Source organism: Moschus berezovskii, chromosome 2, assembly GCF_049115385.1.
Source record: "Moschus berezovskii isolate FMDL1 chromosome 2, NW_MosBer_1.0, whole genome shotgun sequence".
Lineage (NCBI taxonomy): Eukaryota > Metazoa > Chordata > Mammalia > Artiodactyla > Moschidae > Moschus > Moschus berezovskii.
The window spans coordinates 89,518,986-90,564,439 of record NC_142461.1 but is presented as its reverse complement, the minus strand read 5'-3'; the positions used below and the strand labels follow the sequence as shown (position 1 = coordinate 90,564,439).

The following is a 1,045,454-nucleotide window of genomic DNA, read 5'->3' as shown; positions in this document are numbered from 1 at the left end:
TAGTGGAGAGCAGCTAAGAAATTAATGTGGCAGGAAAGTCTCTGATGATGGGATGTGAAGGGATGGGTACATACAAATGTAGAGTCATCTACAAGAAGTGTGCCATGAAGGCTATGGTTTATTCAGAAAGAACTGAGGCTCATGTGAAGGACTACAGGGAAAACTACAATGCCATGTTTAAATGGCAGGACTCTACCACATGAAAAGCAGCAGCTCTGTAGCCCTTAAGGGAACTCAGGACAGGAAGAAGCGAGAAACTTCCACTCCTAGTTTCTGATACATTCTGTATCTATGGCTAACTTCAAAACAAAGTAAACATTTTAAAATGTCCTTTACTAAATGAATAACAGATCGTTTTCCTTTATGAAGATGTAAGCAAAATAGAAACCAAACTATTTTCTCTAATCCATCTGCCATCAATGTCTTTTCCAAGTAAGGGCTCTTAAGTTTAAAAAAATTTTTTTTTTTTTAGCTGCACTGCACAGCATGTGGGATCTTAGTTCCCAGACCAGGGATCAAATCCTTACTCTCTGAAGTCGAAGTGCAGAGTCTTAACCACTGAACCACCAGGGAAGTCCCAGGGGCTCTTAAATGTTCTCATCTTTTCTTACTCTAAAGTTTTCAATTTGATTTGTGTGATGTTCACTTATTAAAGGGGTATGAGAGTCAGGGTCTTGGCAGGAAAAAGATGGACACAACAAAGGGATTGTTTAGAGGATGTGTCGAGAAACCACAAGGGTGGTGCTACATCTAGGGTCTAAGAGTGAGGCACTCTTGTCACCTCTAGGCCTGAAGGGGTAAAGGAGAGAAGGAACAGGAGCTGAGAGAGGGAGGGGGCCACCTGCAATGAGCCGTGGCCCTAGAGGAGGATGCCAGCCTGTAGCCACCAGGCACTGAGGGAGCATGGAGTGGATCAGCACCAGCCATGCGCTCCTTCCTGCCCTCTTCTCCCTCTCAGCTGCTGCTTCTCCTTAGTGGTAGCAATGAAGCTGCCGGGTCACCCGCTGACTCAGTTCAAAAAGGTGTACTTCCAGGGCCCAGGACAGGAAACAGAAGGCTACAAAGAGGACACGGAGGGGCAGCAGAAAATATTCCATTCAATGTTTCATTACACACCACTATCAGAGGGTGGATGATAATGATATTTCAGACTTCATACCAACATTTTGTAAAATGGCATGGCATGCTGCAGTCCATGGGTTCACAAAGAGTCAGACACAACTTGTGACTGAACAACAATTGATTTTGCAATATCTCTTTCTTTAACTGGAAAATAGGGTATATTTTCAAGGGTGTATATACTCTGGGCTTTCCCGCATGGCTCAGACAGTAAAGAATCCACCTACAATGCTGGAGACCTGGGTTCAGTCTCTGGGTTGGGAAGATCTGCTGGAGAAAGAAATGACAACGCACTCCAGTATTCTTACTGGCAAATCCCATGGACAGAGGAGCCTGGCAGGCTCATGGGGTCATGTTCTTGAGGCTGCAAAATAAACTCTGGGACTAGACATATATAGAGAAATCCCGCATGGCTATCTCAGAGGCTCGATCATTTCCACAGTCATTGCAGTGACGCAGACTAAGAACTAGGCTCACACCAGGTTCCACGTCCCCTGCTACACTCTTGAACATGACATGGCTGCATGACAGAGACACACAACTTAACCTGCTTTTGCTTCTCTCCTTTAGGGGTGTGATAGGATCACACAGTAGAGCCTTCTTCACTTTCCCCACGAAGGAAGCAGGAGCAGCAGATGTTAGAATAGTCTTCATGGCCCTCTGAGAAAGTTTAGAGGGAGGGAGAGAAAGAGAAAGAGAGAGAAGCAGCTGTTGGGGTGAGAGGGACCTTGGGGGTGCTCAGTCGCTAAGTCATGTCCAACTCTTTGCAACCCCATGGACTCTAGCCCACCAGGCTCCTCTGTCCATGAATTTTCCAGGCAAGAATACTGGAGTAGGGTGCCATTTCCTTCTCCAGACCTTGGGGCAATATGTAGTTGAAAGGGAATGTTAGGATGCTTGCTTATGTATCATGCAACATTACATCTCTCCCCTTGGAATTTTCTGAGAGACTTACAGAAAGATTTCAAGTACTCCCCAATGTTTTAATTTAAATATGAAGCTGTTCAGATAGAGAGCCCAAGTCATCCCAGCCTTCTTTAGGCTACAGAAGCAAAGAACAGATGGCCATCTGGACAAGGGCCCTAGAGCCAGAAGGAGAATCTGAAGAGCATGGGAACTCAGAGATGCCAGCCTCCATGTGATGCCTGGGTGAACTCTGTCACCCACATTTTCCAGGAAGAGAGAGCAAGCACCAAGGGCAATATGGAGAAAGTACAACCGAGCTCAACACACTAATAGGTGCAAACATGAACAACGAGTTGGTGGTCGCCCTTACTGGACAGGCCCCGTCTTGGGATAACGAAGCCTACTGGGGTTGATTCTAGCTGCTGAGACCCAGCCCAGGCTTCTGCCTGCCCCAGCCCTTGAGTCCTGACCTGGGCTTGTCGCCCATGCTCCCATCTGTCCTGCTCATTACTTGGCACTCTTTCCTGTTCAGAGCCTCAGCCTCCACCTGTTTGTGCTTTAGATGAACCCCTTCTGCAAACTCTAGGCCTAGCATGCATTTGAATTTCAAGTTTTAAAAAAATATTTATTTGGCTGTTCCAGGTCTTAGTTTCAGCATGCAGGCGCTTGGCTGCAGCATTCAGGCTTGTAGTTGCAGCATGCAGGCTCTTAGTTGTGGCATGCAGGATCTACTTCTCTGACTAGGGATCAAACCCAGGCCCCCTGCATTGGGAGTGCAGTCGTAATCACTGGACCACTAGTGAAGTCCCTGAATTCCAAGTTTTGATAGCTGGTTTTCCTAGCAATGTATCCGCATGATACTCCAGCCTGGCCAACTACTCAGTTCCTGCAAGCCAATATATTATTAGGGCTTCCCGGGTAGCTCAGCTGGCGAAGAATCCACCTGCAGTACAGGAGTCCTTGCTTTGATTCCTGGGTTGGGAAGTTCCCCTGGAGAAAGGATAGGCTACCCGCCCCAGTATTCTTGGACTTGCCTGGTGGCTCAGGTGGTAAGGAATCTGCTGGAAATACAGGAGACCAGGGTTCAATCCCTGGGTTGTGAAGATCCCCTGGAGGAGGGCATGGCAACCCACTCCAGTATTCTTGCCTGGAAAATCTCACGGACAGAGGAGCCTGAAAGGCTACAGTCCGTGGGTTTGCAAAGAGTAGGACACGGCTGAGTGACTAAATAAATTATTATTTCACTAATATTTATTGATTTTTTTCCCTATAAACCTAGAACATTGCATGAATTCTCTCTAGTCAGCCACAGAAAATATCTTTAAGCAAGAGAAATCTGCCTTTCCCATTGTATGGATGAAAATCCATACAATTCCCATTGTATGGATGTAATACAGAAAGGTTGAGTAACTTCTCTACGGTCAGACAGCCTGCTGGCAGTAAGGCTTGATTATCATTCCATTGGCATGGAATCCAGGCAGTCAGACATCTAAGCTTCTGCGTTCACCCACACATTTCAGAATGTTTAACACTCCAAAACGGGCATGACCCAAGACCTTGCCTTCCTTCCTGTCTGGCGCACCCGCCCTCATTCTGTACCTAGTAAGCAGCTCCCTCAAGTCTCAGCATACAGGCTCCCGCCTCAGAGAGGCCTCCCTGTTCACCCGCCTAAAGATAATCTCCCCTGCTTGTGCTCTCTCATGCATCCCGTGCTTTCCCTTTGTTACATTTACACCAACAAACATTCTTCATGTGCTTACCTGTCTAATGTCTTATCTTGCTCTGCAAGGGACAGGGACTGTTTTGCTCGGCACCATGTCCCCCACATTCAGCTCAGCAACTGACCCATAGTGGTCAATATTTTTTTTTTTAATAAAGGGACAAATGAATAGACTTCTTTCTGGTATTCTCCTCAGTGCAGAACCTTTCAAAATTCCATCCAGTACCTAAATTGTTGAGTCTGTGGCAAATGCTCATTTTGCTGTTTGCTTACTGGCTAAGAAAACAAACATTCATCCTTTGAAGATACATTTTATTTTTAGAGGTAGATAAAAGACTTTTGAGATTGAATTTGCAATGAGCGAATTTGTCACAACTAGGTAACCTGAGTTCCATAGTGCCTTGTGATTGTAAAACAGTAAGACTGTGTGTGTATGTCCTGTGGATACTGCAGAAAAATTCTAATGGTTGCCCAACCGCAGTGGTTCTCACCAGTGTACAGTCTATAGGGAACAACTCGATTGGTCATATACATTCCAGCACATCTGTTCAGGATTAGCTTTATTGATTTCTAATTAGGTTTCCAATGTGCCTAGTTTAGTCCAGTGGCCTCAAACATTTTGTACTTAGGACCCTTTTGTATTCTTAAAAAGTATTGAAGAGCCTCAAAGAGCTTGTGTAATAAAGATTATGTCTATCAAAACTCACCATACTAAAAATTTAAAAGCATCTAGGTATTCTGTTCCGTTCCGTTCAGTCGCTCAGTCATGTCCGACTCTTTGCAACCCCGTGGACTGTAGCCTACCAGGCTTCTCCGTCCATGGGATTCTCCAGGCAAGAATACTGGAGTGGGTTACCATTTTATTAGATCACTTAAAAATTACATTTTTCGATAAGTTTTTTTTTTGGAAAAAATCCAGTGTCACTCACATATGTGGTTGGAAAAGAAAAAGTAATTTAATAGCCTTTTCACATAATCATGGATATTCTTTGATACTTTACCCAAACTTAACAATTGGCAGTTTCTTAAAGATTAGTTCAGTGTGAAATAAGAAACTATATCAATGAAATGTTTGTACTTTGTTACATGAAAATCCATTCCTCTGTCCTGCCTGATTTGGATTGACACATGCATGATTTTGTAATATCACCATATTTGGTCACTTAGAAAATATTGGTTCACTGATACTGGTCCTTCCTAGTATGTGCATTTTGTCATACAATATCAAAAAATAACACTCATTAATGTCATTACTAACAATGTTAGAAAAATCTTAAAGTATTGGGAAATTGTCAAGTTCATGGTGGTGGATATGAGTTTTCCAAAATCGGTAATCTTAGTAATTTTTTAAAGCTTGAATTTTATCATTGGCAACAAATATCGTTAGTTATTCTTCTTAACAGTAATAGGTCCACTTTATTCATTTTTAAGAAAATGTCTACAAAATAACCATGGGGGGAAAAAGGGGTAGTTGAGCTCAAAGTTGAAACACGTAGTTGCTTTTCTTTGAGCTATATTGGGTATCAGTTCAGTTCAGTTCAGTTCAGTCGCTCAGTCGTGTCCGTGTCTGACTCTCCGCGACCCCATGAATCACAGCATGCCAGGCCTCCCCGTCCATCACCAACTCCCGGAGTTCACTCAAACTCATGTCCACAGAGTCGGTGATGCCATCCAGCCATCTCATTCTCTGTCGTCCCCTTCTCCTCCCGCCCCCAACCTTTCCCAGCATCAGAGTCTTTTCCAGTGAGTCAACTCGTCGCATGAGGTGGCCAAAGTATTGCAGTTTCAGCTTCAGCAACAGTCCTTCCAATGAACACCCAGGATTGATCTCCTCTAGAATGGACTGGTTGGATCTCCTTGCAGTCCAAGGGACTCTCAAGAGTCTTCTCCAACACCACAGTTCAAAAGCATCGATTCTACGGCAATCAGCTTTCTTCACAGTCCAACTCTCACATCCATACATGACCACGGGAAAAACCATAGCCTTGACTAGACAGTAATGTCTCTGCTTTTTAATATACTATCTAGGCTGGTCATAACTTTCCTTCCAAGGATATAGAAGAGCTTTATTCTTTCCATTATGTCATGCTAAGTCACTTCAGTCATGTCTCTTTGTGATGCTATGGATTGTAGCCCACCAGGCTCCTCTGTCCATGGGGATTCTCTAGGCAAGAATACTGGAGTGGGTTGCCATGCCCTCCTCCAGGGGATCTTCCCGACCCAGGGATCAAACCTGCGTCTCTTCTCTCTACTGCATTGGTAGGTGGGTTCTTTGCCACTAGCGCCACCTGGGAAGTCCCATTATGTCAGACAGAATGTTAAAGAGACTCAAGATTAAATGAAATTAATATTTTTTACTGCTTCACCAAGGAAATTCTTAACTGAAACTGGCTTGTCTTTTTCTTCTCTCACTGTGACATTGTGGTGGTGAAGAACACAATGCCTACCGCCTGGTATCTTGATTTGTGCAAAAGCATCAGCAGTTTAACCGCCATTTCACACTGTCAGTGCAAACTTCAATGCGGCAGCAAAGGCAAATAACATCTTAGTATTATGATGAAAATAGTTTTGACCTTTCTAATCCCCTGAAAAGGTCTTGTGGGCTTCCAGGAGGCTACAGACCACTCTTTGAGCAAAGCTTGTCCATCTATCTGCTGTGAAACTTTCGAAGAGCCCTCAGCAAAGGTGTGGCATTACCTTCCAGCATATAATGACCAGACAGTACACTGCTAAAACAGTGTCAGCCTGAAACTGGAAGATGGCTCAAAAACCATGAGAGGAAACAGAACGCGTGACAAGAGAGACTCGGTTACAGACAAGATAAATGACTTTTGTTACAATATGTTTGGACACAAACACATCATAGCGACACTGATTCTAAAATCTGCTTTACTTTGTCCACAACATGCTTCACGAACTATCAGCAGTGGTCACTGTCTCTCGCTGGATTCTTCTAATTCCTATTTCTCAGAGTACAAACTCCAATAACATGGGTTCACTTTTGAGGGGAAATTCAGGGAATTCAGGGAAGAGACACCTTCACCTGTAATCAGAATTTGCCTTTTAGCACAAATTTGGTTGCTTCCTACCACTTGGATTTGAGTTCTTGCTGCTGTTGCTAAGTTGCTTCGGTCGTGTCCGACTCTGTGCAACCCCATAGACGGCAGCCCACCAGGTTCCCCCGTCCCTGGGATTCTCTAGGCAAGAACACTGGAGTGGGTTGCCATTTCCTTCTCCAATTTGAGTTCTTACTTCTGGCTAATTTCACTTCATCTTCTGTCCCTTTCCAGGGTGATTTCCTGGTAGTGTTTAGTAGCTAATTAGTAAATGCCTAATGACATCTGAAAGAGGACAACTTTGTAAGATAATTATTTATTTGGGGGAAGCAGGTTTTATTTTTCTCCCATTTTTTCTTTTTTTAAATGGGAGTCTAATTGCTTTCTGAAATTATATAAATACTGCAGTGGTTTCTCTAAAGCATGTGGCAGCTGTAGAGATGCACTCAGTGTGGATTAAATGCACTTTGTTCACAGTCAAGGAGCAGTAAGCAGGGGAACCCAGCTCTTAAGGCCCTTTGTGTAATGTCAAACAACTTGGGTTGCTGCATTTGCCTGGCTGGCCCTCAGGGAAGAGGTCTCTGAGAGGGAGCGATCCAGGTAGGATCTGGGTAAGGTGGGAAAGAGAGAAGGCTACATCTGTCCCATCAGTGCAGTCTGTTATCAGGGTAAAAAAACCTTTCCATCTTCTTAGCATCTTCCCTGGCTCTGAACAGTGCAGGAGTTCTCCTGGGGAGAGTTCATGCCACTCCCAGGATGGAGGCTTGCACCAAAACCTCACTCGAGCACCAGGCCAGTGAACCAGAAACAATGAGACAGATTGCTGGCCAGCAACCTCACCCCGAGACTGTGGAGGTGGGGCACCAGGTAGACTCGGCTATGGAATCTCCCAGAAGTGGATCAGCAGCTCCTTCCCATCTCCGCAGGAGAATGGATGACATGGATTCTGCTGGAGCCCCTGACTGATGAAGCGCAACCAAGAGAATTTTTCCCAACCTGCTGTGTCAATAGATAGGAGGGCAAGATTATGAAATGGGGAACCAGAATGTTTTTCTTCTTGTGAGGAGAGGCTCATTGACAGGATAAAACTCAGCCTGAGCTAAGGCAGCCCATGGCGACAAAAACAAGAAAGTGAAAATTAAAGTTGCTCAATTGTGTCTGACTCTTTGCGACCCCCTTGGAATTCTCCAGGCCAGAATACTGGAGTGGGTAACCGTTTCCTTCTCCAGGGGTCCTCCCAACCCAGGGATTGAACCCAGGTCTCCCATATTGCAGGTGGAGTTTTTACTGTCTGAAGGAAGCCCAAGAATACTGGAGTGGGTAGCCTATCCCTTCTCCAGGGGATCTTCCTGACCCAGGAATCGAACACGGGGTCTCCTGCAGTGCAAGCGGATTCTTTACCAACTGAGCTATCACAAAAACAAGGGTACAGTCCATTTTCAGAAGTACACCACCGTCATGCAGCATTTCCACACACCATGTCACCACTGCTGCACCTCACCATACCCAAATGAGGTGGGCAAAGGGGAGAAGTGAGCATCACAGCTCACAGAGTGCTGGGGAGTATTTCTATAATAAAGAAATACACATATTGTAAGACATACGTTCGACCACAGGCCTGCTCCTCCATGTAAAGCTAAAAGTAGGGGTAGCCAATGTGAGTAGTTTTAGAAACATTTCTTTTTGAAGTCACAAAAAACAAGAAGGACCTAACCTTTCTCTCAGATGCAGAGCATTCACAATGAGAACAGAAGGTATTCTGTTTTGGATGTTTCTGATGAGATCGTTACATTTCTCTTTTTTCTTTTCTTCAAAACAAGAATAAAGGCACCCAGTGACTTTCAGTTTGCCTTAGTCTTTATTACTCCAAGGACATTAAGAGTTGACAGTGCACACAATTCTAGTAATAAGGGTTTGTTTGGTACCTGGCTAAAATTGCCAGTATTTGGAGCTTTCTCAGCTTGAAGCTCCCATAGGCATCCTGTTGGTACCTAGTGTTAGGAGAATTGGGAAAAGACTCAACTGCTTTGAGCCCAGGCTTCCCTTCTGTGAAATGTAACAACAATATCTACTTTACAAGTGCTAGAGTAAAGGAGACACTGCACAGATAAATGTGTAAAGCACAACTGCCTGGCACAATAGTGCCAAGTACATTCATTCAGTGGTGTGCTAGAGTTGGTTCATATGAGCTCATAAGTGCTCACTGTTACATTTTCTGGAACTTTGTGAGCCAGCGGCTAAACATTGGTAGCCTGAAACCAACCATGGCAGGAGTATTCACTCAATGGAAACCAGCAAGCTGTACATCAGGGTTCCTTCCCACCTGGTTGCTAAAGATTTACAAACACACTACTACTGCTGTTAGTAATTTTTTTTTCTTTTCTCCTGTTCCGTATTGTTCTAAAGAATAGGATGAACTAAATATTTGCTGGATATAATTGTCTTGAAAATGTGACGAATTTTCTTTCACTGGGGTCAGACCCCCTGTTGGCTTAAAGCACCAATGAAGCAATTTTGGAATTCCAGGCATCAGCAAGCTTAGTGGTTAGAGGAGACACTGTTTATGCCTTCCCAACAACCATCTTCCCTGCCTTCCCTTTCTTCCCTCATCACAGAACTAGATTCCTTGATTTCAGGGAAGGTGGGCTCTGATCCTAATTTATAGCCCCAGAGATGGATAACGATTGCTGTAGTCAGTCAGGGCAGTGTGATTTTCCCTCACCAGTGATTGGTCTGGTACCACTCATATAACTGAGTTCTGGCTTCCGTTCTCAGATAAAAGATGCAGACCCTTGTTCCATACTACCCAAGAAATCTACAGAATTAATGTGATCTCTAGCAAATTACTGATGAAATTTTTCACAGAACTAGAACATATAATCCTAAAATTTATATGGAGCCATAAAAGATCTGGAATTTCCAAAGCAATTCTGAGGAAAAAGAAGAAAACTGGAGGCACAATCCTTCCAGACTTCAGATGATACTACAAAGCAACAGTAATCAAAGCAGCGTGGTATTGGCATAAAAACAGACATACGGATCACTGAACAGAATAGAGAGCCCTGAAATAAACCCATAAATCCATAGTCAATTAATCTTCAACAAAGGAGGCAACTATATGCAAGTCTAAAGACAGTCTCTTCAGTCAGAGTTATTAGGAAAGCTGGACAACCAGCATATAAATCAATGAAGTGAGAACATTCCCTAACATCATGCACAAAAAAAAAATTCAAAACAGCTTAAAGACTCAAATGTAAGACATGACACCATAAAACTCCTAGAAGAGACATAGGCATAAAATTCTTTGACATAAATTGTATTAACGTTTTCATAGTCAGTCTCCCAAGGCAATAGAAATATAAGCTATAATAAACAAATGGGACCAAACCAAACTTATAAGCTTTTGCACAGTAAAGGAAACTGTGCAAAATGTATTGACGAGATGAAAATATTTGTAGACAATGTATTGATTGCAGACAATAAAATATTTGCAGACAATGTGACTGACAAAGGCTTAATCTCTAAAATATACAAATAGCTCAGACAACTCAATAACAAAAAAAACAACTCAATCAAAAAAATGCACAGAACACCTATATAGACATTTCTCCAGAGAAGATGTACAGATAGCCAACAGGCACATGAAAAGATGCTCAACTAATCATTAAAGAAATGCAAATCAAAACTACAATGAGGTATCTATCACCTCATACAGATCAGAACGGGCATCATTAAAAAGTCTACAAATAACAAATGCTGGATAGGGTGTAGAGAAAACGGAACACTTCTATACTGTTGTTGGACATGGAACATCAGTGCAGCCACTTTGGAAAACAGTTTGGAGCTTCCTTAAAAAATCTAAAAATAGATTTACCATATGATCCATGCTCCTGGGCATGTATCTGGAAAAAACTCTGATCTGAAAAGATACATGCACCCCAATATTCATAGCAGCACTATTTATAATGGTCAAGACATGGAAGCAATCTAAATGTTCACTGATAGATGAATGGATAAAGAAGATGCGGTATATGCATACAACGGAATACTACTCAGCCATAAGAAAAAGAATGAAATATTGCCATTTGCAGCAACATAGATGGACCTACAGATCATCATACCAAGTGAAGTCAGAAAAAGAAAGATAAATATCATACAATTTCACTTATATGTGGAATCTAAAATACGATACAGAAGAACTTATTAATATTTACAAAACAGAAACAGATTCAGACTATCTTAAGATAGAAAACTATCTTATGGTTATCAAAGGGGAAGGCTTTGGGGAGGGGTAATTAGGATTTGGGGATTAGCAGATACAGACTAGTATATATGAAATAGATAAACAAGGTCTTACTGTATAGCATAGGGAACTATATTCAATATTCTATAATAAACCATGAAAGTGAAAAGGAACACACACACTGGTACTCTGCTGTACACCACAAACTAATACAAATTTTAAATCCACAATACTGCAAAGATAAATAGACTCTTTTAGAAGAAAGCTCTTGAGTCTTCTTCTGCCCATCCACTTTTGTACGGAGATGAGATGCCATGTGACTATAAGACAACATGCAGGAGGGAGGAAGCCAACCCTCTGAGGAGGTCTGAGTGGAAGAGTGAAGAGTGCCTATTTTTGTGACAACATTACTGAGCCACTGAAAATGACTCTCACCAAGAAAAATGGTTTCAACCCAATTTATATTTTTTATTACTTACATTATTCTATCACTTATAGCCCAAAGACTCCCTATCCAATATGGGAGGGCAATATATTGCAAGTGCGGCTGTCTTTTCAGTTTCCTAGATTACATTTTGTAGTTTAGTTCAGTTCAGTTCAGTAGCTCAGTCGTGTCTGACTCTCCGCGACCCCATGAATCACAGCACGCCAAGCCTTCCTGTCCATCACCAACTCCCGGAGTTCACTCAAACTCATGTCCACAGAGTCGGTGATGCCATCCAGCCATCTGATTCTCGGTCGTCCCCTTCTCCTCCCGCCCCCAACCCTTCCCAGCATCAGAGTCTTTAACACCTCCTTATAAAGCCCATCCTGGCTCTAATGTCAAAGAGCCCCAGGCTCAGAGTAAGAGGAGACCATATTATGGTCAGGAGAAGCTGGTATGGAATGGGAGGGGAGATGTTAGTGGGTCTGTGGACTTCCCTCTGGACCTATGTGGGTTTATTCAGCTATTATAATTGAATCAATCAAAGATGGACATCACTTTGAAGTTCTTAAAGGGACTTACAGGGTATCCTTCTAGGGTACAATGTCATTAGGATCGTCTCATGATGATTTTATCCAGACTTATTTTGAATGCATACACGAAAGGATATCTGGGAAATTCATTCACAGCTGGCAAATAAATGGAAGAGCTATTTTCTTAAGTATAATTGCTGTACAATATTATGTAAGTTACAAGTGTACAATATAATGATTCAAAATTGTGGTTATACTCTATTTATAGTTATTATAAAATACTGGCTACATTCTCCCATGTGGTACAATATATCCTTGTAGCTTACTTTATACCTGATAGTCTGTACCTCTGACTCCCCCTCTATCGCCCCTCCCCTCACCCCTCTCCCCAGTGGTAACTATTGTGGAATCAAAACTACCACAAACCAGTGTCTACAACAAAGAAGGAGACTCACAGACACAGAGAATGAGCGAGGCTTTCCGGGAATGCTGGAGGTGGTAGCAGGGTGTTCCAGAGGCTATACCTATTACCCTTTCAAACAAAATCTGAGATGAATGTGTCATCATAAACCTGAGAAAATAAGAACCTGAAAGGGAGGAGGATTTTCCAGCAGAGGAAATAGTGAGCTCATCCATAATGCCCTAGTCAGGTGTTGGAATCTGCTTAGGACCCCCCAAATGACGGAAATATTGCAGTCAAGTCAGTGGAGTCCCACCAGCAATGGAGCAGGGAGGAGGGCATTTCAATGAAGAAGTAGGCAACGTGAATATTATTTCTGGAGGCAGCTTGGAGGCAAAATCAGAGAACTCTCTGCCAGAGAGGGATGGTTTCCCTCCATGTGCCACAGCAGGGGTTTTTCCAGATTGCTGTAGGAGCTCTGGGCTCAGGAGACCGGATGTGTGATTCAGGAGGGTACAAAAACAGCCCTATATGCTTCATCTCCTACAGCCACAGTTCCCAACTCATCTCTCTCTCTGCAGAGTCTATGACCACATCTGATGGCAGCTTCTTCCTACACGTCACAGGCTACAAGCTTCATAGAGCTCAGCTGGCAGGCGAGTGCAGGAGGGGGACAATGCCAATAGTGAGAAGCCACATTGAGGGCCTTCAGCGCTGGGAAATGACAGAGCATGCTAGGAAGTCCATGAATGGCCTCTGAGGCTGTTTAGAGCTTATCAAGACCTCCTTTCTCCTTTTGCTGAAAACTCCCATGGCAGTGAAAGGAATCTCTGTCTCGTTTATTTCAAAGGGGGATTTGTAAAAAAAAATATTCAGCGTTATCCAAGTAGCTCTTTACCGGCTAATTTTCAGAACTAAATATCTCAATTGTTGCAAAACATTTCTTTTTCATATGAGTCAAAGCAACTGGGGATGGGGCCGGACATCAGATGCATTTTCCATTTATACATTCTGTTTCTCTCTCTTTAGGAGGTAGCCAATGCTTAAGCCTTTTCAGAAACTATTTTTAGGGCACAACTGCTCACTGATAAGAGTTTATCAGAATAAAATCAACTTCAGGAAGCAGGGGTGTTCCTGCAAAGTGCTCTTGTTATTTGAGATCAATGAACTCCAAATCCCTTAAAACTGTTGCAGACCCACAGAAGAAGTCTGTCCCCGTGTAGAAAAGCAAGGATGTGCCGGGGCACTCAAGGGTCATGGCCTTTATTTGGGGGTTGTGAGTGGAAATTCTGACCACCTCACTTCTCTCACGTCCAGGAAGCAGCAAAAGAAGTTGTGTGTGTGTGAGCTACAATCGTGCTACAATTACATCATTCAAAATCAAAACTATAAATAGTTTCAGTGACAGAGATACACTCAGGTTACCTTTAAAAATAAGTGTTGGGAGCTGTGTTTCTACTTCTGCCATTATTGTTACCAGTTTAAAAAATGGGAACCATCCCCTCAAAGCCAAGTACCTGCCATAGGCAGATCAGGAATTGGAGTAACCTTCGGTGGAAGTGGAGGAGGAATTTGTCCAGCTTCACACAGGTGGCCCGCCATTTGTGCCTCCGTAGTTCCTCTGCCCACCTGTGCCTCCATTTCACTATTTCTGCTTTCTCATAGTTTTTGCTTCCTCATCTTATTGCTTCTGTTCCCCTTAACCTCACTGGCCATGTGTGAGTCTAACTGTACCTCCCAGTTTCTCTCAAGACACACACTCAGCCCCTGAGCTTGCTTCTCCCTGCCCCACTCACCAAGTGCTTCCTCATTCCAGCCTCTGAGAGAGGATTCAATGGCTCAGTTCGTCCTTCTTATATGGCTGGTGACCCTGAGAATTGATTGCTTTTAGATACATCCAGTTGTAAACTATGAATGGAATTGTGTGGTTCAAAATGTGACAGTCCTGGGTTTCCTTGGTGACTCAGTGGTAAAGAGACACGAGTTTGATCCCTGATCTCGGAAGATCCCACTGCCACAGAGCAGCTAAGCCTGTGTGCCACAACTACTGAGCCTGTGCTCTGGGAGCCCGGAAACTGGAATTACTGAAGCCTGCATGCCCTAGAGCCTGTGCTCCACAACTGAGTTCAGGCTGTCGGCATCAAGTCACTAAACGTAGGGTTGGGAGGAGAGGCTCTTCCAGTAGGTGTGAACAGGCTCCAGCCCACCACTTCCGCTGGCTCTTCACACAGTCTGTTCTGCTCAGAACCACCTTCCCCAAGTTCTTCCACTTCTCCCCACACACTTCCAGGCTAATTGTTACAAAGCTTCAACTAGTGGCAAGCTGCAGCCAGCTTGCCTGGGGGCAATGCTCCTCCTACCTGCTTCTAAGTCCCGTGTTTCCCTCTAATACAGATGCTCATGAGTGTCTCCATTAGACCCTAAGCTCAAGACATCCACCAGACTATGCACAGTGTCCAGCACATAGTGAGTACCCCAAAATATTTATTGCAGCCATGCATGAAGATACTCTTTGTGTCTCATGAAGTCTCTTCATGGGGGCAGCTGTCAAGTTGACCTGCTATGAGGGCACACAGAATATATTTATGAAGATGTAAACAGTGCAGCTTGGAAAAGACTTTCCAAGAGTTGGGTTGGTCGCTGGCTCATTCTCACTTCATTAAGACGCTTGTGCCCAAGAGACCAGTAATTGCATTTCTTGGTCCCTAGCCCTGCATTTGCCTTCCTGTCCCTGAAGCCCCAGGGAGGCATTCATTAGTGAATGAGCACCTCTCGCAAGGATGGAAGATGTCTGTGTGCAAGCTGAGCGCTTCACTTGTTTTTGTTTGTGAGAAATGCTCACCAGAGGGACAATAAAGCCATCCGGCTAGGGTGTGCATGGCACAGCAGAGGATTCCGGGGTGATGGTGGGAGGGATATGGGGACAAGGAGCAGTCAGGAAGAAAATATGAAGGGTATTGATTCATTCTCAGCATGTTTTCTGAGCTTGGAGGGAATGAACATTCTGTATTCAAGGGACTTTGAAGGTTGGTTTAATATTGCACCCTTTTTCTGGAAAATCAGAGATATAGATCTGACTCTCATCAATAGAAAAAAAAATAGAACAGCACCTCAAAGAAGAGTCAGTGTCTATTTGTACAGGAGATAGGAAACGAAGCAGGTAAGCCTCCTGGGTACCCTGTGGAAGAGACTTGTATGCCCATGTCCCTGACCTCCCTGCACCTCCACCCCAAGGGACAGTTAGGGCTGGATTCGTACATGGGCACACATCCATGGGCACACTGGCTGCAGACAGGAAGGGGACCGCCACCAGCTGCTGCCTTGTGAGTGTGCCTTTATCATCCCGTGGACTCTGTTGGAAGGGAATCATCATGTCTTGAGCCTTGTAATATCCATAATATCATTGTTATTGGAAGAGATTTTCCCCCTTTATTCTCTGCTTCACTGACTCCTCCTATTTCTTTCAACAGTTTCTAAAACATTTTCACATAAGAGAAAACATTTCCAGAACTCCACCACATACATTTCAACCCTGAAGTTAGGTGGAGGTAGAAAAACAGAGATCTTTACAGACAAAAGAAGTGGTTCTTTACCTGGGACCATGATCCCCAAAGGAGTCCATGGATGGCCTTCATGAGTAAAATTTCAACTGTTTGGGGGAAGTGTCCATCACTTTCACTCGTGTGTCAGAATGGCTCCTTCCTGAAGCCCTTAACAGTGTTAAGAGCTGGGCTGATGATATCATATAATAAGGCTGAACTCAAGGTATTAGGAAAACACATGGCCTCAAAACAAGCCTATGTGGGGGTCAGAGCTCAGAGGTGATGCTCTGAAGGAGAGAGAAGTGGGCTTGGGCCTCAGACAGGTAAGCTTTAAACCCACAGCTTTAAACTCTGCCCCTGAGCCACTGGGGGACCCTGGGCAAGCTGTGTGACCTTCCAGAACCCAGGTCTGCACTTGCTACGAGATCTAAGTGGGACAGAGTCCTGTGTGCTCGAAAAGCTGGGCGACATGGCACAGGTTATTTTTAAACAGTATGTTGGCTATATTTTACAGTGCTCGGCTCAGTATATTCTTCCATCTCTAGACCTTTTCAGGTGAAGAACTTCTAACTTTAAAGCAATGAGTCCAATTGTTCATCTGGAAAAGCACAAGAAGTACTCAGACTTCTGTGAATGTTCTAGGGTGTACTGAAATTTAGAAAAAAATTTTTTATCTGAAAAGGTATCTGGAGGTTAAAGAAAAAAATATCAAGGAGCATATTATTTGAAAATGCAGTAGTACACTGTTTAAAAATAAGTTTATTCTATGTGCCCAGACCTTTTCAGACACCCTCTATGTTCAGGTTGTTGAGACACCATTTGTTTTTCCCTGTGGTTGAAGCAAAGGTTTGTGAACCCTAAAGACACCAATCAGCAGCACAGCGAGGGGTCCCCTCACTCTGGGGCTACATTCTATCAGCTGTGACCCCACACTGGTGTGTGTGGCTGGTCACATGCCTGTCCTCTGTCCCCACCTCTGTCACTCTCAAGTCCAGGAGCATGGGGGTGTCTAGCAGCCCTCCTCCATGCTCTCACCCTTGCCAGACTACCACCCTGGCTCTGTTCTGAGGGGAAAAGACTGCTGATCAGAGAAGACTTCAGTTGCATCTATTCACATGAGCATGGTTTTCTAAAAATAAAATGATGGTTATGATGGGAATGTAAATTGATACAGCCATGATGGAGACAGTATGGAGATTCCTATAAAAAACTAGGAATAAGACTACCATATGATCCAGCAATCCCACTGCTGGGCGTGTACTCTGAGAAAACCATAATACAAAAAAACAACAAAAAAAACCAACAAAAAAACATGTACCCTAATGCTCAATGCAGCACTGTTTACAATAATCGGGACGTGGGAGCAACCTCGATGACCATTGACAGATGAATGGATAAAGTTGTCGTACGTATATACAATGGAATATTACTCAACCATAGACAGGAACAAATTTGAGTCTGTTTGAGTAAAATGAATGAGCCTAGAACTTGTTATACAGAGTGAAGTAAGTCAGAAAGAGAAAAACAAATACCACGTATTAACACATACACATGGAATCTAGGAGCTTCCCCATGGCTCACTGGGTAAGGAATCTGCCTGCAATGCAGAAGACAACAGTTTGATCCCTGGGTCAGGAAGATCACCTGGAGGAGGCAATGGCAACCCACTCCAGTATTCTTGCCTGGAGAATCCCATGGACAGAGGAGCCTGGTGGGCTGTCGTTCATGGGGTTGCAGAGTCAGACATGACTGAAGCGACTGAGCACGCATACATGAGTGGAGTCTAGAAAAATGGTACTGATGAACCTATTTTCAGGCAGCACTGGAGACACAGAGAACAGGCTAGTGAACACAGTGCAGGGGAGGAGATGGGCTGAACTGAGAGAGCACTGAAACATACACATTACCACATGTAAAGCATAACTAGCAGGAAGTTGATGCATCACCCAGGGAGCTCAAACCGGTGATCTGTGATGATCTACATGGGCAGGATGGTGTGGGCGTGGGGCAGTGGTTGGAGGCAGGTTCAAGAGGGCGGGGACATGTCTGCTTATGGCTGATGCATGTTCTTGTATGACAGAAACTAACACAGTATTGTATAGCAATTATCCTCTGATTAGAAATACATTTTTTAAAGTAATGGGAAAACTGATGATTAAAGAAGAAGCCTGGAGGGGTCTTTGTCACCCCTCTTCAGGTGGGTGCTCCTGCTGAGTGCCCCTAGAGGCCCTCCCCTTTCCTTCTCTCAGCTCTTTGCACCTAGATTGCAACTGCTTGCTGAGTGCGCTGTCTTCCTCCCTGGTTCACGTTCAGTTCTCACCAGCACAGAAACTATCTTTCATAGTATTATTAAAGAACCTAAAATCTTCCTGAAGATGTTACTATTTGAGATTACTGAGTTACACTTGGAAAAAAAGTTACTCAAATAAGAAATGTCTCCTTAGTAAAGCCAAACATCAGAGCTACAACTTCCCAACTTGTTTTCTCCTGTGAAGCTGTGACATTAAGGTAAGAAGACACACAGGAAGCAAACAAGCTCGTCAGCGTGCTAACAGATATTTACCAATGAAGGGAGTACCCAGGTGCCCTCTCAAAGTCCTAGATCCGCTTCACAGACGTTTCCTCTGTGTTAGTCACTCATTCCTGTCCTTTGCTATCCCATTGACTGTAGCCCACCAGGCTCCTCTGTCCATGGGGATTCTCCAGGCAAGAATACTGGAGTAGGTTGCCATTCCCTTCTCCAGGGGATCTTCTTGACCCAGGAATTGAACCCAGGTCTCCCACATTGCAGGCAGATTCTTTACCACCTGAACCCCCAGGGAAGCCTCTGTGAGAAGCATACCGAAGACAACATCAGGTCTGGAACTGTTAGGGGATCGGCTCCCAGCCACGGCAGGGAAAAGGATCTCCTAGACGCTGTTTGGAAAATGTAGTTTCCCAAAATATAGTCCTGGAGCTGCTGATTCCAGAGGTCTGAAGTGCGGCCTGGAATCTGTATTTAACAAATGCTGCCTCTGATTCAGTTGATCAGTTAGGTTTGGGGACTGACTTCTAAGCAACCTGTAACTGACTAGTCTTAAAACCATTCTCCATGACTCATGTCTCTAAAGCCAGGGATGAGTATGTGTAAGAATCGCCCACAGAGCTCATTAAAAATGCAGATTTCACATCCAGTAGAAAGTGGCTAAAATGACAAAGAGTTCAGTTCAGTTCAGTCACTCAGTCGTGTCCGACTCTCCGCGACCCCATGAATCACAGCACGCCAGGCCTCCCTGTCCATCACCAACTCCCGGAGTTCATTCAAACTCATGTCCACAGAGTCAGTGATGCCATCCAGCCATCTCATTCTCTGTCGTCCCCTTCTCCTCCCGCCCCCAACCTTTCCCAGCATCAGAGTCTTTTCCAGTGAGTCAACTCGTCGCATGAGGTGGCCAAAGTATTGCAGTTTCGGCTTCAGCATCAGTCCTTCCAATGAACACCCAGGATTGATCTCCTTAAGAATGGACTGGTTGGATCTCCTTGCAGTACAAGGGACTCTCAAGAGTCTTCTCCAACACCACAGTTCAAAAGCATCAATTCTTCGGTGATCAGCTTTCTTCACAGTCCAACTCTCACATCCATACATGACCACGGGAAAAACCATAGCCTTGACTAGGCGGACCTTTGTTGGCAAAGTAATGTCTCTGCTTTTTAATATACTATCAAGGTTGGTCATAACTTTCCTTCCAAGGAGTAAGCGTCTTTGAATTTCATGGCTGCAGTCAGCATCTGCAGTGATTTTGGAGCCCAGAAAAATAAAGTCTGACACTGTTTCCACTGTTTCCCCATCTATTTCCCATGAAGTGATGGGGCCAGATGCCATGATCTTTGTTTTCTGAATGTTGAGCTTCAAGCCAACCTTTTCACTCTCCTCTTTCACTTTCATCAAGAGGCTTTTTAGTTCCTCTTCACTTTCTGCCACAAGGGTGGTGTCATCTGCATATCTGAGGTTATTGATATTTCTCCCGTCAATCTTGATTCCAGCTTGTGCTTCTTCCAGCCCAGCATTCCTCATGATGTACTCTGCATATAAGTTAAATAAGCAAGGTGACAATAGACAACAGCAAATACAGGTATAGCAGAGGAGCAGCTGGAACTCTTATTACATTACTGATGGGAGTGTAAAACTATACAGTCTTTTTGAAAAACTGTTTGCCAATTTCCTATAAGATTAAACACATACCTACTCTGTGATCAAACAATTCCACTCCTAGGAATTTACTCAAGAGAAGTGAAAGCATATGTTCACTTGTGTACTAGTTGGAGAAAAGACAGTCTCTTCAGTAAGTGGTACTGGGAGAGTGGACAGCTATATGTAAAAGAATGCAATTAGAGCATTCCCTAACACCACACACAAAAATGAATTTAAAATGTATTAAAGACCTAAATGTAGGGTCAGATAAAACTCTTAGAGGAAAACATAGGCAGAACACTCTGACATAAATTGCAGCAAGATCTTTTTGACTCATTGCCTAGAGTAATGAAAATAAAAACAGAAATAAACAAATGGGATCTAATTAAACTTAAAATCTTTTGCAAAAAAAAAAAAAAAAGCAATAACCCATAAACAAAATGAAAAGACAACCCACAGAATGGGAGAAAATGTTTGTGAACAAAGCAACCCACAAGGAATTACTCTCCAAAATATATCAATACAAACAGCTCATGTAGCTCAATAACAAAAACCCAAGCAACTCAATCAAACAGTGAGTGGAAGATCTAACAGACATTTGTCCAAAGAAGACATACAGATGGCCAAAAGGGCATATATCTTTTCATACAGATGGAAAGATGCTCAACATCACCCATTATCAGAGAAATGCAAATCAAATGAGGTACCATCTCACATTGGTCAGAATGCCCATCATCATAATATCTATAAACAATAAATGCTGGAGAGGGTGTGGTGAAAAGGGAAACTTCTACGTTGTTGGTCGGATTGTAAATTGGTATGCCCATTATGGGGAACAATATGGAGGTTCCTTAAAAAAACTAAAAATAGATCTACCATATGATCCAGCAATCCCACTCCTGGCCACATACTCAGAGAAAACCATAATTTAAAAAGATACACACACCCCAGTGTTCATTGCAGCATTATTTACAATAGCCAGCCTGGAGAATTCCGGGGACGGCGGAGCCTGGTCCGCTGCCATCTATGGGGTCACACAGAGTCGGACACGACTGAAGCGACTTAGCAGCAGCAGCAGCAGCAGGACATGGAAGCAATTCAAATATCCATCAACAGAGGAATGGAAAAGGAGATGTGATACATATATACAATGGAATATCGCTCAGCCATAAAAAAAAGAATGAAATAATGCCATGTGCAGTGATATGAATTTACTAGAGATTGTCATACTGAGTGAAGTCCATCAGACAGAGAAGAACAAATAATGTATGATATCACTTATATGTAGAACCTAAAAAATGGTAAAAATGAGCTAGTTTACAAAACAAAGTTACAGATGAAAAAAATTATGGTTACAGGGGAAAAAAGGAGGAGAGATAAATTGAAAGACTGAGATTGATGTATACACCCCTCTATATATAAAATAGATAATCAACATGGACCTACTGTAAACACAGGGAACTCTACTCAAAACTCTGTAATGACCTACATGGGAAAAGAATCTAAAAAAGAGTGGATACATGAATATGTATACCCGATTCACTTTGCTGTATAGCAAAAAGTAACACAACATTATAAATCAACTATACTTCAGTAATTTTTTTTTAAAAGACTTGTGTACTAGTATTCATAATAACTAAAAATTAGAAACAACTTCTGGTAGATACAGTCTAACATGACTCCGGATAAACCACAGCCTTGTATACTTCCCTCTCTTAGAGCCTGGATGAAATCTGTGACTTGTTCTATTCAATACAGCAAAGATGATAGAGTGTCATTCCTACAATTGTATCTTAAAAGATTCTGTTTAAGTACACTGAAAGGGGAGCTCTCCTGATGGTCTTAGTGGAGCATATGAAGTGAAGTGAAGTGAAGTCGTTCAGTTGTGTCCGAATCTTTGCGACCCTGTGGACTGTAGCCTACCAGGCTGCTCTGTCCGTGGGATTCTCCAGGCAAGAATACTGAAGTGGGTTGCCATTTCCTTCTCCAGGGGATCTTTCCAACCCAGGGATCGAACCCAATCTCCCACATTGCAAGCGGATGCTTTACCCTCTGAGCCACATATAGCCCTATTGTAAACTGGCTATGGAAAGGCCACGTGGCAGGGAACTGCAGAGGGCAGCCTCCAACTGATGGCCAGTAAGAAGCCAAGATCCTGAGTTCCACAATTGCAAGGATCTGATTTCTGAGCTTGGAAGAGGTCCCTCAGCTCTAGACAGGATGCAGCCTGGCTAACCCTGTGGATCTAGATTTGTGAGACTCTGAGCACAGGAACCAGCTAAGCCATGTCTAGACTCCTGATCCATGGAAATTGTGAGATAATAATTGTGTGTTTTTTGAATTGCTACATTTGCGGTAATTTATTACATTGCCTCGGGCTTCCCTAGTGGCAGTGGTAAATAACCCGCCTGCCAGAGCAGGAGATGTGGATTTGATCTCTGGGTCAAGAAGATCCCCTGGAGAAGGAAATGGCAACCCACTCCAGCATTCTTGTCTGGGAAATCCCATGGACGGAGGAGCGTGGCAGGTTATAGCCCGTGGAGTCCCAAAAGAGTTGGATATGACTTAGAGACCGAACAACAGTAATTACACTGCCTAGAAAAGTAATACACAACTCAAATGTCTATCAACAGATGAATGTATAAATGAATTGCAGATTATTCTTGAAATGGAATATTCAGTTCAGTTCAGTTCAGTCGCTCAGTCGTGTCCGACTCTCCGCGACTCCATGAATCACAGCACGCCAGGCCTCCCTGTCTATCACCAACTCCCGGAGTACACTCAAACTCATTAGCAATAAAAAGGAGCTACCAATACATGTAACAACGTGGATGAGTATCAAAACATGTTGAACAAAAGAAGCCTGACTCAAAATGGTATATGTGATGTGAAAGAAATGAGAACAGTGGTTGCTTCTCGAGAGAGAAGAGAAGAGAAGAGAGAGAGAGAGACTGTAAGGGGCCTAAGCAAACTTTCTAGAATGATAGAAGTTCTGGTTGGCATGGTGGTTACATAGGGTATACATATTTTTCAAATCCCATTGAATGATATACTTAAATATATACATATTTAATTGTGTGTGAAATTACACTTCAATTTTAGAAAAACACAAGTACCTTCCAGATTCTGATTCAGTGGGTCTAACCTGAGCAGTTGGACATAGCATTCTCAATTAACAAACATCACCAGACAATTCTAATGTAGAAGTCCTTGGACCACATTTTAAAAAACACCACCAAGCAGTGGATTATTTGAGGAGGAAGGATGGAGGAATCAGAAACACATGCTTTCTTCTGACTCAATCTAGCTTTCTCCCAAGAGAGCTGTATTCTAATTAGAACAACAGTGCCTTCATCTGTTATTTAGCCAGTCAACAGGCAACTTCATTTCAGTTCAATTAATTATTTTTCAAGTACTTGTTATTTGTCTTATTCAAAGAAATCATAAGACAGCCATTCTTCCAAAGAAGTTAAACTTTTGATTGAGGAAAAATGTCCATATATGTATAAAACTGGTAACTTCAAATCCAATACAAAGAAAACAAGACAATCACCCACTCTCTTCAATTATCAAACCTAGTTTCTTGGTCACTTTCCAAAGTATTCCCAGTGGCCCCACTTCTCTCACGTCATTCTGTCTTTAAAGTCACCTTTTTATGAGATAGTTAATCATTTTAATGATCTTTCAGATGTTGTTCCCCTTCCTAGGTTTCCTCCATTTTTTCAGTCTTAAGGGTTTTTTTTTTCCCCCTCTCATTTTACCCTTTTTTTTTTTTTCTGGTTGGCCATGAATCATGCTGCTGGAGATTTCAGGGGCTCTCACCTGAGGATAATAACAATAAGGAGCCCCATTTGCCTTTCCTGATGTCTTCACAAAGCTCCTGGTATTGCCTCGTGTTGTAAGAACCAAGGAAGGAAACTTATTCCAAGCAGAGGCCTAGCTGGACAGATGAAATACATCTTAATCCCGGATGCTGCTGTTCTTCACTGAGTTTATGTCACCTAGAAAAATCCTAAGCATTGGATTTTAATCCTAAATATCACAATCTCTAATATTCATGCAGATTCATACTTTTGAAAGCTTTCTGACAATTTTCTACTTCATTGTCCTCGATTCCAGGTCATTCTAAATGATATTTCTCTGTTATGGACAATAAAATGGTTAATGATCCAGAAAAATAATGTTTATCTTCAGTAACACAGACAGGAATGTTCTCCTTTAAAATAGAAGAGTAAGATACTCCAAATTGGCAAAGGTTTTTCAAACATATTGTTGTTATCGTAAATTCACATTTTTCTAGAATGAAAATCCAGGGAACTAAACAAAACAATACGTTAGAGAAAAGTAACTAGGGTGGAGAATGTCCAGGGAATCCAGACTAAAGAAGGGAAGGAAGGGTCAAAAGGGCTGTATTCTAAGAAAGGATGTGCTGTCTACACAGCTCCAAGAAGGAGAATTAGGTCTAATGGTGGACAGAATGGAGTGACAGGTTTAGTGCAATAAATATTCAAAGGGAAGCTTCTTGGGAACGTATTCATTTTCCATGGCTGCCATAAGATATCATCATAAATGTAGAAGCTTAAAACACTGCTCGTTTATTACCTCACAGTTTTGTACGTTTGGGGGGTCATGTGTTACAGAGCAGTGGAGAATGAATACCCATAGCTTTATCCCTAATTCCTCTTTTTTGCTCACATCCCATGTCTAATCCATCAGAAAATCTTATTGGCTCTCGTCATATCCAGACTCTCTCTGACCAGCTCAACCATCTTCACTGCCACCACCCTGGCCCATCATCTCACTGCTTTCATGCCCTATTCTTAAACTCATCCTGTTCTTAAAGGAGCACCCACCATCTTTGTAAGACATTAGGTAGGTCATGTCACTCCGCTGCTCAATACCCTGCAGTCTTTTTCTCATTCCATTTATGTGTGCGTGCTAAGTCACTTCAGTCGTGCCTGACTCTTTTCAACCCTATGGACTCTAGCCCACCGGGCTCCTCTGTCCATGGGATTCTCCAGGCAAGAGTGTTAGAGTGGGTTGCCATGCCCTCCTACAGGGGATCTGCCCAACCCAGGGATCAAACCTCGTCTCATATATCTCCTGCATTGGCAGGTGGGTTCTTTACCACTAGCACCACCTAGAAAGCCCTTTTCACTTATACAGAAGCCGAAGTCTTACAAGGACTCTATATGATGTTCCCTCCCCTCCCCCATCCTCTCAGATCTCATCAACTATTAATCTACCCCCCCCATCTCCTCTCCCCAATCTTCTCTAATATTCCACTCTCCCACCAACTCACCTCTTGGTCTCTATTTAAATTTGCAAGTCCATCCACCCTCCACACCCCTCCCTACATTCTTGACACTTATCATCCCCTGACTATTGTTTGGGGCCAGGCCCCTTGCTGCCTAGCCATGTTCAGTTCAGTCGATCAGTTGTCCTACTTTTTGCGACCCCATGGACTGCAGCAAACCAGGCCTCCCTGTCCATCACCAACTCCTAGAACCTACTCAAACTCAGTCCATTGTGTCAGTGATGCCATCCAATCATCTCATCCTCTGTCGTCCCCTTCTCCTCCCACCTTCAATCTTTCCCAGCATCAGGGTCTTTTCCAATAAGTCAGTTCTTCCCATCAGGTGGCCAAAGTATTGGAGTTTCAGCTTCAACATCAGTCCTTTCAATAAACATTCAGGACTGATTTCCTTTAGGATTGAATGGTTGGATCTCCTTGCAGTCCAAGGGACTCTCAAGAGTCTTCTCCACACCATAGTTCAAAAGCATCAATTCTTTGGTGCTCAGCTTTCTTCATAGTCCAAATCTCACATTCATACATGACTATGTGTGGAAAAACTATAGCTACTATGGAAAAACCATAGCTTTGACTAGACGGACCTTTGTTGGTAAAGTAATGTCTCTGCTTTTTTATATGCTGTCTAGGATGGTCATAGCTTTTCTTCCAAAAAGTGTCTTTTAATTTTAGCTGCAGTCACCATCTGCAGTGATTTTAGAGCCCCCCCCCCAAAATAAAGTCTGTCACTGTTTCCACTGTTTCCCCATCTATTTGCCAAGAAGTGATGGGAATGGATGCCATGATCTTAGTTTTCTGAATGTTGAGTTTTAAGCCAACTTTTTTACTCTTCTCTTTCACTTTCATCAAGAGGCTCTTTAGTTCTTCTTCTCTTTCTGCTATAAGGGTGATGTCATCTGCGAATCTGAGGTTATTGATATTTCTCCCAGCAATCTTGATTCCAGCTTGTGCTTCATCCAGCCTGGCATTTTGCATGATGTACTCTGCATATAAGTTAAATAAGCAGGGTGACAATATACAGCCTTGACGTCCTCCTTTCCTGATTTGGAACCAGTCTGTTGTTTCATGTCCAGTCCTAACTGTTGTTTCTTGACCTACATACAGATTTCTCAGGAGGCAGGTCAGGTGGTCAGGTGTTCCTATCTCTTTCAGAATTTTCCACACTTTATTGTGATCCACACAGTCAAAAGCTTTGGCATAGTCAATAAAGCAGCAGCAGATGTTTTTCTGGAACTCTCTTGCTTTTTCCATGATCCAGCAGATGGTGGCAATTTGATCTCTGGTTCCTCTGCCTTTTCTAGAGTAACTAGAAACTCCAGCTTGAACATCTGAAATTTCACAGTTCACATACTGTTGAAGCCTGGCTTGGAGAATTTTGAGCATTACTTTGCTAGCATGTGAGATGAGTGTAGTTGTGCAGTAGTTTGAACATTCTTTGGCATTGCCTTTCTTTGGGACTGGAATGAAAACTGATCTTTTTGAAGGAGGTCACAATTATCTTCATTACCTCCGCCACAATTTGGCCTTAGGTCAAGCAACAGGGAGGGAACACAGCCCTGCCCATCAACAGAAAATTGGATTAAAGATTTAATGAACATGGTCCCGCCCATCAAAACAAGACCCAGTGTTCCCCTCAGTCAGTCTTTCCCATCAGGAAGCTTCTGTCAGCCTCTTATCCTTCTCCATCAGAAGGCAGACAGAATGAAAACCACAGTCACAGCAAACTAACCAAAATGATCACAAGGACCACGGCCTTGTCTAGCTCAATGAAACTATGAGTCGTGCCATGTAAGGCCACCCGAGACAGAAGGGTCATGGTGGACAGTTCCGACAAAACATGGCCCACTGGAGAAAGGAATGGCAAACCTCTTCAGTATTCTTGCCTTGAGAACCCCATGAAAGGTACAAAAAGGCAAAATGGTATGACCCTGAAAGATGAACTCCCAGGTCGGTAGGTGCCCAATATGCTACTGGAGAAGAATGGAGAAATAACTCCAGAAAGAAGGAAGAGACGGAGCCAAAGCAAAAACAACACCCAATTGTGGATGTGATGGGTGATGGAAGTATAGTCTGATGCTGTAAAGAGCAATATTGCATAGGAACCTGGAATGTCAGGTCCATGAATCAAGGCAAATTGGAAGTGGTCAAACAGGAGATGGCAAAGAGTGAACGTTGACATTTTATGAATCAGTGAATTAAAATGGACTGGGATGGGTGAATTTAACTTAGATGATCATTATATCTACTATTGTGGGCAAAAATCCCTTAGAAGACATGGATTAGCCATCATAGTCAACAAGAGAGTCCAAAATGCGATACTTGGGCGCACTCTCAAAAACAACAGAAGGATCTCTGTTTGTTTCCAAGGCAAACCATTCACTATCACAGTAATCCAAGTCAATGCCCCAACCAGCAATGCTGAAGAAGCTGAACGGTTCTATGAAGACCTACAAGACCTTCTAGAACTAGCACCCAAAAAAGATGTCCCTTTCATTATAGGGGACTAGAATGCAAAAGTAGAAAGTCAAGAGCTACCTGGAGTAGCAGGCAAATTTGGCCTTGGAGCACAAAACGAAAAAGGTCAAAGGCTAACAGAGTTTTGCCAAGGGAACGCACTGGTCATAGCAAACACCCTATCCCAACAATACAAGAGAAGACTCTACACATGGACATCACCAGACGGTCAACACCGAAATCAGATTGATTATATTCTTTGCAGCCAAAGATGGAGAAGCTCTATACAGTCAGCAAAAACAAGATCAGGAGCTGACTGTGGCTCAGATCATGAACCCCTTATTGCCAAATTCAGACTTAAATTGAAGAAAGTAGGGAAAACCACTAGACCATTCAGGTATGATCTAAATCAAATCCCCTACGATTATACAGTGGAAGTGAGAAATAGATTTAAGGGATGAGATTTTATAGAGTGACCGAAGAACTATGGATGGAGGTTCGTGACATTGTACAGGAGGCAGGGATCAAGAACATCCCCAAGAAAAAGAAATGCAAAAAAGGCACAATGGTTGTCTGAGAAGGCCTTACAAACAGCCGAGAAAAGAAGAGAAGCTAAAGTCAAAGGAGCAAAGGAAAGATATCCATTTGAATGCAGAGTTCCAAAGAATAGCAAGGAGAGATAAGAAGACTTCCTCAGTGATCAATGCAAAGAAATAGAGGAAAACAATAGAAAGGGAAAGATCTCTTCAAGAAAATTAGAGCTACCACGGGAACATTTCATGCCAAGATGAGCTCAATAAAGGACAGAAATGGTAAGGACCTAACAGAAGCAGAAGGTATTAAGAAGAGGTGGCAAGAATACACAGAACCACTATACAAAAAAGATCTTCATGACCCAGATAACCATGATGGTGTGATCACTCACCTAGAGCCAGACAGCTTGGAATGAGAAGTCAAGGGGGCCTTAGGAAGCATCACTACGAACAGAGCTAGTGAAGGTGATGGAAATCCAGTTGAGCTGTTTCATATCCTAAAAGATGATGCTGCCTAGCTCAGGACTTCTCTAATGAGCAGCCTTACCCCAGAGTTCCCCTGTGGGGTGGCAGAGTTGCTATCAGATCTGCGAATTGGTCTCAAGGCTTTCCTTTGCCCAATCTTGCCTCTTTTATCTTTTAATGGCATTACACCCAATAATCTTTTGCACTCCCAGTTCCTTCTTTGTGTCTGCTTCCCAGAGACCAAAACTAGCACTTTACCTATATTAACTCACTGAAATGCTTGGCTTTCCCCTCACTTCTAGCTTCTACTCACGTAGCTTTCAAAATTTCTTAGGATCTAAATCCACAGCATCACGGGAATTAACTAAGCTTCCTAAATCCTTATTTTTAATCAGTAAAACTCTCCTGTTCTTAACCTTAAACCATGGCAAAATTATCTCATTTTTCTTATCCTGTAAAGAAAATAAACCTTTGTTAGACCGTTTAGCCTCCTGCAATGATCTGTCTTCTCACTGCCACACGTCCGAGATGAACTATCTCCTTTTTCCTCTACATACATCTGGGCATGAACTGGCCATCTGATACCCGACTGCTCTCCTGGGACTCCTGCTGAGTCTGCCCCTCAATCACTCCCTGCTTGCCTCTGTTGGTTAGTGGTCTCTATTGTCTACTTTCTCATCCTCCTCACTCGTCTATTTCCTCTGGATTTCTTTCTCATCTTCTCCCTTCACCCCTAGTCTGGACACTTCTGAATGCACAGTACTTGGCCCACCTCTCTGTTGTCTCTGTGTAGTTTCTTCCAGAAAACTCACTTATCCTCACAGCTTCACTTGTCACTTGCAGATTTCTCATGATGTTGATCTCTAACACTTCAGTGCTTTATTACCACTTCAGAAGACATTCTACAGTGGAAATCTTGACAGGGAAACCAGAAGCCATAAACACAGACACTGGTAAATTTGATGACTAAAAATTTAAAATACCTGCATAGCTAAAAATCCAACAAAAGGATGTAAAAATAACCAACAAACAAAACCTACCAGAAGCAAAGTTAACAGTTGAGAAAAATATTTATAATCCATATGGAAAGTGACTGATTTTCTTATTACACTGATGACCCTTACAAATTTATAAAAATGACCCTGAGCAACCCAATAAGGAAAAAATGGGGAAAGTTAAGACTAGAAAACTTACAGGGTTAAAAAAGGCAAGTGGGTGCTGGGACAACTGGATATTGACATTCAAAAGAATAAATTTGGACACCTACTTCATAGCATATACAAATGATAACTCAAAATAGATCAAAGTTCTCAGTTTAAGAGGTAAAACTAGAAAACTCATAGAAAAAAACACAAATGTAAATCTTTGTGACCTTGGATTTGGCAAAATTTTCTTAGATATGATGGCAAAAGCAGAGCAACCAAAGAAAAAAATAAATCGGACTTTAAGAATTCATTTTTAAGAATTTTTTTATGTATCAAAGGACACTATCAAGAAAGTGAAGAGGTAAGTCACAGAATGGGAAAAATAATTTGCAAATCATGTAATAAGGAATTGGTAGTGCTGACAGTATGTGAAGAATACTTACAAGTCAACAATTCAACAATTTTAAAATGAACAAATAAATAAATCAACCAATTTTCAAGTGATATTTCTTTAAAGAAGATATTCAAATGGCCAATAAGCACATCAGAAATTACTCAACCTCAGTAGTCACTGCTGCTGCTGCTGCTGCTGCTAAGTCACTTCAGTCATGTCCGACTCTGTGCTGCCCCATAGACAGCAGCCCATAAGGCTCCCCCGTCCCTGGGATTCTCCAGGCAAGAACGCTGGAGTGGGTTGTCATTTCCTTCTCCAATCGGTGAAAGTGAAAACTGAAAGTGAAGTTGCTCAGTTGTGTCCGACTCTTAGCGACCCCATGGACTGCAGCCCACCAGACTCCTCCGTCCATGGGATTTTCCAGGCAAGAGTACTGGAGTGGGGTGTCATTGACTTCTCCCAGTAGTCACTAGGGAAATGCAAATCAAAACCATGATGAGATACCTCTTTCCATGTACTAGGATGGCTGTAATTTGGGGAATTATAGGACAATAACAAATACTGGTAAAATTGTATAAACTGGAACCCTTATGCACTGCTGATTGGAACACAAGTGGTACAATCACATGAAAAACAATTTGACAGTGCCTCAAAAATTTAAACATAGAATTGCTATATCACCCAGCAATTCTATCATAAGTACATAGAAAATTAAAAATATATGTTCTTACAAAAGCATGTACACACATGTATATAGCAACATTATTCATAATAGGCAAAAAGTGGAAACAACCCAATGGCTATCAATTTATGAGTGTTGGTCACCTCATGTGACGAGTTGACACACTGGAAAAGACTCTGATGCTGGGAGGGATTGGGGGCGGGAGGAGAAGGGGACGACAGAGAATGAGATGGCTGGATGGCATCACCGACTCGATGGACATGAGTTTGAGTGAACTCCGGGAGTTGGTGATGGACAGGGAGGCCTGGCGTGCTGTGATTCATGGGGTCGCAAAGAGTCGGACACGACTGAGCGACTGAACTGAACTGAACTGAAACAATATTTATACAGAGTGAAGTAAGTCAGAAAGAGAAAAACAAGTGTCGTATATTAACGCATACATAGGGAATCTGGAAAGATGGCACTGATGAGCCTCCTAGCAGAGCAGCAGTGGAGACACGGACACGGAGATCAGACCTGTGGCCGTGGCTGGGGGAAGGAGAGAGTGAGACGAATGGAAAGTAGCATGGAAACACATACATTACCATGTGTGAGACAGACAGTGGGAATTTGCTGTATGACTCGGGGAGCTCAAACCGGTGTTTGGCGACAACCTAGAGGGGTGGGATGGGGTGGGGAACAGGAGGAGAGTTCAAGAGGGAGGGGACATATGCATACCTATGACTGATTCTTGTTGAAGTATGCCAGAACTCAATACGATATTGTAAAGCAATTATCCTTCAATTAAAATAAATAAATCTTTAAAAAAAAACCCAAAATGTGATATATCCATATTATGGAATATTATTCAGCTATAAAAAATAAAGTACTGATACCTGCTACAACATGGATAAACCTTGAAAAGATTATGCTAACTCCACAAAACTCCATATATTACTGTATGAGATTTCATTTATAGGAAATATCCAGAATGTCTTGGAACTAGACAGAAGTGTTGGTTGCACAAGCTTGTGAATATAATAAACACCACTGACATATGTACTTGAAAATGGTGAATTTATGTTATGTGAATTATATTCCCCCAAAAGTGGAAGAAAAGCAAGTGGCTAATAAGTATGGAAATAGATGATCAAACTCACTAGCAATCTTGAATATTCAAATTAAAACAACAATCAGGATTCATTTTCTCTATCACTAAATTGTGAAAACTTACAATCTATAACACACACAGCATTTCATGGTTGTAGAGAAATCCTTGTATCCTCTTGGAGGGAGAATAATCTGGTATATTGTGTTTATACTCTTATGAGTAAATAACCTCAATCCCAAGAATGTACTCTATGCTTACATTTGTACATATAAGTAATGTTTAAAGCTGTTAGCTGTAGGATTGTTATTAAGAGTTAAAAACTGAAAACCATTTAATTGTATAAGCATACAATGCATGGAATGTTAAGCTACTGCTAAAACAATAAGGTAGGCTTATATGGAAAGAGTGCCCCAAATATAATTTTTTAAACAGTTATCATATATACATATATATGGTATGTACATATAGATGTGTGTGTATATTTATATATATATCTCAACTTTAACTTTTTAAAATGTTATATTATATATACACTTATATACCTTATATATAGGGGCTTCCCTGGTGGCTCAGAGGGTAAAGAGTCTGCCTGCAATGTGGGAGACCCAGGTTCAATCCCTGGGTCGGGAAGATCCCCTGGAGAAGGAAATGGAAACCCACTCCAGTATTCTTGCCTAGAGAATCCCTGTGGACAGAGGAGCCTGGTGGGCTACAGCTCACTAGGTCACGAAGAGTCGGACACAACTGAGAGAGTTCACTTCCACCTTACATATAAACATATATATATATGAATATATGTATGAATGCACATTAATTTGCAGTATAAAAACCAGGGGAGCATACACTGAATAATGGAAGATGAGATTTGGGGGAAGTCTTACTTTCTATCTATCATTATTGTTTAAAGTTTTAAAAATAAGCATGTTTAAATCTTCTATAATCAGAAAAATTACTGTTTATAAAAATAACTACCTTAAAACTCAAAGCATAATATGGATACATTATGGCATATTTTAAGATATTTTAAAGAGACCATTTTAGATAAGAAAATAAAATTTATTAGAATCTAGGATATCCTGGGATCCTTTTTTTGAAGTATTTCTTTACATGTGTTCATCAGTTAATGTTTTCTTTCTCCCTCTCTCACACAGTTACTAAGAGTCTTTATCTTTTTCTACATGAAACATAAAAGAGCTGGGACTTTGGAAGTAAGAGGCTTCCGTTTTTGGACCATAATCCTGCTACACAGGATCTCTGTGCCTGTGGGCAATGATTAATTACTTAGCATCACTCTGATCATCAATAACTTCCCAGCTAACAAAGAACTCAGCGTATCTCACCTCTCTGAACTGAGGGGCCTAATGCTATTCTAGGTTTCTTAAAAGCAGGTTCCTGTCTCATTAACCACTGTGTCCCTGAGAGCTGCCTTGGGCAGTGTGCACAATAGGTGTTTTCTAAACTGAACTGAAGCTGGGGAGAGAAAGAGGCAGAAGAATCCCAGTGATCCACAGGTATTAGGGGGAATATAGGGGGCGAAGAGGAGAATGGTAAAATAGGACTCACCCTGAAATTGTTTAATAGGATTTCAAATATATTTCCCCATTCTCCATCCCATCTTTAAAAAGGCAAGACAGGAAATCCAGAGGAAACTGACAAGAGGGAAGCAGACAATTGTTAACAACAAAGGCACATTTCTCCTGGGTCCCGTTTTCCAGAAGCCAGTTATGTCCACTGAAATACAGGGTGAAGACTATGAAGCAAGCCTCCGTCAGATAAAAGCACCAGACATTTCATTGTTTGCCTCCAATCATAGTGAATAGGTTTGTTGGGTTTTGTTATTGTTGTTGCTTTGTTTTGTTTTTAAAGCCTACCGTGGTCTGGTTTCTCTTCAATATTTAGCTGATTTATACCAGAAGGTTGCTGCTGCTGCTGCTAAGTCACTTCAGTCGTGTCCGACTCTGTGCGACCCCACAGACGGAAGCCCACCGGGCTCCCCCGTCCCTGGGATTCTCCAGGCAAGAACACTGGAGTGGGTCGCCATTTCCTTCTCCAATGTGTGAAAGTGAAAAGTGCAAGTGAAGTCACTCAGTCGTGTCCGACCCTTAGCGACCCCATGGACTGCAGCCTACCAGGTTCCTCCAACCATGGGATTTTCCAGGCAAGAGTACTGGAGTGGCTTGCCATTGCCTTCTCCACTGTTTGAAATTGTCACACTTTTCAAATACTTCAGCTGGTGGTGACCATGGCTATAATGCAAATGGTCCAGTGTCTCCTTTGAAACTGCCAAACTTGAGGTTTGAATTCTACTCAGTTCAAATAAAATTCATGCTTCCTACATCAAGAAAGACAGGGAGCCATCTGAAATTTCCTGAAACACCTGGTACCAGGCAGGTTGAGGCAGGTAAACCTGTCATGTTGCCCTTGACAGGTTTGTGATAGCATCTTTTTTTTTTTTCAGTCTTTATGTTATTTACTGACAAATTCAAAGTAATGTCAGGGCTGATGAATGCAAAACAGCTACTGTGACAGCGCTGTCACCACCCCCCCGCAGAACAGACTTCGACTGATCTAGAACAGAGTTTTGCAAACTGGAGGTGGTGTGACCCATTGATGGGTTGGAAAAACAAGTCAGTGGATCGTGACAGTGTTTAAAAATAAAACCAAGTAGGATTAAAAAAAAAAATCAGAGTTTATAGGTTCACGAAGAAGTAAAACAAATACTGTATATTAACCCATAAATGTGGAATCTAGAAAAATGGTACAGATGCAATCCAGCCATCTTAACCTGTGTGCAAAGCTGCAACAGAGACACAGATGTAAAGAACACAAATGTATGGATACCAAGCAGGGACAGAGGGGAGTGGGATGAATTGGGAGACTGGGATTGACATGTGTACACTACTATGTATAAAATTAAAAGACGCTTACTCCTTGGAAGAAAAGCTGTGACCAACCTAGATAGCATATTAAAAAAGCAAAGACATTACTTTGCCAACAAAGGTCTATCTAGTCAAAGCTATGGTTTTTCCAGTGGTCATGTATGGATGTGAGAGTTGGACTGTGAAGAAAGCTGAGTGCTGAAGAATTGATGTTTTTGAACTGTGGTGTTGGAGAAGGCTTGAGAGTCTCTTGGACTGCAAGGAGATCCAACCAGTCCATCCTAAAGGAAATCAGTCCTGAATATTCATTGGAAGGACTGATGCTAAAGCCGAAACTTCAATACTTTGGCCACCTCATGCAATGAGTTGACTCACTGGAAAAGACTCTGATGCTGGGAAGGATTGGGGGCGGGAGGAGAAGGGGACGACAGAGGATGAGATGGTTGGATGGCATCACCGACTCGATGGACATGGGTTTGAGTGAACTCCGGGAGTTGGTGATGGACAGGGAAGCTTGGTGTGCTGCCGTCCATAGGGTCACAAAGAGTCGGACACGACTGAGCGACTGAACTGAACTGAATGAGAAGCACCTGTACAGCTCGGGGAAGCCTACTCAGTGCTCTGTGGTGACCTCAATGGTAAGGAGATCCAGAAGAGAGGGAATGTAAGTATATGTGCAGCTGATGCACTTTGTCGTACAGCAGAAACTGACACAACACTGTGAAGCAACTACACTCCAACAAAAATTTTTTAAAAAGAAAATGTAAGAACTATTTTATGAAACAAGTTTTAGTTACATATATACATGTATATAGGTGTTTATGCATGTTGTAGGTTATAGTACAATATTAAGCGCTTTTCTTACAGTCATGGTCAAATTGAAAGCCATTGATCTAGGGAAGAAGTTGGCAAATTGGTTCAAAGATCAATTTGTTGCCTATTGTCTGTATGGACTACAAGCTAAGAATGGCTTTGAGTTCTAAGTTGCTAAGTTGTATCCAACTCTTTGCAACCCCATGGATTGTAGCCCACCAGGCTCCTCTGTCCATGGGATTCTCCAGGCAAGACTACTGGAGCGCACTGCCATGCCCTCCTCCAAGGGATCTTCCCGACCCAGGAACTGAACCTATGTCTCTTATGTCTCCTGCACTGGCAGGCAGGTTCTTTACTACTAGTGCCGCCTGGGAAGCCCAAGGATGGCTTTAAAAGAAGTATTTATCATGACATGTGAAAATCACATGAAATTCAAATTTCCACATTTCCTATTGTTCATAAAGTATTACTGGAATGAAGCCACATGCATTTGTTGATGTGTTATCTGTGGCTACCTTCCCAAGTGTTGAGTAGCAGTTCCAACAGACACTTTGTGGCCCAATAAGCCTAAAATATTTACTATCATTACAGGAAAAGGTTACCAACCCATGATCTAGAAGATTCTTTCTTGATGTATGTTTTTTAAGTCTGTAATCTGTTCAATCTGGTTTGTCAAAGAAATAGGGCAGCAATCTGATAGAACTGGAGTATGATATTGGGGGAGTGTTGTGGAGGCTGCCTTTGCTCCCCACATCACTAGGGTCCCCATCCTGCTCTGTGCGACCCTCCTCTGGCATCTGTGCTTCCCAAACGGCTGCATCCACAGCTTTCTGCAGAGGACTGCCCCTGGGTTGCTGAGCAGCTTTGCCTGCTGTGGGGGACTTAGCAGTGCCCCGGAATTTTAGCTCCTGTAGGCAGGCCCTTGGCCAGGAGGCAGGGGTATGAAACACTAACCTCCTTGCCTCAGGTCAAGAGGATGAAAGGGTACCCTCCACTTCAGAGGTGCTCTGTGGGATCAGGCTACATTCCCCTCCTCCGGGCTTGTCCGAATCACACACTTGCTTGACTTGTCTCCCCATTCCGCCCACCTGCCCCATTCCCTCTGAGAGCACTTTCTTAACTCTTGGGGACACACAAATCTCAGTCTCAGCACAGTTCCTCTAGGGGACTCAGTCTCTGAGAGAGGGAGCAGGTGGGGAGGGGGGCAGAGAAGTTCTTAAAAGACAACTTTTTAAAACAGAACTCTGGCCTTCATGGGTGCCACCAACCTGTCCCACTGAATGCAGACTCTGCATGCCGCTGTTGGTGGTTTTCAGAAAGGGGAAAGGTGGTTTTTCTCAGTGAGGATGAATTTGCAATGTGTTATAATTTTAAAGAGTTCTGGGCCTTCAAGAGAATTGGATTCTAACTCCAGATGATCCACTGGGCAAGCAGAAAATCTCTGTAAGACTCCTTTTCCTCCATTTAATAAAGAATTACACCAGTGAGTTTTTAAGGTTTCCTCTAACCTTCTGAGTCTCCTTGTGAAGTGGGTGGTTGAAACCATCTTCAAGAGGCTGACCAATCCTGGTTGGGTCACCGAACCCACCAACTTGGCTCGGCTCCAAGTCCAGACTCTACAGCAGAAGAGTTAGACCTGTCATCTGAGGTGGCCGCCCAGCGTGCAGCAGAGTCCTTCCGGGGGACTCGGTGCTGCCCCTATGCAAATCCAGACCTTGGCAGCCAGTCAGGGGCACTCCGAGATTTTGCTTTACTAATGTGGAGCCACTGCCCCTCAATCACAGCCTGCACTCTGCTGTGCTGGGCTTCTGACTTGGCACCAAATTCTTGGTCTGCTTTTCTTTTCTGTTGTGACCACGCTCCGTCACTGGCTGTCAGTGAGAAACAGCATGTCCGGTAGACACACAGTGGGAGGGAAAAAACCTGAAAAAGGAGATGGCGAGCATAGGGTGGGCTGGTGAGAAGGTAAGGAACTATAAGATGGCACCACTTTTACTTTTATCTCACTCATTATAAACATTTTCAACAACACAGAAGGACATAAAGTGTTTCTTCAGCCGGGTTTAAGGACCCCTAGAGGTTACAGACCTATTGTCTGAAGCCTGTGGGTTCTTTATACAAAACTATTTCTAACTGTAGGTCTTCCTTGGTGGCTCAGTGGTGAATAATCTGCCTGCCCATGCAGAAGACATGAGTTTGATCCCTGAGTTGGGAAGATCCCTTGGAGAAGGAAATGGCAACTCTCTAGTGTTGCCTGGAGAATCCCATGGACAGAGGAGCCAGGCAGGCTATAGTCCATGTGGACACAAAAGAATTAGACAAGATGCAGCTACTAAACAACAACCATAACAATTTGTATCTGTTTATTTGCATAGCTTTCTTGATACTTAAATATGAAAAATACCATCATCCAGGTTCTAGAAGATGACTGCATTCAACTTAAAGCTAGACTTCAGTTTTATCAGGGCTTCCCTGGTAGCTCAGTTGGTAAAGAATCCGCCTGCAATTCAGGAGACCCTGGTTTGATTCCTGGGTCAGGAAGATCCCCTGGAGAAGGGACAGGCTACCCACTCCAGTATTCTTGGGCTTCCCTTGTGGCTCAGCTGGTAAAGAATCCGCCTGCAATGCAACAGACCTGGGTTTGATCCCTGGATTGGGAAGATCCCCTGGAGAAGGGAAAGGCTACCCACTCCAGTATTTTGTCCTGGAGAATTCCATGGACTATACAGTCCATGGGGTTGCAAAGAGTCGGACATGACTGAGCGACTTTCACTTCACTTCACCTCAGTTTTATCACCTCGGTTTTCAATTGTGTTTATAACTTCAGGAGTCAAGTGACAAAGTGACAGCATATTTTCTTTTTTCCCACAATGAAACCAGTTTTATCGTTTACATTTAAGGTTGTGTCAATAATCATGATCATTGAAAAACATTCCAATTACACATGAAAGGACAAGAAAAAGTAAAACTCACTAAAAATCCTAATTCTCGTGCCATAAACATGACTGACTTTTTCTGGTTTATAATAGTTCATAAGTTGGAAAGCAGGTCTAACTGCCATAAGGTTGTCAGGTCCCAACGTCAAAATGATATCTGTCAACCTTAAGTTGAATTATGTTTTAATTTGCACTAGAGTGGCATTTTCGTATATAAAGACAAGTTCAAAAAGATATTTAATAAGTTGAGAATTCAAGTTAACATCCTGAAAATTAACATAATTAAAATAAGTAATATACTACTTGAATTAATGAGGAATAATGAGGAAAGGCCAGAAGCAGACTTAATATGTGGATGGTGAACTGGGGCTATCTGAAAGCCACAGGACATTGTACTGGTGGTTGTTTGAACATTCCATTTGAAGACAAAATAGAAACAATGATAAGAAAACTTGAATTATGGTGATTTTGTAAATGATATGAATGACTCAATAACATTTTCTTTCTAAGCTTTGACTGTGTACACTGTGTTGAAACTGCACTTCTTTTCAATATCTGCAAAAAACAGAGCAGGTTCAGATCTTTTCCTGTTCCCCACAATATTTGATACTTTAAAACACTGCAATAGTAACCTTAAAATTTTTTTTTAATTTATTTAATTAGAGGCTAATTTACTTTTAAGGGAGTAAAACCAGTTAGAGTTATCATGTCATATTATTAAAAATCGATCCATAGATTTAGTTAAATGTGGTCTGACAATCTTGAATTTCAAACACAGACATGAAGTTTTTCATATTTCATAGCATAATAGCAATATAAAAAGTATTACTGGACTTTCCTGGTGGCCCAGGAGTTAAAAATCTGCCTACCAATGCAGGGACACAGGTTCGATTCCTGGTTGGGGAAGATTTCACATGCCTCAGCACAACTAAGTCCTTGCCACAACTACTAAGCCTGCATTCTAGAGCCTGCAAGCTGCAACTACTGAACCCACAAGCCACAACTACTGAAGCCTGCATGCCTAAAATTGTGCTCGGCAACAAGAGAAGCCACTGCAATAAGAAGTCCATGCACAGCAACTAGAGAAAGCCTGTGCACAGCAACAAAGACTCAGCATAGCCATAATAAATAAATAGAAAGAGTATTACCACAGTCAGGTGCAAAATGACTTAATATAGACTTGTAACTGAGATTACACCTCTCTCTAATCACAGCTTCATCAGAGCTCTCATTTCAGCAAAACATGATCATCAGTTTGAGTTTTTATTATATAATTTTTTAGCACATAATTTATAAATTATCTTTGGATTGATATACATATTTTTAATTAGAGGATAAATACATTACAATATGGATTTATATTTTTACTAATGTTCTAACTGTCTGGGATCTCCTAGTTGCTGCTAAGTGTATAAAGAGTATGCTAACCTCTAATACTTGTATCTGCCTAAGTAAAATATAGGATTAAGAATTTTAAGTTAATAGAGAATATCCAAAGAACTATCTTCCTTTAGAGGATCAAAACATTACTTGAATTTGAGAAATTCCAGTGTAAGGCTAAAAAATGTTGCTTATTCCTGTTGCAGACTGTATGTATATGTGTATATATGTGTGTGTGTGTGTGTATAAATCAGATCATCCCATACATGCTATTTTGTAACTTGAATTTTTACTTAATAATATGCCACAGAAGTTTTTCTTTTCAATGGCTATAAAGTATTTTATTACATGATTGGTTAGCCAGTCCCTCATTAAAATACTTTTGCTGTTTCCAGATTTCACACTCTTTAGAGGAACGTTGCAATACGTGTCATTCTTCATTTTGTAAACATGTGTAGGGTAATTTTATAGATGTGGAGTTGCTGAGTCAAGGAGAATGCACATTTAAAGTTTTGATAGATATTGCCCAATTACTTTCCAAAAAGGTGGTATTGATTTTCTACCCCACTCACAGAGTATAAAAAATTTGCCACATTTTCACTTTTAAATCTTTGGAAACTGGACAGTTGAGAAATTAAGAATTATATATAAACTGAGTTGATAGTATTATATGTTTCAGAAGTGTACAGATGCTGCTGTGCTTATTAAAATATAGTCATTTCAAAATTTTATTGAATTTCTATTGCATATCTATTGTTAACGCATTTTCTCAACCAACAGCTACTTAAATCACTATCATACAGAAGTTTTATGATTTTCTTTTAAAAAAGAGTGCTCACAGTAGAATATCTGGAAGCCTGTAACTATTTTGGGTCTCTTGTCTACATGAGAAAACTACCCAATATAATGTAGGAAAATGGAAGAACAGGGCTTGGGATGGGGCAGCCCTGCCAGCTACCCATTCCCTTTGTACTGACATAAATATTACCCTAGTGGCCCCTGGATTCAAAGAGGTCCCTAGAAAAGATGGGGTTCCTCACTGACAGGAGTTTTTACTTAACTAAAGGAATAAGAGTATCCTTTATCTTTTCTGTTTCCAAGTTCCAGAGTCTTAATTTCCACCGCTGTGGAATCAGTTTAAGCAGACATTAAAAAAAAAAAGCTCAGCCATGTACAGGCAACATAAAAGGCATATTCAGTGGTACAACTGCATTTGAAGTTCCTTGAAGGAAGATTATGTGACCCCTGTTTCTGCATCCCCCAGGGCCTGACAGGACACCTGCCACACTAATGAATGGATGAACGCTATGAGCCCTCATGTTCACTCCGTAAACCTGCACAGAAAGCAGAAACATGCTTTCTAATGCTTTTTTCCTTCTCACTCTTAATTGGATTTCAGTCTTTAGAGAAATCTTTTTAGAAATTACTGTTGAGAGGGCACAATAGCCCTGGTTCATTTGAAACTTTTCCAAAGAGAAAGTTTATAACCCTGCTAGCGTGGTGAATACTGGGTCAACACAGTTACCAGTTCTACTTGTTACTTTCATCCAGAGGAGAAAGGTTTGATTACAAATAGTAAATCTGTTACTAAGTAAATACCAAACATCACATTTCTGATGACCTTTAAAACTCCATAACATATGGGACTTCCTTGCTGATCCAGTGGTTAAGAATCAGCCTTGCAATGTAGGGGACATTGGTTTGATCCCTGGTTGGGGAACTGGATCCCGCATGCTGCAACTAGGAGTTCAAACACCTCGCTGAAGACTGAAGACCCTGAGTGTGGCAACACACAATCAAATGAATATTTAAAAATAAAATATAAAGCAAATCTAACAATAACCAGTAAGAGAAGCCTCTCTGCCTTCTCTTGCTTTTCACTTCCTTCGAAAAATTTAAAAAACTGAGATACAATTCACATACCACAAAATTCACTCTTTTGAGTGTACAGTTCAATCGTTTTTAATATATTCACCCTGCAGCACCATCTAATTTCAAAACTTTCTCATCATTCCCAAAAGGAGTCCCCTATCCTCCCCCTTTCCCTCACTTCAGGATCCTGACAATCACTAATCTACCTTATTTCCTTTTACTTACCTATAGTTAATAGTGCCTTTAGGCTTGGGGAGGTGGTGTCCATTAGTATCACAGATCTTGAGAGAGTTCTGTTTCCCAAGATGCTTTTCTTTTTCTGCCACCATTAGTAAATACTATTGACCAAACACAGAAATCACAGAGAATTCTCTGTAGGGCAATTCCTCTTTGTCATACAAAAAAAAAAAGTGTGTGCGTTGAAGGTGGTGGGTGTCTGGGGAAAGATTAACTGATGAGTAAACAAAGATCATGGCATCTGGTCCCATCACTTCATGGGAAATAGATGGGGAAACAGTGGAAACAGTGTCAGACTTTATTTTTTGGGCTCCAAAATCACTGCGGATGCTGATTGCAGCCATGAAATTAAAAGACGCTTACTCCTTGGAAGGAAAGTTAAGACCAACCTAGATAGTATATTAAAAAACAGAGACATGACTTTGCCAACAAAGGTCTGTCTAGTCAAGGCTATGGTTTTTCCTGTGGTCATGTATGGATGTGAGAGTTGGACTGTGAAGAAAGCTGATCGCTGAAGAATTGATGCTTTTGAACTGTGGTGCTGGAGAAGACTCTTGAGAGTCCCTTGGACTGCAAGGAGATCCAACCAGTCCATTCTAAACGAGATTGATCCTGGGTGTTCATTGGAAGGACTGATGCTAAAACTCCAATACTTTGGCCACCTCATGAGAAGAGTTAACTCACTGGAAAAGACTCTGATGCTGGGAAGGATTGGGGGTAGGAGGAGAAGGGGACGACAGAAAATGAGATGGCTGGATGGCATCACCAACTCGATGGACATGAGTTTGAGTGAACTCCGGGAGTTGGTGATGGACAGGGAGGCCTGGCGTGCTGTGATTCATGAGGTCGCAAAGAGTCGGTCACGACTGAGTGACTGAACTGAACTGAACATGGCTGATTGCTGAAGTACAGTATTGATTGTCATGGGTGGCTGAGATCACATTCTCCTGAAGACACAAAGTAGTGGGGCAATATCTTTCAGAATTAAACAAAGGCATTTGCCACTGCAGAGTCAAGACTGGGTCTTAAATTCATTAACATAATACAAAACTCTTGCTGACAATTTGTATCTGGCATTTGTCTGAAAATGGAGCAAGGTGGTTCAGGAAGGAGCTACAGAGGAAGATGTAAGAAAGAAAAACAGCACAGCATCCAGGAGTTGGTCTGGGAATCTCAGCTAAGCCTTGTTCTCCTGTTAAACATACACAGGTTTATAGAACACGAACACAGGGCAAGGTCACTCTATGACAACGACGGATCAAGACAAAAACCAGACCACTCTGTACTTATGTCTGAACAGCACTAACAAGAATGTTTCCAAACCATAAAAATGATCAAATATCCTCCTGTCCTGGCTAATAGGAGTGGGTGCTGCTTCCTTATCAACCCCAGCATTGGGTTTTCTTCACTTCCTCACCTTCTAGATAGGAGGCATTAAGATGTCAAATCATAGAATCACCTTTGATTTCTGACAGAACCCAATCCAGAGCAAGGCCTACTTCCTTGACCCTCCTCAGAATCACACAGTAGTGGTAGTTAGTTGCTCCGTTGTGTCCAGCTCTTTGTGATCCCAGAGACTGAAGCTTGCCAGGACCCTCTATCCATGGGATTCTCCAGGCAAGAATACTGGAGTGGATTACCATTCCCTTCTCCAGAGGATCTTCCCAACTCAGTGATCACATCTGGGTCTACTGCACTGCAGGCAGATTCTTCACCATTTGAGTTACAGGGAAGTCCTTCAGAATCACATGACACAAACCCAAATCACATTATAGGTCCTTTCTCTCATCTCTTGCTGAGATGTTCGTTTTCCCTCATCGAAACGAGTAATGCATCCAACTTGTTCATCTACAGATTTGTTTCTTCTGTTGGTCTTCAGCTGAGAAACACTGATGGGGGAAGCAGGTCATCTTCTACAAGGGTTACTTCAGGGGACCACACAGTGGCTCTTGCCTGAATCCATTTCACATATCCATCTACCACAGGTAAGACCTGACATTCCACCAGGAGAATGTTATTCCTTTGGGTCATCACTTACTGATGCATTTAGGCAGAGATGCTCTCAGAGAAGAAAATGACCTTTAAAACACTCAATCATAGATGTTTGAGTAAGCCACTTTCATATTTCATTTATTCATTAAATTTTCTTACATTTTAGCCCTTTGAAATTAGGACACGGCCTATGATCCATAGCATCTTAAATTCTTTGAAATATGGTGATACGTCTGAGCTCAAGTTTCATCAATTGTGATGAGTTAATATTATTTCCCAAAACTCAACCATGTGCATACAACTCTCACAATTTTTGTTATATGCATATGCTGCAGTGAGGGCTTCCCGGGTGGCTCAATGGTAAAGAATCTGCCTGTCAATGCAGGAGATGTGGGTTTAATCCTTGTGTTGGGAAGATCCCTTGGAGAAGGCAATGGCAATCCACTCCAATATTCTTGCTTAGGAAATGCCACGGACAGAGGAACCTGGCAGGCTACAGTCCATGGGGTTCCAAAGAGTCAGGCATGACTTAGTGACTAAACAACTAACAATATGCTACAGAAACGATATTCATATTATATTTGTCTTTACAGTACCTCACTTTTAAGATTTAAGTAGCAGCAGGGCTTCCCTGGTGGCTCAGTGGCAAGGAATCTGCCTGCCAATACAAGCGACGCAGGTTTGATCCCTGGTCCTAGAAGATCCCACATGCTGCATGGCAACTAAACATGCTGCATCACAATTATTGAGCCTGGGCTTTAGAGCCCGGGAGTCACAACTACCGAGCCTGTGATCTAGAGCCCATGAGCTGCAATTACTGAAGCCCAACACCCTAGAGCCTGCACTCCACAACAAGAAAAGCCACTGTCATGAGAAGCCCAAGCACCGCAACAAGGAGTAGCCTCTGCTCAGCACAGCGGGAGAAAGCCTGCGTACAGCAACAAAGATCCAGCATAGTGAAAAATAAGTAAAAAAATAAGATTTAAGTAAATGCAGTGAAAGTGGTTCAGTCATGGGCTGAATTTCAAGGACTATACAATCCATGGAATTCTCCAGGCCAGAATACTGGAATGGGTAGCCTTTCCCTTCTCCAGGGGATCTTCTCAACCCAGGGATCGAACCCAGGTCTCTTGCATTGCAGGCGGATTCTTTACCAGCTGAGCCACTAGGGAAGCCCAAGAACACTGGAGTGGGTAGCCCATCCCTTCTCCAGGGGATCTTCCTGACCCAGAAATCAAACCGGGATTTGCTTTCTTCTAGTAATAATATACGTGAAATCCTGGGCAAGACATGCTAGTTATAGCTTTCCCTAAAACTTATTAAAATATATACACAACTATTTACAAAATTGTAAAATGTTGCTCATATTCCACAAAAAATCATCCCCCTTGTTTGCCAGTGGTAGCCGTGCAATCCTTGGACAACTTTGAACTAGCTGATCCCAGGTGTCTTGCTGGATCCTATGTTTGGTGATTTCTATGGGTCTAAGAGGGGCACAGTCTGCTCACAAAGTTTTCAATCTGACAGTCAAGACAGACATGAACAAATAGAAGAAAACTATATAATCATACATATTTTTAAACACAAAAATAGATCCAATTAACTATTTATATAGCTTTTATGTACATATAATTGTGTTGGAGTCACCTGACCTTAAAGATTAGTTTTATGTTGATAAAAAGCACCAGATCTCTTGATACTTAGAAACACACATGAGTGACTTCAGATATAACGTTTGTCTTAAATATTGTCCCAAATATTATAGATTTTATTTGGGAAATAAGCGGGCAGATTTGCTTTGATCAGTCTGGGAAAGCTTCTTAGTAGAGAAAAGATTCAAGAAATTACTCAAACTCTTCCCTTTTATTATGACCAGCCAGAGGTCCCCTAAGCCTTGCAATTCAAAGTATTACTATATTTGGTGGACATCAACAAGACTGGGGGGCTTGTTAGAAATGCAGGTTCTCAGGTCCTCACTTCAGCCCTGCTGAACTGAACCTGCGTTTTTCCTGGTCCCAGGTGATTCAAACACATTAAGTGTGAGAACTGTTTTAACCACTGGAGTCTACCTTAGTCATTGATTATCTAAAAATGGTCCTTCCTTACTGTATAGCACAGGGAATTCTGCTCAATATTATAAGGCAGCCTGGATGGGAAGGGAGTTTAGGGAAGAATGGATACATGTATATGTACGGCTGAGTCCCTTCACTGTTCACCTGAAACTATCACAACATTGTTAATCAGCTATTCCCAAGACAAAAATAAAAAAGTTAAAAAAAAGGATATGTGTAGGCATGGTGTGCCATTTTATTTTAGGACTAAAAAGGAACTGTACTTAATTATAAATAACTAAATAAAATTGGTCCTTGAAGGACACATCCCAGGCCAGGTAGCAAGGAGCCCAGAGGTCCCTGATCAGTTAAATACATTAGACTCATCTGTTTCCCCTCCACTGTCTTTGAGGGTTGCCACATTAAACAGAAGACTTAGGAAGCAAAGATGTATTTTATTTAGGGGGAAAAATAATCAATTTAAACTAAACTCAAAGTCCCAAGCCATAATTTGTGGTCCAACAGCTGACTGAACCTAAGAATCAGATTAAAATAATACCCATTTTCTTTCTTCTTCTGACCATCTCACTCCCCCTGCACCCACTGACCTAGAAACACATCTGTCCTCCATTGTAAAATTGCAAGCCTTCACTTGAATATGCTGTGATAAAGATTCATATAAATGAAAATATTTATTGGTGAATTTATTCACATGAAAAAGAAAGTGTCATCTTTTATGTGGAGAAAGCATGGGCAATTCTATAAGAAAACATTTTTCCTGGAAAGCATTAACCCAGAGGCCTGCTTTACCGATCCAAGGGCCCCTGTTCCTTCCCTCATGCGTTCAGTCAGTCAATACTCAATACGTATTTAATGAATGAAGGAAGGAAATCATTTCCCCATGCGCAATATCCTAGAAAGCTTCCTTCTCTTCTCAGCCCCTCTTGAAACTGGATTATTTCTAAAATCTGTTTGATATAATGTTTTCTACCATACTATCAACAGAATAAAATCAAAAGCATTTTTTAAAATTTCCAGTGACTAAGTAGAAATTGGTTATTAAAAAGACCAAATTAAATAAGCCAACTAGAAAACAAACAAACAGTCAGTGGCTGCATATAACCATGGAAATTCTGTCTTTTGAAGTGAGCTACACTCCAATCTTTAGGTATAAGAGAAAAAAAATGTTTTATTTTTGCACATTCCTTATTCCATTCCAAATTCAAAATATACAGGCTCCAATACTCCAACCATTTTCTTTTTGTGCCTTATTTTATCAATATATTTAAAAATTTTCCAACAAGCCTCTCAACATTAGCTGTGGGGAGTAATGAGATGTGGCTGTCAGAATATTATCTTATAATTATACATAATAATGGACTTTTATATATCCATGTGAATAAGAGTAATGAGTCATTTATTTGAGTTTATAGGTTCCTCAGTAAGACTATTTTGATGAACACATTTCAAATCCTAAATATTAATGTGATTCAGTTCTCTCCAGGTGTTTCTAGCAAGGAGGAAGAGTGGGAAGGAATGGCAAATTACTCTGGTCCTATTTGGTACCCAGACAGCCTCCTGGGAGCTTAGTGACAGATAAAGATGGACAAAATACCAGAATAAAAGATATCACAGGTGACCTACCACGTATCAGGTATGCTTCAGACTCTTGTTTCAGGCAGAAATTCTAACATAATGGTTCTCGAGAATAGTTGTACAGTAGAATCACCTGGAGACATTCAAAATATATACTAATGCCTGGATCTCATTCAAAGAAATTCTGATTCAATTGGTGAGGTGGGGTTGATGACATCAGAGTTTTTTTTAAACTCCCTAGGTGATCTGCCCATGGGCCAAAGTTGAGAATCACAGCTTTGAAACATGTGCATTATAGTATTATTTTAACATCATTCATATATGAGTGGTAAATTTGTTGAGATTTCAGTGTACATAACAGAACATCTTCCTTTATGATTCTTGAAAACATGGGCCAGGTTTTTCATTTTCAGTACCTATTACAGTGTATAATTGATAAACATCTTAGTGATGATTGGGAAGCTTCTTGAAGTCATATTCATATTGCCTGGCCCATGTCAGTCACATATATGTTTATTACATGAAAAAAAAGCTTAAGTTAGTGAGTGATGATGGGGTGTGGAAGTGTTAGTCGCTCAGTCATGCCCGACTCTTTGCGACCCCATGGACTGCAGCCCACCAGGCTCCTCTCTCTGTGAGATTTTCCAGGCAAGGATACTGGATTGGGTTGCCATTTCCTTCTCCAGGGATGATGGGGTGACATGTTGCCATATCACTTCCTTAGAAAAAAGGAGACAGAGAAACTGCTAGTTCCACTGTTTCTAGCTCTGTGGAACTTTACCACCCAGCAGGAAATGACCAGCATGAGTTTTTTAATTTTTTTTATTTTACAATATTATATTGGTTGGTTTTGCCATACATTGACATGAATTCGCCCCGGGTTTACATAAGTTCCCCCTCCTGAACCCTCCTCCCAAGCATGAGTTCTTTGCCGTAGTTGAACCACAGAGCCCTGAGCCCTTTCCCTGGACCAGCTGTAGCGGTCCTTGGACCTCCCCTCCTTCATCTGAGGCTCCTCCTTGCTGGGGTCACGTTGTGATCAAGAAGGGAGAGCAGGCAGGGAGTGCCTTCAATGAGGGTGGAGTGGGGTGGGATGAAACACAACAATGGCACCACAAGAGAAAAAAGAATTCCAAGAACATTGGCAGCCAATGACTGAATTCTGCTGAGATAATCCTTTATTTACTTACTTGGAGTCAAACTTTTGCCCTTTTACCAATTCTCCCCTTTTTGGTGTGGTTGACTATGGTGGAACTGAATTCTCAGGCATTGAATGAGAGTCATGAGATCCAGGGATATTATGCATGTTTATATGTGTCTACAAGCTGTATTCAAATGTTACCTTCTATGAAAGAGTTCCTTTGAACAAACTGTGATGCTAGAATCTAGGTAGCATATCTTCTTGTCTCGGTTCATACTATACAAAATGTATTACATTATGTTCTTATCATAGGAGCTACCCCTACATTATAACATTTTATTACAGAAAGGTGGAAGTTGGGAGTCAAATTGTTTCCATGAAGCCTATAACAAAAGACTGTTCTGATATTGTCAGCCTCTTTGGTAGATATTAGTCTCTTCCCCAAATACCAGTATAATAGAGAACTCTCCACTACCGGACATTAATCTATGTATCCAGTGGCTCTTATGTAGGATATTCTAGGAGGAGGTCACATGCTGCACCCATTGCAATGCAGTTAAGAGTTCCCAAGTGTCTCACTTCGGAAGATGTTAACTCTAATAGAAGCATCCACTGTTTCTCTGACAGATGCACAAGGAACAACCACTAGAATACACACAAAGGCAGCAGGAAGTCTCTTAATTCTAGGAGCTCTGACTACAAACACATCTATTCCACAATACCATTTGCAAACAAGGACATTGCCAGTAGGGTTCTCTTCTGTGTGATGGCATAATTGTAGGAGAAGGATCTATGAACAAATTAAGCAATATTTTTCCGGCTCTTGCCTCCTCTCTGGGTCTCTCTCTCACTATGCTCTTACTCAAACCTTCACTTTGTGTTCTTGATTACATTATTTAAAAACACCTCATTTCTAGAATAAGGAGATAAGATATAAATCCACATGTGTATTATACAACATATAAAAATACACAGACCCAAAGATCTCATTCTTTCATTATAGTTCATTATTATAGTTCATCCCACTTCACCTGCAAACTGCCTATTTATCAACTTCTGCCATATTTCTTTACACTTTCCTCTTGTAATTTTGCAGTAGCCTCTTATCATTCTAGCATCTTCAAAACTTTCAAACATCCTTTAATCAAACCAGCTCTTTCCCCCCCACCCCCCACTGATGAATAAAATTAGATGAAGTGTCAGTCATTCTGTCTTTATTTTCCTGACTCAAATCATTCCTGAGATTTTATTTACAAAAGATTGACTACATTGTCTATAGTTTGATCTTTTTATCCTTTTACATTTCTTCAGTTTCTCAGCTTCTTTATTGATAGCAAATGATTGCAATCATCTAGGGAAATGTATTTGAGAAGGACACCAGATGCGACAGTTTGCTACAGTTGCTGTAACAAAATACCACAAATTCAGTTCAGTTCAGTCACTCAGTCGTGTCCGACTCTTTGCGACCCCATGAATCACAGCACTCCAGGCCTCCCTGTCCATCACCAACTCCCGGAGTTCACTCAAACTCATGTCCATCGAGTCGGTGATGCCATCCAGCCATCTCATTCTCTGTCGTCCCCTTCTCCTCCCGCCCCCAACCTTTCCCAGCATCAGAGCCTTTTCCAGTGAGTCAACTCATCGCATGAGGTGGCCAAAGTATTGCAATTTCAGCTTTAGCACAAATTAGGTGGCTTAAAAAACAGAAATTTATTGTTTCACAAATCTGAAGGCTATAAGTTGGAGATCAAGGTGTCAGCAAGATCATTTCCTTCTTAATGGCTGTGAAGAAGAATCTGTCTCATACCTTTTCCCAGTTTCTGACCTTCCATTGGCAATCTTTGATGTTCCTTGGCTTGTAGAAGCATCACACCAATCTTTGCCTTCATCCTCACATGGCATCCTCCCTGTGTGTCTGTCTCCAAATTCCCCCTTTTTATAAGGACATCAGTCATATTGGATTAGAGCCCACTTCAATGAGCTCCTTTTAACTTGATTTCCTCTGTAAAAACCCTGTCACTAAATAAGGTTATTTTGTAAGGTATTGGGAGCGGTTAGGACTTCAAATTTTGTGGGGACACAATTCAAGCCTTAACAGGGTTGAATTAACAGGGGATGACTTTTTCTGAGCTGTGTGTGGTTTAACTGGGCTCTGTCTGGCTTCCTCAGCAGCAGACTTGACTAGACAGTGGGCAGAAACTCTAGGTTTCATTCAGCCTTTTGCCCGCATGACAGTGGATTCACTTGGTATCATTTCAAAGGAGAGAGTCATTACTGAAGAGTGAAAACAGTGGCTAGGTTTCAAAGGGCCTGCCCACTCTTTCCATGAGAGAACAAAAACTCTCCCTACTCTGCACGTCCTTGTTTTTATCTCTCCTCATCCCTCCCCACGCTCCACCCCTTCTCCCAAGCTGTAACCACATCTGACATTTTCCTCTGACCCTCCTCAGAAGTTACTCTGGCTGGTCACTACCTGCTGCTTTGCAGAAAGCCAAGGAAGCAGCTTATCGAGATGTCTTTCTCAAATAGCAGATGTGCTGAGCCTTCCTGCCGTGAACCCTTTGTCCCTCTCAGCCCCGAGATCAGCAACAGGCTTATCTGTGAGTGAAGAGGTCAGTGGGATGAGCCAAAAACCCCACATGGAGGTGAGGGGGTGGAAGGAGTTGAATGAAACAGACAGTCAATGGAAGAGTTCACGTAACCATCTAGAGAATTCTGCTTGAAGTTTTGGTTCATTTTCCCAACCTGCCCATGATGTTTCTATACCTCCTTGTTACAGGACAGAACATACCCCACTTAACTGTCTCTCAGGCCTAAGGGAATAAAGCTGCAAACTTAAGTGGTGGTGTAGGTGGTTCTGTTTTTTTTTTTTTTGGTTTTCCCAATGGAAAAGCCAGCAGTTTGTTCTCAACTAAACCATTTACAACATTTGCGTTCTTCTGATTCTCTGACATCAACCAAAATAAAAGGTACTTTTGCCTCAGGGGAACCTGTAAGCTAACTAACTCTCTTTCCATAGAGACCAGGAAAGCTTATTGAAAATCATCTCCCAATCTGGGCATTAGACTTTCTTGAAAGGTGATTTCTAAGGGCAATTGAGAGACTAAGAAAAGACAAAAGAAAAGCACCTTTTGTTTGAGAAGACTTTTGGCAAAGGGCATAACCTGGGTGTGGTGGAGAAGGTAATTTACCTCTTACCAGTGCTGTGACTGAACCTTTTTGAACCTCAATGTTTACCTCTTAAACTTGCCAGATGGGAAAATAATTCCTGCCTCAAGGGTGCATATTAAGTGAGATGATGCAGAATGACAGTGACAGGTCATTTGTAGGCAAATTCTCCTGCCCATTTCAATAGAAGGATTTCAGTTTAGTTTTGATTCAAAGGCAGGAAAGGAAAATGAGAAACACTCAAAGAGAAAAGGAAAGCAGCTACATAATGCTGAAGCATCTCTCTGCACGGAACTTGCAAACAGGGCACCACATACTATGAGGCAATGGATTGGCCAAAGCAAAGTTGAGACCAGGCACGCTCTGGCCACATGCTCCCCAATCCAGACTCGGTCTCTTTCTAAAAGCAGGTTTTTGCACACACGTTTACTGATCAACAGAGAGACTTTGGTGCTGTTCTGCTGTAGGAGTTGAGGAACCAAGCAGAGTTCCTTAAATTATCATAGCTCACTCTAGTGCCTCCCTTCTCTCCTAATAGTGTACTCTTACTGTACCACGCAGTCACTGCATACGTTCTCTCTCCACATGAATGAAGGAAAGAGGACAAGTCTGTTATTTCTCTTTTATGCACTGAAGCTCCACAATGCTAAGCAAATACTAGACATTCAGTGAATGCTCTGTTAACTGGATTTTCACTCTAGCTATAACAGTCAATTTACGATGGACCAACTTTCCATTGGGTGGATTCCCTGGTGGTTCAGATGGCAAAGAATCTGCCTGCAATGCAGGAGACCTGGGTTCAATCCCTGGGTCGGGAAGATCTCCTGGAGAAGGGAATGGCAACCCATTCCAGAATTCTTGGCTGGAGAAGTCCATGGACAGAGAAGCCTGGCAGGCTACAGTCCATGGGGTCACAAAAAGTCAGACACAACTGACCAACTAACACACAACTTTTCACTGAACACAACTAGAAGAGCTGGATTTTTAAAGAGCCATCTGTCTGAAGTCATCAGAGAATTACCACAGTGGGACTTCCCTGGTAGTCCAGTGGTTAAGACACCATGTGTGTGAGACCATTTTCCTCAGATTGGGATAGGAACTCATGTGCTGAGATTCAAACCCACGAGGCTGGGACTCGAACCCAGCCAAAACCCATGGCCTTCCAACTAAGATCACAGACCTGGATTCAGGACCTAATAAAACTCAGGTTCTTGATGTTTCTTTCATCACAGAAAGAATTCAGTGAGAGACTAAGTGATAGGTAAGAAGTAGATTTATTCAGAGAGAAACACACTCCACAGAGTGTGTGGGTTGTTGCAGAGGGTGAGTATGGCCTCAAAATGTGGTGTGGTTAGCTTTTTTTATGGGCTGGGTAATTTCATAGACTAATGAGTGGGAGGATTATTCCAACCATTTTGAGGAAGAGGGCGGAGATTTCCAGGAATGGACCACCGCTCACTTTTTGGTCTTTGATGGTTAGCCTTGGAACCGTCACAGCGCCGCTGGGTGTGTCATTCAGCTTGCTGATGTGTTACAGTGAGCATATACTGAGGATCAAGGTCCAGTTGAAGCTGACTTGTCTGCCATCTTGGGCCCATTTGATTCTCATCAGTTTATGTTGTGTCCTAGGGCTAGGTCATTCTATCAAAGGCTGTGCTCTGCCCTCTTTCCTCCTGTTTCACTTCCAATGCAGGGCAGCAGGGTTAGATCCCTGACTGGGGAACTAAGATTCCACATGTCCTGAGGCCAGCTAAAACACAAAAATTAAAAATGAAGTCTATTTTAAAAGAGGGAGAGAGAGAGACACAGCAGCAGAAATTAGGGGCAGGGTCCTAGAGAGACGAAGGTTGGGGCTCTTTCTCCTCTCCAGGAAGTTGCTGATTCACAGGAGAAATGGGGCTGAGAGGCTGAGGATACAACCAGAAAGTGATTGCTAATCGACTGTATCTCAGTCGAGCTGGGGGCAGGGGGTGGGGGGTGCAGTGGGAACCCCAAACAAATGCTTCTAGGGCTCTGAGGAAAAAGGAAAGGGATGACTAAGAGACAGAGTAGCTGAGCGAAGTCTCACATGGTTGAGAAAATGAAAACTGGAACTGGGGGTTCCCCAAGGAGAAGGTGCCTTGAGCTCACAGTTGTGATCCCTGAAGGGCTGCACCAAGATGTAACAAAGAACCAGAAAGAGCTCTGTCAACAACAAGATTGAATTCCATCTCAGATCAGGGCAATCCAAGTCTGGATTAAGGCAAATAGCCCTATTCTGTTTTCCAGAAGCAAAAGTAAATCCACTCTGGAGGAAGAGAACATCCTTCAGAACCTCTATACTTTTTCATACAATTATTCAATGATGTTTACCTTTATATAGCTCCCCTACTCTTGCCTTTCAGATCCTCACTGAGATGTGGAAAAGGCACAGACAGTCGAAAACCGTGGCCTCTAAATCTGTTTCCTTATTTGGAGGGTAAGACAGGTTTATCCAGCCTTGAAATTTTCTGTCTGTGTGGAACTGAACTCTGCCTCACCTTCCCTGTGCTGCATCCTCTTTGAGTCACCAAGGGGTGATTCACCTCCCTGCTGAGGGAGAGATTCCTGCCCTGGGACTAGGGAATGGCTGAACAAAGGACACCCAGCACTGGTCACATACATCCACATGCGCTCACAGCCCAGGGAAGGACGACACTCACGCCACGTGAAGTCACAGGAAGGTTGCACTTGGGAACAAAGTGAAAAACCAGGGGCTGTGGGAGGCAGGCTTTTAGCACCAAGAGGGTGGAGTGCAAGGAGCTCAGCCTGGTGCTCTGTGATGACGGAGAGGGGTTGGATGGGGGGCATTGTGAGGGATGCTCAAGAGGGAGGTGGTACTGGTAAACTTAGAGCTGATTCACCATGTTGTGTGGCAGAAACCAACACAACATTGTAAAGCAATTATCTTCTAATTAAAAAAAAAAAAGGAGGGTGGGAATGATCCCTGCTTTCCTTAGGAAGATATGATTGGCTTGTTTGAAAGATTCTGTGGGCTGGTTGGGAAACTGGAATCCACCTCTAGGGGTAAGCAGGAACAGTGCCTGGTCCCTTTGATGAGGAGGGTTGTTTGGCTCATCTGTGGGAGCCAAGTGGGGATAGGGGCTTGCTGTTAGACCATTTGAGGCTCTTTGGATTTTACCAGTTGTCAATATTACTTATAATGTAATGAGCAAGATTACAGTCATGTCCGACTCTGTGATCCCATGGAATAGTCCATGGAATTTTCAAGGCCAGAATACCGGAGTGGGTAACTGTTCTCTTCTCCAGGGTATCTTCCCAACACAGGGATCGAAACCAGGTCTCCTGCATTGCAGGCAGATTCTTTACCAGCTGAGCCTCCAGGGAAGCCCAAAACCAGTTGTCAAGGTAGCACACAATTTCAGGCCTTCATTTTGGGTCTTGCCCTGTATATCTCCCAAGAGACAAGGCCACGTGACAACACACCCACTGCCCAACTTCTGCTCCTCCTTGATTGCCTTGACTTTTCAGGTACTCTTGCCACCTGACACTCCTTTCTATAATCCCATGGCTCACACCAGAGTTTGGGTCCTTATTACCTCTGCAGCTACCCACCCCAGTATTCTGGCCTGGAGAATTCCATGGATTGTACAGTCCATGGGGTCACAAAGAGTTGGACATGACTGAGAAACTTTCACAGTGAAAAAGTTTTGTCTGCCGTATCAGCAAACAAAGGGTGTTGCATCAAGCCATCACATTACAAGTTAACCCTGAGGAGATTCAGGATGAGAAAGCACAAAATACTGGCTTCAGATAGCTGAGGCACTTACCAAACGAATGATTTCAATGAGCCCAGTCATTTGTATCTTACAAACACAGAAAAGTGCTAAACTTATTAACTAGAGATGTCTGGTTTTCTTTAATTAACAGTAACCTTTCAAAGATCTGACTACCTGGTCTTTGTAGGAAAAACTCCTATATAACCTAGTTCTTCCCTTGCCTCTTGGAGCAGTCTCTCAGAGTGATCTGAGAAGCTGCCTTCTGGGCTTAAGTCCTCAGTTTTATCTGCCAAATAAAACACAACTTTTAACTTTGGGGACTTCCCTGGTGGTCCAGTGCTTAAGAATCCACCTTCCCAAGGGTGGGATGATTTGAGAGAATAGCATTTAAATTTGTATATTACCATATGTAAAACAGATAATCAATGCAAGTTCGATGCATGAAGCAGGGCACTCAAAGCTGGTGCTCTGGGTCAACACAGAGAGGTGGGGTGGGGGGCGTTCAGGATGGGGGAACACAAGTACACCCGTGACTGATTCATGTCGATGTATGGCAAAAACCACCACAATATTGTAAAGTAATTACCCTCCAATTAAAATAAGTAAAAAAAGAAAGAATCCTCCTTCCAATGCAGGGGACTCAGGTTCAGTCCCTAGTTGGGAAACTAAGATCCCATATGCCTTGGGGCAACTAAGCTCATGCACTGCAATGAAGACCCAATGCAACCAAAATTTTTTTTTAAAAAAAATTCTTAACTTTTAGGTTATGCTTTTTTTTTTTCAGTTGACTCCTCCCATCTGTTGTGGTAACATCAGGCAATAGGTTTCTCTGGCTCTGTTTCTCCCCCAGTGGAATCTATTCTTGTCACGGCTGGCATACTAATCTTCGGAAAATACCACTTTAACCACATTACCGCCTAGTACCTGGGATTTGACCTCCCCAAGTTGTGTGAAGATGCAAGGATAGCTAGCACAAGGACAGGCCAACTGAGCTGACAGTGATCTACTGAGCTTCTAGGGTCAATCCCCTAACTTCAGAATGAAAAATCAGATACCTGGCTTCATGTTGGTACTTTCTAAACATGATCAGATGTGCGTGCATGTTCAGTCACTCAGTCCATTGTGTCTGACTCTTTGCAACCCCGTGGACTGTAGTCAACCAGGCTCCTCTGTCCATGGGTTTTCCCAGGCAAGAATACTGAAGCGGGTTGCTACTTCCTCCTCAGGGAATCTTTCTGACCCAGGATTGAACCTATGTCTCCTGCATTGCAGGCAGATTCTTTACCACTGCACCACCTGGGAAGCCCACGATCAGATAACTAAACTTACAAAGTAAAGTTAGTACCAATGACATTTTTCTTTTCAATAAAATAGATCACCTAGGTTGTAAAAATAGGCTTTTTATTTATCAGAGTCAAAAGGATCTGCTTTCATTTTGAATAATTAGAAAAGTATGTGGCTGTAATCATTTTTTATTTTTTCTGAGTTGATCCTTTGCAAGTAAAGACTGGAGGAGACAGGCCCATCATAGAGTCTTTCCCTTTCCTTAACTCCCTAGATGCACTGCCCTCAGAGCATCCCCATCACATAAGTCCATCACTCATTCATCCAACTGACTTTTTCCCCTCTTTTCTTAGCTCTCACTCCAGTATTCTTGCCTGGAGAATCCCATGGACAGAGGAGCCCGATGGGCTACAGTCCACGGGGTCGCAAAGAGTCAGACATGACTGAGCGACTTCACTTGCACTTTTCTTAGCTCAATTTTAGGATCACAGAAAAATTGAACAGAATGTGTAGAAAGTTCCCATATACAACCTGTCTCCATACTTGCATTTCCCTCACTAGTGACAGCCCACATCAAGCTGGTACACTTGTTAGAGTAGATGAACCTACACTGATATAATGCAGGCCACCATTTGCATTAGGGCTCACTCTTGGTGTTGTCCATTGTGTGGATTTGACAAAAGTGCAGTGATGTGTATTCACCATTGGAGTGTCATACAGGATAGACTCCCTACCTGAAAAATTCTCTGTCCTCTGCCTCTACATTTCTCTCTCCCAGTTATACCCTGGTAGCCACTGATCTTTTTACTATCTCTATAGTTTTGTCTTTTCCAGAATGTCAGTATAGTTGGAGTCATGCACTATGTAGCCTTTCCAGTTTGGCTTCCTTTACTAAGTAATATAGATTTGCTTCCTTCATGTCTACTCATGGCTTGATAGCTCATTTCCTTTTAATGCTGAATAATATTTCATTGTCTGGCTGTACAGTTTGTTCATTCACCTACTGAAGGACAACTTGGTTACTTCGAAGCTTTGGCAATTAAAAATAAAACTGCAAGTTGCACACTTTGGGCCTAATAGGCAAACCTACCTGGGCTGGCCAGGCCAAATGAGACTGTGGTGGGATTCCCAATAAGTGGCAGCATGAATAAGTGCTGTTGTATGCGGGTTGTGTTTGAGTAAGATACCTCCCGCTAACTACACCCACGCACAGGGCTGCATTATAAAATTCACGTCTGGGCACTTTTCAGGGACACTAGATTTCCCCCCATAGACATTAGTCAGTTAGCCTGCACAAGCATTTATTGTGTACATTCAATGTTCGGGTGGAAGATGAGGTGACTAAGATGACTAACTGTCCTCAGGAAGGCTTGGGAGTCATGTAGAGAGCCTGTTACTACAATAATGTCCTTTCAACAAATACTTACTGAGCAAGTACTATGTGCCAAGTGCTGCTGGAAGGTTTTCCATCCAGTTCACACAGCGCACCAGCCAGGATACTTTACAGAAACAGGGAGCTGAGGCTTAGGCAGGTTGAAGGAAAGCCCCTCCCCAGCTGAACTGTAGAAACTCGAACAGTTTCTGGACAACAACAGGACAATTCAGACCAGCCCCTGGTCCATGTGTTGGTATTCATGAGAAGCTACTCTTTGGACCCTAACGTCCAAGATTATGTTCTCTATTCCTATCCTTTTAAGCCAAGGGCAGAGTCAAGGATGCCAAGGAAAAACACACACATATAAATCACAAAAAGTAAACAGGTCTCTTATCCTAGCAAGTGTACCTTAATGACTTCCTGACAACAGTTTGGTCTCCTAAATTACAGCAAGATGAAGACATACAGCCAGGAATGAATATCCATTTAGGAGGGGAAGGGAAGAAGGGAAGATGGGCAGTCATTCTGAGCCTTCAGGGCAGCAGACTCTGCAGTTTTGGGCTGATATCTGATCCAAGATCTTTCTGTGACAAGCCATTCAAGAGAGAACGCTGACTGAAAAAGAAGTGTGGCCAGGGAGATGAGGGGAAAAAAAAAAGAAAAAAACCATCATGACAAAATAGCAAGATTAAATAAAGCAAAGCAAGAAAAAGGAATTAATAAAAATTTAAGGAAAAACTAAAAAACTGAAAACAATAAAATATAAACAACCCCCAGAGCTGATTAGTTAACAAGAAAAAATACAATAGGAAATCTATATCCTTACTCACCAGGGCTAGTCTAGTTACCACCACTGCTGAATGTCTAACGGACTGGCAACAGGAACAATGCTGAATTCCCCATAAAGTGGGACCAACCAGTCAATTGCTGGTAGGCTGGTTACATTGGACTCCTCCCATTCTGCAAGTGCTTCCTCTTGACTGGAATGGACACGTGTCACAGGTTTCGATTTTCCTTTCCAACATCACTGTCCAAGGGCTTCCAGAATGTTTCATCCGTCAACACAGAATCCTGCATCCTAACACAGGAGACCAAGAGATTCATCTTACAGCCAGAGAGGCATGCTGTGGACACATGACCATTATTCTATACCATTCTACCCAGAATCCGCCAACCTGACTGAATAATAGGATGATAAAACTGAGGTGCCATCTTCTAGGATCCAGGATGCACCCTAAAATAATGACCATTATGAATGGTTGTATCCCCAGTAGGTAGAATTCATGCATCCAGGAGTCAAGGGGCAGGGGGAAGGATGGGAGAAGATGGTTGTTCTTATAGTTCCTGCAAATCTTTGCAGGTTGGAGGTCCTGATTCCCAGAGGGAGAAACCCTTCCACCAGGAATCACAGAAAAAGTCCCACTCAGCTTTAAGCTATGGCTGCCGCCTGTTCGCTAGGGCTCCTTGAGCAAAGAGGCCAGCAGACAAACAGGTGTCACTCCCTTGGTGGGAGAGCACTTGCTTCTCATCAGCAGGAGTAAGTAGACTGCTTTTACACAATGGGAGAAGGCAGGTTATATTTGGCACCCAGATAATCCACTGGGTGTCTCTTGATACTCCTCCTGCCCATTTTTAAAAATTTTACTGAAGTATAATTGATGCAATGTTGGGTGAATTTCTGCTGTTCAGGAAAGTGGTTTAGTTACACACACACACACACACACACACACATATTGTTGTTGTTCAGTAGCTAAGTCATGTCTGACTCTTTGCGAGTCCTTGGACTGTAGCCTGCCAGGCTCTTCTGTCCATGGGATTTCCCAGGCAAGAATAATGGAGTGGGTTGCCATTTCTTCCTCCAGGGAATCTTCCTGACCCAGTGATCGAACCTGTGTTTCCCATGTCTCTTGCATTAGCAGGTGAATTTTTTATCACTCAGCCATCAGGGAAGCCCATATATATGTATATGTATATACTTTTTCATATTCTTTTCCATTATTATCATAGGATATCAAATATAGCTCCCTGTGCTATACAGTAGGACTTCATTTTTCATCCATCGTATACTTAATAGTTTGCATCTGCTAACTCCAAACTCCCAATACTTCCTTTCCTCTCCCCACCGCCAAATTAGCAACCACAAGGCTGTTCTCTATGTCTGTAAATCTGTTTTCTGTTTCCTAGTCCTCTGCCCAACTGTGATGGTAAATCAACAAGTGCAGCAACTCTGGCCTGAGGAGTACATGGTAACCCAGCACTCAGAAAGCTCAGGGATGCTTCCTGATTCCCCGCAACAGGACAGCCACAGAGACTAGCAGAGGTGCTAGCTGAGGTTGAAGAAAGTCAAGAATGGGTAATAGAAGAAGAGAATCAGTTGCATTAAGACCAGCGACAGCAGTGGGAGCTGGGGTTTGTATCACTAACGTTATATTAAGTTCCCCAAAGGAAACTTAAGGAGGATGTTTCCTCCACTTGAGGAGAGGAGAACGTGTGTTTCCAGTGGGATGAACGGATGATTCTAAAAGGCATACTGCACTCACAAGGCGTGGACTGTGCTGGATGCTGTGGTGCATGGCCTGGAGTCCTTCTTCAGGACTGAGGCACTTATTCCTTCAGCTGCTGGAGGAGAGCTGTTTGCCAGGGGCTCAGCTTTCAGCTGAGCCTCTTCCCAAGAACTGCCTTTGGCTGAAGGAAGCTACCTCACCCAAGGTTAGACCCCTTTCTGGTTGGTTGGGATCTAGTTGACATGAGGGTCCAAAGGCCTGGCCCCCCTGCTTTAATTTGAGACATCTCCAGAGGGCCTTCCTAGCTTCAGAGTAAGGCCTCCCCGTCACAGTTCATTACATTACAGTTTTCCCTCCATCCATTTCCCTTACCCCCTCACAGTGTTGTTCCTGAGAGCACACTCCAGCAATCCACCTGCACACAAATCTCCATTTCACAGTCTGTCTCCTAGGAAACCCAAGTTACAATCCTGGTAACTGGACGTTTTAGAAGCTGGTTCCACCTGCTTTGTTGTGGACACCAACCATTGCATCCTTGAGAAGTCAGAGGTAAGTTGAGGATGGGGAATGCCAAAAGATTGCAGAGAAATCTCAGAAATACCCCCTCGCATCCTTGGCTAATGGCTCTCTCTTCAGGGCAACAGCAGCAGGAGGAGCGAAGCCAGGAGTTCCACAGGCTCAGACATTTTCCATTTCTCTCAAGGTTTCTCATAGAGCCTGATGCCAGAGGACCCTATTCATTGCTCTTTTGCACTGATTCTTCTTCCTTTTATGGCATCCTTGACAGCATCCTTGCAAGTGATCAGCAAAAGAGCAAACTACCACCATTGGAAAAGACTCTGATGCTGGGGAAAATTGAAGGCAGGAGAAAGGGATGACAGAGAATGAGATGGTTGGATGGCGTCACCAACTTGATGGACACGAATTTGAGGAGACATGAGTCTGAATAAGCTCCGGGAGTTGGTGATTGACAGGGAAGCCTGGTGTGCTGCAGTCCGTGGGGTCGCAAAGAGTCAGACACGACTGAGCGACTGAACTGAATTGACCTGCCAGCAGTGAAAATAAAGGTGCTCCTTCCACTCTGCTCTTAAATGTCTCCTCAAAGAGAAACTAAGGGCAATGTCCCAAGCAGGACCTGGCTTAATATCTTCCTTTCTCAAATATATTTTTAGTAGCCTACAGTAAAAGGTAGATTTATCCAAAAGGAAGCTTCATCAACCTCAAAACCATTTCTTCATATTTCAATTCTCTTCAACTTTTTCAATGTGCCTTTACAGCCTATTAGTCACCAGAAAGACATTTGGAGGAGACCAGAAACAAAGTTAAAGACAGTGAATGAATCGGAAGATAACCCTTGTGTTTTGGGAGCCTAGCACAAAGTTAGAAGGCGGCTGCGTACATTTTAGCCAGGTTTTCCACAGACCCAAATGTAAAATTCACCCCATTTTAAGGTCAGCATTGGGGTAGGGACAAGTGGAAAGTAGAATGATAATAGTGGAAATAAAGACTTGCTGTTGCTCTGCCCCTGTCGCCAGGTGCTCACACAGATGGAGGCCACGGGTAGGTTCAGAGACACCTGCTCAATCAGCCTGCACAACCCTCTCCCCACCCGCTGCTCACTGTCCAGGCCCCAAAGCACTGGCAAGAGACTCCCACTTGTTTGTATCATAATTCTCTCCTCTCGGGCAGAAAGTAGGGTGTTGTGAGTGCCAACCAGCGCATGGAAGATGACTGGAGGGATTTACTTCTGCCTGTTCCTGACTACTTGTCACGCAGGGAAGGACTGGTTTGTAGGAGGGACGCTATCTGATACACCTGAGAGTCCTCAGGTCATTAAAGGGCCAGTTTACTATAAGAAGGAGCGATGCAGCATCCCATTGACCTCACAGTCAGTTTCCTCATAAGTCTCCTCTCCTCTCTTACAGAGGCTGAGCCATTAAGTGTGCGTTGCCTCCAGCAGACAACTTTGCATTTCAAGGTGGGAACAGGCAGTTATAGGAATTAGCACAAGCTGAGTGGAGCTCTGCCCAGGCCCCTCGCTCTTCCTCTGTGGGCTCCTCAGTCCGGATCCTCTTCCTTTCTTTTCTTCCTGGCATCGTTCTCTGACTCCTTTCCTGAGCACTGGGACGGAGATGTTTTCAGAAAGCTTTATCAAGCTGGCCCCACAGAAGAGCCACTTTGTACCCATGAGCACTAACAGAGCCAGGATGGGGTGACACTAAGAAACACTGCCACACATTCTCAAGGTGTCCCAAGCAACGTGTTCACACATACACCCACACTAATTTCACCAGCTCACACCCAGGTCTGGGCAACATTAGCCCCAAAGGGCACATTAACTATGGCAGTCCAGAAAGCTCTTTTTTTTCATTTAGAAATGCTTTTAATCCATGAGGATGACAGCAGTCCAGCAAACATGCTCACCCTGAGGCTTAGGAAGCCTTCTGGTTCAACATAAGGACAGAGCACTCTGCTCCATCATGGCACAGATATTTTTATTGAACGCTTTTCTGAACCTTTACCTCATTTGCCATGTCCTTTCACCAGAAGCCTTTCTACTGAGCTGGCCCAGCAATCTTGCTCAGTCTGTGGCGTCCGTCAGCTGGTCCACAGAAGAAATGAAACAAATCCAACTGCTGCGGTGGAATGAGGTGATGAAGGTCACTCTGTAATCAGGCTGCTTCTAGGAAAATGTCTCCACCCTGACAAACAGCTGTGTGCTTACTTAGGATAGAATGATGACTGAGAAGGCAGCATTCTAAGGTTCTGCCACTGAGGGGTGGCACGTGTGATGATGGCAGGACATACAGAAACTGCAAGGGAAGAACCAGGTTATCTGTTTTCTTTTTTCTCTATTCTTTCCAGGTTTGGGTTTTTTAAACATTTCTTCAGTTCAGTTCAGTTCAGTCGCTCAGTCGTGTCCGACTCTCCGCGACCCCATGAATCACAGCACGCCAGGCCTCCCTGTCCATCACCAACTCCCGGAGTACACTCAAACCCATTTGGCTGCACTGGGTCTTAACTGCAGCATGAGGGATCTTCTTTGTTGTAGCATCTTTAGTTGCAGCATGTGGGATCTTTCAGCTGCAGCATGCAAACCCTCAGTTGTAGAATGTGGGATCTATTAATAGCTCCCTGACCAGAATCAAATCCACCCTCCTATCCCCCCATGTTGGGAGCATTGAGTCTTAGCCATTGGACCACCAAGAAAGTCCCTTGAGTCTGTGCTTGTTTTTGCTTTAAAGAAGCGGTGGTCAGAGTAGACAGGTAAGTGGGATGTTAAAACATAGCCCATAAAACTGATGCAGGACTCATTGGAAGAAATAAGTGCTGCAACTAAGATCCAGAGCAGTGTGGGTCCCGGAGTCATGCATCAAGGTCCAATTCTGACTCTGCTCTCTGCCAGCTGTGTGGCCTTGGGGAAATGACTTAACCTCTCTGTGCCAGGACTTCTCATTTATAAAGGTAGGGGAAACAAAAGTTCCTCTCCCACAGGCTTATTGTGAGGACTGTTTGAGTTAACACGTATGAAGCTCTTAGCACAGTCCCAGGCATATATTAAGTGCTCAGTACACATTAGCTAGTAGACAATTTTAGAACATCTGCTTTTCTCTCTCATGATGGAAATTTTTCCATCTTTCCAGGTAGATATAAAAGTAAAGGAAAAACAAGACCCAGGAGATGGGGATGGGGAAGGAAGAGGAGAGGGAAAAAGATGGGGCTGGAAGAGTGAAAAAAAGAGAAGCAGCAGGAGGCTTCAGGTCCCTGGGGTGGGTGGGGGGTGCCTCCCACATGCCTCTTGGACAGAAAGGAGGGCTTCTCCCCAGGGGACAGAGTGAGTTATAGATCGCCAAGAAGATACATCACCCAGGGTCTCATGGGAGCCAGAGCGAGGACATTTACAAGATTTCTGAGAAGCCACAACTGTGAATACACACCTCATAGTCTCACCATGTCGAACCAGGAAAAAAATGCAGTGTCAGCAGTGCGGGAGTCATGATTGGGCTCCTACAGCCATCAGACCACACACTCAGCATTTGTTATGTGTGTTATATGTGCTTTTTTAATGCCGAATTTTCTATTGGTTAAGTTTTCTGATGTAAATATGAAACAAGAGTGTTAATCCTCTACTTCATATATTCAGGAGTGGAAGGGGAAAGAGCAGGGAGTTCCATGTCATCTGTGTATATGTCATGTCATTGAGTAACTGGCACGTGTATGTTATAAAATGCCTTGATGTGGTTTCCCCCAAGGGATGAAGACGAGTTTCCAGGTAGACAGTAGGAAGGAGCCAGACATACAAAATAATAAGAAGAAGGAATCTAAAGTCTAAATATGGTTTGTGCAGAACACACCAGTGGTAGAGGGCAAGGGGAGGAAGATGAGGCTGAGAGCTGGGGCTAGGCTAGGACTTTGTGTATCATGTCTGGGCACTTGAACCTGATCTTTCTAAGCTGTGATTAATCACTGAATGGTGTTGAGCAGGGGAGTCAAGTTAGAAACACAGTGGAGTAGGGTGTCAAAGGGATCGCTACTGGACATGGGGAAAAAACGAGATCGTCAGCAATAGTTCGAGTAGGTCGGATGAAGGTTTGAGCTAAAGCAAGACTCTGGAAGGGAGTGGCAACCTACTCCAGTATTCTTGCCTGGAGAATTCCATGGACAGAGGAGCCTGGTGGGCTACAGTCCATGGGGTCACAAAGAACTGGACACAGCTGAGTGACTAACACACTCTGGGGGTGGCAATTCACCTTTTGGAATTGAAATTAGTAGAACTTGGAGAGCTTGTCTCCCTGGTTCTGGTTTGTGTGGTGGAGAGGATGATGACAATTCTAGAGACAGTGTGTGTAAAGGTGGGGGAAGATAACTCCCTTTTTGGATGCAGAATGGAGAGGAGGAGCTGGGTGAAGGGGAATGTGTGTGTATATATAAGCAGAAGTGGAGTTAGTGAAAGATGCTTTCTAAAGCTGAATAGAGAAGACATTTAGCTTATCTGCTGTTTCATATTGTCTTTGCCTTCTTTAGAAAAAGAATATTTAAAGATATACCAAATGTTGATGAACCTAGAGTCTGTCAAGCAGAGTAAAGTCAGAAAGAGCAAAACAAACACATATTAACACATATATATGGAATCGAGAAAAATGGTACTGATGAACTTATTTGCAGGGCAGGAATAGAAACACAGATGAAGAGAACAGACTTGGGGGCACAGCTGGGGAAGGAGAGGGTGGGACAAATTGGGACAGCAGAACTGACATATATACACTAACATGTGTAAAATAGCTAGCTAGTGGGAAGCTGCTGTACAGCACAGGGAGCTTAGTTCAGTGCTCTGTTGTTACCTAGAGTGGGATGGGTGTGGGAGGGAGACTCAAGACAGAGGGGATATATGGATACCTATAGCTGATTCAAGTTGTACAGCAGAAACACAACATTACAAAGCAATTATCAGTTCAGATCAATTCAGTCACTCAGTATTGTCTGACTCTTTGCGACCCCATGGACTGCCGCACTCCAGGCCTCCCTGTCCATCACCAACTCCCGGAGTTCACTCAAACTCATGTCCATTGAGTCAGTGATGCCATCCAGCCATCTCATCCTCTGTCATCCCCTTCTCCGCCTGTCCTCAATCTTTCCCAGCATCAGGGTCTTTTACAGGGAGTCAACTCTTCGCACCAGGTGGCCAAAGTATTGGAGTTTCAGCTTCAATATCAGTCCTTCCAATGAACACCCAGGACTGATTTCCTTTAGGATGGACTGGTTGGATCTCCTTCTAGTCCAAGGGATTCTCAAGGGTTTTCTCCAACACCACAGTTGAAAAGCATCAATTCTTCAGCACTCAAAAAAAAAAAAAAAAAAAAGGCACGCCAAAGGCAGAACCAACAACTGACATTTACTAGGTGTTTCTTTTGTGACTTCTTCAGGTGGTTCAGTACTTTACCTATATTACTTCATTTGATTCCCAAAAGAGGATCTTATGAAATGAATATCATCATTCCTAGTTTACAGATGAACAAAACAATATACAAAGAGATTAAGAAATGTTCTAAAAGCCTCACAGTTAATAAATGGTAGAGATGAAACCACTCCATAAGAATGAAGAAAATCTCAGGGAAGAAGTAAGAATTTTTCATTGCTCATATTTGGTGGGGAAGGGGATAGGCTGATGAGATGTTGGAGTAAATAAATGCACTCAGTCTTAACATTTCTTTTATAATATGTTCCTGCTTTCAAGACTTGTTCACATTCCTTATCTCAGATTTCTCACTAAATATCTACATGAGGATACCAGGGCCTATACATACAGCTCTATCAATAAACAAACATTTGTCAATCATCCCCAGGAAGCAAGTCACAGCTCACAGTGTTTGCTGAAGTTTCCTTCCTGGTCCCGCTGGCAAGGAGTTTACAGCTGCTACAGAGTTGCCACAGGGGGCCTCCTAACAACATAAGGCAGGTGGGCAAAGTGCCAAATGGAGGCTACAAACCTGTTAGTTTTCAAATTGTATCCTAGTGCCTCCAGGGCCATGAATCTCAAAGGTTAGAATGATTTTGCCCTTTGGCAAAATTTTGCCATTTGGCACTGTCAGGAGAGGTTTCTTTGAGTCTCACAACTTTGGGTGAGGCAGGGCGGGGGCCGGGGAGGGGGGCTAGTGGTACGGCACATGGGGAGGTAGTGCTGACATCTAGTGGGTAGAAGACAGATACAAAGATAGAAGAGCTAATCCCTCAGTTGTGTTTGACCCTTTGTGACCCCATGGATTGTAGCCCACCAGGCTCCTCTGTCCATGTGATTCTCCAGGCAAGAATTCCCCTGGAGAACATTCCCTTCTTCAGGAGATCTTCCCTACTCAGGGACTGAACCCAGGTCTCCTGTATTATAGGCAGATTGCTTACCATCTGAGCCACCAGAGCAGAGGGTAGGGAGGCTGACAATCATCCTACATGGCACAGAACAGTGTACCCCCCCAACAACAACAAAGGCTTATCCACCCTAAAACAGCAATAGGGTCAAGGCTGAGAAACCTGCTCCAGGCTTCTCCAATTTCCTTGATTTGAATTTCAGTCTTAAAATTACACTTTAAAACAGTAATAAAACAACAGATTTGCTGAAAATTATTACAGACTAAATTTTCACACATTGTACTCAGCAAAGGATTAACTAGTGCTGCCAAATTAAATGCTTTTGTGGAGAACTTGGACTAAATCTTCCTAGTGTAGTGATTGTTAAGGAGAACAATTTCTTAACAAGATTACACACTATGAAGAATATCCTAAAATTTCCAGAGAAGTCATTATTTAAAAATTTTCTTTAACCATTTCTAGCTATTTGCATGTATCAAGGTTTTCTTGACAAAACACAGAAACAAATTTGGAGGCCAAAAGTGACAGAGACTACACAGTGTCATCCACATATTTTTGTATTTATCAAACAGCCTAAATGATTGACTTTAAGAGTAAAGGTTGCTAAGTTTGAACTAATATGTTTGAATTAAAGAAACAGTGGTCTCATTTGGAAAAAAAAAATATAGGCCTATGCGACTAAAAATATATTGAAAACCACTGGTAGAGGGTGTAAGATTCACGGTGTGACCCTTAAAGTGTGGCATTCAGACCAGCATCAGTGTTGTCCTACTACTTCTACAAATGCAGACTCTCTCAGGCCTCACCCCAGACCTTCTGGATCAGGATCTGCATTTCAACAAGAGCTCATGTACCTCAGAGCTTGAGAAGTGTTTGATCTACAGGACTTCACAGAAATGGAGTCAAGTAGGGCTCGTGGTAGAAACAGTAAGGCCTAAAAGCAATGTGGGGTTTCAGCAAGGTATGATTCGAATTAACTAGACTAGGAATTAGGGGTAGGGCACTCCAGGTCGGGGAAAGAACAAACCATCCTGGCCCCACAGAAGGGTCTGGTCTCAGAACACTTAGGAACAGTCTGACGAATCTGGGGCTGAGAAGAACTTGAGGCTGAGGAAATCCAGGCCCCAGCCGGCTCCCCCACCCCCACGCTGCTTCGGGTGCCCTTACCTTGTTGACAGCAGCCTCTGCTGGATTCCAGGCCAGGATTCCCAAGCATGTCACCACCATGAATCAATTAAACCTTCAATAGCCCCGAGATGTTGGGGCTCATTATCTCCATTTTCTAGATGGGGAGCCAACCACTTCCGGAAGCTGTAATTATGGAAGATCAGAGGGCACCCAAGGCAGGAAGTCTGGTCTGTAACTGCACATTCTTGGCCCTTCCAGCTTTTCCCACCTAAGGGGCTTAGAGGCTGCTGCTGCAGCCCTCCCAGAGCTCAGGGCTGCTCAGAGCTGGCAGGGAGGAAGCGGGTGGTTGGTGTCTTTTCTCAGACTGGGCTCTGTGGAGAGAACATTACTCTAAGCATGGCTGGGAGGGACTGGGTTTGCTGGAAAGATCCTGGGACAGGACGGCGTTGGGAAGTACAGGAAATCAGAGGGCAGGCCTGCCTGCCTGAGGAGGGAGGCCTCTGCAGGTGTTCCCAAGAGGAAATGGAACTATAATGGCCCTCCAATTCAGCACCAGGGTAACTTCAGTGTAGGCAAGAATCACCTAGTCTTCTTAAGAATACAGACAGGTTGAACTGAATGTGTTGAACTTTTGTGTCAGCTGAATTCTTCATTTTATGTTGTTTGTTCAATAGCTAAGTCTTGTCCAAGTCTTTGTGACCCCATGGACTGCAGCATGCCAGGCTTCCCTGTCCTTCATCTCCCAGAGTTTGCTCAAACTCAAATCCACTGAGTTGGTGATTGCCATCCAATCATCTCATCCTCTGTCACCCCCTTCTCCTCCTGCCCTCAATTTTTTCCCAGCATCAGGTTTTTTTCCAATGAGTCAGCTCTTTGCATCAGGTGGCCAAAGTATTGGAGCTTCAGCATCAGTTCTTCCAATGAATATTCAGGGTTGATTTCCTTTAGGATCTTCTTGCAGTCCAAGGGATTCTCAAGAATTTTCTCCAGCACTACTGTTCAAAAGCATCAATTCTTCAGAGTTCAGCCTTCGTTCTGGTCCAACTTTCATATCCGTGCATTACTACTGGAAAAAAACGTAGCTTTGACTATATGGATCTCTGTCAGCAAAGTGATGTCTCTGCTTTTTAATATGCTATCTAGGTTTGCTATAGCTTTTCTTCCAAGGAGCAAGTGTCTTTTAATCATGTGTCAGCTGAATTCTTTATAGGTTCCCCTATAAGCCCTGGGAAAGAGAAGGTGCAATTTGACTGGTGGCCTGAATTGTTGATTCTGCCCAAGACCCCCTGACCAGCCCTGATTTTGCCAGGAGTCTATCTCAGCCTTCTCTTGACACCTTGAGCAACCCAGTGAGGTTTCTAAGCCAAGGCAACAGCCTGGACTCTAGCAGAAGGACCAGGGATCAATGCATAAGGGGAAACCACTCCATCTCTGTAGAGCCCCCTCAGCTATTCACCCTGAAGATGAAGCAGCTGGGATGCCCTCGGCCAATCCTCCATGGCTCAGGATAGATGTTGACATCCAGCGGGGGCCCCTTAGTTCTGCCTTGAGGCTGATTCATCAACTCCCAAAGCCTGGGTCTGAGGTTCTGTATCCTCTTGATGCTGCCCTTTGATTCCAGGTTAATGACTCCCAGCTGTGCAGGGTCCTGAGTTTGTTCAAACCTTCTGGTAAGAAAAGGCTGTGAAACCTGAGCTCTTTACTGGATGGCTGTGGACACCTCTGGGGACAGCACACAGGTGGCTGGTCCTGGTGGAGGCTGCACCTTGGCTGGGGGATGTCTGAAAAGGGAGGGAGACAGATGCCGAGGCTGCTTGTGGGGGCACCTGAGAAGTCTCATTTACCCTCCTGGCCTCTCAGGCCTCAGGCTCATCTCTCCTAAATTCAAGGAATGGTCTTTGGGACAGGCCTCAACCTAAAAAGTCCAGGATTTCACCGAGAGCAGAAGGACGTGGGTTTCTTGCCTTGACCCCAAATTCCTGAAACTGACTCTTTTGGGACATTGAGAAACTATCAGCTGCAAAAGCCCACCAGTGGGTAATGTTAAGCTGAGAATATTGTACTAAGGAAGCCTTCTGCAAGGCAGGGCTAACAGAGAAGTTGGCAAGGGTGGGGAGAGGTGTGAATACAATATGGGAGGCCCTAAGTTCATTGTTATGCACCTGGTTAAGGGGTTCCACTGGAGGGGTGCTCCTCAGACAGGAGGTCGTGTGGGTACATGAGAATCTCTGGAGAAACAGTTCTGGGGAAGGTTGTGGCAGGATAGAGAACAGAAGACAATGAAGCTCAAACTGAGTGGTCATCCCAGCGCCAGCTCAGGTGACAAGGAGAGCAAGGCCATATCGTGGAATACTACATAGCCACTGAACGTACTACATAGCTACATACTGCTGAACCACACTGCTTCTTTAAGACTATTTAAGTAGATGGGAAATTCTTATGATGTATCTGTAAGTGGAAAAAAGCCTGTATTACAAACAGCACATACAGATTCCCCTTATTTTGTTGAAAGCACACAAAAATACGCATGTACACTCTGGAAATGTGGTAACTGGAAGTCGCCAATGTGTCCACAATGGTTAGCTCTGCATAGAAGCATTGTGGTGGTTTAGTCATTAAGTCGTGTCTGACTCTTGCAACCCCATGGACTGTAGCGTGCCAGATTTCTATCCATGGGATTCTCCAGGCAAGAATACTGGAGTGGGTTGCCATTTTATTCTCCAGGGGATCTTCCCAACCCAGGGATCAAACCCGCTTCTCCTGCGTTGCAGGCAGATTCTTTACCAACTGAGCTATGAGGGAAGCCCCACAAAGAAGCATTGTGGGTAATGTCCATTGTCTTCACGTCTTCCTTAAGTTACAAATTTTCTGTAACCAACGTGTCTTGCTTTTGTAAACAGGACAGTAACTGCTTACTTAAACGTATCACGTGTTTCCTTTAAGCTGTGGGGAGTGTCAGAGAGTCAGTGGGCTGTTGTCCAGGGAGTTGGGAACTTGGTGGGCATGGCTAGTTGCCTCAGAGCAACTATTTCCCCTTCATCTTCCCTACAGAAGCCTCAATGCTGTCTTCATCATGCTCCATCCATGTCTTCCCTTTGCCCTTCCCAGACCCATTTCTCTCTTCCTCACTCTGGGCCCTGAGAGGCTGACCTTTGTGGAAAACATCAAAAGTTCTGGTTGGGTTTGGCTAGTGTGGGACTCCAGTAGGAGATCAAAGGGAGACGGGAGTGTGGGGCTGTGGCATTGATTCCTCTGGCTTCCTCCCACTGGGCTGGCCTTGTCTCTCTCTAGGAGCCTGTGGCTCCCTCAGAAGGCCTGCTCCACACAGATCTCTCTGTCTCTGAGTTCCCTGCCCTCCTGCTGCAGGCCTTGGGGTGATGCAGTGGGCAGAATGGCAGCCGCCAAATGACACCCACATCCTCTTTCCCAGATCGAAAATGTTAACTTATTTGGGAAAAGGGTCTGCAGATGTAATCAAGTTAAGGATCTTGAGAAGCGGAGATAACTCTGGATTGTCCAAGTGGACCCTAAATCCAGTGACGTGTCCTCACAAGAGAGAGGCAGAGGGGGGTCTGACAGACAGAAGAGAGGAGGCAATGCGGCCACGGAGGCAGAACTGGAGCCATGTGGCCTCAAGTCAAGGACTGCCACAGCTGGCAGAGTCTGGAAGAGACGAAGACCGAACTCCCGGAGGACATCTGGATGGAGTCCCCCACTTCTAGCCCCCAGAACCACGACAGAAAACATTTCTGTCATTTTAAGCCACTGGTTTGTAGTCATTTGTTACAGTAACTTCCAGAAATTAAAAACAGGCGGTAATTGTGTCCCCATTGTTACAAGCCTTGGGGGCCATGGTATTTTTCTGTTCTCTCCATGCCTTTCCCACACCTTCGTAAAGAGTCCCACTCTTTAACTCAACTCACCTTACCCGGTTTTCATGAGCCACCCGTTTTCTGCCTGGTGCCAGTCTCACACGGTGTCTGCCTGTGCCCTGCCAGAGGTGGCGCCTGACTTGTCCGCGCAGTCTCCTAACTCTGGCCAAGTCAGAGGGAAATCAGCGGACTTCTGAGACTGTTCACTGCTCCAGTGCGGGAGCCACAAGGAGAGATGGTCCTTCCATCCGTCCCTCTCCTTCCTCTAGACTTGGGCATGTCTGGGCCGGAAGCCTGCAACTGCAGCATCGTTCTCGACACCAGTTTGAATCAACTAGTGAGCCAGCGAATCAATCTATCAGCCCTGAAGGTGGGCTTGCTCCTCTTGTCACATAATACATTGCTATATGGCTTATTTCAAGTTGCAGTTATGTTGTTAGTGGCTGGAAGCCTACTAATTGATAGAGAATTAGATCAGTTAAATCAGCTTTAAATATCCCAGCACCTTAAGAAAAAAACAACTTGAAAAATCTTCATAAAAAATGTTCATGACACATTCAATGTGCTCACACTTGGTTGGCAAATGGTAGAAAAGCAAAATGTGTAAAGATTTATAGTCAACCACTCCATTAATTGGGGAATATTGCTGAAATAACAGCAATAAAGTCTGCTAAAAACAATTCTGTGAACATAACTGGACACTCAGTTTAGCAAATAACTATTAAACCTACTACATGCTAGGCACTTATAGGAAGCCCTAGTTGCTCAGATGGTAAAGAATCCACCTGCCAACGCTGGAAACACAGGTTCGATCAAAGGGTTGGTAAGATACCCTGGAGAAGGAAACAGCAACCCTCTTCAGTATTCTCGCCTGGAGAACCCCTCAGACAGAGGAGCCTGGCAAACTATAGTCCATGGGGTCACAAAGCATCAGACACAACTGAGCATGCATGCATGCTTGTGAAGTATTACTTGGAACTGTAGCAAGTGTTCTCCAGGGTCCCACTTTGAAGAGAATTGGCTCAAGGATGGTGGTGGTGTGGTGGTGCTGGGCCCACCAACCCAGATTCACAGAACAAGACAGATGGAGATAAAGCTGTTTCTTCATCAGCCAACCACCCTGCCTCTCAGTTCCAGGACCTGGAAGTAGACATCCTTCAGTAAGGATAGACAGGTTCCTCAAGTTAAAAACCACTCCTACCAGCCTGAAACTCAATAGACAACCATCCCTTTGGGTCAAGTAGGACCATTCCATAAATCCTCTTTAAACTACTACTACCCTTGAGAGAGATATTAAAATTAACTCACAACAGTGGATGATTCTTTCAGTGTTTCCACAGAGCCCTGAGGGGATGGGACACAGAAGATGAAGAAGGGGAGAGGAAGGGACTGTTGTCGGGAGTGCTGGATCATCCGGATTGCAAGTCCCCGGGAGGCAGAAAGCTGAGGGAGGGGCCTGCTGACAAATCACTTACTTGTGTCTCTCTCCTTGGTCCTATTTCTCATCTCTGCTCAGCCTTCCTCTTTTAAGAAAAACTTAAACGAAAGCCAGCCTCCTCCAATGAACCTTCCCAGGGGTCTCTCCACGGGACACAGGTCCTACGAGACACTCTTAAAAGAAGCTCTGTACTGAAAGCCCTTGGTAAGTCACAAGTAGGTTAGTACACTGATGCCTGTGAGAAGTCCTGCAGCTGGAAAATTCTAATTTGTTTGCATAACCCAGCATTTTCCAAACTTTTTTTTTTTTTTAATGAAAAAACTCTTTGTTGCATGATAATATCTTCGCAATCAATTCTGAGAAACACTTCTCTGATGCTTGTGGTCTTCAACTGCAGTGTTTGCTATCTGAGTTTTCAGATAACACAGCCCTAGACTTCCTTCTTTTGCCGTTTTCCCTGGCTAATGGCACCCCAGAGCGCATGAACAGGAAAGAGAAGAGGCCAAATGAATACTGAACCCTCTCCTGGTTCTTGTTGGCTTTCCTAGCAAATGATTTAGTTGGGAACAGATTTAAACAATTCCTCACTTTATAGTTAACAGATTAGCCACAGATTGCAATTATCTAGACTCTCATTTCTTTATTACTTTGGAAAAATTGGACTTGTTCTCAGCCAAACTTGGCTCCTTTAAAAGCAGTAGCCTCCATAGTAAGCGTCTTTTAATTATTCTGTAATCTTTGGAAAGAGCCCAAACATCTCTCCTCCCCAAGAAGAGCTGGTTCAGGAAAACTACCATTGTTTCTGGCCAGAGAATAGTTCAGATACAATCAGTACAGATGTGACTGGATGTCCAGGATGTTGCCTGGAAGCTGCAAGTGTGAGTTGCTCAGTTGTGTCCAACTCTTTGCGCCCCCATGGACTGTAGCCTGCCAGGGTCCTCTGTCCATGGAATTCTCTAGGCAAGAGTACTGGAGTGGGTTGCCATTCCCTTCTCCAGGGGATCTTCTCAACCCAGGGATCGAACCTGGTCCTCCTGCATTGCAGGTGGATTCTTTACCATCTGAGCCACCAGGACAGCCCAGAAGCTACCAAACTACCAAGAATTCGAGACCAAGTGAGCCCTCTGAACCAGACATCTTGTTAGAAATGCAGAAACCGGAGTCCCACCCAGATGAATCTCTGTTTGAACAGATCCCCAGGGGACGTGTACCTCTTGCCCCTCAAAATGAAAGAAATACTAGGATTCATCCCATCTTTTTTCATCTATTCAACAAGCAATTACTGAGCACCTCACTATTCAACAGCTCTGTACTGAGGACACAGCGGTTAAAAAAAAAGCCGAGAAGTTCCCAGTTCTTATGCATGGGGGACACAGACATAAACAGTTTAAAAAACAAAAGATTTCAGTAAGTGTTAGGTGCTGGAAGAAATAAGATCACTGTGGATTAGAAGACAACTGAGGGTGAGATACAGCGGTCAGGAAGGGTCTCTGAATAGGGAGAGAGTGAGGGAGGGGCAGAAAGAGAGAGAGAACACAAGACAGGCTGGAGCAGGCACATTCCAGGCAGCTGGCACAGCTAGAGCAAAGGTCCTGAGGAGAGTATGAGCCTGGGAACAGGAAGAAAAAAAAGCCAGTGTGGCTCTAAGAGTTTCAGGGTCAGCCACTCTGGAGCAGTGCCCAAGAACTGCATTTCTAACAAGGTCCAGGTGATGCTGATGCCTCTGGTCCAGAGACCATACTTGGACCACCACTGATGTCAAGCCTTGTAAGGCCTTGTCAGGAGTTGTTACACTCTGGTGAAATGTCATTGGAGGATTCCAAGCAAGCGAGAGACAAGATGGGACTTTATTTTCCTCTGTCGCCACCAGAAGAGCAGACCTTTCCTGTATCCATTGCCACCTGGAGCTGCATCTCTTTCCTGGTTTGCTCATCAAATGATTTGTCCCAATTTTCCACCCTTCCTTTCCATTTCCTCACAAACATTTCCATTGTGTCTTCCAGACACCCCTGACATCTAACTCCCTGAGTTCAGCCTGTAATGACCTTCCCCGCTCCTCCCTGCCTTAGTGAGAGCCTGGCTGGTCCTGAGCAACTATTTCGCCAGCTCTCTTCAAGGCCAGGAAGGAATGTTGGTGCCTGCTGTTCTCCATTGTTGCTCCCAGAGTGTAACTCCTATCCCCTCTCACAAAGCCCCTGCCCGTTTCAGGATCCTGCTGTCTGATTCTAAGATGAGACCACATGTCCTCGTTCACTGGGGGCTCCACCTCCTGTTCCCCATCTCTGCACAGCTCCTGTCAAGAGAGATGTTAACCATACAGATGTCCCGTCTAGCATCTTGGCTTCTCATTCTCCGTGACCTTCTCATCTCTCATGACCTTTTATTCCTCCAGCTCACCTCAGGGTCATAGTCTGAACCTTGTCGCCACCAGACATTGTCCAGCTTCTGCAAGCTCAAATGCCCACTGTTTCGCACAGCCTCCTCCCCTTGAATGCACTTGTTCAAGTGTCCATTGCAGCAGCTCAACCCTGCCAAGATGACCCTTCTATTGACTCCACCACTTTTTACTCTCCAACAACTGCCACCTGTGTTCACTCTTCCTGTCCAGCTTAGGGTTCATGGTCCATCACCGTGTACACTCCCTTCAAAAAAATCTCATCCTCACATTCCCCTCATCGTTCATTACAGTATGTTATAAAACACCATCCTTTTCTCCATACCTGCACTCAAGTAATTTACTCTTACTGAGGAAAAGCCATGTCAGAAGACTGTTTTCTCTTTAAGTTCATGATCACAGACCTCAAAGGGGTACTCAAAAGAGCGCAACAATACTACTGTGTTTTTCTGGTAAACCAGCATTCATATTTTCTGAAGCAACTTTTCTATATTCTTTTTTATCTTTAAAACTCCTATAGCCCTTCCTGCTTCTTGCTCTCAGCTGATAAACTCTGCTCATATTTCACTGAGAAAAGAGAAACTCTCAGATGTGAATTACCTCACTTTTCCACCTTTAGTTTACACTTCCATAGTCGCTGGGCTTGTTTGCTTCCCTCTGGTCAATGTGTCCATTGCCTGTCAAAGGCCAGTCAGTCCCTGAGTGACCTCTCCCCATTCATTCAATCTCCCTCTCTGTTGGATCAGGCTTACTGGCATCCACCCATGCGTTAGTATCTCCCATCTGTTTTTTCTGTAATTTATATCTGTACTTCTAAATAATATGGCGATTTTTAGCTTCTTCAATTTTAGACATTTTCAGTTGCTTTCCTTCATCCTCCTCACGTGCATTTCCCCCCTTCCATCCTCCCAATGTAGTAATATCACCATTTGGGGCTAAGTCAGTGTTCATTGTTTGTATTACTGTGACTTAAGTATTCACGGTTGAACTATGTAGGATGTTATTCTTTGATGGGGCAAATTTGTTTCCTTGGGGTTACTAATTAACTCATTTTTTTAATTGCTTAGTTTTAAAAGTAACTTCTACTAAGTTTTTACCAAACCTTTCAAATTGTAAAATACCTCTCATGAGTTATGGGGAATGAATTAGGATGGCTTCATCACTCTTGAGTCTGGTTGCTTTGGCTTTTGTGGCTGAAGTATGACTTAGATGAGAGCATTGACCTGAATCCTTGAATGTGCTGTCTCCAGTGTGGTGGCCATAAACTAGCTGGACTTTGCAGCTCAGAGCTCCAAGAGTAAGTGTCCCAGCAAACAAGGTGGAAGCTGTACCAACTTTTAGGACCTTTCAGATGGAAAGTAACACAATGTCACCATATTTCAATGACTGAAGTAGTCATATGCCTATGCAGACCAGAGATGTGACTGGTGATAGAAGCAAGGTCTGATGCTGTAAAGAGCAATATTGCATAGGAACCTGGAATGTTAGGTCCATGAATCAAGGCAAATGGGAAGTGGTCAAACAGGAGATGGCAAGAGTGAATGTCAACCTTTTAGGAATCGGAGAACTAAAATGGACTGGAATGGGTGAATTTAACTCAGATGACCATTACATACACTACTGTGGGCAGGAATACCTTAGAAGACATGGAGTAGCCATCATGGTCAACAAAAGAGTCTGAAATGCAGTACTTGGATGCAATCTCAAAAATGCCTTGCTTCCAAGGCAAACCATTCCATATCACAGTAATCCAAGTCTATGCCCCGACCAGTAATGCTGAAGAAGCTGAAGTTGAACGTTTCTATGAAGACCTACAAGACCTTTTAGAACTAACACCCAAAAAAGATGTCCTTTTCATTATAGGGGACTGGAATGCAAAAGTAGGAAGTCAAGAAACACCTGGAGTGACAGGCAAATTAGGCCATGGAGTACAGAATGAAGCAGAGCAAAGGCTAATAGAGTTTTGCCAAGAGAATGTACTGGTCATAGCAAACACCCTCTTCCAACAACACAAGAGAAGACTCTACACATGGACATCACTGAAATCAGATTGATTATATTCTTGGCAGCCAAAGATGGAGAAGCTCTATAAAGTCAGCAAAAACAAGACCGGGAGCTGACTATGGCTCAGATCATGAACTCCTTATTGCCAAATTCAGACTTAAATTGAAGAAAGTGGGGAAAACCACTAGACCATTCAGGTATGACCTAAATCAAATCCCTTATGATTATACAGTGGAAGTGAGAAATAGATTTAAGGGACTAGATGTAATAGAGTGCCTGATGAACTATGGATGGAGGATCGTGACATTGTACAGGAGACAGGGATCAAGGCCATCTCCAAGAAAAAGAAACACAAAAAAGCAAAATGGCTGTCTGAGGAGGCCTTACAAATAGCTGTGAAAAAATGAGAAGCAAAAAGCAAAGGAGAAAAGGAAAGATATAAGCATCTGAATGCAGAGTTCCAAAGAATAGCAAGGAGAGATAAGAAAGCCTTCTCCTCAGTGATCAGTGCAAAGAAATAGAGGAAAACAATAGAATGGGAAAGACTAGAGATCTCTTCAAGAAAATTAGAGATCCCAAGGGAACACTTCATGCAAATTGGGCTCAATAAAGGATAGAAATGGTATGGACCTAACAGAAGCAGAAGATATTAAGAAGAGGTGGCAAGAATACACAGAAGAACTGTACAAAAAAGATCTTCATGACCCAGATAATCACAATGGTGTGATCACTCACCTAGAGCCAGACATCCTGGAATGCAAAGTCAAATGGGCCTTAGGGAGCATCACTACAAACAAAGCTAGTGGAGGTGATGGAATTCCAGTTGAGCTATTTCAAATCCTAAAAGATGATGCTGTGAAAGTGCTGCACTCAATATGCCAGCAAATTTGGAAAATTCAGCAGTGGCCATAGGACTGGAAAAGGTCAGTTTTCATTCCAATCCCAAAGAAAGGCAATGCCAAAGAATGCTCAAACTACCGCCCAATTGTACTCATCTCACACACTAGCAAAGTAATGCTCAAAATTCTCCAAGCCAGGCTTCAGCAATATGTGAACTGTGAACTTTCAGATGCCCAAGCTGGTTTTAGAAAAGGCAGAGGAACCAGAGATCAAATTGCCAACATCCGATGGATCATGGAAAAAGCAAGGGATTTCTAGAAAACATCTATCTCTGCTTTATTGACTGTGCCAAAGCTTTTGACTGTGTGGATCACAACAAACTCTGGAAAATTATTCAAGAAATGGGAATACCAGACCACCTGACCTGCCTGCTGAGAAATCTGTATGCAGGTCAGGAAGAAGAGTTAGAACCAGACATGGAACAACAGACTGGTTCCAAATAGGAAAAGGGAGACATCAAGGCTGTTTATTGTCAACCTGCTTATTTAACTTATATGCAGAGTACTTCATGAGAAATGCTGAACTGGATGAAGCACAAGCTGGAATCAAGATTGCTGGGAGAAATATCAACAACCTCAGATATGCAGATGACACCACCCTCATGGCAAAACGTGAAAAAGAACTAAAGAGCCTCTTGATGAAAGTGAAAGAGGAGAGTGAAAAAGTTGGCTTAAAACTTAACATTCAGAAAACTAAGATCATGGCATACAGTCCCATCACTTCATGGCAAATAGATGGGGAAACAGTGGCTGACTTTATTTTTGGGGGCTCCAAAATCACTGCGGATGCTGATTGCAGCCATGAAATTAAAAGACGCTTACTCCTTGGAAGGAAAGTTATGAACAACCTAGATAGCATATTAAAAAGCAGAGACATTACTTTGCCAACAAAGGTCTGTCTAGTCAAGGCTATGGTTTTTCCAGTAGTCATGTATGGATGTGAGAGTTGGAGTATAAAGAAAGCTGAGCACCGAAGAATTGATACTTTTGAACCGTGGTGTTGGAGAAGACTCTTGAGAGTCCCTTGGACTGCAAGAAGATCCAACCAGTCCATCCTAAAGGAGATCAGTCCTGGGTGTTCATTGGAAGGACTGATGTTGAAGCTGAAACTCCAATACTTTGGCCACCTGGTGTGAAGAGTTGACTCACTGTAAAAGACCCTGATGCTGGGAAAGATTGAGGACAGGCGGAGAAGGGGACAACAGAGGATGGGATGGTTGGATGGCATCACTGACTCAATGGACATGAGTTTGGGTGGACTCTGGAAGTTGGTGATGGACATGGAGGCCTGGTGTGCTGCGGTCCATGTGGGTGCAAAGAGTCAGACATGACTGAGTGACTAAACTGAACTCAAGGGGAGGGAGCATACACCTCATTTCTCAATGGGAAGAATGTCAAAGAATGTTTGTGGCTATGTTTTTCAGCTGCCACAGAGAAACATGCACTTATGCGTGCATTTGAGTAGAATATCTTTGGAGGGAATCACAAGAAACTGGTAAGGGGAGAAACTGGATGACTGAGGATGGAAGTCGGAAAAAGACTTATTTTGCCCTCTAAGCCATTTTCTGTCTTTTGTAATTTTGCATCATGTGCTTGAATTACCTTTTCCAAAAATTAAATGTTTTTGATGTCACAGCTTTTTCTGGAGCTACATCCTCCTCTCGAGATTGCATCAGTTTCTAGGACACTCTAGACCAGTGCTGTCCAATAGAATTTTCTGTGATGATAGAAATATCTCTGCACTGTCCATATAGTAGCCATTGATCACATGCGGTTATTACAACTAAAATTAAACTAAATTTTAGTTTCTTAATCATAGCAGCCACATTTCAAGTCCTTAATAACAACATGTGACTGGTGGCTACATCTTGGTCAGCACAGATCTAGAATGTGGGAGGCACTCACATGAATGGAACGGGGGTGGGGAGCATGACATTCTTTGGGTCAATGGTCTCCAAACATTTTTAGACATGTATTTCTGAAAAAAACTTGAAGGAAACATACACCCACTTGCGGAAATTAATGTTAACGTCTAAATGCTTCATCCTTCTTTTGAAAGTTTATTTTTGTTAGGAGTTATAAAAGATTAAACATTTCATAAGATGAGAACAAGCTATAATTAGAATAAATATTTCATGAGATGGTTTGATAAGATAGGTTTAATTACTGAATAATGCAGACGGAATCTGAAAAAAATCGTGTAAAAAATTTAGCACCACTAACCTATCCTGCTTTAGTTGTTCTAAATTTAGAGCATCTCAATATGGGCCATGCTTAACAGAAATACGTACAAGACAGGGAAGGACAGAAAGCCCTAAGGGGCAAAGATGCCTTGATGAATCATTAAAGAAGCTCCCCAGAAACTAATACGTCAATCTCCCCCCTGTTTTTTTCTGGCTTGAGAAGGTTTTCTAGACCCCAGCGCAAAGCTCCCCGTGAAATTGCAATGGGTGAGGAGAACATGGGAAATTTTATGAAATGGTTTTAGAAATCTGTACTTGGAAGTGAACAGTCTGGAAGTGGATTCTCTTTAGATCATTCATCAACAGTTACCCCCTTGAAAGCCTATAGACCCTCAGGTGTACTTGAACCTGGATTTGAAGACAGTGGCCACAGGAAGATGGAGGCTGGGTTTGACACACCCAGGTGACTGCTGCTGCTGCTGCTAAGGAAGTCTCCACTGAAACCTGCCAAGGAGTAAAGATGAGGACACTTCCTCGGTGCCCCTCAGACAGAGACCCAGTGGCCCTGGCTGTGTCCCGACCGCAGACCTCTATCCCACTCTCCAAGGCTTGCTTGTTACTAAGGCAGAACTATGCCCAGGGTTTCTTCCACAGAAGCTTGCTTCTCTTGTCTGGAATTCTTAAGTCTGCTCCATGTGGGAAGGACCAAACATAGGGCAGCCTTCTTTCAGGACTTGGGAAGAACCCAAGGACAAGACTTAGTTCCTTCCTACTAGTCGGTTCAGCTCCAGCACTTTCCTCCTCACCGGTACCGCCTTCTCCCCTCCCCATCGAATAAATTCAGATGGAATGGAGATGGACGTGGAGAAGCACAGTTCCCTAGAAGAGGGTGAACGGGGCTGGGAGGAGCTGACTCGCTGCAGCACAGTTGTCAGTAGGCTGAGTCCGGGCGGTTACAGGGTCCTCCTCATGGCGCGATCAGAGCTGACCTGGGGACCACTCATGCGATGAAAACTTAATATGCTCAAAACTCTTTAAGTCTCTGAAATCGGCCTCTGAATACAGCTCACAGAGGTGGTATTTTTGTGCCACATTGGAGACCATCTCTCAAAACACCCAGTGGGGGGAACTCTTCCCTGGTGGTCCAGTGGTTAAGACTCTGCACTTCCAATGCAAGGAGTATGGATTCAATCCCTGGTCTGGGAACTAAGATCCCTCCCACATGCTGAGTGGCAGGGGAAAAAAAAAATCCAGTGGGAAAACCACATTTTTTCCTTCTGGCCAAGTAAGGACAAATTGGTATCTCTTTGGTCAAACACTAGAGGAATGGTTGGCTTGCATCTAAGCATTATATTGTATATAAATATATTTCTTTAATCCTAAGAATCATACTTAGTGCGTGGGTGCTCACATGGGGCAAGAAGGAGCTGGGACCTCTGAGGGCAGACCAAACCCACTTCTCATGCCTTCCCCATGTCAGTGCAGGACTTGTGGGCAAAAGCACTGAAAGCACTGAAACGGCCGTTGAAAAATCCCCCTATCTCTCTTTCTTGGCCCTGCAACTTAGAGCTGAATTTTGTAAGTCTGGATCTGTGTATCAAATGTCTATCATATTCCCTCTCTCCTCCACTGTTTCCAGTCATTGCAGGAAGGCAGCGGGTATCTGTGGGTGCTTGTTCCAGGCCTGACCCTGCACTGAGTAATCTGTGCAGCTCTGTCAGACAGGGGTTAGCACAGGAGCCCCGCAACCTCACCCCTCAATGCATTTAAAAACTTCACCACTGTCTACTTGCAGAGTCGTAAGAGATATGGGTGACAAGAAAGGTATACACATTTGGCCAATTTTCTCACACACAAGGTCCCTGAGACTGCCAGGAAGTGGCAAAAGTGGCAGCAATTAAACACCTCATGATCAAATGGGGGTCTAGATGGAGCCTGTGCTGGGGAAAGGCAAAAGGAACCCAGAGACACACAGCAGCTGAACAAATCGAGTTGAAAGTGAAGATGGATGAACTAAGTCTGGAAAATGAAGGCCCTTCATTCACCAAGAGGAATGTCAGCTTGATGATCTTCAGTGGAAGAAGCTTAAGCCAGTAAGGCATTTTTCTCTCCTTTTCTTGCCTTGGGATGGAATCTAAAACATCAATTAATAACTTCTCCAGTACATTATCAATTTGCCTATAGTTTTCACTTTAGAGAAAAGCAAGTGCCTACTATGAAGATGGTTGGTTTAACAACTTTAACGACTTGTATCCATTTATTCTATCCTGTCCACCTTGGTGACACGTGCTTATCTCTTCTTGGAAATTGAGTCCGTATGAACACTGTCCCAAGATCATTTCCACGCTGCTGATTTTATTCTCCTATCACATCCCCTTCATTAAACTTACACTGTCCAGGGGCTTCCCTGGTGGCTCAGTGGTAAAGAATCCATTTGCCAAAGCAGGGTTTGATCCCTGGTCCAGAAAGATCCCACATGCCACGGAGGAACTAAGCCTGTGAGCCACAACTACTGAGCCTGTGCTCTAGAGCCTGGAAACACAACTACTGAGCCCTCAGGCCACAACTACTGAAGTCTGTACACCCTAGAGCCTGGGCTCGGCAACAAGAGAAGCCACAAGAGAAGTTACCACAATGAGAAGCCAGTGCAAACAGCTACAGAGTCGCAACTCTTGAGAGTCCCTTGGACTGCAAGCTGATCAAACCAGTCAGTCCTTAGGGAAATCAACCCTGAATATTCATTGGAAGGACTGATGCTGCAGCTGCAGCTTCAATACTCTGGCTACTTGATGCGAAGAGCCAACTCATTGGAAAACACCCTAATGCTGGGAAGGATTGATGGCAGGAGGAGAAGAGAGTGGCAGAGGATGAGACAGTGAGATATCACCACTGACTCAGTGGACATGAAGTGGAGCAAACTCTGGGAGTCAGTGAAGGACAGGGAAGCCTGGCATGCTGCAGTCCGTGGGGGTCACAAAGAGTCGGATACAACTTAGCGACTGAAAAACAATCACGGCAAGAAAAGCACTCACAGCAATGAAGACCTGCTGCTGCTGCTGCTGCTGCTAAGTCACTCCAGTCGTGTCCGACTCTGTGTGACCCCATAGACGGAAGCCCACCAGGCTCCCCCGTCCCTGGGATTCTCCAGGCAAGAACACTGGAGTGGGTTGCCATTTCCTTCTCCAATGTGTGAAAGTGAAAAGTGAAAGTGAAGCTGCTCAGTCATGTCCGACCCTTAGCGACCCCACGGACTGCAGCCTACCATGCTCCTCCGTCCATGGGATTTTCTAGGCAAGAGTACTGGAGTGGCTTGCCATTGCCTTCTCCGAATGAAGACCTAGCACGGCCAATAAATAAATATATGTACAAAATGATACATAAAGGAAACAACGTACCCTGTCCATTTCTCAAAAGGCCAAGGGGGTAAGTGTGCTAAGGTGAGCTCTCAGAGGGGTCTCCCTTGGACTACTACCTAGACAGCTCATCTCACCCTACACAGGTCAGAGAAAGAACAAGGACAAACCAGCCTGCGAACAAGAGGTCAATAGTGGGTGACGTCAGCTGCTCAAGGAATCCTGGGTGGCCTCTGTCACTCTGGGTGGGATTACACTGATAGTCAAACAGTGTTGACACCCTCAAGCAGCAGTGATCTATTAAGATCACAAGATGGAAAGATCCAAAGTAGCCCTTGCCTTTGCTGTATCTCTTGCTTGAATTCCTCAGACAAGCGAAAAACAACCTTTCCATTTCCACCCACCTGAACACTGTATTCACTGTTCCTAGCCCTGCTACCTCTCCCAACTCCACTCCACCCTGCCTCCTGCAGAGGAATTGTAGCTCTTCCATGTGGTCGGGTTGGAAATGTCCTGGCTCAGTTTTTGTTTGTTCAACAGAGGTGTATTGAATGCTGACTTTGTGCCAGTGAACAAATCAGATCCCTGCCCTCATGGAGCTTACCATCCAGCAGGGGGAAGGCAGGCAACAAACCAAGGACATAATCCATAATAGCCTCATGCAGGATGCTGGCCGGTGATTCACTGTGAGGGATAAAAAGCAGTTGGAGTAGGTGGGGAAACACAATAAGGCAGTGAGGGTCAACCAACCACCTCAAATATTATGGGTTACAGAATTTAAATTTCTAGAGAGCTCTTTCATTTATGGAAACATCAGCTATATTTGCCACAAGGAAGTTTTCAGGTAAGTACTGGAAGCCTGGTGAAGTTCAGGGTTGGTGGCAGAAAAGGCTCTAGAAGCAAGTCCCTGGGATCTTCCCGATGGCATTTGTATTCATCTCCTAGGGCGACCACAACAATGCCACAAACTGGATGCCTTAGAACAACAAATGTTTATTGTCCAACAGTTCTGGAGGCTAAAAGTTCAAAATCAAGGAGTCAGCAGGACATGCTGTAGGAGAACCACCCACACTTGCCTCTTCCTAACTTCAGGTGATTGCTGCCAATCCTGGTACTACTTGGCTTACACCTGTATGACTCCAGCATCTGCCTTTGTTATCACGTGGCATTCTCCCTGTGTTTTCACATGATTGCCATCTGATAAAGACACTAGTCAAATTGGTTGGGGTCCTTGTTAGTAGTGGCTTGTCCTACTTCATTACAACCTCATCTTAATTAATTACTTCTGCAATGACCCTACTTCCAAGTATCTTCCATTTTGAGGTACTGTGGATTAGGACTTCAACATATTTCTCAGGGAGACACAATTCAACCCTAACAGTATCAAATTGGGAAGAAGCGGGGTGAAGGCTAAAGATACATGTGTGCTTAGTCTAGTTCAGCAGGAGAGAGCGCCAAGGATGCCATAAAACTCTCTTGAAGTGGAAATATTTCCAGAAAACAAATACTAATGGGCACAAGGGTATGGGAGAAAATAAGTTTTGCAGAGGAAAGTAAAAGGAAGATTAAATAGGGCAAAAATAAGGATTGAGTTGGTGGAGAGGGAAAGCAGGTATCTGAGCCCAGGAAGATACCCAGGCAGTGAGAGGCACTGGGAAGGAGGGCAGGAAGCCCGTTCTGAAGGGCAGGAAACCACAGACTCAGCGTAGGAAGTCTCTCTGAGAGTAATTATTTTTGAGTTCATTAAGCAACTTCCTGCATGAGGCTAGAAGGGCAGTGGGTGTTCTGAAAGCAAGCAGACACTCTTGCTTCATTTTGGTTTAAAAGGTGAAAGAGCCCATGGGAGAAGCCCAGGGCTGTGGCATTTTGAGACTGGTCTCCCTGAGCTGTGGACCTAAGACCAGGCTGACAGACACCTCAGCTCTGGTGCTGGCAGAACTGCCTGGAGGAGCAGAGCTCTTCCACATGGGGGAGCACACACAGCCCAGTCCACCCAATTCCTACAGACAGGAACTCACAGCAGCTTGACTCCCCAGTTGTACCCTGTTAATCTCTGCTCTGAGAGCTTCAACCAGAATTCCAGCCCAGAATGAAACAGCGGGGGCTGGTGGAGCCCATTTCTCCATCTGGGGTTCTAGGGAAAAATGTATCACCTCCTTCCAGACACAGTGCTGCAATTAGCACAGATCACTGTGAAACACTGACCTATTTTTCAGGGTCGTCCCTCAGCAGATTTGGAAAAGAGGTGATATTTCTCTACAACCTCTAGTCACCCAGCATCTTACACTAATACTCTTGACTCCTAGATAGAAGTGAGTTCTGAACCTCTCACATCCACTGCAGGGTCCATCAAAGTGTCCCTATCCTGGAGTTCATTTTGCTTCTTAATAGCTGGCAAGACAGAACATCATCAAAGAGCTAAGGTGTTAATAGATGATTACTCTCAGCTGACTGAGTCAGAGATTTCAGTTGTCCAGATCTGGAAGTGACTCTAGGCACTTAAGCAGAAAAGTCACTTACTTGAAAGGCAAGGCAGCATCCAGTGTAAGCAGAAGGCACAAACCAGGGTACAGTGGGAAGTGAGGCCAGGCAAAGGTGAACCTCGGGAACCATCTTCGTGGTTGCTGCCCCTGTGACTCTGGATGCTTGGCACTGTTTCCTTGGACTCGATGTGGCCATGGCACCTGTGGATACTTTCCAGTTGCCCTGGACCACTTCTCCAAGATGGATGGTCCCAGCTACAGCATTTTGTTGGAGCACCAGGTTCCGGGTCTCTTTCCAGCTGTCAGGAGTGGGGAAAAAAGATTATCCATAAATTTTGTTTCTATAGTAGAACTTGGAGCCTGTTTCACTATTTTAGGATTCCTCTCATTTTAGAATTCCTCCTAAATAAGAAGTGTTCAATGTGGGCAGCCCAAAAGAACAACTGTCTTCTAGAATAATATGCATGTATATTCATAAGAGGGACTTCCCAGTGGCTCTGTGGTAGAGAATCCACCTGCCAATGCAGGAGACATGGGTTCGATCCCTGGGCCAGGAAGGTCCCCTGGAAAAGGAAATGGCAACTCACTCCAGTATTCTTGCCTGGGAAATCCCATGAACAGAGAAACCTAGAGGGCTGCAGTCCATGGGACTGCAAAAGAGTTAGACACTACTTAGAACTAAACAACCCATATTCATAAATGTCCCCAATACAACTCTAATCCAAAAGCTGCCTCTCCTGGGGTCTTTAGGCACCATGGCAGGTGGAGGGGGAGACCTGTGTAATGTCATAGGCAGAAGCCCTAGAATCAACGCTCAATTTATCTGATTATAGACTCAAGTGTTATTGACTGCAGTGGCCTCATTAAGTACCTTGCACATAGCTGATGTCAACAATTATTTGCTAAGTGGATGAATGAACTGTGGGTCTTCTACTATGTAATCACCTGCTTCAAACACTTCATGAAAAGAGGAAGGACAGAATTATCAATCAATAAGTGAAGTCTTAGGGATCTGGGATAAGTCGAATTTCTTCAGATCTCAGTGTCTTGATCTTAGATGAAAGGTGGGACAACGCTGATCTCTAAGAATTACAGTGCAGTTCAGTTCAGTCACTCAGTCATGTCCGACTCTCCACGACCCCATGAATCACAGCACGCCAGGCCTCCCTGTCCATCACCAACTCCCGGAGTTCACTCAAACTCATGTCCACAGAGTCGGTGATGCCATCCAGCCATCTCATTCTCTGTCGTCCCCTTCTCCTCCCGCCCCCAATCCTTCCCAGCATCAGAGTCTTTTCCAGTGAGTCAACTCGTCGAATGAGGTGGCCAAAGTATTGCAGTTTCAGCTTTAGCATCAGTCCTTCCAATGAACAGCCAGGATTGATCTCCTTTAGAATGGACTGGTTGGATCTCCTTGCAGTCCAAGGGACTCTCAAGAGCCTTCTCAAGCACCACAGTTCAAAAGCATCAATTCTTTGGCGCTCAGCTTTATTCACAGTCCAACTCTCACATGCATATATGACCACTGGAAAAACCATAGCCTTGACTAGACGGACCATTGTTGGCAAAGTAATGTCTCTGCTTTTTAATATGCTGTCTAGGTTGGTCATAACTTTCCTTCCAAGGAGTAAGCGTCTTTTAATTTCATGGCTGCAGTCAGCATCCACAGTGATTTTGGAGCCCAAAAAAATAAAGTCTGACACTGTTTCCACTGTTTTTCCATCTATTTCCCATGAAGTGATGGGACCAGATGCCATGATCTTTGTTTTCTGAATGTTGAGCTTCAAGCCAACCTTTTCACTCTCCTCTTTCACTTTCATCAAGAGGCTTCTTAGCTCCTCTTCACTTTCTGCCATAAGGGTGGTGTCATCTGCATATCTGAGGTTATTGATATTTCTCCCGGCAATCTTGATTCCAGCTTGTGCTTCTTCCAGCCCAGCGTTCCTCATGATGTACTCTGCATATAAGTTAAATAAGCAAAGTGACAATATACAGCCTTCACGTACTCCTTTTCCTATTTGGAACCAGTCTGTGGTTCCATGTACAGTTCTGACTGTTGCTTCCTGACCTGCATACAGGTTTCTCAAGAGGCAGGTCAGGTGGTCTGATATTCCCAACTCTTTCAGAATGTTCCACAGTTTATTGAGATCCACACAGTCAAAGGCTTTGGCATAGTCAATGAAGCAGAAATGGATGTTTTTCTGGAACTCTCTTGCTTTCTCCATGATCCGGATGTTGGCAATTTGATCTCTGGTACCTCTGCCTTTTCTAAAACCTACTTGAACATCTGGGAGTTCATGGTTCACATATTGCTGAAGCCTGGCTTGGAGAATTTTGAGCATGACTTTACTAGCGTGTGACATGAGTGCAATTGTGCGGTAGTTTGAGCATTCTTTGGCATTGCCTTTCTTTGGGATTGGAATGAAGACTTTTTCCAGTCCTGTGGCCACTGCTGAGTTTTCCAAATTTGCTGGCATATTGAGTGCAGCACTTTCACAGCATCATCTTTCAAGATTTGAAATAGCTCAACTGGAATTCCATCACCTCCACTAGCTTTGTTTGTAGTGATGCTTTCTAAGGCCCACTTGACTTCACGTTCCAAGATGTCTGGCTCTAGGTCAGTGATCACGTTATCATGACTATCTTGGTCGTGAAGATCTTTTTTGTACAGTTCTTCTGTGTATTCTTGCCACCTCTTCTTCATATCTTCTGCTTCTGTTAGGTCCATACCATTTCTGTCCTTTATTGAGCCCATCTTTGCATGAAATGTTCCCTTGATATTTCTAATATTCTTGAAAAGATCTCGTTTTTCCTATTCTGTTGTTTTCCTCTATTTCTTTGCATTGATCACTGAGGAAGGCTTTCTTATCTCTCCTTGCTATTCTTTGGAACTCTGCATTCACATGCTTATATCTCTCCTTTTCTCCTTTGCTTTTCACTTCTCTTCTTTTCACAGCTATTTGTAAGGCCTCCTCAGACAGCCATTTTGCTTTTCTGCATTTCTTTCCATGGGGATGGTCTTGGTCCCTGTCTCCCGTACAATGTCACGAACCTCCGTCCATAGTTCATCAGGCACTCTATCAGATCTAGTCCCTTAAATCTATTTCTTACTTCCACTGTATAATTATAAGGGATTTGATTTAGGTCATATCTGAATGGTCTAGTGGTTTTCCCTACTTTCTTCAATTTAAGTCTGAATTTGGCAATAAGGAGTTCATGATCTGAGCCACAGTCAGCTCCTGGTCTTGTTTTTGCTAACTGTATATAGCTTCTCCATCTTTGGCTGCAAAGAATATAAATGGAAAAAAATGCTGGTCAATTGGAAATTTGAACACTTGATAATTTGATGATTCTAAGGAATTACTATTATTTAAGTGAGATCATGATGATGTGGTTTGGTTTTAAAAAGTACTTTTGTCTTCTAAAGATGCAAACTGAAACAATTTTGGATGAAGTTATATGGTGTTCAGGATTTGCTTCATAATGAACTGGAGCAGGAAAGCAGGAAGGAAAATAGATGAAAGGACTTTGAGTTGATCATTGTTAAGGCTTGGCAATGCACACATGAAAATTTGCTACACTGTTCTACTTTTTATATGTTTGAAAATGTCCATAACGAATGACTTTTTAAAACTCACAACTCTCTCTTCCTGCAGCCCCGGTACTGCTCGTCAGTCAGAGCTTGTGGCGGACCCTGGCAGTTGCTTACCCAATGTCTCTGGCTCTTTCCTAAACCACCAATTCAGGACTTTTCTGGATAAGAATTCCAGGACTTCCCAGTGGTTAAGAATCTGTCATTCAATGCAGGTGACACATATTCAATCCCTGGTTCAGGAAGATCCCACATGCCATTGAACAACTAAGCCCATGTGCCACAATTACTGAAGCCTGCACACTTTGGAGCCCATGCTCCACAACAAGAGAAGTCATTGCAATAAAAAGCCCCAGCATCGCAATGAAGAGTAGCCCTTGCTCACTGCAACTAGAGAAAGCCCATGTGCAGCACTGAAGACCCAGTACAGCCTAAATAAATAAAATTATATAACTAGAAAAGAACAATCAATTCCATCCAGGTGTCCCCTCTTACACACACAGCATCTGTGAACAAGGCGAAGTGACTGCATTCCTACCTCCAGCCCTATTTGTCTCAAACCTCTGGAGAGGTTTGCTGGGGTTTCTGAGAAGGTTCCTCCCTCCTCTCCTGGGGAGCTGCTAGAAGCAGCACTTCTCTCCTGACGGAAGCTAAGAGGCAGCCTAATGCCATTAGCAGCCATGCTGCATCCTAGAGGAAAGTCAGCCCAAGATGAAGCCAACACATTCAACAGCAGAGCAGAGACATGGACCTGAGTTCGTGATACAAGTGCTGAACTTCTGGATCAAACAAACTTGAAGTCCATCTCTTTTTGGGCTCCCAATCATGTGCAGATGCTGATTGCAGCCATGAAATTAAAAGACGCTTACTCCTTGGAAGGAAAGTTATGACCAACCTTGATAATATATTAAAAAGCAGAGACATTACTTTGCCAACAAAGGTCCGTCTAGTCAAGGCTATGGTTTTTCCCATGGTCATGTATGGATATGAGAGTTGGACTGTGAATAAAGCTGAGCGCCGAAGAATTGATGCTTTTGAACTGTGGTGTTGGAGAAGACTCTTGAGAGTCCCTTGGACTGCAAGGAGATCCAACCAGTCCATTCTAAGGGAGATTGATCCTGGGTGTTCATTGGAAGGACTGATGCTAAAGCTGAAACTGCAATACTTTGGCCACCTCATGCGACGAGTTGACTCACTGGAAAAGACTCTGATGCTGGGAAAGTTTGGGGGCGGGAGGAGAAGGGGACGACCGAGAATGAGATGGCTGGATGGCATCACTGACTCTGTGGATATGAGTTTGAGTGAACTCCGGAAGTTGGTGATGGACAGGGAGGCCTGGCGTGCTGTGATTCATGGGGTCGCGGAGAGTTGGACACGACTGAGCGACTGAACTGAACTGAATCATGTGATATAATAGCTTTCCTTGTTGTTTGAGCAAATTTGACCTTTTTCAGCCAAGTATGTATATAACCAAGAGTAACCTAACAGATACAGTGCTCAGTGAACACTCGCCCTGACTATCATGAAATGAGGTCTCTACTAAAGGGAGGGAGCCCCACCCCACAGTGACCACCGCTGTTTGTGATGCGGGAAGCAGACAGTGTAAGATAAAAGAAAAGGGCAGCGGGTGGAGAGGTTTAGCAGAAGGAAACGACATTGGAACAACCTGCACTATTTTGAGCCTAGAGAGACAATTCTTCCTAATATCAGACCATTCTGCTTTGAATGCCACTAACCGGAAGCTCCAGACACAAGTTTCTTGCCATCACCAGGAATGTTGTGCCCAGACCTTGTTGCTGTGAATTGTCTTCGGAATACAACGGCCTCTATTCCTTGGCAGAACATTCACTGCAGAAATTATGCTGATCCATTTTTATAATTGGCTTCCCTGGTGGCTTGTATGGTAAAGCATCTGCCTGCAATGCAAGAGACCCAGGTTCGATCCCTGGGTCAGGAAGATCATCTGGAGACGGAAATGGCAACCCATTCCAGTGTTCTTGCCTGGAGAATTCCATGGACAGAGGAGCCTGGCAGGCTACAGTCCATGGGGTCGTAAAGAGTCGGACATAACTTAGCCACTAAACAACAACAATTTTTATAATAAAGGGATGTTCAGAAAGGCCATTTTCAGAAACAGGAGGCCAGGGAGGGTCTGCAGCCTTTGGGAGGCTCTGGCTTTCTCCACACATTAGAGATGAAATTGCTGGTCTTCTCTCCCATCCATATGCCCCACACTTCTCATCCTTCTTAAGTGGACTTAAAATTCAAGATGGCACCCTCGAATGGAGCATCTCTGCTTTTATGGGAGCTGGTGTGGAACATTTCAGGAAGCAATGAATACTCAACTGTGGAAAACGGCAGAGTACAGGTCATCCTGGACTCTCCTCTTGCCCATGCCTCCCTTGGCATGCAACCAGACCCAACTTTTTACCCAGTCACTCCTCAGTCTTTTGCTGAGTCATTCTCCTCGTTCCAGCTTCTCTGCCACTGGCCCTTTGCAAATCATCACCCTATATCATCCAGATGATTTCAATAGCCCAAAAGTCTCTTTGAATCAATTTCCACCGTTCCCAACTCTATTCTTCCCAGCCAGAGAGATCCTTTAAAAATGCAAATCTGGGAATTCCTTGGTGGTCCAGTGGTTAGTGCTTTCACTGCTGAGGGTGCAGGTTCAATCACTGGTCAGGGCACTAAGATCTCAAGCAACAAAATGCAAATTTGCCAGTGTGCTTTCCTTATCCAGAACCTGTGGATTGCTTCCCACTGCCAACTACGTTCTCGCTGCCTTTACTGACCTCCCTACACACCTCCCTTGTTCCCTCTGCTCTAGAATTCTGGACAGCTTGAATTCCTTAAACACACCCACTTTCTCACCTTAGGGCTTTCCATGTAAGCCGATTCCTCAGTTTGGAGCTGTCTGCTCTCCTCCCCTGCCTTCATTTGTTCAAAGCCGACTCCTGGAGGGCTTAACTGCTGCTTTCTTGGAGAGAAGTTTTCTCACTCTCCCTCACCCCCAGCCAAGCTCTGTCCCCTTTACCTGTGCCGGTGATATCACGTCCTTCTCCTTCATAATAAGAACTTTTGCTTCCTATTTTTCTTGCCCTTTAAATTTAAGCTTAAGGAGGGTAGAGATTTTGCCCATGTTGCTCCACACTCCATCCCAAGCAGCTATCACAGAGTCTGGCCTACAGTCAACAATTAGTCAATGAATATTGGTTGGCTGCCCGTCAGGTGCAGCCATAGCTGAGGCCTCCGAAAGTGTGGCCCTAATGACCCTGCTGACCCTACTTGGTCTCTTAAGCATCCCTGGAGCTTCACATCTACCACGTTCCTGGAGGGAGCATGGAAACCCATAGAGGAAGATTAGTCAGAGTGCAATTCAGAACCTGGAAGCAATGCTGTTGCCTTTAGGAGAGAAAATGACTTATTAGAATTCAGGACATCCCTCTCATAAGCAGACTTGTTTCTTACTGTTTGTTCTAACGTGTTTGGCGTGACTCAAAGGTGCAGGCAGCAGACTTGAAACAGAAAGCAAAGGCAGAGAGGAGGAAAGGCTGGAGCCATTTCCTGTTCACCCGCAGCACGCACAGGCGGAGGGGTCCGTGTCCTCCTCCTGCTTCCTGGGTGATAAGTGGGAGCCTTTCAAGTCCTCACGTCCGTGCTCTCTCCAGGGCTGTGGGCACGCATCCAGCAGGAGAAGCCACAGCTTCCATGTCCAGGGTGGTGGCCACTGAAGAGCCATGTGGGAAAGTGCTGGTTTCTCTCTCTGAGGCATCCGGAGGGGCTCAGCTTCCTGAAAGGGAAGGTGATCTGGGGTCACACCCTTCCCCTGCCACGCAAGGTTCTGGGGGTCCTGGGAGCCTCATCTTCATGCTTCAGAATACACCATGACCACTAGAAACTCACTGCCCTATGTCCCCTCTGGAAAAACCATGAGGTTGCCTTCTCCTGCAGTCAGATGTGGAGTGGTTGAGACTGCCCTGTCCGGGATGGATCACTGATGGGATGGAGGGGGAGTGAAGATAGGGGAGGGCCAAGAGAGCCCCAGGGCCAGTTCTTGGACACAGGCTGGCAGCTGAGGCAGTGTGGCCTCCTCCAGGACAGCCAACCTCAGGGATCCTCATATTGGAGCTAAGGAAGGCCGGAAGGTGACAAGGATGGGGACCCTGAATCAGAAGGTGCAGGAGTAGCGAGATTCAGCAGGCATGCAGCTGAGAGTTCTTCCCCTCCCTGAGGCTCACTGTCCTTGCGTGATGGGGGCTCGTGGGAGACCTGCAAAGAAACACTGTGGATTCTTGGCACAGGAGGCTCTGGATCCAAGAGGCACCGTGTACAACTCCTGCAAAGGGCTAAGCTCAGAACCCAGCCTCCCTTTCCTCCGCCTCACAGCGCCACCTTCAGAGAGGTTCCTCTAACACACAGGCCAACTCTGTGGGTTGTCAGCAAGGGAGCTGCGGGTGCCTCCCTGGGGCCCAAGTCAGAACTTTCACAACTTTTCTGCAAAAGGATCACTAACAAGAGTAACGCATGCCCCAGAGCAGCAGAGATGAAATTTCTTTTAAGTCCTTCATTCTATCTTAAAAATTCATGTGAATTTTTATATCTGATTCCATAATATATTCATGCTTGTTTTAATATAAATACATCATTTTCTTCAAATATTCAAATAAACTGTACAGCTCTATGAAGTTGCTGGAAGGAGGAGGCTGGGTGGGGAGAAGATGCGAGGGCTTAACCCCCATATCTGAAACCCCATTTAATTTTCTCCATAACCATATGAGGTAGAGCCTTTTATTTCCTGTAAAAGAATCAAAACAGTACAGCCTTTCTAGAGCAGACTGTGAGCACCCCCCACAACAGAAGTCCCTAAAAGAAACCTGGTATAATAATTTATTATATAGTATCTGTGGCACCGTCATGTCCACTGGCCTTGCCAGGTTGTTGACCATCCCTGGCCCCTGGATTCTCTGAGGTGTGTCTTGATCAAATGGTGACTTGCAGACATGGTTCTGACCCTTTTCATGGAAAGCAGTGGCTGCCTGCCCACATCCCATTCTGTTAATTAAATGTAAGTTTTGGCCTGAAATCAGCTGTCAGAATCAAGAGAGGTGACGGACGGAATCTGACTTCTCAAGGCCTTTGCCTGATCTTTATTTTAGCTGCTGTTGAACTCGATGGGGAGTCATCGTCAGGTGGAGTCACGAGCTATCAGGCAGCTCAGGGATCCGCTGGCATAGAAAGCAGAGGTGATGGACCTTGATTCAGAGCCTGGTGGGGAGGTAGGATGGAGTTGGGTGTTGTGGCATCTGTCCCTCTGCCCTGTAGATGAGGGGATGGGATTAGAAAGAAGCTGCAGAGGGTCAGCGAGCTCCTTGCAGCAGGGACTTTGGAGAACCAGGTCCAGAGAAGGAAATACAACATGGGGCGGCCTGTGTCTGTGGGAAATATAGGGGCTCAAAGGGAAGGTGGTACCTGAAAGATCGGGTCAAAAGGGGAATGAGCAGCTTTGTGGGCCACAGTTAGCAGTGAGGGGCCAGGAGGAAGGTCCTGAGGGATGAGACTGTTCTTTCACACTGACAAGACTCCAGAAATACCCAGAGGGAGCCTTAAAGGGGATGCCTGGGAAGAGGCAATGGGCCAGTATAATTTAATGTTAACGTTTAAGCAGCCTAATAAACACCCACATCCAGGGAAGGTATGGGGAAACTCAGTTTAGAGAAAATTTCCATCAACCAAGCATTTAATTACATGATCTTTTTTTTTTTTTTTTTTTGCCTATATAAGTTCCTAAAAACAAAAAGGAATTTCTACATGGAATGAATTTGCCTCTTTCAAGTGGCAGCTCAGAAAACAACATGGATGGATTTGGAGGGTATTTTGAACTGTGGTGCTGGAGAAGACTCTTGAGAGTCCCTTGGACTGCAAGGAGATCCAACCAGTCCATTCTAAAGGAGATTGATCCTGGGTGTTCATTGGAAGGACTGATGCTAAAGCTGAAACTCCAATACTTTGGCCACCTCATGCGACGAGTTGACTCACTGGAAAAGACTCTGATGCTGGGAGGGATTGGGGGTGGGAGGAGAAGGGGACGACAGAGAATGAGGTGGCTGGATGGCATCACCGACTCGATGGACATGGGTTTGGGTGAACTCTGGGAGTTGGTGATGGACAGGGAGGCCTGGTGTGCTGTGATTCATGGGGTCGCAAAGATTCGGACACGACTGAGTGACTGAACTAATGCTTAATAAAATAACTCAAATACTGTATGACATGACTTATATGTGGAATATAACAAAGAAGAAACAGACTCACAGATCTAGAGAACAAAGTAGTGATTACCAGCAGGGAGAGGGAGTGGGAAGGGGGAAGACAAGGGAGGGGCTTGAGAGGTATAAACCACTATGTATAAAATGAATAAGCTACAGGGATATACTGTACTGCACAAGGAATAAAACTAATATTTTATAACAACTATAAATAGATTACAACCTTTAAAAATCAAGAGGCACTGTTACCTGAAACTTATACTGTACATCAACTATACCTCCATAAAAAAATAAAGTGGGACCATAAAGCTTGCACACATGTTCCAAGACACTCACGATATTTGCAGAAATTATCTTTGGGAACTGACTTCAGAACCATCCCATGAGTCATACTTTAGAGTCAGCTGGTTTGATCACCCAGCTTTGCCTTTGAGTAATTTTTGTTTGATTCCAAAGATAAAATTCTCTATCAAATAATCACGCTCTTTCACCAAGCTCATTTCTCTGGAGATGGCAAATTTCTTGACCCAGTGGCGCCTGTCTGGTCTGTCTTTGGCTACCTGAGCCCTGAACAGGCACTTCAGAAATCCTTCATCAATATTTAGTCATGAGGCTGTTCACTTCATAGCTGTATTTCCATCTCTGTTTTGTCTTATCCACACTGCAGGCATCAAAACATTTGCCTTCTCTCCTTGGGTGGCTTTTGGTATCAAACAGTTAATGCTTACTCCAGAAAAGGAAGGGTTATTTAAATCTGCACCCACCAAAAACCCACAGTAGAAACAGTTTCTGGAATGAGCATCAATCGTTCAGCTTTTTCTGTTGGCTGACGTCACAGAGAACAGTCTGTCAACATTTCTCCCTGCACTGCTTTTCTTTTCAGAGGCATAGAATCAAGATGAAAAAGCATAGCTCTGGGAGCACACAGAACAGAGAGTGGCACTCAAGGGATTGATTATATATTCACTTATTTATTACAATTTTTAAAAATGGCCCAACTGCTTCAGCTCACACAAGTTGGGCTGAAATATTTCACTTGATAGGATTCTCATCTGGTGGTTACAGAATTGACTGATTCAATGCTAAGGTTTTTTCTTTTTTTTATAACCCTAAAAGAAGAAAATAAAAATTAAGTAAAAACTAATGTTTGTACCTGAAACTGGGATTCAGGGAACGTCCCCTGCTTTGTTTCCCCTTCCTTGTGGGGGGAGATCTGTGGCAGCCACGTTTTTCCATGGTGCGCATGAGAACCACCTCCTCTGAAAGTAATTCCCCCATGTGACCTGAAGGCCCAGGCCCATTTGACTCTTGTAAAATGCTCTCAGGTGATTCTGATGCTGACTCCTTGTTGAGAACACGTGATCTATATCCTTCTGCCCCCTGCTGTTCTGTGGTTTCTCTCCAGTGATCATCATTATGCCTGCTGAGTTATATTTTGGACAAACGATGGACTAGTCCAAATCCAACTGTCCTACATAGAAGGAGAAATGTATTGGCTTGTGTAACTCAAAAGTCCAAGGATAGGTTTGGCACAAGACACTGCTTGATTTGGCTACTCAAACAGTGTCAGGATGAGGATTCTCTCATCTCTTGGCTTGACCCTCTTGTGTTATTTCTCTTCTCAGACTTCTTGTGGAGGCCAGATTGCACCCAGCTGCTCTTGCCTTGAAACCTCCAAGTCTGTCAGAAAGTTAGTCTGTGTTTCTCAGTTGTTTGAATGAAATTCTGTGATCTGATCCTCTCCTTGGTCTAAATGGGCTCCCAGGTGCCCATCTCCTCTATACCAGGTACAGGTATGCCTTGATAGAACACAGAAGTCACTCTAGAAACTTAGAGCAGAGAGGGACTTAACTTCAGTAACAGACTCTTACAAGATTGTTGGATCATCTGAAGGAATGTTCTGGGTTGAATCTTTAGAAGTGACTCCCAGAATACAGCAGAACTAACCTTCTGGAGCAAGACGGGGGGATAAGGAAGCCACTATGTGAATAGTTGAGTTCAAGACCACCTGTCATATTTGTGAATCAGGGATTGGAAGGCCAGAAGGCTGATGGCACCACTGCCATTGCCAACAACCTGCTTCTCAAACCCAAGACACGACTGATCAGATGTTGGACCACTGGTGCAGGAGAAACTGTCTCTGTGAGCATGTATGCCTGCAAAAAACGTGGAAGTCACCACCATCTCTTCTGTACTTCTGCCTTGGAAATCTAGTTTCAGTGAAAATTTTGGATTATACCTTGCATTCAGGTCACTGCCTGTAGAAGAATCTTGAAAAGGTAGTTTTTAGCTGCATAGCCTCTGAAATACAGGGAAACACATTGGGGGGCCTTGAAAAGGACTCTGAGGGCCAGTGGCCAGTGCTCAACAGGAAGAGGGTGCAAGGCTTTCCTCAGCCAAGCCTTGAGTTGTACCCCCAGTTTCTGGGACTGGGGGAAGGGTCAAGTCCATCTGAAGCCTGGGGACTAAGAATGGGATGAGGTTGGGTGTCCAGAGGAAATTAGGTTATAGAATAACCATTATACTGTTACTACAAGGAGAGTTAAAAGATGCTGAATGGGACTTCCCTGGTGGTCCACTGGCTAAGACTCCACGCTCTGTGCTCCCCATGCAGGGGGCCTGGGTTTGATCCCTGTTCAGGGAACTGGATCCCACATGCCACAGCTAAGACCTGGTGAGGCCAAATAATATTAAAAAAAAAAATAAGATGCTGGGTGACAAAACCCCAAATATGTCCCTTGCAAAGTATATGATGCTTTATGGTTTACAGGTAACTTCACCTGCACTATTCCATTTGATTCTCATAAAAGCCCCATGAGAGGGAAGGTCAAATACTATGATTCCTATCTTACAAATGAGGAAGCCCAGACTCTGAGGTTACCAACTCACCCAAGCTAATCCCATGCAGCTGGTAGGAGGCAGTGCTTCAATTCAGACCCCGACTCCTGGCTCAAATCCCATCCCTGTGTGCTAGAGAAGAATGTGCAAGAAACGTCTTTCTGAACCAGTTTCTGAGCCCTGGCCCTTGTGTTCAGAGCCTTGAGAGGGACAGCAGTCCCCCACTTTCTAGCAGCTCTGGCCAGACTGCTTAGGAACTCTGCACAAGGCAAGGGAGGGAACTTGCACAAGTCTCCCTTCATTTAGTCTCTTCATGTGCAGAATGAGACAGTTTCACATTTGTTTAATGCTGAGTGTTCCAAGGTGCCACACTACCATTTGAAATATATGAATTTAGGGCATAGAGGGACTCCTGTTTCTCCCAAACAGCAATATTTTTAGCATTAGCCATTCCCACGTAGATGCAAAAATCTTCTTTGATAATAGATCAAAGCAAATCCCTCCTCCTAGCCTTCCTTGTGGGCTGTGAAATGACAGGGTCTGCATAAACCAGATTAGAGTGTGTGGAGCTGCTACCAGCATTACAAATGCCGCCTGGTGTCAGCACCCGGGAAACCTCCACTGCAGGCTCAGCAAGAGCTTTCTGCCAGGGACCCTCAACCCTCGGAGACTCAGGCCACCAGAGGGACCGAGACCTCAAAACGGGACCATGCAGAGTCCCAGCAGCACCACATCTTAAGGGAGGGGACAGTGTGGGGCAGCAAGAATTTGAGGGCACATTATTGGGGAAGAAGAGGAACCACTCCTGTCTGCGCCCTGGAAGATCAGTCCTGCAGCCTCACACAGCTGCTGCCAGCAGACGGCTCCACTCTCTGGGCAGTGGGCCAGGACTGGGTGATCCAGGAGGTTCTACCTTTGCACGTGTGCAGACGGGTCATTACACACCTAGAATCCTTACCATCTGCCTTAGCTGGGTCTGCTGTAACAAACGACCACAGACTGGGTGGCTTAAATAACAAACATTTCTCACAGTTCTGGAAGCTAGGAAGTCTGAGATCAATGTGCTGGCAATTTCTGTTTCTATTTCTTTCCCTCGTTTGCAGATAACCCTGTACTCATGCGCTTATGTGCTGGAGAGCAGAAACTTCTCTCTTCTTTTAAGGACACTAATCTCATCACAAGGGATCTGCCCTCATGACCTAGTCACCTTCCAATACCATCTTAATACCATTACAATCACCTCTTAATATCATCACATTGTGGGTTAGGATTTCAACATGGGAATCTAAAGGGACACAAACATTCAGTCTGTAACAGCATTCGGCCATAGTGAAGGCCCTAGGTAGAAGCTGGCTGCCCCTGTGTCTTGCCCAAAGGGGGCCAAGTTGGGCCAGTCTTTTTGTCATTCATATCAGGTCCCAAGGAGGCCTTTATGACATTTCACACAGTGAGCTGGTGGGTTCTCTTTTCTCTTATTGCTTCCCCTGAACCAAGTTAATAGTTACATTATGGGTTGAATTGTTTCCTCTCCCCAATTTGTATGTTGACACCTTAATCCCCAGTATCATCTCATCCTGGGGCCTAATTGCCTCCACTTACAACATTGCTTTGGAAACGTTTTCACCAAGTACCCACAACTTCTGAAGACACCATAACCTTGGTGATCTGACCCAGATCCCAGGGTCTCCCACAGCAGCATAACTTTCTGCCAAGCCTCCTCTGATAATAAAAATTCACATGGATTGTACATTCTCCTCTGTAACACAGCTGGGTTCTCGCCTATATTTTGAGCTACTTGCATCTGAGTGGTACAGACACTCTCTGAATATGTGTCACGTCGATGGTGGCTTCCAGTGCCTTTGGCACATCACTGTGTATGTTCAGGGTGTCTGTGTAACCCCAAGTGACCAGCCAAGGTTTAGGCCAGGATGCATAGAAGATATCTGAACTCCTACTCATAGGTATTTTCAACTGTGTCATTTTAGTGTATGTTCTACCCATATTATTAATGTTATAGTTTAGAAAGTAGTACATGTCAATAAACAAACACATTGCGAGTGCCTTCAGACACAGTTTTCACTAGGGATTGGTACTTTCAGAAACATTGGGAGACTTAGCCAAGACTAAGAACCAGGTGTTGCTGCCCAGCCCAAGGTCTGGACCCCAGCCCCCCAATTTGGGGTGCCTATGCTCACAGTGGGAGAGCACTTGTGAGCTGACTTTCCTTCTTTCCCTCCTTCCTCCCCTACCCTGCCCCCTCTCTCTGTTGGCTGTAATCACAGCTGGTGAGAAAAGACACGGGGTACAAAGGGCACCCTTGGGCAGCTTTCTGGCTGACTTGCGGAGAATGCAAGGCCTGGCTGTCCTGATCCTTCCAGCTGTGCTGCTCTCTATTTCTCAAGCACATAGCCAAGCCCTTATTCTTGGAGAGTCCATGCCCTTTGAGAGGGTGAGGAGGAAGAGGAGGCAAGGAGAGAGCAGTGCCTCCTAGGAAATCAATTCACAGGGAAAACTAATTTGCTCCTTTTGACTTGGGGGAGGAGAGGAGGTCTGTGAGCTCTGCAGGTCTCTGTTCTCTGCCTTCTCCTGGCGGCACCCAGGTGGACTTGACTTCCCAGAGGAGTGGCTTGTGACTCCTCATCCCAAGCAGGCTGCGTGTCCTCCTGGTGCCTGGGACAAGGGACATCTCTCACAGGAATCTCATGTGCTTTGTGGAAAATGAATCCCAGGCCAGAAGGGACTTAGAGAATCTATAGTCCAACTCCCTATCAAAAAATGCAGAAACTGCAGCACTTAGAGGTTAAAATGATTTTCTCAAGGTCACATAGCTAGTTAATGGCAGTTTCTTATGCTTTTTTAAGCAGTAGTTTGGTTTACAATAAATGTTGGAGAGGGTGTGGAGAAAAGGGAACCCTCCTATACTGGTGGTGGGAAGGTAAATTGGTACAGCCACTGTGGAGAACAGTATGGCGTTTCCTTAAAAACTAAAATTTGAGCTACCCTATGATCCAGCAACCCCATTCCTGGGCACACATCCAGAGAAAACCATAATTCTAAAAGATACATGCATCCCAGAGTTCACTGCAGCACTGTTTACAATGGCCAAGACATGGAAGCAACTTTAAGGTCCATTGACAGACAGATGGATAGAGAAGATGTGGTATATATAATGGAATATTACTCAGCCATTAAAAAGAAGGAAATAATGCCATTTGCAGCAACATGGATGAATCTAGAGATTATCACACTTTGTGAAGTAAGCCAAAGAGAGAAAGACAAGTATCATATGATATTGCATAGATGCAAAATCTAAAAAAAAAAGTAAAAAACAAATGAACTTACTTACAAAATAGAAACAGACCAACAGACACAGAAAACAAATGTATGGTTACCAAAGCAGAAGGGGGTGGGGAGGGATAAATGAGGAGTTTGGGATTACATGTATGCATTACTATTATAAAATAGATAACCTGAGGGTAGGACAGGAACTTGGAGGTTTATTCAAGGATGGAGGCCCAGAGATGAAGACAGCTGGACTGAGGATTTGGAGAATAGCCAGAGTGTGTAGACAGTTCTTGATAATAACTCAGCCTTTCTGCCCATCACCTGGGACATCTCCGTGAAGGTGACCCGGCTCTGACCACTGGATTCTCTGCCTTCACTCTGGGGCTCCCTGCCAGCCACTCCTGCCACATCTTTCTCTCATAGTCCTCCCACAACTCACTGTTGACAAACACTCATGAACCATCTGCTTTATGCAAGGCCCAGTGTTTCTCCGATAAAATGCAAACATATATAAGATTCTGAAATCCAGGGTGCTGCTTTCTCTCCAGGGTCTTTTAGCCACTCTCTGGGCCAAGTATACCTATGGTGACCATGCGTGCCTGCATGCTAAATCACTTCAGTATGTCCAACTCTTTGCAACCCATGGACTGTAGCCCACCAGGCTCCTCTGTGCATAGGACTCTCCAGGCAAGAATACTACAGTGGGTTGCCATGCCCTCCTCCAGAGGATCTTCTGGATTCAGGGATCAAACCCACATCTCCTGTGGCTTCTGCATTGCAGGCAGATTCTTTACCACTGGTGCCACCTGGGAAGCTCCTTGGTGACTATACTTCCTAAATAATAAAACCAAGAGAATTCCCTGGTGGTCCAATGCGGGGGATAGGGAGAACCAACAAGGACCTGTGGTATAGCACAGGGAACACCACCCAATTATTTGTAATAACCTATAAGGGAAAGGAATCTGAAAAAATGTATATGTATAACTGGATCACTGTGCTGTACACCTGAAGCTAACATTATAAATCAACTATACTTCAATAAAAAAGATGAAAACAAAATGCAGAATTGTATACTTTAAAAAATTAAATATAACACATTTTAATATTTTATAAACATTTTGTCATTTCAAATGATTGCCCTGTTTCACCCCTTTGATTTAAGTATGTTTAAGACCGAGAACTGGCTGCATTTCTTTAAAGTATTCTCTCATATAAACGAATTCTTCTTCCTTTATTATGAAGAGGCTTTCTGTCTTGGCTTTCTCAGCTCCTTCAGCACCCCTAGCTTGGATTACACAGTCACTTTCCTGGGTTACACTCACTGACTTCATCTGTTCAGTCGCCCACATGATGTCACCTGGAGGTCACATTTTCTCAACCACACGTTTGCAGATTGTGTACCGAGAGGAGAGCTTTCCTCTCTCAAGCTGTTCGTTCATTCCAATAACACAGCTGCTGATGCCCCCTGAAGCGCCCTTCAGAACTACCTCAACCACTGTCTTTGAAGGAATTCCCTGATGGCTCAGTGGTAAAGAATAGTCCTTCAATGCAGGAGACCCAGGTCTGATCCTTCGGTCAGGAAGATCCCTTGGAGAAAGACATGGTAACTCACTCCAGGAAATCCCATGGACAGAGGAGCCTGATGGGTTTTAGTCCATGGTGGTCACAAAAGAGGTGGACATGACTTAGTGACTAAACAACAACAACTGTCTTTGGAGTAACTTTGATGGCAGCAAGTTTGTATCATTCAGGGGGTTAATTTAGTTTTAAGAACTACAGAAAGTCATTTGGGCAAGCCTGGTGGACAGAGTGGGTAATTTAGCCAGGGGAGAGCACTTGGAGTCAAACATAAGAGGTGACTATGAAGCTATAATATAGTCCACCTTCACCCTATGGCTATGCAGGCTCTCCCACAGATGTTCAGACCAGGGACAGCATCATTGGAATACGTAGGAAAGTCCCAAGGGGCCAATTCAGATGGCACTGGGGGCTGCATTACCCATGCCATAGACACTGCTTGTCCCCTCAACTTCTCTTCAGGACCAGACTTACTCGTGGGCATATTGAAGACTGACTGTGGGAGATAGTCTAGATATTCTAGTGTTATTTAGATAAAATGACACTAGGAATGATTTTCCCTCTTACTCACTCACTTGTTCATTTACTCATAACACATTATTTAACAAATATTTATAAAGGCATTATTCTGAGCCAGTCACTGTGCTATGTGGTAGGGATACAATGAAGAACAAGAAAAACTTGATCCATGTTCTCTCAAGATTATTTATGATCTGACAGGGAGACATAGTCATTGAATGGATAATAATGAGAAATATCACAGAGTTAAATTTTTGAAAAATTCTGAAAGAAGCTTTTAGAATTCTAAAACTCTTAAAGAAGTTAATTCTAAAATAACTACTTTATATATTCTTAATAATGAGTTTAAAGTTTAAAAAGAATTCCTTTTAGTGAAGGTATATTCTTCTACTAACTACAAACAAAACTTGAGAGGAAGGCATATTGGGATGTGACTAGTCATTAACACTTTAGTATGAATCAGTCACCACACTTTTCCCTAGATTATAGGAGGACCAGTCCTCTACTAGGAGTCATATGAACCAATGAGACCTAATTAAACTTAAAAGCTTTTGCACAGCAAAGGAAACCATAAAACAACCCATAGAATGGGAGAAAATATTTGTAAATGAAGCAACCAACAAGGAATTAATCTCCAAAATAGACAAACAGTTCATGCAGCTCAATGACAACAACAAAAACTAGCAAACAACCCAATCAAAAAATGGGCAGAAGATCTAAACAGGCATTTCTCCAGAGTAGACATACAGATGGCCAAAAAGCACATGAAAAGATGCTCAACATAGCTAATAATTAGAGAAATGCAAATCAAAACTCAGTGAAGTATCACCTCATATTGGTCAGAATGGCTATCATTAAAACTATACAAACAATAAATGCTAGAGAGGGTGTGGAGAGAAGGGAACTCTGCTATACTGTTGGTGGGAAGGTAAACTGGTACAGCCACTATGGAGAACAGTACGGAGATCCTTTAAAAATTAAAAATCGAGCTATTCTATGATCCAGTAATCCAACTCCTGGGCATATATCTGGAGAAAACCATAATTCAAAAAGACCCATACACTCCAATGTTCATTGCAGCACTGATTACAATAGACAGGATAGGGAAGCAGCGTAAATGTCCATTAACAGAGGAGCAGATAAAGAAGATATGGTATGTATACACAATGGAATATTACTCATAAAAAGAAGGAAATAATGCCACTAACAGCTACATGGCTGGACTTGAAGATTAGCATACTAAGTAAGACACAGAAAAACAAATATTGTATGTTAGATGTTAGCTATGTGTGGAATCGAACAAAATGGTACAAATGAACTTGTTTGCAAAACAGAGTTCCAGATGTAGAAAACAATTTTATGGTTACTGGGGGCAAAAAAGGGGGAGGGAAAAATTGGGAGATTGGGATTGACATACACACTACTATATATAAAATAGACACTAATAAGGACCTACTGTATAGAGGTCCTTCTCAACACTCTAATGATCTATATGGGAAAATAATCTAAAAAAGTGAATATATGTGTATGTTTAACTGATTCCCTGTGCTATACAGCAGAAAGTAGCACAACTTTGTAAAATAACAGTGTAAGTTCGCACTGGCAGCAATGTGAATGCTCAGTTAGGAAGGGCTGAGCTGGAGCAATGGGCCCAGAGAGGAAGCAGTCGCAGGCGTGCAGGATGGGGTGATTGTGGTCAGCGGCAGGATGAATGGAGATTCTATCTGGGGGCATAGTGGACCTTCTGGTGGGGGGAGCTACACTTCACCAAGAGGGAAGAAGGTGGGTGAGGAGCCTGTCTAAAGGGAAGCTGGGGAGCACCCTAGAGCTGAGGTTCTGGTGGGAAAGAGGGACACAGAGATAAGCCCTAAATGGATCCAACAAGAAGGCTATTGGCGAGCTTGGTGCACTGGTTTCAATGCAGAGCTCCATGTGAGCCTCAAAGTGGAAGGGGGGCAAGCCAGAGGCTGCCCTGTTCCCCCCGCTCCCCCCTCCTGGCAACAGAATAGCAAGTTCAAGACCTCTGCTCTAGCTGGTGACCCACCCATAAGAATAAAGGATACAACAGAACTGATGCTGCAAACCAAGAGAAGAGCAAGGAACTAAGGCATGTTTTAAAAGTAAATATTTAAAAAGTGAATGCAAGAAAAGGAGTGGAAATGGCAGTGGTAGGCTCTCTTGACAGCGTTGTGAACAGGAAGCAGTGGGGGATGAGGGGCTTTTCATGCAAAGTTTTGTTTTGACCCTGATAGCTCAGTTGGTAAAGAATCTGCCGCAACGCAGGAAACTCCAGTTCGATTCCTGGGTCGGGAAGATCCCCTGGAGAAGGGAAAGGGTACCCACTCCAGTATTCTGGCCTGGAGAATTCCATGGACTGTATAGTCCGTGAGGTCACAAAGAGTCGGACACGACTGAGCGACTTTCACTTCACTTCACTTTGATGGGGAAGGGACCTGTTGACTGAGAGAGGGGGGCAGAGAAGGAGAGGTACCCAGGAGAGTCAGGAGGGGCTGGTGCAGACAGGGACTGATCTTAGACAAAGGGAGCAAGGGTTTTTCTGCAGCAAAAGTCAGGAGGGAAGGACACAACGTACATGGCCCAGAGCAGTTTTGTCTGGGGAGGTGAGCAGGCTTCTTCATCCCGGCTCACAGGCTCCATCACTTGGGGCCACTCCTCCAGCTAGACCTCCCCACCTGGCTTCTCAGCCTGCCCAGCCCTCCCTCCCTCCTGTGGGGAGTGAATGGATGGATGCTGAGTTGAGGAGGAGTGGCTGAGGACCCTCCCCTGGGCGCCAGCTCCACTGGCTCCCCCTCAGTTTGGGGAGCTGGGACTACTGACTCCTCAGAGATTGCAGACTGGAGGCTAGAGGAGGATTTCAGAGCTGATAGTCAAGTGATTTCAGAGCCTGGTCTGCAGAGCCTGGCTCAGCAAGGGCAGGATTCTGGAACTCACCCCTCCCCTTTGATCCAAGCAGCCCAGCTCATGTGTACCGCCCTTCTTTCTGCTTCCTGGTAAGAGTTTCTTTGAAGAAAGCCTTCTTGTGGTTTAATTTTTTTTTTTTTTAAACCACAACTGCCTCATTTTTCAGATAAGGCCCCTCTCTTACCTTTCTCATTCTCAGTTTTCAGTTTAGATATGGGCGTTGAATACTTTCTTAAATTGGGTCATACTTTTTAGCCAAGTTCCAAAGTGGGATCAAAAGAATTACAGTGAAACAAATGCCCCTTGAGAGCTGAATTCAGGTCAGTGACCTTAGAAATGGCCAACAAGCAAGCACACAAGTGGCGGGAAGGGAAGAGGGGTGTGTGTGTATGTAGCTGCTTGTCTTCCCTTTACTTCCTCAAGTGCCTGCAGCTGGTGACCTCTGGCCTGAAAGCCGATTGGCAGAGGAGCCCTGGAGGCCCTGGCCTCCAGTGTTACACATTTGTGTGTCCACAGTTACACGCACCCTGGGAAACCTATCTCTGCCAGGTGTCCTCTGGCCGCTGACCATCCCCTCCAGGGTCTGATCGTGTGAGGCAGGGAAGAGAAGAGAGAAACAGGGAACACATGTGGGGAGGTTTGCCTGCCGCACGAACCTTCTCAGCCCACGGATTCTTGTCTCTGTCTCAGGCACCGAGGCGGCCATAACAAAACACCACAGGCTCACTGGTTTAGGCAACAGAAATGCATTTCTCACCATTCTGGAGGCTGAAAGTCCACCATCAGGGCGCTGGCGGTTTGCTTTCTCCCGAGGCATCTCTCCTGGGCTTGCAAGCGCCTCTTGCCAGGTCCTTAGGTGGCCTCTGTCTGTGTGTACTCCCCTGAAGTGAAGATGCCTCAGGCATAGGCTTATCCTCTCATTTCATCCTGTGTCTCCTGAATCAGGGCTGGGGCAGTTCTCAGTGACGAAGCCCAGACGTGGGTTGGGGACACACGTGCTGCAGAGAGGAGTTTCTATTTCACTCTGGAAGTGCTGAAATACTCTAAGCCCAGCTGCATGCCGGGAAAAGAGCGTGTCTTTAACATGACACACCTGAGACTCCTCTGCCCGCTGGAGATTTAGGTTCAGCTTGGCCCTGACTGTAATCCAGTGTTCTCCCTACAGTTTCCTTGCCTGCTTATCTCCAGTTTCTCTCTGACTTTTTAAGTTCCTTGGATTTCTTGGCTCCAGACGAGACACAGGAGTCCCTCCCTTTACAGTCTCCACACACACACACACACACGTAGACACATGCAGCATTTTCACAGGTCACGTACTTTCCCAACAATTTCAGGTGGGGACAAGGAAACAGCTCATCAGTACAGAACCTTCTGCAGTCTCCTTCTGACCCCTTTCAGTCCCCACTTTCCCAAAGCCCAGGCTCCCTGCCTGATTTGGCCCCTGAAAAGTGGGGGTTCAGTTTTTATGCATTGCAAGTAGCACTCAGATCCCCTCTTTCAAGACTGAGGCACTCTTCCCACCCCTGCACCCCGATCTGCATGGAACATTCCCTGCTGAAGCTCTCACAGCTGAGTCTCTCCCCAGGACCTACCCCCTTGACTCAAGGGACCTGCCACACCTAACAGGGCATCCCAGGCACCGTGACTTCTCAGAGGATGTGGGGGTTCAAAGACATAGCTCCATCCTCAGTTAGGGATGACTCTGGGGCCATCCCAAGTCCAGTTCCTCCAGAACCGACTGCTGTCTTTTCTGTAACTTCTACCTCTGCTCGTTCTGGCCGCCCTCAACCCTCACAGGTGTTGCTCCTGAGAGCATTCCCCTACACACTGCCTGCTCTCAGCCCTCCCCCTCAGAGGCCGACTCTGGAAAATCTGACTCGAGACCTTGGGTCTGGCTGCCACAGGGGGCAGCCCCACCATGGTGCACTGTACCTCTGCAGTTTCCCCAGAGTCCTGGAAAGTCAAATTCTCTCCATTTATTAATCATCATTCCCCATTTTATCGACAGAGAAACTTGGGCTCAGAAAGAAGAAGGCATGCAGGCCCAGCGTCACCTGCTCCATTCATTAGTGGCTAAGCCAGCCAGAAGGCACAGCCACTGGGCTATGTGTAACTCCTGTAGGTTTGGTTAGTTGGTTAACTTGTCATGTGGCACTGTGGAGCCTGATTGTAAAACTAAGCCATATGGTTCTGTCTGTGGGACAAGAAAAATCTCTCCCTCAGCCTTAGTTCCACCCCTTTGTGCTTCCTTGTAGGTCTGCTCCATCAACAATCCCCTTTTCTCTCTAACATTTCCAGTTTGCCTTACTCAGAAAACTCCCAAATCTCCCCATCTGATTTGGTTGAGTTCTTTTGGATGACAGGAACTAGGAGCTGTTCCAGATGGTCAGATAGGCTCAGATGATCTCAGGAAATCCAATAAAGCTCAAGCATCTGAGTTTAGGAAGAGTTGACTCCCAGGAGCTTCAGAGAGTGCCCCTCATCTCCCTTGGGAGAGGCAGTAATCAAAATGGCTAAACAAGAGGACAGTCTATAGTTTTTATCATGGCTCTACTTTGAGTCTTCTCAGGCACAACTCCTTTGTGTCTTGGGTTCCTAAAATGAGGACGATCATAGCACCTGACTCATAGGATTGTTATGAGAAATAAATGAGGTGATATTCAAGCAAAGACCTACATCATGAGGCACCGTAGATTCATTGTTGCCATCTTTTACTCACGGCCTCTCCACTTTTCTCGTCGTATCTGTTTTTCTCTGTTCTTTCTCAGCCACTTCCTGTGGGTCCTCATGAGTTAGCCATGCACATGCTGGACAGAGGCTGCTCCATTCTCCTGTACCTATTTTCAGCTCAAGGATCCATCCCCAAAGAACATCTTCCATTTCTTGGCTTGGGGGCCTTACGAGAAGGAATGTGATTGTCCCCGGTCACCTTTTTGAGCCCAGTCATTTAAGCGTTAAGTCACTGGCAACTTTTTGAGCCCAATCATTCAAGCATTATGTCATTAGCAACTTGGGTTGGCCCTTCTCAAACCAGGTGCCCCCCTTGGTCCAATCACCTGAGGTTGGAGATGGCGGACCCCCTCTCCTCTCAGCAAGCGCAATGGGTGGAGTAGACTCTGAGGAGCGAGTGTAGGGAGGGCAGAAACCCAAGTGCACTTGCTTGCTGCCTCATCCTGCAAAACAGCGCACTCCTGATCTCCCCCATCACTATGGTTTCTCTCACCACACATGTTGAAGAGAAACCTTTCTTGATGGCCTTGCTTCCTCTCCATCTCCTTTAGCCCTTGATTGCCCCCTCTACTCCCTCATCTGGAAGTACTTCCTCAAAGCCCCTATTTGTCTCTTAGAAACAAAATCCACAGATCTCTCCTTGGTCCTTCTTCTCTTTGAACTCCCTGCATCACTGAGCCTCAGATCATCCATCCTCTGTGAAATTTCCCCTCAGCCTTGTGGGCCTCTTCCCTCACTCATCAGCTTGGCCACTTCTGCTACTTTCACAGATACTTGGGTGTGTAACCTTCCTAGATTATAAGCTTCTAGAGGTCAAAGACTGTGTCTTGGACAACTCCATATTCCACAAACCTTCCACACAGTAAGTGTGTGATTTACAGTATGAGTGTTTCATAACAACCCCCAAATCCTAGTGGTTTACAACAGCAAAGGTTTATTTCTTGCTCACATTTCAGGACTCCTGCAGATCAGTTTCAACTCTGCCCACCTCCGCCCAGCTCCAGTCTCCAAATCTCATCTCTTTTGTGGGACTGTGACCAAAGGAATAACAACCTTCTAATTTATCTGGTTCCCACCACAGACCCTTGGGTTAATCATGAGTACTTGGAATGGGTTTCATAAACTCACTGAAGAATTGTTATGTATCTGGATTGAGAGGGACCTAGCTTCCTGGTAGATTTCTCAGATCTAGAGTAGGCAAAACAAGGTGAACAACCCCTCGTCTGCTATTTAGTCTCACCGAGATTTGTCAGGATCTGGTGTGATCGGTGTTACAGGTGCTCAGTAAGCATTTGTTCAGTGGAAGAGATTCATTGTTCCTTGAACAAACTGGGCCTGATGTCAATTCCTGGCAAGGATAAAGAGAGCACTAGTGGGAATGCAACTAGTTAGTGAATTCCATCACGCTGTCAGGTACATGAACTACCTGTTAGAGGGTATGATTTAAGAACCCAGAAGTGAATGCCCCCCTCTTTTAGCACCAGTTGATTCTGAGTCATTTGCGATACAAAACTCAGTCCCTAAACTAGTTCCAACAATAAATCCAACTACACCAAAACCCATCGTGATTTTTTGCAATTTCACTATAGATTTTCAGAGGCATGGGAGGAGTTCCCGTTGCATAGCAGATAGCATCTTTCTTGTAAATCTCTTTATAGGAAAGAAATCTTTTTAGATAAGTCTCTTCTCCTAAAGTCTCCTCCTGACTCGCCTGTCGGAAATGGGGTGGGCGGGAGGGTGGGAAGCCTGCCTCTTTCTCTGTCCTCCCGCACAACAGTCAGCACCTCCTCCTCCAAGCTCTCTCCTGCCCTGTCAAGTGGCTGGGGAGGCTCTCCTACTTCAAAAAGGGATTATCACAGCATCTTCTTAAATCCAACCTCTTCCCTCCAGAAACTTTCACATAAGAGCTACCTGGAAGACATTTTCTCCATTTTGTTAGGAACTGTACAAATACATTTTTGGTGAGGTTGGATACAGTTTTATATCCACTCATTAACTGTGAGAAATCTATTTCATGTGCCTGAACTTCATCTTATATATAAGCCTTGGGGAAACATGACAGTTTGGCTTAGTGGATAAGTGCTTGTACCTGAGTTGGCCCAGGCTCTTCCCTGGGGGCTGCTACTTTCTACCTGGGTAAAACAGACAAATTACCTCAGACCTTTCAGTTTTAGATTCCAGATCTGTTAAATGGGGAAACAGTAGTACTTGTCCCATAGCATGGGGAGTGGTGTGTCATTTAACTCTCCCAACATGTAGAGAGCTTAGCATCGTTCCAGGCATATGATCAGTGTTTCCAAAATATTAGTGATTATTTTTATCTTAGCAATAGTTATACCAGCAAAAACAAAATATTTCAACCACATATTCTGTTAAAAACATATGTATTAGCTTTAAACGTGTCTGCAAGTTTTTGTCCACTCCATCGGAAGAGGCAATCGAATTCCCCTCTTCCAGGATGTGGGCTGGCTTTAGGGCCTTGCTTCCAATGAAACAAATTGAGCAGAAGCAATAACACGACTTAGGAGGCTAGGTTAGTAAAGGCAATGCAGTTTCCCCTGGCTCTTTCTAACGTGTGTTGGGACACTTGCTGTTGTAATCCAGACACAACGCTGTGAGGATGCCCAGACCACACAGAGAAGCCATGTGTTCTGGCCAAGGGTGCCAGCTGTGGTCCTGACTGACAGCCAGCATCAACCAGCCACTGGACACATGGGCAGGAAGACTTCATCAGGACTCCTCAGCACCATGTGACTGCAACCAAGACCTCAGATGATAGCCACCTAGCTGAGACTGGGGTAGGCACACCCAGGTGATGTGGCCATAGTACTGGCACATCTTGACAAGAGCTGCTAATTACGTTCTTTGCTATTTCCTAGCTGTTCTGCAAAAACATCTGTGTTATACGTCATCATCTAAGTTACCTCATTTTTAGGTGCATTGGCAAGAACACCACCTTTTTGTCTCCTATGATGACAGGATGTAACACTAGAATGTCCTACCCCGTTTCCTGCTATCTTCTATACAATTATTGGGCATTCAGGGCATTTCTTTGATCTTACAGGGATTTGTAAATCTTGACCATGGAAATTACATGGGACAGATTGGGATGGACTGGTGAGGGTCTCTGGTGCCCATCTAAGTTCATCTTATGTGACTTCCTGCTCAGCTACTGGGAAAAGCATTATCTTCTTGCCTTGGGAATTTTGCCTCATATAATCTGTTACAGTAAAAAAGAGAAAGGCAAAATCCATTCCAAGGAAGATAATAGCCTATTGTGAGATAAAAGGACAATATAAGGACAACATGTACACATTAATTGGATTCTTTCTTGTCATTCCATCTGTTTCATTTAATTCAGTCCAACAAAAAGGACAGGTGTGGAGTGAGAGTGGGGGACCCAAGTTATATGGAGAAAGTGTCTCAACAGATTGTCTCTTCATTGTCAGGCCCTGAGTAGGTAGAACTGATAAAGGTGAACACTGTAAGCCCTAGCAGAAGTCTCCTTCATAGACGCGGAGTAGCAAGAACATGCTGATCACTAGCTCTCTTCCACCGAAATCTAGGCCCAGTGAGTGGTGTGACTCGCCCAAAGTCACACAAGTAATCAGGAACGGAGCTGAGATCACAGTATAAGCCTTCTGAATCCAACCTCACGGCTCTGAGTTCCAAATATAACCCCATTAAACTGCTGACCTTAACCTTCCCCTTCCCCATGCTGTAACTTTGCAGTAGCCTTAACAGCGAGAAAAGCTGCTACAATGAGAAGCCTGCATGCTGCAATGAGAGAGCAGCTCCTGCCCTCTACAATTAGAGAAAGCCTGTGCACAGCAGTGAAGACCCAGGACAGCCGAAAACAAATAAATAAACAAAGGAATATATATATATATAATTTAAAAATTGAAAAAGAAAAGACCTGCTGGTATCCCACTCTTACCGTGAGTTGGCTTCTGCTTACCTTCTGAGCTTGTCTACCTCTTTCTTCTTGGATGTCACACTCAAGACTTATTAGAGTTCCCAGAAAACCATGCTATTCTCTTCCCATTCCCACCCTCCACTCTACCCCTGGCCTTTATACTCCATTCCTTCTCTCTGCAATGTCCTTTACCCCTCCTGGCAGTGTCTGAATTCCTACTCTTCCTGAAGTCACTAATCTGATTCCTCAGTTTTTAAGCCTCCCAGTATTTCTGTAATTCACAACTGGCTGTGGCTCTTGTCAGTGTATTGTAATGATTGCTCACAAGTCTTTCTCATTTACTGGAACAAAAGCCCTGGAGGGAGGGACCTGTATCTCAGCAACAAGTTACTCTATAAATATTTACTGAAGGAATGAACAGACAACTCACCTCCCTTGGAAATCTTGGCATTATCTGGAGAAATGGAAATCTACCATTTCCATCTCCAAAAAATGGAAATCTGCTTTATGAGTATCATCACTGTTCATTCGGTTTATTCTTTAAGCTTATAAAGTCTCCAGAACTCTCAGATTAGAAATCTATTATAAGCCAATATCCCTCTGAGCTGGTCTCCTCAGGAGAAAGTTTCTCAGGATAGTAAACTCCAAGATCTCTAAGAAATGTCTGTCTTTTTGCCTTAAAATGACCTTAATACATAAGACTAAATACCTTATGACATCGAGGTACTATGTTTTGCTTTTTTTGCAAAACAGCTTCCTAAGTGCATTCGTATGAACTTCACGATAACCCTCTGGGGCCGGGAGGGTGATATCGGCTTTCCTTAGTATAGATGAGAAAACTCAGGCTGAGAGACGGTAAGGCACTTGCCCAAGGTCACACAACAGAGCTGAGACTAGAACCCAGTTTAGTTTCTTTTGTACAATACTATGACTTTAAGAATGAGTTGCCTAGAACCACAGATCTTGGGGATCTAGTGAGAACGTTCCAGGACTTTCCTGGGGCTGAGAGTGCATAGAATATCTATGCATGTACACATTCAGGGTGCCTGACCTGGTGTGTGGGTGGGCAGGCCTACTGTGGTGTTGGCCTGCCCTCTCACTTCTACCAGACGTGGTGTCAGCAGTGCTGGGCCTATGGTCTGGCCCTTGCATAATGGGTCAGCAACTCTCCTGAGCAGATGACCCTGTCTTACATGCAAGCAGGTGTATTTGATAGACACTTGGTGCCTCAGACAATAAAGAATCTGCCTGCAACGCAGGAGATCTGGGCTCAATCCCTGGGTTGGGAAGATCCCTTGGAAAAGGGAATGGCAACCCACTCCAAGATCCTCGCCTGGAGAATCCCATGGACAGAGGAATCTGGCAGGCTATAGTCCATGGGGTCACAAAGAGTCAGAAATGACTGAGCGACTAACACTCGAACTTATAGAAAGACAATGTTATTCACTTCACATAACCTAATATAAAACACAGATTTCACATCAGTTATCAGACTTTTAGGGATGCTTGCTTCATTTCTTTTTTTTCCCTTTACCTACCATTTAATTAGAATTGAGCACAGAAAGTTGAATAAGGAAAACCAGGTCCTTCCTCAAGGAGATCCCGTTGGTGGTCTGTTCCATCGCTGCCTTTGCTACTGGAGCAACATGCTACGACCTCCCAGTATTTCACCACTTAGAGTCATCTCCAAAGTTGAGTGCACACACCCCAGGCATGGGGCAAGATAATCCACTGGGGTGAGAAAGAGGAAAAAAGTTAAGACTTCTACTTCTGTTTGGTTCATTTCAGTCTTTCCTAATTTTTATTTTGGGTGTTTTATAACATATATTCAGTAGTACACATAAAACACACAAATGTAAATATTTATGTATAGTATATCCTCAATTTTATTCTTATTTTACTGATAGGAATTTCTGATAATAAAGTTTGGAAACCGCTGCTTTAGAACAAGGAAAGGTATTCTTTGAGGCAGAAACAATGTCTCTTTTTTTAAAATTATGTTCTCTGCTCTGAAAGCTGTGAGCTCCTCACAGTGGCTATGGCCATAGGGCCTGATCTCTTGGCTGACCCGATTGCCTTACGAAGCACAGAAACACAGGGCACACACTTTCTCCTCCTCCCAGGATGCCTCACCGGCTTCATCACCACCTTGGACATTTGGGAGGAGCTGGAAAGCCAGGAGAAAGCTGGGGGTGAGGGAACCGTCTCTCTTCAGCTTTGCCGTCTCTTCCTTAGATGGTGGCTTGTCCAGGAAGAGCTGGCGTATTACTCCACGCCCATCCTCGCACGCTTTCTTTCCCGGCTGCTGTGAATTTTTTGCTCCTCATTCTGTACCAAATAAACCAGAACAGTGAGACTCAGCCTGAAATCACAGGCTCCTGAAATCACATGACCCTACTTGCTCATGTTAAAACTGGAAGGAAACCACCAATGCAGATAATCCCTATTTGATTGGAAAAGGGGGACAGAGCCTGCGACAGACCTCAGAAGACTTCCTAAGGCTATCTTCCCTGACCAGGAAAGCTTTTTAAGATTAACTTGGCAGGGACAGCTATATTCTGGGAGGATTCCATTTCAGTCGAGGGACCAAAGCTTTGGGCGACGAGTCATCTTGGCCCTGTTCTCCATAAGCAGTATTCTTTGGTGGCCCAGGGAGCTGAAGTTGAAGCTGCCCCTGGCAAATGAGTGTTCAGTTGAGCCTATTCCCTTCCTGCATCAGTGTTTGACAAGCTCTGTCCCCTGCTAAAGCAAGATGTGCCTCAGGGTTCGCAGTCTGAAAAGTGTTTTTCACATACTTCAATAGTGTTCAGTTCAGTTCAGTTGCTCAGTCGTGTCCGACTCTCCGCGACCCCATGAATCACAGCACGCCAGGCCTCCCTGTCCATCACCAACTCCTGGAGTTCACTCAGACTCAAGTCCACAGAGTCAGTGATGCCATCCAGCCATGTCATCCTCGGTCGTCCCCTTCTCCTCCCGCCCCCAACCCTTCCCAGCACGTTTTTTGCCTATGTACAAAAAAGGCTAGGTACAGTATTCAGACATGAATTTCCAATTAAGAAACAAATAGTAACCCTTAATAGGAAAAGAGTCTTATGCTAGGAAGGATTGGGGGTGGGAGGAGATGGCGATGAGATGGCTGGATGGCATCACCGACTCGATGGACATGAGTTTGAGTGAACTCCGGGAGTTGGTGATAGACAGGGAGGCCTGGCGTGCTGTGATTCATGGGGTCACAAAGAGTTGGACACAACTGAGCAACTGAACTGAACTGAACTGAATAGCACTAAAAAACACTACCAGATTATTAGTTCTTTCCTCTTTGAATGTTTTTTATTTTTGGCTGCACTGGTCTTCACTGCTACGAGAGGGCTTTCTCTACTTGCGGTGAGTGGGGGCTACTCCTAGGTGCAGTGCCCAGGCTTCTTCTGTTGCAGTGGCTTCTTTTGTTGCGTAGCATGGGCTCCAGGGCATGCAGGCCTCAGTGGTTGTGGTGCATGGGCTTCAATATTTGTGGCTCATGGGCTCCAGAGTGCAGGCTCAATAGTGTGGCACTTGGGCTTAGCTGTCCTGCAGCATGCGGGATCTTCCTGGACCAGGGATCGAACCAGTGTTCCTTGCACTGCAAGGTGGATTCTTAACCACTGGACCACCAGGGAAGCCCTCCTCTCCTCTTTTAAAAGCATGCTTCAGTGTATTTTCTGTTTTCATTTTCATGCATGTTCAGCCCAGTATAGTTATGAACATCTTCTTCCCACCCTCTATATCCTCGAATCATCTGGGGACTTCCTGACACTTGCTTGGTTCAAAGGTTTACTCCTCTCAGGAGCACCTGTGTTGAAGTCAGGGACGAGAAATAAATGGTTCAATGTGAACAGCAGGACTCTCTTAAGTGACTATCCCACAGAAGACTGGTTCTTTCTTCAAGATAAGTGAAGACTTTCTCATTCCCATCTATGGACGAAGGAACTGAGCGAGGCTCCACTTCTATTACTAACAGTAATAACAATACAGTAGCTTGACTTGCATAGCACTGACTCCAAGTCTACACTCTGCTAAGTGCTTCATGTAGATTAATCTGTTTAACTCTCAAAGTTCTGATTCTATTATCCCCACTTTCAGATGATGACACTAAAGCACTTAGAGGCAATCTACCTGAGATCACACAGCCACTGAATGACTGGACTCACACCCTAGGAGTTTGGCCCCAGAATCTTTTCAGGGATTTGTGCTAACACCAAATTTCAAACTCCCCTCTACCCCACCCCTGCCATCCCACCCAAAGTCAAATACACTTTCCCCTGGAGCAACCGACTCCCATATTCTTGCCTGGAGAATCCCCAGGGACAGAGGAGCCTGGCAGGGTAGAGTCCACAGGGCTGCAAAGAGTCAGACACAACTGACTGATTAAACACACACACTTGTAGTAAAACTCTGCATTCCCTGACTTGACTGATTACAAATTGTTCAAACTTTTCACATCTTGAGTTACTTATTTAAAGAGCCAGTTCTAACTTCACTCTGAGGTTGAAGGTTGCAAGTTCTGTTTCTGTTCTGGTTACCACAGCCAGTGCACTTGGAGATATTATCTTCCAGACTAGTTTCTTAGGACATCATTTTGCTGGTCCACTTCTGAATGTGGCATTGTAGGCAAAAGAATTCATTTAAGTCCATTCTAAAGGAGATCAATCCTGGGTGTTCATTGAAAGGACTGATGCTAAAGCTGAAACTCCAATACTTTGGCCACCTCATGTGATGAGTTGACTCACTGGAAGACTCTGATGCTGGGAAAGGTTGGGGGCGGGAGGAGAAGGGGACAACCAAGAATGAGATGGCTGGATGGCATCACCGACTCTGTGGACATGAGTTTGAGTGAACTCCGGGATTTGGTGATGGACAGGGAGGCCTGGCGTGCTGTGATTCATGGGGTCGCGGAGAGTCGGACACGACTGAGTGACTGAACTGAACTGAACTGAACTGAAGAAATACCCCAGGGAACAGATTCAGAAACTGGGCTGGACAGGAAGCACCAGAAAAGGCCTCTGTGTCACAGTTTGCCCTGGACAGGGAAATCACTCTACCTTTAAAGGCTTCTTGGGGAGACAGCAACTCTACACACAACTCCTCCTTAGGCTGGGCAACCACTTTCCCTGGCAGCAAGTTCCCTTTCCTAATCTAAACCTTTTAAACTGTAGCTTAAAAATAAACTTCCTGGAGAAGGGAATGGTAACACACTCGAGGATTCTTCCCTGGAGAATCCCATGGACAGAGGAGCCTGGTGGGCTACACAGTCCATGGGGCTGCAGAGAGTTGGACACGACTGAGTGACTAAGCACGCACACACAGATGCCTGCTATGTGACAGACATTTAAGAGTTAACCTGCATTATTTCATTGTATCCTTCATCAAACCCATGAGGGAAGTGCTGTTATTATCCTTCTTTTTTAGAAGAGGAAGCTAAGCACAGATAAAGTAACTTTCCCAAAGTCAAACAACTAGTTAGTGGCACAGCCTAGATATGAATGCAGATGAACCCTCACCAAGGACCAGTTTGGAAACTTTATAATGGGCTGCCTGCCCACTGAGGCTCCATTTCCTGTGCACAGGACACTGCAGAGAGAAGGTCTATTTGCCGGTATCTGGATCATAGGATTAGATGCCTGTTATTGCATTGCTTCTGCCTTTTTTTTAAAAAAAACCCAGATAATTAGCTTTAAAAAGCTCTCAAGTTCAATGATCATTGAATGTAGGAGGTGACTAATTGTGGCTGGGGATACTTTGAAGGGCATGTACATAATCATGGACAGGAATGGATGATGAAAGGCCACTGCGGTCTCCCCTGCTGTGAGGCAGAGGTCCTTGTAGCCAGATGGCCTTGTTCTGGGCCTGACTCCCTGCGGTCCTGCTTTCCTGTGTTTCCATAACCCTTGGTGCTCAGCTGGTACCTCCGACAACTCGTATGCTCCTCTGCAGCTTCCTGTTTTCCAGTGAGATGTACAGGATGAAGCATCGTGCCGAGATCCTAGACCTGACGTACACTTACCTGTGCATTCTGAGAAGCAGGCCTTGCTTTCTAACAATCTAACGAAATGCTTTGGTACTTCAAACTTACCCAACCTCTGATCATCCCAGGAGAAACATCATTGCTCTTCTAATAGAGAACTAATTTGTGTGAAGACACTGGGAATCACGTTGTTAGAAGTAACTGTACATGTGCTGAGTAGCATTTCTTCATGACTATTAAAGTGAATTTATACAAATATAGTTATATACATACCTCGACTGGGTTGGAACTTGTTCAACAAATGTAATATGAAGAATTATGGTGGGCCCCGATCTTTTAGAAATTTTGCTTTTAAAAAACGCCGCACCTGGAATATAGCCAATATTTTATAACAACTTTAAATGGATATACTCTATGAAAGTCTCGAATCACTCATCACTACATGGTACTCCTGAAACTAACATAATACTGTAATCAGCTATATCTCAAAATAAAAAATGTTGTACTTGATGTTGTCCCCTTCCATATTCAAGCTCTTTACCCTGCAGTTAGAATAATCTTTCTGAACCACCAACCTGGTCACGTAATGCTGTCCTTAAACCCTGCAATGGTACCCATTACTGTCATGTGACAGTGAGGTCTTTTTAAAAAAAATTAATTACTGGCCACGCAGTGTGGCTTGTGGGATTTTGCAGCTTGTGGGATTTAGTTCCCTGACTAGGAATTGAACCCAAGGCTTTGGCAGTGAGAGCAAGGAATCCTAACCACTGGCTCACCAGGGAATTCCAGATAGTGCAGTCTGACCTGCCCAAACCCCCTTCCCCCACATCCTGTTCTTTGCCCAGCCTCTCTCATTTCCCCTCACATTCTACTCTAGCTGGTTTTCTCTCCTGCTTCCTCTAACCTCCAAGTCTCACAAAAGCCCTTCTCTCTGCCCATAACAAGCTCTCCTTTACCCTCCCCCAGAATACACACTTCTCCTCTGCCTAATTCCGATTCACCTTTCCCTGACCCTCCTTCAAGGCTCCATCCCCATTAAGCTAAGTGAGGGGGCTGCAATGCACTTCCTTATACCAGGCCCTTTTTCATACTTACATGTTTAAGTGGTCTCTTCCTTAGGCAGCTCTGTGAGGGCAGAAAATGGGTCTGTCTTATTCATATTGCTGCATATTGGGTGTGGCAGAGTGGGACTCAACAAATATTTACTGAATGAATAAATGTATCAGTAACATCTCCAAGATCTATCGAAATGCTTCTGTCAGAACTTCAAAGAAGATCACACAAAAACTACTAATACCTGAATCAGGCTGCTGTAGAGAGGGTTTAAACTAGATCCTTATGTACATGGGCTTCCCTGGTAGCTCAGCTGGTTAAGAATCTGCCTGCAGTGAATGAGACCTGAGTTCAATGCCTGGTTGGGGAATATGCCCTGGAAAAGGAAATGGCAAACCGCTCCAGCGTCCCTGCCTGGAAAATCCCATGAACAGAGGAGCCTGGCAGGCTGCAGTCCATGGGGTCGCAAAGGGTTGGGCACGACTGAGGGGGTAACACTTTACTTCATATACATATATTCATACACATCCCCTTAGCCATAGTCATAATTTTGACTCAGAGGAGACAGCTATGCTGTCACCAGGAAGCCTTCCACCAAAGTGGGCCATCACTCTTCCTGCAAACTCTGAACCACACTACTTAGGTAATTCTAAGCTCTACCTGGGAGTTCTCAAAACAGATTATCTTGGGTCAATCTGATCATCAAAAGTGTCAAACATGTTCAAAATAAAACTGAAGCTAATGTACTCACTTCCTTTAACCATGGACTGAGAAGCACTTCTTTGGCATGGGTTTTGTTTTGGATTTTGATCCTGGAATGAGTTTTCTGTTGATTATAGCATGCAAAACATGCCCATATTTTACACAGACATATGTTCCATAACTGATTCCATTAATGCTGTGGTTTTCAAATCTCACTTTGTCTCTCACCCCCACTCCTACCCCCAGAGATATTTGGCAGGGGCTGGATTCATCACTATTTGTCACAATTTGGAAGGGACACTCCTAGCATTTGGTGGGGAGAGGTAAGGGAGGCTGCTAAACATCCTAGGATGCACAGGTGCCCCCACGACAAAGAATGAGCTCACCCACAGTGTCAACAGTGCTGGTGCCGAGGAACCCCAAGTCGAAGTGACACTCTGTAGACACCTTGGTGCACAAGAACTAGGCCCTCTGTGTCTATGTGGGGCTCTTCATGAATTATGGAAACAAAGCAGAAAAGAATAAGTTAAAAGCAGTAAGAAAGCTGTGGATCTTCCCCTGCCTGTGATTTAGAGATTAAAATGCCCAGCTTGTCTCTAAAGTAGAATTATTCAGTTTGGGGAAGTTTCCTAGGTAGATCCCAATCCTGAATCAATGAATCTCCTATGGAAATCTCATAAATCAAGGCATTTAGTGTGCATTTGAACAGACTCTTGAGTGTGAAAAGGAGTTCTGGTGAATTCAAAACCATATTTGTTTTTCACACTGAAAATGTTCAGGTCATTTTCTTTTTCTAATAGTATAACCATTTGGACAAAAATATCCATCTGATATGCAGGTGAAATGTAAATTGCTACTCTTCTGCACAGACAGTCCAGTATATTTATACTTAATCCATAAAGGCATGATGTTACAAAACACATTTGTATATTGTGAAGCCATCTGGCATCAAATTTTCCAATTTATAGACAACTTTGTATTTACATAACAAATTATTAAATCAACCATTTTTTCCGGCTTATAAAAGGTCACTGAGGTACACACACAGTGTGTATAAAAGCAGATAAGGCTGATAATACATATTTACAGTAGATACAAATTAATCTTTCATATTTGAAGATAATGCTTTTTATATATTTTTTTCTACATCAGACTCCCCACTGTTAGCAGGTTTTCCCATGCTTGAGTTGTGTATTGCTTTTTGGCTCACTGATTTAATATTCACTTCTTGGTTGTTTACACATATGAATTACTAATATTCTTATCTCTTTGGCTAATGCAAATGTGATAGAATGAATGAAAGAAAAAGATAAATGATAATTCAACATTACAGTTCTGGTTGGTTGATAGTATTTGTTCATGGTCCCAAATGAGTCAAGTAATGCATCACTCATTTTATATATGACAATGAGAAGTTTTGAGTCTTGCATTACACCATTTGGGCAAAAATGGGCAAAGTAAACAAGATATCAGAGTTTTGGTAAGGTCTAAAATCTTGGCTTTCTTTTCAGAAAGAGTAATGTCATCAACATGTTAAGCATCTTAGATTTAAAAATCTCAGTGCAAAACCACTTGTGATTTACAAGGGAACTTTGCAAACTGAATGGAAGATTTCCAAAGTTAACTACAATATGTTATCATGGTCTGAAACGAAAAAGAATCATCTCATGGGATGAGTCAGCTGATAATCTTCATAAACCTTACAGAAAGCAGAAAAACCACTCTCCATTCATCTCAAAATTCTGCAGTGTTATGTTCAAAAAAGAAGCTTGTGTTTACTTAAAAAACAGACACAGCAAATAACTCAAAGTCGGGGTTCAAATAAAAGACTAAAAGTGGCCCATGATATCACAAGGGATGAAGATTCTTCTCAAAGAATTTACATGCACAATAGGACTGAAAAGTATAAACCAAAAATGTTCCTTTAAATAAACAGAAACCCTGACTGCTTTTAATACTACAAACAAGACAAATTAAACAAGAGCTGCTCAGTTAGATTTCACTCATTTGAAATAATCTTAAAAACCACTTAAGGGTACAGTTTATTCTTCCTGTGTATCCTATGACTGTTAAAGGGCACAAAATAAAATTAGATTTCCTTTTCCAAGAGGGGCTGTATGTTTTTAAAATTTTTTCCATTCTGCTTCCATTCTCTGATTTGTTGAAAAAATTTTATTCTAGGGAATAAAAAAATGTAATAATGTAGAGGGCTAGCCTTCATTTTTAAAAAATGAATAGGCTTTAATACAAAGAGAAAGAAATGGCTCTATGGGCAAAATTCAAGTATGAGTGACCAATTTTTTAATTGTAAAGTAGGTGCAACATTTAAAAAGAAATGTTACAGCACTGCATGACTTGTAATGCTAACAATATTTACATTAACTGCTTACATGAAACCATAGAACTATAGAAGAGAGAGAGAGAGAAAAAAAAAAACCAAATATGTGGACTGAAATAATACCTAGAACTCACGACCAGCGGTAAGCAACCAGTGAAATCATGGGCACAGACATACTTTACATGGTCTACTGATGTAAAGTATACATGGGGAGGGGAAAGCACACACATAATTAGCTCAAAAACACCCAAAAGAAGGCTTGGTAGACACAAACTTAGTCTGAAGAGAAAAAACTAAAGGCTAAAAAAACTTCCACATGTCAACACACACGAACACCCACATATACGTAGACATACCCAATACACACACACGCATATGCTGTGAGTCTGTAAATAAAAACACCTGTGCAGACAAAACAAGAAAAAAGCATGTTGGTGCAAAAAAAAAGGGACATTAATGGTTTAAATATACCAAACACATCAACTTATAACAAAAATATGTCAACTAAAGTACACAGAAGGTGACTTCAGGGGACTGTGGGAAAGACCAGGCAGGCAATCCCACGATTACATCAAAGACAACTCAACCTACCCCTAGAAGGAAGGGTTCCTGCCTCCGGGCCGTGAAGCCCCGTGTAGCCAGTTGCATTCTGTCAGGCTTGGGAGGTAGGAGTGAGGGTGGAAATTGAAAGGACAGAGAGACACAGGAGACCTGGGGAAGAACTAAGAGCTGTTGATATCAAAAATGAGCCCCGTGGAGTGCTCTGTGCTGTGGCCCCGAGAAATCAAATGGAGGAATGACCTTGGTCTCCTTTTTCCTGAGTGACTGGAACTCTGCTACATTATGGGATGGAGGAGTTGCAGGGGTGGATGAGAGAAGAGGAGAGGGAGGTGGTGGACATCAGGGGTTCAGAGTCTGCCACTGGAGGGCCTCCCAGTGGCTGGAGCATTAGGCAGCTGAATGAGCCCCAAGCTGGGGGAAGAGGCAGTCCTCTCCAGGGGTTTAAGGGTTTGGAGGTGGGGCTTGTGGTTCTACACAAGGATAAGGAATCCCTTCCTTTGACAATCCATCAGTTGAATCCAATCCAATCAGTTTCAGGCAGGGGGCCTGAAACTTGGCTCCACTGCCTGGGAGATAGGGTTACACCACCACCACAAAAAAAATAAATAAAATGTGAAAAAAAGACGGAAAATTATGTTGTGCTACATTTCTTATTAATAACCTTGTACTTTACAATGGCTCACAGTTTTAGGTTTTGTATACTTGCAATGTAGTATCTTCTCTACATTTCGTTTCACATTTTTTTACTTAATATAATATAAATAATTTGGTTAATAGATTCAACCTGCACATTTCAGCCACATTAATATATATAAGAATCTGTTAATGGTATAAATAATTCTTTAAATAAAATAAATCTGATATGTTACATAATACTGATAAAAAATTACCATTGCTAATAATTTTGTAAGCCACCTTAACTTCTGGTATAAGTAAAACTGATGAATGGATATGAAACTTGGTTTGATGATTCGCATTTATTTTTGCTACTACAGAAAAACTGAATTATAATCAACCTTACCTCCAATAAAGGTTTCAAAGTGGGGGTTTGTCTCCAGGTATGGAAACAGAAAGTTTTATCTTGTCAGGTACTGTTTGCAAAAACGCCTCAACTCTGAGCATCAATGGTGGTGCAGCATAAGTTTTCTAGTTCAACAGGTGGCTATCAAATGTTAACTACAGAAATGACTGAGTAAAATATCCCATCTAAGATTTTTTTTATAAAACCTATTCTACTTTAAAACTTAGGTAAAAAAAATATGCAACAAATGGTTGCAGTTTCTGAATTCTTAATTTAGATCTGTGAGCCCTCGTCCCTTTAGAAATCTGCAAGGTTTCAATTTCCTAGACACCCAAAATCAAGTCCAGTGCTTCCAGGCAAGGTTCATTTAAAACAGACAATATAAATGGACACTTGGTGGTTTGCAGTGTATGTCATAATTCAGGTAATACATCATCATGCCTTTTCTCTGCTGTTAAATACAAAAACAGCATCTTTTACATTATCATAGAAAAGCATTTATGTTGTATTTTTATTTATCACTTTACACTTGTAGTCTCTGGTAGGTGTACTCCATAGAAACCAAAGAATTTTGTACACTATTTCTTTGTACAATAAAAGATAAAGTGTGCATTAGGTATGCTTGTACATGACAATATTGTACAATATTTACATTTCTGATGTCACCATGAAATTCTGTATTTTCTATATACAACACTGAAAATTCTTCAGAAACATTTGGACTGTTTCTTATAATCACAATTTTAGTATTATAGAAAAAGAGTTTCTCAGTAATCTCTTGACCAATTACCACTCTCATCATTCAGGGATTCTGATTGGTTTTCCAGCATTCTTTATCCTTCCTGATCAAAAAAATATCATATCACTGTTTCTTTTAGCACCCTGTGGTGGTGGTAACTATCTGCCATAGAATAAATATTGATATAACAGTGGCTATATCAATACTTATCTACAGACACGTCTGTGCATATTCCTTTAATAAACACTGCGCATTGGTGGAGTAGTCCCTGTTATCTGGAGATCTTCCTCCTCTTGGGTTTGGGGGGTCTCATCTGTCTGTCTCCCTGTGGGATTTGGTGAACCTGGAAATAGAGAGGTAGGGAAAAAACAACAGCAGAGGTTGAAATCACAAACACTATGGGATTTCCAACAGAGAAGCAGGGTAGGCAGCAGACTCTGGCTTTCGTTTTCAATCACGGCCATCTTGAGGCATTTAACAGTTTTACAAGACTCAGATCTCAGTGTGCCTACAGTCACTACAGAGGATAAGGAATCTTGGAAGCTGACAAGCAGAGCAACACTCTGCGGATCTCCCAACCAGTGGAATACAGAAGAGGAACTGGAAAAAAATCAAAGTGGGAGAGGGGATGTGCAGTTGCTACCCCTGCTGTTCATTGAAGATGAAAATAAGACTTTTCCCATCAGAGATCCCCGGATCACTAACTTCACTGGGGTTCTGGAAAAGTCAATAAATATATACTAAACATTTTCTTCTTTATTTCATCACTGTATTTATTTTATAACTACTAAGAAGGGTCAAAGATGATAAGAACATGTACACAACTCAGCCCAAGGAGGTTTACTTATAAGAAGAATAAGGATGGAAAACTGAATACCACTACCATCTGATGGCAAATCTAAGCCTGTGTAGTCTGGGAAGAGCAATGCATACAATTCATCTTTATACACTAACAGGGAAGCTAGTAGCTGTGCATCAGATTGAACAGAGGTGGATGAATAGCAGAACTTGATTCCCAGGTATCAGATAGCAGGTCTGGTTTTAGGGGCAGAAGACAGGTGCTAGGGAGGTGGTCAGGTGTCCCACATTGTATTGCGGCTGTTTTGGTACTGATAGGAGGGGACAAGGTCAAGATCCAGGAGAGGCAGGATGTGCCCAAGGCAGCGGTATGCTAAGTTACTTTAGGCGTGTCCGACTCTGTGCGACCCCATCGAGGACAGCCCACCAGGATCCCCCGTCCCTGGGATTCTCCAGGCAAGAACACTGGAGTGGGTTGCCATTTCCTTCTCCAATGTGTGAAAGTGAAAAGTGAAAGTAAAGTCGTTCAGTCGTGTCCGACTAGTAGTGACCCCATGGACTGCAGCCCACCAGGCTCCTCTGTCCATGCGATTTTCTAGGCAAGAGTACTGGAGTGGCTTGCCATTGCCTTCTCCGAGGCAGTGGTACAGTACATGCTTAATAACCAGCTCCCCATGGAGGAACACAAGCCCATTGTAGTGTATGCCAATCTCTGTGGTACAAATGTTTTTACCATGGCCAATTTCAAGCTACCAATGTGATCTCACAGAACTCAGGCTTAGGAAGAGATGGATGGGCACAGTCAGCTCTGAAGATCCACTACAAGTTGGCTCAACTGCATGTTGTAAAGATAACGTAATAGCAAAGACCATTGCTATTCAGAATCAAATACAGAAAACAATTTTTTAAAGATTTTTTTTAATGTGGACCATTTTAAAAGTATTTATTGAATTTGTTACAATACTGCTTTTGTTTTATGTTTTCATTCTTTGGCTGTGATGCATGTGGGATCTTCACTCCCTGACAAAGAATCAAACCCACACCCCCTTCCATTGGAAGGCAAAGTCTTAACCACCGGACTGGCAGGGAGATCCCCAGAAAACTTTTTAAAGTATTACATTTAAAAAATAACACCAATGAGTTTCTCACACTGCCTCATCCTCGTAAATTCTCCATATACATTCTTTAAAACCACTGGTCTCTGATAAAGAGTCCACTGAAACCTTTTATAAATTGAGGAAAGAAGCCTTTATTCAAAGTTGCAAATTAGTAACCTGTGGACCAAATGCAGCCTAGAAAGGGATTGTGTTTAGCCCTATGGTGTTTTAATATTTTAAAAATAGCTGGCAACACTAATGAATGAGAAATTTTACTTGCAGACTTGCAGTGTTTCATGGAAAAATGGGAAGACCTTGCAACACTGGCACAGCTCCCCACATGGCTCGAGCTCGCTGCAGCATGGAAGCAGAAGCTCCTTCTAGAGAGAACACAGCCCCCAGGTTGCCAAGGCCCCCATCACTCCTGACTGCTTGCTGGCCACAAAGGCCAAAGATCTTGAGAGAGAGATTAGCAAGATGCCTGCCAAACACATTTCTCTTCTTCCTGAGCAGGCATGGTGTACAATGCTTTTCCCAGTCCCCTTGAATTAAGAAGGCCACATGACTGGGTCAAACCAGTGGAAAGTCAACAGAACAGATGAACTTCCTGGTCTGGCCCATAAAACCTTATTCTGCCGTCCTCTGGGTACATGGTCTTTTCTCCCGCTGCTGGGCTGGATGCTAAGGATGTGATGTAGCACTCTGAGACCCCAGGGAATGGGGGACACTAGATATAGAAAGAACCTGAGCCCCTGAATGATTGTGTGAAGCAAGGCTTCCTCAACCAGAATGAGACCCAAGTGAAGAACAGTCTTTTTAAGGCATTAAGCCTCTAAGACTGAGAGTTGGTACACAGCCTACCTTGACCAGGGTATCTTGGTTGGCATTTCTTAATCCACTAAAATCACTGTTTATCTCCAACCTGATCCCCTGTACTTAATGATACTATTTGCCCAGCCCTAGAAGGTTGTATATTGTCACTCTGCTTTTTTAACTTCTATGCAGAGTACATCATGAGGAACGCTGGGCTGGAAGAAGCACAAGCTGGAATCAAGATTGCCGGGAGAAATATCAATAACCTCAGATATGCAGATGACACCACCCTTATGGCAGAAAGTGAAGAGGAACTAAGAAGCCTCTTGATGAAAGTGAAAGAGGAGAGTGAAAAGGTTGGCTTGAAGCTCAACATTCACAAAACAAAGATCATGGCATCTGGTCCCATCACTTCATGGGAAATAGATGGGGAAACAGTGGAAACAGTGTCAGACTTTATTTTTTTGGGCTCCAAAATCGCTGCAGATGCTGACTGCAGCCATGAAATTAAAAGACGCTTACTCCTTGGAAGGAAAGTTATGACCAACCTAGATAGCATATTAAAAAGCAGAGACATTACTTTGCCAACCAAGGTCCGTCTAGTCAAGGCTATGGTTTTTCCAGTGGTCATATATGCATGTGAGAGTTGGACTGTGAATAAAGCTGAGCGCCAAAGAATTGATGCTTTTGAATTATGGTGCTGGAGAAGACTCTTGAGAGGAGATCCAACTGCAAGGAGATCCAACCAGTCCATTCTAAAGGAGATCAATCCTGGGTGTTCATTGGAAGGACTAATGCTAAAGCTGAAACTCCAATACTTTGGCCACCTCGTGTGATGAGTTGACTCACTGGAAAAGACTCTGATGCTGGGAGTGATTGGGGGTGGGAGGAGACGGGGACGACAGAGAATGAGATGGCTGGATGGCATCACCGACTCGATGGACATGAGTTTGAGTGAACTCCAGGAGTTGGTGATGGACAGGGAGGCCTGGCATGCTGTGATTCATGGGGTCGCAAAGAGTCAGACACGACTGAGCGACTGAACTGAACTGAACTGAACTGAGAAGGTGTTTCAGGGGCTTCCCTGGTGGCTCAGACGGTAAAGAATCTGCCTGCAATGCAGGAGACCTGGGTTTGATCCCTGGATTGGGAAGATCCCCTGGAGAAGGGAATGGCAATCTATTCCAGTACCTTGCCTGGAGAATTCCAAGGAGTGGGTTACAGTCCATGGGGTTGCAAAGAATAGGACACGACTGAGTGACTAATACACACACACAGAATGTGTTTGAGTTTATAATCTCTGCTCCAGACTTTTCCTATAATTCTATCAGGAAATTAAACATCTCAGGGCCTCAATTTACCCATCTTTGAAATGATGGTTTGGATCACAAAATCTTGTACCAATCCCAATACACTATGAATGTAGTGTATTATCATATTAAGATTAAAAACTTATCTCTGTCATTCAGTAGCCATTGGATGGCTTGCTAGGATTCAGATAACCTTGTTCACACAATATCAAGTAAAAGTAAAAGAAATCACCCTTTCATTGCTGAGTCACTTTGGATAATTCACATTTTTTAGGGATTATCAAAATTGTAGTTTGAGTGTTTATGTTAGCCAATACGTAAATTAGAGAATGATGATTAAGCTCACATTCAACACTATTACATGCAACATTCAATAAAAATGTAAAGAAAAAGTAGACACTTTAAAACCAGAGGTTATAGTGTTAAATATCAATAATTTAACAATAGGACTTGGGGCCAAATATTTAATTTTTTTACGTAACATCAGAAAGGAAATGAAATGACTATATACTCTTGATCTTGACCCTATGTTCAATTTCCCTTTTTGTTCTATGGTAGAGTGAAATTTATATTATTGAATACTTAGGCAACACTAATAATCACTGCTATTCTCAGAGTCAAACACAAAAGCTATGATTTTAACTTCAATGTTTTGCTGCACACATTTTAAGAGTATTTTATGTGAGGAAAAAAGTTACTTACCTCAGAAAAATACATAGTTAATACCACTAGGTTATTTTTTCTTAAGTTATTTTTAATTTTTTCTGATACCAGTCTTTTTTGAGCCCAGTAATTTAGTATTGCTACGTGAGTTGCCTGACAATATTTAAGAGACTTTAACAAAAAGTATAATACAATTTATTTTCAAAGAAACACATTATAATGGAAAAATAAATTAACTTACAGTCCCAGACATTTTGTCCAGTTCACTCATGGCCTCATGAATAGCAGCTTCTAAATGGTTATTTAGCTTTCCACTTCTGGAATTAATGAAAACAATACAGCAGATTAAAAAATTAAAGAAACAAAAATCTCAATTCCCTAATCAGAAAACAGAAGTACCAATTCCATGAGATAAAGTCAATTTATATTCACATTTGGACAATTCTGATGACAAAACACTCTGGAATTCTCATGACTGAACACCAGTCAATGATAAGGTCACATAACTACAGGAAAAAAAAATTGAACAGATGATTAGGGAAAGTGGATTCTTTCCCCTTCCACATGTTTCTTCGACCGTCTGATGATTTTGAAAGGAAGCTGGGCAATGGGTCTCTATTTCCACAGACGGAGCTTGTGCTCTTAGATTCTAGCCTGCTCCCCATTGCCTTTTGTTCTGGCTTGTCTTTCTCAGGCTGTGTGGCTGGAGGAAGGGCACTGAACTGCAGGCTCTGGCCACTAGGGAGCTCCATCTGCCCTCTCTGGAGCATCCTGGCTTCAGAAAGAAGTTCAGGAAATGAAGGTTGAAATACTGGTGCACTTTCATTACAGGTGGGAAACAGCTTAACTCGCCACACCTGAGGCTCTGCCACATTACTCCGCCCCTGCCTCTCAAAAACCAAAATGACAAAACTATTTGAGAAGATAAAGAATGATGGTCTCAGACTATCACTCATCTGACCTTTTCTCTCTATTCAGCACACTAGGCGTTCCTGGTGGCTCAGACGGTAAAGCATCTGGCTACAATGCAGGAGACCCAGGTTTGATCCCTGGGTTGGGAAGATCCCCTGGAGAAGGAAATGGCAGCCCATTCCAGTACTCTTGCCTGGAAAAGTCCATGGACAGAGGAGTCTGGTAGGCTACAGTCCACGGGGTCGCAAAATGTCCGACATGACTGAGCGACTTCACTTTCACTTTCAGCATACCACTACAGGTATTTAACACATGGAGCATCTGCCATAACTGAAGCGTTTAACTAGGAAGCTACTGAACTAGTTACTAAAACAAGGCAAATCCACACTATCCACCTCTAGGAATTATGTCCACTCTAACTTTTCCTTCTTGATGCATATGAAGAATTACCCAATTATTCTGAGTACTAAGGTGATTAATTTCATTTATCTCATCATGATGATTACTAGAAAAGGTGGAGAGGTAAATGGTTTTCCAAGAGTTAAGTCCTAGCCCAGCACTTACATGGAGATTGGAAATTTGCAGTTGTAGAAGAATTTGGCTCATAGTATCATTTAGTTTGGCTCACATTGTGTTTAAAAACATATTTGAAGTTTAGTGGAATGCTTCTAGATGATGCCTTTTGGTTTACCACAGTCCGCACCAAGTTTTACCCTCAAACAACAGGACTGGACAATTCACGCATTTAGTTTCTGTATATAATCGTTGAGTAGTATACTGCTAGGTATATACATCGTGGATGCTCCATATGGTGTCTAAATAAAAATATGTCCAAAGCTAAAACAACAGCTCTATGTTCTGGGAAACTTATATGCACTTAAGTCAGTTTAACTGAAATAAAAGATTGTAACTGAACTATAAGAGCAATGGAGCATCAACCTTACCTTTTGTTGGCCTGAAAGCTAGCCTACAGCTTTTATATTCTTCTCATTTACTTTAAAAATGTAAACAATGCAGAAACGTGCATAGAATAAGTTATCAACCCCTATCAAACCTATTGCCAAAAATAAACTGCTAATAAATTACATATTTATTTTAATTCTTTTATTAAAAATTTAAACTAAAGTTCCGATTTGATATCAATTCCTAGTCTCATTCTCTCCCACCCTCCTTCCCAAAGGCAACTGTGTTGTGTATTCCTATAAAGAAAGTGAAATCACTCAGTCGTGTCCGACTCTGTGATCCCATGGACTGTAGACCACCAGGCTCCTCTGTCCATGGAATTCTCTAGGCAAGAATACTAGAGTGGGTAGCCTTTCCCTTCTCCAGGGTATCTTCCCAAGCCAGGGATCGGACCTGGGTCTCCCGCATTGCAGGCAGATTCTTTACCATCTGAGCCACAAGGGAAGCTGTGTATTCCTACAGTGTGTTTTAATATTTTATATGATATATCCATGAACAGTACCTAGTATTGTCTTTTATGTGCTTTTTAAATATATATCATATCAAATGTGTCCTGATATAAGTACCATTCTACAACTTATCTCTTTCCTTTCATTGCTATTTTTGAGTATGTCCCAGTTGATATCTATTCATATGCTATCTTTTATTCACCTACTTATTCCAGTTTTACAGGGTCCTGGTCATCTCATGGGGTAAGGCTGAGTTGCTTTCCCACCAAGGAGTTAGCTAAGCATGATTCTGAGGAGGAATGCAATCCCAGGATGCTGTAGGGCTATTTAAGCTGAGCTAGAGTTAGGCTGGGTTGAGGTCCCTTTTGTGGATTGTTTAGCAAAGGTCTTGACAGTATTACATACTGCCCAGCTATCTGACAATATTACACTTTGTGCAATGTGTTAAACAGCTTTATCTTTACTATTTCTTTTGTATTTGTATAAAAGTACGAAGATAAGTTTTAAAAGGTATTTATTATGCATTTTTATTATACTATCTTATGGGTTTAAAATTGACTACATAAAAGTCTAAATGTCTAAAAAAAAAGGAAAATATTTCAGTGAAAAACCATCAGAGAATCTGGGTTCTTTTATCTTTAATAACAAAAATAGCTAGTATTTATTGAATATTTTAAGGCTTCCCTGATGGCTTGGATGGTAAAGACTCTGCCTGCAATGTGGGAGACCTGGGTTCGATCCCTGGGTGGGAAGATCCCCTGGAGAAGGGAATGGCAACCCACTCCAGTATTCTTGCCTGGGAAATCCATGGACAAAGGCTACAGTCCACAGGATTACAAAGAGTTGCACACGACTAGCGACTAGCACTTTCACTTTTTTATATATGCCAAGAATTGAATTAAATCTATCCTTATAACAACTCAATGAACTATCTATTACAATAGCTGTTTGTATGTCACACTTGATTTTCTGGGAAAACTGGTGAAATCAATTATAATTTTATGACAAAGAAGATGATATTTAACTATAAATAATCTTCAAAAGTAATAGAGTCATAAAAGTTTTGTCCTTTAATATGAAAAATTTCAATAGCATCACCATTAAAATATAAGAATAATTCAACATTATTTGTTGAATGAATAGACAAAATTTTAGGAGTTTGTGAGTTCATTCTTCAACAAGATATTTAAAATATTTATAAACTCCTTGTATTAGTTTAAGGTAGTTAGTATAATGCTTTTCCTTTAACAAACTTAAGTAGTTATTAGAGGGTGAAATGACTACTTTTGGAAGAGAGAATAAATACAGAGATACGGGGCATAAAATTACATGAATACATCATGGGAAGCAAGAGGTACAGAGAGACTTTCTGGATGTCAGATCTGCACACCGTATTCATACTAGCTGGCCAAGTCAGGAAAGAATGAGTTTAAAAGAGGAAGAGAAAGCTCCACGAGTCCATGAAATGAATAATTAGTCAAAATTCACTCTTCTAGTCCCGAGGCCCTCCTTGTGGAGTCTCTTCTACTATTTTCTCTTTCCCACTGACATTTAATAATAAACATTTTAACTAATGGACACTCTAAAAGCTACTTGATTAGGCAATAGATGTTCATATAATCACATTTCTAGTTATGAATGGAGATAATTGCCACTTCTCATGTTCACTGCCTATACTGTCACACATTATCCTTATCTTTATTAATTAAAAAAAAAAGCCAGGTACACATCTGTGAATAGTATGAGAAATAAGAGGGAAGTGAGAATTGTACATTGCTCTGGACCATCAGTTCAGAATTTAAGAAACTCACTTCATGTAGACCAGAACAAACTTGGATCAGACCTAAATGTCAAGGATCTTGGATTCTAAAACCTAATCTGTAGGGAAAGTACGCAGATTTAAAAAAATTTAACACATGAGAGATCAAGATGCTAGTATACGAGGACACTGAGCTTACTCTCCACCTCCACCCCCAATGAATATACCAAAAATACAACTGCATGTTGAGTAGCTCTCACTGAAAATGACGTGGAGACTGGCATAGCGACTTTTCTACAACTAAGACTGTCCACACAGAGCCTGGTAGGAAGGGAGGAAAAGCTACTGGGAGCCACACACAGAAGAGGAAGGCAGATCGCAGGCTTGGAGATCTTCCCTGGGGAGCATGGAGTTACCTTTCAGGTACCCCAACCCTGGGGTCCAACTCTGGGAAGATGAGCCCCTTAGCTGGTTTGAAAACAGGTAGGGCTTACTGGAGGGCTGTTAGAAACCAAGACTCTGCTTTTGAAGTGTGTATGCACATGCACAGACTTGCTTACTCCCACCCCCACCCCCACCTGCCTCCCTGCTCCAGCACAGTGGAGAGGCAGCAGACTGGAAATAGCCTATATTCTGGCTGGCTTGCCAGCACACTCCCTGGTCTGCACTGGGCCCCTGCTTCACCTCTTCTTGCTCTGGCACCGCTCTCCACTATAGTAAAGGCTGCCATTGCCAACGAGAGTGCACACACTTAGAGGGAACAGAGATGCACAGACCCTCTGATTAGGGCAGAAGCAGTCATTGCCAGTGTGCATATCCCTGCCCACATCTGGAGGGAGGAGAACTAAATCAAGTGAAAACACTAATTCAAAAAGATACATGTACCCCCATGTCCACAGCAGCTTTATTTACAATAGCCAATATATGAAAGCAATGTAAGTGTGTCTACCAACAGACGAAAGGATAAAGCGGCATGTGTATATATATACACCACAATGTATATATATATATATACACACACAATGAGACTACTACACAGCCATAAAAAGGAATGAAACTTTGCCATTTGCAAACATGGACGTGGGAGGTATTGTGCTTAGTGAAGTTAAGTCAGCGAAATAAAAATATTGTATGTTTTCACTTAAATGCAGAATCTAAAAAACAAAAAATGAACATAACAAACCAGAAACAGACTCACAGATCCACAGAACAAAGAGTGGTTACCAGTAGGGAAGGGGGGGGTGAGGGGCAAGATAGGGAAACAGGATTAAGAAGTACATACTATTAGGTATAAAATAAGATACAAGGATATAATATGCAGCACAGTGAGTATAACCAGTATTTTATACTAACTTTAAACGGAGTTTAATCTATAAAAATATTGCATCACTGTTGTACACCTGAAGTAATATAACAGCATAAATCAACTAATTTCAATTTTAAAAAATAAAGAAAACTTAATACAACAAGTATCATTTCTTGGTTTTTAAGTGTTTACGTTTTATCTTTACTTTTATGTTTACGTTATCACTTTATCACTTTCCAGATTCACAAAAATAAGGTTACTGAATACATATATACGTACATATAGACAGAAGATTTGATCCTCACTTTAAAAAAAAATCGTAACATATCTAAATGTTACACAAAGTTTTTCTTTAAGGAAGCTATTTAGACTTTTAAGTACAAAATGACCCTAAGTAATTCTTCAATAAATATGTAAATATTTCCTTTGTGATGAGGCAGTAACAAGCAAATCACTTTAAAGATATTTATAGTATAGTATGATTATAGCATATTGAGGGTTAAATGACTATATAATGCTCTAAACATCTAATATGGTGACAGAATGTTTCAAATGGTAAAAATAAGCAATCGTTTTGTTTCACCTATATCTTTGTAGGAAAAATAATGGTTTACTAAAAACCATGTGCCAAGAGCTGTGCTAAGACTCTATAACAATTCTAGGAGGTTGGTATTAATATCCCACTTTAGAAATGAAGTATTTAGACTCAGAGAGGTTAAACAACATTCTCAAGGTTACACACAGCTAGGTAACGATGGAAACATTTGAACTCAGGCCAAAACCCAAAGTTTCAGCCACCCTGTTCCAGTGACACCTTCCTTTTTTAGTTTCTTTCTCCTTGTCTATAAAACTAGCCAGATATTTGTTAGCTCAAATTTCTTTCCAGTTATTCTTTGGGAACTTTTCACATAAAGGGTAGAAAGGAGAGCAAATAACTGATACCAACTCTCTCTGTTCCTTTTTATTTACTCTTCAATCCATGGCCATATTAATTTTATGTGTGCCATTCTACCAGAAACTGTTTCCACTGAGGTCACCAGTGGCCTCCAAACTGCCCAGTCCAAATGGAGATGTTTCAGATCTTCTCTTACTGACCTCTGTTTTTCACTGTATTGTCCCAGAAATTCTTGGTCTTTGGCTTTTATCACCCTAGGCCCCTACCCTCTGGTTTTCCTCCTCCTTTCTGATCATTATTTCCATCTCTTTCATTATCTCCAGTAAGTGTTCAAATGCCCCAGAATTTAGTCCATTGGTCACATTGTTCGAAGTACCGCTGTGTGACTGAAGTCATTTTTCATAGTCAAATAGCACTTCTTCCCAGTTTCAGACTTGTGTCTGTGGAGTCACAGGAACCTCACGTTGCACTCGGCAGTCTTCTCCTGTATGCCCCATTTCAGTGCTTCCACTACTCACTGAGGCACCTGAGAGCTGTCCTTGATTACCTGTTCTCCTTCACATTCCAGCCAATCACCATGGTGTTGTCAATTTTATCTTCTAAATATTTCTTGACCACATTTTCTCCTCTGTTCTCATGGGTCCCCTCCTGGTTTGAGTCTTCCTCCTCTCTTGTCCCTGACATGGCCTTCTAAATGTATGTCCTTGTCTCCAATACTGTTCCCCTAAAATGTAGCCTCCATACAGCTATAGCTAAAGTGAAAAATTCAACCATATGTCCCCTTAGGCACTTCCAATAATGTAAAGACCTCTGAGGCCTTACCAGGCCCTTTATGGTCTGGCTCCTGCTTATACATTTGGTCCCATCTCTTACAATTTCCTATCCCTCAAATCTAACTGCTGACCTCATCTAAACATTATTCCAAACCATCTCATCTTGTCCTTGTTTCCTGAGTCTGGCTAACATCTATGTAGTATGTAAAGCTTGGCTGAGATATCATCTCCTCTAGGACATCTTCCGTTACCTGAGTTTAATGCCACTTCTCTGTGATCCCAAAATATACTACACTTATTCCTGTCACTGCAAATTTAACATTTTAATTATTTGTTTCTAAATCTGCCTCCTTCACTAAACAGTGAAGTCCTGGGACTACAGCATTGTGCCTGGTTGGCATAAATTCTTTTGCTAAATCAGTCTCCTTGACTTGGGAAATAAATAAATGATAAAATAAATAAATGATTGGGTTCAACATACCAGTTAGCACTTATGTGGCCTTTACCTAATTATTTAAGCTATTTGAGTCTGAGTGTCCTCATCAAAAATGGGTTCAGTAATTCTGGCCCATCTTCTGATTGGGAGAATAGAAGAATAGATTTTAAATCATATATGCAAAATGTAAAGTATTCTACGAGGCATTTATAAGGCAAGTCCTTCTACTTAGACAATAGTCTGATAAACAAAGCTGTTTTGCTTCATATTTTTGTCTTTTACCTCGGTTCCTTTAGATAATGCTGCTTAGGACCCGTATAAATTCAACTCAAATAGTAAGCTGGCTTTGAAGGAAATTTTTTACATTGCTGTTTGTTACTAATCACCTTTCAGAAATTGCTTAATAGCAAATTTATGAGGGAAATACAGCTCATTTCAAGGCAGTATATCTAAATATTTGTGTTATCAACAGTTTTGGATATGTTGCACGTAATCCAGATAACTGGCATATCTCATTGAAGGAAAGATTCAGGGATATTTTACTTCTAATAAACAAGTACTATTGAATATTCTAAAGCAAATGGCCAATGAAAATTCGCGATGCAGGTAGCTTGCAATTTCCCTCCTTTCATCCAGACCTTGTATTAATGTTATAGGCTTTGTCCTACTACAGTGTCACTTCAGTCAGAATAGAGGGAACTTGACTCACTTTATCAGATCTATAGTGAATCTGGCAATTCACTTGGCCCTCACCAAAACCACTGCCAACTTGCTATCTTCCAAAGGAGTCGTGAACACAGGCACACAGGAGTTAATCCACTGCAGCTGACATCTCTTTTATGAAACATTCTAGTGAGGTGAAGAGAGTTTCCCCAAGATTTGTTGCATTCTAAAATTTTAGCTCTGGCAAGAATTACTGAGGACACCACTAAGAGAATGACTGCCCTTTAAAAGATGTCATTATCATTATATAAGTCTTTTATACAAGATACACTGCTAATCATTACAATTTCATAATTCTTAGACATTTGATAATATGAAAATTATAGTAGCTGAGCAGGTATATATATGATATATATTAAAATAATTAAAATAATATTCTATGTACATATTCAGAAGCACATTGATAGTGTGCTTAAAATGAAATAATAGTTATGATATATGACTACATTGTATTACATACAAGTTGGGTAATAAACATTATCCACTTGTCAATACTACGTTTACTCAAAATATAAAGATCTGGAAAAACTGAATAATTAAGAATAACGTCCCAAAGTTCAACTTCTTATAATTTCAAAGAAAGTCTATTGCCCCTGCTCCAAGAAAATAATTACTTATCATCACTTTGACTAATTTGACAGGTAATTATTCACACGTGTACAACAAGGAGGGTCATTCCCCCTCCCAAAGTATTTGAATTACAAGGATACACTTTCACTACACTTTCAGAGACTATTTCATTGCTACACGTTGAGACTATTAATCACATTTTCTTTCTCCTCAAGTGTGAGGGATGGAGATGGAGGGAGTAAGGGAGGAGCTGACGAAGAGGGAAGTCCCATACAGTATAAATTGTTTCAGAAAATATTTTCTGTAGGAGCTAATTCATCTACAATAGTGATAACTATTAAATTGTACTTAGGCAGGGCTCAAGATGGACTGAATCAGTGAGATTTCATTGTCCCTTTGAAGGAAAGCCAGTAAATTATATCCTTGAAAAACAAAACCGGAAAAAAATTGTGCTTACTTTCTGTTCCTTTTCCGGGCTCGGCTGTAGGCTTCTAAACCTTCTGTTAGTGTCCTCAACTTCTCGGGCTCCACCTGGGTGAAGGCATGAAGACCAGACCACATTACCCAGACCTGCAATTGTTAACACTGTTTTTACTTTCCTGCCAGACAAGCAGGTGCTTGTATGGCACTGGGGGAAGGGAGGCTTAACTCTCACTGTCCTGTCAAGTGTCCTGTCCTCGCTGGGGCATAGGTTGATTTCGCGGCTCCAGGCTGCAACATCAATGGAAATGAAAAACTGGGTGGCTTTCAGAATGTCAACATTTTCAAAGTAATGTTTGAAGAACAAAACTTGGAACTTAAATAACCTTTAATTCACAAAATCATGTAAGTCAGAGATCCTGGTCTGCTTTTTGCACTGCCTGATGCTCAGCAACTGCGAATTTGTATTCCATCACAAGAACAACAGCAGTGGTGAGTGAGGGTGCTGGGCTTTGGAGCCAGCACATAGAAGTTTGCATCTGACCTTCTCACTTTCTAGCATGAATAACACCCTTAAATTTCCTGAGCCTCCTAAAATTTGGATAATTTAGAGAAATATTTAGTTTGTTAAATCTTTGCTGTTAGCCAAAGCTTTGGCTTTTAAAAATAGAGACACCAAGAAAAGTTTCCCAAGGACATTAATACCTACCTTCCTGCTAGAATTGCTGTGAGAATTAAAATGCAGCAAGCATGGTGAACACAGCCAAGCACAGAACAGCTAGTATTACACAGTTGTGTGTTAGGCTCTGCAGAGGCCAGAAAAAAAAAACGAGTAGGGCAGTAGGCTGCATGTAGCCCCCAGTGATGCGGAAGAGGGTGTGGCTACACCTGATGGGCGTGTCCTCTCCGTGGTCCTGCATTAACACTGCCAGCCTAGGCTATATGACACTTGCTGCCTCATCACTGTGAGCCACCAACTGGTGGCTGGGGGTTTGGTGGGGGAGGGAGGTGCAGTCTTTGCCACCTGCCCCTAATACTCTCTATCATAGTTCTTGAAGTCACTTCTCCTAAGGAAAACAATTAACAAATAGGAAATTTAATATGCAAATAAAAAAACACTTAGAAAAGCCCTGATCACTTTCTCTGATTTTAAACACAATCTCAGTAGAAACAGTATTGCTTGCTGTGTAAATATAGCTTCAAATTAAGTCCCTCCCAACCCCTTAACCCAGTTTTCTCCCACCCTGCACTCCTTTAATAAAAAAATTCAGAGGTTGCCATGACACCTAATGGGTAAGAAAATACACTCTAATAAACAAGGAAATGATTAACTTTTGTTTTTGAACCCTCCTGACTCATGAATACTGTTCATAACTAACTTTCTTTGACCTCTTCAAATCTAGTACACAGTGATGATTATTAACAAAGGGTCTCCATTGTCAAGTCTGAAAACAAGCATTTCTAATTATTCAATGAGAATAACAGTCAAATAATGGAAATAGTTTCCTTTTCATGACTTCTGTATTTTGTCCCAAAGGATCCAAATACCTTACATACACAAATTCACTGCGGATACTGAAATCTATTGTGTGCCAGAACAAGAGATAACTTTGTTCCAATAACATTTCTATAGGAGTAGTCAAGTGTCTTATTGGAATGACTGGAAAAGCTTAAGTAAGATGAATATATCCATGTGTTTTTATTTTTAAAGGTGCCTGGATACCTTTTCACATTTCATGTTAGAAATGGGATTCCATCTTGTACTCACTCACACAAAGAAATTATGAAAGACAGCTCACAATTAATTTATGTTAATTTATAGCTAATTCCCCTTATATTTAAATTAGTTTCTTGGCAGCAAGAAGAAAGCTCTCCTATAATAGGAGCTTCTGTTAGACACAAACTGGTATAGTGAGAGATCTCAGAGGGATTGATATAGGCAACAGAAAGCAGATTCACAGTGAAATAATGCAACATGCTTCAATGAAAACTTAACCCATTGGTCTCGATTTTAAAAAACTAAGTTAGGTCAAATGATTTTTAAAAAATCATCTAATTTTATTTTTAATTAAGTAAGAAATAAGGGGCAGTAAAAGCATTTCTTGCACATTTATTATGTAGACGGCACTGTTTTATTATTTAATGTGGTAATACTGCACACTAGTATTGTTATTTTACAGATGGGACTGAGTTTAAGTTACATGGCCAGCATCAAAACTCAGGATGACTCCAAAGCAACCTTTCTCTACCACACCAATATATGCTGAAATACACATATATTATATAGAGATTTGTATATGTGTGTATATGAATATATACATATACATGTAAGTATATATGTCTATATATACATACTCAAAAAATTAGGTCAAATTATAAATCCAATTTTTATTTACAGAAATTTAGATGATGCTTGCTCAAATTTATCTTCAAAATTTTTTTTTACACTTGAATAATATTCTGGTGATTTTTAAAACTAATTCTCCACCATGAGTTCTTCATTTAAATATGCCTCTAAGGTTCTAAGGTACTCATAATAAAATATATTATTTATAAAGGATTCAATGACCTTGAAAGAGAAAGCAATGAGAGTGATTTCTGAAACTATAAGATACACATCACTTTGTATTTCTAATTTGACAAGATCATACATATCCAGAGGTAAATGTCCAGTTTATTTGGTTTCAGAATTTTAGTACTCTTCTGTATCGTGAAATATAATACATGAAGAGTGTGTGTTTTTTTGGGGAAAATATTCATCCACTTACACAATATTCAAGAAAGTCTTTAAAGATAACCCCCTACAAAGCTATCAGGGAACAACAAAATAAATTCCATTTCTAGTAAAATAAAAACCATATTTAATGATTTAATGAACACTCATAAATTAATTAGCTAACTTGTAAATAGATAAAGTAGTGGGAATCAAATACATAAATATAACATTAAAAAGATTAAACATATACATATTTTTAAATAAAACTTACACTGAAGGAGCAAGTAATTTAAGATACTTACTATTTAATCTGGAATTTAATAATCTTATATTCCTATATATTCTCAAGCCAGAAGTTTCATAAATTATTTGATTTCTATCTTGGTGAGAAATTGGGGGAGGACTTTGTAATATATCTTTACTCATAATCGGCCAACATATTCTCATTATAACCATGATGATGCTAATAGTAATGGCTATCATGGTATAACCGTATACCTATATGATTTAGGAATTAGAAAAAGATAACCAGACTTTATGTATTTATAGTACACATATTATCTAATGCATAAATATACACATATGCTGAATTTTTAACTTCTAAATCCCTTCTTTCATTCCTTCAGATTCTTTAGATATGATAATTCTTTGGCATAACTAGACCTATAGCCTGTTCAGTAAGGTTAGAAACAGAGCCATAAAGACAGACATGATTATATGGTGGATGTTTAAGAGTTTCCTGAATAAGTCTGAAACTATGGCTGCTTATTTTGTTCACAAGGCACATATTAAAGATTTGATAATTAAATTCAGTTTGATTTGAGGTCAGGACAGTAGTGTGGAGTATATCTCAGAAGTAAGTCTACGACATAGAAGACATAAACATTTCAGAGAGTCAGAGTGACCCTCTGAAAGTGAGATACAGTGTATATTAGAAGAATCTGGATTAAAGATCCTATATCACTTTTGAGCCAGTTAACTAGAGAAGATGTCAAAACTCCCTTCAGGTGTTAATCCCTGATAACAGGATTAAATCTCTTGGTGATTCCTTTGCTGGTACTCAGTGCTGAGGCTAAGCTGTCACACAAAGGTCAAAAGACAGAGCACAGCCATATCACAGATTTCACAGCAGAGAGAAAGCAGCTGACTTCAGTTGCCCCTGTTCCTTCTTCACTTCCCCATCCCTTTTTTTACAGTGTCATCAGTTCCTGTTGCTGGGGAATGGTATCATGCAAAGAGTATTAAGCTGAGAGTTAGGAGACCAGGGTTGAGCCTTGGTTTAACTGCTTGTGGTTTGTGTCTTTAGGAATGCCTCTTTCCTGAGGTCCAAATGGAAATAGTTGTGCACATCTTTATGGGTCATTGAGATTATCTACTTGGACTATCTAAGTATGAAGGTGCTTTATAAACACCAAAGCAGTCTTTCCCAGAGTGCCACTGGTGGCATGTGAAATTGTTTCAGGTGGAACACAGACCATTAAACATTTTTAATAGTGATATATTCATATAAATTTATAATATAAAAATACAAAAACATTATACCTATATTTTCAGACTTGAGCTGAAATCTGGGAAAAATCAATAAGCAATAAGCAAATATGAGGCATTTATTAGGTTTATAATCAAACATTAAGTAGTAACTAATCTTTAAGCTGAAAAAGTCCTGCTAACTTAAGTGCAATATTTCAATATTTTTTCAAGTATGGGAATTAATGATAAATAATCTGGGGCAGAAAGTTGACTCACCTGTGACAGAAAGGATGAATTTAACAATAATACTTAAGGAAAAATTCATAAAGTGAACCACAGTTTTTTCAAATGGACTAAGCCAGTCGACATTATCGCAGTTTTAGTCAGTGGCACTATCTGAGGGTTTTTTTTTCCTTTAATCTTCACTTCAGATAGAAGCATTTTTAAGTACTAGAGAACTAAACTACAGGACTAGAGTAAATCTATTGTAAATGTGACAACAAATTTTATATAGATCCATAATACATACAGAATTAAATGTTTTGAATAAACTTGTACTTTTAAGGATACACTGTTGAAGAGTTCATGTAACAGAACCATGTATTTGCCTCATACTTGAGATTCCATTTACTAGTAACCACATGACAACTGTATTGACAAGCTCAAGAACTCCATACTCAGTCTCAGTTATCTCAGAAGGGAGACAGGCCTCCTCCTTTTCCTCTTTAATCTTCCTAAGGGGGAAAAAAAAAACTTCACACTATTCCACAATTACTAAAGTTTACCTAAACTTTGTACTCAGTTTAGTCTTTTCCCCAATATTCATATTTTTGGTGTTACCTAGTTTTTCCTTTTTATTATCTTTCAAATTTTGATCAGGCACTGCCTTTGTCTAGATTTTATCTTGCTTATCACTTTCCAAAAATTATTCTTCTTTTTCAAAAAGATTCTGTTGCTGCAGACCATTGACTGCCCCAGCCACCCTACCAGTCAAAATGCAGCCCAAATATCGTGGATATTGATTGGGTATAGAGAAAATAATTCATTTCCAGAAATGGTTAAGAAAATATATATGGCAAAGGAAACATACGAAGAATACTTTCAACAGAGAATGACAGGACCAAAGAATACAAATAGTTAACACTGATAAGCCCAGAGAGAATATTCTTCAAAGTAAAAGTGTTTAAACATCACAGAAGGGCACACCTCCCAAATGTAGTTCCCAGGCTCAACTTCTTAAGTTATACATCTGCAGAATACCACTGTAAGCTGTCTCTGGTTTTGCTCCATACCATCAAAACATGAGTGCATGTGATACTGAATGACAAACAGAAGTGACTGTCCCAAAATAAATCTGGCATGAGTTTTAATAAGGATGAGTTCTGTCTGTTTTGAACAACATCCAGAAAGCTACTTTTATCTCCTCCTGCCAAATATAACCATGTGGAAAAAAGTCAAAGAGTGAATCTAGAGAAGGAGCACCTTACCCATTGCTTTTAAAAACTTCTTCATTTAACCAGGTGATTTTTCTGGATAGAATTTTTCTAGATAATTAGGAATGTCTCTACCTGTCCAACAACAACAAACATTTCATTGAAAAGAAACATTTTGGTGCCAATACAGAAATAAATTATTTCCTAAATTTGCCTCCAGTCAGAATACACACTGAATATAAGAACAATGAAATATGAAGACCAATGGGACAATGTTCAAAAAGAATAAAAATTATCCACTCAGGAAAAAAAAAGAATTTCATTGTTTTGATTATTATTGGAGTCAACACTTTTAGGCTAGTTAATGTAAGATCAAAGATGGTAGATGATAAGGACAAAATATGTTTTAGGAATAAAAAGAACATTTTTTATCTGCTTTAAAATAATTATTGAAATAAATACATAAAGATAAGCATCTCCCCCCACAGTTGCACAGGGTTAAAATGTCTGTACATTATAGTGTATAGGTGTAATGCCAGCAGAAGCCATTTTCCTCTCCAAGAATTCCTTAATACTGTGCCAAGATCTGGCAGTACATTTCTCCAGCTCTGACTAAGCACTGAGGTCTTATTCTTGGCTGCTAAATCTGAAACTATAAAGGGTTCATGGTTCAGAGAGAAACTTGCACCACTTCTTTAGGAAAAGTATACATATCTTCTAGAATGTTCTTATTACAAACTGATAGGCAAGGGGAAAATGTATTAGTAAGGAGATACCACTTCCTGAATGGTATTATATAAGGCACATAATATCCTTCCAGTGCTGTAACATAGCTTCAGTATTGGGACAGTATTAAATAGGGGTGATTCAGTCCAACTTTTCACAGACTGTTAAAAATCTCTACTAATTAATACTGTTGAGTGTTTTGGTGGGTTGGAGGGTAGAGGAAGAATGTCTGAGTTTATAGTTTTTAGAAACAGTGAGAAGAAGGGGACTTTCAAGTTTATTCACCAAATTAAGTCCTTTAAAATCTTTCCAAGTAGAACTCCTGCCTAAAATGAACAGTTAATATTAATTTATAATCAAATATGCCAATTTGTATGCAATGTCCTGAGGTTCATAAAAAATATTTATAAACTATTTCATTCATTAAATATGTTATTACTATCCTGTAATCCCCAACTTGGTTAATAAGTCCTTTATTTATGGATAATTCATGAATAGGAAAACAATAACGAAGGTCAAATGACCACAATTTTGTAATGGTGGAATCCAAATTCATAAGGTTGTTAAATACAGAGAACAGACAGGAGGAAGTTAATTTTTACTGAGCCTCTTTTGTGTATCGTCTATTTATGGTGGTGGATGGTTCAGTTGCAAAGTTGTGTCCGACTCTTTGCGACTGCATGTACCGTAGCCTCCCAGGCTCCTTTGTCCATGGGATTTTCCGAGGCAAGAATACTGGAGTGGGTTGCCATTTTCCTCTCCAGGGGATCTTCCTGACCCAGGAACTGAACCCAGGTCTCCTGCATTGCAGATTCTTTACTGACTGAGCTACAAGGAAAGCCCCATCTATTTATAGTATTGCATTTAACATCATTCTGAGTAGGAATTAATATTCCCACTTGAGGAGCTCTGGAAATTAATACAGCCACTCAGGACCATTTAGGTAACTGGTAGAGCTGTTTTTAAGCTCACATCAGAATGCCTGAAGCCCAGGCTTCTTACCACATTGGCTTTCTCTCTAGTCTCCTCTGACTGTGTTCACACAATATTTGATAGTTAGAAATCCTACCTCCTAGAAAGTAATCTTGGAAACTGCAGGATATGTCTAATGCACTATTAGCAATTCTACTACATTTAACACCCCACTGAAGATTTAAAAATGTCTTTTTAAATCATAAGCTGACCAAGTCATTTACACTCATGACAAACAGTTAGCTAAAGTATCAGGTTATGGACAACTTGGAGATCTCAGTCCCTGCTCCATTCACAGCCCTGACCTATCAGTCCAGAGACTATTCAGGCAACCTGAAAACATGAGAGCTGTCTTGCTTATTCTGAATTAGTTACCTATAATCGTGGTAATTATTTTTTTTTCTAGTTTTTGTTGTTCAGTTGCTCAGTCGTGACTTACTGTTAACTGTGCTGGACTGCAGCACGCCAGGCTTTCCTGTCCTTCACTATCTCCCAGAGTTTGCTGAACCTCATGTCCATTGAGTCAGTGATGCCATCCAACCATCTCATCCTCTGTCGCCCCCTTCTCCTCCTGCCCTCAATCTTTCCCAGATTTTTTTCTTCTCTGCTTCTGAAAGCAATTTGAAGTGATTTGTTGAGAACAAAGATACTAACAAAAAATAAATGATAGGTTTGTGAGATATAGGGAGTGGGAGGAGATAATAAACCTGTTCTAAAATTTGAATTAGCATAGATGTTATCTGGTGGGGTTTGACAGCATCTTGGATTAATTTACTCAGGTGAACACAGAAATACTAGTATGAAAAATGGAGAGGCTAAACAGGTTTTAAATGATTATATGTAAGAAAATTTTTCAGCAAACCCTTTCTTCTGAGACACTACAGAGGGAATTAGTGGCGAAAATGGTCCACATTCTACATCAGCAAGATGGAATTAATAAGATTTTACTATAATAAACAAATTGTTCATGAAGTCAGTCTTTGTCTTTCTCTCTTGACTTTATTAAAATGTCAGGCACTGCCACAGCATATGAAGAAAACCTAACGTACTGCTTACCTTTTTAAAAGCAGAAGTCTGGTTATAAATGCACAAGGCTTTATGTATCTGACATTGTGAGAACTAAGAGGTTCAATGTAAATGAAATTTACATCATAATTGGTTCACAGTTTTAAACCAATTTTCATGTAAAATATGTTTTACAGGAAATCTTTTCAGACAGATCATGCTTTGTCTTACACAGATATTAACCACAGTTTAATCTTTTCTAGATGAACCAGGATCACCAAGACATCAGGCAAAGGACATTTAGCTGAAGTCAGAGAGACCTGTTTTTGAAATTTCACCTTTTCTGGTGTTATAAACTGAGAATGGTGTTTGACTAGCTGGGCATCATTAATAAGGAAGACCTTCCTTTTTTTGTGAACTATAGGAGAAAAAAGGGGTTGTGAAGTAGCACTTTGCTTTTTTATGTGCAAAAGTGAGGTGTCCTGAAAAGACCAGAGATATTTTAAAATGTCAAGTGCCCTAGAGCTTTTAAGACTGATATACTTTGCTTTTTAATGACAGGTAAATATTTCATGTGTCATCATTAATATTTTATTATAAATTTTTAGTTTTTCACCTCTAAATGTATGCTTTCAATTATTTTCTCTGATTTACTAAAAGTATTTTTAGTGTATCTTTTTATCAAGACTTTGATATCTAAGTTATAAGAATGCAAAATTACAATGTCAGCCAATGGGTGAGGGGATATTTGAATTTACATAAACAATTTTATACTCCCTGTTAGGAATTAATCTATTGTCAATAACAAGGAAAAACAATCTGGATTTTGCGAAACACTTTTATTTTATAGTGATTGAAAACTAGTTGATTATTCAAATAAAATAAAAAAATGTTTCTTGGACTCTTAGATAATGATTTTTTTCTTTTTTTTAGGTGCAGCTTCCTAAACATCAGTGAGGAGTTCAATCCCAGGAGTTTGCTAACACAGACTAAGCAGAAGATTAGGATCATGGTTTAAAGTGAAATGTGTTAAAAGTACGTGCCTTTATTCTCCTGAGGACATAAAAAGATATTTAGACAAGGCTTGTAGGACAGGAAGAATGTTTCCAGGGAAGGGAAGCCATAATCTTTTTGTAGTTAAGCTTTTTTTTTTTATATAAAGTGGCACATAAAAAGACTTGGTTTTATTTGCACAGATTATAAAATAGTTCAGTGTCTACATCTTGTATTTGTAGCAATTCCATTTATATAATAAAAGCCCAATTTTGCTGTTTCTAATTATTTCTTGAATAAACTGTCAAAAATATTTAGGTTTATCAACCCAAAGAATGTTTGTCTGGTCTTGGAGAGATTAGAGAGTAAAATGTTTTGTGAATAGGAATATGGAATTCATTTTCTTATCTAAGGTAGAAACATTATGCTGAAAGTGTATCCTGACAAGTATATATTAGGCTTTATAAGCAATGGGTTTAAGGACCTCCCGGTCATTTGGAGAAAGACAATCCTTTTATTGTGCTGGCAAAATGCTTTTGGTTTCCTTTGCCATTAAACCTAAATGCCAGCGGAGGTTTGAGCAGAGTTGAAATAGGTTTATGCAATATAATCTTTAAAAGAATAATATATACCTGTAAAAGGAATTTTTATTTCCTAAAGGAGATGAAAAATTACATGTTTCTTCATCCTATGTAGAGAATGTGCATTATTTTCATCTCCTGCTCAGACAGAAATTTTTTTATTTACTTTGAACATTCTGCATATTTCTTGCCTAGTGAGTCAATTCTACCACTTGTGGGGAGGGAGAAAGCGCAGAAGACCCTCACTAATTTCTTCTAAATTGAATGGTAGTTTCATGGAGAAGTTTTCATTTAATTTATGTGATCAGATTGTGTTAAGTAGAACCAGACTATGGGGTTAAACAGTTCCATGTGTTTCAAAGACCCAGAACTTTTCCTGAAAGGAGACACCATTCTAAACTCAGATGTTACCTCCTGCTTCCAGAAATGGCTGCAACTCCACCCCAGTTTTAGCTTCTCCGCAGCTCTGTGTATCACACATCAGCATATGGGAGAGTTCCAATCCCCTGGCGCTTTCTGTCGCCTGGGAGGACCCCTGCCACACTGCTGGTTTCCAACAACTGCCAGATTTTTCTTCCCCCATCATTGTTACTTGCCTTCATTCTCTGTATGAATGAAGGACTAGGCACATGCAAGGAAGAAAGGCCAAGTTAACCGAATTCTGGAAATCTGGTTCCTGGGTCAGAGCCATGCTGAACCCTAGTGGGATCTACAAATGCTTTACAACTCACCCCTTGACGATACGACATTTTGGTGACTACAACCATCCCCTCTTCATTTTATGCTCCAGAAGTTTGTGAGACCTCAATGAGTCATGAAGAATCCAAAGTGATGATAACAGAAAATAAGAACTGACATCTGAACAAAGGTTAGTATTTGACAATGGATAAAGATTGGTATACCTTCCCTTCCTCGGGGCTTTGTTGACAAGAACTGTGAACGTCGTCTTCTCTGACTAATTTTCCAGGCCAGGAAGTCAGTCCTTTGATTTGGCCCCAGACCAAGTCGCCAACGTTGAACGTCCTTGGCCTATAAGGGATCAATTCATTTGAAGAGGGGGAGTCTGGGTTCCTTAAGTCATCTTCACTACTAATGCTTTTAGCGTCTGAAGGGCTAGGTACACACCCGTTAATGTTTTTGGCATTAAAGTCTCCATTGTAATGGATGTAGTCTTTGACCAGAGAACTCTCCAAACTATTGGAGGAGCTCGGAGATTGCTCCTCTAGGACAAGGTCTTGCTTTGTGGTGCTCAGCAGCTCTCCAAAGCCCCGACTCTGCCGAGATCTGTTCCCGTTAATGTGTGCACATCTTTCCACAGTGTTCTCTAGTCTCTCCTTAAAACTCATCATAGTTCTTTTGTAGTTATTATACCTGAAATTCTCCTCTAAAATCTTATCCCCTTGACAGTTTCTTGGTGGTAACAGTATTGGGTGCTGTTCCCCAGGCAGAAATGGCAGTGTAGAGACATTGTTGGGCCTTTCGTGACAAGGACTATTGTGGATGTGGCCTGGATGATCTAAAAATTCCTCACACTTCCACCTGTTTCGCTCCCCTCCAGGGCTTTGCTCCCCATCCCACTGTTTTTTAGATGTATGGCAACCTGCTGACTTGAAATATTCAAAGCCATCTCCTTCGCTGGAGTTCTTCCCGTGGTCCAGACTGCTGGGGAGCCGAGCCCCTCTGGCACTCCTCAGCCGCCCATCATGATCCACACTGCCCATGTTTCGTCCATGAATGACTGCACTGACAGCACTGGGCAGACTTAATGGGTCACCAATGGAAGCAGTGAAGGCACTCATGGCACTCAGAGCTGGAATGGGGCTGATCTGAGTTGTACTGTTGACAGCAGTGGTGATGACAACCTGCATTCCTTTGCTGGCTGCATCCACAACTGCTTTGTAAATAGCATCTACGGAAGCATCGCCTTGGCCCCCCACGATGAGGCCATCCTTCACCTGCTGACCTAGAGATGGGTCAATCCGTGATTGCAACTCACAAGAGGTGTCTTGGAAAGGTGGAAGTGTAGTGTTTGGATTTTCGGGAAGTGCTGTGAGCCCCGGCTGAGTGCTTATTCTTTTGTTTAGGAGAGCTGCATCTTCCTGCATTCTCACCTTAAAGAAATAGACAGGAAGTAGTGAGACAGAGAGAGAGAAAATAAATTCAAGTCCTTAAAGAGAAAGACTATAATTTTAAGATTTACCAGAAGACCAATGACTATAACAAGGAAGGTCATATAAAGAAAGAATAAGACTCAAAAATGAAATTAGAAGTCACTCTGTATAGAAAGACATGTTTTGATGACACTTGGGTACTGTTTCTTTGATTGGAATCATATAACAGATTAAAAAAAAATCATATTACTTAACATTCTCTAGAAAAATTACAGTTGAGGTGGTTGGACACAAAAGGTTTCCAGGCGATGATTCCATGTTTTTAGTGTCATTACAGGTTTTCAACTTGGAATTCAAAGAGAGAAACAAGTCTGTCACCAGCATTGCTCACATTAAAAAGGGAAACAGGTTTTAAAAATGATCTCTAACTCATTGATATTTCTACTGAATTAAGTGAAATATAAGATAAAACAAAAAACATGTATATACTCCCCTTTCTTAACAATGAAACTATTTCTGTTGTGTTGTGCTCAGTCGTGTCTGACTCTTTGGGACCCCACAGACTATCCTGCCAGGCTTCTCTGTCTAATGGGATTTTCCAGGCAAGAATACTAGACTTGGTTACCACTTCCTACTCCAGAGGCTCTTTCTGACCCAGGGATCGAACCTGTGACCCTTGCATTTCCTGCATTGACAGGAGGATTCTTTACCACTAGTACCACCTGGGAAGTCCCCACATTCATTTCTGAGATGACACTGAATTTTTGAAGTCTTTAGATAGGGTAGTTACACCAGCTCTTCAACCTTACTGGGTCACTGCCTGAGGGACATTCCCATGCTGTCAACAGTGACAATGGCTCTCCTCGGAGGTGATGCTTCATTGGGAAGAGGTGATGGGGAGGAAACGGCCAGTGAAGAGTATCAATGCTCATCATGGGAATGATGAGTGCACTTTGAAAAATTCCACAGGTTATTCTAGTTTCACCACCCCCAGCTAAGAATTAATCTCCAGAACCTCGATACTTCGGATTTCCCGTCTCTCCACTCCCTGCTTCACTGACCCACGATCACTCACTTCCTGTCTTTACATCTTTTCCTGCTAAACCAGAACCTGGGATCCATCAGCCACATAAATACTTTCTTGTCATTCTCCCCTTATCTACACCTATCAGATAAAAATCCCAATCTTGGGTCAGTTTAGCTCCGTGCCTTCTGTATCTATATGCACAGTGAGGTGGAGAAAGCACTGGCGACCCACTCTAGTACTATTGCCTGGAAACTCCCATGGACGGAGGAGCCTGGTAGGCTTCAGTCCATGGGATCGCTAAGAGTCGGACACGACTGAGTGACTTCACTTTTCACTTTCATGCATTGGAGAAGGAAATGGCAACCCACTCCAGTGTTCTTGCCTAAAGAATCCCAGGGACGGAGGAGCCTGGTGGGCTGCTGTCTATGGGGTCGCACAGAGTTGGACACGACTGACATGACTTAGCAGCAGCAGCAGCACAGTGAGGATCCATAGGAACTTATGGCTTCCAATCTCAGCTGGGGGTTTGTATTCCCATCAATCCTATGATCCTCTGGTTAGGTATCACTCTTCGTCACAACTATTCAGATTTTATCCACTTCCTCAAGCCAGCTGCTATACAATTTCCCACATTACTCTTAGTAATTGACCCTACTTAACAGAGATAATCGGAGAAGACAATGGCAAGCCACTCCAGTACTCTTGCCTAGAAAATCTCACGGACAGAGGAGCCTGGTGGGCTACAGTCCATGGGGTCGCTACAAGTCGGACACGACTGAGCGACTTCACTTTTACTTTTCACTTTCACCCACTGGAGAGGGAAATGGCGATCCACTCCAGTGTTCTCGCCTGGAGAATCCCAGGGATGGCGGAACCTGGTGGGTTGCCGTCTATGGGGTCACACAGAGTTGGACACGACTGAAGTGACTTAGCAGCAGCAGCAGTAGCAACAGAGATAATCAGGTTTATATGTTAGGAATTCTCATTATTCTTATACTTTGCTACTCCCTGCCTTCTGGCAGCACATAGTTCCCTGCAACAACGTGTCCCTGATCCTGTCCTGCTTCCCAGTGTAAGAGGCGCTCCCTCTGCTCTATAAGTCCTCTGTTTATACTCTGGATACCAAGACTTTCCTCAGGGATCTTGTCTTATCTTTTACCCCTTCTCTTCTTTATGTTCAATCTCTTATACTTTTTTTTTTGGTCTCTTTTCTTTAGCATCAACTATATGCATGGCTTCCATATTTTATCAATAAAAGTTTGCATTCAACCTATGCCTGCCTTGGGGCACTATTTTATTTCTGTTATGTTCTTTGTAGTTAAGTTTTAAAAAGTTATTAAAAGAGTAATCCAAACTCTAATTTATTTTTCATTCTTCCATCCATTGCAATCTGGCTCCTGCTCCTACAACTCCACGAAAACTGCATTCTACCAAGTTACTGATGTTCTAACTGCTAAATCTAATGGATTCCCTTCAGGCTTTACCTACTTATTTACTCAGTGACATGGTTGAGAGCTTATTCTTCCCTTTTAAATAATTTTATTATATGAGTATTTTTTCATTGTTCAAAAGAGAAAAGCTTTCTTCATCACTTTCCCACCCAAATCTATACTTTTGCATCCCACTCTGATTCCATTTCTTTCTCAAAAGTGATCAGTGTTCGAGTACATCCTCATAGACTTGTTTTTAATACCTTAAGTGTGCAGATGTACATCTAGTTTCCCTTCTTTCTTTCACACCTTCCTTTCCCCTTGCCTCATTTCTTTTTTCACATAAGTGGTATTATATTTTAGTACTGTTCTATAATACAACAGTGTTGGAGTTCTGTAATCTTGTGGATCTTTCTATATCAGATTATATAAACCTACCTAATCTTTGAAACTACTAGACAGATGAAGATAGCAAAACATACTCAATATTTAACTATTTTCCTACTGATGGTTGCATAAGTGGTTTCTAATTTTTGACACCACAAATCAAATTGCAACAAAACATTCTAGATTGTGCCTTGATTTCTCCAAAATATAAAAGTTGAACTTGTGGATCAACGGACACACACATATATAGACACACATATATGTGTATGTGTGTGTGTGTATATATATATTTATATATATATATACATAAAATTGATAAACTGTCAATCACCCTCTAAAAGGACTATGTCAGCATACAATCAGACCAACAATATATCTGAAAGAATCCAGTTCCCCACTCCTTTGCTAGCAAAGGATATCATTTATCTGATGGACATAGTAATGTTGTAATTTGTATAGTTCTGATTATTCATGTTTGTTACCAATTATTATTTAATTTTCTGATATGTCTGTTCATTTCTATTGCTCATTTTTCTAATCGATTCTTTTTTCTTCCTAATTTGTAGGAGCTTTTAAAATACTATGAAATGGCAATTATTTGCTATTATTATACATGTATTAGGTTGGCCAAAAGTACCTTTGGATGTGGCCAATGAACAAACTTTCTGGCCAACCCAGTAACTTCTGCCAGGTTGCCACCTTTGTTTAGAATATCTTTAATCGTACGGATTTAAAGTTTTATATATTCAACTCTGTTACCTCTTTTCTTTTTGACTCCTTGGTTTTGTGCCTTGCTGAAAGAGCCTTTTCTACCCGAAGATTATTTAAAAATCTTCTATATTTTTTTCATGTATTTAATGTTTCTCTTTCCATCCAGCTCCTTAATCTATCATGAATTTATTTGTTTTTAGAACTAAAAGAAGACCAAATGGCTGAAGCCAGGGAGAGAGTGGTGTGAGCTGGTGTTGGAAAGTGAGGCAGGGTAAACACCTTAAGGATGTGGATTTTAATTATGGGAGCAATGTTGTAGTTTAGCTGCTAAGTTGTATCCAACTCTTTTTGCTACCCCATGGACTATAGCCCACCAGGCTCCTCTGTCCATGGGATTTCCTGCAAGAATACAGGAGTGGGTTGCCATTTCCTTTTCCAGGGTATCTTGTTGACCCAGGGATGGTCCTCCAGTCTCCTGCATTGGTAGGTGGATTCTTTACCACTGAGTCACCAGGGAAGCCCTGGGAGCAATGGGAAACCACAAAAGGGTTTAAGAGGGTAACATGATCAGTTTTTAATAACAACTTCTAAAGGTCCACTGAGATGTTTCATACAAAATAAAATGCTTCAAACAAAAACACTGAAACTTTAACAACATTCATTACTGAGGAATAAATAGTAAGTAGAGGTGAAAAGGTACATAATCACTTTCTTTTGTCTGTTTCTCCCAATTTAGAAAAACAAGTAGTAAACACTGTTTTCTACTAAAGTAACCCAGGAAAGGAGAGTACCTGGAAGTTCTGAAACAGACAAGCCATGGGGTTATTGTTAGCTGGGTAAGGAATTGTGGACTGTCCTTGAAATGCCTGGAGATTCTGGTACCCCTGAAGAAGCTGCTGCTGCTGCTGATTTGGAGGAAACATCTGATTGTTGTTTAACAGCGACTGTAGATGAGTCAGTTGATGGTTATTCAAAGTACTGTTTATTGAGGACATGTCACCTATAGTATGAAAAATATAAAATATAAGTCAATGTGATTCTTTGGAGGTCCTATGCCTATCTTTTTTGAGGATTCCTAAAAAAACTAAAAACTAGACTTACATGGTAACTGTTTTCTCTTTTTCTCCTCAAAGTCTTACTAAGTGGTAAGAAAGACTAATTTTATTATTTATCTTTCATAATTAGTGTTTTGATTTTATATCATTGAGAGACTACTTAGTCTTTGGTCTATCCATGAGCCAATCCTTATATATTGATCTTCAGTGTCATAGAATTCCTTGAAGCCATTTTAATTAAATGTTAAATTAATTAATTAAATGTTAAATTAATTAATTAAATGTTAAATTAATTAATTAAATGTTAAATTAATTAATTTAATTAAAGGTTAAAATTAGCCCTAAATGCTTTAGCAATCATAAGATAGTTAAAATACGGGGGCCTGACCAGGCCTGTTTACAAAACTTAGTTCTCAAGCCATAATAATACCTACCATCAAATCAAATTACATTTGGTTTAGAAATATGTATTAATATGTATTTTGTCTTTGTTTTAATATATATTTTGCTTTTACATAAAATATGTATTTGGTATTTTGGTTACCTAAAATGAAAATTGTAAAGAAAGCTAGTAATACAGAAAAATTCACTGTCATAGTCATAAAAAATACATGTTATATAATCAGATAGGATAGTTAATACCAAAGTTATATTTGAACTTCAAAATTAACTTGTTTTGAAATTACATTGACATTATTTTTAGGATAATGTCATAGAAATTGTCCTATGAGTTGAAATCTGTAGTGCTTTTTAGGTTCTTTACTACACTAATTTGATTGCCAAATAGGACTAATTAAACTATTTTATAAAGGTGCTTATGAAAACTAGAAACATATTATTTTTTAAGCTACTGAAGATGCCCTTGACAATATCATGTGCATTTGCCTATGTTTCCAGACTTTATGGGCACCATCTCTATACTACAATTACCTGCATCAAACAGCTGAATAAACTTGACATGATTTTATAACTTTTTTGAGATAAGATAATCTACATAAAGGATTTTGTTTTTAAGCCACAAAGTTCTAAAGAATAATACTGTTTGAGAAAACCGAGCAGTAGCTATTTGTTTCCTTGAACTTGGGCAAGCATTAACTTTGAATGTTTTTATGTCTTGTTTCTTATGTTGCTGGATAAGCATTTAGTTTCATTAATTTAGGGATCACCTGGAAAAGCACTTCCTCAAACTGTTTTCATCCACAGTGCAGCTGCTCATACTAACCCTGTGATGCCACATCAACTAAAATTCAAGTAAGTGTTATTTTTAAGGTGTACCTGTGATTAAATTATTTGAAAAATAAGACAATACTTGGCTTAAGAGAATGATGAGCAGGTTAGGTTTAGGTGGCATCAGAATTAGAAGAGAAAGCAGATTAAAATGACATTTAGTATTTCTAGAATAGGGGAAAAGGAAAAAGTCATTTTCATGTTTGTATAACTATGGTTGTGTGTGGGTGTTATTATATTTAGTTCTTCCTTAAGCAATCTGTGACATAACAAAAACATTTTTAAAAATAGTGTGACAAAATGGAGGGGTTTTTTTAAAGGAGAAAATAGAATTAGAAAAACGTTTCTTTTGTAAAAATTTGTGAAAAAATTTAACTTACCAAGCAGACCTGTCCCCAGTAGAGGGTTAAGTAGCTGTGGCACCACAGAGTTACTGTTGAGTTTAGCTGGACCAGGTGTATCCCCAGCATTACTAGACACATTCAGCAATGTTTCTGCCATTGACACCACTGCTGTCCCACCAAGTGTTGAGACAGTCAGTGCTGCCACTGCTGATGATGTGGTGGTTGTGGTAGTGGTTGCCTGGGAAGAAGCTGCTATGGAAACCTCTGGATGGTTAGCGGTGTTGGCCGATGCCGAGTTCAGGACACCTCCCAACAGCTGGGGATTCAAGGCCATTAATCCTGAGGCCCCAGTGACAGCTGGGAGGAAGAGGGGGTTAAAAGTAGTGTCACTGCCTGCAAAGCTTGGTAAAGGGTTCCCCAGGGGGTTGGTTAAAAGGGTCTCAGCTCGGCTGTTCTCTGACTGATTGCTTGGCAAATGGTCTGGTGGGGCTGTCATCTGTATTAATGAGGGTAAGGGGGTATTTTGCTGTTGCAAAAGATCTGAGATGGCCAGATTGAAAGATGGCAGGGGAAGCATGGCAGCTGCGTGGGCTTGGTTCTGAAGCAGGGCTGCTAAGAGTTGAAAGTGAACAGGCTGCAATACCTGCCCATCCATGTCACCGGAGAGAAAAGCTAAAGCAGCATTTACATTCGGGTTGAGAAAACCTAAAGGGTGGAGGTTGATCTCAGACTTGCCTTCTCCTGCTGAAGGCTGGAGGATATTTAATAGATTCTGGTTTAGGAGATGCTGTTGATTCACTGGCAAAGAGATAGGTAGAGAACTGAGGAGGCTGGGGTTCAAGGGGTGTGGAAGATGGTTGTTTGAAGTGCTGTTGGATGGAAAATGAAGTGCGTGCTCCTGGCCAACAAAAGGAAAATCACTCCCAATGGGCAGCTGACTCTGCAGTGGGTTTCCAGCTGCGGTGGTGACTATGACGCCATCTTGAAGAACAGATGTTGTCTTTGTGATGGCAGGGTGGTTGATGCCAGCTATGGCTATGGAGGAGGATGGTCCTGAACCGCCTGAAAGAAAGGGGAAAAAACCCACTTATTAATTGCGGAGGTTAAGGAAGACTTCTCTATAAAAATACATTGAGATACATTTTGATGAATATATTACATGCCATCTTTGTAAAGGCTAACCAGATTAACTGTAATTAGAGATGATCTGACATGTTAATGAAACAAGTTCAACTTCATACTTCTTAATCTACTTTGAACATAAATACGCTGGAGAAGGTTAGCACTTTGAGAAATAGCTGTTCTAACTGTAAAATATCTTGTTTTTCACAGTCGGACAAAGTAAAAATGGGGGAAGCTGTGTTGTAGTCCATTCAGTTAGGTAGAAAAAAGTAACAAGGCTTCATTTTTCAAAATATATTTTGACATTAAAAAAAAAGTTTTGGTCTTTATTTATATTACTAGCATTTTCTTTTAAGGGAAAAAAACAAATAGAATATGCATGAGAATACAAAACAGAAAATAAAAAGTACCTATTCAAATATAACTATTAATATTTTAGTGTATAGTTTTCCGGGCTTTTCCACCTGTATGTACGTATTACATATGCAGACACACACACACACACATATATATATGGTACATATATTTTAAACAAATACAGAATCATATTGTTTTGTAACTTTTCATTTATCAATACATTGTTACTATTCTTTCATGTTAACTATAGATCTATTTTACTAGTATCATGTATGGGTATACCATAATTTATTCAATCCATAGTTGTGGATATTTTGATAGTTTACAATCTTTTACTATTTTAAACAACATTATGATAAACATTCTTATTTACTCATCTTTGCTAATATGCTCAATTGTTTTCTAAGGAAAAATTCTTAAAAGTAGAGTTCCAGAGACAAAAGGTTTATATATTTTTAAAGCTCTGGATACACATTGTCAGACTGCCCTCCATTGTAGCTGATCAATATGCATTCCATTTATATTTCTATAAACAATGTAGGTAGTGCTCATTTTTCTCACCAACATTGTGTTTTATCATTATTTTTAAATCTTTGTCATTCTAATAGCATAAAGATACTTTATACTCATGATTCCTCCAAAAAACTAGTCTTCATCCAAATAGTATTCTTAATTGTGAAAGTCTTATGTATGCTAAAGATGAAAATTCAAGAATAAAATGAGAGTTGTGTATTATAATTTTTTAGGTGTTACCAAACCAAGCTGCACAAAACAAACAAGCCAACAAACCAACCAATGTCTGAGCCCTAACCAAGATCAGTAGAGAACTCATCTCTTGGGGTACAGCCTGGGCAGTAGTATTCTTTGAAATCACCCCTGGTGATCCAGATACACAATGGGGGTGTGGGGAGGGTGAGAATCACATTCCGTTGAAAAGGAACCTACAAGCATCTTTTGGAAAATGTCTTACCCTAAAGAAGTGCATTGTTTTATAATAATATATACATTTAGCAAATATTAATTATTATAAGCACATACATTTATTAAAGTATTAAACATGTATATGTTATAATGAACAATACAGTGTTACTGAAAATCTAAAATAATTCAAATATTTTACTGCTGTGCTATGCCATCACAACACACTTTATATATGACTATGTTACCATTGAGGCCCTGTCCAAATACACAGAAATGTTTCCATAGTTGTAATAGAAGTACAAATACAATGATATATTTTTCTTATTTTCTCCTACCAGAATAACGCAATGGTTTTTCCTTTTTGAAATATAGACTCTATATGAATACTTTTAACCATGTAGCATATGGACTGATCATATTTATTGAACTATCTGATAAAGTTTGGCATTCATATTTTGATTTTTTTTCATTATTATATACAACATGGGGATGGACATCTTCCTGTATATGAAAGTTTCCTACCTTTGAATTTTTCTAAGGAAATTCACTGGCATGATCATTGTGAGCATCAAAAACAGGTAAGTGAAAGGCTTGCAACATGTAAAAGTATACAAATAAAAGGAGCTATCATTGTTATCATTATTGACATTAGTAGCTAAAGTTAGTTGTGATGATGTGGTAACAGCAGTAAGTATAAAATCAGCATATCCAACACATATATCTCAATAGCATGACTTTGCAAGTCTTCTAGCTCTTGTGGTCTGCTTTATTTATTTTTTTAAAGCTCTCACTGTTGCATTTAAAGGAGATAATATGCTGAGGTAGGCACAGGGTATACAAATCTTTAAATATTAATTCAGATCTGTGATAAAAAACAGTAACACCTTAAACATTTCAGTGCTTGTTAAATCTTGCTGCCATTTCTATAAACAGGTACTTTGCTTTATTTGCATTTGGAAACCATTTTTTTGAACAAGCTAATAAAAACTCTTATTTACTAGTAATCACTATCTATGGCTTTTTCCCCATCTGCTAAATAATAATGACATATTTAAATGTACAGATTACCATTCCTCTAATCACAGTCAAGAGTACATTTCCAAAATAGTCTAGTGTGTATATGACAAGGCTTTGTAGATGAAGGATTTCCTTAGAGGTTATTACTCTTTTATCTTTATTTTGTGAAAGAGAAACATCCATTTTGAGGATTTATGAAAGTAGTATTAGGGGACATTATTCTAAAAGTTCTCCATCTAAATATTCTTGAGGAATTACAATAAAGAAAATACAGTTATTCTGGGTACATTTTTGCATTACAAACAAGGTGGTGAGTATCACAAGCTTCTTAAGGGTAATACGTAGATCAAGGCATATTTTTTAATTTCCCTAGTTTTCAACACACCATTTCAACAATCAAGTATACCCTGCTGAACAAAAGGGTAAAAATGATGATACAGACAAACAACAACAACAACACAACACCCTGCCTATTTTTTCAGGATAGCAGAATTTAGACAATATGATAAACACACAGATCTACCTGTCTGCCTCAAATAAACATTTATTGAGAGCTGCTTATGAACCAGGAAATTTTAAAGCTCTTTTCATAAAGTTAGTGTAACTGCAAGGCAATATACTAGGAACTATAGCAGGTATATAACAAGGGAACAATTGTAAAACTGAAGGTGTTAGGAAAAACTAAGCAAGTGGTAATCTTTGATCTGGGATTTGAGAGGTGAAAAGGAAAGAGAATGGGCTTCTAAGTGGATGCAAAGTAATTTTTAAAATAGACAAGGAGGTAATAAAGTGTATGGAGGGTAATAAGAATCCTATGTATCTTCAAAACAAAGAAATATGACTGAAAATATTGTACACTGCTTTCTACCCACCCCAGCCCTCCCAACCCTGGTTAAACGTGCTGCTTTAGACAAGCAGTGAAGGTATTCAAAATCATCTTTCTAAACCATTAAAGGCAAGGATTACTTATTTCCCTCTGTATTTACAAGACATGAGTCTCTAACACATGGTTGGCATTCAAAAAATGTTGGCTGAATCAATCTATTAAGATTGTAAAACATGCATTCAACTTCTAGAAATCATATCACTTGCTCTCTGTGTGTGGCAAGTGTGTATGTGGAGGAGAGAATACCACCCATCTGCAGAGAAAATGAAAACTGACTCTTTATCTCCTGGTCCAGTGCCAGGAGATAAAGGCTGCTGGAAAGGAGATGGTTGAAAGATGTCAAGTTACTTTAGAAGACTCCCAGGAATGCTGGAGAGTTAAAATAATCTTACAGAGGAAGAGGTCCATCCCAAAGTACTCTGAATTCTTACAGTCACTCATTATTGCTTGGGGTCACTGAAAGAGGATCCCATCAATTTTTATAGCTGGGAAGAAAATTGGAAATTGCTTATATTTGAACCAATTAACCCTGAATAGGCATTCTCTGGTGAACTTACTACTTATCTCTGCATAAAACACTATCATCTGTTGAAGCATGTGGGGGAAAATGTTTTCTCAAAGCTGATTTTCTTTTTTGGTGGGAGCAGCTGTTTTGTGCCTAATCTAATGAAGGAGATAGTTTTTTTTTTTTTTTTTTTTTTTAGTTTTTTAAAAAGCAAACTATTCACTGAATATTTAGCGGTTAAATAACTAAAAGGCAGCTGGGAGCCTGGAACAAGTTAGCAAGCTGAAGTCCTTTAATTGGAAAGAATTTTTATTTCACACCAGCCAGCAGCACCACAAACTGGCATAACTTCTTTTTCTCATTGTTTCTGTTACTTTTAAAGAAGTAAGAAATTAAGACTGGAAAGCTACCCAAACAAACATCCCTGGTGTGAGATCATATTCCTAGACACCCAATCAAAGATTGAGATAGTCCAGTACAATTAGGAAACAACAGTGGGACTTTTTCCTGTGGGGCAGATTTCTAGATGTAAACTGTATTCTTCACACACACATATAATTTATAATGCGTGTGTGTCTTTATATGACTGTATATACAGAAATAGCATCAGTAATTTCTTTTTAGGATTTTTTAAAGGACATTTTTCCTATTACTAAATTTTATTCTTGAGATGTTTCATCTCATTTTAAAAAACTTGCTTTTCAAAACAAAGGTAGTGTCTATCTCTTTAGATTTTTTTCTTTTGTCACTAATATTCTGAGAAAAATGATTGTTCATATTAGGCTAAACTTTTTCACAGTTGGCCCTTAAGTATTAATACTGTTGCACATGTCTTTGTATGTGCACAGAGAGGGCATAAGGCTCATTCCAACTGACCAACAGGTGTTTTAAAAATATCATTATAATGGGAATTTGCTGTATGACTCAGGGAACTCCAACTGGGCCTCTGTGACAACCTATAGGGGTGGGAAGGGGTGGGAGGTGGGAGGGAGGTTCAAGAGGGATGGGACATATGTACCTATGGCTGACTCATGTTGGTGTATGGCAGAAAGCAACACAATATTGTAAAGCAATTATCTTTCCATTAAAAATAATTTTAAAATGCCATAACACCAGTTCGGCATACAGTCCCAATTTTGATAAATATAACTTCATGCTACAAAACTTTTTCTAAATTGATAAGCCTAAATACTGATTTTTAGCCACAAAATTCAAGAACCTAAGAAATAAATCATATAGAAGGTACTCCTTCACTATCTGACCTTTATAATTTGCTTTGCAAGTGTATTTCAATTGCAAACTGGATCAGTGATAATCCTTAATAAAAATGAATGCTTCTAGAGACAAGAGAAAATATCATGCCCTAGTGAGTCTAGTAAATATACTTCTCAATCTCATGAAAATAGAAAAAATTTCTCCTATTTAAAGGATTGATTTCAAAAATTGAAAGATAACTTTTATGAGCAGTCTAAATCTTCCAACATTAGTAATCCAAGCCTTAGTAATGACATGGTAATAAGCATTTACAAAGATATACCAATCTCTGTCTTATGCCTTGGATGTTGATATAAACACCCAGCATTCCCTTACCAGTAGGCAGGAAGCCCTAGGAACTAGTGTCTATTTGCTCTTCATCCAAAACCAAAACAACTTAGAAAATGAGTGGGGAGGGATCGGTGGCAGTATCTGAGAAAATACTCTCTACCCTCAACAGGGCCAACCTCTTAGGGAAGAGGCAAGACCAGTGGAAGGAAGGAATGTAGCCTGTACCTTGGAGTATGAGGTCAGAGTGATGATGACTGGATCGAGGAGGCCATTCTTATGGGGTCAGACAAAATTGTGTGTTTTATTACTGATCATTTCTGCTTCCTTTATTAACACATAGGATTACCCTAAAAGCTGTTGAAATGAAAAAAAAAACAAAAGCTTGAGATTTTTCAGTTTCTCAAGTAACAATGGTTTTTTGTTTTGCAAATGCTTTTAATCACATTTTTCTTAATAGTTATTGTAAGGAAACAAATGCTGAGAGAAGAGGTTAATTCTCTTGGTTGGTAGGATTTCTGTTCTCTCTGTATGCTAGAATAACAGTTAATATGCTCCATCTACCAATATTCAAACTGGGAGTTTATCCATTTTGTTTAATGAGCAGCACAAGTAGTTTCTAGGTTACTAATAGTTAACTTTGTGTCCTTCCATTGTATACTATTTTATTTTCAGTGCTAAACAGTGCTGAGCACATACCAGATGCTCAATAAATACTGAGTTAACTACCTCACGAATATTTTAAGACAGTGTTTAGAGCTATTTAAAGGCTGTAAAATCAATTTCATATACCCTCAATCAGTATATTTTGATAAATGAAATAGTAAAGAAAAAAAAGTACAAATCATAGCCATGATATTATTTTGTGGAAACTGATTCTGTTAACTTATACATGTGAATGCTGGGGCATGCTCTGTTAGTGGGTGATGAAATAATTTCAGTGGATCATGACTGTCATAAAAATAGAATGAGATAGGATGAGATAGAATGGCAGGGTACATCACATGGAGTGTTTTTTCAGGAAATTTTTGTTGTACATTAAAAACTTATCTTTGGTGAAATGGAATCCAAGTTAATTTCTTGTTAGAAAGAAATTAGACGTAAAAAAAATGTTTGAAAAACATTGCTTTAAGATCAGGTCTCTCATTTGCTCAGGATGATCTATGGAGCTGTGTTTCAGGAGGCATACTTATCAGACTCTAATGTGGCAGGTATTCCTGTGGAGTTATGCAGTCCAGGAGCCCTGCTCTAGGGCATCTGTGATAAATACTACTCTCTCCTATACCTGTACCCATGGGTCTTGGAGAGAGACTCTGAATTTCCCTGGATTAGCTCCTACCCCAGGAGTATCTTGGCAACATCTGCAGACTTCTGTCTAGTTCCATTTTAAATCTGTAAAATGGTGAGTTGTTGCTTTGACTTTGCCAGAAGTATAATTCTTAGAAAATAACTTTTACTCTACTCTTTCCTTCGTTAGCATTAATGTTGTTTGATAGAAGTTCCTTGAAGGTAGAAATTATGATTTATTTAGTACTACACGCACATGGAAATGAAATCTGTTTTGATGACACTGCAGGAATTATGTTTCAGCATTATTTTCAATGAGTCAGATTTTGGTAGAATTAACTTTACTGCCTAGAATTTGGGTACTTTTAGAGGCTACTTCAATATTTTTAGACCACTTGATTTTAGTAAAGAAAGCATAGACAACTCCTTGAGATCTCAAGGATTTATAGTGGTTTTATAAGTGAGCTTAGTGTATTGCAATAGAATAAAATTCTCCCAATTTGCACACTGGGACAATTTATTTCTTGAAAGGTACAAAATAGATCATTGAATCAGCAAACATATCACACCACTATGAGTTCTGTTATCACTTTTGATTACATAGACTCGATGTCTAAATTCAAACATTTTAATTCCTTTTTTTGTACATGAGGAAACATTAAACCTGGATTATGTAAACAAAGCAAGTGGTGTAACCCTGATATTAGGAAACCTTCTTAAACAGCAAGACATTGTCTGTTGTAAAAATATCTTACAGCAAAGAAGAAATGGCTCATTTTGCAAAACTTTATCTAAAAGAATAGACATAGATTTTGTATCACATAATCAAGAATTTAATATAGTTTTGTATTTGGTTAAAAAATAAGAGCAAAGGGCAACTTTCAACCTAGAAGTCTGTGCATCAATCAGATGAGGAATCTAGGCATTTAAAAACTTGGGTGGAAATACTTTCAATAGCAACTATTGTTAATTCAGTCACAGCCTTAAAGGAATCTTTGCCTTTTTCCACTCTATATAAGTCTACATTAGACAAGAGGCTTACTTCCCTTCAAACGTCCCATATCCTGAGAGAGCTAACATGTACAATAATCCATCCTGGAGTATTTTTATCCCATAACCTTTTTGCAACTATAACCTCAAATGAAGGGAATTACAATTTCCCTTTCTTTACTGGGATGTTCTAATAATAAATAAATACAGAGAACAAAAAGCCAAGCTTATATCTGAAGTATCCTTTTGTGGTCTCTTAAGTTTCCCTACCAGTTGTGAGTTTCAATCAAATGTATTTTGTGCTGAAAAAACACTTTCTTTTCCAGAGTTAAAAAAAAAAAAAAATATATCTATATATATAAATATTCATGAGCATATATTTATTCACAGGTTTATGTATATTCTTGTTAGTTGATGTTTATCTTTAAGAGTTAAGGCAAAGAAATGATTGAATTATTTACTCTTTTGGTACAAACTCATACTCTGCCCCTTCAGAGGACTTTATTTTCATGTGTTTAGAAGAGCTGATTAAATGTTTATTACCAAAAAAATGAGAATATAAAAGGCATTTTAAAGTGAAAAAGTTGTATTTAATGACTTAATCATTTGGAGGAAGGCAAGCTTCAGTTATTAAGTTGGTTAGCAGAATAGTCTAAATCTTTTTGCTTCTGTGAAAACCCACAGGGCCATGAAAGGCGGGGTCCTCTGCACAGGCCCCAGTCACTGGCATGTGTGTTTTTGTTCTGTGGTAAACAGGTGGGCAGGGGTCAGAGGCCTGAGGAGGCATGGCCCTGATGAAATATGCCCATCAGGGCACTTGATTTTGAATTCTTCCCTAAACCAAACAACAGGACACATGCTGGAACCACTTAAATGTTGAAATTCATCTAACTTCATAAACTGAAAGTTGCTTTAAATGTATACACAGCTGATGGGTTTCATAACATACCTGCATTCAGCAGTTTGAATGTTTGGACTGAGATTGAGGAACTGATTGGGTTTGGTTGCCAGATCCACCAGAACTTTGTTTTACAACTTGAGGAATGTTACCAAGTATCCTACTGGTCATTTTCTAAATCTGTTACATGGAAATATTAAACTTCACTTGTAATTTCATAGCCAAAACGTTAATAGAAACCTGTAAACTTTGCAATGCAAAGTGTTCAGAGAGCTGTAGTGGAAAGGCAATTTCAAAACGCCAAATAGAATTAATAAAACCTGATATCTTCTAAGTTTTAGAAGTGTTTTCTAAGGATTTCGTATCTTTTATCTGATTTTTTTTAACCATCTTTGCCTTTAATTCTCATATATGAGTTATAATACATTTTAAATATGGACTGGTATTCACATATAGGCCTAGAACATGAATATTTGTGTTGTTTATAATAAAAACCTCTCTATAAAAGAAGTTCTTGAAAATAACCTATCAAGTTAAATGTTTTCAGGGTGATTTCTGGTCTTCAATGAAGTCTTAATGTAACGTTTTTGAGCTGTTGCTTAGGAGAGTGGAAAAAAGGCACTGGGGTGAGCAGGAGGTATTTGAGTTCTGTTCAGGCTCCACTACCACAAGGAAGACTTGGGCCATGTCACCTGTAGGTGTCGCTCACCCTCACTGTGCTGTCAGCACTGAGTGACAGGGCTGGCATGGGCACAGCTGTCTCCTACACAGGCCTACATCACCCACTAGGAAACCCATTCTTATCTGAGTGAGGCAATACAAAATCGTTTACATAAAGGTTACCAAATGTAGTTCACAAATGAGGGGTAGTTCTTTTGATATTGTGGACATTTTAACTGCATTGACACAAACATCCTAGTTATTGTATACTAGGATATCAGAGTCCAGAGAGAGAAGGCAAGATAAGTGACTTTGGTCTAAAAGTGCATCAAAAGTTTACAAACATGGTATCTAACATGCGTTGATGTGCTTCAATTCACTGTCTTTTGGATATTTTTAAAGATTTGAAAGGGAAAACAGTATTTTTGACAACTAGATGCTTCCAATGAAGAACTTATGCAGCTGGGAAGAAAATGGATTTTAGGATCAGATGAACCTGAATTCAAATCCTTATTCAATTCTGTATGACTTTGGATACTCAAGTTCTCTGAGGCTCAATTTACCCATCTGTAAAATGAGAACAAGAACACCTTATACTTTGGAAGACTGCACTAATTAGAAATAATACAGGTAAGTCACCTAGTACATCATAGGTACTCAAGGATAACTAAAAGCAACATTTTAAGAATAAAATGTGTTTTCTTCTAATGTCTTCCTAGTATGCTACGCATACTTAGCAAAACTTGAAGGGAGAGTTACGTCTGTCATCAGCTGTCTCACTGTAAATGCCCACCTTTGGTGTTTATTTGATGGATGCTAAGCAATTATCACAATAGTACATTCAGCTGACACAGTTCACTGTGTATCTAAAAAAAATGATATTAGAGACCTTTTCAATAAATCAGCTCATCAAAAGAGCTACATTAGTAAATCTACCCATTTTTATTACCAGCTGCACATCAGATCTATGTACATTAATTAGTATTTAATTTTATTAAGTTTAATACTTTAAAAAATTCTAACTGACCTAGATTTTTATCAGGCATATGTTTTCTGTTATCTTACACATGATTGGTCACATCCACATCATTATTAGACATTTATTCTCATCCCTTTGAGCTATTTATATGCTAACACTTTCCTTATATTAATACATTTTCAATGTATGTGTTTCAACAATCCCAGCACTGGCAATCCAGATCTGATGTTTTACAGAGAGGCATGGAACAAGAAAATACACGTCTAAGACTATATAAAGTCTAAACTTGACAATCAGAAGAAACAAGAACATAAATAAATGTCGGTCTTTTCCATTATAGATAAATTAAAAATACATCATTAATAAAATATGTACACTTTGAAATATGAACTTAGACCTGAAACAAAGTAAGTTGAGGTAAGGGGTATCAAAATTTAAAAATATAATACAATGAGACAATGTCTCATCCAAATGATTGAAGGTATGCTTAATAAATATAGTGTATTTTTAAATAGTTACTGACTTTATGTAACTTTAATCTGCTAAATGCATAAGATTAAATTTTCATTTATTTGAGATTATCTAAAAAGAAATACGAGTCACTGAGAAGCTGGAAGCCCCTTTGGAAGAAGTATCCTGTTAAACACATAAAAAATAGCTTCATGAGATTTCTTAGACTATCAAGAAGGCACTAATCATTTCAATTATCTTTTTCACCTTATATTCTTTTTAACACAAGAGGTCAATGAACAGTTCTTCATTAAATACTGACATCAAACATAACACATAACAGAAGTTGTGGAGAATGGCAGGTATAAGTAGTGACACCAGGAAGGAAAACACTTGATTTTACTATCAACAACAAAGACATGTAGGTCATAATGCCTTTCTAGCATGGTGGTATAACACAGTCTATATATAACCACACAATAGCTTACTATTAAAAGCCTTAGCAGTTTTCTCACTTCCAGTAGCAATCTGGTTTTAAAAGCCCACTGTTTTCATATCTGAGTAATACTGTCTCTATATTCATTTTTTATTTCCACCTTGTCATTTCCCACCAATCTCTCAAATCATTACTGTTGGATTTTGGGTATTTCTAATATTCTTATGGTCAAATTTTCAGATGTCTCTGAATTTATCTCTGTAGTGCTTCTTTAAATTTTTTTAAATAACAATTTCTGAGGAATCTCCTGAACAAAATACAGTTCTTTCTAATGTGTCTACTTTCAAATAAATCTGTCTCCATTAATAGCAGATAACGAGATACAATAACGTCAATGGTAAAAATAATGGTTTAGTTCTACAAGAAAACTTCAAAATAATTTCAAGATAAGAAATTCTGGAAATCAGGTTTTCAAGCCTTTTTTATTAGAAAACTTAAATTATTACCTTTTTAAAAAAGGAAGTAGCCAATATCCATTTTTTGAATTTTTTCAAACAAATAGTAATAAAGGATAGCAAACTAGGATAAGAAAACACATTAGAAGACAGCTTTCTACTTCATACAACTTCTAGTTAACTCTTCCTATTCATTCACCTATTTCTGGTCAGCAGCAAGAACAAAAAAATATCCATTTATTTTTGCCTCTTTTTTGGATTTTCCAAGGTTAGCTTCATTTACCTGAATACAAACACAAGCTAGGGGAAACAGTTTTTATATTGGCATTGACCAAATACATGTCTCATGAACCAGGAAATCCTGCCTTCTATGGCTTCTTTCGTAGTTTAGAGTCCAATGGTTATTGAACCAACTGAAAGTCGAACGAAATTCAAAACGACAGATTGACAACGAATAACGGAAACACATGGAATCCTCTTGGTTGTTATTTTCTTCTAAGAGACAAATCCCTAGCATTCTGTAAATAAAATTATAAATACTAAAGAAATGATGAGAATTTCACATCGGGGAAAGGATCATTTCTTATCATAATAAATATTTTGGTACAAATTTTTAAAAAACGTACAAAAGTTTAGTACCTTTGGGTACTTTTTTCTAATAAAACCATACCTGCTTCAGAACTTGTTTGATTATAGCTGCTAACAATGCTGTTTGGTATCACTGGAGTGGAGGACGTTGAAATTCTTGACTGAGGTGGATTGGGATGTAATGAATTTCCTAAAGCCATGCCCGACTGACTGAGCATCCCACAGTTCCCGCTAGCCTGAATCTGATTTATTAAACCTGTAAGATGGTGGTTTGGGACTGGACTGTTACTGTGAACAAAGTTAGTGTTTGCATTGTGGCAGTGCACGGCTTCCCCTCTTAAAGGTATGCTCTGTGTCAGTGAATTCTGAAGAACACTGGAGTTCATACTGGGATCTGTAAAATGCAGCTGGTTAGCAGAGCAAGGCAAAGCAGTATTCGAGCCCCCACAACCCGGGGTACTATTGCTACTCAAGTGAGAGCTTTGACAACTCATAGACTGTAGTAACTGAGACATTGAACTGATGGGAAACGACCCCTGACCCTGCTTCCTTAGCAAGTCGGGTCCAGGTTTAGGAACTGCAGAACTATCCATTTGAGACTGTCTGAGCAAACTCAACACTGTGGTAGGTGGCTGTTTTCTTTTCCGCAATGAGTCTTTTTGCTGAGACATCAGCTTATCTCTTAGTGCTGCTCGACCACTTTGCCCTTCACCTGACGGGAGAAGCATGTTGGCAGTAGGAGGGAACATGGTGTTTAAAGTGCTATGTCCTTCAGTGTTGCCACTGCCAGCAACAGCTCCAGAATTGCTACTGCTGCTACTGTTGTTACCAGCAAGTTTGTTTTGATTTGCTAGCTGTGCTTTGGCTGCTGCTGAGAGTAAACTACTTGCTGGAAAGGAGGCAGCATTGTGCTGGTTCAAGATCTGATTTAAAGGCATTCCCAGCAAACCAGGCTGACTCTTTACAGAACCACTTCCGGCAGATGCAGTAGGAAAAGCTGCACTGCTTGGGGGATTTAGTACATTACTCATTCCAGCAATTAATGGGTTAGGGATATCCTTGTACTGATGATGTCCATCGGACTTGGTAGAAGGGCTTGATGGCATTGATGGCCTTGGGGACCCTATTGTTGACCTTGGTGACCTGGGTGGAACCTTAATACCACTGCAATTGGCCTGGGGTCCTAGAGGTGGCATCATGAAATTTCCGTGATCTGATGATGTGGAAGATGAGCGTGATCTTTGGGGCGATGCCTCAATCCTTCCAATTCCAGTCCCCATCATGTGCACTGGGGATGTCACTGGAGAAGGGGACAGGGAGGTTGAAGCTGAATGCTGAACTCTTTGTACATGACTCCCATGATTCGTATGACCAGGTTTTACAGTTGGCAAAGGGAGATTACTTGGCAAAGGAACAACAGCAGGAGGCATGCTTACATTCATCACAGGTACCTGAGAGTGGACATTTGAATGGAAACTAGTTGGATTAATGATAACAGGGCTCTGATTCACCGGTTTACTAGGAATAGGGTCAAGAATGCCAAGTGGATCTTTCTCAGATGTTAATGGCTTTTTCTGAAGAGCACAAGAAGGCGGAGGAGGGGGAGGTGGGCCTTGGGGTGGTTTGTGGTGGAACATTGCTCGTGGCATTTCCAGATTAGTTGAAAAATTACACATTGGTTTTTTCATTACTGGACTCTTTGTAGTCAAGGTTGGGGAAAGAGGTATATTAGTCCTTCCAGCCATTGCACAGGATGACTGTACAGGAGAACCATGTAGCATTACTGAAGGCGGAGAAAGAGGAGTCCTATTCAGATGAATAGGACTAGAATTGGGAGCTCCGTGAAAACCAGGATTATTTCTTGTGAAGACATCAGGGCTTCCAAGTGGGTCAGTCCTTGGCGAGATCGAGCCGTCTCCATATATCTGGGAACCTGACGATGCGGGGCTGGGCAGGCCTCCATGGCTGCCACGGAATGGAGACTTCTGTCCATGCTCATTGCTGCCCAATCTCTGCCGGGGGTAGACAGGGTGGAGTTCCTGTTGCTGGCTTCCAGGCAGTTCTTGTACATATAGCCTTCCCATGGCGTTTGATGATCCAATCATTAACTTGAAAGGATTCTTACATTCAGGCATTACAGAATTTGTAATTCCTTCATGTGACTTGTTTCTTACAGATCTTGGAGTTGCTGCCCGTGAAGGTACTACTGGAGTTGCATCTGATGTGAAAGAGAGAGAGAAAAAATCTGTTAGTAGTCTCAGTCCTTTCGTGTGAAAGTGGAGGAAGGGAAGGAAAGGAGAAAATGAGGAAGGAAGGGCATCTGGAAAAAGGAATTTGCAAATAGAAACTGTGACTCTGCAAAAAAAAAAAAAGGTTTGTATTCTACAATGAATTTTGTCTGAAAAAAAGGCACATGATTCTTCCTTAGTTGACCAAAGGTTCTCAATAATTGCTCATTATGCTTGTTTACCTCCTATCTGTTGAGAAAGGATGAGCTCTGAATCTGTACATACAGACATTAGTCATTCTAATAATGTTTATCATATATAAAATCAAGATTGACAGCCCAGATGGAAACGATAAGGTTATTATCATTTGGATTTGAATTTTTTTTAAGAATACAGTTACAAGAGAAAATTGTAATCTGTCTGGCATACTATTTTCTTGGATGATTTAAATGAACTGCCATTTTCACCAGAAAATTTTTTACCTTATAAATGTTTATATAAACCTCCACAAGACAGCTATAAAAACTCTTTCTTATCCAAACATTTTCACTGTGACAGTAAAAGAGTCTTTATTTTTGTGAATTAAGTAAACAGGATTCTGAATCTTTTATAAAGGGAGTGGTAACAACAGTAAATACAGTGAAGTTAAACAATCATGCTAACTTCACATCAAGTTGGTAATATTGCAACACTTCAATTACTTTACCCTTAATCATTCATTGTTGTAAAAACAGCCTTCATCAACCAACTTTGGTAAAAGATTGCAATTCTTTTTTAGGATAGAATTGTTATGCAAAATTTAGTCAGAGTGCGACCATCTTCAGTATTGGGTTCCAATTGAGTATTCTCTTTTTAGAATGCATTGCTCCCTTGCTGATTCTTTGGAATCCCTTCAGTTCTTTCGGAGATCAGACAGAATACAGGCAACAAAAGCAAGCTGGTTCATCATACAGAATTTTCATTCAATCATGTCAGAATTCTAGTTTTAAGTTTTTTTAGTCCCTAAAGATGTTTAACTATTTTATAAAGTTGTGACTTCTAAAACAGGGGTGGCAAATAAAATTAGCTTCATATGCCAATTCTCATCAACTGGTGGTGGCTGCTCACAGAGCTGTGCTGAAAAGGATGCTGAGCTCTAGCTGGGCTGCATGAGCAAATGCCAATGATTCTATTAGAGGCACAGGACATGGGAGTGGTACTGTTCACATTATATACTGGCCATCCCAATTCTGAGACCTACAGCATATCAGCAAGTATACTCGGATTCATTTGCAATCAGAGGTATATTTACTTGAATGGATAATTACACATTTAAGATAAATATACTTCTACCTGCTGGGTACTATACAGGTTGAATCATAATGTAACAATTTCTGAGACAGTAGTTTTCAACCTCGATAAACAGAAGTCTTGATAGGTTACAATTAAGAAGTAAAAGAATGCAGTGAACATATATATTTTTCTTGAGAGGTGTGGGCTTTTGGTTTCTGGCATGGTAGAGATTCTGTGATAGAGTGATTTCTGGACAGTACATGAAAATTAAGAGAAACAATCATATAAGAGAATTACAGTAGATAAATTCATCTGAATTTTTTTGTTAAAGAAAGTTTTAAAGTTCATAATCAAGGAAATAACACATGAAAATGTTTGGGGCACTAAGCATAGCATTCAGGGAGAACAGAGTTGTCTCTATTAACATCACTAACATCATTACAGGATTGACTGTGTCCTCTTCAGTAATAAAACCACCAAATTGTGTCTTTTCTTGTTTATTTATATAGCCATCTATAGTTCAATGATAAGAAATATAGACACTGGCATTTTTATATGCAACAGAATTTAGAAAGGAACTGATGTTTAGAAAGGATTTTTTCCCTACTGGGGAAAAATATTTACCATTTTTAAAATAACAGGAATACCAAATAAGTAAAAGTCATGCTGCTATTTTGTGGCAGTAAGGAATTAAAGTATTACAAGAGTTGGGAAATGTAAATGCTTGGGCACCCAACGAATGCTTTCCTGTGTATCAAATAGACTTTTTGAAAGAGATAAGTTACATGTTTTATGCACGTAAAACAAAGACAGGTGAAAACTACTGAGCCTTCTTAATCCTTAATTATTTAAATCCTAACCTTTCAATATAGTTTAAAATCAAAAAATTGAAATAAATGCTATGTCTGAAGCTGGTAAAAGAGTAGAAATTGATCCAGTCAAGTAGTTTTAAAAGGAGATGGAGATATACTTTATATGCCTATACTAATTTAATTAAATATTTATCTTTAATTTCATTAATGAAACTAGAATGTATAGAATATGACAAAGGACCTAGATCAAGATTCTGCTTCAGTCATTAAAAAGGCAACAAGGCAGACTCTGTAGGCAGGGCTGAAACTGCTATGATGTGAAGTGAGAACAGCAGTAAATGTTAGTACGTGCAAACACATGTGCAAGGTATGGTGCAAAAACAAAAACATACATCACGGTGGCAGGACAATGGTAAATTTTAAATAGCTTATTACTATTAAATGTTTTTAAATTGTTGTAATACCTTTTAATTTAAAAAATGTAGCTTGTTAAAAGAAAAATTCACTATTTTTTTCTTACATACCTTAGTGGAGCAATTTTTCTGATCATTCCTGTTAAAGTTTAAAGGTTAGTTTAAGGTAATAGTGTTACTGAAGAGGAGCTCTCTGCTAATAATTGCCAAATTTGTCTCTCCCTGCCCTCTTCATGGAGTTCTAGGAGTGACCTGTATGGTATCACGACTGCTTCTCTTTGTATCTAAAGCTATCAATAATTTGACCCCAATTTACTTATGCAGGTTTAATTTTCCACTTGTGTCACATTAGTCTCCACCTCATTCCTTAACTATTCCATAGTTGTTCTGGACAAGAATTTTATTTTCCTTACCCGTCTAAATCCTACTATTTCCCAGGGCTGGTTCAAATCAGAGTTCTACAATAAAGCTTTTTGATCACTGCAGGTTACACTCCTCATCCCTATTTTTTAAACTATGCAGAGCAATGTTACTTATCTTTCACAAATGCTTTGGTGTTCAACCATATTTTATCCAGAATTACTATTCAAGTGTTAACTGTAATATTTTGGAGAGTTCATATTCTAGCCCTTACGAAGAAAAGTTCCTCAGCCTCAAAGTATAATTCCACAAATTACACATGAATCATAAAGGGAAAATGTACCTCAGTATTGGACATAACTTTAACCAAGCAATCAAACTTGATGTCATCAATATGGGAAAAACTGCCATTATGTGCTTCCTAATGAAGACATAATATCGCCTATGCAGTATTCCTACTAAACTGTGTTTAACTTCAATAGAAATATAAGGAAGCAATCAGGCAAATCCAAATTGAGGAACATCTATAAAACTGGCCTAGACTCTTAAAAAATATCAGTGTCATGAAAGATTTAAAAAGCCTGGGGAACCAGCGTAGATTAAGGAAATAAAACAACTAATTACAGGGGCATCATCTTTGCACTCTGCATTAAAAAGAGAGATTGTGTTGAAAAAAGCTATAAGAATATTATTAGGACAACTGGAGAAATCAGAATATAGACTGCATATTAGATAATACGATTTTATCAGTTTTAAATTTCCTGAATGTGATAATTAGACTGTGGTTTATGTAAGAGAACATCCATGTGTGTTGAAATACTTATGGGTGAACTGTCACAATATCTGCAGCTCCTGAAACAAAATACTAATTGGTAAGTATAGGGTATTCAATGAATTGTTTATGTAATTTTTCTGTAGCTTTGAAATTTTTAAAAACTGAAAGCATGTGTGCATGCATGTGTTGGATTGAAGTGTAAAAAGTTCCTGGCAAGGTGATTTCTGTTAGTAGGCATTCAATATACAGCTATTAAATGACTCAAAGAATAATACTGCTAGTTCTTGACAACATTGCTAGCTGCATTTGTGGACTGATACTATATATTCTAATTCAGCCCTAGGAAAAAGGCTACATTTGTTTCCTAAAAACCAGTGACACTTTCTCTTTTGTTAGCTCAGCTCTATGTACCTTCATAGTATTTGTAGGTGCTATTCGGTGTTTATTCTGCTCATTTAACTAAATGACTCGGATGTGGAATTGTGGGAGACAACTTCACGGGAATTTTTCAGAACTAATTATCAATTGTAGTGAAAAGATAAAACATACATAATTTTAAATGCATTATGTATGGTTGAAAAGTGGACTCCGAAAATGCTTGGCAAAGTGGTTTCTAGTGACTCCTTCTCCAGGAGAGGAGTGAGGGAGGAAAATTCCTAAACCCTTCACCATATTACATACTTGTTCCTCCTCCGGGACTGGTGAGCACCAGAGAAGGGTGTGGGGTTTCCATGCTTTTATGAAGTGTGGCCACTGCAATGATTTTTCTTTTATGTATGCATAGCTTTGTGACATCTTCATCTGCTTTAACATCTTCTGCAGTTCTTTGTTTCACAGCAGCTCCAGGATCAAAATTAAACACCTGGAAAAAGCACAGCCTTTGCTTAAAATATGTCTGTAAAAATATTAAGTAAAAAGATCCCCTTGTTAAAAAAAAGAAGTTTTGCATACATTAACCCATATATCTGAAGAAAACTTGATCTCAAGTTTTTAAATTTAAGAAAAACAACTTTATATATAATGTAATAAATACCTTCTGCTGAACTTACGGTTTTTAGTGGCAGGGAAAATAATGAACATTATTCTAATTCTATGACAGCCAAGATAAATACATGGAAAAGTATAGTATCTGATAATGCTCCCAATTTTAGATACTTCCTGCTGTTACAATAGTACAAAACACATATAAAATACAGTTAAAACCCCTAAAATCTAACATTGGTACATGCTAACTTTTTCTTTGGCTTTATTTTATTGCTATATTAATATTACCTTTTTACTGATTTAAAAAAATCTACTACTCTATTGAAAAAATATTTATTGTATATATACATATAAGCTGTTTCAAGTGCTTTTTCTTGAAAGAGGTGACACAAACAAAAAAGAAAAAGTTGTCCATTGATCTTTAGTTCTGAGATTAGCACTATTGCAGGTATTCAGAGAATAATGACCTGTGTCTATAGTATATATTTATAATCATTTAAAATGATTTTGCTTTTTAACCTTGCAAAAGAGTAAAACAGTTTCACTTTTGGCTAGAAAGGTTCAGCTTTGTGATTTTAGAAATATTTGTGGCAGATTTATCAACACCAGTGCTAAAAATAACACTGCGGACTGAGCAGTAAGGAAAGAAAATACTGCACTATTAAAGAGTGAGCATGGGTATAGCTCTAAGAAAAAGGTGCAAAAGAGGTTTTTTTTTTGCAAAAGAGATTTTGATGAAATATTTAATAGGAATATAGGTTTGCCACCTTTGAAAATGACTCTTGGACTTGAACTATTTTCCACAATTTTTAAGCATTCCAAAATGCATGCAAAAGGTATCTAACTTAAGGCTTTAAAATGCATATATGATTGGAGAAGTAATATAAAAATGAAATGCCAAATGAGAAAAGCAAATATATGAAACACCTAAAAAATAAAAAATTGCTGATACATCTATTGCGAAATGGTTACCTTGGGAAGAATAAGAGGACATTCCAAGCCACACTTGCATGTTCCGTCAGTAAGCAGGTATGTTTTAACCTGCTCCAAGCAAGATAACAAAGACCCACTGGGACTGTAAAAATAGTTTAAAAAAACATCAGGAAATAATTCTGACTGCACATATTACATGAAAAAAAGGCATAATTTATAGTCTCACTGTCCTTCACAGGATAATATTTTCCTACTAAGGAAAAGCATTTTCTTTGTCAATATTATGTTAGCTACTAAATTATAGCCTTTAACACTATCGCTCTTTCTTTTGAACCAACATATTTCTCAGAAAAATACAGATCTTCATAGAAAAACAAAAGTACTTTGACCACTGAGAGCAGAGTAAGAATGAGAAAAATGATATTCTTAAAAAAGTGTAGGTAAGAAAGGAACAAGAAAACTACATGAAAGTAATCATTATCATTTTGAACCAGAAGATCTATTTTGAAAGCTGTTTGGAGAAAAAATGAAATTTAGGAATGTGTTGGAGGTCAAACGAGAAAGTCACTAAGTCTATGAAAGTTTGGGCTAACAAGTTCTTCCCTTTAATCTTGCAGCTCTAGGATCAAGTTGTCCCTCTGTAAAAACAAGTCTCTCTTGTTTCTCCCTCATTCATGTGTTTCTTTGAAGATAGATCAGCGTGGCCAAGCTCACATTCTAGTGAAGAGCCAAGGTGGACTGATAAGGATGGGGAACTCGAGGAAACAGAGTTTTAGGTGGCAGAAACGTGCCTTGCAGGCCTTCCAGCTGGTGACTGGGTAGTGCTCTCAATGTTACTACTCTTTGGGTGACAGAAGTCAGTATTACGTGATTACTGATCAAATTTAAGTCTATACATTAGGTACTAATTCAGATGACAGGTTAAGTTTTTAATGTTTATTTACATGAGGAATAGTTTAAAATGGGCAATTTTTATCTTTCAGTTCAGTTCAGTCGCTCAGTTGTGTCTGACTCTTTGCGACCCCATGGATAACTTTCATTATTAATGTACTGATCTTACAACTTGCAAACATATTATGTTTTGAAAGTTATTATATACTTTTCATTCAAGAATATCTTTTATTTATGACTATTTACCAAACCTTTCAGTTAACGCCTTCTGATAAAATTTTGCCAGAAATAATACTCTCCATTTTGTAAACAGGGCATTACACTACTTGTCGTTGTTCAGTTGCCTAGTCGTGTCTGACTCTTTGCAACCCCATGGACTGCAGCATGCCAGGCTTCCCTGTCCCTCACCATCTCCTCGAGTTGGCCCAAGTTCATGTTCATTGCATCAGTGATGACGTCGTCATCTCATCCTCTGACACCCTCTTCTCCTTCTGCCTCAATCTTCCCCAGCGTCAGGGCCTTTTCCAGTGAGCCGTCTGTTCTTATCAGATGACCAAAATACTGGAGCTTCAGCGTCAGTATCAGTCCTTCCAGTCAATATTCAGGGCTGATCTCCCTTAAGACTAACAGGTTTGATCTCCTTGCTGTCCAAGGGACTTTCAGGAGTCTTCTCAAACAACATAGTTCGAAGGCATCAATTTTTTGGTGTTCTGCCTTCTCTACGGTCCAGCTCTCACAACCGTATGTGACCACTGGGAAAACCATAGCCTTGACTATACAGATCTTTCTCTGCAGAGTAATGTTTCTGCTTTTCAGCACACTAAGTTTGTCATCACTCTGCTGCCAAGAAGCAGTCAATCGACTTCTGATTTCATGGTTGCAGTCACCGTTCGCAGTGATTTCGGAGCCCAAGAAAAGGAAAGCTGTTAACTACTTCCACCTTTCCCCCTTTTATTTGCCATGAAGTAATGGCGGCAGATGCCATGATCTTAGTTTTTTTTTAGTATTTAATCTTAAGCTGGCTCTTTCACTCTCCTCCTTCACCTCATCAAGAGGCTCTTTAGTTTTTCTTTGCTTTCTGCCATTAGAGTGTTATCATTGGCATATCTGAGGTTGCTGATATTTCTCCTGCCTATCTTGATTTCAGCTTGTTACTCATCCAGCCTGGCATTTCTCATCATGTCCATAGCATATAGGTTAAACAAACAGGGTGACAGCAGACAGACTTGTCCTGTTCCTTTCTCGATCCTGAATCAATCAGTTGTTCCATACAGGGTTCCAACTGTTGCTTCTTGACCAGTATACATGTTTCTCAGGAGATAGGTAAGATGGTTTAGTACTGCCATCTCTCTAAGTGCTTTCCACAGTTTGCCATGATCCACACAGTCAAAAGCTTTAGGGTAGTCAATGGAATAGAGATAGAGGTTTTTCTGAAATTCCCTTGCTTTCTCTATAATCCAATGATGGCAAATTTGATCACTAGTTTTCTTTTCTAAACCCAGCTTGGACAGCTGGAAGTTCTTGGTTCGCTGAAGCTGAGCTTCCAAGATTTTAAGCACGACCTGATTAGCATGGGAAATGAGTGCGATTGTCTGATGGTTAGCACATTCTTTGGTACTACCCTTCTTGGGAACTGGGATGAGGATTGACCTTTTCCAGTCAATCTTTTACACTGCTTTTTACAGACCTTTTACACTACTAGGTGTAGACAATTCTGCTTCTGCAAAAATACAGGTAGTAGTTTGGTGTCTATAAATAAACCTACTTTAGAATGCAATTTATATTTTATTTATGGACAACCATATAAATGACTTAGGCATGTAGAAAAATCACAATTAAAATCCTCAACTTTGTTAACTCATTCATTTATCTGGGCTAACACTTTTTTACAGATGATATGCAAAGAATAAGAATTCCCATATTACAGATTAGAGTTCCACCCAATGGGAGGACCAGTAAGGTGTTTTTAGAGGTCTGGTAGCTTTGATGAAACAAAATCACTAGTTATCATGTGAAGAATTCAAGAATATTGTGAAAAGAAACTGCCTCATGTGTTATGGTTAAAGAAAGCCTATGAATGAATCCTAAAGGATTTAATTGTAAATTCAACTTGAATACAAGAATTCCTGAATTCTATAATATTAGAGTACTCCAGACACTTTAGAAACACTTCCTTTCAATCAGTCAGTTAGGTTCTTTCCTTCAGTTTCAGCTCTTTAATTAACTTTTGAGAGTAATAATTAACATAAAAATAGTTAGAAGTCTTATGGCATAGATAAAGCTTAGAAGATTGGAAGCAGGTGGGAAACTTAATGTGCAGCCTCAATGCCACCCTGAGGCAGGAGCAGCTGGAAATTAACCTAAAAATTATAAGCAAACTACACGTTGCAAAGGAAGCTATAGAAGGAGGGCTGCTGCTGCTAAGTCACTTCAGTCGTGTCCGTCTCTGTGTGACGCCGTAGACGGAAGCCCACCATGCTCCCCCTTCCCTGGGATTCTCCAGGCAAGAACACTGGAGTGGGTTGTCATTTCCTTCTCCAAGAAGGAGGGCTAGCCTCTTATATATGTTCAAGTGGTAATTTAACCAGTTACACATACACATGAATCAAACCTATGCTGGGTTGAATTTATCTGAAGGTGTTTTAGCTTATCTGGAAAAGTTAATTTCCAAAATAATCCCTAGTGTGCAGATTTGGGTTGGGAGAATTCAAACTAACTCACACTAACAGTAAAGTCTACTCAGATGTGGGATGTCATGAGCAAGACAACTGAAAGACTTCCAGACTTAATTTGCCTTAACTCTCAGCAACCTAAAAAGCTGATTTATCTTTCACAGGGAGAAAGAAGAAACAAAAAAAAATCAAAGCAAATAAAGAAATTATCAAGATTTTTGGAGTTAACTGCTGTTAGTTGTATATTGTAGAGTACTCTTGCCTGGAAAATCCCATGGACGGAGGAGCCTGGTAGGCTGCAGTCCATGGGGTCGTGAAGAGTCGGACACGACTGAGCGACTTCACTTTCACTTTTTACTTGCACACACTGGAGAGGGAAATGGCAACCCACTCCAGTGTTCTTGCCTGGAGAATCCCAGGGACGGGGGAGCCTGGTGGGCTGCTGTCTGTGGGGTCACACAGAGTCGGACACGACTGAAGTGATTGAGCAGCAGCAGCAGCTCCTTACAGACTAGAACAACTGTAAATAGGAACACAACACCGGTATCTTGCTACATTACACTGATAAAATATTTCTGGAGGTTTGGTAATGGGATTGGGAAAGTTATCCCATGTGTCCTCATCCATCTAATCTTTAATGGGGTGAGCTCCACATTCCCTGCTTTCTTATCCCTTCACTTCAATTAATATAGAGCACCTCCTAAATATTACAGAAATTAAAAAAGACGTTCAAAACAATTTCAGTTGGTCATTAAGTTTACCTCAAGAAATAACTTCTACCAAACAAACAAATCCAGGACAGGATCTGAACTGACTTCTGAGACGTTAAAGTACGAAATTGCTTGGGTATATCATGGGAAATTCCTCATTTATATAAATACAGCTTTGCACAAACAAGAATTCCATTGAAGCTGAGATACAAATAAAAGTAATACTGATGAACTGAAAGCAACATAATTAATCTAATGATGCAATGTGATATCTTTTAAAAAGTTCTGTTTATCATTGCTTTTTTTAAAAATTACATCACAGAGAAAGATTTATGGTATCCTACTCATATATTTACCAATAAACTACAAAGTAAGGAACTTAGGTGCCGATTATATAATAATAAGACTAAAAGTTCTTGCCAACAGTTATTTCATTCAACTTGTTCAACATAACAAAGACCATCAAAATTTAAAAGAATAGGTATTTACATGTAATCTGTATGATTTTTACTTGTAAGATGACTCCATCATGACTTTTTCTTTTTTATTATTATATGCAGGGAATAGGTTAAAAACTGCACAGAAAAAACAGGTAAATTATTTTTAGTTAATATCAGGCATTAAGAAACTGGTAATTGAAACTGCCTATAGAGAAAAACACAACCTTACATCAGAGTAGCCAGCGGAAGCACTATGAAGGACAATAATACTGTCAGGAGACATCGGGTCTATTTTCAGTATTTTACATTCTCCTGCGAATGTGGTAATGACGGTCATGGGTTTCTTTTAGAAATCTTCATCTTTTTCTTTATCCTTGTTAGAGAGATAAGCAGGGCGACACTTTATATAAACACAAATAATGCATAAAAATCCTCTCTTGCAACCTAAGGCAGGTTTTATATTGCAAAATAATATAAATAAAAACACTTAATATTTCCAGCACAAAGATCATTTATTCAAATTGATTTGAGGTGCTACCAGTCACAATATTTTACGTTCTCAGAGGAACAGGCTGTACCTTCTTTATTTGGTGGCTGCAAACTTGGAGATAATGCAGGAAATAGGAAAGGCTCACCTGACGTAAAGCACTCCATTTTGATCCACACGACGCTGCCAACCCACAGGAACTTGTATAGCTGGAAGACCTCCATCCTTGTCCCCTCCGTCACACTCCTTGCCTCCATTCATTTTCTGTGTCTGCTTAGGACTCCCCAAAGATATCAGCAATAAGATGATGTCCTTGTATTACAGGGCATCGTGGCCTTCAAAAACGGCCAGTGCAGCACAGTTTTCCCCAGACTGTACAAAATGCATTGGGAAGCTTCGGCTCAGTTTGGAACCAAGTCCTTGAAATCTGCCATTGTAGAAAAAATCAGTTTCCCATTATAATCTACATTAAATAACCAATATTTAATTCCTAAGGATGGTCTACATGGGTAAAAACAAGTGCTTCTGACTAAAGAAAATCATATTCAGCAATGCTGGTACCTGTCTGAAGTGGGAGAGGGAAGGAGTGTAAGTTTTTAGTTCAACATTTTGTCTTGAACCTTCATGTTGGACTAAAAGAACCTCTATTGTTTAGAAACCGGTCTGATTCTAACAGTGTGAGTCAGTTAATATTTCCAGGTACTACCCGCCTTTATAGGCCACATTCTTTAAAGTTTCTCTTCATCTTCCAATCTGAATCCAAGATGTTGCAGGTTGGTTCATCTGATGTTTTCATGTCTTCAAAATTCCAATAAGGTAGCCTGAAACACATATAAATATGTAAACACTATATTTAACAATGAAAAACTGAGAAGTTGCACACTTTGAAAAATGGAATAAACTGGTAAGTGTAGCAAGCCATTTTGATGTCCTTTGCTGTCAAAATCACATGTCAAAGTCAACTTTTCTTCTTTCAGCTTGATCTACTTATTCCAGATCAACCAGTTTGCTGGCTCTTCAACACATGTAGCTTTCTAATTACTAGAGACAGACTCATAACCATGGCATTACACATATATACAACCTCCTTCTGACAATAAAAACATTATCTATCACCTCTCGTGACCTAACAACTAGAAAGCTGTGTGTTAATACAATCACTTTTGATTACTCTTTAATTCTACAAACCCCTATGATTTACTTTTCGAATCATTATATTCACCTAAACAAGAGGGTTTTTTTTTAATTTGAAGAGAAAATTAAAAATCATTATATTCACCTAAACAAGAGGGTTTCTTTTCTTTTTTTTGAAGAGAAAATTAAAAGGGAATAAACACACAGTGCATTCCCAAGTATGAGAAGACTTTCCCCCACTGTTCTTGGCTATGAGAGCGGGAATCGCTTTACTTAAGATTTACAAATTGCCTTCCATTATGGAGTTCAGTTCAGTTCAGTTCAGTCGCTCAGTCGTGTCCGACTCTCCGCGACCCCATGAATCACAGCACGCCAGGCCTCCCTGTCCATCACCAACTCCCAGAGTTCACTCAAACTCATGTCCACAGAGTCGGTGATGCCATCCAGCCATCTCATTCTCTGTCATCCCCTTCTCCTCCCGCCCCCAATCTTTCCCAGCATCAGAGTCTTTTCCAGTGTAGTAGTCTCTTAATTCCTTTTTTGTGTCACGAGGTGCTGTTTGGGGAGAAGACACATTGGCCTGAAACCGCAGCAGTCAATGCTAAGGTGGAATGCTACAAGAAGTCATCTTAATGGAGCTGGTGAATAAACAAAGATGGCAAATAAATTTTTAAAAAGATTTAGTACTTAATACTGGCGAAGAATGTGATACCACAGTTATTAGCATTGTTGTGGCAAACAAGACTTTTTATAATCAATTTAATACACAGTGTGTGATTACCTTGTGGAACTCTTGAAAGTACACTAAAGGATGAATTCTAGTGTTATATGAGTGGGACTGGTAGTTTGTTGATAAAAATTTCTGGTGACAGCATCATCCATGATTAAAAATCCTGAATCTTAAACAACTTAACTGAAAGTAAAGGTAATATGCTCTCAAAAACTGTGCTAAATGACTTAAGATTCATATCACAGTATTAAGACTGTTTAAATTTGAAATAAAAAAATAATATCTTAGATAGTTTTATATATGCATGTATGACTCAGTCAACAAATTAAATAAATTAAAGTGTTAACAGACATAAAACTACTCAAGTTCCAAACCTTTCTTCAGATTTTTTCATTGGGGAAGTAGGAGAATACTTTATAGTAAAAAGCATTATGTATTCAGGCATATGCCTTATTTGCTGCCTTGGCTGTGAGGCAGATTAAAGGTGTAATGAAGTAAATTGAAGTAAATTCGCTCAGTCGTGTACGACTCTTTGCGATCTCATAGACTGTAGCCTAACGGGCTCCTCTGTCCATGGGATTTTCCAGGCAAGAGTACTGAAGTGGGTTGCCATGTTGAAATGAAGCACATACTAATTTAGCTGAAAGTCAGGAACCATAGGGATGCGAGTGGGAAACACTGGAAAAGTAGTAAAAATTTATTGGGAAAAATGTGGAGTATAAAGGAAAGTTCCAAGTAGTGCATTCTCAGTGGTGACTCAAGGTGCTAATTATATTACTAGGCCCACTCCACTGGGTCTATGGCTCTTATAGAAATGACCTGCTTGCAGGCATAGCACCTTATTTCTGTCTCTCATTCACTGCTCCTTTAACCATGATCCCTGTTGATCATGTATGTGTTTATTCATGTTTCATTCCACAGTGAGTGAGCAGCTATTATGTATGAGGTCTATGCTATGTGCTGGAGTACAAAGGTGGTGTGTGTGCTAAGCCGCTTAGTCGTGTCTGACTCTCTGCAACCTCAGTCTCCTCTATCCATGGGATTCTCCAGGCAAGAATACTAGAGAGGGCTGCCGTTTCCTCCTCCATGGGATCTTCCCAACCTAGGGATGGATCCCTCATCTCCTGAGGCTCCTGATTCTTCACTACTGAGCCACCTGGGAAGTTCCACAAAGGTGGTAAGACACCACTTGATCCAAAGCCCAGGGGCAATGTCTGGCACTAAAGAGCTGCTAAGGAAAAAAAAAAAACGCTGCTGAGCGGGGAAGAACAGGAAAGAGGGAGGGAGGGGGTCAGGAAAGGATGGAGACAGCAAGACAGGGAAGAACAGTCCCTGTTCTCAGGGAGTTTCCTGCCCAGTGGAGCTCCTGGTGCCAGTGAAAGATGCGAAAGAATTCTGTTTCATTCTGGACTCTCGGTCTCATCAAACAGCGACAGACACTGATGAGTAAGCATGATGTTTACAGTCTTTTTTTCACGCTCATTTTATTACCTTACTTTTGCCTAAAGAAAATTCTTCCATGGCCTGTGGTCTTTAGATTGGACTAGCTCTTATTTCCCTTACTTTCAAGCTTTCTGATCATTTGATGCCAACTGCTATTTCTTTTTGGTTTGCCTGCTCTTGAGTGTGACTCCAACTTTCCTGAGATGGACTGGCTCATGCCCTTAAGTAATTTGTGGATCTGCCAGATAATGACATCAGACCGATTTCTGTCAAATATCTTCCTCATATTTCAGTAATCAAAACTACAAAGATCTGACAGCTGGGTTTTAGACCTGCAGTTTTGAAAGCATGGTCCTGGCACCACCATCATTACTATTAACAGCTGGAATCCTGTTACAAATGCAGAATCACAGAACTGACCCCATACTTTCTGAATCAGAAACCCTGGAGGGCAATCTTTTAAAACAAACAAACAAGCCCTCTAGGTGATTCAATGGCATGCTCAAGTTTGAGATCCACTGACTCAGACTTCTGCACCAGCTTCCCTTCCCAGGATAGGACTCGGTTTTACATTTCCATGGCTGGCCCACTTCTTCCTTTTGTTCCCAGGAGGGTCATCCTTTTTTTTTTTTTGCCTGATATTTTGGCATTTTAGATGCAGCTTAATTGTAAGGGCCTTAGGAACTCCTCACAGAGCTGAAGTCCAGCGACTATTATCATTTGTTTATCTCTAAGTGGGACTGATTTCCTCAACATTTATTTTATAAATTTGGAAAATATAGAGATGTTTGTGATGAAAATTAAAATTAAAATTGAACTCTAATCTCACCGTTGAATAATAACCACTGCAAACATGGGTGACTTTCCATCATTGTTTTAAAAAGTTTTAAAAGCACATATTAAAAAGAGTCTAATAAACAATGCATTTTGTCACTTTGCTTATTTAAAAAAAAAACACAAACATTTAGAAAATATTACAGATGAAGTTCAATACTATCCCTCACTCCCATCCAGTTTTTCTTTTCAGTCCTGTTCCCCTCCCCTCTGGCCTAAAGAAAACTAACACTCTTATTCTGGTCTGTAGAGAGTCCCTTGGACTGCAAGATCAAACCAGTCAATCCTAAAGGAAATCAACCCTGAATATTCATTGGAAGGACTGATGTTGAAGCTGAAGCTCCAATACTTTGGCCACCTGATACGACGAGCTGACTTACTGGAAAAGACCCTGATGCTGGGAAAGACTGAGGACAGAAGAAGGGGATGACAGAGGATGAGATGGCTGAATGGCATCACTGACTCAATGGACATGAGTTTGAGTAAGCTCCGGGAGTTGGTGATGGACAGGGAAGCCTGGTGTGCTGCGGTTCATGGGGTCACAAAGAGTCGGACACAACTCAGCAACTGAACAGCAACAATCAATCCTTCCAGGCTATGTTTTTATATGTTTATTCCCTATGTATACAGGCAAACAATATTTGGCTTTGTTATATGTAAAGTTTTTACTTTTACATAAATACTATTATACATATATATTCTTCAACTTGCTTTTTAAAATTCAACATTGTTTTGATTGCTATCTCTGTTGACATATACAGATCTATCTCTTCTGCAGATATATAGATCCAATTTGTTCATTTTAAACATTTGAATAGTATTCTATCATATAAATTTACAAATATTCATCTATTGGAATATCAATCATATTAATGTTGGGTCTGCACATTTAAACTTTGGAGGCACCGCCACATTGCTCTTGAAAAAACTAAGCTAATTCCAATTTTTTTCTATGTATGATAGTGCCTTCTTTAAATATTGAATTATTACACTTTGCACTTTATTTTCAACTTAAGCATTTTACCATGGCATTCAATATTTACTTCCCTTTTGTGGAAAGAGATTTTTCTCCTAAATTTTCACAGTTACAAATAAATCTGAGATATTTATCTCTGTACATAAATCTATTGCCATTTGATAGTTCACTGAGAAGGCCATGCATCTCAAACTTCTGAAAACCAATGCATGCCTTCTTTTGCTAAATATTATAGTCTATTCTATTTGCCTCTGAGATTCTGATAACTTTATCTTCTATATAGACCAATTATTCAAGACTCGTTCAAGTTTTATTTTTATAGTTTTATGATTAAAAACAAAAGTTTATCCTTTTTTTCAAATTTAACATAAAAACTACATATCCATACCATTTTCCCTTCACCTCTCCTGAAGATTTCATTACGACCTACCCTGTTTACATGGCTTGGTTTAAGCCCAAAAGACACAGATTAAAACAAAAATGTACAGAAACATGAAAGGCACTTTTGTCTCACTAACACTGAGGATCAGTGATAGATCTTACACACAGGACATTATTTAAATCGATGTCACAAACGTTTCTGGCAGAAATAAAAATAAAATAAAAAAAGGGTATATGTGTGTGTATGTGTTCTGAGGAGAATATCTGCCATCATTCTACCAACATTTTCATTTTCCATCCCCATTTCAATATGCAAATAAGTCTGTGAGAGTTGGCTCTTATTGAACTGAATTTTAGTGACCTGATTTAATTCTTTCCATTGGCTTCATTCAGAATTCAAACTGGATGTCACCTCCTCAAAGAGACACTGTAAATCCTAAGTATTCTCCACACATTGCTAATTCACTGACACCTCTTATTAACTGAATTTTTTTTTTATTATTTGTTTGTTAATCTTTCCCCACAGGAATGTAAACTAACTCCTCACATCAGGAAACTTGTTTCTCTATATTCTTCCAATATTGCCATTTCCTGATTAAAGCAGGTTTTGGAGAAGGAAATGGCAACCCACTCCAGTGTTCTTGCCTGGAGAATCCCAGGGACGGGGGACCCTGGTGGGCTTCTGTCTATGGGGTCACACAGAGTCGGACACGACTGAAGTGACGCAGCAGCAGCAGCAACTGCCTGGCCTACAGGAGGTGCTTAAATACTTGATGAAGACTATGTACATTCCAATTAGCCAACATAGTTTTATATTATGATTTTCACCATGTAGACTTGTAAGGTTTTTAGCAACACAGGCATTTAAAATGAAAGAGAAGCTTTAAAAAGAAGTCAACAGAAGCTAGTGACTATGCATGTTGACAAAAAACACGAAGAATCTTTTTTTTTTTGCTCTAGCTTTGTCCCTAATGATCTCACAGTCTCTGAGTAATAATTTTTGTGTATAAAAAGTATGATAGGGCTTATAAGAAAAATAATATGCTAACTTTTTATTTTATTTGTAAAGCACATCAGAATTTTATTTAAATAGCTTATATACACACTTTAATTGGATTAATAAGGAACCACTAAAATGAATGCAACCATATAAAAATGAAACCAGTATTTCAACATGATGCTAACTAAGGCAATAGACGGCTTTTTCTCTCTCTGCTTTACCAACATTCTTGTCAACCTAAGAATAAACTCACTGTGTTATGCAGTGTTAAGTGTATATTTTAAAAGTTATACCCAAAATACTGAGAAGACTAGATATCGGAGAATATGACATCATGAAAATAAGTAGCTACTTTTCATAAATTTCTCTGAATAAAAACAAAAATCATATATTTTTCTGAATAATGTCACAAATTTGATTAATGGTGAAAACAATGAATTGATTTTTAAGTCATGTGATACTATGAGTAAATTCTATTAAAATGTTTATCACATTAATCACACATTAATCTTATGCTCAGTGGCATTACTTGGATACACTGTAGGACAGGATGAATACTGAATGTATTACTGATCTATCAAAATGAGACCATGTAAATTAGATAAAATACCAATATTTAACATAAGTGTAAATTATCATGTATACTTTATATACAATGATTATAAAGTTAACTCATGAAATATTCAAAGTTTAGAAGTCTCCTCCAGTAAATCAACTATACTTCAATAATAAAAAAAAAGAAGTCTCTTCCATTCTAACATTTGCAAGGATTAATGCCTCATGTTCAACACTTCAGAAAAAAAGGCTCACATGAAACCTAACTCTCTACCTAAATTCTGAAACAATATGTACATGCAACAACAGATATGATTGGATTAAGAAATAACATGAGCATTAGCATTTTGAAGCATAATGTCTGAGTAGCTACAACATTATTATTTGATTAGGTAATAAATGGATATACTCATCCTCTTTCCATTAGTTAAATTATGCTTATTAAGGTAACCCTAAATGATATTTGCCCCTTTCAGTTATCTTTCACCCTCATACCAATTTACACAGTTCCTTTATAGCACTTAGCCAGCCCTCCCATCCAACCTTGCCATCTGTTTCACCTTTCACCTATTTGTTTAAGCTATGCATTTTTATTTATGAGCACGCTCATCTTACAGCTATATCTTCCTTCATTTAAAAAAAATCTTCCAATAAATTAGCTTCATTTTAACTCTGGTTGTTATTTTCATTTGGTTCTTATCTTCACTGTGCAGCCACATCTTCCAAAACAGACCTCTCAGATACATCTTTTCTAAGAGACCTAATGCCTCTGTCAGGCTCCACTTACTCACCCCAAACTACCCCAGTGCAATTTACATTTGTTTTACAAATTTATCAGGATATCATAAGCACATCTTTCCTGCCCTGATCATTAAAACTCTCTGGTTTCAAACATCCTTGCTCTTTCAGTGTAGAAGAGTGTTAATGTTCAAAAACTGTGTATGAGGATGACTTCAGTCCTCAGAGGCAAGGTAACGAGCAAACTAAACTCTGCCCATATATGGTCAGGAGGATAATTTATACAGGCCATTTCATGTTACCAATGTTCAGTAACTTACACATTCTAGGCACAAAGAAGCCTTTAGAAGACTAAATGCTAAATGTAGCAGGTTGCAATTGGCCACAAATATCTTGTAGTTCCTTCCATTAGGAAATGAGATTTATTACTTTGCCCTTTGGATCTGGGCTGGCCGTGTGACTTGCTTTGATCAGTAGAATGTGATATAGCTCAAGAGATGGGCCTAAGGCTCAAGAGGCCTTGTATCTTCCACTCTTGCTCCTTGGAATGCCACTGTCACACAAAGAACTGGAACTGGCCCTTTGAGGATAAGAGACCATGTGGAGAGAGAGAAATCCAGCTGGTCTGTCTGAAGCCCCAGACACATACATGGGTCCAGCCAGCACCATGTGGAACAGGGATGAGCTGTTTCATGGAGCGAAGCCTAGCCTTCTAACCCACTGAATCAGCAGTATTATTTCAAACAGCCAAATACTACACTGGAAGTGATCTGAAAGTCTAAAATAGGGTTTTATTTAAATTAACTACAGTACTGAGATGCTATAGAGCCCTATCTTTTCTTTTTTTAAGTTTTGTTGAGGATAGTCATTTCGGTTTATTTTGTTTTTATTTTAAAAATTTTTTTGCCACACTGTGCATCATGTGGAATATTAGTTCTCTGAACAGGGATTGAACTTGTAGTCTTAACCTCTGGACTGCAGAGAAGTCCTATAGCTCCATCCTTGTGACCTTGGGTAGGTTTAAAAAATTTTCTTTCCTTATATAATGGAGATTTTATAGAACTGTTCGGCTTTGGGGATACAATAAGCTAAAAGTCTTAAACCAGTACCTCAGTTCAGTTCAGTCGCTCAGTCGTGTCCGACTCTTTGCGACCCCATGAATCACAGCATGCCAGGCCTCCCTGTCCATCACCAACTCCCAGAGTTCATTCAAACTCATGTCCATCGAGTGGGTGATGCCATCCAGCCATCTCATTTTCTGTCGTCCCCTTCTCCTCCTGCCCCCAATCCCTCCCAGCATCAGAGTCTTCTCCAGTGAGTCAACTCGTGGCATGAGGTGGCCAAAGTATTGGAGTTTCAGCTTTAGAATCAGTCCTTCCAAGCACATAATAAATCTCTACATTATTATTTATGTGTGTGCATGCTGAGTTGCTTCAGTCATATCAGACTCATTGCGACCCCATGGACTGTAGCCCCCCAGGCTCCTCTGTCCATGGAATTTTCCAGGAAAGCATACTGGAGTGGGTTGCCATTTCCTTCTCCAGGGGATCTTCCCAACTCAGAGATTGAACCCAGGTCTCCCGCATTGTAGGTAGATTCTCTACTGTTAGACACCAGGGAAGCCAACTAGTAGTATGCTGTTATTTCTCTACATGGAGAAAAAAGAGAGTCAGAAAGAACACATTAAGCAGAATGACCTACATAGTACAAACAAAAACTAAGGCTATCCCTTTGACCAGTTCTAAAAATGCCTCAGCCTGTCACCCTTACTTTTCTGCTTGGAATGCCATCTCTCACCACCACACTCATGTTTTTGTTTAACCAACTTCTGTTTATCTCAGTTTAAATGTCACTTCCTCAGAGAAGCCTTCCTGGTTTCTCCAGTCATTATTTGACTTTCCAAGTCTAAACTGAGTTCTCCTTATAATTCTCCCTGATAATATTCAGGAATTCACATGTATTGCTACATACCACTGAACTCTTTTTTTGCTCTTGCCATTCAACATGACTACAAAGAAAACACAATTGAGACAACTAACTTTAAGTTAAAGCTTCCCTTTGTGCTTTTGAAAATATAGAAAGAAAGTGAGGGTTTGTATGCACATGAAGAAAATGCTTACTATGCATTTTACTTTCTTAAAAGTCAAAAAGAGAATAATCACAGATTCCAAATATATATTATTAAAAAAAAATTCAGAGAACTGTCTGAAAGTATAGTAGGTCACATCAGAACAACTAGGACATAATAGACTCATTACAAGTCTGCAGGAAAATTTATTTATGATTTACTTCTGTATATTAAGCACCAACATACTTGGCTATTTTTGCGGTTCTATAGTATAGTAAAGTTTCTCATAAGGATTATTTATAAAAAAAATACTTAACATAATCTTTTTAAGAGTGCAGTAAGCAAGCTGAAGGGGTGATTTTCACATTATATCTGTGCATGATTGGTATTCTGGTTACTCAAGGTGTAGCTCAATAGGTTGAATCATTGTTAAAAAAATAATGTATATCAGCTTTTTAAAAATTAAAACTGTACTAAGAATGAAACAAACATGACTTTGGTCCATTTGGGGGTTGCACAACATATTGAAACAACTGTTTATGTACTCTTTTACTTAAAAAAACGTTTAGTATTCTTCAATTCACCTGGCAATGGGGTTACTCAAAGAGAAAATAGTTACTCCTCAGCCACTGGAGAAACAAGTACATTGTCTCTAAATACGTATAAATATTTAGGAACACTCAAGTCTAATCAACATGTCTAGCAAATATAATTAAATGTTAAAGATAACCACAGTCTAATTAATTATGTGAAAAGTTCTCTCAAGATGCAAGAGGAAGAAGATGGTCTCTGTGTTAATTCTAGAAGGGGGAGCCCAAAGCACACAATCTCTAAGTTCCATGAAATAAATGATATTTTACTGTGTTTATTTAGCTTACACATCAGGAATGAAAGGACTAAGTAGTAATACCTATAGATGGTTAGTGGTATCATAAGAAAAGTGTCTCAAGGAGACTCCATTTAGCATGTGACTGCTCACTGGAATGCTGAAGGTGGCAGAGAAAATGTAGCAGCCAAAGAAAACTTACCCACAAACTGGGCATAGAATATTTTACTGAACATGCTGAAGAAAAGCAAAACCCGTAGAAAGTAAAGTCTCTAATTCAACAAACAGGAAATGGAGAGCAAAATATAAAACATGGTTACAATCAGGAGGGCTCTAGGCCAAATCTCACCAGTGGTAGTATTTGGTGCACACACAGTTCAAGAATAATAATACAAGTGAATTAATTGACAATATTTAAATCAGAAGGCATATGAAAATTTGCATTTCTTGCTTTACCTGGGAAACTGGACAATGTGGTAACACTAGGTCAGCATTCCTGCCTTGCAACAATTATCTGGAACAGATCAGTGACTGCTCCTTCAGACAGGACTCAGCTCTCCAGTTCACTGCAGTGGCTTCCTGCTTCATTCCCACCAGCCTGGCCTCTGTAGGCACTTGGGTTTCCAACCTCTGGAACAGAAAGGACTTGAGGTAAGGCTTGAAGGACAGACTCTAGCCCTTGACAAGAAGTACAGCTTACTTTTTTTAATGACCACTTAACCTATACTTCACAATTTCTTCACAAGGGTAAAGGATAAACTCCCAGTGGATATGCATTATTAGTTTATGAAGGAATGCCAGCCAGTAAGCCAGCTAAAAACACAAGCACAGTCAACTTTCTCAATGAAGCTGATGTGACTCCCAGATGTTGGTGATCGTTGAGTTAGAGGCAGAGGATACAGAGAATGCTCATCCAACTTTAATCCTTTTTCTTTCTTAGTACCATTGTCAGCAATACCACTATTTCAGGAACTTAATGTTGGGATCAAAGAATTATGGAACCAAACGGTACATTATCAATATTGAGTTACAAAATGACATTGTCTCCCTGACATTTAAAAGAGCTTTCTTTTAGCAAATAAGAAAAAAATTTGTAAACACTTTCAAAACACTTGAGAACTTATTTCCCTTTACTTAATTTTCTCCTAGCCATCAGGGAAACAATGACAAGGCTGTTCCTCAGCTTGGGTTAAATTATCTTTGGTGCAGTTTAACTCATTTTGCTCCATTTCCATAGTCACTGAACAATCTTCTGATTATTTGATGGATTTCACAGAGGCTTTGATATCATTAAGTTATGACTTAGGTATCAGATACAAGTATTTCAATCAGTGTAATGGCAAGCCACTCCAGTACTCTTGCCTAGAAAATCGCATGGACAGAGGAGCCTGGTAGGCTGCAGTCCATGGGGTCGCTACTAGTCGGACACGACTGAGCGACTTCACTTTCACTTTTCACTTTCACACATTGGGGAAGGAAATGGCAACCCACTCCAGTGTTCTTGCCTGGAGAATCCCAGGGACGGCGGAGTCTGGTCGGCTGCCGTCTATGGGGTCGCACAGAGTCGGACACGACTGAAGCGACGCAGCAGCAGCAGCAGCAGCAAACAAACCAAACAACAGTCAACTGCTTTATAAATTAAGTTCTTGGAAATATAGATGGCCTGTGTCAGACCCTAGAGGCCCATCACCTTGAGAGGAATGGCAAAATCAATGTTTCTAAATTGGAAGAGTAGAGGTCACATCCTGGACCATAATTACCCCACAGGGTGCTCCTCTAACTTTGGGATCTTTCCAAATATCTGGCCTCCTTTTTCTTTTTAATTTTGGGCCAAAGAAGGACAGGGGACGATGTAGGACAGGGGTAGCAGCATGCTTGAGCAATGCTGTTCCTCAGAAAGCAGCCAAGAGACATAAAGAAACAATTAAGGGATGTGGGACCTAGGTTAAGTTTCTATAATTTTGATATGTTAAAGGTACTCCAGGCATTAAACTGAATGTTTTAAGTATTTATTGATAAACAACTATATGTAAAGCACTGTAATAAATACTCGGGACACAGACACAAAGAGAACGTGGTTTCCCCGGTGTCCACCACCCATCCCAGCCCAAGGAGCTTACTGCCTCAGAGGTGGGCATACGGATTTGGGCAGATTAGGTGAACAGGTAATTACAATACTGAGTAATACCAGCTGTGATAGGGCTAGCTATGGCGTGCTAGAGGAACACAAAGCGCAAGTCTAGTTTTAGGGAAAGGGGGAGGCAGGCTACATTTAAGGATGCACAGAGGTTACAAAGGCAAAGAAGGCTTACTAGGAGACCTGAAACTTTAGCTAATCTGTGCAAATTATCTCAGTGCGAAAAGATTAATATTGAAGATTTTATATTTGTTTGGTAATAACAATTCCAATATTCTACTCATTTATAGCTGCAAAGCAAGCACAGAGGTCTCATTTTCTTAGACCTTTTAACCTTGAGATGTAAGTGATGAGGCATTAATGAATATTTTCCACAGGAAGATCTGGATGCCTGCTCGATGACTTAAACAGAAAATGACCTGACATCTAGATAAGCAAATATTGTTCTGCAGAAGAAACACTATGAAAGAATGATGATTTGCCTCTAAGAAAGTGACATTAGATGTGACTGTACTGGAAGTAGAAGCTAAAAGAAGCAAGATATGGATGAGGGAGTCTTATCCTGTAGATAAAGTAGCTCAAAACTGTAACTATATCCTTTAATAAAAGAAGTCCGTAAGTGATGAAAATAAGATGACTACTGCCCTAAAGTTGTTTTAGACAAATGTATAAATAATATTGGCTGATATCCTATCATCTGGGACTTTATACATACACATATCAGCTCATTTAATCTTTGTCACAACCTTATAAGTAACCACCACTATTTTTTTCTTTTCTAGAGTTGAGAAAATCAAGGCAAGAGAAATTAAATAATTTTATCTTCCCTTTTCCTCTCCAATAATTAATTTCCCCTCTTTCCTAACTTTATTTTTTCTTCTTAGTATTTATCACTATGAATAACATGCTACCTATTTTACTATCTATCCTATTATCATCTGTCTCCTCTGATGAGAAAGTGAACTTTGTGAACATATGGATATATTAGTCACCAAAACAGGCAAAGGATTTTCTAGGTGGTCCTAGTGGTAAAGAACCCACCTGCCAGTCCAAGAGACACAGGAGACATGGGTTTGATCCCTGGGTTGGGAAGATTCCCTGGAGGAGGAAATGGCAACCCACTCCACTATTCTTGCCTAGAGAATCCCATAGACAGAGAAGCCTGGAAGACTGCATTTCATGGGGCCAAACAAAGTTGGACATGATTGAAGTGACTTAGCACACATAATATAGACAGAAACCCTTGCTAATTAAAAGGAAAAAATGAAGTATAGTGGATTTACCATGTTGTGCCAATCTCTGCTATACAGCAAAGTGACTCAGTTTTACAAATATATACATTCTTTTTCTGAATATTCTTTTCCATTATGGTTTCAGTTCAGTCGCTCAGTCGTGTCCAACTCTTTGCGACCCCATAGACTTCAGCACGTGGTTTCCCCGGTGTCCACCACGTGCTTCCCTGTCCATCGCCAACTACCAGAGCCTACTCAAACTCATGTTCATCGTGTCGGTGATGCCATCCAACCACCTCATCCTCTATCGTCCCCTTCTCCTCCGGCCTTCAATGTTTCCCAGCATCAGGGTCTTTTCCAGTGAGTCAGTTCTTTGCATCAGATGGCCAAAGTATTGGAGTTTCAGCTTCAGTATCAGTCCTTCCAATGAATATTCAGGACTGATTTCCTTTAGGATTGACAGGTTGGATCTCCTTGCAGTCCAAGGGACTCTCAAGAGTCTTCTCCAACACCACAGTTCAAAAGCATCAATTTTTTGGCACTCAACTTTCTTTACAGTCTAACTCTCACAACCATACGTGATTAGTGGAAAAACCATAGATTTGACTAGACGTACCTCTGCTGGTAAAGTAATGTCTCTGCTTTTTAATATGCTGTCTAGGTTGGTCATAGCTTTTCTTCCAAGGAGCAAGCATCTTTTAATTTCAAGGCTGCAGTCACCATCTGCAGTCATTTTGGAGCCCCCAAAATAAAGTCTCTTACTGTTTCCATTGTTTCCCCATCTATTTGCCATGAAGAGATGGGACCAGATGCCATGATCTTAGTTTTCTGAATGTTGAGTTTTACGCCAACTTTTTCACTCTCCTCTTTCACTTTCATCAAGAGGCTCTTTAGTTCTTCTTTGCTTTCTGCCATAAGGATGGTGTCATCTGCGTATATGAGGTAATTGATATTTCTCCTGGTCATCTTGATTCCAGCTTGTGCTTCATCCAGCCTGGCATTTTGCATGATGTACTCTGCATAGAAGTTAAATAAGTAGGGTGACAATATACAGATTTGACGTACTCCTTTCCCGATTTGGAACCAGTCTGTTGTTCCATGTCCAGTTCTAACTGTTGCTTCTTGACCTGCATACAGATTTCTCAGGAGGCAGGTCAAGTGGTCTGGTATTCCCATCTCTTTCAGAATTTTCCAGAGTTTGTTGTGATCCACACAGTCAAAGGCTTTGGCATAGTCAATAAAGGAAAAGTAGATGTTTTTCTGAAACTCTTGCTTTTTCGATGATCCAGTGGATGCTGGCAATTTGATCTCTGGTTCCTCTGCTTTTTCTAAATTCAGCTTGAACATCTGGAAGTTCACAGTTTGCATACTGTTGAAGCCTGGCTTGGAGAATTTTGACCATTACTCTGCTAGCATGTGAGATGAGTGCAATTGTGTGGTAGTTTAAACATTCTTTGGCATTGTCTTTCTTTGGGATTGGAATGAAAACTGACCTTTTCCTGTCCATTATGGTTTACCCCAGACCAATTTTTGCTTTCGGTTCAATAGCTCCTTGAACTCTGGTTTTGTATCACTAATTTTTTTTTACTTCTTATTAGCACAAAGTATAAAATCTTATACATGCTGGAGCCAAAAGTACTGACTGGGTGAATGATGAATGTAATTAATCAGTAAGGGTACACAGAGCCCTTGTCATTGTGGTAGTGCACTTGTCACCATGAGATGAGGAAGTTGTGTTTTTAAAGAACTTAGAATTGTGAGGAATACTTGGGATACAGTATAAAAAATCGTATTACTTTCACTGTTCAAGCATATATTGATGCCTAAAAATGCTTATACACCACACTTCTCAAGACCTCCTAGTATTCTGCTGCATTAATCTTTCTTGGAAATGCCAGAACTGTTCAGAACTCTGCCTATGAACCTGTTGTTCCCTGTGCATAGAAAGATTTCCCCCTACTATTTTAAAGCAAACTTCTTTAAGAATAGAACTCCTCCGTCATGGCTCTTCCAGTCCAGCTTAGTTACTATCTCATTCTACAGTGCTGTTTTTATGTAACAGCAGTCCCCATATTCTTTTACATACTGACATTATCAGGTACTGGTATAAAAACAGTATGCTTTTAGTTGGCTTTTTCGTTTTTCTCACCTAGAGAACTTTTTTACTCCCCCACAATATAACCATAAATAAAGAAAAGTTCTCAACGATATGTTAACATCACTCAGTGATACACAAGCTGGTTATTTAACTGAAATCAAATGAGGGCTGAAGAGAATCTACTTTTCTTATCTTATTTTCAGCTCAACTTCTGGGTTCAGGGACTATCTTCATTTACTAGAAGAGTACCTGGCAAACAGATACTACTTATTGAATAAATAAATGAATGCCTGTATACAAACCATGGCAATAAATGCTAAATGGCATGGTATAAACTAAATGTACTATAGGAACTCAGAGATAAGAAATACTAGAAAAAACAATGAACTAACAGGAAGTTTAGTATCCACAATTTTCTAGCTGTAACTGAGCAAGACATATAACCTGACCTTTAATTTTTCAATTTGTTAAGATTAATGGGCTGAACTAGATCAGTTGTTTTCAGATTATTTTAGTTGTAGCTCTCTTTTGTCTAATAAAAATCTAAATGGAACCCCCATTATATAAATAAAGAGACCACATTATAGTATTATTTATTAGCTTTATAATATTGAGACAATTGTGATCATCATAGAAAAGCTATTATAAACAGCAACTTAAAAAAAATAGCAAATTTGGCTTCAGCAATATTTAAGATTGTTGCAGTCAAAATGGTCTAGAAGCTTGAAGGGAGGTAAAGAAAATCTCATTTCCACTACCAAATGATTTATCTAATCTTTATTCACATGTCTGGTCATGAATACAAAATATGGGCCAGAACCACTCAAAACTTAAATTAAGCAAGAGGACTTACTTTAGTATAATATTGTCACACTGATTTGCCACTGCAGAACTGTAAAGGAGTGATAAGAATATATGGTAGAAAGATGCCTGTACGTCGTATTTGTATTTTTTTAATGGAGCATACATACACTGCAGCTGTTCTCTGGCTTGCATAATTTGATCTGGATATATAACAATGGTCACCGAAGAATTGATGCTTTTGAACTGTGGTGCTGGAGAAGACTCTTGAGAGTCCCTTGGACTGCAAGGAGATCCAACCAGTCCATTCTAAAGGAGATCAGTCCTGGGTATTCATTGGAAAGGACTGATGCTAAAGCTGAAACTCCAATACTTTGGCCACCTCATGCGACGAGTTGACTCACTGGAAAAGACTGATGCTGGGAGGAATTGGGGGCAGGAGGAGAAGGGGACAACAGAGAATGAGATGGATGGATGGCATTACCGACTCGAACATGAGTTTGAGTGAACTCTGGGAGTTGGTGATGGGGACAGGGAGGCCTGGTGTGCTGTGATTCATGGGGTCGCAAAGAGTCGGACACAACTGAGCGACTGAACTGAACTGAACTGAACAATGGTGGTCTTCCCTGGTGGCTCAGACTGTAAAGAATCTCCCTGCAATTAGGAGACCTAGGTTCAATCCCTGGGTCTGGAAGATCCTCAGGAGAAGGAAATGGTTACCCACTCCAGTATTCTTGCCTGGTGAAATCCATGAACAGAGGAGCCTGGCAGGCTACAGTCTGTGGGGTTGCAAAGAGTTGGACATAACCGAACAACTAAGCACACATATAACAATGAACTCAATTTTTTTTAAGGGCCATCTAAAATCTTAAAAATAAAAATAATACTCTTAGGAAGTCTAAATATCTACATGGAAATTGGTGGCAAGGCTTTAGTCAGCAGTTCATAAAATATAAACACGCAGCAAGCACAGTTTTTGTTTCATGATGTGTTTATGTGTTATAATTTGGTATACATCTGAGTGGGCATGCTGTTTTTATGACAGTGTTAAAATACTTCATATAATTTTAAAATTTAAATCTGTGTCCAACATTGGAAAACTCTGAAGAACCTCTTCTGAGTTAGATGTTCTTCTGATCCTCCTAATGCTGTCATTTCTACGTAAGCTAGAAAAGCAAGACACTATAAAGATGACTTCAATGTCTTCAACTCTATTTACCTATGTTTACCAAGATAAGATACCCATGGAACAGAGTTGACCGAATTGAAGTGGAGAACTTGTGCTAGGGAGTATCAGAAATACAGCTTTAAAAAACACATCAGGGCTTCCCTGGTGGTTCAGTGGTTAAGAATCTGCCTTGCAATGCAAGGGACACTGGTTCGATCCTTGGTATGGGAAGATTCCTTATGCTGTGAGGCAAATAGGCCTGTATGCCACAACTACTGAGCTCACGTGGAGCAACTACTAAAGCTGGCACATCCCAGAGCCCATGCACCACAACAAGAGAAGCCATGAGAGTGAGAAGCCCACACTCCACAACGAGAAAGTAACTCCCACTCTGCGCCAACTAGAGAAAGCTTGCACATAGCAACAGAGACCCAGCACAACCAAAAATAAAGTTAAAAAAATGTCAGTCTTCCTAGTATTGGATGAATCTCTATGCACATAAAGCTGAAAACAAATTTCGTATCAGAGATCCATGACATTTCTAACATCAGCATTGCTGGTGTTCAGTTCAGTTCAGTTCAGTTCAGTCGCTCAGTCGTGTCCGACTCTCCGCAACCCCATGAATCACAGCACGCCAGGCCTCCCTGTCCATCACCAACTCCCGGAGTTCACTCAAACTCATGTCCACAGAGTCGGTGATGCCATCCAGCCATCTCATTCTCCATCGGCCCCTTCTCCTCCCGCCCCCAACCTTTCCCAGCAACAGAGTCTTTTCCAGTGAGTCAACTCGTCGCATGAGGTGGCCAAAGTATTCCAGTTTCACCTTTAGCATCAGTCCTTCCAATGAACACCCAGGATTGATCTCCTTTAGAATGGACTGGTTGGATCTCCTTGCAGTACAAGGGACTCTCAAGAGTCTTCTCCAACACCACAGTTCAAAAGCACCAATTCTTCAGCGATCAGCTTTCTTCACAGTCCAACTCTCACATCCATACATGACCACGGGAAAAATCATAGCCTTGACTAGACGGACCTTGGTTGGCAAAGTAATGTCTCTGCTTTTTAATATATTATCAAGGTTGGTCATAACTTTCCTTCCAAGGAGTAAGTGTCTTTTAATTTCCTGGCTGCAATCAGCACATGCAGTGATTTTGGAGCCCCAAAAAATAAAGTCTGACACTGTTTCCACTGTTTTTCCATCTATTTCCCATGAAGTGATGGGACCAGATGCCATGATCTTTGTTTTCTGAATGTTGAGCTTCAAGCCAACCTTTTCACTCTCCTCTTTCACTTTCATCAAGAGGCTTCTTAGTTCCTCTTCACTTTCTGCCATAAGGGTAATGTCATCTGCATATCTGAGGTTATTGATATTTCTCCCGGCAATCTTCATTCCAGCTTGTGCTTCTTCCAGCCCAGCGTTCCTCATGATGTACTCTGCATATAAGTTAAATAAGCAAGGTGACAATATACAGCCTTGACGCACTCCTTTTCCTATTTGGAACCAGTCTGTTGTTCCATGTACAGTTCTGACTGTTGCTTCCCGACCTGCATACAGGTTTCTCAAGAGGCAGGTCAGGTGGTCTGGTATTCCCATCTCTTTCAGAATTTTCCAGTTTATTGTGATCCACACAGTCAAAGGCTTTGGCATAGTCAATGAAGCAGAAATAGATGCTCTTCTGGAACTCTCTTGCTTTCTCCATGATCCAGCAGATGTTGGCAATTTGATCTCTGGATGGTCAACACCGAAATCAGACTGATTATATTCTTTGCAGCCAATGATGGAGAAGCTGTATACAGTTAGCAAAAACAAGACCAGGAGCTGACTGTGGCTCAGATCATGAACTCCTTATTGCCAAATTCAGACTGACATTGAAGAAAGTAGGGAAAACCACTAGACCATTCAGATATGACCTAAATCAAATCCCTTATGATTAGACAGTGGAAGTGAGGAATAGATTTAAGGGACTAGATCTGATAGATAGAGTGCCTGATGAACTCTGGACAGAGGTTCGTGACACTGTACAGGAGACAGGGACCAACACCATCCCCATGGAAAAGAAATGCAAAAATGAAAAATGGCTGTCTGAGGAGGCCTTACAAATAGCTGTGAAAAGAAGAGAAGCGAAAAGCAAAGGAGAAAAGGGAAGATATAAGCATCTGAATGCAGAGTTCCAAAGAATAGCAAGGAGAGATAAGAAAGCCTTCCTCAGTGATCAATGCAAAGAAATAGAGGAAAACAACAGAATAGGAAAAACAAGAGATCTCTTCAAGAAAATTAGAGATTCCAAGGGAACATTTCATGCAAAGATGGGCTCGATAAAGGACATAAATGGTATGGACCTAACAGAAGCAGAAGATATTAAGAAGAGGTGGCAAGAATACACAGAAGAACTGTACAAAAAAGATCTTCATGACCAAGATAGTCACGATAACGTGATCACTGACCTAGAGCCAGACATCTTGGAATGCGAAGTCAAGTGGGCCTTAGAAAGCATCACTACGAACAAAGCTAGTGGTGGTGATGGAATTCCAGTTGAGCTATTTCAAATCTTGAAAGATGATGCTGTGAAAGTGCTGCACTCAATATGCCAGCAAATTTGGAAAACTCAGCAGTGGCCACAGGAATGGAAAAGGTCAGTCTTCATTCCAATCCCAAAGAAAGGGAATGCCAAAGAATGCTCAAACTACCGCACAGTTGCACTCATCTCACATGCTGGTAAAGTCATGCTCAAAATTCTCCAAGCCAGGCTTCAGCAATATGTGAACCGTGAACTCCCAGATGTTCAAGCAGATTGCTGGTGTACAAGTATCTTAATTTATAAATGCAATTTAATTCCTATGTAGTAATTCACTGATAGTGACATCTGTCAGATGGAGAATAACTTTTCAGTGATTTTGTTTTTATTTACTTGAAGAACATATTCTGATTTCAACTACACAGGAAAGTCTCTTAACTGACCTCCACATAAACAAATTACTGAATTAATCAAAACAGCATTTCCATTTGAAAACAGACAAATGTTTACTTGTGCTCTTATCATTTGAATCATATGCTGTTTACTATCAGTTGTGTTGTTTCCAAAGCTGTCTGAGTCAGTAACATTTGCTGGTGTCATTTAGGCATTTAATAAAATGTTTTGCAAACAAATGAAATAAAAAAAGAGAAAGAGTATTTCCATGTAAATTAAGTTGAAAGCATAGCTTTTAATACCAGCCTCTTAAAAAATGAGGTTGACTAAGATGTAAAAGAGCAGAATCTTGCGAGGAAAACCCTAGAAATTATGATTAAGAGCACCAATTCCATACCTGGACTGCTGATATTAAAATTTCAGCTCAGTACTTGGTGTATGACTCAGGGTAAGTTACAGGTCTGTTCTTCAATTTTCTCAAGTGCAGAATGAAGGTAATACTAATACCTACCACACTGCTGCTGCTGCTGCTAAGTTGCTTCAGTCGTGTCTGACTCTGTGTGACCCCATACCCACTACCACACAGTGTTAAACAAATTGAATAAGTAAAGAGTTGTAAAGTACTTAGTGTCCAGCCCGTAGTAAGCACTATGTAAATATTTGGTAAATAAATAAAAATAGCTGGCCATAAAAAAAACTCAACGGCTCTAAACAACTGAAATCACACACAATGTATCATCCGATCAAATTTCCATAGAACATCACAAGAATGTGATATCCACAAACATCCCTGTGTTCATAAATTTAAAACAGTGTCACCTATCTATAGGTAGCGGTGAGCGCCAATTTGAGTTCAACAATCATAAATTTAAGGCAGAATCCAAAATGTGACCTTATTCACCAGAACATGAGTTATCATACAAGACAGCAGTATGGATGGAACCAGACCTCTGACTTACTGAGTATATAGGCATAGGAAAAACAAAAACAGATTATATGATTTCTGCAATTTCAGTTCAGTTCAGTTCAGTCGCTCAGTTGTGTCCGACTCTTTGCGACCCCATGAATCACAGCACGCCAGGCCTCCCTGTCCATCACCAACTCCCAGAGTTCACTCAAACTCATGTCCATCGAGTCGGTGATGCCATCCAGCCATCTCATTCTCTGTCGTCCCCGTCTCCTCCCACCCCCAATCCCTCCCAGCATCAGAGTCTTTTCCAGTGAGTCAACTCGTCGCATGAGGTGGCCAAAGTATTGCAGTTTCAGCTTTAGCATCAGTCCTTCCAATAAGCACCCAGGATTGATCTCCTTTAGAATGGAGTGGTTGGATCTCCTTGCAGTCCAAGGGACTCGCAAGAGTCTTCTCCAGCACCACAGTTCAAAAGCATCAATTCTTCGGCGATCAGCTTTCTTCACAGTCCAACTCTCACATCCATACATTACCACGGGAAAAACCACAGCCTTGACTAGACGGACCCTGGTTGGCAAAGTAATGTCTCTGCTTTTTAATATGCTATCTAGGTTGGTCATAACTTTCCTTCCAAGGAGTAAGCGTCTTTTAATTTCCTGGCTGCAATCAGCACATGCAGTGATTTTGGAGCCCAAAAAAATAAAGTCTGACACTGTTTCCACTGTTTCCCCATCTATTTCCCATGAAGTGATGGGACCAGATGCCATGATCTTCGTTTTCTGAATGTTGAGCTTCAAGCCAACCTTTTCACTCTCCTCTTTCACTTTCATCAAGAGGCCTTTGAGTTCCTCTTCACTTTCTGCCATAAGGGTGGTGTCATCTGCATCTCTGAGGTTATTGATATTTCTCCTGGCAATCTTGATTCCAGCTTGTGCTTCTTCCAGCCCAGCGTTCCTCATGATGTACTCTGCATATAAATTAAATAAGCAGGGTGACAATATATAACCTTGACGTACTCCTTTTCCTATTTCCAAATAAACAGGAAATAGACTGGTTCCACCAGTCTGTTGTTCCATGTCCAGTTCTAACTGTTGCTTCCTGACCTGCATACAGGTTTCTCAAGAGGCAGATCAGGTGGTCTGGTATTCCCATCTCTTTCAGAATGTTCCACAGTTTATTGTGATCCACACAGTCAAAGGCTTTGGCATAGTCAACTAGCAAACTATTCTAAAAAGTGTACACAAACACTCACATAGAGGGGGGCAAGGGAGAATGATATAGTAAATATGGCAAAATGTTAATTGCTGAATTTGTGCGAATAGAGTTCTTTGCACTACTGCAGCTTCTTGGTAAGTTTGAAATAATCTCAAGTTAATAAGTTTTAAAAAATGTAAGAAAATCACAAACAAAAATAAAATAGGACCATGGTTTTGAAGAGGGGTGAGTAAAAGAAAGAGGGGCAATGAAGTCTGAGATATGGCAAATGTGTTACTAAAATATGGAACAGAGAATCTAAACTGGAATAACAGTTTATATGAAGTTAAAGGAGCTTCCCAGGTAGTGCTGCGGTAAAGAATCTGCCTGCCAATGCAGGAGACACAAGAGACACCGGTTCCATCCCCGGGTCAGGAAGATCCTCTGGAGAAGGAAACGGCAAACCACTCCTGTACTCTTGCCTGGGAAATCCCATAGACAGAGGAACCTGGTGGGCCACAGTCCAGGGGGCTGCAAAGAGTCAGACACAACCAAGCACACACACACAAACGAAGTTAAAGAACATGCAGTGCAGGTATCAGAGGAGGAGGAAAGGAATTGTGAGTATACGAGAGGCAGGAGAAATAGTCTAACCTGAAGAAGTTAAAATGCTGGGAAGACAAAACATAGGCTTAAAAATTATAAGGCAAAGTGATCAAATGCTCAAACAAAGAAGAAAGAAAACTTCCATTTCAGGTCAGAGAAAGTTAATATAATGGGTTATATTACTTTTGAATCTCTTTTCTACATTGCTAACCATCCTAGCCTCATATCTTGGTTGGAATAACAAACTTAAAGAATTGTTTATACAAAAAAAAAAAAAAACAAAAACAAAGAGGAAGAAAGAAAGAAAACTCCAATTCATCATGCATGAATGGAGGGCTAAATCTGAGACAGGGATAGGCAGAGAAGGAAAAAACCTCCTGGAGCAGGTGATAAAAATGTGTCCTTTCCTAGGTGTTTACATGGAACTGGCTTGGTCTTGAATATTTAGTCAGACAAATGCTGCTGCTGCTAAGTCGCTTCAGTCATTTCTGACTCTGTGCAACCCCATAGATGGCAGCCCACTAGGCTCCTCTGTCCCTGGGATTCTCCAGGCAAGAATACTGGAGTGGGTTGCCATTTCCTTATGATTAATAAAAGTAAAGACAGCATGATCATTTTCCTAGAGAACCCAAACTGGAAAATTATTAGAACCAAAGATGAAAGGATTTAGAAGGTAGTTGTTGTTCAGTTGCCCAGTCTTGTCTGATTCTTTGTGACCCCATGGATTGCAGCTTGCCTCCCTGTCCCTTAGCATCTCCCAGAGTTTGTCCGAGTTCGTGTTCATTGCATTGATGATGCTGTCCCCCATCTCATCCTCTGACACCCTCTTCTTCTTCCGCCCTCAATCTTTTCCAGCGTCAGGGCCTTTTCCAGTGAGCCGTCTGTTCTCATCAAGATGACCAAAATACTGGGGCTTCAGCGTCAGTATCAGTCCTTCCAGTCAATATTCAGGGCTGATCTCCCTTAAGACTAACAGGTTTGATCTCCTTGCTGTCCAAGGGACTTTCAGGAGTCTTCTCAAGCAACACAGTTCCAAGGCATCAAGCTTTTGGCGTTCTGCCTTCTTTACAATACAGCTCTCACAACAATACATGACCACTTGACTATATAGATCTTTGTCGGCAGAGTAATGTCTCTGCTTTTCAATACACTGTCTAGGTTTGTTATCTCTTTCCTGCCAAGAAGCAATTGTCTTCTGATTTCATAGCTGCAGTCACCATTTGCAGTGATTTTGGAGCCCCAAAGGGGAAATCTGTCACTACTTCCACCTTTCCCCTTCTCTTTGCCTTGCAGTAATAGGGCCGGATGCCATGATCTTAGTTTTTTTAGTCTTTAGTCTTAAGCCAGCTTCTTCACTCTCCTCCTTCACCCTCCTTAAGAGACTCTTTAGTTTCTCTTCATTTTCTGCCATTAGAGTGGTATCATTTATATATCTGAGGTTGTTGATATTTCTCCTGCCTATCTTGATTCCGGCTTATAACTTATCCAGCCCGGCATTTCTCATCATGTGCTCACCCTGTTAAACAAACAATGTGACAGCAGACAGCCCTGACATACTGCTTTCTTGATCTTGAACCAATCAGTTGTTCCATACAGGTTTGTAGCTGTTGCTTCTTGACCTGCATACAAGTTTCTCAGGAGACAGGTAAGATGGTTTAGTATTCCATCTCTCTAAGAGCTTTCCACAGTTTGCCATGATCCACATAGTCAAAGGCTTTAGTGTAGATGATGAAACAGAGATAGATGTTTTTCTGAAATTCTCTTGCTTTCTCTATAGTCCAGCGAATGTTGGCAATTTGATTTCTAGTTCCTCTTCCTTTTCTAAACTTAGCTTGGACATCTGGAAGTTCTTGGTTCACATAATGCTGAAGCCTAGCTTGTAAGATTTTAAGCATGACCTTACTAGGATGGGAGATGAGTGCAATTTAGAAGGTACCAGGGTATAAAACAGGAACAAAACAACACAAGAACACAATATCAAGAAGGGGATAACTGCTCTATCAGTTAAATATATTAATAAGCTGTAGTATTGGTGTTAGAATAGGCAAGTAGTATAATAGAAGAGACTGGCCACCAAAAACCCCATAGATACGCAAATTCAGTTGATGATAGAGGTGGCCTTTTTATTTTTTGTGGTGGCATTTTATAATCAGTAGGGAAAGGATGGCCAATTCAATATATGGTGCTGGGACAACTGTATACTCGGGGGAAAAGATGAGTTACTTTTATAACTCATGTGATTCACAAAAATGCATTTCAGATGATTCAAGACTTAAGTCAAAACAAAAACTAAATCAAATTAAAATATAAATGCAGTAATACAATATAAAAGAATATGTGTATCTGTACCATATTTATGAAAATCTTCTAAAGGAGATACAAAAAGTGAATGCCATAATGAAAAAGACCGTTAAATTTGACTACATGAAAATTTAAAACTTATGTTCAGCAAAAGGATCACCAAAAAACTGAAAAGACAATTGATGGCCTGGGGAAAACATCTGCAACATACATAACCGTCTAAAGCATTAGTATCTAGAATATATAAAGAACTTCCAAAAAGCAATAAAAAAGATAAAAAGCCCAAAAGAAAAACTGACAGTAAATATAGTTAGGCTGAGAAGAGGACATGTGAAAGACTTGTGAACGTAAGATGCTTAATCTTAGCAGTAATCAGAAAATGCAAGATAAAGCAATAAAAAAGTATCACTTTTCACTTGTAAGATGCACATTTTTAAAAGACTGGCAATAGCAAGTTTGCTCAAGAGTATGGGAAAACAGCTAATGTTAAACAACTGCTAGAAGGACCAACTGTTACCTCCTTTCAGGAAGGTAACATATAGCATCAATACAAACTTAAGATGTACATATCCTTTGAAATAGCAACTCCTCTTCTTTATCATGCCTGGAAAAATAATCAAATATGAGCACAAAAAATTATGTAAAATGATATTCACCAGCACTGATCATTAGAGTGAAAAAAATGAAACAACCTAAATGCCTATTAAGTAGGGAATGGGCAGATAAAATTCATGATATGGAAGATAATATAACACTTAAGAGAGGTGGTCTTACAGTGATAGAAAAATTTCTAAGACATATTGTTAACTGAGTTGAGATTCTAAAAGTGAAAACATTTAGAATGGGGATCACTAATGTACTGCTATGGAGAGATCAACAGGATAGAATGCTGTTCACTGAAAAGGCAAGAAGAAAGACAAACCATTAACAATGAACATTCCCAGCATAAGACTAAAGATTTAAAACACCACAGTCCAACTGAAAGAAACCAGACCTCTAGTTGGCTGTGATGCACAGACTTGCTTAGAGCAGGAAAAAAAAAAAAAAAAATCAAATTCCTATGAATTTTCCTAGGCATTGGAAGGTGATTAATGTACTACTATTTAAAAGACATCCAGCATCTACCAGGCAATGAAAGCCACTTTAATGATTCATTTAATTCTGACAACGCCAGGGTAAGGATTATGGGTTCCATTATACAGATAAAGAAAGCGAGGCTCAAAAGTTAGGTATCGTTCTCCTAACTTTAAAAGGTCATTTAACTAATAACTGCTATTTGAAGTGAGGTCTGGAAAACACCATCAGTCTGTAAGAACAGTGGGTGAAAGCGTGAGAAACTGCTAGCAATATAGAGTCATGCTCTTTGCCAAATCTTAGAATAACATCTGGCCTTGAAAAAAGGATACAGAATTTTAAAAAATTGTATTTCTTTTTCTTTAAAAGAATGTTTCTAAAAAAAAAAAAAAAACCAAACATTTATGCTACATTTAAAATCATACATAAGGATGTAGTACTTTTTGTATCTATTGATGGTGAAACTAGGTTCCTTTTCATGTCAAATGCCATGAATTTTCAACCTTTCTTCCTTGGGTGGCTTTACTATGTTATCTTCAGAGATTAAAATTACATGATAGTTCAAAGAAACATGTACTGAGTACCGACTGTATATCTAGGTGCTCAAAAACAAGTAACACAAGATACTCCCTCAAAACCTGAGGAATGACTTTTGGAAACCACTTGGGAGCTTCACTCAGGAGGCATGAAGCAATCCAGTACTTAGGACACGATTATGTTTATTTGTGGCACCCTACAAAAGCTGAAGTTCTACTTTCCGGAACTGAATCAGGTATGAATTTTAACATATTATACAGAGGTGTATACAGTCCAATCACTCAAATCAAATACTGTTTTTACTGCCTGTTAACTTGGATTTTAATATTTTATAGCAAAAAACCTAGGATATTAAGTATAAGCCTTTATAAAATCATTTCAATTTATTTTTATTATATAAATGTCCTTGGAATTCTTCACCTTATAATTTAATGTTTTTCCTTGATGACTTAAGGTATTTAATATGCTTTTTTGGTCCAAGAATGAAAACACAGCAGTAACCTTGATACTAACACTAAACACAGAGTGTGTTACATTTGAGTTTCAGGAACACTCAGCATGGCAGAAATGTTGGGAATCTGGAGCAACTTAAGAGGTTAAAACACTAAAGTTGGCTTAGGAGGCTTTAGTAATATTAGGAGATGAGATGATGCAAGCAATTTTATCTCTGGAAAAATCAATCTAATGTTAATGAAAAAATTTCCATGACAACCTGATACAGAGGCAAAGATGCAGAATAAAAAGATAAAAGATGCTTTTAGTTCTAACTATGGGTATTGTTTGAAGACTTTATTGAAGCTTTCTGTTTCTAAACTTCAATTGGGATATGTTTTAATATCTTTATTTTTATAGTTTTCAAGAAGGATACTGATGACCCAGATTAACCTGTAAACTAATAAACTAGTCTCTATTGACCTAGAGAGTCAAAGTTACTGGAATAAGTTATGTAACTTTTAGGAGCCTTTATTAATTCTAGTTCATAGTTGAGCAGTAATACTATTTATTGATCCATTTTTTTTTGTCAGAAAGATATTCAGATTTGAATTAGAAAGCAGATGTTGACATCTAAGCCGTCAATTAAACACAGCAGGCAACAATAAAACATACCTATGAACCTTTACAATAAAAACAGAGACAAATAAAAGGAATTTACCTAGTTTATAAAAAAGTAATCATGAAAGCTTCAAGGAAATTTCAAATTTAAATTACCAGGTCATTTCTTACTAGTAATAAACAATTAACAAATAAATCCAAAGATGCGACTGCAATGATAATTCTAATGTTTTAGGCATGAACACCTCAAAAGACAACTGTAGCAGTAATTAGTATATTTTAAGTGTGAACACTTCAATAGACAATATCTTTTCTTTTTTTTCTGCTACATTGCATGGCTGATAGGATCTTAGTTCCCTGACCAGGGATCAAACCTGGGTCATGGCTGTGAAAGCGCTGAGTCCTAACTACTGACCACAAGGAACTCTCCACCACCCCAATTTTTTTCCAACAGACACTGTCATTTTTGGGGAAAAAAAAAAAAGCCAGGATATTGTAATACAAGTACTTTGATTTAACAGTATTATAAAATTAGTATTGAATGATAGATAAAATCCTATACTATTTCATATTTTCAATCTTGTTTTTTATCAGACATCACAACAGCTCATGACTATATAAATTCTATTTTTCTAGAAAAAAATTTGGAAGCCTCAATCTACTTCATATATATATGACCACACATATAAGTATATAAATAAACACACATACACATAAAATGCCAGAAAGCCACTGGGAAATTTCATATTACCAACTCTTCATTAATCTCACAAAATACAAAGACTTGTCATTAACAATTAAAAGTGAAATTATACATTGTCAAAATGCATGTTGTGAGATGTTACTGCTTTTAATCCTTTTCATTTGTTCAGCTATAGATGTGTGAGAGTACTTAGGACAAATTGAACCAGTAATTCAGATAATGAGAATTTTACAATACTTTTATCCCTTTCTTTCACTGGACTTTTTAATACTTCAGAATTATAGAAAATCTTTGTTGAAAAGAGTCTTTTTCTGTTTTATGATTGGCTTATGGTTATTCATTCATTTGTACAAAAGTATATGAACTGGGTATAAAATCAAATGAAATCAAATCCTTCATTAGGGCCTGCTATACACCAGACATAGTTCTAGGTATTAGGGATACTACAACTGGGAGGCTTATGCTGTAGAGGTTAAGACCACAAATCAATAAACGAATATATAAATAAGTAACTACCAGCCATGTGAGGTGGTATGAAAGAAATAAAGAAACGTCTAAGACAGAACAAGGGTAAGGAGTGGGAAAGGTCTCCTTTAGAGGGATCCCTGAAGAAGTCCTCTCTGAGGAGATGAAATTTAAGTGAGACCTGAAAGATGAGAGAGAAACTGGACATGAGAAGGGAATAGGGGAAATAGTTTTCCAGGTAACAGAAACAGCATGTGCAAAACTCCAGAGGTGGACGAGTTGGGTGTGTTCCAGAAACTGAAAGAAGATCAGTGGTGGTGGACTGTAATGAGTGGAGTGGGGAGTAGAATGAGATGAGGCTGGAGAAATAAGCAGGGAGGGAATCATGTAGGGCCTTATTTTTCATAATCATGTTGTGAATTTTATTTTAATTGCAATGGGAAGTTGTCAAGAATATAAGCATAGGAGTAATATGACTTTAATTGCACTTTAAGAAGGTATCTCTTTTTTGCTGTGTTAAGAATGGTTTGGAAGAAGCAATGGCTAGAAGTCTTTGTGACAAAGGCTGACAGCCTGATAAAATTTTGGATGCTTGTTCATAACTGCCTCTTAAAACTACTTCTTTGTATTAAGCTGTGACTAATAACAACAGGTGTGGGTTTCTCAGGTTGTTCAGGGGTGAAGACTCCACCTACAATGCAGGAGATGCAGGTTTAACCTGGGTTGGGAAGATTCTCTGAAGAAAGAAATGGCAACCCACTCTAGTATTCTTGCCTGGGAAATCTCATGGACAGAGAAGCCTGGTGGGCTACAGTTGACAGGGTAGCACATGACTTAGTGACTGAATAGCAACAACAATAATAACAGGTTTAACTATGATTCCCTTTAATGGACCACAACTTTGTCGTGGCAAAGGAGCTTGCATAAATCAATGAAGCTATGAGCCATGCCACGCAGGTCCATCCAACGGCCAGGGTCATAGTGGAGAGTTCTGAAAAATCATGGTATACTGGAGGAGGAAATGGCAATCCACTTCAGTATTCTTGCCTTGAGAACCCCATGAACAGTATAAAAAGGCAAAAACATGACATGGGAAGATGGGTCCCCCCAGGTTAGAAGGTGTCCAATATGCTACTGGAGAAGAGTGGAGAGCAGTTACTAATAGCTCCAGAAAGAATGAAGCATCTGTGCCAAAGTGGAAACAATGCTTAGCTATGTATGTGTCCAGTGGTGAAAGTAAAGTCTGATGCTGTAAAGAACAATACTGCATAGGAGCCTGGAATATTAGGTCCATGAATCAAGGTAAACTGGAAGTGGTCAAAACCCCCCAAATCAATGATCTTTTAAAACATAAGAATCAGAAGACAAAGTATGGGGGACACTTTATGGCAAATAGAAGGGAAAAAGTGGAAATAGTGATAGATTTTATTTTCTTGGGCTTCAAAATCACCGTGGACCGTGACTGCTGCTGCTGCTGCTAAGTCACTTCAGTTGTGTTCGACTCTGTGCGACCCCATAGACGGCAGCCCACCAGGCTCCCCCGTCCCTGGGATTCTCCCAGCAAGAACACTGGAGTGGGTTGCCATTTCCTTCTCCAATGTGTGAAAGTGAAAAGTGGAAGTGAACTCGCTCAGTCATGTCCGACCCTTAGCGACCCCATGGACTGCAGCCTACCAGGCTCCTCCATCCATGGGATTTTCTAGGCAAGAGTACTGGAGTGACCGTGACTGCAGCCATGCAATTAAAAGACACTTGCTTCTGGGAAGAAAAGCTATGACAAAACTAGACTAGTGTATTAAAAAGCAGAGACATCACTTTGCCAACAAAGGTCCATAAGGTCAAAACTATGGATTTTCCAGTAGTCATGTACGGATGGGAGAGTTGTACCAGAAGGAAGGTTGAGTGCCGAAGGTTGAGTGCCGAAGAATTCATGCTTTTGAACTGTCAAGACTTTTAAGAGTCTCCTGGACGGCAAGGAGTTCTAACCTGTCACTCCTAAAGGAAGTCAACTCTACTCATTGGAAGGACTGATGCTGAAGCTCCAATACTTTGGCCACCTGATGTGAACAGCTGACTCACTGGAAAGGACCCTGATGCAGGGAAAGACTGAAGGCAAAGGAGAAGGGGGCAGCAGAGGATGAGGTGGTTAGATATCATCACCGACTCAATGGCCATAAATCTGACCAAACTCTGGGAGATAGTGGGGGACAGGGAAACCTGACACGATGCAATCCATGGGGGTCACAAAGAGTTGGATACGTTTAGCAAATGAACAACAGTTATGAATGGAGAAATGGGTCATGTTGGAGATTTCAATAGCGTAGGAAGTGTACACTGGGCATGGTCACACAGGTATCTTAGACTTTGGAAAAGCATATTTCATAGTATTCAAAGAGAGATAAATGCACATTTTTAGCATCTGTTATAAGGAATGCAAAGAAGGTTCTGAAATTAAAAAATAAAAGGACACTCTGACCATGACCATGTATCTAGCCTAAGCAGAAAGCTGAAGGAACCAATGTTATCTAGAGGCTCAAGGAAAGTTGCTCAAGCCTTTCCATGTGGCTTAGGTATAAAGAAGTAATATTTCAAAAGCAGAATAAAAGTCATATAAACCTAAGATTCAGCCTTTAAGACCTTATGTGATTGACTTCTGAATACTTCCCTGACTGCATTTTGTACCACTCTCTTCTTTGTAAGTGCCTCTAATTGTGTCCTTCTTCCAGTTCCCTGACTGTGTATATGAGCCCAAACTTATTCTTTGGGTTTTAGTAGTTGCTGTTCCATCTTCTCAACTCTTCTAATACTTGAGTTAAACTATCACTTCAAAATGCCATCTTGTTTATTTTAATCACAGCCCACATTCTTAACTAAAATAACCTGTTTCTACGTATACTGTCTTTCTCTAATCAATTGCATTTAGCAATAGAACGAGGCCTTTGTCTACCCTTTCATGACATGATCCTCAGTGCTTAACACAACTTCTGGCACATTATAGGTTTTTAGTAAATATTTACTGAGTGGAAAGGAGGAAGAAAAGTAGAAGGAAAAGAAGGGAAAAATGAAAAGGCATCAGAGAGCAACATAAAAATTTTTATCAAGTTCGGAATGAATTGAGCTTTAGAAAAATCCTAAAAATACAAAAGGAACTTTTAAAGTTTTGATTGGAACAAGAAGAGGATTAAGAGAAAATCTTTTACTTTGATAAAGACTAAAATAATAAAATAAATTAAAAGAGAATTAAATTTCAATTTTGTTTTCATCAAAGAGAACAAATCTTATGTCAAAATGAAAAACTAATTTAATTAAGATAAATCAGAGAGGACTCTGGCTTGTAGCCAAGATGGAACACCAGGGGTCATATTTGCCCTCGTGCCTGAAATAATAACAAAAACCAGATAAAATATATGAAGGAAGGGTTTTTAAGACATTAGATATCAGTCAATCAAGGACAGTGACTTTTCAGAAATAGGAAGCAAAAGAAATGAGCCCTAAAACTGTCCTAGCTTATTGCCTTGGGTGAGTTTCTAATCTATGTGCAAAGATGGTGAACCCAGTTGGAGCCCAGAAGACTAAGTTGAGGAGATGTAGCCAAAGGGTCAGTGACAATCAAGGCAGTAAGAATCTACAGGGCAGAATGCCAGAGAAGGAAGAGCTGCAGAGAGAGAAATGAAGAAATCTGGGGAGAAATCCCTTTACGTATCCATCAGAGTACTAATCAGTGCATGCATATGAGGAAAATAACAGAGGCTGAGGAAAGAAGCCTGGCTTGGAAAGTTCTCCATGACAGGCTTCAACAGTATGTGAACTGTGAATTTCCACATGTTCAAGCTGAATTTAGAAAAGGCTGAGGGAAGTGAAAGTCACTCAGTTGTGTCTGACTCTTTGTGACCCCATGGCCTATACAGTCCATGGAATTCTCTAGGCTAGAATACTGGAGTGGGTAGCCTTTCCCTTTTCCAGGGGATCTTCCCAACCCAGGGATCAAACCAGGTCTCCTGCATTGCAGGTGGATTCCTTACTAGCTGAGCCACAAGGGGAGCCCAAGAATAATGCAGTAGGTAGCCCATCCTTTCTCCAGCGATCTTCCCAACCCAGGAATCAAACCTGGGTCTCCTGCATTGCAGGCAGATTCTTTAGCAACTGAGCTATCAGGGAAGAGGAACCAGAGGTCAAATTGCCAGCATCCACTGGATCATCAAAAAAGCAAGAAAGTTCCAGAAAAACATCTATTTCTGCTTTATTGACTATGCCAAAGCCTTTAATTGTGTGGATTACAAAAAATTGGAAAATTCTTAAATAGATGGGAATACCATTCCACCTTAACTGCCTTCTGAGAAATCTGTATGCAGGTCAAGAAGCAACAGTTAGAACCAGACATGTAACAGCAGACTGGTTCCAAATTGGGAAAGAGGTACGTCAAATCTGTATATTGTCACCCTGCTTATTTAACTTCTATGCAGAGTACATCATGCAAAATGCCAGGCTGGACGAAGCACAAGCTGGAATCAAGATTGCTGGGAGAAATATCAATAACCTCAGATATGAAGATGACACCACTCTTATGGCAGAAAGCGAAGAAGAATTAAAGAGCTTCTTGATGAAAGTCAAACAAGAGAGCGAAAAAATTAGCTTAAAACTCAACATTCCGAAAACTAAGATTGTGGCATCTGGTCCCATCACTTCATGGCAAATAGATGGAGAAACAATGGACAGTGAGAGACTTTGTTTTTTTGGGCTCCAAAATCACTGCAGATGGTGACTGCAGCCATGAAATTAAAAGACGTTTGCTCCTTGGAAGAAAAGCTATGACCAACCCAGACAGGGTATTAAAAAGCAGAGACATCACTTTGCTGACAAAAGTCCATCTAGTCAAAGCTATGGTTTTTCCATTAGTCATGTATGGATGTGAGAGCTGGACCATAAAGAAAACTGAGCTCCAAAGGATTGATGCTTTTGAACTGTGGTGATGGAGAAGACTCTTGAGAGTCCCTTGCACTGCAAGGAGATCCAACCAGTCCATCCTAAAGGAAATCAGTCCTGAATATTCATTGGAAGTACTGATGCTGAAGCTGAAGCTCCAATACTTTGGCTACCTGATGTGAAGAACTGACTCATTGGAAGAGACCCTGAAAAATTGAAAGATTGAAGTCGGGAGAAAGGGACAACAGAGGTTGAGATGGTTGGATGGCATCATCGACTCAATGGACATGAGTTTGAGCAAGCTCTGGGAGTTGGTGAAGGACAGGAAAGAGTCGGGCATGACTGAACCACTGAAATGACTGAACTGAACTAAGGAAAGAATCCCCTGAAAGGAGAGAGAGAATAGCACTTGGAATTCACACTGGGCTAGGAACTAGAATACTTCATAATTCATGAGATATAGAGTACATACTCAGCAGTGTCTTACTCAGTAATGGGGAATATGTAGACTTAAACACTGTTCTGGTATCACCTACTGAGTTTCAAAAGCTAGATTTGAAAGGATCAAACTGCTGTTTCCAAGTAGCTTAACTGCATTCCAGAGCAAAGCCGAAGAATATTTAAAAGCATTCATAAATAACCAGGACCCCACAAGGAAAAATTCACAGTGTCTAACATGAATCTTGAGAGTCCCTTGGACTGCAAGGAGATCCAACCAGTCCATTCTAGAGGAAATCAATCCTGGGTGTTCACTGGAAGGACTGATGCTAAAGGTGAAACTCTAATACTTTGGCCACATCATGCGACGAGTTGACTCACTGGAAAAGGCTCTGATGCTGGGAGGGATTGGGACCAGGAGGAGATGAGGACAACAGAGAATGAGATGGCTGGATGGCATCACCGACTCGATGGACATGAGTTTGAGTGAACTCCGGGAGTTGGTGATGGACAGGGAGGCCTGGCGTGCTGTGATTCATGCGGTCGCAAAGAGTTGGACACAACTGAGCGACTGAACTGAACTGAACATGAAATAAAAATAATCAGACATGGAATAAAGCAGGAAAATAAAACACATAGTGAGGAATAAATTCAATTACTCTTTAATGAAATTCCAGGGAAATATGCTGAGTGAAAAAGTCAATCCCCAAAGGTCATAATCTATATGATTTCATTTATTTAACAGTTTTGAAGTGACAAAATTTTAGAAATGGAGACAAGATTAGTTGTTGTAGGAATTAGGAATGTAAGGTGGGCACAAGACAGAAGTGGTATGGTTATAAAAGGGCATGTGAGGGATTCTTGTGGTTATGGAACTACCTTGGCCATAGTGGTAGACATACAAACTTACACATGGGATATAATTCTATAGAACTAAACACATATACATGCACATGAATGAATACAAGTAAAATCAGGGAAATCTGAATAAAATCAATGCTTTGTATCAGTATATGTTGGTTATGATATTACACTGGTTCTACAAAATTTTACTATTGGGGGAAAATGGGTAAAGTGTACATGAGATTTCTCTGTATTATTTCTTACACTTGCAATGTGAACCTACAATTAAATGAATAAAAATTTCAATTAAAAAATCAATCAATTGAAACTGATCCAGACCAATAGATTTTATTTATTTATAATGTTTTTTATTTATTGAAGGATAATTGCTTTACAGAATTTTGCTGTTTTCTGTCAAACCTCAACATGAATGAGGCATAGGTATCCATATATCCCCTCCCTTTTGAACCTCCCTCCCATCTCCCTCCCCATCCCACCCCTCTAGATTGATACAGAGCCCCTGTTGAGTTTCCTGAGCCATATAGCAAATCCCCGTTGGCTATCTATTTTACATATGGTAATGTAAGTTTCCATGTTACTCTTTCCATACATCTCACCCTCTCCTCTCCTCTCCCCATGTCTGTAAGTCTATTCTCTATGTCTGTTTCTCCACTGCTGTCCTGTAAATAAATTCTTCAGTACCAGACTGATCGATTTAAGAATCAGTAGATAAGAATATTGACACAGTTATTGTAATTGTATTCCATATGTTCAAAAATATAAAGAGATATTCAAGATAGAAAAAAAAAGACCTGAATTGAACTTCTAGAGACAAAAACTATGATGTGAAAAATACACTGCATACAATTAATAGCAGGTTAGACACAGCAGAAAAGATTAGTAAACTTGAAGATATAATGATAGAAATGATCCAAAATGAAATGGAGAAAGTAAAGACTGAAAAAAAAAAGCACAGTGTCATTGATCTGTGGGATGATTCAAGTGTAATTCAAGTGTACCTGGAACCCATAAGGAGAGAAGAAGGAACAACAACAAAACTTGAAGATACGATAGCTAAAATTTTCTTGGATTTGATGAAAATTATAAGCCCAGAAATCCAAGAAACACAATGAATCTCAAACACAAAAAGTACGAAGTAAACTACCTTGAAGCACATTATAATCAAATTGTTTAAAATCAGACATAAAAAAAGTCTGAAAAGCAGCTGAAGAGTGGAGGGGAATGTGTTATGTACAAAAGAACAAAGTTAAGGATAATAGCAAATTTCTCACTGAAAACAATGCATGTGAGAAGACTGTAAGCTCTCATCTTTGAAATACTAAAAAGTTCCCCTAAACCTGTCAACCTAGAATTCTAAATTCAGCAAAAATATTTTTCAAAAATGTAGGTGATATAAAGACTTTTTCAGATATAGTAAGTTGAAAGAATTTAAGTAATGATTAAAACAAAAAGGCCTTCAGGAAAATGAAGGCCTTCAGGAAGATGCAAAATAACACCACACTGAACTCTGGATCTAAGACAAAGGGAATGCAGAGCACCAGAGATAGTAATTATGGCTAAACATATAAAACGTTTTTCTTGTGTTCAAATTTCTTTAAAGGTAGTTAACAATTAAAAACATGTATTGTGAGGTTTATAGCACACATAAAGGGAACACAAAAAGCAAAGGGGAAAAGAAGAAAGATCAAATGGACAAATCACAAAATTATACGCTTAACCTTAATCAAATCAATAACCATATTAAACATAAATGGTCTAAATACCCCAATTAAAAGGAAGAGGTTATCAGACTTCATTAAAAAACAGCAAAGCTGCCTAAAAAATCATTTAAAATATAATGGCAAAATGATAAAGATAAATTCTACTAACACTAATTCAAAGGAAAGACAGAACAGGCATTTGTTATAGGCCAAACTGAAAGAAACCCAAATATCCATCACAGGTGAACAGACAGATAACCTGATTGTGGTACATCCATATAGTGGAATACAACTCTGAACAAAACAAAATTATTGACTCATGTAACACCAAGAATAAATCCCAATGTTATCATCTTGAGTGAAAAGAGTCTAAGGAAAAAAGAGTATATACTGCATTATCCCATTCGTATAAAATTATAGAAAATATAAACTAATCTATAATGACAGAAAACAAGATTAGTGATTGCTTGGGGACATCGAGGAGATGAGAAAAAGGAGGTAGAGATTAGAAAGGAATATAAGAAACCTTCTGGTGGACATGGGTATGTTAATTATCTTAATTGTGGAGATGGTTTCACATATGTTAAAACATCAAACTGTACTCTTTAATATGTGTTATTTATTGTTATGTCAACTATATCATTATAAAACCATTAATAACTGTAGCAGGTGTGATCAATGAATGCTAAAAGCAATAATGAAGATATAGAAGAAACAAGATTATTTGCATAGTATAAAATATTTCCTTTCAAATATTTATTAATTGTAAAGGAGGAAAATAGCAACTTTAAAGTGGAGAAACCCGATAGACACCCACTAAATCAAGTTATCAAGGGGAATATCATCAGTAGTAAGACATATCAACATCATGTACCACCAGGTATAATGCACTGAGAAGAGAAAATCACTTCCAAATATCTGACCCCTAAATTCATAATCTCAACTTAATTAGATAAAACATCAGATAAACTCAAGCTGAAGGACATTAAGCAAAATGCCTGACTACTCAAAGTGTCAAGGTCATGAAGGGTATGGACAGATTAAGGAACTCTAACAGATTGGAAGAGACTAGACTAAGAGGACATGAAAATAAGTGTAATGTGGGATCCTGGACCGCATCTTGAAAAGAAAAAGAGTACTAATGGAAAAACTGGTGAAATCACAATAAAATATATAGTTTAATTAATAATATTGCATCAATATTAATTTCTTAGTTTTGATAACTGTATTATACTTATGTAAGATGTTAACATTATGGGAGACTAGGTAAAACCTACATGGAAATGCTCTGTACTATTTTTATAACCCTGTTAGTCTATTTCAAAACAAAAAAATTAAAAATAAAAATCAATCATAGGTTCAAGCAGATGAAGAAAATAGTAGCAGAACTCTTACCTGCTTTGACCGATCTCTCTTTGGCATCATGACCTACATGACTGCCTGAAAGAGAAGAATGTGCGAGTATGGAAACGAAATGACTGGATGGATGATGGCAGTCTTTGAAGAACTACAGAATCTGGAAGAGACGATGAGAGACTAGATAATGAAACTTTCTAATTTTTTTGAAAAGAAAAAGAATGTAGAGATCTCAAACTGTAAGCTGGTCAGGCTTTAAATTGTGCTTTTTAAGCCCTGCACAATTTCTAGAAAGAATTAGTGAACATTTAGTTTTATACATGGTTAGAAAGGAAAACAGGGATGAATATGAATTAGGTCAGTTTCACCAAGAACAAGTCATGTTAGGCTAACCTCAATCATTTCTTGAAAGCATTGCTTGCTTGGCAGATCTGAAAAATACTATAAACCTAGTAAATTTGATTTTAAGAAGGTATTTGGCAGAGTCATTAGAAAGCTTATGGGCCAAACGGTATAAAATAAGAGCTAGATGACATTTCAAAAGTAATATATATTTATTATTGATAGAATGACTACAGATTTTATGACTCAATGTCCAAGATCAATCCCCTATTAGAATTCTCTACTGGCAGATCAAAAGGCTTTTTCTCTGCAGTCCTACACAAATACACATTTTCCATTAATTAGGATGAGGAAACACTTAGATGGAAGGATGGCTGATGGTTGCAGAACAGAATTAGGATCCTAATATCCTTAAAGGAATTAAAAAAATCAGATCAGGTATTGATGAACCTATTTACAGGGAAGGAATGGAGACGCAGATGTATGGAACGGACTATGGACACAGTGGGGAAAGCAGAGAATGGGATGAATGGAGAAAGTAGCATTGACATATATACATATACACAACCATGTGTAAAATAGATAGCTGGTGATAAGTTGCTGTATAACTCAGGGAACCCAATCTGGTGCTCTGTGATAACCTAAAGGGGTAGAATGAGGGAAAGGGAGGGAGGCTCAAGATGAAGAGGATATATGCATAATTATGGCTGATTTGCGTTGTACGGCAGAAACCAATACAGCATTAACCAACACAGCATTGTAAAGCAATTTTCCTCCAATTAAAAAAATTTAAAAAATAAGATCAAATAGAAGATGGAGGAGATATATAGTATATGATATAAAAAACTTTTTCCTTTGGTTAACTACAAGTTTAGTAAGTTTTGCTGGACAATATAGATGGTATTGGACCAATGGGATCATACTTATCAGAGAATAATATTCAGCCTATATTAGAATGGGGAATTTTGACAAACTATAAACGTTGCCATATTTCATTCATCAAATTTCTTTCATAGAAAAATGAGAATAAGGAAATTCTATCATACGAATCTTTCTTAAAAAATCATCCTGTACAAATAGAATGAGAGCCAGGATTTCATTTTAACCAGGTTCTGATTGCCTTGGTGAATATGGGGAGAACAAACTCTATGTTAGTGTTACAGACCAGCCTCTTTATTCATGTACCATGGCTAAGGCTGGGTGAAAATATTTATACATGCTAATTTGGCACAGCACCAGGATGGCAGTAGCATTAGAGCTGGAGAAAATAAATAGGAGTAGACAAATACTTATTAAGTTCTGGTAACAGATGCTGAGCAGTAATTTTCCTATTGTGTCTGAGGTGCTAACCTTACTTTAATGAAAGCCAGCTCCACTTTCATTTTATATAAAAGGATTCCATCTGAGATTCCATTAGATAAAAGCTTCTTATATTTACAAATAAAGCAACAGCTCCCAAATCAATGGTCTTTTAAAACATAAGGATCAGAAGACAAAAGTATCAGGGTCACAGGATACACACTGATGAATTAACCAGAGAAAAATCCTAATAAAACCAAATATAACCCAGTAGGCCATGTAATTTGGCAAACTTTGTTAAACAGTTTGTCTCAATATCAATCCTTTTCCATTTCATACATTTTTATCTTATAGAGAGATACTGAGGACCTGAACTGGGATTTTGAGAGTGAGAATAAAGGAGAAATACAGTTGAGTGGATCTGAAATAAGCAAATCTTAGTTATTACACTGATGTGTGGGGTCTGAGGATAATGTAAGGAGTGTAGGAAAGGGATGGCAAATGAGTTTTAATTCACATGTTATCTGATATAGCACAGATCTCAGCAGAAAAAGAGTGTACTCAAATTGGGTAATTGGTGAAAAACTTTACCTGCAAAGATGTGGGCAAGATTTAGGGGAAATGGCAAGGGATAGTATACGACTCCGGGGCTGGCATAACCAGGGGCCTGTTATCACCCCTAAGTGAGAAAAGAGCAGTTTCTGGCATTGAAGTGGGTATTGACAGAAGTTTGTCCTTCAGTGCAGCCAATCTGTGGCAACTCCTGTAAAAATAAATATCTCAGTATCAGTCTTCTCCCACTTTCTGATCTCCTGTACATGCCTCTCAGCAAACCCACCCAGAAGAGAACAAGAAAGCTCTTGATATACTCCTGAAGGTGACTGCACAAAGGGCTGGGTGAAGAGTCATAAGGATAGTAATTCTAACTGATTGACAGTGGTTGCCTACAACACATCATGTAAAAAAGGATTCTGTGATCTCATCCAACCTCATTAGGATAAATAACCACGAGAGCCACGTGACTTTTATGAGAATGGGATGAGGCAATTCAGCACGTGCTCATGATCCTATGTCTGGAATAAGCATGCAATGGAGGAATAGCACCCTGTGTATCTTATGCTTCCCAACCCTGGCCTATGAAGACTTTCACACTTCTAGTGTGTCTGAATGACAAATACCTATACTAACAAATAAAACAAAATATGTAAGAGAAATATCAGGGAGCAGGGGTGATAAATTCAGTTTAGGTTACGGTGACTTTGAGATGCCCAAAGATCATTCATGGATAAGTGAATCTGAAGTTCAGTGGGAAAGTCTAGACTAGAAATCAGAGTTTTGGAACAGTCGTTTATACATGATAGTTGAAACCATAAAAGTGGAGAGAACACAGAGAAAAGGCAGTCACGGGTAAGTATGAAATCTGGGGAATGTCACCATTTTAAGTGACGGGCACAGAAAAAATCTGCAAAAAGAAAAACAGCCAGAATAGTCAGAAGGTTACAAGCAGCACAGTGGGATATAAATTCATAGAAACCAAGGGAGTAGAATGTTCGTAGAAGAAAGTTGCCATGAATGTCAAATGTTGACGAAAAGGCACTGAAACATGGACTGAAAAATTTTCACAGCATATGACAATTAGAAGATTACTGGTGTGCTTGGTGAGAGCACTTCCAGGAATTTAATAAAAGAGGAAGCCCAGTTTCAATGGGATGAGAAGTTAATGGGCGGTAAGGATGTGAACATTGCATATATTGCTCTTCTGAATACAATGGATGAGGTGAAAAGGAGAATGAGTTGATGTAGCTAGAACAAAAATAGGATCAAATGAGAATTTTTTTTATGACCAAACAAAATTAAACTATGAGGAGAAGAAGCTAATGGAGTGAAATGGAATAAGTAAGAACGAGAGAACTACTAGAGATAGCTGGAGACTATTCTACCAGTACATCCTTAAGGGAAAATGTTTTGCCCACAGCTCTTGATACAGGTGACTAGCTATATAGCAGGCATATGGATTAGTTAATGACCTATTAAGAAAAAATGACTTGAACCAATTGGATTCTCTTTGTCAGGAGGATGAACTAAGAAATATGGAAATAATTGGTTGATAAGCAGTGGAAACTCAGATGAGAGAGTAATGATTAAAAAAAAAGAAGGAATAGCACAGAAGTAATGAGTTAGATAAAATAAAACTATGAGTAGATAATGGAAGAATTTTTCAGGTAAAGCATTAGGAAGTTAGACGTTAGAGACACAGAAGAGAACAGAGATGTATGGGAGAGGCAGAGGCTCCAAGAGAGGCCATGTCCCTCAAAAGGAGTGACACAGAGCACTGCTTTGGTATCTGATAGCTTTCCAGTTATGGCTCACTGGTATCCTACAGTAACTCATCTTTTCTCTTAATATGAATGGGTTTCTGTTCCTTGAATTCCAAATTCCAATACTAAGACAAGGACTAAAAGCAAAGGAATGGAGGAGATAGGAAAAGTCAAGTGAAAAGGGTTGCTTTGCACAGTAAGTGAAAATCCAATGCTCAGTGATCCAAAGAAAGAAAGAAAGGACATAGGTTGATGCAGGAGTTGGGAGGAAGTCCATAGTTTAAACATTTAAAAAAAAAATAGAGATTAAAATTAAATGAGTTAAGCATCCAGCTAAAGAAGTTTGAAAAGAGTCACAGAGAAAGCTCAAGGAAACTTGAAGGAAGGAAATATAGATACAGGGGCAGGTGATGCAGAGAACAACATCAACAACCTCCGTAACAGTAACAAACAAGAACAGCAAACTGAAAGCTGATTATCTGAAAAGATTACTTCAGTAAGTAATCTTGACTTTGGACAAGACAGAAAAAAGACAAAAGAGAATGTGCAAAGAAATCACAGGATGAAAAAGAGGAAATAACTACAGACACCATAAGATTTAAAAAGGACTACTATGAACAAACATATGTTACAGTATTTGAAAACAGAGACGAAGTAAATTCCCAGGAAAATATAAAATACTGTAACTGTTACAAGAAGAAATAAAGAGCCTGAATAGGTAATACAGAAATTGAAGTAATAGTCAAAGAGCACCCCTCTGAAGAAACCCCAGGACCAGAAGGCTATGCTGATAGGTTCAAACACATTTTAAGACATGTAGAACTCTTATTTCATATAGCTGTATCCAGAAAATATAAAAAGAGCAAAGGCTACCCATGTTATTTATGAAGCTAATATAATTTTAGCTAACAAGATAAAAGCACACTGCAAAAAACAGTCTAGCTGCTTGATGAATTTAGTATGGAATAAAAACAAAAATATGACCTCACATGTTTGTTAATGCAAAAATGCATTTGCTATTTGTAAAAGATTTTTACCATGCAGCAGTAAAAAGTATAAATAATATACTAGACAGTAATTAGTTAATAGTGCCTAACTGCCTTAAAGTTAGAAGCACAACCTTCTTCCAATTCAAAACTATAGTGTGAAACGAATCGCCAGTCCAGGTTCAATGCATGATACAGGATGCTTGGGGCTGGTGTACTGGGATGAACCAGAGGGATGGGATGGGGAGGGAGGTGGGAGGGGGGTTCAAGATGGGGAACACATGTACACCCGGGGCAGATTTATGTCAATGTATGGCAAAACCAATACAATAATGTAAAGTAATTAGCCTCCAATTAAAATAAATAAATTAAAATAAATAAACATGCAGACCTTAAAAAAAAAGAAAAATAGTACAAATTTAGAGTGAAAGTGATTTAGATTTATCAAAGAAATTTATAAATTTACAAATTCCAATTTAAAAAACTGAAAAGTGCCACAAAACATCCTCAAAACTAGAAAAATATTTTTATTAATTGCCTAAAAAAAAAAGAAAACATACATATGGCTAAAAAACACATGAAAAGATGGTCAACATCACTTATTATCAGAGAAATGCAAATCAAAACCACAATGAGGTACCATTTCACGCCAGTCAGAATGGCTGCTATCCAAAAGTCTACAAGCAATAAATGCTGGAGAGGGTGTGGAGAAAAGGGAACCCTCTTACACTGTTGGTGGGAATGCAAACTAGTACAGCCACTATGGAGAACAGTGTGGAGATTCCTTAAAAAGCTGGAAATAGAACTGCCATACGACCCAGCAATCCCACTGCGGGGCATACACACCGAGGAAACCAGAATTGAAAGAGACACATGTACCCCAGTGTTCATCGCAGCACTGTTTACAAAAGCCAGGACATGGAAGCAACCTAGATGTCCATCAGCAGATGAATCGATAAGAAAACTGTGGTACATATACACAATGGAGTATTACTCAGCCATTAAAAAGAATGCATTTGAATCAGTTCTAATGAGGTGGATGAAACTGGAGCCTATTACACAGAGTGAAGTAAGCCAGAAAGAAAAATACCAATATAGTATACTAACACATATATATGGAATTTAGAAAGATGGTGACGATGACAATGCGAAACAGCAAAAGAGACACAGACGTAAAGAACAGACTGTTGGACTCTGTGGGAGAAGGTGAGGATGGGATGATTTGAGACAATAGCATTGAAACATGTATATTATAATATGTGAAATAGATCGCCAGTCCAGGTTCGATGCATGAGACAGGGCACTTAGGGCTGGTGCACTGGGATGACTCTGAGAGATGGGATGGGGAGGGAGGTTGGGGGGAGGGTCAGGATGGGGAACACATGTACACCCATGGCTGATTCATGTGAATGTATGGCAAAACCACCACAATACTGTAAAGTAATCAGCCTCCAATTAAAATAAAAATTTAAAAAATAAAAAAAAGTAAAATATAAAAAAACCCACAAAAAACAAAACTACAGTGTATCCTCAGTGGTTCTCAACAACTCCTTTTCTTACTTTCAATCTGCCAGCTTCCCCTCCTCTGCCATCTACTAATCCCTCATATGTGTCAGGTTGAACATGAACTTCAGAACATCTGCTGCATTTGTAGTTCATCTCGGAGGAGGCTGAACTTTTTCTTTTAAAGCCGGTGAACTTCTGAGACTAAGAAAATCAGATTTCCCAAATCGGGATGAAAGTGAGAAGAAATCAGAATCCTGGACAAAGAGACATCTCTGCCACTGGTGCTCCAATCTGGTACATCTGCTTAACCTGTTAGGATAACTTAGAAGCACTGGTCTAAGTTATCTAGACTCAGATAACTAAGCAGTTATCTAAGTCTAGATATGAGCAGTTTGTTGTTTTGACTGCTAGGGGTGCACAATCTTTTTCATGGCTTCAGCATCTACTCCCTGTTAATCTGTGAAGAGGACATAAGGGCTAGTAATGCCTTTCTTATTAGGGAGATGTAAATCACAGACCACGTTGCTTTTCTATTTTGTTATTTTAACTGGTTAGGGGAAGAAAAAGTTTGGGTACTGTACTTTCCTTAATTTCAGATTTTTGACTATGGAGGTGATTTCTTTTTTTCAAAACCTTTTTATTTTGCATTGTGGTATAGCCAATTAGCAATGTTGTGATAGTTTCACGTTAACAGTGAAGGGACTCATTCATACATATACATATATCCACTCTCCCCCAAACTCCCTGGAGGTTATTTATTTCTTTATGTTAGTATCATACGAATTGAAGAGGAGATTCTAAAAACTATGGAAAACAGATTAGGTGGACATACTTTTAAAAAGATTACATAGGAATATTCTTCACAGACTGTCAAACTTCTCAGTGCTCTAAAACATGCTGATGGCTTGCTTTATCTTTTTTCCAGAAACTCTTACGTACTGAGAGCTGAATAATTTGCAAGAAGGTCTTTATCTTTACTTCCCTTCATCTCCATCTAACAAAAAGGATATCAAAAGGCTTGTAGCCTATTGGGTTTCTGGAACTAACTAAATCCCAGTAATGCAGAGTTAAAATTAAATTTAGAAACATACCATAACTCCTAGTCGAGAATTACAGGCTGTATGTAAGAGACTGAAAGGAAGTGAATTTTTCTGAACTTGGTTAAAAAGGACTTTAATGTGCAGTTACACTGAACGAAAGAATGAAAGTGAATCTTTCATTGTAAAACATTATCCTGCAAGTTAATACTGAACTTAAATATTTCTTTAAATAAATCAATAAACAGTACTTCCTACACTCACTGTAATGAGAAAGAAAGGGACAGATTTTTACAAACGCTATCTATACTCTAGAGCTGACAAACGGCAGCCACTGCCTGTAAAGGATGAAGAGAAATTCCTCAGGTAAACTAGTATAGAGAAGACCATTCAGCTCAGAGCCAGAGCTGAGGCTACTTTGCCTTGGCTTAAGATGCTGTCTGATTTAAACCAAGGTATAAAAGGGCTGTAATGCAAATATAATCTAACACCATTAAGCAGTAACTTGAAAAGATGTTCAACATCTCTGTCATCAAAGAGATGCAAATCAAAAGCACAATGAGAAATCACCTCATACCTGTCAGAATGGGTATTATCAAAATGACAATTTTGCAATACAAACAAATACTGAATAATGCTGTATACCGGAAACTAACATAGTATTATATATTAATTATACCTCAATAACAAAGTAGTAATTTGGAAGATGAAACATACCAAAAAAGGCAGAGAACAAAAGATTTCTCATTTCTCAGGCTATAGTATACATTAGTGGTTCTGGAACTGTAGAGTGCTTAAGAATCATCAGTGATACTTGTTAAAATGCAGATGTGCAGGCTAGATTCGACAGTACTCTGACTAAGAAACTATAGGGTAGCATTTAGGCATCTGCATTTTTTAACAAGCATTTGACTTCCAAGTGGAAGTCTAAATGCAACATACTGAAAAACACTGGTCTAAAATATAAAAAAAGGGAAATAATCCTATTTGGCAGTAACCCAGTTGATTTTGTTGGAATTATGCTATGTTACTGTGCACTGCCTAAATTGCTCTTATTACAGAAATAGTCATGGTAGTAATAAAATGTTATATATCATATTTTTCAGAAAACCAGAAAATCATTGTAATATAAAAATTTGTCCATATTGCTAGAATAGATATTTGCAATATTTTTTTATATTCAGGAGAAAACCAAAGAAGAAATTTCTACTTTGTGAGCAAAAATTAAACAGAAATTTATATAACATGGAGAAGGAAATGGCAACCCACCCCAATGTTCTTGCCTGGAGAATCCCAGGGATGGGGGAGCCTGGTGGGCTTCTGTCTATGGGGTCGCACAGAGTCGGACACGACTGAAGCGATTTAGCAGCAGCAGCAGCAGCATACGTCAGACTAAGGGAGGCTTACAGTAAAAAATTGTTAAATGTTCTATTCGTTATTCAATAGTTCAATACATCAGAGAACTGAAAAAAATTAGATACATAAAAGGTCAATAGAAATAATCTTTTAGAGAATACATATTGCTATCTATATCCTTTGAACAAATGTAAAACTTAAGACAAATGAATATTATCTGTTTTCAGAATACTGATTTGTAAATATTTGCTTGTATCTGACAACTTTACCAATATATCTATTAGGTTTCAGGCTACTAAGAATTGATAAGATACAGACTAACTGAAGAAATATGTCTATTGTAAGAGTATCTGGATGCTTCCATTAATTCTTACATGCTTATTAATATCAGGCAGGTTGAACATATTAGATGAAAATGCTGTCTGGTGTTAAGAAACGGTTTTCGTTTTAGGTGACCCCCAAAATGCACTACTGGTGAAATACATGATGTCAAAAGAAAAGCATTCTAGAGTTAAAAATTACTTTCAGGCAGGAAAAAGATTTAAATAGTATCAGTTCAGTTCAGTTCAGTTCAGTCCCTCAGTCGTGTCCGTCTCTTTGCGACCTCGTGAATCACAGCACGCCAGGCCTCCATGTCCATCACCAACTCCCAGAGTTCACGCAAACTCATGTCCATTGAGTCAGTGGTGCTATCCAGCCATCTCATCCCCTGTCATCCCCGTCTCCTCCTGCCCTCAATCTTTCCCAGCATCAGGGTCTTTTCAAATGAGTCAGCTCTTCGCATGAGGTGGCCAAAGTATTGGAGTTTCAGCTTTAGCATCAGTCCTTCCAATGAACACCCAGGACTAATCTCCTTTAGAATGGAGTAGATGGATCCCCTTACAGTCCAAGGGACTCTCAAGAGTCTTCTCCAACACCACAGTTCAAAAGCATCATTTCTTCAGTGCTTAGCTTTCTTCACAGTCCAACTCTCACATCCATACATGACCATTGGAAAAACCATAGCCTTAACTAGACAGACCTTTGTTGACAAAGTAATGTCTCTGCTTTTCAATATGCTGTCTAGGTTGGTCATAACTTAAATTACATTAAATCATTGGGTATCTGCTAAAATTCCTCATATTCAATGCAGAGACATATTAAGTCATTGGATCTCGTAAAGTAAAAATATGTCAAAAACATAGCTGCCAGCAAATTAAACCTGTAAAAAATTTTTGTGTGCTGAAATACAAATTCATGTGATAAAACTATTTTTAGACTTTTTTCCCCTAGTAAGTACTGTTAACATTCTTGTCTTAAACATCTAAAAAATAAACATTTCTCTAAATCCTTTGCAGAAGATAAAGAAATACCCTGAAATATAACCTGTGACAATCTAAGATGAAATATTCACAAATGGCAGAATGTTTTCTTCTCTGGTCTCTTCTGTTATCAGGCTTTTACAGAGTCCTGGGAGTATCAATTTATTGGCTTGAAATGTAAACTTAATAGACTTATGTGGTTTATGAATATGCCTGTTAAAGGATGTAACCATCCTATCCCAATCAGTCCCCTTTTCTTGCTTTTCTTCAGTTCAGTTCAATCGCTCAATCGTGTCTGACCCTGTGTGACCCCACGGACTGCAGCACGCCAGGCCTCGCTGTCCATCACCAACTCCCGGAGCATACTCAAATTCATGTCCATTGAATCGGTGATGCCATCCAACCACCTCATCCACTGTCATCCCCTTCTCCTCCCTCCTTCAATCCTTCCCAGCATCAGGGTCTTTTCCAATGAGTCAGCTCTTCGCATCAGGTGGCCAAAGTATTGGAGTTTTTCAGCTTCAACATCAGTCCTTCCAATGAATATTCAGGACTGATTTCCTTTAGGATGGATTGGTTGGATCTCCTTGCAGTCCAAGGGACTCTCAAGAGTCTTCAACACCACAGTTCAAAAGCATCAATTCTTCGGTGCTCACCTTTCTTTATAGTCCAACTCCCACATCCATACATGACCACTGAAAAAACCATAGCCTTGACTAGACGGACCTTTGTTGGTAAAGTAACATCTCTGCTTTTTAATGTGCTGTCTAGGTTGGTCATAACTTTTCTTCCAAGAAGTAAGCGTCTTTTAATTTCATGGCTGCAATCACCACCTGCAGTGATTTTGGAGCCCCCCAAAATAAAGTCTGCCACTTTTCCCATTGTTTCTTCATTTGCCATGAAGTGATGGAACAGGATGCCATGATCTTAGTTTTCTGAATGTTGAGCTTTAAACCAACTTTTTCATTCTCTACTTTCAATTTCATCAAGAAGCTCTTTAGTTCTCCTTCACTTTCTGCCATAAGGGTGGTGTCATCTCCATATCTGAGGTAATTGATGTTTCTCCTGGCAATCTTGATTCTGGGCTTCATCCAGCCCAGTGTTTCTCATGATGTACTCTGCATATAAGTTAATTAAGCACAGTGACAATATACAACCTTGACGTATTCCTTTCCTGATGTGGAACCAGTCTGTTGTTCCATGTCCAGTTCTAACTGCTGCTTCCTGATCTGCATACAGATTTCTCAGGAGGCAGGTCAGGTGGTCTGGTATTCCCATCTCTTTCAGAATTTTCCACAGTTTATTCTTATCCATACTTTCAAAGGCTTTGGCATAGTCAATAATGCAGAAATAGATGTTTTTCTGGAACTCTCTTGCTTTTTTAATGATCCAGCGGATGTTGGCAATTTGATCTCTGGTTCCTCTGCCTTTTAGAAATTCAGCTTGAACATCTGGAAGTTCCCAGTTTGCAGACTGCTGAAGCCTGGCTTGGAGAATTTTGAGCATTACTTTGCTAGCGTGTGAGATGAGTGCAATTGTGCGGTAGTTTGAGCATTCTTTGGCATTGCCTTTCTTTGGGACTGGAATGAAAACTGACCTTTTCCAGTCCTGTGGACACTGCTGAGTTTTCCAAATTTGCTGGCATATTGAGTGCAGCACTTTCACAGCATCATCTTTCAGGATTTGAAATAGCTCAACTGGAATTCCATCACCTCCACTAGCTTTGTTCGTAGTGATGCTTCCTAAGGCCCACTCGACTTCACACTCCAGGATATCTGGCTCTAGGTGAGTGATCACGCCATCGTGATTATCTTGGTCGTGAAGATCTTTTTTGTACAGTTCTTCTGTGTATTCTTGCCACCTCTTCTTAATATCTTCTGCTTCTGTTAGCTCCATACCATTTTGGTCCTTTACTCTGCCCATCTTTGCATGAAATGTTCCCTTGGTATCTCTAATTTTCTCGAAGAGATCTCTAGTCTTTCCCATTCTATTGTTTTCCTCTATTTCTTTGCATTGATTGCTGAGGAAGGCTTTCTTATCTCTCCTTGCTATTCTTTGGAAGTCATGTCATCTAGAAATGATCGCAGTTTTATTTCTCCCTTTCAAATGCTTGCTTGTACTTGATACTTCTTTTCTGTTCTTGCTGCGGGGACTCTGACCTCTACTACAGTGTTAGATTCTCTTGGTCTAATTTTAAAGAAAATATCTATATTACATTGGTAAGAATAATATTTGCTGCATATTTTTGATAGACACCCTTTATTAAGAAAATCCCATGGAGAGAGGAGCCTTGTTGGCTACAGTCCATAGGATCGCAAAGAGTGATCAACTAATGACTGAGCAACTAACACTTTTTCACACTTTATCAAGTTAGGAAATCTTCCCTTTTTTTCCAATTTCATGAAGAGGGTTTTTTTTTTCCTCCCGTAATTTAGGTGAATGAGTCAACTAAATTTTAAAAAAATCTATTGAGATGACTACATTTTTTCCTCCTTTAATCAGTTAATATGCTAAATGACAAATACAGATTTTTCCCTCTAATGTTAAACCATACTCACATTCTTTTGATACCCTTCTTAGTCCCGATGGAATTTTTTGTTTTTATACATTGTTGTATTCAGTTTACTAATGTTTTAATATTTGATATTAACATTTATATGTGAGAATGAATCACACTTTTATTTTCTCTTGCTGCCTTTGTCTGGTTTGGATATTAAGATTTTGATATAGATGTATCTGCTGAGGTTGGGGGTATTTATTTTTTTTCTGTTCTCTGAAATAATGTGTAAGTTTGAAATGATTTTTTTTTTTTTTAAGAAATGTCACAGGTCAGTTATAACTCTGCCAGAGCAGTGATTTTTTATTTTTTAATGAAAAGGTTTTAACAAAGTATATAATTATTTAATGATTACAAGATTATTTTGGCTTTCAATTTGTTTGAGTCATTTCTGGTAAACTGTAATTTGTAGCAATTTGTATATTTTACCTAAGTTTCCAAAATTATTGGTATAAAGCTATTATAGTATTCTCTTACCTCCTTTAATCTCTACTTGATTTTAAGGTGTGTACCTTTTTAAAAAACTGATAATATCATTTATTTTTGCCTTTTCCCTTTAATTTTAACTGATTAAACTTCTAGATATTCATGTTTTGTAGGTCTTTTAAAAGAAGGAATTTCAGGCTTTGTTGACCCTACCTACTAAATGTATACTTTCTATTTCATTTATTTCTGTTCTTTGTTATCTCATTCTTACTTCTTGTTTCTAAAGCTAATGTTCATTTTCTGACTCATTAAATTGGAAGGAAGCCTAGGTCATCAGTTTTCAACTTCCCTCCTTTTCTAAGGTTCTTTTTCTCTAAATGTAATAAGCATTTAAGGTTATGTATCCTGTACATTTGATATGTTTAGATTTTGTCCAGTTAGGATTATTTCATTTTTGTTTCATGAGTTATTCAAAGATCTTTTTCCTTTAAATTTCCAAATGTATAATCATTAAAAAATTTATCTTCTAGCTATTGACTTTTATTTATATGTCAGAAGTGTGCTCTGTAAGATAATTCTCTGAAATTTATTGACAATTTGTGGCTAAAAACAAGATCAATTTTTTAAAATGACTGATCACTTGAGAAGAATGCATATTGTCTAATTATTGGGTACCCAGTTCAATCAGCCAAATATATGTTAAAATATATTATGATTCTGAATTGATATATTTCTTTCTTTGGTTTTACTGAATTCTAAAACATTTTGAACTCATGTTTTTATGTGCATAAAGATTAACATTGTTACATATATTTTTTCTTTTTATCTCTTTAGTTTGTCCTGACTGTTGGAAAGTTTAGGCATGTCAGTTCTCTAACACTTGTTTTTGTTTAAATTTCACTCATTTCTCTCACTCCCCAAACTCTACCTCATGCAAGCACCAATCTGTTTTCCATATTTATGAAGTTGAATTTTTTTTTTTAGATTCCACGTATCAGTGAGATCATACAGTATTTGTCTTTCTCTGACTTACTTCACTTAGCTTTATGCCCTTCAGTTCCATCCATGTTGTCTCAAATGGCAAGATAACATTCTTTTTTATGGTAGAATAATATTCCATTGTCACTGCAGATGCTGATTGCAGCCATGAAATTAAAAGACGCTTGCTCCTTGGAAGGAAAGTTATGACCAACCTTGATAGTATATTAAAAAGCAGAGACATTACTTTGCCAACCAAGGTCCGTCTAGTCAAGGCAATGGTTTTTCCCGTGGTCATGTATGGATGTGAGAGTTGGACTGTGAAGAAGGCTGACCGCCGAAGAATCGATGCTTTTGAACTGTGGTGTTGGAGAAGACTCTTGAGAGTACCTTATACTGCAAGGAGATCCAACCAGTCCATTCTAGAGGAGATCAATCCTGGATGTTCATTGGAGGGACTGATGCTAAAGCTGAAACTGCAATACTTTGGCCACCTCATGTGACGAGTTGACTCACTGGAAAAGACTCTGATGCTGGGAAAGGTTGGGGGTGAGAGGAGAAGGGGACGACAAAGAATGAGATGGCTGGATGGCATCACCGACTCTGTGGACATGAGTTTGAGTGAACTCCGGGAGTTGGTGATGGACAGGGAGGCCTGGCGTGCTGTGATTCATGGGGTCGCGGAGAGTCGGACACGACTGAGCGACTGAACTGAACTGAACTGAACTGAATATTCCATTGTGTGTGTGTGTGTATATATATATATATACATATCCATTCACCTACTGATGGACACTTAGGTTGTTTCCATCTTTTGGCTACTGTTAACTAATGCTGCAGTGAACATAGGGGAACACATATCTTTTCAAATGAATGTTTTCACTTTCTCCAAATAAATACTCAATAGTGGAACTGCTAGATCATTTGGTAATTCTATTTTCAATTTTTTGAGGAACTTCCATACCGTTTTCTGTAGTGGCTGCATCAATTTACACTCCTACCAACAGTACACAAGGGTTCCATTTTCCTCACGTTAGTCAACACATTATTTCTTGTCTCTGATGACAGCCATTCAAACAGGCATGAGGTGGTATCTCATTGTGGTTTTGACTTGCATTTCTTTGTATATTAATGATGAAAAGAGAAAGTGAAGTTACTCAGTTGTGTCCAACTCTTTGCAACCCCATGGACTGTAGCCCACCAGGCTCCTCTGTCCAGGGGGATTCTCCAGGCAACAATACTGGGATGGGTTGCCATTTCCTTCTTCAGGGGATCTTCCTGACCCAGGAATTGAACCCAGGTCTCCCATGTTGGAGGCAGACTCTTTACCCTCTGAGCCACCAGGGAAGCCCATAGTAATGATGTTGAGCATCCTAACATGTACTTTTGGTTATCTCTATGTCTTCTTAGGAAAAATGTCTATTGATTTTCCAATTGATCTTCCTCTCAATTTTTACTTTTTAATTTTGAAAATACGTGTGCTATTGAGTTCTTGTACATTTGTACCTTATCAGATGTAAGATTTGCAATAATTTTCTCCCATTCAGTGGGTTACATTTTTGCTTTGTTGATGGCTTGTTATGGTGAATAGAAGATTTTTAGTTTTATGTAGTTCCCCTTGTTTATTTTTGCTTTTGTTGTGCTGTTTTTAGTGTTAAATTCAACAAATCATTGCCAAGACCTACGTCAAGGAGCTTATTGTCTATGTTAACCTCTAGGAATTTTTATGGTGTCAAGTCTTGCATTCAAGTATTTAATCTAATTTGAGTTAATTTTTGTGTATGGTGTAAGATAGTGGTCCAGTTTCATTCTTCTTCATGAAACTGTCCAATTTTTCCAACACCATTTATTGAATAGACTATCCTTATTCATTGTATATTCCTGGATGCTTTGTTGTAAATTAATTGACCATACAGGCTTGGATTTATTTCTAGGACCTTTATTCTATTCCATTGATCTCCACGGCTGTTTTTTGCTAATACCACATTGTTTTAACTACCACAGCTTTGTAACAGAGTTTGAAACCAGGGAGCATGTTATATATCTTTCTAGTGAATCGAACCTTTCATTATTATGTAGTGACTATCTTTAGCCATGCCTGTCACACTAAAATTGATGACCCAGCTTTTGTTTGGTGTTTGCCCAGCATAACCTACTATGCTTTTATTTTCAACTTTTTCAAGTCTTTATGTTTTCAGAGTGTCACTGATTGTAATTGCTAATGTATTTAGACTTGTTTCAACTGCCCTACACCTTTTGCTTTCTGTTGGTCTTGTCTCTATTTTTTAAAAAACTCTTTTTATGTTAAAAATTGATTGTTACAGTTCTTGTTTGGAACTATTTCTGCTTTCTCCCTTCTATTGGACTGGACATCATGCACTTTTTATTTTTTTGCAGTCCTGAGTGGCTTGTTGGATTTTATCCCTAACCCAGGGTCAAATCCTGGCTCTGGCAGTGAAGGTGCCAAGTCCTAACCACTGGACTTACAGGGAAATCCCCTATACACTCTTTTTATACTCTTAATTTCCTTGGAAATTTTACTATGCATACTGATAATTCCTGCTGTAGTCCTCCCCAGGCTTTCATGCTATTATTGTCTAATACTACATTCTTTCCATTTTCTTCAACCTCTAAAACTTTAAATAATATCTATTATCACTACCACTAGAATAGTACTTTTATATAGATCTTATTGGATTTATTTTATTTGCAAATTTTTTTCACTAATCATTCCTGCTAGCATAATATATTTGCCTTTGAAATTATTTCTTTTCCTGTCATTTTACTGATTTTTTCCTTAGTTAATCATTTCCTTTTAGAAGTTTCTTTAGTTTATGTCTGTTGGTGGTGAACTCTACCTTTGGTTTTCTTTTTTTTTTTAAGAACTTTGGCTTGAAAAAAAGTACTGTTAGGCACACAATTTTAGATTGACAAGTAGTTTCTCTCTGCACTTTAAAGATACTCCATTGATTTCTAGCCTCCGCTGTTTCTTCTGAGGAGTCTGCTGTCTCCTGTTTCTTTTCAGGTGATGTGTTTTTATCCCTTCAGGCTGCTTTTAGTAACTTTTTCTTGTCTTTGATATCTTACAGTTTTAACATACAATCTCAAGGTATGGATTTCTTTTTATTTGTCTTGCCTGTTATATTTTGTGCTTCTGCTATTTGTAGACTCTATTCTACACCATTTCTGAAAAATTATCAGTTATTAACTCTTCAAATTGGAGAAGGAAATGGCAACCCACTCCAGTATTCTTCCCTGGAGAATCCCAGGGATGGGGGAGCCTGGTGGGCTTCCGTCTATGGGGTCACAGAGAGTCGGACACGACTGAAGTGACTTAGCAGCAGCAGCAGCAACTCTCCAAATATTGTCTGACCTTCATTTCCTCTATTTTCTCTGTGGGAGTCTTTGACTAGTCTCAACATTGTCCATTTAAGCCTCCAAATCTCTGCCTTTATTTCATGTTTTTTATATATTTGCTTTTCTCATGTATTCTGTCATTTTAAAACATCTCATCGAATCCACCAATTCTCCCTTCAGCTGTGTTCAAACATGCATAGCCCATTCTGCCAACAATTTGTTTACTGACTATTTATTTCCTTATATTTTTAATTTTTGGCTATGTTGGGTCTTTGTTGCTGGGTGGGCTTTGTTCTAGTTGTAGTAAGTGGGGGCTGTGTTCCAGTTGCAGTGCATGCTGGCTTCTCTTGTTGTACAGCATGGGCTTTAGGGTGTGTGGGCTTCAGTAACTGTGGCACATGGGCTCATCAGTTGTGGTTCCTGGCCTCTAAAGAACACGCTCAATAGTTGTGGCAGATGGGCTTAGCTGTTCCACAGCATGTGGGATCTTCCTGGATCAGGGATCAAACCTGTGTTTCCTGCACTGGTAGGTGATTCTTTACCACTGAGCCACCAAGGTCTTTTGACTCTTAAAGTTCCCTTGTTTCCAACATTCTATGCTCTCCTTTGTACTGTATGGGGTGAGGAGTTGAATACGCCTGGTTCACCTGACAAGTTTCTTATTAAATTCTTCCAATAAAAGGCACCAGTTGCGGATTATAAAGAAAGAGTTGCTATTTGGCCAATAGTGAAAAGGTGATTCTGTAACCTAGCACTTTGGGAAGAGGAAGTGATTTTTTGATAATTCTGGCCATGGTTGAGGTAACACAACTTTGGTGGACTCAAAAGTGACTGCAACAGCAGCTCAGTGAGTCTAGGATTACAGGCTCCAACCAAGAAATGCTAATAGCTTCTGAGCTCAGGCTATTACTTCTGTTTCTTTTTCATTTGATCTGCCATTTATTCTTTGTTTTTCTGGTCCTTTCTAAAAACCCATGTAACCAATTCCCTGTAGTAAATTGTCTACGTATAAAATAATTGTGTGTTCAGTCACTCAGTTGTGTTTGACTCTTTGCAACCCCACAGACTATAGCCCACCAAGCTCCTTTGTCCATGGAATTTTCCAGGCAAGAATACTGGAGTGGGTTGCCATCCCCTTCTCCAGGGGATCTTCTGGACCCAGGGATTGAACCCGCATCTCCTGTTCTCTTGAACTGGCAGGAGATTTTTTACCACTGAGCCATCTGGGAAGCCCACAAAATAATTAGAATGGTTTTTATTTTCCTGACTAGATACTAATACACCTATCCATTGAGGATTTGTTTTTCATTTCAGTGATTACATTTTCCACTTATAAGTTCAATTCTGTAGGATTATTTTTTTAAAAGCATTTCAGATTTGCTTTTAATATTCTATATCTGATAATTTCAATATCTGCAGTCCTTAGGGTCTAAATTTGTAATCTGCCATATCTACTGTAAAAATTTATAAACAGAAGCCTCGATTAAACAGAGCTAGGATACCAGAAGAGGGAGCTCTTATGCTCTGAGATGACAGCAGAATCCAAGAGAACTCTTCTTTCCTGGCAACAACTCCACCAGTCATAAATTGTTTACTACAGCCCTCCTAATGTCCTTTCCCCCTCCACAGAGGAATTAGTTTTCCTTCTCTTGCTTTGTGGAGACTTGCATGTGGCTCACCATGGTTGCAGAGTCCGAACTTGATTTCTCTGCTGATCTTAAATTAACATTTTTTTGTTTGTGGTGTTTTTTTTTTTTTTTTGCTGGAGAAACAACTGGCAGTCTATTTTTTTAGTTCAATACTGCTAAATCTCACTAATGGTGGGTTATTTCCTTATGTGTTTGCTGGATTTTGATTATGAACTTATATATGGTTGACATAATTTGAAACAAAACAGGAGGGAAAAAAGCCTACTTGGGAGTTTTAAGTGAGCATAATTTCCTTCAGTTTCTTATCTTGCTGTTGGCCTACAGGTTTCTTGCTGGATTAAGTGTTTTTTAGTTTCATTTGCCATTAAGACAACATCCTTTTCTTGTATGTTTATTGATCATGCTTCAGTTTCAGTTTCGGTCCAAGTTTTTGCTTTCCCTGCCTGTTGGAATTTTACTTCAATCTATGGAATCTAACAATGACACATATTAAGTTTTATGCAAGATTTGGTTGTTTTGAAATAAGACAGCCCTTTGGAGCAATCTGTAAAACTGCTAAAAATGGATGCTTTTATTCTGATTTTCTACTTACTCCTCTACTTTCAAAATAGCATTATTTTTATAATAAAGACAATAGTTTCTAAAAAAATTTAATGGCAATTCAGACTTGAGCAAGAATATGTTACTTTTCTTTTTTCCAATCAAATATTTCTTTTCATTTTAACCATAAATAATAAAATACAAATAGCAACTTCTTAAATTTAATTTTATTTTATATGATGTACCTTAAATTCTCCAAATTCTTTTTATTTGATGTTTTATGGAAACTACTAATCTCACTAATATTAAAAATAGGAAGATGTAAGCCACAAAATATTTGTTGCTTTCCAAATAGGTCAATGGATAGCAAAAAATTATATGTTTGTGATTACCTAATTACACATTTGTAAATAAGTACTTTTCCTATATATACTATAAAAATATATCTAAGCTATAACAAATTCTAAGTGAGTTTAATTATAATAATGGACACTCTGGAGATAATTCAGATAAAGCTAGCTAAAATTAATAAATAAAAATGTATTTTTTAGAATTAGTGAGTTATTTCAAGATGGAATGAGATCAACATTTCTCTTTTTTTAATACTAGGAAAACCTTAAATATTTCTGGTAAGGTGAAAAAATCCTTTTAACACAGCTGATGAGCTATTTATGATACAGTATAAAAACTGAAATTATTCTGATAAAAAGTTGAATTATTTATTCTATTTAGCAGTAATACAAAAAGAAATTTAATCATGCTCTCATAACTTGCAAAGCTATACCTTATTAAGCAGTAAAAGAAATGTTTAAAATAAGGAAATTACATGCTACTTTTCAATTTTGGAAAGGCATGCTCCTAAACTTTTAAAAAGGTTAGCAATTTTGGAGGTTAATTTGAAAAAGTAGCAATATGTTTCATGAAATTTATCAGGAAACCAAATGTCATTAAACTGATGTTTTTTTTTTACTTTTTATTTTTGCTTGAATAGTTAAGGATTATAAAAAACCAGTTTTCTCATATAAACTTTTTTAAGGAGTGAAAATATATATAAAGTAATGAATACTGCAGTAAGCATGAAAAGAAAAAGGCAATTTATATGGCTTATCTACAGTTCCTTGCATATGCTCTGAATTACAAAAGGGAATATAGAAAGGCTTTTTAAAGAGGGCTTCCAGGCTCAATAGCAAATCTGGACTATATAATAGCTAATCTCTGTATTCTGGGAACATTTTTTCAAGTAAATTTAATGTACTGACAAAATGGTTACTTGTATTTCATTCGTTCCCATGATAAACTTAAGAAATATGTAGTCACTCAATTAACCAAACTTCTGGAGCCCAAAGTTTAAATTGAAAATATGAACTAACTTTCCTTCTCCCTTCCTTCTTGGAGGTACCCACCGTCAAGAATACCCTTGAAGAAGAGAGAGGATGTAGAGTATTTACACTGTACAGAAGGGACAGAAGACAAAGTAAAAGAGAAGTACTGGAGGAAGCTACACAGAAGAGATAATTTCTCAATCTCCTTTCTAGATTGATGCAGTTTCTTACATTTTGATGAAAAGAATTTAGGGGAAGCAGTGAGAGACAAATAATTACAACATCAATGGTAAGACTGTAAGAAGCCCAGAGTAGTCAAAGGTGGCTTCTATTTATTTGTGTAAGCTCTCCACTAAGTAAAAACATGGTTGTATCATAGTGGATCCAACTGGCAGTGATTTTGTAGCCCAAGGGACATCTGTCAATGTCCAAAGACATCTTAATTATCTTTACAGGTGTATATATGTATGTGCACACGTGTGTTTGTGTGTGTACACATATATGCTACTTGTACCCATGCTACTTGGGTAAAGGTCAGAGATACTACTAAAATCCTAGAAGGCACAGGAAAGCCCTCAACACCAAGAAATTATCCATTCCAAAATGTCAACAGTGCTGAGGATGAGAAATCTTGTCTTACAGCCACAGACATGCTCTTTTCCTTTAGCTCAAGAATGAATGATGGTTAGAGGAGTTAATATTTGGTGGGGGAGTTCCCTGATGGTTCAATGTTTAAGGGACTTCTCCAGTGGCTCAGTCAGTAAAGAATCTGCCTGCAATGCAGGAGACCCAGGCTCAATCCTTGGGTTGGGAAGATCGCCTGGAGAAGGAAACAGCAACCCACTCCAGTATTCTTGCATAGGAAATCACATGGACAGAGGTGCCTGGTGGGCTATAGTCCATGGGGTTGTAAGAATCAGACACAACCTAGCAACTAAACCACCACCAACAGTGGTTAAGAATCTGCCTTGCAATGCCAGGGACACGGGTTTGACTCCTGGTTATGGAACTAAGATCCCACATGCCACAGAGCAACTAGAAGCTGGTGGGCCACAGCTACTGAGCCCCTTCACCACAACTGGAGAGTCCGAAAGAGCCCCGAAAGATCCCACATGGCACAACAAAGATCTGGTATGCCCAACTAAGACCTGATGCACCCTAATAAATAAACAAATATTTTAAAAATATCTGGTGGACGTTATTTACCGGGAAAATAATGTATTGCACATTGAAGGTAAAAATTGGGACACATTTACTACATAAAGACAATGACCTATATCTGACCCCTAAAGACTGTAAATGCTATAATGAAGATTTAAGATGAAAATTAATCTAGTTTACTGTCATCTATGGACACTGGTCACCTTGATTGCCAGAAAGTTTTGAACACTTCATCTCTGGTTAACTTTCTACAATATGATTCCAATTTTCTCAAGGCAGAGACTAGAAAACTAGTATTCAGACTGTCTTGCAGCTAGGCAAGTGTCTTTGGTCCCAGCAATCAAATTCAGAGTGTGATCTGAAATTGAGAGCAAACAGTCAGAGGATGCAACTCTTCTTGGGAAACTTGATTTGGTGGTGGAGACATGAGGTTCTTTGGGGATAATAGTGATGTTTAGATGGATGCATCATAAGTGCTGGGAGCCACTGGAAAGACTGTTTTCTTTTATTTTTGCTAGAGGAGCTCCTAGAAGATGCTTAGATAACGTTATTAACTTCAGAGCAGGCTCTCTGGTCCTAATGAAGTCTGTTAGCCACTTACTTAATTATAATTAAATTTATGTAAATATAAAATATCTACTTAATAATTATAATTAAATAATATAATGATTTTTATATTACTTATATAATAAATATGTTATCATATAATATACATTTTATATTTATACATATTTTATATAATAACATAAAATAATAATTAGAAATATATAAATACAAACAAAAATGTAATTACAAATTAATACCTTTAAATGTTTCCTTTAATGTTAAACTGGTCAGAAAGGATTACGTTACTAATATTTGTAATAAAGAATCTTGACTGATATGATTTAAAAATATTTCTTCCCTAAAATCTTGTTACTAATAAAGATTCAGCAACAGACTTGATATGCTATTAGAACATGGTGTTCTGGAGCTGGTGCTTATAGACTTTTTATTAATTACACTGTGATACTTAAAAGGCGCTTGCTCCTTGGAAGAAAAACTATGACAAAGCTAGGCAGCATATTAAAAAGCAGAGACATCACTTTGCTGACAAAGTTCCATATAGTCAAAGTTATGGTTTTTCCAGGAGTCATGTACGGATGCGAGAGTTGGACCATAAAGAAGGCTGAGTGCTGAAGAATTGATGGTTTCGAACTGTGGGCTGGAGAAGACTCTTGAGAGTCCCTTGGACAGCAAGGAGATCCAACCAGTTCATCCTAAAGAAAACCAGTCCTGAATATTCACTGGAAGGACTGATGCTGAAACTCAAATACTTTGGCCACCTGAAGCGAAGAGCCAACTCATGGGAAAAGACCCTGATGCTGGGAAAGATTGAGGGCAGAAAGAGAAGGAGATGACAAAGGATGAGATGGCTGGATGGCATCATTGACTTAATGAACATGAATCTGAGCAAACGGAGATAGTGAAAGACAGGGAAGACTGGCATGCTGTAGTTGGACATGACTGAGCAAATGAACAACAACATTATACTTTGGAGAGGATGCTAAAATAAAAGGCCAGGGCTGTGGCATTCAGGATCTATATTTAATATAATATTTGTATACAACAGGCACTAAAAAATGTTAGCTAAGAAGTTAATTTGAATTCAAAATGAAATAATTATGCTGCAATAATGATCAAGTATTTAAAACAGTATTATTTACTAATGTTAAGAAAAAAGCACATTTAGGAGTAAAAGAAAGAAATGCTTTAAAATATAAGTATAGTGACGTGCATTTGTGATTGAAATGAGGCTAGATATGACCATTCAGGAGGACAGTGTAGTCTGTATTATTATTATTTTGTATCTGCCACACCAATTTTTACATCTCTCTGAAAGATCATCTTCTTTAGTATCCCAGACTCTTCAGAGGATGTACTCTGTTTTCCACACCTCAACCCCAGGGCAAGGGAGCAGACTGGTCACCTGCTGGTGTTTCTACTATGATAAAACACTTCATCAGAAGATCAACAGGGGCCCTGGTTTCATTTTCTTCTCTTTAATGTCACTTATTTAAACTTTAGGTTACACTTAGAAAGTGTTCAACAAGCACCGGTTAACAAATAAACTTATTGAGGTTAAAAAAGAAATAAGGAACCAGGATACTTTAGACCATATCAAGAAATAATAGAACCTGGTCTTATATTGCTTAGTGCTGCTCAAGGGTCTTTCACATTGTAAAACATAGTATGATGACTGAAAATTGTTAAACACTACATATGGATTCAGAATTGTTCTACCCTCTATCTTTGCAATAAAGGAATACATGGGCATACACGTGTATACACACATATACAAAGATATTTTTTTAGTCTGGAACAAGTAAATAGGCCTGTGTGCCATGTTCTAAGCTTTGCAACATTCTAGGTGTGGCAAATTGGCATCTGGTAAGTCACTCTGACCCTATCAGATATCTCAGTATATTATATTAGTAATGTCATCAGGTAAGCCTAGATTCAACATGTACAAGGAATGCTCTGAAAAACGAAATTGTGGAGGAAAGACACAAAGCCTATGTTACAGTATTAATAATAATTCTAATTGGCTAAATATAGAAAAAGAATTATAGTCATCTGATGTCTATTGAGTGTATTTTACTTGGTTCATGCTTTAATTGGGGATTTTTCAATAAATGTAATTGGTTTCAGAGTTTCCTAAAAAGTGGACTTGCAGGTAGACAGAAGCTTGTTCATTTTAAAATTTAAGCCAGGATGTCCCTGGTGGTTCAGTGGTTAAGAATCTGCTTGCCAATGCTGGGGACATAGGTTCAATCCATGACTTGGGAAGATCCCACATGCTGTGGCCAGAGCAACGAAGTTTGAGTCCCACAACCACTAAGCCTGCGTGCTGTAACTAGTGAAGCCTGTGCGCTCTAGAGCCCAGGGATGACAAGAGAAGCCAGCGCAATGAGAAGCCAGTGTACGGGAAGAAGAGCAGCCCCCGCTTGCCACAACTAGAGAAAGCCCATGCACAGCAACAAAGGCCAAGCCCAGACAAAAATAAACAAACAAAATTTAAGCTATTATCAACATTTATGTTATATCGATACCATCAGTTTGAAATTTTCAAAATCCTAAAGGTTCCAGTATACTTTCACCCAGAAAGTTTTTACCAAGAATTTATCAATTATTGAAAAAAATAGATGCAACATATGATAAGCAAAAGCAAAAACAGTATTTGTAAAACTTCTACTTTCAATAGCAAATACAGATGAACATGTTTTTATTTTGCCCCATATTAGACAGAAATCAATAAGAATCATTATCGTTCTAGGTCATAATCTTGGTTATTCACTAGGTACTTCTCACTGTAATGAAATGGTATCATTGAACAAGAGGTATTATTCCCCCAAAGACTGAGATCTGCCAAGATCATGAGTGTAAGTAAAAAATAAATAAACAAAATCTTCTCAGAGATATTCTCTCTGCTTCCTGAAAACTTTGAATAGTTGAACTTATTCATAAATTAGGCCTGCTTGCTTTCCTGTGATATTATAGAACTAATTTGTCATTTTCCACTAAAGCCTTTTCTTAACAAAGTTAAAAATTTATTTTGTAGCCATATCAACACATAATTCTTTTAAAAATTAGATGATTATATACAAATAAACTATAGTTTATTCATATGCAACTAAAGATAAGATATAGGTTTCCATTACACTGCTACTGCTGTTGCTGCTACGTCGTTTCAGTCGTGTCCGACTCTGTGTGACCCCATAGATGGGAGCCCACCAGGTTCCCCCATCCCTGGGATTCTCCAGGCAAGAACACTGGAGTGGGTTGCCATTTCCTTCTCCAATGCATGAAAGTGAAAAGTGAAAGTGAAGTCGCTCAGTTGTGTCCGATTCTTAGCGACCCCATGGACTGCAGCCCACCAGGCTCCTCCGTCCATGGGATTTTCCAGGCAAGAGTACTGGAGTGGGGTGCCATTGCCTTCTCCCTCCATTACACTAAAGAGAGCTAATTAGGACAACTGATCAAAGACTGTTTGTTTTCCTCAGTTACTGTGCTAACAGACAGATCACAGACAGAATTGTAGAAAATAACAAAGACTGACCAACATCCCAACTTCAAGTACAAGTGACTTTCCATTAAGTCCTTCTGCGTGATATTTAACTATTAAACTCAAACTTCTTCAGCCCACTACATTTTCCCCCATTTACCTTCTTTCACTGAAACTCACATCCTCTTTGCTAACCTTTCCCACTTTCTTATCTTTCATCTTAATTTCTGTATTATCTTTTTCTTATATTTGGATATTTGGAAGTCTCCCTCTCTGTTCAAGGTTGTTTTTTCAAATTTATTACTATTACTTTTCAGAAACACTACATCACAATACTTCTCCTACTAGTGAGGGCTAACAGTGTAATCAAGATTTACTGTTCTTCACACATAAGGATGAAATGATACAACAATCACTGGTAGGACATGAGTTTGAGTTGGGTTTACAGCAGTAAAGGATGAATTTTTACTAATGAATACATAGTTTTCCCTGGGTACCTCTGAAAGTCTATAATACATGTGAGTTGTGTGGTATGAAGTGGTGTATACAAGCTAACCATAGAGAGTCCAGTAAGCAGAAGGAATAAAACAAATGTTTTCTTAGGGAAAAATCCTTAATATTATTATTTAAGATATCTAATGCAGATGATAGACTGTATTTACTGTAACATTTAACATATCATAGACATTCAATAAATTGGTAATGTTAGTAAGATTAACGTTTATCTTGAAAAAAGCTGACGTGATATGAAATTCACTTCATATTTTACTAAGTCCATATTTGGTAGTCAAAATCACTGACTTTCACAACTACCAGTGTGGGTTAGGAGCTATTACTACATAACTAAATAACACACTGTGCTTACTTTATCACATTTTCACACATTGTTATGGTTCAATCTGCTTGTCTTAAGCAACAAGAGAATGTGACCTATATCTTCTATGTCTGCAGTGTTAATCCAACTACAGAACCTGACACACATGTGCATGAATTATACTCAACAAATGAATGAATGCCAAAGCAGCTTTTCCAACTGCGCATTCAATCACTGACAGTAAGGGGAAATTTAACACATTGATTTTTTTAAATGGGAAGGCCATTAGATGTATGAAAGAATCACAACACTGGTATTATGGGGGAAAATCACTTTTCTACTCAATTAAACTATTTCTTTGAACCCACCCAACCAGTGAGGAGATCAGAGAACCAAAAATGACTTTAACAGAAAGTTTAAGAGGATGATAAAACCATCTGAAGTATATAGACCTCAACCTGAGATTCTATACCTTTCTTTCCCACTCTAAACTATGATTTTCTTACTAAAACATCAGACAGTTTAGAGAAGATTTAGCAAAATTTTGAAAATCTTGACGTTCTGGAATTAACCTAGTATTTATAGCCTAGCTTCCTAGAGTTTTTTTTTTTTTTCCCTCTCCATCTGGTAGCTGTTGATAGGGTATAACCTGATATTCTGATTAAAGAAACACAAAAAGAATGAGTTTCTCTTCTTTAGTATATTACAAAATTCTGGCTTCAAATCTTGGTGTTAGACAGTTATTCTCTTGTTAAAAAAATCTGAATGAGAAAAAAAAGTAGGTCAACACTGGTGCTGAATCCCTCCTTATGTAGATAAGAGTGCCAAGATTTAATTCCCTAAATAATTTTACATGATGACACGGACAAATTTCTCAGAGAAGTTATATGGTTGTTAAAACAGCAAGAATATTATCGACATATTTTATTCAATACATTTTGAATGTAAACTATAAAATTCTTGGTGGAATTAAAAAAGATTCAATGGAAAAAAATAATTTGCTGAAATGCTTATACATTTACATTTCTTAGAAAGCTATTAAATTTTCTGTGAGAAAAAAAAATCCTTCATCATTCTTGATATTTATAATGTTAAGAATATTACTTCCTGGGAGGTCCCTGGCAGTATAGCGGTTAAGACTTTGTGCTTCCACAGCAAGGGGACATGGGTTCAATCCCTGGTCAGGAACTAAGATTCCACATGTTGCATGGCATGGCCAGAAAAAAAAAATCATTACACAGAAGCATCAAAATAATTTTAAAATCCTGCTTCAAACATACTCATATATTCACATATAATTTGGTCCCTCTTAGTTAACCTCTCTTAAATATTTGTTTTTGATTTAGACTCTTGGATTCAAGAATTAGACCAGCTGTTATCTGAATCTATTATAGTCTTTGTCTTCTGATTATCTATTAAATGGAAAATATCTTTAAAAAATTAAACCATAAAACAATTCAGGCCTCTGGATTTTACTCTGACTTGCCAACTCCGATGTCAGCCAAAAAGTTATATTTAACTTCTGAAAAAAACCCCAAATACTGATTTGTGTATAAAGACTATATAGCTTACGGGTCCTGGAAGAGGCAATGGGAACCCACTCCAGTACTCTTGCCTGGAAAATCCCATGGACAGAGGAGCCTGGTAGGCTGCAGTCCATGGGGTTGCTAAGAGTCGGACACGACTGAAGTGACTTAGCAGCAGCAGCAGCATCAGTTCAGTTCAGTCACTCAGTCATGTCCAACCCTTTGCGACCACATGGACTGTAGCCCACCAGGCTCCCCAGTCCATGTAATTCTCCAGGCAAGAATACTGTAATTCGTAGCCATTTCTTCTCCAAGGGATCTTCCCAACCCAGGGATTGAACCTGGGTCTCCTGTATGGCAGGCAGATTCTTTACCTTTAAAATGGACCTTCTACTTGGCCTTTCTTTGTCTTTCTTGATCTGGACATTTGTGAAGAATTCAGTTCAGTCGCATAGGCATGTCTGACTCTTTGCGACACCATGGATTGCAGCACACCAGGCTTCCCTGTCCATCACCAACTCCCGGAACTTACCCAAACTCATGTCCATTGAGTCAGTGATGCCATCCAACCATCTCATCCTCTGTCATTCCCTTCTCCTCCCGCCTTCAATCTTTCCCAGCATCAGGGTCTTTTCCAATGAGTCAGCTCTTCGCATCAGGTGGCCAAAGTATTGGAGTATCAGCTTCAGCATCAGTCCTTCCAATGAATATTCAGGACTCATTTCCTTTAGGGTGGACTGGTTGGACTCCTTGCAGTACAAGGGACTCTGAAGAGTCTTCTCCAACACCACAGTTCAAAAGCATCAATTCTTTGGTGCTCAGCTTCCTTTATAGTCCAAACCTCACATCCATACATGACTATTGGAAAAACCATAGCTTTGACTAGATGGACCTTTGTTGGAAAAGTAATGTCTTCGCTTTTTAATATGCTGTCTAGGATGGTCATAACTTTTCTTCCAAGGAGCAAGTGTCTTTTAATTTCATGGCTGCAGTCACCATCTGCAGTGATTTTGGAGCCCAAAAAAGTAAAGTCTCTCACTGTTTCCTCATCTATTTGCCATGAAATGATTGGACCAGATGCCATGATCTTAGTTTTCTGAATGTTGAGTTTTAAGCCAACTTTTTCACTCTCCTCTCTCACTTTCATCAAGAGGCTCTTTAGTTCTTCGTTGCTTTCTGCCATAAGGGTGGTGTCATCTGTGTATCTGAGGTTATTGATATTTCTCCTGGCAATCTTGATTCCAGCATCCAGCCCAGTGTTTCTCATGATGTACTCTGCATATAAGTTAGATAAGCAAGATGACAATAAACAGCCTTGACGTACTCCTCTCCCGATTTGGAACCAGCCTGTTGTTCCATGTCAAGTTCTAACTGTTGCTTCCTGACCTGCAAACAGATTTCTTAAGAGGCAGGTCAGGTGGTCTGGTATTCCCAACTCTTTCAGAATTTTCCAGAATTTGTTGTGGTCCACACAGTCAAAGGCTTTGGCATAGTCAATAAAGCAGATGATTTTCTGGAATTCTCTTGCTTTTTCAATGATCCAATGGATACTGGCAATTTGATCTCTGGTTCTTCTGCCTTTTCTAAATGCAGCTTGAACATCTGGAAGTTCTCAGTTCATGTACTGTTGGTGCCTGACTTGGAGAATTTTGAGCATTACTTTGCTAGTGTGTGAGATGACTGCAATTGTGTGGTAGTTTGAGCATTCTTTGGCATTGCCTTTCTTTGGGATTGGAATGAAGACTGACCTTTTCCAGTCCTGTGGCCACTGCTGAGTTTTCCAGATTTGTTGGCATATTGAGTGCAGCACTTTCACAGCATCATCTTTTTGGATTTGAAACAGATCAACTGGTATTCCATCACTTCCACTAGCTTTGTTCATAGTGATGCTTCCTAAGGCCCACTTGACTTTGCATTCCAGAGTATCTGGCTCTAGGTGAGTGATCACACCATCGCAGTTATCTGGGTTGTGAAGATGTTTTTTGTACAGTTCTTCTGTGTATTTCTTGCCACCTCTTCTTAATATCTTCTGCTTCTGTTAGGTCCATACCATTTCTGTCCTTTATTGTGCCCATCTTTTCATGAAATGTTCCCTTGGCATCTCTAGTTTTGTTGAAGAGTCTCTAGTCTTTCCCATTCTATTGTTTTCCTCTATTTCTTTGCACTGATCACTGAGGAAGGCTTTCTTATCTCTCCTTGCTATACTTTGGAACTCTGTATTCTAATGGGTATATCTTTCTTTTTATCCTTTGCCTTCGCTTCTTTTCTATTCACAGCTATTTGTAAGCCCTCCTCAGACAACCATTTCGCCTTTTTGCATTTCTTTTCCTTGGGGTTGGTCTTGATTCCTGCCTCCTATACTATGTCACAAACCTCCGTCCATAGTTCTTCAGGCACTCTGTCTATAAGCTCTAATCTCTTGAATCTATTGAATCTATTTTGAAGAATGCAGGCCAGTTATTTTGTTAAATGTCCTTCATTTCCCCCCTGAATTTCCTCATGATTAGCTTTGTGTTATGCATTTTGGTGGGAATACTACAGAGGCAAAGTTGTGTGCTGTTCAAGTGAATCACATCAGGAGGCACATGAAATGTCAGTTTAATATAATATTGGCAGTATTATATTTGATCAGTTTGTTAATGTGATATCCATCAGTTTCCCCTCTGCCAAATTACTTTCCTTTGTTTCCTTTATAATTAAAAAGTTATACATGGGGAAAGATTTTGAAAATATTTTATGTAAATTTTTACTGATTAATTTTAGCATATCATTGATGGTTTTCTAACTCCATTGCTTCTTGTTTTAGCTGTCATTCTAATTTAAGGAAAAGCTTTTGCTCATATTGTCCCAAATTTTTTCAGTGAGAGTCTCTTCAAAAGGTCTCCTACCCCAAATAATTTTTGCAAGTAAATTTTCCTTAAGAAAACCTGAATCATTCTGTATTATACTCTACCACCAAAGAAATAAAATATCCTTCCATTATTTTTGCTTTTTTATAACAGAAAGTTACTACAATGTCACATTCTGAAATGTTTTAGAAGAATATGCAATGACACATGACACTAAATCAAGTGACATAACCCAACACTGCTCCTATTTTGGAAAAACTTTCTTCTTTAGCTATTATTTCCTTTGAGTTGTAACATGCAAATTTTCAAAGTAAAAAATAATATTTGCATGATTTAGAGTGTTTTATCTAGAAACCATAAAGACCAATGCTATTATAACTTAAAAATTTTTAACACTCTAAATATTCTAAAATAATGCATATGATTTTTAATTAAATAGATTTAATTAAACACGGAGTTGTTATAAGACAATTCTGCAACCTAATATATTTTTCGTTGCTTTTAAATATATAATCCTCTTTTTTTGTAAGGAGAAAATTGTAAATAGATAACTTAAAATCATTGAATGTAACATTTCAGAATTATAAGAAATTTTGGAATATATTTAGTCCTATATTTCCCAATCTATGTTTGGAGGATCACTTAAAATACAAGGTAACAGAGAAACTTTCAGTACTATATCCATCTTTTGGAAATTCACATTAATATTGGATATAGAATGAGCACAGAACTTAGAATTTTTAGAAGTTCATTTTTAACATCAAGCTGGGAAGTAGCAATCTCATTTTTCAGATAATGTCTATAATGTCTCATAGACAGTTGATGGCAGATTCAGAACAGAAAGTACAAATCTCCTGGCTACTGGCCATTCTGTGTGTCTTGGTGAGACAAGATCACTTCAGGAGGCTTTTAGTTGGAGTCCTCTTTATAAGGAATTACTAACAGCACTATATAATTGTTGTGAAACATGATTTGGGGCTCTTATTATGTCTAGTGACTGCTGCCGAAAATATAGGATCAGTGATTCTGTGTTGTGGAGTCTAGTTTATATAACTCAGCAAACTAAGTGACCTTTAAAAATGAGTAGCTATGGTGATTTCCTATTTGTTTGACTATACAAATAATGTGAGCCCTTCCTATATCAAAGACTGGATCCTGTGCAAAGTTGAAACAGCTATGTTAGCAAATACTGACAAATTCATTCATTTATTCAGCATATACCTCACCTTTTAAAAATGGCTTTGCCAAGAGTTTACTGAAGTTCTCATAAAAAAGGATAGCTAGTTTCCCAAACTGGTGTCCTGGGGAACATAGCTCCAAAGGGTGGGATTTGATGTGATGCAAAATAGTGTTCCAGGTCTAACAAGTTTAGCAAAGCTTGGGTTTACAGATTTCTTTTTTCTTGGACTGCTAAGAAACTTTTACAAGATAAGGTTAAGGGCGTTGTGAAGTTTTAAGAAAGAAAATATGGAGAATATATATGTGTGTGTCTCAATTTTCCAGATTTACTTGACAACTGATATTTTTTCCCGGCCTTCATTATACAGCTTTTAGAAGACTGTTCTATGAAAGAGAAATAATGGTTTGGAAAAAAGGAAGAGAAAATTCATCCAGGAGCTGGAGACAAATCAAAGCTAGGTGACTGTTAAATTGTAAGAAGTTTCTAGTCCTGATATGCTTCCCATTCCCACTTTCCAAAAAGGTATTAAAATGTTCTTGCCCTTACTTTCTATTAGAGCCCTGGTTCTGGGCCACTCTTGTGTATTTGTTTATTGTTTATTTGTTTATTGCATCACATTCTGCCCAGCTTCTGCCTAACCTGGTTGTACTCCTTACTTATCTCTGCCTCTCCTTGTACTTCAGATTGGATTCTACACACCCAGTTTCCAGTTTAAGGTCTTAGACTTCTCAATATGGATTCTGGTTATCTGCCCTGGTACTTGGTAACTTTCCCTGACTACATAAAGAAACCTATGAATTAGATTGGTAAGCTAATTTTTCTGTCATCAAGAAGACAAATAAAACTACACAGTTGATCTTTAGCACATCTGTGCTTTAATTTTCTTAGCTGAGAATCATGATGTAATCAATTATTTCTTCTTTTGTACAATATTTTTACAATGAGTAAAGAGAAAACAAATCAGGTCCTTTCATTACATATATGACTTGAAAGTTAGTCACTGTTCAGATGATATAACTTATTCAGTGCTTTCCTTTCCAGGTTTTATTTTTTACACAAAAGTATTAAAGGGTGAAAACAGCTTTCCACGCCGGTAGAACATGGCTTCCTGAATGCAAAACCTGATTTCTTGGAAGAGATGCTCTACATTAATCTGACAAATGATAAAATAACTTCTCTTAATGAGCATAATTTTATACTGCAGATTCTAGATACTATTTTATTTTTCAATTAATTTAACAGAGTTCACCCAAAATTAGGAAATAGCAAAGGACTAACTGCACCTTATTGGGTTGGATTTCAAAATAAGTAGATTACTGTAATTCTAAACATAAGGTAAATAACGGGGAAAAGATCCATAATGAGTCTTACCTAGCAGATTTAAAACTTTAAAACGAACAATGGTTATGTGTGTATTTTTAACTGGAATACAAATGCATTCTCTCTTATTATTTGAATATTTTAAAACAATATTTTAATGTCAGCTTTAAAAATGATTGTGCCGACTTTCAGAGACCTTTTAAAATACCAGCAATATTAAACAGTGTGCACCCTGTAATTCTAGCAAGTGAAAGCAGAATGTTTCCAAGGTTTCACAGTAAATATCAGCAATGCAGCACACTCTACTTCAATATCTAGGTCACATGGACCACTCTGAATACTGTGAATAGAAAAAAAAGCAAGCAGAAAGATTTTTGTAGCACTACCAAGAAATCGTAACATTCAAATTATGAAAAAAACAGTATAATATGGATTTAAAAATAATTCCCATATAAAATAGAAGCTAGTGCCCTAAAAAATGAACTTCTGATCTACTATTTAAACTGAATAAAACCTTTGAGGAGTGTTATTTACTTAATAAAATACCTTTTGTTTTTACTACTCCCTCAGCTGTGTATGCATGTCCACACTGTATGTGTGCGTGTGTGTACACGTACGCATTGAACACACAGAAAGAGACAAGAACATACCGAAAATTTCCACTTAAAAGGCAACAAATAGGTATAATAATGGTATCTGAAATTACAATCTTTTTATTTATATAAGGAAACATGAAAGATGGACAATATATTTTAGTTATGAAAAATGTATAGTAGTTTTACAGTATCTTTAATCCAAATCACACAGTTGAAGATATTTGGAATGTGGAATCTTCTTTATTGTAATTTTTATTATTTTTCTTGAAATCTACTGAATTTATTAGTTTATGGATTTAAAATTTCCCCTTTTCCCTTTCCCAGGTTATGTGAAAGACAGGAAGCAAATGAGAGACCCTATAATAAACCTCTGCCACCACTTATAACTTTTATATGTGTGTAGTTGTTTTTAAGGCAGATTCAAATGAAAGCAACTTGTCTAAGTGCATTTTCCTTAATCTGTTCAATAACACAAAAGAGAAATCACACAACAGTGTAATAATTAAGATGGAAAATACTAAAAGAAACTGCATTTAAGTGACTATAATTTATAGAGCTATAACTTTGATAAAGAAATTATTCATAGTATAAAATTTAGTGATAATCCATGTATTTCTTTAACAGCACTAAAGCTTACCAGTATTTTTTAATCAAGTACACAAAAGAGCTGAAGAAAGCAGGAAGAACACTTCTTATATGTATTTATATATATATTCCATAAATTGGCAACAGTCACGTTTAAAGCATCAATATTTTCAGAAAAATACAGATTAGGGGATTTGGATTACCAAATTGACTCTAGTAATGGAGATATTCTAGAGATGGTTTAAAAATGGGCTCACAGTACAAAGAAAAAAGGGGAAAATGAAATCATATATTTTATCTCATTTAATTATCATCGCCACTGTATGAGAGAGTATTTTTATCTTCACAGCTGTGTCATTTTAAAATCCTGCAAATAAATGATTATAAGCTTCTAGAAGTTAAAGGCTGGTTTAAGACTCATTTATTGATATTCTATGCAAAATCACATTTATATTCTATTATGAGAGGTTGGTATTCAGCAAGATAGAAAGTACTGCTAGAGTAAGTAGAAATGCAACAATTTCTGAATAAATTGTTTTGGCATGGGGATAATATATAAATATAATCCCTGAATATTTTATGTTTGTATAATATGACAATAAATATATTTAAATTACTATTTTTCACTAAATATCAATCTATTTATATATAAGAATATACTATTTAGGTCATTATTTTAATAAAGTTTATTACATATATCATATACTAGGTGTTAGAATCATCACATAGTTACTTCCAGGAAAACCTAGTCTGTTCATTTATGCTGCTATACTTCAAACTATAGCTAGAGTGACCTTTGTAAAATGACGTTTGAGCTGGTCATTTTTCTGCTTACAAACATTCAATGACTTCGAGTTCAAGAAGGGAGATGGGCCATACATGTTTCTACTTCTTTTAAGAAAATGAACACATAATTTTATATTTCAACATCCTCTGAAACTCTTTTTTTTTGGGGGGGGGCATTTAGGAATTGAGAGCATTGCCTGGAAACAGATTTAAAAAGAAATAGAAAATAGCATTGTAAAGAAGAGACATTAGATGTTCTGCTCATGTTGTCCTTCACAGAGTAACAAAAGTTACAGAAGGAAAGAAAAACAAGAAAAAAAAAAAAGGGAGCACACTACTAAAGAAATAGTAAAAGATGATTTTCTAGGGAGTAAACACCTCAGATGACAAGTGCTCACCGAACACAACATGAACAGAAAAAAGCCTTTCCCAAGATAACGTCAATGAGAACTGAAAAACAAGAGTGGACCCCAAAAGTTATCAGAGGGAAAAAGCAGATGAGCTACAAAGGACTAACAGGCTGCAATTAAATAAAGTTTAAAAGACAGCGAAGCATCACCATCCAAGTTCAGAGGGAAAATGATTTGTACCCTAGAATCCCAGACAAATCATAATTCAGATGGCAAGCAGTTAGATAGGCAGCAACTGGATATCTTCAGCACATTAGTAAAACGTGGTACCTCTTCTAGCATTTTAAACGCAATAATTAAAAATATTATTTACAAAAAAATTAGTAGTAGAGGTGGTGTGTGTTTGTATGTGTTCCTAGTCATGTCCAATGTTCCATGACCCCATGGAATATATAGCCTGCTTCAGCAATATGTGAACCGTGAACTCCCAGATGTTCAACCTGGTTTTAGAAAAGGCAGAGGTACCAGAGATCAAATTGCCAACATCCGCTGGATCATGGAGAAAGCAAGAGAGTTCCAGAAAAACATCTGTTTCTGCTTCATTGACTATGCCAAAGCCTTTGACTGTGTGGATCACAATAAACTGTGGAAAATTCTGAAAGAGATGGGAATACCAGACCACCTGACCTGCCTCTTGAGAAACCTGTATGCAGGTCAGGAAGCAGCAGTCAGAACTGGACATGGAACAACAGACTGGTTCCAAATAGGAAAAGGTGTACGTCAAGGTTGTATATTGTCACCTTGCTTATTTAACTTATATGCAGAGTACATCATGAGGAACGCTGGGCTGGAAGAAGCACAAGCTGGAATCAAGATTGCTGGGAGAAATATCAATAACTTCAGATATGCAGATGACACTTCCCTTAGGGCAGAAAGTGAAGAGGAACTCAAAAGCCTCTTGATGAAAGTGAAAGAGGAGAGTGAAAAGGTTGGCTTGAAACTCAACATTCAGAAAACAAAGATCATGGCATCTGGTCCCATCACTTCATGGGAAATAGATGGAAAAACAGTGGAAACAATGTCAGACTTTATTTTTTTGGGCTCCAGAATCACTGCGGATGCTGATTGCAGCCATGAAATTTAAAAGACGCTTACTCCTTGGAAGGAAAGTTATGACCAACCTTGATAATATATTGAAAAGCAGAGACATTACTTTGCCAACCAAGGTCCGTCTAGTCAAGGCTATGGTTTTTCCCGTGGTCATGTATGGATGTGAGAGTTGGACTGTGAAGAAAGCTATCGCCGAAGAATTGATGCTTTTGAACTGTGGTGTTGGAGAAGACTCTTGAGAGTCCCTTGTTCTGCAAGGAGATCCAACCAGTCCATTCTAAGGAGATCAATCCTGGGTGTTCACTGGAAGGACTGATGCTAAAGCTGAAACTGCAATACTTTGGCCACCTCATGCGACGAGTTGACTCGCTGGAAAAGACTCTGATGCTGGAAAAGGTTGGGAGTGGGAGGAGAAGGGGACGACCGAGAATGAGATGGCTGGATGGCATCACTGACTCTGTGGACATGAGTTTGAGTGAAATGGGAGTTGGTGATGGACAGGGAGGCCTGGCGTGCTGTGATTCATGGGGTCGCGGAGAGTCGGACATGACTGAGCGACTGAACTGAACTGAACTGAGGCATCCCACGGACCGAGGAGCCTGGTGGGCTGCAGTCCATGGGGTCGCTAGGAGTTGGACACGACTGAGCGACTTCACTTTCACTTTCCACTTTCATGCATTGGAGAAGGAAATGGCAACCCACTCCAGTGTTCTTGCCTGGAGAATCCCAGGGGACGGGGGAGCCTGGTGGGCTGCCGTCTATGGGGTCGCACAGAGTCGGATATGACTGAAGTGATTTAGCAGCAGCAGGCATCTCTGTTCATGGGATTTCCCAGGCAAGAATACTGGAGTGGGTTGCCATTTCCTTCTCCAGGGGATCCTCCCAACCCAGGGATCGAACCTTCATCTCTTGCATCTCCTGCACTGGCAGCCAGATTGTTTATCACTGTGCCACGTAGGAAGTCCCAGTAGAAACGGTATAAAATGTCAGTTTTAGATGGTGTCTCATATAGAGCAGGTAGTCAAAAATGTGTCATCTCTTAATGCTTTTTCTCCCTTTCCAATACTAATGCACAAACCCCACTTTCCCTTCTCCCCTAGTCAGGGCCTTCTCCCACCCTTACGCTATCCATGCTAGAACCTGGATACATTTCATGTGAGAATAAAATAAAGGACATTCAAACATGTGAAAGCTCAAAAAATTTATCATCCATATATTCTTCCTTAGAAAGCTGCTAAGCGAGATGCTTCATTAAAGGAGGATTACAATGAAAAAGAGAAAAAATATGGACTGAGAACAGGAGGAAAGGAAGCCTTAGGGTAACAGCTGTGTAGTCAAAGAATGAAAGGATCTAGAAGAACAGTTCCCAGGGAAAAGAACAAAATCAGAAAGAGATGGCCACAAACGTTTCACATAATGAAGAGTTGGAAAGAAATGGGGATATCATAAAGAAAAACAATGCAGGAAAAACAAAAATAGGCAATTAGAAATTTTAAGAAAACTGTAACATGCCTAAGTAAGGATATACAACCAAAGACGACTATTTGGGACTATAATTAATCATTAATTCAAATGACACTGTATCTGGTACAATTTTAGCCACTGAGATTGTAACAGTGGGGGGAAAATAATAAACAAATAAAAATCAAACAAAGTAGGGAATCCTTGTCTTTTTGAAGCTGTAGTCAAGAATGAGGAGAGTGACAATAATTTTAAAAATTAAGTGGAATACAACATATGATTTGTATTAACAGTAAAACACTACAGAGAAAAATACAACAGAAAGTAAAGCAAGAATCCCAGGTAGGAGAGTTGCTATTTCCGGTAAGACAATCAGGAGCAGCCCTACTGAGCAGTCACCTCTTTTGTCAAGAAATTAAGGAAGGGCAGGATCAAGCAATGTGGTCCTGTGGGTGAATGGCTGTTCCAGGCTGTGGGAACAGAAAATGCTAAGGCACTTTTCACATAACAACAGAAACACTTATCTGTGGTTATAAAATAGCATCATTTCTAGAAATGCAAAAATGAAAGAACTGAGAACAGAACCACAGAGAATATGAGTGCACTTATCCTCATCTGAGAGACGGGACAATCCCAAAGCAGCATATATAGTTGATGGTACAATACATAGTGGTATTTGTTATCCACAGTACAACAATGATGAATGACAGAGAAAAGGTGGAGGTGGGATAGGGTAATTGAGTAAATTTATTATGTTCCCTTTATTTGTAGTATGTATGTGTACGTTGTTACTATATGATGTCTAAAAGTGATAAAAAAATTTAAGGTGGAAGCAAATTACTTTGACCTGGATAAATGAAGACAAATATCAGAAGGAAAAATAGAATAAGAAGTGAGGGTTCAGAGGAAAAAGCTGAACCATTGATATTAAACCATGCGCATATATCAATTTAAGCATACACACCAACACACACACACAGATACCCCCTTTGAAAATTTTCCATGGCTCTTAGGATAAATAATATGGCTATAGAAGAGTGTAACAGAAGATGTGATGGTTAAATAGCATCACCAACTTAACAGACAAGAATCTGAGCAAACTCCAGGAGACAGTGAAGGATAGAGAAGCCTGCAGTTCTTGAAACAGTGCATGGTGTCATAAAGGGTTGGACATGACTTAGCAACTGAACAACAAGAGGGCCCTGTCTGCTTTACCAGCCTCACTTCATGCCTCCCTCCCCTGCACTCTCACTCTGGCCATTCTGGCCCCCTTTCAGTTTCCTGAGCAAGCAAGTCTCTATGTTGTTCCTTCCATCTGAAATGTCTCTGGCTCAATATTCACCTCCAGGCTAACTTATTCATTAGGTGCAGTGGGCATAAGTGCCTACGGTCCAAAATACTCTTAGGAGTCAATGAAAATGTTTTACTTTCTTTTAAAATAAGAAAAAAAAAACCCTTTTAGGTCAAAGAAAATGTTTTAGTATATAATATTAACATATTTGTCTTCATACCAGTGTAATGACAAGATACGACTTATAATACCTTTAAAGAGGAAGGGACCCATGAAGGCAAAGATGTTTAGAGGCTATAGAAGTCACAGTGTGGCCCCTGCCTATCCTATTCCCCATCTCTACCCGACCATGGGACTCCCACTCATCCCTCAGCCCCAAAGCCCCTTCTTTGGAGATTCTTTGCCTGATTTTCCCAGACTATATGAGTTCCCTATATAAGTTCTCACATTACCTTGTAATATGGAAATGAAGTAAACTGTATAATTTTCTGTTTGATGGAATCAGGAACTGTGCCTACCTCATTTACCACTATATCCCCAGCACAAAGCCTTATATGCAGTGATGTGAGACTGCGAAGGACAGAATTTTCTACTGTGGCTCTCTGAAGCCCTGGTTCAGGCTTCTGATCCTGAATTTACTACTTAATCTTTTACTGACTCAGTTTCCTCATTTAAAAATGGGGATAATGATGGACTTTTGAGTTAGAATGTGAATTAGAATAGTGCCTGACATACACTAAAGTCTATGTAAGGCCTAGTTACCCTAGTTAATAATCAGATGATTATTAGAACACTACTCCTTTAATTACTATTATCATTACCATTATTATTCCATACATTGGGTGAGTTAAGTAAATGTTTTGGTTTGCTAATTTCCTCCCTCTTATCATCTATTATGTAAATATGTTTTAAAGGAGGGGAGTCATTTTAAGAACTTAAGTCACAAAGTTTTTAGAGACGTTAGAGCAAACAATTAAAGGATGAAAGGAAACTGAGGTTTTGGTAATTGACAATACATAATTACCCATAAATTCAAAATTTTAGGGCTTTCATAATATCCACACTAACCATTCATGAGTTTGAGTAAACAATGAGAGATAGTGAAGGACAGGGAAGCCTGGTGTGCTGCAGTTCATGGGGACGCAGAGTCAGACATGACTTAACGGCTGAACAACAAAACCAGTTTATAATTTCACATGATAAGATTGTGCAAGAAGAATGTTTTCAGTGAAGAGTAGTAAATGAGAATCCTCTGAAACATAAATTTCCATGAAAATCTAATAAAATTGAGAGGTAAATTTACTGAAAGTGAAAGTCACTCAGTTGTGTCCGAGTCTTTGAGACCCCATGGGCTGTAGCCTGTGAGATTCCTTTGTCAGTGGAATTCTCCAGGCCAGAATATTGGAGTGGGTTCCCTTCTCCAGGGTGTCTTCCCAACCCAGGGATTGAACCCAGGTCACCCATATTACAGGCGGATTCTTTACCCTTTGAACCCCCAGGGAAGCCCAAGAATACTGGAGTGGGTAGCCTATCCCTTCTCCAGCGGGTTTTCCCCACCCAGGAATTGAACTGGGGTCTCCTGAATTGCAGGCAGATTCTTACCAGCTGAGCTACCTAAATTTATTTTTAATTTTTATTAAAAAACCTTACCTGTTTTTCCCCAATAGATGCTCTATACAGTTGATAACAATTTCAATAGTGATATTACTTTCTTGGGGTTACAATTCTTTACACATAATTCCTTCTGCACTTAAATAAAAATACATACCCCATAGCAGTAAAAATAAAATGAAGCAACAGTAAATGAAACGACTGTTAAGGGTTTCCATTTGGGTAAACGTTTATCTTAACATTTAAGCTTCACACTCCTAAGATGATCCTTGGGATAAAATGACAGACTCAGGTTTGATTTCTTCTGACAACTCAAACAATACTCCACAAACTAAGGATCATTTTTTTTTTTTTTTGGGAGGATAAATGACTGGCTAGGAGCATTATTGTCCTCAGGCTTTGCTAGAGGCTTGTAATCTCACCTTATCATTATTCACAATCACCGAGAAAAGCCTCAAGCTAGAACTATGATTGTTACTTAGAAATAAACTTCCAAGTTCATTAAAAAAAAAATCCTTCCTTCTTTCATGATTTCATTTTTTTTTTGTTTAATTCATGTGTATCTTTAGACATGAATTTCAGCAAACATTAAAACCTAGAGCAATAGTCAATCTGTTTTGAGTGTTGCTTTAGTCACTAATTTATAAAATGATAAGTCAGCTTTCATTTGAAAAACCAAAATAAATTTTTATAAATGTAAAAATTAATTGAGGGATGCAATATTCCCTGAAAATAAGATAATAATCTAGAGTCAAATCATGTTACAAATGCCTTGGTTTTTTTTTTTACTTAAGGTATAATTGCTTGCCATCTATTTTGCCAAAATTTTCCACTCCCACTTTATTTCTGGGGTTGATGGTTTGCAATGTTCTTTCTGTTCTTCCAATAACTCTGTCTGCTTCAGTTGATAGAAAAATACAATTACTTACTTATTATAACACTTAAGAGACTCTTCTCTGAATAAAAGCAAATAAGAGTTAGGGCTCTGTGTCTTGGATTGCCTAGGTTAGAGTCAGATTCTTTACTTCTATAAAAGGTGATAATAATAATTTTTACTTCAAATAACACTGTAAGGATTAAATGAAACAAATGATTCCAAATATTTAGTAGATTGTCTGCTAACCAGTAAGCACTGAGTAATTGTTATTATCAATAAGGATAACTTTTTAGAACGTTTTATTACTTCTTAAACATCTGAGAAAACTGGATAAAAAAAATTTGTCTACTTTGGACAAACCCGAGTTAAGCTCTCTGCTCTTCTGTTTTCTCAATCATAAGATGAAATAGTTTGGCACTATTAACCTGATGGACTACCTTAACTATAAAAACATGATTTTACTCAGTTACGATGAAGAGTCAGACTTATTTTCCTTTTGTGTGTTTGATATGTATCGACAATCCTATTTCCAGCTGAGACTAACTCTGGTTTTGTATCATTATTCTTTGAATAGGAATCATAGCTAATGCTATTCTGTACTCTTTTTGGTATTAGTAGTCATGAAATATTTCCTGAAATTCTTATGATGAACTTTTATATTCAGTATTTATCCCCAAAGAAGACCCTAAGATTGTATTGCTTATTCTGAAATGATAGCTCAAAAATCAATCATATATTAATTACATAAAACATAAAATTCTATCTAGTTCAAAGATTAAAAAAACACTGTTACATTTCTGGAGAGGTAAATACAAACTTTTATTCAAAAGGCTTGCAAAATCTTTTTAATATAATTCATGATTTAGGACAGTGCCTTCTGAAGATAAAAAACTTTATATCATGGTATAAAGAGATTTATGGATTCTAATAAGGTATAACTTTAGTAAAAAAGGTGGGTAAAGCTTTTTATTGAGATAGAACTTTAGAAACAAAATGTTATAAGATATCCTACAGATATGCATATTTAATCCATGAGAGATGAGCAACATAAGTATTTAGTAAAATTAAATTCTCATGGAAACTAAAATCCTAAATTATGTAAAAATAATCTTAACTAATGCTGACATTTGGTTTGACACTGTAAATACCTTTCAGTGAAAGTCAGTGATTGTAGCAAGACAAACTATGTCAGATGAAAACTACAGGTTAGTTAAAAATACCTTTAAAGTCAGTGTGCAAACTGAAATATTTAATGACAAAGTCTGAATTTGCTTCAAAATAATATAGATGGTATAAAAAACATTAGCTATGAGTTCTTAATTACTGAAGCCAGATTGAAGTACATGGGGGTTCCTTATACCTTTCTGCCAAATACTCTATGTTTGAAACAATCCATAATACACACTTTAAAAAAAAAAGCCAATATATAGGCAGACATTAAAACTAGAACCCACGAGGAAGATGACAGATTTAACCTCACAAAAATGTTAACTTTACAGGGCAAAAAGAAAGTACATAAAACAAAAACAAACAGCTTTACAACAAATGTTAAAGGCACTTCCAAATGAGACTAACAACTTAAAACAACCTTGCACACATCTAGACTGCCATCTCAAAACCTCATTGGATGAGCAAACCAAAAAATTACAACAGATATACACACAGTAAATGCAACCTGAATGTAACGCCAAAGCTAGTTAACAAACCACAAAGGAAGAGAACAAAGGAGGGACGGAAGGAAAAAGACCTATAAAAACAAATAGAAAACAAGAAAATGTCAATATTAACATACACAGATCACATGGACCACAGCCTTGTCTAACTCAATGAAACTATGAGCAATGCCATGTAGGGCTACCCAGAACGGACGGGTCATGGTGGAGAGTTATGACAAAATGTGGTCCACTGGAGAAGGGAATGGTAAACCATTTCAGTATTCTTGCCTTGAGAACCACATGAACAGTGTGAAAAGGCAAAAAGATATGACACTGAAAGATGAACTCCCCAGGTGCTCAATATACTATACTGAGTGGAGAAATAACTCCAGAAAAAATGAACAGATGGAGCTAAAGCAAAAACGAAGCCCAGGTGTAGATGTGACTGTTGATGGAAGTAAACTCCAACGTGGTAAAGAACAATACTGCATAGGAACCTGGAATGTTAGTGCCTGAAGAACTATGGACAGAGGTTCCTGACACTGTATAGGAGGCAGTGACCAAGACCATCCCTAAGAAAAAGAAAAGGAAAAAGGCAAACGGGTTTGTCTAAGGACGCCTTACAAATAGCTATGAACAGAAGAAAAGTTGAAGGCAAAGGAGAAAAGGAAAGATACACCCATTTGAATGCAGAATTCCAAAGAACAGCATGGAGAAATAAGAAAGCTTTCCTAAGTGATCATTGCAAAGAAATAGAGGAAAACAACAGAATGGGAAAGACTAGAGATCTCGTCAAGAAAATTAGAGATACCAAGGGAACATTTCATGCAAAGATGGACTCAATAAAGGAAAGAAACGGGATGGACCAAACAGAAGCAGAAGCTATTAAGAAAAGTTAGCAAGAATACATGGAAGAACTATACAAAAAAGATCTTATTGACCCAGATAATCACAATGGTGTGATCACTCACCTAGATCCAGACATCCTAGAGTCAAGTGGGCCTTCAGTTCAGTACAGTTCAGTTGCGACCCCATGAATCACAGCACGCCAGGCCTCCCTGTCCATCACCAACTCCCAGAGTTCACCCAAACTCATGTCCATCGAGTCGGTGATGCCATCCAGCCATCTCATTCTCTGTCGTCCCCATCTCCTCCCACCCCCAATCCCTCCTAGCATCAGACTCTTTTCCAGTGAGTCCACTCGTCGCATGAGGTGGCCAAAGTATTGCAGTTTCAGCTTTAGCATCAGTCCTTCCAATGAACACCCAGGATTGATCTCCTCTAGAATGGACTGGTTGGATCTCCTTGCAGTCCAAGGGACTCTCAAGAGTTTTCTCCAGCACCACAGTTCAAAAGCATCAATTCTTCTTCCAAGTGGGCCTTAGGAAGCATCTATATGAACAAAGCTAGTGGAGGTGATGGAATTCCAGCTGAGCTATTTCAAGTCCTAAAACATGATACTTAAAGTACTGCAATCAATATGCCAGCAAATCTGGAAAACGCAGCATTGGCCACAGGACTGGAAAAGGTCAATTTTCATTCCAATCCCAAAGAAAGGCAATGCCAAAGAATGCTCAAACTACTGCACAACTGCACTCATCTTACACGCTAGCGAAGTAATGCCCCAAATTCTCCAAGCCAGGCACCAACAGTACGTGAACTGAGAACTTCCAGATGTTCAAGCTGTATTTAGAAAAGGCACAGGAACTACAGATCAATTTCCAACATCCTTTGGATCACTGAAAAAGCAAGAGAGTTCCAGAAAATCATCTACTTCTGCTTTACTGACTGCGCCAAAGCCTTTGACTGTGTGGATCACAACAAACTTTGGACAATTCTTAAAGAGACGGGAATACAAGACCACCTTACCTGCCTCCTGTGAAACTTGCATGCAGGTCAAAAAGCAAGTTAGAACCAGCCATGGAACAACAGACTGGTTCCAAAATGGGAAAGGAGTATGTCAAGGCTATATATTGTCACCCTGCTTATTTAGCTTCTATGCAGAGTACATCATGAGAAATGCTGGGATGGAAAAAGCACAAGCTGGAATCAAGGTTGCTGGGAGAAATATCAGTAATTTCAGATACACAGATGACACCACCCTTATGGCAGAAAGTGAAGAGGAACTGAGGAGCCTCTTGATGAAAGTAAAACAGGAGAGTGGAAAAGCTGGTTTAAAACTCAACATTCAAAAAACTAAGATCATGGCATCTGTCCCATCACTTCATGGCAAACAGATGGGGAAACAGTGACAGGTTTTATTTTCTTGGGCTCCAAAATCACTGCAGATGGTGACTGCAGCCATGAAATTAAAAGACGCTTGCTCCTTGGAAGAAAATCTATGACCAACCTAGATAGCATATTAAAAAGCAGATATATTACTTTGCCGACAAAGGTCCATCTAGTCAAAGCTATGGTTTTTCTAGTAGTCATGTATGGATGTGAGAGTTGGACCATAAAGAAGGTTGAGTGCCGAAGAACTGATGCTTTTGAACTGTGGTGTTGGAGAAGACTCTTGAGGGTCCCTTGGACTGCAAGGAGATCCAACCAGTCCATTCTAAAGGAGATCAGTCCTGGTTGTTCATTGGAAGGACTCATGGTGAAGCTGAAGCTCCAATACTTTGGGCATTTGATGGAAAGAACTGACTCACTGGAAAAGACCCTGATGCTGGGAAAGACTGAAGGCAGGAGGAGAAGGGGACAACAGAGGATGAGACAGTTGGATGGCATCACTGACTTGATGGACATGAGTTTGAGCAGGCTCTGTGAGTTGGTGATGGACAGGGAAACCTGGCGTGCTGCAGTCCATGGGGCTGCTAAGAGTCGGACACAACTGAGCAACAAAACTGAACTCAACTATCGATAATTAACCTAAAGATAAATGGGTTAAATGCTCCAATCAAAAGACATACTTGTTGAATAGATACAAAAACAAGACCTGTATATATGCTGTCTACAAGCGACCCACTTCAGATCTAGGGACACACACAGACCAAAAATGAGGGGATAGAAAAAGGTATTTCATGTAAACAGACACCAAAAGAAAGCTGGAGTAGCAGCATTTTTATCAGACAAAATAGACTTTAAAATAAAGACTGTTATAAGAGATAAGGAAGGACACTACATAATGATAAAAGGATCAATCCAAGAAGATATAACAATTGTAAATATATATGCACCCAACGTAGAAGGACCTCAATATATAAGCCAAATGTTAACAGCTATAAATGGGGAAATCAACAGTAACACAGTAATAGTGGGGGACTTTTAACAACTTATTTACATCAATGGATCATCCAGATAGAAAATAAAGAACACAAGCTTTAAATGTTGCATTGGATAAGACGGATCTAATTGATATTAACAACTCATTTACACCAATGGATCATCCAGATAGAAAATAAAGAACACAAGCTTTAAACGTTGCATTGGATAAGATGGATCTAATTGATATTTTTAGGATATTTCATCCCCAAACAGTAGATTTCATTTTTTTTTAAAGTGCACATGGAACATTCTTCAGGATAGATCATTCCCTGGGCCACAAAACAAGCCTTGGTAAACTAAGAAAACTGAAATTATATCAAGCATTTTTTCCAACCACAATGCTATAACATTAGACACTACCTACAGAAGAAAAAAAGAAAAACTTTAAAAACCACAAACACATGGAGCTTAAGCAATACTCTTCTGAATGACTAAGGGTCAGTGAAGAAATCAAAGAGGAAATCAAAAATTATCTAGAAACAAATGACAATGAAAACATGACAACTCAAAACCTATGGAATGCAGCAAAAGCAGTGGTAAGAGGGAAGTTTATAGCAATACAAGTCTACCTCAAGAAACACTGAATAAAAAACCTAACCTTACACTTAGAACAACTAGAAGAAGAAAAAAATACCCCAAAGTTAGTAGAAGGACAGGAATAAGAAAGATCAGAGCAGAAATAAACAAAATAGAAACAAAGAAAACAGCAGCAAAGAGCAATGAAACTAAAGGCGGTGCTTTGAGAAGGTAAACGAAATTGATAAACCTTACGCAAGAGTTATCAAGATAAAAAGGGAGAGGACTCACATAAGTAAAATTAGAAATGAAAAAGAAGTTACAACTGACACAACAGAAATACAAAGGATCATAAGAGACTATTACCAGAACTACATGCCAATAAAATTGACAACTTAGAAGAAATGGACCTACACAAATCAATCAATGTGATATATCCTTTAGCAAATTGAAGAATAAAAACCATATGATCATCTCAAGAGATGCAGAAAAAGCTTTCAGCAAAATTCAACTCCCATTTATGACAAAAACTCCAGAAAGGGGCATACAGGGAACCTACCTCAACATAATAAATAAATAATAAACCTACCTCAACCATAATACAAACCACACACACATACATATAACAAATCCACAACAAACATAATTGTCAACAGTGAAAATCTGAAAGCATTTTCTCTAAGATCAGGAATAAGACAAGGATGGCTACTCTCACTACTTTTATTCAGCATAGTTTTGAAAGTCCTAGCCATGGCAAGCAGAGAAGAAAAATAAATACAAGGAATTCAAATTGGAAAAGAAGAAGTAAAACTGTCACTGTTTGCATATTCAGTTCAGTTCAGTTCAGTTGCTCAGTCGTGTCCAACTCTTTGCGACCCCATGAATAACAGCACGCCAGGCCTCTGTGTCCATCACCAACTCCCGGAGTTCACTCAAACTCACATCCTATCGAGTTGGTGATGCCATCCAGCCATCTCATTCTCTGTCGTCCCCGTCTCCTCCTGCCCCCAATCCCTCTCAGCATCAGAGTCTTTTCCAGTGAGTCAACACTTTGCATGAGGTTGAGGTGGCCAAAGTATTGGAGTTTCAGCTTTAGCATCAGTCCTTCCAATGAACACCCAGGATTGATCTTCTTTAGAATGGACTGGTTGGATCTCCTTGAAGTCCAAGGGACTCTCAAGAGTCTTCTCCAGCACCACAGTTCAAAAGCATAATTTCTTTGACGATCAGCTTTCTTCACAGTCCAACTCTCACATCCATACATGACCACTGGAAAAACCACAGTCTTGACTAGACGGACCTTTGTTGGCAAAGTAATGTCTCTGCTTTTTAATATGCTATCTAGGTTGGTCATAACTTTCCTTCCAAGGAGTAAGCGTCTTTTAATTTCATGGCAGCAATCAGCATCCGAGTGATTTTGGAGCCCCCCAAAATAAAGTCTGACACTGTTTCCAATGTTTCCCCATCTAACCAGTAACGCTGAAGAAGCTGAAGTTGAACAGTTCTATGAAGACCTACAAGACCTTTTAGAACTAACACCCAAAAAAGATGTCCTTTTCATTACAGGGGACTGGAATGCAAAAGTAGGAAGTCAAGAAACACCTGGAGTTACAGGCAAATTTGGCCTTGGAGTACGGAATGAAGCAGGGCAAAGGCTAATACAGTTTTGCAAAGAGAATGCACTGGTCATAGCAAACACCCTCTTCCAACAACACAAGAGAAGACTCTACAGATGGACATCACCAGATGGTCAACACCGAAATCAGATTGATTATATTCGTTGCAGTGGAAGACGGAGAAACTCTATACAGTCAGCAAAAACAATACCAGGAGCTGACTGTGGCTCAGATCATGAACTCCTTATTGCCAAATTTAGACTTAAATTGAAGAAAGTAGGGAAACTACTAGACCATTCATATATGACCTAAATCAAATCGCTTATGATTATACAGTGGAAGTGAGAAATAGATTTAAGGGACTAGATCTGATAGATAGAGTGCATGATGCACTGTGGATGGAGGTTCGTGACATTGTACAGTAGACAGGGATCAAGACCATCCCCATGGAAAAGAAATGCAAAAAAGCAAAATGGCTGTCTGGGGAGGCCTTACAAATAGCTGTGAAAAGAAGAGAAGCGAAAAGCAAAGGAGAAAAGGAAAGATATAAGCATCTGAATGCAGAGTTCCAAAGAACAGCAAAGAGAGATAAGAAAGCCTTCCATAGCGATCAATGCAAAGAACTAGAGGAAAACAACAGAATAGAAAAGACTAGAGATCTCTTCAAGAAAATTAGAGATACCAAGGGAACATTTCATGCAAAGATGGGCTTGATAAAGGACAGAAATGGTATGGACCTAACAGAAGCAGAAGATATTAAGAAGAGGTGGCAAGAATACACAGAAGAACTGTACAAAAAAGATCTTCATGACCAATATAATCACAATAGTGTGATCACTCACCTAGAGCCAGACATCTTGGAATGTGAAGTCAAGTGGGCCTTAGAAAGCATCACTAAAAACAAAAGCTAGTGGAGGTGATGGAATTCCAGTTGAGATAATTCAAGTCTTGAAAGGTGATGCTGTGAAAGTGCTGCACTCAATATGTCAGCAAAGCTGGAAAACTCAGCAGTGGCCACAGGACTGGAAAAGGTCCGTTTTCATTCCAATCCCAAAGAAAGGCAAGGACAAAGAATGCTCAAACTACTGCACAATTGCACTCATCTCACACGCTAGTAAAGTCATGCTCAAAATTCTCCAAGCCAGGCTTGCATATTACATGATACTATATATAGAAAATATATATATAGAAAATCCTAAAGATGTCAGACTTTATTTTTTTGGGCTCCAAAATCACTGTGGATGCTGATTGCAGCCATGAAATTAAAAGACGCTTGCTCCTTGGAAGGAAAGTTATGACCAACCTTGACAGTATATTAAAAAGCAGAGACATTACTTTGCCAACCAAGGTCCGTCTAGTCAAGGCTATGGTTTTTCCCGTGGTCATGTATGGATGTGAGAGTTGGACTGTGAAGAAAGCTGATTGCCAAAGAATCGATGCTTTTGAACTATGGTGTTGGAGAAGACTCTTGAGGGTCCCTTATTCTGCAAGGAGATCCAACCAGTCCATTCTAGAGGAGATAAATCCTGGGTGTTCATTGGAAGGACTGATGCTGAAGCTGAAACTGCAATACTTTGGCCACCTCATGCAACGAGTTGACTCACTGGAAAAGACTCTGATGCTGGGAAAGGTTGGGGGCGGGAGGAGAAGGGGACGACAGAGAATGAGATGGCTGGATGGCATCACTGACTCTGTGGACATGAGTTTGAGTGTACTCTGGGAGTTGGTGATGGATAGGGAGGCCTGGCGTGCTGTGATTCATGGGGTTGCGGAGAGTCGGACACGACTGAGCGACTGAACTGAACTGAACTGAAAGATGCTACCAGTAAACTACTGGCGCTAATCAATGAGTCTGGTACAGTTGCAGGACACAAAATTAATACACAGAAATCCCTTGCATTCCTGTACACTAACAATGAAAGAGCAGAAAGAGAAATTAAGGAAACAATCCCATTTACAACCACATCAAAAAGAATAAAATACCTAGAAAGAAACTTACTTAAGACTTGTAGTATGAAAAGTGTAAGCCACTGAGGAAACAAATCAAAGATGACACAAATGGGAGAGATATGCCATGTTCTTGGATTGGAAGAATCAATATTATCTAAATGACTATACAACCCAAGGCAATCTACACATTCAATGGGACCCCTGTCACCAAGGGCATTTTTCACAGAAGTAGAACAAAAAATTTTACTATTTTGAATGAAAACACAAAAATACCCCAAACAGACAAAGCAATCCTGAGAAAGAAAAACAGCTGGAGGCATGAAGTTCTCTGACTTTGGACTATACTACAAAGCTACAGTAATCAAGACAGTATGGTACTGGCACAAAAACAAAAGTATAGATCAATGAAACAGAACAGAAAGCCCAGAGATAAACACACTCACCTATGGTCAAATAATCTATGACAAAGGTGGTAAGAACATATAGTGGAGAAAAGATAGTCTCTTCAAGGAGTGGTGCTGGAAAAACTGGATAGCTAACATGAAATTAGAATACTCCCTAAAACCACACACAAAAGTAAACTCAAAATGGATTAAAGACCTAGTTGTAAGGCTGGATGTTATAAAAAAAACTCTCAAATATAGGCAGAACACTCTTTGACATAGATTGTAGCAATATCTTTTCTGTCTCACCTCCTAAAATAATGAAAATGAAACAAAAAATAAAACAAATGGGATCTAATTAAACTTAAAAGCTTTTGCACAGCAAAGGAAAACATAAAAGAAAGAAAAACCCCAAAAGACAAACCAACAATGAATTAATCTCCAAAACATACAAAGAGCTCATGCAGTGCAATTAAAACAAACAAACAAATAAAAAATCCCTCAATCAAAAAATGGGCATTTCTCCAAAGAAGAAACACAGATGGCCAAAAAGAACATGAAAAGATGCTCAATATCACCAATTAACAGAGAACTGCAAATCAAAACACAATGAGGTATATGACCTCACATTGGTCAGAATGGTCGTCATCAAAAATCCCACCAACAAGGCATGCTGGAAAGGGTCTGGAGAAAAGAGAACCCTTCTTTCCTGTTGGTGGGAATGTAAATTGGTACAGCCACTATGGAGAACATATAGAGGTCCTTAAAAAACTAAAAATAGAGCTACCATGTTGTTGTTGTTTAGCTTCTCAGTCGTGTCAATTGACACATTACTCATTACCATATGATCCAGCAATTCCACTCCTGGGCATATATCTGGAGAAAACCATAATTCCAAAAGATACATGCACCCCAATGTTCATTGCAGCATTCTTACAATAGCCAGCACAAGAAGCAACCTAAATGTCCATCAACAGATGAATGGATAAAGGAGACATGGTACATATATACAGTGGAATATTTGCCATAGAAAAGCACAAAATAATGCCATTTGCAGAAAGATGAATGGGCTCAGAGATTGTCATACTGAGTAAAATTAGTCAGACAGAAAAGGACAAATATCATATAACACTGTTTATATGTGGAATCTAAAAGAAATGATACAAATTAACTTATTTACAAAATAGAGTTACGGGTGTAGAAAATAAATTTAAAGGGGAAAGAAAGGGGATGAGGGATACACTGGGAGACTTGGATTGACATATACACACTACTATATATAAAACAGATAATCGACAAGAACCTACTGTATAGTTCAAGAAATTCTACTCAAAATTCTGTAATAACCTATATGGGAAAAGAATCTGAAAAAGAATGTATATAGGTATATGCATAACTGAATCACTCTGCTGGACACCTGGAACTAACACAACAATGCAAATCAACTATATAAAATTACATTAAAAAATTAAAATAGAAGCATTCTAGGACTTCACTGGTGGTACCAAGGAGAAGACTCCACCTGCCAATGAGGGGACATTGGTCTGATCCCTGGTCTGAGAAAATCCCACCTGCCGTGGAGCAACAAAGCTCATATACCACAACTACTGAGCCACAATCTAGAGCCTGTAAGCCACAACTATTGAGCCATGGGCCACAACTACTGAAGCCCACACACTCCTGGGCCCACAAGCAATAACTACTGATCATGCGTGCCGTGGTAACTGAAGTCCACACACCCTAGAGCTCACAAACCGTCAACTACTGAGTTCATGTGTTGCAAATACAGAAGCCTGCACCTAGAGCCTGTGTTCTGCAACAAGATAAGCCACTGCAATGAGAAGCCCATGTACCACAGCAAAGAGTAGCCCTTGCTTGCCACAACTAAAGAAAGCCTGAGCACAGAATGAAGACCCAGTGCAACTAAAAATAAATAGATGAATAAATAAGCAAGTTATTAAAAAACAGAAGCATTCCAGCCAAAGAGCATTTATATCCTATTATTTCTAGTCATAATATGCATGTATATATGCATATAATAACATATGTGTGTATAATAGTATATTATATATAAAATACATATGATAATATATATATCAATAAACTCAGAAAGGCAAAAAACAAAATACAAAGAGCACTTATCTCAAGATGGTAGGATTACATTTTCTGTTTTTCTTTTATCTTCTACAATGAACAGGTATTAGTTTTATAATAGAAATATATTTTAGAAGTGTTTTTATGACTTAACTATTTGGAGATGTGTGGCATTTAAGTCTATAGAAGTCAGATGCTTTTCAGATTTAATAAAAATTAAGTTCATAGACAAGAAAACTGTAATTATGTGAAGGATTCACGGAGAGAAAACAATTCCTACCTTGTGGAGAGAAACTGATAAAAACATAACATGTGCTGTGAGACCCAGCAGTGTAATGGAGGCAGTAAATCTCTAGATGCTCTATGCCTTTATGAGTCCCTATAAAGGAGTACCTCTTCTCTCTGTAACAGAAATAACATAGACACACACATTTATTTAAAGGAGAGGCTGAAAGAAAATCATCCTTAAGTACACACTGCAGTTACATAGGCTGCCTGTTTGCAAGTGGGATAGCAAACAGAAACAGTTGGATATATCATTTATTGCTTGTATGCCCTTGGGAAAGCTATTTATCCTCCCCAGGCCTCAGATTCCATATCTGTAAAAGGGGATAATAATAGCACCAAAGTAGAAAGGTTATTATAAAGATTAATATTCTTAAATACAACACTGTCAGGTATAATAATAATAGTAAATACCATTTGTATGCTAGGTGTGTGCTAAGTCGCTCAGTTTGACTCTTTGCGACCCCATGGGCTATAGCCCGCCAAACTCCTCTGTCCATGGGGATTCACCAGGCAAGAATGCTGGAGGGGTTGCCATGCCCTCCTCCAGGGGATTTTCCCAACCCAGGGATCAAACCCTGGTCTCCTACATTGCAGGTAGACTCTTTACCAGCTGAGCTACCAGGGAAGCCCATATATCATTTATGTGGTTTTGAAGATAAATAAATGGGTGGGGTTGATTCACAGAACATATTACTATCCGTTGATATTTTACTTCTGTTAGCATCTACAGTAATTCTCATTTCAGAGTTATGAGTGGATATTATTACCACCTGGCCCTCAGATTTGCAAATCAGAAACTTGATTTTATTAGAGCTACCCAACTTACAAACTCACAGGAACAGATAAATTTAAAAAGGGGAATTTTTTGATTTTTCAAAGTGATAGCCAATGGACTAGATAAAATATTATTTACTGATAGTTGATCTATTTAAGCAAAGACCACTTAGAAATTACCTGATTAGTGTAAAATTAAAGAAAATAGAATTGAAAACTCAAATTGGACCTTCTATCAAATCACAGCAGTGTGCCTTTCTACTTTGTAATTTCTTCTTCCACTTGATATGAAATCTTGAGAAGGCACAGCATTAGGAATGGAGCATTCTTGTCAAGAATGTTTAATTTGAACCTAATAATTTTTTTTTAAAAGTCAGAAATATTTAAATTAAGGGACTTCTGCAATTTGTCTAGACTTTTAAAAAAGATGTCAACAACATGACATAAAAAGGTTGATAATTTTTATTTTTTTTAAGATTAAAGGATGCTAAAGAGGGGGCCTTCTGGGATGGTGGCTACCAGTGTCCCCATCCTTCTTGCATGCCACTGCCAACCCATGCCTCTGTGGGAGATGCTCTAACACCAGCATTTTCACAGTCAGAAACGAAACCTGTGTCTCCTGCATTGGAAATGTAGAGTCTTAATCACTGGACCTCCAGGGAAATCCCATTAAAAAAAAATTGTTTTTTATATGGCCTTTGTGCAAAAGTTTCGAAAATCCATCTCTGAAATTGTTTTCAGAGATGTTTTTTAACTATATGAGCAGTTTCATTAATACATGATACCATACTGACGGAGGTAACGAAGACAATGGTGACCCCCTTCAAAAGGTCCCGTGCAGGCACTGCTGCAACTCAGTCTCCCAACCCTGCAGCAGGCCACTGCTGACCCATGTCTCTGCTGGAGACCCCTGGACTCATATGGACAAGTCTGGGTCAGTCTCTTGTGGGGATATCAGAGACTGAGACAGAACTGTGTTTGAGTGTCTCCCGCGGAGGTATGGGTCAGCAGTGGACTGCCACAGGGGCAGGGGCTTTCGGTGCAGTAGACCTGGGTATGGCATAAGCCCTCTTGGAGGAGGTCACCATTAACCTCAACACAGAGCCACAAGAACTTACACAGGACTGGGAAACAGAATCTTGGAGTGCATAAAAAAAAAAAAAACAAAAACTTGTGCACACCAGGACCCAGGAGAAAGGGGCAGTGACCCCACAAGAGACTGACTCAGATTTGCCTGTGAGTGTCCAGGAGTCTCTGGTGGAGGCATGGGTCCGCGGTGGCCTGCTGCAGGGTTGGGGGCACTGTGTGCAGCAGTGCATGCATGGGACCTTTTGAAGGAGGTCACCATTATCTTTATTACCTCCATCATAGATTAGCCTCAGGTCAAATAACAGGGAGGGAACATAGCCCCACCCATCAACAGAAAATTGGATTAAAGATTTACTGAGCATGGCCCCAACCATCAGAACAAGACCCAGTTTTCCCCTCAGTCAGTCTCTCTTATCAGGAAGCTTCCATAAGCCTCTTATCCTTCTCCATCAGAGGGCAGACAGAATGAAAACCACAATCACAGAAAACTAAACAATCTGATCACATGGACCACAGCCTTGTCTAACTCAAAGAAACTATAAGCCATGCTGTGTAGGGCCCGCCAAGATGGACAGGTCATGGTGGAGAGGTCTGACAAAGCGTGGTCCACTGGAGAAGGGAATGGTAAACCACTTCAGTATTCTTGCTTTGAGAACCCTATGAACAGTATGAAAAGACAAAAAGGTAGGACACTGAAACATGAACTTCCCAGGTCGGTAGGTACCCAATATGTTATTGGAGATCAGTGGAGAAATAACTCCAGAAAGAATGAAGAGATGGAGCCAAAGCAAAAACAACACCCAGTTGTGAATGTGACTGGTGATGGAAGTAAAGTCCAATGCGGTAAAGAGCAATACTGCATAGGAACCTGGAATGCTAGTGCCTTAAGAACTATAAACAGAGGTTTGTGACATTGTACAGGATATGCCAGCAAATTTGGAAAATTCAGCAGTGGACACAGGACAGGAAAAGGTCAGTCTTCATTCCAATAAAAAAAAAAAAGGCAATGCCAAAGAATGCTCAAACTACCGCACAATTGCACTCATCTTACACGCTAGTAAAGTCATGCTCAAAATTCTCCAAGCCAGGCTTCAGCAATATGTGAACCGTGAACTCCCAGATGTTCAAGCAGGTTTTAGAAAAGGCAGAGGAACCAGAGATCAAATTGCCAACATCCGCAGGATCATGGAGAAAGCAAGAGAGTTCCAGAAAAACATCTATTTCTGCTTCATTGACTATGCCAAAGCTTTTGACTGTGTCGATCACAATAAACTGTGGAAAATTCTGAAAGAGATGGGAATCCCAGACCACCTGACCTGCCTCTTGAGAAACCTGTATGCAGGTCAGGAAGCAACAGTTAGAACTGGACATGGAACAACAGACTGATTCCAAATAGGAAAAGGAGTGTGTCAAGGTTGTATATTGTCACCTTGCTTATTTAACTTATATGCAGAGTACATCATGAGGAACGCTGGGCTGGAAGAAGCACAAGCTGGAATCAAGATTGCTGGGAGAAATACCAATAACCTCAGATATGCAGATGACACCACCCTTATGGCAGAAAGTGAAGAGGAACTCAAAAGCCTCTTGATGAAAGTGAAAGAGGAGAGTGAAAAGGTTGGCTTGAAGCTCAACATTCAGAAAACAAAGATCATGGCATCTGGTCCCATCACTTCATGGGAAATAGATGGTGAAACAGTGGAAACAGTGTCAGACTTTATTTTTTGGGGCTCCAAAATCACTGCAGATGCTGATTGCAGCCAGGAAATTAAAAGACACTTACTCCTTGGAAGGAAAGTTATGACCAACCTAGATAGCATATTAAAAAGCAAAGACATTACTTTGCCAACCAAGGTCCGTCTAGTCAAGGCTCTAGTTTTCCCCGTGGTTATGTATGGATGTGAGAGTTAGACTGTGAAGAAGGCTGATTGCCGAAGAATTGATGCTTTTGAGCTGTGATGCTGGAGAAGATTTTGAGAGTCCCCTGGACTGCAAGGAGATACAACCAGTTCATTCTAGAGGAGATCAATCCTGGGTGTTCATTGGAAGGACTGATGCTGAAAATGAAACTGCAATACTTTGACCACCTCATGCGACGAGTTGACTCACTAGAAAAGACTGATGCTGGGAAGGATTGGGGGTGGGAAGAGACGGGGACGACAGAGAATGAGATGGCTGGATGGCATCACCAGCTCGATGTACATGAGTTTGAGTGAACTCCAGGAGTTGGTGATGGACAGGGAGGCCTGGCGTGCTGTGATTCATGGGGTCGCAAAGAGTCGGACACGACTGAGCGACTGAACTGAACTGGACTGACAGGAGGCAGTGATCAAGACCATCCCCAAGAAAAAGAAATGAAAAAGGCAAAATGGTTGTCCGAGGAGAACTTACAAATAGCTGAGAAAAGACAAGATGCAAAAGACAAGGAGAAAAGGAAAGATATACCCATCTGAATGCAGAGTTCCAAAGAACAGCAAGGAGAGATAAGAAAGCCTTCCTCAGTGATCAATGCAAAGAAATAGAAGAAATAATAGAATGGGAAAGACTGGAAATCTCTTCAAGAAAATTAGAGACACCAAAGGAACATTTCATGCACAGATGGGCTCAATAAAGGACAGAAATGGTCCTTTAATAACAGAATGGTCTTTATTAACAAAAGCAGAAAGATATTAAGAAGAGTTGGCAAGAATACACAGAAGAACTATACAAAAAAGGTCTTCGTGACCCAGATAACCACGATGGTGTGATCACTCACTTAAAGCCAAACATCCTGGAATGCAAAGTCAATTGGGCCTTAGAAAGCATCACTACAAACAAAGCTAGTGGAGGTGATGAATTCCAGCTGAGCTATTTCAGATCCTAAAAGATGATGCTGTGAAAGTGCTGCACTCAATATGCCAGCAAATCTGGAAAACTCAGCAGTGGCCACAGGACTCTGGAAAAGGTCAGATTTCATTTCGATCCCTAAGAAAGGCAATGCCAAAGAATGCTCAAACTTCTGCACAATTGGACTCATTTCATACGCTAGCAAAGTAATGCTCAAAATTCTCCAAGACAGGCTTCAACAGTCCATGAACCTTGAACTTCCAGATATTCAAGCTGGATTTAGAAAAGGCAGAGCAACCAGAGATCAAAATGACAACACTTGGTGGATCATTGAAAAACAAGAGAGTTCCAGAAAAACATCGACTTCTGCTTTATTGGCTATGCCAAATCTTTGACTGTGTGGATCACAACAAACTCTGGAAAATTCAAGAGATGGGAATACCAGACCACGTGACCTGCCTCTGGAGAAATCTGTACACAGCTCAAGAAGCAACAGTTAGAACTGGACATGAAACAACAGACTGGTTCAAAATTGGGAAAGGAGTATGTCAAAGTTGTATATTGTCACCCTGTTTATTTAACTTATATGCAGAGAACATCATGCGAAATGCCTGGCTGGATGAAGCACAAGCTGGAATCAAGATTGCTGGGAGAAATATCAATAACCTCAGATATGCAGATGACATCACCCTTATATCAGAAAGCGAAGAAGAACTAAAGAGCCTCTTGATGAAAGTCAAAGAGGAGAGAGGAAAGTCTTGCTTAAAACTCAACATTCAGAAAACTAAGATCATGGCATCCGGTCTCATTACTTCATGGCAAATAGATGAGGAAACAATGGAAACAGTGAGAGACTTTAATTCTTTGGGCTACAAAATCACTGCAGATGCTGATTGCAGCCATGAAATTAAGACTCTTGCTCCTTGGAAGAAAAGTTATGACCAACCTAGACAGCATATTAAAAAGCAGAGACGTTACTTTACCAACAAAGGTCCATCTAGTCAAAGCTATGGTTTTTCTAGTAGTCATGTATGGATGTGGGAGTTGGACTATAAAGCGGAGCACCAAAGAATTGATGCTTCTGAACTGTGGTGTTGGAGAAGACTCTTGAGAGTCCCTTGAACTGCAAGGAGATCCAACCAATCCATCCTAAAAGAAATCAGTCCTGAATATTCATTGGAAGCACTGATACTGAAGCTGAAACTCCAATACTTTGGCCACCTGATGCAAAGAATGGACTCATTTGAAAAGACCCTGATGCTGGAAAAGATTGAAGGCAGGAGGATAAGGGAACAACAGAGGATGAGATGGTTGGATGGCATCACCGACTCGAAGGACATGAATCTGAGTTAAGCTCTGGGAGTTGGTGATGGACAGGGAAGCCTGGCATGCTGCAGTCCATGGGTTGCAATGCCAGACACGACTGAGTGACTGAACTGAACTGAATATTTAAAAAATTAATTTTCACAATCTGAAATTTGATATGTCTGCATATTCAGACTACTATTTTATTCTTTGTCTAAGATTTAACTATAAGGGAAGATGAAAAACAACATTTTAAATCTTTATTATTATTTGATTCTTTCCTGGAAGCCCTTTGGAACCTGTTGACTTACTTCATGGGTTCTGCCTGTTCCCAAAATATTTATGTAATTGCTTTTGTTCCTAAAAATATTTTGCATACAGTTACTGGTTTCATTTGAATTTTTGATGAACTAAATGTCATCATCTCAAACTAAGCTTAGTGGGTCAAAGTTATGTATGCCTTTTGGGGTTAAAAACAAGTGGTCTTGTGTGGTATAAAGTTAATTGCAGAGGCAGTTACAAAAGAGAAATTTCAAAAATATTTTGAACAATTATAGCATTTATGACCTCCAAAGATAACTATTTGAGGGACAAAACTAATTTAAACTATATTTATTAAAATACCAGATTCTTCATAGTCCCAGTTTGTAACTTTAGTTTATTAAAGAGTTGTTGGTTTTGTTGGACTGGAATTTAAACATTTTACTGTTTCCTAATTATTGAATACTATTTTTAATTGGTATTAAACTTTTACAAGTGACCCTGATATTATAACTTGTCTCTAATTAAATAATAGTATACTTATATCATCATTTTCATTCTCTAAAAAAATGCCTTACAACTCAGTTCTAATTTTTGTTTTTGCATTTGCCATCATGAAAAACTGTATACATTCATGCTCGTAACTGTTTCATTATTATATTCGTTGTTATCTTTATGTATTGATAATGAAAGATGAGATCAAAATTATCCTTATTACCCAATTATCTGATTCTTTACCTAAAGGAGCCTAATCGAGAGATAAGACCAAGGCTGTATCAGATGGAGCAGGTACCGCAAAGCACCATTTATTTCGACTGCACTCACTTAATTTCTGAGAAATAAGACAGGAGTTGAGCTAAAACTTACTTTTGCTTTAGCCAGAAAGAAAGCAATTGTCAGTAAAATTAATGATATAGACATGAAGAAATGGATGTATTTTAAGAAAACAAATGCATTTTACTAGGCTTTGTGGTCATTTGTGATATCATTTATTTCTAATTCTTACTCTGATTTCAGAGCATTTTATTCTACAAGTTTATAAAATTGGCTTATAGGGACTAGGTACCATTTTTCAATGTTTCTTTAGTTGGTGGTGTTTTATAAGTATGAAAATGATTGTACTTTACTACTCATTTCACACACTAGCAAGAGTATCCTCAAAATCCTTCAAGCTAGGCTTCAGTAGTACATGAACAGAGAACTTCCAGATATACAGGCTGGATTTAGAAATGGTAGAGCAATCAGAGATCAAATTGCCAGCATTCACTGGATCATGCAGAAATCAAGAGAATTCCAGAAAAACATCCAGTTCTACTTCACTGACTTTGCTAAAGTCTTTGACCCTGTGGTGGTGGTGGGTAGTAGCTTAGTTATGTCCGATTCTTAGCGACCACATTGACTGTAGCCCTCCAGGCTCCTCTGTCCATGGGATTTTCCAGACAAGAATACTGGAGTGGGTTGCCATTCCCTTCTCCAGGGGACCTTCCCAATCCAGGAATAGAACCTGCATTTTTTGCGTCTCCTTCATTGGCAGGCAGATTCTTTGCCACTAGCACCACCTGGGAAGCCTTGTGCTTAGTCACTCAGTGGCTGACTCTGCGACTCCGTGGACTGCAGCCCACCAGACTCCTCTGTCCATGTGGATTCTCCAAGCAAGAATATTGGGGTGGGTTGCCACGCCCTCCTCCAGGGGATCTTCCCAACCCAGGGATCGAATCTGGGTATCCCACATTTCAGGTAGATTCTTTACTGACATGAGCCACCAGGGAAGCCTTGGATCACAACAAACTGAGGAAAATTCTTAGAGATGGGAGTGCCAGGCCACCTTTCCTGAATCCTGAAACGCTTGTACGCAGGTCAAGAAGCAACATTTAGAACCAGATATGGAAGAACTGACTGGTTCAAAATTGGGAAAGGAATATGACAAGGTTGTATACTGTCACATTGTTCAATTAACTTATATGCAGAGTGCATCATGTGAAATTCCAGGCTGTATGAATCACAAGCTGGAATCAAGACTGTCAAGAGAAATATCAACAACCTCATATATGTAGATGTTACCACTTTAACAGAACAAAGTGAAGAGGAACTAAAGAGCCCCTTGATGAGGATGAAAGAGGAGAGTGAAAAAGCTGGCTTGAAATTCAACATTCAAAAAATGAAGATCATGGCATCCAGTTCCATTGCTTCATGGCAAATAGAAGGGGAAAAGTGAAACAATGACAGATTTTACTTTCTTAGGCTCCCAAATCACCACGGATGGTTACTGCAGCCATGAAGTTCAAAGAGACTTGCTCCTTGGAAGAAAAACTATGAAAAATCCAGACAGCGTATTAAAAAGCAGAGACATTCCTTTGTTGAGAAAGGTCTGTAAAGTCAAAGATATGGTTTTTCCAGTAGTTGTGTACAGATGTAAGAATCAGACTAGAAAGAAGTCTGAACGCTGAAGAATTTATGTTTTTGAATTGTGATGACTGGAGAAGACTCTTGAGAGTCCCTTGGACTGCAAGGAGATAAACCAGTCAATCCTAAAGGAAATCAACCCAGAATATTCATTGGAGGGACTGATGCTGAAGCTCTAATACTCTGGCCATCTGATGCAAAGAGCTGACTTTGATCAGAAAAGACTCTGAGGTTAGGAAGGACTAAAGGCTAAAGGAGAAGGGGGCATCAGGCTGAGACAGTTAGATAGCATCACTGACTCAGTGAACATGAATTTGAGCAATCTGGGAGGTTGTGGAGGACAAAGAAGCCTGGCTTGCTACAGTCTAAGGGGTTGCAAAGAGTCAGACACAACTTAGTGACTAAACAACAGCAGTAGCTGATTCATGTTGTTGTACGCACTTTCTGTAGCACAATATTGCAAAGGAATTATCCTCCAATTAAAAATAAAAAAATTCAAATTTAAATTCTTAAATGTTATTACATATGAATTGTTGGCTAAGTTTCTAGAAAAAAGGTGTTACATCAGAAAAACATCTGCCATGCCTGCTAGCACAGCCTTCTTTTGGGTCCAACTCTAACATCTGTAAATGACTGAAAAAACCATAGCTTTGACTATATAGACTTTGTCACCAAAGTGATGTCTCTGCTTTTTAATACACTGGATTTGTCATAGCTTTCCTTCCAAGGGGCAAGCATCCTTGCATTTCATGGCTGCAGTCACTGTCCACAGTGATTTCGGAGCCAAAGGGTGGGGGGGAAATCTGTCACTGCTTCTACTTTTCCCCTTCTATTTGCCATGAAGTGATGGGATTGGATGCCATGATTTTCGTTTTTTGAATGTTGAGTTTTATGCCAGCTTTTTCACTCTCCTCTTTCACCCTCATCAAGAGGCTCTTTAGTTCCTCTTCACTTTCTTCCATATCTGAAGTTGTTGATATTTCTCCCAGCAACCGTGATTCCAGCTTGTGATTCATGAACAACTGACTAGTTCAAAATTGGGAATGGAGTACAACAAGGCTGTACTTTGTCACTTCTCTTATTTAATTTACATGCAGAGTACATCATCCAAAATACCGGGTTGGATGAATCACAAACTGGAATCAGCTCTAAGTATACATATATCCCCTTCCTCTTGAGCTCCATCCCACCACCTCATCCCACTCCTCTAGGTCATTACAGAGCACTGAATTGAGCTCTCTGTGCTCTTACATCAGCTTCCCACTAGCTTTCTATTTACACATGGTAGTGTATATATGTTAGCTGCTAAGTTTCTACAGATCATCGTTAATGTTAATATCATGCTGTTTGGTTTTGAATTTACACATGCAGATGGTTTAAAAATCAAGTAGTCTTATAAGACTCAGTTTTTAAACCATTTTTCCAATATCTAGAAGCAATTGTTTTCAAGTGATTTTAGGTATCTCTTCTGGCATTTATGAAGAAGAATATCTCTAAGTAAATGACTATATTTCTACCTCTTGATTAATCTATCAATTTCCCACAACTTACATTTAAGGAGGTAAGAAAGGGGGATTATAGATAATACATAACTGGGGTTTGATGACTGTGGATTCCATAGAACTGACTATGCTGTTTTGTTCAGTAACCCTCAATATCAATTTATTGAGAACCTTCTTTTTAATCCAGTTAGATTCTCTAAAAAAGAATCTTTCAATCTTCGGCCTAGCGTTACTAGCATTTTACAAACAAAATAGTAAGGACTTGGGCTGTATATTGTCACCCTGCTTATTTAACTTATATGCAGAGGACATCATGAGAAATGCTGGGCTGGAGGAAGCATAAGCTGGAATCAAGATTGCTGGGAGAAATATCAATAACCTCAGATATGCAGATGACACCACCCTTATGGCAGAAGGTGAAGAAGAACTAAAGAGCCTCTTGATGAAAGTAAAAGAGGAGAGTGAAAAAGTTGGCTTAAAGCTCAACATTCAGAAAACTAAGATCATGGCATCTGGTCCCATCACTTCATGGGAAATAGATGGGGAAACAGTGGAAACAGTGGCTGCTTTTATTTATTTGGGCTCCAAAATCACTGCAGATGGTGATTGCAGCCATGAAATTAAAAGACGTTTACTCCTTGGAAAGAAACTTATGACCAACCTAGACAGCATATTAAAAAGCAGAGACATTAATTTGTCAACAAAGGTCCGCTGATCAAGGCTATGGTTTTTCCAGTAGTCATGTATGGATGTGAGAGTTGGACTATAAAGGAAGCTGAGTGCCAAAGAATTGATGCTTTTGAACTGTGGTGTTGGAGAAGACTCTTAAGGGTCCCTTGGACTGCAAGGAGATCCAACCAGTCCATCCTAAAGGAGATCAGTCCTGGGTGTTCATTGGTAGGACTGATGTTGAAGCTGAAACTCCAATACTTTGGCCACCTGATACGAAGAGCTGACTCATTGGGAAGACCCTGATGCTGGGAAGGATTGAGAGGAAGGAGGAAAAGGGGATGACAGAGGATGAGATGGTTGGATGGCATCACCATTGGACTCAATGGACATGGGTTTGGGTAGACTCCAGCAGTTGGTGATGGTTAGGGAAGCCTGGTGTGCTGCGGTTCATGGGGTTGCAAAGAGTCAGACACGACTGAGTGACTGAACTGAACTGGGGTCTCATAGTAAGAGTGTAAAATGTCAGTCCAGTCTGTTTTCAGTAAAGTACTCTGCCAACTAGAATTCTCCAAATTTCCCCATTTGGGAACCTTCTGATTTACCAAAGAATAAACATTGTCTTTTGCTAGGATGATGAGTGGAGAGGTACTAGTCCAGTTGCAGATAACAGAGCAAAAATGCAAGAGACTGTCTTAAATAGACTTCCAACCAGGCTTGCTCTTATTTTTCCCTTTAACCTGCTTCTGTAAGTCTTGTTGGTTCTAATATCCAAGTTTCTTGGAAACCATAATGCAAACAGAATTGTTCCTGGCTTTACCTACTGCTGGTTTTAAGATTCAACTTGCTTGGATTTGCTAAGTCATTTAGGTGTAGTTCTTCTGCCGTCTAGTTTCCACGTTTTGTACTATCATTCTTCTCCCATTCTCTTTTTCTCTTCTTGTTTCATCCTTCTTAATAAAACATTTAATATTATTTTAACGTGGTTTTGAAAGGGGATGGAGTTAAATAAATATGTTCACTCTACCTTCTTTAACCAGAAATCAACATTGCTAATTTTATTCTCTTGAGTAGTTTCTTCTTTTTAACATTTGTTAGATTTGAGATAAATACTTTTTTAAAAAAAAAGACAATTTCTATTTTAAGAAAATTGGAAATTACCACACTCAATCCCTATACTCAGTCTCAGAGTAAGATTGCTCAGAGATTGCTATTTATATATCAGCTATTTTATATTGAATGCCTGAGTTCTTCACAGCATGCGGGGATTTTTGGTACTCTACTGCCCTGGTAACAATAACTAAGAGCCATATATTACAGAGCTCAATCTGTTAAGAGTCAGGACATGGACAAGATTATCAAAATTTCCAAATCAAAAATTGGGCATACAGTTTAACCTTTAGACGAAGTAAGCAGGCCCACCAATCATGGGCTGGACAATGTACTATGTTTGTTTCATTATCTTACTTAATATATATACATGCAATGATTTTTAGTTTAATAACTAAATACGTTAATAACTTTAATAAGACAATGTCATATATACATTTCATTATTTCATATAATACATGTATGACATAGTTTTTACTGTATAAGCTTTATGAAAAAAAATATAATAATGTAGCTCTGTATGTACTCAAGTGATCAACTGACAAAACATAGTACCTAAAGAAACTAAGGTATAGAACAGAGTGTATAACCTGCTGCATTCTGTAAATGCCTATATACATGTGGCGATGCATTTAACATTTTTGCAGGAATGCATGAGTGGTAGCAGGGACTGCCTCTGGAAAGGAAAATAGATATCTGGGGGACAAGACTTGGAAGTGTAATTTTTCACTGCCTTTGTATACCTCTCAAATTCTATGTCGTGCAAGTAAGCTATTCAAAAATAAATAAAAGATAATTATAAAACATGTATAATTTGGCTTCTTCAGGCCTGCCAAACTCCAGATCATCTGATTGTCAGCCACAGACAGAAAGTAGCTCTTTTGGCAAAGCTATCTTTTTTTCCCTTCCCGGCTTCCTGATGTGCCCCTCTTTCTTGTCAAACTTTATTGAAACCTGCATAAAGCAGCAATCAACTCCAGCATTTTGAATTTTTCTCCTTCATAGAAGTGAAAACACTTTGGTAGAAAGATGGCCTGACTCCCAAATGTATCAGATGATGGCTTAGATACTTAGCTAACTTACCAGACTGAGATGGTGTTTGGGGCCCTCACCACCCTTCACCTGACTGCTTTGGCCAAGCCAAGATTGTATTTTAGGGTCTGTTACTTGCAATAATTTGTTATCTGCAGGCCTATCACATTGAATAGCTATCTAATTATGGTGAATATAAATGCATAAATGAATAATATTATTTATAGGGTTAATCCACCTAGATTTAAAATGATTATGTAATAGAGATTTTTAAGTCTCTATTTTAAATTTTCAAATTATTTGGTAATTATAGCTGTCTTCTTTCCCTGATTCCAAGATCTAGTCAACGGCCATACATTTTATTCAGTTGTCATATCCATTTAACCTCCTTTAATATTTTTTTGATAACAGTATGGTTAGTTAGTTAGTTTAAGATACAACTGAACAACTGTTCAGCTGTTTGCAACCCAGTGGACTGCAGCATGCCAGGCTTCCCTGTCTATCACCAGCTCCTGGAGCTTACTCAAGCTCATGTCCATTGAGTTGGTGATACCATCCAACCATCTCATTCTCTGTCGTCCCCATTTCCTCCTGCCTTCAATCTTTCCCAGCATCAGAGTCTCTTCAAATGAGTCAGCTCTTCACATCAGGTGGCCCAAGTATTGGAGTTTCAGCTTCAGTATCAGTCCTTCCAGTGAATATTCAGGACTGATTTCCTTTACAATGGACTGGTTGGATCTCCTTGAAGTTCAAGGGACTCTCAAGAGTCTTCTCCAACACCACAGTTCAAAAGCATCAATTTTTCGGCTCTCAGCTTTCTGTATAGTTCAACTATGACATCCATACATAACTACTGGAAAAACCATAATTTGACTAGACGGACGTTTGTTGGTAATGTCTCTGCTTTTTAATATGCTGTCTAGGTTGGTCATAACTTCTCTTCCAAGGAGCAAGTGTCTTTTAATTTCATCTCTGCAGTCACCATCTGCAGTGATTTTGGAGCAAGTCTGTCACTGTTTCCATTGTTTCCCCATCTATTTGCCATGAAGTGATGGGACCGGATGCCATGATCTTACTTTTCTGAATGTTGAGTTTTAAGCCAGCTTATTCACTCTCCTCTTTCCCTTTCATCAAGAGGTTCTTTAGTTCTTCGCTTTCTGACATAAGAGTGGTATCATCTGCATATCTGAGATTATTGATATTTCTCCCAGCAATCTTGATTCCAGCTTGTGCTGCATCCGGCCCGGCATTTCGCATGATGTTCTCTGCACAGATGTTAAATAAGTAGGGTGACAATATACAGCCTTGAAGTACTCCTTTCCTGATTTGGAACCATGTTCGATTCTAACTGTTGCTTCTTGACCTGCATAGAGATTTCTCAGGAGGCAGGTCAAGTGGTCTGGTATTCCCATCCCTTTCAGAATTTTCCACAGTTTATTGTGATCCACACAGTTAAAGGCGTTGGCATAGTCAATAAAGCAGAACTAGATGTTTTTCTGGAACTCTCTTGCTTTTTTGATGATCCAAGGGATGTTGGCAATTTTTTCTCTGGTTGCTCTGCCTTTTCTAAATTCAGCTTGAATATCTGGAAGTTCAAGGTTCATGGACTGTTGAAGCCTGTCTTGGAGAATTTTGAGCATTACTTTGCTAGTGTGTGAGATGAGTCCAATTGTGCAGAAGTTTGAGCATTCTTTGGCATTGCCTTTCTTAGGGATCGGAATGAAAACTGACCTTTTCCAGTCCTGTGGCCACTGCTGAGTTTTCCATATTTGCTGGCATACTGAGTGCAGCACTTTCACAGCATCATCTTTTAGGATCTGAAATAGCTCTGCTGGAATTCCATCACCTTCACTAGCTTTGTTCATAGTGATGCTTTCTAAGGCACACTTGACTTTGCATTCCAGGATGTTTGGCTTTAAGTGAGTGATCACACCATCATGGTTATCTGGGTCATGAAGATCTTTCTTGTATAGTTCTGTGTATTCTTGCCACCTCTTCTTAATATCTTCTGCTTCTGTTAGCTCCATACCATTTTGGTCCTTTACTCTGCCCATCTTTGCATGAAATGTTCCCTTGGTATCTCTGATTTTCTTGAAGAGATCTCTTGTTGTTCCTATTCTGTTGTTTTCCTCTATTTCTTTGCACTGATCACTGAGGAAGGCTTTCTTCTCTCTCCCTGCTATTCTTTGAAACTCTGTATTCAAATGGGTATATCTTCCCTTTTCTCCTTTGCCTTTCACATCTTGCCTTTTCTCAGCTGTTTGTTATGCCTCCTCAGACAACCATTTTGCCTTTCTCCATTTTTTTCTCTTGGGGATGGTCTTGATCACTGCCTCCTGTCAATGTCACAAACCTCTGTCCACAGTTCTTCAGGCACTCTATCAGATATAATCCCTTGAATCTATATGTCATGTCTACAGTATAATCATAAGGGAAAGGGAATTGATTTTGGTCATACCTGAATGGTCTAGTGGTTTTTCCTACTTTCTTCAATTTAAGCTTGAGTTCTTCAATAAGGAGTTCATGATCTGCACCACAGTCAGCTCCCGGTCTTGTTTTTGCTGACTTTATAGAGCTTCTCCATCTTTGGCTGCAAAGAATATAGTCAATCTGATTTCGGTGTTGACCATCTGGTGATGTCCATGTGTAGAGTCTTCTCTTGTGTTGTTGGAAAAGGGTGTTTGCTATGACCAGTGCGTTCTCTTGGGAAAACTCTTAGTCTTTGTCCTGTTTTACTTTGTACTCCAAGGCCAAAATTGCCTGTTACTCCAGGCATTTCTTGACTTCCTACTTTTGCATTCTAGTACCCTATAATAAAAAGGACATCTGTTTTGGGGTTAGTTCTAGAAGGTCTTGTAGATCTTCATAAAACCGTTCACCTTCAGCTTCTTCAGCATTACTGGTCAGGGCACAGACTTGGATTACTATGATATTGAATGGTTTGCTTTGAAAATGAGCAGAGATCATTCTGTCATTTTTCAGTTTGCATCAAAGTACTGCATTTTGAACTGTTTTGTTGACTATAATAACATAGTAGCTTCTAAAAATTAATTCAAGTCTATATTCAATGTATTCTATATTTCTATAGGAGTACCAAGTATAATAGAAAACAGCAAAATAAATAATAATCAGGCCAGGTCTGCAGAGCAAATATAAGCTCTGAGAATATAAGAAGAGAGAATTATGTACAATATTCAGTACAACATTCCACTACCATTCTAGACTTGGAAATTCTAAATGAAGCTAAAATCTTAGTTATAGAAGCTAATTTACACTCCAACATTCTAGTCCATATTTTCTCATGTCAATCATTTTACCACTAGTATTGTGAACCATTATAAATACACATCATATTACACAGTACAAATTTGTTTATATATCTGCTTTCTCAGCTGGTTTATGAGCTCTTCCACAGCAGGAACTAGAGGTCATGGCATAACATCTAGTATAATGTACACACAATAACTGTGTGAATCATAAGGTAGGAAGTTAAACCGTTGAATGAAAGGCAAAGTGGTATTAGAAGATCAGATAAGGAGTAGTTTTAATTTCCAAAGGGTAGCTTGGAGAAAGCTACAAAAACAAGGGAGCATTTAAAGAAAATTGAGATCTTAATATATCGAAATATAACGAGACAGGATTATGTGCAGACAGAACAGGAAAACTTTGAAAAAGTATGAAGGTAAAAAAGGCACTGGGTATGCCTTACAATGTTCATAATCCAATATCATTGGAATTTCAAGCTTCTGCGACTGACTGATAGATGTATTAAATATAGGGAGGAGTAATGGGAATAACACCTAGACAAATTAGCAGTGATCTGAGTGGGTCATCTTTCCCAGAGCTGTACTACTGTGGCACGAATAGTATAGGTCTATCAAAATGATGCACAAAATGGCCTTTGAGAATTTATCCATATGTATGAACACAATTCAGATGTCTATATATTATCTTAGAATAATGTAGAACACTCTACCAACGGCATTTCATGGAATAATATACTCCTGCTGCTGCTGCTGCTGTGAAGTCACTTCAGTCGTGTCCGACTCTGTGCGACCCCATAGATGTCAGCCCACCAGGCTCCCCCGTCCCTGGGATTCTCCAGGCAAGAATACTGGAGTGGGTTGCCATTTCCTTCTCCAATGCATGAAACTGAAAAGTGAAAGTGAAGTCGCCCAGTTGTGTCTGACTCTTAGAGAAATGCAAATATCTGAGGAACTGAGTTCAACTCAGTGTATTTTCCCAAATAATCTGACCATGTGACACTTCTGTAATAAAATTCCTATTAACATCTCAGTTTGGAAAATATTGTTATTTCCCTACATTTAATATATAAGGTATCATTACAACTTAAGTCTGAGTCATCAAATGGGTCTATTTCAAGCTTATGATGCTATATTACTATAATATTACTACTTGGAACAACTCCTAAATATTCACCAATTTGGTAGCAAGCAGAGGATATGAGCTTGTATCAGAAGAAATTATCACAATAAGTTTACTTTTGTTGTATATACCCAGACTACACGAATTGTTAAGATTTTATGGTGGATTAACCTAAAATATAGTGAAATTTAGTCAGATAAATATAAAGTTTAATTTAGCTATACTTCACTAAAAATATAAAGAAAGTGGAAACAAGAGGAAAGTTTACAAATAGGGGAATAGTTAAATAAACTTTGGGATCTCATACTACACAATATTGCAGTCTTTAAAAAAATAAATTAGAGCTATTTCTACAAGGTATTGAAGGGTGAGAAATGCAAGGTGAAGGTATGTAGGTATGCATGTGTGTGTATGTAATCCCATCTTTTAAAGCAATGAACAATTTGTCTCTATGTATGTGTATGTACATATGTGTTATACAAACTGAGAATAGGAATGATACATACTAGGTTAAGAAAAGAAGATTGCGTGGTATGAATATGATAAGAATTTTACAAGCATATAAAAAATAAGATCTAAGAAAATGAAGAAAACCTAGAGAATTTACATCAAAGTTGATTCTAACTAATACAATAAATCTTTCCTATCTGATTTCTTTGATGACTTCCTATTAATTACAGTAAAGGCTGGGACAAGTGGTATATAGCATAAGTTACATATTCTATCATGATCTGATTCTTACTTTTCTCACATTCCCAGTATATATTCTACATTCCAGCTATAATAAACCACCTAGTATTTACTGGAATATTCTGTGCTACTGCATATTCCAGTACCTTGGTACATACCAGGTCCATTGCCCAAAATGCCCTTTTATTTTTTGTTTCTTTGCATGTGGAACTCTTTTCTAAAAAATTTGCGTAAGACACAGTTGAACAAATCTTAAAAATATGTGTTGCATAATAAGCATTAGGGCTTCCAAGGTGGCACAGTGATAAAGAATTCACCTGCCAGTGCAGAGATGCAAGAGATGCTGGTCTGATCCCTGGGTTAGGAAGATTCCCTGGAGAAGAAAATGGCAACCCACTTCAAGTATGCTAGCCTGGAAAATTTCATGGATAGAGGAGCCTGGCGGGCTATAGTCTACGGGGTCCCAAAGATTCAGTTGCGACTGAGTGACTGAGCACATACACATAATAGGCATTAAGTATGACAGAAATTCATGGAAAAGAAATGCAAAAGAGCGAAATGGCTGTCTGAGGAGGCCTTACAAATAGCTGTGAAAAGAAGAGAGGCGAAAAGCAAAGGAGAAAAGGAAAGATATAAGCATCTGAATGCAGAGTTCCAAAGAATAGCAAGGAGAGATAAGAAAGACTTCCTCAGTGATCAATGCAAAGAAATAGAGGAAAACAACAGAATAGGAAAAACAAGAGACCTCTTCAAGAAAATTAGAGATTCCAAGGGAACATTTCATGCAAAGATGGGCTCGATAAAGGACAGAAATGGTATGGACCTAACAGAAGCAGAAGATATTAAGAAGAGGTGGCAGGAATACACAGAAGAACTGTACAAAAAAGATCTTCACGACCAAGATAGTCACGATAATGTGATCACTGACCTAGAGCCAGACATCTTGGAATGTGAAGTCAAGTGGGCCTTAGAAAGCATCACTACGAACAAAGCTAGTGGAGGTGATGGAATTCCAGTTGAGCTATTTCAAGTCTTGAAAGATGATGCTGTGAAAGTGCTGCACTCAATATGCCAGCAGATTTGGAAAACTCAGCAGTGGCCACAGGACTGGAAGAGGTCAGTCTTCATTCCAATCCCAAAGAAAGGCAATGCCAAAGAATGCTCAAACTACCGCACAATTGCACTCATCTCACACGCTAGTAAAGTCATGCTCAAAATTCTCCAAGCCAGGCTTCAGCAGTATGTAAACCGTGAACTCCCAGATGTTCAAGCAGGTTTTAGAAAAGGCAGAGGCACCAGAGATCAAATTGCCAACATCCGCTGGATCATGGAGAAAGCAAGAGAGTTTCAGAAAAACATCTATTTCTGCTTTATTGACTATGCCAAAGCCTTTGACTGTGTCGATCACGATAAACTGTGGAACATTCTGAAAGAGATGGGAATCCCAGACCACCTGACCTGCCTCTTGAGAAACCTGTATGCAGGTCAGGAAGCAACTGTTAGAACTGGACATGGAACAACAGACTGGTTCCAAATAGGAAAAGGTGTACGTCAAGGTTGTATATTGTCACCTTGCTTATTTAACTTATATGCAGAGTACATCATGAGGAACGCTGGGCTGGAAGAAGCACAAGCTGGAATCAAGATTGCCAGGAGAAATATCAATAACCTCAGATATGCAGATGACACTACCCTTATGGCAGAAAGTGAAGAGGAACTCAAAAGCCTCTTGATGAAAGTGAAAGAGGAGAGTGAAAAGGTTGGCTTGAAGCTCAACATTCAGAAAACAAAGATCATGGCATCTGATCCCATCACTTCATGGGAAATAGATGGAAAAACAGTGGAAACAGTGTCAGACTTTGTTTTTTTGGGCTCCAAAATCACTGCAGATGCTGATTGCAGCCATGAAATTAAAAGACGCTTGCTCCTTGGAAGGAAAGTTATGACCAACCTTGATAATATATTAAAAAGCAGAGACATTACTTTGCCAACCAAGGTCCGTCTAGTCAAGGCAATGGTTTTTCCCGTGGTCATGTATGGATGTGAGAGTTGGACTGTGAAGAAGGCTGACCGCCGAAGAATCGATGCTTTTGAACTGTGGTGTTGGAGAAGACTCTTGAGAGTCCCTTATACTGCAAGGAGATCCAACCAGTCCATTCTAGAGGAGATCAATCCTGGATGTTCATTGGAAGGACTGATGCTAAAGCTGAAACTGCAATACTTTGGCCACCTCATGCGACGAGTTGACTCACTGGAAAAGACTCTGATGCTGGGAAAGGTTGGGGGCGGGAGGAGAAGGGGACGACGGAGAATGAGATGGCTGGATGGCATCACCGACTCTGTGGACATGAGTTTGAGTGAACTCCGGGAGTTGGTGATGGACAGGGAGGCCTGGCATGCTGTGATTCATGGGGTCGCGGAGAGTCAGACACGACTGAGCGACTGAACTGAACTGAACTGATGACAGAAATTCAGAGTCCTGACTAGAGTTGTCAGGAAAACATAGAATATGAACTAGTTCTTGAAAGATCAGCACTTTAACAGAAGTGAGAAGGTACAGGCATACTTTAGATATATTGCAGGTTCAGTTCCACACCATAACTATAAAGCAAATATTATTCTCAACAAAACTACTCACACAAATAGTTTGCTTTCCCAGTATATATAAAACTTATGTTTACATTATATTTTAGTCTATTAACTGTATAATAGCATTGTGTAAAAAAAAAAAACGATGTGCATACCTTAAAGAAAAAAATACTGCCTAAAAACACTAACCATCATCTGAGTCTTTAGTGGGCTATAATCATTTTGCTGGTGGAAGGTCTTGCCTCAATGTTGATGGCTGCCAAATGATCAGGGTGGTGTTTGCTGAAAGTTGAGGGGGTACCATGGCAATTTCTTAAACTAATAAAGCAATGATGAAGTTTGATGTATCGAGTGACTCTTATTTTCAATAGAAATTTCTCTGTAGCACACAATGCTGTTTGATAGCATTTTACCCACAGGAGAACTTCTTTCAAAACTGGATTCGATCCTCTTAAACTATGCTGCTGCTTCATCAACCAAGTCAAGGTAATAGCCTAGATTTTTTGTCATTTTCAACAATTTTCACAGCATCTTCATTATGAGTAGATTCCATTTCACGCAAGAAACCACTTTCTTGCTCATCACTAAAAAGTGACTCTTCATCCATTCAAAGTTTATCATGAGATTACTGTAATTCAGTTAAATCTTCAGGTTCCACTTCTAATTTTAGCTCTTTTGCTGCTTCCACCACACTCACAGTTATTTCCTCCACTGAACTCTTGAACCTCTCAAAGTTATCTATAAGGGTTGGAATCAATATTTTTTAAAGTTCCTGTTAATGTTGATATTCTGACCTCTTCCCATGAATGACAAATATTCTTAATGGCATTTGGACTGGTAAATCCTTTCCAGAAGGTTTTCAGCTTACTTTGCCTAGACCCATCAGAGCAATCACAATCTATGGCAGTTATAGCCTTATGAAATGTTATTTTTTTAAGGGATAGGGCTTGAAAGTTGAAATTACTCCTTGATCTGTGGGCTATAGAATGGATATTGTGTTAGCAGGTATGAAAACAACATGAATCTCATTGTACATCTTCATCAAAGCTCTTGGGTGACAGGTGCATTGTTAATGAGCAGTAATATTTGGAAAGGAATCTTTTTCCTAAGCAGTAGGTCTCAATAGTGAGCTAAAAGTATTCCGTAAATCATGTTATCAACAGACTGCTGTCATCTAGGCTTTGTTGTTCTATTTACAGAGCACAAACAGTATATTTAGCATAATTATTAGGGTCCTAGGATTTTCATGAATGATAAATGAGCACTGCCTTCAACTTCAAGTCATCAGGTTCATTAGCCCCTAACAAAAGGGTCAGTCTGTATTTTGAATCTTTGAAGGCAGACACTGACTTCTCCTCTCCAGCTATGAAAGTCCTTAACGGCATCTTCTTAACATAAGGCTACACTGGAAATCTGTTGTGCAGTGCATCAACCTACATTATCTTAGCTAAATCTTCTGGATAACTTGCTGCAGCTTCTACATCAACACTTGCTGCTTCAGCTTGCACTGTGATGCTATGCTACAGAATAGGTTCTTTAAACCTCATGAAGCAAGTTCTGTTAGCTTTAAACTTTATTTCTGTAGCTTCCTCAACTCTCAGATTTTATAGAAATGAAGAGCACTAAGGTGTTGCTCCGGATTAGGCTTTGGCTTAAGGGAATCTTGTGACTGGTTTGATCTATCCAAGCCACTAGAACTTCTTCCAATTAGCAATAAGATTGTTTTGCTTTCTTGTCATTCAAATGTTCTCTGGAGTAGCATTTTTAATTTTCTTCTATAGATTTTCATTTGCATTTACAACTTGGCTTACTGTTTGGCACAAGAGGTCTAGTTTTTGACCTATATCAACTTTTGACATGCCTTCCTCATTAAGCTTAATAATTTCTAGCTTTTGATTTAAATTGCAGAGATGTGGAACTCTTCCTTCCACTTGAATACTTAGAGGCCAATGTAGGGTTATTAATTGTCCTAATTTCAATATTGTTTTGTCTCAGGGAACAGGGTGACTGAAGGAGAGGGAGATAGGGAAACAGTCAATTAGAGAAACAGTCAGAACACAAGCAACATTAATTTCTGCATCTTATATGGGTATGGTCCTGGTGTCGCAAAACAAGTACGCTAGTAACGTCAAAGATCACTGATTACAGATCACCATAAAAAATATAATAATAATGAAAAAGTTTGAAATACTGTGAGAATTACTATCAAAACTTGGCACAGAAAGATGAAGTGAGCAAACGTGGGTTAGCAAAATAGTGCTAATAGACTTGCTTAATGCAAGGGTTGCCACAAACTTTCACTCTCTAAGAAATGCAATATATGTGAAGTACAATAAAGTGAAGCCCAATAAAATAAAGTATGCTTGTATTACAAGGAGGGAGAAAGGACAAAACCAAGGCATACAGGTGGTATACGGTAATGACATCTTTAGGAGGGCGTGTGGTAAGTAATTGTGGATGGGTAGATGGATGGATTCGGAGAAGGCAATGGCAAGCCACTCCAGTACTCTTGCCTAGAAAATCCCATGGACGGAGGAGCCTGGTAGGCTGCAGTCCATGGGATCGCTAAGAGTCGGACATGACTGAGCGACTTCACTTTCACTTTTCACTTTCATACATTGGAGAAGGAAATGGCAACCCACTCCAGTGTTCTTGCCTGGAGAATCCCAGGGACGGGGGAGCCTGGTGGGCTGCCGTCTATGGGGTCACACAGAGTCGGACACGACTGAAGTGACTTAGCAGCAGCAGATGGACGGATTTATCAGAGGATTAATACAGGGAAACAGCAAGTTATAAGATAGGAAGGTTGGAACAGGGTCAGCTACTTTAGACTTAAATATGAAGCAAGGCACCTAAAATTTAGCTTAAATACCTGGGTTCTTCAAATAGGACCATGTAAGCCTCATGTTGGAGAAGGAAATGGCAACCCACTCCAGTGTTCTTGCCTGGAGAATCCCAGGGACAGGGGAGCCTGGTGGGCTTCCGTCTATGGGGTCACACAGAGTCGGACACGACTGAAGTGACTTAGCAAACCTCATGTGATCCTAGAAGGCCCAGAATACACATATAGCATCTTTCTGAATCATGAAATTTATTTGGAAATTTTAAGAATTAAGTAATTTAAGTTTTAACTTAAATTCAAAGCACTATTTAAAAACATTTATTTAAATTTAATATATGATTTTTATATTAAAACAAATACAGACATTTCTCCAAAGACTGACACACCAATAAACACATGGGACTTTTGCGGTAGCTCAGCTGGTAAAGAATCTGGCTACAATGCAGGACACCCTGATTTGATTCCTGGGTCAGGAAGATCTGCTGAAGAAGGGATAGGCTTCCCGCTCCAGTATTCCTGGACTTTCCTGGTGGCTCAGTTGGTAAAGAATCCCACTTGCAATGCGGGAGACCTGGTTTCAATCACTGAGTTGGGAAGATCCCTAGGAGAAGGGAATGGCTACCCATTCCAATATTTTGGCCTGGAGAATCCCATGGACTGACAGTCCTTGGTTTCGCAAAGAGTCGGAAATGACTAAGTGACTTTCACTTTTCTTTTAATAAACACATAAAAAGATGCTCAATATGACTAATTATTAGAGAAATGCGAATCAAAACTACTATGAGGTATCACCTCACCTCAGTCAGAATGGGCATCATGAAAAAATCTGCAAATGTTGTAAATGCTGGAGAGGATAAGGAGAAAAGGGAACCCTCCTACACTGTTGGTGGGAATGTAAACTGATATAGCCATTATAGAGAAGAGTATGGAGATTTCTTTAAATACTAGAAGTAAACCCACTATATGATCCAGCAATCCCACAGGGCATACACCCTCAGAAAACCACAATTCTAAAAGACATATGTACCTTAATGTTCACTGTGGCAATATTTACAACAGCCAGGACATGGAGCAACTTAGATGTCCATCAACAGATGGGGAGATAAAGAAGATGCGGCATATGTAAGCAATAGAATATAAGCCATAAAAAAGAATGAATTTGCATTAGTTCTAATGAGAGGGATGTACCTAGAGACTGTTATACAAAGTGAAGTAAATCAGAAAGAGAAAAACAAGTATCGTATATTAAAACATATATATGGAATCCAAAAAATGGTCTTGATGAACCTATTTGCAGGGAACGAATGGAAACACAGACGTAGAGAATGGCCTTGTGGACATAATGGGGGAGGAGAGAGTGGGACGAATGGAGAAAGTAGCATCTACCTATATACACTATCTTATGTAAAACAGATAGCTGGTGAGAAGTTGCTATATACCATAGGGAGCCCAGCCTGGTGCTCTGTGATGACCTAGAGGGACGAGATGGGGGAAGGCTCGACAGGGAGGGTATATAATTATGGCTGATTTATTCTGTCTGCCCTCTGATGGATAAGGATAAGAGGCTTGTGGAAGTTTCCTGATGGGAGGTACTGGCTGTGGGGCAAACCGGGTCTTGCTCTGATGGGTCAGAGTCATGGTGGAGGGTTCTAACAAAACGTGGTCCACTGGAGAAGGGAATGGCAAATTACTTCAGCAATCTTCCTATACAAAAAAGATCTTAATGAACCAGATAACCATTATGGTTATCTCAGTAACCATCACTCACGATGGTGTGATCACTCACCTAGAGCCAGACATCCTGGAGTGATAACTCAAGTGGGCCTTCAGAAGCATCAGTATGAACAAAACTAGTGGAAGTGATGGAATTCCAGCTAAGCTATCTCAAATCCTAAAGGATGATGCTTTAAAAGTGCTGCACTCAATATTCCAGCAAATTTGGAAAACTCAGCAGTGGCCACAGGACTGGAAAAGGTCAGTTTTCATTCTAGTCCCAAAGAAAGGCAATACCAAGGAATGTTCAAACTACCACACAATTGCACTTACTTTACATGTTAGCAAAGTAATGCTCAAAATTCTCCAAGCCAGGCTTCAACAGTATATGAACCGAGAACTTTCAGATGTTCAAGCAGGATTTAGAAAAGGCAGAGGAACCAGAGATCAAATCACCAACATCTGTTGGATCATTGAAAAAGCAAGAGAGTTCCAGAAAAACATCTACTTCTGCTTTATTGACTATGCCAAGGGCTTTGACTGTGTGGATCACAACAAACTGTGGAAAATTCTGGAAGAGATGGGAATAGCAGTGCACCTGCCTTGCCCCTTGAGAAACCTGTATGCAGGTAAAAAAGCAACAGTTAGAACTGGACATGGAACAAAGGACTGGTTCCAAATTGGGATAGGAGTATGTCCAGGCTGTATATTGTCACCCTGCCTATTTAACTTATTATGCAGAGTACATCATGCAAAATGCCGGGCTAGATGAAGCACAAGCTGGAATCAAGATTGCTGGGAGAAATATCAATAACCTCATATATGCAAATGATATCATCCTTATGGCAGAAAGCGAACAGGAGCTATAGAGCCTCTTGATGAAAGTGAAAGAGGAGAATGAAAAACCTAGCTTAAAATTCAACATTCAAAAAACTAAGATCATGGCATCCGGTCCCATCACTTTATGGTAAATAGATGGGGAAACAACGGAGACAGTGACAGACTTGCTCCAAAATCACTGCAGATGGTGACTGAAGCCATGAAATTAAAAGATGCTTGCTCCTTGGAAGAAAAGTTATGACCAACCTATACAGCATATGAAAAAGCAGAGACATTACTTTGCGGACAAGCCTGTCTAGTCAAAGCTATGGCTTTTCCAGTAGTCATGGATGGACATCATGCTGCTGCTGCTGCTGCTAAGTCGCTTCAGTCGTGTCTGACTCTGTGCGACCCCAAAGATGGCAGCCCACCAGCTCCCCCATCCCTGGGATTCTCCAGGCAAGAATACTGGGTTGCCATTTCCTTCTCCAATGCATGCATGCATGCTAAGTCACTTCAGTCGTGTCTAACTCAGGGACATCATAGTTGAACCATAAAGAAGGTTAAGCGCCAAAGAATGGATGATTTTGAACTGTGGTGTTGGAGACGACTCTGGAGAGTTCCTTGGACTGCAAGGAGGTCCAATCAGTCCATCGTAAAGGAAATCAATCCTGAATATTCATTGGAAGGACTGATGCTGAAGCTGAAGCTCCAATACTTTGGCCACCTGATACAAAGAACTGACTCATCAGAAAAGAACCAGATGCTAGGAAAGATTGAAGGCAGAAGGAGAAGGGGATGATAGAGGATGAGATGGTTGGATGGCATCACCACTTGATGGACACGAATTTGAGCAAGCTCTGATATATGGTGAAGGACAGGGAAGCCTAACATGCTGCAGTCCATGGGGTTGCAAAGAGTTGGACACAACTGAGCAACTGAACTAAAACAATGGCTGGTTTGTGTTGTTGTATGTCAGAAACCAATACAACATTATAAAGTAATTCAGGAAAGAAAGTGTTAGTCGCTTAGTTGGGTCCGACTGTTTGCAACCCCATGGACTGTAGACTGCCAGCCTCCTCTGTCCATGGGATCTTCCCAACCCAGGGACTGAACCCAGGTCTAATGCATTTCAGGCAAATTCTTTACTGTCTAAGTTACCAGGGAAGCTCCGTGATGTAGAGGGGTAGGATTGGAGGAAGTTCAAGAGGGAGGGGATATATGTATAATTATGGCTGATTTCCATTGTTGTACGGCAGAAACCAACACAACACTGTAAGGCAACTTTCCTCCAATTAAAGAAATAAAAGACAGATGGATGTATTACCAAGTGGGATTTAAAATATGTGCAAATTTTTAAGATAAAACAGGAAACTTCCAGGAAATACTGAACTTGTCATGAGTTGTTTCCAGCTATGCTACCACAGTAAATCCTAGTGGGTTTTCTCCTTTACATCTTATCCTGGCAGTGGAAAGACAGTCATGAAAGGGATTTGGGCAAGGCAGTAACAGGATTAAGTGATGACTTACTTATATTCAACTAGCAACAGATTTCAGGCTGGCCTAGAAATGGGGAGAAGATTAGAAATCTGTATCCTAGGTAAAGAACTATTGCACCAGTCCAGAATAGCACTGCTAGAATGGAAACAGACTTGACAAGCTCCATTAAAGAACTTAGTGTTTCAACTAATACTGCAGTCCTTGCAATGTATTAGAATTGGTTCAATGATACTAGATCTTCTTTATATTGAGAGGTCGTTTAGACAATAAGATGGCTGGATGGCATCACCGACTCGATGGATTAAGTTTGAGTGAACTCCGGGAGTTGGTGATGGATAGGGAGGCCTGGCGTGCTGTGATTCATGGGGTAGCAAACAGTCGGACACGACTGAGCAACTGAACTGAACTGAACTTACTGTTGGTAAGTACCAAATCTGGTACCAGAATTCTTAGGCTTAAATTTTGGCTCAAGCACTTACTTAATATATAACTGTACAAATTACTTACCTGTTCTGTATCTCTATTTTCTCATCTGTGTAATGGGAATAACTGTAGTACTACCTACTTCACTGTAGGACTAAATCAGTTAAAACATATAAAACATCTAGAACAGAGCCTGGCACAGTAAGTACTATTTAAGTTTTAGCTGCTATAATCACTTTTTCAGAAAATTATTTAGATTAACTCTCATCTTTCCTGAGATTTGAAGTTCCAGGGAATTATGGAGATCTGCAGTGTGAGTGTATATTCTCTAATTCTATGATGACTCTGGAAAAATCTCTGAATCCTAGAGTATCAACCTAGAGATCAATGAGGGCTTTGAAAGCATTATAGGTTGGATTAGTTCATCAGTACATTTTGTACCCTGCTGTACCTTCATTCGGAGAAGGCAATGGCAAGCCACTCCAGTACTCTTGCCTAGAAAATCCCATGGATGGAGGAGCCTGGTAGGCTGCAGTCTGTGGGGTCGCTAAGGGTCGGACATGACTGAGCGACTTCACTTTCACTTTTCACTTTCCGCTTTCACACACTGGAGAAGGAATTGTCAGCCCACTCCAGTGTTCTTGCCTGGAGAATCCCAGGGACGGGGGAGCCTGGTGGGCTTCCGTCTATGGGGTCACACAGAGTCGGGCACGACTGAAGTGACTTAGCAGCAGCAGCAGTACCTTCATTACCATTAAAAAGTCTCTGCTGCTACTGCTGCTACTGCTGCTGCTGCTAAGTCACTTCAGTCGTGCCCGACTCTGTGTGACCCCATAGACGGAAGCCCACCAGGCTCCCCCGTCCCTGGGTTCTCCAGGCAAGAACACTGGAGTGGGCTGACATTTCCTTCTCCAATGTGTGAAAGCGGAAAGTGAAAAGTGAAAGTGAAGTCGCTCAGTCGTGTCCGACCCTTAGCGACCCCACAGACTGCAGCCTACCAGGCTCCTCCATCCATGGGATTTTCTAGGCAAGAGTACTGGAGTGGCTTGCCATTGCCTTCTCCGAAAAAGTCTCTTACAAATTTGATAATGTACTTTAAAAAGCAAGTGTTTTTGGTACCTAATAAGTTTAAATTTATTTGATAAAAAATAACTGTTGATACTAAAAAAGTAGAGATATCTTGCCAGAATGGGCAAATTCAGTGATTTGCTATATATTACGGTATCCTACAGTGCACTGGTAGTTTTATTAATATTAGGGTGGATCACATACAATTGTTATAGTCAATCATTTCTGACTTACAAAAAATGACAAATTCACATAGTTCAGGTTAATACTGCCTTAAATGTATTGTGGACAAATAATATATACTTTTGTTTCTCTCTAACAAATTCTGCACTTTTGTTTCTTAAAAAATCATGGAATGATTTGAACAAACGAGGTCAACAATAGCAAATAACATCACTCGTAAGTAAGATACCTGTCTGGAACCTGAAAAATTCCTCTTTGTCTCAACCTTTATCCCCTGATTCCTCTCTTAGTTCCTGCAGTACTGTCGTGAGCAGGCTGGCTCAAAGGGTGGCCTTAAAGACGTCTCTCTACCAACTTTGCATATATTAGCCACCAAATGCCTTGCTTTGTTTGGGATATTGATTTTTATAAAATTATTATAGATGTATAGTTGATTTATCATATTGTGTTAGTTTCAGCTATACTGGAAAGGGATTCAGTTATATAAACACATATACATATTTTTCAGATTATTTCCATTGTGGGTTATTGCAAGATATTGAGTACAGTTCCCTGTGTTATACATTGTTTCTCATCTATTTTATACAGAGTAGTTTGTGTTTCTTAATTTCATATTCCTGATTTATCTCTTTGGTATGATAAATGATATCATATGATAAGTGATATCATATTAAGCTAAAAAAAAAGTACAAATGAATGTATATACGAAACAGAAACAGACTCATAGAGACAAACTTAAGGGATATTTCTTGGAAACATTTTCTAGAAGGGTAACATTATTCCTCAGAAACTTAAAGGTTTTTGACTACACTAATGAATGAACAAGTAAACTGTCTGACTTTCCACTGAATGCCTTTTGCAATGTTTTGGGGGATATGCTAAAATTCAGAAGGTCATACTTATTAAAATCGGTTAGTCAGTCAGTTCAGTCGCTCAGTCGTGTCCGACTCTTTGCGACCCCATGAATCACAGCACGCCAGGCCTCCCTGTCCATCACCAACTGCCGGAGTTCACTCAAACGCATGTCCATCGCGTCGGTGATGCCATCCAGCCATCTCATTCTCTGTCGTCCCCTTCTCCTCCTGTCCCCAATCCCTCCCAGCAACAGAGTCTTTTCCAGTGAGTCAACTCGTCACATGAGGTGGCGAAAGTATTGGAGTTTCAGCTTTAGCATCAGTACTTCCAGTGAATACCCAGGACTGATCTCCTTTAGAATGGACTAGTTGGATCTCCTTGCAGTCCAAGGGACTCTCAAGAGTCTTCTCCAGCACCATAGTTCAAAAGCATCAATTCTTCGGCGATCAGGTTTCTTCACAGTCCAACTCTCACATCCATACATGACCACTGGAGAAACCATAGCCTTGACTAGATGGAGCAGCTCGAATTATTTGACTGGCCATCTGCAGTCATTGTTTCACCGAGACCAACTGAAAATACAAACCTTCAAACTTAGTTTTAGTTTTGAATAGCTCTTGAAATATAGATATACTATGCATAACAACATATGAAATAATACAAAGACACATTATTAGCATATGCTTTAGTGAGATATTTTAATTTCTAGTTTTAAAAGTGTAAGATGAAAGGTTATCCCAACTCTTAAAAAAAGCAAAAAACAACAAACTAGAACTGCTTTAATTTCTGCATATGAAAAGAATTCAAGCTAAGATGTATATCTATGTAAAGTTAAATTGACTTGGTAAAAATTTAAATCTATTAGCAATAGCTATTTATAAACAGCAAGAAACTTGGGAGAAAATATTGCCTCGGCCTGTTCTGCATGTTTAGTTAGCTCTAAATTGTTCTCTGATGGAGAGGGAGGTCTTCACTCTAAACTGCTCCAAAAGGAAAATTTTAAAATTAGTAGACGACATGACCAGAAAGCAATAATTAACTTGGAACAATGTAGAATCTCATAATACTATGAGCAAAGCTCAAATCCAAGCGAAATCCATCAAGAATTTCCCCACCTCCTACTTATTCTTTATGCCACAGAATATTATTTTTTTTTCAAAATACAATTCTGAGTATAATATCTGCCAGTTAAAAACCTTCAATAGCTTTACATTCTTCATCTTCAAAATAAAAAATGTCTTCAGATGGTCTCATACAGCTACTATGATCCAGTTACTTAATTCCTCTAATAACTTTCTATCCATTGGCATCTTTCACAAAGTTGTTTATATCCTGGATACACTGTCCCTTCAGTGCCTGGTATTCTCTTATGTTTCTTCTGGCGACACGGCTTCCTACTACGTCTTCTGACTAAAAATGCTCTTTTCTTCCCTTTTGATGGAGCTAACCCATATTTTATTGGCAATTAACTATAAGACAATATAACTCATTGCCATGTTGGCCTGTGAATGAAGAGTAACGGGGTGGTTATTCTATTAGGTGTCCCTGTATCTTAGTTACTAGCAGTAGAAACCAATTCAGTGTAATCCCAGCAGAAAATTTTCTTAAAAAGATAGGAAGCATCTCACAGAATTCCAGGAAGTTGCAGAATCAGCTTTGGAGGCTACCTTGCCAGGAAAAGAGGCAGCAGTGTGTAATGTTCCTGCCTGGGTGCTGCAAGCTGAATGCTGCCACTAGAATGACTTTTCTGTTATACCAGACACTGGAAGCAGCTGCCACTGCTAGTACTATTTTTCTCCATAAATGCAGTCTGTGATCTGTTTTTAAATGTCTCTAGGTTTTGCTTCAAAGATGTCGTGTTTATGCTTGATTGGCAGAGTCCTGTTTATGGAGTCACACTCAATATGTAAGGAAGGCTCAGAAAGTAAGTGGTCAGCATTTTAAGTCTTTAAAGTAGGAACTAGCTCTAACTCACAATGTAGGGAATCCTCTGAGCACAGAAAAAGGACTCTAATACTAATGAGCCAAGAGCAACAATACACATCCATTAGATTTAGAATGGAGACAGAATTGACAAATTTTTTTCAGAGAAGGTAATACTCTGGTTGGGTCTCTTTCTCTGTCTCTTACTTCTGTCAAATAAGAATCTGTCAGGAAATGTGAAAGCAAGTGAAAGGGAAGATGCTGCAGAGAGAAAAGAGACTAGCAGTGGTTCCTAAGCAGCTTTATGATCAACTAAGGAGCTTTTAAAAAATTATCATCTTTAAAGAATCTGATTCATTACGTGTGGACTGGGGCTGCAGCATCTCATATCATTATCAGGATACTTTTGCAATCACTTGGTTGAGCATATCTGAAAGTAAAGGCATGAATATGTGAAGTAAATGGTATGTTTGGAGAAAGTAGCAAGTTTTTGACTCAGTATAGCCAAAGCACAGGGAAAAGATCACAGAGATGAGGCAAGAGCAGTAAACTATGGCCAAATAGGAAAAGTTATAAAAGACTTCCTAAGCAGTTTGAAGTTTATTCTACAGGCCACCAGACATTTTTGAAAACTGTAATGATATGACATAGAAACCTGCTAACTCTGCATGTGAGTGAAATATAACACCCCAGTGAACAATAGGAAATGGTTGGATATCAGTTATCAAACAAAACAGAAAAATTATCACTGAGAACATGGAATAAAACTGAGCCTTTTATATATATTGTAGGTAGGTGTCTGAAGGCTTAATCAAGCAGTAGATCTAGAAGATTATAGACTAGGTGGGGAGAAGAGAGAACTCTTCAAATTCTTTAACTTCTTAGAGTCAAATTCATAAATTTTAATTTCACAATTCTTAAAATTCTAAAGAACTTGAGACAGACTACTTTAAATGCAGGACAGGGCAAAGATCAACTTTTGCCAGGGAAGCTCTGGGAAGAAAATGGCTGCTGGAAAAGGAAGGAGAGCCTGTCCCATCCTGGCTGGTGTAGCCTGGGTTAATTAGAGAATCATCTTCTCTTAGAGAAAGGGCATAGCTTCTTCTTGGGCTTAGTCACATTGTGGATGGATGAAAGCAATAACACGTCAAAACACTAAGACTGGCTTTGACCCAGAACCGCTTATTTTCTTTCCTTGAATGTGACTTACAAAGTGTCACATATATAAACAGGTGATCTTAAGTTAGGTTGAGTATATCTATTCAAACTGTTGGCCCTACGTCTATACATTTTTATTTCCAACAAAAATTAATTTTAAAACGCCTCAATAAATTTAAAAGGACTGAAACATACAAAGTATGTTCTCCAATAAAAATAGTATGAAATTAAAAATCAGTACCGGAAAGAAATTTGGAAAACTGAAAAGTATATTGATACTAAATATTCTTCAGTAATCAATAGGTCAAGAAAGAAATAAAAGGCATAACAGAAAATATTTTAAGATGAATGAAAACAAGCTATAATGTACCAAAATATAAGGGATGAATTTGAAGTAGTGCTTAGAGCAAAATTATAAGTAAAAGCACCTATATGAATAAAGAAGAAAGATCTCAATTCATTAACCTAACTTTCTACCTTAAGGTATCAATAAGAGAAACTGAGAGAAAGTTGAAGGAAGGAAACAATTAAAATTATAGCAGACATAAATAAAATGGAGAATATTTAAAAAATGGAGAAAAATCAATAAAATTACAATTTGGTTCTTAAAAGGTCAAACAAATTGATGAACTTTTAGCTAGATTAATCAAGGGGGAAAAAAAAAGAGAGAAGGTGAAAATTGCCAGTATCAGAAATGAAAGAGAGGATGTCACTGATTAGCAGAAAGAAAAGAGTATAAGGCAAAACAAAAGAAAAATTAGATAACTTAAGATGAAATGGACAAACTCCTAAAATATATAAACTACTACAAACAACTCAAGAATAGAAAATCTGACTAGACGTATGACAAGTAACATGCTTAGTCACTCAGTGTGTCCAGCTCTTTGCAACCACATGGATGGTAGTCCACCAGGCTCCTCTGCCCATGGGATTTCCCTGGCAAGAAAATTCGAGTGGGTTGCCATTCCCTTCTGGGAATCCTCATGACCCAGGGATCGAACCTGCATCTTCTGTATTGCAGGCAGATTCTTTACTGCCTGAGTTACCAGGGAAGTGACTGAATTAGTAACACAAAAACTTCCCACAAGTGTTAATGTAGATTCATCGGTTATTACAAATGTACCACTCTGGTGGAGGATGTTGATAATGGCAGATACATGCATGCATAAGGAAAAGGGAGTCATGGGAAATCACTGCATCTTTCCCTCAATTTTTCTGTGAAATTAAAACTGCTTTGTAAAACAACAACAACCAAAACTTCCCGTATAAAAAAGGCTATATAAGCCTAGGCCCAGATGGATTCACAGAGGAATTCTTTCAAATATTTAAAACATAATCAAAACTAATTCTTCACAAACTCTTACAAAAAACAGAAGAGAGAACATGTCTCAATTCATTCTGAAGCCATTATTATCCTTATACAAAAATTAGACAAAGTAATCACAGGTAAAGAAAATTACAGAACAATATCTCTTATGAATACAGACACAGATATCTTCAACTAAATAGTAGCAAACCAAATAAGGCAACATATGAAAAGGTCATACACCATGACTATGTGGAATTTATCTTACTAATGTAAGGTCTGTTTAACATACAAAAGTGAATCTAATACCACATCAACAGAGTACAGACAAAAATTCATGTGATCATCTCAATAGATGCAGTATATGCATTTGACAAAATCTAACCTCTTCGTCAGGAAGCAACAGTTAGAACTGGTCATGGGACAACAGACTGGTTCCAAATAGGAAAAGGAGTACGTCAAGGTTGTATATCGTCACCTTGCTTATTTAACTTATATGCAGAGTACATCATGAGGAACGCTGGGCTGGAAGAAGCTCAAGCTGGAATCAAGATTGCTGGGAGAAATATCCATAACCTCAGATATGCAGATGACACGACCCTTATGGCAGAAAGTGAAGAGGAACTCAAAAGCCTCTTGATGAAAGTGAAAGAGGAGAGTGAAAAGGTTGGCTTGAAGCTCAACATTCAGAAAACGAAGATCATGGCATCTGGTCCCATCACTTCATGGGAAATAGATGGAAAAACAGTGGAAACAGTGTCAGACTTTGTTTTTTTGGGCTCCAAAATCATTGCAGATGCTGATTGCAGCCATGAAATTAAAAGACGCTTAATCTTTGGAAGGAAAGTTATGACCAACCTAGATAGCATATTGAAAAGCAGAGACATTACTTTGCCAACCAAGGTCCGTCTAGTCAAGGCTATGGTTTTTCCCGTGGTCATGGATGGATGTGAGAGTTGGACTGTGAAGAAAACTGATTGCTGAAGAATTGATGCTTTTGAACTGTGGTGTTGGAGAAGACTCTTGAGAGTCCCTTGTACCGCAAGGAGATCCAACCAGTCCATTCTAAGGGAGATCAATCCTGGGTGTTCATTGGAAAGACTGATGCTAAAGCTGAAACTCCAATACTTTGGCCACCTCATGTGACGAGTTGACTCACTGGAAAAGAGACTGATGCTAGGAGGGATTGGGGGTGGGAGGAGATAGGGACGACAGAGAATGACATGGCTGGATGCCATCACCGACTCGATGGACATGAGTTTGAGTGAACTCTGGGAGTTGGTGATGGACAGGGAGGCCTGGCGTGCTGTGATTCACGGGGTCGCAAAGAGTCGGACACGACTGAGTGACTGAACTGAACTGAACCTCTTCATAATAAAAGCATCCAACAAATTAGAATAAGAATAGAACTTCTTCAACTAGCAAAAGGCATTTATTAAAAATCCAAGCTTCCCAGATATGCTAATGGAAAAGAATCTGCCTGTCAATGCCGAAGATGCAACAGATGTGGGTTCAGTCCCTAGGTTGTGAAGATCCTCGGCAGGAGGAAATGGCAACCAATTCCAGTATTCCTGATGGAAAATTCCATGGACAGAGGAGCCTGGCGGGCTACAGTCCATGGGGCTGCAAGGAGTCAGACATGACGGAGCATACAACACACATATTAAAAACCCATGGCTTGCTTGCATACCTAACGAAGTAAGAATGAGTGCGTTCCCCCAGGTCAAGAAGAAAACAAAGGATGTAAACGCTCACTATTTGTTTAACATTGTACTAGAGGTTCTAGACAGGGAAACTAGGCAACTAAACGTAATAAAAGGCATCCAGATTTGGTAAAATGTGTAACTACCTGTATTTCAGCTGGTATGATTTTATATATAGAAAATCCAAATAAATGCCTTGAGAAAGTATAGAAATAAACAAGTTCAGCAAGGTGAAAGAATGCAAGATCAATATACAAAGAAAGGGTCATATTTCCCTATACTAGTTATGAACAATATGAAAGGAAATTAAGAAAAATTCTATTTAAATCATGTCAAAAGAATAAAATATTTAGGAATGAATTTACTAAAAGAAGGATAAATTTATACTTTCAAAAGTAAAAAATATTGTTAAAAAATTAAAGAAGCCAAATAAATGGAAAGATATTTCATGTTCATGGATGAACACGAGCCTTAATATTTTAGGATGTCAGTATTCCCCAAGTTGGTCTTTAGATTAATACCTATCAAAAATTACAACTGGCCTCTTTACAGAAATTGACAAGCTGAACTAAAGATTCACATGGAAATTCAAGGGAACCAGAATAGCTAGAGTAAAGAAAAACAAAAGCAAAGGTAGAGGTCTCATACCATCTTATTTCAAACATCAACAAGCTATACTACTTAAGACAGTAAGGTACTGGAATAAAGACAGATATATAGATAAACAGAACAGAACTGAAAATTGAAAACCAAACCTTCACATTTATGGTCAGTGATTTTCAAGAAGGGTGCTAAAAACAATTCAATGGGAGAAAGAATGGTCTTTTAAAGAACTGGTGCTATGACAACTGGATACTCACATTAAAAGAAATGACACTGGGTATATTCTTCATACCACACAAAAAAAATTAACTCAAAATAGGTCTTATACCTAAATGAATAAGCTAAAAGTATAAAACTCTTAGAAGAAAATTTGAAATTAAATTTTTGTGATCTTTAGTTAGGCAAGCTCTTAGATATGATACTAAAATCACAACTGATAAAAACAATAGATAAATTATACATGATCGAAACTGAAACTTGGTTGTGCTTTACAAGAAATGGGCTTGTATTTAGAGTATAGAAAGAACTCTTAAAATAATAGTAAAGGCAACTCAATAGTAGGCAACCCATCTAAACAGACATTTCTTCCAGAAGATAGACAAATGGTCAATAAGGACACAAAGATTCTCAAAATCACTTGACACTAGAGAAATGTACAACACCGCAAATCAGATGGGTTACAATAAAATAAAAGATGCTAGCAAGCACTGACCAAGATATGAAGAAACTGAAAGCATCATATGTCCTTCAGTTCAGTTCAGTCACGGTAGGTTGCAAAATGGTATAGCCAGTTTGGAAAACTGCCTCACAGTTCCTCAAATACTGAAAACAGAGATAATCATAAGACTACTAATTCTACACCTAGTTATATACCAAACAGCAATAAGAACACATGCTCACACAAACACTTGTACACAAATGCTCACAGCAGAATTATTCATAATAGCTAAAAAGCAGAAACAATCTAAATGTTCACCAACTGATGGACAAATAAAATCAGTATATCCATAAGTGTAAAATTATTGGCAATAAAAAGGAACAAAGTAGTATTAAATTTACAAAATGGATGAACGTTAAAAATACTGTGCCTAGTGAAAGAAACCAGTCACAAAAGACCACATACTGTATGATTCCATTTTTAAGAAATGCCAGAATAGGAAAACCTATGGAGATAAAAAGATTATTGGTTGTCTAGGGTGGGGCAAAGCAGGGAACACAACTTGGGGGTAACTGAGGAGCTACTGCTAAAGGATTTCTTCTTGGAGTGAGGGAAATGTTCTACAATTCATTGTAGTGATGGTTGCAAAACTAAATATATTAAAAAATATTAAATTATATAATTGGGAGGTTATATAATTGGGAGGATTGGATGATACATGAATTACATGCCAGTAAAACTTTTACATATATTTTTAAAAGTTAATGGCCCAGTCATACTAGTAAGTACAAATTATAAACAATAATGCCTGAACTAGAACGCTGATGTGAGTTGAGTTTCAGAAAATAAAATTTTGTGTCTTTATTTGAGCCACCTGTGTCAGTGAAATTAAATAATACATGGGAGATATCAAGAACAATTTGTCTCAAACAGAGGCAAAGCTTTCCTTTGGTAGTTCACTAGTCTCTTAAAACATGAGGGTGGACTCGGCACACATAATTAGATCAAAGCTACTGGGACAATTTTATCTTGTCTCATAAGAGGGATATGAAGAGCAAACAACAGATAGTAAGTGCAGGAGTTTGGAGTTGCCACACTGAAATGGGCAGGCGTCTGGCTAAGACTCTGGTAAGTTAAGAGAAGGCCTATAAGGACCCTACAGGATAGCACTGGGAACTCTACTCAATATTTGGTAACGACCTGTATGTATAACTGATTCACTTTGCTGTACAGCAGAAACAAACACAACATTGTAAATCAACTATACTTCAATAAAAATTTTATATACATTTACAGTTTTTATTGAAATATAGTTATATATATATATGAGAGAAGGCCTGTTAATGAGAGAAGGCCTGTTAGGGCATGCAAAGGAGACTGATGATTTAATTTGTATTGAGGCCTCTTTCATTTGGAAGGAGGAAGAGTCATGGTAGTGTGACTGTGAATTTGATCAGGTCCTCAGTATTTTAAAGTAGTTCTAGTTTTCCTTTTTTATTTTGAAGTTGCTAAAAACTACTAAAAGGCAGAGTTCTCATTTTCTAAAAGTATGTCTTTCCCAAAAAGATACAATTTAAGTATTGCTTCTTGTATATAAAAAAAAAGCAGCTTGTGTTTTGCATTCTAAAAATAACGCATGATTTTTATAGGACTATTAGAGAATACAAATAAGTATAAGAAAGCAGCAGTTCTACCACTAAAAACCAAATCACTGTTAAACTTTTAATTTTTTTGTATAGCTTCTTCCAGATGTTTTCTCCTATGTTTTTCTTTTGTAAAGCAGTGATAATACTATACCTAAATTTTATACATTTTAAAACAAAAAGGTCCATGTTTCAACAAATTATTTGCAAACATTATTTATAACAAACCATATAATTGCACTGTAATTTGCCTATTTCCATTTACTCTTATTTATTTCTCAGGTTTTCTCCGAAGTTAATTATTATAAACTATGTTGCAGTTTCCTTGGAATAATGCTTTTCTATACCTCTTTAGAACAGATTTTAAGAAATTGGGTCAAAGGATAATAATATCTTTAGGCTTCTGGTATACATATATATCTTAATTGCTTTCTAAGATTTGCACCAATTTATATCCACCAGCAGTGTCAGAAAATACTTGCTTCTACACACTTTCACAAAGATGTCACCTCATCTTGATGAGCACTATAGTCTCAGAAAGTCTTGCATATTAGGAGAATGCATATTCAGTTCAGTTCAGTCGCTCAGTCGTGTCCGACTCTTTGCGACCCCATGAACCACAACACTCCAGGCCTCCCTGTCCATCACCAACTCCCGGAATTCAGTCAAACTCATGTCCATAGAGTTGGTGATGCCATCCAGCCATCTCATTTTCTGTCGTCCCGTTCTCCTCCCGCCCCCAATTCTTCCCAGCATCAGAGTGCATATTAGGAGAACTTATTATAAGCTTAGTAATGGGGCAGCGGTTAACATTTGCTATAAAGGCTTTGTGTAGCTTTGTGAGAGTATTTTACCATACATTAAATAAAAATCAAATTAATTTTTCTTATTCTGGAAAAGAATGGGTCTGTAACAGTCAAATCAAAAAAATACTTTGGCCATGTCTACCATTAACAAGACATAATAGAAGTTGAAGAGTACAATGGATTATAAGCTTAGAGTTCGGTTGGAATGGTATGAACACATAAGGAGTTCAATAAGAATATGAGATTTAAATTAATTTCAGAATAGAGCAGAAGAGTTTTTCAGAGTTGGTATAAAACTATCTATCAAAGAAGCAATATGGACAATGCAACTTCCAGGAGTTCACAGGGAAGAGAAACCATTTAATGTGAGATGAGCTTTATTTGCTAATCACTGATCTTACTATATATATATGAAACCTAGAAAAATCTTTGTCTTAACATTATTCAAAAGTCTGAACAATCAATGTCAGAATTTTTGAAGTTCTGCTTAGTGTTTTATAACATTTGGCCATTATAGCCCTCATTTCTAGATTACTATTTTTTCATTTTATTATTTCTACTTTAAGACTCACTTCTAACAAACTAGGTTGTGACTGATTAACTGAATTCATCCCTGAAGTGAGTGGTAAACTACACGTGCAGTTCATCTAGTACTGTCATCAGGGCTTTGTTTTCTTTGGTATGGACCTACCTTTGGTGTATCTATTGTAACGTATGGGCTTCCCTGGTGGCTCAGACAGTAAAGAATCTGTGCAATGCGGGAGACAAAGGTTTGAACCTTGGGTCAGGAAGATCCCCTGAAGAAGGGAATGGCATCAAACTTCAGTATTCTTGCCTGGAGTATCCCATGGACAGATGATGCTGGCAGAACATAATCCATGGGATCCCAAAGAGTCAGACACAACTGAGTGACTAACATTTCATTTCACTTTCATTGTAATGTAGTAGTGAGTCAACTGGTGCTACGTTTTATTGTCTAATATCTGTTACATAGAAAAATTATCTTTCTTGGCTGGAAGGATATTATTCACGTTAAATGAATACCAGTTTCAACACTAGCAGTCTAGTTTAACCAATGCTACGAATGAATTTCCATCTTATTACTTTGAAGAAATCTATTCATCTTTTTTCAAAGTCTAAAGTTTATACATTATCACACACACACTTCTTTAAATTAACTTATTTAATTGGAAGCTAACCCTAAATCTGGAGAAGGAAATGGCAACCCACTCCAGTGTTCTTGCCTGGAGAATCCCAGGGACGGGGGAGCCTGGTGGGCTGCCATCTCTGGGGTCGCACAGAGTCAGACACGATTGAAGCGAGTTATCATCAGCAACCCTAAATCAAATCCCTTATGACTATACAGTGGAAGTGAGAAATAGAATTAAGGTACTAGGTCTGATAAAGTTCCTGATGAAATATGGAGGGAGGTTCATGACACTGTACAGGAGACAGGAATCAAGACCATTCCCAAGAAAAACAAATGCAAAAAAGCAAAATGGCTGTCTGAGGAGGCCTTACAAATAGCTGTGAAAAGAAGAGAAGCGAAAAGTAAAGGAAAAAAGGAAAGATATACTCATTTGAATGCAGAGTTCCAAAGAATAGCAAGGAGAGATAAGAAAGCCTTCCTCAGCGATCAGTGCAAAGAAATAGAGGAAAACAATAGAAAGGGAAAGACTAGAGGGATCTCGTCAAGAAAATCAGAGATACCAAGGGAACATTTCATGCAAATTGGGCTCAATAAAGGACAGAAATGGTATGGAACTAACAGAAGCAGAAGATATTAAGAAGAGGTGGCAAGAATACAAAGAAGAACTGGACAAAAAAGATCTTCATGACACAGAAAATCACGATGGTGTGATCACTGACCTAGAGCCAGACATCCTGGAATGTGAAGCCAAGTGGGCCTTAGGAAGCATCACTACGAACAAAGCTATTGGAGGTGATGGAATTCCAGTTGAGCTATTTCAAATCCTGAAAGATGATGCTGTGAAAGTGCTGCACTCAATATGCCAGCAAACTGGGAAAACTCAGCAGTGGCCACAGGACTGGAAAAGGTCAGTCTTCATTCCAATCCCAAAGAAAGGGAATGCCAAAGAATGCTCAAACTACCGCACAATTGTACTCATCTCACACTCTAGTAAAGTGATGCTTAAAATTCTCCAAGCCAGGCTTCAGCAATACGTGAACTGTGAACTTTCAGATGTTCAAGCTGGTTTTAGAAAAGGCAGAGGAACCAGAGATCAAATTGCCAACATTCGCTGGATCATGGAGAAAGCAAGAGAGTTTCAGAAAAACATCTATTTCTGCTTTATTGACTATGCCAAAGCCTCTGACTGTATGGACCACAATAAACTGTGGAAAATTCTGAAAGAGATGGGAATCCCAGACCACCTGACCTGCCTCTTGAGAAACCTGTATGCAGGTCAGGAAGCAACAGTTAGAAGTGGACATGGAACAACAGACTTGTTTCAAATAGGAAAAGGAGTACGTCAAGGTTGTATATGGTCACCCTGCTTATTTAACTTATATGCAGAGTACATCATGAGAAACGCTGGGCTGGAGGAAGCACAAGCTGGAATCAAGATTGCCGGGAGAAATATCAAGAACCTCAGATATGCAGATGACACCACCCTTATGGCAGAAAGTGAAGAAGAACTCAAAAGCCTCTTGATGAAAGTGAAAGACGAGAGTGAAAAAGTTGGCTTGAAGCTCAACATTCAGAAAACTAAGATCATAGCATCTGGTCCCATCACTTCATGGGAAATAGATGGGGAAACAGTGGAAACAGTGTCAGACTTTATTTTTTGGGGCCCCCAAATCACTGCAGATGCTGATTCCAGCCATGAAATTAAAAGACGCTTACTCCTTGGAAGGAAAGTTATGACCAACCTAGACAGCATATTAAAAAGCAGAGACATTAATTTGCCAACAAAGGTCTGTCTAGTCAAGGCTATGGTTTTTCCAGTGGTCATGTATGGATGTGAGAGTTGGACTATAAAGAAATTGAGAGCCAAAGAATTGATGCTTTTGAACTGTGGTGTAGAAAAAGACTCTTGAGAGTCCCTTGGACTGCAAGGAGATCCAACCATTCCCTCCTAAAGGAGATCAGTCCTGGGTATTCATTGGAAGGAATGATGCTGAAGCTGAAACTCCAATACTTTGGCCTCCTGATGTGAAGGGTTGACTCATTTGAAAAGACCCTGATGCTGGGAAAGATTGAGGGCAGGAGGAGAAGGGGACAACAGAGGATAAGATGGTTGGATGGCATCACCAACTCAATGGATATGGGTTTGGGTGGACTCCGGGAATTGGTGATGGACAGGTAGGCCCGGCATGCTATGGTTCATGATTGCAAAGAGTTGAACATGACTGAGTGACTGAACTGAACTGAATTTCTTTACAATATTGTAGTGGCTTTTGCCATATATTGACATGAATCAGCCATGGGTATACATGTGTTCCCCATCCTGAACCCCCCTCCACCTCCTTCCCCATCCCATCCCTCAGGGTCATCCCAGGGCACCAGCTCTGAGTATCCTGTCTCATGCATTAAACCTGGACTGGCGATCTATTTCACATATGATAATATACATGTTTCAATGCTATTCTCTCAAATCATCCCTCCCTCACCTTCTCCCACAGAGTCCAGAAGTCTGTTCTTACATCTGTGTCTGTTATGCATCTCGCATATAGGGTCATTTTACCATCTTTCTAAATTCCACATATATGTGTTAATACACTGCATTGGTGTTTTTCTTTCTGACTTACTTTACTTGTATAATAGGCTCCAGTTTCAGCCACCTCATTGGAACTGATTAAAATGCATTATTTTTAATAGCTGAGTAATATTCCATTGTGTATATGTACCACAGTTTTCTTATCCATTTGTCTGCCGATGGACATCTAGGTTGCTTCCATGTCCTAGCTATTGTACACAGAGATGTGATGAGCACTGGGGTACACGTGTCTCTTTCACTTATGGTTTCCTCGGTCACACACACATTTTTATGGTACTTGAATAAATATATAGTTGATGACTTTATGTCAGATAGGAAGTTTTATATTAAACTTGAAAAATTTAGAATTTCTCAGAAATCCACAGTTCCCTATCCAGAACACTAAAGACAAAGCAGTCCTCATTACCTGAACATTCATCCCTCAAGCCAAAGTTGTCACATCATAAAATACTAACTGTATTCATCACTCACTGACTGTGGCCTACTCAAATATTCTTCCCAGCTCAACACTAAAGGTTGTCCAAGTGAAGTAACTCAGAAAGAAGAAAACAAATACAGCGTATTAATGCATATATATGGAATTTAGAAAAACGGTACTGATGAACCAATTTGCAGGGCAGGAATAGAGATGCAGATATAGCGATCAGACTTGAGGACAAACAGGGGCAAGAAAAGGGTGGGACGAATTGAGACAGTAGCACTGAAACCTATATATTATCATATGTAAAACAGATGGCTAATGGGAAGTTGCTGTATAACACAGAGAGCTCAACCCAGTGTCAGTGACAACCTAGAGGGGTGGGATGTGGAAGGGAGGTTCAAGATGGAGGGGACCTATGTGTACTTATGGCTGATTCATGTTCTTGTATGGCAGACACCTATACCACATTGTAAAGCAATTATCATCCAATTAAAAATAAATTTTAAAAACTGAAAAAAAAAGAAAAAGAGCTGTCATTACCTATAATGACCAAAGTTTTGCTGATCAGTCTTTCCTTAATCACTGGATGATGTAAACGCATATGTTCTTCGGGATGCTGTTTATGGCTATAAATAATGTAATTCAAATTAACTCAATGGGAAATGCAGAATTTCATGAAATTAATGAAAGTGATATTTGAACACTACTCAAGTCACACATAAAGCCAGTTAGACCAGTTAAAATGAAAATAGAGAAAATGGATGATGATTCAATGGGTGCTACAAAGAAGAATAATTTTAATATCAAAGGATTGGAAAGGCCGTTGGGAAAACTGGAAAAAGTGCTCTGAATATTTTTGCAAAAAAGGAAGCTTTTAAAAAGCATGCTAGGAAGTTAAACATTAAGGACAGGATATCATACTTGTTATCAACTGTGATAGAAATCACTAAAAAGAAAAAAAAATGTTATTCAATCTTTGCTGATTTTTGTTATTCCCACAGTTTAAATTATAAGCTGTCTTTAAATAGCATTTGGTTTAATACTTTTCATAATAACGTCTTACTAAACCTTCCTTCTCTACTCCCATGCCCCTATTATTTACCATAAATTTTTAGTTCCTATTTCATTTAGATTTCTTGTTCTGGTATCATTTATTCTTAGATAACAATAATAATACAGGACAAGTCATAAAATGAATTTCGATTTTTAAAAGTGAATAAAATCCAATTTAAGTGAATTTCTTTTTAATATAGATGTGAACCTTATTTAAATGTGTTCATACCCAAAGCATTCCATAGTTCTGATAGAGTGTTAACAAAGAAAGCAATGTCCATCATCTTCAATCTTTGTTTATATCATGAGTCATTTTAAAAGTGTAGGGAGTTAGGTGAACAAGTGATTAAAGTTCACCTAAATAAACAGAGATCTGAAAAATCTGGAAGATTAAAATCAACGAGAAATTTTATAGTTAAGTCAGCTTAGGGATTGAAATGCAGAAGAAATATGGTCATAATTCTGATGAACTTTGCTGTAACGTTTCTCAGCAACTAAAGTATTTTAAAGATACATATTATAAGTCAAATGACATGGATATGGAATAATCTATCAGGTGAAAAAAAAAATAAGAATTATTTGGAAAGTGATGAAAATCAATGAAAATTTTAAAGAATGGTAAGAAAATACATTCATTTATTAAGAAGAAAAAAAATCGTCTATGTTACATAGTCAACCATTAAATCAAATGTCAGATTTCATGTTTGTAAGAACAAATAGTTTAATCATGATAACTATTTACTTTGCTGAAATGCTGCTGCTAAATACTCTATGGAAACCTAAAAATATTGGTCATAAAAACAAGATTTGTTGATATTAAAACCTGTTAAAGCTAAATGACAATAGAACTCTGAAGAAGATGCAGGAAAAACTTAAGTGAAGTGGCCATGTATAGAAACGTGGTGAATTACAGTGTACATCCCAATCAACAGTGGTTATTCAATAACATGGGTAAGTGTGGTCAGATACTCTCATTATTCAAGAGAAGTTGGATGTTTGGATTTTAATGCAAAACTTTCCAATTTTCAAAGATTATGTGACACAGATGATACAAGCCTGTTAGCTGAATCTAGCCTGAAGGACAGTTGTTTCCAGACTAAGTAAAAACGAATGCTATTTTGGTTATCTATGGCTGGTTTACATTTATAGTACAGAAAGAAAACATTTCAAATACTTTAGTCCAATTTTCTCATGCCAATCTTCTTCTTTTTTAGTAAATTCTCAAATGAAAATAAAAAACTGAAATATCATTCTATTCATTTCTAAATGTTTTGACACTTTGCACATGTGCCAAGTCGCTAAGTCATGTCCAACTCTGCGACCCCATGGACTGTAGTCTGCCAGGCTCCCCTGTCCATGGGATTTTCTAGATAAGAATTACTGGAGTAGGTTGCCATTTCCTTCTCTAGGGTATCTCCCTGACTCAGGGGCTGAACTTGCATTTCCTGCATTGGCAGGTGGATTCTTGCACCAACCAGGAAGCCCCATTTTGACACTGGCTGGAGAAGACTCTTGAGAGTCCCTTGGACTGCAAGGAGATCCAACCAGTCCATTCTAAAGGAGACGAATCCTGGGTGTTCATCGGAAGGACTGATGCTAAAGCTGAAACTCCAATACTTTGGCTACCTCATGCGAAGAGCTGACTCATTGGAAAAGACTCTGATGCTGGGAAGGATTGGGGGTGGGAGGAGAAGGAGACGACAGAGAATGAGATGGCGGGATGGCATCACCGACTTGGTGGACATGAGTTTGAGTGAACTCCAGGAGTTGGTGATGGACAGGGAGGCCTGGCGTGCTGTGATTCATGGGGTCGCAAAGAGTCGGACACGACTGAGCGACTGAACTGAACTGAGGAGGCAAAAGAGAAAAGAGAAGAACTTGGTGAAGAACAGTTACCATCTCAAAGATATACAACTTCAACCTACACTGCTTTTTCTGCTTTCCTTAGTTATTCAGAAAGAGTGCTGTAAACTGAGCTGTCTATTTGTTTCAGGAGCAGATGGGAAAAATAGTTACTTTTAAATGTGATTAAAATGTGAAGCCTCCGTTTAGTACTTATTTTTCTTTGTAAGCTTCTGATTTTAGGCTTAAGCAACTTTAATCAAGTGAAGTAGATCAGACAGCTGCTGCAGCCCTAGTCCACTGCCTATATCTCTTCACGGAGAATGCTATAACAACAAACAATTGCAGTAAACAATCAACTCTATTTTTTGCCAAAGCTGTGAGAAAAAGTTATTCATATGTTACTGGGGGAGTCCAGTGAGGGTGTAAAACCTTTGAAATGGACAGCAACTAGTCATTTTATTTATTAAAATAAAAATGCACTTACTATTTTGTATCCTGATTATGGTGGTTGTACACAAAACTACATGATGTTAAAATTTATAGAATGAGACATCAAGGAAAGAAAGAAAAAAAAAATAGTTTCTTTATGACAATAAGAAAACATAGCAAGTGAGCCTAGCATGTAGGCATCAGGGTTGTGGACAATTTGAGGTTGATGATCACAGTATCTAATTTGGTAGTCACCCAGTTGAGACAGGGACCAGTCTCCAACTTTTGGAGAGGAGCACACCAAGTTCCCTTGAGAGGGGAATGACTCGCCCAAACCCACATGGCCAGGAAGTAAAGAAGCCTGGACCAATCCAACAGGCTATATTACAGATGCCTCCACTCTCTATTGTTTAGACGTGTTTGAAACAATACAGTTATTTTTAAAAGAATGTATTTGTTCTTTCATCCCATAAATCCTACTGTGGCAATTTATCCTATAGATATCTGACACATGTACAAAATAACAATATTCACTTTTTTTTCCTGCTTACTATAGTAATGTTTATGCCAGCAAAAGATTGAAAACAACTCAAATGTTCCTCTGAGGACTGATTAGATGAACTGTAGCAAGTATAATACTTCCAAGGAATATCATGAATGGCATTCTAAGTAAGAATGAAAAAGCTTTCTACGTATTGATATGAAAACAAAATCAAAATAAAACTCCAAGATATACTGTTCAGTAAAAAAAAAAAGCAAAGTGCAAAACAGTATACAGAGTATGCTTCCATTTGTGTAAGAAGTGTAAGAATGTATCTATTTACACTGTTGTGTTTGTGTGTATAAACAAGTACCAGAAAGATACATAAGGAACTATTAATAGCTTTGACCAGGGCAGGTGATGGTTGGGGCAGATGGGGACAGGAAAGTAGCTTCTCAGTGACTACTTTTTCACACTGTTTTGATTTTTGAGCCATATATGGAAAAATAAGAAGATAGCTAAGAAAGAGATTAAAAGGAGCTGAGTGGACTACAAGTTTACATGCTAACCTTTTAATGGGCTTCTAGGAACTGTAATTTTAGCTTAATGCTTATCTGGCTCTGGTAACAACAAAGCATGTTTCACTTGTTTCTGCTACATTTGCATCTGAGAAAGAAGGGAGAAACTTTATTGAAGACTTAGGTGGGGAACACATTTTCTTGTGACTTAAAATAGAGCCATCGACTAGGGATAAATAGCTCAGTTCTTAGATTTGTTCAGGACAGTCCACCAAAGGTATGTAATAATTTTATCTGAATAGGGAAGGAAATGCCTGCTCAGCTGACTTCAGAACTAAAATTAGAATTCCTTTATTGCTGTTCCAAACTGCTAAGAACTAAATATTTTATGCTGTGTTTGAAAGAGCAAAGGATTCTAAAACTTTGGTCTCAGCACTTAAATGGTCATATACAAACATGAGATAATGTTTATCTACTTCACTGCCGTCCCCCAAGAATCATTCTTCATAGACTCCTCACTGAGAGCTTTTCCTTATTACAAAACTACAGGATGGATTGCAAGTAAAACCAACTTTACAGGCGTAGGGTAACCTGCTTTCCAATTGAATTTGGTAAAGCCTCTCTAATGATGGCAAGCAATCACAGCTTTTATTTCTTGATTGATGTACAGTTTACAAATTGCATTCTCATGTCTTATTTAACCTCTTCAAATACTGGTATGTGGGTACTATTATCTCTGTTTTAGAAATTAAAAAACTGAGATTCAAAGAGGTGATGCTGTTGAATAAAATCCCACTTTCAGGGACTGGCAGAGTCCAGACGTATACCCAGATCTTCTGATTCTGAACTCAGATCTATTACTGCACAGTTATATATAATTATCAATGCCTGTCATAAATACAAACATGATTAGTTTAGATATAACTAGTGATATTTATATGTGATTAAACGATTTAGTCTTAAAGTTGGTCTATTAAGGTAAAAAAAATAGAGTTAAAATGACCATTGAAGATAATTTAAATCACACATAAAGTATAAACATAGTATGGGGAGTAGACAGTCTCAGCAGTATTTAATTTCACAGTACAAATTAATGAAAAAAATCACTGCAGATACTGATTGTAGCCAGGAAATTAAAAGACGCTTACTCCTTGGAAGGAAAGTTATGACTAACCTAGATAGCATATTAAAAAGCAGAGACATTACTTTGCCAACAAAGGTCCGTCTAGCCAAGGCTATGGTTTTCCCCGTGGTCATGTATGGATGTGAGAGTTGGACGGTGAAGAAAGCTGATTGCCGAAGAATTGATGCTTTTGAACTGTGGTGCTGGAGAAGACTCTTGAGAGTCCCTTATACTGCAAGGAGATCCAACCTGTCCATTCTAAAGGAGATCAGTCCTGGATGTTCATTGGAGGGACTGATTGCTGTGGAGGCCTGGAGTGCTGTGATTCATGGGGTCGCAAAGAGTCAGACATGACTGAGCGACTGAACTGAACTGAACAAATTAAGGTAACACAAATACTAGGGTTTTTACCTAAAATAAATTATATATATATATTATTTACACATATTTCTCTAAAGGATGGCTCTAGGTGAATTTATACAATTAAATGTGCATGATATGCACATTTAATATATGTACATAAACTGTACTGACAGGACTTATGATCAAGATGACCGTATTTGGGGAGCACACATTTTAGAGATTTTTCTGTTTAAAATACATAGTAATTACAGATAAAGTATCTAGAGTAAAAAAAGTAACTTCACTCTAAAAATAATAGCTAGTTCTTTGAGGGCTTACTATAAATCATGTGTGCTCAGTTGCTCAGTCATGGCCAACTCCTTGACCCCATGGCGTGTAGCCCGCCAGGCTCCTCTGTCCATAGAATTGTCCAGGAAAGAGCATACTAATATTATACTAATGTTTTATATATTACCACATTTAATCCTTTACAGATGTCTGATGCTGGGAGGGATTGGGGGAAGGAGGAGAAGGGGACGACAGAGAATGAGACGGCTGGATGGCATCACTGACTCGATGGACATGAGTTTGAGTGAACTCCGGTAGCTGGTGATGGACAGGGAGGCCTGGCATGCTGTGATTCATGGGGTCGCAAAGAGTCAGACATGACTGAGTGACTGAACTGAACAGAACTGATGAGGTAGATATAAACTCATAAATACAAATGAGGAAACTAAATGCTTCAAAAGGGAGAATCACACAGGAAGTAAATATCAATGCCATGATTAGAATCCATTTACTTTGACTCTAGAAATCATGCCCCTAGAATAAGAACTGTTCATATTCTTGTTTGATGCACCAAATCTATGACATTAGACAAGGCAGCAGAATGAATCTTACATATATAACAGACAATGGTTTTGACAAAGATTCATTTCCTAACTTCCAAATTCTTACATTAAAAACTAAAATGATAGCACTTATGAGCAAGATGAACACAGAAGGGGAGCACACATTTTAAAGATTTTTCTGTTTCATAAACCTAGTAATTACAGGTAAAGTATCTAGAGAAAAAAAAAATCAGATCAGATCAGATCAGATCAGATCAGTCGCTCAGTCGTGTCCGACTCTCCGCGACCCCATGAATCACAGCACGCCAGGTCTCCCTGTCCATCACCAACTCCCGGAGTACACTCAAACTCATGTCCACAGAGTCGGTGGTGCCATCCAGCCATCTCATTCTCCGTCGTCCCCTTCTCCCCCCGCCCCCAACCTTTGCCAGCATCAGAGTCTTTTCCAGTGAGTCAACTCGTCGCATGAGGTGGCCAAAGTATTGCAGTTTCAGCTTTAGCATCAGTCCCTCCAATGAACATCCAGGACTGATCTCCTTTAGAATGGACTGGTTGGATCTCCTTGCAGTATAAGGGACTCTCAAGAGTCTTCTCCAACACCACAGTTCAAAAGCATCGATTCTTCGGCGATCAGCCTTCTTCACAGTCCAACTCTCACATCCATACATGACCACGGGAAAAACCATAGCCTTGACTAGATGGACCTTGGTTGGCAAAGTAATGTCTCTGCTTTTTAATATACTATCAAGGTTGGTCATAACTTTCCTTCCAAGGAGCAAGCGTCTTTTAATTTCATGGCTGCAATCAGCATCTGCAGTGATTTTGGAGCCCCCAAAAATAAAGTCTGACATTGTTTCCACTGTTTTTCCATCTATTTCCCATGAAGTGATGGGACCAGATGCCATGATCTTTGTTTTCTGAATGTTGAACTTCAAGCCAACCTTTTCACTCTCCTCTTTCACTTTCATCAAGAGGCTTTTGAGTTCTTCACTTTCTGCCATAAGGGTCGTGTCATCTGCATATCTGAGGTTATTGATATTTCTCCCAGCAATCTTGATTCCAGCTTGTGCTTCTTTCAGCCCAGCGTTCCTCATGATGTACTCTGCATATAAGTTAAATAAGCAAGGTGACAATATACAACCTTGACGTACACCTTTTCCTATTTGGAACCAGTCTGTTGTTCCATGTCCAGTTCTAACTGTTGTATAAAAATTGCTATGTTATAGAACACAAAATGGTAGGCAAGGCTGACAGCCTAGATTTGTTTGGTTCCAGGTCTGGTAGCAATCAGAGGCACCAAGGGTGATATTGCATGGTGGTGGGGATTAAAAATAACTCCCTGGCAAAAGACTTGAGCCAGTCTCAATGCATGGAATCTTTACTGAGGAATGACTCCTCTATGAAAAGAGGCTGAAAAAAAGCTCTTAGTGCTAAAGGTTATAAAAATCCAGGTGACCAAAGGATACAAAATTTACTTCTTAAAATCAGGCCAAGCCACATATTGACTCAGTGATTAAGGTAGAAAAATAGAGAAAAAAAGTTTCCCTTCAATATGAACCTGCAAAATCATTTCCAAAGTACATGAGGCAAATTAAAGCTAAGAAAAAAAGTCAACAACCTAAACAATTAGGAATTATGCACATCTACACTGGAATAGTGTCTATTTAGGTCCTCTGTCCATTTTCTGATTGGGTGCTTTGTTTTTTGGACTTGAGCTACATGAACTATTTGTAAATTTTGGAGATTAATACCTTGTTTGCAAATATTTTCTCCGAATCTGTAGCTGGTCTTTTCATTTTGATATGGTCTCCTTTGCTTTGCAAAAGTCTTTGAGTTTAATTAGGTCCTATTTGTTTATTTTTGTTTTTATTTCCATTATTCTAGGAGACAGAGTGAAAAAGATATTGCTGTGATTTATATAAAAGGGTGTTCTGCCTACATTTTTCTCTAGGAGGTTTACAGTATCTGGCCTTACATTTAGGTCTTTAACCCATTTTGAGTTTATTTTTGTGTATGGTGTTAGAGAATGTTCTAATTTCACTTTATTCATGTAGTTGTCCAGTTTTCCCAGCAACTTTTACTGAAGAAACTGTTTTCTCTGTCATATAGTCTTGCCTACTTTGTTGAAGATTAACTGACTATAGGTGCATGGGTTTACTTCTGGTCTATTCTGTTCGATTGTTCTGTATTTCGGCTTTTGTGGCAGTATCACACAATTTTGATTATTGTAGTTTTGTAGTATAGCATTGGGAACTCTACTTAATATTCTGTAATAAAATAAGTGAGAAAAGAATTTGAAAAAGGATATATATATATAACTGAATCATTTTGCTGTACACTTGAAACTAATGTAATGTTGTAAATCAACTGTAGTACAATAAAGAAAAATTTTAAAAAGACTATGTAAAGCTGAAACTCCAATACTTTGGCCACCTCATGCGAAGAGTTGACTCACTGAAAAAGGCTCTGATGCTGGGAGGGATTGGGGGCAGGAGGAGAAGGGGACAACAGAGAATGAGATGGCGGGATGGCATCACCGACTTGATGGATATGAGTTTGAGTGAACTGGGAGTTGGTGATGGACAGGGAGGCCTGGCGTGCTGTGATTCATGGAGTCTCAAAGAGTCAGACACGACTGAGCGACTGAACTGAACTTAAAGTTAAAAGAAGAAAAAGTATGCAAAAACAAGTATATACATCAGGAATCAGGAAACATACTAAAAATAAGACTTTAAGATTCACAAAGAAATATAAACAACATCTATAAAAATCAAAGGAAAAATAGAAAAAAAATAAAAGAACAGACAAGAGTAGATGTATATGGAAAAATAAATCAATTTTTGGAGATGAAAATATGCTAGTTGAAAAAGAAAATTCTAGTATACAGCAGAAATTCTTGATTGGATATAGTAGAAAAGACAGCAAACTGGAAGACAGGATTAAGAAATTCACAAAGAGCAAGATTCAGAGATGCAAAGAAATGAACATTGTGAAACAGTTACTAAAGGCCATGGAGGACACAGGCCTTAACATAGATGAAAACAGATTATTTCAGACATAGAATATAAAAGTCATGGCAGATAAGCAATGTTTAGACATATATCTGAGATATTTCTAGTAGTAAAGATCAATATGATATCTAAGATCAAAAGCATCATCATTAAATCTAAAGAAAGATACATGAAAGTAAATCCACACCTCAACTCCTACATAGAGCAAATATAAGGATAAGAAAGCCTTAACACTATCAGAGAGAAAAAAAGATCTGTAAAGTAATAATAATTAAATAGCAGATTTCTTATTGTATCCAAAATGCTGGAAGATAATAGAGGAAGATCTTCAAAGTACTGAGGGAAAAATAACTGCAACCTAAAAATAAAGTCTGACACTGTTTCTACTGTTTTTCCATCTATTTCCCATGAAATGATAGGACCAGATGCCATGATCTTTGTTTTCTGAATGTTGAGCTTCAAGCCAACCTTTTCACTCTCCTCTTTCACTTTCATCAAGAGGCTTTTGAGTTCCTCTTCACTTTCTGCCATAAGGGTAGTGTCATCTGCATATCTGAGGTTATTGATATTTCTCCCAGCAATCTTGATTCCAGCTTGTGCTTTATTTTTTGGGGCTCCAAAATCACTGCAGATGCTGATTGCAGCCATGAAATTAAAAGACGCTTGCTCCTTGGAAGGAAAGTTATGACCAACCTTGATAGTGTATTAAAAAGCAGAGACATTACTTTGCCAACAAAGGTCCGTTTAGTCAAGGCTATGGTTTTTCCCGTGGTCATGTATGGATGTGAGAGTTGGACTCTGTAGAAAGCTGATCGCTGAAGAATTGATGCTTTTGAACTGTGGTGCTGGAGAAGACTCTTGAGAGTCCCTTATACTGTAAGGAAATCCAGCCAGTCCATTCTAAAGGAGATCAATCCGGGGTGTTCATTGGAAGGATTGAAGCTAAAGCTGAAACTGCAATACTTTGGCCACCTCATGCGACGAGTTGACTCACTGGAAAAGAGTCTGATGCTGGGAAAGGTTGGGGGCGGGAGGAGAAGGGGACGACAGAGAATGAGATGGCTGGATGGTATCACCGACTCGGTGGACATGAATTTGAGTGAACTCCGGGAGTTGGTGATGGACAGGGATGCCTGGCGTGCTGTGCATGGGGTCGCGGAGAGTCGGAAACGACTGAGCGACTGAACTGAACTGAACTGAAATATTTAAAACTACCTACTACTAAGCAGTTCCGTTCCGTTCCGTTCCGTCGCTCAGTCGTGTCCGACTCTTTGCGACCCCGTGGACTGTAGCCTAACAGGCTTCTCCATCCATGGGATTCTCCAGGCAAGAATACTGGAGTGGGTTACCGTTTCCTTCCCCAGGGGATCTTCCCGACCCAGGGATTGAACCCGGGTCTCCCGCATTGGAGGCAGATGCTTTAACCTCTGAGCCACCAGGGAAGCCCACTACTAAGCAGTAGGGCCAAAAATAAAGATATTTGCTTTCTTCATGAATCTGACTAGAGATTGGTTTACATTATCTTTATCCTTTTTTCCCTTCTTATTTCCCATAACTTCAACCCACTAGGCTCCTCTGTCCATGGGATTTCTCATGCAGGAATAATGGAGTGGGTTGCCATTTCTTTCTCAAGGGGGTTCCAGACCCAGGGATTGAACCCGTCTCCACCGTTCCGTTCCGTCACTCAGTCGTGTCCGACTCTTTGCGACCCCGTGGACTGTAGCCTACCAGGCTTCTCCGTCCATGGGATTCTCCAGGCAAGAATACCGGAGTTGGTTACCGTTTCCTTCTCCAGGGGATCTTCCTGACCCAGGGATCGAACCTGGGTCTCCCGCATTGGAGGCAGACGCTTTAACCTCTGAGCCACCAGGGAAGCCCAATTAAGAGAATATGATGGTTAATTTTATGTTTCAACTTGGCTGCACTGTGCACTAGTGCACAGTGGTTTGATCAAATACCAGTCAAGATATTCCTGTGAAGGTAATTTTTAGATGTAATCAACATTTAAAATCAATTGATGTTTAATAAATCAGAGAATTCTGGTAATGCGGCAAGGTTTCATTGAATCAGTAGAAGGCATCTACAGGAAAGACTGAGGTCCTCCAAGAAGGAATGAAATCTATCTACAGACGGCTTTGGGATACGAGGCTGAAACCATCTTCTGCTGAAATTTTCAGACTGAAATCTGCCTACGGATTTCATACTTGTCTGTCAGCTGCCACAACTGCACAAAAATTTTCTTAAAATAAATCTCTTTATGTAAAGTAACCTCTCTATACCTACGAATATGGATATATACAGCCACATGTATATGTATATATATACATATATACGTCCCATTGTTTCCCTGGAGAACCCTCATACAGAGGATAAACCCAGGAGGTCCAGTATACTAAGAATTTGAGTGGGAGAATAGATAGTAGGTGAGATGGAATCAACAGTCAAATAAATGATACTAGAAACTTTCCTGAGATAAAATAAAATATGAATTTTTTACAATAAAAAGGGTTATTGAAACTTAGGCAAAGAAGACTTAATTTATAGAAAGTCCTGGTGATACACTTAAATTTAAAGAATTTAAATAATAAAGAAAAGACAAAACCCTATATGGGCTTCAAGCAGAAAAAACAGCACCTAAAACGAAAAACATCAGATTGACAACAGACTTCTTATACCATATGTAATAGCAGACAATGGACCATAATCAATTAATTTTTTAAAGTAAAAGATTTCTACCCAAGAATCTAAAACTAACCTAGCTCTATTATTCATTTTGGAAGACACAAAGGTATTTCACATTCATTCAAAGACTCAGAAACTTTACCATCCATCATGAAAACAAATGAGTTTAAGAAATGAAAAATATTTTAATAATGAAGTATCACCAATAAAACTATTAAAACTTTGGGTTACACACCCAAGTTAACATGGTTCAAAGGCAAATAACATGTTAAAATAATAATTAAAAAAAATTTACATTATGTGAAAAAGATCACACTGATTTAAAGCTAAGAGTCAAGATTGTTGCAACAAAAAAGTGGTATGTGTGCACACACACAAGTGTGTGTGTGTTTGCAACAAGGGTAAGAATGAGAATAAGTAAAATGTTGAATCTCTCATTGTACTTATGGGGAACTTATTACATAATTTTATTCATGAGCTTGAAAGAAGAATAAAGCATTAGTAGAGTAAAAATACAATGTAAAACTTCCAAGTAGGAATCAGACTAAATAAAGATCAAGAAAAACTCAGCAGGTATAGCAAAACAAAGTAAGAGAAAAAGAAAAGTGCAAACTAAATAAACAGCCCAGAAAACGAGGCAAAACCCTCAACTAAATATCAGCAAATCAAATTCAAAAATATGTTTCAAAAGGATATTATATCATGATCAAGTAGAATTTATCCTAGGAATGCAATGATGGTTCAGTATCTCCAAATCAAGCAATAGAATATACATACCACATTAACAAATCAAAGAATAAAAGTTATATGATCATTTCAATAGATTTAGAAAAAGCTTCTGACAAAATTTAATATTCATTTATAATAAAAAATATCAACAAATTGGGTGTTGAGGGAATCAACTTCATCATAATAAAGGCCATATATGACAAGCCCTTTCTGGTCACCTGATATGAACAGCTGACTCACTGGAAAAGTCCCTGATGCTGGGAAAAGATTGCAGGTAAAAGAAGAGGGAGTCAGAGGATGAGATGGGTGGATGACATCACTGATGCAATGGACATGAACTTGGGCAAACTCCAGGAGATGGTGAGAGACAGAAAGGCCTGGGGTGCCGCAGTCTATGGGGTCGCAAAGAGTCAGACATGACTGGGCAACAGAACAATGACAACAACAAAACAAGAACATGACAAGCCTATGACTAACATCATACCCAATGGTCGAAAGCTGAAAGTATTTCCTCTAGAAACAGGGACAAGACAAGGACACTTATTTCCATTCCAAATGGAGAAGAAGTAAAACTTTCATTGATTCCAGATGACATGATACTATACATAGAAAATTCTAAGGATGCCACCTAAAACTACTAATCTAATCAACAGATTCGGTAAAGTTGAGGAATACAAAATTAATATGCAATAATCTATTACATTTGTATATACTAACAATGAACTATCAGAAACAGAAATAATTATGGAAACAATCACATTTATAGTTATGTCAAAAAGAATAAAATACCTAGGAATAAATCTAACTCAAGTGGTAAAAGACCTGTACTGAGAATACTGTAAAACACTGATAAAATACATTGAAGATGACAAAAACAGGTAAAAAAATATACTGTGGTCATAGATTGGAAGAATTAATATTGTTAAAATGTCCATACCTACCCAAGACAATCTACAGAGTCAGCACAATTTCTTTCAAAATACCAATGGCAATTTTCATAGAACAAATAATTTTACATTTTGTATGAAAACATAAAAGACCCCAAATAGTCAAAACAATTTTGAGAAAGAACAAAACTGGATGCAGCATGCTCCCTGATTTCAACTGTACTACAAACCTACAGCAATCAAAATGGTATGGTAATGGCACTACAACAGATACACAGATCAATGGAACAGAATAGAGAGCCTAGAAATAAACCCACACACTTAAAGTCAATTAATCTATGACAGAGGAAGCAAGAATATACACTGGGAAAAGAGAGCCTTTTCAAAAAATCATAGGCAGTAAGCTGACATTAGCCTTAGTAATGTCTTCTCAGGCAAGGGAAATAAAAGCAAAGATAAATAAATGGGACTACATCAAACTAAACAGTCTTTGCACAGGGAAGGAAACTATCAATGAAATGAAAAGACCACTTACTAAATGGGAGAATATACTTGCAAACAATATATGAGATGAGGATCAATATCCAAAATATGCAAAAATCTCATACAACTCAATATCAGAAATACAAACCACCCAATTAAAAGATGGGCAGAAGACGTGAATAGACATCTTTCCAAAGAAGACATACAAACGGCCAACAGGCACAGGAAAAGATGCTCACCATCACTAATCATTCAGTTCAGTTGCTCAGTCGTGTCCGACTCTTTGCGACCCCATGAATCACAGCACGCCAGGTCTCCCTGTCTATCACCAACTACCGGAGTTCACTCAAACTCATGTCCATCAAGTCAGTGATGCCATCCAGCCATCTCATTCTCTGTCGTCCCTGTCTCCTCCCACCCCCAATCCCTCCTAGCATCAGAGTCTTTTCCAGTGAGTCAACTCGTCGCATGAGGTGGCCAAAGTATTGGAGTTTCAGCTTTAGCATCAGTCCTTCTAATGAACACCCAGGATTGATCTCCTTTAGAATGGCCCCTGGTTGGATCTCCCCGCAGTCCAAGGGACTCTCAAGAGTCTTCTCCAACACCACAGTTCAAAAGCATCAATTCTTCGGCGCTCAGCTTTCTTCACAGCCAACTCTCACATCCATACATGACCACGGGAAAAACCACAGCCTTGACTAGATGGACCTTTGTTCAGGAAGCAACAGTTAGAACTGGACATGGAACAACAAACTGGTTCCAAATAGGAAAAGGAGAATGTCAAGGTTGTATATTGTCACCCTGTTTATTTAACTTATATGCAGAGTACATCATGAGGAACGCTGGGCTGGAAGAAGCACAAGCTGGAATGAAGATTGCTGGGAGAAATATCAATAACCTCAGATATGGAGATGACACCACCCTTATGGCAGAAAGTGAAGAGGAACTCAAAGGCCTCTTGATGAGGGTGAAAGAGGAGAGTGAAAAGTTTGGCTTGAAGCTCAACATTCAGAAAACGAAGATCATGGCATCTGGTCCCATCACTTCATGGGAAATAGATGGGGAAACAGTGGAAACAATGTCAGACTTTATTTTTTTGGGCTCCAAAATCACTGCAGATGCTGATTGCAGCCAGGAAATTAAAAGACGTTTACTCCTTGGAATGGACTGGTTGGATCTCCTTGCAGTCCAAGGGACTCTCAAGAGTCTTCTCCAACACCACAGTTCAAAAGCATCGATTCTTCGGCAGTCAGCTTTCTTCACAGACCAACTCTCACATCCATACATAACCACGGGAAAAACCATTGCCTTGACTCGATGGACCTTTGTTGGCAAAGTAATGTCTCTGCTTTTTAATATACTATCAAGATTGGTCATAACTTTCTTTCCAAGGAGTAAGCGTCTTTTAATTTCATGGCTGCAATCAGCATCTGCAGTGATTTTGGAGCCCAAAAAATAAAGTCTGACACTGTTTCCACTGTTTTTCCATCTATTTCCCATGAAGTGATGGGACCAGATCCACCAGTCCATTCTAAAGGAGATCAATTCTGGGTATTCATTGGAAGGATTGATCCTAAAGCTGAAACTGCAATACTTTGGCCACCTCATGCAACGAGTTGACTCACTGGAAAAGACTCTGATGTTGGGAAAGGTTGGGGGCGGGAGGAGAAGGGGATGACAGAGAATGAGATGGCTGGATGTCATCACCGACTCTGTGGACATGAGTTTGAGTGAACTCCGGGAGTTGGTGATGGACAGGGAGGCCTGGCGTGCTGTGATTCATGGGGTCGCGGAGAGTCGGACATGACTGAGCAACTGAACTGAACTGAACTGAAGTGAACTGAACTCCTTGGAAGGAAAGTTATGACCAACCTAGATAGCATATTAAAAAGCACTAATCATTAGGGAAATAAAAATCAAAATGAGATATCACCTCACACCTGTCAGGATGGCTATTTTCAAAAAGACAACAAATAACAAGACTTCTCAAGAATATGGAGAAAAGAGAACTCTCAAGTTCTGCTAGGGGGAATAAAAATCGGTGCAGCCATTATGGAAAATAGTATAAAGCTTCCTAAAAAAATACCGAAAACTAAAAATGGAACTACCATATTGATCCAGCAATTCCATTCTTGGTTATATTAATAACCAATAAAACAATAACCATTCTTGGTTATATTAATAACCAAATAAAATAAAAACAATAAATCATAAAGACAAAAAAGATACATGTACCCCAACGTTCACTGCAGCATTGTTTACAATAGCCAAGTTACGGAACCTACCTAATTCTCCACTGACAGATAAACGGATAAAGAATATAAAATTGGATTACTGTTCAGCCGTAAAAAGAATGAAATCTTGCCAATAGTGACCATACGGATGGAGTAAAGGGCATTATGCTAAATGAAATGTCAGGCAGAGACATTTGTCAGACGGAGAAAGGTAAAATATTGCATGATTTCACTTATATTTAATATCTTAAATCTGAAAAATAAGTGAACAAACATAACAAAAGGGAACCAGACTTACAGATACAGAGAACGAGGTGGTTGCCAGATGAAGGTGGCAGGGGAGGGATGGTGGTGCAGAAGAACTAGGTGAAGGAGATTAAGCAAATTTCTGGTTGCAAAATAAATTATGGTATGAAATAGTGGGTATGAAATTGTGGGGAATACAGTTAATAACTATGAAATATCTTTATATGGTGATAGAAGATAACTTAGACTGATCCCTTTGTAATATATAAACATATCAAATCACTATATTATGTAACAGAAACTAACAGTGTTGTAGGTCAATTCACTTTCAAAACAAACAGATTAAAAAAATCCTCATAGAAAAAGAAATCAGATTTGTGATACTAGCAGCGAGGGCAGGGGAAGAGAGAACTGGATAAAGGTACAACCTCCCTGTTAATCACTAGGGATGTAATGTATATTAATAGGGATGTAATGTATAGTATGATAAATAAATAACACTACTGTATATTACACATGAAAGTTGTCAAAAGAGTAAATCTTAAGAGTTCTCATCACAAAGAAAAATATTTTTTCCTTCTATTTCTTTAATTTTACGAGATGATAGATGTTTACTAAACTTAGTGTGATAATCATTTCACGATGTATGTAAGTCAAACCATTATCCTGTACATGTTAAACTTATTCAGTGCTGTATTAATATGTCAATTATATCTAAATAAAACTGGAAGAAAAATCATCTAGCACTAATAAGTATATGTGATGAAAGTGAACTTCTCATATTTGTAAGGAGAACAGGCGAATTCAAGCATTCTCACTTCCCAGAGCACATATGACAGATATAACAAAAGAGGAAAAGAGAAATGCTTACTAAAAATAAGTGTAAAAACTACAGAACATGGAAAGAAATATAATTCTCATAATAACAGTGAGAACATTCACTTCTAGGTCTAGAAAAATAAGACCCTTAGCCTACTCTAAAGAACAAAATCTATTTCTATGCTTCTTTCTATGCTATATGAAAGTAATTCTATGGCATATAAAAAGTTATATGCTATAACATTCACATCTTAAAAAGTTTTAAGCAAAGGTGTAAATTGAAGAAAAAGATAAACATATATCAGGTAAATAGAAACAAAAAAGGAAAAGTGTCAACATTAATAGCACTACTGTAGAGATCAAAGCAAATGTATTTTCACTGACAAAGTGGATTTAAAAAAAATTGATTTGAAGTAGTAGATCTACAATAAGGATACACACACACACACACATATTTTATGAACTTTTATTCAAATTGTGGTGCTAGAGAAGACTCTTAAGAGTCTCTTGGACATTAAGGAGATCAAACCAGTCAATTGTAAAGGAAATCAATATTCATTGGAATCACTGATGCTGAAGCTGAAGCTCCAATACACTGGTGACTTCATGCAATGGGCCAACTCATTGGAAAAGACCATGATGCTGGGAAAGATTGAGTGCAGGAGAACAAGGGGGTAATACAGGACGAGATGGTTGGATGGCATCACTGACTCAACGGATATGAGTTTGAGCAAACTCTGGGAGATAGTGCTGCAACCCATGGGGTCGCAAAGAGTTGGACACGACTGAGTGAACGAAAACAACATACTACAAATAACATAGCATTAAAATAGGAGACAAAACAAAGCTACCTGAGATTCTAGGAAACCACTAAAAGATGGAAATAATTGCTTTGGGAAAATAACTTCTCTCATATAGTCATTTAACAAGCATCCATAAGTAAATAAAGGATTAACCAATATAATGGGTGTACATAATTTTGTATATAAGAGAAACATATTTACTTCAAACGCCCATGTAATGTTTATAAAAATTGATTATATACATTCAGAAAACTAAGATCACGGGATCCGATTCCATCACTTCATGGCAAATAGATGGGGAAACAGAGGAAAAAGTGGCTGACTTTAATTTTTTTAGCTCCAAAATCACTGCAGATGGTGATTGCAGCCATGAAATTAAAAGGCACTCACTCCTTGGAAGGAAACTTATGACCAACCTAGACAGCATATTAAAAAGCAGAGACATTACTTTGTCAACAAAGGTCCAATTAGTCAAGGCTATTGTTTTTCCAGTGGTCATGTATGGATGTGAGAGTTGGACTATAAAGAAATTGAGAGCCAAAGAATTGATGCTTTTGAACTGTGGTGTAGAAAAAGACTCTTGAGAGTCCCTTGGACTGCAAGGAGATCCAACCAGTCCATCCTAAAGGAGATCAGTCCTGGGTGTTCAATGGAAGGACTGATGTAGAAGTTGAAACTCCAATACTTTGGCCACTTGATGTGAAGAGCTGACTCATTGGAAAAGACCCTGATGTTGGGAAAGATTGAGGGCAGGAGAAGGGGATAACAGAGGATGAGATGGTTGGATGGCATCACTGACTCAATGGACATGGGTTTGGGTAGACTCTGGCAGTTGGTGATGGACAGGGAGGCCTGGTGTGCTGCGGTTCATGGGGTCGCAAAGAGTCGGACACAGCTGGGCAACTGAACTGAATTGTACTATAAAGAAAACTTCATTGAATTATAAAAATTAATAAATTTATAGGCCAGCCACTAATCAGCCACTAATCACAGGGCAATAAAACTGGAAACTACTGATTAAAGATAAATAGAATAAATAATATTATCAAGAGACTAAAAATCATTCTCCAAAGAGGAAATAAAAACATAAATTGCAGATTTCATGCTTTAAAAATAACAATAAAGGCAGTTAAATGCTCTTAGGATGGGTTTCTGCTATGAAATGATGGGTTGAACTCATATCCCTATCTCTTTCATCTCTCTTGAGAACACATTAAAATACTAGTAATGAAGTACTTTTTTAAAGGGAAAAATATACAGTAAAGAAAGAAGATGAGGGGCTATCTATCAGTGGGAAGGGGAGCTTAATAACTTCAGAAACAATGAAAGTAGATGGAGAAGTAGAAGTAATAAAGCAGAGTTTAGAAAGTAGAGAAAATTCTTTAAAAACCAAAGTAAAAGCAGAATGAAGAATATAATAAGTTAAGAGTTACAGAGGACTGATTTTAAAGGATTAACATTCAATGAAGTCTCAGAATGAGGAAAAAAACAGGACACAAATGAAAAAACAATCACAGAAATAACAGAAGGTAGACTGTAAGAGACAAAAATGATATAAGACCTCAAATTTAAGGAGACCTGTATGCCAAGAACAATAGATTTAAAAATACCCACAATGAGATGTATCTTTATGAAGATTTAGACCACCAGGTAAAGAGATCTTACAGGCTTCCAGAAGGAAGAAACAAGTTAAACATCAGATCAGCATCCTGAAAGAAATGGGGCAGTATCTTAAATTTGTGAGAAAATGATTTTGAACTCAGATATCTAACAAAAGCAGTTTTCAAACATGAAAGTAGGGTAAAAAATTCTTTTAGGCATATAAGAATTCCATATTACACTTTTGGATGATTATTTGAGCTTCAGCATCTAGCAATAGAGAAGGATTCAAGAAAAATGAAAACTAGAGAATGTAAGAAATGGCATATCTCACTCAGAAGAGTTGACTAGGCACTCACATGTTTGTCAGACTGAAGTACAGTCTAGCAAATGGAAAAAATGGAGAGACTAATGGAAAGATGAGCGTCAAGGAAGAAGATTGAGCAAAACTACATGCAAGCTTACAGTTCTACATTAGCAAGATGAAATTTCATCTATAATGGCTGTGAATAGAGATAAAGAGAGGAAAATGTTAAGGTTTTTGTTTCGTTAGGATGTACTGATTACCTCTTTACTTTATTGAAAACAAAAGTTTACATATATGGAGGTGGACAAAAATGAAAATAGAATATGAGATTTCCAAACCACCAAAAGAAAAACCAACATAAAAAAGAAAATTAGTTAAGTTCAACAGAAAGCAGGAAAAAAAAATAAGATGAACAAATACACAAAAAAGTAACTAAAAACACTAAACAACTACAAGGCAGGAAACAGTACAAGAATACAATAGTCAAGTATACAACAATGCAAGTATATCAATAGTCATAATGCATACTAATGAATTTTATTTTTCCATTAAAAGATAATGATTCTGGCCAAAAAAAAAAAAAAAGGAAGGAAAAAAAAGAAAACCCAGTGATATCCTAGTTTAAAAATGCCTGTTTTAATTGATATGAGACATGCTGAAAATCAAAAATACATAATAATCTTTAGTCATATTTAGAAAAACGTTCTCTCTCCACACACACACATACACTATTAACAATATACGTGTATGCATACACACACACACACACACGCACAAATACCAGGAGAAATAATCATATCCACTACTATGGCAGGAAACTAGAATGTTCTCATAAACCAATAATCCAGTAGTCAAAAACACATGGCAGAAAAATCAAACTGAATCAACAAAGAATATGTATTATATTTAGATGCTCATAGAAAGTGATCCTATATTACGCCATAGAGGAAGTTTCAATAAATTCCCCAGGTAGAAATTATACAGACCACATTATCTAAACTAAAAAATAAAACTATAAATCCACAACAAAAGACCACATTATCTAAATTAAGAAATAAAACTGTAAATCCACAACAAAAACCAATAAACCTTAGAACTAAAAAAAGCATTTTCCTAAATAATATCTGTATTAAAGAGGAAATAAATAAATTGCAGACTATTTAGAAACAATTGACCTCTGAAGAAAATGTAGAAACTTAAATCCATTTGTTAAAAAAATAAAGTTTTAAATGTATATATCACACATTTAATTAAAAAATCAGAAAAGAATAGTAATATAAATCTGAGCAAAAAAAGGAGACTGTGATAAAAAATAGAAATGAATGCAACACAACTCTCAAAGTTAGACTTTAACAACCACAACAAAAGCTAGCTCTTTTTAAGACCAATAAAACAGATAGTTCCAGTGCTACTTCAATAATTTGAAGGATTTAGAGAAAGAAGAAAAGTCTTTAAATACATTTTATGAAACTACTATAGTGTAGTAAAAAACATGACAATGACAAGATAAAAAGAGAAACTGAAAAGTTATCTCATCTATTCTTTAATTCAGTAAATATTTGCCACCTGTCTACTCTACGTCAGGCACTCTACCAGAAACTAAGGGCAAAAGATGTAAGTAAAAGGACAAATTCCTGGTCTACCTACACAGAAATTAGATTTTAAAAATAAGCTAATCAAATATATAACCAAAGAGACTTTACATGGGAATTGTGAGATATATATCCTTGGAAACGTAAGAAAATATACTATTAAATTTCTGGAGTAGGAAATGGCAACCCACTCCAGTACTCTTTGAAGAAAAATTCCATAGACAAGAATACTGCCTTGGTGGGCAAGAGTCCATGCTATCGCAAAGAGCTGGACATGACGGAATGACTGAGCATGTATGCACTATTAAATTAACATGAGGTGAACCCACCTCATATGATTATCACCATAAATGATTCAAGTTATTTGATGAAGTTCACTGCTGCTGCTAAGTCACTTCAGTCGTGTCTGACTCTGTGCGACCCCATATATGGCAGCCCACCAGGCTCCCCCGTCCCTGGGATTCTCCAGGCAAGAACACTGGAGTGGGTTGCCATTTCCTTCTCCAGTGGATGAAAGTGAAAAGTGAAAGTGAAGTCACGTCCAACTCTTTGTGACCCCATGGACTGCAGCCTACCAGGCTCCTCCATCCATGGGATTTTCCAGGCAAGAGTACTGGAGTGGGGTGCCATTGCCTTCTCCAGATGAAGTTCACTAGCTATTTCTATTTTAAATACTCTAAGAAAATAAGAAACTGTACACTTTTCAACATTATTTTTTAAGAATTAGCCAATAGACCTGAATGAGAAAATCATGAGATACAAATATTAGAAAAGATCTGGAATTATCATTATTGCTAATGATAAAATTATCTTCATAAAAAACCCTAATGTAACACTAAAGTAATATGATATTTCATGAAGGTAGTCTGTTAAAAATGAAATTAGAACAAAAATAAGAACAAGAAGGGTCTCAAATAAATATAAACAGTAGAAAATGTAACAGGAAAGAAAGTACACAATAGCAACAAAAAAGCATACAAAGCTGGTAATGCTAATAAACCTCACAGAAGTTATACTATTAAAATCGGTGGGAAAAGAATGGACACTTTCGGACAAAATGTTATTCATGTGGAAAAATTAGATCCCATACCTTAAATTATATGCAACGCACATTCAAGGTGGATTTAAGCCCTGCACTTGAACATGGACTTAAACATAAGTTTAAAAAAATTAATGAATACTCTTGTTTATCAATATACATTTAGAAAATATATAAAAACATCCATGCGTTTGAACATATTAATTTCAGAATAGTGGTTACTTCTGAAAAGGGAAGCCTGGACAAGGGATAGAAAATGGGTTTTAGCTTTGTCAGTAATATACTATTACTTTTTTTAAAAGTGAGAAAAAAATCATTGAAAGTTACTTATAGTTTATCTGAAATATTTCATAGTGAAAAATAAGGTGAGAAAAACTGCAACTTTAATCCATTTGATCTTTACTTTGGTGTAAATTATGAGACTAGTGTTATTAATTTCATTCCAAATTTCCACAATACTATTTATTGAATAATCCACAATAATTTATTGAATAAATATTGAATCATTTTCCCATGTTTAATTTGAAATGTTTCTGTTATGTTGCATCTTTTCTATAAACAGTCAAACCAATATATATCTGTTAATGTGTTTTTAAATCTCTTCATCAAAGCTTTGTAATTTTGTAAATTTCTTCAGATATACTGTTCAGAACATTATTTTTATGTTTATTCTTGGTATAATTTTTATTATTACTAATATCCTTTTTACCTTTTAAAAAAGCTGATTAGTAGTAGATGGGAGAGTTATTGATTTTTTGTTTTTTACCCAGCAAGTTTGCTGATATGTTGTTTTAATTCTACACAGATAACAGTAACATCTGCAAATAATGACATTTTGTATTTTGCTAGCCAAACTGTATATTTCTGCTTTATTTACTGTATTGAGTAGAACTTTTAATATATTGAAAAGCTGGAATAATAGGCAACATCTTATTTTTTCAGACTTTCAAATGGCATCATTGCTGGTTTTTGCTTTACTCATTTAAATTTTTCTTATAATTATTGCTGGATCTAATTGAATGTTCTTTTCAAATTTATTGTGTTGATCATATAATTTTCCACTTTAATTTGTTCAATGTAGTAGATTACCTTGATAGTTTTTTGTTTATTTAGAGGACTGAACTATTCTTGAATTCCTTTCATAAAATCTATACGGTCTGGAGTTACTAACACTCACACACAAACATTACTTCAATTTGCCAACACTTTATTTAGGAGTTTTCCATCACACTGTTCCTGTGAAACTGGTCTGTAACTTTTCAGATTTGTATTATCTTTGCCTTATTCTGATATTAAATAAAAAGAGAAAAACGTTCTCACTTTTCTTAAAAACCTTCTGTCCTCCGCTACCCTAGTCCAAGCCACCATCTGGATTATCCTCTAATCCTCCCTTCCTTGCAAATGCGTTTTTTTCCTTCTCTTTCCTAACCTGTTTTTCTTACCCTAAGGCTACAACCTCATGTACACTATACAATGTAAGCTCCACAAGAATAAGGATTTTGTCTATTCCTAGAAGTTAGGGCTGTGTCCAATCTATAGAGCAAGGGCTCAAAAAATATATGTTTAATTAAAAAAAAATCCTACTCTTCATCAATCAGAATAGCAAAGACAAAAAGCTTGAAACATTCACATTAGAACTTTGGGAAAAAAATAAGCACATATTTATATGCATATATTCATACAATTTTCTGAAGAGTAACTTGAAGATAACAACCAAGGATCTTTAAATGTGATACCTTTTAACAAGCAAGTATATTTCTAGCAATTTATTTTTCTAAAGTAATCTGATAACATGAAAAACATTTACAAGCTATATTTATGATAAAACACTGTAACAACCTAAGTGTTCAATGATACATGATTTCTGAATTATGATATATCTATACAGTGGAACAAGTATGTATTTGTCATATAAAATGTTTAGTAGAAACTGTAAAATTGCTGGAGTTCTGGTAGAGAAATTAGAAGTAACTTATATAAAGCCAGATGGCTCAGCAGTAAAGAATTTGCCTGCCAAGCAGGAGATGTGGGTTTGATCCCTGGGTCAGGAATATTCCCTGGAGGAGGAAATGGCAACCCACTCCAGTATTCTTGCCTGGGAAATCCAATGGACAGAGGAGCCTGGTGGTAAATTGGGTCACAAAGAGTTGGACATGACTGAGGAACTAAACAACAATATAAAGCCAAGCTGCCTTTTGGGCAGACTCATAATACTCTTAATACCATAAAAACAAACAAAGAAAACAACAGCCTATATCCCAAAAGCACTTCACTGAAACAAGATTTTAAATGTTTACTGAATTCTCATGAAGAAGCACAATGTAGGATTTAATTGCTAATGCATAATAAAACATCTTAAAATTCTCTTTCGCCCAGAGCAGGGTGCATGCCCCAGAATCTCATCTTATACTCCCAATCTTCCTCAAACTCTCTCTCCAAGTTCCCCCCAATATGACATTTTTCTCCAAAACATCATCTTCTTCACTCTTTCTGGGTTGATTCTTTTCTCCCTTTAAATTCCTAATGTAATCAATCAAGATCTCTCAGCTTCTTTCAATTCTCCTCCTTTCCCAATTTATAAAACAGCACAAAGAATTGGCCATGAAGCTGAGCAGGCAAGCAGGAAAATATTTATTAACTTTTAAGTATTTATAGCCTTTTATCCTACCTGCCTTTTCAGATTTCTCCTTTCTGTTTTCCTCTCCCAACCTGTCCCCCTCCCACTCACCCCCACCCCTGCCAACCATCTCTCTCTCTCACACACACAACATACACCATAATTATAAAGATTTGGGTCAAGATATATTTTTATCTAAAACCTCAACTGTGTCTTTAAAACTGCTTGACAATCTTACATCCTCATTGCAGGAGGATTCTTTACCATCTGTGCCACCAGGGAAGCCCAAGAATACTAGAGTGGGTAGCCTATCCCTTCTCCAGGGGATCTTCTGAACCCAGGAATCGAACAGGGGTCTCCTGCATTGCAGGTGGATTTTTTTTACCAGCTGAGCTATACAGATTAGGCAGCCTTTTTGTACTTCAGTTTCATCTATAAATATGTACAACACAGTTTTTTGCACACTAAATGATATAAATAGACTCATGTCACATTTATCTGTTAGAAGCATTTCTAGACCTCCCAGTTATTCACATTGGGAATAAATGTGTATGCCCCCACTGCACCAATATGTATTCCACATAACAGTATTTATCATATGTAGTGCTTTTTTGGAGAAGGAAATGGCAACCCACTCCAGTGTTCTTGCCTGGAGAATCCCAGGGATGGGGGAGCCTGGTGGGCTGCCGTCTATGGGGTCACACAGAGTCGTACACGACTGAAGTGACTTAGCAGCAGCAGCAGCGCTTTTATCAATTGACTGCTTTTGTGTCTCCTTCATCACACTGGATATTCTTGGGTTGAAGGAGCTACATATTCTCTAGTAGTTTTCCTACCCTATATCATAGCAAAATTTTATTTTATAAATGAATGAATATATCCACAGTACCTTTTCTAAGGTCTAGCAAATAGCAGTTGGTCAATATGTGTCAATTCCCTTCATCAATTTTCTCAGTCTATGGTGTGGATGGTAGCATGACAATCTCCAACTAGAGTTCTCTAGCTTTGAATCTTGATCTTTACCAGATGAAATACCAGGATATTTAGTGAGCCCTTTTACCTGGATTTAAACCAACTGTGATGTTGTAATAATCTCCTAATAATAAAGAGATTAAGTCCCTATTTCCATTTCTGTACTTTTTCCTTAAGGGCCAACACTGGAGAAAAATGCTTCCAGGAACAGTTCAGGAAACAATGTTCAAACACCTATTGCCATGTGACATGGGTAAATTTGATATATTCAATAAATATCCTCATGAGTGCAGGAGGTTTGTTCAGTTTAAAGATTTAGCCTTGGAAATCCCTGCACTCTCAGAGACCTCTCATAAAGTTACCTAGTATCTTACCCTTGTTCATGAGTAGAAATATGAATCAATATCTTTGAGTGTTTCTTTATGGGGACATCTCTGACATGCTGGATAAGAAAGATCTTTGCTAGCGAGGACTGTTCTGTGCTCTGCAAGAAACTTAACACTACTGGGCCCTTCCATTAGTGCTCACCTAAGGCAGCAGTCCCTGCCAACCATGCCTCCAGATCTATCCAAACTCTTTCTTGCATGGGTGAGGGCTAACAAAAATGAGCACACTTAGCTAAGAATAACTTTTAGCAAGATCATTCACATAACCTCTAAAATATATTCATGTCTCTAATATACTTAATACTTCATCCCTGATTTGCTACTGATGAAAGCAAGGCAGGAGTTGCACAGGTTATGACAACTTATTCCCCCTCTCAAAATGACTTGCACTCTTGACACAGGTAAGTAAAGTGTTAGAAGAAATCAATATTTGCATTAAATATTGAATAAATATACATTTAAAAAATATTACCTTTGATATGCTTTTACATTGACTGTTTCAAGTTACACATGCAGAACTAAAATTAAAATAGAACTTTAATTTCAATTAAAATTAGGAATAATTCTGAAAAATGACTGCAACTCTTAGAAAAAAACAGGACTAACAGACACTTTAAACCAAATAAAAATGTAAAATGTATGCTTTAAATCAATTAATATAGACAATTGCTTATTAGGTATAGTAAGCTATTGAAAACTTTATATTATGAATAGTTCTTGAATATTTTCAAATGACTTTTCTCATTTCATCAAAATGGTCATACAGGCCAAAATATTATGAGAATGAAGACTAATCATTTTTTATTTTGATGATAACAAGAATGGTGAGTCACAAGGAAGTCCACAATGCATGGGAGGTCTTGCCTTTTCTTTACTCACCATGATACTTAATCTCACTGCAACAAGAAGATACAAATCAGTAAAATAAATGATTCAAATACATCAAGCAGTAAGGGCTTCCACAACACAGTATTTCTTGAGTCAAAACGAAATATAAATAAAGTCTTAATTTATAATGCAAACCTAGCCTTTTCTGTTTGAAATAACTGCTCTGGCAGGTTTCTTATTATATTGTTTTGAAGAAGTCCAGCATTCCTACCTTTCCTCTTTATGCTCATCTGCCACCAACCTGTTTTTGTTTTTTCCTTTTTAAAGAATATTTGTTAAGCATTTTTGTACCCAAAGGACTGGCACTCTGAATTATGGCAGGGTGAAAAATGAAGAAAAGGGGAAATGCAGATTAAAACAATGAGATACCACTACACTATTAGAATGGCCAAAATGTGAATACTGACATCAAACGTTGGGGAGGTGTAGAGCAAAGGTCACTCTCATACATTGCCAGTGGGGATGGAAAATGATACAGCCACTTTGGAAGACAGTTCGGTGGTTTCTTAAAAAACTAAACATATTCTTATCATATAACCCTGTGGATCCTTGGTATTTACCTGAACGAGTAGAAAACTTAAGGTTCACAGAAAAATCTGCACATAGATTTTACAGCAGCTTTTTTTTTAATTGTCAAAACTTGGGGGCAACCAAGATGTCCCTTAGTGATGAATGGATCAAGTATTGTATATCCAGACAACAGATAACAGTATTATTCAGTGATAAAAAGAAATGACATATTAGGCCATAAAAAGACACAGAGGAATCTTAGATGTGTGCTAAGTAAAAATCGCCAATCCGAAAAGGCTACCTAGTATATGATTCTAACTACATAATATCTGGAAAAGGCAAAACTATGGAGACGTAAAAAGATCAGTGGTTGCTAGGGATGAGGTGTGTATAGGGATGAGTACACAGAGCACAGCCAAAGAATTTTTAGGGCAGTGAAAACACTCCGTAAGATATTATGATGGATATATGTCATTATACTTTGGTCAAACCTATAGAATGTACCAAGAGTAAAGACAAATGTAGTTGATTATGCTGTGTCAGTGTAGGTTCAGGCTTGGTAAAAAATGTTACCATTCTGGTCAGTGATACTGATAATGGCATAGGTTATGCATATGTGGGGTCAGGGGTGGTATGAGAAATCTCTGTAACTTCCTCTTAATTTTGTTGTGAATGTACAACTGCTCTAAAACAGTCCTTTAAGAAATGAAGGAAAGCAACATAAGAGGACTTTTTTTTCTTTTAAGTCACACTATTTTTCAAATAGTTTATTTTCTGGAAAACAGTATCAAATCTTAAGAAAGAACTACATATAACAGACATGTTGCAAGTAATAAAGTCTAAAGTAGTCAAGTGGGATAGTAGAAAGAACACTAAACTTGAAGTCTTGGGATCAAATCCTTATTTCTGTGTGAAACTGGGCATGGCATTTATGTTTATTTAGTTTCTAAGTCCCAGTTTTCCTCTAAAAATTAATAATAATAACCTTTCTCTTAGAGTTGTTTTGAGAGCCAGTGAGCTAAATTGCTGCAAACACTAGCTTTGTATAATGACTGGCACACACAACTAGCCACCCAGTAAACGATTTTTTTCCCATATAGTCTGGGAATGAAAAATAAGGCAGGATCACTATGTGTGTTTCATTAATTTGCCTAAAGATCATAATCTAAGGGTGAAAACCTCTGATACAGGAAAGCAGTAAATAGGAAAACCTATTTTTGCCATTCCACTCTCCACTTTCTGTATTATTTTGTGGCACCCAGTGAAGATAAAGGCCATCTCATGGCTAGGCATTAGTTGTAGTAATAGAATTCAGGACATAGTATGTATCACATTAGGAAGATGACTGAGAAGGGCAGGTACATCCAGAAGAGCCAAAAATAAAAAGAAGATAAGAAATTATCTAGATAGTTATATAGGGCAAGGTTTCTCAACTATTTCTCAACTATTCACATTTTGGGGGAGATAATTCTGTGTTATGGGAGGCTGTCCAGTGCACTGTCTGATGTATAGCAGCATTCCTGGCCTCATATCATATTGTACCCATAACCACCCCAAATGTCAGTAGACATTGCCAAATGTTCATTCAGGAGAAAAAACTACCCTTGCCTGAGAACCACTGATTTAGATGGCAACAGCAGAGGGGAGAAAAAAGAGTAAGGTAACTAATAATACTGTCCAAAAAGATTCACAGTTAAAACAGGGCACAATTTAGAAAGATTTATCAACAACAACAAAAAGATATATGTTTATATGAATCATGTCTAGGGAAAACTATCAGCAGGAACTCTCAAGTAGATAATATAGTATCTACCTGATATTATAGAAGAATGATGAATGTAATGTAATGACTATGTCAAAGGTCAGAAACAGAGAAAGGACTAATGGATTGGGTGGAAGTAGACATGGACAGTGAGTTAGCACAGAGGTAACTTTTCCAGTGTAACAATTTAAACTTTCTCCTTAATTTTTTCCCCCCAAAACAATAAATGAGGAATACAAAGTAGTGGATTTTGCCCCATGAGATAAGTGGGCAGGTGGATAGACAGGTAAGAAGCTTAGAAATAAAAGATCATTTGAAAGAAAAATCCAATTAAAAATATAGGAAGTAATTTTGTCATGTTTTCCCTTACTGAATAATCAATGAGCCTAAATCATTTATTGAATAGTCAATCCTTATCATCATATTATCTCTGTTATATTCTAAGTTACCATCCACATTGATATTCTTGGGCTATCTTGTTTCACTGGCCAATCTATTTATCTTTGTGCCAGTATATTGCTATATTTAATTACTAAAACTTTATACCAAATCTTCACATCTGGTAGGTAAAATCTCCCCACTTCATTATTCTTCTTTCATTACCTTTTATTTTTTTATTAAAACAGATTTGTTTCATTTTGTTTGATAATTTTAATTTCTGAGATTTTTGCCAATCTTACTGTTTTGAATATAGTTTCTGATACTCGTTTATGATACCTTACTTTTAAATTTTTGACTGTAAACTCATTGAGTCCTGTATTGAATGTAGAGTCCTTCAGAGGGGATTTATGTTTGCTTCTGCCAGGTACTTGAGGGATTTTAAACTTAGGACCACTGTAAATTCTTGCTTTAATTTTATCATTTGTAACACCTAAGTAGTGTGAATTTTAGTAGCAAATCCACAAGATCAGCTCGTGGTTAAAAGTGATTAGGGAGATATTCTTTTCACTGTATTCAGTGCTAAGGTTTGACCCAATCATTTTTACCTGATAGGCTGATTTTATTATGTACTCCTAAAATGAAGGTAAGGAGATTTGGAAGTCTATGCTGACAGGACCTCATGCTTAAACGTAAGGATTTTGACTGTCTTCTGTTCCTCTTTCAGTAAGGAACATGTGAAAACTCAAGCCCAGGGTGTACCAGGTTCAGTAAATACTCTAAGGCATACATGACTGAATGGCATTTCTACCTATGTTTTATTGTTGTTGTTGTTGTTTGTTTGCTTTAACCTCTTAGGCTGAAAACCATCACCAACTTCCACATCCTGTTTCTAGTTCACAGTTGCATGCAAACACTATTTTTAAACTATCCATCCTTTTTACTCATTTATACTGAGATGTTAGGATTAGGATATGTAGTTTGCCATACTAACAAGATGTAAAGATTAAATTTTCTTCTTTGCCTTCTGGTTTATCTATCTTTTACTAATTTCTTTAAAATATTTCATTTTTTTTCAAGTTTAAAAAACCCAGTTACTCACTTTGAAAACAACATCAAATTAAATGGAGAATAAAAAGTAAAAAGTTGCATCCCTCCACCCCAAATCCAAAAAACTCTACTGAAAAGACATTTAATAATTTGTTCTCATCTGATATATATTTTTATTTTTACAAAGTAGTAGTATACTTAACTCACATTCCCTTACTGTCTTTAACAGTGTTTTAAAAAATAAACACTGTATCAGGTAGAATTTAACATGTTATTTATAGCTCTTCATTAAAAACCTTTTCAAAAGGAAATACTGTTTTACAAACCTTGAATTTATTTCTCTTTTGTTCAGTTTAGAATCCTACTTTCTGAAAGATACCCTAAAAGTATATTTTAACACACTTTATTGAATGTGCAATGTTTGACTGCAGACCTTCATTATTTCACTTACATAATTTATTAATACATAATTTAAATAGACTCAACATGACATATTTCCAAGGTCTGACATACTCATTTCTTTTTTATAGATCCCCAGCACCAGTGGATTTAGGATTTTATAAGTCATTAGGTATAGTGGGACTTCAAAATATTCTCAGTATGTACAATATACTACATAACTTATTCCAAAGATGCTAAGTAGATTTAAAGGGCTTCCCTCATAGCTCAGTTGGTAAAGAATCTGCCTGCAATGCAGGAGATTCAGGTTCAAATCTTGGGTTGGTAGATTCCCTGGAGAAGGAAATGGCAACCCACTCCAGTATTCTTGCCTGGAGAATCACATGGACAGAGAAGTCTGGCAGGCTACAATCCACGGGTTCGCAACAGTTGGGACACAACTTAGCAACTAAAGAGAGAAAGATATATATCTGTTATTTGTGACTAATTGTGGCAGCTGCGTGGGGCTGCAGTGGTGGCTGCACGGCACTGGAACTACTTTGAGGAGATATCCCACGTCCAAGGGCAAAGGAAAAGCCCCAGCAAGATGGTAGGAGGGGCAAAATCAAGTTCAGAATCAAACACTGCCAGAGACGCTCAGAGGGCTCAAACAAACCTTGTGTGCACCAGGACCCAGACACACCACAGAAGCTGAGACAGAACTGTGTTTGAGTGTCTCCTGTGGAGGTACGAGTCAGCAGTGGACTGCTGCAGGGCAGGGGCTCTGGTGGCAGTAGACCTGGGTATGGCATAAGCCCTCTTGGAGGAGGTCTGCATTAACACCACCACAGAACTGCCAGAACTTACACAGGACGGGAAAACAGACTCTTAGAGGGCACAAAAAAAACCTTGTGCACACCAGTACCCAGGAGAAAGGAGGAGTGACCCCACAAGAGACTGACCCAGACTTGCCTGTGAGTGTCCAGAAGTCTCTGACACAGGCGTGATGGGTAGTGGCCTACTGCAGTGTTGGCGGCACTGTATGCAGCAGTGCGTGCATGGGACCTTTTGAAAGAGGTCGCCATTATCTTCATTACCTCTACCATAGTTTGGCCTCAGGACAAATAACAGAGGGAACACAGCCCAGCCCATCAACAGAAAATTGGATTAAAGATTTACTGAGCATGGCCCCAACCATGAAAACAAGACCCAGTTTCTCCCTCTGTCAGTCATTCCCATCAGGAAGCTTCCATAAGCTTCTTATCCTTCTCCATCAGAAGGGAGACAGAATGAAAATCACAATCACAGAAAACTAACCAATCTGATCACATGGAACACGGCCTTGTCTAACTCAATGAGCAATGCCATGTAGAGGCACCCAAGACAGATGGGTCATGGTGGAGAGTTCTGACAAAACATGGTCCACTGTAGAAGAGAATGGCAAACCATTCAGTATTCTTGCCTTGAGATCTCCATGAACAGTATGAAAAGACAAAAAGATAGGACACTGAAACATGAACTCCCCAAGTTGGTAGATGCCCAGTATGCTACTGGAGATCAGGAGAGAAAATAATGCCAGAAAGAAGAGACAGAGCCAAAGCAAAAACACCACCCAGTTGTGGATGTGACTGGTGATGAAGTAAAGTCCGATGCTGTGAAGAGCAATAATGCATAGGAACCTGTAATGTTAGGTCCGTGAATCATGGTAAATTGGAAGTGGTCAAAGAGGAGATGGCAAGGGTGAACATCAACATTTTAGGAATCAGTGAACTAAAATGGACTGGAATGGGTGAATTTAACTCAGATGACCATTATCTCTACTTCTGTGGGCACGAATCCCTTAGAAATAATGGAGTAGCCATCATAGTCAAAAAAGAGTAAAAATGCAGATTTGGATTATTTCTCAAAAATGACAGAAAGATCTCCATTCATTTCCAATCAATCTATTCAATATCACAGTAATCCAAATCTATGCCCCAAGCAGTAATGCTGAAGAAGCTGAAGTTGAATGGTTCTATGAAGACCTACAAGACCTTCTACAGCTAACACCCAAAAAAGATGATGTTTTCATGATAGGGGACTAGAATGCAAAAGTAGGAAGTCAAGAGATACCTCGAGTAACAGGCAAATATGGCCTTGAAGTACAAAATGTAGCAGGTCAAAGGCTAACAGAGCTTTCCCAAAAGAATTTTCTTGTACTTGTCATAGCAAATACCCTCTTCCAACGACAAAGGAGAAGACCCTACACATGAACATCGGCAGATGGTCAATACCCAAATCAGACTGACTATATTCTTTGCAGCCAAAGATGGAGAAGCTCTATACAGTTAGCAAAAACAAGACCAGGAGCTGACTGTGGCTCAGATCATGAACTCCTTATCGCCAAATTCAGACTTAAATCGAAGAAAGCAGGGAAAACCACTAGACCGTTCAGGTACGACCAAAATCAAATCCCTTGCAATTATACAGTGGACATGAAAAATAGATTCAAGGGATTAGATCGGATAGACAGACTGTCTAAAGAATTATGAATGGAGGTTTGTGACATTGTACAGGAGGCAGTGATCAAGACCATCTACAAGAAAAAGAAATGCAAAAAGGCAAAACAGTTGTCCAAGGAGGCCTTACAAATAGCTGAGAAAAGAAAATATGCAGAAGGCAAAGGAGAAAAGGAAAGATACACTCATTTGAATGCAGAGTTCCAAAGAACAGGAAGAAGAGATAAGAAAGCCTTCCTCAGTGATCAATGCAAAGAAATAGAGGAAAACAATAGAATGGGAAAGACTAGAGATCTCCTCAAGAAAATTAAGAGATAGAAAGGGAACATTTCATGCAAAGATGGACACAATAGGATAGAAGTGGTATTGACCTAACAGAAGCAGAAGATATTAAGAAGAGATGGCAAGAATACACAGAAGAACTATACAAAAAAGATCTTCATGATTCAGATAACCACGATGGTGTGATTACTCACCTAAAGCCAGACATTCTGGAATGCGAAGTAAAGTGGGCCTTAGAAAGCATCACTATGAACAAAGCTAGTGGAGGTGATGGAATACCAGTTGAGCTATATAAAATCCTAAAGATGATGCTGTGAAAGTGCTATACTCAATATGCCAGGAAATCTGGAAAACTCAGCAGTGGCCACAGGACTGGAAATGGTCAGTTTTCATTCCAATCCCATAGAAACGCAATGCTTAAGAATGTTCAAACTACTGCACAACTGGACTCATCTCACATGCTAGCAAAGTAATGCTCAAAATTCTCCAAGACGGGCTTCAACAGTACGTGAATCATGAACTTTCAGATATTCAAGCTGGATTTAGACCAGGCAGAGGAACCAGAGATCAAATTGCCAACATCTGCTGGATCATTGAAAAAGCAAGAGAGTTCCAGAAAAACATCTACTTCTGCTTTATTGACGATGCCAAAGCCTTTGAATGTGTGGATCAGAACAAACTGGAAAATCCTTCAAGAGATAGGAATATCAGATCATCTGCCTCCTGAGAAATCTGTATGCAGGTCAAGAAGCAACAATTAGAACTGGACATCGAACAACAGACTGGTTCCAAATCTGGAAAGGAGTATGTCAAGGCTGTATACTGTCACCTGCTTATTTAACTTATAAGCAGTGTACATCATGATAAATGCTGGGCTGGATGAAGCACAAGCTGCAATAAAGACTGCTGGGAGAAATATCAACAACCTCAGATATTCAGATGACACCACCCTTATGTCAGAAAGCAAAGAAGAACTAAAAACCTCTTGATGAAAGTGACAGATGAGAGCGAATAAACTGGCTTAAAACTCAGTATTCAGAAAGGTAAGATCATGGCATCCAGTCCCATCACTTCAAGGCAAATTGATGGGGAAAAAATGGAAACAGTGGCTGACTTTATTTTTTGGGGTTCCAAAATCACTGTAGATGGAGACTGCAGCCATGAAATTAAAAGACGCTTGCTCCTTGGAAGAAAAGCTATGACTATGCTAGACAACATATTAAAAAGCAGAGACATTACTTTGCCAACAAAGGTCCCTCTAGTCAAAGTTATGGTTTTTCCAGTAGTTATGTATGGATGTGAGATTTGGACCATAAAGAAAACTGAGTGCTGAGGAATTGCTGGTTTTGAACTATGGTGTTGGAGAAGACTCTTGAGAATCCCTTGGAAATGACCTAGGCACTGAACAACAATAATATTCCTTAAAGGGACTAAATATTCTCAATGGCTTTGAGCTACCATCTTCTCTAGCTGTTTCTATATGCTGCAAAAGGATAGTTTTTTTGAGAGATCAAATGAACAGCTAATGCCATCTACCATTTCAATATTTTGGAGGTTCACTAACCAAGAGGGTATCATTATACATATTTCTAAGCTGTGCTGAAAGCCATTGCTAATTTACTTAAAATACTTACTAATTAAAATAAAATACTGCTCCTACCATAGAAGCTATTTACTGTGAGGAAAAGAGCAAAGATCTTTGTTTAAATTTGTCTGTCAAAAGATGTTTTAAATGTGGATTTTGGCAAAATTTTGCAAGCAAGAGCATTGGCTCTTTAAGAATTAAAATGAATTTCTGGCAGGGATCAGTTGCAGAGTCTGCAAGAAAACATGCTACAAGTTTAATAAAGAAACTAACTGGATAAAAATGAACATTGATATCAATCTCAGTTTCAAAGAATAGTGATAGAGATAGGAAAAGAAATAGGTGAAAAGAAAATTTCTTTCTAGTTATAGAAAGCTCTTAACAGAGAATGAGAGAAAAACTCGAGGCAATAAAAAGTGCTATAAAAGAAAGTAACTGTAATTACAATGATTACTTGGTTTTGCAGTGAATAATATTTATATAACATCAATATGGTAAATGTTAATTTTTAAAACTATATTGCAAGATAGGGGCACAGTGAGCTAAGTCATCATCTATGATAAAATATAATTTCTATCAATAAATAATGTCTACCACTGGTAAACATAGACATAGCAGTGATAAAACACATATGATTTACAATTAGGTGGCTAAATACTTGAAAAAATTTAAAGCAACTGAGAACTAAAAGCAGTTATCTTCAAGTGGATCCCTATGGAGGGGACACTCAATATTATTTGATTTGCATGTACCTATAATGAGTAAATTTTTTAAAAAGAGGAGAAAAGAGTAAGGCCATAACAGGGACTTGAAGGCTGCATATGCTTTCTCACTCCACTCCTGTATTTTAGCATCCAATAGAGAGGCAATATCGGAGAAGGCAATGGCAAGCCACTCCAGTACTCTTGCCTAGAAAATCCCATGGATGGAGGAGCCTGGTAGGCTGCAGTCCGTGGGGTCGCTAAGGGTCTGACACGACTGAGCAACTTCACTTTCACTTTTCACTTTCACACATTGGAGAAGGAAATGGCAACCCACTCCAGTGTTCTTGCCTGGAGAATCCCAGGGAAGGGGGAGCCTGTTGGGCTTCCGTCTATGGAAGACAGAGTCGGACGCGACTGAAGTGACTTAGCAGTAGCAGCAGAGAGGCAATATGGTGCAACAAGTACTTGATTCAGATTGACACAAACACGGGTGTGAAGTCTAGAAGTGCAACTGACTATTTCAAATACCTGTGGAAAAGTCACTTAATGTTTTTGAAGACCATATTCTTTTATATATAATTAGGCAATAATTATTCGTATCATGCATCATCGTTACAGTGAGGACTGCCAACACCAATGATCTATATGAAGCATATGGCACTTAGAAAATGCTTAATTAATAGTTGTGGCTGTCATAATTCATTCTTTTTTGCCAATAAAAACAATAGCTAGCTATATCAAAGTTCATACTTTCTAAAGCCTCATTCTTATTTTGAGATATGAATCGCAATACAGTAGAGGTTTATCATCTGCACCGTACAGTTGGGCAAAAAGAGGCAAGCATATTTGCTCAAATCTTCCTATTGGTAAGAAATTAAACTCAAAACAAAGATGCTTAGTTTGTTCAGTCTCTCTCAAAAATTGTTTTGTTTCATTCAAACGATAAATAAGAAAGCAGAGAAGGAAAGGGCATATAGGCTTTTCTGAGATTTGGTATACTGTTTTCATCAACAAAGTTCATTCACATAGTTAGCAATAAGGTGATTAATGGTGGAGAAGCAGGAAGAAAAGTTTCAAACAGAAAATAGCTGTGAACCTGGGTACCAGTCCAAGGTCCAGAATTTTCTAATATACAAAAGATAGGGAAACTTAATTATTTTTATTTAATGTAGCCTAGATAATTAACAGAACTGTAACAGTAGAGTTAGATTCACTTGTGATCATGTACTTCCTGAGCTCATTTTATTTATTTGTACCTAAGGTGTTGGAGAAGACTCTTGAGAGTACCTTGTACTGCAAGGAGATCCAACCAGTCCATTCTAAGGGAGATCGATCCTGGGTGTTCATTGGAAGGACTGATGCTAAAGCTGAAACTGCAATACTTTGGCCACCTCATGAGACGAGTTGACTCACTGGAAAAGACTCTGATGCTGGGAAAGGTTGGGGGCGGGAGGAAAAGGGGACGACCGAGAATCAGATGGCTGGATGGCATCACCGACTCTGTGGACATGAGTTTGAGTGAACTCCGGGAGTTGGTGATGGACAGGGAGGCCTGGCGTGCTGTGATTCATGGGGTCGCGGAGAGTCGGACACGACTGAGCGACTGAACTGAACTGAACTGAAAGCCCTCATAATTTCTTAAAGCAGGCTCAAAAATGGATCTTTCCTTTAAAATGACTGAGAACAATTACATATAACTTTCAGGAATGTGGGCTAAAATGTAACTTCTCAAGACTATTGGTGTCTGGTCTTGTTATAATTCATGGATTCCAAAAAAGAAACTCATTCATGTGACATCTATGTCTAGGACACTACTCATCACCTGTGAGCCATCTACGAAGGGCTGGACTTCCAAATCTAGGTCTGTGAACAATGAATTAGAATTTCTTGAAGGCATGCTAGTCATGTTCACTGCTGTCATCAGTGCGTACCTAATGCCTGGTAAACAGGAGATGCTCAGTTAATAATTGTGGAATGGGTGAAAGAGTAAATAATCATTCCTAAGTGACTGAATTTTCATTCTACAAAGACAAAATTACCAAGGACAAAATTAACTAATAATTTATTTATAAATCATAATACTTTCCCTTATTTAAAAAATCAAATATTATAGATAAAATGAAATATTACTCAATTTGGAGTTAAAATTCTGCTACTTATATGCAATGTCAATGTTATGGTTTAACTATTTGTTATGGTTTCATAATAGGTACTTTCTCTTATTTGTAAAAATAATAAGAATATGCGCCGTAATTGTGAAATTGTACATTTTTTGTAACCTAAACTTTGCCAACCAAGGTCCGTCTAGTCAAGGCAATGGTTTTTCCCGTGGTCATGTATGGATGTGAGAGTTGGACTGTGAAGAAAGCTGATCGCCGAAGAATTGATGCTTTTGAACTGTGGTGTTGGAGAAGACTCTTGAGAGTCCCTTATACTGCAAGGAGATCCAACCAGTCCATTCTAAAGGAGATCAATCCTGGATGTTCATTGGAGGGACTGATGCTAAAGCTGAAACTGCAATACTTTGGCCACCTCATGTGACGAGTTGACTCACTGGAAAAGACTCTGATGCTGGGAAAGGTTGGGGGCAGGAGGAGAAGGGGACGATGGAGAATGAGATGGCTGGATGGCATCACTGACTCTGTGGACATGAGTTTGAGTGTACTCCGGGAGTTGGTGATGGACAGGGAGGCCTGGCGTGCTGTGATTCATGGGGTCGCGGAGAGTCGGACACGACTGAGCGACTGAACTGAACTGAACTGAAACTATTATAGCCATTATAGATAGGCCTGAAATACATCATCTCATTTACTCTTTACAACAAATTTATGAGATAGATACTACGGTCACATAGGACACATGAGGAAAACCTAGTTAAACACGGATGCATCCAAGGTCAGAAAGATGGTAAAACCCATATACAATTACTCTGTGCTGAGTTCCTCAGTTGTGTCCAACTCTTTGGAACCCCATGGACTGTAGCTCACCAGGCCCCTCTGTCCATGGAATTTTCTAGGCTAGAATATTGGAGTGGGTTGCCATTTCCTCCTCCAGAGGATCTTTGTAGCCGAGGGATTGAACTCAGGTCTCCCACATTGCAGGCAGATTCTTTACCATCTGAGCCAACCAGGGAAGCCCATATAAAATTACTCTAATTCTAAAATAACTGGTTTAGTCACAGAGAGAGTCAACACACATACCCAGACTCAGAATAGTCCTAGCCTGTATCTAATCTCAAGTATGAGAGAATATTCATCTACTCTTTCAACATTCACTGAATGCCTATTATGCTCCAGGCACTGTGCTAGGCAATCTTAAAGATCACTTGTAATTCTGAAATAAGCAGCATATATCAACACTGCTCTAACAGCTTACTCTTGGAAACTATACTCTGAAAGTCTTTCCACTCTGTTTGTATCCAGGTGTGACACGTGTGCTTTTGTTTGTCATATTAGCTGCATACTTCTTTAAGGCAAGGTGTACTATATTTACTTTTTTAATATTCTCTAGAAATGCACAGCAGAGTGTGATGTTATAAAAAGTTCTCAATAAACACAGTTTGAATCAAATTTCTTGAGCTGAGAAAAAATGAAAATATAGATTTTATTTTCGAATCTTCTTTGCAGTTATCATATATATATATATAAAATGCCCCAAATAAGACAGTCTTAGTATTTTAATCTCGGAGAAGGCAATGGCACCCCACTCCAGTACTCTTGCCTGGAAAATCCCATGGATGGAGGAGCCTGGTAGACTGCAGTCCATGGGGCCGCTAAGAGTCAGACACTACTGAGCGACTTCACTTTCACTTTTCACTTTCATGCATTGGAGAAGGAAATGGCAACCCACTCCAGTGTTCTTGCCTGGAGAATCCCAGGGACGGGGGAGCCTGGTGGGCTGCCATCTATGGGGTCGCACGGAGTCGGACATGACTGAAGCAACTTAGCAGCAGCAGTATTTTAATCTATTTGTAAGTTTTAATAAAATTGTTAAATTTTTACAGAGGCAAATATAAAATATATTCTTATAAATTTCATGTTCGATGTAAATAGGCTTTGCTTGCTTTTCATATATTATAAACTTAGGTTATGTTCTTTTTATAATATGGCCTTTCCCTACAATCTGAGTTTGTGCATATGACTGCAAAAGGATAAAAGATTCCCTTTTGAAAGGAATAAATAATAATTTATCTATTTTCTCTCAGTCATTATTATGATTATAGAAATATGAATGCCTGATTTCATAAGAATTATGTATAAAAAAATAACTCACATCTTGACAGGAATTATTTTATTTCCTCTTCTGACACTGCTTTTTGCTTTTTAGTTGAGATAAAAATAAAATGAGTTTGAAAGGACAGATTTTAATCTCAGATGCAATTGAAGATTTTTTTTTTTTGTGGGAAAAAATATGTGGCAATTCATAATATGCATTAGAGATCAGAATCTGGCCCTAAGTTTACATGATTGATGGGTTTCTATTTGAACAGGCATAAATATGAATAGTAACTGTAATAATGCTTACCAGAGAGAGAGCTGATGGAACATCAACCAGTTTCCCCTTTTATCTATAGCATTAAATTGCTACACTATAGCAAAATACTTAAAAACACACACACACACACACAGTCCTATGCATTGCTTAAATACAACCCCAAACAATACATAGGACAGAAGAAATACTGATGCTAACTATTCACGGAGAAATTCACTCAATAACCAATTTCTGAAATTCCATGTTTGTCCAGGGTACAAATTATCCATTTGTGAGTCACAAATAAATGCAGAGGAGAGAACAGTTCATTACATAGTGGTACTAAATATTTACTGACCATATATATGAGCACCACTTACTTTACTGGACCTAAGTATTCTCACTGAATATTCTGGGTGGCTCTAAAAACTGAAATTTACTTTAGTCTCATTATTCTCTGAGAGGAAAAATAAAATGCTACAGTAGTATCTCCTGGTCGCCAGTCAGTTGGCTGGCTCTTAAATGCTCCAAGAAGAGAAATGGACATTGCCCAGAACGTTGACCTTGCAACCTTAATGTTAGTAATCCTGCTTTTCCATTCCTTATTTGAATCGTAATCTGATAGGTTCTCCTTAGTATATGGATAATACTGATGCAGGAACCTCTGGGAGGCATATAACTATCTTGCAGAATTGACTTACTTAATCTATACTCCTATAGCTCTTACTCCTCACCTAGCAGTACAATCTTAGGTAGAGCATCCCATATGGTAATAGTTAACCTTGTATCTTACAGAATCATTATGTTAAGAAGAGTAGCGGCATTATGAGTGCCAGTGAGGTTCTGGGCCCTATGCCACGTTTCACATGTATTTTCACATTTAATATTAGCAACTAACCTTTTATGGGACACAGGCTCATTTCCATTTTACAAATAAGGACACTAAAGATCAGAAATTTGAAGTAATGACATAATAAATGTCAGAGCCAGGAATTAAATTTAGGTCTAAGTGACTAAACTGATCATGAACTGAAATAATGTACATGAATGCAAAATAATGAAGCAGATAAATATGAAAATAAAAAACCCCAGGAATTTCAATTCCGGTAAATGAGGAATATTTGATTCAGACTTGTTAATCCACTGATAATAATTATGACCTGTGGAAAAATACTAAAACAAATAAAAAAGAACTATTTGAAAACACAATGGAGAGTGACCAAAAATAGGCAGAAAAGAAAGAGTTTTACCCTTGAAAGAGAAGAACATCACTGGGCAAAATCTACATTTATATGAGTTCCCTTGAGGGAAAAAGATGGGGAAGAAGCTAGAATTAATGCAAAAGCCACACTTTTACTGGCTGAGGTGTCAGAGGACAGAATTCAAAGCTGAGAGAGTGGTTGACACTTGAATGTTCAGGGAGGTGGATTTCAGAAAAGAGAGAAACACGGAGGAGTTAACAATTTGCATATCTACTCCCATCACAGTTGACCCCTGAACTGTGCATTTATGGGGAATATGCTAAAGAGCCCAGTGGAAAGTAACAGAAGGTTGAAACAGGGATTACTACTGCTGCCCACAATGTGAGACAGAGTTTGAAGTTTGAATCTCACCAAATTAAAGCAGCTTGGTGAAAAACCCAGGCTTTCCACAGAAATCCCTCAAGGGCCACGTTTTAGGTGTAAAGATTGAAAGAGTCACTCTTGGATTAAGGGCAAATCCCAAACAGACTACTCTAACATAAAACCAAGCCTTTCCTAGACAAAGACTAGCAGCCAGTGATTTGATTGTTTGGAACTAATACTCTTCAGAAGAAGATAACGGAATCCAGAAATCTCTAACATGTATCATCTATTCTGTATAGAGTAAAAAACAAGAATAAACTGTAAAATGTGACCCAAAGGCCATAGCAAAAGCCTCCAACAGAGCAGGTTCTGAGAAGACTCAGACAAATATTTTAAGGAAGCTGTTATAAAATTTATCAGGAATATAAAGGAAAATATCATCATAATAAATTCACAAACAGATTTATCAGGAAAATAGAGACAATAAAGAACAAATGAATATACTTACAAATAGTTAAAGTAATACATCTCGTTATATATATTTTGGGCTTCCCTGATAGCTCAGTTGGTAAAGAATCCACCTACAATGCAAGAGAACCCTGGTTGGATCCCTGGGTTGGGAAGATCCCCTGGAGAAGGGAAAGGCTATCCACTCCAGTATTCTGGCCTAGAGAATTCCATATACTGAATAGTCTATGGGGTCGCAAAGAGTCAGACACAACTGAGCAACTTTCAATACAATATGTATATTTTACCACAATATATGTTTTAAAAAAGAATCAAATTGAAATTGTAGAAATAAAAAGCACAGTATCAAAATGAAAATTCACTGGTTGGCCTTAACAGCATATTGGGGAGGATAGAGAAACAGCAGAAAACTTGAAGATGGATGAATAAAAATTTCTCAAGGACAGACAGAAAAATATTAGGAAAAACAAATCCAGTCTCAGTGACCCATGAACGTATGGAACCATATCAAGTAATCTATCATACATATTATTTGAGTCTCTTAAGGAGAAGAGAGAGAAAATGGGGGAGGAAAAATATTTGAATAAGTAAAAATATTTGAAAATTGCTCATGTGTGGAGAAAAAAATCAACCTACAGATCCAAAAAGCTGAGCAAAACTCAAGAAGGAAATATAAAAAAAAATATTCTAGGCACATCATGTCAAATTTGCTGAAGATCAAAGACAAAGAGCAGATCTTAAAGCAGCCAAGGACTTGACTATGACAAAGCCTTTGACTGTGTGGATCACAATAAACTGTGGAAAATTCTGAAAGAGATGGGATTACCAGACCACCTGACCTGCCTCTTGAGAAACCTGTATGCAGGTCAGGAAGCAACAGTCAGAACTGTACATGGAACAACAGACTGGTTCCAAATAGGAAAAGGAGTGTGTCAAGGCTGTATATTGTCACCTTGCTTATTTAACTTATATGCAGAGTACATCATGAGGAACGCTGGGCTGGAAGAAGCACAAGCTGGAATCAAGATTGCTGGGAGAAATATCAATAACCTCAGATATGCAGATGACACTACCCTTATGGCAGAAAGTGAAGAAGAACTCAAAAGCCTCTTGATGAAAGTGAAAGAGGAGAGTGAAAAGGTTGGCTTGAAGCTCAACATTCAGAAAACAAAGATCATGGCATCCGGTCCCATCACTTCATGGGAAATAGATGGAAAAACAGTGGAAACAGTGTCAGACTATTTTTTTGGGCTCCAGAATCACTGCAGATGCTGATTGCAGCCAGGAAATTAAAAGACGCTTACTCCTTGGAAGGAAAGTTATGACCAATCTTGATAGTATATTAAAAAGCAGAGACATTACTTTGCCAACCAAGGTCCGTCTAGTCAAGGCTATGGTTTTTCCCGTGGTCATGTATGGATGTGAGAGTTGGACTGTGAAGAAAGCTGATCACCGAAGAATTGATGCTTTTGAACTGTGGTGTTGGAGAAGACTCTTGAGAGTCCCTTGGACTGCAAGGAGATCCAACCAGTCCATTCTAAAGGAGATCAATCCTGGGTGTTCATTGGAAGGACTGATGCTGAAACTGGAATACTTTGGCCACCTCATGCGACGAGTTGACTCACTGGAAAAGACTCTGATGCTGGGAAAGGTTGTGGGGGGGAGGAGAAGGGGACGACAGAGAATGAGATGGCTGGATGGCATCACCGACTCTGTGGACATGAGTTTGAGTGAACTCCGGGAGTTGGTGATGGACAGGGAGGCCTGGCGTGCTGTGATTCATGGGGTCGCGGAGAGTCGGAGACGACTGAGTGATTGAACTGAACTGAACCCTTTTAAAATTAATTATATTAATATTTTCTGAATATACTACCCAATTAAAATGGTGAAGACAAATAAAAGATATAAACGTTAGGAAGGAAAAGGCACCCCAGTCAACAATGGATGATCAATCTATACAGAGCTCAAATTAGGAAATAGTGGGTTTGAATGATGTGTGTGTGTGTGTTTATGTGTGTTAGTTGCTTAGTCGTGTCCGACTCTTTGCAACCTCATAGACTGTAGCCCACCAGGCCCCTCTGTCCATGGGATTTTCCAGGCAAAAACAATGGAGTGCATTGCTATTTCCTTCTCCAAAAGGAACTAAAGAAAGAAAGTGAAGTTGCTTGTGTCTGACTCTTTGCGACCGCATGGACTGTAGCCTACCAGGCTTCTCCATCCATGGAATTTTCCAAGCAGGAGTACTGGAATGGGTTGCCATTTCCTTCTCCAGGATTTGAATAATACTATAGACCAAAGAGATAAGAGACATGTACAGAACATTCTACCTAGTTGTGACAGAATATATTTTTTTTCAAGTATCTATGGAACATTTTCTAGGTAGATCATATGTTAAGCCACAAAAGAAATGTCAGCAAATTCAAGAGGGAAATTACACCAAGGATGCATTCCAACCATAATGGTACATAATTAGAAATCATTACCAGAATAAAGTTGGAAAATAGACAAATACATCGAAATTGAAGCGTATGCTCCTAAACAACCAATGGATCAATGAAGAATTCAAAAGGGGGATAAAAAATTCTGAAACAAATATATATGGAAATATAGAGCACCCAAACTAGTGTGATACAGCAAAAGCATTTCGAGCAGGAAGGTTTATAATTCTAAATAAAAACATAATAGAAAGATCTCTATAAACAACCTAATATTATATTTCAAGGAACTTGAAAAAAGGACAAACTAGGCCCAAAGTTAGCATTAGGCAGAAAATAATAAAGATGAGAGAAGAAATAAACAAAATAGAGAACAGGAAAAGAATAGAAAAAATTAACAAAACTAAGACTTGGTTCTTCAAAAAGATAAAATGGACATACTTTTAGCTAGATTAACAAAGCAAAAAAAGAGAGGATTCAAATAAATAAAATTATAAATGAAGGGGCAGACATTACAACAGATACCACAGAAACACAAAAGATACTAAGAGACTACTATGAACAATAAAATGCCAGTAAGCTGGAAAACTTAGAAAAATGGATACACTCATAGAAATATGCAACCTGTCATGACTGAATCATGAAGACACAGAAAAACCTGAAAGAGCAATTAAGGAGATCAGAGTCAAAAATCAATAACCTTCCAACAAAAAAAAGGCTAGGTAGGCTCAGATGGTTTCACTGGTGAATCCTTCGCAAACCCTTCCAAAACACTGATGAGGAGAGAAAATGCCTAAACTCGTTTTACAAGGCCAGCCTATCCTAATACCAAAGCCAGATAAGACTATCACAAGGAAAGAAAAAAATAGGTCAATATCCCTAATGAAAATACATGCAGAAATTCTCAACAAAACATTAGAAAGTGAATTCAACAGCACATTAAAAGGATCATACATAATCAACAAGTGGGATTCATCATGGAATGTAATGATGATTTAATATATGCAAATCAGTAAGTGTGACACATCACATTAACAGAATGAAGACCAAAACCATATGATCATCTCAACAGATGCCAAAGGCAAGCATTTGAGAAAATCCAACATCCTGGAACGATAAAAACTCTCAACAAAAAAAATCTCAACATAATAAAGGCCAATATATGACAAGCCTACAGCTAATACCGTACTTATAGTGAAAGGTTGAAACATTTCCACTAAAATCAGGAACAAGAAAATGATGCTCATTCTCATCACTTTTATTCAACATAGTAGTGGAAGTCCTAACCAGAGCAGTCAGACAAGAAAAAGAAATAAGAGCTGTCCAATTGGAAAAGAGGGGATAAAACTTTCCTTGCATGCACAGGATATAGGATCTTATGTAAATGGGAAAACCTTAAGATTACACCAAAAAACTGTTAAAACTAAGAAAAGAATTCAGTAAAGTTGCAGGAGAAAAATCAATATGCAAAAATCAGTTGTATTTCTACATACAATGAACAATCTGAAAATGAAATAAAGAAAATGACTCAATTCAAAAAGAATAAAATACTAGGGAATAGATTTAACTAAAGGGCTGAAACATCAATACACTGAAAACCAGAATATGCTGATGAAAGATACTGAAGAAAATAAAAATGAATGGAAATATATCTCATGTTAACGGATTTAAAGAATTAATATTACATAAAATGCCCATACTGTCAAAAGCCATCTTTATATTCAATACAATCCCTATCAAAAACTTCAATAGCATCTTTTACAGAAGAAAAAAAAATGCAACAATTTGTATAGAACACAAAAGGTCCCAAATAGTCAAAGCAATCTTGACAAAGAAGAATAAAGCTAGAGGCATCATGTTTCCTGATTTCAAACTATATCAAAAAGCTTTAGTAACAATATAGTATGGTATTAACACAAAACAGGCACAGAGACCAATGGAACAGAATCAAGAGCCCAGAAAAAACCCACACATTCAGTCACCAAGGGACCAAGTTGATAAGGGAATCAAGATAGTGTCTTCAATAAACGGTGTTGAGAAAACTGAATATATACTTGCAAAAGAATGAAAATGGACCTCTTTCTTATACCACTCACAATAACTAATCTTAATTGGATTAAATGCTTAATGTAAGGCTTGAAACCATTAAACTCCTAGAAGAAAACTTAAGGAAAAAGCTCTATGATTTTTTTGTATGTGATATCAGAAACAAATGCAAAAATAAATTATTGGACGTCATTAAGCAAGCATCTACATGGTAAAAAAAAAAAAAAAAGATCCACAAAATGAAAAGGCAACATATAGAATAAGAAAAAACATTTATAAATCATTTATCTGATAAAGGGTTAATATGCAAAACATACAAGAAACTCATTCTACTCAATAGCAAAAAAACCCCCAAACAACTCAACTTTTAAAAATGGGCAGAGGAATTGAACAGATATTTTTTTTTTCAAAGAAGATATACAAATGACTAATAGTTCCATAAAAAGGTGCTTAACATCATTAATCATTGGGGAAATACAAATAAAAACCGTGAGATATCACTCTACACCTGGTAGAATGGCTACTATAAGAAAGACCAAGAGATAAACAAGTGCTGGCAAGGACTGAAAAAGAGGGAACCCCTGTGCAGTGTTAAAAGAAATGTAGATTGGTACAGCCACTATGGAAAACAGTATAGTGGTTATTCAAAAAATTAAAAGCAGAACTAGCATATGATTCAGCAACCCCACTTCTGGGTATATAGCTGAAGATAATGAAATTGGTATCTCAAAGAGATATTTATATCCCCATGTTCACTGCAGCATTATTTGCAACAGTCAATACATGTTAAGTAACCTAAGTATCTGCCAATGAGTGAATGGATATACAAAATATGATACATATAAAAATAAACGGAATAGTACTTGTTTGTAAAAGTGAAGGAAAGTCTGCCATTTGTGACAACATGGATGAACCCCATCGGCATTATACAATGGAATCATTTATACATGGACTCTTAAGGCAAAAACAAAACAAAACAAAACTGAACTCAGAAACAGAGTAGATTGGGGTTGCTAGGGGTGGGGGGAGATGAGGTTGGGGAAATGGTACAAATTTCCAGTTTTAAGATGAATAAGCTCTAGGGATCTAATGTACAGCATAGTGACTATAGTTAATAATACTATATTGTATACCTGAAAGTTACTAAGAGAACAGATCTTACAAGGTCTCACCACACACACAAACACACACATACAGAGTAGCTATCTGAGGTGATGGATATATTAACTAACATTATGGTAATCATTCACAGTATATACATACATCAAATCATCACACTGTAAAGCTTTAACTTGCATAATGTTTTATGTCAATTGTATCTCAATATACTCAGGAAAATAAAAAAGAGGAGACAATTATATCCTAATTTTCATGATGACATGCTGTATACTTGAAAAACTAAAGAAAATCAATGGAAAACTAGGGAAAAAAATAATCTAGAAAGGTAACTAGTTATATATAAGTGTAGGGAATCAATGACTCTCCCTATAAGTGAAGCACAGTTAAAAAAAAATAGAAACAAATCCATTTAATAAGAAAGAAGAAAAGTAAACAAATCCAGATATCTGAAAGACATGCAATTTGTTTTCAGAATAGATATAGTCAATATTTGAAGACTGCTGATTCTCCTAAATTAATGTATTAATAACATTACAATTAAAATACCAGTAAGAATTTTTTTATTTTGAGAAAGATGATACCAAAGCTCATACGGCTAATAGCACATCATGATCTTGAAATATTTTGAGAAAAAAGAAGCAAAAAAGGCATCAATCATTCCAGATGTTAAAAACATTGTAAAGGTATAGTAATCAAAGACTTTAGTTGTAGAGAAGAAACAGACCAACAGAAAATGTATAATGAGAATCCTGAAATAAACTACAATATATGTAAGATTTTGATATATGATAAGGGTGATCCAACCAATCCATTCTAAAGAAGATCAGTCCTGGGTGTTCACTGGAAGGAGTGATGCTAAAGCTGAAATGAAACTCCAATACTTTGGCCACCTCATGCGACGAGCTGACTCACTGGAAAAGACTCTGATGGTGGGAGTGATTGGGGGTGGGAGGAGATGGGGACAACAGAGAATGAGATGGCTGGATGGCATCACCGACTCGATGGACATGAGTTTGCGTGAACTCCGGGAGTTGGTGATGGACAGGGAGGCCTGGCGTGCTGTGATTCATGGGGTCGCAAAGAGTCGGACACGACTGAGCGACTGAACTTAACTGAACTGAAGGGTGACATTTTAAGAAATGGTTACTTCAATCAAAGCTGCTGGAACATAAGCAAAATTTCAGGTGATTTAAAGACTTAAACACAAAAGAATTTATAAAATAATTGGGGGGGTGGTGGATAGGCAGATCACAGAAGATTTTTACGGCAGTGAAATATTATGTATGATACTATGGATGGTGAACACATGGCATTATACATTTTTTCAAATCTGTAAAATATACAATACCAAGAGTGAACCCTAATGTAAACTGTATACTCTAGATGATAATGATGTGTCAATAGGTGCATCAATTGTAACAAATATACCCTGTTTTGGGATATTGACAACGGGAGGCCATGAATGTTTGGGATCAGGGAGTCTATGGAAAATCTCTGTACCTTTCCTCTCAGTTTTGTTGTAAAACCAAAAGTGCTTTTATAAAAAATTAAGCCATAAAGGTGGGAAAGATAAAATGATGTTGCATATTTCATAATCTTGGACGTAAATTCCAGAAGTTGTAATAGAAAACAATGATAATCTGACTAAAACAAAATAAAAAACTGCAGTGTGAGAAAAAGAGACTACCATAAATCAAGTTGAAGGACAAAATTAAATGCAAATTAATGTTCAATTTAAGCAATTGAAAAGGATAAAATATACATATTTTATTAGCATACAAAGAGCTCTTAGAAATCAGTAAGAGACAAATAGCAGAAAAGCCCCTAGCAAAGAACAAAGAATTTGCTGTGTTTAAGTAAAGAAAAAGGTATAGAAAAGTATATGCATGTGTTTGCATGCATATCTGTATCACATGTCTGTGCATACACGCACTTGTATATGAATAGATTTCTGAAATGACATTTAAAAAAGTTAACAGAAGTTACTTGTGGGAAGTAGAAACAGGATGGTTTCAAATTTTACTTTTTATTTCATACCTTTCCATGCTCTGTATTTCTTATCTTAAAAATCATGAGTATATATTGCTTTTATAATTCAGTAGCAAAATCTAATAGAAACACATTACTTCTGGAGAACCCCACCAGTAAAATGCTGACTATCCGAACCAGTATATTCATTTCTGTGGTCCCTCTCCTCATTCACTGACATTACATGCTGAATACTATTATGGTGTTAAAAACATTAAAAAAAAAGAGAGTGTCTTAGTAAAATGCAGTAAAACTAGACATATGGAAGTTTACTAAATGAACATAGCACCATTTTACTTATGAACTGTTTTTTAATTCTTAAATTGTTTTTGAAATATACAGCAGAAAATGATTACTGCATTTTCGTTTTGGCTCTTTAAAGTCATATCTAGAGAGTTCTGTCTTTCTCCTCTTTCCTTCTGGGGCTCTGAAATCAATCAAGTTCTGCCTTTCAAGGCCCATCACACTCAGTCTTCCCTCTTATGGATCCATTCTTTCTATCCTCAGCAGTTTTTCTTCCAGGAAACTGGTCTCTCTTCCTGCGATTTTAGCTATTAACAAGCAACAGCTGCATCACAAGCAACATGATCGGTTGCATGCTCAGTAAACAAGCATGCAGACAAGGGACAATGACAGCAATTAATGTAAGGATCTGAGTCTGACCCATTAATAGAGTAATTTGAGATACAGAAAATTGCATATTGTAGAGAGTGTAAGAAGTTTTTCCTCAAAGATCCTGGATCAGGATGACACTGTTTCTCCAAAAAATTGGGCAACCTAGAAGATATGGAAAAATTTCTAGAAACATACAATCTGCCAAGACTAAAGCAAGAGGAACAGATAATTTGAACAGGTTCATTAGAAGTGAAATTGAATTTTTAATTAAAAAAAATTCCCAGCAAACAGAAGTCTAGGACTGGACAGCTTCAAAAGGAAATCTAATAAGCATATAAAAAGTTAATAACCATCCTTCTCAAACTATTCCAAAAGATTGAAGAAGATGGAATACTCCCAAATTCATTCTATGAGACCACCATTACCCTGATAACCAAAACCAGATAAAGACACTAATGTAGATATAAAAATCTCCAACAAAATGTTAGCAAACTGAATCCAGTGATATATTAAAAGGATCATGCAGCATGATCAAGTTAGATTATTTCAGGGACACATGGATGGTTCAGTAATCACAAATCAGTCAATGTGACACATCACATTGACAAAAGAAGGATAAAAAATCTCATGATCGTCTCAACAGACACAGAAGAAGCATTTGACAAAACTCAACATCCATTCATGATTAAAAACTCATACCAAAGTGGGTACAGAGGGAACATATCTCAATGTAATAAAGACCATGTATGACATATGCACAGCTAAAATCATACTCGATGAAAACCTGAAAGCCTTTCCCTCAAATTTAGGAATAAGACAAGGATGCCCACTTTTGTCACTTTAACAATGTCGGAAGTCCTAGCCACAGCAAGCAGACAAGGAAAAAAAAAGGCATCCAAATTGGAAGAGAAGAAGTAAAACCATTACTATTTGAAGATGACATGATACTATCTATATATAGACAACCCTAAAGTCTCCACTAAAATAATATTAGAATAAATAAATTCAGAAAAGTTGAAGGGTACACAATATATAGAAATTTGCTTTCTATACACTAATAATGAACCATCAGAAAGAGAAAGCTAAAAAACATTCCTGTTTAAAACTGCATCAAAAAGAACACCTAGGAATAAACTTGACCAAGAAAGTGAAACACCTAGACTGAAAACTATAAAGCACTGATGAAGGAAACTGAATAAGATATAAAGAAATGGAAAAATATCCTGTACTCTTGGATTGGAAGAATATCATTAAAGTAGCCATAACTACCCAAAACAATCTACAGATTTAATGCAATCCCTATCAAAATACGCAAGACATTTTTCATAGAACTAGATAAAATAAATCATCCTAAAACTCAAATGGAACCATAAAAAACTCCAAATTGCCAAAACAATCTTCAGAAAGGAGAACAAAGTTGGAATTATCATCTTTTCAGGCTTTAGACTATACTTAATCTACAATAATCAAAATAGCATGATACTGACACAAAACAGACATAAATCAACGGAACCAAATTAAGACCCCAGAAATAAACCCACAAACCTACGGTCAATTAATCTATGACAAAAGAGGCAAGAATATAAATGGAGAAAAAGACTCTCTTCAAAAAGTGGTGGTGGGAAAACTGGAGAGCTACATGTAAAAGAATGAAATTAGAATACAAAAAGAAACTTAAGTGAGTTAAAGACGTAAATATAAGACCTAAAACCATAAAACTCCTAGAAGAATGTAGGCAGGATACTCTGACATAAATTGTAGCAGTATTTCTCTTGGATCTGTCTCCTAAGGCAAAAAAAATAAAAGCAAAAATAAACAAATGGGACCTTATTAAATTTAAAAGCTTTTGCAGCAGGAAGGAAACTACATACAAAATGAAAAGATAATCTACAGAATGGGAAAAATACTTGCCAAAGATATGACTGACAAAGGAGCTAATATCCAAAACAAATAAACAGCTCATAAAACGCAGTATCAAAAATGTCACCCAATCAAAACTGGGATAAAGACTGGAACAGACATTTGTGTAAGAAAGATATTCACATAGTTTACAGGTGCGTGAAAAGATGCGTAATATTGAGTGAACTCTGGGAGTTGGTGATGGACAGGGAGGCCTGGCGTGCTGTGATTCATGGTGTCGCAAAGAGTCAGAAACGACTGAGCGACTGAACTGAACTGAACTGATGGCCAATTATGAGAGAAATACAAATCCAAACAAAGAGGTATCACCTCACAACTGTCAGAACGGCTGTCATCAAAAAGTCTACAATTAGTAAATGTTGACAAGGATGTGGAGTAAAGGAAACCCTTGTACACTGTTGGTAGATATAGGCATTGCTGCAGCCACTATGGAAAACAATATGTAGGTTCCTTAAAAAACTAAAACTAGAACTACCATATAATCCAGCAATTCCACTCCTGAGTATATATCTGGAAAAAAAAAATCAAACAAGATTTAATTACATTTAATTACATGGAAATTCCTATTTCATACATTTCAGTTAGCTCCTAAATGGTAAAAGAACATGTATATAAATGAAATAGAATTATGTCATTTAATTGACTCCACTATATTGTTCATACATTTCATTTCAGTTGCTCATCTGTGTCCGACTCTTTGCGATCCCATGAACTGCAGGATGCCAGGCCTCCCTGCCCATCACAAACTCCCGGAATTTACCCAAACTCATGTCCATTGAGTCAGTGATGCCATCCAGCCATCTCATTCTCTGTCGTCCCCTTCTTTTCCCACCCTCAATCTTTCTGAGCATCAGGGTCTTTTCCAATGAGTCAACTCTTCGCATCAGGTGGCCAAAGTACTGGAGTTTCAGCTTCAACATCAGTCCTTCCAATGAACACCGAGGACTGATCTTCTTTCGGATGGAATGGTTGGATCGCCTTGCAGTACAAGGGACTCTCAAGAGTCTTATCCAACACCACAGTTGAAAAGCATCAATTCTTCTGCTCTCAGCTTTCTTTATAGTCCAACTCTCACATCCATAAATGACTACTGGAAAAATCATAGCCTTGACTAGACGGACCTTTGTTGACAAAGTATTGATTATTAAATATAGTATATTCTATTTTTCCTCATATCCATAAATTTTATCTTCAAGTACAGTGTCTGGCACATCAGTTCAGTTCAGTTCAGTTCAGTCGCTCAGTCGTGTCCGACTCTCCGCGACCCCATGAATCACAGCACGCCAGGCCTCCCTGTCCATCACTAACTCCTGGAGTACACTCAAACTCATGTCCACAGAGTCGGTGATGCCATCCAGCCATCTCATTCTCCGTCGTCCCCTTCTCCTCCTGCCCCCAACCCTTCCCAGAATCAGAGTCTTTTCCAGTGAGTCAACTCGTCGCATGAGGTGGCCAAAGTATTGCAGTTTCAGCTTTAGCATCAGTCCCTCCAATGAACATCCAGGATTGATCTCCTTTAGAATGGACTGGTTGGATCTCCTTGCAGTATAAGGGACTCTCAAGAGTCTTCTCCAACACCACAGTTCAAAAGCATCGATTCTTCGGCGATCAGCTTTCTTCACAGTCCAACTCTCACATCCATACATGACCACGGGAAAAACCATTGCCTTGACTAGATGGACCTTGGTTGGCAAAGTAATGTCTCTGCTTTTTAATATACTATCAAGGTTGGTCATAACTTTCCTTCCAAGGAGCAAGCATCTTTTAATTTCATGGCTGCAATCAGCATCTGCAGTGATTCTGGAGCCCAAAAAAATAAAGTCTGACACTGTTTCCACTGTTTTTCCATCTATTTCCCATGAAGTGATGGGACCAGATGCCATGATCTTTGTTTTCTGAATGTTGAGCTTCAAGCCAACCTTTTCACTCTCCTCTTTCACTTTCATCAAGAGGCTTTTGAGTTCCTCTTCACTTTCTGCCATAAGGGTCGTGTCATCTGCATATCTGAGGTTATTGATATTTCTCCCAGCAATCTTGATTCCAGCTTGTGCTTCTTTCAGCCCAGCGTTCCTCATGATGTACTCTGCATATAAGTTAAATAAGCAAGGTGACAATATACAACCTTGACGTACACCTTTTCCTACTTGGAACCAGTCTGTTGTTCCATGTCCAGTTCTAACTGCTGCTTCCTGACCTGCATACAGGTTTCTCAAGAGGCAGGTCAGGTGGTCTGGGATTCCCATCTCTTTCAGAATGTTCCACAGTTTATTGTGATCCACACAGTCAAAGGCTTTGGCATAGTCAATGAAGCAGAAATAGATGTTTTTCTGAAACTCTCTTGCTTCCTCCATGATCCAGCGGATGTTGGCAATTTGATCTCTGGTGCCTCTGCCTTTTCTAAAACCTGCTTGAACATCTGGGAGTTCACGGTTTACATACTGCTGAAGCCTGGCTTGGAGAATTTTGAGCATGACTTTACTAGCGTGTGAGATGAGTGCAATTGTGCGGTAGTTTGAGCATTCTTTGGCATTGCCTTTCTTTGGGATTGGAATGAAGACTGACCTCTTCCAGTCCTGTGGCCACTGCTGAGTTTTCCAAACCTGCTGGCATATTGAGTGCAGCACTTTCACAGCATCATCTTTCAGGCTTTGAAATAGCTCAACTGGAATTCCATCACCTCCACTAGCTTTGTTAGTAGTGACGCTTTCTAAGGCCCACTTGACTTCACATTCCAAGATGTCTGGCTCTAGGTCAGTGATCACATTATCGTGACTATCTTGGTTGTGAAGATGTTTTTTGTACAGTTCTTCTGTGTATTCCTGCCACCTCTTCTTAATATCTTCTGCTTCTGTTAGGTCCATACCATTTCTGTCCTTTATCGAGCCCATCTTTGCATGAAATGTTCCCTTGGAATCTCTAATTTTCTTGAAGAGGTCTCTTGTTTTTCCAAAACATACAGAAGAATAAATAAGTGCAAAGGAAAAACTGCTATTTACAAATATAGTATATCAGAATTGGAAAGGATCAGAGAGGTTCCCAATCCTTAACAATTCCGTAAGTCTCACCTATCCTAGCCCTAATCACCACCATAACTACTAAGTCCTAGCAAATGGTAATTCAGTCTTACTGGGAGTACTCCACTGATGTTAAATTCTCCAACCTAAGAAATCAATCCATTCCAGTTTCAGATGTATGCTTGGGCTCTGAATACTGACATTTGAGGGCAAAGTACAATTTCCTTAAATTTCCACCAGGTTTTTTTTTTTTTTGCCAGAGATAGAGGATATTTACGGTTACTTATCTTCTTCATACTATACAATCTTTATTGTTTTATTTGCCTTTTTAAAATTTCAAATCCCCTATTTTTCCATTCCAAGTTTTCCTAATTAGATCAGCACATCTCTAAGTAAATATTTTATTCCCAATTTTTGTGAGGTACATTCTCATCCAAAAGTCCACTATTTACTGAAGTATACTTGATTTACAATGTTTCAGGTGTACAGCAAAGTGATTCAATTATACACATACATATATTCTTTATTCTTTTTCAGACTTTTTCCATTATAAGTTATTCAGTTCCGTTCAGTCGCTCAGTTGTGTCCAACTCTTTGCGACCTCATGAATCACAGCACGCCAGGCCTCCCTGTCCAACTCCCGGAGTTCACCCAAACTCATGTCCATCGAGTCAGTGATGCCATCCAGCCATCTCATTCTCTGTCGTCCCCTTCTAGAAGGTATTAAATGTAGTTCCCTGTGCTATATGATAGGTCCTTATTCATCTATTTTCTGTATAGTACTGTGTATATGTTAAATCTAAATCTCTGATTTATCCCTCCCCTTCTTTCCCATTTGATAACCATAAGTCTGTTTCCTAAGTCTGTGAATCTATTTCTATTTGTAAATAAATTCCTTTGTATAATTTTCTTAGATTTCACATATACATGGTATAACATGATACTTGTCTTTCCCTGTCTGGAAAATCTACTACTCTTGAATTTGATTCAGTGGACTAAATAATGCTCAAAGTCATGCAACTAGTAATTGGCAGAATCAAGATTAACCAGTAGAGATAGGACCAAAACATCTGTGTTTTTAAAAAAGTTTCCCAGGGTATGTATGAAGAACCACCACTTTACTAATTTGATCCATAGTTTGGAAAATCAGATCCCATTCCTGAAATACACAGTCAACTGGTCATTTAACCATGTATTCTGCTTTTTTTTCTCCACAAAGTTTCAACTTTCTTTTAGAAAATTAGATAAAAATATAAACCAAAGCCTTTAATTCTTAAGGATTAAGTTCTGGGAAATACAGAACATATCTCATCTTTATGCACTGCAAACTCTCTAGTGCCTATGTTTATCTTTTATACCAAATTCAAGGAAAATATTTAACGTGAATGATGTATAACTGAGTTCGTTTTAGCTTATCTTGCAACAGCAATCCTTCTGGATGTTGTCTACAAGCAAGGGCATTATTACAACTTTCTTCATTTAATTCATAAACATTATTCAGTGCCTATTACATGCAAAGAGTAATTTGAACAGGTTTTACCTACAAGATACGTTTTGGAAACTTTATGTGCTTCATGCAAGAATGGAAAAATACAAGGGCCCTACAATACGATTTTATGTTTTACCTTCCTTCCTTTCAGAAGCTCAAAGAGAATAAAACATATATAAAATCCTTTTATTGAAGGGCTGAAATAAGAGTACACACCCTGAATAAGTTTTATTACATGAAAAATGTATGAAAATTGTCTAAATAATGGGAAATGAATACCAAAAAGACATGATAAAAATGCAGAAGGGGACGACAGAGAATGAGATGGCTGGATGGCAACACCGACTCTGTGGACATGAATTTGAGTGTACTCCAGGAGTTGGTGATGGGCAGGGAGGCCTGGCGTGCTGTGATTCATGGGGTCGCGGAGAGTCGGACACGACTGAGCGACTGAACAACAACAACAACAACAAATAGCACACATTGTAGTTCAGTTGCTAAGTCATGTTTGATTCTTTTGCAACCCTATGGATTGCAGGCCACCAGGTTCCCCTGTCCATGGGATTCTCCAGGCAAGAATACTGGAATAGGTGCCATTTCCTCCTCCAGAGGATCTTCCCAGCGCAGGGACTGAACCTGTGTCTCCTTCATTGGCAGGCAGATTCTTTACCACTGAACCACATGGGACACCCAGAATATATATGTACATAAAAAGACAGTGTTATTGTTGAATTGTGTTCCCTGGAAAGATACATTCAAATCTTAATACTCAACGCCTATGAATGCGACCTTATTTTGGAAATAGCGTCTTAGCAATTGTAATCAAATTAAGATCAAGTCATGCTGAATCCAACATGATTGTGTCCTTACAATAAGAGAAGAGACACAGACACACAGAGAGAAAACCATGTGATGAGGGAGGCAGAGACTGGAGTGATGAGTCTATAAACCAATAAATGCCAAGGAACATCACCATCACCAGAAGCTAAGAAAAAGGCGCAGAGCAGATTCTCCCCAATGCCATCAAAACAGCATGCCCCTGTGGACAATTTGACTTGAGACTTCTAGTGTCAAGGATTGCAAGATAATACATTTTTGCTCATTTAAACCACCCAGTTTATGGTATCTCTTACATAAACGTTAACAGAGAACCAAACTGCCTATTCACTTTTATCTTTCCAGTGAAATATTAAATCAGTTTCTCAGATTAAATAAATACCTGATCAATGTATACATAAAAGATATTTAATACAAATGAGAAAACTCATCAAATCACTCTGCCTTGCATATGGGATATTTCTCCAAATAATAGTGGTTGATATGAAGTCAAAATTTTAGGGCAGGCAGTGATTCCATGAATATCCAAGTAAACTTTCTTTAAAAATTTGGAATATACATAGTTTTCATGAGGCTAAAATGTTAACAACAATTTTTTAAAAAATATTTTTTAATGATTATTTTTGGATAAACTATATTTTACATGTTTAAAAATAAACTTTAAAATTGCTCATTGGGAAACTTCAATGTGAATAAAATTTACTAGCAGTACAACAAACATGATGCAAAAGAAATCTGGCATGAGTATAATGGATAAATTCATCATTGCTTTTGCAAGAGTTAAGCTTACTACTACAAGGAAACCTGTTTACATTCATTTTGTAAAAAGTAGAAAAACTGCACCATCTAAGTAATTATTGAATTATACACGTGTTAGGCAGCTAAGCTATTTACTTACATTATCCATCCCATTTAACCCTTATTATTATCAAATTTAAAGATGTACAAATTGAGGGACAAAGACAATCAATAATCTGCCCAAGTTAACACAGCTGGTGGGGGTGGCACAGTTGTAGTTAGTCAATCTGTTCTATGAATCTGTGTTCTTGAATAGCAAGCTTATAAGTCATACCCACTATGTTCTAACTGCCTTTCTAACTACTAAATTCTTTATAAAACATAATTTGCAAATAAACGTCAAAATATGTGAACTGAGTCAGCACTTTTGATTAGAATTATAAATATCTGTGGCTTATTAATGACATGGTCATAAATAGAATGCAATTCAAAGAGGAAAAAAAGAGCTGGTTTTTAATATAATGTGGAAGAAATATAAATTACAGCTGTAAGACATAAGATATGATGCTGTGATTAAAGAATAACTGAAGACCAAAACAAGATATGACATGTGGATAAATCATAAAAGGAAATATCAGAGAAAGAAATTCAACAACAGGTTGCTTATACAGAATCATTGTTTATGGGAACTATTTTCATTAATTGAGCAATTTGAAATATTTTCTCAAATAGGTGAATTATATCTACCAAATTAAGAGAAGATTTACATCATGATTAAAATGTAATTCTGAGAAAAGAATTTTTAGAAACAGTCACTGAATAAAAGGGTAAAGAAATATCTCCCTGACAGCTGTTATATTGATTTACTGAAGGAAGCAATGAAATCTATTTCTTTGAAGATCCTTAAAAAGAAAAGGCATACATTATCAGCAGTTCAGAAAGGTTTAGGTGTCTCTCTGCCAGAAGGCAACCAGCGGATAATCACTTATGGTTCTATAAAGCCTAGTGACTGCATAATAATGCTATTCTTATAACTATGAGGAAAGGGCAACACAGCTGCTTTTTCTTTTCTTTGGTGATCAGGATTTGCTATCCAAAAAGTTGCAGAATAATTTGAATGCAATTAGATGAAAATTTCCCCAGCAGAAAAGCAAAAATTAATTTTGACTCTAGTTACTGAAAGAAAACTCAGAAGCTCTACACTGGGCTTTTTAAATATTTATGGTCTTCACTTAGAAAGCAGTCCTTTATGTTCAACTTAAAAAGCAAACTAATTTGCTGGATGACCTTAGGCCTATGAGTTGAATTAACACTAAATTAAAAATTCTGAACATCTCTACAGTTTCTTTGTTTGTATAAAATGCTTGGAGAAATTCAATTTTACTTCATTCTACTGAAGTTTTTATGAGTTTACCTTTATTTCATTTCATATTATTTACTTAATCCTTTATTTTTCATGAAAGTGGAGAAGACAGATTCCTTATATTTATTATTTTTTTCTTTATAATGCAGTCAATTTCTTTCCAAGCAAATCCCCTTTAGAGGGTAATGCAATTAATTTCAGTTTTGAAGATGGAACTGTGGTCTACAATTGTTGGTCTGCTATTTTTGCAGAAGCAATAAGAGCTGTTGTGAAAGTAATGAAAAGTTCAATGGGATCTTGTGATGGATGATTCTCACAAAATATAAAGCTGCTAGGGATGTAAAATTACTGCAGATGGTGACTGTAGCAAAATTTAAAGACACTTACTCCTTGGAAGAAAAGCTATGACAAACCTAGCCAGTGTTTTAAAAAGCAAAGACATTATCTCGCCAACAAAGGTCTATACAGTCAAAGCTGTGGTTTTTCCAGTAGTCATGTATGGATGTTAAGAGTTGGATGGTAAAGAAGGCTGAACGCCAAAGAAATGATGCTTTTGAATTGTGGTGTTGCAGAGGACTCTTGAGAGTCCCTTGGACTGCAAGGAGATCAAATCAGTTCATCCTAAAGGAAATCAACTCTGAATATTCATTGAAAGGACTGATGCTGAAGCTCCAATACTTTGGTTACCTGATGTGAAGAGCCAACACATTAGAAAAGACCCTAATGCTGGGAAAGATTGAAGGCAGGAGGAGAAGGGGATGACAGAGGACAAGTTGGCGAGATAGCATCACAGACTCAATGGACGAGTTTGAGCAAGCTCCAGGAGATGGTGAAGGAGAGGGAAGCCTGGTGTGCTGCAGTCTACAGAGTCACAAAGAGTCAGACACGACTGAGTGACTGAACAGCAACAGGGATGTAAAGGGATGATGACATCCCAAGATTTTAGAGCACTTTAGAATAGTTGTTTAAAATAAGCAGGAAATGCAGAAATTAAAAAAAAATTATATATGGTATAAAATGAAAGTGAAGTGGCTCAGTTGAGTCCGACTCTTTGCGACCCCACAGACTGTAGCCTACCAGGCTTCTCAGTCTGTGGGATTTTCCAGGCAAGAGTACTGGAATGGGTTGCCACTTCCTTCTCCAAGGGATCTTTCCGACCCAGGTCAGGATCAAACCCGGGTCTCCCGCATTGCAGGCAGACGTTTTACCCTCTGAGCCACCAGGGAAGCCCTCCTATATGGTATAGATACTTTTAAAATAAATAGAAAATAATTCTAACTTCATGAACTTTTTAGTATTTGTAGTTATATATGTGTCCAAGATAGATATAAAGAGCCCTGTTTTCAAACATGGGTACTTAATAGTTATTATTTAATTTTTTTTGCATTTAGGGAAATAATGAGTCCTATATACTATATAGTACTCCAGGATAGGGTAAAAGCAGCTTACAATCATTTTTGACATGAAATAGTGCTCAGAGGAAAAAACAGGAAGGGAGAAATAGTTATGATAGAAAAAGTATTAAAAATACTTTTTATTTTTTCTAAAACATAATTATATTTGTTTCTATATACTTAATAATACAAAACTCATAGCACATATATTTCATTACTTGCCTCCAAAAAATTGTTGACATCCTCTGTAGCCATCTGTCAAGGTAGTCATTCCTTTGTGTTTGATGAAAATAGAGGAGGATTACGCTTCTATGACTGATGAAGGAAAATAGTCTGTGTTCTTGTTTTCTGGTATTTATTTCCCTGGTCCTGTTAAAAAGGAAGTAAGCATAAATTTTGAACAGATAGCCAGTTATTCTACATTTCTTTAGATTTATATTTAAGAACAATGACAGAGTTTTAGTATTACACACAGGATTTGCTAAATATTTAACTCCAGGTAAGAAAGAGCTATATCAGATGACTCAATCCCTATGTCTTTCAGCATAGGAAACTGAAATCCAGACAGGTTAAACAGCTCAACCATTTTTACAATCAACTGGTGGCAGGGCCAACACAAGAAACCAATTCTTATCATTTCAAGTTTAGGGCTCTTTCCTCTAGTTGTCTCCCAGTAGGCAGAACAGAAAACCCTCTGGAAGAGGGAAGAAGATTGGGAATAGTATTATTATCACGAACAAGCTGAATTTCTCAGCCCTAATAATGAGAGAAAAATCTAGAAAGAAAACATCATAGATAGCATTTAGGTTATTAATTCAAGTACAGAATGTATTCAACGAATATCTAAGGTATTTTAAAATTAAAGTACGATCAAGATTATTTGGTTTAAAATGACCAGTTACCATTTAATTTCTCAGTTTCATCTAGTTATGATCATTTATTTTTTCTCATCTTTGGTACTATAACAATCTATTATCCACAGAGCAAAAGAGGGCCTTTTTTATTATTTACAGAGCAACAGACCAATATTTTTAAAAACAAAATTGGATTTTAGACACTCTTGGTCAAAATCCCTCAAAGATATCCTAGAGCATCCATGATAAAATCCAAAGGATTACACTGCCTTAAATGATTGGGCACCCTCTGACACCCTCTGATTCCTAACACAGTTCCCCTTGCTGGGTGTCCAACATCCTAGTTGATCTTGTTCTTCCTTAAATATGCTAAGAACACTTTCAGTTTAGGTCTGTGACTTCGGTCCTTCCTCAGACTGGCACACTTTTCCACATAGCTACGTGCCTGTTCCCAATGACTGAAATATTCTTTTCTCTGACAGCAACACCACATGTTTCAAGAATTTACTCAAAGCCACTACCCAGAGAGGTCTTATTACTAGCTAAACAACTTTCCCACCCTCCATCACTCACCCTTCTCCCTGCTGACCCTCATTTTCTATATCCATACATGCTTCAGATCCAGGCAGAGTACTTTCTAGATATTATACAACCCAATATAATCCTTAAGGGACCAGATGGGTCTTGGAATTAAGTACTGAGTTTTTATAGGTTAATATGGTAAATATACTATAATTATGCACTCTCTCTCCCAACTCTGAGCACTCTGAAATAAAATGCCAATATTTTTAAAAGCAAAACATATATTCTTTCTAAGTGATATTTATAAAAAGACAACAAATAGTTCTTATCAGTTTTACTACTAAACAAGTTAATATTAGGTCAGGTTTTATCACTATATGAGTTGCAAAAACTTTGTTTCAGAGCTTTTGGATTTTAGAATTGCAGGTAAAGAACTGCAGAATATAATATATACTTATTTTTTTATTGCCTGTCTCCTTTAAGTAATGTAAGCTTAAAAGACCAATTTTTTCCCCTGATGTATGCCCAGTGGCTAACAGATAAGTACTCAAAAATATTAGATGAAAGGTTAAGTAATCTTCTGTAAAGATTAGTTTCTATTCTTAACATTATAAATAAATCTTATTCTAAAATAATAATCGGAGAAGGCAATGGCAAGCCACTCCAGTACTCTTGCCTGGAAAATCCCATGGATGGAGGAGCCTGGTGGGCTGCAGTCCATGGGGTCGCTAACGGTCGGACACGACTGAGCGACTTCACTTTCACTTTTCACTTTCACACTTCACTTTCACACATTGGAGAAGGAAATGGCAACCCACTCCACTGTTCTTGCCTGGAGAATCCCAGGGACAGGGGAGCCTGGTGGGCTTCCATCTATGGGGTCACACAGAGTCGGACACGACTGAAGTGACTTAGCAGTAGCAGCAAAATAATAATATTCTTCTCAAATGAAGGAAAAGTTGAAAAAATCATTTTGAAAGATTCTTAAAATGATTTCTTCTTGTATAGTTCATTGAAAGAAAAAATATGATAAACAGCATTTACATAAAATGACAGGAAACAACACCTGAGCTCAACAGAATTCTAGAAATTTAGGAGCTTCCTTGTGTTCCCATTTTCTATTTAACTACTTATCTATTTATCACTTAACCATCCATCTTCCATCTATCTACCTTTTTCTCTTTGATTTTGATATTTCACCATTCTTGACCCAACACATTATCTCTAAAATGAGAGGGCAGAACTCAATCTTTAGTAGTTCCACGATTTTACTAACAGTTAAATAACTGAGGCACTAATCAATCATTCTATCCCAGAAGTTGACTGGCTCGTCTCAAAGACATATAATCTTGTTTATCTAACCTACAATTAAAAAACAGAAACTAGTTTTTACTTAAATTTAAACATGTATGTTTAACTCAAATGAAGTGGCACACTTGTCAAATAACCACTTTATGTCACAGATACAGAATACTCAACTTTGGTGTAAGTTTCTGCTGAAGAGTATGCCTAATAGTAACACATATTTATTTAGCATTTACTGTGTGCCAGGTATTCTAAATTCTTACAATATATTATTAAACTTAAAACATCTGTACTAGCTAGATACTAATATCAACCCCCTGTGGTAGCCTGGATTACTCCTCCCTTTCCTCACCACATGACCATAGGAGGTACATATATACCTCTCTGCTCTTTGAGTTTGGAACTGGCCACATGCCTTGCTTTGACCAAATGGGGTAACAGCAGACAACTCACAAGCAGAGCCTTGAAATACGTATGCTTTAGCAACTTGGTTTCTTCTTTGCTATCTTGACTTAGTCTCTGAGGAAAAAATGTTTCAGGTAGTTGCAGGTCCAAGGAAGATAAGACATGAAGCACAGACCCAGATGCATCTTCCACTTGAACCCACATCTGGTTGAGTCCAGTCTGGATCAGACCTACTCCTCTTACCCACAGATTTCTGAGCAAGAACTAAATGCTTATTGTGGCATAACAGTGAGATTTTTGTGGTGGTTTGTACTACAGCAAAAGCTCACTGATAAAATTCCTCTTTATAGACAGCAAAAATGAGGGTCAGAGATCAATTTGTCCAAACTTTCATAGCCAATAAAGAGCTGGATATGAAGCCATGCAAGTCTAGGTCAAAGGTCTATACTCTTTTAAGTCTCTATGCTATACTGCCACTGCATTAAATTTGCTGTATCATGAGATATTAAGCCATTAATTAATATGGCAGTGGGTGATTTGGCACATTAAAATTCATAATTGTAAATTTATCTAATTGTCAGTGGACAAAGATGTCCTGCAGCTTTCAGTATAATATTTCATTTTGAGACATTAATAGATATAAAATAAATGTACTTTCTGAAGGCAGATTAATAAGACTACATATCTCATGATGTAGCTTCTCAACTCACCCTGGCACTAAACAGTGGCTCTCAGTACTGACAGTTCTACTGCATGATTCTACTCTGACTTTGGCTGACCTTTTCAGGCATGCATCAGTGATCCAAGCTGAATCTCTGTTTTAGTAGCCTGAAATTTGGATGTGTGAGTGGGAGCCCTCATCAAGTGCTCTACTCTAGGGAAAGATGAAATCCCCAGAGCTACTCTTGTTCCTTTTCTTCCCGCCTGTCAATTGCATGATACTTTAGTATCTTCCCAGGCAAATGCCCTTTTTAAATAAATTTGCCAAACTGTTTTTCCTTGTTGCAACCAAAAGAAATTTAACCAAAATAAAGTTTAAAAATCCACTGTTCTTTTTGTTACAACTTAAAAGTGCAGAGGAAGGACTTATTAAAAAGACCAAATAAAGTTTGCATTTGTTTTCTTTTTTTATCCTGTTGAAGTAATTTAACAATCATAGTTATGGATTGTGTGTCAGTTGATACAAGTTAAATATTCTTCCATATTTTAAAAACTGGGGCTCATGGACCCTAAAGGATCTGTGGATAGATCTAAATTTTATTAAAACTGCAAAAGTAGATTTCCTTTGGAAACCTACATATTTTCTGAATTTAAATACATTTTGTTTATAATGCATTTAATGAGCTTTCTATATTCCTTTCTATAATGAAAGGCAAATTAATATATGGAATTATTTTTGTCATTGATTCACTCAAATATTTATGAGACTCAAATCTACTCCAGATATTGTTTTAGATACTGAAGATACAACAGGGATGAAACAAAGTCTCTGCCCTCATAAAGGAATAAGAAAGAATATGAGGGATATAATTTAAAAATTTCACAGCACTAATAGTAATGAATTTGATACAGCAGGAGGAGAAGGGGACGACAGAGAATGAGATGGCTGGATGGCATCACCGACTCAATGGACATGAGTTTGAGTGAACTCCGGGAGTTGGTGATGGACAGGGAGGCCTGGTGTGCTGTGATTCATGGGCTCACAAAGAGTTGGACACGACTGAGCGACTGAACTGAACTGATACAGTAAGGAGATGAGAGAAGCTTGAAAGTGTGAAAGTATGAAGGTAAAATGCCTGTGAAGGTTTATGAGCGATCTTTAATCTATACCTAATCTTCAAGGGGAATACATCATCATATATAGGAAATTCTGCAAGAAATCATATGTATGAGTAAACAAGAGTTCAACCATCAACACAAAGGCAATGTTTTATATACTTTTAATTTTACTACCACAATGGAGCCTCTCAATACTTCTTACAGAGGAGCAGGAAAGAAAACGGAGCCTCAGAAGTTTGAGAAACTTCAGAACTTTGTGTAGTGGTAGAACCAACCATGGGCTTCCCTGGTGGCTCAGACGGTAAAGAATCTTCCTGCAACACAGGAGATATGGGTTCAATCCTTGGGTTGGGAAGATCCTCTGAAGGAAATGCATACCTACTCCAGTATTCTTGCCTGGAGAAACCCATGGACAGAGGAGCCTGGTGGGCTACATGGGGTCACAAAGACTCAGTCAGGACTGACTAAGCTTAGCACACAGCACAGAACCAACTAGGAGGGGCATCTCTGGTGGTTTGGTAGTAAAGAATCAGTCTGTCTATGCAGGAGACACGGGTTCAATTCCTGGCTCAGGGAGATCCCCTGGAGAAGAGAACAGCAACCCACTCCAGTATTCTCGCCTGAAGAATCTCTTGTACAGAGAAGCCTGGTGGGCTATCGTCCATGGGGTCACAAAGGAGCTAGATGTGACTTAGTGACTAAACAATAAGAACCAACTACAGCCTGGTTTCCAAGTTTCCTAGCTTTTGTTTCCATTATTGATGCTTTTGAACTACGGTGTTGGAGAAGACTCTTGAGAGTCCCTTGGACTGCAAGTAGATCCAACCAGTCCATCCTAAAGGAAATCAGTCCTGAATATTCATTCGAAAGACTGATGCTGAAGCTCCAATACTTTGGCCACCTGATGCGAAGAACCGATTCGATGAAAAAGACCCTGATGTTGGGAAAGATTGAAGGCGGGAGGAGAAGGGGACGACAGAGGATGAAATGGTTGGATGGCATCACCGAAGGAATGGACATGAGTTTGAGTAGGCTCCAGGAGTTGATGATGGACAGGGAAGCCTGGAGTGCTGCAGTCCATGGGGTCACAAAGAGTCGAACATGACTGAGCAACTGAACTGAACATCATCTTAACAAAAGACAATTAGTTTCACAGCAGGCAGTGTTGAAATTTCCTTTTATTTACTTTTGTGAGCTACTTGTGAACTAGGACAAAGAAGCAACATGATTGGGGTCACACAGAAGCTGCTGGTAACAAGTTGAACATCTTTTGTCATCAGGCATAAGCTCAAATCACTTTGGGACAGCATGAGAGAACTGGTAGTGGAAGAGTTTGAGAATGTAATATATAGCTAATTTTCTCTACCATTAGATTTAACATAGAGCAGAGGCTGGCAAATTTCAGCCAGTGAACCAATCTGGTTTGCCACCTGTTTTTGTAAGCCCCCATGCCCCACCCCCAAGCCAAGAATAGTATTTATATTTTAAACATTTCAAAAAGCATCACTAGAACAAAAATTCACAACACCTGAAAATTATATGGAATTTAAATTTCAGTGTCCATAAATAAAGCAGAAACACCATGCTCATTTATTCATGCATCACCTGTCAGTGCTTTCAAAATGCCCCAACAGTAGTTGAGGACCTGCTGGTCAGCCAAGCCTAAAATGTTTACTATCTGGCCTTTAACAGAGTTTGCTGATCCCCGATCTAGAAGGTCACAGAATTTTCCAAGGAGATCATAATTTTAGAGGCAGTAATAACATCTGTTACAACTTTAAGAAACTAATAACTGTACAGTTATTGGAATTAATGGAATGATTTGAGAGCACCTGAAGCATATGATTCAATGACTATCCAAGGCCCCGAGAAGCATGTTTGTATCTTAGCCACTCTCGCAGCTAACACTTGGATGACCTCCTTTGCCCCATGCTGTTTGTGATTATTACAGAGGTTTAAATTGTTTAACTACTAGTCCTACACTTTTAAATTTGCTGTCTCATAGATTGTTGGTTTAAGACAGCAAGCACAAAGAAACTTCTGGTGACATATAATCAATGAGTAAAAACTGTGTGGAAACAGTGACAGATTTTATTTTCTTGGGCTCCAAAATCACTGTGGATGCTGACTGCAGCCATGAAGTTAAGAGACACTTGCTTCTTGGAAGAAAAGCTATGACAAACTTAGACGTGTATTGAAAAAGCAGGGATGACACTTTGCTGACAAATTTCCATATAGTTAAAGCTACGGCTTGTACAGTGGTCACGTATGGATGTGAGAGTTCGACCAGAACAAAGGCTGAGCACCAAAGAATTAATGCTTTTGAACTGTGGTGTTGGAGAAGACTCTTGAGAGATCCTTGGACCTCAAGGAGATCAAACCAGTCAATTTGAAAAGAAATCAATCCTGAATATTCACTGCAAGAACTGATGCTGAAGCTGAAGCTCCAACACTTTGGCCACCTGATGCAAAGAGCCAAACTCATAGGAAAAAGGCCCCTATGCTGGGAAAGATTGAGGGCAGGAGGGGAAGGGGGCAACAGAAGATGAAATGTTTGGATGGCATCACAGACATAATGGACATGAATCTGAGCAAACTCTGGGAGATAGTGAAGGACAAGGAAACCTGGTGTGCTGCAGACCATGGGGTCACAAAGAGTTGGACACAACTTAGTGACTAAACAATAACAACAACAAAAATCACTGAGGGAGCTTTCCTGGTGGCTCAGTGGTAAAGAACCTGCCTGCCAATGCAGGAGATGCAGATCTGATTCCTGGATCAGGAAGATCCCCTGGGATGGCAACCCACTCGAGTATCCTCATCTGGAAAACCACATGGACAGAAGAAGCCAGGTGGGCTACAGTCCATGTGGTCATAAAAGGGTCAGACATGACTTAGGAACTAAACAACAACGACAACAATTAATGAGGAGCATAAAAATCCTGTGAATCCTGTAAATTTGCCTTAAGATGACTGTCATCAAATCTGTAAGCTGCATTTATCTAATCAAAAGTAACCCCTAGAAGACTCAAATATTCTAAAAGTCAGTTGTAGCCCACTAGTCCCCTCTGTGCATGGGATTCTCCAGGCAAGGATACTGGAGTGGGTTGTCATGCCCTCCTCCGGGGGATCTTCCGAACCTAGGGATCAAACCTGTATCTCCTGCATTGGCAGGCAGATTCTTTACCTTCTCTACCACTGCACCACATGGTATATATTTTTATATTGTTTGATCTTTAAACCATATTTGTGTTTTACCTATTCAGTCTTCAGATTTTCCTGTCTTAAGGTCAGGTCCTTCTCATGGAGCCATGCATGTGAAATCCTTGCAAGTTAGCTTCCTGGTCCCAATCCTTGTTGTTTTGTTCTCTCAGGAGGTTCTTCTAGGTATTTGTACACTCAGTCAGTGTAAATGGGTTTGAGATCGAGAGAACACAGACCTTTTCTCCTTGATCTCCCTTGCTCAGGATATGGAACTTTGTTTTACACACCCACAAAGACAAATGTGTATATAATAACATGTATCATATTTACATAAATGAATTCTCTTTGAGTTACAAATACCAGAAATTCAACTCAAATAGCTATAATAATTTTGAGATTGTCTATGAGAGTGCTGACAAAGGTCCATCTAGTCAAAGCTATGGTTTTTCCAGTCGTCATGTATGGATGTGAGAGTTTTACTATAAAGAAAGCTGAGCACTGAAGAATTGATGCTTTTGAAATGTGGTGTTGGAAAAGACTCTCAAAAGTCCCTTGGACAGCAAGGAGATTCAACCCGTCAGTCCTAAAGGAGATCAGTCCTGAATATTCATTGGAAGGACTGATGTTGAAGCTGAAGCTCCAATATTTTGGCCACCTATTGCAAAGAACTGACTCCTTAGAAAAGACCCAGATGCTGGGAAGGATTGAAGGTGGGGAGAAGGGGACAACAGGGGATGAGATGGTTGGATGGCATCACCCACTCAATGGAAATGAGTTTGAGCAAGCTCTCGGAGTTGGTGATGGACAGGGAAGACTGGCATGCTACTGTCCATGGGGTTGCAGAGTTGGACACGACTGAACAACTGAACTGATAAGATTGCCTGTGGACACCAATAGGTCTTCCCTGTAGCTCAAATGGTGGGAAATCTGCCTGCAATGCAGGAGACCCAGGTTAGATCCCTGGGTCGGGAAGATCCTCTGGAGAAGGGATTGGTAATCCACTCCAGTATTCTTGCCTGGAGAATTCCATAGACCAAGAAGCCTGGCAGGTTACAGTCTGTGGGACTGCAAAAGAGTCGGACACGACTGAGTGACTAACACTACTGCTACACTACTATGGACACCAAGGGTAAGAAACTCTTAATAAGATTCCTGGGGGATTCCCTGGTGGGCCAATGGTTAGGATTCTGCGCTTCCACTGAAGGGGGCACAGGTCTGATTCCTGGTCGGAGAACCAAGATTCTGCATGCTGTGCAGCATGCCCCCCAAAAAAGATCCCTAACTCCTAGGTTGAACTTTGCCATGCACCTACTTCATAGTAAATAGCAAATAAATATTAGTTGTTATCATTTGTGGAGATTTCAAAGCATGGTATTTGCTTTTCTGTGTCACATCTGAATATTGTTTTTAAATGTGCATGATCTATTAAACAAGTCTTAGATTAAAAAAAAAAGAATATGGTGAGGATCATATTCAAAACTTTTTTGAGCAAAATTTTCTGATTTAGAAATTAAAATCTGCTGATACTAAAAACAGATTTACAGGCTTCATGGAAGTTTTATGTAACTGTTTTCTAAACTTTATGCTTTTGCAACTTATCATATTTAGAAATGTTATTTCTCTGAATATTCACTATAGAGGTCCAATTCCCCTTGATTTGCAATCATATCTCATAAAGCTTTGGGTTGTGATCTGATTTTTAATAATAAAGGTTCCTAACATTTTTTGTAACTGAAAACAATGACATTTCTTGAAAATTTTCACACTTATTTTTAAAATGTTGATAAGCACTGTATCAACGATTAGGAAAAATAAGTGATAATATTTATTCAGTCTACATATTCATTCATTATTTCTCCAGTAAACAGATGAGTAGAAACTCTTTGCCAGCCTTGTAGAAAAAAAGAGATAAATGATAGTTTTTGCCTTCAAGATTACAGGCAAGTAGCTAGAAAAGTGACAAGTATACAGATTTTTGAGATTTAGTCTGTTAACTTCTTTAATAGATGTGAGCTGCTCACAGATGTAAAGAAGCTGCTACTTTATACCTAGAACAAAAATGAACTCAGTTTCTGGTGGTGAAAACAGAAGAGAAACTCTCTTTTCAAAAAGCATGCACTTCAGCTACAGAAGTAAGGCAGGTAGGGTCAAGTGAATGTTTACCTAGAAAAAACAATATATATTCTAAATGGATGACCAAATTCTCCTTTTCTCTTAATTCCAGATAGTTTACACAATACCAATCCAAAACCTTTGGGAGTCACATGTGTTTTGGAATTCAGAACTTTCTAGTTTTGAAAGGGAAGTATACATCCATTATAATGGTTAAAAACACACCAAAATTTAAAAAAAATAACCAGTTTTTAATGTCTAAAACATACATCAAAGACTGCTTGGTATCAAATAACAATTTCAGAATTCTTGTCACTGATAATAACTGATTCAAAAAGAATAAACTATCATGAATTGCTGAATTAATACATGAAATGAAGTACCACCCATGCAATAGAATATTATATGGTCATGAAAGGAACGAAAATTTGACACATGGTACAGTATAAATGAAACTTGAAAATATCCTCAGTAAAAGGAGCAAGACACATAAAGCAGTACAGTGTATGACTCTATGTATGTAAAATGTTCAGAAAAGGCAAATCCATAGAGACTGAAAGAAGACTAATGTTTGCTAGGGCGTGGCACAGAGGGGAATGAAGATTGACTGGTAATGGGTACACAGTTCCTTTCTGGAGTGATAAATATGTTCTGAAATAAGTGGTAATTGATGTACAACAAGGTGAATACACCAAAAAGCACTGAATTGTATAATTTAAAGTTGAAAAATTTATAGCATATAATATAGCTGTCATCAAAAGTTTTTCTATGAAAAGAATGAACTCATTAGAGAAGTTTTTATTTTTAAAGTATTAAAAATAAACTACTAAGATAAACTACTAAATTATAAAAATAAACTACTAAGCACATATGAGTTCATATGTGCTAAGTTGCTTCAGTCATGTCCGACTCTTTGCAACCCCCTGGACTGTAGCCGTCAGTCTCCTCTATCCATGGGATTCTCCAGGCAGGAACACTGAAGTGGATCTTCATTTTCTCCTCCAAGGGATCGAACCCATGTCTCTTAATGTCTTCTGTGTTGGCTTTGGCATCTTTACCACTAGCTCCACCTGGGAAGCCCAAGATAAACTATACTAGGGAACGATTTCAGTTTATGACTACGAATAACCACACAGTTCTAATAAGACCTAGATAAAAGAAAACAGTAATAAAGCTCTTCAGACACTTCACATTTCAAAATCTAAGCACGAAGACAAAAATCTAATCATGTAACATGTATAATTAATATGGATAAGTAAACATAGGAAAAGAATAAAATAATAGATTAAACCTGGTTTAGACTAAAGTGTGTCCTTATTTCAAAAATTAAAAATTCCAGATGCTGAAAACAGTCAAGAATTAATCTGGTATTTTTCCCCTCTAAATTCAAAGTTCAAATTCTTTATATTCCAAATTAAGTTAGGAAGTATTTATAAACCAATCTAAACCCCTACAATAGAATCACTGTGGACAATGGTTTTTGGCAAGTAGAATAAATTTAAGATTTAAATTGAATAAACTGAAGAAGATTTAAAAGAATAAATTGAAATTTTAACATTGAAGATTCAACCAGAAGAATGAAAGAATGAAGAAATTAGAATCTGTCTGAATTTGAATAATTTTAAGTTTTAACATGCAAAATGTGAATTATTGAGAAAAAAGAAACCAGAAAAGAAAGAGACAGCAAAGCTTGCCAAAATCTATGTTCATTTACTTGGGTCCCAAACTGATGTTCCCGTCAGGACTGAGCTGAATATATTACTCACTAGAATACATACAATGGAGTGAAGATTCAGGTGTTAAAATTAATCGAATGAATGCTTCCACTGGCAGGTGACAACTAGTCAGCAATGGGTAAAGAGAAATTTGACTCCACTGTATGAGGAAAGTCAACACTGAAGTGACAACTGCATATTCGTCACACATGCAGTGGAGAGTTCTCACTAAATGTGGTCCACTGGAGGAGGGGATAGCAAACCACTCCAGTATTCTTGCCATGACAATCCCATGAGCAGTATGAAAGGCAAAAAGTTATGATACTAGAATATGAGCACCCCAGGTCTGTGGTGTCCTATATGCTACTGGGGAAGAGTGAAGGGTAATCGCACATAGCACCAGAGAGAATGAGTGCCTGGGTCAAAGCAGAAATGACACTCAGTTATGGATGGTTCTGGTGGTGAAAGTAAAGTCCAACGTTGTTTAGGTCTGAATCAAGGGAAATCAGATGTGGACAAGCAGCAGATGGCAAGAGTGAACAGCGTTATCTTAAGAATCAGGGCATTAAAATGGATTAAATTCAGTTCAGTTGCTCAGTCATGTCCCATTCTTTGCGACCCCATGGATTGCAGCACATCAGGCCTCCCTGTCCTTCACCAACTCCCGGAGTTTACTCAAACGCACGTCCATTGAGTTGGTGATGCCATCCAACATTCTCTCCTCTGTTGTCCACTTCTCCTCCCACCTTTAATCTTTCCCAACAACAGGGTCTTCTCCATTGAGTCAGTTCTTTGCATCAGGTGGCCAAAGTATTGGAGTTTCAGTTTCAGCATCAGTCCTTCCAATGAATATTCAGGACTGATTTCCTTTAGGATGGACTGGTTGGATCTCCTTGCAGTCCAAGGGACTCTCAAGAGTCTTTTCCAACATCAAAGTTCAAAAGCATCAATTCTTCGGTGCTCAGCTTCCTTTATAGTCCAACTCTCACATCCATACTTGACTACTGGAAAAACCATAACTTTGACTAGATGGACCTTTGTTGGCAAAGTAATGTCTCTGCTTTTTATTATGCTATCTAGGTTGGTCATTGCTTTTCTTCCAAGGAGGAAGCATCTTTTAATTCCATGGCTTCAGTCAACATCTGCAGTGATTTTGGAGCCCAAGAAAATAAAGTCTCACGGGTTCCATTGCTTTCCCATCTATTTGCCATGAAGTGATGAGACCGGATACCATGATCTTTGTTTTCTGAATGCTCGGCTTTAAGCCAACTTTTTCTCTCTCCTATTTCACTTTCATCAAGAGGTTCTTTATTTCTTCTTCGCTTTCTGCCATTAGGGTGGTTTCATCTGCATATCTGTGGTTACTGATATTTTTCCCAGCAATCTTGATTCCAGCTTTTGCTTCATCCAGCCTAGTGTTTCTCATGATGTACTCTGCATATAAGTTAAATAAGCATGGTGACAATATACAGCCTTGGTGTACTCCTTTTCCTATTCAGAACTAGTCTGTTGTTCCATGTCCAGTTCTAACTGTTGCTCCCTGACCTGCATACAGATTTCTCAAGACGCTGGTCAGATAATCTGTTATTCCCATCTCTTTCAGAATTTTCCACAGTTTCTTGTGATCCACACAGTCAAAGGATTTGGCATAATCAATAAAGCAGAAGTAGATGTTTTTCTGGAACTCTCTTGCTTTTTTGATGATCCAATGGATATTGATAATTTGATATCTGGTTCCTCTGCCTGTTCTAAATCCAGCTTGAACATCTGAGAGTTCACAGTTCATGTAGTTTGGAGAATTTTGAGCATTACTTTGCTAGCATGTGAGATGAGTGCAATCGTGTGCTAGTTTGAGCATTCTTTGGCATTGCCTTTCTTTGGGATTGGAATGAAAACTGACCATTTCCAGTCCTGTGGCCACTGCTGAGTTTTCCGATTTGTTGGCATATTGAGTGCAGCACTTCCACAGCATCAACTTTTAGGATGTGAAGTAGTTCAACTGGCATTCCATTACCTTCACTAGCTTTGCTCATAGTAATGTTTTCTAAGGCCCACCTGACTTCGCATTCCAGGATGTCTGGCTCTAGGTGAGTAATCACACCATCATGATTATCTGGGTTGTGAAATCTTTTTTGTATAGTTCTTCTGTGTATTCTTGTCACTTCTAAATATCTTCTGTCCTTTATTGTGCGCATCTTTGCATGAAATGTTCCCTTGGTGTCTCTAATTTTCTTGAAGAGATCTCTAGTCTTTCCCATTCTATTGTTTTCCTCTATTTCTTTGCATTGATCATTGATTGGCTTTCTCATCTCTCCTTAGTATACTTTGGAACTCTGCATTCAAATGGGTATATCATTCCTTTTCTCCTTTGCCTTTAGCTTCTCTTCTTTTCACAGCTATTTCTAAGGCCTTCTCAGACAACCATTTTGCTTTTTTGTATTTTTTTTTTGTGGATGGTCTTGATCCCTGCCTCCTGTACAATGTCACGAACCTTTGTCCACAGTTCTTTAGTCACTCGATCAGATCTGATCCCTTAACTCTATTTCTCAATTCCACTGCATAACTGAAAGGGATTTGATTCAGGTCATACCAAATGGTCTAGTGGTTTTCCCTACTTTCTTCAATTTAAGTCTGAATTTGGCAATAAGGAGAGTTCATGATTCGAGCCACAGTCAGCTCCCGGTCTTGTTTTTTGCTGACTGTATAGAGCTTTTCCATCTTTGGGTGTAAAGAATATAATCAATCTGATTTCAGCATTGACCATCTGGTGATGTCCATGTGTAGAATCCTCTTTTGTGTTGTTCAAAGAGGGTGTTTGCTATGACCAGTGCATTCACTTGGCAAAACTCTATTAGCCTTTGCCCTGCTTCCTTCTGTACTCCAAGGCCAAATTTGTCTGTTACTCCAGGTATTTCTTGACTTCCTACTTTTGCATTCCAGTCCTCTATAACGGAAAGGATATTTTTTTTGGGTGTTAGTTCTAGAATGTCTTGTAGGTCTTCATAGAACCATTCAACTTCAGCTTCTTCAGCATTACTAGTTGGGGGATAGAGTTGGGTTACTGTGATATTGAATGGTTTTCCTTGGAAATGAACAGAGGTGATTCTGTCATTTTTGAGATTGCATCCAACTACAGCATTTCGGACTCTTTAGTTGACTGTGATGGCTACTCCATTTTTTCTAAGGGATTCTTGCTCACAGTAGTAGATATAATGGTCATCTGAGTTAAATTCATCCATCCAGTCCATTTTAGTTCACTGATTCCTAAAATGTTGATGTTCACTCATGCTACCTTCTGTTTGACCACTTCCAATTTGGATGGGATTAGGTAAATTTAATTCAGATGACCATTATATCTACTACTGTGGGGAAGAATTGCTTAGAAGAAATGGAGTAGCTCTCATAGTCAACAAGAGAGTCCTAAATGCAGTACTTGGGTGCAGTTTAAAAATGGCAGAATGATCTTGGCTTGTCTCCAAATCAAACCATCACACATCACAGTAATTCAAGTCTGTGCCCTCAACCAAAATTGTCAAAGAAGCTGAAGTTGATGGGGTTCTATGAAGACCTCCAAGACCTTCTAGAGGTAAATGAAAAAGGATGGCCTTTTCATCAAAGGAATGCAAAAGTAGGAAGTCAAGAGAAAACAGGCAAGTTTGGCCTTGTAGTACAAAATGAAGCAGGGCAAAGTCTAACAGGGTTTTCTCAAGAGAACATGTTGGTCATAGCAAACACCCTTTCCCAATAACACAAGAGATGACTTTACACATGAATATCACCAAACGGTCAATACTGAAATCAGATTGATTATATTCTTTGCAGTTAAAGATGGAAAAGCTCTAAATAGTCAGGAAAAAGACCTGGAGCTGACCGAGGCTCAAGTCATCAGCTCCTTATTGTAAAATTTAGAATCAAGTTGAAGAAAGTAGGGAAAACCGCTAGGCCATTCAGGTATGACCTAAATCAAACCCTGTATGATTATATACTGGAGGTGATGAATACAGTCAAGGGATTAGATCTGAGTGCCTGAAGAACTAAGGACAGAGGTTCATAACATTCTACAGGAGGTGGTGACCAAAACCATCCTCCCAAAAAAGAAATGCAAGAAGGCAAAGTGGTTGTCTGAGGAGGCTTTACAAATAGCTGAGGAAAGAAGAGAAGCAAAAGGCAAAGGAGAAAGGGAAAGACATACCCAAGCAGAGTTCCAGAGAATAGCTAGGAGACCTTTCTTAAATAAATGAACAATGCAAAGAGAAAAAAAAAGAGGAAACAGTAGCATGGGAAAGATGACAGAGATCTTCAAGAAAACTGGAGATATCAAAGGAACATTTCATGCAAGGATGGCCATGATAAAGGACATAAACAGTAAGGATCTAAAACAGAAGCAGAAGAGATTAGGAAGAGGTGGCAAGAACACAGAAGAAGTATACAAAAAAGGTCTTAATGACCTGGATAACCACGATGGTATGGTCACCCTGGAGTGCAGAGTCAAGGGGGCCTTAGGAAGAATTACTGCAAACAAAGCTAGTGGAGGTAATAAAGTTTCACCTGAACTATTTAAAATCCTAAAAGATTATGCTGTTAAAGTGCTGTACTCAGTTAGCAAATTTGGACAACTCAGCACTGGCCACCACAGTGGAAAAGGTCAGTTCTCAGTCCAATCCCAAATAAGGGCAATGCCAAATAATGTTCAAACTACTATATAATTGCACTCATTTTGCATGCTAGTAAGGTTATGCTTAAAATCATTCAAGCTAAGCTTCAGAGTACATGAACCAAAATTCTCCAGATGTACCAGATTGGTTTAGAAAAGGTAGAGGAATCAGATCAAATTGCAAACACTCACTGGCTCACAGAGAAAGCAAGGGGATTAAGAAAAACATCTATTGCTTCACTGATGACATGAAACCTTTTGATTGTGTGAATCAAAACAAACTGTGAATATTCTTAAAGAAATGGGAATACCAGACCACCTTGTCTGTCTCCTGAGAAACCTGTATGTGGGTCAAGAAACAAGAGGCAGAACCTTACAGGGAACAACTGATTGTGACCCTTCTTATTTAACTTATAAGTAGAGTACATCATGTGAAATGCCAGGCTGGATGAATCACAAGGTAGAATCAAGATTGCTGGGAGAAATATCAACAACCTCAGATATGCAGAGGATACCATTCTAATGGCAGAAAGTGAAGATGAACTAAAAAGCCTCTTGATGGGGCGAAAGAGGGCACTGAAAAGCTGGCTTAGATCTCAACATTAAAAAAACTAGCATCATGATATCCGGTCCCATCACTTCATGGCAAATAGAAGAGTAACAGTGGAAACCGACAGATTTTATTTTCTTGGGCTCCAAAATCACTGTGGACAGTGACTGCAACATGATTGTGGACATGAAATTAAAAGAGGCTTGCTCCTTGGAAGGAAAGCTATGATGAACCTAGACAGCATATTAAAAAGCAGAGACATTACTTTGCCAACAAAAGTCCATATAGTCAAAGCTATGGTTTCACGTACAGATGTGAGAGTTGGACCATAAGGAAATTGAGTAGTGAAGAACTGATGCTTTCAAATAGTGGAACTGGAGAAGACCCTTGAGAATCCATTGGCCTGTAAGGAGATAAAACCAGTCAAGCCTAAAGTTAATCAATCCTGTATATTCATTGGAAGGACTGACACTAAAGCTCAAGCTCCAGTACTTTAGTAACCTGATGCAGAGAGCTGACTCGTTGGAAAAGATCCTGATGCTGGGAAAGACTGAAGGCAAAAGAGAAGAACGAGGCAGAGGATGATGTAGTTAGGCAGCTTCACCAACTCAATGGATGTGAATTTGGCTTCCGTCTATGGGGTCACACAGAGTCGGACACAACTGAAGTGACTTAGCAGCAGCAGCAGCATGGGAGATACTGCAGCCTGGTGTGTTGAAGTCCACAGGGTCCCAAAGAGTCAGATGAAACATAGTGATCACACAAAAAACAACACATGAAAATTTATATATATACTAAATTTTGTAACAATAAAAAACTTTATATACATCTATCAAGAAACACTTTAATATTCACAACAAATAAACTGATCCTAAATAAGATCATGGCATCTGGTCCCATCACTTCATGGGATATAGATGGGGAAACAGTGGAAACAGTGTCGGACTTTATTTTTTGGGGCTCCAAAATCACTGCGGATGCTGATGGCAGCCATGAAATTAAAAGATGCTTACTCCTTGGAAGGAAAGCTATGACCAACTTAGACAGCATATTAAAAAGCAGAGACATTACATTGTCAACAAAGCTCCGTCTGTCAAGGCTACGGTTTTTCCAGTAGTCATGTATGAATGTGACAGTTGGACTATAAAGAAAGCTGAGCGCTGAAGAATTGATGCTTTTAAACTATGGTGTTGGAGAAGACTCTTGAGAGTCCCTTGGACTGCAAGGAGATCCAACCAGTCCATCCTAAAGGAGATAAGTCCTGGGTGTTCATTGGAAGAACTGGTGCTGAAGTTGAACCTCCAATACTTTGGCCACCTGATGCGAAGAGCTGACTCACTGGAAAGACCCTGATGCTGGGAAGGATTGAGGGCAGGAGGAGAAGGGGACGACAGAGGATAAGATGGTAGGATGATATCACCGACTCAATGGACATGGGTTTGGGTGAACTCCAGGAGTTGGTGATGGACAGGGAGGCCTGGTGTGCTGTGGTTCATGGGGTCGCAAAGAGTCCGACACTACTGAGAGACTGAACTGAACTGAACTAGGTTGGTCATACCTTTTTTTACAAGGAGCAAGTGTCTTAATTTCATGGCTGCAGTCACTGTCTGCAGTGATTTTGGAGCCCAAGAAAATAGTCTGTCCCTTTTTTCATTGTTTCTCTATTTACCATGAAGTGATAGGATGGGATGCCATGATCTTAGTTTTTGACCGCTGAGTTTTAAGCCAGCTTTTTTACTCTTCTCTTTCACCTTCATCAAGAGGCTCTTTAGCGCCTCTTTGCTTGCTTTGTGCCATAAGGGCAGTGTCTTCTGCATGTCAAAGGTTACTGATATTTCTCTCAGCAATCTTGAATCCATCTTGTCTTCTTCAAACCTGACATTCACATGATGTACTCTACATAGAAGTTAAATTATGCAGGGTGAGAATATACAGCTTTGACATATATCTTTACCAATTTTGAACCAGTCTGTTGTTTCATGTATGGTTCTCACTGTTGCTGCTTGACCTGCATACAGGTTTCTCAGGAGGCAGGTCAGGTGGTTTGGTATTCCCATCTCTTTAAGAATTTTCCACAGTTTGTACTGATCCACACAGTCAAAGGCTTCAGCATAGCCAATGAAGCATAAGTAGCTGTTTTTTGGATTTCTCTTGCTTTCTGTATGATCCAATGGATGTTGGTAATTCGATCTCTGGTTCCTCTATCTTTTGTAAATCCAGCTTGTACATCTGGAAGTTACCAGTTCACCGGCTACTGAAGCTTAGCTTGGAGGATTTTGAGCATTACCTTGTCAGCATGTGAGACGAGTTCAATTGTGCAGTAGTTGGAATATTCTTTGGGGTTGGAATGAAAATATGACTTTTTCCAATCCTGTGTCCACTGCTGAGTTTTACAAATTTGCTGCCATATTTGAGCAGCATTTTCACAGCATTATCTTTTAGGATTTGAAATAATTCAGCTGGAATTCCATCACCTCCACTAGCTTTGTTTGCAATGATGCTTCCTAAGGCCCACCTGACTTCGCCCTCCAGGATGTCTGGTTCTATGTGAGTGAACACACCATCATGGTTATCTGGGTCTTGAAGAATTTCTTTTATAGTTCTTCTGTGTATTCTTGCCACCTCTTCTTAATATCTTCTGCTTCTGTTAGGTCCATACCTTTTCTGCCCTTTATTGTGCACATCTTTGCATGAAATGTTCCCTTGGTATAGCTAATTTTCTTGAAGAGATCTCTAGTCATTCCTATTCTATTATTTTCCTCTATTTCTTTGAATTGCTCATGTAGGAAGGCTTTCTTTTCTCTCCTTACTATTCTACGGAATTCTGCATTAAGATGAGTATAACTTTTCTCCTTTGCCTTTAGCTTCTTTTCTTAGCTATTTGTAAGGCCTCCTAAAACAACCATCTCTGCCTTTTTTTCATTTCTTTTTCTTGGGGATAGTTTTGATTATTGTGTCTGTATAGTATTACAAACCTCTGTCCATAGATTTTCAGGGGTCCCTCAGATCTAACTCCTTGAGTCTATTTGGCACTTCCACTGTATAATGTAGGGATTTGATTTAGGTCACACCTGAATGGGCTAGTGGTTTTCCTACTTCCTTCAATTTAAGTCTGAAATTTGCAATAATGAGTTCATGATCTAAGTCACAGTCATCTCCGGGTCTTGTTTTTGCTGACTGTATAGAGGTTCTATATCTTTGGCTGCAAATATAATCAATCTGATTTCAGTGTGATTAACAGATTCTAGTAAATGACAATGATATAAATTCAAGCAGTTCCCAATATTTAATATGCTGTATATCATAAGACTCTTAAAATTTTATTTTGTTTGGTCTTTTAAGATTTTAAGTTTATACTGAAAAGTTTAATAATGTAAAGCATGAAATATAATTGGATCTGGATAATTTAGCAAAATATGATCTTCCTAATCATTTTATAGAACCTACTGTCTCTTGGGAGAAGGCAATGGCACCCCACTCCAGTAGTCTTAACTGGAAAATCCCATGGGCAGAGGAGCCTGGTAGGCTGCAGTCCATGGGGTGGCAAAGAGTCGGACATGACTGAGTGACTTCACTTTCACTTTTCACTTTCATACACTGGAGAAGGAAATGGCAACCCACTCCAGTGTTCTTGCATGGAGAATCCCAGGGACGGGGGAGCCTGGTGGGCTTCCATCTATGGGGTCGCACAGAGTCAGACATGACTGAAGCGACTTAGGAAGAGCAGCAGCAGCAACTGTTTCTTGAATAGTTTGCATAAAATAATGTGGTGTGTTTGAAGTATAACAAACAAAGAATTCAGAATTCTTGCATAAATAGCACACTTGTAACCCTGGTGACAGAGTGACGGGCAGATATATATATATGTGTGACGCTAATATAGCAGCAGCAACTGACTTGTATGAAAATCACTCTCTCTATAGGTCCCATTTAGGATGAAGAAATTGGGTAATTCTTGCAGTGCATGTTAGCAGATTTATGACTATTTTTTCTTTGGGAATTAAAAAGATATTGAAATAAAAGATGCTATGTAAAACAAAAAGTAATATGTAAAGATACTATGATCACATAGTATTTACTAAGCTTCTTAAATAAAATGTACATTAGAAGTTTAGCTGAAACTGAAAAGCAATGAAAAACTAATACCTTCCTTCAGTACATAGTAGTTTTTGTTTTATATTTTTTATTACTGAGTAACACGACACTAAAAATTTCAAATAACACAAAAATAGATACAGGACAATCTTGTGTAGCAAGTGAGCTATATGAACTACTTCTGTTGCCATAATCAGTTTTTGAAGATGATAGAAAAGCAAAAAAACCTATGTATTCAGGATACTTCCAAACGCATTCTATGCATCCAGCATCACCTTGATACCAAAACCAAAGATAGCACATACAACTAATAGGCCAATATCACTGATAAACATAGAAAAATTCTCAACAAAATATTAACAAATTGAATAATACATTAAAAGGATGATACATTCAGATCAAGTGAGATTTATCCCAGGGATTCAGGGATGATTCAATACCAGCAAATCAGTCAATGTGATATACCATATTAGCACAAGTGCAAATGAAGTATATGAATCATATGATCATCTCAATAGATGAAGAAAACGCTCTTGACAAAACTTAACATAAATTTATTATGTAAAAAGCTATGATTAAAACAGTTTATGATTAGAAACTCAACAAAGTGGGTATAGAAGGAACATATCAACATATTAAATATTTGTCATAAATACATGACAGATCTAGAGCTGACATCATACTGAATGGTGAAAGCTGAAAGCCATTCTTGTATGATCAGGAATAAGAAAAGGATGCTACTCTTGCCACTTTTATTGAACACAGTTTAGAAAATCTGGGCACAATAATCAGACAAGAAAAAGAAGAAAAAAAATCCAAATTGGAAAGGAGGAAGTAAAATGTGATTGGTTGCACATAACATGATACTTTAGAGAGAAAATCTTCAAGTCTCCAACAAAAAACAATTAGAATAAATAAACTCAGTAAAATTGCAGGATACCAAATTAATATACAGAAATCTTGCATTTCTATAGAGTAACAATGAACTATCAGGAGAGAAATTAAGAAAGCAATACTGTTTATAATTAAATCCTATAAATGAACCTAAGAAAGTGAAAAATCTATACTTGGAAACCTGTAAGACATGGATAAAAAAATGACAAAAACAGATGGAAAGACATAACATGCTCATGGATTGGAAGAAATAATATTGTTAAGACAAACATACTACCCAAGGTTCATTGAATCATACAGTTTCAATGTCATCCCTATAAAAATGCCTATGGCATTTTTCACAGAACTAGAGCAAATAATTCTAGAATTTGTATGGAAACATACTAGACCCCATATAGCCAAAAGGACCTCAAGAAAGAGAAAACTGGAAGCGTCAAGCTCCTTAACTTCAAGCTACACTAGAAACGTATAGTAATCAAAACAGTACAGTGCTGGCACAAAAATCGACACAGATTTTTGGCATCAGTGGGATCCCATTGGGATTAATAGGGACAGAACAGAGAGTCTAGAAATGAACCCATCCTTATAATATGTGACAAATGAGGCAAAAACATAGAAAGGATGAAAGACAGCCTCTTCAATAAATGGTGCTGTGAAAATTGGACAGCCATAGGCATAAAAATCAAATTAGAGTACTTTCTCACACCATATACAAAAAGAAGCTCAAAATGTATTAAAGGCTTGACTATAAGAGCTGAAGTCATAAAAATTCTCAAAGAAAATACAGGCAGTATGCTCTTTGACATCAGTCTTAGTAATATTTTGGGGGACACATTTCCTCAGGCAAGGGAAACAAAGGCAAAATAAACAAATGGGATCATGTCAAACTAAAAATTTGTGCACAGGAAGAGAAAATTATCAACAAAATGAAAAGACTGATTCCTGAATGGGAGAAAACATTTGCGAACAATATATAGGATAAAGGGTTAATATCTAAAACATACAACTCAATAACAACAACAACAAAACAAAGTCCTATTAAAGAATGGGCAATAGCTAGGACATGGAAGCAACCTAGATGTCCACTAACATATGAAGGGATAAAGAAGTTGTGGTACATATATACAATGGACTATTACTGAGCCATAGAAAGGAACATATTTGAACTAGTTCTAAGGAGGTAGAAGAATCTTCACTATACAGAGTGAAGTAAGTCAGAAAGACAAATATCATATATTAATGCATATATGGAATATAGAAATATGATATTGATGAACCTATCTTCAGGGCAGCGATGGAGACATGGGACATAGAGAACAGACCAATGGACACAGTGGGTAAAGCAGAGGATGGGACACATTGAGAGAATAGCATGAAAACATACATATATTCCGATATGTAAAACAGATAGCCTGTGGGAATGTGTTGCATGATGCTTATTTAACTGTTTAACTTCTATGCAGAGTACATCATGAGAAATGCTGGGCTGGATGAAGCACAAGATGGAATCAAGATCACCGGCAGAAATATCAACACCCTCAGATATGCAAATGATACCACCCTTGTGGCAGAAAGCGAAGAGGAACTCAAAGCCTCTTGATGAAGGTGAAAGAGGAGAATGAAAAGGCTGGCTTAAAATTCAGTCAAAAAACTAAGATCATGGCATTGCAGTCCCATCACTTCATGGCAAATAGATGGGAAACAATGAAAACAGTGAAAGACTTTATTACCTTGGACTCCAAAATGACTGCAGATGGTGACTGCAGCCATGAAACTAAAAGATGCTTGCTCCTTGGAAGAAAAGGTATGACCAACCAAGACAATATAATAAAAAGCAGAGACATTATTTTGCTGAGAAAGGTCCGTCTAGTCAAAGTTACGGTTTTTCCAGTAGTCATGTATGGATGTGAGAGTTGGACCACAAAGAAAGCTGAGTGGTGAAGAACTGATGCTTTTGAACTGTGGTGTTGGAGAAGACTCAGAGAGTCCCATGATAAATCCTAATTCCTTAGGATTCGTCAATCCTAAAGGAAATCAACCCTAAATATTCATTGGAAGGGACTGATGCTGACGCTGAAGCTCTAATACTTTGGCAACCTGATGTGAAAAGCTGACTCATTAGAAAACACACTAATGCTGGGAAAGACTGAAGGCAGGAGGGGAAGGGGATGACAGAGGATGAGATGGTTGGATGGCATCACTGACTTGATGGACACGAGTTTGAGCAAGCTCTAGAAGTTGACGATGGACAGGGAAGCCTGGTGTGCTGCATTCCATGGGGTTGCAAGGAGTCGGACACAACTAAGCAACTGAACTGAACTAAAAGTAGGATGAATCTGGCTGTCTGTCACAACATGGATCAACCCATAGGGTACTATGCTACATGAAATAAATTAGAGATACACAAATTATTTCATGTGGAATCTAAATAACAAAATAAATGAAGAAACAGAACAAAACAGAGTCACAGATTCAGAGAACAAACAAGTGGTTGCTGGAGTGGGGCGGGAAATGAGTGATAAAGGTGAGGAAATTTAATAGGTACTAAACTTCCACTTATAAAAAATGAGTCATGGGAATGAAAGACATAGCTTGGGAAATACAGTCAATAAAAATGTACCACATTTGGGGGGAAAAACTGCAAAAAAAAACACCAAAAAATTGATCAGAGTCCCTAAATCATTAACTCATTATATACCCTAGGGTACTCCCCTCTTACTTAAAATAGCCTTTTCACCTGTAATATAGCAGTAATAAATCTTGAAGTGTTCTTGTAAAAAAATAATGTACTGTATTTGTATGGTGACAGACAGAAACTAGATTTACTGTGATAATTTTATAAGGAATAGCAATATGGAATCATTGAGTTGTCACCAGGAATGAATCTAGTGCTGCAGGTCAATTATACTTCAAAAACAACCAACCAGACTCACAGAAAAAGAGAACAGATTTGTGGTTACCAGAGGGAGACAGGAAACTGGATGAAGGTGGTGAAATGTACAAACTTCCATTTATAAAATAAATAAATACTACTGCTGCTGCTGCTGCTAAGTCACTTCAGTCGTGTCCGACTCTGTATGACCCCATAGACGGAAGCCCACCAGGCTCCCCCGTCCCTGGGATTCCCCAGGCAAGAACACTGGAGTGGGTTGCCATTTCCCTCTCCAAATAAATACTAGGGATGTAAAATATGAGTAACATGATTAACTCTGCTGTATATTATATATAAAAGTTGCTAGGAAAGTGAATCCTCAGAGTTCTTTCTCACCACAAGTAAAAAAACATTTCTTTCTGTCTATACAAGGTGATGGATACTTATTAAACTTATTGTGGCAACCATTTCATGATGTACTTAAGTCAAATCACTACGCTGTACACTTGAAACTTATACAGTACTATATGTTAATTATATCCCAACAAACCTGTAAGGATAAAAAACCTTCTGCATTCGTGGAGAAATCAAATGAAGAGAGTATAACATATTATACAGATATTAACAAAAATGAGAAATAATAACAAAGGTAAAAATAACATTTGGAAATTTTCTATACTAAATACAAAAAAGATGTTGAATAAATCTTATGCAGAAACATTGCTGGAGACACAATTAAAATTTGCTACAAATAAATTATTTTACTATAACTTATAGAACAGAGGCACATGGTGACACTATTTCTACTAACTTTATACTTCATGAAGAAGAGGGCATGGTGACCCACTCCAGTATTCTTGCCTGAAGAATTCCCATGGACAGAGGAGCCTGATGGGCTATACAGCCTATGGGGTCGCAGAGAGTCGGACATGACTAAGCTACTAAGCACACAGACACATACTTCATGAGAGTACTTGATTTGTCATTAAAAGTTTTGGTTTAAATTTTCTAAGTAAAGTAATAATTAAAGAGAAAAGCTGGGAAATGAAGAGTCCATATAAGTGACAAAAACACAAAAGAATCTATAAAAATAACCAGTAGTTAAGTGATGCTGGTAGACAAGTTAAAATAACTGGCAGCTAGAAAGTAAAACAAGAATTAGGTATACAGCAAGATCACAAAATTGTTTCTCTTCACATATTTCACCTAGAATAAACGAAGTCTTATAATTTAAGGGTATTAAAGTAGTTAATGGGTGAAGTAAAAACACAGTACAATGTCTTTACTTCATGTCTTCACAATTGTACAACATGTCAGCTATTTAAAATTCATCGATTAATGCATTAATGTGGAATAAAGTGAGGGAAGTTCTACTAACTCTACACTGCAGAATTTCAAGTCCCATACACAGATATTAAGCTATATTTGCATAATATAAAGTAAAAGCAAACAAATTTATACAATTAGCAAGAAGCGCCAAACAAACACATTATGCACCTTCCTTTGGGTTTGCTCGTCACTGCTTTTCTTGTTCTCTAACTATCCCTGCTGCTGCTGCTGCTAAGTCACTTCAGTCGTGTCCGACTCTGTGTGACCCCATAGATGGAAGCCCACCAGGCTCCCCTGTCCCTGGGATTCTCCAGGCAAGAACACTGGAGTGGGTTGCCATTTCCTTCTCCAATGTGTGAAAGTGAAAAGTGAAAGTGAAGTCGCTCAGTCGTGTCCGACCCCTAGTGACCCCATGGACTGCAGCCCACCAGCCTCCTCCATCCATGGGATTTTCCAGGCAAGAGTACTGGAGTGGCTTGCCATTGCCTTCTCCACTTACTGTCCCTACTCCCTCATATTTTAAAACTTTGCCCACGACCTAAATTTATACAGTCCATCCTACCCACTCTAGAGCATAGTATGTGCCCCTTACTCTGGGCTCCTGGTTGAGAATACTACCAACTTAAAATCATGTCATAGAGCAAAGAGCAAGCTGAGCTTTACTCCATAGCTTATGAGACAGTCTATCATATGTTTATTTCTACGGTTATTTTTAAAAATTTATTACAGTAATCAATAACACTGGTAAAATTCAAAGAGCATTGAAAGTTGTAAAGAGAAAAACAAAAGCCTCATGTCTCTGTAGATGAATACCATTATAATTTACTCTTAGAAACTCTTGGGGAAAAGTGAATCTGGAGTTTTTCAGATTTAGAAAGGTTAATTTGATGCATTTACTGAGTTTTACCTCTAATACCAGCCAATAGTGTCTAGCTGAAACTGCAATACTTTGGCCACCTCATGCAACGAGTTGACTCACTGGAAAAGACTCTGATGCTGGGAAAGGTTGGGGGCGGGAGGAGAAGGGGACGACCAAGAATGAAATGGCTGGATGGCATCACCGACTCTGTGGACATGAGCTTGAGTGTACTCCGGGAGTTGGTGATGGACAGGGAGGCCTGGCGTGCTGTGATTCATGGGGTCGCGGAGAGTTGGACACGACTGAGAGACTGAACTGACTGACTGACTGAGCAGCTCATAATCAAAGACATTCATATTATCTGTCGTGAATATTCACCCTTTGATATAAACATACAACATAAATAATTTCACATAATAAGTAACTTTTTTTTTCCTTAGAGGATATGTTTCTTTCTTCCAGCTTAGTTGAGATATAATTGATATATTTCTGTACAATGTGACGATTTGATACACATAGTGCAAAATGATTACCTCAGTAAGGTTAGTTAACCCATTTACCACCTCACTTAATTATATTTTGTGTGTGTGTTTAAGGTCCAGGGCATTCATGATCTATTCTCTTTGCAACTTTCAAGTATATAATACACTACTGTTAACTATAGGCACCATGCTAAATATTAGTTCCCAAGAATTTATTCTGCTTATAACTGGGAATTTGTACCCTTCGACCATTTGTACCCTTTCCCCATTTCCATCACTTCCCAGACCTTGGCAATCACCCTTCTAATCTGTTTCCCCGAGTCTGGCTTTTTTTCTTAAAGATTCCATATTATATGTGAAATCATGCAATGTTTGTCTTTCTCTGTGCGACTTATTTCACTAAGCATAATGCTCTCAAGGTACATCCATGTCACAAATGGCAAGATTTCCTTTTTTTAAAAAAAATGGCTCAATAATATTCATGTATCTATATCTATATATATTCATGTGTAAATATATATGTGCCATGTGATAGCTCACATTTCACATTTTCATTATCCGCTCATTCATTGATGACCACTTAGGGTATTTCCATGTTGTGGTTATTTGTGAATAATGTTGCAATAAGTATGGGTGTGCAGGTACACTTTGAGGTAATGATTTCATTTCCTTCCAATATATCCCACCATTGGGATATATACACAGATGTAGGGCCATATGCTATTTTAATCTATTTTAATATTTTCCATAATGGATGTACCAATTTACATCCCACCATAGGGTTCCCTTTTCTCCACATCTTTGCCAAGGCATTATTTATTATTTTTTGTTTGTTTGTTTGCTTTTGATAACAGCCATTTTTATAGGTATGAGGTGATACCTCACTGTGGTTTTGATTTGCATTTCCCTGATGATTAGTGATGCTGAACTCCATTTCATGTACCTGTTGGCCACCCGTGTCTTTCTGAGAAATGACTATTAAGGTCCTGTGTGTATGAACATGTGTGTGTGTGTGTGCGCGCACATGTGCTCAGTTCTATCTGACTCTTTGCAACCCCGTGGACTGTAGCCATCCAGGCCCTCCTCTGTCCATGGAATTTTCCAGGCAAGAATACTGGAGTGGGTTGCCACTTCCTACTGCAGGGGCTCTTCCCACCCCAGGGAATGAACCCCTGTCTCTTGCGTCTCCTGCACTGGCAGGTGGATGTTTTACCACTGTGCCACCTGGGAAGTCCATTCAGGTTCTACACCAGTTTTTTAATCAGATTGTTCATTTTCTGGCTCAATATTGAGTTGTATTGAGTTCTTCCAATATTTTGGATATTAACCTCTTATCTGGTATGTGGTCATAAAGAACTTTTAAATTCTCAATGAACATAAGTGGTCAGTCAGGTTTTACCACCAAAATGTACTGAGGGAAAACAAACCTTTTGCATTTCTGAATCTTTTTCCTTTTAGAATTGCCATTATAGACTTGTATTAACTCTACGCATGGAAACACAATATATTACTATATACTAAATGATAAACTGTGCCCTTTTATTCATTCATATGCTTCATTATAAATCTTATTCTTAGTCACAGTGTTCAATGATTGAAATCTAAGAACACTACATATTTGACTCTCACTAAATACACATAGTAACTTAGTACCCACTATTAGAGGGTCCCACTGTTGACCTATTTCTGTGTATTTCCTGGAAGCAGCTCATATAGAGAATTTGGAAAAGAGAGCTTGTATAGTGAGTCAAGTGAAGATTCTCTATCACATTGTACATGGTGTATTCATTCAATGTCTAACTGTTGTCTCCTTCGTCAAGCCTTACATTGCTTCTAGATGTATCCTACACACTTTCCCTCTTTGCTATTGATTGTGGGTTATTATTTAAATCTCCTGTATATGTTTGATTCAGGTTTTGATATTTGCCTCCTTTCATTTTCAACTCCCCCACCTTTTATGTTCTCTTACCAGCTATGTTCACTAGATGTTTAATCTGGCTGTTAATTCTTTCAATTCTCGATATTTTCTTAAGTATTTGTTTCATAGTCTTATAAAGTTTTGCACACTAAAACTTCTAAGCATTTTAAGTAAACATGATTAGAAACACATGAAATCCATAAAAATTTTACATACTATGTTAAGTTGAAAATAAGTATCATGCTTACCTTTTAAATTGTATAATATAAGCTTAATTTTTAAAAAAGATTAAATAAGAAAACACTCTAAAATGTATTCCTGCCTTTAAAATGCTCATTACCAGTCTGTCATCTCAATTTTTATTTTTATTTATTTTTGCTATACAGTAGGCCCTTGGTGGTTATCCATCTTAAACATGGCAGTGTGTACATGTCAATTCCAAACTCCAAGTCCATCCTTCTCTACTCATCTTAATTTTTAAATTGAGACCTATATTTGCCACCTGTTAAAATACAGTAAAAATAAGAAACATGGTTTATTAAGGATCATTTGATGCTCATGTATTTATGTCTAGAATTAACATATAAAAACAACGTTCAGCTAAACCTTGGGGGAAACTATCTAAATTTTGTATAAACATAAATCAGCATATATGCATTACTTTTACAATTATTAAGGTGAGAACATTCTATATATATCCTATAATTCACTTAAAAAAAATTAACAAGGGTATCCTTCCATTAGTCCACAGAGATCTACTTTTTAAGAAGGGATAAGACCTAAGTCAAGTAGCTGAATTAACTGGAGAAAAACCCATGACTCAGTTTTAAATTCAGGAAGAACTCAAGTGGGCTCTTAACACTTTCAGCCAATCAGTATAACTTCCTAGTCCATTCAGACTCCCATTTTCCCAGATAACGTTTTCACACCTTCTCTTCTTTGAGTCCTCTTTCTCACACTCCACATCTGGTCTGTCAGGAATCCAGCTGACAATTTCAAATTATGTCCAAAATCCAATGACTTCTCATCACTTCAACTCCTGGTCTAAGGCACAATTATTTCCAAATTACCTCCCAGCTTTTACTCTTACACCCCATCAGCCTATTTGTAATACATATAATAGGTAAAATCAGAGTAGGCTTTTCAAAATTTTTCAGATCATGTTACTCCTCTGCTAAGACAAAGTCTGAATTATATCATTATCTTTCTGGCCCCATATCTACCACTACTCCTCTGCTCAAGACACACTGGCCTCTAACCCTTTCATTTAAAACATCTGACATGTTCCTTTCCCAGTGAGTCTACACAGGTTGTTCTCCCTACCTCAGAACATTCTTTCCGCACATATCCACATGACTAACTCCCTTGCTTCATGTATGACTCTCCTTCAATCTGCTCTTTTTTGATAAGACTTACCCTGCTAATTCTATTTAGTGTTGCAACACCTCCTCCTAATTCCACTGACACTGTCAATACAACTTACCCTGTTTTATGCTTTTTGTTTTTTTCTTATAACATATGTTATTTTCTGAGGTACAACATTACGTATATATTATGATTATTTTCGAGCGACTAAGCACAGCACAGCAGCATACACATATAGACATACATAATACACAGACACAGAGATCTGATAGCTTGGGCTTCCTTGGTGGCTCAATGGTAAAGAATCCACCTGCAATGAGGGAGACCTGGGTTCAATCCCTGGGTAGAGAAGATCCCGTGGAGCAGGGCATAACAAACCACTCCAGTATTCTTACCTGGAGAATCCTCATGAACAGAGGAGCCTGGTGGGCTACAGTCCATGGGATAGCAGAGTCAGACACGACTGAGTGACTAAGCATAGCACATGGTTATTTTCAAATGTCTGTCTCCCACCACTTGAATGTAGGCTACAAAAGGGTTCGGATTTTTATGTTTTGTTCACTAATCCCAAAACCTAAAACAGTGCTGGCACAAAGCAGGCCCTCAATAAATATCTGAGAAAAAAGTGAACAAAAGTTTATTCATTTAATATAAGTAGTTAAGATAGGAATTTATTTTGATAATTTTTAAGAGCTTAAAATATTTTATAGTAAAATTTATCTCCCATTCTGGTTTGTTAATTCCTCTTCTCTCCCCATGAGATAATGTCATCACTGATATTATTTCCTTGTGTGTCTTTGCAGTGATTTTTCTGCATAAATAAGCATATACAAATGAACATTCTGTCTCCAATTATACTATATGTACTGCTAGGCATTGGTAAGGTTGTACTTTTTTTTTTTTTTTTAAGGTTGTACTTTTAAGTATAATTTGAAAAACTGAAAAGACCATGAAGATTTTTCTTTATTAGAAATAACAAGCTTCCTGGTTTGTTTTTGACAGCTGTATAGTATTTCATCTGGATATCCCACAGTTAAATCTGTCCTATATAGATGCACACTAGGTTTCTCCAACATTTTGTATTAAATATTGCTAAGAATAACTTTCTACCTGTCTCAAAAGTAATGTATCAGTGGATAAACTGCAAGAAGTAATTAACTAGGCCCATGGAAAATGTGTTTTTCTAATTTTGACAGATATTGCCAATTATCCTCCATATGATTTGTGTCAATTTACATTCCACCAGAAACATAAAACAATGCCTCCTTTTTCATCAAAACTATTATATCCAATTTTAAGAATTTGGGAAATCCCAATATGGGACAAGTAGTATTTCACAGTGGCTTCTGTGCTTAAGAGGCATGTATTTCTTTTCTCTGTAAACAGTTCATGTACTCTGTTATTTGTCTGATAGCAAAGTTGGTCTTTTATCTTCTTGTATTTTTTAGGTTTAGTTAAAAAAACAGCCACTTCGGTGTTTGGAAAGTTGGACAGCCACATGTAAATCAGTGACATACAAATCTCACACCATACACACAAATAAACTCAAAATGGCTTTAGGACTTAAAAGACATGATACTATAAATTTTTCATAAGAGAGCATAGGTAAACATTCTCTGACATAAATTGTAGCAATATTTTCTTAGGGCAATCTCCCAAGGGAAAAGAAATAAAAGAAAAATAAAACTAATGGGACTAAATCAAACTTACAAGCTTTTGCATAGCAAAAGAAACCATAAACAACAAAAAGAGAACCTATGAACTGAGAGAAAATATTTGCAAATGATGTGACCAACAAGGGCTTAATTTCCAAAATACACAGTTTACAACTAAATAATAACAAACAACTCAATCAAAAAATGGGCAGAAGACCTAAAGAGAAAGAAGAGGACATACAGATGGCAAATGAGCACATGAAACAATGCTTAAAGTTGCTAATTATTAGAGAAATGCAAATAAAAACTATGATGAGGAATCACTTCTGTTCAGAATGGTCATCATTAAAAAGCCTATAATTAATAAATGTGGGAGATGGTATGGAGTAAATGGAAACTTCCTATACTGTTAGTAGAAATGTAAACTGATGTGGCCCCTGTGTGGAACAGTATGGAAGTTTCTTAAGAAACTAAAATTAGAGTAACCATGTGATCCAGCAATCCCACTCCTGAACATGTATTTGGAAAAGATAAAAAGTCTAATTCAAAAAGATATATGCACTGCAATGTTCAGAGAAGCACTATTTACAATAGTTAAGATATGGAAGCAATGCAAGCGTCAATCAACAGAGGAATGGATAAAGAAGACGTCGTACATACACATGAAGGAATATTCAGTTCAGTTCAGTCGCTCAGTCGTGTCTGACTCTCTGCGACCCCATGAATCACAGCACGCCAGGCCTCCCTGTCCATCACCAACTCCCGGAGCTCACCCAAACTCATGTCCACAGAGTCGGTGATGCCATCCAGCCATCTCATTCTCCGTCGTCCCCGTCTCCTCCCGCCCCCAATCCCTCCCAGCATCAGACTCTTTTCCAGTGAGTCAACTCGTCGCATGAGGTGGCCAAAGTATTGGAGTTTCATTACTCAGTCACAAAAAAAGAATGAAATAATGCCATTTACAGCAATATGGATGGACCAAGAGATCATCATATTAAGTGAAGGCCAGAAAAAGAAATATAAATATCATATGATACCACTTATATGTAGAATCTACAAAATGATACAAATGAACTTATGAAACAGAAACAGATTCAGAGACATAGAAAAAAATCTATCATTTCCAAAGAGGAAAGAAGAGGAAGGATAAATTAGGCATTTGAGACTAACAGATATACACCACTATATGTAAAATAGATTAAAAATAATAAGATCCTATTGTATAGCAGCAGGAGCAATATTTACTATCTTGTAATAATATATAATGGGAAAGAATTTGAAAAAGAATATATCTGTATCTATATGAAACTGACTCACTTTGCTATATAAAACTTATATATGCCAATTACCCTCCATATGATTTGCGTCAATTTATATTCCACCAAGAACATTTTATATATATATGTGTGTGTGTGTGTATCTGAATCACTTTGCTAAATATCTGAAATGAACACATTGTAAATTAACTATAATAATTTAGTTGTTAAAAAATTAGCCACTTCAGTAAGAATTAAAAACTTGTTTTTTAATATTTGTACTTTGTCTTTTGATTTTGGTTGTGTGAGTGTTGAAAAATGTGATCAAATTTATTAATCAAGTCATTTTGTGGCTTCTAGATCTTGTTTTGAAGAGATTTTCTACTTTAAAGTCATATGAAAAAAAAACACTCCTGTGTTTGCTGAGCACCTCTGTGATATAATATTTTACATTTAAGTATTTGATCCATTTATATTATACTTTGGCATATAGTGTGAGATATGGATTCAGCTTTTCGTTCCAGATGGCTGTGCAGTTGTCTCAAAACATATTAAGCAATACATCTTTTCCCACTGATAAGAGATGCCATCTTTATCATTTTCAATATTCTTGTATTTATTAAATCTATTGCTGAAGTTTATAATCCTGTTCATTTTGTCATTTCATACACCAATAAAGCCTTTTACAACTAGGTTTCTGTGAGAGAATTAAGTTATAAAAAACATGTAACTAAAATATGTGAGAACACTGTCCTGGATTAATCTGGGTGAGCCCTAAATGCAATTACAAGAGTTTTTATAAGAGAAAATCAGACACACAGAAATGGAGGAGGCAATGTGGCCATGGAGCCCAAGGTTGAAGTGATGTTGTGGCCATAAGCCAAGGAATGCTAGCAGCCACCAAAAGCTTGAACAGGTGAGGAAGGAATCCACCTAGACCTTCAGAGGAATAACAGCCCTTGGTTTCGATTTTGGCCCTGTAATACTGTTTTAAGAATTCTGGCATCTGGAATTGTGAGAGAATAAAAATCTGTTGTATTAACACCTAAATTTGTGATAATTGTTATAGAAGTCATCAGTTCAGTTCACTTGCTCAGTCGTGTCCGACTCTTTGCAACCCCATGAATCACAGCACGCCAGGCCTCCCTGTCCATCACCAACTTCCAGCGTTTACCCAAACTCATGTCCATTAAGTCGGTGATACCATCCAGCCATCACATCTTCTGTTGTCCCCTTCTCCTCCTGCCCCCAATCCCTCCCAGCATCAGGGTCTTTTCCAATGAGTCAACTCTTTGCATGAGGTTGCCAAAGTATTGGAGTTTCAGCTTCAGCATCAGTCCTTCCAATGAACACCCAGGATTCATTTCCTTTAGGATGGACTAGTTGGATCTTCTTGCAGTCCAAGGGACTCTCAAGAGTCTTCTCCAACACCAAAGTTCAAAAGCATCAATCCTTCGGCTATCAGCTTTCTTTATAGTCCAACTCTCACATCCATACATGACCACTGGAAAAACCGTAGCTTTGACTAGATGGACCTTTGTTGGCAAAGTAATATCTCTACTTTTTAATATGCTATCTAGGTTGGTCATAACTTTCCTTCCAAGGAGTAAGCATCTTTTAATGTCATGGCTGCAATCACCATCTGCAGTGATTTTGGAGCCCAAAAAAATAAAGTCTGACACTGTTTCCACTGTTTCCCCATCTAAGTCCCATGAAGTGATGGGACCAGATGCCATGATCTTCGTTTTCTGAATGTTGAGCTTTAAGCCAACCTTTTCACTCTCCTCTTTCACTTTCATCAAGAGGCTTTTTAGTTCCTCTTCACTTTCTGCCATAAGGGTGGTGTCATCTGCATATCTGAGGTTATTGATATTTCTCCCGGCAATCTTGATTCCAGCATGTGCATCTTTCAGCCCAGTGTTTCTAATGATGTACTCTGCATATAAGTTAAATAAGCAGGGTGACAATATACAGCCTTGACGTACTCCTTTTCCTATTTGGAACCAGTCTGTTGATCCATGTCCAGTTCTAACTGTTGCTTCCTGACCTGCATATAGGATTCTCAAGAGGCAGTCAGGTGGTCTTGTATTCCCATCTCTTTTAGAATTTTCCAGTTTCTTGTAATGCACACAGTCAAAGGCTTTGGCATAGTCAATAAAGCAGAAATAGATGTTTTTCTGGAACTCTCTTGCTTTTTCAATGATCTGCAGATGTTGGCAATTTGATCTCTGGTTCCTGTGCCTGTACTAAATCCAGCTTGAACATCTGGAAGTTCATGGTTCACGTATTGATGAAGCCTGGCTTGGAGAATTTTGAGTATTACTTGGAGCATTACTTGGATTACCGTAATATTGAATGGTTTGCCTTGGAAATGAACAGAGATCATTCTGTCGTTTTTGAGATTGCATCCAAGTACTGCATTTTGGACTCTTTTGTGAATCATGATGGCTACTCCATTTCTTCCAAGGGATTCCTGCCCACAGTAGTAGATAATAAGGTCATCTGATTTAAATTCATCCATTCCAGAAGTCATAGGAAAATAATAGACAATATTCTTAGGTTTGTGGCACATAATATGTGTAGGCAAAATATGGCACTAGGGGTTAATCTAAAATTACTGTTATACATGAAAATTACCTATATGGATACATTGATCTTGTAGTATAATAACTTAGTGAATTCTATTATTTCTAGTAGTCCATCAGTTGACTAAATAAAATCCACTGGATGGCAGTTCTAGGTATACAATCATATGATCTGCACATAGAGCTTTTTACTTCATCTTTCTAAATTTCATTTCAAAGTTCTAATATTTTTCTCTTGGCTTTTCCCCTCATCACAATGTTAAATAATAGTCATGACAGTGGGCATCTTGCAAAGGTCCTGATTTCTGCAAATGCTTTCAATGTTTTCTCATTCTTCCCTCACCCCAATGCCTGGCTGACCCATTATGGACTGAGAGAATGAATAAACTTTTCAAGTCTACTGTGTTTTTGACTATGTTCCCTTGTACTGGCATTGTTTTCCCTTTGTAAAGGTTGACACCATGTTATTTGGTTTGTAAATATTTGTAATTGCGACATCTTCATTGTGAACTGCATTTTTTTAAATTAAAAATGACTTTATTCATCTCATTTGATGTTTGAGGTGATTCATCTGGTCTGACATTAAGTATTTGCTTGCCTTTCTTGTTGCTCAGTCACTCAATCATGTCCAACTCTTTCTGACCCCATTAACTAACTTCAGCATGCCAAGCTTCCCTGTCCTTCACTATCTCCCTGAGATTGCTGAAACTCATGTCCGTTGAATCAGTGATGTCATCCAACCATCTCATTCTCTGTCACCCACTTCTCCTCTTGCTCTGAATCTTTCCCAGCTTCAGGGTCTTTTTCAATGAGTCAGCACTTTGTATGAGGTAGACAAAGTATTGGAGCTTCAGTTTCAGCATCAGTCATTCTGATGAATATTCAGGGCTGATTTCCTTTAGGATTGACTGTTTTGATATCCTTGCAGTCCAAGAGACTCTCAAGAGTCTTCTATAACACCACAGGTTGAAAGCATCAATTCTTTAGGACTCAGACTTCTTAACGGTCCAACTCTCACATCTGTAGGGGACTACAGGAAAAACCATAGCTTTGTCTATATAGACCTTCGTCAGCAAAGTGACGTCTCTGCTTTTTAATATGCTATCTAGGTTTGTCATCACTTTTCTTCCAAGGAGCAAACATCTTTTAATTTTGTGGCTGCAGTCACCTTCTGCAGTGATTTTGGAGCCCAAGAAAATGAAATCTGTCACTGTTTCTACTTTTCCCCCACCTATTTGCCAACAAGTGATGGACCAGATACCACAATCTAAGTTTTTTGAATGTTGCTTGCCTTTAGCTGGCTTAATTTTTATCGTTTTCAACATTTTAGAAGCAATTCATTGTGTTACTTGCATATGTCATTTTCCTCTGTGATTTAGTTCAAAATCCACTTTCTAAAATACCAACACAAGCCAAAAACCCATTGACATTAATGTTTTCTCTTGGCTGATTCCCTTCAGTACAATGTTAAATGATAATTGTGACACCTAGCATCTAATTGCTTTTCACTCTTTTTAATATTTTAACTTGTTTTAGGAATTTTTTTAAAGAAAATATTTTAACATTAGTTATCTCATTTTTCTTCACGTGTAGTTTCTCTGTACTTATCTTTGTTCCAGTAGTTATGATCTTATAATGATAACTTTATGAAACTCTGTATTTATTAACACATAATTTATACAGCTTTGTTTTTTATTTCTCTATTCAAAATCTATTAGTTTACTTCTACGAGCAATAAAGATTATTAGCACATTTCCTGTTACTCTGTCCTCTTTCTTTCCTTAACTATATTTCAGTTAGTATTTTTTTAGTATTTTTCTCTGTACTGTTAAACTCTGTTTATACTTTTATTATTTGCACCTTCATGGACATTCTTTGACTTGCAAGTATTAAAGAAGTGGAAATCAACAAACTTTAACTATAAAACCCAGGAAGAAAAGGAGAGAAAAGAGGTCAAGGTAATACGTCATTTCTATTTTAAGGGAATAGAATACAGTGTTTCCATTTTTTTTCTCTTCTGTATTTTATAGTTAAATCCTTTCAGTGCTCACTGTTTATCTTTGTGGTAATTTTTAAGCTATTTCAATGTAAGTGGCAGTAGTTCATCTTCTACTCAAAGCAATATTCTTTGAGTTCAAAACTATCTGTAGTCTTTATACCCGAAGACACTTAGAATTTAAAATACAAAATACTTTTATTTCTGTATGATCATATAGATGTTACTCCACTGTCAACTGGCCCTAAGAGTTGATGTGGATAAATAAGAGAGAAGACCAAACATTTTCTCCCTTTACTTTCCAATCAGTAATTTAATCATTCTTCATGCTTGAAGTCTGTAAGTTCATGAAGCTATATCTTTGTATTTACAGTTCTAGGTTAATTTCCCATGGCCTTTTTCAGATGTGGATTCAAATTATCTTCTATTTTACAAAAGATACTAAATTTTATCTTTAAATATTTATTCTCTTTTTTCTTTTGTGTTTATCTCAATTTACCTACTTTCACATATTAGCACACACAAGTTTCTCTATAATTATTTAATTATTTATTTGGTTTATTTTATTCATTCTTCTCATTTTAATCTTTTATATCCTTAAAAGTATTTTCCATAATATCTACTCACTCTTCTTTCCAGTTTCATCTTTTTCTTATTTTATTTTTTACTTGGAGGAAAATTGTTTTACAATGTTATATTAGTTTCTGCTGTACAACAACATGAATCAGCTGTAATTATACCTATATCCTGTCCCTCCCTTCCCCTCATCCTACCCTTCTTGGTCATCACAGTGTGGCAGGCTGGGCTCCCTGTTATATATCGACTTTTGCCAGCTATCTATTTTACACATGGTAGTATATATATATATATATATGGAGAAGGAAATGGCAACCCACTCCAGTACTCTTACCTGGAAAATCCCATGGACGGAAGAGCCTGGTAGGCTGCAGTCCATGGGGTTGCAAAGAGTTGGACACGACTGAGCAACTTTCACTTTTCAGCATATATATGTTGATGCTACTTTCTCTGTTCCTCTCATTCCTTCCTTCCCCCACTGTGTCCACAAGTCTGTTCTCTATATCTGCAATTCCACTGCTTTCCTGAAAATAGGTTCATTAATACCATCTTTCTAAGTTCCATATATATACGTGTATTGTACTGTATTTGTTTTTCTCTAATTTACTTCACTCTTTATAATAGGTTCTAGGTTTATCCACCTCACTAGAACTGACTCAAATTTGTTCTTTTTTATGGCTGAATAATATTCCATTATACGTATGTACTACATCTTCTTTATCCATTCATCTGTTGATAGGCATCTTGCTTCCATGTCCTAGCTATTGTAAAGAGTGCTGCTATGAACAGTGAGGTATGTGTGTCGTCTTCAGTTATGATTTTGTAAGGGTATATACCCAGTAGTGGGATTGCTTGGTCATATGGTAGTCTTATTCTCAGTTTTTTAAGGAATTTCCATATTGTTTTCCATAGTGGTTGTATCAATTTACATTCCCACCAACAGTACAAGAGAGTCCCCTTTTCTCCACACCCTCTCCAGCATTTACTGCTTGTAAATTTTTTGATGATGGCCATTCTGACTGGTGTGAGGTGATACCTCATTGTGGTTTTGATGTTCAATTCTCTAAGAATTAGAAAAAAAAGCTATTGAGCATCACATTATTGGCTATCTTCCATTTTATATTTGAAGTATCTTTTGAAGTTTGTTTTGGCCAGCTCATCTTCTGTCATTTTACAACATGTTTCCAGAGTCCTTGATTTCTGGGTTAGTTTTGCTCCTAGAGTCGATTGCTTTATTCATTTTCTCTCATCTCCTTCTCTTTGTGTCCTATCCATCCTCCATCTCTGTTTCCTTTTCTTTCTTTATGAAGAAACCAATTCAATATGTTTTCAGTAATACTAGGATTCAGTTGTAATACCCATATTCTGAAATAGGCAAAAGACGCTGAGACCTAATAGGAGCCACATGAGAGAATAAAGAGAAGCAATTTAGGAGAAATGTAGTGGTAAAGGACACCATGGTGTGGATCTCAGAAAATGATGGCAAAAAGTATGCCCTAAAGGTACATAATACACCCTAAGTTGCCACAGGCCTTGTTTGTAATCACAGGTATGGGAACAGAGGTGAGTTGAGTTGGCAGCAGAATCCAGTAGACCCAGTTAGATTTAGAAAAGTAAAGAAGGTAGGAGCTATACAAACAAGTTATTTTCATAGGAAACATTTTGTGTCTGTGGCAGCAGAGAAGACTAGTCCTTGGAAAGCAAACTTGAAACAATACCCCAGATATTGGGGTATTGTTCCCACCAACACATACACACATACACAGACACAACCCCATGTGCATGCCAGGTAAAACCATTACACTCAGTCATGAATAATCAAAGGAAGACTAGCACAGCATTGATAACAAGGGTACTCTAAGCAAATGAAAAGAAATAGCAAAACATAGTATTAGGCAGCAACTGATCAATAGAAAAATGTTACTACAATGCAACGGACAGGCTGGAAAATTGAAAATTTTCATGTCTGTTAGTCATTTGCATTTCTTCTTTGATAAACTGTATGTTTAAGTATTTTATAAAATGGGTTGTTTTTTCCATATTGAATTGTTGACACTCTTTGTATGTTAAGAAAATCAGCATCTTCCTTGTTGTAGCTACCAACTATTACTTCTTAGGTTTTGAACTGCCTTTGAATTTATAGACTTTTCTAATTATTTAAAAAATTTTAGTAAAAATTACAAATCTATTATTTTACGGCTTTTAAGAGTTGCTTTTAAAACAAAATACTGAAGTCATAGCTATGTTTTACAAAGATATTTTAAATTTCACAAAGCACATCCATTCCATGTGATTTGTAGGTTCAAAACCTACGAATGGCTTCTTGAATAGTTACAACCTAAACTTTCCTGGTGGCTCAGAGGTTAAAGTGTCTGCCTCCAATGCAGGAGACCCGGGTTCGATCCCTGGGTTTGGAAGATCCCCTGGAGAAGGAAATGATAACCCACTCCAGTATTCTTGCCTGGAGAATCCCATGGACAGAGAAGCCTGGTAGGCTACAGTCCATGGGGTTGCAAAGAGTCGGACACGACTGAGCAACTTTACTTACTTAAACTTTAAATTCCTTAATAAGACCTCTAAGTCCATTATACATCTTGGCCCTGTAAGATTCTTTTTATGAGAGATATACAAGATTTAAGTAAGAAATGATTAAAAAGAAATAAAGTACACTATAAAAGTGTGTAAGAAAAACTGAAATAAGATCTTAGGTATAAACATTAAAATGCATCAAAAATTATAATAACTATTATGCTTATTGATCATTTCTCTTTGTTATTGGATCTGTGAACTCTCTGCTTATGTTCTCTATTACTTTTTGCTTTTGTTAATGAAAATACCTTTAATTATTCTTCCAATAATAAATAATTATAAGAAAATTTCAAACTCTGAAGATAAGTAAAAATCTTCTAAAGTTAACTATAATTTGGCATATATTGTACAGGACATTAGACTAGATGATTGCCTACTTTTTTCTGAAAACTTACCTTCTCTGAACATAATAACCTTACTTAGTCTTTTTCAAAATATTTACCTTTTACATAGCCTTGAGACACATAACCAGTATGTAAAAGGTTTTAAGAGATGTAAAGACGTCAGTTACGAGCACTGTTAACCAAAGTTTCTGGTTATAGAATAGTAGAAAACTAATGGAGCTCAGGATTAATCTAGGTATGTGTCAGTAGGAGTTTAAGTCAAGCAAGATTGGGCATATCAGGCCAATGATGAGGGTTAAATCACTAAATTCCTTGTCAGTTCAAAAAGAAAGTGACTCAGATGTGGACACTGAGACTGTCCAATTTTTCCTGACTAAAAGAAAAGTGGGTCTGGGCTACACTGGTAGGTAGGGAGACCATCAGGTGTTACCAGTACCCAAAGCTGAAGAGAAAACTTAAATAGATCAAAAAGCATTAAAGACATAAATAGCATGCAAAGACATCTCTCAACCAGATACTTTACATATGAGTTTTAGCACACATTAAAGAAACAGTAAATTCATATTATATAAAGCTATTCTAGAAAATAGAAAAGGGTAAAAAGTTGCTCATCTCATTTTACAAGGCTGGTGTAATCTTAATTGCAAAACCAGACAAGGAAAATGAAGTAAAAAAGTATAGTACATTTCACTTAAGAATGTAGATTCTAAAATCATAAATAAAATATCTGCTAACCAAATGCAATAATGTATGAAAATAATGCACTATGAGATACAAAGCACAATCCATTTATACATATTAAAATTTCATGTGTATTAGTGGGGGAGAAGGCAGGATAGAGATATAGTTAAGATGAGTTCAGCCATGAGGTAACTGCTGAAGCTGAGACATGGGCACACGAAAGTTCATGATATTATGCTCCCTTTTGTTTTTTATTTCAAATTTTCCATTTAAAATAAAAAATCACATATATAATATGTTATGAAAATACATATAAACAAAAGAGAACAGTGCAACAGATATTAGACTACATATCAGAATGATTTCCTGAGTCCAGGTCAGCAGCATGATAATGGAAATGAGAAGAAAAGAAAATATACAAATAAAATAAGTGCTTTGCATGGACCAGTGATGACAGTGTGCCTTGAACTAAGGAATGTGATTAACTCTATTTTCTATGCAAACGGTACAGTAAAAAGGGAACCTCTCTTTTAAAAAAATTCAGAAGGATCTATGACTATGGAGAGAAAGGAACTATAAAAATAACCGCATAACTATTATAATTCAGAAAACAACTGAATAGCTACTCTAAGCAACCAACTCACCACATAAAAGTATAGACGACTTATAAATAAGTAATATCATTTATATTTTCAAGAAAAGTCATTTCTGACAATAATATTTATCATAAAAAACTAGCAAAAATTACTAAGATGCTAATCAGAAATTGATACTGTTACTGTTGATACTGTTCATGGGGTTCTCAAGGCAAGCATACTGAAGTGGTTTGCCATTCCCTTCTCCAGCGGACCACATTCTGTCAGGAAATAGGAAAAGGAGTATGTCAAGGTTGTATATTGTCACCCTGCTTGTTTAACATATGCAGAGCACATCATGAGGAACACTGGGCTGGAAGAAGCACAAGCTGGAATCAAGATTACTGGGAGAAATATCAAGAACCTCAGATATGCAGATGACACCACCCTTATGGCAGAAAGTGAAGAGGAACTCAAAGGCCTCTTGATAAAAGTGAAAGAGGAGAGTGAAAAGGTTGGCTTGAAGCTCAACATTCAGAAAACTAAGATCATGGTATCTGGTCCCATCACTTCATGGGAAATAGATGGAAAAACAGTGGAAACAGTGTCAGACTTTATTATTTTGGGCTCCAAAATCACTGCAGATGCTGACTGTAGCCAGGAAATTAAAAGACGCTTACTCCTTGGAAGGAAAGTTATGACCAACCTAGATAGCGTCTTAAAAAGCAGAGACATTACTTTGCCAACAAAGGTCCATCTAGTCAAGGCAATGGTTTTTCCTGTGGCCATGTATGGATGTGAGAGTTGGACTGTGAAGAAAGCTGATCGCTGAAGAATTGATGCTTTTGAACTGTGGTGCTGGAGAAGACTCTTGAGAGTCCCTTGGACTGCAAGGAGATCCAACCAGTCCATTCTAAAGGAGATCAATCCTGGGTGTTCATTGGAAGGACTGATGCTAAAGCTGAAACTCCAATACTGTGGCCACGTCATGTGACAAGTTGACTCACTGGAAAAGACTCTGATGCTGGGAGGGATTGGGGGTGGGAGGAGAAGGGGACAACAGAGAATGAGATGGTTGGATGGCATCACCGACTCGATGGACATGAGTTTGAGTGAACTCCAGGAGTTGGTGATGGAAAGGGAGGCCTGACGTGCTGTGATTCATGGGGTTGCAAAGAGTTGGACACGACTGAGCGACTGAACGGAACTGAACTGAATCAGAAATTAAGGAGAAAAAATAAACTCTAAGTACTTGTACTCTACAAGAATAAGGAAATAAAGGACAAAGGAAAATATTTCCTGTACCGGAGGTTATATACTGTTTTATTTGATTCACACAGTAGCAAAAGTGGATACTGTCACAGGAAAAGTTTTACGCTGTTTTTGAAAAATAGGACTTTTCAATTTCTGTATTTCTTGTTTCTTGAAAAAAGTCATGAGATTTGATATTACTGGTCTCTTATTCCCACTTAGAAAGGATTTTAGAGCTAAATAGAAGTGCTCCATTAAGAGGTTACACTACACTACACCAGGATGAGAAGACGACGACATCAGAGGTAGACAGCTTGCCCAAGATGCTGGACCTGATTTGTATGATCATTTATAATGTTTTCTTGACTTCTTACCCTCTGCATATAAATCAAATGCTTTTCTACCATAGGCCTGATCCTATGCTAGTTTTAGAAATTAATCCAATTGTCGGTTTTGTAGACATGTAAAAGCTCATTCAGCTTATACAAAAACTCTGTTAGACTTGTGCCATCCTAATGTCCTTAAACCATGGCAACAGTCTGCTTCTAAATTGGAAACTTAAAAACAATAGCTGGAAATCAGAGTCAGGGCTATCGGAAATCCAAGATGGCTGCTTGGCTTTTCCCAGCTCTCTGACAAACCTCATTTTTTATTTAATGGGTTAAAGCCTCCCTGGCCACAGGGCCTCCATAATGAAAAATCACGGAATATTAAGTTCTGTAAATTGTTAAATTAAGTTTCTAGTTTTGTTAATGTCTAGTGTTTACTAAGACTCACTGCTGAGACAGTTCCTTGTTACATGATACTGCTAAAAGATTTAATTAAGTTATTAAAAAGGACACTCTAGGTGAGTTTCTAAGGCTTATCTCAGTAACCAATCTTCAGATAAAGGTCGGATGGTCCATAATGTACAACCAGGAGATTAACACCAGACTATAATCATTTAACGAATGAAATCAGGTGACTTGGGGTATACCAGGCTTTATCTAATGAAAGTTCTTGACTTATAATTCTTATTTTACTAATAACTGCTGCTGCTGCTAAGTCACTTCAGTCGTGTCCGACTCTGTGTGACCCCATAGTCGGAAGCCCACCAGGCTCCCCTGTCCCTGGGATTCTCCAGGCAAAAACACTGGAGTGGGTCTATGGCTATATTATTTTCTATGTCACTTGTTTCACTGAGCCTGTGATATAATGCTGAACTGACAGTTCCATATGAGATCAATAATTGTAATAATGTGACTCTGGGTATGGGAAAAAGCAACAAGAGGAAATATTTTCTGGACCAGGAGGCTAGTAAGACAGTGGTCCATAGACTTTTGCGACTTGCAAGTCCTGGTCCAATTTTAGCACACTGAGTGGCCCATCACTTCCCTAGACCTGGGAATGAGCCTTCCCAGCACCGTGGGACACAATGGCCATGAAATGGTGTCACATGGTCAGATATGTGGCTATGAAGGGACCCTGTTGACTGGAAGTTGGTCCTTGCCAGCTGCCTCTACAAAGATTACATCATGACCATTGCAAGCTGCTGACCTTCAACACCCCCTGAAACAAGTTCAGGGTGAAAATCAGTAATGAGGCACTCTGCTCTAAAAAAAAAAAAAACAAAAAACTGGCCGAACAGGCCTTCAGATAGTTAGATCTTTTCAGAAAAAGGTTTTATGAGTTCCAATTCTTGCATCTTCTCATACCTAGAAAAACACTGACGTCATTAATGGTGAAATCTGCTTTGGCTATTAAAAAAAATTTTTTTTTTTACAATTAAAAGTCAAAATAGAGTAGCTATGGTTCAGACATCATGGGAAATAACTATTTCCCAGATATCCTGAAAAATGATATTATGGGTGTGATTTCAGATTAGATGCTGTGACCTAAGGTAGAACTTAATGCTCCTGTAATGCATTTTTGCTTCTGTACTTTGCTTGCTGCTCGTAAAACCAAAGTTACTCCATTTTAAGATAAGGTTGTTTTTAAGTAAAGATTCCTAAAATTGTTTTTTAAAAAAATAAAAAAACTTAAAGAATCACTTCAAAAAAAAAAAAGAGGTTACACACTGTCCAAGGTTCCATTGTACCTATCTGACCTACAAAATAATTATTATTTTTAAAAATGTTTTTAATTGAAGGATAATTGCTTTACAGACTTTTGTCATTTTCTGTCATACATCACAAGGATCAGCCATAGGTACACCCATGTCACCTCCCTCCTGAACCACACAAACTTATTTAAAGTACCCTTTTTGCATTTTGTACTCTATCTAACTCAAACTTTTACCAAATGTATTCAGAATTTACCTAGTAACATAAGCATGTAAGCAGTCATGGGAGACATGAACAGAATATGGTAAGTGAAAGGATATCAAGGGTCAAGACAAATCTTCAGGAGCTCAAGAAATAGTGAAAAAGAAGTTAGGTATTCAGAAGTAATACTATGAGTGTTTGAAACTGTCACACGGTTTTTTTTTTGGAGTGGTTAAAAAACAAGCTCTTAACATGGTTAAGGACACAAATATTATTAAAAAATACAGTGAATAGCAGGCTCTGAAAAATTATTTTTTCAAGTTAAACTATGAGTTGTGCACCCAGTTTTGATGGATGCTACTTAATATCTTCTTCATTCTTTTTAATTAGCTTTCATTCTTCCATAATACATCAATTTTATCAACTGCTCATTATAAATGAAATCTGATACTTTCTGTCAAGATGGTATTAAGGCATAACAATTTGTGTCTGAATATGAATGAATGTGGTTGTCAGGGCCAGTGACAAAAAAGTAAGCAAGTTTAGCAAGTTAAATTATAATCTGGCAACCCTAACCATTTAAATTAGATTATTTATGAGGCTATAGTCATTTCTTACCTTCAGTGTCTATTTTTTAAAGATCTTGTCTGTAAACCAGATAACCTTCAATATCTACTTCCCATATGCAGAAACTGATATCCTCAATAATCATCTAAAAGAAAAACATAAGAAAATATCATGACTTTGAGGTTATAAATATTTTTTCATTTATTTTAAATATTAAAGGAAATCTTAAAATTATAAGCATGGGCAAAGGGAGGTGTCTATTGTAGGACATATTTTATGCAATTAAACGGTAATAATAATTTTTCCCTTTAGAAGAATCATAAAGGCCTGTGAAACATACTTTGACATTCTGATCCCTGGCACAGAGTTTAGCATCAATGGATACGAATTTAAGCAAACTCTGGGAGAGAGTGAAGTACAGGGAAACCTGGCATGTAGTAGTTCATGGGGTTGGAAAGAGTCAAACAAGACTTAGTACCTCAACAACAACAATATAGAGTTTAGTACTTTCTATAATACCAATTTTATCTCGCTAACCTAGTTTTCATCAATATTTTGAAGAAATATAATTTTAAACACATTAATTCAGGAATGGAGCCCTGCCCTAAAAAATACCTTCCTTATTTAGAATGGATAATTACCAAAAATATATTCTTGATTACCCTTGAGTTGCCTGTAAAAGTCAGAACCATAGAAATCAATTAGCTAAATAGTCTGTCTTCATGAAAAGTGAAGTGAGTGAGTGAAGTCGTTCAGTTGTGTCCGACTCTTTGCAACCCCATGGACTGTAGCCTACCAAGCTCTTCCATCCAGGGGATTTTCCAGGCAAGAATATTGGAGTGGCCTAGAGAAAAACATAGGCAAAACACTCTCTGACATAAATTACAGCAGGATCCTCTATGACCCACGTCCCCAGAGTAATGGAAATAAAAGCAAAAACAAATGGGACCTAATTAAACTTAAAACCTTTTGTACAATGAAAGAAACCATAAGCAAGCTGAAAAGACAGCCTTCAGAATTGTAGAAAAGAATAGCAAGCGAAGCAACTGACAATTAATCTAAGAAATATATAAGCAGTTCATGCAGCTCAATTCCAGAAAAATAAACAACCCAATCAAAAAATGGGCCAAAGAATTAAACAGCCATTTCTCCAAAGAAGACATACAGATGGCTAACAAACACATGAAAAGATGCTCAACATCACTCATTATCAGAGAAATGTAAATCAAAACCACAATGAGGTACCATCTCACGCCGATCAGAATGGCTGCTATCAAAAAGTCTACAAACAATAAATGCTGGAGAGGGTGCGGAGAAAAGGGAATCCGCTTACACTGTTGGTGACATGCAAACTAGTACAGCCACTATGGAGAACAGTGTGGAAATTCCTTAAAAAACTGGAAATAGAACTCCCATATGACCCAGCAATCTCACTACTGGGCATACACACCGAGGAAACTAGAATTGAAAGACACACAAATACCCCAATGTTCATGGCAACACAGTTTACAATAGCCAGGACATGGAAGCAACCTAGATGTCCATTGGCAGATGAATGGATAAGAAAGCTGTGGTACATATGCACAATGAAATATTACTCAGCCATTAAAAAGAATGCATTTGAATCAGTTCTAATGAGGTGGATGAAACTGGAGCCTATTGTACAGAGTGAAGTAAGTCAGAAAGAAAAACACCAACATAGTATATTAACGCATATATATGGAATTTAGAAAGATGGCAATGATGACCCTGTATGCGAGATAGCAAAAGAGACACAGATGTAAAGAAAAGTCTTTTGGACTCTGCGGGAGACGGTGAGGGTGGGATGATTTGAGAGAACAGCATTGAAACACGTATATTATCATATGTGAAATAGATCGCCAGTCCAGGTTCAATGCATGAGGCAGGGTGCTCAGGGCTGGTGCACTGGGATGACCCTGAGGGATGGGATGGGGAGGGAGGTGGGAGGGGGAGTTCAGGATGGGGAACACATGTACACCCATGGCTGATTCATGTCAATGTATGGCAAAAAGCACTACAATATTGTGAAGTAATTAGCCTCCAATTAAAAAAGAAAAAGAATATTGGAGTAGGTTGCCATTTCCTACTCCAGAAAATCTTCTTGACTCAGGGATTGAACCTGGGTCTCCCGCACTGTAGGCAGACGCATTACTGTCTGAGCCACCAGGGAAGTCCGGATGAAAAGGTCAATATTATTCAACTTTTATCACTTAAACTGACCAATCAGTGCTTTACATCGCCTAGTTAAGCTTAGCAGAGGCCTTTTAAAAGGAAATGGCAACCCACTCCAGTGTTCTTGCCTGGAGAATCCCAGGGACGGGGGAGCCTGGTGGGCTTCCGTCTATGGGGTCACACAGAGTCGGACACGACTGAAGTGACTCAGCAGCAGCAGCAGCAGCAGCCGTCTAATAGAGAATTGGGATTATTCAGAAAAAATGCTTTGTTGAAATAATTTTGATTTTGATTTCCTGATTGTGTAAATAAGCCTGAGACAAGCAGTTAGGGAATAGAATTTGGATGCTACAGTGCCATACATTTAGCATGTCGTTTTGAGTACTATGGATTCCAAAGTCAATCAACAATTTTTTGACTAGGAACATCACTGTTCCTTTTGTTCATTAGTGGATACCCCTATTTCATTGCAGCTACACATTAAAAACACGTGGGACACTTCTAAACGTATGGAGACTCAGTCTCTTCCTTAAATATTCAGATTTTAATTGGTATCACATGGGGCTAGATCCTAGCTAATTTTCAAAAGCATTAAGGAAGGATATTCTACTGGTTAAGAAACAATCTCACTGTAACTCTCTGACTTAATTTCTACAGATAACTAATAAGACATTAACTTAAAAAATACTGCCTACAGATGTTCATGGAAATTAGTAAGATACTTGCTAATCAGACTACTCAATATTTAAAATGACTTCAAAACTTCCATCACACACACAAATATACACAAACCTATAATATCTTAGATTACATGGATCCAAGCACAGAATAAATGGTAGTTACAGTGAATTTAAATTATAATGCACTTAAGGACCAAAAGTAATATTTTAAAATGTAAATTCTCAGGTGTCCTGCCCAGAGATTTTGATTCAGAAGAACTAGGCTAAGGCCAAGGAGTTTCTATTTTTATAGATGTCTCTGGTGATTATAATATAAAAGGTCTCCAATCCTTGTAAAACAGTTCTCTAAGTCTTTATGAACAGTGACTACTACCAGAACTTCATTATTAACATTTATAAAAATACCTCTTGAATTTGTTCTGAGTTATATTTCTAATCTTAAAAAATAATCTCAAGATCCACTGCTAAAAAATAACTTTAAACAGAGTAAATAGGACTTAAGAAATACATCTGCATAGCTAAATCTAAGATAATGTTTATGGATCATATATTTTGGTGAGCCTTACTAGCCTTCTAAGTAAACTGTATAGGTAATCAATACAATATAATGATTTTATTGTATATGTATATATATATAATATATATTGTGGCCAAAAAAAAGAGAAAACTCGGTTATATTCTATAATGAAAATTTACCTTAAAACCGCATATATAACTAGAAACATGTCCTCAAAGTCTCAAAATTAAAATTTTTTGTCCCTAACTTAATTGAGGGGAGCTCCTTAATATCATCATTTGCTCTGTTTAAATACAAAGCCAAAAATTTGAAAGGAAAATCTTAACAATTCATTTCTCTCAAGAACTATAGATACATAACTTACTAAAAATAACATAAAATAGAGTGTTAAGATTTTAGTTTTGAAATTTCTTATAAATAGGCCCAGAAGTATTTCACAATAAAAATAATATATTCAATATCATATACTCTTTAGATTTTTTCTGAAAATGAAAAGCCTAATAAACAGAGGTAAACATCAGAGTCTCTGCTATACCCAGTAAGGATGATGATCAACAACTACTAAACCTTGAAAGAAAACTATACACAGTTTCTCTTATATGCCTAAAATGGAAGTCCTCCTAATATTTTTTCTATATGCACATGCTGCTAAAGACTTCAGGTTTTTCTAGTAATTTAACATCAATCTTCAGTTTGTGACCAAAGTTTATTTTCTCCCCAGGCTTAGTGCTGCTTAATAGCAACAGTCGTGGACTTCCCAAATGTCTTCACAAACAGGGAGCTAGTCCATCTCTCAAACCTCTAGCAGAGGCTGTATGTCTGCCTCTGTGATTTACAGCTATGAAATGAAGTCCCAATGTCTTTTGGCAAGACTCTTGATCTTCTATTATCTGACCTCAGCTGCCTTTTGCTGTTTATCTCCCATCTCCTGGCCAACCAAAAATTAGCTCAGATACTGCTCCCTCCTTAAAGGAAATTTCCATTAACTTGATACTTAAGCTATCTTTCTATTACTGATTTCCTACCCTCATTATTGCAAATTACTTAGCTAATTAATCAGGTACTAACTTATGGTCCCTTATTTCTACCTTTTTTTTTAAAATTACTTAAGATCTGGCATATTTGTTAGTGTTTCCAGTAATTAAGTATAGTGCTTTATAGTGATTAGGTGAGGCACCCAACTTTTCTCTTTAGTATCATTTATGATGATGAAGGATTTAAAAATTGTAATCTCCCTAGGCTGCATGAAATTTCTCATCTGTTCTGAGGACTACTGCACCCACCTAACTCTCTTAATGTCTAAGCCAGGTAATTTTGCTTGAGAGTAACAGTGTAAATACTATTGGTATTAATAAAAACTAAATTAAAAAGAATAAACAATTTTCAGTAAATTAGAATCTATTTAAACATATTTAACACAGAAGTCACTGGGAACACAGTTTAGTGTTTTCTTCAGTCAGTTCAGTTCAGTTCAGTCGCTCAGTCGTGTCCGACTCTTTGCGACCCCATGAATCACAGCATGCCAGGCTTCCCTGTCCATCACCAACTCCTGGAGTTCACTCAAACTCATGTCCATCGAGTCGGTGATGCCATCCAGCCATCTCATTCTCTGTCGTCCCCTTCTCCTCCCGCCCCCAATCCCTCCCAGCATCAGAGTCTTTTCCAGTGAGTCAACTCGTTGCATGAGGTGGCCAAAGTATTGCAGTTTCAGCTTTAGCATCAGTCCTTCTAATGAGCACCCAGGATTGATCTCCTTTAGAATGGACTGGTTGGATCTCCTTGCAGTACAAGGGACTCTCAAGAGTCTTCTCCAGCACCACAGTTCAAAAGCATCAATTCTTCGGCGATCAGCTTTCTTCACAGTCCAACTCTTACATCCATACATGACCACTGGAAAAACCATAGCCTTGACTATACGGACCTTTGTTGGCAAAGTAATGTCTCTGCTTTTTAATATACTATCTAGGTTGGTCATAACTTTCCTTCCAAGGAGTAAGCGTCTTTTAATTTCATGGCTGCAATAAGCATTCGCAGTGATTTTGGAGCCCCAAAAAATAAAAGTCTGACACTGTTTCCACTGTTTTCCCATCTATTTCCCATGAAGTGATGGGACCAGATGCCATGATCTTTGTTTTCTGAATGTTGAGCTTCAAGCCAACCTTTTCACTCTCCTCTTTCGCTTTCATCAAGAGGCCTTTGAGTTCCTCTTCACTTTCTGCCATAAGGGTGATATCATCTGCATATCTGAGGTTCTTGATATTTCTCCCAGCAATCTTGATTCCAGCTTGTGCTTCTTCCAGCCCAGCGTTCCTCATGATGTACTCTGCATATAAGTTAAATAAGCAGGGTGACAATATACAACCTTGACGTACTCCTTTTCCTATTCGGAACCAGTCTGTTGTTCCATGTACAGTTGTGACTGTTGCTTCCTGACCTGCATACAGGTTCCTTAAGAGGCAGGTCAGGTGGTCTGGTATTCCTTAGGAACACTATTTTAAGAAGAACCAATAACTCTGTAAATCACAAAATGCTATACATCACAAAAGAATTCAGCCTATGCATATTACTCTTCAATGATTAAAAATACAGACTTCTAATAATGGACATAGGCATCTCTAACATTGGTCATGTAAGTTGCTAAAACTTATTCCTTGTTTTTAAAAAGAGTAGTAAGAACAAATATTTATATATTTCTAAATTCTAATTACCATTAATTAATTTAGTCCTCACAACAATCAAAAGAAATTTTACTATACCTACATTTTACAAGTAAGTAAGTTGAGGAACAGAGAGAATAACTTGCCCAAGGTTTCACAGCTAAAATTAATAACTGGCAGAGCTGGGTTTCAAAACTCATGCAGTCTACAATTAAAACAGCATTTCTTGAAGATCTCATACTTAAAACTAAATTCTTCAGTAGTTTTGCAAGCCTTACCTAATACATCCTCATATCATTTCTGCCTCACGCTTTCTACTCTTGCAGTTTATCAGGTTTCTCACTGAAAGTAAAATGCCATGATGGTCTACTTCTGACCCTTCTTCACAATAAGATTACTTCTAAGTTCTCTTCTGGAGAAGGCAATGGCAAGCCACTCCAGTACTCTTGCCTAGAAAATACCATGGATGGAGCAGCCTGGTAGGCTGCAGTCCATGGGGTCGCTAAGGGTCAGACACGACTGAGCGACTTCACTTTCACTTTTCACTTTCACACATTGGAGAAGGAAATGGCAACCCACTCCAGTGTTCTTGCCTGGAGAATCTCAGGAACGGGGGAGCCTGGTGGGCTTCCATCTATAGGGTCACACAGAGTTGGACACGACTGAAGTGACTTAGCAGCAGCAGCAAGTTCTCTTTTAGCTCTATATGCTTTCTAGTATTTCTGTACCATTTACATAATAAAGCCTTTGTGATATCAGGGTTTATCCTAGAAACCTCAGTCTTGTTTCTGAATAATGCCTAATCACATTAAAATCCATGAAATATGGTTCAATACTGGGATACAAAGTTTATGGTTTTAACTCAATTTTTTCTACAAAAAAAATTTGCCTTCTTAAAGTATTACTGCACTCTCAAGTTTAAAATATGGCAGTTTTTACAGGATGAAAATATGCTATCTAAAAATTCCCTGAGCTATGGAATTAAATTCAATCTAAACTTTTACCGGTGACTGCTTTCATACCATTAGCAGTATTCAATTTCATAGCCCTCAAGATCCCATTTATTCTGATCGGATAGTGACTTAGGAATTTTTTTAATTCACAAGTTTCATATATGGCTGAGTAGAAAGAAATTACAGCAAGAAATTACAGAATAAAATAAAACCTCATAAAATCTTAACAGAAAATATTCAAAGAATTAAAAATATTTTTAGCCTATGTTTGCTTCTCTAAAGTTTCCAATTTCTTCAATACAACAAGAACTCTAATCATGCAACTCATGGACCATTTGTTTTCTCAATTGTTTTTATAAAAGTAATAATCTTAGCTGGAGTATACTCAAGCTATTCTTAGTAACAGGATCATTATTAGATTTATTCCAGATCATTTTTTTAGTGGATCTGGGAAACTTTTCTGTATTTCTTTTTTGTAGCTATTCTATGTTTCTGTGGTAAACAGCCTAAGAGTCCCTTATTGAGTATGGCCAAGTCACTTTCAAAAACAAAGAATCATAGGTTATTCTAAATTTTGTCCACCAGATTAAGCCTTTTCTTTAGCTCTCCTGCAACTTGTCTAAATGATCTGGTTTCAGTAAGAAACTATATTTAAAGTCCAAAGCGTGAGGCAGAAATGATATGAGGATGTATTAGGTAAGGCTTGCAAAACTACTGAAGAATTTAGTTTTAAGTATGAGATCTTCAAGAAATGCTGTTTTAATTGTAGACTGCATGAGTTTTGAAACCCAGCTCTGCCAGTTATTAATTTTAGCTGTGAAACCTTGGGCAAGTTATTCTCTCTGTTCCTCAACTTACTTACTTGTAAAATGTAGGTATAGTAAAATTTCTTTTGATTGTTGTGAGGACTAAATTAATTAATGGTAATTAGAATTTAGAAATATATAAATATTTGTTCTTACTACTCTTTTTAAAAACAAGGAATAAGTTTTAGCAACTTACATGACCAATGTTAGAGATGCCTATGTCCATTATTAGAAGTCTGTATTTTTAATCATTGAAGAGTAATATGCATAGGCTGAATTCTTTTGTGATGTATAGCATTTTGTGATTTACAGAGTTATTGGTTCTTCTTAAAATAGTGTTCCTAAGGAATACCAGACCACCTGATAAAAAGTCATTACTATTGACATTACCTCCATTTTCTAAAACATCATATTTGTTTTCTCTCATTTTCATCACCAATAGGAGCTGCCTATGTTTCTAGAACAACAGAAATGATCTATTTTCAATGTTGGAGAGTTCTGTAGAGGAGGGGAAAGAAGGGAAGAAAACCAAGAGTAATAGCTAATAGTGATTTCATTGCTCAACAAGAGGGAGGGATATCAAAGAAGGAAATTTCAACATCAGAGGGTACACTTCAATCATGCTAAAGGGCTCTTCCAACTCCATGACTGTTTGAATTTATGATGAGGAATTAAGAGAAATTTTATTAGCAAATAAGAATTAAAAAAAAAAAAGCATTCAGAAGTCAAACACAAAATTTGCACTGCCTGTTTTCAGAGAAAGAAATAGAAATTCACGAACATTTAACAGAATATCACTAATTTTTAAAATTCCAAAGTAATATAGCAAGATAGAGGTATGAGTCATATCCAGTCAGCAATTTATTACCTAACGTATGTATCTAACAAACAAAATACTATAAATTGATGGTGAGCCAACATGAAGAATAAAATAAAAACCTGGAAAGTGATGCTGAAATTCATGCCACCAAATAAAAGAGTTGGACTTTCGCCCAACAGAAAAAGATGTTCTGCTGCTGCTGAAACAGAAAATGGCTCCATGGTCTTCCATGTGTATGAGAGAGAGAGAGACCATTGTTTTTGGGCACAAATATTACGAGGCCTTAAATAAGTTCCATATTATCTTCAAGTATTTTAACAATGCTGTAACAACATTTTGGGGTATCTGACACAAAAGACAATGACATTTCAAAGAAAGACAGTCTTATGAAGATACATTCCATGAAGCTATCATAAATCCAATTAACGTCTAAAAAGAAATCCAGATTCAGAATTATGAACCATAATGTTTTATTTACATGGTGGTAACAAAGAATACAATAAGTCTAAAGTAATAGGTCCACTATATTTAACTGAATAAATTACTAGGTGTTATAGGAAGTTTACCTGAAATATTGAATCAAAACTCAGAAAAAGTCTTTTTGGAATATGTTCTCTATATAAAAATAAAATTGTTATGTAAGTTAAAAAATTAATATGATACACTAGACTCATTAATTAGTACTTCTTAATTAAGACTAATTTGAGAGAAAACTAATTAGAAACTAATTAGAGGAATATACATTTAAATAAACTTATAGAAAGATCTAAATAAATACAATTTTAAAGTATGTGCATATAAACCAAAAACTGCTCTTGTAGATATTTTTAAAATAAGATGCTTCACAATACAGCTATAGGTTTTTAAAACTGGCATACAAACTGCTGATAGGGAAACATCAAAATTATGCTATAAGCCTTTTAAAATGTCCTTTAATATGTATGACATTGATAATGTAAAGAAAGCCTGATCTTGGACTTCCCTGGTGGTGCCGTGGATAAGAATCAGCCTGCCAATGCAGAGGACACAGGTTTGACCCCTGGTCTGGGAAAATTCCACATACCACAGAGTAACTAAGCCTGTGCGCCACAACTACTGAGCCCTAGCACCTAGAGCTTGTGCTCTGCAGCAAGAGAAGCCACCGCAATGAGGAGGCTGAGCATCACAACTACAGCATCACTCCCTGGGACTAGAGAAAGCTCACACAAAGCAACTAAGACTCAGTGCAGCCAAATAAATTAATTAACTAAAAAAATTTAATGTGTTATATAAAGCCAAAGTGATTTTTCAAATTTTAAATGGAAAGACCCTCCAAAATGATGAGTGATTACTCCTCACTAATGGAAATAAATAATCAAGATAATATCTTAAGAAGAGACTTTAGCCTATATAATTGAAAAAAAAAAAGCAACAAGTGGTTGCATCTTGGGAAAATATTAAACAGTTATAAAAGGAATGGGTAAAAAAAACAAAATGAAAATTACCTGCATAACCAAATCAAATTCTACCACAATTTTCAACAGAAACAGAAAGATAGCAGGGAGAGGTGATAGAACTCTGTGCAAGTAGGTGATGTTCCTATTTATCAACCCATTAAAAGAATAAAATAACAAGCAGAAAAATGCAAATAAATGCACACAAGAATAGGAATATCATCCTTAGTGATGTCTGAAAACAAACAAACGAACAAAAAAACGTTCATGTGACTAAAGTATCAAAGCCACCAGTGCTGGGGGAAACTCTAGGCTCTGACTTTCTGCAGATTTTTGGTGCAGGTGCTCTTAACAGCAAAAGAAACCATATTATGTAAGAAATTCTATGAGCCAGTAGTAATACCTAATTTTATGGTGTCTGGAATCAGCTATCTTTTACCAAAGAACAATGTTTCAAATCCTACTAAGAACAGCTTAATATTATGCCAACCTGTCAAATAATGAGGGATTTCATCAGGGAAAAGAAAACACTGACAAATGAATAAATTCCTTATAACTAGAAAAAGATGTCTGGATTATACAAATTACCTCTAGACTACTGTAAACAAAGATGGGACCGTTACTGACTCGGTGAAAGATAACTGAAAAATAAAAGTGAAATCTAAATATAAGCAAATGCAACCAAAAAGAACTTCTGAGTCACTCTTGTTTATTAGAGGTTTTACAGATTTAGAGGACTGTCCTGCCAAGGTTGTGTGGGATATGCAAAAATTAACAGAATATCATTTTAGATCTTTCAAAGATGACAAGTCAAATGCTAAACATATAAAATGTGAAATATTTTCAGAAATTTGTTTCATCTTCCCTGCGTTTATAATGAACTGAATGACTATGCAGAAAAATACCTGAATTTTTAAGCCAAGACACCACAGGCCATCTGGGGGCATCCCTGGTGGTTCAGAAGGTAAAGATTATGCCTGCAATGCAGGAGATCATGTTCGATCCCTGGGTTGGGAAGATCCCCTAGAGAAGGGAATGGTACCCCCCTCCATTACTCTTGCCTGCCAAATCTCATGGACAGAGGAGCCTGGTGGGCTACAGTCCATGTGGGTCACAAAGAATCAAACATGACTGAGCAACCAACATTTTCACTTTTCACTTTCATAGGACATTTTGCTCTGAGTGATGCAAGTCTTAATATTACCTCTCACATATAGCTTTAAATGCTACTTAAAATTAGTTAAATATTAAATGTTCCCAATGTTGCCAACATTTATAATGCTGTGATTTTCTGATCATCCCTTATCATTGAGAACATAGCTGTAGATACCATGGTAGATACAGAAATAATAAAATGCACCCAATATAAACATATAGTAAGTAGATTTTAAACTAGGTACAGTAAACTGCAAATCGGTATGTGGAAGTAAAACTTAGTGTGGTGGGTTCATGCTCAGTAAAAACTGAACATAAAACATTTAACGTATCTACTGATCGGCTGGTTGCAACAGAGAGCAAATGAAGCAAAAAATAAAGTAAAATATTCAGTAGTTTCACATAAAAATAATAAACACAAATGACCTCAAGGCAGTGAATCAGTTGGCAACAGATGCCCCTCTATTGGATTGAACAAGGTGATATTGTCTTTTTTATTGTTTAAAGAAGGCTGAACACTGGTAATTATGTAAGTTTCAAAGGAAAAGCATTAGTTAACAGTTAATTCACTTAATTTTATGAAATATTGTGATACAAACCAAGAAACAATGTATTAATCTACTGAAATCTGTGTTTTAAATAAGTTTCCTATCACACAAAAAAAGAAGAATATTCTCAGTGATTTCTGTTGCTCCTAGATTATAAAATTAAGAGATCAGGTTTCTAACAAATTTGAAGATATACTACATAGATTGTCAGGGAAAAACATCATTGTTTTATTCTTTTTGGATGTGAATAAAGAATATATAACAAGAAGACTGGTTAGAACAAATTCATATTTGGAAAAGAAAACCAACAAAGTATTTACAATAATGTAATGAATATTTGTTGGCCAAAGAACCATAAATTGCAAGCTTCTTCTAAATTATTGCAAGTTCATAATTTTTAAAAAGTTGATGACTACAAATAAAGGCAATGTATGCTGAAACTGCAATACTTTGGCCACCTCATGCGACGAGTTGACTCACTGGAAAAGACTCTGATGCTGGGAAAGGTTGGGGGCGGGAGGAGAAGGGGACGACCGAGAATGAGATGGCTGGATGGCATCACCGACTCTGTGGACATGAGTTTGAGTGATCTCCGGGAGTTGGTGATGGACAGGGAGGCCTGGCGTGCTGTGATTCATGGGGTCGTGGGGAGTTGGACACGACTGAGCGACTGAACTGAACTGAACTGAACTGATGCTAAGTGGAGATCCAATCAATATAATTGAAAAATCATATCATACAATGAACGTTTAGCAGAAATCTCAAGGATGGAATTCTCAATTATGCCTGATTCTATAAATGTGTCTTAAAAATATTAAAAATTAATACAGTACTTAAATCTTAACATACCTATCCTATTATTAGATACATCAAAAGTACCTATTTTGAAACATTTAATATTTGATTAGAATAAACATTGTGGCTGTACTAGCTAAACATGAAAAGACCTCCATAATTGTTGGAAAGTGGCCGCTGCTCCAACCTCTCCATATGTCCCCTTCTCTAGAGACCTCTCCCCCACCAAGAGTTCTCCATGTTCTAATCCTTAAGGAGATAATACCTGGCAGAGCATAAGGCCTCTAAGACTCTTGCATCTACTTTGGTTGGTTGTTTGGTATCTGGGCCATACCAGTCCTTACATAGTTTGAATTTCTCCTCTGTTAATAACACAGGCAGAGGAGCACAAGCTTTAAGCTTGGAGTCAGAGAGACTATATTAGGGAAGCTCTGAACCTTTTTGAAATTTCAACTTCTTTTGAAACAGAGTGATTACTAGCTACCTGGTACCACTGACTGTGGATTATGTGAAATGACATAAAGTATTTATTATTAACACATGGTAGGCATACCATTTACTTTCTCCTCACCTTAGTAGAAACACAGTAAATATCACATGGAAAAATAAGCAAAAACTGCAGTCCTCCTTTGTCACAAATGGGTCATGTTTTAAATATTCATTTTTGAAATGAGTAGAATTAGAGTGCATTTTCCCCATAGCTGGGCTTCCCTGGTGGCTCAGATGGTAAAGAGCCTGCCTGCAATGTGGGAGACCTGGGTTTGATCCCTGGGTTGGGAAGATCCCCTGGAGAAGGAAATGGCAATGAACTCTAGTATTCTTGCCTGGAGAATTCCACTGAAGGAGGGGCCTGGTGGGCGATGGTCCATGTGGCTGCAAAGAGTTGGACACGACTGAGCGACTAACACTTTCCCCATTGTAATCATTTTATGAAAGTAGTTATGAATCTCAACAACATTATAAATTTCTATTTTATCCATAATTCACTGTTATCATAAACAAAAATGTATTGGGAATAAATATATGGTAAGCAATATTCAACGAATTTTATATTTAAGCTACTTAATTCTCAGAAACTCTTATGGAGTAGCATGTTTTTATGATGCCCACTTAACAATCCAGGAAATCAAGGCAAGGTAAAGTAACATGTGCTTACTGACATTAGCAAGTTAAATGGCAGATTCAGGATTGGACCAAGGGCCTATGCTTCTAATCACTATAATGCATTGTTTTGGGGGTTATTTAAATCGTAAAACCCATACATACTTAAAAAATCAAAACATTGAGATTAAATGCACAGTAGTTTCTCAACTGGTCAAACTGAGCAAATGAAGTGTTACACTGAATTTATCTTGCGTGCTGATGGCTGGGAAAAAAGCATGCTACAACATATTAGATTTGGGGAGATACAAAGTGGATTGTCTGTTATCGAAGGCTTTAAATGCTGCGTTGGCTCTTCATCACAGGTAAAGTTCCTGTGCTATCTTTCCTTTTTTAATTACATATCATCAGCTTTTACAAAATGTTATTTAAATGGTGAGAAATGCAGCAGTAAGTCTATAGTCCCTGAAATGGGCTTGATTTCATTCTCTTCTTTCAGAGTGTCTTTTTAAACATAGTCTGCAAATAGTTTGCAATTGGTTTTGGCCTGGGCACCCCAACTTGGATTATCAACAGTGACCAGGCTCTTGCTGGACATTGCCTGATTCTCATCTTCTTCAAACTAGACCTAGTGCTTCCTTTACTCTTGAGACTCCTCTGAATGCTCTGTGTCCATTTCTGGTTTTGAAAGATTGCTTTTTAAATTCACGTTTTCATGTGCTAAATGATTTATCTCTAACACTCTTAGTATTTTTAGATTGCTCTTAACATTTCACTCTGAGCATTTAATTACATTTTACTTCTAGTATCAAGGTAGCTGGGAAGTATTTTATTCATTTATTTGGTATATTATATGCCCTGAATTTTATTACTTTACTATTTTGTTTTCAATTCTTAGCAATCTTAGGTATCCCTAAACATTTATATTTGAGTGTTTTAAGGGTATTGGGGTTTGTTTTAGTTTAGACTGTGGGTCTCAGTAAAATTTTTGTAAGAATTATATTCAATTTTTTGGTTAAAATGCATTTTTTCTTACTTCCAGTATTAAGACTTTGCTATTATATTGATTCTAGTATTTTAAAGCTATGTTTAGAATTTTAATAAAAGGGTGACCATTTAAATCTTTTCATTTACATAACTTAGCCTATTTTTACTAGTATTTGATGGCTAATGATTTTAATTAACAGTTTTGTGTCACAATAAATAGAAAAGGATCTACCGTACTAAATATTTGTAGTCCCAAACAATTAACAGATGAACTTTATAACTGCCCATTTACTCTAGACAATTCATCATAACAGTATAAAATAAATTATACCAGCAAAATAGGAAGGATTCTCATCTTTGGTTTATTAGTAATCTTAGTGGGGTTTCCAAGGAAATCAGACCCTGAGACTAGGACTGAGTGGGAAGTTTATTTGAGAGGTTCAGCATAACTGGTAGGGCAGTGGGGAAGGTGATAAGAAGGGCAGGCAGTTAATACAAGGTATGTTACTAAGTTAGCTATTGCAGAGGCCAATGGAAACTTAATATAATGGGGGAATCTGAAAATGGTATAAGATACATGTCTCAGAACTGTCTAAGCCAGGACTGAGGAAGGTGAAACCTGTCAGCCATTGCTTAAGGTCTTCGCCCAGTGGCTCAAAGGCAGTCCCATGACTTAAAAGACACAGGTGCTGCCCTTTGGAAGGCCTATGTGTACAAAATGGCGAAGGGCTACGAAAGCATATGGACAGAGCATTTATGGACATATACAAAAGCATATATGGACATATACAAAACCATATGGACACTACCTATTAAAACTGTCAGGTAGCTCCCAATCACCAGAGTGATCATTCCAACAAAATCAATTTAGCCCAAAATGTTGGTGAAATTTTGGCAAACCAGTTTTACCTGGAAGCTGAAAGTATGCTGACATACTTAGTATTACAATAATAAGGTAGCTTGTAACTTTTTCAGTTGAAAATGCTAACACAATAGGAGCCTCATACAAAGAAACTAGGAAACATACATTATAGTTCAAGGAATAGTAACGGCTTCTGATTTAACTCTTCCAGCAAATAATCCTTATAGATTCCTAAAATGTCACAAACAAGGACCAACAACCACCAGAAAAAAGAATGTGAAGCATCATAGCAAATAATCATTCTGGCTGGGCCCTAATAAATGGCTACATTCTTACTGAAACTTGAAGGCCTACACTACCAAAAAAAAAAAAATCAAATAATGGATAAAGTCATGTGGAAGATCCATAAATACTTTCTTCAAGAAAATAATATTGCCCTGACCTAAGCAAAATTTGAATTCTTCCTCAGTTGTAAAGGCTTTCTTGGCTCTTCTCAGCATCTGTCCAACTTGCATCTTAGGGTTGCACCTCCCTTTTGCGTGTCCCATAGAATTTATGTTTCTTGGGGTCAGGTGATAATTGCTGACCAGGAAAGTTCAGGTCCACTGGTACTGTTACCACAATGCCAGATCTCCTGTAAGTGATGTGTGCCAAATCTGATGGATTACTATTTCTGGATCTTCACTCTTCTAAGTATTTCACTTTGGATTAGTGCTTATAGCCAACTGAATACCTAAAACAGACTGGATGGCTAAGTCTTGAGTGCTGTGGACCATATAAGGGAATCTTTGATTACCTACTACCCACTAATGTAGGTTTATTAAAGTTTATTTATTATTTGATGATCTTCCAAAAGCTAAACATACCATTGGGGGAAAAAAAAAACTATACACAAATTACGTATCTTAAGAGCAATAATGTAGCTATGAAACTGACTCTAGTTGTGATTTTTTGCAGAGAACTGAGAAAAAAGGTGGAAAGCAAGTGTGTGTGTAAAAGAAATGACATTTATCTTTAAACTATGCTATGCTATATATTGTGCTATTAATAACTCCTGACTAAAAACAATCATTTTATGTATACTATGCCTAATTTAGTATCATCTCAAATTTTAATAACAAGAACAACAGAAATGTATAGCTGGGGAGCAATATGGATGGACCTAGAGATTATCATACTAAATGAAATAAATGAGAAAGAGACAAGTACCATATGATATCACTTATATGGGGAATCTAATATATGATACAAATGAACTTATCTATCAAACAGAAATAAACTTAGAGAACAGAATTGTGAATGTCAAGGGGGAGGGAAGATGGGAGCTTGAGATTAACAGATGCAAAGTATTACATATAGAATAAATAACAAGGTCCTACTGTAAAGCAAAGAGAAATATTATAATTAATATCCTCTGATAAACCACAATGGAAAAAGAGTATGGAAAAGAATACATGTGTATGTATAACTAAATCACCTTGCTGTACACCAGAACACAACATTGTATACCAACTACATGTCAATAAAATATATTTTAAAAAGAAGAAATTTATAGAAGAAACTTAACAATCTCCCAGAACTTGGTTCATTTTCAAGAAGAGAAAACAAGTTAAAAGGTTGATTTGCCAAAGGTTATAACAGTGATAAAAGGGCTAGGATCCAGTTCTCCTTACTTCCTCTCAAATGTCCTTTTCACAAATAACTTCAAAATATTATTAACAGTTTTTATGCAATTTCCAGAACTTTTCATTTGTGATCCATAACATAACACCTTCTTCATATATGTAATATTTGTAGGACGTATTACGAGCATTGCACCACTTCCCAACATAGACAAAATAGGACAGAGGAGCCTGGCCTGCTACAGTCCATGGGGTTCCAAAGAGCTGAACATGACTAAGTGACTGAGCAACAACCTCCCAATATGAGGATATTTCAGAGGGAGGATAAAGGGAGGAGGGAGGTGGGAGGGAGGTTCAGGAGGGGGAACTTATGTAAACCCGGGGCGAATTCATGTCAATGTATGGCAAAACCAACCAATATAATATTGTAAAATAATTTGCCTCCAATAAAAAATAAATTAATTACAAAAAAAAAAAGAAAATTTGAAATCTGAACTATTGCAGAAAATCTGCTTTGCTATACTTCTGTATTTTCAGTTATTTAATTGGTCCTCAGAAATATCTCATAATTTAGACTCTGTCAGAAAATGGAATAACATTTTTGAAGTAAACTTTAAATAAAAGCAAAAAAAAAAGGATATTTCAAATATGTGTATCTCTTTTAATTTTCTAAGTGAAAATCAGGAAAAAATGCTTGTGTACGGCTATATATTAAGAACTACTCTGTTAACAATTTCATTAAATGAAATACATCCGAACTACTATAATTCATTTAAATTTTACAGGAAGTCATCCAACTCAAAAGATAAAGAGCTATTTTCTAAAAGTCATACCTTCTAAGACAAAGCAAAGTGTGGAAAAGGGGGATGTGGGCTTTTTGATTCAAAAAAATTACCTGAGCACTTTAATACAAAGTTTTTATCTCCCCACCATTATTATTTTTTTTAATTGTTTTTCACTTCTCTTGAAAACTCATGTAATATGGGTAAAGTGCTTCTAAAAGCTCGTCAATATATAAAAGGTTTTTAATCAACAATACACTACTATTTCATTAACAAGTTCTCTGGGTACAGAGTTTTTTGGCTTGGACATGAAACAGGCTGAAAGAAGTTCCAGTCTGAAGAAAAAGCTGACTCAGAATCAAGGTCAACATGAAGATAACTAGTCTAGTCCACCAGAGAGAAAGGCACATTTACAATAGGAAATACAGTGAGTACAGTTACACTCTCACAAGTGCACAGTTGTTTAATTATGTTAAGAAAACAACAACTTTGGCAGGGGAAAACCATGAAAATCAATCCTATTAACAGCATAGCTCCTATAACATGTGTTTAGGTTCCTGATTTGGAGGCTTGCAGAATGTTGTCTACAGGCTGAGGTAACACGAACACTCAAGGAATAAACCTTTTTCTCTAAAGGAAACTCTGAGGGCACAGCACAAATGTGGCATTCGTTAGATATTCACAAGTCAGATGCTCAGAATCTAGAATGCTTAGACCCATTCCTTGAGAATGGGACAATTCAGTCACAGGAATTAAAGGTTTTAAATGAACAGAAATCAAAACATGTTTTTCCCAACCTGTGAAAATCTGATCTGGATTAAATGAATATTTAATTGACTTTCTAGTTTATTAACACACTTTCTAGTTCATGTCATAAACTTTCCCTAGTATAATGTGATTTAAATATTAAAAGCTTAGGGTATAGGTGTTATCATTCTCCTTTAGCAGATGAGAAAAGAGAGAGACTGAAGGCCAAAGCTCTGGCCCTGTACTGGAAAATTCTGGTGGTAGAACCCAAGCCCTAGTCTAGTGCTCTGCTCCACCTTTCCACATGGTTTTGTTAGTTGTTAGTATCAAAGTTAAGATTTATTACATTTTAAAATTATATGTCTGTTATATTACAAAGTGATCAAGAGAGCCTGGAATTTAGAAAAATAACACAGATTTTTGGTACAGAAACTATTCGCAGAGCAGGAAGAGACACAGATGCAGGAAATGGACTTGTGGACACAGTAGGGGAAGGAGAGCATAGGACGTGTTGAGAGTAGCTCTGACATACCTACACTGCCACATGTCAAATAGATAGCTAGTGGTAAGCAGCTGTATAGTACAGAGAACTCAGCCTGCTGCTCTGTGACCACTAGAAGGGTGGGGCAGGTAAAAGGGAAGTTCAAGAGGGAGGGAATATCTGTATACTTACAGGAAAAAAACAGTACCAGTGCCATATATTACTGTGTGTATCACAACAAACTGTGGAAAACTCTTCAAGAGACTGGAATACCAGACCACCTTACCTGCCTCCTGAGAAATCTGTATGCAGGTCAAGAAGCAACAATTAGAATGGGACATGGAACAATGGATTGGTTCCAAATTGGGAAAGGAATATGTCCAGGCTGTATACTGTCATCCTGCTTACTCAACTTATATACAGAGTACATCATGAGAAATGCCGGGCTGGACGAAGGACAAGCTGGAATCAAGGTTGCCAGAAGAAACATCAGTAACCTCAGATAGGCAGATGACACCACCCTTATGGCAGAAAGCAAACAGGAACTAAAAAGCCTCTCGATGAAAGTGAAAGAGGAGAGTGAAAAAGCCAGTTTAAAACCCAACATTCAAAAAACTAAGATCATGGAATCTGGCCCCATTAGTTCATGGCAAAAAGATGGGGAAACAATGGAAACAGTGACAGACTTTATTTTTGGGGGCTCTAAAATCACTGCAGATGGTGACTGCAGCCATGAAATTAAAAGACACTTGCTCCTTGGAAGAAAAGCTATGACCAATCTAGACAGCATATTAAAAAGCAGAGACACTCCCTGGTGTGATTCCGTCCTGCGTGGCTGCTCGTTCCAATAGTAGTGGTTTAATTCCGTCCGGCTTCTCTCCCACATAAGTGCGTGCCGCCAGCCCATGGAGGATTCAATGGACATGGACATGAGCCCCTTGAGGCCCCAGAACTATCTTTTCGGTTGTGAACTAAAGGCTGACAGAGATTATCACTTCAAGGTGGATAATGATGAAAATGAGCACCAATTATCTTTAAGAACGATTTACTGAATCTTAGTCACATAAAACTTGAAGACAGCATTGTGCTCAAGTCAGTTTCTCTGGTCAGTTTAGGGGTTGGAGCAAAGGATGAGTTACACGTTGTTGAAGCAGAGGCGATGAATTATGAGGGCAGTCCAATTAAAGTAACACTGGCAACTTTGAAAATGTCTGTACAGCCAACGGTTTCTCTTGGGGGCTTTGAAATTACACCACCTGTGGTCTTACGGTTGAAGTGTGGTTCAGGACCTGTGCATATCAGTGGACAACACTTAGTAGCTGTGGAGGAAGATGCAGAGTCAGAAGATGAAGAGGAGGAGGATGTGAAACTATATCTGGAAAGCATTCTGCCCCTGGAAGTGGTAGCAAGGTTCCCCAGAAAAAAGTAAAGCTTGCTGCTGATGAAGATGAAGATGATGATGACGATGACGACGATGATGATGAAGATGATGATGATGATGATTTTGATGAGGAAGTTGAAGAAAAAGCTCCAGTAAAGAAATCTGTACAAGATACTCAGGCCAAAAATGCACAAAAATCAAACCAAAATGGGAAAGACTCAAAACCGTCAACACCAAGATCAAAAGGTCAAGAATCATTCAAAAAACAGGAAAAAACACCTAAAACACCGAAAGGACCTAGCTCTGTACAAGACATTAAAGCAAAAATGCAAGCAAGTATAGAAAAAGGTGGTTCCCTTCCCAAAGTGGAAGCCAAGTTTATCAATTATGTGAAGAACTGTTTCCGGATGACTGACCAGGAGGCTATTCAAGATCTCTGGCAGTGGAGGAAGTCTCTTTAAGAAAATAGTTTAAACAGTTTGTTAAAAATTTTCTGTCTTATTTCATTTCTGTAACAGTTGATATCTGGCTGTCCTTTTTATAATGCAGAGTGAGAACTTTCCCTACCGTGTCTGATAAATGTTGTCCACGTTCCATTGCCAAGAATGTGTTGTTCAAAACGCCTGTTTAGTTTTTAAAGATGGAACTCCACCCTTTGCTTGTTTTTAAGTATGTATGGAATGTTATGATAGGAATAGTAGTAGTGGTGGTCAGACAGATGGAAATGGTGGGGAGACAGAAATATACATGTGAAATAAACTCAGTATTTTAATAAAAAAAAAAGCAGAGACATTACTTTGCCAACAAAGTTCTGTCTAGTCAAAGCTATGGTTTTTCCAGTAGTCATGTATGGATGTGAGAGTTGGACCATGAAGAAAGCTGAGCACCAAAGAATTGATGCTTTTTAACTATGGTGTCGGAGAAGACGTTGAGAGTCCCTTGGACTGCAAGGAGATCCAACCACTCCATCCTAAAGGAAATCAGTCCTGCATATTGATTGGAAGGACTGAAGCTGAAACTCCAATACTTTGGCTACCTGATGTGAAGAACTGACTTATTAGAAAAGACCTTTACGTTGGGAAAGACTGAAGGCAGGAGGAGAAGGGGATGACAGAGGATGAGATGGTTGGATGGCATCACCGACTTGATGGACAAGAGTTTGAGTAAGCTCCAGGAATTGGTGATGGATGGGGAGATCTGGTGTGCTGCAGTTCATGAAGTCACAAAGAGTCAGACACAACTGAGCTACTGAACTGACTGACTGACAAGAACATATTAATATAAGACTTGCTTTACCAACACAGCACTTTTTTCAAAGTATTATTAATGCAGCAATGTTGTAATGTGTAATCTCGTGGGAATCCTCTTTCCTATGGGTTCATCTATTTCCAGTGATATAGTTATCAACAATGATCCAAAAATGAGAGAAGCCTTACCTTTTCACAGATGGTCAGGATGATGTGATCTCTGGGAACTCTGTCCTAGGAACCTACCTACGTTTACTATTAATACATGGTTTTCAAAGGTAGAAATATTATTTCCAATTCCAAAGAAGTAAATTACCAAAAACAAAACCTACATAATTTGGAGCTTGGGGGCTTCAGTTATCCCCTGTTTGATGGACTACTACAGAAAAGTCTACAGGAGAACTAGTAGAGTGATCAAGAACATCTACACAGTTGTTTCTAGTTCCCAACATATTCATCTCCAGAAAATTCATTTCAGTGAATTACACTAGTATGTGGGCATGCTAAGTCCCTTCAGTTGTGTCCGATTTTTTGTGAAGCCATGGACTGTAGCCCACCAACCTCCTCTGTCCATTGGATTCTCCAGGCAAGAATATTGGAGTGGGTTCCATTTCCTCCTCAAGGGGATCTTCCTGACCCAGGGATCGAACGCCGGTTTTCTGTCTCTGCTGCACTGGCAGGGGAAAATTCTTTACCACTGAGCCAACTAGGAAGCCCACATATATTACACATGGAAAATAGAAGGAAGAAATCAAAGTCTACCTTCTCCTACGTGTCAGCACTTTGCAGAAAAACATCTATGCAATCAATCTCAAACATATCTTTTCAATTAAATATTAACTAGAATTCAAACTACAGTTTCCTCCTGGGAAGAAACAGAGTGTATGCATTTAAAACAGCACAAAAACAGCAGACATAACCAGGTTTACAAGCCTGGCTTTTACCCTATAAATGTTTTTGGATCTTAAGAGACAACAAATTCTTCATTATGGTGAAGAAAGCTGACACACTCCTCAACTGGGCTAAGGGTAAAGTGTCAAGGGTATCTATCAGTATTTAAATTCATGTGCCTCTGGAATGACTGATATAGTGGAAAAAGTGCAACGGGAAAGAAGTACAGCCCCACTACGCAAAGCACCATTTGCATGATATGCTCCTGCTCAGCACACACTTTTGTTTGCTGAGTAGGTGTGGTGTTTTTCGGTTTACTGAGAATCTGACATTCCAGGTACCCTGCTTCTAAGTCTGCCACTGTAATATTTTGTGAAGGGACAAAATTACACAGTACACATTTTAGATTCTCCTCTCTGTTCATTTATTTATCTACCCTCTTTCCTTTCTCACTTCAAAGATAGAGATTAGATACGGTATGACTGACTTCTCCAAATAGACTATGGGAATAAAGAACATCATTAGTTTTGACACTAAAAAGAGATGGAAATACCAGACACCCTCACCTGCCTCCTGAGAAAACTGTATGCAGGTAAAGAAGCAACAGTTAGAACCAGACTTGGAACAACAGACTGGTTCCAAATTGGGAAAGGAGAACAACCAGGCTGTATACTGTCACTCTGCTTATTTAGTTTACTTGCAGAGTATATCATGCGAAATGCTGGGTTGGATGAATCACAAGCTGGAATCAAGATTGCTAGGCGAAATATCAACAACTTCAGATACACAGGTGACACCACCTTTATGGCAGAAAGTGAAGAGGAACTAAAGTGTCTCTTGAGAGTGAAAGAGGAGAGTGAAAAAGATGGTTTAAAACTCAATATTAAAAAAACTAATATCCTGGCATCTGGCCTCATTATTTCATGGCAAACAGATGGGAAAAAATTGGAAGCAGTGCCATATTTTATTTTCCTGGGCTCCAAAATCAATGTGAATGGTAACTGCAGCCATGAAATTAAAAGATGTTTTCTCCTTGGAAGAAAAGCTATGACAAACCTAGACAGAATGGAAAAGCAGAGGCATCCCCTTGCTGACAAAGGTCCATATAGTCAAAACTATGGTTTTTCCAGTAGTCATGTACAGATGTATGAGTTGGACAAGGAAGAAGGCTGATTACTAAAGAATTGAGACTTTCAATTCTATGGTGCTGGAGGACTCTTGAGAGTCCCTTGGACAGCAAGGATATCAAAACAGACAATACTAAAGGAAGTCAACCCTACATAGTTATTGGAAGAACTGATGCTGAAGCTGAATCTCTTAATACTTTGGCCACCTGGTGCAAAGAACTAACTCATTGGAAAAGACCTTGATGCTGGGAAAGATTGAAGGCAAAAGAAGAGGATAGCAGAGGATGATAGTTAGATTGCATCACCGACTCAGTGGACATGAGTTTGAGCAAACTCTAGCAGATAGTGAAGGACAGGGAAGCCTGACATGCTGTAGTCCACAGGATCGTAAAGAGTCAGACAGGACTTAGCAACCGAAGAACAACAAGGTTTGACACTAAAGTCTAAATGACTAAAAAATGAATCTTGGAAGAAATAACAAATGGTCACCTACCAAAAGCATTTCCTGGTTGTTAATAAGACCTAGCTCTTGAAGCAACAAATAATTTATTAACTCTTTTGTAGATATCTCAGCATAAACCTAATTTTAGACGTCCATATTGTTAGTATTATATATACATCACAGTTCCTCTATTAAATCAACATCAAAGAACATAACTGGGTCTTCTCTTTCAATTCAATACAGTAACATTTGGAAACCCTGCTATACATGAGACTGGTTTCAGGGTGCTCTTGCGTGTTTTCAGAAGAACAAAGAGTTGAAGATATCAGTGTGTACAAATCACCAAAAAAGCATATATACAAACAAAATACCATGGAAGCTAAGAGGTAGGAGAGGGTAATAACTCCTTTGTAATCCTTAAAGAAACAAGATATAAAGCAAATCAAATTCTGGTGGATGGAGATCCAAAATCCAGTATTAAGGAACTCAGATGCAAATCTCTCTCTAAATATAACTTTCAACAAAAATTTTAAACTCCTCTGCTTATTTTTCTCAAAGATTTTTCCCACTATAGATTCAATGTCTTGGAATGATCCCACTTAACAGGTTCCTGCCATATTTCACAAGACCTCTGAAAAAGCCTTCACTTCTAGGAAACTCTCTTGCTGCTGCTGCTAAGTCACTTCAGTAATGTCCAACTCTGTGCGACCCCATAGATAGCAGCCCACCAGTCCCTGGGATTCTCCAGGCAAGAACACTGGAGTGGGTTGCCATTTCCTTTTCCAATGCATGAAAGTGAAAAGTCAAAGTGAAGTCGCTCATTTGTGTCCGACTCTTAACGACCCTATGGACTGCAGCCCACCAGGCTCCTCTACCCATGGGATCTTGCAGGCAAGAGTACTGGAGTGGGGTGACATTGCCATCTCCAAGGAAGCGCTATTACGTGGTCTCAAAATGCTCTGATTGTTCTCTGTAACATATAATGACTATACTACCCACATTAGTTTCTGATTATTCATAATATCAGTGTATACTTACATACCTACCTTAAACTTTGGGAACTTTATCTTTCAGGTACTGTGCTGAACTGCTTCACTTACATTTATTCTCTTGATCCTCATACCAATCCGGAATGCTACTTAACAATATTTACCGTGTTTCATGCATCAAGAAACTAAGGTTAACACACATTACATAACATGCTCAAACTGACAAAATTAATAAATCAGTCAGGAAGTAAAGCTCCACAGGCCATACTACCAATCAATAAGCAATACTACCTTGCTTAACATTGTTGTAAACATTAAAAACTGCCAGATATGAGAGCATGATACCATTACAATTCTATCTGCTTTGTGTATACATGAGACAGTTGCACACCTAAATCATTTGTGGAACTTCTTAAGACAGACATCCATAACTTACCCTTGAAGATAACGATTCATTCATCCATAGTTGGATTGGGTCTCTCTCTGTATGTTGAGGAAACCCCACAAGTATTTCTGATTTGTAGTGGGTATTTCTGATGTGTAGACAGGGTTGACAACCAATGTGCATTACACACTTTTAGAATGTAGACAGATTTTAAATCTGTGCCAATTTGGGTTTCTTAGTGGTTGCCAGGAACATTGTATTAAGAAGGATACCAGGGCCAGTATAAGTTCAGATTATTTGGATTCAAATTTTGATTTGGCAGTAATTACCTATGTGACCTAGTGTTTGGCTTCCTTACATAAAAATGTGAATTATACTGGTATTTACTAGGGTTGTTGAGATGATTAAAATGGTTACTAAGAATTTAGAATGGTGCCTGACACATGGAAAATTTCAATAAATATTAGCAGTTGTCATGGGAGTGGCACTCTAAGTATTATTTACCAATTCAGACCAAAGAAACAACACACTTGAGAGTTGACCCTTAATGAGCTTAATGCTCTATCTATGAGAAAAGATGTTTAATATGTAAACTTCTAATTGAGAAACATACTTAGATCATAATTTATTTGCAAACTGAGGGCTATTTGTACTTGAGGGTTTGTGGTAGTGAGGTGTCAGTTCAGCTCAGTTCAGTCCTCAGTCATGTCCAACTCTTTGCGACCCCATGAATCACAGCACGACAAGCCTCCCTGTCCATCACCAACTCCCGGAGTTCACTCAAACTCATGTCCATCGAGTCAGTGATGCCATCCAGCCATCTCATTCTCTGTCGTCCCCTTCTCCTCCCGCCCTCAATCCTTCCCAGCATCAGAGTCTTTTCCAGTGAGTCAACTTGTCGCATGAGGTGGCCAAAGTATTGGAGTTTCAGCTTTAGCATCAGTCCTTCCAATGAACACCCAGGATTGATCTCCTCTAGAACACCCAGGTTGGATCTCCTTGCAGTCCAAGGGACTCTCAAGAGTCTTCTCCAGCACCACAGTTCAAAAGCATCAATTCTTCAGCGCTCAGCTTTCTTCACAGTCCAACTCTCACATCCATACATTACCATGGGAAAAACCATAGCCTTGACTAGACGGACCTTGGTTCGCAAAGTAATGTCTCTGCTTTTTAATACACTACCTAGGTTGGTCATAACTTTCCTTCCAAGGAGTAAGCATCTTTTAATTTCATGGCTGCAATCAGCATCCGCAGTGATTTTGGAGCCCAAAATAATAAAGTCTGACATGGTACAAAAAAATAAAACCTGGTTGTGGAGTAGAAAAAGCATGAGTTTAGAAGTAGGGTACTAGCGTTTGACCCTCAGTTTACTGCTACTCAATTTAGTCACTTACTCAATTTAGTATTAAAGTGTATTCAATTTACACTTGCTCTGTATAAGCCAGAGTAAAATGTTTGACTTTTTCCCATCTGTAAAGTGGGTATGTAAAGTTTTAGCTATGCAATGTTTCTGCATCCATTATAGGAGATGATGAATATAAATATATTTAGCATATATTTGGATGAATGGTACATGTTTAATAAATTTGATGATCCCCCCAAGTAAGCCCTTTCAATGCTTATTTACAGGAAAAAGACAGTATAAACTGCCAAGCATAACTTTCCAATGTAGTATGTTAATAACATTTTCTTTATCCTGGTTCTTTGTACCGAGATGATTAAGGTTCTGGATATAATGAATGGACTACTGACAAAATTGGAGCCCCCATGGCTGATGATCTTAACAGAGTCACCTCCAAGAGATTCGAATGGGAAGCCTGCCATTTAAACTCTGGTATAAGGAAGGCTTCATGTATTAAAGGAGCTCAGTTCAGTTCAGTTCAGTTGCTCAGCAGTGTCCGACTCTTTGCAACCCTGTGGACTGAAGCACGCTAGGCCTCCCTGTCTATCACTAACTCCCAGAGTTTACTAAAATTCATGTCCATTGAGTCGGTGATGCCATCCAACCATCTAATCCTCTGTTGTCCCCTTCTCCTCCAGCTTTCAATCTTTCCCAGCATCAGGGTCTTCTCAAAAGAAGTCAGTTTTTTGCATCAGGTGGCCAAAGTATTGGAGTTTCAGCTTCAGCTTCCCATGAATATTCAGGACTGATTTCCTGGTTGGATCTCCTTGCAGTCCAAGGGACTTTCAAAAGTGTTCTCCAACACCACAGTTCAAAAGTATCACTTCCTCAGCACTCAGCTTTCTTTATAGTCCAACTCTCACACCCATACATGACCACTGGAAAAACCATAGCTTTGACTAGATGGACCTTTGTTGGCAAAGTAATGTCTCTGCTTTTTAATATGCTGTCTAGGTTGGTCATAACTCAAGGAATACTCAAAATTTTCCCATGTTTTTCTATGCATGTTTGTTTTAAAAAACTGTCCAAAAGTATAATTTTGTATTCTATGTTTTTCATATGACATATTGACTTGAGCATTTCCCCATTTCATTAAAAACTGTTTACAAATGTTATTGCAATGGCTGCAAAGTAGACTAGCATATAGGTATATCATATATAATTGCTCCCTTTCTATTAAGCAATTATTTTGTTTATAATTTTTTGCTATTAAATCATGCTGAATGGAATATCCTTATTCATTAACATTTCTACATTATTTCCTTAGGATGAATATTTTAAAACAATTTGAGTAAAATTCACATAAAATTAAATATTTTACAGTGAACAATTCAGTGTCATTTAGTACATTCACAATGTTATGTAACCACCACCATTACTTCTAAAATATTTCCATCAAGATAAGATTTTTAGGTATTCATAAGTATGAACATTAAAAATTTTCAGTATATACTGTTAAACTGCTTTCAAAAAAGCAGACCAATTTATACTTTCATCAGTAGTATCTGAGAGAATCCATCTCACAGGACACTAATTTTCAAGTGTATTACTAGTATTAAAAAGTAAAAACCTCTGCCAGTGAGAAAGGTTTGAAAAATACATCTTTCTTTATTGTCAGTGATCAACATTAAAGTTTTAATTTTTAAAAATATTTACTTGTCATCTATGTTTCTTCTTTTTAGAACTGCCCATAGTGATAAGACAATTCTGAGATTCTGAGGCATTTGTAGTAGATTTTTACAGAGAGTGTTTTAATGGATTCTATGGAAGGAATACATGAGCATGGATGAGGTGAAGCTAGAGAGTACTCAAGGTCTCTGGACGTGCCAGGAAGGCTAGTTTTGTATTACGGGGATACTTATATACTTACATTGGTGAAATCATTTCATTGTCTATAATTAAACATTAGATTTTTAAAGAACAGTAACCAGAGATGGAAAATATAAAGTATTATTATAAGAAAATAAGAATGAACCTATATTGATTCAAATATTAATTTACAAAATGATTTAAATATTTCATTATGAGCCTATCACTTCATGTGACTGAAAGAAAGGAATTCTAAAGTTAATAAAAACAGTAAAAGTGCACCAGTATGACTGGGAAATTTCTGTAAGTTTTTAAAGTAAAAACTGAAGACATCGCTAAATTAAGAATGTAATACCTTTAGAGTCTTTAAGAAGATGCAAGTTAGATTCGTGTATCAGACTGACTTTGCTGGGACATTATCCGAGAAATGTCTGATTTCTTTGCTAAAATGTGCTGAGTGCTATCAAAATCTTTTGATTTAAATGATCTATAAACAAAGGTTAATTCTTTCCTATAAATAATTCTCATTGTTTTTTGGTCAAAATTAACTGAGCTTTCCTTTATATTAGTCAAATTCACTAAATGTTGATTAAGTATGGCTAAGTGCCATGTATGTAGGATACAGAGACAGCAACAAAAACAAAAAGCCCACAGACCTTCAGAGTTCACACTAGTGGAGATGTTTAAAATATAAACAAACTGTTATAGATTGAGATAATTGCAACGAAAAGATCACATAGAAGTGGGTGGCAGCACAGAAGAGGAAATGATTAGCTTTGAGTTTTCAGGGAAAGATTCTCAGAGACGATGACATCTGAGATTAATTTTGAAAGCAAAAATGAATTTAAAAAGCTGGCAAGGGCCAAAGAATATTCCAAGTATTTGCAAAGGCCTGGAGATTTAAAATTTCTCTCTTCTGGAAGGCAATTACAAATTAGGAGTTCAACACTAATGGTATATAAACGTAAGAGTGGGGCCTGAGGAACTGACACCGAAGAGGCAAAAGACAGATTAATGAACCTTGTGTGCTGAAAAGGGAACCTGCATACACTGTTGGTGGGAATGTAAACTGGTGCAGTCACAATAGAAAAGAGTATGAGGTTTTCACAAAAAATTAAGAACTGAACTACCCATATGATCCAGCTATCCCACTTCTGGATTTAAGCCAAAGAATACAAAAACTCTAATTTGAAAAGACATATGCATTCCTATGTTCTTTGTAGGATTATTTACAACAGCCAAGATATGGAAACAACCTAAGAACTCATCAACAAATGAATGGATAAAGAAGATGCTAAAAAATACATATTTCTTTTTAATTTATATGTACACACATATACAAGTATATGGGATACTATTCAGCCATAAAAATGGATGAAATCCGTCCACTCGTGACAATATAAACGGACCTTGAGGGAATTATGCTAAGTGAAATAAGTCAGATGGAGAAAGACAAATATTTGTATTAATTTCATTATGAGAATCTAAAAAACAAATAAATGGAAAAACCAAACCAAGCAAACATGTAGATACAGAGAACACAGCAGAGGCTAGCAGAGGGCAAGGAGTGGGTGGTGGTAGGGGTGTCTGAAATGGGTAAAGGGGAACAACCAGACAGCAATGAATAGAAATTAAACTTTTGGTGGTGAGTACTCTGTAGGGTATACAAAAGTGGAAATAAAATGTACACATGGAACTTGTTATAAACCAGTGTTATAATACAAAGGAAATGAAAAGGAAGGGAATGTGTGCTATATTATAGAACCTGAATTTACCCTAAAGTCAATAGGAAGACACACCGAGACAGTATATTAAAAAGCAGAGACATTACTTTGATGACAAAGGTACACAGAGTCAAAGTTACGGCTTTTCCATTAGCCATGTACAGATGTGAGATGGACCATAAAGAAGGCAGAGTGTCAAAGAAGTGATGCTTTCGAACTGTGGTGTTGGAGAAGACTTTTGAGAGTCCCTTGGACAGGAAGGAGATCAAGCCAGTTAATCCTAAAGGAAATCAGTCCTGACTATTCATTGGAAGGACTGATGTTGAAGCTGAAACTCCAGTACTTTGGCCACCTGATGCAAAGAGCTGACTCACTGGAAAAGACCTTGATGCTGGGAAAGATTGAAGGCAGTAGTAGAAGGGGATGACAAAGAATGAGATGGTTGGATGGCATCACCAACTCAATGGACATGAGTTTGAGCAAGCTCTGGGAGATGGTGAAGGACAGGGAAGCCTGGCATGCTGCAGTCCATAGGGTGTAGGATTGAGTGACTGAACAACAACAGTAGGAAGTCATTCAGTTCAGTTCAGTTCAGCCGCTCAGTCGTGTCCGACTCTCCGCGACCCCATGAACCACAGCATGCCAGGCCTCCCTGTTCATCACCAACTCCCAGAGTTCACTCAAACTCATGTCCACAGGGTCGGTGATGCCATCCAGCCATCTCATTCTCTGTCGTCCCCTTCTCCTCCCGCCCCCAACCTTTCCTAGCATCAGAGTCTTTTCCAGTGAGTCAACTCGTCACATGAGGTGGCCAAAGTATTGCAGTTTCAGCTTTAGCATCAGTCCTTCCAATGAACACCCAGGATTGATCTCCTTTAGAATGGACTGGTTGGATCTCCTTGCAGTCCAAGGGACTCTCAAGAGTCTTCTCCAACACCACAGTTCAAAAGCATCAATTCTTCGGCGATCAGCTTTCTTCACAGTCCAACTCTCACATCCATACATGACGGGTATTAATTCTGGGAGATAAATTACTATATTCAAGTCACAAAACCATCATTCTGTAGCAACTGGATTAACTGAACACTTCAAAAAGACCTTAAGATACCAGACATGATCTGGCTCCCTTGCACCTCTCCAGCTTGAGTCTGAGCTACTCTTCTCTGTTCTCTGCTGCTACTGCTAAGTCACTTCAGTCGTGTCCGACTCTGTGTGACCCCATAGACGGAAGCCCACCAGGCTCCCCCTTCCCTGGGATTCTCCAGACAAGAACACTGGAGTGGGTTGCCATTTCCTTCTCCAATGTGTGAAACTGAAAAGTGAAAGTGAAGTCGCTCAGTCGTGTCCGACCCTTAGCGACCCCACGGACTGCAGCCTACCAGTCTCCTCCATCCATGGGATTTTCTAGGCAAGAGTACTGGAGTGGCTTGCCATTGCCTTCTCCGCTCTGTTCTCTAGCTGGTCACATTATGCTACCTTCAGTTCTGTGGTTGGGGCAATCACAAAAGCAGTCCCTTTGCTTGGAAACACTTTTCTCCTTGAGAGTCTAACTCCCAGGTATCCTTTAGAGTTCAAAAGAAAGACAATATCTCCTAGAAAGCTTGTGCTAATCCACATAAATCGGAGTTGCCCAACCATCACTAAGTACTAAGAGTGCTTGTACCTCCCATCTCAAAGTACTTATCATAGTCATTTTACTAACTGCCTGTATGATTTTCTCTCCAATTACTGTGAATTTTGTTAAGGACAGTAGTCATGTCTAGGTTGATGACCATTATATCCACAATACCTAGCACAGGGCCTAGAATACAGAAGTTGTTCAAAATGATCTCTTGCATGAGTACTGAACATGAAGTGTGAGGTTAGCAGCATATCAGCTGGTTGATCAATAATAAAGGCCTGAACTAGGGCAAAAGCAGTGAGAATGAAGAGGACAGACGGGAGAGTAATATAGGTGCTATAACCCATGAAATTTGCTGAGTTACTAGAGATATAAGAGGAGGAAATGAAATTAGAATGATAGACTTAAGTACTGAAGGATAGTTCAGAATTTTTAAGGAAATTTGTAGACAGGACCAACACAATCATGCTTCCTGTAACTCTGACCTCTCTCTGCTGCTCTCTCTCTCTCAACAACAAGCCAGGCACTATGGCTACCTCATTGTTTCCTCAAAATGCCAGACACACGCTTGCCTCACAGTGTGCAGCTGCTATTTCCCCATCCTGAAATAAACTTCCTCCAGATATCCACATTGCTGGCTCCCTCACCTCCTCAGATCTTTGCTCAAATGGCACCTTTTCAGTGATTGGCTTCCCCAAAAATCCTACTTAGAACTGCAACTTATCCTTATCTTGTTGTTGCTGTTCAGTTGCCAAGTCACATCCAACTCTTTGCCACCCACGGACTACAGCATGCTAGGCTTCCCTCTTCTTCATTGTCTCCTGGAGTTTGCTCAAACTCGTATCTACAGAGTCGGTGATGCTATTCAATGGCCTCATCCTCTGTTGCCCCCTTCTCTTCCTGGCTTTCCTTAGTCCTCTTTCCTGCTTTACTTTTCTTCACAGAATTTATCAGTATCAGACACACAACAGATTTTGTTAGTTTTGTCTCTCACCAGAAACAGGATCCCTGATGGGTAAGGATTTGTAATTTGTTTACTCCACTACTGTATCCTCATGGCTTAGAACATAGTAGACACTCAAAGAATATTTAATTAATTAACTGAAAGAATGAGCAATGTCCATATGGGCAGAAAGAAAAAGTATGCAGAAGATGATTATAACTTAATTCTTAGATATACTCTGTTGGGAGAGGGCTCGGGGATATTCCAACTGGTTCTTGGGGAAATGGTTTCAGCTGGTGTCGTGAAGAATTTCATACCCAGAGACAATGCTTAAGAGGAAAAGGGAAATTATAAAGACCTAAAGAAGCTGGGCATGAGTTTGAGTAAACTCTGGGAGTTAGTGATGGACAGGGAGGCCTAGCGTGCTGCAGTCCATGGGGTCGCAAATAGTCGGACACGACTGAGCGACTGAAGTGAACTGAAGTGAAAGAAACTGGGAAACACCAATGTTTAAGGAGAGGGCAAGGGAAGAAAAGCAAGCAAACAAATTTGAAGAATACCCACAGGAGTAAGAAGAACTCTAGAGAAGGAGAAAAGAAAGAATTTAAGAAGTTCAATAGCACCAAATACAGTAGAAACTAAAACAATGGAAGAGTAGGATCCGTAGGATTTCGTAAATAGGTCAGTGTTGACTTTAGGCAATGCCGTCTTATAGGAGCACAAAACATCATAAGAACAACCACCACGTACTGAGCAGTCACTTACATGCTATGCAAGATGCTTCAGACTAAAATACAGCAAACCTTCAATTCTCCAAACCACATTGCCAGGTAACTACTCTATTACTTAAATTTTATAGAAGAAACTTAGGCTCAGAAAGGGTAAGTAAAATGGCTTATAGATGTATAGATGAATAACAAGTGAAAGAGCTAACATTTGGATTATAATAAAAAAAACACACTTAAAAATATTTTATTCATTTGACACTCTTAATATAAATTCCACATAAATTAATTTTCCAGGTACAAAAAGCTTGCCGCTTTAAGCACCAACACTCACATATTTTAAATATCTTAAAAAAAAAAAACCAACTTTAAATCATACACTTGATAACTCAAGAATGCAATTATGAATAGCAACCGCTGTGTTTATGCCTTTGGGAACTCCTGAATTGTCTAGAATTTTTGCTTTTATAATGAAAGGCACTACAATGATTTTTTTTTTATTGAGTATCTATCTTCATCTTATAATTTTCTGCCTATGTGCCAGAAACAGGCTAACTGCTATACATACGTCATTTTAGGTAATCCTCAACACAACTTTGTAACGTAAATTCTATTATAAGAAAGAGTCATGGAGAGGTTAAATAACTCACCCAGTGTCACTTAGCAGTCCTAGTAAAGGTTCTAAGTGAGCCTCCAACATCAAAGCTCAGTTTTAATTTTGACTCAGCTGTTTTTCAGGCTAGTTTTGCAAGATAGTCCCTTGTCATTTTGCAGATAGTCCAAATTTTCAGGTAAGTAATTGCACATAGAAAATGTATTGACCTAAATAAACTCCGAGTTATTAAACTTCCAAAAAATATGATAATTGGAAAAAAAAGTTAACCTTTTAGAATTCTGGACAAATTCTAACAATTTGAGGGAAAAAATGGAAGCGTGTAGCATATTAAGCATAACTTTACCCACCTGTTAAACCATCAAGCAAATCGAATATTTGTGAGGGCTCTGTCCTAATTGTTTAGTAACTGCATTAATTTCCTATTTGCTGCCAAAATAAATTAACACAAACTTCTGCCTTAAAACAACACAATTTATTACCTTATTATTCTGTAGGTTAGCAATCTTGCATGGGTCTCACGGGGCAAAAATCAAGCTGCTGGTAGAGTTGCATTCCTTTCTGCAAGCATTTAGCAAGAATCAGTTTCCCTGCTGATTCCCTCTTCTAGAGGCCACAGACCACTCCGTGGCTTGAGGTTCCCCTCCTCCATTTTCAAAGTGCACAAGGGCAGGCTGAGTTCTTCTTTTCACATGAAATCGTTCTCACCTCCTTGCCTGCCTTTCCCTTTCACGTTCAAAGACTCTTGTGATTATACTGGATCACCTGCATAATTCAGGATACTCTCCCTATTTTAAGGGTTAGCTGATTAGCAACTTTTAACTTCACCTGGAACCTAAATTTCCCTTTGCCATTTAAGGTAACAACGTTCACAGCTTCTGAAGATTACAACATGGATATCTTTGGAGAGCTATTCTGCCCAGCACAGGAAGAAAGAAAATCCTCAACTATAGTATGATATGATCCTACTAACTGAACAACGGGATGGAGATATGTCTTTTCCATTTCTTTTCATTTCTTTTACCAACAGAAAAAGAAGGAAAGAGGTGCTAGAGTGATTAGGAAATACTAAATTGGATTACACTATCTGCCAGGAATATTTAGACTGAATTTAATAAATCTATCTTGCAGATCTAAAAAATAATCTTCAGATATCCTTAGTCTAGGCAATAATATTTAGCAGCATATTGCTACAGTCCTGAAGTTTCTTTTACCTTCTGTAAAAGTATTTTTTTTGTTAGTTGACATTCCTTCATCCTTTGCCCTTGGAATTCACAAAGACTTCTGGGAATGCCCTTTGGCTTCAAAATATACAATCAAAACTCAAGCTATTTGATTGAAAAATATTAGTAATTCATCATAATTGTCATGTAAGGACTACACTTTTCAGAGGTTTTACTGTATTTTAGAATCGGTAGTTATCCCAACTAATTTTTCCAGCAGAAGAAACACATGAGGGCAAGACATTTTAGGCCACGAGTGGGGAAAGCTTTGGTATCATCTACTTATCATAGCTCACCTGCCTCTCTTTTGGTTCCCTTCAATTTCCCAGATGGTAACTTAAAACTACCCCCACTTCCACTGTAAGAAGTTGAACAAGGAGGAATTGTTAACCATAAATAAGCAATAATTCACAAATTGCCAAATAAAGGAGGAATGACTGTGATATTAAGTGAAACTATAAACTACCCATTATTGCAAAAGCAACAGAAAATAAGATGCATAGGAATAAACTTAAAACTTAAGTAGGATCAATACAAAGAAAACTATGAAACTCTAATGGGAAAACAGGACAAAAATGAAACAACGTATCTTGTTGTTAGAATGATATTAACACTGGATGTGTAATAAGTATCAAAAAATGAATGCATAAATATATTTACTACAGTGTTTCTCAAAGTACAGTGCCTCATACTAGCAGCATCAATGTCACCTTGAAATTTGTTAAAAATGCAAATTCCCAAGCCTCAACCCAGACTTAGTGAATCAGAAACTCTTTAAAGGTGGAGCCCAAGAAACTATGTTTCAACAAGTTTTCCTCATGATCCTGATTGAAACCTGCCAAGATTTGAGATCACTGTTTTTTTAATGTAATCTCAACAAAAGTAACAACAGGATTTTTTTCCTTCAAGAAGGAAATAGAACTAGACAAGCTGATTCTAAAGGTCTTATGGAAAAATAGACATTAAAATTCTGGCACTAGAGAAAGGACAAATTGTCAAAGACATCAATGAAAAAGAATAAATAGTCCAGAAATATTCTTTATATATAAAAGAATTTAATGCCCAACAACAGTGGCATTTTAAATCATAAGGGGAATGGTGCAGAGACAACTTGTTAGCACTCATAAACAATGATCCAGCCAAATAAACAAATAGATGGAACAGTAAGTTCTTGGAAGAAATTATGCTTGAATTTTCATAAACTGAGAGAAGCAAAGACCTTTCTAAAAAGACATAAAACCCTAAGAGGAAGACTGGAAAATTTGACTGTTTTTAAAAAATTAAGGAAAAAAAATACTGTAATTATGCCAAATGACAAATAATCAACTAGAGATAGGAATATTTGTAATAAATAAAACAGACTAAATAAATAAATAAAACAGACAAAAAACCAAGATTTTGCAAAATCAAAATCTTCCCAAAAACACGAGTGAAGGTTATGAAAACAGGCACTCTTACGGTGGTGTGTGGTGTGAAGGAAGATTTACAAATATGTAAAAAGGTATTAAAAGAGAATACAATTAAAATAAAGGTATTTTTCCATCTTTGAATTTGGCAAAATATATTTTGTAATACAATGTGGTAACAGTGAAGAGAAACAGCATTCTCTTTTACTGCAGGCAGAAATACAGACTGATGAAACATCACTGGAGTAGCAATTTGCCAACATCCATCAAAATTTAAAAATAAATACATAGGGCTTCCCTGGTAGCTCAGATGGTAAAGTGTGTGCCTACAGTGCAGGAGACCCGGGTTCGATCCCTAGGTTGGGAAGATCCCCTGGAGCAGGAAATGGCAACCCATTCCAGTACTCTTGCCTGGAAAATCCCATGGACTGAGGAGTCTGGTAGGCTATAGTCCATGGGGTCACAAAGAGCCAGACACGACTGAGAGACTTCACTTACATTACATTACATAGGAAAAATGTTGTTTAAAAATTATTTTATTTATTTTAATTAGAGGATAATTACTTTACAATATTGTGATGTTTTTTGCCATGCATCCACATGAATTGGCCACAGGTATACATGTATCCCCCTGATTCTGAACCCCCCTCCCTCCTCCCTCCCCACCCTATCCCTCTGGGTTGTCCCAGAGCACCTGACTTTTGGTACCCTGCTTCATGCATCGAACTTGCACTGGCCATCTATTTTACATATATGTTTCAGTGCTATTCTCTCAAATCACCCCACCCTCACCTTCGTCCAAAAAGCCTTTTACATCTGTGTCTCCTTTGCTGCCCTGCACGTAGGATCGTTGTTACCGTCTTTCTAAATTTCATATAAATGTGTTAATATACAACATTTGTTTTTCTCTTTCTGACTTACTTGACTCTGTATAATATTTATCCTACAGCAGTATCAGTTCAGTTCAGTCGCTCAGTTGTGTCCGACTCTTTGCAACCCCATGAACTGCAGCACGCCAGGCCTCCCTGTCCACATGGTCAATATGTAAATGCAATAATGTTCATTTCATTCTTGGTTGAAATAACAGAATAGCAGACAACAAATATCTGATACTAGAAAATGTGTAAATAATGGACTATCCATCAAGGAATACCAAAGAATATAACAGCTGCAATAACAGACTGAGATAGCTTCATCAATATGGACCAATATCTAAGGTAAACTACTAAGTGCAAAGAAAATGGTACAGAACAGATAGCATATTTCTACATGTATAAAGGAAACAGATCTTATCTCTAATACACACATGCTTTTCTAGGCATATATTTATGGAGAACACAGTAATTGCTAGTACTAGCTAATATTCTCGGAGAAGGCAATGGCAAGCCACTCCAGTACTCTTGCCTAGAAAATCCCATGGATGGAGGAGCCTGGTAGGCTGCAGTGCGTGGGGTCGCTAAGGGTCAGACACGACTGAGCGACTTCACTTTCACTTTTCGCTTTCACACATTGGAGAAGGAAATGTCAGCCCACTCCAGTGTTCTTGCCTGGAGAATCCCAGGGAAGGGGGAGCCTGGTGGGCTTCCGTCTATGGGGTCACACAGAGTCGGACACGACTGAAGTGACTTAGCAGCAGCAGCAGCAGCAGCAGCTAATATTCTGGTTGGGACTAGGGAAGAAGGTGTGTAGGGTAGAAATCTTATTTACAAGACTCCTTTGTTTTATTGGTACCATTTGAATTAACTTTAAAAGACACAGCACAATATTTGGAATGGTGGAATAAAGACCTCCAAAAATAGCTTCTGCATAAAAGCATGGTAATACTGGAAAAAAATGTCAAAATCACTGTTTTCAAAACTCTGGAAATTAGCTGAAGGCTTAATGACAATCCAGACTGTTCATTCAAAATAACTAGCTGAATCTTGGTAAGAAGAGCAAATCTTATGACATTTTAAGTTTCCATAATTCCCTTCCTCTCTCAAGTCTGGCTGGAGCAGCCTTGAAAATGAAGAGCCACTAACTCTGGTAGCTATATAAACTTGCAGCCTATCAGCCATTTAAGGGATTAGTACAGATTTAGAGTTCCCCAAAATGTCCATCTCCAGAGAACTGTCACAATTTGATTAATCTTGCACGTCATTAAATGGCTCCATTTTCAGGGCACTTCACTTCATATGACTCAGCCCTACCTCTATGAAAACAGTCCTATCCCGAAGGCACTTGTTGAGGTCAGTAAGCAACAAGTGTTTAACAATAAAGCAAATTGGCGGTGGCTTTAATAGTTGGGGCTAACAAAAGGCTGATCAAAAAAATAAAAAATAAAAATAAAAAATAAAATAATTCCTTTCCTGGAGAAAGGAATGTTCACGGAAGACTACAAAAAGGTCCAATATATTTTTGAGACCCTAGAGGGTCATGAACAGGTGCAGGGCTTTGTGCACGATCATGACAGACTTGAGAGGTTTTATGCTTTCCCCGCTGGCTGACTATGAGGCTCTGTGTGAGCAGAAAGTGAAGGCCAAGTCTAAGGCAGAGTTGTAAACTGCCCATGGAGCACTGAGAACATATTCCAACATACATACAGAGCCTCCTCAGCAAAAGGCTAGGAGATTTATCAGTTCAAAACCCTATCAGTCATTAGATGGCTACTGAAGTAACAGAACAGAGACTTTAGTGCTCACAGATAACAAATAACACAAACTTCACGGAAAAATCACTTATAAAACAAGTCACAAAACAACAAAAGAGACAGCTACAACAACAAACCCTTTTTTTGATTTTAAATCACCTATAACAAATAGGTTCAAAGAACTAAAAAAGAATTAAATGAAAGTATGTAAATAATATTTCACCAACTATTGAGTTACAATAAAGAGAGAAAGTAAAAAAAAATTCTGGCATTGCAAAGTCTACTGAAGTGAGAAACCTCACTATTTTGAATAACATATATGAACTGGCAGAAGAAGGTATCAGTTAACTTAAAGTCAATGAACTAAAGATAGGTCAATTGTGATTATATCATTCAAGAAGCAAAAAGAATTTAAAAAAATTAACAGAGCCACCGACACCAGTGGGACATCATCCAGCATCCCACTGCATGCAAAATGGGAATCCCAGGAGAGGAGAGACAAGGGAAAAGAAAGAATATCAAAGAAATAATAACTGAAAACTTCCCAAAGATATTGAAAAAGCAACAGTAATCTTAACATCCAAGACGCTCAACAAAAGTACAATAAAATCAAAGCGATCTTCACTCAAACACATTATAGTCAAAATGTCAAAAAAAATTATAAACAAAGATAAGAGATAATCTTGAAAACAGTAACAGGAAATAGACTCATTGTGTACAGGGGATCCTCATTAGGATTAAAGGCTGATTTCTTATCAGAAGCCATGGAGGCCAAATGGCATGGGATGACATATCCAAAGCGCTGAAGGAAAAAGACAATCAAAAAAGAATCTTACATTCAGCAAAACTATTCTCTAAAAATTAAGGAGAAATTAAGATATTTCCAGAAAAACAAAAACTAAGGGAATATGTTGCTAGCAGTTCTGCCCAGGAAATAAAAGAACAGAATCCTTGGGACTAATACTAGACAATAACTGTAACCTGCACTATGAAGATTGCCTGGAGAATCCCAGGGACGGGGGAGCTTCCGTCCATGGGGTCGCACAGAGTCGGACACGACTGAAGTGACTTAGCAGCAGCATTATGAAGAGCACCAGTAAAGGTAACTACATAGGTAAGTATAAAAGACAGTATACTTTTCATTGTAGTTTCTTTCTTCTACATGATTTAAAAGGCAGTTGCAAAATTTTAAAGCTTTTTGTATGGGCTGATAATATATAAAAATGTAATTTATATGACGATAGTAGTAAAAAGTAAAGAAGGGAATGAAACCACAGTGAAGCAAAATTTTTGCAATGAAATTGTTGGTATTAATCTAGACTAGATTGTTTTAGGTTAAGATGTTAATTACAATCACTAGGGCAACCATTAAGAAAGTACCTCAAAAATATAGTAAAAGAAGCAGTAAGAGAATTGAAATGGTACACTAAAAAGAAAAAAACAAACAACTATCAAACACAAAAGGTGAAAATAACAAAGAGGTGGAGACATAAAGGACTTAGAAAGCAAGTAGCAAAATGGCAGATGTAATTCTTACCTTATCAATAATTACGCTGTATATAAATGGGATAAACACCCAATGAAAAGTCAGAAATTGGCAGAATGGATTAATATCAGTTCAGTTCAGTTCAGTCGCTCAGTTGTGTCCGACTCTCCGCGACCCCATGAATCACAGCACGCCAGGCCTCCCTGTCCATCACCAACTCCTGGAGTTCACTCAAACTCATATCCATCGAATCGGTGATGCCATCCAGCCATCTCATTCTCTGTCATCCCCTTCTCCTCCCGCCCCCAATCCTTCCCAGCATCAGAGTCTTTTCCAGTGAGTCAACTCGTCGCATGAGGTGGCCTAAGTATTGGAGTTTCAGTTTTAGCATCAGTCCTTCCAGTGAACACCCAGGATTGATCTCCTTTATATAATGTCTACATGAGAAATACTGTCTATTCAAAGACAAAAACAGGTTGAAAAAAATATGCCCTGCAAACAGTAAACAAAGAGAGCTGGAATGGATACACTAATATCAGACAAAAGAGACCTTAAGACAAAATTCTTTACTAAAGGACATTTTATAATAATGAATCAATCTATTAGAAAGACTTATTTATTTTAAATATGTATGGACATAACAAAAAAAATCCCAAAATACTTAAAGCAAAAACTTACAAAATTGAAGGGAAAGGATAGACAATTGAAAAATAATAGTTCGGGAATTTGCTATTCCATCTTCAACATGCAGTGACTAGGGAGAAAATCCGTAAAGGAATAAAAGAGTTAAAGGGTACTAAAAAAAACTGGACCATCTATTTCTGCTTCATTGACTATGCCAAAGCCTTTGACTGTGTGGATCACAATAAACTGTGGAACATTCTGAAAGAGATGGGAATACCAGACCACCTGACCTGCCTCTTGAGAAACCTGTATGCAGGTCAGGAAACAACAGTTAGAAGTGGCCATGGAACAACAGACTGGTTCCAAATAGGAAAAGGAGTACGTCAAGGCTGTATATTGTCACCCTGCTTATTTAACTTATATGCAGAATACATCATGAGAAACGCTGGGCTGGAAGAAGCAGAAGCTGGAATCAAGATTGCTGGGAGAAATATCAATAAACTCAGATATGCAGATGACACCACCCTTATGGCAGAAAGTGAAGAAGAACTAGAGAGCCTCTTGAAAGTGACAGAGGAGAATGAATAAGTTGGCTTACAACTCAACATTCAGAAAACTAAGATAATGGCATCTGGTCCCATCACTTCATGGGAAATAGATGGGGAAACAGTGGAAACAGTGTCAGACTTTATTTTTTTGGGCTCCAAAATCACTGCAGATGCTGATTGCAGCCAGGAAATTAAAAGACGCTTACTCCTTGGAAGGGAAGTTATGACCAACCTAGATAGCATATTAAAAAGCAGAGACATGACTTTGCCAACCAAGGTCCGTCTAGTCAAGGCTATGGTTTTTCCCGTGGTAATGTATGGATGTGAGAGTTGGACTGTGAAGAAAGCTGAGCGCCGAAGAATTGATACTTTTGAACTGTGGTGCTGGAGAAGACTCTTGAGAGTTCCTTGGACTGCAAGGAGATCCAACCAGTCCATTCTAAAGGAGATCAATCCTGGGTGTTCATTGGAAGGACTGATGCTAAAGCTGAAACTCCAATACTTTGGCCACCTCATGCGACGAGCTGACTCACTGGAAAAGACTCTGATGCTGGGAGGGATTGGGGGTGGGAGGAGAAGGGGACGACAGAGAATGAGATGGCTGGATGGCATCACCAACTCGAGGGACATGAGTTTGAGTAAACTCCAGGAGATAGTGATGGACAGGGAGGCCTGGCGTGCTGTGATTCATGGGGTCGCAAAGAGTTGGACACGACTGAGCGACTGAACTGTACTGAGGTTTCTAGGTACTTAATACAATTATTATGTACTCATGCAACATATATACGAATACCTTTTCTATATGCTCAAATATATCCCTTTCCTTTGTCTCCTGGGGGAGAGCCTTTCCTTCAGTTTTGCTGAATAGCATCCATGCTGACACTTTTCTTGATCCCTTTCCTGACTGGGATCCTTTATTTTCAGTTGTCTGTGTCTTCTTCCTTCATAATTTACTTAACCATCTAGCATAATCACATTCTGCAGTAATTTTCTAGAAATCAGTCCATGGAAGGTACTTTTTAGGGTGTTGGAGGGAGTACTCATTCTATCCTACCATCCATCACACTTGAAATGTCTGGGGATAAAATTCTAAATAATGAAACTGTTACCCTTAAAATTTTGAAAAAATTGTTTCACAGTGTATTTGTCAGAAGTCTAATGCCATTTATACTCCTTTGGATGTGAACTATCCCCATTCTCTGCCCTTGGGAAGCTTTTATCATTGTTTTCTCTATCCTTGGTATGCTGAAATCTTGAGATGATTCTATGGGGTGTGAGCATTTTTCATTAACTGTGCTGGATATTCAGTGAGTTTTTCAATGTGAAGACATGTATCATTTAGTTCAGAGAAACTGAGTAATATTATTTCACTGATAATTACTTTTTCTAATTTTTCTGTTATTTTATGGAAATCCTGTTTACAATATCATAGGCCTCCTGGGTTAAGATGTGAATATCATGTTTTTCTGCCATTTGGTTTTTTAAACTCTCTGCTTCTTATTCTCTTTTCCAGGAGCTCTCCAAGCTTTTTCTCAGCCTATTTAAATTTATAATTAAATTTTATTTATGTTATAGTATTTTAAGTTTAAAAGCTCTGCTTTCTCTAATTAAATAATTTAAACAGCACCTTGCTTAACGGATTTTCTATTTTCTTATTTAATGGACTCTATATGTTTTAACGGGCTCCATAGTTTCTCTTGCTTCCCATGTTGCTCAGCTGGTAAAGAATCCACCTGCAATGCAGGAGAATCTGGGTTCAATCCCTGGGTTGGGAAGATTCCCTGGAGAAGGGCGAGACTACCCACTCCAGTATTCTGGCCTGGAGAGTTCCATGGACTGTATAGAGTTCCATGGACTGACTGAGCGACTTTCACTTCACTTTATATTTTCTCTTAACGCTTTGAGGATAGTTTGTCTTACCATATCTTGTGTAGTTTCTTTTCTTTTCACTGTTGTATTTTAATTGCTTGGCTACCTTTGTTCACTTTCCTCTGTTCAGACTTACGTTTTTCACGTTAGAGGCTTTTCTTAAATTACTGGACAACTTTTGGAACGAACTATTGGACATTCACTCACATTAAGGATGAAACACCAAAAGAGATGTCTGGGTAAGGTTTGTCAACTGTGCGCTTGACTGAGAATTAAGATGTACTATCTGTACAAGGATCTCCAAATATTAGGATTTGAAGACCTCTTACTGGGAGGATACTCAACAGGCATCAACAGTAAAGTGCTATTTCCTTCCTCTGTTTTGCTGTACATGTTGAAATTATTTTAAGCAGGCTTTGCAAAACTTGTTCATAAATACATTCACCTAATCTGACATTACAAAAATTATTTTATAATTAATTTTGATGAAAATTTTAAGTGATTTTTCAATTTAAAATGCTTTAGGCAAAATAAAGTTCAACTAGTTAAGACATTTCCACAGACTTTCACAATATGTTAGATATGTTTTATACTCCTACTTACTTTTAAATGCATTACGAAAAAAGCATTTTGGACAACACAGCATTTTAAAATTCAAGTTTTAGATAACTCTGATTTAGATAAATATAGACCAAGAAAAGATTTTGAGCTATTATTCCCAATCAACTATCTCATTCTGTAAATAGGAAATATCATCTGATCATTCTTCCAAAATAAACAGATTTTGGAATTTCAAAAACTGATGTTTTACCAGTTCTTCAATAAGTGTTTATCTTGTAGAGTTCTATAGACAGAAAATCTGGGGATTTGAATTATGTGTCCTTTCTCTCTTTTGCGCTCCATATCCATTCAAATGTCAGGTACATATGTTCACCTTCTATATGTCAAACATTCAAATTCCCCTTTGCTTTCCTACTGCTCAACTAGAGAAAAGTCATAATATTCTTGATTAGGTTACTGTGACAGTTTTCTAACCTCCCACTTCATACTATGCTACTGAATAATCCCTTGAAATACCAATTTTCCCATTATATTTTCTTAGAGAACATTCTTCTATATTGGTATCAGTTCAGTTGGTCACTCAGTTCTATCTGACTCTTTGAGATACCATAGACTGCAGCCCGCCAGGTTTCCCTGTCCATCACCAACTCCTGGAGCTGGCGCAAACTCATGTCCATAGCATCGGTGATGCCATCCAACCACCTCATTCTCTGTCGTCCCCTTCTCCTTTGGCCTTCAGTCTTACCCAGCATTAGGGTCTTTTCTAACGAGTCAGTTCTTCTCATCAGGTGGCCAAAGTACTGGAGTTTCAGCTTCAGCATCAGTCCTTCCAATGAATATTCAGGACTGATTTCCTTTAGGATGAACTGGGTGGATCTCCTTGCAGTACAAGACTCTCAAGAGTCTTCTCCAACACCACAGTTCAAAAGCATCAATTCTTTGGCATTCAGCCTTCTTCATAGTCCAACTCTCACATCCATACATGACTACTGGAAAAACCATAGCTTTGACTAGATGGACCTTTGTTGGCAAGTAATGTCTCTGCTTTTTAATATGCTGTCTAGGTTGGTCACAGCTTTTCTTCCAAGAAGCTTGTGTTTTTTAGTTTCATGGCTGCAGTCACCATCTGCAGTGATTTTGGACCCCCCAAAATAAGTCTGTTACTGTTTCCATTGTTTCCCCATCAATTAGCCATGAAATGATGGGAACAGATGCCATAATCTTCATTATTTTGAATGTTGAGTTTTAAGCAAGCTTTTTCAATCTCCTCTTTCCCTTTCATCGAGAGGCTCTTCAGTTCTTCTTCGCGTTCTACCATAAGGGTGGTGTCACCTCTGTATCTGAGGTTATTGATATTTCTCTCTGTAATCTTGATTTCACCCTGTGCTTCATCCAGCCCGGCATTTCACATGATGTACTCTGCATATAAATTAAATAGGAAGGGTGACAGTATATAGCCTTGATGGGTTCCTTTCCTGATTTGGAACCAGGCTGTTAGCTTCATGGTCGGTTCTAACTGTTGCTTCTTGTCCTGCATACAGGTTTCTCAGGAGGCAGATAAGGTAGTCTGGTATTCCCATCTCTTTAAGAATTTTCCAGTTTGTTGTGATCTACACAACCAAAGGCTTTGGTGTAATCAATAAAGCAGAAGTAAATGTTTTACTGAAATTCTCTTGCTTTCTCTATGATCCAACCATATTGGCAATTTGATATCTGGTTCCGCTGCCTTTTCTAAATCTAGCTTGAGCATCTGGAAGTTCACAGCTCACATAATGTTGAAGCCCGGCTTGGAGAATTTTGAGCATTACTTTGCTAGCATGTGAGATGAGAGCAATTGTGCGGTAGTTTGAGCATTCTTTGGCATTGCCTTTCTTTGAGATTGGAATGAAAACTGACCTTTTCCAGTCCTGTGGATTTGCTGCTACTAGTCACTTCAGTTGTGTCCGACTCTGTGCGACCCCATAGATGGCAGCCCACCAGGCTCCCCCGTCCCTGGGATTCTCCAGGCAAGAACACTGGAGTGGGTTGCCATTTCCTTCTCTAATGCATGAAAATGAAAAGTGAAAGTGAAGTCGCATCTGACTCTTTGTGACCCCTGGACTGCAGCCTACCAGGCTCCTCCATCCATGGGATTTTCCAGGCAAAAGTATTGGAGTGGGGTGCCATTGCCTTCTCTGCCACATTGGTATAGGTCAAGCTATTTAGCTATATGCTACATTCTAAAAGTTTATGTGGACATGCAATTTTTAGACTAAGACTTATTCGTAATGAATTAAATAAAATTACTTGATGAATATCTATTTTCTCCTATATTGTGATACAAATTTAAGTCTCTGGTTAGACTGCCTGAGTTTGAATGTGGCTGTCAACAAGAGTCTTTACCTATTAAGTGCCTCAGCTTTAACATTTGTAAAATTAGAATAGTAAGAATATCTTATAGGATTGCCTACAGAAAAAAATTTGTAAAAATACATATAAGTTTTAGAATTCATGTGACATTATGTAGGAGGCTTTAGTAGGGTACCTCTCACATAGGAAATCACTCCTGGCTCTACTTTTTTTTTCCCCACTACATTTAATTAGCATTATCTTTGTTACCGTTGTTACTTGAGATATAAGTTTCTTTTTTAGTCAATATTTTGAGAATTTATAATTCACAATCTGATATGAATACACAGTTTCATCCATTATACTGTACATGATGGAGTTTTAGAATTTACCCTGAAGGACAGGTAAGAATTTAACAGGCAAAAATGGAAAAAAAGGATGCCTAAGAAGGGAAGATCATCACAAAAGCAATAAGTTAGGGGCAATGTAAAGATCTATGGAGAGCAGAGGGGCTTCCATGGTATCTCAGATGGTAAAGAATTTACCTGCAATGCAGGAGACCCGGGTTCGGTCCCTGGGTCAGGAAGATTCCCAGGAGAAGGGAATGGTTCCTCACTCCAGTATTCTTGCCTGGCGAATTCCATGGACAGAAAAGCCTGGTGGGATACAGTCCATGGGGTTGTAAAGAGTAGGACACAACTGAGGAATTAATATTAACTAACTAAATTAAGATTTCATCTTAAAGATAGCTTGCCTGATTTAGTTACTGCCTTTAAAATAACCATATAAAACCTCACATTTTGGACAAGTAAATCTACTGATTCAATGAATGCTTCACTGCCTTCTTTTCAGTAAGGGAGAAATTGAGTTACAGGACCAAAGATTTTCTGGAAGGAGACATCAAGTTCCTGGTGATGGTCATAAAAATTGTACCCAGAAAGAGACTACTGTCTTATTACTTTTTGTTTAACCTGTTCATTTGTAAGTTTTCTCAGTATCAAATTTCACTAATTTTTTCCTCTTTTAGCCAAACTTTCTATTTCTCCTTTTTCTAGTTATAATTTATCTTGGACCATTCTTTCCATCCAGCTTCCAAGCTACAAATTTGATCTGAACATACTAGAATTCAGAATATAGTTTCTTGTCTCAGGTTCTTTACTTGTAAACCAAAATATCACAAGCAGAGGACATCTAAGACTATCATTCTACAGTTTTCTAGAAAAGATGAAATTTAAAGTTACATAAATTATTTCCACTTAACTTGCTGAGAAAGTGGCCACCTGAGAATGTGTCCCTTGTGCCTTTTATCTTCCAATTCAAGATATCCTCCCTTTGATGAGCACCAGGCTGGTGATGAGATAGCTCAGAAAATGTGTAAGACCATATGATGTGCTGAGATTCCAGAAGGAAGGATCAAGTACCCAATTTTGTTCCCTTCTGGGACTGACAGAGGCTGGAGAAGCTGTGGCTGACAGGCCAGAGGGTCACACCAAAACTCCCAGAGTCTGAGAAATCTTGGCCCTTGCTGAAAGTAAGTATAGACCAATGTGAGTAGTCCTAGGAGTTCTGGGTGATGTTTGTGGAAGACCTTGTAAGCAGACATAAAGATGGTCAAAGTTACTCTCTATTCCTTAGGAGGACTTTAACACAAAGAATCCTTCTGTTGCCTCAAGAAATGGTGAATAAGCTTGCCAGCCTGTATATTTAAAGATCATAGAGCAGACAATGTTAGACCTCTCACCACTCACTCAAAGATTGCACAGAGTCATTATTAAGCAAAAGGAGATAATAATATACACAAGGGGCTCCAATAAGCAGAGAAAGAAAAAGCAAACAGGCCGCGAGATCAGCAAAGCCCTAAGTTATTAGGTCATAGTAGACTGGAATTGCTAGAAGAGAAAGAAAAAAAATATTAACAAAGTAATAGTTAAAGATCCGTGGGTCAGGAAGATCCCCTGGAGAGGGAATGGCAACCCACTCCAGTATTCTTGCCTGGAGAATCCTCATAGACAGAGGAGCCTGGCAAGCTACAGTCCACAGGGTCACAAAGAGTCGGCTATAACTAAGCAACTAACACACACAATACATAAAGATATTCAGCTTTAAATAAATTCCATACCCTGGAATTTAGAAACCTGACTTTTAAATATAAAAATAGAGAACAAACTAGTGGTTATTGCTAGGGAGAGAAAGGGGAAAGGGGCATATAAGGGTAAGGGAGTAAAAGGTACAAACTATAATGTATAAATTATGCTACAAGAATATACTGTACAATATGGGGAATACAGCCAATATTTCATACATAATAACTTAAAAATGATTAAGATTATACATTTTAAGGCATATCTATTTCACCACAATAAAGTCTTTTTAGAAACAGAAGAACTGAAATGAAGTATGTACCTGTTGAGCCTAGAATTATTATTGTTAAGATTAAATGGAAGAAATAACTCAAGATACAGAGAGAAATATTTAGAAAAAACAGACTTGAAAAATTACTCCAAGAGAAATATCATGAAAGGAATATAATCAGAAGAAAAATAAAACCAGAAAAAAATACAGATGGAGGTTAAGAATGAAGAAATAATGAAAGTAAAGTTCCCTAGTTTGAAGAAACTGAGTTTGTGAATGAAAGAGCTCACGAAGTTCTAGGTAGATTAACCAAAGTAAAGGATACAGTTAAACATATTTTGGTAAAATTTCTATATTATAATGAATAAAAGAATATATGACAAATTTCAAGAAAGAATAACAAGTTACTTAGCAAAGAAAAAGAATCAGACTGTGGTTTTCCTATCTGCAATGCTTGAAACTAGAGGATACTGAGGACAGAAAAAAAGACTCTCAACAAACAAGTCTCTGCCCAAACAAGTTTATCATACATCAAGCAGATTAGCACAAAGAATTGTGGATATACAACCACGAGAGATAATACCACTCCTTTAAAACATCTAATGAAAATATTCAAAAAGGTATTGAACCAAACAGCATATCAATCGGAATAGAAATTTCAAGGTAAATGCAACAGCCCTACTATATATATGCTAAAACTAAATGGATAATAATTGTCTGACTGGGAATTTAACTATAAAGTAAACGGTTGAATTATAAAGCAATGTTAACTATAAGGTAAGGGTTCTTAAAACAAAGGAGACATATGACAAGGGGAAAATATAATAAATCTGGAACTCAAAGTATTGAACTGTTTCAGCAAAATGGAGTTGGAAGCAAAACAGGGTTGGAGTTGGATTTGGAAGGGAGGGAGTAAAGGAAAGTAAAGGAAGAAGAACTAAAGAGCCTCTTGATGAAAGGGAAAGAGGAGAGTGAAAAAGCTGGCTTAAAACTCAACATTCAGAAAACTAAGATTATGGCATCTGGTCCCACCTCTTCATGGCAAATAGATGGGGAAACAGAGGATGAGATGGTTGGATGGCATCACCGACTCAATGGACATGAGTTTGAGTGAACTCCGGGAGTTGGTGATGGACAGGGAGGCCTGGCACGCTGCGGTTCATGGGGTCTCAAAGAGTCGGACACAACTGAGCAACTGAATTGAACTGAACTGAAAGGAAAGGTAAGTAAAAGCACCCTATAGGTCTCTTTTGGTAATGGGGAATGGAATGAGGAATTAAAACATTCTAAAGCCTTCATCTAAGAGAGGGAATAGAGTGAATATCTGGGGAAATACATGTCAGATAGTGAGTATTAAAATTAAAAAAAGCACATTATTTCCAGATTAACAAGGCACAAAAGGAAATAAAAATGAACTGAAAAATGAATTTCAAAACATCAGTAAAAATAAAGTGAAAAGAGCAAAAAATCAAAATAATGAACATAAAGTAATATGAAAGAAAATAATAAACATAAAGCAATACACTCCAAGAACTATATTAGTTGTCACTGCACACAGTGTTAAGAGTATATTCCTCTTAACAGAGGGAGCTTAAGACAGGGTTAAAAAGCAAAACCTGGTGATATATTTTACAAAAAAGACATTCAAATGAATATTACTATATGTCTTTCTTGTTTTAAGATAGTGTTAAGAATGTAAAAATATAAACGTAAATATTTACATGTCTATCTACAGATCTATCTAACATTAACACAGACAAGAGCTGGGCATGTTAAGTATTAAAGTCAAATTTTGTTCAAAGACTGAATGATACATAGCTATTTAGCAGAAAAAATGTTTTCTACATTTTCCAGAATACTCTTTGAGGAATATTTTCTTTGCAACAGTCATGGCAATTTGGATATGTCTCCTATTACCCTTGCTTTGCAAATAAATTTTCCTAAAATAATATGAATTTTGAGAGAATTATTTATCTTTTCAAAATAAGTTAAAAATAGTCTAACTTGCCTTTTTTCTCTAAATAGTTTGGTTTTACATTTACATACTATTTTCTCTATTTGACAACCAAAATGATAAGAACAACAAAGAAGAAAACGAAGTAAAGGTAGAAATGTCAAGTAGGAAGTTTATCCAAATGAAAATTAAAACTTGGGGATAAACAAGGGCAAATTCATACCTTAGTATTCTACTGAGAATAACTTACTTGACATGATATAATTAGTAAATATAAAGGTTTTAAGGTAAACTACAAAATCAAATCTCTTGAAATATGAAAATATATATATATTCTGAGAAGGGGACGACAGAGGATGAGATGGTTGGATGGCATCACTGACTCAATGGACCTGAATTTGAGTAAACTCCAGGAGTTGGTGATGGACAGGGAGGCCTGGCATGTGGCAGTCCATGGAGTCGCAAAGAGTCAGAGACGACTGAGCAACTGAACTGAACTGAAAATAACATTTAACTATCCCAAGAAAAACTCATACAAAGATTGTCTTAAAAATGTATGCTCTTCAAAAGATGAAGAAACAAATTAAACTACTATTGGCCCTCAGAAATAGCAGAGGTGCACTTTTTGATTTCTTTTATAAATGACTGTATAATCTCTTCAAATTATGTTTTCTGAAACATTAACAGTTCATTTTAATTTTAAAGAAACATTATGGTATAGTCTTATCAATATCCCCACTTTCCAATAAAAAATTTGCTAATAATGGACCATCAAATTATTTCTATGCAGTAAGGATAGGATATAAATACGTTAGATATGTTATATTAGGAAGACATCCTTCAGATAAGGTTTCACTGTTTCATTCATTATAAGTAAATGAATAAATATTCTTATGTAAATATATGCATATGCCTGTAAAAGAAAGAAGGACATAGTAGCTGCTGCTGCTGTTGCTGCTAAGTTGCTTCAGTTGTGTCTGACTCTGTGTGACCCGATAGATGGCAGCCCACCAGGCTCCCCCCGTCCCTTGGGAACACAGGAGTGGGTTGCCATTTCCTTCTCCAATGCATGAAAGTGAAAAGTGAAAGTGAAGTCGCTCAGTTGTGTCCGACTCTTCGCAACCCCATGGACTGCAGCCCACCAGGCTCCTCCGTCCACGGGATTCTCCAGGCAAGAGAGAGCCTACAAAACTAGGTTCTGTTAAAAAGAAATCACATGAGATTTTAATATTCCAGTTATGCACAAAATATCTTTAAAAATAATATATGACTAATTTATGATTTAAAAAATTTACCAGTCTACCTTCACTGAACTAACCTAGATGAAAAACTGATTACAACTGAAATCTCACTTCCCCTCCTGCATAAACTTTCTGAAAGATTTGTTTGGGGATTGTCTCATGCTTAGTCATCCTTTGCTGCTGCTGTTGCTAAGTCACTTCAGTCGTGTCCGACTCTGTGCGACCCCATAGACGGCAGCCCACCAGGCTCCCCCGTCCCTGGGATTCTCCAGGCAAGAACACTGGAGTGGGATGCCATTTCCTTCTCCAATGCATGAAAGTGAAAAGTGAAAGTGAAGTCGCTTCAGTCGTGTCTGACTCTGCGACCCCATGGACTGCAGCCTACCAGGCTCCTCCATCCGTGGGATTTTCCAGGGAAGAGTACTGGAGTGGGGTTCCATTGCCTATATATATATATTTTGGCTGTGCCAAGCTGCATGTGGGATATTTGTTGTCTGACCAGGGATCGAACCCCCACTCCCTGCAATTGAAAACATGGAGTCTTAACCACGGAACCACCAGGGAAGTCCCCTAAAAGCAGTTAGCTATTTTTGTGTTATACAAGATGGGAAAAGATGTGTGAGTATTCCTTTTTAGCCAACATAATTTGACTTTTATGCTTATTCAATATTAAAAAAGCAGTTCATTTTTACATTTTAGAATTATCATACGGATGCACTTCAGTGAAGATCCATTCTTATTCAAAGCCTAGAGAACTTTTGTTTACAAGAGGTAAAAGCAACTGACGATAATATATCCATGTCTATGTAGATTTTATTTTCATTCCAGTTTTTGAACAGTAGACTAACTAGATTTAGTCTACAGAAAAATAAAAATATGAAGGAACAGATCCTGAAAAAACTACCACAATACATATAAAATTCTTTTTCTAGTCTTCTAAAAATAGTTTTGATTGTTTACTGAGAACTTTCAATGTGCAAGGCATTGTTCTCAGTAAATTATCTCATTTAATAGCCATCTATGCAGCAAGCATTATTCCCATTCTACTAGTGAGGAAACAAACTTGGAGAGGTCACATAGGAAGAATCATAGTTCAAGTTTGACTTCAAATCTCTTTCCTCCAAAATAATATAAAGGTCATTACTGAAAGCTTTTAACTCTAAGATGGCAATATCCAAAGTAGTTATTAGTGAACCAAACCCCAAAAGAACAAACACACACACATACATACACACATAGACACCTTAAGTGAAGAGGTCATCATGCTGAAAAGATATAACATCTCAGTCATTTGGAACCATCAAGAACTTAAAAACAAAAAGGACATTTTTACAGATAATTAAAACAGAGAATTAAAAATGATTTCCAGATAATTAAAAATTATCTATTCATCATTCTAAATATTTTTCTAAGTACACATTATACATTTTCCTATATTCTTAACAGAATAAACTTTTAATAATAATATTTGATAATACAAATTTATTCTTATAAAAATTGGAATCTCTTCTGGTTTAAAAGAAAAGTTAGTGCCTGTGCTGTTATTACAGAGGTGACCTTAGCTGTCAATGAGAGTATTTACCCTTATTATGACAGGAACACCAATGTCCATGTTTTTTGATTTCTTAAATCTTTTCTAATATTTTATGCCCCTCATTCTGTATTAAAAAAAAAATCCCTAATCAACTGCAGGTTGGGAAATAGAGAAACAAGTAGATCTTTTAATTCTTCTAACATCCTTCCTCTCTTTTATCTATTCACTCAACAGATATTTTGTGGCTACTTTAGGAGCTGGGCACTATGGTAGATGCTTGCTAGAATTAGATTTTATGTTCTAACAATTATGAACATGACTGGTAAACAATTTTTCCTGGCAACACTTTATGAAATCACCCAGCCAACATTGATGCTGGTGGTGCAGGATCTACATTTTGCTAAATACAATATTACAGGAAACTGGGGTAAAAGTAGTATCAATATATACTTGAAACAGAAAGATAAAGTTTGATACAAATTGGAGAAAGGAGACAGAATGGCTGTGGCAGCTCAGATATGAACTGGTACAGGTTTGGGTGCAGTGTCTCTCAGAGTGGCTCAACTAGTACCTGTAAAATAACCCATAATGCTTATTCATAAAAGTGGATTCCTCTGCTTTATCCCAGATCTGTTGAATGAGAAAATGTGAGGGCTAAGACTGAGACTCTCCACTACTAAGAAACTCACTTAAAAGAATCTAAACACAGTCCTTTATAATAAACAGCTATGGAAAGCTATATTAGAAAATAAATACCTTTACAACTAAGTCAAAGTAGATTTTCTATCTTACATATGAAGGCTATTTTTTTATGAAAGAGTTATAGAACACTCATCAAATGTCAAACAAGGAATCTAGATGCTGACAGTATAAAGATGACCACCAGGTAGTTCCTAAACTAAAAAAGCTTAGAGTTTCATGTTTTTTAAAGACAGTAAGTAAAATCAATAGTCCTTTCACCTAATAAGCTCTAATTAATTTCTGTTTTAGAATATGGACAAGTGATTACTGTAATTAGTTGATAATATAACTTGACTCATAAATCCTCTTTAAAAACAGGAATAAAATAAGTCCTTTTGAATAGCCTCTGTAACCACATTTTATGACAAAGAACTCCTCATTCATTTCTTATTAGGAGGAAATAAGATGTTACGGATGAATGCAGTTTTCAGTTAAGTGAAGCTTCCCTTAATAACTGCCCAAACTATTTTAACTCTAATCACTTTTGGCGAGCTTTCTAAAATATATTACACATTAGCTGGTCTTCCCAACCTTGCCCAGGAGAATAATTAACTATCATTAAGTGAGTAAATCCTTGTTGCTACTCTGGAGCACTCTATATAAGCAAAAGCTAGATAGTAAATCAAGGTCTGCAGTGTGGCAGGTCCATCCTTGGGAAATTTGACTGGAAATATAGTTAACCCATTTTCTCCTTGTACAGTGCCTTAATACACATGCCTGGCTCACCTGATCAGAAGTCATAACAACTTTTTCAGTATAATTTATCTGATCTGTGAGATAGGTTCCTTGGGTTCCCAGAGTGAATTCTGATTATATCACATGGCTTATAAGTTTCAAATTTGATGAATTTTGATGAAAATTTTCTACATGCTTATATCTAGATGTTTGTATGGTAATAAAAACACCTCAGTTATAGGAAACAATATTTGTTGTTGCTGTTTAGTTGCTAAGTTGCATCCAACTCTTGTGACCCTATGGACTGTAGCCCACCAGGCTCCTCTGTCTATGGTATTCTCCAGGCAAGAATACTGGAGTGGGTTGCATGCCCTCCTCCAGGGGATCTTTCCAACCCAGGGATCAAATCTGCATCTCCTGCATAGCAGGCGAATTCTTTACCACTGAGCTACCAGGGAAACCCTAGGAAACAATACATCGAAACTAATTTTGCATGGTTTCACTGACCTAATCACTGCATTGTTCTATAAAAGATGACACTCTAGATGCATTTTGCGATGTACAGGATCACTGCTCTACTATGTCAGCTTCCAGAAGTACAGTATTTCTAATGTACTACAGAGGAAGAGTTGAGAGTTGTCAAAAAACCAAAAGACAAAGTTTATTTAATCAATTTATCTAAAACATACTAACATTTTCTCAAAATAGTGTATTACATTTTTTTCAAGATAGTAAGTAAAATTTTCTTTCAGAAAATAACGCATGGGCTTTGAAACTACTGGGCTTCTCTTGCAGCTCAGTTGGTAAAGAATCCGCCTGCAACGCAGTAAACCTGGGTTCGATCCTGGGTTGGGAAGATCCCCTGGAGAAGGGAAAGGCTACCCACTCCAGTATTCTGGCCTGGAGAATTCCATGGACTGTATAGTCCACGGGGTCGCAAAGAGTTGGACACGACTGAGCTACTTTCCCTTTTGAAAATATTATTTCCCTAAGTGTTCCCAGAGACTTTGCTTCTAGATCCATGGAGCAGACTTTCCTCTACCCATGTAACAGAGCTATTTCAAAGCTTATAGGAGCCATCAAATGTCTGCAGTGTCACAAAATTTCTTATTTAAATTTGACAACTATTTGAATCACATAATTCCAACAACAGAAGTTAAAACTTTCTTAAAGTGTCAATTGGGGAGGTAGTCCAAATTTCAGAAGGCTGTTAAATTATGTTTAAATATTCTAAAGACGGAAATCAATAAGAAAGGAAAAGGAATTTAAAGTCCCTTATTAATTATAAATTAAATATAAAAAACCAAATTCTGCATTTGTCTAATTATTTAGTAAAATATATTTATATTACCCGAGTTGTCAATTTTTATAGTGTACAGCCACAAAACAAAAAAAGCTAAGGTGTAGAATGAGTTCTTCCTCCAAATTTCAACATTTTCATCAATTGCCAAATTCTTAAAACTTATTACTAACAAAATGTTCCTTTTTCATAATGATCAGTGAAGTTTTCAATACAGTGACAACCTTCCTTGTTCAATATGTCAGCTATATTTCCATTGAGCTTATTTTTTAAGACATAACTCTATGATCTGAGTATTTTGGTTAGGAAATTCCTTAAGTTTCCTTCAGCTATAGCTTGTGTTTTCTTGTTCAGGGATGCTTATAGTTCCAGTATCTTTAAAATTTGGATTGGATGTATAAAGGCATTTTGGAGATCATTACAAAAATGACAAAAAGCAATATGAAATTGACAGACTAAAAAATACAGAGCTAAACCTTCAATTCTTATAAGATCAAAACTGCCAAAATTTACAGTTGGGCTAACAGAAGCATTCAATGAGAAGCCAGATTTTTTTTTCTTAAAGAAACAGAAACTGTGTTAGTATACTGAATAAGTGCAAACACTTCATACAAATGAAACCTATTAACTTTAACTAAGGTTTTTCTAAGACAGAGGTGGAAGTGAAGCTTCAGATACCTGTTGCTGGTAGAACAGTTTTCAGATATTTAAAGAGTGACTCACAGATAATACATGCATATACTTGAACTAAGTATCTGAGTGTGTGTGTATATGAAAATTTATACACTATATTTTTGCTGCTGATAGTCACTTTTAGTCTATGCAGGGATATGTGGTATGAAGGAAAAAGGATAGGCCCATAAAATAAGAAACTTGGGACTCAGTTTCTGCTCCAACCCTAATTAACGTCTGACATTGGACAGACAAATGCTTATTATTGGCCTTCTTTACCCCAAATATAGGTACCAGGGCCTTCTTTACCTCAAATATAGGTCTACTGTAAGGGTCAAAAATGTATGTATTTTATTATATGCATGTAAAGAAACATGTTGACATGGTTTTTAAAGTAGTTTCTCAATTAAGGTGTCACAGTAATTTATTATTAATAATTAAGTACTGAAATATGAATTTTTAAATTTATTTTTAATTCAAGGAATATTTAATATTATCATTAAACTATAAGCTACATTCCTTTCTCTTTTAGTTAAGTGCATTCTGAATGCTTTCCAGAGTAAGCAATGTGTTGTACATGTGACTATTACCCATCATTCAGTCATATTGGATAACAGACTGTCAACTTCTATTTAAACATAAACTAAGGGAAAAAGAATGCAAAGAAATAGAGGAAAACAATAGAATGGAAAAGACTAGAGATCTCTTCAAGAAAATTAGAGATACCAAGGGAATATTTCATGCAAAGACGGGCACGATAAAGGACAGAAATGGCGTGGACTTAACAGAAGCAGAATATATTAAGAAGAGGTGGCAAGAATACACAGAAGAACTATACAAAAAAGATCTTCATGACCTGACCCAGAAAACCACGAAAGTGTGATCACTCACCTAGACCCAGACACCCTGGAATGTGAAGTCAAGTGGGCCTTAGGAAGCATCACTACGAACAAAGCTAGTGGAGGTGATGGAATTCCAGTTGAGCTATTTCACATCCTAAAAGATGATGCTGTTAAAGTGCTCAATATGCCAGCAAATTTGGAAAACTCAGCAGTGGCCACAGGACTGGAAAAGGTCAGTTTTCATTACAATCCCAAAGAAAGGTAATGCCAAAGAATGTTGATACTACCACACAATGGTACTCCTCTCACATGCTAGCAAAGTAATGCTGAAAATCCTCCAAGCCAGGCTTCAACAATAAGTGAACCGTGAACTTCCATATGTTCAAGCTGGATTTAGAAAAGGCAGAGGAACCAAAGATCAAATTGCCAACATCTGCTGGATCATAGAAGTAAGAGAGTTCCAGAAAAACATCTACTTCTTCATTGACTATGCTAAAGCCTTTGACTGTGCGGATCACAATAAACTGTGGAAAATTCTGAAAGAGATTGGAATACCAGACCACCTGACCTGCCTCTTGAGAAATCTGTATGCAGGTCAAGAAGCAACAGTTAGAACTGGACATGGAACAACTGGTTCCAAATTGGGAAAGGAGTACGTCAAGGCTGTATATTGTCATGCTGCTTATTTAACTTCTATGCAGAGTACATAATGTGAAACGCCATTATGTGCTGGATGAAGCACAAGTTAGAATCAAGATTTCCGGGAGAAATGTCAGTAACTTCAGATATGCAGATGACACCACCCTTTTGGCAGAAAGAAAAAAGCTAAGAGCCTCTTGAAAGAGAAAGAGGAGAGTGAAAAAGTTGGCTTAAAACTCAACATTCAGAAAACAAAGATCATGGATGGCATCTTTCAGTATATGTAAGAAAAATGATTAGCAAGATGCAGGAGAAATTAAAAATGTAATAATCCAGGAAAGAACACAGTGAGGTGAGGGACACTTATTTGTCACTTTCTATCTTTTAAAACATTTTCAGTAATTAAAAAAAAAAAGATACTACTCTGGAAATGAGTTTCTTTAAAAAAAATCACTATGAACAGTTGTTTTAAATTTCATCATTTAAGTATCTATCTTTGGTCTTGTTGGATCCTTCACTATTCTGAGTTCCTGCTTTTCTTAGTGTTCTATTCGATTTCCTTTACTGGATCCCCTTTTAATGCCTAATTTTCTATTGTTCCCCCACGTTTCAGTTCTCAGCAGTCTTCTTCCTATATGGATAGCTCCTTTGGAGATTTTAACTGTTTAATGATGTCAGCTCATATCTACATGTTCCTTAGATCTCACTTCTCATATGTGAATAACAGATAATGTTGGAAATAGCTTACTACCAGTTGTCTGGGGGCACATTTCTAAGTGGATATCACACAATCAACTCACAATGAATACATTCGAGACTCAACCCATTTTATCCATTCTCAATCCTACTTTTATAACTGCTCTCCATCATTGTTAATGGGGTTCCCTGATAGCTCAGCTGGTAAAGATCCGCCTGCAATGAAGGAGACCCCAGTTCCATTCCTGGGCTGTAAAGATCCGCTGGACAAGGGACAGGCTACCCACTCCAGTATTCTTGGGCTTCCTTTCTGACTCAGCTAGTAAAGAATCCGCCTGCAACGCGGGAGACCTGGGATTGATCCCTGGGTTGGGAAGATCCCTTGGAGAAGGGGAAAACTACTCACTCCAGAATTCTGGCCTAGAGAATTCCATGGACTATATAGTCCAAGGGGTCGCAAAGAGTCCAACGTTACTGAGGAGCTTTCACTTTTCATGGTTAATGAATCAAACTTTTATGATAGAAACCCCAGAAATACCTCTAATTCCTATCCTTTTTACAAGGTTACAAGGTTCCAAATACAGGTAGTAATCAGTCAGTAATAACCAAACAATATATAACTTATACCTCTTCAACATTCTGTCCCTTTTATAACATTCTGTCCCTTTCAAAGTCCCATAACTGCATTCATCTCTCATTTGGATTATAATAGCTTTCTGAGTTCTCTTATTTCTAATCTCCCCATGCCAATTCATGTTACCAAGTCATTTTCCTAAAATACAGTAAGTCTACTCAGTTAATATTCCTAATATGAAAATCTGAAAAGCTTCCCACACTATAAAGCTCAAACTCCTCATGTTCTAATATATCCACAGTTTTTTACTAAATATATGTTATGTACCTATATATGTCATATGGAGAAGGAAATGGTAACCCACTCCAGTGTTCTTGCCTGGAGAATCCCAGGGACAGGGGAGCTTGGTGGGCTGCCGTCTATGGGGTCACACAGAGTCGGACATGACTGATGAGACTTAGCAGCAGCATATATGTCATAAACAGGAGAAAGACTTTTAAAAATTAGGAATGGAAGTTAAGAGCTAAGGAGAAGAATGGCACTTGGTGAGACCACAAAGTTGCATGTTCTTAGCTATCACTATGCCCCACCCATACAGTTTTTGTCCTTTATTGTGCCCATCTTTGCATGAAATATTCCCTTGGTATCTCTAATTTTCTAAGATATTGGCATCCGGTCCCATCACTTCCTGGCAAATAGATGGGGAAACAATGGAAACAGTGACAGACTTTACTTTCTTGGGCTCCAAAATTACTGAAGACGATGACTTCAGCCATGAAATTAAGATGCTTGCTCCTTGGAAGAAAAGCTATGACAAATCTAGGCAGCAGATTAAAAAGCAGAGACACTACTTGGCAGACACAGGTTTATATAGTCAAAGCTATGGTTTTTCTAATAGTCATGTATGGATGTGAGAGTCGGATCAAAAAGATAGCTGAGGACTGAAGAACTGATGCTTTTGTGTTGTGCTGTTGGAGAAGACTCGAGAGAGTCCCTTGGACAGCAAGAAGATCAAACCAGTCAATCCTAAAGGAAATCAACCCCAAATATTTATTGAAGAACTGATGCTGAAGCTGAAGCTCCAATACTTTGGCAAAGATCGACTCATTAGAAGATGCTGGGAAAGATTGCAGGCAGGAGGAGAAGGGAATGACAGAGGATGAGATGGTTGGATGGTATCACCAACTCGATGGACATGAGCTTGAGGAAATGACGGGAGACGGTGAAGGGCAGGGAAGCCTGGCATGCTTCAATCCATATGGTTGTAAAGAATCAGACACGGCCAAGCGACTGAACAGCAACAATTACACCCCACCTAACTCACCACTGCCCACCTCCACCTGTCCCACCCTTAATGGATTCTACCTTTGGCCAAATATTTTGGATCATATATGACCTCTAATATTCACCTATCCTTCTTGAAGAGACAGTCTTAAAGCTGATAAAAATGGCTAAGAATTAACTCTATATAATACCTGAGATTTTACAAAAACTGCTTTCATATGGACTACACTTAACATAATTATTGACCATTTACTTCACATTTTGAGTCTAACATAGAATAGCTTATGACATAGGCAAGAGAATAGGTAAAGGCATATATTATTTTCATCAAGCTAACCTTAGGAAAACTGAAGAAAATAAATCATTTCTAAGTAATGAATAGTTACCTCTTCCAATATCAAACTTGTAAAAAAAATTAACCAGTTGTGAAGAAAAATATTCTATAATTACCATACACATTCCTACCTTGTTAAATAGAAACATACAGAATTTTACTGAATGATTCCAGTCTACCTAATATGATACACTGTCACAATAACTTTGTGTCTCTCATTTTTTTAGATTCCTCTTTAACTAAAGATTTTTCCTTTTTCCATCCAAATACCTTTACATACCTCTATATTTAGGTATTGTTTCTAATCTTTTTTGTACTGGACAACTAGAAAATGATGTTGGGGTTTAATAAACTTAGTGTGGGTCTAAAGAGAAAGGAAACTGGTTCAGTACAAGAACTTCATGATAACTATTTTCAATACTCAGAGTCTTTATATTATTTCACACCTGTATTAGGAGTTGTACTCAAATGGTTGCTTGTGCTAAAATTTATTTCTTATCAAAAGTGGGGGGAATCAATTAAATTAAAAATTTCTCTAGATAGTTAAAAGAGTAATTTAAAGATGGTATTTAAATTTTATAAAATAAATTATACTTCATGATTTTCCCTAAGGTAAGGAAATTCACATGCATAAAATGATGCTCTCAGCTGACTCCCAAGAAATCCTGAGAATGTCATCTAGAAACGTCTTAGCTCTTTATATCTAACTCATAACAACAGGAGATAACAAAACATTTTATCTGTCTCCTTTCAATTTACATCACAGTAACAAGGAGATCCAACCAGTCCATTCTAAAGGAGATCAATCCTGGATGTTCATTGGAGGGACTGATGCTAAAGCTGAAACTGCAATACTCTGGCCACCTCATGCGACGAGTTGACTCACTGGAAAAGACTCTGATGCTGGGAAAGGTTGGGGGCGGGAGGAGAAGGGGACGACGGAGAATGAGATGGCTGGATGGCATCACCGACTCTGTGGACATGAGTTTGAGTGTACTCCGGGAGTTGGTGATGGACAGGGAGGCCTGGCGTGCTGTGATTCATGGGGTCGCGGAGAGTCGGACACGACTGAGCGACTGAACTGAACTGAACTGAACTGAATTCTCAGAACACAAAAAGATTTTTTTTTTTTGGTAGCTTAACTGGTAAAGAATCCACCTGCAGTGCAGGAGACCCCAGTTTAATGCCTGGGTCGGGAAGATCCCCTGGAGAAGGGATAGACTCCCCACTCCAGTATTCTTGGGCTTCCCTGGTGGCTCAGATGGTAAAGAATATGCCTGCAATGCAAGAGCCCTGGGTTCAATCCCTGGGTTGAGAAGATCCCCTGGAGAAGGGAACAGCTACCCACCCCAGTATTCTAGCCAGAAGAATTCCATGGACAGAGCAGCCTGGTAGCCTACAGTCCATGGGGTCCCAGAATTGGACACAACCTAGCAACTTTCACTCCCAAGGTATGCTAGTGGCAAAGAGCCCATCTGCCAATGCAGATGTGAGAGACACAGGTTTGATCCCTGGGTCAGGAAGATCCCCTGGAGAAGGGAATGACAACCCACTCAAGTAGAAAAATAAATAAATAAAAAGCCTAGAAACTTAGTTCTTTAAATTTTAAGATGTTCTTAATGAATCTAGTCCCTCATGGCAAGATGTGCTGCTTTTCATAGCTATTCATTCATGTTCTAGCTAAATAATTAAATATTAAAAGCAGGAAGATGGATCTCAGGACTTTTTAGACACAGTACATAGCTTTGTAAAAGAAACATTATCTGAAGAACCAAAGTCATCTTTAGGAACAGATGAGACATACCTACAAATGAAACAAACAACTTTCCAAATATTAAACAAGGGTTTCTGAGTCTTACATCATCTGATTTTCTAAGTGCTAGACATGAACCCTCAGATAAACTTGCTTGAATATTTTTCTACTAAGACAGGTATTTATCACTGTGAAAAAAATCCAAGAGATTAAAAATAAAGCTAAAAATGTTATTTTCTCAAATCTTTTCTAAGTAAGCTGTACATGTGAAAAAAATGTACTGGGATTAATTCATGCATTAATTATGCATATCCTTAATAAAAACTAAAATATTATGTTTACAATGGGACCAGCAGCTATCCTAAATACTCTACCTGTAAATAGTTCAGTCTTTCTTTAAGGTAAGGTAGGTAATGAAAGGTAGGTAATAAAGTCAATCAAATCCAGGGTTGCAGATGAAGAAACTCAGGTACACAGAGGTTAAAGCTGCCCAAGTTCATACAACTGGAAAGTAGAACTATTTAATAGAGAGTAGAAGAGCTGATAACATAACTGAATGATATTTTAGTTACTACAGTCTCCATATGATGTGGATTCTAAAATACAAAATGCTAAATCCAATGTAAAATTGGATTAATGAGTACTTTTAATTCAACAATTTAAACATTGCTCTAAACAAACTAGAAATAGAAGGGAACTGCCTTAACTTTATAAAGGGAATCTTCGAAAAATCCTCAGCTATTATACATAATGAAGAGAGAGACTATATTCTTTCTCCCCAAATCAGGGATGTCTTGCCACTTGTATCCAATGTGGTACTAGAGTTTCTGTGTTTGTGTGTGTGTTAGTTGCTCAGTCGTGTCCAACTCTTTGCAACCCCATCCTCTGTACCCGCCACATTCCTGTGTCCATGGAGTTCTTGAAGGAAGAATACCGGAGTGGGCAGCCATTCCCTTCTCCAAGGGATCTTCACAACCCAAGGATCAAACCAGGTCTCCTGCATTGCAGGCAGATTCTTTACCATCTGAAGCATGAGGGGCACCTCACTAGAGTTTCTAGCTACAGCAATTAGGAAAGAAAAAGAAAAAAAAAAAACAAGAAGAATGAAAAGACAGCCAGATTTGAAAGGAGAAAGTTGATCTTTACTTACACAGACCATGATTTTATATATAATATCCTAAGGAATCAACTATAAAAACTATTAGAACTATAGATGAGTTCAATAAGACACCAGGAAAAGACTCAAGTGTACATCAATACACTAGCAACAAATAATCTGAAGGTAAAATTAAGAAAACAGTTCCATTTACAAGAGCGTGAAAAGAAAATATTTATGAATCAACTTCTAAAAAGTGTTAAGACTTAAGCTCTAAATTTTTAAAACTATAAAATATTTTAAGATAGTAAAGAAACCTAATTAAGTTGAAGAACATCCCACACTTCTGAATCAAAAGGCTTGATATTATTAAGACAGTAACAGTAATATTCTTGAAATTATCTACAGAATAAATCCAATCCCTAGAAAGTCTATCAAAATCTGCTGACTTGACAAGCTGATTAGGATTCACATGGAAATGCACAATAACCAAATAATAACCAAACAATAACCAAAATAATCTTGGAAAAGAAGACCAAAGCAAGAAACCTACACTTAGAATGAAAACCACGTGGTGTTGGCATAAGGATACATGTGTGGACATTTCACATGGAAATGCACAATAACCAAATAATAACCAAACAATAACCAAAATAATCTTGGAAAAGAAGACCAAAGCAAGAAACCTACACTTAGAATGAAAACCACGTGGTGTTGGCATAAGGACACATGTATGGACTAATGGAATAGATCTAAGAGTCAAGAAATAAACCCTCATACTTATGGTTAACTGGTCTTTGACAAGGATTTTAAGACCATTTAATGGATAAAGAAAGGTCTTTTCAATAAAAGATGCTGAGTGCAATCAAATATCCATATGAAAAAGAAAAAAGTGAACTAATTCCATATATCATACACAAACATTTACTCAAATGGACAATAGATTTTGATGTAAGAGATACAATTATAAAGCTCTTAATAGAAAACACAGAAATAAGGCTTTGTAACCCTAGGACAAACCTTTCTTTAGATACGAAACCAAAAGCACAAGTGATAAAAGAAAAAAAAAATAGAGACCACCAAAATTAGGAACTTTTATGTTGTAAAGAATACCATTAAGAAAGTGAAAAGATAACCCACAGAATGGTAGAAAATATCTGTAAATCATGCATCTAATAAGGGACAATCCACATGTCCATCAGCTGATGGATGGACAAACAAAATGTGGTATATCCATATACTGAAATATTATTCACCAACAAAAGGAATGAAATTAGGATACATAATATAACATGGGCAAGCATGATCTTAAATGGAAGAATCCAGCCACAGAAGACCACATAGTATATTATATTACATGATTTCATTTGTATGAAATGTCCAAAACAAGCAAGTCTGTAGGGAAAAAAAAGAGTAAATTAGTGATTTCTTAGAGCTGGAGGGTCGGAGAAGGCAATGGCAAGCCACTCCAGTACTCTTGCCTAAAAAATCCCATGGATGGAGGAGCCTGGTAGGCTGCAGTCCATGGGGTCGCTACAAGTCAGACATGACTGAGTGACTTCACTTTTGCTTTCACACATTGGAGAAGGAAATGGCAACCCACTCCAGTGCTCTTGCCTGGAGAATCCCAGGGATGGGGGAGCCTGGTAGGAGGCCGTCTATGGGGTCACAGAGAGTCGGACACGACTGAAGTGACTTAGCAGCAGCAGCAGCAGAGCTAGAGGGTGGGGGAGAATAGGGTGTGACCACTTATGGGTACTTAGTCTTTCTCAGGGAGGGTAATTAAAACACTCTAAAAATTGTGCTGATTATTGTACTATTCTGTGAGTACATTGAAAAAATCATTGAATCATATACTTTTACTGGGTGAATTATTTGATGTAAGCTATGGCTCAATAAAGCTGTTAAAATAACTTAAATATTGTATGTTTACCTTATATAAACTACTTATGACCAAAAACTATTTCAGCTGACCTGGGGAGATGTCCTCTTTGTGAAAAAGAATAAAAAACGTTAAAATCTTTTTTGTCATGTGTTCCCTACTTTGACCAATACCAAGCTAGAACAGTTCTAGCACTAAACTATAAACTATATTACCACATATAATGGTTTAATATTAATGATTATAAAGCTAAAATAATTAACTCTTAACAGGTTTGTTTTTTTTTTGGGAATACAATTGTATTATAACAATAATACAGAAAATGAGTTCATTCCTGAAATTGGGAACCCATTTTTGAAACTAACTTATTTGATAGAATTAAACTATATCACCCACTGTTTTAGTCAGTCCTTGGGAACATTACATAGGTTCACTCATCTTTTGTGAATATTTGTTGCATACTGATTATGGGCTCAACAGTACTGTGGTTTTAAGTGCTTGGCTATTCAGCGGTGACCATTTCTTGAGGGGTATAGTGGAACAGTGGTAATGCCTACTCTAGTAATAAGCAGGACATGATGCTTTGTGCTGTTTTATGCTCTCTGGTAATGATTACCAGGACTTAATCAAAAAGTTTTTTCATGTGTCCTGGTTGCTGTGTTGTACAGCTGCTAAGTTATGTCCAACTCTTTGCAAAATTCTTTTTTTACTGAAGATGCAGCATGCTACAAAAATGAATTTTTAATTAAACCTGTATGACTTTTTTTATTCCTAGGTATAATACCTTGAGCAAGTTATTTAGATTCTCTGTGCCTTAATTTCTGCATCAACAAAATGGGGATAATGGTTATCTACCTTATTTAATTCTCTTATGAAAATTCAATGCAATAATTCATTTAAAGCACATAGACTATTGCTTATGTGCCTGAGTAAAAACTCAATTAACATGATTAATGATCATGAGGATGATGTAGGCAGTGGTGATGGTTTTACATATAGGCATTTCTTTGTATACCCAAGCAAACACTTTTTCCATCTAGGTCTGTGCTCTTTGTCTATCTGGCTTTCAAAAATATAAGGATACCCCCTGAACTGGCAATTATAATCAACTAGTTTCTGTCTAAATTGTATGCAATGTCTAGCTGCAAGAAGTGATATGTAGAAAATGACTTGAAGGTGATATCATTTGTCCATTCTTCCACATATTCTAAGGTCTATAGTTCGATAAAACATAATTCCCAAAAGGCCACAACCTTGGTATGTGTATCTATCTTAGCCCTCTGTACAAACACCATTTTTATTAATAATTAAAAAATAATAAATAGCCATAAGGAATCAATTTAAGGACTTTTTATTGAAATACTGTAGAATCAAGACAGTATGATACTGGCATAAAGACAGAAATATAGATCAATGGAACAAAATAGAAAGCCCAGAGATAAATCCATGCACCTATGGATACCTTATCTTTGACAAAGGAGGCAAGAATATAAAATGGAGAAAAGACACTCTTTAACAAGTGGTGCTGGGAAAACTGGTCAACCACTTGCAAAAGAATGAAACTAAAACACTTCCTAACACCATACACAAAAATAAACTCAAAATGGATTAGAGAGCTAAATGTAAGACCAGAAACTATAAAACTCCTAGAGGAGAACGTAGGCAAAACACTCTCCAACATAAATCACGGCAGGATCCTCCAAGACCAACCTCCCAGAAATAAAAGCAAAAATAAACAAATGGGACCTAATTAAAATCAAAAGCTTCTGCACAGCAGAGGAAACTATAAGTAAGGTGAAAAGACAGCCTTCAGAATAGGAGAAAATAATAGCAAATGAAGCAACTGATAAAGGATTAATCTCCAAAATATACAAGCAGCTCCTGCAGCTCAATTTCAGAAAAATAAATGACCCAGCTGTGATTCATGGGGTCGCAGAGAGTCGGACACGACTGAGCGACTGAACTGAATCAAAAAATGGGCCAAAGAATTAAACAGACATTTCTCCAAAGATGACATAAAGATGGCTAACAAACACATGAAAAAATGCTCAACACCCCTCATAATCAGAGAAATGCAAATCGAAACCACAATGAGATACCATTTCACACCAGTCAGAATGGCTGCTATTCAAAAGTCTACATGCAATAAATGCTGGAGAGGGTGTGGAGAGAAGGGAACCCTCTTACACTGTTGGTGGGAATGCAAACTAGTACAGCCACTATGGAGAACAGTGTGGAGATTCCTCAAAAAACTGGAAATAGAACTGCCATATGATCCAGCAATCGCACTCCTGGGCATACACACCGAGGAAACCAGAATTGAAAGAGACACATGTACTCCAATGTTCATTGCAGCATTGTTTATAATAGCCAGGACATGGAAGCAACCTAGATGTCCATCTGCAGACGAATGGATAAGAAAGCTTTGGTACATATACACAATGGAGTATTATTCAGCTATTAAAAAGAATACATTTGAATCAGTTCTAATGAGGTGGATGAAACTGGAACCTATTATACAGAGTGAAGTAAGCCAGAAAGAAAAACACCAATACAGTATACTAACGCATATATATGGAATTTAGAAAGATGCAAATGATAACCCTGTATACGAGACAGCAAAAGAGACACAGATGTATAGAACAGTCTTTGGGACTCTGTGGGAGAGGGTGAGGGTGGGATGATTTGGGAGAATGGCATTGAAACATGTATGTTGTCATATTTGAAACGAATCACCAGTTCAGGGTTGATGCATGTTACAGGATGCTCGGGGCTGGTGTGCGGGGATGACCCAGAGGGAGGATAAAGGGAGGAGGGAGTTGGGAGGGGGGTTCAGGAGGGGGAACTCATGTACACCCAGGGCGGATTCAGGTCAATGTATGGCAAAACCAACCAATATGATATTGTAAAATAATTAGCTTCCACTAAAAAATAATTAAAACAAACAAACAAACAAAAAAAGAAATACTGTAGATGCTATAGCTACGTACCTTTCATCATAATCTTAAAGGATGTTTTTGCATTCTAGAAATGCTTTTTTCTCAGCTTCTCTTGTGGGAAATTAAAAAAACCAGTAAGAGAAACTATGTTTATGGAAAATAATTTGTAAGCTATGTTTTTTTCAACTCTTTCAGACAGTATTTCTTAACGTTCACTATCAGAAGTCTATATTCAAATTCAAACTAATTTATCATTTCTATAGTATACAAAGGAGAAGGCAATGGCAACCCACTCCAGTATTCTTGCCTGGAAAACCCCTAGATGGAGGAGCCTGGTGGGCTGCAGTCCATGGGGTCACGAAGAGTTAGACATGACTGAGCAACTTCACTTTTACTTTTAACTTTCATGCATTGGAGAAGGAAATGGCAACCCACTCCAGTATTCTTGCCTGGAGAATCCCAGGGACAGGGGAGCCTGGTGGGCTGCTGTCTATGGGGTTGCACAGAGTCGGACACGACTGAAGTGACTTAGCAGCACCAGCATAGTATATAAAAAGGTATAAAAAAACAAGGAATGATTTATTTGACCACTGTAATTTATGGAAAAGGACTGAACCTCTACTGTACAAGTTGATCATATTCAGCAATAAAAATTAACTGTTTCCCAGCCCACTCCTGCCAGGGAACCCACTTTAGCCTATCAATATGCTAAAGAAGTCCAAGAGAGACAAATAATACTATTAATGGAGATCTCACTACACAAATAAAAATTATTGGATATAAAAGGAAAATCAGCAGCTCAAAAGAGAAAAGCAAGGTGAACATGCTGTGAAAATGGCACCCAGTGAAGAGAAATAATGCAAGAAACAGGAACGGTGACTGAAATTTTCTAATTTTGTTTTCAGTTATATGTGAAGGGTATTGTGGCAATAAAACAAGAATACACTTCCATGGAAAAGCAGCAATCAACAATACAACAACAACAAAAAGGTTGTACTATTCAACATTTTCCTCCTGGTACATGAAATTTAGTTCTTCTCTACATACTCAGGTGTTACTTTTTTGAATCCCCTTAATCTGAGAAGCAATGGATTAAATCCACTGTAATTTTTATTTTAATTCTTAGATACTTAGTTTTCAAATTTTTGTTGTTGGCAGAAAGCAATGGTAACATTCAGAGGTCTGGCAGGGCATTTCAAAGTCAAGTAGGACTCAGAAATTCTTTGCTGAGGGAAGTTCTGTGCAGTGAAAGAGTCTGGCAGACATCCCTGGCTCCTGACCACTAAATACCAGTAGTGCTTTCTCAATAATGTTGATAACCTAAAAAGGACGCTTGCATCTTCAATATGTCCCTTGGGGGAATACATGAGGGAGTTGAGAAGGAGCAGCCCTTAGCAACCCCCCCCTCCCTGCCAACACACACACAAAGAGGTAAATACTTAAATACAGAAAATAAAAATAGTAAGATCTCTAGAATAAAACACAGGATGACAATTTTATACCCTTACAGTAGAGATTTCCTTTCTTAGCATGATACGAAGAACAGAAACCATAAAAGACTGACATACTTGAGCAAACCAAAACGTAGACATGATAAATTAGGAAAATATAACTTACAAAAAGGATGAGTAAATATCCTTAATAGGAAAAATTTCCTGAAAAATTAATAATAAAAAAAAAGCCCTTCAAAAGAAAAACAAACGAAATGACTGGAAAACTTACTAAATTAAATTTACATAGCAAAAGGGATATTTTAACACTTATTTCCTGCCAGGTGCAACAGGTACAGAGCAACTGCCTTACATGAAGTTTGTTATTTATGAGGAGATACAGAATTCAACCATTCTGTAAAGTGTTTTCTAATTCAGATCAATTTTATATTAAGGTCAATTAGCTTGCCAAAGTTATGCAGCACATCAGTGATGGAGGCAAGGATTCAAGCTTTAATACCAGAGCTAAGAATTTTATCATTGTTTTCTATCAATGACAATTCCACTACTGCAAGTGTATTTAATATGTGGAGTAATAAGGCAGACAGATATCTGTACAATAAAATAAGTGCACTCACTATTCATAATTGAGAAAAAGCAAAGAATCTAGATAATGATCAATAAGGAATTTATTTACTAACGTACAGTATATCCATAACATGTACTATTCAGGAATTAAAAACAGTAAGGTAAATCTATGCAGCAATATAGGTCGATCTTAGAAATATGTTGGCAGATTTTTTAAAAAGCAAATTGCAGAACAGAATTAGAGTATGATGTCATTTTTTTTTATTCTTAAGAATAATCAATAAAACATCCCCATTTTGAAACAAAGAAGCAAAAACTACATTTATAAAATCATTTCCTACAGAAGGTCACAGCCTTTATATACTGGTAAAATGTCAGGAGGAATCCAATATACTACTGGGGAAGAGCAAGAAGTAGCTATATTGAGAAAGAAGAGGCTGATCTAAAGTGGAAATGACACCGAGCTGTGGTTGTATCTGGGGGTGAAAGTAAAGTTTGATGCTGTAAAGAACAATATTGCATAGGAACCTGAAATGTTAGATCCGAGATCAAGGTAAATTGGACGTGGTCAAGCAGGAGATGGCGAAAGTGAATATCGACATTTTAGGAATCAGTGAACATGGACAGGAATGAGAGAATTTAATTCAGATTACCATTATATCTACTACTGTGGGCAACAATCCCTTAGAAGGAATGCAGTAGCCATCATAGTAAACAAGAGTCTGAAATGCAGTACTTGGTTGCAATGTCAAAAATGACAGAATGATCTTGGTTTGTTTTCAAGGCAAATCATTCAACATCACAGTAATCCAAGTCTATGCCCCAACCACTAATGCCTAAGAAGCTGAAGTTGATTGATTCTATGAAGACCTCCAAGACCTCCAAGAACTAACACCAAACAAAGATGTCCTATACATCATAGGGAACTGGTATGTAAAAGTACGAAGTGAAGTAACAGGCAAGTTTGGCCTTGGAGTACAAAATGAAGCAGGGCAAAGGCCAGCAGAGTTTTGCCAAGAGAAGACACTTGTAATAGCAAAGACCCTCTTCCAACAACACAAAGGACATGGACACCACCAGATGGGCAGTACCAAAATCAGACTGATTATATTCTTTGCAACTGAAGTGGAGAAGCTCAATACAGTCAGCAAAAACAAGATCTGGAACTGACTGTGGCTCAGATCATCAGTATCTTATTGCAAAACTCAGGATCAAATTGAAGAAAGTAGGGAAAACCACTAGGTCATTCAGGTATGACCTAAGTCAAATCCCTTATGATTATACAGTGGAGGTGGTGAATAGATTCAAGGGACTAAATCTGGTAGATGGAGTGCCTGAAGAACTACGGACAGAGGTTTATAACACTCTACACAAAGTGGTGACCAAACCATCTCAAAGAAAAAGAAAAGCAAGAAGGCAAAGTAGTTGTCTGAGGAGGCCTTCAAATAGCTGAGAAAAGAAGAGAAGTGAAAGGCAAAGGAGAAAAGGAAAGATATTCCCAAGTCAATGTAAAGTTCCAGAGAACAGCAAGGAGATAAGAAAGCCTTCTTAAGTGACCAATGCAAAGAAATAGAGGAAAACAATAGAATGGGAAAGACTAGAGATCTCTTTAAGAAAACTGGAGATACAAAAGGAACATTTCATGCAAAGACAGGCACAATAAAGGACAAAAATGGCAAAGACCTAACAGAAGCAGAAGATATTAAGAAGAGGTGGCAAGAATACACAGAAGAACTGCACAAGAAAGATCTTAATGACCGAGATAACCACAATTGTGTGGTCACTCACCTAGAGCCAGATAACATGAGTCCGAAGTAAAATGGGCCTCAGGAAGCATCACTACAAACAAAGCTAGTGGAGGTGTTGGAATTCCAGCTGAGTTATTTCAAGTCCTAAAATATGATGCTGTGAAAGTGCTGCACTCATTATGCCAGCAAATTTGGAAAACTCAGCAGTGATCACAGCACTGGAAAAGGTCAGCTTCATTCCAATCCCAAAGGCAGTACCAAAGAATATTCAAATTAGCATACAATTGCCCTCATTTCATATGCTAGCAAGATTATGCTCAAAATCCTTCAAGCTAGTGTTCAGCAGTATGTGAACCAAGAAATTTCAGATGTTCAAGGTGGATTTAGAAAGGGTAGAATAACCAGAGATCAAATTGCCAACATACACTGGATCATAGAAAAGGAAAGAGAATTCCAGAAAAATATCTACTTCTGCTTTACTGACTATACCAGAGCCTTTGACTGTGTGGATCACGATAAACTGTGGATTATTTTTACAAAGAGACGGGAATACAAGACCACATTACCTGCCTCCTGAGAAACCTTATGCAGGGGACGTGGAATGGACTGGTTCCAAATTGGGAAAGGAGTACACCAAGCTTTTTAAGTACAGTTTGAAAGAAAACAGCTGCAGATGTCATACAATAGAGTGGCCAGCTTACAGTATGTTAGAGCAGAAGCAATACTGGCAACTGTTTTCTACATATCTGATCCAATGAAACTTTTAGATTACCAAACATGTGCCTGAATTTTTAGAGCTAGCAGAAGTGAGCCTTTAAGGGATTCTGAGTCCAATTGGGCTTCCCTGGTGGCTCAGAGGTTAAAGCGTCTACCTCCAATGCGGGGGACACGGGTTCGATCCCTGGGTCGGGAAGATACCCTGGAGACGGAAACGGTAACCCACTCCAGTATTCTTGCCTGGAGAATCCCATGGACGGAGAAGCCTGGTAGGCTACAGTCCATGGGGTCGCATAGAGTCGGACACGACTGAGCGACGGAACGGACGGATGAGTCCAATTGAAAGACTATTTTAAATTTCAAGTTCAGCACTAATAATAGATCAAATAAGACCTAAAGGCATAAACACAATGATGATAGAGATAAGATTTAAATACAAACTAGTATAACTGGATGGCAAAGTAGATAATGACTCAATGATAGGCATTTAAAAGCTGTAAATATGTTAAGAAATAGCAATTTGGACTCTTTTATTAAGCATCAGAGACCATGAGCTGCAAAGGAACTGCTCCTATAATTCCTTAAACTTTTAAAAATTTTGAAATGTGTGAAAAATTCATAAAGACAATCATTTTATACCAAGTAGAAAGTATCTGATGCAAAGGATTATTAGGCCATTTTAGGAAAACAACTCAAGGGAAGCTAAGAAATGGTATAGCTTTCTTTTTTTTTTTTTTTAAGAAAGAATATTTTAGTTCAGGATATTTATGACAAAGCAGGACCTCTAATAAAAAACACACGTTGAAGAGATTCCTTGAAGAATAGGATTTCAGTAGAGATATCAGAGGAAATGTCTCACAAAAATGTGTGAGACACATCCACTCACACTGACACACACACACAATTTCTTATACAGGCTGAACAAAAAAACTGAAAGTGAAACTTTTAGAGAAATTACTACCGAGATATAGCTGTAGATATAGAATGCTGCATGCCATGTGCTTAGTCACTCAGTTGTATCTGACTCTTTGTGACCCAATGGACTATATTCCTCCAGGCTCCTCTGTCCAGAAAATTTTCCAAGCTAGAATACTGGAGTAGGTTGCCATTTCCTACTCTAGGGGATCTTCCTGACCCTAGGATCAAACCCATGTCTATTGTATCTCTTGAACTGAAACCATTCAACTTTAAGGAAAGTTCCAATAACAGTACCTTCAGAGAACACCTAATAGCTTTCACCTAGTTTAAGGTATTTTCAATCACTTGCCACATTTGCCTTCCTCCCTTTATGGGTATATGCTTCTGTATGTGCATATCTGTATCTATGCAAGTAGTAGTCATTGTGGGTTTTTTCCCCCTTTACTATTGACAGTTATTTGTATACATTGTGGTAGCTGATAAATACTTCAGTATTTATCAGCCAAGAACAATGACACTCCACAAACTTGTGATAATATAATTATCACAATGAGGACACTTTACATATATATTAATATGATGTAATTTACAATCCATATTTCCATTTTACCATCTGTCACCAAAACCATTTTGTGGTTTTACTGTTGTTTTTTTTTCCTTTTCAAATTAGGATCCAATCAATATTCATTCTCCTTTCATATAGAGCAATTCCCCAGTCTTGCTAGTTTTTCACATTACTGTCATTTTGGAAAAGTCTAGGTCAGTTTTTGCAGAGAAGGCGATGGCACCCCACTCCTGTACTCTTGCCTGGGGAGTCCCATGGGCGGAAGAGCCTTGTAGGCTGCAGTCCATGGGGTCGCAAAGAGTTGGACACGACTGAGTGACTTCACTTTCACTTTTATGCATTGGAGAAGGAAATGGAAACCCAGTCCAGTGTTCTTGCCTGGAGAATCCCAGGGATGGGGGAGCCTGGTGGGCTGCCGTCTATGGGGTCGCACAGAGTCAGACATGACTGAAGTGACTTAGTAGCAGCAGCAGCAGGTCAGTTTTTCAGACTGTTTCTCAATTTGATTGCACCTTGTTAATTCCTCATGATTAGATTTAGGCTAAATATCATTGCAGGAATATAACAAAAGCAGCATCTTTACGTGCTGAAGTGCAACATATTAGGAGGCATATGATGCCAGATTGTCCTTCATTGGTCTTTTGAAGTTTAATATTATGGTTAAGATGGTACCTGTCAGATGTCTCCACTTTCTAGGTAACTTTATAATTAACAAGTGATCTGTGAGGTGATACTTGGAGACCATGTGAATATCCTGCTTCCAAGTGGTTCTTTACCCAATAATTTGTGACTGTTGCATTAATAAATTATTACAGTTGTTATGAATAAAAGTGATTTTCCATTTCTTTTATCCTTTCTACATTTAGTAGATATAACAAAAGCTACTTTCCCTTCATCCATTCTTCAAATTTCTTTAATGTATCAGTATGGACTTATGGATTATTGCTTGCAATTCTTTGTGTTATCATCCATTTCTATCGTTGTTTGATTGGGACATAATTGTCCTAAATATGTTCAGAGGAAGCTTCCTTAAAGCACGTTATTGTGTCCTTAGGACATGTCTCTTCAGTTTTTGAACCTGTCCCAAGACACACTATAAAAATAATGACATTTCAAAAGAAAAGTCAATATTATATTAAACAGAACTCTAGGAGAAGTACACTCTCCAACTCAGTGATAAAAATAAGAATATTAACTATTACCAACATTATTCAAATGGTAAAATATGTATAACAAATGCAAAACAACAGAAAAAAGAAACATAATGAACTGATATAACACAAAAAGAGGCAAAATATTATTCTGATACAATGTATGCTGTGAAATATAAAAGAATTAGTTCAGAAATTATAGAACTAATGAGTTTAATATTTTTTCAAATGTAAGTTAAATATGCTAAAATAATATCACCAACTAGGTAGAAGAGACTTCACTCCAAGTAACAAGGGAAAAGTGCATTATTTAGAATGTAATTTAATAAGAGCTGCATTTAACCTCTATGAAGACAACCATTAAACTTAATTAGTAGATTCAGACTATGACTTAAATGTTCCTGAATAGGTGGTCCTAACATTATAAAATGAGTATTTCAATTAAACATAGCGGATTAAACATGTTCCTCTCTAGTCCTCTTGAAATACCATTTAAATGACAGTAGCAAAGGAGAAAAGGAAAGAGATAAGCATCTGAATGCAGAGGTCCAAAGAATAGCAAGGAGAGATAAGAAAGCCTTCCTCAGTGATCAATGCAAAGAAATAGAAGAAAACAATAGAAAAGGAAAAACAAGAGATCTCTTCAAGAAAAAAAGAAAGTCCAAGGGAACATTTCATGCAAAGATGGGCACGATAAAGGACAGAAATGGTATGGACCTAATAGAAGCAGAAGATATTAAGAAGAGGTGGCAAGAATACACAGAAGAACTGTACAAAAAAGATCTTCACAACCAAGATAATCACGATGGCGTGATAACTCACCTAGAGCCAGACATCTTGGAATGCGAAGTCAAGTGGGCCTTAGAAAGGCATCACTGTGAACAAAGCTAGTGGAGGTGATGGAATTCCAATTGAGCTTTTTCAAATCCTGAAAGATGATGCTGTCAAAGTACTACACTCAATATGCCAGCAAATTGGGAAAACTCAGCAGTGGCCACAGGACTGGAAAAATCAGATTTCATTCCAATCCCAAAGAAAGGCAATGCCAAAGAATGCTCAAACTACCACACAATTGCATTCATCTCACACACTAGTAAAGTCATGCTCAAAATTCTCCAAGCTAGGCTTCAGCAATATGTGAACTGTGAACTTCCAGATGTTCAAGCTGGTTTTAGAAAAGGCAGAGACACGAGAGATCAAATTGCCAACATCCGCTGGATCATGGAGAAAGCAAGAGAGTTCCAGAAAAACATCTATTTCTGCTTCATTGACTATGCCAAAGCCTTTGACTGTGTCGATCACAATAAACTGTGGAAAACTCTGAAAGAGATACCAGACCACCTGACCTGCCTCTTGAGAAACCTGTATGCAGGTCAGGAAACAACAGTTAGAACTGGACATGGAACAACAGACTGGTTCCAAACAGGAAAAGGAGTACGTCAAGGTTGCATATTGTCACCCTGCTTATTTAACTTATATGCAGAGTACATCATGAGGAACGCTGGGCTGGAAGAAGCACAAGCTGGAATCAAGAATGACGGAAGAAATATCAATAACCTCAGATATGCAGATGATACCACCCTTATGGCAGGAAGTGAAGAGGAACTCAAAAGCCTCTTGATGAAAGTGAAAGAGGAGAGTGAAAAGGTTGACTTGAAGCTCAACATTCAGAAAACAAAGATCATGGCATCTGGTCCCATCACTTCATGAGAAATAGATGGGGAAACAGTGGAAACAGTGTCAGACTTTATTTTTTGGGGCTCCAACATCACTGCGGATGCTGATTGCAGCCATGAAATTAAAAGACGCTTACTCCTTGGAAGGAAAGTTATGACCAACCTTGATAGTATATTAAAAAGCAGAGACATTACTTTGGCAACCAAGGTCCGTCTAGTCAAGGCTATGGTTTTTCCCGTGGTCATGTATGGATGTGAGAGTTGGACTGTGAAGAAAGCTGAGCGCCGAAGAATTGATGCTTTTGAACTGTGGTGCTGGAGAAGACTCTTGAGAGTCCCTTGGACTGCAAGGAGATCCAACCAGTCCATTCTAAAGGACATCAATCCTGGGTATTCATTGGAAGGACTGATGCTAAAGCTGAAACTGCAATACTTTGGCTACCTCATGCGACGAGTTGACTCACTGGAAAAGACTCTGATGCTGGGAGGGATTGGGGGTAGGAGGAGAAGGGGATGACAGAGAATGAGATGGCTGGATGGCATCACCGACTTGAAGGACATGAGTTTGAATGAACTCCGGGAGTTGGTGATGGACAGGGAGGCCTGGAGTGCTGTGATTCATGGGGTCACAAAGAGTCGGACACGACTGAGCAACTGAACTGAAATATATGTATATATATATATATATATATATTTAAAATTATAGGAAAAAACAAGAAAGGAGATAAAAACAGAAGATATCAATATACTTTTGAAACTGGAAATTGGATTAAAGATAACACAAGGATGAGAAAGGTAAAAGAGAAAGAGAAGGCGTAGGAAGACACGGAGGGAGGGGAGGGAGAGAGACAGAAAGTTTTACAGAAAGTAGAATCTCACAAAAGGTAGAGTATTTTTGGATAGAAGGGTATAATAAGGTAGGGTTTTAAATGGAAAGGTTTGTTCACAATTTTTTTAAAAAGGATGCCAAACTGAGCTTTCCTACTCTGAAGCAAGGTGACTGCTTAAGTAGTCGACTGAAGTTTTATTTTGCAAAAGTTTGAACCAGAGAGGCTTTAGATTATAATTCACCAAGAAGAGCTGAAAGTGGAATAAGCAGTCTTGTTTAACAACTGGGATTGAATAAAGGTTTATTTCACCACTCCCTTTCTTCCATTTCCACTGAAAGCCTCCCAGAATGCTGACAACCAGGCTTTTCCTACAATGACAAGTTACTTGGAAATTCCTCTCTATGTAATCTGAACTGCCTAAGAGTATATTTGTTGCTGTTTATCAGTTGCTCAGTTGTGTCCAACTCTTTGAACGCCATGGACTGCACACCACGCTTTCCTATCCTTCACCAGCTCCCGAAACCTGCTCAAACTCATGTCCACTGAGTCGTTGATGCCATCCAACCATTTGGGCCCCTATTGCCCCTTCTCCTCCTGCCTTCAACCTTTCCCAGCATCAAGGTCTTTTCTAATGAGTCAGCTCTTTGCATCAGGAGGCCGAAGTATTGCAGCTTCTGTTTCAGCATCAGTCCTTATAATGAATATTCAGGATTGATTTCCTTTAGGATTAACTGTTTGATTTCCTCGCTGTCCAAGGGACTCTCAAGAGTCTTCTCCAACACCACAGTTCAAAAGCATCAATTCTTCAGTGCTCAGGCTTTCTAATGGTCCAGCTCTCATTCCGTCCATGACTACTGGGAAAACCAAGGCTTTTACTATACATACCTTTGTCAGCAAAGTAATGTCTCTGCTATTTAATACACTGCCTAGGTTTCTCATAGCTTCTCTTCCAAGGAGCAAGCATCTTTTAATTTCAAGGCTGTTGTCACAGTCCGCAGTGATTTTGCAAGAAATGAAGTCCAAGAAAATAAAGTCTGTCACTGTTTACATTGTTTCCCCATCTATTTACCATGAAGTGATGGGATAACATGCCATGATCTTCGTTTTTTGGATGTTGAGTTTTAAGCCAGCTCTTTCACTCTGTTCTTTCACCTTCATCAAAAGACTCTTTAGTTCCTCTTCATTTTCTGCTATAAGGGTGGTGTCTTCTGCATATCTGAGGTTACTGATATTTCTCCCACCAATCTTAACTCCAGCTTGATTCATCCAGCCTGGTATTTCACATGATGTACTTTGAATAAAACTTAAATAAACAGGGTGACAATATACAACCTTGATGTCAGTTCAGTTCAGTTCAGTCGCTCAGTCGTGTCCGACTCTTTGCAACCCCATGAATCACAGCACGCCAGGCCTCCCTGTCCATCACCAACTCCCGGAGTTCACTCAAACTCATGTCCATCGAGTCGGTGATGCCATCCAGCCATCTCATTCTCTGTCGTCCCCGTCTCCTCCCATCCCCAATCCCTCCCAGCATCAGAGTCTTTTCCAGTGAGTCAACTCGTCGCATGAGGTGGCCAAAGTATTGCAGTTTCAGCTTTAGCATCAGTCCCTCCAATGAACACCCAGGATTGATCTCCTTTTCCAATTTGGAACCAATCTGTTTTTCCACGTCCGTTTCTAACTGTGGCTTGCTGACCTATATGCAGGTTTCTCAGGAGGCATGTAAGGTGGTCTGGTATTCCCATCTCCATAAGAATTTTCCACAGTTTGTTTTGATCCATATAGTCAAAGGCTTTAGCATATTCAATGAAGCAGAAGTATATGTTTTTCTGGAATTCTCTTGCTTTTTCTATGGTCCAATGGATGTAGGAGTACACATCTGGAAGATAACTGATATTTGGTGATCTCCCAACAAACAGATCAGCCCAGTGCTCATTCAAATCCCAGGGTAGCTCTCCAATCAACATCCTCCACTCACAGAACAGAGACAAGAATTCAAACCACAGAAAGAGAAAAAGAGTGAATGTGGAGAAACTGATACTATTCATGGAACAGAAGGAACTTCAAAAATATGGATTAAAAAATTTCATGTATATAAGAAACTATATTGTATCCAGGAAGTAAGAGTCAGAAGCCATTAAAAAGAAAGATCAGAAATGGGAGAAAAAGCATAGAGTTTTAAAGAGGATTCAGAGATTAAGTTAAAAATTCTCTCTAAGGTAGAAAGAAAATGATGGAGAAATGAAAAGGAAACAAAATACATGACAATCAGGGTCAAAGAGTCCAGTATCCAAATAAAAGCGCTTCCCAGGTGACTCAGAATCTGCCTGCTAAGAAAGGATGTGAAGATTCAATACCTGGGTCAGTAAGATCCCCCGGAGGAGTAAATAGGTATCTACTTTCTTATTTTTGCCTGGAAAATCCCACAGTCCACGGGGTTGCAAAGAGTTGGACAAGACTTAGTGACTGAGCATATACACGGGATGTAACAATAACAATATTGTCAATAACAGCAAAATTAGAAGATAAGAAGCTATCAAAGAAAACATGAAAAATTTGCAAATGAATACTCAAAAGATGACAATCGAACAAACAAGGAGAAACATTAATAAAGTAGAACGCATTGAGAAAAAAGAGATTCTAAAAGAGTACAGAGACTGGGTAAGGAAAACTGTGCCTAAAATGAGACTGTGAAAGGTTTTAATAACAATATTGGAAACTAAAAGACAATGGTCTTAAAAATTCTGAAATAGCCAATTCAGGAAACCGAATTATAACTATTTTTCATCCCTGTTAATATTTCCTGTTAACAATTATGAAACACAATTTTAGAAACTCTAATGGAAAAAGCTTAGATAAATCAGAAATACACTCAGATAAACCTGAATTGAATTCGAGCTCAACCTCTCACTAGCTTTATCATTAATGAGTTATTTAGCTTCTTTAAACCTGTTTCATTTTAATAAGAGGACAATAATGCCTAACTCTAAAAGTGCTCTATGGATTAAATATTACTTTTATGACACACCAAAAAGGTATTTGATAAATTATTAATTTTTGTCATTTATATTATTTAATCTATGTACTAGCCATAATTGATAAATGCTAAAAACGTAAAGATTTAAGCGATTCCAGAAAATATATTAAATTTTCAGTTCAGTTCAGTCACTCAGTTGTGTCCGAATCTTTGTGACCCCATGGAGTGCAGCATGCCAGGCTTCCCTGCCCATCACTGATTCCTGGAGTATACTCAAACTCATATCCATTGCATAAGTGATGGCATCCAACCATCTCATCCTCTGTCGTCCTCTTCTCCTTCCACCTTCAATCTTTCCCAGCATTAGGGTCTTTTCCAATGAGTCAGTTTTTCGCATCAGGTGATCAAAATATTGTTTCAGCTTCAGCATCAATTCTTTCAATGAATATTCACGACTGACCTCCTTTAGAATGGACTGGTTGGATCTCCTTGCAGTCAAAGGGATTCTCAAGAGTCTTCCCCAACACTAAGGTTCAAAAGCATCAGTTCTTTGGCATTCAGCCTTCTTTATAGTCTAACTCTCACATCCATACAAGACTACAGGAAAAACCATAGTTTTGGTCCATAGATGGACCTTTGTTTGCAAAGTAATGTTTCTGCTTTTTAATATGCTGTCTAGGTTGGTCATAGCTTTTCTTCCAAGGAGCAAGCATCTTTTAATTTCATGGCTGCAGTCACCATCTGCAGTGATTTTGGAGCCCCCAAAAATAAAGTCTCTCACTGTTTCCATTGTTTCCCCAACTATTTGCCATGAAGTGATGGGACTGAATGCCATTATCTTAGCTTTCTGAACTTATCTAATATGCAGAAAAACTTTCTGTATATTAAATTTTAGCAATTAAACAAAGTGGTCATCAAATGATCACTGCAAAACTATGTAGAAACATGAAACTATAATTAGAAATTGCCAAAGAAAATGGCAGTTAAAATATATGTTCAGAATAATTTTAAATACATAAAAATACATATGTCTAAGCATTAGAATTGAAAAGTCACTATACAAAATTATAAACAGCTGTATTAGAGTATTAGCTTCTTGAATTATGATTCTTCTGTAAGAATTCATTTAATAGCATGTTACTATTTTTAATAGTAGTGTTAATTTTAGTAATATTTTTAATAGTGTTCATATTACTGTAGAAAATAAAAATAGGCAAAAAGAAAATGTGTTAAAAATCACCCTAAACCTATGCCCAAGCACTATTTTGAGATTATGATGATATACATATATATGTTTATATATGTGTTTGTATTTATACAATATATTAAATAACATATATAACAAAATTTATAAGTGACTATATATACATACATCCACACATACACACATTACACCTTTTTCTAAACTTTTTATTTTGTATTACGATACAGCTGAGTAACAATGTTGTAATACCTTCAGGTGAATGGTGAAGGCACTTGGCCATACATATATATGCATCTATTCTCCCCCAAACTCTCCTCCCATCCAGGCTGCCATGTAACTGTAAGCAGAGTTCCATGTGCTGTACAGTAGGTCTTTTGCAGGTACACACCATTGTTTGTTAAATAACAGGTTGTTTGTATATTTTAACTTGCAACCATGTTTTTCCTTAAATTATCACAAACTTCATTTAGTGGCATAAATACTGCAAAGAAATCTTTTAAAATTGCATTTAGCATTTCATTATATGGATATTTCAACATGCATGCTCTTACTGTGAGGCAAACACTTGTTTCCAATATTTTAATTTTCTATAAAGCGATATAATAACTGATCTATGGCTAAATCTCTATACATCTTTGTTTTTATAAATTCTTAGAATTTTAAAATGATTTGCCATAAATATAAATTTATGTGTCATAAATATAAATTTTTTAACTTGGATACACACTGCCAAATTGTGTTGCACAGGAGTTGTAGCAATTAACATCTTTGCCAATAAGAGATAAGAAGGTATCTGGATTTTTGAATGCTTGTTAATTTGGGGTTTCAAATTCCGTTTCCTTCCTTCTTCCTTATTTTTCTTCTTAACTTTTCTAATTTGATAAGAACAATGATACTGTACAGTTACTTCCATCAGTATTGTATTACTAATGGTTTTAAATATTTTGTGTCTATGTTTGTCCAATTTTCTTGAAGCACCACGCTCAGAGTCAATTTAGGATTTTAGTCTTGGCACTGCCATTTACAAGCTATATAATGGATTTCTATTCCTTGGAACACGAGTACCACTTGAAAACAACTAAAACAACAAAAATAAAATAAGTAATATAAAAGATATTTCTTAAATGTTCCTATCAGGTAAGAAAACAGTAAGGAATTCTGAGGACAAGACTAAGGGAAGACTTTTATTCAGAGCAGTAACCTGCACTTGAGTTCTCTTTTGTCTTAAGAATATTTGGTGAATCAGCTGAAAGTGAAAGTGAAGTGAAAGTGAAAGTCGCTCAGTTGTGTCCAACTCTTTGCAAACCCATGGACTATACAGTCCATGGAATTCTCCAGGCCAGAATACTGGACTGGCTAGCCTTTTCCTTCTCCAGGGGATCTTCCCAACCCAGGGATTGAACCCAGGTCTCCCAAACTGCAAGTGGATTCTTTACCAGCTGAACCACAAAGGAAGCCCAAGAATACTGGAGTGGGTAGCCTATCCCTTTCTCCAGAGGATCTTCTCAACCCAGGAAGTGAAATGGGGTCTCCTGCATTGCAGGCAGATTCTTTACCAACTGAGTTATCATGGAACTTGAGTATTAAGTTTTGTGGCCTCAAAAGGCAGGATGTATGACAGCAGAAATCCTCTAAAAATGTTTGGACCACAAAGTACTACTCCCTTAGTATAAGAGGTCATTAGACACAATAATGAAGATTATGAGCCACTCCAGTACTCTTGCCTAGAAAATCCCATGGATAGAGGAGCCTGGTAGGCTGCGGTCCGTGGGGTTGCTAAGGGTCGGACACGACTGAGCGATTTCACTTTCACTTTTCACTTTCACACATTGGAGAAGGAAATGGGAACCCACTCCAGCGTTCTTGCCTGGAGAATCCCAGGGACGGGGGAGCCTGGCAGGCTTCCGTCTATGGGGTCACACAGAGTCGGACACGACTGAAGTGACTTAGCAGCATGATATACTAGGAAACACTTCTAGAACTTACGGTGTTCTAAGTGCGTCAAAGATACTAACTCATTTTATCCTCACAAAACAACAGAATGGGCTCCATTTTAATCCTTATTTTGGACACCATGACACTGAAGAACTGAAAGGTTAAATAATTTGTTCAAGGTTAGTAGTAGAGCAAAAATGCAAATTCAGATGGTCTGATGTCCAGAGACAATGCTCTTAAGTGTTATTCCATATGACAGCCACCCACTTGCTTCCTTCCCTAAGAGGAAATGTAGGGGAAATTGCCTATACAGAACTTTGGCACTGGATGGATGGGAAAAATAAGTCCTTTCTGATCATTTTTAACCATAAGCTCTCCTCACTGAAGTCTGCAGTCTGAAATGTCACTACTCTATGGTTACATAAAATCTCAAGCCAAGAATTTAAAGTGGTGGTATATTAATCATTGTTGTTGTTGTTGTTCTATTGCTATTAATAGTATTGCACTATTTTTTAGATGTCTGATAAAAACAAATGTAAACCTTGAAAAATTCACTTTTAACAAAGGTATGAAAATATTTTCACATGTAAAATTCAAAGAAAAATGAGTATCTCAAGATGTTAAAAATCATTTAAATACATTAAAAAATAAGACATCATATGTAAAACAAACAATACATGGCAGGGTGACTCCTAAGAAGTTGCCAGGTATTAGAATAGCTGCTCACACGATAAATATATCTACTGTTTCAAGTAACAAAATGTTTATCACTCTCAGAAAACAAGATGGATTCTGAAAAAGTAAAGAGAATTTTTTAATATGTAAAGTATGATAAACTGAAAAAGTCAATCAATAGGTTAAGCAATAACTTCAGTCTAGCTGAAAAGAGAATTAGATAATTGTGAATAAATTATGTCAAATGTAGTCCTGAGAGGTAAAGAGCACAGAAAATATTGTAAAAAGATCTCATATACATCTGAATTAGAGCTCTAGCGAGGCAAGAGATTGAGACTATATTGGAAGAGGAAAATTGTTAATAGAAGAAAAAGAAAAGAAATGAAAAGAAAACAACAACAAAAAAAAAGATAAATTACATTCAAAGGACTGACAGACCAATAATTGAACTTCTGAAAAAAAAAAAAAAGAATCCATAAGACAGTGAAATAATATATTTCATGGGTTAGAAGAAATTAACCTAATAACCTAGAATTCTATACCCAACAAAATTCTTCTAACAATGAGAGTAAAATAAAGTCATTCAGAGATAAAGACTGAGAGTTTATTACTCTCATATCCTCATTGGATATACTTTCAATCAAAAGCTCTTGAAATAATCTGAGGAATGAGGAGGGGAAAAAAGTGGTAAATATAAATAAGTAACATTAAGATTATGAAGTATAATAATTGTTTCTTACAGAATTAAAAACACTAATAAAATACATAAATTGGGGAAAGGTAAGCAAATTTAAAATATTCTCTTCTAAAGTATTTTCATTTTAATAGAGAGTAAATGTATGTACATAAATTAAAAAGTATTAATGAAAATACTTAAAGGTTAAATATAACCTCCGAACTAGGTAGGAAAAAAAAAAAGAAAAAAAAATACAAAAAGACGTCAATAAGAGAAAGGAAAAGAAACAAAGAAATGATGGAAAAATAAAAACACTAAATATGGTAGAAATAAACCCAAAGATATCAGAAATTACAATTAAAGTAATGGGCTGTATATTCCAGTTAAAGGAGAAGGGAATGGCAAACCACTTCAGTATACTTGCCTTGAGAACCCCATGAACAAAATGAAAAATATATTAATGCAAATATTATCAAAATTTATGAATATCAGGAAAAGGGCACTACTAGAAATAAGGATTATTATAAATGATAAAACGTTCACTTCTTCAAGAAAATATAACAAAGTTGTATGCAACTAAAAACCTCAAAATAAAAAGACCAAAATTTGACAATGAAAATTAAACCATGTGAAATGGAAGATCCATAACTTGGCTTAGCAACTGAAAAGTCAAGAAGAGAATGCCATAAAGACATAAAAGATTTGAACAGTTAATTTTATCTGATGGACATGTATATAAAATAGTACCCAGAGTTGTAAAATACATTTCCAAAACAGAACATTTAAAAACCTGATCACAAATTAGGCCACCAAAGCAAGACTCAGCAACTTGAATAATATTATACACACCAGATTCTTTCACAACCATGAAATTAAGAGAATTTAATAACAAAATGATAACCAGAAATAACTCAATTGTTTTGAAAATAAGCAGTATACTTCTAAATAATGCAAAATGGAAATTAGAACTAAATATTCCTTAATATGGAATATCTGACCATATTAAATGACTATATCAAAAGAACTAAATGAACCGTTAACATGAAAACCTGTGGTATACACTGAAATCAACAGTTGAAGAGGATTTTACCTTAAATATCTACTATGGGAAAGAAAAATGAAAATTAGTAATCTGAGAATCCAATAAAATAAGATTGTATACGAGAAACAAAATAAAGTTAAAAAAAAAACAGGACTTGAAAAAAAAGCAGAGGATAAATAATTAAATAAGAACAGAAGTTAAAGAACTAGAAAACAGAGATAAAAGGGAGATTACAGGAAAGCTAAAAGTTGACTCTGTGAAAAGCCTAAAACTTCATCTCTGGATAGATTCAGCAAAATGTTCTAAGAAAGAAAAGAAGGAAAAAAAAGGGGGTGGGAGAGGGAGGAGGAGAGGAAGACAAGGAGGAAGGAAGGCATGTAGAAATAGATAATGTCAAAAACTACATGATTACAGATGCCGTAGACATTAAAATGACAATACACTTGAAGACAGATGAAATGCACAAACTCCTAGAAAAACATATTTAGCTTACTGACACTGATTCAAGATTAAATAGAAAAATCTGTACAAAATCATTAAAGAAATAGAATCAATAGTGAAAATCTCCCCACAAGTAAAATTCTAGGTTCAACTGTAGAATCTAAGGTGTTATTTAAACTCTATGATTTTTAGTTCACTTATGATATCCTATTAATTATTTTGTATTATACTTCCTCAAAAGAAATTTAATTTGAAGATTACATTAAAAAGTACATAAGGCAATCTGTGAACTCTAATGTGTTACAAAAACTATAAATATTATTCACCCAATTTTAGATTAAAATCAGAAAGCCCATAATTTTAAAAATAGATAAATTCCAAAGAATCTTCCACAAGGTCAAATTTTCTCCTTAAGGCAAATCTTATTTTGCTCCTGCATCCACTAAATACTTGACACATTCTTTCTTCGGAGGAAAATGGCCACAAAATAATACAAGTGCAAATTAAAAATGCTGAAAAAATTTAGATTTTAAAAAACTCAATAATGTTTCTTAAAAACTAACTGACAAAATAACAAAATGTAATTTAAGCAGTAGCTATTTTTTGTTTGGTACTATAAGGAAATGGCAACCCACTCCAGTATTCTTGCCTGGAGAATCCCAGGGACAGAGGAGCCTGGTGGGCTGCCGTCCATGGGGTCGCACAGAGTCGGACACGACTGAAGTGACTTAGCAGCAGCAGCATATGTTAAATAGGGCTTCCCAGGCACTGACAGTAGTAAAGAGTCCTCCTGCCAATGCAGGAGACTGAAGAGAGAAGGGTCAGATCCCTGGGTTGGGATGATCCCCTGGAGGATGGCACAGTACCCACTCGAGTACTCTCGCCTAGAGAATCCTACAGACAGAGAAGCCTGATGGGCTACAGTCCATGTGGTCCCAAACAGACATGACTGAAGCGACTTACCACAGCACAGTACGTAGGTTAAATATACAAAGGAACAAAAATAATATTCCCAAATGGGATGAGGAAGCATAATGACAGAATGCTTCATGGGTAATGTTTTAATGAATTCTCCTCTTGAAATATGACCTTGTGTAATTGTGTTTTCATAAAATTCATGTGAATATATTCATATTCATCTTTCCAAGTTTGTGTTCATTCAACAAGGATGGTAGTGCCTAACAGGGATGAGGCACAGGTAGAGATGTTGAGGATACAAAGATAAAAAACAGTGAATCTCGCGATTTTACAACCCAGTGAGGAAGAGAGAGAAATAGAAGTACCTGGGTGTACACAGGGTACTACAGATCACAGAGGAGGTACATCTAATGCAAAATGAAAAGATCAGAGAATGTCCCTAAAAGGAATGACTCCTAAGCTGCACAGCAGAGAAGAAATTAGAGTTAGCCAGGGAGAATGGACAAGGTGGGCCATTTGAGAAGAAGGAAATGAGGCCATTACTGCCACAGCTCCTCATACTACTTTACACCCTCACCATGCACACATTATATTACAGTGTTCAAGCATGGCATTTTTCACAAAAATTATTTCATAAAAAGCAGGATTTTAAATTTAGTATTGAATAATGCTAAAAAGATCAAATTGCCAACATCCACTGGCTCATAGAAAGAGCAAGGGAATTCCAGAAAAATATCTACTTCTGCTTCATGACTACACTAAAGCCTTTGACTATGTGGATCACAACAAACTGTGGAAAATTCTTAAGGAGATGGGAATACCAGACCACCTGACCTGCCTCCTGAGATACCTGTATGCAGGTCAAGAAGCAACAGTTAGAACTGGACATGGAAAAATGGACTGGTTCAAAATTGGGAAAGGAATATGTCAAGGCTGTATGCAGAGTACATAATGCAAAATGCCAGGCTGGGGGAAGCTCAAGCTGGAATCAAGATTTCCAAGAGAAGTATCAATAACCTCAGACATGCAGATGACACCACTTTTATGGCAGAAAGCAAAGAGAAACTAAAGAGCCTCTTGATAAGGTGAAAGAGGAGAGTGAAAAAGCTGGCTTGAAACTCAACATTCAAAAAACTAAGATTATGGCATCTGGTCCCATCACTTCATGGTAGATTGATGGGGAAAATGTGGAAACAGTGACAGATTTTATTTTCTTGGGCTCCAAAATCACAGTGGATGGTGACTACAGCCATGAAATTAAAAGATGCTTGTTCCCTGGAAGGAAAGCTATGATAAAACTAGACAGAGTATTAAAAAGCAGAGACATCATTTTGTAGACAAAGGTTTGTGTAGACAAAAGTATGGCTTTTCCAGTAGTCATGTAGAGATGTGAGAGTTGGACCATAAGGAAGGCCAAGTGCCGAAGAATCGATGCTTTAGAATTGTGGTGCTGGAGAAGACTCTTGAGTCCCTTGGACAGCAAGGAGATCAAACCAGTCAATCCAAAAGGAAATCAACCTTGAACATCACTGGAAGGACTGATTCTGAAGCACCAGCTTCAACACTATGGCCACCTGATGCAAAGAGCAGACTTACTGGAAAAGACCCTGATGCTGGTAAAGCTTGAGTGCAGGAAGAGATGGGGATGACAAAGGACGGGATGGTTGAATGCATTACTGGCTCAACGGACATGAGTTTGAGCAAACTCTAGGAGATGGTGAAGGACAGGGAAACCTGGCACAGTACAGTCTATGCAAAGAGTCAGACAGGACTGAGCAACTGAGAAACAATGATAATGCTAGAAATGAACTCTAATAATATGAATTGCATAATGTATTTGAATTATTCTTCTGACAAACATCTTAATTTATTTTGCAATCAAACTTTAGAGATTCATGTTTGATTACTATACAATGAAATTTTTTAAAAATCATGCCCATCTTGTTTCAGTTTTCCATGTACAGTTAGAAATTCTAAGAAGCCAAGCGATCTATGATGGGATGGAAAAGTTGGGCCTATCTCTTGTCTAGAACAAAGGGCACTTCACTGAATACCATTCCAAAATATTCCATGGACTAATTTGCCACCATAGCATGTAGCGTGTATCAGAACACCAACAGGTTGTGTTTTCCTGAAAAGATTCCCTTAACAAAGGCCACTATTGGCTCTTCTTCCCGTGGTAATTGTTTCTTGTACCACTACTTCTATCTTTTATATGACTCCAGTAGTATTTACTCTTGAACCATTAAGTAGATATTAAAATAGTTGCAAGGCTATAATGTTTTCAATTATATTAATTTTGATCTCTGTAAGAAATGTGACCCCACAATTAGGGATATCTGTTACACTGAAGAGGAAAAAAGTCACTGATGGAAAGCAAAATAGAAAGATCTAGCAGTACATAGCAACACAGCTGGGACTGTGTTCAGCTTTGGTTTAATAAATAAAAAAATAATACAAGTGAATAACATACATTTTATTTTCTTTATGTGGCTTACATGGATATATGACGAATATATTCTAAGGCAACAGTCTGATTTCTCACAGGATATTATATTTTCTTATAGGAACTTATATTCTGAATAAATTTTCCCCCTGGTGACTAAGAATGTTCTAGTCTTTTACAACATAAATTATGCTTTTCATAGTTTCTTCTGTATACTTTTTGGTCATAACAAGGACCTTAAAATTTTTTGATTCGCCAATGAATAGACTGTGAGCTCCCAGTAGTGCCAACGTTCTGTTCTTGTAAATCTTCTGCTTTGTAAATGCCTGAGCCACCAGGGAAGCCCAAGAATACTGGAGTGGGTAGCCATCCCTTCTCCAGCTGATCTTCCCGACCCAGGAATCGAACCAGGGTCTCCTGCACTGTAGGTAGATTCTTTTCCAGCTGAGCTACCAGGGAATCCAACAAAGAATCCAGGTTTACATATTCAGCTAGCTGAATAAACTAAGCAATTCTGATTACTCACATAAATGTTACATCAAAGTTAACATATTCAGCTGAGAAATGGTCCAGAAAAAAATTCAGGTACTAATACTTTTTTGAAAGAACTCAGCATTTGGAATCAAACAGATCTGGCCGAGAATCTTACTGTATCCATGATGCCACAGATGTGTAACAGACAAGCTACTTTATTTCTTCTAGGCTTTTGCTTTTTTTCCCTTGAAATAGAGGGAATAACATATACTCTTCTGAGTATTAAATGAGGTAATAAATGTACAGCAGTAAAATAGTGGGCATTACCATTTTCAACTATGCTTTTTTATCAAAGTAGATGCGGAGGTATTTCTTAGGTGACTCAGAGATTTTGCTAAAGTAGATAAAATCACTATGTTACTTAACTTCATGCCCAGATCAACCTTATTCCTACAATATTTCTGAGGCAGAAGAAAGGAGGATGGGATGGATTAGAACAGCAAACTTGAGACCAAGAATAGATACATGACTTTAAAATTTTTTCCTTCTAATTCTGGCCTACCTGGATCACTTTAAATCTGAAGACTCTGTGAGCGGTTAAAATAGGTAAGTGAAATAAGAAAGGGCTTGATTTGTGTTTATGGCTATGTACTATGTATACAGGCACTGTTCAAAATATTTTTGTATGTATACATATGCACATGTGACACATGTATACACATAGTACCTTACACAAACACACACATATAAGACAAATCTACACATGGGGAAATCAAGGTCAAACAAAGAGTAATGTAATGAGTCGTAGTTTAAAATTTTGAACATGTATTTTTACCGGAAACAGAATTTTTTAGAAGTCTAGTATTCAGTTCATAGTATATCTGAGGCTAGTAGTCAGTATAGTGAAATAAAATGAGGCTTTTAAAAAAAGCAACCCCAAACTCTCCAATCTAACTAGCAAGCTTACATAGATGGCAAAGTAGTACTGAAATTCCTTTACTTAAAATTACTTTATGTTCCAAAAGGATGTACATTTAATTCTGTTTATTTATATGTTTACAATGACAGCACACAAACAGTTGTTACAGTTGTATCACTGTTTTAATTTTAAAACTTTGTTGATCTTTCTTTGTACTATGTCTAGCTTTCTTTTCTGCTTTTGCACTTATTAGGCAGATGGAGCTACTAATATTTATAAAATATCTCAAAAGTAATATTAAGTATATCATGGATGAATAACTAACAGTTAAGCTATACAGGACAATTAGTGACTGCTACTGGTGTGGTAGAATATAGATTTTTTCTTAATTGTGAACATCAAGTGAGGAAAATGAAAGATTGTACTTTCCAAAGATGCTAATCAATAAAAAAATCTTTTCCCACATTCTCTTCTTACAATGTGACTGACGCTTCTCCCACTGAGAAGTAGATGCTATTTTCCTTTCTCTTCACACAAGCCCATGACTGTTCCAACAAGCAGAATATGGTAAAGATGAGGTCACATGAGCTTAGGTCATAAAAAGTGTAAAACTCCTACCTAGTTTTCTTTTTCTTGAGACACTTGCTTTTGGGTCCTGGTCACCATGCTATGAAGAAGCTCAAATTAGCCCAGGAGGAGACCATACAAAGTTTCCCTTTTAGAGAAGAATTAATCCCCCAGGCAACATCAAGAATTAACTGCTTGATTAAAGGTGAATGAACAAGGATGCAGATGATTCTACTCCTCATAGCCTTTCAATCCTTAAGTTGGACCTCAAACATCATGGAAATGACACAAACCATTCCCACTATGCCCTGTGTGAAAACCTGACCAAGAATCTGTGAGTACGATAAATGGATGTTTTAACCAATTAGTTTTGGGTCATTCGTTATGCAGCATTCAGTTCAGTTCAGTCGCTCAGTCGTGTCCGACTCTTTGCAACCCCATGAGTCACAGCACGCCAGGCCTCCCTGTCTATCACCAACTCCCGGAGTTCACTCAAACTCATGTCCACAGAGTCGGTGATGCCATCCAGCCATCTCATTCTCCGTCGTCCCCTTCTCCTCCCTCCCCCAACCTCTCCCAGCATCAGAGTCTTTTCCAGTGAGTCAATGAGTCAACTCGTCGCATGAGGTGGCCAAAGTATTGCAGTTAGACAACTGGAATAAGATACTTCTATACATGCAAGTTTGAGACTCTGGCATCGAAGGCTATTTATAGAGGGCTATTTGTATAGGTTTGTACTGGAGAAGGAAATGGCAACCCACTCCAGTGTTCTTGCCTGGAGAATCCCAGGGAAGGGGGAGCCTGGTGGGCTTCCGTCTATGGGGTCACACAGAGTCGGACACGACTGAAGTGACTTAGCAGCAGCAGCAGCAGTACTTGTATGAAAATCTGAATATATAGCTCTGATGATGGAGATGGGGAAGACATGGGGAGGTTAACTTCTGAACCAATTTTCCCAGTTATATGGCTCTTGCTTTCTCTTGCCTTAGGGACATTCTATTCTATTCCCTCAGCCTGAGCATTCATCCTCCTCTGTGACCCAATACTCACTCTGATCTTCACTGGCAAACTCCTGCTTTCCTCAAAGGTCTTAGGTCTGACATGAAATGTCACATTCTCCTGGAAGACTAATCTAACTGTTAAGAAATGGGTTTAGGAGCCCACTCTTAGAATACGGTTAGTTTATCTCATTATATTCCAGTTATTTATCTCTCCATTCTACCAGTCTGTAAGCTCCTTGAGGGTATGAACTTTCTGATTTACTACTGCATACCCAGCATAGCTCAGTTGGTAAAGAATCCACCTGCAATGCACGAGACCCTGGTTCAATTGCTGGGTTGGGAAGATCTGCTGGAGAAGGGATAGGCTACCCACTCCAGTGTTCTGGCCTGGAGAATTCCGTGGACTACATAGTTCACCCCTGGAGAAGGAAACGGCAACCCACTCCAGTATTCTTGCCTGGAAAATCCCATGGACAGAGAAGCCTGGCAGGCTACAGTCCATGGGGTCGCAAAGAGTTGGACACGGCTAAGCAACTTCACATAGTTCATGGGGTCGCAAAGACAAAGAGTCGGAGACACGACTAAGTGACTTTCATTTTCACCAGCATCAAGCAGTGATTGACAATCTGTAAAATTCAGTTTGATGAATGAGAATATGAGTGAATGAACACTCCTTTCTACCTCTACCCTGCACATGGACTGCAAGGGAAGACATTGGAAAATTAGAGAAAGCAGATATTCAGAAATTATAGTAGGTTAGACAGGAATGAACAAAGACACAAGGAAAAGCTAGCAGCTTTTCAAATGAGTCTTTCCTAATTCAGAGTATCCCAAATATACCAAAGGTTTTGGGTGGTCTGATGAATTTCAGAGATAAAATAAATTTATTTTATTTTATTTAAACCATTTTGGTTTCAGAAAACTCTGCAAATCAGACTTCATTCTCCCTTTGTTTTACCCATCTCTTTCGACACATACTCTCATTTCAAGTCATCCTGGCCTGTAGACCTTCATGATAACAACCAGAAATTCAAAATCTCCTAATTTACTGAGGTCTGACATTAAAAATGCCCCATACTGGTGGGGTGGGGAGGGAGGTGGGAGGGAGGTCCAGAAGGGAGGAGATATATGTATACCTATGGCTGATTTATGTTGAGGTTTGACAGAAAACAACAAAATTCTGTAAAGCAATTATTCTTCAATTAAAAATTAAATAAATTTTTAAAAAATGCTCCATACTTAGGATCATACACCTGGCAGATTTCCAGACAGTACTGCTTTCATATATTTTATTCTTTTCATTCACTAAAACAATCTACATGAAATAATATTATAAAAACTACCATATAAACACATTCATGAATTGACAAAAGTTTAAGATGGATCCCAATTTTCTGGAGAAAAAATAAGGACATCTGACTAAAGATTCCAAAATTACGCACCAATTCTTGGAAGTTTTTGCTTTCATTCCTTAGTGCTGATTTAAACTAAGTATTGATTTAATTATAACAATTAACTCAGGAGTATGAATCACTTTATCCCTCCCTAGAGTTATTAATGGAAATGAGGGACTTCTTTCATTAAACAAATTACCCAGTAACGAATCACTTTTGAGTTAGGAACATCTTTCAGCATTTACTGTCTACTGGAGGTGCTGCTGCTGCTGCTGCTAAGTCACTTCAGTCGTGTCCGACTCTGTGCGACCCCATGGACGGAAGCCCAACAGGCTCCCCCGTCCCTGGGATTCTCCAGGCAAGAACACTGGAGTAGGTTGCCATTTCCTTCTCCAATGTGTGAAAGTGAAAAGTGAAAGTGAAGTCGCCCAGTCGTGTCCGACCCTTAGCGACCCCACGGACTGCAGCCTACCAGGCTCCTCCATCCATGGGATTTTCTAGGCAAGAGTACTGGAGTGGCTTGCCATTGCCTTCTCCCTACTGGAGGTAGTCTTACACAATAAGTCTCTTCAAGGAGTACAAGTCCATGATTTTTTGTAAGCTTTTGTATTTATCCTTCTTCCTCATTGTCACCTACTAGATAACTACCTCTTCAAAAACCCCTATCTTTTTTTATCCTTTGGCACCTGGTTCACAGACTTTTCCTTTTACCCAAAAGTTGCAGTCAACCAGAGTAACCAATATGTGCTGCATTTAATGACCCTGTACATATCTTCCATTTCTTGATTTTTCTTAGTGACTCAATCTGCTATTTCTTTCCATGGACATGCCCCAGATGTCATTACTGCTCTACCTTCAAATAATATATTTAGACATTCTGTACTGAACTGAACTGAATTACTCTCTAATCATGATCCACCCCCAACATTCCAGCACTCTCTTCTAATTACAATCCAATATATATATATATTCTTAAGACAAGTCATCCCTGAAGTAGGAAGTGTAAAGTACAGGATCAAAGTCTTAGAACTTCTTAATCTTTTAGTTATTTACACTTTATATTTTTATAATGTATGGTTTTACAGAATATATAAAGTAGATATAATACTGGTATAATTTAACGTACTTTTAATAAGCTTTATATAAAGTATATGAGCATGGAAGTTAAAAAAATAAATTTATAAATACACATATACCTTGGTGGTATGTGTTAAAAAAAATCGGACAGGACTTCACTGATTACTTTCTATATTTTGTCCTTTCTCTTACTGGCTTCCCTACTCTGCCTTTATTGCATTGTACATCACTTAAACCACTCACCTGTCAATATATTCAATTTCCCTGCCACACTGTCCTCCCATCATATCTGGGTTCCTGAGTGCTTCAAGAGAAAAATTACAAAATATAAAACTCTGCAGAGAGTGGCCACCATAAATCCCTGGTTAGCATCCTGAATTTGGGCCTCAATGATGCCTGGTAATCCTATTAGCTTTTCCTCTTTAGCTCTCTCATCCTCCATAGTGATTATTTCAAACATTCATCACTTCTCTAAAAACTCTGCCTTTGCCATCTCATCCCTCACACCCAACTAATCATATAAAGTGCTGTTTAACAGGAAAAAAAATTTTTTTCCCTTCAGTTCAGTTCAGTTCAGTCGCTCAGTCGTGTCCGACTCTCCGCGACCCCATGAATCACAGCACGCCAGGCCTCCCTGTCCATCACCAACTCCCGGAGTTCACTCAAACTCATGTCCATCGAGTCGGTGATGCCATCCAGCCATCTCATTCTCCGTCGTCCCCTTCTCCTCCCGCCCCCAACCTTTCCCAGCATCAGAATCTTTTCCAGTGAGTCAACTCGTCACATGAGGTGGCCAAAGTATTGCAGTTTCAGCTTTAGCATCAGTCCCTCCAATGAACATCCAGGATTGATCTCCTTTAGAATGGACTGGTTGGATCTCCTTGCAGTATAAGGGACTCTCAAGAGTCTTCTCCAGCACCACAGTTCAAAAGCATCAATTCTTCGGCGATCAGCTTTCTTCACAGTCCAACCCTCACATCCATACATGACCACGGGAAAAACCATAGCCTTGACTAGACGGACCTTGGTTGGCAAAGTAATGTCTCTGCTTTTTAATATACTATCAAGGTTGGTCATAACTTTCCTTCCAAGGAGCAAGCGTCTTTTAATTTCATGGCTGCAATCAGCATCTGCAGTGATTTTGGAGCCCAAGAAAATAAAGTCTGACAATGTTTCCACTGTTTTTCCATCTATTTGCCATGAAGTGATGGAACCAGATGCCATGATCTTTGTTTTCTGAATGTTGAGCTTCAAGCCAACCTTTTCACTCTCCTCTCTCACTTTCATCAAGAGGCTTTTGAGTTCCTCTTCACTTTCTGCCATAAGGGTCGTGTCATCTGCATATCTGAGGTTATTGATATTTCTCCCAGCAATCTTGATTCCAGCTTGAGCTTCTTCCAGCCCAGCGTTCCTCATGATGTACTCTGCATATAAGTTAAATAAGCAAGGTGACAATATACAACCTTGACGTACACCTTTTCCTATTTGGAACCAGTCTGTTGTTCCATGTCCTGTTCTAACTGTTGCTTCCTGACCTGCATACAAGTTTCTCAAGAGGCAGGTCAGGTGGTCAGGGATTCCCATCTCTTTCAGAATGTTCCACAGTTTATTGTGATCGACACAGTCAAAGGCTTTGGCATAGTCAATAAAGCAGAAATAGATGTTTTCTGGAACTCTCTTGCTTTCTCCATGATCCAGCGGATGTTGGCAATTTGATCTCTGGTGCCTCTGCCTTTTCTAAAACCTGCTTGAACATCTGGGAGTTCACGGTTTACATACTGCTGAAGCCTGGCTTGGAGAATTTTGAGCATGACTTTACTAGCGTGTGAGATGAGCGCAATTGTGCGGTAGTTCGAGCATTCTTTGTCATTGCCTTTCTTTGGGATTGGAATGAAGACTGACCTCTTCCAGTCCTGTGGCCACTGCTGAGTTTTTCAAATCTGCTGGCATATTGAGTGCAGCACTTTCACAGCATCATCTTTCAAGACTTGAAATAGCTCAACTGGAATTCCATCACCTCCACTAGCTTTGTTAGTAGTGATGCTTTCTAAGGCCCACTTGACTTCACATTCCAAGATGTCTGGCTCTAGGTCAGTGATCACGTTATCGTGACTATCTTGGTCATGAAGATCTTTTTTTGTACAGTTCTTCTGTGTATTTCTGCCACCTCTTCTTAATATCTTCTGCTTCTGTTAGGTCCATACCATTTCTGTCCTTTATCGAGCCCATCTTTGCATGAAATGTTCCCTTGGAATCTCTAATTTTCTTGAAGAGCTCTCTTGTTTTTCCTATTCTGTTGTTTTTCTCTATTTCTTTGTATTGATCACTGAGGAAGTCTTTCTTATCTCTCCTTGCTATTCTTTGGAACTCTGCATTCAGATGCTTATATCTTTCCTTTTCTCCTTTGCTTTTCGCCTCTCTTCTTTTCACAGCTATTTGTAAGGCCTCCTCAGAGAGCCATTTCGCTCTTCTGCATTTCTTTTCCATGGGGATGGTCTTGGTCCCTGTCTAGATTATACTAAAAGCTAATATTCACAGATTTCCAACATTTCCTCTTCCCTCCTCTTAGAATGGAAAGGTACGTCTCTCTGTTCTGGATTCGAAGTCTCATTTCTGTTGCTAATTTGTTCAGTCTCTCTTCTGCTCTTAGCAGTTAAACATGCACAAGTCACTCCCATTATAGCAAGAGCCCTCCTTCAACCTCAAGCTCTGCTCTCTCCAGCTAGTACCCTTTTTTCCTCCTTCTTTCTACAATCAAACTCCATATAACAGTGGAGACATAAACTGTCTCCTTTTCTCCACCCCTCACTTACTACTCAATTACAGCAACTAGATTTCCATGGTCATTAATTTGGGTCATTAATTCATATTTATATTGGTAAATTCAAAGACACATTTTAATCATTATTTTTCATTATTTCTCATCAGCTTTTGACCCAGCTGGTTCTTCACCTTGGAGACACCAAATAGTTTCCCTCCTATCTCACTGATTATTATTCTCCTTTGTGCTCTCTTCATTATCAATGATTCTGAAACTGTGGCTGAGTCACCCAGGGAGCTTTTGAAACACAGATATCTTAGGATACACGAAGACTAACTTGAATCACAATGCCTGGAGAGTGGAGCCTGGGTATCATATTTTTAGAAAGCTCATTAGGTGATTCAAATACAGTGTGAAAATTAAGAACCTCTGCTTTAAATGTTGTCCACAGGGCTCTGCCACAGGCCTTCTTTCTTTCTTACAGTATACATGTACAAACTCACCTAATCTTGTGGTTTAAGTTATGATACATGCTGATAAATTCCAAATGTGTATCTTCAACTCAGATCTCTCTTCTGATCTCTAGACCAATGTATTCAAATCATTCATTTAGACAAAAACACTCTGATGGCTTGTATGTTTCTATATCTCAAACTCAAATGCCTCTGATTGAACCTCTCACTTCCCATCCCCCATATAACCTGCTCTTAATACTGTCCATCCAATGAACTATTAAGTTCCAACAACTATGCCTCTTAAATTATCTCCCCAATCTATTACTTTCTAATCTCAGTCTTCCTACACGTCACCATCTTTGCTTAACTGGACTGATGCCAGAGATTCTTAACTGGCCTCCCACCTGTGATCATGCTCTCTCCTGCAATCCATACTCTTCAATGTAACCAGAACGATTCTTCTAAAATGCAAACTTTACTGCATTACCCTACTCCCATTACTCAAACTTTATCATATTTTAAACCTTCCAGTGGCTTCTCTTTGCCTTCAGAATAATTTTTAAATACCTCACCAGAGCTTACAAAGTCCTTCACGACTGTGCCCCTGCCTGCCCTTCGCCCACCTTCAAAGTTCAAATACTGAACCTCCAGTTCTTTAAAGAGCCATCATTCTCATTCCACTAGGCACTGGCATAAGATTATTTCTACCTGAAATAATTTTTCCATCTTTACCGGTCTAGGTGACTACTTATTTTTCAGGTCTTTTTTTTTTTTTTTTCAGGTCTTAATTTAAATGCTGCAGCTTCCAAGGAGGCCTTTCCTAAACTGTCCAATCTGTGGTAAAGACCAGTGGCACAGTTGATACTCAACAAATAGTCAAATGTAACTCCTCTGCATTTTCTAGCATGCCTTCAGGAAGGTTAGGGGAATGAGACTGATTTCTGGCCAGTAAGATGTAAAGGAAAAAGATGTAAACAACGTACAGACTGTTCTTAAAAACGTTCAATTTTCTACTTCCTACTACCTCTGCCATGACACCTGTAGAAGTCACAATGTTTCTGCAACATGGAGAAGCAATGCTTGATATAAACTGGACACTTACTGTGTGAAAAAACAAATTCCTTGTGTATTAAATTACTGAGCTTTCTGGGTTAATCTGCTACCAAGTTTAACCTGGCCAACACTTGCTAACAATAATACAGGGCTCCGGCTATATACTCTCCCACCAAGACTCTTACCACATAGCACAGTTTATTATTGCTTATCTGTCTGCCCTGATAAGACTCTGAGCATCTTAAGGAAAAGTTTTGTGCTTCTCCTGTTCACTGCCTTATCTCTAGCATTAAAAAAATATTTTGGTACATGAATGAAAGTATCAATATAACCTACTTTGTCTAGGAGAATACAATAGAACCAGCAGTTTGAATTTATAAATACCAGATATTTTATCTGTCAGTATTTTTATCTATTATATTTTACTTTTAGTTAAAAGCAGTTGTATATATTTTGAATCCTGTTTTATTTTTTTCACTTAACATGAGGATGTACCTTTGTAATTGCAAATTCATCACAAACATCATTCATAATGAGTACATAATAATTCTTTATGTATAAATACTGTCAGGTACCCAAACATTTCCTGTTCTTGGACATTTAGGTGGTTTCCTGCAAACAATTTTAGATACAAGACAGTTTCTATGCTTGTTCAACTTACTTTTTTAATCTTTTCTCCTACAATTTAAAGGCTTACTAGATGCCTTGAATTGAATGAAACACTGATAATATGTATTGAATAAGTTTTTAGTGGGGAAAAATTATATCAATTCCAAAACAAAGGGTACTACCAGATATTGCACAAACAAAATGTCTGAGCAAAATATAAACTATGATAAAGAGAAACATAATCAAAATGAAGACAGCATTGACTTTGATTATCATCTTCCTCCTCCTCTACTCCATTATAATTCTCCAGTGATAACTGAAATTTTAATTCTAAGGAGAGTAAGAATCAAGGAAAGCATAATGCTTGGCATAGTTCAAGTTCTGGCCACTTCATTTAGTAGCTGTACAGCCTTATACATGATCTTTCCGTATTTCTATTATTTTTGAGAGGTGTGTGTCTCTTTCTACAGCAGGGTTTCTCAATGTATGTAACACTACTGATATTTTGGACTGGATAACTGTTGTTGGGGGCTGTCTTGTACAGTGTAAGATGTTTAGCAGCATATCTGACCTCTACCTACTGATGCCAGTAGTAATACCTTGCTACTGTCAGGTGAGGAAAATAAAAAGTGTCTTCAGACATTATGAAATGTGCTATGAGGAACTGAGAAGTACTGCTTTAAGATAAGGAAGAACAATACTTTTTAGTTCTATGTGTGTGTCTGTGTTCAACTGTGCTCAGCTGTGTCTGACTCTTTACGGCTCCATGGACTGTAGCCTGCCAGGTCCCTTGCACATGGAGTTTTCCAGGCCAGAATAGTGGAGTGGGATGTCATTTCTTACTCCAGGGAATCTTTCCAGCCCCAGGGATTGAACCTGTTTCTTTTGTGACTTGTGAAATGACAGGCAGATACTTTACCACTGAGCAACCTGGGAAGCCTTTATAGTTTATGTTTTTGTTATTTCACCAATTTATTTCACAATTTTTCCAGAACTCCTAACAAATTATCAGGTGAAATGTTTATAGTCTGTCTACATCATTTTCCTTTTCCTTCTTTGTTCTCTTGTAATTTGCTTTTAAATTGTCAAAAGCATATTAAAGAAATAAAATGGAAAAGTGCAAATGTTAAACTATAAAATTTGTCCTGGGGTAATTAAAAATTGATAATATTGCTCTTTTAACTCTTAACAGTATTTCAATTACTTTTCTATATTCTCTTTTAAGAAGAAAAGGGTTACTTCAATTTTCCTTCTCCCACACATGACCATTAATGGTGGCTTTATAGCTCAGGGATCCCAATTAATATTTAACATTGTAAGCACTGAAAAAACCTAAAACTGCTTCTTCTCTCTGAAAACATTTTTCCCAAGTGTGTTGAAGGTACCAAGAATACTCCAAAAATAATCTAACTCATATTAATAGAATTAATTTAAAGTGATTATTATGCAGAGACACATTGCTCAAATTATGCAATTTGTATTTATACTATTCCACACACTCTCTAAATACTTTATAAATGTTAGATCTACTTACTAAATATTCACACTTTTCATACAAAAGGCATAAATTTCAAGCAAATAAAAATGAACTCTTCAAATAAAGGTATTTCCTTAAAATACACTCTATATTACTAAAGTACTTTGACATTAAATAAGTCAGGTAAACTATTTAAATAAGGATTATATATGTATTAAAGGGATGAAATAATACAACCAATCATATGAAATATGACAGGTGGTCAGCCATAAACCAAATAACAAGTAATTACATTTAATTTTATATTTCCCTCAATATCTAATATAAAAATAACATGAAGAGGTTGTTTTAATTTCTAAAGCAATAGAGTAAGGGAAAATTTGCTCAAATGCTTCTTTGAATAATGTTATCTTGATATTCACTGTGTTCTTTTAATAATTTGAAAATGAACATTTCTATCACAAACAACATTTTCCCACCTGTTAAAAAGAGTTGCTGAATCTGGATTTCTTAACTGTAATCCAACATTTTCAACTGATTGGCATATGTTGAGAGTAATGTTAACTTTTCAAGTACATTTAGTGAATAAATATAATAATTTTATTTTTCATTTATTATTTATACCCTGCTGGCTTCTAGTAATGATTTAAGATGATTCACTTGGTCTTTTACATTGGAATTATGAGGCACCTCTGAATGGTAGAAAAATCATTGACTTAGGAAACAGGCACACTTAGGTTTGAATCCCGTCTCAGGCATAGTACCCATGGAACTTGGATCAAGTCACTTATCTTACACTCTAAAGAACAGATTCTATACCTATTAGTCTGCTACCTGTATGTACCTGGCTCATAGCTGCCATTCCGTAAGTTACATTTCTTCCTCTTAAAAAATGGTTAGACTTTTAGAAAATGAGGTATATTATTTTTCATAGTATTACCTTCTAGCTCAAAAAAAGATAAGGCTTTGGTACTGTGCCTAATTGTGAAAATATTTTAACATCCTAGAGTAAACCTTCAGTTTAGAGCAAAGGACTTCAAATATAGTGTGCTGTACTGAATTTTCCTTCTAAAGATTTATGTGAGATAGTGTAGAAATCCTTAGAAAGCCAATGCACTTCTTTGATCAAGTTTTATCTGAAACTTATTAACACACATTTACTTACTCTTTGGAGAAAGCAAGGTCCTACATCCAGAGTTTCTGATTCAACAGGTCTTGAGTAAGGTCCTTGGAATTTGCTTTTTAAACACATTTCTAGGCTGCTGCTGTTATGTAGGCTATTTCAGCAGGTTATGAGAACAGGCCAGGCAGTATATTAAAAAGCAGAGACATCACTTTGCCAGCAATGGTCCGTATAGTCAAAGCTATGGTTTTCCAGTAGTCATGTACAGATGTGAGAGTTGGATCAAAAAGAATGCTGAGCATCAAAGATTTGATACTTCTGAACTTTGGTGTTGGAGAAGACTCTTGAGAGTCCCTTGGACATCAAGGAGATAAAACCAGTCAATACCACCAAATGAAATCAACCCTGAATTTTCACTGGAAGGACTGATGCTCAAGCTGAAGCTCTAATACTTGGGCCACCAGATGTGAAAAGCTGACTCTTTGGAAAAGACCCTGATGCTGGGAAAGATTGAAGACAGGAGGAGAAGGGGGTGCCAGGGGATAAAAAATTGGATGGTATCACTGATTCAGTGAATAAGAGTTTGAGCAAACTCTGGGAGATGGTGAAAGACAGGGAAGCCTGGTGTGTTGCATTCTATGGGGTAGCAAATAATCAGACATGACTGAGTAAATGAACAACAAATGAGAACCACTGGTCAAAATATATCTAAATTGATATTATTCCTAGTCTTCTGTAATCTGAATAATCTGTTATAATTTCTAGACACAAGTCATTCATTTACTTGTCTAGCTATTTACTTGGCCAGGCTATCTAAGGTTCTGGTGATTAAGTGATGAACAAGATAGACAAAGTTTCTGCTCTCATGGAACTTACATTCCAGCAGTCAGGGGCACAATAAATATACAAATAAATTAAAACTACTGGTAGTAGTAGGTGCCATAAACAAAATTAAAACAATGTTGTGACCTGAGTGATTTCTCTAGATTTGGTGGTGGATGGAGAAAACTTTTCTGAAGAGTTAACATTTAAGGTAAAATCTGACTAACAAGAGCCACCTATGGAAAGACTGAGGGAAGAACATTCTAGGTAGAGGGAATAGTTGTGTAAATGTCCTAAAGGAGAAACAAATTTTAAGTTTGGTGTGTCAAGAAATAGGTTAATTTGCATTGCAAAGGAGATTGTACAGACAGTCAGGGGCCAAGTCAATCATGTAGTATCATTTGCGGTAGGGTAAATAGTTTGGAGAGTTTTCTATAAGTGAAGAGCTCCAATACACCATACTGAAAATTTCTATTAGAGTACAAATAATGAATACAGTAATTATCTGATGTGTATGGATGTGAGAATTGGACTGTGAAGAAGGCTGATCGCCGAAGAACTGGTGCTTTTGGACTGTGGTGCTGGAGAAGACTCTTGAGAGTCCCTTGGACTGCAAGGAGATCCAACCAGTCCATTCTGGAGGAGATCAATCCTGGGTGTTCATTGGAAGGACTGATGCTGAGACCGAAACTCCAGTACTTTGGCCACCTCATGTGACGAGTTGACTCACTGGAAAAGACTCTGATGCTGGGAGTGATTGAGGGCGGGAGGAGACGGGGACGACGGAGAATGAGATGGCTGGATGGCATCACTAGCTCGATGGACATGAGTTTGAGTGAACTCCGGGAGTTGGTGATGGACAGGGAGGCCTGGCGTGCTGTGATTCATGGGGTTGCAAAGAGTCGGATACGACTGAGCTAATGAACTGAACTGACTGAACTATCTGATGAGATTGTATCTGTAAGAAAAGGTCTCACCATATAAATAACAGAATATACTACTAACTGTTCAAAGGATGGTTCAGTTCACTTCAGTCTCTCAGTCGTGTCTGACTCTGTGACCCCATGAATCGCAGCACGCCTGGCCTCCCTGTCCATCACCAACTCCCGGAGTTCACTCAACCTCATGTCCATCGAGTCGGTGATGCCATCCAGCCATCTCATCCTCTGTCTAGGCATGGGGTAAAAAACTCAGGACTAAAAACAAAAGTCAGAGGCTTTGAAGGCTCTGCTACCTACTAGCTATGTGATCAAGGACATGGCAAAGTCTTCAGTTCTCTGGATCTCAGTTTTCTCATCTATAAAAGGGAACAGAGTAAGTATTTCTAAGAAATGTTATGAAGATTAAACGTGATAATGAATATATCATACCCAGTAATTACCCATTATTTTGTGGGTACTTAATGTTATTCCAGATCAGTCTCTTCTGTTCTTACAGATAAATCCATTACCTCAAAGTAACAAAAGAAGAACCGAAACATGCTGGGTTTTCAAGAAAACTCTTTCTTTTGTATCTGAATTTCTATAGCTTCAACTTTCCAACAATCCCATATCATTCAGTTCAGTTCAGTTCAGTTCAGTCGCTCAGTCGTGTCCCACTCTCCGCGACCCCATGAATCACAGCACGCCAGGCCTCCCTGTCCATCACCAACTCCCGGAGTTCACTCAAACTCATGTCCACAGAGTTGGTGATGCCATCCAGCCATCTCATTCTCCGTCGTCCCCTTCTCCTCCCGCCCCCAACCTTTCCCAGCATCAGAGTCTTTTCCAGTGAGTCAACTCATCGCATGAAGTGGCCAAAGTATTGCAGCTTCAGCTTTAGCATCAGTCCCTCCAATGAACATCCAGGATTGATCTCCTCTAGAATGGACTGGTTGGATCTCCTTGCAGTATAAGGGACTCTCAAGAGTCTTCTCCAACACCACAGTTCAAAAGCATTGATTCTTCGGCGATCAGCTTTCTTCCCATATCATTAGAAAGTCTATTTCTGAATGTTTAAATGTTACATAATAATAAACCCAAAATAGTAGGTATTTTAAAATCAACATACAAGAACCTATATACCAAATAAATGTAACTCCATTCAAAGTATAGGATTATGTGGACTTTCCTCTGGGTCCTTTGGTAAAACTCTGTGCTCCCACTATAGGGGACATGGGTTCCATCCTTAGATCTCTGGTCAGGGGACTAAGGTCTCGCATGCTGCATGGTATGGCTAAGAGAAAACCCAAAAAACAAAAACAAAGTGCAGGGTTACTGGGCTACAGTTGTTCCGAATACCTTTGAACCTCCTCTTCTAGAACTATTGTAAGAATCTATTTAGAAGCACCACAGAGGTCTACTGATTTTAAACTTTCACTTGTTTTTAACCAAGAAACAAAATGTAAAAACTCAGGTTATCAGACATTACTCAGAAAGACAGCTGTTTGTAAATTCAAACTCAGCCCTCAACAAATGACTGATAACACAGATAACATTCATCATGTCACACTGTTTATAGACAACTTAATGAGTTCAAACCTAAGTATTTATTTGAATCTAAGTATTTAATTGATTAAAGGGACACAGTAACTCAAGCATCACCAACTGATAAAACAGTACTTCTATAGTAAACAGATTCTGAATAACAAAACCGATATACAAATTAGTGACTGTCTCTATCACTCTCTTCAGGATGATGAAGCCTGACATAGTAACAGTTACTAAACATGTAACCACAAGGTCACATAACTAAACCTACTAACAGTCATAATATCTCTCACTCAAAACCACAGGGGCCAGCAGAATTTCAGCACTGATACATACTTATTTTTTTAATTTTAGAACGACAATATAGAACATACACTATATATGATGTGACATCCTCAGAGGTGACAGGGGCAGCACCTGAGAACCAAACAAGTATTTCTGCAGTAAAATATAGCAGTATTCACATACGGGAAACATAAAGCCTAGAAACAGCCTCACATAAATTCAGTTCTGGATTTGCCACCAACTGAGTTAAATTCAAGTCAGATTTTGCTAACTTAAATAAATATAGTTTTCCTTAATTTTCTATTTAAAAAAGTGTAGGTTCCTTCCCTCCCTCCTCTGAACATTATACAGTTCAGAGTTATAGATAAGGGACTATGGACACATATCAGTATCTGGAAATGTTCTCTCAACATGATCCATGGTCACTTTTAAAAGAGAAAATTTGGAAGGCTTCCTGACTAGCTAAAGACTGGGACAATTACAGAAAAGCTTTTAAACGCCCTGGATATCAGTAATTGTGCTAGTGACAAAGAATTCCTGCAAACGTTTCAAAAGGCTTAGGTAATACAAAGAACAGTGTCTCTTGTAGTTGATGTTAGAAAATGCCATTATTCAAAATATGAGACTTAGATTAGCTTTTCTGCCACAAGCAACAATAATTATTATAATAATCATTACAGTGATGTGGGAAACCTTGCTTTATACTGGCTGCCAAGAAAACCAGTCATTCCTTGTATCCTCAGGTTTAAGCAGAAATGCCCTGAACCTTGAGAGCACTGCATAACCCTGCCCTTGTCTCAGTGGTCAGGACCTGCTGCACTGGCTACTGAGACCAGAGAGATTTCTGTGGCACAGAAGACCCATCCTTGGGTCACCCTGCCTACTGTTTCCTTCTCCCTCCTTCCTACCGCCTCCTTTTCTGTCAGCTCCTAACTGAGTAGCTGGAATCTACTCACTTCCACTTTCAGCTGCTTCTCTGACTTAAAATTAGATCCCACCTTCTATTATTAGAGAATTTATATTCTCTCTAGAGCAGCTAATTTTCTGCTTGAAGTTATTCTGTTTGCTGAGACCCTCATTTTCTGTCACCACTTATCAGGCTAAATCAGCTTTGGTCCCATGCTTCTTGTAGCCTGCCTCATCCTGCGTCATTGGTGGTAAGAGAAGTGCTGTTACTCTTCTGAAAGAATTGGTTTCCCGTTATAAAATATGTCTTCCTTCTATGTTTTCTCTTCGTCACAGATCTCCCCTCAACTTCCATAATCAATTAAAATGGAAGCCATGAGCCAAATATTTCGAAAAAAGACAAAAATGTTGTATTAGGAAAAAATGTAAAGAATAAATTTAAAGGCAATCAAAAATGTTTAATACAACTCTTTAAAAACTGTCAATTTTCAACCAAAAAATAAGGAAAAATGATGGCAAAAAGAAAATGTTTTTAGTGGAGATGGAAGATAAGGGAGTGGATTGCTCTAGAATGAGAGAAAAAAGGCCTCAGGAAAAAAAATCTGCCAAAACTAAGTGTCAAAAATATTCTATAAATAGTAACAAAGACACCCTGTATTTACATAATATTTACATGAATTCCAAAGAATTCATGATGATGTATTTTTTAAAAATGAACACAAGTTTTTAAAAAGATAAGCCAATGTAGGGTAAGCTTGAATCACTCTTGAAAAGTATATATTTGTGCAGTGTTTCCAAAATAAAAAAACAAAAACACAAGTGTATTAAAGACATTTTTTAAAAAAAATCTGAGATGAAGTTTTTATCAGGCCTAAGATTCCACTGAAAGGTCAATGTAACAATGATGAAAACTTTATACTTACTGAAATAATGACTTGGAAATCAACAAACATTTACTGAAATATTTAAATATTTTTAAAAGCTATATTTTCAGAGGCAGAAAATAAGGGAAAATAATATAGAAGATCTGTCAAAATTGCTTTATTTATTCAATGGCTATTATACAGTAACTTTTGTTTTATATGTCCTTGTGTTTGGAATATTTTAAATTCTAGTTGGGTTAATTTTATAATCCCAAAATAAAGATGAAGCTTCTAGTTAGGCATGTCACAGGGAGTTGGTGGCATCTTTTATGAGAAGAGAAGCAAGGAAAAGGTTAAGTGATTTGCCCTATATTAATGGTAAAACAAGGTAGAGATCTTGTTTCTGACTACAAGTACAATGCTTTTATATATTATATAAATCTGTAATCCACAAAATGAAACTAAGTATTAAACTGTTGCTGCTGCTAAGTCACTTCAGTCGTGTCCGACTCTGTGCGACCCCACAGACGGCAGCCCACCAGGTTCCCCCGCCCCTGGGATTCTCCAGGCAAGAACACTGGAGTGGGTTGCCATTTCCTTCTCCAATGTGTGAAAGTGAAAAGTGAAAGTGAAGTCGCTCAGTCATGCCTGACTCGTAGCGACCTCATGGACTGCAGCCTACCAGGCTCCTCCATCCATGGGATTTTCTAGGCAAGAGTACTGGAGTGGCTTGCCATAAACAGGCAAAAAAAAATTATATAGTATTTCTAAACCATGCTGTCAATTTTGGGGGGCAATCTTTATCTAGCAGGAAAGTTTCCCGATAGGAAAAATGTGAAAGATTAAAAAATATTTGTTATAAATGATACAAACAATGGATAAAAAGAGAAATATTTCAATAAGGGCATGGTGGAATATAGGGCTTTGACTGGGATGCTCTATATCTAATTTTTGGGTGAAATACTATAAATGAATATTATAAAGTAAAAAATATACATAATATACTTGGGGAAAGAACGTATGATATCTTCTCATCTTCTCATTTAAAAAAATATTTAACAATGAAAGTATGCTTACTGACTCTCAACCAAGCAGAGGTTATGATTTAAAATCATAAATAAAATTAATATGCAATTCTTTTTAAAAAAAATTTCCACTTGAGAGTATTTCTCAATGTTTCAAAAGTCATAATCATAATCTCTTTCATAAACAACCAAAAGTAGCCTTGTGAATATGCTTATATCTTGATTTTTGAAACTAAGATTCACTAACATATTACAGAGCAGACATACTTGATGGTTATTAAGAACAAAAGGGCAACACAAATTTTACACATTTGATTTCTGATTAATTTCACTATAATCAGAAGTCAAAACTGTAATGTGCTGCTGATGGAAATCAGTAAACATGGGCAATAACAGAGTTCACATTCTGGGACTGAATATATTTGGGTTTGAACCTTCACTCTCTCACATAGTATTTGAATAACTATGGGCAAGTGACTTCTTTGAGCCCATTTCTTCGTAAATTTGTTGTAAGAATCATAGGCAATCATGACTAAATGAGCAAGAAAGCATAATTCTTAGTAAATACTGGTTATAATTACTCACAAGAATTTTATAGAGGATAACATATTCATTCTATTGGAAACATGCCAAATGTTTTGAAATTGTGCCAAGGCTACTAGCAAAAAGGTAACATAATTTTGTTTCTTTTTGGGTTGCCAATGCACAAGACAGTTTTGTAATAAAAACCTCCTTCTCCTGAAATCTCATGCAGATTAAGAAATGCATGCGTAACAATTATATGAGGTTAATGTTTTATCCTTCAACTGGACAAAAAACTTCATAAGGTTTCGGATCATTTTGGTTCTTTTACCACTTACCCTAATATTAGTGCTCTGGTGTATGGCAGTGACTCCGTAAATAACCGTTGAATGATTAAGTGAATGAATGAGCTAATATCAATCAGAGAAGATACAGAATGGCCAAAAGATGAATAATGGAAAATATGACCATCCAAGATAAAGAAAAATCCACAATGAGATGCTAGTGGTCCTGGACAAATGGCAAAGACCTGAGAAGTTTAGAGAATCTGTGAGTCAAAAGGAATGAAGACTGAAATCTTGACAGGGAGATGGATATACTCTTTAGAAAAGGTAAGATAACACAGAAAACACTGAATGAGTGACAAGAATCTGAAAATTCAGGTTTTATAATGAGAGATCCTCACATATAAACATTGCAGTGTTTCTGGAGAGAGCAGTTTCAGTCTAAGACTACAGAGTCCTAGTCTACTCTAGGACCAGAGAGAGGAAATTATACTTTCACCAAGTCTGAAGGATCCAGGAAAAGTGCCTTTGGTTTTGCATAAGAAGGATGAAACGTTTCCCTAAAGAGGAAAGACCCGTGGAAGGACACAGCACCACAAGAATGAGGCTACAGAGCAAATGAAAGCAGAAAGACTCAAAAGAGTCTAAAAGTTGTTTACATAGTATCACACTGAAGTAAATAAAAGGAAATATTAAGTATACTGGCCATGTGGAAGATTAAGTGATTTACATACAAATTTAATGTAATCACTTTCAAAATGAGTAGTTACTGACATTTTGTATGGCTTGTGTGCTAAAATACCTGAAATTACCCCACAAAGTTCTGAGTGACAGTTCAGTAGGCAATGTGTAGAAAAAACAGAAGGATTAAAGCTATGATTCTGGAGCAGACCCAGAGTCAGGGGCATCAGGTCATCTAAGCACATGGGCATCCATCTAGAGAAGTCTTCTGAGTGAGTGCTGCCTTGGGTTGCACTGCAGTACAGGATCCATTCACAGATAGTAGATTAAGATTTATGGGATGTGCCCATCACCTCTCTGCCCTGTTGATTGCAAGTAGTCCCTTGGTATTTGCAGGGGAGTGGTTCTGGACCCATGGAGGATCTGCAGATGCTCAAGTTCCAGAGTAGGCTGTTTCATGGAGGGCCAGCTCTACTCTTATTCCTCCTCAGAGCCAGATATTTTGCTATGAGTAACAGGGATATATCAGTAACTGCTTATCAAGGTTGATTTTGCGTGGCTCCATTTTCCATAGATTCTCTATAGTTCAAACTATCTTTATTCTTTGTGAGAAATTTCATATTCCTCTGATTTTACAGTTTAAACCATGGAGACAGGGAGCAGAGCACATAGGTAATTTTCACTGGAACACAATTAATTAGGAGTTAACTACATATCTCATATGTTATATCCTAGAAATGATTATAAATTTTACATGTATAACAATTTAAAAAGACAAGAACTCCATCTTCACAGAGTTTTTATTCCGATGTTTGGGAGAATGCAGAGGTTTGAAGTGAAAGTACCTCAGCTGTGTCCGACTCTTTGTGATCCCATGGACTACAGTCCATGGAATTCTCCTGGCCAAAATACTGGTGTGGGTAGCCATTCCCTTCTCCAAGTGATTTTTTCAACCCAGGGATCATACCCAGTTCTCCCACACTGCAGGCAGATTCTCCACCAGCTGAGTCCAAGAACTCTTTACCAGGGAATCCCAAGAATATTGCAGTGAGTAGATCCCTTCAGCAGATCTTCCCAACCCAGGAATCAAACCAGGGTCTCCTGCATTGCAGGTAGATTCTTTCCCAGCTAAGCGACCAGGCAATTCCATGGTAGCAGAGGTTTAGAGGAGACAGTCAATAAGTTAACATTTATTTAACGACTTTTACTTTGCCTAGCATTTGGACACTATGAGCCATGAGCTGCTTCTTATAGTGATACATACTATTAAGAAAATATGGTCTTTAGGGTACAGGAATTATCCTTACATTTAATATAAGTGCCTCTGCAGCAAATGCTTCTCTATATTTAATCCTACCTTCCTTTATTGCATTTTGCAAAAATATATTTATTCTTCTCATCATAAAAGTAACAGCTACATTACAGAAATATTGTAATCTAGAAGAAAAAAAAAAGGTCCTAATCATAGCACCTGAATACAACCATTTAGCATTTTGCTACATTTCCTTCTAACATTTTTTTTCTTTTCTTTTAAAAATTAATTTATTTATTTTAATTGGAGGCTAATCACTTTATAATATTGTAGTGGTTTTGCCATACATTGACATGAATCAGTCAGGGGTGTACATGTATTCCCCATCCTGAACCCCCCTCCCACCTCCTTCCCATCCCATCCCTCTGGGTCATCTCAGTGCACCAGCCCTGAGCACCCTGTCTCATGGATCGAACCTGGACTGGCAATCTGTTTCACATATAATAATATACATGTTTCAATGCTCTTAACTCAAATCATCCCACCATCGCCTTCCCCCACAGAGTCCAAAAGACTGTTCTTTACATCTGTGTCTCTTTTGCTATCTCACATAAAGGGGCATCATTATCATCTTTCTAAATTCCATATATATGCATTAGTATACTGTATTGGTGTTCTTTCTGACTTACTTCACTCTGTATAATAGATCCACCTCATTAGAATTGATTTGAATGCATCCTTTTTAACAGCTGCACAATATTCCATTGTGTATATGTACCACAGCTTTCTTATCCATTTGTCGCCAATGGACATCTAAGTTGCTTCCATGTCCTGGCTATTGTATACAGTGCTGCAGTGAACATTGGGGTACATGTGTATCTTTCAATTCTGGTTTCCTCAGTGTGTATGCCCAGCAGTGGGCTTGCTGGGTCATTTCCTTCGAACATTTTAAATGCTTAAAGAGCTCTATATTTTCCTAATTATGATTATAATACTTTTAAATACTTTCATTTTACGCATTTCCCTTACTTCATAATTTTTATAAAATAATTTTAAAATTTAGCAGATCCACAAACTAATGAAAGAGCCTCATATGTATTTGTCTTTCTCCCTGACCATCTAAGAACTTTCAGAATGAATGTAAAATTTCTATTTTAAGCCTAACGAGTCTTTAAATTGGGGCTCAGTGATAAAGATTTTAAACCTAAACAATGCTAGGTGAAAATATGATGCTTGATATACTTTTAAGTATTATTAAATATAATAAATGTTGTATTTACATTACCACACACTTTTACTTTAGATTTACTGTTGGATAAAACTAATGGGAAAATCAATGAGATCAATTTTTTCAATAACAAACATTTATTTAGCAACTAGTAAAATACTACATTCCAAACATGTTGCTCAAAAGTTCAGAAATACAATCATACTTTTAAAATAAAAGAATATACAAAGTAAACTACTGAGTTTCTCATGACTCAATATTCTTGGGTCATTTTTTGAGGTTACTTGAAACTGCTTACCTGCAGAAGATACGTCTAAAACTAAATACAGAATACACTGAATTTTCATATATACTGATTTCATTGAAGGGTACGATTTTTATACATCTCTTGCATCACAAGATATAAATGACTCAGTTAGACCACTACTGACTCATATTTAGTATATGGTCACCTGTCTCCTCTGAGGGAAAGATTAATCACTTGCCCCTAATTCTATACTTTCAGACTTTACCAACACTTTGATTCGAAACTTCCCTTACACAATAAGACTGATTTTTGTTTTGTTTTGATTTTGTCTTAGTAATCCCCAAAGATCTACTAGAAATAAAGCAGTATTTATTAACATGAAAACATGGTTTATTAAATTAAAGTTAAATTAGCTTCTGGGATCTGGACACTAATGAAAATAGGCAAAGGCAAGTTTTAATAGGGAGGAGAGTGGTCACAAAAATAACTGAGACACGGATGCCATGGATGGACAGGGACTGCCTCTCTGACTACAGAATTTCAGGAACACAGAAATGGTTTATTTTCTGTATTCATCCACCAACAAAAAATATGCTTCCTCTCATTTGTATTATCAAAACTAAGTTTGCTTCTCTAACTACAATATCCTCAGGGTGGTTACTCCTACCAATACTACTGTCACCCTCTAAAACATCTGAAAGTCACTGATATATGGCTGATATAAGCCAGGATAAGACTGATATGTTAGGCCAAACCCAGTACAGTAAGACCCCTTCATACCCACCTTCAAATTATGAACTTCCAAAAATGTGAACGTACATTTCACATCCAGTCACATAAGTCAGTCCTCGTGCTTGGCATACATTGTCCTTTGTGTGCATCCTCCACAGGTAGTTGTGCTTTTGTGTACAAGCTGGAGCTAGATCTGAAAGAGGATGACTTCACTGAACTCCTTGCTGTGCAACACAAGGAGCTTATTAACGAAGACCTGACCCTATGGACTGTAGCCTGCCAGGCTCCTCTGTCCATGGGATTCTCCAGGCAAGGATATTGGAGAAGGTAGCCATTCCCTTCTCCAGGGGATCTTCCTGACTCAGCAATCAAACCCCTGTATCTTAAATCTTCTGCATTGGCAGGTGTGTTCCTTTCCACTAGCGCCACCTGAGAAGCCCGCAAGAATTACATACAGCAGTAGTTAATAGCAATGGGAAGTGAATCACACAAAATTTATAGTAAAAACTGGCACATCTGGTGTATTTAGAGAAATCTGCTGTTCCTTAAACAAATAGATGACTAGCAAAATATTATGCCAACAAGCATCCACTAAGTACAAGTACCCACTAAGTACACAGGCCATTTAGAATAAAAGCTTAGAATCTGATCAGAATTATTAGAATCATAATACTGAGTCTTGCCTGTCATCCAGACACTGTCATAAAACTAGAAAGATTCTAAGGAATTATTTGGAAAAATATGCTTCCTATTGTTAAGAAAACAAACTCAAGTATTTGTAAAATAGTTGAAAGGAACATTAAAGGGCTCAAGCTCTGAAGCTCTAGATATGAATGAAAATTTTCTGCAAACCTATAAAAATTTGGCTCCTATAAACTCAAAAGAAGAGAAGCTAACCTTGGCTATGAATTCTACAGACTGTTGTTAAACAGGTATTTTTGGCATTTACAATCTACACTCCCCATATATTAGAATGCCTTAAGTAGATTCTGAAACTGGTGTGGAATCTGTCAGAGTTCTAAAATCTTAAATGCAAAAAAAAACAAAAAATTAGGATACAATTGATCTCTGATGGTCAATGCAAGACTGTGTGAAGTATGGGCTCAAGGTATCTTTTCTCTCCTCGTGCTATAAAAGTGGTGTATTTTAAGGCTTTTCTTCCAAAATTATTGTAGAATAAACCAGCTTTTATACAACTTCTCTCAACCTGAATCAGAATTCCCCCCTCTTTTATTATGAACTTGAAGTACGGGGAGTGAATTTTACTTGTCCTTCAATATCAACTGCCTCATTCATAGTAGGGAAATTACACATAATTTCTGAAGCCCATATACTTTGAACCGCATCATCTTGTTCAGTTTAAGAAATATCTACACTTATAATCCTTAATTGAGAAGCCCAAGCCATAGAATGGAAAACAAAAAATCTATTTCATCTACTGCCTTTGATTTTCAAAGTCCATAAAATTTAGGTCTTGCTTCTTGAAGGAAGCAGATATCTTCATGGTCGTTTTACATTCTGTTTCCAAACAAATCATTACTTAAGATCTGTATAAACACACTTGGGGCTTCCATGGTGGTTCAGTAGGTAAAGAATCGGCTTGCAATGCAGAAGACTGGGGTTTGATCCATGGGTTGGGAAGATTTCCTGGAAAAGGAAATGGCGACCAACTCCAGTATTCTTGCCTGGAAAATCCCATTGACAGAGGAGCCTGGCAGGCTACAGTCCATGGGGTCACAAGAGGGGGATATGACTTAATGACTAAACTACCATCACCACATTACCACTGAGGGATCTGACCATCTGAGGTTACCTAACTATGTATCAAATCTATTACAGATCCCATGTCTCCAGTGCTCATGGTAAGACCACTCAAGATGCCAATGAAATCACCACTTCAACAACACAGAAAAATACTTATTTTTCCATAGAAATGCAGTATCAGGTCAAAGAAAAGACACACAGTTAGAAGATAAATGTGTGCTTTTTATCTGACAATGTCTAGAGAGCAATTAGTTTGAGAAGCTTCAAATTTAAATACAGATGTTACAGAAGTCGGCAAACATTTCTACTATAAAGGGTCATATAGTAAATATTTTTGGTTGTGTGGACTACTTACAATTTCTGTTGAATATTCTTCTATTGTTCATATATTTTTTCAACACTTTAAAAGTGTAAGACATTTTAGCTTAAGAGCTAAAACAGGCTGCAGGCCAGATTTGGAGGGTGGGTGATACTTTGTTGATCCCTATTATAGAATAACCTGCTTCTGACTCTACTAGACTTGAGAACCTAGAAAGAAGGAAAGGAAAGTGCTCAACCCACTTTAATATTTCTACTGTCCAGTACAGTGACTTGCACAAAGCAGCCATTCAATAAACATTTGATTAAAGAATGAATGAACAAGTAAATGAATGAATGGATGTCAGAATTATTACTTACAATGTTACTTATTTCTACTGCTGAGGATAGCTAGTTCTCTGCTATGAGGCATATACATGACTAACTTCACAGCCTCCTTGAAACTGGATGTGTTCCTTCTGGTCTGGATCATTCAATTGCAGATGTGAGACCTTCCACTGCTCTTCCTCCCCCTCCCCCTTTCTTTCCAGTTTGATGACTGAAATGGTGGCTGCTCCATAAAGTCCTTAGATTACTGAGAACAGAGAGATACCTCTGATCATGATGGTCATGCAAGGATATCAAGAAACAAATTTTCACTGTTACCGTTGTTTTAAATTTTCTCACTACTTCATAATATAGTCTATCCTGATTGATACAGTACCAATCAACTTATCATCAGGCTACACATATCCTATTTTAAAACTCACACTTGGCTGTAGTACAAAGCAGAGAGACAAAAGCATCTCTCTGCTGAAAAAATCAAGTGCTCTGAGCCTTCAAGTCATTTCTAAGGGTGATGGAGGGCAAATCGCCAGTCATTTCAACTTTATGACCTGGTTTTCTAACCAGAATAGGATAATCAGGATACTTTACTTTCTAAGACTACACTTGCAGGGCAAATTAAGAAGGCAACTATACAGACGCTATTTACAATTGAATAAATTGGCTAATTACTAACATCTCCTAATACTATTAACATTGAAAACTAGTTATTTTGATCATTAATACATTGATGTGGAAACTGAATAAAAAACTGGATATGTACTGTCTCATATATTTCTTACAATATAGATGGCTATTTGCTAAAATCCCTGTAAGAGAAATTATACCTATACAAGTATGGCTAATCAATTATTAAATCTGCGACAGAATAGCTACAGATTCAGAAACACTTAAGAGATACATCAACGAACTGCAACGTATGGATCTTATCTCCTGATTCAAGCAAACTCTAAAAAACCAAAAAACAAACAAAAAACCCTCAAAAAGACAAATTCACAATTGGAAAGAAAAAAATCTGAAAACTGGCATTAATTAAATACTATTTCTAACTTTTTAAAGTGTGACAGTAATATTTTTAAATAAATATTGAGTTTCTGCTTTTAGATATACATAAAGTGTTTTAATAAAAAATATATACTATACAAACAAAAAATATATAAAATAAAATAAAAAAATATATATAATAAAATATATAAATTTTTATATATTTAACATATAAAAAGCTTTTTAAATAAATATTAAGCTTCTCCTTTTAGATATACATATAGAAATATCTATATATAAAAAAGATTTAATATTATACACACCTTTCAGGACAATTATTTCCATTTCTCTTTCCACAGCTTATATAAAGAAAGGTCTACAGCTTATATAAAGAAAGGTAATGGGATAGAGGTCAGACAAGGAAGAAAGCTTAAGTGTGCAGGGTTCTAGACTCTTATTTTGATTTTAAATGGAATAAATCAGTTTTTAGTTTTGCCTGTGACTACCAAAGAAGCCCAAGAAACAAATCTGACTAAATTCAGTTTATCCCAGTATGCCCTGCACTTCCTGACTCATCTACAGCAATGATCCCCAACCTTTTTGGCACCAGGGACCAGTTTTGTGGAAGACAATTTTTCCACAGACCAGGGTGGAAGGGGGATGGTTCTGGGATGATTCAAATGCATTATATTTACTGTGCACTTTATTTCTATTATTAATACATCAGGTCCACCTCTGATCATCAGGCATTGAATGCCAGAGGTTAGAGACCCCTGATCTATAGTCCTCCCTAGTTTGCCTCATTTTAGTCTTGGCTTCTTTCCTGAGCCATCTTTTCAATAATCCCTTCCGACAATGCGCTTTCTACTGCACCTCTGTTACTGCTGTTATAATTACTAATTAACAAATGACAATCCCCTGTGCTTCACTGTCTTCACAAAATGCTCTGTCTAGAGACCTATTTGCCTTAATAGAAACCCAGAGGACACCTTTCTCTGGTAGCCCTTTCTAAAGGAAGAAGCCTTTGCTCTCCCAACACCCTTTTATTAACAGAGGCTGGGGTAGGGTGGAAAGTTAGCATTACTCCAGCCACTCATTTCCAAATAATTACTGCCACCTTTTCATGTAAAAAAATGTATTTCTTTCACGTTTACTTTCCATTCATACCACCTACATTTTTTGTTTCCACCAAGGTAATGTTTTTAAATGTAAGAAGAGCAAAGACTGAAAATAGGTAAGAAAATCATTTATACAGTTTAAAACTGATTCATGAAAAACAATTAGAACACTGAATTTTAATATTAACTTCAAATTCACCAATGTTGGCAATGTTCCCTCCCCTTAAGTTCAAGAGATTTTTATTTGTACGTCAAGAGACAAGGTTTAATGGGCATTCTGACTTACCTATATTCTCCCCTCCCCCCAAAAAAAGCACAGTAAATTAAAATTAAGGCAACAGTAACCTTTTTCTCTTCTAAACTGAGTTCATCACCACAGGAGAATCTTTATCTATTGTCCTGTCACACATAAACAAAAAATCTTCACACTTTTAAGGAGAGCAGGCAATTTAGATTAAATCAGCTACTATGTAAGAAAATATTACTTTGTGACGATTTTGGTCAGTACTATGCTGCTGCTGCTGCTAAGTCACCTCAGTCGTGTCCGACTCTGTGTGACCCCATAGACGTCAGCCCACCAGGCTCCCCCGTCCCTGGGATTCTCCAGGAGTGGGTTGCCATTTCCTTCTCCAATGTGTGAAAGTGAAAAGTGAAAGTGAAGTCGCTCAGTCATGTCAGACTCGTAGCGACCGCATGGACCGCAGCCCACCAGGCTCCTCCGTCCATGGGATTTTCTAGGCAAGAGTACTGGAGTGGGGTGCCATTGCCTTCTCCGGTCAGTACTATAGGAGGGGCCTAAGGCCTCGGGTGTAAGGCCTTGGGTGTGCAGAAAACCCAAGGGTTTGTAGAGAAACCTAGATGGAGTATTCACTCCATTTTATCACTTCATCTCCAGTGCCATTTTTGTTAAAAGAGTAAACTTTAGGGCTACATATATGCACTCTAGAACACTAACAGAATGTTACATCAAAATTTAATTAAAGTAAAACAGAAACTTATATTTCTCAATCAAATCACTGCGGTTTAAGAAAACTAACAGAAAACATACATAAACATTTAACCTTGGTAAAGGAAAAACTACCCCCACTCAGACCCAAGTGATCTAGTTTTCAGGAGATAGGAAAATTTAGAATGATAAAACTTTAGTGTTAAATAAATCTGATACATTTAAAACACAAAAGCCTGTCATGGAAAGTAACGATCTATTGTCAGGGACAATCAAGAGCCATTTTATTCAGTTTTTTTTTACAACTAATTCAGGTGGCCCCTGAAACTCTAAAGTTATATATTATGTCATATATTAAATTTAAAAGCATTCAACTTACCATTCAATCAAACCTTTAGTTGGTATACAGGCCAAATCCCCAGAAAAAAAAAATGATAGGCCAAAATTAATCACAATAAAAGGAACCAGCATCTTTCTTTGTGCTGTATAACATAGATAGTTTGAAAAACATTTTTTCAGATATAGAGGAGCCACATTGGTAAATTCTAAAATAGAAATTTTACCTATAAAGATAAAAGTATGCATTTTGGCCCATACATTTTCTAAATGTTTATTTCCTGGTAAAATAGGAATCTGTTTTGCATCTAAAAATATATTATCCCAAGGGATGACACTTTGTGAGATGGTATGACTTAGTAAACTTATTTTTAACTAAATGATGACTCATTTTCACTACGCAGATTTCAGGTAACTACAATACATGTATACATAGTCCCATTGTTGGGTATCTGACTTTCAGTAGATCTCAAGACATTGCATCTATTATAATAATAAATGCTCTATTATATTAGATAGTATGAAAGGGCAGAACCTATGTTTGAATTAGCATACTGAATTCTCTAGATTCATATAATGATTAAAGCAAAGTGAACAGATACGTACATTTAGCCATAATTTCCTCCAGAAGATAACACCGATCATGTAAGACATTTTGTAAACATGCACTATCCAGACAGCTTAAACTTTTTTCTTCATATAATCTTTCCAGTTTACTATTTGATCTCATTACGATCAGCAGGCAAAAGCAAACTTAATGATTACAAATCTCACAGTGTTAACCATTTATTCCATTTTCTGCTAGAAAGAGTTATCCAACATAACATCTTCTATGAAAAATTTGTAGGACATAAACAACCATCTTTGTTCTTTAAAAGTGTTTAAAGCCAATGCATTTTTAAAGACAGTGGGCAGCCTAAGAGAACTTAAAGGACAGAAATGGGTAATTCTGAATTAACATAGAGAAAATATCTAAGATCATCTTTAATGAACGGATACTCAACAGGTAGAAATATATTGGGCATATATATTAGTTGTAACACCATAAGCATTGAGAGATCTCAGTCTGAGTCCCAGTGTCTATTATTTAACCACCATGTGACTATGGACAAGCCACTTCTCTCTACATGTGAATTTTATCATCTCAAAGACAAATACCTATTGTACAGCAAATGGAACTCCGCTGAATGTTATGTGCCAGCCTGGAGGGGAGTGGGATTTGGGGAGAATGGATACATGTATACCTATGGCTGAGACCCTTCACTGTTCACCTGAAACTATCACAAAACTGGTAGTTGGCTATACCCCAATACAAAATGATTTTGGTGTTAAAAAAAATAGTACCTATTTAACTGGATTATTAGGTGGATTAAATGAGAATATAAAGTGACTAAGCACCATGTCTGCCTCTTAGCTGTGGCCATCTGCAACCTCTTCACATATTTATATATATGCACATATACATAAAACCATATCATATATATACACACAGAGAAAAAGACATTATACATAAATATCTATGTATATTTATATACGAAGATGGAGTGTGACAGAAAGAAGGAGAGAATATCAAAATCTACTAAGCTACTATTAGTGATTTTTAACTTTAAATGAAAATAATTCTCAGTATTTTAAGCTATGTATACTGTTTTGTTATATTATTACTTGGAGTTATTATCAAATTATAGTAATACTAAAGTTTTACACTTACATTTTAAAAGACAGTTATATAAACAAAATAGTATTAAGATCTTGTTTAATGTTATTTCTGTATTTCTAATTTTCACAGTAGCCAAGTTGCCAAAAAAGTGAAAGTGAAGTCGCTCAGTTGTGTTCGACTCTTTGCGACCTCATGGACTGTAGCCTACCAGGCTCCTCCGTCCATGGAATTTTCCAGGCAAGAGTACTGGAGTGGGTTGCCATTTCCTTCCCCAGGAGATCTCCTCGACCCAGGAATTGAACCCCGGTCTTCCGCATTGCAGGCAGATGCTTTACCATCTGAGCCACCAGGGAAGCCCACTGTTCCCAGACTTTTCCATAATTCTAACAATCTAGAACATGATAGGAAGTATCAACTTTAACAATACAAAAATGAAAAAAAATCTCCAAATTATATTTTGGACAAAATGATGAAATGTGAACTAGAGCTATGCCCTCAAACTTTTATACCTGGTACCCTATCCATTTCTTCATTAAAGAACCTTGATAAAAACAGAATTTTGCCTGAGGATGTTTTGTTGGTTTGTTTTTCCACGGGTTCTTAATGATTTTAGTTTAACAGTTGTGCTGATACTTTTGAATAAAGCAGCTGAGATTACTCTGTCCTACTAGTAGCAAACATACTACAAATATTAAATTACTGAAGTGGATATTACATATATCATCACATAAGAGCATCAGAGGTTTAATCTCACCCCTAAAGTAGAGTGCTATGCTGATATAGAGAGAAGTCTTTAGGGAAGAGTCACATGTTTTGTCCTTTGATGTTATTCAGTATTTGCATTAATTAATGAAGACACTGAAAAGATAAGGATAAAATGGCTTAGCAATAATTTGTATAAACAGGAACTGTTTATACTGTTGAGTTTCCCACAAGCTTCTTATTATCCAGCATTGTGACATAGATGGTAAACATATTAAGACAGTATAAGGTGACATTTATATAAATGTTAATCTAGAAGAAAGCACTGGCTGGATAACAATTTAGTGTGAGCTCTTAAGGAAGACTCCTGTCAATAAGGAAAAAAACATAAAAGCTAACAACAGTGGACTAACCAAATAAATTATGGTTCTTCCATTTAGTATAGTTCTATCTTGAATTTTAAAACTATGCTGACAAATACATAGATATAGAAATACACTTAAGATGGATCAAGTGAAAAAAAGTCGTTTAACAGTGTGTACATTTTGATCCTATTAAAAAAATTAAAATGGAAATAGATACATTTCTCTGTTTCTCACTTCCCTCTTCCACCTTTATACTATATATTTATGCAAAATAAAAAGTAAGTAATGAAAAACATGTATGCTAACAATGGATATTTCTGAACAATGAAATTATACATTTAGAAACTTTCATTTAACAATACATTACATTTTTTCAAAAGAGGTCATACGTTGTTTCTGAAACATTAAAAAAAATTAAATGAATGCATTCTGCATTAGGTAAAATGTTGGGTCTTAGATTAAAGATTTAGATTTTTAGGGGTATAGATTTGGGTTCTAGAATTGGGTCTTAAGATTCTCAATCCCTAAAAAACTTTGATATTTTCCTTTATCTACTGGTAATAATAAATCACTTAAAATTATAACCAGAGAATGAAAACCTTTCTTATAAATGACTTCAAATTTTAAAGAAAAGGTCAAATTTTAAATGAAATAATTAAATAACTGTTAGCAAAACTAGATAATAAATTAGATACAGAATCTAACAATATGGTACAAACAGCAATGACATAGTGAAAGCAAAAATAGGTACACACTAAGTGCTGATTAGTTATAGTTATCACTCATAATCTCCTCACTTAAGATGACTCCCAAATCATAAAAGCAACAAAAAAGGACTAGCAGTGGGAATACTTGATGAATGAACAATTGCAATGTACAACCAAATCAGACTTTCTTTAACAGAAGTTACTTGTTGGAAGTACACTACAACCTAATATAGAAAAAACTCTTGGATTCAGATATGATCTCAAAGGGACTGCATAACACTGAAATAACTAATGTAAGATCTGTTTCTTTAAATACATTCCCCAAAACATTATCTCCTTAGGATGATCCCAGAAACAATGTTCATGTTGCCAGACCCCCCAATCCCACTAAAAAATTCTTTTTAGGTCCAACTGAATATGCAGATTCACAGGACAATCACAAGGGACCCCAGACAATAGTCTAGCCAGAATGTTACAAGATAAGTGGATGCTTGCCAACAGGGCAGTGTCAGCCGTTTCTCTTCTGCAGGAGACCTTGTAGCAGTCCACATAACGATTCATACAGCTAGCGGGGAGCTCTTTTCTGGCCTCCTAGATCAAGGCTTCACTACAAGATGAGACACATATCAGACAGAAGAGGAAGCTGAACTGATTTTAGAGACCTCATACCCTACCAGGTGTCTGTCAGTATCTTTGTATCAATTCCATAGGCCTCACTCCCAGGGCCCATTTATGAAAGTAACCACATTCAGGAAAACCCAAATATATGGCTTCCTGCCAGGTATTAATAGTGCTATCAGTACAGATGAAGTTTATCAATTTTTACCATAAGCAATGTTGCCTAGTGACAACAGCTGATATATCACCCTTATCAGGTTACCAAGGAAACAGAGCTAGCAGTTAACAGAAGGTCAAACTCTCATGCTGAAGGGGAAAGGTTTTGTTAAACCTTTGCCCACACAGGGCAAGACACTTTCTTAAAGCACGGGTGTGAAACGAGAATAAGAATGACAACTCAGTTACCATGAGATTTTAAAACTCAGCTTTGGAAGATTGAGGGGCTGGGCAAGGGATGAAGTTGCTGCTGCTGCTGCTGCTGCTAAATCGCTTCAGTCGTGTCCGACTCTGTGCGACCCCATAGACGGCAGCCCTGGGCGTAGTGTAAAACAGGGGACGGGAATTGAATGAAATTATTTTGTAACTCTGAACAGCATCCCAATTCCATTTGTTTTAATTCTGGTTAACAGTCAAATAAAAACAAAAACAGAATCTAAATTCAATGGTTTTGTTTTTTAAGTAAGTCTATATTCAGTTATACCAATACTTATTGAGCATCTGGACGTATCATGATCTGTGCAACATGTTGGCAATACCATCTCTGCTCTCTGCTGCTGCTGCTGCTGCTAAGTCACTTCAGTCGTGTCCGACTCTGTGTGACCCCATTGACGGCAGCTCACCAGGCTCCCCCGTCCCTGGGATTCTCCAGGCAAGAACACTGGAGTGAGTTGCCATTTCCTTCTCCAATGTGTGAAAGTGAAAAGTGAAAGCGAAGTCGCTCAGTCATGTCCGACTCGTAGCGACCCCATGGACTGAAGCCTACCAGGCTCCTCCATCCATGGGATTTTCCAGGCAAGAGTACTGGAGTGGCTTGCCATTGCCTTCTCCGTCTCTGCTCTCGAGGTGTTCCCAAAAAACTTTAACAACAGAGTACAAAACTCATGATGCGAAAAATTCTCTGAAGAACAAAAGAAGCCAGTAAGGATGTTCAAGTCAAATCTGAAATGGTAAATAAGAATGAAACAAGTAGACAAATGAAGTGCGTTCTTCACTTAAGGTACAGCTTGAGCAAAGGTGAGGAAAACATAGTGAATATGGCAGACTTAAAAACAGTTTAGTGCTGCTGAGGGAAAAACTAAGGTGAATAGTAGATTGTGAGACATGAGGCATCATTATGAGATGAACATAAAATATTTACCTATTAACACAATATTTAAAAAATCAACAAATATGTATAAATTTAGCTAGTGAAAATAATGCTGTAACTGCCTCTTGGCACTTGCTACCTCCAAAACTTTAACAAACCATCTAGTTAATTTTGGAACGTACAATTAACAGATATGTTTTATTAACCACACATCAATTAAATGCTAAATTTATCTTTTCAGCTCTGCTTTGTATATATTCCAGCCAAGGGGCATTAACAGAAAATCTTCCTATCTTTAAGAAAAATCACACAGAGTACAGAGTTTACAGTGTTTTCTACTAAAAAAAACTATAATCCATGGAATATTCAAATTTAGCATTTTATTTTGTAACTTTCCTATCCCTCACTTTCTATGTCAGCTCTCGTTTATCTAATAGTGGTAATTTACACATTCAACTTTGAGAAACTTCACATTTTAATTCATACTGTGATATATTAATTTCCTAAGAATGGTCATCCTACAACTTTTTTGAATGATGATCTGAAATGCTCATGACACTGCTGCTGATTTGTCAGGAAACATTCTGGTTTCAACTATGGGATGGAGGATGTTCACAGGCTAGAAAAACATAGAAACACCATAAAAACTCCTAAGTTTGCTCTTCTAAGCCAATAGCTGGAACTTTAAACGATAGGTTTAAACAGCCTACCAGGGTCCAGTTTCCTCCAATCTTAAAGCTATTCTCACTCCACTTTCTTGCCCTTTCTGTCTTAACAACACTGGGAAATGCTACGCTATATGAAAAGAGGAAAGCCTTGACATGGGGTTCCACATGGCTAGAAAGAGGTCTGCTAGGCCCTTCTTGGTACACGCTCCAGAATAAAGCAAAGATGGCTTACCCTTTCCTTGTTCCTGCCCTGAGCAGATAGGGCTTATACATGAGAAAATTGGGGATGAAGTTGGGAGCTATCTAGTTCCAAATCTGTTTTTGGAAAATGTGATGTCTAAAGTTATTTTCTCAGATGCAGACTATGCAATTCCATCTCTGTCAGACTCCAACGTATTGAAGAATCTCACCTGCTCACTGGGTAATAGGACTTGAAGGAGGCAAAACAAGCAAGAACCATGTATTTTAGGTATTAAGAAGTGACCACAGTATATAATTTCAGCTCTTACGAATGTGTTCATAAATACTTTAATGTAAGAGCAGTAGACTATACATAAGAACAAATTGCTATCAACATTTTAAGCATTGTTTTTAATACATCAATTACTAAAGGAATATAGGAAGGAAAAAAGGACAGAAGGGAAGAAGAAAAGAAAGAAGGGAAGCTGGCCAGCATAAAGCCTCCAATTAATTGTCAGGTAGTTATGTCAAAGCTTTTGGGCTTCCTTTGTGGCTCAGTTGGTAAAGAATCTGACTGCAATGTGGGAGACCTGGGTTTGAACCCTGGTTTGGGAAGATCCCCTGGAGAAGGGAAAGGCTACCCACTCCAGTATTCTGGCCTGGAGAATTCCATGGACAGTCCACGGAGTTGCAAAGAGTCCAACATGACTGAGCGACTTTCACTTCACTTTAACTTTAGTTTTCTTTTGCTTGTCACTAGGTAAGAGGATGAGGGCGAGTTCAAATGTGAGGCTTGACTGTCACTATGAAAAATGGCTGGGAATGGACAAGGTTGAGGCTGGGGGCACTAGCGAGCCTCAGAGAAAGGTTCAGTTCAGTTCAGTTCAGTCGCTCAGTCGTGTCCGACTCTCCGTGACCCCATGAATCACAGCACGCCAGGCCTCCCTATCCATCACCAACTCCCTGAGTTCACTCAAACTCATGTCCACAGAGTCGGTGATACCATCCAGCCATCTCATTCTCGGTCGTCCCCTTCTCCTCCCGCCCTCAACCTTTCCCAGCATCAGAGTCTTTTCCAGTGAGTCAACTCATCGCATGAGGTGGCGAAAGTATTGCAGTTTCAGCTTTAGCATCAGTCCTTCCAATGAACACCCAGGATCGATCTCCCTTAGAATGGACTGGTTGGATCTCCTTGCGGTACAAGGGAGTAAGGAGCAGCAAAAATTAGTGTGTCCGAGGAGTTATGAGAAAGAATGCAGATTTGACCTAGGGACACGACTGAGCGACCTCACTTTCACTTTTCACTTTCATGCATTGGAGAAGGAAATGGCAACCCACTCCAGTGTTCTTGCCTGGAGAATCCCAGGGATGGGGGAGCCTGGTGGGCTGCCGTCTATGGGGTCGCACAGAGTCGGACACGACTGAAGCGACTTAGCAGCAGCAGCAGCACCAACTTCTAAATGATCTTAGCTGGCAGAAGCAGCAATGTGGAAGGGTCATTGTGCAGTGGTAACACTTGAAGATAAGCAGTAGGAGCAGTAAGTTTTCATGATATCTACTTTATATAAAGCAGAGGCATAAATATTATCTGGCTGGTATTAGAGACTGCAGTCTTATGAGATCCCAGGAAAAGGAAGTTTATCAGTATTGAACAAGTATATCAAGTCTCTAGTCTGATCAAACAGGGTGACAATGGTGGGAGAAGGGTATACCTTATTGGCATTAAAGCACTTACAGACTCAACCTAGGAATATAGACAATGGGCCAAAAACAAGAATGAGCTAACTAATAGGCTGGGCAGGGTCTGCAGTCAAAGGTCTCAGATACAAGTAAACAAAAAAGTAGCAATATCATAATTGGTATAGTCATAGGGTTTATAAGATATATAAATTGTACAGCTGTGGCAAAAGCTGCCTTTAAAGAGGCCTCATCAAAATCACCAACTTTTTTTTTTCTTTTAGTAAATCAGCCCTAGTTCACACAGAGACAGACTCATCCAAGCCTTAGCAAAGCAATCAGCAAACTAAGCCCACTGTCTGTTTCAGTTAAAAAAAAAAGTTTTATTGGAACAGAATCATACCCATTCATTTATATACTGTCAGAGGCTAGTTTTGTGCTACAAAAGCAAAGTTGAGTCTGGCTTATAAAACATACAGGACCTTGCCTCATGGCCCTTTACAGGAAAAAATATTTTGACCCCGATAAGAAAGAATCCTAAGGATACCCAGCTTCTGTTCCTGCCATATTTTACTTCTATTTCTCAGGTAAATTAAAACCTGAATGTTTTTCAATGGCAAGATATAAACTAAAACTGAGACAAAAAATGTATACAGGTCCTAAACTTTCAGGAAAGATAACAAGTTCATAACATCTGAAGAATAACTTAAATTCTGAAGAAACCAAAGAAATATTGGTACTCAATCTATCCACAATCCCTAAAACAAATTCTAAAAGTAATATATACCTCAAATTTCTTTAAAAATATGTTTTTGCTTTTCTCCCTGTTACTGATCAAGACAATTCTCGAAAATTTTATTAGAATACTAAAAGAGAGACAGGCTAAGTGTATGGCTTCTCAAATTGGGTCTCAGATCCTAAGGAATTTGTAAAGTCTTCTCAGAAATTCTTATGTTCTTCCAAACAATTCATAATTTTCTAGAAAGCGGTGGAAAGAAAAATGACCCCCCCCAAAAAAAATAGTAATATAGTTAAAACTCGAATTTTATAATTCGAGTACTATTAATTATTAAAAATTTCTAAGCACAAATTCAAACTAGATATTTGTTTGTTTATAACAGTAATCATACATCTGCAAAACAAAATATTTACATGAAGTTAAAACAAGACTTCAGCAGAAGTTTATATTATTATAAGCTTATTGAACACAGAAAAAGTGTTAAATATTTAAGTTACTGAACACAAAATATAAAATTATATACATTTTGAAAACATGTTAAGGGACTCGTGAAAATGCAGTTTAAAAATATGCATATTTGGAATAAAGACTGTAAGTGAGTGAAAAGTGAAGTTGCTCAGTCGTGTCCGACTCTTTGCAACCCCATGGACTGTAGCCTACCAGGCTCCTCTGTCCACGGAATTTTCCAGGCAAGAGTACTGGAGTGGGTTGCCATTTCCTTCTCCAGTGGATCTTTCCGACCCAGGGATTGAACCCGGGTCTTCCACCTTGCAGGCAGACGCTTTACCATCTGAGCCACGGAGACATTTTTAAAAGCAGGAACTGTGTTTTTTTTTCTCTTCTTTTTAGAAATTAAGATTCTAGGAAGCAAAGTCAAATTTTTGCATCTTGCAAATTTCCTCTCACCAAAAAAAGTGAAAATGATGCTATCCTTTACTGTATATACATATTATTACATTTATTTATCTGAAGCTTAAGACTGACAATAGAAGAATTTGTAACACAATTTTATGATAATTCTGACTTCAATTTAATAAGCAAACTGGGAAAATATTTTCAGCTAACATGACAAAATTTTAATATCCATTCTATAGAATACATTTTTACATATTCATACTCAATAAATAAAAAATTAAGCCCTCAATAGATTAAAAAATCAGAGGATATTCTATTAAAAGGAAGTATCAATGTTAAAAAAAATACATGAGAAATATTTAATATCCCAAGGACACAAAGAAATAAAAAGTAAAGATTTTAAAGAAGAGAAAATCCAAAGCTTTCAATGGTACAATAAGACAGTTTGATATAGTGCCTAAGTAGATGTCTAAATCAGCTGACAATATGACAGGTAGCTTAAAAAATCTTCATAGTGATTTCCCTGGCATTCCAGTGGTTAAGACTCCATGCTTCCACTGCAGGGAGTGCTCCTAGTAGGGAACTAAGATACCACATGCCACGTGTCTCAGCCAAACCATTAAAAAAAAAAAAAAGTTTATAAAGTTTAATCAGGAATTTCATTTTCAAAAATTCTAGTCTTTGGAAATTGAGATACTGATAAACTTTCATGTAAAAGAATATTCACTGCTGTGAATAATGAAATATTAGAAATGATCTAAGATTTAATACTAAGAGAATGACAAAATTACAGTGTATACACACAAAGAAATAACACATTTAAAAGCTTTGAATAAAATGGCAATGTATTAGCAATACCATAAACTCCCCCTGTTCTTTGATTAAGAAAAACTAGGTATACAGTGCACATGCAAGCAGAAAGTAAGGTACAGAAAAAAAAATATAAAGGGAGGAAAGTGTAGAGAAAAAAAAAAAAAACTTGCCAAAGTCTTAACAGTGATTCCTTCTAATTTTATGTATTTCCTAGATTTACCAAAGTGATGACGAAGTAGACTTAAAAACAGGAAAGGGAAACATAAAAAGAAAAAGAAATTCACCACTATGCCACTGATCATTTCATTACTATTACCAGCTACTTATAGCTACAATAATATTGTAATTTCTGATCGGCCTGACTTGTATCTCTGATATGCAAGGAAGGTTATTTATGATAAAGCAAAGAACATTTTGCAAAGGAGTCATTCTAAATGAAAACTGTACAGGATTGCAATTATTTAAGTGTTTAAAGTGAAAAATTAGCCAAAAAATTATTTATATTATTTTTAAACACTTTGACAAAATTAAAACTCAAAAACTATTTCGAAAGCTTCATCACTTAGACACTGGGAAACTTTTTCGCAATGGAGAAGAAAATGTATAACACAAAGAACATAAGAAAAGACAAAAGACACCACCATCAGAAATAAGTCCTATCCAACCAATTCATCGGAGAAGGCAAAGGCAAGCCACTCCACTACTATTGCCTAGAAAATCCAATGGATGGAGGAGCCTGGTAGGCTTCAGTCCATGGGATCGCTAAGGGTCGGACACGACTGAGCGACTTCACTTTTCACTTTCATACATTGGAGAAGGAAATGGCAACCCACTCCAGTGTTCTTGCCTGGAGAATCCCAGGAATGGCGGAGCCTGGTGGGCTGCCGTCTATGAGGTCACACAGAGTCGGACACGACTGAAGTGACTTAGCAGCAGCAGCAGTAGCAGCAGCAACCATTTCATAATTATGGTGGAAACATATACAAAGCCTCTTTAGTTAGAAAATGAACAGATAATAAAATGGCAAGGTGACAGGGTAAACAGCAGAACCATACCATCATCTATAAAGGCTAGGTAAAATGGTACATAATGCTTTGACTGAAGTAAGGTTATGTAGAGAGAAATGACAAAAATATTTCTAAAGAACAAATAGTCATTGTAAGAAAAAGAAACTTAGAAGTAGCATTTTTTTCACTGTCCTTTGTGAAGTATATTATTAAGAAGAATTCTAAGAAAATGAATTCTAGAATGGCAGTCCATACTTCAGTTGGGCCCTAAAATAAACAGTTTACAAGTGTATGCAACATAAAAGCAGATTAGTACAATTAACCACCACTACAGAAAGAACAGATGAGGAGATTGATCAAGTCCCACTGAATAAATGGCAAAAATTGGTTCTGTGCAAGGCATACACATAATTAAAGATTTGTTAAGTCGGCCTCCCTAGTGGAACATTGTTAAGGCATACATTGGAAGGACCATGCATTCAGTTCAGTTCAGTCGCACAGTCGTGTCCGACTCTCCGCGACTCCATGAATCACAGCACGCCAGGCCTCCCTGTCCATCACCAACTCCCGGAGTTCACTCAAACTCATGTCCACAGAGTCAGTGATGCCATCCAGCCATCTCATTCTCTGTCGTCCCCTTCTCCTCCCGCCCCCAACCTTTCCCAGCATCAGAGTCTTTTCCAGTGAGTCAACTCATCGCATTGGAGGTTTCCAAATATGTGAAAGCACGTCACCAGTTATGAAGAACTAAGATCTCTCTTTGCCCTGTTCTAGAGAAATCTTTTAAAGAATTGGGAGAATTTCCTTTGGGTATTTCTTAGTTGAAAAGCAATTTTAAGTGTATTTAAATCCAGACTATTAAACATCATTTTAATTATACTAGTATACCGGCACAGCTCACTTAATATTAAATTTTCACTAGTTCTAATATGTTGAAGTAACACCGCTGAACTATATCCAAACTTAAGAGTTTGATGGTAGTTCTAATGTATAACATAGGGACTACAGTTGATAACACTGTATTATATAACCGATATGTGCTAAGAGAATAGAAATTAAATGTTCTCATGAAAGAAAGAAAGGAATGAAGAGAGGGAGGGAGTGAAGAAGGGAGAAGAGAAGAGGGATGAAAAGAAAGATAAACATGTGAGGTGATAAATGTGTTAATTAACCCAACAGAGGGAATCCTTTCACCCTGTATATGTATACACATTATAACCTTTAGATATCTTATATTTTTCACAGTCACGCCACAGTTATTGATGATACCAATAGGGCAGAAAAGCTAATTTCTGGCATTCCATTACTAAATGTAACTGCTGCAGCTTACTATATATATGGAAAGCAAACAGTAAATCATACTTTTCTTCAATTGTCAGAATGAGGTTTCACACATGTGCAAATATTTTCATATTAAAAAGCCACTGACAACTCTTCAGTTAAATATGTATTCACAAATGATGGTATGATGGCTTTTTTTGTTTCAATACCATCATGAAGGATTGATAAGAAGTTTTTCCAGGGTTCTTCATCCAGAGTCTTCCTGCTGTTATTGTATCTATTAGTATAACATTAACAACATTACAAAGGTTTGCACACAGGAGACTAGCTACAAAAAAAACTTACAAAGTTTTCACTTATTTACTCACTCATTCACCCATGCATGCAACTATCCATCCCATAAACTTCATGAACACTTTCACTGTGTTCCAATGACTTAATTTTTTAAATAGCCAGGAGATGTTTTGACCAACCTTACATAAAGCCATTATGTTTTTCTGGAATGCCATGTTTAATACACAAAAAAATACATTCTCCCAGGAAGTTTTTAAACTAGTAAATCAAGCTTTTGGCCTAACATTCTTTGAACAAGTCTTTTAAAATCAGACAAATAATGAAATCTACTTCAGAAAAAGTTTCAAGCACTGTGTCTATTCTACATAGAAGCAAGAGATAAATAGAAAAGTTTGTGGGGAGAAAGATCAACCTTCCTGACCAACACTTTGCTCATTTCTTTAAATGAAGTGATGAAATGAAAAATAAGCAACATTGGGGAATATTTATTAGTAAACAAATTAGAGCCTCTGAAAAAAATTTTAAGGCAATTGCAATGCAAATAAAATTAAGGCAATCTGAAAAATCAAAAGAACTATTTATATACTGGGCCATGTTAAGCCACTCATGATCTAAACTTGCTTTACACATACTACAAAAGATCTACAGAACAAAAGTTACACAAATAAAACTGTTGGCAACACTGGAGTGAGATGGGTTTGAACTCTGGCTTATCTACTTACCAGCTAAGGGACATGAAACAGTTAAATATAGCATCTCAGTCTTAGTTTCATTATCTGGAAAGTACAGACACTATCGAGTTTGTGGGTTATCTGTGAGTATCTAAGATACAGTGTCAGAAAAAAAAAAACAGCTCATGACACTGTTAATCTCAAAACAATGTCTTTAAACGCAGACACCAGTAACAAGGAAGATAATCTTATAGGCTTGGGGCAAAACAAACATTTTTTTAAAAATTAAATAAAACTCAGAAGTCGCTGAAAAAATCACAACAGAAATCTGAAAATATAAATTTATAAGAAAACAGTATCAAACATCATATATATTGAAACTTGTGGGATACAGTTGAAGATATATTTAGTGGACATTTAATGGCCTTAAACACTTTCATTAGGGTTTCCCTGGTGTTTCAGTTGGTAAAGAATCTGCCTGCAATGCAGGGGACCAAGGTTTGATCCCTGGGTCAGGAATATCCCCTGGATAAGGGAATGGCAACTCACTCCAGTTTTCTCGCCTGGACAATTTCATGGACAGAGAAGTCTGGTGGGCTCCAGTTCATGGATCGCCAGGAGTCAGATATGACTGAGAGACTAACAAAAACACTTAAATTAGGAAAAATAAATGGCTGAAAATTAATAAGAAAGCATCTAAATTAAAGTATTAAAAGTCAGCATAATACATAATGCATAAAGCAACACAGAAAAGTAGAAGGAAGAAAATAATAGAGATAGTTACAGAAAAAAAATAAGTAGGAAATAAGCATCTAATAATAAGTAAGTATCAATAGCTCTTCAAAAAGATGAACAGAACTGATAATGCCATTACATGGTTAATCACGAGCAACATGAAAAGCACAAATTAAAAAGTTAGATAAGAGAAATGGAATATAGCACATAATGCATATGATTAAACAGATAAGAGAATATTAGGAAGAACTTCATATCAATAATGTGAAAACATAAATGATATGGATGAACCCTCCCAAATCCAATGAATTATCTAAAGAACAAACTAGGATTTTAAATATACTTTAATCAGTTGTATCAAAAGTTAAACATCTCACAAGAAAACAAGAGCTCTGTGAGTTGCAGGTGAATTTCACTATGCATTCATGAAATAAATACTTCAAGAAAATAGAAAAAAAAGGATAAACCCATCAACTAATTTTACTGAAAGACAATTACAAAACACCTTTGCTCAATGAACAGATGCAGGCTTCCCTGGTAGCTCAACTGGTAAAGAATCCGCGTGAAATGCAGATGAACCCAGTCTGATTCCTGGGTCGGGAAGATCCCATGGAGAAGGGATAGGCTATCCACTCCAGTATTCTTGGGCTTCCCTGGTGGCTCAGTCAGTAGAATCTGCCTGCAATGCGGGAGACCTGAGTTCGACCCCTGGATTGGGTAGATGCCCTGGAGAAGGGAATGGCAACCCACTCCAGTATTCTTGCCTGGAAAATCCCCATGGACAAAGGAAGCTGGTGGGCTGCAGTTCATGGGTTCACAAAGAGTCAGACACGACTGAGTGACTAAGCACAGCACAGCACATGAATAGATGCAAAATACCCAAAGTAAATATTTAAAAATCTAATCCAGTGTTGAATAAAAAAGATATTACAACATGTGTTAGGTGACTATAACTGGAATAAATAATTTGGAAAACCACTTTATTGTAATTTAACATTTGTATTAACAGATTAAAGGAAAAAAAATTCATATAATCATCTCAATAAATGCATTTAATATAACTCAATATTTATGCATGATAAAAATTGTGACACTAGGAAAAGAAGAGGACTTTTAAAATCTAATAAAAGACATCCATAAGGAAAAGGCTTATACTTAAAGATGATATGGAAAGCATTCAAAATCAGCAACATTACAAGCATGTCCATTACCATCAGCATTGTAGATTCTAGATCCTACATAAAGCCAAAGATAAGAAATAACAGGTATAGAGAGGTGGAATGAGGGGTGGGTGGGAGGGACAATCAGGAGGGTGGGGATATGTTTATGTATATATGATTAACTTCACGGTATAGAGGAAACTAATACAACCAATTATATTCCAATTTAAAAAAATGGTATAAGTTTGGAGAGAAACAAAAGTTTTCTTATTTGCTGAGAATGATTGTTTTAAAAATATCCCAAGAATGAACAAATAAATTATTAGAATGAAAAAGAATGTTTAAGAAACTTTCTGGATAAATAACAAACATATAAAAGTGACAAACTGATCATAAAATTTCCATGGAAGAACTACATGACAATATTTAAACTATCTGCTATCTAGACTTATTTTAAAGGTGTAGCAATTAAGGAAAGGATTAGACAAATTGATCAATGGAACACAATGGTGAGTCCAGAAGGTGACTTATCTAAATATTAAAACACAATTTAAGGTCAGTTGGATATTGAAAATCAATGGTAAAGGAGATTTTGTTCAACAGACAATCCTGGAACCCTTAACCAAAAAGAAAAAAATAAAATTAGATCCTTATCTCAAATTCTACGCAAATCAAATTCAAGGACAATTGGGCACAGATATCTAAATGTGAGAGACAAAACTTTAAAACAAAAAAGAACGTACAGAAGAATTAAACATGACACAAAAAGAACTATCAACTTCTGCTCAACAAAGCATCATAAAAATATATTGTGCATAGAAGATATTTTCAATACACATAACCAATAGAGGATTAGTATCTAGACATATAAATAATTCCTAAGATGACAAAACTGAATCACAAATGTACTATATACATATGAACATATATTTAATATCGTTAGTAATTTGAGAAATGCAAATTAAAACTATGAGAGCCATTTCACAGCTAACCAGAAAGTAAAACTTAAAAAAAAAAAAAAACACCAAAAAAATGAGAGGCAGGCAATATCAAAGAGCAGAGAATCAGCAGAACAATGGAAACTCATTCCCTGGAGGTGGAATTACACATTAATACAATGATTTTAGAAAACAAACTGAATTTATGGTGCAAAAGTTGAATATATGCTCAGACTGTGATCCTGCAAATCTTAAGTAAACCTACTTTACAGTTAGTACTTCTCTATTTACCTACTGTGAAAAATCAGTTGTATTTTTAAAAATTTCCAGTCTATCACAGATCAATACTACATAAAATATAATAAAAACTAATTATGAGGTAACTAGTCATGTGCTTTGATGGTGAGGCTATGAGTTTCTAAACATTCTGAATTCTGGACTTACTTTGTCTGAGACCAGTGACAGACGGCAGATCAGTACTGGTCAATGGAACATTTTAAAGATCATTATGTTAGAAGAGTGTTAGCTAAGAGAATTTTCAGTGATAATAGAAATGTATAACTGAGCTGAAAAGACTGAAATAAAGCACATAAAATGTGTTCTGATCACAACAGAATATAATAAGAAGTCAACAGCACAAGAAAATCTGGAAAATTCACAAGTATGTGGAAATTAAACAACATACATTAAAAAATCAATAGGTCAAAAGAGAAGTCACAAGAAAAATTAGAAAATACTTTAAGTGAAAATGAAAATAAAACATATGAAAACTTATCGTATGAACTGAAAGCAGTGTTAGAAGGAAAATTTGTAACTGCAAATGCCCACATTAAAAAAGAAAAAAGATTTCAAATCAATAACATAATCTGTACCTTAAGAAACCAGAAAAAGATTAAACTATATCCAAAGCAAGAAATAATAAAGATTAAAGCAAAAGTAGAGCATAAAGAATAGAAAGTAAAAGATATACATTGATAAAACCCAAAGTCGGTTCTCTGAAAAGATAAAATTGATGAAATTTTAGCTAAATTGACCTACCATAAAAGAAAGAAGACTAAAATTACAAAAATCAGGAATGAAAACAAGGGCATTACTACTGACTTTATACAAGTAAAAGGAATCATAAGAGAATACTCCGAAACAGTTCTATGCTGAACAAATTACACAATCAAGATGAAATGCACAAATTCCTGTGCTGTGCTGTGCTTAGTCGCTTAGTGGTGTCCTGACTCTTTGCAACCCCAAGGACTGTAGCCCACCAGGCTCCTCTGTCCATGGGGATTCTCCAGGCAAGAATACTAGAGTGGGTTGTCATGCACTCCTCCAGGTGCTCTTCCCAACACAGGGATTGAATCCAAGTCTCCCACATTAAAGGCAGATTCTTTACTGTCTGAGCAACCAGGGAAGCTCCTAGAAAAACACAAATAACCAAAACTGTCTAAGAAGAAATAAGTACCTAAAACAAGCAAGAAGATTAAATCAATATTCAAAAAAATTCTAAAAGTCCAGGACTAGATGGCTTCACTGATGAATTCTACCAAATATTTTAGAAAATTAACACCAATTCTATCCAAGCTCTTTCAAAATATAAAACAGAAAAGAATACTCCCTAACTCATTCTATGAGACCATTATACACTGATACCAAGGCCAAAGAGAAATTACAAGATAACTACGGACCAATTTCTCTTATAAATATAAATGTATAATTTTCAAAAAATACTATAAGTCAAATCCAGCATGATCTAAATGGGTTACAAAAGATACCCAAGTGGGATAGTTTCCAGGAATGCTTGGTTGGTTCAGCATTTGACAATTAATCAATGTGCAACACTAACATATCAATAGAAGAAAGGAAAAATATGATATCATTGCAATAGATAAAAAAAAGAAAAGAACATATGGCAAAATTCAACACCAGACTGGTTCTAAATCAGGAAAGGAGTGTGTCAAGGCTGTATACTGTCACCCTGATTACTTAACTTATATGCAGAGTACATCATGAGAAATGCTGAATTGGATGAAGCACAAGCTAGAATCAAGATTGCTGGGAGAAATATCAATAACCTCAGATATGCAGATGACACTCCACTTGTGGCAGAAAGTGAAGAAGAACTAAAGAGTCTATTGATGAAAGGGAAAGAGGAGAGTGAAAAAGTTGCCTTTAAACTCAACATTCGGAAAACTAAAATCATGGCATCCGGTCCCGTCACTTCATGGCAAATAGATGGGGAAACAGTGGAAACAGTGACAGACTTTATTTTGGGGGGCTCCAAAATTACTGCAGATGGTGACTGCAGCCATGAAATTAAAAGACTCTTGCTCCTTGGAAGGGAATCTATGACCAACCTAGACAGCATATTAAAAAGCAGAGACATTACTTTGCCAACAAAGGTTCGTCTAATCAAAGCTATGGTTTTTCCAGTAGTCATGTACGGATATGAGAGTTGGACTCTTAAAGAAAGCTGAGTACTGAAAAATTGATGCCTTTGAACTGTGGTCTTGTACAGCAAGGAGATCCAACCAGTCCATCCTAAAGGAAATCAGTCCTGAATATTCATTGGAAGGACTGATGCTGAAGTTGAAACTTCAATACTTTGGCCACCTGATGCAAAGAACTGACTCATTGGAAAAGACCTTGACCATGAAGGTGGGAGAAGGAGACGACAGAGAATGAGATGACTGGATGGCATCACCGACATGATGGACATGAGTTTGAGTAAACTCTGGGAGTTGGTGATGGACAGGGAAGCCCTGTGTGCTGCAGTCCATGGGGCTGCAAAGAGTCGGACAGGAACGAGCAACTGAACTGAACTGAACTGATTCTGACAATGGTGCCAGGACTCTTCAATAGGAGAAAAACATTTTCTTCAACAAATGGTGCTGGAGAAATTAAATATAAAAGATCGAATTTGGATCCCTACAACATATACAAAAGGTAACTCAAAATAGGTCAAGGAATTTTATTAAAGAGATGAAGAAGCAAAGAGAGGTATAAAACTTTGTGACTTTGGATTAGGTATTGGTTTCTTAAATAAGACACTAAAATCTCAAGTAACGAAAGAAAAAATAGACTGAATATACAATTTAAAATTGTTGTGTATGAAAAGATATTATTTAAAAAAAACAGACAACACATAGAATGGGAGAAAATATTTGCACATAAATACATGTATTTGATAATGGTCTAGTGTAACCCTCTACCCCAAAATATATGAATAAAACTCCTGCAACTGAACAGTAAAAAGGCAATGAAGACAAAAGACTCATTTTAAAAACAGAAGGGATTCACTGGTGGCTCAATGGTAAAGAACTCACTAGAGAATTCAAGAGACATGGATGCATTCAAAGAATGCAAGAGACATGGATTCCATCCGTGATCTGGGTAGATCCCACATGCTGCAATGCACTACTGAGCCCATGCTCTGGAGTCCAGGAACCACAACTACTGAACCCAGAAGCCAAACTACTGAAGCCCATTTGCCCCAGAGCCCTGCTCCACAAGAGAAGCTACTGCAAGGAGAAGCTCACGCTCTGCAACTAAAATGTAGCCCCTGCTGCCTGCAACTAGAGAAGAGCCTGTACTGTAATAAAGACTGTGCTGCTGCTGCTGCTAAGTCACTTGAGTCGTGTCCGACTCTGTGTGACCCCATAGACAGCAGCCGACCAGGCTCCGCCGTCCCTGGGATTCTCCAGGCAAGAACACTGGAGTGGGTTGCCATTTCCTTCTCCAATGCGTGAAAGTGAAAAGAGAAAGTGAAGTCGCTCAGTCGTGTCCGACCCTGAGCGACCCCACGGACTGCAGCCTACCAGGCTCCTCCGTCCATGGGATTTTCTAGGCAAGAGTACTGGAGTGGCTTGCCATTGCCTTCTCCGAATAAAGACTCAGTACAGCCAAAAATAAATAAATGAATTAACATATTATATAAAATAAAAATAGCAAATTTTTGAATAAGTATTTTTCCAAAGAAACTATGGAAATGGACATTAAGCACATGAAAACATGTTGAACACTGTTTTCCATCAAGAAAATCAAATCTAAACCAAACAAAATATAACTTCACACCCACCAGGACTGCAGTAATAAAAAAGATACATAATAAATGTTTGAAACTGTAACCCTCACACACTACTAGTAGGAATGCAAAATGGTACACTTTGAAAAACAGTCTAGCAGTTCCTCAAATGCCAGTTACCATCTGACCCAGCAATTCCATTTCTAGGATTAAACAAAAATATGTGCAGCATTATTCACAACAAACAAAAAGTGAAAGCAACTCAAATATCTATCAACTGATAAATGGATAAATAAAATGTGGTGTACTGATAAATAAAAAATTATTCAACCATAAAAAAGAGTGATACATTGAGGTATACTACTGTATGGATGAAATATGCTAACTCAAAGAAGCCAGATACAAAAGCGATATATTGAATAGTACCATTTTTATGAATTGCCCAGTATAAGCATATCTATGGAGACAGAAATTAGATTAGTGGTTGCCAGAGGATGGGGGATAGGAAAATCCTAAGTGACTGCTAATAGATTTCTTTTTAGAATGATGGAAATATTCTAGAATTAGTAGTGATGGTTTCAAGACATTGTTTATATACCCCCAAACTACCAAACTGTAAACACTTTAAAATGGTGAAGTTCATCTTATGTGAAAGATAAATACCTTCTCCACACACCCTCTCCAAAAAATACTCCAACCAACAAATATAAATGCTCAAAAATTTTAGCTCTTTTCCTCTTTGCATTCTTGTTCATGACACTGCCATAGTATCTCCACTGTCTTGGAAATACAGTTTTAGTGTAAAACCATAGTACAACAACTATTCTATGATAGCATCTACCAAATTTCGAGAAACTTTTCAGTTCAGTTCAGTCGCTCAGTCATATCTGACTCTTTGCAATCCCACGGACTATAGTACCCCAGGCCTCCCTGTCCATCGCCAACTCCCGGAGCTCACACAAACTCACGTCCATCGAGTTGGTGATGCCATCCAACCATCTCACGCTCTGTCATCCCTTTCTCCTCCCACCTTCCGTTTTTCCCAGTATCAAGGTCTTTTCAAATGAGTCAGTACTTCGCCAAAGTACTGGAGCTTCAGATTCAGCATCAGTCCTTCCAATGAACACCCAGGACTGATCTCCTTTAGGATGGACTGGTTGGATCTCCTTGCAGTCCAAGGGACTCTCAAGAGTCTTCTGCAACATCACAGTTCAAACCATCAACTCTTCAGTGCTCAACTTTTTCTTTAAGAGTCCAACTCTCATATCCATACATGACTACTGTGAAAACCATAGCTTTGACTAGACAGACTTTTGTTTGCAAAGTAACGTCTCTGCTTTTTAATATGCTATCTAGGTTTATTGCAGCTTTTCTTCCAAGGAGAAAGCGTCTTTTAATTTCATGGCTGTAGTCACCATCTGCAGGGATTTTGGAGCCCCCCAAAATAAAGTCTGTCACTGTTTCCCCATCTATTGGCCCCATCTATGAAGTGATGCGGAGGAGGTAATGGCAAGCCACTCCAGTACTCCTGCCTAGAAAATCCCATGGACAGAGGAGCCTGGTGGGCTACAGTCCATGGGGTCACTACTAGTCAGACACAACTGAGCGACTTCACTTTCACTTTTCACTTTCACACACTGGAGAAGGAAATGGCAACCCACTCCAGTGTTCTTGCCTGGAGAGTCCCAGGGAAGGGGGAGCCTGGTGGGCTTCCGTCTATGGGGTCACACAGAGTCGGTCACGACTGAAGTGACTTAGCAGCAGCAGCAGCAGAGAGCTTCTCCATATTTGGCTGCAAAGAATATAATCAATCTGATTTCGGTGTTGACCATCCGGTGATGTCCATGTGTAGAGTGTTATCTTTTGTTGTTGGAAGAGGGTGTTTGCTATGACCAGTGCGTTCTCTTGGCAAAACTGTTAGCCTTTGACCTACTTCATTTTGTACTCCAAGGCCACATTTGCCCGTTACACCAAATATCTCATGACTTCCTACTTTTGCATGCCAGTCCCGTATCATGAAAAGGATATCTTTTTTGGGTGCTAGTTCTAGAAAGTCTTGCAGATCTTCGCAGAACCATTCAACTTCAGCTTTTTCAGCATTACTGGTTGGGGCACAGGTTTGGATTACTGTAATATTGAACAGTTTGTCTTTTAAATGAACAAAGATCATTCTGTCCTTTTTGAAATTGCATCTAAGTACTGCATTTCGGAATCTTTTGTTGACTGTGAGGTCTACTACATTTTTTCTAAGGGCTTCTTGCCCATTGTAGTAGATATAATGGTCATCTTAGTTAAATTCACCCATTCCAGTCCTTTTGAGTTCGCTGACTCGTAAAACGTCAATGTTCACTCTTGCCATCTCCTGTTTGATCACTTCCAATTTACCTTGATTCTTGGACCTAACATTACAGGTTCCTATGCAATATCATTCTTTATAACATCAGACTTTAGTTCCATCACATCACATCTACAACTGGGTGTTGTTTTGCTTTGGCTCAGGATCTTCATTCTATCTGGAGTTATTTCTCCACCGTTCTCCAGTAGCATATTGGGCACCTGCCCACCTGTGGAGCTTATTTTTCGGTGTCCTATCTTTTTGCCTTTTCATACTGTTCATGGGGTTCTCATGGCAAGAATACTGAAGTGATTTGCCATTCCCTTCTCCAGTGGACGTTGTGTCAGAACCCTCTGCCATGACCTCTCCGTCTTGTGTGGCTCTACAAGGCATGGCTCATAGTTCCATTGAGTTTGACAAGGCCGTGGTCCATGTGATCAGATAGGTTAGTTTTCTGTGATTGTGATTTTCACTGTCTGCCTTCTGATGGAGAAGGATAAGAGGCTTATGGAAGCTTCCTGATGGGAGAGACTGACTGGGGCAAACTGGGTCTTGTTGTGATGGTTGGGGCCATGCTAAGTAATACTTTAATCCAAATTTCTCTTTAAGGGCAGGGCTGTGTTCCCTCTATGTTGTTTGACCTGAGGCCAAACTATAGCAGAGGTAATGAAGATAATGGTAACCTCCTTCAAAAGGTCCCATGCAGGCATTGCTGCCCTCAATGCCCCAAACCCTGTAGTAAGCCACAGCGGACACAAGCCTCCACTGGGGACTCCTGCATGCTGGAGAAGCCTGGTGTGCTGCAGTCCATGAGGTCGCAAAGCGTCAGACACAACTGAGTGACTGAACTGAACTTAGCCTGCAAGACTGTTTCTCCAGTTCTGTTAAAGTTCTGGCAGCTCTATGATGGGGTTAATGGTAACCTCCTCTAAGAGGGCTTATGGTATACCCAGGTCTGCTGCACCCAGAGCCCTTCCCCCTGTGGTAGGCCACTGTTGACCCATACCTCTGTAGGAGACATGCAAACACTCAAAGGCAGGTTTGGCTCAGTCTCCGTGGGGTCTCCTCTTGTGCAGGTTTTGTTTGAGCCGAACATCTCTGGAGGGTATGGGGTTAACGTGATTTCGCCACTCCTACCATGTTGCTGGGGTTTCTACTTTGCCATTGGATGTGGGGTATCTTTTTTTGGTGGGATCCAACACTCTCCTGTTCATGGTTGTTCGGCAGCGAGTTGTAATTCTGGAGTGCTCACAGGAGAAGATGAGTACACATCCTCCTACTCCACCATCTTATTGTGGTAGAAACTTTGGGTATTGTCCAAATTCCTCCTTTGGTTCAAAGAAAGGTTAAGAATGGCTGAATCTGATTATTAATTGGATGAATTGATGCTGAAGCACCAATACATTTGCCACCTGATGCATAGCGCTGACTCACTGGCAAAGACCCTGGTGCTGGGAAAGACTGAAGAGAAGGGGGCAACAGAAGATGAGACGGCTAGATGGCACCATCGACTCAATGGACATGAATCTGAGCAATTCCAGGAAACAGTGAAGGGCACAGAGAACTGGAGCGCTGTAGCACATGGGGTCACAAAAAGTTGAACACGACTGAGCATATGAACAACAATGGGATATCCCACAACACTGACATGATTTTTAGTTTTTAGAGAGCTAAGGTGCTGTCCAGTTTTTGAGTACAAACCACTGGGCTATTGAGAACTACTGAAAGCACCTCTGGGCATCAAACCAATCTAGTCAATTTATCACACATTTCCAGAAACTTTCAGCAACCACAGGAAATTTCTTCTTTCTTATCATCTCTCTGCAACATGGACAATTTTGCCATTGGCATCATCTCTCAGATACTAACATCACTAATGAACTCCCACTCCTTTGTTCCTTCTGTCCTCCCCACCCTGTGACCAGTGTTCAGTGCTGATCGTTCAGAGGACTCACAGTGTTTTCACGTCTGATGAGCAGACCATCCTTGTATCCCAACTAGGACAGTGCAATTTTTCAGATGTTTCCCTCATATTCAACCTAAAGGATTTATCATTGCTCTTCTGTAGGAAGTAAAACTGTAACTTTAAGTCCTCTCGGGGACTTTTCAACCACAGTTTCATCTGAGAAGATTCAGTTCCGTGCATGCCTTTTACTCCTATTCTTTGTTCTTTTAGAGTTTTTTCTACCATTTGTCTTTCTCTGAAGGAGTCTTCTTTTCCTTTTGAATAAGCTCTTCCTTTCCCTGAAAAGCCTCACTCCTCTCCATTCTCCAACTCCAAACTAGCCAACTGTATATATATATGGTAGCCTGGATGGGAAGAGAGTTTGGGGGAGAATAGATACATGTATATTTCACCTGAAACAATCACAATGTTGTTAAGTGGATAAACCTCAATATAATATAAAAAGTTTTAAAAAATATATAGCACTGGTGGCTCATGTAAAGAATCTGCCTGACAATGCAGGAGAAACAAGTTCAATCCCTAGGTCAGGAGGACCCCCTGGAGAAGAAAACTGCAACTCCAGTATTCTTGCCTGGAAATCCCATGGACAGAGGGGTCTGGCGGGATAAAGTCCATGGGGTTACAAAAGAGTTGGAAAAGACTTAGCGGCTAAAAAAACAACAACATAGTGTATGTACTAACTAAATTATAAATTCGTCAAGACCAGAAGTTTTGCCTTACTCGTCTTTGTAATTCCAGCGCCTAATAAATACCAAGCACTCAATAGATCACTTCTTCAATAAGTTTTTTAAAAAAGGCCTAGCAGCAGCCACAACTAAGTTAACTTTTATGCAGTCCTGCTAAGACCTTCTTATGGACCAGGCCCTATGCCAACAACTTTGCATGCACTCCCTCTGAATCTTGGAGAAGGCAATGGCACCCCACTCCAGTACTCTTGCCTGGAAAATCCCATGGACGGAGGATCCTGGTAGACTGCAGTCCATGGGGTCGCTAAGAGTCGGACGTGACTGAGGGACTTCACTTTCACTTTTCACTTTCACGCATTGGAGAAGGAAATGGCAACCCACTCCAGTGCTCTTGCCTAAAGAATCCCAGGGATGGGGGAGCCTGGTGGGCTGGCTGTCTATGGGATCGCACAGAGTCAGACATGACTAAAGTGATTTAGCAGCAGCAGCAGCCTCTGAATCTTCCTAAAAACCCTGCAGGATAGGTAGAGTTAATAACTCCTTTTTATAAATGGGTAAAATGATACTTAGAAAAACTAAGTATTTGAGGATTTGAACCCAAATCCTGATCTCTAAAATGCATGTTCCTATCTACTCTATACTTCAAGGGGGAAAATGTAACAAATAAGTTGATATGAGGATTGTTTCAAGAAAGCATATTTAAACATTTAAATTGGGCCTTCTCTATGGTATCTTAGTAGAGGCTGCTTTGTAAGGCTTTCTAAGATAACCAAACACACAAAACCTTATAAACAATGATTTCTCTACTTTTGCTGCTTCTGTACCTCATGCCTTACTATGTGCTGTTCTCAGTCTACCAAGCCCTTACCATATTACCCATCTATAGAATTCCAATTTATACTTTACAACTTTGCTAAGGCATCACTTATGGACTTGAGGTTTTTCTGCCAAAGGAATTATTCTCATAGGGTGTTTCTGTTCTTCATAATTACTTTATTAATGTAAATTTGTAGATAACATTATATTTATTTACATGTCTATTTTCCCTACTCACTCTGAACTTTTTCAAAAGCAGAGCCCTTTTCTTACTTATCTTCATACCCTTAGTGCTTGAGTAGCCATGCATACATCAAGGTGTTTAGTAAAAATATTGGTTAGTTGAATTACTGCCTCCCAGCTGGGCCTTCTGCAGGTTTTGAGGTTATTACCTGCCTCAAAACCCAGCCAAGCAGGAAGGAAAAAAATATCCAGACTGGCCATTGCCCAAGTTCCTTCCCTTTAAATACTTCCCTTTTCTTCATACAAAATGTATTCTATTCTTTTTGGTTGTAGAACCCTCATTCCAATTCAGGTCTGTCTGACTCTCTGCAAAGTTTATGTTCTTAATGATTACAATGTACCCAGGACATGTACCTATTACAACTTGGGCTGGATTTGAAAGTACAAATAAAAACAAAGCAAGCACTTCATAATCTCAGGGGTAGATAGGCACTAAAAGTAGAGATAAATTGCCTTATATGATGATAAAAGATAAATGTGCATGCCATTAACTAACAGGGAGTAAATTTATTCTGCTTTAAGAGGGTTAGGATGATATGACAGGAAGTAACTCCAGTGTTCTTGCCTGGAGAATCCCAGGGACGGGGGAGCCTGGTGGGCTGCTGTCTGTGGGGTCACACAGAGTCGGACACGACTGAAGTGACTTAGCAGCAGCAGCAGCAACATCTGAGTTAGGACCTGAAGTAAAACTATGTCCTTTTGGGTTATTGGGAAGGGGAGCATGCAAGGCAAGAGGCATTATACAGAAGTCAGAACCTGTGTAAAGGTAAGGATACCTGAAGAAGCACAATGTAAGGTTCAAGAGGAATCAGATGAGTGAGCTGCAAGAAAAGATATAGGAGGAGACGTAATGGGAGAGAAGACTGGAGGTCTAAGCTGAAGGAAAATAGTGAAGATAGAAGGGCTTTTGTGTCAGACTGAAAATCAGATTGTATATAAGACAAAATTAAAGGGCATCCCTTAAGGTTTTTAATCAGGGTAGTAACATAAGTAGATCATTGGAACTAATTTTAGTAAAAGAGAGAATATGGACTAGTGCATAGAAAGCTAGAGGTAGATGAATTAACTAAAGAGACTAGTTACTATCATTACTGAGCCAAGGAATGAGCTAAAGAAGAAGCAATAAGCTTAAAACAAAGACGAAACTAAAGAGACTTATGGATTAGGACAGAAACATTCTATAACATCTGGTTTATCTAATGACTATAATTGACTATAATGTAGAAAAGGAAAAAAAAAGCATGCTTTTTCTGAACCCTGATATCATCCACTTAATAGGTCTTATAATAATGCTTACTATCTATCTATATATATATTTTATAAAACAAATTGTTAAAGCAAGAATGTTATATGCTACTTATTTGCAACTAAACTGCTAATCTGTGGTTTAGTAGCTAAATATTGTACATATCTTCTTTGGCAGAGTAGTGTGACAAGGCTGTCATACTACTTTCATACTATAGTATAACTGCAGTATGAAAGTAGTCATACTACAGTCATACTATAGCCATTTTACTGTCATACTATAGTATGAGCCCGCTTATTTAACTTACATGCAGAGTACATCATGTGAAATGCTAGGCTGGATGAATCACAAGCTGGAATCAAGATTGCTGGGAGAAATATCTACAACCTCGGATTACACAATGCTAATGACAGCAAGTGAAAAGAAACTAAAGAGTCTCTTGATGAGGGTGAAAACAGGAGAGTGGTAAAGTGGGATTAAAACTCAACATTCAAAAAATTAACCTCATGGGATCCAGTTGCACTACTTCATGGCAAACAGATGGGGGAAAAGTGGAAGCAGTGACAGATTTTATTTTCTTGGGCTCCAAAATCACTGTGGACAGTAACTGCAGCCATGACATTCAAAGACACTTGCTCCTTGGAAGGAAAACTATGACAAACTAGACAGTTAATTAAAAAAAAAGAGACATCACTTTGCTGACAAAGATCATATAGTCAGAGCTATGGTTTTTCTAGTAGCCACGTATGAATGTGAGATTTGGACCATAAAAAAGGCAGAGAGCCGAAGAACTGATGCTCTTGAACTGTGGTGTTGGAGAAGACTCTTGAGAGAGTCCCCTGGGCTGCAAAGAGATCAAAACAGTCAATCTTAAAGGAAATCAACCCTGAATATTCATTGGTAGGACTGATGCTGAAGCTCAAGCTCCAATACTTTGCCCACCTGATGCAAAGAGCCGAAAAAGACCCTGATGCTGGGAAAGACTGAAGGCAGAAGAAGGAGGTGGCAGCAGAGGACAAGATGGTTAGATAGCATCACAGACTCAATGGACATGAATTTGAGCAAACTCCATGAGACAGTGGAGGACATAGGAGCCTGGCATTCTGCAGTCCATGGGGTTGCACAGTTGGACATGACTTAGCAACTGCACAACAACAGGTCTTCTTTATCTGTTAGCAATGAAAGCAAAATGCCTCAGGAAGGGAGCAATATCCTTTAGGTGGCAAAGCTTTTCTATCCATATCACTCCCAGAGTAAAATACTGGCTGAAGATATGTTTAATTGGGTTGAGTCAGGATGACTGTTCTCAGTTATCTTAGCTCTTGTCTCAGAGTTCTAGTCTCAAGTTGAGTTGAGGATCCAGAAGCAATCCTCACAGGAATTCATCACTTAGGTGTCTTCCAAAACAAGTTACAGAGTTCAGTTTCTGCAGTTTCATCAGCACTCAAGCACGCTGTGACCCTGATGTTTAAAGATCTCTCAAGAGCAAGGCATGAGAATTTGAAGATAGTGGATCTTAGCCCTTACTAAGAACAATATTATAATACTTGCTGCACTTTAGCATCATCTGAGGAACTTAAAAAAAAAAAAACAATACAAGGGTCCCCCACTTTCAGAGACGCTTATTTAAATGTAAGAGGTTGGCCCTGAATAATTTTAATGTGCATCCACCAGAACTATCTTAGAAATAGAAGAAAGAGTATATAAAAGCATTGCTTTAACAAGTCAAATTGTTAAGGATGGGGTAAGTAATTAATAAACTAATGAATCATATATGGTAAAGATTAAATTGTATGTCTTATGAAAACTGACAGTATTGTTTGGACAAATAAAATAGAAAAAACAACTCTTTAAAAACCTATCACTGTTTTTACTATCACAGTAATTACCTATCATACTCCCTAATTATCATGAATTTCAACAATGATTATGAATACCATTAAATATCCATCAAATGGGTTTCCCTAGTGGCTTAGCTGGTAAAGAATCTGTCTGCAATGTGGAAGACCTGGGTTCAGTCCCTGGGTTGGGAAGATCCTCTGGAGAAGGGAAAGTCTACCCACTCCAGTATTCTGGCCTGGAGAATTCAATAGACTGTATAGTCCCCAGGGTCGCAAACAGTTGGATACGACTGAGTGACTTTCACTAAACTATACATCAAATTAACTGTAAGTTTTATTTAATCAGATGACAGAACTGTAGAAACAGAGAATCACAGGGCTAGATACTTACCTCTAGATGTAGTACATGCCCAGACTTAAATGGACATGAACTTACATATAATTTAGAAAAATTAAAGCTAGCAGGTTGCTCTGATTAAATATCAAACCAGACAACAGCCCCCTTATAGACTACTGAATTACCTGTTATTAAATGAGAAACAACAGCAGGTGCCCAAACTATCAAATATTTTGAAATATAACTGACAGGCCAGTACTCTTGTGTTTAACTGATACTCACATAATAATGTCTTTTTTTACATATGAAACTCTTTTCTTTGTATACTATTTCTGGATAGAATCTACAAATTAATTTCAAAGTTAATAAAATAACATACAGCAGTAACTTACTTGATGAAATGAACATATTCGGAAGTTAGATGCAAATGGAGCATTTTTTCATTAGTTTATGATTAAACTTTCGGAAATGCTTTATCCTCATTTCTCATTACTATTCAAGGAGCAGTGGCTTCTGACCTTTCAGCACTGAGTTTTCTTGTGTTTCTTTTCAGCCAAGGGTAGGAAATAATTTTTAAAGCCCTTAAGTACATCAGAAGAGGTTTCTATTTAAAGGAATTCTTTAGTGAAACGTTTTCACCATTTACTTTCCAGCCTTTCTATGTTCAATTTTTCATGTAACAAATTTTTAAAAATCTGGCACAACAATATAGTGAAAATAGTATGTGTCCCTGAGAGACAAAACCACAAATATGTACAAGAAAAACAGTGAAGTTTTACAGGAGACATTACACCGTAACTATAAATGATGTATAAATATGAAGTAAGATACTTTTAGAAAAAAAATTTTTCTTATAAATTTAAATATGTCTACATTGTCATATTATATCTGAGAAAGAGATATAGTACTATTAGTTCTGAGACGACAGATCTAAGGTTGTAAAGCAGAATATGCATTTTTAACTTCCAGTTATTATTTTTGTCTATAGTCTGTTGCACCATATTTCTCCTTTGCCATATGCATTGTAGGTGGGATGTTTCTTGTTGTTACTACATCTAGCTTTGCAGACTCAACTTTCAGTTTATTTATTTCTCAAACTGTGATCCTACAATTGTGCTTTGCTGTTCCTAAGTCAAAGTAACATCCCTTAAAAAAAAAAAACATAATTCAAATCTTTGTTAACCTAAAGGACTTAAATTGTAACACTGAAAATGAAATACAAAAATTATAAGGAACAAAGATGAAATATGTAACTTTTTTCCGATCCTTATATCATTTAGTCAAAACCTTATAAGTAAGTGAAATACCTTTAATAATTTATTACGAAAAATTTTTTTTATCAGCCATAACCAGAATTAGTCTATAGTAATGGGTATTCAAACCAGTGTTAGATCAAAACCATTCTGGAAAACCTTGTGCCTTTTACCTTGCACTATCCCTTGATTTTCTCTCGCTTCCCCCCACCCCCCGCCCAGAAACAAGTAAATTCAAGATAATTAAAGGAAACAATTTTATTCACTGAGAAAAAGAAAATACCCCTGATAAGTTCTAGTACACAAGCACTTCAGGAACCACAGGACCAACATTTAAGTATCTTCCATGGGCAGAGGACCCCCTTTTGAAAATTTTGTACATACATGGATTTAGCAGAAATGAAAGATCATCCAGTCAATGTTAAGGAAAACAAAAAAAAATTTTTTTTAATTTAAATAACATAAAAACAAGCATATAGAAATGAGTTTAAAAAGTACAATTCATCATATTATATGAACTATATTCAAATCTAAAGTGGCTGGTCAAAATTTCAAGTCCTCTTACCTTCTTTTTTAGCTTCTTGCTTTAATCCAATTGCCAAATATAAGGGGGAGGAAGGGGACCTTGGCCCTAAATATACTACTTGCTAAATGACCTGGGATAAACTGTTTACCTTTCCTGGGTCTCGATTTCTTAATAAAATTGAAAGGTTGAAAATTACATGCATTTATTATTATCAAATACAAAGTCTGTTTTTTACAACTCAACTTATATCTCCATTCTCTTAAGTACCTGAGAGAACTGTTCTTTCTAGAGTTGATCACTCGTAAGCTCCATGGTCCCTACCTGTCTTACCTATTGCTGAATATCTGGCTTATGGCAAGAGGTTAACATATGTAGAACATACAACTGAATGAATATTTATGCTTTTTTATACCACTACAAAAACCCTGAGATTAGGACTGTTTCCTGAGTCCTAGACCTCTCTTTACCCAACTGAATATGCAATATGAATATATAGACAATAATGTACATCTTTCATCTCTTAGAGAAACATTCCTGCTTATGAAAATATTATATTCCTGAGTCAGGATTTGACATCCCCTGGCAGCTGATATAGCCTTAATAATATTCTAAATATATCAATAACATTCTTATTTAAAGAGAATAATCCTTTTCACAAGCCATAACTTCAAAAAAGATTATTTTAAACACAACTATATTTTCAGTAGAAACTTAAAAGTAGTTTAATCACATCAGGATTTACAAAATAATTTGAGTTTTCAAACTAGTTTATTAGATGATTAGGTTCCCTGAGTCTATGCCCTTAATAATTGGCAGAATGAATATATGAAAATACCAAAAAGAGAGAGAGACAGAAAACATTTTGCAGAACTTGTTTAAAATTTAGACATTATTTCACATGGAAAATAGTAAAGACATTGTATCTTCGAATCAATATCTTGCTATTTTAAACATACATAGAATTATCTTTGTTTAGTTTTCTGAAATAAGTGGCATTTATGTGAAAGTCCCCACAAAGGCTTGCAAATTGTTAGACTAAAACACTAATTTTAAATTTTGTTACTTTTAAAGAGAAAATTAATAATTATTTTACATAAAATAATTCCTAAGCAACTATTAGACATTCTTCTATTATTTCGCTAATCAACCATTTACAATTCTATCTTATGGTTTGAATTTTCTGGTCATCATCATTTATCACTTTCTAGAGTGCAACCAAACTGTTCATCACTTTCTTAAAATGATGAGTTATAGACACTATGCAATATTTTGAATGAGAAAAAACATCTATTCTATTTAAAATGTTTCTCTAATATGTCTTTCTAAAAAACAGAAAGTTCTTACAATCCTGCTGCTTTTCAAAAGTTCATTGTCCAGAAATTTATTCTTTGAAACTTAGAATCACTTTTCACAGAAACAAAATATTAAGAATAATGGTTAAATTTCTTGGGTGGCTCAGAAAAGCACATTGAAGTGATAGCACTATCTATTTAAAGGTACTATGAGAAACAGGAGAGAAGGTTTCCGTCTAGCTCATCAAAGCTGGGGGGAGAAGGTAGGAGGAAGTCAGTTGATAACTTAAAAAAAGATACTCAACCCTTAAATGTCCTAAGGGATAGTAGGCCACCTCTTAGCTTTAGTCTAAACCCACTTAAGACAAAATTTTTCATACAATCTTTCCAGTGAATCAACCTTAAGTAAATTAAGTCCTAGTTACTCAGTCATGTCTGACTCTTTTTGACTCCAGGGACTGTAGCCTTCAAGGCTCCTCTGTCCATGGAATTCTCCAGGCAAGAATACTAGAGTGGGTAGCCATTCCCTTCTCCAAGGGATCTTCCTGACATAGTGATTGAACCAGGGTCTCCTGCACTGCAGGCAGCTTCTTTATCATCTGAGTCACCTTAGGTAAGAGGACAGTAAAGGAGACACAAGCCAATGAAAGTTTTGAAGAACAGAATAATACATCGTTAATGTTTAGATTGCCAACTAGTAAGTTTGTTGTTTCAATATGGAATAAGGAGTAGAGATGTGCGGCTCAACAAACTGGCACATGGATTATTCTGATTCGAGAATCCCTTGGACTGCAAGGAGATCCAACCAGTTCATCCTAAAGGAGATCAATCCTGGGTGTTCATTGGAAGGACTGATGCTGAAGCTGAAACTGCAATACTTTGGCCACCTCATGCGACGAGTTGACTCACTGGAAAAGACTCTGATGCTGGGAGGGATTGGGGGCGGGAGGAGAAGGGGACGACAGAGAATGAGATGGCTGGATAGCATCACCGACTCGATGGACATGAGTTTGAGTGAACTCCGGGAGTTGGTGATGGACAGGGAGGCCTGGCGTGCTGTGATTCATGGGGTCGCGGAGAGTTGGACACGACTGAGCGACTGAACTGAACTGAACTGAATGTCAGTCTTCCTGCTGACTGTAAAAACTGTCATGCTTTACAAGGTCCTGAACTTTATGTCTTTCCTTTATGGGATATGACAGGGATTCCCCCCACCACCCCAACTCTCTCTCAATAATAGATTAAGAAGTAAAAATAATGTAAAGATTTTGGCAAATATAAAATGCTGCATAAAAGTCTGATATATTTTTCAAGTAGCTGTAGATTTAACTGAATTTGTCTTATCCTGCCAAAAGAGAAATTATCAAATTAGACCCTTATCACATTAGTCAAAACTTTAGATACAGATAATACATATAATCACTATTAACACTAACACTTATATGGCGCTCAGTACCTCTGCGGCATTTTTAAAGCTGAAATGTATTAATATACACATACATTCAAAGCCCAGCTCTACCACTTGACCATGCAGCACTCAGTGCCTCAATTTCCTCATCAGTGAAACATGTATAATAATTGTGCCCACTTAGGGTGGTCTAGAGAAGTGGCTCTTAATTTTTTTGCAATGTTGTTGTTTTACTGTGCAATTGTAACATTGTCTATTTACAACTGCAATTAAGATCAAAAAATAAAAAAAGGAAATGTATTCAATATTATTTCACTTAATAAGAATTACCAAAAGCAAAGCTGTGAGCCATCAGTAGAACATCTACATAAACAAAATGTGACCATTTATTACCTCTATAACTGAGGTATAATAACATTTACAAATGCCCATTTTATTAACAAAGTACAGAAAAGCAAAAAGATGAAGTAAAACAAGCCCTCATCTGCAAAATTACAGAAAAGTCTTAAAACAGTTTTAGGAGCCAATTTAAAATTTTAATGCATATATAATTTCAGAAAGATTCTAAAACATGATTGCTATTAATAGAAGAAGCAGAGAAGAAAAAGGAAAGGAAACTATGTTTTAGTGAATGTTCACAACATGCTAGGATTTTATATATGCACTGGTACTCTATCATTTAATAGTCACAATTTTGTGAGAAACTCCATCACTATACTAATTTTACAGACTTGGAACTCTTAACAGTTCACAGTTGACTACTATAGAAGTCAGTATATGGAATCTGGGTTCAAACCCAGGCATGTTTGTGAAGCTCTAAAGGTTGTTTCCTATTTACAAAAAGAGTATAAAGGTTAACACTCATCACCTGTGAATACTGTGGTTAGAAGAATATAGAAACGACTATTAAGTTCAACATTTATCTGAAGGCCAAATTTCGTAATTGTTCATTCCCAAAGTTGTAGGATTTTTATTAATAATGACAGAAAATGGTTATTTGTCTCACTTTTACACTCTTATCAGAAGTTCCAGGATAGGTACATACACGCTGTGAAGAAATATGAGGAAACTTCCTGAAGTGTGTTCCTTGGAATATTTTTAGAATGGTGAGTGACACAAAATAGGCACTTAATAAATGTTAGTGATTACCACTGCAGTAAAAAACAAAACCAAACCTTCTGTAATCACATTATTAAACCTATGATGAAGAGATCTTACTTGGGGGAGGAGGGAGTCAAACCTATTATCACAAACTAGGGATCTCTGGAATAGACTTTGACAGAAAACTAAGTAGAAAGTTGTATTAATAAAACAGAGGAAACACATAAATCACAGAATAATTCCCAAGTCATCCTCTGGTTTTGTTGATGACCCCTTAAGAGTTATCAGATAAATTTAGTAAACTGTCATTTCAAAGACTAGTAAGCCTTCCAAATACTTATAGCCTATGAATCATCAGTAATTTTCTAGACACTGTAGTAAAATAAATCAATGCTAGTGATACTGTCTCATTTAGAATGTTTTATAAATAAGTAAAAAAGCAAATGCATAAGTAAATAAACAGTAAACTCAGTTATATAGTTCTTACTTTTACATGTTTATCTGTTTTAAAAATCATACCTGAGAATGCCAGAAAGGTAACTTTAAGATCACCTGATCGGGGCTTCCCTGGTGGTTCAATGGTTGAGAATCCACCTGCCAGTGCAGGGGACACAGGTTTGATCCCTGGTTTGGGAAGATTCCACATGACATGGGGTAACTAAACCTGGATGCTGCAACTATCTAGCCCATGTACCCTAGAGCCTATGCTCCACAAGAGAAGCCACCACAATGAGAAGTCCATACACTGCAATGAGTGGTCCCTAGATAAAGCCCCACAGCAACAAAGATCCAGCACAGCCAAAAATAAATTAATTTAATTAAATTTTTTTAAAAAGCTCACCTGACAAAAGATACATTGGCAGAATTCATCAGCCAAGAGCAATGTGATGGCACTCTGTCTATTCAGCAAATGCTTCCATGTATTTTACCTTTTCCTTACAATGTAACATGTTTTGTGATATTTTGTTCTTAATAAAATTCAAGTAATTTATCCATCTTTTTATGATGTTAATACTAGGGGCACTTCTTGAAGCTTTTAGTTATTAATTAGATTGTTTATTAATATAGACAGAAACTGGTTTTCAAACAAGCTTAAAATTTAAACTTCAACAAGAAATGAAAATATCTTATTGACAATGTTCTAAGTTAAATGGAAAATAAGAATTAAAAACTAAATTTCTTCAATTTTGTCTTTAAAAGTAGGACTTCAAGAGAGATACACATTTTCAAGGGCCTGAAATAGTTAACTGAGAAATCTGTAACTACTTCTGACTGCTGAATTACTCTTAAAAAAAAACAAATATAGTTGGCATTGTATTGTTAACATTTTGCAATACTACTTTTTTTGGCCACACTACTTACTGGGTGTGTGGGATGTTAGTTTACTAAGACCAGGGATCGAACCTGTGCCCTCTAGAGTGGAAGTGCAGCCCTCTAATCTCTAGACTGTAGGGAATTTCCAAAATTCTGCTTTTAAAAAAATTGTGTTCCTATAATGTTAACAAAAACATGTCAAGATTTGGAACATTCAGTTTGTGAATGTGATGTCTTCTACTTTCTCTTTCTTGGTATGCCCCTGACATCACACTGTTCTATATCCAGGTGCCAACTGTGGGTCTTCTCAAGTTGTCCAGCTGAATATGACATTATACGTTATGATTTCTTACACTGGCCTGGTATACTTGCAGACTTATTCTTTTTCTTAATTATTCAAACTTAATCAATCATACCCAGAAGATTCTCTCAAGCATATAGAGACAACAATTTTTTAACCCCATTTTGCTTTTCTTTTCTAAGTTCCATCTAGGTATGTTTAGGGCACAATGTTATAGTCACTACTTTTAATTGTTAACTCTAATAAAGGGATTTTAGGAGACTTAACCACTACAACAATGACTCTATGGGAAAGTATGAGTTTTAAAATGAAATAAAAATGAACTATAACAACAACAACCCTTTTACAAGTAGAGCTGACATAAACGAGAGGTTTCAACCAAATGGATCCTCTTAAACAGGGATTTATAGTACTGCAAGATCTGCAATTGGTTGAATACTCCAATACAGAAGAACCACGAATAAAATGACCACCTATAAATTATACTCGGGTTTCTGACTGCTTGGAGGGTTGGCATCCCTATCTCAGAACTGTTCAAGGGTCAACTGTGGTAGTAAGTTTTTTTGTTGAGTATATTAGTTTAAGTTTATATAGTAACTCTACAGATAAGAAAATCTCGGGGACTTCCCTAGTGGTCCAGTGGCCAAGACTTGCACTCCCCGTGCAGGGGGCCCAAGTTCAATCCTTGATCAGGGAACTAGATACTACAAGCCGCAATGAAGACTGAAGATCTCGCATGCTGCAACTAAGACCCAGCGTGGACAAATAAATAAATAATTAAAAAATTATAAGAAATAAGAAAATCTTGGCCTACAACGTCCTGTAATTTGGCTCCGATATAACTCCTCAGCATTACTTCTTACCACGTACTCTCTAGTTCTTAGCTTCTGCCACTCTGACCTTCATTTAAGGTTATGTATTATGCTCTCCACCGTCAGGATTTTTTTGAACAAACTGTTGCTTCCACAAAACATTTTTCACCTTCTTGATCAAAGTGACTCAAATTCATCAAAATTTCAGCTAACTAAACACTTTGTTAAGCAAAACAAAAGCTTCCCTCGGTCTTACTTACTGATTAAATTATCCTTCTAAAATCCCTCACATTAAATACCATGTACCTCTATACAGCAAATGAAATAGTTTCAATTTTGCATTAATTTATACAATTATCTAATCAATATCCTTCCTTTATTTCCAGGACTTAAGTTCAAAAGAGCAAGACCCATGTCTCTTTTCCCTTACTATTCCAGTAAGCACATAATAGGTGTCAATCCACATTTGTTGACGAAAGGCATTAGCCAACTGCTGATTAAAAATAAACATAAACACCAAGTCAATGACCTCTACATAGTTTTGAAGGAAAAATTATTATGACTTTTTGGATGGAACAAAACACAGAGTCATATTTGATAGAACTTGTTAAAACTGCTATTCTTCAGGAAAAAAAAAAGTTCAGTAAATGGTGGTAGGGAGTAGGTGGGATGGTAAGTTAGTTACATGATGAGGCTGGCTGGAAGTAAATTTAAATAAATCTTATAAAGTGACTGGAGAATTAAAACTATATAAAGATATAAACTATATCCTTTTGCTATTTTTTAGAATTTAAATACAAGATTTATAATTTTAATTGTATATTACTGATCCTAGGAACCAACCTAAGTATGAATTTTAATTATGAAGGGAAAAAGAACCTCAGTATCCTTAGATAAAGTTTTCCTATTTTAACTATAGTGTTAAATTTCCAACTCATACACTTGCTTCAGACTCTGACATAATTACCAGCCATAGTTGCAAAGAACTATTTTCACTGTTTGATTTTTTTATGCAAGTTATTTTTTTCCCTATTTCTTTTCTGACTTGCATTCTGGGAAATAAGTTTTTAAGACATAAATGCAAAGTATATTATTTCTAATCACTATCCTAATTTACCAGGTTATTGTCAATTTCAATCCTAGCTTTCAAACTAGTAAAAATGAGCTTCCCTATCTCCTTATTCCACTGGAAACTTTGTCTTTACTTGAAATACTCTCTTCTGAGGATCTCGCCTCTACCTAAATTCTGATTAACTCAATGTCCTCCCAAGAAGTCCACTGTGACTTACTCCACAGAATTCTAATTCCTTCTTTACTCTGAGTATTTACATACTCAGTTTGCTGTCATTTACAAAGGCTCCTTAAGTGTTTTTCAAGTATAAGTTTCAGTCACTAAAAAACAAACCAAAAAAAGACTTAATCTTATAAACTTCTGTTTTATTTTTGTCTTCTATTCAAACCAGTTGGCAAATACAGAAAACATCATAAAAATGTATGTGACTATGCCATCTGTATTTTGAATGAACATACAATAATTCGGATTACTGATTAAAATAACAAAAGTCCATCTTAGGTCCATACATTTTATCTTATCTGAGACCAAAAACCTTACTGTCTACCACTTTTAAGACTGACAGTCTTCACTGGTTCTCCAGTTTATATTTTCCCAGGATAGTGATAAATGCATTTTGCAATAAGAAGCAAAATAAAAAACCAGTATAGATTACAACCACTGTCCCTGCCTCAACTGACTAGGCTTTTCACTCTGTTAGGTAAGATTAGATCAGTCTAACAGACCTAATTCTTTATCAAGCTATGATGATTATTAGCTAAAACTTAATTCTCTTCTAGGTAGTCATGTGACAGTTGATTAGGGGCTAGAACTGCAATTTTCGTGGGTCATTCTTTTTCTCTATCCTTTAATACATAAAATTATAAAATTAGCAAAAAAATTATAAAAAAAATTAAATTCCATTATAAAATCAGTACATGCATGAGAGCTGATTCTTAAAAACAAATCCAAGTGTTGGACATGACTTAGCGACTAAAGAGAGAGAACACTAAAGTATTCAAAACAGTTGAGAATTCAACCTTCCAGCATCCCACATACATACTTTCTATAAACTAAGGAGTCAATTTGGTACATATTTTTTAGAACATTTGTTAATGTATTTACATAAGGCATATATTTTACACAACTTTTCATTTTATAAAAATACATGCATATAAACAAAATTGTGTTACATGTGTACAAATATATTTTTATATGTTGTATACATGTTAATCTTTTTTTTTAATAAATGGAATCATACTATACACATTATTCTGTGACTTGGCTTCAATTTAGCTTCAGTGACCTATCCAGGTTTCTAGCCCACAAGTCAAATTTTGCATGACTGTTGTTACTGCTTATCTTTAGACATCATAGGTAGTATTTCCTAACTTCCTACCCTATAATATTCCAAAATGAATGGATTATTAATTTCAGTGCCAAGGAAAATGAGTAACGCAGCTTTTTCCATCAAAATGTTGCTTATTTTAAGAGTGCTATAGCAAGTTTTCATTCAGTTTAATATCGTTTTTCATCATTCCCAAAATATTTAAATCTATAAATTTATATTTTAATAAAAACATATGTATATACATAAAGGATATATACATTTAGTAAATTAAGGTTTAAAATTAATAAAAAGTAAAATTTACCTTTATAAAAAGCAAAAGCAATATAATATAGTAAATCTGCCTGCTAATTAGAAAAACTAGACACATACACAATTCATTTTCTGACTCAATTGTACAAAAAACAGAGAAGCTGCTGAAAACTGTTTTCAGAGAATTCTTACCAGCTTAAAGAAAACTTTAAAAACAGTTTATCATCATACTGAAAACACAGAAACCACAAACGGTAAGAGCAGCAGACCAGAAAAGCAATATGAGATTAAAATCTGTATTATATGGATCTAGTCTCCTCTCATATATATAAGAAAATTGTAGTAATGTGACTGATAGTTTTGTTTTTTAATAGACCAAATAATACTATATTCTTCAAACTAGAAACAGAAGTCAAATCAAGTGAATAGCAAAATGAACACCTACTAAAAACTTACTAATCTTAAAAAAAGCTAACCTGGATCACTTAAATAAGATGTGCAATAATATAAGCTGTTAGGTTTTATTATCAAAAAAGATTGTTAAAAGGAAGTCCTATAGTACTTGTAGAAGAAAATACAGTTCATTTTTACACTGCTATAAAATAATTAAAAGTTAATACTTGATAAAAAAGGAATTCGTAAGGATCGGCATGATTTAGGAAAGCCTATTGCCACACAAAATCATTGCCATAATTACTGGCGGTATTTGTAGCTGGTGAGCAACTGAACTGAACTGACTGAACTGAAGAGCTTTCTGATATACAGTGAACTGAACACTGTAGCTTTAACTGAAGTTTGAATGTTATAAACAGTTAGATGTCTGGCTCTGGCCTGAATTCTAATACCATCAGCAGAACAGAGATGGGAAGCATAAACAAACCTTTTAACTAGATTACAGTCTCCAAAATGGCCAAGAAATCCTTCATCACAAACTCCGGTGTGACGAATGGAGAAGGAGGAAAATGACTTTAGAATAATGCTAAAAAACCACTAAATTTCTGTCATTACTGGAATATGTATTTGATTTCTCCTAACTATTTTGATGTTACTTAATATTCAGTAATGACAACTTTATTTTAATTGAAGTTTGAATGTTCACTGTGTTCACTAAATGTTCACTACAGTGTTCAGTTCACTGTATATCAGAAAGCTCTTACCAGCTACAAATAGCACTGGTATGATAAATACCCAAATAAATAAAAATCTTTTCTATTTTACATAACATATACTTTTTAGATCAGTAAAGAAGCTATGTAAAAATCAACACGTTTTGTTGAATGTGGAATACTTCCCTCCTCTACACCTACTTCACTAGGTTCACACCAGTGAACCTAGATTATAACTTTTAGATACTAGAGATATTAAGAATGTATGGATTATGTTAATTAGTAGTCAACAGAGTAGTAGATACTTCTGAAATCAAGGCGTATAAAACAACAGCTTTGTATACAAGGAAAAAATCACAGAATTTAATTACAAGTTGTCTTAAGAAAAGGTTACATAGGTCAAGCCAAGTAAGGACTCAAATCAGAATTTTAACCGACTCTGAACTGTATGCTTTCCGCCACGTATGTTATCATTAGTGATTTTCTTTTCTGTCCAGCTACATTTGAAGATAAACTTTAATATACGTTAAGCCTAGTTCACCCTTTGTCTGTCTGAAGAGTTATACTGAGTCACTCCAACCTCTAAAATCTAACATGATTTAGAAATACCTCAAAGCAAAATGTTAAGAGTTAGAATCTCTACTCTCAACTGAATTACCTATAGGTTACTTAAAGATAGATTTTTTTCACTCCCACAAATTATTTAGTTTAAAAGCAATAAATTACATTTATTATAAAGTTTCTTTTCTGAAAAATAACAGATGACATAGAATAGTTCTATAGCATTTAAAAATATTTCTAAACTCTACTGGTCATAATGCACTGGTATAATATTTATAGGATAATAGAGTTGATGTAAGTATACAGAATGAATTGCATTACTTAGGATGGATAGGAAAGTTACTTGATTAATAAAATAGAATTTTTTAAAATTATTTTTTTCTCCTAAAAGTAAAGGATGTAAAAGTCAAATTTGCTAGCTGGATCTTAATTCAGTAGGTGCTTTAAAGAACAACTACATAATAATTTCGGCATCTAGAGAATCCAAGTCGTACATTCTTATACCAAAAAAATTTGACTTTTAAGCTATACTAAAAAGAGTATGTTAAACTTCATCCTATATTCATCATGCAGTAATTATGAAAAATATTGTTAGATAGAGGGTTCAGAAAGTACATATATATACATACCAAAACATTAGGCAATATAAACTCTTATTTTGTTTATAGGTTTTCCATTATCAACAGTCATACAAAAAATTTTACAGTAAATATTCACTGGATCACAAATTGTTGAAACCTCCAGACTTCATGAAACAAAATGCTAAATTTAATTCCATGCAAGACAAAGGAAGTTGACTATCTAGAAGGTCTAAGTGTCATTTTTGCTATAAGATGAGAAGACTGACTTTATGTATATTTTATTTCCAAGTTGTACACTGGTCTGCATCTATGTTCCTTATAAGGAACTGGATTTTTTGTTTTGTTTTTCTGTCCTTATAAATTTTGAGAAAATTTCCATTACCCTTTCAACAAGCGACTGGGGCCACAATTTTACTAATGTTTACCAGAGTACTTGCTGCTGCTGCTAAGTCACTTCAGTCGTGTCTGACTCTGTGTGACCCCATAGACGGAAGCCCACCAGGCTCCCCCGTCCCTGGGATTCTCCAGGCAAGAACACCGGAGTGGGTTGCCATTTCCTTCTCCCATGTGTGAAAGTGGAAAGTGAAAAGTGAAAGTGAAGTCGCTCAGTCGTGTCCGACCCTTAGAGACCCCACGGACTGCAGCCTACCAGGCTCCTCCATCCATGGGATTTTCTAGGCAAGAGTACTGCAGTGGCTTGCCATTGCCCGATAAAAATTCTTTACTGTGATTGTGTCTTTAATTAGAAAGTGTCATGAATTTACCATGATGGAATATTTTGATGCTAATAGGTTTTTTTTTTTTTATTACTAATAGGTTTCCTCATTTATAACATGGAGACAATGTTACAAAGTTCATAGGACCACTTTAAGGACTGACTGAGATTGATCATTTTTATTGCAATGCTGCTGCTGCTGCTGCTCCTGCTGTGTCACTTCAGTCGTGTCCGACTCTGTGTGACCCCACTGGAGTGGGTTGCCATTTCCTTCTCCAATCACAATGCTAGTCAGTTAAAATGAATGGTAAGTAATATAATTATTACTAAAACAGAAAATTAAGAATGAATGTGAAAGAGATCAGAATTGACTGACTCTCAGAAATCTATTTACCTTCACAAAATACTGTACCCAGCAGGGGATCCCCTCCTTTTTTTAATCGGTGAAAAAGTATTATCCTAAAAGGTATATAAGAGCAAAGAAAATTCAGGAAATCTCTAATATGCTTTTAAATTTATACATGAAAAACTCTGACAGAACTAAGACAGTATGTTTTGTTTCTAAGAAATCATTCAACTAAGAACTCATTTTACTAAGGTACTAGAAACGATGTCACATATAAAGATTAAAAACTGCAACTGATTTAAAACTAGAACTGGGAGGTTTCTTATGAGGATATTGGAGAAATACATGAAATACACGTTAAAAACTCCAAAACTCCTAAATGGTATGTGTGTGTTAGTTGTTCAGTTTTGTCCAACTCTTTGTGACCCCATAGACTGTATGTAGCTGCTCTGTCCATGGAATTCTCCAAGCAAGAATATTAGAGTGGGTTGCCATTCCCTTCTCCAGGGGATCTTCTAGAGCCAGGGATGGAACCCTGGTCTCCTACATTGCAGGTAGATTCTTTATCATCTGAGCTACCAGGGAAGCCAATTAATTATCCCATTTTAATTAAATCATATTGTCAGCTTAAACTACAGTAGAAAATAACTAAATGCTCAAACAATAATGTACAATGTCTTCCAATGAATCATGAAAGATAACTTCTTATATGAGATGTAAAGAGAAAGTAACTTTAGAAGGGAAAAAAGTTTAAGATTAGAAAGTTGGGTTTTTAGGAGGGGTGATAATTTAGTAAAAAATACAAACTTTAATGAACAGTGTTGGTCACCTTCAAAGAAAAGTAAATAGCAATAAAATATCAGAAGTGATAGCCATATACACTATTTTCATGGTCTAAAATTACTGAATTATATACAGAATAGAAATCTCTAGAATACAATATTAAGTGCAAATTTTTTTCTTTATATTAGTCTGTTCTAATAAAATATAGCAAATATCCTTTTTAAACATGCATTTTCCTACCTGGCACTATCCATTTAGTTCATAAAATTTATTTAGGTAGAAACATCAAATAAAGATATGACCAATACACCTGTGTAACACAATTAAGATACCTTCCACAAACTGTAGGGACCCATCCTTGTTTCTCATGCCTAGCATGGTGCCTGACATACATTAGATACTCGATAAACGTTTAATGAGTGAGTACAATCTGTTTTGCACATACATTCAAAATACAGACAAGTTTGCAAAGGTTCATAAGTTTCACATAGTCTTTCTGGCTGACTTCCTGGGGTCCCACTGATGACTAGGAATAATCTTCATATCCACAGAAAACTGGAAAGTTGGTAATTGTCTGGGTAAGGACCGAAAAAAACAAAGGGAAACACGTCACCTAAGTTACAGTTGCTTTATAGAGCTGGTAAATGCAGGCTAATCATTCCAATAACCTATTCTGCCAGTTATTCAATGAAATGAAATTTAAGTATATCCCAAATATTTGCTAGTACACTCTTAATTGGAATTTTTTTTAATCCCTTATTTAAAATAAATCACTTTTGTCAAACTGCACCCTGTACAGAATATGATTTTACTTCTTAAGAGTACTATTTGTTAACAGGATTTAATTTGGCCACTAGAAAAAGTGAGAACCATAGTAAAGATAAAGAAAAAAAATCATGGTAGTGAATACACTGTAGCTGGAAGGAAAGGAAAAAGGAAGAAAATGAAGAAATTCTACATCTAAGAGTCAAGAAATTAAAATACGTCTAATTATAATATCAAATATGACAAACAACCATTAGGGCCTACTGTGCACTGAAAACTGTGCTATGGGGGATATAAATGCTAACAAGAAAAAAAAATTTAGTCTTAAGTAGTTCATAGTACAAAAATCATAAAAAAGCATTTATAATACAATATGCATTTTTCATATATATATATATATGTACATATATAGCTTAATACAGGAGTTAAGAAGTATATTCACTGATTAACTAGAAGTGCAGGGGGGGGAAATAACCATTAGGGAAAGCTGAAATAATTCTCAAAAGTCACAATCCACAATGAGAGAAATTAGTACCCCCTAAAAAAAAAATCAACAACAAACTACTGAATTGTAAATATACAAAATTACAGCTTAATAGCTGTTTATTTTAATATTCTTAGAATATGACCCCACATAAAACCCTTAAGTGTCATGTGCACGATAGTTTTATACCTGATAAAAGAAAATGAGATAGTGTAGCTTAGTGAATGTCAAGAGACCAGAGTTCTCTGGTCCATGTGCTGTCCACTTACAGGCCTTAGAACTCTGCATAAGCTTCTACAACTCTCTGAACTTCCGCAATATGGAAAATAGAGTTGGACAAACTGACCTCCAAGATACCACCTCCATGAAACTTACAACTCTAAAATATATCTTAATACTTAAGAAACAAGTCATAAAAAAAAAACAACCAGCTTTTTTAAAGGTAAGTCATTTTTCAACTTAGAGGCAGTCTAGAATCTTCAAACCATATAGTGTTACCCTGAGGGTGGTAGAATAAGAAATGTTTTCAAATAAAAACAGAAAGTAAGGAAAAGTATTATAATCAAGCTATAAATTTTCTCTCAGCTGCCTACTGGGAAACTACCACCCCAATAATCTACTCAATTCACTTTACTTAAAAGTTATTTCTTCATTATATTCTACTTCCATCTTTTATGTTAAGGTTGCTGAGGTATTAAGGTGAGGACAAGAAATCCTAGGTGGATCTGAAATACTATTATTGGGAGACAAACTTGAACTTGGCACAAATTTCTGCCAAAGTGCACCAATTACACCTCAGAGAAAGGTAAGAAATTGTTCAAATTCACAACAGAAAGGAGAGAAATAGGACCATGTTGTTTATTGCTACATAGCTTTTCCTTCCCCTGTGTAAATGTCTACTTTTGCACACAGCTGGTAATTAAAATTTTACAGAACAAGCTTCTATATATGCAATGATTTCCTGTCTCTAAAGTGTAAATATATTGTGTTTCACTTTACCATCAAGAAAATTAAAAAATTTAAAGCATTATGTCTAATATCTGTGTCAAATATACTTCTAGATTTATTTTTCTTCAATCCTTTCTAGTTGATCAAATTGCTGTTTTCACATTGCCAGTCTGATCACAAAATTGCTACTTTACAGGAGAATATTTTTCGCTGACATAAATTATGGGATCAGAGATACCAATGCAGTTATAAGAAAAGGGTGTGTATGTGTGTGCATGTGTGAGAGAGAGAGAGAGATTGTGTGTGTGTGAATGTGTGCATCCATCTTTAAGGAAAGGATAAAGAAATGTACATATGAAACAAAATACCACTTTCTAACGTAAGCCCTAGTAAAAGGCCTACATCAGAAACACACTTTTTAGCATTTCTGAAATCAAATACAGTACTGAATTTGAAAACCATTCACTGAGAACATATCATGTAAAAATGAAAAATAGTCATTTTTATCAAGACCGTTCCTCTATAATCCTAAATCTGATTTATCTTTCAATTTATATCTCACTACCATGCATGTACTAACTATACCATCATGATTTCCTTGACTCATGAAAACATTTTAGGAATTTGTATCCTTTCACATATAGTGAGCAATTTGGTTCAGTACCCCCCAGAGATGAAAAACTCATCTCAATTTACAACAGTAAATAAATAATTCAGTTAAAACTGCAAGTGGTACCAATCCACCAAACTATTGATGGAAAGGTTTGGCCTTCCATGAAGTCAGAACAACATGAAAGTTTTCAATGGGGATTACTTGTTCATACAAGTTACAAAGATTAGACAAATACTCAGATTAATTATGAAATAGATAATACTCTCATCTTATGTAAAATAAATATCGCGAATGTATATAGGGAGAAACAATAGCAGTGATATTTAACTTAAAGCATTTTAAGCTTTTAACTTTAATATGCTGATATATGAAACAAACATTAAACAAAAAAAGCAATAATAGAAGTCAAAACCTAACCAAAGGCCTCTATCAACCAAAATTTTGAAATTTTCTATGCAAGTCAGACAAAATGAAAAAAAGGAAAATTAAACCCAGGAAGCAAAAACCAATCAAGTCTGTTCCAACACTGAAGTCAATATCCAAATCACACACAGAACCAAAAAGGGGAAAACACTCAGGTCTACAAATGGATAAGCAGTTCCGATACAATCCAGATCCCGACATTTTCCCACTCAGAAACAAATGCCGTGGAGCTTTTCCTAGGGAAAAAGGAAAAAAGCTCGCCAAATGATTTTTTTAAAGTGACATCTAGAAAGTGTGCCTCTTTCTGTCTCTTTCCCTGGCGCCTCATTGGAGGAAGGAGGGGGTTGTTTTTGTATTCTCCCCCACTGGAGCAAGACACAATCAGATGTTAGCTGGAGGAGAGAAACCACTTTTGACAACAGCAAATAAAAATAAAAAGTGCCTTCCTCCTCTGACAGGATGGGCACCCACCTCACACACCCCTCCCCACTCCAACCCCTCCTTCCCCCCCCCAGCACCACCCCCTCCTCACCCCGGAGCTCCACTGCGTATGTGGTTTGGTGCTACTGTTGCCCCGGAGTTAAAGTCAGAGCCGGAGGAAGGCAATGAAGCCCCCACAGACACACTTACCTTTTCTGCCCCCCACTTTTGAGTGCCTTCCCTGGAGCTGTGGAGGATGACACAAAGGGTAATAAAGGGGGGGTGGAGTGGAGGAGGAGGAGGAGGCGAAGGAGGAGGAGAGCTGGGGAAGTGGCTGCTCCTGGGTGTAGTGAGATGTCTCCAGCCAGGGCCAAGCAGCAGCAGCAGTAGCAGCAGAAGCAGCAGCAACAGCAGCAACAGCAGAGAAGGGTCTGTGTTGCTAAGAGGCTTTTGGTCTCTTTCTCTCCTCTCACGGCCAAAGAGGAGGAGGATGGAGGGGGCTCGGGAGAGAGGCTAGTGGAGGGGTGAGGGGGTAGGAGTCGTGGATGGGGGTTTTCGAAGAAGAAGAAACTCCTTCTCCTTCTCTCTCAGGCTCAATCCCCCTCTCAGGTCTCAGGGCTGGAGGGTGGGGGAAGGAACTCAGCCGCCTTCCCCCCACCCCCCTCAATTCAAGGTTGAAGTGGGGTAAAATTAGTGTCCTGTCCCTTTAAAAATAGAAATAAAAGGTGCCCCCCCTCTGCCACTGCCTCTCTCTTCATCATCAGCTGCTGCTGCTGCTGGGGTCTCTCTGCTTGGGGGGGAGGGGGGTTCGGGTAGAAGAGACGGGAGGCACTCACTGCGCATGTCCCTCTCTGACGGGAGGCTGGTTGGTTGAAGGCAGGAGGAGGGGGAGGGGAGGAAATGAGATGCTTTCCCAGAAGGCTCCGAGGCGATCGCGACCCGGAAGACATTGTAGCAGGGGGTAGAGAGGTGGGGGCGGAGAGTAGGAGGAAGTCGCTACTCTTTTAACACCCCCAGTCCCCTCCTCCCTCCTAAGGGAAAGTGGAGGAACGGAAGTGGGCGTGGACGGAGGCGAAAGGAGGTCACGTGTTTGGGCGGGAGAGAGGCGGGGTGGGGAGGCGGTGCCTGCGCGGGGCATGCCGGGAGTCTTGGTGAATTCGTTGGCAGCTGCAGGTGAAGCAGAGCAGAGGACGCTGCGAGAGGAGCCTGTGAAGCGATTCCCACCGTCTCCGGAATCTCGCTCTGCCCTGGTAAGAGATGACTTTTCCATGAGAGGTAACCTGGAGTGGACTAGCCTCAAAACGAAAGCCTTGGGCGCCTGTGGCGAAAGGCGAATCGAAAAGGAGGGGACGGAACGCTTGGGAGACTGGGAATGCGGGAAGGGGGGCAGGCTTGTCTAGGCCAGGAAGGCCAGAATCTAGGCGGGCTCCTTCCGTCTCGTGGCTTCCCTCTGAGCCAGCCGGCAGCGAATCCTGGACGAGCGTAGGGAGCGTAGATGAGCTCATGAACCTAAATCTGTGGCATGTGGTGACTACACTCAGCGATGGTGAGAAATGTGATGGTCCAGCTGTAAGAGAGAAATGGGATCTCAGAACCCTCAGCAGATGACTCTGTTAACTGCTTCTTCACCTCAGAACGGGGCACCTGTCCAGGGAGAGAAACAAGCTGTGTGAATTTTGACAACTTCTGTCATTGGATGTATTGTTTATATTGTGTTATCAGTCCTTACTTCGTTAACTTTCCAGGAATTCTGGAGTGGCTTTGAGGAGGGAGCAAGCTGGCAATTGTTTCTTCAGTAGAATTTCCCTCCGTGTCTTGCGTTGTTTCCGCAACAAAATGCCTGTGGCATTTCTCAGAAGAGGGGTATGGAATTGTGTAATTCTTGATATTGTGCCTTAGTTATCGTTGATAGAGAAGGGACATCATCAGAGTTTTCCCTTTCTGTAGCGTGGATGCGAGATTTTTAAAAGGATGTTTTTAGTTTCTTTGGTTACAAGCCTCAGATTTAGAGCCGTTGGTTTCTCAAATGCTACTGTTTTTGCTGGAAGTAATGTTTCCCTCATGCTAATTCAGAGTGTTTAAAAAAGACGGGTTTTCATTAATAAGTTTTTTTTTTTAGTAAAATAGCACCGTTTCTTTCTCACATTCTGTCCATACAATCATAACTAAAACCATTACAGTCGTTCAGTTACAATTTTTTGTAAACGTGCATTGAAAGACTATTACTTATGTATTTTTTAAAACCAAGACTGAAATTCCTCATGTTTATTGTGTTTGTATTAATTCTGTAGTGATTTCTTTTAGGGTATGCTATCAGTTAAAGTTACTGCTTATTCTTCTTGTATGTTTTGACAGTGAATTTTGTTTATGCACCACTGACTAGTGCTTTTACCACTTCTGTGTGTACAATAATCCTGTCAAATGGAATAAAAACTGGACTCTGGTGCCTTAAAGTTTTGTTTCTATTGAAACCAAATATATGACACTTTAGAACAAAAAAAGTATAGCAGAGCCATAAAAGTGCCATAGATAACAAACTTTAAATCAATTTTTTGTGACAAAATACTAAATGTGCAAAAGAGTGTACAAATCATAATTATAAAATATAATGATTAGTTCTAATGATTAGTAAACAGAATGTGGAAAAATGCACAAGCCACAGATATACAGTATAATGAATAATTGTGAACACAGTATTCTGTATCAAAATGAAGAATTAGAACATTGCTGTCCCCTTCACTTTTATTTCAAGTATTTTTTAACCACCTTTGTCAGCATTCCTAAACAATATACCTTGGTTTTGCCTTTTTTTTTAAAAAAAATAACCTGTATGTAACTGAATTACATGTTATGTATCATTTTCAGTCAGTCCTGTTAGATCTAGTTCATGTATTTTCATTGCTAATAGTAATGTTTATAAGTAAGTATAGTGTAGTAAGTCTTTTTGTGAACATACACAATTAACTAGTGTTATGGACATTTGGATTGTGGCTTGTTTTTAGCGCTTAGAAATAGTACAACTCTGTATAAACTTATACATGCATTTTATATACGTAGAATGCATTTCTGCAGAATGTAGACTATGACAGACTTTTCAAAGTGAATATTATCAATTTATACTCCCACCAACAATGTATGATAGATCCTTTTTTCTACAGTTTTGAAAACAGTTGGTAGTTTTTGTTTTTGCCAATCTGATTAAAGTAGCTTTATGTTATTATTTTAATTTGCAGTTCCTGATTGTTAATGGGGTTGAGCAGTTTTTCAAAAATTTATTGGCTATTTAATACTTTGGCCACCTCATGAGACGAGTTGACTCACTGGAAAAGACTCTGACGCTGGGAGGGATTGGGGGTGGGAGGAGACGGGGACGACAGAGAATGAGATGGCTGGATGGCATCACCGACTCGATGGACATGAGTTTGAGTGAACTCCGGGAGTTGGTGATGGACAGGGAGGCCTGGCGTGGTGTGATTCATGGGGTTGCAGAGAGTCGGACACAACTGAGCAACTGAACTGAACTGAGAGTTGAATGCTGTGAGGCCGTATTGTGTTTACTGTACTCTGTTGGTTTGACTGGGTGTAGAATTCTAAATTGATAATGTTTCTCTTCAGATTTGAGGAGAAACTCATAGTGTTTGATAAAAATTTGACTCCTTTCTTGTTTTTAATGCTGCGTTTCACTTTCTTCTCCCCTGTGGAAGCTTCTGCAACCTTTTGTTTGAAGGTTATAGATTCCTCAGGGCTTCACTGGTGGCTCAGAGGTTAGATCATCTGCCTCTAATATGGGAGACCTGGGTTCGATCCCTGGGTTGGGAAGATCCCCTGGAGAAGGAAATGGTAACCCACTCCAGTATTCTTGCCTGGAGAATCCCATGGACGGAGAAGCCTGGTAGGCTACTGTCCATGGGGTCGCAAAGAGTCGGACACGACTGAGCGACTTTACTTTACTATAGATTCTTCTCTTTGTTTTATACAATGTTCTGAAACATCACAGTAACATGAGATAATTTATGAGTCCATAGAAATCGATATGCATTTCATGAGTTCTTTCAGCCTAGCAACCTGTATCCCACAGCTCTAAAGTTTCTGATTCATTTTCTGTAATTTCCTTACCTCAGTGTTTTTTGTACCTGCAATTAGACATTATACTACTGGACCTATTTCTTTTCTCCCATTTTTCATCTTTTTCCAGTTTTTTGTTTTACACTTTCTGGGAAATTTACTTGATTTTTCAAACTTTGAGACTTTCATTTCTCCTATTGTTTTTTTTTTGATTTTCAGTACCGTTTTTTGATCTTTGTATTTTTTTTTTTCCCCATGGCATTTTTAGTATTTTTTTCTCTTTATGGCTTTAAAGTTTTGTTTTGAGGTTTATTTATCCCTGTGCACTCTGTGTTTTCTAAGTTATTTTTTGTGTTGATGTATTTTAGTCTCACTTTAGATGCTTTCCTCGGCTCTGTTGTGATCCTTGATTGTGTTTAAATTTTTGTAAGGAATGTTGGAAACCTATTTCATGCCTCTCTTAACTTAGCTAAGGTTTGCTAGCTGTTGATGGTTCTAACTGTGGAAAGATATGGCTGGGACAAATTTGGGAGGGAAACCCAGATATCAGTTTCCTTAAAATTTCTTTAGGTATTTGGAAGGTTTTTTCTCTTGGGCTAGTAAGAGTCCAGCAAGAAGGATTTTCTAATCTTCTGCCTCAGATCCAGTGGTTCTCAGCTGTTTCAATATGATCTCCCCAAGACATTTATTTGTCAGTGATTCAGAGACACATTTTGTTATCAGAAATGGGTTGCTACTGAAAACCACTGGATAGATGGTGCTGGTGGTGTTGAACATCCTACAGTGCATAGGGCAGCCACTCACAACGGAGAAATTATCCAGTTCTAAAGGTCACTATTTTCTCTTTCTCCAAGGTATAAGCCTCATTTCCAGTGCTCTGAGAACTAAGTGAAAACAGAGCTCAGGAATCTTAACATTCTTTTTTTATTTTAAATTCTTTGATACTCTCATCTTTTACTGTGCCTGCTGTCTCTTAGCGTAGGATCTTGCTGTATTATCCTGTCTGGAACCACTTGTCTTCTGATGGAGTGGAGTAAGGGCTTCTGCTTAATTTTGACCATTTTAGCACTGCAGGCCTTCTGGAGATGGTTTTGTCAATGAATTTTAATCCTAACTAAAATACTGGCTATGTTATGTGTTTATCTTATTTGAACAGGATTGACTGATGAGTCTAGATTGCTTTGTACATTGTACTAATGCTTTAATGGGAAAATAAGATATGAGTTGAACATTATAAACTAGGAGGTGGATGAAACCTGGTATAGATAGTTGGCTTCCCTGGTGGGTCAGATGGTAAAGAATCTGCCTACAGTACAGGAGACCCAGGTTCAGTCTCTGGATCGGGAAGATCCCCTGAAGAAGTGAATGGCTACCCACTCCAATGTTCTTGCCTGGAGAATTCCATGGACAGAGGAACCTGGAGGACTACAGTCCGTGGGATTACAAAGAGTCAGACATGAGTAAGCAGCTAACACTTTCACTCTCACATTCCCTATTCTTTTATTTCAATTTGTTTCCCTCTTTTCACTCCTAGTGTAGCTTATATAGTTATCTTCACACAAGCATGTGTTGAGATTGATAGTTTTTTCTAATATTTTTCCCTTAGTCTTACATAGTTCTCTTTCTCCCTTTCACCTCCAGTAAAGTCTTTGTCTTTTGTATTTTATACTGCTTCTTTAATACTGGAATTGAGATTACTAAGACGTTTTGTCTAATGAAGTATGATGGTTGAAGTCAGATTTGGCAAGATTAAAATTCTCTCTGTGTTGGTTTTCTTTGGACACAGTCATACACATTTTCCATTTTCCTTAATCTTTTCACAGTGTATAAAAGTAAACACTTTTTATATGGATGACCCAGAAATGTCAACTTATACTGCTCTCTTAAAATAATCACTTCTCCTAATAGTTCCATATATATTTACATCAACTTACTTTATAATGAGTAAATACCTAAAATATTTTCTCTAAAACCTGTTGGTTTGTATTATATCCAGGTGTGTTATAGCACCACTTTGATGCAATGTCTGATGGCATAATGTATTTAAAAAATTATGTTGAAATAATTTTATGTGACATACTTTTTAAAAGTTAAAATTTTGTTGTTACACTTACTACTGATTATTTTCTATACTCAACATAAGATACATTGCTTAAGTATACAACATGATTACTTTTTAAGTTCCCCCAAATTAATATACATTCAGTGTAAAAGTAAAAGATGAAATTCACCTATAATCTCTACACTCATAATTCTGTTAAGATATTGATATATGTTATTTCAGTATTTTTTTATGTTTTTCTGCATTTATTAACAAAACTGGATTATAGAGTTTTGTTGTATACTTTTGAAAGAAATAACATTTAGTTAGCATCTTTCCATTGTATTACATGCTTTATATTACAGAAATCTGCCAGCCTCTGGGAGCCGTGTTCCTGAATAATGCCTTGATCAGTGTTACTTCTCTTTAAAATAAAATATTAAAAACATTTCACTTTCCCTATATAAATACTCTTCAAGCATCTGATTTTTAAAAACAGCAACAAACAGATGAATTAATCTTAAAGTAGCTTTAAAGTAGCTAGCATTTCCCTTGAATTACCGTTCATTGTTTTGCAAATATTCCTGTAGGGTTACAATCTGCTAAAGCAGGTTTTGCCTGTACATTTTTTAATTTTCTTCATTTTATAGATTATCTGTTTTACTGACTTAGACTGCCTTTGTGCTTACATTTCTTTTTCACAAATTTTTTATAAGATTGTATTCCCACCTGGTGTTTTCACAAATTTTGACTTTGAGTGTGCCTTTTTTTCTTTCTTTGAAATTTTTAAACAAATATGGGAATTTTGATTTGTTTTCCAGAAAAACTGAGTATAGAGTACAGTGAATTGCTGTATAACCACACTCACCCAGCTCATCTTACTATAACCTAGTTTCCTTTATTATTAATATCTTACCTTAGTATGGTACGTTTGTTGCAATTGATGAACCAGTGTTGATACATTATTAATCAAAGTTCATAGCTTACATTAAGGTTCCCTCTTTGAATTGAACATTATGGGTTCTGACAAATGTGTAATGACGTTTATCTGCCCTGACATTATCATACATAATAGTTTAACTTCTCTAAAAGTCCCCTGTGTTCTATTCTCCCATTCATGCCTTGAACTTTTGGCAACTAATGATTTTTTCATGATCTCCCTAGTTTTGCTTTTTCCAAATTGTCATATAGTTGGAATCATACAGTGTCTACCCTTTTCAGGTTGGCTTTTTCCCTTAGCAATATGCCTCCCAAGTTTTTTCCATTTCTTTTCATGACTTGATAGCTAAGTTCGTTTTAGCACTGAATATTTCATCTGATGGATTATCACAGTTTGTTTATCCATGTACCCACTGAAGGACATCTTGGTCTTCCGGATTTTGGCATTTATGACAGAAGCTGTCATAAACATTCAGATGCAGGTCTTTGTGTGGACAAAAGTCTTCAGTTCACCTGGGTAAAATACCAACGTTCCTGATTGCTAGATTATGTGATGAGTACATTTAGTTTTGTAAGAAACTGCCAAACTGCCTACCAAAGTGAATGTACCTGCCATTTTGCACTTCAGTCAGCAGTAAATCAGAATTCTAATTACTTCACATCATCCTAGTATTTGATCCAAACAATCCACTGTTTTGGGTTTAGTCATTTATTTATTGGCTGGGCTTTCTCTAATTGTGTGGCAAGCAGGGACTACTCTTCATTATGGTGTGCTTCTATTGTTGTGGATCACAGGCTCTAGGCGTGTGGACTCTAGGGTACCTGAGCTTTAGTAGTTGGAGCACACAGGCTCAGTAGTTGTGGGCCACAAGCCTAGTTGCTCTGGGACATGTGGAATTTTCCCACACCAGGGATCGAACAGTGTCTTCAACATTAGCAGGCAGATTTTTATCCACTTCACCAATGGGAAGTTCTGGATTTAGTCGTCATAACAGGTATAGATTGTTGTTTTAATATACAGATCCCCAGTGATAAATAATATTTCTGGAAATATACCTAGGAGTGACATCTCTGGATCATGTAGTAACTTTATTTTTACTTTTTTAAGGACCCTACATACTGTTCTCCATACTGGCTGTGGAACTTACATTCCCACAAACAATGTAAGGGGGTTCCCTTTTCTACATACCATTTCCAACATTTATTGCTTATAGACTATTGTAGATAGCCATTCTGACCTGTGTGAGGTGATAACTTGTTTTCCATCACTGAGATGTGTCCAACTCTGCAACCCCATGGACTGCAGCATGCCAGGCTTCCGAGTCCTTCACCGTCTCCTGGACTTGTGTCCATTGAGTTGGTGATGCTATCCATCATCGTCTCATGCTCTGTCTTCTTCTCCTCCTGCCTTCAGTCTTTCCCAGCATCAGGGTCTTTTCCAATGAGCCAGCTTTTCACATCAGGTGGCCAAATATTGGAGCTTCAGGATCAGTTCTTCCAGTGAATAATAAGGGTTGATTTTCTTTAGGATTGATTGGTTTGATCTCTTTGCTGTTCAAGGGAGTCTTCTCAAGCACCACAGTTCGAGGGCATGAATTTTTCCGTGCTCCACCTTTTTTATTGTCCAGCTCTCACATCTGTACATGACTACTGGAAAAACTATAGCTTTGACTGTATGGACCTTTATCAGCAAAGTAATGTCTCTGCTTTTTAATACACTGTATAGGTTTGTTGTTGCTTTTCTTCCATGGAGCAAGCGTCTTTTAATTTCTTGCTGCAGTCACCGTCCTCAGAGATTTTGGAGCCCAAGAAAATAAAATCTGTCACTATTTCCATTGTTTCTCTGTTTATTTGCCATGAAGTGATGAGACCTGATGCCATTATCTTCATTTTTTGAATGTTGAGTTTTAAGCCAACTTTTTCACTCTCCTCTTTCACCTTCATCAAGAGGCTCTTTAATTCCTCTTCACTTTTTGCCATAAAGATGATGACATCTGCATATCTGAGGTTACTGATATTTCTCCCCACAGTCTTGATTCCGGATTGTGCTTCATCCAGCCTGGCATTTCACATGATGTACTTTGCATAGAAGTTAAATAAGGAGAGTGACAATGTAAAGCCGGAATGTACTTCTTTCTCAGTTTGGAACCAGTCTGTTATTCCATATCCGGTTCTAACTATTGCTATTTGACCTACACACACGTTTCTCAGGAGGCAGGTCAGGTGGTCTGTTATTCCCATCTCTTGAAGAATTTTCCACAGTTTGTTGTGATCTACACATTCAAAGACTTTAGCATAGTCAGTGAAGCAGAAGTAGATGGTTTTCTGGAATTCTGTACCTTTTTCTATGATCAAGCGAATGTTGACATTTTGATCTCTGGTTCCTCTACCTTTTTGAAATCCGGCTATACATCTGGAAGTTCTCATTCACATAGTATTAAAACCTAGCTTGAAGGAGTATTAGCATTACTTTGTTAGCATGTGAAATGAGTGCACTTGTGCTGTAATTTGAACATACTTTTAACATTGCCCTTCTTTGGGATTGGAATGAAAAGTGATATTTTCCAGCTGAGTTTTCCAAATTTGCTGGCATAATGAGTGCTTTAACAGCATCATTTTTTAGTATTTGAAATAGCTCAACCGTCAACCTCCACTAGCTTTGTTCAGTTATACTTCCTAAGGCCCACTTGACTTCAGTTCAGTCACTCAGCCATGTCCGACTCTTTGCGACCCCATGAATCACAGCACGCCAGGCCTCCCTGTCCATCACCAACTCCCGGAGTTCACCCAAACTCATGTCCATCAAGTCAGAGATGCCATCCAGCCATCTCATTCTCTGTCGTCCCCTTCTCCTCCTGCCCCCAATTCTTCCCAGCATCAGAGTCTTTTCCAGTGAGTCAACTCTTCGCATGAGGTGGCCAAAGTATTGGAGTTTCAGCTTTACCATCAGTCCTTCCAATGAACACCCAGGACTGGTCTCCTTTAGAATGGACTGGTTGGATCTCCTTGCAGTCCAAGGGACCCTCAAGAGTCTTCTCCAGCACCACAGTTCAAAAGCATCAATTCTTTGGTGATCAGTTTTCTTCACAGTCCAACTCTCACATCCATACATGACCACGGGAAAACCCATAGCCTTGACTAGACAGACCTTTGTTGGCAAAGTGATGTCCCTACTTTTTAATATGCTGTCTAGGTTGGTCATAACTTTCCTTCCAAGGAGTAAGTGTCTTTTAATTTTATGGCTGCAGTCAGCATCCGCAGTGATTTTGGAGCCTCCAAAAATAAAGTCTGACACTCTTTCCACTTTTTTTCCATCTATTTCCCGTGAAGTGATGGGACCAGGTGCCATGATCTTAGTTTTCTGAATGTTGAGCTTCAGGCCAACCTTTTCACTCTCCTTTTTCACTTTCATCAAGAGTCTCTTGAGTTCCTCTTCACTTTCTGCCATAAGGGTGGTGTCATCTGCATCTCTGAGGCTATTGATATTTCTCCTGGCAATCTTGATTCTAGCCTGTGCTTCTTCCAGCCCAGCGTTCCTCATGGTATACTCTGCATATAAGTTAAATAAGCAGGGTGACAATATACAGCCTTTGACGTACTCCTTTTCCTATTTGGAACCAGTCCGTTGTTCCATGTCCAGTTCTAACTGTTGCTTCCTGACCTGCATACAGGTTTCTCAAGAGGCAGGTCAGGTGGTCTGGGATTCCCATCTCTTTCAGAATGTTCCACAGTTTATTGTGATCCACACAGTCAAAGGCTTTGGCATAGTCAATGAAGCAGAAATAGATGTTTTTCTGGAACTTGTGCTTTTCCGTGATCCAGCGGATATTGGCAATTTGATCTCTGTTTCCTCTGCCTTTCCTAAAACCAGCTTGAACATCTACAAGTTCACGATTCACATATTGCTGAAGCCTGGCTTGGAGAATTTTGAGCATGACTTTACTAGGGTGTGAGATGAGTGCAATTGTGCAGTAGTTTAATTAGGTATCTTAATTAAGTATCTTTTTTTTTGTTGTTGTTGTTCTTATTTCCTTTGCTCTGAAAGTGAAAGTGAAGTCCTTCAGTTGTGTCCGACTCTTCAAGACCCCATGGACTGTAGCCTACCAGGCTTCTCCAGCCATGGAATTTTCCAGGCAAGAGTACTAGAGTGGGTTGCCATTTTCTTCTCCAGGGGATCTTCCCAACCCAGAGATTGAACCCGGGTCTTCCACATTTTAGGCAGACGCTTTACCATCTGTGCCACCAAGGAAGTCCATTACTCTAGGAGATCCAAAAAATATTGTTGCTAACTTTATGTCAAAGAGTGTTCTGCCTGTTTTCCTCTTTAATCCATTTTGAACTTATTTTGTATATGATTTTAGAGAATGTTCTAATTTAATTCTTCTGCATGTAGCTGTCCAGCTTTCCCAATACCAATTGCTGAAGAGACTTTCTCCAGTATATATTCTTGCCTCCTTTGTCATAGATTAACTCAGCAGGCTAATTAACCAGAGGTGTGGGCTTTTATTTCTGGACTTTCTGTCCTGCTCCATTTACCTGTGTGTCTCTCTTTGTGCTAGTACAATACTGTTTTCACTACTGTATTTTTGTAACATAGTCTGTAGTCAAGGAGCAAGGTTCCTCTAAGTTTTCTTTCTCAAGATTGTCTTGACTCTTTAGGGTCTTTTATCTTTCCATGCAATGTTTAAAATTGTTTATTCTAGTTCTGTGAAAAATACTATTGGTAATTTAATAGGGATTGAATTGAATCTGTAAAATGCCTTGGGTAGTATCATCATTTTAACAGTATTGATTCTTCCAATTCAAGAACACGGTATATCTTTCCATCTTTGTGGGTCATCTTCAGTTTATTTCATCAGCGTCTTGTAGTTTTTGTAGTACGAGTTTTTTGCCTCTTTAGTTAGGTTTATTACCAGGTATTTTATTGTTTTTGATGTGATGGGAAATGGAATTGTTTCCATTTTATTGGCATAAAATTGTTTGTAGTAGTAGTCTTTTATTATCTTTTATATTTTTGTTGTGTCAGTTGTAACTTCTCTGTTTTCATTCCTGACTTTATTAATTTGGGTCTGCTTTTTCTTGATGAGTCTGGCTAAAAGTTTATTTTATCTTCTCAAAGAACCAGCTTTTAGTTTTTCTAATTAATTTATTTTTTTAAATTAGAGGATAATTACTTTACAGTATTGTGATGGTATTTGTCTTACATCAACATGAATCAGCATTAGGTCTATATATGTCCTAACCCTCTTGAAACCCCCTCCTGGCTCCTTTCTCATCCCACCCCTCTAGCTTGTCACAGAGCATTGGTTTTGTGATCCTGGCGTCATGCACTTAATTCCCATTGTCTATCTGTTTTACATATGTATATATTTCAATTATATTCTCTCAAATCATCCCACTCACTCATTCCCCCACTGTGTCCAAAATGTCTGCATGTCCTTTGATGCCCTGCAAGTAGGATTATCAATGCCATCTTTGTATAGATTCCACATATATGTGTTAATACGTGATATTGTCTTTCTGACTTACTTCAGTCTATATAATAGGCTCTATGTTCGTTCACCTCTTTAGAACTTACTTAAATGCATTACTTTTCTTAGCTGAGTAATACTCCATTTTGTATATGTACCACAACTTCCTTATCTATTCTTTTGATGGACATCTAAGTTACTTCCATGTCCTGGCTATTGTAAATAGTGCTGCAATGAACATTAGGGTACATGTGTCTTTTTTTCAGTACTGGGTTCCTCAGGGTAGTGAGTTTCCCAGTAGTGGGATTGCTAGGTTGCATGGTAGCTTTATTCCTAGTTTTTTTTTTTTTTTTTTTAAAGAATCCCCATAGTTTCCATAGTGGCTATATCAATTTGCATTCGCACCAGCAGTTTAAGGGACTTCCCAGGTGGTGCCTGCTAGTGCAGGAAGTGTAAGAGATGTGGGTTTGAATCCTGGGTTGGGAAGATCCCTTGGAGAAGGACATGACAACCCACTGCTAGTGCAGGAGATGTAAGAGATATGGGTTCAAACCCTGGGTCAGAAAGATCCCCTGGAGAAGGCCATAGCAACCCAATCGAGTGTTCTTGCCTGGAGAATCCCATGGGCAGAGGAGCCTGGTGGGTACAGTCCATAGGGTTGCAAAGAGTCTTACATGACTGAAGCAGCTTAGCAAGCATGCATGCATGGAACAGTGTAAGTGGGTTCCCTTTTCTTCACATCCCCTCCAGCATTTATTTTTTGTAGACTTTTTGATTATGGTCATTCTGAATAGTGTGAGAGGATACATCATTGTAGCTTTGATTTGCATTTCTCTAATAATGAGTGATATTGAGCATCTTTTCATGTGTTTATTAGCTTTTGGAGAAATGTCTGTTTACATATTCTCCCCACTTTTGATTGGGTTCTTATTCTGGTATTGAGCTGCAAGAGCTGTTTGTATATTTTGGAGATTAATTCTGATGTTGTTTTGTTTGCTATTAATTTTTCCCATTCTGAGGGTTGTCTTTTCACCTTGCTTATAATTTTCATCACTGTGCAAAAACTTTGTAAGTTTAATTAGATCCCATTTGTTTATTTTTGTTTTTATTTCCATTACCGAATGGGATGGATCATAGAGAATCTTGCTGTGGTTTATGTCAGAGTGTTTCTAAGTGTTTTATAGTTTCTGGTCTTATGTTTAGGAAAGATCCAGCTTTTAATTTCATTGATCTTTTCTTTTTTTTTTACATCTGTACTTAAGTGATTTCTGCTCTGGTCCTTACTGCTTCCTTCTGCTAACTTTAAGTTTTGTTTGTTCTTGTTTCTTTAATTCTTTTAGGTGTACAGTTAGATTGTTTATTTGATATTTTTTTCTTGTTTCACAGAGTAAGCTTGTATCACTATACACTTCGCTCTTGTAAATATTTTTGGTGTATCCCATAGGTTTTGTCCCATTTTTGGCCTCACCACACAGCATGTGGCATCTTAATTTCCAGACCAAGGTCAAACCTTCTCCCCCTGCATTTTAAGGGCAGAGTTTTAACCACTCAAATGTCAGGGAAGTCCCAGGATTCCATCAGTTTTGGATCTTTGTTTTCATTATTTGTCTCTTGGTATTTCTTGATTTTCTCTTTGGCTACGTCAGTGATCCATTTGTTATATTTTCCTGTGTTTTTTTAAAATTTTATGTATGAGGTAGGTTGTTATGTTTTTCCATATCTTGGAGAACTGGTCTTCTCTAAAAGGCATCCCTTGTGTCCCCACAGTGCTCTCCCCTCTTCTCACCTAAGGTATATGTTGTTGGGTGTTCTCCTAAGGGGGCCTCATGAGTCCTTCTGTTGTGCCAGGTTGAGTACATGGGCAGTATGGTAGATTTGTTGCCTGTTAATCTGCTTGGTTGCTACACCCTACCTTGTTTGGATGTTGTTGGCTATTGTTTAGTGGGACCTGGTCACAGGGTGCCTGGTTGCAGAATCCTTAGGGGTACTGGGCCTAGTACCAGCTCTATTGGGCAGAGCTACTGGGACCGTTGCTCATCCACTAACCTCAACTAATCTGAGGTTAGTACTGGGTTACTGTCAGACAGAGCTGGTGTCTGGAATTTGACTGCAGGCCCCTGAGCTACCAGAGACCATTTCTAATCATTGTTTGGGCAGGGGGTTGGTTCCTAACACAGCTGGGTATGAGTCCAGGGTGTTCCAGAGTTTTCATTTGCCTGCTAGCAGACAGGACCAGCTGGTTTCTCTCTAGGGTCTGGCTTGCTGTAGGTGTGTTGTCCAAAAGCTGCAGGGTTGTAGTTTATTGGTCTCTCCGTGCTGATGGTTGCAATTTTTCCAGAGGCTGGTGCAGATTTCCTGGTAGAAGGGCTGGTGCTTGCCTATAAGTGGCTCGGGCTGTGTCTTGGCCCTCTGGTGGGTAGGATCATATATAGAGTGATGTCTAGAGGCAGCTGTGGGCTCAGGAACAGTTTAGGCATCCTGTCTACTGATGGGTGGGTTTGTGTCCCCGCCCAGTTAATTGTCGACCTGTGATGGTCCATCACTGGTACCTACAGGCTGTTGAGTGGGGACAGGTGTTGGTGCTGAGTGAACATGACAGCCGCTGGCAGTCATGTTCATGTAGTTAAATGTTCCCAAATATGTCATTTACCAGTGTCTTATGTCTCCAGGGTGAGCTGCAGCCTCTTGCTGTCTCTAGAGGAGACTCTGAGATCATTAAATAGGTCTGACCCTGGCTCTTGTCAAGTTACTGTTTTTGTGCTGGATCCCAGTGCACGTGGTTTTTTGTATTCACCTTTCAAGAGTTTCTCCCAGCCCTATGGGGCTTGTGCAGTTAAACCTGCTTGCCTTCAAAGCCAAATGCTCTCCAGGCTCATCTTCCTGGTGCTGGACCCCTGGGCTTGGGAGCCAACATGGAACTCAACTCTCATGCCTATAGTAGAACCTGTGCAGTATATTTATTCTCCATTTTGTGGGTCACCTACCTGGGGGAAATGTGATTTGATTATATCACAAGTCTGCCTTTTCTACCCGTCTTGTGGCTCCTTCTTTATGTCTTTAATTGTAGAAGGTCTTTTTTGGTAGGTTCCAGTCTTTTTCATATATGATTTTTCCTGTAGTTAGTGTGATTTTGGTGTTCTCATGAGAGGAGGTAAGCTTTGTACTCTGCCATCTTGGCCACTTTCTCCTCCAAATTCTTTGACGTTCAAGATGGCATTAGGAAATGGCACTGCTTTTAAGACCTGTGGTGAACACAATGCCATCAGGGCTTTCACTGCAGAGTTTGGATAGCAGACTGGTCTTTTGCCGTAGCCTATGAAGCCTGTGTAGGCCAGGTCATCCTCTGGGTATGCAGGCAGTAGTCCCTTGCAACAGAGTGCTCTAAAACAGAAGATTATCTATGTATGGAAATGCCTCAGTTATCTGGAGAACATTTGGCAGTCTAAGGCATCTGGAATGGGTTCAAACTCAGACACACAAAAAGCGTTGTCATATACAGGTTTTGATTTTTCTTTTTTGACCTTTAATCTCTGTATTGTTATTTTTTTAAGCTATCTTTTTATTATTCATTTCTGGTTTATTTCCATCATGGTATTAGAACATACTTTAACATGACTTGTATTCTTGTAACTTTTAGGTGTGTTTATGGCCCAAATTTGGAGAAGGGAATGGCAACCCACTCCAATATTCTTGCCTGGAGAATCCCATGGACAGAGCAGCCTGGCGGGTTACAGTCCCTGGGGTCGCACAGAGTCGGACACAACTGAGCGACCAGCGTACATGGCCCAGAATATAGTCTGTCTTGGTGAATGTGATGTGTGAACTTCAGAAGAATATGTATTGTCTTATTGGGGAGTTACTTTATCAGTAGTAATGTCTCTTTATTCATGGTGCTGCTTCTTGCTTAATCTAAATTTAATATAGTTACTTAAACTCTTCTTGGATTATTGTGTATCTTCTTCCATTTCTGTACTTTGTGTCATTATTGAAGTTGGTTTCTTAGAGAACATAAGGTTGTTGCTTGTTTTTTTTACCTACTATTTTAATTGGTCTATTTATTTAGACCACTGACATACAAAGTCATTACTGATATAGTAAATAATATTTAGCATATTTGTTACTGCATTGTCCCCCCAACTTTTTTTTTGTTTTGCTTTTTTGACTGCCTCATATGGCGTGTGGGAATCTTCCCCAACCAGGGATCAAACCTGCATCCTGGCCTGCATCCTCTGTAGGGAGCACAGAGTCTTAACCACTGAACCACCAGGAAAGTTCTGGTTTGTTTTTCTTATTTGTTTCTTTTTTGCCCTCCTCTGCCTCTTTTTTTAATGCCTTCTCTAATTTTAACCAGGCATTTTGCATTCAGGTTCTTTTCCTCTTTCAAGCTATAAATTATTTTAAAAACTTCTTTCAGTGATTGCTATAGTATTTGTAGTATAGATTTGTAAGCAGTCCAGGTCCACTTTCAAGTAAAACTATACCTATACTGTTTAACAGGTAGTACAGGTGTCATTTAACAGAATGTTTCCAATTCATCATTTCTGTCCTTTATAACATTCTTTCTCTCATTACTACATTTTTAAGCATATCAGTATCCTTTTTTTCTGTGTCACTGTTTTCATTTCTGGCATTTCTTTTTTATTCATTCTTTGGTTCCATTGCCTGTCGATAGTTAACAGTTGTCTGTTTTTCTTGTTAGATCCCTTAGCATATTAATCATAGTTGTTTTAAATTCCTAGTCTGTTAATTCCAAATTCTGTGCCATGTCTGAATATCATTCTATCTTGTCAATCTCTTCAATCTATATGTGTCTTTTTCTCCTTTTACTATGTCTTGTAATTTTCTGTTAAAAGCCATACTGGATGTACTAGGTATAAGAAACTGAGGTAAGTAGGTCATTAGTGTGATAATTTTTGTTCCTTTATCTCAAAGGTAGGCTGCGTTTATTGTTTACCTGTAGGTGTCAGAAGCTAAAATTTCTTGTGTCCTTTTATTTCTGCTCTTTTCTTTGAATGTCTTTAGCAGTTTCTTAAATAAGGTCTGAGAGTTGTTCTTTCAGTTGTAATCCCCTGTTAATGTACCCACTCCCTCTTGATGTACTCTGTGACAGGAGGGGAAACGTTTCATATTTCTGTATTTTGGTCTCACTTTTTTGTGTGTTTGTGAGAATCTGTGTGCCTAGGATGTGACCTTCACACGTGCCTCTCAGCTCCCTTCCTCCACCCCGCAACATAACACACATTAAGCTCTTTAGATGAGTCAGGAAGACTAAAAGGGGCAAGAGTTCTATGCTTTTTCCCCCTCAGGTCATTAAGGCTCTGGTAAATAGTTTCGTTTCGGGGCAAGCCCTGTTAAAGAGGACAGAATGCTCTTGGATGTATTTCAGTATTGGTACTTTTCCCTTACACCTGTTGAAGCGGGAGATTTTTCTCTGGTCTTTGAGAACCTAGCAAGGTTCCTGGAGATAAAATTCAGGAAAGTTTGGAGACCTCCCTAAGACTGGGTCCTCTTAGAGTTTTTAACTTAAGCTACATTGAGTTTCCAGCAGTTTGTCAATTACATTTTAGATTTTCATACCTTGGATCTGGCTTCAGTGTAATTTATGTTTCCCAGCTTCTGCTCCAGTAAGCCATTATTCTCTTTTATCTGCACATGTGTCTCTAATTTTGAAGGAAACAGTTTGTCTTATGACCTTATTCTCCTGTGGACCAATGGCGAGTTGTTGTTTTTTAGTTTGTTCAGCTTTTTTCTTGTGAGGACAAGAGCATCAACCTCCAAGCTCCTTCCATCCAGACAGAAAGGCTTGATCTTTTTTAAACAAAAAAATTGCATTTCGTTGTTGCTGTTTCTTAAACCAGATTCGTCAGGACTATAAATGAAAAGCAGTTCTTTCTCATTGTGTTTCTATTGTGACTTTAAATTTTCTACTATGGGATATTTTACTTTTACTGTTCATAGCCATTTTAGCTAAGTATTTGTGCATATCTGTAATTATTTCTTTTGAGTAGATTCTTAAAGTAGAATTGCTAACGGAAAACAGTAAAATTGTGACTTCTAGTAGCGTGTGTTTGTAACATTATTGTGTGTTAGTTTCATTAACCACAATTTCACCAACACTAAATATTTGTCTCAACTGAAACAGAACACTTTTGTGTCCAAAAAATGGTATCTCATTTAATGTTTTTTATTTAGTTTTAATATAAGAGCTGCATTTTAAAGATATTTTATTTCCCTAAGTTATTTTGTACTAATATTAGAATAATACTTAATAATTTTGCCACTGACCAGTCAGTGGTAGTTAATAAGCAGAATGTTAAACAATGAAACTTCGCAGTTTACTGCCTTAATATTGTTACAATATATTCCATTCGTTAATCACTGAACCAAGAGGTACTTACAGATGCTTAATTATGCAATAAACTCTGATTAACAAATTTGTACATTTCTATCAATAAACATAAATAATTTAACAAAGTAAATAAGCGTTTTGTTCCAATGGTTAAATTGATAGTGTGGTTACTTAAATTGAGCGCTTTCAGTTTAAAGAAATCTTACAGTCTAACTTTTATTGGGAATAGTGTTAATATTTAAACTCATATATAGGAACCACTTAAACTTGGGTTAGTGAATTTATGTTGTTGCTTGTTTTCTCTAGAATGCTATTAAATATTGGTAGTAATAGTAGTGAATATACTGGGCTTATGTGGTGGCACAATGGGAAAGAATCTTAACTGCCAATGCAGGAAATGCAAGTTTGATCCCTGGGTTGGGAACATCCCCTGGAGAATTAAATGACAACCCACTCCAGTATTTTTGCCTGGGAAATCCCATGAACAGAGAGTCCTGATGGGCTTCAGTCCATGGGATCACAAAGGAGTTGGACACAACTTTGCAAATAAACAACAATGAACGTATTGTTCATGATTTTATTTGCAAAACTGTTTATAATGGATTTTTGGTGCCTATCCTATGTCAGATTAAAGAACCAGGTTTCCAGCATTCTCAAAGATGCTCTTCTTTACATATTTGCTAATAAATATTTGAGTCAGAGTCTTTGTTTCTGTCTATGGTTTTTGTGTGAGCTTTAAAATTTTTTATGCTTTGTCTGGTTTTGACTCTCCCTCCTTGGGCTTGATTAATTTGCCCAAGTGGCTCATAGAATTCAGAGAAACGTTTTGCTTACTAAATAACCAGTTTTTTGTGAAAGGATGTAGCTGAGGAACAATCATTTGGAAAAGATACATATAGCAGGGTATGAGGAAGTGGAAGTGGAACTCGGACACCATCTCAGAGTGGCCGCTACACTCCCCAAATCTTCACATGTTCACCAGCCCAGAAGTTCTTTAAAACCAGTATGTTTTGGGATTTTCATGGAGGAGGCTTCATTACAAAGGCATGATGAACCATTAACTCCATTTCTCACGATGAATCATTAACTCCTTTGTCCTTACTCAAGAGGGAGGCATGGCCCCAAAATTCCAAGCTTCTAATCATGAATTGGTCTTTCTGCTGACTAGCCCTCATGCAGGACACATGCAGAGCCCACTGAGTCATCTCATTAGGACAAAAAATACTCTTCCTATCCAGGAAATCACTGGAGTTTTAGGATCCCTGTGTCAGTAACTGGTTTCAGTAACCAAATATTAAAGGAAAAAAATGCTCCTGGTGCTCTCATCACTTAGAAAATTGCAAGGGTTTCTGAAGCTCTGTGCCAGATAAAGACTAAATTTTATCTCACAAATATTGTAAGCGTCTCTCTAAATTTTACCTTGGTCATATCCTCTAGATTTTTTGGCATTTCTGTAGTTTTGTTTTTTTCTTTTTTATGAAGAGGAGGTTTACAGTATTCATGACTGATTCTTGGTTTCAATAACTGGATTATCATTACTTTTATGTTTTTAATAAATTCTGAAGGAGAGTGTATTAGTTATTTGTTGCTATATAGCAAACTACTCGAAAATAGTTATAATCAGTAATTGCTTAAAAAAAATTTTATTTTCCCACACAGTTTCTGTGGATCAGGAATTCAGGAACAGCTTAGATAGATGGTTGTGGCTCTTGGTGTCTCATGGGTTATAGTTAAGATGTTAGCTGTAGTTGCAGTCATCTGAAGGCTTGACAGGAGGTGGAAAATCTGCATCCAAACTGATTAACTCATGTGGTTGGCAAGTTACTACTGACTCCTCAGTTCCTTTACCATGTAGACCTTTTTGTCAGATTGCCTGACTGTCTTCCTTACCTGGCAGGTAGCTTCACCCAGAGCAGGTGATCCAGGGAAAGTCAAACCTTCTATCCTCAGAAGTCACCCTCCATAAATATTAGGTTAGTGCAGAAGTAATTGCAGTTTTACATTGTTGAAATTTGCCATTTAACTTCAGATACGCAGATGACACCACCCTAATAAGCACAATGACTTATTACTTGCTTATTACTGGCAGAAAGTGAAGAGGAATTAAAGAGCCTCTATGATGAAGGTGACGGAGAAAGCAATGGCAAGCCACTCCAGTACTCTTGCCTAGAAAATCCCATGGATGGAGGAGCCTGGTAGGCTGCAGTCCGTGGGGTCGCTAAGGGTCGGACACGACTGAGCGACTTCACTTTCACTTTTCACTTTCACTTTTCACTTTCACACATTGGAGAAGGAAATGGCAACCCACTCCGGTGTTCTTGCCTGGAGAATCCCAGGAACGGGGGAGCCTGGTGGGCTTCCGTCTATGGGGTCACACAGAGTCGGACACAACTGAAGTGACTTGGCAGCAGCAGCATGATGAAGGTGAAAGAAGAGAGTGGAAAAAGCTGGCTTAAAACTCAGCATTCAAAAAATTAAGATCATGGCATTCAGTTCCATAACCTCATGACAGATAGATGGGGAAACAATGGAAACAGTGACAGAATTTATTTTCTTGGGCTCTAAAATTACTGCAGATAGTGACTGCAGCCATGAAATTAAACGATGCTTGCTTCTTGGAAGAAAAGCTAGGACTAAACTAAGCAGCATATTATAAGGCAGAGACATCACTTTGCCAGCAAAGGTCTGTATGGTCAAAGCTATGGTTTTTCCAGTAGTCATGTATGGATGTGAGAGTTGGACCACAAAGAAGGCAGAGCACTGGAGAATTGATGCTTTGAACTGTGGTGTTGGAGAAGATACTTGAGAGTCCCTTGGACCACAAGAAGATCAAACCAGTCAATCCTAAAGGAAGTCAGCTCTGAATATTCATTAGAAGGACTGATGCTGAAGCTGAAGCTCTAGTGCTTTGGCTGCCTGATGTAAAGAGCTGTCTCATTGGAAAAGACCCTGATCCTGAGAAAGATTGAGGACAGGAGGAGAAGGGGGCGACAGGATGATATGGTTGGATGGCATCATTGACTCAATGGACATGAGTTTGAGCAAACTCAGGGAGATAGTGAAGAACAGGGAAGCCTGGCGTGCTTCAGTCCTTGGGATTGCAGAGTCATGACTGAGCAACTGAACGACAACAAATTGGGATACATTCTTAAATGTTGTTGTGTTGTACATCATTTTAACATGCATTTCTTGCTTTATGTTGCTTGCTATTGACTTACTGTGCTGTTTAGTTGCTCGGTTGTGGTTAGTCGCTCAGTCATGTTCAACTCTTTGTGACCCCATGGACTGTAGCCTACCAGACTCCTGTGTCCATGGGGATTCTCCAGGCAAGAGTACTGGAGTGGGTTGCCATGCCCTCCTGTGGAGATCTTCCCAACCCAGGGATCAATCCCAGGTCTCCTGCCTTGCAGGTGGATTCTTTACTGATTGAACCACCAGGGAAACCCAAGAATAATGGAGTTTGGTAGCCTGTCCCTTCTCCAGAAGATCTTCCCAACTGAGGAATCGAACCAGGGTCTCCTGAGTTGCAGGCAGATTCTTTACCAGCTGAGCTTCCAGAGAAGCACAGTGACTTATTACTTGCTGTTTATTTAATGTATTTTAGACTATGGAAATGATGTTAGACAAGAAGCAAATTCAAGTTCAAAATGGGTCCTAAAGCAGTGGAGACAACTTGCAACATCAACAGCGCCTTTGGCCCAGGAACTGCTGACAAACATACATTGCTGTGGTGGCTCAAGAAGTTTTGCAAAGGAGACAAGAGCCTTGAAGATGAGGAGCAATGGTTGGCCTTTGGAAGCTGACAATGACCAATTGAGAGGATCATGGAAGGTGAAAAAGCTTGATAAGTGGGTGCCTCGAGCTGACCGCAAATCAAAAAAATAAATGTTTTAAAGTGTCATCTTCTCTTACTCTGTGTATTAACGGTGAACCATTTCTCCATCAGATTGTGACGTGCAATGAAAAGTGGATTTTCTACAACAACCTGCAACAACCGGCTCAGTTGTTGAATTGAGAAGAAGCCCCAAAGAACTTCCTAAAACCAAACTTGCACAAAAAAAAAGGGTCATGGTCGCTGTTTGGTGGTGTGCTACCGGTCTGATTCACAACAGCTTCCTGATTCCTGGAAAAGCCATGACATCTGAGAAATACACTCAGCAAGTTGATGAGATACATCGAAAGCTGCAACACCTATAGCTGGCCTTGGTCAACAGAAAGGGCACAAATTTTCTGCAAGACAGTGCCTGACTGTGTGTCTCACAGCCAACACTTCAAAAGTTGAATGAATTGGGCTGCAGAATTTTGACTCATTCTCCATATTCACCTGACCTCTAGCTAACTGACTACCATTTCTTAAAAAGCCTCCACAACCAGCAGGATGCAAAAAATGCTTACCAAGAGTTCATGGTATCCTGAAGAATGGATTTTTATGCTACAGAGTTAAACAGATGTTTATTGTTGGCAAAAATGTGTTCATTATAATGGTTCCTATTTTAATTAATAAAGATGTGTTTGAGCCTAGTTATAATGATTTAAAATTCAGGGTCCAAACCGCAGTTACTTTTGCACCAATCTATTATCACAATAACCTGTTGGTTATACTAGCCAACTTATAGTGTGATAGGAGTTTACTCAAAGCAATTAATACTGGAAGATGGGAACAGTTGGGGGACATTTTGGAGGTTAGTTAGAGTAAATAAAACCTTACATTTGAGAATAGGATCTCTTCCTTTAAGAGGGCCAGAAAGTTATCTTGGGTACCATCTCCCCTACTCAGATCTTAGTACCTGCTCCATGTATCTTCTGATGTAGTTCTTATTTTACCTAGAGAACTGTGTTGCCTTCAATTGATTTAATGAAGCTTCTGAGTATTCAAAGTTGGATATTGGTATACTTCTTTACCACCATTCACTTCCCTTGTCTTTGTGATCTGTGTCCTGCTGCTCCTTTATTTTTTGGCAGCATTGCTTGTGGGATTTTAGTTCCCCATCCAGGGATCAAACCTGACCCCCAGCAGTAAGAGCACAGAGTCCTAACCACTGGACTGCCAAGGAGTTCCCTATCCTGCTACTACTTTAGATCTTACAGTTCTTCTGAAGTTCTGCTGAGCAAACTTATTTTTTTTTAAGTTTTCTTTTACTATTACTGGGTTGTAACGCCCTCTATCCTAGTGGATTTTTAGTTCATGTGCTTTATATCCTATAGAAATTATTTAACACTTTGGTCATCTCAGCTTTTTTGCTTTCCAGATGGCATAGATAGTGTCCTTAATTTATTTTGTTTCTTCTGTGGCATTTCCAAAGGAAGTCAAGGTAAAGTGGTATACTCAAGTCAGCTTGCTTAAAGGGGAACTGTGGTTCTGAGCCTACCCTTATCATTAAGTTTGACTCATTGTTACGCAGTCTGGTCTACCTTCTAGGGGAGATAAGACTTTCCCCTGTGTACTGTTTTTTGTTTACTTAGAAAAGACTTTTTTAAGTTAACAGGTAGATTGTACCATAAATCCAGTGTTGGAGATTCCATGTTTGTTTTCCTGCTGCCTTTTTAAGGAATAATCTGGCTATCAGGAGCTAGCCCTGTCTTATTTCAGAGTTAGGAAATGGATTGGTCAGGATGTGTTTAAGTGTTTTTCAACTGGAGTACTTAGTTCTCCCTATAGCCGGTTAATGCGACTGGTCCTTTAGTTTATGGTTGTTGGGCATTTTTTGTTTCAGTGAGGATGAATTTTATTGTTTTCTTTACATCTGTAGTTAAGGAATAGTGTTTTCTCAGAGAGAGAATGGTGTATACATGAGAAAAGTTATATAAAGAATAATATCAGTATAGGAGACAGTATATTTGAACCTGGGCTTCCTTGGGCTCAGTGGTAAAGAACCTGCCTGCCAATGCAGGAGACACAGGTTCAATCCCTGGGTCAGGAAGATCCCCTGGAGAAGAAAGTGGCACTCTTTCTTGGCCACTTGCCTGGGAAATCCCTTGGATTATAGGATCCTGGTGGGCTACAGTCCACGGGGTTTCAGAAGAGTCAGGAGGTCTTAGCGAATAAACAACAACAACGATATTTGAACCTATTTGTTCATAATTGTTCATTCATTCATTGTCTCACAGACAGACCTTTAACCTTGGGGGTAGGAAGATTTGCAGTAAAGGATAGATGTATTGCACCCTAGTTCTTAACCTAGATTTGCTTGCAACTGAATCTAGGAGTAAACTTTGTGTCTCAGTTTTTCCTTTGTGAAAATGAGGGTGTTGTATTTAGTGGTCTTTTTTTTAAAGTGAGGCCATAACTTTTATGAAGACAGTTTGAATATTCTCTTGGCTTAAAGTCTTTATGATGAATGGTTATTTTGCAATACAAAGAATAACTTGTTTTTTTTGCGCATTCCCCTAGTTTAGAATATGAAAAGGATAATGCTTTCCTCTGTGTTGTATAATGTTGTATAAGAAAAAATTCTGTCTTTTTAAAACAAAACAAAAAAAATTTTTTTAACATTCCATCCCATAAAAATTTTAAAAAACAACTATTTTAAGATCTTATTACAGTAAAAATGTTTAAACTCAAATTTTCAGCTGTTATGACAAAGTTACTTAAACAGCTCTTGGGATGGAGTGGGAGCCCTGTATATTCATTGTTGTTGTTCAGTTGCTAAGTCCAACTCTTTTGTGACTCCATGGACTGGACTGCAGCACACTAGGCTCCTCTGTCTTCCAGTACATCCCAGAGTTTGGTTAAATTCATGTGCATTGAGTCAGTGATGCTATCTAACAGTCTCATCCTTTGCTGCTCCCTTCTGCTTTTGCCTTCAGTCTTTCCCAGCATCACCATTTCCAGTGAGTCAGTGGCCAAAGTATTGGAGCTTCAATTGGAAAATATAATTTCTTTGGCCCTAGTACTCAAATTGTAGGAATTTAGTCTCCTTTTATTTTCTGCATAAGTGAAGTCTCATTAGAAATATACTGTTCTTTAAGTTTTTAGGGAAAATTCTAAGAGTTTGTGTTTACATGGGTAATTTCTAGAAATTCTCAAATGTTTTCTCTAAGGCAATGTTATTTTCAGTTTTTCCTTCTAAAATAATTAACATTATTATTTAACATTTGCTAATTAAATCACTGGGGTTGTAGCATATCATTTACATAAATTCAACTGTGTGAGTATGTAAAAGGAAAAAATATATTAATAGTGGGGAGGATTCTATTCATCATTTTTCTCAAATGAACATATGCCCTGGAGTGATTGATCTTTCAGAAAAATGCAATCTTCTTTATAAGTGGTTCAGAGCTTTTCAGATAAAATTTGCCTAGGTATGTTCTATCTTTACTCACTGGGTTTAGTGCCCAGGTCTTTCTTAAATCTTGAGTCCCATGTTTGATGCTTTCCTCTTTCCAAAAAAAAAAAAAATTAGCTTTGATTCACAAGTTTAATATCTCCTCCTATTAGCATTGCTAGTCAAATTCTATGGAGAAGGAAATGGCAACCCACTCCAGTGTTCTTGCCTGGAGAATCCCAGGGACGGGGGAGCCTGGTGGGCTGCCGTCTGTGGGGTCACACAGAGTCAGACACGACTGAAGTGACGCAGCAGCAGCAGCAGTCAAATTCTATGTGCTCAGAGAATATAGACTGCTGTTGGTGGTTATGATTGTTGTTTAGTTGCTAAGTTGTGTCCGACTTTTGCAACCCCGTGGTCTATAACCCACCAGGCTCCTCTGTCCATGGGATTTTTGAGGCAGGAATACTGGCGTGGGTTGCCATTTCCTTCTCCAGGGGATCTTCCTAATTTAGGGATAAGCACTCCAGTCTCAGGCACTGCAGGCAGATTCACTGAAAGATACAGTTATAATGTAAATCAGTGCTGGTAAAGTGATGTAATACATTCCAAAAGCTGAAAGAGTTTCTAGACTGTTTTCAGACATATTTTATTTTTAGATAATGTGCTTTAAAGAAATCCTACCAATATTACTTCTTTTTTATTCATTGTTTTACGCTAGTGCAAAGTTTATACTTTTCATAATTCACAAGGGATGTTCATGGTTAATAATCACAAAACACTGTAGTAACTTATAAATGCCTGTTTTTCCCCTGAAGATTTTAGGTTATCAAACCTATGATTTTCCCAGTTGTTTACTTATTTTGTGACTATTGATCTACTGTGTTCCCTGAAACAACTCAGTGGGCATATTTGATGTCAGGATTGTAATAGATACTTTACAAACAAATACATGTACTAAAATATGTATGTATAGTATCTGTGCACATACATCTATGCATAGATATATGTGTATTTATGTTAGGGCATGTCTCCCTGTATATACGTGGTTCCAGGTACACTGCTATGCAGTACTGAAAACTCAAAAATTGAGAGATAGAATGGCTTTTCTGGAGAATTGCAAACATTTCCATATGGTTGTTTTTGAGTATTAAACATTATAAAATATTTTTCTTCCTTTTAATATTAGTGAAGAAAGCAGCATGTCATCATATGATTAAATATTATTAAAACTTGGGTTCATCTTATTCTCTGGGAACAAATGAGGAGGGAAAAAAGATAAAATTGTCAGCAACTACCACAGTTTGTTTACTATGGACAAGAATATCTAGAAATCACAAAAGGCTGTTATTTTATGTGGAGTTATGCTTCAGCTCTGGGGAAATCTAGGAAACATCTTAGCAGAAACTGTTTCCCAACTTGACTTACTAAATCTGCATAATTTCATAGATAACATTTTCAGTCTGATCCCTTTAGAAATACTAAAAATGTATTTGCTTATCTGTTAACTTGGAATTTATACCTATTTTATTGCTTATTTCCTCCACCTTCAACATTTCCCTGAACTCTGTTTTAATCTTTACCTTGGTATAAATGCTCCAAGTGGAAAGAGATGTGAAAATTAATTGTAGCTGATTGAAAAATAGTTTAAATTTATTCTTATTAATACCTAAGTTTCATCTCAAAGAACATTAACAAAACATGGAAACCACCCACAGATTTCTTCTAAAATGCCTTTGTTTTATATTACTTTACTGTTTATCTTATCAAAAACATTTCTCTAACTGAAGAGAGGCAAAGTTTTAATCTTTTGTTCATTCTTACTCTACTTTGAAAAATGTCAGCCAGAGTTGGACATTAGATAAACTGTTGTAGAATTTGTATTTTTTAACTTGTACCTAAATTAGAGGAAGTTGATAGTAGTATTATTTTCAGTGTTTTCTTCAGCCCTTATCGGAAGTAGAATAGGATTACTTTCTTTTAAAATGCACCAAGAGTTCTTGTCATAAATATGCTTCTCTGCTGAAATTTTAGCGTTTTGGCTCCCCCACCCTCCCGCCAAAAGGTTATTCAAGAAAATAATGATCATTTGTATGCTTTTAATTTTCAGTCCCGTCTTCCAGTTTTACGAAATGTTTTGTGGAAATTTTGTTAATAAATTTTATTTTTTCTAATGTAAATTTGTTGTTTTTGCAAACTCATTGGAAAGTGGTGTTTTTATACTTTTAACAAATGGTTATAAAACTGACTCATACTCTTTGTACAACTATCTGTTAATAGACTAGGAAGACCTCTTTATAAGTGCTTTTAAGTAAATATGTATGAGAATTTTTATACATAATACAAATTTTTATATGTAGTACACATACTTTTTATACCCAATATTATTTTATACTTAATTTTTATATGCAATACAGTTTTTATACATAATACAGCATTTTTGACCACAAAATCAGAGATGAAAACATTGTTTTCATTGTTTTGAAAACAAGTGCTCTCTCCATAGTACAAGTTTCTTTCAAAAAGCAATTTCTTTTCTCTATATTTTTGTTTGGGGTTGTTTTATTTTTGCTAAGCAGCATGCTTCTAATAGGCAGCCAATTTTCCTTCCAGGAAAGATCTGCAATTTATTGGAAAACACCTGAATCATTTTTCTTTCATTTAAAACATCATAACAGCACCTTAGTTCACCAACTCAACTGAATTTATTAATTCCATCCAACTGGGCCCACATACCTACATTGTGTTAAAATAAGCTCAAAATGAATAAACATGTGATGGTACTTTTGTAACTGCTGTTACTGATCTCCCTTTCTTTCCTTAGGACTCCTGGGTTACTGGTAGTGACGTGACTTGCTGTGCTCATTTAGGGATAAAGTGAAGATATTAATGTCATTTTATATATTAAATATGTTCTAAATTTTATTTTTGATAAATATTTATATGTAAAAGCTATAAGATTTTCCTTCCTTTTTAAGATTTAATCAGCCCCTAAATTTGGAAGATTCCCTGGAGAAGGGAATGGCTGCCCACTCCTGTATTCTTGCCTGGAGAATTCCATGGACTAGGAGCCTGGCAGGCTACAGTCCTGGAGTCGCAAAGAGTTGGACGAATCTGAACAACTAACACGTTCACTCATTCCATTGTATGTATATACCGTATTTTGATTATCCATTTATCTGTCATTGGACACGTGGGCAGCTTCCATGTTTCATCAGTTGTGAATAATGCTACTGTAAACAAGAATGTGTTCTTTTCCTGTATACCCAGTTCTTTATAGATACCCAGTAATGGAATGACTACACCATATGGTAACTAGAGGAAGTGCCATACTATTTTCCACTGCCTGCAGTACCGTTTTACATTTTCAACTAGCAGTAGTAGTAAGGGCTCCCATATCTCCATGTTGTCTTAAACACTTGTTTTCTGTTTCATTGTTTTTGTTTTTAATAGAGCAGTCAAGCTAATGGGTATGGTATCTCACTGTAGTATTGACTTGAATTTTCCTAATAATTAGAGTTGCTGAGCATCTTTAATGAGCTTATTTGTATATCTTTCCTGGAGAAATGTTCATTCAAATCCTTTGCCAATTTTTGAATTAGTTTTTTTGTTGTTGTTGCTGGGTTTTAAGAGTCTTATATGTATTAACTTTCAGATATATATTTTCAGTCTCTTATCAAATATTTGCAAAATAATTTGCAAATATTTTCTCTCATTCTCTGGGTTGCCTTTACACTGTTAATAATTTCTTTTAATAAACAAACTTTAAATTTGTCATGAAACCAAATATATTTTTTTTCCTTTTGCCTGTGCTCTTAGCATCATATCCAGGCAGATATTGTAAAATTAAATGCCATAAAGTTTTTGATGTTGTTGTTCAGTCGCTCAGACATGTCCAACTCTTTGCATCCCCATGAACTTTAGCATACTAGCCTTCCCTGTCCTTCACCATCTCCCAGAGCTTGCTTAAACTCATGTCCATTGAGATAGTAATACCATCCAACCATCTCGTCCTCTGTCTTCCCCCTTCTCCTGCCTTCAGTCTTTCCCAGCATCAGGGTCTTTTCTAATAAGTTGACTCTTCGCATCAGGTGGCCAAAGTACTGGAGCTTCAGCTTCAGCATTAGTCCTTGTAATGAACATTCAGGGTTGATTTCCTTTAGAATGGACTGGTTTGATCTCCTTGCAGTCCAAGAGACTCTCAAGAGTCTTCTCCAACACCACAGTTCAAAAGCATCAATTCTTTGACACCCAGCCTTCTTTATGGTCCAACTCTCACAACCACGCATGTCTACTGGAAAAACCATAGATTTGACTATACGGACCTTTGTTGGCAAATTAATGTCTTTGCTTTTTAATAAGGTGTCTAGGTTTGTCATTGCTCTTTTTCCAAGAAGCAAACATCTTTTAATTTTTTGGCTGCAGTGTTCTTGGAGCCCAGGAAAATAAAATCTGTCTCTTTTCCCCTTTCTATTTGCCACGAAGAGATGGGATCAGATGCCATGATGTTAGTTTTTTGAGTGTTGAGTTTTAGCCAGCTTTTTCACTCACCTCTTCAACCCTCATCAAGAGGCTCTTTAGTTCCTCTTCCCTTTCTGCCATTTAGAATGGTGGGGGCTTCCCTCATAGCTCAGTTGGTAAAGAATCTGCCTGCAATGCAGGAGACCTGCATTCGATTCCTGGGTTGGGAAGATCCCCTGGAGAAGGAAATAGCAATCCACTCTAGTATTCTTGCCTGGAAAATCCCATGGACAGAGGAGCCTGGCAGACTATAGTCCGCGTGGTCACAAGAGTCGGACACGACTTAGCAACTAAACTGCCACCATCATCTGCCTATCTGAGGTGGTTGATATTTCTCCAGGCAGTTTTAAATCCAGCCTGTGATTCATCCAGCCTGCCATTTCCTATTATGTACTCTGTATGTAAGTTAAATAAACAGGGTGACAATGTACAGCCTGTGAAGCTCCTGTCCCAATTTTCAACCAGTTGTTTCACCTAAGGTTTTAACAGCCATTTCTTGACTCGCATACAGGTTTCTCAGGAGACAGGTAAGGCGGTCTGTTATTGCCGTTTCTAAGAATTTTCCAGTTTGTTGTGATCCACATACTAGTCAAAGGCTTTAGTGTATTAAATGAAGCAGAAGTAGATGTTTTTCTGAAATTCCCTTGCTTTCTCCATGATCCAGCGAATGTTTTCAAATTGATCTCTGGTTCCTCTGCCTTTTGTACACCCAGCTTGTACATCTGGAACTTCTTGGTTCTCCTACTGTTGAAACTTTAACTTGAAAGATCTTGAGCATTACCTTGCTAGTATGCAAAATGAGCGCAATTGTACAGTAGTTTTTACATTCTTTAGCACTGTCCTTCTTTAGAATTAAAATGAACTGTGGCCACTCCTGTTTTCTAGTCCTGTGAGTTTTCTGAATTTGCTGATATATTGAGTGCAGCACTTTTAACAGCATTGTCTTTTAGGATTTTAAATAACTCAGCTGGAATTCCATGTTCTCCACTAGCTTTGTTCATAATAATGCTTCCTAAGGCCCACTTGACTTTACACTCCAGGATGTCTGACTGTAAGTGGGTGACTACACCATCATGGTTATATGGATCATTAAGACCTTTTTTGTATAGTTCTTCTGTGTATTCTTGAGAACTCTTCTTAAATCTCTTCCTCTTCTGTTAGGTGCTTGCTGTCTCTGTCCTTTATTGTGCCCGTACCTTCATGAAATGTTCCCTTGGTACCTCCAGTTTTCTTGAGTTTTTTTTTCTCCATTTCTTTGTATTGTTCACTTAAGAAGGCTTTCTTATGCAAACTGGAGTAGGTAGGCATTCCCTTCTCCAGGGGATTTTCTTTGCTCAGGGATCAAACCCAGAGCTGCTAGGGAATTCCACTTTCACGTAAAAACCCATCAGTTTCATCCCCAAAATTGTCATTTCCAAACTGCCTAACATCATTTAAAGGGAAGATTCTGAGTGACTAGTTTCCCACTTTAGCCCACTGACTTTTTCTCTTTAATATGATGCCTGGAAGAATCAAAAGTTGTCTATACCCTGACTCACTCCAAACTTACCTCTTGGTTGAGATATTATTTCCTCTTGAATACTTTCTCTAACACCCCTATGCACTCTTATTCTGGGAAAAATCTGAGGGTTCTGTGTCCCGGAAGTGCTATCTTTCTGATTACCACACAGTGATATAAGTAACTTTGTTTACTTATGTTTGCTCCACTGGACCACAGACTCCTTGAAAGAAAGATTCAGAAACCATGTTATCTTTGTATCCAAATTCAGTTCAGTTCAGTCGCTCAGTCGTGTCCGACTCTCCGCGACCCCATGAATCACAGAACGCCAGGCCTCCCTGTCCATCACCAACTCCCGGAGTACACTCAAACTCATGTCCACAGAGTCGGTGATGCCATCCAGCCATCTCATTCTCCGTCGTCCCCTTCTCCTCCCGCCCCCAACCTTTCCCAGCATCAGAGTCTTTTCCAGTGAGTCAACTCGTCGCATGAGGTGGCCAAAGTATTGGAGTTTCAGCTTTAGCATCAGTCCCTCCAATGAACATCCAGGATTGATCTCCTTTAGAATGGACTGGTTGGATTTCCTTGCAGTATAAGGGACTCTCTTAAGTACTGCAATATTGGCACATAATTGGTTTTTAAGAAAATATGTGATGAAGCAATGAATGTTAGGCAGTAGAGAATGTCCACAGGAAAACTAGCTGTTAAAAAAAGTAGACCAGTTAGGTTAAATCAAGTATTTAGCTAAATTTTAAAATATTGAGTAATCACATGTTTGCATGCATGCGTACTCATTTGCTCAATCATTTCTGACTCTTTGTGACCCTGTGGACTGTATCCCACCAGGGATCTCTCTGTCCATGGGATTTCCCCAGCAAGAATTCTAGAGCCAGTTTCCATTTCCTTCTCTAGAGAATCTTCCCGACTCAGGGATGCAACCCACGTCTTCTTTGTCTCCTGCATTGCATCTGGATTCTTTACCACTGAGAAACCAGAAAAGCCCAATTACATGCCATGACCCTCAAAAAAGCCTACCAAGTGTAAAAGAATAGTAAATTACAGAAATATTACATATATAATTATGTATATTCGTATATGTATGAAAGTGAAAGTGAAAAGTGAAAGTGAAGTCGCTTCAGTCTTGTCCGACTCTTTGCGACCCCGTGGACTGTAGCCTACCAGGCTCCTCCGTCCATGGGATTCTCCAAGTAATAAGTATAAATATATATATATTTTGGCGCTCACCTTTATTTATAGTCCAAATCTCACATCCATACATGACCACTGGAAAAACCATAGCCTTGACTAGACAGACCTTTCTTAGCAAAGTAATGTTTCTGCTTTTTAATGTGCTGTCTAGGTTGGTCATAACTTTCCTTCCAAGGAGTAAGCGTCTTTTAATTTCATGGCTGCAGTCACCAGCTGCAGTGATTTTGGAGCCCCAAAAAATAAAGTCTGACACCGTTTCCACTGTTTCCCCATCTAATTGCCATGAAGTGATAGGACTGGATGCCATGATCTTAGTTTTCTGAATGTTGAGTTTTAAGCCAACTTTTTCACTCTCCTCTTTCATCAAGAGGGTGTGACCGACATAGACGGCATATTAAAAAAGAGAGACATTACTTTGTCAACAAAGGTCTGTCTAGTCAAAGCTATAGTTTTTCCAGTAGTCATGTATGGATGTGAGAGTTGGAGTATAAAGAAAGCTGAGCGCCAAAGAATTGATGCTTTTGAACTGTGCTGTTGGAGAAGACTCTTGAGAGTCTTTTGGACTGCAAGTAGATCCAACCAGTCCATCCTAAAGCAGATCAGTCCTGGGTATTCATTGGAAGGACTGATACTAAAGCTGAAACTCCAATACTTTGGCCACCTGATGCGAAGAACTGACTTACTGGAAAAGACCCTGATGCTGGAAAGGATTGAAGGCAGGAGAACGGGACGACAGAGAATGAAATGGTTGGATGGCATCACCGACTCATTGGACATGGGTTTGAGTAAACTCTGGGAGTTGGTGATGGATAGGAAGGCCTGGCGTGCTGCAGTCCATGGGGTCTCAAAGTTGGACATGACTGAACGACTGAACTGATATATAGGTGGCATATATATGTGAGTTATTGGCTTCAGTTTCAGATACTGTTTAAGAAACATTTTGATAACACTGAAACACAAATGTTACTGGGAATGACATTTCAAATGGCTTAGCAAATAAATGCATTCTGAAAAGAGAGTAAATAAATACCGATTCTGTATAAATGCCTCCTTGTATTATATTTAGTGAGACAACCAATTAGTTCCAGGTTAATTTGTAATATTCTGAATCAACTTAATCTAACAAGTATTTTGTGAATGTTTACTTATTATAAGGCCATTTGACAAGTGTTACAGGGAAGATTAAATATAAAAGTTTTTCTCTATCCTCAAGAGGAGATAGTGATTTGCATAAGATATATAAATATAAAGAGCAGGAAAGGCAGTACAAATATAAAACAATGGATAAACTCATAGATTTAGTGATGAAAGAGCCCATAAAGTACATAGAGTCTACCTTTTATAAAAGTGGAAATTGTACAGAGATATTTTAAATGACTTGGCGAAGATTATACAACTTAAAAGTAGCTGTTAGATCTAGTAACACCTGTACAATGCTCATATAGTCTCAAGAGGCAAGAAAAAAATGCTGTGAACGTCAAAAAAGCCATCAAAGTCATCACTGGACTTCTCTCTAAAGGAATAAAAATAGCAGAAAGATGCATTCTGAAAGAAAATTGTTAGTATTCCAGAAGTTCAAGGCTGACAATCCATTTCTTCAAATGTGTATATGTACAGTTTATGCTTTTTATAAGGCATCTATATTTTTCAGACCATAAAATAATATTTTTACTCATTAAAAAGTAACAGGTTTATCATAGATACTTTGGAAAGTCAAAAAGAAATCATATAGATAACAATTGTTGTATAAAATAGAATCACAAAGTCAGCCCCTGCTATATCTTTCTTTTTAATTAAAGTATACTTGTTTTTTAATGATGTATTAGTTTCTGGTGTATAGCAGAGTTATTCATTTATACATATATATACATATTGTTTTTCAGATTCTTTTACATTATGGTTTATTACAGGATATTGAATACAGTTTTCTGTGCTACAGAGTAGGACCTTACTGTTTATCTATTTTATATATAGTCGTTTGTATCTGCTAGTCCTAATTTATCCCCTCACATCCTTCCCCCTTTGGTAACCATACATTTGTTTTCTATAGAAAGTCTGTCTGTTCCTGTTTTGTAAAAAGCCCATTTGTGTCATATTTTAGTTCCTACATATAAGTGATAACGTATTTGTCTTTCTCTTTCTGACTTTCATATCTGTCTTTCTTTTTCACTTAGTATGATAATCTCTAGGTCCATCCATATTGTCGCAAATGCCATTATTTCATTCTTTTTTACGCTGATAGTATTCCATTGAGCATATATAACACATCTTTATCCATTCATCTGTTGATGGACATTTTGTTTGCTTCTATAACTTGACTATTGTGAACAGTGCTGCCATGAACATGGGAGTGCATGTATCTTTTTGATTAAGAGTTTACTCCAGATATATGAACAGGAGTAGAATTACTGGGTCACATGGCAGCTGTAATTTTAGTTTCATGGAATCTCCATACTGTTCAGCATAATTATTGCCAATTTACATTCCCGCCAACAATGTAGGCGTGTTCCCTTTTCTCCACACCCTCTCCAGCATTTGTTTGTAGATTTTTTTGCTGATGGACATTCTGACTGGTATAAGGTGGTACCTCATTGTAATTTTGATTTGTATTTGTCTAATAATTAATGATGTTGAGCATCTTATGTGTCTGTTAGCCATCTGTATGTCTTCTTTGGAGAAATGTCTATTTAGGTCTTTCTACCCACTTTTTTTTATTGTGTTTTGGGATTTTTTTTTTCTTGTCATTGAGTTTGGAAAGTAAGCCATTGTCATTTGCAAAATTTTCTGCCACTCCATAGGTTGTCTTTTTGTTTTGTTGATGCAAAAACTTATAAACTTGATTAGGTCCCATTTGCTTATTTTAGTTTTGATTTCTGTTGCCTTGGGAGAATGAGCTAAGAAAACACTGCTACGATTTACGTGATAGAATGTTCTGCCTATGTTTTCTTCTGGGAGTTTTATGGTGTTAGGTCTTAATATAAAAATTTTTAAGCAATTTTGAGTTTATTTTTGTGTATGGTATGAGGATGTGTTCTAACTTCATTGATTTACATGCAGCTGTCCAGCTTTCTCAGCACCACTGACTGGAGAGACTGTCATTTCTCCACTATATATTCTTGCCTCCTTTGTCAAAGAGATGTGTGAGTAATATAGAGAATGAGAGACAAAACAAACTGTAAGACATATGGAAAACAAATAGCAAGATGAAAGAATTCCTTATCGGTAATTAGTTTAAATATAAATAATAGGGAAATAGTGGAAACAGTGGCAAGTTTTATTTTATTGGGCTGTAAAATCACTGTGGACAGTGACTATAGCCATGAAATTAAAAGATACTTGCTCTTTGAAAGGAAAGCCGTGACAAACCTAGACAGCATATTAAAAAGGAAAGACATCACTTCCCGGCAAAGTCCATATAGTTAACGCTATGGTTTTTCCAGTAGTCATGTACACATGTGATAGTTGGACCTGAAAAAAGGCTGAGTACTGAAGAATTGATGCTTTCAAGTTGTGAAGACTCTTGAGAGTCCCTTGGACAGCCAGAGATCAAACCAGTCAATCCTAAAGGAAATCAACCCTGAATATTCAGTGGAAGGACTGATGCTGAAGCTGAAGCTCCAGTACTTTGGCCACGTGATGCGAAGAGCTAACTGATTGGAAAAGACCTTGATTCTGGGAAAAACTGAGGGCAGGAGGAGAAAACGGCAACAGAGGATGAGATGGTTGGATGGCATCACCAACTCAGTTGACATGAGTTTGAGCAAGCGCCAAAAAATAGTGAAGGAGAGGGAAGCCTGCAGTTGAGCGAGTCGCAAAGAGTTGGACAGGACTTAGTGACTAATACTTTCACTTACATGAAAATGGGCGTAAGAGTTGCAGATGAGAAGAAAGCTGGCATAGATTTCCAATCAAGAAATAATGGTGATATAAAGCAGGAGAGAAGCAGCTAGTTACAGGAGTAGATTGGTTTTAGTTTTTTTAGGCAATTTAAATTAGACCAGTTATTACTTGAAACTCTGAAATTGAAAATTAGGTTTATTCTCCTGAGCAAAATGTAAGTTTAGAGGAGGATCTACCAGAAACCAATAATGTAGGAAGTATAAACTCTAAAGAAATAATATTAAGTGAGCTATTCTTTGGGATTATCCTTTTCACTGCTCCTCTTTATAGTTAAAATAAAATAGTAGGTTCTACCAAATTTTATGCACCTAAATAATTGTAGAAACCTATTTTTCATTTGATGACAACATGAGTAATGACTTCATAAAGCATAGACCTTCATCTTTTTTACACTTTGTGTCTAGTCCTATTTAGAACAGTAACATCGTATTATCAGTAAGAAATAAGAGTCCCATGTTCTCTTCAGTCTCTCAGTCGTGTCCAACTCTTTGTGACCCCATGAACTGCAGCACGCCAGACCTCCCTGTCTATCACCAACTCCCAGAGTCCATCCAAACCCATGTCCATTGAGTTGGTAATGCCATCCAACCATCTCATCCTCTGTTGTCCCCTTCTCCTCCCGCCTTCAATCATTCCCAGCTTCAGGGTCTTCTCAAATGAGTCAGCTCTTCGCATCAGGTGGCCAAAGTATTGGAGTTTAAGCTTTAGCATCAGTCATTCCGATGAACACCCAGGACTGATCTCCTTTAGGATGGCCTGGTTGGATCTCCTTGCAGTCCAAGGGACTCTCAAGAGTCTTCTCCAACACCACAGTTCAAAAGCATCAATTCTTCTGCACTCAACTTTCTTTGTAGTCCAACTCTCACATCCATACATGACCACTGGAAAAACCATAGCCTTGACTCGACGGACATTTGTTGGCAAAGTAATGTCTCTTCTTTTTAATATACTGTCTAGGTTGGTCATAACTTTCCTTCCAAGGAGTAAGTGTCTTTTAATTTCATGGCTGCAATCACCATCTGTAGTGATTTTGAGCCCAGAAAAATAAAGTCATCCACTGTTTCCCCATCTAATTGCCATGAAGTGATGGGACCAGGTGCCGTGATCTTAGTTTTCTGAATGTTGAGCTTTAAGCCAACTTTTTCCACTCTCCTCTTTCAGTATCATCAAGAGGCTCTTTAGTTCCTCTTCACTTTCTGCCATAAGGGTGGTGTCATCTGCATCTCTGAGGTTATTGATATTTCTCCCAGCAGTCTTGATTCCAGCTTGTGCTTCCTCCAGCCCAGCATCTCTCATGATGTCCTCTGCATAGAAGTGAAATAAGCAAGGTGACAGTATTCAGCCTTGACGTACTCCTTTTCCTATTTGGAACCAGTCTGTTGTTCCATGTCCAGTTCTAACTGTTGTTTCCTGACCTGCATACAGGTTTCTCAAGAGGCAGGTCAGGTGGTCTGGTAGTCCCATCTCTTTCAGAATTTTCCACAGTTTATTGTGATCAACAGAGTCTAAGGCTTTGGCATAGTCAATAAAGCAGAAATAGATGTTTTTTTTGGAACTCTCTTTCTTTTTCGATGATCCAGTGGATGTTGGCAATTTGATCTCTGGTCCCTCTGCCTTTTCTAATACCAATTTTAACATCTGGAAGTTCACGGTTCACATATTGTTGAAGCCTGGCTTGGAGAATTTTAAGCATCACTTTACTAGCATGTGAGATGAGTGCAATTGTGCGGTTGTTTGAGCATTCTTTGGCATTGCCTTTATGATCCACTCTAAAATTTGAGGAGGAATTCAGTCAAATATAATTTAATAATCTGTTGGCAGATAATAATATTACCTACTTTGGCCACTTCATGCGACGAGTTGACTCACTGGAAAAGACTCTGATGCTAGGAGGGGTTTGGAGGAGACGGGGACGACAGAGAATGAGATGGCTGGATGGCATCACCAACTTGATGGACATGAGTTTGAGTGAACTCCGGGAATTGGTGATGGACAGGGAGGCCTGGCGTGCTATGATTCATGGGGTCGCAAAGAGTCGGACACGACTGAGCGACTGAACTGAACTGATTGGCATATAATATTATTCTCTTCTTTTGTGTTTAAGCAGTTGAAAGAAACTGTATAATTAGACTTTTATTTTTCTTATACTTTTTATTTTGAAATTATTATAGACTCACAGAAGTTGCAAATATAGTTCATAGTGTTCCATAAACCCTTCACCTGGATTCTCTGTAAAGTGACGTCTTATGATATTGCAGGTCAAAACCATGACGTTGACATTGGTATAATATTGTTAACTGAACTGCAGACCTTGTTCAGTTCTCAACAGTTTTACTTGTACTCATTTTTGTGTGTCTGTTTAATTCTCTGTGACTTGATCCCATGTGTAGATTTTTGTGCCATTGCAATAAAGATACAAAACTATTTCATCATTACAATGAAAATTCTTTATGTAACTCCGTTTTATAATCATACTCATTCCTCAGTTCTGTTTCCTTGCCATGATGTATCTGTTCTTCATCTTTATAATAATTTTGTCATTTCAAGAATTTTTTAATGTAATCATGCAATATGTAATATTTTTGTGATCAGCCTTTATTTTTTCTCTCAAAGCATAATGCCCTTGAGAGCCATCGAAGTTATTGCACGTATCAGTGGTTATTTTTTTTTTTTTTGCCTCAGTTATAGTACCTCAGTGTGTGGATGTTTCCATTTCTTTAACCCCATTAACTCATTGTAGGACATTTGTATTGTCTTCAGTTTCTTGGCTGTTCCAAATAAACTTATTATTGAGACTTATATTACAGATTTTCATTTGCACATAAATTTTCATTTCTGTGATATAAATACCCAAAAGTGTAATCACTGTGTCAAACGGTAAGTGTATGTTTGTTTATAAGAAATGGCCAAAAGAAACTTTGCATAATGGCTGTAACATTTCACATTCTCACCAGTCGTATGTGAGATCTACCTTCTCTTCATGATTACCAGCATTTGGTGTTTTCTCTGTTCTATTTTTCATTGTTTCCTGTGATTTCAGACCTTTTTCACAGTCAAGGGTATCTTAAATCAGAATGAAGGTGTAATTTCATGTTCCTGAAAGGGTTTTTCCCCACACACAACTCTGATTTAAGAGAAAAAAATTTGGTAGGATAAAATTAAAATAACCAGTGTAAAGATTGTCAAGCAAGGTGCCTTGAATAGAGAAATGGTTGCTAAAAGGTGCCCTAAGGCAGCTGAGAAAACCACTTTTCTCCTAAGAGGGAAAGCTTAAGGAACCAAAACATCAGGAGAGTACTCTCTTCTTGTACTCTATTCTGGCCTGGAGCCAGAATCCTTTTGGGGCTTAGGCCTTGGCTATACTGTAAGGGAGGGTACAGATCGCTTGCTATCTGTCAAAGCATTGCTCTGCTGCTGTCCTATAAAAACTAATTCCAAAGGTTGTTGTCCAAATGTCAGTATATGAAATTAGTAAGGATGAGTATATAGTATATCCCAGGCAGATCTTCCTTCAATTTATTGAAATTTGTGCTTTTTAAAATCAGGTGATTAAGTAGCAGTTATATATAATCAAGTATATATACTTATAACTATGTATATAATGTATATGTATTTTATATGTGTGTGTGTATATATATAGATAGATAGATAATAGTTATGTATAATGAAGTATAACTGGATTGGGTTTAAATCCTGACTCTGACCTTCTTACTGTTAAGGTTTTGGTCAGGTTTCTTATCCTTTCTGTGTCTTCTAATCTGAAAGAGGTATTAGGATTATTCCATAGGATTATTCTGAGGATTAAATGAGATCATAAATTCAAGACACTTCTAACAGTTCCTGGCTAAGTTATTATTACCTGATTAGTGAAGTACTTCTCTAGAAAATTGCTAGTGAGAAAGTTAGATCTTTTAGCTGAAGGTATTTATTTATGAATATATTGCCCTCAAGGGGAATTTACCAGAACTTTTTTTTTTGTTAATATATATATACATACACACACACCCATATATGATTCCAGTTAATGCTTGGAATTTTTAAATATCCTCAATTTGGTGGCGCTGACAATAAAATTTTGTTTAGTATGATATGTTTATGAATAAAGAGAAGTACAGGCAGTTCTGTATGTTTGCAGAAGAAACATTTTACCTAGTCTTGTAATGACTGTGTATGATTGATGAGTGGAGCAAGAAAGCAAAGTTTTTCTGGAACAGATGATCCTGTGGGATGAATGTGCGGAGAAACATTCTATACAAAGGAAGCGCATCTGTTATTTTTTGTTTGATTTTGTTTTTAAAGGCAGAGAAAGGAAGCTGAATACTAGATTGAAAAGAAAGGTAGGACTAATTATAAGAACCATCTAAAATGTGAAATGGGAATGTCAAATAAACCTGTAGTTGTTAGGCAAAGAGGAGCTGTTGAGATTTTTTTTTCTTCTTGAGAAATAACTTACATATATCACTGTGTATTTTTAAGTTGTACACATAAACATAATGGTTTTATTTACATATTATTAAATGATTCCCATAGTTAGGTTCAACTGAAAAGTTTTAAAGTTTTAGAAATTTAAAATTTTTTCATGTTTTAGAGCTTGAGTCTATAATAATAAAATTCTTAATTTCTATAAGCCAGTCATCCTTATATTCATGCTAAAAGTTTTTATTGTTTTTTTTTTAAAGGATTTCAGTTTGTGGAAATGAGCAGTCGTAAATCAAAGAGTAGCAACTTAATACAAACAGACTACGTTTCACAGGTTAGTGTATATTTTCATTACTCTGAAGGCCTGTTACCATGCAAAGGTGATAAGAGAAACAATCATCTTCTTATCGTGAATTCTCCCCTTATTATGTGTGAAGAACCACTCTTTCCATTGTCAAGGGGAAAGTGTCTTTGCTGCTTTCTAATTTCAACCTCTGTAAATCTTTAGATAGATGGAATCCTAATTTTATTCATGTCTTCCTAAATGTTCTCAAGTGTCAATTTAGTTTAATATTATCTTCAGAGTTTTTCACTTCTTTCAGGAAGTTTATTGAAAAGTATTTTATTCCTTTTGTTGTTGTTGTTGTAAATGAAATTGTTTTCTTTTATGTTTTATTTGTTCCTAGTGTATCTCAATGAAATTGATTTTTCTATATTAATCTTCTATTCTCTAACCTTGTTAAACTCATTTATAATAGTATTTTTTGTTTATTCCTTTGGATATTCTGTAGATAAGATCATGTCATCTTCAAAGAGATATAGTTTTACTTCTTCCTTCCCAATCTGTATGCCTTTCATTTCTTTTTCTTGTCTTATTGCCGTGAACAGAACCTTCAGTATAATACTAAGTAAGCTAGCAAGAGCAGACCATTTTTTATATTGGGAAAATGTGTTCAGTCTTTTACCACGGAGTATGATGTATGATGGCTGGATGGCATCACCACCTCGATGGACATGAGTTTGAGTGAACTCCAGGAGTTGGTGATGGACAGGGAGGCCTGGCATGCTGTGATTCATGGGGCTGCAGAGAGTCGGACACGACTGAGCGACTGAACTGAACAGATGATGTATGATGTTAGCTCAAACTACCGTACAGTTGCACTCATCTCACACGCTAGTAAAATAATGCTTAAAATTCTGCAAACCAGGCTTCAGCAGTCCATGAACCATGAACTCCAGATGTTCAAGATGGTTTTAGAAAAGGCAGAGGAACCAAAGATCAAATTGCCAATATACGCTGGATCATGGAACAAGGAAGAGAGTTCCAGAAAAAACATCTATTTCTGCTTTATTGACTATGCCAAAGCCTTAGACTCTGTGGATCACAGTAATCTGTGGAAAATTCTGAAAGAGATGGGAATCCCAGACCACCTGACCTGCCTCTTGAGAAACTTGTATGCAGGTCAGGAAGCAACAGTTAGAACTGGACATGGAACAACAGACTGGTTCCAAATAGGAAAAGGAGTACGTCAAGGCTGAATATTGTCACCCTGCTTATTTCACTTATATGCAGAGGACATCATGAGAAATGCTGGGCTGGATGAAGCACAAGCTGGAATCAAGATTGCTGGGAGAAATATCAATAACCTCAGAGATGCAGATGACACCACCCTTATGGCAGAAAGTGAAGAAGAACTAAAGAGCCTCTTGATGAAAGTGAAAGAGGAGAGTGAAAAAGTTGGCTTAAAGCTCAATATTCAGAAAACTAAGATCACGGCATCCAGTCCCATCACTTCATGGCAATTAGATGGGGAAACAGTGGAAAAAGTGGCTGACTTTATTTATTTAGGCTCCAAAATCACTGCAGATGGTGACTGCAGCCATGAAATTAAAAGATGCTTACTACTTGGAAGGAAAGTTATGACCAACCTAGATAGCATATTAAAAAGCAGAGACATTACTTTGCCAACAACGGTCCATCTAGTCAAGGCTGTGGTTTTACCAGTGGTCATGTATGGATGTGAGAGTTGGACTACAAAGAAAGCTGAGCACTAAAGAATTGATGCTTTTGAACTGTGGTGTTGGAGAAGACTCTTGAGAGTCCCTTGGGCTGCAAGGAGATCCAACCAGTTCATCCTAAAGGAGATCAGGTTTGGGTGTTCATTGATGGGACTGATTTTGAAGCTGAAGCTCCAATACTTTGGTCACCTGATGCAAAGAGCTGACTCATTGGAAAAGACCCTGATACTGGGAAAGATTGAGGGCAGGACAAGAAGGGGACGACAGAGTATGAGATGGTTGGATGCCATCACCGACTCAATGGACATGGGTTTGGGTGTGCTCTGGGAGTTGGTGATGCACAGTGAGGCCTGGAGAGCTGCGGTTCATTGAGTCACAAAGTGTGGGACACAACTGAGCGACTGAATTGAACTGATGATATTAGCTGTGGGTTTTTGTGGATGTTAACAGGTTGAGAAAGTCTCCTTATAGTCCTAGTATATTTAGTTTTTTTATCATGAACATTTAATATTTCTTAAGTGTGTATATACATGAGGAATCTAGTTTGGAATGGGTATGATATTTCTACCCTGGCTTAACCAGAACTACATTTTTTTACAGCAAAAACTAAATGTTGTTAACATTCCTTTGTCAGACCTTTCATACCTTCTGTTTAAAAGAAAATGTTTAATTATGCTTTTAAAAATACTGGACTGGAATGGATAAATTTAACTCAGATGACCATTATATCTACTCCTGTGGGCAAGAATCCCTTAGGAGAAATGGAATAATCATCATAGTCAACAAAAGAGTCCAAAATACAGTACTTGGATGCAATCTCAAAAACGACAGAATGATCTCTTTTTGTTTCCAAGGCAAACCCTTCAATATCACAATAATCGATGTCTATGCCCTGACCAGTAATGCTGAAGAAGGTAAAGTTAAATGGTTCTATGAAGACCTACAAGCCCTTCTAGTACTAACACACAAAAGATGTCCTTTTTATTATAGGGGATTGTCAAAAAAGTAGGAAGTCAAGAAATACCTAGAGTAACAGTCATATTTGGCCTTGGAGTACAGAATGGAGCAGGGCAAAGGCTAATAGAGTTTTGCCAAGAGAATTCATCGGTCACAATGCATTCACCGTTTTCAAAAACACAAGAGAAGACTCTAAACATGGAAATCACCAGATGGTCAACACCGAAATCAGATTGATTATATTCTTTGCAGCCAAAGATGGATAAGCTCTATACAGTCAGTAAAAACAAGACTGGGAACAGACTGTGGCTCAGATCATGAACTCCTTATTGCCAAATTCAGACTTAAATTGAAGAAAGTAGGGAAAACCACTAGACCATTCAGTTATGACCTAAATCAAATCCCTTATGATTATACAGTGGAAGTCAGAAATAGATTCAAGGGATTAGATCTGACAGAGTGCCTGAAGAACTATGTATGTAGGTTCGTGACTTGTTCAGTGATCAAGACCATCCCCAAGAAAAAGAAATACAGAAAGGCAAAATGGCTGTCTGAGGAGGCCTTATAGATATCTATGAAAAGAAGAGAGGCTAAAGGCAAAGGAGAAAAGGAAAGATATACCCATTTGAATGCAAAGTACCAAAGAATAGCAAGGAGATCCTTCCTCGGTGATCAATTGAAAGAAATAGAGGAAAACAATAGAATTGGAAAGACTAGAGATTTCTTCAAAAAATTAGATACCAAAGGAACTTTTCATGCAAAGATGGGCTCAGTAAAGGACACAAATTGTTTGGACCTAACACAAGCAGAAGATATTAAGAAGTGGCAAGAACACACAAAAGAAGTATACAAAAAAGATCTACACCACCCACATAATCATGATGGTGTGATCACTCACCTAGATTCACAGATCCTGGAATGCAAAGTCAAGTGGACCTTAGAAAGCATCACAGGAACAGAACTAGTGGGGGTGATGGACTTCCAGTTAAACTATTTCAAATCCTAAAAGATGATGATGTGAAAGTGCTGCACTCAATATGCCAGCAAATTTGGAAAACTCAGCAGTGGCCACAGGACTAGAAAAGGTCAGTTTTCATTCCAATCCCCAAGAAAGGCAGTTCCAAACAATGCTCAAACTACCACACATTTGCACTCATCTCACATGCTAGCAAAGTAACACTCAAAATTCTACAAGCCAGGCTTCAACAGTACGTGAACCGTGAACTTCCAGATGTTCAAGCTGGATTTAGTACAGGCCAAGGAACCAGAGATCAAATTACCAACATCCATCGGACCATCAAAAAAGCAAGAGAGTTCCAGAAAAACATCTGCTTCTGATTTGTTGACTATGCCAAAGCCTTTGACTGTGTGGATCACAACAAATGTGGAAAATTCTTAAAGAGATGATAATAACAGACCATCTGACCTGCCTCCTGAGAAATCTGCTAGTCAAGAAGCAACAGTTGGAACTTGACATGGAACAACAGACTGGTTCCAAATTGGGAAAGGAGTATGTCAAGACTGTATATTGTCACCCTGCTTATTTAATTTATATGCAGAATATATCATGAGAAATGCTGAACTGGATGAGGCACAAGCCGAATTCAGGGTTGTCAGGAGAAATATCAGTAACCTCAAAGATGAAGATGATACCACCCTTATGGCAGAAAGCAAAGAAAAACTAAAGAGCCACTTGACGAAAGTGAAAGAGGAGAGTGAAAAAGTTGGCTTAAAACTCAACATTCACAGAGCTAAGATCATGGCATCTGGTTTCATCACTTCATGGCAATAGATGGGGAAACAGTGGAAACAGTGACAGACCTTCCTGGGCTCCAAAATCACTGCAGATGGTGACTGCAGCCATGAAATAAAAGATGCTTACTCCTTTGAGGAAAAGTTACGACCAACCTAGACAGCATATTAAAAAGCAGAGACTTTACTTTGCCAACAAGGTCCATCTTGTCAAAACTATGGTTTTTCCAGTAGTAATGAATGTGAGAGTTGGACTATAAAGAAAGCTGAGCACTGAAGAATTGATTCTTTTGAATTGTGGTGTTGGAGAAGACTCTTGATTTTCCCTTTAATTGAAATGAGATCCAACCAGTCCATCCTAAAAGAAATTAGTCCTGAATATTCATTGGAAGGACTGATGCTGAAGCTGAAACTCCAATACTTTGGCCACCGGATGCAAAGAAGTGACTCATTGGAAAAGACCCTGCTCCTGGGAAAGATTGAAGTTGGGAGCAGACGGGGATGACAGGATGGGATGGTTGGATGGCATAACTGACTCAATGGACCTGAGTTTAAGAAAACTCCGGGAATTGGGGATGGACAGGGAGACCTGCCATGCTTCAGTGCATGGGTTCGCAAATAGTCAGATATGACTGAATGACTGAACTGAACATATCTTTGTAAATAATGCAAATCTTCCCCGTACACCTAAATTAATTTCTATACATGTACCTACCTGTTTAACTTTCACATCAACTCACTTTAGAAGTTTGGAACCTCTGAATATTCACTACAGCTTCGCTTCACTTTTTCTCTATCTTGTATTTTATTCATACTTGTCTCTCTATAGGCTTCAATTAAGTTTAAATCAAGAAAAACACTGAGGTTTGTGTTTTGATTTACAGTGATCTTATATAGGGGGAGGAATACACACTATGATTAGTTGAATGTGTGTTTGATTCCTTAGATTTTTTTATAGATATCAGCTATTTCCTATATAATAATTATATTGTATTACAGATTACTATCTTCATTAATCTTCAAAACAGGCCTGCCAGAATAGTGTATTGTCTCTCGGACACCAATCTTCCTATTCTTTCCACTTCCTCCTAAATCCTAAGTAGGGATTATTTTATCCCCAGTGAATAATTTGCTTCGCTGTGCCTCTGGTACATATAAAGTGAACCCAGATTTTTTTCGTTGATACATGAAGGATCACTCCCATACTGCACACTTTAGTCTGCAAGAAGCAAATAATATTGGCAGCTTCTTATTGCTGCTGTTGGAGATAAATCTGAAATAACCTCCTAAGGTTTTTGTCACTGAACACTTTGTTAGCATCAAATTCAGAAAAGGAACGATTTTGATGGTCCATCTCTTTATAGAATGTGATTGGTTGACATTTCTTTTTTACAGCAGTATCTGAGTGCTCCGTTTTAAGGCAAAATAAAAATTTAACTCTTGAGAATAATTTTAATTACTTTCAGTGATTTCTTATTTTATATCCTAGATGAGTATAATTTCTTCCATATATTTGAACATCTCCTTAATGCTAGGTTACTAGTTTTTTGCAAATTACTGACTGTGTCATTTCTTACTAATATATATGCATTTTTAAAGGCATAGATCATATTCTTTTAGTAGTTTTGTGCTCCGTATCTAATAGGTCCTCAGTAACTGTGTGGACTTTAAAGTTTCTTTTGTTTCCTCAGAATCCTGACTTCCATGAGAGGTACAGAAAGATAGGACTTGAGCTAAACCAGTTTAGATATGTTGGTCTCTAGGTGGCTCCAATAGTAAAGAATCTGCCTGCAATGTTGGAGACCTGTGTTCAATCCCTGGGTTGGAAAGATCCTCTGGAAAAGGAGCTGGCAGTCCACTCCAGTATTTTTGCCTGGGAAATCCTATGGACAGAGAAGCCTGGTGGTTTACAGTGCATGGGATCACACAGTCCGATAAGACTGAGTGACTAAACTCAAAGACTGAGGTATGGTTCATGAGCATTATTAGATTAGATTAAATTCTCTCCTTCTTTATTCCTTGACTGACATATTACCCCAAATGAGGTATTCATTTATTCACATACATTAAAACAGCCCTCAAATTGCTGATGTAACTAAAGTAACATCATAAAGCTCTCTTGTTGAAAGCTTCATAAGTAAATTCTTACCCTTTTTCTGGGACTTGCTGCTGCTGCTAAGTCGTTTCAGTTATGTCCAACTCTTTGCAACCTTATGGACCGTAGCCTGCCAGGTGCCTCTGTTCATGGGACTTTCCAGGCAAGAATACTGGAGTGGGTTGCCATGCCCTCCTCCAGAGGATCTTCCTGAACCAGGGATTGAACCCACATCTCTTATATCTCCTGCATTGGCAGGCAGATTCTTTACCATTAGTGCCACCTGGAAAACAAAAACTGTTAATTTTACCGCTTGAAAATGCCAGACCTCATGATGACAAGTTATTTGGGGAGAGCTGAATTGATTCATTAATACCTAACTCTTAACTGCTATAAATATATTTACGTGTTAATTTTTGATTGCACATATAATGTTTTCATTTTTATTCACTTTATTTTTATCAGGTACAAAGAATTTTACGTGAAAGATTTTGTCATCAGAGTCCACATGGTAACCTCTTTGGAGTACAAATACAATATAAGTAAGTTTAACTATCCACTTGTCTGTTATAAAACTACTTATAGATACCCTTTAGGTTTTGCAGAAATTGTCATCCACAGATTTTGTCTTAAACAAGGATAGCGAACATTTTTATAGAGGTAAAAAGTTTTGCTTTGTTTTTAAAAAAATGACTTGTTGTGAAGGGAGAGCAGATATACAAATTTCCATAATGAAAAAAACTCTAACTTTCAATCTTGTATCATTCCTGTCATTTGATATTATGGAGAGATTTCTGAGCTTACCCCTAATGCTGAGCAGCCAGCTGTGGAGTGAAAGGTCCTAAGAGTTGCCACAGTTGTTCCTATCCCATCCCATCATAAAGACCACAATATTTCAGTCTTACTTGGTTTCTTCTTGAGGGTTCTAGAGAATCAGTATTTCTGTTTTTCTCTGTAAGACTATTTTAAAAAGTATTACCTAGCAAATTATTACAGCTTTGCTTTTTAAATTTTGGCCTCTTTATGTCATTTCAGACACTTAGTTGAGCTGCTAAAAAGAACTGCTATCCATGGAGAAAGTAACTCTGTTCTCATTATTGGACCCCGAGGTTCAGGAAAGACCATGGTAAAAGCTGTTGATTTCTGGCATTCCTTTGCTTTGTAGGCATGTGATGAGTCTTTTGGACAACACTGAAAATGTTTTTGATTATTTTCATCCTTGTGTTACTAGCATTTTTTGTTTTAAATTTTAAGTCATAGAATACATGCAAAGCCTTTATAAAGTTAGACTTGTTTTTTTGACCTTTTTTTACCTTGTTTTTCCTCACTAACAAATTTTCAAATGTTATTTGTTCCATTGTGGTCTTTGGTCCTTCAAGAATTTGTGATTGCCAATGAACAAAGCAAACTGGCATTTATTGAGCATGTTCCTGTACCTTTTATTTATATTCTGTTATTTATTCTTTAACCCTGCATGCTAGGCATGATATTTTCTCTATTTGTAGATTAGGTAGCTATCATATCAGGCATTTTTTTTCTTTTAGTTTATTGTGTAAACCTAACTCAGGCAAGTTTTTTTAATATACACATTCGTGTCTTCTAGAGTTCTCTTCTGCTTTCCATCTTTATTATATTACTTTCAGTTCAGTCGCTCAGTCGTGTCTGACTCTTTGCGACCCCATGAATCACAGCACGCCAGGCCTCCCTGTCCATCACCAACTCCCGGAGTTCACTCAAACTCATGTCCATCAAAACAATAGCTCTTGCTTTTTTTAAGCTTGTTTTCTCTTTTTACTTTTTTATTCAGTGCGTAAGACCAGTTATGGCTATTATATTACAAATATTACTATGTAATTGTATAATCTGTTTTTGCTATATTCCATGCAGTAAATTTAGATTTCTCACTAATAGACATTTTTTTTACTATGTATACAAGTAAAATTGTGTCTTATGTACTATTTAATATTAAGTACAACTATATAAAATAGAAATAGAATTATGTTTTTAATTTTTAAGCAATACAATTTGTACATTATGTAAAGATTGGGAAATTAGGACTTTAGGATTTTACTGTCATCATCTGTTTCCAGTATTGTTTGTAGTACATAAATTGGAGATTTAGATCTAAATAATTTATTTTCTTTAAAATTTTTTTCATTTATTATAATCACATTTATTACAATATTTATTTTTAACTCTTTAGTTCAGTTCTTTGACTTAGTGCTTGTATACAACCACTAGTTCTTTATTCTTAGTTTTTTTTATTATGATTTTTCTTCATGTTTGACTTCAGTGCTATTTAGGGTAGTTTTTATCGGAAAATTATGTGACTAATATACTTTTTAGCTATGAGACTATTACTAAAGCAACAACTCTATTAACAGTAGAAAAACTGAGGAAAGATATACACAGAGAGGTCATAGGAAATTAAATACAAATCAGTTTTAAACTTAGAAACATGTTTAATTTCACTCATAATCTGGTAAATTAAATAAAAATATAGTAATTTTTTCTATCAGGTTAACAAAAAATCTATAAAACTGATAACATACTGATGTTCTTGCTGGTGGTGTAAATTAGAATTAGACAAAATCTAACCATATTACAAATGTGCATACCTTTTGACTCAGCAACATTTCTAGGAATTTATCTTTGTGAAATGGTATGTGTATAGTTACTCATTACAGCAATGTTTATTAGTAGTTCAGAATTAGAAACAGTATAAATGACCCTCAGAATTCTGATTAATAAATCTTGATACATCCATCCGTGTAATGGACTATGATACTGCAGTAAAAAAGAATATGGAAGGTCAGGAACAAGATGGCGGAGGAATAGGACGGTGAGACCACTCTCTCCTCCACAAATTCATCAAAAGAACATTTGAACGCGTAGTAAAGTCCACAAAACAACTTCTGAATGCTGGCAGAGGATGTCAGGCACCCAGAAAAGCAGCCCATTGTCTTCGAAAGGAGGTAGGAAAAAACATAAAAGATAAAAAGCGAGACAAAAGAAGTAAGGACGGAGCTCCGTCCTGGGAAGGGAGGCTTTAAAAAGAGAGAAGTTTCCAAACACCAGGAAACACTCTCACTGGCGAATCTGTGGCGAGCCTTGGAAGATCAGAGGGCCACATAACCCTCTTTTTTTAAAAATTTTTTTAAAACCCACAGACTACCCGCCAAACGGTAACTCTCAGCGGAGAAGCAGCGCAGACGCCTGCATACGCCATTAGCTAGCGGGGGCTGGGCAGGGAGGAGCCGGCTGAACTGCTTAGAGAGAGGACTGGGCTTGAATGCCGCGAGAACAGTTTGAGAGAACTGGGGAGAGCAAAGCAGACTGTGGGAAAGCTCTAACCTAAGACTCGGCCAGCCCCGCTCACAGAATAAAGGACTGAGCAGAGCGAGCCGGCTGCGGTTGGCCCATCCCCCATCCCCCGCGGAGACAGGCAGGGAGCACAGCCAGAGCTGGAGCGGGCAACCGCGGCCCCAGAAAGGCATCTGATACAAACTGCAGACAGGCTTGTTGCTAATCAGGACTTCTTGGGCTTGGGCCGGTTGATATCCAGCTGAGAAGGTGCGCCGGTTGTATACCCAGAAAACTGAGTGGCGGGGACTGGGGAGGCGATAAGTCGCAGAGACAGTGCTCGCCAAACACCTGGTCCCCTGAACTGCTCGGACCAGGGAAGGCACAAAACGCAGGCCCAACCAAGTCTGCGCCTTTGTGGAGTACCTGAGAACCTGAACTTGAGCCGCTCAGACCTGGGAAGTGCATACAACCCGGCGCCGGCCTCGGACAGTTCCCGGCAGAGCAACCTAGAGCCTGTGCAGTGTAGACTGGGACAGCACATGTGCTGTGAGCGGGGGCAAACCCAGTGTGGCCGAGACGCTGCGAGCACTCCCCACAGACGCCAGAGATATTCATCTGCAGCGTTCCTCCCCTCCCAGAACAGGACTGAACAACTGAGCCTTAAAAAGTGTCCACCCACCCCCTAGTATCAGGGAGGAAATTAGACACTGAAGAGACCAGCAAACAGAAGCTAAAACAGAAGGAACCACCTTGGAAATGACAGAGACGTCTAGAGGCTACTCCAAGAATAAGACCAAAAACCAGAGGCAAGAGGCTTAAGCCCGAATCCTGAGAACACCAGAGAACTCCTGACTCCAGGGAACATTAATCGATAGGAGCTCATCAAACGTCTCCATACCTACACTAAAACCAAGCACCACCCAAGGGTCAACAAGTTCCAGAGCAAGACGTACCACGTAAATTCTCCAGTAACACAGGAATCTAGCCCTGAGCTTCAATATACAGGCTGCCCAAAGTCACTCCAAACCCACTGACACCTCATAACTCATTACTGGACACTTCATTGCACTCCAGAGAGAACAAATCCAGCTCCACCCACCAGAACACCGACACAAGCTTCCGTAACCAGGGAACCTTGACAAGTCACCTGTCCAACCCCACACACAACGAGAAAACTACATAAGAAAAAGAACTCCACAAACGGCCAGAAGAAGGAAAGGCCACCCCAAGCAAAGCATTATAAGCAAGATGAAGAGGCAGAGAAATACCCAGCAAGTAAAGGAACAAGATAAATGCCCATCAACACAAACAAAAGAGGAAGATATAGGGAATCTACCTGATAAAGAATTTTGAATTTTGATGGTGAAAATGATTCAAAATCTGGAAAGCAAAATGGAGTTACAGATAAATAACCTGGAGAAAAAGATTGAGAAGATGGAAGAAAGGTTTAATAAGGACTTAGAGGAAATAAAAAAGAGTCAATATACAATGAATAATGCAATAGATGAGATCAGAAACACTCTGGAAGGAACAAACAGTAGAATAACAGAGGCAGAAAACAGGATAAGCGAGTTAGAAGATAGAATTGTAGAAATAAATGAAACAGAGAGGAAAAAAGAAAAACAAATTAAAAGAAATGAGAACAATATTAGAGACCTCTGGGACAATGTTAAACGCTCCAACATTCGAATCATAGGAATCCCAGAAGAAGAAGACAAAAAGAAAGACCATGAAAGAATACTTGAGGAGATAATAGTTGAAAACTTCCCTAAAATAGGGAAAGAAATAATCACCCAAGTCCAAGAAACCCAGAGAGTCCCCAACAGGATAAACCCAAGGCGAAATACTCCAAGACACATATTAATCAAATTAACAAAGATCAAACACAAAGAACAAATATTAAAAGCAGCAAGGGAGAAACAGCAAATAACACACAAGGGGATTCCCATAAGGATAACAGCTGATCTTTCAACAGAAACTCTTCAGGCCAGGAGGGAATGGCAAGACATACTTAAAGTGATGAAAGAAAATAACCTACAGCCCAGATTACTGTACCCAGCAAGGATCTCATTCACATATGAAGGAGAAATCAAAAGCTTTACAGACAAGCAAAAGCTGAGAGAATTCAGCATTACCAAACCAGCTCTACAGCAAATGCTAAAGGATCTTCTCTAGACAGGAAACACAGAAAGGGTGTATAAACTCGAACCCAAAGCAATAAAGAAAATGGCTACGGGATCGTACTTATCAATAATTACCTTAAACGTAAATGGGTTGAATGCCCCAACCAAAAGACAAAGGCTGGCTGAATGGATACAAAAACAAGACCCCCATATATGTTGTCTGCAAGAGACCCACCTCAAAACGAGGGACACACATAGACTGAAAGTGAAGGGCTGCAAAAAGATATTCCATGCAAATAGAGACCAAAAGAAAGCAGGAGTAGCAATACTCATATCAGATAAAATTGACTTTAAAACAAAGGCTGTGAAAAGAGACAAAGAAGGAAACTACATAATGATCAAAGGATCAATCCAAGATGAAGATATAACAATTATAAATATTTATGCACCCAACATAGGAGCACCACAATATGTAAGACAATTACTAACAAGTAAGAAAGGGGAAATTAACAATAATGCAATAATAGTGGGAGATTTTAATACCCCACTTACATCTATGGATAGATCAACTAAACAGAAAAATAACAAGGAAACATAAACTTTAAATGATACAATAGATCAGTTAGACCTAATAGATATCTATAGGACATTTCACCCCAAAATAATGAATTTCACCTTTTTCTCAAGCACACATGGAACCTTTTCCAGGATAGATCACATCCTGGGCCATAAATCTAGCCTTGGTAAATTCAAAAAAGTTGAAATCATTCCATGCATCTTTTCTGACCACAATGCAGTAAGATTAGATCTCAATTACAAGAGAAAAACTATTAAAAATGCCAACATGTGGAGGCTGAACAACACGCTGCTGAATAATGAACAAATCATAGAAGAAATCAAAAGAGAAATCAAAATATGCATAGAAATGAATGAAAATGAAAACACAACAACCCAAAACCTCTGGGACACTGTAAAAGCAGTGCTAAGGGGGAAGTTCATAGCAACACAGACACACATCAAGAAACAAGAAAAAAGTCAACTAAATAACCTAACTCTACATCTAAAGCAACTAGAAAAGGAAGAAATGAAGAACCCCAGGGTCAGTAGAAGGAAAGAAATTGTAAAAATTAGGGCAGAGATAAATGCAAAAGAAACAAAAGAGACCATAGCAAAAATCAACAAAGCCAAAAGCTGGTTCTTTGAGAAGGTAAATAAAATTGACAAACCGCTAGCCAGACTTATCAAGAAACAAAGAGAGAAGAACCAAATCAATAAAATTAGAAATGAAAATGGAGAGATCACAACTGACAACACAGAAATACAAAGGATTATTAGAGAATACTATCAGCAATTATATGGCAGTAAAATGAATAACCTGGAAGAAATGGACAAATTCCTAGAAAAGTACAAGTTTCCAAAACTGAACCAGGAAGAAATAGAAAATCTGAACAGACCCATCACAAGCACGGAACTAGAGGCTGTAATCAGGAATCTTCCAGCAAACAAAAGCCCAGGTCCAGACGGCTTCACAGCCGAATTCTACCAAAAATTTAGAGAAGAGCTAACACCTGTTCTACTCAAACTCTTCCAGAAAATTGCTGAGGAAGGGAAACTTCCAAACTCATTCTATGAGGCCACCATCACCCTAATCCCAAAACCTGGTAAAGACCCCACAAAAAAAGAAAACTACAGGCCAATATCACTGATGAACATAGATGCAAAAATCCTTAACAAAATTCTAGCAATCAGAATCCAACAACATATTAAGAAGATCATACATCATGACCAAGTGGGCTTTATCCCAGGAATGCAAGGATTTTTCAATATCCGCAAATCAATCAACGTAATACACCACATTAACAAACTGAAAAATAAAAATCATATGATTATCTCAATAGATGCAGAGAAAGCCTTTGACAAAATTCAACATCCATTTATGATAAAAACCCTCCAGAAAGTGGGAATAGAAGGGACATACCTCAACATAATAAAAGCTATATATGACAAACCCACAGCAAACATTATCCTCAATGGTGAAAAACTGAAAGAATTTCCCCTAAAGTCAGGAACAAGACAAGGGTGCCCACTCTCACCACTACTATTCAACATAGTTCTGGAAGTTTTTGCTACAGCAATCAGAGCAGAAAAAGACATAAAAGGAATCCAAATTGGAAAAGGAGAAGTAAAACTTTCACTGTTCACTGATAACATGATCCTCTACACAGAAAACCCTAGAGACTCTACCAGAAAACTACTAGAGCTAATCAAGGATTACAGTAATGTTGCAGGATATAAAATCAACACACAGAAATCCCTTGCATTCCTATACACTAATAATGAGAAAATAGAAAGAGACATTAAGGAAACTATTTCATTCACTGTTGCAATGGAAAGAATTAAATACTTAGGAATATATCTACCTAAGGAAACAAAAGACTTGTACATAGAAAACTATAAAACACTACTGAAAGCAATCAAAGAGGACACTAACAGATGGAGAAATATACCATGCTCATGGATTGGAAGAGTAAATATTGTAAAAATGAGTATACTACCCAAAGTAATTTATACATTCAATGCAATCCCTATCAAGCTACCAAAGATATTTTTCACAGAACTAGAACAAATAATCTCACAATTTGTATGGAAATACAAAAAACCTCAAATAGCCAAAGCAATCTTGAGGAAGAAAAATGGAACTGGGGGAATTAACCTGCCGGTCTTCAGGCTCTACTACAAAGCCACAGTCATCAAGACAGTATGGTACTGGCATAAAGACAGAAATATAGATCAATGGAACAAAATAGAAAGCCCAGAGATAAATCCATGCACCTATGGACACCTCATCTTTGACAAAGGAGGCAAGAATATAAAATGGAGAAAAGACAGTCTCTTTAACAAGTGGTGCTGGGAAAACTGGTCAGCCACTTGTAAAAGAATGAAAGTAGAACACTTCCTAACACCATACACCAAAATAAACTCAAAATGGATTAGAGAGCTAAATGTAAGACCAGAAACTATAAAACTCCTAGAGGAGAACGTAGGCAAAACAGTCTCCGACATAAATCACAGCAGGATCCTCCAAGACCCACCTCCCAGAATACTGGAAATAAAAGCAAAAATAAACAAATGGGATCTAATTAAAATCAAAACCTTCTGCACAGCAAAGGAAACTATAAGCAAGGTGAAAAGACAGCCTTCAGAATGGGAGAAAATAATAGCAAATGAAGCAACTGATAAAGGATTAATCTCCAAAATATACAAGCAGCTCCTGCAGCTCAATTCCAGAAAAATAAATGACCCAATCAAAAAATGGGCCAAAGAACTAAACAGACATTTTTCCAAAGAAGACATAAAGATGGCTAACAAACACATGAAAAAATGCTCAACATCCCTCATAATCAGAGATGTACAAATCAAAACCACAATGAGATACCATTTCACACCTGTCAGAATGGCTGCTATCCAAAAGTCTACATGCAATAAATGCTGGAGAGGATGTGGAGAGAAAGGAACCCTCTTACACTGTTGGTGGGAATGCAAACTAGTACAGCCACTATGGAGAACAGTGTGGAGATTCCTCAAAAAACTGGAAATAGAACTGCCATATGATCCAGCAATCGCACTCCTGGGCATACACACCGAGGAAACCAGAATTGAAAGAGACACATGTACTCCAATGTTCATTGCAGCACTGTTTATAATAGCCAGGACATGGAAGCAACCTAGATGTCCATCGGCAGACGAATGGATAAGAAAGCTTTGGTACATATACACAATGGAGTATTATTCAGCCATTAAAAAGAATACATTTGAATCAGTTCTAATGAGGTGGATGAAACTGGAGCCTATTATACAGAGTGAAGTAAGCCAGAAAGAAAAACACCAATACAGTATACTAACGCATATATATGGAATTTAGAAAGATGCAAATGATAACCCTGTATACGAGACAGCAAAAGAGACACAGATGTATAGATCAGTCTTTGGGACTCTGTGGGAGAGGGTGAGGGTGGGATGATTTGGGAGAATGTCATTGAAACACGTATGTTGTCATATGTGAAATGAATCACTAGTTCAGGGTCAATGCATGTTATAGGATGCTCGGGGCTGGCATGCGGGGATGACCCAGAGGGAGGATAAAGGGAGGAGGGAGTTGGGAGGGGGGTTCGGGAGGGGGGTTCAGGAGTGGGAACTTATGTAAACCCGGGGTGAATTCATGTCAATGTATGGCAAAACCAACCAATATAATATTGTAAAATAATTTGCCTCCAATAAAAAATAAATTAATTACATAAAAAAAGAATATGGAAATATTTGTATATAGTCTAAAAAAGGGAAAAATCATATTGTTGATTTCTCTGTAAACAAAAGTTCCCAGAAATGTATATATTTAAATTTTTATTGGAGTATCATTGATTTACAATGTTGTGTTAGGTTCAGATATACAGCAGTGTGAATTGGTTATACATATACTTACATCCATTCTTTTTAGATTCTTATCCCATATATGCCATTACAAAATATTATGTAGAGTTCTCTGTACTATACGGTAGGTCCTTATTAGTTGCCTATTTTATGTATAGTACTATGTATAAGTCAACCCCAGTCTCCCAATTTATCTGTTCCTTTTTTCCTCCTGGTAGCCACAAGTTTGTTTTCTACATCTGTGACTCTACTTCTGGTTTGTAAATAAGTTCATTTGTACCCTTTTTTAAAATATTCCACATGTACATAATATCATATGATATTTGTCTGTGTCTAACTTTTGATACGACAATCTCTCGGTCCACTCATGTACCTGCAGATGGCTTTATTTTGTTCTTTTTTATGGCTGAGTAATATTCCATTCAGTTTTCATTCCAATCCCAAAGAAAGGCAATGCCAAAGAATGTTCAAACTACCACACAATTGCACTCATCTCTCTCGTTAGCAAAGTATCACTCAAAATTCTCCAAGCCAGGCTTCAACAGTCCGTGAACCGTGAACTTCCAGATGTTCAAGCTGTATTTAGAATAGGCAGAGGAACCAGAGATCAAATTGCCAAAATCCATTGGATCATCAAAAAAGCAAGAGAGTTCCAGAAAAACATCTACTTCTGCTTTGTTGACTATGCCAAAGCCTTTGACTGTGTGGATCACAACAAATGTGGAAAATTTTTAAAGAGATGGTAATAACAGACCATCTGACCTGCCTCCTGAGAAATCTACTAGTCAAGAAGCAACAGTAAGAACTTGACATGGAACAACAGAGTGGTTCCAAATTGGGAAAGGAATATGTCAAGACTGTATATTGTCACCCTGCTTATTTAACTTATACACAGAGTACATCGTGAGAAATGCTAGACTTGATGAAGCATAAGCCGGAATCGAGATTGCCAGGAGAAATAACCTCAGAGATGAAGATGACACCACCCTTATGGCAGAAAGTGAAGAAGAACTAAAGAGCCACTTAATGAAAGTGAAAGAGGAGAGTGAAAAAGTTGGCTTAAAATCAACATTCCAGAAACTAAGATCATGGCATCTGGTCCTATCACTTCATAGCAAATGGATGGGAAAACAATGGAAACATGACAGACTTTATTTTGGGGAACTCCAAAATCACTGCAGATGGTGAATGCAGCCATGAAATTAAAAGACGCTTGTACCTTTTAAGAAAAGCTATGGTCAACCTAGACAGCATATTAAAAAGCAGAGACATTGCTTTGCCAACAGAGGTCTGTCTAGTCAAAGCTATGGTTTTTCCAGTAGTCATGTACGAATGTGAGAGTTGGACTATAAAGCTGAGCACTGAAGAATTGAAGCTTTTGAACTGTGGTGTTGGAGAAGATTCTTGAGAGTCCCTTGGACCGCAAGGAGAGCCAACCAGTCCATCCTAAAGGAAATCAGTCCTGAATATTTGTTGGAAGGACTGATGCTGAAGCTGAAGCTCCTGTTGGAGCTTGGAGTATCCTTTCCAGTGAGAGTGTTCTTTGGCCACCTGATACGAAGACCCTACTCATTGGAAAAGACCCTAATGCTGGGAAAGGCTGAGGAGAAGGGAATGACAGAGAATGAGATGGTTGGATGGCATCACCAAGTCTATGGATATGAGTTTGTGTAACTTTGGGAATTGGTGATGGACAGGGAGGCCTGGCATGCTGCAGTCCATGGAGTCACAAAGAGTTGGATATGACTGAATGAGTGAACTTTCTGAATATTCCATTGTGTATAAATATATATATGCACCACATATTCTTTACCTTCTCCTCTGCTGATGGACATTTAGGTTGCTTCCATGCCCTGAGCTGAATATCAAGGTGTATGAATCTTTTCAAATGATGGTTTTCTTCCGGTAAACGCCTAGAAGTGGGTTTTCTGGGTCTTGATATTGTATTTTTAGTTTTTTAAGGAACCGCTGTCATGTTCTCCATAGTGACTGTACCAGTTTACATTCCCATCAACAGTATAGGAAGGTTCTGTTTCTCCATACCTTCTCCAGCATGTATTGTTTGTTGATTTTATTGTTGATGGCCATTCTGACCAGTGTGAAGTGATACTTCATTGTAGTTTTGATTTGCATTTCTCTAATAGTTATTGATTTAACCAACAGACATGAGTTTGGTGATGGACAGGGAGGCCTGGCGTGCTGTGATTCATGGGGTTGCAAAGAGTCGGACACGACTGAGCGACTGACCTGAATTGAATAGTTATTGATGCTGAACATCTTTTCACGTACTTTTTGGCTATTTTTACGTCTTACATCTTCTTTATGGTGTGCTGCAGTCCATGGGGTCACAGAGAGACACAACGTGGCCACTGAACAACGTCAACAAATGTCTTTCTGAAATATTAAACAGTAACATAGTGGGTTATTTGTTGAGTGGGATATGGGATCTGAGGTTAAGGCTCTTTTCACTATATATCTTTTTATGCTTTTTGAGGGGTGAACTATATGACCATGCAGTCTAATTTTAAAACTACAGAGTGGGAAGTTGGTTGAAGGCAAGGGAAAAAAACCCAGCAACCTAGTTAACAAAACAAATCACTTAACTCCTTCAGAACACATAAATATAAAAGAAATACGAAGTTGAGTAACATGGGGAAATGTAAAAAGAATATTTTAAATAAATTATTTTGCACGTTATTTATAAATGACTGGGATTAAACTCTTCCGTCACTTTTTTTTTTCCTCCCTTGAAATCACATAGAGTTTATTCAGTTTGTGTTTTATTGGAAAATTCCAAGGGCAGGCTTTTCTTTTCCCTTTATAAACTGCTGTTTCAATCTGGATAGTTTAGATTATGCAGTCATACCAACCCTAAATTTCAGTGTCTTGACACAAGTTTGTTGTTTGCTTTTGCTGTGTCCCCACACTGTGTAGCAGCAAGGGGGCACTGTTCTCTGTCTTCACTCAGAAGAAATGGTGTTGTTACTGCAGCATGTTCCTCCACTAACACCCCAGTGGAGGAAAGAAGGCCTAATAGATCAGGGACATTCTTAAAGTTCCTACCCAGAGGTGCTACAGAGCTCATCTCACACTTATCTGACCAGAGCGAGTCACATAGTCACACCTAGTTTCAAGAGAGCAGGGCAGTGCAATTTTACTAGGTACCTAGAAAGGGAGGTTAACCAGAAGTACGCTTAACCTCACTGATGACCACCACAGCTAACTTGTTTGAGTTTATATGCGATTTTTCCTTGTCTAGATGCTTGTAGAATTGCTGTTTCTTAGCAGTGTGAAAGTTTCACAGGTTATATCAAAGTTTATGACCAAAGTTTTTAGGTCATAAAAACTGTAACTCTGCAAACCCTCTTGATGTGAATTTAATTCTTTCTTTAGTAAAAGAATGATTTTCCTTTTTTTTCCAGTTTTAATTATTGTTTTTGGAAAACACATTATTACTATGTTTGAAGAACATTTTTACGTGATACTTTAATTCTTCAAAGAGCTCTATAGTGATACTCTTGTATCAGTATAGGAGAAAATGAGATCTAAGAAATTAGTACATTACACCTGTTTTTCCATCATACACTGTGCATCTTGAAGTAAAATGGCCCACAACAGAGAAGTTGAATCTCAGTCATTCATGCATCAAAGTGTCAAGCCAGAAGTGTAATTTGAACTGCTAATGATTTAATTTATTCTGAACTTTCATCTTGGAAGTTTGTCTCTTAAAGCATACAGGAAGTTTACAAAAAAGGAAATAGAGATATGTGAACGCTTACAAAAATGTATAAGTAAATACAAATTAAACCTGTATACTCTATTTCATTAGTAAATTGGCTAAAATAGATATATTTGTTACAGAAAAAGTAAGCAGACAGTACAGAGTTCCCACGTAATCTTTCTCTCACAGACACACGCTCATACACACACGCACCCTGGCACAGTTTTCCCTGTCATTAACATCTTGCCTTACTGTGGTACATTTGTTAATGAAGCTATGTTGAAACTTTGCTAATTAAAGTCCATTGTTTACATTAAGGATTCTACAAGTCTATGGGTACAACACCATGTTCTGGTGCTTTGAAATAATTTATCTAATGTGAATTAACTGAAGTATGGAAAAAACCATACATGGTATTCCATTGTGGTATAATTTAATTTATTCCTACTGTGCTTGAATATTGAAGGGTCAGAAAGCTGAGAAACATTGTTTAAGTCCTCACTTTGATGATTTGTTTTGTGTGGGCCTGTCCTGAGATACAAAATAGGTTATTCTTAGATAAGAGTATTATTATATCATATAATTAGTATAATTATATGTATCATAGCTTAGTATAACCATGTGTTAGTAATATTAGTATAATTACAGAAATTTGAACTTAAGATTGCAGTATATTGAAAATACTACCCTTAGCCAAACTGTCTAAAATACAAAAATTGAAAATCTTCAGTTAAGTGGTAAAGATAACAAATTCTGTGGTTTGTTGTATTTCAAACATTTTATTTTAAAAATAGATATGGTTCCAAATGACAGATTTAACTCTGGAAAATACTCTTCTACACAGAAATTAGACTTGCTAGATGGTTAAACTTTCTTCTAGTTTGTTTCTTCTGGTTGCATATTCTTGAATATTGTGTCCCTGAAAGTATTTGGGAATAGTAATAAAAGCATAAAAACCTCTGGATGCTGGAAGTTCAAAGCAAACTATACAAGTACATTTGTAACATTAATTTTTAGCTACAAAGAATGTGGAAATGGGGTATCCAAATTGATTATGCTGGTTAATGTAACATAACGAACTAAGGGGTTTTTTTAGTACATAATCTAGTATAAAATATTGAAAAGATGACATTGTCTCCTTGGGAAAAAAAAATTCTGACTTATGATTGTTAACCTAGCTAATTACACAGTAAATTTTAGCAATATCAAGAGTGGAACTAAAATTTGAAGACATGCTTGCTAATATATTTAAATGATCGTTTTAGACCACACACACACACACCTCACAAAAATGTGAGCTAATTCACACAAATCATAGTAACTTGATGGTAAAGTAAATTTAGTGGAAAGAAGCCTATAAACCTGTTATATAACTCTCCCCTTGCATCTGTGAAATAAAGGTATTATTATTGACCCTGTTTCATTCTGCAAAGAATTTGAAATGGTTTTGAACAATTTATCAAGCCTAAAGTGATTTTAAACGTAAAATCAGAGCCAGGGAAATATAAATATTATGTAAGTAAAGTATCGCGAGGCAGGTGCAAGAACATAGCAGATTGCTAAGAAGATGCCATACAGGCTATATTTTGAGAAGCAAGTTAGGATAATTTGGGGCTAACTCTGATGATAGGATCTGACTTGATCCAAAGACAGAGAAGTACCACCTCATCTTCTGACAGTTTTCTCTAAGAATGTAACTTTTCTCTGCTCGGCTTTCACTCATAGTATGACAGTTGACATTTTGAGGTTGTCTTTCTTTTTTAATGGATTTAGATTATCTGTGATCTGAGGTGTAGTACCATATGCTTTAAATATGTTTGATATCCTGTTGTGAAACCTGATGATTTGAAATGAGGGATTTTGCTTTTTTGTTGTTGTTTCACAAAGATATTGCAGTGACAAATAGTGGTAAAATACTGCAAATACAAATAGTATTTTGTTTTTCAAAATAGTTTTACCAGTTGTCTCAATGACTTTGTGGAATAATCCTTTTTGTCCTCATTAAGTTTGATTCCACTTTTGTTGTATACATAGCCTAATTTCCTGAGCTATATATTTTGTGATAGTACCCTTCTACTTCTATTTTCATATAGCAAGAATAGTCCATCACTCTTCCTTTTTAAAATCTTCTTGTTTTTTAATTCTATTTATTTTCAAATTTCAGAAAATAGATGTAGTATTAATATGAAGAGATATATATAATAGTGCAGTATGAGTGATAAGATGTCACAAATCAGAAATATAAAAAATGTTAAGTATGTGGCATAGAAAACTAATTATAAAAATGTGAAGCTTTATAATTGAACATTTTAAGATGGTTTAACACTTTCTGGGTATTTTTAGTAGTAAATTACTATTGTATTTTGGGCTTCCCAGATGATGCTAGTGGTAATGAACCCACCTGCCAGTGCAGGAGACATGAGTCATGAGTTCGATCCCTGAGTTAGGAAGATCCCCTGGAGAAGGGAATGTCAACCCATCTCAGTATTCTTGCCTGGAAAATTCCATGAACAGAGGAGCCTGGCAGGCTCCTTGGAGTTGCAAAGAGTCGGACACTACTGAAGCATCTTAGCATGAACACACTTTATATTTGAAGTATATTGCTATAGTAATAATTTTTTTTGTTGTGAGATCTAAGGTACTTTAATAAGGGCTTTCTCTGCTTACCTAACAACTAACAAAGGCAGCATCTCATGTTTAGCTTAACCTCTTTGTATTTCTTTTTTGGTTTTCATTTCAAGGTAACATGTAAAGTAGTTCACAGTATTTCACAGAAATTGATGTATTGAGGGTGGATATTTTGCAGTCATTTAGTATTGTTCTGGTACTTATTTTCAATAGCTTTTAACTGATTTCAATAATAATTTTGTAGAGTCAGTACTGTAGACATGTAACAAACTGACTGAAACGTAAAGTTCTTAGATGCCTGTAGTTTTATGTGACTTCTGCTGCAAAGAAGTATTTCCTTTGAAAACTTAAGGGTTATTTCTAAACATTTATCAGAAGTTTGGGTAGCTGATTGAGAGAATGTGGCATCAGTCCTAGTTCTGACATCTTACTAAATCAGACATTAGAAGTTCTAGTTGAACTTTCTGTCTGTGGAGAATCTGCAAATTTAATTGTTAATTTTAAATGACAGCTGTTAATATTCTGTTCCTATTACTCATAGTTTAAAAAAGAATATGGGCTTATCATCTTTTACTTGTTATTAAATATTTCATAAACTTTTTAATATTATTTAGTTAATAAACCATGCTTTGAAAGAACTAATGGAAGTAGAAGGAGTGAGTGAAAACGTATTACAAGTTCACTTAAATGGTAAGTATGTTCTCATTTTGCCATTGGAATGATGTAAGCATATGAGCTTTTTACATTCTGAGATGAAATTTACTCATATATTTTAAATCTGCATTAATATATATATTTTGAAAACTAAATCTTTGTTTTAACAGACTTTAGCACACTATGCACAATATTTTTAGAAAAAAATTATTAATAATGGCACATAAGGTCTCATTTTTCTTGTATAGATTTTCTTATTTTAAAATTTATTTTAATTGGAGGCTAATTACTTTACAGTATTATAGTGATTTTTGTCATACATTGACATGAATCAGCCATGGGTGTACATGTGTTCTTATCTTTTTTTTAAATAACATTAATTCCAAGGAAGACAGTTCTTTGAGTCTATTTAATGTTTTCACTATTAAATTTTAAAATGGAAATAATGTAAACTAAAAAGTTTTGACTTTTTCTTTCTAGTTAAAATTTTAAAAGCATTAAAAAGCTTACTGACTAGAAAACAATCTGCATTGTATCAAATACTTATTTCATTTTTATGACCTACTTTTAAATGGTCTTTATTTCAGGACTGCTGCAGATCAATGATAAAATTGCCCTAAAGGAAATCACAAGACAGTTAAATCTGGAAAATGTAGTTGGAGATAAAGTTTTTGTAAGTATCATTTTCATTATTTTATTAAATAGGATTCAAAGTAAAGTCTGTATAGCATGGACCTGTTTATATTTTGGAAGAGTAGGAATGGTTCAGAGATTCTAAATTGAAATATATAAGATTCTTGTCATAAGAATGTACAGTGTATAGGATATATTTATTCATCAAATCTTTTAAGTTTAGACTTTTTGAAGTAGATTTTATTGGTTATATTAGGGCTTCCCCAGTGGCTCAGACAGTAAAGAATCTGCTTGTAGGGCAGGAGACCCAGGTTCAATCCCTGGGTCAGAAAGATTCCCTGGAGAAAGGAATGGCAACCCACTCCAGTATTCTTGCCTGAAAAATCCCATGGACAGAGGAGTTTGGCGGGCTACAGTCCATGAGGTTGCAAAGAGTCAAACATGCCTGAGTGGCTTTCACTTTCATTTTTCATATTAGTTATAAAATAGTTTAAGAAATCAAGATTTGTTTAAATATTATCTGAGTTAGAAAAATATTCTGATTCTCTACCCTTGGAGATAGATTAATCTGCTTTTAAAAATATTACACTCTATTAGTCTGTTTCTAGTCTTAAGAGACTTGGATTGCATGGGAGTAGTAGAAAATGTACTGAATTGAAGCTACAAATGGTAGATTTGTAACTATTGACTATAACTATTTACTATAACTGTTGACTCCCTGTATATCGTGTTTAATAAGTATCTATGAATTACAGATCCCTCACCAGTTACATTGGCATTGTCTTATTATACATCACACATTTATTCTAAAGATGAAAAGAAGTATTAAACATAATTATTTTTGTTTATTTTTTAAATTGGATGCTAAGATACTGTGCAAATGTCAGTTATATTTTACTATTAAAATGTTCCTCAGAAAGTTACACATCATTATTGTACCTTGGGATCTCAGGGCAGTGAACATAAATAATTTAAACTGTTTAGAAATGTTTTGAAACTTGTATTAAATATTTTACCTATCAACTTGATTTATTAGGCTCAAGGGAAACTTGATTAATTTAACTTGAAGCTGAGGTAATTTTCATCATGAAGTGACTCCTCAGCTTAATGCAATTGAAGTGGGTTGTGTACATTTCAGATTCATTTTCTGGTCACTGGTGATGATGCAGTGGTGTTCCTCTAAACTGTGTATTATGGACTATAGTAACACTGCCATTGTTGTGTGAGCCACCTAACATCTAGTAATTTCATTCTTTAAAAATTAACTATAAGTAAAGTTGAGCTGGTGATGGACAGGGAGGCCTGGCGTGCTGTGATTCATGGGGTCGCGGAGAGTCAGACACGACTGAGCGACTGAACTGAACTGAACTGAAAGTTGAGCTATGTATAAAATACATAGCTAGTGGGAAACTGCTGTGTAACACATGGAGCTCAGCTCGGTGCTCTGTGATGATGGGCAAGAATGAAAGGGAGGCTCAAGAAGGAAGGGATATATTAATATTTATACTTAGAGCTGAATCATGCAGAAACTAAGACAACATTGTAAAGCAGTTGTCCTCCAGTTAGTGAAAAATTATCTCTAAAAAGTTGAACCAGTGCTGTGTTACCTTCCATTACCTACAGGTTTTTGAAGTGCAAGTTCAAATGTTCCTTCTGAAATCTGTTGTTTTCCCCTTGTCCAGAATATAGTGTAAAAGATAGTGGCCGCCTTGGCAAAGCAGTTACTGTTACATAGAATCTGTTTGGCTTTTGGTTTCCACTTGATGTAGATTTGTGTTTCTGACTTCTCTAAATATTGCTGTTTGTATTGGATTGTATGAAATAATTCATGGCACAGCTACTTACCATCCTAGTCATTACTATTGATATCATAATCCTCACATATACAGATTATTAGTTTAACTCCTACATTATATAGATTAGGCACCTGGAGGCTAAGAGACATAGTGTGTCTAAAGTCATAAAATAACAAAGGCTGGACATTAAGCATCTAAGTCATTTAACCCCAGAGCCTTTCTGTTTTGTGTACTTAGAGCAAATTTCTATATACTTTTATACACACACACATATATGTATGTGTATATTTATATAAATATATACTTCAGTTCAGTCGCTCAGTCGTGTCCGACTCTTTGCAACCCCATGAATCACAGCACGCCAGGCCTCCCTGTCCATCACCAACTCCCGGAGTTCACTCAGACCCACCTCCATCGAGTTGGTGATGCCATCCAGCCATCTCATTCTCTGTCGTCCCCTTCTCCTCCTGCCCCTAATCCCTCCCAGCATCAGAGTCTGAATTTCTAGTGAGTCAGCTCTTCGCATGAGGTGGCCAAAGTATTGGAGTTTCAGCTTTAGCATCAGTCCTTGCAATGAACACCCAGGACTGATCTCCTGTAGAATGGACTGGTTGGATCTCCTTGCAGTCCAAGGGACTCTCAAGAGTCTTCTCCAACACCACAGTTCAAAAACATCAATTCTTTGGCAATCATCTTTCTTCACCGTCTAACTCTCACATCCATTGTTGCTCTGCCTACTTTGGAAATAATATTTCTTGACAGCATGTAATCATCACAAAATGTATAGAAGCTCTTTAAAACATATTATGTTATTTTATGTCAGTTCTCTCAATTGGGAAACAAACAAGTGGGTGTCTTTTGTCCTTTACATCTCCTCAAGTTTAAAGTTCACAGTTTCTTTAAATTAAGAAATTTGAATGAAGTAAAAATTAAGGACTTCAGTGAAAAAATATTTTAACAAGGCCTTTATCCACAAGCTGGAACATCTGGATAATTCATATGCTACTCTATTAATTTCCATCCAGAATATTTAAATTGTACCCAAAAATGTATTGGCCGTGATCCAAGTAAAGACAGCCAAATTTGATATGATATATACAAATTCTATAATCTGCTCTTCAATAGAGAAACACTGTTGCATTGTCTAATGTTTGAGACGGGTTTCTTCTTCTTTTCCTTTGGGATCTCATTCAAATTCATGGTCATTTTTTTAGTGGTACAGGTTTGAGACTTGCAACAGACTGACACATTTGAAGATAAAAGTACAGTGAATTTCTTTTTTTCTCTGCTTGTGTTTAGAGAATATCAACTCTTAAAAACTACCTTTGATTAAATTTTTACAGATTTTTATCCAGAAAATATAAAATTTTGAACATGGCATAATCCCATTTCCAGTGTTAGGCCATCTGTACTTTTATATTAAAGTTTCAGATTGTAAGCATACAAGAGATGGAGCTCAGAATCTGGCCAATGATTTTCATTTACAAGAAAAATAGATAAAACTATCTATACAGTGTCTGGAGTCATAGCCCTCTTTTATTCTTTATTTTGATAAACATCTAGTCATGGTGTCTTTTTTTATTATTCAGGGTAGTTTTGCTGAAAACCTTTCATTTCTTCTGGAAGCTTTAAAAAAAGGTAAATATTAGCTTATTTAACAGTATCAATAGTTTAGCTGTATTTTTCCCTTGATAGTATGCTTTATAAAAAATAAATATAAAAAATAATGACCACTGAAATCCCTATTAATAGTGATTATTCCAATTAACATTTTATTTCATATCTTTATTCACCTGTAGTATATCATTAGTATAATTTTTATAAGAATGAAATGTTTTTTATTTTATTGTGAGATGTACATCTTTTCAGTTACTCATAGTATGTTGTAAGCATCTCTGTGTCTCTAAATATTGAGTGCATGATCATTTTTATGGTTTTCATATATCTCATTTTTAAAATATAAGTTATTTTAAAATTGTAACATAATAAATTATAACTTATAAATCACCAGCTATCAACTTTTATTTCTGATTTTGTATAATTAGGAAGAAATGCTTAAATGATCATCCAGATTTCCTGGGGTAAATTACAGTGAGTAGAATACTGGGTTAAAGTTTTCACATTTAAAAGCATAAATATTAATTACCAAATTACCCTAGGAGATCCATTTGCTAAACATATTTTAAAGTACTTTTTTTTAAACGAACCTCAAACAGTTGTTTTTTCTGTTTGCTTTTTTAATAGAAAAATATTTTCAGTTTAATTTTAATAATTTGGGTACTCATGATATTCCTATCAAATTTTAATTGGCCACAGATATTTCCTGATTTGTGTTTTTCCTGTTCTTTGCTTTATTTTGGTGGTTTACCTCATACTTACTGTGAGAATTTTTGCACTTGTTTTTTTCTTATTTTGGTTTGGACTTTTCTGATGAATAGAAGTTTTAAATTATTTACATAATCAAAAGTTTTCTTCATACTTTAAAGACATTCACTTATATTTTCATCCAGTACATACACTTATAATTCATAATTTAGCTGGAATTTGTTTTGGAAAGGTGGAAAGTGGAGATAGCTTGAATATACCAATTCTCCATTGTTATGTAATACTATATTTTATCAAAAATGAAATTTCTCTCTTATGTAGGTCTGTGTCTAGACTTCTGAGTGGTCCCTGTAGTTTTAATGTCTTGTAGGTTAATGTATATGTTTTATTATCTTTTATATAGTATTATCCAAACTATAATATCTGATATTAATAATTAAAAGAATTATTAATTAACCTTTTTTTTTTACCAGGGTTTTTTCACTTTTTTATGCAGATATAAAGCCTTTGACCTTAAGGAAATAGTACTTGTTCTCCTAAAGCACTTTCCTTTGTTGTAGTGAGAAAAATGAATCCAGAGTCATGTGGAAGTTTTCCCTATTTTTGAAATGTTGAAATTGTCGTTAGTAGGAGTTAAAGTAGCTTTGGTTAAACTTCATAGTGTTACCATTGTTTATAAAAATTATTTGCAGGGGAAGACTTACTTTGCATTTCTAACTAAAAGTGAGTCTGTTTTGAAGTAATGGTTTTATGTACTTTTATATTTAAACCCAAAGTATTTTGGTCTATGTAGGTTAAAAAATCTTTGTCCATTTTCTGATGATAGAAGAATTATTTACATAATTTAAAAAAACAATAATCTTCAGTCATTTAAATGATTTTCTTAACTTTTCATCATAAAGCTACTAGAAGTCTGGTAATTAGACTGAAGTAGTTGAGGGCAATAGGAGCTATTTTCTCTTTTGAATAATTTTTTTGTTGAATATTTGTACATGGATTCATAAGTGCCCTACCCAAAGTAGGTTAACAGTGTACTTTTGTTGTTTTAGAAAATGAAATGTACTAAATAGTTTGGAAATTTAAGAAAGGTTGATATAACTGCTTATTAGTATAAAACTATTGTTTTCTCTTAGGTGACCGGACTGGTAGTTGCCCAGTGATCTTCATATTAGATGAATTTGATCTTTTTGCTCATCATAAAAACCAAACACTCCTCTATAACCTTCTTGACATTTCTCAGTCTGCACAGACTCCAGTAGCAATTATTGGTCTTACATGCAGATTGGTAAGTCTTTCTATTTAAAGACAATTGATTATAATATTTAGAAAAACTAACTTAGTTACTATGTAGCTCACTAATGTATTTCATTTGTGTTTGGCACATTTATGCCACTTTTTAACTCAAAGGAAACAAACATTTATCACACATGCTTGTAGGTGAATACCTCCCTCCATTTCACTCAGATTACTGAATAAAAAATGTGAAATTTTGCTAATAAATATTATATAATTATACATTAGTAAATAAAGAGAAAATTAACCTTCACCACCATTTTATAAAAATTGCTAATGGTTTCTCATACTTTTTATATTTAAGATTCTATCCATATTTTTAAAGTGCTTGGAATCATCTCAAAATGATACTAACCCAACTTTGTAGGTGCACATCTCTGGAAATGGAATGGATTGTTTCTGTCATGTTATCATAGTAGTCACTAGCTTCTTTGCTCCTAGGGAGATTTTTAGAATGATTTTAATTGAAGTCTTAACCATCACATTACTTTGTGAAGACTCCATGCATGTTAAACCTTCAGACAGTTTATGTAGTTCCATTTGTGTTTACTCTCTTTTTAAAAGTTTTCCCTGGAAGTGGGTGTATAATTCTTGAAAGTACAGTAATACCAGATTGATGAGTGGAGTGGATGGAGCAAGCTCCCTTTCCATCTCATAGTTCCAGAAATACATTTAATTCATTGTCCTCAGAATATGTATCAGATTCTAAACTGATAAGAGTATATACTTCTAAGCAAAAGGCCAAAAAGCATTGTGTTTACCTTCTTTTACTCTCCTTATATGAACTTTCTTATTCAATTCAGGTAAAACTGGTATTTAAGAGTCATCTTAATGCTAATGTGAGTCATCTTACTACTACCACTATGGCTGCCATGCATTCATAATTTTTATCCTTTTTTTCCTACATTTTTACTAAGATTATGCCAACCCTTCCATTTATTTTCCTTTTCTACAGCTACTTCTCTTTTTTAGAAATGGGAAGCTATTTACTAAGTCATCTTTCAACAGTCCTGCTAGTACTATTTCTTTAAAGATCAGTCGTTCAGTCCTGTCAGACTCTTTGTGACCCCATGAACAGCAGCACGCCAGGCCTCCCTGTCCTTCACCAGCTGCCAGAGTTGACCCAAACCCATGTCCATTGAGTCAGTGATGCTATCCAACCATCTCATCCTCTGTCATCCCCTTCTCCTCCTGCCCTCAATCTTTCCCAGCATCAGGGTCTTTTCAAATGAGTCAGCTCTTTGCATCAGGTGGCCAAAGTATTGGAGTTTCAGCTTCAACATCAGTCCTTCCAATGAACACCCAAACCGATCTCCTTTAATATGGACTGGTTGGATCTCCTTGCAGTCCAAGGAACCCTCAAGAGTCTTCTCCAACACCACAGTTCAAAAGCATCAATTCTTCGGTGCTCAGCTTTCTTTATAGTCCAACTTTCACATCCATACATGACTACTGGAAAAACCATACCCTTGACTAGATGGAACTTGTAGGCAAAATAATGTCTCTGCTTTTTAATATGCTGTCTAGATTTTTCATAGCTTTCCTTCCAAGAAGTAAGCATCTTTTAATTTCTTGGCTGCAGTCACCATTTGCAGTGATTTTGGAGCCCCCCAAAATAAAGAAAGCACTGTTTCCACTGTTTCCCCATCTATTTGCCATGAAGTAATGGGACCGGATGCCATGATCTTAGTTTCCTGAATGTTGAACTTTTTCACTCTCCTCTTTCACTTTCATCAAGAGGCTCTTTAGTTCTTCTTCACTTTCTACCATAAGGGTGGTGTCATCTGCATCTCTGAGGTTATTGATATTTCTCCCGGCAATCTTGTTTCCAGATTGTGCTTTTTCAAGTCCAGCATTTCTCATGATGTCCTTTGCATATAAGTTAAATAGGCAGGGTGGCAATATACAGCCTTGACGTACTCCTTTTCCTATTTGAAACCAGTCTGTTGATCCATGTCCAGTTCTAACTGTTGACCTGCATACAGGTTTCTCATGAGACAGGTCAGGTGGTCTGGTATTCCCATCTCTTTCAGAATTTTCCACAGTTTATTGTGATCTACACAATCAAAGGCGTTGGCATAGTCAGTAAAACAGAAATAGGTGTTTTTCTGGAACTGCTTTGCTTTTTCGATGATCCAGCAGATGTTGGCTATTTGAACTCTAGTTCCTCTGCCTTTTCTAAAACCATCTTGAACATCTGGAAGTTCACGGTTCATGTATTGCTGAAGCCTGGCTTGGAGAATTTTAAGCATTACTAGCGTGTGAGATGAGTGCAGTTGTGCAGTAGTTGGAGCATTCTTTGGCATTGCCTTTCTTAGGGACTGGAATGAAAACGGACCTTTTCCAGTCCTGTGGCCACTGCTGAGTTTTCCAAATTTGCTGGCATATTGAGTGCAGCACTTTCACAGCATCATCTTTCAGGATTTGAAATAGCTCAACTGGAATTCCATCACTTCCACTAGCTTTGATCGTAGTGATGCTTCCTAAGGCCCACTTGACTTCACATTCCAGGATGTTTGGCTCTAGGTGAGTGATCACACCATTGTGATTATCTTGGTCATGAAGATCTTTTTTATACAGTTCTTCTGTGTATTCTTGCCACCTCTTCTTAATATCTTCTGCTTCTATTAGGTCCATACCATTTCAGTCCTTTATTGAGCCCATCTTTGCATGAAATGTTCCCTTGGTATCTCTGATTTTCTTGAAAAGATCTCCAGTCTTTCCCATTTTATTGTTTTCCTCTATTTCTTTGCATTGATCACTAAGGAAGGCTTTCTTATCTCTCCTTGCTATCCGTTGTAACTCTGCATTCAAATGGGTATATCTTTCTTTTTCTCCTTTGCTTTTCGCTTCTCTTCCTTTCACAGCTGTTTGTAAGGCTTCCTCAGACAGCCATTTTGCCTTTTTGCATTTCTTTTCATTGGGGATGGTCTTGATCCCTGTCTCCTGTACAATGTCACAAACCTCTGTCCATAGTTCATCAGGCACTCTGTCTATCAGATCTAGTCCCTTAAATCTATTTCTCACTTCCACTGTATAGTCATAAGGGATTTGATTTAGGTCATACCTGAATGGTCTAGTGGTTTTCCCCACTTTCTTCAATTTAAGTCTGAATTTGGCAATAAGGAGTTCATGATCTGAGCCACAATTAGCTCCCCGTCTTGTTTTTGCTGACTGTTTAGAGCTTCTCCATCTTTGGCTGCAAAGAATATAATCAGTCTGATTTTGGTGTTGACCATCTGGTGATGTCCATGTGTGGAGTCTTCTCTTGTGTTTTTGGAAGATGGTATTTGCTATGGCCAGTGCGTTCTCTTGGCAAAACTCTATTAGACTTTGCCCTGCTTCATGCTGTACTCCCAGGCCAAATTTGCCTGTTATTCCAGGTGTTTCTTTGCTTCCTACTTTTCCATGCCAGTCCCGTATAATGAAAAGGACAACTTTTTTGGGTGTTAGTTGTAGAAGGTCTTGTGGGTCTTCATAGAACCATTCAAATTCAGCTTTTTCAACATTACTAGTTGGGGCATAGACTTGGATTACCGTGATATTGAATGGTTTGCCTTGGAAACAAATAGAGATCATTCTGTCATTTTTGAGATTGCATCCAAGTACTGCATTTCAAACTCTTTTGTTGACTATGGTGGCTGTTCCATTTCTTCCAAGGGATTCTTACCACAGTAGTAGATATAATGGTCGTCTGAGTTACATTAACCCATTCCAGTCCATCTTAGTTCGCTGCTTCCTCGAATGTTGATGTTCACTCTTGCCATCTCCTGTTTGACCACTTCCAATTTGCCTTGATTCATGGACCTAACATTCCAGGTTCCTATGCAATATTGCTGTTTACAGCATCGAACCTTGCTTCTATCACCAGTCCCATCCACAACTGCGTGTTTTTGCTTTGGCTCCATCCCTTCATTCTTTCTGGAGTTATTTCTCCACTGATCTCCAGTAGCATATTGGGCACCTGCCAACCTGGGGAGTTTATCTTTCAGTGTCCTATCTTTGCCTTTTCATACTGTTCATGTTTCATACTTCTCATACTGTTCTTCTGATCACACGGACCACAGTCTTGTCTAACTCAATGAAAGTAAGCCATGCCATGTGGGCCACCCAAGACGGTCAGGTCATTGTGGAGAGGTCTGACAGAATATGGTCTACTGGAGACGGGAATGGCAAACCGCTTCAGTATTCTTGCCTTGAGAACCCCATGAACACTCTCTAAAGAGTAGCTTTCTATGTCCTCCTTCTCCAGTACTTTAGACCTTTCGATATACTCTTTCATAATAAGCCTCTCTCAGACTAAATTTGACTGGTTTTCCACATTTCTTTATTCTTCTTTCCGAATAATAGCAATATAACACAGTTGTTAAGGAAGTCTGTTCCTTCTTGCTAAAAGCTCTTCCTTTAGATGTAAGTGGCAATGGCAGATGCTCTTGTCCCAGCGAGGGCCCAAATAAAGGGTTTGTGGCTCCTTAGCAAAGCCTCTTTATTATTCTGTATGTTTAATTTTCCAATTGTGTAACTCTCCAGCTATGTGACTGAAGTCCATCTAGGTGTCCATTTTTGAGGGCAAGAGCAGAAGGATTGATGGAGTAGTGATTTTGCTAGCAAATAACCTCTTCCCTGTGGCAGCAATTTTATTTTCACTATTCCTTCTATCCCCACATTACCAACTTCTGTCATTACTGTCCACCATAAAAATAGCAGTTAGTTTTCACCTCTAAAATTATTTTGTTGTTGTCATTTAGTTGTTAAATTGTGCCTGACACCTTGCGACCCCATGGACTGCAGCATCCCAGGCTTCACTGTCCTCCACTATCTCCCAGAGTTTTCTCAGATTCACGTCTTTTGAGTTAGTGATGCTATCTGGCCATCTCATTTCTCCTTTTGCTTTCAGTCTTCTCCAGCATCAGGGTCTTTTCCATCAAGTCAGCTCTTTGCATCAGGTGGCCAGGGTTTTGGAGCTTCAGCTTCAGTACCAGTCCTTCCAGTGAATATTCAGGGTTGATTTCTTTTAGGATTGACTGGTTGGTTCTCCGTGCAGTGCAGAGGACCCTCAGGAGTCTTTTCCAGCACCACAGTTCAAAGCCATCAATTTTGGGGCACTCAGCCTTCTTTATGATCCAACTCTCACATCTGTACATGACTACTGGAAAAACCATAGCTTTGACTTTACAGACTTCTAGTCTTTTCCGATTCCCAAGTTAAGTCTCTTAATTCTATTTGCCCAGTGTTGCTTCCATTACCTTTCAACCACCTACCAGATCTGTGATCTAGAACTCCTCCTTAGTAGAAAATTAATGTGTAGTATTTCTGAAATAACTTGTAATTCTCTTATGCTGACACTGTATTTTTCTGTACATATAAAAACATCTCAGGTTTTTCAGTCACCTTCCCACCTCAAGCCCCAACTATTAATCTTTCCTGTCTTCCTTCCCACATTAGTTGTGATGCCTTAATTCTTCCCTGTGAATCATTGGTTTCTTAACCTAGAGTTATCTGGGTAGATTTGAAATTCCATATTTCTGGGCCTCACCACAGCTTTTTTTCTTTTTTATAGAAAATTACACTAAATTTGCTCCCTCTTTTAAGGGAAAATAGCACATAGTTCCTCAAATGTTACTATAAAAGAGCCAGAAGACAGAATAATTTATTTTATCACTGTAATGCTATATTCCTGCCAGTTTCCTTTTCTATACTTTGTTTCTTACATCTAGCGTAGCTTCAGCTTAATCTGTATAGTTTTAGTGAACTGAATTTTTCTTCATTACATATGCTGCTTCTTGAGTTTTTGTTACATAAAACAATGAAAACAATGTTGTAAGTTTTCATGAATGTTAATTATTAAGTCTAACTACATTTTATTATCTTAATTTTTTTAGATGAACTTCATAGGCTATTTGAAATTCCTTATTGAGACTCTTCATGTTACTCTGGCATATAGCTATATTCACTATGGTTATAATTTTTTAGTAATTATTGTAGGTCTTGCATTGTTAAAGATTAGCAGAGAAAAACAATTAGAAAAAGGATAATCAGGACATCATTGACATCACCAGACCTACAAGCGCTTACAAGAGAATTAAAAGTAGCTTGCATTAAAAATATTTTTAGAGGTTTGGTTTATTGGCAAGTCACATTGTCTTACCTGTACTATCTTGTAGTCCTAAGTATATCAAGGGAATAATTAAAGTCTTTAGAAACTTGCATAAATTTTTTTAATGCTTAATTGTGTATTATAGGGTAAGCATTGCTAATTATAAATGATAGCTCAAATTATTATACCTGTAACATTGGTATGGTTATTTTAAACATGCATCTCACGGAGATTTTTGTTTGTTTTTAAGGATATTTTGGAACTCTTAGAAAAAAGAGTGAAGTCACGATTTTCCCACCGGCAGATACACTTAATGAATTCATTTAGTTTCCCACAGTATCTTAAAATATTTAAAGAACAATTATCTCTACCTTCGGTATTTCCAGAGAAGATTTTCGCTGAGAAATGGAATGAGAATGTACAGGTAATTTGGAACAAAGACAATAATATTAAAGTTATTTTTGTGTCTTGCTATACCATTTGAAAGCAGTTGAAACTTGAAAATTTTTATAATCTGTAAATTAGCATAAAGTTTTTAATGTTACTGTGGCATAAAACTGCATTAATATATACTCTTGTGTGTATTTTATTTTAAAAAATAATTGACATGTCACACTTCCTGTTTTTTTCCTGAAAAGAACTTTTATGAGATTTGCTTTATATCTTGTTTATATTTTAAATTATTTTGTTAATGAATTTCATCATTAAATATGTTGTTTATTTTACAAGTTTAGCAATATACTAAATAAGGTTCATACGTACCTGTGGAGTATGGATTTTTCTTCTTCATTTCTTATGAACAACTTAAGCCTTTTTCTTCTTGGGTCTGTTAAGATGCATTTTAGACTGGCACCTTTGATTATATTATCTCTATTGACAAATGCCATCTTTGAGTTCTTGCATTTACTAAACCTTGTGGACTCTGTAAATTTACTTAAGTTGATGAGCATAACTTCTGCAGGCTATTGTTGTATCAACTAAGCATACTAATATCCATTTATCTTATACTGACAAGTTTTAGTTGTTAGGGAGAAGGGAGAGAGTGTATGTAAGTGAATATATGATTAATAATGTGTTTGGAAAACAGTGTTCCTGAATAAATCTCACACATTAAAAATATGGGCCTTGTAGAAAATATTGGAGTCCTTGGTTTTGTAAGAATTGGGAATAAATGGTCTATAATATTAAATACTAATGTGTGAGGATGATTAGGTTTGCTTAGAGTTACACAGTCTATTGGAGGAGGAAATGGCAAACCATTCCAGTATTCTTGCCTGGGAAATCCCATGGTCGGCGGAACCTGATTAGCTGCAGTCCATGGGGTCACAAAGAGTTGGACACAACTGAGCAACTGAACAATAAACATAACACAGTCTATATTCATTGGCTCTAAAAAGATTGTTTTATGTTATAGCAATAATGGTAGTTTATATTCTTTTTACTATAAAATGTTTAATATCAATACCAAATTAAAAGTGAGACTCTGCATTTATTTTTCTCTTCAGAAATTTATTTTTCCCATCTTTGTTGAGGTATGATTGACAAATTAGAAATTGTTTATATTAAAGTGTACAACGTGATGTTTTGGTATACACTGTGAAATACCACAGTCAAGCTATTTAACGTATCCATCACCTCATATAGATTTCTTTTCTCATTTTTTAAAAAATTTTGTGGTAAAACGGTTAAGTTTTATCCTCTAAGCAAATTTCAGGTACATAGTACTATATTGTTAACTATAATCATGTTACTGCACATTACATGTGCAGAACTTACTCTGCTTGTATTAATGAAACTTGATTCTTATTTTGATTTTAAAATACTCAGTTCATGTAAGCACTATTAATTTTGACAGTGTTTTTAAAATTAAAAGCTCATATAATAAAATTTAATCAGTGCTTAAGAATACATGGTAAAAGGTAGAATTTTCCCATATGTTCACGCCCATCTTCCCTCCTTTCACTGCAACGTGATTATTTGGTTTATAGCATTTCAGACCTTATGTACATGCTGAAGTTGTTTTTACATGAGGGATTCAGACCTTAAATGTTATTCTCTGGTTTATCTTTTTTACTTTGTTCTACCTTTGTTCTGATTGTGAATTTCATATTATTTTTCCTAATATACAGAATTTTATGTCAAAATAATTGACTGTTTTCCTTAAAACCCAGATATTGTATCATGATATAACTAGTGTGTCTTCCCTTCTACCGTCCTCCCCAAATTAATTTTGCCTGGAACTCAGATATTTATTCCGTCATGTAAGTTTTTCTTGAAACTACATCTGACTGAAGGATTCCATGCTTTATGAACATTTTATAGTTGGCGCTCTTATATTGTCTTTTTCTTTACCTGGGTCTGAAGTGCATCAGAGCTCTGGATCTTTGGCCTGTGAATCCACTATTGAGTGTGTCACAAACTTTCACCTTTCCTAAATCTTGAACTGTCATGTTAACAATAGTTATTTTTATGATTGCTTTAGTGATCAGACACAATCTTTCCTAGTATTTAAATGTCTTTGATTTCCCGGGGCTTATTGTATTCTTATCTCTGCTCAGTTTCTTTTCCTGAAATGACTCCATAAGCCTAGATTGTACTGTCCTGTCCTGGATCTTTCTGTCCTTCCCTGCTGTGTTGCATTCTGAGCATCTTACAGTGGGTATATAAAGGAAGTAGACGGTGACAGTTTCTGTGAAGTATAACTTTTGATGACTCAGAAAATGGTAAGCATGTGATAATAGAGTTGCTTGCCCTTATTTTTTTTTGTCCTTTGCTGAGCACTGTGTTTAGGGGCAGGATGATAGGAATGAATGTGAAAACACTCCCATCATCTTTTTGATTATTTTGTGGTTCTTTCTTTCTTAAATTAGAACTAATACCACTGGAGTTTCTGTCTCTTAGCACTGATATTTTCTTGCCCTGTCCTATTCATTTGCCACCTCCCTTAGGAATATGCCCAGAAACAAAATAACAACAACAACAAAAAGCCCAGAAAACTAAGGATACTATATTTTCTAGAGTTAAAACTGTATGTCTCTACTTTCCACTGGAAGAAGATCCAGATTCAGGAAGAAGTTCCAGTCTAATGGGATGAATTCTCCAAGCCAGGCTTCAACAGTATGTGATCCGTGAACTTCCAGATGTTCAAGCTGGATTTAGAAAAGGTAGAGGAACCAGAGATCAAATTGCCAACATGTGCTGGATCATCGAAAAAGCAAGAGTTCCAGAAAAACATCTCCTTCTGCTTTATTGACTATGCCAAAGCCTTTGACTGTGTGGATCACAGTAAACTGTGGAAAATTCTGAAAGAGATGGGAATAGCAGACCACCTGACCTGCTTCCTACGTAATCTGTGTGCAGGTTAGGAAATAGCAGTTAGAACTGGACATGGAACAATGGACTGGTTCCAAATCGGGAAAGAACTACATCAAAGCTGGATATTGTCACCCTCTTATTTAACTTGTATGCAGAGTACATCATGAGAAATGCTGGGATGAATGAAGCCCAAGCTGGAATCAAGATTGCCGGGAGAAATATCAGTAACCTCAGATATGCAGATGACACCACCCTTATAGTAGAAACTGAAGAAGAACTAAGAAGTCTCTTGATGAAAGTGAAAGAGGAGAGTGAAAAAGTTGGCTTAAAGCTCAACATTCAGAAAACTAAGATCATGGCATCTGGTCCCATCACTTCATGGCAAATAGATGGGGACACAATAGAAGCAGTGAGAGACTTAATTTTCTTGGATTCCAAAATCCCTATAGTTGGTGACTGCAGCCATAATATTAAAAGACACTTGCTCCTTGGAAGAAAGTTATGACCAACCTAGACAGCATATTAAAAAGCAGAGACTTTACTTTGCAAACAAAGGTCTATCTAGTCAAAGCTATGGTTTTTCCAGTGGTCATGTATGGATGTGAGCGTTGGAGTATGAACAAAACTGAGCACCGAAGAATTGATGCTTTTGAACTGTGGTGTTGGAGAAGGCTCTTGAGAGTCCCTTGGACTGTAAGGAGATCCAGCCAGTCCATCCTAAAGGCAATCAGTCCTGAATATTCATTGGAAGGACTGATGTTGAAGCTGAAACTTCAATACTTTAGCCACCTGATGCAAAGAACTGACTCATTGGAAAAGACCCTGATGCTGAGAAAGATTAAAGTTGGGAGGAGAAGGGGACATCAGAGGATGGGGTTGTTGGATGTCATCATTGACTCAATGGACATGAGTTTGTGTAACTCTGGGAATTGGTCATGGACAGGGAAGCCTGGAGTGCTGCAGTCCATGGGGTCACAAAGAGTCGGACACGACTGAGCGACTGAACTGAATGGGATTAAGTTTTTTGCTGTCAGTAAATACAGTAGTTATTATAGTCCCCAATCCGTTACTACTGTTTTTAGTCTTTATCTTATTCAGGGAAGCTGTGTAGTCCTTTTTTGCCAATAGCATTTGGAATATGCTAATAAATGAGCTTCACTTGAAGAAAAAAAATGAAAATGTCAGCACCATGGCCAGAGGCCTTGCCTGAAAATGGGGTTTTGCATTGAAGGAGCTATCCTTTCTGTCAGTGCTGACTATCCAGCAAATTTTTTCGAATTCCAGGTTTAAACGAAAAGCAAAGGTATAGCTAACAATCACCTATGGAATTGCATCCAAGAAATATCTTCATGATAGGCTTGAACCTAGACATGCTACCAACTTGAATGTTTGTTTTAGCCCTATGCAAATGTGTAAGTAAGCAGGATAAACACCATCTCAGCAAGGCAGTGTAAGAAAAATCTCTGTATAAAAGCACCTTAAAAAGACCATATCTAATTCTCTTCAAAGGAAGTTCCCACAAAGTGCTATAGCTATTCAAGAAAGATCCTCTGCTGTCTTAACGTTTCAGTTAACAGAGGTGAGACTGTTTAACAGGAACAGACTAGGAGACTTGGTACCTATACTGCTGCCAGTGAGTTGTCCCTGGAGCAGCATGAATCCTGCTGTTCCTCTATAACATTGCTGTTTCCCTATAACATTCTCCTGAGAAACTGCCTGTGAAGCAAACTGCAGTGAGCATGTTAAGAAGTTGTTTCTGCAACGGTTACTCGTGTGCTTATTGGTGAAAAGGGACTCTACAGCTTCCATGAATAAGATAAAGACTAAAAACAGTAGCAAGGGTTGGGAACTATAATAACTAGGATAGTATATTTACTGAGAGCATAAAACTTCATCCCATTAGACTGGAACTTATTCCTGAATCTGGATCTTCGTCCAGTGGGAAGTAGAAGTGTACAGTTTTAACTCTAGAAAATACAGTATACTTAGTTTTCTGGGCTTTTTTTGTTATTGTTGTTAAAGAATTCTTATTCCTTGCAGATGAGTTTTGAAAAATTATGTCAGTCTTAACCAAGCCTTTTTGTCTCTGCCAACTCTGAATTTACTGTCCTTCCATCTAATCTTTTCTTCAGTGCCAAATGAACCTCACGGTTCATTGATCCTTATTCACGGCAGTAACTGTTTTTAGTCCTTTCTTTCTCTCTTAAAGGGCTTGCTGTAGCTGTATAAACAGGGTCAAATACCCTTTGGAAGTACACCAGGTGAGCGTAAAATAATAAAGCAATACAAATTTAAAAAAACTTTTGTATGGCAAAACCAACCAATATAATATTGTAAAATAAAAAAAATAAAAAAAAACTTTTGGAAATTAACTGTAGTCCTTCTAAAATTGGTGACTCTTACCAAATAACCTATAAAGTTGATATATTAAGTATATATTTAGGTACTGCTTTTTCAAATGGCCCTCAGTTCAGTTCAGTTGTTCAGTCATGTCCGACTCTTTGCGACCCCATGAACTGCAGCACTCCAGGCTTCCCTGTCCATCACCAACTCCCGGAATCTACCCAAACCCATGTCTATTGAGTCGGTGATGCCATCCAGCCATCTCATCCTCTGTCATCCCCTTCTCTTGCTGCCCTCAATCTTTCTCAGCATCAGGGTCTTTTCCAATGAGTCAGCTCTTCACATCAGGTGGCCATAGTATTGGAGTTTCAGCTTCAACATCAGTCCTTCCAGTTAACAACCAGGACTGATCTCCTTTAGGATGGACTGGTTGGCTTTATTGACCTCTAAATTTCTGAAGCCATCAACCTCTCAAAATATATCTTAATTTAGTTATACAAAGTGTATAGTTTTATTACCACTTCCCTCTTAAAGTGTGTCTCTCTTGTTTTCTTCTCCTGGTTTTATTGCTCTCTTTCAGTTCTGTTCACCTGTTCAACATCTTTCTCAATTCCTTACTTTGCTCCTTTATTTCCATTTACTTCTTCAGTTCAGTTCAGTTCATTTCAGTCGCTCAGTCATGTCCGACTCTTTGCGACCCCATGAATCACAGCACGCCAGGCCTCCCTGCCCATCACCAATTCCCAGAGTTCACTCAAACTCATGTCCATCGAGTCGGTGATGTCATCCAGCCATCTCATTCTGTCGTCCCCGTCTCCTCCTGCCCCCAATCCCTCCTAGCATCAGACTCTTTTCCAGTGAGTCAACTCGTCACATGAGGTGGCCAAAGTACTGGAGTTTCAGCTTTAGCATCAGTCCTTCCAATGAACACCCAGGATCGATCTCCTCTAGAATGGACTGGTTGGATCTTCTTGCAGTCCAAGGGACTCTCAAGAGTCTTCTCCAGCACCACAGTTCAAAAGCATCAATTCTTTGGCGATCAGCTTTCTTCACAGTCCAACTCTCACATCCATACATGACCACAGGAAAAACCATAGCCTTGACTAGACGGACCTTGGTTGGCAAAGTAATGTCTCTGCTTTTTAATATGCTGTCTAGGTTGGTCATAACTTATAAGTTTCACTTCTGACTACATCTCCTTCTTCACTCCTCCTGGGACATTCTATTCCCTATAGTTTCATTATTTCATTTTTTTGTATCCCCTCTCCAACCCATCATCTCTATTTCTCACCAGTAGATTCTCCATAGGTGTGTCTTCTATAAATGTTTTTCTTTCTTGTCTTCACACCACTGTGCTAATTCAGACTCATTTTGTTTCTTACATGGAGAATTGCAGTTATCTCCAATTAAGCTTTGCTGCCTTTGTCTTTCCATACAATCAGTCTGCCAGAAACTGAACCTTAGGATGTTGTGACTATGCATCTTCTGTACATATGCCACAGTCTCCCTGCAGTGCTCCTGTTGTTCCCTAAAACTGAAATGCTGTATTACCTCATACATTTTAAGCATTCCTTGTAATACTTTACCTTGTTTTTGAATTCTTGCTTCTCTGGTGGCTCAGTTCACTTCAGTTCAGTCACTCAGTCGTGTCTGAATATTTGCAACCCCATGAACCGCAGCACGCCAGGCCTCCCTGTCCTGCACCAACTCCCGGAGTTCACCCAAACTCTTGTCCATCAAGTTGGTGATGCCATCCAACCATCTCATCCTCTGTCATCCCCTTCTCCTCCTGCCCTCAATCTTTCTCAGCATCAGAGTATTTTCCAATGAGTCAGCACTTTGTATCAGGTGGCCAGAGTATTGGGAGTTTCAGCTTCAACATCAGTCCTTCCAGTGAACACCAAAGACTGATCTCCTTTAGGGTGGACTGGTTGGATCTACTTGCAGTCCAAGGGACTCTCAAGAGTCTTCTCCAACACCACAGTTCAAAGCATCATCAATTCTTATAGTGCTCAGCTTTCTTTATAGTCCAAGTCTCACATCCATACATGATTACTGGAAAAACCATAGCCTTGACTAGACGGACCTTTGTTGACAAAGTAATGTCTCTGCTTTTTAATATGCTGTCTAGGTTGGTCATAGCTTTCCTTCTAAGGAGCAAGTGTCTTTTAATTTCCTGGCTGCAATCACCGTCTGCAGTGATTTTGGAGCCCAAAAAAATAAAGTCAGCCACTGTTCCCACTGTTTCCCCATCTATTTGCCGTGAAGTGATAGGACCAGATGCCATGATCTTACTTTTCTGAATATTGAGCTTTAAGCCAACTTTTTCACTCCCCTCTTTCACTTTCATCAAGAGGCTCTTTAGTTCTTCTTCACCTTCTGTCATAAGGGTGGTGTCATCTGCATATCTGAGGATGTTGATATTGCTCCTGACAGTCTTGATTCAAGCTTGTGCTTCTTCCAGCCCAGCCTTTCTCATGATGTCCTTTGCATATAAGTGAAATAAGCAGGGTGACAATATACAGCCTTTGATGTACTCCTTTTCCTATTTGAAATCAGTCTTTTGTTCCGTGTCCAGTTCTAACTATTGCTCCCTGACTTGCATACAGGTTTCTCAAGAGACAGGTCACGTGGTCTGGTATTCCCATCTCTTTCAGAATTTTCCACAGTTTATTGTGATCCACGCAGTCAAAGGTTTACTCCAGTCACCTGGAGTAACAGGCAAATTTGGCCTTGGAGTACAGAATGAAGCAGGACAAAGTCTAATAGAGCTTTGCCAAGAGAACGCACTGGTCATAGCAAATACCGTCTTCCAAAAACACAAGAGAAGACTACACATGGACATCACCAGATGGCCAACACCGAAATCAGATTGATTATATTCTTTGCAGCCAAAGATGGAGAATCTCTATACAGTCAGCAAAAGCAAGACCAGGAGCTGACTGTGACTCAGATCATGAACTCCTTATTGCCAAATTCAGACTTAAGTTGAAGAAGGTCGGGGAAACCACTAGACCATTCAGGTATGACCTAAATCAAATCCCTTATGACTATACAATGGAAGTAAGAAATAGATTTAAGGGACTAGGTCTGATGGACAGAATGCCTGATGAACTATGGACAGAGGTTCGTGACATTGTACAGGAGACAGGAATCAAGACCATCCCCAATGAAAAGAAATGCAAAAAGGCAAAATGGCTATCTCAGGAAGCCTTACAAATAGCTGTGAAAAGAAGAGAAGCGAAAAGCAAAGCAGAAAAAGAAAGATATACCCATTTGAACGCAGAGTTCCAAAGAATAGCAAGGAGAGTAAGAAGGCCTTCCTCAGTGGTCAATGCAAAGAAATAGAGGAAAACAACAGAATAGGAAAGTCAAGAGCGCTCTTCAAGAAAATTAGAGATACCAAGGGAACATTTCCTGCAAAGATGGGCTCAATAAAGAACAGAAATGGTATGGACCTAACAGAAGATATTAAGAAAAGCTGGGAAGAATACACAGAAGAACTATACAAAAATGATCTTCACAACCCAGATAATCACCATGGTGTGATCACTCAACTAGAGCCAGACATCCTGGAATGTGAAGTCAAGTGGACCTTAGGAAGCATCGCTACGATCAAAGCTAGTGAAATAGATGGAATTCCAATTGAGCTATTTCATATCCTAAAAGATGATCCTGTGAAAGTGCTGTACTCAATATGCCATCAAATTTGGAAAACTCAGCAGTGGCTACAGTACTGGAAAAGGTCAGTTTTCATTCCAATCCGAAATATAGTCAATGCCAAAGAATGCTTAAACTATCCCACAGTTGCTCTCATCTCACACACTAATAAAGTAATGCTTAAAATTCTCCAAGCCAGGCTTCAGCAACTTGTGAACTGTGAACTTCCAGATGTTCAAGCTGGATTTAGAAAAGGCAGAGGAACCAGAGATAAAATTGCCAGTATCTGCTGGATCATTGAAAAATCAAGACAGTTCCAGAAAATCATCTGTTTCTGCTTTATTGACTATGCCAAAGCCTTTGACTGAGTGGATCCAATAAACTGGAAATTCTGGTGGCTCAGCGGTGAAGAATCTGCCTGCCAGTGCAGGAGACACTGGTTCGATCCCTGAATCGGGAAGATCTCCTGGAGAAGGAAATGGCAGCCCACTCTGGTAGTTTTGCCTGGTAAATCCCATTTACGGAGGAACGTGGCAAGCTGCAGTCCATGGAGTTGGAAAGAGTTGTACACAACTGAGTGACTAAACACAAATAAGCCTCATTCTCTGTTTCATTTACTACTACATTTTGATCATCCCACTACTGTGATTGAATAAATTTTATAATAAGAAGGATTATATTTATCTTTGTGTCTTCAGAATTAACATAAAGGGAAGAGGATAAGGAGAAAATCAATAGAGGAGAAATTTGTTTTTGATTTTTTGTTTTCCCCCCAAAAGACCAGCACCTGTTTAATAAAGAATAAATACTAGATAGAGTTAATGAGGTACACCAACCAGTTAGGCATAATATTATATTTAGGTTTTAAACTGCATTCTTCATTAATTCTGATTTTTTTCATCTAGAATCTCTCAGAAGATAGAAGTGTGAGAGAAGTGCTGCAGAACCATTTTAATGTCAGCAAAAATCTGCGTTCATTACACATGCTACTGGTTTGTATTCACTTTATTTTTATTCACTCATTTTCTTTCACCAGATAATTATGTTCTGATGGGAACTGGTTAAACCTCTAGATAAATTTCGTGAGAATTAACATATCTACTATGTTAGGTCTTCCAATCTCTGAATATGGTACATCTCTTTTTTTATTTAGTTCTTTGATTTGTTTTATCATCATTTTATAATTCTCACCTCTCAGATCCTGTGCATGTTTTCAGTGTATACTTAAGTGTTTCATTTCCTTTGGAACAATTGTAAATAATACTTCGTTTTTTATTTTGGTTTTAACATGCTTATTATTAGTATATAGAAATGTGATTTTTGTTGTTGCTGATGTTATTTTTTGCAATGTTACTAAACTCATTTACTCAAGTTTTTTTTTAATAGACTCCTTGAGATTTTTTATATAGATAATCATGTCATCTGCAAATAGTTTTTCTTTTTACCTTTCTAATTTGTATATGTTTTATTTCTTTTTCTTGTCTTTTTTCCAGTGGCTAGAACTTCTTGCACTATATTAGAATGGTGAGGGTGTATAATTGCCAAGCTTAGGGCAAAAGCTTTCAGTCTTTTACTATCAAATATGTTATAAGCTGAAGCTTTTTAATACATGTTTATTGTCAAGTTATGGCAATTCCCATCTATCCGTAAATTGCTGAGATTTTGTTGTGATTGTGTTGGATTTTGCCAAATGTTTATTTTTTGTATTAGTGAACATGATATATGACTTTTCGTGTTTAGCTTGTTATGTTGAACAACCTTGCTTGATTTTTTTTATTTCTGCCATTCAAAATATTTTTTATTGTAGTGAGTAAATGGAAATCAAGTACATACACACACTTAAGTGCATAAAATGTGCAAATCATTTAACATGACCTAAGCTCAACATTCAGAAAACAAAGATCATGGCATCTGGTCCCATCACTTCATGGGAAATAGATGGAAAAACAGTGGAAACAGTGTCAGACTTCATTTTTTTGGGCTCCAAAATCACTGCAGATGCTGATTGCAGCCATGAAATTAAAAGACGCTTGCTCCTTGGAAGGAAAGTTATGACCAACCTTGATAGTATATTAAAAAGCAGAGACATTACTTTGCCAACCAAGGTCCGTCTAGTCAAGGCAATGGTTTTTCCCGTGGTCATGTATGGATGTGAGAGTTGGACTGTGAAGAAGGCTGATCGCCGAAGAATCGATGCTTTTGAACTGTGGTGTTGGAGAAGACTCTTGAGAGTCCCTTATACTGCAAGGAGATCCAACCAGTCCATTCTAGAGGAGATCAATCCTGGATGTTCATTGGAGGGACTGATGCTAAAGCTGAAACTGCAATACTTTGGCCACCTCATGCGACGAGTTGACTCACTGGAAAAGACTCTGATGCTGGGAAAGGTTGGGGGCTGGAGGAGAAGGGGACGACGGAGAATGAGATGGCTGGATGGCATCACCGACTCGATGGACATGAGTTTGAGTGAACTCCGGGAGTTGGTGATGGACAGAGAGGCCTGGCGTGCTGTGATTCATGGGGTCGCGGAGAGTCGGACACGACTGAGCGACTGAACTGAACTGAACTGAATTTTTTTTCATAGATATTTATTATGCTGTTATATCTCACCTTCTAATATCTTAGATCCAAATGTTGAACTAGCTTTACATGCCTGGACAAATCCTAGCTGGTCATGGTCTTTCACCAAGTAATTCTATCTTAAGTTTAAACAGTATCAAGAAAGGGGTACTTAATTGTTCTGAAAAGTAAACTTCCTTCACTGGAGTATTTGATACTAGACTAATATTTCTAGGAAGTTATTCATTCATTATTATGAAAGGCATAGCAAATACCTTCCAAAGAGAATATGATTTTGGTTTCATGAGTTTCTTTTTGGTCACTTCCATTTTGTAATAATAATGGGTATCACTTATTAAATAGCACAAAAGTCAGGTGACCTAGTTACTTTGTGTGTTAGTCGCTCAGTCGTGTCTGACTGTTTGAGCAACCCCATAGAATGTAGCCCTCCAGGCTCCTCTGTCCATGAAATTCTCCAGGAAAGAATACTGGAGTGGGTTGCCGTTTCCTGCTCTAGTTATTGCCAGCATTATATCTTACCATTATATTAATCCTGGTTTTTTGTTGCTGGTTTTTTTTTTTTTTTTTTTTTTTTATGTTTGGGTGTTATCCTTACCTTTGAGGAAACTGATGTTCTGTGAGGTTAAATAACTTACCCCATGTCACACAGGTAGTAGATAACGAACCCAGGACTCAAATCCAAGTCTCTTTCGCTTCAGGCTTATCCTGCTTTACTCTTACATGGTTCTGCCATGTTTTTGTATTTTACTTTTACAGATTCTCCTTCTCCATTTCTGGTTTTGCTTAGGAAACTTAAGAGAATTTTCCTCCCTATGTACTTACCCTCTGATTAGCACATCCTCCTCCCATTTATCAAAACCATACTGCCATTTTCAGCAATAGCTGTCTTTATCACAGAGGTATTACAGAGACTAAGAATTTTTAGAGTAGAGACTTTAGTAATTTAGGTACCTGTGTTTACTAACTTATGGTATTTGGAGGATACACACACACATATGTACATAAACACATACCTCTCTTTGGAGAAAGGATAGGCTACCCACTTTAGTATTCTTGGGCTTCCCTGGTGGCTCAGTCAGTAAAGACTCCACTTGCAATGCGGGAGACCTGGGTTCAATCCCTGGGTTGGGAAGATCCCGTAGAGGAGGGCGTGGCAACCTTTCCTGGAGAATTCCCATGGGTCCAGGAGCTTGTTGGGCCACAGTCCACGGGGTCACAAAGTTGTACACGACTGAATGACTAAGCACAGCATAGCATACCTTTCATTCTGGAAAAATGTTTGGCTCAAAATTGTCAACATGAAAAAGCATTGTTTTGCTAGTTTCCTATTATATTTTTAATTCAAGGTGATGGCTCAATTTTTGTTTTGATTTTTCTTGTTTAAGAAAAGTTTTGGAATTGGTAGAAATTATAAAGAAAAGAAAGTCTGAGATTAAATACAGTTTGCTAACTTTTTAATAAAAAATCAGGAGTTATACACATGGGAAAAAATATCCTGAAATGCATAGCCTAAAGCTAATTTATTGATAAACCTAAATATATGTATAAAAACAAAGCTTTTTTTTTTAATTAGAAGAAAAATATAATATGTTTGTATACTTGAAGTAGGAAAAGATTTCTTAGAGAAGTTACACAGATTACAAGCCATATTAGAAAAGATGGTTAATGTTAATTACATTGAATTTTTTGTTAAATGTCTGGACACTGGAAGATACCATAGAAGAAATAATTAGGAGAGGGAAAATGCAATTCATGTAATCATCAACACTGTCCATAATATATAAAGAGCTTCTACAATAATCAGTAAAGCAACAAACTGTTAACATGAGCGAATGAACTAAGAATAATCTACCAGTGTAGAATCCCACATGATTTATAATTTACAAAGATATTTAACTTCTCCAGTATTTAGGGAAATGGTATAAAATTTAAATTTTACAATTAAACCTATTTTTTTCCTGCCAATTTGGTGGGTGTGAAAAGTTTATGTCTGATGGTATGGTGTCTGTGTTGCATACGTTCAAGATGATATTTATATAAAACTTGAAAATTAACTCTGTATTGTCTAGGACTACAAAGATATGTAGTAGAAGGATGAAGACATGCATGATTTTTTTTTACCTGGAGAAGAGTAGAGAGTCCAACCAGGGCAAGCGACAGGGGCTTCAACTCTGTAAGTTTATTTTTCATAAGCTGAGGAAGTGGTCATGGATATTCATTATATTACTCTCTTGCCTATTTATATGTCGAAAATATTTTATAATAAAAGGAAAAGGTAAGAGAATGGGAAGGAGCTACTGGGTTCCTTGGTCCCTCCCAGTAGGGGAATGAAGGTCAAGGATTACCAAAATCTTTTGTTCAATTAAGGACCCTGGGCCCTGGTTAAAAAAGGGAGAGAGTTCAAAGCAGTAGAAAGGCAAAACCACTACAATATTATAAAGTAATTAGCCTCCAATTAAAATAAATTTATATTTAAAAAAAGAAATAAAACAAAGATAAAACAAATGGAACCTACTCAGACTTAAAAACTGGTGTACAGCAAAGGAAATCCATAAACAAAATAAAAAGACAACCTGCAGAGTGGGACAAAATTTTGCAAATGGCGCGACAGACAAGAGCTTAATTTCCAAAATACACAAACAGCTCATACAGCTTAATAACAACAAAAAAGCCAACCAAATCGATAAACGGGCAGAAGAGCTAAATAAATACTTCTCCAAAGGCGATATACAGATGGAGACAGGCTCATGAAAAGATGCTCAAACTCACTAATCACTAAAGAAATGCAAATCAAAAGTACAGTGAGGTACCACCTTACACCAGTGAGAATGGCATCATCAAAAACTCTGTACATAATAGATGCTGGTCAAGGTGTGAAGAAAATGAACACTCCTACACTGTTGGTGGAAATGTAAATTGCTCCACCTACTATGGAAAATAGTGCGGAAGTTCTTTAGGAAACTAAAAATAGAGTTGCCATATGATCCAGTAATCTCACTCCTGGGTATATATTTGGACAAAACTATAATTCAAAAAAATATACACAAACACACTTTCATAACAGCGCTATTCACAGTAGCCATCACATGGAAACAACCTAAATGACCGTCAACAGATAAATGAGTAAAGAAGTGGTATGTACATAACTACAGAATACCATTTAGCCATAATAAAAAGAATGAAATAATGCCATTTGCAGCAACATGGATGGACCTGGAGATTATCATACTGAGTTAGAAAGACAAATATCATATGCTATCACTTCCATGTGGAATCTAAAATATGACACAAATGAACCTATCTACGAGACAAAAACAGACTCACAAACAGAATAGATTTGTGGTTGCCAGGGGCAAGAGTTGGGCAGGTTGGGAGTTCAGAATTTACAGATGTAAACTATTATATGTAGAATGGATAGAAAGCAAGATTGTACTATAAGCAGGGGGAACTATATTCAGTATCCTGTGATTAAACCATAATGGAGAAGAATATGAAAAATAATATATATGTATGTATAACTGAATTAGTTTGCTGTATAGTATTAACCCAACATTGTATATCAAGTATACTTATATAAAATAATTTTTTTAAAAAGGGAGTTTCTAATGTAAATGTTCCAACTATTACATATATAATAACTTAGACTAAGGAATTACTCATTGTTTATGTGGAATTCTAATTTAATCAGATACCATGCATTTTTATCTGCTGATTTTATCTATATGAACTAAATACAGAGTCAGTTATATTTCAGTGAAAAGTAAACTTTAAAAAAAAATTTAGATGTTATCAAAGTTACAAATAAAGAAACCTTCAAATGCAGAAGTTTTGTTAGTTGTTGAGCAGACAACTTGCTACACGAAAGCAACTTGCTTCCTGCTTTCCAGGAGAGTTGTTTCTGGGTATAATTTTATTTTTGTTTTTTTCTTTTTAATACAATTGAACATCAAAGTGGCTGAGTTCTGTCTGTCACGTAAGACTAACCTGGATTGGTTGATTGGGTGGTGAGAAAGTTTATAGAAGTCATAATTCTGCCTTTTTGTTCTGGAGCTTTGAATAGTATTCTTATTTTTGTTCTCTTCTTCTCACTCCTTTTAAAATGTTTTTTTTTTCTCTTTTGAGGAGTTGTAATCAAACAGGAAATTTGCATATTTCCTATATGCAAATAGGAAGAGGTCGAGAGAGCAGCAAGAAGTTTTTAATGCTTTATTTACATTTATACAGTTATGTGACTTATGAATTGAAATATTGTATTTAAATAGAGCTAAATTAGAGAGTAACTTTCCCAACTATTCATATTTACTCTTTCATAACTCTAAATTAAGTTTTATTCAGTAAAATCCCCCAAAATGCCCTTGTAAATATGCACTTCTTTTTCTGATCTGCATTTCCCTAGATGCTTGCTTTAAATCGTGTAACACCGTCACACCCGTTTATAACTGCTGCAGATCTGATGGAGGCAAACCAGCTGTGTAGCATGGACTCGAAAGGAAATATTGTGCATGGTGAGAAACCTGCTTGATTAGTAGTTTTTAAAATAAGGTTGAGTTTATATAATGGTAGACGAGTTGACTCACTGGAAAAGACTCTGATGCTGGGAAAGGTTGGGGGCGAGAGGAGAAGGGGACAACAGAGAATGAGATGGCTGGATGGCATCACCAACTCTGTGGACATGAGTTTGAGTGAACTCTGGGAGTTGGTGATGGACAGGGAGGCCTGGCGTGCTGTGATTCATGGGGTCGCACAGAGTCGGACACGACTGAGCGACTGAACTGAACTGATACTTTTTGAAATTACAATTAACATTGGTATAGTGTTTTTATATGCAGAATAGTTTTATATCTATACATCCTTTACCTCACTTCTCCCATTTAAAGTGAAAGAAACTTGATGCAGCACCTGCCTTGCTGCATTGGAATGCAGTTCTCAGTGTGCTGTGAGCAGTGAGCAGTGGCTTTTAGCCACTTGGTGTTGACTATCCCTTTTGAGAATCTAGTGAGCTTTCTCCTCTCCAGGAAAAATAAATTAGATGTAATTTCCAGGGATCATAGATTATAAATAATTGAGGGCCTTATGTGATTGAAAGTTACATAATAATTGCAGCTGTTGTTCATGTTTGCTCTAGGCCATATGATAAGTGCTTTACTGTATTGTCTCTAATCCTTATAACAATCTCTGGAAGTTTGGAAAGATCCTTATTTTACAGAAATGAAAACTAAGCTCAGGGAGGTTGAATAACTTGCTTAAGATTATAGTGACTGATACACATTTGAACCGAGGAGTGCTGTGTTGGCCTCTGTCCACCCGTCAAAGCCATAACCTTTCACATTATCCTCCTATTTGGAGGATTTGTTTCAATCAGTACGTAAAACTATACCTCATAGTTTTTTTCCCTTTTACTATAGGTCTGTCAGTCTTGGAAATCTGTCTTATCATAGCAATGAAACATTTAAATGATATCTATGAAGAGGAGCCCTTTAATTTTCAAATGGTTTATAATGGTGAGATGACTCATTTGATAGTTTCTTTCTGACTATATTCCACTGCTTATTTGAAGGTACTAACAATGTCATTGCTTTCTGTCCAGAATTTCAGAAGTTTGTTCAAAGAAAGGCCCATTCTGTTTATAATTTTGAGAAACCTGTTGTCATGAAGGTAAGATTTTTTCTGCGGATATGCTTATTTTTGTCTACTTTGATTGTATATATCATAGCTGCACTTTTATTAATTTTGAAAATTAGGTATTATCATAGGAATTTTATTTGAAACGACCCCCCCAAAAAAAAAAATTCTGAAAATGAAATGTTTGAATAATTCTGAAGATTACTGTTCTTACAGTTTGTGGGGATATACTGCCCTCTACTGTCTCTTCCTAGCAATCGCATCCTGAAAAGGAACTACTCATTAAATTCTATGTAAGACACAGCTTATAGCTCAGATAGCTCATTTGGTAAAGAATCCACCTGCAATGCAGGAGATCCTGGTTTGATACCTGGGTTGGCAAGATCCCCTGGAGAAGGGGTAAGCTACCCACTCCAGTATTTTTGGGCTTCCCTCGTTGGTAAAGAATCCGCCTGCAGTACAGGAGACCTGGGTTCAAAAGATCCCCTGGCGAAAGAAATGGCTACCCACTCCAGTATTCTGGCTTGGAGAATTCCATGGACTGGATAGTCCATGAGGTTGCAAAGAGTCGGACACAACTGAGTGACTTTCACAAGACACAGATACAGCCCTATCTTTTTATACCCTTAATGTTGGCTTTATAAAATCTCAGCAGTTAAAGGAGATAGAATGAGTCACTAAGAAAATAAAAAACAATCTCATTGGTTAGTGAGGGTATATAGAGACAGTTTTGTTAGAGCTTGGGTAAGGCATGAGTTTCAAAACTTGAGGAAATTTATTTTCGCATACCATTGTCCACCAGAAACGTAAGCTACATAGTGTAATTTTAGATACTCTAGTAGCAACAACTACCACAAAAGGTGAAAGGTGAGATTAACTGGACAGTAAGTTTTATTTAATGTACCAAAATATTTAGATCTGTAGTCAATATAGAAAGGTATTAATGAAGCTTTTTATTTTTTTGTGTGTTAGGTCTTTGAAATTTTGTGTGTTTACACTTAAAGCACATTTTTATTCACTGATCAGTCATTGGAAATAATTGCTCTTTAGATTCTTTAAATTATTTGTTTAGACCCTTATTTAGCTGAAGAAGTAAATTTACATTCTGAAATTGTTTCAAACATACTTAAAATTCTCTGTTTTAAACTTTATAAAGAGTTCCAAATTTCAGATCCTCAAGAGCCCATTGAGGTTACATATTGAACAGCACAGCTCTAGAGGACTTTATAGGAAGAAACACCTTTTATGAATTTTTTAAGCAGTGCACCCATAAGTTTTTTAGTATCCTTTATAAGATATTAGAAGTCAGAAGTTTATTTTTTAGGGCAGCCAAAAAAACATGAGATCAGAGCATTGCCATTTTCTTTAAAACAATAGGAAAAATTACTTAACGTACTGGAGGTTGGTTTTGTCCTCCCTTCCTAATGACAGCATAGTTTATGGGAATGTATTAGTGGAAAGGGTTAGCTGAGCACTTAAATTTTTACTAGTAGCTTGAAGCTGGTCTACATTTTGATTAAGAAAGTATTTTGCTACCTAGAAATATTTGAAGTCTCAATTTTATTCCGCCAATACCTAGACCCTCCAGTATTTTCTATTTTCAGAAATTGTCTGAACTATTTTTCTTTTCATAGGAAGAGTTTTTCTAGTTTATAAAAAATGTATTCCAGTAGTATTTTTCACAGTGAGGTTTAGAATAGAAAGGTCAGTAATCTGTTTCAGTGTATCAGTATTTAATAATTGATTTTTCGTAATTTAATGTTTTCTTTTTTTTCTTCATATCCTAATAAAGTAAAAAACAACGATCGTGGTTCCAAAAGACATGGTACATGAAGGGCTAAGAGGGAAGTGGACAGTAAGGAGCCCTATTAAGGCAGGGAAGATGGAAGAAAGGGACTTTCTGACAGGTCGTAGTGGTTTCTGTCAGACTTCTTAGGGAAGGAGGGGCCTGTCCTCTCCTCCATACCTCCACCACTGTGGTGAATTATTTACATATAGGATCAGCTAAACAGGTGTGTCTTCCCTGCCGCCCTGTTTTTACAGCTATATTAAACTTTTATACAGCAAAGTCTAACAAAACAAACAAACTGTAAAGGCAAATTTGAGTAACCTGGGCCATTAGTCAAAAAGTACTGGTCTTATCAGACTTTGGGTTTTTATAGAGAACCAGAAACTCTGTTAAGTACTAGGAAAAGATATGACAGAATGAGGTGACGAACAAAATCAGAGGGTGCAGTTGAGTTGTTTGTCCTGTTTACATTCAGTGATACAGGGACAGGCAGCTCTATACTGACACTGCCTCACGTGATATGTGAAGTTTTTATGAGGTTGATGAGAATTGTTTTTGAACTTTACTGACATCTATTAAATTTTGTTTCCTAGTACTCTGTTCTAAAACTGACTAAAATCCTAACTGTTCCCTGGCTTAATGTTGTTTACTTCCCTTATTCATCCTAAACTATTTGTTTCATCTTTCAGGCATTTGAACACTTACAGCAATTAGAATTAATAAGGCCCATGGAAAGAACATCAGTAAATGCACAAAGGGAGTATCAGCTGATGAAACTACTTTTGGATAATACACAAATTATGAATGCTTTGCAGAAATACCCCAACTGTCCTACCGATGTTAGGCAGTGGGCGACATCCTCTTTAAGCTGGTTATGAGTATAACCATGGTTTCAGTTTTGGAGTTTCAGGCAGACTTCTCTAAAGAACCAAAAACTGTTGTCCTTTAACAAGATATGTTATTACGTTTTCTTATATTTATAAAGATGTATTTTTGTATTTATGGGAGACTGTTAAACATGTATCATGGCTGTGCCTTGCCTTTGAATCATATGAGAGTTACATGATTATAAGTTTTAATTCCAGTGATATGTTGTAAGTAACTGTTCAAAAAAATAAATATGACTATCTTAGGGATTGAAACATATGCTTAATTTAACACTTGTAAAGTATTTATGTGGTACATTTGAAGAGTTCATTTCAACCCAGCAGCCAGATATTTTTACAAACTATATACAAAGCAGTAAAGAAACAGTGGTAAGAGTTGAAATGTAATGAGTAATCTTTTGGTCCATTGGGAGGTGCTGCAGTTTTTCTGTATTCATGAAAATTTAAGATTTTCTCCCAGACCAAGGTCTTTTAGTTCAGGAGCCTGATCAGTTTGGCCAGAAGGTGGTTCACATGTAAGAAAAAACCCAAAAGTTCAAACATTTTCTTCCAGGCTTCTTAAAATATGGTACTCATACCATCTATGTAAGAATCTTTTCTAGGATGTTTTTAAATGTGATTTTTGGGCATGTTTTAGGAATTAGCATTTGTCTAACAAGCACTTTAGCAAATTCCTGTAAAGCCACTCCCACAAATAATGGAAAATGTATGACAGTGTTAACTAAATGTTTGTATCAAAAAGTAGACCCCCCCAAGGAATGTACCTTATAAATTCAGGAATCCATAAACTAATGTTAATATTGGTATGTGTTTAAAGTGAAATTTAATAAGCATTCATTAAGTGTTAGTGACTTTATTTATTCAGAAATATTTGTCTTATTTTTTCATAGAAGGGTTACAAAAGACAAAGTCCCTATCCTTGTACAGTTTGCAATCCTTTTAAAACTGTCAAAGACCCTGATAATTAGTTAATGTTGTTTACAGGTGAGAAAACTAACACAGTAGTGGCCCTGTCCAGAGGATTGACAGACCCTAGAATTCCAACTCATTTCGTTGACATCAAAGCTCAATGTGTTCCTTAGTGTGTCTTTTTAAAAGTATACTCTAGGAAACTATTTTCTTGGTTTTAAGAGTTATTGCATTTAGAATGGAATTTGAGATTTCTATGCATAAAAATAGCTTTTCAGTACCTGCAACCTATTCTTTGCATACATAGGCATTCTTACTTTCCAGATCACTGTCATTTAATTTTTAGCAGTGTTTCATGAAAGCCAAGGCTTGCATCCTGGTTCCGTACAATAGTTTACATATTTTTAGGGGATATTTTGCCAAAATACTTACCATGGTCACATCACTATTAAGAAGCAAGGGTTTTTTGCACTTGAACTAAAATTGTCCCTTAAAATTTTTTCTGAGCTGTTTTAGGGGAGTACCCTCTGCTTTAAAAGCACTGACCACAAAAGCACCTAAAGAACTGGCTTGAAGACTGCAAATTTTTATCCACTTAGGATGCCACTCAAAGGTTTGAAAGCCCTCATCCACTTACCTGGCTATGTAAAAACTACAGAAAAATCCATCACCATCAGTGAAAGAGCTATAAAACAAACTAGAAAAAGTAGGTTAGCAAAAAGCACACAAATGAAGCATAAGCCTACATTTCAAAAGCAGTTTTTCAGAGGAAGAATGTTGTGTTCCCCTTTCTCTATTCCTTAATACAGAGAAGCTAAAATATACTTAAAGCTTTTAAAACTAAATTCATCTTTTAAATTTAAACCATCGTCAATAAAATAAAAACCAAATCTGAAAAGCCCTAGTAAAAACCTTTCAAGAATAATGTAAGCAAATGTGGCTTTAAAGATATTTTCATTTACTAGAAAAGGAATGCAGCCTGTTAACCACACAGTCAAGACTGAAAACCAGGTGAGGCATGTTCGCAGCATCAGTGAGGTTATCACTCCTGTGATCCCTCCACGTGCCCAACCAAAAACATTATCTTAAGAAACAAGTTCCCAGTTTTGTGGACATGCGAATGTGAATGACCCTGAGGAAGTATGTGCTGTTTCCCCAAAACTTACATCATAACGCTGTATACATTGATTACATACTAACTTTCTGAAGAATCAGTTTTGCGAAACAACACTAGAAACAGTTTCAGTCTTTCTGTAGAGATTCCTTGCAGATTCCACCATGGTTTGCATTTTCATTTGGTTTTAGAAGAAAATGCAGTTTCTTTCAAACCAGTGTAACCGAAGTGTTGCCCCTTCCTTCACCTTTACCCTAAAAAAATTGAGAATCCATTGATGTGAACTTCAACATTAAATGTGGGTAGGTGGGGCACTTTCACCCCCATTTGCTTGGAAAGTCAGGTGATAAACCAAAATTCTAGTGTTTACAATTTGCAAAACTAAAAATGCAAATGACAGCGTGCTTCCTTGGTGATCCTCAAGCGGAAAATACCAGAATTCTTCCCTTCTGTTGGTAAACTGTAGTTGAGAAGTGTAATTTATATCTTTGAAGTCTATCACCTAAGTCACTTTTTAAGAAAAAGTCTGTATGAAAAGACAAGATAACTAATGCCATTTAGTCTCTCTTAAAATCGGCAGGACGAACATCTGTACTTTCAAAGGAACACAATCTGCTTACACAACAAAGGAGAGAAATGCCGTAATAGACAAACCTCCCTTTCACCTGTCCCCATTCTTACGCATTTCAAGGTGTAAGGCTCACTAAAAATTGTAAAGCTGCTGTTCCCATCTTTAAGAATGTGTAACTAAAGAAAAACTTCATATGCAAATCATGCCATGTTTATTTTTTTATTTAACTTGGGAATGGAATGGGGATAGCATACATTTTATTTGTACAATATTTAACAATCACTTACCCAAGGTGGGGTTTTATGGGACTTTTTTTTTTCCTTTTTTGACTTTTTGTTAAATACTTGCAGAAAAAATAGCAAGTACAATTTGACAGTAGTACAACAACCTGTGCCCAAAACACTGACAAGAAATACAGAGTAAAGCTAAAATAATTGTTTACCAATATTTTGAGAGGTAACAAATAGGATATGGGTTGAGACTGCATAAAAAATGTACTGCTGGTTGAATATCTGAGGTAAATGATGTTCAATCAAGATGCTACTTGTATCATTTTGCCCATAAATCAGTAAATAATTTTATGCACATTATACCAAATGTTCCTAAAAAGTAATATTTTAAAAAGGTAAAAAAGAGAAACTGGAAAATATCTGTGGCAAAGCATCTTTTTTAAACAGTTAATCAGTTTATTCCACTAAACTATCCAGGATTTTTTCCCCTCCTACCTGCATTTTACTTAAATGTAGCTGTTATACTACCTAGGAGTAAGGACGGGGGAAGAAGAGTTTCTTTATATTTTCATGATTTATGATTCATCTTTAACTTCTAAACTTCTTTCTGATTGTATTTTCAAAACATCACCATGAAGGACAGTGCAAGTTCATGGGACCAACAACTGTGAGGCACAGTCTCTGTTCTGGAATTCACAAGGTACCTGTAATAAACATTCAAACAAGAATCACACGTCACGTGCTGAAAACTGCCTAGCGTCTAAAATACACACAAGAGTGGTGCAGGGCATAGACTTCGAATACAGCCAAACAGTCCATCAGTTTGGACGAGTCCATCAGTCCTATGGCAGTTGATCATAAAGCATTCCTTACACGGAGATCTGGGCAAGGTCAAGAGTGTAAGTTAGAGCAGCAGTTCTGATGTGTGTCATAAAGGCAAAATACAAGACGAATCATAGGAGCACCATACACATGAGGAAAAAATTATTGGGGTCTGTTTATCCCCAAACCATTTTTCTTTCTTTGATCTTTCTTTTTTTCAGTATCCCTAAGCTCAAACTTTATTAACTTGCCCACTGTACGCTGACTGTAAACCAAACGTGGAAATGCCCTGCAAAAGAAAGTTTTAACAAGACTAGGTACAGGACAGGTAGTCACTGAAACATTCTTATTTTACTGCTTATAAAAATTATTTTTCTACCAATGTAGTTCTCAAAAGGATACAGGTTTTATTGTAAAATTGGTTAGCTAGAGTTAAGTACAATACCCAGGATTTCTAAAAACATTTTCTAACAAGAGAAAACTTTATTTTGTGAATAACTGGTCTTATAAACTCTTTAAGTGTTCACATAAGCCAAACATTCATCATAATACTCCTTGTTTTCCTTTGATTTGACTTTTTAACTTTTAAAAACAGGATTAAATGTTCAGAACAGGTAGAAATCAGTCTTCAAGAGATGAACAATTTCATGTTCATGTATGAACATTCTCATTATTTTCCCTTCTTGATTAGTTTCCAGGTAGAAGCAAAACCAAGAAATTGAGAAGCCAAGTACTTTTTGAAATAAAGGTAAACTCAACACTGAAATGGGAATTCTTAGAAATACAACAAAGCCTTGGGTACGTTATGTGACCAAGAACACAGAGTTCTGTATGGTGTGTGGCACACAGACGACAGTGCTGTTCCTCTTCTTTCCCTCCCTGCTTAGAGTCTGTTGACCTATGTATTATTTATAAATAATATAATTTATTCCCAGAGATTAAGTGCACATTTTATGTAAAATGTAGTGTACTGTGTGGTTAAGTAGCCATTTGAAGATAACACATTCACAGTGAGCTCCTGATAGTGACACATAAAAAATTCTTTTATAAAATTAACATGGATTTTAAAATGACCTGACAAAAGTACATAGCATAATACTGACTATTTGTTGGTCAGTAATCTAATTAATGTTTTGCTTTGGCCTGTAAATTTGAGAAGGAATCCAATTATATTCTAATGTAATATTGTTCTGAAAAGCACTTTGGCACCTACTTATCAGTTCCATTTTCTCATCAAGGATAAGGCATGAACTATCCTAAATTAATATCAGTTAGTTGTAAAAGCAATTTGTGGAAGGAGGCTAAGCTATGTTACCTATATCAACATTGGTTACCTCTAAATGTCATTGCATATTTTAAGTCATACGTTTAACTTGTTATCCCTGATTTGTTTTAAAGCAGTAACATCTGAAATCTGTGCTTAAAAGTTTAAATCTCTATCCTAGGGTAATTCTTGACATATCACAGACATCAAATATTACTCTGACAAGATGGCACCAAGCAGAAATATAGTAATAAAGTTACAAGTCTCAAAGCAGAGAGTGAGGAATTCTGGGTAATGACAACTTCCTGAGGTGATTCTAAAACAGTGATCAAGAATGTCCCACACACTGTTTGGTGAAAAGAAATACACTACAATTTTACATATATAAATAGGAAAAAAAATCTGTTTTTAAAGAATAAAAATGAAGAGCTTTCCAGTGTTACAGCTCACTTAAAAAATTTTAAATCATGCTTTAAATTTTCAAATAGTCCCCAAGCACAGCACACCTAAAAAAAAATGTAGCTAAGTATGCAATATTTTGGGAACCGGACATAAGATGAAGTTTTTTTTAAAACATGGGAGAAAAGGGGGAAATACACCATTTTTTCATTTCAAAAGACAGCACTTTTTTTCCCTTAAATCACAAGCTAGCACAAGAAAAGCTAAAACACTGCTTTACGAATGGCCACTTACTGTTGGCACTAAGCATAGTTTACCTTTTTTCTTAAATAACACAGTGAATTTGTAATACCTTGTTACAAAACATGGGTCAATTTATTATTGAAATTTTGTTAGTGTTTTCAATTTTATAATTTAGCAACCGTGGAACTGAGGTATACCTTGTTGAGGGAGGTTAAAGTAATGCTTGGAAGCCTCTTTACTGTACCCCACTTAGATGACTTTGTTTATGTACACAGAACAGCAGCACACTAAACATTCACAAGCTGTGTCATATTGGCATTACAATAGTCATTTATAGAAACACAACAGCAAATGCAATAAAAACAAGTTACCCTTTTAAAATCTGAAATGAAAAGTTTTTGATTTAAAAAAAAATAGCAGTAGTTCATTTAAGGAATTAGTGTCTTCGGACAGACATTAAGAAATCTGATGTCAGTTTCCAAACACGTGATTAGCCAGGTCCAAAAAGATCCTTGATTTGGAGAGGGCCACATTCTTCATGTACATTTTTTCAAAAGTTTCTTTATAGAGTTTACAACTTTTCTCTTAGTCGCGTGTCCTTCATGTCTCTGCTACAGGCAATGCCATAAGTCTCCCAGAGCCACCTTTTGAAATGAGGGTCTTCTTTCTGAGATGTCTAGGAGACATCCTACTCATTTCACACAGAAAATAAACTGTAAGCAGTTTTGTTAGCAGCTCCAGTTGAGAGTCCTGTTTCTCAGTGTGTACACATGGTGCAACCATCATAGACTAGATTCTTTGGGAGGAAAGTCAACATTTGTCACCATCGTGACCACTGTTACAATGTCCTCTGTGGTAATGATATTTGTTAGTCTTTGCATCTGAGTAATTCTTTCACCTACACATCCAGCTGATAACCTGGCTTCGGCATCGTGATCCCAACATTCTTCTATCGTTTCACAGAGCATTGCCATTCCCTAAAAAGGAAAAACACATTTAAATATCATAGCAATTTTTGTTTTCTATTGGGAACTTGAGTAAAACTCTCATAAAGAAATTGCTATTCTTGTGGGTTAAAGAAAGTCTCAAAATTAGCCAAGTTTGATATTTGGCAACATTCAGTTTTGAATATCTCAAATGCAGTAACGTGGAGAGAAGCACTGAGAAAAAACAGTATTTTTTTTTTAAGCACTGGAGACAATCACAGCAGGTGATTTAATTCCAAATATCTCTGATCATTGTTCACAAAGCAGGTAATTTAAATTTAAGCTAACCTTTGAACTGAATTCAAAACTAAGGCTTTGAGAAGTTTACCAGTTTTTATTCTTTTCTTAGTTAATATCAGCATTTCTACCTTGCAGAAAAGTAGGAAAAAGGTTAGGAAGCCACATTTAAGGATTCTCTACTTGGCTTATCTATGTTTCTGGTTATATCTAGAACAAAATAACCAGGGCAATATTGTTCCAGCCTTCAAATTCCTAGTCTCTTATGAACTTGAAAATCACCTAATCAAAATGCAATAACTGTCATAGAATAATACTGGGTACTTCACTTTTTAAAACGACTTCATATGTGAAGGTGGTGATCAGCAAGGTTACCCAACTCTCCACAGGCTCACAGTCAGGCACTTGTTTCCCTTGGAAACCTTCCAAATAAGGGACACACTGTGACACAGGACACAAAGCCAAGTGTCCCCCACGGCTCTGACTTCACCATCTCCCTCATTAGTGTACAGATGTGGCCTTAACTGCATTATTTCTAGGACTCTAGTATAGAATATCTTGTACCAAGATCTCTGCCTCAGGAAATCCGGAAAGAAAATGTGGAGAAATATAAATCATTCCTCTGATGAGCATTTTTTTATTGGAAATTAAAGTGAAAAGCTAACTATAACTTACAGCATGTTTCTGCCAATAATCTCTTAAAACAGGCCTCTTTTTTTTATGCACAACAACTTCCTGCATGTCTTCAAGAGAGGGATGCTGGCCAATTTCTTCCTCAAATGGCAGCATGTATTCATCTACAGGTCCTGAAATGTAAAAAAGGGGGAAAATTCATTTTAATTCAAAATCATCTTGCCTTCCTAACTGGAACAAGTTTTCTAAAGCATACTCTTACCACCTTTTCCTAACTGTCATATGCTATAATGACAGGAGAGAAACAAACACTCAACTGTAGTTACAACCACAAATTTTAATTTAGAAGAAATCAAAAAGTCTGTAATTTGGGATGTAACTGCTAAGTGTTGTAAGGAGCTCTCTTACCTACTGCATAAGGAATACCTACCTCTGTATATAAGACACGGAACCGTGGATATGTGCATATTAAGGATATAACATCTCTATAAGGTACCTACTCCTCCTGCAATTCAGATCAGACTATAAACAGTAGTGCTTTCATTGAAGACTTTGGGTTCAGTCCATTATAGCCATCTTTATTCTGACATGCCCTAGCCCCCGACACAATCATACAAGGAAGTATGTACTCCAGAGGCACACCTGCCCTCACAAAAGCTGCCAGATATTTAGTTTAAAAATCACAAATGTACTGTATAAGCAGGGTTCTCAACAAGTCAGAATGGTGCCTTCACAAAAAAGCGAGATTTATTCTACAGTTGTTTTTTTTTTTAACTTGCTACTGCTAAGTCACTTCAGTTGTGTCTGACTCTGTGCAGCCCACCAGGCTTCCCCGTCCCTGAGATTCTCCAGGCAACAACACTGGAGTGGGTTGCCATTTCCTTCTCCAGTGCATGAAAGTGAAGTTGCTCAGTCGTGTCCAACTCCTAGCGACCCCATGGACTGCAGCCTACCAGGCTCCTCCATCCATGGGATTTTCCAGGCAAGAGCACTGGGCCTACTTAACTTAGGCCTACTCAAATTTAACTTCAGTTCAGTTCAGTCGCTCAGTCGTGTCCGACTCTGTGCGACCCCATGAATCACAGCACACCAGGCCTCCCTGTCCATCACCAACTCCCGGAGTTCACTCAAACTCATGTCCATCGAGTCAGTGATGCCATCCAGCCATCTCATTCTCTCTTGTCCCCCTCTCCTCCCGCCCCCAATCCTTCCCAGCATCAGAGTCTTTTCCAGTGAGTTAACTCGTCGCATGAGGTGGCCAAAGTATTGCAGTTTCAGCTTTAGCATCAGTCCTTCCAATGAACACTCAGGATTGATCTCCTCTAGAATGGACTGGTTGGATCTCCTTGCAGTCCAAGGGACTCTCAAGAGTCTTCTCCAGCACCACAGCATCAATTCTTTGGCGATCAGCTTTCTTCAAAGTCCAACTCTCACATCCATACATGACCACGGGAAAAACCATAGCCTTGACTAGACGGACCTTGGTTGGCAAAGTAATGTCTCTGCTTTTTAATATACTATCTAGGTTGGTCATAACTTTTCTTCCAAGGAGTAAGCGTCTTTTAATTAACTTAGGCCTACTCAAATACAGAAATTCAGTTAGGAGTTAGTAATAACTAACAATCAATAAACACAACGCTCACCAGAAACTTTATATTCCATTTTATCTTCACAGAGTGCAGGTGGCATTACCCTATTTTACAGATGATAAGCTCAAAAAAAGTTCCATAATTTGCATAAGGCATACAGCTATGAAGTAAGAGAGCTGAATCCACCTCAGAATGACTCGAGTCTGAAATGTCTGCCCTTGATGTTCAGAAACTGGTCACTAATGAGCAACTTCAGTGACCAGATATGTCTATATATAGATAACAAACCCTGTGCAAGTTCTCAAAACATACCAAATACTCCTGCATAGAATTAAGTTAACAGCGGATCATGAAGGAGGCTATCTAATTCAACCCTGTCTAACTACAAATATTTGGTGGCTGAACAGTCGGGCTCTGCCTGTGCACTTCCAGTCACGTAGAGTACTGACAATCTAAGGTGTCTATTACCCTCACTACTCTAAATGTGGTCCACAGGTCAGCAGCACTGACAGGCAGCTTGTAAAAAATGTAACTATTAGCCCCCACCCAAGACCTACTGAGACAAAATCTGAATTTTAAGATTCCCAGGAGTTTGGTTTGCACATTTAAATTTGAGACTCACTGAACTAAACCATCAATGATTAACCATCAAAAAAATTTAAAATCACTACTTTAGCAATGTTCACACTGTCCTCTATAATTTCTGACTTGGGTCAGAAATGCCTTTCTGCAACTGAGTATTCATAGCACATGCAAGGTATTTAAGAAATCTAAGCATCTATCCTTCGCTTATTCCATAAAAACTACCCTCATACAAAACAAAGCAACTCCTCACTCCTCCAAACTCCGATAATATTTCCTTACACTTCTCAGGTATTAACATTTATCCATGGCACAGGAGGTAAAGAATCCACATGCCATGAAGGAGACACAGGAGACATGAGTTTGATCCTTGGGTTGGAAAGATATCCTGGAGAAGGAAACGGCAATCCCACTCTAGTATTCTTGACTGGAAAATCCCATAGACAGACGAGCCTGATGGGCTATAGTCCATGTGGTTGCAAAGAGTTGGACATGACTGAGCACGTAAACTCAAAACACATTTACCTTCATGGACAATTCATACTTACCTTACTCTAGAATTAACTGTCCAAGATACATTTTTATCAACTGAATTGTACATTGTTTATCCCTCATAATATTACATCCAACTGATTTGCTTCAGAGTTATTAGTCAAATTTTAAGCAATGTATTTTCCTGTAACATCTGCCACCTAACCTGCTTCTTTCTGCCTCCATAAATGCACATAAATGCGCTCATCTTCCACTTTGATCCAAAACACACTGAACAGTTTACTCTTCTTCCTATAGACTTTTAAGCTAAAACTATCCAAATTGCTTCAACCTTTCTTAGGTTCTAGATCCACTCCCATACCAATTTTGGAAGAATGAATGGCTGTCCATTCCTGACCACTGTCCACTAAACTCCCTTTAAAAGCACCTTATCCCAAGTCAAATTTCATATACCAGAGGTAGTCTGTCATACACTGAAAAACTATTACAGTACTCTAGAAAATACTCTTAGCACATAGGTTAAGATAGTTACACCTTTTAAAAATTAAAATTAAAAAAACCATCAAACTAACATTGGTTTGGGGGTTAGCAGTCAGAAAGTTTATCTTACATTCTGATATCCCAAAAAGTATAACATAATTGGAGAAAAAAAGAGACCTTCTGAGGAGCACTAAAGACAGTACCCACAACCTATAATTCATTCACACCAGGAATATACCATGAAGGTTTACAATCAATCAATGTGAATATCTGTGTTTGAAAGGATTTCAAAAACAAGGACTAGGAATCCCTTGGAACCAAGGTGATGTGCTGGAGAACGTGACATGTTTATAATAACGTCTACAGTAGATCAGACTTTCAAAGCTTTGAAGAGGCAGAGTCTAACCTGCAGTATACTGTGCTCAGCCATGGAGGATAAAATGCTAATTCAGTCTGTTGCTGAGGTATATGTTTCCATCATGCAAGTGCTGAATAGCTTCCCAGGACAATGTCTGGGAGGCCAAATCTACATGCAACTCTCACCCAAGAGCTGACTTTAACCCTTAGGTGTCTTAGGACCCATATGACCTGACCAAGGTAGCAGCCCTCTCCCTGAATCTGGATCAGAGTTTCAAATCTAGGCTCTATCACTCATCAACTTGCAGCTAAAATAGACAAGCTACTTAATTTCTACTTAAAATTTGAGTGTCAAATTCCTCACACAGAAAACTAAGCTAATAATTACCTCCAAATTTGTTTTAGGAAAAAAGCTAAAGGTATGTGAAGTGCCCAGCAAAGCATCTGGCAACCATAATGAATCAATACATTTCAGTACCTTTCCTTTCCTGCCCTCCTGTCCCCTGCCTCCTGAATTTTCTCTACACTACCACTTCTGGGAGTCTACTTAAAAACAGCTGTGCTTTATAATATTACCTTTGAGAGTAATCAACCCTTTTCATACATGTGTAGCAGGTACACACACATACATATTTATCTTTTTAAAAAATATTTGTTCCCTTACCATCTGCAGCAGTACAGCGAGAAGCCAGTTCCCACAGGACTAATCCCATGGCGTACATATCTATCCTCAAAAATGCATCCCTTTGGAAGTTGATAGCACCCTCTAACACCTCTGGAGCCATATACCTTCGGGTACCCACCTGAAAAAGATGTTAAAAGCAAATAGCAATTACTAACTTTGTGAACTGACATTTTATCATTTGTAAAGAGAATCAAAACCAACTGTGGTCTACTATCAGGTAAGATAACTAAATTTTGACGACCAGAATTTTATTCCATTTCAACTAATACAACAGCCAAGACCCTGGAAACAGTGGACGAAATCATGAGTAGGGTGTGCTTAAACAAATAAAAGTACGATGCAGCTCTTAGAAAAATATGAGGGAGATCTATAAGGACTGACACGGAAAGAGTTCTAACAATACTGTAGGATGAAAACGGCAAAGAACAAAGCAGTGTATATACCAACATCCCTTCGGGATACACTTAATAGATATATCAACACATACTATGCCAGTTTAAGCTTAGACTTTCTCCCCCTTCTGGAAGTAATCACAAACTGAACAATGGTTATTTGTGGAGAGAGGATGGAACAAAGAAAAAATCTGTATACTTTTCGACTGTACACTGAAATGTATCCTTAAAAAAAAAATACTCTTCGAGTATAACAATACAAAACATAAAACAGATTAGCCACATAAAGGATAGATAAACTTTCTAAAGTTCTATTTGCACAAGATCTATTTATTTGTTTCTTCATGAATTCTGTCTTATATTCTTTATTGATATCTGTCCCTAACAGTTTGCTATTTCTTACTAATGCAACTATGGTTACCAAGCTAGTACAGCTGACTCTGGTTGGTGCTTGACAAAATTCACCCATTTAAAAAATTTCTATGTGATACCTGGGTAGATCACAATCCACTTGAGTTTTAGTAGGTATAGGGAGTGGCCCAGATATTAGTATTTCCAAAAACTACATTATTAAGTTACTGTGAGCTACACTAGAAATTGGGCAATTACCTGTAAATACACATTTAACAAAGATATTAGAAAAAAAAAAGTATTGCTCACTAAGACCCTAAAGTTCAAGTTTCTAATTCATTTATTAATAATAAGGAGAACACTTTGAAGGGGAACTTTCTTTTTTTTGCCACTTTAAATAACTTTTAATTGTGCTATAAGCAAACTTTTCCCAAAAGTTTCTCCTAAAGATAAATGTACGTCATCCAAAGTACTTATTTTTTTATGAAATGATGACATCTTTTTTTAGTGTAAAATGTCCTCTATAAATTGATGATGACAAAAGATAAAAACCATTTTTTTCCAGTGTTCTTTGCAAAATATAAAATATGCAATAACATGCATTTGAAATTTTCTGGTCCATGAAATCTAAAACAAGGAATCAGCGATGTATTATTTATTATTATGCATACATGTAATTATGTATTATTGTTATGTATTATTTTTTTACCCATGTCATATAACCCAATCATGAGGGCATTAAAAGATATGAATGAATCCCCCAAGTTTTTTTTTTTAAAGGGAGGGATGGTATGTTAAGTATTTTATAAGGTACCAAAGGATTGAATTCTTTGGAAAACTTAAGTCTTAAAATAATCAGCTCAGAAGTTTGGTCCTAGACTTCCTGCACAATCTCCCATCTCAGCAATACTCCACAAAAATGCTTTCCTTCCAAAATATATATGCTGTCAACTTTCTAGAACTATGACTGTTGACTAAATTCTCAAATCATTAGTCAATACTGCCAAAATTTGTTGTGCTGTGTTCTTGGAGGCCAACAGCATACACTGGGGAAAAAAGAAAGCTGAGAATCAGGTGATTAAATAATTTGCATAATTTGAAAGATGAAGCAATGATTATACAAAATCATTTGGCTTTGTTAAGGAAATAACACCTTTTGGTCAAACTGTTTTGAAAACACCTTTCTTAGCCTCAGTTTCTGAGAATAAAACATATGGATGTTCTTTTCCTCTCTGGCCTTCCTTACAGGCTCCTATTGCTGAGATCTCTGGGTAAACTTCAATTAACTATAGCCCATCAGGCTCCTCTGTCCATGGGTTTCCCAAGCAAGAATACTGGAGTGGGTTGCTATTTCCTTCTCCAAGGATCTTTCCAACCCAGGGATCAAACCCAGGTCTCCTGTGACGCAGGCAGATTCTTTACTATTTGAGCCATTAGGGAAACCCCAAGTTAAAACTAGTGAGTTAATAATATTAAGAACTCCCTAAAAGAATGAGGCCTATTAAAATGTTAGATTCACCTTTAATTTTAAAAATAGAGTCCTATAACATCTGAATTGTTTTAGATGAACTCCTTGATCTAAACTACCATATGAAAATATCTTCCTTAGCAACTTTAAAACTTACTTAAGACAGTTATTCTTGTATTAGATGCCAATTTAATAACCACCACAATAATTTTAGACCAACTGATTCCAGATCAGCCATCTAAGAAAATATGGGACAGGATTATTTTTCCTTAAGAGTTTATAGTTATCATCCTTACCTGTCCATGGGTATCACCTGCAGACTTGCCAGCCTCAAACTTTAACGCCAACCCAAAGTCAGCAATGCAGGCCGTCAGATTGTTTTTCAACAATACATTTTTACTTTTGATGTCCCTTGCAAACAGAAAGACAGACAAAGTATTCAAATTCAGTTTAAACAATTTATCTTTTAAATTTGGCTATGACTAGGAAAAGAGACTATGTATGCTATAAAAAAAGTTAATTCAAAGTAGAAAATACAGAAAAAGGGAGAGGGAAAAAAGCTTAAGTAAAGTCTCCATATAGCTTGAAGCACAAGGGTACAGTGACCAAGTCCTATCCACCACAGGGACAACAGGAAGGAATTATCCCCATAAAGCCATTTTATAAAGAGCTGCCATTCCAACGATATTGTCCAGCTTTCACATTATCTATGTCACTCCAATCTACCAATCCAAAAATTGTTTTTTAAGATGATCAGCACAGTTCAAAGTTAGAAACTCTCACTGAAACTTCAGTTTAAAAACCGAAATGAAAAAATTTTCAAATAATAGCACGATTGGGGTCTTTTGCCTTTTGGCACAGGCCTACATTTTTAAATAGTCCCTTATTTTAATGGTTCTTATTATATTCATCAACCTGGCTGTACAAAAAGCATCCCTAGGAATGTTTACCAGATAAAAAATTTTCACCATAAACATACATACTCCAGCTGGATCCTGGTGTTCCGAAAGAGTAACCATTTTAAGGCAATCAGATCTCCTCTACACTCCAGCCTCAACCAGTTCATGCCAGAGATAACTATACCCCAGGCAAACACATCTATGTCGTAAGCGATGGTTAAATTTATGTGTGCAGACACAGAGACCAAAGTGAGGCCGAGGACACAGACACCCACAAATGCTACAAAATCCAGTTTTAGACTCAATCAATCTTTAGGTACCCTACTCAAAGTAACTTTTGGGGGTTCACAACGATTATTTCCCATAGGACTATGTGAGGCAAGCAAAAATTCATGAGGAGGCAGTTACACTCTATGCAGGAAGATGAAGGGGAGCTACTTCAGAGGTGCAAGTCATTTAAGGTTTTCAAAATTGGAATTGAAATAAAATAATGCTTCCCTGCAACCTAAAACACCACTGGCACTCGATTAAGTATTAGTTCCAAGAATCAGTTAATTTAAAACAACCATCTTTAAACTGAACATAAGATGATAAACTGATCCCAGATTCAAGGAAGTTAAATTATAGTGGCTAACCGAATCCCATGTTTAAAGGGAACTAATGTTTTCCCTTTAAGGATCTGACAGTTGTTGGGTCCAAGTACTATTTCTTCACTGAAAAAGGAAATTTAGGCAGCCCAATTATTCAAATCATGCCTCCCATCATCTCAGCTTTGGTAATGATCACGTGGTCATTCAAAACACAACCAAAAACGTATTCAAAAATCTTTCCTTAATTACATCCTCTTATACCTATTTATATCATCTTTGAAGTTAATCATGTTTTGAGGCAAAATAAATTTCTCCTTTGAGATAAATACACTTTTATTCTTAACTATGTTTTAGGAAATAAGACAAATTGAAACATAAGTCAATCATTAATCTTTGATAATGATGTTAATATAAATATATCATCCAAATTACTTCCTGGCCAATCTCAAAGCTAATTTGAGAAACAAATAAAAGTCAAATGCCTCCGACAGCATGATTAAATAATTAGGGGAAAAGTTTTGCCCAATGGTTTGAAAGTTTAAATAATAAACAAATACTGAATTATTGGGGAAAATAATATAAATTCAGCTCTACCTGTGAGATATGGCGGGTTTGTGGCCATCTTTTAGGCCAGGTATATCCTCATGTAAATATGCCAATCCTCTAGCCATGGTTTCTGCAATATGACACAATTCATTCCAAGAGACCACATTAGCCTTAAGAAAGTCTGATAGTGAACCCTAAAGAAAGGGGGAAAAAAAACAACTTATGTTCTTGATAAAAGCCATGTGTGTATGGAGACTTTCCTTTTTACTTTTAAGAGGTTATGGAAGGCAACATATCTTTCCTTTCAGTGAATAATATCCAAAGTCCATTTCTTTCTGAATGGTTTTAAGTTTCACATTAATAAACATTTGAAAGGAATACCACTAATCTTTAAAGGTTTGCTATAAGCACAGTCCATCAATTTCTCATTTAGAAGACAAAATTTAAAAGAAAAAAAGATTATTGGAAATCTAAAATTCTAGAACATATTTTGAAGTTAAAATATACTGACTATAGAGATGTTATATCATAGGACTAGGAGAACAAAAATTAAAACATAAACAACCTAAAGGATCTTCCTCTGGAGATCACTGCCAACCTTTTGGTCAAGAATCAGAGAAATAAAAGAGCCACTTTTTTCTGACAATGATGAAACTGATTGGCAAAAATAACCCAATTTCCTACTTCACTAATGTATACTTTCGTACTAACTCTGAAAGTAGAAAAACTGAGGAAAAATAGCCCATGTGTTTTGGTGGCGGAGAAGGCAATGGCACCCCACTCCAGTACTCTTGCCCAGAAAATCCCATGGACGGAGGAGCCTGGTGGGCTGCAGTCCATGCGGTCACTAAGAGTCGGACACGACTGAGTGACTTCACTTTTCACTTATGGTTTTTCCAGTGGTCATGTATGGATGTGAGAGTTGGACTGTGAAGAAAGCTGATCGTCGAAGAATTGATGCTTTTGAACTGTGGTGCTGGAGAAGACTCTTGAGAGTCCCTTGGACTGCAAGGAGATCCAACCACTCCATTCTAAAGGAGATCAATCCTGGGTGTTCATTGGAAGGACTGATGCTAAAGCTGAAACTCCAATACTTTGGCCACCTCATGCGACGAGTTGACTCATTGGAAAAGACTCTGATGCTGGGAAGGATTGGGGGCGGGAGGAGAAGGGGACGACAGAGAATGAGATGGCTGGATGGCATCGCCGACTCGATGGACATGAGTTTGAGTGAACTCCGGGAGTTGGTGATGGACAGGGAGGCCTGGCGTGCTGTGATTCATGGGGTCGCAAAGAGTCGAACACGACTGAGCGACTGAACTGAATCCTACAAATTAGTGACAAATCAAAGATCAGATAAATTTCCTGACCTTACTTTTGTCACTAAGTGACACTGATTAAAGAATTTTAAGAAACAAAATTCAAGTTGAAAAATGGCTTGTGTAATAAAAGTGGATGGTAAATGGCGAATGAAAATTATTGAGCATTGGCTATACTAAAATAATTATTTGTAAGAGAAGTAACTGCAGCACAAGAAATCAGGGACAAAAGACTGGTATTATATAAGTGGAGGGTTAGGCAAAAAAGTTGTCATCTTTGTTTTTCTATTAATATAAATTACTTTTAAAACAGGTTTTTATTTATAAAGATTAACCAGTAACACCCTGTTCCCAGAAAAGTAAGTGAGGGTTTTATAGCCTACATTAGGAAAGTAATAATGACCTTACTGAGTTAAAATGGGAAGTATCAATAGCTCTACCTTTTCATGGAATGCTGTGATTAGCCACAGATCCACATCGACACTGGTGCCTCGTTTCTCTGCACCAATGAACTGAAGTATGTTCTCATGCTTCATTCCAGGCAAACTATAGACTTCATATTCATTCTGCCATGACTGTTTATCCTAGAGTTAAAAAGAAAGAAAAATAAGAATGCAAAGAACACAGGCAAATAAACCGTATCTAAGAGATTACTCAAGTAAGTTCTAAGACAATTTTTTTTAAAGGCTACGTATTAAAAGATTCTTTGGTTTTCTTGTGTCCTATTTTTTAATAAAAGAAAACTCTAACAATAGGTAATAGCTCCATACTAAATGCCTGCCCTGCTCCATTCCCTCAAACATACTTTTTTGTGTCTCTAATTTGTAAATGTAGGAGTTACCAGAAATGCTGCACTTCTGAATCTTAAAAATGGCAACACGTTCCATACACAAGTTAGTAACTACAGTGTAATTTCATCACGGTGTGAAGTTACCTATGTTACTATTAAAAATAATCTCTCTGAGACATGAAATTCAGGGAGAATGACTTCATCTAAATAGAAAATAATTTTTTTTCAAAGACTAACAGTATGTCAAACATTCTTAACAAAAATGTTTAGAATACCCTGCAGAGTCGATAAGAAAGCAATGGGGTATAAATATGCAATACAATAATTTGAAACACCACAGACTCACTTGTGCCTGCAAGTGATCCATGCCTCTTATGTGTTGTGTCTACTTACAAAGGATTAGTTTCTTTTCACAGAGGGAGAATAATGAAAGAGGGAGGCATAATGCTTACGAACCCTCTGGTTCCAAACTATCTAAGAACCTCTGGAACATTACATAATCATTCAGTTTCCTCATTGGTAAAACAGGGACTGTGGTGTCTGCCTCACAGGGTTGTTGTGTTACACATGTAATGTGTGTGGTATTATATGTATGGATAATACACGGATACATATCAGTGTGTACTTCCATATGTAAAGCACCTCTGACACAATAGAGCCATTCAGTAAAATGTCAGCTATGGTCATTGTTGTTGTTACGCTTATGTTAATCCAAATGCGTCCTCACACGAAATAAGAACACTCATTGGCCCAACGGACTTTTCCTCTGAGAACTAAACTATATCTAACAGTATCTGCATTGCTCCCCCCCCCAAAAAAAGTAATAAACTTCTTCACAGACTCTGAGCAACAGGCTTTCAAGGAGGTAAGAGAGCAAAAGTCTGGGTATATTAAACAAAGAAACTGAATTATTTTGGTATAAGGAAGGTCTACTATATAGGTGCAGGGGAGGGGTGAAACCTGCATCAGAACACCCAGCCAGGATCCCAATACCACACATGGCATTAGCCACAGGTGTGAAGAAACAGACGACAGGAACAAAGGGATCATCACGGATCTACACCATGAATGGGGCAAAACTAAAGGCCATCTCAGAAGTGTGTGAGACCAGGGTTTTATGAGGTTGGCCTCTAAAACAAAAACAAGTCAACAGTAAACCAATTATTTGGAGTCAGCTGACTGCCTCTGAAAATTCACCAAACAAAATGAAACAATTATATCAATACTCAAAAGTAGAACAAAATCCAATCAGTCTAGTAATATTTATATATCTCCAAACAGCAATTCTAAAACAAAGCACACTACTCTTTCATTATTCTGTTTGCTTTTTCTGGTAATGTCAACAGGACATTAAAAATTAACCACTCAAACAATGAATTATATTTTTTCATTAGAATCATCTCTGCATTTCTGTACAACATTTATTGGCAAAAACATGTGCATATACTGAAATTCCACCGCTCCAAACAAATTTGACTGTTGTATGATTAATTTCTCAGACGAGCAGACAGACATAAAAGGGCTAACCATTTTCCCCAGTAGCACAAAACCACCCTGAAACATATGGCTTGTGTTTTCAGTCTGTTTCTGAGTTAAAATGACCTAACCAGTTGCATCTTTTAACAGATATATGCATATCAGAAAACTGCAATAAACATACCTGTATTGGAAATATTTTCACAGCCACATATTCATTGAGTAACTGGGCTTTCCACACACAACCAAATCTTCCCCTTGCTTTCACTTCTAGTAACTGTAATGGCTTCAAACCTAGTAATGGAGAAGGTGGGGGTGGTCCTGGATCCTACAAACAATAATAGTATTATTTTACAAAGCAGCACATGATACATATCACTTTTAAATATCAGAAAAAAGTGAGTATACTAAGGAATCAATTGACAAAAATGGTAAACACATACAAATGACATTAACTTCAATCTTGCCAAAACAGAGTTCTCAAGCATTAATTATCTATAGTGATCACAAAGCAAGGAGTTTGAATTCAGTTTTCATAATACCATTCAACACTATTACTATGTATGTGTGTGTGATTGCTACATATACACAGCAATCAGGAGAAAAGATCTTTTTGATCCAGTCTCATTAATTCTAAGATTTTTCTGTGACCTTCCAGGATACTACTAACAGTATCTCAATCTCATCCAGTTGATACCTCCTTATATAAAGATTGAAAAGTAACAGAACAGCAAATTATGGCTATGCATCAAAAACCCACTCCTCAAAATCCATTACTTTCCCCAATGAGTGTTTAGCTTCAACTCTTTTTCACTAATATCAGAAATACCCACAGCTATTTTCAAATACATTACAAGTAAGTATTTCAAATACAAAGCACATTTAAAATTATGTAAGTTAGTGTTGCTATAACCAAATTGCTCTGTTCATTCTAATTTTTCCACCCAGTAACACTTCATCCTTTTGCTTATAATTATTTCCCAGAATTGACTGAGATAGTATTCTGGGACTTAATGGCAAAGAAAATACAAATTATAATTCAGAAAATAAGTGGTCACATTAGATGATATGGTATGGTAAATGAAAGAGAAGTATACTGCTATAGTTAATTTTTTAAATGGAGCAAATATATAAATAGGAGTACAGCATCACCAGGGAATCCTCCTATACAAAGTGAAGTGGCAACCCTTCACAGAAAGCATTGTATTAGTTCAATATCTGCAAATAAAGCATGAGGAAGGAAGCCTTTTGGAAAGCTTCCAGAGATGTTTGAAGGCCTGGGTAATGAAGACTGTAAGAAGTAACTAAAATTTCTGTGGCAAACAGACTTTATGGCACTGGGTGGAGCCTAAGACACTCAGAAATTATATGTCACCCCCTTCATCAATGCATGTCTTTCTGCCTTTACTCTGCCTTTAAAAACAAAACAAAACTCCTCTTCTAATGCCTCAAGACCGTGAGTGCTCCCTTTAGGCATTATTCAGCCCGAGTGCCACTAAAGATTTTTTAAAAGTTGACATCTACATTAGAAAGATTCTCAGCAATAGAAACATTGCAAAGAATTAAAGAGAAAAAATAATGTAATTTCTTCTTCTGAAGTAGAGAATCTTTCTAAAAATGCTTTGCGAATTCCTATTTTAAAACAGTATGATAAACCAGAAGACTTCCTGTGACCCATTGTAACATCAGATAATTTTTAAATGTCTACAAACGTTGCGTTTCTTTCAAACATTCAAAATATGAAAGGTTAGTAGAGCTAAAGGTTGTTTTAGTTCACAAAGTGTTAAGTCAAGGAAGTCAAATGTAACCCTTACAGAAGGATGGCCCCTCAGTGGGACGGGAAACAAGACTGTGACGTTTACCAGTATTAAACCCTTCCTCCTTCCCTCATCCCAGGACTGATCAAGCAGGTCTGTAATAAGAGAGTCCACCGATAGGGACATATGACTTCTGTGAATGTGGAGACAGAGGGCAAAAAGCTGAAAACCACTCTTCCAAAGGCAAAGGAAACCACTCAGTCCTCAAAATTCAAGAATTATTGGATAACTGCATAAAAGAATAATTAGGCTAACTAGAGAGAAAATGTTCAATTTGAAAAAGTTTATAACTACAAGGTTAAAGTCAATGATTCCCTCATCTTTTAGAGATAAGTTAGAAAAGTTGAGTTTTCAAAGCAGGGATGCCAAAATTAAAGCATGCAGATAAGGGCTGAAAGCTGAAGAGGGAAAATAACCAAGTAAAAAGTAAAATGGGACTATATGTATACACTAAGATTTGTAATAACTTTGATACACTGACTGATAATGTCTTTTTAGATAACAAACACATTATCCATTCTCTAAAGAGTACCAACCATATGGATATGATCCAGTCTATAAAACAGGATTTAGATGACTTAATCCACATCTCAAATTAAGAATATATTAACTGTTCAAAATAAGATTTTAATGTAATATTAAACTTAATTTTAGGAAACAAAAATTTCCAATGCCTATGTTTACAATAAAAAAAAGAAAAATCACTGGATGTTTTCCAAATGTATAGATAAACTTTAAAAAGTTCGTGTTAGTTTTCAAGACTCTACTGACAAAGTTTTGAAGCTACCATTATTTCGGTAAGAAATCTTAGATCACTCTGTTAATATTACCATTATGGTCAACATTATATATTAACAGCCTGAAATATGCTTTGTCAAAATTGCTTTAAGAAGCTTAAACTGACAAGAACACAGGCCAATTTTCAAAGAGTGAGAAAAAGGTCTAAAAAGTCAGCACCTACAAAATGTCAGAACTTTTAGAAATATGTGTTTTTCAACAATATTCTATAATTCTTGGGAAGGTCAGGTTTAAAAATGAGAACTCTGTAAGATTATAACTATAAAATCTATAATACCAATCAATATCATTTTGCTTTTCTAGTAAAATATTATTAGAATATTCTTCTAATTCATACTTTTCAGCTCTTCATTACATTTACAGGAAGCTTTAACAGCTTCTCTTCCATCTAGCTTTTATTTATCCTATAATCTAAGAATATTAAAAATGATTTTCAGTTTATTAGCATCATTTTACTAATTTATAAAAAACTCAACACTTGATTCTAGGAATAAAGATTTATACCTTTAAAAGACATGAACACCTTGGGAGACAAATTCAAACTTAAACTTCATAATGACAACATTCTAATGTTATCCATGAAACATGGCCTTGCCCTGCTACAGAGAAAAACCACTTCTGGAGGGGCAACTATAAGGACTACAGAATTCCTGAAAACTCCCTAGGTTCCAGTTCTCTTGCAGTACCCATGCTATTTTGCCTAGTGAAAAAGATACACATTAGTCATGGCTCTGGATCACATCTCTTCTTTACCCCATTTGTATGTGAAAACTATGGCAGCAGAAGACATCATGCTGAGAAGTCGCATGGAAACAACAGTGGCCACCACCCCAGCACCACTACCCAGCATCATCCCTATAACCAAGAATGGATAAAAGATTAGAAGTGAGGAGCTGTAAAGCAGTCTGCGACCATTTTACTCATTCTGAGTTCTCCACATGAAAGGAGAATTCTAATCTAAATAAAAACCTTAAAAATTCCAGACAGCAAAAGATCAAGTTATAATCCCTCTAGCCAGTCTGTTTACTAAAGATACCAAAGATGAAATAAACTACCTGAAAATACAGATTTCACATTAAAAGATAATGGGTTCAATGAGAAAGTCAGCACCTGTTAAAAATGAGCACACGCTGACATTAATGACACACTATAAAAATTAACCAATCCAAGGTTTGAGGCTAAACATTTAGCCATTAGGTGTTAACTTATAATCAACTAAAACAATCGTTTCCACATTTCACCTTAGGTAAGTATAAACATTGATAACAATTCTTTAAAACCCAAAACTAATGCTATGATAAAATAAATGTTTTTAATATTGTAAGTGGAAAAAACTATAACATAAATTTATAAACTATAAAGGATGCACAATAAAGCAATAACAACAAAATCTAAGAACAAAAGGTTTAGTATGCATCCACAAAGTTCCACAGCCATAAAACAAACATCAATGCATCTTACCTCTATCATTATATGAAAGGCGTGCTTGTGAAGAAAAAACATAGGCAAAAGAAATTACGATTTATATCCAGAATGAAATGAAAAATGACAAATCAGTTACAAAAGTGAAGGAAGGAGAATAATGATTCTGTTTTTTAAAAGCTGGCAATGATCCAATGTATCATATTTTTAAAATGAGAACTAAGAACACTTTCCTTATGAACAGAGGAAAGTAATATTATTTTTTAAAAAAATTTTGGACATTATCAGATAAGAGGTATTATATAGATGGCTCTAGTATGATCCCAAGTTACTTGATCCAACAGACTTCAAGCCAGCAAATAAACTAAACCGAAAGTCTTAAATAATTTTTGCATTTTTCTAAGAAGTTTTAGGGTCTAAACTGTAAAAGTGGAAAAAAAAAAGAGCAATTTAATTAAGAAGCTATGGGTTGGAATTGGACTGTGGACACCAGAGGGCAGTATTGCCTTTAACAAAAACTGTAAGAGAAGCTCAAGACATTTTTATATAGATAGACTGGAGTTTCTCAGACAGTTATCTTCAGAACCTAGAATCTCCAACTTTCCGAACTACTCCATTCTCCTTTCATGGAAGATAGAAAAATCCTTACAGTGAGACAGGAAAACATTTCTGATGTCTGTGTGGGTGTGTACAACATAAATAATACAACTAGGGTAAGAAAGTAAGATAGGAGAAGAGTAAGATCAGAACTGAGCAGATCACAGTGACAGACCAGGCCACTGTTAACTATTTACCCAGCCACAACCAGGGTAAAGAAGTCAAGCAGTGGTGGCCCTGGGAAGAAATCCAAGCATTCTTTTCAGATGCAGGACACTCAGATACTGAACAAGATTCTTATTTTCCTAGTCATCCCTAAATAAGTAAGGCCCCAATTTAAAATCAAGAGAAACACTGTCACGAGTATAAAGAAAGGCTTCAAATCCCTCCAATCACTGATTATATTTCCCCAGTTTCCAACATTTCTACAGAAAACAACAGCACTGACAAAAAAGATTTGACAACTTGTTTGTACCAGTTGCTTAACCAGTTTTTCCTGCTTCTTGATTTTCTCCTGTGATAATGATTCAGAATTATTTAATAATTCACCTAAAAGGCTTAGCTAATCCCACTATCAAAACATCTTCTCAGTACTCCAGAGTAAATGTTATCCCTTGAAAGGAATACATGCCAAATAGGTAACCAGACTGTAGCTTCCCAAAGCTTAAACATCTCCCAGTTTTTGTTTCTATACCAGTACTTTCAGAGACAAAGATGTCACTGTGCAAGCAGGTGCCATCCACGCATCTTATCAAAAAGTATACCTTTGTTCAATATACCTCTCAATAAATGAATATCAGAGTAAGCTATAAGACAATCCAAGCAAAACAAGAGACACCAAGAACAGGCCTCAATAGGAATCAAAAAAAATTTTTTTTTTTTTTACTAAAATACACAAATAGATGAAAAGCAACTGAACAAAACAGTCTTGATTCAAAACTTGGAAAATGAAACCTGAATACCATGCACTGCAACTGGAGGTAAGAGTGAAAACAAAATCAGCACATTAATGTCAAGTAATCAGGTTGCCAGATGAGAAAGAGACTTGCTGCTTATTTCTTAAGGGAAAAAGAAATTTACTAACCAATATCAGAAAGGAATGAATAATACTTCTGTATTCATTCAACAAATCTTTACCGCACACCTAGGTTTGTGCCAGGCACTGGCTACCCAGGTTCTCCTGACACTTACTAGACAGTGTGGGGAAGAAAAAGTAATCAAAGAATCTTACTAATTAATGTATGATCATAACAGAAGAGCATTAAAAAGAAATTTGGTTACCGTGAGCATCTATAAGGAGAAACCTAACAAATACTGGGCAAAGTGAGTAAGAGAAGATTTTCTGAGGAGAGCATCTCTGAGAAATATAACATAAGTACTAGAGGGAGGCAGATTAGGTAGGAAAAAACACAGTATTGGGACACATTCTAGATTTGACTCGTGTAGCCAAATGGTTACTGTCCATTTAGTGAGAACTAGGTTTGAGACAGAAGATCATTACCCTTGTCTATTACATGCTTGGAGACATTAAGTGGCGATATTCAGTAGGCAGTTATATATACACAACCAGAATACAAAGAACTCTTTCTGAAAATACAGATTTTACATACTATAAATAAAAATATAGGAATGTACTGTAAGTCTTCTCTCACTATTTAAACCATTCCAAGATTTATATTTATACATACTTTTTAAATAACTCACTCAACAACTTCTTCGGACCATCAAGAAGAATTGAGTACTCTAAGAAAAGTATTTAAAAATCGACAAATTTGGGACTTGTTGCCTCTAATCATCTAGTTATCTTTCATTCTAAGAAATTTTACAATTGCAAATTTTAAAAAGGACTATTGCCAAGCTGACAGAAGTAGAATATGTAAAGAAATAATATAGTATGTGTATCAGGACAAATGTTTCTAAGCTAGGGAAAGCAAGACACTATACATTAACAGATTTGATAATACTGACACTGTCAAATGCACAGCCATGATTCTATCCAATCAGATCTTCAAAATTTCTCTGTGATATATCAACTCCTACTTTCCACAGTTTCTCCTCATCTAACTCTTTCTGAAAGTAAAGACAGACCAAGGTGGCTGAATGAGGATTTTGCATAAGCTCCCTAACAAGTGATTAGCTCATCAGCGAAGCCAGCACTGGGATTGTAAATCTGAAAGAGATATTGCAGCCATGCCCATTCTCTGGCTGCTGCTTAGAAGCACCAGGTTTACTACTGTGTACAGAAGAAATTTTATTTTTATTTAGCATTTGTATTCTGCAAATAAAGGAGAAAAAAGGAAAAGGACCATGCTATACAGTAGTAACTGTGATATGGTAAAACTGATATGCTGATCTGCAAGGCAATATGTATAGTCACTATAAAAACTACTTTTAATTTATATACTCTAATCCCTCCCTTTATCTGACTTTAGTTTTTTATGGACCTGACCGAATAATTTATTGAAATAATCCATTCAACTAATATTAACTCAATAGATAATACTCACGACATAAATGCCCAGGCTTTGCCACTCAGCAGACTGATTCTAGGCCAAGTCACTTCACTTATGCATGTCATGATTTTCCTATCTCTAGAATAAACGTAATAAAACAGAACCTACATCATGAGTATTGAAAGATTACATGAGCTCATATGTCTAAAGTGCTCTGTACAAGTGCTTGACAGAGTATTCAAAATGAAAATTTTCCATTATTTGAAATTAACTTCAAAGTACTGACATACATGTATGTGTGTGTGTCTCAATAGTTTGAAGTTAATTTCAAGTAAAATGATTTCAATACATCAGTTTTGATGTTGAAATCAACAACTTCAAAAAATTCCTCGTTTGGAGTACAATTTTGAGGTGGCTGGCAATTAACAGCTACACTAACTGAGCACTTAAAACGAGCCCACCGTCCCACACGTGGCTCTTCTCCCTATCACCACAGAGCTGGAATCCTTTCCTCCATCTTTGCCCAAATTTACTGAGGCAACTCCCTTTTTACTCTCTTCACCCTTCCTTTCCAAGCTGCAAAGTCAAACAACCAATCAACCAGCCTAATTTTAGTGCACCCACATGTTAACTGTAGGCTCCAAAAAGGCCACCAAGGACTGGCCCTGAGCCACTTAATACTGTGCATCAAGCACAGTGCCTGGCATACCCCACACAGTGGGCACTCAAGCAATAGGTGAACAGGTCAGCAAATATAAAACCAACCAATGTGAACACCTCCCAGCCTACCTGATGCAAACAGCTTTCACTAACAAACAAATGGACTTCTTCATTTTTATTATCTCAAATTAACAGAAAAAGGTTTGACAGCAATGAAGTAGCTAGGAATGATGGATCAGATTGAGGATGAGACTCAGAAAATAAAAAATACAGAGAAAAGCAAATCACTTCTACCTACCATCTCCTTGGCAGACAAGGAAAAGTAGATATTAGGCACTCTGGTCTATATGCAACAGCCCTATTTGCAAACTGGCAAATGGGACAAGGCCCTCCACAGGCCAAAGGAAAACTGATCTCAAGATTTTTAAATTTAGTATGTTATTTTTAGAAATAAGGTGCTTTGATTAATTTTAATGTGCAGCTTTAACTTGTTTTAAGCTTTTGATAGCTCCCCCTCCCCCCAACCCCCCGACACTCACCACTTCTCCTCTGTCCTTCTTTTTCGCTTTTAGACATGGAATTTCAGCCAATCCAAGTGGATCTGTCTGTACATTTGTAACAGAAATAACTTACACACACCTAGAGCAACACTCTGTCAAGCTGCAGCATGTCTATGGATCATTTATGACAGTTCTCCCTACATTTAATTTAAAAGTATACACAAAAGTTGTAATTTAGGTTATAATACAAAAATAACGAACACAGAAAGCATTTCCAGTAGCCCTGTACTACTTTTTAGGCAGAAACAGGGGGAAAAAATATGCTCAGGAGTATACAGTAGCATTATATCACCGTATTTTAAATATCCTAAAATAATACAATTAAAAACTACTTGGGAAATGTAAGTTCTAGCCCTTAGCAGAAACCTAACACAAACTCTAAGCCAATAAAACATCAACTTTTGGTATTTCGTGAGCATACATTATGCTGCACTAAACTTCACTTAAAAACATCACTCAGTCAGAACAAGATAGGTTAGAAAGTACTGAGCTGAAAAGCTATCCTCAGTATACTGTTAAATAAAAGGAAAGTAACTATATAAAACATTTTATAGTTTATAAAAAAGAAAAGTATATAGTCAAACAAGTAATATTAGAGAAAGATGTCAAAAGATACACACCAACCTAAAACTGGTTATTTCGGTAAACTGATAAAGGAAAAGGAGGAACAAATGATTCTCTCTTTTTTAGGACATACTTCTTTCTGTATAATTTGTATTGCGGTAACAAGCAACCATTTGTAATTAATTTTTAAATAGAATAGAAGGTGAAAGAAAAATCAAGAGAAATGTGTTCATAAACCACAACCATTTAGCAATCAACTTATTTCAAGATGCACTTCTAGAGATATAATATTTATTTTGTAAGTATAACTGAATATTAGCATATTAAATATTCAATAAAATTCAGTATATTTCTCTCTGCATTCTTCCAAAATAAGGGAGCAGCACACTTTCCTAAACAGACTTGGCTGGATACTAGTATGCTACCTCTTTAGTATCTTCTTAATTTTAAACATATATAGACTTAACAGGAAAATCCTACAAACCATTGTCAGAGATGGCTTGGTTTCCTGGTGGATAACAATCTGACATAGTGTGAAACATCAACTTATTATTACTTTAATATTAAGGTCAAAAGGATTATTTTGTATGCTCAACTCAATATTCTAAACATCTAAAGCCTTTAGTCCTTATCAAAACCTAGACAAAATGTCACGATGCCAGGACTGGAGACATCAGTCATTTAAAAAGTACCAATGTTGCAATACTCTAGTTCTATTACTATAGCCTTCAAAAATTAACCAGAAGTTAACTTCATACTTTCTTAAAGGCAAGCAATTTCTAGTCCCTAAAATGCATTTTCTTACCAAGTCATTAGTACATAGATTTTATAAGCAGAAAACTTAAGTTTACATATGGTTATAGAAACAATGCAAACAGTTTTATTGAAATCACACTAACTCTAACCACAATAAGACTTCTTAATAATAGAGTTAGTGCATCAATTCCCTCATATTCGTGACTCACTGGTACTAAAAAAACAAGTTTGCATTCAGTTTGCTGACTGGAGATCATAAGAGCATCTACCTACACGTGGAAAGACAGTTTCAGGACAGGTAAAAGAAATGTGACCCAGGTGATGCAAATTAAAAGGATGTTTTCACACCTGTGATCACAGAAAATGGAATAATGGCATTCTCTTATAAAAGCTTGAAATACTTCAACTTATCTTATCCCCAAGAAACATGGTCCCAAGATTTATCTTAAAGTAAAGCCCTAAAGCACCTCAAACATTTATGAAACAATTCCTGAATATACTGCATTATCATCTTAGTAGAACATTAAATGAAACAAAGTCAGTTCAGCAATTCATTACTTACAGAATGGTTATTACACAGAAACACTGTGTGAGATGCAGTAGTGATTACAATATATACCTCGTCTTTAAGCAGCTTATAATTAAGTATGAGAATGGAACATGATCACAAATGACTAAAACCTTTCTTAACCAAGGTTATTCATGAGAATCACAAAAGAGAGAAACTGATTTGAGCACTAGTTTCTCTATTCTTTCAAGGATGGCACATAACTAATAGCCTTCAAGATGTATATGATGGATGGCTTAGGGTATTAATGAGAGAAAAATAATCAAAAGGCAAAGTATGGAAGACCATTGTCAGACTCCAAACTTTGTATTCTTGCTGCTGGATCACTGAGAGCCTTCAAATATTTTTAACTGCAGAAGTAACATAATCAGACATGTAAAATGTTATTGCATAGCAAATAGTATAGATGGAGAGAGAGACTGGAAACAAGACCAGCTATGAGACTGCAGAAATAATCTCAGCCTCCAGTATAAAAATGTGCTGAAAACAAGAGGATCAGAAAGGATGAAAAGGTAAATGAACTGGACTTCATAAATAACAGGGCTAGGAACGGAAGTAGCTGTCTCTAAGGCTTTCATCCAGGACGGCAGGGAAGACAGTAATAATGTGAAACAATGTTAGAAATACAATGGTTACAGGTTATAAAGAAAGAAGCATAGTTTTGGGTTTTTTTTTTAAGGAATAGTTTTTGTGTTTTTTTAAAGCATGTTAACTTTTTTCTACACCTTTAACTATGATAAATCTATTTTAGAATACTTTTTTTTAAAAATAAAACCATCATTAAAGACTAGATTTGAAAGCATGTACATCTCTACATCACTTCTTCAGAATAAAATACTAACAAAATCATAAGAAACTTTAAACAACCTGATGTCTTGGAAATAAAGAATTTCACCATTTAACTACCAGAAACCAGCTTATTAAGAAATTCATTTAGATATATCACTTAGTCCTCTAGACTACCTCCATAATACTGATCTTTTATCCCCAAACAGAATAAAAGATTGAGATCAGACCAAGGAATGAGCACAGTACATTCAGTAACTTCACCTTGTTCTGCTGAGAATCACTGTAAATTCTCTTCAAATGTACTTCTTATTTCAGGAATGATCCATCAATAAGCTATCACCAGTCTTTAGCCAACGCTTTAAGAAAAACTTTCCCTAAGAAAAGGAATGATAAATTTTGTCTAAAAGTATCTGAAGAAATTAGAGGGAGAATGTTGCAGAAATGTACAACAAGAATGTAAGATCTTTCCCTAACTGGTCCTGAAATTAAACTTTGAACATGGAGACATGAATACAGGGTGAAATACAGAAGTCAGCTTAAGACTTCAACTGTGTAGTATGTTTCCCCTACCTACTTCTCCTACCCCTCAAACAAGTCTTGAATAACTAGGGCACTGGCACCATCAACTCAGAAACACAAGAATCTTTACCTAAGACCCAATCTATCTTCATAAACCCTATTCTAAAATGTGTGCTAAAAAAATTTTAATGGAAAACACATGAATATGCCTTTCTATTTATCTGTTACTTGTTTATTTCCGCTTCTGTTCTCTGTGAAACAACGTGATCATGTTATTGCTCCTTTTAGTAGTCAGACTACTCAATGTCCCAAAGTAGGAAAATAGCTTAGACAATGATTTTGAGATGGCAGGGATGTTTACTGAATTATCTGAGGCAGCAAAAGCATCTGCTTTCTGAAGAAAGAGAAGTAGAACAGGATAAGCAGTAAGAACAAAGATTTAGTGTCAGAGAGTCCTTGGTTCATATTCCAGCTCTGATACTTGTGAGCTTTGCTATGTCTCAATTTCTTTATCTATAGAATGGGCATTATAGCACAAATAAACAACCCTGTGAGGTAAAATCAGATCAGTGCTTTCCATACCTGGCTGGTCACCAGAAGGGCCTGGGAAACTTTTATTATAATCATAATATCCCATGCCCCATTCCACACTTTCAGGGGTATGGTCCAGGGGTATTGTTTTGTTTTTCTGAACAAATTCCAAAGATGATCCTTACATACTGGTTACAACTGGAAATCAAGGGGAAGTTTTACGTATTTTTAAATATTTTTATATAATGTATATATTAATACACATCTGTGTAACTTACTAGTAATCTAGTACACTATGTATGTACAATTAATGCTTGATACAACTATCAAGCATTTTTTGAAGGAGAAATAAAACTGAGCATTTTGTGACATGAGGGCCACTAAGTAGTCTTGCAGAAGTAGTTTGCATAAACCTCACCAAAAATGAGATAGCATGATACTATACTGTTTGAGATAGTGAAAGAAGACATGAATGAAGTTCCACATTGATGACAATGCTCCTTTTCCACAACACAGTTCATGACAGAAGGAAAGCATAAAGTCAGGCATGTCTGTATTTTCCACAATAAAGTCTGACCATCGCAGTCATTCCATCTCAAAACCTTTTTAAGTTTATTCCTTATTTTTTCAGTAATTCATACAATTCATACAAACTGTATGTATGTACAGAACACCACAAGCACTAAATAAATGTGTACAAAAATATTAACGACTGCAAAAAATGCCTAAAACCCACAGAGATGGATATTCATTGAACATTCCTAGCTGTCATTTATGAATAAGGATTCATCTTTCCTTTTTATAAGTCCAAACCCAGCATTTCTAAATAAAGTGGCCTCAAATACAAGATATCCAGACTTTAAATAAAAATACCCAACCAAAATTTTAAGCTAGAATTTATATAAATCAATGTTATCTACAGGATTACATTATTATCTTTAAAGTTTTATGATGAAACTTAACAAATTTGTTTTTGAACGTGTCCAGTTTGTTTCTATTATATCACAAATCCAGGGTAAATTCAGATACTATTACAGTATGAAACATTCTTTCAACTGTAGGTATTAAATAAAAAATGCTGCTGCTAAGTCACTTCAGTCGTGTCCAACTCTGTGTGACCCCATAGATGGCAGACCACCAGACTCCCCTGTCCCTGGGATTTTCCAGGCAAGAACACTGGAGTGGGTTGCCATTTCCTTCTCCAATGCAGGAAAGTGAAAAGTGATAGTGAAGTCGTTCAGTTGTTTCCAACTGTTCGCGACCCCATGGACTGCAGCCTTACCAGGATCCTCCGTCCATGGGATTTTCCAGGCAAGAGTATTGGAGTGGGTTGCCATTGCCTTCTCTGACAATAAAAAATAGTTACCACCAATAAGAAGGTAAAGTGTATCCTCTGGACATTTCGAGTAAACTACATATATTTATTAGGCACTATATTTGTTAAAGTATTTTTAAAAGATGATTTTTAACAAACCCACAAGGTATCTACTAAAGTTAAAAATTAAAATATTTCAGCTATATAAAATACACTGTGTTTACCTAATTTACTAAATAAGGAATGTTACTTTCAGGCTTATTTCTGTCTATATATATTTTACAAAGATTACAAGGATAAATGATCTAATGCTAACAGATTGGTTCAAGCACCAAGAAAGTAATATGTTATGTAAACAAAGCTTAAAGGGAAGAAGTTGTTTTGGTCATTAAATTATAGGACTTAACCATTTTCTTCTACCAAGTTTTAACCGTTAATCCTACTGGTATTAGAGAAACAAAGTTAAACCAAAAGATCCAGAAGGTGGAGGTAATGTGATCTTAAAAGTCAAAGAAACACAAATTAGAGTTTAAAGACATCTCAAGTAAGTAAACCAAAAGTTACCACTTTCCTCTCTGCCTGTAGAATATTAACTACTTATATTAAAAATCCTTATAAAGCAATGAATCAGCTGCCACTGTCTTCAGAATAGAGAAAGAAGGAAAAACTTCATGAATTTATTCTGACTACCCACAACACCTATATTTTCAGATATTCGGTGTTGAGGGAAAAAGAATCAAGGGCATTAGAAAAGTTTTCAGACTTCAGTTACACACTTGATATGCTGCAAATAAAATATATATACTTGCAACTACAATACATGATGAGAAATGCTGCCCTTTTGCTCCTCTTCCCTAGAATGACATTTTTCAGGTGCATCCTCTTCACGCCTGTGTGAAACCTCTTTATTCCACATTCCTGGTTACTTACTGAATTCTCCTCCATGATTAAAAGAATGTTTTGGTAAGTCTTGAAAAAGGCACAAAAACTTAGGAATGGAGGAGAAAATAGAAGGGAAAGAAAAAGTTTTGATATCACGTCTCCATCATCAATTACTTCTCAAGAAACCCAGCAGAGTGTATCCCACATTTATAAGTACTATAACCACAGTAAAACTCTCCAAAGAAGAACAGGAATGGGAATACTGTTCATTCTACTCTATCTCAATGCCTAAATTTAGGATATAGCAAATTAATATATTTGCAAAAGTAGTTATAGTCCCCATAACAATAAACATTCAAAAATTAACTCTAAAGGAAAATGGTTTGTAACTACCTACTGTGGTTTCTCCACAGGAATATTTCTTTAAAATATACAATCAAAAACAGCACCAAGTATTAGACAATAACTTACTTGAGTTGGAACGAGCACAGGAGGGTAAGCCATCTTATGATGCCTGTACACCCAAAATGCACAAATGACAATCCCCGCAATTAACATAAGTGGCACCAAAGAATAAAGCAAGATGTTGTAATAGGGAGGCTTAGGTGTTACTGGATTCGAAGTAGCTGTGGAAAAGAGGAGGAAGAAAATCATTCAGATTTGGTCAATAAAATTCCAAAATAAATATTTATTATAGTGCCAAATTGTAGGAGAAAAATAGAGGAGGAGAAGGTGGGAGTAAATTACTCTAACACAAATATGCTTTGTTTTCAATCTACTAGTTGAAAAGACTTATGTGTTTTCCCTGTGAACTTACGCTGTGTGACCTCCATCTCCGGAAAATAAGAAAACCTTTCGTTACACATATTGCCCTCACAGCAACAAAAATATACTTCAGGGCTATCTTTTTTTTCTATACAATCAGTCCTATAAATAAAAAGAGAAGAAATAATTAAAACCAACATTATTACTCTGAATCTACTACAGGTGTTTTACTAAAGTTCTTCTCAGAGATAAAATAATGAGTAAGTCATTTATAGTCAACGTTGAGATTTTTATTAATATTCAACAATCAATTCTTAAAAGTCAAAAATGTTCCTTGAAACCAATTATGAAATATCATCAGAAAAAATCCAACAGCTGATTTTATAACAATCACACTGGCTCCATGAAATGACTTCTTTAATTTGGATTTTAGGGATCAATCTAAGGCAACCATCTTTTTATTGCTTTTTTTAATTATTAGAAAAGCTTGAAGAGGAACATAAAGTCAATGAAGAAATATGGTCTAAGAGTGCATTATCCTCACAGGAAATAGAGTCTTTCCATTTTATGAATACAAAAACTGAACACTATATATAAAAAAATGTATGTGTGTGTGCACACATAAATACACACACACACACATATGTATACAGATAAATGAGCTTCCTTGGTGGCTCAGACAGTAAAGAGTCTACTTGCAATGCAGGAGACTAGGGTTAGATCCTTGGGTTGGGAAGATCCCCTAGAGAAAGGAATGGCTACCCATGCCAGTATTCTTGCCTGGAGAAATACATGAACCGAGGAGCCTGACAGGCTACAGTCCATGGAGTCTCAGAGAGTCAGACATGACTGAGCAACTAACACTTTGACTTCTCATACATATAAACACACAGGCATGAAGTAATCCTTGCTCATATCTCATGGCAGAACACATTTCAACATCAGAGACTTAAATCAGGCTTGGGAAGTAAGCCCTTTTTGCAGCAAAATTAAATTCCCTGAACACAATTAACAGGGCTAAAGATAAACAAGTAAAGAGCAATTTATAACAACAAAAATAGAGGCCCAAGTAACTAAAAAACTGACTAGAGTTAGGTTGACTTAGAGAGTAGAAGGAAGGCAGCCTTCTACATAGGAACTGAGTTACTGAAAAGACAGAGATTTAGCTTCTAGATCAAATCCTAATCAACCACTAAAAAAATAGTTATACCTAATTTTTAAAAGCAGATATTTAAATTGCTTATAACATCAGGTATATTTAAAGACATATATTACAAATAAACTGTAAACTTTTATAACGGTTATTGAAAATAAGGTTGAATTGAACTCTAAAGTGAAAAGCCCAAGAAATTTCAGGGAGAAGGCAATTTTACCAAAATCAAACTTTGAAATAAAATTTATACCAATACCTATCTAGTAGAAAGTAAAAGACAAATGAAAGCTAAATTTTTAACAATTTATAAAGAGAAATATATAAATTCAAAATTTAATATTCAGAATTATGCCTCAAATTATAGGTTAATATAATTAAATACTAGCCTAGTTATTACAAGGAAATTACTTTTCACTATTCAATTTCATTCTTCATGTTCCCTGTCTCTTCCTCCATACTTTGACATTTCTTGAATCTTCCTTTTCTTACTCTTATTTATCTGACTACTCTTAATATTTCCTTTTTAATCAAATTCAGGACATAAAAACAAAAATTCACACATATTTAAACTAGCACTTAACTCTTAGAAACAAAGCTGGTGTAGTAATTATCACTGTGAGAGCAGGCATTTGCACTGACCAACTCACCATTATCTAGCAAAGTTTAATCTCAACAATACTAGTTTTAGGTGAGAAGCCAGTAGCTTTTTACAATAAAAAGAACAGAGATCCTTGAGCTCAACTAATTAATAAAAGATAGTCTTGAATAAGCTTAATTTGAATGGTTCTATGAAGACCTACAAGATCTTCTAGAACTAACACCAAAAAAAAAAGATGTCCTTTTCATCACAGGGACCTGAAATGCAAAAGCAGTAAGTCAAGAGATAATGGATCAAGCAGGGCAAAGGCTAACAGAGTTATACCAAGAGGACACTCTGGTCACAGTAAACACCCTCTTCCAACAACACAATAGATGACTCTACACAGGGACATCACCAGATGGTCAATACTGAAATCAGACTGATTATATTCTTTGCAGTTGAGGATGGAGAAGCTCTATACCGGCAGCAAAAACAAGACCAGGAGCTGACTGTGGCTCAGTTCATGAACTTCTTATTGCAAAATTCAGGCTTAAATTGAAGAAATTACGGGAAACCACTAGACCATTCAGGATGACCTAAATCAAATCCCTTATGATATACAGTGGAAATGACAGATTCAAGAGATTCGATATGGTGGACAGAGTGCCCGAAGGAGGTTAGTAACATTGTACAAGAGGTGGTAATCAAAACCATCCCCAAGAAAAAGAAATGCAAAAAGGCAAAATGGTTGTCTGAGGAGGCCTTACAAATGGGCAAGTAAAGAAGAGAAGCAAAAGTCAAAGCAGAAAAGGAAAGATACAACCATCTGAATGCAGTGTTCCAAAGAATAGCAAGGAGATAAGAAAGCCTTCCTCAGCAAACAATGCAAAGAAAGAGAGGAAAACAACAGAATGGGAAAGAAGAGATCTCTTTAAGAAAATTAAGAGATACCAAGGGAATATTTCATGCAAAAATGGGCACAATAAAGGACAGATATGGTATGGAGCTAACAGAAGCAGAAGGTATTAAGAGGTGGCAAAAGTACTATACAAAAAAGATCTTAATGACCCAGATATCCACCATGGTGTGATCACTCATCTAGAGCCAGATATCCTGGAATGCGAAGTAAAATGGGCCTTAGGAAGCACTGCTATGAACAAAGCTAGTGGAGGTGATGGAATTCCAGTTGAACTATTCCATACCCTAAAGGATGATGCTGCAAAAGTGCTGCAATCAATATGCCAGCAAATCTGAAAAACTCAGTAGTGGCCAAAGGACTGGAAACGGTCAGTTTGCATTCCAATCCCTGAGAAAGGCAATGCCAAAACATGTTCAACTACCACAAAATTGCACTCATCTCACATGCTAGCAAAGTAATGCTTACAATTCTCCAAACCAGGCTTCAACAGTACGTGAACCAAGAACTTCCAGATATTCAAGGTGGATTTAGAAAAGGCAGAGGAACCAGAGATCAAATTGCCAACATCCGTTGGATCATTGAAAAAGCAAGGGAGTTCCAGAAAAACATCTCCTTCTGCTTTATTGACTATGTCAAAGCCTTTGACTGTGTGAATCACAACAAACTGTGGAAATACCAGACCACCTGACCTGCCTCCTGAGAAATCTGTGAAGGTCAGGAAGCAACAGTTAGAACTGGACATGGAACAACGGACTGGTTCCCAATAGGGAAACGAGTATGTCAAGGCTGTATATTGTCACCCTGCTTATTTAACTTACATTCAGAGTACATCATGTAAAATGCCAGGCTGAATGAAGCACAAGCTAGAATCAAGACTGCCAGGAGAAACATCAACAACCTCAGATGTGCAAATGACAGCACACTTACGGCAGAAAACAAAGAGGAACTAAAGAGTCTCCTGGTGAAGGTGAAAGAGGAGAGTGAGAAACATGGCTTAAACTTAACATTCAGAAAACTAAGATCATGGCATCTGGTCCCACCACTTCATGGCAGACAGGAAAACAATGGAAACAGTGACAGACTTTATTTTCTTGGGCTCCAAAATCACTGCAGATGATGACTACAGCCATGAAATTAAAAGACACTTGCTCCCTGGAAGAAAAGCTATGACCAACCTAGATAGCGTATTAAAAAGCAGAGATACCACTTTGCTACAAAGGTCCGTCTAGTCAAAGCTATGGTTTTTCCAATAGTCATGTAGAGATGTTGATAGTTGGACCATAAAGACAGCTGAGCACAGAAGAACTCATGTTTCAAACTGTGGTACTGGAGAAGACTGCTGAGAGTCCCCTGGACTTCAAGAAGATCAATACAGTCAATCCTAAAGGATATCAGTCCTGAATATTTACTGGAAGGACCAATGCTGAAGCTGAAGCTCCAGTATTTTGGCCACCTAATGCAAAGAGCCAACTCACTGAAAAAGACGCTGATGCTGGTAAAGATTGAGGGCAGGAGGAGAAGGGGGCGACAGAGGATGAGATGGTTAGATGGCACCACTGACTCAATGGACATGAGTTTGAGCAAACTCAGGGAGATTGTGAAGGACAGGGATGCCAAGCGTGCTGCAGTCCATGGGGCTGTAAGGAGTCGGACATGACTGAGTGACTGAACAACAAGTTTTGAATAGAGACTATCCCCAAACTTCATTTTTCCCCAACTTCATTCTCCTTGGCTTTTTTTTCCATTTGAGATATAATTGGCATATAATATTAGTTTCAGGCGTACAACCTAATGATTGAATATTAGAGTATATTGTGAAATGATCACCACAATAATCGAGTTAACATCCAATCACCACACAGTTAAAATTTTTTTTCCTTGTGAACAAAACTTCTAAGATTTCCTCTTGTAGTAACTTTCAAATATACAATATGGTATTATTAACTATAGTCACCATTACACACATTCTCCATTTTATCCCTAAGATTTATTTGTTTTATAACTGATAATTTATACCCTTTTGATTCCCTTCACCCATTTTGCCCACTTCTCACCCTTGGCCTCCAGCAACCACAGACAGTTCTATCTCTATATATATGGGTTTGTGTTTTTTTGTTTTTTTCTTTTTTAAGATGAATATACAAGTGAGATCATATGGTATTTGTTTTTCTCTGTCTGACATTTCACTTATGATAATGCCCTCAAGGTCCATCAGTATTATCATGAATGGCAACGTGTTCTTTTTCACAGATGAAAAGATTCCATTGTATATACAAAGCATATTTCCTTGATCCATTTATTCACTGACAGACACTTAGGTTGCTTCCACATCTTGGCTATTGTAAATAATGTGGCGATGAACGTGGTGGTGCATTTATCTTTTCAAGTTTGTGTTTTTGTTTCCTTTGGACATATACTCAAAAGTGGAACTGCTATATCATTGCTATTTTTAATTTTCTGAGGAACCTCCATACTGTTTCCCCAGTGGCCCTATTTATCCTTTCATAATAGCAAATATCACTTAATGATCACCTCTGTTAATAAAGAAGCTAATAATCAGAAATACAGCTAAAATGTGTAATTATAGAGCCATTATCCTTGGAAAATTCACAGATGCAGAAATATACCTTAACTACTATTTATGTACCTAAATGACTATTTTAATTTCTCATCAAAAGTGGAACTAATTCAATTTTCATGAGTTTATTCAACACATTTTACTATTAATCACATATGGCCAATCAACCACAGATTTACAGTAATCAATTAAAGTCCCTGCAAGTAGATCAGGACATAGCTAGATTCCGTGAGTGTATTAGTTATTTGGCTCCAAAAAATCTGGTTATCTAGGATTTTTCAGCTTCTACAATCATCAGCACCCTCCCACAGTGAAAATCTTTAGGCCCAGGCAGTTTAAGTTATCGGCTCAACATCCAGGCACACTTTACAGAAAGATCACAGGCAGTCAATAACGTATCCACTGCATCCCCTGTATTTTATTTCCAGTATAGAATAAAACAATTTAAGCAAAATCTTTTATATAAAACGTAGCTTTCTATGAGGACTGTGTTAGTTCTGATGTAATTCTGAATGTCAAGTTAAAATGTCCCTTGGGATAAAGAACAAAGGCCTACTCTACAAGGAAAAAAGAGGAAAATGTAGTGAGATCAATTTCTTCCAGATACATAAAGAGGGAAACTAAAAGGAAATTTAATACTATGATTAAGCTTTATCTTTCAGGATAGATTTTCAACAGATATACTCTCTTTTAAAGCAATTTTAAAAATCCCTTTTCATTAAGATTGCTGTTTAAAAAAATAATAATAATCCTACAACATACGGAAATAAATGCTTCTTATCTAAAGTTTTCACTACTTGGTAGATAATTCGAAGTAACAGAAGATAAAACATAAATATGCTCTATTTGTTTTATAAATAAAATATGTATTTTGTCATCAACATGTTATAATGATCTTTATACTCTCATCTTTAAAAGGAAGCATTTAAGTGAAAATCCATGCATTGATCTTCCCCTTTTAAAAAAAGAGGGAGAAGTGAAAATTATTCAACACTACCTTAAACACAATGCCTTCTTACCTGTCATAGCAGTTGATATCATCCAGCCAACAACCTTGCTTCACTATTTCAATGGAACCAGAAATATTCTTCCATGTAGCAAAACAATGCCGTCGTTTATCTTTGTCACCGTAACAGGATTCAACACCAGTGCGATTGGTTCTATCTCTTTCCCAATTAGCATTATAGAAAATACACTCCTGAGTTTCTGATCTACCAAGTATAGCACCTATAAGATAATAAAACAACAACTTAATATAACTATATTTGTTCTTACACTGTCTCCCAGTATATCAAATTTCAGATCTTCCTAAAATGTCAATAATTTACTGTCTTACTGTTATAACATTGGGTTTAGGTTTTCAGGTCAATCTTTGTATTTTAGGTATAATAAACATAGCAGAAGGCGACCAATAAATCACGTTTTCTCTGTAAAGACCAGTTTTACTTAAGAATGTCCTTGATGAAAAGCAGTAACACTGTTAATTTTCTTAAATTTTGACCCTCAAGATTTCTTCTCAATATTCTGTGTGACAAAGTGGTGACTATCCAAAAGCATGTCTGCTGCACACTGCAGTACAATGCCTGCCTCCAGAAAAAGCCCTTGCATGACTGAGTTGTGAACTAAACCAACCATGATTATTCAGACTTGCTGCTGCTAAGTCACTTCAGTGTGTCCGACCCTTAGCGACCCCACAGACTGCAGCCTACTAGGCTCCTCTGTCCATGGGATTTTCCAGGCAAGAGTACTGGAGTGGCTTGCCATTGCCTTCTCCGATTTGAGTATCTGGCAAAAATATTCTCAAAATGAACCAAATTAAACCTGTTACTTCAAGAAAAACAATTGACAGTATGCACTGCCAATGATAAAATACGAGTTTCCAAGCAAAAGTAAGAATTTTGGAAAAATTGTATCAACCGCCACCATTAGCCTGACACCTTCCCAGTATTTAAACAATTTTCTGATGAGGTCATTGGTAATATTAACAAATATGACTTTTAAATACAAAATAATAAGATGTGCCAACATTTAAAAGGGTCTATATAATTCAGAGAACCAATATTTTCCAAGTGAATTCTGTGTGACATTTGAAAAACACTAATGGGTTTTGGGGAAAAAAAAAATCCACTCAATGTTCAAGATAGCCAAGTAGACTCTAGCATTCAGTCAGTCAGTCAGTTCAGTCGCTCAGTCGTATCCGACTCTCCGCGACCCCATGAATCACAGCACGCCAGGCCTCCCTGTCCATCACCAACTCCCGGAGTACACTCAAACTCATGTCCACAGAGTCGGTGATGCCATCCAGCCATCTCATTCTCCGTCGTCCCCTTCTCCTCCCGCCCCCAACCTTTCCCAGCATCAGCGTCTTTTCCAGTGAGTCAACTCGTCGCATGAGGTGGCCAAAGTATTGCAGTTTCAGCTTTAGCATCAGTCCCTCCAATGAACATCCAGGATTGATCTCCTTTAGAATGGACTGGTTGGATCTCCTTGCAGTATAAGGGACTCTCAAGAGTCTTCTCCAACACCACAGTTCAAAAGCATCGATTCTTCAGCGATCAGCTTTCTTCACAGTCCGACTCTCACATCCATACATGACCACGGGAAAAACCATTGCCTTGACTAGACGGACCTTGGTTGGCAAAGTAATGTCTCTGCTTTTTAATATACTATCAAGGTTGGTCATAACTTTCCTTCCAAGGAGCAAGCGTCTTTTAATTTCATGGCTGCAATCAGCGTCTGTAGTGATTCTGGAGCCCCAAAAAATAAAGTCTGACACTGTTTCCACTGTTTTTCCATCTATTTCCCATGAAGTGATGGGACCAGATGCCATGATCTTAGTTTTCTGAATGTTGAGCTTCAAGCCAACCTTTTCACTCTCCTCTTTCACTTTCATCAAGAGGCTTTTGAGTTCCTCTTCACTTTCTGCCATAAGGGTAGTGTCATCTGCATATCTGAGGTTATTGATATTTCTCCCATTACAGAGGACAAAAAGTTCATTAGTAGTTTCAGAAAAAAGCAAGAGAACTGGAATACCCAAAATAACTCTGAAAAAGAGAACTCATACTACTTGATTTTGGGCAGTTGTTTTGGTCATGCCACATGGCTTGCGGGATCTTAGTTGCCCACCAAGGGATTGAACCTGGGCCATGGAAGTGAAAGAGCCTAGTCCCTGACCACTGGACCACCAGGGAGTTCCCCATACTAATTGTTTTTAGGTCTTACACTAAAACTTCAACAATGCAGTCTTAGTAAAAAGACATGCACCTAGGGGACAGAACAGAGAATCCAGAAACAGACCCAGACACATACGGTCAACTTATACACAGCAAAGGTGCCAATGCAATGTACTTAAGAGAAAATAAAGTCTTCCAACACTGATGTAGGAACAACTAGACATCTATACGCAGAACAAAGAACCTCAACTCATAACAACTCATAGCTCAGGCCATATACAAAAATTAACTCTAAAAATATCATAGACCTAAAATAAAGCCTTAAAACTATTATTATACAACTTCTAAAAATAAGAAAAATCTTGTGACCCTAAATTATTAACATGAAAGATTTGTTAAAATACAAAAAAATAGGAGCTACAGAAGAAAAAATTGGACTTCAAAAGCTGAACTTCGGAATGTAACGGCGATCTGGTTGCGACATCTGTCACCCCATTGATCGCCAGGGTTGATTTGGCTGATCTGGCTGGCTAGGCGGGTGTCCCCTTCCTCCCTCACCGCTCCATGTGCGTCCCTCCCGAAGCTGTGTGCTCGGTCGAAGAGGACGACCATCCCCGCTAGAGGAGGACCGGTCTTCGTTCAAGGGTATACGAGTAGCTGCACTCCCCTGCTAGAACCTCCAAACAAGCTCAAAAGCTGAACTTTGTTAAAATTGAAACTTCTCTTTGAAAGTTAAGGAAAAGAATTCAGACTGGGAGAAAATACCTGCAAATTATATGCGTAAAGAAGAAAAGATATTCGGAAAATATAAAGATCTGTCACAACTCAATAATAAAACATATTACCTAATTTCTAAAAAAATGGGCAAGAGATTCAGGTAGACACCTTATCAAAGAAATATGAATGGGAAATACTACACAGAAAGATACTCACTATCACTAACCAGGGAAATGCAAACTAAAACTAGATCTAATATTCTTTAGAAAGACTAATATAAAAATAAAAACATACAGTCTCAAGTTTTGGGAAATATGCAGAGCAACTGCAACTTCCACACATTGGTAGTGGGAAGGCAAAATGGCCTAGTAACTCATGAAAAAGTCTTCTTACAGTGAAACATGCATCTACCATACTACACATCAATCTCATGCCTAGGTACTTAAGAAACAAAAACACTGATCCATGCAAAAATCTGTAATTTTTAGAGTGGCTTTATTCAGAATCACCAGAAACTACCCAATATCTAGCACTGATAGATGTAAAAATAAACATCTATACAATAAAAATAAATGAACTGGTGATAGCTGCAACTAAATGGATAAACTGTAAACACATTATGCTAAAAACAAAAATGGACTGAAAAGGCTACATACAGTATGATCTCATTTACACAATATTTTGGAAAAGGCAGAAGTACAGGTATGAAAATCAGATCAGAAGTTAAGAGTGAGGGGAGAGGGCTAATTACAAAAGGGTATAAGGAAACTTTTAGAAGTGATGGAAATATTCCACATTTTTATTGTGATGATGGTTATATAATTCATGAGTTAATCAGACTGCACAGACTTGTCTATCTAAATAAAATAAAACCATCAAAGAAATTACCACTTGTTGAATTATGATGTACTACCAAAGAATAATATCCACAATTATCTTAAAAAGCTATTAAAATACTCCCCATTTTTCTAACTGTATGTCTGTGTATGGCCAGACTTCCTCCAAGTCAAAATATCACAAGTTTTTGCATCACAACAAACTGAGTGGAAAAACTGATACAAGAATTCAGTTGTCATCTACTAAAACAATTATAAAGAAATTTGTAAAAAATTTCTAATTTTTTTGAAAATATTTTTCATAAAAATCTATTCTTTTGTTAACATATAATGTTAATTTTCTGCCCTAATTTCTAATATGATGACACTTATAGATAGATGCAAACCACATAAAAATCTCCTTGGGCTAAGTCTAAAGAAGTTCTGAGACCACAAAGTATCTAAATTATTTCTTTTCAGAAACCTGTTGAAAAAAACAGCAAATTAAGTTTCCTCCTTTACTAAATAACCCACAAGCAAACATGCACTACCTGTATTATCTCACAACTGAGACTGGCAAACTTTCTGGAAAGGGCTTTGTTGGCCTTAGTTTCTTTTACAACTACTCAATTCTGCCAATGCAGCACAAAAGCATCCACTGAACAGTAAATGAATGAACATGGTACATTTCAATAAAACTTTACTAATTGACACTGAAGACTAAATTTCATGTAATTTTTACATCACAAAATATTTAAAAAAAAAAAATTTCCCCCACCATTTAAAAATGTAAATATCATTCTGAGTTCACAGGCTGGATTTGGCCTACAGGCTCTGTGGTCAGCTATCTCTTGAAACAACATCCTAATTTCTAGCTAACTGGACTTTTCTTTTGCTTGTTTTGTTTTGCTGGGGGCGGGGGGTCTTCTATGACCTACCACTTGTATAACTCATGTTAAAAACCACTATTAATTATTTTTAATTTCCAAAAGAAGACTCCGCTGAGGCACAGAACAACATTTAAAGTAAACAAAACTGACCGCCGAAAAAGTACATTGCCTAGAAAAAATGCCAAATACAATAGGTTTCATCCTTGGTGTCAATTCCAGTCAGTTAAAAGTGGCTGCCAGAAGCGATGTACTGAGAAAGACACTGAGGTAAAGCACCTTGGCATTAGTATAGAAGGAGGGGGGAAAACACCAGTTTGGTTTCTTTGCCACCTCTGGTCTAGAAAAAAGATAAACAAACGATCACTTTTTGCTTATTTCTTTTAATACTTCTCAATATTTAATGATAAGATGTCAGAATGACTTTCTAGATCTAGACTATCATTTGGTATTATTTATGGATAGAAAATTGTTCATGGGGAAAACAATTTTGCCAATCCCCTCCCATATCTTCAAGTTGATTTAGCAATCAGTCTTTATCCCATCATATCTCTAACTGACCACTAAATACAATAACATAATTATAAAAATAAAGCAAGTTACATGTATTGTTATGTTCTTAAGCTCACCTAGTGACTTTAAAGGTGCACTTCTAAAAAGGATGGTAAAAGTTACCTATATTTTCTAGTTTTTAATAGCATTTCACAATTTAAGATTTTCTTAAACTGCAAATTTCTACCATAGGTTTATTCTAACAAAGTAATTAAAAATAGTTAATTTTCAAAAGAAATAAATGGACATAAAAAGTCTATGTGCGGGGTTTATTATAATGGTTCTTAACCTATGCTGTGCATCAGAATCCCCCATGTGTTTTCTCAAATTTATCTTTGAGTACCATTTTGTATGCCCCAGGAATGAGTAGCTGAAAAGTACATGAGGTCAGCAGCAGGGGGGTATACAGATAAATAGATACCATGTGTATGTTTTCTTTGCTTCTTTTGGCAAAGACTCACTGGTGATCTAATGTTCCTTCCCAGTTAAGTATTGGCTTAGAAAACTGTGAACTGAACTTGGAATTTAGTTTGGACATTGTGACCTTGAACAAGTTACCAAACCTTGTACTGCTTTGTTTATACATTTGATTCAATCTCCCTAACAATTCTAAAATTACTATGGATAAATCTGTAGTTTCATAACTCATACTCAGGCAAGTTATAGCAAATCAGTAAGTCTATCACAGAATCAAGTATTAGAATTATCTTTGATAGATTATTTCAGATAATAATTCTATTTCCTACCTACTGCTTATACATGACTGATGCTGACAATTTCATTTTTTCCTACCATTTAAAAAAAGAAAAAAGGCAACACACAGGACCTAAAATTTGTTAAAACAGCCCTGTAAAATTCATACTCAAATCTAAGATACTCCAATAAGAAAAAAGGAAATTTTATGTAATGTGAATGCATCTGAGAACAACCGGGGTTCTGTTTTTTAAAAGCATGAAGTATTAAAATAATACACTAGCATTAATTTACACAATCTCTTTCAGAACCAGATGAAGAGGGACTACTTCACAACTAATTGAAGCACGTATTACCTTGATACAAAAATCAGTCAAAGACAGAACAAAAAAGGGCAAACAGGGTATATAGACAAATATAATCACTAGGACAGCATCACCAACTCAATGTACATGAGTCTGCGCAAACTCCAGGAGATTGTGAAGGACAAGGAAGCCTGGCCTGCTGCAGTCCATGGGGTCACAAAGAGTTGGACACGACTAAGGGACTGAACAACAACAACAAATTAGATGAAAAAGTTCTCAACAAAATTTTAGCAAACAAAAATCGATATATTTTAAGTAATGTACCACAACCAAGTAGGATCTGTTCCCCAGGGATGAAGGCTAATTTGATATTCAAAAGTCAATAAATGCACTCTGCCAAACAAGCAGACAAAAAGAGAAAAATCATATGGTCTATCGATGAGTCTATACAGAGAAACTTCCGCAAACTGAGAAAGAGCACCTGCCAAAAAATTTACAGCTCAGATCACACTGTATGTTGAAAGACTGAATGCTTTCCCCCTAACATCAAAATGAAGGCACTGATGGCTACTCCTACCACTTTTATTTAACATAGTATTGAAAGTTTATTAAAGTATTGAAAGCCACAGGCTTCCCTGGTGGCTCAGAGGTTAAAGCATCTGCCTCCAGTGCGGGAGACCTGGGTTCGATCCCTGGGTCGGGAAGATCCCCTGGAGAAGGAAATGGTAACCCACTCCAGTATTCTTGCCTGGAGAATCCCATGGACGGAGAAGCCTGGTAGGCTATAGTCCACAGGGTTGCAAAGAGTCGGACACGACTGAGCGACTGAACGGAACGGAATGGATTGAAAGTTTTAGCTATTGCAATAAGGCAAGAAAAAAAATTAAAGACATACCAATTGGAAAAGGAAATATAAAACTATTTCTATTTGCAGATAAAATGATTGTCTATTCAGAAAATTCTAAGGAATCTTCAAAAAACAACAAAAAAATGCTAGAATTAGTGAGTTCAGTAAGGTCACAGAAAACAAATCAACACACAGAAATCAATTATGTTTCTTTACACTGAAAATGAACAAGCAGAACTGAAATTAAAAATTAAAAGTATCAGTTACTATTGCTAAGAAAATAAATACTTACATATAATTTAATAAAGAACATATAGGATTTATATGATGAAAATTATAAAATACTGATGAAAGTAATCAAAGAAGACCTAATCACTTAGAGAAACACACTGTGTTCATGGATTGGAAGAGTCCACATAACCAAGTTTTCAATTCTTAAACTGATATATTCATATATATACATGTACACATCTATATATATATAAAATATACAATTCATACTAAAATCTCAGCAAATTTCTCTGTAGACAATAAAAGAGTTTTTTCTAAAATCTGCTGAAAAATAATAATAGAGAAATCATTCTTCCTGATGTTAAGGCTTACCACATAGCTGCAGTAAATGACAGTGTGGCACTGGTGGAGAGATACACACAAAGATCAGTGGAACAGAAGGAGAACCCAGAAACAAACCCAAACAAATATGCCCAATTAATTTTAACAAATGAACAAAAGAATTTCAATGGAGGAGAGATAGCCTTTTCAGCAAATAGTGCTGGAGCAATGGATATGGTTCATGCAAATATTTATTTAATGCCCTACCCTTTGCAATCTATCGTCATCCTAACCATTTCTGAAAGCCCAGCTCTTGCAAAAAGTTTCCCAGGCTAAATCTCACACATGCGACAGTTTTCAAGTTTTATCATCAGGACTCCTCCTTCCCTCCCACAAAATGCATACTACTTGCCATCCAACATAAAATATCTTATTTCATATTTATTCACTGTTTCAGATAGTTGCTTATATATGCCTTTTCATACATTAAAATGTCATTCGGTTTAAGACTATCTTACTTGCCCTCCAAACATATGTTGCTGTTCAGTCACTAAGTTGTGTCCAACTCTTTGCCACCCCATGGTGGCACCACATGAAGTTCCTGTGTCCTCCATTCTCTCCTAGAATTTGCTCAAATGCATGTCCATCAAGTTGGTGATGTTATCTAACCATCTCATCCTCTGCTGCCCACACCCCGCTGCCCCCATTTCCTTTTGCCTTCAATCTCTCCCAGCATCAGGGTTTTTTCCAATGAGTTGGCTCTTTGCATCAGGGGCCAAAGTATTGGAGCTTCAGCATTAGTCCTTCCAATGGATATTCAGGCTTGATTTCCTTTAGGATTGACTCATTTGATTTCCACACAGCCCAAGAGATTCTCAAGAGCCTCTCCCGCACCATAATTCAAAAGGATCAATTCTTCAGCTCTCAGCTTTCTTTATGGTCCAACTCTCACAAATCTATACATGACTACTGGAAAAACCATAACCTTGACTAGACTGACCACTGTCAGTCTAGACAGACTTTGTCAGACTAGACAAAGCAAGGTCTCTGCTTTTTTAATACACTGTCAAGGTTTATCGTAGCTTTCCTTCCAAGAAAGCATCTTTTAATTTCACGGCTACAGTCCCCGTCCACAGTGATTTGGCAGCTCAAGAAAATAAAATCTGTCACTGCTTCCACTTTTTCCCTTTCTATTTGCCATGAAGTGATGGGACCTGATGCCATGGTCTTAGTTTTTTAATGCTGAGTTTCAAGCCAGCTTTTTCACTCTCCTTTTTCACTCTCATCAAGAGGCTCTTTAGTTCCTCTTCACTTTTTGCCATTAGAGTGGAATCATCTTTATATCTGAGGTTGTTGATATTTCTCCTGGCAGTCTTGATTCCAGCTCATGCTTCATCCAGCCCAGCATATGTTGCATGATGTACTCTGCATAGAAGTTAAATAAGCAGGTTGACAATATATAGCCTTGGTGTACTCCATTCCTGATTTTGAACCAGTCCACTGTTCCATGTCCAGTTCGACCTGGTGCTTCTTGACCCACATACAGGTTTCTCAGGAGAAAAGTGGTACTCCATCTCATTAAGAATTTTCCACAGTTTTTTGTGATCCACACAATAAAAGGCTTTAGCACAGTCAATGAGGCAGAAGCGGATGTTTTTCTGGAATCCCCTTGCTTTCTCCATGATTCAACGAATGTTGGCAATTTGATCTCCAGTTCCTCTGCCTCTTCAAAACCAAATTTGTATATCTGGAAGTTCTCGGTGCACATACTGCTAAAGCCAAGCTTAAAGGATTTTGAGCATTGCCTTGTTAGCAGGTGAAATCAGCACAACTGTATGGCAGTCTGAACATTCTTTGGCACTGCCTTTCTTTGGGAGTAGAATAAAAACTGACTTTTTCTGGTCTCGTGGCCACTGCTGAGTTCTCCAAATGTGCTGACATATTGAGTGCAGCACTTTAAGGGCATCATCATTTTTAAATAGCTGAGCTGGAATTTTGTCACTTCCACTAGCTTTGTTCATAGCAATGCTTCCTAAGGCCCATTTAACTTCACCCTCCAGGATGTTTGGCTATAGGTGAGTGATCACACCATCGTGGTTATCTGGTAGACCTTTCTTGTATAGTTCTGTGAATTCTTGCCACCTCTTCTTAATCTCTTCTGCTTGTTAGATCTTTACCATTTCTGTCCTTTATTGTGCCCATCCTTGCGTGAAACGTTCCCTTGATATCTCTAATTTTCTTGAAGATATCTCTAGTCTTTCTCATTCTACTGTTGTTCTCTATTTCTTCACATTGTTCATTTAAGAAGGCCTTCTTATCTTTCCTTGCTATTCTCTGGAATTCTGAGTTCAGTTGGGTATATCTTTCCCTTTCTCTCTCACCTTTCACTTTTTTTTTTTCCTCAGCTTTCCTCCAAAGAGAAACAGTACTTAATGAAAGATTAAAATATAAAAATGTGATATAACAACTGAATTTTAAAAACCCACCAACTACTATTGCACCCCCATCTCCTCTGAAACAGATGGAATTAAAGACTTTTTTACAATTACAATTTGTTTTCTTATCTGATTAAGATGGCAATGCTTCTTTTTCTATTTTTGGCTAAACCTTGTGGTATGCAGCATACCTGACCAGGGATCAAACTCATGCTCCCTGTCATGGAAGTATGTTATCTTAACCACTAGATTTCCTGGGAAGTCCTGAGACGATGTTTTTCACAGCCTTGCAACCAGCTTTATCCTATCATAATTTTCCTATATATGTACCCAACAGTAAATGTAAAGAAAAGAACTGCTTTTACAACTTACAGTTCTGAGACTCCATTCTGGAAAAGTAGTTTAATACTGTCTGAAACTATCAACAAGTCATTGAGAACAGAATATCAACAGGCATGATACTGAATGTCCTCCTTAAACTTGTGCCTCCCAAAGACAACTTAGTTCGCCAGGAAGGATTAACGAAGTTTCAAAATTAATAAATACAACATAAAAGCAATTCTTATTTCTGCTTCACATGCCACTGCTTCCTATCACTCTAGGAGTAGAACACATGTCCAAAGAGAATCATCTATGGAATTACGCTTTTAACCCAAAACAATATACAGTGCAAATCAAGAAATAAAGTTGTTAAAAAAACATTATGCAGAAGAATCTTTTTAAGCAAATAACTTGGAAATTCTGCTATAGCATCATCCTTCATGGTACCAAGAAAATCTTAATAAATGTATAGAGCATTTTATTAGTACAAGATGTATTTTTTAACAGTTCCTCACTATGTTAAATAACAACCCAGAAACTTGCAAGTTACCTACTATAAATGCATACCATACAACCCTCAATATGATGGATGCCTTAATTTTTACTAGTGAGAGGATATTTTTAAAATTGTTTGACCAATTTTAAATATACAGACCTTTGCATATTTGTAGGAAAAGCCCAATATATATTTATTTAATTCATTAATTTACTTTTATCAATGTTTTAAAATCATGAAGCACAAAAATTTTAAAAACAACTTTGTTCAAATTTCACACATATCTTTCAACAAATGTCATCTCATTATCTTCTGCCTGAGTCATTTAAAAGTATCAAAACTTGAATTACCTTCATTTCCATTTAAGTTGAAAAGTAATACTTTTTGAAGTCATATAGAATACTGTCACTGGAAATATTTTTCCAACCCACAAACTTCCATTCACATAATACTAACATAGTGTTTTTTCCCCATTGTTTTATAGTATATATTATGATGTCCATAAATTACTTACAACATTGCTCTTTAAGGTGAGATTTTTAAAGACTTTTTAAAAATTCTTTGTGAATACTTTAAAATGAATTATGACAGTAAATCAACCCCCTTCAAGAATAATTTATTTGTCTAAATTCTTTATTCTCCTTTTACCTCAGGAAATTTCCATAAACACTCAAAACTAGTACTTACTGACATCATCTCAAGTCTGTCTTCTACAAAACATTATACTCCTATTCAGAATATAAATACTGACAGCCTCAAAATAAAAAATAAAAAAACCTTGCAAAGTCTCAAATATAAAATGACTTTTCTCTAACAATAATCTTTGCAGAAAACTTTGCTTTTATATTGGACATATTCAGATAAAATGATCATATGCTTGTACTATAAATTAAAAAAATCAAGATAAGGGCTGTCAATAAATGCAATAGGAATTTGCAGATGATAACCTGGACCTTCACTAGACCAAGAGCTTCCAGAACAAGCTCTGTTATCATTGTTGTATCAGCAATATCTAGCACAGTGAGTGAAAGCTGCTCAATCATGTCTGACTCTTTGTGACCCCATGGACTATCAAGTCCATGGAATTCTCCAGGCCAGAATACTGGAGAGGGTAGCCTTTCCCTTCTCCAGGGCAGCCTAGTACAGGAACTCAATAAACATGCACTAAATCAATCAATTCACAAGGAAATGAAGAAAGACTGTTTTATGGAGGAAACAGGACTAAAGCAGGACTATTAAGGCAGGTGACAGAACTGAAATAAACAGACACAGAGAAGATCATGACCAAATAAGCAGGGCTGTGATTAATCAGTGTTTGACAAGATTTCTTTCACTAAACATGAACATTCCATATTCTTTAGTATTGGGTATAATCAAGTCAGGTTTGCAAGACATTAAAAGTTAAGAATGGAAGTGATATTTTTAAGATTAACCTGAATATCGGTAAACTGCTAGAATGGAAACAGTTTGGAAACTCAATAAAACCGAAAAGTCTGTAATATCCATGTTTACCTGATGACCACAGGTACCAAAACGACTCACAAATTAGAATATGGAGATGAAGTTTTTGCTTCCACAGTCTCTTATTTGGTCTAAGTATAAATAAGATATAAATGATCTGAGTTAAGTAGTTGGCAGTATAAATGTTTATCTTACACTATCTGACAAAATAAAGCCTCATTTCACTTATATTTACCCTTAGATTCTCTTTGTTGCTAACTCTCCTCCTGGTATTTAGTATTATCTTACTGTCATGAAAAATATGCATTATCCAGGATAAGCAAGATACCGTCAAAGACAATGCACAATAGAAAAGTAATTTTGCCTATAGCCACTAAATGGGTGGGCTATCTATAAATGCCCAGATCTCAAGATTAAAACAGTTCTGTGCAGTTCTCTGGCGCTCATTCAAAATGTGAATTACATCAAAACAGTTACAAGTAGATATAAGTATTACACAGACTGCACAAAACAGATTTCTGATATTTGATGTTCATTTTGGGGGGAACAGAGGAATCATGGTGCTATAGCTAGAGGAACACTCCCATCAGAATAAAAGGACTATTTTTTAAATTGTACAGTATTTCCCTGGTGGTGGTTAAAAATCTGCCTGCCAATGCAGGGGATTGTTGGATTGGTTGAATTCCTCGTCTGGGCAGATCCCATATGCCACTGAGCAAATAAGCCCCTGAGTCACAACTACTGAGCCTGAACTCCAGAGACCAGGAGCCACAGCTACTGAGCCCACATGATGCAACTACTGAAGCCTGGGTGCCCTAAAGCCCGGCCTCCGCAACAAGAGAAATCACTGCAATAAGAAGCCTGCGCACCACAACAAACAGTAGCCCCAGCTCACCACAACTAGAGAAAGCCTGGGCAGAGCAACAAAGACCCAGTGCGGCCAAAAACAAGTAAATAAAAATGCTAAATAAAAGTCAACTCAAAAAAATAAATAAAAATAAAACTGCATAGAAGCCAAAATTGGGTATAAATTTAGAACAGAGGTAAAAGGGAAATTCTCAAATTGAAAACAGATATCCTTAGATTAAGGAAAAACAAACACATACATATACAATGGGTTTCCCTGGTGGCTCAGTTGGTAAAGAATCCGCCTGCAATGCGGGAGACCTGGGTTCAATCCGTGGGTTGGGAAGATGCCCTGGAGGAGGGCATGGCAACTCACTCCAGTATTCTTGCCTGGAGAATCCCCATGGGCAGAGGAGTCTGGCGAGCTGCAGTCCACAGGGTCACAGAGAGTCGGACATGACTGAGAGACTAAGCACAGCACACACACACATAATACAAAATAGTTTCTACTAAAAACAACCTACAAACCTCAATTATTCTGAAAAGACACCAGGTATATTAAGGGGTTTTAGTGCTTTATTTACTTGGGAAGATGTAGGGTTTCTTTTTAGCAAATCATCAAATGCTGATATAAAAATGGATCACTCCAGTGGCTATGAAAATAATGTGAAATATTGCCCTTGAGGAATCAATAGTATTAAGAGAAACTTAACCAAAAGAAAAAAAAAAAAAATCACAAAAGTTTTCATCAAAGTAACATCTGGTAACTTAAAAGCAGTAACTGAAGAAAATTAGCAATAGTTATTAGTTTAAATAGCAATACACTTCTATTAATGGAAAAGAATGCAAATTAAAAACACACTATAATATTAAATAACAGATACATCATTTAACTAGCCTTATCTCAAAAATCACCAATAGCCTTCATATTTACAGATAAGATTCTAAGTACAAAAAAAGAAAAATGTAAAATTCTTATTTATTATTTCTGTTATGTAACTTCTTTCCCACTAAAACTCATATTAATGATTTGTTTTTAAGCATCTATTAACACACCAAAGGTCTTCTGATATCCTTTCTTTTCTATATTAATAGACATCATAGAAGACAAATCACCTTCCCTATTTGGCTGCCATGGACTGTTTTTAAGTATTAGGAAAAAAAGTAAAGTCCAAAACGTCCCAAAAGACTTCTGATGAACAAGTCAGAACTATGAGGAAGGAGAATAAACTTTCAAATAAAATTTCTGCATGGAAACACAACATGTTAGGCCCTGTCGATCTAATTTTTTATTTTTTAAACTAAGCACCTTCCTACCACCAAACAATCACTTCCAAAGGATAACACAAACACCATCTGGCAATCTTCCCAGAATTTTTTTTTGCCTTGCCTGTTACACTCTGTACTTAGTACTATCAGTCTGACAAAACCATGTAAGATTCTGCCCATCTAGCTTAAGTAATATAAACTGAAAACACAACCAACATGGAATAGAATAAAAATATAAACATTGAACACTGTGAAACCAGACACAGAGTGTGCATACACGTGTGTGAAAAGAAGAATAAAAGTAGAAGTCAACATTTAACCACTGGTTATCTAAGGACTCCAAAATCTCTGCAGATGGTGACTGCAGCCATGAAATTAAAAGACGCTTGCTCCTTAGAAGAAAAGTCATGACCAACCTAGACAGCATATTAAAAAGCAGAGACATTACTTTGCCAACAAAGGTCTGTCTAGTCAAAGCTATGGTTTTTCCAGTTGTCATGTATGGATGTGAGAGTTGGACTATAAAACAAGCTGAGCACCAAAGAATTGATGCTTTTGAATGGTGGTGTTGGAGAAGACTCTTGAGAGTCCCTTGGACTCCAAGGAGATCCAACCAGTCCATCCTAAAGGAAATCAGTCCTGAATATTCACTGGAAGGACTGATGCTGAAGCTGAAACTCCAATACTTTGACCACCTGATGAGAAGAACTGACTCACTGGAAAAGACCCTGATGCTGGGAAAGATTGAGGCGAGAGGAGAAGGGGTTGACAGAGGATGAGGTGGTGGGATGGCATCACCGACTCGATGGACATGAGTCTGAATAAGCTCCAGGAGTTGGTGATGGACAGGAAAGCCTGGTGTGCTGCAAAGAGTTGGGATCGCAAAGAGTTGGAGACGACTGAGCGACTGAACTGAAATTGAGTGCATGTAAGTCATGTTCACACTATACTGTAGACTATTAACTGTACAAGAAGACATGACACAGAGACATGCTGTGAGCAAATGCTGTTGGAAAAATGGTGCTGATAAACTTATTTAAAACCAGGGTTTCCACAAACTTTCAATCTGTTCTGTTCAGTTCAGTTGCTCAGTCATGTCTGATTTTTTGCAACCCCATGGAATGCTGCACACCAGGCCTCACTGTCCATCACCAACCCCTGGAGCTTGTTCAAACTCATGTCCATCGAGTCAGTGATGCCATCCTACCACCTCATCCTCTGTCAACTCCTTCTCCTCCCGCCTTCAATCTTTCCCAGCATCAGGGTCTTTTCCAGTGAGTCAGTTCTTCGCATCATGTGGTCAAAGTATTGGAGTTTCAGCTTCAACATCAGTCCTTCCAATGAATATTCAGGACAGATTTCCTTTAGGATGGACTGGTTGGATCTCCATGCAATCCAAGGGACTCTCAAAAGTCTTCTCCAACACCACAGTTCAAAAGCATCAACTCTTCGGCGCTCAGCTTTCTTTATAGTCCAATTCTCACATCCGTACATGACAACTGGAAAAACCATAGCTTTGACTAGATGGACCTTTCAATCTGTAAAATATGCTATAGCCACACAATGCGATAAAGCCTGTATAACCAGTCAACAGTTAAGAAATTTAGTTATCAAAGAGTAAAAAACAAGCATGATAAATGGAGTACTAACAGTTTTCATCAAGTATCAAAGAAATAGCAGAACAGAGACATTCTAGACTAGCCTTCTTGTGAAATCTTTCATATAATCTCCTAGAAAGCAAATCACTCACAATTAGTCCACAAATTTTATCACCCTCACTAATATATCTTTCATCTGATATGTAATGTTTACGTTGAAAATAAGGTATGTCTACTTCAACAATACTCAATACCTGGTAAGATTTCCTATCTACATGAATGACTTTTTACAGTTTGGGGGCTGCAGGATCCTAGTTCCCTGACCAGGGATCAAATCCCCACCCCCTGCAGTGGAAGCCCCAAGTTTTAGCCACTAGACCACCAGGGAAGTTCCCTATATGAATGATTAAACTGTTTTCTAATAAGCCACCACCTATAACCCATTAACAAAAGTAGAAAAACACCTCTTTACTTAATCTAATAGTAAAAGTAATTTTTTATGTTCAGGAGTAGACAATCCTGGAAATGTAGAACTTAAAAATAGTAAATAAAGTTAAAACTATGTACAATACTTTTAAATCCAATAGTGGAAGGGGGTTAATCTGCTGATACATCCTTGCTTATGTCCTAAAAAGTTTAATAAGTTAAAAAGACCTGTTACCCCACCTTGAATGCCATTCCACCATTTTTTCCAACATCCTTCCACCCAGAAATGTTTATATCCATCATTTTCTTAAGGACAAAAGATCCAAAGAACCTTAATAACTATTGGGGCTGTTCCTAGTCTTTTATTTGTGAACCATTTAAACATGAGGTTTAAAAAAAAAAAATCCTTACCAGTAAGTCACGGCAAGATACCAAAATAAGATTCAAAAAAGTTCAAATATAGGGCACTTTTCTCCAAGTTAAAAGCTACCTTCCCCATGCCAGAAACTAACTTAGGCCACAGCTGGCCAATGTGTAGCTTTACGGCTACCCTAGAAGTGGAAATTTGGGTTCAGACATGTATAGCAGAAAGCAAAGAAATTAACAGACACAAAAGCTTCAGTAGTAACACTACTGTTGTTGCCCTTTTTCATACTCAGTGATGTTTTGAGTACTGAGGAGACGGAGAAAGGGCAGGAACAATGAAAAAGAAAAGGATGGAGAAAAAAGCAGTTAAAAGGACATGGGGAACAACTGCATCCATCTGAGTTGCTCCTGGTTAAGCAGCTGGCTGGCTGGTGACTCAGGGGTCAACAATTCTAATCCCAGGCCTCCACTAAATCTGAAAACCAATTGCTGGTGGAATTTACACACCCTCTTCCCGTTTAGCACTTATACCCACCTGCCATAATTTTCAATGAAGAATAAGTTTGCTTTTTAAAAACAAACTAAGAACAGGGAATTCCTTTCAATAAAGTCTGAGCCCAACAGGAACTTAAATATTCAGTAGGTATTAAAAATTTCCTAAGTCTGATGAAGAGAATGGAAGTGACAGGCTGATGAAAATTATGCAGTATGTGTTACACAGTCTATGATCTGTCTTTAATACTAGCATTTTTCAAATATAAAGTAGCACTAACAGCATATACCTCACACTTGAGAAAACGTTTGGGAGTAAATACCTAGCAGAAAAGGAAGCAGCACTGGTGTAAGTAAAGAATATGGGATTTATCAAATCAATTTTTAATTTTTTGATTAGTCTGATATTTAGGAATTTTAAATTTGTAATAAGCTACAATGGCAAGCCACTCCAGTACTATTGCCTAGAAAATCCCATGGATGGAGGAGCCTGGTTGGCTGTAGTCCATGGGGTCACTAAGGGTCGGACACGACTGAGCGACTTCACTTTCACTTTTCACTTTCACACACTGGAGAAGGAAATGGCAACCCACTCCAGTGTTCTTGCCTGGAGAATCCCAGGGAAGGGGGAGCCTGGTGGGCTTCCATCTGTGGGGTCACACAGAGTCGGACACGACTGAAGTGACTTAGCAGCAGCAGCAGCATTTCATTCATTATACCATACAGTAAAGAGGGAAACTGGAGAGGGCAGTGGCACCCCACTCCAGTACTCTTGCTTGGAAAATCCCATGGATGGAGGAGCCTGGTAGGCTGCAGTCCATGGGGTCGCTAAGAGTCGGACACGACTGAGCGACTTCACTTGCACTTTTCCCTTTCATGCATTGGAGAAGGAAATGGCAACCCACTCCAGTGTTCTTGCCTGGAGAATCCCAGGGACGGGGGAGCCTGGTAGGAGGCTGTCTATGGGGTCACACAGAGTCGGACACAACTGAAGTGACTTAGCGGTAGCAGCAGCAAAGAGGGAAACTAAGAAGCCAGGAAGGGAGACAAAAATTGAGATATATTACAAGAAAAACAGAAGTAAACGTGAGTGAGCAGACTGTTCAAGAAACAGCAAAAGACTGAAAACTGAGCATGGTTCATGGGAATAAAGGCATTTAATCCGTACAAGAGGTGAATGCTGGTATTGCAGACCTCGCTTGCAGGAGCCTAGTACTAGGCATACAATAAAGCTCAATAGCTTTTCTTAACAGAAGTACTAGACACTGCCTATTTTCTGCTTCTCTGTTTATTTTGCCACACAATCTAAAATTTCCATTAATTGATGGTAACATTTTTTAATCTCTGAAACTAACTTTAAACGGAAGGCTAAGAAATACAGATTCATTCAAGATCTAGCCATGTTCTATGATTTCCTTTCTTATGAAAATATTTTCTGTGTTATTAAACAGCTTTAACCTGCAGGTGGTAAGTTTGTCCCTTTATCTGTGTTAAAACTATCTTGATTCTATGGAAAAAACGTACACAAACACATGTGGAGTTCTGATGTGTAACATTTTTATGTTCACTTTCAAGCTGGAAGCATACTACTCCTAATTTATGTTGTGCAGCCAGTGCCTACAATTTATGCCTCTGGAGGCAACAGGAAACAGAGCCATGTTTCTCAAAGTATGAGCCATGTACAACCTAAATCCAGTGTCTTGGAACAACCAAGACATTGATTTATGGCCCCAGTCCAAACCAACTAAATCAATTTAAATTCTCTAAAAGTGTGCTGTCTGGTCAACACACTGCATGTTTAAAAATCATTTAGTAAGTATTTCTATACATTAAATTATGTGTAGGAATTAGGGGATACCAAAATAAGCATGTTTTTAAAGCATGAAACACTATAACCAACACAAAATAGATACCTATTAACAGTCTGCCCTCTCCAGAAATGGAAAAAAAGGGGAATTATATTTTATCCCCAGAAAATACCCTAGCGGTGGGAGTGGGTTTCTCTGTTGAGAGCAGGGGGTTTAACTGATGGAAAAGAGTATGAAAGAGTACAGATTATCTCTAAATAGGACAATTCAAACAACTGAATCACAAAGATTGTTTTCAAAAAACTAGTCCAATATTTGTAATTTGTAATAGTAGGAATTATTATTCCTACTATTAAACACTTTAATTTGTAAATTTAAAAATCTAGAACAGACATTAGTCTTCAAGTTATATATTCACTAGTTTGAATGGCTATAATCCTACTGGACCTCCAGGCAACTAATAAAAGCAAAAAATCAAATAGAAATCAGGGAAATAAAAATAAACTCATTATTTTTGATAAGAATTTGATATCAAATACTTAGTAAGTACTGTGACTCACCTAATACAGAAATCATTGTAGATTTATAGCTAACAGTCACTGCAAATAGACACACAAACACATACACAGATATGTATTATAAATTACAATATATTTATACTTATGTAATATGTATTATATAAGACTCCATTAATTAGTTGCTCAGTCATGTCTGACCTTTTGCAACCCCACAGACTACAGCCCGCAATGGTCCTCTGTCCATGGAATTCTCCAGGCAAGAATACTGGAGTGAATAGCCATTCCCTTCTCTAGGGGATCTTCCCCACCCAGGATTCGAACCCAGGTCTCTTGCATTGCAGGCAGATTCTTTACCATCTGAGCCACCAGGGAAGCCCATAAGACACCACAGGAATCTAAAATTTAATTATCTTTTCATTTAAAGTTATTTTTACAAACTGAAAGATATTGTTTCTCACAACAATCCTACAGGGTAAACAGGAATAGACATCATTATTCCTATCCAACTCCTACTCTAGGCTTATAATACAATGAACAGATTCATACTTGAACCGAAAAAGATCTCCGAATCATCCTTTCTGGTGGTTCTCAAACTAGATGTGGTGTAGATCATCTATACTTGAGTGCTAAGGAAAATTTCCTTGACTCTACTCTCAGAGACTGACTCAGTGTATCGTAAGTGGAGATTAAGAATCTATAATTTCTTTCAATACCCAAGGTGATTCTAATCTGGGAGGTCCTCAAACCACAGCTGGAGAAACACTAATTCAATTCCAACTGAGTTCCAGAAAGATAAAGTGATTAGGTCACTGTGGTCAGTCTCTCTTCATTTAATAGGAATTAACACAGTTAGCAAAAACAAGACCAGGAGCTGACTGTGGCTCAGATCATGAACTCCTTATTGCCAAATTCAGACTTAAATTGAAGAAAGTAGGGAAAACCACTAGACCATTCAGGTATGACCTAAATCAAATCCCTTATGATTATACAGTGGAAGTGAGGAATAGATTTAAGGGACTAGATCTGATAGATAGAGTGCCTGATGAACTCTGGACGGAGGTTCGTGACACTGTACAGGAGACAGGGACCAAGACCATCCCCATGGAAAAGAAATGCAAAAAAGCAAAATGGCTGTCTGGGTAGGCCTTACAAATAGCTTTGAAAAGAAGAGAAGCGAAAAGCAAAGGAGAAAAGGAAAGATATAAGCATCTGAATGCTGAGTTCCAAAGAATAGCAAGGAGAGATAAGAAAGCCTTCCTCAGTGATCAATGCAAAGAAATAGAGGAAAACAACAGAATAGGAAAAACAAGAGATCTCTTCAAGAAAATCAGAGATTCCAAGGGAACATTTCATGCAAAGATGGCCTCGGTAAAGGACAGAAATGGTATGGACCTAACAGGAGCAGAAGATATTAAGAAGAGGTGGCAAGAATACACAGAAGAACTGTACAAAAAAGATCTTCACGACCAAGATAATCACGATAACGTGATCACTGACCTAGAGCCAGACATCTTGGAATGTGAAGTCAAATTGGGCCTTAGAAAGCATCTCTACAAACAAAGCTAGTGGAGGTGATGGAATTCCAGTTGAGCTATTTCAAATCTTGAAAGATGATGCTGTGAAAGTGCTGCACTCAATATGCCAGCAAATTTGGAAAACTCAGCAGTGGCCACAGGACTGGAAAAGGTCAGTCTTCATTCCAATCCCAAAGAAAGACAATGCCAAAGAATGCTCAAACTACCACACAATTGCACTCATCTCACACGCTAGTAAAGTCCTGCTCAAAATTCTCCAAGCCAGGCTTCAGCAATATGTGAACCGTGAACTCCCAGATGTTCAAGTAGGTTTTAGAAAAGGCAGAGGCACCAGAGATCAAACTACCAATATCCGCTGGATCATGGAGAAAGCAAGAGAGTTCCAGAAAAACATCTATTTCTGCTTCATTGACTATGCCAAAGCCTTTGACTGTGTGGATCACAATAAACAGTGGAAAATTCTGAAAGAGACGGGAATACCAGACCACCTGACCTGCCTCTTGAGAAACCTGTATGCAGGTCAGGAAGCAACAGTCGGAACTGTACATGGAACAACACTGGTTCCAAATAGGAAAAGGAGTACGTCAAGGCTGTATATTGTCACCTTGCTTATTTAACTTATATGCAGAGTACATCATGAGGAATGCTGGGTTGGAAGAAGCACAAGCTGGAATCAAGATTGCCGGGAGAAATATCAATAACCTTAGATATGCAGATGACACCACCCTTATGGCAGAAAGTGAAAAGGAACTCAAAAGCCTCTTGATGAAAGTGAAAGAGTAGAGTGAAAGGTTGGCTTGAAGCTCAACATTCAGAAAACAAAGATCATGGCATCTGGTCCCATCACTTCATGGGAAATAGATGGGAAAACAGTGGAAACAGTGTCAGACTTTATTTTTGGGGGCTCCAAAATCACTGTGGATGCTGATTGCAGCCATGAAATTAAAAGACGCTGGCTCCTTGGAAGGAAAGTTATGACCAACCTAGATAGCATATTAAAAAGCAGAGACATTACTTTGCCAACCAAGGTCCGTCTAGTCCAGGCTATGGTTTTTCCAGTGGTCATGTATGGATGTGAGATTTGGACTGTGAAGAAAGCTGATGGCCGAAGAATTGATGCTTTTGAATTGTGGTGCTGGAGAAGACTCTTGAGAGTCCCTTGGACTGCAAGGAGATCCAACCAGTCCATTTTAAAGATCAATCCCGGGTGTTCATTGGAAGGACTGATGCTAAAGTTGAAACTCCAATACTTTGGCCACCTCATGCGACGAGCTGACTCACTGGAAAAGAGTCTGATGCTGGGAAGGATTGGGGGCGGGAGGAGAAGGGGACGACAGAGAATGAGATGGCTGGATGGCATCACCGACTCGATGGACATGAAACTGAGTGAATTCTGGGAGTTGGTGATGGACAGGGAGGCCTGGCGTACTGTGATTCATGGGGTCGCAAAGAGTCGGACACGACTGAGCGACTGAACTGAACTGAACACTTAAAAGAAATTTCTCATCAACTATTAATCAAGAGTTTTCACCAACCTAAACTCTGAAAACTGCTTTAAGGGGTAATCACTTAGAAGATGTGGTGTAAGCATGTATTTCAAGAAAACATTGTATTAACTCTTTTTTCTTCCCTCTGGATATTCTAAATTTAACAGGAATAACAGGAAGATGTAACATGCTGGCCAAAGTCACTGAATACATAATCTTATTCAATTGATGTAATGCTATGAAGTAGATGATATTTCTGTCCATTTTGTGGATGAAGAAACTGAAACTTGGGTGGTTTTAATTTGCCAAGAAATATAAAGTTAAATGGTCAGGACAGGACTGGACCAAAATTAAAAGTATGAGTTCTTAACCTCACTTAAATACTGTAGCCAATATCCCTATCACTAGGTCCTCTTATTCACTCTTTAAGCAATAAATTTTGATATGGTATTCTGCATAATCTTTCATTTGCTCTTAAATTACTAAGAACTTCGCCCAGTGCCTATTTCATAAAAATCCATCATTTATCTCAGACCCTTCCTTTCTACTGTATGAGTGTAAATCATCCTTCCCTGCCTCCCAGCTACCCACACCATTTCTCTGCAATTAATTTTACCTGTTGACCTCAATGGTTTCTCTTTGGATGCCATTATGAGTTAACTACTATACTGCTTTTCTGAAAACTAAATGACATGGCCTACTCCAAAAAGCCCTTGGTTGGGACAGATGTCTTCTTTAAAATGATAATCAACTATTTTGTTCTTATTGAGTACTAGCCATTGTCAAGGCCTGCCATTTCCTACGTTTATCTTTGGAATCTAGGCTGTTTTCACCTTCTGGCTGGTTTCCCACCATCTACCAAAGTTTTGTTTCACTTCAACTTCTCAATGTGACTTCCCCCTGAAATTAAATACAATTTCATACAAAATTACCTACACCAGGTTTATCTTAGAGATTCATGTTTGCTTCTCTTATGCCTCCCCCAATTTCTGGACATCACCATAATTTCACCAAATACTCTATACCTGAGCTGTCAAATACAGCAGCCACAACCATGTGTAGTTACCCAGCACTAGGAAAGATTGCTAATCTGAATTAAGATATGCCATGAGTATAAAACATACACTGGATTTCAAAGGCTTAGAAAAAAAAAGTTTTATAATTTTCTTATTGATTATATGTTGAAATAATATTTTAATATAATGCATTAAATAAAACATTAAAATTAACCTCTTTAACTTTATTTTAATGTGGCTACTAGAATATCTAAAATTATATTTTGTGGTTCATAGTTATGGCTTGCATTATATTTCTTTTGCAGCATGCGAGACATTCTACCATCCTGAGTTTGACTAGCCCAAAGCCCTCATTATAACACATGCCATACGCAATCTTCCTAGAACAGGCCCACTCTATCTGTTCAATCATTTCCTAAAAACTATAACATTTAGTTTACTTTGTTTAAAAAAATCCACAACAATGTTTTATCACAAATAGTATACATGTACATTTTAAGTAACACCATCTGGAAATGAAGCTACCATGACTATCTCCAAAGTAGGAACTACAAGTTAGGTATCAAGTAAATGAGCATTCAAAGGCACATAAACCACTCTGCCTATCCTAAAAATAGTCCCCTCCTATGGCTGAAAATTATTCTTGGGAATTTTTTTCATCGCTTTCTCTCTTTTGTATTTAAAAGGTGCTCCCATGAAGAAGGCAATGGCTATCTCTGATAAAGGAAAAACAAAACCTAGAAACCATAGAAAGACTATAATTTGTATCCTTAAAATATCTATATGTAAAGTCAGATCAGTAACATTTTGTGAGTTAGAAGATACATTATTAAGGAAGAAAATACGCAAAAGAAAGGATGCATTTAACAAAAATCTGTCACAAACCCTGCTCAATCAGATAATGTGGAGACAGTAGTATGTGACTCAGACTACTACCACAATCAGCTGGTAGCACTCTGTCAAAGGAAGCAGTCACAGCAATACTTCTTTAATTGTATGAGCCAAGAGATGCCATCAATGACAACTTCTCTGAATTTGCAGAAATAACAGTATTAAACCAAAAAACATTAGATGAAAAACTGTGGCAGTCTGTTGATGTCAGACTGATAAAGAAACAAGAGAGGTTTCTCTTGAGGAATATCCTGAAAATATAATAGTACACAATGTAAACTACCAATGCTTTAAATCAACTACTCAACATAGCATGGAATCCAACTTTCCATTAAGATATAACAAGCTTTTTAAATCAAGTATACTTTACTTTTAACTGGGCTTTACATAATGTCTCCAATGTGGAGAAGTAATACATGACTCCTTTCTCATAGGTGCAGATCTGGTAGGCAGGACACATTTAAGAAGTTAGCTATCAATCATTTAAATTTTACTGGATAGAATACGTACATAACAAGCCATGGGCTCTGTGTTTTCCATGCTAACTCAGAGGAGGAAATTGAAGGTATGTGATCAGGTTTGCCCCTCTGTTTGCATCAGAGAGCAAGCAATCTTCACCAAGAAGAGTCTCTAACACAGCAGCCATTCAACAAATTATTTCTCTCCAACAAACAAAATCAAGTTACAAAGAATGTAAATGGGAAGTAACGAGAAGAGGATGAGTAGAAAAATAAACAGGATGTCAACTTGAGGAAGAGCAAGAAGATGGCAATATGAGCAGCGTTTTAAGATGATCCCAAAAAGCAGGAGGCAAGTTTGTCTTTAAAATTAAATCTTAACAGATGGTTAAGTAGGGGACTTAGTCCTCAGAATATTTATAAAACAAGTTTTTCAATACATATCTGCTCAATTCTACTGACACCAAAAAGACAGTACAAGGCAGCTGTTCCACCATTATAACACATGCCATACGCAATCTTCCTAGAACAGGCCCACTCTATCTGTTCAATCATTTCCATTGCCTTGACTAGATGGACCTTTGTTGGCAAAGTAATGTCTCTGCTTTTTAATCTACTATCAAGGTTGGTCATAACTTTCCTGCCAAAGAGTAAGCGTCTTTTAATTTCATGGCTGCAATCAGCATCCGCAGTGATTTTGGAGCCCAGAAAAATAGTCAGCCACTGTTTCCCCATCTATTTGCCATGAAGTGATGGGACCAGATGCCATGATCTTTGTTTTCTGAATGTTGAGCTTTAAGCCAACTTTTTCACTCTCCTCTTTCAGTATCATCAAGAGGCTCTTTAGTTCCTCTTCCTTTCTGCCATAAGGGTGGTGTCATCTGCATATCTCAGGTTACTGATATTTCTCCCGACAATCTTGATTCCAGCTTGTGCTTCATCCAGCCCAGCATTTCTCATGATGTACTCTGCATAAAAGTTAAATAAGCAGGGTGACAATATACAGCCTTGACGTACTCCTTTTCCTATTTGGAACCAGTCTGTTGTTCCATGTCCAGTTCTAACTTTTACTTCCTGACCTGCATACAAGTTTCTCAAGAGGCAGGTCAGGTGGTCTGGTATTTCCATCTCTTTCAGAATTTTCTACAGTTTATTGTGATCCACACAGTCAAAGGCTTTGGCACAGTCAATAAAGCAGAAATAGATGTTTTTCTGGAACTCTCTTGCTTTTTCGATGATCCAGTGAATGTTGGTAATTTGATCTCTGGTTCCTCTGCCTTTTCTAAATCCAGCTTGAACATCTGGAAGTTCACGGTTCACATATTGCTGAAGCCTGGCTTGGAGAATTTTAAGCACAACTTTACTAGCGTGTGAGATGAGTGCAATTGTGCAGTAGTTTAAGCATTCTTTGGCACTGCCTTTCTTTGGGACTGGAATGAAGACTGACCTTTTCCAATCTGCTGACATATTGAGTGCAGCACTTTCACAGCCACCCTGAAAATAAATTCTTCAGTACCATTTTTCTAGATTCCGTTATATGTGTTAGAATACAATATTTATCTTTCTCTTTCTGACTCACTTCACTCTGTAGAATAGGTTCTAGGTTCATCCACCTCATCAGAACTGACAAATGCATCCCTTTCTTATGGCTGGCTAATATTCTATTGTGTACATGTACCACAACTTCTTTATCCATTCATCTGTCAATGGACATCTAGGCTGCTTCCATGTTCTAGCTACTGTAAATAGTACTGCAATGAACAATACGATACATGTGTGTTTTTCAATTTTGGTTCTCTCAGGGTAGGTATATGCCTAGGAGTAGGACTGCTGGGTTATATGGTAGTTTTATTCCTAGCTTTTTAAGCAATCTCATACCGTCTTCCACAGCAGCTGTGTCAATTTACATTACCACCAACAGTGCAAGAGTGTTCCCTTTTCTCCACACCCTCTCCAGCCTTTATTGTTTGTAGACTTTTGAGATGGCCACTCGGATGGGTGTGAGGTGATATCTCACTGTAATTTTGATTTGCATTTCTCTAGTGCTGTGATTCATGGGGTCGCGGAGAGTCGGACACGACTGAGTGACTGAACTGAACTGACTGAATAATGAACAATGTTGAGCATCTTTTCCTGGGTGTGTTAGCCATCTGTATGTCTTCATCTGTTTACGTCTTTTTCCCATTTTTTGATTGGGTTGTTTGTTTTTCTGGTATTCAGTTGTATGAGCTGCTTGTATATTTTGGAAATTAATCCTCTGTCAGTTGTTTCATTTGCTATTATTTTCTCCCATTCTGAGGGTTGTCTTTTCCCCCTGCTTACAGTTTCCTTTGCTATGCAAAGCTTTTAAGTTTAATCAGGTCCCAGTTCTTTCAAAATTCTTTATTTAAATAAAACTCTGATTTGAAAAGCAGACCAAATTAAATTATTTCATGATGTCCCTTCAGATACTTAGAACTTAGGTATTACAATGCAAAGAGAGTGATTAGCAGAAGGTAAGATCAGGAAAAAGCTAATTTAACAGGTTTTAGAAAAGGCAGAGGCACCAGAGATCAAATTGCCAACATCCGCTGGATCATGGAGAAAGCAAGAGGGTTCCAGAAAAACATCTATTTCTGCTTCACTGACTATGCCAAAGCCTTTGACTGTGTCGATCACAATAAACTGTGGAAAATTCTGAAAGAGATGGGAATCCCAGACCACCTGACCTGCCTCTTGAGAAACCTGTATGCAGGTCAGGAAGCAACAGTTAGAACTGGACATGGAACAACAGACTGGTTCCAAATAGGAAAAGGTGTACGTCAAGGTTGTATATTGTCACCTTGCTTATTTAACTTACATGCAGAGTACATCATGAGGAACGCTGGGCTGGAAGAAGCACAAGCTGGAATCAAGATTGCTGGGAGAAATATCAATAACCTCAGATACGCAGATGACACTACCCTTATGGCAGAAAGTGAAGAGGAATTCAAAAGCCTCTTAATGAAAGTGAAAGAGAGTGAAAAGGTTGGCTTGAAGCTCAACATTCTGATTGCAGCCATGAAATTAAAAGACGCTTGCTCCTTGGAAGGAAAGTTATGACCAACCTTGATAGTATATTAAAAAGCAGAGACATTACTTTGCCAACCAAGGTCCGTCTAGTCAAGGCAGTGGTTTTTCCCGTGGTCATGTATGGATGTGAGAGTTGGACTGTGAAGAAGGCTGATCGCCGAAGATTCGATGCTTTTGAACTGTGGTGTTGGAGAAGACTCTTGAGAGTCCCTTATACTGCAAGGAGATCCAACCAGTCCATTCTAGAGGAGATCAATCCTGGATGTTCATTGGAGGGACTGATGCTAAAGCTGAAGCTGCAATACTTTGGCCACCTCATGCGACGAGTTGACTCACTGGAAAAGACTCTGATGCTGGGAAAGGTTGGGGGCGGGAGGAGAAGGGGACGACGGAGAATGAGATGGCTGGATGGCATCACCGACTCTGTGGACATGAGTTTGAGTGTACTCCGGGAGTTGGTGATGGACAGGGAGGCCTGGGGTGCTGTGATTCATGGGGTCGCGGAGAGTCGGACACGACTGAGCGACTGAACTGAACTGAACAATTAATTTAGTAATGAGGTACTAGCTTGTTGGCATTTACTCAACAATGACCAAAAAGAAGGAGAAAATGTCTTCTTAACAAATTCTTAGTATCATAAAAATCCACAAGTGTAAGAACTAGAATGTGCAAACATGGCAGGAGAAACGGCTCTCCATGTATGAGCTCCAGACATAGGAGGGGAGTTCCAAACGAGATGGATGGATACCCATATCTAAGGGCTCAGAATATGCAAAGTGTAGGGAAACACACCAAAAGAAATAAAATGGTCCTTTTCTGCCCTTGGGGAATCTGCAATTCACTCTGGATACTAAATACATAAAAATTTTAGAAATTATTTAAAATAACTTTTAGATTAGTTGCAAACAAAGTACATGAGGAATGTGAAGACAAAGTGATAAAAAAAAAGGATGAATCTGAAGAGGCTTCACAGAAGAAGCAGTTATGAAAAAGATTCTAGATATATTTGGAAAATAAAGATACCTATTGAAGGAAGAGGGTACTCAGGGAAAAGATTGGCACAAATGCAAAAAGCAGCCTACACTGAGAAACAATGAAAAAGGAAGCTCATTAAAAGGGAAGAAGGAAATAGTGGAGTTTCCACAATACAGTGAGTGGATTAACAGAAGTAAGAAATGAGAAAACCCAGGCAAAGCAGGTTTTGCAACCAGAAGATGTATGATAATTACCTATTATCCTATGGTATCTATTACCTGCCTATTATCAATTACCTATGGTATCAGAGTGCCCACATGGTGATTTTACAGCCAGCAGGCCTGAAAGAGTAAAGGGTGAAACTGTCCTAAGCAGCTCACAGGGTACTAGACAGTGAAGAATTGTACAAAGTGTAACAACCGCTCTCAAGCTGCAAATGCGTGAACAAGAAAAATCAAAATTTAACAGAAGTGCTTGTTAAATTCAGTACTCAGGTAAGATACACTTTTACTCAAGAGACTAACAAAAAATGCAGTAGGCAGTTATCTGAGATTAAAATTACATTTTGATTAAGCAAGTGATAGAGATCATCAGAATAATAAAGGGAGAAAGAAACAGGCCCACACGTAATGTGATGCTATGCTAACATGCGGAGAAGGCAATGGCAAGCCACTCCAGTACTATTGCCTGGAAAATCCCATGGATGGAGGAGCCTGGTGGGCTGCAGTCCGTGGGGTCGCTAGGGGTCGGACACGACTGAGCGACTTCACTTTCACTTTTCACTTTCCACTTTCACACATTGGAGAAGGAAATGGCAACCCACTCCAGTGTTCTTGCCTGGAGAATCCCAGGGACGGGGGAGCCTGGTGGGCTTCCGTCTATGGGGTCACACAGAGTCGGACACGACTGAAGTGACTTAGCAGCAGCAGCAGCAGCATGCTAACATGAGTGAGAGTGATAGTCACTCAGTCATGTCCAACTCTTTGTGACCCTATGGACTACAGGCTGCCAGGCTCCTTTGTCCATGAATTCTCCAGGCAAGAATACTGGAGTGGGTTGCCATTTCCTTCTCCAATGCTACATGAGAGCACCACAATGACTAACAGGCGTGTTTGAATATTGATGGTTTCATTATACCTCAGACATTTTTCACTCCACTAAAAATTGTTCTTTGCTTTGAGAAGAACACACACTTACACCCTCCACACATACCCTCCTCTCAAACCCACACATTCCCCCAAAACACACCTTCACATTCCCCCCACTCCTCTCACAACCCGGCACACACTCTTGCATACCATCATATCCCCACACACATATCCCCACACACATCTTCCTCTCACATACCCCACAATAACTTCCCACCCCTACACACTCCTCGTCTTACACACCGCTGCATACCTTCACAACTTTCACAGACGCTCACATCCTCTCTTCTCACACATCCCCACAAGCTTCACACAACCACACAGTTCTCACATTCCCCACATCCACCCTCTCCTATACCCCCAAGCACATCCATACCTCACTCAACACAAATATGCTACCTCACTGTCCCTCCTTATTTTAGCTCCTATCCCTACCTTCACCCTTCCTTCCTCAACTCTTAACCTCCACACACAACCACTTTCCCATCTATCTAAATTTTAATTGATCTAAGGGTCACTGAAGTCCAGTTTCCTTTATGAAGTTCTTCGGGATACATTTACCTTTTGATGATTTTTTTGGTCTTGAATTTTATACTCAACTGGTATTCAGCTGTTTTCTCATGCAACTTAGCATTTAAATATAAACTCTACTGTAACATTTACTGTTGATTTATATATAGAATTTTCTCAACTACAGCATAAGCATAGGTCACAGGTTTCGTTTTCTCTACAAGAACACAATAAAGGGCACACCCCTTTGAATGACTGTTAAACCCTATATGCCATGCTATTCCCTTCTTTTATCTAATCTTGTCTAACAGTTCCACAAAGACATTCATTCCTGGATTTCTTTCCACAATTTCACAGTATCACACTGTAACACAACTGAAAGTATCTCACAACCATAAATTGGTCACTGCTTTAAGGGAATAAACAAAAGGTAAGAGTCAACAGTTAGGCTCCCTTATGAATGATATACAACCAATTTTAATATTTTTACAATCTGGAAAAGCACAGGTAAAGCAATACCTCCAGACTTACAGATTTCAACAAACAATTCTAGGAAGCAAGTTACCATGCGAAAAGGAAGCAACTTTAGAAAGTTCTCTTAAGGGTAGAAATTTGTAATATCAGAATATTAAAGGAATTAGTATTTTTCCTTTAATATTAATTAATATTAAAAAAAGAAATTTAATATTTCCCCATTAATATTAACTTCTAATATTAAAGGAAAAATAATGTAAACTGCCCTTATTAACTGATAATCACTTTGAGGGGAGAAACAGAAGTAATCATGGATAATTTTTTAAAATATTAAAATAACAGAAAACAGTAATATATCCCTAAAGGGCAACAGATTATAATCCTTAGGAAAGGAATTTTTAAAAAAGCAGAAATTTCTAAAACTTTGCACAAAACAGACAAGTTATTCTACATGGATACTTTACTCAGAATTCAAGAGTTGGTGCTACTTCTCAATTTAAAAATCCACAGGGGTTGTTACGAGGGGGAAAGGAAAATAAAAATCTTAAAGAATAGCAGCTAAGGCTTTATCTCATCTGTACCCAAGTTAGTTTTTGAAATATATTTCCTATTACATTTTCTACCTTTTCTTTTCTGTCTAAAAGAAGTATTCAGTCTACCTATAAATATTATATTTACCATCTCAATGCTCTTACATTATGCTGGTTCAGTTCAGTTCAGTCGCTCAGTCGTGTCCGACTCTTTGCGACCCCATGAATCACAGCACGCCAGCCCTCCCTGTCCATCACCAACTCCCGGAGTTCACTCAAACTCATGTCCATTGAGTCGGTGATGCCATCCAGCCATCTCATTCTCTGTCGTCCCCGTCTCCTCCCACCCCCAATCCCTCCCAGCATCATACTCTGTATTAAACCATCTTCCCCATCAAAGGCCAGTTGCTGAAATCCTACCATTCTTCCCAGGTCCAATCAAAGGCCACCACCCCCTCATACAATTCTTTTTATATCTAATCAATGAACACAAGTTGAGCACCAACTCTACCAGCACTGAGGCAAGCAGCAAGAACTCAGAGACAAATAAGACAAAGTCCTTACAAATCTAAGGTAAACAGAGAAAACTGGAGCAAGTGTCAATAATTTAGGAAGTGTAATAAGTGAACGAATAAGATGCTATGGGAACACAGAAAGGAGTATATCACAGTTTGCTAGGAAAGAGCAGTCCCACAGGAATTGCAGGAAGTAGAAAATGAGTAGAATCTGGAGGCAAAAAAAACAAACAAACCAAGTACCTGGGGAGAGGGGAGAAAGAGTTAGGCAGGTAAATGAAAGAGTTTGGCAGAAGGGGAGAGGAGAGAGTTTTCTTAGTGTTACAGGATCAAAGCCGAAGGTGGTGGTGAGAGGAAACAAAGTTGGAAATGAAGGGTTCCGGAGGGTACTACTGTTTTTAAGTCACTCAGTTGTGTCCAATTCTTTTGACATCCCATGGACTATAGCCTGCCAGGCTCCTCTGTCCACGGGATTTCACTGGAGTGGGTTGCCATTTCCTTCTCCAGGGCATCTTTCTGACCCAGGGATAGAACCTATGTCTCCTTCATTGGCAGGCAGGTTCTTTACCAGTGAGCCACCAGGGAAGCCCAAAGAGTGTTATAAATCATGTTAAAAAGCTTGATGTTAAAAATCCTGTGTAGGTGATGAAGTCAGTGCAGGGGACTTAAGCTGTTGAGTGTCAGGGTCAGATCTACACCTTCCCGATAGATTTCAGTATCTATCGTCTCCATGGTTTCTAGCACAGAGTACGGAAGACAGATTTTCCTTTTCCCCTGGTGCCTCTTTGTTTGCTTTGTTTGGAAGTGGGGGAGAGAAAGGTCCACTTAAGAGTCCAGGCAAGGAATAGTAAGGGTAGAACTAACACACCGGTGAGTGGAACAGGCAAGCAAGAACAGATTCAACAAATACCCAGAAAGTAAACATTTCATGGGTTTGGCAGAACACTAAGAAGTAAATCACTGAAGACGGCACCTAAATATCTGGCTACAAAAGGTTCACATTTTAATTTTCCCCTTTCTATAAGCTCTCTCCTGAACCAGCTCCTCAAACACATAAACATCCCAACTTTAGCTTTCTTTCCATCTGTTTACATCCCTGCTCAGCCAACATCTCCTAAAAAGTAATCAACCAGCGCTAAACCTATTTCCTTATCCACAATGACTGAAATGTCTTTTGCTAAAGTTACAAATAATCTCCAAATTTAAAAATCTAGTGGTTAACTTTTCAGGTTCTATCTTATTTAAGCTCTCTGGCACTGTCAAATATTTTCTCCACTATACGTGTTTTCCTTCTACCATTCTGGCCACATTTGGGTCTCCTCTACAAGCTCTTCCTTGTCCTTTCCCCCATCCTGAAAAAGTTAGTATTTTCCAGTGTTTGATCTTTGGTTTTCTTTTTTCTTTCTCCTGCCAAATTGATTCATGCCTGCAAATCTACTGGCTAAAAACTCAAATCCTTCTCCAGCTTAGATCTATATCATCAGCTACTCTATCAGAATGAGCCACAAGTACTTTGATGAAAATTTAACGCATCTCTTTATGCTAAATAGCACTAATCTGATGGAGCACTCTGACTCAAAATGGCCCTTCCACAGCCTTCAGCATAAAGTTAATGTGGTGTGTGGTAAGTCACTTCAGTCATGTATGACTCTTTACGACCCCATGGGCTGCAGTCCACCAGGCTTCTCTGTCCATAGGACTCTCCAGGCAAGAAAACTGGAGTGGGTTGCCATTTCCTCCTCCAGCGGATCTTTCTGACCCAGGGATCCAACCCATGAGTCTTGTGTCTCCGGCTCTGGCAGGCGGGTTCTTCACCACTAGCACCACGAGGGAACACTCCTTCAGAAATCAAGTGCTGACCCCTGCCTATCTCTACATTCTCACCCACCACTGCTCCACCATACCCTGTAATATGCCTGATGATCCAGGTCTCATGAACTAATTCCAGTTCCTCAAACATGTAATAATTACTCATGTCCCATGAAGGCTGCCATTTCCTTCTGCAGGGAATGTTCCTGACCCAGGAATCAAATTTGCGACTCTTGTATCTCCTACATTGGCAAGTGAGTTCTTTACCAGCTAAGCCACTGGTGAAGCCCTAAAGTACTATGATCACTATTAAAATATACAACAGGTATCACAGAAAAGGGCAAATCTAGCACATATCACTTTCAGAGTATTAGTTTAGATTATTCCCTTACACACACTGCTTTTGACTGAGTAGTGAAGAATTCTATAAATGACTCTCTTGTTCTTACAGTCACCTCTATCCCTCTAGACTTAATACCTCATACCATTTTGCTGGCACAGACACTGGCTTCACTGACTGGACAATTCTCACTCTCTGTGCTAAGGCTTTACATCCTCAGACCTTGAGGTTTCCATAATGGCTGTCTCATCACCAAAAAGCACATGCACCTGACTTCACAATGTAAACAAGTCCTCCCACTTGATTCACCTGGTAAAATCCTCAACATCTTTTGATTATCTCAAGCAACAATGAGGAAAAACATTACTTGACTCCCTCCAAACTGAATTAGGCTATCTTTTTCTATATTCCCAGGCACTCTAATATAATGTGCTGCATAGTTGCTAGTTTACTAATCATTCTCCTTCAACTAAGTTGTGAGTTCTCTAGAACAAAGACTGTATTTTATTCATCTCTATATTCCCAGTTCTGACATATACTTAATATTTACTAGGTGACTAATAATTAAGTCTGGAGCTCCGGAGGGAGATCAAAGTTAGAGATTTAACTATGGACACCTACATTTAGTTACAAGCAAAAGAACAGAGATGGGATTACTTCAACAAGGAAGAGTATATAGATGAAGAATTCCTTGGGGATTGAACTCTGAGAAACACAAACTAAAGGGATGGGCAGATTGAAAACTGACGTGTGAGGAGCTATAGTCAGAAACACTGAGAAAGTAAAATGGACAAAAGAATTTCAAGAAGGAACAGGTAGACAATAGGATCAAAGTTACAGGAAAGTCAAGTAGTAACCGAATATGGATAACAAGGATCCTTCAGATTAGGCAAGTAGAAAATCATTAATCTTTGAGGGAATTATTTCACTTACTTTAGGATAACAAGTCAAGAGAAAATAAAACATAGATATGAAGCCAGTGTAGAACAGAAACTTCTGAAGACAGAGGAAAAGACAGACTCTTTCATTTTAATGTATTCAATAAATATTTATTGAGCACTGGACACTAGGAATGCAGTGATTAACATTAGCCACAATCCCTATTTTCATGGTGTTTTTATTTTAGCAGCAATAAATTCAGAAAGCAAGCCAAGGCCTCAAAAAGACTAGAACAAGTAGAATCTGAAAAGATTCCTCACCTAGTGAAGTCCTAAAAAACCAAAGCCACCACCCCCTCCCCCGCTTCAAAAAAGAGAGAAACATCTGTTAGTGCCTAACACCATTAATTTTAATAATTAACACATGAAATGTTTTCTTCTATTACATTTTCAGTTTCAGAATGTGTATTGTGTTTAGAGTGTAAGGTTTATCACCTCCAAAGTGACTCGTTTCTTAGACAGTCAATGACTTCATATTCCTTTTGTAACCTCCATAATAATTGGCATACTAACCTAGACAGTATATTAAAAAGCAGAGACATTACTTTGCCAACAAAGGTCAGTCTAGTGAAAGCTATGGTTTTTCCAGTAGTCATGTATGGATGTGAGAGCTGGACTACAAAGAAAGCTGAGCTGAAGAATTGATGCTTTTGAACTGTGGTGTTGGAGAAGATTCTTGAGAGTCCCTTGGACTGCAAGGAGATCCAACCAGTCAATCCTAAAGGAAATCAATCCTGAATACTCATTGGAAGGACTGATGCTGAAGCTGAAACTCCCAATACTTTGGCCACCTGATGCAAAAAACTGACTCACTGGAAAAGACCCTGATGCTGGGAAAGATTGAAGGCGGGAGGAGGAGATGACAGAAGATGAAATGGTTGGATGGCCTAACCGACACAATAGATGTGAGCCTGATTACGCTCCAGGAGTTGGTGATGGACAGGGAAGCCTAGGGTATTGAAGTCCATGGGGTCGCAAAGAGTCAGAAAAACTGAACAGCTAAATTAACTAAGGAGGACACAGTAGGTACACCTTAAATGACAGATAATTTCAATCATAGCTACATGGATTCAGGATAAAACAATATTTAAGTTTTCCTATAAATTCAGTCACTTAAATTCAAATCAAATCACTAAAGCTTTATTAATTCTACCACTCATTTGCCATCTTTTATTCATTATTCCTAGTTTAAGAAACACAGAAATAAGGGATTTCCTTTCTTTTCTATTCTCTTCATCATCTTTCAGTTTCCTGCAAGCTAATCTATAATTTAAAAGTTACAGTAAGAGAAAACTGAAGTCCTTGGATTTGGAAAAACAAAGTATATCTTTTTTTTTTTTTTTTTTTTACCAATTTGTCTTAATATGAATGCAGGCAAAGGAATCCCAAATCCAAATGCCAGAAACACTCATGCTTATCTATCTAACACATCCTTCCTTACCCACCAAGCATAGGTAACAGGCACCAAGTAAGTCATTAACAACCACTATCATTAAATCCTTTTTCAAATGTGAGTCAAAAAGAACCTTGGATTTCTTGTTCAACATGAGCAAATTTCAATTAATTCAACCTCTCTGAATCAAGGTATAATTTTTAAAAGATGCATTTACTTTGATCCTTTGATTCACTAATTACCCAAATGATGATCAGAGCAAATGAATTCTGACCTAGTTCTGATTCTGGTTCACTATACAGCCAAAAGGAACAATTCTGTTTCTCAGTCTTTAAACAGCTGTGCACAAACAATTAGTTTCATTTAAGAGGTGGAAAGTTCTGCTCTATCAGCTACAGTACCTATATTATCAAAAACTCAATTTGGTAACTCAGCATTTTTTATTGCATATCAAGTTTCGAGGAGTACCACAAATAGCTGCTGTTAGGGTGGAACAGAGGGAAGGAATTCTGGCAGAATAGATTCAAAGGAAGTCACACTGCACTGGAATTGGTCATTCCTGTTTTAATAAACATTTTAGAATATCTGATTCAACAGAATAATAGAATTAATCCCTGCAGACCTTTGTAGTATTGTCTCTGCTACTTAGTTACACAAGTCACTGAGTCTCAGTTTCTTCATCTATAAAATGGGGATAATATTTATCTCATAGGGTGAGTAACATATTACCACTAAAACTTAAAAGTACTTAGCCCAGAGCATGCAAAAAGCAGTGGCTATCAATAATGGTGTTTTAACAAACAATAATCTTTGTTTTATATAATGACTGAGCTATAACATAACCTGCCAGTTACAATTTTGACCAAAGAAATGCAATAATGTAAAACTGTGCAGGTTTCCATGGTGGGTCAGCAGTAAAGAATCCACCCACCAATGCAGGAGACACTAGTTCAATCCCTGACCTGGGAAGATTCCACATGCTGCAGAGCAATTAAGCTCATGTGCCACAACTACTGAGCCTGTGCTCTAGAGCCCAGGAGCCATAACTACTGAGCCTACAAGTTGCAACTACTGAGTCTATGTGCTGTAACTACTGAGCTTACGTGCTGCAACTACTAAGCCTATGTGATGCAACTAATGAAGCCGTCAACACCCCAGAGCCCATGCTCCACAACAAGAGAAGCCACTGCAATAAGAAGCCAGCACACCGCCACTAGAGAGTAGCTCCTGCTCACCACAGCTAGAGAAAAAATTCTGCAGCAATGAAGATTCAGCACAGCCAAAAATAAAATATAAGTATTAGAAAAAAGTAAAATTGTGATGCACGTGTAACGGAATGTACCTAATAATGACCCATTCGGAAAAAAATTTTAGCCATTCTTCATCAAGAGCAAAAGTAATTAGTAAAAGCACTTCTGCAGCAATCAAAGGCAGGATTTATCTGCAAATTTCCTTCAGCAATAATTAACATAGGTGAATTTATGGTTGCCATCAAGCTATCCAAGCAAGAGTAAAACAACCTCTGCCCTAGAATTAGAGCTCACTTTAGTGTTTCCTACTGCTGTACTGCTACTTCTGGCTCCTCCCTTTCCCAGCATCAAGCATGAATTTCTCAAAATATGGTATAAGGATGACCTGCAAAGTAACTACCTCTAGTATAAAGAGCTGCAAACATTACCTTCTCTAAGGGTGGGAGACAGCAGAGGATAATGAGGCAAAAGTTGGTCTTTACTTTTAAAAAAGAACACAGAACTTAAAAATCAGGGTTTACGTTCTAGTTCCACTGGTTAGTGACTTCAGACTAATTCCCCTATCTTAGAATCTGAGCTAAAACAAAAAGAAACATGAAACCTATCTCAAACAGGTTCACAAAGTATCAAATAAGAACATGTATGAAATCACTTAGAAAACTTTATTAAGCATTAAGAAGAAGAAGAAGAAGAAGAAGGGGCTTCCCTGGTGGCTCAGTCAGTAAGAATCCACCTGCAATGCTGGAGACCTGGGTTCGATCCCTGGGTTGGGAAGATCCCCTGGAGGAGGGCATGGCAACCCACTCCAGGAGTCTTGCCTGGAGAATCCCCACGGACAGAGGAACCTGGCAGGCTATAGTCCATGGGGTCGCAAAAGAGTTGGACATGACTGAGCGACTAAGCACAGCACAGAACAAGAAGCTAGTCTCCCAGAAGTGATAATATTCAAATATTGAGAAATATCAATAGGTACACTTTTGGAAGTTACAGTTATCCCCCTAACACACCCACTTCCTTTATCTTTACCTCATTTTGGGATAAAAGGTTTTGAGGTGCTCTTATTTGGGAATATACTACTGAATGATGCACTACTCCAGTCTATAGTTTTCTAAAAGGATCTCCCCAGATTTACATATAAAACCATCTTACCACCAAATTACATAACTGGAAATGTCAGTACGGTTGCCCCGTGGTATTCAAGGGGGACTGGTTCCACGACACCTTTCCCACCCTGCCCAAGGGTACCAAAATCCAAGATGCTCAAATGCTCAAATCTTTTATACAAAATGGTGCAGTATTTACATATAACCTGTACATCCTTCTGTATATGTTAAATCATCTCTAGACTACTTACAATACCTAATGCAAAGTAAATGTTATGAAAATAGCTATAAATATAATGTAAATGCTATGAAAATAATTGCCAGTGTGCAGCAAATTCAAGTTTTGGTTTTTGAAACTTTCTGGAATTTTTCCTCAAATAGTTTTGATCCCCAATTGGTCAAATTCATGGATGCAGAACCCATGGATAGGAAAATCCAACTGTATTCTTCCCTGAGCTGATATTTTAGAATTAAACCAGAGTCCAATAAATAAATAAATAAATTTAACTGTTATAAAGAATAAAACTTTTGTACCCTAAACGAAAGAGTGTAGCTATCTGCCAAATGTCAGTTTCTCACTAAATGTACTAGGATGCCCTCAGATTTTAGATTATAATTTTACTATATGGCACTTATTCATAGTCAATAAACAGTTTAAAGCTATATACTGTGCTGGACAAAAACAACAAGCAGCATTAGCAACTATTTTTCTCAAGACTTTTTTTAGAGCAGTTTTAAGTTCACAATAAAATTGAAAGGAAGGTGCAGAAATTTCTCATATACTCTTTAACCCCACACACGCATAGCCTCCCTCATTATCAACATCACTCACCAGAGTGCTGCACTTATTACTCAAGACCAGCCTACACTGACACATTACAATTACCCAAAGTCCATGGTTTAGGGTTCACTTTTAGTAATGCACATTCATTCCATGGGTTTCATCAAATATATATGACATATATCCATCATTATAAAATCATACACAGTATTTCTACTACCCTAAAAATCCTCCATTCTCTGCCTGTTCATCCCCTTCCTCCCACCCAACTCCTGGCAACCACTCATCATTTTACTGTCTCCATACTTTTTCCTCTTTCAGATATCATATAGTGGTAATCATACAGTTATGTAGCCTTTTCAGACTAGCACTTAGTAATATGCATTTAAGGTGGCTCCATGTCTTTTCATGACTTGAGAGCTCATTTCTTTTAGTGCTGAAAAATACATCACTGTCTGGAGGTACCATAGTTTTATCAATTAACCTACTGAAGGACATTTTGGTTCTTCCAAATTTTGGCTATTAGGAATAAAGCTGCTAGAAACATCTACATATAGGCTTCTGTGTGAACATGTTTTCAATTTCCTTGGTAAATACCAAGATGCGTGACTGTTGGATCATATGGTAAGAAGATTTTTAGTTTTTAAGAAACCACCAAACTGTCTTTCAAAGTACTTATACCATTTTGCATTCCTACCAGAAATGAATGAGAGTTCCTGTTGTTCCATATCATTGGTAGCAGTTGGTGGCGTCAGTGTTTCCGATTTTGGCCATTCTAATAAGTGTGTAGTGGTATCCATTTCCTTGATGATATCATATGCTTATTTACCATATGCTATTTACCATCTATATATATGATGATATCATATGCTTATTTACCATATGCTATTTACCATCTATATATCATCTCTGGTGAGGTGTCTGTCAAAGTCTTTGGCCTATTTTTTAACTGGGTTGTTTGCTTTCTTCTTGTTGAGTCTTAAGAATTCTTTGTTTATTACAGATAACAAATACTGTGAATATTATCAAACACTGCAAATATTTTCTCCCAGTCTGTTTTATCTTTCAACTAATATTTTTGAGTTATTCAGAATGCTTACTATATACTAGTCATCATTCAATGAACTCTACTATGTTAACTCACCTACACTTTATAACAACTCTATAAAGTAAATACCATTATTATTTCCATTTTCCAGATGAGAAAACCATAGTACAGGTAGGTTACATAACTTGCCCCTAGATCACAGAGACAGAAAATAATGGAGCCAAGATACATGATCTGTCACTCTGGCTCCAAAGCTCTTGACCTACATCGAACACTAACTTAGCACTACAATGAATGAGTCTAGAAAAATTCCAGGTCAACTGGAAGACAGACACATTAGCTGGCAATTATAATACAGAACATGGTAAGCAGTACCATTGAGGTAAGAGATAAGGCTAAAAATGTTAAGTCCAAATCTTCAGGTATTACCAGTTGAAACTTTTTCTATATAAATTAGTACTTCCCACTGCAAAATCAAGACTCTCACCTCAGCCTGAGAATACTTTACAAGTGCTTGTCATCCTTCCATTCAATTAACCAGGTATGTGTCTACTAAGATTTTGTTACATTTCTAATTAAGAACAACAGCCTTCCTATCAAATCTACCTCTTCCCAGGTTTAGGTAGGTTTAGGGGCTTCCCTGGTGGCTCAGAGGTTAAAGCGTCTGCCTCCAATGCGGGAGACCCGGGTTCGATCCCTGGGTTGGGAAGATCCCCTGGAGAAGGAAATGGTAACCCACTCTAGTATTCTTGCCTGGAGAATCCCATGGACAGAGAAGCCTGGTAGGCCACAGCCCATAGGGTCGCAGAGAGTCGGACACGACTGAGCGACAGAACGGAACGGAGTCACTAAGTCATGTTGAACTCTTATGACCCCATGGACTGCAGCCCACCAGGTTCCTCTGTCCATAGGATTTCCCAGGCAAGAATACTGGAGTGGGCTGCCATTTCCTTCTCCAGGGGATCTTCCCAACCCAGGGATCAAACTGGGGTCTCCTGTACTGCAGGCAGATTTTTTACCAACTGAACCACCAGGGAAGCCCCAACCTCTTCCCAAGACAATTCCAAATCAAGTTAGACATCAGAATCAGCATAAGTTTGTTGTCACCATACTTCCTAACTCAACACGTAAGAGAAAGAGAGGTCTTAAACATGTCTTTTGAAATTTAAGTACTTAAAATGGGTATCGAAGTCTAGTTAACCAAGTACTGCTTAAGAGAGGTTTTCCTTTAATGACAAAAGAACTGTTCTCAATTAGCATATCAAAGCTACAAGTCTTCAAAGTCAAGATTTCTGCTTGTACCATAAGTAATAGCAGGTCCTTTTCTATCTGTACCCACTTACACACTGCCACTTGGGAACAGCCAATTCACCTGGATGACCAAGTGGCCCAGCTACTTGGGTTTCCCTCCTCATTCTCCTTTCAGCTGAAGACAAGATTATGTTACTCTTCCCCACTAGAAACCCTTGCTGTTTCTAGCATGAGTTAGGAGCCCATATTGGTGGTGAGATATGAAGGAGCAGGGAGAAAAAAGGAGAAAGAAGAAAACTTAAAGGCAAAATGACAGAGCCCCTCTTTTCTAACACATCATGTCACTCTTCATATAGTTCCCATTTTCCTATTTTCTTCCAGTGGCCCTGTCCTAATACTTAAATCAATGTCTCAAGAAATCTGGTGAGTTGCCAACCATTGTGATGTTTTTCCAACACAATGGAAGTCATACACAGCTTTTTTCCTTCTTTCCCTACAAGGAAAAACAACGTGGTATAATTAATGAAGCAGATATTCTCAAGCAAGGTAAGAATATATGTTCGAATCTCAATTGTGATGCTTATTAGCTGCATGACCCTGTTTTCTCATCTGTAAAACAGGAAACCATCTCATAAGGCAACTTTACCAGAAACACACTGTCCTAAGTGGTCAAGAGGCTTACTTTATATTTTTCATTTGGCTCTCACATAACAATAAAAGGAGAAAAAAGATCTCAGGATCTGTACCTCAAACCCTTAGAACACAGGCTTTCAAACATTCTGATCACCAATCACAGTAAGAAATAAATACATTTTCACTGTGACCCAGTTCATATACACATACATAACTAAGGTTTCACAAAGCAATACTACTCTTACTGTGTGTGATTCATCTTGATATTTTGTTTTCTTTCATTCTTCTTTCCCTGCCACCTTGCTCCCACCTAACCATATACATAAAGCTTTTTGTTCTTGTGACCACACCACCCTACTAAAGTCCCAGGGAGCAGGGTACTCAAAATGAAGAGAACAGGACAAGACGGAAATTCTGATAGTGCTGGGGAGAGTCTGTGTTCATTCTGGTCCAGGAAGGAATATTAAATCCATATTCCCTCAGAGACAGTGTTATTCCCAGGGATAAAGTTGTACTGCTGGAATACAGAACACTGAAGGTAAAACAGGCTTGCAGATTGGTCTGGGAATGTAACCAACACAGATGACGATGATCCTATAAGAAAACGCTTCCTGGGCTCCAAACAAAGTTTTTGGAACATAATATATTTATTTCTAAGCTGGGGGAGGGTGTACTTATACAATATGCTATGCCAGGGGTTAGTAAATTATTGCCAGTGGGTCAAATCCACTTTGCAACCTGATTTTGTACAGCTGCTGAACAATGGTTTTTACATTTTCAAATGGTTGAAAAAAAGAATACACTATTTTGTGACATATGAAAATCATATGAAATTCAAATTTCAGTATCTATAAATAAAGTTTTATTGGATCACAGTCACACTGATCCATTTACGTACTGTCTATGACTGCTTCTGTGTTACAACTAACAGAGCTGAGTAGCTGCAAGAGAGATTTGACTAAAATATTTACTATTTGGTCCTTTACAAAAAAGTCTGTGGCCCCTATCCTAAGCACTTGAGAGCACTCAATATCCACTCACAAGTATCTGTTAAACACCTATTAGGTGTCAAACACTGAGGAAACTACCATGAATAAATTGGATATGGTCCACCTCCTCATAAGTACTAATGGAAGGCAAGTGGGTAAAAAAAGCTTGGAGGAATAAGAAGCGGTTGATCTGTTATAGGAACCATCAGTCACTGTAAGGAATGCATATTCCTCTAAGATTTTATATTCAGTTGTTCACAGAGTCAAAGCCTTTATTCACACAAGAATTAGAGTAAAAATAAATGTCTACTGATGAAGTACCACAAATTCTGAATTAAAAGTGTTATTGCAGTTCACTTGAACATTTCCTACTGCTCTCCTTGAAAAAAAAAAAATCACTGTATTTATTAAAATACTTGGAAAAGGAAATGGCAACCCACTCCAGGATTCTTGCCTGGAGACTCCCATGGACAGAGGAGCCTGGTGGGCTATAGTCCATGGGGTTGCAAGAGACGGACACGACTTAGCAACTAACCCATTAGGAATAATATTTTGAAGTTTTAAAACTTCCATTTTGGTGTGGATATACATATACACATATATATGATATGAGTGTGTTTATGTTTATAGCCTTTGATCCTGTAATCTTATGAGGCAGTACTATAAACTCCATTTTACAGATGAATAAACTAAGCTTACGGAATTTTCCCAAGTTCACATGGTATATCACATCATGATAAAGAAAGGCCCAACATCCAAGCCTTCTCCCTACAGAATGCCTGTTCTTTCTAATATACCTGTTCCCACACTGAATAATCAACTACTTTCACTGAATTTGAGATGAAGGACCTACTGTTGTTTGTTTTTGAGAAACCCATTCCTTTTTAAGCAATAGCTACCCTTGTACCAGCAAGACAGCTTCTATAACTAGTCCTTACCAAGTGACCACACGTTCCAACAGCAGAAATTCTACAATTTTGTAACAGACCCTGCTCTTACGCTCTCTAGTTCAGTGAGCTGGTATCTTTCCATATCATGGAAATACAACTAGATATTAATTATAAAACTACTGCTTAATAAGTGTTGCTAAATATATGCTGCTAGACTAAGAATCACAAATTTTGATGGAGGGCTATTTTTGAAATGAAAGATCAGATCTGTGGATGAAAGATCAAAACTACCTTTCACTGATTCAAAAAGAACAAATATAACATTCTTCTCTGACCCTTATCTTTTCATTTTATTTCATTCTTCAGAAAAATCATTCTGATAAGGTAGTTAATGGAGAAAATAGTACGTGATAGTCTGTCAGGTCCTCTTGGGAGTTAAACTCTCCTAATTTAACTACTTCTATTATTTCTAGCCCCCTCAGGTAAGGAGTAATCTCTATTTACATTTTAACAAGCAATATAAATAACAATTTATTCCCTAATTCAACACCCAAGCCAGGTATTATGTATCTCTAAAGAACTAAGGAAAAGAATATCTTAAAAGGCTACCTGGAAAGATCTGTTATATAATATCTATATGGAATAAAAGGATGATTATTTAGAAAGGCATTTTATTCTTCTGAATGCCTACTAACCAAATTGCTTTACTATTACCATGCCCATCTAAATAATTAATATCTTGTAACTACCCTTACTCATTTTTTATCATTTTCTATAAGTTTTGACTTATCATTTCTCCCCAAACCATTTAAAAGTGTACTCACAGAAGTTAATTTCAACTCTAAGCTTAAACAGAAATAACTAGCAAATTCCATGCACTAATCTTGCTGTGTGAAACGATACTACCAAGCAGCACAAAGCCTAATTACTTTATTTAAGGTAATAAATAAAGTCGCCTATAATATTTACAGGGTGCATTAACAAAAGAAGGTGGCTAACCAAAGAAAGACCGTTAGTTTTACCTACATCCAAAATGAAAAGAAACAAAATGAAACCAAATGAAAAGAGGCAGCCACCATTATATTTCTAAATTCAGTGATGTTCAACGTCTCTTTTGGCTTTCTCTCTGTGTAATAATGCAGTTTTTCCTAGTCAAAGATGATGCTGCTGAATTTCTGCCAATATAGTTGATTGTGCCAAGCATCAACTCCCCCTCCCATCAACAGTACAGGCTTGAAATCTTTCAGATAAAAATATTCAAGCTAACTACTTAACAGAGGCAATAGCCCTGAGTAAAAATAATAGCCATAGTATTAACTATTTATCCTTTCAGCTTTTATTGTAAGATCTTGATAAGCAGTAAAAATATCAAATTCCCAGGAATTAAGATATAAAAAATATGCTGGTTTCTGCCCCTGAATCTTCAGTCACGTCAACAATACAGTATATTACATGATAAAACAATCAAAAGGTGCTATTCTTAAAAAAAAAGAAAAAAAATAGACATTTGAAAAAAGAGGTAAAGCCAAAGTTCCAGAGAAATAACAATGTAAGTAACTAGCAGATGCATAGAATCTAAAGACAGGAATTTGCCACAAAAAATTCAGTAATCTCTGGCTTGTATTTTGTCTCTTTTTGAGTTTTTTGGGAGACGTTGTATTCAGTTCTCATATGCACAATAAGCTATCCAGTTTTCTTAAGTAAAAAGTAGGGGGAAAACGGGGTAACTAGTAAAATAAGAGAGTAAGACTGCAAAGTGTAGGCAACGACTAGAATACAAAACTCGAAGGGATCTTACAGAGTCTCTCTAGCTTCAGTTCAGTTCAGTCGCTCAGTCGTGTCCGACTCTTTGCGACCCCATGAATCACAGCACGCCAGGCCTCCCTGTCCATCACCAACTCCCGGAGTTCACTCAAACTCATGTCCATCGAGTCGGTGATGCCATCCAGTCATTTCATTCTCTGTCGTCCCCTTCTCCTCCCGCCCCCAATCCTTCCCAGCATCAGAGTCTTTTCCAGTGAGTCAACTCGTTGCACGAGGTGGCCAAAGTATTGCAGTTTCAGCTTTAGCATCAGTCCTTCCAATGAACACCGGGATTGATCTCCTTTAGAATGGACTGGTTGGATCTCCTTGCAGTCCAACGGACTCTCAAGAGTCTTCTCCAGCTTTATGCTGGCATTAATACTCTCCTAACTAACTGGTCTCACCTTCTCACTCCTACATACCTTGAATATACTTTCCAGACAGCTGCCAGTGACCTTAACACACAACACAATTCAAGCTCCTCCTTAAAACTATGCTTTCCACTGCCCTTTGGATTTTAGTCTCTTTCCCAGCTTAGATCAAAAGCCCTGCATGATCTTGTCCCTATGAATCTCTCTAGTACAATCCTTGCATCCATTTCTCCAGGCAGTCAGTCAGACATTTACTGAGCTTCTACTCTGCCAGAAACCATGCCATGCTCTAGGGACACTGTGATGAATAAGTGAGAGAAACCCTCTCTCACAGAATTTACACTCCAGCAGTGCAAAGGACAGATGATAAATGGGTAGACAAATAAGCTTGAGTAATTAGAGACTGTGATATGGGACATGAGGCAAAATAAAGTTACCTTCTCAGAATCCTGTTAGAGCACATATAACAATTCTTAATTATTTTATTTGACTACTTACTTTATGATTGGAAGCTCTGTAAGCGCATTATCACATGGGTCTTCTTCACTGCTCCATTTCAACCACTTAGTACTGTGCCTAGCGTGTAGTTCAACATCTATTTGTTAAACGAATGAATATTTATTTCATCCTCTTTAAGCTGGGAAAGGTTGGGGGCGGGAAGAGAAGGGGACGACAGAGAATGAGATGGCTGGATGGCATCACCGACTCTGTGGACATGAGTTTGAGTGAACTCCGGGAGTTGGTGATAGACAGGGAGGCCTGGCGTGCTGTGATTCATGGGGTCGCAGAGAGTCAGACACAACTGAACAACTGAACTGAAAGTCTTTATGGTTGCCAAGGTCAAAAAGAGTCAGCAGGAAAGCAAGAATTTAAATGAAAGACTCAAGTTTTAGTCCAAAATATTATACCACATTCAAAATACTGACCTCAAAACTCTACTAACCATGTTTTGAAAGCTTGTAGCTGGTAGCTCAAACCTGACTTGAGAAGCTTCCAAGACTTTATATGAAAAGTTTTAAAACACTTAATGTTTAGGTGAAATTGCCTATGAGAAATATTCTAAATTCCAACAAATACAGATGAAAGTTTACACCAATGCTTCCTTTTAATGAATGCTAGAACAACGAGAACTTAACTCTTTATAAAAGAACTATGATAGCTGAATGTTCTAAATATTTCCTGCACCAATTTGGCAGCGTTACTAATATCTTCTATGGCCGAATCATTTAGTCAGAATATTATTTCATATTAACTTATAAGTAACTTACCAGCAAATTTAAAAAATCTCCCAAAAACTAAAATCGTATTTTAAATGTTTTACATACTACATTTTTTAAAGTAAGACTTTAAGACAGGTTAAAAACTGACATGTATGTAAGATCTACTATGACCCAGCTCCTGTATTATATGGCATATTATTTCCTTTGCTATATCTTGGTTTACAAATTAAAAAATATTATTAAACAGAAAACAACAAAATTCTGTAAAGCAATTATCCTTCAATTAAAAAATAAATTAATTTTAAAAATTAATCTCAGAGTTTTAGAAGCTTGCCAAGATCTGATAATTTGCCCATGCCTCTTCCTCTTGAAATAATGCCTTGGAACAAGCTTGAATTACAATGTATCATAAAGATGTGAAGACCAACAGGTTTTTTTCCCAGGACAGGGCTCATTTCTATAAAATATAAGGTTAGTGACTGAGCGACTGAACTGAACTGAACCATTAGTAGGAAAATTTTTTTCTTAAAGTTTTAGATAAGATAGGCTTATTACTATAATATGTAAAGATGATTCATTTTAAAAGGCAACCCCTCCTTACATAAGCCCTTCAAATAATTATCTCATTGCTTTGCAATTATTTTTGTCCAGCAACATTAGAGAATAAAATGATTCCCAACATGATTACAATTACTAATACCAAAGAAACTTTTATCTAGTCCAAAAGAAAGGTATTGAAAAGGTTCAGGAAGCAGGCCTGAATCACATATACCAACCTCAGAAAAGTTTCTAAAACTACACAGTACATTTTACTGTGAAGAAAATGCCTCACATAGATTTCAAAGAATATAATCTGAATGACCAGTATGAGCATCACTGCAATTACTGGAATCTGACCATTATTTAAATACAAACAACATACTGATCTACCAGAGCTTAGAATTAACCTCACAATGGAGACATACCCACCATACACTGTACTGTAAGAGAATAATATATGCTCTCATATTTTTATGTGTTCTTATTTTCCTAAATCTATATTTATATTTTCATTCATGCTTATACTCTAAATCCATCTCTCACTACAGAATTTCTTTGGTTATGAAAGTGCTTCCTATTTTCTTCTGGCTTGTTATTTCTTTACCAATCTTATTTAGTAGTGCTGCCATTCTACCTAATCGCTAAGCTGTTTTTCTGTTCTATATTCCACATACTATAAGTATTTGGGATAGTCATCAGGATGTCTATCATCCACTCCTACCTCTTCTTGGTTTTAATAACTTTTCATCTGGATTTAACTCCCTCAACCGAGACTGATCTACTTCAAGCAGTTATAAACATTTTTCCATCACAGAAATTAGATTTAGTCAAATTTAGTCAAAAATTCCTCCATCTCAACTTGCCTACCATCCATAGTCAGGTTTACTCACAAATTCTTTCTGTATTCCAGATACCATTTTGTCCCTGTTCCCACACAGTAAGACGAATATGCTTCTCAACCTCCTGCTATTTTTTTTCCTATCATTAGGACCTATCTGCTCCAGCAAGTCTTTCCTAAATGAAAAATTTGAACTATTCAAAATTACAATATAATTTTGTTTTAGCACCTTTGTGCGTGCATAAGTTATCCAGGTAGTTCAGAAGAGAAATGAGCTAAGCCATGGCAGGTCCATGTTCTGCCCTGGGACCAGTTTTCCCTATATTCTGTGTGGAGGCACAAGTTCTCATTTGCAGATTAAATAATGAGCATATTTTTCAGTGCACAGACTTCATTGCACATGTTTACTTATGTAGTTTCCTTCTCTACTCCAAGTACTGGGTGGAGAGAATAAAACCAGTATTTGGGGAGAACTTAGAACACATTAGTTAGTCTCTGAATTAATCAGTGGGGTCATAATCAAAAATTTGTTAATGAAATATAAAAACAAACAAAAGTGTCCTGCACACAGTAAGTTCATGAAACTTCTATTTCTGATGCATATACCTATTTACGTATATGGGAACTGAGTCATGATGCAATGTGTATTTCTTACTGTTGGTTATGGTCAAAAAAGCTGAAAGCCACTGAATTTGAAATACTCTAAGATGTCTTTTAAATCTATACAATTCAAATTATATTAAACAATTGAGTCTAAGGATCAGAGACACAGCATTTAAAAGGGGGGCAGAACTTAAGGATACTCAACAGCAAAATCACTTTTTCTTAATAAAATGTCATTATTAAACTTTACCCTTAGAACTAGATTCATAAAGTTTTGACAGTAGGACAAAAGTTTAGAGATCATCTAATCCAAGTTTATTGCTTTAATACATAAAAGGAAAACTCAGGCCCAGAAATAAAAACATTTCACTTCATTCATTCAGGTATAAACATTTGCTAAGCACATAGTGGATACCAGGTTCTAGGTGTGAGTTTGTGAACAAAGAGAAGATGTCTTCGAAGAGCTCAAAGTCTATACTACATATATGCAAGTAAACATTAAGAGTAATTACTGGAATCAAGGTCATTTATAAAGAACAGCAATTAACTAATTCACTCCAGGTTAAGTGGCAGAGAAATTTTTTTTTTGAAGAGGTGGTACTTATCAGTCTTACAAAGAAGGAGTTAAACAGGCAAAGGAGGAAGAAACAACATGTACAAAGAAAGGTACCATACTAATATACAATAAAGAATGACACATTCAGGAAACTGTATGTTGAGTTTGTATACCTGGAGTATAGGTCACATGCTAAAGAGGAGCCACAGCAGAATACCTAGAACTTATGTGACATTTAATCTTGAAACCACTGTGTGAGGTAGGCACTATTAATATTCCCATTTAGTAGATGACAAAATTGAAACACAAAAGGTGATGTGACCTGCCCAAAGTTAAGTTGTGAAATGAGAATGTAAAGCAAGAAAGTCAAACTCTACAGCCTATACCCTTATTCTTTCTGTGCTTAGTCGCTCAGTCATGTCTGACTCTTTGTGACCCTTCAGACTGTAGCCTCTATCCATGGGATCTCCCAGGCAAGAATACTGGAGTGGGTTGCCATTTCCTTCTCCAGGGGATCTTTCCAACTCAGGGATTGAACTAGTGTCTCTGGTGTCTCCTGCATTGCAGGGAGATTCTTTACCTGCTTTTAGAGGAAACAGGCAGGATTTAAATGATAAAGGACTTTAATGAGATGGCTGGATGGCATCACCGACTCTGTGGACATGAGTTTGAGTGAACTCCGGGAGTTGGTGATGGATAGGGAGGCCTGGCGTGCTGATTCATGGGGTCGTGGAGAGTTGGACACGACTGAGCAACTGAACTGAACTGAGCTGAACTGATGCCAGTCTAAAAACTTTAGATTTCATGCTAAAGGTAACGAGTGAAAGGTTTTAAGCAGGAGTGACATATTCAGACATATTTTAATGAGGCTAATCTGGCAGCTATGTGGTTGGACTGGGAGAGGAATTAGTAGCAGGGAAATTATAGTCAGAAAGGTACTATAATAAATTCAGGTAAAAGAAATGACAGTGGCAGTGCTGCCACCAGAACTCAAGTCTACTGACCACCACAACCACTTTCTTGTCCAGTATCCAGAAGAACCTCCCATTTTTCCCCCTTAAGTCACCATGTTAACAGTTTAAGGAATCCAACCTCAGAAACAACACATTCCTTTCAGGTCCCTTTATTAAACAAACCATGATCACCAGAAGTGTTGCATTTGGGAAAGTGACTAACACAAATCCAGTTGGAAAACAACAGAAAGTCTATCGCTATCTGCAGTTTTCTTACCTTCTTGACTTTTTCTCCTTCCTCTATACATTATTCCTGGAACTTTCATGTTCAATAGTCGATTTGAAATCAATGTTCTGTCTAGACATAACTATTATAACCTAACAGAATTAAATTTACCACAGAGGAAGTGTAATGTGGTCCCAGCTATAGCAAAAAATATACTCTCCAGTCTGGTCAAATGATGAATGAATAGTAATAAGAGATAGACTTTTTGAAAACAACAACAGTTAAAGAAAAACAGAATATTAAAAAGGTATGTGAGTAAGAGCAATGTAAAGTTCAAGCCATTTGATTTCAAGAGATTAACATCAGTCCCAAGTGTGTGCGGTATTCCAGAAACTGGACAAATGAACAGTAGAAAAGACTATCTGGTCAATTCTCAAGCATTCTAAATCTGATCTGTTTTCATTAAACCAAGCTGAGCCCTCTTGAGCCACCCCTGATACTAAGTAACTGAGTAGGTTCCACAAATAAGCAGCCTACAGTACAAGGGGAACAGAGAAGATAAACAAGAGTGGAAAGCAGAAAGGGAATCACAATGAAAGGGAATGGAAGAAATGATAAGTTACATACAGAATATGGAATAAAATTGAGGAATACTAGTAACCTCAGTATCAAACGCTGCCAGCCTCACCTGACTGACTGAGTGGCACCACGACAAGGGCAGCATTAGGGGCGTGAAAAGACAAATCTGAGTCACAGATTTCGAAGACACCAAAAGTGAGACATGAGAGTAATGACAAAAGTGAAAAAGCGATAAAAGAACTTTAGCATCTAAAAAGACAATTTAAAGATTACTAAAATCTCATTTGGTTTAGTTATGCTTTACTTCTTATGAAACAATGAGTCCAATGGACACGAAAGATGAAAATGTCAGCTAGCACCAGAGATATGTCTAGGGAGGTGTGTTACAAAGTATGCGATTTATCTGCACGCTTTTTTTGTGAGAGGAACTTCAGAATTTTTCCTTAGCGTTATTTATTTTAAGTACTTCACTGTAATTCTTATCCTGGTTGGCTAACTTCCTTAAAACCAGAGTTCAAAACAAGATAAGCACTTATTAATTATGGTCAAATTTTAACCTCAAAAAGGACAAGGGTCTGCAATAGATCATAGAATATTACTTAGTAGTATAGCCTAAACGAGTCTAATGGTAACCAAAATCCACATAACAGATTCTCAAGAAAATTATGTAATTAAGAAATCACTTTAAAAGTTTTTTAAAATTAAAAATTTGCTAGATAAAGGAAATATTCTCTCTAAAAAAAAAAAAAAACTCAAGGTATAAATCCAGTTTTTCCATTCAGGGAAGATGTAATAGTGAAAATATTTCTTCCATATGAAACTTACAAAACTTTCAGGCATCATATTAATCCATCTCTTTTCTTCTCCCTCTGTCACCCTCCCTTCCTCCTCCTTTTCCTTCTCTATCTCTCACACCCCTGCTGTCACCACATCATTCAGTGATTTCAATAAGGATAGGAGGAAATAGTCTTAAAGATGACTATTAAGAGCAAAGAAACTACTGGATCAAAAGCAAAAATAATTAAACTTGATACCCTGATCAATCACTCTTCATATCCATGAATATACAGTCTTCAAAAGTACTCCATCATAACACATGATTGGAGAAAGTTTATTTGTAACAGTCAGCAAAAATATTTTTATTAAAGTACAATAGGATGAAATAACGTATATACCTATAGTCTATTCGACGAGTAATTCTAATTTTTAAAGATAACGAAAAGATGAAAACTCTCAATACAAGGTCACTGGGAGATCAAAATGCCATGTACTTGTAAAATTTAGATGACTAACTGTGGGAAGGAGAGCAGAGACCTTTTACTAATATACTAATGCTTTTTAAAATTAAGAATTTAGAATAGAACTTCTCGCCCTGAACACTACTGACATTCTCAGCCAGATAATTCTTTGTTGTGGAAGGCTGTCCTGTGCATCACAGGATGATCAGCAGCATCCCCGTCCTCTACCCACTAGATGCCAGCAGCACACCCTCTCCTGCTCCCCCACAGCTGTGACAGCCAAATATGTCTCCAAAGGGCCCCTGGAGAAGAGCTGCCAGGCCGGGGAGCAAAAGTCACCCAAGCCTGAGAACTACTGGCTTATAAGCAGAAAAAAATGAATTGAAGGGAGGGTGCTGTTTTGTTTTTCTTCTGGTATTAATGTTCCAAGATAATATATTTGAATCTGATCACAGACTATATTTAAGAGATTCTGCCTTATAAAAAACAAAAACATTTAATATCTATCACTTGTTAGACAAAGTTCAGAAGAGTTCCAGAAGATTCACTGTACTCCAGTGACCGACCCCTTCAATCACACATACATGCACATATCCAACACACCCACACAGTACTGCCATGCTGAACAGAAGAAAATGCACAAAACTACTTTACCTCCATTTCTTATTTCATTAAATATATAGACCAGACTGTTTCAGTTCCCATAGAATCCAAAGGAATTCTCAGCTTATTCAGTGCAACTCAAATACCACAATAGCTGCATCACTCTAGAGAGGATAAACCCAAACACTAGAGCAAGTATTAAACTCTTCCTCAGACTTCAACAAATTTGGAGAATGATACAAATTAACCACAATGCTTTAAAAACAAAATAACTGAGAAATAGATTTGTGTTTTGAAACAGGAGCTGAGTAAGGACAACGGCAATGAAAACATTCAAAATCAAAAGGGATCTGAAGGCATTTCAGGATGAGGGCAAAACTTAAAATATTTCCCCCAGAATGAAAGGAATGAATTATATACACTTGGCCATATCCTAGAGAACAGTCTACATAGTCAGTCTCCAGTATCCCCACCGTGGGACAGAAAATGAAAAATCCAAGTCCACAAAATATTAAAGAGAACAGTAAACATCCATCCCAAACACCTGAAGTAAAACTGCTCTTTACTACTATTCTTCATTTGATTTAAAAAAAATCAAATATCCATAAACAAACAAACAAAAAGACAACTTTGGAAATGTTTTCTCATAAAAATAGCCATCCTCATGCTTCCAGCAGGCCAGATTAAATATTACACAGAAAAATCAATTAGAAAAAAAAAAAACAACATAGTAATCCTCTTGGAGAATGCATCTGATGCGTAACAAAAGACCTTTTAAAAAATCAGACATTTTAAGTATTAAAAATCTTCATGTATAAATATGGATTAAAGTCTTTAAGATTTATTTCAATTATCTTTAACAGAATTATATTTTAAACTAGTTTTTTTAAAAAACCTATTCAACAATACTTAATTAGTTTAATGTAAGTGCAATATCTATGTACTCTCTAATAACAAAATTACTTTATTGGAAAATTTTAGCCCTATTAACCTCCTGACTCAGTGAAAATAATCCTACAAGAAACTAATGCTCAATTCTTCTTACTTCCAAGCCAGGCAGAGGAAGCTGTAAGATCTGTAGCGACAGCCTGCTTTTCCAGAAGTAATACCTTGAGACTGCTCAAGAATAGCCTCCTTCAACAATTAGTGTGACTCCGGTGGGTTTGGGAGGAATAATGTCCACAATTCCTTGGTCAGTGGCCATGATGCCCCTCCTCCTCAAGGGCAGGAGATCAGAAAAAGGGATATGAATAAGAGGAGTTCACCAACCAGAACATATAGGGGCAGAGGAGGAAGAGCACCACAGGAAAAATAAAAACGACAATGTTAAGTTATGTCACAAAAAGCAAGAGGTTTAATGTTATCCAGTATTCATTCATTTCAGAGACACCATTGTTTATCTTCCTCCCCAAACCCTGCACAAAAAGAACCGTCAGCCTGCCTTAAGCATGTTTCTTCTTCCATTTAAACAGACATGATTCTTTTGGTTAATCTCTGGCAATGATCGCCATTTCACAAACACATTCAGCCCACCCGGAACTGATCAATACCACTACAGACATAAGACTAGACTTTATCCATTTATTAACCACAAGGAAATGTACCATTCAGCAAATTCTATACATTACAAAAGATTCTATTAAAAGGGGGGCAGGGAGGATGGATGGACACCGACACACACACACACAAACACACACACCACAGAGGTACACAAAGAAAAGACTACCACCCTAATTTCCCTGTGGCAAACGAGATAAAAGACATGGCCATGAAACCTGTCAATTCGTTGTCCCCCTATAATTCTATCTCACATAGTAACTGAATATTCAATTTTATGATAAATACATCCACTGCCACTTTAAAATTGTTTCATCTACAGACTAACCCTCCTCTTATGTCTATCTGCACACCTTTGCTAGATGCTGTATTCATTTACAGAATTTCAAATACAAAAGCCTAGATAGTTTTCCAACCACTGGTTGCAACCACAGAACGTTCTCACAAAATCAAAATTTCAAATATAAATGGGCCAAATTCTTCTTCCAACCCTGGGCCAAAACCCATTTTATGTCTACAGTGTACCTGTACAAATTTCAAATGGGCTGTTCTAAACCGAAAACAATGCTCCAACACAACGCGTTTAAAATAAGTATTCTGTAGGTAAGCAAAATCTATGCCAGAAAAGAGCACATAAATGGTGGTTGAAAGCCAGCACATTAGCAACACACAGTGGCATACCTCTTCTGCACTGGGTTATTGTTAATACTCCAACAACAACTACAACTATTTTTAACACTGCTGGACACTGAAGTTGCAGAAAACGTGAGGGGACACCCAGATGAAATTGCTGATATAATGCATTGTTTCTCACGGTCAAAATTAAGTAGCAACTGACTTGATCTGCTGTGATAGTCACTGAAGCACTGATTAAAAGATGTTAAAAATTCAAACAAACAAACAACAACAAAACACCCTTATTTTTGGAATATGCCACACTAAAAGGACGTTTTGGAATACGCCTTTCGGGTCTCAAACCTTTGCATAAATTGTCACTTGTGGTATTTGCGGCTTAATTGCAAGCCAACCAGCGCTGTCATTCAGCGTTACGGCCACAAACCATGACTTTCTCACTTCCACAACAACAGAGCAGTCACTCTTATCAGTCGCCAACCAAACTCGAAAAGAGAAAAATTCATGGAGGTTTCCAGATCATAATCAGACCGGGGCGGGGGGGGGGGGGGCGGAGGGCGGCAGCCGAGGGGCTCGGGGTGGGGAAACCTCCCCAGGCTCCGCTGGAGCTCGCCGACCCGGCAACAACCGCGGCCTCCGGCAGCGGCGGCAGCCCAGCCGCGCCGCGCTCCATGCACCTACCTGAAGAACAAGAGATAAGAAAGACGGCAAACGCCAACTTTGCAGCAGCTCCCATTTTCCCGAGGCGCCGGGGAAGCCGTAGGAAGTTCTCGCTAGATATCCAGTTCCCTGGGTCTTCCTCGGAGACAAACCTCCTGGTGTAAAATCAACCGTCATAAAACATATTCGGAAGCCCCGACCAAAAAAACGTTCACGGGGTCAAAAAAAAAAGAGAAAAAATAAAAACAGCGAGCACAACAATAAAAAAAAATGCACCACGGGGGGAAAAAATCGCCACACACAAGCACAACACACAAAACCAAACAACGAAAAGCCAACAACAACAAAAGCGGGTTTAAATCACTGTCAAAATCACTGTCAGCTCCGCTCGCCTCTCGGGTCTCTCCGAACAAAACGCCAGGCTGAGGCGACGAGGAGGCGGCGGCGTCCGCTGCCGCCCGGACAGTCCGGGAACCGAGCTGGGTCCGACGTCCGGACCGACCTTCAACCCGGACACCCAAAGTCCGCGGACCACTGGCGGCCGAGCTCGCGGCGGTGGCGGCCGAGGCGGCGGCGGTGGCGCGGGGAAGCAGCGGCGGGCGGCTGCGGCGGTGCAGGCGGCGGCCAAGTTCTGGTCCAGGCTCTGGCTCCGGCTCCGGGCTCCAGGCTCGGCCGCGTTTTCGGTCCCCTGGCCTCCGCCGGCCCCGCCCCCTAAACTTCCGGTTCCGGCCCGAAGCTGGAAGACGGGCACGGCGAAGGAACGCTCGGCAGCGGCGGCCGCGGTGGCGGCGGCGGCGGTAGCGGCGGCGGCGGCGGCCGGGCGCAGCGCGCGTGCCGAGCCGTGAGCGCGAGGAGATTGTCGGGGAAGCGAGGCGGGAGCGGGGGAGGGGTAAGAGAGCGAGGGCGGGGCCGGCAGGAGGCGGGGCGGACGGAGGCTCTTTACCGCGAGGCCTCGGCGTCCAGCCTGCTTGGCCTGCTGGGCGCTGGGGCTCGAATGGCTGGCAAGTGAATGTTGTTGGGGTCTGGAGTGCATGGTTTCCTGATCGTGCTCCGCTGACCTTTCAGCGGAGCGCACGCCCGAATGGTCAGGGGAGCCCGAGAGGAACAGGACCCGGGGCGGGGCGGGCGTCTGCGGCGCCCTGTCTTTCCTCTGGGGGGACGCCTCGTCCGCTCTTAGATCCCGGGCGCCGGGAAGCCGGGATGGGACTTGGTCCTCGGCACTTGCCGACCTGCGGGAGCTGGTGTTTGTACCCCCAGTGGTAGCAGTGCGTCCTGCCCCTGTGGCTTTTGCTGTATGCATTTTGTATTTCGATTGAAAAGGAAAGAAAAGGGGTTGGGAGGCGGGTGGAACTCGAGGAGGATGGGCTATCTACCCGGCCAGGATTTCCACGGTAATTATCGTGATGTGCACTGTGAATCCATTCCCTCCTTCCCTTTTGTACACAAAGCATTGTTGAGAACTGTTCTGCGTATAATAGGTTCTCAAATATTTATTACTCGCGGAAGAGAAAACCTGCAGATTTTGATCGACATATTTGATCAGACTAGTGTTTACTTTTTCGAATTTTAGTTCATTTAGGGCTTATTTTTACCGCTGAATCCAAGTTGATTTCTTAAAAGATGCTAGGCACGGAATGGGATCCAAAATGTAAAAAAGTAGGATCTCTACCTCAGGGAGTTCACAGTACTTGCTATAGTCGAAGCAGGCTACAGAATACAAACCGAAGAGAGTATTAAAGGTACCAGCTGTGTTATTTACCGCACTTTAGCGAGCTCCGTGTAGGTGCAGGTCTTAGTCTGCGTCACCGTTTTATGCCAGCATTCGGGGTCAAGCCTGATGTGATAGGTGCTTAATGTGAATGATTGTATAATTGGCTAGGGAATAACTGCCTTTTTCTTAAATACAATATTCCCACATGTAATCTACAAGTTTTGGGGTTTTACTGAATAAAACATCTCTTTTATATGGCTAATTCATGTTGTACTTGTGATTTACTAATTCCCACATTTCCCCACAAAGCCAAGCCTTCTCCCTTGTATTTATAGTGTCTTATTTTTCCCTTCCTCTAAATTACTGTGTTTCTATTAAGTTCATCCTGTAATTATCTGCCCATTTCTACAACTTGTCAAGGTTATTAGTAATCATTGTGGCTCTTTAAACCCTCTCCAAGATTTCCAGTTCTCAAGTCGTGATGCTCAGAATTTGAATGGTATTGTGCAACAGTTAAGAAAAGTCACTAGTTGGTCTTCAAAGTGTCTAAATGGTCTCATGTTATGTAGTTCTTTGGACTTTATGAACTGGTCAGAGGAATAAATAGAAACCTTCCATTCTCTGATTAAGACTTGCCACTAACATTTCTAGAATGGAAGAGTGTATTTTATTTAGTTCATTCAGGAATTTGATGTTCGTTATGCCCTGAGTCAGGCCCCACTGTTGTCTTATCTCTACATCACCTCAGTATTTCTTAAATTGTGAAACCAGAGCAAGTGGAATAACAGGAATGACTAGCAATAGGACTAAAACTTGAAAAAATATTCCTTATCTTACCACACAAATTTCCAGGATAAGAATGCAAGAGAAGATGAAAAATATTTTTCCATAATAGGAAAAATGAGCAACAAGTCAAAGTCTTCACTAGACTATTCCTTAATAAAGAGTTAAAATAGCTCCTTGGTAGAAATTGTTAACAACCAGTAACAGTAATTATCCATTTTGTTCCTGAATGTGTGTTCATTCCCACCCTCTGCATTTAAAAAAAAAATCTAAAATACAATAGATAACCAACAAGAATCTACCGTGTAGTATAGGGAACTATACTCAGTATCTTGTAATAACCTATGTGTGAGTATGAATCACTTTGCTATACACCTGAAACACAACATTGTAAATCACCTATATTTCAGTAAAATTTTTTAAAACCTAGGAATAATGAAAGTATTCTATTTTATGTTGTTTCTAAAGACATGGCTATATTAATTAGATCAACAAACTTTAATACCAGGTATCAACTTAATATTGACTATTTCCCAGTTCACATGAACCAGAAATTCATTTTTGGCTAGTTTCTTTCACTTTTATAAATATTTAGTTTGTAAGTACAAGTCAGTTCAGTTCAGTCGCTCAGTCGTGTCCGACTCTTTGCGACCCCATGAATCACAGCACGCCAGGCCTCCCTGTCCATCACCAACTCCCAGAGTTCACTCAAACTCATGTCCATCGAACTGGTGATGCCATCCAGCCATCTCATTCTCTGTCGTCCTCGTCTCCTCCCACCCCCAGTTCTTCCTAGCATCAGACTCTTTTCCAGTGAGTCAACTCGACGCATGAGGTGGCCAAAGTATTGGAGTTTCAGCTTTAGCATCAGTCCTTCCAATGAACACCCAGGATTGATCTCCTTTAGAATGGACTGGTTGGATCTCCTTGCAGTCCAAGGGACTCTCAAGAGTCTTCTCAAGCACCACAGTTCAAAAGCATCAATTCTTCGGCGATCAGCTTTCTTCACAGTCCAACTCTCACATCCATACATGACCACGGGAAAAACCATAGCCTTGACTAGACGGACCTTTGTTGACAAAGTAATGTCTCTGCTTTTTAATACGCTATCTAGGTTGGTCATAACTTTCCTTCCAAGGAGTAAGCGTCTTTTAATTTCATGGCTTCAATCAGCATCTGCAGTGATTTTGGAGCCCCAAAAAATAAAGTCTGACACTGTTTCCCCATCTATTTCCCATGAAGTGACGTAAAAAAATTAAAAAAAATTTTTTTAACAGAATAAGACTTGAGAATATATGACTAATTTTCAGTTGAATTCCAAAGCTTAAAAAGAAGATAGAGGTAGCTGCAGCTAATACTACTGCCCCTCTTTCCTTCCTATTTTCTATAATCACCTTTTCTTATCTACAAATCCAACACTTTCCTAACAATGCAAGCTGAACAAACTGGATTTAGGAAGGAAGGAAAGGAAAAGGAAACATGAAAGGAATTCTGATTTGCCTGAGCTTTAGACAATTACGCGTTAAACAGCTTTAGCTAACATCACTCAGACCTGAAACGGAGGCTTGTAGTCACTGCAGTGCTAAGAATTTCAAGTCCACAGTTCTGACAGAAGTTCAATTGAACTTCAGTTCTTCCCAACTGGAAGACCCTCAAGAAGCCAATTTACCCTCGAGATTCAAGTGTGTGTTGACTGGATGAGGAAACAGAGGTAAAAGAATCATAGACTGCTTCCTGAACAAAGTTGATTGCTTCATGTGCTTGAAACTCACAAGGTTCAAAAACATATAGATTAAATCTCCAACTGCAAGGTAAGGCTGCAATTGAACTGGGCTGGAATTGACTCACCTTTGAGACTGGGTAGTATGCCATGCATAGTGAGGAAGTTCACCTTAAGGTGTTCACCTGCCTTTGGATATTACCAACAGCCACAAATAAGGAAGACATGCCAAATCTCTCTTTCTTCATCTTCAGGAAGATGAAAAAATCCCTTTGGAGAATGAAGGATATTGAATTCCCCTTATATGAAGGATTTTAAAGTACTTCTGCTGCTTTCACCTACTGTAAAAATCTACTCCTATATTCAAATAACATGGACATTCCTGAAGTGGCACAAGTAATGAATTTGTTATATACCTAAGCTGTAAGGCATATTACAAGGTGAACAAATTAGTAACTCGGTAAGTCAAACGAAGGCAGATAATAATCATCTTATCTTCCGTGAATATTCTACCTTTTGCTACTGTAACTTTCCTTTTCTACATATCCATAGCATTGCATTGTGCCAATCAGGCAAAAAAAGACATATGCTAAGAAGAATAAAGGATGTGGAAATGGCTAAGGGACAAAACATTAAGACAGAATATTTTAGGTCAGGAAAGTGAGTTAGAGGAGTTAAGAGAAACTAGCTATGATGGAAATAAGGTATCCAGCACTTTGATAAAAAAGCTATACCAACCCAGCTAGTAATAAAATCTCAACAACCAATTGGTTTCTCGGTAACATCCTAGGGTGGTGGTTGAGTCGCTAAGTCGTGTCTGACTTTTGTGACCCCATGGACTGCAGCCTGCCAGGCTCCTCTGTCCATAGGATTCTCCAGGCAAGAATACTTGAGTAGATTGCCATTTCCTTCTCCAGGGGATCTTCCCGACCCGAAAAACAAACCCAGGTCTCCTGCCTTTCAGGCAGATTCTTTACCAACTGAGCTATGAGGGAAGATCATCCCAAGAGTAACATTTGAATTTTTCTCCCACTGGCACCTTTTTCAAAATCCAGTAAATGTGTAAGAAATAGAACAGGTTTAAAATTTAGGGATGATTTTTTTTTCTCCACCCTCCAATTTATATTCATGACAGAGGACTTAGTTTTATCTCTTATTTCTAATAGTTTTCTATTTTATTTCTAAATTTTATGACTATTTTATAAATGCTACAACTCTTTTATTGCTTACTTTTTTAACTATTTTATTTCTAGTAGTTCTCAACTGTTATTCATATTACAAAGAATAGTTGAGGCTTTGAGATTCACTATGTAAAGCAATGCCAAGGACTTAAGTCATTCAAGTTGAAGTAAAACAAAACTACTCAAAGTTCTCAAACAAGTGTTAATCTCAAACTGTTACTGATCTTCAATGAGACTAGCATAGACATTGACAACAACCATTTACATTTTCTAGAAACTTGACAGAATAATTTTACTTCACTGAAGGTAATAATAAAGGGCTCACATTTTTATTTTTATTTCATGTTTTTAGTAATTCAACACTACTATATTTTATTAAAAAATCTCATAGTCTGTAAATTTGGCAAATAAAATTTAAAGGCACTGAAATAGAGAATAGGCTATAAACCCAAGACTCTCAAAAACAGTGCCCTTCCTCCATTTTGACAAATACTTAAAATTTAAATAAGGCTTTGATGCTTAGTTCTAAAATAGTCCTAAAATATTCTATAATGCACGGCTACATAAGAATCGATCATTTTCACTATATTGTCCATCTTTATTCATTTATTTGACATAATTATTACATATAAGTTTTGTGTGAGATGTTGATTGTATAATGATAAATGAAATGGATATAATCTCTGCCCTCATTGAGCTTACAGTGACATAAAGAAGACAGAAAAATAGCAAGTAAGCAAATTGTCAAATGGGAAGGATTATTTATAAAAATTGACAGGATGTTGAGATACAGGACCAGAATGGTAGTATTAGATAGGAACAGAGTTCTTATATAAGAGGATGATTCAGGAAGGACTTACTAAGGAAGTGGCATTTAAACTGAAACCTACAAGATGAAAAGGAGATAGCTATGAGAGGAGCTAGTTAAGAAGGAACAGTATGTACAAAACCTACAATATGTTCGAGAAATTGAAAAGGCTCTTGTGTCAGTGAAAAGAGTGTACGAAAAAGGAGAGAGAGGGAAACAGGCCCCAGATTGCAAGATCTTATAGGTCAAAATGAGGTTCTTGGAGTTTATTCAAAGCGAAGCATCAAGCCATTGGAGGATTTTTTTTTTATTATTTATTTTTTAATTGAAGGATAATTGCTGTACAGAATTTTGCTGGTTTTTGCCAAATATCAACATGAATCAGCCATAGGTATACATATGTCCCCTCCCTCTTGAATCTCCCTCCTATCTCCTTCCCTTTCTACCCCTCTAGGTTATTACAGAGATTGAGCTCCCAGAGTCATACAGCAAATTCCCTTTGGTATCTATTTTACATATGGTAATGTAAATTTCCGTCTTACTGTCTCCATACATCTCACTCTCTCCTTCCCACCTCCAGTGTCCATAAGTCTGTGCTCCATGTCTCTCCTGTTGGAGGATTTTAATTAAGGTAGTTACATGGTCTTGTTTATGTTTAAAAGGTTACTCTTGCTCTTAAATGGAGAACAGGTTGCAAGAGTTTATCAAAGAAAGCAGCTAGTTAGAATGATGCTGCATTAAGTAGATTATGGTACCATGAACTATTATGGAAAAGGGTAGACAGGTTCAAAATGTATTTTGGAATCAACAGGATTTGCTGATCAACTGGATGACTCCTACTTTTTATCTCCAGCAAATGAGCAGCAATAGTTTCATTTGTTGCCTTGCGAGAAAGATTTAAGGGGAGAGATACATTGTAGAGAAGGGAATAGAGACATTAATAGTGGAAGATTTCCATTTTAAAAGTGTTGAAATGCTGTGAGACATACAAATGGAGATGTAGTATAAGAAATTGGATGTGGGTAACTGAAGTTTGGAGGGACATGCAATCTCAAAGATCTACATTTGGGAATTGTCAGCACTCAAATGGTAAGGCTGTGGAAATGAATGAGAAGCTCTAAATAATGAGTGGACAGAAAAAAGAAATTTAGCAAGTAGAGGATTAAAAGCCAGGAAAGGGGATGGAAAAGTAACGAAAAAGTCACGGAGATGAGATAAAAACCAAAACAGAGAGATGTCATACATGAAAGTGTTTTGTAAAGGGGAAATAGCAATAGTATTAAAATCTAGAGAGATATAAGTAAATTGAAGAGTGAAAAGATAAGGGCCATTGGATGTGGCATCATGGAGAGAATAGCTCCCCTTGACAGTGGTTTCAGCAGAAGCCATAATGAGACAGGAGGGAGAAGAAAGGGCAAGCAGAAACAGGTGAGCTTGTAGAACTGGATACTGAAGGGTGATGATATTCTCCACTGAGAGCTCTAAATTGCCTGAAATATTGATATAAAGCAAGGTTTTCGACTCAAAGTGGAAGGGGCATGATGAAAAGTTACAAAATCATCCTAATTGAGGTCAGAGAGAGAAGTATTAGGGTAAAATTGCCAAACTTGAGCACCCATTTGAGGTTGGAGATCATGTTTATCATGACCCTAGTCTGCCCAAATCTGTAGTTATTTCCCAGAACACATCATTATTGGCAGGCACAGAAAAGGCAGATGATTGAGTTCTTCAATGGCCAGATTTAAGTAAGCAATTTTAAGGAAGAGAGAAACAAGGAAGTAATGGGAGTTGTTATGGTAGTCATTGGAACAATGAATAATGGAATTTGAGTCATATAGTCTAGTACAGCGGAGAAGGCAGTGGCACCCCATCCAGTACTCTTGCCTGGAAAATCCCATGGACAGAGGAGCCTGGTGGGCTACAGCCCATGGGGTTGCTAAGAGTCGGACACGGCTGAGCACCTTCACTTTCACTTTTCATTTTCATGCATTGGAGAAGCAAATGGCAACCCACTCCAGTGTTCTTGCCTGGAGAATCCCAGGGACGGGGAAGCCTGGTGGGCTGCCATCTATGGAGTCACACAGAGTCGGACACAACTGAAGTGACTTAGTAGCAGCAGCAGCAGTTTAGAACAGGCTGTTGTGGATAGAAAGAAGCGATAGCTGTAATGGATTAGAAGGCTGACACCACTCAGAGCAATCATTTCTTCCTGGCAGATATTTAAGCAAGTGAACTAGAAGGATAGCTCAATAATTTCAGATATGTAGATGACATCACCCTCATGGAGGAAAGCAAAGAACTAAAGAGCCTCCTGATGAAAGTGAAAAAGGAGAGTGAAAAAGTTGGCTTAAAACTCAACATTCAGAAAACTAAGATCGTGGCATCTGGTCCCATCATTTCATGACAAATAAATGTAAATAGTGAGAGACTATTTTGGGGGGTTCCAAAATCACTGCAGATAGTAACTACAGCCATGAAATTAAATGACACTTGCTCCTTGGGAGAAAAGCTATGACCAACCTAGACAGCATATTAAAAAGCAGAGACATTACTTTGCCAACAAAGTTCAGTCTAGTCAAGGCTATGATTTTTCCAGTTGTCATGTATGGATGTGAGAGTTGGACTATAAAGCAAACTGAGCACCGAACAATTGATGCTTTTGAACTGTGGTGTTGGAGAAGACTCTTGAGAGTCCCTTGGACTGCAAGGAGATCCCACCAGTCCATCCTAAAGCAAATCAGTTCTGAATATTCATTGGAACGACTGATGCTGAAGCTGAAACTCCAATAGTTTGGCCACCAGATGTGAAGAACTGACTCACTGGAAATTTCCTGATGCTGGGAAAGCTTGAAGGCAGGAGGAGCAGGGGACAGTAGAGGATGAGGTGGTTGGATGGCATCCCTGACATGAGTTTGAATAAGCTCCGGGAGTTGGTGATGGACAGGGAAGCCTGGTGTGCTGCAGTCCATGGGGTTGCAAAGAGTCAGACACGATTGAGCAGCTGAACTGAACTGAACCAATGGTCTAAGGATAAGGATTCAATGTGTTGGAGGGGAGCTGTGATGACAGTGACGGGATTTACCATGGCAGTTATAGAAAAAAAAAATAGTCACTGGCAATGTGGAAATGAGAAAACTGAATATCAAAGAGTCCAGGAAGCTGGATGGGTCATTTGCAAGAATGTTGAAAGCACCTAGAATGGTGACAAAGATTATGCTGGTAAGTAAAAGATGATGCTGTTAAAGTGCTGCACTCAATATGCCAGCAAATTTGGGAAACTCAGCAGTGGCCACAGGACTGGAAAAGGTCAGTTTTCATTTCAGTGTCATAGAAATCTATATGCAGATTGAGAAGCAACAGTTAGAACCAGACATGGAGCAACAGATTGGTTCCAAATTAGGAAAGGAGTACATCAAGGCTGTATATTGTCACCCTGCTTATTTACCTTATATGCAGGGTACTCCATGAGAAATGCCAGGCTGGTTGAAGCACAGGCTGGAACAAAGATTGCCAGGAGAAATATCAATAACCTCAGATATGCAGATGACACCACCCTTATGGCAGAAAGTGAAGAAGAACTAAAGAGCCTCTTGATGAAAGTGAAAGAGGAGAGTGAAAAAGCTGGCCTAAAACTCAGCATTCAAAAAAACAGGAAGATTATGGCATCCCATCCCATCACTTCATGGCCAATAGATGGGGAAACAGTGGAAACAGTGACAGACTTTATTTTCTTGGGCTCCAAAATCACTGCAGATGGTGACTATAGCCAAGAAATTAAAAGACGCTTGCTCCTTTTAAGAAAAGGAGAATGAAGGAGAAAAGAAGAAAAGCTATGACAAACTTAGAATATTAAAAAGCAGATACATTAATGACAAAGGTCCGCCTAGTGAAAGCTATGGTTTTTCCAGTAGTCATGTATGGATGTGAGAGTTGGACTATAAAGAAAGCTAAGCGCTGAAGAACTGATGCTTTTGAACTGCAGTGTTGGAGAAGACTCTTGAGAGTCCCTTGGACTGCGAGGAGATCCAACCATTCAATCCTAAAGAAAGTCAGTCCTGAATATTCATTGGTAGAACTGATGCTGAAGCTGAAACTCCAATACTTTGGCTACCAGATGTGAAGAACAGACTCTTTGGAAAAGACGCTGATGCTGGGAAAGATTGAAGGGAGGAGGAGAAGGGGATGACAGAGGATATGATGTTTGAATGGCGTCACCAACTCTATGGACATGAGTTTGAGCAAGCTCTGGGAGTTGGTGATGGACAGGGAACCCTGGTGTACTGCAGTCCATGGGGTCGCAAAGAGTCAGACACAACTGAGCAACTGAACTGAAAAACATTAAGACTTTGAGAATACCAAGATGTTACTTGGAGCTGTTCAATGACAGCATTCCTCAACATTATCTTAACAAAATAAATTATTTTTAAAGAATATCATATACATTCTTAATTTTCATTACAACTTTGTGAAGTAAGTAAGTAACCTTGGTAATATTATTACCATTTCATAGATAAGAAAAAAACCTGAGTCTCAGAGAAATTACAAATATATTAGAAGCAGGTAAATGGAGGCAATGGTAAAGAGAGAGAATTTATTGTTTTCTATTTTAAATTAAGTGCAAGTTTATCAAATAAATTAAGAATAATTTATTAAATATTAAAAGCATTCTTTTCAAGGTTTCCTTTCAATGGCACTTTTCCAAAGTATAAGTATATTTTAACTTTCTCTGTGTACAAAACATTCAGTCCTCATAGTTTTTCAAAAGCATTCACTGCAAAGATGAAGTTCCAGGCAAATGTGTGATTTGAACATTTCCCTTCTATAATATGGTGAGAGCATTTAAAATGGTCTGTGCTGAGATAAAATTATCATAAAAATTAAGAATAATTATTAAAACTCCATTTCTGAAAAATTATAAATAGGAAAAGGAAAATAATAGATGTGAGTTTATTGTTATTACTGTGTATAAATGTGAATTTTTGCAATTGGCAATAGGGAATAGTACATGTGTATAATACATAATACCTTTTACAATTTAAAAAAAAACAGTGGAGAAAAGAAAGATTATTTTTTTCTCTATTTTTAAAATATTATTGTTTTCTCAGGCTAAACTATATGGGATTTTCCTACATGTTTAAGCATGCAAATTAAGCAAAACACTTAAAACTGCACTTTATTGTGCTTCATTTTAACTTAGATCAGAATAATTTTAATCAAAGCACTACTGAGGCTTCAGGGGAAACAGTTGTAGGAATGTTTGTAGTAATCTTAACTGGTCAAAGTATGTTACAAGCATTTTTTCACATTCAAAATCAGTTATTACTAGCTACTCTTGCAAATAAGTGATAATTTTATCTCATTTTTCAGGTGAACAAATACAAAGGTTAAATAGCTTGCCCAGGGGCACAAATTGAATCAGTAGCAGAAGCAGGATTATAACTTCAAATGACTGACTCAAAGCTTAGTCCAATGAGCCATAATGTTTCTCAAGCAGCAAGCATTTTAATCGTCCCTCCAAGCAGGAAACAGAGCTCTAAATGGAGCATGTCCCATCCAGAAGGCCATTGGTACATAGTAGAGAGACCTACTTCTCTCATTTAAAAAAAAATAAAATTAAGACTTTGAGAATACCAAGATGTTTATCAACCTCACCTTTTTGTAAGGAGAATATATGTTATACATTCAAAAAGTAATGAAAAATATATGTTATAAAAAGGCACTCCATTTTGTACTTTAAAACCAAACAGATGTTTTGTTTTTGTTTTTCAGTACTAACATTAGACCTGGGATACACAGAACAATGAATTTGCAGTATTAGATAAATACCTACATAACTCAGGAATCCATCTTCCCTTTGTGATTTAGGCTAATCATAGAAAAACAGCAATTGTACAAATTTTATTTAATATTTGAATAGATGCTTTCCTGACTTATTTTCTTATTTCAAGTCCACACAGGTACATAATTTTTCTGATTCAATTTTAACTTTGCAGTTTTAAAACCACAACTGAGAAGACTATGCTGAAAGTAGAGATTAAGGAAGATTGCAGATCGAAAGTAAATGGCTCAACTTCCACTTCTGGCTATGATAGAAGAGCTTATACTACTTTAACTCTCCTATTGAGAACAACTATTTAAAATTATGTAAAGCAATTCTCCAATACTTTGGCCACCTCATGCGAAGAGTTGACTCACTGGAAAAGACTCTGATGCTGGGAAAGATTGGGGGCGGGAGAAGAAGGGGACGACAGAGAGTGACATGGCTGGATGGCATCACCGACTCGATGGACATGAGTCTGAGTGAACTCCGGGAGTTGGTGATGAACAGGGAGGCCTGGCGTGCTGTGATTCATGGGGTCGCAAAGAGTCGGACACGACTGAGCGACTGAACTGAACTGAACTGAAAGTAATTGTATGAAGTCATTAAACAGGAACTAAGAAGGCCAGTCGGGGGCATCCCTGGTGGCTCAGAGGTTAAAGCATCTGCCTCCAATGCGGGAGACCCGGATTCGATCCCTGGGTCGGGAAGATCCCCTGGAGAAGGAAACGTAACCCACTCCAGTATTCTTGCCTGGAGAATCCCATGGATGGAGAAGCCTGGTAGGCGACAGTCCACGGGGTCGCAAAGAGTCGGACACGACTGAGCGACGGACCGGAAGGAGGCCAGTACTGCAGGAACCTAATCAAAGCTATGGTTTTTAGTCTAGTCAAAGCTATGGTTTTTCCAGTAGTCATGTATGGATGTGAGAATTGAACTATAAAGAAAGCTGAGCGACAAAGAATTGATGCTTTTTAACTGTGGTGTTGGAGAAGACTCTTGAGAGTCCCTTGGACTGCAAGGAGATCCACCAGTCCATCCTAAAGGAAATCAGTCCTGAATATTCATTGGAAGGACTGATGCTGAAGCTGAAGCTCCAATAGTTTGGCCACCAGATGTGAAGAACAGACTCACTGGAAAAGACCCTGATGCTGGGAAAGATTGAAGGCGGGAGGAGAAGGGGACGACAGAGGATGAGATGGTTGGGTGGCATCACTGACTCAATGGAAATGAGTTTGAGTAAGCTCCAGGAGTTGGTGATGGACAGGGAACTAAACTGAACTGGGGGAACCAAGATCCCAGAGCAGAGAAAATTATAATGAATGAGCTCACATTCACCTCAAAATTTCACTTATGTATTTGTAGATTTGTGGCATCAGTAATAGAGGCTAAGAAAGTGTCAGCCTGGGCTTATGGCAGTCTTGCTGTGGTAGGGAGACAGATGTTAAAGTTTGAGTCTAACAAGGTGATTAGGACTTGAAAGCCTAAGATCCAGAAGTTGAGAAAACCACAGAGGAGGAAGCCCAGACTTCTGTGCAATTTCCTCTTACAGAATGTGCTGTCTCCTAAACCGTGCAGGGTAAAATGTGGAGAAACTAAGTGTAAAGTAAAACTTAGAGATAAAAGAGTGAGCTGAGATTTTTGGCAGTCTTGGAGAGCTTAAGTGAAAAAGGTGAAAATTTAGATACGATCAAGATGCAAGAACCAAAGTAAATACTTCAGGATTTCATAAGAAAATCAAGAAGTCTACTCCCTAAAAATTAAAGGCTATGCTTTAAGAGTTAGAACAAACTGGAAGTTGATGAGGCTAAAAAGTCTAAAATCCAGCCTCAGTTGGAGGGATGTAATAAGTCCATACATTACATGACTACGGCATATTAAATCCTTTCTGGAAAAAGGTAACTTCATGTAGAGTCTTTGCAATTTTTCACACACATTCAGCATTCAATTTAAAGCTTAGCAAGTGTGTAAAAAACAGGACCAAATGGAAATGCTAGAACAAGAAATTACAAGAACTAAAATTAAAAGATGAGTTTACAATGGATTAGGCACATTAGAGAAAAGAATAGTGAACCTAACAGAGAAAGGTGTCCAAAATATTTAAATTTAAGGATAGAGACTAAAAGAAGTGGAAAATACAGGAGAATAAAAGCTATGTGGAACAGAGTTTAAAAGTCTGATACACTGACAGGAGAGCATGAATTGAACAAAAGCAACATTTCAAATACTGTTGGCAACTACTTTTATAAAACTAATGGAAGACAGGGAGTCTTAAGTTCAAGAAGCCCCGTAACACCACAGGAGAAATACAAAGAAGCTATACCCAGAACATCATAATCAAACATCTGAAAAACAATGATAAAAATAAATGTTGAAAGTAGTAAGAGGAAAAAATATATATACATTACTTTCAAAGGAGCAAAAATAAGATTTAAGTCCAACTTCTCTGACAGAAACAATGAAATCGAGAAGACATCTTTAAAGTTATCTTAATGAATGGCATCTTTAAAGTTCTGAAAGAACATAATGCCAACTCAAAATTCTATACTCGTAAAATAGCCTCAGAAGGGAATGTGAAATAAATATATTTTCAGATAAACAAAAGAAGGGAGAATTTGTTGTTACTAGATCTATTGTAAAAGAAAGTCTAAAGGAATTTTTTTCAGGTTTATACATGGAACTGCAGGAAAAAATAAAGAACACAGGGAAGGATACATTAGTAAATCTGTACAAATAATAGTAGTAATATATTATGTAATTTAAAATATATGCAGAATGAAAATAAATGACAACACTAAAAGTGTTATCCAAGAAGTGTAAATATACTACTTCAAGGTAGATTGTAACAAGCAAAGGATGAATGCTGGAATTTCTTATTTATGATAACCAACAAAATAACAAATATATCACTAACAATCTAATGAAAAGTGAAAGTGAAAGTGTTAGTCATTCAGTTGTGTACAACTCTTTGCGGCCCCATGGATTGTAGCCTGCCAGGTTCTTCAATGGAATTCTCCAGGCAAGAATACGGGAGTGGGTAGCCATTCCCTTCTCTAGGGAATCTTCCCAAACTGGGGATCAAACCTGGGCCTGCTGCATTGCAAGCAGATTCTTTATCATCTGAGTTACAGAGAAGCCCAACTACCTAATAAGTGTGGCAAATGGAATAATAAACCTTTGATTAATCTAAAAGAAGATGGTACAATATGAAACATACAGTAAGAGGTAGATTTAAATCCAAATACAGCAAAAATAATACTTATTTGGATTAACACTCCCACTAAATGAAAAAGATGGTCAAGGTGGATAGAAAACAGCAAACTGTATGTTGCTTATAAGAGGTACACCTTAAATATAAGGACTCTTAAATGTATAAAGTAATCGCTATGAAAAATATAACATGAAATAATAACCAAAAGAAAACAATGTAAAACTATACTCATATCAGATAAAGCAAATTCTAGGGTAAAAAGTAATACTAGAGAATAAAATGAGTGCTTCATAATCACAAAGAGATCAAGATTATACATTTAATTTTTAAAAAAACAAATTTTAATATATCTCACCTAATAATAAAGTCTTAAATATGTGAACAATGATGTTACAGAGATAAAAATTTTCAATAGTTTGTGTCTTTCTTGTACTTTGTCCATTTCATGTTGGTTATCTAATTTGTTGGCATACCATATTCATAGTGTTCCATTACAATCTTTCCTATATCTGTAAGGTCAGTATAAATGGCCCATTTTTCATTTCTAATTTTAGTAATTTGAGTCATCTTTCTCACTTCTTTAATATTTTTTATCAATCCAAAGGATTGACAATTTGTTGATATTTTCAAATAATCAAGTTTTAGTTTGGCTGTTTTTTTATATTTTTCTGTTCCTTATTTTATTTATTTCCTCTCTAATCTTTGTTTTTCCTTTCTGCTTGTTCTGGATTTAGTTTGCTCTACTTTTTCTAGTTTGTTATGGTGGAAGATTTGATAATTTATTTGAGATATTTCTTCTCTTTTATCTAGGCATTTATAACTATAAATTTTTCCCTGAGCACTTCTTTCACTGCATAAGTTTTAGTAAGTTGTGTTTTCATTTTCATTCATCTCAAAATATATTCTACTTTTCCTTGTGACTTTTAAAATCTATTTATTATTTAGGAGTATGTTATTTAATTTTCACATGTTTGTAAGCTTCTCAAATTTCCATTATTGATTTTTAATATTATTACACTATGTCCAAAGAACATATATTCTATGATTTCAATCATTTTAACTTTATTGTGGCTTGTTTTATGGCCTAACATATGGTCTACCCTAGAGAATTATTACTAACGCACTTGAGAAGAATGTGAATTTTGCTGTTGCTGGATAGAGTGTTCCATGGATGTATTTTAGGTCTAGTTGTCTTATACCATCATTACACTTTTCAATTTTCTTGTTGTTCTTCTCTCTTTCAGTTCTATCCATTATTGAAGGTAGGGTATTGATGTCTCAAACTATTGTTTTTGAATTGTCTATTTCTTTCTTAAATTCCATAGGTTTTGCTTTATGTATTTTGGAGCTCTGCTGCAAGGTGTGTATATATTTAAAATCATTACATCATTATGAGGGATTGATCCATTTATTATTATAAAATGCCCTTCTTTATTTCTAGTAACCATTTTTGTCTTAAAATCTATTTTGTCTCATATTAATATACCACTCTAGGTCTCTTTTGGTTACTAGATCTCTTTGATCACAGTAAACAAAGAGATTGCTTTCCTATTCTTTTATTTTCAACCTCTTTGTTCTTTGAATCAAACATATGTTTTTTATAGACAACATAAAGTTGGATCGTTTTTTTAAAATCCATTTTTCTAATATTTGTCTTGCTTCAAATGCTTAATTCATTCACACTTAATGTAATTACTGGTAAGGTAGGATTTACATTTACCATTTTGTTATTTGTGTTCTGTGTCATGTCTTTTTTCCCTTTCTGCAGTCTTTGGGTTAGATGTTTTCTAGTGTATTACTTTAATTCCCTTGTTGTTTTTTCTATTATATTATTTGAGTGTTTTAATGGTTGCCATGGGCATTACTATTAACATACTAGCTTAAAATCATCTACTTCAGATTAATACTAACAATTTCAATAATGTACAAAAACTCTGCTCCACTGTAGCTCATTTTCCCACCCCAACTTTTGTGCTATAATTGTCATATAAATTATATTTTTATATACTAAGTCCATCAATATGATTTTATGATTAGGGGAATAAAAGCATTACAAACAAAAGTACATTTTTACTTTATCTTTTGACAATTTGATTATGATTTGTCTGTATCAAGGGGTGAAGTAACAGTATGGAGATTTCTCTAAAAACTAGGAATAAAATTACCATATGACACAGCAATCCCACTACTGGGCATATACCCTGAGAAAACCATAATTCAAAAAGACACATGTACTCCAACGTTCACTGCAGAACTATTTACAATAGCTAAGACATGGAAGCAACCTAGATGTCTACTGACAGATGGATGGATAAAGAGGTTGTGGTACATACATACAATGGAATATTACTCAGCTATAAAAAGGAACAAATTTGAGTCAGTTCTTTTGAGGTGGAGATTTTTCCAAGAGGCTTTGTGTGTGTTTGTGTTAAGGCATGCCTTCAGTGCTCTGGCATTTTATTTCTGCTTTAGTCTTCACTTCCTGTTTGCACAGACTCTTGGGTTGTGCTAGAGGTGAGAGAATAGGGTCTTCTCTAGTTTTTCTGGGGTATACACACAGCCTTGTACATGCATGTGGCCTCCTAGGTCCCCCAGGAATATGTTGGAATTTTTCAAAGCCCACTATAGACATCTGTTTTCCAGAGTTCCCTTTAAAGATTTTTGGCAAGCCTCTTACTTGTCTCAAATGGTATCTCTGTTTTAAACAACTGTAATGTTAAACAACTGCTGCTGACTGTCTTTGACAGTGCCCTGGGGACAGAGCTCTCCTCAGTGACTGAGCAAACTCTGGGTTAAGTAAACTAAAGACAAGCCTCATGAATGGGGCTTTTCCAGGAAGTTTTCAGACAGGTCAAATAACAACAATTGACAGGACTTCTAGGGATCTCCAAATCCATTCTGCCCCTTCAGTGTCTACTAGGGTGTTTTTCACAGCTACTATGGTGTGAGGCTGCTTACTTTCAAGGTTATCATGGACCTGGGGAGAGGGAATCAAAATTAAGCAAGTTAAAATATCACAAAGCTCACTGTATTTATACAATTAAATTGTTTTTCTTGAATAAATTGCTCTTTAGATTGCTTCAGATCTTTGGTTTATTTCCAGAGGTATGAAAATTTTTACTTCAACAATTTTTAGTAGTGTTCTCATTGTTTTTATAGGAGAGGAGATTTTCAGAGTGCCATTCCAAAACGGATTCTGTTTTGGTATATTCTTAAAGTGAAATAACATACAGCAATAAAAATAATGAACAAATGCTTTATGCAACAACGACTATGACTATCACAGAAATAAGGTTAAGTCAGAGAAGCCAGACACAAACAACATGTACTGTATTGTTTCATTTATATGAACTTCTAAAACAATTAAAACAAATCAACAGTAATTAAACTCAGAATAGTGGTTATCTTTGTAATAGTTTACTGGAATGAGGCATGAAGGAATGTTCTAGGATGTTGATCATGTTCTATATCCTGCCTTTGATGGTGGGTACACTGGTGAATTCATTTATAATACTAAAAATACTAAATATTCTTTGAGCAATACACTTTGTAAACTTTATTGTATGAACGTATACTCTCATAAAATACTTTCAAAATCAATGAAAGTAAATGGTTAACCTCAGGCCCACCTTTAATTCTTAGATATGGATTCCCTTGCAGAGTTTTATGCAAAGAGTAAAAGGTTTCATTTTCAGAGTTAAGAGATTTACATATGTGCCATTGAGATGTAAGAATGATTTGTTTTTAAAATTACTGTTTATACTGATAACAGAAGCCTGTATATCTGCAATGCTCCATAGTTCTTATACTGTTTTCACATATATTATCATATGTACAATTCTTGAAGCTGGAAGTCAAATGTTATTATTTTTCCTATGAGTAGATTCAGATATAGAGTCAGAATTTGTGTATACTTAAGATTGATACTTTTTGTATCTTACTATCAGATGATTATGCTTCTTTACCACACTTATATTTTCTTTATAATATTGATATTCACTAACTTATCAAAACTAGATGCCTGCCCAAGGTTTTAGAATTCTCTATTAAATCATGATATTAATCCTTGATTCTCTAGATAATCCCTGGATTATAGGAATAGACAGAATTTTAAATCTTTTGTTTTAAGTCTCTCCATGAGATACAGAATATTTGTCATTCAACTGAAACATATCTTTTGATGAGATTTCACAATGCTCACTCATTAAAATATCACATACTTTTTATAAAGAAGTTGTCCCATAATTATACTAAGTCTCTGTTTCTGCAGCCTGCTCTACTCAAATGTAAAATTATTGACTACCATCTATGATTCCTTTCTAGATATTTGAGGAATATTAAGAACTATCCTCACATTAATGATCTTTTTCCTACTACATTTAGGCTTTGCTTTTGTCACTCACTACACATAATGGTTGAACTTCTGCCCATCAGGAAGAAAAGATCCTTGTCTTGTCATTCTAGCCATGCTACAAAGCTCTGTTCTAGAAAACAGCACTCTGATTAAGAACTGGTCAGTGATCAATATAAAGATCTTAGTATTTTTTAATAGTTTGGCATGCTGTGATTCATGGGGTCGCAAAGAGTCGGCACAACTGAGCGACTGAACTGAACTGAATAGTTTTAGATATATCATGATTACCAGGTAATATTCTGTCATGTTTATGTAAATTTCTTACATATATTTCTTTTATTTAGGTGATTTAATTTGCATTTGTCTCCACTAAAGGTCATTAGATTTGTGAAGAAGATTTTTAATTTAATCATGTTTTCTTAAGTAATAGGCATGCCAGCTACCTTTGCATCTTTGGATAGTTTCTTAAGTATATTCTCAACATAAATTCTAAAATCACAAACGAGAATAATAAATAAAGCCGGACCTATGAAGTTGCTAGCATTTGTGGATAGCTACTAGAAAGCCTTAATTTGCTTTTCAGGCAAATGAAGAATAGCACACAAGTGAGAAAGGGCGATTATAAAGAGAATAAGGGGCTTGAGAAATTTATTTATGCTTTCACAATTAAATTCCAAATGGCTGATGAAATGCCATTCAAATCCCAAACAGAAAGCAACTTTAGCTGGATTTTCTCTACCCTATCTTGAACAAAAAACTTACTTCTCAAACCTTTAAAGATTCAAGAGTGGGACAAGAGATTTCTCCTCTAAATATTTCTCTACAACCAGAAACTCTTTTCCTGCTCTAAAGTATACCTTTCCCATTATGTCTACCAAAATACAGTATACCCAATCTGTTCAATTCCACATTTGATATTACTATCCTTTTGGATAAATTCAGTTAAAAAAATAAAATATAAATAGATGAAGTGAGTTACTGATGAAGATATTGCTTCATTAGCTCAGTACAGTCTGAAAACACTAAGCCATCTCTCCTAAGCTATCTCGATTCTTTCATTTGTTGCTCTCTCCTTGAGTCCAAACCACTGAAATCAATGCCTTTTCTTTCTAGTTCAGTATACCCCCATTCTCAAGCTGAGGGAGGATAAACCTTTTTGGAAAACTGTATCCTTGAAGGTGTAGGGTCCTTTTCTGCCTGGATCAGTTTCAGGCTAAAACTGCAATCCTTGCAGGCATCTGAATGTTCAGTGTGTTCAGGGTCATTGGGATCACACTCACAGCGATCCCATGATAGCCTTCTTTCCTTTATTCTGGATATGTGATGATATGCAGAGATTGCCTGAGCTCAGCTTTTCATTATCAGCCCTTCCTGAGTTTGTTCTTCAGCTTCTTTTTCTATGTTCTTTACCATTTGGACCTAGAGTTTTTAAAAAATCTTACTTCCTCATATCACCCTTGTGTTATCCACACTATGGTCCCCTCTTTCCTCCTTTATGCAAACAACATCAATGACCTACCTGAGTGGCCCCCAGTTTCCAGCTTTCAGGGATTACCACCACTTTGCTATTATCTCTACTTTTCTCACCAAATTATTAACTACAGTAAAGTAATAGTACATTTCACCTCAATTATACTTTAATATTTCTCTCTGGACATAGATCCAATTTGGAGGATGATGCCAAGGGCAGTCTATAGGATATCTGATAAGATGTACCACAGCAAAAAGAGATTGAGAATGCACTTAAAGATATGCTTATTTTAATTTTTTTGTTATAGAAAATGTTCAAAATACACCAAAGGAGAGGAATATTATATTTAACTCTCACGAATCCATCACCCAACTTCTACAATTATCATAGTTATCTTTTTAAAATATTTTTGGCCACTGTATTGTATGAAAATTGTTTTTCAAAGATTATTATCTCCTGTGACCAATTTGCTTTTTATACTAACTCCAGTCCTGAAAGCAAACTAAAACACAGGTGGAAAAAGTGAGAGGGGGAAAAAAAAAGTTGAATACAGTTCTTTTAATTTCAAGAATATCTCTTTCATATTATTGTTACCATATAAATCAAGTTGCAACATAAAATGTCTTAAATGTTCTCCTTGGAAACAATGGCTGAAGGAAATTTTAGATTATTGGAGTTTGTTTTTCTTTTATCATACTAGTGTTGTCATAGTTACCCTACACTGTATTCTTCAGTGAAACCTCTGGACAAAAGATTGAATCAGTTTCAATATAGGCAGGTTAGGGTCTGCGGATATCTATTTATGAGGAAGTAGTAAAAGCTACAGCATCACATCAACAAGAGAGAAGAAGCTTCCAAAGAGCTAAAGTAGTCTGGTTTATACCACCTCTGGGTAATGGAAGAATTTGACAAAGTTGCAGAGTAGTTAGCCATCACTGTGTTTCCAGTGATTCTTACGATGACAGTGAATCAAATAATAATTAGTGGAAACCTGCCATGAGGATGATTTCCTTCATCTCCTTATTGATGATAAAAGAATTCAGAGCATACTGTTAAACTCATAGGGAGCTGAATTAGGTGAATAATATCCTAAAGTCCAGAGAGAAATGACCTTGAAAGTTGGAAAATGTTAGCGTGAAAACAGGGCATGAAATCAGAGGTGACAAATAGAAGGTGAGGTTTAAGTACAAAGAGACTCTCTTAAATTCAGTTTGAAAGAGAATTTTTCCACTTCCTTTTGGGAGGTCTTAAGTTCTGAGGGTGGAGCCCTCATGAATGGCATTCAGTTCAGTTCAGTTCAGTTCAGTTGCTCAGTCGTGTCCGACTCTCTGCAACCCCGTGAATCACAGCACGCCAGGCCTCCCTGTCCATCACCAACTCCCAGAGTTCACTCAAACTCATGTCCATCGAGTCGGTGATGCCATCCAGCCATCTCATTCTCAGTCGTCCCCTTCTCCTCCCGCCCCCAACCTTTCCCAGCATCAGAGTCTTTTCCAGTGAGTCAACTCGTTGCATGAGGTGGCCAAAGTATTGGAGTTTCAGCTTTAGCATCAGTCCTTCCAATGAACACCCAGGACTGATCTCCTTTAGAATGGACTGGTTGGATCTCCTTATGAATGGCATTAGTACCTTATAAAAGAGGTTCCAGAGATATCCTCAGCCCCTTTCTCCACATGAAGATACAATGAAAAGTCATCCTCATCCAGTCAGGTTGGCATCCTGATCTTGGACTTCCAGGTTCCAGAACATGAGAAATAAATTATTTCTGCTGCTTATAAGCAGCCCAGTCTGTGGCATTTTGTTATGGCAGCCTGGATATACTAAGACAAGAAAAATACTGAATGGCCATTTTTTTTTTCCTTCAGCTTTTTGAGATTGTTCTCTTTTGGGGGTTTTTCTTTTCTTTTTTTTTTGTATGTTTAGAAAAGATTAAAAAGAAGAGAAAGATTTAAAGGAGGATACACTATATTTTGGCATAATTCCCTTACTCTTAGGAAAAGGAACAGAAATAAGTAAAACATGTATTCTACTTAGTTCTCTGTCTAATGTGTAGCTTTGATGGTGTACTTTTTAGTAGAAAGAGACCACTGGCAATGAAGAAGATAGTTTTATTTATTTGCCTGTTAATTTGGTGGGTTTTTGGTTTTTTTAATTGAATCATAATTGACATAAAATATTATATTAGTTTCAGGAATAAAACATAGTGAGTCCATATTTATATATGTCATGAAATGATCACTGTAAATCTAGTAACCATCTCTCACCATACAAAGTTATTATAATATTATTGACTATAATCCCTATGCTGAATATTACATCCCCATAACTTATTTATTTTATAACTAGAAGTTTTTACCTATTAATCCCTCTGACCTATTTTTCCCATCCTTCGCCCATCACCCTCTCTGGCAACCATTGGTTTGTTCTCTGTATATATGAATCTGTTTCGGTTTTATTCTTTTATTCTGTTTTTATATTCCACTCTTAAGTGAAATTATACAGTATTTGCCTTCCTTTGACTGACTTACTTCACTTGGCATAACACTCTCTAGGTCTATCCAAGTTGTTGCAAATAGAATGATTTCTTTCTTTTTTTTTAACTGAGTAATATTCCATTGTATATATACCACATCTTAATTGTCCATTCATCTACTGGTGAACATTTAGGTTGTTTCCAAATCTTAGCTATTGTAATCAATGCTGCAACAAACATGGGGGTACATATCTTTTTGAATTAGTGTTTTTATTTTCTTCAAATACATACCAAGAGCTGGAATTGCTGGCAGTTGCATTTTCAATTTTTTGAAGAACCTCAATACTGTTTTCCACAGAGGCTATACTAACTTACATTCCTACCAACAGTACATTAGTGAACCCTTTTCTTCACATCCTCCCTAAGAATTGTTATTTGTTGTCTTTTTGATAATAGCCATTGTGACAGGTGTGAAGTGGCACCTTATTGTAGTTTTGTTTTGTATTTCCCTGATTATTAGCATGCTGAGCATCTTTTCATGTGCCTGTTGACCATCTGTCTGTCTTTGGAAAATGTCTATTCAGGTCCTCTGTCCATTTTTCAATTGCTTTTTTTCTTTTTTTTAGTATTGAGCTGTATCAGTTCTTTAATAATTTTGGATATCAATCTTTTATCGGATATATTGTTTGAAAATATCTTCTCCCATTCAATAGGTTGCCCTTTTGTTTTGTTGATGGTTTCTTTTACCATGCATAAGCTTTTTAGTTTGATGTAGTCCCATTTGTTGACTGTTGTTAGAAGATAGTTTTAATTGACTTTCCACTCTCCCCAGCAGCAAATGGTTACTTATGACGAGGGCCCTAAAGGAATGGCTCTTCTGGGTAGCAAAATCTTTTCCTGGTCCTGTGACATAAAATGTCATATGTTCAGATAGTTCAAATTAAAAAAAATACATATATATATATATATATATATATATATAAAGGTATACAGTGAAAAGTTTTGCTCTCACCCTGTCCATCATTTACATAACTCTTACACACACATACACAGAGTTCCATGCTTGGATGCTAAGTCACTTCAGTCATGTCCGACTCTTTGTGATTCTCTATGGCATTCTGGAGTGGGTTGCCATGCCCTCCTTCAGGGGATCTTCCCAACCCAGGGACTGAACCCACATCTCTGATGTCTCCTGCATCAACAGGTAAGTTCTTTATGACTAGCACCACCTGGTATTTCTGCCTATTTTCTATTACATTGTTGGTCTTTTATTGGTATCCAGTAGTTCTTCACATGTTAAGGAGATTATTATTTGTCTATGATATGAGTTTCTGTTTGTAATTTACTATCTGACATTGTTTATAGTTTTATATATTGTTAAATTTATTATTCTCTTTCATGGGTTATAGATTTTGAGTCATAAAGATCTTCTCCACTGAAATACTAAAATGTAACTTCTGTAACTTCTTCTAATATATGCTCTCACTATTTTGTAGGAACATCTTTCATTCATTTGAAATTTATCCTGTTTTTACTAGAGTAATGGTATGTGCTCAGAATCCAAGATCTTTTCCTCACAGGCAGTTGGTCATCATTTATTGAGGTGTTTACCTCTTCCCCACTGATTAGAAATGCCATAATTTTCATAATTGCAGTATGCATTTGGAATTAGTTTTGAATTCTGTATAATATTCTATCAGTCATTTTGTGTAATGATTAATTAGTACCACACTGTTTTAGTGTTTGGGTCTTTATGTTTTAATATCTGATAGTGCTGGATTTAGAAAAGGCAAAGGAACCAGAGATCAAATCCTTCGGATCATAGAGAAATCAAGGGAATTCCAGAAAAACATCTACTTCTGCTTCATTGACTATACTAAAGCCTTTCACTGTGTGGATCGCAACAAACTATGGAAAATTCTTCAAGAGATGAGAATATCAGATCATCTTATCTGCCTCATGAAAAATCTGTATGCAGTTCGAGAAGCACCAGTTAGAACTGGACATGGAGTGATGGACTGGTTCAACTGGGAAAGGAGTACGTCAAGGCTGTATATTGTCACCCTGCTTATTTAACTTATATGCAGACTACATCATGTGAAATGCTGGGATGGATGAAGCTCAAGCTGGAATCAAGATTGCTGGGGGAAGTATCAATACCCTCCGACATGCAGATGACACCACCCTTATGGCAGAAAGTGAAGAAGAACTATGGAGTCCCTTGATGAAGGTGAAAGAGGAGAGTGAAAAACTGGCTTAAAACTCAACATTCAAAAGAAAAAAGAAAATCATGGCATCCCGTCCCATCACTTCAAGGCAAGTAGATGGAGAAACACTGGAAACAGTGAGAGACTTTATTTCCCTGGGCTCCAAAATCACTGCAGACAATGACTGCAGCCATGAAATTAAAAGATGCTTGCTTCTTGGAAGAAAAGCTACGACAAACCTAGACAGCATATTCAAAAGCAGAGACCTTACTTTGCTGACAAAGGTCCATATAGTCAAAGCTATGTTTTTTCCAGTATTCATGTATGGATGTGAGAGTTGGACTATAAACAAAGCTGAGCTCCAAAGAATTGATGCTATTGAACTGTGGTGTTGGAGAAGACTCCTGGGAATCCCTTGGATAGCAAGGAGATCAAGCCAGTCCATCCTAAAGGAAATCAGTCCTGAATATTCATTGGAAGGACTGATGCTAAAGTTGAAACTCCAATACCTTGGCCACCTGATACAAAGAGCAGACTCATTGGGAAAGATCCTGATGCTTGGAAAGATTGAAGGCAGGAGGAGAAGGGGACGACAGAAGATGAGTTAAAAACCTCACTGTCAATATTTTTCTTATTGGGCTCATGTTGAAATTATAAATTAACTCAGAAAGAATTGACATCCTTTCAGTTCAGTTCAGTTCAGTCGCTCAGTCATGTCCGACTCTTTGCAACCCCATGAATCACAGCACGCCAGGCCTCCCTGTCCATCACCAACTCCCAGAGTTCACTCAAACTCATGTCCATCGAGTCGGTGATGCCATCCAGCCATCTCATTCTCTGTCATCCCCTTCTCCTCCTGCCCCTAATCCCTCCCAGCATCAGAGTCTTTTCCAGTGAGTCAACTCGTCGCATGAGGTGGCCAAAGTATTGGAGTTTCAGCTGTAGCATCAGTCCTTCCAATGAACACCCAGGATTGATCTCCTTTAAAATGGACTGGTTGGATCTCCTTGCAGTCCAAGGGACTCTCAAGAGTCTTCTCCAGCACCACAGTTCAAAAACATCAATTCTTATCCCTTTGTACAAAACTTTTTGTATGTTTTCAGTCATGTTTTAACATTTCTTCAGTTCAGTTCAGTTCAGTCACTCAGTCGTGTCCGACTCTTTGCGACCCCATGAATCACAGCACGCCAGGCCTCCCTGTCCGTCACCAACTCCCGGAGTTCACTCAAACTCATGTCCATCAAGTTGGTGATGCCATCCAGCCATCTCATTCTCTGTCATCCCCTTCTCCTCCTGCCCCCAATCCCTCTCAGCATCAGGGTCTTTTCCAGTGAGTCAACTCTTAGCACATTTCTTACTAAGTTTATTAATGTAGCTTTCATCTTTTATTTTTTAAATGAGTACTTGTATCCATTATATATTCATGCCATGTTGTCTTTTGTAAATTAATTTTGTGCCTGACTACTTGGCTAAATAGCTTTTTGGTTGAGTCTCTTGGGTTTTCCAGGTATTTAATTATAATATTTAGCAGAATGAATCCTAATGGATGCTATGGAGGAGAAGAAATTGTGCTTTTCAGTTTAGTGAATGGAAGTTCTTTCTGACAAATATCAGGAAGGACAAATATCGACAAGGTGTGGACTCTTTGATATTCTAGACCAGTCTAGATAATGCCCAGTATTCAAAAGCTGTTGAATAATTTCAGGAAGAATGTACTGGAATAAGGATTGCTTTGAAACAAATAGTTTATTATTATCTTAATGTCAGTCATCATAATTGTCATCACATCTTACATTTAAATATCACATCTCACAATTAAATATAAATTTGAATATTGAAATTAACTAATTTTTTTCAATTAGTTGAAAAAGTTAACTAATATAAAGCTACCGATTTGTTGCCACCATTGTTATAACCAAAAATTTCCAAGATATCTCTAGGATATCCATGTAAGATTCAATGTAGTTTAATACAATATGGTAAAGAAAAAAATCCAGTTGTATTCAACTAACTGCCCACAAGTCTTGCAGTAGAATTTGTGTTTCAGTTCAGTTCAGTTCAGTCGCTCAGTCATGACCGACTCTTTGAGACCCCATGAATCACAGCACGCCAGGCCTCCCTGTCCATCACCAACTCCCGGAGTTCACTCAAATTCATGTCCATCGAGTCGGTGATGCCATCCAACCATCTCATTCTCTTTCATTCCCTTCTCCTCCCATCCCCAATCCTTCCCAGCATCAGAGTCTTTTCCAGTGAGTCAACTCTTCGCATGAGGTGGCCAAAATATTGGAGTTTCAGCTTTAGCATCAGTCCTTCCAATGAACACCCAGGATCGATCTCCTTTAGAATGGACTGGTTGGATCTCCTTGCAGTCCAAGGGACTCTCAAGAGTCTTCTCCAGCACCACAGTTCAAAAGAATTTGTGTTTAAGTAGTTTAAATGAGTTACTTTGTGATGGGCATGGCAAATTCTCCTTGCTGAACTGACTAAACCCTCCTTACCTAACAATGATCTCCTCTGTTGATCTTTAGGGCATGGTGTCTCATCTGTTTAGTTTGGCCTTTTATTTGACTTTCATTGACTTTGTGGCCAAGCCTGTTTTCTTTGGTTGATATGTTAACTCAAATATGTAGGTGAACTCAGCCATTTAGGAGGGACATGTAATTTTTAATAATAACATGTATTGTATTTGACAATAGGATACAATTTTCACTGGTAAATGGAGAAGCAAATGTTTGAGTTTTGAGTAATAGCTTGCTCTATTTAAAGGAACTGTCCAACTGTCTTTTGCAAGGAAACACAGACTTTTGATTGCTAAATTCCTGCCAACATTCTTTCCCCTATATATATCATTTAATCTTAGATCAGATAAATACAACTTGAAGTCTTCTTAAAGTGCTTGCTGGGATATTGGCACCTACCTTTCAGAGCTAGTTTCTGGAGAGCTGCAGCTATCACCCAAATCTTAATACTAAGCTGGCCATAATAATATTTTGTTATTGAAACAAAGAAATGACAACTCACTATTCTGTGTGCATTGAGAGATGTTGTCCTTTGGAATCAAAATGGGGCTTCTTTTGGCTCCAAATGTGATTTAATTATATAAATGTCCCTTTATAATCTGTTTATGTAGAGACCGTCCAGGATGTTGGAAAGTATATCCACTTATTTCACCGGTCTTCTGATTTGCTACCATACTTGAAGTTTCAGTACTCAAAAGTCATTCATGTAACCGTTTCTTTTATTGAGGTGGTTTTGATAAGTTTCCAGTACCTACTTGCAAATGCTTCAGAAGAACATTTCCTTGTGTATGGGGTGTGCTATGACTTTTACCCTCTTTATTTGACTTTTCTGAATTATTTTTTTTAAATAGTAGTTTTCAAACATCTTTCAGAAAAAAGAAGAGTTGGAGAAGAGCAGAGACAAAGTGAACCCCATGTTTCTTCACATGGCCAGCAGAAGGGCAAAGGAAGGCCTTCTTTACTATTTATGATCAACAAAAATAAGAGACCGCTTTAATAAAAAGATCCCTAATTTTATTTCTGGAAGCCTTGGATTATCTCAGTCATCTGGTGCAAATTGATAACAACAAATCAACAGGCAAGTACATAAAACAACTTCTCATCCTTTTGCGCAATGGGAGTATGGGATGGCTGGTAGGGTTAGGGAGTTGGGGTTTTTTTGTTTCTGTTTTTGTTTTCATTTTAGCAGGTATTAATGAAGGTTGTATATAAGATTATTTCCACATCTTCTCATATATTCTTCCTTTTTTGGCCCTTTTCCTTTCTTACTTTGCCAGATTTGGCTTTACATCCAAAGCTCTTTTTGCCAACTTTGTTCACATTTGGCCTGGTGTCAACCACCTTGCTAGACTGAATGCCCACATGGACAGTTGTGCCATAGGCTTCTCCTGCTGTACCTGTTCATTGTAGAGGACACATGTCTTCCTGCATACTTGAAATACTTTGCCAAATTGTTGACCTTTGTAATATCCTTGTACAACCTGAACTTCATCATCCTTTCAGATGGACACGGACTGGACGTTGTACTCCTGTCTCAGCTCTTTGGAAAGAGGGAAAGAAATAATGTGAATGTGGGAAAGTGAGTTGGCATGTTTTTTGTGGTTCTTGCTCTTGTCTCAAGTCACAAAGGAATTAAGTCTCATTTTTGGCTGTTGCCACTTCAGTGATGACTACAACAGGGAAGGGAAGATGGTGTCTTAAGAGAAGTTTCTCTAACTATAATCTGTTTGTCAGTTTGAATGCTCAGCTCTGCCTGTCTAATCTCTGCTCAGGCTTTTGCCTGACCTACCCCATATTCTTCTTTTGAAAAGCTGGGATTTATAATTTTCACACAGTTGGAATCCTAGCCAGGCATTTAGTTGCCCGTTTTTAAATGAAGCTTTCATGTACTCTTTTTTGTTGCTGTTGTTGGTGGTGACTTTTTTTTTAAGTTTAAAGAGGAATGTTGGGTAAAGAATGACCAGCATATCAGAGTATGAACCCATATTCCCCATTTATTGACTAGTTACACAATATCTCACCTATAAGTTGGTTTAATAAGACCAATAACATAGGACTTGCTATGTAAATTTACTGACATCACACTTGTAAAATACTACCTGGAGTCTAACACATGGATAACACTCTATACATATGAGATTCTTTTAAATTTATTTGAGGTATTCTAAAGCTTATTTATTTTTATGAAATAATTTATATTATATATATACTTTCATTCATTCAATCATCAAATACTTGTTGCACACTTTTATGTCAGGCACAGATTTAAGAACCGGAAATATGTAGCAAATATTTAATATATATTAAGTTTATACAATATTTTGCATTCTTATGGGAAAAACAGACAGTAAACAAAATAAACTGCAAAATATATGTCAAATGATAATAACTACTATGGAAAGGCAGCTGTGCCTGAGCAGGTAATGCTTGAGAGGAGACTAAAATGAGGTTAGAGAGTAAGCCATGCAGACACCTAGGGGAAGAGAGTGTAAAAGTTAATAGACAGTAACCTCAATTGAGATACAGTTTTTAATGTCAAGGGGGTAGTCTTTTGCCCTGCTACAATAGCAGAGCCCACCAAGAAGAGGAAAACTTTTTCTTCTTGCCTGGGAAGAGCTTAGCCAACAAAAGAGTGTCACAACTCATTCAATGAAAACTCTCATTTCCTCCAGTGGACTCTTCATTTACTACAGCCCTCCCAACTTTCTTTTCTCTTCTATAAAAGAGTTCTTCTCTTCTCCTTGGGGGAGACTTTGCATGTGGCTCATCACAGTTGTGGTTCCTGAATTGCTCTTCTTTGTTGATCCTGAATAAACACATTTTTTGCTGCAGAAATAACTGGTAGTCTACTGTTTAAGGTCAACAAAGGGGATGGTAAGTACATTATCCTGTGGCAAAGAGGTCACTGTGTCTGGTGTGGCATAGGAGATGTGGTCAGATAGAGGCTCTGTCATGAGGAACCTTCTAGGCTATAAATAAGGACTTCAAGTGTCGCTTAGGGAAAGTGGACCCAGTAGAGGGGTATGAACAGAGAAATGACCTGATCTAAGACTTTAGAAGAAAGCACTCAGGCTGCTCTGTTAAGAAAAGACTGTTAGAAGGACTAGGGCAGAAGTAGGGGAGACCAGTGAGGAGGCTACTGCAGTGAACTGCAGTTCCCGGACCAGAGTTGTAGACAGCAGAGGAAGCAATGAGAAGTGACTGGAAGCTGGATGTAGTTTGTATATAGGGCTGTTATGACTTCTTGAAGGGTAATTGTAGGGTGTGGGGGGAGAAAAAAGATAGTAAAAGATGACTCCAAAATTTTTGGCCCAAGAAACTGGAGTTGTTAGTCACTGACAGAGAAAACAGGAACCTTAACATATTTGAGACGGAGGTAAATAAGGAGATCAAAAGTTTGGATATAAAAAATTTAGGATTAAAAGACCTATTAGGCTTAGAAGTCGAAATCTTCATTTGGCCTATAAAGTCATGAAACTGAATGAGAACTACCAGGGAAAGAGTGTATGTAGAGAAGGGATGAAGTCCTGGGCTCTTCTAGCATTAAGAGGTGCTGGGAATGAGGGGGAAGAACCTGATTTGCAAATATGTTGCTTGTAGGGAAAATGTAGAGGAGTACATTTTGGGGAAATTTATCTATATTACATCTTACTTCCCAATTCAAACCCTAAGAGAGTGAGGTATTGGCTTCCTAAAAATCACAAATGTTTCATATCTATTGCTTAAGAAGCATTTAACTCTAGAAATGGTCAGGGAATTTATACAGAAAGTAGATAAAAAAGTAATTGCTACACTGGAGATACTAAAACAACTATATAAAGTCTACCTGAGATTTTCAACACTTTATTATAAAACAGGCTTTGTGTTAGATGATTTTGCCAAACTGTAGGCTAATACAAGTGTTCTGAGCATGTTTCAATTAGGGTGGGCTAAGTTGTGATGTTCAGGAGGCATATTAATGTGTTTTAGATTTATGATATTTTCAACCAATCATGAGTTTGCTGCTGCTGCTGCTAAGTCTCATCAGTAGTGTCCAACTCTGTGAGACCCCATAGACGGCAGCTCACCAGGCTCCACCATCCCTGGGATTCTCCAGGCAAGAACACTGGAGTGGGTTGCCATTTCCTTCTCCAATGCATGAAAGTGAAAAGTGAAAGTGAAGATGCTCAGTTGTGTCCAACTCTTAGTGACCCCATGGACTGCAGCCTACCAGGCTCCTCCATGCATGTGATTTTCCAGGCAAGAGTACTGGAGTGGGTTGCCATTGCCTTCTCCAAATCATGAGTTTATTGGGACGTAAACCTATTGTAAGTTGAGGAAGATCTGCGATCGGATAACTTGTCACTAGATATAGGGAGTTAAAATTATCATTCTAGCAAAATAGTCACTCCCTAACTTACAATTTTTACCCCTTCCATACACTGTTTCCTGTTAACTTCAATATTTGCAGCCATTCTCTTTATGACTCTAAAATTTTCTTACTACAGACACCTCATGAATATATGTTTAGTTCAACTATATAAGTAGAGTTAGCAAGGTAAGGTAGTCTAAAGAAAACAAGTCACACATTTAAAATATTCAGGATGTGTAAAGTTATATTGGAAATGATCTTAGAACAAACTTGATAATCAATTAGGAATATGCCAGTCATTTGCAAATATCCATCACTTTCTTCTAAGTGCATATAGTTTTTGTCAAGGACTGTCAACTGTCCCCTAATATTGATCTTCTCCTTCTTTCTTTAGCAAGAGAACTCTCAACATTCAGCTGAGCACAAGCCTGCTCAGATAAAGACTACATTTCCCAGTCACTCTTGCTGCTATGCTTGGCCGTTTATTTTAGGGTCTACCAATGGTATGTGAGCAGAATGCAACCACACTGGTGAAAACTGCAAAAACCATCTTAGACCAGAGATGAAAGCCATGACTTGAGAATGTTAGAATGACAAAGTAGTAAGTGTCCAGGTCCTCACATTCACAGAGCTGCCATATGAGTCCTGGACTGCTTATGATTTAGCTTTTACATGAGAAAGAAATTAATGTCTATCTGTTTGAATTATTGTTTTTTGCCTTTAACTTTTCTTCTTTTGCATCTATTTGTAAGCCTTCCTCAAAGGCAAAGGAGAAAAGGAAAGATATACCTATCTGAATGCAGATTGCCAAAGAATAACAAAGAGAGATAAGAAAGCCTTCTTCAGTGAACAATGCAAATAAATAGAGGAAAACAGTAGAATGGGAAAGATTAGAGATCTCTTCAAGAAAATTAGAGATACCAAGGGAACATTTCATGCAAAAATGGGCACAATAAAGGAGAGAAATGGTATGGACCTAACAGAAGCAGAAGATATTAAGAAGAGATGACAAGAATACACAGAAGAGCTACACAAAAAAAGATCTCCATGACCCAGATAACCATGATGGTGTGATCACTCACCTAGAGCCAGACATCCTGAAATGCAAAGTCAAATGGGCCTTAGAAAGCACCACTACGAACAAAGCTAGTGGAGGTGATGGAATTCTAGTTAAGCTATTTTAAACCCTAAAAGATGATGCTGAGAAAGGGCTGCACTCAATGTGCCAGCAAATTTGGAAAACTCAGCAGTGATCACAGGACTGGAAAAGGTAAGTTTTCATTCCAATCCCTAAGAAAGGCAATGCCAAACAATGTTCAAACTAGCACACAATTGCACTCATCTCACACACTAGCAAAGTAATGCTCAAAATTCTCCAAGCCAGGCTTCAACAGCATGTGAACCGTGAACTTCCAGATGTTCAAGCTGGATTTATAAAAGGCAGAGGAACCAGAGATCAAATTGCCAACATCCCTTGAATCATCGAAAAAGAGTTCCAGAAAAACATCTACTTCTGTTTTACTAACAATGTCAAAGCCTTTGACTGTGTGGATCACAACAAACTGGAAAATTTTTCAAGAGATGGGAATACCAGACCACCTGACCTACCTCCTGAGAAATCTGTATGCAGGTCAAGAAGCAACAGTTAGAACCAGACATGGAACAACAGACTGGTTCCAAATCGGGAAAGGAGTACATCAAGGCTATATATTGTCACCCTCCTTATTTTACTTATATGCGGAGTACATCATGAGAAATGCTGGTCTGGATGAAGTACAAACTGGAATCAAGATTACAGGGAGCAATATCAATAACCTCAGATATGCAGGTGATACCACCCTTATGGCAGAAAGTGAAGAAGAACTAACGAGTCTCTGAACATGAAGGAGGAAAGTGAAAAAGCTGGCTTAAAACTCAGCATTCAAAAAACTAAGATCATGGCATCCAGTCCCATCACTTCATGGCAAATAGATGGGGAAACAATGGAAAAAGTGAGAGACTCTTTCCCTGGGCTCCAAAATCACTGCAGATGGTGACTGCAGCCATGAAATTAAGAGATGCTTGCTTCTTGGAAGAAAAGTTATGACCAACCTAGACAACATTTTAAAAAGCAAAGACATTATTTGCTGACAAAGGTCCATCTAGTGAAAGCTATGGTTTTTCCAGTAGTCATATATGGATGTGAAAGTTGGACTATAAAGCTGAGCACCAAAGAACTGATGCTTTTGAACTGTGGTGTTGGAGAAGACTCTTGAGAGTCCCTTGGACTGCAAAGAGATCCAACCAGTCCATCCTAAAGGAAATCAGTCCTGAATATCCATTGGAAGGACTGATGCTAAAGTTGAAGCTCCAATACTTCGGCCACATGATGCAAAGAGCTGCCTCATTGGAAAAAACCCTGATGCTAGGAAAGACTGAAGGTAGGAGGAGAAGGGGGGAGAAGGCAATGGCAACCCACTCCAGGACTCTTGCCTGGAAAATCCCATGGATGGAGGAGCCTGGTAGGCTGTAATCCATGGGGTCGCTAAGAGTTGGACACGACTGAGCGACTTCACTTTCGTTTTTCCTTTCATGCATTGGAGGAGGAAATGGCAACCCACTCCAGTGTTCTTGCCTGGAGAATCCCAGGGATGGGGGAGCCTGGTGGGCTGCCATCTATGGGGTCACACAGAGTCGGACATGACTGAAGTGACTTAGCAGCAGCAGCAGGAGGAGAAGGGGATGACAGAGGGTCATGGCAGATGGTTGGGTGGCATCACTGCCTTGATGGACGTGAGTTTGAGCAAGCTCCGGGAGCTGGTGACAGACTTGGAAGCCTGGTGTGCTGCAGTCCATGGGGTTGCAAAGATTTGGGCATGACTGAGCAACTGAATTGATACTGATTGTTTTTTGGCCTTTGTCACAGCAGTCAGACTTGTATCTCAATTTACTCATGGCCCTTTTAGTAAAGGCTAATGTGGTAAAGCAGCAGCAGCAATGTGGTAAAGTACAATAGAAGCTGCATTTATTATGTGTTGATAGAGAACACACATAATGACAAAGTGGTACTATAAATGCAAGAAGATTTTAAGTGAATTTTAAAAAATTAATCACAGCTATGAAAAACAGGTGAGATATATTGCTTATCCACTCTATTGATAATGCTTGGACTGGCATGTGGTTGTAAAGACTCTGCCAGACCCCTTCCCAGCACAAATATTTGAAGTCCATGGACTTAGCCTTTCACCGAATTGAATATGAGATTAGGCAATAGAAGAACTAGCTCAGAAGATTCAAGTAAAATCTGAAATGTCAGGTCAACTATACAGCTGTAGATAATAACCAGGTACGTGAAGAGAGCTGAGGCCCAGAATGTCCAGCATCTAGAGTAGACCCTGTGGGAACCTCTTCAGCATCACTGTACTACTTTCCTATCACAGAGCAGTCATCTCACTTGGCGGGTGGGGTGCTGGGTTGAATAGTGTCCCCCTAAATTCATGTCCATCTGGAACCTATGAATATGACTTCTTTGGAAATAGGATCTTTGCAGATATTATCAAGTTAAAATGAGGTCATGCTGGACTAGTGATCCGCAATCCAGTGATTGATGTCATTATAAGAAGGAAATTTAGACAGACACATAAATCATCATCACGTAAATACAGAGGCAGAGATTGGAGCTAGCTGTCACAAACCAAGGAACACCAAGGACTGCCAGCAACCACCAGAAGCCAGAAGAAACAAGAAAGAATTCTTTCTTAGAATCTTTGGAGGGAGCATGGCTCACCTTGGGTTTGGACTTCCAGCCTTCAGGATGATGAGAAAATACATTTTTGTTGCCTTGAGCCACCCAGTTTCTGGTATTTTGTTATGGCAGGCCTACAAAACTAATGCAGTGTGATTGATCCTACCCTCAGTCGCAAGCTGGAAATATATTCATGTTTGATAACCAAGGAATCCTAACAGAAGAGATGCCTGCTACATTGTTGAAGCAGAGTCCGAATGGATCCCCACTTTGCAGGTGTTTACTTTTTAGTTGCTGGATAAAGAGAGGTCAGAAGGATTCTAGGCTGATGCAGTGAGGAACACCTGGGGGACTTAGAGCACTGGCTACTTATCACCTGGTTTAGAGGCATTTCAATATTTTAAAAACCTATGGAGTTATATCAGCATGTTCCAGGCATATGCCTTGGTTGGTCTTTCCTTCTTGCCCCTACAGGTGATTCAAGAGTTGCCCAAATTGGGCCAATCAAAATGAGGTTCGGGACTTTTATTCTTTGATGGGGGGGAAACATGCCCTTTCTTAGGAGATATAAATGGGAAACATCCCTCGTTTCTATAAGCTGAAATTTGCAACCTGGAAAGAAAGTAGGCTAAGGGTAGAGTCAACAATCAAAGAAGGAAAAACTAGACAAATCATTTGAAACTCTGGTCATTTGCACCTGAATCTCTCCCATCTTTTGAACTATTAGTTATTAGAGCCACTAAATGTCCGTTACTGTTTCTGCAAGTTTGAGTTGGTTTTTCTGTGTTAGAAGCATGCTAACTGATAAAGTCCCTGGAACTTTCTTAGCAGATATTTATAAGGTCCTTTTCTTTGAAACATTTTTTTTTTTTATTTTACAATATTGTATTGGTTGGTTTTGCCATACATTGATGTCTACTAGTAATTATTTTCTAATAACCTTTTACCTTAGTGTTTTGTTAATAAATGAAACATCAGCCAGGCTTTAAGGAAATAGGACTGTGATGAAAGACAGTAGTACAATTTTATACTGAATCCTTATTTTAGAATACAACTCAAAAGCAAAGGGACACGTGTATTCTCACACAAACACACCTGCAATTTCTCTCACTGCATTCCATGCCATACATAGTAAGAACTAACTTTTACTATAGATGCAATTGAGGGACAAATTGATACAAACAAAGGGGTTAGACTCTGCAATCTATGGGGAATAGTGGAAAAATAAAAGGAAGCATTAAGTCAAAGAAATATGGCTTTATGAGTAAAATTATCTTTTATAACAATAACTGCAAAATAAATCAAAGGTAGTGCAAGGGCCAATTTAAATACAGAGGCTAGCAAAGGAATGGAGATGGAGAAAGATGAATAGAGGTAGACAGGAAAAAATCATGAAGTTTAAGCTCCTTTTCTCTGTCTAAGCCTTCAAAATAAATCTTTTTTTTGCAGGGGCCATTTCAAAAACAGGGCTAAGAAGGGGCAGAAACAAAGCACCAGCGTCCTCTGCGGCTCCTTAAAAATGAAAAATTTGAGTTAACTCAATTGACTTATGTTACTTTGAATTACTGTTTGTCTATTTGCATACTGAATTTGAGGCTTCTTGCTTTATACTCTGCAGTTACTGTCAATACATTGTTAACAATAAATATTAGAAAATGTAATTCCGGATTTAGCCAACACTTCAGTCAGCATTGATTGATTTTGAAATTGAATTATTGCTTTCAATAATAATGAAAAAGAATTTTAGAAAGGAAACGGTGAAGATGAGAAAGTAGCTAATCCCGGTATGTAGTTCATGTTAAATCGCTGGTGTCTGAAGAATATGGAACTGAGATTTTATCAATACATGCATTACCACATGTTTCCTATTTTAGTTGCTAATTAGTATTCAGATGTGCAGCTAAATACATGAAATTAACTGCTAATGCTGTTGCATTTGTGATTTAACATGTTTAAGTTGTTACTATATACAGCATTAACCTGTCTAGGCACATGTATAACTGTTTTTTCTTTGTAATCATACTATCTTCATGTATTCATTTCATTCAATCTTCTAAAGGTGTCATATGAATAAATCTTGGTTAAAAATATCATTACCTTCTATAGTTTAGAAATGAAATAAGAGCTCTCTGAGAGTCATTATTAAAAGGCTTCAAATGAACTTAGTTTAACTGGCCCACTGGTATAGAAATTTTAGTATTTTCCTATATTTTGTTTCACTTAATTTGTGATTAACAGCTGCATAAAATTGAGAAGCACCTAATGGAAGTAGTTTTACAAATATTGCATGCCATTTTATTGTACTTGCCTTATCAAGTATTTTTATGTTAAAAAATTTCAAAGTTAATGTGTTAGGAAGTAACTAGCTACTTTAGTTAGTTAGATTTCTCTTCCTTGAAGAAAATTACTATAATGGTTACTTTTGCTAAAATGCAATTACTGTCACTGTAACAATCAATCATATTTTTATATAAGAAATTTTAACAACTTTGGAATGCATTAAGAAAAGTAAATGAAAAAGACTCAGTGTGAAGTAAGACTAGACAACCAACCTCCCTGCACCGTGACATTTGATGTGAAAAAAACTCAGTTACCTTTCTTAAAATTCGTTTTAATGCCTTACCTAAGATTGCTGTCAAAGTTTTACAATATGTGTGTGTGTGCTTAGTTGCTCAGTCTTGTCCGACTCTTTGTGACCTCATGGACTATAGCCCTCCAAGCTCCTTTATCCAAGGGGATTCTCCAGGCAATAATATTAGAGAGGGTTGCCATGCCCTGCTCTTCAGGGGATCTTCCCAAACCAGGGATCAAACCCAGGTCTCTCGCATTGCAGGCAGATTCCTGGCAGATTCCTGATTCCGTTTGAATCATCAGAGAAGCCCATTTTATAATATAGTAGTAAGCAAGTTTCTTAGAGGTGGGCTTCCCAGGTAGCTCAGTCATAAAGAATTCGCCTGCCAAGCAGAGATGTGGGTTCGATCCCTGGGTTGGGAAGATCCCCTGGAAAAGGAAATGGCAACCCTCTCTGGTATTTTTGCCTGGGAAATCCCATGGACAGAGGAGCCTGATGGGCAACAGTCTATGGGGTTGCAAAAGAGTTGGACACAACTTAGCAATTAAACAACAAGTTTCTGAGAACATCACTGAAAAATGCTATGTGCATTCAACAACTAAGAGCTATTATTGTTTCTGATGAATAGTTTACTCCTAATCTGTAAGAATCTGTAGTCCTCAAATTTTAAACAAAAAGACATATTTGAAAAGGTTTAACATTGTCATATTCTTATAGATGACAATGTCTCCACATGAAAAGTGAAGGTTAGAAAATACAAACTGGACCAGTTCTTAGCTTAGTTGAGGTCAGAAACATTTTTTTTTTCTTGTCTCAAAGTATCATGTGGTCATATGGAGATGGTATTTTTTCCCCCTAAAGCACCTGTAATGTCCTCATGAAGACAGAATAATAAACATACCTGAGAATGTGTTAGTCATTCAGTTGTGTCTGACTCTTTGTAACCCCATGGTCTGCAGCCCACCAGGCTCCTCTGTACATGGAATTCTCCAGGCAAGAATACTGGCTAGGGTAGTCATTCCCTTCTCCAGGGGATCTTCCCAACCCAGGGATCAAACCCGGGTCTCCTGTATCGGAGGCAGATATTTTATCATCTGAGCCACTAGGGAAGCCAAAATTCTAAAAGTTTCCTCGTGAAGATAGAATACTAAACATACATGAGATTACTGCTATAAAAAATGATACTCCTCATAGAGTATTGGGAATATAAAAACAGATGACTTGGTCCATATTGTTATTTAATAATGTGTATTGACATGATGAATAAGTTTAAATGGGACATTAAAATATTCCAAAGAAAAATATATTATGGATAAAATAGACTATTTTATGTAGCTATGGTACTAAAACACAAATTAATGTCTTGTTGTATAGGCAATCAGAGATCTGTTCTCTCTTCTAATCCTCTCTGTCCTATATACCCCCACGTCTGTTTTGTCTTTTTCTCTCAATACCACCATCCAGTTAGTCTCCAAAACTGGAAACACGAAAGGTATTCTGATTTCTCCCTCTTTCTTAGCACCTTCATTCAATCCACTACTACTAGTTTCCATTTGCACTTTGCAGGGTGTCTAGTTTAGCCCCACGTCAGGTTTCTCTATAATCTCTATAAGATCTCTGTGTAATCAGTCCCTCCTTTGTCACTGCCCCTTTCCCCCTTTTTCCAGAGTTATCTTTATAAACTCCATGACATAGTTAATCTGTAATGTCCTATAACAATGGTTGCTGTCTTTTCTTCCTGGAATACCATTTTCTAGGACCTCTGATTAGAAAATGACTGTTTCTCCATCAAGATCTTGGTCTTTCTCTGACACTCCAGGCAAAATGGAAAACTTCCATTTCATAGTGTTGTCTGTGTTTCTTGAGCTTTCCTTCCCTCCATATTTGAGCTTCTTGAGGGCAAGGATGTATCTTATTCTTTTGGTATCACTAGGGACGACACAGTGGGCTCAAAATCAGTGAAGAAATGAGAGAATGAAGAAATCCTTTAGTTATGAATAAATTTCAGTGTTATCACTTATGGATTCACATTATGTCTGAAAACAAAGCCACTAAGAAAAATGATAATTTTAAGACAAGCTATAAAAAATTAGCTTTTACCAGTTTACCTCAAAGTAAAGTCCATTACAATTAAAGGTCATTCTTCATTATTAGGAAGTCTCTCCATTCTTATGGATTCTTTTGTTTTGTATTAAAAAATATGAGCTGTGCATGACCAATGGGTAACAGCTGCATGCATCATTATTTGTTAATAAAAAAATTTCAAGCCAAGGCAAAACATTCCAGGATAGCGGCTGGACATTCTATTTCTTTAATTTCCTTCAAAGCTAAAGCTGGCCATAAAGTTCATCTGGTGGCGATGTTTTTAATGTATTTTAAATTGAGATAGCAGCAGGCCAGTGCTATCTATAGAAAACTTCATTTGGTTCTATTGCCAATATGTGCTTTTTTTTTTTTCTACACTTCATCTGTTATCAGAGAACTAATAAAGGTGCTTATTTGTGTTATGGTCATACTTTCTCAAAAAGAGAAAACAATAATATAAACCTCAACATCTTCTCTATTTCAATTAACAAAGACCTTTTAATTCTTTGATTTAAAGTACATTTGCATTAATCACTTTAATCTGGCCAGGACTCCAGCATTATTTCAGGAATGATTCCTCTTTCATTCTAGGGGTTTGCTGGAAATGACAGCCTCAGTGTCCTGCCAGCTTCTGCTGTGGGAGTGGGCAGGAGATCCAAAACTGTTCAATCATAGTATCTCATCCTTCTGTCTTACAGTGTTTGATGCAAGTGGTGGGCGTATGACCCAGACAAGGCAACTTGGAATCTTTCAAAGTGTGTGTTTGTGTGTCGCGGGTGGGAGGAGGAAAGAAATAGCTTATTTATTTTTTGCATCTCAAGATGTAAAGACGCACACGTGGGAAATACTGGCAGTTATGTTTTCTGACACGTGGCACTAGCCTGCTTAGAGTAGAAAAACATGGACCTTACACACAAAGAGAAGCAGAGATTAGCATAGTTGAGAGATGCTGAATAAACTCTAGTGATATTTTTTGCATCCCTGAACCTAGCCATGCCTGAAGTGAGAGCTACTCTTATATTTCCCGGTATACAAGCCAATTAATTCCCTTTTTACCTTAAGCTTGTATGAGTTCTTGCAACCCAAATAGTATACATCAGAGTGACATTATGATGAAAGAAAACCTAAGTGCTATGGCTGTTTATGAAATGTCAGGCTTAAATAAATAAACTCATGATCTGTTTGTTACTGCATGGGAAGAAGCTTCTGGACACAAACGCTCTGACATCTCAGTATTTTCCACTCTAGACCACTTGAAAATTCTAGAAAATCATTTCATTTCATACTTACTGTTAAAAACGACTTTTACTTAATTCACAGTAAAAATCCTAATGTGGTGTGATGGCTTTCGCCATGTCAATTTCCCCACATTCTATTCCCATGTGGTTCCAGGTTAGGGTTGGTGTTGGTGTTGAGTCGCTCAGTCATGTCTGACTCTTTGCGGCCCCATGGACTGCAGCCTGACAGGCTCCTCCGTCCATTAGATTTCCCAGGCAAAAATACTGGAGTGGGTTGCCATTTCCTTCTCCACCAGGTTAGGGTTTGCCACAGTGGCGATCTGAGTGGGATTTGGCACCAAAAGGCAGCCATTTCTAGGCTCCAAGCATTACTGCAGGGCGGGTGCTGTTGGACTCCGTGCACATTGTCACAGATCTGCTGCTGGCAAGGGGCAGCGCGTGGGCCCACAGCACTTTCAGCTCCCATCAGTCTCCTTCAGCTTCCAAGAATCTCAGGCCAGGGGCACCTACAGCTCTGTGATACAGGATGCTGGCTTATCTCACAAGTTATCCAAATCATTGGGACTGGAGACAGTGGCCAATTAGGTGAACTTCCAGTTTTTCCGCACAGGCTGCCCCTGGTTGCTCTACTTCATGTCCATCTTCTCGTCCTGACTGCTGATACTCCGGCTCAGCACCAGACTGCGAGGCAGCAGGCATCCATGATTGTATAAGCCTAATGCCTATGGTAGTGGATTTCTGGTTCTCTCTCACTTGTATTGGCTATGCCTGTCTGATATAACTCTAACTAATAAGCAGTCTGTTTTTTGTTGTTCATTTCTAAAGCAATCTGGGAGTTTCTCTATTATTGGAAAACAACACTGATAAGGTTGAAAAAATTCAGGCTTTATGTGCAGGCTTTACGTGCTACCTTTGGCACTTGTTATCTGTGTGTCTTTGACCGATTTTATTTGGTCTCTTGATGCCTCAGTTTCTTCGCTATCAAGTGGGGAAGAGTCTACCAATGGGATTGCTACTAGGATACACAAAGAAATGGGATTTGTTTTGCCACTAGACTACTATTCATTATTGCAGTCTCATCATCTAGCTCAAAAATTACTATATGGTACCTACGCCATAATCTTTTCTAAATTGATGGATAAATAAGCATGTGCTTAATTCATGTTATATTCCTTGTTCTTTATCTGAGGAAGTATAATAGAGTAAATTACTGCTCAGATAATACTTAGTCTCTCCCCCTTCAACATTCCAAGAGAAGTATATTTCCCTTTCCTGTCGATGTTGATCTTAACCATGTGACTGGGCCCATGGGTTGTTAGAAACATGAGCAAAGGTTTGACATATGCATCCATACTAAGATTTTTTCACTTTCTCTTCTGTCTCCTTCAAGAAAAGAATTTACCCCAAGTAGACACTGCTCCTTCAGGCTGGGCCTCTGAAGGAGACCAGGAATGAGAGCAATTCTGGTCCAGTCTGAAAAAAGACACTCCAGTCAACCCATAGATATATGACTAAGAATTAGTGCTTAACTCGACTTGAGTACTTAACTATGACCTGAGAATTTTCTACAGAACAACTACTGACTGATACAAAGAGGCTCAATTGTAAAGACAGAATATATATTTATAGATTTAGCATGTAAAAGAAACTTTAAAATTCACTTGAGTTGATGTGCCTATTCAAATTAGATAGATTTGAACAACAGTTTAAGACTCTCTTTGGCCAGATTATTCAATCCACTAACATAGTCCATAAGTATCAATTCTGGTTATGGTCCTGAAATAGCTGGAATGGGCATTCAAAGAGCATAAGACTTGGCAGCTATCCTCAAAGAGTACAAAAATATGTCTTTAAAAAAAGCGAGAATCTTATTTAGAAGAAAAACAAAAATCCTCATCTCAGAGCCTTGCAACAGGCTGAGTAGGAACTTTGTGTTGCTTATCACTTGGACATGTAGAAAGAATTCTGCTCTACTTACAGGCTATGACATTGGAGAAGAAAGTCAACTTCATTTCCTCATATTTAAAATGAGGATAGTAATAGTTACCACCCAAAAGGGTTGTAAAGCCTAACCGAAAGCATGAATACAAAGCTCTTAGCACACTTCAGTTCAGTCGCTCAGTCCTGTCCAACTTTTTGCGACCCCACGAATCGCAGCATGCCAGGCCTCCCTGTCCATCACCAACTCCCGGAGTTCGCTCAAACTCATGTCCATCGAGTTGGTGATGCCATCCAACATCTCATTCTCTGTTGTCCCCGTCTCCTCCCACCCCCAATCCCTCCCAGCATCAGAGTCTTTTCCAATGAGTCAACTTTTCTCATGAGGTGGCCAAAGTATTGGAGGTTCAGCTTTAGCATCAGTCCTTCCAATGAACACCCACTATCTGACACTTAATAAGTGACCAATAGAAGTTAGCCCTTGCTATGGTTGTTATTCTTGTGAGTGACAGAATGTTTGGGTAACAGGCCAAGCTAATTCTGCCATTCTAAGCCACGATGAAGGAAAATGTATATCACAATTTTTTTTACAACTATTATTATGGAATCTGTTGGCTCAGATTTAAAATGTCCTTTCCTTGAGTAAGGAATCCAAATACTTTCATTACCTTTGCTGTTCATTTATGAATTATCTACTATTTTTTTTCACATTTATTTTATTTGTGAAGATTGGATGAAGGAAGGTGTGATCTGAACCAACGGCAGTAGAATAATAATAAGATAGTACAGAGTACATATTTTACTATTTGGTTATTTTAGTTTATTTTTTCTGGCAATATCCATTCCTATCCTATCTTTCTCTATTCTTAGCCAAAGGTGGGACATACCCAATTTTCATCCTGGACTGGAACTTGTTTGGTATATCAGTGTCTCTTCCCCATGGCCCTTGTGACTGGTTCAGAGTTAGGCACGTGATCCAACCTGGATCAAAGAGATTTAAACTCAAATTTGTACTGGACTGTTGGAACCTTTCTTTTCTTGACTGGCATGATATTAATAGGTCATTTTTGCAATGGCTGTAGATGGGGCCACTAAGGGGAAACACGTGGAGGTGGAGAATAAAAGCAACAGCAAGGAAGGTAAAGTGTGGAGCTGAAGGCAAGTTGGCTCACAGGTAACATCCCTTGGACTGCAAGGAGATCAAACCAGTCAGTCCTAAAGGAAATCAATCCTGAATATTCATTGGAAGGACTGATGCTGATGCTGAAGCACCAATATTTTGGCCACCTGATGTGAAGAGCTGACTCATTAGAAAAGACCCTGATGCTGGGAGAGATTGAAGGCAGGAGGAGAAGGGGACAACAGAGGATGAGATGATTGGATGACATTATCGACTCAATGGACATGAGTTTGAACAAACTTTGGGAGATAGTGAAGGACAGGGGAGCCTTTCATGCTGGAGTCCCTGGGGTCACAAAGAGTTGGACACAACTGAGCAACTGAACAACAACAAAAACAACATCCATGAAGCTGCCAAATTCAGCTTCACCTTAAGTCAGAACTTCTGGATTCGAGCTCCTCAAGCTCTGTTTAAAGACAGCTTGAGTTAGGTGTTCTGTTATATGGGACGGAAACAGTAATGTACCTACATGCCGCACGTTGTTTACATGCCCTGTGAGGAGCTCAAGTGATCAATAATAATGGTAAGCTTCTTTAAAAATATTTTTTTAAATAAATGAAAGTTTTGCTTTAGCACTGTGACACATTCAGCTGGTTGTCCATTTCTCACTATTTTCCCCCTGCCTTTTGACTTTGGGTGAGTAGCAGAATAAGGATCTCTTAATCTGGAATCAGACATCTTGGAATGTGAAGTCAAGTGGGCCTTAGAGAGCATCACTACGAACAAAGCTAGTGGAGGTGATGGAATTCCAATTGAGCTATTTCAATCCTGAAAGATGAGGCTGTGAAAGTGCTGCACTTGTTATGCCAGCAAATTTGGAAAACTCAGCAATGGCCACAGGACTGGAAAAGGTCAGTCTTCATTCCAATCCCAAAGAAAGGGAATGCCAAAGAATGCTCAAACTACCGCACAATTGCACTCATCTCACATGCTAGTAAAGTCATGCTCAAAATTCTCCAAGCCAGGCTTCAGCAATATGTGAACTGTGAACTCCCAGATGTTCAAGCAGGTTTTAGAAAAGGCAGAGGCACCAGAGATCAAATTGCCAACATCTGCTGGATCATGGAGAAAGCAAGAGAGTTCCAGAAAAACATCTATTTCTGCTTCACTGACTATGCCAAAGCCTTTGACTGTGTGGATCACAATAAACTGTGGAAAATTCTGAAAGAGATGGGAATACCAGACCATCTGACCTGCCACTTGAGAAACCTGTATGCAGGTCAGGAAGCAACAGTTAGAACTGGACATGGAACAACAGACTGGTTCCAAATAGGAAAAGGAGTATGTCAAGGTTGTATATTGTCACCCTGCTTATTTAACTTCTATGCAGAGTACATCATGAGGAACGCTGGGCTGGAAGAAGCACAGGCTGGAATCAAGGTTGCTGGGAAAAATATCAATAACCTCAGATATGCAGATGATACCACCCTTATGGCAGAAAGTGAAGAGGAACTCAAAGGCCTCTTGATGGAAGTGAAAGAGGAGAGTGAAAAGTTTGGCTTAAAGCTCAACATTCAGAAAACGAAGATCATGGTATCTGGTCCCATCACTTCATGGGAAATAGATGGTGAAACAGTGGAAACAGTGTCAGACTTTATTTTTTTGGGCTCCAAAATCACTGAGGATGCTGATTGCAGCCCGGAAATTAAAAGACGCTTACTCCTTGGAAGGAAAGTTATGACCAACCCAGAGCACATATTAAAAAGCAGAGACATTACTTTGCCAACCAAGGTCCGTCTAGTCAAGGCTATGGTTTTTCCCGTTGTCATGTATGGATGTGAGAGTTGGACTGTGAAGAAGGCTGATCGCCAAAGAATTGATGCTTTTGAACTGTGGTGCTGGAGAAGACTCTTGAGAGTCCCTTGGACTGCAAGGAGATCCAACCAGTCCATTCTAAAGGAGATCAATCCTGGGTGTTCATTGGAAGGACTGATGCTAAAGCTGAATCTGCAATACATTGGCCACCTCATGCGACGAGTTGACTCACTGGAAAAGAGTCTGATGCTGGGAGGGATTGGGGGCAGTAGGAGAAGGGGACGACAGAGAATGAGATGGTTGGATGGCATCACCAACTCGATGGGCATGAGTTTGAGTGAACTCCGGGAGTTGGTGATGGAAAGGAAGGCCTGGCGTGCTGTGATTCATGGGGTTGCAAAGAGTCGGACACGACTGAGCGACTGAACTGAACTGAACTGAACTTAAATCACACTTTCAAAACACTTAATATATAAGATCAAAAAAGCAGGACAAAAATTTCTGTTGTACATGCTAAGTCCCTTTAGATGTATCCGACTCTTTGAGACCCCATAGTCTATAGACCACCAGTCTCCTCCATCCATGGGATTTCCCAGGCAAGAATACTGGAGTGGGTTGCCATGTCCTCCTGCAGGGGCTCTTCCTGACCCAGTGATCAAACCTGCATCTCAAGTCTCCTGCATTGGCAGGTGGGTAATTTACCTCTAGCACCACCTGGGAAGCACCTCTATATACATACATATAATATGTGTATAATTCTATATAGAATATTTTCAACTATGTAGACATACATAGGAAAATATTACTTTCATAATCATAAAATAATAAACATTATTAAAAGTACTTCTTCCTACTATGGCACTATTAATACATAATGCTGTCCTTTTTAGACATGAAACACCTTTTTACTAACTAGATGGTCCTTGTGATATTTGTGTTATGCTCATTTGTCACACGATCATTTTACCTAGATTTTACTTAGCAACTAGATTGTGATCAAACATTACAGCACATTAATTCCCCAGTGAGACAAGTTAGAATACTGTGTGCCCTACTGTTTTGTCACATTTTCCTCTTTTTATTATAACTTTCTTTTAACATCACCAAATTTGTGCTTTTATCAAAATGATTGACTCCGAAATTAGAAGATTTGTCTGATGGTTAGGCTCCATATCTTGAGTTAGAGTTTTGCTTAAGATTTACAAGAGCCAGTGAGTGGCGTTATCGCCACCAGCCTTACATAAAACACATATCAGTTACAAGGTTTCCCATTCCTGAAACTGTAGTTCAGAAACAAAGAGAAAGTAAAAGAAAGCTTTTCCACTTTTGAAGGTAAGTGTAAAGTGTAGTAGTGATTTTCTATGTGCTCTCTAACCATTACTAAATTTTATTTTTCTTATCTTGACATTTACCTTCAACAACAATTGTCCTTCTGGCGAAGCAAACAAAATGAGTTGTTCAAAGTGGAGGGCTAATAAAGATGAAATTAATTTAATAAGAATTTTGAAATATCATTGACATAGTTGATTTGTAAGCTCCATGACTAATTTTGTTGCTTTTAACTGTTGTGAGAGTATGTTTATACTTCGACGAGTACAGATGAAGGGATGGAGTTGTTAAACGAGGGAAAAAAGTAACAAAAGGGTATAATGCCTATGTCTTCCAATGAGTGATATAACAACTAAGGTGTTTTAAAAATTTGAGTTATTTTCTAATGCCTTTGACCGTATATAGCTTCTTAGTGCTGAGCCTTTTACTCTTTTAGTTGCAAGGTTGAGGGGTTGTGGTGAAAGAAGAAAGAAAAGTGGAAAACAGCCTTGAAAATTTGCTCTGCGCTGGTTCCACAAGGAGGTGAGAATTCTGTAGCTTTCTCAAAGTTGGCTTTTAAAATTCTCATGATACAATGGAGCCATTGTATGTAATATTGGGGACAGAGGTAAAATTTACATTCATCATTGAGGTGTTTTTGGTGTTTTAATGAATGAGCTACCATAATTTGGACTAAAGTATAAATCTAATCCACAGTAAAATAAAACAGATTATTACAGGATGATACTTACTTTGATTCAACCTAGATGTTAAGTCATGTATATTGACACATTAAATCATAGTAAATGATCATTTCCTTTTCTGTCAAGATGTTTATACTAACATACTCAATTATGGTGGAGAAGGAAATGGCAACCCACTCCATTATTCTTGCCTGGAGCATCCCTTGGACAGAGGAGCCTGGTGGGCCACAGTCCATGGGGTCATAAGAGTCGGACATGACTGAGCAATTAAACCACCACTCAATTACAGACAGGATGATACATTTCTATCAATATATTTATAATAATATACTAAATTATATGATATTCTCTTTTCTTGCAAAGATTCATAACAAGACTTAATAGATAATATGTGCATGGAAAATGCTTATCAAATATCCACTGAATTTATTATAATATTTGAAACAATATATGTTCACCAATAGTAATATTTTTGTTTCCTTCCTAATAAAAAGACTTTGCTTCACTTGTTCTTATCTTATATCACACACAAACACACACACACACACACACAAATCCTTGGGTACTTTACATATCTAAAGAATAAATTTTACATATGGCATTTTTTCCCCACTCAGTGTTAAGTTTAACAGTTGTTTTAGAAGTTATTAACAGATAAATTGACAAATTAAAAATTCAAAAATTTAACCGTGGTTAGTGGCAAAGAATATTTTTAATATATGTGCATTTAAAATAATTATCAAGCATTAAAATCCATATTGAAAATATGAAATCTATCATTGTTTTCCTTAAATCTGCAATGGTGCCAGAACTTTAGTTCATTTTCTATATTTATAATTAAATATGTTTAAGACTTCTTAGGCGGCCTAGACAGATTGTATCCTAATAACTGTCCATGGGCCTTTAACTTACAATCTTTTAAAAAACTTACTCTCAGTTGTGACTTCAATAGTATACTTTAGAGCATAGACTCTGGAGCCAGGCTGCCCAGCTATCTAACCTTGTTCACATTAGAGCAAATCTTCTCTCAGCCTCCTTATCTTTGAAATGGGAATCATTGTATACTTCACTGTAGGGCTGTTGGCAAGATTGTATAAGCTGATAGATATAAACCATTAAGAATTGTGTTTGGCACAGAAGAGGTTTGATAAATATTAACAATTTTGATGATTTTATTACCCTCTCTCAAGGGATGATATAAAACAATCCAATTCATATTACTTTATGCTTTCAAGTCACAATATGTCACACCAAATATACATTAAGAGCTTCAAGTCCTGTATTATTCTATTTAAATAAAAATTTCTGAATATATAATGAATACTTTCAATAACACTTTCTATTGTATTCTGTAAAGAAGACAATTAATTAGTTAAAATGAGATTTTCCTCACTGTGTCACTAATATTCTGATAAACTCAGAATAAGGTATTTAATATACATGTTAAAGGAAGCATATGTCTAATATAAGAACTTTCTTTCTCATTTCCAAGGTGATGTTTAATTAGTTAACGTTTGAAAAGTGCTTTGCAGATTTTAAGTGCTATATAAATGCTAAATCTTCATTGTTAGTAACAAAAGATTAAGTTAGAAAGAGCACATCAAGAATCTTTTACAAAAGAACTATATTCTATTGTAACTTTTGCTTTTCAACTTTGTGGAAAACTGCCATTAAAGTTTATTCTCCTAAAAGATAAAAGCAAAGCACTCTCACTGGAAATCTCAGTGCAGTTAACCCAGTGACAAATGGTGGGACTTTGACTAAAACTCAAAACCAATGCCTTTTACTTTCATTATCACTGAAGTGAAGATAATCGTACTTAACCCCTACCTGCTTAATGCAATAAGTGAAATATGAAAATAAATACTCTTGTAAGGTAACAACATTAGCTTTGAGCTCTCTGAAGGACAGTGCAATTTATCAAAGCTACGATTGTTGCTCAGGGACACCACATTCCCCAAGTGTTCCGTGCTAGGATGTTGAAAGAGGTGAAGAGTCTTTGCCTTCAGCACTGATTGCAGAGCCAACCAATCATGGCCTCAACGACCCTCCATTCCCTCATAAGGGCAAGTGGGAGAGCTCAGCAAGCTGGAGAATCCCTGAGCTGCAAGTGCCCTTAGAGACCACCTAGTCCAACACTTTTATTCTCCAGACAGCAGTAAAATCCACTTTGAAAAGAAAACTGTAATTGGACACTATATAGGGGTGAATTGTGTGGTATATGAATGACATAGCAATAAAACTGTTTTTTAAAAAAACCTGTGTGAGCAACTGTGTTGTTGCTGGGGTGTGTATGTGTGGTGTAAATGTCTATTTCTTTGGCCAGTCTCTAAACTGAGTGGCAAATCTGCTTTACTCCCCCTGTTCTCATTCTATCTGTGGTCTTTGATGGATTGTAGACTGCAATGATGTTGGTCAGACAAGGACCCCAGATGATCTCTTCTTTCTTACGATCTGATGGCAAAGCATGAAGAGAAGTTATTTGGGCTTTTCTCCCCCCACGGGGCTCTGAGCAGGTCTTGTTCACACTTCAAACTTTCCTTGCCACACTCAGTTCCTTACCCAGTGTCTAGCTGTTGGTTTCTGACATTTCATCTAGCTCCATGGAATTCTTCATGGAACATTTGGAAATGAGAGGAGACAGTGGAATTGTTGCAACCAACTGGAGTAGGAAAGAGAGATGATGGTAAATGCCTTGCATGGGCAGTCATATGTATGAAAGAACTATCCTACCCCAAATGACAACAGTGTATGTAATGAGAGACACTACCGAGGCTAGCTTAAGATTTTGGTTTCTTTTTCTATATTGATTCTGGAGTTGTCATTTTTACTCAGAACTTACCATAAGTTCAAGCCTGGTCTTATACCTGGTGATTTGAATGTGTACATACATGTATTACTCCCCAAACTCTTCCTTGACGCTGTGAAGCTAACGGTGCAGCTGCTGTAGGGGCCGACCAATTTTCCCAAGGCAGCTGAGAGGTAAATCTTGGGAACAGACTCTCTATTAAGGTGGAGTTGAGTCTCCCTGCTTCTTGGGACCAAGGAAAGAGATGTGATTGACTGTGCTTCCCCCATTGTTTAAAGAGGATCTAAGGTGGTTTATATACAATAGGAAAAAATATAGAGGAAATGTTAGGGTAAAATGAAAGAAGTAAGAATATGAAAACAAGATTCAGTCTGAATTATAAATGCTTGGAGAGAATTTGCTGGATCATTTCTAACTAGAAGTAGAAAACTAAGTAATTCAATTTTAAGCTAACAGAGAAATTATCAAAGTATTTTATACAAATGACTTGTCTTTGTCTTATTTTTTTCCATAAAGATGGCAATATATATAATTTCATCAACAACGTGTGTGGTTTTATGTAAGCATATTGTTAATCTCAGTGCTCAGGAATGCATATATCCCAACATCATCTTGTAAATGTATGAGTTTTCTGAGATTGGATTACATCATCACACCCACATAAATATGTAAACGTTATGCTGCATTTGTTTAACACAACAAGACCCAGTTACTAAAACATCCTTTGTTCCTTTCGTTTTCCACCACATGATATTGTTTAGAGGAGTGTTTTGGTTATAAGTACATAAGACACTTTTTTAAAATAAATGATAATTTATTTTCTTTATGAGGATGTGGTTTTGTCTGAAGCACTAGAAAAGCCACTCTTTCAGGCTTAATGTTTTCATTTGTTGAGAGATCTTCAATAACATTCAATGAGTTATTGGAAGTGGGTACATAGTATTTTTTAGTGTTCAAATAGCCAGGGTTGAAGAGGTCCTTTATTTGCTCTTCCTCCTTTCTCCTGTTCTCACATACATGTACAGGCCATAAACAGATCCTATTGACTCAGCCATAAATGGCGGTGGGTGGACCTATCACAGTCCTCTACCTGTTTTCACCACTTGTATTTGTGAATCCATATTCCAGGTCAGATTGAGAAATACAAGGAAGTCAAAGCTGACAAATTCTCATTCAGAGATGTAGCCACAGAACTTCATTCTTCTTCACAAAAAGGCATATATAAAGATGTGCTTCTTTGTGATTTTGCATGTTCCTTAAGCATTTTTGAAGCTGGAGTGGTTAGATACAGAACAGATGAAAGTACTAAGGGGAATTTGTACAAAAACACTGTCATTGATTTATCAAAGCGGTTCTATTGCAATGAGCTGAAAAAGTATCATTGAAACTAGTTTTTTTCTTTTTAAAATACCTTTTGTCATTTATAATAATATTGGAAATTGCTCTTTTTTCTGTAATATAGTAAAGATGATGAAAAGATTTCTAATCACAAAAAAGCTATTAAACAGACTTTTTTAAAAAAAGCAGACTACTGTGTTTTGTTTGTAAGATTCACAAACATGTTAATATTAAGTAGTTGGTGGAAAAGTTGTTCAAATGGGAACAAAAAGAATAATAAAAATTTACTTCATTTTTGTGTGATAGAGGAAAATAGAGTAAGGAACATTTGCAGGTAATCAGTATGCCATTTTAGTCTTAGTTCTACAATTAACAATTTATCCTTTGATGTGCTTTGAAATACTTCTAAATGGGAAGGCATGTTCCATAAATAAATAAATAGGCTTACTCTACTTTTTTCATTTTGCTGTCTTATAGTGAAGACCTTAACTTATTTTTCTTTAAAAATTTAAATAAAGTTTTGTGAAGCTTGATTTAATACACATTTATAGTGAATTATTATGAGAGAATGCTACTAGGTTTTGTCTTTTTATTCTTTCTTTGCATTGATGTCACCTGCAGTGTGGGAGATCTGGGTTTGATCCCTGGGTCGAGAAGATCCCTTGGAGAAGAGAATGGCTACCCACTCCAGTTTTCTTGCCTGGAGAATTCCATGAAGAGAGGAGCCTGGCAGCTACAGTCCATGGGGTGACAAAGGGTCTGACACGACTGAGCAACTGACACTTTTTTCACTTTTCATAATGAAATTTGGTGGTTATGATGCTCAACCTATCTCTTCTATTTAAATGCATTTTATCAATGTGAATGAATGCATGCTAAGTTGCCTCAGTAGTGTCCGACTCTTTGCGACCCTATGGACTGTAGCCCATCAGGTTCCTCTGTCCATGGGATTCCCCAGGCAAGAATACTGGAGTGGGTTGCCATGCCCTCCTCCAGGGGATCTTCCTGACCCAGGAGTTGAACCCGCATTTCCTATGACTTCTGCATTGCAGGCAGATTCTTTACCACTGAGTCACTGGGGAAGCTCATTTATGTCTATGTAGTTAAAGGGAGGAATGAATAATTTCTTTAATTTTCGGGAATAAGGAATTATTGAAATTAGAAAGACATTCATATCTTTGTGTTCACATCCATGGTTGATTTTTTTATTATTCTTCAGATACTTTTTGTTCCATCTCAGTATGAATTATTTGAATGATTAATCTTCCATAATTGGCATAGGAAATATTTTATGATGGAGTAGGATAAGATTTCTCAGCGTTTGGGCCTTAAGTGGTATGGGAACATTTGAGTATAGGTGAAGTTTCCTCTTCTGTTCTTGAGATGAATGAACAAAGACAGACAGGTTTCTGATATCAGTATTAAAGGATATTTGAGTGGCATTAATGCATGTGTTCTACTGGGCAAGAGTGAACCAAGAGAAGCAACAAGACGTGCTCTCCAGGTACTTGAAGCTCATACATAACCTAAAAATACCTCCTGCCTGTTCCCAGCTATTTCTCAGAGGTGGTGAGAGCCTGCCTGGACTACACTCAGGACTTGGACCATAATGTCTGTGGTCCTACCAGCCAGCAAACTTACAGAGAAGGCAGATGCTTGAATCTATTCATTACATTTTTCACCAGGTTAACTTACTGTTAAACAGAAAGTCGTCCTCTAAAGCATTGTTTGTTGTCATCTATCTCGTTAAATGCTAAATCCAAGAGCAGTTCTTTTGTTGTTGCTCCTGCAACAACAAGCTTTTTGTATAAGCAGCTGGCCAGCTTCTCTATAATCATGCTCTATAACCATAAAGCTCTACTAGGGATACAAGACTTCTACATTAAATGATTTATGTAGATTCCATGCTTCATGCTCCTTTACTAATCAAATCAATTTTCCCCTCTTCCATTGATGATATTTTACAGAACCAGAATTTTGTCCAAGGTAGAGCATATGATTTTGTCATTTGAGGGACATCTAAAGTTCTTCACAACCCACCCTCCTACTTCCAGGGGTGTTTCAGTGACTACAATTTGCACAAATCATCTTAAATGTCATGAAATTGCAACCATGAATCTACTGCCATGTTTAGCATTTGTATCTTACTGAAAATATGTTTATCAGATTAAGTTTGGATAACAGATAGTTTTGTTGGGAAAGAGATGAGGAAAACTGAGATTATCTATGGTCACAGGGCTTCTTCCAGGCAGATCTAATCTATGAGCCCAAGGCAGCCTTGCTACCCTGACAGTGGGAGGAAGATGCTATAAGTTTCTTTTTTTAAGTGCAAAAAAAAAAAAAAAAGATCTGAAAGGCCACAAAGGCAATCTATTTCACTTTTTGATTAGTGAAGGCTCTATTTAGTACATGTGTGTTCAATCTCTAAGTCATGTTTGGCTCTTTGCAACCCCATGGACTGTAGCCTGCTGGGCTCCTCTCTGTCCATGGGATTTCCCAGGCAAGAATACTGGGTTGCCATTTCCTCCTCCAGGGGATCTTTCTGACCCAGGGATTGAACCCGTGTCTCCTGTTTGGCAGGCGAATTCTTTACCACTGAGACATCTGGGAAGCCCTCCCTATCTAGACACCACACGGAAAAAAGATCTTCCAACTTATGACACTTGAAGAAGTAAGTGAGCACACAATTCAGGCAAACTTTATTTTAAGCACAAAATAAAATTTGAAAGCCCCAGAAGTTTAGAAATATAAAAATATGCTTTAATCGAAGTCTATCGAGCATTAAGTGTTCTATAAGGGAAGTCTAAGGATGGTATGCCAAAGTAATGCTGTAAGTAGTGATTTCAAATTGATAATAGAGGTTTGAGGTCAGCTGAAATACACAGGAAAACCTGTGAGTTATGTGGAGGCCACCTAAGAGACTTGAGGAACTGGTAGGATTTGGATAGGTAAAGATGATAGGCAAAAAAGAGCATAAGCAAACACAAGAGAATGGGTTTTTTCATAGCATGTTTTGTGGAGTGAAGGATGAGAACAGCAGAGTCTTTTCTGCTGGGCAGCTCAGGTGGGAAGAGCAAGTGTGTGGCAGTCATGTCTGAACATGTGGTTAGGAGTTTGCACTTGATGGTGGTGTTGCAGAACAAGTGATATATGTATAGTTAGAAGCATTTATCATAGTCATGCTTCTTATAATACACCTTTCACTTACAGTTTTAATATACTTGATTACCCTGTGTAATCTGTGAAAACTACACTGGATGTAAAAGCAAAGGGTGGAACAAGATGACTAGTATTTATTACATGCCCGACAGACACTGTATATATTCATATTTTTCAAAAGATACTATTAGCTATTAACTATATGACTTATTCAAGTCAGTCTCTCTGTGACTGTATTTACTTGTAAATAAAATAAGGACAATAATACCCCTACAACTAGGTATCTACCTATTCATCCATACATCTAATGGACTGGGAATTTCTTAAGTAAGAGTCTCTTCTGTGCTCATTATGTATAATGAATTCAACAAATATTTGTTCAGTGGATACTTAAATGGGCTATTTTGAGGACCAAATGAATTATAAAAAAACTGAGAAAAGTCAACAACAGAGTGATACATAAACGAAGGAAAAAAGAAATCTCTTTCCTCTGCTTCCTTCCCCAGTTCTTTGCTGAAATTACACTAATTCCTGGTCTGAGTAGAGAATCATTCCCACCTCAGATTCATACTACCCAGCCTGAGCTAGGCCACTCTAGCAGAGATGTTTACATGGGCTTACCAAGCCCATTTCCTTTTTATCCCTGGCAAACAGCTAAACATGTCCTTATCTCTCCTACAATAAGGTACGTCTGTGTGCCTTAGTTCTAGCTTATGTTATGGGGGTGGACATGATACAGAGGCACAGCCTCTACAGTTTCCAGAAAACGATCCTGATATCTCCTGCAAGATTCTCACATTCTCTCTTTCCCCACTTGCTGGCTGGATGACACCCGGAGACTCAGAAGTCATATTAGTTTGCTAGGATGGCCATAACAAAGTACTATGGACTGGATGGTTTAAAACAACAGATTTTAGATTTTCCATACTTCTGGAGGTCAGAAGACTGAGATTAAGGTGTCTACAGAATTGATTCCTTCTGAGGTCCTTAAGATAAGAGTCTGTTCCAGGCCTCTCCCCTTGGCTTGTAGATTGTTGTCTTCTCCCTGTGCCTTCAGCCATTTTCTGTTTGTATGTATCTATGTCTAAATTTCCTCCTCTAATAAGAATATTATTTATTATTTATTTATTAATGATAATATATTATTATTTATTTACACATTTAATTGTGCCCACCCTAATAATCTCATTTTAGCTTAATTACACTGCAAAGACCTTATCTCCATATGTAGTCACATTATGAGGTTATAGGAAGTTAGTATGTAAATGAATTTTGGTGAGGGGGACACAATTAAGCCCATAACAAAAGTCATTATGTTCTAGTTGGGAGTATCTAAGCCCCCTCTTTGTCCCTAAAATGCTATGACTAGGACATGAACTCGAAACCTTTTTTCCTTAACTCACTAAGATGTTGTAAACAGCTAGGATATCTTGACCAGTATAGAAATTGAAAACAAGACTGGTGCTGTGTAATAAAAACCTAAACTATACGGCACTGGCTTAGCAAGGGGAGTAGGTAGCAAAGAAACCAATATTAAAGGCTGAAAAAAAAAAAGACAACCCATGTTATATAGTAGCAAATGGTTTGATAAAACTGTCATCACTTATGTTTTGGAGGCAGATGATGTCTCTATTGAACAAATAGCTCCAGAGGAAATAGTTGGAAAGAATCAAATTGTCAGTATATGTTGACTTCAGTTGACTAATTTCTGAAAAATATTTCAAAAGATAAATAAAGTCAAGAAAGAACTGGCCACTTAGCAAGAAGAAATTAAAATAATAGAGCCTAGAAATTTGGGGCCTTGGCAAGTTGACAAAGATGACCATTACTAAAAGCCCCAATCAGCAGAACATAAGATTGAAAAAAATTTTAAAAATAATCGTATTCAAGCACTTGGTAAAGATCAAATTAAGGGTGTGACTTTCCAACCAAGCTTGATGGCCCTGACTGCCATTAAAATGAGTCTGCAAGGTTCAGAGTGAGGAAAAGAAGAAATAAAGTATACTTGAGAACTATGTCTAGAAAAAATGTGGGGGATGTTTACTTAGCTAATGGATGAACACGAATAAAGTAGAACAGAAACATGCTATGCTTTTGAGGGAACTATATTACCAAAGAAATTGCAAGCTTGGATTTAAAACAAATATCGACTGTATAAACAGTAAGACAACTCTTGGGTTCCCAAGTTGCTCTAACAGGAAGCAGCTGGTAAAGAGCATGCAGTTTGCAAGAAGGGACTATTTCAAGGTACCCATTTCAGACATAGCCAGAGGAGATGCTGGATAGTGAAGTAGCTCCCAGATAGTAGAGACAGTGGCCATGGATAGGACAGTCAAAGAGTTCTCCCCTAAAGTAGAATCAGGGCCTGTCTAAGAACATCTTCCCTACTGCCCACCCCACTTTAGGGCAGTAGGCCCTCAGAGGTCTGCCCAGCAAGGTTTTAAGATTGCTTTAACTCGTGTCTGTTTCCTCTTCCTAAATTGGAGTGTTTTAGTGGTAATTGCATCACCGACTCTGTGGACATGAGTTTGAGTGTACTCCGGGAGTTGGTGATGGACAGGGAGGCCTGGCGTGCTGTGATTCATGGGGTCGCGGAGAGTCGGACACGACTGAGCGACTGAACTGAACTGAACTGAACTGAATGTGCCCATCCACCACTGAATTTTGGGAGTATGTGTGCTGAAAGCCAGATGATTTGTGCCTTTTTTAGTTCATAGTTTACAAGAACTTGAGAAATCCCATTTGGACCTGATGGACAGCCTGATCATTACTCAGAGATCCTTGTGTTTGGGCTAGATGCAGTGATTGAATGGGAACTGGGGCTGTCTCTCATGGGAGGCAGTGATTTTGTTCTGTGTACTGAAAGAGGGGGTAAAATAGACATGAGGTGACCTTCTTGGTCAAGAATGTGGCAGAGACATTTTCATGCCCTCACCAAATCTGTTTTATTTTCCTACTGGAATGCAGCAAAACGTATTTCCCAGCATTTCCTGCAGTTAGCTTAAGCACTATAACTGACCAGTGGCGTCTGGGTGTATGTGTGTGTGTTAGTTGTTCAGTCGTGTCTGACTCTTTGCGACCCCTTGGACTGTAGCCCACAGTGCTCCTCTGTCCATCGGATTCTCCAGGCAAGAACACTGGAGTGGGTTTCCATTTCCTTCTCCAGAGTGTAGGTAGAGGTGATATAATCTTCTTCTGGGTCTGACCTGTAAATGTCTTATAAATCCTCCATAATTCCTCTTTCCTCATCCTCCTCTTGGAAGAAGCCAGGGTTGTCTTGACACAAAAGCTGAACAGTGGGGTCCCTGAGTGGTTACATGGAACAGAGTCAAGCCCCTTACTTACCCAAACCTTTTGCTCTCTCTAAACTCCAGTAACCCTCATTGGACTGTGACATAAGTGAGAAATAAATACAATGTTACTGTGTTAAGCCACTAAGATCTGAGGGCTGTTTGTTAAAGCAATTGGCATAGTCTGATGGACAGACACTTGACATTGCTAAATAAATCTTTTACTTTTTATTGTTTTACACTTTCTCACATTCCTCACAATTTCCTTTTCACTGAGCTCATAAATTCAATGGAAGGACAAAAGATACAGTCAGCCTACTCTCAAATTTAAGGCCCCAGTTGATCCCAACCCCCTCAGTCTCAAAATATCCAAATTCTCTTGAGAAGTTTTGTGTACAAATTTCAGTAGTACAATTTTGGATGACCCTAAACCCATCTCTTTAGTTATAACTTCTCTCCTGAATTTCAGATCTTAATTTCCAACTGGCTACGGAGCATCTTTCCAAGATCAGCTTGAGTCTGATTTTCAAGTAAAAAATATACCACTACACTCATCATCTTTCCCTCAAAATCTGGACCTCCTTTTCCAGTTAATGGTGTCACAAGTCTTCCTGTAATCAGCTAAAGGCTTGAGTCATCTCAGCCCCTTCCAGCATTTGATCCTTCATCTCCACTCTAATACCTGACAGTATTTCTTTGCTGTCTCATACATATTACAACCCTGAATATTCATTGGAAGGACTGATGCTGCAGCTGAAGCTCCAGTACTTTGGCCACCTGATACTCATCGGAAAACATGCAAATTTCTTAATTTAGCATTTAAGCGTTCTTATTTCTTTACTCAAATCTAACCTTTAGTCCCTACTGTGTGCTCCAGCCACATCAGTCTTCTCTACATTCCCTATCTCCACTTTAACATCCCCCCATGCTACAAGGTGCTAACAAAGGTTCTCAATTACTGTCAGTGGTGCCTATCTCAGGATCACTAGAGAACGTAAAAAACATATTCCCAGGCCACACTCTTATAGATACTTTGGCCCTTTTAATCTGTTTCATACCAACTAGGATTGGGGGCAGGAGGAGAAGGGGACGACAGAGAATGAGTCGATGGACATGAGTTTGAGTGAATTCCGGGAGTTGGTGATGGACAGGGAGGCCTAGCGTGCTGTGATTCATGGGGTTGCAAAGAGTCGGACACGACTGAGCGACTGGACTGAACTGAATGCAATGCAAAAAGTCTCTATTTTTTTGGTGGGTGGAGGTGGAATAAGAATTTATAAAATTGCAGGAACGTTTTTTTAAAAAAGTAAGCTTCTTTTCCATTTCTTCCATTTCTCTCTCTTTCTCTTTTGCTGCAGGAGCTTTAAAAACAGAGTTTCTTGGGTGTTTCAGGGCTGAGTCAGAATTCACAGTCTTAGGGTTTCCCCAGGCATTTCTGATATGCAACAGATTTGGGAACCTCTGATATGCAAGTTGAGAGTAAGGAAAAACAGAATAAGATATTATTAATAAAAGGGAAATATTATGAAATCGGGGAAGATTTTGTTGAGTTGATATGTTTACAAAAAACTAGATATAAGAGCATTTAGAGCTTAAAAAACAAATTCCCCTTATTGTATAGGATCTTCAATCACTGGGAAGAATATGAATCCAGATATACCTTGCTTTGATTTACTGTGCTTTACAGACGCTGGGTTTTTTTTTCCCCCCACAAATTTAAGGTTTATGGCAACCCATAAACAACCCAACTTGTTAAGCAAGTATTATCAAACCAGGCTTAATCGCCTAATGCACAGAAAAGCAAATGCTGAGATGCTGAGGTTGGTAACAGAAAGAGCAGAGAGTTTATTCATGAGGCAGCCAAGCCAGGAGTTGGGAGGACAAATCTCAAATCTGCCTCCTCAACGTTGAGGGGATATTTATGGGATAATGCTGAGGTGTGGGGGGTGTGGGGAATGTGGGGAAAGATGACTGAAAATAGGAAAAAGATGAGATAATCTTCGTTCTGGGCAGGTGCATCTAAATTTTATGTGACTCACATTCAAAAGATGGCAGTCTTAGTACTTTCTGAGGGTAGAGTTTTTGGCCCTCTGATATCAAAAGGTCACCAAGAGGAAACTCATTCATGCCCAATTGAAGGGTCCATGGTCCTAACCAGTTTTAACAGTCTGGAGCTTGAACTGGACATCACTGTCTCCAAGTTCTTAAAAAACAATTGGGGCAAATAATTTGTTATTTAGGCTACAGTGCTTGATGCTTGGAGAACATGCACCTTTTTTTGTAGCAGGGGTTAAAGGACCTTAATCAGTGAAGGCATGTTACAAATCTAATGGATCTGATGATTACCCTTAGTGTCACAAGTCTTTCAGCTCTATTTTTCCAATGGCATTTGCTCACTTGCTCACTTTGTGTCACATTTTAGCAGTTCTCCCAATATTTCAAACTTTGCATTTTAATGTATTTGTTATGGTGACCTATGATCAGTGATCTCTGATGTTACTATTGCCAAAAGATATGACTCCCTGAAGATGATTAGCACTTTTTAGCAATAAAATACTTGCCATATCATAAGATGATATGACATGATGATTAGCAATTTTTAGTAGTAAAATATTTTTTAATTAAAGTATGCACATTGATTTTTTAACACAATGCACACAATAGACTACAGTATAATGTAAACAACTTTTGTAAGCACTGGGAAACAAAAAAAAAATGTGTACCTCAATTTTTGTGATACTTGTTTTATTGTGGTGGGCTGGAACTGAACCTGCAATATCTCTGAGGTCTGCCTGTAAAGGGAAAGTGACTTCTTTAAAGTAGGTAAATTACTAAAATATGTATTAAACTGCACTATGGTAAATGTCATATCTTGCAACAAAGAGAGCATATGTGCTCTGGAAACCAACCCTCTCAGAAAACGAGACAAAAGCACACTGACAAGTGATTAAAGCAGGAAGGCATGAGGAGGCAAGATGACAAAGGCATTTGTGTCCAACTGGCTACGTAAGCCAACTAACTAGCCTGTCAAGTGGGGAAATGAGAGAAAAGAGCCATTAAGGACTCCACTCTCTCTGGCCTAGACCTTATGTTTCTGCCCTGAATGAAGAAAGAAAGAAAAACAACAATTGTGTGGCTCATAATAACAAATGAACAGAATGATCGCAGAAAAGACTGTGACTTGCTATAACAACTCTATGATGAGTCAGCCTCTCTGTTCTGACCTCGACTTATGAATAGGAGAATTATATCCAGTTTGCTTTTGTTCTTGCGTTTAGCAATTAGAAAGCCATTGGATGCCATTTGGCAAGTAATTTAAGGTAGAATGTGGCCACCATGGAATGTCATATTTTGAGATACAAGCAAATATTTGCATACAAAGTGATTTTCTGTGACACTTTTTCTCATTAATGATGAGGATAATGATATCAAGGAATTCTGAATTTTGAAAAGGGTTAACAACATAGTGTTTTGAAACAAGATCTGATCTGTTTTTCAAGCTGTGCTGTATTTAGAGATATATTTAGTTTTGCAGATGTCTTAAATCTATCACTGGAATTGGACTTTCCAATCAAAATCAGACATTGATTCTCAGGGAGTCAGAATAGGGTGTCCAGTGCTATTTGGTGGACCATTTTCATTTTGCCTTCCACGGTGAAGTGGCACAGAGCTGATATAGTTCTTTTTTTGTCTGACCCAGAGAAGTTATCTCCAATTAATTGTGCAAGAGAGGGTATTTGGGGATTACCTCGACTAAGAAAAGTCCTCTTGAGTTGTATAATTAGGCCAGTCTCAAAGTTTTTAGGAAGTGTAGAAATAGGAATTTAAAAACATGATTCAGAGATTAATTTATATTTCTTTCCAGAGAAAAGCTGTCGAAAATGGGAGGTGGGGTGGGACTAGGATATGATGAAAAAGAGAAAAGTTATTTAAGATTCTGGTGGTACAAGATTTTATAATGAGCCTCCAACCAGTCAAGGGGTGGGAAACCAGGATCTGAGGAACTCAAGATTATATCTGGGGTTGGAATAAACAAAAACAAGGACCATTCTTTTTTAAATTGGAGGCTGAATTTTTAAATACTCTAAGAGTCATTGAGTATGGCAAAAAAGCCTCACACGTATAACATCTAACTCAATAGATGAAAAAATATCATTCAGGGTAAAATGGTTTTCTACTGCTATTGTGTTATTTTGTCCATTTTTTCCCCCAAAGGTGTGATTTACATAACAAAGTTAGCGAAAATTTCCAGGCCTAATTATCACTTTCAAAATAGAACCTGGAAATCAGCCATTGGTAACTGAAGATTACAGATTGTTTTTTAAAAAGCAAATCTTGAGTTCAGCTCAAATTTTACCCTTAAAACTGGATTGTATTATTTTGCCACATCAAATCAAATGCCTTTTTGGCATCAAAGAAAGCAGCTCCCAGGATAATTCATAACTTAAGTGCTGTCAATTTAGGCTATACTAAAGCTTAAGCTTTTTTAAAGTTTAAAAAAAAAGACAATATAAAAACATTGTTTAGAATGACAATTTGCCTGTGTGGTATTCTACACAGTCCTTTCAACTTTGCAAAGTTTTTTTTTCTATGCTCTATTACAGGAACAGTAAAGGACACAGAATATTGGTTAGGTTGCCTAAAGTTATAGTCTGGCTGTGTCATTCCCCAGCTGTGAGTCCTTCAGCAAGTTTTGAAACTTCTCTGTGTCTCAGTTCTTTTTTTTTTTAGTTTTATTTTAGATATTTGCTGGAAAAAAACATTTGAAGTCTCTTTTATGCTAAGTATGGAGAAATCTATAATAAATTGATAATACACAACCAGGTATTATGTAAAACAATATATATGTGTGTATTTAAAATAATTATCATAAATTAATCACATCTTACCTCTAGTAATTTTATAATATTCTGATATTTTCTCATAGAAAGATTTTTCTTTTTTTATTTTACATTTTATTTATTTTTTAATTTTTATTTTTATAGGAGGCTAATTATTTTACAATATTATATTGATTAGTTTTGTCATACATTGACATGAATCCACCCCGGGTGTACATGAGTTCCCCCTCCCGAACCCCCCTCCCACCTCCCTCCTCCCCTTATCCTCCCTCTGGGTCATCCTTGCATACCAGCCCCGAGCATCCTGTAACATGCATCGACCCTGAACTTGCGATTCGTTTCACATATGATAATATACATGTTTCAATGCCATTCTCCCAAACCATCCCACCCTCACCCTCTCCCACAGAGTCCCAAAGACTGTTCTATACATCTGTGTCTCTTTTGCTGTCTCGTATACAGGGTTATCATTTCCATCTTTCTAAATTCCATATATATGCGTTGGTATATTGTATTGGTGTTTTTCTTTCTGGCTTACTTCACTCTGTATAATAGGCTCTAGTTTCATCCACCTCATTAGAACTGGTTCAAATGCATTCTTTTTAATGGCTGAGTAATACTCCATTGTGTATATGTACCAAAGCTTTCTTATCCATTCGTCTGCAGATGGACATCTAGGTTGCTTCCATGTCCTGCCTATTATAAACAGTGCTGCGATGAACATTGGAGTACATGTGTCTCTTTCAATTCTGGTTTCCTCGGTGCGTATGCCCAGGAGTGTGATTGCTGGATCATATGGCAGTTCTATTTCCAGTTTTTTGAGGAATCTCCACACTGTTCTCCATAGTGGCTGTACTAGTTTGCATTCCCACCAACAGTGTAAGAGGGTTCCCTTCTCTCCACACCCTCTCCAGCATTTATTGCATGTAGACTTTTGGATAGCAGCCATTCTGACTGGGGTGAAATGGTATCTCATTGTGGTTTTGATTTGCATTTCTCTGATTATGAGGGATGTTGAGCATTTTTTCATGTGTTTGTTAGCCATCTTTATGTCTTCTTTGGAGAAATGTCTGTTTAGTTCTTTGGCCCATTGTTTGATTGGGTCATTTATTTTTCTGGAATTGAGCTGCAGGAGCTGCTTGTATATTTTGGAGATTAATCCTTTATCAGTTGCTTCATTTGCTATTATTTTCTCCCATTCTGAAGGCTGTCTTTTCACCTTGCTTATAGTTTCCTTTGCTGTGCAGAAGCTTTTGATTTTAATTAGGCCCCATTTGTTTATTTTTGCTTTTATTTCCAATATTCTGGGAGGTGGGTCTTGGAGGATCCTGCTATGATTTATGTCAGAGAGTGTTTTGCCTACGTTCTCCTCTAGGAGTTTTATACTTTCTGGTCTTACATTTAGCTCTCTAATCCATTTTGAGTTTATTTTGGTGTATGGTGTTAGGAAGTGTTCTAGTTTCATTCTTTTACAAGTGGCTGACCAGTTTTCCCAGCACCACTTGTTAAAGAGACTGTGTTTTCTCCATTTTATATTCTTGCCTCCTTTGTCAAAGATAAGGTGTCCATAGGTGCGTGGGTTTATCTCTGGGCTTTCTATTTTGTTCCATTGATCTATATTTCTGTCTTTATGCCAGTACCATACTGTCTTGATGACTGTGGCTTTGTAGTAGAGCCTGAAGTCCGGCAGGTTGATTCCCCCAGTTCCATTTTTCTCCCTCAAGATTGCTTTGGCTATTCGAGGTTTTTTGTGTTTCCATACAAATTGTGAGATTATTTGTTCTAGTTCTGTGAAAAATATCGTTGGTAGCTTGATAGGGATTGCATTGAATGTATAAATTACTTTGGGTAGTATACTCATTTTTACGATATTTCTCCATCTATTAGTGTCGTCTTTGATTACTTTCACTAGTGTTTTATAGTTTTCTATGTACAAGTCTTTTGTTTCCTTATGTAGATATATTCCTAAGTATTCAATTCTTTTTGTTGCAACAGTGAATGGAATAGTTTCCTTAATTTCTCTTTCTGTTTTCTCATTATTAGTGTATTGGAATGCAAGGGAATTCTGTGTGTTGATTTTATATCCTGCAACTTTACTGTATTCATTGATTTGCTCTAGTAGTTTTCTGGTAGAGTCTTTAGGGTTTTCTGTGAGAAATCAAAATATGCATAGAAATGAATGAAAATGAAAACACAACAACCCAAAACCTCTGGGACACTGTAAAAGCAGTGCTAAGGGGGAAGTTCATAGCAATACAGGCACACCTCAAGAAACAAGAAAAAAGTCAACTAAATAACCTAACTCTACATCTAAAGAAACTAGAAAAGGAAGAAATGAAGAACCCCAGGGTTAGTAGAAGGAAAGAAATCATAAAAATTAGGGCAGAGATAAATGCAAAAGAAACAAAAGAGACCATAGCAAAAATCAACAAAGCCAAAAGCTGGTTCTTTGAGAAGGTAAATAAAATTGACAAACCACTAGCCAGACTCATCAAGAAACAAAGGGAGAAGAACCAAATCAATAAAATTAGAAATAAAAATGGAGAGATCACAATCGACAACACAGAAATACAAAGGATTATTAGAGAATACTATCAGCAATTATATGGCAATAAAATGAATAACCTGGAAGAAATGGACAAATTCCTAGAAAAGTACACCTTTCCAAAACTGAACCAGGAAGAAATAGAAAATCTGAATAGACCCATCACAAGCACGGAACTAGAGGCTGTAATCAGAAATCTTCCAGCAAACAAAAGCCCAGGTCCAGACAGCTTCACGGCTGAATTCTACAAAAATTTAGAGACGAGCTAACACCTATTCTGCTCAAACTCTTCCAGAAAATTCATGAGGAAGGGAAACTTCCAAATGCATTCTATGAGGCCACCATCACCCTAATCCCAAAACCTGGTAAAGATCCCACAAAAAAAGAAAACTACAGGCCAATATCACTGATGAACATAGATGCAAAAATCCTTAACAAAATTCTAGCAATCAGAATCCAACAACACATTAAGACCAAGTGGGCTTTATCCCAGGAATGCAAGGATTCTTCAATATCCGCAAATCAATCAACATAATACACCACACTAACAAACTGAAACATAAAAATCATATGATTATCTCAATAGATGCAGAGAAAGACTTTGACAAAATTCAACATCCATTTATGATAAAAACCTTTCAGAAAGTGGGAATAGAAGGGACATATCTCAACATAATAAAAGCTATATATGACAAACCCACAGCAAACATTATCCTCAACGGTGAAAAACTGAAAGCATTTCCCCTAAAGTCAGGAACAAGACAAGGGTGCCCACTCTCACCACTATTCAACATAGTTCTGGAAGTTTTGGATACAGCAATCAGAGCAGAAAAAGACATAAAAGGGATACAAATTGGAAAAGAAGTAAAACTTTCACTGTTCACTGATGTCTCAGTTCTTTTATCTGTAAAAGGGAATAATAATAGGACTTCTCTCAAGAGGTTTGTTGAGAGGATTAAATGAGTCAATACCAGCAAAGCACTTAGTGGCTATGAAGAGAAAATATTCAGTATTTACCATACTCTAACAGTCCACATTGAATTCAGGAATATTCAGACTTCTGTGTGCAAAAGAGTAAAAAAGCTGGCTTAAAACTCAAAAAAAAAAAACAAAAAAAACAAAAAAAACAACAAAGATCATGGCATCCGGTCTCATCACTTCATTGCAAATAGATGGGGAAACAATGGAAACAGTGATAGACTTTATTTTCTTGGGCTCCAAAATCACTGCAGATGGTGATCACAGCCATGAAATTAAAAGATGCTTGCTCCTTGGAAGAAAAGCTATGACAAACCTAGACAGTATATTAAAAAACAGAGACATTACTGACAAAGGTCTGCCTAGTGAAGGCTATGATTTTTCCAGTAGTCATGTATGGATGTGAGAGTTGGACTATAAAGAAAGCTGAGCACTGAAGCATTGATGCTTTTGAACTGTGGTATTGGAGAAGACTCTTGAGAGTCCCCTGGACTCCAAGGAGATCAAACCAGTCAACCGTAAAGGAAATCAGTCCTGAATATTCATTGGAAGGACTGATGCTAAAGTTGAAGCTCTAATACTTTGGCTGCCTGATGTGAAGAACTGACTCACTGGAAAAGACCCTGATTCTGGGAAAGATTGAAGGTGGGAGGAGAAGGGGATGACAGAGGATGAGATAGTTGGATGGCATCACTGACTTGATGGACATTTTTTGATTTTTGGGAAGCTTTGGGAGTTGGTGATGGACAGGAAAGCCTGGAGTGCTGCTGTTCATGGGGTTGCAAAGAGTCAAATGTGACTGAGCAACTGAACTGAACTGAATTGGTGTACAAAAGAATACTTATCACCTCTGTCATACACATACTAAGCTAGCTGAAAAAACTTTTTAACATAGAAGTGCGTTAAATTGGTACAAAAAGAGCTTTCAATGTGATTATGATTTTAGTCAATATTCTTGCAAAGCTAACTTAGACAATATCAGTAAATATAGGCTTTTATATTAAACTTTTCTTTGATAAGGTTTTTTAGCCCTAAAATATTTGGATAGCAGCTTAACTTTATTGTGTAGTTTGATTAGTAAATGATAAATATCTTCTGAATTCTTATGAAAGACAAAGTACTGCATTAATGATTACGGACAAAGGGGTATTGATAATTAAGGAAGTCACACATATAAATAAATATACACACTAATGCTACTCTATGGGGACTTACCTATTTTTGGTAATTTTGTCTCCATCACAAACCTTGGGAATCCAATATGCTTTAGGCTGTACCATGAGAGAGAAACTTTTTCTGCTGAAGTAGTGAGGTTTGGGGGTTCTCTTCTATGGTAACTGTAATTGTTTACGTTAACTAATAAAATTAGGTTCTGAAATCTCTAGTAGGACTAAGAACATGAGATTTGGAACTGCTTTTGAATCCAGTAGTGTTGGTGGGTCTCAAGAAATCCTGCTTCAAGAGCAGAGCAGATAAAACTCTTTTGTTTCATATTTTAGAAGTGTGTTGAGGATCCACTGTATAAGTAGGTACTAGGTAAGACACTGGGGATAAAAGGAAAAATAAGACAAGGAGTTCATGGACTAACAGCAGCAGCAGTGACAATAATATAACTAACATTTATTGAGTAATTTCTACAGACCTTACTTTCATTATTTTCTCCATTCCTCATTAAAACTCTTGTAGGTGACCATTTTGAAGATGAATAAAATGGGACATAAAGAAATGAAGAAACTTGGAAATGTTTCCATGTAGTGATATGATTATAGAAAAAATATACAAATAAAATATAATGGGATTAAAACAAATTGAATTTCTAAAATTCCTAGGGCATGCTGGGCATTGTGTTATATTATTTAATCCAAATAATGTCACACTCTCTCTGATCTGTTCAGTTCTGTCTGACTCTTTGCAACCTTATGGACTATAGTCTGCCAGGCTCTTCTGTCCATGGATTTTTCAGGCAAGAATACTGGAGTGGGTTGCCATTTCCTCCTCCAGGGGATCTTTCCAACTCAGGGATTGAACGCAAGTCTCCTGTGTTTCCTGCATTGCAGGCAGATTCTTTACCTTCCAAGCCACTGGAGAAGCCCCAGTGTCATATTTAATCCAAATAATACAACCACAAAGGTGCTTATAATTATCCTCAAGTCATAGAGAAGGCTATAAGAGCCAGAGAGGTTAAATTCCCCTAGATCACTCAATTTGGAGTAGTGGAGTAAGAAATCCAAATCTGCATCCTTATAGTTTCAAAACCCATGTAGTACTCTCCACTACATCAAGTGGTCTGTGCAAGGTTGGGAAAGGAGAGAAACTGCAAGAAACAAGGCCAGATCATGGTGACCTTGTGGGTGATGAGTAGTCATTGAAAGATTCTGGCAGAGGAATATCAGATTTGTGTTGCAGAAAGAGCAGTTTGGTAGCATTTAAGAAGACTGATTATATCTTTAAAAGTTTCTTAAACTACAGTTACTATACCATTTTCCTTGTTGACTTAAAAGCATCACCAAGAAGAAGTTTATGAACAAGATGCTTCATCATCCCTCTTACATTTTGGGCTTTAGATTTTTTTGTACTTTCTCTTTCCTCCAAGAAATAGGTCATGACTATCCAGTCTTGAGTCTAGATTCACAGTTTTTATGAGAGTGTCCACTATAGTCCTACACCCTTTACTGTACTTACTACATTTTATATCTTCCTTTCTTATTTCCATCTTGACATTGTCATCTAGATTTGACTGTGGTTGATATTCTCAAATCAGTGTGGGAACAGAGGTATCCATTGTGTACCATGAGAGTGTAATAAGGTGGAATATATGTTGATTTGATGGACTAATCAATGCTGTATTGTTTATCTAGCAATGTATAGTACTGAAGAGGTAGAGGGACCAGAGATCAAATTGCTAACATTTGTTGGATCATGGACAAAGCAAGGGCATATCAGAAAAACATCTACTTCTGTTTCATTGAATACACTAAAGACTTTGACTGTATGGATCAAAACAAACTGTGGAAAATTCTTGAAGAGATGGGACTACCAGACCATCTTTCCTGTCTCCTGAGAAACCTGTATGTGGGTCAAAGAGTAGCAGTTAGAACCTTACATGCAACAACTGACTAGTTCAAAATTGGGAAAGGAGTATGAAAGGCTGTATATTATCATCTGCTTATTTAACTTATATGCAGAGTACATCACGAGAAATGCAAGGCTATACAAATCACAAGCTGGAATCAAGATTGCCAGGAGAAATATCAACAACCTCAGATATGCAGATAATATCACTCTAATGGCAGAAAGTGAAGAGGAACTAAAGAGCCTCTTGATGAGGATGAAAGAGGAGAGTGAAAAATCTGGCTTGAAACTCAACATTCAAAAAATTAGGATCATGGCATTTGGTTCCATCACTTCATGGCAAATAGAAGGGGAAAGAGTGGAAGCAGTGGTGGATTTTATTTTCCTAGGCTCCAAAATCACTGCAGATGGGGACTGTAGCCATAAAATTCAAAGACACTTGCTTTTTGGAAAGAAAGCTATGACAAACCTAGACAGCGTATTAAAAAGCAGAGACATCACTTTGCCAACAAAGGTTCATATATTCAAAACTATGGTTTTTCCAGTAGTCATGTACAGATGTGAGAGTTGGACCATAAAGAAAGCTGAGCCCTGAAAAATTGATGCTTTCGAACTGTGATGCTGGAGAAGACTCTTGAGAGTCCCTTGGACCGCAAGCAGATCAAGCCAGTCAGTCCTAAAGGAAATCAACCCTGAATATTCACTGGAAGGACTGTTACGGAAGCTAAAACTCCAATACTTTGATCACCTGATGCAAAGAGCCAACTCATTGAAAAAGACCTGATGCTGGGAAAGATTGAAAGCAGAAGGAGAAGGGACAGCAGAGGATGAGGTGGTTAGATAGCACTGCTGACTCAATGGACATGAATTCGAGCAAACTCTGGAAGATATTGGAGGACAGAGGAGCCTGGTGTGCTGTATAGTCCATGGTGTTGCAAAGAGTTGGATATGACTTAGCAACTGAATAACAACTGCGACAACATTGTACTGAGTAAGAGCTAGGGCCCCAGACAAGAACTCCCTGGGTAAGAATCCTGCCCTCCAGTTCACAAGCTGTGAAGCACTTTGTTCAAGGTCATTCAGCTAAACAAATACCTGAAACAGGGTGAACCATTTACTCTAACAGAGAGTACAATGGAAACTCTCTTTGAATGCTTACAATGCAAAAGGTATGCTAGGCATTATGCTGCATGCTTCACATATCTCATTGCATTTAATAAGAACATGGAAGACCTTGTACAGCTCCATACTTTACATATATACTTTTGCACTTAATGAGACTATGACGGACTTGGAAAATAGGTATTATTTCCTAATGTTGACTTCTTTGTGCATTACTTTTCTTGTCTTTATAAGGATAGTGATTGTAAGGGCGTCTAAGGGGTATTATGAGGATTAAATGAAATAATTCAATACTGTGTCTAGCTTAGAGTAAACTCTCAATGTTAACTATTACCTGAGGAATTGAAGAATAATTTGAAATAAAATCTTATGGCCATTGAGACAGAATGCCAAAGTATCAAGGGGCCATATTCACATAGAAGAAGAAAAAGAAAGAAGTCCAGCAGAGAGAAAACAGAATCATTTTTTCTAGCTGGTTTATTAGATTAAAGTAGAGCAAGCTGACTAGCTGCAAAAATTGTGCTGTGTATCTATGACCACAAGTATAAAAATAGTACTGGTTTTTAGATTTTAAGCATCTTTGATAATTTATTGAAAAATCTTATAAAATGAATACTTTAAGCAATTATATGTTCACTGATTAAACCTCAGAAACTAAACTTTAATGAAAGAAAATCAGCTTAACTCTTAAGTGTACCAATCTAATGGAATCCAAGTCAAAAACTGCTAAATTTAAATTTTATGAAACTGAAAAATACGCAGATGAAATTGCCTGCAAATATCAATTGGATGTCATTTTGATTTCTTAACCACTTTTATATATGTAAATAACCTTAATTTGCATAAATAGAATATTAGATGAAAATGCAACTTTACCAGGAAAAACTTACAGGAAAATAATCTGTAGAAAGTAAAAGGGACAGTACTCATCAAAATCAGACTGAACTGAAAACCTGAGTGCATGAGCTCTCAAACACAGTATTCCTCTAGTTCAATATTAGAGGAATATTAAAATTTCCTTCTACTAAACACTGAAATGATCATTGACAAATCTAAGTGGCCACAATGATCAGTTTTCCCATGGTGAGGCATGGTCCAGTAAGGGTTGTGTTTAAACTAGTCTTTTTTTTTCTAACAGTTTATTGGGTCAAAAATACCAAATCACTTAATCTTCACTTTTCTGAGTACTCAATAGCTATTCCATTCCTGATATACTGGTAATTTTAATTTCTTTATTCTTTTGTGTCCAGTCAAAGAGGAAATTTCAGAGATGAGTTTCAAGCTATATTGTATAACTACTCTGGAAAATTTGGGTTCATTTTCTTATTTCAAATAATTTTTTTCATGGAGTTGGATTTCTATGCTGTTTTGCACTTAGAGTTGTTCCTGAATACAGAATCAATTTGGGAAAGGATGAAATCCCAGAGTTTGAAAACTAAATGGCTGTTTATATGATGGAGACAATGTAAATCAGGAGATGATTCTCAGTTAATACTTAAAAATACTAAAACATGAAAAAAAGGAAAGGTTCAGGAGACCAATTAATGAAGAACTAATCTCCCACCCCAGCCAGGTAACATTTAGGAATTGATAGAAACTAGAGATGGTTGGTCCATATTGCTTTGCCTTTTTCCTATCATCAGCAGATATCTCTTTAAACATGGTGGTGGAAAGAAGGTTGTATGAGTGTGTGTGTGTGTGTGTGTGTGTGTGCATGCACCTTTGTGGGTATAAAAGAACCAAAGCAGGGCCTGGGGAAAGGGTTCCACAGGGACCTTCTTTTCTGAAGGTTTAATCCTTAAGATATGTCTGTGTGGTGCATCTGACACTCAAGGAAAAAGTCCAAGTTGCTGGAATTTTAATATTTGTTCTGCCTCTGTTTTTATTCTGTTTTGAAATTCCACTCATTTTTTAGGAAAGAAAATTGCTGAAATCTATGCAGTCTGCTGGGTTACTCTTGTGGAAACTAAAAGGTTCGTGTGGCAAAGGAAAGGAGATCCATTGTCTCCATTCCTCTCCAGGTTCCAGTAATGCTCTGAGTTTCGTGTGAAGGCCTAGTGCTGAAGAGCACCCCACAGGGAAGCGGTCGTGAAAGGAGCAGCCCCTGCAGAGAAGGTGGCAGTAAGAGTAGGCTCTGACTGCTCCCAGAGGACACAAACCACCATTTTCCTAAAGGAGGAAGTAGTGACTCCAGGAACTCCTGGGATCCATTCCCACCAGCATTCCTTTACCTCCTTCCCTGATATATTTTCTCCATTACCTTTGTCACCATTCTCATATTATATACTCAAAATTCATGAGGGCAAGGTTTTTATCTTTTATGCTCACTACTATATATCCCTGGTCTTAGAACAATGCCTGTATCTATTGGTCACTCAATGAATATATGAGGAATGCTGATACAGATGACAAATGAAAGCACCCAGTTCCCTCCTGTTTATGTCCAGTATCCAGGTGAGTCCCAGTCTTAGCCTGAGCTGTCCAGTCCCACTGGGACAGTCACATTTGCACAGGTTTTGTATACCACAGGGAGAGTGTAGCACTGCCAACTGTTTCCTTCGGCAAATTTTGCTTTATGCCTTACCCTGACACCCTTGGTCTCTCAGAATCCTCTCACCTGCTCACATACCACCTATTATTTGCTAAAGTAATGTGTTTGAGTTATTCTGGCTTACCTCTTCATTGATCTCAGGCAGAGGTGCTACTCCTGGAACCACAGATAGGACTTCTTTTTTGCTGACTTCCTGAGAATTTTTCAAATGCTGCTTTCACCAATTTTGCATTTGTCATCATCATCTTGGACACCTTCCACATTGCTGCTCTCCCTCTCTCTCAGAGACAATGGATGGTCCTCTGATGCTGATTTTGGGAAAGAAACAAGCACTCCAAGCTAAAAACTGTTTCTAGAAAGTCAGGCAGGCTTCCCAGATGGCACAGTGGTAAAGAACTTGCCTGCCAACGCAAAAGGCACAAGAGACTTGTGTTTGATCCCTGGGTTGGGAAGATCCCCTGGAGAAGGAAATGGCAACCCAATCCTGTATTCTTGCCTGAAGAATGCCATGGACAGAGGAGCTTGGCAGGCTACAGTCAATGGGGTCGCAAAGAATCTGACATGATTGAGTGACTGAGCACACACACAAAAGGGCAGGCACCTGAATTCTATAATCTCCCACTCTCATTCTGATAAATTGGGAACTGAGAAAAAAGAAATCTGGCCAGGGCCATTAACAGTTCCTTGCCTGCTGGTACATTTGTGAGTGGAACAACATCAAAGGCTTCCTCCTTCAGCACATCATTGCAGCTCTCTCTGACCCCTCTGGCCCTTTGCTGTCTGTTGCAAATCTTATACTTGGAACTAATTCTGGTTCTGTGTTTGATTCTTGGGCTGCCTGGTCCAGGACCAGGACTCTTAGTTCTCTTTTAACCACAACTTCAAGCTAGTTCAGCTTTTTTTTTTTTTCTCACTGCTGCTACTCTTGGAGCTGGGGAGGTTGAATTCAAAGGGTTTCTCCTCCTGCCTTTTCACTCCCTATTGAGGATGCTTGGCTTCTACCAGAGTAGAGATGAGAATGAGAAGCCAAACACCTTAACCCTTGTGTACTAGAGCACTGGCTCTGCTGATGACAGAAATACAATTGACTCCAAGGAGATTAAGACAAACACTCCACAGACCTGTGACACTCACTGTCACCATTGCTCTAGGCCAACTTTCAGCAGCTGATAAATCTTCCCTTTCCAATCAGACTTAGTCTGTGGAGCCATTTTCCTAAAGCACATGCACACTATCTAAGGAACTCTGCCTTTTCTTGTCCAGGACAGCATTAGATTCCCATACAGATTAGAGTGCTGGGAAAATCTAGAAGGGTTTCTTTGGAACTCTGTTTTTCCTTGGAATAAAGCACCGTTCATGGCTAGGCTCTCCCCACAGGGAACTCAACCTTGGAGAACTTAGTACATATTTGATATCCAGAGCAGCCTTGGGGGTAAGTAAGGAGGAATGTTATATTGCTCAATCAAACAGCAGCTTCAGGCCAGTTAGAGGAAGGGGAGGGTGGGGAAGGTATTGCTTATACACCATGTGCCCACTTGGAACTCTTGGTGTCATCTTGGCTGTGATATCAACAATTCCCTATTTTTGTATATAGAAACAAATGCAATCTTTTGCACAATTATTAATTTAAGTTTTAAAATATTTATGGGCCAACATTTATTGGAGTACAATGCCTACTCTATCCACTTTGTTGGACTAGGAGATGGGAGTGCTAAAGCTTCTAATGAACAAGACCTATTTCCTACTTTACAAAGAGTTTACTGTCTTGGGGAGACAGATAAGTGAAGAAATAATACAAAAGGGTAAAAAGGGGCATGACAAGCAATGAATATGGGGTTTGAGAATGGAAGTAGCTAGCAAAAATTTCTAATTTTGAGCATTAATGTTACAGTGCATGTGGCTTTTATTTCTTTTGCAGAAGGAAGAATAAAAATTCTGTGATTTTTAAAAATAAGATTATTAAGCTAAACTGCTTTCAATAACTTAGAAGAATTTGGATATTCATGAGAATAACACCTTTTCTAAAGAAATAAAGTTAATTTTCTACTCTTCTGCAAAGGAGGTCATTAATTATACATTTTAGATTTCATCAATTTCAGTTAGATGAGACTAACATTTTAACTAGATGTCAAAAAGACATAAGGTATTAAGTTAAATACACTGGATGACAATAAATGGTTATTAAAAAACATAATTCTGTTTCTCTAATAATTTTCTCACTTGGGTGTCTCATTGAAGGCTTCAGTTTCACATTTAGGCAGTCAAATCAATGTATAGCAATTCTGTGAGCTTTAAACAAAAGCTTGCAAACCATTGAGTCATTTCCAGATTAAGGACAGATGGGTGGTATTTTTTTTTTCTTTGAGCACTTAAAAAAAACAAAATCAACAAAAACACTGGCATCCACAGCAGTAACTATCTATCTGCAAAAGAATCAACATACTTATCATGCTCCCACTAGGAATTTACTATTTTTGAAATAGGAACTTTATCTTGAAAAAGTTTAATGCATGTGATCCTGTGTTTTGGTTATTCTCACTGCCAAAAAATGTAGGCAAAGAAAGAAGGAAAAGTTAAGAGTGCTAACTGTTTGACTTGCTTAGTGATTTTCCCAGGTTGCTGTTCTGTGTTCATTATCTACTATTTTTCAAAAATTGCCCTCTGTTTGGACAGCCCCCTATCAAGATAAACAGGAGAGGTAGCACCATGCTCTTCCCAACACTGTATGGATAGCCAGAGCCATTCTCTTAATTTTTCACATTGTCTTCTGCTCACTTGGCTGAGATTCACACATGGAGAATTTTTTCTTTTTAAAATTCTTATTTCTTCAGGAATCCAGTGAAAACTATTAATCAATTTTAATTGTTTTTATTAAACTAGTGTGGAAGAGACAGGGGGAGGATTCACTTTCTAATGAAAATTTAAGTTAATGGTTTTCCAGAATATAGTTTGGGGATTAAAAACTTACTTTAAAACCTTTGAATTCACACAATTTGGAGGGAAATTTGAGTGGTCAAATTTGGATAAAGGTGTGATGAGAGGAGGATACATGTGGGTTGCATCTGTTGGACCCTGCTTGTCTGTCCCATAGTCTATTCTATAAGTAGAGCAAGGCAGTAAAGAAGAGTGAAGTGAACTATACCCCAGCAGGTAAGATGGTAAGTTAGACTCTTCTTTGATTTTGGTCCTGCATGAAATACTCAGGCTACTCATACATATTTCCCCTGTATTTTTGCCATGTCATTACCTTTGTATTTGTTCAGTGTCTGTGAGATTTGTTCTGTCCCTGTTATATTTTGAGTTCTTCAAGAAGTATGGTTACTATCTTCTGCTTCCCGTTTCCCTGCACAGAATCTGTTTCATCACTCCACACATGGTGGCTGTTTAATAATTGCTAACAGACTGACCATTTTTCTCCCAGTAGCTGATTGAAATTAGGTTCTCAGTGTTTTTTTTTTTACTTCACTTTTTTTAATGCAAAATCAGTGATCTTAATCTGTAGTGTGGTATGTAAAGAAAAAGGATTACTAGAGTTGACATGAATTTGAAACAGTGAAGAAATGGGTGATCCAAATTGAAGTAAAAGATATGGAGACTTTATGCATAAAAGAAGCCTCTGCTTTGTAAGTAGTTACTTACAAAGTAATCATCACTTATTTTTTGTTTCCAGCTATTATAGACTTGATTTTCTTCTGAGTGGCTTTGAAAGAGCGGAGGAGATAAATTCCCAAATGAAGGGGCAAAAAAAAAAAAAAAAAAAAGACCTTTTAGTGTTCTTTAAGAGGAAAAAGAAATGACAATTTTGTAGGTTTTGGAGAGCTTCTCTTCTTTTCCTTTTCATTCTGTCATCATTTTGCTTTATTAGAAAACAAGTACCCATCTGTTTTTTATGTGAAAAGAAAATGTTTCTTAATTGTGTTTATATGAAAGCCAATAGTTCCAAGCAACATGATTAAGGCAATAAATAAATGATTTCAAGAAAGTACTTATAAAGGACACTACCCCTCAAGTTTTCAGTTTTTCTCACATTCTCAAGTTTCTTGGGTAAAATTCTTCTTGATTTCCCAATTGCTACTAATTTTCATTGCAATCATTGCTGAAAAAGGAAGGTCAGTAGGAGAAAAGTGAATCATGGTAAAAAGAGAAAATTTGTAGCAGCTACCTGAGCAAGGGCTTATCTTTCAGAAGGGCAATTAGATAAATGCAGAGCCAAAGGAACTAGTATTTTAAAATCCATTTTAGCCATGTCCTCATGGGAAAAGACTATGTCTAGACAGCACGGTCTATTAGTCTAGAATGGTCAGAAAAAGTTAGACTTTTCAATGTGATAGAAAAATTTTCCCACATAATTATACTGTAATATGGAGTCCAGAAATAATTCTAACACATGAAATCGTTGAGATAATCCCTCAAACTTTCACTGGTTAAATGTTTCAGTTCAACTCTTTGTTAGATGGTCCTTGTTGATTCAGTTCAGTTCAGTTGCTCAGTCGTGTCCGACTCTTTGCGACCCCCTGAACTGCAGCATGCCAGGCCTCCCTGTCCATCACCAACTCCCAGAGTTCACCCAAACCCATGTCCATCGAGTCGGTGATGCCATCCAACCATCTCATCTTCTGTTGTCCCCTTCTCCTCCTGCCCTCAATCTTTTCCAGCATCAGGGTCTTTTCCAATGAGTCAGCTCGACGCATGAGGTGACCAAAGTATTGGAGTTTCAGCTTCAACATTAGTCCTTCCAGTGAACAACCAGTACTGATCTCCTTTAGGGTGGACTGGTTGGATCTCCTTGCAGTCCAAGAGACCCTCAAGAGTCTTCCCCAACACCACAGTTCAAAAGCATCAATTCTTCGGTGCTCAGCTTTCTTTATACTCCAACTCTCATATCCATACATGACCACTGGAAAAACCTGTTGATTAATTCACTTGAATACACTACTTTTATTTATTTATTTTTTTTTATGTCTATATAATAACATTTATTTCTTTTTTTTTTTTTTTGAACAGAGGAAAATTTATGCGTCGAACCTGGACTGGTCACTTATGATAATATACATGCTACAATTCCATTCTCCCCAATCATTCCACCTTCACCCTCTCCCACAGAGTCCCAAAGACTGTTCTAAATGCCTATGTCTCTTTTGCAGTCTCTTATACAGGGTTCAGGTTACCATTTTTCTAAATTCCATATATATGCGTTAATATACAGTATTGATGTTCTTCTTTCTGGCTTACTTCACTCTGTATAATTGGCTCCAATTTCATCCACCTCATTAAAACTGATTATTTTTTTTTATTTTTATTTTTTTGTTTGTTCGTTTGTTTTTATTTTTTATTTTTTTTAAATCAAATAATCCAATTTTATTTATTTTTTTTCAAGTTGAACAGACTAAATTTCTTTAAACAAACTTACTTATACTCCAGAGTCCTTTAAAAACTTAATAGCATTTATACATTGAAGGTATTTGATTTTCTTGTAACTAGCACTTCAAATGCAACAAGCATTTGAAGCAACAAGCATTTTACCCAACAAGTAAAACTTCCTACAGTTCATACTTTTATAAATAAAATAAATTAAATGTACAGTGAATAAGTTCTCTGAAATATTTCAATATTTCTGCAGGTTTAGTAACATCGTAAAATACATTTCAACTAAAATTCACAAATCTAAAAACCTGTTAGGCATTTTTAGGCGTTTTAAGTTGGAAATGAAGACCAATGTTACATCGTAATATGCCAATTACAAATAGTACTTCAAATAGCAAATACTACAGTTTGTCCCAAACTTTAAAAACTATTCATGAACTCAACACTGAACTATTGATGGCTATGAGAATTGTTTCCTAGCCTTTTTGAAAATTTCAACCCATTTACGTTTAAGGTAATTATTGATAAGTACGATCCTGTAGCCATTTTCTTTATTGCTTTGGGATCAAGTTTATACACTCTTTCTGTGTTTCCTGTCTATAGAAGATCCTTTAGCATTTGTTGGAGAGCTGGTTTGGTGATGCTGAATTCCCTCAGCTTTTGCTTGTCTGTAAAGCTTTTGATTTCTCCTTCATATTTGAATGAGATCCTTGCTGGGTATAGTAATCTGGGCTGTAGGGTATTTTCTTTCATCACTTTAAGTATGTCTTGCCACTCCCTTCTGGCCTGAAGAGTTTCTGTTGAAAGATCAGCTGTTATCCTTATGGGAATCCCCTTATGTGTTATTTGCTGCTTTTCCCTTGCTGCTTTTAATATTTGTTCTTTGTGTTTGATCTTTGTTAATTTGATTAATATGTGTCTTGGAGTATTTCGCCTTGGGTTTATCCTGTTGGGGACTCTCTGGGTTTCTTGGACTTGGGTGATTATTTCTTTCCCCATTTTAGGGAAGTTTTCAACTATTATCTCCTCAAGTATTCTCTCATGGTCTTTCTTTTTGTCTTCTTCTTCTGGGACTCCTATGATTCGAATGTTGGAGCATTTAACATTGTCCCAGAGGTCTCTAATATTGTCCTCATTTCTTTTAATTCGTTTTTCTTTTTTCCTCTCTGTTTCACTTATTTCTATAATTCTATCTTCTAGTTCTCTTATCCTGTCTTCTGCCTCTGTTATTCTACTGTTTGTTCCCTCCAGGGTGTTTCTGATCTCATCTATTGCATTATTCATTGTATATTGACTCTTTTTTATTTCTTCTAAGTCCTTATTAAATCTTTCTTCCATCTTCTCAATCCTTTTCTCCAGGTTATTTATCTGTAACTCCATTTTGCTTTCAAGATTTTGAATCATTTTCACCATCAAAATTTGAAATTCTTTATCAGGTAAATTCCCTATATCTTCTTCTTTTGTTTGTGTTGGTGGGCAATTATCTTGTTCCTTTACTTGCTGGGTATTTCTCTGCCTCTTCATCTTGCTTATATTGCTTTGCTTGGAGTGGCCTTTCCCTCTTCTTGCAGTTTGTGGAGTTCTCTTTATTATGTAGTTTCTTCTCTGTGTGTGGGGTTGGACGGGTGATTGTCCGGGTTCCCTGGTTAGGGAAGCATGTGTCGGTGTTCTGGTGGGTGGAGCTGGATTTCTTCTCTCTCCTTTAGAAGACAATGGGCTGCTTTTCTGGGAGCCTGATGTCCTCTGCCAGTATTCAGAAGTTGTTTTGTGGACTTTACTCCACGTTCAAATGTTCTTTTGATGAATTTGTGGGGGAGAAAGTGGTCTTGCCATCTTATCCGTCCGCCATCTTTTTCCTTCCTCTCCAGAACACTGGATTCTTATATTCCACTTGGTCGTGGAGTATCTCTTCCCAGCTGCTCCAGCAAGGCGCAGCCGCTGTACCTTACCTTGGACGAGGGGTATCTCCTCAAGGCCGCCCCTCCTGCTTTGAATGTGGATCAGCTCCTCTCGGCCCTCCGGTGCCCAAGCAGCCACCGCCTCCCGAACGTGGTACAGCTCCTCTCGGCCACCGCCCCAACCCTGGGTGCGGGGTAGCTCATCTCAGCCACGATTCTGCACGTGGTCGGTTGTGCCGGGCGTCTCCCGCGCCTGCGCCGCCGGAGCCGGGCGTCTCTCGCGTCTGCGCCTGCGCCGCCGGAGCCGGGCGTCTCTCGCGTCTGCGCCTGCGCCGCCGAACGAATACACTACTTTTAGAGCATATAGTTTAGGGCTTCCCTGGTAGCTCAGTGGTCAAGAATCTGCTTGCTGATGTAGGAGATGTGGGTTTGATCCCTGAGTCAGGAAGATACCCTGGAGAAGGAAATGGCAACCCACTCCAGTATCCTTGCCTGGGAAATCCCATGGACAGAGGAGCCTGGCAGGCTACAGTCCATGGGGTTACAAAAGAGTAGGACATGACTTAGAGACTAAACAACAAGAACATATAGTTGGTTATATAAGTAACCATAAAGTTTCCAAAAAAATAAAGTTTTCATAAAACATAAAGTTTTCAAAAAAGTTTTCAGACAAGGCAATTGTGGAATAAATATGAATTTCCTTCTCATCCTCATTTTTCTAAAGTAAATTATAAGAATAAATTTCAGGAGGAAAAACAATATATTCAGAATGCTTTGCTATTTGTACCTTCAGTTCAGTTCAGTTCAGTCACTCAGTCGTGTCTGACTCTTTGCGACCCCATGAATCACAGCACACCAGGCCTCCCTGTCCATCACCAACTTCCGGAGTTCATTCAAACTCATGTCCATCGAGTCGGTGATGCCATCCAGCCATCTCATTCTCTGTCGTCCCCTTCTCCTCCTGCCCCCAATCCCTCCCAGCATCAGAGTCTTTTCCAGTGAGTCAGCTCTTTGCATGAGGTGGCCAAAGTACTGGAGCTTCAGCTTTAGCATCTAGACCACCTCAAATACTTTGGAAATTTGAAACTCAGTTATAATACATTTTCACATACATCTAAGAAACAGATCAATGATAATCCAACACCAAAACGTAATTTAACAAATAGTGTTTGTGAAGCCTGTATGTACCAGAGACTGTCCTAAACTCGAGAGACAACAATTTCTTTCCTAATAAAAGTTACAGGCTAGCAGTTCTGAAACTAGAGAAATAAATGGCATCTGAGATGGGTGTGAGCATTCTGAGAATTAATCCTCTGTTAATCGTTACTCTTCTAATAACTAACAGACACCGTGAACAGGGTATGAGGTACACTTCTGAGAATGAGTAGAGATTATCTCAGTCTTGGTGAAGGCAAATAGAGAAGTAGCCTTAGATATCTTTGAGTTTGACTAAGGGAGAACAGAATAGATTTTTCACTATCTAGTTGAGGAAGTGGAAAGGAGACCTGAAAGTAGAAATGGGTCACCCACGTAAATGAGGTTTAAAAAGAAAATGGAATTAAAAAAAGAAGAGAATAGAATGTATTTTCAGCTTCTTGTGTCCATATTTTATACCTAGCAATCTTGAAGAGAACTTTTTTTTTTACCTTTAGTTGGTGTTCCAGTATGAGAAGCCAATAACAAAAGCAATAAATCCCATCCTCATTCAGTTCTGAAGTCCTGGTCTCCTTTAGCTTATTAACATGGCTTAGAAGAATTGATGCTTTTGAACTGTGGCGTTGGGGAAGACTCTTGAGAGTCCCTTGGACTGCAAGGAGATCCAACCAGTCCATTCTAAAGGAGATCAGTCCTGGGTGTTCATTGGAAGGACTGATGCTAAAGCTGAAACTCCAATACTTTGGCCACCTCATGCGTTGCGTTGACTCACTGGAAAAGAGTCTGATGCTAGGAAGAATTGGGGGTGGGAGGAGATGGGGACGACAGAGAATGAGATGCCTGGATGGCATCACGGACTTGATGGACATGAGTTTGAGTGAACTCCGGGAGTTGGTGATGGACAGGGAGGCCTGGCATGCTGTGATTCATGGGGTCGCAAAGAGTCGGACATGACTGAGCAACTGAATTGAACTGAACTGAGGAAACCCAGTAAAATTTGTTAGGTTATTGATGGTGATGGTGTAGACAAGACCAGTATGTAGTTTAGCAATAATACATGTGTTTATCGTTCAGCATGAATTAATAGTTGTATATATATACTTGATTTGTGTGTTCAAGTATACTTCAATTTCCTCTAGATATACTGATGGCCAATATTAAGAAGGATTAAAAAAATCAAATTCACACATTTTCTCCATAACACATGGTTAATTATACAGCTGAGGGATCAAAGTCCTATGCTATGAAAGTATGTTTGCTTTTTACACCAGGGAGCCAAGTTCAGCAGCACTTGAGGAATTCAGACAGAAACTATTTACTAGTCAGAGGCCTGGTAAAGGACATAATTAGATAAATGCCTAGGGAATAGAAAGACAAGCAAGGGCACAGTCCTATCAACTTTTGCTAATAGTTCTTTTTCCTTAGTGCCTACTACATGGCTTTCCATCTTTCATCTATAAATTGGTCAGTTTTCATTGCAAGCCAGAGAATTTACTCTGGTTAGTTTAAAGAGAAAGAGATTTATTAAGGTAGTTCAGGTAGCTCACAAATTTTCTGCAGGAGCCTTCAGACCAGGTTTGAATGCAACACATTCTTAATCAATAAACTGCTGCAGGATTGTTATTACCAGGAGTACACTGCTGCCACCCTCCACTGATTGCACTTGGTGCCATATGTCAGACACTTTCTGAAGAATCAGATAATACCACTCCACACCACTCCACATTTGCCAGAAGATCAATTTCCCTACATGTGGCCACTGGTTCATGTTGCTACCTTCCATGCTTTACTTCTGGAGTCTTCGATGGGTCTATTTGCTTGGCACAACCTAGGTCTGATGCTTGTACTGTAGCTGCAAGTGAGACTGGAAGGAGTAGTATTTCTACTGTGGCAGGGATAGATTCGTAATATAAGAACCAATTTAAATACTGAGAATGTTTACAAGATAGCAGGCAGCTACAAATTGATAAAGTTCTAAAGGCTATGACTAAAGAAACTCAGTAAGGACACATTTATTTCAGGATGAGCTAGAAATTAAAATTAGGTGGCACATTAACAGAATGTGCTGACTAAATGTTGGAGGGTAAGATCTTTTTTGAATCTTGATGTGTAGGATTTGGACAAATTGTAATTTCTAAGTTGCAAACATCCAAAATACCTAGGGATAATCCTAGCATGAAATATGCATAACCTATGAATAAAGTGACAAAATGTGCTGAGAGGCATAAAAGAATACAAAGAAAGGGAAGACATCTTTTCTTGGCTGGAAACAATCACAAATATTAAGGATTCCATAATCTCAAAGTCAATCAAAGTGTGAATGGTGGCTGTTGCTGTTCAGTCACTAAGTCATGTCTCTTTATAACCCCAGGGACTGCAGCACACCAGGCTTCCCTGTCTTTCACCATCTCCTGGAGTTTGCTCAAATTTATGTCCATTGAGTCAGTGACACTATGTAACCATCTCATCCTCTGTCGCCCCCTTCTCCTCCTGCCCTCAATCTTTTCCAGCATCAGGGTCTTTCCCAATGACTTGGCTCTTCGCATCAGGTTGCCAAAGTATTGGAGCTGGAGCTTCAGCATTAGTCCTTTCAATGAATATTCAGGATTGATTTTCTTTATCATTGACTGGTTTGACCTCCTTGTAGTCCAAGGAACTCTCACATCTATATGACTACTGGAAAAACTAGCTTTGACTATACAGACTTTGCTGGCAAAGTGATGTCTCTGTTTTTTAATATGCTGTTTAGGTTTATCATAGCTTTCCTTCCAAGGAGCAAGTGTCTTTGAATTTCATGGCTGCAGTCATGGTTCAGAGTGATTTTGGAGCCCAGTAAAATAAAATCTGTCATTGCTTCCACTTTTTCCCCTTTTACTTGCCATGAAGTGATGGGACTAGATGCCATGGTCTTAGTTTTTTGAATGTTGAGTTTTAAGCCAGCTTTCTCACTCTCCTCTTTCACTTTCATCAAGAGGCTTTTTAGTTCCTCTTCACTTTCTGCCATCAGAATGATATCTGCATATCTGAGGTTGTTGATATTTCTCCTGGCAATCTTGATTCCAGCGTGTGATTCATCTAGTCCAGCATTTTGAATGATGGAATCTATATATAAGTTAAATAAGCAGGGTGACAAGCGGGGTGACAGCATTTTCATACCATTCATGGATCACAGCCTTGCCATGGCTAAGGGACTTGGATAACTCAATGAAGCTATGAGCCAGGCCGTGCAGGGCCACCCAAGATGAACAGGTCATAGTGGAGGGTTCTAACAAAACATGGTCCACTGGAGGAGGGAATGGCAACCCACTCCATATTCTTGCTGGGAGAACCCCAAGAACAGTATGTAACGTGTGAATGGTAACCTTAGTCATAATTTCAAATGGGATTTTTTTTAAGGGAACTTGACTAAATGAGTCTAAAGGTTACTTACCTAAAAATAATATTGATCATAGTATATCCAACAATATTCTGAAAAATATAATAGTCAATAAGTGTAGCAGCTAATAAAATTCTGAAAAAGAAAACTGATGAAGGGTAATTTTCTCTAGTATCAAGGCATTAGTAAGTAAAGTAATGTGATTTTGCTAGGACAGGGACAGACAGAGGATGAGATAAAATAATAAGTCCAGAAGGAGACTCAAGTTAGTGAAGGAATAAAATATATGATAAAGATGACAATATCAAAAGATGGATTCTTTAATGAATAATGTTAAGAAAACTGGTCATTCAGAAATGAAAAAGAACTCACTATATTAACATAAAATCCAAATAAAGATTTAAGGTAAAAGCTAAATAATTGAATTAAAAGACAAAAATCAAGTGTGGCCAGTATTACACTCTTGTGGTGGAGAAAGCCTTTTACCACCACCACCACACACACACACACACACACACACTCCCTCATATATACTCAGAAAAAAAAAATTTAAGTATAAAAAATTTTAAAAATTGATTACAGCTAAAGAAGCCATGAAAAACAACAGGAAAAATATAAAACAAATTGGGAAAGCTATTTGAAACAAATGTTTGAGAACATATCTGAAAATAAAACCAGGTGACAATACATTCTTGTGTTTATGGAAAACAGTTTTCAGTCTTTTCACACACACGCAACATGTATGGACTGACAATCTGTGTCTCTTCCATAATTTAGTCCATTTATAGAATTGTCACTGGCTGCATGTTTTATAGAAACTAGTTAAGCTATGCTGAAAATTTGTTAGAGTGGGTTAATTCATCTGGCAAATTTTTAAAGTTCAAGGAATATAGTTGTTTTTTAAAAAAAGAGTTGATTGTCTGCTGTATTAAATCAAGTTTTCTATATTGTCTATGTTTCCCCTAACCAAAAAAAAAAGTCTTTAGATAAAGTTGCATTTCCATAAAAAGTAATGAAAAGTCTGCTAGTATTATGAAGACTCTTCTAACTTCTTTTGCTTCACTGGATCTGAGGAAGAGAAGGCAGGATTTTTAAAAGGGGGATTGTGTTCCCTTCAGATTGTTATTCTAAATCTGACTTGATGGCAGAACCCAAAGTACATCATCTCCCAGAGAAAGCTAGCTGCTTGCCAGACTGCTCTGTTACAATTGAACTGTAAATGGCTCACATCAGCACATTCTGTCAACTTTATATAAACCCCACTTTATGTAATGTGATTATAGATCCCCTGAATACTGCTTTGTACCTGCAGCTTGCAAACTGATTCTCTTGATATTTTCTATCAGCTACGATGACCAGGAAAAGCAGCATGGGCTGGTGTTGAGCACACTGACAGAGATAATAGATGGCTATGCCTGCTTTGTTTCATTTTTTCTAGAAATCTGTTACCCCATGTTCAAAACGGAGTAGGTAACTGAGTCCTTTCTTCCATTTACTCCCGAACTTTATTCCTTGATCCCTGTATCTGTCACATCCAGAGATGTTTTGGGGCTGGCTTTCTTTGACCAAAGGCCATGAGCACTTCATATGAAGAGCGAGTGATCCATGTGGTCAACATGCCTGTCTGCACAATGTGATTTATCCAGGAAGGCTTCACTGTCCATTGCTCTTTGACGATATGATCCACTCTTGTCCCTGACAAGGCTGACTTGATGGCGTGAAGAGCTCTTGGGAGATTCAGTTCAGATCAACAAACATTTATCGAGCCTCTGTTGTGTGTAGGCCCTGAGTGAGGCACTGGGTATGCCAAGACATATAATGCAAGATGCTCCTTTTGTGGATGTGACAGTGGGAAGACAGACAAAAACCTGAGTTTCAATGTAGTATGATTAGTGCTAAGACTGCTGAATGCTGCATATAGAAGGGGGTACTCAGTTTAACCTGGAAAGTTAATCCAGGAAAGGTTTCTTGTGGAAATGATGCCTGAACTGAGTCTTGAAGATTGAAAAGAATTGTATAGGTACGAAGGGAAATTCATACAAAAAGCAGAGCCTGAAAAACATCATAGAGATGTGAAACAGCATGGCACATAGACAGGGAAGCTCCCAGAATTCAGAATTCCCGGAAGGAAAATTTTCAGATGTGGGTGGGAGATGAGGATGAAGAAGGAAACAGATGTCAAACTGAGAGGGAACTGGATGCTGTATAATGAAGCCCAACAATAATGCCTTTATTCTATAGGAAGTGCTGAGTCTTTTATTCCTTGCTTTCTCTCACACCCACCCACATTCAATCCTTCAGCAAATCTTCTTGATCAGATATGCCAGATTTGACTACCATCACCATCCTAGTGCAAGCTATCAAGGATCACAGCAATAGGTCCATAGTTATAGTGGGAACAAGTCTTCCATTTTGGCTCCTCTAAAGTCTACCCTTTCCACAGAAGTGAGAGTGGTCCTTCTAAAATATAAATCAGATTATGACATTACCCAGTAAGTGCTCAAACCTCCCATGGCTCCTTCACATCTAGAATAAAATCTACATTCTTACCAAGGCCTGGAAGGCAAGTCTTTACTTGAATTGGCCTGTGCTCTGCTCCCCACTTTGCCTTCACCTCCTTACACACCGGGTTCCAACCTCACAGGCCACCTTGATGTGCTGGAACATGCAAACATGTCTCTGACTCAGGCTTTTGCACTTGTGAATCGCTCTGCCTGGAGTACTCATGCTAATCGTGCTGCCTGGAGTACTCGTGCTTCCTCGCTGTCCATCTGTCTCATGGCTGACCCTTTCCCCTCACTCCCTTCTGCTGAGAAATGACCCTTCTGACTACCCTTTCTAAAATATCCCCACCTCCATCACTCTATCTTTCCTGCTACGTATGTCACTGTAGAGTTGTCTTATTTCCTGTCTCACCCACAGTAATGTAAGTTTCAAGAAGGCAAAAACGGATCTGTTTTGTTTACTACTGTATTCCCAGTGCAGGAGCATGAATTGAATGAATTCAGAACCATTCAAAACTTGGGAGTGAAAGGGTCATTTGTGTATTTTAGACAAGCCACTCTGGCTGAAACATGGAGAGTGTAGGTAAGTGGGTATATTCGAGGTGGGGGAGGTGGGTAGACAGGAATTAGAGAGACCAGTTTGGAAGTTCCTGTGTTAGTCCAGGTGAACAGTATGAAGTAAGGCAGTGGCATTTGGCATGAAGAAAGAGGAGATAGATTTGAGAAGTGTTTTGGAGATAAAAATTGGCCAAACATGATCAAATTACATCTGGGTCTCTCTTCAGATTCTTGGCTATAAAGGGGATGCTAAAGGATGCTGGAACTGGAAGTGGTCCAGAATGAGAGAGAGCAGGGTGATATTGCCTGAGTGCCTTCTGAGACCAGTGCTTTTCCATTTCAGCATTTCCCTGGCTTAAAACTGCTAGGGCATTCATGTGTCCCTAGTGTAGCGCAGAAGCATTGTCTTGCTGTAGATCCCCATGACTACAATGAGTTGGATGTATTTTTGGCACCAGATAGATGTTCAATAATAGTTTTAATGATAGTTTCTACAGCAATTGGGTTTACCCTGGAGGCTGCCCATCTCTCTAATGACTAGGACCAAGCCAACTTATTTTATAAGATCTGGCAAAATTACAGTGTGAACTGGTAATGCCGTGGGCTGTTATACAAATTATACCAGGTCTGTCTCTGAGGAACTTATCCAAGCCTCTGGAGACTTCAAGAATACTAACTTCAAAGGAAGTACGTGTTATTATAAATACTACAAACCAGGTATCTAGCAAAACAAGAAGCAGATCCACAGTGCCTAACTTGTAGAAGTGTTTGATCTACTTGAAATTTCTGAAAATAAATTTGAGCAGTTGAAATTGACATTTTGTAGAGTGTCACAATTTTTTTTTTCAACATGGTTTGGGAAAGCTCTTTTTAACTTGGGAAAATTTATTATTTTAACCAAGGAAAGAATTGTGTGGCCTCAAATCTATAAACTTTCTATCCAAGAGAGATTATGAAATTATTTTGGATGATTGAGACAGAGGTTGTTCCAAAGAAAAGGTTTATCACATGGGTGATTTAAAACACTGCTAAAATTGCCTTTCTAAGCAATGACCTAGAAATATGACAATGTGATAATGAATTCTCAAACAAATAAAACAAACAAACACAAAAATCACACTGGAACATTTCACAATTGGCAGGACAAAAACTGGCAACAGCTGACTTCTGGAAAAGTGAATTGGATCTTATAGCATTAAAATGAGTTTGCGGACTATAACATGAAGTCAACACTTCTGTGAGAATTTTGGAATGCTCAATTTCCCACAATCTCATCATTTTTCTGCCTGACAATTGTAATTATTCTTCACCAACTTGACAGTCAGACTTGCTTCCTGTAGTGATAATATACCTGCTACCATCCTGACCATATCGGAAAAATGGCTTTTTCTTTGATAGGTTTGTTCATTTTGAAACTAACTTTCTATGTTATTCTAACCACTCTCTTACATTATTCATTAACTAATTGCCATCCATATCTTCTTTTTTTTTTTTGCTTTTTTAAAATATCTTTTTCTCCGTGACTGAATATACAAAGATAATGGAAGTAAAATATTCTTCTGCTGTAAAGATGGGTGGAATAGATCAAAATCCACTTGCCGGATTTTCTTTAAATAGTCCTCCAGAGCAACCGTCTGCGCAAAAGCAGGAAATGCTTTCACAGGAACACTTTCGTGGAAGGACCTAGCATGCTTTAGGTGCAAGCGTGCCTGGCTGGCAATATCATACACCACATCTCTCACATTTTCATTTTGGCTCTTTTGTAGAAAATCCTCTTGTGGAACACCATGCAGCATACAAATACCCATGGGAGGGAACAGCTTTCTTCTGCTACCATGACAGGGTGTTGCTCTCAAGCAAGTGACAATGCCTTGCGTTTTTCCAATGTGATTTGTAGCATGATCTGCACGAAGATCCTTTATACCCAATATTTCTAGTGTTAGATAAAGAAGAGAGCTCTGAGTGTTTTTGCATAATTTCCTAGTTCCTGGATGTTATGATATACTTTGTCATCCAAATTCTTTTTTCTTTCATCAGTGATTTTCACAAGCCATCTTTTAGTCAGATTACGTTTTCTGACAGCCTTCCATAGTTCAGTGGCCACACGCTGATGTGGTGGACTGTCACAGTATAAATCATTCACAGTTGTTTTTTCCCCAAAAACTGCATTTGCATCAGTCCAATTGTTTTCTCAGAGACAGAGTCCTTAACTAGCCTGAGCCAATTCCACATTGAAGGCTCTCTGTGCAAAAGCAGAGCTTCTGGATTCGGCAGGGAGAAGTACGGAGCATAAACAGCCTTCATAATCTTGTTTCCGCAGTGGCTCCAAGCAGTAGTGGACAGTGCCTGAGGTGTCAGGTCTACTGGCCATAGCCACACTCCACCTGGAGAGCTGCCAGATGCATGCCCACAGGCCCGGGGCGGCCAGCGGCAGGACAGGTCAGGGATGCCAAGCTGTAGTGGTCCCCATGTAAAGCCTAGCGTAGAGACCTCCAGGACACCCACCGCCATCCATATTTCTGACAGTAGTTTACAACTTTGGAAAAAAATAAGGAGATGCAAGCTTGTCTCCCTGATTATAAAGAAAAGACTATTTCACTTATATCACATATTAAAGCTAATAAATGACTGAGGCAAGTTACCACATACTACTTCAGGAAACATTGGACATTATTGTATGCTTCCAAAACATCTAAGGTCATGAAGTAATCATGGATTTAATGAATAAGACATTGTAAAGGAATCTAATTTTGTACAGTTTGAGAATATAGGGATGGGACACTAAGATCAGGTCATATGCTTTAAAAAAGAACTATAATAGAATAATTATAAAGTAAAAGTGCTTGATAGTTATAAAAGTTATTGATTTGAAATCCATTTACTTGATTATTTATTCAATTAGTTTTTAAATCTGAGAAGGTGACATTTGAGTAAGACTTAAAGGAGGTGGTGGAGTGAACTTTGCAGAGATATAACCTGATGAAACAGTTTTCTAAACAGGAGGAATTGCCAGTGCAAAGCCCTTGAGGAAAGACCACACCTCAGTATTGGAGGAGGGGCAAGGAACAGCATACATGCTGTGGGCTGGAGCAGAGCAATGCTCTAGGGGCAGCGAGCTGAGGTAGGGGGTGACAGGATGCATACAGGCCAGTGTGGGAATTCGGATCTAAGTTTTAAAGATTCAGTCTGTCTGGTATATTGAGAATAGGTTGTAGGGTGCATAGGTGGAATCAAGGAGACTCTTTCAGTTCAGTTCAGTTCAGTCGCTTAGTCGTGTCCGACTCCTTGTGACCCCATGAACCGCAGCACGCCAGGCCTCCCTGTCCATCACCAACTCCCAGAGTTTACTCAAACTCATGTCCATTGAGTCGGTGATGCCATCCAACCATCTCATCCACTGTCGTCCCTTTCTCCTCCCACCTTCAATCTTTTCCAGCATCAGGGTCTTTTCTAATGAGTCAGCTCTTTGCATGAGGTGGCCAAAGTATTGGAGTTTCAGCTTCAACATCAGTCCTTCCAATGAGCACCCAGGACTGATCTCCTTTAAACAGGATACTCTTTAAGGGGATAATATATGATGGTGGTTTTGACAGGTAGCAGCAGTGGAAGTGGTGACCAGTGATCAGATTCTGGATGTATTTTAAAAGTATAAATTCTTTACCATTGTTGGGTAGAGTGGTGACATGAGAGAAAGATGCAAGTTAAGGACAACTCTTGGAGTTTTAGTGAGCAACTGGAAGGAAAGAGTTGTCCTTTCTGTTAGATTTTTAGGGACGCTGTAAAAGATTACCACAAACTGGATGACTTCAAATGACAGAAACATATTCTGTCACAGTTCTGGAGACCATAAGTTCAAAATCTTAATGTTGGTGAATCTGCACTCCCTCTGAAGGTTCTAGGGGAGAATCCAGTTATTTGTGCCCCCCCCCGCGCTGGTGTCTGTCGGCTTTCATTGACACTCCTTGGCCATATTGTTCCAATCTCTGGTTCTGTGGTCACACTGACTCCTGCTCTCTGTCTCTTAGGGAGCTTGTCTTAGGCCCCCCATGGGGTAATTCAGGATGATTCCATCACAAATCCTTACTGAAAGTCTCCTTTATTAAATAAGGTAATGTTCACAGGGTCTAAGGATTTTGGGGGGCTCATTATTCAACCCACTACACCATTCATTAAAATGAAGGAGATGGTGAGAAAAGCAAATGAAGTGAGAGGGAGGGATGTATATAATTTTCATTTTCACTGAGAGGGCACCTGGTAGCTGCTTGAGTTGTTGACTAAAATAATTAGTTATTATTATTAAAGATATTAATTATATTGGTCATGTAAAAGAAAAGATTATAAAATCCCTATAAAAATCCAACATTCTGCTCAAATTTAGCCATTAGCCTCATTCTTCATTTAACATCTTAACTCAAGTTGTTAAAACAAGTGAGTTGTTCATGTTTGAATTTTATTTCCTCTCCCTTCCACCAATCTGTGTTTATTTTTTAAAAAACCCATTTATTAACTATTTGGTGCAATTCACCACGCTAGGCAATTCAGACTTGCAAAGATAATTAAGAAATAATTTCTTTCACTAAAGAACATACAGGTAATAATTTGGCTCAGACTAGTCCCTCCAATATACAAACATTCTGTCCTAATGTGACTTAGTACGCATATAGCTTATTTATAGTAGGTATTTGCTGCGTGAGAATATAGGTAGGGCTTTCCTTTGGTAATTAAGATTTACAGGGGTCACAAATCCAACTTTTTCTTTCACACAATCTCTTTCCCTCATTACATTGAGAAGGTTTAGGCAATCATAGATAGTGAGCTGTAGGCTCCAAAAGTGCTTCGAAATGCAGGAACAAGACACCAGAATGAATACATGGTGGGTGGAATCAGTTTATTTGAAGAAGCTTTTCCTAGAAATAACCCATCCTACACTCTGATTTGGAGAAGAGAGAGTTTGCTGAAGAGACAGAAGTGCCGGAAAACAAGCACTATAAAATGTAACTAATGTAAAAGAAACTGTAATCCTGGAAATGGAAACATGTTAGAGACAAATGATCCTTATGGAGTTTAGGAAAATGAAAGTTGGTGCATAATTTCAGTGTTTATCCCTGACTGTTCAACAGAGGCAAGAGACTATGTTTTATGTCACTAGTAATCATGACTAGATCTCCTGAAAGGTGATGAATTCTCTGACTTCTCAGATAGCTTGATTTAAATAGTTCACAGGACTGTCTAACCTCCTTTGCAATGAACCTGGGCTCCGCAGACGGCAGACTGTTATTATAAAGGGCTTGGAGGGCAGTGCCTGACATATAATATAACCCCTACAAAGATTAGCTGTTATTATGGATTATTATATTCCTGGCTACTTTATTATTTCTCTCAGTGTGATCAAACTGTTGGTGGTGAAACTGAGTTTGTAAACCTTCTTGGCCCAGTCTAGACTGATGATTCTGGTCAGGATGTGATTAGTTACTTATAACCACTCCTGAAGGTAAGGTTAACCAGTTCTCTCCTAATATTATGACAAGAATATTTCCTCACACTGAGCTCATATTTGTTAATAATTGCCATGTATCATCACCTAATGATTGTCTCTTTGTTTAATCACACTGAAACACTATTCTATTATGCCCTTCTTTCACAAACACCTTTCAATAGGTCAACAGTACTCTCCAAATAGTCTAAATTCCTTAAAGCAGTATTTAAGATCTGCTTGTTACCATTTGATTCCAAAGTGATTCCAACTTAACTTTTCACATCACATCACTATTTTATTTCCAGGTGACCACCAAAATAGATTATTAATCATTCCTCCTTTATAAATGCATGCTGTCCTGCCTCTATGCCTTTGCTTATGTACTTCCTGGAGCGATCCAACTTCCTACAGTTACTCATCTCTTATTAGGCTCCCCATCTCCTCCACCAAACATTTCCAGTTCCCTCAGGCTGGAAATGACTGCTGTAAAACACTGAAGTTCATGGGTCTACTTTTATAATGTTTGCCATTTCACAGTAATTTGTCTACATGTGGGAGACACAGTGTGCTATCACAGGAAGGAGCTATTGCTCCTTAGACTCAGATCCACAAGTACTGCTTACTAGTTTTATAAACCTAGTGAGTGAAAGTCGATCAGTCGTGTCTGACTCTGTGACCCCATGGACTATACAGTCCATGGAATTCTCCAGGCCAGAAAACTGGAGTGGGTAGCCTTTCCCTTCTACATGGGATCTTCCCAACCAAGGGACCGAACCCAGGTCTCCCACATTGCAGGTGGATTCTTTGCCAGCTGAGCCACCAGGGAAGCCCTTTATAAACCCAACTACTTACTTAAACTCTTGAGCTTAGTTTCTTCATTTGTAAAATAAGAATAGTAATGTCTATTCTATCATGTTAATATGAGGATTAAATGAGATTGTACATCTGCTGTAAAACTCTTGGTGCAGTTCTTTGCACACTGTGTGTGTGTGTGTGTGTGTTGTTTGCTGAGTCGTATCCGACTCTTTGCGACCCCATGGACTGTAGCCCGCCAGGCTCCTCTGGCCATGAGGATTCTCCAGGCAGGAATACTGGAGAGTGTTGCCATGCCCTCCTCCACAGGATCTTCCCTACCCAGGAATTGAACCCAGATCTACTGCATTGCAGGCAGATTCTTTACCATCTGAGCCAATCTATGTGTGAAATGATTATTTTATTGCTATTATTATGTTCTCCACTACTTATAGTATTTTGAGGGCAGGGATCATGCAGTGTCATTTCTCTGGATATCCTGCTTAGCACAGCATCTTATATATAGGCTCTCCTTTGCTAACTTTGTGAGTGTATGTATATCAGTTTTGTCTCCTCAGCTATATTATACATTTCTGGAAGTCAGGGACAATGCCTTGTACACTATAGTAAACATGTTTCAGTTCAGTTCAGTTCAGTTCAGTCGCTCAGTTGTGTCCGACTCTTTGCGACTCCATGAATCACAGCACGCCAGGCCTCCCTGTCCATCACCAACTCCCGGAGTTCACTCAAACTCATGTCCATCGAGTCGGTGATGCCATCCAGCCATCTCATTCTCTGTCGTCTCCATCTCCTCCTGCCCCCAACCCCTCCCAGCATCAGAGTCTTTTCCAGTGAGTAAACATGTTTAGTGTTCAGTTAATGGCTGGTATAATATGTATACACCCAGGTAGGAATAAGACCTGTTTAAGTACCCTCTGGTGGAGTTGGAAATGGCAACCCACTTCAGTAATCTTGCCTGGAAAATTCCATGGACAGAGGAGATTCATGGGCTATCATCCATGGGGTTGCAAAGAGTTGGACCTGACTGAGCACACACACACACACACACACACACACATGCACGCACGCACCCTCTAGTAGGAATGACAGTCCTGCTCCAGGCACTTTGAACAACCCAATCTTGACTGCAGTTGTTACTTTGAGTCTTGAGGATCACTTCTTTCAGACAACATTCTTTAATAAGGTTAGAAAAATTGTGTGCAATTGAAAATAACTGAACCCAGATAGCAAATTAGTACTATTATACTTAAAACTAAGTTATGCTTGAATACATGCCAACAAATTACAGTGAGTATTGAATGTTATTCTGATGGAGACGTTCATCTCTTTACATGAGGGAACTGGTGATATCTTAGGTAAGTGTGGATCAGAAAGATATCTTTGACCTAGTGCTGGTTCCTGTGTATGGCTCCTTTTGTAAGTTCCACACTCTCCACATCCTATATCTTCCTGCCTTAGAACGGGCATGCATTGACTTAGACTCAGGATTAGTACATTTGGTTGTTACATTTACAGTTGCTTAGAACAGCCTTTAACTAGAATTTTCACAAATCATTTCTTTAAGTAATTGTATCAGATGTAATTTGCATAAAATCCATTATTGCATCAAATGTACGGAGGATTCTTAGCATCCCCTATATTCTACAAAATCCTTGCCCCCTTTTTGGCAAGCACTGCTGCAACTTGGTTTCTCTGAGAGTTTTTGGATTTGCCCTATATTGAAGGACTGAAAAAATTTATATATTTCCATGGATTTTTGACATAATGAAGCAGCCACTGGTTGGATTCAATAATTAAAAATAATGTTCTGTTGTGCAGAAATTATTTCTGTGGTTTTCCATGTGTCATAGAGAACTATCTTCTATGCCTACTTATAATTTAAAAAAATTAAGCACCGCTTGAGCTACATGTCACAATTATACTCCCAATACTTATTGAGTAACTTTGGAGTTTATTCAACAAGCTGAAACTCCAATACTTTGGCCACTTGATGCAAAGAATTGACTTATTTGAAAAGATCTTGATGCTGGGAAAGATTGAAGCTGGGAGGAGAAGGGGACAACTGAGGATGAGGTGGCTGGACGGCATCACCAACTCAATGGACATGAGTTTGAGTAAACTCCGGGAGTTGGTGATGGACAGGAAGGCCTAGTGTGCTGCAGTCTATGGGGTCTCAAAGAGTCAGACATGACTGAGCAACTGAACTGAACTGAACTGAACTTTGGAGTGTATAGTACTATTCTTACAGTTTATAAGATGTCTGAATCCTGACAATAACAAAATTTCTAAATACTAACTTATCAAATTCATAGTATCTGAAAAGTGTCTTATGACAGTCATGTAACCTATCAAGCTTCATCCTCACAAATGAAGCTTAGGCAATTCTATATCACTATGGAAGTGGAAAGATTACAAACTAATTCTATTAAGTCTGGTTGTAATAACATTATCAATGTGTGAAGGAACAAATTCAGAGATGAATGTGAGAAATTAATAAGATGTGAGGAAATTAATAAGAAATTGAAGTCTCTTAAAGTTTTTCTCTGGTGGATTGCTCCCCACAGTTTCTCTTAACTCTTCATCAGTTAGGTGATACATGTTATTTATGATTTTGCAACATTAAAACCACCTCTCTTATAGATACTGTAAATTATTTTTAGTAACAAAACTGGAATTTTGTTTGGAAAAGATAATTTTTGAAAGGAAAGGGAAGTTGTAATTCAATCACATTTTCACAGCTGGATAGAAATTAATTCAGTTTCTGTTAGAAAAATTAAGTGCTGTAACATTTTTTTCTTTGAACAAATGGAATTTTAGCTCTGATAGTGAGTCTCTAGACTCACTTGCCTTGTTTTAACAAACAGAAGAAACTGAGATATTTTCAAAGACACAGGGCATTTTTTACTACTTTCTATTCTGTGGCAAGAATACACAGAAGAACTGTACAAAAAAGATCTTCACGACCAAAATAGTCATGATAACGTGATCACTGACCTAGAGCCAGACTTCTTGGAATGTGAAGTCAAGTGGGCCTTAGAAAGCATCACTACGAACAAAGCTAGTGGAGGTGATGGAATTCCAGTTGAGCTAATTCAAATCTTGAAAGATGATGCTGTGAAAGTGCTGCACTCAATATGCCAGCAAATTTGGAAAACTCAGCAGTGGCCACAGGACTGGAAAAGGTCAGTCTTCATTCCAATCCCAAAGAAAGGGAATGCCAAGGAATGCTCAAACTACCGCACAATTGCACTCATCTCACACGCTAGTAAAGTCATGCTCAAAATTCTCCAAGCCAGGCTTCAGCAATATGTGAACCGTGAACTCCCAGATGTTCAAGCAGGTTTTAGAAAAGGCAGAGGCACCAGAGATCAAATTGCCAACATCCGCTGGATCATGGAGAAAGCAAGAGAGTTCCAGAAAAACATCTATTTCTGCTTCATTGACTATGCCAAAGCCTTTGACTGTGTGGATCACAATAAACTGTGGAAAATTCTGAAAGAGATGGGAATCCCAGACCACCTGACCTGTCTCTTGAGAAACCTGTATGCAGGTCAGGAAGCAACAGTCAGAACTGTACATGGAACAACAGACTGGTTCCAAATAGGAAAAGGAGTACGTCAAGGCTGTATATTGTCACCTTGCTTATTTAACTTATATGCAGAGTACATCATGAGGAACGCTGGGCTGGAAGAAGCACAAGCTGGAATCAAGATTGCTGGGAGAAATATCAATAACCTCAGACATGCAGATGACACTACCCTTATGGAAGAAAGTGAAGAGGAACTCAAAAGCCTCTTGATGAAAGTGAAAGAGGAGAGTGAAAAGGTTGGCTTGAAGCTCAACATTCAGAAAACAAAGATCATGGCATCTGGTCCCATTACTTCATGGGAAATAGATGGGAAAACAGTGGAAACAGTGTCAGACTTTATTTTTTTTGACTCCAAAATCACTGCAGGTGCTGATTGCAGCCATGAAATTAAAAGACGCTTACTCCTTGGAAGGAAAGTTATGACCAACCTTGATAGTATATTAAAAAGCAGAGACATTACTTTGCCAACCAAGGTCCGTCTAGTTAAGGCTATGGTTTTTCCCGTGGTCATGTATGGATGTGAGAGTTGGACTGTGAAGAAAGCCGATTGCCGAAGAATTGATGCTTTTGAACTGTGGTGCTGGAGAAGACTCTTGAGAGTCCCTTGGACTGCAAGGAGATCCAACTAGTCCATTCTAAGGGAGATCAATCCTGGGTGTTCATTGGAAGGACTGATGCTAAAGCTGAAACTGCAATACTTTGGCCACCTCATGCGGCGAGTTGACTCACTGGAAAAGACTCTGATGCTGGGAAAGGTTGGGGCCGGGAGGAGAAGGGGACGACGGAGAATGAGATGGCTGGATGGCATCACCGACTCTGTGGACATGAGTTTGAGTGAACTCCGGGAGTTGGTGATGGACAGGGAGGCCTGGCGTGCTGTGATTCATGGGGTCGCGGAGAGTCAGACACGACTGAGCGACTGAACTCAACTGATTCTTCCTATAATTCTTTTAACTATAAAAATTATGTCAGAAAGTACTAGTGTTATGGACTGAATGTTTATATCTATCCCAAATTCATACATTGAAGTCTGAACTTCCAATGTAACTGTGTCTGGAGAGGGTGCCTTTTTGGAAGTAATTAGGGTTACTTCTGTCTGTGGGGTCGCACAGAGTCGGACACGACTGGAGTGGCTTAGCAGCAGCAGAAGCAGGGTTTCATGATGTCATGAGGATAGGGCCCTGAAGATGAGATTAGTGCCCTTGTAAGAAGAGACACCAAAAAGCTTGCTGACTCTCTCTATAACACGTGAGGACACGAGACGGTGAATGTCTGCATTACAGCAAAAGAGTCATAATTAGAAAAACAACAACGCTGGTAACTTGATATTGGAATTCCAAGCTCCCAGATTGGAAAAAGAAAAACAAATACCTGTTGTTGAAGCCACCCAGTCTATGGTATTTTGTTATGGCAGCCCAAATAGACTAATATAAAAAATGGGAAGAAAAAAACACAATTTTTTTTGTAAACATAGCCAAACTTCGCTATTTTCCCATTCATTTTGTATTGCTGCAAGTTCAGACATTGCCTTAATGAAGTATAATTAGAAGGTAAGAAGGAAAAGAGAAACTCAGCAGTGCATGCTAAGTCTCTGCAACTCAAATTCCCATCTGTAGATAGAGGTGTACTGCATGAATTATGTACACTTTTTACTCTTCGACCTGCCCTAGAGATTGATCTACTTATGCAAACAAAGATTAACTTGATGAAAAAGAATATTTATTATGCCTTAAAATTTCTCTTTCAAGTAAGAATATGTTATTCACTATTGAGTGTTTGGGGCTAAATTAGGGGATTCCTTATTATCTTGGCCAAAAGTGTTAGTAGCAGGGGAAGTTTTGCAGCTCTTATTCTGCAGGGCACCCATCCATGCTATTGTCCCAGCTTCCAATGAGATAAGAATTATCTGAGAGGGGAAAATTAGCTCTACAACTTCTACTCAATACATAAGTTTAAATATTTAGAAAAGAACTAAAATTGATGGTTTCTTTACAAATTTTTATATGGGTGTTCTTTATAACAACAACAAAAAAACTCTTGATTTTCCTATTACAAGTCAAATCTGGATGGGTCATGTGTTTTTGGGAACACTGTGATTAACATTTGTACTAAAAAGCACCAGGAAGGGCCAAGTAGATTTTGTTTAAGTCCAAATCAAATATGTGTAATGGTATTGATTATGACAGAGAAATATCTGGAAAGATTTGAAAATGTACTAGTTACTAGTGATTGTCTCTGGGAAATGAGACTAAAAATAATATTTCATTTTTATAATTTATGTATATTTATATTATCAAAATAATGTTAAAAAATGATAACCAGTAGGACTTTCTTACAGCTTTTTTAAAGCTATAGCTTTAAAATAAAAAGTTTTAAGCCAAAAATATATATATTTTAATTTTGAAAAAAGAGTCATTTAAGAAAGAGCAGTATAGACACATCTAGAATATAATACAGGTTATATTATTTAAAAAAAGACCCACAGAGCTAACACTAAATCTTCAACTTTTCAAAAATACTTCTTTTATAATTTTTTCTGCAGTACAAGGGTGTTTGGGTAGTAATTACAACAGTGATACATTTTATCCAATAGGGTTTTATAGTATATTAATTATGAGACATTCTCTCATTTGAGCCCAATAAGAATACTCTTCAATGGGTTGGGCAAATAGGACTTCTTCATCTTACTCATGTATTAATTGGGGCTCACAGAAATCAAGTGATCTGTCCAGATTGAAAGAATTAGAAATGGCTGAGTCAGAAGTAGAAACAAAATCCAATGTTTTCCCAATACAAAACTCTAGACTCACTATCACCATGTACTCAACCTCCCACTCCCTTCAGTGTATCATCAGATTTTCATCCCGATATGATATGAGTCCAGTGGACTCAACTTTATAAAGACCACTAGGAAACTCCATCTTGCCTTATCAATGGTCAATTTTCAGTCCTTAATTTACTTGACCTCTTGGCAACACTCCATCCTCAAAAAAAAAAAAAAAAAAAAAATTAAAAAACAGAAATATATAGATGTGCCATAAAATTCAAAAGGTACAAGACATAACCTTATAACCAGATTATTGTGTATCCTTTAAGAGATATTATAGGCATATACAAATATATATATTCTATATTCTAATAAAAGATATAGTAACATAATAAAGATACTAATCTAAATTTTGACTTGTTTCACTTAATCACATATCTTCAGGAGCCCTCCATATGGTACCTATAAATCTGTCTTGTCTTTTTATTAGCTAAATAATATTCTGAGATGAGCCATAATTTAACCAGCTCTCATAATTTTATTGTATTTATTTTAGGATGAGTCATAATTTGTTTAACCAGTTACTTGATTGTTTCTGACCTTTTGTTATTGAACGTAATTGTTCAGTGTATATCCTTGTACATTTATCATTTTTCACATGTATAAACATACTATAGGATCAATTCCCAGAAGTAGGATTGGTCAAACAGTATATTTACTCTTAAAATTTTGTTGTCAAATTGCTCTTCAAAGAAAATGTGCTGGTTTATACACCCATCTGCACTATATGAGACTGTTTCCTTACAACCTCACCAATATAGTATGTAATTAAACTTTTTAATCTTTGTTAATCTGATGAGTAAATAATGATATTGCAATGATGTTTAAATTTTATTTTCTCTTATTATGAAGACTATCCAAGAGCCATTCATATTAAAATTTTATTTTATATAAATTGTACTCATTTGTTTTCTTTTGGATACTCTATAATTCTTGATTTCCTAACCTCCTGGTTTTCTTGCTGCCAGGCTGGTTGCTCCTTATCAGTCTCTTGTGTTGGGTCTTCCTCATTTATAGACCTCTGAATGGTAGAATGACCGAGGGCTCAGTCTCCAGCTCTCTTTTCTTTATTTTCTACTCACTATCTAGTGATCTAAGGGCTAATGTCTTTCAGACTTACACTTCTAACTCCAGTTTCTTCCTCAGACTTTTGCCTAACTGCCTGAACAACATCTCCACTGAGGTGTCTAATAGGCATCTCAAATTTAACATGTCTAAGTTATAACTTGGACTTCCCTGGGGACTCAGTGATAAAGAATCCACCTTCCAATGCAGGGGATGATGAGGGTTCAATCCCTGGGTGGGAAGGATCCTCTGGAAAAGGAAATGGTAACCCACTCCAGTATTTTTGCCTGGGAAATCCCATGGACAGAGGAGGTTGTCAGGCTACAGTACATGGGGTTGCAAAGGGTCAGACACGACTGAGCATGCACACACAAAGTAAACTGAAGATTTAACTCCCTTTTTCTCCAAGTCTTCTTTCATTTCAGGAGAGAACTTACATTTCACCAGTTAAGCAGACCAAAGCAAGAGTCATTCTTGATTTTCCTCTTTGTCTCACTCCCAATAGCCAATTCATCAGCAGGCCTACCAGCTCTACCTTTAGATTATATCCTGAAACCTACCAATTCTGATGACTACTGTTGCTGTTACCTCTTCTACTGCTGCTGCTTCCACTACATCAACCCGGTCCAACATCATTATTTACCCACATGACTGCAATAGCCTCCGGCTCCCAATCTTGTCTCCTTCCAGTTTATTTTTCACAAAACAGTCAGAGAAATCTTTTAACAAACTGAATTATGTCATTTCTCTATTAAAAGTATCCAAGGACTTTCTATTATACTTAACAAATTCCCAAACCCTAGGTTTGGCTTCCGTGATCTGACCACTATATAGCTCTGTGATCTCATCTCCTGCTATCCCTCCATCACCCACTCTCCTGTAGTTTCCAAACTGGCATTCTTGCTATTCTTTGAGCACAATACGCTCTTCTCAGAACCTCTGCACTGGCTGTTTCTTTTGTTAGAATGCTCTTCCCCCAGATTACTGCATGCTGTACTTCTTCCATTTTGGCCTCAAGCATCACCTCCTCAGAGAGACCAGCCTATCTGAAGTATCACCATGTCACTCTCTATGCCTTTACCTTGCTTTATTTTTTTTTCTTATAACATCTGTCATTTCCTGAATAATATTGCATATTTATTTGATTATATTCCATTTCTCCCCACTTGTTGTATTTCCAAGAGGTCAGGGTTTTGTCTTTGCTCATAGAAATATCTCCAGCACCTGGAATAATTCCTGGCACATAGTAGGCACTCAATAAATATTTATTGAATTGATTATGGGTAATTACATATTTCAAAAAGCTCAGACTAAGTTCCAAAGTACCAAGTATAATATACTTTACCCCCAAATTTAAGTGCAACCCCCTCCTTCCCTTTCTCCTTCTTCCCTTTCATAATTTTTTATTTCAAGAATATAGTATACTTATTTTATTTTAAGCCATAGCACATTATTGAGATATATGCTTTTAAGCTATAGTATATTATTGAGATACAAAGTTTTTTTTCTTCAATATTGAATATATCTTTCCAATATTTCAGATTTGTGGTGAGGAGAGCAAGGAACATGTTTTGGAAGGAATTTGGAAAAGAGGAAATCAGTGTTATTTTCAGTTCCACCACCGGTCAAAGTAACCACTGTGGCCAATTTGTCTCACATCTCAGAACATTTTAGTATCTGTAAAAAGAAGTTATTAACAACATACATTTTAAAAAGATCAACTCTTATTGAGTGCTTATTTTGTTCCATACATAATAGTACCTATGAGGCAGATACCATTATTGTGCCTGTTTTAAAGGTGAATCACAGAAAGTTAGACTCTTTCCAGCGCTTCATGGCTAGTAAGTAGTGAAGCCAGGCTATCTGTTAGACCAAAACCCGGATGGTTGTAGAATGTTCTGAAGACTACTGAAACAATTCCTATTTTTCACTTCTACCTCTAGCAGTTTTATACCAGTGTGGAGGTACACTGTGTGTTCTCACATGGATCAGAGAATCACTCACCATGTGCTCCAGTTTCATTGTAAAATGTTGGCAGAAAGTTGAAATAACCCGTGGAGAAGTGTGCTTGATCTAAAGATTCTTGGTTGCCAAGAGATTCTCATTGCTTATTAGACTGGGAACATTTTGGCTTATTCATCTCTGTATCCATAGCACTCAGAATAGGACCCAGTATGTAACAGGTATTCAATTAATGTTTGGCAAATGAATAAATGAATGACCTGACTATAATGCCAGTGAAGCTAATGATTCATTAACCACAAATCATTCATTCAACATATATTTATTAAGAGTTTAGAGCATAAGCTCACCTGACAGTCTGCATTTCAGGTCATTTCAGTTTTAGCAGAGAGTACAAGGTTCTTGAGCAAACCACTCACGCTTTGACTCCACAGTTCCTTTGATTCTCAGATGGAGCCACCACATTAAGTTGGCTATCTCAAGCTTGTTTTTTAATTAGAGACTTTTTTAAAAAGAATTGATCCAAGAGTTCACAGTTAATGCTTTCTACGAACTCCTACCCTCTGTGGAATTCAGGCTATTGTTTTGTTTCAGTGCCCAATTCCAGTAGCCAAGTGAGTCCTTGTCTAACTGGGTCACCTTGATAGTTGCCTTGATATAGCAGTTGCTCTAGGATATATCTGACTTTAGACCCTTTTCTGGGTTACTAGAGTCCTACCTCTGGCTGAATACTTGAGTCTAGGTAGCAGACTTAACCAACTCTTTTCCAGACCTGTGCTTGTTGCCTGCTGCTTCACTCCTTAAAACTTGCCATGATCCCAAGTTTCCCTCTTTCCTGCCATGTTGGTATGGCAGACCTCCAGGTCTTGCCACCTCTGGTTTGGTTTGCCAGTCAATTTCCCACTGACCCCCTATATTGGGGTAGAAGGAATGAAAAGTCCAGTTGTATCCTTTTTTATTTTTTAACCTGAGGGTGATGACAGGTGGAAAAATCATGGAGATGACTTTTTTCTCCTTTATCCAATTCACAAGCACCATGGACATTGTTGCTGTTGTTTAGTCACCAAGTCTTGTCTGACTCTTTTGTGACCCCCATGAGCTGTAGCCCACCAGGCTCCTCTGTCCATGGGATTTCCCAGGCAAAAATACTGGAGTGGGCTGCCATTTTCCCCTTCTGTGGGTCTTCCTGACCCAGGCGTCAAACCTGCGTCTCATGAATTGGCAGTCAGATTCTTTACCACTGAGCCACCAGGGAAGCCCACTAAGTGCTCTAAAAGCTGTAGGTTGATTTCTGTCTGTGTTGAATTCTATATTTTTGATGTCCCAAGTTCATTCTCCTCTCATCATTTAGATGTCCCATGTCTCTTCCCAACAAGACAGCAGGATTTTTATGAATGGATATCTCAAGTCTTCTTATTCTAATATCAGTTCTAATCAGTACAAATTGACCATTTTTGAACACTTACACTGTGCTATGTGCTTGATTCACATTAACTTAGTCATTAGAACAATCTAATAAGGAAGGTGTGAATATTTCTATATCACTGGAGAAGAAACAGAATGTGATGGGGTTGCGATTTGAATCCATGCGTGTCCAGTTCCAAATGTCTTCAACAACAAAATGTAGTACTGGGTTCAATCAATAAATAATCTTTGTCTTTGACTTTAGGCAAATATTTTAAAAAATTATTCTTTCTCACATCCATCAGGATAGTTATTATCAAAAATCCAGAAAATAACAAGTATTGGTGAGAATACTGACATATTAGAACCTGGGTACACTGCTGGTACAATGTTAAATGATGCAGCCACTGCAGAAAACAGTATGGTGGCTCCCCGCCAAAATTTAAAATAGAATTACCATATTGTCCAGCAATTCCACTTCTGGGTATATACCCCCAAAAACTGAAAATAGGGTCTTAAAGAGATATTTGTATACCTGTGTTACCTATGTTTATAGCAGCATTATTCACAACAGCTAAAATTTGAATGCAACCCAAGAGACCATTGAGGGATAAACAGATAAGCAACATGTGGTATATATCTGCAATGGGGTTTTATTTAGCCTTAAAATGGAAGGAAAGTCTAACACACATTTTAACCTGGATGAACCTTAAGGATATTATGCTAAGTAAAATAAAGAAAGTGAAAGTGAAGTCGCTCAGTTGTGTCCGACTCTTTGCGACCCCATGTACTGAAGCCCCACCAGGCTCCTCCATCCATGGAAGTTTCTAGGCAAGAGTACTGGAGTGGGTTGCCATTTCCTTCTCCAGGGGATCTTCCTGACCCAGGGATTGAACCTGGGTGTCCTGCATTGAGGGCAGACACTTTACCATCTGAGCCACCAGGGAAGCCTATAAGTAAAATAAGGTGGTCATAAAAATATTGTATGATACCATGTACATGAGATATCTAAAGTAAAATTCATAGAAACAGTTAGTATAATGGTAGCTGATAGGGGCTGAGAGGAGAGGGAAAGGGAAATTGTTTTTAATAGGTTTCAGTTTTGCAAGATGGATAAGCTCTGGAAATCTGTTACACAACAAGGTGAATATTCTTAACAACACAGAAATTTACACTTTAAAAATAGTTAATATGGTAAATTTTATGTGTTTGTATTTTACCAGAATTATAAAAAAATTTCTTAGAGGGTAGACTGAAATACTAGACAAGTATTGAGATATGTCCAACAATACATACTCAATACATACATGTAATTTTGCTATTAAAGAAAGTAGTTCTAGTAATGAGAATAGTCAAATTCTTACACAATGCAATTATTTTAAATTTTGGACTTAAATTTTTACCATACTAAAAAATGCATATGGGCAATTTTTACACTAACTGGTGAAAGCTCAAGCCAATGTGTCATGTCTCTAAAACTTAGACGGTATTTTTCTTGGGGACACATAAACATATATTGTGTGATGCAGACACACAGCTGCACCACACAAACTCTGATTCTTTAACTTATTCTAAAAATGTGTACTATTTAATGAGTCAGTACCTTCTGTGTGTGACAAATGTGGCCTGTTTATACTTTCCTTTCTTATATCTAAAATATTTTACATATTTGGTGCCAAATATCATGGTCAGACTTACCATATATCTCATCATGTTTGAAAATAATATTCTATCTAGCTTATGTAATATATGAAAAAATTGAAAAAGAAAACTACACTGTGAGTGAGAGAATACCTTCAATGTCATAGCTTTCTGGTATATTGAGAGATAATCCCATTATGTGCCATTTTCTATTAATAAAAGTTCATATTGACTTAGTATTTATAATATCATGATGTATTGTTTCCCATTCTTAAAATGCTAAAAAGTCTGAAGTGTTTCAGTTTCTCTAGCATAAATAGATGCCTGTGGATTTGACAGGAAGCCACGAAGTTTTGCTGCTCAAAGATATTGGCCTACTGTGGATATCTGAAATGCTCCAATAATGATTCATTGCTTTCTGTTAAGCTTTACTCTAATTTAGTGGCTCTTTTCTAAATTGCAGATACTCCAGGAAGGAGTAATATACTAAGTAACTCACACCCTATTATGAAATAATTGATCATATCTTTTCTCTGATAGGAGGAGCTACAGGGGAAGTCCCGATGCAGGACTTGTGAAAGAAAACTGGCTAAGGAAGGTTCCAATCAGGTAAAGACTGCAAAGATTTTCTCTTCTACCTGAACAGAGAACCAAGTTCCTTGTCCTTTTTAAAAATGAATTTCTCAAATGCAAATTTAAGCCTTGTGGATACAAGCAAAGTGAAATGGAAATCTGGGACAATTACCTAAATTATTTCATTTTTAAAACCCTTCATTAAGGCTAAACAGGGATTTTTGGCTTAAATTATTCAACTGGACTAACTACATTAAAATTATCTAAAATTGCCTTGCTCTGTATTTCACCTTATCTGTTTAGAGAGACAGACCTTAGGCAGTGTCTGCTTTACCCTGTAAGGATTGATTTGGGGCCAAAAACTTCAATTAATTCTATTCACAAAGGGCCTTCATGGAATGGAGCAAGTGGAAAAAAGAATGCTTCTGGTTTCTGGCTGCCCCATTCTGCTCTCAATTCTGGGAGGGTCCAAGCCTGATGATCCCAGTTCTGCTGGTTCACTGTGGGTCTGCATGGGTGTATGCTTAGCACATTATTTTAAACATATGATCTTCAAAAACTGTTTTGCTTTGGGACAATCAGCAGAGCCAGTTCATTGTTCTAGAAGCAAAGAAAGCACACTGAGGCAATGTGTTGCTAGCTTACATCTACTGTATACTTACCATGCGTCGGGAATTTATTATTTCATGAATCTGAAGGTTATTGCCAAGTGGTGCAGCAGCTTCAACTCTATGTAACTTGGCTCTTCAGCCCATAGCTCAAGTGCAGGTCAATGCTGAAAGGCCGGGAGTATGGGCTCCAGACTTGGGGTTTACAAAACTATATGTGCCTCAGTTTCTCTCTGTAAAACAAGAGTAATAACACTTTCTGTTTCACAGTGTTGTTGGGAGGATAGAGAGTGAAAAATGTAAAACACTTAAAAGAGTGTCTGTGCATAGTAAATTACTTAATAAATATTTCCTATTATTATTAATGTCATTATTACTATAGTCCCTATAGTTAATGTAAGCAACACTTCCCAAAGGGATTGTGTGGAAATTCCTGTATTTGTCACTAAATTTACCCCTACCCCCATCATTTATTCCCCCTTGCACCACTCCCATTCACCCATCATTATACATTCTTAAAGATTAAGGTTAGCTTTGGGACAGAAAATTTAGGCAGAGTTATAAATCAAGATCAAATGAGTTATTTTGGTCCACGGGACAGTCATACGCTTATTTCTTATCTTTTTACTTAAAAAACTCTCCTAAACATCACCACAGTGATGGGATTTGTGCAGCACTTTATGGTGTTCGCATATTTTTATACTCATTATCTTATCTGATGTAATATCACTCTGTAAAGACTGTGCAGGTGTGACTTCCTTCAATAGAAATTATGGCAGAGAAGTCAAATCTTTTGCAGAAATACTCCCCACTGGTGGGGTTGAGGGGAAGCTCTGGCTGTGGAACCTGGGGCGGTAGAAGTTGAGGGAAGAAGCAAGAAAAATGTTTGGTATTAGCCGAGGAGTCTTAAGCTATTGGGATTGTCGATATCAGGCCTAAGCCCAAGGGCAAGGGTGAAGGAATGCTCAGAAAGGAACAAGAGAGAGGGGACAAAAAGTTTAGGAAAGCAGAAAAGGGAAGGGAGAAGCAAGCAGCCGGGAAGAGGTGGAGAGACTGAGAAGAATGCAGGGTGCTGACAGCAGTTTCTCCCAAGTTGCTGTCTGCTTACACCTAAAAATGGAGGTTCCTCAACAACAGAGTCTTTATCTAGGTCCTTGATTTCTCCTCGTGGCACTTAGTGTAGTATTGTTGAGTGCTTAATGAATTGTTCTCTCTTGTGCAGAGGACTTCCACTACAGCAGCCTCTGTGAGCTTAAATGATGGCAAATGGTTCATTCGTCCCATTGAGAAGAAAGGAAGACCTCCTATGAAGTCAAGGAATTGGATGAAAATGATGGGTATTCTCCGGGGTGGTTGAAATTAGAGCTCTGCGGTCTGGAAAATAAACTGTGCTTCAGTGCAGATGCATTTATGGAAACATCAATAAACATTGTGATTAAACTGCAGATAGAATTCCATCAGAGAGAACAATTCAAATAGTATACAAAGTTGTTTTAAACCCTAAAACTCCTATTCATATTTTCAGGTAAAAATTACATTTTAATCAACCAGATGGATTATTTAGATGGTCTTGTTAAATTCAAATTACATGAAAGCAAAACTTTAGTGCCACAGGTTACGAAAAATTTATTTCTCCTACCCTTTCTTTGGTGTGTACTTGGCAAACAACAGCTTGTTAACATTGAAAGTTTTGGTGGAGGCAGAGACTATTTCATTCAAGAAGTAATTATTAAGTAGCTACTATGTGGTGAGCATTAGGCTTATACTGGGGGTGTCCTGACAGAGTTTTTGCTCCTGAGGAGATTAAAATCTTTTGGACATTAGAACACAGTGTGACCATGACAAAGGCTCCTGGAGATACAAGCACAAAGGAGTGTGGGAGCTCACTGGAGGTAGGAGAACCAGCTTGATCTGTGCTCTAGTTCTCTACCTGGTAAAAGAGTTGGTGATGGTGATGAGCCATCCTCCGTAGAGAGCTGTGCATGTGCAGAAATACAGAGATGGGAATATTCAGGAGTTGAGCATGCCAGCTGGAGTATAGATGGGGACTGGAAAAGGAGACGAGAACAGGAAAAGTTGGAAGTTTATTTGGAATGCCATGGGGGCACCATTTCAGGAATTGAAGCATTTTGTCAGCGCTGGGGGCAGAAGGAGGGGGCAAAAGAAACAGCAGAAATGAGACAAGAAAGAGTGTGCTTAGATACAATTAGGTGATAAGCTCTGCATTTTAAATAAAGCCCTCTGGGCTGCCAGGGGTGGAACGGGTTGGGAGAGAGTGAGTGTGACTGAGTGCATTTGGGGACGAAAGGAGGAGGCTAAATAAGAGACCATGGCAGTAATGGAGAGAAGGGTACAAGTTCAAGCAACGCGAAAGTGGAAGAGTTATTGGAACTTGGTGAGTGAGAAGGAAGAGTCTACAAGACACAGGTTTTCGGCTGAGGATCCAGTGCTTTATTTTATGAGATGGTATAAAAGGAAAGATGATTTAAGACGGCTGAACTGGGGGAAGAACTGTTGAAATTAGCATTGTCTGGAATGGTAAGCATCTTGTTTTCCTGGCTCTGTCTTCTGGTAACTTCTCTAAAACATTGTTTTTTATTGTCCTGCCCTATTTTCCCTTTCTTTCTGTCTGTGACTCCCTCTTACTCTATCTCACTGAAATTTTTTTACATCCTCACCTGGCCCCGCTAATGCTTCTTTCCTGATTCTCCTCAGTTTGCTTCCTCCAACTCACCCCTACTGAAACTCAGCAAACACACACACTTACAACAGAGAGAACAAATACTGAACCAACATTTTTGTTAAATAGCTTAACTGCTTTGTGGAGAGGGATTTGTCAATGCATCTGTTCTAAAGAATTTTCTTTTAATAGATTATTTTGTGTGTGTGGAAACCAGATCAGCAAACCACTGTTACTATGGCCTATCCACAGAGACCTGGAAATTGCTATATTAAGTGAAACTGATTAAAAGGTTTTTTACCAGTTTGGAATAAAACTCACAATCTGTTCTTGAAAATTGTTGCTACTACTTGCTGCTGCTGCTGCTAAGTCACTTCAGTCGTGTCCGACTCTGTGTGACCCCATAGATGGCAGCCCTCCAGGCTCCTCCGTCCCTGGGATTTTCCAGGCAAGAGTACTGGAGTGGGGTGCCATTGCCTTCTCCAGTTGCTACTACTTGGCCAAGGATAATTGAGGACAGGACTACACCGTTTGTTATATTCTAGGGCTGTGACTTGTGATTTTTTTGTCTATAGACAACAAACTCCCTCTACAATCAGATAAATGCAACACGTGAACACTGAAGGGGACCCATTCAGAACAGAGGGAACCATGGAACAGGGAGCACCAAAGTCGATTATCAGTGGAAATAGGGATACCACCAGATACAGAGCTATGACACAGGTCGGGCAGATCCACCATAGAGAAACATAGTGTTTCTTAAGCATACCCTTCTGTGATATTGTGTAAGGGTCTTGCTTACAAATCCAAGAAAATCTGAACACTGGATCATCTGGATGTGTGAGCTCTGATGATGTCAGACCCACTGAGTGAATGCTACCCTGCCTTAGGAAAACAAAGGTGTAAGGGTAGTCTGATAGCCTTGCACAGTGGAAAGAGGCAAAGTCTGCCTGGTCTTCACCAGAACACGGATACACACCTTAGAGGTACTATGGTAGATAACTAAACTTCATCCATCCAGGTACCCTGACACAGGCAATTTAAGGGCAGGGGTTCTACCAGATAGGGGCCAGCTTGTTCATGCCTCCATCGGTCACTTCCCAGCAGGGTGACTTTGAGTAAATTACTTAAACTCTTCAATTGAGTAAATTATTTAAACTCTCCAAACCTCATTTTTCTCTCTGTAGATGGAGAATGACATTATACACCACGTTGGGTTGGGATGAAAAGTAACTGAACTATTGTGCTTAGTCTGTTGCCTGGCATGTAATGAAAGTTCAATATATGTTAACTGGTGCTGTTAGTGGCTATCTGATGGGAAGATGCAATTGGAATTAGAGAATTCCAACAAAGGGCTCTGTAAAATAAAGATGTTTTCATGTCATGGCATTAAGAAACTGGTCTTTAGGGATCTGGTTACAGTGGATTTGCTACAAGAAAAAACTCTATACTACAAAAACATTCTTGGGCTTCCCAAGGTGATTCAGAATCTGTCTGTCAATGCAGGAGATGCAAGAGACATGGGTTCAATCCTTGAGTTGGGAAGATCCCCAGGAGTAGGAAATAGCAGCCTGCTCCAGGATTCTTGCCTGGAATTCCATGGACAGAGAAGCCTGGTGGGCTACAGTCCATGGGGTTGCAAAGAGTTGGACACGTCTGAGCACACAGTTCACAAAAGCATCCTTGGGGTTTGTAAAAGTCTTGTTTTCCTTTCACTCACTGTCACCATAATCAACAGTATTCTATAAACTGCTGTCATTTAAAATCACTTTTAATCTCTAGCTCTGATCACCCTTCACCCAAAACCAATTACCAGCTTGCATAAGAAGTTTCCATGGTGGCTCAGGCAGTAAAGAATCCTCCTGTTATTCAGGAAACCTGGGTTCTATCCCTGGGTCTGGATGATTCCATGGAGAAGGGAATGGCAACCCACACCAGTGTTCTTGTCTTGAGAATCCCATGGACAGAGGAGCCTGGTGGGTTAAAGTCCATGGGGTTGCAAAGAGTTGGATATGACTGAGCAACTAACACTTTCTTTTCACTTGTTTCATAAGGGCCTTTCCATATGACATGTGAAGAGTCTGCCACAGAAGCCAGAAATCCTAACTCTGGTTTTGTCCATCTTTAGCATCTCTTCATTTCCTTCTTTCTTAATGTGGATTGCCAGGGAAAGTAAGAATCTTCTGTAAAAGAATAGAGCAATGGTCCTCAATTCTGACTGCATCACAATTAGTTAATAAAGGTAAGTGCCCAGGTGCCTGATGCTGAATCCACAGAGGGCAGCCTACCTAATTCACCATACAATGCCTCATGTTGTCCTTGTCAAATCAGAAGCCAAGGACCTTGGCTGTATTAAGCAACATGCCCCTGTAAACATGCCCCTGAATTTATGAGGTTCTGCACATACCTCTTGGGGCCAGCGCCCAGATAGGAATCGGACCTCTCTGGACATCATTCTCTACTTAGACACTTTCTGACTTCACACATGACCTCTGTCCCTGCCTTTTATCGTTGACTCAAACTTTTCCCATTGTTCTTGTAAAATGGGAGAAATATGGGAGATGTGTTTTTCTTCCAATGTGAATGTACTCTTTAAAAGAGCCTTACAACAAAAGTTGCTTCCATATCTAAAACAAACTTGTGAGGAGTTATCTGGGTAAAGAGAAGATGATCTCTTGTCTGTCTGTCTTCTGGAAGGTTTCCCTTTATTGGTCAGTTCTTTTCTCTGGGGCAGTATACTGTCTCAAGCTCTCAAATGTACCCCCTCCCCCGACTAAACTTGGCTGTAATAGCTGAGGTTACAGACCGAGGGAAGCATGCCTCACTGGAGCTCTGTCTTTTAACAGTTTAAAGCTAGCATCTATCAGAGCTCGAGTTGCCTCTTTACTATGAAGTTTATTCACAGGTAAAATTTAAGGTTAAAATGTTTTTGTCAGTACTAATGTGAAGGTTGTCATTTTTCCCCATAAATTTGGTTGCATATCCTTCATTGCCCCCAAATTAAAATAGAACTGTGAGTATTTTTCAAAAAGTGTTTCTTCATTCCAGGGTATTTGTAAGTGGTACTGGAAAAGGAAAATGTTTCCTGATGAAAAAAGATTTGAGAAATTCTAGAAAATCAAGTTGGTTTCTTCTCTACAGGACTCATCAGAGCATTTAACAAGGTACTATTCACCGTGGTTGTAATATTTCCCTCAAATTATTTTCCCAAAAAAGTCTTTTTATCACAGAGCATTTGTGAGGATTAGGTTTTGGGGAAACTGCTTTGGTAAAATGGTGTCCTAAATTTCTTAAATAAGAACTGTAGAACAGAGAAGACAGAAGATACATATCTTGACATAAAAATTGGTATACATGATCTGATATGTTCTGTGACAATAGGATTTGCTTCAAATAATCCAGAACTTTTGATCAATGTGTACCTCATGCCAAGATGGAGATGGAGATGGCATAACCATGACCAGTTTTGCCACATAGCCATCTGAAGACAGATATCTTTGATATTATTCTCAGCAGTTAGCAGTATCACTGAAAAAGTGTGTGCAAATATTAAAAATGGGGTGGATCCAGACCAATCCTAAAACTGCTGCCTAGGGAGTTAAGAGATTTGGAGCAAAAATCATGAGACCTTTCCAAAATAGGCCTGGCGTTAAATTGCACCATAGATAGATAAGCAAGCAAGATATAAAGTGTGGGACAGCTGTTGTGGCTGATACTGCTCAGTGGACAGGCAGAAATATTGGATCATCTCGTTCGTTAGCACCAGTGTAGTAACCATTAAGAATGAATCACATTCACATTGTTCTTGTTTAAAGCATCTACTGATTCACTCAACAAATATTTACTGTGTGCTTGCAAAGTAATAGCCTCTGTCCTGGTCACTTGGGTTAGAGCGGTGACAAAATAGGTAATGTCTCTGATCTTGCATGTCTACTGTCTAGTTTAATCTTTACAATGTCCCCATTTAATAGAACAGAAAACTATGCGATTTTGACTGTAAATTTTCAAGTCTGGAGAATATCTTAGAAAAATTTTTATTCACACTCTTCATTTTACTCATGAAGAGATAAGTTTTAAAGGGTTATCCTTTTTGACAGAAGATAGTGACAGCAAGGATGAAAAACCAGGTCTTCTACCTTCCAATTCTGGTCTCTCCCTGGTGCTGTATGCTGCTTAGAAAACTGATATGAATTTGTATGGGTAGGCAGTCGGTAAAGGTGTGATTCTCAGAGAGTGGCCACTGTCTCTGCCCTAACACAGTAGGAATTTGACTCTGTCAGCTCAAGGTGCTAACTGAAAATCCAAAAGAAGCAGTGGCTTGAGGACCATGCCAAATAGTATTTCTAAGGTTAAAGGGGGAAAGGGACACTCCCTCCCCTTTAACTGAGAAGGATGAAGCAAATGGTCCTAGAACTCCTGCTTACATTTTGCTGGATTATGAAAGCACAGTGAATGTGCTCCAATTTAAACTTGGCCAGACACTGGGGGATTAAGTTTCATGACACAAGGGGTTGGTACTGCAATCCTTGTAAGTTCCTCATGAGAAGATGAAGCTCTTATATGTCATTACATGTAGGGAAGAGATTTAAGAACCATATTCCTATTATAAACAGTATTAGAAATCAGTATTTTATTTCCCCTTGATTGCAACACTAAATCTAGGAATGTCAAGGGAGAGAATATACTTCATGGAATGCAGAAAACTTGATTAAAAAAGCCTTAATTGGTGAAAATGTATCAAAACAAGTGAAGCAAATAGCACAAATTTCACATTTCAATGTTCTTTTTTGATTTGAGTTACCTGAAAAGATATTAGACTGATTGACTGAATGGATGAATGAAAGGGGATTTGGTGAATATCAATCAACAAACATGCATTAAGCATCTACTATGTGCAAAATACAATTAGATAGTAAATAAAAAGATGAATAAATCTTGATCCCTGAGAGATGACAAATGCTGTAGTACAAGGATGAACATTTTCATGTTCATTGAAGAAGTATGTCATGTTCGGGAGAGCAAAATTATTTCTCACTTTGGGAAATATAATCATAAAACAATGAGCAAACCTTTGTTGTGTATGAGAATGTTGGGTCTGAAGAACCCAGTTAGACATCTGCCACCAAAATTATGCAATCACACGATTTACCTTTTGGAAACTTAATTTGGTATGAATGGTATGATTTAAAATACCATTTGCAGTATGACCTATAATAATTGCTGTTATTTTTTGAGATGATGTTATATTGGCCCAGATCCTTCTGAAGTTGGTTCTGACATTTATAAAGGAGCAGTTAGCTCTTTTGCAGACAGCAAGCTCACCATCCTTGCATACTTGTATCTAAAATAGTCCTAAAATTCTCTTTATTGCCACTACACTGTTTCCTAAAATGAAGCATGAGATCATGGTAGTATTTAGTTATTGGTTCAGTTTTCTGTCTTCTTAGATCTTTTTAAAGCTCCTGTGTCCTTACAGAATGACCTCCTATTTAATGTCTGATCACATGATCAGCTATTTACAAAGTGCTGGTGTTCTCATTTGATTCCTTTTGATAACATAAGAGGACATTTAGTTGTATGGCCTTTGGTAAGGATTATTTACTCTCAGAGTCTTTTGAAATTGTGCAATGGCAGAAAACAGATGAACTAAACAGTAATATAAGAAATTAAGTTGATCCCTCTGAAAAGGAATTTCGTCCAACTATTTCCCTTTATTGATTATATAGTTCTAAATAAAACAGATAAAAAACTCAGCCAGTGAATGTGCCAAGCCATGTTTTGTTAACTTGATTATGAAAATATATTGTATCTATGTATTACATATATCACCTTTTATTTGCATAGGAATATGTGCATTTAATTTAAACAATTGATTTGTACTTACACTATTTGTAGTATTATTTACTAAAATTCTTATCTTACAACCCATGGCTGAAAGTTCCCTTAAGGCAAGCTTGTTGAATACCAGTCCCCAACTTTATTGCAAATCTATTTTTCATACATAATGCATTCCACACTCTTGCAAGATGCAAGTCACTATCCCCTAATAACATTTCTTACATAGCACATTACATTTTTTTTCCTTTACAGGAATGAAATATCCCTCTGAATTTGCATTATCTTGTTTTGTGAAAGTTTGGTAAATTTTACCTTTGACCTTAGACAATTAATTGGTTGTGATCTTATGGAAAGGATATAAAACATTATTTTTATGCAAGTCTCCATGAGTGGCTATTTTTGCTCTTAGTTCTCAAAAGGAACAAGTAAATACTGTAGGACAAGTTATTTTTAAAGGTTTTAAAATAGTGTTTGTTATTTCAAGGCATTAACGAGTAAAATTTCTTAGAAAATACTGGTCAGTTGTGTTTATTGCCTTATGTCAACACGCTTGTCATTTTGAGAAAGTGTCATAATCCTAGAAGAAGATGGTTTGCACTCCTTGGGTCAGATTCTAATCTAAGAAGTGTTCTGTGTATCCCTGAATATCTCTCAAAGTATCTGTGGCTGCACAAGTGTAAACATCTCGCTTCTCATAGCACAGCACATGCATATTGGAAATGCTTAGATTCTTCACAGTGCAAATGCAAATTGGGAACCAATATGGAATTATGGAAGGGTGCTTATCCACTTGTAATCGTCTCCTTCTTATCTTTTCCATCGTCTTTACATTGTTGGCATAGTTAGGGTAAGCCAGTTATATTGAAGGGTACAGACTGAGCAGAGACCTGGAATCCAGGTTTGGATTTGCCCACAAGTAGCTGCTAGACTTTGAACTTAAACTTGCTGAGTTTCAGTGTCCTTATTTTGTGAAATGAAATTTCAGCTCATGGATTAAATCTAATGCACACAGGCATTTTGTTTGGGCTACATACTGTTTTAAAAGTCAGGAAATTTTACCTATGATTTCTAGTATCTCTTAAGAAATAGAAAGATGTGACACATGGAACCTGCATTCTCAAACAACAATTTCCTGGGCCCTGTAGCTTTCTTGGTTTGCCATCCAAGCACTTGTCTGAATTTTATTCCCTTGATCTTCTAAAATGGTATGACTCTTTGGCTTTGTTTCAAGAAACATGGTGGGAAAAGTTTAATTCCTCTTAAAATTCATTTGACATGTTACTTTTTTTTGCTGTCTTACAATGTTTTAGTTTTTCTTTGATTCCGCTCTGACTTTACACACTTAACAAAGGATACAGCTCTCTGCCTATGTATGGCCCGTCCTCTGCCCCCTCTTTATGGGTAAAAGTCGGGGGAGAAACCTTGGCTTTATTTTTCACACCTGCATTTAAATTTTCTCCTTCAGTGATTTTACCTCCAGATAGATAATGTGAAATAACTTACTGTCATTTCTGTGAAAATTAGAGAAACTGTGACTCTCTACTTATGAAACCCAGAAAATATGTAGAATAGAGAATAGAATAGTGACTCTCACTTTTTGAAGCTGTGCTCCTTCACATTTTTCAGTTACCATACTGTATCTAATCAGATTCTCGCAAAGCAATGCTATGCATGCAACGATTCTCCTATAACTCTCTTTGGAGACAGAGGCCAGCTGCTGTGGTGAGGGCTAGCTGCTTCTTATGGCTTGGGATCATCTTTCATTAAAAATCACAGATGGTAGTATATCCTTCTCACCATAAGAACTGATATAAGCTTTGGTCAGGAGAAGGAAGAATGTATGACCATGAAAAACTTCTTCAAATAAAATATCCCTGAATCAATTGACATGTACCTTAAGTTGAATCCTCATCCCTAATTTTTGGTGAGAATCAATATAGTCAATAAAAATCCAGGTTAGTGAAATAACCTTGTATCTATGTGGAGGGGGTAAGGGGGGTGTGATGTTCAATGAAAGAAATTTATTAATAAGAATTGATCTTACATTGAAAAAATCTAAGTAGTAACGTTAGACAGATGGTTTAGTGAAAGGCAATGCTGCTGTTGCTGTTTAGTCACAAAGTCGTGTCCAACTCTTTGTGACCCCATGGACTGTAGCCATCAGGCTCTTCTGTCCATGGGACTTCCCAGGCAAGAATACTGGAGAGGGTTGCCATTTCCTTCTCGAGGAGATCTTCCTGACCCAGGGATAGAACCCGCATCTTGTGCTTGGCAGGTGGATTCTTTACCACTGAGCCACCTAGGAAGTCCCAGAGAAAGACAGTATGCATTTGCTAAAATAAAATGTTAGTTTCTAATTAGGTTCTTACAACATGACCACTCTTCAGCAGCTGTAGAACAAGGCAAATGTTGCTTTCTAGTCAAATGTGATCACTGAAGAACTTGGTTACTGACAGCTAAGGAACGTCTAAAGATAAAGCAAAGTTTTGCAAGATGATTCTCTTTCACCTGCTGATTAAACTGTGAAAAATCTGTGAGCCCAAATGCAAATTTCCCTGTTCCTGTTTTACTGGACAAGCTCCCAGGACTAGATTAGAGCTAATGCAAATTAGAGAATTTCCACCAATTGATTCAGGGAAATAGCTAGCTTGAAACACAAACCTCTTGGCAGTGAGGTCCTGCACAAAAATACAGAAATATGAGCTTTGATATAGTTAAAGAGCATAGGAGGCAATAAGGTTCTTTACCATAGAATTATTTCTCTTTATGGGAAGCAGAGTAACCAGATTCTCAATTTGCGGTTTGATCCTTTCTATCTCTTGTTTGGTTCTCTTTGCTCAGTGTTGACTATCTGCTGAAAGTGAAACAGAACACCATAGGCAGACTCTCTTTTTCAGTATGTGCTTCTGCAGTGTGCATTTCCTCAAGTCTCTCATTGGGAAATTCATTCCAAAAGAATGTTGAAAGCATAAGGGGGTACATTTTGTGAGACATATAGGCGGCAAATAAATGGGGTAAAAAAGACTGGTGAATTGATCTCTGCTTCATATTTGACTACACTTTTAAAAAAATTCCACAGAAAGTGGGTGTAATATTTAAAATATTTTGTTATGAAAACCAATACATGATTCCACAAAAGACAAAAATGTCTGGAGGCATTATTTTTGTGAATGTTAATCTCTAACTCTTTCAAATCCAATCATGACTGGGCTCCAGAAATTCCTTAATAATATAAGGAATTTGGTAAATTTTTATAACAACTTGTTCTCTGGCATCTTTGGAGCCCTCATGATCTGCTGTAGGATCATCATTTGCCAAACTGTTCAGGAAGGATAATAATTAGTCCTGGGCAAACATTTAAAAAGTGAATTAGCAATTAACAAAATAGAGGTAGGGCTAGAGACTATTTTATAAGCTTCATTTATATTTAAGCTTGAAAGGAGTCCTAGGGTCTGAAGGACTAACACCTTCATTTTACAGATGAGAAAACTGAAGACCAAAGAACATAAATGCCACAATTTAGGTTACATAACAGCTGTAGAACCAGAATGAATTCTTGATTCCCAGCCCAAGGCTTTGTTATTAGGGCCTGCTGCCTTAGATTTTCCTACCAGATCTGTTGGCTTGGGTAGAATTCTAATAATTCTGATAAAAGTTTGTTTTGTGAAGCCTGCATCACATTATGTCCTTTCAGCATTGTAAAAAGGAGCTTAATTTGAATGTCCTTGTAGCATACTGCACCAACAAGTGTACCAGCTTAGCCAGTACAGTACCATCACTAGGCTCCAAGAACACTGTGTAACTTTTCCCACCTGATGCTAGCCCCTATCTGTCATGTTCAGAATTAATTCTGAAAGCCTGCCCAATTTCTCCTGTATGTGACTAATCTTACAGAAAATGCTACTGTTAGTGTATGGTGATTTTCAAGAAATCTCCCGTCCCCTAAACCTGCTTCAAATTAATGCACAGAAATAAACTGAGTTATTTTTTCCACAGCTTAAATAACAAGAACATAAATGACAAACTAGTTGAATATTAAGTTGAGATATCTAAGTTTACATAAAAATAACTATTGTGCTAAACCATGGAGCCAAAGCCAAGTATGCATATGAGACCTATCCTTGGGGTTTCTTAAGCTGTCTGTTTTGAATACTAGGCATCTTGAAATCATCATTTTGGGTATCCAACTTGTCCCTCTTTTGTTTTTGTTTTCTGAAAAATTTATAAAGCCAGACTGTTCAGTGGGAATGAAATTCTTCCTCCAGAAAGAAAAGAGAAAAATCTGAACATAGAGAAGTCCCATCTTACAATATCTGTGACTCAAAACTATCTTTGAGCATTATTTCTGGGTTTGAGTAATCTTCATGGGTTAGAGGTGCCACAAAAGTCATGGCATGGAAAAAGGAAAATATGGTGATGGAAAATAAAGACAAAGGAAGAGTAGGAGAAAAAGCAAAGGAGAGAGCAAAAGGAGAGAATGGGAGTGTGGCAGAGTGTTTCTAGAAATGGTTCCAAGTGTATTTGTCCTGTGGTCTCTCACTGTTAGGTTGTTGCTGTTTTTAAAATACAGCTTTATTGAGTTATAAGTGACCTGTCTTAAAATTCACTTATTGCAAGTATACAACTCAATAATTTTAAATACTTTATCATTCCACTGTCCCTTGGCTTCCATTGTTTCTGATAACAAGTTAGTCATTAAATGCATTGGTGTTTTTTTATTCCCCTCTCCGTTCTTCAGCTTGGAAAATATCTGTGGATCTATTTTCAAGTATCTCCCAGATTTCACTGCCATATTATACTTTCTGGTGAAACTATCTGGTCAGTTTTTCATTTCAGTAAATGTAATTTTCAATTCTAGAATTTCCATTTAGTTATTTTTATAATATTTGCTGAATCACTGTCATCAAATTTTCCTTTAATTCTTTAAATATCATAGTTTCCTTTCATCTTTTGAACATATTTATAATAACCATTTTAGGTCTTTGTCTGATAAATCCAACATCTGGATTATCTCAGAGACAGTTTCTATTGACTGCTTTTTCCTCTGAGTATGGGTCATAATTTCTTGATTCTTTGCATACTCATAATTTTGTTGTTGAATACTAGACACTTTAGATAATCTCCTCTAGCAACTCTAGATTCTGAATTTTTTTCCTTGAAAGATTTGTTGTTTGTGTGTTTAATAACTTGCCTGGGATACATATGTGAAGTCTCTCTCCTTGCAATGCATGGCCCCTAATATCTGTATTCTCGTCCTCTTTACTTTTTTCTTCTTTTATTTTTAAGTCTGACTTTGTAGAGATCATTTCTCTGCCTATGTAGCTTAGTGTTCAGCCAATAATTGATCAGAGGCTGTCCTCAAATACACAGTCAGTGTGGCTTCTATTCACTGCTAATGTGTTTGTAGGTAGGCCAGAAAGTATATTCAAACTTCAGGTAAGTTTCAAGTCCACATCAGCTTTTACTTTCTGCTGGGTTCTCTTGTTTTTCCTCTTCATACACCCAGACTCAGCTTCATCAGCCAGGAACATGCAGGTGTCTGTGCACAAGCATGACCTCTGATCAACCCAGGATAATTGAAGAGTTTATCCCATATATATGTTTCACTTCCCACAACTCTCTATTAAAACTCTGGCTAGTCCACCAGTCTGGTGCTTGCTCCAAACATGCCGGCAACCTCAGGCTAATGGAGTCCTAATTGTCACCAGATCTCTTTTTTAACTGTTCTGTTTAGTTCAGTCGCTCAGTTGTATATGACTCTTTTTGACTCCATGGACTGTAGCACGCCAGGCTTCCCTTTTCATCACCAACTCCTGGAGCTTACTCAAACTCATGTCCATTGAGTCTGTGATGCCATCCAACCATCTCATCTTCTGTCATCCCCTTCTCCTCCTGCCTTCAATCTTTCCCAGCATCAATGTCTTTTCAAATGAGTCAGTTCTTCATATCAGGTGGCCAAAGTATTGGAGTTTCAGCTTCAGCATCAGTCCTTCCATTGAATATTCAGGACTGAGATGGACTTGTTGGATCTCCTTGAAGTCCAAGGGACTCTCAAGAGTCTTCTCCAACACCACAGTTCAAAAGTATCAATTCTTTGGCACTCAGCTTTCTTTATAGTCCAAATCTCACATCCATACATGACTACTGGAAAAACCATAACCTTGACCAGACAGACCTTGTTGGCAAAGTAATGTCTCTCCTTTTTAATATGCTGTCTGGGTTTGTCATAGCTTTTCTTCCAAGGAGCAAGCATCTTCTAATTTCATGGCTGCAGTCACCATCTGCAATGATTTTGGAGCCCCCCAAATAAAATCTCTCACTGTTTCCACTGTTTCCCCATCTATTTGTCATGAAGTGATGGGACCAGGTGCCATGATCTTAGTTTTCTGAATGTTGAGCTTCAAGCCAACTTTTTCACTCTCCTCTTTCACGTTCATCAAGAGGCTCTTTAGTTCTTCTTTGCTTTCTGCCGTAAGGGTGGTATCATCTGCATATCTGAGGTAATTGATATTCTCCGGGCAATCTTGATTCCAGCTTGTGCTTCATCCATCCCAGCATTTCTCATGATGTACTCTGCATATAAGTTAAATAAAGCAGGGTGACAATATACAGCCTTGACGTACTCCTTTTCTGATTTGGAACCACTCTGCTTTTCCATGTCCAGTTCTAACTGTTACTTCTTGACCTGCATACAGATTTCTTAGGAGGCAGGTCAGGTGGTCTGGTATTTCTATCTCTTTAAGAATTTTCCACAGCTTGTTGTGATACACATAGTCAAAGGCTTCAGTTCAGTTCAGTCGCTCAGTCGTGTCCGACTCTTTGCGACCCCATGAATCACAGCACGCCAGGCCTCCCTGTCCATCATCAGCTCCTGGAGTTCACTCAGACTCATGTCCATCGAGTCGGTGATGCCATCCAGCCATCTCATTCTCTGTCGTCCCCTTCTCCTCCTGCCCCCAATCCCTCCCAGCATCAGAGTCTTTTCCAGTGAGTCAACTCTTCTCATGAGGTGGCCAAATGCTTAGTTATAGTCAAACTGACAGTACTCCAAAACAAGTGAGTTCTCTCCAGCAGCAGCAACATCAACAGTGCTTATTGTTTTCACAGCCTGTCCCACTCTGGCTGAACTACTGAAGGAGGGGTTGTTGCAACCCCAGGCAAAATGCCACAGATTTGTGCTGTTCTTACCCCAAGTTTAGTCATTTTCATGACTTCTTAGTTTGTTATATGTTTTTGGTTAAATTCCAGAATGTTTAGATAAATGTTTTAAATTTTTACCCCAGCTGTAGAGCTGCTTTTGGGAGATAGGATTTTTTGATTTCCTTATGCTGTGATAGTGGAAGTTGGAAGTCTCCTATACTTAGTTTTCATGACGAGATCTTCATTGAAGATGTGTCCATATCTTTTGCATGTGGATACATTAATAAAAGGTCAGCCCCTGTTCCAAAAGTCATGCACTATATTTGCCATTATATCCCCCCAAAAGAAAAATATTCCATCCATCATCCATACATCAAGAAGTGAACTGGCTTAAGCTCTATTCATAGCTCTTTCTCTATTTCCTTGTGAATGAATTTTCAGTGTTCTCATTTCTGATTGCTGATAACCAGGGTGCAGAAGATTATTTTTCCCTTTGGCAACAATAGCTGCCATTTAATTTTCAGGTTTGAAGATTTGACAACAGAAGGGCATTATTTTTCTGCCTTTTTGGTAACAAATATTTAAAAAGATGTAAGAATGTCTACTATTTAGTGAGTGCTTACTATGGGGCCAGGAACTTTGTTAAGTTTTTACATCTTTATGTGTTATTATCTCCATTATGAGACTTAGAAAAAGTAACTTACCCAAGGTCACTCAACCAGTACGTTGTGAAAAAAGGATTCAAATCCAGGTCAGTTGAATGCCTAATTCCATGTTGTTAGTGACCATTCTTGATGCCTTTAAGATACTACTACTCCCAGGCATCAAGCAGGCAAACTTGATCCATTCTTGTTTTGAGAGACTGGTCTCAAATAAGGTGCCATTGCCAATGATCTGCCATGGAGATTCTTGTCTCTCTCAACTGAAAACTTCCTTCTTCAGCCTTTCTTTACTGGCTTATTAAGTTTAGTAGTACTCTGGATTGTAGAAGGCACTGGCGACCCACTCCAGTACTCTTGCCTGGAAAATCCCATGGACGGAGAAGCCTGGTGGGCTGCCGTCTATGGGGTCGCACAGAGTCGGACACAACTGATGCGACTTAGCAGCAGCAGCAGCAGCAGTACTCCGGATAATAAAGGAAGGGATTTAGGGAAAGGTGTGTTGGGTCCCCTGGGAAGCAGCACCGAAAATGGATATTAGTATACTAGAGATTTATTAGGAAATGCTCAAGGAAATGGAAGGAAGTAGAATTGGGCAGAGGAACAAAATTGAGCCATGGTGAAATTCCAACAGTACCCTCAGACAGCCCTAAAGAGAGTTCAGATATTATACAACCTATTCAGAGTTGTAGAGTAGAGGCTTTTCGACCACCAAAGATCTGTCACTGGATATAGGCCACCCTGGGGTAGGGGTGTGATTTTAGGTAAGGTAGTGCTTTTTAGACTGACAGCCCTTAGCCACCAGCACCTTCCACAAGCTGGGAAAAATAAGTCCTCTGTTCCTTAAGGGAGATCTGGACATCCAGCACAACTGTTTACATACACACTTTTTCTTTCTGGAATTCTTTTCTTCCTTTAATTTGGCAAAATTGTTTGTTTGGAGAAAGTATTTTTTAAAATTGAGGTATAATTGACATATAACATTATACTAGTTTTAGATATACAATATAATGATATATGCATATCTTATAATTCTTTTATTTATTTAAGCAAAATAAATTTTTTTAGTGTGAATTTTTCTGCCAGGCTCTGTGTGAGAGGTTGGGGAAATGACAAGGAAAAATATGTACCAAGTTACTGTTCTTGTAATGTTTATAGCCTAAGGGAGGATACTTGTATTTAATCTCCTTCCTTAAAGTCTCTTGGTTAATCAGAAATTGGTTCTAGGTCAGTAACTTAATGTAGCCTAATTTAAGCCAATTTTAATCTCTCATCCAAGCCTTATGCACTTGGCTATGGTTTTCCAAATCCTTTTAAATTAGTGCATAGCTTTCTTGGGTTGAATTATACTAGACTATGTTTAGAAACTTTTACCGTTTATAAATTTACAATTATCAGTTTAATGGACTGTTAGCTGAGGGAAAGAAACATCTGTATAAAAAAACAAAGCATTAAAAATTAATTACAATTTTGACAGAAAGTGGAGATATCAGCAGTTGAATTTGTTGCTCAAGATTATTCTAGCTTCTTAGTGTTATCCTATTATCCTTAAGAAGAAATAGTGTATTTTAATTGTAATTACTTTTGATAATTTTTTTACCCTAGGAGTAAATTATTAATTAGGGTGTGCATTATAAATTACTTTTTTATTAGGTGATTTCTGTCTGCCAATAGTTTCTAGTTTTTTTTTTTTAATTAAACTATATCTCCTGGATTTATTATTAATAGCTTTGGGCTCTATTAAGAGGGAGGCTAATCTGATTTCCACCTTATGACTCCATATACAACTAGAAAAATGATTCTGCCTAACTGAGATAACTAGTGAACTATGTGTGGCCAATATAAATGGCTCTGGGTGAGGAATCACTTCTAGATCAAAGTTTCATTTTCACATTTTTTCACCACAGTATTTCACTATAGATTTTAAAATTAATTTGCCTCACCATTATATGCATGCCAGGATGAAAAGACCCAGGCCTTTAAAAAACTGGTCCAGGCATGGAAAAAATCAGGCAGAGGACAAGAAAACTCAATACAGAATCAACACCAAGTGATAAAACAAACAAATTAATGGATCACTGATAATTTTCCTGTTTGTGTATAAATGGGGTACCTTGGATAAAACTGAGTCCTAAGACTTTTTTTTTCTTTGGGAATTTCATAGGTATAAATGGGGAAGAAAAAACAACCAATAAAGACCTTTGACAACAAAACTATTAAAATAGCAACACTCAAAAGTGTAAATCAATTCTTTAGTTTACCTTTTGAGCAATCAATCTGTTTTGAAAACATCCTTTTAAAAGAACAGGGTGTTGAGACCTCCCTGAAGGTCCAGGGGTTAAGACTCCATGTTCCCAATGCAGGGAGCCCAGGTTCATCCCTGGTCAGGGAGTGAGATCCTGCACACCACAGCTAAAGATTCCATGTGCTACAACTAAGACATGGTACAGCCAAATAAATTAATTAAAAAACAAAACAGGGTCTTGGGGAAATATGTATCTCATATATTACATAACACCCCAGGAAGGTCTGGGACAGCAAGCACCTCATAAACAAACCCTTTAATATTTCTATACTAAGGAGACAAATAAAGACCACATGTAGCCAGTTGCAGTCAGTTCAAATTGGATTTGCAACATAATTAATCAGCAGTCAGCTTAGGAAAAAACATTGATTTTTAGAAGTCTTTGGATTCTAGAATTATGGGTAAGAGACTGTGCGTTTTTATTAATATGTATATTTCTGTCCCTAGAAACCTGAAGAATCATTTATTCCCTGGAAAATATTAAGAGACCCTCATCTTGAAAAACTGTACTAACCCTTGGAGGAAAGTTAAGGTTTTGGTGATGATGCCTGTATTCATTGTTTGGAGATGGTGGGGACACAGATATAGTGCCACAAAAGAGAAAGACCAAGATAGAAAAAAACTAAACCTGAAACCAAGATTATTTAGGAAACAGAATAAAACTTTAAAAGAAAAACATTCAGAGAGTCAAGAAAATATTCCATGAAATAAGAACAATCAGAAAAGTGAGCACTCTTAAAGAATAAAACTATTCTTACCTACATAATGGAAATTTGGTGCAAAAGCTGGAAAATCAAGTAGAGTAAATCTCCTGGAATAAGAAACAAATTCAAAATGCAATGAGATAAGAGACCAAACCAGGAGGTCTAACATCTTATGAAAAGGACAGCAAATGAAAGGGAAGAAATACTCAAAGCAGTAGGAGAAGACAGTTTGCCAAGTTGAAACATGGATTTTCAGCTTGACAGAGGCCACTCAGTGAATGAAAAAAGTCCAAATTCTGAGCACTGAGGAGTACACAGAAGAAGACCAGGGCCTGGCATGTGTCCTTGGAGAGCACAGTGTTGGGGGCAGACAGACCCGCCACATTTGGTGAGCTGTTCTTAATCCTATTTGAAGAGTCAACTGTGATTTATTTTGTGAATAAAGAGTGTTCTCTGTATCATCTGACCAAATGGTGTGTTGGTGGTAAGGTGCACAGAGAGAGAGCAGCATCTTTTTCTACCAGAAAAGACAAAATGTTAGAATCAGATTAAGCCAGCATTTATTAAGGCACTTTAAAAAAAGAGCTTTGAGGGCCTTTATGAATGTTATAATGCAGAGAAAAAAATGCAGGTTATTATTGCATGGTCTCATTCACTTGCATAGGTATGTAAGTTTGAAAGTAATCCTGAAGGAGATATCCCATCCCAGAGATGGCGGGATTATGGGTGATTCTTATTTTCTTTATAATTCCCTATATCTTGCAAAGTAAGTATGCATCTTTTTATTTTAAAAAAATTAAATTTCTTCTTTTTTTTTTTTGAAAAGGAAGGTTTTATATATTTAAGATGCAAATACTCCTGGGAGGAGACACCCCCCCCCTCCCCGCTCGCCCTTCCTCCCCACCGTGAAAATCTAGGGATAGTAGCTTATGACAGTCGGAGATGAAGGAAGAGTCCTTCATAAGCACTGAGAAGGCCCATGAAGGGGGGACCTGCCCAATGAGGAGGTTATAAAACCCCAAAGGTCAAGCTAAAGATAAGCTTCATTTACTTCCTGTTTCCCTCAAAACTCTTAGCAAATGTCCTGAGATACAGGATTTTTTTATGTTGACATCACACAGCCTGAGGACTGATGTTTTCCAAGATTCTCTACCAAGGGGCAGAGGACAGCAGAACTAGAATCCAGAAAGACTCTGGCCAGGGCTCAGCTGAGAGAGTGAAGGGAAGGAGCCGAGGGCTTACAGTGAGGGGAGTAGGGCTGGGCTCACATAGTCATTCTGTGAGTGCAGAGATCTTTCTGGATTATTTAAAAATAGATACAAATTGCTTTATTGACTGTGCTAGTACCCTTGAAGAAGGTTTCTGTGACTACCGTCCCTACTGCCATCATGAAGATACATTTATTCTCAATTGATCTGTGTGGAGTGCTATTTTGGGCACTTTAAAAAAGCAGGTTAATAGAAATGATTTGTTTTTTTTTTTCCTAAGAGCTTGCAGATTATGAGTGAGAACAATTTAAAAGCTTACTTTATGCAAACAGAAATTATAAAAGGTAGCTCCTCACAATGATGCCCTGGAAGACCATATGATGATCCAATTGGCTAAAAAACACCCTTTAGTGAAGTTCATAACTAATTTGGGCCTAAGAAGGGGAAAAAGCCTTGACTTTCAGGATAGCCCAGACTTTAATAATATTCAGTACTAAATGCATCTGGATTAATTTGATAATCTATCTCAAATAGTAATGATGGAGAATTGCTATAGAATTTTCTGCCCAGGTTAAGATTAAAAACAAATGATTCAAACTCTAAAAGTTACTTTACCCTGCAAAAATACTATTGTAGAATTTTATGTTTTTTCAACACAAAGAGTAACAAAATTGGGGGAAGGCATAAAAGGAACAGAAAAGTCAATTTAAGACATAATGTATTGCATTTAAAGAAACTGAATGCCATTATTTTTCAAAATTTAACTTTTCAAAGAACACTTTCGGCTTCCTTATTTGCATGTTTCATTGTTTTCCAGGCTTTGCACTGTATGCTTAAAATGCAAAATGGAATAATATAAGAATAATGAGAAGTAATACTTGAAAATGTTCTGAGAAAATGTTGAAAAAAGGATCTGGTTTCCATCCGATTGAAATGAGGTAAGACTTGGGAGAACATGCAGGTTAGATATAATTTTATCTTAAACTCTAACTATAAGTGCCATTGCTATCCTTCTTTCTCCTTTACACTGTGGAAAATTAGTGATTATTTCTCTATTTTGACTCCCTTACTCTTTATTTCTCCTTCACATTAGGTGCTTACCAATCAGTTAATTACAGTCCAATTAATGTTTATTTGAGATAGTCATTGTCGCATTTGGAATATAGAAAGCAGGGTTTAGGGAAGCACTTGTCAGTCTCCTGCTCCAAAGCCTTAATATTTGGCTCTCCACTGAATGGGCTTAAAAATCAGACATCTTAGGTTCCAATCCCAGCTCTACCATTTCCAAAACATGTTACTTACCTTTTCTGAGCCTCTGTCTCCTCATCTGTAAAATGGAATAATGACATCTGTGATAATTGAAACAATACATAAAAGTGCCCATAGAAATACCCAGGCTGCTCTCTCTGTCTTTTGGCTTGTGATCTAACAAAGGTGAAAGGTGACCATCCGTCACAGTTTGCCTGATACTGAAGGGTTTCCTGGGACATAGTACTTTTGGTTTTAAAATGGTGATGGTGCTGGACAAATCCAGATAAACTGGTTATCCTAGAGACATAAGCACATTTTTCCATTAGTCAAAATCCCAAATGGAATGAACTAAATATGCTAGAAGAACAAAGTTATTTTGAGGTATAGGGCAAGGCATGGCAAGTTCCTTCACAAAAAAGAAGAAAAAAATATTCCATCTAGAGGGAACTGAAGAAGCAAAGGCATAAGGTGAGAAGCAAAGGCATAATGGCCTGCTTGTGGAAGACTTAGGTAGTTTGGTGTGGGAAGCCTTAAGGGCATATGAGAGGATAAAATGAGGTGAAGGTTCAAGCAAGTGTGGTGTGGCCAGACCTTGTGTGTTATGCTCAGGACTGTGGATCTGTTCACAGGTAATGGAGGAGTGGTTGTCACGGGAGATGACCATAGTTTAAATATGTTTGACTCCACTTTTCTAACACAGAGCTCATGCGGCCACTTCATAGAGATTAAAAATGAACAAGTTGTTTTTAAGCTCTTATTTTGTTATTGAGTAATCATAATTTTCCTTTTGTGTCAAAATATTTAAGATGGCTCTCCTTTTGTGACAGTGGATGAAAGGTGCAAAGTCATTTTTGCTACCTTCCGGATCAAACTTGGCGGCATCTTTGACTTTCCTTTTTTCGTTATCTTCCTTATCCAATCAATGACACAGTATATTGGCTTTTGTCTTCACAGCCACATTTTCTTTCTCTCCCATTTCCTGGCTCAGGTTTCTAGTCATGTTTCTCTAGATTAAAAAAATAATTGTATATGGTCCATTCTTACAGAATCTCTCCAGATATAAATATTCATCCTGAATATTGTATCCAATTAATCTTATTAAATATCATTTTTGTCATGTCATATTCCTATTCAAGAATCTATCAGGATTCCTATTAACACTTGGATCTAGGCTCTTGTCAACTTACCTTTAAAATTTTTCCATCAATGGGCCCTTTGCTATAACTGATTTCTCAGAAACCATTTGTACTATTCAGATCTACCTTATTTGTCTTTTTGCTTCGGTTTTGTTAAAAAAATTTTAATTGTGGTAAAATACACAACAAAATTTACTATCTTAAGCATTTTTAAATGTTCAATTCAGTAATGTTAAATATATTCACATTGTGCAACAACATATCTCTAGAAACTTTTCAACTCTTTTTGCCTTTAACACTAGGCCTTACTCTTACAAATCCAGCCTTTCCAACTGTTTCAAGCCACTCACCACACAATTTGTCTTCCTTTTCTCTTCCTATTTAAATCCAACCAAACTCCAAGAAGAGAAATCCTATGTAAAGTATAAAGTCTATGAAAGAGTAGATGCTCAATAAATGGTTCAAATGCTATTATTTTGTATTGTTCTCCATATATAGCTTGTATGTGGAGAATACTTTGTCATTCACAGTTCTCAGGCACACCGGTCACCTCATCTGATCCTTACAAAAGCCCTGTAAGGCAGATGAAGTAGATGCTCTTATGCAGCTTTTAGATGAAAACCTGAGAAAGACTGAGGTACTTGCCCAAGATGATGCAGTTAGTAAGTGACAGAGCTGGTAGCAGACTCCAAGTAGTCTGGCTCCTAACTGAGCTCCTTCCACTATTTCTAGCTGCCTTGTTTCTTTGAAGGATATCTTGTCTCTCTAATAAGAAAGTTCTCTGAGAGAAGGAGCTATTAGAATTCTTTTCAGCTTCCCTAGCATGAAGATGAATCTTGGGCACAAAGATTCTATTTCTTAGGTATTGTGATTATATGTATAACTCCCTATATTATTATCTATGGTTTAAGTATTTTATATCATTTTTTATATATTAAATGTACTTTCTTACAAAACTCTGTGGAGAAGACTTCGAGTTCTCACTTAACTCATCCCAGGACATAGGAAAACTTGCCCCCTCCCCATCCCCACACTTAGGAGAAGACATGTAACAAGCTCTGGCCAACAGGTTGTCAGTGATCCTAGCCTCTCCTGCCACAGCTGTCATGGACAGGGACATGTATTGAGATGGTGGATCCTTAGGACTTAAATATCAGGGATTGCTACTCTGCTTCTTGGAGAACACGTACTCTGAAGAGTGACCCAAGTCTGCCCTGGACTCTGTATGAGGTAATCAACTTGTGTCATGTTAAAGCACAAAAGGTTTAGTTTAGATCTTTTTTAACTACAGCATAATTTAGTCTATCCTGACAATGCAAAATGCAAATATTCAATGACAAGCACGTTAGCATCTTAAACTCTCAGTGTTGCCCTAAGAATATAATGAATTGTTCTTAATTTACAGTTGGAACAAACAAGGGCCCAGAGAGGTTTGAAGAATGACCTTAAGCCACTCATCAAATCGGTCTCTTAACATGAGATGCTGATCTTTTCCCATATACTTAAGGACTAGCATAAGAAATGTAAATCAGGTGCAAAAAAACGCAGACTAATACTTCAATTTCTCTGCTTCTACAGTAACGTCCTCCAGTTTCATTCCTTCACCCTAACTCACAGCCATCTTGCCTTTTTTTTTTTCTTTGGTTTTCTCCTTAACTGTGATTGAAGCCTTTATTGGGGCAAGACTCTTTATCAGCTTGTTGCCAGAGTAATGACACCAGCCTGCACAAAGATCCAGTTGAAGGATTGGAATGGGTACAAAAGATAGTTCTGCCGGCCATGTGTGGACTTCTCAATCATGCATGCCCTATGCAAGGAAGAGATGGGGATTAAACTTGCTGTCTTTCTAAAGAGGAGCATGCCTCAGCGACAGATGACAGAGATTGAATAATCTCATAGTGAGTTTCAGTCCAGTGACAGTAATTATGGCTTTTCTGTTGCTTCTATTAAATCCTTTCCTAATAAAATTAATTTTTATTAGTAACTCCAAATAAAGTCCAGTTACCTTAGTTTGAGCATTCTTTGGCATTGCCTTCCTTTGGGATTGGAATGAAAACTGACCTTTTCCAGTCCTGTGGCCACTGCTGAGTTTTCCAAATTTGCTGGCATATTGAGTGCAGCACTTTCACAGCATCATCTTTTAGGATTTGAAATAGCTCAATTGAAATTCCATCACCTCCATTAGCTTTGTTTGTAGTGATGCTTCCTAAGTCCCACTTGACTTCACATTCCAGGATGCTTGGCTCCAGGTGAGTGATCACATCATTGTGATTATCTGGGTCGTGAAGACCTTTTTTGTACAGTTCTTCTGCATATTCTTGCCACCTCTCCTTAATATCTTCGGCTTCTGTTACATCCATAACATTTCTGTCCTTTATCGAGCCTGTCTTTGAATGAAATGTTCCCTTGGTATCTCTAATTTTCCTGAAGAGATCTCTAGTCTTTCCCATTCTAGTTTTCCTCCATTTTTTTGCACTGATCACTGAGGAAGGCTTTCTTATCTCTCCTCGCTATTCTTTGGAACTCTGCAATCAAATGGGTATAACTTTCCTTTTCTCCTTTGCTTTTCACTTCTCTTCTTTTCACAGCTATTTGTAAGGTTTCCTCAGACAGCCATTTTCCTTTTTGCATTTCTTTTTCTTGTGGATGGTCTTGCTCCCTGTCTCCTGTACAATGTCACGAACCTCCGTCCATAGTTCATCAGGCACTCTGTCTGTCAGATCTAGTTCCTTAAATCTATTTCTCACTTCCACTGTATAATCATAAAGGATTTGATTTAGGTCATACCTGAATGGTCTAGTGGTTTTCCCTACTTTCTTCAATTTAAGTCTGAATTTGGCAATAAGGAGTTCATGATCTGAGCCACAGTCAGCTCCTGGTCTTGTTTTTGCAGACTGTATAGAGTTTCTCCATCTATGGCTACAAAGAGTATAATCAATCTGATTTCCGTGTTGACCATCTGGTGATGTCCATGTGTAGAGTTTTCTCTTGTACTGTTGGAAGAGGGTGTTTGCTGTGACCAGTGCATTCTCTTGGCAGAACTCTATTAGCCTTTGCTCTGCTTCATTCTGTACTCCCAGGTCAAATTTGCCTGTTACTCCAAGTGTTTCTTGACTTCCTACTTTTGCATTCCAGTCCTGTATGATGAAAAGGATATCTTTTTTGGGTATTAATTCTAGAAGGTCTTGTAGGTCTTCATAGAACCGTTCAACTTCAGCTTCTTCAGCATTACTGGTCAGGGCATAGACTTGGATTACCATGATATTGAATGGTTTGCCTTGGAAATGAACAGAGATCATTCTGTCGTTTTTGAGATTGCATCCAAGTACTGCATTTCAGACTCTTTTGTTGACTATGATGGCTACTCCATTTCTTCTAAGGGATTCTTGCCCACAGTAGTAGATATAATGGTCATCTGAGTTAAATTCACCCATTCCAGTCCATTTTAGTTCACTGATTCCTAATATGTTGACGTTCACTCTTGCCATCTCCTGTTTGATCACTTCCAATTTGCCTTGATTCATGGACCTAACATTCCAGGTTCCTATGCAATATTGTTCTTTACAGCATCGGACCTTGATTTCATCACCAGTCACATCCACACCTGGATGTTGCTTTTGCTTTGGCTCTGTCCCTTCATTCTTTCTGGAGTTATTTCTCCACTGATCTCCAGTAGCATATTGGGCCCCTACCGACCTGGGGATTTCATCTTTCAGTGTCCTATCTTTTTGCCTTTTCGTACTGTTCATGGGGTTCTCAAAGCAAGAATACTGAAGTGGTTTGCGATTCTCTTCTTCAGTAGACCACATTTTGTTAGAACTCTGCACCATGACCCATCTGTCTTGGGTGGCCCTCCACCTGACCTGCCTCTTGAGAAATCTGTATGCAGGTCATGAAACAACAGTTAGAACTGGACATGGAACAACAGACTTGTTCCAAATCGGGAAAGAAGTATGTCAAAACTGTATATTGTCACCCTGCTTATTTAACTTCTATGCAGAGTACATCATGAGAGGTGCTGGACTGGATGAAACACAGTCTGGAATCAAGATTTCTGGGAGAAATATCAATAACCTCAGATATGCAGATGACACCAGCCTTATGGCAGAAAGTGAAGAAGAACTAGAGCCTCTTGATGAAAGTGAAAGAGGAGAGTGAAAAAGTTGGCTTAAAGCTCAACATTCAGAAAACTCATATCATGGCATCTGGTCCCATCACTTCATGGCAAATAGATGGAGAAACAGTGGAAACAGTGAGAGACTTTATTTTTTTGGGCTCCAAAATCACTGCAGATGATGACTGCAGCCATGAAATAAAAAGACGCTTACTCTTTGGAAGGAAAGTTTTGACCAACCTAGACAGCATATTAAAAAGCAGAGACATTACTTTGCCAACAAAGGTCCATCTAGTCAAGGCTATGATGTTTCCAGTAGTCATATATGGATGTGAGAGTTGGAGTATAAAGAAAGCTGAGTGCCGAAGAATTGATGCTTTTGAACTGTGGTGTTGGAGAAGTCTCTTGAGAGTCCCTTGGACTTCAAGGAGATCCAACCAGTCCATCCTAAAGGAAATCAGTCCTGTTCATTGGAAGGACTGATGTTGAAACTGAAACTCCAATACTTTGGCCACCTGATGTGAAGAGCTGACTCATTTGAAAAGACATTGATGGTGGGAAAGATTGAAGGCAGGAGGAGAAGGGGATGACAGAGGATAAGATGGTTGGATGGCATCACTGACTCAATGGACATGAGTTTTAGTAAACTCTGGGAGTTGGTGATGGACAGGGAGGCCTGATGTACTGCAATCCATGGGGTTGCAAAGAGTCGTACACAACTGAGTGATTGAACTGAACCGAACCTGAGTTTATTGTTTCCTTTTCATCTTCCCAATTTTGGTTGAAATTTAGACTTCCTTGGAACCATATCTCCATAAATTTATAATACATATATAATATTTATTTTATTTATATATAAAGTACATGAAGTTTTCCATACATTTGTAAATATATATATCTAAAAACTATATATGTGAACATACATATTATATATGTAAATATATATACATATAATATATATGTAAAAATACATATAATAAATATTTATGTAAAACTGTATGCCCTCACAGTATATATTGTGATTTTTAAAAATGTCTTTCTTTGTTCTTTCTTTTTTGAGTTGAGGCTGGTTTTTGAAAAGCCAAGGCATGGTTATTGAGATTTGGATCTAGACTAGTTTCTCTATATAAGTTAGCATGGCCTACTGGGAAGTTACTGATATTTCTTCACAGCATTATAAAGTTGAACAGATTATTTAATTCATATTTAACCTCACAATTTATAACTATTAGGAAAAAGCATAGAGGGAGACAGAAAAGATGTTCCTTGGGGGAATTTTCATTGCTGAAATAAAAGATACCAATAGATTCACAAAAAGTTTCATAAAACAAATGGAAAAAAATGTTACACTGAAGATACAGATAATTTGGGAAGCTGCAGCCATCTGGTTATGGTCAAAATAGCTGCTTCTGATGTCCTTAGATGGTACAAATTACTGGCAGACCTCAAAAACCAAAACAGGAATCCATTTTGAGATCAAATTCCTTTTGCCTTTAAGACATGTTTACAGAGAAATCAAGATTAGAGGAAAAGAGGAAGAACTCAGTGTGGAGAGGACATAATACCGAAGAGTTACTTAATTTGGCCAGTGATGAACATAAGCTGAATTTGGGTGAGAAGGCAGATGGATGTCCAGCTTCAGGTCATTCATTTGACTTTTTCATTTTACTGTAGCCATAAACACCCTCAACTTCTCACCCCTGAGATGGCTGGTGATCTCATAACAGACGATTTATCAGTGGCAACCAAGAGGCTCCTTCAAGTCAAAGAGTGGACATCAACCACGGAAGACACCAACAGGTTACTAGTAGACAGTTGTTTTTAAGCACAAAGTACTCACTTCTTTGGGGGCTCCACAAATAATGTGGGGGTAGCACTTTGCAGGGGTTGGGCAAGGAAGCTAAGAATTTCATCTGTTGAGAGTACTATTATGATTTGAGCATTAAAAGTTAATATACTCTGAATTTATAATTCACAGGTCAGTGAAACCATAACATACTGGTCACATTACTGAGCTGCTTCAAGAAGCCTAAGAAGGGGTGTCCCTGACCCATCCTCCCCTTCGGTCACTGCATAACTAACTACTCAACACCCTCAGCTCTGTTTCCAGCCCTTTATTGCTTGTTTGTCTGAGTGTGGCACTTTCTTTCTCTTGTTTTCAAGCTTAGCTCTTCTTTCTTTCCCCTCGTATTCTATCTTCCTCCTAATCTCCCTCCTCAGTTTCTAGGACTGGCCTCTGCTCTGAACCCTATTCTGATTTCCTGTTCCAGCAATCTGTGAAGTCAGAAACTAGGGAATTAAATAACTTCCTCAGAATACTTGTTCTTTAACAGTGGGGAGGGGAGGGTGGAGAAGGCGGTGTTGGTGTTCTTGTATGTGAACTAATAATTTGCATACTTCAAAAGATAATTTATACACGCTGTTTATGCAGATTTAAAAAAGTCATCTTAAAATGTTTTTTTGAAACCACTTAAAAATACTTCAGAGTAATTGCATGGAATATTGAAGAAAACAGCATTTACCTTACACTAGTTTTATGCACATTGTTTTCTAGTTGGTCCTCACGTTCAAAAAACTAAAAATTCTTTTTATGCTTTCAAGTGAGATGGGAATTGATGCACAGTTTGTTTAAAGAAAGTTAAGTAATCTTACTCAGGCAATTACGGTATGGCATACCAGAAATTCACTTGTGAGTTTCCTGGGGGCCACTTCAAAGAGATAGATATTCATTCTCTAGATAGGCTGAGATGGAGGCATCATTAGAAACTGTTGGCCTGTGAATCTGAAAAGCTACTTTGCATGTGTCAAGGCTCCCTGGACAGAGAAAACCAACAGGTGTTTCAAGATGAGTCTTAAGTGAAAAGTCTCAAGGGCAGATGTTCTGATTTACAGATGTTAATTTCCAGTCAAGCTACTCCTTGCAGCTTTGCTGTTAAGTAAATAATAGGGACTTAGCTGTTGGTGGTTAATGCCTCCATTGAGTCACACCTAGGAGGTCAGTCAAACCCAAAATGATTATAACAGATTTGGAGCTGATTTTTGCCTGAAAAAATGTGTCTGTATTAGTTAGGGTAGACTGACTGCCAGAAGAATAGACTCCAAAATATATTATGAATAAAACACAATGAAGTTTATTTCTTGCTCACAGGATGATACTGGGCAAGTGAACAGGGCAGAAGGGTGGCTCTCTTTCATGCAGTCACTGAAGGGCTGAGGTGTAGAGAGTCTGTGCCATCTTTACCATTTGGCTCCAGATGCACAGCTGGTAGGGAAAGGGGCAGAGAGGAATAAGCATGGAAGACTCTTACGGGCCTGGAAGCGGCATCCATGGCTTCTGCCCCTCCTCCACTGGATAAATGGTCACCTCTAACTGCAGAGAAGAATGGTGAACACAGGCTACCTGTTCTTCCAGGAAGAAGTATAAAACACAGATTTTAATGAGCAGCTGGCAGTTTCTGCCACAGTGTTCATTTATCTATCAATGGCTGTTGTGACCTATGGAAACAGATAGGTTTTATTTAAGGGATAAATTTTTTCAGAAAGATTTAAAAGGGAGCCTCTTTTACAAAGCATTCATATAACTGTGATTTCATCCAAGACTAAATATTTGTTTCAGTATACAAGCTTACAAAATTTCAGTACTCCATGCTGCCCTAAGCTGTCTGCTTTCCCCCTATATCAAATAGGAAGAGCTTTCTGCCTTTATTCTCCAAGACAGTCATTTAAAATCCTTAGGCTAATACTCAGTTTTTTTTTTTAACAAAGAGTTTAACAAAGCTTTACTTGATTGAATATATTATCATTGCAAACATTTGTTTGAGTATGTATTTGTATGTATGTGTTTGTATATTTTCTCTCACTGAGACAAGGGTCTATACCCAGAGAATGACGGAACTACGAATCCAAGTCAGTTGTATTGAAGCTACACCCTTTAAGATCCATGCATTATTATAATGAGCAAGATCTCCTTCTTTAGACTTTTCTGACATTTGAAAATGAATAAACACACCCTGATTAGGTAGGCAGTAGGAGTAAGAGGCCTAAAATGACTTAATGACCTTGTTCATTATTGGCTTTAAATTGTATTTAATCTAAGGGTGGGCCCTTACTCTTATACAACTTGCAAAACCAGTTATGTTTCATGCAGAATGACTTTGTTCATCTAAAATCAGAGGTGAAGTCTTTGTCTAGGCTAATTAGGTGGGTAAAAGAGCAAAGCAAACAAAACTGCTATGGAGCAACTTGATTATGTAGGTTTATGAAGAACAGTGAACACTTTTGATAACTGAAACATGCAGATAATCCTTAAATCTCACTCTACCCATTGGTTTTAATTACTTCCTCCACAGGTTTGATACCGGGTGTGTCAGATCAATTGTGTGCTTTTTCCTTCTTCCTCAGTCCTTAGCCCCTATGCTTCTGTTCTTCTCAAGGAGGGTCTAACAAATGCATGCTAGGAAGAAAGAGTTGAGAGGCTGGGTAATCCCTAAACTGTGTTAAGAGGCCCTGAGCAACTCAAGGCTGAAGGTAAGTGATTTTCTCTTATCTTTGGGTTTATGGCACAAGCCAGGATAGAGAAATGGGGTATGGGTTCTGAAGCCAGACAGACCTTGGCGCAAATCTCACTGCCACCACTTACCAGTTATATGATTTTAAGCAATATTTTAACTTCTCTGAGTCCTGGCTTCCCCATCTTTAAAAGGAGATTGAAACTGTCCCTTTCTCATAGAGTTGTGGTAAGAATTAAATATCACGTGTGTCATATTCCTGGTCAGGTGCCTGGCAGGCAGCAAGCACTTAATCAGCATAGCTATAATTATTATCCATGAAAAATTTGGGTATCCTTTTCTTTCTTTCATGTTCCACACCCTTCTATTTTCCTGATAAGAACCAAAGGGGCAGATACTATTGAAGTTCTTTAACTCAGTGCTGTTTCAGCAGTTAATGCAATAGCCCCTATGCCCTCTGTGACCTTAGGGAGGAAACAGCTTAGTAGTTCAGAGCAGCTCTTTCTTCTCAGCTCTATTTTGTTCTTGATAGAGCTGTTCTATTCACACACCTTGCAATCTGTGAAGTTAAAATTAACCTATTTGCCAACCTGCGTCTCAGTGAGAAACTGAAAAATTACACCTTCTCTACGCACTAGACAGTGTTTTCTAGTGCATCTTTGATGAAGAATATGTTAAAGGAAGAGGTGACTGAAAGGGAAAAGACTGCGTTCTATCTGTGCTTAGTTTACTCCCTTGGAAGAGTCCTCTGCAAATGTCAAAAGCTGGATTGAGAGAACAGGATGTGACATGGAAGCCGCTCAGTTGCGTCTCCACACACGTTTTTGAAATGGGGAATCAAAGTGTGCCAGTGTAACTGTCAGATTTGGGCATATGGAACAATCTAAGGAATATGACTCTTTCCAGTAACAAGTTTAGAACTTCCTTTTAAAAGAGAGAGGAAGAAAAACACTCACTGCACTCATAGGCAATGGTTATCTTCAGTCATCAGTTCCAAGGAGTCCACTTTTCCAGTTTGTATCTGAGCTGACATTTCCCTGACTTTAGGAAGAAGTAGTTCAGTTGACCTGGATGTTGCTATTCTTTGATCTTAAGTGCCCCAGATTAACCTGGTTGTCTTCGAACTCCCTGTTATTTCAGAGCCACGGGTAGGTGGCCAAAGATGAATTGTTTGCCTTGACCTTGTCCTGGAGGACAGCTGGGTGTTATCATTTGTCTCCAAGATAGCCTGGACAACAGAGCCAGGCTGCACAGATGTATACTCTTCCTTTTTGTTTCTTATCTCCTTTAGCAGGCCATTGTGAAATGTTTCTCTGTCCTCTCAGGATTTATCTCCCCTTCCTCCCCCACCACTCCCCAATAATTCTTAGAGACTCTGAAGTTCCAGGTTTTAGAGACTAGGTCAGTGGGGATGTGGCCCAGACTGAGAGGTCTTCATGGTCTAGGCCCAAGAATTTCTAAGCCATCAAAAAGCTACTTGAGATCAGACCTTTAGTTTTACCATAAGATGAGAATAAAAGTTGGAAAGAGTTCCTTTCTGCCAGGCACAGTGAATTTAAAATCAGCGTAGGTAGGTGTTAATATGTTGGATAGACAGAGGTATTAGGCATAACTCTCTGCCCTGAAATATCCTAATAATATTTATAATTTTACCATTAGAAATTCATTCATTTGGATCTGCAGATGCTGTAGTCTCCAGAAGTTTCTGTCTGCATGTATCTGAGAAATCAATTTTAAAAAGTGCTATTACATATTTTAATCCTCAAAATAATCTTGTGAGGTAAGTACTGTTATTATTCTCATTTTTCAAGTGAGAAACCCAAGGGACAGAGGCACTAGTAGCCATGTGCCCAAGATCCCATAGCTAGGAAGTGGTGCAGCAAGAATTTGAACCCAGCCTGTCCAGCTGCAGGGCTCCAGCTCTTAGCCCTATCCCCGGTGTCCTATACTAGTAGCATTAATTCTTATTCTGTTAGCTCTAGCACCGAATTACTACTGCAGAAACTCCAGCCTCCACCAAAGTCCCCTCTGCCCCCACCCTCAACTATTCCCAGAGACTGTCTAGAAGGTGTGGACCAGTGGATACTGGTAGGGCATATAGTGTCTTCCAAATCCTTTTCTCCTGTTTGGGTGTCCCCATGACATTATCTTGTTGCTGTCTTTGTATTTCAAGTTTAACCCAAAAGGCTATGTTCTTTACAGTCCCCAGTGACTTGAAACCACGTGTTCATATTGATGGAGTGGGGATTTTTTGCCAATGTGAGACACTGGATCTTTAAGCAGCACTATGCTGTGCCAGTTGCAGAGGACATCTGGCACCTGGGAGTGTGTGCCAAGATCCCTTTGCTCAGCAGTGCCTCTTCCCCTTTTCCTTATCTTCACAGTTAACACAGGAATTAACACCTGAGTATCCTTTCACGTCTCCATTCCCAGGCTTTACCTGCCAGGTCCACCCTGGGAACTGAACCAATCCCAGCAGCCCTCCCTCGGCCAAAGTGGACTGATCCCAGGGCTGATTTAAGCTGAGGTAATGAGTACTTTTCTGGGGGTCAGAGAGAGCTTGAGGGCAGCCTCTTTCTAGGGGTAAGATGTGAACCGTATCAACTGTCATTTGAAAAAAGAAAATCAGTCTGCAGGGGAAGAGGATGAACTGGACAGGCAGGGACAGAAAACAGAGAAAAAGCACACTGTGCATTTAAGTACCTAATTCCAATAATTTCAGAGGTTTGGCAGCATCCCTGAACCTAGCTCTTCCTATGTCTCTTTTCCTGACTATCATGAGCCAGCAAAGTCCCATATTTGCTCAAGATGATTTGTGCTTTTCTCACTTGCAACAAAAAGAAATATGAAAGTCCAGCAGGTGACAGTTTCTGGTTTAAGTACCTTGATGTCCATCTGTATCCCTCTCTCTTGTACTTTTGATAGGAGAGTTGACAAACGGAGAATTTTCCAACAAAACACTTTCCTATTTTCTACCCTACTCCCTGCCCCCCCAACCCGCCGCCTCCCCCTTACTCATATCATAATTAGTTTCTTAAACCTAAGGCTGATGATTTGAAGCTTTCACTTATAGATGCAAATACACCTGGGAAAAGAAACACCTTAAACCAATATCAGCTAAAAGCCATTATCTGTAGAAAGAACACTTGACAGTCAGCTAGGAGTAAGACTTCTGGGAAATGAAAACTGGTTGGAGAGCTGTAGAAATCTGATGTGTCAGGGAAATGGAAGACAGAATTTGTCAGGGACAAGTCTTACTTACTGAATATCTTCCTTACTTTATCAGGAACATTTGTATCCTTGTTGTACTTTTCCTATTGAGAATGTGATTAAATTAAAACAAAACATATATTCTGTGCTGTACTTGATACAGCCCAGGGGATTGATATTTTATTATGTATGCTTTAAGTTTGGGCTTTCTAATACAATATTTAGATGTTCCAAGTAGTATGCAAATTGGTAATATTCTTTTTGAACTAGATCCTCCAAAACTTCAAAAGAATCAGATAGCAATACTGTAAATTCACCTTTTTCATCATGATTTAAACATTCATTGAACTGGGGTGGGAATGGGTGGGTTTAGGAACAGCTATTACCATAGGATTTTCCCTATGGTTGACCAAAGCCAAATTAAGCGTGTTGAACAAAGCCAATTCTATGTTACATCATCCTTTTGTTTCCCTTTGCCCACCTTTCAAGGCAAAGCTGATTCATTTTTGCTAATGTTTAATCCCCCAGGAGTTTTAAAGGTCTTGACCTGGGTTAGCAGGGGTTATTGGATAGGTGGGGTTGGCTCACTGACTGCTAAAAGCAGAGCCAAGGGAGCTCCAAAGACTGTCCAAATGAGGATCTGAACATATGTAGGATCTGAATAGATATGAAAATCAGTTACATGGCCATGGGCTGCAGGATGCAAACCAGTGAGAACCAGGAGGTTGAGAAGGAAGTTCTGGAAGGTGGAGCTGAAGGAAATGCCTGAAGCCTCATTGTATCATTGAGACATTCCCTCCCATCTCCCCCTGCCCATGCCCCTCCTTGAGGATGTAGGGGTTTGATCTGGACCCACAAGATCTCCAGTAATTAAATGAAACAGAAACCTCCTTTATCAGAAACACTGTGATTCCAGATGGTATTTTTGGCTGAATATTTGTCAGGCCTGTTTGTCCCCTGATAGACAACGTGGTTGTGTTTAAGAAGCCTTCTTAAGTCCATGGGTCTATTGTGAGCCTAACAGAAATCATTACAATCAAAGGGCTAGAAAGTTTGAAAAGCAATACTTTTACATATTTCAAGGAATGTATATTTTTGTGGCAAGTTCTTGATGTGCTTCCATGCAAATAATTTATGATTAAAATTCTCCCACCCTTCAGTCTGACGAATTGGTGTTGAAATTAAAATGATGAGTCCCTTGAGAACAGCACGGGAAGAGAATTGTAGAAATATGGATTTTTGTGCTGGCACAAAACTAATTTCTCTGTTCCCTGACTGAATAGGAAAGGGCATGGAATGAGGAAATCTGTAGGGAGACCTCTAGTTAGAAAATCGTTCTCATCCTTCTTGATTCTTCCTTTTCTTCCTCCTTCATTTGACTTGAACTCAGATGTTAAAATTTCAGAAGCCATGAATCAATGAATACTTCTTAGAATAATGTAATATATAAACAAATGAAAGTGTTTTAAACTTACATGACATGTGATAAAAGTGCATGACATATAAATTGTTTTTGTATAATTGATTAGAATAAAGGTATGGTCACAATTTGAGGAAAATAGGTGGTCTGATTCTGTGCACTGGCTACGTTCTCTCTGTTACTGGTACAGAACCAAGCCTGTACTTGCTCTGCCAGCTTGTCTCATTATTGACATTTTCAGTTCCCCGCTTCCAAGCATACTTTTGAAGTTTCGTGTTTTGACTGTACCTTACAAAACTGTGGTCACAAATGACTACGAGATTTAGAGGGAGTTTAGGGGGAGGGAGTGAAGAGAGATAGCCCAGAGAGTGGCTTGCTGCTGTGATCATCCTGGGCGTGAGGGTAGGAGGTTGATATAGAATCAGTGCCAATGATCCTGGTTGGGCCATTTTTCTTCACAGATTTGTGCAGATAAACTCTGGTTAAAATGATTATCATGTGAATCACTAAGGGAAATACTTGCCTATTCTGATCTGTGACCTCCCTAAGGCTCCTCCAACTGCTTTCCTCACAGCAGAGAAACACTCTGTCCCCATTCCCTGTATGACCCTCCCCATAGACTGGGAGCAGAGAGGCACCTCTGAGCACCTCCCAGATACACCTCCAAACTGTGCAGGATGAATCAAAGTTCTGGGGATACCTGCCTTTGTGGGTGCTTTTCTGGTTGTCTTTGACACACTGTTCCCTAATTCAATTATCTCTTTGTTTATTTTGAGGGGGACACTATTAGGGGATTTGGCTGCAATAGTGTTTTCACTCTAGGATTTGGGTGTTCTGGCACTTTGTTTTCTGTGTTCTGTGGATGTTCAGCCTGATGTGAAGAGGTGTTATAAAAAGTGTTCAGGGTATGAGCATCCGGGGTGGATTCTGTAGCTCACAGGTCCTTTCTATCTCCTGCCCAGTCATTCTCAGTGTGTTGGTATTTGGCTCTTGTACTGGTTAACTCAGGGCCACAAGGGCTGCCACGACTCCTGGGAACATGACCATATTCCAAGGCCTAAAGGAGGGGTGGGAGTAGCAGCAGGTTGGAGAAGTGGCTTAAGCTAATTCTGTCCCTATCTCACTCTACCGAGTGCTATATTAGATAAGATTTATAAGTAGATATAGATAAGTAGATATATTAAAGACTGCATAAGACATTTACTCATATCTCATTGGCCAGAACCATGTCCAATGGCAACCATAATACAAGAGTCTGGGAAAACTAGTATCTGGCAAAAATGAATGAGATTTCTAGGATGGCTTCACTAATCATGAGTCAAACAATGGAGGCTGAACACTTCACTGTTCTGCACAGAAACAATGGTTCTGTCGGTAAGGAAGAAGGGGTAGACTGATGTTGAGGGGCAACCAACAGTCCCAGTAACAGAATCATGGTTTTGTTTTCTCCTCCATACTATCACGGGAGTGTGACTCATTTGTGCTGGGAGGCTGTCTTCCCAGTTTTAGAGAATGAATCAGGAGTGTAAGTGATTTAAGCCAATCACGGTGGCCCAGTTCCCCTTACCAGTGATTGGGTTAGGTAGGGAAATGTGGTGCTAGCTTGGCCAGTGAGATGGGAGGGGAACTGGGCAGGAGGCTTCTGGGACTGATTTGCCTTTCTGACTGGCGAATATGATTTTGATGGCTGGTACTGCTGTAGCCCTGAAGGGAACCACACAACACACTGAATAAAGCAAAAAAGAGAGAAGTTCACAGGGCCTGATGACACCACTGACCAGCTGAATTAACTAACCCTGGAGACAGCCAATGAAGAACTTCTTATTATATGACATAATAACTCTTACAGGTTGAGCCATTCTAAGTAATTTTCCCTGTTACTTTCAGTCTAAAGCATCTCAATATAAGAGGCAAAGTTTATTTATTAGGTCAGCTTCCCAAAATGTGTAACTCAAAATATTATTCCTTGGCTATGCTCTCCAACCTAAAGTATTCCATGATCAAATAAATATGGGAAATTTGAAAACTATGTATGGTCATGGAAGTTAATGATCATATTAGCATGTCAAAGATTTAGAGCAAAATCTTTGCCTCTGCTTATAACTGTACAGTTCCCTTTTAAGAGAGGAGTAAATAAGTAACTTGTAGCTAAGAGAAAATGCTTTTAAATAGAAAATATTTGATGCATTAATCCTTCCACCAATAATAAAGCTGTAAAAACACCTACTCTTGTCTGCCTCTTGAACTTGAATCTATCCATGGCACTAGGAAATTACTAGTAGGACTCTTGTGCTTCACAAGTATCTTGAGAATGGTCTATTGTCTCCACCTAAAGCCATTCAGTTATGGCTACACAGACCAGCTGCCCTGACTTTCACAATCATCAAAGTATCTTCCTGTCAGCCAATAAGCATTGATTATTGATCGCCAGCCATAACCCCCCAAATCTCTGAAATCTGAAGAAATAAAAGACATGGTCAATGTATTAGTTCCTAGAGCTACTAAAACAAATTACTAAAAACTGTATGGCTTAAAACAATAGAAATTTATTCGCTCGTAGTGCTGGAGGTAAGAAGTCTCAAATCAAGGTGTCAACAGGGCCATACTCCCTCTAAAGGCTGTAGAGAAGAATTTGATTTTGACTGTTCTAGCTTCTGTGTTAGAAGGCTGATCGCCGAAGAATTGATGCTTTTGAACTGTGGTGTTGGAGAAGACTCTTGAGAGTCCCTTATACTGCAAGGAGATCCAACGAGTCCATTCTAAAGGAGATCAATCCTGGATGTTCATTGGAGGGACTGATGCTAAAGCTGAAACTGCAATACTTTGGCCACCTCATGCGATGAGTTGACTCACTGGAAAAGACTCTGATGCTGGGAAAGGTTGGGGGCGGGAGGAGAAGGGGACGACGGAGAATGAGATGGCTGGATGGCATCACCGACTCTGTGGACATGAGTTTGAGTGTACTCCGGGAGTTGGTGATGGACAGGGAGGCCTGGCGTGCTGTGATTCATGGGGTCGCGGAGAGTCGGACACGACTGAGCGACTGAACTGAACTGAACTGAACTGAGCTTCTGTGTTTCCTGGAAATCCTTGGCATTCTTTGGCTTGTGGTAGCATAACTCTGCCTCTGTCTTTTCTTGGCTGTCTTCCCTCTGTGTATCTGTGTTTCTATCCTTATAAGGACTCTAGCCCTTAGAATAGGGCCCACCCTAAGCCCAAATTTCATCTTAACCAATTATATCCAGAAAACCTCATTTTAAAATAAAGTCACATTCTGAGGTTCTGGATGGACATAAATTTTAGAGGGGGCATTATTTAACCCTACACAGTCTGTGGTTGAGAAGCATTTACTCTGATTGGGTTTTCCCTAAATTTTTTTTATTGAGGAAGCTTGTTACTATGGGAGTCACATGGCTCAGAGAGAAGAAAGCATTTAAGTCATCCACTGGATCAGGGAAAAGGTGTGGATGATGTGGAACTTGAATGGAGGCTTAATGGAATTTAGCCTTATGCAAGGGACAAGGTAAACTATTCTGGATCATGGAGATAAAAAAAAATTCATGAGCAAGTACTATAAATCAATAGCTCTATTGTGAACAAGTGAATTATTCAACCTCATATTTACTGAGATTGTGATTCTTGAGGACGTATGTTTTCAGGCAAGAGTACTGTTCCCAAGGCCTAGCCTCTTCTACATAGCTGGGAAGGATGGTTGTTTGTAAAGAAGATAAGTGTGTCAGTGTGTGTGTGTGTGTGTGAGTGCATTCAACAGATGGGGCATCGGGGAATTTAACTTTATGCAATGAATACAGCTTGTCTGTCTCCTTGCAAGGAAGAAGTTGATAATAGCAAGAGGGCATTGTATACTTTATAATCATAAAGCCTTAAGATAGAAGATGGATAATACTCATTTAATATCTGAGAAGAGTAAAAAAAAAGCACATGAAAAGATGCTCAATATCACTAATTATTAGAGAAATGCAAATCAAAAGTACAATGAGGTATCATTTCACACAGAATGGCCATCATCAAAAAGTCTACAAACAATAAATGCTGGTAAGGGTATGCAGAAAAGGGGATTCTCCTACACTGTTGCTGGGAATGTAAACTGGTACAGCCACTATGGAGAACAGTATGGAGGTGCCTTAAAAACTAAAAATAGGGGCAACCCCGGTGGCTCAGTGGTAAAGAATCTGCCTGTCAATCCGTGATTTGGGAAGATCCCACACGCTGTGGAGCAGCTAAGCCCATGCACCACAACCATTGTGCCTGTGCTGCAGAGCATAGAGCCACAACTACTCAGTCCATGTGCTTTGACTACAGAAGTCCGGGCACCCTAGAGCCCATGCTCCGCAACAGGAGCAGACCCCACAGTGAGAAGCCTGTGCACCACAGCGAAAGAAAGACCTGCATGGGAATGAAGACCCAGCGCAGTTGTAAATAAATAATATTATTTAAAGAAAAATAAAAATAGAGCCACAGGAATGAAAAAGGTCAGTTTTCATTCCAATCCCAAAGAAAGGCAATGCCAAAGAATGCTCAAACTGCTACACAATGGCACTCATCTCACACGCTAGTAAAGTAATGATCAGTTCTCCAAGCCAGGCACGTGAACTGTGAAATTCAAGCTGGATTTAGAAAAGGCAGAGGAACCAGAGACCAAATTGCCAACATCTGATGGATCATCAAAAAAGCAACAGAGTTACAGAAAAACACCTGCTGCTGCTGCGTCACTTCAGTTGTGTCCGACTCTGTGTGACCCCATAGACGGAAGCCCACTAGGTTCCCCCATCCCTGGGATTCTCCAGGCAAGAACACTGGAGTGGGTTGCCATTTCCTTCTGCTTTATTGACTATGCCAAAGCCTTTGACTGTGTGGATCACAACAAACTCTGGAAAATTCTTAAAGAGATGGGAATACCAGACCACCTGACCTGCCTCTTCAGAAATCTGTATGCAGGTCAGGAAACAACAGTTAGAACTGAACATGGAACAACAGACTGGTTCCAAATAGGAAAAGGAGTATGTCAAGGTTGTATATTGTCACCCTGCTTATTTAACTTATATGCAGAGTATATCATCAGAAACACTGGACTGGTTGAAGCACAAGCTGTAATCAAGATTGCCGGGAGAAATATCAATTACCTCAGATATGCAGATGACACCATTCTTATGGCAGAAAGTGAAGAACTAAAGAGCCTCTTGATGAAAGTGAAAGAGAACAGTGAAAAAGTTGGCTTAAAGCTTAACATTCAGAAAACTAAGATCATGGCATCTGGTCCCATCACTTCATGGCAAATAGAGGGGAAAACAGTGGAAACAGCATCTGACTTTATTTTTTTGGGCTCCAAAATCACTGCAGATGGTGACTGCGGCCATGAAATTAAAAGATACTTGCTCCTTGGAAGAAAACTTATGACCAACTTAGACAGCATATTAAAAAGCAGAGACATTACTTTGCCAACAAAGGTCCATCTAGTCAAGGCTATGATTTTTCCAGTAGTCATGTATGGATGGGAGAGTTGGACTATAAAGAAAGCTGAGCACTGAAGAATTCATGCTTTTGAACTGTGGTATTGGAGAAGACTCTTGAGAGTCCCTTGGACTGCAAGGAGAGCCAACCAGTCCAACCTAAAGGAAATCAGTCCTGAATATTCATTGGAGGGACTGATCTTGAAGCTGAAACTCCAATACTTTGGCCACCTGATGTGAAGAGCTGACTCATTTGAAAAGACATTGATGCTGGGAAAGAGTGAAGGCAGGAGGAGAAAGGGACAACAGAGGATGAGATGGTGGGATGGCATCACTGACTCAATGGACATGAGTTTGAGTAAACTCTGGGACCTGGCAATGGACAGGGAAGCCTGGCCTGCTATAGTCCATGGGGTTGCAAAGAGTCAGACACGATGAGCAGCTGAAATGAACTGAACTGAAAAATAGAGCTATCATGTGATCCAACAATCCTACTGTTGGATATATATCCCCCCCCAAACGATAATTTGAAAAGATATATGCAATTTAATGTTCATTATAGCACTATTTACAATATCTATGACATTGAAACAACTTAAATATCCACCAATAGAGGAATGGCTAAAGAAGATGTGGTACACATATACAATGAAATACTGTTGTTTTTAGTCACTAGGTCATGTCTGACTCTTTGTGACCCCATGGACTATAGCCTGCCAGGCTTCTCTGTCCATGGGATTTCCCAGGCAAGAATATTGGAGTAGGTTCCCATTTCCTTCTCTAGGGGATCTTACTAACCTCATTATCAAACCCACATCTCCTGCATTGGCAGGTGGATTCTTGACTACTGAGCCACCAGGAAAGCCCACCATGGAATACTACTCAGCCATAAAAAAAGAATGAAATAATGCCATTTGCAGCAATATGACTGGACCTAGAGGTTGCCCTATTGAGTGAAGTCAGAGAAAGACAAATATCATATGGCATTTCTTATATGTGGAATCTAAAAAAAATGGTACAATGAACTTATCTACAAAACAGAAATAGAATTACAGATGTGGGAAGCAAATTTATGCTTACTGGGGGTAAGAGAGGGGGAGGGATAAATTGGGAGATTGGGATTGACCTATATACACTACTATATATAAAATAGGTAACTAATAATGACCTACTGTACTGCACAGGGAACTCTACTCAATGCTCTGTAATGGTCTCTATGGGAAAAAAATATAAAAAAGAGTAGATATATTGAATATATATAACTGAATCACTTTGCTGTATATCTGAAATTAACACAATATTGTAAGTCAATTTATATTCCAGTAAAATTTAAAATAAATAAATAAAATAGATATCTCAACACTAAACCTGTAGGTGAAATTTATATGCAGATTTTTTGGCTTATTTATAGTTTTTGGTCAGGATTTTTTAGTCATCATTATGATTTGTACGATATGTCTAAACTTATCCCCTAAATGTCCTAGTAACTATTTATTTATAACTGTCTAAATACCTATAATATTGTTTGGGTGCTCCAACTTAACCTTAGTCACTTTAAAGTAACTACAGCATTGTTTCACATGCAAAAATTACTAGAGAAGACTTTGCTCTGCTTCATATAGAACCAGCTGAATATTTTACTTCCTTTATATAGCTTCTTTTCCCTATATATAGAGGGAACAGTTTTTAAAAGTATCTCTAATTCCTGGTCTTCAAAGCTGGCAAGAGCAGCCCTGAAAATTGTTTCCAGAAATAAGTTTCTGTGCAACCTACTAATTTAAATCAGCTGTCCCCAACTTTACGAATGGTGTTTGCTCTAAATGACACCCTTTTCCTTCACTACAAGCATAACTTTGATTCAGTGCACTTTTGACTACTGTTACCATCCACAATGGTAGTTGGAGAAGGAAATGACAACCCACTCCAGTATTCTTGCCCAGAGAATCCCATGGACAGAGGAGCCTGGCAGGATACAGTCCATGGGGTCACAAGAGTCAGACATGACTTATCAACTAAACCACCACAATGGTAGTAGCCCAGGTATTGCTACTGTTAAAGAACCTGCCTGCCAATGTAGGAGATGTAAGAGATGCAGGTTCGAACCCTGGGTTGGGAAGATCACCTGGAGGAGGGCATGGCAACCCACTCCGGTATTCTTGCCCAGAGAATCCCATGGACAGAGGAGCCTGGTAGGCTACAGCCCATGGGTCACAAAGAGTTGGACATGACTAAAAGTGACTTAGCATGCGCCATTTACAATGCTCCTGTATAGACACTAACATTTTACCTGGAAATTTCAGATAATATGGGAATGTGTCTCTTGCCTGTCACTAGCTTCTTTAATAAATTTCATCATATCTTGATGAAAAACTTTGGGTTTCAATGGCAATATTGTCTTTTTTCCCTTTTACAGGATGGGAAAAAGATGTACTATCCAGTTTAAACTGATAAGGTTAAACAGAATAGAAACATATTTAGTTATTTGAGTAAAAACAAATAATCTATATGAATATTAAAAAGAAATGATTAAAAGGGGTGTAATCCAGGGGTAAGGCCCAGACACCAATAATCAAGATGGGGGCTGGGTGTAAGCATCTGGTACAATTTTCCTAGTGCTTCCTGATACCAACTGCCCTTTCTAGATTGTTGGTATTGTCTGAATTTTCTCAAGCCTGGGGTCAGTTGGTCTGTTACTAATATTTTTGATGGGCTGCTATCAAGAGAGCTGTCTTGCTTTCTAAAGTGCTAAGAGGCTTTCCTCTTTGAGGAAAGTTGCTACCTCCATTTCAAGGATTATTTTATATAGAGATTATTTAAGGGATCTTTGCAGTTTGTTACGGAGAAGGCAATGGCAAGCCACTCCAGTACTCTTGCCTAGAAAATCCCATGGATGGAGGAGCCTGGTAGGCTGCAGTCCATGGGATCGCTATGAGTCGGACATGACTGAGCGACTTCACTTTCACTTTTCACTTTCACACATTGGAGAAGGAAATGGCAACCCACTCCAGTGTTCTTGCCTGGAGAATCCCAGGGACAGGGGAGCCTGGTAGGCTGCCATCTATGGGGTCGCACAGAGTCGGACACGACTGAAGTGACTTAGCAGCAGCAGCAGCAGCAGTTTGTTAGTTTGAAACTGACTGGAAGCCTTTAAGAGAAAAACTTTGGAAAGCTTCTGAGAGATCATCTCTTCCACCACAGAGGCTGAAGAGAAGTGAAAGACTTGAAGTGAGAACTAGGTAATGCTTTTCAGCTAAAATTAGTATAGAAACGTCTAGGATTTGGGGGATTCCAAAGAAATAAAGGGTATCTGAAGTATGTTGGCCAAAATGTTAAATCAGAGCTTAGTGTTCTTATGGGAACCAAAGTCAAAACAATTGGGTACCATGAATTCTTTGAGGTCAAGGACTAGGTCTGTCATAACATCTTGACCTTGCTCAGTGACTGGCACAAAATGAGGCCTCAAAAGATATTTGGTGACTGACAGTAAACGAATGAAAAATGAATGCTTTGAGTTTTGCACGTGGTTGGATCTTACAGGCAGATGGAAAAGACCACCATTATGAATTCGTTTCTCTGTTTGAAACACTGCCCTGTTGAAATAAAAATACTCCTGAGTGAGGTGACGTTATACTTCCAATACCCCAGGTTTAATGTGAGTTATTAGCTCATGATGCTGTATGGCATTCTTGAAAGAGGAGAAATGTTAAATGCGGGCTAACTGGTGAAGAAAGTGAGGCCAGAACACAGGAGACCAATTTGACTGATACAAGTGTTTTCCCTAGGGTTGGTCATGTAAGAAGAATCCATTCCCAGCTGCTATGGTAGTTTCTGCAAGCACCCGCAGCTTTTGGAAAGTAGCACACATTAGAGAAAGAGAAGATAGGTGGTTGGAGAGTGGACCTTTTTTTTATTCTGACCTAGTTTTCTATTAATAAGATGTATTTATTACTTAGGCAACATTTTTCCCAGCAGGCAAATTATAACTAATAACATACAATTTTAAGCTAACATTCTTTTTGCTAAAAGCCTCAGTCATAACAGGTATTATTAAGGGTAATAAGTATGTGAGGAGGAAGAAAGGACAATTCTTTCACTGTAGTGTTTGTGGAAGGTCCAGTCAATGCAGTTAAGAATATGACAAGTACTTTATTTTTCAGCTCTCAGGGAAGACCATGATCTGTAAGTGATTTTATAGTGCTTGGGTGATGATGAATTCTGGTACATACAACTGAAACAGTCCTGTGAATGATTGCACCCTGAAGGTAAAGACACTGGGTTTAAGGCAAATGGATATTCACATGTAGAAACTGAAACAAACATTGAATGTGCAATCTATGATGCTACATGTTATTAGATTCTTGAAAAGAGAGAGAAATCCTATATTTTCACAGCTTAGAATAGAGTGTGAGGAAGAGGAGAGCTGGGAGATGTGAGTCAGACAGCAGTCCTTTCTATGACCAGTAATGGTTGAGAGAGAGGGTTCCTGTGACCTCTGCTTTTTGCTTTCTAACTGGGCCTGGGTTTCTGAGGTACATGGAGTTGGAAGAGGGGCAGGGATGACATGCTGGCCATTTCTGCCACATCTAGCTCTTATAGCCGAAAGAATATAGGACCACTGTAATAGTCATTTATCGTAGGGACATTATATTGGATTTAAAAGTAGACTCTAGGTTTGTTATAAGGACTCTCCTTTAGATGCAAGGGACATACAGTTTTATTGGAAAACAATTTACGTTCACCTGATACTAGGTTAGTTCCATTCATTTATTTAGTAGGCACACTTAGTGCCTACGATGTACTCTATTCCAGGACTGGGTATGCTCTTGTGAACAAGATAACAGGATCTCTGGATTCTCAGAACTTATATTTAGTAGAGGTGATACATAATAAACAATAAATAACAAGGATTCAGAGCTATCATGTGAGAAATAGTTTCTATAATACCTCAGAGGAACTCTCAGAGTAATTGGAGAGACTAATATATCTTGCCTGGAGAATTCCACAGACAGAGGAGCCTGGAGAGTTATAGTCCATGGGTTGCAAAGAGTTGCACATGACTAGGCGACTAAACAACGTATCAGCATATTCTTACTAATCAGATAAATATAGTAATACACTTCAGTGACTTAGAAGACCTTTATGGATCTCTACTTGATATCCAGTGTGTCCTGTTCACAATGGAGTCCTTAGACTTGAAGTCGACTCAGGTGTGTCTGGAAACTTTCTTAATGCCCTACCCCTTTCTGATGATGTTAATTTACTGAAGAAATTAGTATTCTGATGAAATAGATCACTGTCCCACAGTGACTGATGACTAGCTTGCTTTTCTCCTACAGAAAGTAGGAGTACTGGACCAGTCTTCACCGTGGCTAACTGTTCCCATTTTTCAGCTCTCAGATCAAATCTCATCTCACAGAGTGGCCTCTGACCACCCAATCTCTAGCTGCCTCCCACCTCCAGTTGTTATTTATCTCTTTGGTTTATCCCAAGGTGTTTACAAACAAGAAGAGGAGGTAAGAAAAATATGAGGCTAACTATAAAAAGAAAGTAAACGGTGCAAAATGCTACAAATAATTATAAATACTGTTATGTAGATTTAGTGAAAAAAGAGGTCAAATCTTTTTTATTCCCCATTTTAAAAGAGTTTCATCCTTGGAGAAGATTAGACCTTTTACAAATATGTGTATATATATCTCTGAATCATTGGACAAGAAAATAAAGGACCTGAAATGTTAACAAGATTTATGAACACAGGAACAAGGTCTTATAAAGGCGATTGAAATATGTGACAAGCATTAGTATTTCAGAGTAGTGATGAGCTATTTGTATAGATTGATGTGGCTAAAAATTAGACAAGGCATATTAAAAGCTGAGATCATTCAGGCTTAGGAGCAGCTGAATATGAGCAATTATGAAGCAGTTAAGCCATTAAATAAAACTGAATATCTTGTGAACTGCTGGAGCAAAAAGGCACCTCCGTGTGACCGAGAGCTTTATCACCCACACTCTCCTCTCAAAAACATAAACATTAAGAAATGTTGGTGCCAAGGGCAATAGGCTCTTTAAAGGCAAACCATTTTACATGTTGCTTGGGACAGCAGTCTCATGCAGAGAAAGGCATCTCTAACTGGACATACCAGTTGTGTGAGCAGAATGTGGGGATGAAGCGATTAAGGCCAGCCTTTTGGTTTGGGGCTGACATGGGATCTGGATATTACAGAATCCTGTGGAGAATGGCTCACCTGGTTTCTGTCACGCTTCTATATAACTGTACAGACTGACTGCCTCCATCAGCTGATTCCCTCCTGTGGAAAGGATTGTAAACATGGATAATGTTGTTTATGTAGAGACAGTTATTCTATTCCCATTCTGCTTGGGTGTTAGGCACTTTAGCATGAGGTGGTTTCAAGAACACACTATAAGATGGGAAATAATCCTAAAAACTGTTCTTTTCCCCAGCCACTGTGACTTGGCTACATCATTTGATAGCAAATAAGATTATTCCATGAAGAAAAGGCTGAGATAGTTTCGGAGCGGATCTGCCCCCGTGCAGTAATGCTGTGACTGTATACATAAGTCATTTTGAATGCCTTAATTGGCTGTCAATAGAAACATCTAATATTTATTAAAAATCTGCCATGTGCTAGGCATGGGATAGGCATGTTTACATATTTATTCAGGGGAAGCAGAGTGTCAGAGTAGAAAGAACATGATAATTACAGCTTCAATTCTGGCATAGCCTCTAACTAGCTGGAGAAACTAAGCAAGTCATTTAAAACACTCAGCAAATGTAGGGAAGGGAAGCAAAAATCTCTAGATCTGTACTTATTTTGCTATTTGAAGGTGTGTGTACTGTGTGTGTGCACATCTGTGCCTGGAAGAGATTATCATTCATACTCCCTCGAGCTCTAAAGGTCTGTATATGTATACAGCTTTATTTATATTTTTGACCCTTCTGCTATTTCTTGAATAATGTGCTTTCCGTTTGCTGTATTTTCCCTTTTCCACACCCAAGTCGGTCATCAATTTCATTTTGATTCTTTGAAATATTTCTGCTTTCCTTTCAACTGATCATTCCATATTGGGAAGCCTAGTGATTAAGAGGGCAGGCTCTAGAGCAGGGCAGATTTGGGCTCAAATTCCTCCCTTACCATTTGTAGCTGTGTGCCCTTATGATCTTGTGCTCTTTATTATTTCTTTAAACTGTATGAAAGTCAGCTTTCATATCTGTGAAAGGGGATGGTGACACCAGTCTCTAAAGATTGTTGTGAATATTTAATGAAAAAGTGTATATAAATTGCTTAGCAAAGTGACTGGTACAAAAAATTCAATGTTAGCTAATTCTTATACTACTACATTATTAGTTGCAGTAGTAGCTGTATTAATTTCCTACCATCAGTATTGCTATTTTCACTCTGTCACCTTCATTGGACTGGTTTGCTCCAATAGCCTTGTAGTTGGTATTCCTAACTCCACTTATAAAATATCTACTATAATAAATAACCGTACAACATGGTAGAATCTGTGTTTCATTTTGGAGTATTTCTATTGCTTCAGATTCAGGTTCATTAAAAGAGATCAAACTAGTCAACCCTAAAGGAACTCAAACTGAATATTCATTGGAAGGACTGATGCTAAAGCTGAAACTCCAATACTTTGGCCACCTGATGTGAAGAGCTGACTCATTGGAAAAGACCCTGATGCTGGGAGAGATTGAGGGCAGGAGGAGAAGAGGGTGGCAGAGGATGAGATGGTTAGATGGCATCACTGACTCAGTGGACATGAATTTGATCAAACTCTGGGAGATAGTGAAGGACAGGGGAGTCTAACATAAGGCAGTCCATGGGGTCGCAAAGAATCAGACACAACTTAGTGACTGAACAACAAGTTCATTAATGTTTTTTCTGCGGTGTCTAATCTACTGCTTATTTTACTCAGTGTGTTCTTCATCTCAGACATTGTGTTTTTCATCAACAGAAACTGTAGTTGGGTTTAGGTATTACCCATATCTCTCCTTAATGTTGCAAAGAGTTGGATATGACTGAGGGGCTGAAAAACAACTCCTTAATGTGCTCATATGCAGAGTACATCATGAGGAACACTGGGCTGGAAGAAGCACAGGCTGGAATCAAGATTGCTGGGAGAAATATCAATAACCTCAGATATGCAGATGACACCACCCTTATGGCAGAAAGTGAAGAGGAACTCAAAAGCCTCTTGATGAAAGTGAAAGAGGAGAGTGAAAAGGTTGGCTTGAAGCTCAACATTCAGAAAACAAAGATCATGGCATCTGGTCCCATCACTTCATGGGAAATAGATGGAAAAACAGTGGAAACAGTGTCAGACTTTATTTTTTTGGGCTCCAACATCACTGTTGATGCTGATTGCAGCCATGAAATTAAAAGACGCTTGCTCCTTGGAAGGAAAGTTATGACCAACCTAGATAGCATATTAAAAAGCAGAGACATTACTTTGTCAACAAAGGTCCGTCTAGTCAAGGCTATGGTTTTTCCCGTGGTCATGTATGGATGTGAGAGTTGGACTGTGAAGAAAGCTGATCGCCGAAGAGTTGATGCTTTTGAACTGTGGTGCTTGAGAAGACTCTTGAGAGTCCCTTGGACTGCAAGGAGATCCAACCAGTTCATTCTAAAGGAGATCGATCCTGGGTGTTCATTGGAAGGACTGATGCTAAAGCTGAAACTCCAATACTTTGGCCACCTCATGCAAAGAGTTGACTCACTGGAAAAGACTCTGATGCTGGGAGGGATTGGGGGCAGGAGGAGAAGGGGATGACAGAGAATGAGATGGTTGGATGGCATCACCGACTCGATGGACATGAGTTTGAGTGAACTCCGGGAGTTGGTGATGGACAGGGAGGCCTGGCGTGCTGTGATTCATGGGGTCTCAAAGAGTCGGACACAATTGAGTGACTGAACTGAACTGAACTGAATGTGCTCATACTTTCTTCCATTTTAGTGTTTCTCAGCCAAGGGTGATCTTGCTCCCCAGGAGACATATAACAATTTCTGGAGATACTTTTGCTTGTTACAGGTGAGTGGCAAAATGCTACTGGAATCTAGTGGTTAGAGGTTAAAGGTGCTGCTAAGCATCCCATGAGGTTCAGGACAGCCCCCACAATGAAGAATTCAGTTCAGTTCAGTTCAGTTCAGTCACTCAGTCGTGTCCAACTCTTTGCGACCCCATGAATCACAGCACACCAGGCCTCCCTGTCCATCACCAACTCTCGGAGTTCACTCAAACTCATGTCCATCGAGTCGGTGATGCCATCCAGTCATCTCATTCTCTGTTGTCCCCTTCTCCTCCTGCCCCCAATCCCTCCCAGCATCAGAGTCTTTTCCAGTGAGTCAACTCTTTGCATGAGGTGGCCAAAGTATTGGAGAATTATCTGTCCCCAAATGTCAGCAGTGCAAAGGCTCAGAAACTATGTTCCACCTTCTTGAACATATGGAACCTAATTACAGTATGTTTTAATATCTTTGTCCACTTGTCCTACCATCTGTGTCATTTATGAATCTGTTTCCATTAATTTTTTCTCTTCATTATGCTTCTTTGCATGCTTGGTGATTTTTCACTGGATGCCAGTTGTGAATTTTATCTTTTTGAGTGCTGGTTATTTTTGTATTTTTAAAAATATTCTTGAGCTTTGTGCTGAATACATTTAAGTTACTTGGAAACAGTTTGATCCCATAGGCTAATCTTTAAACTTTGTTGGATTGGACCACAGTAACCCTTAGTCTAGGGTAAAATTTTGCTCACTATGAGTACTCTGATGCCCTGTGTGTTATGAGGTTTTCCATTCTGATGGGGATGAGGGAAAATGGAACTATTTCCAGACACGTGAGCTCTGTTCATTGCTTCTTTACAGTGGTTTTTATTTGGCTTTGTATTGATAGCTTCCTCATATGCATGTGTAAGTTAGTACTTAGCTGAAGACACAAAGAATCCTCTGCAGAAGTCCTGAGCATGTGAAGCTCTCCTCTCTCCAGACCCATGTTCTCTAATTTGAGACTTCTTGGGTACTTTTGTTAAATAATCAGCTCTATCTTTTCCAATCAGGGAGAAAGCCAGGCTCTGTTAGGGTTTCCTCTCTTTGTTTCAGCCTAGAAATTATCTCTAGGCAGTAAAATGGGATGTTGGAGGTAGAACTCATCTGGATTGTTTCCCTTTACTCAGGGATCACTGTCCTTGCTTCTGTGGCTCAATGTCTATAAACTATTGTTTCATATGTTTAGTACAGTTTTTTAAAATTATTTAAGGCAGGCAGGTAAATCTGACCTCTGATAGTCCAACCTGACCAGAAGTGGAAGCTCATGGTAGACTTTTATAAAAGCACATAGGCAGTGCCATGTGTTGTATTCAAAACAAAATCCCATTTTCTTTTCTACATCTATGCTTCTAGAAATACATTGTTTTCAGAATCAAACTGGCATTGATGCTGAGATCTAAACCACAAGGTATACATTTATCAGAACAACCTCTAATTTTTTCCATGTTGCTTCTCTTCTATTTCCTCTCAACATTTGGGATTCTCTTGAGAATCTACACTTTGGGGCTTCAGTTGTTCCATTTTTAAACCTTTAACCTTCTTGTATCCTATTACTAGCTCAGTTAATTTGGACCTTTTTTGTTTGCTTTTACCCTTTTCTGCAGGTAGGTCCTGAAGTTTAACTGTGGCTCAATAATTCATATGTCTTTTTGTTGGTTACAATGAAATTTAATGGTGTATTTATATTGCTGTATTTATTAGCTTTGAAATTCCTAAAAGAGGTATCCATTTTCTACCCTCAGGGTATGCTCACATTTTAAAAAAAATTAATTTATTTTTTATTGAGGATAATGGCTTTCTTAGGAGGTCTTACAAATAGCTGAGAAAAGAAGAGAAGTGAAAAGCAAAGGAGGAAAGGAAACATATACCTATTTGAATGCAGAGTTCCAAAGAATAGCAAGGAGAGATAAGAAAGCCTTCCTCAGTGATCAGTGCAAAAAAATAGAGGAAAAAAATAGAATGGGAAAGACTAGAGATCTCTTCAGGAAAATTAGAAATACCAAGTGAACATTTCATGCAAAGATGGGCTCAATAAAGGACAGAAATGGTATGGATCTAACAGAAACAGAAGATATTAAGAAGAGGTGTCAAGAATACACAGAAGAACTTACAAAAAAGATCTTCAAGACCCAGATAATCATGATGGTGTGATCACTCACCGAGAGACAGACATCTGGAATGTGAAGTCAAGTGGGCCTTAGGAAGCATCGCTACGAATGAATCTAGTGGAGGTGATGGAATTCCAGTTGCGCTATTTCAAATCCTAAAAGATGATGCTGTGAAAGTGCTGCACTTGTTATGCCAGCAAATTTGTAAAACTCAACAGTGGCCACAGGACTGGAAAAGGTCAGTTTTCATTCCAATCCCAAAGAAAGGCAATGCCAACAAAGGCTCAAATTACCACACAATTGCACTCACCTCACATGCTAGTAAAAGTCATGCTCAAAATTCTTCAAGCCAGGCTTCAGCAATACGTGAACCGTGAACTTCCAGATGTTCAAGTTGGTTTTAGAAAAGGCAGAGGAACCAGACATCAAATTGCCAACATCTGCTGGATCATTGAAAAAGCAAGAGACTTCCAAAAAACACCTATTTCTGCTCTATTGACTATGCCAAAGCCTTTGACTGTGTGGATCACAATAAACTGTGGAAAATTCTGAAAGAGATGGGAATACCAGACCACCTGACCTGCCTCTTGAGAAACCTGTATGCAGGTCAGGAAGCAACAGTTAGACTTGGACGCGGAACAACAGACTGGCTCCAAATAGGAAAAGGAGTATGTCAAGGCTGTACATTGTCACTCTGCTTATTTAATTTATATGCAGAGTATATCATGAGGAACGCTGGGCTGGAAGAAGCACAAGCTGGAATCAAGATTGCCGGGAGAAATATCAATAACGTCAGATATGCAGATGACACCACCCTTATGGCAGAAAGTGAAGAACTAAAGTGTTTACTGTAGGCTTATCATATATGGCCTTTACTATGTTGAGGTAGGTTCCTTCTATGCCCATTTTTTGAAGAGTTTTAATCATAAATAGGAGCTGAATTTTGTCAAAGGCTTTTTCTGTATCAATTGAGATGATCATATGGTTTTTATCTTTCAGTTTGTTACTATGGTATATCACATTGATTGATTTCTGTATACTGAAGAATCCTTGCATCCCTGGAATAAATCCAACTTGATCATGGTGTATGAGCTTTTTGATGTGTTGGTGAATTCTGTTTGCTAAAATTTTATTGAGGAACTTTGCATCTATGTTCATCAACGATATTGGCCTGTAGTTTTCTTTTTTGTGTTGTCTTTGTCTGGTTTTGGTATCAGGGTGATGGTGGCCTTGTAGAATGAGTTTGGAAGTGTTCCTTCCTCTGCAAGTTTTTGAAAGAAGGATAGGCATTAGCTCTTTAAATGTTTGATAGAATTCTCCTGTGAAGCCATCTGGTCCTGGGCTTTTGTTTTTGGGGGAGATTTTTGATCACAGCTTCAGTTTCAGTGCTTGTAATTGAGTTGTTCATACTTTCTATTTCTTCCTGGTTCAGTCATGGAAGATTGAACTTTTCTAAGAATCTGTCCATTTCTTCCAGGTTATCTATTTTGTTGCCATATAGTTGTTCATAATAGTCTCATAATCCTCTGTATTTCCTCATTGTCTGTTGTAACCTCTCCTTTTTCATTTCTAGTTTTGTTGATTTGACTCTTCTCTCTTTTTTCTTGATGAGTCTGGCTAAAGGTTTGTCAATTTTATCTTCTCAAAGAACCAGCGTTTAGTTTTATTAATGTTTACTATTGTTTCTTTCATTTCTTTGTCATTTATTTCTGCTTGGATCTTTATGAGTTCTTTCCTTCTACTAATTTTGGAGTTTTTTTTGTTCATCTTTTTCCAGTTGATTTAGATGTAATGTTAGTTTGTCTATTTGATTATTTTCTTATTTCTTGAGGTTTGAGATTTCTTGAAAAATCTCTTGAGTTTTCTATTTCTTGAGGTTTGAGATTTCTTGAGAAATTTCTTGAGGTTTCTTATTTCTTGAGAATTGTATAGCAATAAACTTCCCTCTTAGAACTGTTTTTGTTGCATCCCATAGATTTTGAGCTGTTGTGTTCTCATTGTCATTTGTTTCTAGATATTTTTTTGATTTCCCTTTTGATTTCTTCAGTAACCTGTTGGTTATTTAGAAGTGGAGAAATAACTCTAGAAGGAATGAAGGGATGGAGCAAAAACAAAACCAATACCCAGTTGTGGATGGGACAGGTGATAGAAGCAAGGTCCAGTGCTGTAAAGAGCAATATTGAATAGGAACCTGGAATGTTAGGTCCATGAATCAAGGCAAATTGGAAGTGGTCAAACAGGAGATGACAAGAGTGAACATAGACATTCTAGGAATCAGTGAATTAAAATGGACTGGAATGGGTGAATTTAACTCAGATGACCATTATATCTACTACTGTGGGCAGGAATCCCTTAGAAGAAATGGAGTAGCCATCATGGTCAACAAGAGAGTCCGAAATGCAGTACTTAGATGCAATCTGAAAAACGACAGAATGATTTTTGTTTGTTTCCAAGGCAAAGCATTCAATATTACAGTAATCCAGGCCTATGCCCCAACCAGTAACGCTGAAGAAGCCGAAGTTGAACGGTTCTATGAAGACCTACAAGACCTTTTAGAACTAACACCCAAAAAAGATGTCCTTTTCACTATAGGGGACTGGCATGCAAAAGTAGGAAGTCAAGAAACACCTGGAATAACAGGCAAATTTGGCCTTGGAGTACGGAATGAAGCAGGGCAAAGGCTAATAGAGTTTTGTCAAGAAAACGCACTGGTCATAGCAAACACCCTCTTCCAACAACACAAGAGAAGACTCTACACATGGACATCACCAGATGGTCAACACCGAAATCAGATTGATTATATTCTTTGCAGCCAAAGATGGAGAAGCTGTATACAGTTAGCAAAAACAAGACCAGGAGCTGACTGTGGCTCAGATCATGAACTCCTAATTGCCAAATTCAGACTGAAATTGAAGAAAGTAGGGAAAACCACTAGACCATTCAGATATGACCTAAATCAAATCCCTTATGATTATACAGTGAAAGTGAGAAATAGATTTAAGGGACTAGATCTGATAGATAGAGTGCCTGATGAACTCTGGATGGAGGTTCGTGACATTGTACAGGAGACAGGGACCAAGACCATCCCCATGGAAAAGAAATGCAAAAAAGCAAAATGGCTGTCTGAGGAGGCCTTACAAATAGCTGTGAAAAGAAGAGAAGCGAAAAGCAAAGGAGAAAAGGAAAGATATAAGCATCTGAATGCAGAGTTCCAAAGAATAGCAAGGAGAGATAAGAAAGCCTTTCTCAGTGATCAATGCAAAGAAATAGAGGAAAACAACAGAATAGGAAAAACAAGAGATCTCTTCAAGAAAATTAGAGATTCCAAGGGAACTTTTCATGCAAAGATGGGTTCGATAAAGGACAGAAATGGTATGGACCTAACATAAGCAGAAGATATTAAGAAGAGGTGGCAAGAATACACAGAAGAACTGTACAAAAAAGATCTTCATGACCAGGATAGTCACGATAACATGATCACTGACCTAGAGCCAGACATCTTGGAATGTGAAGTCAAGTGGGCCTTAGAGAGCATCACTACGAACAAAGCTAGTGGAGGTGATGGAATTCCAGTTGAGCTATTTCAAATCTTGAAAGATGATGCTGTGAAAGTGCTGCACTCAATATGCCAGCAAATTTGGAAAACTTAGCAGTGGCCACAGGACTGGAAAAGATCAGTCTTCATTCCAATCCCAAAGAAAGGCAATGCCAAAGAATGCTCAAACTACCGGACAATTGCACTCATCTCACACGCTAGTAAAGTCATGCTCAAAATTCTCCAAGCCAGGCTTCAGCAATATGTGAGCCGTGAACTTCCAGATGTTCAAGTAGGTTTTAGAAAAGGCAGAGGCACCAGAGATCAAATAGCCAACATCCACTGGATCATGGAGAAAGCAAGAGAGTTCCAGAAAAACATCTATTTCTGCTTCATTGACTATGCCAAGGCCTTTGACTGTGTGGATCACAATAAACTGTGGAACATTCTGAAAGAGATGGGAATACCAGACCACCTGACCTGTCTTTTGAGAAACCTGTATGCAGGTCAGGAAGCAACAGTCAGAACTGGACATGGAACAACAGACTGGTTCCAAATAGGAAAAGGAGTACGTCAAGGCTGTATATTGTCACCTTGCTTATTTAACTTACATGCAGAGTACATCATGAGGAACGCTGGGCTGGAAGAAGCACAAGCTGGAATCAAGATTGCCAGAAGAAATATCAATAACCTCAGATATGCAGATGACACCACCCTTATGGCAGAAAGTGAAGAGGAACTCAAAAGCCTCTTGATGAAAGTGAAAGAGGAGAGTGAAAAGGTTGGCTTGAAGCTCAACATTCAGAAAACGAAGATCATGGCATCTGGTCCCATCACTTCATGGGAAATAGATGGAAAAACAGTGGAAACAGTGTCAGACTTTATTTTTTTGGGCTCCAAAATCACTGCAGATGCTGATTGCAGCCATGAAAGGAAAAGACGCTTACTCCTTGGAAGGAAAGTTATGGCCAACCTTGATAGTATATTAAAAAGCAGAGACATTACTTTGTCAACAAAGGTCCGTCTAGTCAAGGCTATGGTTTTTCCCGTGGTCATGTATGGATGTGAGAGTTGGACTGTGAAGAAAGCTGATTGCCGAAGAATTGATGCTTTTGAACTGTGGTGTTGGAGAAGACTCTTGAGAGTCCCTTGTACTGCAAGGAGATCCAACCAGTCCATTCTAGAGGAGATCAATCCTGGGTGTTCATTGGAAGGACTGATGCTAAAGCTGAAACTGCAATACTTTGGCCACCTCATGCGACGAGTTGACTCACTGGAAAAGACTCTGATGCTGGGAAAGGTTGGGGGCAGGAGGAGAAGGGGATGACCAAGAATGAGATGGCTGGATGGCATCATCGACTCTGTGGACATGAGTTTGAGTGAACTCCAGGAGTTGGTGATGGACAGGGAGGCCTGGCGTGCTGTGATTCATGGGGTCACGGAGAGTCAGACACGACTAAGCGACTGAACTGAACTGAACTGAACTGTTTAATCTATGTTTGTGTTTCTTACAATTTTTTTCTTGTAATTGATAAATAGTCTCATAGATTTGTGTTCAGAGAAGATGCTTGATATGATTTCAATTTTCTTAAATTTACTGAGGTTTGATTTGTGACCCAAGATGTAGTCTATCCTGGAGAATGTTCCATGTGCACTTGAAAAGAATGTGTATTCTTTTGCAATTGGATGGAATGTCCTGAAGATATCAGTGAGATCCATCTCATCTAATGTATCGTTTAAGACTTGTGTTTTCTTATTAATTTTCTATTTTGATGATCTGTCCATTGTTGTGAGTGGAGTGTTAATATCTCCTACTATTAGTGTGTTACTGTTAATTTCTCCTTTTATGTCTGTTAGTGTTTGTCTTATGTACTGAGGTACTCCTATGTTGGGTGCATAGATATTTACAATTGTTATGTCTTTCTCTTGGATTGATCCCTTGATCATTATGTAGTGTCTTTCCTTATCTCTTGTAATCTTATTTATTTTAAGGTCTATTTTGTCTGATATGAGTATTGCTACTCCAGCTTTTTTTTGCTTCCTATTTGCATGGAATATATTTTTCCATCCTCTCCCTTTCAGTCTATATGTGTCTTGAGGTCTGAAGTGGGTTTCTTGTAGACTACATATATATGGGTCTTGTTTCTATATCCATTCAACCAGTCTGTGTCTATGCTTACATTTTAATTACCACTTATGTATTAAAGAATATTTCTTTACATGTTTCCAGTAACTTTTTTCTTTCTTAATGTCTTTCATTAAGATATGTTTATTGAAAAGGAAAAGGGCAGAAAAAAAATGAGACTGAGGAATAAAAGCAAATAAAATACAACTGAGTCCAAAACTTCAGACCTTGCAAGCTGTTCCATGACTGTTTCTTTTGATGGCATGTTTTCAGATTTTCTAAATCAAGAGAAATGTTAGTTCTTCATGGTTTGTGGTCACTAGCCTGGAAGTTACTAATCCTGATGCTGTTATACTATAGCTTGGATGAGCTTGATCTGGTTAGGAGTTTTTTATGCTGCTCCATGTAGTATTATTCGTGACAATAAAATCCAGGATTTAGGTTGAGTGGCTCATAAGATTAGAGTTGGTAAAAGTGGAGTCTTTCATCTTTTGGTTTCTAATTCAGAGTCAATCAAGAAGTCATTGGATTTAATGACCTCCAGTTAGAGGATCCTATGAAATAAGTTGTTGCTGTCAATCCTATTTTTAATGTACAGGAATCCCCATTATTCAGTGCCACATGGTATCCTTTTTTCCATAGGGTTGATAAATTAGCTGTGAAATGAATGGTTTCTGGAAACAATCTCTTTCTCCCTCCTCAGAACTTAGGCAATTTGATAGGATAAACTATAGAAGTGTAACCAAACTTTATTACTGTTGCAAATATGTTATTTGGAGTTGTTCCAGGATTTGGGGCTCATATGTAAAATGGGACATGATAGAAAGCAAATACATTGAGAATTAAAGAAAGCTGGGATCCATGATTGGCTCAACAACATAAAGAGCACTATGGGAAGATGTCAGCTATCCTCAATCCAGAGAACCCTATTCATTCACAGGTCAGCAGCTGTTTGAGTTGCCAGAGTGAGTGCTAGGGATCAAGGTCAAAAAGATGGTAAAATGCTAGCCCACAACTGAGTAGCAAACTGAAGATATTAGTAACAGAGTTTGAAACTGAGGTCCCCCTTTTGACATCTTGATAAAAATCTCTTATATTTTTCCCTACAGTGAGTACAGATGAGAAAATATAATAAAATCATGTAGATTAAGCAGGATAATGCAGAATGAGGACAGGTTATGACTAACAGCAAGAGGTCCAAACACACCTGGATTAAATTACTGAAATTCAGCTCTATCTACTTTGGCAAAGAGAGAGAGAGAGAGAGAGAGAGAGAGAAATAATTTAAATAGAGTGGCTTGCCACTCCACCTAAGGCATGAGTAGAGACAGGAGATGTGAACCCAAGTTGCTCCTTGGGTTGGTCTCAGTTTTGATGTGCTTCTCACACAGGGCATTTCTCTGCACCAAGTGTAACGGAAATGTTTCAGTTTCAGTTCAGTTCAGTTTAGTCGCTCAGTTGTGTCCAACTCTTAGCAACCCCATGAACCACAGCACACCAGGCCTCCCTGTCCATCACCAACTCCCGGAGTTCACTCAAACTCATGTCCATCGAGTCGGTGATGCCATCCAGCCATCTCATTCTCTGTCGTCCCCGTCTCCTCCCACCCCCAATCGCTCCCAGCATCAGAGTCTTTTCCAGTGAGTCAACTCGTCGCATGAGGTGGCCAAAGTATTGCAGTTTCAGCTTTAGCATCAGTCCTTCCAATGAACACCCGGGATTGATCTCCTCTAGAATGGACTGGTTGGATCTCCTTGTAGTACAAGGGACTCTCAAGAGTCTTCTCCAACACCACAGTTCAAAAGCATCAATTCTTCGACGATCAGCTTTCTTCACAGTCCAACTCTCACATCCATACATGACCACAGGAAAAACCATAGCCTTGACTAGACGGACCTTGGTTGGCAAAGTAATGTCTCTGCTGTTTAATATACTATCTAGGCTGGTCATAACTTTCCTTCCAAGGAGCAAGCGTCTTTTAATTTCATGGCTGCAATCAGCATCTGCAGTGATTTTGGAGCCCAAAAAAATAAAGTCTGACACTGTTTCCACTGTTTCCCCATCTATTTCCCAAGAAGTGATGGGACCAGATGCCATGATCTTCGTTTTCTGAATGTTAAGCTTCAAGCCAACCTTTTCACTCTCCTCTTTCACTTTCATCAATAGGCCTTTGAGTTCCTCTTCACTTTCTGCCATAAGGGTGGTGTCATCTGCATATCTGAGGTTATTGATATTTCTTCTGGCAATCTTGATTCCAGCTTGTGCTTCTTCCAGCCCAGCGTTTCTCATGATATACTCTGCATATAAGTTAAATAAACAGGGTGACAATATACAGCCTTGACGTACTCCTTTTCCTATTTGGAACCAGTCTGTTGTTCCATGTCCAGTTCTGACTGTTGCTTCCTGACCTGCATACAGGTTTCTCAAGAGGCAGGTCAGGTGGTCTGGTATTCCCATCTCTTCCAGAATTTTCCACAGTTTATTGTGATCCACACAGTCAAAGGCCTTGGCATAGTCAATGAAGCAGAAATAGATGTTTTTCTGGAACTCTCTTGCTTTCTCCATAATCCAGCGGATGTTAGCAATTTGATCTCTGGTGCCTCTGCCTTTTCTAAAACCTGCTTGAACATCTGGAAGTTCACAATTCACATATTGCTGAAGCCTAGCTTGGAGAATTTTGAGCATGACTTTACTAGCGTGTGAGATGAGTGCAATTGTGCGGTAGTTTGAGCATTCTTTGGCATTGCCTTTCTTTGGGATTGGAATGAAGACTGATCTTTCCCAGTCCTGTGGCCATTGCTGAGTTTTCCAAATTTGCTGGCATATTGAGTGCAGCACTTTCACAGCATCATCTTTTAGGATTTGAAATAGCTCAATTGGAATTCCATCACCTCCACTAGCTTTGTTTGTAGTGATGCTCTCTAAGGCCCACTTGACCTCACTTCCAAGATGTCTGGTTCCAGGTGAGTGATCACGCCATTGTGATTATCTTCAACGTGAAGATCTTTTTTGTACAGTTCTTCTGTGTATTCTTGCCACCTCTTCTTAATATCTTCTGCTTATGAAATGTTTAATGAGACTTAATTTCATACAGCATGCCTATTAAAGGCAAGTTAACTTCATCTGGCTTCTCTAGTGGTTCAGTGGTAAAGAATCTGCCTGCCAATGCAGGAGATGTAGGTTCAGTCTCTGGTTCAGGAAGATCCCCTGGAAGAGGAAATGGCAATCCACTCCAGTACTCTTGACTGGGAAATCCCATGCATAGAGGAACCTGGTGGGATATAGTCCATGGGGTCACAAGAGTCTGACACGACTCAGCGACTAAACAACAACTTCATCTGGTACTCGACTGGAGATAAAACTGGGGGAAATGGGGTTATACCTTCATAAACAATTTTTTTCGGAGGGTAATTTTGATTCTGGGAAGATGATTTTTGTCTTAAGTGCTGACCGTAGAACCCAATTTTCACAAAAGATGCAACTCCACTGGAAAGGCACAATACCTGGCACATGGTTGGCACTCAACACGTAACAATTAAATAAATAAATATGAACATTAATACAATATATGAGCAGTGTGATAGGAGATCCTGTTTCTAGAATATTGAATAACTCTGCTAGAAATGTCTCGAAGAATTGCCTATAGCTACCTTATGTGTATGTGTATCATCTGTATATCAAGTGATTGATTGATCTATTTAAAATGCAGTTGTAACCACCACCCATATTGGGTACTAAAGGATTCAGTTCAGTTCAGTTCAGTCACTCAGTCGTGTCTGACTCTTAGCGACCCCATGAATCACAGCACGCCAGGCCTCCCTATCTATCACCAACTCCCGGAGTTCACTCAAACTCATGTCTATCGAGTCGGTGATGCCATCCAGCCACCTCATTCTCTGTCGTCCCCGTCTCCTCCTACCCTCAATCGCTCCCAGCATCAGAGTCTTTTCCAGTGAGTCAACTCGTCACATGAGGTGGCCAAAGTATTGGAGTTTCAGCTTTAGCATAAGTCCTTCCAATGAACACCCAGGATTGATCTTCTTTAGAATGGACTGGTTGGATCTCCTTGCAGTCCAAGGGACTCTCAAGAGTCTTCTCCAACACCACAGTTCAAAAGCTACTATAGCTCTGGTAAAATTTTAGTAAAATTTGAGCTGTAATACCAAGTGGTACATTTTGTGTCTTGTTCATCTTTGAGTTTAAAAATAAATTTTAGTCATTAAGATGAAAAACAAACAAACACAGAACAGTTGTCAAAAGTGCACATTGTGGAAATAGTCCACATAGATAGAAATTCACCTTGTGAAGTAAAATGAGTAGAAGAACAGCCAAGAGGTTCATTTTAACCGTTCATTGACCCTCCTAGCTGACTGACTTTGGATGAGTTGGAACCTTTCTACTCTCAGTTTCCTTTTCTGTAAAGTAAGAAGGTTGGATCAGAACAGATTCTGAGGTTCTTTAGAGTTTAAACATTCTGTGGTGAGTTTTAAAGAATCAACTTAGATGGAGCTTCAGTAGTTGAAAAGATTAAGGGATTTTTACTAGATCACTTTTCTTCTTCAGAATCTCTAGCATTATTATGATTTGGTACTAAACAGAGGGGGCCAATTTCTGGGAGCTAAGATTTCCACATAGATACCTAATTTGTACCTATTTAGAAATACTCAGCAATACTGTCTGGAAGTCTCTTCTTACAGTTCAGTTCAGTTCAGTCCAGTCGCTCAGTCGTGTCCGACTCTTTGCAACCCCCATGAATCACAGCACGCCAGGCCTCCCTGTCCATCACCAACTCCCAGAGTTCACTCAAACTCAGGTCCACAGAGTTGATGATGCCATCCAGCCATCTCATTCTCGGTCGTCCCCTTCTCCTCCCGCCCCCAACATTTCCCAGCATCAGAGTCTTTTCCAGTGAATCAACCCGTCACATGAGGTGGCCAAAGTATTGGAGTTTCAGCTTTAGCATCAATCCTTCCAATGAACACCCAGGATTGATCTCCTTTAGAATGGACTGGTTTTTAGGACACATAAATATCAACTAAGGGGTTTGTTAAAAACGTATATTCTGGGGTGATGCCTAGGAATCTTAACTACTTATGAACTCCCTAAGTAATTCCAAATGATGGCTCTTGAGCTTATTTTGAGAAACACTGATTTAAGGTATAAATAAAATTGTCTTTGAATAGGAAGGAGTCAAGAAATAATCAAGTTCCATCTTCTATCCTCAAAGGCAAAATGAGTTTAAGTCTACCATGGAAAGGATTATATAAAGTTCTAGTTTTAACTTATCCAGATCGTTACGAATTCTTTCTTTCTGTTAAACCTAAGCCAATCCTGTTTCATTTATAGTTGCTTTTCTTTGTTTGCCCCAATACTTCTAGTAAAAATTCTTAAGTGATCATGAAGTCTTGAAATTGAAAGTGACATCAAGGGATAGCTTTATTCAGTCCACTGCTTCTTGGCTGATCTAGAATGAAATTAATAAAACAAAACAAAACAGTGAAATGATTAGAAGGCTAACATAACAAGATTTGTTTGGTAAAGGAGCTCAAAGGCATTTTATTTTGAAACATACAAAAAAACTGGATAAAAATGAGGAAGCAATTAGAGATGCTTCAAAGCCCAGAATTTTCCTAGTCAGCTATCTTCAGGAAGTCATCTTTAAAAATAAACAACTCTCTGGGAGGTCAGTAGGTAAAAGGTAGGTAAGTAAGATCTGTTCTTGGAGATTTGTGGTGGTATAGATGGGCCACAGCTTCAATGGCAAAGAAAGGTAAGGAAAATAAGTCTAAAAGCTCTTACCCACTGGTACTTGGTATCAAAAAGTTTCCAGCTAGCCAGTGTACAGGCTTCAGTCTATAGATGGTGCCTAATGACCTGAGAATTGTTGTCAAAGTCAAGCAAGGCTTACCACTCTGTTTCAGGGTACAGTGGGGTTGGGAGTCTTGGGAGGTAGTGGGAGAGAATATGAGTTTATCAATGCCCTTTGTCATAAACCTTCATGGGTATGAGTCTTAAAGTTGTGCTGTTTATTTTGGCTTCCTTGCCATTTCTTATGGTGAGAATGCTCTCAAGAATTTCACCATCTGCCAGAGGTTACATGAATGGCTGTTCTTTGTAGTAACTCAGGGTGGTGGTGGGGGGCAGGGATGATAATGGGTAAGGAAGTTCTGGCTCTCATTACTTTTCCCTTTCAATCCCCACAAATGCACCCCATGGACAAATTCATTTTTGATCTCCAGTCTGAACTTCATCTTTGATTTCTGAATTAAAACACATAACATAACAACAGAAGAAGATGGTTGCAATTGGGATCTGTGCTTGAGGAAAATAATAGAAATATGTCAGATAAGCCTGACCCAGAAATTTACTCTAAGTCTAAATTAAACTGAGACAGTCTCAGATCAAAAGTAAACTGAGACAGTTTCAGGTTGGTGTTTTCAGAAAACATCTACCATGTCCCTTGTTTCTCTCTTTTTTTTTTTAAATGAAGCAAAATTATATTCTTGAAAAAAAATTTTTTAAGTTCAAGTACAGTTAAGAGAGCTCTAAACAGAAACACTTCTTTGCCGGTTTGTTAAACACTGCATGTGAAGTCATTAAGTTTATTCTTTGCTCTATAGCTCTGCAACTTATTCAGAATTTATCTTCATGGTCACTTGTCCTAATAGTTTTAAAGTTTGTATTGAATTAAAACAAACTACCAGATTAAATAATTTTCAGTGTGAATGGATGTGTTTCACCAAATCACTTTTCCTCAAGTGAAATGAAAATTTCTCAATCCTAATATTAATGTTATAAAAATAATATTTAATTCAAATGTATTTGATAAGACTGGGAAAAATCCTCCCTGAAGGAAAAAAAATCAATGGCCTCAAACTCAAGAACTATTTTCCCCAAAATTTCTGAAGCCCTAGCTAAGATATGGGTTCCTTATCTCTGCTGCCACAGTTTCCCGTGGATGCCTTTACCATAACTCTTACTCCCAGCACTCTAAGAAAGTAGCACAGCTGGGAGGGCAAGTATATAAGCTAAAACCTAAAGCCTGAAGTCCAACTCAAGCTTTAATATTCACTATCTGTGTGACTTTAGACAAGTGAAATAATTGTCTTAGTTTCGGTTTCTTCATCTGTCATATAAGGATATCACTTGTACCTACGTCACAGAACTAAAATGAGGATTAAATGGGATAATCCATGTAAAGTGCTCAAAACACTGCCTGGCATACATTGGATGCTCATTAAATTTACTAGCTATGATAATTATCTGGCCCCTCTTGTGCCCTGTGAGTTCCTACAGGGCACAATTCATATGTCAGCATTCATGTTCATTCCTTGAGTTTCTGGCATATATTCTGTACTCAACAGAAGTTGAATGAAAAAAGCAATGCTTTACTATTGGTGACAGTGTGGAATCCAGCTTGCAAAAGGAATTAAACCAACACAAATCAAGCCTCAAAACTAGTATTGTGGAATATCCATACCTAGAAACAACAAATGTTTTATTTCCAACACTGCATTGTGTGTAGTGGGAGAAGCAAAAGAGCTTTAATGACAAATCTACTCCTATTCCCTACCTCCTCCAGTAGCTTCTAAATATACACAAGGTTTTAATACTTAGGAAAAGATTTACATTGCATCAATGACAGAAGACTGCAAAGATTATGGAATTGTGATGCTAGGAGAGCTCCAATTCTCTCATTTCATCAACGTGACTTTTTCCCTAGTGGTCCTGTTTGGTTCAGTTCAGTTCAGTTCAGTTGCTCAGTCATATCTGACTCTTTGTGACCCCATGAACCACAGCACGCCAGGTCAGTTGATGCAAAGATAGATAACCAATCGTTTGGAGAGCTGGAACCAATACCCAGGACATCTGATTTCCTGGCAAAAGCTTTTGTGAGCAAACATGAATAACTGAGGATAATGTGATAGTTTATTGGGTAATCTTTATCAGCAAAAACATGCAGAAGGGGTAACAAAAAAGCCTCCTAGAAAAATCACTGACTCAAGGCCCCAGGCAGTAAGCTAGGATCTTTGTGACCAAGGCACTGGGCTGTTGTGAGGTAGAAGAAAAGCTTTGACTTTGAGGTAGAAGGATAGTTCTTCGTAGTGGCTTGGACTTGGCTGTTGAGTCAGAAAAACCTGGGTTCTGATCCCAGCTCTGTCATTTACAAGCTCTGGATGCCTAAAAATACCTTAAGTTTTCTAAGGCTCTGTTTCCTCCACTTTAAAATGCAGATAATATTATTTACTTTATAGAATTTTTATTAGGTTTCTATGAGAAAATTTATATAAAATACATAATGTTCAATAATTGGTAAATTGCCTGTGTGACCTTTGAAACTTCCTTAGTCTCTCTGAGCCTCAGTTTTTGTATCTGTAAAATGGCATAATAATCTGTAATCTGAAAGACAGTTTTGAGGATTAAATGAGATAGTGAATGTAAAATTTCAATAAATGTTCTTTTGAAAATACCTGTAGTTGTCTGGGGTCTTCCCGGGTAACTCAGATGGTAAAGAATCTGCCTGTAAGGCGGAAGACCTGGGTTTGATCCCTGGATTGGGAAGATCCCCTGGAGGGGGACATGGCAACCCACTCCAGTATTCTTGCCTGGAGAATCCCCATGGACAGAGGAGCCTGGTGGGCTACAGTCCATGCGGTCGCAAGGAGTCAGACACGACTGAACGACTAAGCACAGCAGCACAGTTGTCTGGGTGCATCAGATTCCTTCCTACATTCTTTTGTCTCTTCTGTGTTCCCTCTTTCTTCTCTTATCCTACCCTAGGATCATGGACCTTATATTACCCACTAATGATCTAGTACTTCATGATCATGTGCCAATTTAAACCTGAGATTTTTGTTAGTGCCCTGTGCTTCTATGTTTCAAGTCAAAAACTTACAGTTCTTTTTTAGTCTTCATCTTATCTGAGTATCAGGAAGGAAAGCAATCTGATTAAAGCAGTTCACAATGAAATCTAGATAACTGATAAATTAACTTGGGCATTTGCATTTTACAACTTACGCTAGGAGAAAAAAATCTTACATGAAAAAAATCAATAGGATTTATTCAATAAAAGAAGTCAGGAACATCTATGTGGAAGATAAAGATAAAAAGATATTTTGTGGAAGAATTCTTTGGAGACAGTATACTTTCCTCCTCTGGCAATGTTTCCCTCTATGCATACAAAAGAAGGAAATGGGTCAGCATCCCCAGTTTGGAAAGGTGGCCACCAGCAAGAGGTAGAGTGTAGGTTTTTTGGTTTTGGGTATTTTGTAGGTCTAAGTGTCTCTCATTTGTATGTCTTCTATAGAGATGTACTCTGTAAGATCTCATTTTTGGAGGCAGCCCCAAGTTCCAAATACATAAACTTTTTTCCCTTGAGAGCACAATGGAACCCTCTATTCTTGTCTTGGCTGGAAATGAAAGGGAATGCTTCCAAATGTTTCAAATCCTCAGATGTCTTTAGTTTGGAAGGAATAATATGAAAAATGAAGGCTGGCAGGGATGTGATTGAAGTCTATAAAGTCACGAAGGGTCTGAGCAGAGTGAGTATAGACATGCTCACCAGATCTTTGAAAGCTAAAGCCAAGGGCAATGCTTTAAATCTTCAAGGGCTAACTCATTGCATTTAATTGCACCTTAACAAACATCTGTTTAGTTATATAACAAAAATACAGTAGAATTCTAAGAGGATGATGAGGTTGGCAAATTTGTAGAAGTTTACCTCAAAAGATGCTAACTGGACATGTGGCTGACTGTGGCACAGACCATTAATTCCTTATTGCCAAATTCAGACTTAAATTGAAGAAAGTAGGGAAAACCACCAGACCATTCAGGTATGACCTAAATCAAATCCTTTACGATTATACAGTGGAAGTGACGAATAGATTCATGGAATTAGATCTGATAGACAGAGTGCCTGAAGAACTATGGACAGAGGTTCATGACATTGTATAGGAAGCAGGGATCAAGACCATCCCCAAGGAAAAGAAAAGCAAAAAGGCAAAATGATTGTCTGAGGAGGCCTTACAAACAGCTGTGAATAGAAGAGAAGGGAAAGGCAAAGGAGAAAAGGAAAGATATACCCATTTGACGGAGAAGGCAGTGGCAAGCCACTCCAGTACTCTTGCCTAGAAAATCCCATGGATGGAGGAGCCTGGTAGGCTGCAGTCCATGGGGTCGCTAAGGGTCGGACACGACTGAGTGACTTCACTTTCACTTTTCACTTTCACACATTGGAGAAGGAAATGGCAACCCACTCCAGTGTTCTTGCCTGGAGAATCCCAGGGACGGGGGAGCCTGATGGGCTTCTGTCTATGGGGTCACACAGAGTCGGACACGACTGAAGTGACGCAGCAGCAGCATACCCATTTGAATGCAGAGTTCCAAATAGCAAGGCGACAGGGGAAAGCCTTCCTCAGCTATCAATGCAAAGAAATAGAGAAAAACAATAGAATGGGAAAGTCTAGAGATCACTACAAGAAAATTAGAGATACCAAGGGAACATTTCATGCAAAGATGGGCACAATAAGGGACAGAAATGATATGGACCTAAGAGAAGCAGAAGATATTAAGAAGAGGTGGCTAGAATACACAGAAGAACTATACAAAAAAGATCTTAAAGACCCAGATAATCACAATGGTGTGATCAACATCCTAGAGCCAGACATCCTGGAATGTGAAGTCAAGTGGGCCTCAGGAAGCATCACTACGAACAAAGCTAGTGGAGGTGATGGAATTCCAGCTGAGCTGTTTCAGATCCTAAAATATGATGCTGTGAAAGTGCTGCACTCGTTATGCCAGCAAATTTGGAAAACTCAGCAGTGGCCACAGGACTGGAAAAGGTCAGTCTTCATCCAATCCCTAGGAAAGGCAATGCCAAAGAAGGCTCAAACTGCCACACAATCACAGTCATCTCACATGCTAATAAAGTAATGCTCAAGAAACTCCAAGCCAGGCTTCAATAGTACATGAACTGTGAACTTCCAGAAGTTCAAGCTGGTTTTAGAAAAGGCAGAGGAACCAGAGAAAAAATTGCCAACTTCTGTTGGATTATCAAAAAAGCAAGAGAGTTCCAGAAAAGCATCTTCTTCTGCTTTATTGACTATGCTAAAGCCTTTGACTGTGTGGACCACAACAAACAGGAAAATTCTGAAAGAGATGGGAATACCAGATCTTGACCTGCCTCTTGAGAAATCTGTATGCAGGTCAGGAAGCAACAGTTAGACCTGGACACAGAACAAGAGACTGGTTCCAAATAGGAAAAGGAGTAAGTAAAGGCTGTATATTGTCTCCCTGTTTATTTAACTTATATACAGAATACATCATGAGAAACATTGGGCTGGATGAAGCACAAACTGGAATCAAGATTGCTGGGAGAAATATCAGTAACCTCATATATGCAGATGACATCACCCTCATGGAGGAAAGCGAAGAAGAACTAAAGAGGCTTTTGATGAAAGTGAAAGAGGAGAGTGAAAAAGTTGGTTTAAAGCTCAACATTCAGAAAACTAAGATCATGGCATCTGAGCCCATCACTTCATGGCAAATAGATGGGGAAATAGTGGAAACAGTGACAGACTTCATTTTTTTGGGCTCCAAAATCACTGCAGATGGTGATTGCAGCCGTGAAATTAAAAGATGCTTACTCCTTGGAAGAAAAGTTATGACCAACCTAGACAGCATATTAAAAAGCAGAGACATTACTTTGCCAACAAAGGTCGGTCTAGTCAAAGCTATGTTTTTTCCAGTAGTCATGTATGGATGTGAGTGGACTGTGAAGAAAGCTGAGTGCCACAGAAGTGATGCTTTTGAACTGTGGTGCTGGAGAAGACTCTTGAGAGTCCCTTGGACTGCAAGGAGATCCAACCAGTCCATTCTAAAGGAGATCAATCCTGGGTGTTCATTGGAAGGACTGATTTTGAAGCTGAAACTCCAGTACTTTGGCCACCTGATAAAAAGAGCTGACTCATTTGAAAAGACCCTGAAGCTGGGAAAGATTGAAGGCAGGAGGAGAAGGGGATGACAGAGGATGAGATGGTTGGATGGCATCACCGACTCAATGGACATGTGTTTGAGTAAACTCCAGGAATTGGCAATGGACAGCCTGGCGTGCTGCAGTCTATGGGATTGCAAAGAGTCGCACACAACTGAGTGACTGAACTGAACTGAACCTCAAGAGATGCTAACTGGACATGTGAATAAACCTGGAGAAGAGTTTAGATATGTTCATGTTCCACACTGAATTTGCAATTGAAAGACTAATTCTAATAGGATTAGAATACTTCTAAGCATCTGACATTCTGTGGCTTCGTATATAATTAGTGAAAGTTATGGAATGCTTCCCTACTTTTCAGAGGCTGACATACTGTAAGAAAGTGTTTCTCAGTGTCAAAATTGGAGCCTCCCTGTGAGATCTAAAGGTCTCAAATTTGAAGTTCTTCCCTTATCATAATGTTGGGGGAAAGCACACGTGCTTTAAACTAATTTGTGAATTCTTCATTACTCACACCATCACGTGAAAAAACAGAACAAGGGAATATTCAAATCCTTTATCAAATGCTTCTGATGAAATCACGTTGTTATTAGCAACACAGACTTACCTATTTAGTTAAGTTCCAATGTTTGTTTTCTGACCTAAAGTAATTTTATTAGTTTCAGGAAAACACAGTGCTCAAATCAAAATGGACTGTGTGATTGTTATTGCAAATGTATATTGATTTGATTAAAATGCATTAATTTCTTTAAATTTCAATAATAAAGGATTCATTCTCCAGAAAGAAAGGGCTGGAAATTGTGCAGTCATGTAACCTGATAATCTCAGATAAGTGATATTTAATATTGCTCAACAGGAAATTTTCTTCGTATAATTTAAAAGCAGAAATCTTCAATATTAAGTCATGTATGTAGTGTATATGAAGCATTTAGAAGAAAAGAAAGCTCTCTATTTAACTCAAGGTCACATACACACTGTCAGAGCAAAGAGGGAGTTGTGAAATTATCCAGGGAACTTGAAACAGTCTAGACAGTCAATCCAGATCATTTAAAAAGATATGTTAAAGATGCTCATGACAGTATGAGAGTTATCTGCTAATATGAAGATGCAGTTTGGGAACAAATCAAATTTAGTGTTGTTTAAAAGCCATAAGGTCTTGTCTTGAAATCTGTTTTAATAGAAACATATACTTAAAATATTCCCATATATAGGGCATTATTTAATAAATTAATATATTTTATTCATTTATTATACACATACAACCAAAGAGTCAGAGAAATATCTTTACATATAACCTGATATAAATAAAACTCAGTGCATTATGTAAAATTCTAAGGGACCCCAGAAGAAGCACTTTCCTAGGAGGATTAAAAGTTCTGTCATCAAATCATCCATTGGCTATATTTGGCAAGTCCTTTATTCTTTTAAATATTTTAATTTGTAAAATGGAAAAATGAGAGCTAGAAGGACACTTAAAATAGATAACCTCTATGTATGGCTTAAAATAAAATCTAGTAAAATATATCTATACACATTTATATCATATAGATACACAACAATATGTCTGCAACAGTTATCTAATTATATATCTGGGAGAATAAATAACAAATTAATAAATTATGCTCTTGTTTACTGTTTTTCCAAGGATAATTGCTGAGTAGTTCAAGCTCCAAATTAGTAGGAACTCATTCACTGATTGTTGAATTGAATTGATTGTGACCCAAAGTATATAAAAATGTGTTTAAATTCCACCAAGTATGCTTGAATTTCACAAATCTTGCCTTCCACACTAGGGAAATCAGCTTCATGGCTTAGATGAAGCTAGTAGATTTCACTAACAAATAGCTATTTTTGACAATAGAAATATAAACAAAATCACAGCTTGTTTGTGAACCAGTTCTTTCCAATGCAGACTGAAGGCCAAATGTATAAACATACATACTATTTCAAAGGCGCTGTCTTAGATAAACAGACATATTAATTCTGCCAGTAGAATGTCATGCCCTTGCCTTTCTCTCCATTCTCAATTCTGTCATCACTTCATGACTATCATCAACCTGGGTTACTCTCAGATGATTTCTTTGCCCCAGGAGCTGAACTGTTCAACATGGTAGTCACTAGCCACTATGTCTACTGAGCCCTCTAAATGTAGCTAGTTTAAATTGAGAGATACATTAGGTGTAAAATACATCTTAGATTTCAAAGATGTAATATGAAAAAATAATATAAAATTACCTCATTACTATTTTTTATATTAACTACACATTGAAATATTAGTATTTTTGATGAGTTAGGATAAATAAAATGTTATTAAAATGAATGTCACCTGTTTTATTTTTACTTTTTAAAATGTAGCTTTCAGAAAAGGTAAAATTACCTTAATGGGTACACATTTGTGACTTACATTTTATTTCTGTTGGACAGAGCTGCTCTTGAGTATCTGCTGAACACATATCTTTCCCACCCGCTCTTTCTCAAAAACTTTCAGTGGTACTTTAATCCATCCATGTAATCTACATGTTTCTTTTAGCTCTCTAACCTACACTGTTCCCATTCAACTGTTTTAAGAAGAAGCTGCTCCTTCACTCCTTGAATGCATTGTTTCCTGCCCTTTTTCTCCCCATCCCATCGGTGCCAAGGCTCTGAGTAGTTTCATTCATTTCACACTTACTGATTTTATTGCTCTGAACAAAAGGCTGTGCCGGACTCACCTGCAGTCCCTCCCCACCCCCTTTAGAAGATACAGTATAATGGAAGAGTCATGTAGACAATAAATGGAGACTTCATTGGTGGTCCAGTAGTTCAGAATCCACCTGCCAATTCAGGGACACGGGTTCAATCCCTGGTCCAGAAAGATCCCACATGCTGCAGGGCAGCTAAACCTGTGCGCCATGACTACACCCACACTCTAGAGTGTGGAGCTGCAACTACTGAGCCTGCTTACTCTAAAGCCCACATGCAGCAACTACTGAAGGCTGCGTGCCCTATAGTCCATACTCCAAAAGAGAAGCCGCTGCAATGAGAAGCCCGTGCTCACCACAACTACAGCTAGAGAAAGCCTGTGTACAGCAATGAAGACCCAGTGCAGCCAAAAAATCAATTAAAAAAATACAATAAATAACAATACAGATCATAGGTACCATGATGAGGTGACAACAGGATGCTGAAGTTTACACAGATGGGCCCCTAACTCAAGTTCAAGAGATTAGAAAAGACTTGCTAGAGTTATTTTAGCCTGAATTGAGGCCTGAGGAATGAGTAGCAGTTTATTGGTTAAATGTCAGGTGAGATGGGGAAAGATAGGGGCTTCTAGGCAGAGAGAAATTGGCCTAGGCCAGGTGGTATGAGAATACCTAGGTTCCTTAGTGAGATGAAGAAAGTGGTATGGGTGGGAAAGGAGACAGGAGTAAGTCTGTAAGTCAGGGCAGGCCAGACTGTGAAAGCAATGCTAAGAACTGCTTGGTCATATATACTCTCTTCTCTCCTAGCTATCTGCTGTACACTGGTTCTATTTAAGGCCCAATTCAAACTTTTCTGTGTCTGTGCCCCTTGCCACGTGATGCTGTTTCAGTTCAGTTCAGTTCAGTCGCTCAGTCGTGTCCGACTCTCCGCGACCCCATGAATCACAGCACGCCAGGCCTCCCTGTCCATCACCAACTCCCGGAGTACACTCAAACTCATGTCCACAGAGTCGGTGATGCCATCCAGCCATCTCATTCTCTGTCGACCCCTTCTCCTCCCGCCCCCAACCTTTCCCAGCATCTGTTTACCTTTCATTAAATACGTAGTCTGTTGTCCACTCTGAATCTGGATTTGGCCATAAAATTTGTCATGGTTAATTCTACTTGTGCATTTTGCCTGTACTTTTGTATTCTGCTGTTGTCATGGGAAGGGCATGGGAGGGGAGTTGAGTCACTCTGGTCAACCGAGCTAAGGCCACATTTGACCTTAGCCTATAGCCAGCCAATCTGTAGACATGTGAGAAAACCTAGCCAAGATCAGGAAATCCACCTGACAACCCCAGATATATGTGCAAAGAATGCTTATTTTGCATGTAATTAATTGTTATTCTCCATCCCTGGGTTGGGAAGATCCCCTGGAGAGGGGCACAGCAACCCACTCCAGTATCCTCGCCTGGAGAATTCCATGAACAGAGGAGCCTGGTGGGCTACAGTCCATGGGGTTGCAGAGTCAGATGCAACTAAGCACTCATGCATGCACACATTTGTTATTCAGCACTGCTGTGGGAATGTATAACTGATACATGACCCAACTAGACTGTATGCTCTTTGAGGGCAGAATTATGTCTCTTCTACCCTTTCCCCAGGGCTCAATAAACAACTAGTAATTAATAGATTTAGACTTTCTTGGATTGTCAAAGATTTTAATGCCACAGTTATAGTCATGAAAATGGGAACTTTCTCAAGTCAACGTTGATAACCTTTCTAAAACTTTCCAGCAAGGTGAAAAAGAGCACCTATATTTTCTCCCCTTTGCTCTACTGAAAGGACCTATCAGAAGCCCCTGAAAGAGGGAAGGTAAGGAGGCTTAGTGTGATCACTGGAAGGATTTTCTGGCCCACCCCCCCACCCCTGGGCTCTGATGGGATTTTGGATACCTTACAGGGTGGCACATGTACTCTTCAAGATAGTTGACATAGGAGAAATATCCAGTAAAAAATCTGAAGTCTAAATCTCATTTGACAGCTCTTCTAGATTGTCTGTTCTTCCCAGTAAAGCTTGGCTCTGACAGATGATAAGTTGGCTGCCAGGGAAAATAGCTGAGCTTCATGGACTTTGGTCAGGTGGGTCAGAGTTGATGGCACAGTGTCATAGTCACTTTCCATCACTAAAGGAATGAGAGAGGCTGCTCAAAAGATATAGCTTCACTCTATTTTGCGTAGCTATACTTCAGAATGCCACTACAAATCTAAGAACTGATGTTAGTCTCTGCTTCAGATCTCCTGGAAAAGTATTCTAGATCATCAAGAGTTACTGAACATCTAAAGTTCCTTAAGTCAGTAAGCTCAGGTGACATATACAAGCTGAGAAAGGCACACACATGCAGATGTGAGCAATATCAGTTTACTTTGTAGTGGCAAAACTTTGCTGTGGTATGAAGAATGAAATAATGTACCTAAACCTATACGAGGGAATCCCTGCTCTTATGACTCTCCCTTGGTGAATCAGAGATGAGAAGTGGCTTTGCAGTCACATTGCCTGGGTTTGAATCCAGCTCTGCTCCTTATGTGCTGCATGATCTTGAGCAGAAAAACTCAGTTTCTTTTCTTGTAAGATGGAAATGAGTACAGTACCAACTTCATTGACTTGAGGTGAGGACAAAATGAGACACAGGATGAAAAATTTTAGCCACCCATAGTATCTGGCACATAATAAGTTCTCAATAAATGGTGGCAGTTATTTTGAGGGATTTCTGCATTCTGTGCTGAGAGCCAGTTGGTCAGAAAAACTGGTTCAGATTGTCCTATAAGGGAATGATTAGCAGAATGCTGTATTTACAGGAGATCAATCTTTAGCAGAAGCTAACATCTGCTGGATCATGGAGAAAGCAAGAGAGTTCCAGAAAAACATCTATTTCTGCTTCATTGACTATGCCAAAGCCTTTGATTGTGTCGATCACAATAAACTGTGGAACATTCTGAAAGAGATGGGAATCCCAGACCACCTGACCTGCCTCTTGAGAAACCTGTATGCAGGTCAGGAAGCAAAAGTTAGAACTGGACATGGAACAACAGACTGGTTCCAAATAGGAAAAGGTGTACGTCAAGGTTGTATATTGTCACCTTGCTTATTTAACTTATATGCAGAGTACATCATGAGGAACGCTGGGCTGGAAGAAGCACAAGCTGGAATCAAGATTGCTGGGAGAAATATCAATAACGTGAGATATGCAGATGACACCACCCTTATGGCAGAAAGTGAAGAGGAACTCAAAGGCCTCTTGATGAAAGTGAAAGAGGAGAGTGAAAAGGTTGGCTTGAAGCTCAACATTCAGAAAACGAAGATCATGGCATCTGGTCCCATCACTTCATGGGAAATAGATGGAAAAACAGTGGAAACAGTGTCAGACTTTATTTTTTTGGGCTCCAAAATCACTGCAGATGCTGATTGCAGCCATGAAATTAAAAGACGCTTGCTCCTTGGAAGGAAAGTTATGACCAATCTTGATAGTATATTAAACAGCAGAGACATTACTTTGCCAACAAAGGTCCGTCTAGTCAAGGCAATGGTTTTTCCCATGGCCATGTATGGATGTGAGAGTTGGACTGTGAAGAAAGCTGATCGCCGAAGAATCGATGCTTTTGAACTGTGGTGTTGGAAAAGACTCTTGAGAGTCCCTTACACTGCAAGGAGATCCAACCAGTCCATTCTAAAGGAGATCAATCCTGGATGTTCATTGGAGGGACTGATGCTAAAGCTGAAACTGCAATACTTTGGCCACCTCATGCGGCGAGTTGACTCACTGGAAAAGACTCTGATGCTGGGAAAGGTTGGGGGCGGGAGGAGAAGGGGACGACCGAGAATGAGATGGCTGGATGGCATCACCGACTCTGTGGACATGAGTTTGGGTGTACTCTGGGAGTTGGTGATAGACAGGGAGGCCTAGCGTGCTGTGATTCATGGGGTCGTGGAGAGTCGGACACGACTGAGCGACTGAACTGAACTGAACTGAACTGAAGTTTCAGCTTAGTGGTGAATTGTTTGCTCCATTATAAGGTTCCACTGATTGTAGATGATGCTCCTGTACCACCATTATTGCTATCTTCCCGAATATGGGTGGCAACAAAATTATTCTGGGAGTATTTTATGTTCACTACCCTATTCTCTTAAGGCCAGACCACTGTCTACTAGAAAAAGAATTTCATCAACTGTGGAAGCTGTTTAACCACATTCACTGCTCTAGGATAACTATTCATCCCCATTGGCTAGAGTTTAGCATGATGGTAACTTTGGATGACATAGAAACCAAGCATTTCAATAAGTGAGTGTCCACAGATGACTAGTATCATAGTTTTAATAAATGCAAGTATATGTCTCTGTGGTGCATTTATGTGTATAAGAAGGGTATCTGGCTTTTTCTTCTCCTTTAGTTGTTCAATCTTTCAATAAATATTTACTGAATTCTACTGTATGCTAGGCGCTATGCTTTAAGTAAAGTAGATATGCTCCCACTGTCCAGTTTTTGCAAACAGGTTCATTTCCTGATTTTCTGCTGCAAACTATATTTTCCAAGTTTCCTTGCCAAGTGGCTTCTTGCTAGATTCAATGGGAGACATTAGAAGAATGTAATAGAGCAGGAAGAAGAGTAGAAGCAATGGTATTTCTCATGATGTCCCCATCTCCTGCTTTGAGAAGAGACTATATCTCCTCTGTGTCCTGTTTTCTGCCGGACAGTTTCTATCATGAGTCTTCCTCTCACTAGGCAGCCCACAATTTGGAATCATGTAACAGTCCCTGCTTTCTTTGCCCTTCCAGCCCTAGGATGGTAGTGGTTTCTTGCTGTTTATTAATGCTGGGTTGTTTCAATTTCTTCAACACCTTTGTAACTAGTTTCCTAAAATTAAAATCCTATTGAACCATCAGATGTGGTCTCTCGTGCCCTAACTAGACTTTGAGTGGTATAATCTCAACAATTAACATTTCTGGGGGGAATAGTTAATATTCAAGTAGTCCTACAAATACACAATGATAGTCTGTGACATGCTAAGAAGTACTGTTACAATTAAGGCACGTAACTGGGTGGGGAGCTGTGTTAATCTAGTTCAAGAACTTCATACTCCTAGTGAGGTCCATACATCGGCAGCATTGCCATCTGCTGGGGGGCTTGTTAGAATGAGGAGTCTCAGATCCTATCCCACTTACAACTGATTCAGAATCTGCATTTTAACAAGCTTCCCAGCTCAGAAGAGTGATCTGGGGATAGCATCTACTTTCAGTCTGATTACTGTGGTTCAGACCTCCTAGCTCTAATCTATTGGGATTGTACAGAGTCAGTGGTGGCTCTAAATCTCAGCTCTATTTGAATAAGGAGATTTTGTAATGCCCACTTCTTGATCCTGACTGCACAAACACTGCAGTCAAGACTCTAGGGCAAATGTAAGACAGAGGGTGGAGATTAGAGAAAATCATGTAGAAGAGCCAGGAAACTGCTTCTCTGCTGGCTACGTTCAAGTAGTTGGAAGCAGAGCTCTAGAGAACTGGGTCTTTGAAATGTACTGAGGCATGCTGTGGGAAAATAAATATCTTTTCCAAAGGGACATCTTATATCAGCCAATGTAGGACATTTCTTTACCATAACAATACCAGTAAACTTCAGGTGAGATTCATATGCATTATTTTTAAAGCACAGTGAAAGAAACAGAGAGACAGAAATTGTCCAAATGTTATAGGCAGGTTTTGAATGATGATCTCTTTAATTGTTACATAGTTTTCCCCTACCCCTGACCTAATCACTGATTTTGGATGTATTATTTTTTTTGCTGTGACCATTACCCAGAAATGAAAATAGTATAAGAATAATAGAATTTGGAAACAGAAGACCATGTTAAGACTTACCTGTGTCATTTTGTGAGCTACTTTGGGCCACTGTCTCAATGTTTCTGATGCTCAGTTCTTTTATGCGCCAAATGAAACTGAAAACTCCTTACTCATTGGTTTGTGGTGTGGTTCGGATAATATAAGAATGTGGTCTAAAAGGGAAGGGTACCAACTAGTGTTGAAAAATTATACTTAAAGCAAACTGACAAAAGTAGGGGAAGCAGTAAAAGGTGTTAAAAGGGTGATTAAAGTGTGATGCTCTGTAGCTTCTGTGCTTGGATCAAAAAGACTAAAGACTGCACAGTGACCAGTGTCCTCTTGAAAATACCCGTGTGTGTGTATATGTGTGTCTTAATACCAGCCTGAAGAAGATTCAACCAACCATTGCCTCTTAAGCCTGCTTTAAATTTGTGGCTGCTAACTCCTTTCTTTCCTACTTGTGGCCATACATGTTGATTCAGTCAACAAATGTTTTCTGAGCACTGATGCTATGCCAGGCACCATTACAGGTGTTTGGAATACTCAAGGAATAAACCCTAAACTACTGTTCTTACAAAGTTAAATTTTAGGAAGGATAAGTTGGTGTAGCGGGATGCTTCTGGTTATACTTAAGTCTATTTAATTTCTGTCAGCTCTGCTTGAGGACATGGAACTGGTCCTAGGTAGTCCTAGGTGGGATGAGTATGAAGCCGCTGTTTGAGTTACTTGCTCATTATAAACTGCTGTTTGTCAATGGCCAACACCTCAGATATAGCCATTGTGTATGCCAGTTAGAGCGTGGCGCTGGAGCGGCAAGTGGCCAAGAGGAAATAACCCATGTCCAAGGTAAGGAGCAGTGTGAAGAGATACCCCAAGTCCAAGGTAAGAGAAACCCCCACCAAGATGGTAGGTGCTGAGAGAGGGCATCAGAGGGTAGACAGACTGAAACCACAATCACAGAAAAATAGCCAATCTAATCACATGGACCACAGCCTTATTTAACGCCATGAAACTAAGCCATGCCATATAGGGTGACCCAAGATGGTCAGGTCATGGTGAAGAATTCTGACAAAATGTGGTCCACAGGAGAAGGGAATGGCAAACCACTTCAGTATTCTTGCCTTGAGAACCCCATTAACAGTATGAAAAGGCAAAAAGTCAGGACACTGAAAGATGAACTCCCCAGCTCGGTAGGGGCCCAATATGCTACTGGAGATCAGTGGAGAAATAACTCCAGAAAGAATGAAGGGACAGAGCCAAAGCAAAAACAGCACCCAGTTATGGATAGGACTGGTGCTAGAAGCAAGGTCTGATGCTGTAAGAGTAACATTGCATAGTAACCTGGAATGTCATGTCCATGAATCAAGGCAAATTGGAAGTGGTCAAACAGGAGATGGCAAGAGTGAACGTTGACATTCTAGGAATCAGCAAACTAAAATGGACTGGAACGGGTGAATTTAACTCATGACCATTATATCTACTACTGTGGGCAGGAATCCCTTAGAAGAAATGGAGTAGCCCTCATAGTCAACAAAAGAGTCCGAAATGGAGTCAGTACTTGGATGCAGTCTCAAAAATGACAGACCTGTTCATTTCCAAGGCAAACCATTTAATATCACGATAATCCAAGTCTATGCCCTGACCAGTAACACTGAAGAAGATAAGGTTGAATGGTTCTATGAAGACCTACAAGACATTCTAGAACTAACACCCAAAAAGGACGTCCTTTTCATTATACAGGACTAGAATGCAAAAGTAGGAAGTCAAGAAACACCTGGAGTAACAGGCAAATTTGGCCTTGGAACACGGAATGAAGCAGGGCAAAGGCTAATAGAGTTCTGCCAAAAGAATGCACTGGTCATAGCAAAAATCCTCTTCCAGCAACAAAAGAGAAAACTCTATACGTGGACATCACCAGATGGCCAACACCGAAATTAGATTGATTATATTCTTTCCAGCCAAAAATGGAGAAGCTCTATACAGTCAGCAAAACAAGACTGGGAGCTTACTGTGGCTCAGATCATGAACTACTTATTGCCAAATTCAGACTTAAATTGAAGAAAGTAGGGAAAACCACTAGACCATTCAGGTATGACCTAAATCAAAGCCCTTATGATTATACAATGGAAGTGAGAAATAAATTTAAGGGACTAGATCTGATAGATAGAGTGCCTGATGAACTCTGGACAGAGGTTTGTGACACTGTACAGGAGACAGGGACCAAGACCATCCAAAGATAAAGAAATGCAAAAAAGCAAAATGGCTGTATGAGGAGGCCTTACAAATAGCTGTGAGATGAAGAGAAGCAAAAAGCAAAGGAGAGAAGGAAAGATATACCCATTTGAATGCAGAGTTCCAAAGAATAGCAAGGAGAGATAAGAAAGACTTCCTGAGTGATAAGTGCAAATAAATAGAGGAAAACAATAGAATGGGAAAGACTAGAGATCTCTTCAAGATGATTAGAGATACCAAGGGAACATTTCATGCAAAGATGGGCACAATAAAGGACAGAAATGATATGGACCTAACAGAAGCAGAAAATATTAAAAAGAGCTGGAAAGGATACACAGTAGAACTATAAAAAAAAGATCTTCAGGACCCAGATAATCATGATGATGTGATCACTCACCTAGAGCCAGGCATCCTGGAATGTGAAGTCAAGTGGGCCTCAGGAAACATTACTATGAACAAAGCTAGTGGAGGTGATGGAATTCCAGTTGAGCTATTTCAAATCCTGAAAGATGATGCTGTGAAAGTGCTGCACTCGTTATGCCAGCAAATTTGGAAAACTCAGCAGTGGCCACAGGACTGGAAAAGGACAGTGTTCATTCCAATCCCAAAGAAAGGCAATGCCAAAGAATACTCAAACTACCACACAATTGCACTCATCTCTCACGCTAGTAAAGTAATGCTCAAAATTTTCCAAGCCAGGCTTCAGCAATACATGAACTTCCAGATGTTTTAGCTGGTTTTAGAAAAGGCAGAGGAACCAGAGATCAAATTGCCAACATCCACTGGATCATCAAAAAAGCAAGAGAGTTCCAGAAAAACACCTATTTCTGCTTTATTGACTATGCCAAAGCCTTTGACTGTGTGGATCACAACAAACTGTGGAAAATTCTGAAAGAGATGGGAATACCAGACCATCTGACCTGCCTCTTGAGAAACCTGTATGCAGGTCAGAAAGCAACAGTTAGAACTGGACGCAGAACAACAGACTGGTTCCAAATAGGAAAAGGAGTAAGTCAAGGCTGTATATTGCCACCATGCTTATTTAACTTATATGCAGAGTACATCATGAGGAATTCTGGGCTGGATGGAGCACAAGCTGGAATCAAGATTGCTGGGAGAAATATCAATAACCTCAGATACGCAGATGACACCATTCTTATGGCAGAAAGTGAAGAAGAACTAAAGAACCTATTGATGAAAGTGAAAGAGGACAGTGAAAAAGTTGGCTTAAAGCTCAACATTCAGAAAACGAAGATCATGGCATCTGGTCCCATCACTTCATGGGAAATAGATGGGGAAACGGTAGAAACAGTGGCTGACTTTATTTTTTTGGGCTCCAAAATCACTGCAGATGGTGATTGCAGCCATGAAATTAAAAGACACTTACTCCTTGGAAGGAAAGTTATGACCAACCTACACAGCATATTAAAAAGCAGAGACATTACTTTGCCAACAAAGGTCTGTCTAGTCAAGGCTATGGTTTTTCCAGTAGTCATTTATGGATGTAAGAGTTGGACTATAAAGCAAGCTGAGCACCAAAGAATTGATGCTTTTGAACTGTGGTGTTGGAGAAAACTCTTGAGAGTCCTTTGGACTGCAAGGAGGTCCAACAAGTCCATCCTTACTGAGGTCAGTCCTGAATGTTCTATGGAAGGACTGATGCTGAAGTTGAAACTCCAATTCTTTGGCCACCTGATGCAGAGCTGAAACTCATTTGAAAAGACCCTGATGCTGGGAAAGATTGAGGGTGGGAGGACAAGGGGACAACAGAGGATGAGATGGTTGGATGGCATCACTGACTGGATGGACATGAGTTTGGGTAAACTCTGGGAGTTGGTGATCAACAGGGAGGCCGGGTGTGCTGTGGTCCATGGGGTTGTAAACAGTCGGACGCGACTGAGCGACTGAACTGAACTGAAGTGATGCCAGTTAGATCACCTCTACATAGCCATAAGAAGCAGTTGTGAGTTGCCTAGTCACACTATGTAATCTAATAAAAGGCTACAAGATGAAGGAAAATAAATGGTACCCAAAATTCAGATGTTACTTCCCAAGACAGGGTATTATGAAAGGAGTTTCTACAATCATTAAAATGGTTATGCAGAAACAGACTCATAGAGAATAAAGCTTATGGTTGTGGGTGTCAAGGAGGATGGGGGGAAGGGATATTGTTAGGGAGTTTGAGATCAACATGTACACACTGCTATATTTAAAATGAATAACCAGAGAGGAACAAGATGGCGGAGGAATAGGATGGCGAGATCACCCTCTCCCCAACAAATTCATTAAAAGAACATTTGAACGAGGAGTAAAGTCCACAAAACAACTTCTGAATGCTGGCAGAGGACATCAGGCACTCATAAAAGCAGCCATTGTCTTCGAAAGGAGGTAGGAAAAAACATAAAAGATAAAAAGAGAGACAAAAGAGGTAAGGATGGAGCTCCGTCCCAGGAAAGGAGGCTTTAAAAAGAGAGAAGTTTCCAAACACCAGGAAACACTCTCACTGACCAGTCTGTCACGAGCCTTGGAACCTCAGAGGGCCACATAACCGGGAGGAAAAAGAAAGAAATAATTAAAACCCACAGATTACCCACCAAATGGTAACTCCCAGCAGAGAAGCAGCGCAGACGCCTGCATCCGCCATTAGCAAGTGGGGGCTGGGCAGGGAGGAACCGGCTGAACTGCTTAGAGAGAGGACTGGGCTTGAATGCCCTGAGAACAATCTGAGAGAACTAACGGGATAGCAAAGCAGACTGGGATAGCTTCCCCACGAAAAGGTGGAAAGCTCTAACCTAAGACTCTACCAGCCCTGCTCACAGAACAAAGGACTGAGCAGAGCGAGTCGGCTGCGGTCGGCCCATCCCCCATCCCCCGCCGAGACAGGCAGGGAGGTCAGCCAGAGCTGGAGGGGGCAACCGCGGCCCCAGAAAGGCATCCGATACAAACTGCAGGCAGGCTTGTTGCTAATCAAGACTTCTTGGGCTCAGGCCAGTCGATATAAGCCTGAGAAGGTGTGCCAGTTGTACACCCAGAAAACCGAGTGGCAGGGACTGGGGAGGCGATAAGTTGCAGAGACCGCGCTCGCCAAACACCTGGTCACCTGAGCTGCTCGGACCGGGGAAGGCACAAAACGCAGGCCCAACCAAGTCTGCGCCTTTGTGGAGTACCCGAGAAACTGAATTTGAGCCGCTCAGACCTGGGAAGTGCATACAACCCAGTGCCGGCCTCGGACAGTTCCTGGCAGAGCAACCTAGAGCCTGTGCAGTGTAGACTGGGACAGCACACATGCTGTGAGCGGGGACAAACCCAGTGTGGCCGAGACGCTGCGAGCACTCCCCACAGACGCCAGAGATATTTGTCTGCAGCATTGCTAACTTCCCAGAACAGGACTGAGCAACTCAGCCTTAAAAAGTGTCCACCCGCCCCCTAGTATCAGGGCGGAAATTAGACACTGAAGAGACCAGCAAACAAAAGCTAAAACAGAGGGAACCACCTTGGAAATGACAGAGAAGTGTAGAGACTACTCCAAGAATAAGACCAAAAACCAGAGGCAAGAGGCTTAAGCCCGAATCCTGAGAACACCAGAGAACTCCTGACTCCAGGGAACATTAATTGATAGGAGCTCATCAAATGCGTCCATACCTACACTAAAACCAAGCACCACCCAAGGGTCAACAAGTTCCAGAGCAAGACATACCATGCAAATTCTCCAGCAACACAGGAAAATAGCCCTCAGCTTCAATATACAGGCTGCCCAAAGTCACTCCAAACCCACTGACATCTCAGAACTCATTACTGGACACTTCATTGCACTCCAGAGAGAAGAAATCCAGCTCCACCCACCAGAACACCGACACAAGCTTCCCTAACCAGGGAACCTTGACAAGTCACCCGTCCAACACCACACACAGCGAGGAAACTACATAATAAAGAGAACTCCACAAACTGCCAGAAGAGGGAAAGGCCACCCCAAGCAAAGCAATATAAGCAAGAAGAGGCAGAGAAATACCCAGCAAGTAAAGGAACAAGATAAATGCCCACCAACACAAACAAAAGAGGAAGACATAGGGAATCTACCTGATAAAGAATTTCGAATTTTGATGGTGAAAATGATTCAAAATCTGGAAAGCAAAATGGAGTTACAGATAAATAACCTGGAGAAAAGGATTGAGAAGATGGAAGAAAGTTTAATAAGGACTTAGAGGAAATACAAAAGAGTCAATATACAATGAATAATGCAATAGATGAGATCAGAAACACCCTGGAGGGAACAAACAGTAGAATAACAGAGGCAGAAGACAGGATAAGTGAGCTAGAAGATAGAATTGTAGAAATAAATGAAACAGAGAGGAAAAAAAGAAAAACGAATTAAAAGAAATGAGGACAATATTAGAGACCTCTGGGACAATGTTAAACGCTCCAACATTCGAATTATAGGAGTCCCAGAAGAAGAAGAAGACAAAAAGAAAGACCATGAGAGAATACTTGAGGAGATAATAGTTGAAAACTTCCCTAAAATGGGGAAAGAAATAATCACCCAAGTCCAAGAAACCCAGAGAGTCCCCAACAGGATAAACCCAAGGCAAAATACTCCAAGATACATATTAATCAAATTAACAAAGATCAAACACAAAGAACAAATATTAAAAGCAGCAAGGGAAAAGCAGCAAATAACACACAAGGGGATTCCTATAAGGATAACAGCTGATCTTTCAACAGAAACTCTTCAGGCCAGGAGGGAATGGCAAGACATACTTAAAGTGATGAAAGAGAAAAACCTACAGCCCAGATTACTGTACCCAGCAAGGATCTCATTCAAATATGAAGGAGAAATCAAAAGCTTTACAGACAAGCAAAAGCTGAGAGAATTCAGCATCACCAAACCAGCTCTCCAACAAATGCTAAAGGATCTTCTGAGACAGGAAACACAGAAAGGGTGTATAAACTCGAACCCAAAGCAATAAAGAAAATGGCAACGGGATCATACTTATCAATAATTACCTTAAGTGTAAATGGGTTGAATGCCCCAACCAAAAGACAAAGGCTGGCTGAATGGATACAAAAACCAGAACCCCATATATGTTGTCTACAAGAGACCCACCTCAAATCGAGGGACACATACAGACTGAAAGTGAAGGGCTGGAAAAAGATATTCCACACAAATAGAGACCAAAAGAAAGCAGGAGTAGCAATACTCATATCAGATAAAATAGACTTTAAAACAAAGGCTGTGAAAAGAGACAAAGAAGGAAACTACATAATGATCAAAGGATCAATCCAAGAAGAAGATACAACAATTATAAATATTTATGCACCCAACATAGGAGCACAGCAATATGTAAGACAATTACTAACAAGTATGAAAGGGGAAATTAACAACAATGCAATAATAGTGGGAGATTTTAATACCCCACTTACATCTATGGATAGATCAACTAAGCAGAAAATTAACAAGGAAACACAGACTTTAAATGATACAATAGATCAGTTAGACCTAATAGATATCTATAGGACATTTCACCCCAAACAATGAATTTCACCTTTTTCTCAAGTGCACACAGAACCTTTTCCAGGATAGATCACATCCTGGGCCATAAATCTAGCCTTGGTAAATTAAAAAAATTGAAATCATTCCAAGAATCCTTTCTGACCACAATGCAGTAAGATTAGATCTCAATTATGGGAGAAAAACTATTAAAAATGCCAGCATATGGAGGCTGAACAACACGCTGCTGAATAATGAACAAATCATAGAAGAAATCAAAAGAAAAATCAAAATATGCATAGAAATGAATGAAAATGAAAACACAGCAATCCAAAAACCTCTGGGACATTGTAAAAGCAGTGCTAAGGGGGAAGTTCATAGCAATACAGGCACACCTCAAGAAACAAGAAAAAAGTCAACTAAATAACCTAATTCTACATCTAAAAAAATTAGAAGAGGAAGAAATGAAGAACCCCAGGGTTAGTAGAAGGAAAGAAATCGTAAAAATTAGGGCAGAGATAAATGCAAAAGAAACAAAAGAGACCATAGCAAAAATCAACAAAGCCAAAAACCGGTTCTTTGAGAAGGTAAATAAAATTGACAAACCACTAGCCAGACTCATCAAGAAACAAAGGGAGAAGAACCAAATCAATAAAATTAGAAATGAAAATGGAGAGATCACAACTGACAACACAGAAATACAAAGGATTATTAGAGAATACTATCAGCAATTATATGGCAATAAAATGAATAACCTGGAAGAAATGGACAAATGCCTAGAAAAGTACACTTTTCCAAAACTGAACCAGGAAGAAATAGAAAATCTGAACAGACCCATCACAAGCACGGAACTAGAGGCTGTAATCAGAAATCTTCCAGCAAACAAAACCCCAGGTCCAGACGGCTTCACAGCTGAATTCTACCAAAAATTTAGAGAAGTGCTAACACCTATTCTACTCAAACTCTTCCAGAAAATTGCTGAGGAAGGGAAACTTCCAAACGCATTCTATGAGGCCACCATCACCCTAATCCCAAAACCTGGTAAAGACCCCACAAAAAAAGAAAACTACAGGCCAATATCACTGATGAACATAGATGCAAAAATCCTGAACAAACTTCTAGCAATCAGAATCCAACAACACATTAAGAATATCATACATCATGACCAAGTGGGCTTTATCCCAGGAATGCAAGGATTCTTCAATATCCACAAATCAATCAACGTAATACACCACATTAACAAACTGAAAAATAAAAATCATATGATTATCTCAATAGATGCAGAGAAAGCCTTCGACAAAACTCAACATCCATTTATGATAAAAACCCTCCAGAAAGTGGGAATAGAAAGGACATATCTCAACATAATAAAAGTTATATATGACAAACCCACAGCAAACATTATCCTCAATGGTGAAAAACTGAAAGCATTTCCCCTAAAGTCAGGAACAAGACAAGGGTGCCCACTCTCCCCACTACTATTCAACATAGTTCTGGAAGTTTTGGATACAGCAATCAGAGCAGAAAAAGACATAAAAGGGATACAAATTGGAAAAGAAGAAGTAAAACTTTCACTGTTCACTGATGACATGATCCTCTACACAGAAAACCCAGAAAACTACTAGAGCTAATCAATGATTACAGTAATGTTGCAGGATATAAAATCAACACACAGAAATCCCTTGCATTCCTATACACTAATAATGAGAAAATAGAAAGAGAAATTAAGGAAACTATTCCATTCACTGTTGCAACGAAAAGAATTAAATACTTAGGAATATATCTACCTAATGAAACAAAAGACTTGTACATAGAAAACTATAAAACACTAGTGAAAGTAATCAAAGAGGACACTAATAGATGGAGAAATATATGGTGTTCGTGGATTGGAAGAATAAATATTGTAAAAATGAGTATACTACCCAAAGTAATTTATATATTCAATGCAATCCCTATCAAGCTACCAATGATATTTTTCACAGAACTAGAACAAATAATCTCACAATTTGTATGGAAACACAAAAAACCTCGAATAGCCAAAGCAATCTTGAGGAAGAAAAATGGAACTGGGGGAATCAACCTGCCGGACTTCAGGCTCTATTGCAAAGCCACAGTCATCAAGACAGTATGGTACTGGCATAACGACAGAAATATAGATCAATGGAACAAAATAGAAAGCCCAGAGATAAATCCACGCACCTATGGACACCTTATCTTTGACAAAGGAGGCAAGAATATAAAATGGAGAAAAGACAGTCTCTTTAACAAGTGGTGCTGGGAAAACTGGTCAGCCACTTGTAAAAGAATGAAACTAGAACACTTCCTAACACCATACACCAAAATAAACTCAAAATGGATTAGAGAGCTAAATGTAAGACCAGAAACTATAAAACTCCTAGAGGAGAACGTAGGCAAAACACTCTCTGACATAAATCACAGCAGGATCCTCCAAGACCCACCTCCCAGAATATTGGAAATAAAAGCAAAAATAAACAAATGGGACCTAATTAAAATCAAAAGCTTCTGCACAGCAAAGGAAACTATAAGCAAGGTGAAAAGACAGCCTTCAGAATGGGAGAAAATAATAGCAAATGAAGCAACTGATAAAGGATTAATCTCCAAATTATACAAGCAGCTCCTGCAGCTCAATTCCAGAAAAATAAGTGACCCAATCAAAAAATGGGCCAAAGAACTAAACAGACATTTCTCCAAAGAAGACATAAAGATGGCTAACAAACACATGAAAAAATGCTCAACATCCCTCATCATCAGAGAAATGCAAATCAAAACCACAATGAGATACCATTCCATACCAGTCAGAATGGCTGCTATCCAAAGTCTACATGCAATAAATGCTGGAGAGGGTGTGGAGAGAAGGGAACCCTCTTACACTGTTGGTGGGAATGCAAACAAGTACAGCCACTATGGAGAACATTGTGGAGATTCCTCAAAAAACTGGAAATGAACTGCCATATGATCCAGCAATCGCACTCCTGGGCATACACACCGAGGAAACCAGAATTGAAAGAGACACATGTACTCCAATGTTCATTGCAGCACTGTTTATAATAGCCAGGACGTGGAAGCAACCTAGATGTCCATCTGCAGACAAATGGATAAGAAAGCTTTGGTACATATACACAATGGAGTATTACTCAGCCATTAAAAAGAATGCATTTGAACCAGTTCTAATGAGGTGGATGAAACTAGAGCCTATTATACAGAGTGAAGTAAGCCAGAAAGAAAAACACCAATACAATATACTAACGCATATATATGGAAGATGGAAATGATAACCCTGTATACGAGACAGCAAAAGAGACACAGATGTATAGAACAGTCTTTGGGACTGGTGAGGGTGGGATGGTTTGGGAGAATGGCACTGAAACATGTATATTATCATTTGTGAAACGAATCACCAGTTCAGGGTCGATGCATATTATAGGATGCTTGGGGCTGGTATGCGGGGATGACCCAGAGGGAGGATAAAGGGAGGAGGGAAGTGGTTGGGGGTTTGGGAGGAGGAACTCATGTATACCGGGGGCAGATTCATGTCCATGTATGGCAAAACCAACCAATATAATATTGTAAAATAATTAGCCTCCAAAAAAAAAAAAAGTACATGCAAAAAAATAAAATAAAATAAATAACCAACAAAGACCTACTATATAGCACAGGGAACTCCGCTCAATGTGTGGCTGCCTGGATGGAGGGGAGTTTGGGGGAGAATTAATACATGTATATATATAAAGGCTGAGTCCCTTTACTGTTCACCTGAAACTATCATAACATTGTTAATTGGCTATACTCCAATACAAAATAAAAAGTTAAAAAATGCTGTTTGTCCACCTCTGACTTCAGAGTATGTAGAAGTATTAAACATTGACCCCATTTCTATGTATCCTCTTTATGCTAACCTCCCCAGCTATTGAGTCTTCTCTCATGACTATGTCTGCTGCTGGCCTCCTGGGATGAGGATACCTACTGCTTGTAAGTTATTCCTCCACTCATTCATTTGTTCACTCATTCTTTAATTGACTTATATTGAAAGTGTTGAAAGCATCATGTTAATCACTACTAGGAACTGAGGGAACAGATATGAATAAGACAGAAAATGATGCTGTCTTCATGGAACATCCTTTCTAGTGAGGGAGCCAGTGGACACAATTAATCATTGTTGTGAAAAAGACCACAGAGTAAAGGTGTGCCATAATAGTAGAGTCTCTAACAGAGGTACTTACACTAGTTTAATTAATTCACTTTCTTGAGGAAGACATTTGAACTGAGTTCTGGACAATTGTATGAGGGTGGAAAGTGGCATTAGTTGGTGAAGGAGGGAAGTAAGAACGCTCTATGCGAGGGAACACCATCTTTAAAGGCTCCAATGTAGGAGAGAAATTGGCATATTTGATGAACTGGGAAAGACTGGTATTACTAGATCAAAAAAAGTGAGTGCAATTAGGGAACAGGATGAGCCGGAGATATATGTAATTTTGTAAATCATCTAAAGGATTTGGGAGTTAACGCTAAAGGTAATAGAAAATCATCAAAGAGTTTTATGCTGGGGTGTGGTATGATTTCATTTATGTTTCAAAGTAAATATTTTGGCTGCAAAGTAGAAAATGAGTTGGAGGTATGGCAAGAATTGATGTGGGGAGACCAACTGGTAAGCTTTATAGTTGTCCAGACGAGAGATGGAGTTTGCTTTGATTAAGATAGTAGCCTAGGTGATGCAGAGAAGTAGATGGATTCAACAAATATTGGAGTAAACACTGGCAGGATGGTGACGACTGAGTGGTGCTAAAGAAAAGGGAAGAGCAAGGATTCTGGCTCGAGCATTTGGGTGAACAGTGGTGTCCTTCACTGAGATGGGACATCCTAGAGAAGGACTGACTTTTGGGGAACAAAATGACTTTAGTTTTGAACAAGTTGGATTTGCGCTTCGTTAAAACATCCAGGAGATACTGAGTTGGATATAAAAGTCTAGAGGTCAGAGGTAGTTTGGGCTGCACATTGCTGCTGATAACTACCTCAATCATTGTAGGATAAACACTTCAGATATTGGAATTAATATTTCAGATCTTGACTGATGGCAACAGCATCCTTATCAGCCCTCTCCATGAAATGAATACTACTATTCACATTATTTTCAATGCCTCTTGACAGATTATGAGGCTTTTACAATGCCTCCGTATTAAACCTCAGACTTTTATTAACAGACTGCCAAATTGGTCTGTACTGCCAACAACCTGGTACCTAGTTAAGACGATAATGAAATGCATTTGTTGTAGATTTTGCTGGTTGTCTCCCTATGTTCATTCACTCTTCCGCCTTAGTAACAGAACCTGGGCTACATTTCCTAGCCCCATATGAAGTGATATGTGGCCCTATGACTGAAGTGCTGGCCAGTTAGATGTGAAGAGTAGTATTAGGTAGGCAGAGACCTTAATGGTGGGAGGATTGGGTGGGTAGAGGCTCACGTCCTCCTGCCTTCTGCTTGGAATTCAAATGCAATGGCTGGAAAACCAGCTGCCAATCTGGATTAGGAAAGTGATGTGTGGCAGAACTGAAAGACAGAAGGAGCATGGGTCCTTGATGACTTCAGGGAGCCTTAATATTAACCTTAGGTTGACCAAAGTATCTTAAAAAGGGGGTGGAAATCTATGTGCATTTAAATTGTATTTGGATCTCTGTTATTAGCAATTGAATTCAATTATTTTATTCCATGTTTGGTTATTACATGGGCATTTTATCATAATGCAATCTGTCATAGCATGAAATCTGGTATAAAGAGAGTAGGTTTGGATCTCATCAAAGAAGTGTATTTCTGGAGCGCTAGTGGAATCTTTTATACTGTTTATGGTTGCCCAAGGCCCAGTCAAGAGCAGTACAAAGGCAGGGACCAGGAAGATCAGTATCTGAGACTGAGTGGCAAACAGGAACTCCAGTAGAAGACAAGGAAATGAACTAGTGATTTTTAAAAAATACTTGCAGATAGTATCAGTGAGTTTTTGCTGCATAATAATCACCCCAAAATGGAGTGACTTAAAACAATAAGTATTTGTCCAGTTTATGTTTTTTAAAAAAATTAATTTATTTTTTATTGAAGGATAATGGCTTTACAGAATGTTGCTGTTTTCTGTTAAACCTCAGTATGAATCAGCCATGGGTATACATACATCCCCTCCCTTTTGAAACTCCTTCTCATCTCCCTCCCCATTCCACCGCTCTAGGTTGATACAGAGCCCCTGTTTGAATTTCCTGAGCCATACAGCAAATTCCCATTGGCTATCTATTTTACATATGGTAATGTAAGTTTCCATGTTACTCTTTCCATACATCTCACCCTCTTCTCCCCTCTCCCCATGTCCATAGAGAACAGATTTGTGGTTTATGCTTTTATACATTGGTAATTTGGGCTGTACTCACCTGGGCTGTTCCAATGATCTGGGTCAGACTTGGCTACTCTTGGCTGGAGTTCATTCCAGTTCTGTGACTGGCTGCCAGGTCAGCTGAGGTTGATGGCCTTTTGGCTGGGGTGCTCTGGTTTTCCTCTACACAGTATCTTATTTTCCAGGACTTGTTCACATGATGATCGTGGCAGGGGTCCCAAAAGAGTGAGTGGAAGTGTGCAGAGCTTCTCAAGGCCTATGCTTGGAACAATCACAGAGTTGTATCTGTACCCATCAACCAAAGCAAGTCACAGGCCAGTCTAGGTTTAGGAGTAAAATAATACATTTTATTTCCTGATGGATTTAAAGAAATTGTGGGAGAATTTGTAGCTGTTAATATAATCTACCACACAAACACCTAAAGATCTAATTTAAAGGAGAAATGACAAGGGAATACAGGCTCTAGCAGGAGCCAGATATCTGAACAACCTCTGGAGGAAATGCAACCTGGGAGTTAGGAGTGTGGTTGAGGAATTACACAGAACTGAATTCAAATCCTGACTGTGTTGTTCACTGGCTGGTTCCTCATTAATAACAGCTATCTCACGGGTTTGTGAGGATTACATGTATGTAAACCTCTTATCAGGATGCCTGTGCTAAGGAATGTGCTAAGGAATAATAAATGGCACCTGAAATAGTTGTTATCACCATAGGATACTTCAGTGGCATAAGGCCTGGGTTGGAAACAGGACTAAACAGAACTGGAGATGGAGAGCCAGGCAAGAGAGAGGTTGGCTCAGGTTGGCAGAGAGAAATGAGAATTATTACAGCATTATGTAGTAGAATAGGGCAGGACAAAATACAGAGTCAGACAGACCAGGGTCTCATCAGAGACTTAGGCACACGAGTCAGCACAATACCAGCTGATGCTTACTGAGCACTTACAATATGCCAAGTACAATTCTGAGTGTTTTATAGTTATTTACTCATTTAATTTTCAAAATACCTCTATCAAGCTGCTTTCCCCATTTTATCTTTGTGAAAATTGAGGCACAAAGAGATGTTTTTAGATTTAGCCCTGCATAACCCAGGGGTAGGATACCAACCATGTCTGCTTCATTCCTGACTCCAAGCTCTTGCCACCCTCACAACATCCCGGGGGGTGATCCCAGGCAGGAGCCAATATCAGGCAAATGAGGTTCAGATTTCAGAGAGGCAAGGAAAATTCAAGCAAGCCAGTGGTACCCAAAAAACAACAGCTGAGGAACTGGTGAGGGCAGGGGCAAGGGGGAAGACTGTCTTAATAATTGAGACCTTTTATATAGCTCAGCACTCCCATTTGCACTATTTCTGGCATGAAAATTTCTAGTCCTCAAAATGAGGAAGGTGAGAATTACTTCTCTTTCACAACTCAGGTACTCGAAAGAATAGTTCCCACTTGTTAATTTCGCTTCCTCCTCTCCTACTACTTTAGTCCCCTGCTATAGCCTGACTCCCAACCTCTACGGTGGTCATCTCATGACCTGAGATGGCCACATTCTGTGGACCTCATTCAGTCCTCAACGCTCAGTGTTGAAGAGCTCTGGTTATTTGTTCACTGGAATGCTTTCCTTCTGCCTGGATAATCCTGACCTAGAGAAGGAGACTCCCATCTTTTATCAAGCCTGGCCTCAGGTAACCCACTCATTCTCCTGGCCAAGTCCAACTCTGCCGCTCAACTTTTTATCAGGTATTTACAGCAACTCATTCTTGTTCTTATGACCAATTTCAGGCATCTCAATGTTTCAAAACTTTTTTTCCTATTTCTTTGAGTGATAAGAACATACTTACAGACTGAGACTTGTAGTCTTGAGTATGGGAATCTGAAGTGAGGGCACTGGCTATCAGCAGTTGAGCCCACATTGCAGGACCTCTTTATACATAATGTAATCAATTTTCATCACAACAAGTCTGTGAGCTAAGTGGAACTACTTTTATTTTATAGATAAAGAAACTGAGGCTTAGAGAGAAAATTAGCATACAGCTGGTAGAGGAGGAGTCTGGATTCAAAGATACGAAGGTTGTTTTGACATCAGAGCCAGCGTGTTCCTGCTACCTCATGCTGCCACTCATAACTCACAAATTGTACACCATGGGATCAACAGCGTTATCTGCAATAACATAAGAATCTAATTTGCATTTATTTATTTGTTTTTCTATTCAGTCTTATTGCCTTTGGTACACAGTAGAACCTGGCTGACTGATTAAGGAGAGTTTAAAAAACAGGCTTGCTTCCCAACTGCCCAGGGTGTGAATGACCAAAGGTCTGAATTCTATTTGGATACCTGGGTGCTGCCTTTTCTGTAATTTGTAGCCAGAGCCTTTCCTTAATTAGAACATCCCTGGGATTTTATGAGCAGGAGGAAAATGCAATGGTGTGATTACAGATCAATAGCTCTTCCACAAGACACAGATGTAGAGCAAGCAATAGTTCAGAGATTAGAAAGTGCAATACAGGCATGAAGGTACCTAGGAAAAGCACATATTTTATTCCACCCTGCTTTGGGATCATTGAGTGTCACTGAAGCCGATAAGCTAAAACTTAATATGTGAAGCTTAATGGGCAAAGCAGCATATTAACAGAGGAAAATGAGAGGCATTTTTTGACCTGGTAATTTGGAAGGAGAGTAGGTGAAGTGTGTAAATTAGAGAAAATTCAAAGGTGAGTCATTTTGGAAATGTATAGCAGACATATATCACACTAACTGCAGCTCAGAATTGTGGATCTCACCCCTGAAATCCATTAGAGCAGGGTTTCTAGGATTTTTACCACTTTAATACTTGCATGGTTGTTTGTTTGATTTTGTCACATGTGGCCGTTGTTTACTTAAAACTTCAAATGAATTAAACTGATTCTTTCTCTGAAGTTTTAATTATGTTCCCTTGAGGTAATTAGAGGTACTTTGTGGTAGGAGGTGTCCCGGGGCTGGGAATTATGACATTATGGAAATGAAACCCACGTGCTGCCTCCTTCCATTTTTAATTTAGAAGGAACAGCTGGATATAGTGTTTAAGAGCTGAGGCTAAAAAGAGAGGAAGCTCAGTGATCCAAAGAGTTCTCTGGATCTTTAAAGAGTCTGAAAAGAGGTGGTAAAACCTTTGGGTTTGCCCAAATCTATGTAGGAATTTGTATAATTTCAGGAAAGGAAAACACTATGGTATCCCATTCTGTCAGGAATTTAATCCCTGCCAAGATTTAGGCTGCTATGTCTGAGTCCACTCATTCAACAAATACTTGACAAGGGTCTATTATGTGCCTGGCTCTATGGTACAATCGATAGTAAATCAGGTAAAGTCCCTGTCCTCAAGAAACTGAAACCCATTTGGGATAGACTGACAACCAGCACATAGAGTAGTATTATGTCAGCTGGTGCTCAGTCAGCCAGCCAGCCAGCCAGCCAGTCAGTCGCTCAGTCGCTCAGTCGTGTCCGACTCTTTGCGACCCCATGAATCACAGCACGCCAGGCCTCCCTGTCCATCACCAACTCCCGGAGTTCACTCAAAACTCATGTCCATCGAGTCGGTGATGCCATCCAGCCATCTCATTCTCTGTCGTCCCCTTCTCCTGCCCCCAATCCTTCTCAGCATCAGAGTCTTTTCCAGTGAGTCAACTCGTCGCATGAGGTGGCCAAAGTATTGCAGTTTCAGCTTTAGCATCAGTCCTTCCAATGAACACCCAGGACTGATCTCCTTTAGAATGGACTGGTTGGATCTCCTTGCAGTCCAAGGGACTCTCAAGAGTCTTCTCCAACACCACAGTTCAAAAGCATCAATTCTTCGGCGATCAGCTTTCTTCACAGTCCAACTCTCACATCCATACATGACCACTGGAAAAACCATAGCCTTGACTAGACGGACCTTTTTTGGCAAAGTAAGTGATATTAAAAACAGAGAAAGGGAGAGAAAGAGGAACCAGGTGAGGGAGAGGAGTGCTTTTTTATACAGAGAGATTAGGGAAGGACTCTCTGAGATGGTATTATCTGAATAAAGGATGGGTTTGTACAAAACTCAGTGGAGTAAAAAGTAACAAGTACAATGTACTTGTGAACCGAGGTCACAGGACACCTAAGAGAGACAGTTCATCAGAATTCCATATGAACTCCAGCAGTGCCCTTGGCTGTACTATTTTTTTTTTTAATTTAAAAAACCACATTGGCTTTATTCAGCGATTCGTGCATCAGGCAGCATCCAATCTAGCAGACAGAAGTTCCAAGGAGTTGCATTAAATGTATATTTAGAAAAGATCCTTGAGCGCTCATAGGGTCTCATTGACAGAAAGCTACCCTACCCTGGTGAAACCACTGCAGAGTTCCATAGGCTTGCTAATAACATGAACGTGAACATGAATGTGATAATAAGGACGGCTGAACAATCCCAGTTTGGATGCTGATTTCATTTATCGTTGTACTTAGTCCCAGTGACGACAGGAATAAACAAGGCAATTATCCAACTCTAGGGAAAAACAAGTCATGAAGCTCAGTCCACACAGTGTACTATATCATTCTTTTTGACAGGCTCTCAGTTCAGTTCAGTTCAGTCGCTCAGTTGTGTCTGACTCTCCGCGACCCCATGAATCACAGCACGCCTCATAGTATGTTAAATAAAATCTCTCATCTACACATCTGAGGATGAGAAGTAGTAACATGGCATAGAAGTTTCAGCAAGAATAGAACTGGTTATTTTGGGGGAAGTTCTACCTTCAAGACAAAAATCACTTGTTTACTTAAGCCATTATCCATCTGCCTTCTTATGCCTTCATCTTCTCTAGTATATTTCAGGTATTTGCCATGGTTAGTAATTTTTTTTGGTTTGTTTGTAAGAAACAGAACCCATTCAAACAATCTTAAGAAAAAACTGGAGAAATTTATCAGGGAGTTACAAGGCAAAATCATCGAGCCCAAAGGGAAGAAGTCAGTTGGGATTCATCAGATATTGGGACTCCAAGTAGGCAATCATAAAGAATGGAAGTTACTTTCTCCAGTTCTCTAGAATCTCATGACTTCTTCCTGCTCATCTGCTTCCTTTGTCTCTCTATTTCTGAAGAGTGACTTTCTAGGTTTCTCGGAGCACATGACTGTTCTGGCTTCTGTCTTAACATTACTTCCTTGTTCAGTCTTAAAAAAAAAAGACTCACTAGGAATTAGTCTTATCCAGTGAACAAATACGTGTAAAAAGTAAGTTATGAAAAAATATACAGGGTGCAATCTTGTTCTGTAAACAGTTTTAGTATGTGTAAGTAAGCTCAGGAAAAAAATAAAGGGGGACAGAAATGAACTAAAGTGTTTTTAATGGTTATCTCCAAGTGATAGAATTATGGGTGATTTAATTTTTTCTTTGAGCATGTCTGTACTTTTCCGACAATCAGTACCATATCTATTTTTGTAATTGTAAAAAAATTATTGAAAAAATTCAAGTGAAATCCACGTAGTGAATCCAATTAGTCTAGAACTAAACCTGACAATGGAGCAGGCAAGTGCCAGATCTAGAGTAAGGGACAAAGGCTTACGGAAGGCGGTGGCCAGGTGCACTGGGGAAGACAGCAGAAAAAACGACACACACGGAGGGGCTGGCTCTTTATTTCCATATTTATTTGTTTTCAAGAAAAAACCCTCAGTTTTTGGTACCATCATGCCAAAAGAATTTGCAAATAATGATGCCATGCTCCTCAGATCTCTGGATTTTCTCTCTTTTTCCTTCTTGTTCTACTTGTGCAACTATATGATATCTAAGAGTCAGTCAGCCACAGTATCCCATGTTGTAGAACCCACCACTCAGTGATATCCAGGTGATAAAGCTGAGGGTAGGGACTTACGGTAGGGAGCCTGCATCAAATCTAAATGGCCCAAAGACTCTTGTTGCTATCAAACATACAGTAGCTTCCAAATATAGCTTCCCTTGTCCATACAATCCACTACCTATAGATCCATAGTCTTGGACCCTGAGTGGCCCTGACCATCTTTACTGCTAGGTATGATAATTGGCTCTGGTTCATCTCTGAATAGGTTTTCAAAGACTAGGAAGCAGAATAGGAGAAGACCTAGTTTGGGGCACAGCTGAAATAGGGCCTTGGACCAGCAATCAGGGTAGCAGATAGGACCAACCAAAGCACCAGAGGATCCAAAGTGAGCCACAATGGAAGGTATGGCAAGGCTGGCTAAAGTCTAGAGCTATTACAGTAAAGGATGCAGTAAGTGGGCAAAAGAGAGTGAGGACAAGGGATGAGGAAACTGTTAAAGGTTAACCAAAGACTAGAAAGAGCCAAGATGGCTTTCCATGAAACCAACCTGTCGAGAGTCATTTATCAATCAATATTCAGGTAGTCAAATTTACCTACCAACTTTGAGATGCGCATGTGTCCTATCGGAGGGTATATGTGGGATAAATGAGTCGTGTAAATATTTGTGAGCCAGAGAAGAAACCTTGCTTACAAAGGCCTGCTTCCATCGGAGAACTGGACTCTCGAGTTCCCAGTTAATTCACAAAAACCACTTCATAGTGAGGACCCACGAGTGATTTATTGTTGACTATTGTTACATCTTGGTCAAACAATCTCCTGGAACCCCAAATCCATACTCCTGCATGAATGTGGATACAGTTCAGAAAGTCTGGTGTTCATATGTCCACTGAGAGGGAGACGGACCCTTTCTAGGGAAGAAGCAGAGAGCAAATGGAAGTAAACAAGATATTAGGGAGAATTTCCTCCCCCAAAGTTTGAGGAGCCACTGATGGGTCACTAAGGAAGGAACTGTTAGAACCTTATTCCCTTCAGATTTCAAAGTTTTCTTTCAGGCTTAAATTCCGCTTGGCCTAGAGGCAGGGTAGGACTCAGATGGCCTCTTGGATGGTTCTCTAGTTCTAAGTTTAGTTCTGTGTGTATGGCTTAGAAAACCCAACACCTTAACTGGTCAGATATCCTAGACACTGAATGTTTTTCACAGATTTGGTAGCAGAAACACCCTACCTCTTTGTTTAGCCACTTGAAAAGGAGGATTAAAGGGAAAAAAAATCAGAGACTTACTACGAATAGATGGAATGAGGCTTGTTTTGTAAAGCAGAGCCTCTAAATTGTGCCTGTATTCGTTATGGAAACTAAAGACAAAGCCAAGTTTGCTTTGTGCAAATTCAGCAGCACTGAGACCCTTGGCAGAATGCCACATCACCCCTTGCTAGGGCGACATTTGTGTAAAATCTTACTTGGTGAGGCTTTGCTTTCTTCCAAGGAACAAACAGGGTGGAAATTCCTGATCTACCTCAGTATCACCAGTAATCTGACCTGCAGGCTTGTACCTGAATACTGAAACCTTGGGGTTCACTGCTCAAATATAATACTTGGGAAAAGAAGAAAAGGAGTGAAGAGACTCTTCTTAACCTTTGCAAATGTCATGCACTATTTATATAACATTTACCACTTTTATTTTCTACAGCCCAGGATTTTGTGAGGAGAAAGGAATAGGCACTTGAAACTAAGCTGCATTCCAACAGGTTTTAAATTGCAGCCTTTCCTCTCAGAAGGCTAAGTTTATTGTATGGACATCATTCTTCAGGGACTGATAGTCTCATAAACAATTTAAATACTATCTCTCGGATAAATCCTGAAATTGGTCTTCTAATACCTTCAAAAGAGAAAAAATTTCCCCTAAGTCAAATAAACTTCCAACCCTAAAAGAAAAGTTGCTATCTGTTGGATGGAAATTTTGGAATTCTTTCACTCTGTGTCATAATAACTGCAACAAGTTTTCATTTTCAATCTTATTAAGTAAAAATTACACTTTTACAAAGACTGGACTCAACTTTCTACTTTCTTGCTTGTGTAACCACTAGGGGCCTGAACTTGGCTGAACCAGTTGCCTTGTGACGGCTGGTATTTTATAAATTCTTGAAAGGAGGAAGCCACAGGGTCTCATTTTGACAACCTGACTAACTTCAGGTAGATAAGAAAAGCAAACACAAGTTAATGCCACCCAGGGATAGAGAAAATATGAACCTCCAGGAAATGTGATAGACAGGTATATAGATGCTAAGGCTTCACTGCAGGCATTTGCTTCAACCAAAAATTCAGGTTTCATATATATGATCTTTTAATAAAATTAGACATTTTTATACTGAGAGCTTCTAAAGAGCTGAAGTGTTGGGATGTTTTAGAACTAAGACACTACACCTTGTCTTAAAATGACTGCTATCACTATAGTCAGAGGTTGCCAGCTGGCCATGCTCAGGCTGCCTGTCACTTGAAAGTTGTACTCTGTTTGACTCTCACTGTGTTTAGAAATAACTAGGTGTAAAGTCTTAAAATGAGGATGTTTCAAATAAAAATGCAGATTTATGACTCTCTTGAAAATTTATAGGTTCTAAAAGGATTAGCCACAACCACAATTTCTTGACTGGGTGGAATTGGGTAGAGGGTGCCCCTTCTCTGGGGCACATACTTTCCAGTTTGGCACAGGTTGCCTGAAGCCCACTCTGCTCTATATGTTGCCTCTTTGCCCCCTGTAAACCTTTGGTTCTGACCTAAAACCAGAGCTTGAATGCTTCTGCTAGTTCAGAGGTGGCAGTCTGTGGCAGGAGTGAGAACTGGTGCCACTGCAGACAACTGTGTGCCTTTCTCTTTCCACACCATGGTGAATATATTTATTTTCTTTTTCTTCTTGCAGAGGCCTTATGCCATAGATAAGGGAGTGGTGGATTAGGGGCCGGGGACTTGGCTCTAGTGATAACTTCTTTTATCTAATTGAGTGAATTCATGAAAGCCTCTTAATCATTTAGAGTCTTAGTTTCTTTTCATGTAAAATGGGTTCATTGATTTATCGCCTAACTTTTAAAACACATCTATTCTGTTCCACAGATTTGAAGATGCACCAAAGGACTCGATTTTAGTAAATCACAAACCGAGGTTGTGCAGACATGCTCTTTGTCTGTGTCTAACATCTTCTTAAAAGAGGGGTAAGTTTGAACACCTTTGGCCAGTTTCCCACAGTTCCCACTGCTCATAGCCAGGCAGGCTCTCCATTACCTACCCGGTCTGGCAGTCCCTGAGTTAAAAGAATGGCTCCTGACCTCTAGGTACCTTTCCTGCTAAAATGTCCTGTGGTGCTTTCTTTTCCAACACCCACGTCTTCTTCCACCTTGCCTCCTTCTTTGTTCTCTTCCCCGTCTCCATCTCCCCCAGCGGAAAGCTTGCCAGGGGCTTAGCTTTTAAAGTCTGCCATAGTTTCTGGAGAAAGAATTCCTTTGGCTTTGTCCCTTTGTTGCTTTTCATTCTCACCTTGACAATAAGGACATGATTCTCAGTTTTACTCTGTAGCTTGGTTTACTGTTAACTGAAGTTTCCCCCCTTTCTTTGCAGCAGCTGTTCTCATTCTTCTAACCAGTTTTTAAAAGGCTTGAATTTGGAAATATGGTTGCTGTGTGCCTCTTCAGAGATTCATCCATAACTGTCAGAGCCTTTTCATTCCCTGGCTTTTGTATAGGTTTCTTTTATGAGCAGAGTAATTTGCATTTGTCTTTAATTCTTAATTTGTCTTTGCATTTGCTGTGGATGTAACATGCAGCTGAATTTGCATTTTCTTTTCACTTCCATTCTCATGGACTGGGGCTGTCTGAGGTGTAAACTACAGAGAGATTCAGGAGCCTGTTTGCTGAAGGGTAAACTTGGCTCTTCTGGTTTCATCTTATCTCACCTTCCCCTTACCTGAGTTGTCTTATTATATTTAGATGTTCTAAAATGTGATCAAATATAGCCTATGTTTTCCATTCCACAAGTTGCTTAATCCCATTAATGGAATATTAGACCTTTAAATAGCAGTTGTACTCATTTATCAGGTGAAGAATCCTGTTTAAGAAGATACTATTAGATTCTGGAATATAGAATGCTTGGGATTTAATTCTGTCCCTACCGTTAACCAGTTGGGTACATATCCTATACATTTCTGGTACTCAATCTGTCTGTAAAAAGGGACTAATAGCAATGTTTCTGGGTATTTCACAGAGTCCTTCTGAGGTGCAATGGGTAGGGTGGGTATGGAACTCTGTAAGGAGCAACATATTCTAGACCAATATGAAAAACGGTGCCCTGAGGACTGCAAGCAGTACTGCCCCTGAGAACTCTTTTTAATTTCTGCTTGGTTGATGATAGAGCTTTGGTTCCACGGAGTTTCACCAACAACGGCCACTATGTTTCAAATCATATCACAGTTTCCCAGTGATGGGAAAAGGACCAGTTTAAAATCTACCTACAATCTCACGCTAGGGGCTTCTCTATTGCTGTGAAATAACATTTAAACAGAAGGTTAATGCCTTACACTAAACCTGTAGTCCTAATGTGCCTACAAAAAGCATTAGTTCTAATTACTCTTTGTAGAAAGGCAGACTAGAAGTGGCCCTATACATTCTAACATTCAATTAAAGGGCTGTTCTTGAGAAGTAGATTTTTTTTTTTAACTGTTGTGTAGAATATTAAGAGAATTATTAGTTGCTTCTATAGTCCATTCTGCAGTAATATGCAATTACTTTGCCTCTCAAAGAGAGAGAATTTCTAGTCAGCGTGAACTAATTGTACGGTATACAGAGGTAGTTTTTAAGCAATGTCCAGTGATTCCTCCTCACTGCTTTTCTTTGTCAAGAGTTTAATCAACAGAAGGCCCTGGAGGGAGGAGAGGGGTATCTAGATTTCCTCTAAAATCTGTAAGGTCCTAGAGAAAGGATTATCTTCTCAAACCATGAACCTCTTTCTTCCCCCACACTCATACTGCCCTGGGATTAGGCCTTTCTCTGTTTGGAACTAGGCCTTGAGACATAAGAAGTTGATGAATTTATCTGAATCAGAGGTTCAGATAGTTTAGATAGTGAGGCAGTTTATTCAAGAATCCATTCTCCCTCAATTCTTTCTGTCACCCCTTTATTACTCCCAGAACCCTTGTTTCTGGGTTTTTAGGAAGAGAGAGGATCTCTGATTAATTTCAGAGACCACTGCTCCAGATGGTTCAAGTACGGATAAGAAGGACTCCTGATGGGAATCTTAAGTCCATTGCTCTTGAGACACACCCCAAAACTTGGAGACCAGAGTATAAAGAGAAGAAGAAAAAAAGTTCAGGCTAAGAAGTCAGAAAAGGTACAGATACCACATGCAAAGAAAAAAGAAATCCAAACCAAAACACAGTAGTGTTGGATAAACTGAAGACAGCATTGCTTTTTTTGAAATTTTAGAATAAAAGTTTAGGTTTAGAGAATTATATTTTATTTATAATTTAGGAGCAACATTTCACTGAAGCAGGAAGGTTCTTTACTGTAGTCTCTGTAGTTGCAAAAGACACTGCTGTTTTCCAGGGGTTTAACAGAACTTTTTGACACTGTTAGCACTTCACTGTAAATCAGAGTTTAGGAAGTGGATTTATTGTCCTATTTACCTTTGTCTGGGTAGATGAAATGCAAACTTCATTTCAACTGACTTCTTTGGAAGCAGCTTCCCAATTTCTGTGGTTGGAGGATGAGCCATTTGTACTTTAAAACTTGGTGGGCATCAACAGGGCAACTATAAATTCTCTTCTGACCTAATCTCTCACCTAGAGGTGGGTTATTTTCTTTCCGGATTGCTGACTGATTTCCTTCCTGTAGTGCTGGAAAGCCTTGTTCAAAGATCTCAAAGCCTGGCTGCATCTCTTTCCTAATGAAGCACCCTTAGCTTGAAGCTGGGGGAGAAGGTCCATCTGGCTTCTGCCATATGTGTGTATGCTGTCACACCAGTAAACACGGCAGAGTTTGCCGACAGTGCGGAGTTTCAGTTAGTCAGTCATAAATTAGAGATGAGATATGCTGTGTTCCTGCTGCTGCGAGCTTTCACACTCCAGAAAGGAATCTCTACTTACCTATCCTAAAGAAGAAGAAAATGTGGATTAAGAAACTGTCAGAGGGGATGCCACACCAAATCAGATGCACACACATTGTTTAGAGATGGGGAGAATGCGCACAGGCTTAGGAAATCAAAATCATTTCCTAAGCACCTGATTTGTATCTGTTTATTCAGTTGGTACATTGGCTCTTTTGTTTCAAGGCGTAGATATGTAACTAATTATGTTTTTTTCCACTTGGGGTGGGTGCTGGGGAACAACTCCTTGAAGAGTCTTAAAAACATTCTTAAACTAGGTGAACATATGTGTAGTTTTCCCCCAAATGTGCTTTATTTGTGTCTGATAATCAGAGAGGGAGAAAATAATTAAATTTTAGTGCATCTGTCTTTTTAAAGACAAAGTGCTTTCTGACTCTTGATGGCAAGATTTCATTATTATAATTTTAATGCTTTTAGATTAAAGGAGAGTTTACATTTAGGCTGCAAAGAAGCACAGTTAAACTATTCCTCTAAGACATCTTTGCTTCATTTATGGGCTTGTGTGGAGGTGTGTTTTAATGTATTACATTTAAAACAGACTGTGATACATTAGAGTATTTAAACATCTTAAACCAGAATAGCTTCAGATAACACTGCTATCTTGTATCTGACAGTATCACCACAGGAAAGTCACAGCTTCTAAAACAGATTATCACATGTTTTTATCCTGAACATCCATTTCACCCAAGAGGTTCTGTGACCACCGCACATCTTCAAACCTTCTTACTTCAAAAAAGAGTCAGACCTTCAAATTCTTTCAATGCTACAATAACTGGAAAACTATGGCAATCTATTTCATTTGATTATTTCAGAACTGGTCAGACCTTGACCTCAGGTAAGTTTTGTTTCTTTAAGGGTGAGATTTAGGGCAGTGAAAGAAAGGTGATGATGGATGTTGTGAGCAGAATAAGTTTCTAATTCATAAAAAAAAAAGACTAGGAAAAAGGAGTAAAGGGGGGCCAAGATTGTGGCTTGCAAATAAAGGGAGCTGTTGATTTTATTCCAGTACCAGAAATAAAGACTATAACCCCTTTGAAATTTTCTGTTTGATACCTACTAATAGGATTGGCATGTTTTTAGAAAAACTTCAGGCCCTGCATATATAAATGTTTGTAGCTATCATTTGGTAACACCAAGAATTATGTTGCTGCAGTCAAATGCAGCAGTCCCTTCAAAAGTCATATCCACCTCTAAATGTCATCTTATTTGGAAATTGGTTATTTTTGGATGTAACTAGTTAAGGGTCAAGATGAGGTCATATTGGATTAGGGTTGGCCCTAAACCCAATGATTAGTATCCTTATGAGAAGAAGGGAGGACACAGAGATATAGAGAAGAATGAAATGTGAAGAGCAAGGCAAAGGTTGGAATCAGCCACCTACATGCCAAGGAACCCTAAGGACTGCTGGCAACCATCTGAAATTAGAAGAGAAGCATGGATCAGATTCTCCCTCAGAGCTTCTAGAAGAAGCCAGTCTTGCTGATACCTTGATTTTGGACTTCAGGACTGTGAGCAAGTAAATATCTGCTATTTTGAGGCACCAAGTTTGCCATAATTTGTTTTGGGAGCCCTGGGAAACTGATACAATTGTTCAACAGTTTTATTCTAACAGTTAATAGCCAGAGCTTCAAGTGCTTTACCAAACCAAACACAATTATTTTCCTACACTGAATGTTTCAAGCACTGTCAAAACTGGATTTATGGGAACCTCTTATGAAAGGAGTTTTTGCAAAGGGAACCGCAGTGCTTCTTAGTTTTCCGTGGCAAGGTGAGAGCACAGGGGTCCACAGTGCTCCCCAGTGTGCAGTGCCCTGTGCCCCTTCTTAATACAAATTCCTACACCATCTTTAGTGTGGAAGAATGATAGCTGTGGTCCAGCTCTTTATACTTGGAGGACCATGCTCCTTGTTTAGGGAGGGTGTATAGATAATCTAAGTCATCATTATAGTAGAGATGAGAGCCCTCAGTAGTCATCTGACTAGGCCTCTGGGTGAGAAGACATGATGTGTTCGTAAACTAGCTGACTGCATTTCCCAGAACACTCCCAGGTGAAAGCATCCTATTGACATGGTTCAAGATTTGTTGCATTTGCCCCTAAGTAGGACCATAGATCGGAAACAAAAAGGCAAATTTTGTGTTTCTAAAGATAAAGTCTTAGTACATTTTCCCTTCAGGGTAAGTACCTGTATTTTGTATTTATCTGACTTCCCAGCCCATTTTAATGATATCTTCACTCCCAGATTTTCTGTTTAGGGTTGCCTTGGAAGTAGGTGAAGGGACTTCCTTAGGGTCTAGAGAAATTCAGCTAGAATGCTCATCTGCTTGGGTTAGCTGAGGTGCAGTCTCTTTAGAAGAAGGTGGTCTTTGAAGGATGATGAACATCTCTTATACAGAAATTTGCAACTATGTGGAGGAATGTTCTTACGTTTCTCTTTTTGGCAAATAGAATTCCAATCTGCCCAGTTGTTCAAATTAAAACCCAGAAGTCACTCTTGACTCTGTTCTCCATCCTCTCTCATACTCACTCAATCACCATATCCAGCTGATTCTACCTTTCTCTAGATGGACTCACACCTCTCCATCCTCTCCAGCATGTCTGTCAGCACCCTAGTTCAAGTGGCCATCACTCTTGCCTAGGTTATTGCAACAGCCTCCTAATGATTTCATCACCATTAGTTTCTTTCCTTTTCTCAAATCACAGCAGAGTGACCATATTAAATATACTAGTCAGATCATATTCCCTTGCTTAAAAGATTCCCACGACTTTAAGATAAAACATGAATTCTTTAAGAATGATGTGATGGCCAATTTTATGTGTCAACTTGAGTGGGCTATAGTGTACCCAGATATTTGGTTAAACATCCTGCAAAGGTATTTCTGAGTGAGATGAATATTTGAATTGTAGACTGAATAAAACAGTTGCCCTCCCCAGTGTGGGCATGCCTCATCCAATCTGAGGTCTGAAAAGACTAAAGGTGAGGGAGAATTCACTTTCTCTCTGCCTGTTTTTGAGCTAGGATGTCAGTTTTCTTCTGTACTTGGGCTGTAGCTAAACCACCAACAAATAGTAAGATCTCTAATAAATTCTCAGCCTCCATTATCATGTGAGCCAATTCCTTACAATAAAACCCTCTATCTGTCTATCTGGCAAGTCCTATTGTTCTGATTTTCTCTGGAGAATTCTAACACAGTTCTTACTGGATCTGTCTTGCAATTTTCTCACCTGAATTAAATGCTCTGAATTTCTTTCAGCATCCTGAATGGAAAGTCCTGTCTCTATACCACTGGTTCTCCTTGTTTGCACATCGGGATAACCTGAGGAGCTTTAAAAACTATTGATGTCTGGGTCCTACACCTGTGCTGTGCTTAGTCACTCAGTTGTGTCTGACTCTTTGCGATCCCATGGACTGTAGCCCGCCAGGCTCCTCTGCCCATGGGGATTCTCCAGGCAAGAATACTGGAGTGGGTTACCACGTCCTCCTTCAGGGGATCTTCCCAATCTAGGTCCTACCCCTAGAGATTATTATTAAACTTATGGGGATGCAGTGGGGAGTTTAAAACAATGTTCCCAGGTAATTCAAATGTCTGATGGGCTAAAAAACCATGAGGCTTTGCACATAAATCTGGATTTTCATCCCCTATTCTGTTTATCAGGTTAATAGTCACTTATCCTTCAGGTCTCCATTTAATAATCATTTGCTCCAGAAGCTTTCCTTGATAACCCTTAGCCTAGGTTAGTTCTGTCTCTATGTATTCCTGTAGCATCCTGTACTTCCCCTGTCATACCACTCATTACATTTAGCCATGATCATTTCTTTAATCCTTTGCCTTCCCTATTAGAAGGGAAGCTCCATGGGGTAAGGAATTCTGTCTAGTTTTGCTCCATATTCTATTCTAGCACCTAAGTTTGTACCTGGCATTTATTGGTTAGGAAATATTATATTGAAGGCATAAACAAATGTAAACATATATGGCAGTATACACAGGGTAAAGTTCTTATTTGTTTCAAGTAGTTTGTTTGGGGGAGTTTCGCCAGCCTGGTCTGGAATTCTCAGTCACTTTCCAGGGTGATTACCTTTGAGTGACTGCACTCCTTTCCTATCAGGGATCTGCTGTGGGGTGCAGTCTTTGTGATCCATCTTTTCTAGTTGGCATATTTCTTCAGTCACCAGATCTTCAAGATATCTTTTTCCCATCCCTGACCTTTACCTACATCCCATCCTGTCCCCAGTGGTTGTGAGATAGAAGCTTGCATTAGAATTTCTGTAGGACCATTTTTAAAACATAGTTGTTAAAATATCTACCACTTTTCAAATTCTGACTTGGTAAGTCTGGGGTGGACCCCAGGCACTTATATTTTATGTAAGTTCCATAGATGATTCGGGTATAGAGTTTCATCTTTTATGCTTTATAACTGTGTGAAATGACTACTAGGTTATCAAAGAGAGCAATGAAAAAACACATCTGGGTCTCTACATTAGTGAAAGAAGGCCAAAGGGAAAAGATACTGTCTAGGACTTTCGTCCATCAGTTAAGACCTGTGCCCTTAGTTGTACCTGTGGCACATTTAGGTATTCCTAAGTGTCCTTCCAGGAATTATGATTTTTATTGTCTAATCCAGAAAAGTGACTCTAAGATGGCTCTTTCAGAGCACTGGCAAGACTGCGGTAGACAAGGCAAGGAGATATTTGGGGTCAGTGAAAGACGGTAGGAATCTCCAATTATAAACAGGACTGATCTCTTTTGGGTTTCATATCACAGAGAAGTTTTCCTCCCAGTTGCCTAACTGAAGCTGGCTTCTGTCAATTTGCAAGAAAGGGGACCTGGCATTTTGCTGTGGTGTCACTAAGTGTTCCACTTTATGTAACACAACCTTTAGAACATTGCCCTTAAATATATGTTAGGGTTGGGCTATTTAAAGCTCAAGACTTATGCTGCTCAGACATGAAGCGCAACACTCTAACGTAGCTTTAAGTTATGCAAATTGTTTCTTCTCAGTTGCTGCAAGAAGCTTTGTTTTGTGATATTGGCCTAGGGCCAAACAGGTAGCGTGATATGAGTAGGCAGCCCTCCTACTACCTCTCAAATCGAAGGCTTCAGCCAAGTGCTATTCTCAAACATGCAAACAGGGTAGAAACAAGTCTGAGGAAAGATGTGTGGGGCCGTGGCACAGTTTGGTTGCATGTAGCCAGGCTGGGCTGCTGTACAGGGAGGAAGTCCTCTTACTCCCTGCCTGTCACTCTCCACTTGATCCAAGAGAGGAGCTGGACTGGGCCATCTTTTCTAAACCTAAGTTTTATCCTAAAAGCTTGATTTTAATATTGGTGTGTTAGTCGCTTAGTCGGGTATGATTCTTTGTGATCCCATGGACTGTAACCCGCCAGGCTCCTCTGTCCACAGGATTTCCCAGGCAAGAATACTGAAGTGGGTTGCCATTCCCTTCTCCAAGGAATCTTCCCAACCCAGGGATTATACCCGGGTCTCCTGTTTGACAGGTAGATTCTTTACCATTGAGCCACCTGGGAAGCCCCACAAATAAGTAGTGTAGTTAAATAAAGCACTGCGGACAAACAAACTAACAAAAAAGAAGTTAAATATGACTAAGATGAACCTTGAATAAGAACATTCATCCGCATTGCAGGCAGAGTCTTTACTGCCTGAGCCACCAGGAATATGCAAAAATAACAAGCAGCAATGGGCATCACATATCTTTATCCTCATGTCAGCCAAGTCCCTTTTTTCCTCAGAGATTTAGTCTAGTTTACTTGGAGCCTAGTCAGTCCCAAGTCATTGCAGGTCCAGATTCTCTCATGATTTCTGTAATTTCTCAGGCTCATCGACTTGTCTCTGCTTCATTACCCCCATCTCTGTGGGTGCAGATTCAGTCAGGTTTACGTAAGAAATCCATTCACTCCTACTATTTCTAAGCTTTGGTGAAGTTTATTCATAACTGGGGAGGGGGAATATCGAGAAGCCGTTTCCTGCTGTGCACGGCCTCCTGATACCTTCCTGGCTCCACGTTACTTCTTTCCATCTCTGCTTCTGCCTTCTCTTTTGACACCCTCTGTCCCCAATCGGAAATCACCTCTGTTACGCAGAGTAGTCTGGTCTCTGGGGGCAGTAGAGGGAGGTGGGGTTCAGCCTTGATCCCTCAACTTGCAAGCACAACCTCACAAAAATTCCTGCTGTTGTGATTCACACTTCCTAGGGAGCAATCTTAGTTATAGAGAGATTTTTCCTTCCCTGTCATATACTTGTTTAAAATCTTTCAGTGAGCTCAGGTTTATCATGCATATGTATACAATGGAATCTGTAGAAATTTTAGAATGTACAGGTGGGTCCTCCTGCAGGCAAGCTGTGTGATGCTATTAGCCCTGAGCTATATAAAACCACCAAGACTTGAAAGCTTGAGTCTGCACTATTTTGGTGCAAAAACCAGAGTAATGTTGAAGAGTGAGAGAAGAATTCAAGTCTTTTAGGTATAGATGTGCAAATTCCAAAGCAAAAGGTGGAAAACTATACAAGCCACCCTATGAATATTAATAAAAATACTTTACACAAAGCATTCTGAGTTCTCAGAAGAAAGGCACTATATAAGCACAAACATTACCTCATTAATCCTAACAGCATCCCTGTGAGAGGAGAGCCAAGGCAGATTATACCATTTTAAATACAAAGAAATGGATAAAACAGGAGACATAACTTGTCCCCAACATTATCATTATCTCTGTTGTAGAGGTCCTTCCCGCTGACCCCTCCTTTGCTAAGCCTCCTCACCCAGGCCAGCTTCCCTGCTGGATGCTGTTCATCATTTCACCTATATGTCTTATCTATTCAACCAGACAGTGAGCTCCTTGAGGGGAACTTTTACATAATTAAAAGCTATCTCCTTTGCATTTCTCCCTCTTACCGCATCCTCCAGAGCTGCTGCTGCTGCTGCGTCACTTCAGTCGTGTCCGACTCTGTGTGACCCCATAGACGGAAGGTCCCCCGTCCCTGGGATTCTCCAGGAAAGAACAGTGGAGTGGGTTGCCATTTTCTTCTCCAATGTGTGAAAGTGAAAAGTGAAAGTGAAGTTGCTCACTCGTGTCCGACCCTTAGCGACCCCATGGACTGCAGCCTACCAGGCTCCTCCATCCATGGAATTTTCTAGGCAAGAGTACTGGAGTGGCTTGCCATTGCCTTCTCCGCTTGCATTTCTCCCTCTTACCGCATCCTCCAGAGCATCAGGGACTTAATATGTACTCAAGCAAATGGCTGATGATTGATAGTCATTGTATTATGGAAGTGACAGTGGTTTAACTAGCTGTATTTTCCCTTTCCAGTCATTTTCATTTTTCATATTAAATTTTAAATAATTACAGAATACAAATACCTTGGTTTTTTTTTGCTAAAAAAAAGAAAAGAAAGAAAACATTTTAGACATTCCTTTTGTCTACCATTCTCTTCCCAGATTTAATCAGTTATTTATGATAGAATAAGGACAGTTTTAAGAAACATATGTTTGGAAAAGAAACTATATGTACACAGAACAAAATTCAAAAGGTTTTGTAAGAGGTTAATCGTCTCTCTACTCTTTTCCAGGGCCACCTATTTCCTCTTCCCAGAGGCAATAGCTATTACCAGTCTCTTCTGTCCTTCCAGGGATGGCCTATGTTTACACAAGCATGTGATGCTTATAAATTTTAATGCAAATAATATTATAACATATCATAAACACTGCTCTGCCACCTGCTCTTTTTGCTTAATGATGTATCTCGGAAGTTGTTTCATGTCAGTATTTATAGCTGCTTCACCCAACGGATTTCTTTCTCTGCATATATATCATTTGTCTACTCTCCTACTAAGGAACATTAGGCTATATTTCCATCTTTTCATATTACAAACAATGTTACTATGAATGTTTTTCTACCTATATCATATAGTACATGTGGTAGCTTATCTATGGGCTTCCCTTATAGCTCAGCTGGTAAAGAATCTGCCTGCAATGAGGGAGACTTGAGTTCGATCCCTGGGTTGGGAAGATCCCCTGGAGGAGGGAAAGGCTACCCACTCCAGTATTCTGGCCTGGAAAATTCCACGGACTGTTATAGTCCATCCGTTCCGTCGCTCAGTCGTGTCCGACTCTTTGCGACCCCGTGGACTGTAGCCTAATCTCCTCCATCCATGGGATTCTCCAGGCAAGAATACTGGAGTGGGTTACCATTTCCTTCTCCAGGGGATCTTCCCGACCCAGGGATCGAACCCGGGTCTCCCGCATTGGAGGCAGACGCATTAACCTCTGAGCCACCAGGGAAGCCCATGGGGTTACAAAAAGTTGGACACGACTGAGAGACTTTCACTTTTACCTTCACAAGCTTATCTATAGGATAAATGCCTAGAAGTAGCATTTCTGGGTCAAAGAATTTGTACATTTAAAATTTTGATGGATACTGCTAAATTGCACTCTGGAAAAAAGCTGTGCCAACATACATTCCCAAATACAATGGAAGAGAGCATGATATATTTTAGAAAAGCTATATAAATTAGATGAAAATGTGGGAAAGGGGCAAAAATCAGATTATAGCATAGCATTATGTTCCACTGTAGATGCTATTGGTTGTTATTCCTATCTAGAGTTTATTATGTCTCAAGCCCTGTTGTGGGCTCTTAATTAGCTCAAAACAATTCCATAATTAATTATTAGGTGATTTTATTTGAAGGGACTTTAAATTGGTATCTTGCATAACAGTTAACTTTAACAGTTAGCTGTTCGAATTGAATATCTCCTGTGTGCCAGGAACAGAAAGACACACTTCCAATTCTATGTTATTTAGTCCCATGAGATAGGTATTATTATCCTAATTTTCTGATGAGGAAATGGAAATTCAGGTTTGGCCCAAGATATGCTATGGAATTAAAGAAGGCTTCTCTGACTCTTTCAGCTGTGTCACACTGGCTTGTGAGACCTAGAATATTGAGAATACTCAGTCAATTGAAATGACATTTTTCTAAGGAAGAAGACTGTGAGTCCCATAGCATTGCAGCAGGAAGGATGTCCAAATATATGTCCTCTGAACTTGTCAGCAGAAACAGAAACCACCTGGTAACCAAAGGATGTTTTCTGATATAAAAATCTCAACAATACTGCCATTCTCTGTCAGATAGTAAGGATCTAAGAGACAGATCTGTCATCACACGTTATGACCCTGCTCAAGAAGGAACAGATTTTGATCACAGCATCATTTTAGGAATTGGCAATTGCAAGAAAGGGAACATAAGGGGCTGGAACACAAGTTTCATTTTCACATTAAGATACACAGCTGAGCTGAGACACTATCAATGACCAAAATTTGAGTCCCGTGGTTACTGCTCTGATGAAATCCTGTGGAAAGCGGAGTTTCACTTCCAGACAGATTGACCACCAACAGAACCAAGAAGACCCAGGCAATCATCTGTTGGTTTTTTCCTACCAAAGAAAACTGCTGAGGAACTTTTGCTGGAAGCCAGGGATGGCAACGTGTGTCTTCTGTTGAGTTTGTGCTCAAAAGATGGTGGTGCTGGAGACTTGAAAGTACCTCTTTAAGAAAAAATTATATTTTATTTTAAATTGGAAGATAATTATTTTATCTATAATAACGTGATGGCTTCTGCCATACATCAACATGAATAAATCACAGGTATACACATGTCCCCTCCCTCTTGAACCTCCTCCCCACTTCCTTCCCCATCCCACTCCTCTAGGTTGTCACAGAGCACTGGCTTTGGACTCCCTGCATCATAGAGCAAATTCCCACTGGCTGTCTATTTTACATATGTTCATGTATATGTTTCAGTGCTACTCTCTCAAATCATCTCATCCTCTTCTTCCCCCACTGAGTCCCAAAGTCTGTTCTTTATGTCTGTGTCTCCTTTGTTATCCTATAAATAGGATCATCAGTTCCATCTTTCTAGATTCCATTATTTATGTGTTAAAATACAATATTCATCTTTCTCTTTCTGACTTACTTCACTCTGTATAATAGGCTCTGGGTTCATCCACCTCGTTAGAATGGACTCAAATGCATTCCTTCTTATAGCTGACTAATATTCCATTATGTATATGTACCACAACTTCTTTATCCATTCATCTGTCAATGGACATCTAGGTTGCTTCCATGTCCTAGTTACTGTAAACAGTGCTGCAATGAACACAGGGGTATGTGTATCTTTTTCAATTATGGTTTTCTCAGGGTATATGCCTAGTAGTGAGATTGCTGGGTCATATGGTAATTTTATTCCTAGTTTTGTAAGGGATCTCCATACTGTTCTCCATAGTGGCTGGATCAATTTACATTCCCACCAACAGCGGAACAGGGTTCCCTTTTCTCCACACCCTCTTCAGCATTTATTGTGTGTTGACTTTTGATGATGGCCATCCTGACCTTTGTAAGATATCTCACTGCACTTTTGATTTGCATTTCTCTAATAATGAGTGATATTGAACATCTTTTCATGTGTTTAAACTTAAAAGATTTTGCACAATGAAGGAAACCATAAGCAAGATGAAAAGACAATGCTCAAAATAGGAGAAAATAATAGCAAATTAAACAACTAACAAAGGATTAATTTCCAAAATATACAAATAGCTCATGCAGCTCAATATCAGAAAAACAAATAACCCAATACAAAAGTGGGCAGAAGACCTGAACAGATATTTCTCTAAATAAGACATACAGATGTCTAATAAACACATGAAAGTTCCTTTTTAATGGGGATATTATGCACACGGCACCTTGATGAGGAATCAATACCATCAAATAGCTTAGTTCAACAAGTATTTACTGTGTCTGCCAATATAGGAACATTTCCATGATGAATCAGCTGTAAGATATATGAAATATAAATTATTCAATTTATATGCAGAGGAATATTTAGTCTAATTGTGCAGATAAAAACACATACACATGAAAAGCTACAAGACTTCTTCCAACAAATATTTGTTCACAGAATCTACTATGTGAAAGGCACTGAGCCAAGTTCTCAGAATACTAGGTTCAGAGGAAAAGAGACACAGATCCTTGTCCTCCTTATTTACAGTGTAGATGGGGAGACAGATGACTGAACAGCTACATCAAGTGAGTATTACAGGAATATGTGCTACAGAGATTCAGAGAGGTTATGTTAACCTGTGCTGGGGACAGAAAGCTTTAAGTAGAGGGTAGATATGAAAGTCAAAAGGGCAATGATCAAATATCTTTATCGTCTTTCTTCTGGGTGAAGAAATCTCCTAGTGGAAGATGTTATTGTTATTGTTTAGTCACTAAGTGGTATCCAGCTCTTGCACTGTGGACTATAGCCTGCCAGGCTCCTCTGTCCATGGGATTTTTCAGGCAAGAATACTGAAATGGGTTGCCATTTCCTTTTCCAGGGGATCTTCCCAACCCAGGGATCAAACTTGCATCTTCTGCACTGGCAGGTGGATTCTTTACCACTGAGCCACCAAGAGAGCCTCCCAGAAAATATAGTTATGGAATTATAAATGCTGATGAGCAAATATTTCCATCTTTTCTCCTTCTGGGCACATGGATGATTATACTTCCCCACGCTTTCTGAAGTTAGGCTTGGCTAAAGACATGAAAGTAACCTAAATGTGCATTGCAGATGAATGGATAAAGAAGATATGGTACATATATACAATGGAATATTACTCAGCCAGTAAAAAGAAGGAAATAATGCCATTTGTAGCAACAAGGATGCAACTAGATATTATCGTACTTACCCAAGGGAAATAATTCAGAAAGAGAAAGACAAATACCATATGATATCATTTAGGTGTGGAATCTAAAATATGACACAAATGAACTTATCTACAAAAACAGAAACAGACTCACAGACATAGAGAACAGATTTATGGTTGCCAAGGGGGAAAGGGGGTTCAGGGAGGGATAAAGTAGGAAGTTGGGGTTAGCAGATATAAGCTATTATATATAGAATGGATAAACAACAAGGTCCTACTGGGAACTATTCAATATCCTATGATAAACCATAGTGGAAAACATAAAAAAAGAATGTATATGTATATAACTGAATCCCTTTGCTATATGGTAGGAATTAATAAACACTGTAAATCAACTATACTTCAATTTAAAAAATAAAGGAGTTTAGGCTTGGTTACGGAGAAGGCAATGGCAAGCCACTCCAGTACTCTTGCCTAGAAAATCCCATGGATGGAGGAGCCTGGTAGGCTGCAGTCCGTGGGGTCGCTAAGGGTCGGACACGACTGAGCGACTTCACTTTCACTTTTCACTTTCACACATTGGAGAAGGAAATGGCAACCCACTCCAGTGTTCTTGCCTGGAGAATCCCAGGGATGGGGGAGCCTGGTAGGCTTCCATCTATGGGGTCACACAGAGTCGGACATGACTGAAGTGACTTAGCAGCAGCAGCAGGCTTGGTTATATAACTTGTTTTGGTCAAAGCAAGCAAAATTGCTATGTGCCACTTCTTTCTGGAAGTGTTAAGTGTGTGTGTGCTCAGTCACTCAGTCATGTCTGACTCTTTTTGGCACCATGGACTGTAGCTTGCCAGGATCCTCTGTCCATGGAATTTTCCATGGAAGAATACTGAAGTGGATTGCCATTTCCTACCTGAGGGGATCTTACTGAGTGTTAAGAGCTACATGCAATTAAACACACTTTGTCCCACTGGGGTGCTGCTCCTCATGGATACATATTTTGAGAGGAAGCCTCTGTCAGTCATAGTCCCTAAAGGACCACAAGGAGCAGAGCCCTGTAGCCCTTACAAAGGTATACATTATAGTTTTAGCCCACTGAGATTTTGGAATTATGTTTCCATTAGCCCATCTTGACTCATGCATGGTCCTCCTATTCAGCAAAAATTTTGATACTGAGGAACCTAAGCACTATTCTTTGGGGCTAAAAATAAACCATTGAAGAATACACACAAGTTTCTTCTTTTAGAGCTTATATTCTAGTTGCATGGAGGTTAGGAGATAAAGCTAGAGATAGATGACAAAAAAGTAAACAAAAACATAACTAATAAGATTCTGAATTATAATTTCTGTTACTCTTAGTGAGACAGAAAGTAACTTTTTAATAAGGAATATTTTTGACAGGGTAGTCTCTGAGAAGATGATATTAGGAACTAAAATCTGAAGGATAAGGTAGTATTTACCATGTGAAAACTCAGCAGAAAGCATTCCTGATGGAGGAAACAGCAAAAGTCCTGAGATCAAGAAAGAGCTTGGCTTACATAATAAGCAAAAGACCAGTGTGGTCTGAATAAGATGCTTGTAGGGAGATGAATGTGGTGCCAATAAGATGGGAGAGTTGAGAGCCCAATATTACAGGCTGCAATAAGAAGTTTGAATTTTAAGTAAAATGGGAGGTCAGTGAAATATTTTAAGTAGAAGAGTTATATGGTATTATTTATAGTTCAAAAAGATCACTCTGCTATGGGAGAAGGCCAAGCATAGATGCAGGCAGGCCACCTGGGGGACTATTATAATATTCCAGGAAAGAGAGTTTGATAGCTTGGTCTAGGGTGGCAGCACTGGTGATGGAGAGAATTGGGCACATTTGAAATATATTTTACTGGTACAACACACAAGATCTGCTGATTGATTGAATGTGGATGGACATTAAAGATGGTGTCTAAATTTTTGGTTTGAGTTAAATGAATAAATTTGTTGAGAGAGGGAGGACTGGAGTAGAAACAGGAAGGAGATTGGAGAGGTCTAAGGAGACTAAGCAGTTCTATTTAGAAAAGTTTAATGTGCATATTAGATACCATATTAAGATTCCAAAATCGGGCTTTAAAATTGATATTATGCCTGGAGAAAAATACGGAGTCACCAGCAAATGGATATTATTTAAAGCCAGTGAGTAGATGAGGTCATCAAGGAAATGTGTGTAGATATTAAGAGGAGAGCCCAGGTCTGAGCCCCATGAGCACTCCAAAAGTTAGAGGCTGATCAGAAGAAGAGACATGAAAGAAGACTGAGAATCCAAAGATCAATGAGGTAAAAGAAGACCAGAAGAGCTGGAAGTCAAGAGAAGAGTGTTAAGATGGGAGAAGTGGTTAGACATGTTAGTTGCTAGTGAGAGGTGGATAAGAGGAAAAGACATTTTCATTGACTGTGGCACAGAGGTGGTTCTCAGTGAACTGAAAATTCAGTGGAGCTAGAAACTAGATTGCAAAGAGTTGAAGAAGGAATGAATGTGTAGTAAAAAGAAGTTGTGTGTAGAAAAGTTGTAAAAGCAAGCAAAGAAATGGTCTGATTGACAGATGGTCAATACATGATGGTGCAAGTGGGTCAACAGAACTGCTTTTTAAAGGATAAGAGATTCTAAAGCATGCTGTATAGTGATGGGGAAGACTCAGTAGAGAGAAGGAAAGAGAGAGAGAGGGAAGGAGGGAGGAGAAGAAAGAAGAAGGAGAAGAGGTGGAGGAAGAACAGGAAGACTTTAAACACAAAGTGCTTTACAGTGTATAGAGTTAACAAGCATGGTAGAAAAGAAGGCATTGACATTGATGTCGATGAATTTTGTGTGGGCAGAAGGATATGGCAACATCATTGACTAATGCGCATTTGTAGTATCTGAGATGGTATTTTGGCATAAAAACTAATAGGATGGACTGATTGTAGCCATGGCTTTATTAGAGAAATAGTAGGCCTAAAGACTGAAAATACCTAACTGGATAGTGGGAGGGGAAGATTACTCAGTACAGGAATCTGTTCTACCACTGCCTTTGATAGACACTCATCCAGCCTCTGCTCAAAAGTGAGGGCAGATTTCAAAGCCGCTAATATTTGAGCTGGTCTTCCCCAGTGGCTCAGTGGTAAAGAATCTACGTGCAATGAAGGAGACGAGGCAGGAAGCACGAGTCCGACCCCTGGTTTGGGAAGATCCCCTGGAGAAGGAAATGGCAACCCACTGTAGTATTCATGCTTGAAAAGTCCCATGGAACAGAGGAGCCTGGTGGGCTACAGTCCATAGGGTCACAAAAGAGTCAGACACAACCTAGCAACTAAAAAACAGCAAAGATTTGAGTTAGCTTTGGGACTTTGTTATTTAGGCCAAAGTGGATTTGAGAGAAGAGGGCTTGATGAAAATAGCTTCACAAGGGGGAGCATTTAGGAGGGTGGGAGCAGGGAGGTCGTGAAAGTAGAGAGGCCAGGTGGGAGGGCTGTGGGACAGAGGGCAACAAATACAGCAGCACTGGGGTTGTAGAGAAAGGGAGACAATGGGGCAGATGACATGAAAGGCTGTATGAGGAAGCATTTAAGTCTGTTGGTATCTGGGAGGAAGAGGTAGATATGGGAGAGGGTAAAATACGATTATATATTTTTAAGCTTAGAGATATTTTGAACAGAACAGGATAAGTTAGAGATATAGAACTTGGCCTTTGGGGGTGATAGTCTTATAAGTGGTTTTTGAGCCAGTGAGACTAGATGAATTTTCCGAGAGAAAGTATGGAGAGAGAAGAGCAGGACATAAAGGAGAAAGAGGAATGAGTGAAGAAGGCATACAAGAACAGTGGGATAGAGAAAAGAGTTTCAAGAAGAAAGTATCCCTTGTGATCAAATGCAACAGAGGGCAATTAGGCCCATACTGAGATTACTAATAGTACTGTATCTGCTGCTTAGTTTATAAAGTTCCTTCACAGTGATCCATTTCATTTACAAGTTTTAGGTCTTTTTAGTAATTCTCTGAGGTAGGAAGAGGTAGGTATTCTCATTTTCAGAAAACAGATTTGTCAAGGTAACCTAGCAGCTTACACAGATCAGTGGTTCTCAGAATGAGGTTCCCAGAGCAGCAGCACCTGGGACTTGGTTGGAAATGCAAATTATTGGGCCCCATTCCAGATCTACTGAATTAGACACACTGAGGGTGGAGCCCAGCAATCTGTGTTCTAACAAGCTCTCCAGGTAATCCTGATGCACACTAAATTTGGGAACCACCAACTTCCATAAGCCAGCACATAGTGGAGGGAAGACAGATGCCAGAGGGTTAAGGAGTGAGTGGGAAGTAAAAAAGGAAGGCAGCTAGGGTGCTCACTTTCCCCAGTTAGGTATGACCTCATTTCCTGTGGTTGTGGTGCTCATTCTGAATTCTGCTTTTTCAGTATTATCTTGACTTCCATTTGACTATAAATCACTTTGTTAATGCATTTGTTCAGTGCCATTATATTTATACACTTTTCAATGAAAAATAAAATGTTATTAGTGGAAGGAAGAACTTTACTAAAAAACTTTCTTATAGTATATAACATGGTGATCAAAATTCTATGGTTTCTTAATAAAGAGTCACTAAAGGAAATGGCAATCCACTCCAGTGTTCTTGCCTGGAGAATCCCAGGGACGGGGAGCCTGGTGGGCTGCCGTCTATGGGGTCGCACAGAGTCGGACATATGACTGACGTGACTTAGCAGCAGCAGCAGCAGCAACATCTTTGTACATCTAGAAACTACAATGTTTAGGCATAATCCTACTATGGCTATTTAAGAAAAATATGAACAAAGACTCACAGAACAGCCTGAAGCAATAAAACCTAAACCAGGGTGGGAATTGGTTGTGGGGATAATTGGTGGTCCTGAGAATCAGTGAGAGTTGACTGATGAGAGATGATTATTAATTTGGCACAAATTTGCGAACTGACACAGTGTCAGTTCAAGGAGAAGTATTAAGAAAACTTTCCTCTTTAACGATTTGGCCTTCTCTACGGAAGAGAATAAACACATTTAACATGATGTTTTATATCTCTGCCCCTGTTTATCAGTAAGACTTTCCCTTGCTGCAGGGTCAAATGGTCAGTCTACTTTTTGTCCTGGGCAGTAAGCCATTGACCCATTCAACCCCAAGTCCTCGGCCTCTACCTTCTCTCCTTGGCATTAATGTAATTTCTCTTCTAACCTTCTTGACTCCAGTCTCTAGCTGTGAAGCTTCCTATCGCTCCTTACAGACATGATTCTTCATCACTTAGACTGAATGTCTTTGGGTGGTTTTTTTTGGTGTGTGTGTGTGGCTAAAAGAAGGAAGTAAACAGATTCTGAAGGTACCACTTCTGTGCATCAGTTGTTTTTCTGCCTCCTATTTTGGTCAGGTATGTCCTCCATAGTCCAAGAGGTCAGTCAGGGTAGGAAGTAACACATTTTGTAGTCCTCAAATAACTTCTGCCTGAGAGAATTTTTGATTGACTAACTTTAAGGGGGGGGGAACCCTAAAAAAATGCTTTTGGCAATCTTCAGCAGGACAGATGGAAATGTGCCTGGCAGGGTTTGATGTTCTAGGATGAAGTTTCTATCATCTTTTGTCTAGTCACAGAAGGTACTTTGGAGTAAGGAAAGGAAAACTGAGTTTGATGTGGGCTCATTTGGCTGGATATATGCTAGTTGGACGTGCAATTTTTTGGCATGTCTGCCTAGTGTTTTCTGTAGTAAATGGGGAGCTCAGTGAGCATCTGATGAAGAAAACATAAGACCTCAACAATTGCAGCGATGAAAACATTAAAATAGGAAACCAAAACCCATGTGTGTGCCTATAAGTTTCTACCAATGTAGACAAAAAATATTTATGGGCCAGGCAGACCCACAACTTAAGGAAAGATCTAGGTAAGATCAACTAAACAATGAATGCTACTGGCATTTACCAAGATTTATCAAGAAAGTTATGACCAACCTGCTGCTACTGCTAAGTCACGTCAGTTGTGTCCGACTCTGTGCAACCCCATAGACGGCAGCCCACCGGGCTCCGCCGTCCCTGAGATTCTCCAGGCAAGAACACTGGAGTGGGTTGCCATTTCCTTCTCCAATGACCAACCTAGATAGCATATTAAAAAGCAGAGACATTACTTTGCCAACCAAGGTCCGTCTAGTCAAGGCTATGGTTTTTCCCGTGGTCATGTATGGATGTGAGAGTTGGACTGTGAAGAAAGCTGATTGCTGAAGAATTGATGCTTTTGAACTGTGGTGCTGGAGAAGACTCTTGAGAGTCCCTTGGACTGCAAGGAGATCCAACCAGTCCATTCTAAAGGAGATCAATCCTGGGTGTTCACTGGAAGGACTGATGCTAAAGCTGAAACTCCAATACTTCAGCCACCTCATGCGACGAGTTGACTCACTGGAAAAGACTCTGATGCTGGGAGGGATTGGGGGTGGGAGGAGACGGGGATGACCGAGAATGAGATGGCTGGATGGCATCACCGACTCGATGGACGTGAGTCTGAGTGAACTCCGGGAGTTGGTGATGGACAGGGAGGCCTGGCGTGCTGTGATTCATGGGGTCGCAAAGAGTCAGACATGACTGAGCGACTGAACTGAACTGAATTGAACCAAGTTTAGGGGCTGAGCAAAGGTGTTCTTCAGTTTTTGATGTGTTATTAATTAAGTGCATCCAGCCTTCCTGCGAAGTGAATCAGTGTTCCTTATTTCATATGTGAGGAAACAAGAGCAGAGAGAATAAATGACTTGCCATTTTGCCAACCAGTAGCATCTCCCCAGCAACACTGTTAGAATTTGCAGTCGAGTTTCAAAGGATGACTTTAACTTCAAATTTAGCCTGGGTTCATGCAAGGCCACTTAGGTGAAATTTTCAAGTCTCTGAAGTCATTCACTGGTCCCACTTGGGAGGCTCATAATGGTCAGTAAGGGTCCACTAGGAAGGTGTGGGCTTTTAAGTGCTTCTCATAGTGATTTAAATTAGTACTTGTCTTACTTTCTTAGTATAAACTTGCCATCCCTGAGTGCCATTTATGTGCTACACAGAACAAAGAGCAAGCTGGCTGGAAAATTAATTAATTCAACAATTGGTGGTAAAGGAATCCAAAAGCTTGCCAGACTAGTAGCCCAGTGTGATCTGTAGCAACAGAAAAAGACAAATACCTGAGGAATGAGTTTCATGTTTATTTTTTGGGTACTCTTTAACAGTTAGCAATAAGGGAAAGGGGCTATAGAGAGCAAACATTATGGATTCAATTTTTTCTCTTGCATGATGGGAGCTTTCTATGTGGAGTGACCCTCTAGAAAGACAGAAGACTCAGAGTGTACTGGTAGAAGAGGAAAGTAAACAGATTGTCATGGGAGAGCTAACTGTGCCTTGCAAGTCTGGATCAATCCACATAAATTACTGAGGACAGTGTGTCTCCTTAAGCAAACTGTGCAGAGAGGGCACAGAAACTATAGTGTTTACAGATGGAAATGGAGGTTGGGAACATCACGATTTTGAAGGATAAGATGTCACCTTTTGACAGTGCTGGTGTAGTGGCAGGGAAGGAAGACAATGAGAAGCCAGTATTAGGATAGAGACAGGCAGGCTTGGAAGATGGGAATGCTTAGACTAGAAGGCAGTGGAAGATTCCAGACATGTACTTCATTCCAAATCTGTAAATACAGAGATTATCATTCCTGCATTTTGCCAGTGGGAAAGTGAACTAATTAATTAGAGGAAAAGAGGATATTACAGTATTGGGACATTTTGAATTTCAATGGAGAAGTTGTCAGATTGTTTCAGAATGAGTCAGAAGGAGCTAAATGTTTCGGGGTGCATGGTTTGTGAGTGCATGATTCAGAAGGGGAATTTTATGTACTAAAAATGTCATTGAGTAAGTGGGCTTTCCTTTTTTTTTGGAGTTCAAATTTGCCTTATTAGCAGCAAAATTCTAACATGCTGTGATTACACTTAGAGAACTATGTTTTAAAGGTCTGAAACTCAAATACTTGTATAGATGAATTTTAATAGGGTCATTTCTTATAATGACCTTTCTTAAATGAACCTTGATAAAAAACATCAGGTATTGAATGGCTGGATGAAGAACATCATGTCAATTTCTGAAAGGAGTTCAGAAAGGCCTGAATAAAGATATATTCATAATCTCTCTTTCAAGACACATCAAAATGCCCAAAGATTTCTATATTATTTCTTCCTCTCATCTCTTTCAGGGTGGGTTTATCTAATGGAAATAATCCAGAATATGGCAAAAGTTAATGTACAAAGATATTAATCTATCATTTACAATTATAAAACAGAAAACATTTTTAAAAATAAGAAGCAAACAGAATAATGTTCAACTAAATTACAATACACCCGTTCTGTAAAGCACACTATTTATGTACTATTAAACTTCAATAAAATGACAGTTATGAAGACTAGATAATGAATATAAGAAAAGCATTTAAATTTATGATTAATGGAAATGGTAAAGAATTAGCAGGAGATGCAAAAGATGTCTGAGTTCAATCCCTGGGTTGGGAAGATACGCTGGAGTAGGAAATGGCAACTCACTCCAGTATTTTTGCCTGGAAAAAGAGGAGCCTAGCGGGCTACAGTCCATGAGCTCACAGAATCTGACATGACTGAGCATGACATACATACAAGGGTAATAATAACTAACATTTATTTTGCACCTCTCACTTTAAGTCCTTTAGAAGTTTTAACTCATTTAGTTATTATAACAATCTCAAGTGGTAGTACAATTATCATCCCCATTTTGTGAATGAAGGAACCAAGTTAGAGAGAGGATAAGTAATTCCCCAAGATTACACAAATAGGGAGGTGTTGAGTCACATGGCCCCAGAGACAGGATATAAAATTGTATCTATTATATGCTTAAAACTACTGATAAAGCATATTTGAGGAGAGAATACACTAATTCTAAAAACTGAAAACACTTCTTATACACAACCATATTTCTGCAAGGCTATTATCTTCTGTGGTCCTCTATTCAACTATCTAAATAAACATGATCTTATTAGGGCTGAAAGTACTGAATGGATTGTGTGGCTCCCTCTGAGAACTTGTGCAGTGTTTTGTTTTCCTGGCACTGCATGGGGTAATCTGCAGGAGTTTTAATATAGCTCACCATTTGTTTTCTCTCTTGTGAATCTAGTTACACGCAATTGGAGACCAGAAGAAGTGGCTGATATTGGTATGGATATAGCCAAATACAATTCTATAAGCTGGTACTACTTTTGGAGGACTTTGTGGACCTGAACTTCAGATTCACATAAGATTATATTATGATAATATTATTATTGACATTTGATAACTATTAACAATTAAAAAATCATTTTCACATCATCTCATTTGATTCTCACAAAAAAAATTGTCTTTATTTTGCAGATGAAGAGAGGTTCAAAAATCATTTATATTTTAGAGTCTGAATCCAAACCCTATTATTCTTTTATACAAAAATGTGATCATACTATATGTATGTACACCTATGTGTTTATATAAATGGATGAATACATCTATCTATCTCATCTATCATTGCTTATCTGTCTGGTTCTCCTGAAACTTGCTTTTCTCACCTAATAGTATGTAATATCCATGTCTCCAAACTAAGATGTAAATCTGACTTGTTCTTTTAGAAGACCAAATGGATACATCTGTCTACTCAACCATTCCATTCTTGTGGATGTGCATGCTGTTCCAATTTTTTTGCTATCATAAATACAACTGCAATAAGCATCCTTGTATGCATGGCCTCATGTACTGGTACCTTAATTTTTACAGGGTTGATTCCCAGAAGTAAAATTGCTGAGTCAAAGGATACAGGCTTTAAAAATTTGAATATATTGTTATATATATATATATATATCAGATTCCTCTCCAAAAGGCTGGGTCAGGCACTTTCCCACTGATGATGTCTGGAAGTGCCTGCTTGTCTGCACCTTCACCATACTTGGGAGTTGTCACTCCAGTCTCTTAAAAGATCAACTCTGGTATTCTAGCTTGAAATCTAGGCCTCTGTCTTTTCAATTAAGATATCTCAAATAACAGAGACTTTGGGCAGATTTTTTAAGCAGTTATCTTTAAGAGATTATTCACAATCTAATAGGCTTGGGTTCTGTCAGAGGCAGCTTTTGGCCTCAGCAACTGCTTTGTATACACATAACATATCAATAAATAATAACCATTATGGTCAAACATTTGACAGTGTAGTAAGTTATGAACAAATCTCCTCATTAGCAGCACTATTATTTTGGTGTTTGCAGCAATCTGGTAGTCACAGCTAAGTTGAAACAAGAGCCATTATGTATGTAAAACATTTTTAGCTCATTTACTTTGAACTCACTTTGCATACAAGAGCACTTGGCCCATGCCATATGGTGTAATGTCAGAATAAGATGCAAATTGAAGTGAAGACGAATAGGACCCCTTTGACATGACAGTGTATTGTCATGTGCTTGGATGCTTGTGGCTTTAGAATGGAGTTAACAATTGCTTCTGAATAGATTCAGCTTTTAACTTCCATCTGAGTGACCCACATATTTTCTTATTATTAAAATGGAAAAGTCATTGTCCTAATATATTTATGTATGTCTATGTTTGCTGATTAGTCAAGAGGTGAAATTGTGACATTGCATCATGTTACTTAATTTCCCTTTTAAAAAAATCCTGTCAAATATCTCACAAGCTGAGTTTGGGGAGTTAATTAATTTGAGTGCTGGATGGGGAAACTTTTAGCTTGTCTTGTTTCCTTTTATCTTTTTCTAGTAATAGCACCTTGATTTTACTCTGGGGACCTTCTCTCCTCAGCTCCTTACAGTCTATAAGGATGCAGCTTAAGTGCAACACCTTCCTTCACCCCAGATCTAACACATTATGTTCTTTCAGCATGTGGTTGGTTCAACTGTGGGCATGTAACCTAGTTCGGGACAATGATACTCAATTCTGGGACACTGAGAAGAAGTTTCCTTCCTTCTTGGTCAAAACTAACAACTTTACGGAATTTTTTTAGGTTTTTAGTCTTCCAGATAATAGCATGCAGAAGCTTATTACTGTAGCACATTAAAAATTGCCCTGGGGGGAGGGGGCTGAGAATAGAGCAAAAGCTACTGATAGCACTGACTGAAGCCAGTTCCCTTTTTGGGGAATCACACAATTGAATCACAAATTATTTCTTAGCTTGCCCTTTATTGTGTCTTGTTCCAGACACCTAAAGCACAGTTTAGAAATTAATATTCTTTCTTCTGAACTGAGATGGATTATATGTTAACTGTCTTAGAACAGTTAATAAGAAATAAGGCATAAGGGTTGGTGAGGAAGACAGCATATTTTCACCCAAACAGCTAAGGGAGGGCAAGTCATCCTCTGTGTAAACCTCAATCTGAAAAATACTTTTCACAAAACAAACATTTCTCCAATTGTCTCACGGAGACCAAATGTAGGGGACAAGACTGAGAGTCACCCGAAGCACAGACATACAGGCAAGAATAGCACTACAGGGCCATGAATGTTGAAAATGAAGTCTTTCCTGAGTTGAAATACTGTAAAAGGCACTGGAGGAAGCCAGCGTTCTTAGAAATACTATTGCTGTAAACTCTATATACTCAAACCATGTCCTACATAAGGCAAAAGCAAAGGCTAAAAATTGCCTGGAATTAGAAATAAGGGAACTGATATAAGGAAATGACACAGGCATGACAAGGATAGTGTGGAGCACACAGAGTATGATGGACAGTGTAAGGAGAGACCTGAACTGAAATTTAGAGCAGAGACATTACCCTCAGCTTGGGGAGTCTTCCCAATTCTTCTCTCTTTTTTTGGTGGGGGCTGTTAAACACGAGTTATCTTTCTCACAGAATAAGCTGGTAAACAGGCTCCCAAGAGTAAGCAGTTCTGTAATCCCTTCCATCTCGGTTCTGGCCAGGATGCATCCCGCGGAGCTACTAAGTGGCAGGTCACACCTGGGGACCCCCACCCTCACTCCTCCAAAAGCCCCAAACTCAGGCAGGTGAGAGAGCCCCGCCTCCAAGACCCCTGCAGCTCACCCGGGCATCGCTTACAGTTTACTGGCCGGATTGGGATCAACCCTGCCGAGTGGTCAGAGGGTACTAGGGGCCCCCAGGCCTCGCCATCCAGGCCCAGGCCCACACACCGGCTCAGTAGGCCCAATAGGGTTGGGGGCCTGCAGCTTCCTCCTCGCCTCTGGCAGGATCTCCAGGCTGCCGGTCCGGTCCGTGTCCGTGGGGAGAGCCGGAGCCCGAGGGGACGCGTGGGGCAGTGGGGAGACGGGAGCAAAAGGCTGTGGGGCTCTGAGGCCAGCGCCAGACCTAGGACCTCCTGCATGTGGTGAGGCAGCTCACGGAGGGTTGAGGGGTGGGGAGGAAAAGCCAGAGGTTTGTTGGGAGCTGCGGGTCAGGAACACACCAGGCAGCTTGTGGGCACGTCCTCCACACTCAGCTTCAAAGTCAGCTCGTCCAAGTGCTTGAGGATCTCACCGGATCCACAGCCTGAAGGCACGCGGTGTCCAGCCCCACATCCGGGGTGGGGTCGGGGTGCGGGCTGTCCACATCCACAGTGCTTTCTACAGCCGAAGGCCATCGGGGAGGGGGCATATTGCCTCCAGACGCTGAAGCGGAGACAGCCGGAGTGGTGGGAGTCTGGGAAGTATCGGAGGAGCGGATTCAGCACCTTCAGGAGCAGGAGGAGTTGCCGCTTCATTGTCTTCTGAGTTCCCACTCTTTAAGCCATAAAAACAGCGGGAGGCACCAGCCTCGTAAGGAGTGACCCGGGCTGATCAGAGAGAGAGACAGTCAGTCCTGCCCTGGACGTAGCTGTGATACAGGCCGCTGGTGGGGAGGATGTTGTGCCGCAGGTCCTGCCCAAGGTTCTCAAGACTCCATAAGAATTTGCTGGTCCTTTGGGAGTGGCTCTCGCTCTTGACTCTGGCGACAAGGCTACGGTATCATGTGGGGCGATTTCCTCCACTCCTGCTCTGGTCTCATTGGATTTCCACGGTAGCTTCAGGAGGAAATCCCCGTTGGTTTTCTCGCACACGTGGCCCTTGTGCTCCTTGGCGGGGCCCTCTCACCTGAGGTACTGCTGGAGGAGCCACCAAGCTTGGCACCTCAGGCTGGGGCTCAGACCCTGGGGGTCCTCTCCCTGATCACCCAACGGTCCTGCCCAGCCCTCCCCGAGCGTGAGCTCGGCTCCTCACCCCTGAGAAGAGCCAGGCTCTCAGCTCAGGGACCTGCTGCCAGCGGCCCTCAAAGCCCATGTGGTAGGCCTCCTCTGTGAAGCCTGCAGCGGCTCCAGCGCCATACCGGAAGTGACCTCCAACCCGGGTGGGGCACGTCTTCAGATGCTGGAAGAGGGTCGCTGGAGGCCCTCCCAGGGGGCTGCCCAGATTCCAGGAAGAAGTCAGTCATGAGGGAGAAGCTGCTGAAGTAGGAATCCTGGAGGAAGCTAGACGTCATGTTGGAGGTGTCCTGGTCAAAGAGCTGGAGATGGTGGAAAGAGTTGGAGAGGATAGAGGCGTCATGAGGGGAGATGAGGTAGAGGTGGCGGCCCTGTGGGGAGCTGTAGGCCCTGTGAGGAGCTGGCCAACAGCAGGTGACGGCTGAGGACATGGAGCAAGGCGCAAGTGCCCCACAGTAGACGTGCCGGGCAGGCGGGGAGCCTCTGTCCTGTGTGACCAAGACCAGGCAAGCTCAGTTGAGGCCCGACTTTGAATGGCGGATGGATTTACCCTCGTCAGACTCACTCACCGAGAAGACCAGAGAACCCCTGCCAGAGATGGGCTCTGCACTTCTCATGACTCTGAGTGAAAGCCATGGCGTCTCCCGCGGCTGATGACTGCCTGGTGGGGCTCATAGCTGGGGTCAAAGGTCAGTTTCTCTTCAGAAGTGTAGGAGTCATCCCCACTTGGAGGAGAGGATTTGAGTGGAATCTCCAGCCTCCTCTACAGGAGCCCAGTGCAGGAGGACGTAATTTGTCCTTCTCTGTGGCGTGGATGATGCAGTTGATGAAGGAGCCCAGTAGAGCTTCTTGGTATGTAGATACATGCCTCTTCAGTTCAGTTCAGTCGCTCAGTCCTGTCCGACTTTTGCCACCCCATGAATCACAGCACGCCAGGCCTCCCTGTCCATCACCAACTCCCGGAGTTCACTCAAACTCATGTCCATCGAGTCGGTGATGCCATCCAGCCATCTCATTCTCTGTCATCCCCGTCTCCTCCCACCCCCAATCCCTCCCAACATCATAGTCTTTGCCAGTGAGTCAATTGGTCGCATGAGGTGGCCAAAGTATTGGAGTTTCAGCTTTAGCATCAGTTCTTCCAATGAACACCCAGGATTGATCTCCTTTAGAATGGACTGGTTGGATCTCCTTGCAGTCCAAGGGACTCTCAAGAGTCTTCTCCAGCACCACAGTTCAAAAGCATCCATTCTTTGGCGATCAGCTTTCTTCACAGTCCAACTGTCACATCCATACATGACCACGGGAAAAACCATAGGTTGGGGGCGGGAGGAAAAGGGGACGACTGAGAATGAGATGGCAGGATGGCATCACCGACTCTGTGGACATGAGTTTGAGTGAGCTCCGGGAGTTGGTGATGGACAGGGAGGCCTGGCGTGCTGTGATTCATGGGGTCGCAGAGAGTCGGACAGGACTGAGCGACTGAACTGAACTGAACTGAACTGACTAGGTGGACCTTTGTTGGCAAAGTAATGTCTCTGCTTTCTAATATGCTATCTAGGTTGGTCATAACTTTCCTTCCAAGGAGTAAGCATCTTTTAATTTCCTGGCTGCAATCAGCATCCACAGTGAGTTTGGAGCCTCCAGAAATAAAGTCTGACACTGTTTCCACTGTTTCCCCATCTATTTCTCATGAAGTGATGGGACCAGATGCCATGATCTTTGTTTTCTGAATGTTGAGCTTCAGGCCAACCTTTTCACTCTCCTCTTTCACTTTCATCAAGAGGTTTTTGAGTTCCTCTTCACTTTCTGACATAAGGGTGGTGTCACCTGCATATCTGACGTTATTGATTTTTCTCCCAGAAATCTTGATTCCAGCTTGTGCTTCTTCCAGCCCAGCGTTCCTCATGATATACTCTGCATATAAGTTAAATAAGCAGGGTGACAATATACAACCTTGACGTACTTCTTTTCCTACTTGGAACCAGTCGGTTGTTCCATGTCCAGTTCTATCTGTTACTTCCTGACCTGCATGCAGGTTTCTCAAGAGGCAGTTCAGGTGGTCTGGTATTCCCATCTCCTTCAGAATGTTCCACAGTTTATTGTGATCCACACAGTCAAAGGCTTTGGCATAGTCAATGAAGCAGAAATAGATGTTTTTCTGGAACTCTCTTGCTTTCTCCATGATCCTGCAGATGTTGGCAATTTGATCTCTGGTGCCTCTGCCTTTTCTAAAACCTGCTTGAACATCTGGAAGTTCACGGTTCACATACTGCTGAAGCCTGGCTTGGAGAATTTTGAGCATGACTTTACTAGCATGTGAGATGAGTGCAATTGTGCGGTAGTTTGAGCATTCTTTGGCATTCCCTTTCTTTGGGATTGGAATGAAGACTGACCTTTTCCAGTCCTGTGGCCACTGCTGAGTTTTCCAAATTTGCTGGCATATTGAGTGCAGCACTTTCACAGCATCATCTTTCAGGATTTGAAATAGCTCAATTGGAATTCCATCACCTCCACTAGCTTTGTTCGTCGTGATGCTCTCTAAGGCCCACTTGACTTCACATTCCAAGATGTCTGGCTCCAGGTGAGTGATCATGCCATCATGATTATCTTCGTCGTGAAGCTCTTTTTTGTAGTTATTCTGTGTATTCTTGCCACCTCTTCTTAATATCTTCTGCTTCTGTTAGGTCCATACCATTTCTGTCCTTTATTGAGCCCATCTTTGCATGAAATGTTCCCTTGATATCTCTAATTTTCTTGAAAAGATCTCTTGTTTTTCCTATTCTGTTGTTTTCCTCTATTTCTTTGCATTGATCACTGAGGAAGGCTTTCTTATCTCTCCTTGCTATTCTTTGGAACTCTGCATTCAGATGCTTATATCTTTCCTTTTCTCCTTTGCTTTTTGCTTCTCTTCTTTTCACAGCTATTTGTAAGGCCTCCTCAGACAGCCATTTTGCTTGTTTGCATTTCTTTTCCATGGGGATGGTGTTGGTCCCTGTCTCCTGTACAATGTCACGAACCTCCGTCCAGAGTTCATCAGGCACTCTATCTATCAGATCTAGTCCCTTAAATCTATTTCTCACTTCCACTGTATAACCATAAGGGATTTGATTTGGGTCATATCTGAATGGTCGTTTTCCCTACTTTCTTCAATTTCAGTCTGAATTTGGCAATAAGGAGTTCATGATCTGAGCCACAGTCAGCTCCTGGTCTTGTTTTTGCTAACTGTATACAGCTTCTCCATCTTTGGCTGCAAAGAATATAATCAATCTGATTTTGGTGCTGACCATCTGGTGATGTCCATGTGCAGAGTCTTCTCTTGTGTTGTTGGAAGAGGGTGTTTGCTATGACCAGTGCGTTTTCTTGACAAAACTCTATTAGCCTTTGCCTTGCTTCATTTCGTGCTCCAAGGCCAAATTAGCCTGTTACTCCAGGTGTTTCTTGACTTCCTATTTTTGCATTCCAGTCCCCTATAATGAAAAGGACATCTTTTTTGGGTGTTAGTTCTAAAAGGTCTTGTAGGTCTTCATAGAACTGTTCATCTTCGGCTTCTTCAGAATTACTGGTTGGGGCATAGACTTGAATTACTGTAATATTGAATGGTTTGCCTTGGAAATGAGCAGAAATCATTCTGTCGTTTTTAAGATTGCATCCAAGTACTGCATTTTGGACTCTTTTGTTGACCATGATGGCTACTCCATTTCTTCACCAGTTCTTTAATAGAGTAGAGTTGTTGTGAAGGAAAAATATTTATAGAGTGAGCAGGATTGGTGGAATACTATGTTAGGTTGTTCTAAGTCAGATGTACATTATATTTTCTTCTGTATGATTTTTGCTTAGGTTAAGTGTATAGAACACTGTCTATGGTCATTATTCCATAGGAAGGAATCTATTGTAGTTAATCCTTTGTCGTTCCCATGAAATCTTTAGACTGATTCCTCAGGGGTACAGATAAGATCCTGATGCTTAGAGTAGGTCGGCAAGAGAAGCTCACCCTTGGTGGGATGTGGATGGTCTTGTTGAAGTGATTTCCATGTGGTTGTGCCTCTTGAGCAATCTTCCCAAGCAGTGTATTCCAGGAGATAGTAGGCTTTGTGTTTCCAAAGCTAACACATCTAGGCATGTACAAAACCAGCTCTGTGGATGCTCTTTTAAATGGCTAAACTGATTGGTAGGAATTCAGTCCAGTTCAGTTGCTCAGTTGTGTCCGACTCTTTGTGACCCCATGGACTGCAGCATGCCTGGCCTCCCTGTCCATCACCAACTCCTGGATTTTACTCAAACTCATGTCCATTGAGTTGGTTATGCCATCCAACCATCTCATCCTCTGTTGTTCCCTTCTCCTCCCGCCTTCAATCTTTCCCAGCATCAGGGTCTTTTCCAATGAGTCAGTTCTTCACATCAGGTGGCCAAAGTATTGGAGTTTCAGCTTCAACATCAGTTCCTTGCAATGGACACTCAGGACTGATCTTCTTTAGCATGGACTGGTTGGATCTCCTTGGAGTCCAAGGGACTCTCAAGAGTCTTCTCCAACACCACAGTTCAAAAGCATCAATTCTTTGGTGCTCAGCTTTCTTTATAGTCCAACTCTCACATCTGTACATGACCACTGGAAAAACCATAGCCTTGACTATCCGGACCTTTGTTGGCAAAGTAATGTCTCTGCTTTTTAATATGCTAAGTTGGTCATAACTTTCCTTCCAAGGATTGGTAGGAGAAAGCCTCCCTAATTGTACCTGTGCATCTTCTCTATTCATATGGCTGTCTTCTTGATCCATTTCCCTCTTTTTTTTTTTAATCATGGTAAATTGCACAAAACATAAAATTTACCATGTTGACCATTTTTAAGTGTTCAGTTCATTGGTATTAAGTACATTCATAATGTTGCACAACCGTCACCACTATCCATCTCCAAGGCACTTTTCATCTTCTAAAACTGAAACTCTATACCCTTTAAATAATAATTCCCAATTCCTTTCTCCTTCTAGTCTCTGGGAACTATCATTCTAGTGATACTTCCTGTGTCTATGATTTTTTTTTTTTGTGGTGGAGGTCATCTGATTCTCTTCTTGATAACATTGTAGCTACTCAGGGAGACTAGTGGGGGGAGTCAGTCAACATATATGGAGCTGTAGGAAATGCAATAAGGAAGAATGGGACTTGTACTCTGTTAAGCATCTAGTACAGTTAGTTGAATGACCTTGCACAAGTTCTTTAAGCACTCTGGCCTTCATTTCCTCATTTATAAAGTGGGGACAGTAACATTGCCTACCACATATGATTTTTATGAATAAGAAATGGAGTAATACATGTAAAATATACAGCAGTAACTGTCACATCCTAAGCGCTAGATAAATTTTAGTAATGGTGACAAGCTCTCAGGGAATTGTCCTTGGTTAAATTAGACAGTTCAAGCAGAAAAGGAAGTGGTAGCTGACACAACCCCACTAGGCTGTGTGGGACTAGAGATCAGCTGTGAGGATAGTTTGGTTATTCAAATGGCCTATTTACTATTTCATGTTTATGTCAGCTTTTTCACTTTGTAAAGACTTGAAATATTGTTAACAGTTGAAAGCACCCATGGCAATGTGAAGGATACAAACAAATCAGCATTTCTTAAGTGAAGGGAACCCATGTGTTTATCACTGACTTTGACAATCACATTAGTGACAGTATCACTGTCTAGAAAATTTTGGTTATTACCAGAGAAAGTATCCACAGAGCATTATGAAATTACTGTTATAGAAATCAATATTTTCTTTTTATAACAACATTTCTTACTGCCTACATCTTGGGCTTTAAGTAACGTAAGAGATGATATTGTTTGAGATTAAAAGGCCAAACTGAACATGTGCTTACACATGCTCCACTAATGCTTTGCAGACAGTGACTAGAGATTTTTTTAATTCCACTTCTACCTAGATGCTGTTGTTTCCATGACACTAGTTTTGGGAATGGTGCTGAGCACATTCAGCCATCGCAAGTGATGGATTAGATAGTAATTGATGTGTGTTACAAAACTCACATCTGGGCCTTCTACCAACTGTGAGTCGGTTTGATTTGATCTGGCAAAAGGAGTTTCAAAGCATTTGGTTTTTAAATTATAGTGATTTATAGAAAAGTGCCTCTTCAGATGACTATCAGCTGGTAACAGGTTGAGTTCCCAGAAAAAAAGGGCTCTTTCATTGTCCTGATTTTTCCAAATGGCACACCTACCAGGGAACTTCTTTTCAACATAGCCTCCTGGGGCTATCTCTTCCATTTGTTGGATGTGCTGCCTACAGATTGAACCAGTGATGGTAAGATTGTAGTTCACTTTGCTATAAACTTATTTTGGGTTATGGGATAAAACTTGGGCTATCAAAACCATGGAAATAAAGTACTTTGGTATAAAGTTAGGATTTTAAAAATATTCATAAATTTATGTAATTTTTTTCATTTCAAAGTGACTAATGTTTGCTCTACAAAAATTCTCCTGCCTTAAATTCTGTTTTCTCATTCCTACATTCCCTTCCCTTGTTTCTGTCTTGTTATCTCTATAGTGAACAAGATACAAACACTAAATACCTTCCTCCTCTCTTGACTCCTTTTTTAGCAAGGCTCGCAGATACTAACGGAGAAGGCAATGGCAAGCCACTGCAGTACTCTTGCCTGGAAAATCGCATGGACAGAGGAGCCTGGTGGGCTGCAGTCCTTGGGGTCGCTACTAGTTGGACACGACTGAGCGATTTCACTTTCACTTTTCACTTTCACACATTGGAGAAGGAAATGGCAACCCACTCCAGTGTTCTTGCCTGGAGAATCCCAGGGACGGCGGAGCCTGGTCGGCTGCCGTCTATGGGGTTGCACAGAGTCGGACACGACTGAAGTGACTTAGCAGCAGCAGATACTAAAATCAGTCTTTCATTTTTGTTTTTGGATTTCATTTTAGTATGTTTAACTTTTTGTCTCTATTTTACCTTTTCTGGGCATTTGCCTTTTAGGCTTTTTATTTCTTTGGGAAATGGAAGGTTTATTTTTTTTTTAATTTGGGAAAGATTTATTTATTTATTTGGCCAATGAAAGATCCTTCTCCTCTGTTAAAGGAATTTCAAGCATCATTAAGCAGCATAGGAACCTTTTTGGAAGGGGTAAACAGTCTTCCAATTTCATACTAGACCTTGTTGTAAGACAAGTGCTAAAGGCAAACCTGATTTTATCACACTGGAGGGCTCTGAAAGGGAATCATTAGGAATCACCTTCCACTTAGCTATGGCTACTGGTATCCTATACCAGATGAAGAATGATGATGTTTTGGTGTTTTCCCTAAATATAAATTTCCTCTATAGGTCCCAAGGGTAGTACTTTGCAACCTTTAATATGCATGTGAATCACCTGGCATCTTGTTAGACTATTTTCTAAAATTAATTAATTTTTAAATTAAAGGATAATTGTTTTACAAAATTTTGT

General features: G+C 38.5%; 3 protein-coding genes, 1 long non-coding RNA gene and 5 pseudogenes across 11 annotated transcripts; 2 read left to right on the top strand and 7 right to left on the bottom strand.

Annotated features, from left to right (window-relative positions):
• Positions 1-53,032: 53,032 nt before the first annotated feature.
• LOC148778562 (uncharacterized) lies at positions 53,033-73,249 on the bottom strand. The gene is made up of 4 exons (XR_016038808.1): positions 73,090-73,249; positions 69,206-70,391; positions 59,501-59,748; positions 53,033-54,003 (listed from the first exon to the last, which is right to left on the bottom strand). It is a non-coding gene; the product is annotated as an uncharacterized LOC148778562 (long non-coding RNA).
• Positions 73,250-117,176: 43,927 nt separating this feature from the next.
• On the bottom strand, positions 117,177-603,980 carry MBD5 (methyl-CpG binding domain protein 5). Of its 7 annotated transcripts, none has more exons than XR_016035557.1 (17): positions 603,324-603,942; positions 598,726-600,034; positions 433,329-433,422; positions 386,268-386,414; positions 197,141-197,314; positions 186,148-186,820; positions 180,839-180,941; positions 179,564-179,744; positions 173,105-175,240; positions 159,966-160,991; positions 158,095-158,303; positions 152,540-153,748; positions 141,779-141,852; positions 132,777-132,852; positions 122,536-128,197; positions 121,714-121,807; positions 117,177-117,767 (listed from the first exon to the last, which is right to left on the bottom strand). XR_016035557.1 is itself a non-coding variant. In XM_088829246.1 (14 exons), the coding sequence occupies exons 5-14, from the start codon at positions 186,258-186,260 to the stop codon at positions 128,126-128,128; spliced, it is 5,199 nt and encodes a 1,732-aa protein (XP_088685372.1). In that variant the 5' UTR covers positions 186,261-186,820; positions 197,141-197,314; positions 386,268-386,414; positions 433,329-433,422; positions 603,324-603,942; the 3' UTR covers positions 122,352-128,125. The 7 variants fall into 7 exon arrangements, 1 of the variants encoding a protein (XP_088685372.1); XR_016035556.1 differs by lacking the exon at positions 598,726-600,034 and having other exon boundaries at positions 186,148-186,426; positions 186,710-186,820; XR_016035558.1 differs by lacking the exons at positions 598,726-600,034; positions 603,324-603,942 and adding an exon at positions 603,950-603,980.
• LOC129538668 (nucleophosmin pseudogene) lies at positions 453,442-454,504 on the top strand (annotated as a pseudogene).
• A 47-nt stretch (positions 603,981-604,027) lies between the features above and the next one.
• ORC4 (origin recognition complex subunit 4) lies at positions 604,028-701,605 on the top strand. 2 transcript variants are annotated; one of them, XM_055398924.2, is made up of 15 exons: positions 604,028-604,363; positions 644,671-644,708; positions 645,051-645,124; positions 652,079-652,155; positions 652,649-652,739; positions 668,434-668,509; positions 669,061-669,146; positions 672,492-672,540; positions 674,361-674,512; positions 680,868-681,041; positions 690,841-690,927; positions 696,912-697,020; positions 697,921-698,016; positions 698,103-698,170; positions 700,616-701,605. In XM_055398924.2, the coding sequence occupies exons 3-15, from the start codon at positions 645,068-645,070 to the stop codon at positions 700,802-700,804; spliced, it is 1,311 nt and encodes a 436-aa protein (XP_055254899.1). In that variant the 5' UTR covers positions 604,028-604,363; positions 644,671-644,708; positions 645,051-645,067; the 3' UTR covers positions 700,805-701,605. The 2 variants fall into 2 exon arrangements, with proteins under 2 accessions (XP_055254899.1, XP_055254897.1); XM_055398922.2 differs by lacking the exon at positions 644,671-644,708 and having other exon boundaries at positions 604,030-604,363.
• On the bottom strand, positions 675,096-675,273 carry LOC129538747 (U2 spliceosomal RNA; annotated as a pseudogene).
• A 3,429-nt stretch (positions 701,606-705,034) lies between the features above and the next one.
• Positions 705,035-798,647, bottom strand: ACVR2A (activin A receptor type 2A). The gene is made up of 11 exons (XM_055398921.2): positions 798,457-798,647; positions 741,483-741,690; positions 735,286-735,395; positions 734,940-735,094; positions 720,422-720,565; positions 718,412-718,555; positions 716,701-716,846; positions 714,914-715,028; positions 712,386-712,524; positions 708,264-708,394; positions 705,035-707,342 (listed from the first exon to the last, which is right to left on the bottom strand). Exons 1-11 carry the CDS (start codon positions 798,509-798,511, stop codon positions 707,148-707,150), a joined length of 1,542 nt encoding a protein of 513 aa, XP_055254896.1. The 5' UTR covers positions 798,512-798,647; the 3' UTR covers positions 705,035-707,147.
• A 29,229-nt stretch (positions 798,648-827,876) lies between these two features.
• LOC148778561 (large ribosomal subunit protein uL24 pseudogene) lies at positions 827,877-828,337 on the bottom strand (annotated as a pseudogene).
• Positions 828,338-889,566: 61,229 nt separating this feature from the next.
• Positions 889,567-890,599, bottom strand: LOC129538527 (NADH dehydrogenase (ubiquinone) complex I, assembly factor 6 pseudogene; annotated as a pseudogene).
• A 146,953-nt stretch (positions 890,600-1,037,552) lies between these two features.
• LOC129538529 (TBC1 domain family member 17-like) lies at positions 1,037,553-1,038,874 on the bottom strand (annotated as a pseudogene).
• Between the last annotated feature and the right edge of the window lie 6,580 nt (positions 1,038,875-1,045,454).

Excerpts from the sequence above, each read along its gene's own strand:
- MBD5 (XM_088829246.1), bottom strand. The coding sequence starts at position 186,260 with ATGAATGGAGGCAAGGAGTGTGACGGAGGGGACAAGGATGGAGGTCTT. Across the intron at positions 175,241-179,563 it reads CAGTCCCGGAGGAGGAACAA|ATGCAACTCCAGTAGTACCT; the intron begins GTATGTAATATG and ends CTTTCACATCAG. Across the intron at positions 153,749-158,094 it reads GTCTGTTTCAGAACTTCCAG|GTGAGAATGCAGGAAGATGC; the intron begins GTACTCTCCTTT and ends TATTTCTTTAAG.
- ORC4 (XM_055398924.2), top strand. The coding sequence starts at position 645,068 with ATGAGCAGTCGTAAATCAAAGAGTAGCAACTTAATACAAACAGACTAC. Across the intron at positions 669,147-672,491 it reads TAGTTGGAGATAAAGTTTTT|GGTAGTTTTGCTGAAAACCT; the intron begins GTAAGTATCATT and ends TTTATTATTCAG. Across the intron at positions 672,541-674,360 it reads TCTGGAAGCTTTAAAAAAAG|GTGACCGGACTGGTAGTTGC; the intron begins GTAAATATTAGC and ends GTTTTCTCTTAG.
- ACVR2A (XM_055398921.2), bottom strand. The coding sequence starts at position 798,511 with ATGGGAGCTGCTGCAAAGTTGGCGTTTGCCGTCTTTCTTATCTCTTGT. Across the intron at positions 718,556-720,421 it reads TGAAAATATTTCCAATACAG|GATAAACAGTCATGGCAGAA; the intron begins GTATGTTTATTG and ends TTTTAACTCTAG. Across the intron at positions 712,525-714,913 it reads CAGGTGATACCCATGGACAG|GTGGGTACCCGAAGGTATAT; the intron begins GTAAGGATGATA and ends CATCTTTTTCAG.